Source organism: Trichomonas vaginalis, chromosome VI (genome assembly GCF_026262505.1).
Source record: "Trichomonas vaginalis G3 chromosome VI, whole genome shotgun sequence".
Lineage (NCBI taxonomy): Eukaryota > Parabasalia > Trichomonadida > Trichomonadidae > Trichomonas > Trichomonas vaginalis.
The window spans coordinates 8356506-9480276 of NC_067208.1; the positions used below are offsets into that span (position 1 = coordinate 8356506).

The 1123771-nt window shown below is 32.1% G+C and overlaps 428 protein-coding genes, 2 non-coding genes and 80 pseudogenes across 510 annotated transcripts, besides 135 other annotated features; 256 read left to right on the plus strand and 254 right to left on the minus strand.

The window, feature by feature from the left end:
- Positions 1-1745: 1745 nt before the first annotated feature.
- TVAGG3_0828130 (suppressor of RPS4-RLD 1 family) lies at positions 1746-2982 on the minus strand (the record flags this gene model as incomplete). The annotated part of the gene is made up of 1 exon (XM_051248356.1): positions 1746-2711. One exon carries the CDS (start codon positions 2709-2711, stop codon positions 1746-1748), a length of 966 nt encoding a protein of 321 aa, XP_051083831.1.
- Positions 2983-6713: 3731 nt separating this feature from the next.
- Positions 6714-7815, minus strand: TVAGG3_0828140 (annotated as a pseudogene). Its single transcript has one exon — positions 6770-7727. A coding segment is annotated over exon 1 (958 nt).
- Positions 7816-13596: 5781 nt separating this feature from the next.
- On the plus strand, positions 13597-14609 carry TVAGG3_0828150 (nitronate monooxygenase family; the record flags this gene model as incomplete). Its single annotated transcript, XM_001307132.2, has 1 exon — positions 13597-14553. One exon carries the CDS (start codon positions 13597-13599, stop codon positions 14551-14553), a length of 957 nt encoding a protein of 318 aa, XP_001307133.1.
- A 2394-nt stretch (positions 14610-17003) lies between these two features.
- On the plus strand, positions 17004-19613 carry TVAGG3_0828160 (suppressor of RPS4-RLD 1 family; the record flags this gene model as incomplete). The annotated part of the gene is made up of 1 exon (XM_001307131.2): positions 17124-19595. One exon carries the CDS (start codon positions 17124-17126, stop codon positions 19593-19595), a length of 2472 nt encoding a protein of 823 aa, XP_001307132.1.
- Positions 19614-19932: 319 nt separating this feature from the next.
- Positions 19933-21024, minus strand: TVAGG3_0828170 (uncharacterized protein; the record flags this gene model as incomplete). Its single annotated transcript, XM_001307130.1, has 1 exon — positions 19967-20551. The coding sequence occupies one exon, from the start codon at positions 20549-20551 to the stop codon at positions 19967-19969; it is 585 nt and encodes a 194-aa protein (XP_001307131.1).
- A 67-nt stretch (positions 21025-21091) lies between these two features.
- On the plus strand, positions 21092-21767 carry TVAGG3_0828180 (Staphylococcal complement inhibitor SCIN family; the record flags this gene model as incomplete). Its single annotated transcript, XM_001307129.1, has 1 exon — positions 21092-21418. One exon carries the CDS (start codon positions 21092-21094, stop codon positions 21416-21418), a length of 327 nt encoding a protein of 108 aa, XP_001307130.1.
- A 133-nt stretch (positions 21768-21900) lies between these two features.
- Positions 21901-22550: a mobile genetic element.
- Positions 22551-22620: 70 nt separating this feature from the next.
- TVAGG3_0828200 (protein of unknown function, DUF1304 family) lies at positions 22621-23138 on the plus strand (the record flags this gene model as incomplete). The annotated part of the gene is made up of 1 exon (XM_001307128.2): positions 22621-23076. The coding sequence occupies one exon, from the start codon at positions 22621-22623 to the stop codon at positions 23074-23076; it is 456 nt and encodes a 151-aa protein (XP_001307129.1).
- A 126-nt stretch (positions 23139-23264) lies between these two features.
- TVAGG3_0828210 (ankyrin repeat-like family) lies at positions 23265-24500 on the plus strand (the record flags this gene model as incomplete). The annotated part of the gene is made up of 1 exon (XM_001307127.1): positions 23265-24500. One exon carries the CDS (start codon positions 23265-23267, stop codon positions 24498-24500), a length of 1236 nt encoding a protein of 411 aa, XP_001307128.1.
- A 1149-nt stretch (positions 24501-25649) lies between these two features.
- Positions 25650-29063, plus strand: TVAGG3_0828220 (VPS8 subunit of corvet complex family; the record flags this gene model as incomplete). Its single annotated transcript, XM_001307126.1, has 1 exon — positions 25655-29044. One exon carries the CDS (start codon positions 25655-25657, stop codon positions 29042-29044), a length of 3390 nt encoding a protein of 1129 aa, XP_001307127.1.
- Positions 29064-29199: 136 nt separating this feature from the next.
- Positions 29200-29517, plus strand: TVAGG3_0828230 (uncharacterized protein; the record flags this gene model as incomplete). Its single annotated transcript, XM_001307125.1, has 1 exon — positions 29200-29517. One exon carries the CDS (start codon positions 29200-29202, stop codon positions 29515-29517), a length of 318 nt encoding a protein of 105 aa, XP_001307126.1.
- Positions 29518-29590: 73 nt separating this feature from the next.
- On the minus strand, positions 29591-30839 carry TVAGG3_0828240 (GDP-fucose import into Golgi lumen; the record flags this gene model as incomplete). The annotated part of the gene is made up of 1 exon (XM_001307124.1): positions 29679-30806. The coding sequence occupies one exon, from the start codon at positions 30804-30806 to the stop codon at positions 29679-29681; it is 1128 nt and encodes a 375-aa protein (XP_001307125.1).
- Positions 30840-32016: 1177 nt separating this feature from the next.
- On the plus strand, positions 32017-32703 carry TVAGG3_0828250 (translation initiation factor protein; the record flags this gene model as incomplete). The annotated part of the gene is made up of 1 exon (XM_001307123.2): positions 32023-32703. The coding sequence occupies one exon, from the start codon at positions 32023-32025 to the stop codon at positions 32701-32703; it is 681 nt and encodes a 226-aa protein (XP_001307124.1).
- Positions 32704-32906: 203 nt separating this feature from the next.
- TVAGG3_0828260 (dolichyl-phosphate-mannose-protein mannosyltransferase protein) lies at positions 32907-34611 on the plus strand (the record flags this gene model as incomplete). The annotated part of the gene is made up of 1 exon (XM_001307122.1): positions 33049-34590. The coding sequence occupies one exon, from the start codon at positions 33049-33051 to the stop codon at positions 34588-34590; it is 1542 nt and encodes a 513-aa protein (XP_001307123.1).
- A 97-nt stretch (positions 34612-34708) lies between these two features.
- TVAGG3_0828270 (phosphoribulokinase family protein-related protein family) lies at positions 34709-38273 on the plus strand (the record flags this gene model as incomplete). Its single annotated transcript, XM_001307120.1, has 1 exon — positions 35570-36046. The coding sequence occupies one exon, from the start codon at positions 35570-35572 to the stop codon at positions 36044-36046; it is 477 nt and encodes a 158-aa protein (XP_001307121.1).
- A 142-nt stretch (positions 38274-38415) lies between these two features.
- On the minus strand, positions 38416-40352 carry TVAGG3_0828280 (lectin, mannose-binding, 1 family; the record flags this gene model as incomplete). The annotated part of the gene is made up of 1 exon (XM_001307119.1): positions 38433-39734. The coding sequence occupies one exon, from the start codon at positions 39732-39734 to the stop codon at positions 38433-38435; it is 1302 nt and encodes a 433-aa protein (XP_001307120.1).
- A 122-nt stretch (positions 40353-40474) lies between these two features.
- TVAGG3_0828290 (PEP carboxykin GTP family) lies at positions 40475-42325 on the plus strand (the record flags this gene model as incomplete). The annotated part of the gene is made up of 1 exon (XM_001307118.2): positions 40482-42284. One exon carries the CDS (start codon positions 40482-40484, stop codon positions 42282-42284), a length of 1803 nt encoding a protein of 600 aa, XP_001307119.1.
- Positions 42326-44023: 1698 nt separating this feature from the next.
- On the plus strand, positions 44024-46840 carry TVAGG3_0828300 (gamete generation protein family; the record flags this gene model as incomplete). The annotated part of the gene is made up of 1 exon (XM_001307117.1): positions 44045-46453. One exon carries the CDS (start codon positions 44045-44047, stop codon positions 46451-46453), a length of 2409 nt encoding a protein of 802 aa, XP_001307118.1.
- A 184-nt stretch (positions 46841-47024) lies between these two features.
- Positions 47025-49007, plus strand: TVAGG3_0828310 (protein ubiquitination; the record flags this gene model as incomplete). The annotated part of the gene is made up of 1 exon (XM_001307116.1): positions 47040-48995. The coding sequence occupies one exon, from the start codon at positions 47040-47042 to the stop codon at positions 48993-48995; it is 1956 nt and encodes a 651-aa protein (XP_001307117.1).
- A 308-nt stretch (positions 49008-49315) lies between these two features.
- Positions 49316-49442: a mobile genetic element.
- A 1031-nt stretch (positions 49443-50473) lies between these two features.
- Positions 50474-51988: a mobile genetic element.
- A 2737-nt stretch (positions 51989-54725) lies between these two features.
- Positions 54726-55766: a mobile genetic element.
- A 297-nt stretch (positions 55767-56063) lies between these two features.
- On the plus strand, positions 56064-56759 carry TVAGG3_0828350 (2-5A-dependent ribonuclease family; the record flags this gene model as incomplete). The annotated part of the gene is made up of 1 exon (XM_001307115.2): positions 56064-56759. One exon carries the CDS (start codon positions 56064-56066, stop codon positions 56757-56759), a length of 696 nt encoding a protein of 231 aa, XP_001307116.2.
- A 6181-nt stretch (positions 56760-62940) lies between these two features.
- On the plus strand, positions 62941-63958 carry TVAGG3_0828360 (annotated as a pseudogene). The gene has a single exon: positions 62956-63839. A coding segment is annotated over exon 1 (884 nt).
- Positions 63959-64189: 231 nt separating this feature from the next.
- TVAGG3_0828370 (uncharacterized protein) lies at positions 64190-65441 on the minus strand (the record flags this gene model as incomplete). The annotated part of the gene is made up of 1 exon (XM_001290257.1): positions 64913-65260. One exon carries the CDS (start codon positions 65258-65260, stop codon positions 64913-64915), a length of 348 nt encoding a protein of 115 aa, XP_001290258.1.
- A 3-nt stretch (positions 65442-65444) lies between these two features.
- Positions 65445-69320: a mobile genetic element.
- Positions 69321-70104: 784 nt separating this feature from the next.
- Positions 70105-70957, plus strand: TVAGG3_0828400 (uncharacterized protein; the record flags this gene model as incomplete). Its single annotated transcript, XM_051248357.1, has 1 exon — positions 70301-70957. One exon carries the CDS (start codon positions 70301-70303, stop codon positions 70955-70957), a length of 657 nt encoding a protein of 218 aa, XP_051083832.1.
- Positions 70958-88323: 17366 nt separating this feature from the next.
- Positions 88324-110163: a mobile genetic element.
- TVAGG3_0828420 (repellent protein 1 family) lies at positions 89260-89700 on the minus strand (the record flags this gene model as incomplete). Its single annotated transcript, XM_001294533.2, has 1 exon — positions 89260-89700. The coding sequence occupies one exon, from the start codon at positions 89698-89700 to the stop codon at positions 89260-89262; it is 441 nt and encodes a 146-aa protein (XP_001294534.2).
- TVAGG3_0828430 (uncharacterized protein) lies at positions 89731-90033 on the minus strand (the record flags this gene model as incomplete). Its single annotated transcript, XM_051248358.1, has 1 exon — positions 89731-90033. The coding sequence occupies one exon, from the start codon at positions 90031-90033 to the stop codon at positions 89731-89733; it is 303 nt and encodes a 100-aa protein (XP_051083833.1).
- On the minus strand, positions 90642-91305 carry TVAGG3_0828440 (uncharacterized protein; the record flags this gene model as incomplete). The annotated part of the gene is made up of 1 exon (XM_051248359.1): positions 90642-91305. A coding segment is annotated over one exon (664 nt), but the record flags the coding sequence as incomplete, so codon positions are not given.
- On the minus strand, positions 91333-91767 carry TVAGG3_0828450 (uncharacterized protein; the record flags this gene model as incomplete). The annotated part of the gene is made up of 1 exon (XM_051248360.1): positions 91333-91767. The coding sequence occupies one exon, from the start codon at positions 91765-91767 to the stop codon at positions 91333-91335; it is 435 nt and encodes a 144-aa protein (XP_051083835.1).
- Positions 91813-92073, plus strand: TVAGG3_0828460 (uncharacterized protein; the record flags this gene model as incomplete). The annotated part of the gene is made up of 1 exon (XM_051248361.1): positions 91813-92073. One exon carries the CDS (start codon positions 91813-91815, stop codon positions 92071-92073), a length of 261 nt encoding a protein of 86 aa, XP_051083836.1.
- On the plus strand, positions 92742-92950 carry TVAGG3_0828470 (annotated as a pseudogene). The gene has a single exon. A coding segment is annotated over exon 1 (209 nt).
- Positions 93014-93454, minus strand: TVAGG3_0828480 (organellar and viral DNA polymerase type B; the record flags this gene model as incomplete). The annotated part of the gene is made up of 1 exon (XM_051248362.1): positions 93014-93454. A coding segment is annotated over one exon (441 nt), but the record flags the coding sequence as incomplete, so codon positions are not given.
- TVAGG3_0828490 (organellar and viral DNA polymerase type B) lies at positions 94510-95707 on the minus strand (the record flags this gene model as incomplete). The annotated part of the gene is made up of 1 exon (XM_051248363.1): positions 94510-95707. A coding segment is annotated over one exon (1198 nt), but the record flags the coding sequence as incomplete, so codon positions are not given.
- Positions 95892-96890, minus strand: TVAGG3_0828500 (annotated as a pseudogene). Its single transcript has one exon. A coding segment is annotated over exon 1 (999 nt).
- Positions 96982-97455, plus strand: TVAGG3_0828510 (uncharacterized protein; the record flags this gene model as incomplete). The annotated part of the gene is made up of 1 exon (XM_051248364.1): positions 96982-97455. The coding sequence occupies one exon, from the start codon at positions 96982-96984 to the stop codon at positions 97453-97455; it is 474 nt and encodes a 157-aa protein (XP_051083839.1).
- TVAGG3_0828520 (KilA, N-terminal/APSES-type HTH, DNA-binding family) lies at positions 97560-98420 on the minus strand (the record flags this gene model as incomplete). The annotated part of the gene is made up of 1 exon (XM_051248365.1): positions 97560-98420. The coding sequence occupies one exon, from the start codon at positions 98418-98420 to the stop codon at positions 97560-97562; it is 861 nt and encodes a 286-aa protein (XP_051083840.1).
- On the minus strand, positions 99313-100278 carry TVAGG3_0828530 (organellar and viral DNA polymerase type B; the record flags this gene model as incomplete). Its single annotated transcript, XM_001300580.2, has 1 exon — positions 99313-100278. One exon carries the CDS (start codon positions 100276-100278, stop codon positions 99313-99315), a length of 966 nt encoding a protein of 321 aa, XP_001300581.2.
- On the minus strand, positions 100515-101600 carry TVAGG3_0828540 (integrase core domain containing protein family; the record flags this gene model as incomplete). The annotated part of the gene is made up of 1 exon (XM_051248366.1): positions 100515-101600. The coding sequence occupies one exon, from the start codon at positions 101598-101600 to the stop codon at positions 100515-100517; it is 1086 nt and encodes a 361-aa protein (XP_051083841.1).
- On the minus strand, positions 101700-102573 carry TVAGG3_0828550 (ATP binding; the record flags this gene model as incomplete). Its single annotated transcript, XM_051248367.1, has 1 exon — positions 101700-102573. A coding segment is annotated over one exon (874 nt), but the record flags the coding sequence as incomplete, so codon positions are not given.
- Positions 102880-103844, minus strand: TVAGG3_0828560 (annotated as a pseudogene). Its single transcript has one exon. A coding segment is annotated over exon 1 (965 nt).
- TVAGG3_0828570 (uncharacterized protein) lies at positions 106582-106983 on the plus strand (the record flags this gene model as incomplete). The annotated part of the gene is made up of 1 exon (XM_051248368.1): positions 106582-106983. One exon carries the CDS (start codon positions 106582-106584, stop codon positions 106981-106983), a length of 402 nt encoding a protein of 133 aa, XP_051083843.1.
- On the plus strand, positions 109120-109497 carry TVAGG3_0828580 (protein of unknown function, DUF4107 family; the record flags this gene model as incomplete). Its single annotated transcript, XM_001299525.1, has 1 exon — positions 109120-109497. A coding segment is annotated over one exon (378 nt), but the record flags the coding sequence as incomplete, so codon positions are not given.
- Positions 110164-110357: 194 nt separating the features above from the next.
- On the plus strand, positions 110358-110858 carry TVAGG3_0828590 (uncharacterized protein; the record flags this gene model as incomplete). Its single annotated transcript, XM_001279148.2, has 1 exon — positions 110476-110802. One exon carries the CDS (start codon positions 110476-110478, stop codon positions 110800-110802), a length of 327 nt encoding a protein of 108 aa, XP_001279149.2.
- A 4093-nt stretch (positions 110859-114951) lies between these two features.
- Positions 114952-115470: a mobile genetic element.
- Positions 115471-116907: 1437 nt separating this feature from the next.
- Positions 116908-116988: a mobile genetic element.
- A 293-nt stretch (positions 116989-117281) lies between these two features.
- Positions 117282-117541: a mobile genetic element.
- A 20-nt stretch (positions 117542-117561) lies between these two features.
- Positions 117562-138813: a mobile genetic element.
- Positions 118504-118716, minus strand: TVAGG3_0828640 (kinase C-related family; the record flags this gene model as incomplete). The annotated part of the gene is made up of 1 exon (XM_001299528.1): positions 118504-118716. The coding sequence occupies one exon, from the start codon at positions 118714-118716 to the stop codon at positions 118504-118506; it is 213 nt and encodes a 70-aa protein (XP_001299529.1).
- TVAGG3_0828650 lies at positions 119011-119759 on the minus strand (annotated as a pseudogene). The gene has a single exon. A coding segment is annotated over exon 1 (749 nt).
- On the minus strand, positions 120579-121009 carry TVAGG3_0828660 (annotated as a pseudogene). Its single transcript has one exon. A coding segment is annotated over exon 1 (431 nt).
- Positions 121055-121326, plus strand: TVAGG3_0828670 (uncharacterized protein; the record flags this gene model as incomplete). Its single annotated transcript, XM_051248369.1, has 1 exon — positions 121055-121326. A coding segment is annotated over one exon (272 nt), but the record flags the coding sequence as incomplete, so codon positions are not given.
- TVAGG3_0828680 lies at positions 121350-122178 on the plus strand (annotated as a pseudogene). The gene has a single exon. A coding segment is annotated over exon 1 (829 nt).
- TVAGG3_0828690 (HNH endonuclease family) lies at positions 122874-123458 on the plus strand (the record flags this gene model as incomplete). The annotated part of the gene is made up of 1 exon (XM_051248370.1): positions 122874-123458. One exon carries the CDS (start codon positions 122874-122876, stop codon positions 123456-123458), a length of 585 nt encoding a protein of 194 aa, XP_051083845.1.
- TVAGG3_0828700 (uncharacterized protein) lies at positions 123540-125900 on the plus strand (the record flags this gene model as incomplete). The annotated part of the gene is made up of 1 exon (XM_051248371.1): positions 123540-125900. The coding sequence occupies one exon, from the start codon at positions 123540-123542 to the stop codon at positions 125898-125900; it is 2361 nt and encodes a 786-aa protein (XP_051083846.1).
- On the minus strand, positions 126058-126458 carry TVAGG3_0828710 (annotated as a pseudogene). The gene has a single exon. A coding segment is annotated over exon 1 (401 nt).
- Positions 128276-128596, plus strand: TVAGG3_0828720 (organellar and viral DNA polymerase type B; the record flags this gene model as incomplete). The annotated part of the gene is made up of 1 exon (XM_001287113.1): positions 128276-128596. The coding sequence occupies one exon, from the start codon at positions 128276-128278 to the stop codon at positions 128594-128596; it is 321 nt and encodes a 106-aa protein (XP_001287114.1).
- On the minus strand, positions 129394-130194 carry TVAGG3_0828730 (integrase core domain containing protein family; the record flags this gene model as incomplete). Its single annotated transcript, XM_051248372.1, has 1 exon — positions 129394-130194. The coding sequence occupies one exon, from the start codon at positions 130192-130194 to the stop codon at positions 129394-129396; it is 801 nt and encodes a 266-aa protein (XP_051083847.1).
- TVAGG3_0828740 (keratin-associated protein family) lies at positions 130520-132088 on the minus strand (the record flags this gene model as incomplete). The annotated part of the gene is made up of 1 exon (XM_051248373.1): positions 130520-132088. One exon carries the CDS (start codon positions 132086-132088, stop codon positions 130520-130522), a length of 1569 nt encoding a protein of 522 aa, XP_051083848.1.
- TVAGG3_0828750 lies at positions 132553-133588 on the minus strand (annotated as a pseudogene). The gene has a single exon. A coding segment is annotated over exon 1 (1036 nt).
- Positions 133606-134382, plus strand: TVAGG3_0828760 (uncharacterized protein; the record flags this gene model as incomplete). Its single annotated transcript, XM_051248374.1, has 1 exon — positions 133606-134382. One exon carries the CDS (start codon positions 133606-133608, stop codon positions 134380-134382), a length of 777 nt encoding a protein of 258 aa, XP_051083849.1.
- On the minus strand, positions 134734-135223 carry TVAGG3_0828770 (uncharacterized protein; the record flags this gene model as incomplete). Its single annotated transcript, XM_051248375.1, has 1 exon — positions 134734-135223. A coding segment is annotated over one exon (490 nt), but the record flags the coding sequence as incomplete, so codon positions are not given.
- On the plus strand, positions 136495-137153 carry TVAGG3_0828780 (annotated as a pseudogene). Its single transcript has one exon. A coding segment is annotated over exon 1 (659 nt).
- Positions 137740-138165, plus strand: TVAGG3_0828790 (protein of unknown function, DUF4107 family; the record flags this gene model as incomplete). Its single annotated transcript, XM_051248376.1, has 1 exon — positions 137740-138165. The coding sequence occupies one exon, from the start codon at positions 137740-137742 to the stop codon at positions 138163-138165; it is 426 nt and encodes a 141-aa protein (XP_051083851.1).
- A 20-nt stretch (positions 138814-138833) lies between the features above and the next one.
- Positions 138834-139679: a mobile genetic element.
- A 224-nt stretch (positions 139680-139903) lies between these two features.
- On the minus strand, positions 139904-140194 carry TVAGG3_0828810 (uncharacterized protein; the record flags this gene model as incomplete). Its single annotated transcript, XM_001294587.1, has 1 exon — positions 139904-140194. A coding segment is annotated over one exon (291 nt), but the record flags the coding sequence as incomplete, so codon positions are not given.
- A 481-nt stretch (positions 140195-140675) lies between these two features.
- TVAGG3_0828820 (protein of unknown function, DUF4106 family) lies at positions 140676-141077 on the plus strand (the record flags this gene model as incomplete). The annotated part of the gene is made up of 1 exon (XM_051248377.1): positions 140676-141077. The coding sequence occupies one exon, from the start codon at positions 140676-140678 to the stop codon at positions 141075-141077; it is 402 nt and encodes a 133-aa protein (XP_051083852.1).
- A 65-nt stretch (positions 141078-141142) lies between these two features.
- Positions 141143-156144: a mobile genetic element.
- Positions 152866-153427, plus strand: TVAGG3_0828840 (annotated as a pseudogene). Its single transcript has one exon. A coding segment is annotated over exon 1 (562 nt).
- TVAGG3_0828850 lies at positions 153835-154315 on the minus strand (annotated as a pseudogene). The gene has a single exon. A coding segment is annotated over exon 1 (481 nt).
- On the plus strand, positions 154405-155401 carry TVAGG3_0828860 (organellar and viral DNA polymerase type B; the record flags this gene model as incomplete). Its single annotated transcript, XM_051248378.1, has 1 exon — positions 154405-155401. A coding segment is annotated over one exon (997 nt), but the record flags the coding sequence as incomplete, so codon positions are not given.
- A 164-nt stretch (positions 156145-156308) lies between the features above and the next one.
- Positions 156309-156417: a mobile genetic element.
- Positions 156418-156558: 141 nt separating this feature from the next.
- Positions 156559-156666: a mobile genetic element.
- Positions 156667-156807: 141 nt separating this feature from the next.
- Positions 156808-156916: a mobile genetic element.
- A 141-nt stretch (positions 156917-157057) lies between these two features.
- Positions 157058-157166: a mobile genetic element.
- Positions 157167-157307: 141 nt separating this feature from the next.
- Positions 157308-157416: a mobile genetic element.
- A 120-nt stretch (positions 157417-157536) lies between these two features.
- Positions 157537-157598: a mobile genetic element.
- Positions 157599-158589, plus strand: TVAGG3_0828930 (annotated as a pseudogene). The gene has a single exon. A coding segment is annotated over exon 1 (991 nt).
- A 559-nt stretch (positions 158590-159148) lies between these two features.
- Positions 159149-159643, plus strand: TVAGG3_0828950 (organellar and viral DNA polymerase type B; the record flags this gene model as incomplete). The annotated part of the gene is made up of 1 exon (XM_001282094.1): positions 159149-159643. The coding sequence occupies one exon, from the start codon at positions 159149-159151 to the stop codon at positions 159641-159643; it is 495 nt and encodes a 164-aa protein (XP_001282095.1).
- Positions 159149-159686: a mobile genetic element.
- A 303-nt stretch (positions 159687-159989) lies between these two features.
- Positions 159990-160027: a mobile genetic element.
- A 217-nt stretch (positions 160028-160244) lies between these two features.
- Positions 160245-160270: a mobile genetic element.
- A 1632-nt stretch (positions 160271-161902) lies between these two features.
- Positions 161903-161928: a mobile genetic element.
- Positions 161929-161934: 6 nt separating this feature from the next.
- Positions 161935-163861: a mobile genetic element.
- Positions 162206-162808, minus strand: TVAGG3_0829010 (MULE transposase domain-containing protein; the record flags this gene model as incomplete). Its single annotated transcript, XM_001291864.1, has 1 exon — positions 162206-162808. The coding sequence occupies one exon, from the start codon at positions 162806-162808 to the stop codon at positions 162206-162208; it is 603 nt and encodes a 200-aa protein (XP_001291865.1).
- A 296-nt stretch (positions 163862-164157) lies between the features above and the next one.
- Positions 164158-164186: a mobile genetic element.
- A 10968-nt stretch (positions 164187-175154) lies between these two features.
- Positions 175155-175985: a mobile genetic element.
- Positions 175986-177521: 1536 nt separating this feature from the next.
- Positions 177522-181483: a mobile genetic element.
- On the minus strand, positions 177828-178814 carry TVAGG3_0829050 (uncharacterized protein; the record flags this gene model as incomplete). Its single annotated transcript, XM_001295487.2, has 1 exon — positions 177828-178814. The coding sequence occupies one exon, from the start codon at positions 178812-178814 to the stop codon at positions 177828-177830; it is 987 nt and encodes a 328-aa protein (XP_001295488.2).
- TVAGG3_0829060 (protein of unknown function, DUF4106 family) lies at positions 178833-179671 on the plus strand (the record flags this gene model as incomplete). Its single annotated transcript, XM_051248379.1, has 1 exon — positions 178833-179671. A coding segment is annotated over one exon (839 nt), but the record flags the coding sequence as incomplete, so codon positions are not given.
- On the plus strand, positions 179743-180150 carry TVAGG3_0829070 (uncharacterized protein; the record flags this gene model as incomplete). Its single annotated transcript, XM_051248380.1, has 1 exon — positions 179743-180150. The coding sequence occupies one exon, from the start codon at positions 179743-179745 to the stop codon at positions 180148-180150; it is 408 nt and encodes a 135-aa protein (XP_051083855.1).
- A 1390-nt stretch (positions 181484-182873) lies between the features above and the next one.
- Positions 182874-183117, plus strand: TVAGG3_0829080 (microtubule-associated protein family; the record flags this gene model as incomplete). Its single annotated transcript, XM_051248381.1, has 1 exon — positions 182874-183117. A coding segment is annotated over one exon (244 nt), but the record flags the coding sequence as incomplete, so codon positions are not given.
- An 813-nt stretch (positions 183118-183930) lies between these two features.
- Positions 183931-201300: a mobile genetic element.
- TVAGG3_0829100 (integrase core domain containing protein family) lies at positions 184043-184911 on the minus strand (the record flags this gene model as incomplete). Its single annotated transcript, XM_051248382.1, has 1 exon — positions 184043-184911. A coding segment is annotated over one exon (869 nt), but the record flags the coding sequence as incomplete, so codon positions are not given.
- TVAGG3_0829110 (uncharacterized protein) lies at positions 186279-186653 on the minus strand (the record flags this gene model as incomplete). The annotated part of the gene is made up of 1 exon (XM_051248383.1): positions 186279-186653. One exon carries the CDS (start codon positions 186651-186653, stop codon positions 186279-186281), a length of 375 nt encoding a protein of 124 aa, XP_051083858.1.
- Positions 186883-187397, plus strand: TVAGG3_0829120 (phage tail repeat-like family; the record flags this gene model as incomplete). Its single annotated transcript, XM_051248384.1, has 1 exon — positions 186883-187397. A coding segment is annotated over one exon (515 nt), but the record flags the coding sequence as incomplete, so codon positions are not given.
- Positions 188596-188980, minus strand: TVAGG3_0829130 (uncharacterized protein; the record flags this gene model as incomplete). Its single annotated transcript, XM_051248385.1, has 1 exon — positions 188596-188980. A coding segment is annotated over one exon (385 nt), but the record flags the coding sequence as incomplete, so codon positions are not given.
- Positions 189351-189857, plus strand: TVAGG3_0829140 (uncharacterized protein; the record flags this gene model as incomplete). The annotated part of the gene is made up of 1 exon (XM_051248386.1): positions 189351-189857. The coding sequence occupies one exon, from the start codon at positions 189351-189353 to the stop codon at positions 189855-189857; it is 507 nt and encodes a 168-aa protein (XP_051083861.1).
- Positions 189915-190121, minus strand: TVAGG3_0829150 (uncharacterized protein; the record flags this gene model as incomplete). The annotated part of the gene is made up of 1 exon (XM_051248387.1): positions 189915-190121. One exon carries the CDS (start codon positions 190119-190121, stop codon positions 189915-189917), a length of 207 nt encoding a protein of 68 aa, XP_051083862.1.
- On the minus strand, positions 193276-194240 carry TVAGG3_0829160 (keratin-associated protein family; the record flags this gene model as incomplete). The annotated part of the gene is made up of 1 exon (XM_051248388.1): positions 193276-194240. A coding segment is annotated over one exon (965 nt), but the record flags the coding sequence as incomplete, so codon positions are not given.
- On the plus strand, positions 194263-195102 carry TVAGG3_0829170 (uncharacterized protein; the record flags this gene model as incomplete). Its single annotated transcript, XM_051248389.1, has 1 exon — positions 194263-195102. One exon carries the CDS (start codon positions 194263-194265, stop codon positions 195100-195102), a length of 840 nt encoding a protein of 279 aa, XP_051083864.1.
- Positions 195422-196371, plus strand: TVAGG3_0829180 (organellar and viral DNA polymerase type B; the record flags this gene model as incomplete). Its single annotated transcript, XM_051248390.1, has 1 exon — positions 195422-196371. A coding segment is annotated over one exon (950 nt), but the record flags the coding sequence as incomplete, so codon positions are not given.
- TVAGG3_0829190 lies at positions 196530-197487 on the plus strand (annotated as a pseudogene). Its single transcript has one exon. A coding segment is annotated over exon 1 (958 nt).
- TVAGG3_0829200 (organellar and viral DNA polymerase type B) lies at positions 198285-198836 on the plus strand (the record flags this gene model as incomplete). Its single annotated transcript, XM_051248391.1, has 1 exon — positions 198285-198836. The coding sequence occupies one exon, from the start codon at positions 198285-198287 to the stop codon at positions 198834-198836; it is 552 nt and encodes a 183-aa protein (XP_051083866.1).
- On the minus strand, positions 198841-199068 carry TVAGG3_0829210 (uncharacterized protein; the record flags this gene model as incomplete). The annotated part of the gene is made up of 1 exon (XM_051248392.1): positions 198841-199068. One exon carries the CDS (start codon positions 199066-199068, stop codon positions 198841-198843), a length of 228 nt encoding a protein of 75 aa, XP_051083867.1.
- A 169-nt stretch (positions 201301-201469) lies between the features above and the next one.
- Positions 201470-202308: a mobile genetic element.
- A 1427-nt stretch (positions 202309-203735) lies between these two features.
- Positions 203736-205260, plus strand: TVAGG3_0829240 (islet amyloid polypeptide processing; the record flags this gene model as incomplete). The annotated part of the gene is made up of 1 exon (XM_051248393.1): positions 203965-204261. The coding sequence occupies one exon, from the start codon at positions 203965-203967 to the stop codon at positions 204259-204261; it is 297 nt and encodes a 98-aa protein (XP_051083868.1).
- Positions 205261-205319: 59 nt separating this feature from the next.
- Positions 205320-206155: a mobile genetic element.
- Positions 206156-210115: 3960 nt separating this feature from the next.
- Positions 210116-210467, minus strand: TVAGG3_0829260 (uncharacterized protein; the record flags this gene model as incomplete). Its single annotated transcript, XM_051248394.1, has 1 exon — positions 210116-210467. A coding segment is annotated over one exon (352 nt), but the record flags the coding sequence as incomplete, so codon positions are not given.
- A 459-nt stretch (positions 210468-210926) lies between these two features.
- Positions 210927-232291: a mobile genetic element.
- Positions 211867-212431, minus strand: TVAGG3_0829280 (annotated as a pseudogene). Its single transcript has one exon. A coding segment is annotated over exon 1 (565 nt).
- TVAGG3_0829290 lies at positions 214060-214938 on the plus strand (annotated as a pseudogene). The gene has a single exon. A coding segment is annotated over exon 1 (879 nt).
- Positions 215079-216058, plus strand: TVAGG3_0829300 (DNA/RNA polymerases family; the record flags this gene model as incomplete). The annotated part of the gene is made up of 1 exon (XM_051248395.1): positions 215079-216058. A coding segment is annotated over one exon (980 nt), but the record flags the coding sequence as incomplete, so codon positions are not given.
- Positions 216216-216461, minus strand: TVAGG3_0829310 (uncharacterized protein; the record flags this gene model as incomplete). Its single annotated transcript, XM_051248396.1, has 1 exon — positions 216216-216461. One exon carries the CDS (start codon positions 216459-216461, stop codon positions 216216-216218), a length of 246 nt encoding a protein of 81 aa, XP_051083871.1.
- On the plus strand, positions 216492-216755 carry TVAGG3_0829320 (uncharacterized protein; the record flags this gene model as incomplete). Its single annotated transcript, XM_051248397.1, has 1 exon — positions 216492-216755. The coding sequence occupies one exon, from the start codon at positions 216492-216494 to the stop codon at positions 216753-216755; it is 264 nt and encodes an 87-aa protein (XP_051083872.1).
- Positions 216805-217503, minus strand: TVAGG3_0829330 (MazG nucleotide pyrophosphohydrolase domain-containing protein; the record flags this gene model as incomplete). The annotated part of the gene is made up of 1 exon (XM_051248398.1): positions 216805-217503. The coding sequence occupies one exon, from the start codon at positions 217501-217503 to the stop codon at positions 216805-216807; it is 699 nt and encodes a 232-aa protein (XP_051083873.1).
- TVAGG3_0829340 (uncharacterized protein) lies at positions 217875-218119 on the minus strand (the record flags this gene model as incomplete). Its single annotated transcript, XM_051248399.1, has 1 exon — positions 217875-218119. A coding segment is annotated over one exon (245 nt), but the record flags the coding sequence as incomplete, so codon positions are not given.
- Positions 218147-218533, minus strand: TVAGG3_0829350 (uncharacterized protein; the record flags this gene model as incomplete). Its single annotated transcript, XM_051248400.1, has 1 exon — positions 218147-218533. One exon carries the CDS (start codon positions 218531-218533, stop codon positions 218147-218149), a length of 387 nt encoding a protein of 128 aa, XP_051083875.1.
- On the plus strand, positions 218737-219327 carry TVAGG3_0829360 (uncharacterized protein; the record flags this gene model as incomplete). Its single annotated transcript, XM_051248401.1, has 1 exon — positions 218737-219327. One exon carries the CDS (start codon positions 218737-218739, stop codon positions 219325-219327), a length of 591 nt encoding a protein of 196 aa, XP_051083876.1.
- TVAGG3_0829370 (uncharacterized protein) lies at positions 219356-219556 on the minus strand (the record flags this gene model as incomplete). The annotated part of the gene is made up of 1 exon (XM_051248402.1): positions 219356-219556. One exon carries the CDS (start codon positions 219554-219556, stop codon positions 219356-219358), a length of 201 nt encoding a protein of 66 aa, XP_051083877.1.
- Positions 220076-220668, plus strand: TVAGG3_0829380 (KilA, N-terminal/APSES-type HTH, DNA-binding family; the record flags this gene model as incomplete). The annotated part of the gene is made up of 1 exon (XM_051248403.1): positions 220076-220668. A coding segment is annotated over one exon (593 nt), but the record flags the coding sequence as incomplete, so codon positions are not given.
- Positions 221714-222172, plus strand: TVAGG3_0829390 (annotated as a pseudogene). The gene has a single exon. A coding segment is annotated over exon 1 (459 nt).
- TVAGG3_0829400 lies at positions 223005-223872 on the minus strand (annotated as a pseudogene). The gene has a single exon. A coding segment is annotated over exon 1 (868 nt).
- Positions 223901-224698, minus strand: TVAGG3_0829410 (uncharacterized protein; the record flags this gene model as incomplete). The annotated part of the gene is made up of 1 exon (XM_051248404.1): positions 223901-224698. One exon carries the CDS (start codon positions 224696-224698, stop codon positions 223901-223903), a length of 798 nt encoding a protein of 265 aa, XP_051083879.1.
- Positions 224946-225482, minus strand: TVAGG3_0829420 (protein of unknown function, DUF4106 family; the record flags this gene model as incomplete). The annotated part of the gene is made up of 1 exon (XM_051248405.1): positions 224946-225482. The coding sequence occupies one exon, from the start codon at positions 225480-225482 to the stop codon at positions 224946-224948; it is 537 nt and encodes a 178-aa protein (XP_051083880.1).
- On the minus strand, positions 225856-226266 carry TVAGG3_0829430 (protein of unknown function, DUF4106 family; the record flags this gene model as incomplete). Its single annotated transcript, XM_051248406.1, has 1 exon — positions 225856-226266. The coding sequence occupies one exon, from the start codon at positions 226264-226266 to the stop codon at positions 225856-225858; it is 411 nt and encodes a 136-aa protein (XP_051083881.1).
- TVAGG3_0829440 (kinase-related family) lies at positions 229133-230219 on the minus strand (the record flags this gene model as incomplete). Its single annotated transcript, XM_051248407.1, has 1 exon — positions 229133-230219. A coding segment is annotated over one exon (1087 nt), but the record flags the coding sequence as incomplete, so codon positions are not given.
- Positions 231236-231844, plus strand: TVAGG3_0829450 (uncharacterized protein; the record flags this gene model as incomplete). Its single annotated transcript, XM_051248408.1, has 1 exon — positions 231236-231844. A coding segment is annotated over one exon (609 nt), but the record flags the coding sequence as incomplete, so codon positions are not given.
- A 3201-nt stretch (positions 232292-235492) lies between the features above and the next one.
- Positions 235493-236585: a mobile genetic element.
- Positions 236586-236604: 19 nt separating this feature from the next.
- TVAGG3_0829470 (histone ubiquitination) lies at positions 236605-237171 on the plus strand (the record flags this gene model as incomplete). The annotated part of the gene is made up of 1 exon (XM_001313640.1): positions 236614-237069. The coding sequence occupies one exon, from the start codon at positions 236614-236616 to the stop codon at positions 237067-237069; it is 456 nt and encodes a 151-aa protein (XP_001313641.1).
- A 311-nt stretch (positions 237172-237482) lies between these two features.
- On the plus strand, positions 237483-238606 carry TVAGG3_0829480 (uncharacterized protein; the record flags this gene model as incomplete). Its single annotated transcript, XM_001313641.1, has 1 exon — positions 237497-238597. The coding sequence occupies one exon, from the start codon at positions 237497-237499 to the stop codon at positions 238595-238597; it is 1101 nt and encodes a 366-aa protein (XP_001313642.1).
- A 2407-nt stretch (positions 238607-241013) lies between these two features.
- TVAGG3_0829490 (SLEI family protein family) lies at positions 241014-242954 on the plus strand (the record flags this gene model as incomplete). The annotated part of the gene is made up of 1 exon (XM_001313642.2): positions 241014-242954. The coding sequence occupies one exon, from the start codon at positions 241014-241016 to the stop codon at positions 242952-242954; it is 1941 nt and encodes a 646-aa protein (XP_001313643.2).
- A 290-nt stretch (positions 242955-243244) lies between these two features.
- TVAGG3_0829500 (DDE endonuclease family) lies at positions 243245-244291 on the minus strand (the record flags this gene model as incomplete). The annotated part of the gene is made up of 1 exon (XM_001313643.1): positions 243245-244291. The coding sequence occupies one exon, from the start codon at positions 244289-244291 to the stop codon at positions 243245-243247; it is 1047 nt and encodes a 348-aa protein (XP_001313644.1).
- A 1-nt stretch (position 244292) lies between these two features.
- TVAGG3_0829510 (DDE endonuclease family) lies at positions 244293-244769 on the minus strand (the record flags this gene model as incomplete). Its single annotated transcript, XM_001313644.1, has 1 exon — positions 244293-244769. The coding sequence occupies one exon, from the start codon at positions 244767-244769 to the stop codon at positions 244293-244295; it is 477 nt and encodes a 158-aa protein (XP_001313645.1).
- A 297-nt stretch (positions 244770-245066) lies between these two features.
- Positions 245067-245103: a mobile genetic element.
- Positions 245104-245279: 176 nt separating this feature from the next.
- Positions 245280-270466: a mobile genetic element.
- Positions 245391-245888, minus strand: TVAGG3_0829540 (uncharacterized protein; the record flags this gene model as incomplete). The annotated part of the gene is made up of 1 exon (XM_001313645.2): positions 245391-245888. A coding segment is annotated over one exon (498 nt), but the record flags the coding sequence as incomplete, so codon positions are not given.
- Positions 246740-247421, plus strand: TVAGG3_0829550 (protein of unknown function, DUF4106 family; the record flags this gene model as incomplete). The annotated part of the gene is made up of 1 exon (XM_051248409.1): positions 246740-247421. A coding segment is annotated over one exon (682 nt), but the record flags the coding sequence as incomplete, so codon positions are not given.
- Positions 249448-249969, plus strand: TVAGG3_0829560 (protein of unknown function, DUF4106 family; the record flags this gene model as incomplete). Its single annotated transcript, XM_051248410.1, has 1 exon — positions 249448-249969. The coding sequence occupies one exon, from the start codon at positions 249448-249450 to the stop codon at positions 249967-249969; it is 522 nt and encodes a 173-aa protein (XP_051083885.1).
- Positions 257118-258030, minus strand: TVAGG3_0829570 (annotated as a pseudogene). Its single transcript has one exon. A coding segment is annotated over exon 1 (913 nt).
- Positions 258284-258478, plus strand: TVAGG3_0829580 (uncharacterized protein; the record flags this gene model as incomplete). The annotated part of the gene is made up of 1 exon (XM_051248411.1): positions 258284-258478. One exon carries the CDS (start codon positions 258284-258286, stop codon positions 258476-258478), a length of 195 nt encoding a protein of 64 aa, XP_051083886.1.
- Positions 258519-258719, plus strand: TVAGG3_0829590 (uncharacterized protein; the record flags this gene model as incomplete). The annotated part of the gene is made up of 1 exon (XM_051248412.1): positions 258519-258719. The coding sequence occupies one exon, from the start codon at positions 258519-258521 to the stop codon at positions 258717-258719; it is 201 nt and encodes a 66-aa protein (XP_051083887.1).
- Positions 258748-259335, minus strand: TVAGG3_0829600 (uncharacterized protein; the record flags this gene model as incomplete). The annotated part of the gene is made up of 1 exon (XM_051248413.1): positions 258748-259335. The coding sequence occupies one exon, from the start codon at positions 259333-259335 to the stop codon at positions 258748-258750; it is 588 nt and encodes a 195-aa protein (XP_051083888.1).
- On the plus strand, positions 259630-260019 carry TVAGG3_0829610 (uncharacterized protein; the record flags this gene model as incomplete). Its single annotated transcript, XM_051248414.1, has 1 exon — positions 259630-260019. One exon carries the CDS (start codon positions 259630-259632, stop codon positions 260017-260019), a length of 390 nt encoding a protein of 129 aa, XP_051083889.1.
- TVAGG3_0829620 (uncharacterized protein) lies at positions 260047-260254 on the plus strand (the record flags this gene model as incomplete). The annotated part of the gene is made up of 1 exon (XM_051248415.1): positions 260047-260254. A coding segment is annotated over one exon (208 nt), but the record flags the coding sequence as incomplete, so codon positions are not given.
- On the plus strand, positions 260665-261375 carry TVAGG3_0829630 (cytochrome B-C1 complex subunit 6, mitochondrial family; the record flags this gene model as incomplete). Its single annotated transcript, XM_051248416.1, has 1 exon — positions 260665-261375. One exon carries the CDS (start codon positions 260665-260667, stop codon positions 261373-261375), a length of 711 nt encoding a protein of 236 aa, XP_051083891.1.
- TVAGG3_0829640 (uncharacterized protein) lies at positions 261425-261688 on the minus strand (the record flags this gene model as incomplete). The annotated part of the gene is made up of 1 exon (XM_051248417.1): positions 261425-261688. One exon carries the CDS (start codon positions 261686-261688, stop codon positions 261425-261427), a length of 264 nt encoding a protein of 87 aa, XP_051083892.1.
- On the minus strand, positions 262287-263136 carry TVAGG3_0829650 (uncharacterized protein; the record flags this gene model as incomplete). Its single annotated transcript, XM_051248418.1, has 1 exon — positions 262287-263136. A coding segment is annotated over one exon (850 nt), but the record flags the coding sequence as incomplete, so codon positions are not given.
- On the minus strand, positions 263287-263968 carry TVAGG3_0829660 (annotated as a pseudogene). Its single transcript has one exon. A coding segment is annotated over exon 1 (682 nt).
- Positions 265646-266164, plus strand: TVAGG3_0829670 (uncharacterized protein; the record flags this gene model as incomplete). Its single annotated transcript, XM_051248419.1, has 1 exon — positions 265646-266164. The coding sequence occupies one exon, from the start codon at positions 265646-265648 to the stop codon at positions 266162-266164; it is 519 nt and encodes a 172-aa protein (XP_051083894.1).
- Positions 268243-268566, plus strand: TVAGG3_0829680 (uncharacterized protein; the record flags this gene model as incomplete). Its single annotated transcript, XM_051248420.1, has 1 exon — positions 268243-268566. One exon carries the CDS (start codon positions 268243-268245, stop codon positions 268564-268566), a length of 324 nt encoding a protein of 107 aa, XP_051083895.1.
- TVAGG3_0829690 (uncharacterized protein) lies at positions 268832-269194 on the minus strand (the record flags this gene model as incomplete). The annotated part of the gene is made up of 1 exon (XM_051248421.1): positions 268832-269194. The coding sequence occupies one exon, from the start codon at positions 269192-269194 to the stop codon at positions 268832-268834; it is 363 nt and encodes a 120-aa protein (XP_051083896.1).
- Positions 270467-270866: 400 nt separating the features above from the next.
- Positions 270867-270904: a mobile genetic element.
- Positions 270905-271212: 308 nt separating this feature from the next.
- TVAGG3_0829710 (ribonuclease inhibitor domain-containing protein) lies at positions 271213-272031 on the minus strand (the record flags this gene model as incomplete). Its single annotated transcript, XM_001294079.2, has 1 exon — positions 271213-272031. One exon carries the CDS (start codon positions 272029-272031, stop codon positions 271213-271215), a length of 819 nt encoding a protein of 272 aa, XP_001294080.1.
- Positions 272032-272042: 11 nt separating this feature from the next.
- Positions 272043-273081: a mobile genetic element.
- A 1295-nt stretch (positions 273082-274376) lies between these two features.
- Positions 274377-276803: a mobile genetic element.
- Positions 274815-275168, minus strand: TVAGG3_0829740 (uncharacterized protein; the record flags this gene model as incomplete). Its single annotated transcript, XM_001313649.2, has 1 exon — positions 274815-275168. One exon carries the CDS (start codon positions 275166-275168, stop codon positions 274815-274817), a length of 354 nt encoding a protein of 117 aa, XP_001313650.2.
- Positions 276804-282540: 5737 nt separating the features above from the next.
- On the minus strand, positions 282541-283104 carry TVAGG3_0829750 (uncharacterized protein; the record flags this gene model as incomplete). Its single annotated transcript, XM_001313650.1, has 1 exon — positions 282541-283104. The coding sequence occupies one exon, from the start codon at positions 283102-283104 to the stop codon at positions 282541-282543; it is 564 nt and encodes a 187-aa protein (XP_001313651.1).
- Positions 283105-283403: 299 nt separating this feature from the next.
- Positions 283404-307523: a mobile genetic element.
- On the plus strand, positions 283891-286602 carry TVAGG3_0829770 (annotated as a pseudogene). Its single transcript has one exon. A coding segment is annotated over exon 1 (2712 nt).
- Positions 290664-291659, plus strand: TVAGG3_0829780 (annotated as a pseudogene). Its single transcript has one exon. A coding segment is annotated over exon 1 (996 nt).
- TVAGG3_0829790 (uncharacterized protein) lies at positions 292497-292949 on the minus strand (the record flags this gene model as incomplete). Its single annotated transcript, XM_051248422.1, has 1 exon — positions 292497-292949. One exon carries the CDS (start codon positions 292947-292949, stop codon positions 292497-292499), a length of 453 nt encoding a protein of 150 aa, XP_051083897.1.
- Positions 293577-293861, plus strand: TVAGG3_0829800 (protein of unknown function, DUF4106 family; the record flags this gene model as incomplete). Its single annotated transcript, XM_051248423.1, has 1 exon — positions 293577-293861. The coding sequence occupies one exon, from the start codon at positions 293577-293579 to the stop codon at positions 293859-293861; it is 285 nt and encodes a 94-aa protein (XP_051083898.1).
- Positions 294243-294563, minus strand: TVAGG3_0829810 (organellar and viral DNA polymerase type B; the record flags this gene model as incomplete). The annotated part of the gene is made up of 1 exon (XM_051248424.1): positions 294243-294563. One exon carries the CDS (start codon positions 294561-294563, stop codon positions 294243-294245), a length of 321 nt encoding a protein of 106 aa, XP_051083899.1.
- On the plus strand, positions 295913-296113 carry TVAGG3_0829820 (uncharacterized protein; the record flags this gene model as incomplete). Its single annotated transcript, XM_051248425.1, has 1 exon — positions 295913-296113. One exon carries the CDS (start codon positions 295913-295915, stop codon positions 296111-296113), a length of 201 nt encoding a protein of 66 aa, XP_051083900.1.
- On the minus strand, positions 296143-296271 carry TVAGG3_0829830 (uncharacterized protein; the record flags this gene model as incomplete). The annotated part of the gene is made up of 1 exon (XM_051248426.1): positions 296143-296271. The coding sequence occupies one exon, from the start codon at positions 296269-296271 to the stop codon at positions 296143-296145; it is 129 nt and encodes a 42-aa protein (XP_051083901.1).
- Positions 296974-297348, plus strand: TVAGG3_0829840 (uncharacterized protein; the record flags this gene model as incomplete). The annotated part of the gene is made up of 1 exon (XM_051248427.1): positions 296974-297348. The coding sequence occupies one exon, from the start codon at positions 296974-296976 to the stop codon at positions 297346-297348; it is 375 nt and encodes a 124-aa protein (XP_051083902.1).
- On the plus strand, positions 297472-299867 carry TVAGG3_0829850 (annotated as a pseudogene). Its single transcript has one exon. A coding segment is annotated over exon 1 (2396 nt).
- TVAGG3_0829860 lies at positions 299915-301393 on the minus strand (annotated as a pseudogene). The gene has a single exon. A coding segment is annotated over exon 1 (1479 nt).
- On the minus strand, positions 302039-302194 carry TVAGG3_0829870 (uncharacterized protein; the record flags this gene model as incomplete). Its single annotated transcript, XM_051248428.1, has 1 exon — positions 302039-302194. One exon carries the CDS (start codon positions 302192-302194, stop codon positions 302039-302041), a length of 156 nt encoding a protein of 51 aa, XP_051083903.1.
- On the minus strand, positions 302214-302615 carry TVAGG3_0829880 (uncharacterized protein; the record flags this gene model as incomplete). The annotated part of the gene is made up of 1 exon (XM_051248429.1): positions 302214-302615. The coding sequence occupies one exon, from the start codon at positions 302613-302615 to the stop codon at positions 302214-302216; it is 402 nt and encodes a 133-aa protein (XP_051083904.1).
- On the minus strand, positions 303871-304722 carry TVAGG3_0829890 (phage tail repeat-like family; the record flags this gene model as incomplete). The annotated part of the gene is made up of 1 exon (XM_001313652.2): positions 303871-304722. The coding sequence occupies one exon, from the start codon at positions 304720-304722 to the stop codon at positions 303871-303873; it is 852 nt and encodes a 283-aa protein (XP_001313653.2).
- TVAGG3_0829900 (uncharacterized protein) lies at positions 304891-305739 on the plus strand (the record flags this gene model as incomplete). The annotated part of the gene is made up of 1 exon (XM_001313653.1): positions 304891-305739. The coding sequence occupies one exon, from the start codon at positions 304891-304893 to the stop codon at positions 305737-305739; it is 849 nt and encodes a 282-aa protein (XP_001313654.1).
- TVAGG3_0829910 (serine threonine-protein phosphatase family) lies at positions 305744-305986 on the minus strand (the record flags this gene model as incomplete). The annotated part of the gene is made up of 1 exon (XM_001313654.1): positions 305744-305986. The coding sequence occupies one exon, from the start codon at positions 305984-305986 to the stop codon at positions 305744-305746; it is 243 nt and encodes an 80-aa protein (XP_001313655.1).
- On the minus strand, positions 306814-307325 carry TVAGG3_0829920 (phage tail repeat-like family; the record flags this gene model as incomplete). The annotated part of the gene is made up of 1 exon (XM_051248430.1): positions 306814-307325. A coding segment is annotated over one exon (512 nt), but the record flags the coding sequence as incomplete, so codon positions are not given.
- Positions 307524-309571: 2048 nt separating the features above from the next.
- TVAGG3_0829930 (DNA repair protein RAD9 family) lies at positions 309572-310641 on the minus strand (the record flags this gene model as incomplete). The annotated part of the gene is made up of 1 exon (XM_001313656.1): positions 309572-310615. One exon carries the CDS (start codon positions 310613-310615, stop codon positions 309572-309574), a length of 1044 nt encoding a protein of 347 aa, XP_001313657.1.
- Positions 310642-310785: 144 nt separating this feature from the next.
- TVAGG3_0829940 (uncharacterized protein) lies at positions 310786-312316 on the plus strand (the record flags this gene model as incomplete). Its single annotated transcript, XM_001313657.1, has 1 exon — positions 310789-312207. The coding sequence occupies one exon, from the start codon at positions 310789-310791 to the stop codon at positions 312205-312207; it is 1419 nt and encodes a 472-aa protein (XP_001313658.1).
- Positions 312317-312536: 220 nt separating this feature from the next.
- TVAGG3_0829950 (RNA polymerase II transcription regulator recruiting protein) lies at positions 312537-313335 on the minus strand (the record flags this gene model as incomplete). Its single annotated transcript, XM_001313658.1, has 1 exon — positions 312709-313335. The coding sequence occupies one exon, from the start codon at positions 313333-313335 to the stop codon at positions 312709-312711; it is 627 nt and encodes a 208-aa protein (XP_001313659.1).
- Positions 313336-315132: 1797 nt separating this feature from the next.
- TVAGG3_0829960 (proline-rich extensin signature family) lies at positions 315133-316570 on the plus strand (the record flags this gene model as incomplete). Its single annotated transcript, XM_001313659.1, has 1 exon — positions 315133-316551. The coding sequence occupies one exon, from the start codon at positions 315133-315135 to the stop codon at positions 316549-316551; it is 1419 nt and encodes a 472-aa protein (XP_001313660.1).
- A 351-nt stretch (positions 316571-316921) lies between these two features.
- TVAGG3_0829970 (histone H4-2) lies at positions 316922-317259 on the minus strand (the record flags this gene model as incomplete). The annotated part of the gene is made up of 1 exon (XM_001313660.2): positions 316938-317243. One exon carries the CDS (start codon positions 317241-317243, stop codon positions 316938-316940), a length of 306 nt encoding a protein of 101 aa, XP_001313661.1.
- Positions 317260-317364: 105 nt separating this feature from the next.
- TVAGG3_0829980 (histone H3-1) lies at positions 317365-317878 on the plus strand (the record flags this gene model as incomplete). Its single annotated transcript, XM_001313661.2, has 1 exon — positions 317375-317791. The coding sequence occupies one exon, from the start codon at positions 317375-317377 to the stop codon at positions 317789-317791; it is 417 nt and encodes a 138-aa protein (XP_001313662.1).
- An 83-nt stretch (positions 317879-317961) lies between these two features.
- Positions 317962-319521, minus strand: TVAGG3_0829990 (regulation of vesicle fusion; the record flags this gene model as incomplete). Its single annotated transcript, XM_001313662.1, has 1 exon — positions 317962-319521. One exon carries the CDS (start codon positions 319519-319521, stop codon positions 317962-317964), a length of 1560 nt encoding a protein of 519 aa, XP_001313663.1.
- Positions 319522-319664: 143 nt separating this feature from the next.
- On the minus strand, positions 319665-321252 carry TVAGG3_0830000 (uncharacterized protein; the record flags this gene model as incomplete). Its single annotated transcript, XM_001313663.2, has 1 exon — positions 319929-321128. The coding sequence occupies one exon, from the start codon at positions 321126-321128 to the stop codon at positions 319929-319931; it is 1200 nt and encodes a 399-aa protein (XP_001313664.1).
- Positions 321253-321352: 100 nt separating this feature from the next.
- On the minus strand, positions 321353-322722 carry TVAGG3_0830010 (annotated as a pseudogene). Its single transcript has one exon — positions 321924-322650. A coding segment is annotated over exon 1 (727 nt).
- Positions 322723-323526: 804 nt separating this feature from the next.
- Positions 323527-324109: a mobile genetic element.
- A 729-nt stretch (positions 324110-324838) lies between these two features.
- On the plus strand, positions 324839-326540 carry TVAGG3_0830030 (DNA/RNA polymerase superfamily; the record flags this gene model as incomplete). Its single annotated transcript, XM_051248431.1, has 1 exon — positions 324839-326540. A coding segment is annotated over one exon (1702 nt), but the record flags the coding sequence as incomplete, so codon positions are not given.
- An 885-nt stretch (positions 326541-327425) lies between these two features.
- Positions 327426-328307, plus strand: TVAGG3_0830040 (annotated as a pseudogene). The gene has a single exon. A coding segment is annotated over exon 1 (882 nt).
- An 834-nt stretch (positions 328308-329141) lies between these two features.
- Positions 329142-330107, plus strand: TVAGG3_0830060 (integrase core domain containing protein family; the record flags this gene model as incomplete). Its single annotated transcript, XM_051248432.1, has 1 exon — positions 329142-330107. One exon carries the CDS (start codon positions 329142-329144, stop codon positions 330105-330107), a length of 966 nt encoding a protein of 321 aa, XP_051083907.1.
- Positions 329142-338908: a mobile genetic element.
- On the minus strand, positions 330682-332994 carry TVAGG3_0830080 (uncharacterized protein; the record flags this gene model as incomplete). The annotated part of the gene is made up of 1 exon (XM_051248433.1): positions 330682-332994. The coding sequence occupies one exon, from the start codon at positions 332992-332994 to the stop codon at positions 330682-330684; it is 2313 nt and encodes a 770-aa protein (XP_051083908.1).
- Positions 333297-333923, minus strand: TVAGG3_0830090 (uncharacterized protein; the record flags this gene model as incomplete). Its single annotated transcript, XM_051248434.1, has 1 exon — positions 333297-333923. One exon carries the CDS (start codon positions 333921-333923, stop codon positions 333297-333299), a length of 627 nt encoding a protein of 208 aa, XP_051083909.1.
- Positions 334314-335334, minus strand: TVAGG3_0830100 (annotated as a pseudogene). The gene has a single exon. A coding segment is annotated over exon 1 (1021 nt).
- TVAGG3_0830110 (uncharacterized protein) lies at positions 337268-338167 on the minus strand (the record flags this gene model as incomplete). The annotated part of the gene is made up of 1 exon (XM_051248435.1): positions 337268-338167. One exon carries the CDS (start codon positions 338165-338167, stop codon positions 337268-337270), a length of 900 nt encoding a protein of 299 aa, XP_051083910.1.
- A 350-nt stretch (positions 338909-339258) lies between the features above and the next one.
- TVAGG3_0830120 (uncharacterized protein) lies at positions 339259-339465 on the minus strand (the record flags this gene model as incomplete). The annotated part of the gene is made up of 1 exon (XM_051248436.1): positions 339259-339465. A coding segment is annotated over one exon (207 nt), but the record flags the coding sequence as incomplete, so codon positions are not given.
- A 552-nt stretch (positions 339466-340017) lies between these two features.
- Positions 340018-340693, minus strand: TVAGG3_0830130 (uncharacterized protein; the record flags this gene model as incomplete). Its single annotated transcript, XM_051248437.1, has 1 exon — positions 340018-340693. A coding segment is annotated over one exon (676 nt), but the record flags the coding sequence as incomplete, so codon positions are not given.
- Positions 340694-342908: 2215 nt separating this feature from the next.
- TVAGG3_0830140 (uncharacterized protein) lies at positions 342909-343124 on the minus strand (the record flags this gene model as incomplete). Its single annotated transcript, XM_051248438.1, has 1 exon — positions 342909-343124. One exon carries the CDS (start codon positions 343122-343124, stop codon positions 342909-342911), a length of 216 nt encoding a protein of 71 aa, XP_051083913.1.
- Positions 343125-343487: 363 nt separating this feature from the next.
- TVAGG3_0830150 (uncharacterized protein) lies at positions 343488-344121 on the plus strand (the record flags this gene model as incomplete). The annotated part of the gene is made up of 1 exon (XM_051248439.1): positions 343488-344121. A coding segment is annotated over one exon (634 nt), but the record flags the coding sequence as incomplete, so codon positions are not given.
- A 59-nt stretch (positions 344122-344180) lies between these two features.
- TVAGG3_0830160 (uncharacterized protein) lies at positions 344181-344834 on the plus strand (the record flags this gene model as incomplete). The annotated part of the gene is made up of 1 exon (XM_051248440.1): positions 344181-344834. The coding sequence occupies one exon, from the start codon at positions 344181-344183 to the stop codon at positions 344832-344834; it is 654 nt and encodes a 217-aa protein (XP_051083915.1).
- A 1337-nt stretch (positions 344835-346171) lies between these two features.
- Positions 346172-347095, minus strand: TVAGG3_0830170 (DNA/RNA polymerase superfamily; the record flags this gene model as incomplete). The annotated part of the gene is made up of 1 exon (XM_051248441.1): positions 346172-347095. A coding segment is annotated over one exon (924 nt), but the record flags the coding sequence as incomplete, so codon positions are not given.
- Positions 347096-347413: 318 nt separating this feature from the next.
- Positions 347414-348622, minus strand: TVAGG3_0830180 (DNA/RNA polymerase superfamily; the record flags this gene model as incomplete). Its single annotated transcript, XM_051248442.1, has 1 exon — positions 347414-348622. A coding segment is annotated over one exon (1209 nt), but the record flags the coding sequence as incomplete, so codon positions are not given.
- A 914-nt stretch (positions 348623-349536) lies between these two features.
- Positions 349537-350066: a mobile genetic element.
- An 807-nt stretch (positions 350067-350873) lies between these two features.
- TVAGG3_0830200 (pectin lyase-like family) lies at positions 350874-351254 on the minus strand (the record flags this gene model as incomplete). The annotated part of the gene is made up of 1 exon (XM_001294997.1): positions 350874-351254. The coding sequence occupies one exon, from the start codon at positions 351252-351254 to the stop codon at positions 350874-350876; it is 381 nt and encodes a 126-aa protein (XP_001294998.1).
- Positions 351255-352042: 788 nt separating this feature from the next.
- Positions 352043-352080: a mobile genetic element.
- Positions 352081-353170: 1090 nt separating this feature from the next.
- Positions 353171-380081: a mobile genetic element.
- TVAGG3_0830230 (uncharacterized protein) lies at positions 353743-353985 on the minus strand (the record flags this gene model as incomplete). The annotated part of the gene is made up of 1 exon (XM_001295834.1): positions 353743-353985. The coding sequence occupies one exon, from the start codon at positions 353983-353985 to the stop codon at positions 353743-353745; it is 243 nt and encodes an 80-aa protein (XP_001295835.1).
- TVAGG3_0830240 (uncharacterized protein) lies at positions 354033-354503 on the minus strand (the record flags this gene model as incomplete). Its single annotated transcript, XM_001295833.1, has 1 exon — positions 354033-354503. The coding sequence occupies one exon, from the start codon at positions 354501-354503 to the stop codon at positions 354033-354035; it is 471 nt and encodes a 156-aa protein (XP_001295834.1).
- TVAGG3_0830250 (uncharacterized protein) lies at positions 354534-355874 on the minus strand (the record flags this gene model as incomplete). The annotated part of the gene is made up of 1 exon (XM_051248443.1): positions 354534-355874. One exon carries the CDS (start codon positions 355872-355874, stop codon positions 354534-354536), a length of 1341 nt encoding a protein of 446 aa, XP_051083918.1.
- Positions 356245-356561, minus strand: TVAGG3_0830260 (uncharacterized protein; the record flags this gene model as incomplete). Its single annotated transcript, XM_051248444.1, has 1 exon — positions 356245-356561. A coding segment is annotated over one exon (317 nt), but the record flags the coding sequence as incomplete, so codon positions are not given.
- Positions 356607-356867, plus strand: TVAGG3_0830270 (uncharacterized protein; the record flags this gene model as incomplete). The annotated part of the gene is made up of 1 exon (XM_051248445.1): positions 356607-356867. One exon carries the CDS (start codon positions 356607-356609, stop codon positions 356865-356867), a length of 261 nt encoding a protein of 86 aa, XP_051083920.1.
- TVAGG3_0830280 (uncharacterized protein) lies at positions 357033-357749 on the plus strand (the record flags this gene model as incomplete). The annotated part of the gene is made up of 1 exon (XM_001293182.1): positions 357033-357749. One exon carries the CDS (start codon positions 357033-357035, stop codon positions 357747-357749), a length of 717 nt encoding a protein of 238 aa, XP_001293183.1.
- Positions 358154-363521: a mobile genetic element.
- Positions 361889-363507: a mobile genetic element.
- On the minus strand, positions 363511-363909 carry TVAGG3_0830310 (organellar and viral DNA polymerase type B; the record flags this gene model as incomplete). Its single annotated transcript, XM_001290369.1, has 1 exon — positions 363511-363909. The coding sequence occupies one exon, from the start codon at positions 363907-363909 to the stop codon at positions 363511-363513; it is 399 nt and encodes a 132-aa protein (XP_001290370.1).
- Positions 364127-365207, minus strand: TVAGG3_0830320 (annotated as a pseudogene). Its single transcript has one exon. A coding segment is annotated over exon 1 (1081 nt).
- Positions 365450-366323, minus strand: TVAGG3_0830330 (organellar and viral DNA polymerase type B; the record flags this gene model as incomplete). Its single annotated transcript, XM_051248446.1, has 1 exon — positions 365450-366323. A coding segment is annotated over one exon (874 nt), but the record flags the coding sequence as incomplete, so codon positions are not given.
- TVAGG3_0830340 lies at positions 366412-367114 on the minus strand (annotated as a pseudogene). Its single transcript has one exon. A coding segment is annotated over exon 1 (703 nt).
- TVAGG3_0830350 lies at positions 367206-367678 on the plus strand (annotated as a pseudogene). The gene has a single exon. A coding segment is annotated over exon 1 (473 nt).
- Positions 367907-368173, minus strand: TVAGG3_0830360 (uncharacterized protein; the record flags this gene model as incomplete). The annotated part of the gene is made up of 1 exon (XM_051248447.1): positions 367907-368173. One exon carries the CDS (start codon positions 368171-368173, stop codon positions 367907-367909), a length of 267 nt encoding a protein of 88 aa, XP_051083922.1.
- On the minus strand, positions 368822-369433 carry TVAGG3_0830370 (organellar and viral DNA polymerase type B; the record flags this gene model as incomplete). Its single annotated transcript, XM_051248448.1, has 1 exon — positions 368822-369433. One exon carries the CDS (start codon positions 369431-369433, stop codon positions 368822-368824), a length of 612 nt encoding a protein of 203 aa, XP_051083923.1.
- On the minus strand, positions 369646-370160 carry TVAGG3_0830380 (organellar and viral DNA polymerase type B; the record flags this gene model as incomplete). Its single annotated transcript, XM_051248449.1, has 1 exon — positions 369646-370160. A coding segment is annotated over one exon (515 nt), but the record flags the coding sequence as incomplete, so codon positions are not given.
- Positions 373152-374007, minus strand: TVAGG3_0830390 (organellar and viral DNA polymerase type B; the record flags this gene model as incomplete). Its single annotated transcript, XM_051248450.1, has 1 exon — positions 373152-374007. A coding segment is annotated over one exon (856 nt), but the record flags the coding sequence as incomplete, so codon positions are not given.
- Positions 375418-375630, plus strand: TVAGG3_0830400 (uncharacterized protein; the record flags this gene model as incomplete). Its single annotated transcript, XM_051248451.1, has 1 exon — positions 375418-375630. The coding sequence occupies one exon, from the start codon at positions 375418-375420 to the stop codon at positions 375628-375630; it is 213 nt and encodes a 70-aa protein (XP_051083926.1).
- Positions 375828-376249, minus strand: TVAGG3_0830410 (annotated as a pseudogene). Its single transcript has one exon. A coding segment is annotated over exon 1 (422 nt).
- On the minus strand, positions 376884-377738 carry TVAGG3_0830420 (protein of unknown function, DUF4106 family; the record flags this gene model as incomplete). Its single annotated transcript, XM_051248452.1, has 1 exon — positions 376884-377738. The coding sequence occupies one exon, from the start codon at positions 377736-377738 to the stop codon at positions 376884-376886; it is 855 nt and encodes a 284-aa protein (XP_051083927.1).
- TVAGG3_0830430 (uncharacterized protein) lies at positions 377788-378609 on the plus strand (the record flags this gene model as incomplete). Its single annotated transcript, XM_051248453.1, has 1 exon — positions 377788-378609. A coding segment is annotated over one exon (822 nt), but the record flags the coding sequence as incomplete, so codon positions are not given.
- TVAGG3_0830440 (protein of unknown function, DUF4107 family) lies at positions 378894-379421 on the plus strand (the record flags this gene model as incomplete). The annotated part of the gene is made up of 1 exon (XM_001305167.1): positions 378894-379421. One exon carries the CDS (start codon positions 378894-378896, stop codon positions 379419-379421), a length of 528 nt encoding a protein of 175 aa, XP_001305168.1.
- On the plus strand, positions 379554-379874 carry TVAGG3_0830450 (uncharacterized protein; the record flags this gene model as incomplete). The annotated part of the gene is made up of 1 exon (XM_001305168.1): positions 379554-379874. One exon carries the CDS (start codon positions 379554-379556, stop codon positions 379872-379874), a length of 321 nt encoding a protein of 106 aa, XP_001305169.1.
- Positions 380082-380363: 282 nt separating the features above from the next.
- Positions 380364-380499: a mobile genetic element.
- Positions 380500-381048: 549 nt separating this feature from the next.
- Positions 381049-381876: a mobile genetic element.
- A 3-nt stretch (positions 381877-381879) lies between these two features.
- Positions 381880-382090: a mobile genetic element.
- An 824-nt stretch (positions 382091-382914) lies between these two features.
- Positions 382915-384217: a mobile genetic element.
- Positions 382995-384121, minus strand: TVAGG3_0830500 (annotated as a pseudogene). Its single transcript has one exon. A coding segment is annotated over exon 1 (1127 nt).
- A 415-nt stretch (positions 384218-384632) lies between the features above and the next one.
- Positions 384633-384806, minus strand: TVAGG3_0830510 (uncharacterized protein; the record flags this gene model as incomplete). The annotated part of the gene is made up of 1 exon (XM_001305169.1): positions 384633-384806. The coding sequence occupies one exon, from the start codon at positions 384804-384806 to the stop codon at positions 384633-384635; it is 174 nt and encodes a 57-aa protein (XP_001305170.1).
- A 4019-nt stretch (positions 384807-388825) lies between these two features.
- TVAGG3_0830520 (uncharacterized protein) lies at positions 388826-391278 on the plus strand (the record flags this gene model as incomplete). Its single annotated transcript, XM_001305170.2, has 1 exon — positions 389712-390734. One exon carries the CDS (start codon positions 389712-389714, stop codon positions 390732-390734), a length of 1023 nt encoding a protein of 340 aa, XP_001305171.2.
- Positions 391279-393357: 2079 nt separating this feature from the next.
- TVAGG3_0830530 (AGC family protein kinase) lies at positions 393358-395877 on the minus strand (the record flags this gene model as incomplete). The annotated part of the gene is made up of 1 exon (XM_001305171.2): positions 393556-394752. One exon carries the CDS (start codon positions 394750-394752, stop codon positions 393556-393558), a length of 1197 nt encoding a protein of 398 aa, XP_001305172.1.
- Positions 395878-397574: 1697 nt separating this feature from the next.
- On the plus strand, positions 397575-398985 carry TVAGG3_0830540 (uncharacterized protein; the record flags this gene model as incomplete). The annotated part of the gene is made up of 1 exon (XM_001305172.1): positions 398024-398812. One exon carries the CDS (start codon positions 398024-398026, stop codon positions 398810-398812), a length of 789 nt encoding a protein of 262 aa, XP_001305173.1.
- A 458-nt stretch (positions 398986-399443) lies between these two features.
- Positions 399444-400347: a mobile genetic element.
- Positions 400348-401540: 1193 nt separating this feature from the next.
- Positions 401541-401731: a mobile genetic element.
- Positions 401732-401771: 40 nt separating this feature from the next.
- Positions 401772-403472, minus strand: TVAGG3_0830570 (acetyl-CoA hydrolase family; the record flags this gene model as incomplete). The annotated part of the gene is made up of 1 exon (XM_001305173.2): positions 401901-403472. The coding sequence occupies one exon, from the start codon at positions 403470-403472 to the stop codon at positions 401901-401903; it is 1572 nt and encodes a 523-aa protein (XP_001305174.1).
- Positions 403473-407023: 3551 nt separating this feature from the next.
- Positions 407024-409533, minus strand: TVAGG3_0830580 (ATP binding; the record flags this gene model as incomplete). Its single annotated transcript, XM_001305174.1, has 1 exon — positions 407044-409521. One exon carries the CDS (start codon positions 409519-409521, stop codon positions 407044-407046), a length of 2478 nt encoding a protein of 825 aa, XP_001305175.1.
- Positions 409534-409759: 226 nt separating this feature from the next.
- On the minus strand, positions 409760-410428 carry TVAGG3_0830590 (2-5A-dependent ribonuclease family; the record flags this gene model as incomplete). Its single annotated transcript, XM_001281120.2, has 1 exon — positions 409760-410428. One exon carries the CDS (start codon positions 410426-410428, stop codon positions 409760-409762), a length of 669 nt encoding a protein of 222 aa, XP_001281121.2.
- Positions 410429-410725: 297 nt separating this feature from the next.
- Positions 410726-411768: a mobile genetic element.
- Positions 411769-411897: 129 nt separating this feature from the next.
- Positions 411898-412669: a mobile genetic element.
- Positions 412386-412623, minus strand: TVAGG3_0830620 (annotated as a pseudogene). The gene has a single exon. A coding segment is annotated over exon 1 (238 nt).
- Positions 412670-412729: a mobile genetic element.
- Positions 412698-412723: a mobile genetic element.
- Positions 412730-415332: 2603 nt separating the features above from the next.
- Positions 415333-416848: a mobile genetic element.
- Positions 416849-417269: 421 nt separating this feature from the next.
- Positions 417270-417396: a mobile genetic element.
- Positions 417397-417717: 321 nt separating this feature from the next.
- Positions 417718-418386, minus strand: TVAGG3_0830670 (2-5A-dependent ribonuclease family; the record flags this gene model as incomplete). Its single annotated transcript, XM_001305178.2, has 1 exon — positions 417718-418386. One exon carries the CDS (start codon positions 418384-418386, stop codon positions 417718-417720), a length of 669 nt encoding a protein of 222 aa, XP_001305179.2.
- Positions 418387-418684: 298 nt separating this feature from the next.
- Positions 418685-419247: a mobile genetic element.
- A 1424-nt stretch (positions 419248-420671) lies between these two features.
- TVAGG3_0830690 (serine threonine-protein phosphatase family) lies at positions 420672-420914 on the plus strand (the record flags this gene model as incomplete). Its single annotated transcript, XM_051248454.1, has 1 exon — positions 420672-420914. One exon carries the CDS (start codon positions 420672-420674, stop codon positions 420912-420914), a length of 243 nt encoding a protein of 80 aa, XP_051083929.1.
- A 4-nt stretch (positions 420915-420918) lies between these two features.
- Positions 420919-421766, minus strand: TVAGG3_0830700 (annotated as a pseudogene). The gene has a single exon. A coding segment is annotated over exon 1 (848 nt).
- A 453-nt stretch (positions 421767-422219) lies between these two features.
- Positions 422220-439137: a mobile genetic element.
- On the plus strand, positions 422511-423413 carry TVAGG3_0830720 (phage tail repeat-like family; the record flags this gene model as incomplete). Its single annotated transcript, XM_051248455.1, has 1 exon — positions 422511-423413. A coding segment is annotated over one exon (903 nt), but the record flags the coding sequence as incomplete, so codon positions are not given.
- Positions 424802-424957, plus strand: TVAGG3_0830730 (uncharacterized protein; the record flags this gene model as incomplete). Its single annotated transcript, XM_051248456.1, has 1 exon — positions 424802-424957. The coding sequence occupies one exon, from the start codon at positions 424802-424804 to the stop codon at positions 424955-424957; it is 156 nt and encodes a 51-aa protein (XP_051083931.1).
- TVAGG3_0830740 (phage tail repeat-like family) lies at positions 424977-425561 on the plus strand (the record flags this gene model as incomplete). Its single annotated transcript, XM_051248457.1, has 1 exon — positions 424977-425561. The coding sequence occupies one exon, from the start codon at positions 424977-424979 to the stop codon at positions 425559-425561; it is 585 nt and encodes a 194-aa protein (XP_051083932.1).
- Positions 425608-426350, plus strand: TVAGG3_0830750 (uncharacterized protein; the record flags this gene model as incomplete). The annotated part of the gene is made up of 1 exon (XM_051248458.1): positions 425608-426350. A coding segment is annotated over one exon (743 nt), but the record flags the coding sequence as incomplete, so codon positions are not given.
- Positions 426624-427742, plus strand: TVAGG3_0830760 (DNA/RNA polymerases family; the record flags this gene model as incomplete). The annotated part of the gene is made up of 1 exon (XM_051248459.1): positions 426624-427742. One exon carries the CDS (start codon positions 426624-426626, stop codon positions 427740-427742), a length of 1119 nt encoding a protein of 372 aa, XP_051083934.1.
- Positions 427765-428010, minus strand: TVAGG3_0830770 (uncharacterized protein; the record flags this gene model as incomplete). The annotated part of the gene is made up of 1 exon (XM_051248460.1): positions 427765-428010. One exon carries the CDS (start codon positions 428008-428010, stop codon positions 427765-427767), a length of 246 nt encoding a protein of 81 aa, XP_051083935.1.
- Positions 428041-428304, plus strand: TVAGG3_0830780 (uncharacterized protein; the record flags this gene model as incomplete). Its single annotated transcript, XM_051248461.1, has 1 exon — positions 428041-428304. One exon carries the CDS (start codon positions 428041-428043, stop codon positions 428302-428304), a length of 264 nt encoding a protein of 87 aa, XP_051083936.1.
- Positions 428354-428909, minus strand: TVAGG3_0830790 (annotated as a pseudogene). The gene has a single exon. A coding segment is annotated over exon 1 (556 nt).
- Positions 429201-429663, minus strand: TVAGG3_0830800 (uncharacterized protein; the record flags this gene model as incomplete). Its single annotated transcript, XM_051248462.1, has 1 exon — positions 429201-429663. A coding segment is annotated over one exon (463 nt), but the record flags the coding sequence as incomplete, so codon positions are not given.
- On the minus strand, positions 429785-430171 carry TVAGG3_0830810 (uncharacterized protein; the record flags this gene model as incomplete). The annotated part of the gene is made up of 1 exon (XM_051248463.1): positions 429785-430171. The coding sequence occupies one exon, from the start codon at positions 430169-430171 to the stop codon at positions 429785-429787; it is 387 nt and encodes a 128-aa protein (XP_051083938.1).
- TVAGG3_0830820 (uncharacterized protein) lies at positions 430287-430874 on the plus strand (the record flags this gene model as incomplete). The annotated part of the gene is made up of 1 exon (XM_051248464.1): positions 430287-430874. The coding sequence occupies one exon, from the start codon at positions 430287-430289 to the stop codon at positions 430872-430874; it is 588 nt and encodes a 195-aa protein (XP_051083939.1).
- TVAGG3_0830830 (uncharacterized protein) lies at positions 430903-431103 on the minus strand (the record flags this gene model as incomplete). Its single annotated transcript, XM_051248465.1, has 1 exon — positions 430903-431103. The coding sequence occupies one exon, from the start codon at positions 431101-431103 to the stop codon at positions 430903-430905; it is 201 nt and encodes a 66-aa protein (XP_051083940.1).
- TVAGG3_0830840 (organellar and viral DNA polymerase type B) lies at positions 431699-432109 on the plus strand (the record flags this gene model as incomplete). The annotated part of the gene is made up of 1 exon (XM_051248466.1): positions 431699-432109. The coding sequence occupies one exon, from the start codon at positions 431699-431701 to the stop codon at positions 432107-432109; it is 411 nt and encodes a 136-aa protein (XP_051083941.1).
- On the minus strand, positions 433075-433723 carry TVAGG3_0830850 (P-loop containing nucleoside triphosphate hydrolases family; the record flags this gene model as incomplete). The annotated part of the gene is made up of 1 exon (XM_051248467.1): positions 433075-433723. A coding segment is annotated over one exon (649 nt), but the record flags the coding sequence as incomplete, so codon positions are not given.
- TVAGG3_0830860 (uncharacterized protein) lies at positions 434131-434540 on the minus strand (the record flags this gene model as incomplete). Its single annotated transcript, XM_051248468.1, has 1 exon — positions 434131-434540. A coding segment is annotated over one exon (410 nt), but the record flags the coding sequence as incomplete, so codon positions are not given.
- Positions 435386-435813, minus strand: TVAGG3_0830870 (uncharacterized protein; the record flags this gene model as incomplete). Its single annotated transcript, XM_051248469.1, has 1 exon — positions 435386-435813. A coding segment is annotated over one exon (428 nt), but the record flags the coding sequence as incomplete, so codon positions are not given.
- TVAGG3_0830880 (uncharacterized protein) lies at positions 435845-436552 on the minus strand (the record flags this gene model as incomplete). The annotated part of the gene is made up of 1 exon (XM_051248470.1): positions 435845-436552. One exon carries the CDS (start codon positions 436550-436552, stop codon positions 435845-435847), a length of 708 nt encoding a protein of 235 aa, XP_051083945.1.
- Positions 437274-437693, plus strand: TVAGG3_0830890 (uncharacterized protein; the record flags this gene model as incomplete). Its single annotated transcript, XM_051248471.1, has 1 exon — positions 437274-437693. One exon carries the CDS (start codon positions 437274-437276, stop codon positions 437691-437693), a length of 420 nt encoding a protein of 139 aa, XP_051083946.1.
- An 86-nt stretch (positions 439138-439223) lies between the features above and the next one.
- Positions 439224-439469, minus strand: TVAGG3_0830900 (protein of unknown function, DUF4106 family; the record flags this gene model as incomplete). Its single annotated transcript, XM_051248472.1, has 1 exon — positions 439224-439469. The coding sequence occupies one exon, from the start codon at positions 439467-439469 to the stop codon at positions 439224-439226; it is 246 nt and encodes an 81-aa protein (XP_051083947.1).
- Positions 439470-439767: 298 nt separating this feature from the next.
- TVAGG3_0830920 (protein of unknown function, DUF4106 family) lies at positions 439768-440043 on the minus strand (the record flags this gene model as incomplete). The annotated part of the gene is made up of 1 exon (XM_051248473.1): positions 439768-440043. The coding sequence occupies one exon, from the start codon at positions 440041-440043 to the stop codon at positions 439768-439770; it is 276 nt and encodes a 91-aa protein (XP_051083948.1).
- Positions 439768-440043: a mobile genetic element.
- Positions 440044-440838: 795 nt separating this feature from the next.
- On the minus strand, positions 440839-441834 carry TVAGG3_0830930 (annotated as a pseudogene). Its single transcript has one exon. A coding segment is annotated over exon 1 (996 nt).
- Positions 441835-444617: 2783 nt separating this feature from the next.
- Positions 444618-445634, plus strand: TVAGG3_0830940 (annotated as a pseudogene). Its single transcript has one exon. A coding segment is annotated over exon 1 (1017 nt).
- An 81-nt stretch (positions 445635-445715) lies between these two features.
- Positions 445716-446960: a mobile genetic element.
- Positions 446961-446962: 2 nt separating this feature from the next.
- Positions 446963-446999: a mobile genetic element.
- Positions 447000-448116: 1117 nt separating this feature from the next.
- Positions 448117-448154: a mobile genetic element.
- A 685-nt stretch (positions 448155-448839) lies between these two features.
- Positions 448840-448876: a mobile genetic element.
- A 65-nt stretch (positions 448877-448941) lies between these two features.
- Positions 448942-448979: a mobile genetic element.
- A 697-nt stretch (positions 448980-449676) lies between these two features.
- Positions 449677-449803: a mobile genetic element.
- Positions 449804-449999: 196 nt separating this feature from the next.
- Positions 450000-451971: a mobile genetic element.
- Positions 451972-452190: 219 nt separating this feature from the next.
- TVAGG3_0831020 (2-5A-dependent ribonuclease family) lies at positions 452191-452859 on the minus strand (the record flags this gene model as incomplete). The annotated part of the gene is made up of 1 exon (XM_051248474.1): positions 452191-452859. The coding sequence occupies one exon, from the start codon at positions 452857-452859 to the stop codon at positions 452191-452193; it is 669 nt and encodes a 222-aa protein (XP_051083949.1).
- A 298-nt stretch (positions 452860-453157) lies between these two features.
- Positions 453158-453810: a mobile genetic element.
- A 118-nt stretch (positions 453811-453928) lies between these two features.
- Positions 453929-455523: a mobile genetic element.
- Positions 455524-456555: 1032 nt separating this feature from the next.
- TVAGG3_0831050 (uncharacterized protein) lies at positions 456556-457174 on the minus strand (the record flags this gene model as incomplete). The annotated part of the gene is made up of 1 exon (XM_001298427.2): positions 456556-457174. A coding segment is annotated over one exon (619 nt), but the record flags the coding sequence as incomplete, so codon positions are not given.
- A 5609-nt stretch (positions 457175-462783) lies between these two features.
- Positions 462784-484667: a mobile genetic element.
- Positions 464073-464322, minus strand: TVAGG3_0831070 (annotated as a pseudogene). The gene has a single exon. A coding segment is annotated over exon 1 (250 nt).
- Positions 465234-465856, plus strand: TVAGG3_0831080 (annotated as a pseudogene). Its single transcript has one exon. A coding segment is annotated over exon 1 (623 nt).
- Positions 467879-468655, minus strand: TVAGG3_0831090 (uncharacterized protein; the record flags this gene model as incomplete). The annotated part of the gene is made up of 1 exon (XM_051248475.1): positions 467879-468655. One exon carries the CDS (start codon positions 468653-468655, stop codon positions 467879-467881), a length of 777 nt encoding a protein of 258 aa, XP_051083950.1.
- TVAGG3_0831100 (organellar and viral DNA polymerase type B) lies at positions 469048-469972 on the plus strand (the record flags this gene model as incomplete). The annotated part of the gene is made up of 1 exon (XM_051248476.1): positions 469048-469972. A coding segment is annotated over one exon (925 nt), but the record flags the coding sequence as incomplete, so codon positions are not given.
- Positions 469999-470843, plus strand: TVAGG3_0831110 (keratin-associated protein family; the record flags this gene model as incomplete). The annotated part of the gene is made up of 1 exon (XM_051248477.1): positions 469999-470843. A coding segment is annotated over one exon (845 nt), but the record flags the coding sequence as incomplete, so codon positions are not given.
- On the plus strand, positions 471599-472175 carry TVAGG3_0831120 (integrase core domain containing protein family; the record flags this gene model as incomplete). Its single annotated transcript, XM_051248478.1, has 1 exon — positions 471599-472175. A coding segment is annotated over one exon (577 nt), but the record flags the coding sequence as incomplete, so codon positions are not given.
- TVAGG3_0831130 (integrase core domain containing protein family) lies at positions 472199-472684 on the plus strand (the record flags this gene model as incomplete). Its single annotated transcript, XM_051248479.1, has 1 exon — positions 472199-472684. The coding sequence occupies one exon, from the start codon at positions 472199-472201 to the stop codon at positions 472682-472684; it is 486 nt and encodes a 161-aa protein (XP_051083954.1).
- TVAGG3_0831140 (uncharacterized protein) lies at positions 473481-475048 on the plus strand (the record flags this gene model as incomplete). Its single annotated transcript, XM_051248480.1, has 1 exon — positions 473481-475048. A coding segment is annotated over one exon (1568 nt), but the record flags the coding sequence as incomplete, so codon positions are not given.
- On the minus strand, positions 475706-476179 carry TVAGG3_0831150 (uncharacterized protein; the record flags this gene model as incomplete). Its single annotated transcript, XM_051248481.1, has 1 exon — positions 475706-476179. The coding sequence occupies one exon, from the start codon at positions 476177-476179 to the stop codon at positions 475706-475708; it is 474 nt and encodes a 157-aa protein (XP_051083956.1).
- On the plus strand, positions 477611-478640 carry TVAGG3_0831160 (annotated as a pseudogene). The gene has a single exon. A coding segment is annotated over exon 1 (1030 nt).
- TVAGG3_0831170 lies at positions 478732-479775 on the plus strand (annotated as a pseudogene). The gene has a single exon. A coding segment is annotated over exon 1 (1044 nt).
- Positions 480261-480978, minus strand: TVAGG3_0831180 (uncharacterized protein; the record flags this gene model as incomplete). Its single annotated transcript, XM_051248482.1, has 1 exon — positions 480261-480978. A coding segment is annotated over one exon (718 nt), but the record flags the coding sequence as incomplete, so codon positions are not given.
- TVAGG3_0831190 (uncharacterized protein) lies at positions 481001-481261 on the minus strand (the record flags this gene model as incomplete). The annotated part of the gene is made up of 1 exon (XM_051248483.1): positions 481001-481261. The coding sequence occupies one exon, from the start codon at positions 481259-481261 to the stop codon at positions 481001-481003; it is 261 nt and encodes an 86-aa protein (XP_051083958.1).
- TVAGG3_0831200 (uncharacterized protein) lies at positions 481307-481741 on the plus strand (the record flags this gene model as incomplete). Its single annotated transcript, XM_051248484.1, has 1 exon — positions 481307-481741. The coding sequence occupies one exon, from the start codon at positions 481307-481309 to the stop codon at positions 481739-481741; it is 435 nt and encodes a 144-aa protein (XP_051083959.1).
- TVAGG3_0831210 (uncharacterized protein) lies at positions 482743-483339 on the plus strand (the record flags this gene model as incomplete). Its single annotated transcript, XM_051248485.1, has 1 exon — positions 482743-483339. One exon carries the CDS (start codon positions 482743-482745, stop codon positions 483337-483339), a length of 597 nt encoding a protein of 198 aa, XP_051083960.1.
- TVAGG3_0831220 lies at positions 483466-483839 on the plus strand (annotated as a pseudogene). Its single transcript has one exon. A coding segment is annotated over exon 1 (374 nt).
- On the plus strand, positions 483887-484123 carry TVAGG3_0831230 (uncharacterized protein; the record flags this gene model as incomplete). Its single annotated transcript, XM_051248486.1, has 1 exon — positions 483887-484123. One exon carries the CDS (start codon positions 483887-483889, stop codon positions 484121-484123), a length of 237 nt encoding a protein of 78 aa, XP_051083961.1.
- A 2612-nt stretch (positions 484668-487279) lies between the features above and the next one.
- Positions 487280-489976: a mobile genetic element.
- Positions 487781-488215, minus strand: TVAGG3_0831250 (uncharacterized protein; the record flags this gene model as incomplete). Its single annotated transcript, XM_001289428.2, has 1 exon — positions 487781-488215. The coding sequence occupies one exon, from the start codon at positions 488213-488215 to the stop codon at positions 487781-487783; it is 435 nt and encodes a 144-aa protein (XP_001289429.2).
- On the minus strand, positions 488506-489454 carry TVAGG3_0831260 (MULE transposase domain-containing protein; the record flags this gene model as incomplete). The annotated part of the gene is made up of 1 exon (XM_051248487.1): positions 488506-489454. A coding segment is annotated over one exon (949 nt), but the record flags the coding sequence as incomplete, so codon positions are not given.
- Positions 489977-491045: 1069 nt separating the features above from the next.
- TVAGG3_0831270 (uncharacterized protein) lies at positions 491046-491353 on the plus strand (the record flags this gene model as incomplete). The annotated part of the gene is made up of 1 exon (XM_051248488.1): positions 491046-491353. A coding segment is annotated over one exon (308 nt), but the record flags the coding sequence as incomplete, so codon positions are not given.
- A 73-nt stretch (positions 491354-491426) lies between these two features.
- TVAGG3_0831280 (serine threonine-protein phosphatase family) lies at positions 491427-491669 on the plus strand (the record flags this gene model as incomplete). Its single annotated transcript, XM_051248489.1, has 1 exon — positions 491427-491669. One exon carries the CDS (start codon positions 491427-491429, stop codon positions 491667-491669), a length of 243 nt encoding a protein of 80 aa, XP_051083964.1.
- Positions 491670-491748: 79 nt separating this feature from the next.
- On the minus strand, positions 491749-492520 carry TVAGG3_0831290 (uncharacterized protein; the record flags this gene model as incomplete). The annotated part of the gene is made up of 1 exon (XM_051248490.1): positions 491749-492520. A coding segment is annotated over one exon (772 nt), but the record flags the coding sequence as incomplete, so codon positions are not given.
- A 540-nt stretch (positions 492521-493060) lies between these two features.
- Positions 493061-511619: a mobile genetic element.
- On the plus strand, positions 495272-495673 carry TVAGG3_0831310 (uncharacterized protein; the record flags this gene model as incomplete). Its single annotated transcript, XM_051248491.1, has 1 exon — positions 495272-495673. The coding sequence occupies one exon, from the start codon at positions 495272-495274 to the stop codon at positions 495671-495673; it is 402 nt and encodes a 133-aa protein (XP_051083966.1).
- TVAGG3_0831320 (uncharacterized protein) lies at positions 495693-495848 on the plus strand (the record flags this gene model as incomplete). Its single annotated transcript, XM_051248492.1, has 1 exon — positions 495693-495848. One exon carries the CDS (start codon positions 495693-495695, stop codon positions 495846-495848), a length of 156 nt encoding a protein of 51 aa, XP_051083967.1.
- Positions 495868-496496, plus strand: TVAGG3_0831330 (annotated as a pseudogene). The gene has a single exon. A coding segment is annotated over exon 1 (629 nt).
- On the plus strand, positions 496498-498636 carry TVAGG3_0831340 (DNA/RNA polymerases family; the record flags this gene model as incomplete). Its single annotated transcript, XM_051248493.1, has 1 exon — positions 496498-498636. One exon carries the CDS (start codon positions 496498-496500, stop codon positions 498634-498636), a length of 2139 nt encoding a protein of 712 aa, XP_051083968.1.
- Positions 498693-499553, plus strand: TVAGG3_0831350 (uncharacterized protein; the record flags this gene model as incomplete). Its single annotated transcript, XM_051248494.1, has 1 exon — positions 498693-499553. One exon carries the CDS (start codon positions 498693-498695, stop codon positions 499551-499553), a length of 861 nt encoding a protein of 286 aa, XP_051083969.1.
- TVAGG3_0831360 (organellar and viral DNA polymerase type B) lies at positions 500814-501371 on the plus strand (the record flags this gene model as incomplete). Its single annotated transcript, XM_051248495.1, has 1 exon — positions 500814-501371. One exon carries the CDS (start codon positions 500814-500816, stop codon positions 501369-501371), a length of 558 nt encoding a protein of 185 aa, XP_051083970.1.
- On the plus strand, positions 502093-502615 carry TVAGG3_0831370 (organellar and viral DNA polymerase type B; the record flags this gene model as incomplete). The annotated part of the gene is made up of 1 exon (XM_051248496.1): positions 502093-502615. A coding segment is annotated over one exon (523 nt), but the record flags the coding sequence as incomplete, so codon positions are not given.
- Positions 502795-503414, plus strand: TVAGG3_0831380 (KilA, N-terminal/APSES-type HTH, DNA-binding family; the record flags this gene model as incomplete). Its single annotated transcript, XM_051248497.1, has 1 exon — positions 502795-503414. A coding segment is annotated over one exon (620 nt), but the record flags the coding sequence as incomplete, so codon positions are not given.
- On the minus strand, positions 504110-504805 carry TVAGG3_0831390 (protein of unknown function, DUF4106 family; the record flags this gene model as incomplete). The annotated part of the gene is made up of 1 exon (XM_051248498.1): positions 504110-504805. One exon carries the CDS (start codon positions 504803-504805, stop codon positions 504110-504112), a length of 696 nt encoding a protein of 231 aa, XP_051083973.1.
- On the minus strand, positions 506642-507175 carry TVAGG3_0831400 (uncharacterized protein; the record flags this gene model as incomplete). The annotated part of the gene is made up of 1 exon (XM_051248499.1): positions 506642-507175. A coding segment is annotated over one exon (534 nt), but the record flags the coding sequence as incomplete, so codon positions are not given.
- On the minus strand, positions 507214-507622 carry TVAGG3_0831410 (uncharacterized protein; the record flags this gene model as incomplete). Its single annotated transcript, XM_051248500.1, has 1 exon — positions 507214-507622. A coding segment is annotated over one exon (409 nt), but the record flags the coding sequence as incomplete, so codon positions are not given.
- TVAGG3_0831420 (protein of unknown function, DUF4106 family) lies at positions 508032-508568 on the minus strand (the record flags this gene model as incomplete). The annotated part of the gene is made up of 1 exon (XM_051248501.1): positions 508032-508568. The coding sequence occupies one exon, from the start codon at positions 508566-508568 to the stop codon at positions 508032-508034; it is 537 nt and encodes a 178-aa protein (XP_051083976.1).
- Positions 508945-510548, minus strand: TVAGG3_0831430 (annotated as a pseudogene). Its single transcript has one exon. A coding segment is annotated over exon 1 (1604 nt).
- Positions 511620-512450: 831 nt separating the features above from the next.
- Positions 512451-512690, minus strand: TVAGG3_0831440 (protein of unknown function, DUF4106 family; the record flags this gene model as incomplete). The annotated part of the gene is made up of 1 exon (XM_051248502.1): positions 512451-512690. The coding sequence occupies one exon, from the start codon at positions 512688-512690 to the stop codon at positions 512451-512453; it is 240 nt and encodes a 79-aa protein (XP_051083977.1).
- Positions 512691-513717: 1027 nt separating this feature from the next.
- On the minus strand, positions 513718-513970 carry TVAGG3_0831450 (protein of unknown function, DUF4106 family; the record flags this gene model as incomplete). The annotated part of the gene is made up of 1 exon (XM_051248503.1): positions 513718-513970. A coding segment is annotated over one exon (253 nt), but the record flags the coding sequence as incomplete, so codon positions are not given.
- Positions 513971-514305: 335 nt separating this feature from the next.
- Positions 514306-514627: a mobile genetic element.
- A 595-nt stretch (positions 514628-515222) lies between these two features.
- Positions 515223-515520: a mobile genetic element.
- A 2136-nt stretch (positions 515521-517656) lies between these two features.
- TVAGG3_0831480 (pecanex family) lies at positions 517657-520918 on the minus strand (the record flags this gene model as incomplete). The annotated part of the gene is made up of 1 exon (XM_001323596.1): positions 517748-520909. One exon carries the CDS (start codon positions 520907-520909, stop codon positions 517748-517750), a length of 3162 nt encoding a protein of 1053 aa, XP_001323631.1.
- A 299-nt stretch (positions 520919-521217) lies between these two features.
- Positions 521218-521240: a mobile genetic element.
- Positions 521241-522031: 791 nt separating this feature from the next.
- On the plus strand, positions 522032-523807 carry TVAGG3_0831500 (armadillo (ARM) repeat-containing protein family; the record flags this gene model as incomplete). Its single annotated transcript, XM_001323597.1, has 1 exon — positions 522034-523497. The coding sequence occupies one exon, from the start codon at positions 522034-522036 to the stop codon at positions 523495-523497; it is 1464 nt and encodes a 487-aa protein (XP_001323632.1).
- Positions 523808-523863: 56 nt separating this feature from the next.
- TVAGG3_0831510 (CDK-activating kinase assembly factor MAT1 family) lies at positions 523864-524412 on the minus strand (the record flags this gene model as incomplete). The annotated part of the gene is made up of 1 exon (XM_001323598.1): positions 523864-524412. The coding sequence occupies one exon, from the start codon at positions 524410-524412 to the stop codon at positions 523864-523866; it is 549 nt and encodes a 182-aa protein (XP_001323633.1).
- A 172-nt stretch (positions 524413-524584) lies between these two features.
- TVAGG3_0831520 lies at positions 524585-524656 on the plus strand. The gene has a single exon. It is a non-coding gene; the product is annotated as a tRNA-Gln (tRNA).
- A 34-nt stretch (positions 524657-524690) lies between these two features.
- Positions 524691-525209: a mobile genetic element.
- A 420-nt stretch (positions 525210-525629) lies between these two features.
- TVAGG3_0831540 (ribonuclease inhibitor domain-containing protein) lies at positions 525630-526109 on the plus strand (the record flags this gene model as incomplete). The annotated part of the gene is made up of 1 exon (XM_001323599.1): positions 525630-526109. The coding sequence occupies one exon, from the start codon at positions 525630-525632 to the stop codon at positions 526107-526109; it is 480 nt and encodes a 159-aa protein (XP_001323634.1).
- Positions 526110-526642: 533 nt separating this feature from the next.
- On the minus strand, positions 526643-527941 carry TVAGG3_0831550 (glycosyltransferase family; the record flags this gene model as incomplete). The annotated part of the gene is made up of 1 exon (XM_001323600.1): positions 526643-527941. One exon carries the CDS (start codon positions 527939-527941, stop codon positions 526643-526645), a length of 1299 nt encoding a protein of 432 aa, XP_001323635.1.
- A 236-nt stretch (positions 527942-528177) lies between these two features.
- On the plus strand, positions 528178-529326 carry TVAGG3_0831560 (pectin lyase-like family; the record flags this gene model as incomplete). Its single annotated transcript, XM_001323601.1, has 1 exon — positions 528304-529323. The coding sequence occupies one exon, from the start codon at positions 528304-528306 to the stop codon at positions 529321-529323; it is 1020 nt and encodes a 339-aa protein (XP_001323636.1).
- Positions 529327-529583: 257 nt separating this feature from the next.
- On the minus strand, positions 529584-530525 carry TVAGG3_0831570 (3-phosphoinositide-dependent protein kinase protein; the record flags this gene model as incomplete). Its single annotated transcript, XM_001323602.1, has 1 exon — positions 529584-530525. The coding sequence occupies one exon, from the start codon at positions 530523-530525 to the stop codon at positions 529584-529586; it is 942 nt and encodes a 313-aa protein (XP_001323637.1).
- A 1712-nt stretch (positions 530526-532237) lies between these two features.
- Positions 532238-533878, plus strand: TVAGG3_0831580 (uncharacterized protein; the record flags this gene model as incomplete). The annotated part of the gene is made up of 1 exon (XM_051248504.1): positions 532238-533878. The coding sequence occupies one exon, from the start codon at positions 532238-532240 to the stop codon at positions 533876-533878; it is 1641 nt and encodes a 546-aa protein (XP_051083979.1).
- A 147-nt stretch (positions 533879-534025) lies between these two features.
- Positions 534026-545026: a mobile genetic element.
- Positions 534760-534994, plus strand: TVAGG3_0831600 (uncharacterized protein; the record flags this gene model as incomplete). Its single annotated transcript, XM_051248505.1, has 1 exon — positions 534760-534994. A coding segment is annotated over one exon (235 nt), but the record flags the coding sequence as incomplete, so codon positions are not given.
- TVAGG3_0831610 lies at positions 539026-539840 on the plus strand (annotated as a pseudogene). The gene has a single exon. A coding segment is annotated over exon 1 (815 nt).
- On the plus strand, positions 540072-540734 carry TVAGG3_0831620 (uncharacterized protein; the record flags this gene model as incomplete). Its single annotated transcript, XM_051248506.1, has 1 exon — positions 540072-540734. One exon carries the CDS (start codon positions 540072-540074, stop codon positions 540732-540734), a length of 663 nt encoding a protein of 220 aa, XP_051083981.1.
- On the plus strand, positions 541124-543436 carry TVAGG3_0831630 (uncharacterized protein; the record flags this gene model as incomplete). The annotated part of the gene is made up of 1 exon (XM_051248507.1): positions 541124-543436. The coding sequence occupies one exon, from the start codon at positions 541124-541126 to the stop codon at positions 543434-543436; it is 2313 nt and encodes a 770-aa protein (XP_051083982.1).
- Positions 544012-544269, minus strand: TVAGG3_0831640 (uncharacterized protein; the record flags this gene model as incomplete). The annotated part of the gene is made up of 1 exon (XM_001282855.1): positions 544012-544269. One exon carries the CDS (start codon positions 544267-544269, stop codon positions 544012-544014), a length of 258 nt encoding a protein of 85 aa, XP_001282856.1.
- A 1219-nt stretch (positions 545027-546245) lies between the features above and the next one.
- On the minus strand, positions 546246-546856 carry TVAGG3_0831650 (DNA/RNA polymerases family; the record flags this gene model as incomplete). The annotated part of the gene is made up of 1 exon (XM_051248508.1): positions 546246-546856. A coding segment is annotated over one exon (611 nt), but the record flags the coding sequence as incomplete, so codon positions are not given.
- A 244-nt stretch (positions 546857-547100) lies between these two features.
- Positions 547101-548404: a mobile genetic element.
- On the plus strand, positions 547197-548324 carry TVAGG3_0831670 (Mariner transposase; the record flags this gene model as incomplete). Its single annotated transcript, XM_051248509.1, has 1 exon — positions 547197-548324. One exon carries the CDS (start codon positions 547197-547199, stop codon positions 548322-548324), a length of 1128 nt encoding a protein of 375 aa, XP_051083984.1.
- A 1685-nt stretch (positions 548405-550089) lies between the features above and the next one.
- TVAGG3_0831680 (uncharacterized protein) lies at positions 550090-550724 on the minus strand (the record flags this gene model as incomplete). Its single annotated transcript, XM_051248510.1, has 1 exon — positions 550090-550724. A coding segment is annotated over one exon (635 nt), but the record flags the coding sequence as incomplete, so codon positions are not given.
- A 729-nt stretch (positions 550725-551453) lies between these two features.
- Positions 551454-551953: a mobile genetic element.
- Positions 551954-554640: 2687 nt separating this feature from the next.
- On the minus strand, positions 554641-559249 carry TVAGG3_0831700 (uncharacterized protein; the record flags this gene model as incomplete). Its single annotated transcript, XM_001323604.1, has 1 exon — positions 556055-556381. The coding sequence occupies one exon, from the start codon at positions 556379-556381 to the stop codon at positions 556055-556057; it is 327 nt and encodes a 108-aa protein (XP_001323639.1).
- Positions 559250-559413: 164 nt separating this feature from the next.
- Positions 559414-560958, minus strand: TVAGG3_0831710 (DENN domain-containing family; the record flags this gene model as incomplete). The annotated part of the gene is made up of 1 exon (XM_001323605.1): positions 559418-560950. One exon carries the CDS (start codon positions 560948-560950, stop codon positions 559418-559420), a length of 1533 nt encoding a protein of 510 aa, XP_001323640.1.
- Positions 560959-561461: 503 nt separating this feature from the next.
- TVAGG3_0831720 (uncharacterized protein) lies at positions 561462-563353 on the minus strand (the record flags this gene model as incomplete). The annotated part of the gene is made up of 1 exon (XM_001323606.1): positions 561501-563345. One exon carries the CDS (start codon positions 563343-563345, stop codon positions 561501-561503), a length of 1845 nt encoding a protein of 614 aa, XP_001323641.1.
- A 71-nt stretch (positions 563354-563424) lies between these two features.
- On the plus strand, positions 563425-564723 carry TVAGG3_0831730 (uncharacterized protein; the record flags this gene model as incomplete). The annotated part of the gene is made up of 1 exon (XM_001323607.2): positions 564064-564663. One exon carries the CDS (start codon positions 564064-564066, stop codon positions 564661-564663), a length of 600 nt encoding a protein of 199 aa, XP_001323642.1.
- A 3587-nt stretch (positions 564724-568310) lies between these two features.
- On the minus strand, positions 568311-569324 carry TVAGG3_0831740 (uncharacterized protein; the record flags this gene model as incomplete). The annotated part of the gene is made up of 1 exon (XM_001323608.2): positions 568533-569324. One exon carries the CDS (start codon positions 569322-569324, stop codon positions 568533-568535), a length of 792 nt encoding a protein of 263 aa, XP_001323643.1.
- A 2019-nt stretch (positions 569325-571343) lies between these two features.
- Positions 571344-596302: a mobile genetic element.
- TVAGG3_0831760 (uncharacterized protein) lies at positions 571445-572011 on the minus strand (the record flags this gene model as incomplete). The annotated part of the gene is made up of 1 exon (XM_001323609.1): positions 571445-572011. One exon carries the CDS (start codon positions 572009-572011, stop codon positions 571445-571447), a length of 567 nt encoding a protein of 188 aa, XP_001323644.1.
- On the plus strand, positions 572805-573194 carry TVAGG3_0831770 (protein of unknown function, DUF4106 family; the record flags this gene model as incomplete). The annotated part of the gene is made up of 1 exon (XM_051248511.1): positions 572805-573194. A coding segment is annotated over one exon (390 nt), but the record flags the coding sequence as incomplete, so codon positions are not given.
- TVAGG3_0831780 lies at positions 576182-576976 on the plus strand (annotated as a pseudogene). The gene has a single exon. A coding segment is annotated over exon 1 (795 nt).
- On the plus strand, positions 584234-584433 carry TVAGG3_0831790 (annotated as a pseudogene). Its single transcript has one exon. A coding segment is annotated over exon 1 (200 nt).
- Positions 584462-585030, minus strand: TVAGG3_0831800 (annotated as a pseudogene). Its single transcript has one exon. A coding segment is annotated over exon 1 (569 nt).
- On the plus strand, positions 585299-585688 carry TVAGG3_0831810 (uncharacterized protein; the record flags this gene model as incomplete). The annotated part of the gene is made up of 1 exon (XM_051248512.1): positions 585299-585688. One exon carries the CDS (start codon positions 585299-585301, stop codon positions 585686-585688), a length of 390 nt encoding a protein of 129 aa, XP_051083987.1.
- TVAGG3_0831820 (uncharacterized protein) lies at positions 585716-586300 on the plus strand (the record flags this gene model as incomplete). Its single annotated transcript, XM_051248513.1, has 1 exon — positions 585716-586300. One exon carries the CDS (start codon positions 585716-585718, stop codon positions 586298-586300), a length of 585 nt encoding a protein of 194 aa, XP_051083988.1.
- On the plus strand, positions 586333-587034 carry TVAGG3_0831830 (HNH endonuclease family; the record flags this gene model as incomplete). The annotated part of the gene is made up of 1 exon (XM_051248514.1): positions 586333-587034. The coding sequence occupies one exon, from the start codon at positions 586333-586335 to the stop codon at positions 587032-587034; it is 702 nt and encodes a 233-aa protein (XP_051083989.1).
- TVAGG3_0831840 (uncharacterized protein) lies at positions 587084-587347 on the minus strand (the record flags this gene model as incomplete). The annotated part of the gene is made up of 1 exon (XM_051248515.1): positions 587084-587347. One exon carries the CDS (start codon positions 587345-587347, stop codon positions 587084-587086), a length of 264 nt encoding a protein of 87 aa, XP_051083990.1.
- Positions 587378-587623, plus strand: TVAGG3_0831850 (uncharacterized protein; the record flags this gene model as incomplete). The annotated part of the gene is made up of 1 exon (XM_051248516.1): positions 587378-587623. The coding sequence occupies one exon, from the start codon at positions 587378-587380 to the stop codon at positions 587621-587623; it is 246 nt and encodes an 81-aa protein (XP_051083991.1).
- TVAGG3_0831860 (uncharacterized protein) lies at positions 590423-590575 on the minus strand (the record flags this gene model as incomplete). The annotated part of the gene is made up of 1 exon (XM_001323611.1): positions 590423-590575. One exon carries the CDS (start codon positions 590573-590575, stop codon positions 590423-590425), a length of 153 nt encoding a protein of 50 aa, XP_001323646.1.
- TVAGG3_0831870 (uncharacterized protein) lies at positions 593583-594431 on the plus strand (the record flags this gene model as incomplete). The annotated part of the gene is made up of 1 exon (XM_001323613.1): positions 593583-594431. The coding sequence occupies one exon, from the start codon at positions 593583-593585 to the stop codon at positions 594429-594431; it is 849 nt and encodes a 282-aa protein (XP_001323648.1).
- Positions 594436-594681, minus strand: TVAGG3_0831880 (serine threonine-protein phosphatase family; the record flags this gene model as incomplete). Its single annotated transcript, XM_001323614.1, has 1 exon — positions 594436-594681. The coding sequence occupies one exon, from the start codon at positions 594679-594681 to the stop codon at positions 594436-594438; it is 246 nt and encodes an 81-aa protein (XP_001323649.1).
- TVAGG3_0831890 lies at positions 594761-595040 on the minus strand (annotated as a pseudogene). The gene has a single exon. A coding segment is annotated over exon 1 (280 nt).
- TVAGG3_0831900 (phage tail repeat-like family) lies at positions 595202-596020 on the minus strand (the record flags this gene model as incomplete). The annotated part of the gene is made up of 1 exon (XM_051248517.1): positions 595202-596020. The coding sequence occupies one exon, from the start codon at positions 596018-596020 to the stop codon at positions 595202-595204; it is 819 nt and encodes a 272-aa protein (XP_051083992.1).
- A 353-nt stretch (positions 596303-596655) lies between the features above and the next one.
- TVAGG3_0831910 (N-terminal C2 in EEIG1 and EHBP1 proteins family) lies at positions 596656-598677 on the minus strand (the record flags this gene model as incomplete). Its single annotated transcript, XM_001323615.1, has 1 exon — positions 596728-598545. The coding sequence occupies one exon, from the start codon at positions 598543-598545 to the stop codon at positions 596728-596730; it is 1818 nt and encodes a 605-aa protein (XP_001323650.1).
- Positions 598678-599482: 805 nt separating this feature from the next.
- Positions 599483-600211, plus strand: TVAGG3_0831920 (protein kinase regulator protein; the record flags this gene model as incomplete). The annotated part of the gene is made up of 1 exon (XM_001323616.1): positions 599517-600134. One exon carries the CDS (start codon positions 599517-599519, stop codon positions 600132-600134), a length of 618 nt encoding a protein of 205 aa, XP_001323651.1.
- Positions 600212-600351: 140 nt separating this feature from the next.
- TVAGG3_0831930 (uncharacterized protein) lies at positions 600352-603585 on the plus strand (the record flags this gene model as incomplete). The annotated part of the gene is made up of 1 exon (XM_001323617.1): positions 600352-603585. One exon carries the CDS (start codon positions 600352-600354, stop codon positions 603583-603585), a length of 3234 nt encoding a protein of 1077 aa, XP_001323652.1.
- Positions 603586-604067: 482 nt separating this feature from the next.
- Positions 604068-605259, minus strand: TVAGG3_0831940 (uncharacterized protein; the record flags this gene model as incomplete). Its single annotated transcript, XM_001323618.1, has 1 exon — positions 604100-605113. The coding sequence occupies one exon, from the start codon at positions 605111-605113 to the stop codon at positions 604100-604102; it is 1014 nt and encodes a 337-aa protein (XP_001323653.1).
- Positions 605260-607538: 2279 nt separating this feature from the next.
- On the plus strand, positions 607539-609350 carry TVAGG3_0831950 (glycosyltransferase family; the record flags this gene model as incomplete). The annotated part of the gene is made up of 1 exon (XM_001323619.1): positions 607626-608996. One exon carries the CDS (start codon positions 607626-607628, stop codon positions 608994-608996), a length of 1371 nt encoding a protein of 456 aa, XP_001323654.1.
- Positions 609351-609741: 391 nt separating this feature from the next.
- Positions 609742-610446, plus strand: TVAGG3_0831960 (uncharacterized protein; the record flags this gene model as incomplete). The annotated part of the gene is made up of 1 exon (XM_001323620.1): positions 609742-610446. The coding sequence occupies one exon, from the start codon at positions 609742-609744 to the stop codon at positions 610444-610446; it is 705 nt and encodes a 234-aa protein (XP_001323655.1).
- A 304-nt stretch (positions 610447-610750) lies between these two features.
- Positions 610751-611911, minus strand: TVAGG3_0831970 (uncharacterized protein; the record flags this gene model as incomplete). Its single annotated transcript, XM_001323621.1, has 1 exon — positions 610890-611903. The coding sequence occupies one exon, from the start codon at positions 611901-611903 to the stop codon at positions 610890-610892; it is 1014 nt and encodes a 337-aa protein (XP_001323656.1).
- A 2014-nt stretch (positions 611912-613925) lies between these two features.
- On the plus strand, positions 613926-614618 carry TVAGG3_0831980 (RNA polymerase II transcription regulator recruiting protein; the record flags this gene model as incomplete). Its single annotated transcript, XM_001323622.1, has 1 exon — positions 613926-614618. One exon carries the CDS (start codon positions 613926-613928, stop codon positions 614616-614618), a length of 693 nt encoding a protein of 230 aa, XP_001323657.1.
- Positions 614619-614644: 26 nt separating this feature from the next.
- On the minus strand, positions 614645-615618 carry TVAGG3_0831990 (protein serine/threonine kinase protein; the record flags this gene model as incomplete). Its single annotated transcript, XM_001323623.2, has 1 exon — positions 614659-615594. One exon carries the CDS (start codon positions 615592-615594, stop codon positions 614659-614661), a length of 936 nt encoding a protein of 311 aa, XP_001323658.1.
- A 439-nt stretch (positions 615619-616057) lies between these two features.
- TVAGG3_0832000 (ribonuclease inhibitor domain-containing protein) lies at positions 616058-616741 on the plus strand (the record flags this gene model as incomplete). The annotated part of the gene is made up of 1 exon (XM_001323624.2): positions 616220-616741. One exon carries the CDS (start codon positions 616220-616222, stop codon positions 616739-616741), a length of 522 nt encoding a protein of 173 aa, XP_001323659.1.
- A 457-nt stretch (positions 616742-617198) lies between these two features.
- On the plus strand, positions 617199-618410 carry TVAGG3_0832010 (uncharacterized protein; the record flags this gene model as incomplete). Its single annotated transcript, XM_001323625.1, has 1 exon — positions 617199-618410. One exon carries the CDS (start codon positions 617199-617201, stop codon positions 618408-618410), a length of 1212 nt encoding a protein of 403 aa, XP_001323660.1.
- Positions 618411-624102: 5692 nt separating this feature from the next.
- On the plus strand, positions 624103-624344 carry TVAGG3_0832020 (uncharacterized protein; the record flags this gene model as incomplete). The annotated part of the gene is made up of 1 exon (XM_001323626.1): positions 624103-624312. One exon carries the CDS (start codon positions 624103-624105, stop codon positions 624310-624312), a length of 210 nt encoding a protein of 69 aa, XP_001323661.1.
- Positions 624345-624652: 308 nt separating this feature from the next.
- On the minus strand, positions 624653-626277 carry TVAGG3_0832030 (uncharacterized protein; the record flags this gene model as incomplete). The annotated part of the gene is made up of 1 exon (XM_001323627.2): positions 624653-625993. The coding sequence occupies one exon, from the start codon at positions 625991-625993 to the stop codon at positions 624653-624655; it is 1341 nt and encodes a 446-aa protein (XP_001323662.1).
- A 294-nt stretch (positions 626278-626571) lies between these two features.
- On the plus strand, positions 626572-627675 carry TVAGG3_0832040 (STKc MAPK15-like domain-containing protein; the record flags this gene model as incomplete). Its single annotated transcript, XM_001323628.1, has 1 exon — positions 626572-627675. One exon carries the CDS (start codon positions 626572-626574, stop codon positions 627673-627675), a length of 1104 nt encoding a protein of 367 aa, XP_001323663.1.
- Positions 627676-628109: 434 nt separating this feature from the next.
- On the plus strand, positions 628110-628833 carry TVAGG3_0832050 (uncharacterized protein; the record flags this gene model as incomplete). The annotated part of the gene is made up of 1 exon (XM_001323629.1): positions 628110-628565. One exon carries the CDS (start codon positions 628110-628112, stop codon positions 628563-628565), a length of 456 nt encoding a protein of 151 aa, XP_001323664.1.
- Positions 628834-628910: 77 nt separating this feature from the next.
- Positions 628911-630082, plus strand: TVAGG3_0832060 (disulfide-isomerase A6 family; the record flags this gene model as incomplete). Its single annotated transcript, XM_001323630.1, has 1 exon — positions 629024-629920. One exon carries the CDS (start codon positions 629024-629026, stop codon positions 629918-629920), a length of 897 nt encoding a protein of 298 aa, XP_001323665.1.
- A 276-nt stretch (positions 630083-630358) lies between these two features.
- TVAGG3_0832070 (pectin lyase-like family) lies at positions 630359-631530 on the plus strand (the record flags this gene model as incomplete). The annotated part of the gene is made up of 1 exon (XM_001323631.1): positions 630460-631530. One exon carries the CDS (start codon positions 630460-630462, stop codon positions 631528-631530), a length of 1071 nt encoding a protein of 356 aa, XP_001323666.1.
- Positions 631531-639006: 7476 nt separating this feature from the next.
- Positions 639007-640103: a mobile genetic element.
- Positions 640104-642112: 2009 nt separating this feature from the next.
- On the plus strand, positions 642113-649931 carry TVAGG3_0832090 (platelet formation protein family; the record flags this gene model as incomplete). The annotated part of the gene is made up of 1 exon (XM_001323632.1): positions 642183-649601. The coding sequence occupies one exon, from the start codon at positions 642183-642185 to the stop codon at positions 649599-649601; it is 7419 nt and encodes a 2472-aa protein (XP_001323667.1).
- A 616-nt stretch (positions 649932-650547) lies between these two features.
- Positions 650548-651640: a mobile genetic element.
- A 113-nt stretch (positions 651641-651753) lies between these two features.
- On the plus strand, positions 651754-653574 carry TVAGG3_0832110 (uncharacterized protein; the record flags this gene model as incomplete). The annotated part of the gene is made up of 1 exon (XM_001323633.1): positions 651754-653574. The coding sequence occupies one exon, from the start codon at positions 651754-651756 to the stop codon at positions 653572-653574; it is 1821 nt and encodes a 606-aa protein (XP_001323668.1).
- Positions 653575-653605: 31 nt separating this feature from the next.
- TVAGG3_0832120 (uncharacterized protein) lies at positions 653606-654205 on the minus strand (the record flags this gene model as incomplete). The annotated part of the gene is made up of 1 exon (XM_001323634.1): positions 653606-654205. One exon carries the CDS (start codon positions 654203-654205, stop codon positions 653606-653608), a length of 600 nt encoding a protein of 199 aa, XP_001323669.1.
- Positions 654206-655012: 807 nt separating this feature from the next.
- TVAGG3_0832130 (positive regulation of cell cycle G2/M phase transition) lies at positions 655013-655681 on the minus strand (the record flags this gene model as incomplete). The annotated part of the gene is made up of 1 exon (XM_001323635.1): positions 655013-655681. One exon carries the CDS (start codon positions 655679-655681, stop codon positions 655013-655015), a length of 669 nt encoding a protein of 222 aa, XP_001323670.1.
- A 237-nt stretch (positions 655682-655918) lies between these two features.
- Positions 655919-656757: a mobile genetic element.
- A 748-nt stretch (positions 656758-657505) lies between these two features.
- On the plus strand, positions 657506-657828 carry TVAGG3_0832150 (phage tail repeat-like family; the record flags this gene model as incomplete). The annotated part of the gene is made up of 1 exon (XM_051248518.1): positions 657506-657828. A coding segment is annotated over one exon (323 nt), but the record flags the coding sequence as incomplete, so codon positions are not given.
- Positions 657829-660992: 3164 nt separating this feature from the next.
- Positions 660993-682630: a mobile genetic element.
- Positions 661662-662084, minus strand: TVAGG3_0832170 (protein of unknown function, DUF4107 family; the record flags this gene model as incomplete). The annotated part of the gene is made up of 1 exon (XM_001323640.2): positions 661662-662084. One exon carries the CDS (start codon positions 662082-662084, stop codon positions 661662-661664), a length of 423 nt encoding a protein of 140 aa, XP_001323675.2.
- TVAGG3_0832180 (protein of unknown function, DUF4106 family) lies at positions 663330-664184 on the plus strand (the record flags this gene model as incomplete). The annotated part of the gene is made up of 1 exon (XM_051248519.1): positions 663330-664184. The coding sequence occupies one exon, from the start codon at positions 663330-663332 to the stop codon at positions 664182-664184; it is 855 nt and encodes a 284-aa protein (XP_051083994.1).
- Positions 664608-665222, plus strand: TVAGG3_0832190 (uncharacterized protein; the record flags this gene model as incomplete). Its single annotated transcript, XM_051248520.1, has 1 exon — positions 664608-665222. The coding sequence occupies one exon, from the start codon at positions 664608-664610 to the stop codon at positions 665220-665222; it is 615 nt and encodes a 204-aa protein (XP_051083995.1).
- TVAGG3_0832200 (uncharacterized protein) lies at positions 665449-666225 on the minus strand (the record flags this gene model as incomplete). Its single annotated transcript, XM_051248521.1, has 1 exon — positions 665449-666225. One exon carries the CDS (start codon positions 666223-666225, stop codon positions 665449-665451), a length of 777 nt encoding a protein of 258 aa, XP_051083996.1.
- TVAGG3_0832210 (organellar and viral DNA polymerase type B) lies at positions 666243-667380 on the plus strand (the record flags this gene model as incomplete). Its single annotated transcript, XM_051248522.1, has 1 exon — positions 666243-667380. A coding segment is annotated over one exon (1138 nt), but the record flags the coding sequence as incomplete, so codon positions are not given.
- Positions 668295-668991, plus strand: TVAGG3_0832220 (keratin-associated protein family; the record flags this gene model as incomplete). Its single annotated transcript, XM_051248523.1, has 1 exon — positions 668295-668991. A coding segment is annotated over one exon (697 nt), but the record flags the coding sequence as incomplete, so codon positions are not given.
- TVAGG3_0832230 (integrase core domain containing protein family) lies at positions 669331-670416 on the plus strand (the record flags this gene model as incomplete). Its single annotated transcript, XM_051248524.1, has 1 exon — positions 669331-670416. One exon carries the CDS (start codon positions 669331-669333, stop codon positions 670414-670416), a length of 1086 nt encoding a protein of 361 aa, XP_051083999.1.
- TVAGG3_0832240 (organellar and viral DNA polymerase type B) lies at positions 670510-670830 on the minus strand (the record flags this gene model as incomplete). Its single annotated transcript, XM_051248525.1, has 1 exon — positions 670510-670830. One exon carries the CDS (start codon positions 670828-670830, stop codon positions 670510-670512), a length of 321 nt encoding a protein of 106 aa, XP_051084000.1.
- Positions 671988-672164, minus strand: TVAGG3_0832250 (uncharacterized protein; the record flags this gene model as incomplete). The annotated part of the gene is made up of 1 exon (XM_051248526.1): positions 671988-672164. The coding sequence occupies one exon, from the start codon at positions 672162-672164 to the stop codon at positions 671988-671990; it is 177 nt and encodes a 58-aa protein (XP_051084001.1).
- TVAGG3_0832260 (uncharacterized protein) lies at positions 673460-673933 on the minus strand (the record flags this gene model as incomplete). The annotated part of the gene is made up of 1 exon (XM_051248527.1): positions 673460-673933. The coding sequence occupies one exon, from the start codon at positions 673931-673933 to the stop codon at positions 673460-673462; it is 474 nt and encodes a 157-aa protein (XP_051084002.1).
- TVAGG3_0832270 (organellar and viral DNA polymerase type B) lies at positions 674025-674858 on the plus strand (the record flags this gene model as incomplete). Its single annotated transcript, XM_051248528.1, has 1 exon — positions 674025-674858. A coding segment is annotated over one exon (834 nt), but the record flags the coding sequence as incomplete, so codon positions are not given.
- TVAGG3_0832280 lies at positions 675933-676958 on the plus strand (annotated as a pseudogene). Its single transcript has one exon. A coding segment is annotated over exon 1 (1026 nt).
- On the plus strand, positions 677246-677806 carry TVAGG3_0832290 (organellar and viral DNA polymerase type B; the record flags this gene model as incomplete). The annotated part of the gene is made up of 1 exon (XM_051248529.1): positions 677246-677806. The coding sequence occupies one exon, from the start codon at positions 677246-677248 to the stop codon at positions 677804-677806; it is 561 nt and encodes a 186-aa protein (XP_051084004.1).
- Positions 677954-678811, minus strand: TVAGG3_0832300 (uncharacterized protein; the record flags this gene model as incomplete). Its single annotated transcript, XM_051248530.1, has 1 exon — positions 677954-678811. The coding sequence occupies one exon, from the start codon at positions 678809-678811 to the stop codon at positions 677954-677956; it is 858 nt and encodes a 285-aa protein (XP_051084005.1).
- TVAGG3_0832310 (uncharacterized protein) lies at positions 678837-679097 on the minus strand (the record flags this gene model as incomplete). Its single annotated transcript, XM_051248531.1, has 1 exon — positions 678837-679097. One exon carries the CDS (start codon positions 679095-679097, stop codon positions 678837-678839), a length of 261 nt encoding a protein of 86 aa, XP_051084006.1.
- TVAGG3_0832320 (uncharacterized protein) lies at positions 679143-679577 on the plus strand (the record flags this gene model as incomplete). The annotated part of the gene is made up of 1 exon (XM_051248532.1): positions 679143-679577. The coding sequence occupies one exon, from the start codon at positions 679143-679145 to the stop codon at positions 679575-679577; it is 435 nt and encodes a 144-aa protein (XP_051084007.1).
- TVAGG3_0832330 (uncharacterized protein) lies at positions 679605-680154 on the plus strand (the record flags this gene model as incomplete). The annotated part of the gene is made up of 1 exon (XM_051248533.1): positions 679605-680154. A coding segment is annotated over one exon (550 nt), but the record flags the coding sequence as incomplete, so codon positions are not given.
- On the plus strand, positions 681426-681670 carry TVAGG3_0832340 (annotated as a pseudogene). Its single transcript has one exon. A coding segment is annotated over exon 1 (245 nt).
- On the plus strand, positions 682123-682449 carry TVAGG3_0832350 (uncharacterized protein; the record flags this gene model as incomplete). The annotated part of the gene is made up of 1 exon (XM_051248534.1): positions 682123-682449. One exon carries the CDS (start codon positions 682123-682125, stop codon positions 682447-682449), a length of 327 nt encoding a protein of 108 aa, XP_051084009.1.
- Positions 682631-682826: 196 nt separating the features above from the next.
- Positions 682827-696898: a mobile genetic element.
- TVAGG3_0832370 lies at positions 683264-684129 on the minus strand (annotated as a pseudogene). The gene has a single exon. A coding segment is annotated over exon 1 (866 nt).
- On the plus strand, positions 684240-684640 carry TVAGG3_0832380 (uncharacterized protein; the record flags this gene model as incomplete). Its single annotated transcript, XM_051248535.1, has 1 exon — positions 684240-684640. A coding segment is annotated over one exon (401 nt), but the record flags the coding sequence as incomplete, so codon positions are not given.
- TVAGG3_0832390 (uncharacterized protein) lies at positions 684660-684812 on the plus strand (the record flags this gene model as incomplete). The annotated part of the gene is made up of 1 exon (XM_001320727.2): positions 684660-684812. The coding sequence occupies one exon, from the start codon at positions 684660-684662 to the stop codon at positions 684810-684812; it is 153 nt and encodes a 50-aa protein (XP_001320762.2).
- Positions 684832-685415, plus strand: TVAGG3_0832400 (annotated as a pseudogene). Its single transcript has one exon. A coding segment is annotated over exon 1 (584 nt).
- Positions 686480-687459, plus strand: TVAGG3_0832410 (annotated as a pseudogene). The gene has a single exon. A coding segment is annotated over exon 1 (980 nt).
- On the plus strand, positions 687746-688606 carry TVAGG3_0832420 (uncharacterized protein; the record flags this gene model as incomplete). Its single annotated transcript, XM_051248536.1, has 1 exon — positions 687746-688606. One exon carries the CDS (start codon positions 687746-687748, stop codon positions 688604-688606), a length of 861 nt encoding a protein of 286 aa, XP_051084011.1.
- Positions 688720-689094, minus strand: TVAGG3_0832430 (uncharacterized protein; the record flags this gene model as incomplete). The annotated part of the gene is made up of 1 exon (XM_051248537.1): positions 688720-689094. One exon carries the CDS (start codon positions 689092-689094, stop codon positions 688720-688722), a length of 375 nt encoding a protein of 124 aa, XP_051084012.1.
- TVAGG3_0832440 (uncharacterized protein) lies at positions 689672-689986 on the plus strand (the record flags this gene model as incomplete). Its single annotated transcript, XM_051248538.1, has 1 exon — positions 689672-689986. The coding sequence occupies one exon, from the start codon at positions 689672-689674 to the stop codon at positions 689984-689986; it is 315 nt and encodes a 104-aa protein (XP_051084013.1).
- TVAGG3_0832450 (organellar and viral DNA polymerase type B) lies at positions 690792-691513 on the plus strand (the record flags this gene model as incomplete). Its single annotated transcript, XM_001323641.1, has 1 exon — positions 690792-691513. A coding segment is annotated over one exon (722 nt), but the record flags the coding sequence as incomplete, so codon positions are not given.
- Positions 693268-693963, minus strand: TVAGG3_0832460 (protein of unknown function, DUF4106 family; the record flags this gene model as incomplete). The annotated part of the gene is made up of 1 exon (XM_051248539.1): positions 693268-693963. The coding sequence occupies one exon, from the start codon at positions 693961-693963 to the stop codon at positions 693268-693270; it is 696 nt and encodes a 231-aa protein (XP_051084014.1).
- TVAGG3_0832470 lies at positions 694182-694632 on the plus strand (annotated as a pseudogene). The gene has a single exon. A coding segment is annotated over exon 1 (451 nt).
- A 1398-nt stretch (positions 696899-698296) lies between the features above and the next one.
- On the minus strand, positions 698297-699692 carry TVAGG3_0832480 (annotated as a pseudogene). Its single transcript has one exon. A coding segment is annotated over exon 1 (1396 nt).
- Positions 699693-700848: 1156 nt separating this feature from the next.
- On the minus strand, positions 700849-702244 carry TVAGG3_0832490 (annotated as a pseudogene). Its single transcript has one exon. A coding segment is annotated over exon 1 (1396 nt).
- A 1131-nt stretch (positions 702245-703375) lies between these two features.
- Positions 703376-703785: a mobile genetic element.
- A 94-nt stretch (positions 703786-703879) lies between these two features.
- Positions 703880-704562: a mobile genetic element.
- Positions 704563-705658: 1096 nt separating this feature from the next.
- Positions 705659-706353: a mobile genetic element.
- A 2696-nt stretch (positions 706354-709049) lies between these two features.
- Positions 709050-710981: a mobile genetic element.
- On the plus strand, positions 709689-710554 carry TVAGG3_0832540 (uncharacterized protein; the record flags this gene model as incomplete). The annotated part of the gene is made up of 1 exon (XM_001288631.1): positions 709689-710554. A coding segment is annotated over one exon (866 nt), but the record flags the coding sequence as incomplete, so codon positions are not given.
- Positions 710982-711081: 100 nt separating the features above from the next.
- Positions 711082-711260: a mobile genetic element.
- Positions 711261-712686: 1426 nt separating this feature from the next.
- TVAGG3_0832560 (protein of unknown function, DUF4106 family) lies at positions 712687-712974 on the plus strand (the record flags this gene model as incomplete). Its single annotated transcript, XM_051248540.1, has 1 exon — positions 712687-712974. The coding sequence occupies one exon, from the start codon at positions 712687-712689 to the stop codon at positions 712972-712974; it is 288 nt and encodes a 95-aa protein (XP_051084015.1).
- Positions 712975-713918: 944 nt separating this feature from the next.
- On the plus strand, positions 713919-714185 carry TVAGG3_0832570 (protein of unknown function, DUF4106 family; the record flags this gene model as incomplete). Its single annotated transcript, XM_051248541.1, has 1 exon — positions 713919-714185. One exon carries the CDS (start codon positions 713919-713921, stop codon positions 714183-714185), a length of 267 nt encoding a protein of 88 aa, XP_051084016.1.
- Positions 714186-715014: 829 nt separating this feature from the next.
- Positions 715015-733319: a mobile genetic element.
- TVAGG3_0832590 lies at positions 716427-717164 on the plus strand (annotated as a pseudogene). The gene has a single exon. A coding segment is annotated over exon 1 (738 nt).
- On the plus strand, positions 717349-717666 carry TVAGG3_0832600 (protein of unknown function, DUF4106 family; the record flags this gene model as incomplete). Its single annotated transcript, XM_051248542.1, has 1 exon — positions 717349-717666. A coding segment is annotated over one exon (318 nt), but the record flags the coding sequence as incomplete, so codon positions are not given.
- Positions 719423-720502, plus strand: TVAGG3_0832610 (annotated as a pseudogene). The gene has a single exon. A coding segment is annotated over exon 1 (1080 nt).
- TVAGG3_0832620 (protein of unknown function, DUF4108 family) lies at positions 720691-721110 on the plus strand (the record flags this gene model as incomplete). The annotated part of the gene is made up of 1 exon (XM_051248543.1): positions 720691-721110. One exon carries the CDS (start codon positions 720691-720693, stop codon positions 721108-721110), a length of 420 nt encoding a protein of 139 aa, XP_051084018.1.
- TVAGG3_0832630 (uncharacterized protein) lies at positions 721127-721576 on the minus strand (the record flags this gene model as incomplete). Its single annotated transcript, XM_051248544.1, has 1 exon — positions 721127-721576. One exon carries the CDS (start codon positions 721574-721576, stop codon positions 721127-721129), a length of 450 nt encoding a protein of 149 aa, XP_051084019.1.
- Positions 721613-722485, plus strand: TVAGG3_0832640 (protein of unknown function, DUF4106 family; the record flags this gene model as incomplete). Its single annotated transcript, XM_051248545.1, has 1 exon — positions 721613-722485. The coding sequence occupies one exon, from the start codon at positions 721613-721615 to the stop codon at positions 722483-722485; it is 873 nt and encodes a 290-aa protein (XP_051084020.1).
- Positions 722501-722899, minus strand: TVAGG3_0832650 (uncharacterized protein; the record flags this gene model as incomplete). Its single annotated transcript, XM_051248546.1, has 1 exon — positions 722501-722899. One exon carries the CDS (start codon positions 722897-722899, stop codon positions 722501-722503), a length of 399 nt encoding a protein of 132 aa, XP_051084021.1.
- Positions 723016-723339, minus strand: TVAGG3_0832660 (KilA, N-terminal/APSES-type HTH, DNA-binding family; the record flags this gene model as incomplete). The annotated part of the gene is made up of 1 exon (XM_051248547.1): positions 723016-723339. The coding sequence occupies one exon, from the start codon at positions 723337-723339 to the stop codon at positions 723016-723018; it is 324 nt and encodes a 107-aa protein (XP_051084022.1).
- TVAGG3_0832670 (organellar and viral DNA polymerase type B) lies at positions 723862-724800 on the minus strand (the record flags this gene model as incomplete). The annotated part of the gene is made up of 1 exon (XM_051248548.1): positions 723862-724800. The coding sequence occupies one exon, from the start codon at positions 724798-724800 to the stop codon at positions 723862-723864; it is 939 nt and encodes a 312-aa protein (XP_051084023.1).
- Positions 725339-725479, minus strand: TVAGG3_0832680 (uncharacterized protein; the record flags this gene model as incomplete). Its single annotated transcript, XM_051248549.1, has 1 exon — positions 725339-725479. The coding sequence occupies one exon, from the start codon at positions 725477-725479 to the stop codon at positions 725339-725341; it is 141 nt and encodes a 46-aa protein (XP_051084024.1).
- Positions 725487-725662, minus strand: TVAGG3_0832690 (uncharacterized protein; the record flags this gene model as incomplete). The annotated part of the gene is made up of 1 exon (XM_051248550.1): positions 725487-725662. A coding segment is annotated over one exon (176 nt), but the record flags the coding sequence as incomplete, so codon positions are not given.
- On the plus strand, positions 726194-726559 carry TVAGG3_0832700 (uncharacterized protein; the record flags this gene model as incomplete). The annotated part of the gene is made up of 1 exon (XM_051248551.1): positions 726194-726559. One exon carries the CDS (start codon positions 726194-726196, stop codon positions 726557-726559), a length of 366 nt encoding a protein of 121 aa, XP_051084026.1.
- TVAGG3_0832710 lies at positions 727696-729833 on the minus strand (annotated as a pseudogene). Its single transcript has one exon. A coding segment is annotated over exon 1 (2138 nt).
- TVAGG3_0832720 (phage tail repeat-like family) lies at positions 729879-730463 on the minus strand (the record flags this gene model as incomplete). The annotated part of the gene is made up of 1 exon (XM_051248552.1): positions 729879-730463. The coding sequence occupies one exon, from the start codon at positions 730461-730463 to the stop codon at positions 729879-729881; it is 585 nt and encodes a 194-aa protein (XP_051084027.1).
- TVAGG3_0832730 (uncharacterized protein) lies at positions 730643-731044 on the minus strand (the record flags this gene model as incomplete). The annotated part of the gene is made up of 1 exon (XM_051248553.1): positions 730643-731044. The coding sequence occupies one exon, from the start codon at positions 731042-731044 to the stop codon at positions 730643-730645; it is 402 nt and encodes a 133-aa protein (XP_051084028.1).
- On the minus strand, positions 732017-732439 carry TVAGG3_0832740 (phage tail repeat-like family; the record flags this gene model as incomplete). The annotated part of the gene is made up of 1 exon (XM_051248554.1): positions 732017-732439. The coding sequence occupies one exon, from the start codon at positions 732437-732439 to the stop codon at positions 732017-732019; it is 423 nt and encodes a 140-aa protein (XP_051084029.1).
- Positions 733320-734664: 1345 nt separating the features above from the next.
- TVAGG3_0832750 lies at positions 734665-734906 on the minus strand (annotated as a pseudogene). Its single transcript has one exon. A coding segment is annotated over exon 1 (242 nt).
- Positions 734907-737225: 2319 nt separating this feature from the next.
- Positions 737226-741781, plus strand: TVAGG3_0832760 (adenylate cyclase protein; the record flags this gene model as incomplete). The annotated part of the gene is made up of 1 exon (XM_001312035.1): positions 737975-741748. One exon carries the CDS (start codon positions 737975-737977, stop codon positions 741746-741748), a length of 3774 nt encoding a protein of 1257 aa, XP_001312036.1.
- Positions 741782-742297: 516 nt separating this feature from the next.
- Positions 742298-742334: a mobile genetic element.
- Positions 742335-743509: 1175 nt separating this feature from the next.
- Positions 743510-743547: a mobile genetic element.
- Positions 743547-759980: a mobile genetic element.
- On the plus strand, positions 743773-744969 carry TVAGG3_0832800 (uncharacterized protein; the record flags this gene model as incomplete). Its single annotated transcript, XM_051248555.1, has 1 exon — positions 743773-744969. The coding sequence occupies one exon, from the start codon at positions 743773-743775 to the stop codon at positions 744967-744969; it is 1197 nt and encodes a 398-aa protein (XP_051084030.1).
- Positions 745377-746393, plus strand: TVAGG3_0832810 (organellar and viral DNA polymerase type B; the record flags this gene model as incomplete). The annotated part of the gene is made up of 1 exon (XM_001312034.1): positions 745377-746393. One exon carries the CDS (start codon positions 745377-745379, stop codon positions 746391-746393), a length of 1017 nt encoding a protein of 338 aa, XP_001312035.1.
- TVAGG3_0832820 (protein of unknown function, DUF4106 family) lies at positions 747453-747989 on the minus strand (the record flags this gene model as incomplete). The annotated part of the gene is made up of 1 exon (XM_051248556.1): positions 747453-747989. One exon carries the CDS (start codon positions 747987-747989, stop codon positions 747453-747455), a length of 537 nt encoding a protein of 178 aa, XP_051084031.1.
- On the minus strand, positions 748442-749446 carry TVAGG3_0832830 (uncharacterized protein; the record flags this gene model as incomplete). Its single annotated transcript, XM_001312033.1, has 1 exon — positions 748442-749446. One exon carries the CDS (start codon positions 749444-749446, stop codon positions 748442-748444), a length of 1005 nt encoding a protein of 334 aa, XP_001312034.1.
- Positions 750481-750996: a mobile genetic element.
- TVAGG3_0832850 (uncharacterized protein) lies at positions 751726-752573 on the plus strand (the record flags this gene model as incomplete). The annotated part of the gene is made up of 1 exon (XM_051248557.1): positions 751726-752573. A coding segment is annotated over one exon (848 nt), but the record flags the coding sequence as incomplete, so codon positions are not given.
- TVAGG3_0832860 lies at positions 753192-755160 on the plus strand (annotated as a pseudogene). The gene has a single exon. A coding segment is annotated over exon 1 (1969 nt).
- On the plus strand, positions 755286-755855 carry TVAGG3_0832870 (uncharacterized protein; the record flags this gene model as incomplete). The annotated part of the gene is made up of 1 exon (XM_051248558.1): positions 755286-755855. One exon carries the CDS (start codon positions 755286-755288, stop codon positions 755853-755855), a length of 570 nt encoding a protein of 189 aa, XP_051084033.1.
- TVAGG3_0832880 (uncharacterized protein) lies at positions 756823-757119 on the plus strand (the record flags this gene model as incomplete). Its single annotated transcript, XM_051248559.1, has 1 exon — positions 756823-757119. The coding sequence occupies one exon, from the start codon at positions 756823-756825 to the stop codon at positions 757117-757119; it is 297 nt and encodes a 98-aa protein (XP_051084034.1).
- TVAGG3_0832890 (uncharacterized protein) lies at positions 757668-758594 on the minus strand (the record flags this gene model as incomplete). Its single annotated transcript, XM_051248560.1, has 1 exon — positions 757668-758594. One exon carries the CDS (start codon positions 758592-758594, stop codon positions 757668-757670), a length of 927 nt encoding a protein of 308 aa, XP_051084035.1.
- Positions 759113-759980, minus strand: TVAGG3_0832900 (Prim-pol domain family; the record flags this gene model as incomplete). The annotated part of the gene is made up of 1 exon (XM_051248561.1): positions 759113-759980. A coding segment is annotated over one exon (868 nt), but the record flags the coding sequence as incomplete, so codon positions are not given.
- Positions 759981-760053: 73 nt separating this feature from the next.
- Positions 760054-760982: a mobile genetic element.
- A 1-nt stretch (position 760983) lies between these two features.
- Positions 760984-764775: a mobile genetic element.
- Positions 764776-765662: 887 nt separating this feature from the next.
- Positions 765663-767073: a mobile genetic element.
- Positions 767074-767166: 93 nt separating this feature from the next.
- Positions 767167-768455: a mobile genetic element.
- On the minus strand, positions 767247-768363 carry TVAGG3_0832960 (annotated as a pseudogene). The gene has a single exon. A coding segment is annotated over exon 1 (1117 nt).
- Positions 768456-774106: 5651 nt separating the features above from the next.
- On the plus strand, positions 774107-774322 carry TVAGG3_0832970 (uncharacterized protein; the record flags this gene model as incomplete). The annotated part of the gene is made up of 1 exon (XM_051248562.1): positions 774107-774322. The coding sequence occupies one exon, from the start codon at positions 774107-774109 to the stop codon at positions 774320-774322; it is 216 nt and encodes a 71-aa protein (XP_051084037.1).
- A 2066-nt stretch (positions 774323-776388) lies between these two features.
- Positions 776389-777031: a mobile genetic element.
- An 86-nt stretch (positions 777032-777117) lies between these two features.
- Positions 777118-778485, plus strand: TVAGG3_0832990 (uncharacterized protein; the record flags this gene model as incomplete). Its single annotated transcript, XM_001297537.1, has 1 exon — positions 777118-778485. The coding sequence occupies one exon, from the start codon at positions 777118-777120 to the stop codon at positions 778483-778485; it is 1368 nt and encodes a 455-aa protein (XP_001297538.1).
- Positions 778486-778559: 74 nt separating this feature from the next.
- On the plus strand, positions 778560-779192 carry TVAGG3_0833000 (uncharacterized protein; the record flags this gene model as incomplete). Its single annotated transcript, XM_001297536.1, has 1 exon — positions 778560-779192. One exon carries the CDS (start codon positions 778560-778562, stop codon positions 779190-779192), a length of 633 nt encoding a protein of 210 aa, XP_001297537.1.
- Positions 779193-779647: 455 nt separating this feature from the next.
- Positions 779648-794189: a mobile genetic element.
- Positions 780101-780834, plus strand: TVAGG3_0833020 (annotated as a pseudogene). Its single transcript has one exon. A coding segment is annotated over exon 1 (734 nt).
- TVAGG3_0833030 (DNA/RNA polymerase superfamily) lies at positions 780884-782610 on the plus strand (the record flags this gene model as incomplete). Its single annotated transcript, XM_051248563.1, has 1 exon — positions 780884-782610. A coding segment is annotated over one exon (1727 nt), but the record flags the coding sequence as incomplete, so codon positions are not given.
- On the plus strand, positions 782786-784031 carry TVAGG3_0833040 (annotated as a pseudogene). The gene has a single exon. A coding segment is annotated over exon 1 (1246 nt).
- On the plus strand, positions 785992-786312 carry TVAGG3_0833050 (uncharacterized protein; the record flags this gene model as incomplete). Its single annotated transcript, XM_051248564.1, has 1 exon — positions 785992-786312. One exon carries the CDS (start codon positions 785992-785994, stop codon positions 786310-786312), a length of 321 nt encoding a protein of 106 aa, XP_051084039.1.
- TVAGG3_0833060 (uncharacterized protein) lies at positions 786750-787021 on the minus strand (the record flags this gene model as incomplete). Its single annotated transcript, XM_051248565.1, has 1 exon — positions 786750-787021. A coding segment is annotated over one exon (272 nt), but the record flags the coding sequence as incomplete, so codon positions are not given.
- TVAGG3_0833070 lies at positions 787094-788638 on the minus strand (annotated as a pseudogene). The gene has a single exon. A coding segment is annotated over exon 1 (1545 nt).
- On the minus strand, positions 790097-790192 carry TVAGG3_0833080 (uncharacterized protein; the record flags this gene model as incomplete). The annotated part of the gene is made up of 1 exon (XM_051248566.1): positions 790097-790192. A coding segment is annotated over one exon (96 nt), but the record flags the coding sequence as incomplete, so codon positions are not given.
- Positions 793490-793939, minus strand: TVAGG3_0833090 (uncharacterized protein; the record flags this gene model as incomplete). The annotated part of the gene is made up of 1 exon (XM_001306659.1): positions 793490-793939. The coding sequence occupies one exon, from the start codon at positions 793937-793939 to the stop codon at positions 793490-793492; it is 450 nt and encodes a 149-aa protein (XP_001306660.1).
- A 150-nt stretch (positions 794190-794339) lies between the features above and the next one.
- TVAGG3_0833100 (uncharacterized protein) lies at positions 794340-795410 on the minus strand (the record flags this gene model as incomplete). The annotated part of the gene is made up of 1 exon (XM_051248567.1): positions 794340-795410. One exon carries the CDS (start codon positions 795408-795410, stop codon positions 794340-794342), a length of 1071 nt encoding a protein of 356 aa, XP_051084042.1.
- A 97-nt stretch (positions 795411-795507) lies between these two features.
- On the minus strand, positions 795508-795980 carry TVAGG3_0833110 (uncharacterized protein; the record flags this gene model as incomplete). Its single annotated transcript, XM_051248568.1, has 1 exon — positions 795508-795980. A coding segment is annotated over one exon (473 nt), but the record flags the coding sequence as incomplete, so codon positions are not given.
- Positions 795981-801266: 5286 nt separating this feature from the next.
- Positions 801267-801500: a mobile genetic element.
- Positions 801501-802551: 1051 nt separating this feature from the next.
- Positions 802552-803850: a mobile genetic element.
- Positions 802632-803754, minus strand: TVAGG3_0833140 (annotated as a pseudogene). The gene has a single exon. A coding segment is annotated over exon 1 (1123 nt).
- Positions 803851-805336: 1486 nt separating the features above from the next.
- TVAGG3_0833150 (uncharacterized protein) lies at positions 805337-806284 on the minus strand (the record flags this gene model as incomplete). Its single annotated transcript, XM_001306657.1, has 1 exon — positions 805436-806032. One exon carries the CDS (start codon positions 806030-806032, stop codon positions 805436-805438), a length of 597 nt encoding a protein of 198 aa, XP_001306658.1.
- A 223-nt stretch (positions 806285-806507) lies between these two features.
- On the plus strand, positions 806508-807500 carry TVAGG3_0833160 (armadillo (ARM) repeat-containing protein family; the record flags this gene model as incomplete). Its single annotated transcript, XM_001306656.1, has 1 exon — positions 806508-807416. One exon carries the CDS (start codon positions 806508-806510, stop codon positions 807414-807416), a length of 909 nt encoding a protein of 302 aa, XP_001306657.1.
- A 133-nt stretch (positions 807501-807633) lies between these two features.
- On the plus strand, positions 807634-808845 carry TVAGG3_0833170 (ankyrin repeat and SOCS box-containing protein 4 family; the record flags this gene model as incomplete). Its single annotated transcript, XM_001306655.1, has 1 exon — positions 807883-808821. The coding sequence occupies one exon, from the start codon at positions 807883-807885 to the stop codon at positions 808819-808821; it is 939 nt and encodes a 312-aa protein (XP_001306656.1).
- Positions 808846-809141: 296 nt separating this feature from the next.
- Positions 809142-810200, plus strand: TVAGG3_0833180 (low-density lipoprotein receptor domain class A family; the record flags this gene model as incomplete). Its single annotated transcript, XM_001306654.1, has 1 exon — positions 809142-810200. One exon carries the CDS (start codon positions 809142-809144, stop codon positions 810198-810200), a length of 1059 nt encoding a protein of 352 aa, XP_001306655.1.
- Positions 810201-811615: 1415 nt separating this feature from the next.
- TVAGG3_0833190 (uncharacterized protein) lies at positions 811616-812714 on the minus strand (the record flags this gene model as incomplete). Its single annotated transcript, XM_001306653.1, has 1 exon — positions 811652-812164. The coding sequence occupies one exon, from the start codon at positions 812162-812164 to the stop codon at positions 811652-811654; it is 513 nt and encodes a 170-aa protein (XP_001306654.1).
- A 349-nt stretch (positions 812715-813063) lies between these two features.
- TVAGG3_0833200 (LP20373P family) lies at positions 813064-814125 on the plus strand (the record flags this gene model as incomplete). Its single annotated transcript, XM_001306652.1, has 1 exon — positions 813081-813983. The coding sequence occupies one exon, from the start codon at positions 813081-813083 to the stop codon at positions 813981-813983; it is 903 nt and encodes a 300-aa protein (XP_001306653.1).
- Positions 814126-814228: 103 nt separating this feature from the next.
- Positions 814229-814951, minus strand: TVAGG3_0833210 (galactose-binding domain-like family; the record flags this gene model as incomplete). The annotated part of the gene is made up of 1 exon (XM_001306651.1): positions 814295-814951. One exon carries the CDS (start codon positions 814949-814951, stop codon positions 814295-814297), a length of 657 nt encoding a protein of 218 aa, XP_001306652.1.
- A 366-nt stretch (positions 814952-815317) lies between these two features.
- On the minus strand, positions 815318-816709 carry TVAGG3_0833220 (uncharacterized protein; the record flags this gene model as incomplete). Its single annotated transcript, XM_001306650.1, has 1 exon — positions 815739-816704. The coding sequence occupies one exon, from the start codon at positions 816702-816704 to the stop codon at positions 815739-815741; it is 966 nt and encodes a 321-aa protein (XP_001306651.1).
- Positions 816710-817063: 354 nt separating this feature from the next.
- Positions 817064-818773, plus strand: TVAGG3_0833230 (aggrephagy protein; the record flags this gene model as incomplete). Its single annotated transcript, XM_001306649.1, has 1 exon — positions 817064-818773. One exon carries the CDS (start codon positions 817064-817066, stop codon positions 818771-818773), a length of 1710 nt encoding a protein of 569 aa, XP_001306650.1.
- Positions 818774-819292: 519 nt separating this feature from the next.
- TVAGG3_0833240 (platelet formation protein family) lies at positions 819293-819838 on the plus strand (the record flags this gene model as incomplete). The annotated part of the gene is made up of 1 exon (XM_001306648.1): positions 819293-819838. One exon carries the CDS (start codon positions 819293-819295, stop codon positions 819836-819838), a length of 546 nt encoding a protein of 181 aa, XP_001306649.1.
- A 55-nt stretch (positions 819839-819893) lies between these two features.
- Positions 819894-820930: a mobile genetic element.
- A 3318-nt stretch (positions 820931-824248) lies between these two features.
- TVAGG3_0833260 (BEACH domain-containing protein family) lies at positions 824249-825010 on the plus strand (the record flags this gene model as incomplete). Its single annotated transcript, XM_001306647.1, has 1 exon — positions 824249-825010. The coding sequence occupies one exon, from the start codon at positions 824249-824251 to the stop codon at positions 825008-825010; it is 762 nt and encodes a 253-aa protein (XP_001306648.1).
- A 124-nt stretch (positions 825011-825134) lies between these two features.
- Positions 825135-825671, plus strand: TVAGG3_0833270 (platelet formation protein family; the record flags this gene model as incomplete). Its single annotated transcript, XM_001306646.1, has 1 exon — positions 825135-825671. The coding sequence occupies one exon, from the start codon at positions 825135-825137 to the stop codon at positions 825669-825671; it is 537 nt and encodes a 178-aa protein (XP_001306647.1).
- Positions 825672-836038: 10367 nt separating this feature from the next.
- On the minus strand, positions 836039-838653 carry TVAGG3_0833280 (WD40 repeat-containing protein; the record flags this gene model as incomplete). The annotated part of the gene is made up of 1 exon (XM_001306645.1): positions 836056-838644. The coding sequence occupies one exon, from the start codon at positions 838642-838644 to the stop codon at positions 836056-836058; it is 2589 nt and encodes an 862-aa protein (XP_001306646.1).
- Positions 838654-893150: 54497 nt separating this feature from the next.
- On the plus strand, positions 893151-894761 carry TVAGG3_0833290 (pyruvate kinase family; the record flags this gene model as incomplete). Its single annotated transcript, XM_001305701.2, has 1 exon — positions 893197-894648. One exon carries the CDS (start codon positions 893197-893199, stop codon positions 894646-894648), a length of 1452 nt encoding a protein of 483 aa, XP_001305702.1.
- A 499-nt stretch (positions 894762-895260) lies between these two features.
- TVAGG3_0833300 (uncharacterized protein) lies at positions 895261-896198 on the minus strand (the record flags this gene model as incomplete). Its single annotated transcript, XM_001305700.2, has 1 exon — positions 895355-896047. One exon carries the CDS (start codon positions 896045-896047, stop codon positions 895355-895357), a length of 693 nt encoding a protein of 230 aa, XP_001305701.1.
- Positions 896199-896647: 449 nt separating this feature from the next.
- On the minus strand, positions 896648-897360 carry TVAGG3_0833310 (uncharacterized protein; the record flags this gene model as incomplete). Its single annotated transcript, XM_001305699.1, has 1 exon — positions 896763-896969. The coding sequence occupies one exon, from the start codon at positions 896967-896969 to the stop codon at positions 896763-896765; it is 207 nt and encodes a 68-aa protein (XP_001305700.1).
- A 1271-nt stretch (positions 897361-898631) lies between these two features.
- TVAGG3_0833320 (protein maturation by iron-sulfur cluster transfer) lies at positions 898632-899304 on the plus strand (the record flags this gene model as incomplete). The annotated part of the gene is made up of 1 exon (XM_001305698.2): positions 898632-899039. The coding sequence occupies one exon, from the start codon at positions 898632-898634 to the stop codon at positions 899037-899039; it is 408 nt and encodes a 135-aa protein (XP_001305699.1).
- A 7-nt stretch (positions 899305-899311) lies between these two features.
- Positions 899312-900406: a mobile genetic element.
- Positions 900407-901315: 909 nt separating this feature from the next.
- On the plus strand, positions 901316-901462 carry TVAGG3_0833340 (uncharacterized protein; the record flags this gene model as incomplete). Its single annotated transcript, XM_001305697.1, has 1 exon — positions 901316-901462. The coding sequence occupies one exon, from the start codon at positions 901316-901318 to the stop codon at positions 901460-901462; it is 147 nt and encodes a 48-aa protein (XP_001305698.1).
- Positions 901463-901521: 59 nt separating this feature from the next.
- On the plus strand, positions 901522-902469 carry TVAGG3_0833350 (guanylate cyclase protein; the record flags this gene model as incomplete). The annotated part of the gene is made up of 1 exon (XM_001305696.1): positions 901522-902469. The coding sequence occupies one exon, from the start codon at positions 901522-901524 to the stop codon at positions 902467-902469; it is 948 nt and encodes a 315-aa protein (XP_001305697.1).
- Positions 902470-902565: 96 nt separating this feature from the next.
- TVAGG3_0833360 (guanylate cyclase protein) lies at positions 902566-903069 on the plus strand (the record flags this gene model as incomplete). Its single annotated transcript, XM_001305695.1, has 1 exon — positions 902566-903069. The coding sequence occupies one exon, from the start codon at positions 902566-902568 to the stop codon at positions 903067-903069; it is 504 nt and encodes a 167-aa protein (XP_001305696.1).
- Positions 903070-903275: 206 nt separating this feature from the next.
- On the plus strand, positions 903276-903785 carry TVAGG3_0833370 (guanylate cyclase protein; the record flags this gene model as incomplete). Its single annotated transcript, XM_001305694.1, has 1 exon — positions 903276-903785. The coding sequence occupies one exon, from the start codon at positions 903276-903278 to the stop codon at positions 903783-903785; it is 510 nt and encodes a 169-aa protein (XP_001305695.1).
- A 151-nt stretch (positions 903786-903936) lies between these two features.
- TVAGG3_0833380 (guanylate cyclase protein) lies at positions 903937-905475 on the plus strand (the record flags this gene model as incomplete). The annotated part of the gene is made up of 1 exon (XM_001305693.1): positions 903937-905475. One exon carries the CDS (start codon positions 903937-903939, stop codon positions 905473-905475), a length of 1539 nt encoding a protein of 512 aa, XP_001305694.1.
- Positions 905476-905489: 14 nt separating this feature from the next.
- On the plus strand, positions 905490-905942 carry TVAGG3_0833390 (guanylate cyclase protein; the record flags this gene model as incomplete). The annotated part of the gene is made up of 1 exon (XM_001305692.1): positions 905490-905942. One exon carries the CDS (start codon positions 905490-905492, stop codon positions 905940-905942), a length of 453 nt encoding a protein of 150 aa, XP_001305693.1.
- A 1947-nt stretch (positions 905943-907889) lies between these two features.
- TVAGG3_0833400 (ubiquitin conjugating enzyme binding) lies at positions 907890-909273 on the minus strand (the record flags this gene model as incomplete). Its single annotated transcript, XM_001305691.1, has 1 exon — positions 907890-909251. The coding sequence occupies one exon, from the start codon at positions 909249-909251 to the stop codon at positions 907890-907892; it is 1362 nt and encodes a 453-aa protein (XP_001305692.1).
- Positions 909274-909720: 447 nt separating this feature from the next.
- On the minus strand, positions 909721-910695 carry TVAGG3_0833410 (acylglycerol lipase protein; the record flags this gene model as incomplete). The annotated part of the gene is made up of 1 exon (XM_001305690.1): positions 909775-910695. The coding sequence occupies one exon, from the start codon at positions 910693-910695 to the stop codon at positions 909775-909777; it is 921 nt and encodes a 306-aa protein (XP_001305691.1).
- A 2822-nt stretch (positions 910696-913517) lies between these two features.
- Positions 913518-914439: a mobile genetic element.
- Positions 914440-916083: 1644 nt separating this feature from the next.
- Positions 916084-916155, minus strand: TVAGG3_0833430. Its single transcript has one exon. It is a non-coding gene; the product is annotated as a tRNA-Cys (tRNA).
- Positions 916156-916745: 590 nt separating this feature from the next.
- Positions 916746-917935, plus strand: TVAGG3_0833440 (TPR-like family; the record flags this gene model as incomplete). The annotated part of the gene is made up of 1 exon (XM_001305689.2): positions 916746-917894. One exon carries the CDS (start codon positions 916746-916748, stop codon positions 917892-917894), a length of 1149 nt encoding a protein of 382 aa, XP_001305690.1.
- Positions 917936-918362: 427 nt separating this feature from the next.
- TVAGG3_0833450 (spectrin binding) lies at positions 918363-919091 on the plus strand (the record flags this gene model as incomplete). Its single annotated transcript, XM_001305688.1, has 1 exon — positions 918363-918899. The coding sequence occupies one exon, from the start codon at positions 918363-918365 to the stop codon at positions 918897-918899; it is 537 nt and encodes a 178-aa protein (XP_001305689.1).
- A 2493-nt stretch (positions 919092-921584) lies between these two features.
- Positions 921585-921983, plus strand: TVAGG3_0833460 (proteasome regulatory particle assembly; the record flags this gene model as incomplete). The annotated part of the gene is made up of 1 exon (XM_001305687.1): positions 921585-921983. One exon carries the CDS (start codon positions 921585-921587, stop codon positions 921981-921983), a length of 399 nt encoding a protein of 132 aa, XP_001305688.1.
- Positions 921984-922033: 50 nt separating this feature from the next.
- TVAGG3_0833470 (spectrin binding) lies at positions 922034-922180 on the plus strand (the record flags this gene model as incomplete). The annotated part of the gene is made up of 1 exon (XM_001305686.1): positions 922034-922180. The coding sequence occupies one exon, from the start codon at positions 922034-922036 to the stop codon at positions 922178-922180; it is 147 nt and encodes a 48-aa protein (XP_001305687.1).
- A 176-nt stretch (positions 922181-922356) lies between these two features.
- TVAGG3_0833480 (proteasome regulatory particle assembly) lies at positions 922357-922560 on the plus strand (the record flags this gene model as incomplete). Its single annotated transcript, XM_001305685.1, has 1 exon — positions 922357-922560. One exon carries the CDS (start codon positions 922357-922359, stop codon positions 922558-922560), a length of 204 nt encoding a protein of 67 aa, XP_001305686.1.
- Positions 922561-924011: 1451 nt separating this feature from the next.
- TVAGG3_0833490 (leucine-rich repeats (6 copies)-containing protein) lies at positions 924012-925634 on the plus strand (the record flags this gene model as incomplete). The annotated part of the gene is made up of 1 exon (XM_001305684.1): positions 924012-925634. One exon carries the CDS (start codon positions 924012-924014, stop codon positions 925632-925634), a length of 1623 nt encoding a protein of 540 aa, XP_001305685.1.
- A 337-nt stretch (positions 925635-925971) lies between these two features.
- On the minus strand, positions 925972-926643 carry TVAGG3_0833500 (ribonuclease inhibitor domain-containing protein; the record flags this gene model as incomplete). Its single annotated transcript, XM_001305683.1, has 1 exon — positions 925972-926643. The coding sequence occupies one exon, from the start codon at positions 926641-926643 to the stop codon at positions 925972-925974; it is 672 nt and encodes a 223-aa protein (XP_001305684.1).
- A 1164-nt stretch (positions 926644-927807) lies between these two features.
- Positions 927808-928275: a mobile genetic element.
- Positions 928276-928281: 6 nt separating this feature from the next.
- TVAGG3_0833520 lies at positions 928282-928955 on the plus strand (annotated as a pseudogene). Its single transcript has one exon. A coding segment is annotated over exon 1 (674 nt).
- A 49-nt stretch (positions 928956-929004) lies between these two features.
- On the plus strand, positions 929005-929519 carry TVAGG3_0833530 (uncharacterized protein; the record flags this gene model as incomplete). The annotated part of the gene is made up of 1 exon (XM_051248569.1): positions 929005-929519. A coding segment is annotated over one exon (515 nt), but the record flags the coding sequence as incomplete, so codon positions are not given.
- A 1206-nt stretch (positions 929520-930725) lies between these two features.
- TVAGG3_0833540 (DNA/RNA polymerase superfamily) lies at positions 930726-931505 on the plus strand (the record flags this gene model as incomplete). Its single annotated transcript, XM_051248570.1, has 1 exon — positions 930726-931505. One exon carries the CDS (start codon positions 930726-930728, stop codon positions 931503-931505), a length of 780 nt encoding a protein of 259 aa, XP_051084045.1.
- A 2053-nt stretch (positions 931506-933558) lies between these two features.
- Positions 933559-953896: a mobile genetic element.
- TVAGG3_0833560 lies at positions 933738-934294 on the plus strand (annotated as a pseudogene). The gene has a single exon. A coding segment is annotated over exon 1 (557 nt).
- On the plus strand, positions 935153-935449 carry TVAGG3_0833570 (uncharacterized protein; the record flags this gene model as incomplete). Its single annotated transcript, XM_051248571.1, has 1 exon — positions 935153-935449. The coding sequence occupies one exon, from the start codon at positions 935153-935155 to the stop codon at positions 935447-935449; it is 297 nt and encodes a 98-aa protein (XP_051084046.1).
- TVAGG3_0833580 (uncharacterized protein) lies at positions 935905-936312 on the minus strand (the record flags this gene model as incomplete). Its single annotated transcript, XM_051248572.1, has 1 exon — positions 935905-936312. One exon carries the CDS (start codon positions 936310-936312, stop codon positions 935905-935907), a length of 408 nt encoding a protein of 135 aa, XP_051084047.1.
- On the minus strand, positions 937617-938174 carry TVAGG3_0833590 (organellar and viral DNA polymerase type B; the record flags this gene model as incomplete). The annotated part of the gene is made up of 1 exon (XM_051248573.1): positions 937617-938174. The coding sequence occupies one exon, from the start codon at positions 938172-938174 to the stop codon at positions 937617-937619; it is 558 nt and encodes a 185-aa protein (XP_051084048.1).
- TVAGG3_0833600 lies at positions 939477-939933 on the minus strand (annotated as a pseudogene). The gene has a single exon. A coding segment is annotated over exon 1 (457 nt).
- Positions 940780-941981, minus strand: TVAGG3_0833610 (uncharacterized protein; the record flags this gene model as incomplete). Its single annotated transcript, XM_051248574.1, has 1 exon — positions 940780-941981. A coding segment is annotated over one exon (1202 nt), but the record flags the coding sequence as incomplete, so codon positions are not given.
- On the minus strand, positions 942247-942819 carry TVAGG3_0833620 (uncharacterized protein; the record flags this gene model as incomplete). Its single annotated transcript, XM_051248575.1, has 1 exon — positions 942247-942819. One exon carries the CDS (start codon positions 942817-942819, stop codon positions 942247-942249), a length of 573 nt encoding a protein of 190 aa, XP_051084050.1.
- Positions 944943-945527, plus strand: TVAGG3_0833630 (uncharacterized protein; the record flags this gene model as incomplete). Its single annotated transcript, XM_051248576.1, has 1 exon — positions 944943-945527. The coding sequence occupies one exon, from the start codon at positions 944943-944945 to the stop codon at positions 945525-945527; it is 585 nt and encodes a 194-aa protein (XP_051084051.1).
- On the minus strand, positions 947393-947920 carry TVAGG3_0833640 (ribonuclease inhibitor domain-containing protein; the record flags this gene model as incomplete). Its single annotated transcript, XM_001298588.1, has 1 exon — positions 947393-947920. The coding sequence occupies one exon, from the start codon at positions 947918-947920 to the stop codon at positions 947393-947395; it is 528 nt and encodes a 175-aa protein (XP_001298589.1).
- On the plus strand, positions 949080-950956 carry TVAGG3_0833650 (antigen BSP-related family; the record flags this gene model as incomplete). The annotated part of the gene is made up of 1 exon (XM_001298587.2): positions 949080-950956. A coding segment is annotated over one exon (1877 nt), but the record flags the coding sequence as incomplete, so codon positions are not given.
- Positions 953897-954169: 273 nt separating the features above from the next.
- Positions 954170-955151, plus strand: TVAGG3_0833660 (annotated as a pseudogene). Its single transcript has one exon. A coding segment is annotated over exon 1 (982 nt).
- A 682-nt stretch (positions 955152-955833) lies between these two features.
- Positions 955834-956591, plus strand: TVAGG3_0833670 (annotated as a pseudogene). Its single transcript has one exon. A coding segment is annotated over exon 1 (758 nt).
- A 910-nt stretch (positions 956592-957501) lies between these two features.
- Positions 957502-965190: a mobile genetic element.
- Positions 959917-960985, minus strand: TVAGG3_0833690 (annotated as a pseudogene). Its single transcript has one exon. A coding segment is annotated over exon 1 (1069 nt).
- On the minus strand, positions 962760-963418 carry TVAGG3_0833700 (annotated as a pseudogene). Its single transcript has one exon. A coding segment is annotated over exon 1 (659 nt).
- Positions 965191-966327: 1137 nt separating the features above from the next.
- On the minus strand, positions 966328-966967 carry TVAGG3_0833710 (uncharacterized protein; the record flags this gene model as incomplete). The annotated part of the gene is made up of 1 exon (XM_051248577.1): positions 966328-966967. A coding segment is annotated over one exon (640 nt), but the record flags the coding sequence as incomplete, so codon positions are not given.
- Positions 966968-967266: 299 nt separating this feature from the next.
- TVAGG3_0833720 (uncharacterized protein) lies at positions 967267-967485 on the minus strand (the record flags this gene model as incomplete). Its single annotated transcript, XM_051248578.1, has 1 exon — positions 967267-967485. One exon carries the CDS (start codon positions 967483-967485, stop codon positions 967267-967269), a length of 219 nt encoding a protein of 72 aa, XP_051084053.1.
- A 2116-nt stretch (positions 967486-969601) lies between these two features.
- Positions 969602-970186, plus strand: TVAGG3_0833730 (uncharacterized protein; the record flags this gene model as incomplete). The annotated part of the gene is made up of 1 exon (XM_001308440.1): positions 969602-970186. The coding sequence occupies one exon, from the start codon at positions 969602-969604 to the stop codon at positions 970184-970186; it is 585 nt and encodes a 194-aa protein (XP_001308441.1).
- Positions 970187-970725: 539 nt separating this feature from the next.
- TVAGG3_0833740 (uncharacterized protein) lies at positions 970726-971238 on the minus strand (the record flags this gene model as incomplete). The annotated part of the gene is made up of 1 exon (XM_001308439.1): positions 970726-971238. One exon carries the CDS (start codon positions 971236-971238, stop codon positions 970726-970728), a length of 513 nt encoding a protein of 170 aa, XP_001308440.1.
- An 11599-nt stretch (positions 971239-982837) lies between these two features.
- On the plus strand, positions 982838-983248 carry TVAGG3_0833750 (AG-1 blood stage membrane protein-like protein family; the record flags this gene model as incomplete). The annotated part of the gene is made up of 1 exon (XM_051248579.1): positions 982838-983248. One exon carries the CDS (start codon positions 982838-982840, stop codon positions 983246-983248), a length of 411 nt encoding a protein of 136 aa, XP_051084054.1.
- Positions 983249-983296: 48 nt separating this feature from the next.
- On the plus strand, positions 983297-983968 carry TVAGG3_0833760 (AG-1 blood stage membrane protein-like protein family; the record flags this gene model as incomplete). Its single annotated transcript, XM_051248580.1, has 1 exon — positions 983297-983968. The coding sequence occupies one exon, from the start codon at positions 983297-983299 to the stop codon at positions 983966-983968; it is 672 nt and encodes a 223-aa protein (XP_051084055.1).
- Positions 983969-984072: 104 nt separating this feature from the next.
- Positions 984073-984774, plus strand: TVAGG3_0833770 (AG-1 blood stage membrane protein-like protein family; the record flags this gene model as incomplete). Its single annotated transcript, XM_051248581.1, has 1 exon — positions 984073-984774. One exon carries the CDS (start codon positions 984073-984075, stop codon positions 984772-984774), a length of 702 nt encoding a protein of 233 aa, XP_051084056.1.
- Positions 984775-986701: 1927 nt separating this feature from the next.
- Positions 986702-987223, plus strand: TVAGG3_0833780 (AG-1 blood stage membrane protein-like protein family; the record flags this gene model as incomplete). Its single annotated transcript, XM_051248582.1, has 1 exon — positions 986702-987223. One exon carries the CDS (start codon positions 986702-986704, stop codon positions 987221-987223), a length of 522 nt encoding a protein of 173 aa, XP_051084057.1.
- A 48-nt stretch (positions 987224-987271) lies between these two features.
- Positions 987272-988864, plus strand: TVAGG3_0833790 (AG-1 blood stage membrane protein-like protein family; the record flags this gene model as incomplete). Its single annotated transcript, XM_051248583.1, has 1 exon — positions 987272-988864. The coding sequence occupies one exon, from the start codon at positions 987272-987274 to the stop codon at positions 988862-988864; it is 1593 nt and encodes a 530-aa protein (XP_051084058.1).
- Positions 988865-989335: 471 nt separating this feature from the next.
- Positions 989336-990703, plus strand: TVAGG3_0833800 (AG-1 blood stage membrane protein-like protein family; the record flags this gene model as incomplete). The annotated part of the gene is made up of 1 exon (XM_051248584.1): positions 989336-990703. The coding sequence occupies one exon, from the start codon at positions 989336-989338 to the stop codon at positions 990701-990703; it is 1368 nt and encodes a 455-aa protein (XP_051084059.1).
- A 66-nt stretch (positions 990704-990769) lies between these two features.
- Positions 990770-990919, minus strand: TVAGG3_0833810 (uncharacterized protein; the record flags this gene model as incomplete). The annotated part of the gene is made up of 1 exon (XM_001308435.1): positions 990770-990919. One exon carries the CDS (start codon positions 990917-990919, stop codon positions 990770-990772), a length of 150 nt encoding a protein of 49 aa, XP_001308436.1.
- A 47-nt stretch (positions 990920-990966) lies between these two features.
- Positions 990967-991710, minus strand: TVAGG3_0833820 (DDE endonuclease family; the record flags this gene model as incomplete). The annotated part of the gene is made up of 1 exon (XM_001308434.1): positions 990967-991710. One exon carries the CDS (start codon positions 991708-991710, stop codon positions 990967-990969), a length of 744 nt encoding a protein of 247 aa, XP_001308435.1.
- Positions 991711-994604: 2894 nt separating this feature from the next.
- Positions 994605-995794: a mobile genetic element.
- A 12-nt stretch (positions 995795-995806) lies between these two features.
- Positions 995807-996323: a mobile genetic element.
- A 3342-nt stretch (positions 996324-999665) lies between these two features.
- TVAGG3_0833850 (phosphomannomutase 45a family) lies at positions 999666-1001478 on the plus strand (the record flags this gene model as incomplete). The annotated part of the gene is made up of 1 exon (XM_001308433.2): positions 999666-1001426. One exon carries the CDS (start codon positions 999666-999668, stop codon positions 1001424-1001426), a length of 1761 nt encoding a protein of 586 aa, XP_001308434.1.
- A 609-nt stretch (positions 1001479-1002087) lies between these two features.
- On the plus strand, positions 1002088-1004844 carry TVAGG3_0833860 (uncharacterized protein; the record flags this gene model as incomplete). Its single annotated transcript, XM_001308432.2, has 1 exon — positions 1003519-1004511. The coding sequence occupies one exon, from the start codon at positions 1003519-1003521 to the stop codon at positions 1004509-1004511; it is 993 nt and encodes a 330-aa protein (XP_001308433.1).
- A 227-nt stretch (positions 1004845-1005071) lies between these two features.
- Positions 1005072-1005576: a mobile genetic element.
- A 564-nt stretch (positions 1005577-1006140) lies between these two features.
- Positions 1006141-1006438: a mobile genetic element.
- Positions 1006439-1007120: 682 nt separating this feature from the next.
- Positions 1007121-1013326: a mobile genetic element.
- On the minus strand, positions 1008616-1009427 carry TVAGG3_0833900 (uncharacterized protein; the record flags this gene model as incomplete). The annotated part of the gene is made up of 1 exon (XM_001308431.2): positions 1008616-1009427. A coding segment is annotated over one exon (812 nt), but the record flags the coding sequence as incomplete, so codon positions are not given.
- On the minus strand, positions 1009529-1011040 carry TVAGG3_0833910 (uncharacterized protein; the record flags this gene model as incomplete). The annotated part of the gene is made up of 1 exon (XM_001308430.1): positions 1009529-1011040. The coding sequence occupies one exon, from the start codon at positions 1011038-1011040 to the stop codon at positions 1009529-1009531; it is 1512 nt and encodes a 503-aa protein (XP_001308431.1).
- Positions 1011936-1012679: a mobile genetic element.
- A 1786-nt stretch (positions 1013327-1015112) lies between the features above and the next one.
- Positions 1015113-1015239: a mobile genetic element.
- Positions 1015240-1015376: 137 nt separating this feature from the next.
- Positions 1015377-1016479: a mobile genetic element.
- A 212-nt stretch (positions 1016480-1016691) lies between these two features.
- TVAGG3_0833950 (uncharacterized protein) lies at positions 1016692-1017378 on the plus strand (the record flags this gene model as incomplete). Its single annotated transcript, XM_001308429.1, has 1 exon — positions 1016692-1017378. One exon carries the CDS (start codon positions 1016692-1016694, stop codon positions 1017376-1017378), a length of 687 nt encoding a protein of 228 aa, XP_001308430.1.
- Positions 1017379-1021083: 3705 nt separating this feature from the next.
- Positions 1021084-1021883: a mobile genetic element.
- A 4439-nt stretch (positions 1021884-1026322) lies between these two features.
- Positions 1026323-1026375: a mobile genetic element.
- A 67-nt stretch (positions 1026376-1026442) lies between these two features.
- On the minus strand, positions 1026443-1026841 carry TVAGG3_0833990 (reverse transcriptase (RNA-dependent DNA polymerase); the record flags this gene model as incomplete). Its single annotated transcript, XM_051248585.1, has 1 exon — positions 1026443-1026841. The coding sequence occupies one exon, from the start codon at positions 1026839-1026841 to the stop codon at positions 1026443-1026445; it is 399 nt and encodes a 132-aa protein (XP_051084060.1).
- Positions 1026446-1027324: a mobile genetic element.
- Positions 1027325-1030024: a mobile genetic element.
- TVAGG3_0834020 (MULE transposase domain-containing protein) lies at positions 1027884-1029082 on the minus strand (the record flags this gene model as incomplete). Its single annotated transcript, XM_001286933.2, has 1 exon — positions 1027884-1029082. A coding segment is annotated over one exon (1199 nt), but the record flags the coding sequence as incomplete, so codon positions are not given.
- A 1103-nt stretch (positions 1030025-1031127) lies between the features above and the next one.
- Positions 1031128-1031388: a mobile genetic element.
- A 730-nt stretch (positions 1031389-1032118) lies between these two features.
- On the minus strand, positions 1032119-1032475 carry TVAGG3_0834040 (leucine-rich repeats (6 copies)-containing protein; the record flags this gene model as incomplete). Its single annotated transcript, XM_001308427.1, has 1 exon — positions 1032119-1032475. The coding sequence occupies one exon, from the start codon at positions 1032473-1032475 to the stop codon at positions 1032119-1032121; it is 357 nt and encodes a 118-aa protein (XP_001308428.1).
- Positions 1032476-1034014, minus strand: TVAGG3_0834050 (ribonuclease inhibitor domain-containing protein; the record flags this gene model as incomplete). The annotated part of the gene is made up of 1 exon (XM_001310105.2): positions 1032476-1034014. The coding sequence occupies one exon, from the start codon at positions 1034012-1034014 to the stop codon at positions 1032476-1032478; it is 1539 nt and encodes a 512-aa protein (XP_001310106.2).
- Positions 1034015-1040070: 6056 nt separating this feature from the next.
- Positions 1040071-1040546, minus strand: TVAGG3_0834060 (uncharacterized protein; the record flags this gene model as incomplete). The annotated part of the gene is made up of 1 exon (XM_001289640.2): positions 1040071-1040544. A coding segment is annotated over one exon (474 nt), but the record flags the coding sequence as incomplete, so codon positions are not given.
- Positions 1040547-1044590: 4044 nt separating this feature from the next.
- Positions 1044591-1044725: a mobile genetic element.
- Positions 1044726-1045055: 330 nt separating this feature from the next.
- Positions 1045056-1045316: a mobile genetic element.
- A 205-nt stretch (positions 1045317-1045521) lies between these two features.
- Positions 1045522-1045595: a mobile genetic element.
- Positions 1045596-1046786: 1191 nt separating this feature from the next.
- TVAGG3_0834100 (phage tail repeat-like family) lies at positions 1046787-1047537 on the plus strand (the record flags this gene model as incomplete). Its single annotated transcript, XM_051248586.1, has 1 exon — positions 1046787-1047537. A coding segment is annotated over one exon (751 nt), but the record flags the coding sequence as incomplete, so codon positions are not given.
- Positions 1047538-1047743: 206 nt separating this feature from the next.
- On the plus strand, positions 1047744-1048106 carry TVAGG3_0834110 (uncharacterized protein; the record flags this gene model as incomplete). The annotated part of the gene is made up of 1 exon (XM_051248587.1): positions 1047744-1048106. The coding sequence occupies one exon, from the start codon at positions 1047744-1047746 to the stop codon at positions 1048104-1048106; it is 363 nt and encodes a 120-aa protein (XP_051084062.1).
- Positions 1048107-1048124: 18 nt separating this feature from the next.
- TVAGG3_0834120 (serine threonine-protein phosphatase family) lies at positions 1048125-1048367 on the plus strand (the record flags this gene model as incomplete). Its single annotated transcript, XM_051248588.1, has 1 exon — positions 1048125-1048367. The coding sequence occupies one exon, from the start codon at positions 1048125-1048127 to the stop codon at positions 1048365-1048367; it is 243 nt and encodes an 80-aa protein (XP_051084063.1).
- Positions 1048368-1048371: 4 nt separating this feature from the next.
- On the minus strand, positions 1048372-1048695 carry TVAGG3_0834130 (uncharacterized protein; the record flags this gene model as incomplete). Its single annotated transcript, XM_001307648.1, has 1 exon — positions 1048372-1048695. One exon carries the CDS (start codon positions 1048693-1048695, stop codon positions 1048372-1048374), a length of 324 nt encoding a protein of 107 aa, XP_001307649.1.
- A 1110-nt stretch (positions 1048696-1049805) lies between these two features.
- Positions 1049806-1066974: a mobile genetic element.
- Positions 1052213-1052632, plus strand: TVAGG3_0834150 (uncharacterized protein; the record flags this gene model as incomplete). The annotated part of the gene is made up of 1 exon (XM_051248589.1): positions 1052213-1052632. One exon carries the CDS (start codon positions 1052213-1052215, stop codon positions 1052630-1052632), a length of 420 nt encoding a protein of 139 aa, XP_051084064.1.
- On the plus strand, positions 1052652-1053236 carry TVAGG3_0834160 (phage tail repeat-like family; the record flags this gene model as incomplete). The annotated part of the gene is made up of 1 exon (XM_051248590.1): positions 1052652-1053236. The coding sequence occupies one exon, from the start codon at positions 1052652-1052654 to the stop codon at positions 1053234-1053236; it is 585 nt and encodes a 194-aa protein (XP_051084065.1).
- On the plus strand, positions 1053285-1053430 carry TVAGG3_0834170 (uncharacterized protein; the record flags this gene model as incomplete). The annotated part of the gene is made up of 1 exon (XM_001310106.2): positions 1053285-1053430. A coding segment is annotated over one exon (146 nt), but the record flags the coding sequence as incomplete, so codon positions are not given.
- TVAGG3_0834180 (DNA/RNA polymerases family) lies at positions 1054828-1055418 on the plus strand (the record flags this gene model as incomplete). The annotated part of the gene is made up of 1 exon (XM_051248591.1): positions 1054828-1055418. The coding sequence occupies one exon, from the start codon at positions 1054828-1054830 to the stop codon at positions 1055416-1055418; it is 591 nt and encodes a 196-aa protein (XP_051084066.1).
- TVAGG3_0834190 (uncharacterized protein) lies at positions 1055965-1056825 on the plus strand (the record flags this gene model as incomplete). Its single annotated transcript, XM_051248592.1, has 1 exon — positions 1055965-1056825. The coding sequence occupies one exon, from the start codon at positions 1055965-1055967 to the stop codon at positions 1056823-1056825; it is 861 nt and encodes a 286-aa protein (XP_051084067.1).
- On the minus strand, positions 1057006-1057563 carry TVAGG3_0834200 (organellar and viral DNA polymerase type B; the record flags this gene model as incomplete). Its single annotated transcript, XM_001310107.1, has 1 exon — positions 1057006-1057563. One exon carries the CDS (start codon positions 1057561-1057563, stop codon positions 1057006-1057008), a length of 558 nt encoding a protein of 185 aa, XP_001310108.1.
- Positions 1057687-1057947, minus strand: TVAGG3_0834210 (organellar and viral DNA polymerase type B; the record flags this gene model as incomplete). Its single annotated transcript, XM_001310108.1, has 1 exon — positions 1057687-1057947. One exon carries the CDS (start codon positions 1057945-1057947, stop codon positions 1057687-1057689), a length of 261 nt encoding a protein of 86 aa, XP_001310109.1.
- Positions 1058242-1059033, plus strand: TVAGG3_0834220 (KilA, N-terminal/APSES-type HTH, DNA-binding family; the record flags this gene model as incomplete). Its single annotated transcript, XM_001310109.1, has 1 exon — positions 1058242-1059033. The coding sequence occupies one exon, from the start codon at positions 1058242-1058244 to the stop codon at positions 1059031-1059033; it is 792 nt and encodes a 263-aa protein (XP_001310110.1).
- Positions 1059473-1060168, minus strand: TVAGG3_0834230 (protein of unknown function, DUF4106 family; the record flags this gene model as incomplete). The annotated part of the gene is made up of 1 exon (XM_001310110.1): positions 1059473-1060168. The coding sequence occupies one exon, from the start codon at positions 1060166-1060168 to the stop codon at positions 1059473-1059475; it is 696 nt and encodes a 231-aa protein (XP_001310111.1).
- Positions 1060384-1060842, plus strand: TVAGG3_0834240 (uncharacterized protein; the record flags this gene model as incomplete). The annotated part of the gene is made up of 1 exon (XM_001310111.1): positions 1060384-1060842. The coding sequence occupies one exon, from the start codon at positions 1060384-1060386 to the stop codon at positions 1060840-1060842; it is 459 nt and encodes a 152-aa protein (XP_001310112.1).
- TVAGG3_0834250 (protein of unknown function, DUF4108 family) lies at positions 1060859-1061248 on the minus strand (the record flags this gene model as incomplete). The annotated part of the gene is made up of 1 exon (XM_001310112.1): positions 1060859-1061248. The coding sequence occupies one exon, from the start codon at positions 1061246-1061248 to the stop codon at positions 1060859-1060861; it is 390 nt and encodes a 129-aa protein (XP_001310113.1).
- TVAGG3_0834260 (Poxvirus D5 protein-like family) lies at positions 1061318-1061898 on the minus strand (the record flags this gene model as incomplete). Its single annotated transcript, XM_051248593.1, has 1 exon — positions 1061318-1061898. A coding segment is annotated over one exon (581 nt), but the record flags the coding sequence as incomplete, so codon positions are not given.
- Positions 1062097-1062548, minus strand: TVAGG3_0834270 (annotated as a pseudogene). Its single transcript has one exon. A coding segment is annotated over exon 1 (452 nt).
- TVAGG3_0834280 lies at positions 1062579-1063376 on the minus strand (annotated as a pseudogene). Its single transcript has one exon. A coding segment is annotated over exon 1 (798 nt).
- Positions 1063381-1063917, minus strand: TVAGG3_0834290 (protein of unknown function, DUF4106 family; the record flags this gene model as incomplete). Its single annotated transcript, XM_051248594.1, has 1 exon — positions 1063381-1063917. One exon carries the CDS (start codon positions 1063915-1063917, stop codon positions 1063381-1063383), a length of 537 nt encoding a protein of 178 aa, XP_051084069.1.
- Positions 1064294-1065901, minus strand: TVAGG3_0834300 (protein of unknown function, DUF4106 family; the record flags this gene model as incomplete). Its single annotated transcript, XM_051248595.1, has 1 exon — positions 1064294-1065901. The coding sequence occupies one exon, from the start codon at positions 1065899-1065901 to the stop codon at positions 1064294-1064296; it is 1608 nt and encodes a 535-aa protein (XP_051084070.1).
- Positions 1066975-1067399: 425 nt separating the features above from the next.
- Positions 1067400-1067437: a mobile genetic element.
- A 401-nt stretch (positions 1067438-1067838) lies between these two features.
- Positions 1067839-1068126, minus strand: TVAGG3_0834320 (uncharacterized protein; the record flags this gene model as incomplete). Its single annotated transcript, XM_001310113.1, has 1 exon — positions 1067839-1068126. One exon carries the CDS (start codon positions 1068124-1068126, stop codon positions 1067839-1067841), a length of 288 nt encoding a protein of 95 aa, XP_001310114.1.
- A 545-nt stretch (positions 1068127-1068671) lies between these two features.
- On the minus strand, positions 1068672-1069190 carry TVAGG3_0834330 (protein of unknown function, DUF4106 family; the record flags this gene model as incomplete). The annotated part of the gene is made up of 1 exon (XM_001310114.1): positions 1068672-1069190. One exon carries the CDS (start codon positions 1069188-1069190, stop codon positions 1068672-1068674), a length of 519 nt encoding a protein of 172 aa, XP_001310115.1.
- An 18-nt stretch (positions 1069191-1069208) lies between these two features.
- TVAGG3_0834340 (kinase-related family) lies at positions 1069209-1070738 on the minus strand (the record flags this gene model as incomplete). The annotated part of the gene is made up of 1 exon (XM_001310115.1): positions 1069209-1070738. One exon carries the CDS (start codon positions 1070736-1070738, stop codon positions 1069209-1069211), a length of 1530 nt encoding a protein of 509 aa, XP_001310116.1.
- A 470-nt stretch (positions 1070739-1071208) lies between these two features.
- Positions 1071209-1072309, plus strand: TVAGG3_0834350 (attachment subunit-related family; the record flags this gene model as incomplete). Its single annotated transcript, XM_051248596.1, has 1 exon — positions 1071209-1072309. One exon carries the CDS (start codon positions 1071209-1071211, stop codon positions 1072307-1072309), a length of 1101 nt encoding a protein of 366 aa, XP_051084071.1.
- A 571-nt stretch (positions 1072310-1072880) lies between these two features.
- TVAGG3_0834360 (cathepsin L-like cysteine proteinase precursor) lies at positions 1072881-1073805 on the plus strand (the record flags this gene model as incomplete). The annotated part of the gene is made up of 1 exon (XM_001310116.2): positions 1072881-1073798. The coding sequence occupies one exon, from the start codon at positions 1072881-1072883 to the stop codon at positions 1073796-1073798; it is 918 nt and encodes a 305-aa protein (XP_001310117.1).
- An 807-nt stretch (positions 1073806-1074612) lies between these two features.
- TVAGG3_0834370 (A-type inclusion protein-related family) lies at positions 1074613-1087438 on the plus strand (the record flags this gene model as incomplete). The annotated part of the gene is made up of 1 exon (XM_001310117.1): positions 1074613-1086546. The coding sequence occupies one exon, from the start codon at positions 1074613-1074615 to the stop codon at positions 1086544-1086546; it is 11934 nt and encodes a 3977-aa protein (XP_001310118.1).
- A 288-nt stretch (positions 1087439-1087726) lies between these two features.
- On the minus strand, positions 1087727-1088645 carry TVAGG3_0834380 (uncharacterized protein; the record flags this gene model as incomplete). Its single annotated transcript, XM_051248597.1, has 1 exon — positions 1088139-1088336. One exon carries the CDS (start codon positions 1088334-1088336, stop codon positions 1088139-1088141), a length of 198 nt encoding a protein of 65 aa, XP_051084072.1.
- A 53-nt stretch (positions 1088646-1088698) lies between these two features.
- Positions 1088699-1089646, minus strand: TVAGG3_0834390 (ribonuclease inhibitor domain-containing protein; the record flags this gene model as incomplete). The annotated part of the gene is made up of 1 exon (XM_001310119.1): positions 1088699-1089646. The coding sequence occupies one exon, from the start codon at positions 1089644-1089646 to the stop codon at positions 1088699-1088701; it is 948 nt and encodes a 315-aa protein (XP_001310120.1).
- Positions 1089647-1090828: 1182 nt separating this feature from the next.
- TVAGG3_0834400 (glycine-rich protein family) lies at positions 1090829-1091542 on the plus strand (the record flags this gene model as incomplete). Its single annotated transcript, XM_001310120.1, has 1 exon — positions 1090829-1091542. One exon carries the CDS (start codon positions 1090829-1090831, stop codon positions 1091540-1091542), a length of 714 nt encoding a protein of 237 aa, XP_001310121.1.
- A 915-nt stretch (positions 1091543-1092457) lies between these two features.
- Positions 1092458-1093883: a mobile genetic element.
- Positions 1093883-1094242: a mobile genetic element.
- Positions 1094243-1094250: 8 nt separating this feature from the next.
- Positions 1094251-1094288: a mobile genetic element.
- Positions 1094289-1096259: 1971 nt separating this feature from the next.
- Positions 1096260-1097283: a mobile genetic element.
- Positions 1097284-1097475: a mobile genetic element.
- Positions 1097475-1098777: a mobile genetic element.
- Positions 1097555-1098681, minus strand: TVAGG3_0834470 (annotated as a pseudogene). The gene has a single exon. A coding segment is annotated over exon 1 (1127 nt).
- Positions 1098776-1102667: a mobile genetic element.
- Positions 1102668-1102669: 2 nt separating this feature from the next.
- Positions 1102670-1116832: a mobile genetic element.
- TVAGG3_0834500 lies at positions 1104386-1105305 on the plus strand (annotated as a pseudogene). Its single transcript has one exon. A coding segment is annotated over exon 1 (920 nt).
- On the minus strand, positions 1106943-1107551 carry TVAGG3_0834510 (KilA, N-terminal/APSES-type HTH, DNA-binding family; the record flags this gene model as incomplete). The annotated part of the gene is made up of 1 exon (XM_051248598.1): positions 1106943-1107551. The coding sequence occupies one exon, from the start codon at positions 1107549-1107551 to the stop codon at positions 1106943-1106945; it is 609 nt and encodes a 202-aa protein (XP_051084073.1).
- On the plus strand, positions 1107761-1108225 carry TVAGG3_0834520 (uncharacterized protein; the record flags this gene model as incomplete). Its single annotated transcript, XM_051248599.1, has 1 exon — positions 1107761-1108225. The coding sequence occupies one exon, from the start codon at positions 1107761-1107763 to the stop codon at positions 1108223-1108225; it is 465 nt and encodes a 154-aa protein (XP_051084074.1).
- TVAGG3_0834530 (uncharacterized protein) lies at positions 1108719-1110404 on the minus strand (the record flags this gene model as incomplete). The annotated part of the gene is made up of 1 exon (XM_051248600.1): positions 1108719-1110404. The coding sequence occupies one exon, from the start codon at positions 1110402-1110404 to the stop codon at positions 1108719-1108721; it is 1686 nt and encodes a 561-aa protein (XP_051084075.1).
- TVAGG3_0834540 (Prim-pol domain family) lies at positions 1110496-1111028 on the minus strand (the record flags this gene model as incomplete). The annotated part of the gene is made up of 1 exon (XM_051248601.1): positions 1110496-1111028. A coding segment is annotated over one exon (533 nt), but the record flags the coding sequence as incomplete, so codon positions are not given.
- On the minus strand, positions 1111223-1111888 carry TVAGG3_0834550 (uncharacterized protein; the record flags this gene model as incomplete). Its single annotated transcript, XM_051248602.1, has 1 exon — positions 1111223-1111888. The coding sequence occupies one exon, from the start codon at positions 1111886-1111888 to the stop codon at positions 1111223-1111225; it is 666 nt and encodes a 221-aa protein (XP_051084077.1).
- Positions 1112238-1113245, minus strand: TVAGG3_0834560 (keratin-associated protein family; the record flags this gene model as incomplete). Its single annotated transcript, XM_051248603.1, has 1 exon — positions 1112238-1113245. One exon carries the CDS (start codon positions 1113243-1113245, stop codon positions 1112238-1112240), a length of 1008 nt encoding a protein of 335 aa, XP_051084078.1.
- On the minus strand, positions 1114504-1115159 carry TVAGG3_0834570 (annotated as a pseudogene). The gene has a single exon. A coding segment is annotated over exon 1 (656 nt).
- On the minus strand, positions 1115649-1116090 carry TVAGG3_0834580 (uncharacterized protein; the record flags this gene model as incomplete). The annotated part of the gene is made up of 1 exon (XM_051248604.1): positions 1115649-1116090. A coding segment is annotated over one exon (442 nt), but the record flags the coding sequence as incomplete, so codon positions are not given.
- Positions 1116833-1118689: 1857 nt separating the features above from the next.
- On the plus strand, positions 1118690-1118905 carry TVAGG3_0834590 (uncharacterized protein; the record flags this gene model as incomplete). Its single annotated transcript, XM_001299395.1, has 1 exon — positions 1118690-1118905. The coding sequence occupies one exon, from the start codon at positions 1118690-1118692 to the stop codon at positions 1118903-1118905; it is 216 nt and encodes a 71-aa protein (XP_001299396.1).
- An 836-nt stretch (positions 1118906-1119741) lies between these two features.
- Positions 1119742-1120329, minus strand: TVAGG3_0834600 (uncharacterized protein; the record flags this gene model as incomplete). The annotated part of the gene is made up of 1 exon (XM_001299396.1): positions 1119742-1120329. The coding sequence occupies one exon, from the start codon at positions 1120327-1120329 to the stop codon at positions 1119742-1119744; it is 588 nt and encodes a 195-aa protein (XP_001299397.1).
- Positions 1120330-1121456: 1127 nt separating this feature from the next.
- On the minus strand, positions 1121457-1121804 carry TVAGG3_0834610 (uncharacterized protein; the record flags this gene model as incomplete). Its single annotated transcript, XM_051248605.1, has 1 exon — positions 1121457-1121804. One exon carries the CDS (start codon positions 1121802-1121804, stop codon positions 1121457-1121459), a length of 348 nt encoding a protein of 115 aa, XP_051084080.1.
- Positions 1121805-1121995: 191 nt separating this feature from the next.
- On the minus strand, positions 1121996-1122421 carry TVAGG3_0834620 (uncharacterized protein; the record flags this gene model as incomplete). The annotated part of the gene is made up of 1 exon (XM_051248606.1): positions 1121996-1122421. One exon carries the CDS (start codon positions 1122419-1122421, stop codon positions 1121996-1121998), a length of 426 nt encoding a protein of 141 aa, XP_051084081.1.
- Positions 1122422-1122677: 256 nt separating this feature from the next.
- Positions 1122678-1122884: a mobile genetic element.
- The last annotated feature ends 887 nt before the right edge of the window (positions 1122885-1123771 follow it).

The following is a 1123771-nucleotide window of genomic DNA, read 5'->3' on the forward strand; positions in this document are numbered from 1 at the left end:
AATTGCATTATCGTGCATTTCATGTATATTCATTAATTTCCGCTCTAAATTGTTCTACCATAGAACGCATTTTATCAACTAAATCTTGTAATTCTCTTTCTTCCTCTGTTTGTTCGAGACTACTTAGTTTCCAGTACTCCTCTGCTTTAGATTTATATTTCTGTTCATATGATGGTCCTGAATACTCATACTTTGTTGTTTCTTGTACTATAATTCATTAGAAAATCTATTCATCATTAATAAATTTTTAAACGTCTATTGAACTTCACCCAAAGATGTTACCCCCTAAATATTTTTAATTCTCTTGATTGTTTTTCAATCAAGAGAATTCATGATTTTTATGAATTCTATTAGAAGCAAAAGAAGATTATCCATTTATGATCAATCACCTGATGATGTTTGGAGCACTTTTACAATACACAACCAATTCAGAAACCAATTCAAGGTACAAAACGTTCAAGCAAGATCAACAAATAATGAATGCTTCTTATATAACTGTATATTCATCACCATTACAACTAATAGTGCCATTTATTTTTCGAAAACAAACAATAAATTTCTATACTCAGATTGTTCATTTACTAACTGCAGCAGTAATACAAATGGTGGATCTATATACTTTAACTGTGATAGTTCAATTGTTCAATACCGAACATGTGGCTATAAATCAAAAACAAACTCCTGGGGACATCATTCATATGTTTGGTTAGTTTCTAAATCAAAATAATAAAAATTATCTTTATGAAAGTTCTTTTTATGAATGCGGAAATTTAGAAAAAAATGAGAACAAATTATCTTTGGTATGGAAATATTGAAGTTAAATCAATCAACACAAGTTTCTGTGAAGCAGACTATGACTCAGGAATATATTTAGGTTATCCAACAAGTCTAAGTAATGTAACATATTCATCATTTTGTAACACAACATCAAATAATTTAATTTTAAATTTAATTTATGGTAACTATAATTTTAATTTTTGTAATGTTTTGAATAATGAACACAAAAAATCTGATTATGGAACATTCTGGGCAGTTGATTCAACTGTTCTTATTGAAAACTGTTCATTTTCTGGAAACACAGGATCAGGAGTAGAATTTTATCAAGATAGTTCTGGTTCAATTACTGTTAAAGATTCTTTCTGTGACAGAATAATAGATAAAACAAAAGGATCAGTTACAACAAATAATGTTGAAAATACATCTTCTATTCATAATCTTTCTCACTTTTCATCATATCTGTGTGAAGTTGATTATCCTATTTTAGATTTAGAGATAAGAAGAATATTATCACAAAATATGAAATTATTTATCATTATTCATATCATTTCATTACTTCTCTTTGTATTGTTTAGTAAAATCATAAAATTAATTAAATATACTGTTTATTTGCAGAATCAGTTCATTAATTTAAAATATTTACGTTATTTCCTCCATTCGTCTTCCTCCGGTTTAAATTCTGAAGCAATAGGCAGGCAGTTATGATATATTAATGCTACCATAATGCTTATTCAGAGAAATAATACATTTAAGTGTTAAAAATACGAAATATCACTTTTATTTGCAAAGAGAACGAAATTCTGTATAACTTGTTGTCAGAACTGAAATCTTATTCTAATTTATATCATCTCATTCATTTAACATTTTCTGTGATTAAAATGCATAAATGGTAAGATTATGAATAGTATTTTTTAATATGAAATAAATACACACAATAAAAATTAATATAAAAATATATTTTTATTTGTCTAAAGATGAATCAAAATTTGTTTGTTGAATATTCTAAGATCAAACAAATATTTAGATGTTGGCATGCGACGCCAAAATTCGATTGATGAAGTAGAATATAATTTAGAAAGACCTTTGTGATCGAAGTGATCGGTAAGTAATGAATCCAAGCCAACAATGTATGGGTCAATCATGTGACGAATGAATAATTCGGTCGAGTGGTCGTTGTCAAGACGATCAACTTCGATACCATGGTTACTAATCATGAATGCTTGAATAATACTGTAACTGAATTCAACATTGTAGTTAGTCAAGATGAAACTAGACCAGATAAGTTGAAGTGTGACACATAATGCACGGATCTGTTTAGGACGTTCAAGGATGTCAAACATGTTAAACCAACTTCGTTCAAGATATTTGTCGATGTTATCAAGAACTTCTAAGTTACATGTTGGAAAAATACTAAAATCACAACCACGTGAACCAAGATTCTTGTAACGAATGTATGTAGTCTCTTGTTCAACAAACCGACGTGAAAATGTGAATTCGTCAACACCAAAATCGTATTCGGAACAATCGACGTTCTCAAGAGGTGTTGACAATGATAAAAGTTGACGCATTTTCTCAAATGCTGGTTTGATAATACCGAAAAAGCGTGGTGATTTTCGTTCATAGCGTTGAAAGAGATTTGTGGTGTCAGAGATAATGGAAATATTGTTTTTGCTAGAACGGTGAAGAACTGGATGACGAAGGTCAACAAATGATAAGATTTGACATGAAATATCAACAATATCACAAAACAGTGTCATCTTGGACTTTTTAAGATTCTTCTGCATACAAAATGTGATGTAAAGGGTAACTAAACCAAGTGCACGAACTAAACGTGGATTAGATGTGTATTCCATAACGTGTGGAATGCATCGTTGACCAATTCGGTCGGAATCTTCAATAAGTTTATGAAGAATTTCGTCTTGTTCAAGAGACAATGGGATATCAAAATGTGTTTCTTCGTTTTCTTTTGAACATTCTTGACATTTGATTCAAGGTCCTCAATATAAAATGAAATTTGTCAATAGGTTCAGAAAAATGATGAACAAAGCGATGAATAAATAAATATGTATAAAAAACGGTTTCTCGAATATTATCAAAATGGATACTTTCGTTGAAGTTGTATAATATTCCTGAAATATGATCGTTTGCAATAGATTTGTCGCATGTGTCAACAAACAAATCATTACAAAAAATTTTGTAAAGACCCAATATTTTGAATATGCTGATTCAAACTTGCCAAGATGAAAATGACAAATAGCCGAGTTTTTAATTGTCTCGTAATCATCTGGTTTTCTGTGTTAATGCCAAATCGTTAATATGTTGTGCAATTTTCAATTCACCGATATCAAACAAAAAATCAGCAGTAACACGTAAAAGAAAGAATGTAGGAGAAATTTCGACTGCGCGAAGAATATGTTTGCGTGCTTCTTGTGTGAAATAATATCCTTTAGATCGTAAGATTAAATAATGACAATAATGTTTCCGGTGATCATTGTCAATTTGGCATCGTTCGATTGCATCGCTAGCTCGAAGTATGTCACCAACGGAATAAAGACATTCAGCAATGTAAAGCCAAATACGATCTGTGTAACATTGTTCTGGAACACTCTTGAAGTCTTGTAATGCAAGTGAATACAAACCACGTGACATGTGCATCTTACCTCGTTCTGCAATAGACTCGAAGTCTGTTGGTGATTAAGGATAGCTTTGCTGATCTTAGAAATAGCTTCAAAGACATGTCTTGTAGATGCTAATGCGATCGAAAGAAATTTTAATGCATCTGTTTCGATTTCTTGTGGAAATTCTCGGTCAAGATCTTCAATACACTTAGTCCAGCGACCGGACAAGCAGTACGCAATTCCACGACCTCGGTATGCTTCCAAGTTGTTAGGATCTTTATCGAGTATAAGTGAAAAGTATGTTAATGCAGATGCCAAACTGTTGTTTCGAAGTTCAGAGTATGCCGTGTCGATGTCGTAATCTGATAAGTTGATTTCTTGATCGAAATTGATGTATGTGTCTATGATGTATGGAACATCGAACTTATGTTTCAAAATATTCGCTCGTAAGTTTTGATTTTTGAATTAAACTATTAATAATGCTTGCGTCTTTCACGTCAATAAGAATATTGATGCAGTACACCATATTTTGATTGCTTCTTGCTCGTTATTCATCCAGAGGTGAATAATTCCTTGAATGTAGTACAAAGTCCAATATTTTTCGATATCTTTTGTGTTTCTGCACATTTCTTGAGCGCTGCGCGTACAGATTCTAAATGTAGAAGACAAAGAGCTAATTTGAGATTGACCAAGACGTATTCGGCTGCTGTATTCGCTTGTCGTTGCTCTAAATCGAGAACATCCATAAGATTTGATACATTGCCTCTCTTCAATTCGGCTGATACATCGTGAAGAGAAGCAAAATTCATCAACGATATTCTGCTGAATGAAAATCTTGATAAAATATAGAATTGTAATATATAAATACTATTCCTTTTTATATAAATTTGTTCATTTAGCTCATTTTTTTTTCCCTTCTCCATTTTTTTTTCAAACATTCATTTGGAATAGGTGAGATCACACTCTGGCCAGTTGCGTTATGCATTTAAGTAAATAAGACAATCTGAAAGATATCTAAAAAAACATTTTACAATTGGTCCGGTTCAAGGAGTTAAGAGACTTTCTAATCAATATTTTTATCAAATCATGGTTGTGTTGCTTCTTGTTAGGCAAAATCTGATATTTTTATTGAAGTTCAATATTTACTTGAAAATTGGGATTAAAAGGATCAATACAATACAAACCAATATGAGTGAGTCTTATACTTACCATTCATTTTAGTTTGAAAGCCAGGAAATATGGTTTGATTCCAACTAGCTAAGAAATCTAATCAAATGATATATTCAAATGACATACATCAATAAGACATTGAGATGTCAACCATAATCATATCTGAACGCAAATTTTTTCATTAAAATTTCATTTTCTTTAAGTAGTCTTTCTTTATTTATCGCAATGATAAGCCAATTCAACAACTTAGCATATGTTGGTCATATTGGATGGAGTGCACATATATTTTATATAATTCTTTATATTTGTGTGTTCACTAGAGACGTTAGCTACCATGATATATTCCATCGTACATTATATATAAATAGACAATAAATACCATGAAAATATAATATTTTAAAGATATTTTCCATGGAAATCGGAGATATTTTTTTATTTTATGGCTGAATATTTAAAATTTTGTTCATTGGCGTTCAAACACATCTAACCTAATACAATTTCATTAAGCGATTTATTAGTTCGATTGATGTCGGAATTGAGAATATCGTTAATTTTACGTCATTTTTTATCCAAGAATTGAACTTTATTTAAAATATTTACAAACTTTGCTTACTAATGAAAATCCTATACCGACCAACCAAAAAGTCGTTGCATGATTACATAATTCTGAGCCCCAATCAAAAGTGAAATGAAAATCAAACATGAGTTAGAATCAAAACTCCAGCCAAATCAGAAGCATTTACATCTAGATACATCTCCCAACAATATTTGGGTGATGTTTTATCCAGATACAACAAATCCCGAACCAATTTCAGGTACAAACAAAGGTGTTACAAATGAAGGAGATTGCTTCATATACAATAGTATGTTTTTCAATTTACTTCGAAAACTGCTATTTATTTCCTAAATAATAACATGTTTAAATTTCTCATCTCTGATTGTATTTTTTCGAACTGTAGCTCTCCGAATCATGCTGGAGCAGTTCAAATTACAGGGAGTGGTTCTGTTGTTCAATATAGATCTTGCTGCTATAAATCAATAAATAGGCTTCCCACAAATTCTGAAAATGGACATCATTCCTATATCAAATTAGATTCTTTCAATTATATAAATTATATTTTTGACTGTTCATTTCATTCATGTGGTAATATTGAAAATTCCCATACCAATTATCTTTATAACGGAGATATTGAAGTTAAATCAATCAACACAAGTGTATGCAAGGCCCAATATAGTTCAGGTATTTACATTATGTCAAATAATGTTCTTTGCAAAATAAAACAATCATCATTCTATAACACAACATCTACTAATGACATATTTTGTATCGACAAATTGCATTTTGCTTTTTGTAATGTTTTGAAAAATGAAGTTCAAAATGGTAAAGGAATATTTATGTTATTCAATCCGCAGTTATCGAAAATTGCTCAATTCTTTGCAACTCAGGCAAATTTTTCATACTGACATTGATACTATACATGTTAAAAATGTATTTTGCGACAAAATGAATGGATTATGATATGTATAAAATAGAGAATATTTGGAAACATATATCAATTATATCACAATCATTATTCTTCATATCTATGTGAAGGTCAATATCATAATCATAAAGAAGATACAATAAATAAAAAAGCCACTGAATCATTTCTGCAAATGAGTTTCTCAATTAGAAGATTGAGAGTATAAGAAATAGAAATCAGGAACATTTTTAAGAATACAAATCATATACATCTCTCATTGTTCTTCTTTAACTTATAAACTAGTTTATTGTGATATGAATTGCATAGATTTCAAGATAATGTAAATATTTTTTTGTAAGGAATCATAATGCATTTATTTGATCTCCTTCGGGAAGCCTTCGATCAGGATTTTCATTGCGTTGTGCTCAGCATCAGGAAAAAAGGTGAGTGATTCTAAAACATATATTCACATGATAATATTTATTTCATATTAAAAATGTTAATGTTTTGATATGTTATTTAGCATTTATGAGGTGCTTATTAACATCATCTATTTATATTTCAGTAGTCATGATAGTGGAAATAAAATCGCCTTCAAAAACAATGAATTATTTTTTGAAAAATTAATAATAAGATAAATCTATAAAAATTAATGGTTAAATGAATGTTAAAAAAGAATAGGAGATTATTATCAAATATATATAGGTTTACTTATTAATATAATTTGCAAATATTCGGAGTTCAAAATACTGGATATCCAGCTTTGACCTTTTCATTGTATTCAGCAACAATACGCTCAACAACAGTCTTTGCGGATGTAATATCCTTGAATAAGGAAGCAATTTGTCCAATTTCGAGTTCTCCTTCCTTCATATCACCAAGGAACATTCCCTTCCTTGATCTTCCTCTTCCAAGTAAATCGCTTAATTCTTTGTAAGAAGCACCACGATCTTCGAAAGATTTGACTTGTTTGTAGAAATCGTTCTTGATAAGACGTGTTGCGACAATCTTCTTGAGAGAAAGCATTGTATCGCCTTCTTTGAGGCTTGCGCAAAGCTTCTTGAAGTTTTCATGAGCAGAACTTTCTTGTGTCATAGCAAAAACGAGTTCCAACTTGAATACCTTCAGCACCAAGGGCCATAGCAGCTAACATGCCACCTCCTGTGCCAATGCCGCCTGCAGCAATTAAAGGAATATCAACTGCCTTGCGAACATGAGGGATTAATGTCATTGTAGATGTTTCTTCTGCACCATTGTGACCACCTGCCTCGAAACCTTCAGCAACAACAGCATCTACGCCTGCTTCTTGTGATTTAATTGCAAATTTACTGCTTGAAGTAACGTGAACGACCTTAATTCCGTTGTTTTTAAGTGTTTTAGTCCATGTCTTTGGATTTCCTGCTGATGTGAAGACGACAGGAACTTTATTATCGATAATAATTTTCATTACTTTCTCAACTTCTGGCAACATCATTGGAACATTGACACCAAATGGCTTATCTGTAGCTGCTTTGCACTTCTTGATATGTTCTGAGAGAAGATCTGGAGTCATACTGCCAGATCCGATTAATCCGAGGCCTCCTGCGTTAGATACAGCAGAAGCAAGCTTCCAGCCACTGCACCATACCATGCCACCTGAAATGATCGGGTATTTGATTCCGAATAACTTGGTGATTCGATTACTTGCGTTCGAGATCATTTTTTGATTTTTGTCTGGCTAACTATAGGGGGCTGCATTCAATTAAAATCTGTCACAATGACCTATGATCACCTGCATTCAATTATCTTATCTCAAATTTTTAAATTGACATAAATTAAAGTTGACAGATATCACATTTTGATCATATTTACTTTCAATACATATTTAAATAACGGAAATTTCTCTCAATTTTGAGAGAAAACTGTTCTACCCATAATAACTAATATTAACGAAACACAGTTAATGTTTAGAAATTTTAATTAAGTCTGTTTTCTCTCAAAATTTTATGAATAAGGTTCATTTTATCTCACCCATCAAAAATTTTTTAACAACAAACAATAATATAATTTTGAATTAACTGGGTGATAATAATTAAACATTGATGATGAAACACCCAAAGCATGCAGTGTTTCATGCAAAAGTATATGAGTGTATCTTGTTTCTTTGTATTGTGGGATCTTCTTTACATTAATAAACATTACTGCTTGTAACGGTTGTTTGGTTTTTTTATGTATTTGAACAATGACTGTTGCTGCAGCAGTTTCCAAATCTCCAAATGGTCTTGATAAAACGCTTATGTGTAAATCTTTGTCTGTTTCCGATTTGTCACTTTCTTTGATATCTTTAAGATTATCATAGTTTTTAAGTGAATATTGAGTAGTTACGTGTTTAACTTTTATAAATCTTTTTAATTGATTTGAAATTTCTGTTAAAGTTGATGTTAAAACCTCTTTTTTAGATTCATTGATGACATCTTCTGCGGAACAAATATATTCTGTGTTATTCCAGGTAATTTTGCCATTTTCTTTAGTGCATTTTAGAGTATCATCATTATTAGCATTATTAACGTATTTCAAGTCATAATTAATTCTGATTTCCTTGAAATCGCTTTCAAGATCAACTTCAGCTTCATCAGGCTCCTTTTTTGATTGCAGCTCCTCATGTATGCATGTATGTGCTGCATATTTCATTGCGATAACCAACAAAAACATCTTTATGATGTTTTTGAATGCCCAATATAAAATTTAATAGATATTTTATTTGAAATTTTTGAAGCGAAAATATTTTTAATCAATCATGCTCTAATTTTTGTTTAACCATGCTAGGATGTAAAAATATTATAGAAAAATAACTTGAAATTTTAAGTGTCACTTTTATTTTAGCAAAAATTATTCAAAGAGACAACCTTTATCTTGCATTGAGTAAGTTTATGTCTGTTAGTGTCATTCTTTTTTAAGAGTTTACGTAAAAAAATAATTGCTTTTTATTGAATTCGAACAATCTCGGATAAAAAATGATAAAAATTCTGAAAGCCTCCTTTGGAAACGAAAGTTATTCATGTGGTAATGGAAAATATTCTGTAAATAAGAGCATTCTAAAAGAATATAAATAACAAAATTAATGTACAATTGAATTGAGAGAAACCCATCTAGATTTTGAAAACAGAGGATGTGTAATCAATTCGTTTGAGATAAAATATCTCCCCATGCATTAGCACAAATAAATTAACATGAAATAATTGAAATAAAATAAATTTGATTGTATTCAATACACATTATTTTTTATCAAAATTTGCCAAATAAATGAAAAAGATATTAAAGCTTTATATAATTCTAAATAACATAAATTTGGTTTTGAATCATTATCAAATTGAATTGCAGCCGATTAGTTTCTGAATAAATTCAATTGGACTTAAGTGCTATATTTACTTGTTTTCATTGATTATACATGAATTCAAATTAAAAATAAATATTATTTTATTTCAATTTTTTGAAGAAAATAAAATGATTATAGACTTGATTTTGATTGATTTGATAAAAGTATATAAATAACAAAATCCTAGAATTTAAGTGATGAGTATTGTTCTTCATACCATTCGAATTTTTGCAATCAATTCAAGCATTTTTCAATATTAAGTTCTCTCCGTATAGAGAAATTGTGTGAGAACGAATTATATTAATGAAATGTTATATTAAACAAGTATTGTGTAAGTGAAATTTTGGAGATTATTTTTCAAAATCGTTGAAAATATAGTTTTTATCAAATTTAAACTAAAGAGAAGACTTTATTTTACATAGTGTCTCATAAATGAACTGTAGATTTTTAGACAGTCCTGGATTCGTCAACACCATTGTATTGATCGTGATAAATCTGTATATTATAGTAAAGCAAAAAGTTTTTTATATCATTAAATTTGAACATGTGGTATTAATGTTTTACAATAAACATCAGAAACTACCCTACGTTCCCAACTTCTGGAAAACGGTTTTTCACCTTATGATCAGTTTCAGACACTTTGGAATCTCCCAAACTTTGATATTTGCATTATGATAGAGAAACGTGTCTAGTTTAACGCACTGTTTTTTTAAAGGCAAATGATGATATCACATGAATAATTCAAATTATCAAATTTTGAAGTACCAGTCCAAAGGGTTAATTAGATCCTACACAGATGTGCGATAGTGAAACATATGTGTTCTTGATTTGAGAGTCCTACTGATAGAGGTATGAATCTCACAGCTTTGTGTGAGTGTGTCTGACACTTGTATAGAGTGGAATATGCGCCGACATATATTATATAATAACATGTAGTTGATAATTATGAAAAAATAGAATTTGATGCGAATGATATTGAAAGTTGTTTTGTAATTGATATTTTTCTTATATGTGTTAATTAGTAAATGGCTTGTTTGTTTGTGATCGTACTGTGAAAAATGAAAGGTATTTTAAATTAAAAAAATGAGATTTTGAGATATCTCTAGAATTAAGAATTTATTATGTATTTGACTTTTATATAAATATGTGTAAAGGATCTCGATGTCTATATGCTTTAAATAAAATTAAATAAAATAGAAGAAAAAATTAAAATGACAAGAAGATATATGGAAATGTAATTTGTATTGTATTGTTGTTGGCAAAATGATTTTAATACAAATTTAAGGATTTGAATGGATTTGAAATTAAATGATTTTTATTCAAGGAATAATAAGATTTTGAACTGGTTTTTATTTTGAGAATGTAAACTCCTTCCATAGGATATGTATTAGAAAGATCAATGTCAAACTTTTTGAAAGAATTGTTTTTTTGTTGAGTGATTTTCTCTCATTTGATAATATATTTAAAAAAAAAAAAAAAAAAAAAAGATAATATAGGAAGTTAGTGCACCGAGAGAGTCGGCGCGCTCGGGCTGTGCAAAAAGTGCTTCGGAGCTGCGCCCTCTAGCCCTGAAGATGTTAGTATAACTTTGTCCGGACAAGTAAGGGTCTATCGTCGCTACAGGAAAAGTTACAGGCGTTCCAAGGAAGTATACTTTGAGAAGCCTTCTTCTGGGTCGAAAACATTATATATTGTGTCGCTTTTCACAAATTATATATGTTTTCATGTTTTGTCACTTTTCTGTCACTTTTCAGGAAAAAAACATTTTTATTATTTATTAAATGAATTTTAAAAACCACGTTACCGTTCTTTGGAAATAAGAGTAGATGTAAAGATATTCTATTGAGAGAACTTAAGAAACTACGAATGTCTAACATTTGTAGATTTGTTCGGGGAAGTTTCTATATATCCCATTTGTGCCATACAATATTCCCAGACTCAAAGATTATATCAATGACTTCGACAACTATATGGACCGTCTCAAACATATACCAGACACAAACAATATATTGAAAGAGTTAAAAGAAAGATACCTATAGGTAAGATGGAACGTATACCATTAGATAAGAAATATTGTGAGAGAAGGTTTTGAAAAAAGCAGAATATATAGACTGGGATAGTATATCTGCTAGACTATTATATAGTGGTGCTATAAGAGTTCATGACATTGAAACACTTATGTCAAACGTTTTATATCTTAACTATACAAATGTTTTCAAAGAGGACATAGAAAATATATTGAGGGTATAGAGTTTGTGAGATGTCGTTGGACAGAGTTGTATGAAAAAATATAAGACAAGGAAAATGTTTTCTTTATAGTGGACCCGCCGTTCTATAACACATGGGATTTTCAATACCAAGTAGACTGGACTTTGAGAGACTCTTTAGAAACTTTAGACGTTATACATAACCATCCATGCTTTTACTTTACATCCGATAAAAGTGGTTTGGAAACCGTTATGAGATGGTTAGAGGACATACATGACTATGAGTTTAGATATGATAAGATAGAATATGAGAGAGGTCCTATAAACCGGAGAAAAGTGTCATAACAAAGAAATTTTACTAGTAAGTAAATGTGGTTTGAAATAGGACTACTTGTTTTAGGTTTTTTCCATTGTGTCATTTATTATTTGACGTGGCAGAAAGATATAGAGAATATGAAGATGAACCAATGCCTGCAAATGTCCAGTATATGTACTCGTAAGAGATATTTTTATCTAATATTAAATGGACGCACAGAACTTAGCGAATGCACAGCAACCTGGACAACCAAACCCAGAGAATATTCCAAATGAAGTTAGAATACAAACTGCAATGGCAAACTATGGTCAAGGCCAACAGATGTACAAATGCAAACTGCCATGTCAAATGACGCCGCGTTAGGTTTGCCACCATGGTATGCAAATATGAGATGGAAAGAGTTTTATACAAACCCTGAAGTGGGATATAAACAACTCTATGCAGATGACGCGAAACAGGAGTTGACCCAGAATATGTTTTCTACCAGAGGAGAAACAGAATGTATGAGCTCCAGTTAAAGAATGCTATGGAACTCAACAGGAAACGTAAGAGACAGGCGGACATTAGATTTTTACATATAGTAAAATGGGTTTCTTCAGTAGTATTGGAAACTTCTTCAGAAGAGTTGGAAGAGGTATATGGAATGGAATAAAAACCGTAGGAAGAGGAATTTGGAACGGAGTCAAAATATGGTAAAAGATAGGTCAGTTTGTTGGTATTATACCTAAAGACCCTGAACCAGAAGAAACAGCTCCTGTTATACAACAGCCTGAACCTGCACCACAGTCAGTTGGCAACCAAATCCAACACCTCAACCGTATTAAAAAATTATATTTTTACCGTTCGATAGTAGTTGTATATGAAACTAAGTTCTAAGTAAAACGCATGGTATAATGGAACTATTCTCTTTCTTCCATCTGTTGTAAACCATACTTGAAAGTCTGAAATACTTCCACTTGGTGGTTCGTATAACTTTGTAGGTTTTTCGTAAAAGTCATTTGCCAAGCATAAAAAAGAGTTTTGGGCGCCAGAAAATGAAGCATGAACAAATAATAGCATCTGAGTCGAAAACATTTTCATATGTTCATTAGGGTTTTCGACTTCATAAAAGTCCGGGTGTACTGGATATGCTGCAGGCTGATTAACATCCTCATAAATCTATACCATGCCAAGTTGTTATATTTTGTAGAAATATAAACGTTTTCTCCAAGGTCTTCTATTTTTATGATTTTAACAGTTGCATTTTTCCGTTCATATATAATATCGAGATGGTACTCTCCCTCGTCAATGTTATACTGGTTTGCATATTCGATATAGATGTCGATTCTCTCTTATAGATTAAATTATATTATTGTTTGTTGTTAAAAAATTTTTGATGGGTGAGATAAAATGAACCTTATTCATAAAATTTTGAGAGAAAACAGACTTAATTAAAATTTCTAAACATTAACTGTGTTTCGTTAATATTAGTTATTATGGGTAGAACAGTTTTCTCTCAAAATTGAGAGAAATTTCCGTTATTTCAAATATGTATTGAAGTAAATATGATCAAAATGTGATATCTGTCAACTTTAATTTATGTCAATTTAAAAATTTGAGATAAGATAATTGAATGCAGGTGATCATAGGTCATTGTGACAGATTTTAATTGAATGCAGCCCCCTATAGTTAGCCAGACAAAAATCAAAAAATGATCTCGAACGCAAGTAATCGAATCACCAAGTTATTCGGAATCAAATACCCGATCATTTCAGGTGGCATGGTATGGTGCAGTGGCTGGAAGCTTGCTTCTGCTGTATCTAACGCAGGAGGCCTCGGATTAATCGGATCTGGCAGTATGACTCCAGATCTTCTCTCAGAACATATCAAGAAGTGCAAAGCAGCTACAGATAAGCCATTTGGTGTCAATGTTCCAATGATGTTGCCAGAAGTTGAGAAAGTAATGAAAATTATTATCGATAATAAAGTTCCTGTCGTCTTCACATCAGCAGGAAATCCAAAGACATGGACTAAAACACTTAAAAACAACGGAATTAAGGTCGTTCACGTTACTTCAAGCAGTAAATTTGCAATTAAATCACAAGAAGCAGGCGTAGATGCTGTTGTTGCTGAAGGTTTCGAGGCAGGTGGTCACAATGGTGCAGAAGAAACATCTACAATGACATTAATCCCTCATGTTCGCAAGGCAGTTGATATTCCTTTAATTGCTGCAGGCGGCATTGGCACAGGAGGTGGCATGTTAGCTGCTATGGCCCTTGGTGCTGAAGGTATTCAAGTTGGAACTCGTTTTGCTATGACACAAGAAAGTTCTGCTCATGAAAACTTCAAGAAGCTTTGCGCAAGCCTCAAAGAAGGCGATACAATGCTTTCTCTCAAGAAGATTGTCGCAACACGTCTTATCAAGAACGATTTCTACAAACAAGTCAAATCTTTCGAAGATCGTGGTGCTTCTTACAAAGAATTAAGCGATTTACTTGGAAGAGGAAGATCAAGGAAGGGAATGTTCCTTGGTGATATGAAGGAAGGAGAACTCGAAATTGGACAAATTGCTTCCTTATTCAAGGATATTACATCCGCAAAGACTGTTGTTGAGCGTATTGTTGCTGAATACAATGAAAAGGTCAAAGCTGGATATCCAGTATTTTGAACTCCGAATATTTGCAAATTATATTAATAAGTAAACCTATATATATTTGATAATAATCTCCTATTCTTTTTTAACATTCATTTAACCATTAATTTTTATAGATTTATCTTATTATTAATTTTCAAAAAATAATTCATTGTTTTTGAAGGCGATTTTTATTTCCACTATCATGACTACTGAAATATAAATAGATGATGTTAATAAGCACCTCATAAATGCTAAATAACATATCAAAACATCTAACATTTTTAATATGAAATAAATATTATCATGTGAATATATGTTATAGAATCACTCACCTTTTTTCCTGATGCTGAGCACAACGCAATGAAAATCCTGATCGAAGGCTTCCGAAGGAGATCAAAATAAATGCATTATGATTCCTTACAAAAAAATATTTACATTATCTTGAAATCTATGCAATTCATATCACAATAAACTAGTTTATAAGTTAAAGAAGAACAATGAGAGATGTATATGATTTGTATTCTTAAAAATGTTCCTGATTTCTATTTCTTATACTCTCAATCTTCTAATTGAGAAACTCATTTGCAGAAATGATTCAGTGGCTTTTTTATTTATTGTATCTTCTTTATGATATTGATATTGACCTTCACATAGATATGAAGAATAATGATTGTGATTATTAATTGAATATGTGTTCCAAATATTCTCTATTTTAACATTCATATATCCATTCATTTTGTCGCAAAATACATTTTTAACATTGATAGTATCAATGTCAGTATGAAAAACTTTGCCTGAGTTGCAAAGAATTGAGCAATTTTCGATAACTGCGGATTGAATAACATAAAATATTCCTTTACCATTTTGAACTTCATTTTTCAAAACATTACAAAAAGCAAAATGCAATTTGTCGATACAAAATATGTCATTAGTAGATGTTGTGTTATAGAATGATGATTGTTTTATTTTGCAAAGAACATTATTTGACATAATGTAAATACCTGAACTATATTGGGCCTTGCATACACTTGTGTTGATTGATTTAACTTCAATATCTCCGTTATAAAGATAATTGGTATGGGAATTTTCAATATTACCACATGAATGAAATGAACAGTCAAAAATATAATTTATATAATTGAAAGAATCTAATTTGATATAGGAATGATGTCCATTTTCAGAATTTGTGGGAAGCCTATTTATTGATTTATAGCAGCAAGATCTATATTGAACAACAGAACCACTCCCTGTAATTTGAACTGCTCCAGCATGATTCGGAGAGCTACAGTTCGAAAAAATACAATCAGAGATGAGAAATTTAAACATGTTATTATTTAGGAAATAAATAGCAGTTTTCGAAGTAAAATTGAAAAACATACTATTGTATATGAAGCAATCTCCTTCATTTGTAACACCTTTGTTTGTACCTGAAATTGGTTCGGGATTTGTTGTATCTGGATAAAACATCACCCAAATATTGTTGGGAGATGTATCTAGATGTAAATGCTTCTGATTTGGCTGGAGTTTTGATTCTAACTCATGTTTGATTTTCATTTCACTTTTGATTGGGGCTCAGAATTATGTAATCATGCAACGACTTTTTGGTTGGTCGGTATAGGATTTCATTAGTAAGCAAAGTTTGTAAATATTTTAAATAAAGTTCAATTCTTGGATAAAAAATGACGTAAAATTAACGATATTCTCAATTCCGACATCAATCGAACTAATAAATCGCTTAATGAAATTGTATTAGGTTAGATGTGTTTGAACGCCAATGAACAAAATTTTAAATATTCAGCCATAAAATAAAAAAATATCTCCGATTTCCATGGAAAATATCTTTAAAATATTATATTTTCATGGTATTTATTGTCTATTTATATATAATGTACGATGGAATATATCATGGTAGCTAACGTCTCTAGTGAACACACAAATATAAAGAATTATATAAAATATATGTGCACTCCATCCAATATGACCAACATATGCTAAGTTGTTGAATTGGCTTATCATTGCGATAAATAAAGAAAGACTACTTAAAGAAAATGAAATTTTAATGAAAAAATTTGCGTTCAGATATGATTATGGTTGACATCTCAATGTCTTATTGATGTATGTCATTTGTATAATTCATTGATTAGATTTCTTAGCTAGTTGGAATCAAACCATATTTCCTGGCTTTCAAACTAAAATGAATGGTAAGTATAAGACTCACTCATATTGGTTTGTATTGTATTGATCCTTTTAATCCCAATTTTCAAGTAAATATTGAACTTCAATAAAAATATCAGATTTTGCCTAACAAGAAGCAACACAACCATGATTTGATAAAAATATTGATTAGAAAGTCTCTTAACTCCTTGAACCGGACCAATTGTAAAATGTTTTTTTAGATATCTTTCAGATTGTCTTATTTTACTTAAATGCATAACGCAACTGGCCAGAGTGTGATCTCACCTATTCCAAATGAATGTTTGAAAAAAAAATGGGAGAAGGGAAAAAAAAATGAGCTAAATGAACAAATTTATATAAAAAAGGAATAGTATTTATAATTACAATTCTATATTTTATCAAGATTTTCATTCAGCAGAATATCGTTGATGAATTTTGCTTCTCTTCACGATGTATCAGCCGAATTGAAGAGAGGCAATGTATCAAATCTTATGGATGTTCTCGATTTAGAGCAACGACAAGCGAATACAGCAGCCGAATACGTCTTGGTCAATCTCAAATTAGCTCTTTGTCTTCTACATTTAGAATCTGTACGCGCAGCGCTCAAGAAATGTGCAGAAACACAAAAGATATCGAAAAATATTGGACTTTTGTACTACATTCAAGGAATTATTCACCTCTGGATGAATAACGAGCAAGAAGCAATCAAAATATGGTGTACTGCATCAACTATTCTTATTGACGTGAAAGACGCAAGCATTATTAATAGTTTAATTCAAAATCAAAACTTACGAGCGAATATTTTGAAACATAAGTTCGATGTTCCATACATCATAGACACATACATCAATTTCGATCAAGAAATCAACTTATCAGATTACGACATCGACACGGCATACTCTGAACTTCGAAACAACAGTTTGGCATCTGCATTAACATACTTTTCACTTATACTCGATAAAGATCCTAACAACTTGGAAGCATACCGAGGTCGTGGAATTGCGTACTGCTTGTCCGGTCGCTGGACTAAGTGTATTGAAGATCTTGACCGAGAATTTCCACAAGAAATCGAAACAGATGCATTAAAATTTCTTTCGATCGCATTAGCATCTACAAGACATGTCTTTGAAGCTATTTCTAAGATCAGCAAAGCTATCCTTAATACACCAACAGACTTCGAGTCTATTGCAGAACGAGGTAAGATGCACATGTCACGTGGTTTGTATTCACTTGCATTACAAGACTTCAAGAGTGTTCCAGAACAATGTTACACAGATCGTATTTGGCTTTACATTGCTGAATGTCTTTATTCCGTTGGTGACATACTTCGAGCTAGCGATGCAATCGAACGATGCCAAATTGACAATGATCACCGGAAACATTATTGTCATTATTTAATCTTACGATCTAAAGGATATTATTTCACACAAGAAGCACGCAAACATATTCTTCGCGCAGTCGAAATTTCTCCTACATTCTTTCTTTTACGTGTTACTGCTGATTTTTTGTTTGATATCGGTGAATTGAAAATTGCACAACATTATTACGATTTGGCATTAACACAGAAACCAGATGATTACGAGACAATTAAAAACTCGGCTATTTGTCATTTTCATCTTGGCAAGTTTGAATCAGCATATTCAAAAATATTGGGTCTTTACAAAATTTTTTGTAATGATTTGTTTGTTGACACATGCGACAAATCTATTGCAAACGATCATATTTCAGGAATATTATACAACTTCAACGAAAGTATCCATTTTGATAATATTCGAGAAACCGTTTTTTATACATATTTATTTATTCATCGCTTTGTTCATCATTTTTCTGAACCTATTGACAAATTTCATTTTTATATTGAGGACCTTGAATCAAAATGTCAAGAATGTTCAAAAGAAAACGAAGAAACACATTTTGATATCCCATTGTCTCTTGAACAAGACGAAATTCTTCATAAACTTATTGAAGATTCCGACCGAATTGGTCAACGATGCATTCCACACGTTATGGAATACACATCTAATCCACGTTTAGTTCGTGCACTTGGTTTAGTTACCCTTTACATCACATTTTGTATGCAGAAGAATCTTAAAAAGTCCAAGATGACACTGTTTTGTGATATTGTTGATATTTCATGTCAAATCTTATCATTTGTTGACCTTCGTCATCCAGTTCTTCACCGTTCTAGCAAAAACAATATTTCATTATCTCTGACACCACAAATCTCTCTTCAACGCTATGAACGAAAATCACCACGCTTTTTCGGTATTATCAAACCAGCATTTGAGAAAATGCGTCAACTTTTATCATTGTCAACACCTCTTGAGAACGTCGATTGTTCCGAATACGATTTTGGTGTTGACGAATTCACATTTTCACGTCGGTTTGTTGAACAAGAGACTACATACATTCGTTACAAGAATCTTGGTTCACGTGGTTGTGATTTTAGTATTTTTCCAACATGTAACTTAGAAGTTCTTGATAACATCGACAAATATCTTGAACGAAGTTGGTTTAACATGTTTGACATCCTTGAACGTCCTAAACAGATCCGTGCATTATGTGTCACACTTCAACTTATCTGGTCTAGTTTCATCTTGACTAACTACAATGTTGAATTCAGTTACAGTATTATTCAAGCATTCATGATTAGTAACCATGGTATCGAAGTTGATCGTCTTGACAACGACCACTCGACCGAATTATTCATTCGTCACATGATTGACCCATACATTGTTGGCTTGGATTCATTACTTACCGATCACTTCGATCACAAAGGTCTTTCTAAATTATATTCTACTTCATCAATCGAATTTTGGCGTCGCATGCCAACATCTAAATATTTGTTTGATCTTATGAATATTCAACAAACAAATTTTGATTCATCTTTAGACAAATAAAAATATTTTTTATATTAATTTTTATTGTGTGTATTTATTTCATATTAAAAAATACTATTCATAATCTTACCATTTATGCATTTTAATCACAGAAAATGTTAAATGATGAGATGATATAATTAGAATAAGATTTCAGTTCTGACAACAAGTTATACAGAATTTCGTTCTCTTTGCAATAAAAGTGATATTTCGTATTTTTAACACTTAAATGTATTATTTCTCTGAATAAGCATTATGGTAGCATTAATATATCATATACTGCCTGCCTATTGCTTCAGAATTTAAACCGGAGGAAGACGAATGGAGGAAATAACGTAAATATTTTAAATTAATGAACTGATTCTGCAAATAAACAGTATATTTAATTAATTTTATGATTTTACTAAAACAATACAAAGAGAAGTAATGAAATGATATGAATAATGATAAATAATTTCATATTTTGTGATAATATTCTTCTTTATCTCTAAATCTAAAATAGGATAATCAACTTCACACAGATATGATGAAAAGTGAGAAAGATTATGAATAGAAGATGTATTTTCAACATTATTTGTTGTAACTGATCCTTTTGTTTTATCTATTATTCTGTCACAGAAAGAATCTTTAACAGTAATTGAACCAGAACTATCTTGATAAAATTCTACTCCTGATCCTGTGTTTCCAAGAAATGAACAGTTTTCAATAAGAACAGTTGAATCAACTGCCCAGAATGTTCCATAATCAGATTTTTTGTGTTCATTATTCAAAACATTACAAAAATTAAAATTATAGTTACCATAAATTAAATTTAAAATTAAATTATTTGATGTTGTGTTACAAAATGATGAATATGTTACATTACTTAGACTTGTTGGATAACCTAAATATATTCCTGAGTCATAGTCTGCTTCACAGAAACTTGTGTTGATTGATTTAACTTCAATATTTCCATACCAAAGATAATTTGTTCTCATTTTTTCTAAATTTCCGCATTCATAAAAAGAACTTTCATAAAGATAATTTTTATTATTTGATTTAGAAACTAACCAAACATATGAATGATGTCCCCAGGAGTTTGTTTTTGATTTATAGCCACATGTTCGGTATTGAACAATTGAACTATCACAGTTAAAGTATATAGATCCACCATTTGTATTACTGCTGCAGTTAGTAAATGAACAATCTGAGTTAAGAAATTTATTGTTTGTTTTCGAAAAATAAATGGCACTATTAGTTGTAATGGTGATGAATATACAGTTATATAAGAAGCATTCATTATTTGTTGATCTTGCTTGAACGTTTGTACCTTGAATTGGTTCTGAATTAGGTTGTGTATTGTAAAAGTGCTCCCAAACATCATCAGGTGATTGATCATAATGGATAATCTTCTTTTGCTTCTAATAGAATTCATAAAATCATGAATTCTCTTGATTGAAAAACAATCAAGAGAATTAAAAAATATTTAGGGGGTAACATCTTTGGGTGAAGTTCAATAGACGTTTAAAAATTTATTAATGATGAATAGATTTTCTAATGATTATAGTACAAGAACAACAAAGTATGAGTATTCAGGACCATCATATGAACAGAAATATAAATCTAAAGCAGAGGAGTACTGGAAACTAAGTAGTCTCGAACAAACAGAGGAAGAAAGAGAATTACAAGATTTAGTTGATAAAATGCGTTCTATGGTAGAACAATTTAGAGCGGAAATTAATGAATTACATGAAATGCACGATAATGCAATTCAGAAACGGGACTCTTTAATAAACGAATACCAAACAGCAAAATATGCACTGGATGTTGAAGAACTGTTGATGAAATTCAGAACCAAAATTTAATTATTATAAATTACTCTGATATTCTTTTCTATCAACATGAAACTTCCAAAATCTTTTATTCCAAGGAAAAGCATCACCATCTAAAAGAAAGCAAACTTCATTACTGAAAATAATAGATCTAGTTCCACGAATTTTGGACTTAATCCTTGAATTCAAATTGTTATCAAATACCATAATAAGAGAATCTATAAGTTTTTATTGATTGATCATATATTTTTCTAGGAAAATCGTATTGTATGTTAGTCAATGTCTTATAATTTATTTATTGTTATTTTTTGTTTAAAATTACTTATATTTAAGTGAAATTACATATAAAATAATGTTTTAACACTTAGTAAAATAGTCTTAGATATTAGGTTAAATGATTATGTAATACTAGCCAGAAATTTTTTATTGCAGATCAAATGCAATCATACTTGAACCATAATTAAATTTGTTAGTATACCTATTAGATTGTGAATGAGTTTCACCTAAAACTTGGAGGGAACAGGACAAATTTGCCACACGGCACTTTTTTTTAAAAAAATTAATGGAGCAGAGCGATACTCTGCTGCAGGAGCCCCAAGGCTCCCAATCATTACGAAAGGGAGCCTCAGGGCTCCTGAGAATCCATCAGCAGAGGCCTTTTCATTTGGCCTCTGCTGATCAAAGATTCGGCGAAGCCATTCTTCGTCTCAGGAGCCCCAAGGCTCCCAATCATTACGAAAGGGAGCCTCAGGGCTCCTGAGAAACCTCTTTGAGAAGGTTTTCTTTAAGAAAACCTTCTCAAAGATGATTGTCAGCATTCACTCAAAATCTACCAAGAGTTTCAAAGTTTCAAATCTATCTGAAATGAAGCTTTGAATCTCTTGTATATCTAATTGTAGAGGTACCTTTTCAAAATGTCTTCTATTGATTAAATTTAATCAGTAAAAGTCATTTTGAAAAGTTACATCTCTATAATTGCTATTGAGCATTCACTCTTGGAACCTTGGAGCTCTTGTGTAGTGCATGAAAACTCCAAGATTCTAGCATAAAACATATATCATAGACATAATTTCTTCAAATATAATTTAAGGTTATTTTTAAAAAATTAGAAAAGCGTAGTTTAAGGTTATTGAAAAGTGACAGTTGGCAAATTTGTCCCGCACTCATTCCAAGTTTGAAACGAGGAAACCGAAGGATATTATGGTGAAAATTTTTACCACTGTTAATCAATTAAAATGGAACTTAGGCTTTCGAGAATGGAAAATATGAATGTCGAGCTCAAAAGTGACAATTGGCTGATGGCAATACTTATTTTAGTTGGTTTAATATTCCTCTTCATTTCAGTCCTCATGCACCTTTATCTTGCATATCTTCTCATGTTCAGATGGAAGACAGCATTTGCACAAAAGTTATTCAAATATCCAGGTGATAAAGTTGACGATGCAGAGCCACTGGCCAAAATTGTTGCTTTATATTCTATCTCATTTTCAGTTGTTTCAATTATTGCCGCTTCATACTACTTCGCTCGTATTGGCAGATACGCTTTACCTTGGGTTGTTTGCGGACTTGGACCAAAATGCTTTGTTGGTCTCTACGTTTTTGCTGCATATCCACAGAACTGGTTAAATGCAACAATTTTGTTCACACCTCCATTAACTGCCTTGGTTTGCCTCCTTCTTTCTTTCAAATAAGTTTCTCCCGTGTTAAATATTAACAATTTACTTATATTCGGCTAATATCATTATTTTTAACTGAATAAATTCTTATAATTTTTTTTTCATTTCATTAAGTCCAATTTTTAAAGACTATTTTTCTAATAAATTAATAGTAATATTTTTTTGAAAGGTGATTAAGCCATTCTTTGGATCATTAATAGAGAATGTACGTACCACAATTATCATCTGTTGAAATTCCTCAGGAATTCGATTTGGTTGCTGCAGCAAACGAAATGTTTTCATGCACAAAGTACTGTGGTACGGCAGAAAAGAAAAGATTCATAGAAAAAAATTATCCAAAATTTAAAGAACTTGGTATCGACCCGTTTTCAAACAAAATCAATCAAAATGACTTAGCAGAATATTTCATTAGTCATCAGTCCGAAATTCCTTCAATCAACAATTTTCAACTCATTAATTCACCAAAAATTGCATATTTACTTTATAAAAACGGACTTATTCAATTAAATTTTATAGAAAATGTTCTCAATACATGCCCTTTTCCTGAAAAAATCAAGCCTTTCTTACTATATTTTCCAAAAGTAAATCTTTCGCAGATTAATCTCACAGAAGGAAATCAAGAACTGCATGATTTTTTATCTCTTACAGATGAGCAACAAAAATATTTACTTGAAAATGATATTGTAAATAATTCTTTACGTTTTCATATCAAAAACGATGATATCAACTACTTAACATCTCTTGAGATTACAGATTACAATGTTTCCTTTACAGATATCCCGGTAATACCTTCAATTGAAGGAGATCTCTATTTACCTTTGTATATTGCTGCACAATTTTCCTCTTTGAAATGCGCAAAGCACTTAATACAACATGGAGCAATTGTCTCACCAGAAATTATGACAAAAGCTATCGAAATTGGTAATATGGAAATTATAAGATTATTTGAAACGGCTGGAGGAAAGAGTAGTACAAATATTCTTGCAGCACTAAACTCATGCAATACAAAAATAGCTGATCATTGCATAGCAAAGTTCGCAGAACGTCATTCTCTTGAAGAAACGAAAAATGAGTTCAAGAAAATACTGGAAAGTACTCATAATGCACGTTTCTTAGTATACTGCATAACAGCTGGAATTAAAATAGACAATATCCGCTTGCCGACAGAGTTTATTCCTTACGCTTTCAAAGAATGCAACAAATTAACATTTGCAAACATCGATGGTAGGATCCATCTTGAAGCAGCAAAGTTACTTATTGATAATGGATGCCAAATACCAGATGATGCCCTAGAAAAATGCACTCAAATTGAAGTAATTTTCTTGTTGCTCGAAAATAAGTGCGAAGTCACTGATAACTTTTATAATAATATTCTCCCTCTTTTATCTCCATCAGAACAACAATGGATTAAATTCAAAATCGCAATGACAAACGCGTGAACCATATGTATGTATTATAATATTAGAATAAACAACTCTCGTATAGCATATATTTCAATTAGATTAGCATTTATGTAATGTTTGTTTTTTTCTAATCGTATTGAAAAATCTTTCTAACGGGCTTTTTTGAAATCTTCGCTAAGGATTTGATAATACTAATGGATATTAATAAATTTATTTGTTTAAATATGTATGTTATGGCTTTAATTAGTTTGGATATAAAAAAAATGAAGATAATGTATGAATAAAATAGGAATTTGTTCCACAAAGAATACACTAGGTATTGGGTTTATTATATCTGTTTAAGATTTGTTCAATGAATCTAAGAGTTGAAATGTTTTTCGTCTGTGATATTTTTCAATTTTTCGTATTTTATGTACGATCAAAAAAATTTCAAATTCAACATACTAGTATATTATTCTAATAATTAAAAACTATAAGACTTTAATACAATTTGAATTGAATTTATGAATTGAAAGGAATACAAAATTGTAAAAGTATTCATTGGTGAAAATGTGATATATTGTATGGTTCCAATTTTACTAGAAACTTTAGTAAAGATAATTATCAGAAAAATAAAACCACTTTTGCATATAGCTCACAATAAATACGTTAGAATTTATTTGCAAATAATAGCATCATAATCTATAAATTATAAAATCCAAATTAATTTTCATCAACTTTGAAAAAATTAACCCGATTTTAATTTATATAATATTTCTTATATCCTATAAAGGCAGTAGATAAAGAATCTCATTTCATCCTTAAAAAATAAAGTCTCATCACACTTTTCAATGCTCGATTTTTAAAAACTGTTTAAAAATGGAGCTTATATTGAAATAGTGTAGAGACTAAAAATTACCACAGACTATTTCAGAGGATTGAGTGGCAACTCAATCCTCTGAAAAGTCTGAGGTAATTTGCAAAATTAATCAATTAAATTCCCTAAGAAATATTTTTTGAGCGTGATTTTATATCGCCTAGACAGGATATTGATATTGGTTAATATGCGATCAAAAGCACTAAAAAATAATTTTCTGAGAATGTTTTCTCCGATAACATTTAATTTTTCAAGTACAATCTGATAATAATAGAATGAAATTAATCTCAAAATTTTACATTTCAATTCTGACATTCTCAAAAAATATTTTACAATGAACGATTCCTCAGGTGTTTTGGAAATCCGTCGCACCGATGGATTTCGCGTTATTGATGATATATGCTTTCTCCAAAACCCTTATGGATTTGCGCAGAAGAATAGCACATTTTCTTTCCTTGTAGGAAATTCGACCCCATATTTCGGCCAGACGTATGATATGTCACCTAAGCCAATCAAAAACACAGCAACTGATCTAGGAACAGCCCTAGATATTACTATATCCAATGATTGCACAAAGGCAATTTCTGTTCATGAAAATGCTGGAATTGCATACTGGGATTTAGTGAAAAACAAATTGATTGATCGTATTAGAACACCTCGCCAGCTCAAATTTGTGGCTTACACCGAAGAAGATAATTCATTTTATGGATTTGACAACGAGAATACCCTATTTAAGTATAATTTTAAGAAAAAAATCTCAAGTAACCTCCATGAAATGGAATTATATAAGTTTCCGAACAATATTACCAAAGTTGATAATCAACTGACAAACTATCTCATAATTTCAACTGATAATGCTATCTACATCTTTGTTCCTGCAAATAATATCATTAACCAATTTTATCAGGCCATGAGAGATCAGAAACCGAAATTTTATCTCGCAAAACGCGATGATGTTCCAGAAATCTACGTAACTGATGGTCCATACTGCAAGATATTTAGAATGGAGAATGTCCTTACAACTGGATGCGTTCGCGAATGCTGTTTCGAAGCAACAATAACTAATATTGCTTTCTGCAGCTGTAATTTGGCTGCTGCAACTCTAACCAACGGCTCTCTCTTACTCTTTAACTGTTCCTCCAAAATCGTGCAAAAATACCAAAATGCGAACATTACAGATCTGATTAAGAAGTCTTCCATCATATTTGGTCAGAAAGATCAAATATTCTTCATCGGCAAGAGAGGAATAATTGAAATGACTCTCTTCGACTGGAAGAAGTTACTTCAAGAATATTTTGACAAGAAACTATTCATCGAATGCTTCTCAACGGCTATTACTATCTACGCTGGTACAGCTGTTGATTACTTCGGTGTCAGTACAAATCCAAATATCCGCTGTATCCAATTAGTTGATACTGTTGGTCCAATGTTGACTGAATCACTTAAGAGCGCTCAAACAGAAGAAGTCGCAGAATGGATATTTACTACAGCAAACGCGTTCGGAATGCGTGATTTCGTGTTTTCTACAGCATATAACTACTTTGAGAAGGAAAATCGTCTTCCTTTCTACTTCAGCCTCATCTTTGGCCGTCAGGGATCCATATTCATACCTCAAGCTCCAGCAAAAATCGTTATTAAATTTGCAGAATTATATAACTCAATGAACAAGCTTTCTGAATGCGAAAGTTATCTTTCTTGTGTCGAATACACACCGGAAAGTGCCAAAACAGTGCTTGATATCGCAAATCAGTACAAAATGTACAAATTATACCTGAAACTCTCAATTTCAATATACCACAACGCCATAGAACCATGCAATATATACTTAGAGAATGGAAAACTCAAGGAATTCATGGATATTGTCTTCATTAACGAAGCAATTCCAGGAATTGACCAAAGAATCCTTGGCGTTTTGGTTTATTGGACATTTACATATGTTAACGGTTCATTTGAACGCTTAAGAACCGTTTTAAAGGCTGATTGGAAGAACGCAAACGTTTTTATCAACAAAGTTCTTTCGTTACTTCCTGTAAAGCTTGCCAATGGTGTTGTTATAACACAAGAAGGCGTAATCGATGCAATTCTTAGAACAGTTTGCACTGAAGATTACGATTTAATCGAACATATCCTTGAAACATGCTTCCAGATCATAAATTCAACAGGACAACGCATTCCACCACCTGTCATTCCAATAGCAATGCACTGGATCTTCAACAGTTACGGCTGGAGCGAACATCGCATTAATTTACTGAAACTCGCAGCCCAACAATATCCAAACTACATCCAACTCGATAGGTTGAAGTCATACATCGAAGGCGCAGGGTTCTCAAGCCTTCTCCCTTCAGCTAAAAACGATCATGAATCAAATATCCGTATGATGTCAATGAATCGTGAAAATACTTGTCAGTTATTCAAATATTTCGACGATCACTACATCAAAGAGAACAAAAACATGACTCCTGACCAAATTGAAGCGAATAACAGCTCTCTCATCAAAGCTTTCACGAATTACATACAGTCATTCATCATTGCAAGCCCAGAAAACGCCGTCCGCATCGTTAACGAGTACGTTCCAACACTTCATAACAATATTGGAACTGTATGCAACACTTTTTGCGAATGGTTATATCTGGCAGCAATGATTGGCTCTAAATATGACTTTATACTTACTCAAACTGACAGAACTCGTTACTTTGTCTTGATGTGCAAATATGCACCAGAAAAAGTCGTCAAATACCTTGATGAAACACCAGATATCAACTTAGATGCCGCCTTAGAAGCCTGCCTCTCCAATTCCGTTCTCAAAGGAAGTATCAAAATTTATATGTTGCAAAGTGAGTCGCAAAAGGCCATTGAGCTCATGGCAGGTGAGAACGAGAGATTGCTAGTAACGTTGATCCAGTCCGGCCAAGAAATAATTCTGACATCAGCAGATAGAGTCCAAGAAGAGCCACTTTTGAAAGACGCCCTTGAAAATATCAAAATGGCCCTGACAACAGCAGAAAAAGCACCAAACGCTAAAGATATCGTTACAAAAATGTGGAAAACACTTTTCCAAAGTTTCCAGTTGCCAATTTGGCTTTCCCAGAACAAATCATCACCACAAACGAAGCAAGCAATTGCTCTGTTCTTTGCTTACTTCATTGTGGAAGCTCTAGGACGAGCAAATGTTGATTTAATATTTAGTTTGCTTCGCCAAGAGTTCAGAGCTCTTAATTCTTCACAGTACAGGAATATTTTCTCATTCCTTATTGGATATTTGGGTTACAGATACAATTTATCCCAGAATGTCGAAAGTATTTACATGGAAGACTGTAGAAAGATGAGAGAACTCGCGGAACTGACGAGAACAAGAGGTATTATCATTGATAACGCTGTTTGTGGTATGTGCAAGCAGCCAATTAACGGTGCTGGCGGAGTCGGAATGAAATGTTACGAATGCGGACATTGTTTCCACAATAATGCAACATGCGGTGCAGATAAAATATGCCCGGTCTGTAAAGGAGAGAAACAAGAAGAAATGAATAGAAAGAGAAAAATGAAATTCGATAGAGGAGCTTCTGTAAGAGTAAGGAAGCTTCAGAGAGTAGATCATGGTATGAAAGTCCCTCCAAGAAAGAATTCTGCTGATAATACGTCGTTGAACAGCTCTGCAACTTATTTCCAAAATGAATACAGTGAAACATCAACATCCAGCAGAACTTTGTCGAATAAGAAGAAATAGTTACCAGATGCTATACCTGTAACTCCTCAACTTTAATTTAAAAAAATGATTTTTTAATTTTTATCAACTTCGAAAAAAAAATTTTTTTCTGACAAAATTTGTAAATCAAAAAAAATCTGACAATAATTTTTTTAATAAATAAACGGCCACATTAAATGACAAAGTTACAAGGTATCCATGAGAAGAATATTGATTATAAGGAAAAGTATCAAGCAAGTCTTACTAAGTTTTGGGAACTACAGAAATTAGAAACAACAAAAGAAGAAGAGCAATATAATCAAAAAGTTATTGAATTTGGAGAAACAGTTGATCAATGGCAACGAAATATTGCCGAGCTTCAAAACGAAAATAAAATTCAACTTCAAAAGCTTAAAGATTCAAATTATGATCAAATTAGAGCCACTTACGAAGCGGCACAAAAAGAGTTAGAGAGACTTGAAAGACTAAGAGATGTTCTATCAACATTTAATTAATAAACTGTTTGTTAATTATCGAAATACAGAAAAAAAAAATAATTATTTTTGTTAATACGAAAAATGAGCTATACATCATATCAATGTGCTTCTAAATAGGCTGTTAATGACTGTTTTTATTAATACATACAAAAAAATTTATAAAATAATTTATGAGGGCTCTACTGAGCTTCCTGTTGACGTTTTTTTGGGACATCAGGATCAGGCTCTACTTCACTATCTTCTTGGTCATTATTTCCTTTGTTTTTTGTTTCATTTTGAGGATTAAAAGCAACTGGATTAGCAGGAGCAGCATTCTTTGCCTTCATTTCAAGAGTACGGACAACGGAGTAAAGCCCTGAGAAAGCAATGATCATAACTGTTCCAATAAATTTTTTGATCGTCATTTTTTCACTACTTGGGAAAATATAGAACGCAAGGATTGTCTGAATGCAAGCCTTAACAGTTCCGGCAAGATTATGCGTAAGAGGAGACGTAACGTTAATATTAATAAAAATCGCGATATTTATAAGGAATCCGACCACACCAGCAAGTGTTTGCATGATCCAGAAATTGGCTGAAAGTTTTCTTGTCAAAACTTCAAATTCTCCGTTGAAATAAATTAAAGGAATAAAAGCAATGATAGCTATTGGAGTATTGTATTCGATAAGTACGTATTCGTTGTTGTCCAATGATTTGAGAGTCTTTTTTACGACAATTGAGTAAAGAGCGACGAATAAAGAAGATGCAACGCCATAAAAGCATCCTTTCCATGTTAATCCGATCTCTCCTTCTACTCCAAAGAAGAAACCGATGATAACTCCGATACAGCATAAAACTGCCTTAAGAGAAGTAGTTTGGTTTAAAATAAAGTAAGTTAATAAAATATTGAAAAGAATAGTTAAGGATCGGACGACTTGGTAGCCAGAAACACTTACAAATTGCAAGCATTTATTATTGAGACCGATTTGTAAGAGATATGTTACACAAACAGGTAAAACTTTGACAAATGTTTGAAAATCGTATCTAATCGGAGGAAATATATTTAAGATGGGAACATTTTGGCAAAACGTTGAAATAATGATGATAATGATGTAAGTAACGATAAATTGATACCAAGACGTGAATAAAGCGCCTGCTTTTTCTTTAGACTCTGACATGACAAGTCTGTTTAGGAAAACAAGGATAATTGAGATGGACATATAAAAAGTAACAGCAAATATTGTTTTTCCTATGGTTTTCGTTAGTATTTCGTCTTGTTTTGGTGATTTGTTGGAGATTAATGGCTGATTATTCTCTTCCTTAGACATGAATGGTTTTGTTCGAAATAAAAAGTGACGTTTTTTTCCATTTTGATAGAATCAAAGAGGTTTACCGTCAAAATAATAATAAGATTTATGGAATTCTGGTCGAAAAAACAAAAAACCTAAATCTGAAAAAGCTTCCAAGAACATTGTCCTTAATTTTAAAATTAATGAAAATATTCGAGGAAATTATAGTTCAAATGTTACATATATAGAATTTTGTTAAAATAATTCTGTTTCTATTATTTAATTTCTTTATTTAAGATGAGATTCATCGCAAAAAATTGATTTGAATTCAAAAGAATCAAAAAAAATTAGTCATGACAAAATTTTAAAACAAAAAATGTTGTGTTTCATGTTATTTTTATGATTTTGAAATTTTTTTGGAAATCAAAATAAGCTTGAAATCATACCAATGGCTTGGCCCGATATTGGGTTTACCATTTCCAAGCTTATTTTCTCATCATAAAATATTATTCGTATTTCTTTCGAAGCAAATGATTCTTTGTTTAGAAGCACAACATCAACCATGAAAAAATTGCAAGAGCTATCTTCGAATTAGGTCCAGTATATCTATACCCATAATTCATAAAAAAATTATGTGTTTGCAATTAAAACACATAAATAACAACTAAATGAAATAGAGTTTGATCAAGAATTATAGCCATATTTACTAAATTTTCATCTACAACACCATTTTTTGCCTTATATATTTCATCCATTTTTCAAAATTATAAGAATTGAGATTAGCCACTTAATGTTTACACAATATTAAAAGAATATAGTTAAATATTCTTATATAAACTAAATTGAATAATTCCAATATTATTCATCTTTGAATTTTTTTGTTCTCATATAACGACATACTCTATAATATGTCCTAGACATTAAGCAAAAAGTATGGTTGTATGTTATTATATATAGTCAAGCAAAATTGTTTTGATGCGTATATTTTCTGAGCGAATCATTAATAATAGCTTATATTTGGCATGTGAATATTGTATAAAGGCTTAAAGTATTAAAGTAGCTAAACGAAATAAGTCATTTTTCATATGAAATATAGTAATTATTTCATAATGATGTATTAAACGAACCACAAACTCATTACATAGCGAGCCAAACAATAACACAATCGAAATCTATGACGTGATATGATGCATGATGGAAAATTTATTGACAGAGCTCGAAGTTTCCGTCACTTTTTTAGTCACCTTTTAAACAAATGACCACGAAACACTTAGTTGAAGGCGTTTCTCATCATGCGTTGAGCAAACCCTGGACATTTTCTTATTGCATCCCAAGCGGACAAGGAAAAAGCAATATTGCATGGGAAAAATTCATCCATCCATTGACCGATTTCTCAAGCTACGAAGATTTCTTTGCAATTTATAATTCAATTGAACCACCATCAGATCTTCCAAAAGCATGCCGTTACTATGTTTTTCAGAAAGGAATTCAGCCAATGTGGGAAGATCAGGCAAACCAAAACGGTACACAGTATACAGTTGAAATTCCAAATCCAAACGAGAAAAATAAAGAAAAGGGTGTTATCTTAGAAGCTCAAAATAAATGGTTGGATTTAGTTCTTTCTGTTTTCACAACTTTCCCAGTTGATAAGATTAATGGAATAGAATACAACAATAGAGGAACAACAATACGTTTAGGCGTTTGGACAAGAAAACTCGAGAATGATAAAGAAAAAGATGAAATTGCTGCAAAGATTAAGGAAGTTCTTGGACCTCTTGGTAATAATTTAGAGGCTAAGCCAATGCAAACAGCCCCAGCCAATGAAAACCAACCAAGAAAGAACGGTGGAAGAGGCCATAATGATAGAAGACCAAAGAGCTCAAATCAAAACCATAAACCAAAGCAAAGGAATGACCACCCACATCCAAATAAATAAAGTCATACTCTTGAAAATAAAACTTTTATTCTCATATTTTGATAATTTTAATTTTTCTTATTGTTTTTTCACTAACCATCAATTGGATGAATGACAAGCACCTACAATTCATACTTTATATCTGTTTCAACAAAATATTTTATCTACATTTTTATCAAAACAACCAGAATATTCTTTGGTTTAATTGAACTTTCCATGGTAAAGAAGAATGCAACTAATATTGTCTAGTTTTATTCAATCTCGAATTAATCCCTCTTCAATACCCATATTTTATTCAAGAATTCTATGCGTATGATGATGTATATATGCTTCTTGAATTTCTATTATTGATTCATTCCATTTTTTATGGAAGATAGTTCATCTTCGGCGATTAGTAATTCGTCCGGAAGAGAACATTCAGATAATGAACTTCCACGATCATTAAATATACAATCAGATGGTATGAAGCATCAAAAAAGATCCACAAAAAGCATATTAAAAGAAATAATTCCAACACAACTCAATAATCAAGTAGATTTCGTCACATCTGATGTAATAGCTGTCGTTTTCTTCATTTTCGTCGGAGTTTTCCTCAGAGCTTTTCGCATTTACTATCCAAATACTCCAGTCTTCGATGAAGTTCATTTTGGTACATACATCAATAATTATATGAAAGGAACATACTTTACAGATATCCATCCTCCATTACCAAAGCTCATTATGGCATTTTTTGCATATTTAGGAAATTATAATGGAGATATTGACTTCAAAAAACTTCAAGAAACAAAAGCAGAATTCCCTACATTTGAATACGCAACTCTTCGTCTAGTACCGGCTGTTTTATCCGGTTTAGTTCCAGTTTTCACATTTTTAACAGTTAAATTTGCACATTTATCATCATTCTCAGCTTTTACGTGTGCTTGCTTTGCATCTTTAGATCAATTACTAATTACTGAAAGCAGATTATATGTTACAGATGGAATTCTTCATTTATTTTCAATAATTGCCATATTTTCTATCTTTGTTTATGAAAATTATCCAAGTATAGTTACTCTTATAGCTCAAAGTTTATGTATTGGCCTCGCAATTTCAAGTAAATTAACAGCAGGTGGATTAATCTTACTAGCTTTATTCAGACAGTTCCAAAACTATAGCAAAATAATGAGCTTTACAAGAGCAAAGGATGCTTATATCAGATGTCTCATTATTATCGCAGGAGCTTCAGTTGTATTATTTTCATCATATTATGTACATTTATCTATACTTCCTTATGAACCAGTTAATGCTACAAATATTCCTGATTGCATTCGTGACTCTCTTGTCTCAAGAGAGGACCCTAAATGGCATAAAAGATTCACAGGCTCTTCTTTTCTATGGAGAATAGTAACATTACTATTTACAAGCCAAAAGAGGAACCTTGAAACAAAGAAAGGACACCCTTACGCTTCAAAATGGTACTCATGGCCTCTTGTTTCATCAAATTGGTTACTTTACTGGATATCTGATGATCAGAAACATTATATTGCATGCGCTGGTAATCCTTTCTTGTGGCCAATCTTGTTTGGATTCACTTTATTTGCAATTATTTCGGTATTTCTGACAAATGATCGTAATTCATCATTATCTCTTTTTGTTTATGGATATTTATTCTCATATTTACCATTTATTCTCATTAGACGTGATACTTTTTTGTATCATTACTCGATTCCACTTATTTTTTCAATGATGATCTGTGTTTGCATCACTGAAATGTATATTCCACCAAAGATTCGCTCTTTCTTGTTTTCTCTTTTTATTTCTCTTTCTTTGTTAGGTTTTATGTTGTTTGCTTGCTGGTGCTATGGATTGACAGTTCCTGATATCAATTTCCTTGTATTTTATAAGCACTGGCTTAAACTTAAAGAATAAATTGTTTTTATTATATCGTAATTTCCAGATTTTTAAATAATTTAACAAATGGTTCAGTTATTATGAAAAACTAAGTATAAAACAATTAAAAACATAGAAATTTATTCCTAATTTTTGAGTGGATGTCCATTCTTTAAATTATACAAAAAATCAAAGTAATTGTGATCATTTGACATATCATAAGTCGCATATACATATTTACATCTATCGTTCTGAATAATAAACAACGCTATAATGATTGTACAGGCAGTATCAAAGTTAAGAATTTCATTTCTGATGATAACCCGGAGCCAATTCCTGATGGAACATACGTTTTTGTTGTTGGAAGAATTACAACTGCTATTGAAGATGGAATATCTTCATTCACAATCAAACCCATAACTGAATTCGATCAAATTCCTTATCATATGCTTTACGCTTTGTTCACACACTTACAGACAACAAGAGGAACACCTCCAGACTCCTCTTTCGCTCAAGCACCAAAGCATATTGAAACAGCACCTCCTCCAATGAGATCAAGCGAAGACAGAGATGAAAAGATTAAGAACGATGTCATTGAATTCCTCAAAGAGAACAATTCAGATCGCGGAACTCCAGAAGAACAAATTATTCAACATTTCTCACACATATACTCGGCAGAAGAAGTTAAGAAAGCAGTTGAAACAGCAAACTTTAATGGTGAAATCTACTCTACAAGCGAAGATAATTGTTATAATCCTTGCTAAATTTTGAAGGATTTTTCTCTTGAAATCATTGTTACTGATACAATATTTAATGTTTGCTCTAATATCTTTAAATGGATTTCAGAGCTCATAAATTGCATATTTCCTTCTAATTTTGAGTTTTCAGATAATAATGTATTCAATATCTTTTTAATAATCATGTTAGAACATATTGCAAAAATGCACCAGCGTTTTTATTTATAATACAGAATGCCATCTCGCATAATAACAAGCTTATAGGAGTCGATACAATTCCAATGCTTAACGAAGCCATCTTCGAGCGCAAGGTTTATGGTTTGAAGTGGGTTTGCGAAGGTCTTAATCATCGCAAGCTTTCACATGTTACTACAATTTACGCTGCTCCACTTGTTATCGACAACGGCCGCCGCTCCCCAACATCAGATCTTCGTCTCATCCTCCGTATCATTATAGAACACAAGTACCGCGTCTATTCTGCTCTAACAACAATCCACCGATGGACACATGTCCGATTTGGTGAAGAGAAGAACATCTTCTCATACCATTGCAATATCGAAATGCTCGAAATGTTTTACGAACTTCCAGTTCTTTCTATATACTGCCTCACTTTACTCTCTGATACCACAATTGCATACGAACATGAGAATATTCGCAATTCACTCACCTATGAAGCTACACAGGAGGTAAAGCGAACCATCAGTATTCTCAACTTGTTCTATCCAATTTCTCTTGAAGAAGTTCCGCCCATCTTGTAAATTCGCGAGTTCGGCTGTGTCTCTGTCTTAAAGTACTAAGAATAAATTTAAAAAATAATAAATAATTCTAACTAACAAACTGTTTCTACTTGAAACCAGCACCAAAAAATCGAGATATAGGAAGAACAATAGATTTTATTTCATTACTAAAACAATACAAAGAGAAGTAATGAAATGATATGAATAATGATAAACAATTTCATATTTTGTGATAATATTCTTCTTTATCACTAAATCTAAAATAGGAAACTCTGCTTCACACAGATATGATGAAAAGTGTGAAAGATGATGAATAGAATATATATTTTCAACATTATTTGTTGTAACTAATTGAAATGTTTTATCTGTTATTCTGTCACAGAAAGAATCTTTAACTGTAATTGAACCAGAATAATCTTGATAAAATTCTTTTCCTGGTCCTGTGTTTCCAAGAAATGAACAGTTTTCAATAAGAACAGTTGATCCACCTCCATAGAATGTTCCATAATCAGATTCTTTGTGTTCATTATTCAAAACATTACAAAAATTAAAATTATAGTTACCATTATCTAATTCTAAAATTAAATAATTTGATGTTGTGTTACAAAATGATGAATATGTTACGTTACTTAGACTTGTTGGAATAGTTAGAAGTATTCCTGAGTCATATTTTGCTTCACAGAAACTTGTGTTAATTGATTTAACTTCAATATTTCCATAACAAAGATGATTTGTATAAGATTTTTCTAAATTTCCGCATTCATAAAAAGAACTTTCATAAAGATAATTTTTATTATTTGATTTAGAAACTAATTCAACATATGAATGATGTCCTTGAGAGTTTGTTTTTGATTTGTAGCCACATGTTCGGTATTGGACAATGGAACTATCACAGGAAAAGTATATAGATCCACCATTTGCAATACTACTGCAGTTAGTAAATGAACAATCTGAGTTAAGAAATTTATTGTTTGTTTTCGTAAAATAAATGGCACTATTTGTCGTAATTTCAATGAATATACTGTTAAAAATGAAACACTCGTTTTCTGTTGATGTCGCTCGAACATTCTTCCCAGTGATTGGTTTTGGAGAAGTTGATGTTCCATAAAAAAGTTCCCAAACATCACCAGCAGCTTGAGAAAGATCAAATACTTTCTCTTCCTAAAATGAATTGTAAACTTCAGAAAACTACTTCCCTTGTCAAAATTTTTAATGAGTCGTATCATGACTGTTTAAAAATTTGGCCTCACCCCTGTTATTGTTTTTGATTGTCAAGCAGCCAAGTTCATGACAAATTAGAAGCTTCAAGAAGAGCGACGTGAATTATTACTTATTACTCATCAATTATAAATAGAACGACGATATTCTCTTCCAGAAAGGAATGTAAACGGGAAAAAAGATATTACCATACTTAATGAGTCGTATCATGGCTGTTCAAAAGTGTAGTCTTACACCTGTTGTTGTTTTTGGTGGTCAATCACTTTCCGCCAAGTTAATTACAAATCAGAAGCGTCAAGAAAAGTGACAAGAATCATTATTTATTACTCAACAATTAGAAAAAAGACGGCAATTACCATAAGCATTTGAATAATATCAAAAATTAGTTTAAATCACATCAGCAACAGTATGTACATGCATGAAAGTACTTATGAATGAATACATCGAGTAGTTAATTGAAAAACAACAAAAATAATTTTGATATTTATTCAAATTACGAAATTAAGGGTGCCGGAAAGTGAAATGAAAGCTATTATAAAAGCATCACTTTTCAAGCCAATAAAATCATTTTTATTTTGATTAATTTGTATAATTTTTTTTTTTTTAAATTACTTTTTCTCCATATTGCAGCACCTAGATATCATTCCTGCAGTATCAGCCTATACTATGGAAAAACCAGGGACTAGATAGGTCAGCAAGTACGAAAATTGAGAAGCAGTTTTCTGAGGACTGGAAGTATCCAAGACTTCAATCACATAGAAATAAAAACCTTAGTATATCCCCTACTAATATATGTTTCAATATCATTAATATCTTTACTACAAATGAAGTTATGAGCAATACTCGAAATCGCGTCACCACATTATCCGGCACCCTTAAATTCGCAATTCTGATTTCAAAGGTGAATCGCAAAAATTTTGGGGCGTACGATAAATTTATCGTCAAAAAATTAAAATCATATACACATGAAATATAACCTAAATTTTCAATTTTTAACTCTCGAAAAAATAATCGTATGCCCCAAAATTAGCTTCAGAATTTTTATTTTTCTCATAACACATGATATAGAAATTTCTTCTTTCATATAGTCTTTTTAGATCATTACGATCTAAAAATGGAAAAATTAGCTATGAATTTAATAAAAACAAAAAATTCGATTTTATTTATTAACAATAAACAAAAAACAAAGTTATAGGAATGCTCCAGGAAGATGAACTGCTTTAGTTATCTCATCCATGTGTGTAAATAAAAAGAAAGTAACAAATAATTCAATAACACAAATAAAAATGAAAATATAAGACAAAATTGATGTTTTCTTAGGCAAATCAAATTTAATCTCCACTTTACTGAGATTAATAAGCTCATTTGTAAAATTACGACTAGATTTGAAAATAGATTTGAAAACTTGATTGACAGATTGATTAAAATAGCCAAGCATGTCATTAGCACTTACATAGTTATCATATATTGACTTATTAACCTCGCCCATTGATCTACAAGCCTCAGTCATGACTCCTTGCCAATCTTGAACGTATTTCGCTAAATCTGTCTTTATATACTCGTTAATATTCTTAAAAGTGGCCATACTTTCTGTTGCTTTGAATGCTTCGTCAATTAAATCTAAAACTGTACTGTAAGACGTGGAATTATAGAGTCCTCCGTGTTGTACGTTATATGAGGCTGCTCTGCCAAGTGTATACTGCTTCTCCATCTCTTTAAAAGCGTTGTGTTTGTAATGAAGTGTATCATAATACGAATCATTAGTATTTGTATGGGTTTCTGGCTGGTAGAAGTTATCCATATCATGACTTTTATCTGAAATATCGCCTTCCATTGAGAGTTGAAGCTTTGAAAGTAATAATCCTGATTCATAAGCTTTATTTTGAGCGGTAAGGCCTAAATAGAATTCACTATAGTCAAATTCTGCCTTTTGTCTAGATCCTCGAATAAGTTGACCATCTCCTGGATCAACAGCAGTGTAAATTTGATTATTCGAAATTCCGAAAATTAATCCGAAGGTAAAATCATCTTCAACATCAAAAGTAAGATCTGGATTAGGTAATGCGACAGTTCTTAAATCGATTGATCCATCAGATTGAAGTGAATTCAAAGTAAATTTCTTTGTTGTTTCATTAATTCTAATAAACTCTCCGATAATAGCTAATCCTTTGAATGCAGAAGGACCTCCATTGAAAGACGTATCTGATGCGGCATCACTAGTATAAAATAAAGCGAAACTTAACTCTTCATGTGGTTGTATGACTGTTAAATCGACTCTAATAGACCAAGAATCGTCTGGAAGAATTGCTTTTGACCACATTGAGCCCTTTGATCTTCTAATTGGTGGTAATAAAACAATTTGATCGGAATAAATTTGAGTATTACCGAAAAAACTCCATGTATTTATTGTACTGTTTTCATCAAGTCTAAATGGCTCTTGCAAATCAAGCAATGACTTACAACTTCCTAAAGAGAAATACGAAAACAACATTTGACGTTACGGGCGTGAAATCACGTGAGGGTTCAATCAGAATAAGAGATTATGCCATTACTACTTATATACGTAATCTCTAATAAGAGTGTAAGCTCGCATCGAGTAGTACCGATTTGATTTGTGAAATCTAATATACGATAAATTAAAATATTGAATTCCTTTACGTCATGAGCAGACGTACGCTCAATTTCAAACAATTATACAAGATATTCTAGTAGGATGAAAGCGTTTGGAGCGTTCAAAACAAAACATTCATATTCAAGCATAAAACTAACATTGATCGCAGTTTAAAGGTATCAAATGTACAAAATTATTGATGGCAAATACAAACATTATAGTAATATATCTCAACGTGACTTTGTAAACATGATTATTTTTGAAATTATCGAGAAAACCATCGTTAAAGAAAAAATACTCAGTAAATATTCTTTAAAATCATAAAACATAGATATTACTAATAGAAATATATGTGTTCTAACATGTTTTCGAAATTGATGAATCCTCAATATGAATAGAATGACATTTTGATTCATAGATAACTTATAAAAACATAAAACGCACATTGAGAAATGTGTCCCATTACGTTTTCTCCTCATTCAGAAAAACAATTCCTCCGACCACTTATTGACAGAAAAAATTATTGACGATACACATTCAATTTTTGAGAAAAACGATCGACCACTCATTGGTTCTTAATTGAAAGAAATTGAGAATCGTTTAATTTTCTCTTCATTTTTATTTGTTATGGCTCAGGCATTTAACAAGAGCAAGAAAGTTCAGGCATTCGTCGACGAGTTCGTCGCCCTTTGCAAGCCAAAGGATGTTATGTGGATTGATGGTTCCCAGGAACAAGCTGATATGCTTTTCAAGCAAATGGTTGACTCCAAGATGGCCATCAAGCTTAACCAGGAGAAGCGCCCAGGCTGCTACCTTTACCACTCCGACCCACGCGATGTCGCTCGTGTTGAGTCCCGTACATTCATCTGCTCCAAGAACAAAGAGGACGCAGGACCAACAAACCACTGGGAAGATCCAGAAGTCATGAAGAAGAAGCTCCGTGGTCTCTACAACGGCTGCATGGAAGGCCGTACAATGTACGTCATCCCATTCTCAATGGGCCCAATCGGATCCTCCATCGGTAAGAACGGTGTCGAGATTTCCGACTCTCCATACGTCGTTGTCTCAATGAGAATCATGACACGTGTTTCCACAAAGGTTCTCGAATGCATCGGTGAGAACGGCGACTTCATCCCATGCGTCCACTCTGTTGGTTACCCACTTAAGGATGGCCGCCAGGATGTTGCTTGGCCATGCGACCCAGAGAACACATACATCACACACTACCCAGAGGAACAGGCTATCTGGTCTTATGGCTCTGGCTATGGTGGCAACGCTCTTCTCGGCAAGAAGTGCTTCGCTCTCCGTATCGGCTCCAACCTCGCCCGCAAGGAAGGCTGGCTCGCTGAGCACATGCTTATTCTTGGCGTCAAGAACCCAGAAGGCAAGAAGACATTCGTCACAGCTGCATTCCCATCAGCTTGCGGCAAGACAAACTTCGCCATGTTGATCCCACCAGAGGAACTCCGCAAGAAGGGCTGGGAAGTCACAACAGTCGGTGATGATATCGCTTGGATCAAGCCAAACAAGGATGGTGAACTTCGCGCCATCAACCCAGAAAACGGTTTCTTCGGTGTTGCCCCAGGCACAGCTATGACAACAAATCCAAACGCTCTTCTCTCCTGCGCTCGTAACACAATCTTCACAAACGTCGCTCTTACAGATGACGGCGATGTCTGGTGGGAGGGCATGACAGAGGAGAAGCCAAAGCACCTTATCGACTGGCAGAACAAGGACTGGACACCAGATTGCGGCCGTGTCTCATCACATCCAAACTCCCGCTTCGCTGCTCCAGCTGCTAACTGCCCATGCATTGATCCAGATTGGGAGAACCCAGCCGGTGTTCCAGTCTCCATCTTCGTCTATGGTGGCCGCCGCATGAACGATATCCCACTCGTCTTCCAGGCTACATCATGGGCTCACGGTGTTTACCTTGGTGCTACAGTTGGTTCCGAACAGACAGCCGCTGCTGCCGATGGTAAGCTCGGTGCTCTCCGCCGCGATCCATTCGCTATGCTTCCATTCTGCGGCTACCATATGGGTGACTACTTCAAGCACTACCTTGAGATGGCCAAGCTCGCCAAGACACCAATTGTCTTCCACGTCAACTGGTTCCGTAAGTCCCCAGCTGGCAAGTTCCTTTGGCCAGGCTACGGTCAGAACGCTCGTGTTCTCGGCTGGATGGTCAACAGACTCTACGGCAAGGCCCCAACACACCTTTCTCCACTCGGCTACGTCCCAGAGTACGAGGATATCGATTGGGATGGCCTCAACTTCACAAAGGAGCAGTTCCAGGAGCTCATGCACCAGGATAAGGAGAAGATCAAGGCCCAGGTCGCTGCTAACGATGACTACCTTAAGAACACAATCGGCCACGTTTCCCAGGAACTCCTCGACGTTTCTCAGGAAATCCTTAAGCGTTGCCAGTAAATCTTTTTAAAACTTTCTGAATGATTTTATAATTTAACTTCAAATTTTTATAACTTTTTTTGAAAGCTTATCAACGTCTCATTATGCTTATGAAGTTGATTTTTTATAGCTCAAACATAATTGCATGTTGTCAATGAGTTCTTAATTTATATTTTCAATTCAATGAAAAATTTCGAATTCGTTTTTGGCTAGTATAAGTTAGATGTTTTTGAAGTGAGAACTTTAGGAATGCGTATTCATTAGAGTTTTTTTATTGTAAATGTAAGATTCATGGGTTTGAAATATAGATTGAATGTGATACTATAAAAATAATGCTTTTCTTGCTATAAAAGATCTTATTGATATTGAACAGTTATAATTTTGTGACATAGAATCAGTCTATAAATTAGAATTTCTAATAATTCAGTCAATTTTATTAATATCATCGAAAAATTTGTATTTTTCCTTGTAGTTACTGAGATTATGTAGTGTTTTATTTAGGATTAAACAAAATGAAAATTAAAAATGGTGAAAAGTCAACGCTAAAGTATACTTTGTTGTTGAAAGAACAAACGAGCATTGGTTGTATGATTATAAATCCGTTGCCAGAATGGCCTCTTTCAGGAACGCCATAGGGGGACTGGAAGGTTTCACTTCCATTATAAAAAGTGGCTGATGATAGGTCTCCTCTTACGAAGCTACTTCCACCACCACCACCTTGGAGGTCCACGCCTCCACCACCGCCATAGTAACCACCCCCCACCGCCTCCTGACGAGGCGGCCCAGCAACTTATAGCATTTCCACCTTCCAACTTTTTTCCGGGCAAAGAATCACACGATACACCAAATTTTTCATAATGACTTCCAGAACCCCCTTGAATTTGAGTACCGCCTGCTTTTTCTCCGTTATATCCCCCATAACCGCCGGAAAATTCTTTTTTACAGGCTCCTGATCCACCACCCGAGCCAGAGGCGATAATAATATCAGAAATATTGTTATTTACACTGACAAACGTCGACCCACCACCAGTGCAAGAAATATTTCCGTCAGAACCAATCGAATTAATACCAGCTTTATAAAAATTTGAGGAAAGCTTACTATTACCGCATTTCCCTTGGCTTCCAACATAAATATTTAGAGTGGTTTGGCGTTGGATGCTGAAAACTGCTTCTGTGTATGCACCAAGGCCAGAGCTCTGATTATAGATGTATCCTCCTTGGGCACCCCATACGCGGATGAGATAATTAGATGGATTTAGGATAACATCTTGTTTTGCACCTGTGTATTCAAAGAGGTAAGGATACCTCAGAGGAAACTAAAAAATATGAAATATTTATTTGATGATCTTAAGGCGAACGTACTTCAAATAGCAAAAATATAAATATTTATTAACAAATCATTATGAATTTGGCTTTTCCAAAAATTTCAATTTGGTTTTGTTGACCAAAATCTGTCTAGACTGAACTGTATATTAATATCTACAATCATCTCATTATTTGCACTGATCTCAGCAAGAGTTTCATTAATGAGCATCATGCATCCACGAACAATGTTAAAGAACAATGTGATTGCTCCATATTATAATTGTAGGTCATACGCTTCAAATTGCAATGCTTGATATTTGTGGTGATTATCGATTGAAGCAACAAAATCAATTTTGATAAGGGTTTTCCATAGATGATAAAGGATAGGATTTTACATAGCTGCATACTCTTTATTTTGACAATGATTAGCAAATTTGTCACAAGCGGGAGAAAAAAAAATTATCTGAAATAGAAAAATGACTGACTCAGAGGGACCTATTTACGAATGGCGACGAGCATCAGTCATTGCAGTTCTCTCAGGAGACACAATCTGTGTAAAATACACAGGTTTCGAAACAGGAAATAAAGTAATTAAAATCGCTGGTTGCCAAGCACCAAATTTATCATTTTTCACTTCATCTGGTGTTGATGAACCATACGGAATTGAAGCATGGAAAGCACTTCGTAGCATTTTAAAGACAAAAACAGTTCTTTTACGAGTTCCTGAAATTTCGAGATCATCTGAACTTATTAAAGTCCCATTAATAGGCGAAGTAGAAGTAATTACAACAGAAGTCCGCACTGTCCATGATGGAAAAGATGTTTGCGAAAGGTTAATCGTAACTGGCTGCGCAAAACGTATTAATGACTTCGATCCGGAGCGTCTGAAGCCATTAGAATCCCAAGCGAAAAGCAAAAACCTTGGAATTTGGTCTACATCAAAGAAATTGGAGTGCGGCCCGCCAAATATCGAACAAATTTATCAGAAAACGGAATTTACTGCATTTTTAACAGACTTCGATAATAATTGTACTGCAACACTATATTTACCAGAAGAAACAGCCATTGTTGAACTCGAAATTTGCGGAATATTCATGCCGCCGATGCCACCTGAGTTCAGAAACGAAGTTAACAGATTTATTGCCGATCTACTACTCTCAGAACATCTCAGAGTTCGTGTTCTACAAATCAATAAAAAGAAAATGCTTATGGGCGTCATTACTGTCAACGGACTTGATTTCGCATCGATACTACTTCAAAAGGGCTACGCAATGCTTAACGAAGTTACTTGTTTTTACAGATCTGATTCAAATAATCTCGAAGTCTTCGAGAAACGAGCCATCAATCGCAAACTCGGTCTTTGGCAAACATACCTTCCTCTCCAGGACCCTCCGCTTCCTCCAGAATTCGAAGGAACAATAATTGAAATCATATCTACTTCAAAACTGTCCATCCGTCCAAAAGACCAACAGCATGAAGTCATAATTACACTCAACGCGATCCTTGTTCCAGCTTTCGGAGTCAATATCACATCAGAACCCGGTGGATACGAAGCTTACGAATATTTAAGGGAACAAGTAGGTAAAACAGTCAGAGTTGAGGTCAACGATACATTCGGGGACATAAATTACGGTACCGTACACGTCAGACAGTCAGCAAATGCTGAAGTAATGATTCAAGAATACATGGTTAAGAACGGCTTAGCAACGATTTGCTCTAGCGGTGTCATTAAACCACCTAAAGGCATGAAAGCAATAGAAGCAGCTGCTGGGAAGGCTCCTCAGCCTCAACAAAAAAGAGCGATTTCGTATATCGTACCAAGTGAAATGCAATTATCGGAATTTGCTAGAACAACCGGTGAAAAGAAAAAACAAGGAATTATTAGCGCCGTTTATTCGCCTATGTCGTTTTTAATTGACGTTTTGGATCCGAATTATCGAATTCAGTTCTCATTAAAGGACATTGAAGCCTTTTCTCCTGAAGAATATATAACAGAAGTCGCCGTTGATTACCTCAGAACTAATTATTTGAACAGGGAAATCACATTTGTTATCGGAGGAACGGATATATCCAATGGAACGGTCAGTGGTTACTTCGGAATGGGTGAGAATAATGCCGACATAAGAATTGATCTCTTAAAGAATGGTTACGTCAGATTATTAAAAGATGATAACTTAAAACAGTACCAAAAACAAGCCCAAGATGCAAAAATAGGTGATTGGTCACGTGCAAAGAGATTATTCCCTATTCCACCACAGCCCCCGGCCCTTGTTTCCGTTTATGTAACAAAAGTTATTGATCCGCTCACAATTGCTGTTCAAACTAAGCCAAACTCGATGAACTCCATCAGATTCGAGTCCCTGGATTTAATGCCCAATCCAAAACAAGGAAATTTGGTTCTTTTTGTTAGAAATAATTTCGCATACAGAGCTTTAGTCAAAAAAGTCGAAGGCCATGCAGTAACATTGCATCTTATCGACTACGGATTTGTTGTACATGGCTTAATTGAAGAATTACGCAGAATTACCGACCAATTAGCCGGAATTCAAGCAATTGGTATGACAATGAAGCTTGCCTTCCTATCATTGTTCGATACCAACCAAGATATGGTCGTTAGATACCTCCACAACACAATAGGAAGCAAACAAGCGTTACAAGCTCACGTTGTAGGCACTGCTTCGGCTCCTGAGGTCATTTTAACTGTTGGAGAGACACTGGATACAATGTCTTTGCAGTATTTAATGATCAGAGACGGTGCTGCAAAACCTGGCCGAGATATTCCTGATACTGATCATCCTTTATATGGAGATTTAGTCAAACACTTATTAGAAGCTGAAAAAACTGCAAAAACCTCAGATTTAGGCTTTTATAACAAGAAATATTAATTTTTATTCTAATTTTTTTTGTAATTAAATGAAATTTATGTTCAAAACGTTTTTCTTTTCTATGAACTGATACATTTAAAGTCAAAATCATTCAATAATTTAAAAATAAATTTCAAAAAATATCAAAAGCAGTATTACTAAATTTAACTATAGTTTTCTCCATTCCATATGATAGCATATTGGTTTCAAACATTAACTGGTCAAAATATGGAAGTTCCATGAAGAATTCAATATACTTTCACATCTTTTGCACACGCTTAAATAATACTATTTAAGTTATTTTAGACTTTTCAACAATAGTTTATTTAACTTTATTTCCAATAATTTTATTTTTTTTTGACTAAAGTATGAAATTCCAGATATCGCCAAAATAATTCAATGACAGAGCCTATGCCAAATATTTTTAATCTAAGGTTGTTAGATTTTGAAGATTTTGGAAATTTCATTACTAAAAAATAGAGAAGTAATACATAGCGATAAAGGTTCCAGATCCCCAATATAAGGATTTTATACTATCGTACTGATTACAAGAACCAAAATGATGTCATTTCATTCGATTCTAATGATTTATAAAAAAGTGACAAAAATGGAATTTTCGAATGCAGAGATAATTAAACTTCAGCAATGGCTGATCACAATGACAAAAGATAATTATCAAGAAGTATTCGAAAAGATCATGAACACATCTTTCATTAACTCTGAAGAAGGCCAACACATTATTTTACACAATTTACTGCTTTCCTACAAATACCGTAGGAGATTCCCAATCCCTGCTGTTAGGATTATCGGACTCCTGTACGAAGAAGCTAAAAATAACGAGAAAATGAAAAATATTCCTAAAATTTTTATTTTCTTGCTTTCAAAAGAAATCCTTCAACGATATCCTTTCCAAAAGTCATTCATTTCATCCTACTTATTCCTTCGTGAAGTTGTAGAGCAAAATATTATTTCTTTGGATGTTTTACTTCACATGCTTGAAAAGCTGTTTTTCACAACATACAAAAAATCAAGAAACTGGTACAGTGGCGAAAGTATGAACACATTGTTCATTATTTGCTTCCTTTCTATATTTGGACATTTATTGAAAGATCGACTCCCACAAGAATACGAAAAGCTTGAAAACAAGATCGCAAACGATCCGCTGTGTACTAACTCTACTACTGGCGAGAGCCAATTCTACAGGGAATTCCTTATTATTCGACAACAAGAATTTAGTTTTTTCAAGATGGACCCATTCCAAAACGGTTCTATTATTATGGCTCTCCATCGTGATAACCTTCAATGCCTTCAAGAGATTGCCGAATCAGGCAAATTTGATCCAAACTTCCGAATTAACCCTACAATTCTTGAATCAGTTGATGAACTGAACACACATCCTCCACTTATTTCTATTGCCGCATTTTATGGCTGCGTAAAATGCTTCAAATTCATGGTAATGAACGGTGCCGATCTAAAACTCAAATCAGACAACGGCTGGGATGTTCTTACATATGCCATTGCAGGTGGCAATATCGAAATCATACGTAGCATCGTTCCAAACAACCAACCACCGAAACATCTGATATCAGTCGCGATTCAGTACCATCACTTTGAGATTTTCCATTGGTTCTACACTCTTTACTTCAACAACATCAGCCAGGAAGACTTCAAAGTCGAAGCTACACCAATGTTATGCGCGGCGGCCCTATCAGACAACGTTTGTGTCCTCGACTACCTTCTTTCTCATGGAGCCATTCCAGGTGTTGTTGATTCGATGGGATGGACACCACTTATGTATGCCGCTGAAGCAGGAAACGCGGAAGTTGTTTCCATCCTCCAGAAAAGCGGTGATGTTCTGATCAACAACAAAGATGACAAAGGATGGACCGCTCTTCATCGTGGTGCAATTAATGGTCACACACGTGTTCTGCGACTTCTTCTTTCTGATCCATCCATTGATGTCAATGCCACTAACAACTCATCACGTACAGCATTGATCCGGGCAGCTCGTGACGGACATTTCGAAGCTTTAGAACTTCTCTTGAGTTTTCCAGGCATCGAGAAGAACATCGTCGACAAGAAGAATCGCAGTGCTCTTCATTACGCAGTTCTTCTCCACCACAAACAGTGCGTTGAGTGTCTTCTGAACGACAAAGATGTCAATCCACAACTTCCTGATGATTCTAGTTTCACACCTCTTCACATCGCTGCATCTAATGATTTCTCAGACTTAATCCGTCTTTTCGCCGATCGAGATGACGTTGACTTGAACTGCGTCGACTCAATCCAGTGGACACCTCTCCATGTTGCCGCTAAATGCGGCTCAACTAGTTTCGTCGAAGAGTTGCTTCAACACGAAAATGTCGATGTCAACCGTCAGAACTTGATGAAGCGAACTCCTATTTTCAACGCTATTGAAAACGAAAAAATCGAAGTTGTCAAAGTTCTCCTTTCTCGTGAAGACCTCGATTTGAGTGTTGTTGACAGCGAAGGACACACAGCTAAAGATGTCGCACTCCAGACAAAGAACGAAGATATCATTAATCTTCTTTTAAATAAATGAGTTTTTTTATTTTTTTTGTTTGTAAAAAAATTATTTTTAATAATAAAAAACGATAATAATAAATCCTTGAAAAATTAACGCACTTGTCTAAAGGAAAATGATAAATGATGTTACGTATTGGAAGCATATTTATCCTGCTTTACAGAAATATGTTGAAAAGTGAGTAAAGTTATGAATAAACTGATCCTAGTGAATGATATTGTATTACACAGAAATTGAATGCGACATTTGAAATTGTTTGCAATAGCGAGAGAATAGATTATTGAATGACAAAAATGCATCTTGAGTGTCTTTACTTATACTTGTAATGACAAATGTTCTTAAGGGTGCACTTACGCGTATCTGACTTTAATTCAAATTTCTGACAAATGGCGTGAAGTGTCATTGAAAATTAACCTTAAACATCTGAATCGAAGGACATGTAATACAGGTGTAAGTGCACTCTTAAGAAAAATTTTCCACTTCAAGATAGCAATGATATAATAGAATTGAATAAGAAATCGTTAAATTTATTATCCAACATCTCCCCAAGATACAATGTCCAATCATTTGTAAACGAAGAATATTACAAAATATCATCGAAATAACAATAATTCTTTTTGCTATAGTTTTATTCTTTCTGTCATAGCAAATTTCTATTATAATATTGAACTCTTTATTGAAATATCAGTTTGTTAATACTTAGATGCCTTACAAAGAAAACCTATTTCGAAATTAAGAGCCATGTTCCCGATATTATTGCATTACTATATCAGTACTAATTATTTAAATTCACTGTAACAAATACGAACTCTTTGAAAATTAAATTGAGAAATCAAGCCGCATCATCTTTTGAATATAAAGTTTTTCATATTTCAATTGATATTAAACAATTGATGAATGCTTTCGTTAATAATGGTCTTTAATTACAATTTTTTGATTATATAAATTCATAAATCATGAATATTAACGCCTTCGTCTAAAGGAAAATTGATGATATAAATCAAAAGCAGATCTCATAGGCTTTTTATCTATAATAGGAAACTCTGTTTCACACAGATATGATGAAAAGTGAGAAAGATTATGAATAGAATATATATTTTGAACATTATTTGTTATAACTGATTGATATGTTTTATCTATTATTCTGTCACAGAAAGAATCTTGAACTGTAATTGAACCAGAATAATCTTGATAAAATTCTACTCCTGGTCCTGTGTTTCCAAGAAATGAACAGTTTTCAATAAGAACAGTTGATCCAAATGCACAGAATGTTCCATAATCAGATTTTTTGTGTTCATTATTCAAAACATTACAAAAATTAAAATTATAGTTACCCCAATTTAATTCAAAAATATTATAATTTGATGTTGTGTTACAAAATGATGAATATGTTACGTTACTTAGACTTGTTGGTTGATTTAGAAGTATTCCTGAGTCATAGTCTGCTTCACAGAAACTTGTGTTGATTGATTTAACTTCAATATTTCCATATTTAAGGCTCCGGTCCTGCATGATTACTGCATATAGTTAGGACGAGTGTCTAATAAGGAGTAAAAATATACCAATAGATTGCACATATACCAATATTTTGTAAAAATTAAATATTATCTATTTTTAAAATTTTCGAATTTGACTATATTATCGTTTTAAACATGATATATACTAACTTTACTATTTGATATATGATAAATAATGATATTTTAAAAATTGAAAATTTGGATTTTTAAATTTGCAAAGTATATAGTATAGTAAATTCATAAATGAGTATAATGTGCCCAATTATAACAATTTTCAATCATTTGATAATTCTATGACTATGGATTTTTGTACTTCTAATTAAAATAATGTCACTTTTTAATATATTGAGTTTAAGGTTTAAATTTAATTTAAAAAATCGATTTGTTTATACATATTGGAAAGGAATTTTTTGATAATATCTTTTGTATATTAATACATTATGACTTATACTATGTCACCATAATATAAGTTCAAATTTTTATCATGCACATCAATATAAAATTGTAATTCAAAAAACACCTACTTCTATCGTCAAAAATACTCTCAATTTGAAAAAATACATCAAAAATATCAAATTTGCAAACCTAATTCTTCGAAATACCGAAGAAGGTAGAATATACAAATAGTGTCGACAGAAACTATATAATTTTCTTTACAAATTGTCGAAGGGGAACTGAGAGTTTTTTCTTATACGTTGAATTATAAATCAAATTATTGAATGGATTTTTGGAAAATTGAATACTCAATTATCGAAAAACCGTTTTGACAAAAAGTGATTAATACAATATTGTTGCCTATATTAAGTAATTATCATATATGATTTTTATTATCATATCAATTAATCGTGCATGAAGTTATTCTCGACGCAAAAATCGTTTTTTATAGGGGTCTTGCAAATCTAATTATTCTTTCATATATTTTTTAGAAGCAAACTCACTATATCAAAATAAACTTTAGTTGCATTCTAACAATTTGTCGAAGGGGAACTGAGAGTTTTTTCTTTATTATCAAGATATGACAAAAATGTTAATATACAATTTTTTAATATTCGACATATATAGCGATAATGTAATATTATATGATTTTATTATATTATGATAGCATATATAAACCTTATCATATTATTAAAACTTTCACAAATCAAAAATATCTAGATTCTGTCAAAAAGTGATTTGTCAGATTTTTTCAAAAAAACAAATTACTCATCTAGAAGAGATTGTAAATCAAGTTTACTAATAACAATATAATGTATCACTAATATGCTATAAAATGTCGTGGGCTTTTTTGATTATAAATAGTTTTACCGGTCAAAGTTGAAATTTGTCAAAATACCGAATTCTCAGATAAGATGAACTATAATAGTAATACTCAGTTTAAATATACTATACTATAGTGTATTACATAATGATATTATGTACTAAAATAAAAGTATCAAAAACTCATATTGGTGGAGATATTAAAACTTTTAAAATTGAGAGGGTGGGACCGGAGCCTTAAACAATTGATGAATGCTTTCGTTAATAATGGTCTTTAATTACAATTTTTTGATTATATAAATTCATAAATCATGAATATTAACGCCTTCGTCTAAAGGAAAATTGATGATATAAATCAAAAGCAGATCTCATAGGCTTTTTATCTATAATAGGAAACTCTGTTTCACACAGATATGATGAAAAGTGAGAAAGATTATGAATAGAATATATATTTTGAACATTATTTGTTTTAACTGATCCTGTTGTTTTACCTATTCTGTCACAGAAAGAATCTTGAACTGTAATTGAACCAGAACGATCTTGATAAAATTCTACTCCTGGTCCTGTGTTTCCAAGAAATGAACAGTTTTCAATAAGAACAGTTGATTCAACTGCCCAGAATGTTCCACAATTAGAATATATGAGTTTATTATTCAAAACATTACAAAAATTAAAATTATACTCAATCCATATTAATTGTAAAATTCTATAATTTGATGTTGTGTTACAAAATGATGAATATGTTACATTACTTAGACTTGTTGGGTTTTCTAGACGAATTCCTGATCCCCAGTATGCTTTACAGAAACTTGTGTTGATTGATTTAACTCCAATATTTCCATAACAAAGATAATTTGTATAATATTTTTCTAAATTTCCGCATTCATAAAAAGAACTTTCATAAAGATAATTTTTATTATTTGAATTTCTAATTATGTAAACATATGAATGATGTCCCCAGGAGTTTGTTTTTGATTTGTAGCCACATGTTCGGTATTGGACAATGGAACTTTTACAGTTAAAGTAGATAGATCCACCATTTGTATTACTGCTGCAGTTAGTAAATGAACAATCTGAGTTAAGAAATTTATTGCTTGTATTCGTAAAATAAATGGCACTATTGGTCGTAATATCAATGAATATACAGTTATATAAGAAGCACTCATTATTCGTTGATGTTGCTTGAACGTTTGTACCTTGAATTGGTTTTAAATTAGTTGATGTATTGTAAAATAGTTCCCAAACATTATTAGGTAATTGATCAAAGTGTAAATTATTTATAGTTGATGTGTGTTTTGATACTGTTATCTGAAAATCGTGATTGAATTTCATTGTTTTCATCAAAAAAATGAATCGGCATTATTTGACATTTCAATGATGTAAATGTCAAATAATGCCGATTCATTTGAATCTTATATTCAAGTTATGAAATTGCGATTCTTTTAGCTGTCATCAGCATTTTAACAGCTAGTGCATGGAAACAATGATGTAAATCATTCTAATCTTATATAAAAACATCGATTTTGCTGATTAAATTTTTGGATTTCGTAATAAAATGATCAATATTGTAAATAATTAAAGCTATTGTACTTACACATGATTTGTATATTATAAAATGTATGAAATATCGACTTAATTCGCTTGAAAATTTGAAATAGGGAGAATCTTTATATAAAACGCCTAATATCTAACAATTATTACATTAAATGAATACTTAAATTTGAGTAATCGATGATTTATATGAATTCTCTGGTCTGAATAAAGAATATCGAAAATTAGTTTGATTTTGGGGTTGTTTTGATAGTATTGTCAAATGTAATGATGTAAAAACATGAATTTATTAGTAAATACATGCTCGTGTTTGAGTAAAAATAGATATTTGTTGTTGTGAAATAAGTATTTGATTTCTTGTAAATCTTGAATGAAAACAATAAGTTCGTATCAATGGGAAAATCGAATATGTAGCTATTTAATTTGTATCAAAAGAATTTTTTAATGAGAATTTAAATTTCGAAGAAATTTGTTATGTATCGTTGAGTTTTGTAATTAAAACTGATATGTTAATGATGTGATTTGCTTTTTTAAAACATTTATTAGTCTTGATGAAATAATTTTTCTTTTGTTAAACATTTCTTCTGAGTTTGCTAATAAAGACGGAGTCCTTTGTGAATGTGACATAGGCGCCCGAGAACCGTATGCACAAAAACTCTTATTGGGTGTCTTGTCTTTAGATATTCTTTCAAAAATATGCCAAATTTGATTGATGATTTCTAAAAAAGTAATCTAATCATCTGATGCCATTAATTGTATTTAGAAAAAAAATTCGTTCTTTTAATTTTTTAAGAGTATCACAGCAGATGATTAACTTTCCTTGATTTACGATACAACTAATTCACCAAATGCAGAAGTGCAATCGAATACAAACAATCGAATCTCCTAATTGATGAATCAAATAGTCCATTTTTCATTGAATTATTTAATCAAATCGTCTCTAATCATAGCAATCCTCCAAAATCAATCAGTAGTACACATGTTATCTTTGATCAATTCTTACGTTATAAAGAGAAGAGCACATTTATATGATCTCAAGTATATTTTTGATTTTTTTTTACAAATCTTGTCAATAAGACATTTGAAGTTGTTACCGATACAGTTACATAATTTTGAGATACAAATTCACCGCGCAATATTATTTTATTAAACTAAAACAGAGATAATTTTCTAAAAATTTAAATCATACATTGATCAGTACCTTGTAGAAGATACACATATTGATTTCAAATTCGTATGCATTGAAATGTTCGACGACATTTACACTGTTCGTTTTGAACCTATAATTATTCCATTTATAGTTGAAATGACAAAAATTTACCACATCAAGATAAGCGATGATACAATCGAATTGATCTCACATTTCAGCATGATACAAATATCAATAATATGTAAACTAAGAAAACATTATTGATATACTTAAGGGTGCACCCGTATGTACGTTTATTTGAGAGGAGGAGGATTACCCTCTCAATTTTGAGGGATTCGTTAGTTTATTTTCTCGATGAATATGCAATAAAATTTGATTTTTACCTTATCAATATACTTCATATAATATACACATGTTCATGTAAAAACTTTTTTCCAAAATCCTCAGGAATTAAGGGATTTTTGAATTTTAAGAATTTTTTTCGAATTTTTTCGAAAAAAAATATTTTCAGAACAGCCTTAACGGCTAAGATTTAGGAACAATGTTAAGTATCAAAAAGAAAGGAGGTCTGATATAGACAACATATATCGTTGAAGGTTGAAAAAATCTCTAATATTTGAGCCCAAAATTTCAAATTTTAATTTTTTGAAAAAAGAGGCCACCCGTATGTACGTTTATTTGAGAGGAGGAGGATTATATTTTTGAAAGGGTGAAACATTATGAATATGTTAATTATATAATAATATGTATTATTATAAAAAAGAAAAAATAAAGCACGTTAAAATTTTTCTTTCTTGATTTTTTACAAAATCTACTTAGAATTATGCAAAATATGACTAAATAATTATAAATTTCAAGTTAAATTTTAATTTTGATAAATAATTTAAATTTCAAAATATCAAGTTCAGTTCGACTATGTATGTAGTAATTCCTCAATAAAGTGCCAAAACCCTATTAAAATATATGAACATTTTCAACATTTTAATGTTTTTATTTAAAAATTTGTTGGAATATGAGCTTCAAACAATTATTATGTAAATAAAAATAATTAAATATATGTATTTATTCGTATTACAACCGTAGTAAGTCGATTCTTCCTTTCTTCTACTGAGTTTTGAATTTGATTTCGAATTGTAAAGAGATTCAAAGGGAAAATACTAGCGGATAAAAACTACCTCCATGAAAGGGTCATAATGGAGTCAAGTTGTATTTTTTGATATTTTTTTGCTTTTCGAGCCTAAATAGGTAGCCAAGATAATGCCTAAAAATAAGGTTCTAAATTCTGAAGTTTACATGATCCTCTCGTGTGCACCCTTAATATATGACTAGTCTTATATCCAACATCTCTACATTAATTTCGAGAATTAGTATCTACAAAAATCATTTATATCCTATTTGGGATTTGATGTTTAATTTTTTGACAAATACGAATTGTATGGAATATGCCGAAACAATGAATTGTTTAGTAGCAGTAATAGAATGCAATATTGAATTAGATGAAATTGATCAAAACAATATGCTTTTTTAAAACATTAGTATCTGATAAATCAAATAAATTGAATTTGTTACAGAATTCTTTAATTGTAAGAAGATGTTGACAATTAAAGTGTTATGTTGAGAGCAATTAATGGTCACACACGTGTTCTGCGACTTCTTCTTTCTGATCCATCCATTGATGTCAATGCCACTAACAACTCATCACGTACAGCATTGATCCGGGCAGCTCGTGACGGACATTTCGAAGCTTTAGAACTTCTCTTGAGTTTTCCAGGCATCGAGAAGAACATCGTCGACAAGAAGAATCGCAGTGCTCTTCATTACGCAGTTCTTCTCCACCACAAACAGTGCGTTGAGTGTCTTCTGAACGACAAAGATGTCAATCCACAACTTCCTGATGATTCTAGTTTCACACCTCTTCACATCGCTGCATCTAATGATTTCTCAGACTTAATCCGTCTTTTCGCCGATCGAGATGACGTTGACTTGAACTGCGTCGACTCAATCCAGTGGACACCTCTCCATGTTGCCGCTAAATGCGGCTCAACTAGTTTCGTCGAAGAGTTGCTTCAACACGAAAATGTCGATGTCAACCGTCAGAACTTGATGAAGCGAACTCCTATTTTCAACGCTATTGAAAACGAAAAAATCGAAGTTGTCAAAGTTCTCCTTTCTCGTGAAGACCTCGATTTGAGTGTTGTTGACAGCGAAGGACACACAGCTAAAGATGTCGCACTCCAGACAAAGAACGAAGATATCATTAATCTTCTTTTAAATAAATGGTTTTTTTTTATTATTTTTATTTTTTAATAAAAAATGATAATAATAAATTCTTGAAAAATTAACGCACTCGTCTCATGGAAAATGATAATTGATGAATCGCATTGGAAGCAGATTTCTCAGGTCCTTTACATTTAGTAATAAATCCTGCTTCACAGAGATGTGTTGAAAAGTGAGTGAGATTTTGAATAAAACATGTATTTTGAATATTATTCCAATAAACTGTTCCGAACGAATTATATGGCCTGTCACAGAAAGAATCTTTAACTGTTATTGAACCAGAATATTGATGATAAAATTCTTTTCCGGGTCCTGTATTTCCAAGAAAAGAACAGTTTTCAATAAGATTAGTTGATTCACGCGCAGAGAAAGTTCCTATATAAGTTTTTGCGTGCTCATTATTCAAAACATTACAAAATTTAAAATTCATATTAAAATTAATATCACAAAATTCTGTCATTAAAGCGCCTTCTTTTGATATTGTCTTATAAAATGATGAGTATGTTACGTTGCATTGATTTGCCGCTTCTGTAAGATATATTCCTGGTTGAGAAATTGCTTCACAGAAACTTGTGTTGATTGATTTAACTTCAATATTTCCTTTATCAAGAAAATTGAGGATGTTTTATTGTCGTCTGGAAAAAGTGACAAAATTATTATTGTCGTCTAAAAAGGTGACAAATTATTATTGTCGTCTGGAAAAGTGACAAAATTATCATTGTCGTCTAAAAAATAGATTTTTCAAGCATGTTTCGGTACCTAAATAAAGGAAGAACATCAATTCCATCTATGTATATAGTATGCAAACACGCATGATATATGGAGTAGCTCTTTATCTGGCTAAAAATCCTATTATTTGAAAATTCGCATTGTCGTCTAAAACCGCCAGACGACAATAATAATACCCCAAGAAAATTTGTATAAGATTTTTTTTAAATTTCCGCATTCATTAAAAGAACTTTCATAAAGATAATTTTTATTATTTGAATTATAAACTAATTGAACATATGAATGATGTCCCCAATCAGAGTTTGTTTTTGATTTGTAGCCACATGTTCGGTATTGGACAATCGAACTATCACAGTTAAAGTATATAGATCCACCTTCTGTATTACTACTGCAATTATTAAATGAACAATCAGAGTTAAGAAACTTTTTCTCCCAAGAATTAAAATAAATGGCACTCTTAGTTGTAATATCAATGAACAAACATTTATATAAGAACATTCATCATTTGTTGATGTCGCTTCCACGTTTGTACCTTGAATTGGTTCTGAATTAGGTGGAGTATTGTAAAAGAGTTCCCAAACATTATTAGGTGATTGATCAAAGTGTAAATTATTCATAGTTGATATGTGTTTTTGGACTATATTTTGAAAATTGCTATTTAATTTCATTGTTTTCAACAATAATATCATAAAACACCACATTGTAAAAAAGTGTCAATTAATTTGATTAGAGTTTATGAAAATAAAAATTCTTTTTTCAATTCAAAATTTTTGGAATCGAATTATGTAAAATTCGATTCCAAAAATTTTGAAGATCAAAAGAATCAGTTCTTTTTCACTTTTTCAATTTGTGAAGTATTCAAAATAAAAATGAAAAATTTTATTGAAAAAGTGCGTAAAGAATGACGATCCTTTTTACACTTTTGAATTTTCAATTCAAAAATGTAAAAAAGGTGGTAAGTTTTTCACGCTGACTTTTTCAAAAATTGAGGGAAAAAGTCACACGAAAAATCGTAATTTTCAATTACAATTCAAAGATGCTTTTTTAATGTTACATATTTTTATGGATCAGGAAATCTAACGGGCTCCCGTTCAATTTTTGAAAGGTTTGTTTGATTTTGATATGTGAACGATATATACCGAGTGGACTCGGAGAATGATCGTCACTTTTCCATGAACCTCACATTATCCCTCGATAAAATTCGAAAATGGGCAGTGTATAGACATATTATATACATCTCACCCTTCAATTCCAGAGGAAATAGAAGCCAACAAAGCACTGATTATGTATCAGTGTCTGGTAGGCTCCTCCACTTTTCTTTTCTGCACGTAATTTTCTTAATTTTGAATTTCTAATAAAATGACAATAACATTTAGAGGTATTAACAATTGAATTTGACGATTAATAAGAAAGATTTATCAAAAAACAATGAAAGTTTCATATACAAAAGCATATTTGTTCATTGAGAATAAATGAATAAAAAGTGACAAAGATGGATGATTTATATGCGTTTTTAAATAATTTGGCGATAGAGAATGGAATCAAGTTTATCTTTATTGAAAAAATAGATAAATTTGGGAAAAAGCAGAAGCTTATTCCATGCGTTCTTGCATTGGCTGAAAGTTCATTATATATCGCCTCAAAAAATGTGTTTAATAAATGTAAAATAACACACATGTATTCCCTTCTCGATCTTAAGCTTGTTGGATATATCCAAATTTCTATTGCTAACTTAGATTTCGGAGATCAACAATTAAAATTTACATCAAGTAATACTAAGAACTTAGTTACTCAAATAGTTTCTCAAGCTCATAGACTTCTAACCGAAGAAGAGTTTTCAGCTATATCTCTTCCAAACGAATTTCCAAATTTACCAGATTCAACACCTCAATCATTTCTATGGCGTCTGCAGCTACAGCTCAGCCAATTAAAGGAACCTCTTGACATTTCAAGTATTGGAAATATACAAACAGACGTTTTTTACCAAAATGATTCTTTTAAATTCAACAACTTACCAATGGAAGAAGAAATCTTTCCTATCTTCTTTAATTCACTTTGTTTGAACTCAGGATTCAAGCATTTAGTATTTAATCCCATTACAAAATTCGATATTTTTGAAATTTTATCTAAATATTTTAATTTTTCCAGCAAGATCGAAAAACTTACATTCAAGCATGGGCCGACCCAATTCTTCCCTAATTTCATCGAAAGATTCACTCAAATACAAAATTCGAACTTATGTTCCTTATCTTTCGTAAAAGCAGAGATATCGGACGTAGAATTGATCGTATTATTTTCAGTTGTTATGAAAAACAAAATTACAAGTTTGACATTTGCGAAATCAATTTCAAATAAACAGCTTCTCAACATAACTTCTCATGAATGCTTCTTCAATTTACGATCATTGACATTACAAGGAATACAAGACCTCGATATTGAGGCTTTTGCTCCATTTTCTTTAGATATTCACTCATTAAGTATCATTGATTGCGGAGAAACAACAATTGGAGGTGTTATAAACGCAATTACGAAGTATCCATCTCATAATATACACTATTTATGCGTACATTCCAAATCTTGTGGCCAAATAATTTCGAAATTACCACAAAAACTTTTACACGTCGTTGCAGACGATATAGAATGGGGAAGCAACGAATTTGCAAGGTTTATGACACTTTGCGCGTCACATCCCAACAGAATTACCGTTTCAGTTGCAAATACCAAAATTATTAACAACGAAATTGAGAAAAGCATCACTAGTTTCACTCAAGAAGCAACCGCATCCAATATTTCAGCACTTGTATGGGATGGAAACATGACAAATTCCAATTTAATTGTATTTCTTAAAAAATGTCAATTAAAATACGTCAGTATGTGCGGATGTCCCAGTAAAATACCCATAGGAGACCTTTGCATGCTGTTAGACAACAATAATTCCATAGAAACTCTCAAAGTTGAAGGTACAAAAGAAAATTCTTTGGATGATATCACTCCTATATGCGATATGTTGCCATTATTACCATCCCTTAAGGAGTTTGATATCGCGTACCAGAAGATTTCGAACGCAGAAATTAAATATATGGGAGAAAAACTGTCACAATGTAAAATGATCGAAAAAATTGCTTTCCAAGGGACAAACGCTACATCATTATCACCTTTTAATGAATGCGCAGCAACTCTTGTACAGAATGGTCGTCATGTTTCGATTGTTTGGCCTTATGAAGATATAATGAGACTCACGAATGAAGGAAAGATGACTCCTGAAGAGGAAACTGAGTTATTAACAAGATACCAGTATACTGCTCGTACCGATGATAGCAATAATCCCTTTGATAAGCCATTTTCTGTTTTTTGTGGCCGATTTTCCATTGAATTTCCCCGAGTTTTGACTCAAAAGAAATTAGAGGGAGATAACCATACAGAAGCATACGAAGTAATTGAAGAAACAGTAACTGAGACACAGAGCCACTACGGAAGTGTCCATCCGATTCAAATTGCTTCAAGAAGAGCTAAAAAAGAAAATCAATCAAATCTTCGAAGCAAAAGTAAACAAAAGAACCAAATGGAAGTCAAGAATTGGAATTTCAATGATGATAGTGGCGAAGATGAAGAGAATCCTGTTAAAAGTTCAAATCTTCATTCGATGAAACAGTGGAACTTCGATGATCCAACGGAAGAGAACGAAGAAGAGGAAGAGGAAGAAGAACAGAAGCCAACGATTAAGTCTAGAAAGGTCACCGAGTCTCCAAAAGAACAAGAAACTGTGAATTCAAGAAGATCTGTAAGAAAGAATAAGAAACTCGGAGAAATGGATTGGGAATTTAATTCAATTGCTAATGCAGCTGCAAAGAAACAAGAAATCCAACCTTTGCCGGTGAAATCTGAAAAATCAAAATCTAAAAATTTAGAAAATGATGAAGAAAAAGTGTCAAAGAGGGCAAAAAAGCAAATTCCTGCAGAACCAGAAGAAAAACCAAAGAAGAAAAAGAAAGTTGTCGAAGAAAATCTTGAAATTCAAGAAGAAAAAACTAAAAAGAAAGGAAAGAAGGTTAAAACAGAAGAAATCGAAGAAGTTAAGCCTACAAAGAAAGGAAGGAAATCTGTTCAGGAAGATTTAGAAGAAGAAAAGCCGAAAAAGAAGAAATCAAAGCAAATCGAAAACGAAATTGAAGAAAAACCGAAGAGAAAAGGTCGCAAAGCTCAAAACAACGAACCAGATGATGAAAAACCAAAAGAAAAACGAAGTAAAGCTTCAAAAGAAAATCAAGTTGAAGAAAAGCCCAAAAAGAAGGGAAAGAAACATGATACTAATGACTCAGATAAAGAAATTAATACAAAGAGGAAAGGAAAGAAAGTTGTCGAAGAAATTCCAGAAAAAACAAAGAAATTAAGAAAAACAAAGAGCCAAGAAGAAACTTCATCGACAGATATCGAGCACCAGAAAGAACAGTCATTTGTTATTGATGCTGGTAACAGAATTGAAGGAACTCCAGTTAATTTTGAATTTAATCCACATCCAAAGGTAGAACAAACACCGGCAATCAATAATTCGGCATTTATCAGGAAGAACAATGTTGATTACTCACTCAATTCACTTATAAGAAGTATGACTTTGTAAATTTATAATAAAAATTTTGTTTGTAATTTAAAATAATGAAAAGAATATTTATCTGATAATAGTCTGAACTAGAAAAAGATTCATAATCTTAATCCAAATCAGCAACCAGTTTCTGCACTTAGCCTGTTTCTTCAATAAAGTAAATGTGTTATCATGTTAATATAGTAAAAATTAATGAGTTAGTATTCTCATGTATACGTGAAGTCTTCTGAATCGTCAATCTGCGATTTAGCTGTCCAGGACACTGCGAATATAAAATGAAGATTTTACTTTTTTAATTTGGAGTGAATTTTTGTTATGATTTATCGTATGTTAATATAGTTACATTTCATTGTATGTGAATTATTTTCTGATTTAATCAGCTTTGAATAAAAAATTATCCAACTTCTAAAATTTTACGGGCATTCAATTTGACGAAGTAACACCTTTTCATATATGCTTTACAAATATTAAGTCCAAATTTGGACGTTAATTTTGATTGATTATAAATTGAAAGCGTGATCATAAAATCAGTAACGATTAATTGCTATTCTTATAATACTGCTGATGGATGACATTTCTGATTTTACTTTTGAGAGAATACCATTCAAATGTGTATAAATTTTCAATCATTCAAAGAATTATCGCAGAGAACTAGTTTGCATACACACTAATTTCCTTTTAAAAAATTGAAACTTATTTTTATATTTTATGAAGATTTTGGGGCGGTTTAATAGAAACAAAAAGTTTATTCGTTCACGTTTATTTTAATCATATTTGTATTTCTTTTAATGTCATTATAAACTTTCTTGATGCTTCAAATGAATTTGATTTTTGACTGAAACGATTAAATTTTGATTATAAAAAAATTTTTTTTCATCGTTCAAAAAAAATTAGACCATGACATCTCGTATGACTTTGCACATAGACCATAGCCAAGGGCAATTACTTCGCTCTAAAATCTTTGGTCATGATGGTGTTATTATCCCATTCAGGGAAGGATACATTGCGAAGAAATGCAAATTAATTCGTGAGTTGAAATTTTATAAAACATATGTAGGCAGTTTGCATAATATCTTAGAGCCCGAACTCATCCCTTCTGTTGAAGGCATTGTTGACGACAACAACGTTCACTTATCTAGTTCAGATGACGAAGTTGATCTTGAAGTCAAGCGCGACATTGAAATCAATCACAAATCAGAACCATACCTTATGATGCATGACATTGCAGATGGTTATTCACGCCCAGCTGTTCTAGACGTGAAACTTGGAACTAGAACTTGGGCGTTAGGTGCCTCTAAAATAAAGCGTGAGCGTATGAAGAAGAAATGCTCATGCCCTACATCATCGGAGCTTTGTGTACGTGTCCGTGCCGCTATGTGGTACTCTCGTACAGAGATAAGTGGCCTGTTGAAGAGAACATCAACTGTGTTAAACGCGAATGGGGTAATTCATGCTCTAAGTCGGAGTTTCTCGACTTCTTGAAAGATTTCTTCCACTACCCAAACCAAATTCCTATTTTTGTTGAAAAACTCAATAAGTTGAAGACATCTATGGCTAAAATGCGCGAACAGTTTGGTGCTCGCATGTACTCTAGCTCGATTGTCTTCGCGTATGATGAAGATGATCCATCCAAATTTGATTGTCGTTTACTTGACTTTGCGAAGACTTATTTAGACATCGACAAAGCGGCTAAAGAGTCAAATGAAAGTGTTGATGAGTGTGAAGACTCTGTTCTTCCAGCATTGAACAGTATAACTAGTATGATCGAATCTCTTGTTTAATTTTTTTATTTATATTTATATATAAAGTGTTTGTTATCATGTAATGAGGCGATATTCATATACATATATATTCATATATTTATATCTATACTATCGCCTAACTACATTTTCTTTTTTTTCATTTTCATTTTAACAATAAAGAGAGTTTATAAAGAATCATCATTTTACCTTTTATTTTTAATTACTTTCTTTCTTGCTAAGTTATTAATTAAATTAATATTTTTTTTTAATATCTGAACTTATTGAGCTGGATATCATGCATTTAACTAATGTTATGAAAACAGCTAGTAGAATATGACATTATATATCTCTTATAGCAAAAAAAGTGACTTTGCGAGGTAAGAAAGAACATAATTCTCACCATATCTGTGTGAAGGAGTAAGAAAGAACAGAATTCTCTATCCGTTTCATTTCATTAATTCTCTTTTGTTTATTTTAGTAAAAAAAGTTTTTCATTGGGTTCAAAAAGAATACTCATTTTTGACTACTTTATGCACAAATTGAATGCAAAATAATCGTCTCGCTTCTGCCATTGGGTATGAAACTATCGAGAGTGTAATTGAAAGACTTAAATTGATTTTCATGGTTTATGTCTGCTTAACGAACACTCATACAAAAATTTGCAATACGTCATAAAAAATAATACATGGTTTTACTCATAACTTCATTAACTTGATTTTCTATCATTTTAATTATTATCTATATCTTAGTTTAGGCTTTCTAAGTTTGAAACATACCCCAACCATATAGAGAGTACTTTCGAGACATTCATTTAGAAACAAGAGTTACATTTATTCAACAAAATATATAAAGAATGTGTAAGATCGATAAAAAGCGTATGGAAATTAAAAATCACTGTTTGAGTACTTTCTGAGACTCTGTTTGTCAGAAATATATACATTTGAATACTTTCTGACACCTTTTTCAAAGTTTTTGACATTGTGAGGTTTTTGTGTCAAAAAGTAATCAATTTTCCTCTCAAATGATGATTTATTAAAAAGATCACTTTTTTATCAACTTTTTTTTGTCAAGCGAGTAAAAATAGATTTTTTTTCAAATTATTTTGTTTCAAATTATTGTGTTGGCGAAGGATAGCGGCTGAATTGATCGAAACATGATTTTCCTTGTTCGTAATCACCAAATTTTATTGAAAGACGTTTGTTTGCTTGGAAGAAACAAGATTGTGCTTCTTGATATTGAATAACATAATTTTCAGTGTAAATAGGAGAAGTTGAGAAAGAAACTGCACCAGAAACATCAAGAATGTCACAGTAACAATTATAAACTGCAACATTTCCGTTAGAGTTAGAAATTGAGAAATAAACGTGATTATCAAAGAAAGTTGGCTCAAATATTTCTACAGTAGAATGATCAACACTTAAGAGTGCATCGTATGTCGTAATTTCGTTTGAAATAAACATAATTCTGTTGATTTGAAGAGGTTTATGAATATTTATTTCTAAACCTTTAAACATTGATGTAGAATTATATATCGTATTTGTTAATATCTTTAATGATGATGCAGATCTAATTGCTGGTCCAATTCCGCAATAAACATTATTTTGTGAAAAATTACAGCCTTCGAAGTATTGATCACCGAAATTCGAGATATAAAAATTGCTCACATTTGCTCACATTTTGGCACTTTTTTTGTACGTTTGTCAAAAAATTGTGAGGAAGATCTCACAAAAATAGTCAAAATGTGAGCAAATTTTGAGAAGTGCTCACATTTTGACATACGATTATTTTCATACGTTTTTTTGATGAATTCTAATAAAACTTCATTACCACTTTCAGAACGAAGCGTAACTTTTCAGCACGTAACGCTCTATCATGTGTAGTGACATATTATTCAAAAAAACTCAGATTGCTTATCTTATAATAACAATTTCATTAGAAAAAATGCACGATTTCACGCTAAAACTTTGAAGCAATTCTTAAATTCGGATAAAAAATCGATATGTATTACACTTTAAACTTCAAAAAATGGTTCAAAATTTAGACTTAGTTTATCTTAACAATATAGCAGATTTTAAGCCGAACAAGTAGGAGTAATAGAAATAGCTCTTGAAAATAATTACAATTAGTAATATGTAAGTCAAAGTTCGAGTATTCTAATAAATAAACGTTCCGGATTTTCTTTACTACAAGAATCAATACTTAATATATAGAAGCAACAGTAAAAACTTATTAGAGATTCAAAAAGAAAGTTGACTAAAGAGAATCTTTTTATATAAGTAATTTTATTTTTTTGAAATACGAGATCGAATAAACATGTATTTTATTTTATTACTATAATAATACGTTTTTACATAGTAAGAAAGTTTAGAGACTGAAATGAAATTAAAAATTGAGAAAAAAATAAAGCTTTTCTATAAAAATTCATATTAGTATATAGTATAATGATATTACAATTTATTGATCAAATAAAAAGAATATTTGTTGAATAATTTCTGTTCAAATTAAAAGTTCTTCAACTTACGGTAAATCTATCTGCCTTAAAAAGTATTACGATATTATGCAAAGTCAATTTTCTCCAAAAAAATATTTGAAGATGATACTTTAAGTATACCAAAAATACAAGAATTTTGAGAGAACTCAATGAATTTTTGTGAAGGTGGAGTTAAATTGAGAAGATTTTTGGTCAGAGAAAAACAAAAATTACTATCTGATAAAATGGTATTAAAATGAAAAAAGTTTAAACAAAGGAAATGAAGAATTTATATTATATTAGAATTTAAAGAGTAAATATAAAAGATTGAAAGAAAGAATAATAATAGGATTCTTGAATGCAACATTTGGAATGATGTTTCCAGTTGTAGATGTGTTAAGCAAAGAGAGATAATGATAGTTTCTTGAGTTTTGAGTTAAGCTTGTTGTAGATGAGAGAGAAATTTTGACGAGACTGAGGAACTTCATTTGGAATGATGTTTCCAGTTGTAGATGTGTTAAGCAAAGAGAGATAATGATAGTTTCTTGAGTTTTTGCAATTAACCATCCTCAATGACTATTGTTTTAATATAATTTTTAAATTTTTTAAAACTGACATTTTAGTTGTATATTTTTTCTAACAAAGGTACATTCACTAGGCGATAACAGTAAAATGGGATGAAAATATGATAAATAGCATCCCTATATGGTGCCAAACAATATTTATACGGGCCAAAAAAAATTGGCTAGAGATTTGGCGAGTTATAAAACTTAGAAAATTGAGAGGGATTTTTATTTTTGAATTTTTTTTGGAAAGTTAAAATTGCGATTAAAAATCGATTTCCAGGAGAACTAAGCATCTCATCATATATTTAAATCGATAAAAATATTAAATAATAGTTGAATAGTATAAGAACGTGAAATTATGGCTGAATCTACAGAAAAAATGAACATATTTGACATTTTTGAAAATTCATACGTTAGATGGTGACAGACTCATAAACTATACTTTAGCTAAGATTGATATATGGTTTCAACAACACATGGTTAAAATTGTAAAAATATTTTAGATTTCAAAAAGATATATATGGTAATATAATGGAACAAAGTCAACAAATAGCATGTTAAATATGTTATAATTAACTTTTTATTAGATCCAATAGTAGATATCGAATGGTTTCCAGCTTTATGGTTAAATATTTTCTTTTCGAGCTTCTCTTTAACTGTTGTATTAAGGTTGTAAATTTTTGATGCTAGAAACTATGGAATCTTCTTTGCTGCTGCATTTTTCTTGAGAGTTCTTGCAATTTCGAATAGATCTGCGCATTGTATGAAATTGAGGCTTTAAAATATCTTGAAAACAGAATAGGACTGCTTTTCCAAAGGAATGCTTACTTGTAAATCAGAGAGTTTCAAAATTGAGAGCAAGATTATCATCATAACTTTCGATTTTGCTGCGAAAAAGGAAGACAAGTAATTAACAAATCATTTACTGTTGTTCATTAAAAGAAGAAAACTTTGATAACAACTAATGATGATAAAATCAAGCTATCTTTTTATATTTTAAATTGATAAGACATTCAAAATATTTGAATGGTTTAAAATATTTTCTTTTAATTTCTATAAGATATTATCATGATTATATAATAAAATTTAAATTTTTATTCAAAAAGGCAATATTTCAAACTTTTAATTTCAAAAATCTTAATTCTGCAATAAGTGTATTTAATTGTAGCAAATTTAATGATCCTTCGTCATGCTTAGCAATTTGGAACTCATAAATTAATGATTTCTTCAAGTAAAATTCTGCATTATTTCAAAAGTCAATAATTCTCTAGTAACTTTTCTTCAAACTCTAACCATTATATTATATGTATAATGGAGAATAATTGCAAAGAAAGATAGCCGAATTTACTGGTAGTTCTTGTGATGCGAAATAATTGCAAATTAACACATAGTTTTAACAGCATCAATCTCTTTTTGCTCTCATTTAAATGCATTCGCACACTTTAATTTTGAAATATAAGAGTTTTGGAAATTATCAAATTTATCTGCTCAAATACTATAGATCTTCATAAGTGTTAATAGAATCACCAGCCTTACATATAGTGTTTAATATAATGATGCACATCATACTGGGATTTATTCCTTATTCATCTAGTTATTATAAGATTTACAACCCCATGAAAATTTAAAATTTTGTCAAAAATAGTGAATGTACCTTTTTTCTAACACAACTATCAATAAATTGTAATATCATTATACTATATATTAATATGAATTTTTATAGAAAAGCTTTATTTTTTTCTCAATTTTTAATTTCATTTCAGTCTCTAAACTTTCTTACTATGTAAAAACGTATTATTATAGTAATAAAAAAAATACATGTTTATTCGATCTCGTATTTCAAAAAAATAAAATTTATATAAAAAGATTCTCTTTAGTCAACTTTCTTTTTGAATCTCTAATAAGTTTTTACTGTTGCTTCTATATATTAAGTATTGATTCTTGTAGTAAAGAAAATCCGGAACGTTTATTTATTAGAATACTCGAACTTTGACTTACATATTACTAATTGTAATTATTTTCAAGAGCTATTTCTATTACTCCTACTTGTTCGGCTTAAAATCTGCTATATTGTTAAGATAAACTAAGTCTAAATTTTGAACCATTTTTTGAAGTTTAAAGTGTAATACATATCGATTTTTATCCGAATTTAAGAATTGCTTCAAAGTTTTAGCGTGAAATCGTGCATTTTTTCTAATGAAATTGTTATTATAAGATAAGCAATCTGAGTTTTTTTGAATAATATGTCACTACACATGATAGAGCGTTACGTGCTGAAAAGTTACGCTTCGTTCTGAAAGTGGTAATGAAGTTTTATTAGAATTCATCAAAAAAACGTATGAAAATAATCGTATGTCAAAATGTGAGCACTTCTCAAAATTTGCTCACATTTTGACTATTTTTGTGAGATCTTCCTCACAATTTTTTGACAAACGTACAAAAAAGTGCCAAAATGTGAGCAAATGTGAGCAATTTTTATATCTCCGAAATTCATGTAAACTACATACGATACATCTGGTGTTGGATAATATGTTCCGAAAAAGTTATTAAGATTGTAAAATGAACCTTTTTTTTCGTTAACATTTGTTGATAAATATAAGCAATTGCAGCTACTTCGAGCGGTACAGTTCAAACAACAGACTTCTCGTAGTACTGCGAATTTCCTTGTGTTAATATAAATTGCTCCGGCTTGGCCATTCGAATTTGAGTCTGCACGGCATGAGGAATAACGACTATTTTCGATAATGATTTGTACGTTTCCTACTATATTTAAAGCTCCTCCGATATCTGATGTTAATTTTTGAAAATTACCGTTTCTAATGAATACTGAACCACTGACTGGGTTCAAATAATGCCTTTCATTCGATTCTATAGTAAGACATGTCTCTGGCGCTGAGGATGCAGTAGTAAGGAAAAGAGAAATCATAAATTTATTTGCAAAAAATAGTTTTATAGCTCGAGTGCATAATAATGTTCTAACTAATGATTTTAGTAAAAGTTTTTCATTTGATCTTGACTTATTTGGGCTTTTCGATATAATTTCAAATCGATATATCTTTTTTATGCAATGGGATCACCAAATAACGAAGTTGCTCATTGAAGCAAAGTAATGCAAGCAAGAATTGATGTTATTTTCTCCTTTTTTGAATGAAATATAATGTTTTGAAGAATTAAATTATGCTATTTTATATCCATTTGTTGGGGCTAATATAATTAAATACTTATTTTTGCATTAATCTAGTAAAATTAACTGTACGTTTAAAAAAATAAACTATTCAAATCCTGGATGAGTTTGCTTGACTCGTCATGGTTCACAGACAGACCAATTCATCCAGATAAGCAGCCCAAAAAGATTCCTATGACGGAATGGGAATACCAAGAAAAACACGGCCTTGATAGCCAAAAGGATATTGATTAGTGATTTTTCTGATCCATCAACTTTCTCATTTTCAAGTGATCAATCGATGGACTCGGATGGGCCAGCACCACCAAAGAAGGAAAGACCGCCATTAAATACTTCAGACCCAGAAAAAATTGGAGAAGCACTAAAAACAGATTTAGATTTTATATCAACATCGCATAATTTAAGCACACAACGTAGAGAAGCTGCAGATAGAGAGATACAAGATACAATATCATCAGCAAAATATACATATTTTAACGATTTAGAAGCTGAAGCGCAATTTAGCGATCTGTCCTTTTCAGATGACTTCGAATCATCTTCAAAATCTAAAACAAATAAATACGGAATATCAGATGCACTCGAATCCGAACTTATGACCTGTGGAGTACAAAAAGTTGGAAAAGGAGATTCGTCATGCATCGTAAGAAAATCACAGTCAGCTAAAATCGATTCATCTAGCAAAAATTACGACTTTGATAATTCATCTTCGAAAATCTCAAAAATTTCGACACTGAAAACAACAGATAAATCAACAAAGACAGATAAAAATACAGATACTATATCAACAATGGCCGATATTTCATCATTCCATGATACAATGACATCAGATTTTCAAATTAGAATCAACACAAGGAAAAAACAAAAACAGATTACAGATAAAATTAGCCCTAATAAAAGGAAATCGTTACTATTACAGATACTCTTCAATCAACCATAGAAAAAGCAAAAAGTAATAAAGATACAAAAGAATTTACTGATTTTAGTAGTGACACCGATCTTCTTGCCACAAATCGAACATCTACATTAGGTACAACTGATCTCCAAACGAATACTCAAAACAATGGGTGATTCTCTCATGAAAAGCAACACAATTACAAAGAAAACAACAATTTCATGCAAAACAGACACATCAACAATTAAACCTGATCCAAATGCAAGTAGTTTATATGGAGAAATTAATAGTAGTCTTGAAATTTCGGATCAAAACAACAAACTTGCGAAAGAAAATATATAAGAAAACAACTCGAAGAGAGAAAACAGTCCATACAAGAAGTATGAAAAAAAGAAACCAATTCCAGATCAAATCCCAGAATTCATGAAAGATGAAAGAGAAGAGAACTTATTGAGCGCGAAAAGAAGAATCACTTCAACGACAAAAAGAAAGTTTGAGACGAAGTGAAGATATTTCGAAACAATTAGAAGAATCAGTCAGAAAACACGAAGATGACAGATGAAAGACGTAAAGCATTAGAATACAAACCAAAGCCATTAGAAGACAAATCACCACGATTCCTAAAGAAGACAGAACATTCATTAAAGTCAAAGCGATTGGAAGAAGAAGAGAAAAAGCTAGCATCTAAACAAAGTTCTAAGAAGAAATATGAATTAATACCAGATGAATCTGATTTAATCAAAAGAAAGAAAACTCAAGAAGTTAATAGGAGAACAAAAATTAGAAGAAATCGTGTTTGAAAAAGTCCCTCCTCCACTCCAAAAGAGAAGCATCGTAAAAGAGTTGTTATTGACGAAGATGATGTTGATCCAAGGAGGTTAAATATGAGTGAAAAAGATAAGAAGGCATTCTATGATCCAGCAACAACAAAAGCAGCACAATTACGTAATCAAATGATCAGACAAAAGATTGTTCAACAAGCAGAAGCAGACAGAGCTAAACGAGAAGAAGATGAACGACTTAGGAAGGAAATCAAAGTTGCTGCAAGGATCGAACCAGATTTGCGGAAATTACGAGAACAAAGTCAAGTTAAAACGAAAGATATTAAAGAACGTAGGAAAGAAGAAGAGGAAAAAAGTAAACAAGTTTCTAAGGAAACTCGAAAAATGCTTAAACGAGTTGAAAAGAATCCTTCATTGTTTAACAGAGAAGGACAAGAACTAACAAGACAAGAAGCGCGTCATCGAGCGAAAGTCAGCAGTGTTGTTAAGACTCAAGAACAAATGCATTGGGATACAGTCCGAGCTCGAAGAGAAGCTAAAAATGAAGAACTGAGAAAGATGTGGAGCGGAAAAATGTAATATTTTTATGTGTTTATTAAATAAAAAGATATTTGTTTATTTATGTTAAGTATGAAATGTATACACATTCTCTATATTTTGAAGGTAACTTTTACCTCAACAAATAAAAATTATTTCTCTGAAAAATACAGAGAGAAATTTAAATGCGGAACTTTGATATTTTTCCCCACACATTAGTATTTTCACTCTTTGCATATGAACTCTATATTGCATTCTGGCTTAAGAGTGCACTAGGAGGATTACGGCTTTTTAATCCTCCTTTTTTTCTAAAAATTCTTCTACTTTTTAGTACTTTCGAGCTCTAAAAAGTAGAGCTTAAATGCGTCTGCAATTAGAGCGCATTCATATCATATACCTCATTCTCCTTGAAATAAAACATAATTCAATATTTTTATTAATTCTTTTTAATTTTCCTGAGAAGTACCTTAATATGTTATACCAATCTAATGTAAATTCATATTTAACATCAAATTAGGCTTGAGAGTTTCATCAAATTAATTTTATTTTTTTTACTAAAGCAATACAAAGAGAAGTAATGAAATGATATGAATAATGATAAACAATTTCATATTTTGTGATAATATTCTTCTTTATCTCTAAATCTAAAATAGGAAACTCTGCTTCACACAGATATGATGAAAAGTGTGAAAGATTATGAATAGAAGATATATTTTTAACATTATTTGTTGTAACTAATTGATATGTTTTATCTATTATTCTGTCACAGAAAGAATCTTTAACTGTAATTGAACCATCATTATTTTGATAAAATTCTTTTCCTGATCTTGTGTTTCCAAGAAATGAACAGTTTTCAATAAGAACAGTTGATCCACATGCACAGAATGTTCCATATGTAGATTCTTTGTGTTTATTATTCAAAACATTACAAAAATTAAAATTATAGTTACCCCAACTTAATGATAAAATTCTATAATTTGATGTTGTGTTACAAAATGATGAATATGTTACATTACTTAGACTTGTTGGAACAGTTAGAAGTATTCCTGAGTCCCAGGCTGCTTCACAGAAACTTGTGTTGATTGATTTAACTCCAATATTTCCATACCAAAGATGATTTGTAAAAGATTTTTCTAATTTTCCGCATAAATAAAAAGAACTTTCATAAAGATAATTTTTATTATTTGATTTATTAACTAATTCAACATATGAATGATGCCCATATGAGTTTGTTTTTGATTTGTAGCCACATGTTCGGTATTGGACAATGGAACTATTACAAATAAAGTATATAGATCCACCATTTGTATTACTGCTGCAGTTAGTAAATGAACAATACGAGTTAAGAAATTTATTGTTTGATTTTTCAAAAGAAATGGCACTCTTAGTTGTAATGGTGATGAATATACAGTTATATAAGAAGCATTCATTATTTGTTGATTTCGCGGTAACATTTATACCTTGAATTGGTTCTGAATTAGGTGATGTATTGTAAAATAACTTCCAAACATCATCAGGTGATTGATCAAAGTGTAAATTATTCATAGTTGATGTGTGTTTTGAGACTGTTATCTGAAAATCGTGATTGAATTTCATTGTTTTCATCAAAAAAATGAATCGGCATTATTTGACATTTCAATGATGTAAATGTCAAATAATGCCGATTCATTTGAATCTTATATTCAAGTTATGAAATTGCGATTCTTTTAGCTGTCATCAGCATTTTAACAGCTAGTGCATGGAAACAATGATGTAAATCATTCTAATCTTATATAAAAACATCGATTTTGCTGATTAAATTTTTGGATTTCGTAATAAAATGATCAATATTGTAAATAATTAAAGCTATTGTACTTACACATGATTTGTATATTATAAAATGTATGAAATATCGACTTAATTCGCTTGAAAATTTGAAATAGGGAGAATCTTTATATAAAACGCCTAATATCTAACAATTATTACATTAAATGAATACTTAAATTTGAGTAATCGATGATTTATATGAATTCTCTGGTCTGAATAAAGAATATCGAAAATTAGTTTGATTTTGGGGTTGTTTTGATAGTATTGTCAAATGTAATGATGTAAAAACATGAATTTATTAGTAAATACATGCTCGTGTTTGAGTAAAAATAGATATTTGTTGTTGTGAAATAAGTATTTGATTTCTTGTAAATCTTGAATGAAAACAATAAGTTCGTATCAATGGGAAAATCGAATATGTAGCTATTTAATTTGTATCAAAAGAATTTTTTAATGAGAATTTAAATTTCGAAGAAATTTGTTATGTATCGTTGAGTTTTGTAATTAAAACTGATATGTTAATGATGTGATTTGCTTTTTTAAAACATTTATTAGTCTTGATGAAATAATTTTTCTTTTAGTTAAACATTTCTTCTGAGTTTGCTAATAAAGACGGAGTCCTTTGTGAATGTGACATAGGCGCCCGAGAACCGTATGCACAAAAACTCTTATTGGGTGTCTTGTCTTTAGATATTCTTTCAAAAATATGCCAAATTTGATTGATGATTTCTAAAAAAGTAATCTAATCATCTGATGCCATTAATTGTATTTAGAAAAAAAATTCGTTCTTTTAATTTTTTAAGAGTATCACAGCAGATGATTAACTTTCCTTGATTTACGATACAACTAATTCACCAAATGCAGAAGTGCAATCGAATACAAACAATCGAATCTCCTAATTGATGAATCAAATAGTCCATTTTTCATTGAATTATTTAATCAAATCGTCTCTAATCATAGCAATCCTCCAAAATCAATCAGTAGTACACATGTTATCTTTGATCAATTCTTACGTTATAAAGAGAAGAGCACATTTATATGATCTCAAGTATATTTTTGATTTTTTTTACAAATCTTGTCAATAAGACATTTGAAGTTGTTACCGATACAGTTACATAATTTTGAGATACAAATTCACCGCGCAATATTATTTTATTAAACTAAAACAGAGATAATTTTCTAAAAATTTAAATCATACATTGATCAGTACCTTGTAGAAGATACACATATTGATTTCAAATTCGTATGCATTGAAATGTTCGACGACATTTACACTGTTCGTTTTGAACCTATAATTATTCCATTTATACCCAGAGTTTCCTTACTTTTACCACTCCCCATGTAATTTCTGGGGAAAACGATAATTCATTTTTTTTATGGATGAATAGATCGTTTTCCTAGAAAGGACCTCATATCTCTGGCTAAAAAGAGTGTCAGATCCTAAATAGATTATTGATCTAGTGTACAAATCCAATAAAAAGCCTATTTTTTTGGCTTTTTTGGTGCTCATTTTTTCGAAGATCTACATGAATATGGGGAAACCATCGGATTTTTTTTGGTTAACCCACATCTTCATGTAGTCTGGACTATCTTTCCTCGAAGGACCTCTTTACGGGTGTAAAAACTCATAAAGTTCTCAAAAGATTCATTCTCGATCTCCATGCTGAAAGAATTTACAATAAAAAAGAGATCTACGCATCAAACTACAGCCATAAATGAACTGAACCCCTAAAGCTTAGCTCTTAGTTTATCAAAAACGTCGAAATCCTTCTCATTGCAATCAAATTTTCTCAATAACTCATAAGAAAAATCGAATTTTGATTAAGCCGATGTTATAGGTATCACAAATACTACAAACTTGAGCAATATCGAAATTGCCAGCAAAAGTTTGAAATTGCATTGCTCATATTTGTTTTGTAAACTAAAAATCTGCTTATATTATTCATTAATTTTTATATATTATTCATATACTTTAATAAAAATAATACTATTTCACCTTAAAAATGAATTTCATAAGTCAATATTATTTTTTTGAAAATGTATCAATTTTCGATTAAAACAACATGAGAATAAAATTTACGCAAAATTATTTTAAAAAATGGTTTTAAAAATTTACAATTGATTAAGAATAAGATTGCAAGAAGTTTTGAAGTTTAATTTTAAGAAAAAAAATTCGGATATTATTCATGGATCTAAGTAATCTGATATTTGAGTATCGGCACTATGCAGAAAACATATATTTATAGTTTTTTTGGATTTTTATGATTTTAAATATATTCAAATTTGGCAATCCAATAGATTTTTAAAAAATAGGTAAATAAAAATAGATTACATATGCAGCAGATTTAGAACATGAAACAAATCTTATAGTGACCCAAAAAAAAATTCATGATCCAAAAAAGAAAAAAATTGGTTAAATGGGAATCAAACCTTGGCATAATGAATCATTATGTCGGATGTTTACACTACACTACACCGGCAGTTCGAAAAATACCCTTGGTGGTTCTATTTAATAGCTACTCCCAACGATAGGCGGTGTCCCCAGCTTTAGAGGGGTGGTAAAAGTAAGGAAAATCTGGGTAAATCAAAAGCAGATCTCATAGGCTTTTTATCTAAAATAGGAAACTCTGCTTCACACAGATATGATGAAAAGTGTGAAAGATGATGAATAGAATATATATTTTGAACATTATTTGTTCTAACTGATTGATATGTTTTATCTATTATTCTGTCACAGAAAGAATCTTTAACTGTAATTGAACCAGAATAATATTGATAAAATTCTTTTCCTGATCTTGTGTTTCCAAGAAATGAACAGTTTTCAATAAGAACAGTTGATTTACCTGCATAGAATGTTCCATAATCAGATTTTTTGTGTTCATTATTCAAAACATTACAAAAATTAAAATTATAGTTACCAGAATCTAATGATAAAATTCTACAATTTGATGTTGTGTTACAAAATGATGAATATGTTACATTACTTAGACTTGTTGGATCACCTAAATATATTCCTGAGTCATAGTTTGCTTCACAGAAACTTGTGTTAATTGATTTAACTTCAATATTTCCATAATAAAGATGATTTGTATAAGATTTTTCTAAATTTCCGCATAAATAAAAAGAACTTTCATAAAGATAATTTTTATTATTTGATTTAGAAACTAAGGAAACATATGAATGATGTCCATAGGAGTTTGTTTTTGATTTGTAGCTACATGTTCAGTATTGGACAATGGAACTATTACAGTTAAAGTAGATAGATCCACCGTTTGTATTACTACTGCAATTAGTAAATGAACAATCGGAATTAAGGAATTTATTGTTTGTATTCGTAAAATAAATGGCACTATTGGTCGTAATAGCGATAAATATGCTTTCAAATATGAAACACTCATTATTTGTCGATTTAGCTGTAACATTTGTGCCACAAATAGGTTCTGAATTAGGTTGTGTATTGTAAAAGAGTTCCCAAACATCACCAGAAGATTGAGAAAGATTAAATACTTTCTCTTCCTAAAATGAATTGTAAACTTCAGAAAACTACTTCCCTCGTCAAAACTTTTAAGAAAAATTTTTTATCTCTTCCAGAAAGGAATAAAAACGGGGGAAAAAGATATTACCATAAGTAATGAGTCGAATCCTTGCTGTCCAAAAGCGTGGCCTTACACCTTATGTTCCTTTTGATTGTCAATCACTTCCTTCCAAGTTAATTACAAATCAGAAGCATCAAGAAGAGTGACACGAAGCTTTACTTATTACTCAACAATTATAAAAAGAACTGCGATTACCATAAGCATTTGAATAATATCAAAAAACAGTTTCAATCATATCAGCAACAGTATATACATGAAAGAAAGAACTTATAAATGAATACATCGAGTACATAGTATCACCATATGAATTAGATTCACATTTATCATATCTTGCAAGAACAAGATAAGTTGATTGTGTTTTAACATATCTAACACCATTAGTATTATACAAACTTTATGATTTCTTACAAGTTACTTGAAATAGATACCAATATTTCATAACTTTTCATAAATTAACACCCAACAACTTTATATCTCTTTGTATATTCTTTTGATGTAACTATTCACCAATCAATTACAAATCTTTCTCTGAAACTATCTCTTAAACTCATTTTATAATACGAAAATTCAACAAATATTATTATTTCTTCTAGATCTAACTAAAAAAATACAGAATTTCCATACAAATTCTAATACATGTTTAACATTGTATTTAAAACATTCCTTTTTTCTCTTTCATATGATCCAAAAACAGAACAATTAATTTTTTTCATTCAGAATCTCCGTAAGAACACAACTTTTTTTATAATCATACATTGCTGCAGATATACTTAAACATCTTGTTCAAGGTTAAATTGACACCATTACTCTTTGGACCATTTGAATTTACCAAATTCATCACCATCTGTCCTTACTTCAAAACAAACTATTCTCCAAAGATTGAAAGTTTCAAAGTCTTATAACCATCACAATCTAAGTATTTCAAGTTCACAAGACTCAATGACAAACATTTCCAGATATCATTCAATTCCACATCATATTTCCAATCTATCAAACTAATAGTTAATTGAAAAAAGACGAAATTAATTTTGATATTTGTTCAAATTACGAAATTAACATTTTATTTTTTTCTCATAACACATGATATATCCAATGATATATATCATATTCATCTCTTTAATTCATTCATAAGAAATCAAAATTTATTTCTATCTCAGAAACAGAGATTTTATTTATTACCCTATATTTCCAACTCTTGGAAAATTTTCATGACCCCCTACCCAGGGTCCTAAAATGGGTATTTTCCTCACACAGACACCGTGGTTTTTTGAGCCGGGAAATAAATAGCGCAGACAGTTTCTACATATAGAGACATGCTTATACTTAGAGTTTGACGGGAATCTAAAGTGATTTTTTTCTGCATCGCGAAATCTAATGCAATCTCAAAATCATGAAGAAACTGCGAATCGGAGCGCAATTTTTTAATATGTTAATATATAAAGGTACCCCTACTACTGCAAATGCTTCAAATGAAAATCTAAGAAATCAGATTAATTTGATCACATTAGTATAGTATTGGTCAAACCAAAAACTCATATGTTGATATATAGCCTATGGATATTCATATTATCTACTTTTCATTGAATTACATAAGATTTAATAATCTCATAAATATTCTTTTTAATTTTCCGAATTCCGTGTGCATTTAGATTGCCCATACCTGTATATAATAATTCTAGAATGGTTTGGTTAGATATTAAGTTTTTTAGATTAATATCTTAACATTTTGATAAAACAAGCATTTGTTCCATTTTAGAATCGCCATTGAACTCTGGTTTGACTAATATGATGTTGTATGATCAAATAAATTCTAACTTCATGAGATAAATTTTGAAATTAGAAAATGCGATATCTGACTCAAATATTTATATGAACACATTTAACATTCAATGATAAACTAAAGTACTATACAGCAGATTCGATTTGGCTTATATTTTATATAATCAACAAATAATCCTATAAAATTGTGCTATTCACGTTGCTCAAAGATGTATTGAACATTCCCTACTTGTTTATTGATAAAATTAGATATAGATTCTAATGTAAATCGATATTTTGAAAATTCATATATATTTTGTCTTGGTTTGGCATTTGATCGTGTTGAAACCGGAATTGCAATATATATCATCTAAATATATAACTATCAAAATATGAGCTATAGATTTTTAAATTATTCTCCTGAATATGAGTGACTAACATAATTATATTGAATTGAGTAGTAAGAATCTTAAATATTAGAATCTGACGATAATTTATTATAACTTTATATAGGAACAAGATTATAAATGATGATGAAAATAAAGATTAAATTTAAATCTGAAAATTTGAAAACATTAAGTGTATATGATAGCATTACAAAATTAAATTTTATGTGGAAGAGGAAATAGAGGAATTAGAAGTATTATGAGAAAATAATAAGATATAAAAACAAGATTCTATTAAATGAGTTAATTTATAGAAAGGAATAACAGTGTGAATGTAGTAAATGAATGTTTTCATGATGTATTATTGAAATCTTAAGTTTTGTTAAGAAGATAATAAGGGAATCAAATTTTGTATTAGGAAGTTTGACCGACAAGAGTGTATTGTGCACTCTTGTCGGTCAAAGTTTTGCAATCACATTCTGATTGCAGAAGATTGTCTCATTCTGGGAGACATGCAGTGACAATGTCTCCCGGAATGACACATGCAGACCGACAAGAGTGCACAATACACTCTTGTCGGTCAAACTTCCGCATTCAAGTTATGAATGCGGAAGATTGTCTCATTCCGGGAGACATGCAGTGACAATGTCTCCCAGAATGAGACATGCAGACCGACAAGAGTGCACAATACACTCTTGTCGGTCGAAGTTTGCAATCGCGTTGTGATTGCAAAAGATTTGCTATTCCTGCATATTTCTACGAGCCTGCTTCATAAAATTGAATCCTTCTATCCAAATTAAATGCGATTTCGCTAATCTTTCATCTAAATCACTAATCAGAAGCATATTGCAAGTTAACTTGAACCGGCATGTTCCTCCTATCCTGTCTTTCAGTTCTTTCTATCAGCCATGGTTCACAAGGAGGAGAGCTTTGCGCACAATCAAACAGAAGATTGCGGCAGAGGAACCGGGAAGAGAGCAGCTTGAAGTGGTAAGATGTCCGAATGCTGTCTCCCAGTGTATCTGTCAGGCAAAGTTCACAAGGAGGAGAGCTTTGCGCACAATCAAACAGAAGATTGCGGCAGAGGAACCGGGAAGAGAGCAGCTTGAAGCGGTAAGCTGTTTTCAAGTCTTTAGTTAACAAACTTTAACAAAAGACATCTAAAAAATTTGAAATAATTGCAAAATAATGCCGTCAGGTAATGCGCACCTAAGGAGGTGTTTTGCGGGAGCTGGGGGTATCTTGGTGAGTACTCAGGAGGCCAAGAAGGGCACCCCAACCGACATTTTGCTGACGCATTGTGTAAGCAACCATTCTGATAACAGCTCAAACCGTCGGGACAAAATAATTTATGAAATTATAAGTCATCTTTCTAATACATATTTTTGGAAGGGCGTAAGATACGCCAACTTAAATATATTATTAAATATGAGAAAATCGCTCAACAAAAAAAACAATTCTTTCAAAAGTTTAAAATTTATCTTTCTATACATATCCTATGGAAGGAGTTTACATTCACAAAATAAAAACCAGTTCAAAATCTTATACTCCTTGAATTAAAATCATTTAATTTCAAATCCATTCCAAATCCTTAAATCTGTATTAAAATCATTTTGCCAACAACCAACACAATACAAATTACATTTCCATATATCTTCTTGTCCATTTTAATTTTTTATCTCATTTTATTTAATTTTATTTAAAGCATATAGACATCGAGATCCTTTACACATCGTTATATAAAAGTCAAATACATAATAAATTCTTAATTCTAGAGATATCTCAAAATCTCAATTTTTTAATTTAAAATACCTTTCATTTTTCACAGTACTATCACAACAAACAAGCCATTTACTAATTAACACATATAAGAAAAATATCAAATTACAAAACAACTTTCAATATCATTCGCATCGAATTCTATTTTTTCATAATTATCAACTATATGTTATTATATAATATATGTCGGCGCATATTCCACTCTATACAAGTGTCAGACACACTCACACAAAGCTGTGAGATTCATACCTCTATCAGTAGGACTTCTCAAATCAAGAACACATATGTTTCACTATCGCACATCTGTGTAGGATCTAATTAACCCTTTGGACTGGTACTTCAAAATTTGATAATTTGATAATTTCATGTGATATCATCATTTGCCTTTAAAACAACTGTGCGTTAAACTAGACACGTTTCTCTATCATAATGCAAAATATCAAAGTTTGGGAGACTCCCAAAGTGTCTGAAACTGATCATAAGGGTGAAAAACCGTTTCCCAGAAGTTGGGAACGTAGGGTATTTATTTTCTTATTAATTGATATTTTTTCTTTCATAATTTACATAATTTAATGCAGATTGTAGAATCCATTTTAACTTCATGAATAATGATACGCACAGTATTCCAAACTTATCTTAGTCGATACAGTTCCAAAATTTAATGAAGCCATCTTTGAGTACAAAGTTTATGACTTGAAGTTTGTTTGTGAATATTCTTCACCAGTACAAGCTTTCACGTATTGCATAGAAAGTTGTTGAATAATTCCCAAGTGAGTGTGTTGTTACAATTGCCTGTCAATCATCATCATCAAACAAGACAACATTTGTGAAGCGTCTTTCCATTGCTCTTCGTGTTGTCTGTTACTATTCTATTGTTATTGAAATGAACTATTATTTTGTCGATCGCAAGAAGACACCAAAGGGCCCAGATGGCAAGAACGACTTCTAGTGCATTTGTGCCATCAATGTTTATGTTCTTGCTTATAATGTCCACACGTTACTTAAATGGGAAACAATTCTTCGCCGCAAGTACGATTTCAAGCAAGACAAGGGCATCAACATCGAAACAGAGAAACAGACACTTCCAGGCAACACATTCCTCATCCTTGAAGGCATTCACAGTTTGAATCCATAATTACTTGGTCCAACCGGTCGCGACATAGTCACTCCAATCTACGTTGCTCCACTTACACCACTTGTTATCGACAATGACCACCACATCCTAACATCATATATTCGTCTCATCCGCCACATCATCATAGATCACAGGTACCTCGTCTATTCTGCTCGTAAAACAAACCACTGATGGACATCGGTCCGAGTTGGCGAAGAGAAGAACATTTTCCCATACCAAGGTGATGCAGAAATGTTCTTCAACTCTTCATTGCTTAAGGAACTTCCAGTTCTTTCTATCTACTGCCTCAATTTGCTCTCTGATGCCACAATTCCATATCATCGCTATCCACTCACCTCTGAAGTCACCCAGGAGGCTAAGCAACTCCTCAGAATGTTCTCCGGAAAACCTCTTGAAGGAGTTCCGCACATCTTGTGAATTTTCGAGTTCGTCTGTGTCTCTGACATAAAGTACTAAGAATAAGTTTAATAAACACCTAAACTCATAATAGTTTAATCAAAATAAATGCAAGCTATCAGTTTCGGATAAGAAAGAAAAATGCATCAACTCTGAAGAAGAAACGCGATACAACTAATATTGACGAGTTAAATTGCTGTATTCACAAACTTCATTGTATAACAAAAAAGAATAACCGTGAATATTTTTTTTAACATTCAATTTTGATTCAAATTATAAGTTTTTAACGGAACAATTCACAAGTGAATATTGAAATTTGATTGATTGTCAAAAAATTTATTTATATTAAAACAATACAAAGAGAAATAATGAAATGATATGAATAATGATAAACAATTTCATATTTTGTGATAATATTCTTCTTTATCATTAAAACTAAAATAGGAAACTCTGCTTCACACAGATATGATGAAAAGTGTGAAAGATTATGAATAGAATATATATTTTGAACATTATTTGTTCTAACTGATCCATATGTTTTATCTATTATTCTGTCACAGAAAGAATCTTTAACTGTAATTGAACCAGAATAATCTTGATAAAATTCTTTTCCTGGTCCTTTGTTTCCAAGAAATGAACAGTTTTCAATAAGAACAGTTGATTCAACTGCATAGAATGTAGTTCCATAATCAGATTTTTTGAGTTCATTATTCAAAACATTACAAAAATTAAAATTATAATTACCCCAATTTAATTCAAAAATATTATAATTTGATGTTGTGTTACAAAATGATGAATATGTTACATTACTTAGACTTGTTGGATACCATAGATATATTCCTGAGTCATAGTTTGCTTCACAGAAACTTGTGTTGATTGATTTAACTTCAATATTTCCATAATAAAGATGATTTGTATAAGATTTTTCTAAATTTCCGCATAAATAAAAAGAACTTTCATAAAGATAATTTTTATTATTTGATTTAGAAACTAAGGAAACATATGAATGATGTCCATAGGAGTTTGTTTTTGATTTGTAGCCACATGAGCGGTATTGGACAATGGAACTATTACAGTTAAAGTAGATAGATCCACCATTTGTATTACTACTGCAGTTAGTAAATGAACAATCTGAGTTAAGAAATTTATTGCTTGTATTCGTAAAATAAATGGCACTATTGGTCGTAATTTCAATGAAGATACTTTTAAAAATGAAACACTCGTTTTCTGTTGATGTTGCTTGAACATTCTTCCCAGTGATTGGTTTTGGTGATGTTGATGTTCCATAAAAAAGTTCCCAAACATCACCAGCAGATTGTGAAAGATCAAAAACTTTCTCTTCTTAAGGGTGTACTCCGGTCAAAAAATGGGGACAGTTTGTCTCGCTAGGGCACCTTATAAAGCTGTATCAGCGCCCAAAATTTAGGATACTATTATATTAAGTAATTGGACTATGCTAGTCGGATTTAAGGCAAAGTTTTTAATTGATCATTTATTGATGCAATCATTTTCTAAAAGCAAGCTTACCAACCTTCAAAATATATTTACTGCAGGAGAAAAATTATTATACCATAGATTACACAAATTTCAACAGAAATCAATATTATTTTTTCAAATCCCTCATGATTATTTAATAAATAATAGAATGTATTCATTTATGTACTAGTTGTAGTTAATTCTCATATAACAAAATCTTTCTCTACGTATTATGATACGCTCATTTTATTACATTTAGAATTATATTGAAATTCTGTATTTATTTGCTTCTTCAATATGCTAGCAACTATCAGAAGTATTGACAAGTAGCTTCGTTTCAACCATAGAGTTCGAAGTTTAATTTTCCAAATTCTATCGTAGAAATTACACGTTGGACTTTTTGTGTGCATTCAGTAGTAATTTTAATGCGTTTTCGAGTTATTAGGTATTTAGTGTGCAACTCTGCAAAAAAAGAAAATTCAATATTTTTATCAACTTGAATTTGGTTCAAAATAGTTGTATCAGCAAAACAATCTAATACATGTTATATTTTTTATTAGACTTTTGAAGAATTTGTTGTTTTCGATGAAGTACATGGTTTTAAGAAATAGAGCCATGCGTTTTAGAATGTAGCTTCTTTGTCATTGCAGAAACAATATATTATTAGCGCGCTATGTTATGTTGTATATTTATCTTGTTTTTGTTGTTTTTTCTTCACATTAGATTAAAAAAGTGAATTTGTAAAGTTTTCAATTTTTGATAGAACTCATTGAATTCGACCGGAGTCAGTGTCAGATTCATAGAACTCTTGCTATATGAACATTGCAACAATTCTTTAACGGTAGATTATATATATACCAAATAAGGAATCTACTCTGAGAGAATCACTTTCCAAATTTTTTCCGTTTAGCTTATGGATGTCGGATTCCACAAAAAATAAGGTTCTCAAGACACTTGGTGTCTTGACCTTTTTTTTTGTACGTTAGAAATGTACGTTTAATCAATTTGCTCGGCGTTTGCCGAGCTCACATGCTGACATTCACAATCCTAACCATTTTTGGTATAGGATCTACAAATCTTCATTTTATAATGAAGTTCTCTTTTGGATTCTTAATTTGATCCTATCCAAAATGAGAACTTCATTATAAACGCTCTTTAAAGAACTCTCTGATCCATATTTTGTCAGAGATTGCATATCAATTACACTAGAGCAAAGTTCTTCCTGAAGATTAATCTTTTATAAGCTGATCCTCAGAAAGAACTTTGCTCTTTTCGACTTATATACAGAATCCAACGATAAATTGGGGGAATGGTATTAGCTACCCTAAAGTACTATGAATTTCTCTTCATAGTACCTTTTGAGAAGCTAAATACCGCTCAAATACATTGTTTTAGAGGTGATTACAAGAACCCAACATTAATGCAAAGTTCTTTGGGTCTATCTCAATCAATAAGGTAACTCAAAGGAGTTTGCATTAATTAAGGAATATCTTATTCATAAAAAGCATAAATACATTAATTATGAACAGATTTCTTTCGAAGACCCCAATTAAATGAGAGTCTTCGAAAGAAATCTGTTCATAATATAGTAAATACTTGAAAACAACTCTTTGGTGAGTAAAGAATGATACGTCAAACCCTAATTAGGATAACTCTGCAAGAGTTTCACTATTTAGTGAAACATCTTGTTGAGTTTTTTCTTAATTTATGATTGCTGACGTTCCGATGACCAGAGAGTACTTTTACAACGCTTTTAGAGCAGTATTAATACGAAGCCTCTCATTGAATGAGAGACTTCGGATTAATACTGTTCTATTCAAGTAGTCTCACTAAGCACTGACTTCCTGTAGACTAAAGAACTGGATTACATCTACTAATCAATTGATTCGGATGGAAATCAGAAAGCGTATTCGAGAAGATACAATCCAGAAGTGCAAGACTTAAGAATTCTAAGTTAGAATATCATAAGTACTGCAGTCCTGGATTGTAGAATTCATATGATGGCCAAGTGGAGAGATCATAATGATGCAGGATAATGTATGCGGCAAATGATGTTATATGCTTATAGAAGTAGGCAAATGCAGTACAATGATATATACTTTATATAAACATATAATATCATTTGACGTATAGCATAATATCAAGATAGCATAGCAAAATAAATTTTTAGAGGGTAAAAATATATGAAAATGGGTAAAATTCAATAGTGTCTGACCTATCGTTGTTTTTGATGGTGTCTTATGTAACCGTCAGACACATTCAAATTTTGAATGGTGTCTTGTGGTTTGACAGACACCTTTGAAAAAATAAAATCTCTTTTATTTTAATTATATAGAACCTTTACATATTATACTAGATTTTACCCGTTTTAATTGTTGAGTTTTGATATAATTTTTCTTTGAAAAATGCGCAAAATAAATTTGAAAATAAAAATTTTGAAGTCAAGACACTATGATGACACCTAGCAATTTCTCAGAGACACCTATCGTTGGGAAAATTACATCCGTAGTTTAGCTCGAAATGAAGTTAAGTTTTTAGTATTTTTTTACAAAATTTGATTTTTCTCAAAAATTTGGAATTTTAGGAAACAAAGCTCTTCGTGGTAGTATGTATTATAGGTATATGTATCTATTTCTCGTTGAGCAATGTCACTGCCTCTTGAGGAAAAAAAGATATGTTACATTTACTATTTTTCATATAAATTCCAGCAATTTTAGGAGTGCTTGCAACAAACATAAGTATCTCAAATACTTGAAATATTGAGACATGGACTTGGGTACATATATATAACTATATATTCTATAGCACCACGAAGAGTTTTCTCCATTCCAAGCTTTCAATATGGAGTTATAATGAGATCTTAATTATACTTCTAAAAACAATAAAATATTTCAAAATTTTAAGTGATAATTAATTGCAATTCTCTTTTATTTAATAGACCTCATATCATTCTATAAATATATCATATTATCATTTCTTAATATCAAATATTTAATTCAGGGGGAGGCAGTGTATGTGCCCTAAAATTGAATGGGTCGGAGTACACCCTTAAAAGAAATGTAAACTTCAGAAAGTTACTTCCCTTGTCAATATTTTTAATGAGTCGTATCATGGCTGTTTAAAAATTTGGCCTCACCCCTGTTATTGTTTTTGATTGTCAAGCAGCCAAGTTTATGACAAATTAGAAGCTTCAAGAAGAGCGACGTGAATCATTAATTATTGCTCATCAATTATAAATAGAACGACGATTACCGTCAGCATTTGAATATTATCAAAAATCAATTGAAGAAAGAACTTATAAAAGAATGCATCGCGTATATCGTATCACCATATGAATCAGATTCACAATTATCATATTTTGCAAGAACAAGATACTTTGATTGTGTTTTAACATATCCAACACCATTAGTATTATACAAACTTTATGATTTCTTACAAGTTACTTGAAATAGATACCAATATTTCATAACTTTTCATAAATTAACACCCAACAACTTTATATCTCTTTGTATATTCATTTGATGTAACTATTCACCATCAATTACAAATCGTTCTCTGAAACTATCTCTTAAACTCCTTTTATAATACGAAAATTCAACAAATTTAATTATTTCTGCTATATCATACCAAAAAAATACAGAATTTACAACAAATTCTAATACATGTTTAACATTGCATTCAAAACATTCTTTTATCCTCTTTCATATGATCCAATAACAGAACAATTAATTTTTTTCATTCAGAATCTCCATAAGAACACAGTTAGTATACAAGTGTTCGGCACTGTGGCACTGCGTTTTCACTTTATCCAATACTTGTGAATTTGACACTTTACAAAACCGGTAACGTATATTTTACAACACAAACGACAACACTAATTTAACCTTAAATATTTACAAAGCCACCCACTTCACTTCACTAACGAGCTCACTAATGTAAAAATAAACGTTCTCACTATCGTTCTCACTAACGACTTCACTAATGTTCTCATAAATTTTCCTCAATATCTTCATCATCAGTGTTAACCCTATTGTAGTCATACTTGAAGCCATAAACTTTCTCTAACTTCTTAACGTACAATTTACATAACTTACCTTCGTCATCGTATGGTTTAATGATATAACTATTTCTATCTTTATACACAGTCAATGAAAAGTCAACTGGTCTCGGATGTATTTGAAAGAACATGTTATGCTCAGGAAGGAAGAATAAATGTTTAAATGTATGTTTGTTATACTGTGGAATTCGAATGAGTTGCTTTTGTTCTGTCATTTATATAAAAATAAACTTAAAAATTAATGATATCACCACCCTCACACGTATGAAAACATAGCACAAAAATAAATTTAGGTGAAGTGGTGAGATGTCACCTCTTTTTTCACCTGTTTTTTCACCCGTTGAATTCATTACTTTATAACTCTCTTCCTTTCTCCAACTCTTCTAACTTCTTCTTAAGTTCAGCAATGTTGTCCTCATGAAGTTTAATCTTCCTTAATATACCTTCTCTATCTAATGGTTGCTTTATCTTTCTAAACTGAACTCTACCATCCTTCATAGTATGAATGTAAAAACCTTCTGGAACCGCTCCTGATTTAATGTATTCTACCAAAAACTTTTGTTTCATTGCTTCAGTGACTTTAGTCGTCATTTCAATCAAATAAAAATTTTAATATTAAATAAAAATAACGTTATTTTTTCAGTAAGGAAACGCAGGAGTTTTACGATTTATTTGAGGAGTAGGTTCTGGTTTAAATGTTGGAGTCGGTTTAGGAGTTGACTTTTGAACAGGAGTTTGTACTTTCATAGGTTCAGGAGTCATTGAAGGTGTTGTTTGTGATGGTGTCGGAGTTTGTTTAACTTCAGCTACTTCAGTATTATTTACAACATTTGCTTTATTTCTTTTCAACATCATAACTGCTCCTGCTGTAGCTAGCAAACCTAGTGGGAGACCATATCTTATATAAGGACTTGACCAAATGCTATTTTTGACAGGAGCTGGTGGAACACCTAACCTTGGTGAGACTGCTCTTTGCCATTGTGCAGCTCGTAAGAAATATTCAATAGGTGCTCCATAATCGTTTGGTAAAGTTTGTTTCATAGATGGTGAAGGTTCACGAGAGCTTGATGAAGAACTCATTTATAAGCTTTAAAAATAAACGTTCATCCTTTATTCCTCACTGTCGTCAGTTGCTAAGTTATAGTCATCTAATCTTATTATTGGGATTCCATTAGCACGCACCTGAATGGCAAAGCAACAATCCCTCATAAATCCAATAAGTGGCTTTGGTACATTTTCAGTTGCTAGTTCAATAGGTCCTTTAACAGACAATTTGTATGTTATTGGAGCAGTAGATGTTTGACCTTGCTGGAAGCAAAAGTCCACTTCTGTTGGAAAACCACATAAGAAATGTGTGTTGTCATAGCTATCCCATTTATGTTCCACACTACCATCATCCACCAATGACCTCATAACATCTTCATTAAATCCTATCATATCATTGTTTGTATTGCAAGCGTTCGCAACCATTTCATAAAATACAGGTCCATATGATTTTTCAGGTTCTGCAGGCATATTTCCATAAGCTCCCATGGAAAGCTGAAGATATTTAAACTTAGGGTTCTCAAAATTAACATAATAGTTGTCTTTCTTTCTAAATAGTGCCCAAATACTTTTAACATTAATAGGCGTATAAGCTGCTGTAAATGTTGCACTTGAACTATCTGTATTCTTTGAGAATGAACCGTCCATAGGAATCCAATCCATAACTTTAACAGGAAAACATAAAGCCTCGTTTGTATAATGTTCTACAAGTTCTGTATAAATGTTAGGGTCTAAAGAGAATGACTTTGGATGAATGAAACATTCATTAAAATCCATCTTTGTTCGAAATAGTTGCTGGGTTACAGTTGTAATAGTAACTGTTCCACTAGCTTCTACTGCCTTCGTTATCATAGTGAATGGTTCATTCCATGGAACAAATTTATTTGTCGGTGGATTTGAATCTGAAGCAAATGCAACTTTAAGAGTTGGATTGAAAGCAACGATATCATTTACAGATATAGATGTGCATTGTAAGGCGTCGCTACTGAACTTTACTTTAAGCTGAATGTTTCCTGCAAAAGCTGGAATAAATCGAATAGCTTCTAATGGAAGGAATCTTCTAACAGGAATTCTTAAACGAAGCTTAAAATCAAATGATTTTCCTGCTGTAATTGGACCACTAACAATTTGTCCTGTTCTGCATGTTCCCGAATGACTCCATACATCTTCATGTCGAGTCTTTGAGAAAACATCTACTTTCTTTATTTGTTCGGTAGTTTGTGAGTTTGAAGTTATATATGCTTCTTCTCTTGCGTTGTCTTGAGAATATACGATACGACCATTTGCAAGGATTTGATATCCAGCAACTGCATAGAAAGCGTCATCGAAACCAATCCAAAATCCTGGTGGGTTTGTTTTATTGGAACCTGAACCAATTTCTTTATCTACAATAAATTGACCTTCCATTTTATACGTAATGAATGTATTGTAAAGGTCCAACATATTTTCACCAGGAGGTGAGAGATTGAATGTTACCCATGTGTTATCTTTAGCAGTTCCAGGTTGTGATGGAATCTTTGCGTCAGAATATTTTCTATTAGTGTCACCAATTTGAACTGCATTGTCTATGATATCGAAATATGAGCGAATCTGATGAATATGCTCTGCTGGAGTAAATTCGTTTAGCTGTTCGTTCTGCATGTATTTACTTCAGATAAAAATATCTATTTACTTCATTATTCTCACTCTTCTTCTTGGTATTCGTGGTGGAAGTTGTTTCTTGACATTTTCAATGAACTGTACATTCTCTTTTGTCTCAACTTCTTTCACTGGCGGGTCAGGGTTCTTTGACTCGGTTTGCTTTTCAATGAAATTCACGAACTTTGCAATAAGCTCTTGGTTCGTTATTGAAAGAACATCTGGCTTCTTTTCTTCTTGTTCTATTGACTTTTCAGTTTGAACAGAAGGTTTTATATGGGCTTCGTGGGCTTCGCCCTTGCCATGCACCTTAATGTTGTCGCTCTCTGTATTCGCTAATGGAACCTTTCTTTTTCTTACATATATTTTACCATCTTTACTCTGACTTACATAATAGAAAGGATGTTGTATTCCTCTGGCGTCATTTAATATAATAGACTCTCGTTCTGATTTTGACAAGCTCATTTTACATCGGTTAAAGTTTTAATTTAGTTTTTTATCTGCAGTCAAATGACTCAGACAAGCCCTACGGACAAGACCCAAGGGGTCATAGATGTTGAAGCATTGAAGAAAGAAATTCGTGAGCAAATTTTATCCGAACTGAAGGAACAAAAACAAGAACAAAAGCCAGAGAGACCAAAGAGAAAACTTAGTGAAAAACAACTTGCTGCATTAGCTGCTGGAAGACAAAAGAACCCACGTTTGCTGGCAAAGAAAGCTAGAGAAGAAGCTGAAGCAAAAGCTAAAGAAGCTGAAGCAAAGAAAGAGTAAATGGTTTTTTTTATCCGAACTAAATGTATAGACAAATACCTTTATCTGTTGCGTTCAGTAGTGAAAACCCTGACGTCAAAATAAAGGGAACAGAGTAACGTTTAAGTTTCCAACAGACTGGATTGTGAACATAAATGAAGAGAAGTACATTGGCATAACATCTATGTATATAACACGTGCTTTCAGAAAGGTTGACTTTATACTTCAAGTCGAGATAGAAAATGACGAACAGTCTTTAAGCGCCCAAAACATTCACATATACAAATACTTTAAAGACGATACAACATTGTTGCAATGTATGATTTCATTTAATGAGATGTTCGAGAAAAAGTTCAACATTGAAGTACAAACTTTACAGCCTTTACGTGAGTTTCTTGCACAACTGAAAGAAGAAGGTAGTCAGCCACAACTTATAGACTTTCATTATGAATTTAATGAAAATGAAGATGGAACACATGACTGTCAGTTTGTTGTATTCTCACCATTCAATGAAGTCGCTAAAGAGAAAAAAAATCCATTACGTATAAGGTTTCAAATCTCTGAACCAAGTGATGATTTTAAGAATGTTTTCAATTATGATGCAATGCTTCCGAGGAAAAATGAATTTTCAAAGATTGTAACACCTGGCATTTGGGATAGAAAGCAAGCTATATTATATTCAAACTTAAGTAAAGGAGTTGAAAATGAGTTCATTGGTCATACAAGAACTTCACCACTTCCTAACCCTAAATACTATAAATTAACTGGCTTCAATCGTGAGTTTTGGATAGACATGTTCTCCACTCATGACCATAAATGTCCAGTGTTCTTGCCTCCAGACCATAAGGACTGTCTCTACATTGAAGCACAACTCTTAAACTCTACCATCGCAGTATTGTAAAATCTACGCTAGCTTTATTTTTATCACGAATGACCTCATTGCTGACAAAAATAAATGACCTCAGAACTTCAACTTACGAATAAAGCTTGTTTTAGTCGTTATTGAAAAGTTGAACTTTTCAGCAAAGCAAGGTTGACATGACTTACATAAGTCGAATGCAATCTCTTGACCATCATGAAGTGCTTTGTAAAGTTTCATTAAACTGAACTCAGAGTCTTTGTCATATGTTCCAACAGGTATGTGAATGTTCTTATCTTCATTGTAATAGCATTGTATAGCTTCAGGAAACATTTCATTAGCGGTTAAAGCAATAACATCTTGCTTCACGCCTTTCATTCTGCAGTGAAATGCAACTTCATTTAAATCATTCGTGAGTAAGTCTATGTAGGTCTTCTTTCCACAGAAAATACTTTTATAAGCTAAACTTTGTTTTCCAGGTGTTATTTCTGCAAAGTCGCTATGAAATTGACCAAGGTTCTTTCCTATAAGTTCGCGACCATATCTCTTCTTAAACTCTGCTGCAAGCTTTGGTATGTCTTCATTATATAAGTGCATACTGTCGGTATCCTGGTAAAATATTTGAAGTCCCATATCTTCAGCAGTACAGAATACTTCATTCATAATACGTTTTGACATAGACAGAATATTAACACCAAGTGGACAGAAGTTAAAGTGTCTGCAAATGCTTTTCGTTAGCTTGAAAATAGTTTTATCTGAACCATCCAAACCTTCGAACTTCACTATATGGTTGTAATTTCTTATAGCATATCTTATAGCATCTTTGTCATTTACTATGGTTATTTTTGACTCAATAGGAGATAGAATAGTTTTGCCATAAATGCTGTTCAGAATGAGTTTTATAATTTCTTGTAAGGGGTTTCCTTCTTTCTTATACTTTAACCTTAACTCAAACAACTTCTTTACTTCATCTCTTATTCTCATATCTCTGTTTCCATCGTAATAGTATCCTTGCAACACTTCACATTTGACACCTTGATATTTTATGAGGTCTTGTAATGTTATATGGTCAACATACATGAGACAGCAAGTGTTTGAACTTCTTGGAACGTTAAGTTCTGGATTTAGTTCAGGGTCGCAAACTATTAAATGAAAGTGTCTGGGTATACCAATCTCTGTTATCTTAATGAGAACAAAGAAGCCAGACATAAACTTTTCACCAATGGGTTCCTTTTGGTCATCATCGAATAAATGTCTCATGAGATACTCTGTGCTTAGCATCTCATCCTTCAATACTTTTGGAATTCCTTCTAAAGTATACAATCTTGCTATAGCTGAAGGATATAATGAAACAGTGTCGAAGTCAGCAATGAGTTTCTTTTTGCTCTTTTGTTTCATGTTATCTGACAACATACATCTTCCACCTTGAATGCATCTCGAAATAAATTCTCTTGGTTTATTTGAGAGGTCATAAAGATTTCCATTCGGGAAGTATACTCTGTTCTCAAACAATTTGTTAGCAATAGAACAAATACTAACGTAGTCATAAACGTTTAAATCAAACTCTTTCAATAAGTCATTGCGGAACTTTACAAAACCTTCTCTTAAAATTCTTACATCTTGTTTGCAGTAAAACGTGCTATATTTTTCTAAGTCGAAGTGGTTTTCATCTATTCTGCAACCTTTGATGGAATCTATGTTCTTCATAAATGTATCTGCATCATGGATAAACTTACATGCTTCAGAAATGACACCAGTTCTGTTGTCATTTGCTAACAAAACACTGCTGTAGTAGTTATATGGAAATACTTCTTTCGGTCCTGTTTGTAAGTTAAACATAGCAGGAAATAGTTTAAGCTTCTTATTTATAACACTGTAAGAGTCTTTTATAATAATTGCCCGTCCTTTATATAAACCAGTTATTTGCATTGTTCGTGAACCTTTAATGATGGGAGTTCCTTTCACTTCTGTCATGTGTCTTAAGATGAAGTTTATGTCATAACTGAGGTTATGGAAATATATTAAACTCTTGTCAGGAAGTCTTTCCAAGAATTCTGTTGCACAGTTTTGACCCCAAATACTTTCACTAACTGAACCATCTTCACTGTCATAACAGATGTTAAAAGCTTTATGAAAGCCATCCGTACTACACTCAAAGTCAGCAAAGAAAACGTGCTCAGGTATGAATTTACATTTAGCTTTATTTACTTCTTTTGACTCTGCTTTCTTCTTCAGTTGTACACAATACTTTGGAGCATATGTCAAATCTTTAAATGGTGCAAGGTTCTGTTTATATAAGTCAGTAGTATATGTGAAAAGTTCTCCATAAGAAATAGGTTCGAAATATTTGCACTCCCACAATGTTTTCATAACATCCCATAGAGGTGTAGTTCTATCATTACGAACAACATATTTGTTCTCTCTCTTTGTATAAATCTTCATCTGTTTCTCAATGTTCATTCCACCACACTCCTTCAAGATTTCTCTGTAATTTCTGATGAAGTATGTTGTCATTGGTAATCTTTCATTTAGCATGTAGTGGTCTTCAACAAGAAGTAAGTCAATAGTTCGAGCAGTTTCACATTCTTTTGGTATGTAGTGAATTATTCTGTTATCTTTGGAGTTGTCGAAATAACCAATGGTAACATTAAATGCTATACCTGTTGCGTCAGAAATTTCTTGTACTTTACTTTGAGGAAAGTCTCTAACACGAATGACTTCTCTCATGTGGTCAATAGTTTCTTCATTTACTCCAGCCTGAATACAAGCATAAACGAAAGCATTATCTTCTGTCATAAGTGTTGCAGTTCTTTTGTTCAGTTCATTGAAGATTTGGTAGCGTTCAAGATTTATAGGTAATGTGCAAAGATACTTCCAGAACTGACCGCTTCTCTTCTTATAAAACTTCTTTTCACCATTATCTTTCCAAAAGCTTTCTATAAGTGCTGGGTTTCCTGTTTGCTTAAGAGCTTCCAAAATGGCTTTCTGGTCATTTGTCAGTGTGCTTTCATCTCTATATGGTCTCTTTTTTGGTTTGCCTTTCTTTACATCTGACATCGTTAAGCCTTCATATTCTGTTAAATCATACATCTTTATTTCAGTAAGATTCTTTATGTTTGTCAAGAAGAAGTCATAGTGCATTTCAACAATACCTGCGGCATTTGCTTCTATCTCTGATATAAAGTTCTCCTTCAAGAGCTGATGTAGTAATGTTCCAATATTATTGAGGTTTAACGTAGAACATTCATACTTTCCACCAAGTTTATAACATACCATCCATCTTTGTTGGGAGTTTATTTTTAATTTTCTCTAAGAGTCTCATGAAAACCTTACCGAAATGTTTGTGTAAGTAGTCTCTGTTTGGTTCATCTAAAGCTTCGATGTTAAAGTCAATGAGTCTATTGCCTGACTTCACATTTCTCTTCCTATTCTCTTCATCTTTCTTTAACCATCTCTCACCTTCTTTTGGTTTGTCGTCAATGGAACGAATGACATCGTTAGCTTTACGAACTTGTTCTATAGCACTTTTAAACATCTCTCTTCTCTGTTGTTTCAGTGTGTCGTCTCTTCTTCTTGTTTCACCAACGTTTGCATGGGCTACGCCCGCGCCGTCATGCGGCTTTGTTATGTCAAACATCTCTTGACGAACATCATGAGAAAGAGCTTTACGAGTATGACCAACGTTCGCATTTGTTATGTCAAACATCTCACGTCTTACTTCATGAGGTATTGAACGTCTATGATATAAGTCAATAGCAACGTCATTTAAAGGAAATGCTCTTGCATGGACTTCGTCCTCGCCGCGTTGCGGCTTTATGAACTCATGAATTCTATCATAAGTTATTTCACCATTGTAGTCTTTAATGAAGTCAGCGAGTGATTTTTTGTTTGTCGCGTAATGTTTTGCAACATCTATATTAGCTTCTGTAAGAAGTTGTTTTATTTCCGAGTGTTCTAACTTAGACAACTTCCGATACATCTTTAGTAGGAAATAAAAAAAATATTTTTTGAAAAAATTAGATTAGATTTTTTTAAGTTATTTTTCAAAATAATTTAATATTTTTATTTTAATGAAACACATGCAAGATTGCAAGTTCTTTTCATACAATGCTCTCGCTACTGCCATCAAGAATGAGTTCAATGGTGCTTCAAACGTCAATGTTATCTTTAACAAGAAGTTTGTGAAAGAATCTAAGTTCGGTCAGTATGTCAGACCATTAGCTATCGTCATTGACCGCAAACGTTATACTTCACAAGAGTTAGCAGTAGTTTTGAAACAAAAGGGTTTCTTCGTGAATGTCAAAGATACTCATTATACTGTTATAAAGAACTCCAACATTGACTTCTTCAGTATTGCTTTAAATCTTTCCGAACAGAAAGAATATAAGAAGGGTGAAATAAATGTGAAATATTATCCTTCATCTCTGAAGACAATAACGAACAAAGATGTTATACAAAAGTTCTTACCAAAGGTTGAAGAAGCTTCTATTGACATTGACGAAGGAAGTGAAATGGTTGAAGAAATTGACCCTGAAGCTATTTAACCAAAAATATATTTTTGGTGAAGAGGTGAGATATCACCTGTTTTCTCACCTCATTCTCTCTTCGTTAATGTTGTCGTGACTTCTTCGTTAATGTTGTCGTGACTTCATTCTTCCTCTTTGAAGTTATCGAAATATTCTGTTATTTTTTCCTTCAGTAATGTTAAGTCTTCTTTGAAGGTAAGTATTGTGCAACCTTTGATGTCATAGTGTGTTTGAGGAAGAGTATTTTTGACAATTTCTTTTATTTGCTCATTCGGTGTCATTGAAATCGGTAAGTTTTCACGATAGAACCAGTTTCTGTCAGATTTATATATTTTAGCAAGGTCGTAAAAGCTTTTGTTGTTTCTTCTGACTAAATGCAACATAACCATATCTCTGTCTTCTTCATTCTCCAACTCTTCAGTATATATCATATACTTATAACTCTTTTCCTTTCCTTTTGGTACTGAACGTGGTATTCTTTTCTGTATGCTTTTGTCTTTGGATTCAATGACTTCATCTTTTGCTTGAAGTTTCTTTTCCATCTGTTCGCGTTCTTGTCTGTGAATTTCGTCAAGAAGTTTACAAACATACCAAGCATAACGAGGTGAAGCCCACATTGCTACAACATTTACGAGAAGTCTATGAACATAATATCCTCTCAAACCGTTTGGCAATTTTTCACGATTTTCATAGAGTTTTGGCGACTGGGGTTTTATACCCACTCGCTGTGCTTCGCTGTTTTCAGAAAAAAGTATGTCTCGCTGTGCTTCATTTAATAGTTCAATAGTGCTTTGGTTCCTAAACCAGTCTTTAGGAAGTTTAGTATCTGGAGCATAACATGCTGTCAAAATACTTTGCATTTGGTACATGTCGTCTTTGACAGAACGAATGAGACGTAACTGTTTGTTATATTGTATGTACTCGTATTCTTCATTTATGACTTCATGGACTATAACTGTTGTTGTGTTCTCTGATGTTGTCATTACTGTCTTTACATACAGGATAAAAAAATAAATAAAATAAAAACTAACTTTATTTTTTTTGAGATAAACACTATTTCTTCACAACATTAAATTTTATCCTGTATGAAATGACTTTAAAAAGATTATTGACTGACTTCGAATACTATCTCATTGACGCACTGACAGACCCTCAAAACTGTGTTGAAAGTTCTTTAAGCTTTAAGATTGAAGGTACGACGCATTTTGTCTTCACTTACGTATTGAAAGAATATGACCGTTATCATAACGAAGTGAATCAAACACTAATAAAATTTGTAGATAAAAAATTGGTTAACAATGAATATTTTAAACGTGAAGACCCAAACACTGCTGGAGATGATGAAGAATACAGACAAGTTATTGAAAAAAATAACGCAAGATTAGATGCAATAGAAAAGAAGTTTAATGAATGTCTTACAAACACGTATGAATATCTTATGCAGTGGGAAGCCAGATGGAAATAAATTTACGTCAAATATGCAATTTATAAAATCTTATGTCGACAGGCTACGTAGCACAGTGGTCTAAGGTGGTGTTATAGAGGGGTCGGGGTCTGTGGTTCGAACCGCGACGGCGCCGTATTTTCTTATTTTCTTTGTTTGTCTTGTTTGTCGTGAATAAAAAGTGTCATAAAAGTGCTCTATCTTCCACGGGAATAAATAAAAAATTTACTTTATTTCTTCTTTATTTCTTTGTTCCCGTGGAAGAAGGGTTTTTGCCGTTTTTCTCAGCCGAAATCAATGATTTTTTCATTTTTGGAATCCTTAGCGAATGAGGAATCTTTTCTCTCGTGGAAGCTTTGACCAAAAATATATTTTAGGTGAAGAGGTGAGATGTCACCTGTTTTTTCACCTGTTTTTTCACCCTAGTTATTTTATAAGCGTTTTACATGAATTGTACGATGTATATTTGAAATTCTAAACAATTTCGTAGCTTCTATTTCTTCTGTCAGTACATCAAAAGTTTTAACAATACCGAAGGTTTCTTTATACTTCTTCTTGACGTCAGATAGAAGGAAATCTTCTGCTGTTGGATAGTTTTTGTTCAGAAATTCTAACATGTTCATTTTATCTTCTGCTGGCTTTTCTGCTTCTTTCTTTAAGTCTGCATAGTCGTTTCTCATTCTTTCTATCTCTTTGACTGAGTAGTTATATTTCCTAATTGCTGCCTTACATTTTGAACATTGCGGGTTCATTTTTGCGTTATACATTGAAATAAAACCAGCTAAAACAACTAAGGCGTCAATTGCTCTCTTCATCTCAAACATAGCGGGTCTTAGTTGTTCGTTCCATACTTTGCCTCTTCTATCTTTATCTCTTATTTCCCAAACACATTCAGCAACTAACGAAACAAAGTTATCGTAGGTCTTAAATTCTTCAGATTTATATATGTCAGAAATGTTTTTATATACCATGTCGCAATCTTTGTCCATAACCTTATGGTTGCAATGAAATCCTAGAAACTCATAGTTTACCTTACGAATGAACTTCTTTATTTCTACTGAGTCAGTTGCTTTGACTTCAATTTCGTCGAATTCAGGAATAGTTAGTTTTTGTTGTTGGATTTCAGGCAATTTGGGTAAATGGTCAATAATGTCCTGCATTTCATAAAGATACTGTTCATTTGTTTCATCTTTCGCACTACAGTCTAAATTACTTGTTAAAAGTTCTTGCTTTATCTTCTGGATTTCTGTTTCGAAAGTATATGAAGAAGGAATGAAGTTTTTCATCTCTACTAACATTGACGTAGGATTCATGACTAACGAGTTTGGTGAAGTTGTTGTGGACAGAGTCCCGCCGTTCGCGGCTTGAATTGTTGTTGTGCCGATTGTTGAAATCATATCTTTTATACAAGATAAAAATTTTTCTTAGAAAAAAATTAGCGTTATTTTTCTTTCATAAGGAAATGTCAAAAATTCATGATTTTCGAGAGTTTTAGACCATGTTAGAAAAGTGGTTAGAAAACGTGTTAGATCTAACATTCTAACATAAACATTATTTATGACAAAAATAAATGGTACCATTAATAATACATGACTGTTCTTATTTTTGTCTGATTTACATCCAACGAAAAAGTTTAGAAGAATTTTCTTATTCTTTCTGGCTTATTTTTGTCTTTCCAGTACTCCCGCTCTAATGGTCCCAGATGAGTTGGTTTAGATTCTCTCAAGTTCTTAGATGGTATAACATCTTCAACGCCTCCTTCATATCTTACTTTATAAGTGTCATCGTTTATGTTGTAGTCAAGTATTTCAATAACCACTCCTCGCTTTGCTTCGTCAATGGTTTCAGCAAGTTTGCCATTACTACTTTCGACTAATTTATGTCGAGGGTAAAATGCTATGGAGTCGTCAGCAGCTTTTATAAGATATCCATTACCTTGCGTAGAGTCTACGATATAATAATTTCGACTTAACCTTAAACGTTTCTTTGTCAACTGTTTGTCGTCAAGAACTACACGAACTTTTGTTCCAGGAATGAGGGTAAATTGTGTTGAATTTCTGATATTTTGTGTTTGACTTCGTTTCTTTTGTATATACTTTTCTTCTTGTTGTTGTGTCATTGAATTTGGTGTATGTCCTGTTGTAGAATGTGTTGAGGAATTGTAAACTTCGATGAAATGTTTCATTGTTTCTTCGGTAAAGTCTCGCTCTTGATTTAAATCTCTGAGAGTCCTTATGAAGCGGTTAATGATACCGAGTATGTTATGGTTATGGTCTTCAGTAGTGTAGTGAGTTATGTTATGCTTAATGAGAAATTCTGTGATTTCGTTGCTGAGGTATGCACCGTCTTGGTCTGATGTTAAAATACCTGGGCTATGTTCTGCTACAAACTTTTGTAAAACTCTTAACACTTCATGAGTTCCTTTATTTCTCATTATATACGCAAAAGCTTTGCGAGTGTTAACATTAATGAAGATGAGGAATGGTTTATGTCTTCCTTTTCTGCTTTGAATGAGAGTGTCAAATTGGTATGCGTCAGGAGTGTTGGAGTAAATTGGTAAAAAGTAGTCGTAAGGATTTATTTTTGTTTGATGTACAACATTTTTGTCAAAGAACCTTTTCACTTCAGCTCTGTTAGTAAATCCCGAACTCTTTGCAGCTTCATTGAATTTCTTAAATGACCTCCATGGATGTTGTTCGAATACTTCTTTCAAGCTCATTTATGTAAAGTTAAAGATTTTAACCAACTCGTATCCAAGCGTGCATTGTTATATAAGGAGGCATATAATCTTTTCCATTACCTGCTGGGTCTGTAATACCAGCTACAACATGTGTATGATTTCCTGCAGTTCCACAGAAAATACCTGTGCTTGAATCTACTGGGTCAGTTGAAATATCATATCTATTCATTCCCTGTCTATTCGAACCCGCTGCAAGATTTATATAACCTCTTTTTGTTATTGAATGTGAATGGTTTCCTTCCACAGATGTTCTTCCACTGAACCTATGCATATGTGAAGGAAGGTTTTCAATACCTATTTTCTTTGAACCTCCCATCTTCATTGACTGCGTATTAGTGTAGAATGGAAAACTGTCAACTATTTCATACCATCTACCACCAAATAAAGTGTTTGGATTTATTGGATTCATAGACGTATAAACAGCTCCTATAGGATATATTAAATCATATATGCTCATAACTCTATAAACATATTCTAAAGAACTTATGTCATTAAATACCATTTGGAATGTATCTCCCGGATGAAATGTTGCATTTGTTCCACTTTTATAATGTAATGTTAGTTCAATAGAATTATCCAAGAAAAATTCAAAAGTATCTGGTTGAAGACCTCTAACAAATTCAAATGGAGTTGCTGGTTCACCATTTATAATTTCTGTTGTAAATGTCATTGTATCTGGTTTCGAAAATTTCTTTGTTAGTTCTGCATCCACATAAGTTTTATCTGCTTTCTTGTCTAACATTGCTGGTAGTTCATATGCTTCAAAGTTTCTGGCATGATCTTCGGTATTCCTGCAACTCTTATCTAAATTGTTAAGAGTATCTTTTACGCTTGTACTTGGATTTTCTAATGGTGCACTTGAACCAAGGTCAAAGTTCAATATTATGTCATCAGCTCTAACAGTAGTGAAGGATTTATGTGTATGGTTCTTGTCAGCTTTCTTGTCTAACATTGCTGGTAGTTCATATGCTTCAAAGTTTCTGGCATGATCTTCGGTGTTCCTGCAACTCTTATCTAAATTGTTAAGAGTATCTTTTACGCTTGTACTTGGATTTTCTAATGGTGCACTTGAACCAAGGTCAAAGTTCAATATTATGTCATCAGCTCTAACAGTAGTGAAGGATTCGTTTGTATGGTTCTTGTCGGCTTTACTGTCTAATGTAGCTTGAAGTTCATTTATATCGGAGATGTTGTGTTTATGAGATTTCAAAACTTTGTTCGTTGCTTCGAGTTCAACTTTGTCAGCTTTACTTTTAATAGCATCTTCAAACGTTATTTTTGACTTAACTCTCAAAGTAAATCTTGGTTCAACTAATACACCTTTAACATTGAAAGTAGAGGCATAAATTTCATCGTTATAACCAAATGTTTCTTGTGCTTTACCCGTGTCATACTGTACAGTACAGCTTATGTCATAACCTTTAGCACGAATGTATTTATATCTTCTTTCATTAACATTTTTTGTCTTCGCTTCTTCATCCTGTGTTAAATATCCATGGTAGTCCGTTATAATCTGTTCGTCTGAAGTTATATAATGAACGTGGTTTCTTGACTTTATCACTCAGAGCTAAAAGCTCATTTTTGTTTGCTTTTTCGGCTAATTTCTCATTAACATCATTCACTTCTAATTCAACTCTTCCCCAGAAACTCTTATTATCATTAAATCTTTTTCATTAATTCGGTAATTACGTCATAAAGACTATATTCTGTTTTCGGTTTTGTAAATAATGAGTCAAAATTTCTTTTCATCATTACATCGCTGACATTAATGATATCACCAATTCCTTTTCATTATATTCTCTTCATTAATTCTGCAATAATGACGAATATATAATCTGTTAATTTATTCTCTTCATCGAGGTTATAGAATGTTTTGAAATTGAATCATTAACTCCTCTAAATAAATCAATAACTTCAGGATACACGTTTTTAATGTCTTGAATAACCACCAGTATCCTCGCCACTATGTGGCTCTGAGCCCGTTGGGCTCTGTTGTTCATGTTCTTCGTTCCCGTCGTTACGTGGTTTTATATCTCTAACCATCATCAACGCAGCCATAACCGGAGGGTTTGTTGCTACCTGTTCGAAAATCCGTCCGTTATGTATGGTATATCTAAATAATTTCTTTGTGTTTGTTAAAACATTTGAAACAAGTCTTTTAAAAACCATCTACAAAATTTCCTGTTTCACCTAATGTTCTTGCAGCATTTACAAGCTCACCATTCCCGCTTTTGACCCCAAAAACGTCCATATTGCATTTATTTCACTCTGTATAGTTGTCCATTCAGCGAAACTAACACCCGCATTCGCTAAGCTGAAAATGAAATTCAGTGGATCGAACTTAATTCCACCTTCTTTTTCAATTCAACACGAACCACTAACATGAGATTTTAAATATTCTTTCGTTAAAATTGTTTTCCCCGATGTTATGTCATTAACGAAACTATCACCGTCAAAAGTTAACGAATTCAATTTCGTCGTTGATGCTTTTTATTTCATACACCGCTTTATCGATAGTTTTTGGCTCACCTTCTTTAGAAGCATATGAAACATTAATGAATATGATATATGTATTCGTGAATGAGTTAAAATCAATGATTTTCATTAATGACGCCTTTAATGATTCATTAACTGTTGAATCCCTTAAAGTAATTAATGAACTGTCATGGGCTTCGCCCTGGTCGCTTCGGTCTGAAAACCTTCAGGACTCAAAGAGTCCGTTTGCGACTTTATGAAAGGTACACTGCAAACCGTCGAGTTTGGATCAAATGCTGTAGTTGGTGCAGGAATATTAATGATATAAGTCATTAAATCATTAAGTGACGTAAATAATGTTGTCGTTTTTGATTTAATTTCTTTAGCATCTGTTATATATGGTAATTTTATTTCTGTAGTTTCTGAATTAAAGATATTCGCTAAAATGTTTTGTAAACTGTTTTGAACAGCTGTGTAAACCGTTGAATCCGGAACTCTTACGATTTCACCATCCTTAATAAAAGGCATTGTACATGGCGTAGTGCTTGGGTCAAATCTTTCGGGATTATAATTCAACATATATTCTAATGCTTCATATACAGACTTATATACTGTTGTGTCGTTCTTCATGACAACTTCACCATTTACAATGAATGGCATTGTACATGGAGTTAAAATAGGGTCAAACTTTTCATAGTCCTTCCATGTTATGTATTTCTCGGTATTTCCATCACTGATAACAATATATTTGTCAGTAAGTGTGAGAGAGTATTGACCAAAATATAAACGTTTAGCTCTGTCAGCTTCATACGCATATGCAGCAATACTCATATTTTAATGAGAATAAAATGTTGTTCTATTTGCAAAGTACAGACCCAAACGAATACGGGACAGTAAAGCTACAAACAAACTTAGGTCTTCAGAATGAAGCACTTGCTTTCAGAGTTGTTGACTTCAATACTATCGCTTCATTCGTTATAACACATGAAACAGATTTCATGGAGCTTGAAATAGATGGAAAGAAGCATGAAATAAGATTTCACAATAATGTAGAATATAAGATGGAAACATTAGCTGGAGTGTTAAATGCTCTCATAAATACTACAATAAACAAGGAAACGAAGAAAACTTAATGAATGTTAAACTTATTGCAGGAGTTTTGAAGTTCAGTTATGCAAAGGAGTTTAAGATAACACGAATGAGTCATAGAGTTCAATTGCTTCTGGGCATACCATATGACATTTCCTTTGAAAAGTTGACAAAACGATTGAGATGAAATCTGTTCCATACGTATGTTATGGTAATTGTTTGTACATTGAGTCAAAAATAGCTAATGTCACAGGTATTTCAGGAGTTAATAGTAAAGGTTCAGTAGAATATAAATCTTCTGTTATGCAGTCAATTCAATGTTCATTCCAAACGTTCCTGTCATAGCAACTCATTTAGGTAAATGGGTTCGCATTAGTCCTCATAATTTGAAAGACATGCAATTCAGACTTGTTGACTTTCAAGGCGAGCCTGTAGAACTGAAGGCACCAGTGCGAATGACTGTTGAAGTTGACTTTTTAGAAAATATTAAATGCAACAGCTTACAAGAGAACTCAGAGCTAAAAATATAAAGTATGAATGTTATGTATTAGGTCATGAACTTTGGTTGTTGCTGTTTGATGAAACAAATGAGTTAGTTATGTCAGTCAAGAGAACAGAAAAAGGCGTCAAAGGCGCCGAGCGCAAAGCGCTATATTGTGTTAGTGAAAACTGCACCAAGTCAATAAGATTAGGTTTGCATTATGAAGATGAGTTCGATACTGTTGAAGAAGTTTTGGATAGATATTACAAATTGCTTTAATTTACTAAAACATATTTCAAACAAAGTTTATATTCTGTTGAAAGTTTTGTATACTCGTTCGAATATTTATACTTAAACTCAACTCCTGTAGTTCCTGGTGTTTCAATGATGCGGATGTTACCTATTTTCATGAATGGTGGCGTTTGACCACAGCATTCGATTTCAGGGTCGAGATAGTCAATGACACATTGTTTCCCTGTTATTCGTGAGATAACATTTTCAAGGTCCTCCTTTGTTAGAATTATTTGGTTCTTGCTTATAAGATTTGTCAAAAGCTTCTTATCGTCTTTGAGTAAAATAGTTTGGTATAACTGAAGAAGGTAATGGTCTACGTTATCTGAAGGATTCGTTTGAATGTTTGTGTAAGGGTTGTCGTTGGCTTCTCTTGAAAGAATTTGGTCCAGTGGTGGATACTCTAACTTAACATCTGATGTAGCGTTAGCGTTTGAAGCTGAGTTTAAATTCACGGATTTCAGTTCTGGTTCTTTTTCTTTCAAACACTCTGAACTATAGTTCTTTATGACAATATTGTTTGTCGTTCGTGAGTCAACATTTGATGTTGGTTCAATTGGAACATTAACGGCACCAGCTAAGATGGATTTGCTTCTCATTTCATATAGAATAAAAACCTTTTATATGTATGAAATGAACAATATACTCGACAAGGGTTTGAATGTAAAGCTAACGAATGAAAATATTGTTGAATTCACTGAGACAGGAGCTGTGTATAAAGATGTAGAACTACTGAACAAAAGAGCTAAGGGAAGAAGCAGGAACATGAACAAAGGGTGGAAGCCTATAAAAATTTATGTCAATGATGGCTCAGGAGGTTCAAACATAAAGTATGCAGAAAGTTATAGAGTTTATGCTCTCAAAGGTGAAAAGCCTTCATTTAAGAACAGCTATTCTAACGCATATCCTCAAAAGCTAACGGATGGGGAAGTGGATGATATGAATGACAGCAAAAATATTAACAGAAATGGCGACAGAGATGCATGGAATTTGTTTACCATCAGTCAATTGAAGGTTAAACTTTAAAACAATGTTGGTCGTTCCCATGGAATATTTTTGACTTTAATGGTATTAGTCATGATATGAATCTCAAGGTATGAACGAGGAGAGATGAGAGACTTATATGCTTCCCAAATTTCTTCAAAAGGTAATGTTATACCTGACTGTTTCCAAATGAGTTCAATATCATAACGTGAGAAACCTTGAAAGATAACGAAGTCAGTTATGAGACGTTTTATGTTTAAAGCAAGAAACGCCATGTTTGCATAAGTATTGCTACAGTTAAGTGGTAATGTCTGACTTTAGTATGATGTTAGCTAATGGTGAGTCAGGCTTTGACACTAAACCTTTTCCGGCGAAGTCGTCGCAAACGAGCAGAGTGTTTGAAGGATACTTTTTGAAGGGGTATTTTGAAAGTTTTGACAGAATGTAGTTTGTAAGTCGTTTCATATCGTAAACTCCTGAGTACTGACGTAAGTGGTGTTTGTCAATAATTCTTTCCATCTCCTCAGAAGTCTTTTGCATTCCTGACTGTATAAATTCAACGATGGCATAATATTTCCTCTTACGTCGAATGTAACGTTGAAGAAATTCAATGAGTTCACTGTCTGGAACTTTAACGACAGAGGCTTGAACTTTACATAAATGTTTTCGCTGTTGAGTCCATAGAGTCTGAAGTTGCTGATATAATGATTTGGTCATAATATGAGTCGTTTCCTAAACGCTCTGTTATGAGTATATGACGAATGAGGTTAAATGTCTTACCTGAACCCATCTTTCCACAATAGAAATAAACCCATTTGAACAGAACTCATAATCTTACTGAAAGGAAGAATGAGAGAAGAGTTAAGTTTGTCTGTAGTTTCATTCATGTCTTCATCTACGTCATGTATTAAATGCTTCATTTTATCTCCATTAAAAATGCAAGTCAGAAATATTCAGAACATAGCACCGAGTCTAACTGACAAGAGTATAAAGATATACTATGAACACGTTATGATGAAACCAACCAAAATTCAAGAAAGTCAGTATACTTATGAATATCCAAGACACTGGGTAGAGTATGTAGGAGGTGAGAAAGCTATTGAAATCAGACAGGTTCGAAGTATTCCAGCAGGAAGAACAATATTATTGAAGAACTTTAATGTTTTGAGATATAATGATGAAAAAAGAAGCAAGATAGTTTTCCTATTGCTGTGTATGTGAACCTAGACACAGGAGATGACATGAAAGTTTTTAATACAAAGCTTCAAACGGTAGTGAGAGAACAACTGACTGCGGAAGGACATCCATTACCTTCAGAAGTTACCATAGTATATAATTTTGAAACAAATGCAATAGATTTTAAAGTCGTCTCTGCAAAGAAGTCAGGTTTTACATTTAATGAAGCAGATGTATATTCGAATGAAAACTTCAAAGCTATTGCATGGTTAGATAATGACGATTGCTTTAAGAAAATATTTAAATTCAGTGACTCAACGATGTCAATAGATGACCTTCGTGGAATGTTACCATCGACGTTTACAGTAGAAGGTTCAGCAGGATTGCTTACAAGATTGTCAATTGGTGGTATTTGGTCTCGTGAGAACATTGTTATAAAATCCAGTATAAGTGAATTTGCTGAAGAATCTATATTATGTCTTTCAAACTACATGTATTCGCCACCGAAGCATTATAGTATAACAAACTTTGTCAGTAAGTTTAACATAAGACTTGTCGAACCTTCTTCAATGAAAGATGTTGTGCTACCTAAAGATGGAAAGGATGGACTCATTATTGAGATGATTTTAATGCATATTAAATGAGCTTGTTCTTGAAGGTCATTCATGATGAAATAACTGTTGTAGAAGATGTTAGCAATTGTTCAGACATTTTGAAGCGTATAGATGATATAGAAATAAGTTAGATAGACCGCAAAGCGGTGAGGGCGAAGCCCGTGAGAATGTTTATGTTTCATTGACTTTCTCCAGTAACGAGAACTTTTATGAGATAATATTGAAGAGAGATGATTTTAATATGGTGTAAATGGTAGCTTGGGCAGCTTTAGGCGCAATGGGAACAAAAGCATTAGCATTTGGAGCAAAAGCACTTGGGGCTTATGACGCAGTAAATAAAATGAGTGGAGGAAGGGTTTCGAAGACATTAGATGCAAATAAAGGGAAGATTGGAGGCTGGGTTGCAAAGAAGTTAAGATTAAATAAAATAGGGCTCATAAATAAAGCATCCAATTTGGTTGCGACTGAGTCAGAAAATGCTTTAGGAAAGGACGATGAGTTTGCAAAACACGCAAAAGACTTTAATGACCAGATGAAAGGTGAAACAATGCATTTAAATAGAGTCGATGGAACTCTTCCTCCACCAGTAGTTCTTCCGTATGGTCCCTATGGAATGTATGGAAATCCTTACGAAAGACCATTTGACCCATTGACTGGTGGAAGTAACTGGTATCATTACGGACGAAGAAGAAAGACAGTTAAGCTGGAGACAGACGTGAAGAAAGCAACTAAAAAGAAACCAAGGAAGAGAGTTATAAAGCAATGAATTCAACGGGTGAAAAAACAGGTGAAAAAAGAGGTGACATCTCACCACTTCACCTAAATTTATTTTTGGGCTATGTTTTCATACGTGTGAGGGTGGTGATATCATTAATTTTAAGTTTATTTTTTATTTACTGAAAATTTTTATTTGGATGTAAATGACAGAACAAAAGCAACTCATTCGAATTCCACAGTATAACAAACATACATTTAAACATTTATTCTTCCTTCCTGAGCATAACATGTTCTTTCAAATACATCCGAGACCAGTTGACTTTTCATTGACTGTGTATAAAGATAGAAATAGTTATATCATTAAACCATACGATGACGAAGGTAAGTTATGTAAATTGTACGTTAAGAAGTTAGAGAAAGTTTATGGCTTCAAGTATGACTACAATAGGGTTAACACTGATGATGAAGATATTGAGGAAAATTTATGAGAACATTAGTGAAGTCGTTAGTGAGAACGATAGTGAGAACGTTTATTTTTACATTAGTGAGCTCGTTAGTGAAGTGAAGTGGGTGGCTTTGTAAATATTTAAGGTTAAATTAGTGTTGTCGTTTGTGTTGTAAAATATACGTTACCGGTTTTGTAAAGTGTCAAATTCACAAGTATTGGATAAAGTGAAAACGCAGTGCCACAGTGCCGAACACTTGTATACTAACTAACACAACTTTTTATAATCATACATTTCTGCAGATATACTTAAACATCTTGTTCAAGGTTAAATCAAGGAAACAAGTATCCATCGTATGAAAGATTATTAGCCATGAAGATAGCACAATCAGTATTGATTACTTGGTGAATGATTGTACAGGCAGTATCAAAGTTAAGAATTTCATTTCAGATGATAATCCGGAGCCAATTCCAGATGGAACATACGTTTTTGTTGTTGGACGAATTACACCTGCTATTGAAGATGGAATATCTTCATTCACAATCAAACCCATAACAGAATTCGATCAAATTCCTTATCATATGCTTTACTCATTGTTCGTACACTTACAGACAACAAGAGGAACACCCCCAGACTCCTCTTTCGCTCAAGCACCAAAGCATGTTGAAACATCCGCTCCAGCACCTCCTCCAATGCGATCAAGCGAAGACAGAGATGAAAAGATTAAGAACGATGTCATTGAATTCCTCAAAGAGAACAATTCAGATCGCGGAACTCCAGAAGAACAAATTATTCAACATTTCTCACACATATACTCCGCAGAAGAAGTTAAGAAAGCAGTTGAAACAGCAAACTTTAATGGTGAAATCTACTCTACAAGCGAAGATAATTGTTATAATCCTTGCTAAATTTTGAATAATTTTCTCTCGAAATCATTGTTACTGATACAATATTTAATGTTTGCTCTAATAAACCATCATTTTTCTGTAATAATTTTTTGAAATTAAAATATTTCAATCTCTTCTTATTTTCTAATGAATTTTTAATTAAGTAATATCTTTATATGGATTTCATAGCTCATTAATTGCACATTTCCTTCTAATTTTAAGTTTTTAGCTAATAATCTATTCAATATATTTTTAATAATCATGCTAGAACATATTGTAATAATGCACATGCGTTTTTATTCATAATACAGCATGCCCTCTCGCATAATAGCAAACTTATAGGAGTCGATACAGATCCAATGCTTAACGAAGGGTTTGCAAAGTTCTTAATCAGCGCAAGCTTTCATGTGTTACTCCAATCTATGCTGTTCCACTTGTTATCGACAACGGCCACCTCTTCCTAACATCAGGTCTTCGTATCATCGTCCGCATCATCATTGATCACAAGTACGGCTGCTTTTCTGCTCGAACAACAATCCACTGATGCAAATCTGTCCAAGTTGGTGGAGAGAAGAACATCTTCCCATACCAATGGAATGCTGAAATGTTATTCAACTCTTCATTGTTTTACGAACTTCCAGTTCTTTCTATCTACGACCGCGCTTAACTCTCTGGGTCCACGATTCCATATTATCATAAGGATATTGGTGATTCGCTCACCTATGAAGTCACACAGGAGGCTAAGCGACACATCAGTATTCTCAACTTGTTCTGCCCAATTCCTCTTGAAGGAGTTCCGACCATCTTGTAAATTCTTTAGTTCGTCGGTGTCTCTGACTTAAAGTACTAAGAATAAATTTAATAAATAATAAATATTTCTACATAACAAGTCATTTAGCCATTATTTCTACTTGAAACCAGCAACAAAAAATCGAGATATAGGAAGAACAATATGCATTTTATTTATTTACTAAAACAATACAAAGAGAAGTAATGATATGATATGAATAATGATAAACAATTTCATCATATGTGATAATATTCTTCTTTATCACTAAATCTAAAATAGGAAACTCTGCTTCACACAGATATGATGAAAAGTGAGAAAGATGATGAATAGAATATATATTTTGAACATTATTTGTTATAACTGATTGATATGTTTTACCTATTATTCTGTCACAGAAAGAATCTTTAACTGTAATTGAACCAGAATAATCTTGATAAAATTCTTTTCCTGGTCCTGTGTTTCCAAGAAATGAACAGTTTTCAATAAGAACAGTTGATTTACCTGCATAGAATGTAGTTCCATAATCAGATTTTTTGAGTTCATTATTCAAAACATTACAAAAATTAAAATTATAGTTACCATAAATTAAATTTAAAATTCTATAATATGATGTTGTGTTACAAAATGATGAATATGTTACATTACTTAGACTTGTTGGATACCATAGATATATTCCTGAGTCATAGTTTGCTTCACAGAAACTTGTGTTGATTGATTTAACTTCAATATTTCCATAATAAAGATGGTTTGTATAAGATTTTTCTAAATTTCCGCATTCATAAAAAGAACTTTCATAAAGATAATTTTTATTATTTGATTTAGAAACTAAGGAAACATATGAATGATGTCCATAGGAGTTTGTTTTTGATTTGTAGCCACATGTTCGGTATTGGACAATGGAACTATTACAGTTAAAGTAGATAGATCCACCATTTGTATTACTGCTGCAGTTAGTAAATGAACAATATGAGTTAAGAAATTTATTGCTTGTATTCGTAAAATAAATGGCACTATTAGTTGTAATGGTGATGAATATACAGTTATATAAGAAGCATTCATTATTTGTTGATGTTGCATTAACATTTGTGCCATTAATAGGTTTTGAATTATGTGATGTATTGTAAAAGAGTTCCCAAACATCATCAGGTGATTGATCAAAGTGTAAATTATTCATAGTTGATGTGTGTTTTGATACTGTTATCTGAAAATCGTGATTGAATTTCATTGTTTTCATCAAAAAAATGAATCGGCATTATTTGACATTTCAATGATGTAAATGTCAAATAATGCCGATTCATTTGAATCTTATATTCAAGTTATGAAATTGCGATTCTTTTAGCTGTCATCAGCATTTTAACAGCTAGTGCATGGAAACAATGATGTAAATCATTCTAATCTTATATAAAAACATCGATTTTGCTGATTAAATTTTTGGATTTCGTAATAAAATGATCAATATTGTAAATAATTAAAGCTATTGTACTTACACATGATTTGTATATTATAAAATGTATGAAATATCGACTTAATTCGCTTGAAAATTTGAAATAGGGAGAATCTTTATATAAAACGCCTAATATCTAACAATTATTACATTAAATGAATACTTAAATTTGAGTAATCGATGATTTATATGAATTCTCTGGTCTGAATAAAGAATATCGAAAATTAGTTTGATTTTGGGGTTGTTTTGATAGTATTGTCAAATGTAATGATGTAAAAACATGAATTTATTAGTAAATACATGCTCGTGTTTGAGTAAAAATAGATATTTGTTGTTGTGAAATAAGTATTTGATTTCTTGTAAATCTTGAATGAAAACAATAAGTTCGTATCAATGGGAAAATCGAATATGTAGCTATTTAATTTGTATCAAAAGAATTTTTTAATGAGAATTTAAATTTCGAAGAAATTTGTTATGTATCGTTGAGTTTTGTAATTAAAACTGATATGTTAATGATGTGATTTGCTTTTTTAAAACATTTATTAGTCTTGATGAAATAATTTTTCTTTTAGTTAAACATTTCTTCTGAGTTTGCTAATAAAGACGGAGTCCTTTGTGAATGTGACATAGGCGCCCGAGAACCGTATGCACAAAAACTCTTATTGGGTGTCTTGTCTTTAGATATTCTTTCAAAAATATGCCAAATTTGATTGATGATTTCTAAAAAAGTAATCTAATCATCTGATGCCATTAATTGTATTTAGAAAAAAAATTCGTTCTTTTAATTTTTTAAGAGTATCACAGCAGCCAAATGATTAAACTTTCCTTGATTTACGATACAACTAATTCACCAAATGCAGTGCAATCGAATACAAACAATCGAATCTCCTAATTGATGAATCAAATAGTCCATTTTTCATTGAATTATTTAATCAAATCGTCTCTAATCATAGCAATCCTCCAAAATCAATCAGTAGTACACATGTTATCTTTGATCAATTCTTACGTTATAAAGAGAAGAGCACATTTATATGATCTCAAGTATATTTTTGATTTTTTTTACAAATCTTGTCAATAAGACATTTGAAGTTGTTACCGATACAGTTACATAATTTTGAGATACAAATTCACCGCGCAATATTATTTTATTAAACTAAAACAGAGATAATTTTCTAAAAATTTAAATCATACATTGATCAGTACCTTGTAGAAGATACACATATTGATTTCAAATTCGTATGCATTGAAATGTTCGACGACATTTACACTGTTCGTTTTGAACCTATAATTATTCCATTTATAGTTGAAATGACAAAAATTTACCACATCAAGATAAGCGATGATACAATCGAATTGATCTCACATTTCAGCATGATACAAATATCAATAATATGTAAACTAAGAAAACATTATTGATATACTTAAGGGTGCACCCGTATGTACGTTTATTTGAGAGGAGGAGGATTACCCTCTCAATTTTGAGGGATTCGTTAGTTTATTTTCTCGATGAATATGCAATAAAATTTGATTTTTACCTTATCAATATACTTCATATAATATACACATGTTCATGTAAAAACTTTTTCCCAAAATCCTCAGGAATTAAGGGATTTTTGAATTTTAAAAATTTTTTTCGAATTTTTTCGAAAAAAAAAATACTTTCAGAACAGCCTTAACGGCTAAGATTTAGGAACAATGTTAAGTATCAAAAAGAAAGGAGGTCTGATATAGACAACATATATCGTTGAAGGTTGAAAAAATCTCTAATATTTGAGCCCAAAATTTCAAATTTTAATTTTTTGAAAAAAGAGGCCACCCGTATGTACGTTTATTTGAGAGGAGGAGGAGGATATTTTTGAAAGGGTGAAACATTATGAATATGTTAATTATATAATAATATGTATTATTATAAAAAAGAAAAAATAAAGCACGTTAAGGGAGGCTTCCGACCAGAAAGCCCTCTCAATTTTTTGTGATGTTTACACCAAAAGTGAGATTCGTTAAGCGTTTTTCTCGTTGAATATTGAGTTTCCCGGATTTTAAGTTATTCATAAAGCTTCTCTATATTATACCCTATCTACTGATATGATTATTTTTGAAAAATCTCTTAAATCGACCTGCACTGAATTTTTTAGGGAAAATTCGAAATTTTATAGGCGTTTTCTGTAACGTTTTTTTACGGAATAAAATCCGAAAAATAATTTTTTGAAGAATCATTTGGGTAGAATACTTATCGAAAATTATATTTATTATAATTTTGGTCGATAAAAATAAGCGGATTCAAAACTGGCAAAAACCCTTTCGGCAATTTGTGGACGATTCCGAACCCCCTCATTTTTGAAATTTAATAAGAAAAATAGAATCTTTATTAAATATAGATTTTAAAAAACTTGGTTATAAATTACGAAATTTTCTCACTTGGGCTAAAAAGTGACAATTTGGTCGGAAGCCACCCTTAAAATTTTTCTTTCTTGATTTTTTACAAAATCTACTTAGAATTATGCAAAATATGACTAAATAATTATAAATTTCAAGTTAAATTTAGGGTTGTTAAAAATATCAAAAATTAGCGTTTTGAAGACACCATGGTGTCTTATAATTTTCCCTTCCTTATTGGCGTGTAGAAATAAATGCGCCAATAGATTGAAGAAGAAGAATTGTTTTTCTCTTAATGAACTTTAATCCTTTTGATATAAGAATATTAAAAACATTAATATAATTTCGATTTCGGAAATTAAATTTCCAAATTTTTTGTCAATTTCGGAAATAACAGGATCCCGCATCCAACACGCAACAACAAAACACAAAACACACTTTTTGGTTCTTTCATCGTTTTAATCGTAATTTATGTAATACATGATTTGGATAAATTTTACAAAAATAGAACCTATATTATATTCTTTTCAAAGATTCTTGCAAATCATCAAAAATAATTGTATTTTAAAAAACGATCAAATTATCCTTTCATTATTTTAAACTTAAATTAGTTTTTATGATTGACTAAAGCAATCATATTTATTCATCATTAAATAAACAAAAAAATAATATTTGAGAGTTATTTCAAAAAAAAAACACATTGAATTTATTAATTTGTCTCAATTTCAGTATTATAAATTTTTATAATTTCAATATTTTGAAATACACTTTTTAATATTTCAATATTTATGATATTTCAATGTATTAAGTGGTCTCAAATTGAGCTTCTCAAATATAAGTTGGCCTATTCAAATAATAAAATTAAATAATATTTAAAATAATAAATAAAAGTGATTGAGGTCATAGCAAAACGGCTGTTTCAGTCATTAATTCTTAAAAATAAAAAGGGTAAAAACTAAATACAATGGGTAAAATTCAATAGTGTCTGTGCTATCGTTCAATTTGAAGGTGTCTTTTGAAACCGCAAGACACATTGAATTTTTGAATAGTGTATTATGGTTTGACAGACACCAATGAAAAAAATAAAATGATATTTATTTTAAATATATAAGATCCTTATATAAAATATAAATATTTTATCGTTTTATTTTCTTGTTTTAGAAATGTTTTTTATTGAAAAATCAATAAAACTAACTCCAAAATAAAATTTTTGATTTAAAGACACTATGATGACACCAGGCAAATCTTCCAAGACACCTATCGTCGGGAATCTAACAACCCTAGTTAAATTTTAATTTTGATAAATAATTTAAATTTCAAAATATCAAAAAAAAGGTAGTGGGGCTTCCAGGGGCTGCGCCCCTTCTAGCCCATGATAAATTTTGCCCAAGACCCAAGAGGAGGACCGAACCGAAAAAACCAGAATTTTCGAAAAAGTGACACCAACTATTAAAGTTATTTTATTACTAGATTTATTTACAAATTATAAGATAATATCATTAACCGAATATATTTTAAAAAAAAAAGGTAGTGGGGCTTCCAGGCACTTCGTGCCCTCTAGCCCCGAAGATGTTTAGTATAAATGAAGTTTTTATTCTGAGTCAAAGTTCGGGTCTTCTGCGTTATATGCAACGTAATTGAACCATATCTTGTATGGATGGTTCAAATCCGATGAAACAGAAATGGTTTCACCGGGGACTAATACCAAGTTTCCTTCCCAGTAGTCTTGACCATTGCTAAAGAATATGCAAACCAATTCTTCGAATACAATTTCTTGTCCACTTTTGCGTTGGAAAATGACTCTTACACGGTCACCTGGAATGACTCCATCTTTTTCGTTGTCTTCATTCTGTAACGAAATAGTACGAACGAGGAAATGGTTGACAATTTTGTTGTAAACGAAAACGATAAAAACGGCTTGACAGTAAAGTGATACTTTACATGGCAAAAAATAGAGCCTTACTTTTGAGATACTTGAGATTGAAACTGAATCTTATGAGGCGGTGATCTTGAATCACTACCTCATAAGGTTCAGTTTCATATAAAATTTGTTGCAATTTGTTATTCTTTTGCAATTATTTCTTATAAGATTTTACATCTTTTAGCGGGGAATGTTTGTTATCATGTATATATTATAAATATCTACACGAAGTTAGTATGGTTAAGTCGTGTATGGTGGCACTGCGTTCCACATTACCCAATACTTGTGAATTTGACACTTTACAAAACCGTTAACGTATATTTTACAACATGAACGCAAAAACTAACTTAACCTTAAATATTTACAAAACCGCCACCCACTTCACTTCACTAACGAACTCACTAATGTAAAAATAAACGTTCTCACTATCGTTCTCACTAACGACTTCACTAATGTTCTCATAAATTTTCCTCAATATCTTCATCATCAGTGTTAACCCTATTGTAGTCATACTTGAAGCCATAAACTTTCTCTAACTTCTTAACGTACAATTTACATAACTTACCTTCGTCATCGTATGGTTTAATGATATAACTATTTCTATCTTTATACACAGTCAATGAAAAGTCAACTGGTCTCGGATGTATTTGAAAGAACATGTTATGCTCAGGAAGGAAGAATAAATGTTTAAATGTATGTTTGTTATACTGTGGAATTCGAATGAGTTGCTTTTGTTCTGTCATTTACATCCAAAATAAAATAAAAAATTATTTAAAAAATAAACTTAAAATTAATGATATCACCACCCTCACACGTATGAAAACATAGCGCAAAAATAAATTTAGGTGAAGTGGTGAAATCTCACCTCTTTTTTCACCTCTTTTTTCACCTCATGAATTCATTGCTTTATAACTCTCTTCCTTTCTCCAACTCTTCTAACTTCTTCTTAAGTTCAGCAATGTTGTCCTCATGAAGTTTAATCTTTCTCAAAATTCCTTCTTTATCTAATGGTTGCTTTATCTTTCTAAACTGAACTCTACCATCCTTCATAGTATGAACGTAAAAACCTTCTGGAACCGCTCCTGATTTAATGTATTCTACCAAAAATTTTTGTTTCATTGCTTCAGTGACTTTAGTCGTCATTTCAATCAAATAAAAATGTTCAAATAAAATAAAAATAACGTTATTTTTTCAGTAAGGAAACGCAGGAGTTTTACGATTTATTTGAGGAGTAGGTTCTGGTTTAAATGTTGGAGTCGGTTTAGGAGTTGACTTTTGAACAGGAGTTTGTACTTTCATAGGTTCAGGAGTCATTGAAGGTGTTGTTTGTGATGGTGTCGGAGTTTGTTCAAATTCAGCTACTTCAGTATTATTTATAACATTTGCTTTATTTCTTTTCAACATCATAACTGCTCCTGCTGTAGCTAGCAAACCTAGTGGGAGACCATATCTTATATAAGGACTTGACCAAATGCTATTTTTGACAGGAGCTGGTGGAACACCTAACCTTGGTGAGACTGCTCTTTGCCATTGTGCAGCTCGTAAGAAATATTCAATAGGTGCTCCATAATCGTTTGGTAAAGTTTGTTTCATAGATGGTGAAGGTTCACGAGAGCTTGATGAAGAACTCATTTATAAGCTTTAAAAATAAACGTTCATCCTTTATTCCTCACTGTCGTCCGTGGCTAAGTTATAGTCGTCAAGTCTTATTATTGGTATGCCTGACTGTCTTACTTGTATTGCAAAGCAACAATCCCTCATAAATCCAATAAGTGGCTTTGGTACATTTTCAGTTGCTAGTTCAATAGGTCCTTTAACAGACAATTTGTATGTTATTGGAGCAGTAGATGTTTGACCTTGCTGGAAGCAAAAGTCCACTTCTGTTGGAAAACCACATAAGAAATGTGTGTTGTCATAGCTATCCCATTTATGTTCCACACTACCATCATCCACCAATGACCTCATAACATCTTCATTAAATCCTATCATATCATTGTTTGTATTGCAGGCGTTCGCAACCATTTCATAAAATACAGGTCCATATGATTTTCAGGTTCTGCAGGCATATTTCCATAAGCTCCCATGGAAAGCTGAAGATATTTAAACTTAGGGTTCTCAAAATTAACATAATAGTTGTCTTTCTTTCTAAATAGTGCCCAAATACTTTTAACATTAATAGGCGTATAAGCTGCTGTAAATGTTGCACTTGAACTATCTGTATTCTTTGAGAATGAACCGTCCATAGGAATCCAATCCATAACTTTAACAGGAAAACATAAAGCCTCGTTTGTATAATGTTCTACAAGTTCTGTATAAATGTTAGGGTCTAAAGAGAATGACTTTGGATGAATGAAACATTCATTAAAATCCATCTTTGTTCGAAATAGTTGCTGGTTTACAGTTGTAATAGTAACTGTTCCACTAGCTTCTACTGCCTTCGTTATCATAGTGAATGGTTCATTCCATGGAACAAATTTATTTGTCGGTGGATTTGAATCTGAAGCAAATGCAACTTTAAGAGTTGGATTGAAAGCAATGATATCATTTACAGATATAGATGTGCATTGTAAGGCGTCGCTACTGAACTTTACTTTAAGCTGAATGTTTCCTGCAAAAGCTGGAATAAATCGAATAGCTTCTAATGGAAGGAATCTTCTAACAGGAATTCTTAAACGAAGCTTAAAATCAAATGATTTTCCTGCTGTAATTGGACCACTAACAATTTGTCCTGTTCTGCATGTTCCCGAATGACTCCATACATCTTCATGTCGAGTCTTTGAAAAAACATCTACTTTCTTTATTTGTTCGGTAGTTTGTGAGTTTGAAGTTATATATGCTTCTTCTCTTGCGTTGTCTTGAGAATATACGATACGACCATTTGCAAGGATTTGATATCCAGCAACTGCATAGAAAGCGTCATCGAAACCAATCCAAAATCCTGGTGGGTTTGTTTTATTGGAACCTGAACCAATTTCTTTATCTACAATAAATTGACCTTCCATTTTATACGTAATGAATGTATTGTAAAGGTCCAACATATTTTCACCAGGAGGTGAGAGATTGAATGTTACCCATGTGTTATCTTTAGCAGTTCCAGGTTGTGATGGAATCTTTGCGTCAGAATATTTTCTATTAGTGTCACCAATTTGAACTGCATTGTCTATGATATCGAAATATGAGCGAATCTGATGAATATGCTCTGCTGGAGTAAATTCGTTTAACTGTTCGTTCTGCATGTATTTACTTCGGATAAAAATATCTATTTACTTCATTATTCTCACTCTTCTTCTTGGCATTCGTGGTGGAAGTTGTTTCTTGACATTTTCAATGAACTGTACATTCTCTTTTGTCTCAACTTCTTTCACTGGGGGTCAGGGTTCTTTGACTCGGTTTGTTTTTCAATGAAATTCACGAACTTTGCAATAAGCTCTTGGTTCGTTATTGAAAGAACATCTGGCTTCTTTTCTTCTGGTTCTATTGACTTTTCAGTTTGAATAGAAGGCTTAACATGGGCTTCGTGGACTTCACCCTTGCCATGCACCTTAATGTTGTCGCTCTCTGCATTCGCTAATGGTACCTTTCTTTTTCTTACATATATTTTACCATCTTTACTCTGACTTACATAATAGAAAGGATGTTGTATTCCTCTGGCGTCATTTAATATAATAGACTCTCGTTCTGATTTTGACAAGCTCATTTTACATCGGTTAAAGTTTTAATTTAGTTTTTTATCTACAGTCAAATGACTCAGTCAAATCCTACGGACAAGACCCAAGGGGTCATAGATGTTGAAGCATTGAAGAAAGAAATTCGCGAGCAAATTTTATCCGAACTGAAGGAACAAAAACAAGAACAAAAGCCAGAGAGACCAAAGAGAAAACTTAGTGAAAAACAACTTGCTGCATTAGCTGCTGGAAGACAAAGAACCCACGTTTGCTGGCGAAGAAAGCTAGAGAAGAAGCAAAAGCAAAGGAAGAACAAAAAGCTAAAGAAGCTGAAGCAAAGAAAGAGTAAATGGTTTATTTTATCCAAACTAAATGTATAGACAAATACCTTTATCTGTTGCGTTCAGTAGTGAAAACCCTGACGTCAAAATAAAGGGGAACAGAGTAACGTTTAAGTTTCCAACAGACTGGATTGTGAACATAAATGAAGAGAAGTACATTGGCATAACATCTATGTATATAACACGTGCTTTCAGAAAGGTTGACTTTATACTTCAAGTCGAGATAGAAAATGACGAACAGTCTTTAAGCGCCCAAAACATTCACATATACAAATACTTTAAAGACGATACAACATTGTTGCAATGTATGATTTCATTTAATGAGATGTTCGAGAAAAAGTTCAATATTGAAGTACAAACTTTACAGCCTTTACGTGAGTTTCTTGCACAACTGAAGGAAGAAGGTAGTCAGCCACAACTTATAGACTTTCATTATGAATTTAATGAAAATGAAGATGGAACACATGACTGTCAATTCATTGTATTCTCACCATTCAATGAAGTCGCTAAAAGAAAGAAAATCCATTACGTATAAGATTTCAAATCTCCGAACCAAGTGATGATTTTAAGAATGTTTTCAATTATGATGCAATGCTTCCGAGGAAAAATGAATTTTCAAAGATTGTAACACCTGGCATTTGGGATAGAAAGCAAGCAATACTTTACTCTAATATAGCCAAAGGCGTTGAAAATGAGTTCATTGGTCATACAAGAACTTCACCACTTCCTAACCCTAAATACTATAAATTAACTGGCTTCAATCGTGAGTTTTGGATAGACATGTTCTCCACTCATGACCATAAATGTCCAGTGTTCTTGCCTCCAGATGGGAAGGACTGTCTCTACATTGAAGCACAACTCTTAAACTCTACCATCGCAGTATTGTAAAATCTACGCTAGCTTTATTTTTATCACGAATGACCTCATTGCTGACAAAAATAAGCCGCTAGCGGCAAGGGCGAAGCCCATGACCTCATTCATGACCTCATTCATGACCTCATTCATGACCTCATTCATGACCTCATTGCTGACAAAAATAAGCCGCTAGCGGCAAGGGCGAAGCCCATGACCTCATTCATGACCTCATTGCTGACAAAAATAAGCCGCTAGCGGCAAGGGCGAAGCCCATGACCTCAGAACTTCAACTCAAAGAGTCCGGAGACAAAGTCTCATGGTTTTTAGGTTATTCAATAATTAATTATTTTTGAAGAACTGGAGGTGCTACCATGCTACCATGTGCTACCAGGTCATTTAACTTCTCTGAAAATTCATGACAACACGACATTTTGACAACAGTTCAGGAGGAAGGTAGTTATGAATTATTTTTGAAGAACTGGAGGTGCTACCATGCTACCATGTGCTACCAGGTCATTTAACTTCTCTGAAAATTCATGACAACACGACATTTTGACAACAACACAGGAAATAAACTTCTTCATCGTAAATGTTTTGTCATGACTTCTTCTTCGTAAATGTTTTTGTCATGAATTTTCCCGAAATAAAAATATATTTTAGTTTTTTAAAAAAATATATTTTATTTTGTATGTAAAGACAGATGTACACTGAACTTGTTGGTCAAAATGTATGGAAAGAATGTTTACAAGATGAAGAGTATGAAATTCACTGTTCTGAGCCTTTTGAAATAAGGAAGAAAGAAACCAAGAGAATTATACATGAATATAACAGAGGAACAGGTTATATTTGTGTAACATTAAACCTCAAAAAGTACCAAAAACATGTTCTCATAGCTACTCATTTTATTTCCAATCCGAACAATTTACCGTGTGTGGACCATATAAACCATCAAAGAGACGACAACAGAATCTCAAACCTTCGTTGGTGTTCTAGATCTGAAAACAATAGAAATAAAAGCAAGTATGGTGATATAGTTTATGAGTTCGTTGATGAAATATCTGACGAAGCAATTGAAATAAACTCTTATGGAAAGCATGACTTAGAGTTCTACTACTATGTTGAGAATGAGGACGCATTCTATTACTATACAGGAGTTAACTATAGAAAAATGCATGTTTGTTTCCTAAAATCAGGAATTGCATATGTTACTTTGACGGATACTGAAGGAAAGAAAGTTCAAGTTCGTTTAAACGTTTTCAAGAGGTTATATGATATTCAGTTTTGAACCATGAATTTTCATGAATTTCCTTAAGACAGAAAAATAAAGTTAGTTATGAATTATTTTTATTTTTTTATTCCTATATAAATGACAGCAACAAACAACAACAGCAACTATATCGTTTCTGATGAAAAAGTTATTGATTCATTAGCTGAGGAATTAGTTGTGGCAGAAACTAAAACCCTCAACGAAAGAATTGGTGAAAACAAGATTGATTTACATAACTACCTCAAACATGATGGAGGAAGAGGAAGGAAAACTGGTATGGCTTTATTAGTAAATAAAATATCAAATTTAACGATTATAGATGTTGATATCAATAAATCATACGATGATGAACTTAAAGAAACAGTTAGAAAAGACATTTTATCAAAACTTTCGGATAAAGATGTTATCGTTAAAACCGCTTCAGGAGGTCTTCACATTTATTGCAACACTAATTTCTTCTATTCAGTTTCGAACAGAATGATTAAATGCTATTCTTGCAATGATTATGATATTGACATAATGACTTCTATGGATGATTCAAAGCGTTCATTAGTGGTTATGGCTGATTCAAGAGTTCGCAAGAATGCAACAGAACCAATCAATACATACTCATTCATTCGTGGAAGTTATGATTCAACATTAACCAGAACAGTAAACGATATATTAAATGATTTGAATATTAAGGTAAGAGTTGAACAGAAGAACGAAGAAATAAAGAATATCATGAATGAAAACAAAGATGTAAACATTGACGATAAACTAGCTCAAAGCATAGTTGATGGCATCTGTGATTTTGAAGTACATAATGACGGTGGAAACATGAATTTAGAAAAAGAAATAACATTATTCACACTGTTTCAAGCAATTAATTCGTTACCGGATCATTTAATTAATGAAGCATACGATAACGTTTATAACTTCTGCAGCTTAACAGAAAATGCAAAAAGTAATTTTGAAAAAGCACGTGGTAGATATGCACATTTAATGACTTCTCCATTTGTTTTGGTGAAGATTCTAAAACTATATCAAAAGGAATATTATGATGAATATGTTTTACCTTTATTACGTAAGCCAAAAATAACATTTGATATCAAACTTGATGACTCGTTTTTGATAACAGATATTAGACGCAAGGCTGAAAATCATCAGTATAAAAACAGTTCTGAAGTAATTGAGGATTTATCACGTGTAATTCGTTTTGTAGATTGTGGAAACAAATATTTCATTCAAAAGGACTATAATATCCACGACAAAATGAATCAAATATCATTTGTTCTTCAGTCAAACATGAAAGAGTCACTCAAAATGATTAAATTATTTAAAGAAGAAGGTAAAACCATAACAGCATGGGATGTACTACTAAATCAATTGTCTTCATTAACCGTTAAGGGTGTTTGCTTTAAATCTGATTCCCCAGATGTTTTCTCAACGTTTCAGGGTTATAAATACAACATTTTCGAAAAACCAGATTACTCAAAAATTGAGATGTTTATGAATTTCATTAAAGAAGCCATTTGTGATAATAACGATGAAGTGTATAAATACCTTCTCGGCTGGATTGCATCAATGATTCAACATCCCGGAATCAAGAATGAAACAGCAATTATTTTGAAAGGACTTCAGGGAACAGGTAAAAACAGATTTACAGACATTATTTCTGAACTCCTCGCTGGTTATTCATGTAAAAACATTACTGAAATAAGTGAGCTAACGGGTAATTTCAACTCAGTTGTTGAAAATAAAATGCTTCTTATACTTAATGAACTCAAGAATGTGGGTGAAGATAGACTCGCAAACTTCAACGCTTTGAAATCAATTATTACGGATAATGAGATAAGAATTAATGAAAAGAATCAACCCAGAAGAACAGCTCAGAACGTTGCAAACTTCATTTTCGTAACTAACAACGTCTACCCTGTCAAAATTGAAGTTGGAGACAGAAGATACGTAGTTTTAAGAGTTAATGGTAAATTCAAGGGTCAATTTGATTACTTCAAGAATTTAATGGATTCATGCACAAAGGAATTTTATGATAATTTACTGACGTATTTTATGCAATATGACCTTTCATCATTTAATGTACGAATCATACCGATGACTGAAGCCAAACAAGATTTAATTGAATTATCAACAAATCCTTTAGATGTATGGATAAATACACATTATGATGAATTGTGTGCAGGTATGACGTGTAAAAATGCTCTATTCTGCAAACCATCAGACATGAAAGACAAGAATTTCCAAATGAGTATTAAGGATAAATGTGATAGGAAACATAGAAGAATAGACGGTAAACAAACATGGTGTTATGTTTTGAAAGAAGAAATGAAAGGATTATATAAACAGGTTGAACCAAACGATAATGAGGATTCATTTACTGACGATGAAATACCTGTAAATGAGCCGCTAACGGACTCTTTGAGTCCTGAAGGTCTTTCAGACCGAAGCGGCGAGACCTGAAGGTCTAGCTTTATAAAGTATGATTGGAATTTATTTTTGCATTAATCCTGCTGTGTTGTCAAAATGTCGTGTTGTCAGTAATTTTCAGAGAAGTTAAATGACCTGGTAGCACATGGTAGCATGGTAGCACCTTCGGTTGTGCAAAAATAATTCATAACTACCTTCCTCCTGAACTGTTGTCAAGAAGTCTGTAAACATGCCATGCATAACGAGGTGAAGCCCACATTGCTACAGCATTTACTAAAAGTCTATGAACATAATAACCTTTCAAACCAGGTGCCAAATTCTTGCGATTTTCGTACGGAATCTCTTCCCTCGGTTTTCCGAGGGAAGCAATCATATGAGGAAATTCTTCTAAAAGTTCTTTTGCCTGTTGGTTTTCAAACCAATGATATGCTTGCTTTGTAGAACGAAGAGCGTTCATTATACTTTGCATTTGATACATATCATCTTGACTGAACGAATGAGTCTCAATTGTTTGTTATATTGTATGTATTCGTATTCTTCATTTATGGCTTCATGAACGATAGCAGTTGTTGTGTTCTCTAATGTTGACATTACTGTCTTACATACAGGATAAAAAAATAAATAAAATAAAAACTAACTTTATTTTTCTGAGATAAACACTATTTCTTCACAACATTAAATTTTATCCTGTATGAAATGACTTTAAAAAGATTATTGACTGACTTCGAATACTATCTCATTGACGCACTGACAGACCCTCAAAACTGTGTTGAAAGTTCTTTAAGCTTTAAGATTGAAGGTACGACGCATTTTGTCTTCACTTACGTATTGAAAGAATATGACCGTTATCATAACGAAGTGAATCAAACACTAATAAAATTTGTAGATAAAAAATTGGTTAACAATGAATATTTTAAACGTGAAGACCCAAACACTGCTGGAGATGATGAAGAATACAGACAAGTTATTGAAAAAAATAACGCAAGATTAGCAATGATAGAAAAGAAGTTTAATGAATGTCTTACAAACACGTATGAATATCTTATGCGGTGGGAAGCCAGATGGAAATAAATTTACGTCAAATATGCAATTTATAAAATCTTATGTCGACAGGCTACGTAGCACAGTGGTCTAAGGTGGTGTTATGGAGGGGTCAAGGTCTGTGGTTCGAACCGCGACAGCGCCGTATTTTCTTATTTTCTTTATTTGTCTTGTTTGTCGTGAATAAAAAGTATCATAAAAGTGCTCTATCTTCCACGGGAATAAATAAAAAAATTTACTTTATTTCTTCTTTATTTCTTTGTTCCCGTGGAAGAAGGGTTTTGCTGTTTTTTCTCAGCCGAAATCAATGATTTTTTCATTTTTGGAATCCTTAGCGAATGAGGAATCTTTTCTCTCGTGGAATCTTTTCTCTCGTGGAAGCTTTGACCTAAAATATAATTTAGGTGAAGAGGTGAGATGTCACCTGTTTTCTCACCTCTTTTTTCACCCTCGTGACTTTGTCATAACTTCTTCGTAAATGCTTTGTCATAACTTCTTCGTAAATGAGTGTAAATGACCAAAAATATATTATAGGTGAAGAGACCCAAAGGGTCAGAGCCGCAAAGCGGCTAGGTGAGATGTCACCTCTTTTTTCACCTAATTTCTCACCCTCAGCCGCTAAGCGGCGAGACCCAAAGGGTCTTGAATTTTCATGAATTTCCTTAAGATAGAAAAATAACGTTAGTTTTATTTTTATTTATTTTTTTATTTTGTATGTAAAGATATGATTTCAACAATCGGCACAACAACAATTCAAGCCGCGAACGGCGGGACTCTGTCCACAACAACTTCACCAAACTCGTTAGTCATGAATCCAACATCTATGTTAGTAGAGATGAAAAGCTTCATTCCTTCTTCATATACTTTCGAAACAAAAATCCAGAAGATAAAGCAAGAACTTTTAACAAGTAATTTAGACTGTAGTGCGAAAGATGAAACAAATGAACAGTATCTTTATGAAATGCAGGACATTATTGACCATTTACCTAAATACCTGAAATTCAGCATCAAAAACTAACTATTCCTGAATTCGATGAAATAGAAGTGAAAGTTACTGACTCAGTAGAAATAAAGAAGTTCATTCGAAAGGTAAACTATGAGTTCTAGGATTTCATTGCAACCATAAGGTTATGGACAAAGATTGCGACATGGTATATAAGAATGTTTCTGACATATATAAATCCGGGGAGTTTAAGACCTACGATAACTTTGTTTCGTTAGTTGCTGAATGTGTATGGCAGATAAGAGATAAAGATAGAAGAGGTAAAATATGGAACGAACAGATAAGACCAACTGCTTTTGAGTTAAAGAAAACCATTGACGCTTTAGTTGTTTTAGCAGGTAAGGTTTCAATGGATAACGCAAAAATGAACCCGCAATGTTCTAAATGTAAAGCAGCAATTAGGAAATATAACTACTCCGTCAAAGAGATAGAAAGAATGCGAAACGACTATGCAGATTTAAAGAAAGAAGCAGAAAAGCCAGCAGAAAATAAAATGAACATGTTAGCATTTCTGAACAAAAACTATCCAACTGCAGAAGATTTCCTTCTATCTGACGTCAAGAAGAAGTATAAAGAAACTTTCGGCATTGTTAAAACTTTTGACATACTGACAGAAGAAATAGAAGCTACGAAATTGTTTAGGATTTCAAATATACATCGTACAATTCATGTAAAACGCTTGTGAAAAACTGGGGTGAGAAAACAGGTGAAAAAAGAGGTGACATCTCACCTAGCCGCTTTGCGGCTCTGACCCTTTGGGTCTCTTCACCTATAATATATTTTTGCTTTAATTAAATGCTTTCCGGAAACGTCGATGAAAATCATATGGACAAATTATATGAAAAAATTAATAATGATTACCCCTCATTAACCAGGGAAATGACGGATTCTATAGTTCGTAAATTCGATGAAATACAGGATATGTGGTTCGACATGAACGATAAGGAAAAGAGAAAGAACGATAACAATTTACTTACTAAAAGAATCCTAAAATCTAAAATAGGTGAAGCTTCAACATTTAACACAGTACATAACTTTTACACCGCTGTTTATATTTTCAATAATTTATTTAACGATGAACGAGAAAGAAAAAGTATGTTTAACGGAAGAAATGAATATGATTTTATCCTTTGTGCTGTTCGGGATGTTGACATGAAACTAAAGAAAATATTCTTATTACAAGATGACACGGTTGAAGATGAAGTCAATGAGTTTTTAAATCGTGATTTAAATGAAATTGATGAAGTTATGACCGAATGTTATAAAAAGTTCAAGAGGTGAAAAAAGAGGTGAGAAAACAGGTGAAATCTCACCTAGCCGCTTTGCGGCTCTGACCCTTTGGGTCTCTTCACCTCAATTATGGGCTTCGCCCTTGCCGCTAGCGGCTTATTTTTGGTGTAAATTTATGACAAAAATAAATGGTACCATTAATGATATCATGACTGTTCTCATTCATGTCTGATTTACATCCAACGAAAAAGTTTAGAAGAATTTTCTTATTCTTTCTGGCATGTTTTTATCTTTCCAGTACTCCCGCTCTAATGGTCCCAGATGAGTTGGTTTAGATTCTCTCAAGTTCTTAGATGGTATAACATCTTCAACGCCTCCTTCATATCTTACTTTATAAGTGTCATCGTTTGTGTTATAGTCAAGTATTTCAATAACCACTCCTCGCTTTGCTTCGTCAATGGTTTCAGCAAGTTTGCCATTACTACTTTCGACTAATTTATGTCGAGGGTAAAATGCTATGGAGTCGTCAGCAGCTTTTATAAGATATCCATTACCTTGCGTAGAGTCTACGATATAATAATTTCGACTTAACCTTAAACGTTTCTTTGTCAATGGTTTGTCGTCAAGAACTACACGAACTTTTGTACCAGGAATGAGGGTAAATTGTGTTGAATTTCTGATATTTTGTGTTTGACTTAGTTTCTTTTGTATATACTTTTCTTCTTGTTGTTGTGTCATTGAATTTGGTGTATGTCCTGTTGTAGAATGTGTTGAGGAATTATATACTTCGAGAAAATGTTTCATTGTTTCTTCGGTAAAGTCTCGCTCTTGATTTAAATCTCTGAGAGTCCTTATGAAGCGGTTAATGATACCGAGTATGTTATGGTTATGGTCTTCAGTAGTGTAGTGAGTTATGTTATGCTTAATGAGAAATTCTGTGATTTCGTTGCTGAGGTATGCACCGTCTTGGTCTGATGTTAAAATACTTGGGCTATGTTCTGCTACAAACTTTTGTAAAACTCTTAACACTTCACGAGTTCCTTTATTTTTCATTATATACGCATATGCTTTACGAGTGTTAACATTTATGAAGATGAGGAATGGTTTATGTCCTCCTTTTCTGCTTTGAATGAGAGTGTCAAATTGGTATGCGTCAGGAGTGTTGGAGTAAATTGGTAAAAAGTAGTCGTAAGGATTTATTTTTGTTTGATGTACAACATTTTTGTCAAAGAACCTTTTCACTTCAGCTCTGTTAGTAAATCCCCAACTCTTTGCAGCTTCATTGAACTTCTTAAATGACCTCCATGGATGTTGTTCGAATACTTCTTTCAAGCTCATTTATGTAAAAATAAAGATTTTATTCTAGGCTCAAGCGCGTTCATTGAACTCTATACCATGCAAATACAGTCACAAATGGTGGCATGTAATCTTTACCCGAGCCTGTTGGATTTGTTGTGAAAGTGTGTGAATGATTTCCTGCGGTTCCACAGAAAATACCTGCGCTTGAATCTACTGGGTCACTTGAAATATCATATCTATGCATTCCCTGTCTATCCGAACCTGCTGCAAGATTTGTATAACCTCTTTTTGTTATTGAATGTGAATGACTACCTGTTGTGTTTGTAGTTCCTGTATGAGTGTGCGGTGGAAGGTTTGCTTCAGTAATTTTCTTCGAACCTCCTGTTTGCTTTGAAGAGTTAGCACAGTATAAGAATTTGTCTACAATCTGCTGCCATGTACCAAAACCCAGAACTGTTGCTGGATTTGTTGAGTTCATTGACGTATAAATAGAACCTATAGGATATAATGTTTGAAGTATTTCTGTCTTTAATGTTTGAAGCTCTGTTTTGTCAGCTTTCTTATCATATAAATCTTGAGCAGTGAATTTAACATTATTTTCATCCTCCATGACATAAACATTTCTACATCTAATGTATTTCATCGTCGTTATGTTTTCCTCCGATGTTAAACCTTGTGGAAAGTTAGGAGGTTTCCAATATAATGCAGCCGCGTGCGGCGGGGCTCCGCCCTCCCCACCAGTTCCTTCAACCGTTCCTTCAATACTTTCTATACCAACAGTTGTGAAGAAATCATGTGTATGGTTCTTATCTGCTTTCTTATCTAACATTGCTGGTAGTTCATGTGTTTCAAAGTTTCTGACATGACCTTCAATGTTCATACATTTACTATTTAAGGAGTTTAGTGTATCTTTTACGCTTGTACTTGGATTCTCTAAAGGTGCACTTGAACCAAGGGTATAGTTCAATATTATGTCGTCTGCTCTAACAGTAGTGAAGGATTTATGTGTATGGTTCTTGTCGGCTTTACTGTCTAAAGAAGTTTGAAGTTCATTTATATCGGAGATGTTGTGTTTATGAGATTTCAAAACTTTGTTCGTTGCTTCGAGTTCAACTTTGTCAGCTTTACTTTTAATAGCATCTTCAAACGTTATTTTTGACTTAACTCTTAACATAAATCTTGGTTCAACTAATACACCATTAACAGAGAAAGTAGAGGCATAAATTTCATCGTTATAACTAAATGCTTCTGGTGCTTTACCTGTGTCATACTGTACAGTACAGCTTATGTCATAACCTTTAGCACGAATGTATTTATATCTTCTTTCATTAACATCTTCAGTGCTTATTTGTTCATTCTGTGTTAAATATCCATGGTAGTCCGTTATAATCTGTTCGTCTGAACTTATATAATGAACATGGTTTTTATCTGCTTTTTCGGCTAATTTCTCATTAACATCATTCACTTCTAATTCAACTCTTCCGCCAGAACTCTTATTATCATTAATCTTTTTCATTAATTCGGTAATTACGTCATAAAGACTATATTCTGTTTTCGGTTTTGTAAATAATGAGTCAAAATTTCTTTTCATCATTACATCGCTGACATTAATGATATCACCAATTCCTTTTTCATTTATTCTCTTCATTAATTCTGCAATAATGACGAATATATAATCTGTTAATTTATTCTCTTCATCGAGGGTTATAGAATGTTTTGAAATTGAATCATTAACTCCTCTAAATAAATCAATAACTTCAGGATACACGTTTTTAATGTCTTGAATAACCCGACCAGTATCCTCGCCACTATGTGGCTCTGAGCCCGTTGGGCTCTGTTGTTCATGTTCTTCGTTCCCGTCGTTACGTGGTTTTATATCTCTAACCATCATCAACGCAGCCATAACCGGAGGGTTTGTTGCTACCTGTTCGAAAATCCGTCCGTTATGTATGGTATATCTAAATAATTTCTTTGTGTTTGTTAAAACATTTGAAACAAGTCTTTTAAAACCATCTACAAAATTTCCTGTTTCACCTAATGTTCTTGCAGCATTTACAAGCTCACCCATTCCCGCTTTTGACCCCAAAAACGTCCATATTGCATTTATTTCACTCTGTATAGTTGTCCATTCAGCGAAACTAACACCCGCATTCGCTAAGCTGAAAATGAAATTCAGTGGATCGAACTTAATTCCACCTTCTTTTTCAATTTCAACGAACTCACTAACATGAGATTTTAAATATTCTTTCGTTAAAATTGTTTTCCCCGATGTTATGTCATTAACGAAACTATCACCGTCAAAAGTTAACGAATTCAATTTCGTCGTTGATGCTTTTATTTCATACACCGCTTTATCGATAGTTTTTGGCTCACCTTCTTTAGAAGCATATGAAACATTAATGAATGAATTATATGTATTCGTGAATGAGTTAAAATCAATGATTTTCATTAATGACGCCTTTAATGATTCATTAACTGTTGAATCCCTTAAAGTACATTAATGAACTGTCATGGGCTTCGCCCTGGTCGCTTCGGTCTGAAAGACCTTCAGGACTCAAAGAGTCCGTTTGCGACTTTATGAAAGGTACACTGCAAACCGTCGAGTTTGGATCAAATGCTGTAGTTGGTGCAGGAATATTAATGATATAAGTCATTAAATCATTAAGTGACGTAAATAATGTTGTCGTTTTTGATTTAATTTCTTTAGCATCTGTTATATATGGTAATTTATTTCTGTAGTTTCTGAATTAAAGATATTCGCTAAAATGTTTTGTAAACTGTTTTGAAGCAGTATAAACCGTTGAATTCGGAACTCTTACGATTTCACCATCCTTAATAAAAGGCATTGTACATGTGTAGTGCTTGGGTCAAATCTTTCGGGATTATAATTCAACATATATTCTAACGCTTCATATACAGACCTATAAACAGTTGTGTCGTTCTTCATGACAACTTCACCATTTACAATGAATGGCATAGTGCATGGAGTTAAAATAGGGTCAAACTTTTCATAGTCCTTCCATGTTATGTATTTCTCGGTATTTCCATCAGAAATAACAATATATTTGTCAGTAAGTGTGAGAGAGTATTGACCAAAATATAAACGTTTAGCTCTGTCAGCTTCATACGCATATGCAGCAATACTCATATTTTAATGAGAATAAAATGTTGTTCTATTTGCAAAGTACAGACCCAAACGAATACGGGACAGTAAAGCTACAAACAAACTTAGGTCTTCAGAATGAAGCGCTTGCTTTCAGAGTTGTTGACTTCAATACTATCGCTTCATTCGTTATAACAGATGAAACAGATTTCATGGAGCTTGAAATAGATGGAAAGAAGCACGAAATAAGATTTCACAATAATGTAGAATATAAGATGGAAACATTAGCTGGAGTGTTAAATGCGCTCATAAATACTACAATAAACAAGGAGAACGAAGAAAACTTAATGAATGTTAAACTTATTGCAGGAGTTTTGAAGTTCAGTTATGCGAAGGAGTTTAAGATAACACGAATGAGTCATAGAGTTCAATTGCTTCTGGGAGCATACCATATGACATGTCCTTTGAAAAGTGTTGACAAAACGATTGAGATGAAATCTGTTCCATACGTATGTTATGGTAATTGTTTATACGTTGAGTCAAAAATAGCTAATGTCACAGGTATTTCAGGAGTTAATAGTAAAGGTTCAGTAGAATATAAATCCTTCTGTTATGCAGTCAATTCAATGTTCATTCCAAACGTTCCTGTCATAGCAACTCATTTAGGTAAATGGGTTCGCATTAGTCCTCATAATTTGAAAGACATGCAATTCAGACTTGTTGACTTTCAAGGAGAGCCTGTAGAACTGAAGGCACCAGTGCGAATGACTGTTGAAGTTGACTTTTTAGAAAATATTAAATGCAACAGCTTACAAGAGAACTCAGAGCTAAAAATATAAAGTATGAATGTTATGTATTAGGTCATGAACTTTGGTTATTGCTGTTTGATGAAACAAATGAGTTAGTTATGTCAGTCAAGAGAACAGAAAAAGGCGTCAAAGGCGCCGAGCGCAAAGCGCTATATTGTGTTAGTGAAAACTGCACCAAGTCAATAAGATTAGGTTTGCATTATGAAGATGAGTTCGATACTGTTGAAGAAGTTTTGGATAGATATTACAAATTGCTTTAATTTACTAAAACATATTTCAAACAAAGCTTATATTCTGTTGAAAGTTTTGTATACTCGTTCGAATATTTATACTTAAACTCAACTCCTGTAGTTCCTGGTGTTTCAATGATGCGGATGTTACCTATTTTCATGAATGGTGGCGTTTGACCACAGCATTCGATTTCAGGGTCGAGATAGTCAATGACACATTGTTTCCCTGTTATTCGTGATATAACATTTTCAAGGTCCTCCTTTGTTAGAATTATTTGGTTCTTGCTTATAAGATTTGTCAAAAGCTTCTTATCGTCTTTGAGTAAAATTGTTTGGTATAACTGAAGAAGGTAATGGTCTACGTTATCTGAAGGATTTGTTTGAACATTTGTGTAAGGGTTGTCGTTGGCTTCTCTTGAAAGAATTTGGTCCAGTGGTGGATACTCTAACTTAACATCTGATGTAGCGTTAGCGTTTGAAGCTGAGTTTAAATTCACGGATTTCAGTTCTGGTTCTTTTTCTTTCAAACACTCTGAACTATAGTTCTTTATGACAATATTGTTTGTCGTTCGTGAGTCAACATTTGATGTTGGTTCAATTGGAACATTAACGGCACCAGCTAAGATGGATTTGCTTCTCATTTCATATAGAATAAAAACCTTTTATATGTATGAAATGAACAATATACTCGACAAGGGTTTGAATGTAAAGCTAACGAATGAAAATATTGTTGAATTCACTGAGACAGGAGCTGTGTATAAAGATGTAGAACTACTGAACAAAAGAGCTAAGGGAAGAAGCAGGAACATGAACAAAGGGTGGAAGCCTATAAAAATTTATGTCAATGATGGCTCAGGAGGTTCAAACATAAAGTATGCAGAAAGTTATAGAGTTTATGCTCTCAAAGGTGAAAAGCCTTCATTTAAGAACAGCTATTCTAACGCATATCCTCAAAAGCTAACGGATGGGAAGTGGATGATATGAATGACAGCAAAAATATTAACAGAAATGGCGACAGAGATGCATGGAATTTGTTTACCATCAGTCAATTGAAGGTTAAACTTTAAAACAATGTTGGTCGTTCCCATGGAATATTTTTGACTTTAATGGTATTAGTCATGATATGAATCTCAAGGTATGAACGAGGAGAGATGAGAGACTTATATGCTTCCCAAATTTCTTCAAAAGGTAATGTTATACCTGACTGTTTCCAAATGAGTTCAATATCATAACGTGAGAAACCTTGAAAGATAACGAAGTCAGTTATGAGACGTTTTATGTTTAAAGCAAGAAACGCCATGTTTGCATAAGTATTGCTACAGTTAAGTGGTAATGTCTGACTTTAGTAATGATGTTAGCTAATGGTGAGTGGCTTTGACACTAAACCTTTTCCGGCGAAGTCGTCGCAAACGAGCAGAGTGTTTGAAGGATATTTTTTGAAGGGGTATTTTGAAAGTTTTGATAGAATGTAGTTTGTAAGTCGTTTCATATCGTAAACTCCTGAGTATTGACGTAAGTGGTGTTTGTCAATAATTCTTTCCATCTCTTCTGAAGTCTTTTGCATTCCTGACTGTATAAATTCAACGATGGCATAATATTTCCTCTTACGTCGAATGTAACGTTGAAGAAATTCAATGAGTTCACTGTCTGGAACTTTAACGACAGAGGCTTGAACTTTTGACATAAATGTTTTCGCTGTTGAGTCCATAGAGTCTGAAGTTGCTGATATAATGATTTGGTCATAATATGAGTCTTTCCTAAACGCTCTGTTATGAGTATATGACGAATGAGGTTAAATGTCTTACCTGAACCCATCTTTCCACAATAGAAATAAACACCATTTGAACAGAACTCATAGTCCTTACTGAAAGGAAGAATGAGAGAAGAGTTAAGTTTGTCTGTAGTTTCATTCATGTCTTCATCTACGTCATGTATTAAATGCTTCATTTTATCTCCATTAAAAATGCAAGTCAGAAATATTCAGAACATAGCACCGAGTCTAACTGACAAGAGTATAAAGATATACTATGAACACGTTATGATGAAACCTACCAAAATTCAAGAAAGTCAGTATACTTATGAATATCCAAGACACTGGGTAGAGTATGTAGGAGGTGAGAAAGCTATTGAAATCAGACAGGTTCGAAGTATTCCAGCAGGAAGAACAATATTATTGAAGAACTTTAATGTTTTGAGTATAATGATGAAACAAAGAAGCAAGATAGTTTTCCTGTTGCTGTGTATGTGAACCTAGACACAGGAGATGACATGAAAGTTTTTAACACAAAGCTTCAAACGGTAGTGAGAGAACAACTGACTGCGGAAGGCATCCATTACCTTCAGAAGTTACCATAGCATATAATTTTGAAACAAACTCAATAGATTTTAAAGTCATCTCTGCAAAGAAGTCAGGTTTTACATTTAATGAAGCAGATGTATATTCGAATGAAAACTTCAAAGCTATTGCATGGTTAGATAATGACGATTGCTTTAAGAAAATATTTAAATTCAGTGACTCAACGATGTCAATAGATGACCTTCGTGGAATGTTACCATCGACGTTTACAGTAGAAGGTTCAGCAGGATTGCTTACAAGATTGTCAATTGGTGGTATTTGGTCTCGTGAGAACATTGTTATAAAATCCAGTATAAGTGAATTTGCTGAAGAATCTATATTATGTCTTTCAAACTACATGTATTCGCCGCCGAAGCATTATAGTATAACAAACTTTGTCAGTAAGTTTAACATAAGACTTGTCGAACCTTCTTCAATGAAAGATGTTGTGCTACCTAAAGATGGAAAGGATGGACTCATTATTGAGATGATTTTAATAGCATATTAAATGAGCTTGTTCTTGAAGGTCATTCATGATGAAATAACTGTTGTAGAAGATGTTAGCAATTGTTCAGACATTTTGAAGCGAATAGATGAGATAAGAAAGAAGTTAGATAGACCGCAAAGCGGTGAGGGCGAAGCCGTGAGAATGTTTATGTTTCATTGACTTTCTCCAGTAACGAGAACTTTTATGAGATAATATTGAAGAGAGATGATTTTAATATGGTGTAAATGGTAGCTTGGGCAGCTTTAGGCGCAATGGGAACAAAAGCATTAGCATTTGGAGCAAAAGCACTTGGAGCTTATGACGCAGTAAATAAAATGAGTGGAGGAAGGGTTTCGAAGACATTAGATGCAAATAAAGGGAAGATTGGAGGCTGGGTTGCAAAGAAGTTAAGATTAAATAAAATAGGGCTCATAAATAAAGCATCCAATTTGGTTGCGACTGAGTCAGAAAATGCTTTAGGAAAGGACGATGAGTTTGCAAAACACGCAAAAGACTTTAATGACCAGATGAAAGGTGAAACAATGCATTTAAATAGAGTCGATGGAACTCTTCCTCCACCAGTAGTTCTTCCGTATGGTCCCTATGGAATGTATGGAAACCCTTACGAAAGACCATTTGACCCATTGACTGGTGGAAGTAACTGGTATCATTACGGACGAAGAAGAAAGACAGTCAAGTTGGAGACAGACGTGAAGAAAGCAACTAAAAAGAAACCAAGGAAGAGAGTTATAAAGCAATGAATTCATGAGGTGAAAAAAGAGGTGAAAAAAGAGGTGAGATTTCACCACTTCACCTAAATTTATTTTTGCGCTATGTTTTCATACGTGTGAGGGTGGTGATATCATTAATTTTAAGTTTATTTTTAAATAATTTTTTATTTTATTTTGGATGTAAATGACAGAACAAAAGCAACTCATTCGAATTCCACAGTATAACAAACATACATTTAAACATTTATTCTTCCTTCCTGAGCATAACATGTTCTTTCAAATACATCCGAGACCAGTTGACTTTTCATTGACTGTGTATAAAGATAGAAATAGTTATATCATTAAACCATACGATGACGAAGGTAAGTTATGTAAATTGTACGTTAAGAAGTTAGAGAAAGTTTATGGCTTCAAGTATGACTACAATAGGGTTAACACTGATGATGAAGATATTGAGGAAAATTTATGAGAACATTAGTGAAGTCGTTAGTGAGAACGATAGTGAGAACGTTTATTTTTACATTAGTGAGTTCGTTAGTGAAGTGAAGTGGGTGGCGGTTTTGTAAATATTTAAGGTTAAGTTAGTTTTTGCGTTCATGTTGTAAAATATACGTTAACGGTTTTGTAAAGTGTCAAATTCACAAGTATTGGGTAATGTGGAACGCAGTGCCACCATACACGACTTAACCATACTAACTCACGATAACGAACATTCCTCGCTAAATTGCTGAGAAACTTTGAGGAAATGTCGAACAATTTCCTCAAAGTTTCTCAGATTTATATAGATCACTAGAGTCCCCTAGGCACTGATTCTGGTTCAGTACCTAGGAGGCTCTAGTTCTCTAACGAACTGATAAAATGTTTTTAAATTTTTGGATATTGCTACCTGTGAAGCACTGACTTCAAGTCAGTACCTCACAGGTAGCAATTACATTGAAAGATGGGAGAAACTTTGTCCGAATGTTAAACTATTCGGACAAAGTTTCTCCCATTTGTAGTGGAGATGGAAGGCTTTGAGGTATATTATATTAATATATACCCCAAAGTCTTCCATCTCCACTTGAAAGTTCCAAAACTTTGGGTTAATAGTTTGCAATTAACCCAAAGTTTTGGAACTTTCTAGAAGGAATTGCAGGGTAAGAGGTACATATTCATACTATGTACCTCTTACCCTCCAATTCCTTCCTTAACATAAACAAATTTGGAGTTAATTGTTTGCAATTAACTCCGGGTTTGTTGACCTCCAAATGAAAATGAAAGGGTAAGAGGTATATAGTGACCCTATATGCCTCTTACCCTTTCATTCTCATTAATTATGGGAGAAACTTTGGCCGAATGTTAAATTATTCGACCAAAGTTTCTCCCATTTTTTGAAGGGATTGGAGGCTATGAGATACTGATGCAATGTCAGTACCTCATGGCCTCCAATTCCATCCTGAAACTGATCAAAGTGGACCTTACATGCATTTGAAATTTGCCATGTAAAGTCCACTTTTTGAGAGAGAGGATTTGACTGCGTCAAATTCTCTTTTTCGTTTACGAGAATTTCAACTTGGAATTCGCAAGGAGTTGTGCGAAAAACCCAGCCAACATTTTCGGCTCCGTACTCGTCAGCTAGTTCATCCTCGTCATAGCTGTACGAGTACGGAGTGAAGTTTATGGCTGCACGGGCAAATTGAATTTGAATTGGGCTGCGTAAGGTAGGAAGCAACTGGTTGAAGAGTCGTTCTTGAAGTACTCTTACAAGAGTGGGACAATAGCAGACAAGTTCGTCTGCATATTGAATTGAATTCGAACAAATTTGTTCGAATTGGACTGTCGCCGAAACTAGTTGACCAAGAGCTGTAGAATACTCTGAGGTCTGTTCTATACTTTCTTCTATAGAAGAAGCCATGTATTCATCAGCTTTTGACTGCAATTGTTGGCGCAATTGGAAGTTAGATTGCTCGGGGTCAAAGCGAGTCTTTGGAGTGTCATCTGGGACTGGGAGTGACCGTGGAGGATGACAATCCTCTTCCTGGATAGTTGAATCGGAATCGCTACTGTCTTGGTATGACATTGAGCTAAAATGAAGTGAAAAAACCGACCACTTTATTTTTTCAAATAAGAGTTTAAAATAAACGGTTTTTACCAACGGAGACCCCCTCTATTTTTTTATTTTATTTAATAGTTACCGTTGGCAAACCGTTCCATCTCAAATATTGAATGAACTATAAACGTTTTTTGTTTTCTATATATACTTTTTTGTCCAACGGTAAAACTTTTTACACAACGGTTTTTGAGAGTCGTCGCCGTTGACTTTTTTGTAGAGCACTCAAAATAGTATAACTTTGTCCGGACAAGTAAGGGTCTATCGTCGCTACAGGAAAAGTTACAGGCGTTCCAAGGAAGTATACTTTGAGAAGCCTTTTCTCCCTTATAGAATGAGATCGGACGGTTATTTTACAAAACTGACAACACGTTGACCGAGTAGTTTTTTGTGCTGAACAAAAAGTGTCATATAAACATCTGTCAAAAACCGCTTTTTAACTTCACTTAAAATGCCACGTAAGCTACGTAAGAATATACGTAAGAGGAAGGGAGCATTGAAACATCCAATAGTAAAACTGACACCACAACAACAGTTGCAACAACAAATGATGAATGACCCCACTATGTTGCAACAAATGTCAAGCAACCCTATGCTTTTAAGCCGAGTTATTGGTGCACAGAGTGGAGGTTTAAGAGCGGCACTTTTAGCGAAAATGGCAGGCTATGGTGGAGCTGCAGACGGAACAGCTTATAACCCTCAAAGTCAAATGAATTTGAGTTCACTCAAAAATCAAATAACAGATGTCAAAAAGTCAAACATAGACATACAGAAACAAATAAGTGAAAACGAAAAGAAGTTAGTATGGCTAAGTCGTGTACTGAGGCACTGCGCGCCTCCGTACACCACTTAACCTTAAATATTTACAAAACCATTAACATATATTTTTACAACACAAACGACAACACTAACTTAACATTAACGTATATTTTACAACACAAACGACAACACTAACTTAACCTTAAATATTTACAAAACCGCCAACCACTTCACCTCACTAATGTTTTCACAAACGACTTCACTACTGTAAAAATAAACGTTCTCACTATCGTTCTCACTAACGACTTCACTAATGTTCTCATAAATTTTCCTCAATATCTTCATCATCAGTGTTAACCCTATTGTAGTCATACTTGAAGCCATAAACTTTCTCTAACTTCTTAACGTACAATTTACATAACTTACCTTCGTCATCGTATGGTTTAATGATATAACTATTTCTATCTTTATAAACAGTCAATGAAAAGTCAACTGGTCTCGGATGTATTTGAAAGAACATGTTATGCTCAGGAAGGAAGAATAAATGTTTAAATGTATGTTTGTTATACTGTGGAATTCGAATGAGTTGCTTTTGTTCTGTCATTTATATAAAAATAAACGTTCTCGCTAAATAATAAAATAAACTTAAAAATAAACGTTGTCAGAGGTGAAAAATAAATTTAGGTGAAGTGGTGAGATCTCACCTCTTTTTTCACCTGTTTTTTCACCATGTTGAATTCATTGCTTTATAACTCTCTTCCTTGGTTTCTTTTTAGTTGCTTTCTTCAAGTCTGTCTCCAACTTGACTGTCTTTCTTCTTCGTCCGTAATGATACCAGTTACTTCCACCAGTCAATGGGTCAAATGGTCTTTCGTAAGGATTTCCATACATTCCATAGGGACCATACGGAAGAACTACTGGTGGAGAAGAAACATTTTCTTTAGTTCCATCGAATCTATTTAAATGCATTGTTTCACCTTTCATCTGGTCATTAAAGTCTTTTGCGTGTTTTGCAAACTCATCGTCCTTTCCTAAAGCATTTTCTGACTCAGTCGCAACCAAATTGGATGCTTTATTTATGAGCCCTATTTTATTTAATCTTAACTTCTTTGCAACCCAGCCTCCAATCTTCCCTTTATTTGCATCTAATGTCTTCGAAACCCTTCCTCCACTCATTTTATTTACTGCGTCATAAGCCCCAAGTGCTTTTGCTCCAAATGCTAATGCTTTTGTTCCCATTGCGCCTAAAGCTGTCAAGCTACCATTTACACCATATTAAAATCATCTCTCTTCAATATTATCTCATAAAAGTTCTCGTTACTGGAGAAAGTCAATGAAACATAAACATTCTCATTCATAAACTTCTTTCTTATCTCATCTATACGCTTCAAAATGTCTGAACAATTGCTAACATCTTCTACAACAGTTATTTCATCATGAATGACCTTCAAGAACAAGCTCATTTAATATGCTATTAAAATCATCTCAATAATGAGTCCATCCTTTCCATCTTTAGGTAGCACAACATTTCTTCATTGAAGAAGGTTCGACAAGTCTTATGTTAAACTTACTGACAAAGTTTGTTATACTATATGCTTCGGTGGCGAATACATGTAGTTTGAAAGACATAATATAGATTTTCAGCAAATTCACTTATACTGGAATAAACAATGTTCTCACGAGACCAATACCACCAATTGACAATCTTGTAAGCAATCCTGCTGAACCTTCTACTGTAAACGTTGATGGTAACATTCCACACGAAGGTCATCTTATTGACATCTTTTGAGTCACTGATTTAAATATTTTCTTAAAGCAATCGTCATTATCTAACCATGCAATAGCTTTGAAGTTTTCATTCGAATATACATCTGCTTCATTAAATGTAAAACCTGACTTCTTTGCAGAAGACGACTTTAAAATCTATTGAGTTTGTTTTCAAAATTATATGCTATGGTAACTTTCTGAAGGTAATGGATGTCCTTCCGCAGTTAAGTTGTTCTCATACTACCGTTTTGAAGCTTTGTATTAAAAACTTCCATGTCATCTCTGTATCTAAGTTCATACACAGCAACAGGAAAACTATCTTGCTTCTTTGTTTCATCATTATATCTCAAAACATTAAAAGTTCTTCAATAATATTGTCCTTCCTGCTGGAATACTTCTAACTTGTCTTATTTCAATAGCTTTCTCACCTCTTACATACTCTACCCAGTGTCTTGGATATTCATAAAAGTATACTGACTTTCTTGAATTTTGGTTGGTTTCATCATAACTGTTATTAAGTATATCTTTATACTCTTGTCATTAGACTCGGTGCTATGTTCTGAATATTTCTGACTTGCATTTTTAATGGAGATAAAATGAAGCATTTATAATACATGACGTAGATGAAGACATGAATGAAACTACAGACAAACTTAACTCTTCTCTTATTCTTCCTTTTCAGCAAGATTATGAGTTCTGTTCAAATGGTGTGTATTTTCTATTGTGAAAGATGGGTTCAGTAAGACATTCACCTCATTGTCATATACTCATAACAGAGCGTTTAGGAAACGTAATATTACTTTGACCATCATTATATCAGCTTTCTCTATGGATTCACGGAAAACATTCTGAGTAAAGTTCGCATCTCTTGTCGTTAAGTTCCAGACAGTGAACTCAATTGATTTCTTCAACGTTACATATTCGACGTAAGAGGAAAATAATTATGCTATGTAGAGTTCATACAGTCAGGAATGCAAAAGACTTTCAGAAAGAGATGGAAAGAATTATTGACAAACACCACTTACGTCAGTACTCAGGAGTTTACGATTATGAAACGACTTACAAACTACATCTGTCAAAACTTGTTCAAAATCCCTTCAAAAAAGTATCCCTTCAAACACTCTGCTCGTTTGTGACGCCACTTCGCTCGGAAAAGGTTTAGTGGTCAAAAGCAGACTCACCATTAGCTACATCATAACTAAATAAGTCAGACATTACCACTTAACTGTAGCAATACTTATGCAAACATGGATTTTTAAGCTTTAAACATAGAAAGTTCATAACTGACTTCGTTATCTTTCAAGGTTTCACCGGTATGATAACATTGAACTCATTTGGAAACAGTTCAGTGATATACATTACTTTTGAAATATTTGGTGAAGCATATCCACTCAGTCTCTCATCTCTCTCGTCCATAGAAACCTTGAGATTCATATAATGACTAATACCATTAAAGTCAAAAATTATTCCATGGGAACGACCAACGATTGTTTTAAGTTTAAACCTTCATGATGATGGGACAAACAATATTCCATGATCTCTGTCGCCATTTCTGTTATTAATATTTTTGCGTGTCATTCATATCATCCACTTCTTCCATCCGTTTAGCTTTTGAAGGATATGCGTTTAGAAGTAGCTAGTTCTTAAATGGGTGAAGGCTTTATCACCTTTGAAGAGCATAAACTCTATAACTTTCGCATACTTTATGTTTGAAAACTCCTGAAGCCAATCATTGACATAAATTTTTATAGCTTCCACTTTGTTTCATGTTCCTGCTTCTTCCCTTAGCTCTTTTGTTCAGTAGTTCTACATCTTTATACAACAGCTCCTGTCTCAGTGAATTCAACAATTATTTTCATTCGTTAGCTTTAAATTCAAACCCTTGTCGAGCTATATTTGTTCATTTCATAATAATAAAGGTTTTATTCTATATGAAATGAGGAAGCAAATCCATCTTACTGGTGCCGGTTAATGTTCCAATTGAACCAACATCAAATGTTGACTCACGAACGACAAACATATTGTCATAAAAGAACTATAGTTCAGAGGTTTGAAAGAACCAGAACCAGAGCTGAAATCGTTGAATTTAAAACACAGCTTCAAACGCTAACGCTACATCAGATGTTAAGTCTAGAGTATCCACCACTGGACCAAATTCTTTCAAGAGAAGCCAACGACAATCCTTAACAAAATGTTTAAAACAAATCCTTCAGATAACGTAGACCAATTACCTTCTTCAGTTATACCAAACAATTTTACTCAAAGAACGATAAGAAGGCTTTTGACAAATCTTATAAGCAAGAACCAAATAATTCTAACAAAGGAAGGACCTTGAAAATCTTATCTTCACGAATAACAGGAAACAATGTGTCATTGACTATCTCGACCTGAATCGAACGCTGTGGTCAAACTCCACTATTCATGAAAATAGGTAACATCCGCATCATTGAAACGCCAGGAACTACAGGAGTTGAGTTTAAAGTATAAATATTCGAACGCAGTATACAAAACTATTCTACTGACTATAAAGCTTGTTTGAAAATGTTTTAGTAAATTAAAGCAGTCAGGAAGTCCTTTGAGCCAAATCTTGGGCTTTTGGGGCGCCGTCGTTCCAAAAAAAAATTTTCAAGTTAACCATTTGTAATAGTCTATCCCAAACTTACTTCAACAGTATCGACGTCATCTATCATAATGCAAACCTATCTTATTGACTTGGTGCAGTTTTCACTAACACAATATTTTTGTTCTGCTTGACTGACATAACTTTTCATTTGTTTCATCAAACAGCAACAACCAAAGTTCATGGACCTAATACAACATCATACTTATATTTTTAGCTTGAGTTTCTGTAAGCTGTTGCATTTAATATTTTCTAAAAGTCAACTTCAACAGTCATTCGCCACTGGTGCTTCAGTTCTACAGGCTCTCCTTGAAAGTCAACAAGTCTGAATTGCATGTCTGTCAAATTATAGAGGACTAATGCGAACCCATTTACCTAAATGAGTTGCTATGACAGGACGTTTGGAATGAACATTGAATTGACTGACATAACAGAAGGATTTATATTCTACTGAAACCTTTACTATTAACTCCTGAAATCGTGACATTAGCTATTTTAGACTCAATGTATAAACAATTACCATAACATACGTATGGAACAGATTTCATCTCAATCGTTTTGTCAACACTTTTCAAAGAAAAATGTCATATGGTATGCACCCAAAGAAGTTGTAACTTATGACTCATTTCTTGGTATCTCTAAACTCCTTCACATAACTGAACTTCAAAACTCTGCAATAAGATTTAACATTCATAAGTTTTCTTCGTTATCCTTGTTTGTAGTATTATGAGAGCATTTAACACTCCAGCTAATGTTTCCATCTTATACTCTACATTATTGTGAAATCTTATTTCGTGCCTCTTCTTTCCAATCTAAATTTCAATTCCATGAAATCTGTTTCATCTGTTATAACGAATGAAGCGATAGTATTGAAGTCAACCATTCTGCATGCAAAGCGCCTCATTCTGTAAGACCAAGTTTGTTTGTGCTTTACTCGTCCCGTATTCGTTTGGGTCTGTACTTTTGCAAATAGAACAACATTTTATTCTCATGTAAAATATGAGTATGCGCAATATGCGTATGAAGCTGACAGAAGCTAACGGTTTATATTTTTGGGTCAATACTCTCGTCACACTTACTGACAGATATATTGTTATCACTTGAATGGAAATACTGGAGAAAATACATAAAATCGGAAGGACTATGAAAAGTTTTGACGCCTATTTTAACTCCATGTATCTATCGGCGTTTAATAAAGGGACGGTGGAAATATTGAAAAAAAGATATAATAACCGTATATAGGTCTGTTTATAAAGCAATTAGAATATATGTTGAATCATAACCCAAAAAGATTTGACCCAAGCACTACACCACATGTGCAATGGCCTTTTAATTAAGGAGCGTGATGAATCGGTAAGAGTTCCGGATTCACGGTTTTTCACACAGCTGTTCCAAAACCAGTTTACAAAAAACATTGTTAGCGAAAATATCTTTAATTCAAGAAACGTACAGAAAATAAAATTAACCCGTATTATATAACAGATGCTAAGAGAAAATTCAATCAAACGACAACACTTTGTACAGTCACTTAATGGATATTCAATGACATTATATCATATTAATATTCCTGCACCAACTAAGCATTTTCCAAACTCAGAACGGTTTGCAGTGTTACCTTCATAAATTGACAGTTCATATTACTTTAAAGGGATTCGGACAGTAAAATGCAATCATTAAAGGCGTCATTAAATTGAAGAAATCATTGTATTTTAATTCATCACGAAATACATATAATCATTCATTAATGTTCAATATGCTTCTAAGAGAGGTGAGCAAAAACTATCGATTAAAAGCGGTGTAATGAAATATAAAGCATCCAACGACGAATTGAATTCGTGCTTAAACTTTTGACGTGTATAGTTCGTATTATGGGAACATAACATCGGGAAACGATTTTAACGAAAGAATACTTAAAATCTCATGTTAGTGAGTGTTCGTTGAAGATTGAAAAAGAAGTGGAATTAAGTGTCGATCCCACTTAATTTCATTTTCAGCTTAGCGAATGCGGGTGTTATGTTTCGCTTGAATGGACACTTATACAGAGTGAAAAATGACAATATGACGTTTTTTGGGGTCAAAAGCGGAATGGGTGAGCTTGTAATGCGCAAGAACATTAGGTGAAACAGGACAATTTTGTAGATGTTTTAAAGACTTTGTTTCAAATTGTTTTAAACAAACACAAAGAAATTCATTTAGAATATACCGTACAGAACGGACGGACTTTTTCGAAACAGGTAGCGAGAACAAACCCTAGTTATGGCTGCGTTGATGAATGGTTAGAGATAATAAACCAACGTTAAAACGACGGGGTAAACGAATGAACATGAACAAACAGGAATATGGTCGGGTTATTCGAGCATTTAAAAACGTGTTCCTGAGTTATTGATTTTATTTAAGGAGTTAATGATTCAATTTCAAAACATTCTATAACCTCGATGCAAGAAATAAATTAACAGATTCATATATTCGTCCAATTATTGCAGAATTAATGAAGAGAATAAATGAAAAAAGGAATTGGTGATATCATTAATGTCAGCGATGTAATGATGAAAAGAAATTTTGACTCATTATTTTACAGAACCGAAACAGAATATAGTCTTTATGACGTAATTACCGAAATTAATGAAAAGATTAATGATAATAAGAGTTCTGGCGGAAGAGTTGAATTAGAGAAGTGATGATGTTAATGAGAAATTAGCCGAAAAAGCAGACAAAAATGAGCTTTTAGCTCTGAAGTGATATAAAGTCAAGAAACCACTTTCATTATATAACTTCAAGACGAACAGATTATAACGGACTACCATGGATATTTAAAACGAAGTGATGAAGCCGAAGACAAAAAAATGTTAATGAAAGAAGATATAAATACATTCGTGCTAAAGGTTATGACATAAGCTGTACTGTACAGTATGATGTAGCTAAGCACCAGAAGCATTTGGTTATACCGCGTGAAATTTAGCCTCTACTTTCAATGTTAACGGTGTATTAGTTGAACCAAGATTTACATTGAGAGTTAGCAACAAAATAACGTTTGAAGATGCTATTTAAAAGTAAAGCTGACAAAGTTGAACTCGAAAGCAATGAACAAAGTTTTGAAATCTCATAAACACAACATCTCCGATATAAATGAACTTCAAGCTACATTAAATAGTAAAGCTGACAAAAGAACATACAATAAATCCTTCACTACTGTTAGTGGCAGACGACAAATATTGAACTATACCCTTGTTTCAAGTGCACCTTTAGAGAATCCAGTACAGGTTAAAAGATACACTAAACAATTTAGATAACAGTTGCAGGAATATCGAAGATCATGCCAGAAACTTGAAGCATATGAACTACCAGCAATGTTAGATAAGAAAGCCGACAAAACTATGTAGATGGAAAATTATGCAAAGAAGTCGAAGTAAATGCTGCGCTTAATGGAAAAGCCGACCAAGAACCATACACATGAAGAATTTCAAACAAACAAGATTAAGAGAATTAAAGCATGCATCGAAATAGTAACAAAAACAGGAAAAACGGTGCAGACTGTACAGAACAAAGAATTTATCCTCCTACTTTTCTAATGGTTTAATAACAAACAATATAAATATTGAAGGATGCAATAAAGTTATAAACGTTAAACATGAACTTCAAACAATGAAGGCTCAGATTCTTCAAACATTATATCCTGTTGGTTCTATTTATACGTCAATGAACTCAACAAATCCAGCAACAGTTCTGGGTTTTGGTACGTGGCAGCAGATTGTAGACAAATTTCTTATACTGTGCTAAACTCTTTCAAAGCAAACAGGAGGCTCAAAGAAAATTAAGAAACAAAAACTTACCTGCGCACACTCATACAGGAACTACAAACACAACAGGTAATCATTCACATTCAATAACAAAAAGAGGTTAACAAATCTTGCAGAGCAGGTTCGAGATAGACAGGGAATGCATAGATATGATATTTTCAAGCGACCCAGTAGATTCAAGCGCAGGATTTTTCTGTGGAACCACAGGAAAACATTCACACACTTTCACAAACAAATCCAACAGGAAGTGGGAGCAGACTATATGCCACCTTATATGACGTTTATGCATGGGTTAGAACGGCCTGAAAGTCCTTGAGCTCCAAAAGAGCGAACAGCATGAAATTACTAAATTTAACTTTTACATAAATGAGCTTGAAAGAGAGTATTCGAACACACATCCATGGAGGTCATTAAGAAGTTCAATGAAGCCGCAAAGAGTTGTGGATTTAACTAACAGAGCTGAAGTGAAAAGAAGTTCTTTGACAAAAAATGTTGTACATAACAAAAAAATAAACCCTTACGACTACTTTTTACCAATTTACTCCAACACTCCTGACGCATACCAATTTGACACTCTCATTCAAAGCAAGAAAAGGAGGACATAAACCATTCCTCATCTTCATTAATGTTACACTCGTAAAGCTTTTGCGTATATAATGAAAATAAAGGAACTCGTGAAGTGTTAAGAGTTTTACAAAAGTTTGTAGCAGAACATAGCCAAGTACTTTAACATCAGACCAAGACAGTGCATATCTCAGCAATGAAATCACAGATTTTCTCATTAAGCATAACATAACTCACTACACTACTGAAGACCATAACCATAACATTACTCGGCATCATAAACCGCTTCATAAGAACGCTCAGAGATTTAAACCAAGAGCGAGACTTTACCGAAGAAACAATGAAACATTTCTCTCGAAGTATATAATTCCTCAACACATTCTACAACAGGGCATTACAACCAATTCAATGACACACAACAAGAAGAAAAGTATATACAAAAGAAACGAAGCCAAACACAAAATATCAGAAAATTCAACACAATTTTACCCTCATTCCTGGTACAAAAGTTCGTTGTAGTCTTGACGACAAGCCGTTGACAAAAGAAACGTTAAGGTTAAGTAGAAACTATTATATCGTAGACTCTACGCAAGGTAATGGATATCTTATAAAAGCTTGCCGACTCGATTGCGTTTTACCCTCGACATAAATTAGATCGAAAGTAGTAATGGCAAACTTGCTAAAACCATTGACGAGCAAAAGCGAGGAGTGGTTATTGAAATACTTGGCTATAACATAAACGATGACACTTATAAAGTAAGATATTGAAGGAGGCGTTGAAGATGTTATTACCATCTAAGAACTTGAGAGAGTCAAAGTCAACACATCTGGGACCATTAGAGCGGGAGTACTGGAAAGACAAAAATAAAGCCAGAAAAATAAGAAAATTCTTCTAAACTTTTTCATTAGATGTAAATCAGACATGAATGAGAAACAGTCATGATATCATTAATGGTACCATTTATTTTTGTCATAAATTTACACCAAAATATATTTTAGGTGAAGAGGTAGAGATCTCACCCGTTTTTTCACCTCTTTTTTCACCCCTATGAATTTTCATGAATTTCCTTAAGATAGAAAATAAAGTTAGTTTATTTTTATTTATTTTTTTTATTTTGTATGTAAAGATATGATTTCAACAATCGGCCACAACAACAATTCAAACAACTACAGCACCAAACTCGTTAGTTATGAATCCTACGTCAATGTTGGGAGAGATGAAAAACTTCATTCCTTCTTCATATACTTTCGAAAACAAAAATCCAGAAGATAAAGCAAAGAAACTGTTAACAAGTAATTTAGACTGTACCGCACAGGATGAAGAAAATGAAGAATATCTTTATGACATGCAGGACTCATCGACCATTTACCTAAACTACCTGAAATTCAGCAACAAAAAACTAACCATTCCCGAATTTGACGAAATTGAAGTCAAAGCAACTGACTCGGTAGAAATAAAGAAAGTTCATACGAAAGGTAAACTATGAGTTTCTAGGATATCATTGCAGCCATAAAGTTATGGACAAGATTGCGACATGGTTTATAAAAATATTTCTGACCTTTACAAATCCGAAGAATTTAAGACATACGACAACTTTGTTTCATTAATTGCAGAATGTGTATGGCAGATAAGAGATAAAGATAGAAGAGGTAAAGTATGGAATGAACAGATAAAACCAGCAGCTTTTGAGTTAAAGAAAACCATTGACGCCTTAGTTGTTCTAGCTGGTTTTATTTCAATGTATAACGCAAAAATAATCCGCAATGTTCAAAAATGTAAAGCAGCAATGAGGAAATATAACTACCCAGTCAAAGAGATAGAAAGAATGCGAAACGACTATGCAGACTTAAAGAAAGAAGCAGAAAAGCCAGCAGAAGTATAAAATGGATATGTTGACATTTCTTAATAAAAACTATCCAACAGCAGAAGATTTCCTTCTGTCTGACGTCAAGAAGAAATATAAAGAGACTTTCGGCATGATTAAAACATTCGATGTACTAAAAGAAGAAATAGAAGCTACGAAATTGTTTAGGATTTCAAATATACATCGTAACAATTCAGTTAAAACGCTTGTGAAAAAACAGGTGAGAAAACGGGTGAGATCTCACCTCTTCACCTAAACATTATTTTTGCTGAAAAATGACCAAATTTCATGAATTTCATAAAAGATAAAAATAAAGTTAGTTTTATTTTTATTTATTTTTTATCTTGTATGTAAAGACAGTAATGACAAACATTGAGTTTGAAACAGTTAGAAAGATAGACAATGACACCAAAGTGGTTAGAATAGGTGATTTAAACTAAGATACTCAAAGAAATACAACAAATATTCTTGTCAGACATTATAACACCTTCTGGAAAGAAAACAAAGGACTGGGTTAGAATTGCTTCTACTCAGAAATTTTGACAAGAAATCCTGAGCTCATGATATCAATAGCATTTCATGGAACAAGAGCATATCTTATAGACAAAAGTCTTATACCAATAGTTTTGTTATGGTTAGACCCAGTGTTGGGATATAACATTCATAACTTATGTTCATTCGATACGGAACGTTGCAGTGAAGGCTTACTTTACATCGTTCAGAAACCGAAGGACTTCAATACAAAGAGATATAAGATAGGAAGAACATATAATATAACTCAAAGATATGACAGTACAGTCAATAGAGTCAAGGTTGTGTCGTTAATGATATGAGAGCTGCAAACAAGAAACTACTTGAAGTTTTAAAATGTATGGTGCTCCACGAAAGGTAAAGAAAGTTTGAAGTAGATGAGATAGATAAAGCTATAAAATTATTTGACGAAGTTGCTGAAATACATGTAAAGCGTTTATTTTTGGTCTTTTGTGAAAGTCAGAAAATAAAGTTAGTTTTTATTTTATTTATTTTTTTATTTTGTATGTAAAGACAGTAATGACAACATCAGAGACACAAACAACAGTTATAGTCCATGAAGCTATAAATGAAAAATACGAGTACATACAGTATAACAAACAGTTACGTCTCATTCGTTCAGTCAAAGATGACATGTACCAAATGCAAAGTATATGAATGCTCTTCGTTCTACAAAGCAAGCATATCATTGGTTTGAAAACCAACAGACAAAAGAACTTTTTAGAAGAATTTCCTCATATGATTGCTTTGCAGAATGAAGAGATTTCGTATGAAAATCGCAAGAATTTGGCTCCTTGTTTGAAAGGTTATTATGTTCATAGACTTTTAGTAAACGCTGTAGCAATGTGGGCTTCACCTCGTTATGCTTGTTATATTTCATGATGTTAGATGAACTATATAAAGCAAAAAGATGAGTCATTGAATCCAAAGACAAAGCATACAGAAAAGAATACCGCGTTCAGTACCAAAGGAAAGGAAAAGAGTTATAGGTATATGATATATACTGAAGAATTGGAGAAAGAAGAAGATAAAGATATGGTTATGTTACATTTAGTGAGAAGAAACAACAAGAGCTTTTATGACTTAGCTAGATATATAAACTGACAGAAACTGGTTCTATCGTGAAAACTTACCGATTTCAATGACACCGAATGAGCAAATAAAGGAAATTGTCAAAAATACTCTTCCTCAAACACACTATGACATCAAAGGTTGCACAATACTTACATTCAAAGAAGACTTAACATTACTGAAGGAAAAAATAACAGAATATTTCGATAACTTCAAAGAGGAAGAATGAAGTCACGACAACATTAACGAAGAGAGAATGAGGTGAAAAAAGAGGTGAAAAAACGGGTGAGATCTCACCTCTTCACCTAAAATATATTTTTGTGCTATATTTACACTCATTTACGAAGAAGTCATGAATCCTACGTCAATTATGTTCGACACTGATAACATTAACGATAACATTAACGATAACATAAACGATAACATAAATGCTCCATGTCAATTATGTTCGACACTGATAACATTAACGATAACATAAACGATAACATAAACGATAACATAAACGATAACATTCATTTTTGCATTAATCCTGCTGTGTTGTCAAAATATCATGTTGTCATCATTTTTAAAAGAAGTTAATTAACCTGGTGACATGGTGACGTAGTGACACCATCAGTTATTCAAAAATAAATTTTCTTATAAAGCTTCAGGGTCTATTTCTTCAACCATTTCACTTCCTTCGTCAATGTCAATAGAAGCTTCTTCAACCTTTGGTAAGAATTTCTGTATAACATCTTTGTTCGCGTTTCGTTATTGTCTTCAGAGATGAAGGATAATATTTCACATTTGTTTCACCCTTCTTATATTCTTTCTGTTCGGAAAGATTTAAAGCAATACTGAAGAAGTCAATGTTAGAGTTCTTTATAACAGTATAATGAGTATCTTTGACATTCACGAAGAAACTCTTTTGTTTCAAAACTACTGCTAACTCTTGTGAAGTATAACGTTTGCGGTCAATGACGATAGCTAATGGTCTGACATACTGACCAAACTTAGATTCTTTCACAAACTTCTTGTTAAAGATAACATTAACATTTGAAGCATTATTGAACTCATTCTTGATGGCAGTAGCGAGAGCATTGTATGAAAAGAACTTGCAATCTTGCATGTGTTTCATTAAAATAAAAATATTAAATTATTTTGAAAAATAACTTAAAAAAATCTAATCTAATTTTTTCAAAAAAAAAATTTTATTTCCTACTAAAGATGTATCGGAAGTTGTCTAAGTTAGAACACTCGGAAATAAAACAACTTCTTACAGAAGCTAACATAGAAGTAGCAAAACATTACGCAACAAACAAAAAAGCACTCGCTGACTTCATTAAAGACTACAATGGTGCAATAAGTTATGATAGAATTCATGAGTTCATAAAGCCGCAACGCGGCGAGGACGAAGTCCATGCAAGAGCATTTCCTTTAAATGACGTTGCTATTGACTTATATCATAGACGTTCAGTACCTCATGAAGTAAGAAGAGAAATGTTTGACATAACAAATGCAAACGTTGGTGAAACAAGAAGAAGAGACGACACACTGAAACAACAGAGAAGAGAGATGTTTAAAAGTGCTATAGAACAAGTTCGCAAAGCTAACGATGTCCTTCGTTCCATTGACGACAAACCAAAAGAAGGTGAGAGATGGTTAAAGAAAGATGAAGAGAATAGGAAGAGAAATGTGAAGTCAGGCAATAGACTCATTGACTTTGACATCGAAGCTTTAGATGAACCAAACAGAGACTACTTACACAAACATTTCGGTAAGGTTTTCATGAGACTCTTAGAGAAGATTAAAATAAACTCCCAACAAAGATGGATGGTATGTTATAAACTTGGTGGAAAGTATGAATGTTCTACGTTAAACCTCAATAATATTGGAACATTACTACATCAGCTCTTGAAGGAGAACTTTATATCAGAGATAGAAGCAAATGCTGCAGGTATTGTTGAAATGCACTATGACTTCTTCTTGACAAACATAAAGAATCTTACTGAAATAAAGATGTATGATTTAACAGAATATGAAGGCTTAACGATGTCAGATGTAAAGAAAGGCAAACCAAAAAAGAGACCCTATAGAGATGAAAGCACACTGACAAATGACCAGAAAGCCATTTTGGAAGCTCTTAAGCAAACAGGAAACCCAGCACTTATAGAAAGCTTTTGGAAAGATAATGGTGAAAAGAAGTTTTATAAGAAGAGAAGCGGTCAGTTCTGGAAGTATCTTTGCACATTACCTATAAATCTTGAGCGCTACCAAATCTTCAATGAATTGAACAAAAGAACTGCAGCACTTATGACAGAAGACAATTGTTTCGTTTATGCTTGCATTCAGGCTGGAGTAAATGAAGAAACTATTGACCACATGAGAGAAGTCATTCGTGTTAGAGACTTTCCTCAAAGTAAAGTACAAGAAATTTCTGACGCAACAGGTATAGCATTTAATGTTACCATTGGTTACTTCAATGACTCAAGACATAATGAAATAAAGAGATACATACCAAAAGAATGTGAAACTGTTAGAACTATTGACTTACTTCTTGTTGAAGACCACTACATGCTAAATGAAAGATTACCAATGGCAACATATTTCGTTCGCAACTATATAGAAATTCTCAAAGCTTGTGGTGGAATGAACATTGAGAAACAAATGAAGATTTATACAAAGAGAGAAGATAAATATGTAGTTCGTTATGATAGAACAACACCGTTATGGGATGTTATGAAAACATTGTGGGAGTGCAAATATTTCGAACCTATTTCTTATGGAGAACTTTTCACATATACGACTGACTTATATAAACAGAACCTTGCACCATTTAAAGATTTGACATATGCTCCAAAGTATTGTGTACAACTGAAGAAGAAAGCCGAGTCAAAAGAAGTAAATAAAAATAAGTGCAAGTTCATTCCTGAGCACGTTTTCTTTGCTGACTTTGAGTGCAGTACTCTTATATACGAAAAAAAGAGATCTGACATTGTGTCAGATCTCAGTAAAAGTGACATTTACATGTCAAAAAAATAGAATGAGTTTAAGTAATTAAAATTGAGGGTGAGAGTAGTATTGTATGAAATAATATCTCTCACCCTCCAATTCATCCTATGGCGCCGAAAAAATTTTGGTGAAATGCGACCACATTTCACCAAAATTTCTCGGCGCCATATAGAGAACTAGAGCCTGTGAGGTACTGATACTATCCATGTACCTCGCAGGCTCTAGTTCCAAGCCAAAATGGCTAAAAATTGCCCGCAATTGTTCACATTGCGGGCAATTTTTAGCCATTTTGGCTGGGAATTGGAGGGTGAGAGTAGTATTGTATGAAATAATATCTCTCACCCTCCAATTCATCCTATGGCGCCGAAAAAATTTTGGTGAAATGCGACCACATTTCACCAAAATTTCTCGCGCCATATAGAGAACTAGAGCCTGTGAGGTACTGATACTATCCATGTACCTCGCAGGCTCTAGTTCCAAGCCAAAATGGCTAAAAATTGCCCGCAATTGTTCACATTGCGGGCAATTTTTAGCCATTTTGGCTGGGAATTGGAGGGTGAGAGTAGTATTGTATGAAATAATATCTCTCACCCTCCAATTCATCCTATGGCGCCGAAAAAATTTTGGTGAAATGCGACCACATTTCACCAAAATTTCTCGGCGCCATATAGAGAACTAGAGCCTGTGAGGTACTGATACTATCCATGTACCTCGCAGGCTCTAGTTCCAAGCCAAAATGGCTAAAAATTGCCCGCAATTGTTCACATTGCGGGCAATTTTTAGCCATTTTGGCTGGGAATTGGAGGGTGAGAGTAGTATTGTATGAAATAATATCTCTCACCCTCCAATTCATCCTATGGCGCCGAAAAAATTTTGGTGAAATGCGACCACATTTCACCAAAATTTCTCGGCGCCATATAGAGAACTAGAGCCTGTGAGGTACTGATACTATCCATGTACCTCGCAGGCTCTAGTTCCAAGCCAAAATGGCTAAAAATTGCCCGCAATTGTTCACATTGCGGGCAATTTTTAGCCATTTTGGCTGGGAATTGGAGGGTGAGAGTAGTATTGTATGAAATAATATCTCTCACCCTCCAATTCATCCTATGGCGCCGAAAAAATTTTGGTGAAATGCGACCACATTTCACCAAAATTTCTCGGCGCCATATAGAGAACTAGAGCCTGTGAGGTACTGATACTATCCATGTACCTCGCAGGCTCTAGTTCCAAGCCAAAATGGCTAAAAATTGCCCGCAATTGTTCACATTCCCATCTTTTGTTGGTAAGACGAAGAATATGAAATAAATTATGAAGAAGATAATGATGAATAAAATATCACTTTTTATATTTTTGACACGTAAAGTTGTCACTTTTCTGTCAAACCGTTTTTATCGTTTTCGTATATAACAGTACCGATGGCTTTCATAAAGCTTTTAACATATGTTATGACAGTGAAGATGGTTCAGTGAGTGAAAGCATATGGGGTCAGAACTGTGCAACAGAATTTTTGGAACGACTTCCTGACAAGAGTTTAATATATTTCCATAACCTCAGTTATGATATAAACTTCATCTTAAGACACATGACAGAAGTGAAAGGAACTCCCATCATTAAAGGTTCACGAACAATGCAAATAACTGGCTTATATAAAGGAAGGGCAATTATTATAAAAGACTCTTACAGTGTTATAAATAAGAAACTTAAACTATTTCCTGCTATGTTTAACTTACAAACAGGACCGAAAGAAGTATTTCCATACAACTACTACAGCAGTGTTTTGTTAGCAAATGACAACAGAACTGCTGTCATTTCTGAAGCATGTAAGTTTATCCGGGATGCGGATACGTTCATGAAAAACATAGATTCCATCAAAGGTTGCAGAATAGATGAAAACCACTTCGACTTAGAAAAGTATAGCACATTTTATTGCAAACAAGATGTAAGAATTTTAAGAGAAGGTTTTGTTAAGTTCCGCAATGACATATTGAAAGAGTTTGATTTAAACGTATATGACTACGTTAGTATTTGTTCTATTGCTAACAAATTGTTTGAGAACAGAGTGTACTTCCCGAATGGAAATTTATATGACCTCTCAAATAAACCAAGAGAATTTATTTCACGCTGTATTCAAGGTGGAAGATGTATGCTGTCAGATAACATGAAACAAAAGAGCGAAAAGAAACTCATTGCTGACTTCGACGCTGTTTCATTATATCCATCAGCTATAGCAAGACTTTATACTTTAGAAGGTATTCCAAAGGTTATGAAGAAAGAAATGTTAAGCACAGAGTATCTCATGAGACATTTATTCGATGACGACCAAAAGGAACCCATTGGTGAAAAGTTTATGTCTGGCTTCTTTGTTCTCATTAAGATAACAGAGATTGGAATACATAGACACTTTCCTTTAATAGTTTGTGACCCTGAACTAAATCCAGAACTTAACGTTCCCAGAAGTTCAAACACTTGCTGTCTCATGTATGTTGACCATATAACATTACAAGACCTCATAAAATATCAAGGTGTCAAATGTGAAGTGTTGCAAGGATACTACTACGATGGAAACAGAGATATTAGAATAAGAGATGAAGTAAAGAAGTTGTTTGAGTTAAGGTTAAAGTATAAGAAAGAAGGAAATCCTTTGCAAGAAAATATAAAGCTCATTCTGAACAGTATTTATGGCAAAACTATTCTATCTCCTATTGAGTCAAAAATAACCATAGTAAATGACAAAGATGCTATAAGATATGCCATCAGAAACTACAACCATATAGTGAAGTTCGAAGGTTTGGATGGTTCAGATAAAACTATTTTCAAGCTAACGAAAAGCATTTGCAGACACTTTAACTTCTGTCCACTTGGTGTTAACATTCTGTCTATGTCGAAGAGAATAATGTGTGAAGTATTCTGTACTGCTGAGGACTTAGGAATGGACATCTTTTATAGCGATACGGACAGTATGCATCTCTACAATGAAGATATCCCTCGTTTAGCTGAAGAGTTTGAGAAACGTTATGGAAGAGTTCTCATTGGTAAAAACCTTGGTCAATTTCATAGCGACTTTGCAGAAATCACACCTGGAAAACAAAGTTTAGCATACAAGTCAATATTTTGTGGAAAGAAGACTTACATAGACTTACTCACGAATGATTTAAATGAAGTTGCATTTCACTGCAGAATGAAAGGCGTGAAGCAAGATGTTATTGCTTTAACCACTAATGAAATGTTTCCTGACTCTGTTCAGTGTTTCTATGATGAAGATAAAGGTTTAATGGTTCCGCAAGGAACATATGACAAAGACTCTGAGTTCAGTTTAATGAAACTTTACAAAGCACTTTATGACGGTCAAGAGATTGGATTTGACTTATGTAAGTCATGTCAACCTTGCTTTGAAGAGAAGTTTAACTTCTCAATAACGACTAAAACAAGCTTTATTCGTAAGTTGAAGTTCTGAGGTCATTTATTTTTGTCAGCAATGAGGTCATTCGTGATAAAAATGTCATAAGACGAAATGGCGGAAGTGAGGTGAAGTCAAAAAGTGACATATATTTGGCCGGCTAAATTTCCCTTTAGTTTACATGTCAAAATTACAATAAATTAATTATTTTGCTTAGCAATTAGCTATGTATTAAAACTAAAATTATTACTATTCAATTCTTTACATTCAAATATTAAACAATTCAAATTTAATAACAAAGATATTACAATAAATAAAAAAAATGATTAAAAATGTCCCTGAAAATTTTCGGAAAGCTATCTCGTGTTTAGGTCTCAATTTTTTTTAGAAATAGAAAAAGATTGAGTGGGGGACAAACTCGCCCATTGTCACTTTTTCATTAACCTTAAACTTGTAATTTTCATTATTTTTAATTAACCTTATTTCTTTCCCAATTCCTGATTTATTTTATTCACTTACTATTAAAAGTCACATTTTAATAAAATATAATAATTTATTTATAGCATTTTTTACTATACTGTAATAAAAAATTAATTATAATAAATTAAATGTTTATTAAATCAAATGTTTTCTTTGCAATAATATTTTTAATGAGAAAGGGACAAACTATCCAGTGTCACTTTTCAAAGGAATAAAAAAATAATAAAGATGAAATAATAACATGAAATCTTATATAAATATAATTTTATCTAAATAGATAAATGAATTAAGCAGTTTACAGTTATATATATTTAATGAGAGACAATATCTAGTTCTATGGTAGAAATGACTCTTAGACTCAAATAAGTAACACAGATAGAAAGTACTCAGTATAACAATTATATATGTACACTCAAAGTTAGTCGCTGCTAAAATCTTAACCTTGCATTTCGGGAAAATCTGACAAATGGCTCTTAGACTCAAATAAGTAACACAGATAGAAAGTACTCAGTATAACAATTATATATGTACACTCAAAGTTAGTCGCTGCTAAAATCTTAACCTTGCATTTCGGGAAAATCTGACAAATGGCTCTTAGACTCAAATAAGTAACACAGATAGAAAGTACTCAGTATAACAATTATATATGTACACTCAAAGTTAGTCGCTGCTAAAATCTTAACCTTGCATTTCGGGAAAATCTGACAAATGGCTCTTAGACTCAAATAAGTAACACAGATAGAAAGTACTCAGTATAACAATTATATATGTACACTCAAAGTTAGTCGCTGCTAAAATCTTAACCTTGCATTTCGGGAAAATCTGACAAATGGCTCTTAGACTCAAATAAGTAACACAGATAGAAAGTACTCAGTATAACAATTATATATGTACACTCAAAGTTAGTCGCTGCTAAAATCTTAACCTTGCATTTCGGGAAAATCTGACAAATGGCTCTTAGACTCAAATAAGTAACACAGATAGAAAGTACTCAGTATAACAATTATATATGTACACTCAAAGTTAGTCGCTGCTAAAATCTTAACCTTGCATTTCGGGAAAATCTGACAAATGGCTCTTAGACTCAAATAAGTAACACAGATAGAAAGTACTCAGTATAACAATTATATATGTACACTCAAAGTTAGTCGCTGCTAAAATCTTAACCTTGCATTTCGGGAAAATCTGACAAATGGCTCTTAGACTCAAATAAGTAACACAGATAGAAAGTACTCAGTATAACAATTATATATGTACACTCAAAGTTAGTCGCTGCTAAAATCTTAACCTTGCATTTCGGGAAAATCTGACAAATGGCTCTTAGACTCAAATAAGTAACACAGATAGAAAGTACTCAGTATAACAATTATATATGTACACTCAAAGTTAGTCGCTGCTAAAATCTTAACCTTGCATTTCGGGAAAATCTGACAAATGGCTCTTAGACTTGTTTTGATAATTAATTCTTCAATTATATTATAATTTATAACAAATTTCCTCAAACTATCTGTATGTCATTCAATTCCCGGCCACTACATTCAATGATGGACCATTTCCTTCAAATTTTGAAATACCTTATTCAATTTGTTGTATGGAGCCCGTGATATTCAACACTATGGAGCTCCTCCAGTTTGGTATCCAAGAAGAGATAAAAGCTAGCATGGGCTACTCTCAAAAATGCTTGAAGCAATATATTCAAGTTTGCAACAAGGATCAATAGATTCAAATCTTGTTTATTGTACTTTAAAGGTACTTTTAAAAAAGAAACAATTAATGTAAAAGATTCAAATAATTTTTTATTATTATTTTATTAATTTTTTAAAATAAGGTTAATAAAAAAGTGACACTGGATAGTTTGTCCCACACTCATTTTTAATGTTGAGTAAACAATGTTGGGATCAAGTGTATCATTTTTCAGACCTTTCTGAACAGCTTCAAGCATACTGATGCATTCGACTTTTTTAAATTGTGTCATTTCTTCGAAATCTCTTGTGACTTTTTTGATAACTTTAACACTTCTCTCTGAATCCAGACCTTTAATTTGCAACTTAATCAGGAATGAAGGAACAACACTGGAATATAACTCGATGACAAGTTCATCGAGTCGAAGATTTTGCCTTTCTGGGAAGTACTGGTGCTTCAAAACCTTGAAATGTGATTCCGAGATGTTGTTTGTTCATCTCCTTCATTTCTATAGCGAAGCATCCACCTGTCAAGATGATGGCGCCACTGTCGGTCAAAGTATTCACGGGCAGCAGGTTCCTCATTTAAAATTTCTTCTAAATTGTTGTAAACTTCATCAGGATCAATTTCTTCCTCTTCAGAACCAAAGACCAATAACTTCATTAAGTTATAGAAAGTTTCGAAGTTGGAACGATCTTGAAACTTTTCAGCCTTTCTCATGACAGCGCGCAACACATGAACGCCACACCAAATGATCTGGCATAAGGGGATGGCTGTTTCAACAGCATTTGTGATTTGAGGTGCGCAGTCCATTGAAAAATAAGATGGTTCGCGATTGATGGAGCCAAAATATGCTGTGAGACAAACTTGTATATTTTCACTTGTGTCGGGCCAAACGAAAAAATACAAAAACGGAAAAACAATTGATTCCGCGAATTTGCCAGTGACGGCATAAAATGGTATGCGAGAGCGCAAGAGCTTATAAGTGGAATCAATGTGATAAGTTTGTATTTGATGTGAAAAAGCATTTGCTTCGAATGGGGCGTAATAGAAAATCATACGATCTGGCTCGTGAATAAACTCGATGAGATCATCCGGAGAATGACTCTTAACCATGTCGACAAAAATTGCAAGAGATGTAACATCATCCGCTGAGAAACGGGTATTGATTGCATGAAGGCGTTTAGAAAACTTTTTTAAAGCATCTGTAGATTGTTGAAACATTTCCGGAATGATCCCACTATCAAATGGGATATTAAGATCTTTGAAACACCTTAATTGTGCGTAAACACGGTCTTGATTTGATTCAAAATATCTTGTTAAATAAGATCTAGAAAAATATGATGTAATTTGTTGTGATTTGTTTGGAAAAGAGGCAGAATGATTGTGGGTGTTAATACATTTTCGTATGTGGTACTTGTCATCGGGAAGTGTATCAACAAGGAAGCGACATGGACAATTCGGCCACTTACAATTAAATTGGATTTGATTTCTTTCTTTCCTAGTTTTATATGAATAACTACAACCTGCTTGGATTTCTTGTTGCACTCCATACTTAAGCAACTCGATACATGTGAGTTCGTGATCTTGGATCTGCATTAAAATGAAATGATTTGAAAGAATAAAGAATTTTGAATATATTGGTCTTATTTTGATAAGCTTGGTCGTGTTTTGAATAGCTTGGCCATCTAATTCAATTATGATCTTTGAAAATTAGGTGAAATAAAACTAAACATAAATGTAAAACTAGGGATATGAAATTTTGGTTGTACGCCACTTGTATGTGCCGGATACCATTGTGTCAAATTTTTTCTGAAATTAACTTTAAAAGTACTAAGTAAGATCATGAGATATAGCAATATATGTTTAAACCAACTTATATTTTGGTTGTACACCACTTGTATGTGCCGGATACCATTGTGTCAAATTTTTTCTGAAATTAACTTTAAAAGTACTAAGTAAGATCATTTATTTTTGCATAATATAATGCCAATATGGTTTCTTTTGATTTTATTTCATTTATAAGCAAATCAGATTTACCCAAAAACTCCACTCCATAAGCGTTCATTTGCTAAATTAAAAAGTGACAATGGGCTAGTCTGTCCCTTTCTCGAAAAAGATTGGATTTAACTTTCAAACATTATATATAGTTTTGTATATGGAAGTCTTTAAATACAAGTTAATGATATGGAGTTGTATTGCGAGGAAGAGGGAATCAAAGAAATTGACGAAGTTCCAGAATTTTATTCAACAATTCTTAATCAATTAACAAAAACTATACCGAAACTTATCTTACCATCCAAATCAAATCACATTACATACGGAATAAACATTTAATCTTTTACCATTAAAATTATATTTATACGTTATTTAATTTTTTTACGTCTAAGTTGAATAGGATAATAGCCGAAGATATAAAGTAACTATAGTTTACAAGCTAAGGAACAAATCAGCATTGAAACTAAAAAATGCTGAAATATTATAATAAATTGAAGAAATACTGTGATAGAATACCTAGTTATACTAGATACTATTATAATATGAATTCATTTGTATTGAATATCGATAATAAAAAATCGATGAAATATTAAAATGAGAATAAATTAATAATGAGATTATAAATTAGAATTATTTCTGTTTTATTTAAAATAAAAACTTAGTTCTATTTAAATTCGATAAAGAAGTACGAAAAAGTTGTATTATACGTATGATGTTGCCCGATGTTTGGTAACACTATTGTAGAATATAAGCATATATGATAGAAAAGCAATATGCTTAATATCGAGTAATTCTAATTTTTTACGAAATTATTCAAATACGTTATTTTTTAAAATGAAAAGATAAGCATACCATTATGCAGTAGTTTGCGCACATATACTATGCTGATGAAAGTTGGTCTCTAATTCGAAACTTGAGTCTGTCAAATTGACGTTCAAGTATTAAAAAGTTGTATTATACGTATGATGTTGCCCGATGTTTGGTAACACTATTGTAGAATATAAGCATATATGATAGAAAAGCAATATGCTTAATATCGAGTAATTCTAATTTTTTACGAAATTATTCAAATACGTTATTTTTTAAAATGAAAAGATAAGCATACCATTATGCAGTAGTTTGCGCACATATACTATGCTGATGAAAGTTGGTCTCTAATTCGAAACTTGAGTCTGTCAAATTGACGTTCAAGTATTAAAAAGTTGTATTATACGTATGATGTTGCCCGATGTTTGGTAACACTATTGTAGAATATAAGCATATATGATAGAAAAGCAATATGCTTAATATCGAGTAATTCTAATTTTTTACGAAATTATTCAAATACGTTATTTTTTAAAATGAAAAGATAAGCATACCATTATGCAGTAGTTTGCGCACATATACTATGCTGATGAAAGTTGGTCTCTAATTCGAAACTTGAGTCTGTCAAATTGACGTTCAAGTATTAAAAAGTTGTATTATACGTATGATGTTGCCCGATGTTTGGTAACACTATTGTAGAATATAAGCATATATGATAGAAAAGCAATATGCTTAATATCGAGTAATTCTAATTTTTTACGAAATTATTCAAATACGTTATTTTTTAAAATGAAAAGATAAGCATACCATTATGCAGTAGTTTGCGCACATATACTATGCTGATGAAAGTTGGTCTCTAATTCGAAACTTGAGTCTGTCAAATTGACGTTCAAGTATTAAAAAGTTGTATTATACGTATGATGTTGCCCGATGTTTGGTAACACTATTGTAGAATATAAGCATATATGATAGAAAAGCAATATGCTTAATATCGAGTAATTCTAATTTTTTACGAAATTATTCAAATACGTTATTTTTTAAAATGAAAAGATAAGCATACCATTATGCAGTAGTTTGCGCACATATACTATGCTGATGAAAGTTGGTCTCTAATTCGAAACTTGAGTCTGTCAAATTGACGTTCAAGTATTAAAAAGTTGTATTATACGTATGATGTTGCCCGATGTTTGGTAACACTATTGTAGAATATAAGCATATATGATAGAAAAGCAATATGCTTAATATCGAGTAATTCTAATTTTTTACGAAATTATTCAAATACGTTATTTTTTAAAATGAAAAGATAAGCATACCATTATGCAGTAGTTTGCGCACATATACTATGCTGATGAAAGTTGGTCTCTAATTCGAAACTTGAGTCTGTCAAATTGACGTTCAAGTATTAAAAAGTTGTATTATACGTATGATGTTGCCCGATGTTTGGTAACACTATTGTAGAATATAAGCATATATGATAGAAAAGCAATATGCTTAATATCGAGTAATTCTAATTTTTTACGAAATTATTCAAATACGTTATTTTTTAAAATGAAAAGATAAGCATACCATTATGCAGTAGTTTGCGCACATATACTATGCTGATGAAAGTTGGTCTCTAATTCGAAACTTGAGTCTGTCAAATTGACGTTCAAGTATTAAAAAGTTGTATTATACGTATGATGTTGCCCGATGTTTGGTAACACTATTGTAGAATATAAGCATATATGATAGAAAAGCAATATGCTTAATATCGAGTAATTCTAATTTTTTACGAAATTATTCAAATACGTTATTTTTTAAAATGAAAAGATAAGCATACCATTATGCAGTAGTTTGCGCACATATACTATGCTGATGAAAGTTGGTCTCTAATTCGAAACTTGAGTCTGTCAAATTGACGTTCAAGTATTAAAAAGTTGTATTATACGTATGATGTTGCCCGATGTTTGGTAACACTATTGTAGAATATAAGCATATATGATAGAAAAGCAATATGCTTAATATCGAGTAATTCTAATTTTTTACGAAATTATTCAAATACGTTATTTTTTAAAATGAAAAGATAAGCATACCATTATGCAGTAGTTTGCGCACATATACTATGCTGATGAAAGTTGGTCTCTAATTCGAAACTTGAGTCTGTCAAATTGACGTTCAAGTATTAAAAAGTTGTATTATACGTATGATGTTGCCCGATGTTTGGTAACACTATTGTAGAATATAAGCATATATGATAGAAAAGCAATATGCTTAATATCGAGTAATTCTAATTTTTTACGAAATTATTCAAATACGTTATTTTTTAAAATGAAAAGATAAGCATACCATTATGCAGTAGTTTGCGCACATATACTATGCTGATGAAAGTTGGTCTCTAATTCGAAACTTGAGTCTGTCAAATTGACGTTCAAGTATTAAAAAGTTGTATTATACGTATGATGTTGCCCGATGTTTGGTAACACTATTGTAGAATATAAGCATATATGATAGAAAAGCAATATGCTTAATATCGAGTAATTCTAATTTTTTACGAAATTATTCAAATACGTTATTTTTTAAAATGAAAAGATAAGCATACCATTATGCAGTAGTTTGCGCACATATACTATGCTGATGAAAGTTGGTCTCTAATTCGAAACTTGAGTCTGTCAAATTGACGTTCAAGTATTAAAAAGTTGTATTATACGTATGATGTTGCCCGATGTTTGGTAACACTATTGTAGAATATAAGCATATATGATAGAAAAGCAATATGCTTAATATCGAGTAATTCTAATTTTTTACGAAATTATTCAAATACGTTATTTTTTAAAATGAAAAGATAAGCATACCATTATGCAGTAGTTTGCGCACATATACTATGCTGATGAAAGTTGGTCTCTAATTCGAAACTTGAGTCTGTCAAATTGACGTTCAAGTATTAAAAAGTTGTATTATACGTATGATGTTGCCCGATGTTTGGTAACACTATTGTAGAATATAAGCATATATGATAGAAAAGCAATATGCTTAATATCGAGTAATTCTAATTTTTTACGAAATTATTCAAATACGTTATTTTTTAAAATGAAAAGATAAGCATACCATTATGCAGTAGTTTGCGCACATATACTATGCTGATGAAAGTTGGTCTCTAATTCGAAACTTGAGTCTGTCAAATTGACGTTCAAGTATTAAAAAGTTGTATTATACGTATGATGTTGCCCGATGTTTGGTAACACTATTGTAGAATATAAGCATATATGATAGAAAAGCAATATGCTTAATATCGAGTAATTCTAATTTTTTACGAAATTATTCAAATACGTTATTTTTTAAAATGAAAAGATAAGCATACCATTATGCAGTAGTTTGCGCACATATACTATGCTGATGAAAGTTGGTCTCTAATTCGAAACTTGAGTCTGTCAAATTGACGTTCAAGTATTAAAAAGTTGTATTATACGTATGATGTTGCCCGATGTTTGGTAACACTATTGTAGAATATAAGCATATATGATAGAAAAGCAATATGCTTAATATCGAGTAATTCTAATTTTTTACGAAATTATTCAAATACGTTATTTTTTAAAATGAAAAGATAAGCATACCATTATGCAGTAGTTTGCGCACATATACTATGCTGATGAAAGTTGGTCTCTAATTCGAAACTTGAGTCTGTCAAATTGACGTTCAAGTATTAAAAAGTTGTATTATACGTATGATGTTGCCCGATGTTTGGTAACACTATTGTAGAATATAAGCATATATGATAGAAAAGCAATATGCTTAATATCGAGTAATTCTAATTTTTTACGAAATTATTCAAATACGTTATTTTTTAAAATGAAAAGATAAGCATACCATTATGCAGTAGTTTGCGCACATATACTATGCTGATGAAAGTTGGTCTCTAATTCGAAACTTGAGTCTGTCAAATTGACGTTCAAGTATTAAAAAGTTGTATTATACGTATGATGTTGCCCGATGTTTGGTAACACTATTGTAGAATATAAGCATATATGATAGAAAAGCAATATGCTTAATATCGAGTAATTCTAATTTTTTACGAAATTATTCAAATACGTTATTTTTTAAAATGAAAAGATAAGCATACCATTATGCAGTAGTTTGCGCACATATACTATGCTGATGAAAGTTGGTCTCTAATTCGAAACTTGAGTCTGTCAAATTGACGTTCAAGTATTAAAAAGTTGTATTATACGTATGATGTTGCCCGATGTTTGGTAACACTATTGTAGAATATAAGCATATATGATAGAAAAGCAATATGCTTAATATCGAGTAATTCTAATTTTTTACGAAATTATTCAAATACGTTATTTTTTAAAATGAAAAGATAAGCATACCATTATGCAGTAGTTTGCGCACATATACTATGCTGATGAAAGTTGGTCTCTAATTCGAAACTTGAGTCTGTCAAATTGACGTTCAAGTATTAAAAAGTTGTATTATACGTATGATGTTGCCCGATGTTTGGTAACACTATTGTAGAATATAAGCATATATGATAGAAAAGCAATATGCTTAATATCGAGTAATTCTAATTTTTTACGAAATTATTCAAATACGTTATTTTTTAAAATGAAAAGATAAGCATACCATTATGCAGTAGTTTGCGCACATATACTATGCTGATGAAAGTTGGTCTCTAATTCGAAACTTGAGTCTGTCAAATTGACGTTCAAGTATTAAAAAGTTGTATTATACGTATGATGTTGCCCGATGTTTGGTAACACTATTGTAGAATATAAGCATATATGATAGAAAAGCAATATGCTTAATATCGAGTAATTCTAATTTTTTACGAAATTATTCAAATACGTTATTTTTTAAAATGAAAAGATAAGCATACCATTATGCAGTAGTTTGCGCACATATACTATGCTGATGAAAGTTGGTCTCTAATTCGAAACTTGAGTCTGTCAAATTGACGTTCAAGTATTAAAAAGTTGTATTATACGTATGATGTTGCCCGATGTTTGGTAACACTATTGTAGAATATAAGCATATATGATAGAAAAGCAATATGCTTAATATCGAGTAATTCTAATTTTTTACGAAATTATTCAAATACGTTATTTTTTAAAATGAAAAGATAAGCATACCATTATGCAGTAGTTTGCGCACATATACTATGCTGATGAAAGTTGGTCTCTAATTCGAAACTTGAGTCTGTCAAATTGACGTTCAAGTATTAAAAAGTTGTATTATACGTATGATGTTGCCCGATGTTTGGTAACACTATTGTAGAATATAAGCATATATGATAGAAAAGCAATATGCTTAATATCGAGTAATTCTAATTTTTTACGAAATTATTCAAATACGTTATTTTTTAAAATGAAAAGATAAGCATACCATTATGCAGTAGTTTGCGCACATATACTATGCTGATGAAAGTTGGTCTCTAATTCGAAACTTGAGTCTGTCAAATTGACGTTCAAGTATTAAAAAGTTGTATTATACGTATGATGTTGCCCGATGTTTGGTAACACTATTGTAGAATATAAGCATATATGATAGAAAAGCAATATGCTTAATATCGAGTAATTCTAATTTTTTACGAAATTATTCAAATACGTTATTTTTTAAAATGAAAAGATAAGCATACCATTATGCAGTAGTTTGCGCACATATACTATGCTGATGAAAGTTGGTCTCTAATTCGAAACTTGAGTCTGTCAAATTGACGTTCAAGTATTAAAAAGTTGTATTATACGTATGATGTTGCCCGATGTTTGGTAACACTATTGTAGAATATAAGCATATATGATAGAAAAGCAATATGCTTAATATCGAGTAATTCTAATTTTTTACGAAATTATTCAAATACGTTATTTTTTAAAATGAAAAGATAAGCATACCATTATGCAGTAGTTTGCGCACATATACTATGCTGATGAAAGTTGGTCTCTAATTCGAAACTTGAGTCTGTCAAATTGACGTTCAAGTATTAAAAAGTTGTATTATACGTATGATGTTGCCCGATGTTTGGTAACACTATTGTAGAATATAAGCATATATGATAGAAAAGCAATATGCTTAATATCGAGTAATTCTAATTTTTTACGAAATTATTCAAATACGTTATTTTTTAAAATGAAAAGATAAGCATACCATTATGCAGTAGTTTGCGCACATATACTATGCTGATGAAAGTTGGTCTCTAATTCGAAACTTGAGTCTGTCAAATTGACGTTCAAGTATTAAAAAGTTGTATTATACGTATGATGTTGCCCGATGTTTGGTAACACTATTGTAGAATATAAGCATATATGATAGAAAAGCAATATGCTTAATATCGAGTAATTCTAATTTTTTACGAAATTATTCAAATACGTTATTTTTTAAAATGAAAAGATAAGCATACCATTATGCAGTAGTTTGCGCACATATACTATGCTGATGAAAGTTGGTCTCTAATTCGAAACTTGAGTCTGTCAAATTGACGTTCAAGTATTAAAAAGTTGTATTATACGTATGATGTTGCCCGATGTTTGGTAACACTATTGTAGAATATAAGCATATATGATAGAAAAGCAATATGCTTAATATCGAGTAATTCTAATTTTTTACGAAATTATTCAAATACGTTATTTTTTAAAATGAAAAGATAAGCATACCATTATGCAGTAGTTTGCGCACATATACTATGCTGATGAAAGTTGGTCTCTAATTCGAAACTTGAGTCTGTCAAATTGACGTTCAAGTATTAAAAAGTTGTATTATACGTATGATGTTGCCCGATGTTTGGTAACACTATTGTAGAATATAAGCATATATGATAGAAAAGCAATATGCTTAATATCGAGTAATTCTAATTTTTTACGAAATTATTCAAATACGTTATTTTTTAAAATGAAAAGATAAGCATACCATTATGCAGTAGTTTGCGCACATATACTATGCTGATGAAAGTTGGTCTCTAATTCGAAACTTGAGTCTGTCAAATTGACGTTCAAGTATTAAAAAGTTGTATTATACGTATGATGTTGCCCGATGTTTGGTAACACTATTGTAGAATATAAGCATATATGATAGAAAAGCAATTATGCTTAATATCGAGTAATTCTAATTTTTTACGAAATTATTCAAATACGTTATTTTTTAAAATGAAAAGATAAGCATACCATTATGCAGTAGTTTGCGCACATATACTATGCTGATGAAAGTTGGTCTCTAATTCGAAAACTTGAGTCTGTCAAATTGACGTTCAAGTATTAAAAAGTTGTATTATACGTATGATGTTGCCCGATGTTTGGTAACACTATTGTTAGAATATAAGCATATTATGATAGAAAAAGCAATATGCTTAATATCGAGTAATTCTAATTTTTTACGAAATTATTCAAATACGTTATTTTTAAAATGAAAGATAAGCATACCATTATGCAGTAGTTTGCGCACATTACTATGCTGATGAAAGTTGGTCTCTAATTCGAAACTTGAGTCTGTCAAATTGACGTTCAAGTATTAAAAAGTTGTATTATACGTATGATGTTGCCCGATGTTTGGTAACACTATTGTAGAATATAAGCATATATGATAGAAAAGCAATATGCTTAATATCGAGTAATTCTAATTTTTTACGAAATTATTCAAATACGTTATTTTTTAAAATGAAAAGATAAGCATACCATTATGCAGTAGTTTGCGCACATATACTATGCTGATGAAAGTTGGTCTCTAATTCGAAACTTGAGTCTGTCAAATTGACGTTCAAGTATTAAAAAAGTTGTATTATACGTATGATGTTGCCGATGTTTGGTAACACTATTGTAGAATATAAGCATATATGATAGAAAAGCAATATGCTTAATATCGAGTAATTCTAATTTTTTACGAAATTATTCAAATACGTTTATTTTTTAAAATGAAAAGATAAGCATACCATTATTCCAGTAGTTTGCGCACATATACTATGCTGATGAAAGTTGGTCTCTAATTCGAAACTTGAGTCTGTCAAATTGACGTTCAAGTATTTAAAAAGTTGTATTATACGTATGATGTTGCCCGATGTTTGGTAACACTATTGTAGAATATAAGCATATATGATAGAAAAGCAATATGCTTAATATCGAGTAATTCTAATTTTTTACGAAATTATTCAAATACGTTATTTTTTAAAATGAAAAGATAAGCATACCATTATGCAGTAGTTTGCGCACATATACTATGCTGATGAAAGTTGGTCTCTAATTCGAAACTTGAGTCTGTCAAATTGACGTTCAAGTATTAAAAAGTTTGTATTATACGTATGATGTTGCCCGATGTTTGGTAACACTATTGTAGAATATAAGCATATATGATAGAAAAGCAATATGCTTAATATCGAGTAATTCTAATTTTTTACGAAATTATTCAAATACGTTATTTTTTAAAATGAAAAGATAAGCATACCATTATGCAGTAGTTTGCGCACATATACTATGCTGATGAAAGTTGGTCTCTAATTCGAAACTTGAGTCTGTCAAATTGACGTTCAAGTATTAAAAGTTGTATTATACGTATGATGTTGCCCGATGTTTGGTAACACTATTGTAGAATATAAGCATATATGATAGAAAAGCAATATGCTTAATATCGAGTAATTCTAATTTTTTACGAAATTATTCAAATACGTTATTTTTTAAAATGAAAAGATAAGCATACCATTATGCAGTAGTTTGCGCACATATACTATGCTGATGAAAGTTGGTCTCTAATTCGAAACTTGAGTCTGTCAAATTGACGTTCAAGTATTAAAAAGTTGTATTATACGTATGATGTTGCCCGATGTTTGGTAACACTATTGTAGAATATAAGCATATATGATAGAAAAGCAATATGCTTAATATCGAGTAATTCTAATTTTTTACGAAATTATTCAAATACGTTATTTTTTAAAATGAAAAGATAAGCATACCATTATGCAGTAGTTTGCGCACATATACTATGCTGATGAAAGTTGGTCTCTAATTCGAAACTTGAGTCTGTCAAATTGACGTTCAAGTATTAAAAAGTTGTATTATACGTATGATGTTGCCCGATGTTTGGTAACACTATTGTAGAATATAAGCATATATGATAGAAAAGCAATATGCTTAATATCGAGTAATTCTAATTTTTTACGAAATTATTCAAATACGTTATTTTTTAAAATGAAAAGATAAGCATACCATTATGCAGTAGTTTGCGCACATATACTATGCTGATGAAAGTTGGTCTCTAATTCGAAACTTGAGTCTGTCAAATTGACGTTCAAGTATTAAAAAGTTGTATTATACGTATGATGTTGCCCGATGTTTGGTAACACTATTGTAGAATATAAGCATATATGATAGAAAAGCAATATGCTTAATATCGAGTAATTCTAATTTTTTACGAAATTATTCAAATACGTTATTTTTTAAAATGAAAAGATAAGCATACCATTATGCAGTAGTTTGCGCACATATACTATGCTGATGAAAGTTGGTCTCTAATTCGAAACTTGAGTCTGTCAAATTGACGTTCAAGTATTAAAAAGTTGTATTATACGTATGATGTTGCCCGATGTTTGGTAACACTATTGTAGAATATAAGCATATATGATAGAAAAGCAATATGCTTAATATCGAGTAATTCTAATTTTTTACGAAATTATTCAAATACGTTATTTTTTAAAATGAAAAGATAAGCATACCATTATGCAGTAGTTTGCGCACATATACTATGCTGATGAAAGTTGGTCTCTAATTCGAAACTTGAGTCTGTCAAATTGACGTTCAAGTATTAAAAAGTTGTATTATACGTATGATGTTGCCCGATGTTTGGTAACACTATTGTAGAATATAAGCATATATGATAGAAAAGCAATATGCTTAATATCGAGTAATTCTAATTTTTTACGAAATTATTCAAATACGTTATTTTTTAAAATGAAAAGATAAGCATACCATTATGCAGTAGTTTGCGCACATATACTATGCTGATGAAAGTTGGTCTCTAATTCGAAACTTGAGTCTGTCAAATTGACGTTCAAGTATTAAAAAGTTGTATTATACGTATGATGTTGCCCGATGTTTGGTAACACTATTGTAGAATATAAGCATATATGATAGAAAAGCAATATGCTTAATATCGAGTAATTCTAATTTTTACGAAATTATTCAAATACGTTATTTTTTAAAATGAAAAGATAAGCATACCATTATGCAGTAGTTTGCGCACATATACTATGCTGATGAAAGTTGGTCTCTAATTCGAAACTTGAGTCTGTCAAATTGACGTTCAAGTATTAAAAAGTTGTATTATACGTATGATGTTGCCCGATGTTTGGTAACACTATTGTAGAATATAAGCATATATGATAGAAAAGCAATATGCTTAATATCGAGTAATTCTAATTTTTTACGAAATTATTCAAATACGTTATTTTTTAGTTTCAATGCTGATTTGTTCCTTAGCTTGTAAACTATAGTTACTTTATATCTTCGGCTATTATCCTATTCAACTTAGACGTAAAAAAATTAAATAACGTATAAATATAATTTTAATGGTAAAAGATTAAATGTTTATTCCGTATGTAATGTGATTTGATTTGGATGGTAAGATAAGTTTCGGTATAGTTTTTGTTATGTTATAGACCGAAAATAGATTTTTTCAGTTTTCTCTTCAAATAATTGAAAGAATGATACTATTATAGGTTTATTATATTATATAGCATATAATCATGCTATAGCCGAAAATTATAAGTTTTGAGAAGATTGAATATAACACAAAAAATTTGAATGTAAGTTAAATTGCTTGTTGTTTTAATAGCTATTTAATGAGAAATCCAATATTGCAAAATTCAAATTGAATGATTGAAAGAACAGAAAAAGTCATTCTTTTCAATTTCGAATATGTTTCATTGTATTTATAATATATGGCAAATAAGATATTTAAACTTGATTTTTGAAGGACAATTCAAAAATTGAAAAAATTCAAATAATTTTTATTCAAAAATAAACTAGTTATTTGAGTTTAATACTAATTATCTATTCAAACTACAAAGTTTGTAATTTAAAATATTTTGTGAGATCAGATTGAATTAATTCAAGGTTCTTTTCAATTAATATTAATGACCATATTACGCATTTTTCGAACATTCTTAAACAAATATATAAAAAATGGGAGAAGAATGTTAAATTTTCTAGACATAAAGAAGTTGTCTTGCAAGTTTTAGCTCTTATCTCTAACAAAAAATTAATTTTTAAAAAAAGACGAATACGTTTCACAGCGAGAAAAAAATAAAAGGCAAGATAGAATTTTCTAGACATAAAGAAGTTGTTTACGAGTTTTAGCTCTTATCTCTAACAAAAAATTAATTTTTAAAAAATGACCGAATACGTTTCACAGCGAGAAAAAATAAAAGGCAAGATAGAATTTTCTAGACATAAAGAAGTTGTTTACCGAGTTTTAGCTCTTATCTCTAACAAAAATTAATTTTATAAAAAAATGACCGATACGTTTCACAGCGAGAAAAAAATAAAACTGTACACTGATTTTAATTTTCATTTTCAGTCACTTTACTTATTATTTTTTCTTTTTTTCATTTTAATTATAAATTATTTAATATTATGTTTATTTACGTTACATTTTCTTTATTCTTTTGAATTCCATACTAGACACTTATAGAATATTTTGATTTGTTAACGTACTTCATTAGAATGAATCCTTACAAAGGGTATGTCGATCGAATTTACCTAATTGGTATTTCCAATCAGATTGAAGAAGGTAAAATGACATGGGAAGAAGCTTGCACCATGTTCCCATCGCCCCAACCCTTCAATCAAATGATTTCAAATATTTAGATGTTTCAAAATCTTTTTTACAAAATCAATTTAGCTTACAGAATATCCCATTGCCTAAAGGCAAGAAAGGTCGTAGGGTCAATCCTACGACCAAATCAAAGCTTTGCTGTGATACATGACCACTGGGCTTTCCCTGTGGTCAAACAAAACAATGGAAACGTTTGAAATTACAACAAATTGATGTATCTTATAGAGAAGTACGCAGATACTTCAAAGAAAATCATTTCACCAAGACGCGATTAGAGCATGCCGGGCCAGAAACAGCAGTAAGATATTGGGCGCTTTCACCCAATCTTATTGGCACGCAGATGTTCATTATTTTAGGGGTGTTCGTGGCCAGTATATTTATGGCATAATCGACAATTTTAGCCGCAAGTCCTAGCGTGTATCAAATACCAGATATGCTGGCAGCGACGACAGCGAACGTTGCAGCTTCCGCCTTCATTGAATTTGGCGCCCTTATTGTTTCTGGACCGACACGTTCAGAAAATAGGGGCGCCTTTCAAGATCTACTTGATCTTTGGGGCGTCAATGGCGGCATACAGACTCTCATTCTCCCTACCAAATGGGAAGATTGAGAGATTCTGGCCGACATTGGAGCGCTGCCAAAGCATTCAGGCTATCCTGCCTTTATTTGGAGTACAATAATAACAACCGCATGAAGATTCCCAATTAATCCATTAACTGGAACAAATTACACGCCAAATCAAATGTATCAGCTGAACCGAAATACACAATGCAGATACAGAAAGGTTGTGGCAAATATGGGATACAGATATAGGCATGACCGCTGTTGACACATTCACAGCGTAATAATAAACATAATTTTTTAATTTCATTTTAACAAGTTTTTTTAAATGTATGTAATGAATAATTCATTAGAATATGATAATGCACATTGTAACAGAATAGAACAATCACCAAATTTTTTTTTGAAATTAAAAAATAAAAGTAAAAAGTATAAAGTAATCTAACCAAAAAAGACATTTAAAAGAATTTTGGAAAAAACAGAATAAGGATAATGATATTATTTTAGATACACAATCGATGTACTGAAGAATAATCCGGTAAAATGATGATATAAAATTAGATTATTTTACAAGTAGCTAAAAGAATAAAACTATAATATAAAATAAATGAAGTTTAATGAAAGTACAGTATACATTGTGCGTCGCCTGTAGCCTACAGCTACAGTCACCGACACAATGAAAAAAGTGACAGAAAACTGACACCATACGGGCGCGCATATGTACGCATATATGTGTAAAAATAAACGTTCATATGTAAACTAACCTTTATTCACTAGCAGGAGCTTTGTTGTTCGCTTCCATTAAAATGTAAACTTTACGTGTCAAAAAAATTCTGTCACGTAAACTATTTATGTTGAGATTGAGTACCAGACTCTAATATAAGTTCAACCATTATATTAGAGTCTTTAGGAATTTCATATGGTTCTTTTACATAATATTCCTTTTTTGACCATCAGTTGATTCTTCAACTCTTTTGAATGAAAAGCGCTTATAAAACTCAAACACGAGTGCATCTTTATAACCAGTGATATCGTAAAATTTTGGTGGCACAAGCTGTTCATTCACATTACATATAAATTGTTTGTTATCATGAGCAATATTACTCAACGTTACTAAAGGCTCAAGGAGAGGATTTATTCTTATCTGATAACCGACAAATTTATATGTTGGTTTGCCCTTTCGCTCAAGGATAAACTTGATATTCGCTATAGTTATGAAAAGCTCATCAAAGTACTTATATGTTTTTTTATCTTTATCATTTTCGTCAGTGAAATCTGCTATGGTAAAACTATAATATACATGCATTCGCGAGATATATTTTTTTTCCCATAAGTCTAAAAATTTTGCTTTCGATGGAATTACTTTTTGCGTGAATGTTCTACCATGGTCATCTTCCCAAACAAGCTCTGGTTTTCTTGATGTTGTGTCTGTTTCAGTGGTTTCTAATAACGCAGTGATGAAATCCAACACATCTCCTAGGGACATGTCATATTTATAATTCAAGGCATTTTTTTCTATACTACTGTATGAAGGTAATGTTATGATTGGTGATGTACCTTTTCTTAATACATTCAATTTATTTTCATTTGAATCATAGTAACAATCAACAAATTCTCTACTTGCCTCAGTCATTTTTTCCATAAGACCTTCATTCAACTCCTGTGTAGTCATGTTGGGTTTTATGTAATATCTCATGTCAAACCTTTTTTTCACTGATTTTGATGAATCTGTCATTTCTAATGGAATAGCAAGAAACTCAAAGTCTGGATGCTCAAGACTTATCTTTCTTATCTCAAGAGCTTTTGACGCAGGATATTCAATGAAGTCTCTCGGTAATTTATATGAGACTGTATTACCACTTATCGTGCCATCATTCATAACATGTTCATAGTATAATCCATCATATTTAGACATTTTATATGTAACTAAAAGATGGAGAAAGTTATTAATCAAGTAGATAAGATTCTTCATGATGGAGCACGTAAGAATAGTAAAGAACTAAACAATGCACTCATTATGCCATTTTCTGATGATTATCCATTTTGTACTAATGGTGTTTATTTCTACTGCGGTAAGATGGGTTCAGGTAAGACATATGGTGTTATTCGTCATATAATGATAACAGACCGCTTCACTAATACTCCATATTATGACTCAATAGTTATCTCAGCAACATCAGGAACAATGGATAAAACAGCGAAGACATTTATGAGTCAAGTTAAAGCACCAGTACTGAAAAAGGATGATAAAGAACTTATGCCTTATTTAATGAAGAACGTTAAGATGAAAGCAAAGTATTACGCTATTGTTGAGTTCGTTCAAAGTAAGTTCGAAAAAATTTCAGAGGAGATGGAACACATCTTAACAAAGCATCAACTAAGGAAACCTGATGGAAAGTTTGAGTATAAGAAGATTGCAATATATGTTGTAAAGAAGTTGAACAAATATCCTTTCACAAAGTATCCCAGTAATTCTCTATTAGTGTTAGACGATTATGGTGGTCATGACTTATTGAATGACCCACGTTCACCATTAGCGAACTTCATCACTAAGGTCAGACATTATAACTATACTGTTGTCATCATGTGTCAAACATGGAGACATATATGTTTAAACATTAAGAGACTATGCACTGACTTCGTTATCTTTCAAGGTTATTCTATGAGAGACTTTCAGTCAATGATTGAACAGTCAGGAGCAACAGAAGATTGGGAAGAGTTATGGAACAAATACAAAGAGCTACCAACACCTCGTTCATATATGGAAGTTCATATAGTTGCAGGAAAGACGGACTTTAAAGAAGTTAAGCAACAAAAGATGACATTATTTTAAGAAGAAATAAATGGGTTTTGGCGATTATGTTAAAGCTGGATGGGGTATGGTGAAAAAAAATCCTGGTCTTGTAATAGGTGCTGGATTTAACATTGCTAACAAACTTTTCCCTCAAGTTGGTCAAGTCGGTGGTGTTATCGGTAGTCTTGGTGAAAGAATTGCAAAAACTACATTAGGTGAAGATAATGCATTAACGAAGAATCTTAAAGCATTCAATAAAGCTCTTGGTGGTGACTTCAGTAGAGACAAGCCTGTTGAAACACCTATAGTTCAACCTCAACAAACTATTGACAACAATAAGTATAACGCATACATTGGAGGAGCTATTTGGAACAATCATAAGCCATTAGTTCAGTCAGTACGTGTACTATCAGACATGCCATGGATTAATGCTATTAGTGGCACTATACGCAGATAATATATTTTTATGAGGTTTAAATGAGTGAACAAGAGAGGAAACTCATTGATGAACGAGTTAAGAAATGGGAGAATGAACGTCCGATAATTCGTACCATAATTAGCGATCAAAAGTTCAAGCAGCATACATTTGATTTTTTGCGCGATATATATAATGATCTTGCTTTTGATTACAATGCTAGGCAATACTTTGAGAAAGAATATGTTCAAAAAGGTCGTATTAATTTCCCAATGAGAAGAGAAGGCTTTTTGATTACATCAACATATACAGCACGTGGTAGAGACCCTTTTACAGACGCGGTTCGTAACTTTAAAGCACGTTCTTCTATTAATGATGATCCAGATTTCTACATACCTTATTTTCGTCCACCTTCGCATCCTTTACGAACCAGTGATCCTGGATATGACGCTAAACGAAGATATATAGAGACGAAATTAGCTAAATACAAGGAACCTAAGGATCCAAGGACTGGAGAAGTAAAGGAATCACATGTCAAGATAAATAAGCTTTACAAAGTAGTTGAAGAATTGGAGAAACGATCTAATGAGATTAACGCTGAGAAGAAAAAGGAAGTACCAAATATGAACAAACTAGATAAGATGATTAAGGAATATAGAGGATTGGCGAATACATCGAGCGTTCTAATAAAGGAAGTAGAAAACACGACAAAGCTGCAGAAAATGATTCATGATGAATTACTGTTAGGTGAATTTTCTATAAACAAAAGACAGAGAAACTTAATGGGTGAGGCTTATTATTTGGAGAATTGGTATAATGAGAGGTTAAAACAAATGTCGACTCCAACACCAACTCCTACACCTACTCCTACAGTACCTCCAACTCCATCTCCCACTCCTGAACCAACAGTAGCTCCAACGCCAACTCCTACAGTAGCTCCAACGCCAACTCTGACACCAACTGCTCACGCAGGTCCTCCACCAATGTCGAGTAGTCATGGTATAACATTAAATAAACCAACACCTACACCAAAAATAACTCCTGTATCACATCCTAGTACAACTAACCCAGTATCTGATTCAAATCAAGCGGAAAGATCACAGGTTCTTAAAAGAGCTAATACACCAACTGCTTCCCCTATTAGAACACCAGAGCCAACTCCAAGAATCACAAAGGCGCCAACACCTTCACCGACTGTTGAACCAACTCCAGAACCAACAGTACCTCCAACTCCATCTCCAACTCCATCACCGACACCTACAAAAGCACCTACTCCATCTCCAACTCCGACTAAAGCTCCGACACCGTCTCCAACACCAACTAAAGCTCCAACACCGTCTCCAACTCCAGCTGAACCAACTGATGCAGAATCTATTCAAAATTGGTTAGACGAAGAAAAGCGAAAAGAAAAGGCTGCAATTGATGCTGCACTAGATAAAAACACACCACCACAGACACTTGGTGGTACATGTTAAAGAAAGACAACATTTCAAAGACAAGAACGTGCATTGAGTGTTGCCAGAGAACAAGCACAAGAAGAGAAGAAAATAGTTGAAGGAGAAGCTTCAAATAGAGGTGTCCAGGAACTTACAAAAGGATCAAACTATCCAAGCAGAGAAAGCTCGAGTGATAATGTTGTCTCAAGAGCTACTGATTTAGTTACCCATGGTATTCTAACTGGTGCAACAGCTGTTGGTAGTGCTATTGGAACCAGTGTTGACACTGTTGTTGATACTGTAAGAACTGTTACAAATCCTACACCTGAAGATAGGAAGGAAGAATTTCTTACTCTTAATACAAAGGCAAAACCAGGGATATGGATTGGTCGTGGAATTTTAAATGCTGGTAGTGCTATTGGCAATGGTGCTTCAGCGGTAGGGGGATGGCTCGGAAGAACAGCAACATCAACCGCAAATGGAATACTAACAGGTGCCAAATCACTTGGTAATTGGGCTGATGATAAGTATACAAAATATTATGAAGAAAAAGCTCGTAAGGCTAAGGAAGAAGCTGAACGAAAGGCGAAAGAAGAAGCTGAACGTAAAGAACTAGAGGAGCTTAAGAAGAAAGAAAAAGCTCGTAAGGCTAAGGAAGAAGCTGAACGAAAGGCGAAAGAAGAAGCTGAACGTAAAGAACTAGAGGAGCTTAAGAAGAAAGAAAAAGCTCGTAAGGCTAAGGAAGAAGCTGAACGAAAGGCGAAAGAAGAAGCTGAACGTAAAGAACTAGAGGAGCTTAAGAAGAAAGAAAAAGCTCGTAAGGCTAAGGAAGAAGCTGAACGAAAGGCGAAAGAAGAAGCTGAACGTAAAGAACTAGAGGAACTTAAGAAGAAAGAAAAAGCTCGTAAGGCTAAGGAAGAAGCAGATAGAAAGGCGAAAGAAGAAGCAGATAGAAAGGCTAAGGAAGAAGCTGATAGAAAGGCGAAAGCAGCAACACCATCGCCATCTCCATCTCCTTCACCATCAATAGCGGCTCCTGTGAGACAATTTGGTGCATGGGGTGCTGATTTAGTCAAAGATGCTGCACAAGGAATTGGAAAGGAACTGAAGAACACAACATTAGGTACAATAGAGCGTTTTGGTAATCTTACGGATTACACAATTAGATCAGCTGCTAATCTTTTATATAACCAGACTACTGATAACGGTACTGATGAATTGGCTGTAAACGGACTAGCATCAATTAAGAAATCAGCAGAAGATAAATACGATGAATGGAAAAAGAATATTAAGGGTGAATATAATAAGTATGCATATCCTGAAGAACATATGAAGTTAGAGCTTACCAGACTAAGATCAAAATATGGTAATGAAACAACAAATACTACAACGCAAACGACGAAAGCTGACAGAAAGATTGATGACACTCCTACTCCAACTCCTGCAATGGCGAACATCACAACAATTGCTCCAAGAGTTCCAACAGGAGAAGGTATATCAGGAAATGTTTCAACTACTCATAACATTACTGAAGCAGCTAATGTTTCAGCAGTTGAGCAACCTGTTGTTAATGTAACTCAGGAAAACGCTACTGAAACATCAACACCAAGACAGGATGTAAATAATGAACGTCCAGAAGTTAAGGAGGTTGCAAAAGCATACCTGGAGAAAAATACTACACAAGTTCTTGAAGCAGAAAAGCATCTCAATTCAGACAAAACACCATCTCCAACTCCTGAAGCATCAGTTCCTCCAGCAATTGGTGGAAATATACCTTCAGTATCACCATGGCAGAAATTTTATGGATTGTTTAAAGGAGCGAATAAGGTAATGGATGCTGCTGAGAATCTCCAAAAGTTCAAGAATGAAGTCGCAACTGGTGCAAAGGAAATAGAAGAGAATGATAAACAAGCTGCTGAATTAGCTAAACAACAAGCTGAAGCAACTAAACAAGCAGCAGCTCCTAAACAATCTATATCTAAGTCTCAAAGACAAGGTCCTGACCCAAGTGCTAAAGTCAAACAGAATCCAACACCACCTGCAGCAGAGAAGTCCAAGAAGGACAAGGACAAGAAGAAGGATAAATCAAAGAAGGAAGGACAAGAAGAAAGATAAGGATAAGAAAAAATCGTCAAAAGATAAAAAACATAAAAATTTATCCAGTAAGAAATGAGTCAAGTCATTAAAGCATCAACTAAACAAAAGTGGTTAACTGAATATATAAAAGATGGTAAGGTTCCTGATGGATATTATGTACATACAATGAAAGACGGACGTGTACAGTTCCGTAAAGTCAAGCAACCTCTCAATGATGAACAGATCAGAAGGAAGATCTCATTGTATGAAACAAAAATAAAGGACTTACAAGCTAAACTCGAAACCCACGATACTTCTCAAGAAAACTAGGCATATCTTTAACATGACCTTCATTAATATTTTTCCTCCAATACTGTACTTCCATTTGTGACAACCTGTTTGGATTACCTTCACGCATACCTCTACCTGTCACTTTTCCTGTATTTTCGTTCTCAAACGTAACATCATACTTTACATCATTACCGACAAGTTCATGACCATCAATACTTTTAACAGCACCGTGTCTTCCTTGATCTAAAGTTTCTCCTTGCTTTAATCCATGCTCTATTTTTGTCCATATCTGATAACGTGGATATCTTGCAACACTTCCATCTTTTGCTCTTAACAAGTATGCACTTGTATCAACTGAATCAACTGTATAATAAGAAGGATCAAGATGTCTTCTTTGTTGGTTACCTTTACCCCATGTTCTTGGTTCAACTATGACTTGAACTTTTTGACCAGGTCTTAAGTTATAAAGGTTATTTTTTCTGACATACTCTTCTTTCAATCTTTGCTTCTTTATATATTCCTCATTATCCTTTTCTGTGAAATCATCAGGCTTTTGTTGTGTGCTTGAATGATATTCAGTGTTGTAGTCATTAATAATTTGTCTCATTGTATCTGCAGTGAAAGGTGGTGTTTTATCACCTTCTTTGAGGTTTAACTTCATATGTAACATAGTTCTAATAGTTCTACAGAACCTATTAATAATACCTAGTATGTTATGATTGTATTTCTGTGTCGTCATGTGCTCAATGTTATGACTGACCAACAGATCTCGAACATTTTGTGTCGTATAAGCTGGGTCTTCATCACTAGTAAGTATTGTAGGCTTCATTTCACCTGTAGCTTGTGAAATGAACTTCTGCATTGCACTTAGAACATTGTTTGAGTTCTTTTCACTCATTGGGAACGCATAACCTTTTCTACTGTTTACATTGATGAACAAAAGAAAATATGGTGGTGTTCCACCAGGATTCTCAAATGTATCGAATTGATAAGCTCCCATATCAGTTGAATATATTGGTAGCATCAAATCCTCTTGTATTAAAGTTTTTTCTTGTTTACCAACAGTCATTTTTTTATTAACGTTAAAGTCTTACAGGCATTGAGTAATCGCTATAACCATCATGGTCTGCGAATTCATGTAATCTTGATGCATCAGGTTCTTTCTTCGTTGGTGCATGAAACCTTGCTTCATCATAAAGGTTCATATAATGGTTTGTCACGTTTGGGGTAGACCCAATTTTTGCATATTGAGGATATGAGTAATGATACACTAAGTTGAACCCATTACTACCATCATCAACATATATCTTTGGTGGAGGTTGTCTTATTAAATTCCTTCCTCTTGGGGCTTTGAGTTGGACGATCTGATCTAGATCATTGTAAACAACTCCTGTTGCAGTATATTCTGTGTTGTTCTCTGGGTTAATGTTCGTCATTTATATGAGAATAAAACAATTTTTACTCATAACAAATGAGATCGAAGTCAATTCTTTATGGTGCAGCTAATCTTCCAATTGAACCAACAAGCAATGTTGATTCAAGAACAACTAATAACATTGTGATAAAGAACTATCCATCTGGTACAGTAAGTGATGCTCCAACAGAGATAAAAAAAGAGGAAACAACTACGAACTCAGAAGCACCAATGTATCCTCCTCCTTTAAGTCCATTAACTTCCAACCTGACCTCATCGAGATCTGTGGAGACTTCATCGAGGATTGGTGTAGAAGAGTATTTACTTAGTATATACCAGAAGATACTTCTAGACCAAGACAAAGAGCTCTTTTCTAACTTAGTGAGCAAAGATCAGATCTTACTACCTAAGCCAGACTTGGAAGAAGTTGTTCACAGAATGACTGGGTTCAAGTGTGAAATAGACCTACTGGACCCAGACATCACATGTTGTGGTATTCCACCACCTTTCTCAAAAATAGCTCAGATCAGAATCATTGATGAGAACAATATTGCTCAAGAGTTTAAGTATGCATATAATGCACAATATACTGAGTTAATAAGTAGGTATAATTTATGTCTTAAGTATGTGATCGTTTAACCGAAAAGTGACATTTCCAATGAGCCAAAGACTACAAAGGTTCTTTGACCTAATTGCTGAGGAAGATGAACCAATATCTGTAGGTAAAGCAATGAGAGTTCATCACAACGTATTTGGTGAAGAAGATCCCTTCTCAAATCCCGAAGAAGCAATTCTTACCATGTTCATAATGAAATGGTATGAAAAGCATCGTGAGGTTGAAGTTTCATACTACACGTTCTTGTATGAGTTAGGAAAATATAACGTCAAGATGAAAGAATATCTTGAAAAGAGAAACAATGAATAAAACTTATCGTTTACTCAAGTAATTATTTTTAGTACTTTTCGACGTACTTTTTGATCTTGTCAAGAGCTTCGAGCATCTGCTTCTTTGCATTGTGCTTGGCGAAGATGGCTTGCTCAATGGTGAGCTCGAAGGCTTCTTTACCGATCGGCTGGTGTTCGCGAAGATCTTTGAGTGCATCAAGAACTGCAGTGTACTCTGATGGTAAATGGGAGCCATCAATGAGTGTATAAAGGATGAGCATGTACTCCTGCAGTAAGTTCTCCTGTTTCAAGCGGGACTTGAACTCTTCGCGGAGATCTTGAAGCTTTTGGAGCTTCTCAGTGGCTTGAAGGTAGTCAATGATGACCTTCTCTTGTCCCTCAAGTGCTTGTGGGAGGAAGTGGACATAAGCTGTTGACTTCATCAAAAATGAAGTGGTCATGACACTTTTTAAGTTAATGTCCGAGCCATACAGTGATGTCGAAGCAGCACATGAACCAAAGAAGAAGTCTTGCTGGGAAAAGACAAAGATTGTTGGTAACGCAATCCTAGCCATTTGTGTTGTTTTGAACTTGATCGTACTTCTGATCTTGTTCTACAAACTCAACAGAGGTTATTGTCTCAAGTAAACACTTATTTTTATTACCATATAAATGATTTTTACCAAACCTCCTTTACCTTTCATAGGTAATAAGTCGAAGATCAGGAAAGATCTTATCGACATACTCAAAGACATCAAAGGGGATTATGTCTTCGTTGACCTATTTGGTGGTTCTCTCTATATCTCTCATCTGTTGCATATTATGTTCCCAAAAGCAACGATCATAGCTAACGACTATGATAACTACGTTGATAGACTGAAACACATTCATGACACGAATGAAATACTTAAGGAACTTAAGGAGAGAATAAATGTTAAGCCAGATGAGAAAATTCCTACTGATCAGAAAGAGATCGTCAGAGAAGTTATAAGTAAAGCTCCATACATAGACTGGGATACATTATGTTCACGTCTTCTCTATTCTGGAGCATACAAATACTATGATCTTGACACATTAATGAAGAAAGTGTTATACCTCAGATATACTAACTTATTTGGTGAAAACATAGATGACTATCTTGAAGGTTTAACTATTGTTCATAAAGATTGGAGAATACTCTTCAATGAGTATAAAGATCTTCCCAATGTTTTCTTTATATGTGATCCTCCATACTTCCATACTTATTCTATACAGTATGGAGATGAATGGACTCTTAAAGATACTGTAGAAACCTTTGATGTCCTTAATTATCCATCTATTTACTTCAGTAGTGATAAATCTTATACAGAAGAACTTATAGAGATATTGACAAAAAGATATGGAGAGAAATTTCCTATGAGAAAGCATGTTATAGATAGAGGTTTAATTAATCCTAACACTCAGAAAAATAATGAAGTAATATATGTCACTTTTTCTGTTAATGGAGAAGAGAAAGATCAAGAAGATAATAGTTGATGAGGGAACTGAAGAAGCGACGACATTCATCTTTGACGACGGAAAGCTCACATTCGTTGTCGATAAAAATGGACAACACTTACACAAAAGAAAGAGACCAAGAAAATTTTTAGATCTCCCAAAAGCTAGGAAACCAAAGGAACCATTTCCAGTACCAGCCGTCCAAGAACCAGAGAGACTTTTGATACCAAAACCTGTGGTTGACAAATATGATCCAGATCAGTTCTTCCCAAAAATACCAAAGTTAGAATAAAAACTCCTTTATTTCTTTAGTATTATATAATAAGTCTATTAGTAAGCTCTGTTCTCGTTCTGTTCTGGTATTTTGACGTCTTTTCATGGTCTCGCATAATAAGATCATGAACTTTTTCTTGAGATACTCGAAGAGCTGAGGTAAGTTATCATATTCTGGATATGTAGGAAGCATCCCTGCTATCGTAAGTGTTGTATCAATAAGGATTGGACTTATATCGGAAAAGTCGAGATCTGGAGTAGAATAAGAAGGTAAGTCTCTTACATGTAGGTAGTCATTATATGCTTTACGCATGAGACTGAGTTTCTGGAGCACAACTATGAGACTTTGGTTCTGACGTTCAAGTTTGCTTAAAGTTCTCTCCAAGCTTCTGTAATAAACGTCAACCTCTGTAAGAGCAGATATTTTTGCATTGATCTCGGAGATCTTTTCTTGAACTTCACCAAGTTTGACCTTAACTGACGTTTGAGCTCCCATCATGTTTTCATCAAGGTCATTCTCTATGTCATCAATGATATCTTCCCATGAAGTCATGTTTTCATCATTGATCTTAACGTGAACACTCATGAAAAAAATGTCATGTAAAGTATAAATGTCAGATTTTTACTCTTGAGCTTCTTCTCTCTGGATTGACTCGTCTGTAGGGCTTAATGTGCCATCACGTTCGACCAGAAGGTTCTGCTCAGGTCTGTCAAGGAGCTGTCTGTAGGTCGTGAAGGTTTCAACGAGTCCTTGGTAAGGAGTTTGGAGATCAACATCGACCCATGGGTGTTTGCGTAAGAAAGCAGCAAGGCTTTCACGCTTGGAGTCAATGACATCTTTCTTATTGGTTAATCCTTCTTCAAAGCTTAGGATTACTCCTGCAGTTGATTCAAGTCTTTGGATCTGGCGTCTGGAAACCTTGGTGAGTTGTCTTATCCTCTCGTTTCCAAATACATGCAGGAGATATGCAGAAATTACTTCATTAAGTTCGATTAAACAAATTGGATGAAGATCAGTCATGGCTTTTGTAAAGCAATCTTTTGTAAAGCTGTCTTTTGTTAAAGCAATCTTTTGTAAAGCAATCTTTTGTAAAGCAGACTTTTGTAAAGCAATCTTTTGTCAAGACGTCTTTTGTAAAGCAGACTTTTGTAAAGCAATCTTTTGTCAAGACGTCTTTTGTAAAGCAAAAGTATTCAATTTTGTGAGAAAATGCTTTTGTAAAGCAGTCTTTTGTAAAGCTGTCTTTTGTCAAGACGTCTTTTGTAAAGCTGTCTTTTGTAAAGCAGTCTTTTGTAAAGCTGTCTTTTGTAAAGCTGTCTTTTGTAAAGCTGTCTTTTGTAAAGCTGTCTTTTGTAAAGCAGTCTTTTGTAAAGACATAACCGACGACCGAATGTCCCAAGATGGTACAACACCAGCTCCAGCATCACCAACACTAGATATGATGGCAATGATGATGCAGATGATGCAACAGCAAACCCAGCTTATACAGCAAATGCAGGAAAAGAAAACTTTCAATAAACCTGCAAAGAACTCACAAGATCTTGAAGCTGGACTCAATGCTCTCAGGAACGACTACAAGAGAGAGCAGATGACGTTTAGGAAGAAGGGTGATGAAGATTATGAGAATGATCCGATCGAGGAAGACGAGATCAAGTCCACTGCATCCACAAAGACCCTCCAGGATGAAAGAGATGATGAGGGATTCCTTACCAAGTCTCAAAGACTCTTTGTCCTTGAGTTCTTCACGATCTCTGCCTTGAGATCTATGAGGAATTGGAAGGGTCGCGTTCCAAGTGGCTCAAACAAGCGCGAACTACTCATGACCGCAGTACCGCTCACTAAGACAAAAGTCCAGCTCATGGACTTTATCCTTTCCGCTTGTCCCGACGAGATCTAAGATCTGATCAGAGTAAAAACTTACATTTATGAGCTAAGCTCAGTAATAATTAGTTGTTTATTCTTTCTTCTCATACTTCTGTGCAAGGTTTCCACGGAAGAACTCAAGCAACATTTGGATCTTTCCAAGCTTTCGACCTTCTTTTTCGAGGTCATCCTGGTAAGTTCGGAATGCGTCAACGTGTGAGCTCGCATAGAATGCAGCAACAACAACCTCTTCTGCACCTTCTTTGCTGTCAAGTGGCATGAACTCGAATCCTTCCATTCGACCAAATAAAAGTGACAAAAATGTCAATGAGACCCACTCGTTGCATAGATGCTAAACCTGGTCCGAAGATGCAAAAGTTCTTCAGAACACTCATGTCTGACCAGAGGGAGTACGGTCATGAAGAGGTCATACAGATCTTCGATCAGTGTGTACCAAAGCCTGAGAATCCAGACGAACTCTTCATGTAAATTTACTTGCTTCAATGGAGAGATGAGAGACCAGGTATGAAACTCAGACCAATAACAATCTTTCCAGGTTTCTGCAATTACCTAGAACAAGCATGCCAGATCAAATGGTCTGACACCATCTTCCTCCAAAAATAAACTTTATCGTTTATAACACTTCAGGATCTACATCTATTTCTTCTGCTTCATCCTCAATGTCGATCTCTTCGACAGGTTTGATAGCAGCTTTGAGTAAGTTCTTACCCATTGTCTTAAGTTCAACTGGGTTATATTCTTTGTCTTTACTCTTTGTTGATTTCGTGAGATCTACATATAAACAATAACTTTTAGTCTTGTCAAGGTTTATTCTCGCTGAGAAATGGTCAGGAATGTTTATAGCTATCTTTTCAAACTTGAGTAAATTAGCTAAACCTTCATTTGTGTATTTCTGCTTATCGACAAAGATCATGATCGGACTTGCACTATAACCATACTTTCCTTGACATAATGTTTGTGGTAAGCATATAAGTAGTCTCTTTGCTGTTTTATTTTGCTTCTTCACTTCATCTACAAACTGTTGGATCTTAAAGAACTTTATATGATGTTCAGACATCTTTATATACCCGATAAAAAGTTCAGATAAAAAAATAATTAGCTATATTTTTATTAGTGCATAAATGAGTCTTTCTTTGAGATTTTCTGATGAAGATCTAACTTTGGTAAGATCTTTAAAAGATGATGAAAACATTCTTTCTGTCATTGATGAAGAAAAGAAATACTTCAGTAATGATGTAAAAATAGAGCTACTCATTCATACTGAGAAACAGTTTGTGATCGTGATCTTGAGTTAAGCAGCTCTGAACCAAGCGAATACAGTCATAAATGGTGGTAAGAAGTCTTGACCTTTTCCTGTTGCATCTGTGATTCCAGCTACTGTGTGAGTATGGTTTCCTGCAGATCCGCAGAAAATACCTGTACTAACATCTCTAGGGTCATCTGTGATATCATATCTATTCATACCTTGTCTATCAGAACCTGCTGCAAGATTTGTATAACCTCTTTTTGTCATTGAATGTGAATGCTCTCCATTAGTAGATGTTGTTGCACTGAACCTATGGGAGTGTGGTGGAAGGTTTTCAACTCTGATAGTCTTTGAACCACCAAAGTCCATTGATGAGTTAGAACAGTAAAGAAACTGATCAACAATCGGTTGCCAAACACCTCCATAAAGGGTTTGCGGGCTTGTTGAGCTCATTGATGTAAATATAGAACCAATTGGATACATCATGTCAAACATGTTAGAAGGTCTATAAGTATAATCTACTGTGGTGACATCGTTCAAATAAAACTCAAACGTATCTCCAGGATGAATAGTTAAGTTTGTTCCATCTTTTTTGTGGAACACAAGTTCAATAGATTTACCATGACTCAATGTATAGTAACTTGGACCTTTTTCTGATGGACCAATGTTATAATTTATAAATATTGCAACTTTACCCATATCATTATTACCAAAGCTAACTGTAATGCTTTCAGGTATTCCATTGTTTACAGATGCATTAGAGATCTTTGAGATCTGTTCATTAACATAAGTTTTGTCTGCTTTGTTGTCTAAAGAAGTTTGAAGTGAATTTATGTCGGAGATATTGTGTTTATGAGATTTCAAAACTTTGTTCGTTGCGTCAAGTTCATCTTTGTCAGCTTTACTTTTAATAGCATCTTCAACGGTTATTTTTGCCTTAACTCTCAACCTAAATCTTGGCTCAACTAATACACCGTTAACAAAGAAGTATGAAGCATAAATTTCAGCGTTATAACCAAATGATTGTGGTGCTATACCTGTGTCATACTGTACAGTACAGTGTATGTCATAACCTTTAGCACGAATGAATTTATATCTTCTTTCATTAACATTTTTCGTATTCACTTTTTCACCCTGTGTTAAATATCCGTGGTAGTCCGTTATAATCTGTTCATCTGAACTTATATAATGAACATGGTTCTTGTCAGCTTTCTTATCTAACATTGCTGGTAGTTCATATACTTCGAAGTTTCTGGCATGACCTTCAATGTTCGTACATTTACTATCTAAACTGTTAAGAGTATCTTTTACGCTAGTGCTTGGATCTTCTTGTGGAGCACTTGAACCTAAAGTATAGTTCAAGATAATGTCATCAGCTCTTATTTTCTTGATTTGAACTGGTTGGTCATTATCAGCTCCTATTTTATTGATTATAACAGGTTTGTCTTCTCTTGAACGAATTGATTTAACTGTCAAAGGTTCAGTGAACTCATTATTTTTCAAAGGAAACAATGTTGTATTGATGTTTTCACCATTAATATATACTTCTTTTGTATCAATACCAGATGGGAATGAAACTCTTTCATTAACTTTAACTGTTGTACCATCACCTGGGTACATATCTTTCTCTGGACCTTTGATTGTCTTAAGTATGACAGACTGTGATAAAGTATATTCTTTAGATGCAACTTTACGTATCTCTTCGTCAACATAACTTTTGTCAGCTTTGTCTGCAATCTTAAGTGCAGTTCTTCCTCCATTATTTTTGTTCTCCTCAACTTTCTTCGCTAATTCAGCAAGAATGAGATAAAGATAATCAGTAAGGTCATCAGTACCAGACATATTAATATTATTGTTCTTTCTTGATGTATTAGCAACTTTCACTAAGGTCACAAAATCAGGGTACAAAGTACTTAACGTAGAAATGATTGTTTTTGGTCCAGGATCTTTCTCTTCTTCATCATTAGCATCACGTGGCATTGGAATTGGTTCCAAAGGTCCAGTCACATCAAAACTCTCAAGTTCCATATAACCTTCATTTCTGAATCTTTCTATATGAGTTATCTTCTGGAAACTTGTTTTAGTCTTTTCAACTAAATTTTTTATTCCATCCACAAAACCTCCTTTATGATTTGGACCAAGATTACCCAGAGTGTCAAGAACAGTATCTATACCTTCTTGACTTTCAACAAAAGCCCAAAGAGCATTTATTTGACTCTGGAGTGATATCCATGAGGCTGCAGTAGCACCGGCGTTTGCTATGGCAAAGATGAATGATAAAGGGTTGAACTTAAGACCAGATTCTTTATCTTTGACAATTTCAACGAAGTCATTGATATTTTTCTTCAAGTATTCCTTAGTCAGAAGAACTCCATCGCCAGCTATACCAGTTGCTTTTGTCTTTCCTTTAACATCAAATGTGATTGGTTTCTTCAATAAAATAACTTCTGGTGTTGTACTGATGCTATCATTAGTGGAGAAAAATTCTCCGACATGACTTGCTAAGTATTCTTTCGTCAATAATGTTCCATCACCAACAATACCAGTTGCTTTTGGACCATCTTCTGTGAATGTCAATGGTTTCTTTAACATAACTTTATCTAAGTATATTGCAATACCACTATTTTGTACTTGTTCATGACCTAATATATAAGCAAATGCTGCGTTTAAAGCATTATACAATGTATCTTCTTTAAATGTTAATTGACTGTTTTCAATCATTGGTATATTGAACAGTGTAGACCTTGGGTCAAAATGAACTCCATGGTCAATCGATAATAACCGTTTAACATGATATATTATAGTCTCTAATGCTTCATTAATATTTACCTCACGAGTTTCTTGCAAACCATTACTCGCCATACATGAAAACATATAATCTCTATCAGTTGTGAAGAATGGAGCATCTAAGTAATTATTCTCTACTTTTGTCACACGATTCTGTAACGCTTGAAGGTATTGATTTAAGTCTGTTTCAACAATTGTACCATCTGGTTGCTCGATAGGTAATATACCAGGACCGATGGTAATGTCTTCATCAGCACCTTCTTTATGTATGACTAAAGCATTATCAGTAATTCTGAGAGTATATTCTTTATATTGAAGTACGCTAGACTTATAACATTCATATGCATATGGAACAACACTCATTCTTTTACTACATATAAAAATGATGTATTATCTACAATCGACTGATCCTAATAACTACGGGACAATACAGTTTCAAGCAGATCCTAACATGGGGCATCCAAGTAAGATAAAGATGAGAGTAAAAAGTGTCAGTACTATGGCGAACTTTATTGTTTGTGACGAAACAGATTATTTTGTCTTACAGTTAGACGAAGATGGAGAAGAAAAGGTGTGTACATTTAAGTCAGCTCTTTCATTTGATATGGATACTATTGTATCAAAACTACAAGAGATTGTAACAAAACAGTTTGATTATTATAACAAGAAAAAAGGTCAACATAATGTAACAGTTTCACTGAGTGCTACGAATCAACTTATATTTACGTCACAGGACAAAGGACATAAAGTCTATTTAAAAGATGCTTCACATAGAGCAAATCTTATTTTAGGTGCATATGGAATAGAACTACCTATTGTACATAATTATTATCTACAAATGCCAAAACCACCTATGCTCAACTTCGGGTATCAGTTATACCTTCGTTCATCAATGTCTGTCATCTCTGGGTTCAATAATATTGACCAAGTTGATGATCGAAGAAAGATCATGTACAGATCTACATGTTATAACATCAATGAGTTCTGGATATCTGGTAAACCACTTATATGTAAGGAATCCTCACCATGGATAGATGCATTTCCATGGGAACTAACTAATGTTACGTTTACCTTAGTTGACTTCCAAGATCAGCCTGTTCGATTATTGTCACCAATGTTTATGGTGATAGAGATTAAACCAGATAAGCCAGAAGTTAGAGAAACCAATGATGTCAGTGATGATGATACAGAATCTTCGTACGATTATGATTACGATGACGATTAAAAAAAAATAACGTATATTTTTTTATCGGTTATAAAAGACCAACATGCTCAATGCTATAAAAGGATTAGTTAATAACCTTTCACCAGAAGATAAGAAAGGTATGCTTGATATGTTTGGGATCAAAATGCCTAAGAAAGCTAAAGACATTACCAATAAATTAGCTCTGGCAATTAAGAATCAAGGAGGTACAGGAAGTGTAGCAGATATTTTCAAGAATGCTAAGAGCTTCTATGATGACTACAATGGTATCATGAATGTTCCAGCTTCAAATTCCCCAGTTGCTTTAGATCACGATCAGAGATCTCATAATAGAGCGTTAATGGAGATGCAACCAATATACTCAGACCCTCCACCAAAGATTGATGAGAGCGAATTAGCATACAAAGAAATACAGAATGCCTTTTACGTTGTTAAGAACATTAATGGTCAAAAACTTCCTGATGAGAAATGGTTAGACCCAATAACTAAAGCAGGAGAAAGATTCATTATGTTTAACATTGACCAATACAGTCCAAGAGGAAAAGATTACTTCAACAAGATGTTTCCAAGAGTTATGGCAAAGTTCATTGGACAGATAGACCTTTTCAAACAGAAGTGGACATTCTATTACGACTTTGATGAGAAGAGAAACATTTTGCGTCATTTGAACATCAATACAATGGGATCATTAGTTCATCAGTTACTTAATGAAGCTCCAATAGCAGAAGTACAAGAATTAGCATCTAAAGTCCTTGAATCAAACTATGACTTCTTCCTTTGTAGTATTCCTTCGTTAAGGAAGATCGAGATCTTTGACTATACAGCTTATTCAGATGTTGATGCTTCTGCTTTGAGAAAAGGAACGTACACACCATATAAACTCACAGCTGAAGAACAAGTTATGTTAGATACGATGAGAGCAGCAGGTCAAGAAAAGATCGCACTCAAGATCATCAAACAAAACCATTCAAAGAAGAGAAACAGGTCACGTAATGGTCAGCTTTGGACATGGACATGCAAATTACCTATTAACTTAGAGAGGTATCAGATCTTCAACGAACTTAATGCAGAGACAGCAAAGAAGATGATGAAAGATTCATGTTTCATCTACGCTTGTATTCAAGCTGGTGTTGACGAAGCAACAATTAATCATATGAGGGAAATCATTCGTGTCAAAGATTTTCCAATGTCAAAGATTAAGGTTATTGCCAAAGAAACAGGAATAAGGTTCCATGTCATCAAATACAACGAGAAGTATTCAAATCATTCATATACTTATGAACCAGATGAAGAACCAAAGATGACAGTAGAACTTTTATTAATGTATGACCACTACATGTTGAACGAAAAGCTTCCAATAAGTTCAATGTTCATCAAGAACTATGAAGATGTTTGTAAGTTGTGCAAGGATTGGACTTTAGAGAAGAAGATGTTAGTTAACAGAAGATATGAAACAAGGTATGCAATTAACTCAAAGTTAGTTACACCACTTGCAAAAGTCATTGAACTCTTGTTTGCTAACAATTATTTCGAACCAATTAGAACAGGAGAACTTTGCACATACTTCACAACGATGTATAATGAGAACCTTGAAGAAATGATTGACCTCACATACAATGAGCGTTATTGCGCAAGGATGAAGAAAGATTGGAGTTCAGAGACGAAGAAAGACATGAAGTTCCCAAGAGAACATGTTTTCTTTGCTGACTTCGAAGCATCAACTGATGGAAACATTCACAAAGCATACAACATTTGTTTCATGGAAGATGACGATGATGGTTATACATCAATTTGGGGAAGTGACTGTGCGTCAAAATTCCTCGAAGCTTTACCAGATAAGAGTTTAGTTTATTTCCACAACTTATCGTACGATGTCACTTTTCTCATGTCTCAGTTAGAAGAGATTACAGGAACTCCAATCATCAAAGGTTCACAAACGATGCAGATACAAGGAAAGTACAAAGGAAAACTTCTCTGCTTCAAAGACTCTTATGCAATCATCTCAACTAAGTTGGAAAGATTCCCTGAAATGTTTCACCTCACTAGTGGTGAAAAAGAAGTTTTCCCATATAATTACTACACGGAAGAGTTAGTTAATACAACTAAAGTTGGTAACATCGATGATGCCATGAATCATGTCAAAGATATTGAAGCTTTTAATGAGAACATTGAGAAGATTGAAGATTGCAAGATTGATGATGAACACTTTGACATGGAAGTTTATTCGTCATTCTATTGCGGTCAAGATGTACGCATTTTACGAGATGGCTTTCTTAAGTTCCGCAATGACCTCATGACTGAGTTTGAAATAGATGCTTATGATTATGTTTCAATAAGTTCTATCTCAAACAAACTCTTTGAGAAGAGAGTATATTGGAAGAACGGTAATCTCTTTGATCTTGCAGGAAAACCTCGTGAATATATTTCCAAGTGTATTCAAGGAGGAAGATGCATGCTAGCTGAGAACAAGAAGCAATACAATGAAGGAGAACTCATCACTGACTTCGATGCTGTATCATTGTATCCATCAGCAATTGCTAGACTTTACTGTTTAGAAGGAATTCCAAAAGTTATGACAGAAGAGATGAAGAGCAGTGAATACTTGTTGGAGCATCTCTTTGATGATGACCAAGCTGAACCAACAAAGGAAAAGTTCATCTCAGGATTTTACTGTCAGATCGAGATCTTGTCGATCGGTAAGAACTCAGCATTCCCATTGATTGTCGTCAATCCTGACATCAACCCTGACTTACATGTTGCCAGAAGTTCCAATACATGCTGCAAGATGTTCGTAGACCACATTACGCTTCAAGATCTGATCAAGTTCCAAGAGATCTCATGCAAAGTCATTGATGGATACTATTATGATGGAAAAAGGGACATGACAATAAGGAATGAAGTTAAGAAGCTCTTCGAATTACGTGCTAAGTATAAGAAGGAAGGTAATCCGATACAAGAGATCATCAAACTTCTTTTGAACAGTATCTATGGTAAGACGATATTAAAGCCCATTGACAAAAAGATTCGTTTCATCAAGGACAATAAGCTCACTGACTATATCATTTAAGAACTATAATGACATACAGACAATAGAGTTCATCCCCGATTCCGAACTTTCATGTGTAAAGTCATTTAAACCTATCGTTCGTCACTTTAACTATTGTCCATTAGGTGTTTCAATCCTTTCTATGTCCAAACGAATCATGAATGAAGTATTCTTCACAGCAGAAGATTTGGGCTTGAAGTTGTTCTATCAGGATACAGATAGTTTACACTTGTATGAGAAGGACTTAGATAAGTTAGCAGAAGAATACAAGAGAAGGTATAACAGAGAACTCATTGGAAAAGCACTGGGTCAATTTCATTCAGACTTTGCAGAGATTACTGCAGGACATATGTCTAAGGCACAAAGATCTATATTCGTTGGAAAGAAGACTTACCTCGACGAATTAACCAATGACCTCAAGGAAATTGCTTTCCACTGTCGAATGAAGGGAATCACACAGGACGTAATTGCACTTACTGCAAACCAAATGTTCCCAGATGCGATACAAGTACATTATGACGAGAAGAAAGGTTTGTTCTTCCCTGAGAAAGTTGGGGAAAAATATAGCATCGTGGAATTGTACAAATCTCTTTATGAAGGTGATGAGATAACCTTTGACTTGTGCATTGGTTCGAAACCATGCTTCAACAAAAATAAGGACTTCACTATTTCAACGAAGTCATCTTTTGAACGTAAGTTAAAGTTCTAAACACTTACTTATTATTTTTCTTAGCTTCTTCCTCTTCTCTCAATTTCTTTGCAATCATTCGTGGATTCTTTGCGCGTCCAGCTGCTAATGCAGCTAATTGTTTCTCTGTGAGTTTACGCTTTGGTTTAGCTGGTTTCTCTTCTTGTGTTTGTTCTTTTGGTTTGAGTTCATTAAGTATTTCTTCACGAAGTTCATTCTTGAGTGCTTCTCTGTCGAAAGTATTCTCAGTCATTTTGTTAGGAGTAAAAAATTTTATTAGGATAGAAATGACGTCAAAACTTTCACCAAGTGAAAAGCAATCAATCATATTGAATGAAGCTAAAGGAATACAACATCCATTATATTATGTTTGTCATATGAAGAATGGTTCAGTTCAAGTTAGAAAGAGAAAGGCACCATTGAATTCACCAGCTCCTGCCCCAGCTCCTGTTGTTCAAGAAGCTCCTAAAGTTGATGAGAAGAAAGAAGAAGAACAAGCATATACTAATAAAATGTTGTTAGAGATGATGACAAAGATATTAGAACGTAACAGTGTAGTTAATGAACCAAACATGGACCCAATTGAACGTGAGAAGGAAACTAAAGAGAATCAAGAATATGTTCAATCAATGGAAGAGAAAAGAATACACTTCGATGATGAACCAGAGCCTGAACCAGAACCTCCTAAACCTCAGCCACAAATAAGACGAATAATCCCAAGAATAAGAAGATTGTAAATTTTTTATAGCTGAGAAAGATGTTGAACGATAACCTCAATACATACAGTATTGCTGATTCCATCAGACAAGTAAGATATTATTTCGATCAAGTTGATGGGGCAGTTCCTATTGGAGATACTAACCATAGATATGTCCCAACAAAAGTGCCAGCTATGCCGACAAATACTATTGATAACGGTTATATTACATTTAACATATCACCACCTGGTGAGAACATGATTGACTTATATAATACGTTCATTAGTGGTTATGTCGATGGTGAGTGCATAATTACAACAGAAACTGAACCAGCTGATGAAAAAGTTCCTAAATATGATGGTGAAGTATATAAAGAAAGAGCTGTTGAGACAGCTCCTACAGGATCAAATGTTACAGCAATTAAAGCAATTGATACTAAATATGCTGGTGGCAAATCATGTGCACATCTTCCAGCAATTTGGTTGGGATACATTGATTCATTCTATGCTGTTGAATCATATCAATTAATCGCTAATGGTAAAAGTGTTTATACACAAGATAATGCTAGAGAAGAAGGTTACATTACTTCTACTGCATCTACAACAGAAGCTATTAAGAAAGTTGATGTATTTAGTAAGGCTAGACATAAAGATGTTTTCAATAGATGTGATACAGTTCGTTCTGGACAGATTATTGAGTTCAATAAACCAATTAGTGGTGCAACTACATTAAAGTTCCACATACCAATCAAGATTGACCTAAGAAGATTCCTAATACTTAATAACATTAGATTCCTTCCAGCGTTTGCTGGTAACTTACAACTTAAGGTTAAGTTCAGTATTGCTGGTATGGTTTGGACACCATTAAGTTATCAGGATATTCTACCATTACCGAACATGCAAGCCAATGTTACAAGCTATATTCCAATCACTAATCACTTCACTCCTATCTATGAAGGTATCAAAGTTATTGATACTGTAACTTGGAATGCCGATAAGAGTACGATATCATTTGGTACCAAGTTTATTAAGTTCACTAAGAAGAATGCAAACTTCTTTGAAATGATTACATACTGTAACTCATTCTCTTTGGACCCTAACATCTATAGTGATTTGGTGACAAGATATTCGGCAAAGACTCTAAACTTCCCAATCAAAAGAATTGACTGCATTACTATGGATGGTTCAATGGCTAAAGGTGAAGGAACTCCTTGTACATTCACGGCAGCATTTACTCCATTATATGTGAACACCATTTATACACTATTTAAGAAAACACCTAATTATAACACTACCTATGAAAATCCATTGTTTGAACAAATTCAATTGAACTGTGGAGCATATGGTAACATACCCGCTGAGGCTCAAGCATCTAATGATCCAATCTTCTATGAGATGCAGGCAAATGCCACTAACAATAATAACGATACTGTTGGCTTCAACTATGATGTCATGAGGTCTATCACAACCACATCAGTCCCTCAATTTGGAATCGAGTCAAATGACTTAGGTCATTACCTATGTGGATTCCCTTGCGAAACTGATTATACATTCCAACAGGGTCAGTTATCTAATTCACCTATTACATATAAGCTTACAGTTAAGCCAACAGCAGAGTCTATTAAATATACTGAGAAACCAGTGTTATGCTTCTTACGTCACGTTTGCCTCTCCATACAGATTAAACAGGTGGGACCACCTATCGTACTTCTCGACGATTATGATTTATCAGCCCCTGCTAGTGAATAAAGGTTAGTTTACATATGAACGTTTATTTTTACACATATATGCGTACATATGCGCGCCCGTATGGTGTCAGTTTTCTGTCACTTTTTTCATTGTGTCGGTGACTGTAGCTGTAGGCTACAGGCGACGCACAATGTATACTGTACTAATGAAACAATAAAGGTTAAATAAATAATAAAGATTTTTATTTTATATCAGTATTGAGAAGAAGTAACAACTGACACTTGGTAGACAACTTCTTTATGTCTAGAAAATTCTATCTTGCCTTTTATTTTTTTCTCGCTGTGAAACGTATTCGGTCTTTTTTTTAAAAATTAATTTTTTGTTAGAGATAAGAGCTAAAACTCGGTAAACAACTTCTTTATGTATAGAAAATTCTATCTTGCCTTTTATTTTTTTCTCGCTGTGAAACGTATTCGGTCTTTTTTTTAAAAATTAATTTTTTGTTAGAGATAAGAGCTAAAACTTTGCAGACAACTTCTTTATGTCTAGAAAATTTAACATTCTTCTCCCATTTTTATATATTTGGTTTAGAATGTTCGAAAATGCGTAATATGGTCATTAATATTAATTGAAAAGAACCTTGAATTAATTCAATCTGATCTCACAAAATATTTTAAATTACAAACTTTGTAGTTTGAATAGATAATTAGTATTAAACTCAAATAACTAGTTTATTTTTGAATAAAAATTATTTGAATTTTTTCAATTTTGTGAATTGTCCTTCAAAAATCAAGTTTAAATATCTTATTTGCCATATAATTATAAATACAATGAAACATATTCGAAATTGAAAAGAATGACTTTTTCTGTTCTTTCAATCATTCAATTTGAATTTTGCAATATTGGATTTCTCATTAAATAGCTATTAAAAACAACAAGCAATTTAACTTACATTCAAATTTATTTGTGTTATATTCAATCTTCTCAAAACTTATAATTTTCGGCTATAGCATGATTATATGCTATATAATATAATAAACCTATAATAGTATCATTCTTTCAATTATTTGAAGAGAAAACTGAAAAAATCTATTTTCGGTCTATAACACTATAACAATATTGCTAAAATAAAATGATTTTCATGAAATTCTTGCCATATTGCATAATTCCTAATGCAAGTATATATTTTATTGCATATAAATTCAAATAGAATTCAATTGATTATATTTTCTTTCATAAATAAATTAATTGTAAAATAGGCTGCAACACTATCAATAATAGAATTTGTATATATAAATAAATTTGTAAGAAAAATTGATTTCAATAGCGTTTCAATTCAGAAAAGTAAATTCCCATAATTTTTCCTTTTATTGTAATTAATGGTAATAATGCAGTAATTTTCATTTTAAACATTTTTCTATACAAATATAAATATAAATTCTTTCTTAAAATGCTACTCCTTCTCCTTCAGTACTCTTGGTGGTTGCAAAATCAAGGAGTTAACGGTGGACTAAAAGGAGAAGACATAAATTGGACTGATAGTTACAGCACAATTCAAGGAAAAAACACAACAATTGTGGTTATGTCCGATGGAGCCAGATTAACACATTCATCATATAGTAATCGAACAGATCAAAGCGAATTTTATGATATATTTGAAGGATTGCCATATCAAGAAAATTCAGATTGCACAAACAATAATATTGGAACGGCATCATTACAATTAGCCGCAGGAAATGTGTTAATGATACAAATCCTATTACGCAAGGTATTGCTAAAAAAGCTACTGTATTTTCATATTTATTCCAAACAAATGGCTCTCTTGAAGAATCTTTTCTAAACGTAGGTTGTAAAGGAAGTAACAAATGGGATGTTGCTATAGTTCAGTATCTAATGACTAACTGTGTCGATAGATTTTGTCGTTACATTCAACCGGATGTATTTTCAAGGCATGTTTTAGATGAATGCCTATATAACCCTCCTGCTGATAATTGGGCTCATCCAATTGTTGTCCCAGCGGAACAAATCATGCATCTGATCCCCTCTTTTCGCCACCAGCAAGCTGGCCGATGATTTTCACTATCGCAGGAGTCAGTCACAGGGGTCAACCTTTATGGTGCGGCGCTGAAGGTGCAGGAGTATTCATGTGCTGTCCAGCAGCAGACGATGCAGCAATACCTGCGGCTGGTTCATGTAGTGATACTGAATACATTTCAAATTTTTCTTCAACAAATGCAAGTGCTGCAATATTTGCAGGTGGTTTATCAGTGCTGTTATCTGAGGTTCCGACATTAAAACTTGCAGATCTCTTCTTCATTACTGCAATGACTGCAGATAAGAACCGACCAGATGGTTTGATATGGAGAAAGAATGGATTTGGTTTAAACTACAATAGAAGATCAGGATTCGGACGCTTGAATTTAGGAAGAGCCTTAGATTTGGCGAAAAGATGGAATCTGTAGGAGATTTCTATCTATGGAAGAAAACTGTACATTACAATACTCTTTTGGATGAAGGTATATAAACATTACATTTGATATGGATGATTTGGAAGGTGCAGCAACTCTATCTGTTTTCATTGAAATAACTGCTCTTAAATTATCTTTTGGATCGCTCAACCCTCATTTAGTTAGTCCAAGTGGAACAAGATGCGAAATCAAAATACTTACTGAAGGCGATAAAAAATTAAATATTGAAATTATGGAATTCAATACAAATAATTTTGTTGCCGAAAATCCAAAAGGAACATGGACATTGTATTTTATGGAGTCTGATCATGCGGCTCGAGGTTTAATCAAAGATGTCACTTTGAATATATTTTATACAAAAAAGGCTCCGAAGGCATCAGATATTTGGCAGAGAGATGATTGTATTAATCCATGGAAGCATCAAGAATCAAAGATAAGATTCTTAGCGCAAGAACCGGTTCCATTCGAAGCAGGTAAAAAGTTTTCAATAGACGTCCAAGTTCCTGACGAACAGAAAAATATCTACTATATGATATACCTTGAATCAGAAGACGGGGAAAAAAGTTATCTTCGATACATCACGATTCAATGAAAATTACACCAAAATCGAAGCCGATTTCATACCAACAGTGTATGCAAATGGACTGAAGATGTTCTTGCTTGTTGAATCATTGCATTTTGAAACTGGATTATTTACGGATAAAATTGAACTGAATTATTCTAATCCATATTCGCCTGGAATTATTACGCCAAAGAATGGAACATGGATCACTACTAAAGATATAAGAATTGAATTAATATATGCGCTCAATCTAACCTATATGATTGATGAAGGATATTCAACTTCTGCAGCATTGACAATTATAAACGCAAGAAGTCATATTATATTAGATCGCAAATGGTTACGAAATCTTGGAAGAATAGTTTACTGGAATGATTACGCAAAAGACAAAAGTTTTATTATGCAAATTTCTCCATCATCAAGTTTCGTCCACAATATAACGTTTAAGCCAATGGAGATATACATGTTCATAAAGGAGACACCAGGAAAATATCAAGTAGAGGGAACTATTATTCCGCTCATAACAATTGTTGTTATATGTATAGGATTAGTCATTCTTGTTGTTGGCCTGATATATAGATCAATTGAACTTTCTAGGCATAAAGCAATTGAGATTGATTCTGAATTAATCGATAATTAGTATTGTTTAGCAAAAATTCTTTAATATCATGATTATGTAACTAAAAGCAGGAACTATGTTCGATATAATACGAATATCATTAATTCTTTTCAAATCAAATTTATCAAAATTATCGATTGTATAATATTTGTATGCATGATGAATGATTTTTCAAAGAATCATAGAAGTTGGGAAAAGTATAATTCAAAACCAACGATGAGAGTCTCAAAAAAATTAAAAAGCGCCTTTGAGAGTAATTGTTGATAGTTAATTTTATTGGCATTTTCATGATGAAAAAGAAGTTATGAAATGCCACGTAAGAGTTGAGATGTAAAAATATTGATTCACAAAAATTGCGAACAAAATTTTCACTTTAAAATTTATTCTAATTTTATACTATATAGCATAAAGGTAATATAAATAATACATGAAAAATTTTTAGAGTGTATTCAATTCTAACTTTAGACTGTTATAGACCGAAAATAGATTTTTTCAGTTTTCTCTTCAAATAATTGAAAGAATGATACTATTATAGGTTTATTATATTATATAGCATATAATCATGCTATAGCCGAAAATTATAAGTTTTGAGAAGATTGAATATAACACAAATAAATTTGAATGTAAGTTAAATTGCTTGTTGTTTTTAATAGCTATTTAATGAGAAATCCAATATTGCAAAATTCAAATTGAATGATTGAAAGAACAGAAAAAGTCATTCTTTTCAATTTCGAATATGTTTCATTGTATTTATAATTATATGGCAAATAAGATATTTAAACTTGATTTTTGAAGGACAATTCACAAAATTGAAAAAATTCAAATAATTTTTATTCAAAAATAAACTAGTTATTTGAGTTTAATACTAATTATCTATTCAAACTACAAAGTTTGTAATTTAAAATATTTTGTGAGATCAGATTGAATTAATTCAAGGTTCTTTTCAATTAATATTAATGACCATATTACGCATTTCGAACATTCTAAACCAAATATATAAAAATGGAGAAGAATGTTAAATTTGCTAGACATGGGGAGTTGTCTGCAAAGTTTTAGCTCTTATCTCTAACAAAAAATTAATTTTTAAAAAAAAAGACCGAATACGTTTCACAGCGAGAAAAAAATAAAAGGCAAGATAGAATTTTCTAGACATAAAGAAGTTGTTTACCGAGTTTTAGCTCTTATCTCTAACAAAAAATTAATTTTTAAAAAAAAGACCGAATACGTTTCACAGCGAGAAAAAAATAAAAGGCAAGATAGAATTTTCTAGACATAAAGAAGTTGTTTACCGAGTTTTAGCTCTTATCTCTAACAAAAAATTAATTTTTAAAAAAATGACCGAATACGTTTCACAGCGAGAAAAAAATAAAAGGCAAGATAGAATTTTCTAGACATAAAGAAGTTGTTTACCGAGTTTTAGCTCTTATCTCTAACAAAAAATTAATTTTTAAAAAAATGACCGAATACGTTTCACAGCGAGAAAAAAATAAAACTGTACACTGATTTTCATTTTCATTTCCAGTCACTTTACTTATTATTTTTTCTTTTTTTCATTTTAATTATAAATTATTTCATAATACGTTTATTTAAGTTACCATTTTCTTTATTCTTTTGAATTCCATACTAGACACTTATAGAATATTTTGATTGTTAACGTACTTCATTAGAATGAATCCTTACAAAGGTATGTCGATCGAATTTACCTAATTGGTATTTCCAATCAGATTGAAGAAGGTAAAATGACATGGGAAGAAGCTTGCACCCATGTTCCATCGCCCCAACCCTTCAATCAAATGATTTCAAATATTTAGATGTTTCAAAATCTTTTTTACAAAATCAATTTAGCTTACAGAATATCCCATTGCCTAAAGGCAAGAAAGGTCGTAGGGTCAATCCCTACGACCAAATCAAAGCTCTTGCTGTGATACATGACCACTGGGCCTTTCCCTGTGGTCAAACAAAACAATGGAAACGTTTGAAATTACAACAAATTGATGTATCTTATAGAGAAGTACGCAGATACTTCAAAGAAAATCATTTCACCAAGACGCGATTAGAGCATGCCGGGCCAGAAACAGCAGTAAGATATTGGGCGCTTTCACCCAATCTTATCTGGCACGCAGATGTTCATTATTTTAGGGGTGTTCGTGGCCAGATATTATTTATGGCATAATCGACGATTTTAGCCGCAAAGTCCTAGCGTGTATACAAATACCAGATTTGCTGGCAGCGACGACAGCGAACGTTGCGGCTTCCGCTTTCATTGAATTTGGCGCCCCTTATTGTTTCTGGACCGACAACGGTTCAGAAAATAGGGCGCCTTTCAAGATCTACTTGATCTTTGGGGCGTCCAATGGCGGCATACAGACTCTCATTCTCCCTACCAAAATGGGAAGATTGAGAGATTCTGGCCGACATTGGAGCGCTGCCAAAGCATTCAGGCTATTCCTGCCTTTATTTGGGAGTACAATAATAACACACCGCATGAAGATCTCCCAATTAATCCATTAACTGGAACAAATTACACGCCAAATCAAATGTATCAGCTGAAACCGAAATACACAAATGCAGATACAGAAAGGTTGTGGCAAATATGGGATACAGATACAGGCATGACCGCTGTTGACACATTCACAGCGTAATAATAAACATAATTTTTTAATTTCATTTTTAACAAGTTTTTTTAAATGTATGTAATGAATAATTCATTAGAATATGATAATGCACATTGTAACAGAATAGAACAATCACCAATTTTTTTTTGAAATTAAAAAATAAAAGTAAAAAGTATAAAGTAATCTAACCAAAAAAGACATTTAAAAGAATTTTGGAAAAAACAGAATAAGGATAATGATATTATTTTAGATACACAATCGATGTACTGAAGAATAATCCGGTAAAATGATGATATAAAATTAGATTATTTTACAAGTAGCTAAAAGAATAAAACTATAATATAAAATAAAAAAAAAAAAAAAAAAAAAAGGGAGTGGGGTTTCCAGGCACTTCGTGCCTTCTAGCCCTGATGATGTTTTAGTATCAATGAAGTTTTTATTCGGAAAATTGTTAGTCTTCTGGGTCGAAAACATTATATAATGTGTCGCTTTTCACAAATTATATATGTTTTCATGCTTTGTCACTTTTCTGTCACTTTTCGGGTAAAAACATTTTTATTATTATATATAAATGAATTTTACAAAACCACCGTTACCGTTCTTTGGAAATAAGAGTAGATGTAAAGATATTATATTGAGAGAACTTAAGAAACTACCGAATGGTCTAACATTTGTAGATTTGTTCGGTGGAAGTTTCTATATATCCCATTTGTGTCATATAATATTCCCAGACTCAAAGATTATATGCAATGACTTCGACAACTATATGGACCGTCTCAAACATATACCAGACACAAACAATATATTGAAAGGGTTAAAAGAAAAGATACCTATAGGTAAGATGGAACGTATACCATTAGATAAGAAAAATATTGTGAGAGAGGTTTTGAAAAAAGCAGAATATATAGACTGGGATAGTATATCTGCTAGACTATTATATAGTGGTTCTATAAGAGTTCATGACATTGAAACACTTATGTCAAAAGTTTTATATCTTAACTATACAAATGTTTTCAAAGAGGACATAGAAAAATATATTGAGGGTATAGAGTTTGTGAGATGTCATTGGACAGATTTGTATGAAAAATATAAAGACAAGGAAAATGTTTTCTTATAGTGGACCCGCCGTTCTATAACACATGGGATTTTCAATACAAGTAGACTGGACTTTGAGAGACTCTTTAGAAACTTTAGACGTTATACATAACCATCCATGCTTTTACTTTACATCCGATAAAAGTGGTTTGGAAACCGTTATGAGATGGTTAGAGGACATACATGACTATGAGTTTATATATGACAAGATAGAATATGAGAGAGGTCCTATAAACTGGAGAAAGTGTCACAATAAAGAAATTTTATTAGTAATAAATGTGGTTTGAAATAGGACTACTTGTTTTAGGTTTTTTCCATTGTGTCATTTATTTATTTGACGTGGCAGAAAAGTACAGAGAATATGAAGATGAACCAATGCCTGCAATGTTCAGTATATGTACTCGTAAGAGATATTTTTATCTAATATTAAATGGACGCACAGAACTTAGCGAATGCACAGCAACCTGGACAACCAAACCCAGAGAATATTCCAAATGAAGTTAGAATACAAACTGCAATGGCAAACTATGGTCAAGTGCCAACAGATGTACAAATGCAAACTGCCATGTCAAATGACGCTGCGTTAGGTTTGCCACCATGGTATGCAAATATGAGATGGAAAGAGTTTTATACAAACCCTGAAGTGGGATATAAACAACTTTATGCAGATGACGCGAACACAGGAGTTGACCCAGAATATGTTTTCTACCAGAGGAGAAAACAGAATGTATGAGCTCCAGTTAAAGAATGCTATGGAACTCAACAGGAAACGTAAGAGACTAGGCGGACATTAGATTTTACATATAGTAAAATGGGTTTCTTCAGTAAGATAGGAAACTTCTTTCGAAATGTTGGAAAGGTATATGGAATGGAATAAAAACCGTAGGAAGAGGAATTTGGAACGGTGTCAAAAATATTGGTAAAAGGGTAGGTCAGTTTGTTGGTATTATACCTAAAGACCCTGAACCAGAAGAACAAGCTCCTGTTATACAACAGCCTGAACCTGCACCACAGTCTAGTTGGCAACCAAATCCAACACCTCAACCGTATTAAAAAATTATATTTTTACCGTTCGATAGTAGTTGTATATGAAACTAAGTTCTAAGTAAAACGCATGGTATAATGGAATTATTCTTTTTCTTCCATCTGTAGTAAACCATACTTGAAAGTCTGAAATACTTCCACTTGGTGGTTCGTATAACTTTGTAGGTTTTTCGTAAAAGTCATTTGCCAAGCATAAAAAAGAGTTTTTGGGCGCCAGAAAATGAAGCATGAACAATAATAGCAGCTGGGTCGAAAACATTTTCATATGTTCCATTAGGGTTTTCGACTTCATAAAAGTCTGGGTGTACTGGATATGCTGCAGGCTGATTTAACATCCTCATAAATCTATACCATGCCAAGTTGTTATATTTTGTAGAAATATAAACGTTTTCTCCAAGGTCTTCTATTCTATTGATTTTAACAGTTGCATTTTTCCTGTCATAAATAATATCGAGATGGTACTCTCCTTCGTCAATGTTATACTGTTTTGCATATTCGAGATAGATATCGTTTATTTTTTCTTGAAAAGCTTGAAGAGTTGTTTCTAAGTTTACAAGCAAACTAACTTGTAAAAGTTTTCCCTGTTCAAATTTCTCATACATACGTTTTTCTTTGTTATAGTATCGAACTTCAAAACCGACCGTAAATGGGAAACCATGTATGGCTTCTGAAATGAACTTCATTCTACGAAAGCCAATAGCTTTTGTGACAGATGGGTCTCTTAACCATCTTAATGGGTAGTCAAAACGATAGCCTTCATGCTTTACGGTCTCTGTCTCAAACTTTTGACCGACATTAGTAAAAAGTTCATCTAATGGTTTAGTTGTAGCAACTCTTGAATTTTCTTTTTCTATTGGAAGCATATTTTATCTAGAATAAAAATGTCGAAAGATATTGCTTCCATGAGAGAAATACAACACAACCGACAACTCATTATGCAAGCTCTAAATAAGAACACAACAAACTTTTCAAACTATTCTAAGATATCTGAGTCATTGAAAGAAGGAAACTTAAAACTGACATTAAACCCTTTAACAGATGAGTTTCTATTTCAAGACAAGAAGAACAATACTGTCTGTATAAATCCAACAAAAGGAACTTTAAACGAGAAACCTATAAATGAACTTCTTTTGAAAGCAGATGTTGACAACAAAGCTGACAAAGAATATGTAGACGATGCAATAGCAAAAGAAGAAGAAAGAGCTAACAATGCTTATGCAAAAAAAGAACATACTCATCCTGAACTAGCAGACAAAACATATGTTGACAATAAAATGTCAAGTGAAGTGACAAGAGCTGAAAACGAATATTCTAAAAAGACTCATATACATTCTATATCTGAAATAACAGACTTAAACGTTAGCCTTGAAAATAAGGTAGATAAGGGACTTATGGCTAGTGTGTTAGTGAAGAAGGCGGATAAGGAATATGTGGATGAAAAAGATAAAGAAATTATAGAAAGGGTTGACTGGTACCATGAATGGACATCGAAGATTTTAAAAACTAAAGCTGATACAGGATGGGTTTCAGGATGTTTAGACCTTAAAGCAGATAAAACTTATGTTAACGATGAGTTAGAGAAGAAAGCAAATAAGACTCATACACATACAAGTTTTACAACTGTTAGAGCAGACGACATAATACTGAACTTTGACCTTGGTTCAAGTGCACCTTTAGAGAATCCGAGTACAAGCGTAAAAGATACTCTTAACAATTTAGATAAGAGTTGCAGGAATATCGAAGATCATGCCAGAAACTTTGAAGCATATGAACTACCCGCAATGTTAGACAAGAAAGCAGACAAAACAGAGCTTCAAACATTAAAGACAGAAATACTTCAAACATTATATCCTATAGGCTCTATTTATACGTCAATGAACTCAACAAATCCAGAAACAGTTCTGGGTTTTGGAACTTGGACTCAAATAGTCGACAGGTTTTTGTATTGTGCAAACTCTTCAAAGGAAACAGGTGGAAGTAAAACGATTTCAGGTGAAAATTTACCTGCACACAGTCACTACATAGATTTAAGTACATCTCAAGCAGGTTGGCATAAGCATAGATATTGGGATTGGTCAGCAATGATAAAAGGTAAAGGATATGATGTTAAAGACAACGTTAAGTTTGCTATAGATTGTTACTGGAGTAACACTGAGGGAGGAGAAACCATACACATCGCGTTTCAGGATATACGCAAACAACGGGACAAAGTAAAGACTACATGCCACCTTACATGACAGTTTACGCATGGTATAGAAATGCTTAGTCGTCATTTTCAACTTCTTTAGCATATTCGTCAGGAGTTGTCTTATATTTGTTAGGAACTGTCTTTGAAAGTATACCACCTTGAACTTTGACAAGTTTGAAACGAGGTCTGACAATAGTAGTTTTATCTTCTGCTTGCAGTCTGTACATTTTGCCATGTTTGCCTAAAACTTCATAATATTCTCTTGTATACTTTCTTCTATTTTTACGAACACGAATGTGAGTACCTGTCGGGTTCCCATTGTTGTCATAGTCAATAGTATTTTCATATGGGTCGCGTTTAGGTATTTCTATTTTTACTTTGTCACCTTTCTGAAGTTTGAAGCCCGGCATTCTTTCTTGTTTGTCTCTTTTGACTAAATTATTAAATATATAGTCTTTCTCTAAGTCAGGGTTGTTTTTCATTTCTTCGGGGGAGTGGTTTCCCAAACCTTTTTGTTTACGGCTATTGTAAATATTTTAAAACTTGTCTCATCTTTGCCATGGAGAAGTGTCTATATTTGTCGTCATATGACATTTCATTTGCTTCACCACCTTGTGGTTGGTTTAAGTCTCTTAACATTTTTTATACAACCGTCAATGACACCAAGAGCAGAATGGTTTTGGTCGACAATGAAATATTGGTTTACATTTTTTGAACGCAGATAGTTTTTTACATCATCTGATTTGAAAGAACTTTCACAGTCAGATGTCAGTTTTGTTGGATGGTATTTGTCAACGAATATTGTCAAAGCAGTTTTCACATCTAAAATATTTTTGGACCATAATGGTATGGTTCACAGTATCTTGTGTTTTGACCGACAAATATTAGCCAGTATGGTGGTCCATCTTCTCTATACCTCGGAATGTTTTCCAAGATATCCATAAACCAAGCATTTGGTGTTGAACTAAAGATTTTTATCATGAGTGCTTTCTTTGTCGCTTTAGAAACATAGGGGTCCTTGTTTGGATTCGTCATTTTTACCCTGTAAGAAATGGGTTTATTTGGCGCATTAGCAGGAGTTGCATCCAGATTTTTGCCGCAGTGGGAACAATAGCCAGAGGTGTATTTGGAGTTGGAAGGAAGATTTTGAGTACATTAGGTATAACTGAAAGAGAAAGCACAACCTATTATACAAACTGTACAGAAAGGTTGGATGTAGCACGAGATGCAACAAATCTTATTCAAATCCTGAAACAAGAGGAAAAGTTCAAGGATGGATGGACAATGTAGGAAGACAAGCAGGAAACTATTATAACAAAGCAAATGACTACTATAACCAAGCAGGACACTATATGGACCAAGGTGAAAGATTCTTTAACAGAGGATATAACCATGCACAACAATGGGTAAACAATAACCAACCTCAACCGCCTCAAACGTGGGGAATGTAAAGTTTTTTACTGAGATGAAATGAACAATACAGCATTGAGACAAATGGGTTCAAGATGGATTTGTGCTTCCAGCAGTTACACAACGTGTTTGTCAAGTTCTTCCTATACCTCAGGAAGTTTTAGACCGACTTAAAAAACAACAACAACCAGTTGAAAACAAACCAAACTAAAATTTTTTACTGAGATGAAATGACGAAGAAGTTGAAACGGTAGATTTGACACCACAAACAAAAAGTTCAGAACCATTGTCAAAAACCTGTCAAAGAACTTACAGATGAAGAGAAAAATTCAATAATAGAAAGTGCCAGGTCTGGAAATACAAACCCTAACTATAAAGTCACTTTTCATAGAAATGGAACGGCTAGTATCTCAAAAAGAAACAGACTCTCACAAATAAAATATTGAAGTCTGAAGGAGCTTTCGAGACAACAGATGGAAAAGTTTACTTCACTGACAACAGTTCATTATAGAACATCTCATTGACTTAGAGTCGAAATATTCTAAACTTTACAACAAACACAAAAAGTTGAAAGGAAAACAAAAAACAAATGGCATATGATATTTATGAAGATGTTGACGACACAACTGTTCCTGCAAGTGAAGTAAAGTCAGAGAAACCGAAAGTGACGAAAAACGATAGAAGAAGAGAAACCAAAAACTGAAGATAAACCAAAACCAAAGTTTAGTTTTGGAAACTAAACCAAGTCAACCTTCATTAGCTGGTATGGGTTGGCGTCAAAGACTTATGGCAGCAGGCGGTTATGTTAAGTAAAAAAAAATCATTTTTTTATTTTATAAAAAATGCCCCCATATAGAATGGATAGAAAGTCTGCTAGAATAAAAGCAGAGTTGCAAAGATATGGTTGGAGAGTTTCGAAGAAGTTTAAATATAGGAAGGGAAGACCCATAAAAGTCTATGACAAATGTCTGGTCTTCGACCTACGAAATGGATTTGGAAACAGCACGTGCAAATTATCCAAACAGACTAGAGAGTTAGAAGAAGAACGTCTTATGGACATGCCTTTCGATGTTAGTGAACCTCAAGTTGAAGGACACGACGGCTTTGCCAGATTCTACTGGAAACATGACGAACAATTGCATCCTTTGAGAAGGAAAAAAGGTAGTGCAGAGGATGGTCATGCTCCCATGGAAAGAACAAGATATGCATATGAAAAGTATCGTGAAGTTAGAAGTCAAATTACATCTGGTCGAACCTTTACAGTAAACTTTGACGAAGGAAAGAACAAAGAAGGCTTCATGGGTGTACTTGCTGCCATACAAGACGGAAATAAGAAAGGATACAATCTCAGATTGACCATAACAGATTTGGATGGTCACATTTACTATGCAAATGGCAATGAACAAACAGCTGCAAAACTTCTTGACGCTTTCAAGACTACAAAGAGAGAACAAATGGTTGACTCCGACTCAGACATTTTGAATGCAATTGAAGGAATTGCAAGTGTCAAGTTCGAATGGTACCAACCTAACCCTCAAGCAGTCAGACAACATGCTGGATACTTCCCTTCATAAATAAGTCTGACATTGACTTGACAAGGTATGGAATTTACAATTCAATTGAAACAATTGTCAATGAACCTTGCATTCTTACATGTCTCAGGAACTCTGGTCTTGTTACAGATGAGAAGATGAAGTATCTTGAGTCATGTGTGAAGACAAGGTACATTCTCAGAGGTCAATTGGCAAAAATTGCACCGTTGGCAAATGTCAATATCCGAGTCAACATACCTACAGCTAAAGGTTCTTCACATGACGACTATGTTGTTGAGTTCAATTTACCATGGTTGAAGATTGCAATTGTCCACAACCACTTCATGTTGAACGAAAGTCTTACAAACCCATTGTTCGGAAAAGGCAAGTGCAACATTGTCAGAGCTGTAAACATTCTTTTCGAGAAAGGTTTGTTGGAACCAATTCCAGATGACAAGCTGACAGAAACTTTTGTACCAAAAGACGAAACAAACTTTTCACTGTTAGCAAGACCAAAAGTTGTTCCAGACAAAGTTCTAGTACAAAAGAAGTACACAATTCCAAAAGGAGTTGGATTGTTCGGATACCAACCTGAACCAGAAGAACTTCCAATGAGGTTGCAAGAACTTCAAGATGCTATAAACAAACTTCCATTGAGACATCCAATTGACGTCAAATTGTATTGGAGAGCATCTGAGTTAGGTCAGAAGGTTTTATATGAAACAGGTTGCTTCGACGATGTTTATGAGATAACAGGAGAAGTTTCTCAGAAGATAAGAGACTCACTTGAATTTCCACAAACTGGACCAATTGGTTGCGACAAGTTCGACTCAGATGAAAAGATATACTATGTCGACCTTAACGCTGCATACATGAGGTTTGTCCAATATATTCCGACTGGAATTCCAAACGAAGATGGTGAGTTCCCGGGAAGGAACTATACAGTTGGAAAAGTCATACAACAACTGTATGATATTAGGAAAGCTTCAAACCCCAAACTTGCAATGACACTCAAATTGCTTATGAATTCGACATGGGGATATTCCATTAAGAAACCTCAAGAGATGAAGAGTAAACATTATGAGAAGGTCGACAACTTTGTTGAAAGGTTTTCTCCTTTTGTTTTGAAGTACGAATTCACTCAAGGTCAAAGTGGCTTAGTAACCACATTAAAACCTATTGTCGAACATTGGTCTTACCCTCAGTTCGCAAAGGCAGTCCTTGACAACTACAACAAATTCTTCTCCGAAGTCAAATCCAAAGTGAAGGTTTACTATGAGAACATTGACGCACTCATGACGAACGAAGAAGGATACAACAAACTCATTGAAATGGGAATGGTCGGTGAAAGATGGGTTTCAAATTGGACAAAATTTTCACCGAAGTTCATGTCCTCTCCAAGCGTAAGTACTGGGGCATACTTGAAGACGGCACAGAAATAAAACATTGCATGAAATAAAAAATTTTTATTCGAATTTGAATTAAAATGTGGGAATTCTTGGGAACGGGAAAGGCTTATTTACTTGAGGAACAGGTAAAGGTGGTGGAGGTGGAGGTGGTGGCAACCAGTCCATTTTATATTCCTTCCTAGCTAATTTCCGTTTAATTTCATGGTCGCCCTCGGAGTCTTTGAATCGGACAGGTCGAGTTACACCATTCTTGGTCTCAAACTCATATATAACCTGTTTGTCTGTATTTTCGTCGACTATGGCACGAGACACAAACATTGACCAAACGGACAAAAAGTGTCATTTCGGATGGTCACGCAGCCAATCGCATTCGAGCACTTCGAAGAAGCCTTACGTTCCAAGGGAGAGGGTGTCTGGTGCAAGGCAGAGGTCATGAAACTCTACGAGCAGTACATCCTCAATGCCTGGGAGGACAAATCGTCCTTGGATTGGCAATTCTACCAACTCCTCTGGGACGACCTCCTACGCAACTGGGATAACGAAAGAGCCCAATTCAAAGGTCGGGAACTAATTTTGCAAATTACCCTTAATTTAACATACTTATCCAAATAAACACCTAAATTTACTTGGGGTTTCCCCCTAAAATAAAATTTTTTTACTCTTAGAACCACTCGAGGTTCTCCTTACGGTTGTTGAGCTTGTCACCGTCAATGTGTCTGACCCTCGTCTTCTTGTATGGATTTGGAACCCATTGCATACCGACAAGCCTTCCCATGGAAATTGAACCGTAATTCCGAAGGTTAAGGTTCAAGTGTCCCAAGTTGTTGAGGACTGGGGTAAGAACCTTGCCTGTCTCCTTGTTGCGGATTTGGTATGGGTAGGGTTGGGAAATTTCGTAAGCGTCATCGGCAACAAGGGTTGCCCATGTAGCGGCTTCAGGAACTTCTTCGTGTTTCTCTTCTTCCTCTTCTTCCTCTTCTTCCTCTTCTTTGATAATACCTTCGGCAATTCTGTGTTCACGAAGTACGGTGTTGCATGTTCTGTCCTTTCCGAGTACCTTCCAGATGGCGTCTATCTCTTCGAAGAAACGGTAGATGAGTCGGGCAAGGTTTTGGTTCTCTATGTCGTATTGGCGCAAGGTTTCCGCGAAATCGTTCAGGACTTTCTCATTGGAAGCTTGGTTCGTGAGGACATTGGCTTTGAGATTGGTCATCTCTGTCATAAGACTACTTTGGAGAGTCTTAATGGTGTTTGTCAGATGAGCTTTCAATTGGGCAATTTGAATTTGAACTGGGCGCTTGTCTGACAACCTTGAAAGGACATCTGCCATTGAGTTTGGCTTCGGTGCTTGTTCGGACATCGAAAAATGAAGTGGTTTGAGAATGGCGGTTTTACTTCAAAAAGCTTGTTATGACAGTTATGTCATACAACAAGTTTAAAATAATATCTTGTTCTTCTTCTGAACGTTTGTTGTCTCTTCCGATAAAAGTTTCGAACATGAGAACCAAAAAACGTTTTTTGAGGAACCGAAAGAGTTCAGGCAAACGTTCATATTCCGGATATGTTGGGAGCAGTTCGAAACATCTGAGCTGACTTTCGGACAAAATTGGGACAATGTCAACAAATTCATCTTTGGTCGGACTGCTTGAAGGTAAGTCCCTTACATGTAAGTAGCTCTGGTAAAGTCTTCTCATTTCTGCTAACTTTTGGAGTATAGCTTCGTAGTTTAGAAGTTTTAATTTTAATTGTCTTATTCCACTCTTGACATCTAAACGGTAACTATCCATGAGGTCAAGAGTAGCTTTGGTAGCTTTAAGTGGAGCTATCTGTTCCTTGACTCCTGCAATTTTGGTTGCAATTGTGATTTGAGCTCCTTCAAGTTCGCCGTCTATGTCGTTCTCAACGTCTTCAACTATGGCTTGAAACTCTTCATCGGTCCATTGAGATTGGTGTGGGACGAATTTAACTTGCTTCATTCAAAAAATGAAAAAAATGTTTTTACTCTAAACGTTAAGGTTTAGAACTGGTTGGATGTCGCCTTCACAGGTTATGTAGAACGGCTGACCCGAGAAGTGAAGGAGAGACTGAATTGCCAATTTCATATGGGGTAGGGGGTTCTCCTTGTTTGGTATTTTTATCCAAGGACGTTTGTTTAGGAACTTAACAAGAGCTTCTCTTTTGGCGTCCTTTATGCCATCGTAGGCTGTCCCGTCTGGTATTTGAATTGGAATTCCAGTCGAAGTCTCGAGATTCAAGACAGCCCTTCCAGAAATAGCGGTGAACTTGACCTTGGGCTTCATGACCTTGCGCAAGTAGTCTTTTACGCAGTCGTTAAGTTCAATTAGGTAAATTGCCTCGTCAAATCCTTCTGGCATTCCGAGTCCTTCCATCCGACAGGAAAATATTTTCCCGACAACTGGAAAAATTTTTCCGGACAAAGGGAAAAATTTTTCCTTCCGACAGGAAGAACTCTTCCAGTTGTCCGTCCGTAAACCATTCAAATTTTCGAAAATTGAGAACTTTTTGGTCGAACTTCAGGAAAAGTTCTTCCTTCCGACAGGAAAAATTTTTCCTTCCGACAGGACACAAACGGATGACTGACGTTCCTCTTCCTGAACGCCTTCCAAAGCCAGAAGAACCGAAAGCTGCAGAACCACAACAGTCTCCTCAGCAACCTCAGTTCCAGCAAGTCCCTCCACCAAATTACTACCAATTTCCACCTCAAGGTTACTACCAATTTCCACTACAAGGCTTCCCGAACTACCCTCCTCAGCCTATGCCTTACTTCCCCAACCCTTGGATGTTCCAGCAAGCTCCACCCCAATTCAAATTCCAATCTCAGTCCAAGAGAGACCAAGACTTCGAAGAAGGTCTGAACCGCTTACGCAAAGAGTATGCTACTGCCCCTATGGAAGACGACAGGCTTTCAGTCTCTTCCCTCAAATCGACCGATTCGACTCGTACCACAGATTCGGTTCGTGACCGTGAAGACTACCTCAAGCAGTCTGAGAGACTCTTCATCCTACAATCATTTACAGTTGGAGCTCTCAAGAACATGCGCAATTACGAAGGTCAGACACCAGCTGGAGACCGCAAAACAGACGTACTCGCAAGAGCCGTCCAGCTCGTCAAAACAAAGACTGAGATAGTCGACTTCATTCTTGCAGCTTGCCCATACAAGTAAAAAAATAAACAATTACGAGTTAAACTTTTTATTCTTTCTTTTCTGAGTTGTTTAGAGCTGGTTTCTCTTGTAGGAACCTTTCGTACTCTTCCATGGTCATGTAATTGCGAATTTTGTACGCAATTCCAGGTTCGTTGTTTTTGAACCTTACGTATGTAACGCTTCCATCCTCCTCAGGGAAGTAAGCTGCTAACATCTGACCAAGTTTTCTCGGTGACTCGGAGCTCATAAAAATGTCACTTTTTAAACGTTAAGTTTTTAGTCTTAATTTACCCTTTGTTTACCCTTTGTTTGTCAAGGTAGTATTGGAGTGCAATTTCTCCAAATTCTCTGTGTCGGAGTTCTTCAGCATTTTCCAAGGTGTACCTGGAGAACTCAAAGAAGTTGTCAAGAAGATACTGCCATGCTGCTCTTCTGAGTTCGTCGGTATTTTGGAAGTGTTGCACCTTCGAGTCTTCGGACATGAAAAAATGACACTTTTTCAGCAAAAATAATGTTTAGGTGAAGTGGTGAGATCTCACCTGTTTTTTCACCTCTTTTCTCACCTCTTGAATTTGTCATGAATTTTCCCGAAATAAAAAATAAAGTTAGTTTTATTTTTATTTATTTTTTTATCCGGAATATAAAGACAGATATGTCAACAACAGAGAACACAACAACAGTTATAGTCCATGAAGCCATAAATGAAGAATACGAGTACATACAGTTTAACAAACAACTCCGTCTCATTCGTTCGGTCAAAGACGATATGTACCAAATGCAAAGTATTTTGACAGCATGTTTTGCTCCAGATACCAAACATACAGACGATTGGTTCAAAAACCAAAGCACACAAGAACTTTTGAGCGAAGCACAGCGAGACCGACTTTTTTCGGGGTCGCCTAAAACTCATGAAAATCGTAAAAATTTGCCAAATGGTTTGAGAGGTTGGTATGTACATAGACTTCTTGTAAATGCTGTTGCAATGTGGGCTTCGCCTCGTTATGCTTGGTATATTTACAGACTTCTTGACGAAATTCATAGACAAGAACGTGAAGAGATGGAAAAGAAACTTCAAGCAAAAAATGAAGTCATTGAAGCAAAAGACAAAAGCATTCAGAAAAGAATACCACGTTCGGTACCAAAAGGAAAGGAAAAGAACTATAAGTATATGATTTATACTGAAGAGATGGAAAATGAAGAAGATAAAGATATGGTTATGTTGCATTTAGTCAGAAGAAACAACAAAAGCTTTTACGACCTTGCTAAGATTTACAAATCTGACAGAAATTGGTTCTATCGCGAAAACTTACCGATTTCAATGACCCCAAATGAAGATGTGAAACAAATAGTTCAAGATACGTTACCTCAAACACACTATGATATAAAGGTTGTACAATTCTTACATTCAAAGAAGATTTGCCATTGTTAAAGGAAAAAATAACAGAGTATTTTGACAACTTCAAACAAGCAGAGTAAATGAACCATTTATTTTTCAAGCTTGACTTTTTACAATTTGAACTTTGTTTGCGTAGATATGAATTCTGAAAGAAGTATGAGGGTCTTGTATGACTTTATACTTCTCCCAGAGTTCATGTCTGTCAAACTTACCTGCCATGGACTCTTTCATAAGTTCCATGAAATCGTCTTCGGACAATCCGGGGAAAAGTACAATGTCAGTAAGTATTCTCTTTAACATCCTTACTTAAACTCTTTGCTGTCTGTACACAAATGACAACTGAGATGTTAAAGTGTCTGAGCTTCTTAAGAATTCGACACATATCTTGTTCTCTATTCTTTAACAAAGGATGAGAAGCAAAGTCATCTAAAATAAGAAGACATCTATGAGGGTAAGTCTTCCAATCGTAAGATTGCAATTTCTTCGAAATGTATTCTATCTCTTTCTGTTTGTTTCTGAAGTGTTTCTTCTCTAATATTCTCTGCATTTCCTCATTTGGGTCTTTAAACTTAGAATTTATATACTCATTTATAGCATTATACTTCAAAACCCTTCTTTGGTACTTCTTTATCCAATCTAACAACTCAGAGTCTTTTATACATACTAACTTAGACTTCTTTATAATATCTTTGAACGAATTGACGGTTTGGTCAAATTGACCAGAAGTACTACAAATGACAACTAACTCATAGAATGGGTTCTTCTCATCTAGTTCTTGTTGTTGTGCAGCCATTTTAAGATAAGTGAAAGTCTTACCCGACCCAGGTGGTGCAATTAGACCTGTTATACCATTCTGAGCAAATAAGAACTTGTCATGTATAGGTTTATCTGAGCATTTTCTAACTTCCTCTTGTTCTTGTTTAAAACATTCTCAAATTTCTTGTCAATGTCAGCAAACTTTTTTTCTAACATATTTTTAGAAAAATTAAAATTTTTATCTTTTAGAAAATGTCTAGCGATTTCGCTATCTATATTCGAGACAACTTTTTGACAGCAAAACATCTGTCGACCATAAAATCTTACATAGTGTAAACAAGAAAGGTGAATTTGTTCTAAAGTTCTGTTTCTGGGAATATGACAAGAACCATAAAACATTACAAAGAGCAGTCTTAAAATTTGTCAATGACAGACTTGTTGACAGAGATGACGCCGATTGGAAGATGAAGTCCAACAAAAGTTCTTAGAATGCAAAGAAGACACATGCGCTGTTCTTGAAGATGAAATAGAAAAACAGAATAGATGAGCTATTAAAGGACAAAGAACTTTTACATAAATATGGTTCGGAGAAATTTGACATAACTCCACCAGAAGAAGAAGAAGAGAAAGAAAAGAGAAGAAGAAAAGAAAGTAGAAGAAGAGAAGAAAGAACCTGAACCAGTTCCAGAGAAAAAGAAATTTGACATGTAAAAATAAAATTTTATTTTTAGAACATTTCTGGGTCAATGTCAATGTTCTTTCCTCTTTAGGAGTAAACACTGGCTTAGACTCTAAAATCTTTTTACCCAATTTACCTTGAACTTCAACTATCTTAGACTCATAATATTCATAGTCGTCTGCTTTCTTTGGTTCATAAGGTATAACAAGTTTGTATGCTTTGCCTTCTTTAAGGTTTGAAAACCTTCTGTCAAAACTTTCTTTGACTGCTAACAAACCTTCTATGTCTAAGTCTTCAAATTTCGCACCATTTTTAGTCACAATAGCAAACTTAACTGGTTCGATGTTCCAAACTTTGCTGAATGAAGACTTTTCAAAATGGTAGAAGTAAACATTCAAATATGTGAATGGGTCTAGTTCTTCTTTAAGTCCTGACATGTACTTGTACTGAGATGAATTTTGCCATCTTTTCTATCGGATAAAAAAATATTTTTTTTAAATTTACTCAGAAAAATTTTTCTTTGTATATACACCATTCTGAACATCTAAAAGACTTTTGACATTTGCCAAGAATGTTCGTTTAGACGCTGTCATATAACCATATTCTTGACAATATTGTTTATACGAATCGTACAATGACCTTTCATCTAAACACTCAAAGTCAGTTTCATCTATGAACAGTTCATATACACTCTTGTTTGCTTCTAACAATGTTTGTCTCTCTTCGGTATGTGGAATTTGTCTTGGATTGAACTTAGAAATATCTAATGTCATAAAATATGAGAACAAGTGGTTGTAAAAGTCAGATGTCAAAGTTTCTGCTAAGTCGTCAAAATATTCTGTATCTTGCATATGAGAATCTGACGTTCTGACAACTACATATCTTCTGTCAGAACTTTCTAACTTCATCGGAACAGCATTGTTTGAAACCATAATGAAGTTTGCAACATTTTCACAAACTCTTTGGTCTTTATATTTTCTTTCAACAACTCCAACTTTGTCTGTTATAAGACTCTTCAAAGCATCTGAGTTCAAAACTTTTGTTGTATCTATACTTTGAAGTTCATTGCAAACTATAAGTTTCATATTCTCATTGAAGAGTTAAATTTACCGCAGATGTTTTCTAAGTTTGTCATATTCGGGTTCGAATAGCCTCTAACAGTTTGCACAAAATATCTGTAAAGAATGTGTTCTTACCAGTTCCTTGTTTTCCAATTATAATGAGAGCAGTTTCATTTTTAGCACTTGGATGTTGTAAGATGTTTGCAAACCAACATAAGATATACTCATAGACTCTTTCGTTTCCATTGCATATAATTTCTTTGACATGGTCTAACCAAGCTTCTATAATATTTTCTTTCCATTCTACTTGTTCGTATTTATATCCAGTGAAGATAGAATAGAAGTTTGGAGAAGGTGTATAGAACTTTTACCTCGAACTGAAAAATCTTCTAACTTTGACAATAAGATATCCCAAGCATCTAACATCTTCATGCCAACTTGTACGACTTTTATTTTCTTAAGTTTCTGTCTACATTCTTGTTCTGAAACTATTGTCGCTTTAGGTTTGTTAAAGACACATCCCATTCTTTCATAACATAACATTCTGGGGCAGAGTCGACATAAATGACTAAACGTTTCAAATTCTCGACTGCTTTGTTATAGTCTCGAAATGGACACATATTTCTGAATGCTTGGAAGTCATAAAAATCTGAAACATCTATTCTGTACATTTTTATAAAAATAAAAAAAATATTTTTTTTATTCTTGACTTTGTTGTTGCATTTGTTGCATTTGTTGTTCTTGAGCTATTTGTTGTTGAAGTTGTTCTTGTAATACAATACTTTCACCAGTTGCATCTTCCAATTCGAAACTTTCTGCCGTCATTGACAAATACATAGGACATAAAAGTTTTACAGGAACAAAGTTTGCGTCAACTAATGTCAACGTTATACTTGCCAAAGTGTTTGAGTTCACTAAGGTTGAAAATTCTGCATTCGAATGAACAATAGGCAAACCAGCAGAGAAAGTATTGTTTATACGCATAAGTATCTTTTGGTCATAATAGTTTCTGTCGACATTCGAATAACACTTTGAACCTAAGTTTGAAACAATATATAAGATTGGTGTGCTTAATGTCAATGGAATAGACATTCCTTGTATGACACCTTTTCCTGTTATAGGAAACTGTTGGTAGTAAAAACCAGAAATAAGTTTTGTATTACAGCTCATATCGTTTATAGTAAACTCAGTCGGACATCCAAACATAATGAAACCTGCTCTAGTTGCAGCACATGTTACACCCGTCCTTAAAGTATTAAATAAGTCAACAAAACCTGTTGGTGGTATATCTGAGTAAGTATCTTCAAAGGAGTATTTTTTACCATTCACAACAATAAAGTCTTCTGGTGTCAAAAGAGCAAAACAGGCTTTAGTCGTCATTGTGTTTAAAGTTAGTTTACAATATCGTCCTTGAGGACTTTGTAAGTTTGTTGTTATAGAATTATATGACTCAGGGTTTTTAGTCGTAATAGTATAAACCATTATATCTTCTGCCATTTATATATATTTAAAAGTTTTTCTGAAAGTGGAGAAGAACTTCATCTAAACTTTCACATGGCGTTTCTTGAAGTTCTCTGTCTAAGAAGTTCAAATATTTTGTAAAGACATAGAACTTTCCTTTGTCTACACGAACAAACAAAACAGGGTCTTTCATATCGTTCAAAAGTGTGTAAAGTCCTTTACATGAAATAAAGTCTATATTATTTTTCTTCAAACATCTTTCAAGAAGTTTTGACATTTTTACTTAGCAAATAAATTTTAATGAAATGTTGTGGTCGTCAAATATTTTTATGACGTCTGGGAAACTATACTTTAAGTTCAACGTTTCACCTCCTTTCATAACGTATATCTTGTCAATGACATTATATGAAACACCACAGCAACTAATGTCGGGTTCTATTTCTTTGATGTTTATATTGTCTGCCTCTGTCAAAAGTTTCAATAGTTCTTTCAAAACTTCATGAGGTGCAATGACATATGAGTTCACTTTTACAGGGTTGTGTTCGACCAAGTTTAACATTATACTTAAAGCTTGACAAATCTTCTCCTGAGTTTGAAGTTTGTCTTTCAGTTGTTGGTAGTCGTTTCGAATATCTGCAACAGAACTTAAGTCTCTGCTAACTTCAGGATATGTTGGTTGTTCTTTTACAGGAACAATTGCTATACCATCTTCGTCTTCGTATGGTTTCCCCACTTCAACATCTCTGTCTTTGACATTGACAACAACACTTTGACTGTTTGTTTGAGTTGGTGAATTTAACTTCACATCTGCCACCGCCATTAAACCTTTTGAAACACTCACGCTTCTATTTTTCGGAAATGACATTTTACTTAGAATAAAAAGATGGACGTATTCGGATATCTCTTTGAATTGAAGCAAAACAAAGTTTACACACACAAACAATACAAATACATTGACAGAATAGTTCTTTATACAAACAATGGTAAATGTTATAGAATAGCAATATTTGCTGAACCAAAATATTTTCATAAAGCAAAGAAAGTTGGTATAACCGAGATGGTGAAAGTTCTTGACGTTGACAAAATATAACAACAAAACTTACAGATATTTCTAAAGGTAAGTTTATCTTACAATATTATGTCAAAACTGGCGTATAACTATTTACGATGGTGAGAAGTGTTCAAAGAACAACTTACTGACCTGCTGCCAAAATCTGCTCGATGGAAGCTGTCGTTATGCCAATCTGAGGAGCCCCAGCAGGTTTCATCGAACGAATCTTCAAAAGAGCATCTTCCGTGAAAAGTGCTATTGGTTTTGTAAACTTCTTTGCTCTCAGTTCATCTGGACCGTCTCTGTCACCAGTATATTGTATTTGTACAGTACCAACAGTTGAAATACCACCCATAAAGTCTTCTGAGTCAGCAAATGGAATGCCAAGCCAAAAGTTTGAACGGTCTCCATTTGTATATTGAGTTTTTTGACCTCCTGTATGAGTCCATACTTTCACATATGGCATAATAGAACTTTGCATTTCAGGGTTAATGGTTGTTGTGAAGTTGTTGTTAAAGTTCATAGCATCTAATGTCAAGTTGTATGACCTCATATCCTCAACTGTAGAATATTCTTCTCTTGGATAATATTTGCCATCTATGTTTTATATGATATTTAATACCGGGGTTGTAGAAACAAGAATAGTCATTTATAGTTCGTCTGAACAGTACAAACATAGTATCTGCATGTTTCATTGCAGTTGTTAAAGCAATATCTGTTCTTGCACCTGGGTCAGCACTTTGGTTTCCAACTTCACCTGCAAAGTCTTTGACAGATATTTGGTGTATAGGGAACATAAGTGGAACTGCAATATATTTGGCAGCTAAAGCATTTGAAATATCTGGGTCCAACATATAGACTGCAAGTCTGCTTTCTATTCTCTTGCATTCAAACTTTTCGCATGTGAACTTAACTGGGTCCCAAGCAGTTCCAGCAGCATTGAAATAATAGTTTACTTCATTGTTGAAGTTTGAGAAACCAAAGTCTAAGTCAACTTTGTCTTTGCAAAATTCGGCGAATGATGTTTGATTTGTTCCCTTTACGTCTGTAATAGTGAATGGGTCTTGTGTTGGTGCAATGACTAAGTTATTTTTGCTTGGAGTAAGTTCGAATAGAAATTTTTCCTGCCCAGTTTGGCAAGTATCTTAAAACCTGAAGATGAGGAAAGATGACAAAGGAACTCTAAGTTTCAGTTTTACTTTGGTTAGTGCTGCTGCAGTTTGTCCAGAAAGGTTAACATAAACTCCTGGAACGTTAGGGTCAAGTCTTCTTATTTTCTCAATATTTGCATACTGGTCTGTTTGTTCTCTAGCTTGTGGTTGTACTGAGTTTCAAAGCGAACCATTCATAGTTTGCCCATGTTACTGTTTGAACTAAGTCAGAGTTAGAATATATCTTATATCCCATGAAAACTTCTGGAGCATATTGGTATCCGACATAGAAAATTCCATTGCAACCTTTCTTGTCAGACAACTTGGCAGAAGGTTTTATTTCAATGTCTTGTTCCACGTATAAGAATGAGTTGTCAATAGAAATAATATGAAACCTGTCGCAAGCAATATCTACTGTTGTTGAAGAACCTTCTCCAAACTCACCTACGTTTCCATAAGAAACAGCAGTTGTATATTCGTAAGTTCCAGGAACTATTTCTGACCTTCTAATGGCATTGTCGCATTCGTTATACCATTCGGAACATTTCCGTTCATAGGCATCCAAAACTGTTGGCGTTATATTCTGAGCGGCGTACATTTCATATGGGTAAAAATATAGATATGTTGGATTTATGTGTCATAATAGAACCCACTCGGACCAAGCTTTACTTTCTTCCTGACTGAGTTTTTAACTCTTCTTTTTCCTTCATTGCCACTACTTTCACTAGATGAAGTTACTTCTTCACTACTTTCACTTTGTTCTACTCTTCTTCTTTGGTGTCGCTTTTTGGTAACTTGCCCTCTGCTTCAAGTTGTTGCATCTTTGCCTCATGTTCACCTAGTATGTTGTAAATTTCCCATGTCCTTTTTGCCTTTGGGCTCTGGTCGCCCATCTCAGGTAACCTATATCCTAGAAAGATTTTGTCATAGTTTGTATTTGAGTCTTCGCGTATTGTTTGCATGACTCTTTCCTGAGTTTCCGGTTCAAGCTCTTCAAACAGAGCTTGTCCATATGGAATAAGCTCGTTTCCAAATATATGTTTTTGTAGCCATTCTGGTTTTCTTTCCATGTTACCAATAATATCTTTTGTGAATGGGAAAGCTTTTACCCAATGTTTCAGTCTTGCGTCATTTATTTCTGTAGTTGGTTTTATTTTGTCAAGGAACATGTTTTTCAATACTAACATTTCATTTGGTACTGTCCATTTGAGTTTTCTTAAATATTCATCCTTCTCGGTTCATTGTCTGCAAAGTAAGTTTTTTATGACATTTTGCAAACTTTCGTTTGCAAGGTCATGTACAATAGGTTCTCTTCCTTCTCTCTCCCTAACTTTCTTTCTAAACTCTTCACCAAATATACCATCTCTATGGTTTTGTGTAGTTCTTTGAGATAAATGTTCTAGAACGTCAGGTGTTATATTTCCATCAGCCATGTTCATTTCATACTGGTCCAAAATATCTGCATCTTTCATATCTTTCAATGGCATTAAAGCCGCGCTGAAAATACCCTATATCTGGTTCACCATTCACTTCCATTGCGTCTACAACTTCTTGGAATTGTGGTTGTAAGTTTATGAACCACCTATCCGGATTAGCTTTATGACCCCATCTCATTGTAGTTCCATAGTCTGCAGAAACAAAAGTAGGTTTGTTTCCATATTGGTTAGGTTCTGAATGAACTTTAAACAATGTTTCATTTCTATATGTTTTGTTGAAATTTAACCTTTTATTTTCACCGAGTTCAGCCAAAGATTGAACGTTATATGGTCGTAAGTAAAAAGGGTTATTGTATTTGCGTACATTTTCTTTCAGTACTTCCATTCTATGCTGAATATTTTCATCTGATGTTGGAGTCTTTTGTATGTCGGCGAACATTTTTCGATATTCTTCTACTATGTCAGCTGAATTTTTCTTAGACTCTTGGAAAGATTCCATATTCTCCGCATACACTTGTTGAGGGTCAAGATTTTTCGGCTGTTCCAAATCTTCATCTAGTTCTGTGAAGTTAGTTTCCAAAGGAGGGACTTGTTCGTTTCCTTCAGGCTCTTCTAGCTGTTGTTGCTGAACTATTTCTTCCATGTCTGGTTGTATCTGAACTTCTTCCTGTGGAGTTTCTTGTACCTCATCTGCTGGCATTTCATATATTCCGAGACCGTTTTTAACAAGTTCCCTATTTAAGCCATCCGCATTCATAACCTTTCTTCTTTCGTTCCGTCTCTATTTTTTACGCGTTTCATGAAGAGAGTTGAATTATCATTTATCTCTGACACCAAATATCTCGGAGTAAATTCATCATGTCATTTGGATGATATGCTATTAAATCATATCCCTTAGCGAGCTTGTATTTTCCAGGTTTGAAATTATATCCCATTTGGTGCTGAACCATAAAGCTAAATAGGTTCGGGTCAGTATTTCCTTCCTTGAACTTTCTAATAGCTTCTTTATATCTGTCACTAAAGTCAAGAGTATCTGGGTAACCATAATTTTCCTTAAGCATTTTTAAGAATTCTTGGTTTCCTTGTTCTCTACTTCTTTTATGTCCTTGCTCTGTTTGTGGTTGTTGTTGTGCAGGGTTTTGAACTGTTGGTTGTGGTGCAGTGTTTTGAACTGTTGGTTGTGGTGCAGTGTTTTGAACTGTTGGTTGTGGTGCAGTGTTTTGAACTGTTGGTTGTGGTGCAGTGTTTTGAACTGTTGGTTGTGGTGCAGTGTTTTGAACTGTTGGTTGTTGTGCTGGATTTTGAACTGTTGGTTGTTGTGTTGGTTTTGGTGCATGCCTGTGTCTGTGTCCATGTGACGATGTAAATGTTTTAGGTAGTCCTGGTGCAGGTGCTTCTCTTGGAGGGTTTGGTGGTATATAAGTTCCACTAGCTAGTATATAAGTTCCACCAGCTGGTATATAAGTTCCACCAGCTGGCACATATGTTCCATCTGCAGCATAATGTCCTACCTGACTTTTCGTTTTTAAGAAAGCATTTACTAGGTCTGTTTTGGTCTGTTGTAACTCTTTTTCTTGACTTTCCACAACAGTTGCTCTAACGGCGTCATAGGCACTTTGAACTGCCTGTCTCGTTGCTGCATCTGTTATTTTCGTCATATTTTGTGCTACTTCTCTTAACTCTTTGTCGAAACCTTCAGACTTCAGTTTCTTTCCAGATGAGAAGTCGTTCACTAGTTTCACCTTACTATGAAGAGCTTCGAAGGCGTTCTTAAAGTCAGCATTCATTAAAGCTTCATTTGAACTGTCTTCATCCGCTTGTATTTTTGTCCTTATTGACCCTATAAGTTGGGCTGCTTTGGCGTTGGCTTGGGCATCTAACCAGTCATTATTAGCTTTTATATATTCTGCGCTTTTCATTGCCTTTTGCATGGCTGCGTCGTTATTTTTACTTTCTTGTGCTAAGTTTTCATACTGTACGGTTTGGTTTTGCAACTGTAAAAGTTTTTCTGCCTTTACATTTGCTTCAACTTCTTTTTTATACTCATCGCTATCCATATATGTCTTCAGGGCTTTTTGTTTTATTTCTTCATCTTTCAGTACTTTATATTGAGTAGTATGGTTTTTCAAATTTATAACATCTTGTTCCATTTTGCTACTTCTGCTGCTTTTTCTGACACTTTTTTCGCATATTCCTCTGTACTTAGTTCTTTCAGTTGTTCTTCTTTCTTCTTTTTCTCTACGTTTAACTCATTGAGTTTCTTTGTGTGTCTGTCATATTCTAGTTTCTTTTCGTTTTCACTTATTTGTTTCTGTATGTCTATGTTTGACTTTTTGACATATGTTATTTGATTTTTGAGTGAACTCAAATTCATTTGACTTTGAGGGTTATAAGCTGTTCCGTCTGCAGCTCCACCATAGCCTGCCATTTTCGCTAAAAGTGCCGCTCTTAAACCTCCACTCTGTGCACCAATAACTCGGTTTAAAAGCATAGAGTTGCTTGACATTTGTTGCAACATAGTGGGGTCATTCATAATTTGTTGTTGCAACTGTTGTTGTGGTGTCAGTTTTACTATTGGATGTTTCAATGTTCCCTTCCTCTTACGTATATTCTTACGTAGCTTACGTGGCATTTTAAGTGAAGTAAAAAACGGTTTTTGACAGATGTTTATATGACACTTTTTGTTCAGCACAAAAAACTACTCGGTCAACGGCGATGACTCTCAAAAACCGTTGTGCAAAAAGTTTTACCGTTGGACAAAAAAGCATATATAGAAAACAAAAAACGTTTATAGTTCATTCAATATTTGAGATGGAACGGTTTTCCAACGGTAACTATTAAATAAAATAAAAAAATAGAGGGGGTTACCGTTGACGAAAACGGTTCATCTCAAACTTTTCTATGAGTGGTCCGAAAAAACAGTTCATTTTTCATAATGTACGCGTCTCGAACAGTGAAGCCCAATTCAATAGAATACTATCTCGAAAAACAAGAAGCTGACACTGCTATTCAGTCTTTAATACAGAACCAAGCTCAGGAGAACTCAAAAGACTCCCAATTCAAATCGACATCCAATTCGAAGCAATTAAAACTTGACTCGAATGTTTTAAAACCACAGCCCGCACGAACAAATACAGCTCTAAGAATAGACCAAAGAATACCGAACAAAGAGTTGAGGTCAAGATTGAAATTACAATCGGATGAGTATTTTTCCCTTAACAACCAGGGAAATACTCCATATAACCGTATCTACACAAATACCGTTAAAGAAACAATAACGGCATACACAAAACTCTGTCAATTGGTCCCCAACCAGGACCAATTGACGGACATTATATGTTCCTACCTTCCCATATTTGCTGAGTGTGTGGAAGGTAGGACATTGTTACAAGCTTGCTTACGTATGCCACCAAATCTCCGTCAACAATTTGCTCAAATTGTACATGAATTTAAAGCTTTTAACAACGGATACGATGAAGATGAAGTAGCAGATGAATTTGGGGAAGAAAAAACATTTTTCCCCTCATATAATACGCCTGCAACAGTATTTCCTACTAATGAATTTCACAACTATTGTGTCGTTCATTTAATTGTTGTGGATATGCCCACAGGTGAAGACATTCTCAGTGGTGACTTCATCGAAGTCTGTATCAATACAGAATTGGGAGAAGATGAGTTGCACAAATTCTCCAACGTCGAACATATATTCAAACCAGCACACCAACTCTTTATCGAAACTGAAATAACACTCACACAAAATATGTCCATCTCATTTAAATCCAAATCAGGACGTCCATACAGAATTTGGATGAACTACGTCCTCCTCCACTACGCCGACGATGACGAAGAAGAGGAAGAGGAGGAAGAAGAAGAGTCCTCCGAATTCACACCAGAAGACTAACAATTTTCCGAATAAAAACTTCATTTATACTAAACATCTTCGGGGCTAGAAGGGGCGCAGCCCCTGGAAGCCCCACCTTTTTTTTTTTTTTAAAAAATATATTTTTGAATATTTTTGTAGAAATTGATTATAATTATTTATAAGCAATGTCTCAGATATGTGTGTTTCTCCAAGCCAAAATGTAATATAGATTTAAAATGAAGTAATTTTATTAAAATTCAAAGAATCTCAATTTGATGATATTAATAACTCATCAAATTTAAAAATACGATAACAACTGATTTATTCTTTCAAGTCAGAATACAAGGTTGAATCAATGGACTAATAAAAATGTAATAAAAAATTCTTGAAATAGTATTGCTCGAAGAATACTTAATAAAAAGTATTAAAACTATAATTCACCTTAAAATTCAGGAATCAATGCCAAAAGTTTGGAGATTAAGGAATAAATATAATGAAAGAAACATGTTGTACACTAAATTTCTAATGAGATATCTTTGTTAGAGATTTCTATGCCAAGAAATCCATTTAGATCTCATCATGTATAGTAGGAATGCTCTTTGAAAAATAAATCAAAACCGTTTTTATCGTTATCAAATCATAATACATGAATATGCGCAAAAAAATAAAATCTTTTAATTCTCATTTTTGTAAAGTTTCTAATGAAATATCAATATTCTACATTGGTTACAATCTTCTCAATAACGTATGCCAAGTTCACTTGAATTGGTGTTTCTATAGACTATCTTTCTTTTTTATGTTCAGGATTGTTTTTTCTATTGCATAAAATTTATTGAGGGGAGAGAGATGGTCCATCAGAACCCATAATTTTTTAATGACTGATCAAGGCAATCGCAAATCATCACAATCTGATGTTTAGAACCAAGCAAAGAATGATTCATGTTATAGCATTTATCAAATGACACGCACTTGACAATTTAAAATTAGATGTAATTCGGATTTCGTATACTTAGTGGTATAGTTCTTTCCTAAAGAGTGCGTAATAGAGGCAGCAAAAGCAAGGTCTGTAACGAAAGATACATTATTAGATAAAGATACAAAGAAGCATATCCCAAAAATATTCCGTATAATTATAAGAAATTCTTCTCCATAAAGATATATTGTTGTATTGGTTTTGAGTTGTGGGCTCTAATATCGATATAAACGATTTTGTAGTAAATTGTGTTGGCGTATAGCTGCGAATAGAAGAATGCATGATTCGGAACTTAATGGGATTGTAGAAAAAGTTATTTATTTCTTTAGTAAAACAATGCAAAAAGAATTAAAATGATATGAATAATGATAAACAATTTCATCATAGGTGATAATATTTTTCTTTATCACTAAATCTAAAATAGGAAACTCTGCTTCACACAGATATGATGAAAAGTGAGAAAGATTATGAATAGAATATATATTTTGAACATTATTTAGTGTAACTGATCTACGCGATTTATCTTTTCTGTCACAGAAAGAATCTTTAACTGTAATTGAACCAGAACCAGTTTGATGAAATTCATCTCCTGGTCCTGAGTTTCCAAGGAATGAATAGTTTCCAATAAGAACAGTTGAGCCACCTGCATAGAATGTTCCATATTTAGATTCTTTGTGTTCATTATTCAAAACATTACAAAAATTAAAATTATAGTTACCAGAATCTAATTCGAAAATTAAATAAGTTGATGTTGTGTTACAAATTGATGAAAATGTCATGTTACTTAAACTAGTTGAAGTTCTTAGAATTATTCATGAGTCATAGTCTGCTTCACAGAAACTTGTGTTGATTGATTTAACTTCAATATTTCCATACATAAGATAATTTGTTTTATCTTTTGCTATATCTCCGCATGCATAAAAAGAACTTTCATAAATATAATTTTTATTATTTGAATTTTCAATTAAATTAACATATGAATGATGCCCTTGATACGAGCTTGTTTTTGATCTGGAGCCACATGATCGATATTGTACAATGGAACTATCACAATCAAAGTTGATAGATCCACTATTTGTAATACTACTGCAGTTAGTAAATGAACAATCAGAGTTAAGGAACTTATTGTTTGCATTAGTAAAATATATGGCACTGTGTGTTGAAATTGTGATAAATATGCTTTCGTAGATGAAACATTCATGATTTGTTGATTTTGCTGCAACGTTTGTGCCTCGAATCGGTTCTGAATTAGGTGATGTATTGTAAAAGAGTTCCCAAACATCATTAGGTGATTGATAATAATGGATATTCTTCTTTTGCTTGTAAAGATATGAGTGTTAAAACATCATTGATTTCACCTCACATTTCCTCCATGTTGGAGAGAAATTTTGAATCTTTGGAGACGTGTATCACATTCGTTTTAACGGAAACTTTTTGGAAACATTTATGATCATTCTGTTATTGCTAATGTTTCTGAAATATTCTTGTATTCTTGACTCATTTCTAGTTTATTTTGATTAAACTCATTTTTGATCACATTGAGAAAAATTTCTTTAACTTGGGGTGAATATCGATGAAAAAGATGAAAATGGAAATATCAATATTAATCGGGCAGCATTTAATAATTATAAAGCAATGACAAAAGTTCTTCTTTCACATGATGCAAGTTCAATTAAAAAATAAACTTTGAGAAGGTCTTCATGTTGCAATACTTTTTGATTGTAAAGATACAACCAAAGTTCTTATTTCGCATGACGCAAATATCAATGAAAAAGATAATCTTAGACAAACTCCTCTTCATTATGCAACAATTAAAAATAAAAAAGAAATAGCCGAATTTCTTATTTCACCTCAATAACATACACCTTTTTCTTTTTTTAAATTTTTGAAAATGAAACCTAGTGTTTATATGTCAATAATGAAACTGCATTATGCATAAATTATTTCTGTAATTATGCTGTAGAAATGGTTTGATTCATTTGTTCCATTTTGTAAAAAGATTAAGATTTTTCCATATTGTATTGTTGATACGAACTGATTCTGCTTTATTAAGATAAACAAAGAGACAAAGGGAGACAAAATAGCTTTTATCAGCATTGACAATGAGAATTTGGCTTTCAATTTGGAAATGGATCCATTTGAAGAAATCTTTCAACTCCTCTTTAGGAACAGAGAGAAATATGTTCAAATATGAACCTAATATCCCCAGCAACATTTCTTTGTAAAATTTAGAAAAACCACGTAAAAATTTTAAAAAAGCCTTCATATTAATAAAATTTTGAAGTACTATTGGAATTATATGTGATTCCTGATCCCATTAAGTAATTTTCATCTGAACACTTAAAAAAAATTTTAAGGGTCCACTGTAAGGCCAAATAAGGCCTATCATCGTCCCAAAAATATTGCTCAAGATGGTGTTTTTACTAAGGCCCAAAACTTAAAAAAACACAAAAAAATTAACTTTACTCTTTTGAGATCCTTATCAGATGTGCAACAATTTGATGCAGTATCGCAATTCGAATCCGATTTTTTAATGTAGATGTACTCTAACATTCTTGAAAAAATGCAAAATGATATTAATCAAGCTTTTCATTTCTGTATCATACACAAAACAAAATCATTCATTATACTAAAATTTATCAAAGTTTGAATAATGAAAAAAATAATATCTAAATTTTTACATTGAGTCGGCTATTGATATGGTCAATATTAAATCGTTTAAAAATGGGCATTGGCCAGAATAATACCCACTAAAATACACATTTTTTTAAATTTTATCAATTTGTTTTGGTATATCTTTATGATAATGAATAAAATGCTTATCTTTCATAAGTCAATACATAATTTATGCTGAAACACAAAAAATAACACGAAAATTTTGGCCAACATTTCAAAACGAAGGATAATGCTTTGAATATATAAACAATAATACTTTGTCTAGAGAATTAAATTTGTGCTATCCAATTGTCAATTCTTTGAATTTTTTATAAAATGCACGATATTCCGGCATTAGCCTCAATAAATATAAACTACATGCATCACAATATTAGGATGTAATGGCATTAAACCGAATTTCCTAATTTCTTCTCAATTAAATTCCTAGAAAAACTTAGGAATTAATGATTGGAAATAGGTCAAAAAAATTCCTAATATAAAATTTATACTTAAATTAAAATCAAAATTCGAAAATATCTATTTTTCAAAACACGCATCCAGAAGCGAAAAAATTCGAAAAAATCATGTTCTTATAAAATTCGCTGATTTTGCAATTTTTATGTGATTTGAAGAGATAGAATGTATTATCATCTTACTAAAACATATACTTTATTGTTACATTCACAAAATATTAATCAGAACACTAGGAAAAGTGGATTTTCGAAAAAAGACGATAACAATTATTTGCAAATCGCCTCTCAATTTTGAGAGACTTTCAATTTTTACAGTGGACCCTTAATTAATATTTTGAAATATTTCTCTCATGACAACTGATGCGCGTAGGAGATTACTTCATGATTTCAGAAAACTCAAAAATGATCCACAACAAGGTCTCTCAGCCTCACCAGAATCAGATAACATCATGTCTTGGAATGCAGTAATTTTTGGCCCAGAAGGTACAAGTTGGGAAGATGGTGTTTTCAAACTTACATTGAAGTTCACAGAAGAATACCCACATGTTCCTCCATCAGTTAAATTCACAACCCCAATTTTCCATCCCAACGTTTACCGAAACGGCTCAATCTGTCTTGATATCCTTCAAAACAACTGGAGTCCAGCATATGATATCTCGGCAGTTTTGACCTCAATTCAGTCATTACTTACAGATCCAAATCCAAATTCACCAGCTAACGCAGAGGCTGCCCAGCTATATAAAGAAAACAGACCAGAATACATTCATCGTGTTAGACAGTGTGTTGAAGATTCATGGACTCAGTAAATTTTGAAAATTTTGTCGGCTATTATTTAATTACCATATTGGGCAGATATTATTACATCAGAAACTTTAAATACATGCAATAAATATAATTTCTCTTTTCACAATAATCATTTCAACAGATAATATTATTTTTTTCAAAATATTTGAAACTTTTCTATGAAAAAGAGAGTGTTTCTCCAGCTATATTATCTAAAAGTATTAAATTTGTTATATAAGGAAAGATTTATGTTGATAAAATGGAAGATACTGTATTGTGTATGATTCATACTACCCATAGAAAGAAATACCTGTTTCAATTACAGGCCAAAATTTTTGCCTCTGTAAGTGTTAAAATTACGCCTACATTCAGTCTTATAAAAATGATCTGCAAAAATTGAATTGAAAATAATCGTAATTCTATCGATAATTGTTTTTTAAAAAAATTCTTATGGGAGAACCAATTCGGTCCGAAACATTTCCTTTATACTTCGAATATGATCCAGCCCACAAGTTAAATTATTTCAAGAACACCTCTCAACCTCAATGGATGCTAAATCAAGAAAAACAGCCAATTTATCTTTGGCAACCAACAGTAGATCCAGGACCAAATGGTGGTACAGTCCACAATGAGCAGATGTATGTCAGAAAAAGACGTACAGACTTCAAAGCTGCAAGCAGAAGACCAGATCCAATTCCAAATCAAGAACCATGGGCGTTAACAACAGGAGACGGAACAAAATATACTCTTACATGTGATGAAAGCCAACGTACTCACTTTGCAGTCATTACACCAGAAAAAGGACGCTATGTACTCAATTTACTCTCTGATAGCTTTGTAATTACGAAAGATGTCAAAGAACAAGATGCCGATGAATGCGAGCGTCTTGCAGAAGATAAGCTTAAAGCTAGCTACGACAACAGAAAAGCTTTTAACAAGAAATACGTCAAATTACTTGAAGAAGAAGCCAAAGCACGCAAAGAAAACTTCATACAATCTCTTCGTGACGAAAACGATGACGAAGAATTCGAAGATGTTGATGATCAGTCATTACAAAATATCGGCGATAAAGATGTCGTCAAAGAGATCAAGAAACGCGGTAGACAGCGTGCTGAAGATGATGATATTGATGCCGAGGTCGATTTCCACGTAGACGATGAAGAATTCCTTCAAGATGATGTTGTAGAAGATGTCGAAGAAGTTCTCGGAAAACTGAGTGAATCAGACTTCGAAACAGACAGTGAAGAAGACGGAGAAGAAGAAGACAAGAAGGACAAGAAGAAGAAACAGACTCCTGCTGTTACTAAACCAGTCGCTGAAGAAGACATCAAGAAGATCGCTATTGAAGTTACAGGTGAGAAACCAATTAAAGAAGAGGAACTCGTCAGATACTTCATGGATGTTGGAAGAGCAACACTTAATGATATCAACTCAAGATTTAAAAATCAATACCTACAGACTGAACACCAGAGACATGCCTTCATGCAGTTGTTGAAGAAGAATTGCAAGAAGATTACTAAGGATAAGATAATCTACTTCTCTTTGAAATAAAATATTTTAAATTCATGATTTTTTTTAAACATTTCCAAAGCAATTATGGCTCTGATTCAAGTAAAATGGTATTCTGAATATATATGATCATGTAAAATCTAATACAAAGTGGAAATAATTCACGCCCATAAATGTAGTAGGGATGGCTCTACAGGATACATTTAAGTCTGTATGACATAGCCTTCAAATCTGTTGTTTAAGAATGATTTTCAAATGCTTCATGCCTATTGTCAAAAATATGAATTAAAGTCAAATATGGATAAATGCACTCTTTATGAGATGTTTTAATATGACTCTAATGATTATAGAAAAAAAATTAGACAATTTCAATGCCAAATTTGGAAGCATTTCCATTGCCCATAGATTTATATAATTCATATGACTTAATGATGCACTTACCAATTTTTGACATGCTTCCATTATGTCAACATATCTTTATTTTAATAGTAAAAAACTTTAACAACCATGTTAGGTATTATATAAGGAACTATAATAACTTTTTCCCAACCAAAAATATTAGCTTTTGACCTTAGAAAATTGGAGTATAAAAGCATTGATATCATAAAATTTAGAGAATGTCTTAAGAGAATCATAATGTTTTTTAAGAAATGTTAATTGAAAATCTATCTCCTCTTTTTTGAAATCATTTTCAGTTGCATATTGTTCTGATCATCAGTTTTATTTTTCTTTGGTTCATATGAAAATGGATGCACTGCTTCACATTTTCCTAAGGAAAGAAGCCTCAGAGCGAGGTTAAACGAATCGGTTTCTATTTGCTCTGTATTTACTATACCATTATATGAAGAACTGAATGATAAATCATCACCGATACAATTTATTAATGTTATAATGCTATCCGATGCACTAATAGTATTATTTGCTTTATTTTCTACGAAAATACATTCTGAGAAAGTAATATTTGATGAAGTTGTTGAAATGATTCCATTAAAATTATCAATCTTACCTGAGTTATTTTTATATATTGATCTTTTGACAAACGAATCTCGGTTTCTAGAATGACATAAGCAAATGGAATTTCCATCATGGTTATCATTTGAAACGAAACAACAAAAGTTAATATTAACTGGATCATTTCTAATATCATAACCAGCATAATCTTTACATCTTGTATTTGTGATATTCGAAGAGATAAGAGTTATATCTCCGTAAGAATGATCTAAACTGGATTTTCCGGTGTTGTCAAAGCCGCATTGATAAAGAGAACCTAAATTGACGAAATTTTTATTAATTTTTGTTTGTGATTTAAGATATGTGTTTGAATGTAATCCGTAGCCCGAATTGTAACATTTAATAGAACAAAATCGATCTTGGACAATGGAACTATCACATTTGAAGTAGATGCAACCACCATCTCCTTCATTTCTTGTAATATCAGTATATGTGCATAATGAATGCAATAATTTAATCGAATTAATCCTGCAATTAATGATACAATCAGAAAAATCTTTCAAATGTGGGCTTTGAGTTATTAGTGATATTTACATAATCCTCAGCCGGAGGCCCATAGTATTTTTCCCATATACCATTTGGAATTTCTTCTCTTTTATTCAGGATTGAAAATAATTTGAACGTTTTAATTTGTCAGAAAGTGTCAAAAATTCAATGTGTAAAAGTCGGCTTCTTACAAAAATTCTTTCAAAATATTACCGTACCTTGAATAACCGGCGAACCATTCAATTGGTCATAGACCAATTTGAGATACCCTTTTCAGAGGAATCTAAAATGTTGTTTATATGGTTATTTATATATTATTTAATCATTTTCTTAAATAAAAATCATAAGTTCTCAATTTTTCTTCATAACGATTCTTATAAATTTTAATGTTTTTACTATGAGTGCTAAATATTATTAATTACTAAATGATTTTAAAAAGAAAAAACATGTTTTTACTTTGTACGTTAACATACGTTAATATCACTTCGGCTATGGATAGAGGTCAACAGCGCCTTATTAATGAGAAAAACATTAGCCTCTTATCAATGAGATGGAAGTGTATTCGTGGATTACAATTGTGAATTCAGATACACTTCCATCTCAAAAAATGCAATCAAATTTGTATTGAATTGCATTTTTTGAATACATGCTATTGGCAGTTGGGTTTTTAGTGCATTTATATTATATTGGTACTAAGGCTTTTGGAAAATTTACAAAATAAATTTAATATTTTGTAAATGTTATCGGTTCTTACGCTTTTGGAAGGAGGGATGGTATTTTTGGAGCATTTATATCACATTGGTACTAAGGCTTTTGGAAAATTTACAAAATAAATTTAATATTTTGTAAATGTTATCGGTTCTTACGCTTTTGGAAGGAGGGATGGTATTTTTGGAGCATTTATATCACATTGGTACTAAGGCTTTTGGAAAATTTACAAAATAAATTTAATATTTTGTAAATGTTATCGGTTCTTACGCTTCCTCTCTTCATCAAAGTGCTTCCTCTCTTCATCATGCAGCTTCCTCACTACATCATGCAGCTTCTTCTCTTGATCAAGATGCTTCCTCTCTTCATCAAGATGCTTCCTCTCTTCAACAAAGTGATTCCTCTCTTCTTCAAAGTACTTCCTCTCTTGATCAAGATGCTTCCTCACTCCATCATGCAGCTTCCTCTCTTGATCAAGATGCTTCCTGTCTTGATCAAGATGCTTCCTCTCTTCATCAAGATGCTTCCTCTCTTCATCAAGGTGCTTCCTCTCTTGATCAAGGTGCTTCCTCTCTTCATCAAGATGCTTCCTCTCTTCAACAATGTACTTCCTCTCTTCAACAAAGTGCTTCCTCTCTTCATCATGCAGCTTCCTCTCTTGATCAAGATGCTTCCTCTCTTCATCAAGATGCTTCCTCTCTTCAACAAAGTGATTCCTCTCTTCTTCAAAGTACTTCCTCTCTTGATCAAGATGCTTCCTCACTCCATCATGCAGCTTCCTCTCTTGATCAAGATGCTTCCTGTCTTGATCAAGATGCTTCCTCTCTTCATCAAGGTGCTTCCTCTCTTCATCAAGATGCTTCCTCTCTTCAACAAAGTGATTCCTCTCTTCTTCAAAGTACTTCCTCTCTTCTTCAAGATGCTTCCTCTCTTCATCAAGATGCTTCCTCTCTTCAACAATGTACTTCCTCTCTTCTTCAAAGTGCTTCCTCTCTTCATCATGCAGCTTCCTCACTACATCATGCAGCTTCTTCTCTTGATCAAGATGCTTCCTCTCTTGATCAAGATGCTTCCTCTCTTCATCAAGATGCTTCCTCTCTTCAACAAAGTGATTCCTCTCTTCTTCAAAGTACTTCCTCTCTTGATCAAGATGCTTCCTCACTCCATCATGCAGCTTCCTCTCTTGATCAAGATGCTTCCTGTCTTGATCAAGATGCTTCCTCTCTTCATCAAGATGCTTCCTCTCTTCATCAAGATGCTTCCTCTCTTGATCAAGGTGCTTCCTCTCTTCATCAAGATGCTTCCTCTCTTCAACAATGTACTTCCTCTCTTCAACAATGTACTTCCTCTCTTCAACAAAGTGCTTCCTCTCTTCATCATGCAGCTTCCTCTCTTCATCAAGATGCTTCCTCTCTTCAACAATGTACTTCCTCTCTTCAACAAAGTGCTTCCTCTCTTCATCATGCAGCTTCCTCTCTTGATCAAGATGCTTCCTCTCTTCATCAAGATGCTTCCTCTCTTCAACAAAGTGATTCCTCTCTTCTTCAAAGTACTTCCTCTCTTGATCAAGATGCTTCCTCACTCCATCATGCAGCTTCCTCTCTTGATCAAGATGCTTCCTGTCTTGATCAAGATGCTTCCTCTCTTCATCAAGGTGCTTCCTCTCTTCATCAAGATGCTTCCTCTCTTCAACAAAGTGATTCCTCTCTTCTTCAAAGTACTTCCTCTCTTCTTCAAGATGCTTCCTCTCTTCATCAAGATGCTTCCTCTCTTCAACAATGTACTTCCTCTCTTCTTCAAAGTGCTTCCTCTCTTCATCATGCAGCTTCCTCACTACATCATGCAGCTTCTTCTCTTGATCAAGATGCTTCCTCTCTTGATCAAGATGCTTCCTCTCTTCATCAAGATGCTTCCTCTCTTCAACAAAGTGATTCCTCTCTTCTTCAAAGTACTTCCTCTCTTGATCAAGATGCTTCCTCACTCCATCATGCAGCTTCCTCTCTTGATCAAGATGCTTCCTGTCTTGATCAAGATGCTTCCTCTCTTCATCAAGATGCTTCCTCTCTTGATCAAGGTGCTTCCTCTCTTCATCAAGATGCTTCCTCTCTTCAGCAAGATGCTTCCTCTCTTCAACAATGTACTTCCTCTCTTCAACAAAGTGCTTCCTCTCTTCATCATGCAGCTTCCTCTCTAAATCAAAGTGCTTCCTCTCTTCAACAATGTACTTCCTCTCTTCAACAAAGTGCTTCCTCTCTTCATCATGCAGCTTCCTCTCTAAATCAAAGTGCTTCCTCTCTTCAACAAAGTGATTCCTCTCTTCTTCAAAGTACCTCCTCTCTTCATCAAGATGCTTCCTCTCTTCAGCAAGATGCTTCCTCTCTTCTTCAAAGTACTTCCTCTCTTGATCGAGGTGCTTCCTCTCTTCATCAAGATGCTTCATCTCTTCATCAATTCCTCTTCACCCTGGAGCTCCTCAGCTTTATATCATTTTAATTGGATTTTTTGAAATCCACCTGCAGTAGGATAAAGGAGATGTAACTCACGACTAAGAACCTGGCCATATGCTCCATTCCAGGCCAAAACAGATTGCATAGCCACAAACAGATTGAAATACCAATCCTGTTGCTGCATGGGGCGTCCATATTCCATTTGGAAGACTTGCATCATCACATTTGGATCTGTAAGGACTTTGTCGTTGACAAAATTGGGCCTTGCAGGAGGAACTCCATTTGCTACAATGTATCTGGAAGCAAGAGGTTTGTTCATATCCAATGGATAGATTCCTGTTGCTTTAAAAGCATTTTCGATGTTTGTAGCTGTGCAAGACACACTACATGCATCAAGGAAGCTGCGAACCATGATATAGCGCAGTTCTCTGGCGTTCCATACATAATTGATCACCATATGCCCTTGCTGATCGTACCGGATAGTCGCCATATCAAACAACTTCTTGAATTGGGCCTTCAAGGGAGAAAAAATCCCAACATCAAGAGGTTGTAAGATATGAGATGTATGGCCTGGGAGAACAAGAAGCTCGATATTGAAGGCGCTCAAGAGGCGAACGGCCAAGAAAGAGAGCCTGGATGGATGACCATCTACAATTAGGAGAAAAGGTACCTGGGCATCAAACACATTCATTTGAGACCTTTTCTCCTGTACTTTGCAGATGAACATGATACAGTATACCATAAAAAGGTATTTGTTCATCCATCCACTCTCGGAGCGAACAAAAAAGGCGTCCAGATCTTCCAATTCCGCATCAAGGGTCTTCTTTTGTGGAAGTATCACCATTGGCTTCATAGTTGTACCATCTGCAAAGATGGTACAGACCCCTGTAAGATGTGGAAGCTGAGACTTTTCAGCGCGAACTGGGCGATTCCGGCCAGCAGTAAGAACTTTATAGCGACGTTTGGAATAGAGCATTGTCTCGTCCATATTCGCAATAAACTTCTTCCTGCGGGCAAAGTATCTATGCTTGGAGAGGAAAAATTGGCGAATATGGTTTGCGTCACAGGTAGAGCGTCGGAGCATATCAATAGTTTGACAATCTTGTGGCGATATGATTAAGCCAGCCACGGGATGGCGATGGGCAGTAATCATCGAGCTTCGCTAGAAGATGCGGGCATCTTGCAGCGATTAGTACCCGCGCCGCAAATTTTAATCTCCTATTTTGTAATTCCGTACAGACAGCAATGGCCACTGATGTTGTAATACAGTTCAAGTCGTCTGCCATCTCTTGAACAAGTTTTTTGAACTGCATTTCATCTGGTAGTGACAAAAGGGTCATACCACCCCCTGACTGACCTTTTGTCCATGAACGACAAGTAGCAGTGCGCATGATTGCGCGTGCTACTGTCGTCTTTGAAATTGAGTAAACATTCCGTATTTGTTGATAAGACTCGCCATTTACTCTTCGATAGAGTAAATCGAGTTGCATCTGGGTCAATAGCCCAAGATTTTTATAGTTTTCTAATTCTGCAAACTCGGGAATTCGTGTTCTTGGTTGCATTTTTTTAAACAGGAACTTCACAAATTTGGTTCATGGCCATAAAAACTCATTCAATTTTTCTGAGATTTTTTTTCATCACTCACTCAAAACGCAGAGGACCATTCTTCTCAAAATTGAATTATTTTCTCAAATATTGAGTGAGTAAAATGGGCACGTTGTGTAAATTGATTCAAAATTTTTTATTGGTACACGACCTTTGAAATTGGTCTCGGGCTATTCAACCTACGGTACATCATCATTTTACAAACTTTAGGCGGTATAAATAGAAATATTGAAATACTATCTTTAGTGGTATTGTAATAAACAGAAATTCATCAAAAGTGACAGCTCTCAATTTTTTGACATTTGTAAATTCTAAATTGAATGAGAAAAATGAAATAATACTAAGCATAATACAATATTCTAGATTTAATTATAATTAGGAAAAAGTTAGTTTTGAGAGTACTTTTCATAGGAATATAGAATGAAATCTTCTGAAAAATAATATCACATAAACTCATATTATTTTCTAATAAAAAAAAAAAAAAAAAAAAAAAAAAAGGTAATGGGGCTTCCAGGGGCTGCGCCCCTTCTAGCCCCGAAGATGTTTAGTATAAAATGAGGTTTTTATTCGGAAAATTGTTAGTCTTCTGGTGTGAATTCGGAGGACTCTTCGTGTTTCTCTTCTTCGTGTTTCTCTTCTTCTTCCTCTTCCATTGCTTCTGGGAAGAAGTCTTCTTCTGGGTCGAAAACATTATATAATGTGTAATTGAATGACACATTATATCTTTGTTTGAGTTCGCTCTTGACAAAGAACTTAGTTCCAGGAATACAGAAGACTTCTGTGCGTTGGAAAAGCTGATGTCCTGGAACAAATTTGGCAATTAGAGACTTCTTTTTTCCGAATTGTTCAGGAGTTTCCATGACGACAGTAACAACATCTCCATCTGCGAGGTCTTGTTGTTGTTCGGAAAGGTAAAGAGCAATGATATGAATGGTTGCTGCGTTGAATTCGAGAAAGTCGAATTCAAATTGTGTTGTCGTATAGCATTCAAACCATTTTGTACAGTTGTCTCCGAACTCGTCAGTGTATTCATCTTGGTCATATCCGTAACTAAAGACTTGGAATTCGGCAATTGTCTTGTCGAATGACCGTTGGATGTTACGAGGAAGATTTTGACGAACTTGGTATAAAGTTCTCAACATTATAAGCTTAGTAAATGTTGGAAAATACTGAACTAAGACATCGCTAAGCTCAATTGGACTTGGAATTGTCTTAGTAAGTTCAATTGAACTAGCAATTGCTTTGTTCAGAACTTCACAGAACTGAGTATTGTATATAGCGTCTGGTTGTGTGTTTTCTTCGGCGTCTTTGAGATATTTAGAGCAAATTTGTTGAAGAATTTCTCTTAATTCGCTGTTAGACTTTTTGGCGGTTATTCTAACAGCTGTGCCAGTTCTTGGAGGTTGTGGGGCTTTGGCTTTGGTTAGCGGTTGAGAATTGTTAATGTTGGCTTCCATTAGACAAAAATAAACTGTTTTTTTCGGACTACTCATAGAAAAGTTTAAAATAAACCGTTTTTCGTCAACGGTAACCCCTCTATTTTTTTTTTATTTAATAGTTACCGTTGGCAAACCGTTCCATCTCAAATATTGAATGAACTATAAACGTTTTTTGTTTTCTATATATACTTTTTTGTCCAACGGTAAAACTTTTTACACAACGGTTTTTGAGAGTCGTAGCCGTTGACTTTTTTGTAGAGCACTCAAAATAGTACAGCTTTGTCCGGACAAGTAAGGTCTATCGTCGCTACAGGAAAAGTTACAGGCGTTCCAAGGAAGTATACTTTGAGAAGACTTTCCCCCTTATAGAATGAGATAGGACGGTTATTTTACAAAACTGACAACACTTTGACGCGAGTAGTTTTTTGTGCTGAACAAAAAGTGTCATATATACATCTGTCAAAAACCGCTTTTTAACTTCACTTAAAATGCCACGTAAGCTACGTAAGAATATACGTAAGAGGAAGGGAGCATTGAAACATCCAAAAGTAAAACTGACACCACAACAACAGTTGCAACAACAAATGCTGAATGACCCCACTATGTTGCAACAAATGTCAAGCAATCCTATGCTTTTAAACCGAGTTGTTGGTGCACAGAGTGGAGGTTTAAGAGCGGCACTTTTAGCGAAAATGGCAGGCTATGGTGGAGCTGCAGACGGAACAGCCTATAACCCTCAAAGTCAAATGAATTTGAGTTCACTCAAAAATCAAATAACAGATGTCAAAAAGTCAAACATAGACATACAGAAACAAATAAGTGAAAACGAAAAGAAACTAGAATATGACAGACACACAAAGAAACTCAATGAGTTAAACGTAGAGAAAAAGAAGAAAGAAGAACAACTGAAAGAACTAAGTACAGAGGAATATGCGAAAAAAGTGTCAGAAAAAGCAGCAGAAGTAGCAAAAATGGAACAAGATGTCATAAATTTGAAAAACCATACTACTCAATATAAAGTACTGAAAGATGAAGAAATAAAACAAAAAGCCCTGAAGACATATATGGATAGCGATGAGTATAAAAAAGAAGTTGAAGCAAATGTAAAGGCAGAAAAACTTTTACAGTTGCAAAACCAAACCGTACAGTATGAAAACTTAGCACAAGAAAGTAAAAATAACGACGCAGCCATGCAAAAGGCAATGAAAAGCGCAGAATATATAAAAGCTAATAATGACTGGTTAGATGCCCAAGCCAACGCTAAAGCAGCCCAACTCATAGGGTCAATAAGGACAAAAATACAAGCGGATGAAGACAGTTCAAATGAAGCTTTAACAAATGCTGACTTTAAGAACGCCTTCGAAGCTCTTCATAGTAAGGTGAAACAAGTGAACGACTTCTCATCTGGAAAGAAACTGAAGTCTGAAGGTTTCGACAAAGAGTTAAAAGAAGTAGCACAAAATATGACGAAAATAACAGATGCAGCAACGAGACAGGCAGTTCAAAGTGCCTATGACGCCGTTAGAGCAACTGTTGTGGAAAGTCAAGAAAAAGAGTTACAACAGACCAAAACAGACCTAGTAAATGCTTTCTTAAGAACGAAAAGTCAGGTAGGACATTACGCTGCAGATGGAACATATGTGCCAGCTGGTGGAACTTATATACCACCAAACCCTCCAAGAGAAGCACCTGCACCAGGACTACCTAAAACATTTACATCGTCAAATGGACACAGACACAGGCATGCACCAAAACCAGCACAACAACCACCTCCACAACCAGCACAACAACCACCTCCACAACCAGCACAGCAACCAACAGTTCAAAACCCTGCACAACAACCAACAGTTCAAAACACTGCACAACAACAACCACAAACAGAGCAAGGACATAAAAGAAGTAGAGAACAAGGAAACCAAGAATTCTTAAAAATGCTTAAAGAAGAGTGTGGTTTCCCAGATACTGTTGACTTTAGTGACAGATATAAAGAAGCTATTAGAAAGTTCAAGGATGGAAATACTGACCCGAACCTATTTAGCTTTATGGCTCAGCACCAAAACGGATATAATCTCAAACCTGGAAAATACAAGCTCGCTAAGGGATATGATTTAATAGCATATCATCCAAATGACATGGATGAATTTACTCCGAGATATTTGATGTCAGAGCTAAATGACAATTCAACTTTCGTCATGAAACGCGTAAAAAATAGAGACGGAACGAAAGAACAAAAGCTTATGAATGCGGATGACGTAGATAGGGAAATTGTTAAAAACGGTCTCGGAATATATGAAATGCCAGCAGATGAGGTACAAGAAACTCCACAGGAAGAAATAGTTCAGATACAACCAGACATGGAAGAAATAGTTCAGCAACAACAGCTAGAAGAGCCTGAAGGAAACGAACAAGTCACTCCTTTGGAAACTAACTTCACAGAACTAGATGAAGATTTGGAACAGCCGAAAAATCTTGACCCTCAACAAGAGTATGCGGAGAATATGGAATATTTCCAAGAGTCTAAAAAAAATTCGGCTGACATAGTAGAAGAATATCGAAAAATGTTTGCCGACATACAAAAGACTCCAGCACCAGATGAAAATATTCAGCATAGAATGGAAGAACTGAAAAAAAATGTACACAAATACAACAACCCTTTTTACTTACGAGCATTTAACGTTCAATCTTCGATGAACTCGGTGAAGATAAAAGGTTAAATTTCAAGAAAACATATAGAAATGAAACATTGTTTAAAGTTCATTCAGAACCTAACCAATATGGAAACAAACCTACTTTTGTTTCTGCAGACGATGGAACTACAATGAGATGGGGTCATAAAGCTAATCCGGATAGGTGGTTCATAAACTTACAACCACAATTCCAAGAAGTTGTAGACGCAATGGAAGTGAATGGTGAACCAGATATAGCTGGTATTTTCAGCGCGGCTTTAATGCCATTGAAAGATATGAAAGATGCAGATATTTTGGACCAGTATGAAATGAACATGGCTGATGGAAATATAACACCTGACGTTCTAGAACATTTATCTCAAAGAACTACACAGAACCATAGAGATGGTATATTTGGTGAAGAGTTTAGAAAGAAAGTTAGGGAGGGAGAAGGAAGAGAACCTATTGTACATGACCTTGCAAATGAAAGTTTACAAAATGTCATAAAAACTTACTTTGCAGACAATGAAATGAGAAGGGATGAATATTTAAGAAAACTCAAATGGACAGTACCAAATGAAATGTTAGTATTGAAAAACATGTTCCTTGACAAAATAAAACCAACTACAGAAATAAACGACGCAAGACTGAAAGATTGGGTAAAAGCTTTCCCATTCACAAAAGATATTGTTGGTAACATGGAAAGAAAACCAGAATGGCTACAAAAACATATATTTGGAAACGAGCATATTCCATATGGACAGGCACTGTTTGAAGAGCTTGAACCAGAAACTCAGGAAAGAGTCATGCAAACAATACGCGAAGACTCAAATACAGACTATGACAAACTCTTTCTAGGATATAGGTTACCTGAGATGGGCGACCAGAGCCAAAAGGCAAAAAGGACATGGGAAATTTGCAACATACTAGATGAACATAATGCAAAGATGCAACAACTTCAAGCAGAGGGCAATGAAGGAAAAAGAAGAGTTAAAAACTCAGTCAGGAAGAAAGTAAAGCTTGGTCCACGTGGGTTCTATTATGACATATAAATCCAACTATTCTATATTTTTACTCATATGAAATGTACGCCGCTCAGAATATAACGCCAACAGTTTTGGATGCTATGAATGGAAATGTTTCCGAATGGTATAACGAATGCGACAATGCCATTAGAAGGTCAGAAATAGTTCCTGGAACTTACGAATATACAACTGCTGTTTCTTATGGAAACGTAGGTGAGTTTGGAGAAGTTCTTCAACAACAGTAGATATTGCTTGCGACAGGTTTCATATTATTTCTATTGACAACTCATTCTTATACGTGGAACAAGACATTGAAATAAAACCTTCTGCCAAGTTGTCTGACAAGAAAGGTTGCAATGGAATTTTCTATGTCGGATACCAATATGCTCCAGAAGTTTTCATGGGATATAAGATATATTCTAACTCTGACTTAGTTCAAACAGTAACATGGGCAAACTATGAATGGTTCGCTTTGAGAAACTCAGTACAACCACAAGCTAGAGAACAAACAGACCAGTATGCCACCATTGAGAAAATAAGAAGACTTGACCCTAACGTTCCAGGAGTTTATGTTAACCTTTCTGGACAAACTGCAGCAGCAGTAACCAAAGTAAAACTGAAACTTAGAGTTCCTTTGTCATCTTTCCTCATCTTCAGGTTTTTAAGATACTTGCCAAACTGGGCAGGAAAAATTTCTATCGAACTTACTCCAAGCAAAAATAACTTAGTCATTGCACCAACGCAAGACCCATTCACTCTTACAGACGTAGTGGGAACAAATAAAACGTCATTCGCCGACTTTTGCAAAAACAAAGTTGACTTAGACTTTGGTTTCTCAAACCTCAACACTGAAGTAAACTATTATTTCAATGCTGCTGGAGATGCTTGGGACCCAGTTAAGTTCACATGCGAAAATTTGAATGCAAGAGAATAGAAAGCAGACTTGCAGTCTATATGTTGGACCAGATATTTCAAATGCTTTAGCTGCCAAATATATTGCAGTTCCACTTATGTTCCCTATACACCAAATATCTGTCAAAGACTTTGCAGGTGAAGTTGGAAACCAAAGTGCTGACCCAGGTGCAAGAACAGATATTGCTTTAACAACTGCAATGAAACATGCAGATACTATGTTTGTACTGTTCAGACGAACTATAAATGACTATTCTTGCTTCTACAACCCTGGTATTAAATACCATATAAACATAGATGGCAAATACTATCCAAGAGAAGAATATTCTACAGTTGAGGATATGAGGTCATACAACTTGACATTAGATGCTATGAACTTTAACAACAACTTCACAACAACCATTAACCCTGAAATGCAAAGTTCTATTATGCCATATGTGAAAGTATGGACTCATACAGGAGGTCAAAAAACTCAATATACAAATGGAGACCGTTCAAACTTTTGGCTTGGCATTCCATTTGCTGACTCAGAAGACTTTATGGGTGGTATTTCAACTGTTGGTACTGTACAAATACAATATACTGGTGACAGAGACGGTCCAGATGAACTGAGAGCAAAGAAGTTTACAAAACCAATAGCACTTTTCACGGAAGATGCTCTTTTGAAGATTCGTTCGATGAAACCTGCTGGGGCTCCTCAGATTGGCATAACGACAGCTTCCATCGAGCAGATTTTGGCAGCAGGTCAGTAAGTTGTTCTTGAACTGACTTCTCTCCGTCAAATATTGACAGTACGCCAGTTTTGACATAAAATTGTAAGATAAACTTTCCTTTAGAAATATCGGTCAGTTTTGTTGTTATATTTTTGTCTGCTTCAAGAACTTTCACCATCTCGGTTATACCAACTTTCTTTGCTTTATGAAAATATTTTGGTTCAGCAAAGACTGCTATTCTATAACATTTTCCATTGTTTGTGTAAAGAACTACTCTGTCAATGAACTTGTATTGTTTGTGTGTGTAAACTTTGTTTTGCTTCAATTCGAAGAGATACTCAAATACGTCCATCTTTTTATTCTAAGTAAAATGTCATTTCCGAAAAATAGAAGCGTGAGTGTTTCAAAAGGTTTAATGGCGGTGGCAGATGTGAAGTTAAATTCACCAACTCAAACAAACAGTCAAAGTGTTGTTGTCAATGTCAAAGAAAGAGATGTTGAAGTGGGGAAACCATACGAAGACGAAGATGGTATAACAATAGTTCCTGTAAAAGAACAACCAACATACCCTGAAGTTAGCAGAGACTTAAGTTCTGTTGCAGATATTCGAAACGACTACCAACAACTTAAAGACAAACTTAAAACTCAGGAGAAGATTTGTCAAGCTTTAGTATAATGTTAAACTTGGTCGAACACAACCCTGTAAAAGTGAACTCATATGTCATTGCACCTCATGAAGTTTGAAAGAACTATTGAAACTTTTGACAGAGGCAGACGATATAAACATCAAGAAATAGAACCGACATTAGTTGCTGTGGTGTTTCATATAATGTCATTGACAAGATATACGTTATGAAAGGAGGTGAAACGTTGAACTTAAAGTATAGTTTCCCAGACGTCATAAAAATATTTGACGACCACAACATTTCATTAAAATTTATTTGCTAAGTAAAAATGTCAAAACTTCTTGAAAGATGTTTGAAGAAAAATAATATAGACTTTATTTCATGTAAAGGACTTTACACACTTTTGAACGATATGAAAGACCCTGTTTTGTTTGTTCGTGTAGACAAAGGAAAGTTCTATGTCTTTACAAAATATTTGAACTTCTTAGACAGAGAACTTCAAGAAACGCCATGTGAAAGTTTAGATGAAGTTCTTCTCCACTTTCAGAAAAACTTTTAAATATATATAAATGGCAGAAGATATAATGGTTTATACTATTACGACTAAAAACCCTGAGTCATATAATTCTATAACAACAAACAAAGTCCTCAAGGACGGTATTGTAAACTAACTTTAAACACAATGACGACTAAAGCCTGTTTTGCTCTTTTGACACCAGAAGACTTTATGTTTGTGAATGGTAAAAAATACTCCTTTGAAGATACTTACTCAGATATACCACCAACAGGTTTTGTTGACTTATTTAATACTTTAAGGACGGATGTAACATGTGCTGCAACTAGAGCAGGTTTCATTATGTTTGGATGTCCGACTGAGTTTACTATAACGATATGAGCTATAATACAAAACTTATATCTGGTTTTTACTACCAACAGTTTCCTATAACAGGAAAAGGTGTCATACAAGGTTTGTCTGTTCCATTGACTTTAAGTACACCTATTTTATATATTGTTTCAAACTTAGGTTCAAAGTGCTATTCGAATGTCGACAGAAACTATATGACCAAAAGATACTTATGCGTATAAACAATACTTTCTCTGCTGGTTTGCCTATTGTTCATTCGAATGCAGAGTTTTCAGCTTTAGTGAACTCAAACACTTTAGCAAACATAAACTTAACCTTAGTTGACGCAAACTTTGTTCCTGTAAAACTTTTATGTCCTATGTATTTGTCAATGACGGCAGAAAGTTTCGAATTGGAAGATGCAACTGGTGAAAGTATTGTACTACAAGAACAACTTCAACAACAAATAGCTCAAGAACAACAAATGCAACAACAAAGTCAAGAATAAAAAAATATTTTTTTTTATTTTATAAAAATGTACAGAAATAGATGTTTCAGATTTTTATGACTTCCAAGCGTTCAGAAATATGTGTCCATTTAGAGACTATAACAAAGCAGTCGAGAATTTGAAACGTTTAGTCCATTTATGTCGACTCTGCCCCAGAATGTTATGTTATGAAAGAATGGGATGTTGTAACAAACAAAGCAACAATAGTTTCAGAACAAGAATGTAGACAGAAACTTAAGAAAATAAAAGTCGTACAAGTTGGCATGAAGATGTTAGATGCTTGGGATACTTATTGTCAAAGTTAGAAGATTTTTCAGTTCGTGGTATAAAGTTCTATACACCTTCTCCAAACTTCTATTCTATCTTCACTGGATATAAATACGAACAAGTAGAATGGAAAGAAATGTTATAGAAGCTTGGTTAGACCATGTCAAAGAAATTATATGCAATGGAAACGAAAAGGTTTTGAGTATATCTTATGTTGGTTTGCAAATATCTTACAACATCCAAGTGCTAAAAAATGAAACTGCTCTCATTATAATTGGAAAACAAGGAACTGGTAAGAACACATTCTTTACAGATATCTTATGCAAACTGTTAGGGGCTATTCGAACCCGAATATGACAACTTAGAAAACATCTGCGGTAAATTTAACTCTTCAATAGAGAATATGAAACTTATAGTATGTAACGAACTTCAAAGTATAGATACAACAAAAGTTTTGAACTCAGATGCTTTGAAGAGTCTTATAACAGACAAAGTTGGAGTTGTTGAAAGAAAAGTATAAGACCAAAGAGTTTGTGAAAATGTTGCAAAACTTCATTATGGTTTCAAACAATTCTGTTCCGATGAAGTTAGAAAGTTCTGACAGAAGATATGTAGTTGTCAGAAACGTCAGAAGCTCATATGCAAGATACAGAATATTTTGACACTTAGCAGAAACTTTGACATCTGACTTTTACAACCACTTGTTCTCATATTTTATGACATTAGATATTTCAAAGTTCAATCCAAGACAAATTCCATATACCGAAGAAAGACAAACATTGTTAGAAGCAAACAAGAGTGTTTATGAACTGTTTATAGATGAGACTAACTTTGAGTGTTTAGATGAAAGGTCATTGTACGACTCGTATAAACAATATTGTCAAGAGTATGGTTATATGACAGCGTCTAAACGAACATTCTTGGCAAATGTCAAAAGTCTTTTAGATGTTCAGAACGGCGTATATACAAAGAAAAATTTTTCTGAGTAAATTTAAAAAAAAATATTTTTTTATTTTATTTGAAATGTACGCTGAGTTTGTTGGAAAAGACCTAGATAACGAAAATAGATATGCGCTATTCTGGTTAGATTGTCCTTATGAAATGTATGAAAAAAAGGCTTTATATGAAGAATATAGAAAATATTGTCATGAAAACGATATAAGACTAAGCTCTAGAGAAAAATTCTATGCTGGTATAAAACATCTTTTCGAAGTTCGGAATGGTGTATATAGAAAGAAATAATTTTTATGAGTAAATTTTAAAAAAAATATTTTTTTATCCGATAGAAAAGATGACGAAATTCATCTCAGTAAACAAGTACATGACAGAAGTCAAAGAAGAACTAGACCCATTCACATATTTGAATGTTTACTTCTACCATTTTGAAAAGTCTTCATTTGACAAAGTTTGGAACATCGAACCAGTTAAGTTTGCTATTGTGACTAAAAATGGTGCGAAATTTGAAGACTTAGACATAGAAGGTTTGTTAGCAGTCAAAGAAAATTTTGACAGAAGGTTCTCAAACCTTAAAGAAGGCAAAGCATACAAACTTGTTATACCTTATGAACCAAAGAAAGCAGACGACTATGAATATTATGAGTCTAAGATAGTTGAAGTTCAAGGTAAATTAGGTAAAAAGATTTTAGAGTCTAAGCCGGTGTTTGCTCCTAAAGAGGAAGAGAACATTGACATTGACCCAGAAATGTTCTAAAAATAAAATTTTATTTTTACATGTCAAATTTCTTTTTCTCTGGTTCAGGTTCTTTCTTCTCTTCTTTCTACTTTCTTTCTTTCTTCTCTCTCTTCTTCTTCTTTTCTGGTGGAGTTATGTCAAATTTCTCAGAACCATATTTATGTAAAAGTTCTTTCCTTTAATAGCTCTTCTATTCTGTTTCCTATTTCATCTTCAAGACAGCGCATGTGTCTTCTTTGCATTCTAAGAACTTTTGTTGGACTTCATCTCTCCAAGAGGCGTCATCTCTGTCAACAAGTCTGTCATTGACAAACTTAAAGACTTCTCTGCCTAATGTTTTATGGTTCTTGTCATATTCCCAGAAACAGAACTTTAGAACAAATTCACCTTTCTTGTTTACACTATGTAAGATTTTATGGTCGACAGATGTTTTGCTGTCAAAAAGTTTGTCTCGAATATAGATAGCGAAATCGCTCGACATTTTCAAAAAGATAAAAATTTTAATTTTTCTAAAATATGTTAGAAAAAAAGTTTGCTGACATTGACAAGAAATTTGAGAATGTTTTAAACAAGAACAAGAGGAAGTTAGAAAATGCTCAGATAAAACCCATACATGACAAGTTCTTATTTGCTCAAATGGTAATAACAGGTCTAATTGCACCACCTGGGTCGGGTAAGACTTTCACTTATCTTAAAATGGCTGCACAACAACAAGAACTAGATGAGAAGAACCCATTCTATGAGTTAGTTGTCATTTGTAGTACTTCTGGTCAATTTGACCAAACCGTCAATTCGTTCAAAGATATTATAAAAAAGTCAAAGTTAGTATGTATAAAAGACTCTGAGTTGTTAGATTGGATAAAGAAGTACCAAAGAAGAGTTTTGAAGTACAATGCTATAAATGAGTATGTCAATTCGAGGTTTAAAGACCCAAATGAGGAAATGCAGAGAATATTAGAGAAGAAACACTTCAGAAACAAACAGAAAGAGATAGAATACATTTCGAAGAAATTGCAATCTTACGATTGGAAGACATACCCTCATAGGTGTCTTCTTATCTTAGATGACTTTGCTTCTCATCCTTTGTTAAGAACAGAGAACAAGATATGTGTCGAATTCTTAAGAAGCTCAGACACTTTAAACATCTCAGTTGTCATTTGTGTAGCACAGCAAAGAGTTTAAGTAAGGATGTTAAAAGAATACTTACTGATATCATACTTTTCCCTGGATTGTCCGAAGACGATTTCATGGAACTTATGAAAGAGTCCATGGCAGGTAAGTTTGACAGACATGAACTATGGGAGAAGTACAAAGTCATACAAGACCCTCATACTTCTTTCAGAATTCACATCTACGCGAAAACAAAGTTCAAATTGTAAAAGTCAATAAAAAATAAAGAGTTTTGTGCTGAATTCAATAAAAATATATTTTTAGGGTAGATGGGTATATCTAACCCGATTTCTAACCTCATTTCTACCCATATGTCCTTACTGAAAAAGTACGTGTTCCATATGTCATTTTACTTCAGAATTTTACTCAGAATTCAATAAAAATTATTTTAGGGTAGAAGGTATATCTACCCGATATCTAACCTCTTTTCTACCCAGTTATTTTATAGCGTTTTCATGGTAAACATTGTGAATTCGTGAAATTCTAAACAATTTCGTAGCTTCTATTTCTCTGTCAGTACATCGAATGTTTTAACAATGCCGAAGGTTTCTTTATATTTCTTCTTGACATCTGAAAGAAGGAAATCGTCAGCTGTTGGATAGTTTTTTGTTTAGAAATGTCAACATGTCCATTTTATCTTCTGCTGGTTTCTCTGCCTCCCTCTTTAAGTCAGCATAGTCGTTTCTCATACGTTCTATCTCTTTGACGGAGTAGTTATATTTCCTCATTGCTGCTTTACATTTTGAACATTGTGGGTTCATTTTAGCATTGTACATTGAAATCTTACCTGCTAGTATGACTAAGGCGTCAATTGCTCTCTTTAACTCAAAAGTTGCGGGTTTTATCTGTTCATTCCATATCTTACCTCTTCTATCTTTATCTCTTATCTGCCATACACATTTTGCAACTAACGAAACAAAGTTGTCGTAGGTCTTAAACTCTTCAGATTTATATATGTCAGAGATGTTCTTATATACCATGTCGCAATCTTTGTCCATGACTTTGTGGTTGCAATGAAATCCAAGAAACTCATAGTTAACCTTACGTATGAACTTCTTTATTTCTACTGAGTCAGTTGCTTTGACTTCTATTTCATCGAATTCTGGAATAGTAAGCTTTTGTTGTTGGATTTCAGGCAATTTGGGTAAATGGTCAATAATATCCTGCATTTCATAAAGATATTCTTCATTTGTTTCATCTTTCGCACAACAGTCTAAATTACTTGTTAAAAGTTCTTGCTTTATCTTCTGGATTTCTGTCTCAAAAGTATATGAAGAAGGAATGAAGCTTTTCATCTCTACTAACATTGAAGTTGGGTTCATGACTAACGAGTTTGGTGCTGTTGTTGCTAACATGTTCTTACAATAAAAATAAAAAATATTTTTTTAAAAAAACCAACTTTATTTTTTATTTCGGGAAAACTCATGACAAATTCAAGAGGGTAGAAAAGAGGTTAGAAAAGAGGTTAGATATACCCTTCTACCCTAAAATATATTTTTGGTGTAAATTTCATGAAAATTCAAGAGGGTAGAAAAGAGGGTAGAAAAGAGGTTAGATATACCCTTCTACCCTAAAATATATTTTTGCTGAAAAAGTGTCATTTTTTTCATGTCCGAAGACTCGAAGGTGCAACACTTCCAAAATACCGACGAACTCAGAAGAGCAGCATGGCAGTATCTTCTTGACAACTTCTTTGAGTTCTCCAGGTACACCTTGGAAAATGCTGAAGAACTCCGACACAGAGAATTTGGAGAAATTGCACTCCAATACTACATTGACAAACAAAGGGTAAACAAAGGGTAAAATAAGACTAAAAACTTAACGTTTAAAAAGTGACATTTTTATGAGCTCCGAGTCACCGAGAAAACTTGGTCAGATGTTAGCAGCTTACTTCCCTGAGGAAGATGGAAGCGTTACATACGTAAGGTTCAAAAACAACGAACCTGGAATTGCGTACCAAATTCGCAATTACATGACCATGGAAGAGTACGAAAGGTTTCTACAAGAGAAACCAGCTCTAAACAACTCAGAAAAGAAAGAGTAAAAAGTTTAATTCGTAATTGTTTATTTTTTTACTTGTATGGGCAAGCTGCAAGAATGAAGTCGACTATCTCGGTCTTTGTCTTGACCAGTTGGACTGCTCTTGCGAGTACGTCTGTTTTACGGTCTCCAGCTGGTGTCTGACCTTCGTAATTGCGCATGTTCTTGAGAGCTCCAACTGTAAATGGTTGTAGGATGAAGAGTCTCTCAGACTGCTTGAGGTAGTCTTCACGGTCACGAACCGAATCTGTGGTACGAGTCGAATCGGTCGATTTGAGGGAAGAGACTGAAAGCCTGTCGTCTTCCATAGGGGCTGTGGCATAATCTTTGCGTAAACGGTTCAGACCTTCTTCGAACTCTTGGTCTCTCTTCGATTGAGATTGAGATTGGAATTGTGGGGCAGGGTTTTGCATAAACATCCAAGGGTTGGGGAAGTAAGGCATAGGCTGAGGAGGAGGGTAGTTCGGGAAGCCTTGTGGTGGGTAGTAACATTGAGGTGGAAATTGGTAGTAAATCGGAGGTACTTGCTGGAACTGAGGTTGCTGAGGAGACTGTTGTGGTTCTGCAGCTTTCGGTTCTTCTGGTTGGGATATGGGCTCGGTTGGTGGGACGTCGGACATCTGTTTGTGGCTTAACCGTCGGAAGGAAAAACTTTTCCTGTTGGAAGGAAAAACCTTTCCTGTTGGAAGGAAAAACTTTTCCTGTCGGAAGGAAAAACTTTTCCTGTCGGAAGGAAAAACTTTTTCTGTCGGAAGGAAAAACTTTTTCTGAAGTTCGACCAAAAGTTCTCAATTTTCGAAAATTTGAATGGTTTACGGACGGACAACTGGAAGAGTTCTTCCTGTCGTCGGGAAAATTTTTTCCAGTTGTCGGGAAAATTTTTTCCAGTTGTCGGGAAAATATTTTCCTGTCGGATGGAAGGACTCGGAATGCCAGAAGGATTTGACGAGGCAATTTACCTTATAGAGATAAATGAAGTTGTTAAGCAGTACTTGCGCAGGGTAATGAAGCCCAAGGTCAAGTTCACCAGTATTTCTGGAAGGTCTACACTTCAGCTCGAGACTTCGACTGGAATTCCAATTCAAATACCAGACGGGACAGCCTACGACGACATAAAGGACGCCAAAAGAGAAGCTCTTGTTAAGTTCCTAAACAAACGTCCTTGGATAAAAATACCAAACAAGGAGAACCCCCTACCCCATATGAAATTGGCAATTCAGTCTCTCCTTCACTTCTCGGGTCAGCCGTTCTACATAACCTGTGAAGGCGACATCCAACCAGTTCAGTCAACCTTAACGTTTTGAGTAAAAACATTTTTTTTCATTTTTTGAATGAAGCAAGTTAAATTCGTCCCACACCAATCTCAATGGACCGATGAAGAGTTTCAAGCCATGGTTGAAGGCGTTGAGAACGACATAGACGGCGAACTTGAAGGAGCTCAAACCACAATTGCAACCAAAATTGCACAAGTCAAGGAACAGATAGCTCCACTTAAAGCTACCAAAGCTACTCTTGACCTCATGGATACTTACCGTTTAGAAGTAAAGAGTGGAATAAGACAATTAAAATTAAAAACTTCTAAACTACGAAGCTATACTCCAAAAGTTAGCAGAAATGAGAAGACTTTACCAGAGCTACTTACATGTAAGGGACTTACCTTCAAGCAGTCCGACCAAAGATGAATTTTCTGACATTGTCCCAATTTTGTCCGAAAGTCAGCTCAGATGTTTTGAACTGCTCCCAACATATCCAGAATATGAACGTTTGCCTGAACTCTTCCGCAATCTCAAAAAACGTTTTTTGGTTCTCATGTTCCAAACTTTTATCGGAAGAGACAACAAACGTTCAGAAGAAGAACAAGATATTATTTTAAACTTGTTGTATGACTTAACCGTCATAACAAGCTTTTTGAAGTAAAACCGTCATTCTCAAACCACTTCATTTTTTCGATGTCCGAACAAGCACCGAAGCCAAACTCAATGGCAGATGTCCTTTCAATGTTGCCAGACAAGCGCCCAGTTCAAATTCAAATTTTGAATTTGAAAGCTCATCTGACAAACACCGTTAAGACTCTCCAAAGTAGTCTTATGGAAGAGATGACCAAGCTCAAAGCCGATGTCCTCATGAACCAAGCTTCCAATGAGAAATGCCTGAATGATTTGACGGAAACCTTGCGCAATTACGAGAGAGAGAACCGAGACCTTGCCAGACTCATCTACCGTTTCTTCGAAGAGATAGACGCCATCTGGAAGGTACTCGGAAAGGACAGAACCTCCAACACCGTAATTCGTGAACACAGAATTGAAGAAGGAATTGTCGAGGAAGAAGAGGAAGAAAAGAAACACGAAGAAGAAGAGGAAGAAGAGGAAGAAGAGAAACACGAAGAAGAGGAAGTTTGGGCAACCCTTGTTGCCGATGACGCTTATGAAATTTCCCAACCCTACCCATACCAAATCCGCAACAGGGAGACAGGCAAGGTTCTTACCCCAGTCCTCAACAACTTGGGACACTTGAACCTTACCCTTCGGAATCGCGGTTCAATTTCCATGGGCAAGCTTGTCGCAATTCAATGGGTTCCAAATCCAGGCAAGAAGACGAAGGTCAGACACATTGACGGTGACAAGCTCAACAACCGTAAGGAGAACCTCGAGTGGTTCTAAGAGTAAAAAAATTTTATTTTAGGGGGAAACCCCGAGTAAAATTAGGTGTTTAGTTCATTAAGTGGGTTAAATTAAGGGTAATTTGGACAATTAGCTCCCGACCTCTGAATTGGACTCTTTCGTCATCCCAGTTGCGTAGGAGGTCGTCCCAGAGGAGTTGGTAGAATTGCCAATCCAAGGACGATTTGTCCTCCCAGGCATTGAGGATGTACTGCTCGTAGAGTCTCATGACCTCTGCCTTGCACCAGACACCCTCTCCCTTGGAACGTAAGGCTTCTTCGAAGTGCTCGAATGCGATTGGCTGCGTGACCATCTGAAATGACACTTTTTGTCCGTTTGGTCAATGTTTGTGTCTCGTGCCATAGTCGACGAAAATACAGACAAACAGGTTATATATGAGTTTGAGACCAAGAATGGTGTAACTCGACCTGTCCGATTCAAATTCGAATAAAAATTTTTTATTTCATGCAATGTTTAACTATTTCACCATCTTCTTTACCCCAGTACTTACGCTTGAGAGGACACATGAACTTCGGTGAAAATTTTGTCCAATTTGAATTGACCCATCTTTTCACCGACCATGCCCATTTCAATGAGTTTGTTATAGCCTTCTTCGTTCGTCATGAGTGCGTCAATGTTCTCATAGTAAACCTTCACTTTGGATTTGACTTCGGAGAAGAATTTGTTGTAGTTGTCAAGGACTGCCTTTGCGAACTGAGGGTAAGACCAATGTTCGACAATAGGTTTTAATGTGGTTACTAAGCCACTTTGACCTTGAGTGAATTCGTACTTCAAAACAAAAGGAGAAAACCTTTCAACAAAGTTGTCGACCTTCTCATAATGTTTACTCTTCATCTCTTGAGGTTTCTTAATGGAATATCCCCATGTCGAATTCATAAGCAATTTGAGTGTCATTGCAAGTTTGGGGTTTGAAGCTTTCCTAATATCATACAGTTGTTGTATGACTTTTCCAACTGTATAGTTCCTTCCTGGGAACTCACCATCTTCGTTTGGAATTCCAGTCGGGATATATTGGACAAACCTCATGTATGCAGCGTTAAGGTCGACATAGTATATCTTTTCATCTGAGTCGAACTTGTCGCAACCAATTGGTCCAGTTTGTGGAAATTCAAGTGAGTCTCTTATCTTCTGAGAAACTTCTCCTGTTATCTCATAAACATCGTCGAAGCAACCTGTTTCATATAAAACCTTCTGACCTAACTCAGATGCTCTCCAATACAATTTGACGTCAATTGGATGTCTCAATGGAAGTTTGTTTATAGCATCTTGAAGTTCTTGCAACCTCATTGGAAGTTCTTCTGGTTCAGGTTGGTATCCGAACAATCCAACTCCTTTTGGAATTGTGTACTTCTTTTGTACTAGAACTTTGTCTGGAACAACTTTTGGTCTTGCTAACAATGAAAAGTTTGTTTCGTCTTTTGGTACAAAAGTTTCTGTCAGCTTGTCATCTGGAATTGGTTCCAACAAACCTTTCTCGAAAAGAATGTTTACAGCTCTGACAATGTTGCACTTGCCTTTTCCGAACAATGGGTTTGTAAGACTTTCGTTCAACATGAAGTGGTTGTGGACAATTACAATCTTCAACCATGGTAAGTCTTTGTCAACAACATAGTCGTCATGTGAAGAACCTTTAGCTGTAGGTATGTTGACTCGGATATTGACATTTGCCAACGGTGCAATTTTTGCCAATTGACCTCTGAGAATGTACCTTGTCTTCACACATGACTCAAGATACTTCATCTTCTCATCTGTAACAAGACCAGAGTTCCTGAGACATGTAAGAATACAAGGTTCATTGACAATTGTTTCAATTGAATTGTAAATTCCATACCTTGTCAAGTCAATGTCAGACTTATTTATGAACGGGAAGTATCCAGCATGTTGTCTGACTGCTTGAGGGTTAGGTTGGTACCATTCGAACTTACACTTGCAATTCCTTCAATTGCATTCAAAATGTCTGAGTCGGAGTCAACCATTTGTTCTCTCTTTGTAGTCTTGAAAGCGTCAAGAAGCATTGCAGCTGTTGTGACATTGCCATGCGCATAGTAAATATGACCATCTAAATCTGTTATGGTCAATCTGAGATTGTATCCTTTCTTATTTCCATCTTGAATTGCAGCAAGTACTCCCATGAAGCCTTCTTTGTTCTTTCCTTCGTCAAAGTTTACTGTAAAGGTTCGACCAGATGTAATTTGACTTCTAACTTCACGGTACTTTTCATATGCATATCTTGTTCTTTCCATGGGAGCATGTGCGTCTTCACCTTTTCCTTTTTTCCTTCTCAAAGGATGCAATTGTTCGTCATGTTTCCAGTAGAATCTGGCAAAGCCGTCGTGTCCTTCAACTTGAGGTTCACTAACATCGAAAGGCATGTCCATAAGACGTTCTTCTTCTAACCTCTCTAGTCTGTTTGGATAATTTGCGCGTGCTGTTTCCAAGTCCATTTCATAGCGAAGACCAGACAATTTGTCATAGACTTTTATGGGTCTTCCCTTCCTATATTTAAACTTCTTTGAAACTCTCCAACCATATCTTTCAACTCTGCTTTTATTCTAGCAGATTTTCTATCCATTCTATATGGGGGCATTTTTATAAAAATAAAAAAATATTTTTTTTCTTTACTTTACATAACCGCCTGCTGCCATAAGTCTTTGACGCCAACCCATACCAGCTAATGAAGGTTGACTTGGTTTAGTTTGGAAACTAAACTTTGGTTTTGGTTTATCTTCAGTTTTTGGTTCCTTCTTCTATCGGTTTTTCGTCACTTTTCGGTTCCTCTGACTTTACCTCACTTGCAGGATGTTGTGTCGTCAACATCTTCATAAATATCATATGCCATTTGTTTTTGTTTTCCTTTCAACTTTTTGTGTTTGTTGTAAAGTTTAGAATATTTCGACTCTAAGTCAATGAGATGTTCTATAATGAACTGTTGGTCAGTGAAGTAAACTTTTCCATCTGTTGTCTCGAAAGCTCCTTCAGACTTCAATATTTTATTTGTGAGAGTCTGTTTCTTTTTTGAGATACTAGCCGTTCCATTTCTATGAAAAGTGACTTTATAGTTAGGGTTTGTATTTCCAGACCTGGCACTTTCTATTATTGAATTTTTCTCTTCATCTGTAAGTTCTTTGACAGGTTTTGACAATGGTTCTGAACTTTTTGTTTGTGGTGTCAAATCTACCGTTTCAACTTCTTCGGTCATTTCATCTCAGTAAAAAATTTTAGTTTGGTTTGTTTTCAACTGGTTGTTTTGTTTTTTAAGTCGGTCTAAAACTTCCTGAGGTATAGGAAGAACTTGACAAACACGTGGTTGTGTAACTGCTGGAAGCCGACAAATCCATCTTGAACCCATTTGTCTCAATGCTGTATTGTTCATTTCATCTCAGTAAAAAATTTTACATTCCCCACGTTTGAGGCGGTTGAGGTTGGTTATTGTTTACCCATTGTTGTGCATGGTTATATCCTCTGTTAAAGAATCTTTCACCTTGGTCCATATAGTGTCCTGCTTGGTTATAGTAGTCATTTGCTTTGTTATAATAGTTTCCTGCTTGTCTTCCTACATTGTCCATCCATCCTTGAACTTTTCCTCTTGTTTCAGGATTTGGAATAAGATTTGCTGCATCTCGTGCTACATCCCAACCTTTCTGTACAGTTTGTATAATAGGTTGTGCTTTCTCTTTAAGTATACCTAATGTACTCAAAATCTTCCTTCCAACTCCAAATACACCTCTGGCTATTGTTCCCACTGCGGGCAAAAATCTGGATGCAACTCCTGCTAATGCGCCAAATAAACCCATTTCTTATAGGGTAAAAAATGACGAATCCAAACAAGGACCCCTATGTTTCTAAGGCAACAAAGAAAGCACTCATGATAAAAATCTTTAGTTCAACACCAAATGCTTGGTTTATGGATATCTTGGAAAACATTCCGAGGTATAGAGAAGATGGACCACCATACTGGCTAATATTTGTCGGTCAAAACACAAGATACTGTGAAGCCATACCATTATGTCCAAAAATATTTTAGATGTGAAAACTGCTTTGACAATATTCGTTGACAAATACCATCCAACAAAACTGACATCTGACTGTGAAAGTTCTTTCAAATCAGACGATATAAAAACTATCTGCGTTCAAAAAATGTAAACCAATATTTCATTGTCGACCAAAACCATTCTGCTCTTGGTGTCATTGACAGTTGTATAAAAATCTTAAGAGACTTAAACAACCACAAGGTGGTGAAGCAAATGAAATGTCATATGACGACAAATATAGACACTTCTCCATGGCAAAGATGAGACAAGTTTTAAATATTTACAATAGCCGTAAACAAAAAGGTTTGGGAAACCACTCCCCCGAAGAAATGAAAAACAACCCCGACTTAGAGAAAGACTATATATTTAATAGTTTAGTCAAAAGAGACAAACAAGAAAGAATGCCAGGCTTCAAACTTAAGAAAGGTGACAAAGTAAAAATAGAAATACCTAAACGCGACCCATATGAAAATACTATTGACTATGACAACAATGGGAACTCGACAGGTACTCACATTCGTGTTCGTAAAAATAGAAGAAAGTATACAAGAGAATATTATGAAGTTTTAGGCAAACATGGCAAAATGTACAGACTGCAAGCAGAAGATAAAACTACTATTGTCAGACCTCGTTTCAAACTTGTCAAAGTTCAAGGTGGTATACTTTCAAAGACAGTTCCTAACAAATATAAGACAACTCCTGACGAATATGCTAAAGAAGTTGAAAATGACGACTAAGCAATTCTATACCATGCGTAAACTGTCATGTAAGGTGGCATGTAGTCTTTACTTTGTCCCGTTGTTTGCGTATACCCTGAAACGCGATGTGTATGGTTTCCTCTCCCTGAGTGTTACTCCAGTAACAATTTATAGCAAACTTAACGTCGTCTTTAACATCATATCCTTTACCTTTTTCATTCCTGACCAATCCCAAATCTATGCTTATGCCAACCTGCTTGAGATGTACTTAAATCTATGTAGTGACTGTGTGCAGGTAAATTTTCACCTGAAATCGTTTTACTTCCACCTGTTTCCTTTGAAGAGTTTGCACAATACAAAAACCTGTCGACTATTTGAGTCCAAGTTCCAAAACCAAGTACTACTTCTGGTCTGGTAGAGTTCATTGACGTGTAAATAGAACCTATAGGATATAGTGTTTGAAGTATTTCTGTCTTTAACGTTTGAAGCTCTGTTTTGTCAGCTTTTTTATCATATAAATCTTGAGCAGTGAATTTAACTTTTTTTTCATCCTCCATGACATAGACATTTCTACATCTAATGTATTTCATCGTTGTTATGTTTTCATCCGATGTTAAACCTTGTGGAAAGTTAGGAGGTTTCCAATCTAATACATCCCCACCAGCTCCTTCAACCGTTCCTTCAATATTTTCTATACCAACAGTTGCGAAGAAATCGTGTGTATGTCCAACGTCACTTTTCCTGTTTAAGGTTTCTTGTAAGTTTGTAATATTTGCAATGGTATGTGTATGGTTCTTATCCGCTTTAAGGTCTAAACATCCTGAAACCCACCCTGTATTGGCTTTACCTTCTAAAATCTTCGATGTCCGTTCATTATACCATTCAACCCTTTCTTTAATTTCATTGTCTTTTTCATCCACATATTCCTTATCTGCCTTCTTCACTAACGCACTAGCCATACAACCCCTATCTACCTTCTCCTCTAACTCACTGTTGACATATGTTTTGTCAGCTTTCTTTTCAAGGCTAACGTTTAAGTCTGTTATTTCAGATATAGAATGTGTATGTCCAACGTCACTTTTCCTGTTTAAGGTTTCTTGTAAGTTTGTAATATTTGCAATGGTATGTGTATGAGTCTTTTTAGAATATTCGTTTTCAGCTCTTGTCACTTCACTTGACATTTTATTGTCAACATATGTTTTGTCTGCTAGTTCAGGATGAGTATGTTCTTTTGTTGCATAAGCATTGTTAGCTCTTTCTTCTTCTTTTGCTATTGCATCGTCTACATATTCTTTGTCAGCTTTGTTGTCAACATCTGTTTTCAAAAGAAGTTCATTTATAGGTTTCTCGTTTAAAGTTCCTTTTGTTGGATTTATACAGACAGTATTGTTCTTATTGTCTTGAAACAGAAACTCATCTGTCATTGGGTTTAATGTCAGTTTTAAGTTTCCTTCTTTCAATGACTCAGATATCTTAGAATAGTTTGAAAAGTTTGTTGTGTTCTTATTTAGAGCTTGCATAATGAGTTGTCGGTTGTGTTGTATTTCTCTCATAGACGCTGTTTCTTTCGACATTTTTATTCTAGATAAAATATGCTTCCAATAGAAAAAGAAAATTCAAGAGTTGCTACAACTAAACCATTAGATGAACTTTTTACTAATGTCGGTCAAAAGTTTGAGACAGAGACCGTAAAGCATGAAGGCTATCGTTTTGACTACCCATTAAGATGGCTAAGAGACCCATCTGTCACAAAAGCTATTGGCTTTCGTAGAATGAAGTTTGTATCTGTAGAAGATAAAAGTTTTCCATTTATTGTAAGGTTTCATATAGATTATATATCTGAAGGGAAACGAAAAATGTGGGAAGAAATTGAGCTAATACAAGTTGACCTTTCATCTTCTCTACAGACTGCGTTAAAAAATATAGAAGATAAAATAAATTCATGTTATGCAAAATATGCTGATGAATATGCAAATACCGAGAGCACACTTTATGTGAGAATTGTATATGACAAACAAAATTCACAAGTGTCATTTCAAATCTACGAAGACAATCCAAAGAAAGACGAACAAATATATACAGAATTCACTGCAATGTCATGGTATTATTTGCAAAGAATGTTAAATCAGAAAGTCGAACTTCCTTTAGCAAATATTTACAGTCGATATGCAAGAGATGAACCATATTTATTTAAAGATGTTTTCGACCCAGCTGCTATTATTGTTCATGCTTCATTTTCTGGCGCCCAAAACTCTTTTTTATGCTTGGCAAATGACTTTTACGAAAAACCTACAAAGTTATACGAACCACCAAGTGGAAGTATTTCAGACTTTCAAGTATGGTTTACTACAGATGGAAGAAAAAGAATAATTCCATTATACCATGCGTTTTACTTAGAACTTAGTTTCATATACAACTACTATCGAACGGTAAAAATATAATTTTTTAATACGGTTGAGGTGTTGGATTTGGTTGCCAACTAGACTGTGGTGCAGGTTCAGGCTGTTGTATAACAGGAGCTTGCTCTTCTGGTTCAGGGTCTTTAGGTATAATACCAACAAACTGACCTACTCTTTTACCAATATTTTTGACACCGTTCCAAATTCCTCTTCCTACGGTTTTTATTCCATTCCATATACCTCTTCCAACATTTCGAAAGAAGTTTCCTATCTTACTGAAGAAACCCATTTTACTATATGTAAAAATCTAATGTCCGCCTAGTCTCTTACGTTTCCTGTTGAGTTCCATAGCATTCTTTAACTGGAGCTCATACATTCTGTTTCTCCTCTGGTAGAAAACATATTCTGGGTCAACTCCTGTGTTCGCGTCATCTGCATAAAGTTGTTTATATCCCACTTCAGGGTTTGTATAAAACTCTTTCCATCTCATATTTGCATACCATGGTGGCAAACCTAACGCAGCGTCATTTGACATGGCAGTTTGCATTTGTACATCTGTTGGCACTTGACCATAGTTTGCCATTGCAGTTTGTATTCTAACTTCATTTGGAATATTCTCTGGGTTTGGTTGTCCAGGTTGCTGTGCATTCGCTAAGTTCTGTGCGTCCATTTAATATTAGATAAAAATATCTCTTACGAGTACATATGCTGAACATTTGCTGGTATTGGTTCATCTTCATATTCTCTGTACCTTTCTGCCACGTCAAATAAGTAAATGACACAATGGAAAAAACCTAAAACAAGTAGTCCTATTTCAAACCACATTTACTTACTAGTAAAATTTCTTTGTTATGACACTTTCTCCAGTTTATAGGACCTCTCTCATATTCTATCTTGTCATATCTAAACTCATAGTCATGTATGTCCTCTAACCATCTCATGACACTTTCCAAACCACTTTTATCGGATGTAAAGTAAAAGCATGGATGGTTATGTAAAACGTCTAAAGTTTCTAAAGAGTCTCTCAAAGTCCAGTCTACTTGGTATTGAAAATCCCATGTGTTATAGAACGGCGGGTCCACTATAAAGAAAACATTTTCCTTGTCTTTATATTTTTCATACAACTCTGTCCAATAACATCTCACAAACTCTATACCCTCAATATATTTTTCTATGTCCTCTTTGAAAACATTTGTATAGTTAAGATATAAAACTTTTGACATAAGTGTTTCAATGTCATGAACTCTTATAGCACCACTATATAATAGTCTAGCAGATATACTATCCCAGTCAATATACTCTGCCTTTTTCAAAACCTCTCTGACAGTATTTTCTTATCTAATGGTATACGTTCCATCTTACCTATAGGTATCTTTTCTTTTAACTCTTTCAATATTTTGTTTGTGTCTGGTATATGTTTGAGACGGTCCATATAGTTGTCGAAGTCATTGCATATAATCTTTGAGTCAGGAAATATTGTATGGCACAAATGAGATATATAGAAACTTCCACCGAACAAGTCTACAAATGTTAGACCATTCGGTAGTTTCTTAAGTTCTCTCAATAGAATATCTTTACATCTACTCTTATTTCCAAAGAAGGGTAACGGTGGTTTTGTAAAATTCATTTTATATATATAATAAAAATGTTTTTTCCTGAAAAGTGACAGAAAAGTGACAAAACATGTACGAAGAAGTCTTGAAAATTCAAGAGGGTAGAAAAGAGGTTAGAAAAGAGGTTATATCTAACCTTCTACCCTAAACATTATTTTTGTCTGATTTTACGAAGAAGTCTTGACAAAACATGAAAACATATATAATTTGTGAAAAGCTCCTGGAAGACCCGTATATAAGAACTTCATTTATACTAAACATCTTCGGGGCTAGAGGGCACGAAGTGCCTGGAAGCCCCACTCCCTTTTTTTTTTTTTTTTTTTTTTTTTATATATAACTATTTTATATAAAAATCAAATTCAATGATCTTAAAAGCGAAGGATAAACCTCAAAATTTACGAATATAATGAGTGGGAATAGGCGTAAAGCAAAAATTGATATTTCATATGGTTTTATGATAGATAACCATTATATTCCCACTCATTATATTCGTAAATTTTGAGGTTTATCCTTCGCTTTTAAGATCATTGAATTTGATTTTTATATAAAATAGTTATATATTAGAAAATAATATGAGTTTATGTGATATTATTTTTCAGAAGATTTTGTGTTCTTCTTCAAAATTTTATTTTTTTATTAAAAAGAATCTTTACAAAATATACATTTACTTTAATTAATATTTAAAAACGTGCTCTATCAAAAGTTCCAAAAATTCAATATTTTAGCTTTTCTGAGGTGTCACTTTTGATGAATTTCTGTTTACAACAGTATTAACTCATTTTCGAATCCTTCTTGTATTATTAATTTTTAACATTATGTTAACATTATTGTCTGATTTTAATGAAAGATTCCGAGTATATTGTCCGAAAAAGTATAAATTCACATCTTTTTAAAACATGTCGTTGACTTTTATAATCAATAATCAACTTTTTTTAAGAAATTGAAAAATCAAATGGAACTGTAGTGAATTATTGGGATATTCATAAAAACATGAATATTTGTCATCTTATTAGAAAAACATATCAAATTTATTTCGAAATAATAAAAAAAGTTATAAAATCACAATTTGAATGACTTAATTTGATTCTTCTGGTAAAGAGCACAATGATCTAACAGCATTTTCTAGCTGTTGATCAAGCGGAGACTCTTCATCAAAATCGAAACTGTATTTTTGCAGTAATTGCTTCAACTGAATCTGGAATAATTCGCTTCCACCTGCAAGAGCATATCTTCCTACGAGAAGGTCGAACTTTGCTTCGTATTCGTCAAGATTATGTGAATGATCGACCAAAAGTGAGCATAAAACGTCCATGTAGTGTTCATCAGCTCCAACCTCTGATATATTACTAATTTCTCGTTCGGATACTGAATTCTGAGCTTCTATTACCTCTTCTTCCTCACATTCAATATTATATTGCTCGCAAGCAGCTTTGAGCGTATCAATATCGGGGCATGGAAATACAAACTCCCATCCTGCATTAAGAAGATCTGATACAAAGGCTGGATACGTCTTTGCTCTCTCAATTGTAACGTTTGAAATGGCTTTTCCATTAAGAACTTTGAGATTGTCGCCGAATAAAACTCTAGCAGCTACTGGGAAGTATTTTGGCTGGGATAATGGAGTATTTTTAAGTGAAATGCAAGTTGCATTTGAAATCGCTTTGAAATTCTTCCATGTATTGATTTGTGAGTTATCTGCAATAAATTTTTGAATGGATGGTTGTTTGCGGAGAGTTTCTATTGATTCTAATTTTGATCTTGACATATTAAGTTCTTTTAAGTGGCTACGGGAGCCAATTGGTGCAAGAGAATCGACATTAACACCTGTTATATTGATAATGCCGGTCCTTTTGAAAGAGAGTTCACGTTGTGTAAGCCACTGAGGACCTTTCATTTTTTTTTAAGGGTGCGCCCGGGAGGATCATGTAAACTTCAGAATTTAGAACCTTAATTTTTAAGCAATTACTTGGTACCTAAATAGGTAGGAAAACTCTAAAAATATCAAAAAATACAACTTGGCTCCATAATAATCTTGTCATGGTGGCTGTTTGTATCCCCTAGTATTTTCCTCTTGAATCTCTTTTTCTGTCGAAATTAAATTCAAATCTCAGAAGTAGAAGTGAATAATCGACTTATTACTGCTATTATACGAATAAATAAATTCATTATATTATTTTTATTTACATAATATCTGTTTGAAGTCCATAATTCTATAAATTTTTCTTCAAAAACATTACAATCTTGATAGTTTTGATACTGTTTAATAGGTTTTTAGCACCTTATTTAGTATTTACTACGTATAGAGTCGATCTGAACTTAATTTTCGGAAATTTAAAATATTTATTATAAGTAAAATCTGATTTGAAATTTATGTTTAACTACTCATATCTTGCATTATCCTGAGTAGCTTTTGTAAAAATTCATCAAAAAAGATTTTAACGTGCTTTAATTTTTATTTTTTAAAATAATGCATATTATTATATAACTAGCATATTTACAAATTTTAGTGCTTTCAAAAAATTAATCCTCCTCCTCTCAAATAAACGTACATCCGGGTGGCCTGTTTTTTGCAAAAAATAAAATTTCATTTTTTATGCTTAAAAAGTCAGAATTTTTATTTGCTTCTGGGATATATGATGGCTATATCAGATGCCCATTCTTTTTGATACTCAACATTAAACATAAAACTTAGCCGTTAAGGCTCTTCTGAAATATTTTTTTTCCGAAAAATTTTCGAAAAAAATCAAAAAATTTAAAAATCCCCGAATCTGCAGGGATTTTAAAAAATTCTTTTTAGTAAAACTTAAGGATATTGTATCAGATATATTGGTATGGGCAAATTCAATTTTAATCCAATATTCATCGAGATATTAAGTTAACGAAGCTTTCAAAATTGAGAGGGTAATCCTCCTCCTCTCAAATAAACGTACATGCGGGTGCACCCTTAAATTAAACAATTAAATAAAACAACGTCTCTGAACGTGTAAATGCATTTCATTTTGTTCTTGTTACATCAGTTTGTGAAAAACAATTATTAAAAATAATTATTCTAAAAAATAATGTAATTTCAACATTTCATTCAGAAATTTCTTGCTGTAGATGTAGTAAATGAATAATATTTTCAACCAAAAACTTGTGTGCATTGGTGTTCAAGATATAATATGGAAGTCCAATGATTTCTTTGAGGTTTTACATTCAGTATCTTGAGATGATAAAGATGATATTTTGCAATTTTCGAATAGGCTTGTATAAATACAGGTGGTAATATACATTTGGAATTTCAATAACATTTGATTAATTATTTTTGAGATTTGAAAATTCAGATCATAACATATTAATTCTTTGGCACACAATATACTCTATGAGTATGTTTATACGATTGCCATATTTTATTATCAAAATAACGAGTTAGAATTTAATTTCGATTTATTTTCTTCGTTTTCCATGAAGATTCAAGAAATAAACAATAACATTAAACAATCTTTAAAGCCATATTTCATAATATAAACTAATATAAAAAGTCGTCAGAATTTAATGTTAAAAGTGACATTATCTTACTTTTTAAAAAATATTTCGATTTTATCTAGTGTTCAATAAAGTAGAATATCCAATAGATATTTGGAAAAGGTACTATGGAAATCCATACGAAGAATATGCGAACATTACAAATAATACAAGTCCATCTATTAACAAAAATTTCTTTTTACTTTCTTCAGATTTCATCAATTTTTCAGATAATGTCATTAATTGCAGTGTTGATTATATTAAATTGTTACATTCGATATGTACATTTACTAATATTACACTGACAAAAGGAAATGGAGGCTGCATCTTCTTCAAAGGCAACAGCTCCATTGTTCAAGACCGATTTTGTGCTATTAAATGTTCAACTAATGGCGAAGGACTATTTTCTTTTGTAGAAGTTAACGCAGGAAAAATATTAAATTGTGAAACGTCTTCTTCATCGCACATACCAGAGCCTGATCAATGTAGAGATATTCCAATAAAATATAACAAAAATTTTGTCGTCTTAGGCTCTCGCTTTAAATGCTGCTACGATGAATATGTATTCTCTATAGCAAATTATAATAATTATTATAATACTTATAGAGATAAAATTGGATATGACATTATACATCATTCTTATGGGGATCAAACTCTTATTTCTACAAACAATACTAATACAAAATGTAGCCAATATGCAGGTTATTATTTTGGAAAAGATCCTGTTAGTATTAAGGATGGGCACTCATAGGCTCCTGACAGCATAAAAATGTTATTATCTCACAATATAAAAGGAATCATAGGAATCTACAACTATATCTATATTGTTAGAAGACTTCTTAATGTATCATGTATATAAGTTATATCAATAACTCCATTATGTTATATGATTGTAATCATATTTTCGTTTCATGTTCAAAAACATTAAAATCATACTAACTATATGAGTATTATATTTAGGAAGCTGATATATAGATATGATAAAATGCTAGGTTTTGTGATTAAGAATATATACTTATCTTTTAGAAAATAATACTTTTATAAAAAATTATATCTTATATAATCTAAAAATTTTGGACAATTAAAAAACATTAATTAAAAATAGAAGGTGAAAGTGTTTATTCAAAGAAGGTGCAAGATTATGATGTTTTGAGGGTGAAATAAATTTAATAATTATTTATGTGATTTAAGAGTAATACGATCATCGGTAGCTTGAAGACCTCTCTTTATAGCTCTTAATGCCGCAAACTTTTTTTGAACTTGCTTTGAATTTTTGAATGCTTTGATTAAATCTTTTGTTGTATCATACATTCTGAAATATCTGTTCATCATTTCTGGCATTGTTGGTAAATTTAACCTGTATCTTATTGCTACAATCGTTTCAAACATACTTTCATTGAAATGCAATATTGTGACTGCCATCCTAATTGGCCAAGAAGCATGCCAATTAATATTTTTATTAGCAAGCATTGCTTTGATATGGTTTATCGATTCAACTACTTGAGTTGAATGAATCTTTTTTACCATATCAAAGATTTTTACGGTATCTTCGAGGAATTTTTAAGTGTTTTTATAGCAGTTTTATTTTTTGCATATTTCCATGGTTTAATCATCTTGCATTTTTCAGGATCTGGACAAAATTTATGATTTCCGGCATAATGTTTAGCGGAATTCAACCATAAAAACTTCTTTGTTTTAATTGACATATGTGTGTCATTGAGAAGTTGCCTAAGCCAACGCAATAAATTCTTTGAAATGCTAGATAAGATTCTGAATTCTGGCAGTTTGAGCTTTTTCTGTATATTGTTAAGAAAATGTCCAGGATCTCTGTATTCTCTGATACCTTTGAACGTATTTTTGATTGTAGAAACAATTTTGACATCGCCATCATGCACAAAAAAATTTACACGTTTTTCATTATTCCAACGCTTCAGCATTCTTTTTAAGCCTTCAAATTCCATTTCATTTGATTTTCCGTTGAAATTACCTTTGAAATTTTTAAAAGATTTAGATATCACTTCCCAATCTACAATTTTTTTGAGTTTCTCTTCTACAAATTGTACATAGCAAAACATTGCATTTCTTCTCTGACTCCAAGAACCGTCAAACAAAACTCCCGAACATTTTCTCATTCGAGATTTCCAATAATTAACAGATTCTCTGGCAACTTCTATGATAACACGACCAACCTTTTCTTGGACTCGATGAAATGTAGCTTCTGACGGAACTTTGATGTTATTCAGCATGAATTGAAATTCTGATTGGCAAAATGTAGCGCCGCTCAATAATACAGATAGCACAAATTCAACAGTGTTGACGACATATGGCTCTACCCTATTTTTCGCGCTTTGAACTAAGTTCTTTATACGCTTTGCAACTGCTTTTGTTCGCCGCGGCATGAAAAATGAAGAATAACTTGACGGTTTCTTGAACAAATGGTCGCACATTCAAATATTGTGATGTACGATCAGGATAAAAGAATGCTGTTGCCATGAATTTAGAAAATAGCAAAATTTCAATTTACGCAATCGAGATATAACTTGATCGTTTGAGCGATAACCATGGCACCCATAGTATTAATGAAAGTACTCATACTTACAATTATTTTCTCCCATAGGAATATTGTTCAATATACTTCACCTATAGAGGAAATCTCGAAATAAAATCGAATTTTTTCAAAAATTACAAAAATCAATTTTTTACAAAGATGTTCGAAAAATAACATTATATACGCATCAAATCAAAGCATTATATGGAGCATTATAATTCTATATATGATTGTCCATCTTGCTGTTGTGCTATTTTTTTTAAACAATAATTTCATTGTTGAAATTAAATTTGCAATTTCAGTAAAAATTGCGACCCATCATTTTGAATATAATTGAATTAATACATTTATTGTAAGAATATTATATACCAAATATTAGACTTCCACATGAATCCTGGTATGATATTATAAGTATTGCAAAATTAGAAAAAATATGCTCATGATATACTAAAATTCATGTTTCAAGGTTAACTTATAAATAAAATAAGTTCGAGAAATGCATCACTAAATATTTGAGCTTGTGCACTATAATGCTATATAATAGTCTTCACTGTTTTTAATATATTGACTTTGCTAGACTTGATTTTTTTCATCACCCTAATGAGTGCCCATCCTTAAATTTTGTTGTTTCATTTCTAATGATAACCATATACGTACCATTATTATACGCCTAATTCATTTGTTAAACAATCAATATTCAAAAATAACTCATGTCGTCAAAATCGTGCTATTTATCCTGGTCTTCTTTCAATTTATGATGATTCATCAAATGTTACTATTTCAGATTGTATTTTTTTAGAAAACAAAGCCCAATATACATTTTTTGCACACAATGGACTTATTACTGTTATAAACTGTACTGGAAGTGATTTAACTGCCACTACTACATCTGAAGGGAAAATTAATACAGTTGAAATGACTGCAGATCCATTTAATCTTACACTTGAACTTCTTTCATTAGTTAAATGTGAAGCAGAACATTCATCGCCTTTAGAAAATATTTCCTATGAAAATCCAATTATTATAAACACCTATAAAATGCACCGATTAAAAACAAAACCATTGAGAAGGAGATAAAATCACTATTTTAATATTAAATTTCACCCTCCACAAATATTTTTGATCAAATGTTTACCAATCTCATAAAAACTAGAGCAAATCACCTTTTTGGTTTTCTAATACAACATCAAAGAAGATCTTTTTTCCAAATGAGAATATTTCAATATATTTAAAACTTTTGTCCACTTGATACATTTAATTTAAGAAGGCAATTATTTTCATATGGAATCATCTAAAAATTAGCTTTTGTTGTTTCGTTTCTAATGATAACTGAGCAACTGGTATAGATTGCATGAATCATTATCAAACTCATGATTCATTTATCAAAAAATCAATTTTCAAAAACAATTCATACATAAAATCAGATTTTGAATTGTTTTACAATCGATTGTTACTGTTTCAAAATGAATTATCTCCAGAAAGAATGCATAATATACCTGTAGAGCCCATAATAGAGTTCTTTAAGTTATAAACTCCATTGTTTTTCTTGTGATGAAGGTCAAGTTGATACAGATGACTACAAGTCCGTTTAATCTTACACTTGAACTTCTTTCTTTAGGTCAATATGAACCCCAAAGAGCAGTAAAGAATTTGATATTATTCATTTAAATCTCAAAAGACATTGAAGATGATAAACATACATTTTCATTTCATTAATCTCACATGGCAAAAAAACTTATACACATCTTCTTAGCGTAAAAAGTCAGCGAGATGATGAATTGTATTATATGTGTTTTCAGTAATATTTACATTATGATTATCCACGCATTATTGGCTGAAAAATTCTTATATCTTCGAAATAATTTTCATAAAAATTGATGAATTTTTGTGCTAAGAGTTTAATTATTCTCAGCAGAATTCAAATTCAATGTTCTTTCTTAAGGGATTGATATATCTATCAGCATTTAGGTAATTATTTTCGAAAAATAAAAAAACTGAGTCTTCCTGATGTAAAACGCTAAAACCACAAATGCCTTAGATAAACTAGTCTAAAGGCTTTTTCTCCAACTTTAAATAAGAAATATTTCTTAGAATTTAAGAATTCAACTTGAATTTGAACAATTTTTGTTATCTTAATGAGTAATCTTATTAGGATTTATTGCTATTTTTTATAAAATGCTCTGAATGTTTAGAATTTTTTCACAATATTTCGAACTAAGGCAGTTAACATGTTTTGTTAGAGGTCAACTTAAAAATTCTTTTATATATGAAATCCAGTAGGGAAAAAAAGTATAATAATTTTGAAAAATAAGCTCCTTAAAATAAATATATATATATTCGTTGTATGGAACTGTAGGCATATTTTTATTCCGAGCTTTCATTTTTTGTTTCTAATCTTGTGAAAAATCATTCCAACATTTTGTATACCCGACCAAATATAGCGTGCTCGCTTCAATTAGTTCCGCATCTGATTATGTAGTTTATATTTATCTGTATTGATACAAATATTTATGGTGGAGTAAATTTATTGATATTTGATCGTATTCTGCATTCAATTTTATGAATAGTTTAAAAATTTGGTAAACTATTAAAAACAAAAATATGTTAAAAATTTATACCAGATTTTAGGCAGCATTATTTTCTATGCTTTTCAAAAATTTGAGTTAAAAATTGAAAATCTTCAACTGTAATAAGATTTTTATTTATTAAATCTCGATGAATCAATTTCATGATATCCGTCAAAAAGTAACTGTATGTCATTTTTTCAAAAATAATCAGATTAAATTTCACTTTCAAAAGATATATGGGAAGAGTACTATAGTCAACTAGCAGAACAATATATTCGGATCATAGATAACACAAAACCAACTATTTCCTCAAATTTCTTTTTACTTTCTTCAGATTTCAAAGATTTTTCAGACAACGTCATTAATAGCGAAAAAAAGTGATATTAATTTACTCCATTCATTATGCACATTTACTAATATTCAACGAAATGCAGAAGTTGGTGGCTGCATCTACTTCAAAGATCGATTTTGTGCTATTAAATGCTACACACCAAGCGATGGCAAGTATTCATATACCAATGTTGAAACAGAAACAAAAAAAATGTAAACTTAAGTTCTCTCTATCAATGCGGTCATGATTATAAAGGATATACCAGTATATATCATTCATGTGGCAATAAAATTCTTATTAGAACAAACAGCACTAATACGAAATGCTATCAAAATGCAGGTTATAATTTTTTCAAAATCCAGTTAATATTAAGTTTTGTTGTTTCATTTCTAATGATAACAGTGAATCAGGTACAGTTTGCACGAATAATTATCAAAGCCTGATTCATTTGTCAAAAATTCAATTTTCAAAAACAATTCATGTAAAAGTGATCATCCAAGTAGTGCTATTATTAATTACGGAGATTCACCTCAATCAACTCTTACTATTTCTGAATGTATTTTCTCAGAAAACAGTGCAAAATTTACTTTTTATGCATATTATAGTCAAATTATAGTTACACGCTGCTCTGGAAAAGATCAATTGACTTCTGGTGTTAATAATGTCGGTTCAGTTAATACAGATGAAATGTATACAGAATCATTTGATCTTATATTTGAACTTCTTTCATTAGGTAAATGTGAAGCAGAACGTCCATTTCTATATGAAACAATTTCATTTCCAAATCCAAAAACCAATCAATTTGACATATTTCATCTAAATCTAAAGCGATATAGAAGATGATAAATTTACATCATCATTTCATTCCATTCATCACACTTAGTTTTTATTATATTGAATATTTGCCTCATCGTAATCATATGAATACAAATATTGAGATTTTAATTATCAGTGAATGATAATTAAAGATGTCCAAAAATGACTCGTGTTCTTTTTCATTATTTTTGAATTTGCCACTTTCTGACATCCTCTCAAAAAGTCATATAAAGTTGTATCCTTTTTCCCCTCAAAATGATATCCTTAGTAGCAAATACGATATTATATCGAAAGTTAATGTCAAAAATTAAAAAAGTCGGATCCAATTATCTTGTCACTTTTATTTCAAAATCTTCAGACCGTATTTAATACTTATTAAAGCTACATTTCCATATGACATATGGGAAAAATACTATGGTCCTCCAGGGGAAAATTATGTGAAGATCACAAATAACACAAAGCCAACTATTTCCCCAATTTTCTTTTTAATTTCTTCAGACTTCCCTAATTTTTCAGAGAATATCATTAACTGCAGTGTTGACAATATTAAATTACTACATTCATTATGTACATTTACTAATATTACACGAAAAGAAGGAAATGGTGGCTGCATTTTCTTCAAAGGTGACAGCTCCATTGTCCAAGATCGATTTTGTGCTATTAAATGTTACACACCAGGCAGTGGAAAATATTCATTCACAGAAGTTATATCAGAAAATAAAAATTTCGTAAACTTAAGTACTCTCTATCAATGTGGACATGATTACAAAGGATATGCCAGTATATATCATTCATGTGGCAATAAAATTCTTATTAGAACAAACAGCACTAATACGAAATGTTCTCAAAATGCAGGTTATCATTTTTTAAATGATCCAGTTAAAATTAAGTTTTGTTGTTTCATTTCTAATGATAACCGCGCTTATCAATGCATGAATCATTATAATACATCTGATTCACTTATCAAAAATTCAATTTTCAAAAACAATTCAATTAAAAATGATGAATCAAATGGTTGTCTTATTACTAATGCAGAATCATCTAAATCAACTCTTACTATTTCTGAATGTATTTTCTCTGAAAACAGTCCATTATATACTTTTTATGCGAATGGTGGGATTATTTACATAAAACACTGCGCTGGATATATGAATCCACGTGTTAATAATAATGGTCAGATTGTTTCAGATGAAGTGTATATAGATTCACTTGATTTTACACTTGAACTTCTCTCATTAGGTAAATGTGAAGCAGAACATCCATTTTGAGATCCAAAGAACAGTGAAGAAATTGACATTATTTATTTAAATCTAAAAAGATATAGAAGATGATAAATTTACTCTATCATTTCATGTTATTCATCACATATCAAATTAAACACATTAAAAAATTTGATATATGATCTATTTTATGATACTTTTTTTTGCTCATATGTGCTGCTAAATGATAATAAATTTATTTGAAGTTTTATTCATTAGGGAAATATGAAACACTTGCACTCATTTACCATCTTGAAATAAGAGATCCGATTTTATGCCTTTTTGAAGATTTGATTTAATATTTTGACTGGTCATAGGATAGCCATTAAAAATATTCAATCAAAAGAGCGATTCAGCACGAATTTTATAATTGGGAATGTCCAAAATGATTCATATTGTTCTTCCATAAAAATGTATTTCTCATTTTCTGACACCATTGCATAAAATCATAGAACAAAAGGTAGTTAAATTATGCATTGTACCTTTTTCTCAAAGAACTAATTACGATATTATAACGAACGTTATAATTAAAAGATATTTTTATCCAACCACTATTTTGCCACTTTATTTAACTTTATTTTCAAAATGTTAAGATTTAATTTAACTCTCAATAAAGCTATTTATCGAGAGAGCATATGGGAAAACTACTACCCGTTCACAACAAACAATTATAATAGGATCACAGATAACACAAAACCAACTATTGAGTCTGATTTCTTTTTACTTTTATCAGATTTCGCAAATTTTTCAGAGAATGTCATTAACTGCAGTGTTGACAATATTAAATTACTACATTCGATATGTACGTATACTAATATTACGCGAAATGAAGGAGATGGTGGTTGCATTTTCTTCAAAGGTGACAGTTCCATTATTCAAGATCGAATTTGCGCTATTAAATGCTACACACCAAACAATGGAAAGTATTCATACACAGATGTTAAAGCAGAAACAAACAAAAATTTCCTAAATTTAAGTTCTCTCTATCAATGCGGACATGATTACCAAGGATATGCCAGTATATATCATTCATGTGGCAATAAAATTCTTATTAGAACAAACAGCACTAATACGAAATGCTTTCAAAGTGCAGGTTATCATTTTGAAAATAATCCAGTTAAAATTTTGTATTGTTGTTTCACTTCTAATGACAACAGTGGATTAGGTTCAGTTTGCATGAATCATTATGAAACCCCTAATTCATTTGTTAGCATGTCAATTTTCAAAAACAACACATGTAAAATTGATCATCCAAAAAGCGCCATTATTAATTACGAAGTATCAGACCAAAAAAAAAGATATTGGGGCTTCCAGGGGCTGCGCCCCTTCTAGCCCCGAAGATGTTTAGTATAAAATGAAGTTTTTATTCGGAAAATTGTTAGTCTTCTGGTGTGAATTCGGAGGACTCTTCTTGGATAGAGTCTTGTATTTCCTCCTCTTCTTCTTCCTCCATTGCTTCTGGGAAGAAGCCTTCTTCTGGGTCGAAAACATTATATAATGTGTAATTGAATGACACATTATATCTTTCTTTGAGTTCGCTCCTGACAAAGAACTTAGTTCCAGGAATACAGAAGACTTCTGTGCGTTGGAAAAGCTGATGTCCTGGAACAAATTTGGCAATTAGAGACTTCTTTTTTCCGAATTGTTCAGGAGTTTCCATGACGACAGTAACAACATCTCCATCTGCGAGGTCTTGTTGTTGTTCGGAAAGGTAAAGAGCAATGATATGAATGGTTGCTGCGTTGAATTCGAGAAAGTCGAATTCAAATTGTGTTGTCGTATAGCATTCAAACCATTTTGTACAGTTGTCTCCGAACTCGTCAATGTATTCATCTTGGTCATATCCGTAACTAAAGACTTGGAATTCGGCAATTCTCTTGTCGAATGACCGTTGCATGTAACGAGGAAGATTTTGACGAACTTGGTATAAAGTTCTCAACATTATAAGCTTAGTAAATGTTGGAAAATACTGAACTAAGACATCGCTAAGCTCAATTGGACTTGGAATTGTCTTAGTAAGTTCAATTGAACTAGCAATTGCTTTGTTCAGAACTTCACAGAACTGAGTATTGTATATAGCGTCTGGTTGTGTGTTTTCTTCGGCGTCTTTGAGATATTTAGAGCAAATTTGTTGAAGAATTTCTCTTAATTCGCTGTTAGACTTTTTGGTGGTTATTCTAACAGCTGTGCCAGTTCTTGGAGGTTGTGGGGCTTTGGCTTTGGTTAGCGGTTGAGAATTGTTAATGTTGGCTTCCATTAGACAAAAATGAACTGTTTTTTTCGGACTACTCATAGAAAAGTTTAAAATAAACCGTTTTCGTCAACGGTAACCCCCTCTATTTTTTTATTTTATTTAATAGTTACCGTTGGCAAACCGTTCCATCTCAAATATTGAATGAACTATAAACGTTTTTTGTTTTCTATATATACTTTTTGTCCAACGGTAAAACTTTTTACACAACGGTTTTTGAGAGTCGTCGCCGTTGACTTTTTTGTAGAGCACTCAAAATAGTACAGCTTTGTCCGGACAAGTAAGGGTCTATCGTCGCTACAGGAAAAGTTACGGGCGTTCCAAGGAAGTATACTTTGAGAAGCCTTTTCCCCTTATAGAATGAGATAGGACGGTTATTTTACAAAACCGACAACACTTTGACCGAGTAGTTTTTTGTGCTGAACAAAAAGTGTCATATAAACATCTGTCAAAAACCGCTTTTTAACTTCACTTAAAATGCCACGTAAGCTACGTAAGAATATACGTAAGAGGAAGAGAGCATTGAAACATCCAATAGTAAAACTGACACCACAACAACAGTTGCAACAACAAATGCTGAATGACCCCACTATGTTGCAACAAATGTCAAGCAATCCTATGCTTTTAAACCGAGTTGTTGTGCACAGAGTGGAGGTTTAAGAGCGGCACTTTTAGCGAAAATGGCAGGCTATGGTGGAGCTGCAGACGGAACAGCCTATAACCCTCAAAGTCAAATGAATTTGAGTTCACTCAAAAATCAAATAACAGATGTCAAAAAGTCAAACATAGACATACAGAAGCAAATAAGTGAAAACGAAAAGAAACTAGAATATGACAGACACACAAAGAAACTCAATGAGTTAAACGTAGAAAAAAGAAGAAAGAAGAACAACTGAAAGAACTAAGTACAGAGGAATATGCGAAAAAGTGTCAGAAAAAGCAGCAGAAGTAGCAAAAATGGAACAAGATGTTGTAAATTTGAAAAACCATACTACTCGATATAAAGTACTGAAAGATGAAGAGATAAAACAAAAAGCCCTGAAGACATATATGGATAGCGATGAGTATAAAAAAGAAGTTGAAGCAAATATAAAGGCAGAAAAACTTTTACAGTTGCAAAACCAAACCGTACAGTATGAAAACTTAGCACAAGAAAGTAAAAATAACGACGCGGCTATGCAAAAGGCAATGAAAAGCGCAGAATATATAAAAGCCAACAATGACTGGTTAGATGCCCAAGCCAACGCTAAAGCAGCCCAACTCATAGGGTCAATAAGGACAAAAATACAAGCGGATGAAGACAGTTCAAATGAAGCTTTAACAAATGCTGACTTTAAGAACGCCTTCGAAGCTCTTCATAGTAAGGTGAAAACAAGTGAACGACTTCTCATCTGGAAAGAAACTGAAGTCTGAAGGTTTCGACAAAGAGTTAAAAGAAGTAGCACAAAATATGACGAAAATAACAGATGCAGCAACGAGACAGGCAGTTCAAAGTGCCTATGACGCCGTTAGAGCAACTGTTGTGAAAAGTCAAGAAAAAGAGTTACAACAGACCAAAACAGACCTAGTAAATGCTTTCTTAAAAACGAAAAGTCAGGTAGGACATTACGCTGCAGATGGAACATATGTGCCAGCTGGTGGAACTTATATACCACCAAACCCTCCAAGAGAAGCACCTGCACCAGGACTACCTAAAACATTTACATCGTCACATGGACACAGACACAGGCATGCACCAAAACCAACACAACAACAACAACAACCAGCACAACAACCAACACAACAACCAGCACAGCAACCAACAGTTCAAAACACTGCACAACACAACCACAAACAGAGCAAGGACATAAAAGAAGTAGAGAACAAGGAAACCAAGAATTCTTAAAAATGCTTAAGAAGAGTGTGGTTTCCCAGATAGTATTGACTTTAGTGACAGATATAAAGAAGCTATTGGAAAGTTCAAGGATGGAAATACTGACCCGAACCTATTTAGCTTTATGGCTCAGCCCAAAACGGATATAATCTCAAACCTGGAAAATACAAGCTCGCTAAGGGATATGATTTAATAGCATATCATCCAAATGACATGAACGAATTTACTCCGAGATATTTGATGTCAGAGCTAAATGACAATTCAACTTTCGTCATGAAACGCGTAAAAAATAGAGACGGAACGAAAGAACAAAAGCTTATGAATGCGGATGACGTAGATAGGGAAATTGTTGAAAACGGTCTCGGAATATATGAAATGCCAGCAGATGAGGTACAAGAAACTCCACAGGAAGAAGTTCAGATACAACCAGACATGGAAGAAATAGTTCAGCAACAACAGCTAGAAGAGCCTGAAGGAAACGAACAAGTCACTCCTTTGGAAACTAACTTCACAGAACTAGATGAAGATTTGGAACAGCCGAAAAATCTTGACCCTCAACAAGAGTATGCGGAGAATATGGAATATTTCCAAGAGTCTAAAAAAAATTCGGCTGACATAGTAGAGAATATCGAAAAATGTTTGCCGACATACAAAAGACTCCAGCACCAGATGAAAATATTCAGCATAGAATGGAAGTACTGAAAGAAAATGTACACAAATACAACAACCCTTTTTACTTACGAGCATTTAACGTTCAATCTTCGGATGAACTCGGTGAAAATAAAAGGTTAAATTTCAAGAAAACATATAGAAATGAAACATTGTTTAAAGTTCATTCAGAACCTAGCCAATATGGAAACAAACCTACTTTTGTTTCTGCAGACGATGGAACTACAATGAGATGGGGTCATAAAGCTAATCCGGATAGGTGGTTCATAAACTTACAACCACAATTCCAAGAAGTTGTAGACGCAATGGAAGTGAATGGTGAACCAGATGTAGCTGGTATTTTCAGCGCGGCTTTAATGCCATTGAAAGATATGAAAGATGCAGATATTTTGGACCAGTATGAAATGAACATGGCTGATGGAAATATAACACCTGACGTTCTAGAACATTTATCTCAAAGAACTACACAGAACCATAGAGATGGTATATTTGGTGAAGAGTTTAGAAAGAAAGTTAGGGAGGGAGAAGGAAGAGAACCTATTGTACATGACCTTGCAAACGAAAGTTTACAAAATGTCATAAAAACTTACTTTGCAGCGATGAATCGAGAAGGATGAATATTTAAGAAACTCAAATGGACAGTACCAAATGAAATGTTAGTATTGAAAAACATGTTCCTTGACAAAATAAAACCAACTACAGAAATAAACGACGCAAGACTGAAAGATTGGGTAAAAGCTTCCCATTCACAAAAGATATAGTGGTAACATGGAAAGAAAACCAGAATGGCTACAAAAACATATATTTGGAAACGAGCTTATTCCATATGGACAGGCACTGTTTGAAGAGCTTGAACCGGAAACTCAGAAAGAGTCATGCAAACAATACGCGAAGACTCAAATACAGACTATGACAAACTCTTTCTAGGATATAGGTTACCTGAGATGGGCGACCAGAGCCAAAAGGCAAAAAGGACATGGGAAATTTGCAACATACTAGATGAACATAATGCAAAGATGCAACAACTTCAAGCAGAGGGCAATGAAGGAAAAAGAAGAGTTAAAAACTCAGCAGGAAGAAAGTAAAGCTTGGTCCACGTGGTTCTATTATGACAAATAAATCCAACTATTCTATATTTTTACCCATATGAAATGTACGCCGCTCAGAATATAACGCCAACAGTTTTGGATGCTATGAATGAAATGTTTCCGAATGGTATAACGAATGCGACAATGCCATTAGAAGGTCAGAAATAGTTCCTGGAACTTACGAATATACAACTGCTGTTTCTTATGGAAACGTAGGTGAGTTTGGAGAAGGTTCTTCAACAACAGTAGATATTGCTTGCGACAGGTTTCATATAATTTCTATTGACAACTCTTTCTTATACGTGGAACAAGACATTGAAATAAAACCTTCTTCCAAGTTGTCTGACAAGAAAGGTTGCAATGGAATTTTCTATGTCGATACCAATATGCTCCAGAAGTTTTCATGGGATATAATATATTCTAACTCTGACTTAGTTCAAACAGTAACATGGGCAAACTATGAATGGTTCGCTTTGAGAAACTCAGTACAACCACAAAGCTAGAGAACAAACAGACCAGTATGCAACTATTGAGAAAATAAGAAGACTTGACCCTAACGTTCCAGGAGTTTATGTTGACCTTTCTGGACAAACTGCAGCAGCAGTAACCAAAGTAAAATTGAAACTTAGAGTTCTTTGTCATCTTTCCTCATCTTCAGGTTTTTAAGATACTTGCCAAACTGGGCAGGAAAATTTCTATCGAAACTTACTCCAAGCAAAAATAACTTAGTCATTGCACCAACACAAGACCCATTCACTCTTACGACGTAAAGGGAGCAAATCAAACGTCATTCGCCGACTTTTGCAAAGACAAAGTTGACTTAGACTTTGGTTTCTCAAACCTCAACACTGAAGTAAACTACTACTTCAATGCTGCTGGAACTGCTTGGGACCCAGTTAAGTTCACATGCGAAAAGTTTGAATGCAAGAGAATAGAAAGCAGACTTGCAGTCTATATGTTGGACCCAGATATTTCAAATGCTTTAGCTGCCAAATATATTGCAGTTCCACTTATGTTCCCTATACACCAAATATCTGTCAAAGACTTTGCAGTGAAGTTGGAAACCAAAGTGCTGACCCAGGTGCAAGAACAGATATTGCTTTAACAACTGCAATGAAACATGCAGATACTATGTTTGTACTGTTCAGACGACTATAAATGACTATTCTTGTTTCTACAACCCCGTATTAAATATCATATAAACATAGATGGCAAATACTATCCAAGAGAAGAATATTCTACAGTTGAGGATATGAGGTCATACAACTTGACATTAGATGCTATGAACTTTAACAACAACTTCACAACAACCATTAACCCTGAAATGCAAAGTTCTATTAGCCATATGTGAAAGTATGGACTCATACAGGAGGTCAAAAAACTCAATATACAAATGGAGACCGTTCAAATTTTGGCTGGCATTCCATTTGCTGACTCAGAAGACTTTATGGGTGGTATTTCAACTGTTGGTACAGTTCAAATACAATATACTGGTGACAGAGACGGTCCAGATGTGAGAGCAAAGAAGTTTACAAAACCAATAGCACTTTTCACGGAAGATGCTCTTTTGAAAATTCGTTCGATGAAACCTGCTGGGCTCCTCAGATTGGTATAACGACAGCTTCCATCGAGCAGATTTTGGCAGCAGGTCAGTAAGTTGTCTTGAACTGACTTCTCTCCGTCAAATATTGACAGTACGCCAGTTTTGATATAATATTGTATTATAAACTTACCTTTAGAAATATCGTCAGTTTTGTTGTTATATTTTGTCTGCTTCAAGAACTTTCACCATCTCGGTTATACCAACTTTCTTTGCTTTATGAAAATATTTTGGTTCAGCAAAGACTGCTATTCTATAACATTTTCCATTGTTTGTGTAAAGAACTACTCTGTCAATGAACTTGTATTGTTTGTGTGTGTAAACTTTGTTTTGCTTCAATTCGAAAGAGATACTCAAATACGTCCATCTTTTATTCTAAGTAAAATGTCATTTCCGAAAAATAGAAGCGTAAGTGTTTCAAAAGGTTTAATGGCGATGGCAGATGTGAAGTTAAATTCACCAACTCAAACAAACAGTCAAAGTGTTGTTGTCAATGTCAAAGAAAGAGATGTTGAATGGGGAAACCATACGAAGACGAAGATGGTATAACAATAGTTCCTGTAAAAGAACAACCAACATATCCTGAAGTTAGCAGAGACTTAAGTTCTGTTGCAGATATCGAAACGACTACAACAACTTAAAGACAAACTTAAAACTCAGGAGAAATTTGTCAGCTTTGGGTATAATGTTAAACTTGGTTGAGCACAACCCTGTAAAAGTGAACTCATATGTCATTGCACCTCATGAAGTTTTGAAAGAACATTGAAACTTTTGACAGAGGCAGACGATATAAACATCAAAGAAATAGAACCCGACATTAGTTGCTGTGGTGTTTCATATAATGTCATTGACAAGATATACGTTATGAAAGGAGGTGAAACGTTGAACTTAAAGTATAGTTTCCCAGACGTCATAAAAATATTGACGACCACAACATTTCATTAAAATTTACTTGCTAAGTAAATGGAGATAGTGGTTTATACTATTACGACAAAAACCTGATCATATAATTCTATAACAACAAACTTACAAAGTCCTCAAGGACGATATTGTAAACTAACTTTAAACACGATGACGACTAAAGCCTGTTTTGCTTCTTTTGACACCAGAAGACTTTGTTGTTGTGAATGGTAAAAATACTTCTTTGAAGATACTTACTCAGATATACACCAACAGGTTTTTGTTGACTTATTTAATACTTTAAGGACGGATGTAACATGTCTGCAACTAGAGCAGGTTTCATTATGTTTGGATGTCCGACTGAGTTTACTATAAACGATATGAGCTATAATACAAAACTTATATCTGGTTTTTACTACCAAACAGTTTCCTATAACAGGAAAAGGTGTCATACAAGGTTTGTCTGTTCCATTGACTTTAAGTACACCTATTTATATTGTTTCAAACTTAGGTTCAAAGTGCTATTCGAATGTCGAAGAAACTACTATGACCAAAAGATACTCATGCGTATAAACAACACTTTCTCTGCTGGTTTGCCTATTGTTCATTCGAATGCAGAGTTTTCAGCTTTAGTAAACTAAACACTTTAGCAAACATAAACTTAACCTTAGTTGACGCAAACTTTGTTCCTGTAAAACTTTTATGTCCTATGTATTTGTCAATGACGGCAGAAAGTTTCGAATTGGAAGATGCAATTGGTGAAAGTATTGTACTACAAGAACAACTTCAACAACAAATAGCTCAAGAACAACAAATGCAACAAATGAACAAATGCAACAACAAAGTCAAGAATAAAAAAATATTTTTTTATTTTTATAAAAATGTACAGAATAGACGTTTCAGATTTTTATGACTTCCAAGCGTTCAGAAATATGTGTCCATTTAGAGACTATAACAAAAGCAGTCGAGAATTTGAAACGTGTTAGTCATTTATGTCGACTCTGCCCCAGAATGTTATGTCATGAAAGATGGGATGTTGTCTTTAACAAACCAGAGCAACCATAGTTTCAGAACAAGAATGTAGACAGAAACTTAAGAAATAAAAGTCGTACAAGTTGGTATGAAGATGTTAGATGCTTGGGATATCTTATTGTCAAAGTTAGAAGATTTTTCAGTTCGTGGTATAAAGTTCTATACACCATCTCCAAACTTCTATTCTATCTTCACTGGATATAAATACGAACAAGTAGAATGGAAAGAAAATGTTATAGAAGCTTGGTTAGACCATGTCAAAGAAATTATATGCAATGGAAACGAAAGAGTCTATGAGTATATCTTATGTTGGTTTGCAAACATCTTACAACATCCAAGTGCTAAAAATGAAACTGCTCTCATTATAATTGGAAAACAAGGAACTGGTAAGAACACTTTCTTTACAGATATTTTGTGCAAACTGTTAGAGGGCTATTCGAACCCTATATGACAAACTTAGAAAACATCTGCGGTAAATTTAACTCTTCAATAGAGAATATGAAACTTATAGTATGTAACGAACTTCAAAGTATAGATACAACAAAGGTTTTAAACTCAGATGCTTTGAAGAGTCTTATAACAGACAAAGTTGGAGTTGTTGAAAGAAAATATAAAGACCAAAGAGTTTGTGAAAATGTTGCAAATTTCATCATGGTTTCAAACAATGTTGTTCCGATGAAGTTAGAAAGTTCTGAACAGAAGATATGTAGTTGTCAGAACGTCAGATTCTCATATGCAAGATACAGAATATTTTGACGACTTAGCAGAAACTTTGACACCTAACTTTTACAACCACTTGTTCTCATATTTCATGACATTAGATATTTCTAACTTCAATCCAAGACAAATTCCACATACCGAAGAGAGACAAACGTTGTTAGAAGCAAACAAGAGTGTATATGAACTGTTCATAGATGAGACTAACTTTGAGTGTTTAGATGAAAGGTCATTGTACGATTCATATAAACAATATTGTCAAGAGTATGGTTATATGGCAGCTTCTAAACGTACATTCTTGGCAAATGTCAAAAGTCTTTTAGATGTTCAGAACGGCGTATATACAAAGAAAAATTTTTCTGAGTAAATTTTAAAAAAAAAATATTTTTTTATCCGATAGAAAAGATGACAGAAAAATTAACTTTTTACATAGCGCCAGACCCTTCTTGCCCACATCTTTTTAAGCCACAATATATAGACATAGAACTAAATAGAGAAAGCGAAATTCTACAAACAGAAGAACATATAGAGACCTAGATAACGAAAATGGATATGCGCTATTCTGGTTAGATTGTCCTTATGAAATGTATGAAAAAAAGGCTTTATATGAAGAATATAGAAAATATTGTCATGAAAACGATATAAGACCAAGCTCTAGAGAAAAATTCTATGCTGGTATAAAACATCTTTCGAAGTTCGGAATGGCAAATATAGAAAGAAATAATTTTTCTGAGTAAATTTTAAAAAAATATTTTTTTATCCGATAGAAAAGATGACGAAATTCATCTCAGTAAACAAGTACATGTCAGACTTAAAGAAGAACTAGACCCATTCGCTTATTTGAATGTTTACTTCTACCATTTTGAAAAGTCTACATTTGAAAAGTTTGGAACATCGAACCAGTTAAGTTTGCTATTGTGACTAAAAATGGTGCGAAATTGAAGACTTAGACATAGAAGGTTTGTTAGCAGTCAAAGAAAATTTGACAGAAGGTTCTCAAACCTTAAAGAAGGCAAAGCATACAAACTTGTTATACCTTATGAACCAAAGAAAGCAGACGACTATGAATATTATGAGTCTAAGATAGTTGAAGTTCAAGGTAAATTGGGTAAAAAGATTTTAGAGTCTAAGCCAGTGTTTGCTCCTAAAGAGGAAGAGAACATTGACATTGACCCAGAAATGTTCTAAAAATAAAATTTTATTTTTACATGTCATATCTCCCCTTCTCTGGAACTGGTTCTTTCTTCTCTTCTTCTACTCTCCCTTCCTTCTTTTCTCTCTTCTTCTTCTTCTTCTCTGGTGGAGTTATGTCAAATTTGGCGCAACCATATTTATGTAAAAGTTCTTTGTCCTTTAATAGCTCTTCTATTCTGTTTCCTATTTCATCTTCAAGAACAGCGCATGTGTCTTCTTTGCATTCTAAGAACTTTTGTTGGACTTCATCTTTCCAATCGGCGTCATCTCTGTCAACAAGTCTGTCATTGACAAATTTTAAGACTGCTCTGCTTAATGTTTTATGGTTCTTGTCATATTCCCAGAAACAGAACTTTAGAACAAATTCACCTTTCTTGTTTACACTATGTAAGATTTTATGGTCGACAGATGTTTTGCTGTCGAAAAGCTTGTCTCGAATATAGATAGCGAAATCGCTAGACATTTTCTAAAAGATAAAATTTTTAATTTTTCTAAAAATATGTTAGAAAAAAAGTTTGCTGACATTGACAAGAAATTTGAGAATGTTTTAAACAAGAACAAGAGGAAGTTAGAAAATGCTCAGATAAAGCCTATACATGACAAGTTCTTATTTGCTCAGAATGGTATAACAGGTCTAATTGCACCGCCTGGGTCGGGTAAGACTTTCACTTATCTTAAAATGGCTGCACAACAACAAGAACTAGATGAGAAGAACCCATTCTATGAGTTAGTAGTCATTTGTAGTACTTCTGGTCAATTTGACCAAACCGTCAATTCGTTCAAAGATATTATAAAAAAGTCTAAGTTAGTATGTATAAAAGACTCTGAGTTGTTAGATTGGATAAAGAAGTACCAAAGAAGAGTTTTGAAGTACAATGCTATAAATGAGTATGTCAATTCGAAGTTTAAAGACCCAAATGAGGAAATGCAGAGAATATTAGAGAAGAAACACTTCAGAAACAAACAGAAAGAGATAGAATACATTTCGAAGAAATTGCAATCTTACGATTGGAAGACATACCCTCATAGATGTCTTCTTATCTTAGATGATTTCGCCTCTCATCCTTTGTTAAAGAACAGAGAACAAGATATGTGTCGAATTCTTAAGAAGCTCAGACACTTTAACATCTCAGTTGTCATTTGTGTACAGACAGCAAAGAGTTTAAGTAAGGATGTAAAGAGAATACTTACTGATATCATACTTTTCCCTGGATTGTCCGAAGACGATTTCATGGAACTTATGAAAGAGTCCATGGCAGGTAAGTTTGACAGACATGAACTCTGGGAGAAGTACAAAGTCATACAAGACCCTCATACTTCTTTCAGAATTCACATCTACGCGAACAAAGTTCAAATTGTAAAAAGTCAAGCTTGAAAAATAAATGGTTCATCTACCCTACTTGTTTGAAGTTGTCAAAATACTCTCTTATTTTTTACGATTTTCATGAGTTTTGGCTACCCCTGTAAAAGTCGGTCTAGAGAAATTTCATGAAATTTGGTCATTTTTCAGCAAAAATATATTTTAGGGTAGAAGGGTATATCTACCCCGTTTTCTACCCTCATTTCTACCCCAGTTATTTTATAAACGTTTCACATGGTAAACGTTATTTTTTAAATTTTGTGAAAACTCAACGGTTTGACACAAGCCCTAAAATATATTTTACTCAGAATTTTACTCAGAATTCAATAAAAATATATTTTAGGGTAGATGGTTAGATCTAACCTGTTTTCTAACCTCTTTTCTACCCCAGTTATTTTATAAGCGTTTTACATGGTAAACATTGTGAATTCGTGAAATTCTAAACAGTTTTGTAGCTTCGATTTCTTCACGAAGGATATCGAATGTTTTCACAATGCCGAAAGTTTCTTTATATTTCTTCTTGACATCTGAAAGAAGGAAATCGTCAGCTGTTGGATAGTTTTTGTTTAGAAATGTCAACATGTCCATTTTATCTTCTGCTGGTTTCTCTGCCTCCCTCTTTAAGTCAGCATAGTCGTTTCGCATACGTTCTATCTCTTTGACGGAGTAGTTATATTTCCTCATTGCTGCTTTACATTTAGAACATTGTGGGTTCATTTTTGCGTTATATTCTGAAACCTTACCTGCTAGTATGACTAAGGCGTCAATTGCTCTCTTTAACTCAAAAGTTGCGGGTTTTATCTGTTCATTCCATATCTTACCTCTTCTATCTTTATCTCTTATCTGCCATACACATTCAGCAACTAACGAAACAAAGTTGTCGTAGGTCTTAAACTCCCCAGATTTATATATGTCAGAGATGTTCTTATATACCATATCGCAATCTTTGTCCATGACTTTGTGGTTGCAATGAAATCCAAGAAACTCATAGTTAACCTTTCGTATGAACTTCTTTATTTCTACTGAGTCAGTTGCTTTGACTTCTATTTCATCGAATTCTGGAATAGTAAGCTTTTGTTGTTGGATTTCAGGAAGTTTAGGTAGATGGTCAATAATATCCTGCATTTCATAAAGATATTCTTCATCTGTTTCATCTTTTGCAGTGCAATCTAAATCTCCTTGGAGAAGTTCCTGCTTTATCTTCTGGATTTCTGTTTCGAAAGTATATGAAGAAGGAATGAAGCTTTTCATCTCTACTAACATTGAAGTTGGGTTCATGACTAACGAGTTTGGTGCTGTTGTTGCTAACATGTTCTTACAATAAAAATAAAAAAATATTTTTTTAAAAAAACCAACTTTATTTTTTATTTCGGGAAAACTCATGACAAATTCAAGAGGGTAGAAAACGGGGTAGAAAAGAGGTTAGATCTAACCATCTACCCTAAAATATATTTTTGCCGAATTCTGTATAAAACTCATGACAAATTCAAGAGGGTAGAAAACGGGGTAGAAAAGAGGTTAGATCTAACCATCTACCCTAAAATATATTTTTGGGTGTAAAATTCAAATTGTAAAAAGTCAAGCTTGAAAAATCTAAGTGTTTAGTCTTAGTAAGATGGTAGCTTCTTAAAGCATATGCCGTCCTTGAGTTTTATGTACGTGAAGAGAAGTACAATGAATTCAATTACGAGTACAATTGCAATGACAACTAAGGCAACTATTTTTGTCTTTTGCCAGCAAGAGTACTTCTTCTCTTCCAATGGTTCGGCAGAACTATACTCACTCATGAGAAATGCCAAAACGGTTTAATAGAAAAAGTGTCATTTTTTTCATGTCCGAAGACTCGAAGGTGCAACACTTCCAAAATACCGACGAACTCAGAAGAGCAGCATGGCAGTATCTTCTTGACAACTTCTTTGAGTTCTCCAGGAACACCTTGGAAAATGCTGAAGAACTCCGACACAGAGAATTTGGAGAAATTGCACTCCAATACTACCTTGACAAACAAAGGGTAAACAAAGGGTAAAATAAGACTAAAAACTTAACGTTTAAAAAGTGACATTTTTATGAGCTCCGAGTCACCGAGAAAACTTGGTCAGATGTTAGCAGCTTACTTCCCCGAGGAGGATGGAAGCGTTACATACATCAGGTTCAAAAACAACGAACCTGGAATTGCGTACAAAATTCGCAATTACATGACCATGGAAGAGTACGAAAGGCTCCTACAAGAGAAACCAGCTCTAAACAACTCAGAAAAGAAAGAGTAAAAAGTTTAACTCGTAATTGTTTTATTTTTTTACTTGTATGGGCAAGCTGCAAGAATGAAGTCGACTATCTCAGTCTTTGTCTTGACCAGTTGGACTGCTCTTGCGAGTACGTCTGTTTTGCGGTCTCCAGCTGGTGTCTGACCTTCGTAATTGCGCATGTTCTTGAAGAGCTCCAACTGTAAATGGTTGTAGGATGAAGAGTCTCTCAGACTGCTTGAGGTAGTCTTCACGGTCACGAACCGAATCTGTGGTACGAGTCGAATCGGTCGATTTGAGGGAAGAGACTGAAAGCCTGTCGTCTTCCATAGGGGCTGTGGCATAATCTTTGCGTAAACGGTTCAGACCTTCTTCGAAGTCTTGGTCTCTCTTCGATTGAGATTGAGATTGGAATTGCTGGGTGGAGCTTGCTGGAACATCCAAGGGTTGGGGAAAGTAAGGCATAGGCTGAGGAGGGTAGTTCGGGAAGCCTTGTGGTGGGTAGTAACCTTGAGGTGGAAATTGGTAGTAAATCGGAGGTACTTGCTGGAACTGAGGTTGCTGAGGAGACTGTTGTGGTTCTGCAGCTTTCGGTTTTCTGGCTTTTGGAAGGCGTTCAGGAAGAGAACGTCAGTCATCCGTTTGTGTCCTGTCGGAAGGAAGAACTTTCCTGTCGGAAGAAGAACTTTTTCTGTCGGAAGGAAGAACTTTTTCTGTCGGAAGGAAAAACTTTTTCTGAAGTTCGACCAAAAAGTTCTCAATTTTCGAAAATTTGAATGGTTTACGGACGGACAACTGGAAGAGTTCTTCCTGTCGGAAGGAAAAATTTTTTCTGTCGGAAGGAAAATTTTTTCCAGTTGGTCGGGAAAACATTTTCCTGTCGGATGGAAGGACTCGGAATGCCAGAAGGATTTGACGAGGCAATTTACCTAATTGAAATTAACGACTGCGTAAAAGACTACTTGCGCAAGGTCATGAAGCCCAAGGTCAAGTTCACCACTATTTCTGGAAGGTCTACACTTCAGCTCGAGACTTCGACTGGAATTCCAATTCAAATACCAGACGGGACAGCCTACGATGGCATAAAGGACGCCAAAAGAGAAGCTCTTGTTAAGTTCCTAAACAAACGTCCTTGGATAAAAATACCAAACAAGGAGAACCCCCTACCCCATATGAAATTGGCAATTCAGTCTCTCCTTCACTTCTCGGGTCAGCCGTTCTACATAACCTGTGAAGGCGACATTCAGCCAGTTCTTTAAACATCTCATTTTAACTTCACTTTTTTTATGTTTTTACGCATATGAAGAAGAAGCCTTCTGGTAAGTTTCTTATAGCCATATACATGGCACGCTTTGAGTAAAAACATTTTTTTCTTTTTTTGAATGAAGCAAGTTAAATTCGTCCCACACCAATCTCAATGGACCGATGAAGAGTTTCAAGCTATGGTTGAAGGTGTTGAGAACGACATAGACGGCGAACTTGAAGGAGCTCAAATCACAATTGCAACCAAAATTGCAGAAGTCAAGGAACAGATAGCTCCACTTAAAGCTACCAAAGCTACTCTTGACCTCATGGATAGTTACCGTTTAGATGTCAAGAGTGGAATAAGACATTTAAAATTAAAACTTCTAAACTACGAAGCTATACTCCAAAAGTTAGCAGAAATGAGAAGACTTACCAGAGCTACTTACATGTAAGGGACTTACCTTCAAGCAATCCGACAAAGATGAATTTTCTGACATTGTCCCAATTTTGTCCGAAAGTCGCTCAGATGTTTCGAACTGCTCCCAACATATCCAGAATATGAACGTTTGCTGAACTCTTCCGCAATCTCAAAAAACGTTTTTTGGTTCTCATGTTCGAAACTTTTATCGAAGAGACAACAAACGTTCAGAAGAAGAACAAGATATTATTTAAACTTGTTGTATGACATAACTGTCATAACAAGCTTTTTGAAGTAAACACCGCCATTCTCAAACCACTTCATTTTTTCGATGTCCGAACAAGCACCGAAGCCGAACACACATAGCAGATGTCCTTTCAAGGTTGCCAGACAAGCGCCCAGTTCAAATTCAAATTATGCATTTGAAAGCTCATCTGACAAACACCGTTAAGACTCTCCAAAGTAGTCTTATGGAAGAGATGAAGGGACTTAAAGGTGAGTTCCTCATGAACCAAGCTTCCAATGAGAAAGTCCTGAACGATTTAGCGGAAACCTTGCGCATTTACGCGAGAAGAACGAGACCTTGCCAGACTCATCTACCGTTTCTTCGAAGAGATAGACGCCATCTGGAAGGTACTCGGAAAGGACAGAACATGCAACACCGTACTTCGTGAGTACCAAATTGAAGAAGGAATTGTCGAGGAAGAAGAGGAAGAAGAGGAAGAAGAGAAACACGAAGAAGAGGAAGTTTGGGCAACCTTGTTGCGATGACGCTTACAGAAATTTCCCAACCCTACCCATACAAAATCCGCAACAAGGCGACAGGCAAGGTTCTTACCCCAGTCCTCAACAACTTGGGACACTTGACCCTTACCTTCGAAATTACGGTACAATTTCCATGGGAAGGCTTGTCGGTATGCAATGGGTTCCAAATCCAAACAAGAAGACGAAAGGTCAGACACATTGACGGTGACAAGCTCAACAACCGTAAGGAGAACCTCGAGTGGTTCTAAGAGTTAAAAAAATTTTTTTTAGGGGGAAACCCCAAGTAAATTTAAGTTTTAGTTGCGTAAGCGGCCTTAAATTAATGGTCATTTGCAAAATTAGTTCCTGACCTCTGAATTGAACTCTTTCGTCATCCCAGTTGCGTAGGAGGTCGTCCCAGAGGAGTTGGTAGAATTGCCAATCCAAGGACGATTTGTCCTCCCAGGCATTGAGGATGTACTGCTCGTAGAGTCTCATGACCTCTGCCTTGCACCAGACACCCTCTCCCTTGAACGTAAGGCTTCTTCGAAGTGCTCGAATGCGATTGGCTGCGGGACCATCCGAAATGACACTTTTTGTCCGTTTAGTCAATGTTCGTGTCTCGTGCCATAGTCGACGAAAATACAGACAAACAGGTTATATATGAGTTTGAGACCAAGAATGGTGTAACTCGACCTGTCCGATTCAAAGACTCCGAGGGCGACCATGAAATTAAACGGAAATTAGCTAGGAAGGAATATAAAAATTTTTTATTTCATGCAATGTTTATTTCTGTGCCGTCTTCTTTAACACCCCAATATTTCCTTTTCGATATTACATGAACTTCGGTGAAAATTTTGTCCAATTTGAATTGACCCATCTTCTCACCGACCATACCATTTCAATGAGTTTGTTATAGCCTTCTTCGTTCGTCATGAGTGCGTCGATGTTCTCATAGTAAACCTTGACTTTGGATTTGACTTCGGAGAAGAATTTGTTGTACTCGTCAAGGACTGCTTTTGCGAACTGAGGGTAAGACCAATGTTCGACAATAGGTTTTAATGTGGTTACTAAGCCACTTTCACCTTCGGTAAATTCGTATTTCAAAACAAAAGGAGAAAACCTTTCAACAAAGTTGTCGACCTTCTCATAATGTTTACTCTTCATCTCTTGAGGTTTTTTAATGGAATACCCCATGTCGAATTCATAAGCAATTTTAATGTCATTGCAAGTTTGGGGTTTGAAGCTTTCCTAATATCATACAGTTGTTGTATGACTTTTCCAACTGTATAGTTCCTTCCTGGGAACTCACCATCTTCGTTTGGAATTCCAGTCGGGATATATTGGACAACCTCATGTATGCAGCGTTAAGGTCGACATAGTATATTTTTTCATCTGAGTCGAACTTGTCGCATCCAATCGGACCAGTTTTGGAAATTCAAGCGAGTCTCTTATCTTCTGAGAAACTTCTCCTGTTATCTCATAAACATCGTCGAAGCAACCTGTTTCATATAAAACCTTCTGACCTAACTCTGATGCTCTCCAATACAATTTGACGTCGATTGGATGCCTCAATGGAAGTTTGTTTATAGCATCTTGAAGTTCTTGCAACCTCATTGGAAGTTCTTCTGGTTCAGGTTGGTATCCGAACAATCCAACTCCTTTTGGAACTGTGTACTTCTTTTGTACTAGAACTTTGTCTGGAACAACTTTTGGTCTTGCTAACAGTGAAAAGTTTGTTTCGTCTTTTGGTACAAAACTTTCTGTCAGCTTGTCATCTGGAATCGGTTCCAACAAACCTTTCTCGAAAAGAATGTTAACAGCTCTGACAATGTTGCACTTGCCTTTTCCGAACAATGGGTTTGTAAGACTTTCGTTCAACATGAAGTGGTTGTGGACAATTACAATCTTCAACCATGGTAAGTCTTTGTCAACAACAAAGTCGTCATGTGAAGAACCTTTCTCAGTCGGAATGTTGACTCGGATATTGACATTTGCCAACGGTGCAATTTTTGCCAATTGACCTCTGAGAATGTACCTTGTTTTTACACATGACTCAAGATACTTCATCTTCTCATCTGTAACAAGACCGGAGTTCCTGAGACATGTAAGAATGCAAGGTTCGTTGACAATTGTTTCAATTGAATTGTAAATTCCATACCTTGTCAAGTCAATGTCAGACTTATTTCTGAACGGGAAGTATCCAGCATGTTGTCTGACTGCTTGAGGGTTAGGTTGGTACCATTCGAACTTGACACTTGCAATTCCTTCAATTGCATTCAAAATGTCTGAGTCGGAGTCAACCATTTGTTCTCTCTTTGTAGTCTTGAAAGCGTCAAGAAGTTTGCAGCTGTTTGTTCATTGCCATGCATAGTAAATGTGACCATCCAAATCTGTTAGGTTAGTCTGAGATTGTATCCTTTCTTATTTCCGTCTTGTATGGCAGCAAGTACTCCCATGAAGCCTTCTTTGTTCTTTCCTTCGTCAAAGTTTACTGTAAAGGTTCGACCAGATGTAATTTGACTTCTAACTTCACGATACTTTTCATATGCATATCTTGTTCTTTCCATGGGAGCATGTGCGTCTTCACCTTTTCCTTTTTTCCTTCTCAAAGGATGCAATTGTTCGTCATGTTTCCAGTAGAATCTGGCAAAGCCGTCGTGTCCTTCAACTTGAGGTTCACTAACATCGAAAGGCATGTCATAAGACGTTCTTCTTCTAACCTCTCTAGTCTGTTTGGATAATTTGGCGTGCTGTTTCCAGTCCATTTCGTAGCGAAGACCAGCCAGTTTGTCATAGACTTTTATGGGTCTTCCCTTCCTATATTTAAAATTCTTCGAAACTCTCCAACCATATCTTTGCAACTCTGCTTTTATTCTAGCAGATTTTCTATCCATTCTATATGGGGGCATTTTTATAAAAATAAAAAAATATTTTTTTCTTTACTTACATAACCGCCTGCTGCCATAAGTCTTTGACGCCAACCCATACCAGCTAATGAAGGTTGACTTGGTTTAGTTTGGAAACTAAACTTTGGTTTTGGTTTATCTTCAGTTTTTGGTTTTTCTTCTTCTATCGGTTTTTCGTCACTTTTCGGTTCCTCTGACTTTACCCACTGCAGGAACAGTTGTGTCGTCAACATCTTCATAAATATCATATGCCATTTGTTTTTGTTTTCCTTTCAACTTTTTGTGTTTGTTGTAAAGTTTAGAATATTTCGACTCTAAGTCAATGAGATGTTCTATAATGAACTGTTGGTCAGTGAAGTAAACTTTTCCATCTGTTGTCTCGAAAGCTCCTTCAGACTTCAATATTTTATTTGTGAGAGTCTGTTTCTTTTTTGAGATACTAGCCGTTCCATTTCTATGAAAAGTGACTTTGTAGTTAGGGTTTGTATTTCCAGACCTGGCACTTTCTATTATTGAATTTTTTCTTCATCTGTAAGTTCTTTGACAGGTTTTGACAATGGTTCTGAACTTTTTGTTTGTGGTGTCAAATCTACCGTTTCAACTTCTTCGGTCATTTCATCTCAGTAAAAAATTTTAGTTTGGTTTGTTTTCAACTGGTTGTTGTTGTTTTTTAAGTCGGTCTAAAACTTCCTGAGGTATAGGAAGAACTTGACAAACACGTGGTTGTGTAACTGCTGGAAGCCGACAAATCCATCTTGAACCCATTTGTCTCAATGCTGTATTGTTCATTTCATCTCAGTAAAAAAATTTACATTCCCCACGTTTGAGGCGGTTGCGGTTGGTTGTTGTTTACCCACTGTTGTGCATGGTTATATCCTCTGTTAAAGAATCTTTCACCTTGGTCCATATAGTGCCCTGCTTGGTTATAGTAGTCATTTGCTTTGTTATAGTAGTTTCCTGCTTGTCTTCCTACATTGTCCATCCATCCTTGAACTTTTCCTCTTGTTTCAGGATTTGGAATAAGATTTGCTGCATCTCGTGCTACCTCCCAACCTTTCTGTACAGTTTGTATAATAGGTTGTGCTTTCTCTTTCAGTATACCTAATGTACTCAAAATCTTCCTTCCAATTCCAAATGCACCTCTGGCTATTGTTCCCACTGCGGGCAAAAATCTGGATGCAACTCCTGCTAATGCGCCAAATAAACCCATTTCTTATGGGTAAAAAATGACGAATCCAAACAAGGACCCCTATGTTTCTAAAGCAACAAAGAAAGCACTCATGATAAAAATCTTTAGTTCAACACCAAATGCTTGGTTTATGGATATCTTGGAAAACATTCCGAGGTATAGAGAAGATGGACCACCATACTGGCTAATATTTGTCGGTCAAAACACAAGATACTGTGAAGCCATACCATTAGTCCAAAAATATTTTAGATGTGAAAACTGCTTTGACAATATTCGTTGACAAATACCATCCAACAAAACTGACATCTGACTGTGAAAGTTCTTTCAAATCAGACGATATTAAAAACTATCTGCGTTCAAAAAATGTAAACCAATATTTCATTGTCGACCAAAACCATTCTGCTCTTGGTGTCATTGACAGTTGTATAAAAATCTTAAGAGACTTAAACCAACCACAAGGTGGTGAAGCAAATGAAATGTCATATGACGACAAATATAAGACATTTCTCCATGGCAAAGATGAGACAAGTTTTAAATATTTACAATAGCCGTAAACAAAAAGGTTTGGGAAACCACTCCCCCGAAGAAATGAAAAACAACCCGACTTAGAGAAAGACTATATATTTAATAGTTTAGTCAAAAGAGACAAACAAGAAAGAATGCCAGGCTTCAAACTTAAGAAAGGTGACAAAGTAAAAATAGAAATACCTAAACGCGACCCATATGAAAATACTATTGACTATGACAACAATGGGAACTCGACAGGTACTCACATTCGTGTTCGTAAAAATAGAAGAAAGTATACAAGAGAATATTATGAAGTTTTAGGCAAACATGGCAAAATGTACACACTGCAAGCAGAAGATAAAACTACTATTGTCAGACCTCGTTTTCAAACTTGTCAAAGTTCAAGGTGGTATACTTTCAAAGACAGTTCCTAACAAATATAAGACAACTCCTGACGAATATGCTAAAGAAGTTGAAAATGACGACTAAGCATTTCTATACCATGCGTAAACTGTCATGTAAGGTGGCATGTAGTCTTTACTTTGTCCCGTTGTTTGCGTATATCCTGAAACGCGATGTGTATGGTTCCTCCTACCTCAGTGTTACTCCAGTAACAATTTATAGCAAACTTAACGTCCTCTTTAACATCATATCCTTTACCTTTTGTCATTCCTGACCAATCCCAAAATCTATGCTATGCAAACCTGCTTGAGATGTACTTAAATCTATGTAGTGACTGTGTGCAGGTAAATTTGCACCTGAAATCGTTTTACTCCCACCTGTTTCCTTTGAAGAGTTTGCACAATACAAAAACCTGTCGACTATTTGAGTCCAAGTTCCAAAACAAGTAACTACTTCTGGTCTGGTAGAGTTTCATTGACGTGTAATAGAACCTATAGGAATATACTGTTTGAAGTATTTCTGTCTTTAACGTTTGAAGCTCTGTTTTGTCAGCTTTTTTAACTAACTCATCGTTAACATATGTTTTGTCAGCTTTTTTATCTAACTCATCGTTAACATATGTTTTGTCAGCTTTTTTATCATATAAATCTTGAGCAGTGAATTTAACTTTGTTTTCATCCTCCATGACATAGACATTTCTACATCTAATGTATCTCATCGTCGTTATGTCTTCATCCGATGTTAAACCTTGTGGAAAGTTAGGAGGTTTCCAATTTAATACATCCCCACCAGTTCCATCAGGTTCTTCAACCGTTCCTGCAATATTTTCTATACCAACAGTTGCGAAGAAATCGTGTGTATGTCCAACGTCACTTTTCTTGTTTAAGGTTTCTTGTAAGTTTGTAATATTTGCAATGGTATGTGTATGAGTCTTTTTAGAATATTCGTTTTCAGCTCTTGTCACTTCACTTGACATTTTATTGTCAACATATGTTTTGTCCGCTAGTTCAGGATGAGTATGTTCTTTCGTTGCATATGTTGCATCTGCTCTGTCATGTTCTTCTTGAACTTTTTCAATGACATACTCTTTGTCAGCTTTGTTGTCAACATCTGCTTTCAAAAGAAGTTCATCTATAGGTTTCTCGTTTAAAGTTCCTTTTGTTGGATTTATACAAACAGTATGGTTCTTATTGTCTTGAAATAGAAACTCGTCTGTCATTGGGTTTATCGTCAGTTTTAAGTTTCCTTCTTTCAATGACTCAGATATCTTAGAATAGTTTGAAAAGTTTGTTGTGTTCTTATTTAGAGCTTGCAAAATGAGTTGTCGGTTGTGTTGTATTTCTCTCATAGACGCTGTTTCTTTCGACATTTTTATTCTAGATAAAATATGCTTTCAATAGAAAAAGAAAATTCAAGAGTTGCTACAACTAAACCATTAGATGAACTTTTTACTAACGTAGGTCAAAAGTTTGAGACAGAGACCGTAAAGCATGAAGGCTATCGTTTTGACTACCCATTGAGATGGTTAAGAGACCCATCCGTCACAAAAGCTATTGGCTTTCGTAGAATGAAGTTCATTTCAGAAGCCATACATGGTTTCCCATTTACGGTCGGTTTTGAAGTTCGATACTATAACAAAGAGAAACGTACGTATGAGAAATTTGAACAGGGAAAACTTTTACAAGTTAGTTTGCTTGTAAACTTAGAAACAACTCTTCAAGCTTTTCAAGAAAAAATAAACGATATCTATCTCGAATATGCAAAACAGTACAACATTGACGAAGGAGAGTACCATCTCGATATTATATATGACAGGAAAAATGCAACTGTTAAAATCAATAGAATAGAAGACCTTGGAGAAGACGTTTATATTTCTACAAAATATAACAACTTGGCATGGTATAGATTTTTGAGGATGTTAAATCAGCCTGCAGAATATCCAGTACACCCGAACTTTTATGAAGTCGAAAACCCTAATGGAACATATGAAAATGTTTTCGACTCAGATGCTATTATAGTTCATGCTTCATTTTCTGGTGCACAAAACTCTTTTTTATGCTTGGCAAATGACTTTTACGAAAAACCTACAAAGCTATACGAACCACCAAGTGGAAGTATTTCAGACTTTCAAGTATGGTTTACTACAGATGGAAGAAAGAGAATAATTCCATTATACCACGCGTTTTACTTAGAACTTAGTTTCATATACAACTACTATCGAACGGTAAAAATATGATTTTTTAATACGGTTGAGGTGTTGGATTTGGTTGCCAACTAGACTGTGGTGCAGGTTCAGGCTGTTGTATAACAGGAGCTTGCTCTTCTGGTTCAGGGTCTTTAGGTATAATACCAACGAACTGACCTACTCTTTTGCCAATATTTTTGACTCCGTTCCAAATTCCTCTTCCTACGGTTTTTATTCCATTCCATATACCTCTTCCAACATTTCGAAAGAAGTTTCCTATTCTTCCAAAGAAACCCATTTTACTATATGTAAAAATCTAATGTCCACCTAGTCTCTTACGTTTCCTTCTGAGTTCCATAGCATTCTTTAACTGGAGCTCATACATTCTATTTCTCCTCTGGTAGAAAACATACTCTGGGTCAACTCCTGTGTTCGCGTCATCTGCATAGAGTTGTTTATATCCCACTTCGGGGTTTGTATAAAACTCTTTCCATCTCATATTTGCATACCATGGTGGCAAACCTAAAGCAGCGTCATTTGACATGGCAGTTTGCATTTGTACATCTGTTGGCACTTGACCATAGTTTGCCATTGCAGTTTGTATTCTAACTTCATTTGGAATATTCTCTGGGTTTGGTTGTCCAGGTTGCTGTGCATTCGCTAAGTTCTGTGCGTCCATTTAATATTAGATAAAAATATCTCTTACGAGTACATATGCTGAACATTTGCAGGCATTGGTTCATCTTCATATTCTCTATATCTTTCTGCCACGTCAAATAAGTAAATGACACAATGGAAAAAACCTAAAACAAGTAGTCCTATTTCAAACCACATTTACTTACTAGTAAAATTTCTTTGTTATGACACTTTCTCCGGTTTATAGGACCTCTCTCATATTCTATCTTATCGTATCTAAACTCATAGTCATGTATGTCCTCTAACCATCTCATGACACTTTCCAAACCACTTTTATCGGATGTAAAGTAAAAGCATGGATGGTTATGTAAAACGTCTAAAGTTTCTAAAGAGTCTCTCAAAGTCCAGTCTACTTGGTATTGAAAATCCCATGTGTTATAGAACGGCGGGTCCACTATAAAGAAAACATTTTCCTTGTCTTTATATTTTTCATACAACTCTGTCCAATGACATCTCACAAACTCTATACCCTCAATATATTTTTCTATGTCCTCTTTGAAAACATTTGTATAGTTAAGATATAAAACTTTTGACATAAGTGTTTCAATGTCATGAACTCTTATAGCACCACTATATAATAGTCTAGCAGATATACTATCCCAGTCTATATATTCTGCTTTTTTCAAAACCTCTCTGACAGTATTTTTCTTATCTAATGGTATACGTTCCATCTTACCTATAGGTATCTTTTCTTTCAACTCACTCAATATTTTATTTGTGTCTGGTATATGTTTGAGACGGTTCATATAGTTGTCGAAGTCATTGCATATAATCTTTGAGTCAGGAAATACAGTATGGCACAAATGGGATATATAGAAACTTCCACCGAACAAATCTACAAATGTTAGACCATTCGGTAGTTTCTTAAGTTCTCTCAATAGAATATCTTTACATCTACTCTTATTTCCAAAGAAGGGTAACGGTGGTTTTGTGAAATTCATTTTATATTTAATAAAAATGTTTTTTCCCTGAAAAGTGACAGAAAAGTGACAAAACATGAAAACATATATATTTTGTGAAAAGCTCCTGGAAGACCCGTATATAAAAACTTCATTTTATACTAACATCTTCGGGGCTAGAGGGCACGAAGTGCCTGGAAGCCCCACTACCTTTTTTTTTTTTTTTTTTTTTTTTTTTTTAGACCAATCAAATCTTAATATTAGTAAATGTATTTTCCTAGAAAACAAAGCAAAATATACATTTTATGCTCATAGTGGTCGTATTATAGTTAAACACTGCACTGGAATTTTGTCTAAAGGTGAAGCCGATGGTTCTGTTAATACAGATGAAATGGTTACAGATTCATTTAAACTTACATTTGAATTTCTTTCATTAGGTAAATGTGAAGCAGAACATCCATTTTTATTCAAAAATCCATTGATTGATGACGAAAATGACGCATATTATCGACATTTGGTTTATAAAAGAAGATGAGCTAAATTAAATATTAAATTTTTAAATTTAAGGTAAAAATGCAGATAAATATGATTTTAAGTCTTTGTTCCTCATCTGAGGTACAAATTCATTGTATCGACCTCAGATGAGGAACAAAGACTGCAATCAGATGTTGATTGTCGACAAAAGACTCGGAAGATTGTAACAAACAATCTTTTAAGTCTTTATTCCTCATCTGAGGTACAATACCTCAACAAGTACAAGCTGAAAATAAAAATTTCGTAAATTTAAGTACTCTCTATCAATGCGGACATGATTACACTGGATATGCCAGTATATATCATTCATATGGAGATAAAACTCTAATTTCTACAAACATCACTAATACGAAATGTAATGAAAATTCAGGTTGTAATATTGCTTTAAATCCAATTAATATTAGGTTTTGTTGTTTCATTTCTAATGATAATAGTGAATCAGGCATAGCTTGCTTGAATATTGGTGATACACCTGATTCATTTATCAAAAATTCAATTTTCAAAAACAATTCATGTATAAGTGATGATTCAAGAGGTGGTATTATTACTTACTCAGTATCACCTCAAATAACTCTTACTGTTTCAGAATGTGTTTTCTTAGAAAATATAGCAAAAAATACTTTTTTTGCATATAGTGGTATTATTAAAGTTATTCACTGCACTGGAGTTAATATAACTTCAGGTGGTAATAATGGTTATATTGACACAGATGGAATGGCTACAAATTCATTTAAACTTACACTTGAACTTCTTTCATTAGGTAAATGTGAAGCAGAAAATCCGTTTTCATTAGAAAGTATTTCATTTCCAAATCCAAAAATCGATGAATTTGACATATTTCATCTAAATCTAAAACGATATAGAAGATGATAATTTTACTATACATGTAGTTTTTATTCATTTGTTTAAAGTAAAAACCTGCGATAATATAGTGATATCGACCTTTTTTTAAGAAGACTTATTCTCTGCCTTTTTATTGAGTGAATGAAATTATAGAAATTCTTTTATTATTAATAGAAGAAAGAAATGAAATTTCAGAGTGGCTTGTTGACAAAGTAATTATCAACATTCATCAGATTAATGCCATGAGTAATTTATGGGAATACTTCGTTGAGATTCACTAATCATTAGAATACAAAGTTGCCATTTTCTATAATTTGTAATAAATTAAAAAATATTTAAAAATTAAACAGTTTTAGTCAGAGTCTTCTGATGTAAGAGAAAAACCTTCAAGCTGACTTGCTGACACAATAAGGTAGGTAAAAATAATCGCTGCTAAAACTACCGTTCGTAACACTCTCAATTTTGAATTGTTACGGGCGGGAGCACCTGTGAAATTTGCCGATTTCAAAATAAAGAAACTTTACGTGTTGTAAACTGTTTACATTTGTAAACACTTTACAACACGTAAAGTCCTCAAATTTGAGAGTGTTAATGTCAAAATTTCGTGTTACGAGTGATTTTACCTACCTTAATATTCAACTTTAATCAGATTAATTTTATGAGTCATTTATTGGAAAAATTAGTTGAAATTTGTTCTGCATTTGAATTTAAAATTGTCATTATCTATATTTATAAACATTGATAAATAAAACAATTTTAGTCAGAGTCATCGGATGAAAGAGAAGAACCTTCATCAAATGAACTCCTTGAATCATTATTGGAAAAATTAGTTGAAAATTTGTTATTCCAATAGAACTAACTTTGTAATAAAATAAAAATAATAATAATAAAAATTAATAAATAAAACAATTTTAGTCGGAGTCATCAGAAGAAAGAGAAGAACCTTCAGATTGGCTTGCTGACACAGTGATTGTCAATCTCTTTCTTTCCTGTGTGATAGGTGAAAATATAGATCCAATCAAGAACTGAGATGAATCAGATTTATCCTGTGAAACTCCAATTGGTGCAGGGAATTTAGGAGGTTCTGGAGGAAACTGTGCTTTAGGAGGTTGTGGAATTTGTTGTGTGTTTTCATTTGTTTCTTCATTGTTTATGTCATCAGACATTGTTGCAATTGCACTTTCTACTTCAACAGTGTTGTTTTGGTAATAACTGCGAATAACAACTGGAATGCCTGGAAATGATAAGTATATATCTGATATTTCTGAAAATATCCTATTTACCCGCAAAATGTTGCGAAAATCTCCAATTGAAAACTCTAAATTTCGGAATTTAGTGTCATTAAGTTCAATATTGCAGTTCTGATTCTGTTTTATGTTCAATGATGAGTCATTCTTGGACTTTTCTTCATCTTCTGATGAGAAATTGGCGTAAAGTAGTGATTTTTGTGAATTAATTGATAAATTTATGAAATGTACCCTTTTAAATGCGACTTTGATATCTCCAAAGTATGTATGATTCATACGAAGCTTGGCTACTTGGTATATTGTCGTAGAAAAGTAATCTCCGACGGCGGAAATCGCATCTTGTAAAAATAATTCAAAATTGTGTATGATTTTGTTCTGGTCGACCATTTTGAGTAGTAGCATGGTCCTTGTTGTATCTATTTCGAGGTCTAATTGTATGGAATTCGTCAAATTTTTGGTATTATTTGTAATACTTTTTGCAGTTATCTGGAAAATTACATTTTCTTGGTCGCTAGTGTACTCATATGAGTTGAAGAATTCTGGTTTGAAGCGGATTACTGGTCTGCAAGTATGGGAAACATTATTTACAAAAATCATGAATTCATCCTTCATTGCGCAGATGACAATGTCTTCGTTAATCCTTCCAAGATTCTTAAAAGCACGTAGAAGTATGTTAATCCTCTCTTGGTTCACAGTTGTCGCTTTCATTCAGAAAATCTGACTGAGGAACTTCCTCTAATAATTCAAAATGTAAATTTTCAGAGTAAAAGTGACTGCTTTGAATTGTCTTAGTTTTAAACTTATTATATAACATAAAAGAAATAAATTTTCCAAAATTGTGATAAAAATTTACGTTAATAAATTTATAAAAAAACAGAGGAATGTCTATTACAACACGTTCTGATCGTTTCTTTGATCTCGCGTGTTCAGACACTCCTTCACATGTTGGTCCAGGTAGTTATGATCTTCCTGGTTCAATTGTTGCAAAAAAAGAAACTCCATATCCGTTTAATTCAACATCAGCACGCGATAGAGAAGTTGTAAATGATACTCCTGGTCCTTCAGATTACTATCCACAAGTTCCTAAACTAAATATAAGTGCAGCCTCTGGTATGAAATCTTCATCCGCAAGAAGTGCTTTTCCTATTTCAGATACGCCAGCACCAACAGATTATTCAGTCATAGAGAAATGGAAAAATACTAAATATCCAAGTAAAAGACAACCAATGTCTGCTCGTGGAGTTAGAAACTCTTTTACAGGAGATAAACAGTTTGAAACAAGTCCTGCCGATAGAGATATTCGATTACCATTCAATAGAGGCGCTAAAATCTCTAATTCTGCTCGTTACTCTCCAGCCAAAGATAATTTTCCAGGTCCTGGCTCATATAACGTATCTTCTGGTCTTTTTGATAAGTCATCAGCTTCTCCATCCGCACGCCACAAGTCAGCAGCGTTTTTATCAAGTTCTGAACGAGATGTTTTTCGTACACCTGATTGGGTATCAGGAGAATGTGGTTTAGGTCCGTCTTCATGGAAATTACCAAATAAATCAAATGCTCCTTTTGGTTCTAGAGCTAAAAAGAAAAATTTCTGGGGATCCAATCGTAATCCTGGTCCAGGATCGTATTCAGTTAACGAAAATAGCGATTTCAATGCTAGTTCCCCTAAGAATCCTCGAAGAAAGCGTTCTGGCAAAGGAAATGCTGCTTTTGGATCCGGATCAGAACGAAATATTTTCGGAACGCCAAATGATGTTCCAGGACCAGGTGCGTACAAGACTGAGAAGAAGAGGAAGATCAAATCCGATAGAAACAAGCCATTTAACCAAAAAAGCGAAAGATTTACGAGTTCAAAAAAGGATTACGATGCAGAACCAGCTTCTTACGATATTGATTTCGGAGACAAGCTCAGAAGAGAATCCCAAAAAGCCAGACAAAGTGCTGCTTTCATGTGTAGTATTGATAGAAATCCTTACAAAGTTACATCAGAAAGTCCCGGAGTTGGCAGTTATTCACCGGAAAGATATGATACAGACAAGCACAAATTAAAGGTCTGTATTATTGGTTCACAAAGAGAAGATCCACGAAAGATATTTGGCCAGAAAATTGAAGATACTCCTGGACCAGCTCAATACGAGATTCACGAACCAAAATCATCATCAAAAGGAGTTAGTATAAGACGTGGTAAACGAGCTCATCTTGGAGGAGCAACTGATACTCCTGCTCCTGGTTATTATAACACTGAAGGAAATATGGTGAAACAATCTTTCAATGTTACGTATTCAATTGCTAAGCTGTGATTTTATTTGTAATAATAAATGTTTGTATTATGTTTTGAATTAACTTTTTTAATTTTTTGAGAAATGATTTTCTAAATACTTAAATAAGTAGGAATCTCCTTAATCTATTAAGATTCTTTTGCTAGTGTATCAAAGATCAAAGTGGAGTTATCGAATGTTTTGCTTGTTATATGAGTTTTCTCTAAGAAAAAAAGAACATTCGTCGTACTTGATAGTTTAAGAGTGTAAGATTGTGAAATTATCTTATCTCTATTGTGAATCTAAAGCAAAGGATGAATGCTGATTATCATATTTGAAATAAGATACTTTATGGCCTATGCAAATTTGAGAAAAGTCTCCAATTTTGCATTAATGATGGTAGTTGCTCACAATTTTCTCCTATTGGCCAAAAACAAAAGCTGTATAAATGAAATAACTGAAGAGAATTCCATTGAGCACAAAGAAAAAAGTTTAAAGTTTTAAAATCTCTAATTTATACAGACAAACATGGTAAGTTTTAATCTAAAAAACAAGTTCGAAAGATTCGAAAACATCTGAAGGAGCGCACCAGTCGAATAACTCATCGATCTTAGAATTTGAGTTCTCCTCGAATATTGGAGCTGGAGTTGACTCGATTGGAGCTGGAGATGGAGCTGTGTTGAATGACTGTGGAATGGTCATATCATAGCTTATCATTGGAGGTGTTTGGACGTAAGCTGGACTAGATTGTGGAGATTTTCTTGCTTTTTTGCCTGTTCCTGTAACTAAAAAGCTTGCATTATGTGTTTTAAGAAATTCAAGTGTAACACCTCTTCTTTTAAGAACCATGTATCTAGATTTGATACTAATATCAGATCTATTATTGAAAAATTTGGAAATAATAACCCATTTTGCTCCAAATTCTTGATATTTTTCAAGAAGAAGGATATCTTCAGCAACTGAAAATGGACTTCTGTTAATGTTTGGGTTTAAGTAGTTTTCCCATCTTTCCTTGCACTGGCGTGGATTTCTGTCACCCATCTTTTCGGAAATTAATTTCCAATTCAACTCTGAACATTCAGATATAATGGAGCAAAGTCTCATATCATCATTCTTAGTGAACTTACACTTTGGATGGGACTTTGGAGAAGAGCACATATCATCAGACATCATTCTGGAATAATGAGTTTTTCTTTCACAAAATTTTTATTTGAAAATTCCCGCTAATTGAGAGAGACTCTGAATAGCACAAAATAATAATTCTTGATAAATTTTGATAAACATGTAATGCAGAATATATGTAACTTTTTATATGAAATTCAGAGTAATAAATTTGTTTGCTATGATTTGAAAATTGAAAGATGATAAAAATTGTAGATGTTAGTATACTTGTCATAGCATTGTTAATTCTTAAAAAATAATCAACTATAATCTTATCAAAATTTTTCAAGGAATAGATTGATTTTAAGTATTAAATTAGTTTATTTATATGATATAGATAATGTATTCGAATTGCGAATTATTGAATTCAATTTTCATTTTGGCAAAATTGCAAGAAGAATCTTAATATAAGACGAATTTAAAATTTGCTAGTCTCGTCCCACTTTTCAATGCTCGATTTTTAAAAACTGTTTAAAAATGGAGCTTATATTGAAATAGTTTGTGGTAATTTTTAGTCTCTACACTATTTCAATATAAGCTCCATTTTTAAACAGTTTTTAAAAATCGAGCATTGAAAAGTGTGATGAGACTTGCAAAATTTTATTTTTTGAGAAATGTTTTGAGGATATCTCACAATTAGCGGGGCCTATTCGTCTCAATTTAACTTCAATTAAAATGATGGGCAATTATATTTTTTACAATTTACCAAATATAAACAATATGTAATATAGAATCGTTTAATTCATAATTTCATTAAACATATTATTTATTCAAATATTTAAGAAGAAAAAGGAGGTTTAATAATTAATTATTTAGCGGAAGTTTTGATTGATAACACATAGCAAGAAACAATTAATCAGATATGGTTCATATTAACAATTTTCAACATCATCAAAATATATTTTTAAGATTCTGGCTTCTGGCCATATTTCAATTAATAACAGCTAAATTATAGTTGGTCTTTCCCATATAATTACAAAAAATCTCTATAAAAATATTAATGAAGGTTGGTAGAAGGGATTTTTACTTGAAAATGGCAGAAACAATATATAAAAGCAATGGCATCCAAAGCTCATTCATTTTTGAAATCCAAGATTTTATATAGTAATTTTAATATTAAATTAGATACATATATAACACTTACGAACAATTCGTCAGAATTTAAACTTTTGGGACGAATTTTTGATAATTCCCGAGAAAAACAGTAAGTAAAGCAAAAAATTGACATAATGTAAGATTTTGAATTTTTATCGTATATGCAATAACGAGGAATGTAATATACAAAATAACGAAAGAAATTTTTTACAGTTGTAAATTTATTGTTTATTTGAAAAATTGATATCAATCAATATCTATAATGCATTTGTACATAAAATTGCGTAAATTCAAATAGAATTTGCTTTCAAATATAATCACAAGTTTTAGTTATGATTAATAAATTTTGATACGCTAAATATTCACTTCCAAACAATATTAATAATCGTAATTTTCATTGAATTAAAGAAGTTATATAAATATTATGATAATAAGTATTATGTTGATATTCATTCAGATGATAGTTGAAGTAAAAAATTGAATATAGGCCTGTATTGTAAAAGATAATCGTTCGTCATCTTTATTGTTATATATAAAATAAAACTAAGTTTCTAATGATCAAATAATTTAATGGAAAAATTCAATGCATTTTATTGAAATTTTGAGTTTGCTTCAATTTTTTGACGCTTGTAACATCGAATATTCCTTTGATTTTTATTCAATATGATAATGGGTTATAATATTTATTTGAATTGAAATTTTTTGTTAAAAATGTTTTGGTTGATATTATGGACATCTTTATCTTATCAATATATCGAAGTTAACTCCCAATACTTGTTACAAAATATTACAGCAACACCAGGCGAAGAATATAGATTATCATATCCATCACGTACAGTTCAAACAATGTATTGGATGGTTTTTTACGATCTTTCTGACCAAGATACATTAAAATATATGCCAAGGCGTGATTATTCAAACGATTGGGATGATCCATATTGGATTACAGCAACTCGCGAAAATTTAGAAGATATTTTTCATTTAGGTATTCCTATGACATTTACTTTTAAAGTAGGCTCAGTAAAAGAAGTACCTTGCAGGGGTGGATACACACCTTATAGAAATTGCGATTCTGGAACTTTTGTTACATCAGTCACTCAATTTAGTATGGAAGGCCTTATGGAAGAGTATAACATCGAATCTGCTGAGCATTTCTGCGTTATATTTGTTCATAAAAGTGGATCTTTTACACAAGAAGTTCCAAGTGAGAATCGATATGACGTAACTGCTCGTGATGCTAAATCAGGACTTAGATCATCAAACTCTTTTTTTAAAGGATATACATCGGAAGCCGGATATACTTCAATTTTCCTTATTTTTAATTTAACGTCAGAAAATCCTATTTCTTCGTTTGATTTTACATTTACTGATGCTGTAACTATTTTCGGTACTCATACTTACCGTGACTTAGATGATATTAATAATCTTCCGCCAACCCCAGCCCCATCTCCTGAGCCAACACCTCAAACACCAGCACCTACTGATCCTACCCCAGCCCCAACTGATCCAACTCCCGAGCCAACACCCCAAACTCCAGCACCTACTGATCCAACTCCTGAGCCAACACCGAGGACTCCTGAGCCAACGCCTCAAACACCAGCACCTACTGATCCTACCCCTGAGCCAACTCCGAGAACTCCTGAGCCAACACAAGAACAACCAATAATAAATCCGACTCCACAAACTCCAGAACCAACTACTGAGCCACCAGTAGTCAGTACGACCACAGGAACAGAAACTCCTACACCTATTCCAGGAGTTCCTGATCCAACGACTCCTTTACCTACATGGGATGGAGAATGGGAAGAAGAGCCAAACGTTATAGTAAGAGGTGATGATATTCCGGAAATCGCAGAGACACATCCGCCAATCCAAACTAATTATATAAAGACTGAAGTATCTAAAGTCCAAACAGTAGTTACTATATCTTCGGGCACAGTCATTGTAAGTGTAGTTGTTGTTCTAACAGTAGTTAATATCGTTAGATCTTACAAAAAAGTGAAAGATATTGTTCATGATGTCAACAACTCAGATGTTGAAGACTTCTCTTTTTCAGAATCATATACATTAGATACTATTTCCGATGAAAATAATAATAATAATAGAAATCCTTTTGTTTTGTCTGATTAAAATTTTGTTTGTATTTTTAGCATGTATATTAAAATTAACCACATTTTTACTTGATTCGTTCCAAGCCTTTATGAAATATATAGGAAATCTTGGATTCTAGATTCACATTGAAATCTTGCAAAGGAAGCATTATGCAAATTATGACATAAACTAAATAGGCTGATGCAGGAATAAATTTTCTATCCGCTTAAAAATGTGTTTATCCGATATATTTTCCGGTTCATTATGTAATTTTGATATAATACGCCCGCTATAATGATGAAAGAAATCAAGATATGATATATATAATGATTTTATCATTAATGCTTAAATTAGATCAATAGAATTTCGTTATGTCAGATATAATTGGTAAAAAAAATTAAAATAATTAAAAGATAAGACATGGTTTAGAAACCGTAAAGGGTCTTGCCCTGGCGCTTGAGGGCATAGACGACATCCATAGCTGTAACTGTTTTACGACGAGCATGTTCTGTGTATGTAACAGAGTCACGAATAACGTTCTCAAGGAAGTGACGAAGGACGCCACGAACTTCTTCGTAGATATCACCAGAGATACGCTTGACACCACCACGACGTGCAAGACGACGGATAGCTGGTTTTGTGATACCCTGAATGTTCTCACGCATTACCTTACGATGGCGCTTAGCACCACCCTTACCAAGACCCTTACCACCTTTGCCACGGCCAGACATTATAAATTATGAACTGATGTAAATTCCCCGCCAAAAGGGTTTTCAATAAACCCCGCCAAAACTTTTGAATAAAATCCCCGCTATTTTTTCTCTCAATTTTTGGCGCCAGCCCGCCAAAATCATTATTTATAATGGCTCGTACAAAGCAGACAGCTAGAAAGTCCACAGGTGGCAAGACCCCACGTAAGTCCCTCGGTGCCAAGGCCGCTCGTAAGTCAACACCAACAATCGATTCCCAGGGAGCAAAGAAGCAGCACCGTTTCCGCCCAGGTACAGTCGCTCTTCGTGAAATCCGTAAGTACCAGAAGTCTACAGATCTTCTTATCCGTAAGCTCCCATTCCAACGTCTTGTCAGAGAAATCGCTTCTGGCTTCCGTGGTGATCTTCGTTTCCAGTCCTCCGCTATCGCTGCCCTCCAGGAAGCTTCTGAAGCTTACCTTGTCGGCCTCTTCGAAGACACAAACCTTTGCGCTATCCATGCTAACCGTGTTACAATTATGGAACGTGATGTTCAACTTGCTCAGCGCATCCGTGGTGAGCGTAACTAAACATACTTTACCGCTTATTTGATTCATTTACAAATCTTTTTTCGGTAATATTTAAAATATATTTTTTATTTAATCTTTATTATTGATTTAAATAAGATTAACGCGTATGTGAAAGGTTTTATAATAATATTTTACTTAACAGAGAGAGAAAAAAAATATAACAAAATAATTTAAAAATTATCAAAATCCATTTCTTGGAGTTGCTTGAAAAGCTCGGAGGATTGTTTTTGAGGCTTCAGAGGAGCTCTGTGTAAAAAGATCCATACATTAGTGTCCTTATTTTTAGAATACATGTCGCAGAAGTACAAAGAGTATTCTAATATCTTTATTGGATCTGATTTATTAACAAATTTATCAAGTGCACTCATTACTTCTCCAATATCAAAATTCATTTCACCTAAAATTGTCGGAAAACCAAGAATAAGTAATGCAGATGTAAAGAATACAATAAATGTATAAGGGCATTCACTTGAATAAAAAGTATCCCAAAGTCTATAAACATTATTTGGAAATTCTCTTTTCATTTGCAAAAGGAAGTAACGATAAACTACAATGAGTTCAGTATAGTTATAATTAATGAGGAATTGTTTGAGTGATGGATGGATTGAAGCAATAACATAATAAACTCTTTGTGCTAAATGACTTTGCTCAGCAGAAAGGTCTTGGAATATATTAGTATGGTTACTGATTTTAAGGCAGTTAACAAAATTCCAAAATATCATACTTTGGGCTTCAGAAGTTGGAAGATTTTCTCCATTAAATAAAACTACAGAATCCTGTTGAACTTCTTTGAAATAAACACGCATAAAAAGTGATGCATAGTCTCCCATTCCTTGTACGAACCCTGTATTTGAATTATAAATTGAATAACAGCGTAAAACGGTTTCTAAGAATTTATGTGCTGGAGAATTATCTGCTTTGAACATTTCAGTACCTCTGTCTGTTCTTTTGACATCATTTGAAATGATATCAACAGAATAAGCAAATTTCTTTTGTTCTGGGATTTGTTCAATCTGCTGCAGAAGAATCTTGTATTTCTCGTATTGTTCATTGACTTTCTTCTTGTTTTCTTCAGATGTTTTAAGAGGGTCGTAATATTCAAATAAATATAACCAAATATAGGGTCTTGCTTCATCTTCAATGCCTGAAAAATAGATCTCTGACTTTAACTCCTGGAAATTATTGAGAACTCCTTTTTCATCAAATAAATTAGTGAAATGTTCCAATGAAATTGGAGCTTTTCTTTTAGACAAAATAGGAGGTAGGGAAGATTCGATTTTTGAACAAACTGCATTATGAACAATAGCATAATAAAGTAATCCTAAACTTTTCTCATTTGGAACATTTTTTGAAATTTTGTAAATAAAATCTGATGATTGTGTAATAATATGATCTTTTACAAGTTTATTTAGCGCTTCTGATACTTCTGATGCATCTCCATCTAAAATCTGGAAATTTAGATTATAATTTGTTGTTGGAATATCAAATATAAGGCTGCATTTAGATTCTTTCGAATTTTTAACTGTTATTGTTGACGATTCTTTAATGTTAAATGTAAATGATGAATTCTCTACGTTGCATTTTTTTATATCGAAATCTTTCTTAGAAGATGATTCAAATTTAACAAATGTGTTGGTATCATTTCGATATATTGATACTTTTCCATGACTTTCTTTGTCGTTAAATATCTTAAGTAATGAATTTTTCTCATTCAAATAAATTTCATTCATAATTAATGACTTATTAACACTAGATTATGCTTATATGTATTCTAAATATTTTAGTAATATTGTTAAAAACTATTAAAAATAAAGAAAGTTTACAAAAATTTTTAGAACCATCTCTTTTTCGGAGTTGGAGTTGGTGTAGGTGTTTTAACTGGTGATGGAGATGGTGTAGGAGTCATATCAATGCAGATATCCTCATCAACTTTCACATGATTCGCTGAAGATTTTCCAAACAAGAAATAAACAGCAAATATGGCACAAGCAATCAAGGCCAAACCGATAATTATCAATTTCGGATTGAATCCAGTGGAAGATTTTTGTGAATTTTGACCATTTCTTGATGATCTCTCTCCTTTTGAGTCTTTCTTGTAATTACCTATATCTCTACTAATAATATTTCCATTTTCATCTCATATTTCGTCATTTGAATTAAAATCAGCAGAAAATCCATCTCCTTTTGAAGAATTAGGTCCTTTGGAGCCGTTCTTTCTTGAATGGACGCCATTTCCTGCTATTCCATCTTCATTTCCTTCATTACCATTATTATTTGAATTATTTGATCTTCTGGACTTGTTTCTTGGACTAATAGGGTTTCCATTAGCATCCTTTAATGATTCGCTGTTGTTTCTTCCTGATCTGTGATGTCTACGAGGAGAATTATTTCCATCTTTGGAATTATTTGGATCAACACTGTAATAATCATCATAATAGTCATCATTTGTGTCATTTCCATTTGTACCGTTATTCTTTCCACTTCCATTTCTTCCTTTTCCTCTTGAAGACCTTTGATTTTCTGATTTTCCGTTTTTGTCTGAATTTTCAGGGCCATTGTTCTTAGAATTATTTGGATTGTTCGATCCCTTGAAAAATCCGAAGATTCCGCCTCCGAAATTGGAATTATTATTTCCATCGGAATTATCATTGGATTTTCCATTAGAATTAGATCCATTATTATTTTTACTGTTGTTGGATCCATTCTTTGAACCTTTCTTCGAATTATTTCCTTCAATTCTATTTCCTGCGGAATCGTATTCATAAGAATCATCATTATCATTATTATTGCCATTCTTAGACTTTCTACCACCTTTTGATCTGAATGCTGGTGGTATTTCGCTTTCAGAAACTCCAGTAATTTCATCAACTATTGTCGATTGACAGTAATCAGCATCATTGAAGCCAGATAGGTTAGACGTAATGGCAACATGAGGAATAACAAAGCTGTTTAAGTCAGAAAGGGCTTCAAGAGAGACTAAATCTTTAATTGGAGGATTTTGTAATGTTTGCAATGAATTCATCTGTTTTGATGCTTCTTCGGCACGTTCGTTAGCAAAATCGGAGTATTTCGCTTCAATCTTCTTAGTTACATCATTATAATGAAGAGTTTCGTTGATTTCACGCCAGCGTTGACGTAACATTTCGCGCTTCCACCATGAAAAGACTGGTGACATCTTTATCTTTCTTAACTTTGGATTGCTGCCTTTATCTCCAAGATGTTCAAGAACGTATTGTAATTGAACGTGTCGATTGTATTCCATAGAAAGTTCAACCCATAATAATCCGTTGCGTTTGTATTTAATTGTTTCGTTTTTCTGTTTTTCGACGTCATCCATGGATTCAAACTGTGTGTTAATTTCATCTAATTTGCCTTTAACTTCCTTTAGGTTACTAAGTGATAATGAGCATACATGGATTGGTGATCGCTGTTTACTGCTCATTCTCTAAAACAGATAAATTGAATTTATTGTAGCGTTAATTTACATCTTCTCAAATTTACCTGCTCTGAAATTCATCTGTTGTTACAACGTGTGATATTAACAATAAATATTGATTTAGAACTTGGGAAATATGTTGGATATCGATATAATTTCATCATTACTCAAAGAAATTAAATTCGATAAAATTTCTTTTAGCACTAATAACAAAATTGAGCCTATACTATTTTTAATTGTTACATTTACATTATTTTAGCACTAGTTCAGTAACTGTTTATTCATTTTTCAGAAAAGATTAATCAAACCTCAGCTGAAAATATGATATATAATAGAAGAAGTAGAAATAGCTAACTAAAATAGTAGAGAAATGAAATATATGGAGAACTGTTCAGCTCAATTTGAATGAAAATGTCTATCAAATATTTCAAAAAATAAAAAATGATTTTATTGAAGCTTCGAGGGTTCATTTATTTTTTCAAGTTCAAAAAGGTTTCAAGAATAACACTAAAAGGAAGGAATTTTTTCTTTTTCTTTTTTGATCGAATTAAAACTTGTTCAATTGAAGGGAATTCAAATGAAAATGGATGTTCTGCTTCACATTCACCTAATGAAAGAAGTTCAAGTGTTAGGTCAAATGAATTTGTAGTCATTTCATCTGTAATGATATATTACCAAAAACAAAATTTTTTGCAGTTAAATTATCTCCACAGCAGTGAATAACTGTAATTGTACCCTCAGCTGCACCAAAAGTACAAGTTGCATTGTTTCCAAAAAAATACATTCTGAAACAGTAACAGCCGTTGATCGATAAGAAATTGTAATAAGACCGTAATATGAATTATCAATTTTACATGAGTTGTTTTTGAAAATTGATTCTTTGATAAATGAATTTGGTATCCTATCATGAATCATGCATCTAGCACCTGATTCATGATTATCATTAGAAATGAAACAACAATAGCTAACATAAGCTGTTTTTTGATTAAATTTATAACCAGCATATTCTTTAGCTCTTGCATTAGAGATGTTTGTAGAATAAAGAGTTTTATCTCCATAAATATGGAATATACTAGCAGATCCAATATTGTCTTGTCCGCTTTGATAGAGAGAACTTAAGTTGACAAAATTCTTGTTATTTGTGCCAACATCTGTGTATGAATGCTGTCCAGCATTTGCTGCATAACATTTAATGGTGCAAAATCGGTCTTGGACAATAGAACTTCCACCTTGGAAGCAGATGCAGCCACCATTTCCTTCATTTTGTGCAACGTTTGTATATGTACATATTGAATGTAGTAATTTAATGGAATTGATATTGCAATTAATGACATTCTCTGAAAAATCTTTGAAATTTGAAGATAATATAAAGAAATCCGAGGAAAATGTTGGACGTGAATTATTTGTAATGGTAGTATACTTTTCCGCTGGCTTTCCGTAATATTCTTCCCATATGTCATTTGGAACGCCAGCTTCATTGAAAGCTAGATTTCCGAATAAATTTTCAATAAAAAAAGGAACTTCCTTTTTCCAAATTTCAATGAATTTGAGGAGAAAAAAAAAACTTTGGAAAATAGATTTTTATATTTAACCTCTATCCGTTCAACTAATATCTCTTAGATGGATGAAAATCTGTGTTTACAATTAGTAGTAGGATAGGACGGGTTGTGTGACTTTTTTTGTTACATCTATATATAGACGATGCATTAAAATATATTTATTTATAAATCATTAAAAAAATTAACATTAATTTTAAAATAATTTATTTTTTTATCTTTTATAAAAGAAGCTATATATAGATGATGTCAGATATTCCGCGATTAATTAAACATTGTTTAAATCCTGAATGGGTTAAACTTCAATTTAAAAATGAAGATTGTGAATTATTAAATGAATATGAAAGCCAAAATAAGCTAATGAGGTATAAATATAATGATAAAGAATATTTAATTTCATGGAATCAATGGAGTCATAATCAAAGACCTCATAAACGAGAAGAAGAAATTGAAAATAATGAAATGGAAATCATTGATGACATTAAAGAGGATGGAATTCCTAAATTTTGTAGAAAAACCTTTAGAACTAAGTTAGGAGCATATAAACGTAGAGTATTAAATCCTGAATATCTTAAACATCAATTTAAAAAGGAAGACTGTGAATTATTAAACGCTAATGAATATGAAAATGCTAAATCAAAACTGAGATATAAATATATTGGAAGTGATGAAAGGTGTAAAGATAAAGATAAAGTTTATTCAGTTTCATATAATAACTGGCACACGTTAGGGATAAAAAAACATTTAGGAGATTATGGTAAAAGTTCTGAATTCTTCAAATCTAGTATGTACGAGAGAGTAAAAGAAATTAGAAATAATTATTTTCATGAATAAAAAATAAACTTTTAAAAAATTCATGTCTCACATTTATGAAAATTTATTTTGTATGAAATGAGCGTCAAAACTAACGACGTTAAAAAATTGGGATTCACAAATGAGGAAATAAAGGATATATTAGATGAGATGTGTTATGAAGTTAGTAAATATTATTTAAGAAATTGTCAAAAATTTGCCGAGTTATTAAATGATTTAGATTATGATGGAAAAATGAATAAAGATGATGTTATAAATTTCTTATATCCTACATCTGAAGAAGAAAAACCTAAAGAACCTGATGTTTTCCCTGAATATTATGAAGAACGGATTAAAGATGATGATGAATACGATGAAATTGAAATTGAAAGACTGAAAAAATAAGAGATGAAATAGATGAAAAAATTAAGGAATTAAGAGAAGTTGAAAAATATAATGAAAATGAAGTAGAGGGTTTAATGAATATCCCAGCTTCAGAATCAGAAGTACAGAAATCTCATGAAGAAAGATATAAAAATTATGTCTCAGAATCAACACAAAATTTATTAGATGGCGAAATAGATGAAACACTTTCAGAAGAAGGTACTAAATTTATTCGTAAACATAAGTTACAATTTATTGATAATGAAAAATACCCTTGTATCTTACTTTCACCACCTCTCGATTCTGAGAAATTCAAAAAAGCTCTTAAAAATGTGACATATGCAACTAATACGATTAAGAAAGAAGATCATGATATTTACACAAATTATTATTTAAATAAATGCACAGGTGTTGATAAAGTTTTTGATTTATTAGATAAAATATCAAAAGAAACCATTGGAACCTATAAAATTTTATGTGATTGTGGTTTCATTATTGAAGATACCAATAATGTTTCATATGAAAGAACAGCACCGAAGGAAGATGAAGTGGAAAGGTCTATACCATTCGTTATTAAGAATATAAAAGATATGAAAACGTATAAGCATTATATTTATTCATTTATTTCAGAAAAAATGGAAGCAACCCATAAAACATCTTCTCATCATTTTATAGCTATTCATACATTCCTTTTCAAAGTTGTGAAATTAAATAAGACAGGAATTAGATTTAATGTATCAGGGTACGCATTCTTGAGTAAATTAAAATGTATTCGTCACGTCGCAGATGATAAAAATTTATGTGTTCTTAATTCATTTTATGGGCTTTAAAAAATAAACTTTATTTTTATTTATTTTTTAATTTTTTATTCTTACATAAATGAACAAAAACGGAACAGCTAAAATGAATGATAATCAAATTAGAGCAGAAGGTAGAAGGTTATTTAAACGCTTCTATAACATTCCTGATGGTGTTAATCCTAAAACTCGTAGAAGTTATTTAAATGAAGCAATAGATTCATATGAAGGGTTTGACATTTCATCAGAAAGTGAGAGATTAGCGAGAATGTTAAATGTTAATATTGATTTCTATTATTGTGATCCTCAACCAGAAGACGTGGACATAAATAAGGTAGACTTTCCATTAGTGGAATCAATAATGATAGATCCAGAATTTGAAACAATAAATATTTTATTAACACAGAGTCCATGTGGAAAACTTCACGCTGACAGAATAACAGACGTTGAAGCACTCACCGGCTATAGAGTTTGTCCATATTGTAAAGAAGAAGTTTATTCTATCCGTGATGATCCAGAAAGGAAAAACCAAAGAAGATTTTTAAAGCATTGTGAGAAATGTAAAGAAAATAATGGAAGATTAATTCAAGACGTTCAATTGCAAAAGACACAGCAACCATATGCACCACATATTACGAAACAGAAGATATATCAGTGGTTATTAGCTCATAATTTGCAGGAATATTATCAACCGACAAGATATTATATTACTTTTGACTTCGAAACATTAGAGACTAAAGAAGAATTACAACTTTCTGAGTGTGCAACTTTGAACGCTTACTTAAAACCATTCATGGTATCATCAATGGTTAAATTAAATGATAAAACATATACGAGGAATTTTTGCTTAACTTCGAGTGATTCTTTTATTTCTGATTGGATTGAGTTTTTATTTTCAACCTGTTCATTAGTTGCTAAATCAAATATTGAACAATATGAAGAATTAATGAAGTCGCAAACGGACCAAACGGCGGGGACTTTGTCTCATACATTAAATGAAAAACAGAAGGAAGCATTTAAAAAACTTCTAGATGAGGAATTCAATAAAGTGAATATCATAGGTTTTAATTCGGGAAAGTTTGATTTAAATTTAATTCTTCGTGATTTAAACACTGCAAAATGGAAAATAAAATCAATGCTGGGTTCATCTTCACAATTTAAGCAAATCATTGTAAAGAAAACAAACGTTCCATATGAATTGAGATTTATTGACATCAGAAATTATATAGCGGGTGGGACATTAGACCAATTCACTCAAGATTTCGGAAACAATAAATCACGTGTTAAATCCTTTTTCCCTTATCAATTCATCACATGGGAAAATTACGAAGAAGAATTATATAAAGAGGAACCATTCACGAAAGATTCATTTTATTCAGCATTAACTCAAGAAACTATATCAGATGGTGATTATCAAATATATCTCAATGATGCTAAAAACTTTAAGAATAGATTAGAATATTTTATTCATTATTGCAATAAAGATGTTGAAATTATGATTGACCCAATCGATAAAATTATTGAAGAAACATTTATTTATAAAATTGACACGCTTCATAATCTTTCTTTATCATCGAATGCATCAATGATTCGTTACGCTTTAGCATATAAAGACTTTAATCCTAATGAAAAATATCCTGAGGAAAAGATAGAATCAAGTTTTGAATTAACGAAAAAGTATTGGAAATATAAAATTGAATCATATAAGAAACAAGATGAAAAAGCAGAAAGGGATACTAAAAATAATGTTTCAATGGATGATTTTCAATACTATCACGATTTAATCCTTTCATCTAAATGCAAAATGTGTGGTAAAGCGTTTACATATGCAAATAAACCAACATTGGATAGAATCGATAATGAAAAACCACATACCAAAGAAAATTGTCAGTTAATGTGTTGTTATTGCAATGTCGTAAAATCAAATAAAGATGAAGATGTTCAACGTTTAAGAATCAATTTAAGAAATTATGCATTAAAAAATAATTTACCAATGACTTTAGATTCAGTTGAAGCTTATCACATTCTCCGTAATGGAATTACTGGTGGTTTATCAAATGTTCAACATAGAGTAAATCTTAAAGGAATCACGCACATTAATAAACTTTCATATAGTCCAGAAACTAAAACTGTATCAAATGAGGAACCACCAACATATGACTCATTTCGTTGGTGTTGACTTTAATTCATTATATCCTTCATCATTTTCATCTAATCCTCATGATTTCATTCAATATACTGACCATAAAATGTATATGCCGGGAAGATTGAATGGTGTTATCATTTGTGATACAGCAACAAAGAAAGCAAAAGCTGGGAATAATTAAGAAGAAAAATACTTTATTCGTGGCTGAAGTAAAGGGTCACATTGATGAAAAATACATTAATGATTACATAAACTTTTTACCGATAATAAGAAACTTAGATATTATCACAGATGAAAAAACAATTGGCAGTTTTATGTATAATTACATGAAATCAAACAATCTACCAGTTGACCAGAAACAGAGGAAATTAACTCAGTTAGCATCAACACACAACCAATATCAACCATTTTCTTCTTATTATCTTGGTATCTAATCGACAGATTTCATTTTATCATTGATGATATTCAATCAATTTTAACATTTACTAAAAACACTTGTTTTAATGAATTTGCGAACAAATTTATGAACGAAAGACAAAAGGCTGAATTAGAAGGAAATAAAGGAAAAAGTTTATTTTGCAAAATTTCACTTAATGGATCATATGGTTACGATGCAATGAATACACAAAATTACGCAAAGACTAAAATAATGAATGCACAGAAGGCACGCGTTGCATGTATGTCAAATAAGTTTAAAAACATAAGAGAAATAGGTGAAGATACATATCAAGTGATGCTTAAAGATAGATTTTATAGATGTGATACATGTTTACAAGAGGCATTCTTCACTTTAGATAATGCTAAATACTGGTATTTGGTTTTCATTTATGATTTTATGTATAAATGCATGGATTTTAATCGTTTTCATTTCATTGAAGGTGATACTGATTCATCTTATTGGGCAATGCTGGCGACCCAAATCTTCCTAACACTCAAGCATTTCAGCGATTGTTACCGATAAACAATTTTATGATAAAAACATTTTCAAATTCGCACCATTTGATTTCTTCTGTTTTGATGAGAAATTTAAACCTAAATTAAAGAATAAAGCTGAAGAAAAAGCACATGAGAAAAATTATTGGGTTTAGCAATTGAGAAACAAGGTGATAACATGGTTGCTTTATGTCCTAAGTGTTATACATCATTCAACGGTTCAATTGATGGAAGTGATTTTAAAAAGATTGCACAAAAAATGAAGGGTGTTAGTTTAAGACAAAATAAGCAATTAACACCTAAAAAATATTTGGATATAATAAATGATAAAGTGATATTTGATGGTCAGAATATTAATTTACAACTTAAAAATGGGTCAATGACTCGCTTAACAATCGGTAAGACTGCATTAACAGGAGCACACACTAAGGCTGTATGTTGTGAAAATGGATGTTGTATGCCATTTATTTAATACAATTTTAAATTTTATTTTTAATGAAATGCCACAGAAGAGACAAAATGAACCAAATCGATTTATACCAAATGGTTTTAACTTTCAGATTCCAAATAATCAACCACAACGAATTTTTTAAATCCCATCACAGCATTAACAGCAACAACAACCGCCACCATTTGATACCGTTTTAGAAGAAGGAACCGTTAATGATGGGATTTAATATGTAAATAATGGTTTTGATACTATGATTCAAAGAGGTGGGCACCCTTAAACATTGATTTTATTTTTATATAAATGGATAACACAGATTTAAAAATTTTAATTGCTGATTTAGTATTTAATCAAAATTTTCTTGATTATTATGATTTAAAAGCATATCTCCAAAAATATGATAACAATATAACGGGTGATGATATGGAATATTATTATCCATATTATAAAAATGAAATTTTGAAATATCATGATAGAATAATTTCTAAAATTAAAGACAAAATTAAAAATAATGAATATTCAAAGGGAAAAACTAAATCACAACTTAAACAGTTGAAAGATTTCAAAAATAAAGTATTAACAGAAGAAGATATTGATGAATTATATAAATTATATAATCCTGAGCCGCAAAAGCCAAAGGAACAAAAACAAAAGGTGCAAAACGCCCAGGTCCTTCAGACCATAAATGAAGCACAAGCTTTAATTTATGATTCATTAGTTAAACCATATTCAGCCCGACTTTTAAATGAAGATCAACTTTTGGAATTCATCCTTCAACATAAACTCGAAGCGGGAAAGTATATCAAACCTTTATATACAGCATATTTAAAACAAATGAATAGAATACATCCAGAATTAATGAAGGAAGGAATGAAATCCAAAATCAAAGCAGATAAAATTAAACCACTTGCAACACCAAAACCTCCAACGACAGTACCGCCTCCTCCTTCAGTTAATCCTTCATCATTCACTTTATTATATCCATTTCAAACATTAAAGAAGCAAAAAGATTTTAAAAAGGATTTCAAGATATTAAATAAACCAATTGACCCGAAAATTCAACCGTTAAAGGAAAATTTTAGTCGCCCTTCATTTGCTCCATATCCATATTCATACGAAATCGATCATTTAGAATATTCAAAAGGAAACGTTACTTATTTATTTGCCATTAACATTAACACTAGATATTTATATTGCATTCCAGTGAAAGGGAAAACAGAACAGGAAACAAGAAGAGCTATTCAATACTTACTAGATCATGAGAGAGTAGATAATATAAGGGGTGATGGTGATAAAGGATTTCAGGCAACTATGACTCATTATTTCCCACAAATTAATTTTTTCTTTTCATCCTCTCCATATACGTTTCATAATAAAATAGTTGATGCGGTAATGAGAACTCTTAGAGATGCGTTAGGGGTTAACGGTCAGATATACTGGGATGGAAATCATGACTCCATCATACAACAGTTAGTATATTATTACAATAATACATGGCATAGAACTATAAACATGAAACCAGTGGAAATGAAAAATGATATTTCAAAAGAATGGGAATATATTAGAAAGCAAATGGAAAGGTTGAATGATGTTAAACGTGAACAAATTAATTCGGGGCTCATGAATTTTAAACAAGGGGATAAAGTTTTGATTCATCTCGATTATGGAAAAACTAATAAATCAATGACAAAAAGAAGACGAAGATTTGACACAATAGCTGAATTTGTTAGATATATTAACGGCAATGCATTAGTTGAAGTTGACAATAAATTAATAGAAATTCCAATTTATTTTATTACTCCATTATATTTAAATAATATTTAATTTTTTTATTTCGTAAGAAATGAGTGACAACGAAGCAGCCAAGAGTCCAGACGATGAATATAAAAAGAAACTAAACAGAATTAAATCAAAAATATGCTATTACAAAAAGAAGCCGCAATGCGGTGGGGTTGAAAACAATAAAGAAATAATCGAAAAATTAGAAACTTATCGTTCAATCATTAAACTGAGTGAAGCAAAAATAAAAGAATTTAATAGAATAAATAAATTGGTTGGAAGAGATGAATTTAATAAAGATGAATTTTTAAACTCAATCCAAATTTAATTTTTATTCCTCTTTGACAACAACACAGGGGGAAGGCAGTTATGAATTATTTTTGAAGAACTGAAGGTGTCACTATGTCACCATGTCACCAGGTTATTTAACTTCTCTGAAAAAATGAGACAACATGACATTTAGACAACACAGGAGGAAGGCAGTTATGAATTATTTTTGAAGAACTGAAGGTGTCACTATGTCACCATGTCACCAGGTTATTTAACTTCTCTGAAAAAATGAGACAACATGACATTTAGACAACACAGGAGGAAGGCAAAAATAAATTCCAATCATACTTTATAAAGCTTCATTTACAGATATTTCATCATCAGTAAATGAATCCTCATTATCGTTTGGTTCAACCTGTTTATATAATCCTTTCATTTCTTCTTTCAAAACATAACACCATGTCTGTTTACCATCTATTCTTATCTGTTTCCTATCACATTTATCCTTAATGCTCATTTGGAAATTCTTGTCTTTCATGTCTGATGGTTTGCAGAATAGAGCATTTTTACACGTCATACCCGCACACAATTCATCATAATGTGTATTTATCCATACATCTAAAGGATTTGTTGATAATTCAATTAAATCTTGTTTGGCTTCAGTTATCGGAATGATTCGTACATTAAATGATGAAAGGTCATATTGCATAAAATACGTCAGTAAATTATCATAAAATTCTATAGTGCATGAATTCATCAAATTCTTGAAGTAATCAAATTGACCCTTAAATTTACCATTAACTCTTAAAACTACGTATCTTCTGTCTCCAACTTCAATTTTGACAGTGTAAACGTTGTTAGTTACGAAAATGAAATTGGCAACATTCTGAGCAGTTCTTCTGGGTTGATTCTTTTCATTAATTCTAATCTCATTATCCGTTATAATTGATTTCAAAGCGTTGAAGTTTGCAAGTCTGTCTTCACCTACATTCTTGAGTTCATTAAGTACAAGAAGCATTTTATTTTCAACTACTGAATTGAAATTACCCGTTAGCTCACCTATTTCGGTAATGTTTTTACATGAATAACCAGCGAGGAGTTCAGAAATAATGTCTGTGAATCTGTTTTTACCTGTTCCCTGAAGTCCTTTCAAAATAATTGCTGTTTCATTCTTGATTCCAGGATGTTGAATCATTGATGCAATCCAGCCGAGAAGGTATTTATACACTTCATCGTTATTATCACATATGGCTTCTTTAATGAAATCCATAAACATCTCAATTTTTGAGTAATCTGGTTTTTCGAGAACGTTGTATTTATAACCTTGAAACGTTGAGAAAACATCTGGAGAATCAGATTTAAAGCAAACACCCTTAACGGTTAATGAAGACAATTGATTTAGTAGTACATCCCATGCTGTTATTGTTTTACCTTCTTCTTTAAATAATTTAATCATTTTGAGTGACTCTTTCATGTTTGATTGAAGAACGAATGATATTTGATTCATTTTATCGTGGATATTATAGTCCTTTTGAATGAAATATTTATTTCCACAATCTACAAAACGGATGACACGTGATAAATCCTCAATTACTTCAGAACTGTTTTTATACTGATGATTTTCAGCCTTGCGTCTAATATCTGTTATCAAAAACGAGTCATCAAGTTTTATATCAAATGTTATTTTTGGCTTACGTAATAAAGGTAAAACATATTCATCATAATATTCCTTTTGATATAGTTTTAGAATCTTCACTAAAACAAATGGAGAAGTCATTAAATGTGTATATCTACTACGTGCTTTTTCAAAATTACTTTTTGCATTTTCTGTTAAATTGCAGAAGTTATAAACGTTATCGTATGCTTCATTAATCAAATGATCCGGTAACGAATTAATTGCTTGAAACAGTTTGAATAATGTTATTTCTTTTTCTAAATTCATGTTTCCACCGTCATTATGTACTTCAAAATCACTGATGCCATCAACTATGCTCTGGGCAAGTTTATCGTCAATGTTTACATCTTTGTTTTCATTCATGATAGTCTTTATTTCTTCATTCTTCTGTTCAACTCTTACCTTAATATTCAAATCATTTAATATATCATTCACTGTTCTAGTTAATGTTGAGTCATAACTTCCGCGAATGAATGAGTATGTATTGATTGGTTCTGATGCATTCTTTCGAACTCTTGAATCAGCCATAACCACTAAAGAACGTTTTGAATCATCCATAGAAGTCATGATATCGATATCATAATCATTGCAGGAATAACATTTAATCATTCTGTTCGAAACTGAATAGAAGAAATTAGTGTTGCAATAAATGTGAAGACCTCCTGAAGCAGTTTTAACGATAACATCTTTATCCGAAAGTTTTGATAAAATGTCTTTTCTAACTGTTTCTTTAAGTTCATCATTGTATGATTTATTGATATCAACATCTATAATCGTTAAATTTGATATTTTATTTACTAATAAAGCCATACCAGTTTTCCTTCCTCTTCCTCCATCATGTTTGAGGTAGTTATGTAAATCAATCTTGTTTTCACCAATTCTTTCGTTGAGGGTTTTAGTTTCTGCCACAACTAATTCTTCAGCTAATGAATCAATAACTTGTTCATCAGAAACGATAAAGTTGCTGTTGTTGTTTGTTGCTGTCATTTATATAGGAATAAAAAAATAAAAATAATTTTAAAACTAACTTTATTTTTGGGCTGCATCATATTTCCTGTGTTGTTGTCTAAATGTCATGTTGTCTCATTTTTTCAGAGAAGTTAAATAACCTGGTGACATGGTGACATAGTGACACCTTCAGTTCTTCAAAAATAATTAATTATTGAATAACCTGAAAACATGAGACTTTGTCTCCGGACTCTTTGAGTCACTTAACGATAAAATATATTTTTGGGTCATGGGCTATGCCCCTCCACGTTGCGTCTTTATGACAAAAATAAATGGTTCATTTACTCACAATATTTTTGTACAAAACGACCCCAAGCTTTTAACTTCTTTTCTGCAGCTTCTAATGCTATCTTAGCGAGTTCATATTCTCTAAATTCTCTCTTTAAATTTTCTTGTTCCCATTGGTCTAGTTCGAATGGAGAATCTCTATAACCATAACATAACTCACGTTCATGTTCTAATTGTTTTTCGCGCATTTTTCTAACTTCTTGTTCGAACAAAGGTTTAGCATTCTCTACTGTATCTTCAAGTTCTTCTTCATCTAATTTCTCATGAACTTTCTTGTCTATGGAGTCCATAATTTTTCCAACTGCTATGCAATATTTTGGAGAAGCCCACATTGCTATATAGTTTATAAGTCTTGGGTCTACATACGTTCCTCTAACTTGTTTGATTTCATCAGGAATTCCTGCATGAATTTTGTATAAAAAGCAACCGCCGGAATTCGGACTGTTGCTATATTCTTCACAAAATGCCTTATAATACTCTTCCCAGGACTTATTTTCCAACAACTTTCTAAAGTCTTTCCTAAACTGCTGACACATCTTTGTTGCATTAATGTAACCATCCTTGTCTCTACGTAAGACTTCAATACCGTTATAAGTGCCTTTTGTGAATGTATTCGCCATTAGATTTGTTCGTGAATGTTTTTGCTTCGACTGACATTTCTGTTCTTACATACAAAATAAAAAAATAAAAATAATTTTAAAACTAACGTAAACATTTATTTCCAGGAATGTTGTCTAAATGTCATGTTGTCATCATTTTTAAGAGAAGTTAATTAACCTGGTGACATGGTGACATAGTGACACCTTCAGTTCTTCAAAAATAATTAATTATTGAATAACCTGAAACCATGAGACTTTGTCTCCGGACTCTTTGAGTCACTTAACGTAAACATTAACGTAAACATTAATTCTGCAGTTCATCCATTACTTCATTACCTAATTAATTACAGACATAAAATATATTTAGTTCATTCGGTAAGCCTTGACCCAAAAGTCTGGGCTCAAGCACATTCAATGAACGCGGTACCATGCGAATACAGTCACAAATGGTGGCATGTAATCTTTACCCGAGCCTGTTGGATTTGTTGTGAAAGTGTGTGAATGATTTCCTGCGGTTCCACAGAAAATACCTGTGCTTGAATCTACTGGGTCAGTTGTGATATCATATCTATTCATTCCCCATCTATCCGAACCCGCTGCAAGATTTATATAACCTCTTTTTGTTATTGAATGTGAATGATTACCTGTTGTGTTTGTAGTTCCTGTATGAGTGTGCGGTGGAAGGTTTGCTTCTTTAATTTTCTTCGAACCTCCTGTTTGCTTTGAATATCTAGCACAGTATAAGAATTTATCTACAATCTGCTTCCACGTACCAAAACCTAAAACTGTTGATGGATTTGTTGAATTCATTGACGTATAAATAGAACCAACAGGATATAATGTTTGAAGTATTTCAGTCTTTAATGTTTGAAGCTCTGTTTTGTCTGCTTTAAGGTCTAAACATCCTGAAACCCATCCTGTATCAGCTTTAACTTTAAAAGTCTCAAATGTCCATTCATGATACCATTCAACCTTTTCTTTAATTTCATTATCTTTTTCATCAACATAAACCAAATTTGCCTTCTTCATTAATTCACTATCCACATATTCCTTATCTGCTTTCTTCATTATGTCGTTTAGGAAACCTTCTATGAATTCCTCATTTAAATTAAATCTTCCAATCTTCAAAACTTTAGGAAATGCATTTAATGCGTAATATCTCTGTTTTCTGGTGGAATTGATGTTATATATCCGTTATTCCTTTAATTTTTGAATTCATAAATAAAATTTCTTTTATATTTGATATCACTGCACCGCCTTTGCAAACGAATTCGAAACGGTCATTTTTCAATACTATCTCCAAATCTCCATATTTCAACCTTTGCGTTTGTTCTGCCATCTTTGAATTATATGCATATATGGCGTATGTAATGGTCTGAGGGACCTGGATGCTTTGCGCCTTAAGTTGTTGTGGTTGCTGTTGTTTAATCATTTATTATGATTTAAAAATAAATATTTAATCCGTTATCTCATCAGCTATTTTTTCTATTTGAAATTGCCATAATATTTCATTCATGAATTCTAAATCACAATCAAATAGGTCAGTTATTCTAAATTTAATATTTGATAAATCTTTTGAATGAAGAATAAATGAATTCCCAGATAATTGAAACGGATATGATAAAGAAAATGTGTTTAAGTTGATGGATAAAATGTTTTGTATTGATGGGTAAGAGTTAGGGTCTAATGTTTGATGTGAAAATCTCATTGGGGTATTAACTTTATCACATTTGATTAAAATGAAATTGGAACCAGTGTCAGAATACAAAACATCCCCAAAATCTTTTTCAAAATTTAATATCCCCAACAATGAACGAAGATGAGGAGTACAAAATTTAATTTTCAGCGGGAATTTAATAAGGTTATTTATTTCATCAAGTTCAAAAAGTTTATCGGGTTTTGATTTAAAATTTTCTTCATACCATACGATAAATGATTCATTTAAATAACTTAAAATCATGTTAATATCCCATTTCGCTATCACATTATTTATATACATATCATACGTTTTTTCAAGGTCATCTTTAATAAATGATATATAATCTGAAGGGTCTAAAAGAATGGGATTAAATTTACCACTCACAGAAACGAGAGTAACATTATAAATTCCGCTAACTGTTAAATTTAATTCACACTATTATTCGAAATAATATTGATAATTGACATTTTTATTACGATTAAAAATATGGTAAAGCGTTATTTTCCAGTGATAAATAAAACTAGAATAAGATTACCTCAAGAATTCATAAATTCAACGAATAAGAAATTCATTCATGTTATAAATTTTAGTGTTTTCAGAAAATATGAGTCAATGTCATATTCATCAACAGGTTATATTTCACTTCATTCAAATTTAGTTCAATCAAACCCATATAATGACCATTTCATAAGATTTTCAGATGGTATTAAAAATGTAATTGATAGATTAAAATATGAACAGATTGACAATATCGAATTTTTGGAATTTTGGTTTAAATATCCCGATGGAAAAAAGATTGAAGTTAAAGATAAAGCTGATACTATAACAAAAACAATTACAATGACCGATCCGGATAGTGGGGAACAAAAAGAAATAAAACAAACGATAGAAACTGGTGAAAGGTCAATTATTATTGATTATGATTCAAAGGATTATTATTCGATAATGTTAATGCTTGAATATTAAATAGCCTTAACAAAGAATTTTTCAAGTGATATTTTATATTCATCAACTATTTTATTATAAATATCATTATATGTTAAATGAAGTTCAGTTGTTGTTCCGTTCTTTGATATCTTAATTGTGCTAATATCCTTTATAGGATTTATTTTTGCAACTGTTCCGCAGCATGAAACCTCATCATCTATGAAAAATTGAATCTTAACGTCTGAATCTTGAACATCACAAAGAATGGCGATAATGTGAATTAATGATTCATAAGGTAAAATAATTAAACCGGATTGATCAATTAAATTTATTATTGAATCATAATTATTATTATTATTATATCACGGTAAATTTTCATTAATTCAGAATTAATGTCTATTTTATATGGGTTCTCGATGTTTGATGAAAGAGGTGGGGGTATGTTGGATAAGTGGGAATTTCAACAGGTTCTTTACCGGGTTCAGATAAAATGATTGGGTCTCCATTCTCATGGTTTTCTTCATTCTCCTCATTTTCGGTAAGTCACGAGTTAATAAATTTGGTTGAGTTGCTGACCTTGTTAATTCGGGCTAACATTAACTTTAACATTTTGAATAATTCGTGATTTATCATCATTTACGTTATAACCAACCGTAATCTCTGCTTTTGCGTTAGTGTTCTTTTGACTAGTGAAACGTCTTCTCATTTATATTCGAATAAAAAAAATATATTTAAACTTTTATTTTGCTGGAACTTTTGAATCTATTATTCCCTGTATTTGTTCATGAAGTTGATTTTTAGCTGTTTCATCGAAATTAATAGACCGAATATATTCATTAATTGCATTCTTATAATCATCTGATTTCTCAAATTTTCTTTTATCTGATTCCTTAACTAAATCATAAGTTAAACCTCGTTGCTGATATAATGGTTTCTTAATTAAATCTTTGAATGCTTGAGATAAAGCACCTGATGCAATTCTTGCTACTATAATTGGTTGGAATTGCTGTTTAAGTTCATCTTTAACATTTGCGAAAACTGGATCGAATAAAGCAACTTTAAAGAATTTCTTAGCTGAAATTTCAGGTCTAATATTTGCATATTGACCATCAAACTGGTTAGAATATCGTGGTAATCCATCCGGTCCCTCTTCAACAGCATTTAATTCTTCATTGAAATAAGAATATGGATTATGACGGTATGAATTAATTGGACCATTTTCACCTTCTCCAATGTATTGTTTAACAGCTTTTCCATTTTCATCAAATTGCATAGGATAACGTTCATTATATGCTTTACGTTTAGGATAATCAGATATAGTTAATTTATAACCATTTATGACTTTAATATTACCTTGACCATCAGTAACGAAAACTTCATTTATACCATCAGGTTTTCCATTTGGACCCGTAATGTCTGCTTCGTGTGCTTCCCAATTTGGACCTTGACGTTTGGCATATGCTTGAGCTTCTGGTAATGTTAAAACGTTTCTCATTTGTTTAACATCTTTTTGAAGACCAGCAACAATATGAACTAATTCTTTCATTCCATCAGGAACTTTCATAGTTCTATTATATGCACCCTTTTTGTTTGTCCCTTGTTTTAATGGAACCTGTAGAAGATTTACCATTTCTGTCATGTTTAATTATAAATAAAAAATAAAAATTAATTATAAAAAGTTAATCAAATTTAACACTTCCTTTATTTAAATCAACTATTATTTTTCCATGTTCACCTAATTGCTGATATTGTGTGTAAAGTTCATTAATGCTCATTGGTAAATTCACTTGATAAAGCATAACGTTCAACTGTTGACGACTAAACCCACTGAAAATGAAAAGTGTTGATAGATTTGATTTAATGTTTGTGCTTAATGCTTTGAAATATTGAACAGCCATAAAGAATGAACACTGAATGTGTCGACATTGAGTTAATAACTGATTAAAATATGATTTCTCATTTGTTATTAGTTTTGATTTCACTGCATCATCTAGAAAAATGAGTGAATGCAAAAATTCTCTATCAAAATTTGAAATAGAAAGTGTTTCAAATAATTCACCCGTTGTTTATCAATAATTTTATCCTCTAATCCTTGCTTCTTGATTGTATTATATAATTCTTTATACATTAAAAAGTTTTTTAAATAATCTTCTGCTTCTTCTTGTGATAAATAAATAATTGGAATTTTGATTAAATGCTTTAAAGATTCAAATGTATCATCTGAAGGTGAACCTGAACGGTTGATATAAATTAACACATGTGAATAGGGGGAAGTGTTAGCAATAATGATAATTTGTTTTAATATCGTTAATGTTTTACCTTTATTTTGTTTACCAATTGCTGCAGTGATTGAATTTAAGTAACATTCAGAATATGGAATTTTCATTAATTTTTCCTTAGATAGAGCATTTCTATTATCACTCAATGCTTCATTAATCATATCATCTACGTATGTATTATATACTCCTGCTAATTCTTCATAAGGGTGGATGAATTTAAATCCATTTAATCAAAAATAAATTTATAATTTTAAACATTTCTATTCATCAATATTTCATCATATGAACTTCTATACTGTGGTGGTGTACCTGTTGGATGATATTTCAAACCTTCATCCGGTGTCCATGTCCAATATGTAGTCCTAGTAAACCAAACCTGAGGAGGATTTGTCACCTTTGAACAGTAAGTGTCATTTTCACCCTGAATGATTGGATAAGCTTTCACTTGTACTGTAACTTGTGAGTTGAAAGTTTCTAATCCATCAAAGAATATACCCGCTCCATCACGTTGAACTGGAATAGTGCATAAGAATGAAGTTTGGTCTTTCCATGTTCTAGCTAATGGCGTGCCATCATCATCATTCAGTGGTCTAGTTAATGAGTCCTCGTATTCTTCTGTGCATTCATTCACTCCATCTAAATCAGAAGCTTGAAGCATACGTGTAAAGAATATGTCCCACTGTGGTCATCGCTTGATCGGGGAAGTTTCTGGAATCTATAGTGACCTGAAGACCTCGAAGCATTGGATTTTCTAAAACGTTCTTTGCATTGCATTCTTCGGAAATGTTAACACAACATCTGTAACATTATGAAGAGCGTATGAGAAATCTGAGCTAATACCTTCAGGAGTGATGCAACCTCCATTTAGTGAACGAACGTCAATATGTTGAGCTGGAATCATGAATGGATCTTCCTTACTGAATAAACGTGGTATTGCTTTAACTGATTCTTCAATTAAACCGTATCCTGGTGTAATGCATTTATCCTCTAAAACTTCCATCTTGTGCATGAAATAATAACGTCATCAACTGTTGCGCAGCAGATGTAGCGGCTAAGCTTGTAATTAATTTGGCAGGAAGTCCGATTTGTTGGAATTTGCGATCATATTTATAAACATGATTCATAATCTTTTCATAATTTTCATCAGTTATCTTTTCATAAACGTAATTTTGTAAATCAGCAACTCTTAACGGGTCAACCTGACAAAATACTAAAGTATCCCTGAAAACATAATATTTAAGAATGATATCACCAAATGATTTAGGATAATCATCGAACGCCTGAAATGCTAACAAATCATTTACCGGAATAATCATATCAAAAGTGACATCAACTTCTTCATTTGCTTTCTTGAAAACTTCTGAAGGGTCAATATATTTACCACATACTGAGTTATCATATTTTTGAACATTATTATATAACGAATGAACAAACTTTTTAACTTTCCTTTCTGATTTTGGTTTATATGTTGCAAATGCGAAAGATTCACGGGCGCAATCCATCTGAAGATAACCGGCATCACCTCTTTCGGTTTCTACTTCTAATTGTTTAAAGCTTTGATTTGATGATTTGTAACCAACGAATAAACGCATGCATTTAAAAGCGGCATCACATGTGAAAGCTTTATTTGAAACTAGAGTTGCTTTAACTTTGCGTTTAATATATGTGTCACCTAATTGGTTCACATCATGAGCCGGATTTGTAATTCTTAAATGAGTTTGTTTATCATCAAAATATGGAGCATCAGAGTCATAGCATGAACTTTCAAGTTCTCTATAATATCTTCTACCGTCATTCTTTGCGAATATTTCATTTATCTTTTCGAATGAATGAAACACATTTCCATTAATCGGTTTAGTGTTTGGCACTAAATAGTTAGTCGTCATTTATTATTAAATAAAAATCAAAATTAAAAGATGAAAATGAATTTTTAATTTTAATGAAATAATCAACTATGGCTGCAGGTATATTTAAGAAATTTGGGATAAAGTAAAAAGAGGAGCGAGTAAAGTTTGGGAAACATTGAAGAAGGGCAAATTGGATATTTAAGAATAAAGAAGCAATTAGTGACGTTGCTGAATCAATAACACCAAAAGCCGCCCCAATAGAGAAATATTAAATAAAGGAGGAAAAAGTTTATCAAAGACTTCAACCGATACTAAGATAAAAATAATATTTATTTATTTTTCCACTATCTACCTCCTATTTTATTAAGTATTCCTTCAGCAATTCCACCAATTGCGTTACCTGCTTGTGCTCCCATCGCCGGATTACTGCTTTAGTACCTATACTCCACCTATGATAGTTCCTGCCGTTTTCGCTACTGGTGCCAAAAAGTTTGCAACGGGTTTAATAATATTTTTATGAACCCAAACCCGCAGCTTTCTTTAATTCCATCCCATAATTTTTTAAAGAATCCTGCCGCCATTTTGATTTAATATTAATTAAAAAATATATTTCATCACTTATATTCTAATTTTTATTTAATGATAAATGAAACCGATTTTAAAAATAATGAAACAGAGAAGGAAGAAATAAATGAAAGTGAAAATGTTCAAAAAAAATAACGTTGTTAAACCCAATTACTGAAATAAAAATTTTTTCATCTGTTGAAGAATTTAATGACTATTATGCTAATAATAAAAAAATTATTTGAAGAATTGACAACATGTAAATTGAATAAAATGTTAAAGTTGATGGATTCAAAATTTCAAAAATAAAAGGATGGTTAGTTTGAAATCTATTCCTCAATCAAGAATCACCTCATTAATGAAAATGATGATTTAACAAAAAGAATAGAAGAGATTGAAGAAAGAATGAATCAAATAATTGATTTCATAAATTCAAATAATCATTAGTTTCTTAAAGTTCTATGTTGATTCTGAGACATGAATTTTTTAAAAGTTTATTTTTTATTCATGAAAATAATTATTTCTAATTTCTTTTACTCTCTCGTACATACTAGATTGAAGAATTCGGAACTTTTACCATAATCTCCTAAATGTTTTCTTATCCCTAACGTGTGCCAGTTATTATATGAAACTGTATAAACTTTTCTTTATCTTTGCATCTTTCATCACTTCCAATATATTATATCTCAGTTTTGATTTAGCATTTTCATATTCATTAGCGTTTAATAATTCACAGTCTTCCTTTTTAAATTGATGTTTAAGATATTCAGGATTTAATACTCTACGTTTATATGCTCCTAACTTAGTTCTAAAGGTTTTTCTACAAAAATTTAGGAATTCCATCCTCTTTAATGTCATCAATGATTTCCATTCATTATTTTCAATTTCTTCTTCTCGTTTATGAGGTCTTTGATTATGACTCCATTGATTCCATGAAATTAAATATTCTTTATCATTATATTTATACCTCATTAGCTTATTTTGGCTTTCATATTCATTTAATAATTCACAATCTTCATTTTTAAATTGAAGTTTAACCCATTCAGGATTTAAACAATGTTTAATTAATCGCGGAATATCTGACATCATCTATATATAGCTTCTTTTATAAAAGATAAAAAAATAAATTATTTTAAAATTAATGTTAATTTTTTTAATGATTTATAAATAAATATATTTTAATGCATCGTCTATATATAGATGTAACAAAAAAAGTCACACAACCCGTCCTATCCTACTACTAACAGATGAAAAAATTTTTATATCAGTAATTGGTTTAACAACGTTTATTTTTTGTTGAACATTTTCACTTTCATTTATTTCTTCCTCCTCTGTTTCATTTATTTTTAAAATCGGTTTCATTTATCATTAAATAAAAATTAGAATATAAGTGATGAAACATTATTTTTTAATTAATATTAAATCAGAAATGGCGGCAGGATTCTTTAAAAAATTATGGGAAGGAATTAAGAAAGCTGCGGGTTGGGTTCATAAAAATATTATTAAACCCATTGCAAACTTTTTGGCACCAGTAGCGAAAACGGCAGGAACTATCATAGGTGGAGTATTAGGTACTAAAGCAGGTAATCCGGCGATGGGAGCACAAGCAGGTAACGCAGTTGGTGGAATTGCTGAAGGAATACTTAATAAAATAGGAGGTAGATAGTGGAAAAATAAATAAATATTATTTTTATCTTAGTATTGGTTGTAGTCTTTGATAAACTTTTTCTCCTTTATTTAAAACTTCTCTTATTGGGGCGGCTTTTGGCGTTATTGATTCAGCAACGTCACTAATTGCTTCTTTATTCTTAAATATCCAATTTGCCCCCTTCTTCAATGTTTCCCAAACTTTACTCGCTCCTCTTTTTACTCTATCCCAAAGTTTCTTAAATATACCTGCAGCCATAGTTGATTATTTCATTAAAATTAAAAATTCATTTTCATCTTTTAATTTTGATTTTTTATTTAATAATAAATGACGACTAACTATTTAGTGCCAAACACTAAACCGATTAATGGAAATGTGTTTCATTCATTCGAAAAGATAAATGAAATATTCGCAAAGAATGACGGTAGAAGATATTATAGATAACTTGAAAGTTCATGCTATGACTCTGATGCTCCATATTTTGATGATAAACAAACTCATTTAAGAATTACAAATCCAGCTCATGATGTGAACCAATTAGGTGACACATATATTAAACGCAAAGTTAAAGCAACTCTAGTTTCAAATAAAGCTTTCACATGTGATGCCGCTTTTAAATGCATGCGTTTATTCGTTGGTTACAAATCATCAAATCAAAGCTTTAAACAATTAGAAGTAGAAACCGAAAGAGGTGATGCCGGTTATCTTCAGATGGATTGCGCCCGTGAATCTTTCGCATTTGCAACATATAAACCAAAATCAGAAAGGAAAGTTAAAAAGTTTGTTCATTCGTTATATAATAATGTTCAAAAATATGATAACTCAGTATGTGGTAAATATATTGACCCTTCAGAAGTTTTCAAGAAAGCAAATGAAGAAGTTGATGTCACTTTTGATATGATTATTCCGGTAAATGATTTGTTAGCATTTCAGGCGTTCGATGATTATCCTAAATCATTTGGTGATATCATTCTTAAATATTATGTTTTCAGGGATACTTTAGTATTTTGTCAGGTTGACCCGTTAAGAGTTGCTGATTTACAAAATTACGTTTATGAAAAGATAACTGATGAAAATTATGAAAAGATTATGAATCATGTTTATAAATATGATCGCAAATTCCAACAAATCGGACTTCCTGCCAAATTAATTACAAGCTTAGCCGCTACATCTGCTGAGGCAACAGTTGATGACGTTATTATTTCATGCACAAAGATGGAAGTTTTAGAGGATAAATGCATTACACCAGGATACGGTTTAATTGAAGAATCAGTTAAAGCAATACCACGTTTATTCAGTAAGGAAGATCCATTCATGATTCCAGCTCAACATATTGACGTTCGTTCACTAAATGGAGGTTGCATCACTCCTGAAGGTATTAGCTCAGATTTCTCATACGCTCTTCATAATGTTACAGATGTTGTGTTAACATTTCCGAAGAATGCAATGCAAAGAACGGTTTTAGAAAATCCAATGCTTCGAGGTCTTCAGGTCACTATAGATTCCAGAAACTTCCCCGATCAAGCGATGACCACAGTGGGCGACATATTCTTTACACGTATGCTTCAAGCTTCTGATTTAGATGGAGTGAATGAATGCACAGAAGAATACGAGGACTCATTAACTAGACCACTGAATGCAGATGATGGCACGCCATTAGCTAGAACATGGAAAGACCAAACTTCATTCTTATGCACTATTCCAGTTCAACGTGATGGAGCGGGTATATTCTTTGATGGATTAGAAACTTTCAACTCACAAGTTACAGTACAAGTGAAAGCTTATCCAATCATTCAGGGTGAAAATGACACTTACTGTTCAAAGGTGACAAATCCTCCTCAGGTTTGGTTTACTAGGACTACATATTGGACATGGACACCGGATGAAGGTTTGAAATATCATCCAACAGGTACACCACCACAGTATAGAAGTTCATATGATGAAATATTGATGAATAGAAATGTTTAAAATTATAAATTTATTTTTGATTAAATGGATTTAAATTCATCCACCCCTTATGAAGAATTAGCAGGAGTATATAATACATACGTAGATGATATGATTAATGAAGCATTGAGTGATAATAGAAATGCTCTATCTAAGGAAAAATTAATGAAAATTCCATATTCTGAATGTTACTTAAATTCAATCACTGCAGCAATTGGTAAACAAAATAAAGGTAAAACATTAACGATATTAAAACAAATTATCATTATTGCTAACACTTCCCCCTATTCACATGTGTTAATTTATATCAACCGTTCAGGTTCACCTTCAGATGATACATTTGAATCTTTAAAGCATTTAATCAAAATTCCAATTATTTATTTATCACAAGAAGAAGCAGAAGATTATTTAAAAAACTTTTTAATGTATAAAGAATTATATAATACAATCAAGAAGCAAGGATTAGAGGATAAAATTATTGATAAACAACGGGATGAATTATTTGAAACACTTTCTATTTCACAACGAAACGTTTTTTAATTACAACATCCATTTTCACAACATACAGCCTTAGTGTGTGCTCCTGTTAATGCAGTCTTACCGATTGTTAAGCGAGTCATTGACCCGTTTTTAAGTTGTAAATTAATATTTTGACCATCAAATATCACTTTATCATTTATTATATCCAAATATTTTTTAGGTGTTAATTGCTTATTTTGTCTTAAACTAACACCCTTCATTTTTTGTGCAATCTTTTTAAAATCACTTCCATCAATTGAACCGTTGAATGATGTATAACACTTAGGACATAAAGCAACCATGTTATCACCTTGTTTCTCAATTGCTAAACCCAATAATTTTTTCTCATGTGCTTTTTCTTCAGCTTTATTCTTTAATTTAGGTTTAAATTTCTCATCAAAACAGAAGAAATCAAATGGTGCGAATTTGAAAATGTTTTTATCATAAAATTTTTTATCGGTAACAATCGCCTGAAATGCTTGAGTGTTAGGAAGACTTGGGTCGCCAGCAATAGCCCAATAAGATGAATCAGTATCACCTTCAATGAAATGAAAACGATTAAAATCCATGCATTTATACATAAAATCATAAATGAAAACTAAATACCAGTATTTTGCGTTATCTAAAGTGAAGAATGCCTCTTGTAAACATGTATCACATCTATAAAATCTATCTTTAAGCATCACTTGATATGTATCTTCACCTATTTCTCTTATGTTTTTAAACTTATTTGACATACATGCAACGCGTGCCTTCTGTGCATTCATTATTTTAGTCTTTGCGTAATTTTGTGTATTCATTGCATCGTAACCATATGATCCATTAAGTGAAATTTTGCAAAATAAACTTTTTCCTTTATTTCCTTCTAATTCAGCCTTTTGTCTTTCGTTCATAAATTTGTTCGCAAATTCATTAAAACAAGTGTTTTTAGTAAATGTTAAAATTGATTGAATATCATCAATGATAAAATGAAATCTGTCGATTAGATACCATAGATAATAAGAAGAAAATGGTTGATATTGGTTGTGTGTTGATGCTAACTGAGTTAATTTCCTCTGTTTCTGGTCAACTGGTAGATTGTTTGATTTCATGTAATTATACATAAAACTACCAATTGTTTTTTCATCTGTGATAATATCTAAGTTTCTTATTATCGGTAAAAAGTTTATGTAATCATTAATGTATTTTTCATCAATGTGACCCTTTACTTCAGCCACGAATAAAGTATTTTTCTTCTTAATTATTCCCACTGCTTTTGCTTTCTTTGTTGCTGTATCACAAATGATAACACCATTCAATCTTCCCGGCATATACATTTTATGGTCAGTATATTGAATGAAATCATGAGGATTAGATGAAAATGATGAAGGATATAATGAATTAAAGTCAACTCCAACGAAATGAGTCATAATATTGGTGGTGTCCTCATTTGATACAGTTTTAGTTTCTGGACTATATGAAAGTTTATTAATGTGCGTGATTCCTTTAAGATTTACTCTATGTTGAACATTTGATAAACCACCAGTAATTCCATTACGGAGAATGTGATAAGCTTCAACCGAATCTAAAGTCATTGGTAAATTATTTTTTAATGCGTAATTTCTTAAATTGATTCTTAAACGTTGAACATCTTCATCTTTATTTGATTTTACGACATTGCAATAACAACACATTAACTGACAATTTTCTTTGGTATGTGGTTTTTCATTATCGATTCTATCCAATGTTGGTTTATTTGCATATGTAAACGCTTTACCACACATTTTGCATTTAGATGAAAGGATTAAATCGTGATAGTATTGAAAATCATCCATTGAAACATTATTTTTAGTATCCCTTTCTGCTTTTTCATCTTGTTTCTTATATGATTCAATTTTATATTTCCAATACTTTTTCGTTAATTCAAAACTTGATTCTATCTTTTCCTCAGGATATTTTTCATTAGGATTAAAGTCTTTATATGCTAAAGCGTAACGAATCATTGAAGCATTCGATGATAAAGAAAGATTATGAAGCGTGTCAATTTTATAAACAAATGTTTCTTCAATAATTTTATCGATTGGGTCAATCATAATTTCAACATCTTTATTGCAATAATGAATAAAATATTCTAATCTATTCTTAAAGTTTTTAGCATCATTGAGATATATTTGATAATCACTATCTGATATAGTTTCTTGAGTTAATGCTGAATAAAATGAATCTTTCGTGAATGGTTCCTCTTTATATAATTCTTCTTCGTAATTTTCCCATGTGATGAATTGATAAGGGAAAAAGGATTTAACACGTGATTTATTGTTTCCGAAATCTTGAGTGAATTGGTCTAATGTCCCACCCGCTATATAATTTCTGATGTCAATAAATCTCAATTCATATGGAACGTTTGTTTTCTTTACAATGATTTGCTTAAATTGTGAAGATGAACCCAGCATTGATTTTATTTTCCATTTTGCAGTGTTTAAATCACGAAGAATTAAATTTAAATCAAACTTTCCCGAATTAAAACCTATGATATTCGCTTTATTGAATTCCTCATCTAGAAGTTCTTTAAATGCTTCCTTCTGTTTTTCATTTAATGTATGGGACAAAGTCCCCGCCGTTTGCGATTTCAATAATTCATTGTATTGACTCATATTTGATTCAACAACTAATGAACAGGTTGAAAATAAAAACTCAATCCAATCAGAAATAAAAGAATCACTCGAAGTTAAGCAAAAATTCCTCGTATATGTTTTATCATTTAATTTAACCATTGATGATACCATGAATGGTTTTAAGTAAGCGTTCAAAGTTGCACACTCAGAAAGTTGTAATTCTTCTTTAGTCTCTAATGTTTCGAAGTCAAAAGTAATATAATATCTTGTCGGTTGATAATATTCCTGCAAATTATGAGCTAATAACCACTGATATATCTTCTGTTTCGTAATATGTGGTGCATATGGTTGCTGTGTCTTTTGCAATTGAACGTCTTGAATTAATCTTCCATTATTTTCTTTACATTCCTCACAATGCTTTAAAAATCTTCTTTGGTTTTTCCTTTCTGGATCATCACGGATAGAATAAACTTCTTCTTTACAATATGGACAAACTTTATAGCCGGTGAGTGCTTCAACGTCTGTTATTCTGTCAGCGTGAAGTTTTCCACATGGACTCTGTGTTAATAAAATATTTACTGTTTCAAATTCTGGATCTATCATTATTGATTCCACTAATGGAAAGTCTACCTTATTTATGTCCACGTCTTCTGGTTGAGGATCACAATAATAGAAATCAATATTAACATTTAACATTCTCGCTAATCTCTCACTTTCTGATGAAATGTCAAACCCTTCATATGCATCTATTGCTTCATTTAAATAGCTTCTACGAGTTTTAGGATTAGCACCATCAGGAATGTTATAGAAGCGTTTAAATAACCTTCTACCTTCTGCTCTAATTTGATTATCATTCATTTTAGCTGTTCCGTTTTTGTTCATTTATGTAAGAATAAAAAATTAAAAAATAAATAAAAATAAAGTTTATTTTTTAAAGCCCATAAAATGAATTAAGAACACATAAATTTTTATCATCTGCGACGTGACGAATACATTTTAATTTACTCAAGAATGCATATCCTGACACATTAAATCTAATTTCTGTCTTATTTAATTTCACAACTTTGAAAAGGAATGTATGAATAGCTATAAAATGATGAGAAGATGTTTTATGGGTTGCTTCCATTTTTTCTGAAATAAATGAATAAATATAATGTTTATAAGTTTTCATATCTTTTATATTCTTAATAACGAATGGTATAGCCCTTTCAACTTCGTCTTCCTTCGGTGCTGTTCTTTCATATGAAACATTATTAGTATCTTCAACAATGAAACCACAATCACACAAAATTTTATAGGTTCCAATGGTTTCTTTTGATATTTTATCTAATAAATCAAAACTTTATCAACACCTGTGCATTTATTTAAATAATAATTTGTGTAAATATCATGATCTTCTTTCTTAATCGTATTAGTTGCATATGTCACGTTTTTAAGAGCTTTTTTGAATTTTTCGGAATCTAAAGGTGGTGAAAGTAAGATACAAGGGTATTCTTCATTATCAATAAATTGTAACTTATGTTTACGAATAAATTTAGTACCTTCTTCTGAAAGTGTTTCGTCTATTTCACCATCTAATAAATTTTGTGTTGATTCTGAGACATAATTTTTATATCTTTCTTCATGAGATTTCTGAACTGCTGATTCTGAAGCTGGGATATTCATTAAACCCTCTACTTCATTTTCATTATATTTTTCAACTTCTCTTAATTCCTTAATTTTTTCATCTATTTCATCTCTTATTTTTCAGTCTTTCAATTTCAATTTCATCGTATTCATCATCATCTTTAATCCGTTCTTCATAATATTCAGGGAAAACATCAGGTTCTTTAGGTTTTTCTTCTTCAGATGTGGGATATAAGAAATTTATAACATCATCTTTATTCATTTTTCCATCATAATCTAAATCATTTAATAACTCCGCGAATTTTTGACAATTTCTTAAATAATATTTATCAACTTCATAACACATCTCATCTAATATATCCTTTATTTCCTCGTTTGTGAATCCTAATTTTTTAACGTTGTTAGTTTTGACGCTCATTTCATACAAAATAAAAAAAATAAAATAATAAACATAACTAAGTTTTAATTTTTCGTAAGAAGTTTATTTTATTTTTATATATAAATCATTCTTAAGGTCAAACAGACTTCTTATTTTTATATGAATTCCTTCCTCTTTAATGTCATCAATGATTTCCATTTCATTATTTTCAATTTCTTCTTCTCGTTTATGAGGTCTTTGATTATGACTCCATTGATTCCATGAAATTAAATATTCTTTATCATTATATTTATACCTCATTAGCTTATTTTGGCTTTCATATTCATTTAATAATTCACAATCTTCATTTTTAAATTGAAGTTTAACCCATTCAGGATTTAAACAATGTTTAATTAATCGCGGAATATCTGACATCATCTATATATAGCTTCTTTTATAAAAGATAAAAAAATAAATTATTTTAAAATTAATGTTAATTTTTTTAATGATTTATAAATAAATATATTTTAATGCATCGTCTATATATAGATGTAACAAAAAAGTCACACAACCCGTCATATCCTACTACTACAATTTACATCATAAGAAGCGATAAGAGCTTCATGAAAAGCATCAATATTTCCAAATTACTACTTGGTCAAGTGATGTAGAACGCGATTCCGAAATACCCTGATTCAGTTCTGGACCTGAACATCATAAAACGAATTAAAATACCCATTAATTCACAGCGGTATCAATGAAGTTCGTCTATTTGATTTCAAAGACCATCTGCAGTGTATTTCTTCACAATTATAAGTTTATTTGTTTTAATATAGTATCACATATGAGATTATTTGAATATTTATATGAAAAATAAACTTAATATGATTAATTGATAGAAAATATGGATATTTATTCATTTTTTCAGGTTAATGAAACATTCAAGAAGAAATTTAACCGAAATTAACTTTTTTTCTTCTTTTTAGATCGTATCAAAACAAGTTCGAATAGAAATGGGTATTCTGCTTCACATTTACCTAATGAAAGAAGTTCAAGCCTGAGAATAAATGGATCTGCAGCCATTTCATCTGTATTAACTGCGCCATCAGATGCAGTACTGGCAGTTAAATCACTTCCAGTACAGTTTATAACTGTAATAAGTCCATTGTGTGCAAAAAATGTATATTGGACTTTGTTTTCTAAAAAAATACAATCTGAAACAGTAACATTTGGTGAATTATGATAAGTTGTAAGGAGACCACGAAAATAAGCATTTTGAAGACATGAGTTATTTTTGAATATTGGTTTTTTAACAAATGAATTAGGTGTTGATTCATGGAACATGCAAGCTTCGCTATAAATATGGTTATCATTAGAAATGAAACAACAAAATTTAACATCAACAGGATCATTTCCAAAATAATAACCTGCATAGTGACTACATTTTGTATTAGTATTGTTTGTAGAAATAAGAGTTTTATCTCCATAAGATTGATGTATACTATCATATCCAATTTTATCTGTATAATTATAATATTTAGTAGAATTTATAATGGAGAACGTATTTTCATCGTAGCAGCATTTAAAGAGAGAGCCTAAGACGACAAAATTTTTGTTATACTTTATTGGAATATCTATACATGGATGAGGCCAAATATGATCAGATTCGCAATTTAATATTTTTCCTGCGTTAACTTCTACAAAGGAAAATAGTCCTTTGCCAATAGTGGAGCATTTAAAAGCACAAAATCGGTCTTGTACGATGGAGCTGTTGCCCTTGAAGAAGATGCAGCCACCATCTCCTTTATTTTTAGTAATATTAGTAAACGTACATATCGAATGTAACAATTTAATATAATCAACACTGCAATTAATGATATTATCTGAAAAATTGATGAAATCTGAAGAAAGTAAAAAGAAATTTTTGTCAATAGATGGACTTGAGTTGTTTATAATGTTCGTATAGTGTTTTGCCGGCTTCCCGTAGTATTCTTCCCAGATCTCGTTTGGAAAACTAGCTTCATTGAAAGCTAGTTTTCCAAAGAGATTTTCAATGAAAAAAGGAACTTCCCTTATCAATAAATTGGATAATTAATATCTACATGTATATATGGTTTCTTTTATGCGGGTATTGTTGTAAACAGAAATTCATCAAAAGTGACACCTCAGAAAAGCTAAAATATTGAATTTTTGGAACTTTTGATAGAGCACGTTTTTAAATATTAATTAAAGTAAATGTATATTTTGTAAAGATTCTTTTTAATAAAAAAATAAAATTTTGAAGAAGAACACAAAATCTTCTGAAAAATAATATCACATAAACTCATATTATTTTCTAATAGGCAAAATCGCAACCGAATTTTTAAATCTAGATTTTGATGATAAATTGTGATTTTTAGCTTAAATCGCGATTTTTTTCTGTTCGCAATTTTTCAGAAGTTCGCGATTTTATAAAAAATCGAAATTTTTCTTTGCGATCGAGATTTAAAAATTCGGTTGCGATTTTGCCTAATATATAACTATTTTATATAAAAATCAAATTCAATGATCTTAAAAGCGAAGGATAAACCTCAAAATTTACGAATATAATGAGTGGGAATATAATGCTTATCTATCATAAAACCATATGAAATATCAATTTTTGCTTTACGCCTAATTTTTGACGACAATTAGCAAAAAATGTTAAATGTTAACACTCAGTCCATTTGAATATGAAAAATAAAATTGACTTTGATTAAATGTTTTTATTTATCATGCAATTCTTCTTGCGACCAAAGATTTGAATAAAATTTCAAAAAATAAGATAGCTTAAAAAATAATATACGGTAGTGTTTACTAATAGATGAATAGTATATAAATTCTATTAAAATGGATTTGATCCAAAAAAATATAAAATCAAAAATAATTGTTATAATTTAAATGAAGAAGTAATTTAAAACGATTTTATTTATGATCAAATTTTATATAGTTTAGATATGTTGGCCAAAAATTTTCGTGTTATTTTTTGTGTTTAAGCATAAATTATGTATTTACTTATGAAAAATAAGCATTTTATTTATTATCATAAAGATATACCATAACAATTGATACCTCTGACCTCTAAAAAAAATGTAAACATTATTGTTTATATACTATGTTTTTAGATTTACAGACTCTTCTGAGCTCTTCCCACATATAAACATGTGATAATAACACATACATACTCCCTTCATATTCTGATCTCATGACATATTACCCCAAAAACTATATTTATACAACACAGTTAGTATACATATCTTGGGTACGGCGGCACTGCGTTCCACCTTACCCAAGATAACGGTTTGACACTTTACAAAACTGTTAACGTATATTTTACAACACAAACACGAACACAAACTTAACCTTAAATATTTACAAAGCCGTCAACCACTTCACCTCACTAACGACTTCGCTAACGACTTCACTAATGTAAAAAATAAACGTTCTCACTTACAAAAGTATTGCAACTCCTCCCATTGCTGTGCTTCACATAACAGCTCATAATCTTCTGACTCACTTTCTTCTTCATATAGGTCAAAATCACTGTCAAAATAAATGTATGTAAGTTTTGACAAAGCTAATGAAACACGCTTACCGTTTGTATCTATTGCTTTTATATATCTCCCATTATGTTTGTTGTCGTAAACGCTCAAACTAACTTTACCCTTTCTCCCTCGTATCTGATAGAATGTATTTTCACGAGGAACGAAGAACAAATTCTTGAACTCATGATCGTTGTAGTTTGTTATCTCAATAGTTTTCGTCATTACATCCAAATAAAAATTTTCAGTAAAAATAAAACTAATGAAATATTTTATTCCTCACTGTCGTCTGCTTTCTCCAACTCTTCTAGCTTCTTCTTAAGTTCAGCAATGTTGTCCTCATGAAGTTTAATCTTTCTCAAAATTCCTTCTCTATCTAATGGTTGCTTTATCTTTCTAAACTGAACTCTACCATCCTTCATAGTATGAATGTAAAAACCTTCTGGAATAGTTCCTGATTTAATGTATTCTACCAAAAACTTTTGTTTCATTGCTTCAGTGACTTTATTTGTCATTTCAATCAAATAAAAATTTTAATATTAAATAAAAATAACGTTATTTTTCAGTAAGGAAACGCAGGAGTTTTACGATTTATTTGAGGAGTAGGTTCTGGTTTAAATGTTGGAGTCGGTTTAGGAGTTGACTTTTGAACAGGAGTTTGTACTTCCATAGGTTCAGGAGTCATTGAAGGTGTTGTTTGTGAAGGTGTTGGTTTTGACGTTGGTTTTGGCGAAGGTGTCGGAGTTTGTTTAACTTCAGCTACTTCAGTATTATTTACAACATTTGCTTTATTTCTTTTCAACATCATAACTGCTCCTGCTGTAGCTAGCAAACCTAGTGGGAGACCATATCTTATATAAGGACTTGACCAAATGCTATTTTTGACAGGAGCTGGTGGAACACCTAACCTTGGTGAGACTGCTCTTTGCCATTGTGCAGCTCGTAAGAAATATTCAATAGGTGCTCCATAATCGTTTGGTAAAGTTTGTTTCATAGATGGTGAAGGTTCCCGAGAGCTTGATGAAGAACTCATTTATAAGCTTTAAAAATAAACGTTCATCCTTTATTCCTCACTGTCGTCCGCGGCTAAGTTATAGTCATCTAATCTTATTATGGGGATGCCTGACTGTCTTACCTGAATGGCAAAGCAACAATCCCTCATAAATCCAATAAGTGGCTTTGGTACATTTTCAGTTGCTAGTTCAATAGGTCCTTTAACAGACAATTTGTATGTTATTGGAGCAGTAGATGTTTGACCTTGCTGGAAGCAAAAGTCCACTTCTGTTGGAAAACCACATAAGAAATGTGTGTTGTCATAGCTATCCCATTTATGTTCCACACTACCATCATCCACCAATGACCTCATAACATCTTCATTAAATCCAATCATATCATTGTTTGTATTGCAAGCGTTCGCAACCATTTCATAAAATACAGGTCCATATGATTTTTCAGGTTCTGCAGGCATATTTCCATAAGCTCCCATGGAAAGCTGAAGATATTTAAACTTAGGGTTCTCAAAATTAACATAATAGTTGTCTTTCTTTCTAAATAGTGCCCAAATACTTTTAACATTAATAGGCGTATAAGCTGCTGTAAATGTTGCACTTGAACTATCTGTATTCTTTGAGAATGAACCGTCCATAGGAATCCAATCCATAACTTTAACAGGAAAACATAAAGCCTCGTTTGTATAATGTTCTACAAGTTCTGTATAAATGTTAGGGTCTAAAGAGAATGACTTTGGATGAATGAAACATTCATTAAAATCCATCTTTGTTCGAAATAGTTGCTGGGTTACAGTTGTAATAGTAACTGTTCCACTAGCTTCTACTGCCTTCGTTATCATAGTGAATGGTTCATTCCATGGAACAAATTTATTTGTCGGTGGATTTGAATCTGAAGCAAATGCAACTTTAAGAGTTGGATTGAAAGCAATGATATCATTTACAGATATAGATGTGCATTGTAAGGCGTCGCTACTGAACTTTACTTTAAGCTGAATGTTTCCTGCAAAAGCTGGAATAAATCGAATAGCTTCTAATGGAAGGAATCTTCTAACAGGAATTCTTAAACGAAGCTTAAAATCAAATGATTTTCCTGCTGTAATTGGACCACTAACAATTTGTCCTGTTCTGCATGTTCCCGAATGACTCCATACATCTTCATGTCGAGTCTTTGAGAAAACATCTACTTTCTTTATTTGTTCGGTAGTTTGTGAGTTTGAAGTTATATATGCTTCTTCTCTTGCGTTGTCTTGAGAATATACGATACGACCATCTGCAAGGATTTGATATCCAGCAACTGCATAGAAAGCGTCATCGAAACCAATCCAAAATCCTGGTGGGTTTGTTCTATCGGAACCTGAACCAATTTCTTTATCTACAATAAATTGACCTTCCATTTTATACGTAATGAATGTATTGTAAAGGTCCAACATATTTTCACCAGGAGGTGAGAGATTGAATGTTACCCATGTGTTATCTTTAGCAGTTCCAGGTTGTGATGGAATCTTTGCGTCAGAATATTTTCTATTAGTGTCACCAATTTGAACTGCATTGTCTATGATATCGAAATATGAGCGAATCTGATGAATATGCTCTGCTGGAGTAAATTCGTTTAACTGTTCGTTCTGCATGTATTTACTTCAGATAAAAATATCTATTTACTTCATTATTCTCACTCTTCTTCTTGGCATTCGTGGTGGAAGTTGTTTCTTGACATTTTCAATGAACTGTACATTCTCTTTTGTCTCAACTTCTTTCACTGGCGGGTCAGGATTCTTTGACTCGGTTTGTTTTTCAATGAAATTCACGAACTTTGCAATAAGCTCTTGGTTCGTTATTGAAAGTACATCTGGCTTCTTTTCTTCTTGTTCTTTTGGTGGCTCAGTTTGAACAGAAGGTTTTATATGGACTTCACCCTTGCCATGCACCTTAATGTTGTCGCCTTCTGCATTCGTTAATGGAACCTTTCTTTTTCTTACGTATATTTTACCATCTTTACTCTGACTTACGTAATAGAAAGGATGTTGTATTCCTCTTGCGTCATTTAATATAATAGACTCTCGCTCTGATTTTGACAAGCTCATTTTACATCGGTTAAAGTTTTAATTTTGTTTTTTATCTGCAGTCAAATGACTCAGACAAGCCCTACGGACAAGACCCAAGGGGTCATAGATGTTGAAGCATTGAAGAAAGAAATTCGTGAGCAAATTTTATCCGAACTGAAGGAACAAAAACAAGAACAAAAGCCAGAGAGACCAAAGAGAAAACTTAGTGAAAAACAACTTGCTGCATTAGCTGCTGGAAGACAGAAGAACCCAAGACTACTGGCGAAAAAAGCTAGAGAAGAAGCTGAAGCAAAAGCTAAAGAAGCTGAAGCAACGAAAGAGTAAATGGTTTATTTTTATCCGAATTAAATGTATAGACAAATACCTTTATCTGTTGCGTTCAGTAGTGAAAACCCCGACGTCAAAATAAAGGGGAACAGAGTAACGTTTAAGTTTCCAACAGACTGGATTGTGAACATAAATGAAGAGAAGTACATTGGCATAACAAATATGTATATAACACGTGCTTTCAGAAAGGTTGACTTTATACTTCAAGTCGAGATAGAAAATGACGAACAGTCTTTAAGCGTCCAAAACATTCACATATACAAATACTTTAAAAACAGTACGACGTTAGAAGACTGTATAATTACATTTTACGAAAATTTTCAAAAGAAGTTTAACATTGAAGTACAAACTTTACAGCCTTTACGTGAGTTTCTTGCACAACTGAAAGAAGAAGGAATTGTAGAAAGATTAATAGCTTTTCATTACGAGTTTGTACCAAATGAAGATGGAACACATGACTGTCAATTCATTGTATTCTCACCATTCAATGAAGTCGCTAAAGAGAAAAAAAATCCATTACGTATAAGATTTCAAATCTCTGAACCAAGTGATGATTTCAAGAATGTTTTCAATTATGATGCAATGCTTCCGAGGAAAAATGAATTTTCCGAAATTAGATTTCCAGGTATTTGGGATAGAAAGCAAGCTATATTATATTCAAACTTAAGTAAGGGAGTTGAAAATGAGTTCATTGGTCATACAAGAACTTCACCACTTCCTAACCCTAAATACTATAAATTAACTGGCTTCAATCGTGAGTTTTGGATAGACATGTTCTCCACTCATGACCATAAAGCACCAGTGTTCTTACCTCCAGACCATAAGGACTGTCTCTACATTGAAGCACAACTCTTAAACTCTACCATCGCAGTATTGTAAAATCTACGCTAGTTTTATTTTTATCACGAATGACCTCATTGCTGACAAAAATAAATGACCTAATTGCTGACAAAAATAAATGACCTCATTCATGACCTCATTCATGACCTCATTGCTGACCTCATTCATGACCTCATTGCTGACAAAAATAAATGACCTCATTCATGACCTCATTCATGACCTCATTGCTGATAAAAATAAATGACCTCAGAACTTCAACTTACGAATAAAGCTTGTTTTAGTCGTTATTGAGAAGTTAAACTTTTCAGCAAAACAAGGTTGACGTGACTTACATAAGTCAAATCCAATCTCTTGACCGTCATAAAGTGCTTTATATAACTTCATAACACTGAACTCAGAGTCTTTGTCAAATTTTCCTTGCGGAACCATTAAACCTTTATCTTGAGAAAAAAACATAGCACACATTTGCACACATTTTGACACTTTTTCTGACAAGCATCATTCAAATTTGAAGAAAAACCTCTAAATTTCATTCAAATTTCTGTCAAAATGTGTGCAAAATTGAAATAGGCACACATTTTGACATACGATTATTTATATACGTTATTTTAATGGTTTCAGAGAAATCTTCGTTACACATTATTGAAGATTACTCAATATTTAAGTGAATGACTCACTACCACCTGTTTAGAAAAATGGTAGCATAAAATCCAAATGTCACATATATTATTTCTTATTTCATACAAATAAACTTACAATTATAACCTCAACTTGTTTGCAAAGCAGAAACTCAATATAAGCAATCGATCAGTAGTGTATTTAAAAGTCGAATTTAAATTTAAAAATTTATAATCTTATTTCGGAACCAAATAGTATAAATTTAGGACAAAAAGCTACGTGGTGTTGATAACAACTATTAAAATTCAAATATTACTACCATGAATAATACAATGGCTCATATTGATAATTGATAAACGTGCATATAAATTGCATATATCATCAATGTCATTAAGTAAAATACATGTATATAAATAGATTAGAAATATTTTTCGGTTAGAATTAAAATCTATGTAATAAAAAATAAGTTATAAAAATAAATACCGAATTTTTATTTGTAATATAAACTGCTACAATATGCTAGTGTATACAAATGTATTTGTCGTATTGATTTGAAAGATCTTCAACATGGTTCAGATCTAAATTTGAAACTCGTAAAATAAAGCGAATCTTTATTTATAATATAAACTGCTACAATATGCTAGTGTGTACAAATGTATTTGTCGTATTGATTTGAAAGATCTTCAACATGGTTCAGATCTAAATTTGAAACTCGTAAAATAAAGCGAATCTTTATTTATAATATAAACTGCTACAATATGCTAGTGTGTACAAATGTATTTGTCGTATTGATTTGAAAGATCTTCAACATGGTTCAGATCTAAATTTGAAACTCGTAAAATAAAGCGAATCTTTATTTATAATATAAACTGCTACAATATGCTAGTGTGTACAAATGTGTTTGTACAAATGTATAACTCTTTGTCAATTGTTATGGCACCTTATAACTTAAAAATCATTTTCATTAACAAATATAAAAAGTGACAATTAATATTTTCATTAAATGCATATTTAATTATCAAAACAATGTCGATTTAGCTTGAATGTTCATTATAAATGTGTAAGTTTAGGAAAACAAAAAATAATTAATTCTCGCAAAGAAACTTATTTTAAAAGAACCTAAACAAAAGTTCATATAATAATAAATCTAAAAATAGATATTAATTTAAACGAAGATAATGAGAGAATGGGGATGTTGTAAAACAATGAGACTTAATGATCAAATAATTAAAATAATAAAATTAATTAAAGGAAAGCTAAAATAGTTTAATGAATTTTTATAGATTGATTACACAATCAATGTTTCTGTGTCAATGTACATCAATCAACATTGTTTCATTGAATTTTGTCTTTCACCAAGAAGATTCAAGAACAAAGTTTTGTAGTTTCAATAGATTGATTACACAATCAATGTTTCTGTGTCAATGTACATCAATCAACATTGTTTCATTGAATTTTGTCTTTCACCAAGAAGATTCAAGAACAAAGTTTTGTAGTTTCAATAGATTGATTACACAATCAATGTTTCTGTGTCAATGTACATCAATCAACATTGTTTCATTGAATTTTGTCTTTCACCAAGAAGATTCAAGAACAAAGTTTTGTAGTTTCAATAGATTGATTACACAATCAATGTTTCTGTGTCAATGTACATCAATCAACATTGTTTCATTGAATTTTGTCTTTCACCAAGAAGATTCAAGAACAAAGTTTTGTAGTTTCAATAGATTGATTACACAATCAATGTTTCTGTGTCAATGTACATCAATCAACATTGTTTCATTGAATTTTGTCTTTCACCAAGAAGATTCAAGAACAAGTTTTCCTCTTTTTCTTTTTTAAATGATTAAAATATTACCTTGCTTCAACTTTACACGTTTTCGTTTACTAAAATTATCTTTTACCTTCACTTATCTTATCATACCCAATTATTCATTTAATTCTATATTTTTCTGACCAAAAATCCTCTCAAATCTCCCTTCTTCTTTCAAAAATTCTATGAGTTTATTCAAATTTCCTTTAAATCTTTGCTAGTCCTTCTATGAGATTCATTCTAAAATTTTTGAAAAAAATTTAAAATTTGCTAAATATATTCTTTATTACTTTGCACTATTTTCCAATTGAAAAATCGTCGATTTTAATCAAATGTAAGATCATAATAATAAAAATTATGAAACTTACCGTGTTTATTAGTAAATTTCAATATGAAGTTGTTATACAAACAGCTGGGACTTTAAATTGAGAAATTGCATAATTCCATCTACAAATTTTGGTCTAGACAATAATCATTGATAAATTATAATATATGTATTATGTGTATTTACATTGCATATATAACAATTTCAATTTCTATATTAAATTGTTATTTGATATCAGCTATATTTGTTCAGGTAAAATGAAGTGTAAAAATATAACTCATGAATTACATATATATATATTATTTTTATTATTAAAATCAAATTCAGATTTATAAATTAAGGTTATTCATTTTTGATATGGTTATCACGCTCAAATATGGAAATAAAATTAAAAAAAGTCAATACTCCTCAAAAAATACATTGTCTATCATTATATCTATATGCTTCCAAAGTATTTCATCTTAAACTAAAGACTTTTATATTACAAAAAGATTCAAAGAAGATACAATTGTTTAATTATGTTAAACATTATTCAGATATGACAATTGAAATAAAAGAGTCAAAAAAGCCTCTAAACTATTTGACAATCCAATAATTTCTTCAACTAAACTATCAAATTTGGAGGATTTAATAAAATGTGGATATGATATGGATATTTCACAAATTGCATTGTTTTCAGCCAGAAATGACATTGATACTGCTATGAAAATACTGAACATGGATTCAATCGAAGAATATGGATATGAACTTAATTGCTTATTAAAACAAGTAAGAGAATTTAGAAGAAGTGATATAAAAGGTCAAATGATTGCAATAAGGACAGATAGCAATGGTAAAAAATACACAGAAGTATTAGCAGAAGGGATTTTTAAAGCAGATAGCGATGTTGATTGATGTACATTGACACAGAAACATTGATTGTGTAATCAATCTATTGAAACTACAAAACTTTGTTCTTGAATCTTCTTGGTGAAAGACAAAATTCAATGAAACAATGTTAATTGATGTACATTGACACAGAAACATTGATTGTGTAATCAATCTATTGAAACTACAAAACTTTGTTCTTGAATCTTCTTGGTGAAAGACAAAATTCAATGAAACAATGTTGATTGATGTACATTGACACAGAAACATTGATTGTGTAATCAATCTATTGAAACTACAAAACTTTGTTCTTGAATCTTCTTGGTGAAAGACAAAATTCAATGAAACAATGTTGATTGATGTACATTGACACAGAAACATTGATTGTGTAATCAATCTATTGAAACTACAAAACTTTGTTCTTGAATCTTCTTGGTGAAAGACAAAATTCAATGAAACAATGTTGATTGATGTACATTGACACAGAAACATTGATTGTGTAATCAATCTATTGAAACTACAAAACTTTGTTCTTGAATCTTCTTGGTGAAAGACAAAATTCAATGAAACAATGTTAATTGATGTACATTGACACAGAAACATTGATTGTGTAATCAATCTATTGAAACTACAAAACTTTGTTCTTGAATCTTCTTGGTGAAAGACAAAATTCAATGAAACAATGTTGATTGATGTACATTGACACAGAAACATTGATTGTGTAATCAATCTATAAAAATTCATTAAACTATTTTAGCTTTCCTTTAATTAATTTTATTATTTTAATTATTTGATCATTAAGTCTCATTGTTTTACAACATCCCCATTCTCTCATTATCTTCGTTTAAATTAATATCTATTTTTAGATTTATTATTATATGAACTTTTGTTTAGGTTCTTTTAAAATAAGTTTCTTTGCGAGAATTAATTATTTTTTGTTTTCCTAAACTTACACATTTATAATGAACATTCAAGCTAAATCGACATTGTTTTGATAATTAAATATGCATTTAATGAAAATATTAATTGTCACTTTTTATATTTGTTAATGAAAATGATTTTTAAGTTATAAGGTGCCATAACAATTGACAAAGAGTTATACATTTGTACAAACACATTTGTACACACTAGCATATTGTAGCAGTTTATATTATAAATAAAGATTCGCTTTATTTTACGAGTTTCAAATTTAGATCTGAACCATGTTGAAGATCTTTCAAATCAATACGACAAATACATTTGTACACACTAGCATATTGTAGCAGTTTATATTATAAATAAAGATTCGCTTTATTTTACGAGTTTCAAATTTAGATCTGAACCATGTTGAAGATCTTTCAAATCAATACGACAAATACATTTGTACACACTAGCATATTGTAGCAGTTTATATTATAAATAAAGATTCGCTTTATTTTACGAGTTTCAAATTTAGATCTGAACCATGTTGAAGATCTTTCAAATCAATACGACAAATACATTTGTATACACTAGCATATTGTAGCAGTTTATATTACAAATAAAAATTCGGTATTTATTTTTATAACTTATTTTTTATTACATAGATTTTAATTCTAACCGAAAAATATTTCTAATCTATTTATATACATGTATTTTACTTAATGACATTGATGATATATGCAATTTATATGCACGTTTATCAATTATCAATATGAGCCATTGTATTGTTCATGGTAGTAATATTTGAATTTTAATAGTTGTTATCAACACCACGTAGCTTTTTGTCCTAAATTTATACTATTTGGTTCCGAAATAAGATTATAAATTTTTAAATTTAAATTCGACTTTTAAATACACTACTGATCGATTGCTTATATTGAGTTTCTGCTTTGCAAACAAGTTGAGGTTATAATTGTAAGTTTATTTGTATGAAATAAGAAATAATATATGTGACATTTGGATTTTATGCTACCATTTTTCTAAACAGGTGGTAGTGAGTCATTCACTTAAATATTGAGTAATCTTCAATAATGTGTAACGAAGATTTCTCTGAAACCATTAAAATAACGTATATAAATAATCGTATGTCAAAATGTGTGCCTATTTCAATTTTGCACACATTTTGACAGAAATTTGAATGAAATTTAGAGGTTTTTCTTCAAATTTGAATGATGCTTGTCAGAAAAAGTGTCAAAATGTGTGCAAATGTGTGCATTTTATCCATCTCCTTTATCTTCATCATAGAAACACTGAACAGAGTCAGGAAACATTTCATTAGCGGTTAAAGCAATAACATCTTGCTTCACGCCTTTCATTCTGCAGTGAAATGCAACTTCATTTAAATCATTCGTGAGTAAGTCTATGTAAGTCTTCTTTCCACAAAATATTGACCTGTATGCTAAACTTTGTTTATCTTTTGTGATTTCTGCAAAGTCGCTATGAAATTGACCAAGGTTTTTACCAATGAGAATTCTTCCATAACGTTTCTCAAACTCTTCAGCTAAACGAGGGATATCTTCATTGTAGAGATGCATACTGTCCGTATCGCTATAAAAGATGTCCATTCCTAAGTCCTCGGTAGTACATAATACTTCACACATTATTCTCTTCGACATAGACAGAATGTTAACACCAAGTGGACAGAAGTTAAAGTGTCTGCAAATACTTTTCGTTAGCTTGAAAATAGTTTTATCTGAACCATCCAAACCTTCGAACTTCACTATATGGTTGTAGTTTCTGATGGCATATCTTATAGCATCGTTGTCATTTACTATGGTTATTTTTGACTCAATAGGAGAAAGAATAGTTTTGCCATAAATACTGTTCAGAATGAGCTTTATATTTTCTTGCAAAGGATTTCCTTCTTTCTTATACTTTAACCTTAACTCAAACAACTTCTTTACTTCATCTCTTATTCTAATATCTCTGTTTCCATCGTAATAGTATCCTTGCAACACTTCACATTTGACACCTTGATATTTTATGAGGTCTTGTAATGTTATATGGTCAACATACATTAAACAGCAAGTGTTTGAACTTCTGGGAACGTTAAGTTCTGGATTTAGTTCAGGGTCACAAACTATTAAAGGAAAGTGTCTATGTATTCCAATCTCTGTTATCTTAATGAGAACAAAGAAGCCAGACATAAACTTTTCACCAATGGGTTCCTTTTGGTCGTCATCGAATAAATGTTTCATGAGATACTCTGTGCTTAACATTTCTTTCTTCATAACCTTTGGAATACCTTCTAAAGTATAAAGTCTTGCTATAGCTGATGGATATAATGAAACAGCGTCGAAATCAGCAATGAGTTTCTTTTCGCTCTTTTTTTTTTCATGTTATCTGACAGCATACATCTTCCACCGTGAATACAGCGTGAAATAAACTCTCTTGGTTTATTTGAGAGGTCATATAAATTTCCATTCGGGAAGTACACTCTGTTCTCAAATAATTTGTTAGCAATTGAACAAATGCTAACGTAATCATAAACGTTTAAATCAAACTCTTTCAATATATCATTTCTGAACTTAACAAAACCTTCTCTTAAAATTCTTACATCTTGTTTGCAATAGAATGTACTATACTTTTCTAAATCGAAGTGGTTCTCATCTATTCTGCAGTTTTCGATTAAATCTATGTTTTTCATGAATGTATCCGCATCCTGGATAAACTTACACGCTTCAGAAATGACACCAGTTCTGTTGTCATTTGCTAACAAAACACTGCTGTAGTAGTTGTATGGAAATACTTCTTTCGGTCCTGTTTGTAAGTTAAACATAGCAGGAAATAGTTTAAGCTTCTTATTTATAACACTGTAAGAGTCTTTTATAATAATTGCCCTTCCTTTATATAAGCCAGTTATTTGCATTGTTCGTGAACCTTTAATGATGGGAGTTCCTTTCACTTCTGTCATGTGTCTTAAGATGAAGTTTATATCATAACTGAGGTTATGGAAATATATTAAACTCTTGTCAGGAAGTCGCTCCAAAAATTCTGTTGCACAGTTCTGACCCCAAATGCTTTCACTCACTGAACCATCTTCATTGTCATAACAGATGTTAAAAGCTTTATGAAAGCCATCGGTACTGCACTCAAAGTCAGCAAAGAAAACGTGCTCAGGAATGAACTTACATTTAGCTTTATTTACTTCTTTTGACTCGGCTTTCTTCTTCAGTTGTACACAATACTTTGGAGCATATGTCAAATCTTTAAATGGTGCAAGGTTCTGTTTATATAAGTCAGTCGTATATGTGAAAAGTTCTCCATAAGAAATAGGTTCGAAATATTTGCACTCCCACAATGTTTTCATAACATCCCATAACGGTGTTGTTCTATCATAACGAACTACATATTTGTTCTCTCTCTTTGTATAAATCTTCATCTGTTTCTCAATGTTCATTCCACCACAAGCTTTGAGAATTTCTTTATAATTTATGATAAAATATGTTGTCATAGGTAATCTTTCATTTAGCATGTAATGGTCTTCAACAAGAAGTAAGTCAATAGTTCGAACAGTTTTACATTCTTTTGGTATATATCTCTTTATTTCATTATGTCTTGAGTCATTGAAGTAACCAATGGTAACATTAAATGCTATACCTGTTGCGTCAGAAATTTCTTGTACTTTACTTTGAGGAAAGTCTCTAACACGAATGACTTCTCTCATGTGGTCAATAGTTTCTTCATTTACTCCAGCCTGAATGCAAGCATAAACGAAGCAGTTATCTTCTGTCATAAGTGTTGCAGTTCTTTTGTTCAGTTCATTGAAGATTTGGTAGCGTTCAAGATTTATAGGTAATGTGCAAAGATACTTCCAGAACTGACCGCTTCTCCTCTTATAAAACTTCTTTTCACCATTATCTTTCCAAAAGCTTTCTATAAGTGCTGGGTTTCCTGTTTGCTTAAGAGCTTCCAAAATGGCTTTCTGGTCATTTGTCAGTGTGCTTTCAACTCTATATGGTCTCTTTTTTGGTTTGCCTTTCTTTACATCTGACATCGTTAAGCCTTCATATTCTGTTAAATCATACATCTTTATTTCAGTAAGATTCTTTATGTTTGTCAAGAAGAAGTCATAGTGCATTTCAACAATACCTGCAGCATTTGCATCTATCTCTGATATAAAGTTCTCCTTCAAGAGCTGATGTAGTAATGTTCCAATATTATTGAGGTTTAACGTAGAACATTCATACTTTCACCAAGTTTATAACATACCATCCATCTTTGTTGGGAGTTTATTTTAATCTTCTCTAAGAGTCTCATGAAAACCTTACCGAAATGTTTGTGTAAGTAGTCTCTGTTTGGTTCATCTAAAGCTTCGATGTTAAAGTCAATGAGTCTATTGCCTGTCTTAACATTCCTCTTCCTATTCTCTTCATCTTTCTTTAACCATCTCTCACCTTCTTTTGGTTTGTCGTCAATGGAACGAAGGACATCGTTAGCTTTGCGAACTTGTTCTATAGCACTTTTAAACATCTCTCTTCTCTGTTGTTTCAGTGTGTCGTCTCTTCTTCTTGTTTCACCAACGTTTGCATTTGTTATGTCAAACATTTCTCTTCTTACTTCATGAGGTACTGAACGTCTATGATATAAGTCAATAGCAACGTCATTTAAAGGAAATGCTCTTGCATGGACTTCGTCCTCGCCGCGTTGCGGCTTTATGAACTCATGAATTCTATCATAACTTATAGCACCATTATAGTCATTGAGGATGTCAGCGAGTGCTTTTTTGTTTGTTGCGTAATGCTTTGCAACATCTATGTTAGCTTCTGTAAGAAGTTGTTTTATTTCCGAGTGTTCTAACTTAGACAACTTCCGATACATCTTTAGTAGGAAATAAAAAAATATTTTTTGAAAAAATATAGATTAGATTTTTTTAAGTTATTTTTCAAAATAATTTAATATTTTTATTTTAATGAAACACATGCAAGATTGCAAGTTCTTTTCATACAATGCTCTCGCTACTGCCATCAGAAATGAGTTCAATAATGCTTCAAATGTTAATGTTATCTTTAACAAAAGTTTGTGAAAGAATCTAAGTTTGGTCAGTATGTCAGACCATTAGCTATCGTCATTGACCGCAAACGTTATACTTCACAAGAGTTAGCAGTAGTTTTGAAACAAAAGAGTTTCTTCGTGAATGTCAAAGATACTCATTATACTGTCATAAAGAACTCTAACGTTGACTTCTTCAGTATTGCTTTAAATCTTTCCGAACAGAAAGAATATAAGAAAGGTGAAACAAATGTGAAATATTATCCTTCATCTCTGAAGACAATAACGAACAAAGATGTTATACAGAAATTCTTACCAAAGGTTGAGGAAGCTTCTATTGACATTGACGAAGGAAGTGAAATGGTTGAAGAAATTGACCCCGAAGCTTTATAAGAAAATTTATTTTTGGTTAGTCTTCATATGGATATTTTACAACAATTAAATGGTAAAAACAAAATAAACTTGACAATCAGACGATTCTCTCTTCGTCAATTATGTTCGACATGGAGCGTTTATGGAAACAATTAAATGGTAAAAACAAAATAAACTTGACGAAGGGTTTTGTTTTTTATCGTGGTTTTCTCCACTATGGTCCTAACGTGGCACCCGACGAGATTTTTTTCATTCTTCCTCTTTGAAGTTGTCGAAATATTCTGTTATTTTTTCCTTCAGTAATGTTAAGTCTTCTTTGAATGTAAGTATTGTGCAACCTTTGATGTCATAGTGTGTTTGAGGAAGAGTATTTTTGACAATTTCCTTTATTTGCTCATTCGGTGTCATTGAAATCGGTAAGTTTTCACGATAGAACCAGTTTCTGTCAGATTTATATATTTTAGCGAGGTCATAAAAGCTCTTGTTGTTTCTTCTGACTAAATGTAACATAACCATATCTTTATCTTCTTCTTTCTCCAACTCTTCAGTGTAAATCATATACTTATAACTCTTTTCCTTTCCTTTTGGTACTGAACGTGGTATTCTTTTCTGTATGCTTTTGTCTTTGGATTCAATGACTTCATCTTTTGCTTGAAGTTCTTTTCCATCTCTCCACGTTCTGCTTTATATAGTTCATCTAACATCATGAAAATATAACAAGCATAACGAGGTGAAGTCCACATTGCTACAGCGTTTACTAAAAGTCTATGAACATAATAACCTTTCAAACCAGGAGCCAAATTCTTGCGATTTTCGTACGGAATCTCTTCCCTCGGTTTTCCGAGGGAAGCAATCATATGAGGAAATTCTTCTAAAAGTTCTTTTGTCTGTTGGTTTTCAAACCAATGATATGCTTGCTTTGTAGAACGAAGAGCATTCATTATACTTTGCATTTGGTACATGTCATCTTTGACTGAACGAATGAGACGTAACTGTTTGTTATACTGTATGTATTCATATTCTTCATTTATAGCTTCATGAACGATAGCAGTTGTTGTGTTCTCTGATGTTGACATTACTGTCTTTACATATGAGATAAAAATTTTGTTAGGAAAAAAATTAGTGTTATTTTCTGACTTTCACAAAAGACCAAAAATAAACGCTTTACATGTATTTTTCAGCAACTTCGTCAAATAATTTTATAGCTTTATCTATCTCATCTACTTCAAACGTTTGTTTACCTTTCATGGGAGCACCATACATTTTCTCAAACTTTTCGAGTAGTTCTGTTTCTGCAGCTCTCATATCATTAACGAACACAACCTTGACTCTATTGACTGTAGAGTCATATCTTTGAGTTATATTATATGTTCTTCCTATCTTATATCTCTTTGTATTGAAGTCCTTCGGTTTCTGAACGATGTAAAGTAAGCCTTCACTGCAACGTTCCATATTGAATGAGCCATAAGTTATGAAGTTATATCCAACAACCGGGTCAATCCATAGAAGAATTATTGGTATAAGACTTTTGTCAATGAGATATGCTATAGTTCCATAGAATCTTACTGATATCATAAGCTCGGGATTTCTTGCCAAAATTTTCTGAGTAGAAGCAATTCTAACCCAGTCCTTTGTTATCTTTCCAGATGGTGTTATAATGTCTGACAAAGAATATTTGTTGTATTTCTTACAGTATCTTACGTTTAAATCACCAATTCTAACCACTTTGGTGTCATTGTCAATCTTTCTAACTGTTTCAAACTCAATGTTTGACATTACTGTCTTTACATACAAGATAAAAATTTTGTTAGGAAAAAAATTATCATGACTTCATCGTTAATTCATCGTTAATGCTTCGTTAATGCTTCGTTAATGCTTCGTAATGACCCCAAAAATAATGTTTAGGTGAAGAGGTGAGAGTTCACCCGATTTTTCACCTGTTTTTTCACAAGCGTTTTACATGAATTGTACGATGTATATTTGAAATCCTAAACAATTTCGTAGCTTCTATTTCTTCTTTTAGTACATCGAATGTTTTAATCGTGCCGAAAGTTTCTTTATACTTCTTCTTGACGTCAGACAGAAGGAAATCTTCTGCTGTTGGATAGTTTTTATTAAGAAATGTCAACATATCCATTTTATCTTCTGCTGGCTTTTCTGCTTCTTTCTTTAAGTCTGCATAGTCGTTTCGCATTCTTTCTATCTCTTTGACTGAGTAGTTATATTTCCTCATTGCTGCTTTACATTTTGAACATTGCGGCATCGTTTTTGCGTTATACATTGAAACATTACCAGCTAAAACAACTAAAGCGTCAATTGCTCTCTTCATCTCAAACATAGCGGGTCTTATTTGTTGGTTCCATACGTTGCCTCTTCTATCTTCATCTCTTATCTGCCATACACATTTTGCAACTAATGAAACAAAGTTATCGTATGTCTTAAATTCTTCGGATTTGTAAAGGTCAGAAATATTTTTATAAACCATGTCGCAATCTTTGTCCATAACTTTATGGTTGCAATGAAAACCAAGGAATTCATAATTTACCTTTCGTATGAACTTCTTTATTTCTACTGAGTCAGTTGGTTTCACTTCTATTTCATCGAATTCATGAATAGTGAGCTTTTGTTGTTGGATTTCAGGCAATTTGGGTAAATGGTCAATAATGTCCTGCATGTCATAAAGATATTCTTCATTTTCTTCATCCTGTGCGGTACAGTCTAAATTACTTGTTAAAAGTTCCTGCTTAATTTTTTGTATTTCTGTTTCGAAAGTAAATGAAGAAGGAATGAAGTTTTTCATTTCTACTAACATTGACGTAGGATTCATGACTAACGAGTTTGGTGCTGTTGTGGACAGAGTCCTGCCGTTCGCAGCTTGAATTGTTGCTGTGTCGATTGCCGAAATCATATCTTTTATACAAAATAAAAAAATAAATAAAAATAAAACTAACTTTATTTTTTCTATCTTAAGGAAATTCATGAAAATTCACGAGGGTGAAAAAACAGGTGAAAAACGAGGTGAAATCTCACCTCTTCACCTAAACATTATTTTTGGTGTAAATAAATGGTACCATTAATGATATCATGACTGTTCTCATTCATGTCTGATTTACATCTAATGAAAAAGTTTAGAAGAATTTTCTTATTCTTTCTGGCTTATTTTTGTCTTTCCAGTACTCCCGCTCTAATGGTCCCAGATGTGTTGGCTTTGACTCTCTCAAGTTCTTAGATGGTATAACATCTTCAACGCCTCCTTCATATCTTACTTTATAAGTGTCATCGTTTATGTTGTAGCCAAGTATTTCAATAACCACTCCTCGCTTTGCTTCGCCAATGGTTTCAGCAAGTTTGCCATTACTACTTTCAACTAATTTATGACGAGGATAAAACGCAATGGAGTCGTCGGCAGCTTTTATAAGATATCCATTACCTTGCGTAGAGTCTACGATATAATAGTTTCTACTTAACCTTAAACGTTTCTTTGTCAACGGTTTGTCGTCAAGAACTACACGAACTTTTGTACCAGGAATGAGGGTAAATTGTGTTGAATTTCTGATATTTTGTGTTTGACTTCGTTTCTTTTGTATATACTTTTCTTCTTGTTGTTGTGTCATTGAATTTGGTGTATGTCCTGTTGTAGAATGTGTTGAGGAATTATATACTTCGAGAAAGTGTTTCATTGTTTCTTCGGTAAAGTCTCGCTCTTGGTTTAAATCTCTGAGCGTTCTTATGAAGCGGTTTATGATGCCGAGTATGTTATGGTTATGGTCTTCAGTAGTGTAGTGAGTTATGTTATGCTTAATGAGAAATTCTGTGATTTCATTACTGAGGTATGCACCGTCTTGGTCTGATGTTAATGAAGTGGGATGATGTTCTGCCACGAACGTCTGCAAAACTCTTAAAACTTCATGAGTTCCTTTATTCCTCATTGGATATGCATATGCTTTGCGAGTGTTTAACATTAATGAAGATGAGGAATGGTTTATGTCCTCCTTTTCTGCTTTGAATGAGAGTGTCAAATTGGTATGCGTCAGGAGCGTTGGAGTAAATTGGTAAAAAGTAGTCGTAAGGGTTTATTTTTTGTTTGATGTACAACATTTTTGTCAAAGAACCTTTTCACTTCAGCTCTGTTAGTAAATCCCCAACTCTTTGCAGCTTCATTGAACTTCTTAACTGACCTCCATGGATGTTGTTTCGAATACTTCTTTCAAGCTCATTATTGTTAAAGTTAAAGATTTTATTCAAGACGGTAAGCCTTGACCCAAAGGGTCTAGGCTCAAGTGCGTTCAATGAACGCGGTACCATGCGAATACAGTCACAAATGGTGGCATATAATCTGCACCCGAGCCTGTTGGATTTGTTGTGAAAGTGTGTGAATGATTTCCTCCTGGTTCAGTTGGTCGAAAAATCTTTTTTGCTGCATTGTTATAAGATGGAGATAAAACGTCATTGCCAGCTTCATACTCTGAGTTGTATAATGGGTGGTCTCTTAATGAGTGGCTATGGTCGCCAGAAAAGTTTGTCGTTCCTGTATGAGTATGCGCAGGTAAGTTTGCTTCTTTAATTTTCTTCGAACCTCCTGTTTGCTTTGAATAGTTAGCACAGTATAAGAATTTATCTACAATCTGCTTCCACGTACCAAAACCCAGAACTGTTGCGGGATTTGTTGAGTTCATTGACGTATAAATAGAACCAACAGGATATAATGTTTGATGAATCTGAGCCTTCATTGTTAGAAGTTCATGTTTAACGTTTATAAATTTTTTGCCATCTTCAATATTTATATTGTTTGTTATTAAACCATTAGGAAAAGTAGGAGGATAAATTTTTTGTTCATGTACAGTTGCACCGTTTCTTCCCGTTTTTGTTACTATTTCAATGCATGCTTTAATTTCTTTAATCTTGATTGTTTGAAATTCTTCATGCACGTGCTCTTTATCGGCTTTTCCATTAAGCGCAGCATTTACTTCCGACTTCTTTGCATAATTTTCATCTACATAAGTTTTGTCAGCTTTCTTATCTAACATTGCTGGTAGTTCGTATGCTTCAAAGTTTCTGGCATGACCTTCAATGTTCATACATCTGTTATCTAAATTGTTTAGTGTATCTTTTACGCTTGTACTTGGATTCTCTAAAGGTGCACTTGAACCAAGGGTATAGTTCAATATTATGTCGTCTGCTCTAACAGTAGTGAAGGATTTATGTGTATGGTTCTTGTCAGCTTTACTATTTAATGTAGCTTGAAGTTCATTTATATCGGAGATATTGTGTTTATGAGATTTCAAAACTTTGTTCGTTGCGTCAAGTTCATCTTTGTCAGCTTTACTTTTAATAGCATCTTCAAAAGTTATTTTTGCCTTAACTCTCAAAGTAAATCTTGGTTCAATTAATACACCGTTAACAGAGAAACTAGAAGCATAAATTTCATCGTTATAACCAAATGCTTCTGGTGCTTTACCTGTGTCATACTGTACAGTACAGCTTATGTCATAACCTTTAGCACGAATGAATTTATATCTTCTTTCATTAACATCTTCCGTCTTCACTTCTTCATCCTGTGTTAAATATCCATGATAATCCGTTATAATCTGTTCGTCTGAACTTATATAATGAACATGGTTTTTATCTGCTTTTTCGGCTAATTTCTCTTCTATCTCATTTATTTCAAGTTCATGCCTACCACCACCTCCTTCAGAAGTATTTTTCTTCAGCTCTTGAAGAACGTCCACTTTGCCATCTTTGGTGTCAATAATGAGACTTTGAGTTAAAACCTTTCCTGTCTTAATGGATGTTTGTAAAACTTCTTCTTCACCGTGTTCGGGGTCATGGTCGTCATCATATCTTGTGAAATCAGAGATGTTGTCATACATTAAGCATATCTGTCTCAAAAGTTCTGCTATTTGAAACTGGAACGAAAGATATACAGAACTTTCATCATCTCCTAAAGTCAAGTCTGCTTTCTTAAGTATTTCTTGAATGTATGCAATGAGAACAGAGTACCTTGGAAAATATTCGAACAATATTTCATTAGCTGTTGGTTTTGGTGGTTCTTCTGGAGTTTCTGTTGTTTCAGTTCCTTCTGTAGGTTCTGTTGGAGTTTCTGCATCTCTTGACTTCAATGCTCTTGCTCTCAAAGACCTAAATGTTAGAGCACCAGGTTTTACAAAGGACTTTATAAATGCTTTAATAGTTCCTGGTAAGTTATTGTTAGCATTAAGTAAGTTCCTTATGCTTCCATCATGTACGTCCATAGCACTATGTAAAAAATCTATACTTTTCTTGTAGTCAGCAATAGACTGACTGTGATTTTTTAAAGATTTGTCAATACCTTTAAGCCAATCTTCATGCATGTCTGATACTGAGCCAAGAATATCATTTGCTTCCTTTAGTGTATTTTGTGCTTCTCGTAAAGTATCCAATCCCGTACGTGCATTGTTTGCTATACGTCTTACAGTATCTATTTGACTCCTTGTTTTCTTGCATCCAACCAGATAAAGTTTTAATAGTATCCGAACCATTTGAAATGAAGTTCAAAGCATTTTTAACGTCATCTAAAGCTTCATCACCAAGTACTGCCCATATCTTTCCGATTTGGTATTGAAGAACTCCATATGAAGCAGCTGTTAAACCAGTATTTATAAGGTTCCATATCCATGATTTAGCAGTTTTTCCATCCTTTCCATCTTCACCATCCAAACCGTTTTCGCCTTGGGGTCCTTGTATTCCTTGTATTCCTTGTGGTCCTTGAGGTCCGGTGTCACCCTTCTCTCCTTTCAGTTCATCTTTATGTTCGTTATATATTCTAATGTCATAAGGTGTACATCATTACTGCTACCAGCAACGCCGAGAAATTTGTTTCTCATTCATGACTAAATTCTTTAGGCATTTAATGTTGTCGTCAAATCGAAAAGCTCTTTAACAATTCAATGAGAACATTTAGTACTTTCACTAATGAGGCATCTACTGTAGAATTTATATATTGCACCGTTCCATCATTTATGATGGGAACCTTGCTTGTTGTAATGAATGGGTCATAAAGTGTTAAAAAGTATCGAAATCAATGACTTTTTTAGTTTTTCCATCGTCAATGACTAAATCATTGCCTTCAATGGTTAAAGTTGAGTTTTCGTTTACTAATTCATGTGCTCTTCTTGCTTCATTTGTTTCATACGCATATGCAGCAATAGTCATATTTTAATGAGAATAAAATGTTGTTCTATTTGCAAAGTACAGACCCAAACAATACGGGACAGTAAAGCTACAAACAAACTTAGGACTTCAGAATGAAGCACTTGCTTTCAGAGTTGTTGACTTCAATACTATCGCAACTTTTGTCATAACAGATGAAACAGATTTCATAGAGATTGAAATAGATGGTGTAAGAAGTGTTATAACATTTCCTAACAGAGCTGGGTATAGAATAGATAAAAATTGCTGGAGTCATAGATACTCTCAATAAATGAAGAAACTATTGACAACATAGATGTCGAACTCTCTTCTGAGGGAACATTGAAGTTCAGTTATGCGAAGGAGTTTAAGATAACACGAATGAGTCATAGAGTTCAATTGCTTTGGGAGCATACCATATGACATTTCCTTTGAAAAGTGTTGACAAAACGATTGAGATGAAATCTGTTTCATACGTATGTTATGGTAATTGTTTGTACGTTGAGTCAAAAATAGCTAATGTCACAGGTATTTCAGGAGTTAATAGTAAAGGTTCAGTAGAATATAAATCCTTCTGTTATGCAGTCAATTCAATGTTCATTCCAAACGTTCCTGTCATAGCAACTCATTTAGGTAAATGGGTTCGCATTAGTCCTCATAATTTGAAAGACATGCAATTCAGACTTGTTGACTTTCAAGGAGAGCCTGTAGAACTGAAGGCACCAGTGCGAATGACTGTTGAAGTTGACTTTTTAGAAAATATTAAATGCGACGGCTTACAAGAGAACTCAGAGCTAAAAATATAAAGTATGAATGTTATGTATTAGGTCATGAACTCTGGTTGTTGCTGTTTGATGAAACAAATGAGTTAGTTATGTCAGTCAAGAGAACAGAAAAATATTGTGTTAGTGAAAACTGCACCAAGTCAATAAGAATTAGGTTTGCATTATGAAGATGAGTTCGATACTGTTGAAGAAGTTTTGGATAGATATTACAAATTGCTTTAATTTACTAAAACATATTTCAAACAAAGTTTATATTCTGTTGAAAGTTTTGTATATTCATTCGAATATTTATACTTAAACTCAACTCCTGTAGTTCCTGGTGTTTCAATGATGCGGATGTTACCTATTTTCATGAATAGTGGAGTTTGACCACAGCATTCGATTTCAGGGTCGAGATAGTCAATGACACATTGTTTCCCTGTTATTCGTGATATAACATTTTCAAGGTCCTCCTTTGTTAGAATTATTTGGTTCTTGCTTATAAGATTTACAAAAGCTTCTTATCGTCTTTGAGTAAAATTGTTTGGTATAACTGAAGAAGGTAATGGTCTACGTTATCTGAAGGATTTGTTTGAACATTTGTGTAAGGGTTGTCGTTGGCTTCTCTTGAAAGAATTTGGTCCAGTGGTGGATACTCTAACTTAACATCTGATGTAGCGTTAGCGTTTGAAGCTGTGTTTAAATTCACGGCGATGCTCAAGCCGATCCCGACTTAAGTCTGGTTCTTTTTCTTTCAAACACTCTGAACTATAGTTCTTTATGACAATATTGTTTGTCGTTCGTGAGTCAACATTTGATGTTGGTTCAATTGGAACATTAACGGCACCAGCTAAGATGGATTTGCTTCTCATTTCATATAGAATAAAAACCTTTTATATGTATGAAATGAACAATATACTCGACAAGGGTTTGAATGTAAAGCTAACGAATGAAAATATTGTTGAATTCACTGAGACAGGAGCTGTGTATAAAGATGTAGAACTACTGAACAAAAGAGCTAAGGGAAGAAGCAGGAACATGAACAAAGGGTGGAAGCCTATAAAAATTTATGTCAATGATGGCTCAGGAGGTTCAAACATAAAGTATGCAGAAAGTTATAGAGTTTATGCTCTCAAAGGTGAAAAGCCTTCATTTAAGAACAGCTATTCTAACGCATATCCTCAAAAGCTAACGGATGGGGAAGTGGATGATATGAATGACAGCAAAAATATTAACAGAAATGGCGACAGAGATGCATAGAATTTGTTTACCATCAGTCAATTGAAGGTTAAACTTTAAAACAATGTTGGTCGTTCCCATGGAATATTTTTGACTTTAATGGTATTAGTCATGATATGAATCTCAAGGTATGAACGAGGAGAGATGAGAGACTTATATGCTTCCCAAATTTCTTCAAAAGGTAATGTTATACCTGACTGTTTCCAAATGAGTTCAATATCATAACGTGAGAAACCTTGAAAGATAACGAAGTCAGTTATGAGACGTTTTATGTTTAAAGCTAAAAACCTCCATGTTTGCATAAGTATTGCTACAGTTAAGTGGTAATGTCTGACTTTAGTAATGATGTTAGCTAATGGTGAGTCTGGTTTTGACACTAAACCTTTTCCGGCGAAGTCGTCACAAACGAGCAGAGTGTTTGAAGGATACTTTTTGAAGGGGTATTTTGAAAGTTTTGATAGAATGTAGTTTGTAAGTCGTTTCATATCGTAAACTCCTGAGTACTGACATAAGTGGTGTTTGTCAATAATTCTTTCCATCTCCTCAGAAGTCTTTTGCATTCCTGACTGTATAAATTCAACGATGGCATAATATTTTCTCTTACGTCGAATGTAACGTTGAAGAAATTCAATGAGTTCACTGTCTGGAACTTTAACGACAGAGGCTTGAACTTTTGACATAAATGTTTTCGCTGTTGAGTCCATAGAGTCTGAAGTTGCTGATATAATGATTTGGTCATAGTAAGAGTCGTTTCCTAAACGCTCTGTTATGAGTATATGACGAATTAAATTAAATGTCTTACCTGAACCCATCTTTCCACAATAGAAATACACACCATTTGAACAGAATTCATAATCTTTGCTGAAAGGAAGAATGAGAGAAGAGTTAAGTTTGTCTGTAGTTTCATTCATGTCTTCATCTACATCATGTATTAAATGCTTCATTTTATCTCCATTAAAAATGCAAGTCAGAAATATTCAGAACATAGCACCGAGTCTAACTGACAAGAGTATAAAGATATACTATGAACATGTTATGATGAAACCAACCAAAATTCAAGAAAGTCAGTATACTTATGAATATCCAAGACACTGGGTAGAGTATGTAGGAGGTGAGAAAGCTATTGAAATCAGACAGGTTCGAAGTATTCCAGCAGGAAGAACAATATTATTGAAGAACTTTAATGTTTTGAGATATAATGATGAAACAAAGAAGCAAGATAGTTTCCCTGTTGCTGTGTATGTGAACTTAGATACAGGAGATGACATGAAAGTTTTTAATACAAAGCTTCAAACGGTAGTGAGAGAACAACTGACTGCGGAAGGGCATCCATTACCTTCAGAAGTTACCATAGCATATAATTTTGAAACAAACTCAATAGATTTTAAAGTCGTCTCTGCAAAGAAGACAGGTTTTACATTTAATGAAGCAGATGTATATTCGAATGAAAACTTCAAAGCTATTGCATGGTTAGATAATGACGATTGCTTTAAGAAAATATTTAAATACAGTGACTCAACGATGTCAATAGATGACCTTCGTGGAATGTTACCATCGACGTTTACAGTAGAAGGTTCAGCAGGATTGCTTACAAGATTGTCAATTGGTGGTATTTGGTCTCGTGAGAACATTGTTATAAAATCCAGTATAAGTGAATTTGCTGAAGAATCTATATTATGTCTTTCAAACTACATGTATTCGCCGCCGAAGCATTATAGTATAACAAACTTTGTCAGTAAGTTTAACATAAGACTTGTCGAACCTTCTTCAATGAAAGATGTTGTGCTACCTAAAGATGGAAAGGATGGACTCATTATTGAGATGATTTTAATAGCATATTAAATGAGCTTGTTCTTGAAGGTCATTCATGATGAAATAACTGTTGTAGAAGATGTTAGCAATTGTTCAGACATTTTGAAGCGTATAGATGATATAAGAAATAAGTTAGATAGACCGCAAAGCGGTGAGGGCGAAGCCCGTGAGAACGTTATGTTTCATTGACTTTCTCCAGTAACGAGAACTTTTATGAGATAATATTGAAGAGAGATGATTTTAATATGGTGTAAATGGTAGCTTGGGCAGCTTTAGGCGCAATGGGAACAAAAGCATTAGCATTTGGAGCAAAAGCACTTGGAGCTTATGACGCAGTAAATAAAATGAGTGGAGGAAGGGTTTCGAATACATTAGATGCAAATAAAGGAAAGATTGGAGGCTGGGTTGCAAAGAAGTTAAGATTAAATAAAATAGGGCTCATAAATAAAGCATCCAATTTGGTTGCGACTGAGTCAGAAAATGCTTTAGGAAAGGACGATGAGTTTGCAAAACACGCAAAAGACTTTAATGACCAGATGAAAGGTGAAACAATGCATTTAAATAGATTCGATGGAACTAAAGAAAATGTTTCTTCTCCACCAGCGGTTTATCCATACGGACCTTATGGAATGTATGGAAACCCTTATGAACGATCATTTGACCCATTGACTGGTGGAAGTAATTGGTATCATTATGGACGAAGAAGAAAGACAGTCAAGTTGGAGACAGACGTGAAGAAAGCAACTAAAAAGAAACCAAGGAAGAGAGTTATAAAACAATGAATTCAACAGGGTGAAAAAAGAGGTGAGATTTCACCACTTCACCTAAATTTATTTTTGTGCTATGTTTTCATACGTGTGAGGGTGGTGATATCATTAATTTTTAAGTTTATTTTTTATTTTATTTTTATATAAATGACGAAAACTATTGAGATAACAAACTACAACGGTCATGAGTTCAAGAATTTGTTCTTCGTTCCTCGTGAAAATACATTCTATCAGATACGAGGGAGAAAGGGTAAAGTTAGTTTGAGCGTTTACGACAACAAACATAATGGGAGATATATAAAAGCAATAGATACAAACGGTAAGCGTGTTTCATTAGCTTTGTCAAAACTTACATACATTTATTTTGACAGTGATTTTGACCTATATGAAGAAGAAAGTGAGTCAGAAGATTATGAGCTGTTATGTGAAGCACAGCAATGGGAGGAGTTGCAATACTTTTGTAAGTGAGAACGTTTATTTTTTACATTAGTGAAGTCGTTAGCGAAGTCGTTAGTGAGGTGAAGTGGTTGACGGCTTTGTAAATATTTAAGGTTAAGTTTGTGTTTGTGTTGTAAAATATACGTTAGCGGTTTTGTAAAGTGTCAAATTCACATATAATGGGTAAGGGGGCGCGCAGTGCCTCCGTACCCAAGATATGTATACTAACTAATTTTTCATCTTCCAGGTAAGCATTTCTATAATTATACAAGGTAGAGCGAGATATATTTGTAATGGTGACAATTTGATCAATAAGATTTCCGTATGATTCGTCAAAACTAGCTTTTATAAGATCCATTAAAACTGTTGTAAGACGAGTTACGGAAAGTGAGGTGAACTGAAAAGGTGACACTTATTTGGTCGGATAAATTCCCTATATATTTACTTGTCAAAAAAATCAGACTTTTTTTTGCTTTAAAAAAATTTATAAGTTAATTATTGAGAACGAAGGTGAAAGGAAATGGATATCTCTTACCTTTCATTCCCTCGAGAAAGTTCAAAAACTTGGGTGCAATCAGTTCTGATTGCACCCAAGTTTTTGAACTTTGTATAAGGAATTGTTGGCTATGATGCACTGATCATGAATCAGTACATCTAGGGTTGTACAAACTGGCACAATTTTGCGGGCCGCGTGCCAGGAGCTGGCACGCGGCCAAAATCAAAAAAGTGGCCAAAAATCGGGCCTCATGGCGTGGAAAGGATGTCGCCCTTCGGGCTCCACCCTTTCCACGCCACTCGGCCTATGACCACAATTATATAATATGCTCATTATTATTTTTTCTTCTTTTCTCTTCTTTTTTTTCTTTTTCTCTTTTCTTTCTTCTTTTTCCCTTTTCCCTTCCTTTTTTTCTAGTTTTGGAAAGGAAAAAGTAAAAAATTTAATAATTAATTTTATTACTATGAAAATATACTTTTTAGCTTATATTGTAAGCTGTGAGAGTTTTGAGTGATGGAAGATATAAATCAAATTTGAAATTCAACAAATCTTGTTATGATTAAGTTGAATATTGTACTCTAATTAAGAGTTTTCAGTTATGAACTCAGGTATTATATAATAAAAGTATAACTCAAGATAATAAAGAGGTTTTTAAAATGTAGATCTGAAAATCAAACTACCATGTTTGATATGATTAAGTTGAATAATGAGATTGGGACAAAGTTGCAATTCGGCACTTTTTGTAAAAAAAAAATGGGGTCATACTCATAATGAATAGAGACTTATAGCCAAGTCTTGATATCATGCAGGGAGAATATACATAGATAAGCAATTATATTTTATAGTAGTAGTATTCAGAAATTCTTACAATTTACAATACAATTTTCAAAAATGGATAAAGACTAATAGCCAAGTCTTGATATCATGCAGGGAGAATATACATAGATAAGCAATTATATTTTATAGTAGTAGTATTCAGAAATTCTTACAATTTACAATACAATTTTCAAAAATGGATAAAGACTAATAGCCAAGTCTTGATATCATGCAGGGAGACTCTCTACAAATACAAAAATTGATTATCATAAGGAAATACAAATTTATCAATTTTCATGTGAAAATTACATAAATTTGTTCTCCAATAAATAGCAATAATACTTTGAATGTTATATTAAGTAATATAGCTTCAGGTAAATAAGCTTACACTTCAAAAATATACTGTTTATTCATTAATTTTAAAAAAAGTCCAAATTATCTAATCTTGCTTACTCTTCCTTTAAACTTCTTTGTGCCAAATTTAATATTGCCTTCAAAGATGGAATAAGGACATTAGGTTCAATCCTTCGGCTTTCGACAATTTCCAAAATGTGTTGAAGTAATTTCAAACATTCATCGTGTTTTGAAGCTCTTTGCTCAACAATCTGATTAACCTGCCCTTGTAAGAATTCTTACTGCTCTATCTTCATTCAAAACATTAGCGACTTGAACCTTAATAATCGCATTTGGAATCACAACAGTGATGAGAGTTATGACGATATAAAAAAATATTTTATTATACTCATTCGAAATTAAAAATAATAAAATTTATATATATTAATTTCATTAAATCAAGGTTAAAAATCTCACCGGAAAAATAACCTCAGTGTGATAAATTTATCACCGAAAAAATTTACAATAAGGTTAATACCGAAAATATCGAAAAATCAACATTTAAGGTTAATTTAAGAGTATGCACTTTTGTCACCTACTCGTTGAATAATGTTATTTTATTAAATGGTTCAAATCTGTGAAATCGGCAATTACAAATTAAAGGCGTAGTTCAAAAAATTAAAGAGATTTTAAAAATTTAATATCAGAATTAAACTAAAAAAAGGATTTAGTTATTTCAGTAATTATCAGAAAAGGTTAAAAAGATAGGGTAAGTAATGAGACTTGAGTGAGATGTGAGATATCATATGTAAATAATTAGATATCTGATGAGTAAGGTCGGAGAGTTAAGATCTGGTTAGTAAGGTAGTAATGAGAGTTAAGATCTGGTTAGTAAGGTAGTAATGAGAGTTAAGATCTGATGAGTAAGGTAGTAATGAGAGTTAAGATCTGGTTAGTAAGGTAGTAATGAGAGTTAAGATCTGGTTAGTAAGGTAGTAATGAGAGTTAAGATCTGGTTAGTAAGGTAGTAATGAGAGTTAAGATCTGGTTAGTAAGGTAGTAATGAGAGTTAAGATCTGGTTAGTAAGGTAGTAATGAGAGTTAAGATCTGGTTAGTAAGGTAGTAATGAGAGTTAAGATCTGGTTAGTAAGGTAGTAATGAGAGTTAAGATCTGGTTAGTAAGGTAGTAATGAGAGTTAAGATCTGGTTAGTAAGGTAGTAATGAGAGTTAAGATCTGGTTAGTAAGGTAGTAATGAGAGTTAAGATCTGGTTAGTAAGGTAGTAATGAGAGTCGTCAGTCGAGAGTTAGATCTGAGAGATCTGAGGTAAGTAATGAGAGTCGAAAGTTGAGAGTTAGATCTGAGAGATCTGAGGTAGTAATGAGAGTCGTCAGTCGAGAGTTAGATCTGAGAGATCTGAGGTATAGGGTGTCCAAAGGTGTGTTTAGCACAAACCTGAATACTGCGAATAGAAATAAACAAGTTACATATATATAAAATTTATTTAAATATAATCACCATTGGATTCAATCACGCGTTCGCAGCGATCGATCCAGGCTTGAAAGACACGCTTTAAATCATCATGAGAAAATTGCTCAAATTGCTCTCTTACAAAATTTTCAAGATCATCTGGACTCGCGAATTCGCGTCCTTCAGCTCTCTTTTTTAGCGTGCCGAATAAATAAAAGTCAGAGGGTGCAATATCAGGTGAATAAATTGGGTTTGGAACAACTTTGACATTGTTTTCCACCAAGTAATTCATTACCTTATGACTTTTGTGAACTCTTGAATTATCAAAATGAATTGCAAACTTTTGTTTTTGTTGTTTGGATTTCTCAAACTCATCAGAATTGATAATTTGAGTAAGAACATTGTCAATTAGATACTGAGCATTCATCGTATTAGGTTTTTGAAGAATATCAATTGCGATGATGCCATTCACGCCCCAAAAAACCGACAACATCATCATTGGTGTGTCAATTTTTTTCTTCGGGAATGTTTGCGGATTTTCATCCTTCGGGATCCACATGATTTTGGCTTCTGTTGCATATTGAAACCAAGACTCGTCCCCTGTTACTAAAAAGCGAAACTTCTTGGATTGATACGCACGCAATATAGAGAGGAGCTCTTTCGAAGATTGGACTCTAGATTTTTTTGAACTGAATTAAGGTTGTGCGGAACCCAACGTGTATACGCTAGTTTGTAGTTCAAATAATTGTGCAGATAATAACTGACTGTTGTACGTGGTATCTTTGTCATCTCCTCTATCCTTCTGAGTGATGCTCTTGGGTCTTCATCTAGCGCTTGAAGAATTGCTTTGATTTTTCTTTGATCCGGCGATTTTTTGTCAATTTTTATGATGGGCGCCTTTTTGTTCATGAAGTGATACATCCTAACATGATACGTTACAGTGGAATAGCTAGGAGCATCCATACCGAAGCATTTTACCAATGTCTCGTAGATTTTTTTACAGTCTTTGCATTTTTTTGCAAGAGCGAGGATGTTTTCTTTATGATTCATTAAAAAAATGAAAAAAATCCCGCCAAAATTTCCCGCGAAACCGCCTCTTGTCTCAAAATTCATTTTATATCCCGGCATGGCGCCAAAATACAACATACTCATCATATACATATATTCATATTTTTTATTATATATTTATAATCAGCATATATCTCCTTTAATAGTCTCATATAGAGCGCTGTGCTAAACGCACCTTTGGACACCCTATAGTAATGAGAGTCGTCAGTCGAGAGTTAGATCTGAGAGATCTGAGGTAGTAATGAGAGTCGTCAGTCGAGAGTTAGATCTGAGAGATCTGAGGTAGTAATGAGAGTCGTCAGTCGAGAGTTAGATCTGAGAGATCTGAGGTAGTAATGAGAGTCGTCAGTCGAGAGTTAGATCTGAGAGATCTGAGGTAGTAATGAGAGTCGTCAGTCGAGAGTTAGATCTGAGAGATCTGAGGTAAGTAATGACAGTCCAGGGTTAGATCTGAGAGATCTGAGATAAGTAATGAGAGTCGAAAGTTGAGAGTTAGATCTGAGAGATCTGAGGTAGTAATGAGAGTCGTCAGTCGAGAGTTAGATCTGAGGTAGTAATGAGAGTCGTCAGTCGAGAGTTAGATCTGAGGTAGTAATGAGAGTCGTCAGTCGAGAGTTAGATCTGAGAGATCTAAAGTATGTGATATTGTGGGAAGAATTCTTCCATCTGTTAAAGGGACATTTTGGAGAACGGTTTCGACGTTAATACCGCTTTGAATTTGTTGATTAGCTTGATTTAACCATTCTAAATCAATTAAATCGAAGATTCTACCACTCATTTGAAAATTATAAGTTTTGAAAAAAAAAACCGTAAATCATTATTGAATCTAAAAATATTTATGTACAAAAAGTCGGTATATATTCTATAATTATTTAAAATAATGAAAAAGTTGATTTGTGAATCATTGAAATATTAATGCTGTTATATATATATATATCAGATGATATAAGATGATTTTTTTAAATAAAAAATAAAAATTAATTTTTTAATTGTTAAAATAAGAATAGTAAGCTTGACAAGTAATTTAAGTTTTTTGCTTTGTAAAGTTATTTGGTTGGCAAATGCATTGTGTCACTTTTTGTTTGAGTTCACTTTCCGTAATTTGTCTTATGATAAAACTTCGACTTTTTTATCGCTCAGAGTTGCCGCATTGAATCTTGGGTCAGGAACTAATTTGCCGAGGAATTTTAATTTTTCTTTGATATCTGGCGGAAGATCTTCTCTTATTAGATGGTCTATGTCAGTCATTAAAAATTTGTCTTGTCACTTTTTTATTTTTTTTATTCTTTTGACAATCTGACAAAGTGAGAGCTGTAGAGACAAATGTGGGAGTATAGGCGGATCTTGCTGGAAGAAGATGTTTTTGGTAAGTTTCGTCATTAAGTTTTGAGCTTTGACATATAAATCTTTTGACAATCTGACAAAGTGAGAGCTGTAGAGACAAATGTGGGAGTATAGGCGGATCTTGCTGGAAGAAGATGTTTTTGGTAAGTTTCGTCATAAGGCTTTAAACTTTGGCGAATTATATGTTAAATCTTTCATACTAATAAGCATAATAAAGATGCAAAGATTATTTGCTAGCGCCGGCTTACTAACATTAATCTGAAGAACAACTTTATTAATATGCTTTAAGCAGAAATGAACTGATTTATAAAGTACAGAATTTTAACGTAAGATTTTAACGTCATGATTCACAAATATAAGTCAATAGAAAAGGATATCGATTAGAATTTCTTCGTGAGGTCGTTTGAAAGTTCTGCAATCAGAAGAAGATTGTTGAACAATCCGCCATTCCAGGAGGCATGAGCTTGTTATGTCTCCTGGGATCACAGATTGCAACCTAAAAGATGTGCATATGCACCTCTTGTCGGTTGAAAGTTCTGCAATCAGAAGAAGATTGTTGAACAATCCGCCATTCCAGGAGGCATGAGCTTGTTATCTCTCCTGAAATGGCACATATTTGATAATTCCTGGAGCAGAACTTTGCACGCAATCAGACAAAAGATTGCGACAGAGTAACTGGGAAGACAGCAACTTGAAGCGAAGTTTTGTTTTCGAGTCTTTGGTTAAGAAATCTTAACAAAAAAACAAAGAAAAAAATCAGATAAAGTTGTCAATAACTTCATCAGTTAATGCTCACCTATGGGAGGTGTTTTGCGGGAGCTGGGGGTATCTTGGTGAGTACTCAGGAGGCCAAGAAGGGCACCCCAACCGACATTATCCTGATGAATTCAGTTGTCAACCATTCTGAAAACCGCCGAAACCGTCGTGTGTAGAGAAATTGTTTAAATTTATTTTTTTCAGATTTAAATAAAAATAAGAAATGTTTACTATTATGGATTTTGAAATTTTTTTAAATTAAGAGTAGGAGATGAGACAAATTTAAATTTTTAAGAAATATTTGGAAGGGCGTAAGATACGCCAACTTAAATATATTATCAAATGAGAGAAAATCACTCAACAAAAAACAATTCTTTCAAAAAGTTTGACATTGATCTTTCTAATACATATTTTTGGAAGGGCGTAAGATACGCCAACTTAAAAATATTATCAAATGAGAGAAAATCACTCAACAAAAAAACAATTCTTTCAAAAAGTTTAAAATTGATCTTTCTAATACATATCCTATGGAAGGAGTTTACATTCTCAAAATAAAAACCAGTTCAAATCTTATTATTCCTTGAATAAAAATCATTTAATTTCAAATCCATTCCAAATCCTTAAATCTGTATTAAAATCATTTTGCCAACAACCAATACAATACAAATTACATTTCCATATATCTTCTTGTCCATTTTAATTTTTTATCTCATTTTATTTAATTTTATTTAAAGCATATAGACATCGAGATCCTTTACACATAGTTATATAAAAGTCAAATACATAATAAATTCTTAATTCTAGAGATATCTCAAAATCTCATTTTTTTAATTTAAAATACCTTTCATTTTTCACAGTACGATCACAACAAACAAGCCATTTACTAATTAACACATATAAGAAAAATATCAAATTACAAAACAACTTTCAATATCATTCGCATCAAATTCTATTTTTTCATAATTATCAACTACATGTTATTATATAATATATGTCGGCGCATATTCCACTCTATACAAGTGTCAGACACACTCACACAAAGCTGTGAGATTCATACCTCTATCAGTAGGACTTCTCAAATCAAGAACACATATGTTTCACTATCGCACATCTGTGTAGGATCTAATTAACCCTTTGGACTGGTACTTCAAAATTTGATAATTTGATAATTTCATGTGATATCATCATTTGCCTTTAAAACAACTGTACGTTAAACTAGACACGTTTCTCTATCATAATGCAAAATATCAAAGTTTGGGAGACTCCCAAAGTGGCTGAAACTGATCATAAGGGTGAAAAACCGTTTTCCAGAAGTTGGGAACGTAGGGTATTTTGAAATTTAAATTATTTATCAAAATTAAAATTTAACTTGAAATTTATAATTATTTAGTCATATTTTGCATAATTCTAAGTAGATTTTGTAAAAAATCAAGAAAGAAAAATTTTAACGTGCTTTATTTTTTCTTTTTTATAATAATACATATTATTATATAATTAACATATTCATAATGTTTCACCCTTTCAAAAATATCCTCCTCCTCCTCTCAAATAAACGTACATACGGGTGGCCTCTTTTTTCAAAAAATTAAAATTTGAAATTTTGGGCTCAAATATTAGAGATTTTTTCAACCTTCAACGATATATGTTGTCTATATCAGACCTCCTTTCTTTTTGATACTTAACAATGTTCCTAAATCTTAGCCGTTAAGGCTGTTCTGAAAATATTTTTTTTCGAAAAAATTCGAAAAAAATTCTTAAAATTCAAAAATCCCTTAATTCCTGAGGATTTTGGAAAAAGTTTTTACATGAACATGTGTATATTATATGAAGTATATTGATAAGGTAAAAATCAAATTTTATTGCATATTCATCGAGAAAATAAACTAACGAATCCCTCAAAATTGAGAGGGTAATCCTCCTCCTCTCAAATAAACGTACATACGGTGCACCCTTAAGTATATCAATAATGTTTTCTTAGTTTACATATTATTGATATTTGTATCATGCTGAAATGTGAGATCAATTCGATTGTATCATCGCTTATCTTGATGTGGTAAATTTTTGTCATTTCAACTATAAATGGAATAATTATAGGTTCAAAACGAACAGTGTAAATGTCGTCGAACATTTCAATGCATACGAATTTGAAATCAATATGTGTATCTTCTACAAGGTACTGATCAATGTATGATTTAAATTTTTAGAAAATTATCTCTGTTTTAGTTTAATAAAATAATATTGCGCGGTGAATTTGTATCTCAAAATTATGTAACTGTATCGGTAACAACTTCAAATGTCTTATTGACAAGATTTGTAAAAAAAATCAAAAATATACTTGAGATTATATAAATGTGCTCTTCTCTTTATAACGTAAGAATTGATCAAAGATAACATGTGTACTACTGATTGATTTTGGAGGATTGCTATGATTAGAGACGATTTGATTAAATAATTCAATGAAAAATGGACTATTTGATTCATCAATTAGGAGATTCGATTGTTTGTATTCGATTGCACTTCTGCATTTGGTGAATTAGTTGTATCGTAAATCAAGGAAAGTTAATCTCATCTGCTGTGATACTCTTAAAAAATTAAAAGAACGAATTTTTTTTCTAAATACAATTAATGGCATCAGATGATTAGATTACTTTTTTAGAAATCATCAATCAAATTTGGCATATTTTTGAAAGAATATCTAAAGACAAGACACCCAATAAGAGTTTTTGTGCATACGGTTCTCGGGCGCCTATGTCACATTCACAAAGGACTCCGTCTTTATTAGCAAACTCAGAAGAAATGTTTAACTAAAAGAAAAATTATTTCATCAAGACTAATAAATGTTTTAAAAAAGCAAATCACATCATTAACATATCAGTTTTAATTACAAAACTCAACGATACATAACAAATTTCTTCGAAATTTAAATTCTCATTAAAAAATTCTTTTGATACAAATTAAATAGCTACATATTCGATTTTCCCATTGATACGAACTTATTGTTTTCATTCAAGATTTACAAGAAATCAAATACTTATTTCACAACAACAAATATCTATTTTTACTCAAACACGAGCATGTATTTACTAATAAATTCATGTTTTTACATCATTACATTTGACAATACTATCAAAACAACCCCAAAATCAAACTAATTTTCGATATTCTTTATTCAGACCAGAGAATTCATATAAATCATCGATTACTCAAATTTAAGTATTCATTTAATGTAATAATTGTTAGATATTAGGCGTTTTAAAAATTCTCCCTATTTCAAATTTTCAAGCGAATTAAGTCGATATTTCATACATTTTATAATATACAAATCATGTGTAAGTACAATAGCTTTAATTATTTACAATATTGATCATTTTATTACGAAATCCAAAAATTTAATCAGCAAAATCGATGTTTTTATATAAGATTAGAATGATTTACATCATTGTTTCCATGCACTAGCTGTTAAAATGCTGATGACAGCTAAAAGAATCGCAATTTCATAACTTGAATATAAGATTCAAATGAATCGGCATTATTTGACATTTACATCATTGAAATGTCAAATAATGCCGATTCATTTTTTTTGATGAAAACAATGAAATTCAATCACGATTTTCAGATAACAGTATCAAAACACACATCAACTATGAATAATTTACACTTTGATCAATCACCTGATGATGTTTGGGAACTCTTTTACAATACTCCACCTAATTCAAAACCAATTCAAGGTACAAATGTTACCGCGAAATCAACAAATAATGAATGCTTCTTATATAACTGTATATTCATCACCATTATAACTAATAGTGCCATTTATTTTACGAATACAAGCAATAAATTTCTTAACTCATATTGTTCATTTACTAACTGCAGCAGTAATACAAAAGGTGGATCTCTCTACTTTATTTGTAATAGTTCGATTGTCCAATACCGAACATGTGGCTACAAATCAAAAACAAACTCCTATGGACATCATTCATATGTTGAATTAGTTGATAAATCAAATAATAAAAATTATCTTTATGAAAGTTCATTTTATGAATGCGGAAATTTAGAAAAATATTGTACAAATTTTCTTCAATATGGAAATATTGAAGTTAAATCAATCAACACAAGTTTCTGTGAAGCAAACTCTGACTCAGGAATACTTCTATATGAACCAACAAGTCTAAGTAATGTAACATATTCATCATTTTGTAACACAACATCAAATTATTTTATTTTATCATTAGAAAATGGTAACTATAGTTTTAATTTTTGTAATGTTTTGAATAATAAACACAAAGAATCTAATGAGGAAACATTCTATGCATTTGGATCAACTGTTCTTATTGAAAACTGTTCATTTCTTGGAAACAAAGGACCAGGAAAAGAATTTTATCAAGTAAATTCTGGTTCAATTACAGTTAAAGATTCTTTCTGTGACAGAATAGATAAAACAAAAGGATCAGTTACAACAAATAATGTTGAAAATATATATTCTATTCATCATCTTTCTCACTTTTCATCATATCTGTGTGAAGCAGAGTTTCCTATTATAGATAAAAAGCCTATGAGATCTGCTTTTGATTTATATCATCAATTTTCCTTTAGACGAAGGCGTTAATATTCATGATTTATGAATTTATATAATCAAAAAATTGTAATTAAAGACCATTATTAACGAAAGCATTCATCAATTGTTTAATATCAATTGAAATATGAAAAACTTTATATTCAAAAGATGATGCGGCTTGATTTCTCAATTTAATTTTCAAAGAGTTCGTATTTGTTACAGTGAATTTAAATAATTAGTACTGATATAGTAATGCAATAATATCGGGAACATGGCTCTTAATTTCGAAATAGGTTTTCTTTGTAAGGCATCTAAGTATTATGAGATTTCTTATTCAATTCTATTATATCATTAATAATTAGTTCTTAAAAAAAATTGTGTATTTTAGTGGGTATTATTCTGGATAATGCCAATTTTTACAAGATTTAATATTAACCATATCAATAGCCGACTCAATGTAAAAATTTAGATATTATTTTTTCATTAATCAAACTTTGATAAATTTTAGTATAATGAACGATTTTGTTTCGTGTATGATACAGAAATGAAAAGCTTAATTAATATCATTTTGCATTTTTTAAAGGATGTTAGAGTACAACTACATTAAAAAATCAGATTTGAACTGCGATACTGCATCAAATTGATGCATATCTGATAAGGATCTCAAAAGAGTAAAGTTAATTTTTTTGTGTTTTTTTAAGGTTTGGGCCTGAGTAAAACACCATCTCGAGCAATATTTTTGGGATGACGATAGACCTTATTTGGCCTTACAGTGGACCCTTAAAATTGTTTCAACTTCTAGGGGAAAAATTATAAAATATGATGTAAACTCTATTGTTAAATAATATTTAATTGAATTTATTCTCAAATATTTTGTGAAAATTATTCAAAATAATTGAGAATAATATTTTTTTTGGGAAAAATCATTATTCTAAAATTGTGAATAATAAATTCGTTATATCATGAACTCGCAAGAAAGATTCATCCTTTTATACCGTTATATTTATGAATTGTTTAAATATGTAAAATAGACTTAGATTTGGTTCAAATGAATATTAAATATCCTTCTTTTCTTTATTCCTACTAGCTATATGCAATACTCAGATATGTACTCTCAAATATCTTAATGTTTGTCCAGAATAAGCTTCTTCATTACAGAATTGTTTTAAATCAATTACGGTGATCAAATTACAGTACTTAAATCGGAATCACGGATCCGTATGCAATGTGTTATTTTTATACATAGGGGATTTTTATCTGAATTTGCTTTCTTTTTAAGATTTCAGATACAAAAATGTTCCTTGATGCAGATTTTTCTGTTTTCAAAGGGTGCACAAAACATTTATGAAGTGATTATCATAATGTATAGTGTTTGGTGATGAATATTAAGATAAATTCTCAAATTTCATTTTTAGAGCAAAACTCAGAAAGAATGAGGATGTTAAATATATTAACTCATGAAAAAGATGTATTGTGGTCAACAATTTATGTTTTTAAACTAATTAAACTGACAAGAGGAAAATGAAATGAAAAACGTTTATCAATAAGAAGTGTTTTCTCTAATTTGGATTCAAATGAAATTGGATGTTCTGCTTCACATTTGCCTAATGAAAGAAGTTCAAGTGTAAGATCAAATGAATTTGTAGTCATTTCATCTGTATTAACTTCACCAAGATAAGCACTTTGATTCAAATTTCCAGTGCAGTGTTTGATTATAATAGTACCTCTAAACACATAAAAAGTATTTTTTGCTTTGTTTCCTGAAAAAATACATTCTGAAACAGTAACGCTTGTTGAAGATGGTACGTCTGTGCTAATAATCGAACTACTCTGATAAGAAGTACTACATGAATTGTTTTTGAAAATTGAATTTTTGAAAAATGAATCAGGTGTTTCATTAATATTCAAGCAAACCGCACCTGATTCACTGTTGTCATTAGAAATGAAACAACAAAAGCTAATATTTATTGGATTATTTACAATATTACAACCTGAATTTTCTTTGCATTTCGTATTAGTGTTATTTGTAGAAATAAGGGTCTTATCTCCATAACAATGAAATATACTGCATATCCTGTGTAATCTTTACCGCATTGATAGAGAGAACTTAAATTTACGAAATTTTTGTTTTCTGGTGTAACATTTGTGTATGAATACTTTGCATTGCTTGGTGTGTAACATTTAATAGCACAAAATCTATCTTGGACAATGAAACTGTTACCATTGAAGTAGATGCAGCCACCTTCTTTATTTCGTGTAATATTAGTAAATGTGCATAATGAATGAAGTAATTTAATAGAATTGATTTCACAATTAATGACATTGTCTGAAAAATCTTTGAAATCTGAGGAAAGTAAAAAGAAATTTGAGGAAATAGTTGGTTTTGCGTTATCTGTGATACGAATATATTTTTCTTCTGATGAACCGTAGTAACCTTCCCATATGTCACTTGGAAATCCAGCTTCATGAGAAGCCAGATTTCCGAAGAGATTTTCAATGAAAAAAGGAACTTCCTTTTCTGAATTTTAGAGTAATGATCGCACTTTGGAAGACAAGATTTCGATATTTGATATCTTCACATATACCACATTTCTTTTATTAATATAATATATGATGAATAAGAAGAAATTTAGCATTTCACATCAGAAAAAAAAAGAAAATGAGATTGTAATAGTTGTCTATCTTTATTTTGAAGCATATTCTTTTCATTGTTTCTTTAATTCATTTAAAAAAACTTATATTTTTAACATATCAAATAGGAATTTGTATTTCTCTCCTCTAAAACATGTATTTTTCATCATTAACTAAATAAAAAATAAATATTGAAATAACGATGATAATTTAAATATAAATATGGTTAAAAAAATATAAATTACAGGTTTTCAAGAATTGCGCTACCTGATGAAAACGAAATGATGAGAGCTTCATGTGAAACATCAATGTTTTCGACTGACTTCTTCGCTTCTGATGGTTTCGGTATCAAATCAACTAAAAGTGTTGGAGCTTCGTAGTTTGGAAGATGCATGTCTGTTCCAACTTTAAGTTCTTCTCGACTGTCTGGATCCAGCCATGATTTAAGGCGTTTCTGTGTTTCTGATGGAATAAGACTTGGATACTTGATTGGTTGCTTCTGTTCTTCTTTAAGTGATGGAATAGTTGATGAAACGTATGGTACATAGCCAGTGTAGATGTAGAAAAGCATAATACATGCTGCCCACATGTCTGAACGAGATGATGGTTTCTCGTCGTTCAAAATCTGTGGGGAAAGGTATGATAAGTATCGCTCTTGGTTTGGATTTGGTTTAAGAACAAATCCTGGTATAGAAAGAGAGACATGTCCTTGATAATCAATGAGAACATTAGAAATGTGGAAATCTCCATAAATAAAGCCAAGTTGGTGTAGGCTACGAAGACCTTCTAAGATCTCTGTGAAGATAGAATCGGCTAAAACTGGTGTTGTTGGTTTGGCTTTCAAAACTTGGTCAAGAGATGAAGGACGTGGTTCTGAAATAAACATGATACAGTTCTCGTCTTGAACAACATCAACTAATGGGCATACATATGGAATTTTCTTGCCCATAAGCTCACGGCGATAGCGATCAAGTTCATCTGTTTGATTTCCAAGGCCTTCGGTGGAGTAGCGTTTAGCAATATATGTTCTATTTGTCAAAGTATCTCTAACTTCTAAAATTGATGAATGTAGGCCATGATATACGTATCGAATAATGGCATAATCGTCTGGAGTTGTTGTTGTTCGTGATTTTTTTTCTGACTGCTTTGCTTTGTTAAGAGCATCGATCCAATCATCGACTTCTTGAGGAGTATCTGGAACCATATAATATGTACGGTCTGGACAAACAATCTGAAGAGCTGGTTGCTTCTTGCAATCAGGGGCGTATGAAATGGTACCTGTTTCGTTTAAATTTATTGATCCTTGTGGTGTTACTCCAGGTTGCTTGGAATATTCAAGAATATTGCCGGTAAGAACAAACCAACGTCTGTGCCATGTCTTCCAGAATCCTCCGCATTTGGTTGCCCATCCTTCCTTCAAGACAGCTCCGGAGCTCATATAAACTTTTTTTTGTTGGAATGGGATAAAAATTGAATCAAATTGAAAGTTTCGAAAAAATTTGTTTCAAAAGATGATGATTACACTGTATGTGGCATTGTGGATTGATAGTAAACGGATTTTTTTGTTCTGAATTTTCTTTCAAAAAAATATGGAGGAATATTAAGATACATAAGGATGTCAATTCGGAAAATTGTTTTCGTTTTAGGAGAATATAATTTTTCTTTTGGAAAATTTAAAAAGTGAGACGCGCAGGATTCAAACTTTTTTAAAAGTTGATTTAAATATATTCTAGTGTGGATTCTACGGATAATATCATATTTAAAATAAGAATATACTAGTTTAGGTGGTATAATTTTTTCGATAAATTTGAGAGTATGTATGTTTCGGGCATCAAAAGTGTCAATTCGCTCAGCGAAAGCTGAGCTAGCTTCGTTCTCGAAAAAATAGGGAAGGAGTGAAAGAGAGTGATACAGATGTTGACACATTCATATCATTTCAACAAATTTTGATCAAATTGAAATTCAATGAAATTCAATTCACTTCATATCCTTCAGTCAGTACATTGACATCCTTCTACATCACAATGATAACTCGTGCATCAATAGTTCTACAACTAACTCAGAAAAAACAAGATTTTTACTTCCAGCTTACAGCTTTTAAAAAGTTTCGATGATAAAAATCACTCTACTCTTGTTTATCGATATGTTGTGATAGTAGGTAAACGTATTCTTATCGATATTAATAAAAATATTTTTACGAAAATCTGAACCAATTACAGAGTTATTCATAAAGTTTATGATAACTGTAATTACTTTATCTTTGTTTAATATTTGAATAAACAATTTAATTTGCATAATTTTTTTTAGTTGAAAGACAGGAAACTTAGTTGAGTTTGTATTATTTTTATCGTTCAATTCATTGTATCAGTGAGTGATCCAGATATTTAAGATATTTAGAAAAAAATTATTAATTTGATTAACAAATTTTAATCAAAATAGCAAAAATCTATTTGATAGCTGTAAGCAAATAATAATTTCTATTTCAACCAAAATCACTTATTTTCATCTAAACGTATAAAATTGTCAATTTTATGAGAATAAATTTAAAATCTCATGAAATATAAAGGAGAGTAATATTTTTCAATTTTCTTTTTTTCTTTCTCTCAAATATTTTCTATTGGGAATTTTCTTGTTATCAAAAAATAATTTTAATATTTGTTTATTTCATTACATACAATAAAATTTTAAAAACTCTATTTCTTCACAAGAAAATTTTTTCTAGGGTTGTTAGATTCCCGACGATAGGTGTCTTGGAAGATTTGCCTGGTGTCATCATAATGTCTTTAAATCAAAAATTTTATTTTGGAGTTAGTTTTATTGATTTTTCAATAAAAAACATTTCTAAAACAAGAAAATAAAACGATAAAATATTTATATTTTATATAAGGATCTTATATATTTAAAATAAATATCATTTTATTTTTTTTCATTGGTGTCTGTCAAACCATAATACACTATTCAAAAATTTAATGTGTCTTGCGGTTTCAAAAGACACCTTCAAATTGAACGATAGCACAGACACTATTGAATTTTACCCATTGTATTTAGTTTTTACCCTTTTTATTTTTAAGAATTAATGACTGAAACAGCCGTTTTGCTATGACCTCAATCACTTTTATTTATTATTTTAAATATTATTTAATTTTATTATTTGAATAGGCCAACTTATATTTGAGAAGCTCAATTTGAGACCACTTAATACATTGAAATATCATAAATATTGAAATATTAAAAAGTGTATTTCAAAATATTGAAATTATAAAAATTTATAATACTGAAATTGAGACAAATTAATAAATTCAATGTGTTTTTTTTTGAAATAACTCTCAAATATTATTTTTTCGTTTATTTAATGATGAATAAATATGATTGCTTTAGCCAATCATAAAAACTAATTTAAGTTTAAATAATGAAAGGATAATTTGATCGTTTTTTAAAATACAATTATTTTTGATGATTTGCAAGAATCTTTGAAAAGAATATAATATAGGTTCTATTTTTGTAAAATTTATCCAAATCATGTATTACATAAATTACGATTAAAACGATGAAAGAACCAAAAAGTGTGTTTTGTTTTTGTTGTTGCGTGTTGGATGCGGGATCCTGTTATTTCCGAAATCGACAAAAAATTTGGAAATTTAATTTCCGAAATCGAAATTATATTGTTTTTAATATTCTATATCAAAAGGATTAAAGTTCATTAAGAGAAAAACAATTCTTCTTCTTCAATCTATTGGCGCATTTATTTCTACACGCCAATAAGGAAGGGAAAATTATAAGACACCATGGTGTCTTCAAAACGCTAATTTTTGATGTTTTTAACAACCCTAATTTTTTCCTTCATATGAAGAAACATTTTGTTCTCCATTTGATGCTGAGTCTAAATCTCGATTTTTGAATTTTCTTCTTTCCAAATTTCTTTTTTCCAAATTAGAAGTTTAATTCAAATTTTCAATAGTTTATATATTTTCTCAAGCCGTCTTAGATTTTCTCACTTTTTAGGGATTTTCTCTCAAAATATACAAAAATAGTAATACCAATACATGTGTCTAATATACATTAAAACCTTCGTGATAAAATTCAAAAACGAAGAGTTCTTCTCTCCAAATTTTTTTCAAAAATCAAAAAATGAGATAAAAAATACGTTTGGAAAATTCATTTTTAGCATTTTAGGAATTTTCTCACTTTTCTTCCAAATTGACATCCTTAAGATACATTATAAAATACAATAAGATATGATACAATGATTCGAATTTGCATCATGACAGAGCAGGTGAATTGTCAAAATCAAATTGAAAGGGTGATACGAAATTATCTGTCAAACAAAATGATCATATTGTTATATTTTAAAGACCAAACAACTTTCAATGATCCGATAGATTTCAATTATTCGTTATAGAAATTGGATCTGGTAATTCCGTCTTACTGCAAAATTATCACTAATGTTATATTTTTAATTAAAATTAGGATCTGAAGATTTTTGAAAATTTCGAATTCAAATTTCAACGGTGATCTTGTTTGCAGTGAAAAATATAGATGGATTCATTATATCAGAGCGGAATGACATTGGAAATTGACTGAAATTCATTATTTTTATCTTTGATATCTGGAGACTTGAATCCAAATCAGCATTTTCAAGTTCCTATGGAATATTAGGGAAACTTGTTCATATTGCAATGTAATATTAATTTTTCGCTTTTTACAATTCCATGTCGGCCGAGAGCATACTTGGCCTCACAGAAGATTTGCTTCCTGCCAATAAAAGTGGGAGATCAACCATTAAAATTGGTGCAAGCAAACCAGAAAGAGAAAAAACAGACACTATTATATCAAAATCTTTTTTTCGAGATAAAACTGTGTACATCAATTTAACAGACACAAAGATAATAGAACGAATTCAAAACTCTCTTACGCAGCTTAATGTGAAAATTATCAGAGATATGTTATTGGCCGAAATTATTATCTCACCAACACCCGTGAAACTTAATCTTCCTAATCCTAATTCATCGCGTGGTGCTCTTTTACTTAAAAATGCAAGTATAATTCATGAATTACCAAAATTGGTTTTACTAAAACAAATCCCTTGGGCAGTTCGCGAGTACGAGCCAGAGAAATTCATAAATGTTAACGAATTGACCATTGTTGCAGACTTATTTTCGAGATACAGACCAAACTTTCAAAGAAATTCACACAATCCTAAAATTCACCTTGGCTATGTTCCAAAAGGATATACAATTACACCATTTGAACAAATTCCAACAGATATCGAACCAACTATGAAAAGAATTCAATCTCATCTAAAACCAAGGGATGAAGCTGATTATGTGAAAGGTCCACAAGATGGCGATTATTGTGAGATATGTGGCTGTTCATTCCAGAATGCAGAACAGCATCACAACTCTCCAGAGCATATATATAATTCGACAGATCATGTTTGGGAAGATTTTGATTGTCTTGCAAATCTTACCACACAGAAGAAATACCAAAAACTCTTTTAATTTTTGTTTGTATTCATAATAAAGATATTATTTTATGTTAATCAAAAGTTTGTAACTATTTCTTAAAGATATTGAGAAATTCACTTTCTTGAAATGAAATTGCCTTTTAAATTTCTTGTGTAGAAATAATAATATTTTATTGTTTTAACAAATTTCAATCAACAATAAGAAATTCATGATTTACATTAATAATCAGAGCTATTCAGCGTTATGTATTTTCGATATTTCCTTTAAATTTTGACAAATTAAACAATTACAATTTTAATTTTGTTCTTTTTTTCTCTTCGTAAATCAAATTCGTTAAAATATTTGGAATGTATAAAACATGTGATTACCTTATAGTGTTCGTGACTAATACAAATTCATCAACATTTAGCTTAAATACAAGATTTTCTAAAAATATTTGTTCAAATATACATATTTAGATGGTACGCAATACATTCTATTCAATAATTCCATTAGAAAAATGTTATCAGCATGTAATGATATCATAATTCTTAGTAATTAGTTATTATTTGATTCGATATTCATTAAATTATAAACATTTTAAAGCTATCATATTAATATAAAGACATAAAGTTCCAAAGCACTCATTTTCAAATACTATATTTTGTAAATAAAAATTTTTTAAGGGTGCACACGAGATGATCATGTAAACTTCAGAATTTAGAACCTTATTTTTAGGCATTATCTTGGCTACCTATTTAGGCTCGAAAAGCAAAACATATCAAAAAATACAACTTGACTCCATTATGACCCTTTCATGGAGGTAATTTTTATCCGCTAGTATTTTCCCTTTGAATCTCTTTACAATTCGAAATCAAATTCAAAACTCAGTAGAAGAAAGGAAGAATCGACTTACTACGGTTGTAATACGAATAAATACATATATTTAATTATTTTTATTTACATAATAGTTGTTTGAAGCTCATATTCCATCAAATTTTTAAATAAAAACATTAAAATGTTGAAAATGTTCATATATTTTAATAGGGTTTTGGCACTTTATTGAGGAATTACTACATACATAGTCGAACTGAACTTGATATTTTGAAATTTAAATTATTTATCAAAATTAAAATTTAACTTGAAATTTATAATTATTTAGTCATATTTTGCATAATTCTAAGTAGATTTTGTAAAAAATCAAGAAAGAAAAATTTTAACGTGCTTTATTTTTTCTTTTTTATAATAATACATATTATTATATAATTAACATATTCATAATGTTTCACCCTTTCAAAAATATAATCCTCCTCCTCTCAAATAAACGTACATACGGGTGGCCTCTTTTTTCAAAAAATTAAAATTTGAAATTTTGGGCTCAAATATTAGAGATTTTTTCAACCTTCAACGATATATGTTGTCTATATCAGACCTCCTTTCTTTTTGATACTTAACATTGTTCCTAAATCTTAGCCGTTAAGGCTGTTCTGAAAATATTTTTTTTTCGAAAAAATTCGAAAAAAATTCTTAAAATTCAAAAATCCCTTAATTCCTGAGGATTTTGGAAAAAGTTTTTACATGAACATATGGCATTCCAAACGGGAACCGCGGTTGGTTACCATGGATTTCCGTCACCGGTCACATTTTAAAGATTTTTAAAGCCTTATAAAAATATGCTTTGTAAATCATTTTTTGTAAATCGGCAAAAATTTGGTAATTTTCTTCAACTAATAAATCTGCGAATAGCATTTATAATACAAGAACAATCTTTTAAAATGCGTTTGATTCATTTTTGTATAATTTCATATAGGCACATATATTCTTCCGGGACTTTCCGTGATTTTACCGTAAAATCATTAGTTTACACCAATTTTTCCGTATTTTGAATAGTTTACTGCACTTTTTCCGTAAAATTGAGTTACGGGAATCCGCAAAATTTCCGGACCTCATTTTTCATAGAATATAATAATAATATTTGATAAAAAGATATATTATTTATATTTTTGATTTTTGAATTACAGAAAAAGTGAATTGATAACTTGATTTTTTTATATGGTTAATTTTTCAAATGATATTATGAAGATCTAAAATATTAAAAGTAAAAAATTGAATTACGGAAAAAGTGAGGTCAAAAGTGAAATAAATTTGCAGAACAATTTTCATTGAAATAAGACATTGAGTATCACACTTTAGTGAATCAACATCTATAAGAATGAAGTGTTTTGAAGCTGAAATAATATTGAATAGAAATTAATTTTTTCTGAAATTTTGAATGAAATTATGGGAAATAAAAAAATTACTAAATATTGTATTCATACAAATATATTATTTTAAAGGAAAAATAGATGCTGATAGAAACGATGAAAAATTTTGAAAACTTTACAATTAATTTATGTTCGTTAACCACAGAGCTTGCAATCCAAAGCTCACGTTAGACTACAAGAGTCATGAAGTCTCATACTAAGGGATATCCAACATATATTTTAATAATCTAATGTTTGTGACAAATATTCAACATAAAATTAAGTTTTCGTTTCGTTACAAGGCATTCATACTTTGGAGATATCATATTTAATGTACAGAAAAGTTAATATTAAACAATACATGCTAAAGAATTAATAAATAAGATAATAAAATAAATTTATACGTAATTACTTTCATTTAATATGCTTTATGCTGTATAATATTGATTAAGAGGCATTAAAAGGTTCCATAGTCTGCTTTTATAGGCAAGATTTTTGATAAAAATTTAAAATTTTGAAAAATGATAAGAAAAGGAAAAAAAAGGTAAATGAGAGCAAGAGGAGGGAAAAAAAAGAAAAAGAAAAGAAAGGGAAGGGAAAAATAAAAGAAAGAAGGACATATAAAAATTTAGATGCGCATTCTTAATGCCGAGGCGGCTTGCCGCCGAGGCGCGATTTTTTTAGGCCTCTACGGTAACCCGGCAATGTTTTTTTAAATCTTGTACAGCCCGACATGAACATGTGTATATTATATGAAGTATATTGATAAGGTAAAAATCAAATTTTATTGCATATTCATCGAGAAAATAAACTAACGAATCCCTCAAAATTGAGAGGGTAATCCTCCTCCTCTCAAATAAACGTACATACGGGTGCACCCTTAATGCTAAATAATGAGCTTACCAGCTGTCGAGGTGCATTGTTCCCTTCTTCTTGAGGTTCTCCTGCATCTTGAAGACCTTTGAAAGGATCTGTGGTTCGTGGCCAGCGCCCTTTGGCTGTGTAGCCTGGATGGCGAGGTTGAGGTATTCGCGCATCTGATCCTTGTAGTCTGGGTGGACTGTCTTCTCGATCATGAGTCTAGCACGTTCAACTGGAGCTAGGCCACGGAGATCGGCGAGGCCTTGTTCTGTAACGATGACGTCGAGATCGTGTTCTGTGTGGTCGATGTGTGTGCACATTGGGACAACGCATGAGATGCCTGTCTTGTCCTTCTTTGTCTTTCTGGCAGATGGGCAGTGCATGATTGAGAGGTAGCCGTTACGGAGGAAGTCGCCAGAGCCACCAAGGCCGTTGACGAGTCTTGTACCGTTGATGAGTGTTGAGTTGGCATGGCCGAAGATATCGACTTCAACTGGTGTGTTCATAGCGATAACACCAAGGCGGCGGATAACTTCTGGAGAGTTGGAGATAGCCTGTGGACGAAGAACGAACTTGTTCTTGTAGAAGTCGAAGTTATCGTAGAGCTTGTCCCACTGTGAAAGTGTGAGTGATGTGGATGAACCGAATTTGAGCTTGCCAGAGTTGAACATTGGGAGCATGGCTTCCTGAAGAACTTCTGTGTAAACTGTAAGGTTGCCGAATGGAGAATCGTTAAGGCCATCAACGACAGCGTTAGCGATGTTGCCGACACCGGATTGAAGTGGGTAAAGGTTCTCTGGGAGACGGCCCTGCTTAACTTCGTTCTGGAAGAAGTCGACGATGTGGCCGGCGATAGCCTTGGCTGTAGCATCGGCGCCCTTGACTGGTCTGCCTGGGAAGATGGCATGAGATTCGACAACGGCGACAACCTTGCGTGGGTCAACCTTGATGGAGAGCTCACCGATACGGGAATCAACGGATGTGATGTTGTATGGCTTGCCCGGTGGCTTCCATGGGGCGACGATATCGTGGCAACCCTTGAAGGATGGGATGGCTGTGTTAAGCTCGATGATGATCTTATCAGCGCAGTGGCAGAACTCGACAGCTGAGCCGACAGCACCAGCAAGAACGATAGAACCATCAGCAAGGATTTCTGTAGCTTCGATGATAGCAAGATCGATGCCACCACCACGCTGCTTTGTGTAGAAGCCCCAAGCGAGGTCCTGTGGGAACATGGAAAGGTGCTTATCAGCAAAGAATGTCTTGCCGGAGTTGATGTTCTTCTTGAGGTTAGCACCATTCTGGTATGGGTAACGGCGAGCAATCATGCCGTTCTTGGCCCATCTGTCTTCGTTCTTAGCACCAGATGAGGCACCGATGAACATGTTGAAGCGAAGCTTGCCCTGAAGGTTGTTCTTTTCGACGTATTCGGAGAGAGCAATTGGAACGACCTTTGGATCGCCAACTGGTGTGAAGCCGGACCAGCCGATTGACATTCCATCCTTGAAGATTGGAATGCAGTCTTCTGGCTTGCAGACCTTGCTGGCATATGGCTCGTAGGCGCAACGTGACTTAAGGGATGCAATTGAGCGTGATGCTGAGGAGAGCATTAAAAAGTGAATTGAAATTCAGAGATAATTGATCGTTGATGACGTTTTTCTCTCAATATTACAGAATTCGATATAAGACAAAAACACCATTTTTCTAAGAAATTTGAATGACGTCAATATTATTTGGTACGTAATATAGTTTCTTTATGCTATCAGCAACTTGCCAATTGCAATATTGGCCGTTTCAATTAGGTTCCAAAAATTTGTAAAACAGTCAATTTTTATCATTTTATCAAAATATTTATATAATCAGTTTCTAAAACATTTTTATCAATGGAGGTTTCTTTTCTTTCAATAATTTTTGAAAGGATCATGGTCACTTCATTTCGCCTTTATTGAACATCACTTTATTCAACAATTTCATTTACATGATAATTAAGGGTTTCGTTTTGCTAAAATTGTCACTTTTATAGCATATTTGTTTTTGGATGTTTTGCGAAACCAAAAAAAAACTATGATATACAATGTGTGTGTAAAGAAAATACTTTATTTACTAGTTAAAAAATCATTTGGTATTGATCAAGTTATTTTTTCTGGATAAGATATTATATGGATAATTGGATAGAAAATACAATTATATAATCTTGTACCTGGTTTAATTAAGCTAATTGTCATCAGAAACTTGTAATTTTTATGAATTTCAGATTTTCTTTTCATTACTGCTTTTCTTAATAGGTCAAGTTCTTATTTACGTTATAAAGTATGATATTTACAAATATCAAGTTATCATGTTTTTTGAGAAATTATGAGAAACAAACAAAAATGAAAAAGATAGGAATAGCAATGAATAGTGATGTGGGTATAGAAAATGTAAGAGATATGAATGCAAAGCAATCAGTATTTGAGAGAGGGTCAAAGTTGCTATTTGTCACTTTTCCACAAGAATATAATGGGGAAAAAGTTATCATATAGTTGATCTCATTCATTGAGGTGAGAGATGCATGTAGTGTAATGGGATAAACAGTGGGATTGCTGCTCTAAGTCCTAGTTTCGAGACACACTGGCTTCATTTTTCTCTTTTTTATTGACGTAAACTATTCAATTTTTGTGTTATCCATTCAAATTTCAGAATTTTTTTTGCAGATTTCACGCTACATTCGAAGTTACCTTTTGTAACAACCACCACCGCCTACGAAAGACGAAAGTGTGTCACGATTTCACCCGGAAATCCGACGGTTGTTTAAGAGTAAGCACTTTTGGCACCTACTCATCAGTATTTAGGATATTGACCATAGATTTCGAAAAAAAAATGCTGCATATTGAGCGAAAACTATGATTATATTATAAGGCTGTCATTTAAAGCATAATGAAACTATTCCCTTTTCATTTTAATCGAATAAGATAGTAAAGATTTTTGAATTAGCTAGAAACTGATGAGATGTTTTCACAAATCAGATTTTTAATCTCTATAATGCATAATTCACTCAATATCTCAATTTTGATATTGCGAGATATTTTTGCTATCGGTTTCGCAATTTTGACACAATAGCAAGAGGGTTCTATAAGCATTATTATCAACGTAGAATCTGAATATCATATCAGAAAATGTCGCAAATCTGACATTTACCCGACCAAATAGCAAAAATAATTGAATACTTTTCGCAAAAACTTTAAAAATCGATAAAAATATGAAATATAGATATTAAAGAGACTTTTTATATAATATTCATAAAGATTTTCCAAAAATATGATACCGCAAAATTAAAAAAGTGACGTCTTGAGTGGAGTCAAAGGTCGAAATTGCTAGCTAAATGTTTTTTTAGCGAAATTGCGTATTGTACGTTTTTTTCGCAAAACGAAACCCTTATGATAATGCTCAATGATTATTTCAATTATTGCTTAAATTATCTCAGAACTTTTGGAATTTATTTTTAAATATAGATCAAATCATGTAATGGAAGAAAATACAGTATCTCCATTTTGAGAATTATCTAATACAATGCACATACAACCAAATTCGCTATTTCGTTTCTATGTTTTAGCGAATTTGAGATCATTTTCTAAGATTCATTATATACAAAATTGAAACAAGTTACTTGATGAGTAACTTATGCAATTTGAAAAGTATTTAAAACATCGAATCCCTAGATTTTGCTTTCTTACTATGATACAATGCTCATAGAAGTAATTTCATTTGGAAAGATCCATTAAGAATTCTTTCCAAGCATTAGTTTTGAGTTTGGGCAATCTTGAATTTTGATTTCAAAAATATCAAGATAGATGCCAAGATAATCTCATTAAGAAAGATGCAAGATTACTGATCGAACTTAGATATGGAATTACTAAGTGATGATATTTTTGAGAGGATTCAATATCAATTTGAATTCTATCGTTTTATCTAATCAGACAGAGGCGAAATCATGAAAAACAAAAATGGTTAACCAAAATATACATAATTCATTTTTATTTCAAATTTCGATTTTGAATCAAAATAAAATCTTTTTTTGACATTTTATAATTTCTGAGAGTTATCCTTTAATTTTATATGCTCCAAGCAAAATCCCCAAGAATTAAGATCAAAATTCATTTGTGACAAGGAAAAATTACATCATGAAACTTCTCCTGTTGATGTTTGGAATCTTTTCTACAATTCTCATCCAAAATCATCACCAATCAGAAGTACAAACGTTGAAGCAATACAAACCAATAGTGAATGTTTCATATATGATAGTATATTCATTGATATTTCTAAAAACAGTGCAATTTATTTCAAAAAAGATAACAATAAGTTTCTTTATTCTGATTGCTTATTCAATAACTGTTGTAGTAATAAGAATGGTGGATCAATTTATTTTCAATGCGATAGCTCTATTATCCAATATAGATCCTGCAGCTACAACACAAAAACAAAATCTGGAGAAGGACACCATTCATTTGCAAGATTAGTTAATGGCTCAACTCATAAAAATTATTTCTATGAAGAATCTTTTTATGATTGTGGAATTTCAAAAGTTTTATCTTTAAATTACCTTTATTGGGAAAAATGGAAGTTAAATCAATAAATACAAGTTTTTGTAAAGCTAGTTCAGGATCAGGAATACGTATTTCTAACTCGATTGCAGATACAGATATGGATTTTAATGTTAGTGACATAAATTTTTCAGCATTTGTTAATAATACAGCAGAAGACATTGTAATAAATTTATCCGATGGGGAATATCATTTTAGTTTTTGTAATGTACTGAATAATGTACACAAAAGAGTTACATATGGAGCCACATTTGCTTCAGGTAATGCTTATTCTTTGGTTCAAAATTGTTCATTTCTAGGTAACAATGGACCAGGAATAGAGTTTTTTGCTGAAATGGCCGGAATTCGTGTTAAGAATTCTTATTGTGATAGATGGGAAACCTCAAATGATATGGCCAATCCAGCTATATTTGAAAATGTTCAGAATACATCTTCAATTCAAAATATTAATTCCATTTTAAATTATGAATGTATAAGAGATTCTTCTAGGAAATCTAAAAAGCAGTCCCGACGTTCATATTCATTTTCTTCCATTTTTATTATAAAGAAATAAAAAAACTTATATAGTTTAATTTAAAAAATCGTTTTATTTAAAATAGAGTTATAATTCATCTTGAATTTGCTTTGTTTGTTCACTGTTATCTTGTGATGATGTTGTTGTATTTGTTTGTTCTGTTGTGATTGTCTGGTTGACTTCTTCTGTTGTGTTTGTTACTGTTTCATTTGTTGGAACAGTTTGGTTTATTTCTGTTTCATTTACATTTGTTGCATTCATATCTGGACTAGTTACATTGTCATAGAAAAGAGAAGTGTTAAGGAATGAAGCATTCCAGAACTCGCTATCAATGAATGTTTCATTTGTTGCTGTTGTGTTTGTACTATTAGAAACAGGCTTTGGCTTTGGAATGTCCTTAATCTTCTGCAATTTGTCTTCAAGTGAATATCTTCTACGATTTATTTCACTTGTATGAACAACAGGATTCGATGTAACATTCTCAGAACTGATCAATTTCAGTTTCTCTTCGAACCATTCTAATGTTGAATTATAGATTTCCTGGAGAGAACTGATATTCTCTCCTGAAAGCCATGGTTTGCTTACAGGTAAATCTTCAAGAGAATATTTAGTTTCATTCAATGTGTTATTAAGATTAATAATTGCTTGTGGTCTGTTCTTTCTCTCGAATATTCTATCATCAGCATCATCAGTTAATGATTCCAATTGTCTGACTTTGTCAAGAACAATCTTTCTTGTCTTTGTTTCTGTTTCATTTTCTTTCCAAGAGACATGGATATCTACTTCTCTTGAAATGTTTTCTCTTTCTTCTTCTGTTGTTACTTCAATGAATTCGCTGTCACTTTCAAGACGATCTCTTATCTTAAATATCAAACTCTCGTGATCATTAAGTAGTCTTAAAAGATCAATACGTTTTTTAATAACATGGCCCATCTTTCTCAAGAATGATGATGAATTACTGATCTCATCTCTTGTCAACATCCAATTTGCTGTTTTTACATTTGCATCTAATTGTATTCCATTGATTCTTGCATCCCAAAGTGCTGGAGCACCAATTTGATCAAATCCAAATTCATAAACAACAGTAAGATTTTCTTCTGTCAAAGTCTCATTTGATGTCACGTTTTCGACTGTCACGTTTTCAACTGTCACGTTTTCAGATGTCACGTTTTGACGATTTAATTTTTCTAAAATTTCTGTAATGTTTGGTTTCACGATTTCGTATGTTAAGAAATCGCCATCATCAGCAACATAAACAGTTATGTTGAGAGGCATTTCGGAGACACTGAAATTGAAGAAAACATGTTCATTCAAATCCTGTTTTCCGTAAACTTTGTATTCCTTGGATCTATCATTATCTCTAAAGAAAACATCAACGTTTGAGAACAATTTAGAATTAACTTTCTGGATAATGAATGCTGATGATGTTGCAGCACCTGCGTAGCATGCACCAATAGCAATAGCTTCATCACTGTTCATTGTTCTGTTGAGTTTCTCCATACCCGACCAATTAATTATTGTTTCATTGAAGAAAGGAACACGAGTTGTTCCGCCGAGTAATTCGATGGAGTCGAGTTGTGATTTACTGATGTTCGCCATGAGCAATGATTCATCGAGGAGGCGGCAAAGGGATTCACCAACATCAGTAAGAAGAGAATTAAGGGTTTCTCTTGTTACTTCCATTGAAAATGAATAGTCTTCGTAGACATCTTCAATGTTTGCGGTTGTTGTAAGGGAAAGTGTCAAGCGCTCTTTGACACGACGTGCCTCTTCGTAAAATTTGATCTCGACTTTCTTAGGTAATTTGTCTTTGATGTTGTATTGGCGTTTGAACTCGGAAATGAAAAGATTTGCGAGTTTGTCATCGACCAAATAGCCGCCAAGGGTCATGTTCGAGGACATACTGAGCTGTACATTGTGAAGATTAGTGCCGTTCGATGTGAAATTGAAGATGGAGACCCAGGTGTGAGATTGACCAAGATCTAGGAAAGCAACAGTTCTTGAGCTGTTGTAGTAGAATGATTGACGCTCAAGACCGTATGTAATGGATGCTGCTTGTGGAGAATCAATGATTCCGGCTAAAGTTGATCCGCCGATCGAAATGGCTTCGCGAATTGCTTGGCGCTCACGACGTGTCATCCATGGCTCGACAGCAAGAACGACAGTGGACTGTTCAAATGGGAAACGGCCGTCTGCAGAAGTTGAAATGAGTTGTTTGAGAATTAAAGCCATAATTTCACGGCCTGTCATGCCAAGATGGTTCTCAAGAAGACGTGGCATGCCTTTGATAACATTTTGTGGAAATCTCTTGTAATGATTTTGTGCGTCGTAAGAAAAGAGCCATTCAAGCTGGCGTGTGTCGTTTTTCTCCCAGTGTGTTGGAAAATTAGTCTTTTGCTTGTTTGACATGTTGTAGAGAGCGAAGTAAGATGGTGTATAACGTTTAGATTGTTGATTTAATGCAGTTTCGATTCGACCATAACGTGCAATACCAAGTTTGATATTGTCACTACCAAAGTCAACACTGAAAATAACAGATGAGACTGCGGTAATAAAGAAAAACATCTGAAATAATTTGGCTGGACGATAAAATTATTTGGCCTTATAGATAATTACGAAGATGAGTGGCCAAATTCATAATATTATCATTTGTTATAGGATAAGATTTTTATATTTATCATCAAACTTGATCAATAAGGGGATTTTTTATTTTCAAGTGCGTTAATTTTTCAAGGATTTATTATTATCGTTTTTTATTATTAAAAATAATTTTTTTTACAAACAAAAAAAAAAATAAAAAAACTCATTTATTTAAAAGAAGATTAATAATATCTTCGTTCTTTGTCTGGAGTGCGACATCTTTAGCTGTGTGTCCTTCGCTGTCAACAACACTCAAATCGAGATCTTCACGAGAAAGGAGAACTTTGACAACTTCGATTTTTTCGTTTTCAATAGCGTTGAAAATAGGAGTTCGCTTCATCAAGTTCTGACGGTTGACATCGACATTTTCGTGTTGAAGCAACTCTTCGACGAAACTAGTTGAGCCGCATTTAGCGGCAACATGGAGAGGTGTCCACTGGATTGAGTCGACGCAGTTCAAGTCAACGTCATCTCGATTGGCGAAAAGACGTATTAAGTCTGAGAAATCATTAGATGCAGCGATGTGAAGAGGTGTGAAACTAGAATCATCAGGAAGTTGTGGATTGACATCTTTGTCGTTCAGAAGACACTCAACGCACTGTTTGTGGTGGAGAAGAACTGCGTAATGAAGAGCACTGCGATTCTTCTTGTCGACGATGTTCTTCTCGATGCCTGGAAAACTCAAGAGAAGTTCTAAAGCTTCGAAATGTCCATCACGAGCTGCCCGGATCAATGCTGTACGTGATGAGTTGTTAGTGGCATTGACATCAATGGATGGATCAGAAAGAAGAAGTCGCAGAACACGTGTGTGACCATTAATTGCTCTCAACATAACACTTTAATTGTCAACATCTTCTTACAATTAAAGAATTCTGTAACAAATTCAATTTATTTGATTTATCAGATACTAATGTTTTAAAAAAGCATATTGTTTTGATCAATTTCATCTAATTCAATATTGCGTTCTATTACTGCTACTAAACAATTCATTGTTTCGGCATATCCCATACAATTCGTATTTGTCAAAAAATTAAACATCAAATCCCAAATAGGATATAAATGATTTTTGTAGATACTAATTCTCGAAATTAATGCAGAGATGTTGGATATAAGACTAGTCATATATTAAGGGTGCACACGAGAGGATCATGTAAACTTCAGAATTTAGAACCTTATTTTTAGGCATTATCTTGGCTACCTATTTAGGCTCGAAAAGCAAAAAAATATCAAAAAATACAACTTGACTCCATTATGACCCTTTCATGGAGGTAGTTTTTATCCGCTAGTATTTTCCCTTTGAATCTCTTTACAATTCGAAATCAAATTCAAAACTCAGTAGAAGAAAGGAAGAATCGACTTACTACGGTTGTAATACGAATAAATACATATATTTAATTATTTTTATTTACATAATAGTTGTTTGAAGCTCATATTCCATCAAATTTTTAAATAAAAACATTAAAATGTTGAAAATGTTCATATATTTTAATAGGGTTTTGGCACTTTATTGAGGAATTACTACATACATAGTCGAACTGAACTTGATATTTTGAAATTTAAATTATTTATCAAAATTAAAATTTAACTTGAAATTTATAATTATTTAGTCATATTTTGCATAATTCTAAGTAGATTTTGTAAAAAATCAAGAAAGAAAAATTTTAACGTGCTTTATTTTTTCTTTTTTATAATAATACATATTATTATATAATTAACATATTCATAATGTTTCACCCTTTCAAAAATATAATCCTCCTCCTCTCAAATAAACGTACATACGGGTGGCCTCTTTTTTCAAAAAATTAAAATTTGAAATTTTGGGCTCAAATATTAGAGATTTTTTCAACCTTCAACGATATATGTTGTCTATATCAGACCTCCTTTCTTTTTGATACTTAACATTGTTCCTAAATCTTAGCCGTTAAGGCTGTTCTGAAAATATTTTTTTTTCGAAAAAATTCGAAAAAAAATTCTTAAAATTCAAAAATCCCTTAATTCCTGAGGATTTTGGAAAAAAGTTTTTACATGAACATGTGTATATTATATGAAGTATATTGATAAGGTAAAAATCAAATTTTATTGCATATTCATCGAGAAAATAAACTAACGAATCCCTCAAAATTGAGAGGGTAATCCTCCTCCTCTCAAATAAACGTACATACGGGTGCACCCTTAAGTATATCAATAATGTTTTCTTAGTTTACATATTATTGATATTTGTATCATGCTGAAATGTGAGATCAATTCGATTGTATCATCGCTTATCTTGATGTGGTAAATTTTTGTCATTTCAACTATAAAGAGTGCGGGACAAATTTGCCAGGTGTCACTTTTTCAATAACCTTAAATTATGCTTTTCTATTTTTTAAAAAATAACCTTAAATTATATTTGAAGAAATTATGTCTATGATATATGTTTTATGCTAGAATCTTGGAGTTTTCATGCACTACACAAGAGCTCCAAGGTTCCAAGAGTGAATGCTCAATAGCAATTATAGAGATGTACCTTTTCAAAATGACTTTTACTGATTAAATTTAATCAATAGAAGACATTTTGAAAAGGTACCTCTACAATTAGATATACAAGAGATTCAAAGCTTCATTTCAGATAGATTTGAAACTTTGAAACTCTTGGTAGATTTTGAGTGAATGCTGACAATCATCTTTGAGAAGGTTTTCTTTAAGAAAACCTTCTCAAAGAGGTTTCTCAGGAGCCCTGAGGCTCCCTTTCGTAATGATTGGGAGCCTTGGGGCTCCTGAGACGAAGAATGGCTTCGCCGAATCTTTGATCAGCAGAGGCCAAATGAAAAGGCCTCTGCTGATGGATTCTCAGGAGCCCTGAGGCTCCCTTTCGTAATGATTGGGAGCCTTGGGGCTCCTGAGACGAAGAATGGCTTCGCCGAATCTTTGATCAGCAGAGGCCAAATGAAAAGGCCTCTGCTGATGGATTCTCAGGAGCCCTGAGGCTCCCTTTCGTAATGATTGGGAGCCTTGGGGCTCCTGCAGCAGAGTATCGCTCCGCTCCATTAATTTTTTTTAAAAAAGTGCCGTGTGGCAAATTTGTCCTGTTCCCCATCTTTATTATTTTTTTTATTCCTTTGAAAAGTGACACTGGATAGTTTGTCCCTTTCTCAACTATAAATGGAATAATTATAGGTTCAAAACGAACAGTGTAAATGTCGTCGAACATTTCAATGCATACGAATTTGAAATCAATATGTGTATCTTCTACAAGGTACTGATCAATGTATGATTTAAATTTTTAGAAAATTATCTCTGTTTTAGTTTAATAAAATAATATTGCGCGGTGAATTTGTATCTCAAAATTATGTAACTGTATCGGTAACAACTTCAAATGTTTTATTGACAAGATTTGTAAAAAAAAATCAAAAATATACTTGAGATCATATAAATGTGCTCTTCTCTTTATAACGTAAGAATTGATCAAAGATAACATATGTACTACTGATTGATTTTGGAGGATTGCTATGATTAGAGACGATTTGATTAAATAATTCAATGAAAAATGGACTATTTGATTCATCAATTAGGAGATTCGATTGTTTGTATTCGATTGCACTTCTGCATTTGGTGAATTAGTTGTATCGTAAATCAAGGAAAGTTAATCATCTGCTGTGATACTCTTAAAAAATTAAAAGAACGAATTTTTTTTCTAAATACAATTAATGGCATCAGATGATTAGATTACTTTTTAGAAATCATCAATCAAATTTGGCATATTTTTGAAAGAATATCTAAAGACAAGACACCCAATAAGAGTTTTTGTGCATACGGTTCTCGGGCGCCTATGTCACATTCACAAAGGACTCCGTCTTTATTAGCAAACTCAGAAGAAATGTTTAACCAAAAGAAAAATTATTTCATCAAGACTAATAAATGTTTTAAAAAAGCAAATCACATCATTAACATATCAGTTTTAATTACAAAACTCAACGATACATAACAAATTTCTTCGAAATTTAAATTCTCATTAAAAAATTCTTTTGATACAAATTAAATAGCTACATATTCGATTTTCCCATTGATACGAACTTATTGTTTTCATTCAAGATTTACAAGAAATCAAATACTTATTTCACAACAACAAATATCTATTTTTACTCAAACACGAGCATGTATTTACTAATAAATTCATGTTTTTACATCATTACATTTGACAATACTATCAAAACAACCCCAAAATCAAACTAATTTTCGATATTCTTTATTCAGACCAGAGAATTCATATAAATCATCGATTACTCAAATTTAAGTATTCATTTAATGTAATAATTGTTAGATATTAGGCGTTTTATATAAAGATTCTCCCTATTTCAAATTTTCAAGCGAATTAAGTCGATATTTCATACATTTTATAATATACAAATCATGTGTAAGTACAATAGCTTTAATTATTTACAATATTGATCATTTTATTACGAAATCCAAAAATTTAATCAGCAAAATCGATGTTTTTATATAAGATTAGAATGATTTACATCATTGTTTCCATGCACTAGCTGTTAAAATGCTGATGACAGCTAAAAGAATCAATTTCATAACTTGAATATAAGATTCAAATGAATCGGCATTATTTGACATTTACATCATTGAAATGTCAAATAATGCCGATTCATTTTTTTGATGAAAACAATGAAATTCAATCACGATTTTCAGATAACAGTATCAAAACACACATCAACTATGAATAATTTACACTTTGATCAATCACCTAATAATGTTTGGGAACTCTTTTACAATACTCCACCTAATTCAGAACCAATTCAAGGTACAAACGTTCAAGCAAGATCAACAAAAATGAATGCTTCTTATATAACTGTATATTCATCACCATTACAACTAATAGTGCCATTTATTTTAATTCAAAAAAGTTTCTTAACTCTGATTGTTCATTTAATACTGCAGCAGTAATACAAGGTGGATCTCTCTACTTTTCCTGTGATAGTTCGATTGTCCAATACCGAACATGTGGCTACAAATCAAAAACAAACTCTCAAGAAGACATCATTCATATGTTGAATTAGTTGGTGAATCAAATAATAAAAATTATCTTTATGAAAGTTCTTTTTATGAATGCGGAAATTTAGAAAAATTTCTACAAATTATCTATTTTATGGAAATATTGAAGTTAAATCAATCAACACAAGTTTCTGTGAAGCAGCCTGGGACTCAGGAATACTTCTAAGATATCCAAATAGTCTAAGTAATGTAACATATTCATCATTTTATAACACAACATCAAATTATAATATTTTTTAATTAAGTTGGAACTATAATTTTAATTTTTGTAATGTTTTGAATAATGAACACAAAAAATCTGATTTGGGAACATTCTATGCATGGACATCAACTGTTCATATTGAAAACTGTTCATTTCTTGGAAACACAGGATCAGGATTAGAATTTTATCAATATGATTCTGGTTCAATTACAGTTAAAGATTCTTTCTGTGACAGAATAATAGATAAAAAAGGATCAGTTACAACAATTAATGTTCAAAATATATCTTCTATTCATAATCTTTCTCACTTTTCATCATATCTGTGTGAAACAGAGCTTCTTATTTTAGATAAAAAGCCTATGAGATCTGCTTTTGATTTATATCATCAATTTTCCTTTAGACGAAGGCGTTAATATTCATGATTTATGAATTTATATAATCAAAAAATTGTAATTAAAGACCATTATTAACGAAAGCATTCATCAATTGTTTAAGGCTCCGGTCCCACCCTCTCAATTTTAAAAGTTTTAATATCTCCACCAATATGAGTTTTTGATACTTTTATTTTAGTACATAATATCATTATGTAATACACTATAGTATAGTATATTTAAACTGAGTATTACTATTATAGTTCATCTTATCTGAGAATTCGGTATTTTGACAAATTTCAACTTTGACCGGTAAAACTATTTATAATCAAAAAAGTCCACGACATTTTATAGCATATTAGTGATACATTATATTGTTATTAGTAAACTTGATTTACAATCTCTTCTAGATGAGTAATTTGTTTTTTTGAAAAAATCTGACAAATCACTTTTTGACAGAATCTAGATATTTTTGATTTGTGAAAGTTTTAATAATATGATAAGGTTTATATATGCTATCATAATATAATAAAATCATATAATGTTACATTATCGCTATATATGTCGAATATTAAAAATTGTATATTAACATTTTTTGTCATATCTTGATAATAAAGAAAAAACTCTCAGTTCCCCTTCGACAAATTGTTAGAATGCAACTAAAGTTTATTTTGATATAGTGAGTTTGCTTCTAAAAAAATATATGAAAGAAGAATTAGATTTGCAAGACCCCTATAAAAAACGATTTTTGCGTCGAGAATAACTTCATGCACGATTAATTGATATGATAATAAAAATCATATATGATAATTACTTAATATAGGCAACAATATTGTATTAATCACTTTTTGTCAAAACGGTTTTTCGATAATTGAGTATTCAATTTTCCAAAAATCCATTCAATAATTTGATTTATAATTCAACGTATAAGAAAAAACTCTCAGTTCCCCTTCGACAATTTGTAAAGAAAATTATATAGTTTCTGTCGACACTATTTGTATATTCTACCTTCTTCGGTATTTCGAAGAATTAGGTTTGCAAATTTGATATTTTTGATGTATTTTTTCAAATTGAGAGTATTTTTGACGATAGAAGTAGGTGTTTTTTGAATTACAATTTTATATTGATGTGCATGATAAAAATTTGAACTTATATTATGGTGACATACTATAAGTCATAATGTATTAATATACAAAAGATATTATCAAAAAATTCCTTTCCAATATGTATAAACAAATCGATTTTTTAAATTAAATTTAAACCTTAAACTCAATATATTAAAAAGTGACATTATTTTAATTAGAAGTACAAAAATCCATAGTCATAGAATTATCAAATGATTGAAAATTGTTATAATTGGGCACATTATACTCATTTATGAATTTACTATACTATATACTTTGCAAATTTAAAAATCCAAATTTTCAATTTTTAAAATATCATTATTTATCATATATCAAATAGTAAAGTTAGTATATATCATGTTTAAAACGATAATATAGTCAAATTCGAAAATTTTTAAAATAGATAATATTTAATTTTTACAAAATATTGGTATATGTGCAATCTATTGGTATATTTTTACTCCTTATTAGACACTCGTCCTAACTATATGCAGTAATCATGCAGGACCGGAGCCTTAATATCAATTGAAATATGAAAAACTTTATATTCAAAAGATGATGCGGCTTGATTTCTCAATTTAATTTTCAAAGAGTTCGTATTTGTTACAGTGAATTTAAATAATTAGTACTGATATAGTAATGCAATAATATCGGGAACATGGCTCTTAATTTCGAAATAGGTTTTCTTTGTAAGGCATCTAAGTATTAACAAACTGATATTTCAATAAAGAGTTCAATATTATAATAGAAATTTGCTATGACAGAAAGAATAAAACTATAGCAAAAAGAATTATTGTTATTTCGATGATATTTTGTAATATTCTTCGTTTACAAATGATTGGACATTGTATCTTGGGGAGATGTTGGATAATAAATTTAACGATTTCTTATTCAATTCTATTATATCATTGTTATCTTGAAGTGGAAAATTTTTCTTAAGAGTGCACTTACACCTGTATTACATGTCCTTCGATTCAGATGTTTAAGGTTAATTTTCAATGACACTTCACGCCATTTGTCAGAAATTTGAATTAAAGTCAGATACGCGTAAGTGCACCCTTAAGAACATTTGTCATTACAAGTATAAGTAAAGACACTCAAGATGCATTTTTGTCATTCAATAATCTATTCTCTCGCTATTGCAAACAATTTCAAATGTCGCATTCAATTTCTGTGTAATACAATATCATTCACTAGGATCAGTTTATTCATAACTTTACTCACTTTTCAACATATTTCTGTAAAGCAGAATAAATATGCTTCCAATACGTAACATCATTTATCATTTTCCTTTAGACAAGTGCGTTAATTTTTCAAGGATTTATTATTATCGTTTTTTATTATTAAAAATAATTTTTTTACAAACAAAAAAAAATAAAAAAACTCATTTATTTAAAAGAAGATTAATAATATCTTCGTTCTTTGTCTGGAGTGCGACATCTTTAGCTGTGTGTCCTTCGCTGTCAACAACACTCAAATCGAGATCTTCACGAGAAAGGAGAACTTTGACAACTTCGATTTTTTCGTTTTCAATAGCGTTGAAAATAGGAGTTCGCTTCATCAAGTTCTGACGGTTGACATCGACATTTTCGTGTTGAAGCAACTCTTCGACGAAACTAGTTGAGCCGCATTTAGCGGCAACATGGAGAGGTGTCCACTGGATTGAGTCGACGCAGTTCAAGTCAACGTCATCTCGATCGGCGAAAAGACGGATTAAGTCTGAGAAATCATTAGATGCAGCGATGTGAAGAGGTGTGAAACTAGAATCATCAGGAAGTTGTGGATTGACATCTTTGTCGTTCAGAAGACACTCAACGCACTGTTTGTGGTGGAGAAGAACTGCGTAATGAAGAGCACTGCGATTCTTCTTGTCGACGATGTTCTTCTCGATGCCTGGAAAACTCAAGAGAAGTTCTAAAGCTTCGAAATGTCCGTCACGAGCTACCCGGATCAATGCTGTACGTGATGAGTTGTTAGTGGCATTGACATCAATGGATGGATCAGAAAGAAGAAGTCGCAGAACACATGTGTGACCATTAATTGCTCTCAACATAACACTTTAATTGTCAACATCTTCTTACAATTAAAGAATTCTGTAACAAATTCAATTTATTTGATTTATCAGATACTAATGTTTTAAAAAAGCATATTGTTTTGATCAATTTCATCTAATTCAATATTGCATTCTATTACTGCTACTAAACAATTCATTGTTTCGGCATATTCCATACAATTCGTATTTGTCAAAAAATTAAACATCAAATCCCAAATAGGATATAAATGATTTTTGTAGATACTAATTCTCGAAATTAATGTAGAGATGTTGGATATAAGACTAGTCATATATTAAGGGTGCACACGAGAGGATCATGTAAACTTCAGAATTTAGAACCTTATTTTTAGGCATTATCTTGGCTACCTATTTAGGCTCGAAAAGCAAAAAATATCAAAAAATACAACTTGACTCCATTATGACCCTTTCATGGAGGTAGTTTTTATCCGCTAGTATTTTCCCTTTGAATCTCTTTACAATTCGAAATCAAATTCAAATCTCAGTAGAAGAAAGGAAGAATCGACTTACTACGGTTGTAATACGCATAAATACATATATTTAATTATTTTTATTTACATAATAGTTGTTTGAAGCTCATATTCCATCAAATTTTTAAATAAAAACATTAAAATGTTGAAAATGTTCATATATTTTAATAGGGTTTTGGCACTTTATTGAGGAATTACTACATACATAGTCGAACTGAACTTGATATTTTGAAATTTAAATTATTTATCAAAATTAAAATTTAACTTGAAATTTATAATTATTTAGTCATATTTTGCATAATTCTAAGTAGATTTTGTAAAAAATCAAGAAAGAAAAATTTTAACGTGCTTTATTTTTTCTTTTTTATAATAAAAAAAAAAAAAGGTATTGGGGCTTCCAGGCACTTCGTGCCCTCTAGCCCCAGTCACTTTTCTGTCACTTTTCAGGGTAAAAACATTTTTATTGTATATAAAATGAATTTTACAAAACCACCGTTACCCTTCTTTGGAAATAAGAGTAGATGTAAAGATATTCTATTGAGAGAACTTAAGAAACTACCGAATGGTCTAACATTTGTAGATTTGTTCGGTGGAAGTTTCTATATATCTCATTTGTGCCATACTGTATTTCCTGACTCAAAGATTATATGCAATGACTTCGACAACTATATGAACCGTCTCAAACATATACCAGACACAAACAAAATATTGAAAGAGTTAAAAGAAAAGATACCTATAGGTAAGATGGAACGTATACCATTAGATAAGAAAATATTGTCAGAGAGGTTTTGAAAAAAGCAGAGTATATTGACTGGGATAGTATATCTTCTAGACTATTATATAGTGGTGCTATAAGAGTTCATGACATTGAAACACTTATGTCAAAGTTTTATATCTTAACTATACAAAGGTTTTCAAAGAGAACATAGAAAAATATACTGAGGTATAGAGTTTGTGAGATGTCGTTGGACAGAGTTGTATGAAAAATATAAAAACAAGGAAAATGTTTTCTTTATAGTAGACCCGCCGTTCTTTAACACATGGGATTTTCAATACCAAGTAGACTGGACTTTGAGAGACTCTTTAGAAACTTTAGACGTTTTACATAACCATCCATGCTTTTACTTTACATCCGATAAAAGTGGTTTGGAAACCGTTATGAGATGGTTAGAGGACATACATGACTATGAGTTTAGATATGACAAGATAGAATATGAGAGAGGTCCTATAAACCGGAGAAAGTGTCACAACAAAGAAATTTTATTGGTAAGTAAATGTGGTTTGAAATAGGACTACTTGTTTTAGGTTTTTTCCATTGTGTCATTTACTTATTTGACGTGGCAGAAAGATATAGAGAATATGAAGATGAACCAATACCAGCAAATGTTCAGCATATGTACTCGTAAGAGATATTTTTATCTAATTAAATGGACGCACAGAACTTAGCGAATGCACAGCAACCTGGACAACCAAACCCAGAGAATATTCCAAATGAAGTTAGAATACAAACTGCAATGGCAAACTATGGTCAAGTGCCAACAGATGTACAAATGCAATGCCATATGACGCTGCGTTAGGTTTGCCACCATGGTATGCAAATATGAGATGGAAAGAGTTTTACAAAACCCTGAAGTGGGATATAAACAACTCTATGCAGATGACGCGAACAGGAGTTGACCCAGAATATGTTTTCTACCAGAGAGAAATAGAATGTATGAGCTCCAGTTAAAAAATGCTATGGAACTCAGAAGGAAACGTAAGAGACTAGGCGGACATTAGATTTTTACATATAGTAAAATGGGTTTCTTCAGTAGTATTGGAAACTTCTTTCGAAATGTTGGAAGAGGTATATGGAATGGAATAAAAACCGTAGGAAGAGGAATTTGGAACGGTGTCAAAAATATTGGTAAAAGAGTAGGTCAGTTCGTTGGTATTATACCTAAAGACCCTGAACCAGAAGAACAAGCTCCTGTTATACAACAGCCTGAACCTGCACCACAGTCTAGTTGGCAACCAAATCCAGCACCTCAACCGTATTAAAAGATTATATTTTTACCGTTCGATAGTAGTTGTATATGAGACTAAGTTCTAAGTAAAACGCGTGTATAATGGAACTATTCTCTTTCTTCCATCTGTTGTAAACCATACTTGAAAGTCTGAAATACTTCCACTCGGTGTTCATATAGCTTTGTAGGTTTTTCGTAAAAGTTCATTTGCCAAGCATAAAAAAGAGTTTTGTGCACCAGAAAATGAAGCATGAACGATAATAGCATCTGAGTCGAAAACATTTTCATATGTTCCATTAGGGTTTTCGACTTCATAAAAGTTCGGGTGTACTGGATATGCTGCAGGCTGATTTAACATCCTCAAAAATCTATACCATGCCAAGTTGTTATATTTTGTAGAAATATAAACGTCTTCTCCAAGGTCTTCTATTCTATTGATTTTAACAGTTGCATTTTTCCTGTCATATATAATATCGAGATGGTACTCTCCTTCGTCAATGTTAAACTGGTTTGCATATTCGATATAGATATCGTTTATTTTTTCTTGAAAAGCTTGAAGAGTTGTTTCTAAGTTTACAAGCAAATTCACTTGCAAAAGTTTTCCCTGTTCAAATTTCTCATACGTACGTTTTTCTTTGTTATAGTATCGAACTTCAAAAGCGACCGTAAATGGGAAACCATGTATGGCTTCTGAAATGAACTTCATTCTACGAAAGCCAATAGCTTTTGTGACGGATGGGTCTCTTAACCATCTTAGTGGGTAGTCAAAACGATAGCCTTCATGTTTTACGGTCTCTGTCTCAAACTTTTGACCGACATTCGTAAAAAGTTCATCTAATGGTTTAGTTGTAGCAACTCTTGAATTTTCTTTTTCTATTGAAAGCATATTTTATCTAGAATAAAAATGTCGAAAGAAACAGCGTCTATGAGAGAAATACAACACAACCGACAACTCATTGTACAAGCTCTAAATAAGAACACAACAAACTTTTCAAACTATTCTAAGATATCTGAGTCATTGAAAGAAGGAAACTTAAAACTGACGATAAACCCAATGACAGATGAGTTTCTGTTTCAAGACAGTAAGAACCATACTGTCTGTGTAAATCCAACAAAAGGAACTTTAAACGAGAAGCCTATAAAAGAACTTCTTTTGAAAGCAGATGTTGACAACAAAGCTGACAAAGAGTATGTCATTGAAAAAGTTCAAGAAGAACATGACAGAGCAGATGCAACATATGCAACGAAAGAACATACTCATCCTGAACTAGCAGACAAAACATATGTTGACAATAAAATGTCAAGTGAAGTGACAAGAGCTGACAAAGAATATTCTAAAAAGACTCATACACATACCATTGCAAATATTACAAACTTACAAGAAACCTTAAACAGGAAAAGTGACGTTGGACATACACATTCTATATCTGAAATAACAGACTTAAACGTTAGCCTTGAAAAGAAAGCTGACAAAACATATGTCAACAGTGAGTTAGAGGAGAAAGTAGATAAGGGACTTATGGCTAGTGTGTTAGTGAAGAAGGCAGATAAGGAATATGTGGATGAAAAAGACAATGAAATTAAAGAAAGGGTTGAATGGTACCATGAACGGACAACAAAGATTTTAGAAGGTAAAGCCAATACAGGGTGGGTTTCAGGATGTTTAGACCTTAAAGCGGATAAGAACCATACACATACCATTGCAAATATTACAAACTTACAAGAAACCTTAAACAAGAAAAGTGACGTTGGACATACACACGATTTCTTCGCAACTGTTGGTATAGAAAATATTGCAGGAACGGTTGAAGAACCTGATGGAACTGGTGGGGATGTATTAAATTGGAAACCTCCTAACTTTCCACAAGGTTTAACATCGGATGAAGACATAACGACGATGAAATACACTAGATGTAGAAATGTTTTTGTCATGGAGGATGAAAACAAAGTTAAATTCACTGCTCAAGATTTATATGACAACAAAGCTGACAAAACATATGTTAACGATGAGTTAGATAAGAAAGCTGACAAAACATATGTTAACGATGAGTTAGATAAAAAAGCTGACAAAACAGAGCTTCAAACGTTAAAGACAGAAATACTTCAAACACTATATCCTATAGGTTCTATTTATACGTCAATGAACTCTACCAGACCAGAAGTAGTACTTGGTCTCGGAACTTGGACTCAAATAGTCGACAGGTTTTTGTATTGTGCCAACTCTTCAAAGGAAACAGGTGGAAGTAAAACGATTTCAGGTGAAAACTTACCTGCACACAGTCACTACATAGATTTAAGTACATCTGAAGCAGGTTGGCATAAGCATAGATTTTGGGATTGGTCAGCAATGAAAAAAGGTAAAGGATATGATGTTAAAGACGACGTTCAGTTTGCTATAAATTGTTTCTGGGGTAGCACACAGGGAGAAGGAAACCATACACATCGCGTTTCAGGGTATACGCAAACAACGGGACAAAGTAAAGACTACATGCCACCTTACATGACAGTTTACGCATGGTATAGAAATGCTTAGTCGTCATTTTCAACTTCTTTAGCATATTCGTCAGGAGTTGTCTTATATTTGTTAGGAACTGTCTTTGAAAGTATACCACCTTGAACTTTGACAAGTTTGAAACGAGGTCTGACAATAGTAGTTTTATCTTCTGCTTGCAGTCTGTACATTTTGCCATGTTTGCCTAAAACTTCATAATATTCTCTTGTATACTTTCTTCTATTTTTACGAACACGAACGTGAGTACCTGTCGAGTTCCCATTGTTGTCATAGTCAATAGTATTTTATATGGGTCGCGTTTAGGTATTTCTATTTTTACTTTGTCACCTTTCTTAAGTTTGAAGCCTGGCATTCTTTCTTGTTTGTCTCTTTTGACTAAACTATTAAATATAGTCTTTCTCTAAGTCGGGTTGTTTTTCATTTCTTCGGGGAGTGGTTTCCCAAACCTTTTGTTTACGGCTATTGTAAATATATTAAAACTTGTCTCATCTTTGCCATGGAGAAGTGTCTATATTTGTCGTCATATGACATTTCATCTACCTCACCACCTTGTGGTTGATTTAAGTCTCTTAAGATTTTTATACACTGTCAATGACACCAAGAGCAGAATGGTTTTGGTCGACAATGAAATATTGGTTTACATTTTTTGAACGCAGATAGTTTTTAATATCGTCTGATTTGAAAGAACTTTCACAGTCAGATGTCAGTTTTTGTTGGATGGTATTTGTCAACGAATATTGTCAAAGCAGTTTTCACATCTAAAATATTTTTGGACCATAATGGTATGGCTTCACAGTATCTTGTGTTTTGACCAACAAATATTAGCCAGTATGGTGGTCCATCTTCTCTATACCTCGGAATGTTTTCCAAGATATCCATAAACCAAGCATTTGGTGTTGAACTAAAGATTTTTACCATGAGTGCTTTCTTTGTTGCTTTAGAAACATACGGGTCCTTGTTTGAATTCGTCATTTTTAACCCATAAGAAATGGGTTTATTTGGCGCAATAGCAGGAGTCGCATCTAGATTTTTGCCCGCAGTGGGAACACTAGCCAGAGGTGCATTTGGAATTGGAAGGAAGATTTTGAGTACATTAGGTATACTGAAAGAGAAAGCACAACCTATTATACAAACCGTACAGAAAGGTTGGGAGGTAGCACGAGATGCCAGCAAATCTTATTCAAATCCTGAAACAAGAGGAAAAGTTCAAGGATGGATGGACAATGTAGGAAGACAAGCAGGAAACTACTATAACAAAGCAAATGACTACTATAACCAAGCAGGGCACTATATGGACCAAGGTGAAAGATTCTTTAACAGAGGATATAACCATGCACAACAGTGGGTAAACAACAACCAACCTCAACCGCCTCAAACGTGGGGAATGTAAAATTTTTTACTGAGATGAAATGAACAATACAGCTTTGAGACAAATGGGCTCAAGATGGATTTGTCGGCTTCCAGCAGTTACACAACCACGTGTTTGTCAAGTTCTTCCTATACCTCAGGAAGTTTTAGACCGACTTAAAAAACAACAACAACCAGTTGAAAACAAAACAAACTAAAATTTTTTACTGAGATGAAATGACCGAAGAAGTTGAAACGGTAGATTTGACACCACAAACAAAAAGTTCAGAACCATTGTCAAAACCTGTCAAAGAACTTACAGATGAAGAGAAAAATTCAATAATAGAAAGTGCCAGGTCTGGAAATACAAACTCTAACTACAAAGTCACTTTTCATAAAAATGGAACGGCTAGTATCTCAAAAAAGAAACAGACTCTCACAAATAAAATATTGAAGTCTGAAGGAGCTTTCGAGACAACAGATGGAAAAGTTTACTTCACTGACCAACAGTTCATTATAGAACATCTCATTGACTTAGAGTCAAAATATTCTAAACTTTACAACAAACACAAAAAGTTGAAAGGAAAACAGAAACAGATGGCATATGATATTTATGAAGATGTTGACGACACAACTGTTCCTGCAAGTGAGGTAAAGTCAGATGAACCGAAAAGTGACGAAAAACCAATAGAAGAAGGGAAGCCAAAAACTGAAGAAAAACCAAAACCAAAGTTTAGTTTCCAAACTAAACCAAGTCAACCTTCATTAGCTGGTATGGGTTGGCGTCAAAGACTTATGGCAGCAGGCGGTTATGTAAAGTAAAGAAAAAAAAAATTTTTTTATTTTTATAAAAATGCCCCCGTATAGAATGGATAGAAGGTCTGCTAGAATAAAAGCAGAGTTAGAAAGATATGGCTGGAGAGTTTCAAAGAAGTTTAAATATAGGAAGGGAAGACCCATAAAAGTCTATGACAAACTGGCTGGTCTGACCTATGAAATGGACTTGGAAACAGCACGCACAAATTATCCAAACAGACTAGAGAGGTTAGAAGAAGAGCGTCTTATGAACATGCCTTTCGATGTTACTGAGCCACAGGTTGAAGGACACGACGGCTTTGCCAGATTCTACTGGAAACATGACGAACAATTGCATCCTTTGAGAAGGAAAAAAGGAAAAGGTGAAGACGCACATGCTCCCATGGAAAGAACAAGATATGCATATGAAAAGTACCGTGAAGTTAGAAGTAAAATTACTTCTGGTCGAACCTTTACAGTAAACTTTGACGAAGGAAAGAACAAAGAAGGCTTCATGGGTGTACTTGCTGCCATACAAGACGGAAATAAGAAAGGATACAATCTCAGACTAACCGTAACAGATTTGGATGGTCATATTTACTATGCACATGGCAATGTCACAACAGCCGCACAACTTCTTGACGCTTTCAAGACTACAAAGAGAGAACAAATGGTTGACTCCGACTCAGATATTTTGAATGCAATTGAAGGAATTGCAAGCGTGAAGTTCGAATGGTACCAACCTAACCCTCAAGCAGTCAGACAACATGCTGGATACTTCCCGTTCAGAAATAAGTCTGACATTGACTTAACAAGGTATGGAATTTACAATTCAATTGAAAAAATTGTCAATGAACTTGTATTCTTACATGTCCAGGAACTCTGGTCTTGTTACAGATGAGAAGATGAAGTATCTTGAGTCATGTGTGAAACAAGGTACATGCTCAGAGGTCAATTGTCAAAAATTGCACCGTTGGCAAATGTCAATATCCGAGTCAACATACCTACAGCTAAAGGTTCTTCACATGACGACTATGTTGTTGACAAGACTTACCATGGTTGAAGATTGTAATTGTCCACAACCACTTCATGTTGAACGAAAGTCTTACAAACCCATTGTTCGGAAAAGGCAAGTGCAACATTGTCAGAGCTGTTAACATTCTTTTCGAGAAAGGCTTGTTGGAACCAATTCCAGATGACAAGCTGACAGAAACTTTTGTACCAAAAGACGAAACAAACTTTTCATTGTTAGTAAGACCAAAAGTTGTTCCAGACAAAGTTATAGCACAAAAGAAGTACACAGCTCCAAAAGGAGTTGGATTGTTCGGATACCAACCTGAACCAGAAGAACTTCCAATGAGGTTGCAAGAACTTCAAGATGCTATAAACAAACTTCCATTGAGACATCCAATTGACGTCAAATTGTATTGGAGAGCATCTGAGTTAGGTCAGAAGGTTTTATATGAAACAGGTTGCTTCGACGATGTTTATGAGATAGCAGGCGAAGTTTCTCAGAAGATAAGAGACTCACTTGAATTTCCACGAACTGGACCCATTGGTTGCGACAAGTTCGACTCAAACGAAAAAATATACTATGTCGACCTTAACGCTGCGTACATGAGGTTCGTCCAATATATCCCGACTGGAATTCCAAACGAAGACGGTGAGTTCCCGGGAAGGAACTATACAGTTGGAAAAGTCATACAACAACTGTATGATATTAGGAAAGCTTCAAACCCCAAACTTGCAATGACACTCAAATTGCTTATGAATTCGACATGGGGATATTCCATTAAAAAACCTCAAAAGATGAAGAGTAAACACTATGAGAAAGTCGACAACTTTGTTGAAAGGTTTTCTCCTTTTGTTTTGAAATACGAGTTCACCGAAGGTCAAAATGGCTTAGTAACCACAGTAAAACCTATTGTCGAACATTGGTCTTATCCTCAGTTCGCAAAGGCAGTCCTTGACAACTACAATGAGTTCTTCTCCGATGTTAAATCCAAAGTGAAGGTATACTATGAGAACATCGATGCGCTCATGACGAACGAAGAAGGGTACAACAAACTCATTGAAATGGGTTTAGTCGGTGAAAAGATGGGTCAATTCAAATTGGACAAAATTTTCACCGAAGTTCATGTCCTCTCCAAGCGTAAGTACTGGGGAATACTTGAAGACGGCACAGAAATAAAACATTGCATGAAATAAAAAATTTTTATTCGAATTTGAATTAAAATGTGGGAATTCTTGGGAACGGGAAAGGCTTATTTACTTGAGGAACAGGTAAAGGTGGTGGAGGTGGAGGTGGTGGCAACCAGTCCATTTTATATTCCTTCCTAGCTAATTTCCGTTTAATTTCATGGTCGCCCTCGGAGTCTTTGAATCGGACAGGTCGAGTTACACCATTCTTGGTCTCAAACTCATATATAACCTGTTTGTCTGTATTTTCGTCGACTATGGCACGAGACACAAACATTGACCAAACGGACAAAAAGTGTCATTTCAGATGGTCACGCAGCCAATCGCATTCGAGCACTTCGAAGAAGCCTTACGTTCCAAGGGAGAGGGTGTCTGGTGCAAGGCAGAGGTCATGAGACTCTACGAGCAGTACATCCTCAATGCCTGGGAGGACAAATCGTCCTTGGATTGGCAATTCTACCAACTCCTCTGGGACGACCTCCTACGCAACTGGGATGACGAAAGAGTCCAATTCAAAGGTCAGGAACTAATTTTGCAAATGACCATTAATTTAAGCTACTTATCCAACTAAAAACTTAAATTTACTCGGGGTTTCCCCCTAAAATAAAATTTTTTTACTCTTAGAACCACTCGAGGTTCTCCTTACGGTTGTTGAGCTTGTCACCGTCAATGTGTCTGACCTTCGTCTTCTTGTTTGGATTTGGAACCCATTGCATACCGACAAGCCTTCCCATGGAAATTGTACCGTAATTCCGAAGAGTAAGGCTCAAGTGTCCCAAGTTGTTGAGGACTGGGGTAAGAACCTTGCCGGTCTCCTTGTTGCGGATTTTGTATGGGTAGGGTTGGGAAATTTCATAACGTCATCGGCAACAAGGGTTGCCCAAACTTCCTTTTCTTCGTGTTTCTCTTCTTCTTCCTCTTCTTCTTCGTGTTTCTCTTCTTCCTCGAAAATTCCTTCTTCAATTTGGTACTCACGAAGTACGGTGTTGCATGTTCTGTCCTTTCGAGTACCTTCCAGATGGCGTCTATCTCTTCGAAGAAACGGTAGATGAGTCTGGCAAGGTTTTGGTTCTCTATGTTGTATTGGCGCAAGGTTTCCGCGAAATCGTTCAGGACTTTCTTATTGGAAGCTTGGTTCGTGAGGACTTCGACTTTGAGATTGGTTATCTCTTCCATAAGACTACTTTGGATAGTCTTAATGGTGTTTGTCAGATGAGCGTTCAATTGGGCAATTTGAATTTGAACTGGGCGCTTGTCTGGCAACCTTGAAAGGACATCTGCCATCGAGTTTGGCTTCGGTGCTTGTTCGGACATCGAAAAAATGAAGTGGTTTGAGAATGACGGTTTTACTTCAAAAAGCTTGTTATGACGGTTAAGTCATACAACAAGTTTAAAATAATATCTTTTCTTCTTCTGAACGTTTGTTGTCTCTTCCGATAAAAGTTTCGAACATGAGAACCAAAAAACGTTTTTTGAGATTGCGGAAGAGTTCAGGCAAACGTTCATATTCTGGATATGTTGGGAGCAGTTCGAAACATCTGAGCTGACTTTCGGACAAAATTGGGACAATGTCAACAAATTCATCTTTGGTCGGACTGCTTGAAGGTAAGTCCCTTACATGTAAGTAGCTCTGGTAAAGTCTTCTCATTTCTGCTAACTTTTGGAGTATAGCTTCGTAGTTTAGAAGTTTTAATTTTAATTGTCTTATTCCACTCTTGACATCTAAACGGTAACTATCCATGAGGTCAAGAGTAGCTTTGGTAGCTTTAAGTGGAGCTATCTGTTCCTTGACTTCTGCAATTTTGGTTGCAATTGTGATTTGAGCTCCTTCAAGTTCGCCGTCTATGTCGTTCTCAACACCTTCAACTATAGCTTGAAACTCTTCATCGGTCCATTGAGATTGGTGTGGGACGAATTTAACTTGCTTCATTCAAAAAAGAAAAAAATGTTTTTACTCAAAGCGTGCCATGTATATGGCTATAAGAAACTTACCAGAAGGCTTCTTCTTCACATGCGTAAAAACATAAAAAAGTGAAGTTAAAATGAGATGTTTACTGAACTGGCTGAAGAACTGGCTGAATGTCGCCTTCACAGGTTATGTAGAACGGCTGACCCGAGAAGTGAAGGAGAGACTGAATTGCCAATTTCATATGGGGTAGGGGGTTCTCCTTGTTTGGTATTTTTATCCAAGGACGTTTGTTTAGGAACTTAACAAGAGCTTCTCTTTTGGCGTCCTTTATGTCATTGTAGGCTGTCCCGACTGGTATTTGAATTGGAATTCCAGTCGAAGTCTCGAGCTGAAGTGTAGACCTTCCAGAAATAGAGATGAACTTGACCTTGGGCTTCATTACCTTGCGCAAGTAGTCTTTTAAGCAGTCGTTAATTTCAATTAGGTAAATTGCCTCGTCAAGTCTTTCTTGCATTCCAAGTTCTTCCATCCGACAGGAAAATATTTTCCTGTTGTTCGTCCGTAAACCATTCAAATTTTCGAAAATTGAGAACTTTTTGGTCGAACTTCAGAAAAAGTTTTTCCTTCCGACAGGACACAAACAGATGACTGACGTCCCACCAACCGAGTCCATTCCCAAACCAGAAGAACCTAAAGCACCAGCCCCTGCACCTCAGTTCCAGCAAGTACCTCAGTTCCAGCAAGTACCTCCGTATTACTACCAATTTCCACCTCAAGGTTACTACCCACCACAAGGCTTCCCGAACTACCCTCCTCAACCTATGCCTTACTTCCCCAACCCTTGGATGTTCCAGCAAGCTCCACCCCAGCAATTCCAATCTCAATCCCAATCGAAGAGAGACCAAGACTTCGAAGAAGCTCTGAACCGCTTACGCAAAGAGTATGCTACAGCTCCAATGGAAGATGACAGGCTTTCAGTCTCTTCCCTCAAATCGACCGATTCGACTCGTACCACAGATTCGGTCAAAGACAGAGACGACTACCTCAAGCAGTCTGAGAGACTCTTCATCTTACAGCCATTTACAGTTGGAGCTCTCAAGAACATGCGCAATTACGAAGGTCAGACACCAGCTGGAGACCGCAAAACAGACATACTCGCAAGAGCCGTCCAGCTCGTCAAGACAAAGACTGAGATAGTCGACTTCATTCTTGCAGCTTGCCCATACAAGTAAAAAAATAAACAATTACGAGTTAAACTTTTTATTCTTTCTTTTCTGAGTTGTTTAGAGCTGGTTTCTCTTGTAGGAACCTTTCGTACTCTTCCACGGTCATGTAATTGCGAATTTGGTACGCAATTCCAGGTTCGTTGTTTTTGAACCTTACGTATGTAACGCTTCCATCCTCCTCAGGGAAGTAAGCTTCTAACATCTGACCAAGTTTTCTCGGTGACTCGGAGCTCATTAAAAATGTCACTTTTTAAACGTTAAGTTTTTAGTCTTATTTTACCCTTTGTTTGTCAATGTAGTATTGGAGCGCAATTTCTCCAAATTCTCTGTGTCGGAGTTCTTCAGCATTTTCCAAGGTGTACCTGGAGAACTCAAAGAAGTTGTCAAGAACATACTGCCATGCTGCTCTTCTGAGTTCGTCGGTATTTTGGAAGTGTTGCACCTTCGAGTCTTCTGACATGAAAAAAATGACCAAATTTCATTATATAACTGTTATTTTTGACGAAGTGAACTTTTGCACTTCGTCAAAAAAATCCCTGAAATCATATCTTTTATACAAGATAAAAAAATAAAATTAACGTTAGTTTTTTTAAAAAAATATTTTTTATCTTGTATGTAAGAAACAGAAAATGACAAACACTGAGTTTGAAACAGTTAAAAAGATAGACAATGACACCAAAATGGTTAGAATTGGTGATTTAAACGTAAGATACTCAAAGAAATACAACAAATATTCTTTGTCAGACATTATATCTCCATCTGGAAAGAAAACATGGCATTGGGTTGGAATTGCTTCAACTCAGAAAATTTTGACAAGAAATCCTGAGCTTATGATATCGGTAAGATTCTGTGGAACTACAGCATATCTCATTGACAAAAGTCTTATACCAATAGTTTTGTTATGGATTGACCCAGTTGTTGGATATAATTTCATAACATATGGTTCATTCGATACGGAACGTTGCAGTGAAGGCTTACTTTACATCGTTCAGAAACCGAAGGACTTCAATACAAAGAGATATAAGATAGGAAGAACATATAATATAACTCAAAGATATGACAGTATAGTCAATAGAGTTAAGGTTGTGTTTGTGAATGATATGAGAGCTGCTGAAACAGAACTACTTGAAAAGTTTGAGAAAATGTATGGTGCTCCCATAAAAGGTAAAGAAACGTTTGAAGTAGATGAGATAGATAAAGCTATAAAATTATTTGACGAAGTTGCTGAAAAATACATGTAAAGCGTTTATTTTTGGTCTTTTGTGAAAGTCAGATGGCTCAGGTAGCTCTATAAGGTAAATTGTCTTGTCAAATCCTTCTGGCATTCCGAGTCCTTCCTTCCAACAGGAAAAGTCCTTCCTTCCAACAGGAAAAGTTTTTCCTTCCAACAGGAAAAAAATTTCCTTCCTACAGGAAAAGTTTTTCCTTCCTACAGGAAAAAATTTTCCTTCCTACAGGAAAAAATTTTCCTTCCAACTGGAAAAAATTTTCCTTCCAACTGGAAAAAATTTTCCTTCCGACAGGAAAAATTTTTCCTGTTGTCCGTCCGTAAACCATTCAAATTTTCGAAAATTGAGAACTTTTTGGCCGGCCTTCAGGAAAAATTTTTCTTTCCGACAGGAAAAATTTTTCTTTCCGACAGGAAAAATTTTTCTTTCCGACAGGAAAAGTTTTTCTTTCCGACAGGAAAAGTTTTTCTTTCCGACAGGAAAAGTTTTTCTTTCCGACAGGAAAAGTCCTTCCTTCCGACAGGAAAAGTCCTTCCTTCCGACAGGACACAAACGGATGGCTGACGTACCACCAACCGAGTCCATTCCAAAGCCAGAAGAACCGACAGCCCCAGCACCACAACAGACTAAGACTCAAACACTTACATTTTTACGCTTGACTTTTTACAATTTGAACTTTGTTCGCGTAGATGTGAATTCTGAAAGAAGTATGAGGGTCTTGTATGACTTTGTACTTCTCCCATAGTTCATGTCTGTCAAACTTACCTGCCATGGACTCTTTCATAAGTTCCATGAAATCGTCTTCGGACAATCCGGGGAAAAGTACAATGTCAGTAAGTATTCTCTTTACATCCTTACTTAAACTCTTGCTGTCTGTACACAAATGACAACTGAAATGTTAAAGTGTCTGAGCTTCTTAAGAATTCGACACATGTCTTGTTCTCTGTTCTTTAACAAAGGATGAGAAGCAAAGTCATCTAAGATAAGAAGACATCTGTGAGGGTAAGTCTTCCAATCGTAAGATTGCAATTTCTTCGAAATGTATTCTATCTCTTTCTGTTTGTTTCTGAAGTGTTTCTTCTCTAATATTCTCTGCATTTCCTCATTTGGGTCTTTAAACTTAGAATTGACATACTCATTTATAGCATTGTACTTCAAAACTCTTCTTTGGTACTTCTTTATCCAATCTAACAACTCAGAGTCTTTTATACATACTAACTTAGACTTTTTTATAATATCTTTGAACGAATTGACGGTTTGGTCAAATTGACCAGAAGTACTACAAATGACTACTAACTCATAGAATGGGTTCTTCTCATCTAGTTCTTGTTGTTGTGCAGCCATTTTAAGATAAGTGAAAGTCTTACCCGACCCAGGTGGTGCAATTAGACCTGTTATACCATTCTGAGCAAATAAGAACTTGTCATGTATGGGTTTTATCTGAGCATTTTCCAACTTCCTCTTGTTCTTATTTAAAACATTCTCAAATTTCTTGTCAATGTCAGCAAACTTTTTTTCTAACATATTTTTAGAAAAATTAAAATTTTTATCTTTTAGGAAATGTCTAGCGATTTCGCTATCTATATTCGAGACAAGCTTTTCGACAGCAAAACATCTGTCGACCATAAAATCTTACATAGTGTAAACAAGAAAGGGGAATTTGTTCTAAAGTTCTGTTTCTGGGAATATGACAAGAACCATAAAACCTTAAGCAGAGAAGTCTTAAAATTTGTCAATGACAGACTTGTTGACAGAGATGACGCCTCTTGGAGAGATGAAGTCCAACAAAACTTCTTAGAATGCAAAGAAGACACATGCGCTGTTCTTGAAAATGAAATAGAAAACAGAATAGAAGAGCTATTAAATGACAAAGCACTTTTACAAAAATATGGTTCTGAGAAGTTTGACATAACTCCACCAGAGAAGAAGAAGAGAGAAAAGAAAGAAAAGAAAGTAGAAGAAGAGAAGAAAGAACCAGAGCCAGAGAAAAAGAAATTTGACATGTAAAAATAAAATTTTATTTTTAGAACATTTCTGGGTCAATGTCAATGTTCTCTTCCTCTTTAGGAGCAAACACTGGCTTAGACTCTAAAATCTTTTTACCCAATTTACCTTGAACTTCAACTATCTTAGACTCATAATATTCATAGTCGTCTGCTTTCTTTGGTTCATAAGGTATAACAAGTTTGTATGCTTTGCCTTCTTTAAGGTTTGAAAACCTTCTGTCAAAACTTTCTTTGACTGTTAACAAACCTTCTATGTCTAAGTCTTCAAATTTCGCACCATTTTTAGTCACAATAGCAAACTTAACTGGTTCGATGTTCCAAACTTTGTCAAATGTAGACTTTTCAAAATGGTAGAAGTAAACATTCAAATATGTGAATGGGTCTAGTTCTTCTTTAAGTCCTGACATGTACTTGTTGACTGAGATGAATTTCGTCATCTTTTCTATCGGATAAAAAAAATTTTTTTTTAAAATTTACTCAGAAAAATTTTTCTTTGTATATACACCATTCTGTACGTCTAAAAGACTTTTGACATTTGCCAAGAATGTTCGTTTAGACGCTGTCATATAACCATACTCTTGACAATACTGTTTATACGAATCGTACAATGACCTTTCATCTAAACACTCAAAGTCAGTTTCATCTATGAAACAGTTCATATACACTCTTGTTTGCTTCTAACAATGTTTGTCTCTCTTCGGTATGTGGAATTTGTCTTGGATTGAACTTTGAAATATCTAATGTCATGAAATATGAGAACAAGTGGTTGTAAAAGTTAGGTGTCAAAGTTTCTGCTAAGTCGTCAAAATATTCTGTATCTTGCATATGAGCTTCTGACGTTCTGACAACTACATATCTTCTGTCAGAACTTTCTAACTTCATCGGAACGGCGTTGTTTGAAACCATGATGAAATTTGCAACATTTTCACAAACTCTTTGGTCTTTATATTTTCTTTCAACAACTCCAACTTTGTCTGTTATAAGACTCTTCAAAGCATCTGAGTTTAAAACCTTTGTTGTATCTATACTTTGAAGTTCGTTACATACTATAAGTTTCATATTCTCTATTGAAGAGTTAAATTTACCGCAGATGTTTTCTAAGTTTGTCATATTCGGGTTCGAATAGCCCTCTAACAGTTTGCATAAGATATCTGTAAAGAAAGTGTTCTTACCTGTTCCTTGTTTTCCAATTATGATGAGAGCAGTTTCATTTTTAGCACTTGGATGTTGTAAGATGTTTGCAAACCAACATAAGATATACTCATAGACTCTTTCGTTTCCATTGCATATAATTTCTTTGACATGGTCTAACCAAGCTTCTATAACATTTTCTTTCCATTCTACTTGTTCGTATTTATATCCAGTGAAGATAGAATAGAAGTTTGGAGAAGGTGTATAGAACTTTATACCACGAACTGAAAAATCTTCTAACTTTGACAATAAGATATCCCAAGCATCTAACATCTTCATACCAACTTGTACGACTTTTATTTTCTTAAGTTTCTGTTTACATTCTTGTTCTGAAACTATTGTCGCTCTTGGTTTGTTAAAGACTACATCCCATTCTTTCATGACATAACATTCTGGGGCAGAGTCGACATAAATGACTAAACGTTTCAAATTCTCGACTGCTTTGTTATAGTCTCTAAATGGACACATATTTCTGAACGCTTGGAAGTCATAAAAATCTGAAACGTCTATTCTGTACATTTTTTTATAAAAATAAAAAAAAATATTTTTTTTATTCTTGAGCTATTTGTTGTTCTTGACTTTGTTGTTGCATTTGTTCCATTTGTTGCATTTGTTGTTCTTGAGCTATTTGTTGTTGAAGTTGTTCTTGTAGTACAATACTTTCACCAGTTGCATCTTCCAATTCGAAACTTTCTGCCGTCATTGACAAATACATAGGACATAAAAGTTTTACAGGAACAAAGTTTGCGTCAACTAAGGTTAAGTTTATGTTTGCTAAAGTGTTTGAGTTTACTAAAGCTGAAAACTCTGCATTCGAATGAACAATAGGCAAACCAGCAGAGAAAGTGTTGTTTATACGCATGAGTATCTTTTGGTCATAGTAGTTTCTGTCGACATTCGAATAGCACTTTGAACCTAAGTTTGAAACAATATATAAAATAGGTGTACTTAAAGTCAATGGAACAGACATTCCTTGTATGACACCTTTTCCTGTTATAGGAAACTGTTGGTAGTAAAAACCAGATATAAGTTTTGTATTATAGCTCATATCGTTTATACTAAACTCAGTCGGACATCCAAACATAATGAAACCTGCTCTAGTTGCAGCACATGTTACATCCGTCCTTAAAGTATTAAATAAGTCAACAAAACCTGTTGGTGGTATATCTGAGTAAGTATCTTCAAAGGAGTATTTTTTACCATTCACAACAACAAAGTCTTCTGGTGTCAAAAGAGCAAAACAGGCTTTAGTCGTCATCGTGTTTAAGGTCAGTTTACAATATCGTCCTTGAGGACTTTGTAAGTTTGTTGTTATAGAATTATATGACTCAGGGTTTTTAGTCGTAATAGTATAAACCACTATGTCTTCTGCCATTTACTTAGCAAACTAAATTTAATGAAATGTTGTGGTCGTCAAATATTTTTATGACGTCTGGGAAACTATATTTTAAGTTCAACGTTTCACCTCCTTTCATAACGTATATCTTGTCAATGACATTATATGAAACACCACAGCAAGCAATGTCGGGTTCTATTTCTTTGATGTTTATATCGTCTGCCTCTGTCAAAAGTTTCAATAGTTCTTTCAAAATTTCATGAGGTGCATGACATATGAGTTCACTTTTACAGGGTTGTGTTCGACCAAGTTTAACATTATACCCAAAGCCTGACAAATCTTCTCCTGAGTTTTAAGTTTGTCTTTAAGTTGTTGGTAGTCGTTTCGAATATCTGCAACAGAACTTAAGTCTCTGCTAACTTCAGGATATGTTGGTTGTTCTTTTACAGGAACTATTGTTATACCATCTTCGTCTTCGTATGGTTTCCCCACTTCAACATCTCTTTCTTTGACATTGACAACAACACTTTGACTGTTTGTTTGAGTTGGTGAATTTAACTTCACGTCTGCCACGCGCCATTAAACCTTTTGAAACACTTACGCTTCTATTTTTCGGAAATGACATTTTACTTAGAATAAAAAGATGGACGTATTTGAGTATCTCTTCGAATTGAAGCAAAACAAAGTTTACACACACAAACAATACAAGTTCATTGATAGAATAGTTCTTTATACAAACAATGGAAAATGTTATAGAATAGCAGTCTTTGCTGAACCAAAATATTTTCATAAAGCAAAGAAAGTTGGTATAACTGAGATGGTGAAAGTTCTTGAAGCAGACAAAAATATAACAACAAAACTGACCGATATTTCTAAAGGAAAGTTTTTAATACAATATTATATCAAAACTGGCGTACTGTCAATATTTGACGGAGAGAAGTCAGTTCAAGAACAACTTACTGACCTGCTGCCAAAATCTGCTCGATGGAAGCTGTCGTTATACCAATCTGAGGAGCCCCAGCAGGTTTCATCGAACGAATCTTCAAAAGAGCATCTTCCGTGAAAAGTGCTATTGGTTTTGTAAACTTCTTTGCTTTCAATTCATTGGACCGTCTCTGTCACCAGTATATTGTATTTGAACTGTACCAACAGTTGAAATACCACCCATAAAGTCTTCTGAGTCAGCAAATGGAATGCCAAGCCAAAAGTTTGAACGGTCTCCATTTGTATATTGAGTGTTTTGAGCTCCTGTATGGGTCCATACTTTCACATATGGCATAATAGAACTTTGCATTTCAGGGTTAATGGTTGTTGTGAAGTTGTTGTTAAAGTTCATAGCATCTAATGTCAAGTTGTATGACCTCATATCCTCAACTGTAGAATATTCTTCTCTTGGATAGTATTTGCCATCTATGTTTATATGATATTTAATACCGGGGTTGTAGAAACAAGAATAGTCATTTATAGTTCGTCTGAACAGTACAAACATAGTATCTGCATGTTTCATTGCAGTTGTTAAGCAATATCTGTTCTTGCACCTGGGTCAGCACTTTGGTTTCCAACTTCACCTGCAAAGTCTTTGACAGATATTTGGTGTATAGGGAACATAAGTGGAACTGCAATATATTTGGCAGCTAAAGCATTTGAAATATCTGGGTCCAACATATAGACTGCAAGTCTGCTTTCTATTCTCTTGCATTCAAATTTTTCGCATGTGAACTTAACTGGGTCCCAAGCAGTTCCAGCAGCATTGAAGTAGTAGTTTACTTCAGTGTTGAGGTTTGAGAAACCAAAGTCTAAGTCAACTTTGTCTTTGCAAAATCGGCGAATGACGTTTGATTTGCTCCCTTTACGTCTGTAAGAGTGAATGGGTCTTGTGTTGGTGCAATGACTAAGTTATTTTTGCTTGGAGTAAGTTCGATAGAAATTTTTCCTGCCCAGTTTGGCAAGTATCTTAAAAACCTGAAGATGAGGAAAGATGACAAAGGAACTCTAAGTTTCAATTTTACTTTGGTTACTGCTGCTGCAGTTTGTCCAGAAAGGTTAACATAAACTCCTGGAACGTTAGGGTCAAGTCTTCTTATTTTCTCAATAGTTGCATACTGGTCTGTTTGTTCTCTAGCTTGTGGTTGTACTGAGTTTCTCAAAGCGAACCATTCATAGTTTGCCCATGTTACTGTTTGAACTAAGTCAGAGTTAGAATATATCTTATATCCCATGAAAACTTCTGGAGCATATTGGTATCCGACATAGAAAATTCCATTGCAACCTTTCTTGTCAGACAACTTGGCAGAAGGTTTTATTTCAATGTCTTGTTCCACGTATAAGAAAGAGTTGTCAATAGAAATTATATGAAACCTGTCGCAAGCAATATCTACTGTTGTTGAAGAACCTTCTCCAAACTCACCTACGTTTCCATAAGAAACAGCAGTTGTATATTCGTAAGTTCCAGGAACTATTTCTGACCTTCTAATGGCATTGTCGCATTCGTTATACCATTCGGAAACATTTCCATTCATAGCATCCAAAACTGTTGGCGTTATATTCTGAGCGGCGTACATTTCATATGAGTAAAAATATAGAATAGTTGGATTTATATGTCATAATAGAACCCACGTGGACCAAGCTTTACTTTCTTCCTGACTGAGTTTTTAACTCTTCTTTTTCCTTCATTGCCCTCTGCTTGAAGTTGTTGCATCTTTGCATTATGTTCATCTAGTATGTTGCAAATTTCCCATGTCCTTTTTGCCTTTGGGCTCTGGTCGCCCATCTCAGGTAACCTATATCCTAGAAAGAGTTTGTCATAGTCTGTATTTGAGTCTTCGCGTATTGTTTGCATGACTCTTTCCTGAGTTTCCGGTCAAGCTCTTCAAACAGTGCCTGTCCATATGGAATATGCTCGTTTCCAAATATATGTTTTTGTAGCCATTCTGGTTTTCTTTCCATGTTACCAACTATATCTTTTGTGAATGGGAAAGCTTTTACCCAATCTTTCAGTCTTGCGTCGTTTATTTCTGTAGTTGGTTTTATTTTGTCAAGGAACATGTTTTTCAATACTAACATTTCATTTGGTACTGTCCATTTGAGTTTTCTTAAATATTCATCCCTTCTCGGTTCATCGTCTGCAAAGTAAGTTTTTATGACATTTTGTAAACTTTCGTTTGCAAGGTCATGTACAATAGGTTCTCTTCCTTCTCTCTCCCTAACTTCTTTCTAAACTCTTCACCAAATATACCATCTCTATGGTTCTGTGTAGTTCTTTGAGATAAATGTTCTAGAACGTCAGGTGTTATATTTCCATCAGCCATGTTCATTTCATACTGGTCCAAAATATCTGCATGTTTCATATCTTTCAATGGCATTAAAGCCGCGCTTAAAATACCAGCTATATCTCGTTCACCATTCACTTCCATTGCGTCTACAACTTCTTGGAATTGTGGTTGTAAGTTTATGAACCACCTATCCGGATTAGCTTTATGACCCCATCTCATTGTAGTTCCATAGTCTGCAGAAACAAAAGTAGGTTTGTTTCCATTGGTTAGGTTCTGAATGAACTTTAAACAATGTTTCATTTCTATATGTTTTGTTGAAATTTAACCTTTTATTTTCACCGAGTTCATCCGAAGATTGAACGTTAAATGCTCGTAAGTAAAAAGGGTTGTTGTATTTGTGTACATTTTTTTCAGTACTTCCATTCTATGCTGAATATTTTCATCTGGTGTTGGAGTCTTTTGTATGTCGGCAAACATTTTTCGATATTCTTCTACTATGTCAGCCGAATTTTTTTAGACTCTTGGAAATATTCCATATTCTCCGCATACTCTTGTTGAGGGTCAAGATTTTTCGGCTGTTCCAAATCTTCATCTAGTTCTGTGAAGTTAGTTTCCAAAGGAGTGACTTGTTCGTTTCCTTCAGGCTCTTCTAGCTGTTGTTGCTGAACTATTTCTTCCATGTCTGGTTGTATCTGAACTATTCTTCCTGTGGAGTTTCTTGTACCTCATCTGCTGGCATTTCATATATTCCGAGACCGTTTTAACAATTTCCCTATCTACGTCATCCGCATTCATAAGCTTTTGTTCTTTCGTTCCGTCTCTATTTTTTACGCGTTTCATGACGAAAGTTGAATTGTCATTTAGCTCTGACATCAAATATCTCGGTAAATTCATCCATGTCATTTGGATGATATGCTATTAAATCATATCCCTTAGCGAGCTTGTATTTTCCAGGTTTGAGATTATATCCGTTTTGGTGCTGAGCCATAAAGCTAAATAGGTTCGGGTCAGTATTTCCATCCTTGAACTTTCCAATAGCTTCTTTATATCTGTCACTAAAGTCAACAGTATCTGGGAAACCACACTCTTCTTTAAGCATTTTTAAGAATTCTTGGTTTCCTTGTTCTCTACTTCTTTTATGTCCTTGCTCTGTTTGTGGTTGTTGTTGTGCAGGGTTTTGAACTGTTGGTTGTGGAGGTGGTTGTTGTGCAGGGTTTTGAACTGTTGGTTGTTGTGTTGGTTTTGGTGCATGCCTGTGTCTGTGTCCATGTGACGATGTAAATGTTTTAGGTAGTCCTGGTGCAGGTGCTTCTCTTGGAGGGTTTGGTGGTATATAAGTTCCACCAGCTGGCACATATGTTCCATCTGCAGCGTAATGTCCTACCTGACTTTTCGTTCTTAAGAAAGCATTTACTAGGTCTGTTTTGTCTGTTGTAACTCTTTTTCTTGACTTTCCACAACAGTTGCTCTAACGGCGTCATAGGCACTTTGAACTGCCTGTCTCGTTGCTGCATCTGTTTTATTTTCGTCATATTTTGTGCTACTTCTTTTAACTCTTTGTCGAAACCTTCAGACTTCAGTTTCTTTCCAGATGAGAAGTCGTTCACTTGTTTCACCTTACTATGAAGAGCTTCGAAGGCGTTCTTAAAGTCAGCATTTGTTAAAGCTTCATTTGAACTATCTTCATCCGCTTGTATTTTTGTCCTTATTGACCCTATGAGTTGGGCTGCTTTAGCGTTGGCTTGGGCATCTAACCAGTCATTGTTAGCTTTTATATATTCTGCGCTTTTCATTGCCTTTTGCATAGCCGCGTCGTTATTTTTACTTTCTTGTGCTAAGTTTTCATACTGTACGGTTTGGTTTTTGCAACTGTAAAAGTTTTTCTGCCTTTACATTTGCTTCAACTTCTTTTTTATACTCATCGCTATCCATATATGTCTTCAGGGCTTTTTGTTTTATCTCTTCATCTTTCAGTATTTTATATTGAGTAGTATGGTTTTTCAAATTTATGACATCTTGTTCCATTTTTGCTACTTCTGCTGCTTTTTCTGACACTTTTTTCGCATATTCCTTGTACTTAGTTTCTTTCAGTTGTTCTTCTTTTTCTTTTTCTCTACGTTTAACTCATTGAGTTTCTTTGTGTCTGTCATATTCTAGTTTCTTTTCGTTTTCACTTATTTGCTTCTGTATGTCTATGTTTGACTTTTTGACATCTGTTATTTGATTTTTGAGTGAACTCAAATTCATTGACTTGAGGGTTATAGCTGTTCCGTCTGCAGCTACCACCATAGCCTGCCATTTTCGCTAAAAGTGCCGCTCTTAAACCTCCACTCTGTGCACCAACAACTCGGTTTAAAAGCATAGGATTGCTTGACATTTGTTGCAACATAGTGGGGTCATTCAGCATTTGTTGTTGCAACTGTTGTTGTGGTGTCAGTTTTACTATTGGATGTTTCAATGCTCTCTTCCTCTTACGTATATTCTTACGTAGCTTACGTGGCATTTTAAGTGAAGTTAAAAAGCGGTTTTATACTAAACATCTTCGGGGCTAGAGGGCACGAAGTGCCTGGAAGCCCCAATGCCTTTTTTTTTTTTTTTTAATAATACATATTATTATATAATTAACATATTCATAATGTTTCACCCTTTCAAAAATATAATCCTCCTCCTCTCAAATAAACGTACATACGGGTGGCCTCTTTTTTCAAAAAATTAAAATTTGAAATTTTGGGCTCAAATATTAGAGATTTTTTCAACCTTCAACGATATATGTTGTCTATATCAGACCTCCTTTCTTTTTGATACTTAACATTGTTCCTAAATCTTAGCCGTTAAGGCTGTTCTGAAAATATTTTTTTTTCGAAAAAATTCGAAAAAAATTCTTAAAATTCAAAAATCCCTTAATTCCTGAGGATTTTGGAAAAAAGTTTTTACATGAACATGTGTATATTATATGAAGTATATTGATAAGGTAAAAATCAAATTTTATTGCATATTCATCGAGAAAATAAACTAACGAATCCCTCAAAATTGAGAGGGTAATCCTCCTCCTCTCAAATAAACGTACATACGGGTGCACCCTTAAGTATATCAATAATGTTTTCTTAGTTTACATATTATTGATATTTGTATCATGCTGAAATGTGAGATCAATTCGATTGTATCATCGCTTATCTTGATGTGGTAAATTTTTGTCATTTCAACTATAAATGGAATAATTATAGGTTCAAAACGAACAGTGTAAATGTCGTCGAACATTTCAATGCATACGAATTTGAAATCAATATGTGTATCTTCTACAAGGTACTGATCAATGTATGATTTAAATTTTTAGAAAATTATCTCTGTTTTAGTTTAATAAAATAATATTGCGCGGTGAATTTGTATCTCAAAATTATGTAACTGTATCGGTAACAACTTCAAATGTCTTATTGACAAGATTTGTAAAAAAAAATCAAAAATATACTTGAGATCATATAAATGTGCTCTTCTCTTTATAACGTAAGAATTGATCAAAGATAACATGTGTACTACTGATTGATTTTGGAGGATTGCTATGATTAGAGACGATTTGATTAAATAATTCAATGAAAAATGGACTATTTGATTCATCAATTAGGAGATTCGATTGTTTGTATTCGATTGCACTTCTGCATTTGGTGAATTAGTTGTATCGTAAATCAAGGAAAGTTAATCATCTGCTGTGATACTCTTAAAAAATTAAAAGAACGAATTTTTTTTCTAAATACAATTAATGGCATCAGATGATTAGATTACTTTTTTAGAAATCATCAATCAAATTTGGCATATTTTTGAAAGAATATCTAAAGACAAGACACCCAATAAGAGTTTTTGTGCATACGGTTCTCGGGCGCCTATGTCACATTCACAAAGGACTCCGTCTTTATTAGCAAACTCAGAAGAAATGTTTAACTAAAAGAAAAATTATTTCATCAAGACTAATAAATGTTTTAAAAAAGCAAATCACATCATTAACATATCAGTTTTAATTACAAAACTCAACGATACATAACAAATTTCTTCGAAATTTAAATTCTCATTAAAAAATTCTTTTGATACAAATTAAATAGCTACATATTCGATTTTCCCATTGATACGAACTTATTGTTTTCATTCAAGATTTACAAGAAATCAAATACTTATTTCACAACAACAAATATCTATTTTTACTCAAACACGAGCATGTATTTACTAATAAATTCATGTTTTTACATCATTACATTTGACAATACTATCAAAACAACCCCAAAATCAAACTAATTTTCGATATTCTTTATTCAGACCAGAGAATTCATATAAATCATCGATTACTCAAATTTAAGTATTCATTTAATGTAATAATTGTTAGATATTAGGCGTTTTATATAAAGATTCTCCCTATTTCAAATTTTCAAGCGAATTAAGTCGATATTTCATACATTTTATAATATACAAATCATGTGTAAGTACAATAGCTTTAATTATTTACAATATTGATCATTTTATTACGAAATCCAAAAATTTAATCAGCAAAATCGATGTTTTTATATAAGATTAGAATGATTTACATCATTGTTTCCATGCACTAGCTGTTAAAATGCTGATGACAGCTAAAAGAATCGCAATTTCATAACTTGAATATAAGATTCAAATGAATCGGCATTATTTGACATTTACATCATTGAAATGTCAAATAATGCCGATTCATTTTTTTGATGAAAACAATGAAATTCAATCACGATTTTCAGATAACAGTATCAAAACACACATCAACTATGAATAATTTACACTTTGATCAATCACCTGATGATGTTTGGGAACTCTTTTACAATACTCCACCTAATTCAAAACCAATTCAAGGTACAAATGTTACAGCAAGATCAACAAATAATGAATGCTTCTTATATAACTGTATATTCATCACCATTACAACTAATAGTGCCATTTATTTTGAAACAAACAATAAGTTTCTTAACTCATATTGTTCATTTACTAACTGCAGCAGTAATTCACATGGTGGATCTATATACTTTTCCTGTAATAGTTCCATTGTCCAATACCGAACATGTGGCTACAAATCAAAAACAAACTCTAAGGACATCATTCATATGTTGAATTAGTTGATAAATCAAATAATAAAAATTATCTTTATGAAAGTTCTTTTTATTTATGCGGAAATTTAGAAAAATCTTCTACAAATAGTCTTTATTTTGGAAATATTGAAGTTAAATCAATCAACACAAGTTTCTGTAAAGCTTCTTATTTCTCAGGAATACTTCTAAATCAACCAACAAGTCTAAGTAATGTAACATATTCATCATTTTGTAACACAACATCAAATAATTTAATTTTATCATTAGATTATGGTAACTATAGTTTTAATTTTTGTAATGTTTTGAATAATGAACGCAAATATTCTAGATGGAACATTCTGTGCAGGTGGATCAACTGTTCTTATTGAAAACTGTTCATTTCTTGGAAACACAGGATCAGAAAAAGAAATTTATCAATATGATTCTGGTTCAATTACAGTTAAAGATTCTTTCTGTGACAGAATAATAGATAAAAAAGGATCAGTTACAACAAATAATGTTCAAAATATATATTCTATTCATAATCTTTCTCACTTTTCATCATATCTGTGTGAAGCAGAGTTTCCTATTTTAGATAAAAAGCCTATGAGATCTGCTTTTGATTTATATCATCAATTTTCCTTTAGACGAAGGCGTTAATATTCATGATTTATGAATTTATATAATCAAAAAATTGTAATTAAAGACCATTATTAACGAAAGCATTCATCAATTGTTTAAGGCTCCGGTCCCACCCTCTCAATTTTAAAAGTTTTAATATCTCCACCAATATGAGTTTTTGATACTTTTATTTTAGTACATAATATCATTATGTAATACACTATAGTATAGTATATTTAAACTGAGTATTACTATTATAGTTCATCTTATCTGAGAATTCGGTATTTTGACAAATTTCAACTTTGACCGGTAAAACTATTTATAATCAAAAAAGCCCACGACATTTTATAGCATATTAGTGATACATTATATTGTTATTAGTAAACTTGATTTACAATCTCTTCTAGATGAGTAATTTGTTTTTTTGAAAAAATCTGACAAATCACTTTTTGACAGAATCTAGATATTTTTGATTTGTGAAAGTTTTAATAATATGATAAGGTTTATATATGCTATCATAATATAATAAAATCATATAATGTTACATTATCGCTATATATGTCGAATATTAAAAAATTGTATATTAACATTTTTTGTCATATCTTGATAATAAAGAAAAAACTCTCAGTTCCCCTTCGACAAATTGTTAGAATGCAACTAAAGTTTATTTTGATATAGTGAGTTTGCTTCTAAAAAAATATATGAAAGAAGAATTAGATTTGCAAGACCCCTATAAAAAACGATTTTTGCGTCGAGAATAACTTCATGCACGATTAATTGATATGATAATAAAAATCATATATGATAATTACTTAATATAGGCAACAATATTGTATTAATCACTTTTTGTCAAAACGGTTTTTCGATAATTGAGTATTCAATTTTCCAAAAATCCATTCAATAATTTGATTTATAATTCAACGTATAAGAAAAAACTCTCAGTTCCCCTTCGACAATTTGTAAAGAAAATTATATAGTTTCTGTCGACACTATTTGTATATTCTACCTTCTTCGGTATTTCGAAGAATTAGGTTTGCAAATTTGATATTTTTGATGTATTTTTTCAAATTGAGAGTATTTTTGACGATAGAAGTAGGTGTTTTTTGAATTACAATTTTATATTGATGTGCATGATAAAAATTTGAACTTATATTATGGTGACATAGTATAAGTCATAATGTATTAATATACAAAAGATATTATCAAAAAATTCCTTTCCAATATGTATAAACAAATCGATTTTTTAAATTAAATTTAAACCTTAAACTCAATATATTAAAAAGTGACATTATTTTAATTAGAAGTACAAAAATCCATAGTCATAGAATTATCAAATGATTGAAAATTGTTATAATTGGGCACATTTGTAATAAACAGAAATTCATCAAAAGTGACAGCTCTCAATTTTTTGACATTTGTAAATTCTAAATTGAATGAGAAAAATGAAATAATACTAAGCATAATACAATATTCTAGATTTAATTATAATTAGGAAAAAGTTAGTTTTGAGAGTACTTTTCATAGGCATATAGAATGAAATCTTCTGAAAAATAATATCACATAAACTCATATTATTTTCTAATATATAACTATTTTATATAAAAATCAAATTCAATGATCTTAAAAGCGAAGGATAAACCTCAAAATTTACGAATATAATGAGTGGGAATATAATGCTTATCTATCATAAAACCATATGAAATATCAATTTTTGCTTTACGCCTAATTTTTCACGACAATTAGCAAAAAATGTTAAATGTTAACACTCAGTCCATTTGAATATGAAAAATAAAATTGACTTTGATTAAATGTTTTTTTTATCATGCAATTCTTCTTGCGACCAAAGATTTGAATAAAATTTCAAAAAATAAGATAGCTTAAAAAATAATATACGGTAGTGTTTACTAATAGATGAATAGTATATAAATTCTATTAAAATGGATTTGATCCAAAAAAATATAAAACCAAAAATAATTGTTATAATTTAAATGAAGAAGTAATTTAAAACGATTTTATTATGATCAAATTTTATATATTTTTTTCGATCAAATCCATTTTAATAGAATTTATATACTATTCATCTATTAGTAAACACTACCGTATATTATTTTTTAAGCTATCTTATTTTTTGAAATTTTATTCAAATCTTTGGTCGCAAGAAGAATTGCATGATAAATAAAAACATTTAATCAAAGTCAATTTTATTTTTCATATTCAAATGGACTGAGTGTTAACATTTAACATTTTTTGCTAATTGTCGTCAAAAATTAGGCGTAAAGCAAAAATTGATATTTCATATGGTTTTATGATAGATAAGCATTATATTCCCACTCATTATATTCGTAAATTTTGAGGTTTATCCTTCGCTTTTAAGATCATTGAATTTGATTTTTATATAAAATAGTTATATATTAGAAAATAATATGAGTTTATGTGATATTATTTTTCAGAAGATTTTGTGTTCTTCTTCAAAATTTTATTTTTTTATTAAAAAGGCTCTTTACAAAATATACATTTACTTTGTTGTAAACAGAAATTCATCAAAAGTGACACCTCAGAAAAGCTAAAATATTGAATTTTTGGAACTTTTGATAGAGCACGTTTTTAAATATTAATTAAAGTAAATGTATATTTTGTAAAGAGCCTTTTTAATAAAAAAATAAAATTTTGAAGAAGAACACAAAATCTTCTGAAAAATAATATCACATAAACTCATAGTATTTTCTAATATATAACTATTTTATATAAAAATCAAATTCAATGATCTTAAAAGCGAAGGATAAACCTCAAAATTTACGAATATAATGAGTGGGAATATAATGCTTATCTATCATAAAACCATATGAAATATCAATTTTTGCTTTACGCCTAATTTTTCACGACAATTAGCAAAAAATGTTAAATGTTAACACTCAGTCCATTTGAATATGAAAAATAAAATTGATATTTCATATGGTTTTATGATAGATAAGCATTATATTCCCACTCATTATATTCGTAAATTTTGAGGTTTATCCTTCGCTTTTAAGATCATTGAATTTGATTTTTATATAAAATAGTTATATATTAGAAAATAATATGAGTTTATGTGATATTATTTTTCAGAAGATTTCATTCTATATGCCTATGAAAAGTACTCTCAAAACTAACTTTTTCCTAATTATAATTAAATCTAGAATATTGTATTATGCTTAGTATTATTTCATTTTTCTCATTCAATTTAGAATTTACAAATGTCAAAAAATTGAGAGCCGTCACTTTTGATGAATTTCTGTTTATTACAACTTTAATTAATATTTAAAAACGTGCTCTATCAAAAGTTCCAAAAATTCAATATTTTAGCTTTTCTGAGGTGTCACTTTTGATGAATTTCTGTTTACAACACATTATACTCATTTATGAATTTACTATACTATATACTTTGCAAATTTAAAAATCCAAATTTTCAATTTTTAAAATATCATTATTTATCATACATCAAATAGTAAAGTTAGTACATATCATGTTTAAAACGATAATATAGTCAAATTCGAAAATTTTAAAAATAGATAATATTTAATTTTTACAAAATATTGGTATATGTGCAATCTATTGGTATATTTTTACTCCTTATTAGACACTCGTCCTAACTATATGCAGTAATCATGCAGGACCGGAGCCTTAATATCAATTGAAATATGAAAAACTTTATATTCAAAAGATGATGCGGCTTGATTTCTCAATTTAATTTTCAAAGAGTTCGTATTTGTTACAGTGAATTTAAATAATTAGTACTGATATAGTAATGCAATAATATCGGGAACATGGCTCTTAATTTCGAAATAGGTTTTCTTTGTAAGGCATCTAAGTATTAACAAACTGATATTTCAATAAAGAGTTCAATATTATAATAGAAATTTGCTATGACAGAAAGAATAAAACTATAGCAAAAAGAATTATTGTTATTTCGATGATATTTTGTAATATTCTTCGTTTACAAATGATTGGACATTGTATCTTGGGGAGATGTTGGATAATAAATTTAACGATTTCTTATTCAATTCTATTATATCATTGCTATCTTGAAGTGGAAAATTTTTCTTAAGAGTGCACTTACACCTGTATTACATGTCCTTCGATTCAGATGTTTAAGGTTAATTTTCAATGACACTTCACGCCATTTGTCAGAAATTTGAATTAAAGTCAGATACGCGTAAGTGCACCCTTAAGAACATTTGTCATTACAAGTATAAGTAAAGACACTCAAGATGCATTTTTGTCATTCAATAATCTATTCTCTCGCTATTGCAAACAATTTCAAATGTCGCATTCAATTTCTGTGTAATACAATATCATTCACTAGGATCAGTTTATTCATAACTTTACTCACTTTTCAACATATTTCTGTAAAGCAGGATAAATATGGAGTATATAAGAATTTCCGAAAAAGTGACACCCAAAAAGTGACACTTTCAATAGGGAGTAACACTTAAAAAGTGACAATTTAAAATTCACAATAAATAAAAATAATAAATTTTTTAGTCTATTAAATTATTCTTTTCTTTGAAATCCTCTAAAAATTCTTCGAAATGTTCTAAAATATAATCTGGAGAATTATAACAAAATTCATTAATTTCTAACATATACGTATCTAACAATTCATTTGGAATTTCAAACGATCTTAAATATGTAATTGAATTTTGTATCTTCTCATTTATTTGAGAAAGTTTTTCTTCAGCATTTTCCAATAAAAATCTTAATGGATTCAAATTGGCTTCTTGATTCTGAACAAAATTTAATACTTGGTATAAACGTGATTGAACTTCTCTTTTCAATTTTGTTTTATAATATGTCAATCGAGGCTCGCGAATTCTAATTGAAGGAATAAAACCTGTTTGAAGTAAATCGTTTTTAATACGATAAAAGTAATTGGGTGCAACTTCTTCTAAAAGATTTTTGACAAAAACATCAATTCTTTGATTTTTAACGCAGCCAAAATCGTGATATTTTATCTTTTTAAATAAAGATTCAGAAACGTTATTCACAACGGTTAATTCATTTGGTCTGGCAGCGGCTATCCACATCATAGCCAACAATTCCTTATTACAAAATTCAAAAACTTGGTGCAATCAGAACTGATTGCACCCAAGTTTTTGAACTTTCTTGAGGGAATTAAAGGATGAGAGATTTATAGTCTATCTATATATCTCCCACCCTCTAATTCCCTCCTGACAGCGGGAAATTTTGTCTGAATGTTAAACTATTCAGACAAAGTTTCCCACTGTTTGCGAAGGAATTGTTGGCTATGATGTACTGATTCATGATCAGTACATCATAGCCAACAATTCCTTATATAAAGTTCAAAAACTTGGGTGCAATCAGTTCTGATTGCACCCAAGTTTTTGAACTTTCTTGAGGGAATGGAAGAGTAAGAGGTATACATTATGAATATATACCTCTTACCCTTCCATTCCCTCTCTGACAGCGGAAAACTTTGTCTGAATGTTAAACTATTCAGACAAAGTTTCCCGCTGTCAGCGAAAGAATTGTTCCATCTGGTGCATAGAGTGTGAATCTATGCACCAAATGGAGCAAGTCCCTCGCGAAATTGCCCAAACTTGCGTCGCATTTCAAAAATTGCGACCCAAATTTTGGCGATTTCTAGTAGAGATGGAGTATTTTGAGTCACTGACCTATATGCAGTGGCTCAAAGGGCTCCATCTCTACTTTGAAGCAAGGAAACTTTCCTCGAAATTTTGATAATTTGAAGAAAGTTTTCAAGCAATTAACAAAGGATTACTCGCTATGAGGTAAAAATTCTAGATTTTCACCTCATAGCGAGAGCTTCCCTTTCATTGCTTGAAAACTTTCCCCAGCTTCAAAATTGGGGAAAGGGCTGTAAAGTCGACTCCGATACCAGCAGGTACCAGAGTATTTAAAAGAGAAGCCCTCGTACGAGTTTCTATGAAGACCTTCTCATTCAAGAAGATCTTAATAGAAAATCGTACGAGGGCATTGGAAACTCGCGTCTGGTACATGTTGGTACCAGAGTGTTTGAGATTTGAAGACTCTGGTACTAACATGTACCAGAATTTATGATGAATTTAAGATGGACCATTATAAAATGGTAGCGGTTTGTTTCAAAAATTTTTAGATGAGATTTGCATAGATATAGATTATATGATTTATACATATGAAAAATAATATATAAAAATATAATTTTGAGATAATTATGTAAATAATATTTTAAATATTTGAATTTGAGGTATAATTTTATAGTAAAATATATTATAAAGAGTATTTATATAAATATTGTAAAATAATATAAGTAATAAAAATTGAGACCCCCTCCCTGTTTTTGATGTTTTGTCACTTTTTCGGTAATTCTTATTGTTTCATTTCTGTGTAATACAATATCATTCACTAGGATCAGTTTATTCATAACTTTACTCACTTTTCAACATATTTCTGTAAAGCAGGATAAATATGCTTCCAATACGTAACATCATTTATCATTTTCCTTTAGACAAGTGCGTTAATTTTTCAAGGATTTATTATTATCGTTTTTTATTATTAAAAATAATTTTTTTTACAAACAAAAAAAAAATAAAAAAACTCATTTATTTAAAAGAAGATTAATAATATCTTCGTTCTTTGTCTGGAGTGCGACATCTTTAGCTGTGTGTCCTTCGCTGTCAACAACACTCAAATCGAGATCTTCACGAGAAAGGAGAACTTTGACAACTTCGATTTTTTCGTTTTCAATAGCGTTGAAAATAGGAGTTCGCTTCATCAAGTTCTGACGGTTGACATCGACATTTTCGTGTTGAAGCAACTCTTCGACGAAACTAGTTGAGCCGCATTTAGCGGCAACATGGAGAGGTGTCCACTGGATTGAGTCGACGCAGTTCAAGTCAACGTCATCTCGATTGGCGAAAAGACGTATTAAGTCTGAGAAATCATTAGATGCAGCGATGTGAAGAGGTGTGAAACTAGAATCATCAGGAAGTTGTGGATTGACATCTTTGTCGTTCAGAAGACACTCAACGCACTGTTTGTGGTGGAGAAGAACTGCGTAATGAAGAGCACTGCGATTCTTCTTGTCGACGATGTTCTTCTCGATGCCTGGAAAACTCAAGAGAAGTTCTAAAGCTTCGAAATGTCCATCACGAGCTGCCCGGATCAATGCTGTACGTGATGAGTTGTTAGTGGCATTGACATCAATGGATGGATCAGAAAGAAGAAGTCGCAGAACACGTGTGTGACCATTAATTGCTCTCAACATAACACTTTAATTGTCAACATCTTCTTACAATTAAAGAATTCTGTAACAAATTCAATTTATTTGATTTATCAGATACTAATGTTTTAAAAAAGCATATTGTTTTGATCAATTTCATCTAATTCAATATTGCGTTCTATTACTGCTACTAAACAATTCATTGTTTCGGCATATCCCATACAATTCGTATTTGTCAAAAAATTAAACATCAAATCCCAAATAGGATATAAATGATTTTTGTAGATACTAATTCTCGAAATTAATGCAGAGATGTTGGATATAAGACTAGTCATATATTAAGGGTGCACACGAGAGGATCATGTAAACTTCAGAATTTAGAACCTTATTTTTAGGCATTATCTTGGCTACCTATTTAGGCTCGAAAAGCAAAAAATATCAAAAAATACAACTTGACTCCATTATGACCCTTTCATGGAGGTAGTTTTTATCCGCTAGTATTTTCCCTTTGAATCTCTTTACAATTCGAAATCAAATTCAAAACTCAGTAGAAGAAAGGAAGAATCGACTTACTACGGTTGTAATACGAATAAATACATATATTTAATTATTTTTATTTACATAATAGTTGTTTGAAGCTCATATTCCATCAAATTTTTAAATAAAAACATTAAAATGTTGAAAATGTTCATATATTTTAATAGGGTTTTGGCACTTTATTGAGGAATTACTACATACATAGTCGAACTGAACTTGATATTTTGAAATTTAAATTATTTATCAAAATTAAAATTTAACTTGAAATTTATAATTATTTAGTCATATTTTGCATAATTCTAAGTAGATTTTGTAAAAAATCAAGAAAGAAAAATTTTAACGTGCTTTATTTTTTCTTTTTTATAATAATACATATTATTATATAATTAACATATTCATAATGTTTCACCCTTTCAAAAATATAATCCTCCTCCTCTCAAATAAACGTACATACGGGTGGCCTCTTTTTTCAAAAAATTAAAATTTGAAATTTTGGGCTCAAATATTAGAGATTTTTTCAACCTTCAACGATATATGTTGTCTATATCAGACCTCCTTTCTTTTTGATACTTAACATTATAGATCCAAGGTGATGTGATTTTTGCATCCCTGGGATGGACGATACACCCAAAGTGTCACCTTTTTGGGATAACATGAATTTTAAATATCATGAGAGTTCTGCAAACCATATGCACAATATCTATTTAGCCTGACTTCTTGTATATATGAGTTAGACTTCTTAAATATTGTGCTTGGGGCGATATAAGCATTTCCGAGATTACCATCGTGCTCTATAGTATGCTACTTCTCCCTGGTTCTAGCTCAGTTCCAAGGATATTGGCGTTCAAGGATTTGGCAAGGTCCTTCCGAAGTCTCTCATTCGATGAGAGATTTCGGAAGAATCTTGCCTTAAAGTACTCCAACTCTTGTTCTTTTGTTCCTAAATAGTGAGAAAAGTTATTTGACTACTTAAGGTAGAGATTATCCGAGGTCCTCATTTGATGAGAGGCCTCGGATAATCTCTGCCTTAAAATTGTACACTTGTAGTCCATGAGAGTGTAAGTATACATTGATAGGACAGCTTTCTTCTGAAGTCTTAGATTTGATGAGAACCTCAGAAGAAAACTGTCCTATTTTATAGTAAAAGGAGTTTCAGGAGCTCCAAAGCTCCCTTTCGTAAGGATTAGGAGCTTTGGAGCTCCTGGTTCGTAGATGTGTTTCGCATCTTTCATCAGCAAAGGACATTTACCATCTGGGACTCTGTTGATGGAGACTCAGGAGCTCCAAAGCTCCCTTTAGTAAGGATTAGAAGCTTTGAAGCTCCTGGTTCGTAGACGTGTTTCGCATCTTTCATCAGAAGAGGCCCAAATGGTAAATAGCCTCTGCTGATGAGCTTCAGGAGCTCCAAGGCTCCCTCTCGTAACGATTAGGAGCTTTGTAGCTCCTGAAGGTAAGGTAGGATTGCTCTGATCTCTAATCAGTAGATGCCATGCCTCATTATGAACTCTACTGACAAGAGATCAAGAGCTCCAAGGACTCCCTTTTTAGTTAGTGGCGTTCTCACCATTTAGTAGGATTGCTGATCCTACTAATGAAGTGATCACTTAGTATACGTTTTGAATAAATTGAATTTTTTTTAGAATTTAGTATTTTTTTAGACATCACATGTATATTATAAATACATAAATATATTCTTTAATTCAAAAAATTCAATTCGGTTTTGGGATGGGTATCCCAGCCCCAAGTATTCAATTTTATTCAATTTTTTAAGAATTTTGGGTTGGGATGCCCAGACCAAAACAAGCTTTATATTTTGATGTGTAGATACGTATGTGTGCATCATTGTTGTGTTATATATTATGTTTTTAATGAAAAAAAATCTGATTCAAAAAAAATTATCACTAATTAGTTGATAATATAAAGAAAAAATAGATAAATTGTATGTTTTGAGAGTATTTATCCACATTCACTCAGATGAATTTCATTAAATAGTGTCTTTTTACTCCCAAATTTATTTTGAATTATTGAAATCAAAGAAAAAAAATTAGAAAAATTTCTCGAAATTTTTATTTTCAAAAAAAATTTGGATTTTATATTGAAAACTGACACTGGGAGGACGATAGGGCTGGGATTGGAGATACCCCGCTCACTTGGGAAAAATACGGATCTATATTCATGATACAGTCCCATTTAGTAAACGGATTATTTACAAAATAAAAATAAAAAATATATTTTTTTATTTACGATTTTTTATATTTGGATTTTTAAGGCATAATTTAGAAAATATTAATAATTTAATCGATTTGATATTAAGAAAGACATTTAAAATTCATAAAAGATCCAAATAATTTCATATCCAAAGTTATTAATATTTGAAGAGTTGAGGAAAGAAAAGGAGAAATATTGCATATGAAATGTTTTCAAAAAATACATCAGAAATTGTAAAAGAATTTTAATAATTAATAAGATTTGGATGGGTTAAAATTTGTGATGAAACCACCCGATGCTAACTCACGCCACACATACACAGAAGCATTCTATCACGCAACCACCCGATGCTAACTCACGCCACACATACACAGAAGCATTCTATCACGCAACCACCCGATGCTAACTCACGCCACACATACACAGAAGCATTCTATCACGCAACCACCCGATGCTAACTCACGCCACACATACACAGAAGCATTCTATCACGCAACCACCCGATGCTAACTCACGCCACACATACACAGAAGCATTCTATCACGCAACCACCCGATGCTAACTCACGCCACACATACACAGAAGCATTCTATCACGAATCCACCCAATTTGACATTAATTTTATTAATCTTATTTTCATTACTATATGCAACCAACCAATTTGACATTAATTTTTATTAATATATTTTTCATTACTATATGCAACCACCCAATTTGACATTAATATTCATAAATATATTTATCAAACTTATATTCACCCAACGAATTTTCAAATTCCTATCAACCACTTCTTTATTTTTATATTTTACAATTCTTTTATATACAAATTTAATACAAAGTTTTTATTCACTCATCATCTCTACTTCTTTATTATCTTCAATCTCATTCTAGCAGCTCTCGCATCTTTTACTTCCTTCATTAATTCAGGCAAGTATTTTTCCAACCAAATTTCTGGTTTATTTTGTAATGCAGATTCATAATTTTTTGATTGTTTTTCCAGAGAATTGATTAAATCTTTGGCATCTTGGAACGTTTCAAGATTATAAAGCAGTTTTACGACTAAAACTGCTTTATTTTTATCGTCAATATCAATAAATTCTGCGTATTTTGATATTTCGATCGGCGAACTCTTTTCTTTGTGATCCACGAGTTCATCCTGATCACCTACATTTTTATCGATTGGGAATTCTATGATTTCACCTACGTTTTCTCCTATTTTCATAACATGTATGCCTGCAGAGGGAACATGACTCTTATTCATAAAGAAATCCTTGCAATATTTACAAGGATTCTTATCAGTATTAATATCATTATAGGAGAATCCGCAATGTATGCATTTTTCGTTTAACAAGTCATTCTTCTCGCGTTTTTGCTTATTAATGGGATCAATTGATTCATTAATCCTAATGATAGTATCATTCAGAATGAATTTGATGAAAGTAGAAAAGTTTCTTGCTTTTTTTGCAAGTTCGTTAATGTGTCTATGCTTACCCTCTGCACTATTATTAGTGCTTATAGGTGGAATGCGGTGGTATGCTGCTAAATGCTCTTGATCTTTATATATCTGCTTCCATTTTTCCAGCTGCTCATCTGATATATTCTTTGTAGCATACATTTTCTGAACCGATGGATCAAAACATTTGTAATTGTCCTCAAAATCTTGGGCCGATTTTGATAATAATACTATCAGAGCAAAAACATGTAGTAAAGTATTATTGCCCATGGTTCCGAGATAGTGCCTAATACAGATATAATTTTGGAAATGATTCGTATTCAAAAATTTTAAAACTCCAGTACCTAAATCGCTCATCCATTTGATTCTTGAAAAGTGCTCCATAATGTTTAATGATTTAAATTCAATATTCATGGCTGTAAGCCACCGTTGATAAGCAGCGGATGATTCGCTGCGCCCTATGTATATCCCTAGAGGGTAACCTCGCATATAGTAATTACCACGAGGAAAAATAAATATATATTTCGGCCATGAAAAAGTAGCATCTAAGTGAATTAAATTACACTCCAACGCCAAATTTCCTGATTCGCTTGGAATATATATAAGAAATTCTATAGGATTTCCATTGACGAATAAACTATCACTTCTTATCGTTGTGCTATAATTTACATAAAATTTCCCGGGATATGAAGTTAAGATATCACCAATCTCATTATCATGCTTTATTTTTTCCTGTATTTCATCTTGCAGAGGATGTCCTGGGAGATCAACTTTCGTTATTTGAATGTACCATTTTAACCTCCCTGAAAACTCTTTGGGTAATTTTATGTTTTTCATGTTTTTTGGTACAGTAATCATCCACAACGTATCTGATACTTTTGAATATTCAAAGGATACGATTTTGTCATACAATGTGAAATTTTTAAAGGGGAATAATCTTCGTTTTGAAGTAGAAAATAATTTAAGTTTACAGATCGATCAGAACTTATATTGGAAAGGCCCAAATGAATAAATGCTGGCATTTGTTCCAAAAACTTCAATGTTTGTTCATAAGTTAACACATTGATATGAATACCAGGGCTTATTAGAATTAATTGCATTGATTTGAGTTTTTCAATATCAGTATTTTTAGAGCATTCAAAACAAATATGGCAACCATCTATTGTAATTGGAGACCGATCAACTGGAATTTTTTCTATGGATTCATGAAATTGTTTGATCGCTGTAAATTTAATACCCATGATTTGTTCAAAATCTGCTTGAATTTTTTTGTCAGCTTTCAAACAAGCTTTTGCTAAAATTTCCAGAAGGTCATTGTTTTTTATTTGATTCAAAACATTAAAGTTCTTGTACATAAAATCATTATTTTGAATTAGGGCCTCATGGAAGATTAAATGAATCTTTAAACGAATAACTTTGCTTTCATTCAAATTCATTACTGATATAATATTATTTGTTGAAACAATCGAAGAGAGTAATGGATTTCTAAATGTAGAAAATAACTCTGAGATATTGTATGCAAAAGATAAAACATACTTGATTTGGTTTGTAAATTGATAAGTCTGCAAATTGAATTTATCATTCATTTTGAAAATTGTTTCGTTTGGGCTTGACATTATCAATGCTTTCATGATTGGTGTAACATTATCTATATTACACGAATTTAAAATATTAATTGATTCAAATTTAACTGCTAGTTCATAGAAAGAATATTTACTATTATCCAATATAGATCTGATACGTATTTGATAATATTCTTCACCATTTTGATTTGTTTGATCTGAAATTAAAACATTAATAAAATCTTCGATTGTTAAATCACACGATTTTCCTGAAAAAGCAAAAATATTCGAATATCTTTTATCGCCATTAATTATTGCTTGTATTAATGGTTTAGAAATTCCTGCTTTTGAGTATAATTCCTGGTCAAATGAAAAATTTTGTAAGAAACCTATAACCTGTGCATAAAATTTGGGGCGGGCAATTATAAATGCTTCTAAAAATTTAAGAATATATTGTTCCCCTAGACGATGGATTTTGATTTTAATTTGACTGAGATCTGTTTGCAAATATTTTTCACTTATAATCATATTTACCATTTCTGTAAAAGCTTCAGCGGATTTCTGAAATTTAGGTGTTGTTTCATATGTTTGAAGATACTTTACTTCATCGCTATTCGAGATAAAACGCTCTTTGAGTTCCTCCAAATAACAAATGATAGATTTATTTTCAAATCCAAATAATTTATGTCCAAAATTATATACATTCTTAATATTTCTGTTTAATTCTTTGATTTTTGAAACGATTTGTCCCCAAGGATATGATGGTGAATCTCCGACATATGCATTTGATAATGAATCCAAAACAGTGAATTTAGGTTTACCATCTTGATAAGTTATTTTATTTGTATACCATTCTTTTTGATAGGGTTTATTGGAAGAATAATATAAAATTTTTGAAATATACCCATCTGGATAAATTGTTGAATCAGAATTTACACTATTACATCTAATAGAACCCAACTGAATTAAAATCAAATCATCCGAAACATTTAATGGTAGATGAAGATGGTTTAGCATTAAAAAAATTGTCACTTTTTTAAAATTTCGGATTTTTAAGAGTATGTTGAAAATTAAACATACTCTTAATATATGTTAATAATTATCATTTGATAAAATTATTTAAATAGTAATCAAAATATTGTTATAAATATTAATGGAGTTGAAAAATTATGATCATAAAAGTAAGATGTTAGCATCTAGCCTCAGTAGATACTAAGTCATATCAGAATAGACACATATTCATCCTCAATTGACTCTTACTCATCTTCAATTGGTTCTCACAAATAATCAATTGATCCTTACTACTACTGATCAATTGATTCTCACAAATAATCAATTGATTCGCATTAATTATCAATAGATTCTCACTAAGAATCAATTGATTCTCAGTCACCCTAAATTGATTATCACTACTTATTAATTGATTCTTACTCATCCTTAATTGATTCTCGCTAAGAATCAAGTGATTCTCACTCTTCCTCAATTTCTTCTTAGTATTATTCAATTGATTCTCACTGATGTTCAGTTGAATCTCACTAATAATCAAATGATTCTCACTCATCCTCAATTAATTGTCACTTATTCACAATTTATTCTTAAACAACCTTAATTAACTCCCAGTATTCTTCAATTGATTCTCACTAATTATAATTTGATTCTCAGTCATCCTCAATTTATTCTAACTCAATAAGAATATGAATATGAAAATGGATTGGAATAGGTGATAATTAAAATATATTGATATGAATTTGTGAGAGTGTCTTTAATAAAGAAAAATTTGTCAAAGAACAATAATGTCAAATTGGGTGGGAGCATATAGTAATGAAATATTTATTGATAAATATTAATGTCATAATAATTGAGAGCATGTAGTAATGAAAAATTAATTGATAAATAATAATATTAAATAGGGTGATTGCATTGATCAATACATATATATGAATGAATTTCGATGTCAAAACGTCAGTCATATTGTTAGTCAAAACGTCAGTTATATTCTCATTCATACACTCACTCAAACCGTCAGTCATATTGTCAGTCAAACTCTCAGTCATATTGTCACTCAAACTGTCAGCCAATTGTCAGCTAAACTCTAAGTCATATTCTAACTAAAGCCGTCACTCATATTGTCAGTCAAAACGTCAGTCATGTTGTCACTCAAACTATCAGTCTTATTCCCACTAAAACCATCAGTCATACACTCTCTTAAACTATGAGTCATATTGTCACCCAAACTCTCAGTCATATTCTAAATAAAACCGTAAGTCATAGAGGCTGTCAAACCGTCAGTCATATTGTCGGTCAAACCGTCAGTCATATTGTCAGTCAAACTGTCAGTCTTACTCTCAATAAAAAGCTAATTCATAGTGTCTGTCAAATCAACAATCATATTGTCACTCAAACTATCAGTCTTATTCTCACTAAAACCGTCAGTCATATTGTCAGTCAAATCGTCAGTCATATTGTCACTCAAACTGTCAGTCTTATTCTAACTAAAAAGCTAATTCATAGTGTGTGTCAAACCGAAGTCATATTGTCAGTCAAACTGTCAGTCATTCACTCACTCAAATCAACAGTCATATTGTCACTCAAACTGTTAGTCTTATTCTCACCCAAACCGACAGTCATATATTCATTCAAATTAGCAGTCATATTGTCACCCAAACTGTCAGTCTTATTCTCACTAAAACCATCAGTCATACACTCTCTTAAACTATGAGTCATATTGTCACCCAAACTCTCAGTTATATTCTAAATAAAACCGTAAGTCATAGAGGCTGTCAAACCGTCAGTAATATTCTAACTAAAAAGCTAATTCATAGTGTGTGTCAAACCGTCAGTCATATTGTCACTCAAATTGTCAGTCTTATTCTAACTAAAAAGCTAATTCATAGTGTCTGTCAAAACGAAGTCATATTGTCACTCAAATTGTCAGTCATACACTCACTCAAATCAACAGTCATATTGCCACCCAAACTGTCAGTCTTATTCTAACTAAAACCATCAGTCATACACTCTCTTAAACTATGAGTCATATTGTCACCCAAACTCTCAGTTATATTCTAACTAAAACCGTAACTCATATTGTCACTCAAACCGTCAGTCATATTGTCATTAAAACGGTCAGTCATACACTCACTCAAATCAACAGTCATATTGTCACCTAAACTCTCAGTCATATTCTAAATAAAACCGTAATTCATATTGTCACTCAAACCGTCAGTCATATTGTCATTAAAATGGTCAGTCATACACTCACTCAAATCAACAGTCATATTGTCACCTAAACTCTCAGTCATATTCTAAATAAAACCGTAAGTCATATTGTCAGTCAAACTATCAGTCTTATTCTAACTAAAACCGTAAGTCATAGTGTGTGTCAAACCGTCAGTTATATTGTCACTCAAACTGTCAGTCTTATTCTAACTAAAACCGTAAGTCATAGTGTGTGTCAAACCGTCAGTCATATTGTCAGACAAACTATCAGTCTTACTCTCAATAAAAAGCTAATTCATAGTGTCTGTCAAACCGAAGTCATATTGTCACCCAAACTATCAGTCTTATCCTAACTAAAAAGCTAATTCATAGCATGTGTCAAACCGTCAGTCATATTGTCACCCAAACTGTCAGTCTTACTCTCAATAAAAAGCTAATTCATAGTGTCTGTCAAACCGAAGTCATATTGTCAGTCAAACTATCAGTCTTATCCTAACTAAAAAGCTAATTCATAGTGTGTGTCAAGCCGTCAGTCATATTGTCACTCAAACTGTCAGTCTTATTCTAACTAAAAAGCTAATTCATAGTGTGTGTCAAACCGTCAGTTATATTGTCACTCAAACTGTCAGTCTTATTCTAACTAAAACCGTAAGTCATAGTGTGTGTCAAACCGTCAGTCATATTGTCAGACAAACTATCAGTCTTACTCTCAATAAAAAGCTAATTCATAGTGTCTGTCAAACCGAAGTCATATTGTCACCCAAACTGTCAGTCTTATTCTAACTAAAACCATCAGTCATACACTCTCTTAAACTATGAGTCATATTGTCACCCAAACTCTCAATCATACACTCACTCAAATCAACAGTCATATTGTCAGTCAAACCGTCAGTTATATTGTCACTCAAACTGTCAGTCTTATTCAGTTAGTATACAAGTCTTGGGTACGGCGGCACTGCGTTCCACCTTACCCAATACTTGTGAATTTGACACTTTACAAAGCCGCCAACCACTTCACTAACGAACTCACTAATGTAAAAAATAAACGTTCTCACTATCGTTCTCACTAACGACTTCACTAATGTTCTCATAAATTTTCCTCAATATCTTCATCATCAGTGTTAACCCTATTGTAGTCATACTTGAAGCCATAAACTTTCTCTAACTTCTTAACGTACAATTTACATAACTTACCTTCGTCATCGTATGGTTTAATGATATAACTATTTCTATCTTTATACACAGTCAATGAAAAGTCAACTGGTCTCGGATGTATTTGAAAGAACATGTTATGCTCAGGAAGGAAGAATAAATGTTTAAATGTATGTTTGTTATACTGTGGAATTCGAATGAGTTGCTTTTGTTCTGTCATTTACATCCAAATAAAAATTTTCAGTAAAATAAAAAAATAAACTTAAAAATAAATGATATCACCACCCTCACACGTATGAAAACATAGCACAAAAATAAATTTAGGTGAAGTGGTGAGATCTCACCTCTTTTTCACCTGTTTTTTCACCCTGTTGAATTCATTGCTTTATAACTCTCTTCCTTGGTTTCTTTTTAGTTGCTTTCTTCACGTCTGTCTCCAACTTGACTGTCTTTCTTCTTCGGCCGTAATGATACCAGTTACTTCCACCAGTCAATGGGTCAAATGGTCTTTCGTAAGGGTTTCCATACATTCCATAGGGACCATACGGAAGAACTACTGGTGGAGAAGAAACATTTTCTTTAGTTCCATCGAATCTATTTAAATGCATTGTTTCACCTTTCATCTGGTCATTAAAGTCTTTTGCGTGTTTTGCAAACTCATCGTCCTTTCCTAAAGCATTTTCTGACTCAGTCGCAACCAAATTGGATGCTTTATTTATGAGCCCTATTTTATTTAATCTTAACTTCTTTGCAACCCAGCCTCCAATATTTCCTTTATTTGCATCTAATGTCTTCGAAACCCTTCCTCCACTCATTTTATTTACTGCGTCATAAGCTCCAAGTGCTTTTGCTCCAAATGCTAATGCTTTTGTTCCCATTGCGCCTAAAGCTGCCCAAGCTACCATTTACACCATATTAAAATCATCTCTCTTCAATATTATCTCATAAAAGTTCTCGTTACTGGAGAAAGTCAATGAAACATAAACATTCTCACGGGCTTCGCCCTCACCGCTTTGCGGTCTATCTAACTTATTTCTTATATCATCTATACGCTTCAAAATGTCTGAACAATTGCTAACATCTTCTACAACAGTTATTTCATCATGAATGACCTTCAAGAACAAGCTCATTTAATATGCAATTAAAATCATTTCAATAATGAGTCCATCCTTTCCATCTTTTGGTAGAACAACATCTTTCATTGAAGAAGGTTCGACAAGTCTTATGTTAAACTTACTGACAAAGTTTGTTATACTATAATGCTTCGGCGGCGAATACATGTAGTTTGAAAGACATAATATAGATTCTTCAGCAAATTCACTTATACTGGATTTTATAACAATGTTCTCACGAGACCAAATACCACCAATTGACAATCTTGTAAGCAATCCTGCTGAACCTTCTACTGTAAACGTCGATGGTAACATTCCACGAAGGTCATCTATTGACATCGTTGAGTCACTGTATTTAAATATTTTCTTAAAGCAATCGTCATTATCTAACCATGCAATAGCTTTGAAGTTTTCATTCGAATATACATCTGCTTCATTAAATGTAAAACCTGACTTCTTTGCAGAGATGACTTTAAAATCTATTGAGTTTGTTTCAAAATTATATGCTATGGTAACTTCTGAAGGTAATGGATGCCCTTCCGCAGTCAGTTGTTCTCTCACTACCGTTTGAAGCTTTGTGTTAAAAACTTTCATGTCATCTCCTGTATCTAAGTTCACATACACAGCAACAGGAAAACTATCTTGCTTCTTTGTTTCATCATTATATCTCAAAACATTAAAGTTCTTCAATAATATTGTTCTCCTGCTGGAATACTTCGAACCTGTCTGATTTCAATAGCTTTCTCACCTCCTACATACTCTACCCAGTGTCTTGGATATTCATAAGTATACTGACTTTCTTGAATTTTGGTAGGTTTCATCATAACATGTTCATAGTATATCTTTTATACTCTTGTCAGTTAGACTCGGTGCTATGTTCTGAATATTTCTGACTTGCATTTTTAATGGAGATAAAATGAAGCATTTAATACATGACGTAGATGAAGACATGAATGAAACTACAGACAAACTTAACTCTTCTCTCATTCTTCCTTTCAGCAAGGACTATGAGTTCTGTTCAAATGGTGTTTATTTCTATTGTGGAAAGATGGGTTCAGGTAAGACATTTAACCTCATTCGTCATATACTCATAACAGAGCGTTAGGAAACGACTCTTACTATGACCAAATCATTATATCAGCAACTTCAGACTCTATGGACTCAACAGCGAAAACATTTATGTCAAAAGTTCAAGCCTCTGTCGTTAAAGTTCCAGACAGTGAACTCATTGAATTTCTTCAACGTTACATTCGACGTAAGAGGAAATATTATGCCATCGTTGAATTTATACAGTCAGGAATGCAAAAGACTTCTGAGGAGATGGAAAGAATTATTGACAAACACCACTTACGTCAATACTCAGGAGTTTACGATATGAAACGACTTACAAACTACATTCTGTCAAAACTTTCAAAATACCCCTTCAAAAAGTATCCATCAAACACTTTATTAGTTTGTGACGACTTCGCTGGTAAAGGTTTAGTGTCAAAACCAGACTCACCATTAGCTAACATCATTACTAAAGTCAGACATTACCACTTAACTGTAGCAATACTTATGCAAACATGGAGGTTTTTAGCTTTAAACATAAAACGTCTCATAACTGACTTCGTTATCTTTCAAGGTTTCTCACGTTATGATATTGAACTCATTTGGAAACAGTCAGGTATAACATTACCTTTTGAAGAAATTTGGGAAGCATATAAGTCTTCATCTCTCCTCGTTCATACCTTGAGATTCATATCATGACTAATACCATTAAAGTCAAAAATATTCCATGGGAACGACCAACATTGTTTTAAAGTTTAACCTTCAATTGACTGATGGTAAACAAATTCCATGCATCTCTGTCGCCATTTCTGTTAATATTTTTGCTGTCATTCATATCATCCACTTCCCCATCCGTTAGCTTTTGAGGATATGCGTTAGATAGCTGTTCTTAAATGAAGGCTTTTCACCTTTGAGAGCATAAACTCTATAACTTTCTGCATACTTTATGTTTGAACCTCCTGAGCCATCATTGACATAAATTTTTATAGGCTTCCACCCTTTGTTCATGTTCCTGCTTCTTCCCTTAGCTCTTTTGTTCAGTAGTTCTACATCTTTATACACAGCTCCTGTCTCAGTGAATTCAACAATATTTTCATTCGTTAGCTTTACATTCAAACCCTTGTCGAGTATATTGTTCATTTCATACATATAAAAGGTTTTTATTCTATATGAAATGAGAAGCAAATCCATCTTAGCTGGTGCCGTTAATGTTCCAATTGAACCAACATCAAATGTTGACTCACGAACGACAAACAATATTGTCATAAAGAACTATAGTTCAGAGTGTTTGAAAGAAAAAGAACCAGAGCTGAAATCCGTGAATTAGTCATGTGATTTTATCCCAAGCATATGGGGATTCTAAATTTTTGTCCCTATCGTTATCCCAATTGAATTTTTTTTGGAATTTAAAAATTTTTTTTCTCCATGTAAACTTAAATTTTAATTTTTACCACTAAAATGCAATATTTCAACAAATTAATGAGTAATAATATTTTAATTTATAATAAATATTATAAATCTCCTCAATTTAATGTAATTATTGTATTAATTTTTGTTGAAAATATAAAATCTTCAAGTAAATGATGTGAATTTAATATTTTTAGAATGTTGTTTAATTGTATTATATTATGCATGTAAAATTTTGTTACAATACATTTTATATGGGATCCCCATTGCCCAATTGAGAGAAAATTGAGAGGTGGGATTGGGCTAGCCCAATTCAAAATATCCCAGGTGGAAATAAAAAAATTAACAATTCAACATAAAAAAGCATCTTAAATAATAATGATAAAAAGAAATTTTGTATGAATTTCAATCAAATTTGTTTTTATTCAACTTAAGAAATCACTTCATTAATGAAAGATGTCGGGTTCACAACATATCCCGATCTTGAAACGAAACAACATGTTTTTTTGATGCCCTAAACGGGGGGGGGGTCGCCAGCAAAAAAAAAGATGTCAAAATTTATCCCAAAAATTTAAAAAAATCGAAGAAAGTGCATCCCAGGGATTATAAAATTTAAGTTTTCACATCTCTACGTGAATTTAAACTCAGCTTCAAACGCTAACGCTACATCAGATGTTAAGTTAGAGTATCCACCACTGGACCAAATTCTTTCAAGAGAAGCCAACGACAATCCTTACACAAATGTTCAAACAAATCCTTCAGATAACGTAGACCATTACCTTCTTCAGTTATACCAAACTATCTTACTCAAAGACGATAAGAAGCTTTTGACAAATCTTATAAGCAAGAACCAAATAATTCTAACAAAGGAGGACCTTGAAAATGTTATCTCACGAATAACAGGGAAACAATGTGTCATTGACTATCTCGACCCTGAAATCGAATGCTGTGGTCAAACTCCACTATTCATGAAAATAGGTAACATCCGCATCATTGAAACACCAGGAACTACAGGAGTTGAGTTTAAGTATAAATATTCGAACGAGTATACAAAACTATCTACTGACTATAAGCTTTGTTTGAAATATGTTTTAGTAAATTAAAGCAGTCAGGAGGGCTCTTTGAGCCCATCTTGGCGCTTTGCGCCGTCAGTCAAAAAAAATTTCAAGTTAGCAATTTGTAATATCTATCCAAAACTTCTTCAACAGTATCGAACTCATCTTCATAATGCAAACCTAATCTTATTGACTTGGTGCAGTTTTCACTAACACAATATTTTTCTGTTCTCTTGACTGACATAACTAATTCATTTGTTTCATCAAACAGCAACAACCAAAGTTCATGACCTAATACATAACATTCATACTTTATATTTTTAGCTCTGAGTTCTCTTGTAAGCTGTTGCATTTAATATTTTCTAAAAAGTCAACTTCAACAGTCATTCGCACTGGTGCCTTCAGTTCTACAGGCTCTCCTTGAAAATCAACAAGTCTGAATTGCATGTCTTTCAAATTATGAGGACTAATGCGAACCCATTTACCTAAATGAGTTGCTATGACAGGAACGTTTGGAATGAACATTGAATTGACTGCATAACAGAAGGATTTATATTCTACTGAACCTTTACTATTAACTCCTGAAATGCCTGTGACATTAGCTATTTTAGACTCAATGTATAAACAATTACCATAACATACGTATGGAACAGATTTCATCTCAATCGTTTTGTCAACACTTTTCAAAGGAAATGTCATATGGTATGCACCCAAAAGAAGTTGTACTCTATGACTCATTCGTGTTATCTTAAACTCCTTCGCATAATTGAACTTCAAAACTCCTGCAATAAGTTTAACATTCATTACGTTTTCTTCGTTATCCTTGTTTATTGTAGTATTTATGAGAGCATTTAACACTCCAGCTAATGTTTCCATCTTATATTCTACATTATTGTGAAATCTTATTTCGTGCTTCTTTCCATCTATTTCAATCTCCATGAAATCTGTTTCATCTGTTATAACGAATGAAGCGATAGTATTGAAGTCAACCATTCTGAATGCAAGAGCCTCATTCTGTAGACCTAAGTTTGTTTGTAGCTTTACTGTCCCGTATTCGTTTGGGTCTGTACTTTGCAAATAGAACAACATTTTATTCTCATTAAAATATGACTATTGCTGCATATGCGTATGAAACAAATGAAGCAAGAAGAGCACATGAACTAGTAAACGAAAACTCAACTTTAACCATTGAAGGCAATGATTTAGTCATTGACGATGGAAAAACTAAAAAAGTCATTGATTTCGATACTTTTAACACGTATGACCCATTCATTACAATAAGTAAAGTTCCCATCATAAATGATGGAACGGTGCAATATATAAATTCTACAGTAGATGCCTCATTAGTGAAAGTATTAAATGTTCTCATTGAATTGTTAAAGAGCTTTCGATTTGACGACAACATTAAATGCCTAAAGAATTTAGTCATGAATGAGAAACAAATTCTCGGCGTTGCTGGTAGCAGTAATGATGTACACCTTATGACATTAGAATATTATAACGAACATAAAGATGAACTGAAAGGAGAGAAGGGTGACACCGGACCTCAAGGACCACAAGGAATACAAGGAATACAAGGAATACAAGGACCTCAAGGCGAAAACGGTTTGGATGGTGAAGATGGAAAGGATGGAAAAACTGCTAAATCATGGATATGGAACCTTATAAATACTGGTTTAACAGCTGCTTCATATGGAGTTCTTCAATACCAAATCGGAAAGATATGGGCAGTACTTGGTGAAGAAGTTTTAGATGACGTTAAAAATGCTTTGAACTTCATTTCAAATGGTTCTGATACTATTAAAACTTTATCTGGTTGGATGCAAGAAACAAGGAGTCAAATAGATACTGTAAGACGTATAGCAAACAATGCACGTACGGGATTGGATACTTTACGAGAAGCACAAAATACACTAAAGGAAGCAAATGATATTCTTGGCTCAGTATCAGATATGCATGAAGATTGGCTTAAAGGTATTGACAAATCTTTAAAAAATCACAGTCAGTCTATTGCTGACTACAAGAAAAGTATAGATTTTTTACATAGTGCTATGGACGTACATGATGGAAGCATAAGGAACTTACTTAATGCTAACAATAACTTACCAGGAACTATTAAAGCATTTATAAAGTCCTTTGTAAAACCTGGTGCTCTAACATTTAGGTCTTTGAGAGCAAGAGCATTGAAGTCAAGAGATGCAGAAACTCCAACAGAACCTACAGAAGGAACTGAAACAACAGAAACTCCAGAAGAACCACCAAAACCAACAGCTAATGAAATATTGTTCGAATATTTTCCAAGGTACTCTGTTCTCATTGCATACATTCAAGAAATACTTAAGAAAGCAGACTTGACTTTAGGAGATGATGAAAGTTCTGTATATCTTTCGTTCCAGTTTCAAATAGCAGAACTTTTGAGACAGATATGCTTAATGTATGACAACATCTCTGATTTCACAAGATATGATGACGCCCATGACCCCGAACACCGTGAAGAAGAAGTTTTACAAACATCCATTAAGACAGGAAAGGTTTTAACTCAAAGTCTCATTATTGACACCAAAGATGGCGAAGTGGACGTTCTTCAAGAGCTGAAGAAAAATACTTCTTCGGGAGGTGGTGGTAGGCATGAACTTGAAATAAATGAGATAGAAGAGAAATTAGCCGAAAAAGCAGATAAAAACCATGTTCATTATATAAGTTCAGACGAACAGATTATAACGGATTATCATGGATATTTAACACAGGATGAAGAAGTGAAGACGGAAGATGTTAATGAAAGAAGATATAAATTCATTCGTGCTAAAGGTTATGACATAAGCTGTACTGTACAGTATGACACAGGTAAAGCACCAGAAGCATTTGGTTATAACAATGAAATTTATGCTTCATACTTCTTTGTTAACGGTGTATTAGTTGAACCAAAATTTACTTTGAGAGTTAAGGCAAAAATAACTTTTGAAGATGCTATTAAAAGTAAAGCCAGCAAAGATGAACTTGACGCAACGAACAAAGTTTTGAAATCTCATAAACACAATATCTCCGATATAAATGAACTTCAAGCTACATTAAATAGTAAAGCTGACAAAGAACATACACATAAATCCTTCACTACTGTTAGAGCAGACGACATAATATTGAACTATACCCTTGGTTCAAGTGCACCTTTAGAGAATCCAAGTACAAGCGTAAAAGATACACTAAACTCCTTAAATAGTAAATGTATGAACATTGAAGGTCATGTCAGAAACTTTGAAACACATGAACTACCAGCAATGTTAGATAAAAAAGCAGATAAAGAACATACACATAACTCCTTCTCAACTGTTGCTATAGAAAGTATTGAAGGAACGGTTGGCGGAACTGGTGGGGATGCATTATATTATAAACCTCCTAACTTTCCACAAGGTTTAACATTGAATGAAAACATAACAACGAAGAAAGAAATTAGCTGTAAAAATGTTTATGTCATGGATGATGAAAATAATGTTAAATTCACTGCTCAAGATTTATATGATAAGAAAGCAGACAAAACAGAGCTTCAAACATTAAAGACTGAAATACTTCAAACATTATATCCTGTTGGTTCTATTTATACGTCAATGAATTCAACAAATCCAGAAACAGTTTTAGGTTTTGGTATGTGGAAGCAGATTGTAGATAAATTCTTATACTGTGCTAGATATTCAAAGCAAACAGGAGGTTCGAAGAAAATTAAAGAAGCAAACCTTCCACCACACACTCATACAGGAACGACAAACTTTTCTGGCGACCATAGCCACTCATTAAGAGACCACCCATTATACAACTCAGAGTATGAAGCTGGCCATGACGTTTTCTCTTCATCTTATAACAATTCAGCAAAAAAGACTTTTCTACCAACTGAACCAGGAGGAAATCATTCACACACTTTCACAACAAATCCAACAGGCTCGGGTGCAGATTATATGCCACCATTTGTGACTATATTCGCATGGTACCGCGTTCAATGAACGCGCTTGAGCCTAGAATAAAATCTTTAACTTTACATAAATGAGCTTGAAAGAAGTATTCGAACAACATCCATGGAGGTCATTTAAGAAGTTCAATGAAGCTGCAAAGAGTTGGGGATTTACTAACAGAGCTGAAGTGAAAAGGTTCTTTGACAAAAATGTTGTACATCAAACAAAAATAAACCCTTACGACTACTTTTTACCAATTTACTCCAACACTCCTGACGCATACCAATTTGACACTCTCATTCAAAGCAGAAAAGGAGGACATAAACCATTCCTCATCTTCATTAATGTTAACACTCGTAAAGCATATGCATATCCAATGAAAAATAAAGGAACTCGTGAAGTGTTAAGAGTTTTACAAAAGTTTGTAGCAGAACATAGCCCAAGTACTTTAACATCAGACCAAGACAGTGCATACCTCAGTAATGAAATCACAGAATTTCTCATTAAGCATAACATAACTCACTACACTACTGAAGACCATAACCATAACATACTCGGCATCATAAACCGCTTCATAAGAACGCTCAGAGATTTAAACCAAGAGCGAGACTTTACCGAAGAAACAATGAAACACTTTCTCGAAGTATATAATTCCTCAACACATTCTACAACAGGACATACACCAAATTCAATGACACAACAACAAGAAGAAAAGTATATACAAAAGAAACGAAGTCAAACACAAAATATCAGAAATTCAACACAATTTACCCTTATTCCTGGTACAAAAGTTCGTGTAGTTCTTGACGACAAACCGTTGACAAAGAAACGTTTAAGGTTAAGTAGAAACTATTATATCGTAGACTCTACGCAAGGTAATGGATATCTTATAAAAGCTGCCGACGACTCTATTGCGTTTTATCCTCGTCATAAATTAGTTGAAAGTAGTAATGGCAAACTTGCTGAAACCATTGACGAAGCAAAGCGAGGAGTGGTTATTGAGATACTTGGCTATAACACAAACGATGACACTTATAAAGTAAGATATGAAGGAGGCGTTGAAGATGTTATACCATCTAAGAACTTGAGAGAGTCGAAGCCAACACATCTGGGACCATTAGAGCGGGAGTACTGGAAAGACAAAAATATGCCAGAAAGAATAAGAAAATTCTTCTAAACTAAATATATTTTATGTCTGTAATTAATGAGATAATGAAGTAACGGATGAACTGCAGAAATATATTTTATCGTTAATGGTTTTTAGGTTATTCAATAATTAATTATTTTTGAAGAACTGAAAGTGTCACTACGTCACCATGTCACCAGGTTAATTAACTTCTCTTAAAAATGATGACAACATGACATTTTGACAACAGTCCTGGAAATATATTTTATCGTTAATGGTTTTTAGGTTATTCAATAATTAATTATTTTTGAAGAACTGAAAGTGTCACTACGTCACCATGTCACCAGGTTAATTAACTTCTCTTAAAAATGATGACAACATGACATTTTGACAACAGTCCCGGAAATTTGATGCAGTCCAAAAATAAAGTTAGTTTTAAAATTATTTTTATTTTTTTATTCCTATATAAATGACAGCAACAAACAACAACAGCAACTATATTGTTTCTGATGAAAAAGTTATTGATTCATTAGCTGAGGAATTAGTTGTGGCAGAAACTAAAACCCTCAACGAAAGAATTGGTGAAAACAAGATTGATTTACATAACTACCTCAAACACGATGAAGGAAGAGGAAGGAAAACTGGTATGGCTTTATTAGTAAATAAAATTTCAAATTTAACGATTATAGATGTTGATATCAATAAATCATACAATGATGAACTTAAAGAAACAGTTAGAAAAGATATTTTATCAAAACTTTCGGATAAAGATGTTATCGTTAAAACCGCTTCAGGAGGTCTTCACATTTATTGCAACACTAATTTCTTCTATTCAGTTTCGAACAGAATGATTAAATGTTATTCCTGCAATGATTATGATATCGATATCATGACTTCTATTGATGATTCAAAGCGTTCTTTAGTAGTTATGGCTGATTCAAGAGTTCGCAAGAATGCAACAGAACCAATAAAAACATACTCATTCATTCGTGGAAGTTACGATTCAATATTAACCAGAACAGTGAATGATATATTAAATGATTTGAATATTAAGGTAAGAGTTGAACAGAAGAACGAAGAAATAAAGACTATCATGAATGAAAACAAAGATGTAAACATTGACGATAAACTTGCCCAGAGCATAGTTGATGGCATCAGTGATTTTGAAGTACATAATGACGGTGGAAACATGAATTTAGAAAAAGAAGTAACATTATTCACACTGTTTCAAGCAATTAATTTGTTACCGGATCATTTGATTAATGAAGCATACGATAACGTTTATAACTTCTGCAGTTTAACAGAAAATGCTAAAAGTAATTTTGAAAAAGCACGTAGTAGATATGCACATTTAATGACTTCTCCATTTGTTTTGGTGAAGATTCTAAAACTATATCAAAAAGAATATTATGATGAATACGTTTTACCTTTATTACGTAAGCCAAAAATAACATTTGATATAAAACTTGATGATTCATTCTTGATAACAGATATTAGACGCAAGGCTGAAAATCATCAGTATAAAAACAGTTCTGAAGTAATTGAGGATTTATCACGTGTAATCCGTTTTGTAGATTGTGGAAACAAATACTTCATTCAGAAAGATTACAACATACACGACAAAATGAATCAAATATCATTCGTTCTTCAATCAAACATGAAAGAGTCACTCAAAATGATTAAATTATTTAAAGAAGAAGGTAAAACCATAACAGCATGGGACGTACTATTAAATCAATTATCCTCATTAACCGTTAAGGGTGTTTGCTTTAAATCTGATTCCCCAGATGTTTTCTCAACGTTTCAGGGTTATAAATACAACATTCTTGAAAAGCCTGATTACTCAAAAATTGAAATGTTTATGAATTTCATTAAAGAAGCCATTTGTGATAATAACGATGAAGTGTATAAATACCTTCTCGGCTGGATTGCATCAATGATTCAACATCCTGGAATCAAGAATGAAACAGCAATTATTTTGAAAGGACTTCAGGAAACAGGTAAAAACAGATTTACAGACATTATTTCTGAACTTCTCGCCGGTTATTCAATCAAAAACATTACTGAAATAAGTGAGCTAACGGGTAATTTCAATTCAGTAGTTGAGAATAAAATGTTTCTTGTACTTAATGAACTCAAGAATGTAGGTGAAGATAGACTCGCAAACTTCAACGCTTTGAAATCAATTATTACGGATAATCAAATAAGAATTACTGAAAAGAATCAACCCAGAAGAACAGCACAGAACGTTGCAAACTTCATTTTCGTAACTAACAACGTCTACCCTGTCAAAATTGAAGTTGGAGACAGAAGATACGTAGTTTTAAGAGTTAATGGTAAATTCAAGGGTCAATTTGATTATTTCAAGAATTTGATGAATTCATGCACAAAGGAATTTTATGATAACCTTTTAACATATTTTATGCAATATGACCTTTCATCATTTAACGTACGAATCATACCGATGACTGAAGCCAAACAAGATTTAATAGAATTATCAACAAATCCTTTAGATGAATGGATAAATACACATTATGATGAATTGTGTGCAGGTATGACGTGTAAAAATGCTCTATGCTGCAAACCATCAGACATGAAAGACAAAAACTTTCAAATGAGCATTAAAGATAAATGTGAAAGGAAACAGAGAAGAATAGATGGTAAACAAACATGGTGTTATGTTTTGAAAGAAGAAATGAAAGGATTATATAAACAGGTTGAACCAAACGATAATGAGGATTCATTTACTGACGATGAAATACCTGTAAATGATGCAGTATAAAGTATGATTGGAATTTATTTTTGCTTTCCATCTTTGCTGTTGTCTAAATGTCATGTTGTCACACTTTTTAAAAGAAGTTAATTAACCTGGTGACACATGGTGACGTAGTGACACCATCAGTTCTTCAAAAATATTTCATAAATGCTGCATTCTCTCCTAAAAATATTTTTGCATTCAACCCATGCTGTTGTCTAAATGTCATGCTGTCATCATTTTTAAAAGAAGTTAATTAACCAGGTGACACATGGTGACGTGGTGACACCTTCAGTTCTTCAAAAATATATTTTTGCTTAAATAGCTTCAGGGTCTATTTCTTCAACCATTTCACTTCCTTCGTCAATGTCAATAGAAGCTTCTTCAACCTTTGGTAAGAATTTCTGTATAACATCTTTGTTCGTTATTGTCTTCAGAGATGAAGGATAATATTTCACATTTGTTTCACCTTTCTTATATTCTTTCTGTTCGGAAAGATTTAAAGCAATACTGAAGAAGTCAATATTAGAGTTCTTTATAACAGTATAATGAGTATCTTTGACATTCACGAAGAAACTCTTTTGTTTCAAAACTACTGCTAACTCTTGTGAAGTATAACGTTTGCGGTCAATGACGATAACTAATGGTCTGACATACTGACCAAACTTAGATTCTTTCACAAACTTCTTGTTAAAGATAACATTAACATTTGAAGCATTATTGAACTCATTCTTGATGGCAGTAGCGAGAGCATTGTATGAAAAGAACTTGCAATCTTGCATGTGTTTCATTAAAATAAAAATATTAAATTATTTTGAAAAATAACTTTAAAAAATCTAATCTAATTTTTTCAAAAAATATTTTTTATTTCCTACTAAAGATGTATCGGAAGTTGTCTAAGTTAGAACACTCGGAAATAAAACAACTTCTTACAGAGGCTAACATAGATGTTGCAAAGCATTACGCAACAAACAAAAAAGCACTCGCTGACATCCTCAATGACTATAATGGTGCTATAAGTTATGATAGAATTCATGAGTTCATAAAGCCGCAACGCGGCGAGGACGAAGTCCATGCAAGAGCATTTCCTTTAAATGACGTTGCTATTGACTTATATCATAGACGTTCAGTACCTCATGAAGTAAGAAGAGAAATGTTTGACATAACAAATGCAAACGTTGGTGAAACAAGAAGAAGAGACGACACACTGAAACAACAGAGAAGAGAGATGTTTAAAAGTGCTATAGAACAAGTTCGCAAAGCTAACGATGTCATTCGTTCCATTGACGACAAACCAAAAGAAGGTGAGAGATGGTTAAAGAAAGATGAAGAGAATAGGAAGAGAAATGTGAAGTCAGGCAATAGACTCATTGACTTTAACATCGAAGCTTTAGATGAACCAAACAGAGACTACTTACACAAACATTTCGGTAAGGTTTTCATGAGACTCTTAGAGAAAATTAAAATAAACTCACAACAGAGATGGATGGTATGTTATAAACTTGGTGGAAAGTATGAATGTTCTACGTTAAACCTCAATAATATTGGAACATTACTATCAGCTCTTGAAGGAGAACTTTATATCAGAGATAGAAGCAAATGCTGCAGGTATTGTTGAAATGCACTATGACTTCTTCTTGACAAACATAAAGAATCTTACTGAAATAAAGATGTATGATTTAACAGAATATGAAGGCTTAACGATGTCAGATGTAAAGAAAGGCAAACCAAAAAAGAGACCATATAGAGATGAAAGCACACTGACAAATGACCAGAAAGCCATTTTGGAAGCTCTTAAGCAAACAGGAAACCCAGCACTTATAGAAAGCTTTTGGAAAGATAATGGTGAAAAGAAGTTTTATAAGAAGAGAAGCGGTCAGTTCTGGAAGTATCTTTGCACATTACCTATAAATCTTGAACGCTACCAAATCTTCAATGAATGAACAAAAGAACTGCAGCACTTATGACAGAAGACAATTGTTTCGTTTATGCTTGCATTCAGGCTGGAGTAAATGAAGAAACTATTGACCACATGAGAGAAGTCATTCGTGTTAGAGACTTTCCTCAAAGTAAAGTACAAGAAATTTCTGACGCAACAGGTATAGCATTTAATGTTACCATTGGTTATTCAATGACTCAAGACATAATGAAATAAAGAGATACATACCAAAAGAATGTAAACTGTTCGAACTATTGACTTACTTCTTGTTGAAGACCACTACATGCTAAATGAAAGATTACCAATGACAACATATTTCATTCGCAACTATATAGAAATTCTCAAAGCTTGTGGTGGAATGAACATTGAGAAACAGATGAAGATTTATACAAAGAGAGAAGATAAATATGTAGTTCGTTATGATAGAACAACACCGTTATGGGATGTTATGAAAACATTGTGGGAGTGCAAATATTTCGAACCTATTTCTTATGGAGAACTTTTCACATATACGACTGACTTATATAAACAGAACCTTGCACCATTTAAAGATTGTCATATGCTCCAAAGTATTGTGTACAACTGAAGAAGAAAGCCGAGTCAAAAGAAGTAAATAAAAATAAGTGCAAGTTCATTCCTGAGCACGTTTTCTTTGCTGACTTTGAGTGTAGCACAGACGGCTTTCATAAAGCTTTTAACATCTGTTATGACAGTGAAGATGGTTCAGTGAGTGAAAGCATTTGGGGTCAGAACTGTGCAACAGAATTTTTGGAACGACTTCCTGACAAGAGTTTAATATATTTCCATAACCTCAGTTATGATATAAACTTCATCTTAAGACACATGACAGAAGTGAAAGGAACTCCCATCATTAAAGGTTCACGAACAATGCAAATAACTGGCTTATATAAAGGAAGGGCAATTATTATAAAAGACTCTTACAGTGTTATAAATAAGAAGCTTAAACTATTTCCTGCTATGTTTAACTTACAAACAGGACCGAAAGAAGTATTTCCATACAACTACTACAGCAGTGTTTTGTTAGCAAATGACAACAGAACTGGTGTCATTTCTGAAGCATGTAAGTTTATCCGGGATGCAGATACATTCATGAAAAACATAGATTCCATCAAAGGTTGCAGAATAGATGAAAACCACTTCGACTTAGAAAAGTATAGCACATTTTATTGCAAACAAGATGTAAGAATTTTAAGAGAAGGTTTTGTTAAGTTCCGCAATGACATATTGAAAGAATTTGATTTAAACGTTTATGACTACGTTAGTATTTGTTCAATTGCTAACAAATTATTTGAGAACAGAGTGTACTTCCAGAATGGAAATTTATATGACCTCTCAAATAAACCAAGAGAATTTATTTCACGCTGTATTCAAGGTGGAAGATGTATGCTGTCAGATAACATGAAACAAAAGAGCAAAAAGAAACTCATTGCTGATTCGACGCTGTTTCATTATATCCATCAGCTATAGCAAGACTTTATACTTTAGAAGGTATTCCAAAGGTATGAAGAAAGAAATGTTAAGCACAGAGTATCTCATGAGACATTTATTCGATGACGACCAAAAGGAACCCATTGGTGAAAAGTTTATATCTGGCTTCTTTGTTCTCATTAAGATAACAGAGATTGGAATACATAGACACTTTCCTTTAATAGTTTGTGGCCCTGAACTAAATCCAGAACTTAACGTTCCCAGAAGTTCAAACACTTGCTGTTTAATGTATGTTGACCATATAACATTACAAGACCTCATAAAATATCAAGGTGTCAAATGTGAAGTGTTGCAAGGATACTATTACGATGGAAACAGAGATATTAGAATAAGAGATGAAGTAAAGAAGTTGTTTGAGTTAAGGTTAAAGTATAAGAAAGAAGGAAATCCTTTGCAAGAAAATATAAAGCTCATTCTGAACAGTATTTATGGCAAAACTATTCTATCTCCTATTGAGTCAAAAATAACCATAGTAAATGACAAAGATGCTATAAGATATGCCATCAGAAACTACAACCATATAGTGAAGTTCGAAGGTTTGGATGGTTCAGATAAAACTATTTTCAAGCTAACGAAAAGCATTTGCAGACACTTTAACTTCTGTCCACTTGGTGTTAATATTCTGTCAATGTCGAAGAGAATAATGTGTAAAGTATTCTGTACTGCTGAAGATATGGGAATGGACATCTTTTATAGCGATACGGACAGTATGCATCTCTACAATGAAGATATCCCTTGTTTAGCTGAAGAGTTTGAGAAACGTTATGGAAGAGTTCTCATTGGTAAAAACCTTGGTCAATTTCATAGCGACTTTGCAGAAATAACAACTGGAAAACAAAGTTTAGCATACAAGTCAATATTTTGTGGAAAGAAGACTTACATAGACTTACTCACGAATGATTTAAATGAAGTTGCATTTCACTGCAGAATGAAAGGCGTGAAGCAAGATGTTATTGCTTTAACCGCTAATGAAATGTTTCCTGACTCTGTTCAGTGTTTCTATGATGAAGATAAAGGTTTAATGGTTCCGCAAGGAACATATGACAAAGACTCTGAGTTCAGTTTAATGAAACTTTACAAAGCACTTTATGACGGTCAAGAGATTGGATTTGACTTATGTAAGTCTTCTAGTCCTTGCTTTGCTGAAAGTTTAACTTCTCAATAACGACTAAAACAAGCTTTATTCGTAAGTTGAAGTTCTGAGGTCATTTATTTTTGTCAGCAGTGAGACCATTCATGATAAAAATAAGCCGCTAGCGGCAAGGGCGAAGCCCATGTGGTCATTTACAATACTGCGATGGTAGAGTTTAAGAGTTGTGCTTCAATGTAGAGACAGTCCTTATGGTCTGGAGGTAAGAACACTGGGCAGTTATGGTCATGAGTGGAGAACATGTCTATCCAAAACTCACGATTGAAGCCAGTTAATTTATAGTATTTAGGGTTAGGAAGTGGTGAAGTTCTTGTATGACCAATGAACTCATTTTCAACTCCCTTACTTAAGTTTGAATATAATATAGCTTGCTTTCTATCCCAAATGCCAGGTGTTACAATCTTTGAAAATTCATTTTTCCTCGGAAGCATTGCATCATAATTGAAAACATTCTTGAAATCATCACTTGGTTCAGAGATTTGAAATCTTATACGTAATGGATTTTCTTTCTCTTTAGCGACTTCATTGAATGGTGAGAATACAACAAACTGACAGTCATGTGTTCCATCTTCATTTTCATTAAATTCATAATGAAAGTCTATAAGTTGTGGCTGACTACCTTCTTCTTTCAGTTGTGCAAGAAACTCACGTAAAGGCTGTAAAGTTTGTACTTCAATGTTAAACTTTTTCTCGAACATTTCATTAAATGAAATCATACATTGCAACAATGTTGTATCGTCTTTAAAGTATTTGTATATGTGAATGTTTTGGGCGCTTAAAGACTGTTCGTCATTTTCTATCTCGACTTGAAGTATAAAGTCAACCTTTCTGAAAGCACGTGTTATATACATAGATGTTATGCCAATGTACTTCTCTTCATTTATGTTCACAATCCAGTCTGTTGGAAACTTAAACGTTACTCTGTTCCCCTTTATTTTGACGTCAGGGTTTTCACTACTGAACGCAACAGATAAAGGTATTTGTCTATACATTTAGTTCGATAAAAATAACCATTTACTCTTTCTTTGCTTCAGCTTCTTTAGCTTTTGCTTCAGCTTCTTCTCTAGCTTTCTTCGCCAGCAAACGTGGGTTCTTTTGTCTTCCAGCAGCTAATGCAGCAAGTTGTTTTTCACTAAGTTTTCTCTTTGGTCTCTCTGGCTTTTGTTCTTGTTTTTGTTCCTTCAGTTCGGATAAAATTTGCTCACGAATTTCTTTCTTCAATGCTTCAACATCTATGACCCCTTGGGTCTTGTCCGTAGGGCTTGTCTGAGTCATTTGACTGCGGATAAAAAACAAAATTAAAACTTTAACCGATGTAAAATGAGCTTGTCAAAATCAGAGCGAGAGTCTATTATATTAAATGACGCAAGAGGAATACAACATCCTTTCTATTACGTAAGTCAGAGTAAAGATGGTAAAATATACGTAAGAAAAAGAAAGGTTCCATTAGCGAATGCAGAAAGCGACAACATTAAGGTGTATGGCAAGGGTGAAGTCCACGAAGCCCATATAAAACCTTCTGTTCAAACTGAGCCACCAAAAGAACAAGAAGAAAAGAAGCCAGATGTACTTTCAATAACGAACCAAGAGCTTATTGCAAAGTTCGTGAATTTCATTGAAAAACAAACCGAGTCAAAGAACCCTGACCCGCCAGTGAAAGAAGTTGAGACAAAAGAGAATGTACAGTTCATTGAAAATGTCAAGAAACAACTTCCACCACGAATGCCAAGAAGAAGAGTGAGAATAATGAAGTAAATAGATATTTTTATCTGAAGTAAATACATGCAGAACGAACAGCTAAACGAATTTACTCCAGCAGAGCATATTCATCAGATTCGCTCATATTTCGATATCATAGACAATGCAGTTCAAATTGGTGACACTAATAGAAAATATTCTGACGCAAAGATTCCATCACAACCTGGAACTGCTAAAGATAACACATGGGTAACATTCAATCTCTCACCTCCTGGTGAAAATATGTTGGACCTTTACAATACATTCATTACGTATAAAATGGAAGGTCAATTTATTGTAGATAAAGAAATTGGTTCAGGTTCCAATAAAACAAACCCACCAGGATTTTGGATTGGTTTCGATGACGCTTTCTATGCAGTTGCTGGATATCAAATCCTTGCAAATGGTCGTTGTATATTCTCAAGACAACGCAAGAGAAGAAGCATATATAACTTCAAACTCACAAACTACCGAACAAATAAAGAAAGTAGATGTTTTCTCAAAGACTCGACATGAAGATGTATGGAGTCATTCGGGAACATGCAGAACAGGACAAATTGTTAGTGGTCCAATTACAGCAGGAAAATCATTTGATTTTAAGCTTCGTTTAAGAATTCCTGTTAGAAGATTCCTTCCATTAGAAGCTATTCGATTTATTCCAGCTTTTGAGGAAACATTCAGCTTAAAGTAAAGTTCAGTAGCGACGCCTTACAATGCACATCTATATCTGTAAATGATATCATTGCTTTCAATCCAACTCTTAAAGTTGCATTTGCTTCAGATTCAAATCCACCGACAAATAAATTTGTTCCATGGAATGAACCATTCACTATGATAACGAAGGCAGTAGAAGTAGTGGAACAGTTACTATTACAACTGTAACCCAGCAACTATTTCGAACAAAGATGGATTTTAATGAATGTTTCATTCATCCAAAGTCATTCTCTTTAGACCCTAACATTTATACAGAACTTGTAGAACATTATACAAACGAGGCTTTATGTTTTCCTGTTAAAGTTATGGATTGGATTCCTATGGACGGTTCATTCTCAAAGAATACAGATAGTTCAAGTGCAACATTTACAGCAGCTTATACGCCTATTAATGTTAAAAGTATTTGGGCACTATTTAGAAAGAAAGACAACTATTATGTTAATTTTGAGAACCCTAAGTTTAAATATCTTCAGCTTTCCATGGGAGCTTATGGAAATATGCCTGCAGAACCTGAAAAATCATATGGACCTGTATTTTATGAAATGGTTGCGAACGCCTGCAATACAAACAATGATATGATAGGATTTAATGAAGATGTTATGAGGTCATTGGTGGATGATGGTAGTGTGGAACATAAATGGGATAGCTATGACAACACACATTTCTTATGTGGTTTTCCAACAGAAGTGGACTTTTGCTTCCAGCAAGGTCAAACATCTACTGCTCCAATAACATACAAATTGTCTGTTAAAGGACCTATTGAACTAGCAACTGAAAATGTACCAAAGCCACTTATTGGATTTATGAGGGATTGTTGCTTTGCCATTCAGGTGCGTGCTAATGGCATCCCCATAATAAGATTAGATGACTATAACTTAGCTACGGACGACAGTGAGGAATAAAGGATGAACGTTTATTTTTAAAGCTTATAAATGAGTTCTTCATCAAGCTCTCGTGAACCTTCACCATCTATGAAACAAACTTTACCAAACGATTATGGAGCAGCTATTGAATATTTCTTACGAGCTGCACAATGGCAAAGAGCAGTCTCACCAAGGTTAGGTGTTCCACCAGCTCCTGTCAAAAATAGCATTTGGTCAAGTCCTTATATAAGATATGGTCTCCCACTAGGTTTGCTAGCTACAGCAGGAGCAGTTATGATGTTGAAAAGAAATAAAGCAAATGTTGTAAATAATACTGAAGTAGCTGAAGTTAAACAAACTCCGACACCTTCGCCAAACCAACGTCAAAACCAACCCCTTCACAAGCAAAACCTTCAATGACTCCTGAACCTATGGAAGTACAAACTCCTGTTCAAAAGTCAACTCCTAAACCGACTCCAACATTTAAACCAGAACCTACTCCTCAAATAAATCGTAAAACTCCTGCGTTTCCTTACTGAAAAATAACGTTATTTTTATTTTATATTAAAATTTTTATTTGATTGAAATGACAAATAAAGTCACTGAAGCAATGAAACAAAAGTTTTTGGTAGAATACATTAAATCAGGAACTATTCCAGAAGGTTTTTACATTCATACTATGAAGGATGGTAGAGTTCAGTTTAGAAAGATAAAGCAACCATTAGATAAAGAAGGAATTTTGAGAAAGATTAAACTTCATGAGGACAACATTGCTGAACTTAAGAAGAAGTTAGAAGAGTTGGATAAAGGAAGAGAGTTATAAAGCAATGAATTCAACAGGGTGAAAAAACAGGTGAAAAAGAGGTGAGATCTCACCACTTCACCTAAATTTATTTTTGTGCTATGTTTTCATACGTGTGAGGGTGGTGATATCATTTATTTTTAAGTTTATTTTTTTATTTTACTGAAAATTTTTATTTGGATGTAAATGACAGAACAAAAGCAACTCATTCGAATTCCACAGTATAACAAACATACATTTAAACATTTATTCTTCCTTCCTGAGCATAACATGTTCTTTCAAATACATCCGAGACCAGTTGACTTTTCATTGACTGTGTATAAAGATAGAAATAGTTATATCATTAAACCATATGATGACGAAGGTAAGTTATGTAAATTGTACGTTAAGAAGTTAGAGAAAGTTTATGGCTTCAAGTATGACTACAATAGGGTTAACACTGATGATGAAGATATTGAGGAAAATTTATGAGAACATTAGTGAAGTCGTTAGTGAGAACGATAGTGAGAACGTTTATTTTTTACATTAGTGAGTTCGTTAGTGAAGTGGTTGGCGGCTTTGTAAAGTGTCAAATTCACAAGTATTGGGTAAGGTGGAACGCAGTGCCGCCGTACCCAAGACTTGTATACTAACTTATTCTAACTAAAACCGTAAGTCAAAGTGTCTGTCAAACCGTCAGTCATATTCTCAGTCATACTGTAGTTCATACTATCACCCAAACTGTTGTTCATACTGTCACTCAAACTCTAAGTCATATTGTCAGTCAAACTGTGAGTCATATTCTCTCTCAAACCTTGAGTTATACTGACAACCAAACCCTCATTCAAAATGTCACTCAAACTGTCAGTTATATTCCTAGACACATTCAAACTTTCAGGCATATTGTCAGCCAGATACTCAGTTATAGAGTCACCTTTTTGTCATTAATGAATTCAGTTATAGATTCAAACATACATTCGGTCCAATATTGGATCATGCAGTTAATTCTACATTTTTTTAACTTGTAAGTCATTATTTATGAAAATATTTAAAATAGTGTAATTGCACAATGATGTGCAGTATTATCTTTAATATTAATATTGTAATATGATATTAGATTTTATCATATGAGATATTAATATTGATTTATGGATCACTGCACAATGATGTGCAGTATTATCTTTAATATTAATATTGTAATATGCAATGTTATATTCTAATTTGAATGTTCCTTTTTAACCTCATGATTTCTTCTTACTGATCTGCCTTTTTATGCAGCATTTTGTATTTAATCTCTCTTATCCTTTAGATTCTCTATGCTTTCCATCTTTCTAAACCAGATTCCATTGTTAATTCTTAAATTAACACAAATCTTAAATTTCATATTAGTCATTGATCTGAAGTTATTGAAACATCTGACGTCTTTAGATTATCTTATCTAATATTAAAATGATTGATCTATTTACATTTTTAAAATAGTCCTAAAAAGTCTCAATATTTATAAAAGCATAATAAAATTAAATTTTTTAATATCATTTTGTAAATTATTCGTTTACTTTATGGCATAGTCTTGAAAAAGTATCAAAAAACATTATCTTAATGGTCTCTAAAGAGGTTAAGTAGCATACACACAGATATGCTAATGTGGTAAAAAGAGATTTATTGCAAAAAGTCCAAAATAGTATATTTATTATCAAGATTCGCGTGGAAACGTACGAGTTTGGGACGAATAACTAACATTCTTAAACATTTAGTAATACTCTGATAAGTACAAGTCCTTAGATGCGACATATGGCTTCTTTTGTTCTAACTTACCAAATTCAAGAATTCAAGTTGGCAGTAACTCTGTACTAAACATACTCTAAGAGCTTGTCATTATTCCGTGTATGACAAATCATACTTTAATGTTTTATTCGTTGAATAAAGAATGCTTGATTTTGAAATCGAATGTTTTTGCTTAAATAGTTCCAGATTCTTGAACTAGGGACGGAATTAGAGGACACGTCTTTGCTGGTTAGTCGCGTGCTTGATGACAATATGCTACAATTATAATAAACGTACAAAAGGGACGAAAATTGAGAGCTTGTAACTTTCAACCCAAATTTTGGATTTTTTATGAAATTGGGAATTTTCGAAATTTAGTTGATTCTTCACATTCTGGTTGTTGTACTTTTATGGAAAGTTATTAACTTTTCTTGAAAAATTTGACGAGGGAAGTAGATTTCTGAAGTTTACATTTATTTTAGGAAGAGAAAGTTTTTGATCTTTCTCAATCTGCTAGTGATGTTTGAGAACTTTTTTATGGAACATCAAGTTCTCCAGAACCCATCACTGGTAAGAATGTTCAAGCAACATCAACAAATAATGAATGTTTCATATATGAAAGCATATTCATCACTATTACAACTAATAGTGCCATTTCTTTTTCTAAATATAACAATAAGTTTCTTAACTCAGATTGTTCATTTAATAACTGCAGCAGTAATACAAATGGTGGATCTATCTACTTTAATTGTGTTAGTTCCATTGTCCAATACCGAACATGTGGCTACAAATCAAAAACAAACTCTGAAGGACATCATTCATATGTTCAATTAGTTGATAAATCAAATAATAAAAATTATCTTTATGAAAGTTCTTTTTATGAATGCGGAAATTTAGAAAAATCTTATACAAATTATCTTTATTATGGAAATATTGAAGTTAAATCAATCAACACAAGTTTCTGTAAAGCAGAGTATGACTCAGGAATATTTCTAGGTAATCCAGCAAGTCTAAGTAACGTAACATATTCATCATTTTGTAACACAACATCAACTTATTTAATTTTAGAATTAGCTAATGGTAACTATAATTTTAATTTTTGTAATGTTTTGAATAATGAACACAAAGAATCTAATGAGGAAACATTCTGGGCAGATGGATCAACTGTTCATATTGAAAACTGTTCATTTCTTGGAAACACAGGACCAGGTGTAGAATTTATACAAGAATATTCTGTTTCAATTACAGTTAAAGATTCTTTCTGTGACAGGATAATAGATAAAACAAATAGAGCAGTTACAACAAATAATGTTCAAAATACATCTTGTATTCATCATCTTTCTCACTTTTCATCATATCTGTGTGAAGCAGAGTTTCCTATTTTAGATTTAGTGATAAAGAAAAATATTATCACAAAATATGAAATTGTTTATCGGCAAACCCAAATTTTAGCTAAAAGTGACAGGGGAAAAAAACGTTTAGTATTAAAAAAAGACCGATGAGAGCTTCGTTCGAAATATAGAGGGAACTGAGAATGCGCAACCATTCTCAGGGAATATTGTATGCTATTCCCGTTCCCTCTGTATGGAAAATTGAGGTTTTCAAAGGGAGTTAAAATAATATCAAATTTATACTAATTTACTTCAAAATACAAAAGTATTTGACAGCTAAAATTAGTTACTTTAGCAAGCCTATCAATACCCTTTTACGATTATTGTTACTTTTTCGAAATAAAAGTAAAAACAAATTTATACTAATTTACTTCAAAATACAAAAGTATTTGACAGCTAAAATTAGTTACTTTAGCAAGCCTATTAATACCCTTTTACGATTATTGCTACTTTTTCGAAATAAAATAAATTTATTATCAAAAACCTTTTTTTTCTTAGTAAAAATAAAAATGTTATTTTATATCAAGTTTTTATTCATAAATTTTTATAATGTTGTATAAATTCGAAGGTGGAAATCTGTAATAATTTTATCTTGAAAAGACTTGGCATTCTCAACAATGAATTGAGGGGTATTGCATCCAAATTCTGTAATTTGCGTGAGAATACTAAGCTTGATTTCCATTGGGATACTTAATTTCGAAAAATACTGGGTCATTCGTTTTTGAACCTTTGCTGCCTTGACAACTTTATCAAGTAGGTCATCTAAACCCAATTGAAGCGTATTTAAGTTTGCTGATGAGTTAACTATTAACGATTTAATTTTATCAGTGAGCATTATACATTTTTCTGTATCCAGTCTGATTGTAGACTTTTTTGGCTTTTTTTCAGATGGCAACGGATTTGGAATTTTGTCTCTGAGCCTTATATCTTGAGAAATTCTGTAATAAAATGAAGGAACGATAAAATCGATTAATTTCATCACAAATCGATCAAATCTCATGAAAATTGTTCCGCCAAAGTAGTAATATTTAATTTTTTTGTTAATCGATTCTGAAATGTTATTTGTGAGAGCTAAATTTTCATCTCTTTCAGCGGCTGTCCATCTTTCTTGGTTTGATATCCATTGATTTTGTATGTATTTTGAAAATTCTGGGAATTTTTCGGCTATTTCCAGAATTTTTTTGAACGTTGGTTCAATCCATTCTTTCTTGCCATTTCTGCCGTATGCAAGATAGTTCATTTTTGTATCTAATATCAATTTGTCTGAACTCTCAAATGCATAATCTTTCAAATTTTTTCTGAACGCCCTCATTACATGAACTGCACACCAATGAAGGATAACTTCTGGAAAAGAGTTGATAATCGCATTTTCGATTTCTTGTGCACAATCTGACATAAAATATTTTGGTTTTACTTTTGCCCAGTTAAAAAATGCCTTGAGACAGAATGCAATATTTTCTGAAGTGTTTGGATAAACGACAAATTGAAAAATTGGGAATGCATGTGTATTTGGAAATTTGGCTGATATCATGTAAAACAACATTTTAAATTCAAGTAATGAATGGGTTGCATCAATAAAATGCTCTTTCACAATTTTGATTATGTCCAGAAATTTGAAAGAAGCATAATAAAAGATTAATTTCTTTGGTTTGTTGTAATTATCGACATCGAAATAAATTAAATCTTTTGGTGACTCTTGTTCTTTGATACCCTTAAATAATTGAGTTGACTTGAATTGATTATCATCGTACTTTTGAATACCTTTGATCTTTTTATTTCCTTTTTCCTGAATTGTTTTCATTTGATCTGAAGATGCATTCAAAAAAGATGGCCTGTTAAGTGGATCATCCAGATCAAGTTTTTTGTCGCATTCAATTTGAGCCATTTTCGGATCACCCCCCTGTTTTATAAAATTAATAAGTACCCGACGATAGCATTGTGATAATGTGTGGTATTTCTTTGTCTCATCTTTGATTTGATTGTGATTATGTGTTCCATTATATTCTGTTAGGATATATTCTTCATCATCCTTTAGAAATGAGATACATGCTTCACATTTATCTGCACTGCACCTGAATTTTAATTTTGTTCCCCCTAAATTTGGATTTTTTTTTAATTGATATGGACAACCTGCATGGCATTCGTTATCAATGACAGCTTTCATAGCATCTATATAAGATAGCCTTTCTTTAAGTTCGCATGGTGCATCGATATGCATCAAAAAAATGAAATGAAATTTCAATATCAAAAAAAGCACAAAATTTGAAAAAATTCACAAATCTCGGTTTCTGAAAGAAAATGGCCTCTTAAACTTTGTGCATATATTCATCTATAAGACACATTGTATCCATATATTATTTAGCCAACACAACTTATCTGGTATCGAGAAAATTCAAAAAAAGCACAAAATTTGAAATAATTCACAAATCTCGGTTTCTGAAAGAAAATGGCCTCTTAAACTTTGTGCATATATTCATCTATAAGACACATTGTATCCATATATTATTTAGCCAACACAACTTATCTGGTATCGAGAAAATTCAAAAAAAGCACAAAATTTGAAAATTGCTCGGTTCTACATTCAAAATAAATTTCATTAATTTTTACGTACATATTAAGGTACTTATCTTCTACATATATAATCTTCATTAGATATATACATGATAAATAAAATTCATAAAACATTAAAAATCAAAAAATTAGATGAACCTTGGCAATTAAACTTTATTAAATAATAGTTAAAAAAAAAAAGGTATTGGGGCTTCCAGGCACTTCGTGCCCTCTAGCCCCGAAGATGTTTTGTCACTTTTCTGTCACTTTTCAGGAAAAAAACATTTTTATTGTATATAAAATGAATTTTACAAAACCACCATTACCCTTCTTTGGAAATAAGAGTAGATGTAAAGATATTCTATTGAGAGAACTTAAGAAACTACCGAATGGTCTAACATTTGTAGATTTGTTCGGTGGAAGTTTCTATATATCTCATTTGTGCCATACTGTATTTCCTGACTCAAAGATTATATGCAATGACTTCGACAACTATATGAACCGTCTCAAACATATACAAGACACAAACAAAATATTGAAAGAGTTAAAAGAAAAGATACCTATAGGTAAGATGGAACGTATACCATTAGATAAGAAAAATACTGTCAGAGAGGTTTTGAAAAAAGCAGAATATATAGACTGGGATAGTATATCTTCTAGACTATTGTATAGTGGTTCTATAAGAGTTCATGACATTGAAACACTTATGTCAAACGTTTTATATCTTAACTATACAAAGGTTTTCAAAGAGAACATAGAAAATATACTGAGGGTATAGAGTTTTGTGAGATGTCATTGGACAGAGTTGTATGAAAAATATAAAAACAAGGAAAATGTTTTCTTTATAGTAGACCCACCGTTCTATAACACATATGATTTTCAATACCAAGTAGACTGGACTTTGAGAGACTCTTTAGAAACTTTAGACGTTTTACATAACCATCCATGCTTTTACTTTACATCCGATAAAAGTGGTTTGGAAAGTGTCATGAGATGGTTAGAGGACATACATGAGTATGAGTTTAGATACGATAAGATAGAATATGAGAGAGGTCCTATAAACCGGAAAAAGTGTCACAACAAAGAAATTTTATTGGTAAGTAAATGTGGTTTGAAATAGGACTACTTGTTTTAGGTTTTTTCCATTGTGTCATTTACTTATTTGACGTGGCAGAAAGATATAGAGAATATGAAGATGAACCAATGCCTGCAAATGTCCAGTATATGTACTCGTAAGAGATATTTTTATCTAATATTAAATGGACGCACAGAACTTAGCGAATGCACAGCAACCTGGACAACCAAACCCAGAGAATATTCCAAATGAAGTTAGAATACAAACTGCAATGGCAAACTATGGTCAAGTGCCAACAGATGTACAAATGCAAACTGCCATGTCAAATGACGCTGCGTTAGGTTTGCCACCATGGTATGCAAATATGAGATGGAAAGAGTTTTATACAAACCCTGAAGTGGGATATAAACAACTCTATGCAGATGACGCGAACACAGGAGTTGACCCAGAGTATGTTTTCTACCAGAGGAGAAATAGAATGTATGAGCTCCAGTTAAAAAATGCTATGGAACTCAGAAGGAAACGTAAGAGACTAGGCGGACATTAGATTTTTACATATAGTAAAATGGGTTTCTTTGGAAGAATAGGAAACTTCTTTCGAAATGTTGGAAGAGGTATATGGAATGGAATAAAAACCGTAGGAAGAGGAATTTGGAACGGAGTCAAAAATATTGGCAAAAGAGTAGGTCAGTTCGTTGGTATTATACCTAAAGACCCTGAACCAGAAGAACAAGCTCCTGTTATACAACAGCCTGAACCTGCACCACAGTCTAGTTGGCAACCAAATCCAACACCTCAACCGTATTAAAATTATATTTTTACCGTTCGATAGTAGTTGTATATGAAACTAAGTTCTAAGTAAAACGCATGGTATAATGGAACTATTCTCTTTCTTCCATCTGTTGTAAACCATACTTGAAAGTCTGAAATACTTCCACTCGGTGGTTCATATAGCTTTGTAGGTTTTTCGTAAAAGTCATTTGCCAAGCATAAAAAAGAGTTTTGGGCGCCAGAAAATGAAGCATGAACTATAATAGCATCTGAGTCGAAAACATTTTCATATGTTCCATTAGGGTTTTCGACTTCATAAAAGTTCGGGTGTACTGGATATTCTGCAGGCTGATTTAACATCCTTAGAAATCTATACCATGCCAAGTTGTTATATTTTGTAGAAATATAAACGTTTTCTCCAAGGTCTTCTATTCTATTGATTTTAACAGTTGCATTTTTCCTGTCATATATAATATCGAGATGGTACTCTCCTTCGTCAATGTTGTACTGTTTTGCATATTCGAGATAGATATCGTTTATTTTTTCTTGAAAAGCTTGAAGAGTTGTTTCTAAGTTTACAAACAAACTAACTTGTAAAAGTTTTCCCTGTTCAAATTTCTCATACGTACGTTTTTCTTTGTTATAGTATCGAATTTCAAAACCGACCGTAAATGGGAAACCATGTATGGCTTCTGAAATGAACTTCATTCTACGAAAGCCAACAGCTTTTGTGACGGATGGGTCTCTTAACCATCTCAATGGGTAGTCAAAACGATAGCCTTCATGCTTTACGGTCTCTGTCTCAAACTTTTGACCGACATTAGTAAAAAGTTCATCTAATGGTTTAGTTGTAGCAACTCTTGAATTTTCTTTTTCTATTGAAAGCATATTTTATCTAGAATAAAAATGTCGAAAGAAACAGCGTCTATGAGAGAAATAAAACACAACCGACAACTCATTTTGCAAGCTCTAAATAAGAACACAACAAACTTTTCAAACTATTCTAAGATATCTGAGTCATTGAAAGAAGGAAACTTAAAACTGACATTAAACCCAATGACAGATGAGTTTCTATTTCAAGACAATAAGAACCATACTGTCTGTGTAAATCCAACAAAAGGAACTTTAAACGAGAAACCTATAGATGAACTTCTTTTGAAGGCAGATGTTGACAACAAAGCTGACAAAGAATATGTCATTGAAAAAGTTCAAGAAGAACATGACAGAGCAGATGCAACATATGCAACAAAAGCAGATGTTGAAAAGAAAGCTGACAAAGAGTATGTCATTGAAAAAGTTCAAGAAGAACATGACAGAGCAGATGCAACATATGCAACAAAAGAACATACTCATCCTGAACTAGCAGACAAAACATATGTTGACAATAAAATGTCAAGTGAAGTGACAAGAGCTGAAAACGAATATTCTAAAAAGACTCATACACATACCATTGCAAATATTACAAACTTACAAGAAACCTTAAACAGGAAAAGTGACGTTGGACATACACATACCATTGCAAATATTACAAACTTACAAGAAACCTTAAACAGGAAAAGTGACGTTGGACATACACATACATCTTCTGAAATAACAGACTTAAACGTTAGCCTTGAAAAGAAAGCAGATAAAACATATGTCAATGAAATATACCAAAGTTTAGTTGGAACAAAAAATATTGAAACTATGGTTGGTGACTTTTCTGTCTATGAAGAAAACAAATATTTTAGATGGGAGTTTGTACACTCCTTAAAAAATGGTATACGGTATAAACTCATTCCGAAAAATAACAATGAAATGTATGTAAGCTATATAGAGAATGATGGTACACAAGTTAAAGTTCCATTAGACACAACAACTGCTACTTAAACTTATATGGAGACGAACAAAAGAAATATTTAAGAGTTTATGAAATGGCAGATATGACATTGCCTGACCCAGCTCCAGCACCATATTATTATGACTATGGAGATGACGTTAGAACACCACATGTAGATGAACAAAAGCTAACATTATATTAGATTTTTATAGATATAAAAGATATAATGCAATAGAAAAAACGAGAATAGTATACTATTATGAAGATGACAGAAATAAATATTATAGTCAAGACTTTACCTACCCTGAAAACATAAGATTATATTATAAAAAATATTCTAACACAAACCAGAAGAAACCTGAAATAGTTGCACTATATTTTAAGTTCAAAAGAGACAATCCTATAATATCTCATATGTTTGATTTAATGAACCCAGTAGGTTCTATTTATACATCTATGGAAGCAAGAGGTCCTCAAGTAATGTTTGGTGTTGGTGCATGGGAACAAATAGTCGACAGGTTTTTGTATTGTGCAAACTCTTCAAAGGAAACAAGTGGAAGTAAAACGATTTCAGGTGAAAATTTACCTGCACACAGTCACTACATAGATTTAAGTACATCTGAAGCAGGTTGGCATAAGCATAGATATTGGGATTGGTCAGGAATGACAAAAGGTAAAGGATATGATGTTAAAGACGACGTTAAGTTTGCTATAAATTGTTACTGGAGTGACACTCAGGGAGAAGGAAACCATACACATTTCGTTTCAGGGTATACGCAAACAACGGGACAAAGTAAAGACTACATGCCACCTTACATGACAGTTTACGCATGGTATAGAAATGCTTAGTCGGCATTTTCAACTTCTTTAGCATATTCGTCAGGAGTTGTCTTATATTTGTTAGGAACTGTCTTTGAAAGTATACCACCTTGAACTTTGACAAGTTTGAAACGAGGTCTGACAATAGTAGTTTTATCTTCTGCTTGCAGTCTGTACATTTTGCCATGTTTGCCTAAAACTTCATAATATTCTCTTGTATACTTTCTTCTATTTTTACGAACACGAATGTGAGTACCTGTCGAGTTCCCATTGTTGTCATAGTCAATAGTATTTTCATATGGGTCGCGTTTAGGTATTTCTATTTTTACTTTGTCACCTTTCTGAAGTTTGAAGCCTGGCATTCTTTCTTGTTTGTCTCTTTTGACTAAACTATTAAATATATAGTCTTTCTCTAAGTCGGGGTTGTTTTTCATTTCTTCGGGGGAGTGGTTTCCCAAACCTTTTTGTTTACGGCTATTGTAAATATTTAAAACTTGTCTCATCTTTGCCATGGAGAAGTGTCTATATTTGTCGTCATATGACATTTCATCTACCTCACCACCTTGTGGTTGGTTTAAGTCTCTTAAGATTTTTATACAACTGTCAATGACACCAAGAGCAGAATGGTTTTGGTCGACAATGAAATATTGGTTTACATTTTTTGAACGCAGATAGTTTTTAATATCGTCTGATTTGAAAGAACTTTCATAGTCAGATGTCAGTTTTGTTGGATGGTATTTGTCAACGAATATTGTCAAAGCAGTTTTCACATCTAAAATATTTTTGGACCATAATGGTATGGCTTCACAGTATCTTGTGTTTTGACCAACAAATATTAGCCAGTATGGTGGTCCATCTTCTCTATACCTCGGAATGTTTTCCAAGATATCCATAAACCAAGCATTTGGTGTTGAACTAAAGATTTTTACCATGAGTGCTTTCTTTGTTGCCTTAGAAACATACGGGTCCTTGTTTGAATTCGTCATTTTTAACCATAAGAAATGGGTTTATTTGGCGCATTAGCAGGAGTCGCATCTAGATTTTTACCCGCAGTGGGAACACTAGCCAGAGGTGCATTTGGAATTGGAAGGAAGATTTTGAGTACATTAGGTATACTTAAAGAGAAAGCACAACCTATTATACAAACTGTACAGAAAGGTTGGGAGGTAGCACGAGATGCAGCAAATCTTATTCCAAATCCTGAAACAAGAGGAAAAGTTCAAGGATGGATGGACAATGTAGGAAGACAAGCAGGAAACTACTATAACAAAGCAAATGACTACTATAACCAAGCAGGGCACTATATGGACCAAGGTGAAAGATTCTTTAACAGAGGATATAACCATGCACAACAGTGGGTAAACAACAACCAACCTCAACCGCCTCAAACGTGGGGAATGTAAAATTTTTTACTGAGATGAAATGAACAATACAGCATTGAGACAAATGGGTTCAAGATGGATTTGTCGGCTTCCAGCAGTTACACCACCACGTGTTTGTCAAGTTCTTCCTATACCTCAGGAAGTTTTAGACCGACTTAAAAAACAACAACAACCAGTTGAAAACAAACCAAACTAAAATTTTTTACTGAGATGAAATGACCGAAGAAGTTGAAACGGTAGATTTGACACCACAAACAAAAAGTTCAGAACCATTGTCAAAACCTGTCAAAGAACTTACAGATGAAGAGAAAAATTCAATAATAGAAAGTGCCAGGTCTGGAAATACAAACTCTAACTACAAAGTCACTTTTCATAAAAATGGAACGGCTAGTATCTCAAAAAAGAAACAGACTCTCACAAATAAAATATTGAAGTCTGAAGGAGCTTTCGAGACAACAGATGGAAAAGTTTACTTCACTGACCAACAGTTCATTATAGAACATCTCATTGACTTAGAGTCGAAATATTCTAAACTTTACAACAAACACAAAAAGTTGAAAGGGAAACAAAAACAAATGGCATATGATATTTATGAAGATGTTGACGACACAACTGTTCCTGCAAGTGAAGTAAAGTCAGATGAACCGAAAAGTGACGAAAAACCAATAGAAGAAGAGAAACCAAAAACTGAAGATAAACCAAAACCAAAGTTTAGTTTCAATACTAAACCAAGTCAACCTTCATTAGCTGGTATGGGTTGGCGTCAAAGACTTTTGGCAGCCGGTGGTTACGTAAAGTAAAGGAAAAAACATTTTTTTATTTTTATAAAAATGCCCCCGTATAGAATGGACAGAAGGTCTGCTAGAATAAAAGCAGAGTTAGAAAGATATGGTTGGAAAGTTTCGAAGAATTTTAAATATAGGAAGGGAAGACCCATAAAAGTCTATGACAAACTGGCTGGTCTTCGCTACGAAATGGACTTGGAAACAGCACGTGCAAATTATCCAAACAGACTAGAGAGGTTAGAAGAAGAACGTCTTATGGACATGCCTTTCGATGTTAGTGAACCTCAGGTTGAAGGACACGACGGCTTTGCCAGATTCTACTGGAAACATGACGAACAATTGTATCCTTTGAGGAGGAAAAAAGGGAAGGGTGAAGATGCACATGCTCCCATGGAAAGAACAAGATATGCATATGAAAAGTATCGTGAGGTTAGAAGTCAAATTACATCTGGTCGAACCTTTACAGTAAACTTTGACGAAGGAAAGAACAAAGAAGGCTTCATGGGAGTACTTGCTGCAATTCAAGACGGAAATAAGAAAGGATACAATCTCAGACTAACCGTAACAGATTTAGATGGTCATATTTACTATGCACATGGCAATGTCACAACAGCCGCACAACTTCTTGACGCTTTCAAGACTACAAAGAGAGAACAAATGGTTGACTCCGACTCAGATATTTTGAATGCAATTGAAGGAATTGCAAGCGTGAAGTTCGAATGGTACCAACCTAACCCTCAAGCAGTCAGACAACATGCTGGATACTTCCCGTTCAGAAATAAGTCTGACATTGACTTAACAAGGTATGGAATTTACAATTCAATTGAAACAATTGTCAATGAACCTTGTATTCTTACATGTCTCAGGAACTCTGGTCTTGTTACAGATGAGAAGATGAAGTATCTTGAGTCATGTGTGAAAACAAGGTACATTCTCAGAAGTCAATTGTCAAAAGTTGCACCGTTGGCAAATGTGAATATCCGAGTCAACATTCCGACTGAGAAAGGTTCTTCACATGACGACTATGTTGTTGACTTCAAATTGCCATGGTTGAAGATTGTACTTGTCCACAACCACTTCATGTTGAACGAAAGTCTTACAAACCCATTGTTCGGAAAAGGCAAGTGCAACATTGTCAGAGCTGTTAACATTCTTTTCGAGAAAGGCTTGTTGGAACCAATTCCAGATGACAAGCTGACAGAAACTTTTGTACCAAAAGACGAAACAAACTTTTCATTGTTGGTAAGACCAAAAGTTGTTCCAGACAAAGTTATAGCACAAAAGAAGTACACGGTTCCAAAAGGAGTTGGATTGTTCGTATACCAACCTGAACCAGAAGAACTTCCAATGAGGTTGCAAGAACTTCAAGATGCTATAAACAAACTTCCATTGAGACATCCAGTCGACGTCAAATTGTATTGGAGAGCATCTGAGTTAGGTCAGAAGGTTTTATATGAAACAGGTTGCTTTGACGATGTTTATGAGATAACAGGCGAGGTTTCTCAGAAGATAAGAGACTCACTTGAATTTCCACGAACTGGACCGATTGGATGCGACAAGTTCGACTCATACGAAAAAATATACTATGTCGACCTTAACGCTGCGTACATGAGGTTCGTCCAATATATTCCGACTGGAATTCCAAACGAAAAAGGTGAGTTCCCGGGAAGGAACTATACAGTTGGAAAAGTCATACAACAACTCTATGATATTAGGAAAGCTTCAAACCCCAAACTTGCAATGACACTCAAATTGCTTATGAATTCGACATGGGGATATTCCATTAAAAAACCTCAAGCGATGAAGAGTAAACACTATGAGAAGGTCGACAACTTTGTTGAAAGGTTTTCTCCTTTTGTTTTGAAGTACGAGTTCACCGAAGGTCAAAATGGCTTAGTAACCACAGTAAAACCTATTGTCGAACATTGGTCTTATCCTCAGTTCGCAAAGGCAGTCCTTGACAACTACAACAAATTCTTCTCAGAGGTTAAATCCAAAGTGAAGGTATACTATGAGAACATCGATGCGCTCATGACGAACGAGGAAGGCTATAACAAACTCATTGAAATGGGAATGGTCGGTGAGAAGATGGGCTGTTTTAAGCTAGACAAGGTATTTTCCGAAGTTCATGTCCTCTCCAAACGTAAGTACTGGGCCGTACTTGAAAACGGCACAGAAATAAAACATTGCATGAAATAAAAAATTGCATACCATTTTAAAACGTTTTTAAAACAGTATATTTTTACATATATTAAATGCTTCAGGTTGAAAAACAAAGAACAAAAGTAGCAGATACAAAACCGTTAGACTATATCTTTACAAACGCTGGTAGAAATATTTCAGATGAAGAAATTTCATCTCGATCTTACAGGTTTGACTATCCAATTCGTTGGCTTCAAAGTCCTTCAGATGCAAAGGCAATAGGATTTAGAAGAGTTTTGTTTTCAAATAGAACTAACGCATTCATGTTCGCAGTATATTTTCACGGTCAGTATAAAGGCTCTGATGGTCTAATAGAAAAATTTGACGAAATGAAAATCTTTACAATTCGTTCAGACGAAAGTCTTGAAAAAACTCTAAATGACTTTCAAACTCAAATAAACAAATACTACTGGGAATTTCAAGAAAAATATGACTCTTTACTAAATGGAACATACTATCTGAAACTAGAATACGACAAGATGAACTCCACAGTTTCATTTCAAAAGATTGAAATTAACCCTCCAAGAGATACAGAGTTTTTATATTGGGGAGTAGACAGGCGTTCTTGGGCACAATTTCTTCGGTTACTAAACCAGAACGAACCATTACCACCAGATGGTCCATTTAAATTTATACTCCCACCAGCAGATTTGACAGTTTATAGAAACGTGTTTGACCCTCAAAATGTCATGTGTCATGCAAGTTTCAGTTCAAGCAACAACAGTTTTCTTTGTATCGGTAAGGACTTTTATGACTTTGCTTCTAAATTCTACGAACCACCTAGTAACAGTTTCTCTGACTTTCAAGTTTGGTTCACAACAAACGGTGTGCAGCATATTCTTCCATTGTACTATGACTTTTATCTCGAATTGTCTTTCATATACAACTACGGAAAAGTGCTGAAAAAGTATTGAAAAATATATTTTAGATCTCACCAGGTCCCTCGGTCCCTCGGTCCCTCGGTCATTTTAACTTCTCTGAAAAAGTGTGACAACATGACATTTTGACAACAACACAGGAGATAGATTTCTTCGTCAATGTTTTGTATAAAAAGCACCCGCCGGAATTCCGGCAGGTGGTATATTCTTCACAAAATGCTTGTTTTGTCAAGACTTTCTTCGTCAATGTTTTGTATAAAAAGCACCCCGCGGAATTCCGGCAGGTGGTATATTCTTCACAAAATGCTTGTTTTGTCAAGACTTTCATCGTAAATGTTTTGTCAAACATAAACGTAAATGTTTTGTCATGACTTCTTCATCGTATTCTTTCACCCGTTGAATTTTGTATAAAAAAGCAACCGCCGGAATTCCGGCGGTTGGTATATTCTTCACAAAATGCCTGTTTTGTCAAGACTTTCATCGTATATGTTTTGTATAAAAAGCACCTGCCGGAATTCCGCGGGGTGGTATATTCTTCACAAAATGCCTGTTTTGTCAAGACTTTCATCGTCAATGTTTTGTATAAAAAGCAACCCGCGGAATTCCGCGGGGTGGTATATTCTTCACGAAATGCTTGTTTTGTCAAGACTTTCATCGTATATGTTTTGTATAAAAAGCACCTGCCGGAATTCCGCGGGGTGGTATATTCTTCACAAAATGCTTGTTTTGAGGTCGAGCCAAAAGTGGCTCCACCGTATTTTTCAACCAAAACTCGTTCATTTTGTTGTTCCCGGACCAAAAAAATATATTTTAGGTGAAGAGGTGAGATCTCACCTCTTTTCTCACCTCTTTTCTCACCCGTTGAATTTTCATGAATTTTCCCGAAATAAAAAAAGTTAGTTTTTTAAAAAAAATATTTTTTATTTTTATTGTAAGAACATGTTAGCAACAACAGCACCAAACTCGTTAGTCATGAACCCAACATCTATGTTAGTAGAGATGAAAAGCTTCATTCCTTCTTCATATACTTTCGAAACAGAAATCCAGAAGATAAAGCAAGAACTTCTCCAAGGAGATTTAGACTGTAGTGCGAAAGATGAAACAAATGAAGAATATCTTTATGAAATGCAGGATATTATTGACCATCTACCTAAACTTCCTGAAATACAACAACAAAAGCTTACTATTCCTGAATTCGATGAAATAGAAGTCAAAGCAACTGACTCAGTAGAAACCAAGAAGTTCATACGTAAGGTAAACTATGAGTTTCTTGGATTTCATTGCAACCACAAAGTCATGGACAAAGATTGCGATATGGTATATAAAAATGTTTCTGACATATACAAATCTGAAGAATTTAAGACCTACGACAACTTTGTTTCGTTAGTTGCAAAATGTGTATGGCAGATAAGAGATAAAGATAAAAGAGGTAAAGTATGGAACGAACAGATAAAACCAGCAACTTTTGAGTTAAAGAAAACCATTGACGCCTTAGTCATACTTGCAGGTTTTATTTCAATGTACAATGCTAAAATGAACCCACAATGTTCAAAATGTAAAGCAGCAATGAGGAAATATAACTACTCCGTCAAAGAGATAGAACGTATGCGAAACGACTATGCAGATTTAAAGAAAGAAGTAGAGAAACCAGCAGAAGATAAAATGGACATGTTGACATTTCTGAACAAAAACTATCCAACAGCTGACGATTTCCTTCTATCTGATGTCAAGAAGAAATATAAAGAAACATTCGGCATAGTTAAAACTTTTGACATACTGACAGAAGAAATAGAAGCTACAAAACTGTTTAGGATTTCAAATATACATCGTACAATTCATGTAAGACGCTTGTGAAAAAGAGGTGAGAAAACAGGTGAGAAAACAGGTGAGATCTCACCTCTTCACCTAAAATATATTTTTGCTGAGTAAAATGACCAAATTTCATTATATAACTGTTATGAGTGACGAAGAGAACTTTGACACTTCGTAAAAAAAACATATACGAAGAAATCTATTTCCTGGACTGTTGTCTAAATGTCATGTTGTCACACTTTTTCAGAGAAGTTCATTTGACCGAGGGACCGAGGGACCGAGGGACCTGGTTCCACCTAAAATATATTTTTGCTGAAAAAAATGACCAAATTTCATGAATTTCCTCATATGTTTGCGACCGGTGGAAAACCGCGGGTCGAGATTCCGTACGAAAATCGTAAAAAAAACTCATGAAAATCGTGGAAAATTGCTACCCCGACTTTTCTCGGTCTTGCATAAAACTCATGAAAATCGTAAAAAATTGCGACCCCGACTTTTCCCGGGGTCGCCTAAAACTCATGAAAATCGTAAAAAATTGCGAGTACGGAAAAAACCGTAGTCGCCTAAAACTCATGAAAATCGTAAAAAAACTCTATGAAAACAGTGAAAAAATGCGAGTGGGAGAAAAACCCTGATCGCCAAAACTCTATGAAAATCGTAAAAAAACTCTATGAAATCATATCTTTTATACAAGATAGAAAAAATAAAATTAACGCTAGTTTTTTTAAAATATTTTTTTTTATTTTGTATGTAAAGACAGGAAATGACAAGCACTGAGTTTGAAACAGTTAGAAAGATAGACAATGAGACCAAAATAGTTAGAATAGGTGATTTAAACGTAAGATACTCAAAGAAATACAACAAATATTCTTTGTCAGACATTTTAACACTATCTGAAGGAAAGAAAGCACACGGCTGGGTTAGAAATGCTTCTACTCAGAAAATTTTGACAAAAAATCCTGAGCTTATGATATCGGTAAGATTCTATGGAACAAGAGCATATCTCATCGACAAAAGTCTTATACCAGTAGTTTTGTTCTGGATTGACCCAGTTGTTGGATATAATTTCATAACATATGGTTCATTCGATACTGAACGTTGCAGTGAAGGCTTAGTTTACATCGTTCAGAAACCGAAGGACTTCAATACAAAGAGATATAAGATAGGAAGAACATTTAATATAACTCAAAGATATGACAGTACAGTCAATAGAGTTAAGGTTGCGTTTGTTAACGATATGAGAGCTGCTGAAACAGAACTACTTGAAAAGTTTGAGAAAATGTATGGTGCTCCCACGAAAGGTAAAGAAACTTTCGAAGTAGATGAGATCGACAAAGCTATAAAATTATTTGACGAAGTTGCTGAAAAATACATGTAAAGCGTTTATTTTTGGTCTTTTATACAAGATAGAAAATAACGCTAGTTTTTATAAAATATTTTTTTTATTTTGTATGTAAAGACAGATATGTCAACATCAGAGAACACAACAACTGCTATCGTTCATGAAGATATAAATGAAGAATACGAGTGGGTTCAGTATAACAAACAGTTACGTCTCATTCGTTCGGTCAAAGATGACATGTACCAAATGCAAAGTATTTTGAATGCTCTTCGTTCTACAAAGCAAGCATACCATTGGTTTGAAAACCAACAGACAAAAGAACTTTTAGAAGAATTTCCTCATATGTTTGCGACCCTCGGAAAACCGAGGGTCGAGATTCCGTACGAAAATCGTCAAAATTTGCCAAATGGTTTGAGAGGTTGGTATGTACATAGACTTCTTGTAAATGCTGTTGCAATGTGGGCTTCACCTCGCTATGCTTGTTATATTTTCATGATGTTAGATGAAATTCATAGACAAGAACGTGAAGAGCTAGAGAACAAGCTTGAAGCAAAAGACAAAAACATACAGAAAAGAATACCACGTTCGGTACCAAAAGGAAAGGAAAAGAACTATAAGTATATGATTTACACTGAAGAGATGGAAAATGAAGAAGACAGAGATATGGTTATGTTGCATTTAGTCAGAAGAAACAACAAAAGCTTTTACGACTTAGCTAAGATTTACAAATCTGACAGAAATTGGTTCTATCGCGAAAACTTACCGATTTCAATGACACCAAATGAAGATGTTAAACAGATAGTTCAAGATACGTTACCTCAAACACACTATGATATGAAAGGTTGTACAATACTTACATTCAAAGAAGATTTGCCGCTACTGAAAGAAAAAATAACAGAGTATTTTGACAACTTCAAAGAGGAAGAGTAAATGAACCATTTATTTTTCAAGCTTGACACCAAAGATGGCTCAGGTAGCTCTAGATGGTAAATTGTCTTGTCCGAGTCCTTCTGGCATTCCGAGTCCTTCCTTCCGACAGGAAAAGTTTTTCCTTCCAACAGGAAAAGTTTTTCCTTCCGACAGGAAAAGTTTTTCTTTCCGACAGGAAAAATTTTTCTTTCCGACAGGAAAAATTTTTCTTTCCGACAGGAAAAATTTTTCCAGTTGTCCGTCCGTAAACCATTCAAATTTTCGAAAATTGAGAACTTTTTGGCCGACCTTCAGGAAAAATTTTTCTTTCCGACAGGAAAAATTTTTCTTTCCGACAGGAAAAATTTTTCTTTCCGACAGGAAAAGTTTTTCTTTCCGACAGGAAAAGTCCTTCCATCCGACAGGACACAAACGAATGTCCGACGTACCACCAACCGAGTCCATTCCAAAGCCAGAAGAACCGACAGCCCCAGCACCACAACAGACTAAGACTCAAACACTTACATTTTTACGCTTGACTTTTTACAATTTGAACTTTGTTTGCGTAGATATGAATTCTGAAAGAAGTATGAGGGTCTTGTATGACTTTGTACTTCTCCCATAGTTCATGTCTGTCAAACTTACCTGCCATGGACTCTTTCATAAGTTCCATGAAATCGTCTTCGGACAATCCGGGGAAAAGTACAATGTCAGTAAGTATTCTCTTTACATCCTTACTTAAACTCTTGGCTGTCTGTACACAAATGACAACTGAAATGTTAAAGTGTCTGAGCTTCTTAAGAATTCGACACATGTCTTGTTCTCTGTTCTTTAACAAAGGATGAGAAGCAAAGTCATCTAAGATAAGAAGACATCTGTGAGGGTAAGTCTTCCAATCGTAAGATTGCAATTTCTTCGAAATGTATTCTATCTCTTTCTGTTTGTTTCTGAAGTGTTTCTTCTCTAATATTCTCTGCATTTCCTCATTTGGGTCTTTAAACTTAGAATTGACATACTCATTTATAGCATTGTACTTCAAAACTCTTCTTTGGTACTTCTTTATCCAATCTAACAACTCAGTATCTTTTATACATACTAACTTAGACTTTTTTATAATATCTTTGAACGAATTTACGGTTTGGTCAAATTGACCAGAAGTACTACAAATGACTACTAACTCATAGAATGGGTTCTTCTCATCTAGTTCTTGTTGTTGTGCAGCCATTTTAAGATAAGTGAAAGTCTTACCCGACCCAGGTGGTGCGATTAGACCTGTTATACCATTCTGAGCAAATAAGAACTTGTCATGTATGGGTTTTATCTGAGCATTTTCCAACTTCCTCTTGTTCTTATTTAAAACATTCTCAAATTTTTTGTCAATGTCAGCAAACTTTTTTTCTAACATATTTTTAGAAAAATTAAAATTTTTATCTTTTAGGAAATGTCTAGCGATTTCGCTATCTATATTCGAGACAAGCTTTTCGACAGCAAAACATCTGTCGACCATAAAATCTTACATAGTGTAAACAAGAAAGGGAATTTGTTCTAAAGTTCTGTTTCTGGGAATATGACAAGAACCATAAAACCTTAAGCAGAGAAGTCTTAAAATTTGTCAATGACAGACTTGTTGACAGAGATGACGCCTCTTGGAGAGATGAAGTCCAACAAAACTTCTTAGAATGCAAAGAAGACACATGCGCTGTTCTTGAAAATGAAATAGAAAACAGAATAGAAGAGCTATTAAAGGACAAAGACCTTTTACAAAAATATGGTTCTGAGAAGTTTGACATAACTCCACCAGAAAAGAAGAAGAGAGAAAAGAAAGAAAAGAAAGTAGAAGAAGAGAAGAAAGAACCAGAGCCAGAGAAAAAGAAATTTGACATGTAAAAATAAAATTTTATTTTTAGAACATTTCTGGGTCAATGTCAATGTTCTCTTCCTCTTTAGGAGCAAAACACTGGCTTAGACTCTAAAATCTTTTTACCCAATTTACCTTGAACTTCAACTATCTTAGACTCATAATATTCATAGTCGTCTGCTTTCTTTGGTTCATAGGGTATAACAAGTTTGTATGCTTTGCCTTCTTTAAGGTTTGAAAACCTTCTGTCAAAACTTTCTTTGACTGTTAACAAACCTTCTATGTCTAAGTCTTCAAATTTCGCACCATTTTTAGTCACAATAGCAAACTTAACTGGTTCGATGTTCCAAACTTTGTCAAATGTAGACTTTTCAAAATGGTAGAAGTAAACATTCAAATATGTGAATGGGTCTAGTTCTTCTTTAAGTCCTGACATGTACTTGTTGACTGAGATGAATTTCGTCATCTTTTCTATCGGATAAAAAAATATTTTTTTTAAAATTTACTCAGAAAAATTTTTCTTTGTATATACACCATTCTGTACGTCTAAAAGACTTTTGACATTTGCCAAGAATGTTCGTTTAGACGCTGTCATATAACCATATTCTTGACAATACTGTTTATACGAATCGTACAATGACCTTTCATCTAAACACTCAAAGTCAGTTTCATCTATGAACAGTTCATATACACTCTTGTTTGCTTCTAACAATGTTTGTCTCTCTTCGGTATGTGGAATTTGTCTTGGATTGAACTTGAAATATCTAATGTCATGAAATATGAGAACAAGTGGTTGTAAAAGTCAGTGTCAAAGTTTCTGCTAAGTCGTCAAAATATTCTGTATCTTGCATATGAGCTTCTGACGTTCTGACAACTACATATCTTCTGTCAGAACTTTCTAACTTCATCGGAACGGCGTTGTTTGAAACCATGACGAAGTTTGCAACATTTTCACAAACTCTTTGGTCTTTATATTTTCTTTCAACAACTCCAACTTTGTCTGTTATAAGACTCTTCAAAGCATCTGAGTTCAAAACTTTTGTTGTATCTATACTTTGAAGTTCGTTACATACTATAAGTTTCATATTCTCTATTGAAGAGTTAAATTTACCGCAGATGTTTTCTAAGTTTGTCATATTAGGGTTCGAATAGCCCTCTAACAGTTTGCCATAAGATATCTGTAAAGAAAGTGTTCTTACCTGTTCCTTGTTTTCCAATTATGATGAGAGCAGTTTCATTTTTAGCACTTGGATGTTGTAAGATGTTTGCAAACCAACATAAGATATACTCATAGACTCTTTCGTTTCCATTGCATATAATTTCTTTGACATGGTCTAACCAAGCTTCTATAACATTTTCTTTCCATTCTACTTGTTCGTATTTATATCCAGTGAAGATAGAATAGAAGTTTGGAGATGGTGTATAGAACTTTATACCACGAACTGAAAAATCTTCTAACTTTGACAATAAGATATCCCAAGCATCTAACATCTTCATACCAACTTGTACGACTTTTATTTTCTTAAGTTTCTGTTTACATTCTTGTTCTGAAACTATTGTCGCTTTAGGTTTGTTAAAGACTACATCCCATTCTTTCATGACATAACATTCTGGGGCAGAGTCGACATAAATGACTAAACGTTTCAAATTCTCGACTGCTTTGTTATAGTCTCTAAATGGACACATATTTCTGAACGCTTGGAAGTCATAAAAATCTGAAACGTCTATTCTGTACATTTTTTTATAAAAATAAAAAAAATATTTTTTTTCTTGAGCTATTTGTTGTTCTTGACTTTGTTGTTGCATTTGTTCCATTTGTTGCATTTGTTGTTCTTGAGCTATTTGTTGTTGAAGTTGTTCTTGTAGTACAATACTTTCACCAGTTGCATCTTCCAATTCGAAACTTTCTGCCGTCATTGACAAATACATAGGACATAAAAGTTTTACAGGAACAAAGTTTGCGTCAACTAAGGTTAAGTTTATGTTTGCTAAAGTGTTTGAGTTTACTAAAGCTGAAAACTCTGCATTCGAATGAACAATAGGCAAACCAGCAGAGAAAGTGTTGTTTATACGCATGAGTATCTTTTGGTCATAGTAGTTTCTGTCGACATTCGAATAGCACTTTGAACCTAAGTTTGAAACAATATATAAAATAGGTGTACTTAAAGTCAATGGAACAGACATTCCTTGTATGACACCTTTTCCTGTTATAGGAAACTGTTGGTAGTAAAAACCAGATATAAGTTTTGTATTATAGCTCATATCGTTTATACTAAACTCAGTCGGACATCCAAACATAATGAAACCTGCTCTAGTTGCAGCACATGTTACATCCGTCCTTAAAGTATTAAATAAGTCAACAAAACCTGTTGGTGGTATATCTGAGTAAGTATCTTCAAAGGAGTATTTTTTACCATTCACAACAACAAAGTCTTCTGGTGTCAAAAGAGCAAAACAGGCTTTAGTCGTCATCGTGTTTAAGGTCAGTTTACAATATCGTCCTTGAGGACTTTGTAAGTTTGTTGTTATAGAATTATATGACTCAGGGTTTTTAGTCGTAATAGTATAAACCACTATGTCTTCTGCCATTTACTTAGCAAGTAAATTTTAATGAAATGTTGTGGTCGTCAAATATTTTTATGACGTCTGGGAAACTATATTTTAAGTTCAACGTTTCACCTCCTTTCATAACGTATATCTTGTCAATGACATTATATGAAACACCACAGCAAGCAATGTCGGGTTCTATTTCTTTGATGTTTATATCGTCTGCCTCTGTCAAAAGTTTCAATAGTTCTTTCAAAATTTCATGAGGTGCAATGACATATGAGTTCACTTTTACAGGGTTGTGTTCGACCAAGTTTAACATTATACCCAAAGCTTGACAAATCTTCTCCTGAGTTTTAAGTTTGTCTTTAAGTTGTTGGTAGTCGTTTCGAATATCTGCAACAGAACTTAAGTCTCTGCTAACTTCAGGGTATGTTGGTTGTTCTTTTACAGGAACTATTGTTATACCATCTTCGTCTTCGTATGGTTTCCCCACTTCAACATCTCTGTCTTTGACATTGACAACAACACTTTGACTGTTTGTTTGAGTTGGTGAATTTAACTTCACATCTGCCACCGCCATTAAACCTTTTGAAACACTTACGCTTCTATTTTTCGGAAATGACATTTTACTTAGAATAAAAAGATGGACGTATTTGAGTATCTCTTCGAATTGAAGCAAAACAAAGTTTACACACACAAACAATACAAGTTCATTGACAGAATAGTTCTTTACACAAACAATGGAAAATGTTATAGAATAGCAGTCTTTGCTGAACCAAAATATTTTCATAAAGCAAAGAAAGTTGGTATAACCGAGATGGTGAAAGTTCTTGAAGCAGACAAAAATATAACAACAAAACTGACCGATATTTCTAAAGGTAAGTTTATAATACAATATTATATCAAAACTGGCGTACTGTCAATATTTGACGGAGAGAAGTCAGTTCAAGAACAACTTACTGACCTGCTGCCAAAATCTGCTCGATGGAAGCTGTCGTTATACCAATCTGAGGAGCCCCAGCAGGTTTCATCGAACGAATTTTCAAAAGAGCATCTTCCGTGAAAAGTGCTATTGGTTTTGTAAACTTCTTTGCTTTCAATTCATCTGGACCGTCTCTGTCACCAGTATATTGTATTTGAACTGTACCAACAGTTGAAATACCACCCATAAAGTCTTCTGAGTCAGCAAATGGAATGCCAAGCCAAAAGTTTGAACGGTCTCCATTTGTATATTGAGTGTTTTGACCTCCTGTATGAGTCCATACTTTCACATATGGCATAATAGAACTTTGCATTTCAGGGTTAATGGTTGTTGTGAAGTTGTTGTTAAAGTTCATAGCATCTAATGTCAAGTTGTATGACCTCATATCCTCAACTGTGGAATATTCTTCTCTTGGATAATATTTGCCATCTATGTTTATATGATATTTAATACCGGGGTTGTAGAAGCAAGAATAGTCATTTATAGTTCGTCTGAACAGTACAAACATAGTATCTGCATGTTTCATTGCAGTTGTTAAGCAATATCTGTTCTTGCACCTGGGTCAGCACTTTGGTTTCCAACTTCACCTGCAAAGTCTTTGACAGATATTTGGTGTATAGGGAACATAAGTGGAACTGCAATATATTTGGCAGCTAAAGCATTTGAAATATCTGGGTCCAACATATAGACTGCAAGTCTGCTTTCTATTCTCTTGCATTCAAATTTTCGCATGTGAACTTAACTGGGTCCCAAGCAGTTCCAGCAGCATTGAAGTAGTAGTTTACTTCAGTGTTGAGGTTTGAGAAACCAAAGTCTAAGTCAACTTTGTCTTTGCAAAAGTCACAGAACTTGGCTCCACCAGTTCCAGCTACAGTAAGAGTGAATGGGTCTTGTGTTGGTGCAATGACTAAGTTATTTTTGCTTGGAGTAAGTTCGATAGAAATTTTTCCTGCCCAGTTTGGCAAGTATCTTAAAAACCTGAAGATGAGGAAAGATGACAAAGGAACTCTAAGTTTCAATTTTACTTTGGTTACTGCTGCTGCAGTTTGTCCAGAAAGGTTAACATAAACTCCTGGAACGTTAGGGTCAAGTCTTCTTATTTTCTCAATAGTTGCATACTGGTCTGTTTGTTCTCTAGCTTGTGGTTGTACTGAGTTTCTCAAAGCGAACCATTCATAGTTTGCCCATGTTACTGTTTGAACTAAGTCAGAGTTAGAATATATCTTATATCCCATGAAAACTTCTGGAGCATATTGGTATCCGACATAGAAAATTCCATTGCAACCTTTCTTGTCAGACAACTTGGCAGAAGGTTTTTATTTCAATGTCTTGTTCCACGTATAAGAAAGAGTTGTCAATAGAAATTATATGAAACCTGTCGCAAGCAATATCTACTGTTGTTGAAGAACCTTCTCCAAACTCACCTACGTTTCCATAAGAAACAGCAGTTGTATATTCGTAAGTTCCAGGAACTATTTCTGACCTTCTAATGGCATTGTCGCATTCGTTATACCATTCGGAAACATTTCCATTCATGGCATCCAAAACTGTTGGCGTTATATTCTGAGCGGCGTACATTTCATATGGGTAAAAATATAGAATAGTTGGGTTTATGTGTCATAATAGAACCCACGTGGACCAAGCTTTACTTTCTTCCTGACTGAGTTTTTAACTCTTCTTTTTCCTTCATTGCCACTACTTTCACTAGATGAAGTTACTTCTTCACTACTTTCACTTTGTTCTACTCTTCTTCTTTGGTGTCGCTTTGGTAACTTGCCCTCTGCTTCAAGTTGTTGCATCTTTGCCTCATGTTCACAGTATGTTGTAAATTTCCCATGTCCTTTTTGCCTTTGGGCTCTGGTCGCCCATCTCAGGTAACCTATATCCTAGAAAGAGTTTGTCATAGTTTGTATTTGAGTCGTCGCGTATTGTTTGCATGACTCTTTCCTGAGTTTCCGGTTCAAGCTCTTCAAACAGTGCCTGTCCATATGGAATAAGCTCGTTTCCAAATATATGTTTTTGTAGCCATTCTGGTTTTCTTTCCATGTTACCAACTATATCTTTTGTGAATGGGAAAGCTTTTACCCAATCTTTCAGTCTTGCGTCGTTTATTTCTGTAGTTGGTTTTATTTTGTCAAGGAACATGTTTTTCAATACTAACATTTCATTTGGTACTGTCCATTTGAGTTTTCTTAAATATTCATCCCTTCTCAGTTCATTGTCTGCAAAGTAAGTTTTTATGACATTTTGTAAACTTTCGTTTGCAAGGTCATGTACAATAGGTTCTCTTCCTTCTCTCTCCCTAACTTTCTTTCTAAACTCTTCACCAAATATACCATCTCTATGGTTCTGTGTAGTTCTTTGAGATAAATGTTCTAGAACGTCAGGTGTTATATTTCCATCAGCCATGTTCATTTCATACTGGTCCAAAATATCTGCATGTTTCATATCTTTCAATGGCATTAAAGCCGCGCTTAAAATACCAGCTATATCTCGTTCACCATTCAATTCCATTGCGTCTACAACTTCTTGGAATTGTGGTTGTAAGTTTATGAACCACCTATCCGGGTTAGCTTTATGACCCCATCTCATTGTAGTTCCATCGTCTGCAGAAACAAAAGTAGGTTTGTTTCCATCTTGGTTAGGTTCTGAATGAACTTTAAACAATGTTTCATTTCTATATGTTTTCTTGAAATTTAACCTTTTATTTTCACCGAGTTCATCCGAAGATTGAACGTTAAATGCTCGTAAGTAAAAAGGGTTGTTGTATTTGTGTACATTTTCTTTCAGTACTTCCATTCTATGCTGAATATTTTCATCTGGTGTTGGAGTCTTTTGTATGTCGGCAAACATTTTTCGATATTCTTCTACTATGTCAGCCGAATTTTTTTTAGACTCTTGGAAATATTCCATATTCTCCGCATACTCTTGTTGAGGGTCAAGATTTTTCGGCTGTTCCAAATCTTCATCTAGTTCTGTGAAGTTAGTTTCCAAAGGAGTGACTTGTTCGTTTCCTTCAGGCTCTTCTAGCTGTTGTTGCTGAACTATTTCTTCCATGTCTGGTTGTATCTGAACTAGTTCTTCCTGTGGAGTTTCTTGTACCTCATCTGCTGGCATTTCATATATTCCGAGACCGTTTTTAACAATTCCCTTCTAAGTCATCCGGACTCATAAACCTTTCTTCTTTCGTTCCGTCTCTATTTTTTACGCGTTTCATGACGGGAGTTGAATTGTCATTTAGCTCTGACATCAAATATCTCGGAGTAAATTCAGTCATGTCATTTGGATGATATGCTATTAAATCATATCCCTTAGCGAGCTTGTATTTTCCAGGTTTGAAATTATATCCCATTTGGTGCTGAACCATAAAGCTAAATAGGTTCGGGTCAGTATTTCCTCCCTTGAACTTTCTAATAGCTTCTTTATATCTGTCACTAAAGTCAATACTATCTGGGTAACCATAGTCTTCCTTAAGCCTTTTTAAGAATTCTTGGTTTCCTTGTTCTCTACTTCTTTTATGTCCTTGCTCTGTTTGTGGTTGTTGTTGTGCTGGTTGTGGAGGTGGTTGTTGTGCTGGTTGTGGAGGTGGTTGTTGTGCTGGTTGTTGTGCAGGGTTTTGAACTGTTGGTTGTTGTGCTGGTTTTGGTTGTGGTTGTTGTGCAGGGTTTTGAACTGTTGGTTGTTGTGTTGGTTTTGGTGCATGCCTGTGTCTATGTCCATGTGACGATGTAAATGTTTTAGGTAGTCCTGGTGCAGGTGCTTCTCTTGGAGGGTTTGGTGGTATATAAGTTCCACTAGCTAGTATATAAGTTCCACCAGCTGGTATATAAGTTCCACCAGCTGGCACATATGTTCCATCTGCAGCGTAATGTCCTACCTGACTTTTCGTTCTTAAGAAAGCATTTACTAGGTCTGTTTTGGTCTGTTGTAACTCTTTTTCTTGACTTTTCACAACAGTTGCTCTAACGGCGTCATAGGCACTTTGAACTGCCTGTCTCGTTGCTGCATCTGTTATTTTCGTCATATTTTGTGCTACTTCTTTTAACTCTTTGTCGAAACCTTCAGACTTCAGTTTCTTTCCAGATGAGAAATCGTTCACTTGTTTCACCTTACTATGAAGAGCTTCGAAGGCGTTCTTAAAGTCAGCATTCGTTAAAGCTTCATTTGAACTGTCTTCATCCGCTTGTATTTTTGTCCTTATTGACCCTATGAGTTGGGCTGCTTTAGCGTTGGCTTGGGCATCTAACCAGTCATTGTTAGCTTTTATATATTCTGCGCTTTTCATTGCCTTTTGCATGGCTGCGTCGTTATTTTTACTTTCTTGTGCTAAGTTTTCATACTGTACGGTTTGGTTTTGCAACTGTAAAAGTTTTTCTGCCTTTACATTTGCTTCAACTTCTTTTTTATACTCATCGCTATCCATATATGTCTTCAGGGCTTTTTGTTTTATCTCTTCATCTTTCAGTACTTTATATTGAGTAGTATGGTTTTTTCAAATTTATGACATCTTGTTCCATTTTTGCTACTTCTGCTGCTTTTTCTGACACTTTTTTCGCATATTCCTCTGTACTTAGTTCTTTCAGTTGTTCTTCTTTCTTCTTTTTCTCTACGTTTAACTCATTGAGTTTCTTTGTGTGTCTGTCATATTCTAGTTTCTTTTCGTTTTCACCTATTTGCTTCTGTATGTCTATGTTTGACTTTTTGACATCTGCTATTTGATTTTTGAGTGAACTCAAATTCATTTGACTTTGAGGGTTATATGCTGTTCCGTCTGCAGCTCCACCATAGCCTGCCATTTTCGCTAAAAGTGCCGCTCTTAAACCTCCACTCTGTGCACCAACAACTCGGTTTAAAAGCATAGGATTGCTTGACATTTGTTGCAACATAGTGGGGTCATTCAGCATTTGTTGTTGCAACTGTTGTTGTGGTGTTAGTCTTACTATTGGATGTTTCAATGCTCTCTTCCTCTTACGTATATTCTTACGTAGCTTACGTGGCATTTTAAGTGAAGTTAAAAAGCGTCATTTGACAGATGGAACACATACTTTTTCAGTAAGGACATGTGGGGTGAGAAAAGAGGTGAGAAAACAGGTGAGATCTCACCTCTTCACCTAAAATATATTTTTGCCGAATTCTGTATAAAATTCTGAGTAAAATGACAGATGTTTATATGACACTTTCTCCGGTTTATAGGACCTCTCTCATATTCTATCTTGTCATATCTAAACTCATAGTCATGTATGTCCTCTAAACTTCATTTATACTAAACATCTTCGGGGCTAGAGGGCACGAAGTGCCTGGAAGCCCCAATCCTTTTTTTTTTTTTTTTTTTTTTTAGTTGTTTATAAATTATATTATATTATCATTTAATATTATTTTGATAATGAAGATTTTATTTTGCAATAATATAAACGAAATTTTTTACCTTATGAACTTTTGATGGAAATATGCAAATTTAAAATAATAAAGAAAGCCGCGAGCGAATCGAGCGGCTTAGGTCTAAGATTTTGATTCAAATCTTTGCTTATATTCCTTAAATTCTTTATGAAACTCGCAACAGTTCCATAAAAAATTTTAAATTCTAAACTGTCGAAATTACCGATCGGTAATCACACCCTTCACGGGTGTGTCACTTTTAGCTAAAATTACCCCTACTCATTTTATCGTCGGGGAAGCAACACAATTCCCTCAAAAATATTGAAAAAATATAGAAAATAAAATGAATTAAGATGTACTTAAAATGAGAAATAGATTATGATATTAGATTTTAGAAAAAACAGACTTTTGATATAACTTTTGAGAATCTCATATAAAAAAAAACATTTAAAAATAAATTTAAATATCTTATTTATTTTACTATTGTAAATATATTCTCAGATTTTTAGAAAAAAACACTTTTCATAAGTATTCAATATTTGAGAATACGCTCCAAAAAAAATAGATTCTCTTATATTTGCTTATATAAAAGGAAACTCTCTATCAGATGCGAATGCATGAATTCAGCACCTCTGATAGAGAGTTTCCTCTTATATAAGCGGATCTTTTTCATGAGTTATTGTTAATATAAAAACATAAAAAGCTACCAATATGAGAAATTAAACCCTGCGAAGCGCCAGTTCTAGACTGGCACCTCGCAGGGTTTAATTTCTCTTGACAAATGACAAAACTTGTTCGCAATTGTGAACCATTGCGAGCAGGTTTGCCAGATATCTGGAAGGAATTGCTCCTTATGATATATGCATTGTAACTGTATATATCATAAAGAGCAATTCCTTCAATTAAACGCAAAAACTTTGGTGCAATCGTTGCTGATTGCACCAAAGTTTTCGAACTTTCCCGAGGGAATTGGAGGGTGAGAGATACATAGTCTATCTATGTACCTCCCACCCTCCAAATCCCACTCTAAATGGGAGAAACTTTGTTCGCATGTTATCTTATTCAAACAAAGTTTCTCCCATTTAGAGAAGGAATAGGAGCCTACCAGGCACTGATATATAATCAGTGCTTTGTAGGCTCCTATTCCTAATAAAAATTTGAAAACTTTGGAGCATTTGATTATTGTATTTTGTCAAGAGAAATTCAACCCTGCGAAGTGCCAGTTCTAGACTGGTGCCTCGCAGGGTTTAATTTCTCATATTGGTAGATTTTGATGTTTTTATATTAACAAAAACGAATGAAAAAGATTTGCTTATATAAGAGGAAACTCTCTATCAGAGGTGCTGAATTCAGGCATTCGCATCTGATAGAGAGTCTCCTTTTATATAAGCGAATATAAAAGAATCTATTCTTTTTTGGAGCGTATTTTCAAATATTGAATACTTATGAAAAGTGTTTTTCCTAAAAATTTAATATAATGCTTAGCACAATATATAAAATTAAAATATCTATAATTATTTTCTATATCACACTTTTCATTAGACCTTGAAAAGTCTTCTCAAACTCTATTTTTAATTATTTTTAGATATATCTCAAGTGTGATTATTCAAAAACTCATATAGACTATATTTATTTTTTCATTCAAAAAATTATATGAGAATCTCAAATTAACTTTCAAATTTTTTATTTTAAAAACATATTAATAATCATATTTTAAGATACTTTTTCGCCCAAAAAATAATCGTACTTCCTCGACGATTAATAGGCTCTCAATTTCTATCGTTGACACTACTTAGCATGCAACACTCTTTGTATTGTTTTAGTAAAGAAATAAATTCTATTGTTCATCCTATATTTTCATTTTTGCATATTTTTTTTCATATTGATCGTAAAAAAATCTCGAAAAAAATATAGGTGTATCAACTAAAAATTGTAAACTGAAAAGCCACTTTTTCTAACTTTTTCCCACATTTTCGCCTGACATTCTATCGTATTTTTAATCCATTATATAATAAAATTATATAATCTTTAATTAGTTGATAGCCTCCCGCCTGACATTTGACGCGGCAAATTAGAAAAGTGCAAAATTTTTATTACTAATGGGAATATGAACTTTCATAGAGAAACCTTCTTGAAAGAACTTTTTACTGGCAAAGAATAATTTCAGAATCAGACCATACGTACAAGTCTTTAATAATATTCCTTGAAATTGAATTTTTTAATTTCAATTTAGTGGCTGAATAGTATTTTCCTTTTATTAGTTCATACTCAGAAATAATTTACAATAACATTCACTTCACACCACATAAGGTCCATCACAATTACCAATATCTATCATCATAATATAAAAAACATTGAGACTATAATTTTGGCATACACCCTTCACGACATGGATTGTGTAAGTCGGATTTTTCCAAAAAAATAATTACTGAACAAATTGTAAATTTACCATAAATTATCTGGTTAATTTGATTAAGTTTTTGACAAAATATCGTTCAACATTGCTAATTTAGTATTTTTAACTTGTTGAAAATGTTTTTATACATAAATAAATTTTTATAATTCCAAATTCGAAATAATAAACAATATTTATCTACATAGGATGCTATTTTGAGAAAATATATTATTATAATCAGACCTTGTAGAATTGTTATTCCTTAATAAAGAGATATTATTTTCACGAAATATCAAATATCGATGATCAAAGTTAATACTTATCCTTTTCTATCTATTTATGTGCATTATTCAATATATAAACAGGTATATATTGAAGTATTAATGGAAATTTGATCTAAAGATCCAGAAAATTATAAAGCAATATATATGTACAACTGCATTATTAATGTGCTCTATGGATGAACATTAATCGTTGAAACAAACTTAACTTAGATATTATGGTTAGAGTTGATACACTTCTAAAAATCTAACTCGGATCATATGAACAGAATTCGATTTTCGAGATGAAGGAGTTCAAGACATGGAAATTTCTATATTTGAAATATGAGGGATTTGTCAATTTTGAGAAAGTAGTTCTTTATGCTTCTCAATTTTGAAAAAAGTCTCTTAATTTTAATGTATTGTTTCAGGGATTTTATCATACTTTCTAAAAAGCATGAAAGAAAATTTCTTATAGCAATATATTGTGAATACATTTAAACCGTATGAAAACAAATACATCCATATTATATAAGAATTTAGACCCTTTGGCCATTCAATAAAATCTGTTTCAATTACATAAAAAACTTATATCAACTAGTTTCAAATATATTTACCAGAATTAAAAAGACTGTTTGATGATAGCAATGAAAAATCTAAAAAATGATTTTTTAATTACATAAAAATAATAAATAAACAAAATAACATAATATATTAATATATTATTAGAAATATATAAAAATATTCTAAGCTCTGAATGTGTAGTAAGAAGACAAAACAGGAGAAACATATGCAGGATATCCAATCGGAAGGTTGCAAGCTTGGTTGACGATGTTGTGCAAATCGATGACATTGAACTGTATAGAAAGTCTCTCTCTGTCCAAAGAACGCATGAAGACTTGTTCGAATGCTTGGCTGGACCAGAGACTTCGAACAGAACTCTTGTTCAGTCTGTAGACATTCCAAAGTGCTGTTGAATGTTTGAACAACAAAACTGTCTTAGTGTTCAAACAGTTTTCGACTGTCAAAAGTTGTTTCTTTGACATAGTGAATTCGTGTGCAAATTCATTAGATCCTGCTGGTGAAACCAAGTAACTCTCTTCGTAGTCCATGAAATGATCGAAGATTGATGAATCTGTTAATACATCTGGTTCATCAACAAATCCGAACTGTTGGAGAACTAAACTCAAAACAAACAATCGCATAGAAGGTGTGATGACATCTTCGAAGATTCGTTGGTTGTTAGAAAGCCAGAAGTTGTCATCATCAACGGACAAATTTCCATGAAATGATGAAAATACTTTAGATGCAATAACTGTGTTCGATTCAACACCATTAGATTTTGTAAGAATTTCAAGACAATCATTAATCAAGACTTGCAATTGCTGCTTCATTTCATGACTTAATTCAATCTCAAGATGACCTGAAATATATTCGATTTCTTGCTCACTACTAACAGTAATATTTTCATCTGGTTGTGGAACATTTACTAATAATTCAATTTCTTTCAATGTGAAGAAAATAATACAAAGTCTCATCCACGTCAAAACTGTATATCTATTCGTAGTATTAAGAATAGTAACTAACTCTGTTGCACTAACTTCATACATATCTAAAGGAATGTCACAATTTACATAATTCCAATTTGATTTCAAATGTAAAAATCCGGCGGGAATTTGCCAATCATTTGCCATTGTTGATAAATTCTCAAGATTTCGGATTTCGATTTGATGACATGTAGTAGCATCATTGTATTCGAGACCTCGAACTTGGAATTGAACACAATTAGGACGAAGTGAAATGATATGCAATAAAAGTGACATTTTGTTGTTAATCATCAAAAAAATGTCGTTTTCATCAACAGCACCGTAATTCCCTGAATATATTTGTCTTGCTAATACTTTAACTAAATCTCTAACAGCGGATAAATAAACAGGGGCTTCAAGAGGATGCTCTGTTGCATGAGATGCAATTGTTTTCATGACATCAAGATTTCGAGGTGGACTCAAATCCCAGAAAATGTTTGGTCGTGGTGCAGATGGGAAAACAACAACATGAAACAAAGGCTGCAAAAAAGAAAACAATTGTCGTGGAGCACCTGTAATAACAGACCAAAGATAAGTTTTGAAAGAAAAACTTCTGTCAATAAAAGGAAATAACATAATAACAATGTAATAAGGAATATAACCAACTTCTGGGAGTTCTTCTGTATAACTGCCAATAGATGAGAACCTTCCGAATATGTATTCACGAGTAATATCATACATATGCATAAGTTTGCGGCCAATCCAATAAGAAATCATAAATGAGCCAACAAAATTCGAAAATTGCATTTCATAATAAAAGTGACAAAAAACTAACAAAGAAAATGCATAAACAGAAGTACTTCCTACTGAAGTATTCAATACTATACATACAAAAAACCCAAAAATCCATGTTGGAATAGTTTCTGACAACAAACAAAATTTGATAAAAGATACTCCGAAAAATGCACGGATAACAATGAAAAAGAACTCAACATATTGGATTCTTATCCGAATAAACCTAAAAATAAATAGAAAATACTGTGTAAATGTAGTCAAAAAAGGAATTATTAAATTAATAACAACAGGAATGATAATCATAACATAAAAATATCCTTTCCGTGTTGTACAGTATATAGAAGCTATAGAAACAATACCTGTAAGAATAATTTGTTGAATAAAATAATATAATATTTTGTGATGTGAAATTGGTGAAATTGGGATGTTCAGAATGACATGGGATACAATAATAGCAACTTCGTCATGGTATTTGAACGTTGTTTTCGAATGAATAAAATAACAAATAATATATACAACAAAACATCGAATTAACTGAGCGAATGAGTCGAAAAGACCCACTACACCACATGAACCAAACAAATATCGGTTCACTGACTCAATAAACCATGTAATTGTCGATCCGATTGGAGGAATAACGAAAAAAAGCCAAACGGGGAGTAAATAAATACCGTACTTCCAAATTTCAATACCGTGGTCCTTGATTGTGTACCAATCTATCGTAATTTTGAAAATTTCAAGATGAATTGGTTCAAACCACTTTGGAAAGTACTCGAAAAGAAGAATGAAGCCACAAGCTATGATTAGAAAGAATGGACGGGTCATTCCGTTCGTAGATTCTTCGTGAGTTAGAGAATAAGGTTCATCTTGTGGAGGCTGGAGAATTGAGTAGATTGAACCGCCTGAAATAATGCAATACCACCAGTAGACACCTGCTGGTATATGATGAGAGGCGAAAGAAACGAGATATAACTGAAAAAAAGCTAAAATTGTCACAAAAAATATGTAAGTAAAGGTTTTTGGGAAAGGAAATACGATGGATAGTTGTTCGCGAGTGAAAGGAAACTTCTTAATCGTTCCAAAAAAACGAATATAACTTGTATTTTCTCCTTTCTCCTTTTTTTGAGATTGTTTTGGCTCCTCTTTGTGAGTATTCATGTATTCGATAAGAGTAAAGACTTCATCTGCTGAAAAACCTGATTGAATGAGTTCAAAAGCTGATTCACTGGCTCTTTGCTCATCAAACGGGTATGAATTTCTTAGTTTCCATAAGACATCACTGATGCCAGGTGGAGTTTCGATATCTGATATACTTTCTTCGGAATCTGTAGATAGTTCGAAAGAATTGTCAAAAATACGAGTTAAAATAGTTAGTGTTGCTGTAATAATTAGTATAACGAATGCTATAGATCCTGCAAAAATTAAATATTCCTTTTGTGTCCATGAATTTGGTTTAATAACAGCGTGAATACTTGTTAAAACGGCAAATGACGCAATTCTGATGATAGTAGGGATAATGCCACCAGAAACATTAAACCCAAAAAATGCTGTTCGGATACAATTTTGGGTAACTTCTTGGACATTCATAAAATTTTGTCATTTTTTTTTCCAATCTTCATGAAATATTTCAAATTCTTAGTAGATTTACTATATTTCTTCCTCAGTAGGGATAGTATGCTTATTTTGCCAAAGATGTTATGCTTGCCCAAAGGGCAAGCGTATGCATCCGAGGCCAGAAATTACAATATGATATCAAATTTGAAAATGTGGACTAAAGTATCATTGTAAGTTCTTTCGGACAAAAAGAAACATGATACGGTTTTGAAATTCTTATGAATAAATGATCTCAGAGCTGCCTTAATATAAAAAAAATTTCAATATTTACGGTTTTAAAAGTCAGATGGGCGTAAGTGCAGCCTTAATATAAAAAAAATTTCAATATTTACAATTTTTTAAACTTATGTGCTCAATTCTGACTTCTTGAAGAAGCAGGTTGAAATCAAACTACTAATTATATATCAAAAGTAAGAGCTAGTTCAGATTCCCTACTTTGTTCTGACGTTTCGTCTTTTTCTGTTCTAATAGATAATATGTATAAAATATACATGGGCACTATATTCAATATAAAACTGAAGAAGGACTGATAAAACTAGAGCGTCCAAAAATAAACATTGTTAACTTTTGGAAAACTTGAATAAATAAAAATGGAATCTATGTATCGAAAGGTATATCGTGCTATATATAGAGCATTATTATAGTATTTCAAAATAATTTCTAAAAATAAAAAGAAAGGATACATGAGAAAAATGCATGCATTTCAATGTTTATCATATAATATTTATTTTTTATTAGCACCTTTAAACTGAGCAATTCCAACATTCTTTATCTTAAGCGATAGGTTTTTTGGACTAATAGTTTGAACTACCTCAGTAAATTTTTAGCTAAGAAGCAAATCTACTGATTAGCAGCAAGCATTAAAATAGATCTGGTAAATTCGTCTTCGGTATCACAACGATTCATACATCCTCATATGAACAAAAGTAAATTCATCTTCGATATCATGGAAAAATTTTGCGCTGTTGTCTTGAGCTCGGCAAGAGCGTTAGTCATAAGATTTCCTCTAGTCTATCAAAAGTTTTCTAACAGTCCTAAAAGGTTATTCGAATTTGATTTGAGACTACAATTCAAATTGAAATATTTTAATTTTTGAAATGAAAAATATAAGTGTAAGTTCAACAGAATCAAATGCAAATTCATTCAATGGTATCGTCCCAGAATCAATTAAGAACGAATCGTTCAATCTAGAAGAGAATATCCAATCATTTAACGAAAATTTAGAAAATCAAGATTATGATAAAGCAAGTAACATATTAATTGATATTGCCAAGTATATTTCTATAGCTCAGCATCCTGCACAAGACTTCATTAATAGCAAATTCGTAGATACACTGATAAATATTTTAATTACACCGTATCCAAGAGCAGGAAAATTCAAAATGTTCACCATACACAAATCATCATTCAATATATTAATCAAATTACTTACGAAATCTAAAGAATTAGCAACCTACTTAGTAGAAAATTCGATATTTAATGTTATGTCACCATTTCTTATCAATGACGATGATAACTTTACATTATATCTCACATTGAATCTATTTTCGTCTATAATGGCCTATGACGACCAATACTTAGAAAGTTTTTTAAATTCTAACATCCTTTCTCAACTTTTTGAGATCATAACCGGATTTATCAAGAAAGATTCATCATCAGTTGCCAAATTTGAAAACAATATTTTACAATTTTTCTCAAAACTCATTTCATTTCCGAAATTTAACGATGAAACCATGGTTTCGTCCATATTAAACTGTTTTACTCGCATTATACAACATATTCAACCAGATATTACTACGGATTACGATGAAAAACTTTACAAATCCGGATATGATCCAGTTTTAACATATTTCAAAGATATTTTCATAACATCATCAACCGCATTGAGATCATTATCATACAACAACATTCTATTTGTAATAAATTCACCAGAATTACTAAATTTAATAAATAATTCACTTTACAACATTTACATGAACAAAACATGGAAGATCATCCTTGAAATGGATATAGCCATACTAGAAAATGCATCAGAATACACTGAATTCGTTCAAAATTTCATTGAATCTTTTAATATTGAAATTTTAATTCAAAACCTTCTTAAAAAGCCACAACAAGAATATTCAGTAGGAATCATGAATCTCTTATGCATTTTTATCAATCAAAATGAATCTTTTATCAATAATATTCCAATTGAGAATTTATTTACAAGAATTCTCAAAAAATCAAATAAATTACCATTCCATAACTTACAATCATTCGTCAAACTATGTCTTGTTATCATTAACAGCAATTTTGACGGAATTATTCCTTTATTATTCCAAAATGAACTGATTTCTCAATTTCCTAATGTTATATTAGAATCCCCAGTTGATTTACAAGCTCTCTCCATCACTGCGTTCCAGAATTACTTAATAAAACTAAGATCTCAAGGAAATTCTTTTGATGACTTTGTAAACTTCTTAAATGGAGAGTATAAAGACTTCCTTGTCCAATGCTGCGAATCTTCTCAAGATATTGCAGATTTGGCAACTCAATTTTTAGAAATTCTTGAAGAATAAAAAAAATTTAAAATTTTTATAAAAACTTTATGAGATTGATATTAAAATTTAAGATCAAATATGTTTCCTGTTAGAAATGATCTTGAAAAAGTCTTTATCTTATGAAATAATTATTAATTTACAACATCACGCCAAATCAGGATCTCACCCCAAAACTGTCCTCCTACCTTTATAGTTACCTCAAAATTTCACGATAAAATTGGATATTTTTCCAGATATCAAATTTGAATGAGAAAAAATAGTTATCTAAAGAAATTCAAACAGTTAGTTCGACCAAATGTTGTAAAAATTTTATTTAAAATAAACATCTTTATAAATATTACAATAAATCTATATAATAAATGGGTAAATTATTAAACTAAGAACTCATATACCTAATTTGTAAGCTGTGTTCTTTATCAATTGAGGTGGTCTTGTTAATGAATTGGCGTATTCTTCTTTGGCTCTTTGAACGTACCAAGAATCATCAGAACCAGATTCCTGGAACCGAGAAACAGCCATTCCCATTTGCCAATTGTTAAATCTTGAATTTGCTTCTTTAGCAAATTCTTCTGCTTTGTAATCGAGTTTAAACTGGAATGCTTGGTTACGGCGAGATGACTTTTTGCGTTTTTCGTTTTCCATTTGAGCTTGAAGTGGTAATACTTTCCAATTTTTAAGAACATCACGAGAATTGAGAATTTCTGCATTTCTTGCACCTATTTGCTTTGAAAAATCTTTACCAAACTTAGCAAACATGGCTTCGGCTTTTTCTAGATTCTTTTTTTGAACCATATTCATAACTACTGTTTCTCTCTCTTCTAAGTACTTATTATATTCAAGTTCCGTCTCAAAATCCTCAGTTACTAGACAGTATTGTTCAAATACTCGACGATGTGTAGCATTTTCTTGTTTATTCAGAACTTGAGTTTTCATTCGAATGACATGTGATATGAAAAAATTAGATTATGAATAATTCTATAGGATTTATAAAATATAGGTAGCATGCGTAATTAAAATCTTAAAGAAACAAGTGATGTTTTAAAAAGGGAGAGGAAATTATAGTTATATTTATTATGGATCTGAAATTTTTAAAGGAAAATGTAAAGGTTCCATAGTGTAATGGCTATCACTGGGGACTCTGAATCCCTAAATCCAGGTTCGATTCCTGGTGGAACCAAAATTTTTCTTTTTTACTTTTGGGTATCAATTAAGGGTGGCTTCCGACCAAATTGTCACTTTTTAGCCCAAGTGAGAAAATTTCGTAATTTATAACCAAGTTTTTTAAAATCTATATTTAATAAAGATTCTATTTTTCTTATTAAATTTCAAAAATGAGGGGGTTCGGAATCGTCCACAAATTGCCGAAAGGGTTTTTGCCAGTTTTGAATCCGCTTATTTTTATCGACCAAAATTATAATAAATATAATTTTCGATAAGTATTCTACCCAAATGATTCTTCAAAAAATTATTTTTCGGATTTTATTCCGTAAAAAAACGTTACAGAAAACGCCTATAAAATTTCGAATTTTCCCTAAAAAATTCAGTGCAGGTCGATTTAAGAGATTTTTCAAAAATAATCATATCAGTAGATAGGGTATAATATAGAGGAGCTTTATGAATAACTCAAAATCCGGGAAACTCAATATTCAACGAGAAAAACGCTTAACGAATCTCACTTTTGGTGTAAACATCACAAAAAATTGAGAGAGCTTTCTGGTCGGAAGCCTCCCTTAAGGCTTCTAAGTATCTGATTTTTAAATGAGAGTTAACGTGTTTGAACTAATTATATATAAATTTTCCTCAGAGCATGAATAATTCTTGAAATTTCCCTTTATCAATTTTTTTCTGAGAAATAATCGCGAACTCTTTCAAATTTATTTTAATCAGAAATTCATCCACATACTTTGACAATAGAATTTATGTTGTAAATCAAAAATTGAATTGAAATTAAGGTTTGTATAAAATCGATCATAACCTTTTGTGAGTGAGCTAAAATCTACTCACAGACTTTATCTATTACTGGATTTCAAAGAGGCATGATGCCTTAGCCAGGCATCATGTATGAAATCCAAGATCGATGCTTAAATTTCCATGGAAATCTGATTTTCACTTCATTGAGATCTTATATCTAAAAATATTTCATATTTTAAATGTCTACTCTCTTTATACATGATTCAATACGCTATTACGTTTTCTCAAATTTCGTTAAAATTGGTTATGACGAGTATAATTATTCAGGAGAACCAACAGCTGCGCTTAGTAAAACAGCTGTAAGTGGCCACTTAATAATAGAGAGATACTTTAATGGACTTCCAATAACAAATTTATCTCAAGATGGATTTTACAGATGCTATCTACTCACAAGATTAACAATCAAAGCAAATATAAAAGTTATCCCCGCTGGATGCTTTGCTGATTGTTATTCTTTGACTCACATCGACATACCACCTTCAGTAGAAATAATTGAAAAAAGAGGATTGATGTTTTGGAATATCACAGGCGCATTGATTAATGAAAGTTTACATTTTACGAATTCTACATCAACAGTCATTTTTCAACATGGATCTAAATTACATACATTAGAACCAGAAATTTTTGGATATATCGAAAAAAATAATTCTAATTTTTGAAACTCCTGTAGTGTGCGAAGTTAATAGTTCAGTTCTTCCCGAAACCAAAGAAGTTCTAATTTATTCAATTTATCCAATGAGTTTTGGTAAATATAAAGTATTATATAGAAATTGTACATGTGCATGCTTACCATATTCAAGATCTTTTAATACAATGTACTTAGGATTAGTTGTCTTATTTTCATAACAAAAAAAAATTGAGCGACTATGCGCTGTTATATCAAAAATATTGCATTAAATGATGACGAAAAACAACTTGAGAAGCATTAAACATATTATAGGATTGTTGTCATAAAGAATTTGAGATTACAATTAAGAATCGAAATTTTAAGAATTAATATCTATCTCGATTCATCTTTCATAAAAAATCTTACTCTGATTTGTGGCCTTTTCTATTTGAATATCAAATATTTAGAGAGTGAACACTGAACAATACCATTCCGCGAATCGATGAAAAAATGACAAACTATTGTCGTATGAGTTGGCCAATTACAAACAAAGTTACGTGTTTAATAACAAACAAATATACAAATTTATTTGACATAATCAATAAAAGTTTTGTTTGGAATTGCAGATGGAAAATGACCTTTTTCTAAGTAAAAGAGACCTGATTTGATAGCACGAATTGAAATATCAATGTCACATGAGAATGGACCTGTCAAAGGAACAACTCTGTGATTGAAAACAACAAGTGCGATGTCACACGACAAAATTGTTTCCCATGCTGCAAAGTCCATCATGATGATGCTGCAGCAAACAAAAACTGTTCTTGGTCTCATGAAAATACATTTATGGCAATTACTTCCTGATGTAGTGAACAAGAACTTAATAGTGGAGAAAAACCTTGCATATGATGAAATAGAGCCAGTTTGATCATATAAAAAAAGAAATTTGACTGTTGGAAATTTTAGTTTTATCATGTTTGTGAGTTCATCGAAGTTTTCAAGGCTTCTGTCTGTATTATGTGCCCTGTTCAATATTACATACTGAGATGGAACAATGTTGAACAATTTAAAATGATTCGTCAGTTTATCATGCAAAATCTGAACAGGAACTCCGAAATGCATGTTATGTGGACGACCTTCAATGCAAACAGCCAATCGTTTAGCAAAAACCCATTCATCAAATCCAACAAAAAAGTACTGTCGAACATCAAGACATTCTAAGAATTCTCTTGCATAACTTCCACATCGGTGACTAAGGACAACAACACAATCGCGTAAATAATCATTTGGAAGAAGAACTAATGGACATAAGTAATCATTGATGAAATGTCCGAAATTACCCATGTTGCCGTGACCAAATACGCATGCTTTGTCACACTCTAAAACAACACTCCCATTACAAAACATTCTGATCCATTGAGGACCTGAATCATATGGTGGGCGAATAACTGTGTTACCAATGGCAAATTCGCCAAAACTGGTAGCATATGCATCTTTGTAGATTGCGATTTTTCCATGGAAATTGTTAAGTAAATCAATAAAACTCTTATCTGGATATTTAGGGACGAGATCGATTCGATTAAAGTAATCTGAGTTATTTATATACTCTGTGTTCTTAAGAAAACCGTATAATAGACCTGTTCTTGGTTTTTCGAAAGTCAAATTAAATGAAATAATTCGATCAATGAATTCAAATGCAGTGGATTCAATAATATTCTCGATAACAACAGATTTGTTTGTATTTACTTTGTTTAATTCGTGAATACTAGGATAAACGTCGAAAAAATAATTGAAATCTTTGTTTTCTATGAATGAAAACTGCATTTGTATGCATATCATGAGTAATAATAAAAATGTGGATGGATTATAAAAACATTGATCTGACATGGGAAAAATTATTGACCTTCGAATAAATAACGACAAAAAAAAAATTAAAGATATGAGCTTGAATTAGCCTTATAGTACTCTTGTAATTGATTGAATAGGGAAGAATTCTTCAGAAGCCTCTCTTGCAATGATACTCTTCTCATATGGATTTTAACCTGGTGAATATAAATTCCGAAATGAGGAAGAAAAATTGAATCGAAAAAGGGAAGTAATTTTTTTTTTACTTCAATGAAAATAAAAATCAAGTCAAATTGATTACAAAAAGTCATTCAACTTAGGTTGAGTATTAAAATAAGTATTATTACCATGATTGGATACATGCAAATGATATTCCAACAAGAAAATTCAAAATTCAAATTTATATGCAACTTGAAAGAAGCTTTTCCGATTATTACGGAAACTTACAGTTTGAAGAAAAAACAAAAAATGAAACCATTTCATCGACTGGTAATTTTTACATTCATAATTCAATATTTTCTTTCCATCAAAAACGAGCAATTTACCTTAATTCCAATAGCAAAGTATTACTTGAAACATGCACATTTTACAACAACAGCTCAAAAGGTTATGGTGGATCTTTCTATATCGCATATTCTGACTGTGTTTTAGTTCATATTTGCTGTTCACATTCTTCTTCAACTGATCTTGGATGCGGATATTGTATAGATTTTGCTAGTTCTAAGAAAAATTATGCTTTTGAATCATCAGTTTCATCATGCAGTGGATATGGAGGTGCATTTTCTCATTATCAAGGATATATCCAAGTAAGTAATATGAATACATCGAATCACGAAATTACTTATGATGCTGCATATCTTATTCAATTTCCAACAGGAACAGGAATTCTTAATCTCACAACAGCATTCAATACATCATCTAAAGAAGAAGCAGGAATGTTTAATAATGATGGAACATTTAAAATTACAAAATGCAATTATTTAAGTAATACATATACAGGAAGTGATAATGGAATAATAATATGTGATTATGGTACTTGTACATTTTTCGATTGCAGTTTTATGAATAATAAAGGAAATAAATTCTTTTATGGAAATCCAAATATTAATCATTGTTATTTTAAAGATAATGAAGTAAGTGATTATCCAAACAATATTGATTCAGTTGATCCATTAGATTCATTTATTTCTCATTATACAACAGATAAATGTTATGATACATATTATTTTTATTATAGAAATGATAATATCAATCTTCCAAATTTTGAAGTTAATGTAATCAGATCATACAAAAGATATGATAATGAAAATGAAAATGAAGAAGAAGGTAACGAAAATGAAATTAATAACATCCAAAACATTGCATTAAATGTTTATAAAACATCATTTGCTGAAGTATTAAACTTACCTTCATTATTTTCATAAAAATTAATTATATACACAAAAGTTTTTTATAATTAATTATTATTACTATTTCATGTTGAACAAAATCGAATTTTTGAGAGTTGATGCCTTCCCAGATTCATCTTTTACATATAATAACATCCTCAGTTCTCCAGATGCGGGGAACCATTGAAATGGGAAGGCATTTTCAATTTCCTTATCGTACCTCATTTTTTTGCAAGCTTATAGTTTATATAAAACAAACATTTATTAGAATAAAAATAAAAAATAAAATAAAAATATTATTTCTTTCTAAGAATTGGAATTGAAAGTTGAACCCTTATATTTTTATGAGGGAGAATAGATGTAACACCTTTAGAGAAAAATGTATTTCGAAGGCCACCACAAGCACACGAGTTATTGTGGTTAATTTGAGAATAAACATTGGCCAAAGAAGGACATTTAGAGAACACATCCTTAATCTCTGTCATTGGCTTCCTCATGAATGGTCTGACGTTAATAGACATCTCTAAAACTGTATTTAGTTCATCACATATGAATTTTGGTATCCTGAGTGATGAAACACCTAATGTAAGTCGATTTATCCATTCCTTGTAGTCATGGAATGGAAATGTTCCGAAAACTATGTAATATAAAGTAATTCCCATAGACCATATATCTGCTTTGAAAGGATCGAAAGGTTTATCTTCAAATACTTCTGGAGCACGATACAATCGAGTACCAATCCTGTCACAATTGCATAAATTGTCGAAAGACTGCGAAAACCCAAAATCTGCTAATTTAACGCGACCGTTCTTATCAACAATTATATTCGATGGCTTAATATCAAGATGGCATAAACCTTGTGAATGGATGTATTCAATAACGTTGATAATTTCGTAACAGATTCGAATTAACTCTTGATTCGAGACATTATTGTTGCGTAGATAATTTATGATATCACCATTCTCACAATCTTCGAGGATTAAGAAGCACTTATTGTATTCAGTGAAATGATCGTAAAGTTTAATAATATTTGGGTGAGACATTGACGCAAGCGAATTTATTTCATTATTAAATGATCTAACTTGAGAGATTACTTTGCATACGAATGTTTGATAATATTTGAGAGAATAAACACGAAGACATTTACCGTAAGCACCTTCACCAATAAAATCAAGGGCTTTATAATCATGGTCATGCAGTGTCTTATTGATTTTATCTTTCTCCAAGACACTTACCATACAATAATCTTCAACGATGAAATTGAATACTTCGAAATCGCAGCCAGAGTCACTTTTTGTTTGAGAATACTCAAATTCATAGAGAAACCGATTTTGAATGATAGTCATATAAAATCTATGTATGATTGAAAATCGAATTCCAAAAAACATGTGATTGGATAATCATTGAAAAAATTCTGAAGGAGATTGCAAACTATCGGTTTTATTAGTGACATAACAGATCCTCAGAGATCGTTTAATATAATCTACAGAAAATTTCAGCAGATTAACAATTTTTTACGAAAAATGAAAATTAATTCATTGAAAGTTTGAGAATAAATCAAAATATCAAAAGAATATTCAACGTAGAAATGAATATCAATTCGTGAAGAAGCCAACTCTTATTTTCATGGAGTTATTGTTTTTGATTTGTTAGTAGTAGGGTATGAAGGGTTTAGTGACTTTTTTTGTAAACGTAAGAATTCATACAATATCGAGCGATTTTTGTATCATTTTTTTTAACATATGAAGTAAAAAATATATGATTCTTACGGTTTTTATTCTTACGTTTTTGAATAAATCAAGATTTAAAAATTTTTCAAAATTGTAAGACATTTACACTCAGCCCATACATAATGAAATAAATCATTAAAAAATTAACATTAATTAAAAATTCATTTTCATCTTTTATAAAAGAAGCTATATATAGATGATGTCAGATATTCCGCGATTAATTAAACATTGTTTAAATCCTGAATGGGTTAAACTTCAATTTAAAAATGAAGATTGTGAATTTATGAAATGAATTATTTGATTCATTCTTTCTTCAATCTCTTCTATTCTTTTTGTTAAATCATCAATTTTCATTAATGAGGTGATTCTTGATTGAGGAATAGATTTCAAACTAACCACTCCTTTTATTTTTGAAATTTTGAATCCATCAACTTTAAACATTTTATTCAATTTACACGTTGTCAATTCTTCAAATAATTTTTTATTATTAGCATAATAGTCATTAAATTCTTCAACAGATGAAAAAATTTTTATTTCAGTAATTGGTTTAACAACGTTTATTTTTTGTTGAACATTTTCACTTTCATTTATTTTTAAAATCGGTTTCATTTATCATTAAATAAAAATTAGAATTAAAAGATGAAAATGAATTTTTAATTAATATTAAATCAGAAATGGCGGCAGGATTCTTTAAAAAATTATGGGATGGAATTAAGAAAGCTGCGGGTTGGGTTTATAAAAAGATTATTAAACCCGTTGCAAACTTTTTGGCACCAGTAGCGAAAACGGCAGGAACTATCATAGGTGGAGTATTAGGTACTAAAGAAGGTAATCCGGCGATGGGAGCACAAGCTGGTAACGCAATTGGTGGAATAGCTGAAGGAATACTTAATAAAATAGGAGGTAGATAGTGGAAAAATAAATAAATATTATTTTTATCTTAGTATCGGTTGTAGTCTTTGATAAACTTTTTCTCCTTTATTTAAAACTTCTCTTATTGGGGCAGCTTTTGGTGTTATTGATTCAGCAACGTCACTAATTGCTTCTTTATTCTTAAATATCCAATTTGCCCCCTTCTTCAATGTTTCCCAAACTTTACTCGCTCCTCTTTTTACTTTATTCCACAGTTTCTTAAATATATCTGCAGCCATAGTTGATTATTTCATTAAAATTAAAAATTCATTTTCATCTTTTAATTTTGATTTTTTATTTATTAATAAATGACGACTAACTATTTGGTGCCAAACACTAAACCGATTAATGGAAATGTGTTTCATTCATTCGAAAAGATAAATGAAATATTCGCAAAGAATGACGGTAGAAGATATTATAGAGAACTTGAAAGTTCATGCTATGACTCTGATACTCCATATTTTGATGATAAACAAACTCATTTAAGAATTACAAATCCAGCTCATGATGTGAACCAATTAGGTGACACATATATTAAACGCAAAGTTAAAGCAACTCTTGTTTCAAATAAAGCTTTCACATGTGATGCCGCTTTTAAATGCATGCGTTTATTCGTTGGTTACAAATCATCAAATCAAAGCTTTAAACAATTAGAAATAGAAACTGAAAGAGGTGATGCCGGTTATCTTCAGATGGATTGCGCCCGTGAATCTTTCGCATTTGCAACATATAAACCAAAATCAGAAAGGAAAGTTAAAAAGTTTGTTCATTCGTTATATAATAATGTTCAAAAATATGATAACTCAGTATGTGGTAAATATATTGACCCTTCAGAAGTTTTCAAGAACGCAAATGAAGAAGTTGATGTCACTTTTGATATGATTATTCCGGTAAATGATTTGTTAGCATTTCAGGCGTTCGATGATTATCCTAAATCATTTGGTGATATCATTCTTAAATATTATGTTTTCAGGGATACTTTAGTATTTTGTCAGGTTGACCCGTTAAGAGTTGCTGATTTACAAAATTACGTTTATGAAAAGATAACTGATGAAAATTATGAAAAGATTATGAATCATGTTTATAAATATGATCGCAAATTCCAACAAATCGGACTTCCTGCCAAATTAATTACAAGCTTAGCCGCTACATCTGCTGACGCAACAGTTGATGACGTTATTATTTCATGCACAAAGATGGAAGTTTTAGAGGATAAATGCATTACACCAGGATACAGTTTAATTGAAGAATCAGTTAAAGCAATACCACGTTTATTCAGTAAGGAAGATCCATTCATGATTCCAGCTCAACATATTGACGTTCGTTCACTAAATGGAGGTTGCATCACTCCTGAAGGTATCAGCTCAGATTTCTCATACGCTCTTCATAATGTTACAGATGTTGTGTTAACATTTCCGAAGAATGCAATGCAAAGAACAGTTTTAGAAAATCCAATGCTTCGAGGTCTTCAGGTCACTATAGATTCCAGAAACTTCCCCGATCAAGCGATGACCACAGTGGGTGACATATTCTTTACACGTATGCTTCAAGCTTCTGATTTAGATGGAGTGAATGAATGCACAGAAGAATACGAGGACTCATTAACTAGACCACTGAATGCAGATGATGGCACGCCATTAGCTAGAACATGGAAAGACCAAACTTCATTCTTATACACTATTACAGTTCAACGTGATGGAGCGGGTATATTCTTTGATGGATTAGAAACTTTCAACTCACAAGTTACAGTACAAGTGAAAGCTTATCCAATCATTCAGGGTGAAAATGACACTTACTGTTCAAAGGTGACAAATCCTCCTCAGGTTTGGTTTACTAGGACTACATATTGGACATGGACACCGGATGAAGGTTTGAAATATCATCCAACAGGTACACCACCACAGTATAGAAGTTCATATGATGAAATATTGATGAATAGAAATGTTTAAATTATAAATTTATTTTTGATTAAATGGATTTAAATTCATCCACCCTTATGAAGAATTAGCAGGAGTATATAATACATACATAGATGATATGATTAATGAAGCATTGAGTGATAATAGAAATGCTCTATCTAAGGAAAATTAATGAAAATTCCATATTCTGAATGTTACTTAAATTCAATCACTGCAGCAATTGGTAAAAAAATAAAGGTAAAACATTAACGATATTAAAACAAATTATCATTATTGCTAACACTTCCCCCTATTCACATGTGTTAATTTATATCAACCGTTCAGGTTCACCTTCAGATGATACATTTGAATCTTTAAAGCATTTAATCAAAATTCCAATTATTTATTTATCACAAGAAGAAGCGGAAGATTATTTAAAAACTTTTTAATGTATAAAGAATTATATATACAATCAAGAAGCAAGGATTAGAGGATAAAATTATTGATAAACAACGGGATGAATTATTTGAAACACTTTCTATTTCAAATTTTGATAGAGAATTTTTGCATTCACTCATTTTTCTAGATGATGCAGTGAAATCAAAACTAATAACAAATGAGAAATCATATTTTAATCAGTTATTAACTCAATGTCGACACATTCAGTGTTCATTCTTTATGGCTGTTCAATATTTCAAAGCATTAAGCACAAACATTAAATCAAATCTATCAACCCTTTTCATTTTCAGTGGGTTTAGTCGTCAACAGTTGAACGTTTGCTTTATCAAGTGAATTTACCAATGAGCATTAATGAACTTTACACACATATAGCAATTAGTGAACATGGAAAATAATAGTTGATTTAAATAAAGGAAGTGTTAAATTTGATTAACTTTTTATAATTAATTTTTATTTTTTATTTATAATTAAACATGACAGAAATAGCAAATCTTCTACAGGTTCCATTAAAACAAGGAACAAACAAAAAGGGTGCATATAATAGAACTATGAAAGTTCCTGATGGAATGAAAGAATTAGTTCATATTGTTGCTGGTCTTCAAAAAGATGTTAAACAAATGAGAAACGTTTTAACATTACCAGAAGCTCAAGCATATGCCAAACGTCAAGGTCCAAATTGGGAAGCACACGAAGCAGACATTACGGGTCCAAATGGAAAACCTGATGGTATAAATGAAGTTTTCATTACTGATGGTCAAGGAAATATTAAAGTCATAAATGGTTACAAATTAACTATAACTGATTATCCTAAACGTAAAGCATATAATGAACGTTATCCTATGCAATTTGATGAAATGGAAAGCTGTTAAACAATACATTGGAGAAGGTGAAAATGGTCCAATTAATTCATACCGTTATAATCCATATTCTTATTTCAATGAAGAATTAAATGCTATTGAAGAGGGACGGATGGATTACCACGATATATCTAAACCAGTTTGATGGTCAATATGCAAATATTAGACCCGAAATTTAGCTAAGAAATTCTTTAAGAGTTGCTTTATTCGATCCAGTTTTCGCAAATGTTAAAGATGAACTTAAACAGCAATTCCAACAATTATATAGCAAGATTGCATCAGGTGCTTTATCTCAAGCATTCAAAGATTTAATTAAGAAACCATTATATCAGCAACGAGGTTTAACTTATGATTTAGTTAAGGAATCAGATAAAGAAATTTGAGAAATCAGATGATTATAAGAATGCAATTAATGAATATATTCGGTCTATTAATTTCGATGAAATGCTAAAAATCAACTTCATGAAAAAATACAGGAATAATAGATTCAAAGTTCCAGCAAAATAAAAGTTTAAATATATTTTTTTATTCGAATATTGAGAAGACGTTTCACTAGTCAAAAAACTAACGCAAAAGCAGAGATTACGGTTGGTTATAACGTAAATGATGGATAAATCACGAATTATTCAAAATGTTAAAGTTAATGTTAGCCCTGAATTAACAAGGTCAGCAACTCAACCAAATTATTAACTCGTGACTTACCGAAGAATGAGGAGGAGCAAAATAAAGAAGATGGAGACCACAATCATTTTATCTGAACCCGGTAAAGAACCTGTTGAAATTCCCACTTATCCAACATACCGCAAACTTGATAACCCATATAAAATAGACATTAATTCTGAATTAATGAAAATTTTACCGTGATATAATAATTAATAATTATGATTCGATAATAAATTTAATTGACCAATCTGGTTTAATTATTTTACCTTATGAATCATTAATTCACATTATCGCCATTCTTTGTGATGTTCAAGATTCAGACGTTAAGATTCAATTTTTCATAGATGATGAGGTTTCATGCTGCGGAACAGTTGCAAAAATAAATCCTATAAAGGATATTAGCACAATTAAGATATCAAAGAACGGAATAGTGATGCGAAAAATTCCCAAACATATGGGGTTTCTCATATCCCGTCCCCTATCGTTTCCCCAATTCAATTTTTTTTGGAATTTTATTTTTTTCCCGCCCATTTGAATTAAAAATGGGCGATTTTCGTTAATGTGATTGAAATATCATAAAATTAATACGTATTTTAGCTAATAATTCTATTTTTATACAATATTCTCTCATTAAATCAACATTTTTTTCTAATTTTAATTTTTAATTTTTAATTTCTTCATAATTTTAGCGATTTATGCTCATTATTAGCAAATAAATAATATATATAATATACTTATTTCATTTTATTCAGATAGGTCTTTGGGATTGGGATACCTTGTCCAAATTCAGAGGAAGTTTGAGAGGTTGGGATGGGGTAGCCCATATTCAATTATCCCAAGTGTACTCCACGAATTTAAAATTATATTATATTATTGATGACATATCTAAATTTATAGATAAAATTTTCAATGCGTACACAATTTTTTTTGAGAAAATTCTTTTTTTTTACTTATTTTCATTCATAAAAGCTCACGTGAACTTAATTAACAACTGAGACATTTCCTATGAAATCATTTAATGCCGTCAAAATAGACATGTCTAAGCTGTTTTGAGTGACTTTCGCTCGATGTCTGATGCAATATCAGACATCGAGCGAAAGTCTCTCATATTGGCAACACATCCATACGATCAATACTATAGCTACGAATTACAAGCCTGTTTGGGCAATTTTTGGCCGAGTTCTGATTTTTCATTAGATCTCGAGCGAAAGTCTCTCAAATTGGCTGCCAGTTCATAAGAGTGAAACTCTAGCTACGAATTAGAAGCTTGCTTGAGAGACTCTCGCTCGCGTTGGGATCTGCATCAGAACTCGAACGAAAGCCTCTCAAAGTGGTAAGACCTGCTCATTGTTGAGCAGGAGCTGCGTAATGTGTTCGAGTAGAGTGAGGCTCTTCTAAGATCTTCCTTGTGATTGGAAGAAATTAGAAGAGTCTCACTCTACTATTTTGTAATTGTATGCCCTGGCCTTTGAGTGACCAGGGCTGCGTAATGAATTCGAGTAGGATTGTACAATAGCTCGGCAAACGCCGAGCAAATTGATATAAACGTACATCCCACAAAAAATGGATTGTCAAAATTTATCCCAAATTTTACAAAACCGCAGCGGTTATGACATCCCAGGGCTAAAAAAATTCGGAAACTCGCATCTCTAACGGAACAACAACTGAACTTCATTTAACATATAATGATATTTATAATAAAATAGTTGATGAATATAAAATATCACTTGAAAAATTCTTTGTTAAGGCTATTTAATATTCAAGCATTAACATTATCGAATAATAATCCTTTGAATCATAATCAATAATAATTGACCTTTCACCAGTTTCTATCGTTTGTTTTATTTCTTTTTGTTCCCCACTATCCGGATCGGTCATTGTAATTGTTTTTGTTATAGTATCAGCTTTATCTTTAACTTCAATCTTTTTTCCATCGGGATATTTAAACCAAAATTCCAAAAATTCGATATTGTCAATCTGTTCATATTTTAATCTATCAATTACATTTTTAATACCATCTGAAAATCTTATGAAATGGTCATTATATGGGTTTGATTGAACTAAATTTGAATGAAGTGAAATATAACCTGTTGATGAATATGACACTGACTCATATTTTCTGAAAACACTAAAATTTATAACATGAATGAATTTCTTATTCGTTGAATTTATGAATTCTTGAGGTAATCTTATTCTAGTTTTATTTATCACTGGAAAATAACGCTTTACCATATTTTTAATCGTAATAAAAAATGTCAATTATCAATATTATTTCGAATAATAACTGTGAATTAAATTTAACAGTTAGCGGAATTTATAATGTTACTCTCGTTTCTGTGAGTGGTAAATTTAATCCCATTCTTTTAGACCCTTCAGATTATATATCATTTATTAAAGATGACCATGAAAAAACGTATGATATGTATATAAATAATGTGATAGCGAAATGGGATATTAACATGATTTTAAGTTATTTAAATGAATCATTTATCGTATGGTATGAAGAAAATTTTAAATCAAAACCCGATAAACTTTTTGAACTTGATGAAATATATAACCTTATTAAATTTCCGCTGAAAATTAAATTTTGTACTCCTCATCTTCGTTCATTGTTGGGGATATTAAATTTTGAAAAAGATGTTGGGGATGTTTTGTATTCTGACACTGGTTCCAATTTCATTTTAATCAAATGTGATAAAGTTAATACCCCAATGAGATTTTCACATCAAACATTAGACCCTAACTCTTACCCATCAATACAAAACATTTTATCCATCAACTTAAACACATTTTCTTTATCATATCCGTTTCAATTATCTGGGAATTCATTTATTCTTCATTCAAAAGATTTATCAAATATTAAATTTAGAATAACTGACCTATTTAATTGTGATTTAGAATTTATGAATGAAATATTATGGCAATTTCAAATAGAGAAAATAGCTGATGAGATAACGGATTAAATATTTATTTTTAAATCGTAATAAATGATTAAACAACAGCAACTTAAGGCGCAAAGCACCCAGGTCCTTCAGACCATTACATACGCCATATATGCATATAATTCAAAGACGGCAGAACAAACGCAAAGGTTGAAATATGGAGATTTGGAGATAGTATTGAAAAATGACCGTTTCGAATTCGTTTGCAAAGGTGGTGCAGTGATATCAAATATAAAAGAAATTTTATTTATGAATTCAAAAATTAAAGGAATAACGGATGATATAACATCAATTCCACCAGAAGAACAGAGATATTACGCATTAAATGCATTTCCTAAAGTTTTGAAGATTGGAAGATTTAATTTAAATGAGGAATTCATAGAAGGTTTCCTAAATGACATAATGAAGAAGGTGGATAAGGAATACGTGGATAGTGAGTTAATGAAGAAGGCAAATTTGGTTTATGTAGATGAAAAAGATAATGAAATTCAAGAAAAGGTTGAATGGTATCATAAATGGACATCGGAGACTTTTAAAGTTAAAGCTGATACAGAATGGGTTTCAGGATGTTTAGACCTTAAAGCAGATAAAACTTATGTAGATGAAAATTATGCAAAGAAGTCGGAAGTAAATGATGTGATTACAAGCATGAAAAATGAAATACTTCAAACATTATATCCTATAGGCTCTATTTATACATCAATGAATTCAACAAATCCAGCAAGTGTTTTAGGTTTTGGTACATGGAAGCAGATTGTAGACAAATTCTTATATTGTACTAAAAGTTCAAAACAAGCCGGTGGTTCAAAGAAAATTAAAGAAGCAAACCTTCCACCGCACACTCATACAGGAACGACAAACTTTTCTGGCGACCATAGACACTCATTAAGAGACCACCCATTATACAACTCAGACTATGAAGCTGGTTATGATGTTTTATCTCCAGCTTATAACGATTCAACAAAAAAGACTTTTCGACAAACTGAACCAGGAGGAAATCATGTCCATACTTTCACAACAAATCCAACAGGCTTGGGTAAAGATTACATGCCACCATTTGTGACTGTATTTGCATGGTACCGAATGAACTAAATATATTTTATGTCTGTAATTAATTGGGTAATGAAGTAGCGGATGAACTGCAGAAATATATTTTCTTTGAAAAAGGTTAGATCTAACCCGATATCTACCCTCAGCCGCTAAGCGGCGAGACCCTTTGGGTCTTTTCTACCCTCATGAATTTTCATGAATTTCCTTAAGATTAAAAAAAATAAAGTTAGTTTTATTTTTATTTATTTTTTTATTTTATATGTAAGAACAGAAATGTCAGTCGAAGCAAAAACATTCACGAACAAATCTAATGGCGAAACATTCACAAAAGGCACTTATAATGGTATTGAAGTCTTACGTAGAGACAAGGATGATTACATTAATGCAACAAAGATGTGTCAGCAGTTTAGGAAAGACTTTAGAAAGTTGTTGGAAAATAAGTCCTGGGAAGAGTATTATAAGGCGTTTTGTGAAGAATATAGCAACAGTCCGAATTCCGGCGGTTGCTTTTTATACAAAATTCATGCAGGAATTCCTGATGAAATCAAACAGGTTAGAGGAACGTATGTATACCCAAGACTTATAAACTATATAGCAATGTGGGCTTCTCCAAAATATTGCATAGCAGTTGGAAAAATTATGGACTCCATAGACAAGAAAGTTCATGAGAAGTTAGATGAAGAAGAACTCGAAGATACAGTAGAGAATGCAAAACATTTGTTTGAAGAAGAAGTTAGAAAAATGCATGAAAAACAATTAGAACATGAACGTGAGATATGTTATGGTTATAGAGATTCTCCATACGAACTAGACCAATGGGAACAAGAAGATTTAAAGAGAGAATTTAGAGAATATGAACTCGCTAAGATAGCATTAGAAACTGCAGAAAAGAAGTTAAAAGTTTGGGGTCGTTTTGTACAAAAATATTGTGAGTAAATGAACCATTTATTTTTGTCATAAACGACCAAAAATATATTTTATCGTTAATGGTTTTTAGGTTATTCAATAATTAATTATTTTTGAAGAACTGAAGGTGTCACCACGTCACCATGTCACCAGGTTAATTAACTTCTCTTAAAAATGATGACAACATGACATTTTGACAACAGTCCAGGAAATATATTTTATCGTTTATGTTTACGTTAATGTTTCGTAAATGTTTTCATGAATGTTTTCAGTGTCACCACGTCACCATGTCACCAGGTTAATTAACTTCTCTTAAAAATGATGACAACATGACATTTTGACAACAGTCCAGGAAATTTGATGCAGCCCAAAAATAAAGTTAGTTTTAAATTTATTTTTATTTTTTTATTCCTATATAAATGACAGCAACAAACAACAACAGCAACTATATCGTTTCTGATGAAAAAGTTATTGATTCATTAGCTGAGGAATTAGTTGTGGCAGAAACTAAAACCCTCAACGAAAGAATTGGTGAAAACAAGATTGATTTACATAACTACCTCAAACACGATGGAGGAAGAGGAAGGAAAACTGGTATGGCTTTATTAGTAAATAAAATTTCAAATTTAACGATTATAGATGTTGATATCAATAAATCATACAATGATGAACTTAAAGAAACAGTTGGAAAAGACATTCTATCAAAACTTTCGGATAAAGATGTTATCGTTAAAACCGCTTCAGGAGGTCTTCACATTTATTGCAACACTAATTTCTTCTATTCAACCTCGAACAGAATGATTAAATGCTATTCCTGCAATGATTATGATATCGATATCATGACTTCTATGGATGATTCAAAGCGTTCTTTAGTAGTTATGGCTGATTCAAGAGTTCGCAAGAATGCAACAGAACCAATCAATACATACTCATTCATTCGTGGAAGTTACGATTCAACATTAACCAGAACAGTGAATGATATATTAAATGATTTGAATATTAAGGTAAGAGTTGAACAGAAGAATGAAGAAATAAAGACTATCATGAATGAAAACAAAGATGTAAACATTGACGATAAACTTGCCCAGAGCATAGTCGATGGTATTAGTGATTTTGAAGTACATAATGACGGTGGAAACATGAATTTAGAAAAAGAAGTTACATTATTCACACTGTTTCAAGCGATTAATTCGTTACCTAATCATTTAATTAATGAAGCATACAATAACGTTTATAACTTCTGCAATTTAACTGAAAATGCAAAAAGTAATTTTGAAAAAGCACGTAGTAGATATGCACATTTAATGACTTCTCCATTTGTTTTAGTGAAGATTCTAAAACTATACCAAAAGGAATATTATGATGAATACGTTTTACCTTTATTACGTAAGCCAAAAATAACATTTGATATAAAACTTGATGACTCGTTTTTGATAACAGATATTAGACGCAAGGCTGAAAATCATCAGTATAAAAACAGTTCTGAAGTAATTGAGGATTTATCACGTGTAATCCGTTTTGTAGATTGCGGAAATAAATATTTCATTCAAAAGGACTATAATATCCACGACAAAATGAATCAAATATCATTCATTCTTCAATCAAACATGAAAGAGTCACTTAAAATGATTAAATTATTTAAAGAAGAAGGTAAAACAATAACAGCATGGGACGTACTATTAAATCAATTATCCTCATTAACCGTTAAGGGTGTTTGCTTTAAATCTGATTCTCCAGATGTTTTCTCAACATTTCAAGGTTATAAATACAACGTTCTCGAAAAGCCTGATTACTCAAAAATTGAGATGTTTATGAATTTCATTAAAGAAGCCATTTGTGATAATAACGATGAAATGTATAAATACCTTCTCGGCTGGATTGCATCAATGATTCAACATCCTGGAATCAAGAATGAAACAGCAATTATTTTGAAAGGACTTCAGGGAACAGGTAAAAACAGATTTACAGACATTATTTCTGAACTTCTCGCCGGTTATTCATGTAAAAACATTACCGAAATAAGTGAGCTAACGGGTAATTTCAATTCAGTAGTTGAGAATAAAATGTTTCTTGTACTTAATGAACTCAAGAATGTAGGTGAAGACAGACTCGCAAACTTCAACGCTTTGAAATCAATTATTACGGATAATGAGATTAGAATTAATGAAAAGAATCAACCCAGAAGAACTGCTCAGAATGTTGCCAATTTCATTTTGGTAACTAATAACGTTTACCCTGTCAAAATTGAAGTTGGAGACAGAAGATACGTAGTTTTAAGAGTTAATGGTAAATTCAAGGGTCAATTTGATTACTTCAAGAATTTAATGGATTCATGCACAAAGGAATTTTATGATAATTTACTGACGTATTTTATGCAATATGACCTTTCATCATTTAATGTACGAATCATACCGATGACTGAAGCCAAACAAGATTTAATAGAATTATCAACAAATCCTTTAGATGTATGGATAAATACACATTATGATGAATTGTGTGCAGGTATGACGTGTAAAAATGCTCTATTCTGCAAACCATCAGACATGAAAGACAAGAATTTCCAAATGAGCATTAAGGATAAATGTGATAGGAAACAGAGAAGAATAGATGGTAAACAAACATGGTGTTATGTTTTGAAAGAAGAAATGAAAGGATTATATAAACAGGTTGAACCAAACGATAATGAGGATTCATTTACTGATGATGAAATACCTGTAAATGAAGCTTTATAAAGTATGATTGGAATTTATTTTTGCATTAATCCTGCTGTGTTGTCAAAATGTCATGTTGTCATCATTTTTAAGAGAAGTTAATTAACCTGGTGACATGGTGACGTAGTGACACCTTCAGTTCTTCAAAAATAATTCATAAATGCCTTCCTCCTTTCGTACCCGTTGTCAAAATGTCATGTTGTCATCATTTTTAAGAGAAGTTAATTAACCTGGTGACATGGTGACGTAGTGACACCTTCAGTTCTTCAAAAATAATTAATTATTGAATAACCTAAAAACCATTAACGATAAAATAACTGATAACAAAATTTTATTTTTATATAAATGGATACCCCACAAGCTCAAAATTTACCACGAATCATAACAAGGGAGGAAATGATAAAAATGATGCAAGAACGAATTAAAAACAACAAACAACGAAAACCGAGAAGATGCGGTTATGCAGTAATGATGGAAAGAAGAACCCAGAAGGGTTCGGCGTCTCGAAGAGACGTTGTCGAAGAGGAATAAAAATTAAATTTGGATAGAGTTTAAAAATTCATCTTTATTAAATTCATCTCTTCCAATCAATTTATTTATTCTATTAAATTCTTTATTTTTGCTTCACTCAGTTTAAGGATTGAACGGTAAGTTTCTAATTTTTCGATTATTTCTTTCCTCTCTTTATCGTTTTCAATTACTTTAGTTTTATGGGCATCAACCCCGCCGCATTGCAGCTTCTTTTTGTAATAGCATATTTTTGATTTAATTCTGTTTAGTTTCTTTTTATATTCATCGTCTGGACTCTGAATCTTAATTGAATCAGGACTCTTGGATGCTTCGTTGTCACTCATTTCTTACGAAATAAAAAAATTAAATATTATTTAAATATAATGGAGTAATAAAATAAATCGGAATTTCTATTAATTTATTGTTAACCTCAACTAATGCATTGCCGTTAATATATCTAATAAATTCAGCTATTGTGTCAAATCTTCATCTTCTTTTTGTCATTGATTTATCAGTTTTTCCATAATCGAGATGAATCAAAACTTTATCCCCTTGTTTAAAATTCATGAGCCCCGAATTAATTTGTTCACGTTTAACATCATTTAACCTTTCCATTTGCTTTCTAATATATTCCCATTCTTTTGAAATATCATTTTTCATTTCCACTGGTTTCATGTTTATAGTTCTATGCCATGTATTATTGGAATAATATACTAACTGCTGTATGATGGAGTCATTATTTCCATCCCAGTATATCCGACCGTTAACTCCTAACGCATCTCTAAGAGTTCTCATTACCGCATCAACTATTTTATTATGAAACGTATATGGAGAAGATGAAAAGTAAAAATTAATTTGTGGGAAATAATGAATCATAGCTGCCTGAAATCCTTTATCACCATCGCCCCTGATATTATCTACTCTTTCATGATCTAGTAAGTATTGAATAGCTCTTCTTGTTTCCTGTTCTGTTTTCCCTTTCACCGGAATGCAATATAAATATCTAGTGTTAATGTTAATGGCGAATAAATAAGTAACGTTTCCTTTTGAATATTCCAGATGATCGATTTCGTATGAATATGGATATGGTGCAAATGAAGGGCGACTAAATTTTTCCTTTAACGGTTGAATTTTCGGGTCAATTGGTTTATTTAATATCTTGAAATCCTTTTTAAAATCTTTTTGCTTCTTTAATGTTTGAAATGGATATAATAAAGTGAATGATGAAGGATTAACTGAAGGAGGAGGAGGTACTACCGTTGGAGGTTTTGGTGTTGCAAGTGGTTTAATTTTATCTGCTTTGATTTTGGATGATGAAGTTTTGGATTTCATTCCCCCCTTCATTAATTCTGGATGTATTCTATTCATTTGTTTTAAATATGCTGTATATAAAGGTTTGATATACTTTCCCGCTTCGAGTTTATGTTGAAGGATGAATTCCAAAAGTTGATCTTCATTTAAAAGTCGGGCTGAATATGATTTAACTAATGAATCATAAATTAAAGCTTGTGCTTCATTTATGGTCTGAAGGACCTGGGCGTTTTGCACCTTTAGCTGTTGAACATTTGGCTTTTGCGGCTCGGGATTATATAATTTATATAATTCATCAATATCTTCTTCTGTTAATACTTTATTTTTGAAATCTTTCAACTGTTTAAGTTGTGATTTAGTTTTTCCCTTTGTATATTCATTATTTTTAATTTTGTCTTTAATTTTAGAAATTATTTTATCATGATATTTCAAAATTTCATTTTTATAATATGGATAATAATAATCCATATCATCACCCGTTATATTGTTATTATGTTTTTGGAGATATGATTTTAATTCATAATAATTAAGAAAATTTTGATTAAGTACTAAATCATAAATTAAATTTTTTAAATCTGTGTTATCCATTTATATAAAAATAAAATAAATGTTTTAAGGGTGCCCACCTCTTTGAATCATAGTATCAAAACCATTATTTACATATTGAATCGCATCATTAACGGTTCCTTTTGTCTCTTCTGTGGCATTTTATTAAAAATAAAATTTTAAATTGTATTAAATAAATTGCATACAACATCCATTTTCACAACATACAGCCTTAGTGTGTGCTCCTGTTAATGCAGTCTTACCGATTGTTAAGCGAGTCATTGACCTGTTTTTAAGTTGTAAATTAATATTCTGACCATCGAAAATAACTTTATCATTTATTATATCCAAATAATTTTTAGGTGTTAATTGCTTATTTTGCCTTAAACTAACACCTTTCATTTTTTGTGCAATCTTTTTAAAATCACTTCCATCAATTGAACCATTGAATGATGTATAACACTTAGGGCATAAAGCAACCATGTTATCACCTTGTTTCTCAATTGCTAAACCCAATAACTTCTTCTCATGTGCTTTTTCTTCAGCTTTATTCTTTAATTTAGGTTTAAATTTCTCATCAAAACAGAAGAAATCAAAAGGTGCGAATTTGAAAATGTTTTTATCATAAAATTGTTTATCGGTAACAATTGCTTGAAATGCTTGAGTGTTAGGAAGATTTGGGTCGCCAGCGATTGCCCAATAAGATGAATCAGTATCACCTTCAATGAAATGAAAACGATTAACATTCATGCATTTATACATAAAATCATAAATGAAAACCAAATACCAGTATTTTGCGTTATCTAAAGTGAAGAATGCCTCTTGTAAACATGTATCACATCTATAAAATCTATCTTTAAGCATCACTTGATATGTATCCTCACCTATTTCTCTTATGTTTTTAAACTTATTTGACATACATGCAACGCGTGCCTTCTGTGCATTCATTATTTTAGTCTTTGCGTAATTTTGTGTATTCATTGCATCGTAACCATATGATCCATTAAGTGAAATCTTGCAAAATAAACTTTTTCCTTTATTTCCTTCTAATTCAGCCTTTTGTCTTTCGTTCATAAATTTGTTTGCAAATTCATTAAAACAAGTGTTTTTAGTAAATGTTAAAATTGATTGAATATCATCGATGATAAAATGAAATCTGTCGATTAGATACCAAAGATAATAAGAAGAAAATGGTTGATATTGGTTGTGTGTTGATGCTAACTGAGTTAATTTCCTCTATTTCTGGTCAACTGGTAGATTGTTTGATTTCATGTAATTATACATAAAACTGCCAATTGTTTTTTCATCTGTGATAATATAGGGTGTCCAAAGGTGCGTTTAGCACAGCGCTCTATATGAGACTATTAAAGGAGATATATGCTGATTATAAATATATAATAAAAAATATGAATATATGTATATGATGAGTATGTTGTATTTTGGCGCCATGCCGGGATATAAAATGAATTTTGAGACAAGAGGCGGTTTCGCGGGAAATTTTGGCGGGATTTTTTTCATTTTTTTAATGAATCATAAAGAAAACATCCTCGCTCTTGCAAAAAAATGCAAAGACTGTAAAAAAATCTACGAGCCATTGGTAAAATGCTTCGGTATGGATGCTCCTAGCTATTCCACTGTAACGTATCATGTTAGGATGTATCACTTCATGAACAAAAAGGCGCCCATCATAAAAATTGACAAAAAATCGCCGGATCAAAGAAAAATCAAAGCAATTCTTCAAGCGCTAGATGAAGACCCAAGAGCATCACTCAGAAGGATAGAGGAGATGACAAAGATACCACGTACAACAGTCAGTTATTATCTGCACAATTATTTGAACTACAAACTAGCGTATACACGTTGGGTTCCGCACAACCTTAATTCAGTTCAAAAAAAATCTAGAGTCCAATCTTCGAAAGAGCTCCTCTCTATATTGGGTGCGTATCAATCCAAGAAGTTTCGCTTTTTAGTAACAGGGGACGAGTCTTGGTTTCAATATGCAACAGAAGCCAAAATCATGTGGATCCCGAAGGATGAAAATCCGCAAACATTCCCGAAGAAAAAAATTGACACACCAATGATGATGTTGTCGGTTTTTTGGGGCGTGAATGGCATCATCGCAATTGATATTCTTCAAAAACCTAATACGATGAATGCTCAGTATCTAATTGACAATGTTCTTACTCAAATTATCAATTCTGATGAGTTTGAGAAATCCAAACAACAAAAACAAAAGTTTGCAATTCATTTTGATAATTCAAGAGTTCACAAAAGTCATAAGGTAATGAATTACTTGGTGGAAAACAATGTCAAAGTTGTTCCAAACCCAATTTATTCACCTGATATTGCACCCTCTGACTTTTATTTATTCGGCACGCTAAAAAAGAGAGCTGAAGGACGCGAATTCGCGAGTCCAGATGATCTCGAAAATTTTGTAAGAGAGCAATTTGAGCAATTTTCTCATGATGATTTAAAGCGTGTCTTTCAAGCCTGGATCGATCGCTGCGAACGCGTGATTGAATCCAATGGTGATTATATTTAAATAAACTTTATATATATGTAACTTGTTTATTTCTATTCGCAGTATTCAGGTTTGTGCTAAACACACCTTTGGACACCCTATATCTAAGTTTCTTATTATCGGTAAAAAGTTTATGTAATCATTAATGTATTTTTCATCAATGTGACCCTTTACTTCAGCCACGAATAAAGTATTTTTCTTCTTAATTATTCCCAGTGCTTTTGCTTTCTTTGTTGCTGTATCACAAATGATAACACCTTTCAATCTTCCCGGCATATACATTTTATGGGCAGTATATTGAATGAAATCATGAGGATTAGATGAAAATGATGAAGGATATAATGAATTAAAGTCAACACCAACGAAATGAGTCATGATGTTGGAAGTGTCCTCATTTGATACAGTTTTAGTTTCTGGATTATATGAAAGTTTATTAATGTGCGTGATTCCTTTAAGATTAACACGATGTTGAACATTTGATAGACCACCAGTAATTCCATTACGGAGAATGTGATAAGCTTCAACTGAATCTAAAGTCATTGGTAAATTATTTTTTAATGCATAATTTCTTAAATTGATTCTTAAACGTTGAACATTTTCATCTTTATTTGATTTTACAACATTGCAATAACAACACATTAACTGACAATTTTCTTTGGTATGTGGTTTTTCATTATCTATTCTATCCAATGTTGGTTTATTAGCATATGTAAACGCTTTACCACACATTTTGCATTTAGATGAAAGGATTAAATCATGATAGTATTGAAAATCATCCATTGAAACATTATTTTTAGTATCTCTTTCTGCTTTTTCATCTTGTTTCTTATATGATTCAATTTTATATTTCCAATACTTTTTCGTTAATTCAAAACTTGATTCTATCTCTTCCTCAGGATATTTTTCATTAGGATTAAAGTCTTTATATGCTAAAGCGTAACGAATCATTGAAGCATTCGATGATAAAGAAAGATTATGAAGCGTGTCAATTTTATAAACAAATGTTTCTTCAATAATTTTATCAATTGGGTCAATCATAATTTCAACATCTTTATTGCAATAATGAATAAAATATTCTAATCTATTCTTAAAGTTTTTAGCATCATTGAGATATATTTGATAATCACTATCTGATATAGTTTCTTGAGTTAATGCTGAATAAAATGAATCTTGAGTGAATGGTTCCACTTTATATAATTCTTCTTCGTAATTCTCCCATGTGATAAATTGATAAGGGAAAAAGGATTTAACGCGTGATTTATTGTTTCCGAAATCTTGAGTGAATTGGTCTAATGTCCCACCCGCTATATAATTTCTGATGTCAATAAATCTCAATTCATATGGAACGTTTGTTTTCTTTACAATGATTTGCTTAAATTGTGAAGAAGAACCCAGCATTGATTTTATTTTCCATTTTGCAGTGTTTAAATCACGAAGAATTAAATTTAAATCAAACTTTCCCGAATTAAAACCTATGATATTCACTTTATTGAATTCCCCATCTAGAAGTTCTTTAAATGCTTCCTTCTGTTTTTCATTTAATGTTTGCGGCTTCATTAATTCATCGTATTGACTCATATTTGATTCAACAACTAATGAACAGGTTGAAAATAAAAACTCAATCCAATCAGAAATAAAAGAATCACTCGAAGTTAAGCAAAAATTCCTCGTATACGTTTTATCATTTAATTTAACCGTTGATGATACCATGAATGGTTTTAAGTAAGCGTTCAAAGTTGCACACTCGGAAAGTTGTAATTCTTCTTTAGTCTCTAATGTTTCAAAGTCAAAAGTAATATAATATCTTGTCGGTTTATAATATTCCTGCAAATTGTGAGCTAATAACCACTGATATATCTTCTGTTTCGTAATATGTGGTGCATATGGTTGCTGGGTCTTTTGCAATTGAACGTCTTGAATTAATCTTCCATTATTTTCTTTACATTTCTCACAATGCTTTAAAAATCTTCTTTGGTTTTTCCTTTCTGGGTCATCACGGATAGAATAAACTTCTTCTTTACAATATGGACAAACTTTATAGCCGGTGAGTGCTTCAACGTCTGTTATTCTGTCAGCGTGAAGTTTTCCACATGGACTCTGTGTTAATAAAATATTTACTGTTTCAAATTCTGGATCTATCATTATTGATTCCACTAATGGAAAGTCTACCTTATTTATGTCCACGTCTTCTGGTTGAGGATCACAATAATAGAAATCAATATTAACATTTAACATTCTCGCTAATCTCTCACTTTCTGATGAAATGTCAAACCCTTCATATGCATCTATTGCTTCATTTAAATAGCTTCTACGAGTTTTAGGATTAACACCATCAGGAATGTTATAGAAGCGTTTAAATAACCTTCTACCTTCTGCTCTAATTTGATTATCATTCATTTTAGCTGTTCCGTTTTTGTTCATTTATGTAAGAATAAAAAATTAAAAAATAAATAAAAATAAAGTTTATTTTTTAAAGCCCATAAAATGAATTAAGAACACATAAATTTTTATCATCTGCGACGTGACGAATACATTTTAATTTACTCAAGAATGCGTACCCTGATACATTAAATCTAATTCCTGTCTTATTTAATTTCACAACTTTGAAAAGGAATGTATGAATAGCTATAAAATGATGAGAAGATGTTTTATGGGTTGCTTCCATTTTTTCTGAAATAAATGAATAAATATAATGCTTATAAGTTTTCATATCTTTTATGTTCTTAATAACGAATGGTATAGACCTTTCCACTTCGTCTTCCTTCGGTGCTGTTCTTTCATATGAAACATTATTAATATCTTCAACAATGAAACCACAATCACACAAAATTTTATAGGTTCCAATGGTTTCTTTTGATATTTTATCTAATAAATCAAAAACTTTATCAACACCTGTGCATTTATTTAAATAATAATTTGTGTAAATATCATGATCTTCTTTCTTAATCGTATTAGTTGCATATGTCACGTTTTTAAGAGTTTTTTTGAATTTTTCGGAATCTAAAGGTGGTGAAAATAAGAGACAAGGGTATTCTTCATTATCAATAAATTGTAACTTATGTTTACGAATAAATTTAGTACCTTCTTCTGAAAGTGTTTCGTCTATTTCACCATCTAATAAATTTTGTGTTGATTCTGAGACATAATTTTTATATCTTTCTTCATGAGATTTCTGTACTTCTGATTCTGAAGCTGGGATATTCATTAAACCTCTACTTCATTTTCATTATATTTTTCAACTTCTCTTAATTCCTTAATTTTTTCATCTATTTCATCTCTTATTTTTTTCAGTCTTTCAATTTCATCGTATTCATCATCTTTAATCCGTTCTTCATAATATTCAGGGAAAACATCAGGTTCTTTAGGTTTTTCTTCTTCAGATGTAGGATATAAGAAATTTATAACATCATCTTTATTCATTTTTCCATCATAATCTAAATCATTTAATAACTCCGCGAATTTTTTACAATTTCTTAAATAATATTTATTAACTTCATAACCCACCTCCTCTAATATATCCTTTATTTCCTCGTTTGTGAATCCTAATTTTTTAACGTTGTTAGTTTTGACGCTCATTTCATACAAAATAAAAAAATAAAATAATAAACATAACCAAGTTTTAATTTTTCGTAAGAAGTTTATTTTTTATTCATGAAAATAATTATATCTGATTTCTTTTACTCTCTCGTACATACTAGATTTGAAGAATTCAGAACATTTCCCTAACGTGTGCCAGTTATTATATGAAACTGAATAAACTTTATCCTTATCTTTACACCTTTCATCACTTCCAATATATTTATATCTCAGTTTTGATTTAGCATTTTCATATTCATTAGCGTTTAATAATTCACAGTCTTCCTTTTTAAATTGATGTTTAAGATATTCAGGATTTAATACTCTACGTTTATATACTCCTAACTTAGTTCTAAAGGTTTTTCTACAAAATTTAGGAATTCCATCCTCTTTAATGTCATCAATGATTTCCATTTCATTATTTTCAATTTCTTCTTCTCGTTTATGAGGTCTTTGATTATGACTCCATTGATTCCATGAAATTAAATATTCTTTATCATTATATTTATACCTCATTAGCTTATTTTGGCTTTCATATTCATTTCATAAATTCACAATCTTCATTTTTAAATTGAAGTTTAACCCATTCAGGATTTAAACAATGTTTAATTAATCGCGGAATATCTGACATCATCTATATATAGCTTCTTTTATAAAAGATGAAAATGAATTTTTAATTAATGTTAATTTTTTTAATGATTTATTTCATTATGTATGGGCTGAGTGTAAATGTCTTACAATTTTGAAAAATTTTTAAATCTTGATTTATTCAAAAACGTAAGAATAAAAACCGTAAGAATCATACATTTTTTACTTCATATGTTAAAAAAAATGATACAAAATCGCTCGATATTGTATGAATTCTTACGTTTACAAAAAAAGTCACTAAACCCTTCATACCCTACTACTTTTGTTACATTGCAATTAATACTACTTTTTTTCTATGAAATGATTTGCAAATATAAAGGGAATATTATATTTCCAATTATAACCAATATCGATGATTTTTAATTTTTCAAACAAATATGTTATACACTAAAGGCATGAATAAGGGAAATATTGCACACGTAGGCAATGGTATTTCATCACTATGCTGACGTTGACTCCTAGAAGGTAATGTTTAACCCTAAGAACGAATAAAGTTTGATTGTTTTAGATCAAAAAGTGACAGCAATGAATGAAATTCCTTTAGAAGACGTAAAAGACACTATTGCTCAACAATCCAACGAAGAATTATCTAGTCCGAGGAAAAGAACACTCAATTATATAATATTTTCATTTATTACTCTTTTAATTTGCATTTTATTGATATATTTCATTAAAAAGAACACATCATCATTTAAAAATCTCAGCGTCGAACTTTTTAGGAATATTAATGTCCAATCAAGCGAAAACAAGAATTACTTCAACATATTTTTAAATTTTTCACCGATTTCTCTTTATTCTCAGCTATTCAAAGTCAAAATTACAGCTTTTTCAGACCAATACTTCGATACAGACAAATATTACCACTTCGATTTGAACTCAACTCAAGAATTTTTCAATAATAAAAAAACGATTTCGCAAAAATCAAAAACTAACCAACATTTCGATCTAACATTCTACAAGAATGCATCAAAATCTAGTAGTTTCAACATATTTCAAGGCATTCTGAGAAATACAACTCCATTTCAAATAAATCTTCAACTTTCATGCGAAAACATACAAGATATCAATACATTTACTGTTACATACAGATATTGGACACCTTGTTCTAGCAAATACATTATCTTTATTAGAACTTTAACCCATTATTTCGGATTTATTTTGATTTTTTTCCTAAGAAAGAAAAATTTTGTCATTTTCGGTATATTTAGTATAATTTCAACCAATCCATTATCATTTTTCATGCCATCACTTGATGAATACTCTATTTACTTCATTTGTTATAGTTTTTATCTGATTTCGCTCAGATGTTTCGAAAATCAGCTTTTTATGAATCTGATTGACTCCCAATCAATGAAATACATGATTTGCTCCATCTCATTTCCACTGATTGAAGTTATTTCTTTGTTTTTTTGTACAAATTTCGAAGAATCTTTTTCTTTCATCGGAAATCGCAAGATTACAAAGATTAATGCCATATTCATGATACTATGTGAGGTATTATCAGTAATTCCTATTTTAATCATTTCTTTTTCAAATTTGCAAAAGAAATTTTCAATTTTTTTGTTGAATCAACTTGTTTTTGTTTGTTTTGTCCTTTTTGATATTGCTGTTTCATCTTATTCAATTTTTCTTGAGTATTTCAACAATCAAAAGAATTTCCTTCCTTCTCATTCTATTAGAATGTCGTCACATATCATATCTAGCTTTGTTTTGTGTTTTTTATAAATGTTTTATAAAGATTTAGTTTAATTTCCTTAAATTTTAATGAAACTACTGAAGTAAATATAAAATGTAGAAATTCTTTCCTTTTACAGCCATCAAAAATAATTCCAGAATCAAATTAAAAGAAAAACGTTTATTCTTCTTTTTTGATGGAATTACCGAATAATCAAGTGAAATTGGGCGTTTTACTTCATGATTAACTATTTATTGAAGTTTTAGTGGAAGATTAAATGTATCCATAATAAATATACCATTTAAATTTAGTGTAGATATTAAATGTATTTTCCCCTTGCTTTCAGAGATAATATAAAGTAGTTAAGTTCAAGTCGAAAAAAGTATCTTTATGAATTTTTAATGTTTAGTAAACATTCAAGAATCAAATTAATCGATAAACGTTTCTTTTTCTTTTTAGAAGGAAATAAAGGGAAATCAAATGAAAATGGATCATTTGCTTCGCATTGGCCTAATGATAGAAGCTTAAGTGTAAGATCGAATGAATTCGTTACCATTTTATCTGTGTAAACTGAACCATATTCAGTAGTTATTGCAGATAAATCTTCTCCAAAACAGTTTATGACTGTGAAAATAGCATGATAAGATGCACAAAAAGTACAATTTGCAATGTTACCTGAGAAAATACATTCTGAAACAGTAATATTTGAATCCCATGAAGATGAAAGAAGGCCTCCATAAGTCTCATCTGAAACTTTACACGAATTGTTTTTGAATTTTGAATTTTTGACATATGAATCTCGTGTTGTATAATGTATCATACAGTTTTGGTTTTCATGATTTTCATTAGAAATAAAACAACAGAAGTTAATTTGAACTCTATCAGATACAAAAAAATAGCCAGAATATTCTTGACATTTCGTAGAAGTGATGTTTATAGAAATAAGAGTTTTTTCTCCATTTAAATGATACATACTGATAGAACCAATCTCATTGAGGCCGCATTGATAAAGAGAACTTAAGTTTGCGAAATTTTTATTAGTTTCTGCTTCGACGTATGTGTAAGAATACAGTCCACTCTCGGTTGTATAGCATTTAATAGCACAAAATCTATCTTGGACAATCGAACTATTGCATTTGAAGAAGATGCAACCACCAACTCCTTCATTTCTTGCAATATTAGTATATCTGCATAATGAATGTAGAAATTTAATATCATTAATACTGCAATTAATGACATTCTCAGAAAAATCTTTGAAATTTGAAGAAAGTAAAAAGAAATCATAAGAAATTGTTGGTTTTGCATTATCTGTGACTCTAATATAATTTTCAGTGGGTGAACCATAGTATGTTTTCCATATTTCATTTGGTACTATGGATTTATTTTGAGAAAATTCGGTACGAAAAGGGAACTTCCCTTTGACTATTTTTGTGAGCGTAAGCCCATTCGAAGAAGTAATCCAGCTCAACAAAATATACTAGCAGTATTAATTCGCATCGAAATAAATTGACAAGAAGTAGATTCGAGAGGAAAATTGAGTACCTTTTGATACTTTGTTTGCCAGAAAGAACACACTTGTAAACTTTCTGACTTTGCGTGGTTTTGTGCCAGAAAGGACTCAATTTATCTTATATTATATAGAATCAAGAAACTATTCAAATGTGAGTGTTCAAGATATACTCATAGAAGGATCATTCGATTGCTTTTCTGATGACCAAGAAACAATCCATGTTCAAAATTATAAGAGTGTTCTCTTCTGATTTGTATGTAACTAGCAAGACATATTATAATTCTCAAGAAATGAAGGGAAAAAAAATAAAAATAAAAAATAAAAAATAAAAAATAAAAATAATTATAAGGAACAGTCAGAGAAGAAAAGTCTTCCTTCGTGGCGCTCTTCTTGCATTCGTTGGTAGTTCTCCGTAACTTTGTTGAGAAACTCTTCAAATGCAAGTGTGTGAGAGAATGATTCGTAGAAAGGTCGTTCGATTGATTTGCAGCTGCTCAAGAAAAGATCGGTGTTCAAAACTGTAACTGGATTCTCTTCTGATTTGTCTGTGACAAAGAAAGGCTGAAGTTCGGATGAAAGACGAGGAGGTAGATGGTTAGTGAAAATAGACAAAATAGAGTCAACTAAGAATGGACTAGCGTTGTATTTTGGTGGATCTAATTTAGACATCGCTGTTGACAACACTAAAGGTGATGTTTCACCTGTAGATGCTGCTTCTATGACTAGATTAAGCTTGCGAGCAATATCTTCTGTTCCTGGTAAAACTAGAAGTTCTTGTCGACGTCAACAATTATATAATTATTTACTGAATGACTATTACATAAATAATTTTGGCAAACAAATTAAGTTAGATCATATAGCACAAAAAAGTTCCCGATTCATGACAATCATTAAATATGAAACAGCAAAGTATATTTTAGCTAGATCATATTGATTACTCAACAAAAAACAGCTTCTTTACATTAATAATCTAATCCATTGGTATATAATGATATCATATTAATGCGAATAATATGCTGCAGTTATTTTTTAATGTTTAAAAAAGATTCAAGAATCAAATTAAAAGAAAAACGTTTCTTTTTCGATGGAATTAATTGATATTCAAATATATATGGATTATTTGCTTCACATTTATCAAGTGAAAGAAATGAAAATTCAAGTTTCAAATGATTAGTTTTGATTTCATTTGAATTAACTATTCCATGTGCACTACCTGCAGATAAATCATCTCCAGCGCAGTTTATAATTGCAAGAAAACCATACCATTCTGCACAAAAAGTATAACTTGCAATATTTTCTAAGAAAATAGATTCAGAAACAGTCACATTTGAATATGAAGATGTAAGAAGACCCCAATAGCTTTCAATTTTACATGTGTTATTTTTGAATACTGATCTTTTGACAAATGAATCAGAAGTGCATGTATGACACATGCAATTTACGTAATTTTGGTTATCATTAGAAATGAAACAACAAAAATTAATATCAGCTGTATTACCTAGTAAGCTATAACCAGCACACATTGCACATCTTGTATTTGTGCTGTTCGTAGATATAAGAGTTTTGTTTCCTTCACAATGAAATATACTGGCTTCTCCAGTATCATTGTAGCCGCATTGAATGATAGTACCTAAAATAACAAAATTTTTATTTGTTTCTGCACGAACAGCTGCAAATGAATACATTCCTTGGCGTGACGTATAGCATTTAATAGCGCAAAATCGATCTTGGACAATGGAACTGTTACCTTCGAAATAGATGCATCCGCCATTTTCTTCATCTCGTTGAATATTGGTATATGTACATAATGAATGTAGTAATTTAATATCATTTTTACTGCAGTTAATGACGTTATTTGAAAAATCTTTGAAATATGAAGAGTATAAAAAGAAATCTGAAGAAATAGTCGGTTTTGTATTATTTTCGATATTAATAAAATCCTTTGTTGGTGAACCATAGTATGTTTCCCATATTCCATTTTGTGTTATAGCATCATTATTGAAAAAACTTTGGGGAGAAAAGGAACTTCCCTTTGACTATTTTTGAGAGCAAAAGTTACAGACTATAAGTAATTCATTTCACAAATGATGCTAACTATGAATTACCAACAGTACAGGATGATAGGAAGTATTGCTTCTCTCATAGATATTATATATAAGGGGCAATGTTTAGAAAATTCCTTAATTAGACCTCGTGTAAAATATTTTCATTTCAAGGATTGACTAAGATAGAGCTGTTGACATAATTGCTCTATCTTCATAATGTTGGTAATCAGAATGTAACTTTGTTAAAAAAACTCTTCAAATGCAATTGCGCGTGAGAATGATTCGTTGAAAGGTCGTTCGATTAGCTTGTTCAAGAAAAAATCGATATTCAATACTATAATAACGTTCCTTTCTGATGTCGGTGACAAAGAAAAGCTCTCAAGAAATTGATGATCTGTTAAATTTATGATTTGTTAATATTTAGGAAACATTCAAGAATCAAATTAAATGAAAAACGTTTTTTCTTCTTTTTAGAAGGAAATATGGGATATTCAAATGAAATTGGATGTTCTGCTTCGCATTTACCTAATGAAAGAAGTTCAAGTGCAAGATCAAATGGATCTGTAGTAATTTCATGTGTATCAACTGAACCAAAATAAGTACCTACAGACAAATTATCTACAGTACAGTTTATAACTTTAATAAGACGACCAAGGACATAAAAAGTAAATTTTGCTTTGTTTCCTGAGAAAATGCATTCGGAAACTTTAACAAATGCTGAAATTCTTATTGCTGAATTAAGAATAGCACTCTTTGGATCATCAATTTTACATGAATTGTTTTTGAAAATTGAATTTTTGACAAAAGAATAAGTTGTATCATAATGATTCATGCAAGCATTACCTGATTCGCTGTTATCATTAGATATGAAACAATAAAATCTAATATTAACTTCATTATTTTCAAAATGATATCCTGCACATTTTTCGCATTTCGTATTAGTATTGTTTGTAGAAATAAGAGTTTTATCTCCTTCATAATGGTATATGCTGGCAACCCCAGTGCAATCATGGCCGCATTGATAGAGAGAACTTAAGTTTACGTAATTTTTATTTCCAGGTTGAATGTATGCGTATGAATACTTTCCGTTGCTTGGTGTATAACATCCAATAGCACAAAATCGATCTTGGACAATGGAACTTTCGCCTTCGAAGTAGATGCAACCACCATCTCCTTCATTTCGCGTAATATTAGTGTAAGTACATAATGAATGTAGTAGTTTAATAGAATTAATATTGCAGTTAATGACATTGTCTGAAAAATTAACGAAATCTGAATAAAGTAAGAAGAATTTTGATGAAACAGTTGGCTTTCTGTTATCTGTGATCCTAACATATTTTGCTGTTGGCTTATCGAAGTACTCTTCCCATATTTCGTTTGGAGCTAAGAAATAATTTCAGGAACTTGTCTGTGAAAAAAAGAACTTCCCTTTGGTTATTTTTGTAAAATATCATTTTTATCTAAAATCATCCGATTAATAGCCCATTCCATAGATTTTAAATGAAGAATATCTTTTAATTTTGACTTATGAATTACTGGATCTATAATTGTATTGGTAATCTATTATCTGTATAACCAAGCAAAGATATACATATAAAAAATAATTCTATATACAAATTTAATAAACTAATAAAAAAACAAAAAAACAAAATAAAAATAATTATAAGGAACAGTCAGAGAAGAAAAGTCTTCCTTCGTGGCGCTCTTCTTGCATTCGTTGGTAGTTCTCCGTAACTTTGTTGAGAAACTCTTCAAATGCAAGTGTGTGAGAGAATGATTCGTAGAAAGGTCGTTCGATTGATTTGCAGCTGCTCAAGAAAAGATCGGTGTTCAAAACTGTAACTGGATTCTCTTCTGATTTGTCTGTGACAAAGAAAGGCTGAAGTTCGGATGAAAGACGAGGAGGTAGATGGTTAGTGAAAATAGACAAAATAGAGTCAACTAAGAATGGACTAGCGTTGTATTTTGGTGGATCTAATTTAGACATCGCTGTTGACAACACTAAAGGTGATGTTTCACCTGTAGATGCTGCTTCTATGACTAGATTAAGCTTGCGAGCAATATCTTCTGTTCCTGGTAAAACTGGAAGTTCTTGCGAAATAATTTCGTTTTTGTCAACGTCAACGATAACATCTACGTCGAATTTCTGGCCCATACCATATATAAATGGTGTCGGAGTACCCAAAACTTCATTAAAACTAAGAGGAAGTACGGGCATAATCGTAGTTATCGACATGAAGGGTTTTACGAGCATTGAAGCTGCAATAACGCAGTTTGAGTATCTTTCGGGGTATTTGGAGTAGATTAATATGTGGTAATCGAGTAATAAAGCTGTATATAACTTTACAATGTTAACTGTTGATAAATGAGTAAGCAGACATGGAAGAGTAGGATAAGCTAAGCATTGATCTTCACTTTGCGGGGATGGCCATTGTAATGTAAAGTTTTTGGATAATTTTATCGGAGGAACGTTGAAGCAATCAATAGAATAGTAGTAATCTAGGAGAGTATGGAAGAATTTTGGTATTTTGATGCCTTCTAAGATCGCTATCTGTGGAAATTCTTCTGATAATCGCAATGGTTCTGGACAAGTGCCATGAGAAGTAGGAGTTAACGAATGGTATCCTGGTAATTCATATGCTCGTTCTTTTGCACATGAATAATTAGCTAAAAAAGTGACAAATTCAGCCATTGGCGAAATTAATTTTGCTTTTGATAAAATACAAAAAGCAAATGGAAAAGTAGTCGAAAATTTTGATGCAAAAAATGGAATATGAGATTTTGGAGGAATAAATACAACGCAAAAGCCGTATATCGTTTGAGAACTGTTATTTAAGAAAAATGGAAATGCTGATTGAATGAAACCGCGTGATTTCGAACTTGTTGCATATTTTAGTCCGTTCGGGAAACAGAATTGGCATATTTGCTCGTATTCTTGTGGAGTTCTTTGAATTCCTGTTGAAGGAAATTTCAAAATAATCCGAGGATTGTAATCACCTCCCCTTGATGATGATCCTCCGCCTGTAGAATTTAATTGTGCCGGATCTAATGGATTTCCAAAAATAATGAACTCTTCAAACATCGTGCAATCGTACTGTGTCAATGCAGGATGACTAAGTGTTGATGTCATTCGCTTACTCCTTATTGATTGCAATAAATTTTCGTCGAAATGACAAACTTTCTTTGAGCTCATTAATTTTGTGAGACGGAATCAATCATGGAAATTTCCTAAATCATTATGCATAAATATCAAAATTCTACTTCAAAATATCCCAAGCAGACAGTTCAACTTTGAAAAAGTGTTTTCAACATAAAATTTTTAAATTCAACAATACAAACATGTTTATCTTGAATTCGGCACTTACAATACGGTTAAAAATTACCATTTGCTTTCATTTTTAAATTCATAATGTATTAAATTGAAAATCTCTCATATTATAGTTATTGAAGAGATCTATATGAACAAATCCTGTGGGTTATTAGTGACTTTTTAACAGATATAGTTTGAATTCCATAGAATGCTAATATATTTAGTAATTTAAATCAATATTTGCAAGTTTTCATTGATATATGCGATTTTCTATTAGACTCATCATATCATAAGGTATGAAATCTTAAAGCTTCCAATAATATTGATGGAGTATGAATGTGGAGTCTAAATTAATCAATTTTTTTATTAATATTTAAAAAATCAATTAAATATAATAGCATAATAACATTTTATATATATAAAACACAGATAATTAATATAGATCGTCTTCATCAGATGTTCCTAGATCGAAAAGATTATCTTGAGCGTCTCCAGGCAAAGGACCACCATAATCATTAGACATTATTTCAGACATCTGAGCGAACTGTCCCTTTACGAACTTCCTCCATGAATTTGCGTCACATGGATCGTCTGGAGGGGATTCTTCGAACTTTTTTGCTCTCAATGATGAAGCAGGGGACATTGTTATGACAGGTAATGTTGGTATTGGCGGTGGTGGCCCGATATCTGCAATGGAAAGGGTAGTTGAGAAAGATTGAGCCCTTTGGTTAGTAACAAGACCAGAAAACGGTTTATCGAATGCAGGAATAGGCGGAGCAGGTGTTAAAAACGGGTGCATGTCATAGATATTGTTGCCCATTGACATAGGAGAAAGCGAAATTGCACGTTCCCTTGCAGGAGAATCAACCGGAGGTGTAACAATGGCATTGTCATTATAATTCAATGTCAAATCACCTGGATCCGAGATGATCTCTTCGTCATCAGAATCTCCAAGAATATCTTCATTGGTCATCAGTGGCATTTGGACGTAATCCTGCTGTGCGATGAGCGAGTTCTCTTGATTGGTGGCTGGTGGCTGCGTAAAAGCATCGGATCTCTCGGAATCATCGTCGGTTGAATAACATTCTGTATCAGAAATGAGTTCTTTGGCCACGGCGTGGAGATGGGCCCAGAAATTGGCCAATACGTAATGTCTCTTATTGAAAATATGGGCAATTCGTGATTTTACTTGACATCTTTTATCAAATTCGTTTAAATCGATTCCTGTGTTCTTGCAAGCCTCGAAAGTGGACAAGAATGCATTGTGGATCATTGATTGGCATGGATTACTGATTGTTAGCTCAAATAAGTAATCTAAAAGATGAGAAGCGGGTTCTATGTTAGTTTTAAGGAAAGGAATAAGGCGGGTGATTAATGTGATCGCAGAGCCTTTATCATAAGCAAATGGTTTGTTAGACATCGCAAAATTAGTGAATTGAGGAAATCTTGCTTCAAAGAAATCAGATATTTCGTAAAGATTATCGCTATCATCGTATTCTGATGAATCACTGTCTATATCTGATGATTTTGCGTATTCAACTTGAATAAGTAAAGAATAAAAAAATTTGAGGCATCCGCTTGCCAAAATCGCGTCATTTGTGTCGTATGTTAAAGCTAAAAGCTGATCAAGGCGTTGTTGTGAACAGAAAAACGAAATATTATTGGAAGGAATCGCGAGAATGCCAATGATATTAGATAAGATGATGGCAACACGATAACTCTTCTGTATAAACAATTGGTTGTATAAAATTTCAGATATCATGATCTGTTCGTAAAGAAGATTCAAAGAAGGGTTATTTTGAATAGAAATCATTCTGAGGGACTCGAAAATTGAATTGTAATGAATAGATTGTATCAGGCTCTCAAAGATTTGCGGATGCATTGCAAAAACACTGATCGCGGCTTGATTCTTTGATCTGAGAATAGAAAGGAATGTTTCAGCAATGCAGATGAGAGTGCGCTCAGGGCTTTCTGGTTTAGCAAATTCTAATACTTTGTCGAAAAAATATTCACAATTCGTTACATCCAATGGAAATCTTTCGGCGTAAGCACGAATTACTAAGTCGTAATATGATTGCTCTTTAGCGTCAAGTGAGGAATTAGTATTTAAAGCGCAATCGATCAATGTTTTGAAGTGTTGTTTGATAAAATCATGAATTATGTCTTGTTTTGATGCAATTGACTTAACTGCATTGGCTTCATGAACAAATTTGCTTAGTGTTGAATCGGAATTTTTAACTAATTCTATGATACTATCAATAGATTTCGAATTCAACATCTAAAAACAAATTTGCATTCAAAAAAAATTTTTTTTGTGCTGAGTGCTCACAAATTTTAAAATAATGATGGGGTAGTCACGTATCGTTCTTTTGGTAAATTGCTCTCCCATGCTGATGATGATTTCAAAATAAGAAAGAAAAATTGAATAAAAAATGTTTTTTTTGTCAAATGATATCAAAATTAAGTCATTTTGATTAAAAAAAAGGCATTCAACCTAGCTTGACTATTCAAATAAGTATTATCATCATGATTGGATACATGCAAATGTTATTACAATCAAAAAATCCAAAATTCAAAGTTATTTGCAACTTGGAAGAAGCTTTTCCGATTATTACGAAGATTCACAGTTTGAAGAAAAAACAAAGAATGAAACCATTTCATCAAATGGCAATTTTTACATTCATAATTCAATATTTTCTTTCCATTATCAAAAGACAGCAATTAAACTTAATTACGATAGCAAAGTATTACTTGAAACATGCACATTTTACAACAACAGCTCCACAGAAAGAGGTGGATCTTTCTATATCGCATATTCTGACTGTGTTTTAGTTCATATTTGTTGTTCACATTCTTCTTCAACTTCATTTGGATGTGGATATTACATAAGATACGCTAGTTCTGAAAGAAGTTATGCTTTTGAATCATCAGTTTCATCATGCAGTGGATATGGAACTGCATTTTATCATTATCAAAGATACATCCAAGTAAGTAATATGAATACATCGAATCACGAAATTACTAGAGATGCTGCATATCTTATTCAATCTCCAACAGGAACAGGAATTCTTAATCTCACAACAGCATTCAATACATCATCTAAAGAAGAAGCAGGAATGTTTAATTATGATGGAACATTTAAAATTACAAAATGCAATTATTTAAGTAATACATATACAGGAAGTGATAATGGAATAATATATTGTAATAATCAATGTACATTTTTAGATTGCAGTTTTATGAATAATAAAGGAAATAAATTCTTTTCTGGAAATCCAAGTATTAATCATTGTTATTTTAAAGATAATGAAGTAAGTGATTATCCAAACAATATTAATTCAGTTGATCCATTAGATTCATTTATTTCTCATTATACAACAGATAAATGTTATGATACATATTATTTTTATTATAGAAATGATAATATCAATCTTCCAAATTTTGAAGTTAATGTAATCAGATCATACAAAAGATATGATCATGAAAATGAAGAAGAAGGTAACGAAAATGAAATTAATAACATCCAAAACATTGCATTAAATGTTTATAAAACATCATTTGCAGAAGTATTAAACTTACCTACATTATTTTCATAAAAATTAATTAAATACGCAAAAATTTTTTATAATTAATTTTTAATTATTAAACTTACCTGCATTAATTTCATCAAAAGATAGATAACAAATATTTTATTTCTATTTTATTTGAGAGTTGATGTCTTTCCAGATTTTCTTTCACGTATATAATGATCATTATTTCTCTGATTGGTGTTCCTTTCTGTTTGAATGTATAGTAGATGTATCCTACGTCAATGAAACGGCCACCTTATAACATTGCATAAAATCTACAAAATGTAAAAACAATTCAATTTAAATTCAAAATCGTGTTTTCTGTAAACCTGTAATTTTTTTTGACAGAAGCTCAGAAAATTTGTATTGTCGTATACTAAGAATTTAAAAATCTAACTTTTAATTAAGCTGGAATTCGCACTGATATATGGGAAGATTACTACCCATTACCAGCACAAGATCCAACTACTATCGAAAATAATAAAAAACCAACTTTTTCTGGTGATTCCTTTTTACTGTCTTCAAATTTCAAAGAATTTAAAGAAAATATTATTAGTTGCACTTATAATTCCATTAGATTGCTACATTCATTATGCACTTATACTAATATTTCTAGATCATCAGGAGATGGTGGCTGTATATACTTCAAGGGCTCGAGTTCCATTGTCCAAGATCGATTTTGCTCTATTAACTGTTATACATCAGGGAATGGATTACACTCATTCACAGATGTTTCATATGGAAACAAAAATTTCGTAAACTTAAGCTCTCTATATCATTGCGGCTCTGACAATGCTGGTGAATGTAGTATTAACCATAATTATGGAGATAAAACTCTTATTTCTACAAACAACACCAATACGTTATGTAAAGATTATGCAGATTATTATTTTTCAAAAAACCAAGTGAATATTAACTTCTGTTGTTTTATTTCTAACCTTAATTATCAATATAGCTATTACGCATATCATTGGGAAACATCCAATTCGTTTATCAAAAATTCCATTTTCAGAAACAACTCTTCAACAAGAACCAACCAATGTTATGTTTTAGGAGCCATGCTACGATCAAATGAAACTGTTACAGAATGTATTTTCATAGATAATTTTGGAAGCATTACTTTTATAGCATATGACTATGCCACACTTACAGTAATAAACTCTATAGTAGATGATTTATCTGCTATATCTGAATTTGCAGTGGTTAAAACAGAAAACTTAAAAACAAATAAATTGAAACTTGAACTTACATTTCTTACACTAGGTAAATGTGAAGCAATGAATCCATTTATAATTGAATATCCATTAATAGCATCTGCAAAGAAAAAGAAACGTTTTTCTTTTAATTTGATCCTTGAATGTTTTCTAAACGTTAAAAAATAGTAAGCATATAATTTTTCCATGCTAATTTAAGATGAAAGATACGTGTAGAATTCAATATGAGACCAAATTATTTTTATCTCTTAAGGATACCCTTACATTGCGTAGTTAGAAAGAGAATATGATATTGTCATGATTGCTAAAGTTTTAGGCTCCAGAAATGAATATACATCAAACTGAAACAATTGATAAATTGAATGAACTTTTGAGAGGTTCTCAAATAAAAAAAATTATCTAATTTTTTACAATATTACTATTATTTTATCCACATATGTATATATAGTAATTTGAGAAAACTTTTAGGAAAAAATAAGTTTAATAAAAATCTGAATTTTACTTGTTGTGGGATTGTTATTAATTGACACTCCAGACGTATTACTAATAGTTATGCGTATGCAATTAAAGTATTTCTGATGGACAAAATGTGAGATTTATATCAGATAATTCATTTCTACTATTAAGTTATTCATTTATGAGTTTGCACTTATTCGCACTAAATAAATAACTATTAAAAATTGTTTTAATTAATTGACACCATATAATAGAGTGAATTTTGTTTGATCAAACAACAATAGATGATAGATATAAAGCCAAGAAACTTGCTATTAATATGCTCTACTTGCTATTTCAATGTAAGTATGATATTTTCTAAATGTTTCGTTCAGATAACTTAGATATATTAGTCAAAATTTGAAATTTTAATAGCACATATATTAAAAATAATTATTATTCATAAAAGATTAATGAAATAGTAAAAAAATCAATCAAATTATAAAAATACAACATTTAGAAGAATTCTTATTATCCTTCAAAAAGTCAGTATTTCTGCTGTAATTTTCTACAACATTGTAGTTATTGCACTTTGTCTATGAATTTGTATATATGTTATATATAAATTATATATCTAAACTGCCCATAAGTGCAATTTTTATATAAATTGTTTATTTCTTTAACAATTTCATATGAAATATGCTTTTTTTAAGCGTATCAAAGCTGTGTTCTTAATGTGCATGGATATATCAAGAAAAATGTCGAAAAAAAATGTGAATTCACAAATTCACTGAATTTTCACCGTTTTTTGAATTTTGCTACAGCACTAATATTAAATAATACTAAAATCTTCTGTCTTTGTAAAAGAATAAATTCTGACAAAAAGTGCTCGTTTAAATTTAATGATCATCTGTATGACTAAGTGGTAAAAAGTGTTTATGACCAAAAAAGGGTTACATGCTTAGTCTATTTTTCTGACAGGATACTCTAGATTTACATGATCTCTATTTCATATCTCCGTTTTTAGATTCTTCGACAGATTTTATGATAGAAAACCAAGATTAACAAATTTCCGGCATGTTAATGAAGAAATCTGCAGCTACCCTCAATATTATTTCAATAATCAGTATCGTTTCTCTTACAATTTATTTTTTTCTCAATAATTTAACAAGAAATAACAATACACACTTGGTTTTACGTATAAAAGCTAAGTGTCGAACTTAATCAACTTTACTTACTTAGCAAATGAATATTTTTGTGGTTGCGAGTTCTGAATGCTGAAGTTTTAGATTTCTCTATAAATGATATCATTGCACTTACAATGTTGTTCCAGCCTATCGCATAAATCATAGAAAATCCAAAAAAAAAAAAATAATATAAAGAAAATTCATGTCATGAAGTTCAAAAAATACCGTGTAACATTAAAATTTGTTATGCATAATACATTTTAGCTATTATTGATTTTTTTTAATTTTCGAGAAATTGAATGGTGAGTCCGATAGAGAAATTTTTAAAAATCCTAGTGCCTCATAGAAGTAATTTCCCTCGTCTCCCATACTTCCAAATGTATGCATATGACATAAACTTTTATGCATTACACAAGTGGCCAATAATATCTATAGAGTAAAAAATTAGAAATTTAATTTTTTTATATGATAGTTATATTTCAGATTTGCGAGCGTAACTTTTTTCTCCATGGCATACTTGTTTTAAGAGCAAATGATCAAAATCGTCCTTCAATTATTGAAGGAGCTGATATCTTTTGAAAATTGAATTGAAAGGGTATTCAATTTTCAAATTTCCTCTCAATTTTGGAAACATATCAACTCTATGAATTAACAATTATGTGCCTTCACAGTTTATCAGTCATATAAGGTGCTTATAAAGAAAAAAGTTACGCTCGCAAAATATGTTTTTATATAGATTTCACATAAAATAATTATGTAATTTCTAAAAAGAATATTTTTGTTCTTGAATATTAAAGTGTATTGTAGTTTAAAAAGTTTTAAATATGTTGCTAAAATTTCAGGTTTATAGCTCATGTCTAGCATGACTTCTTCGTATGCGCAAAAAATCTGACACGTAAGGGTATCCTTAATGAGAAATTGTGATTATTCAATAAACATATTTAAAACAAATTTTCTGATTATAGTTCTAAGCAAAAATGTTCAGAAATTTCGAAGATAATAATAAATTTAGTCAAAAGTAATATAGATAGACAACAATATATAAAATACATAACGCAATTTAAAGCATTTGTGCACTGCGAAGTACTGGAGCTCTGTCGTACTGTGAATAAGCTTGAGATTTAGATCTGGACTTGAAAACGCTTGGACCATCACTGTATCTGGCCTTCTTCTTGTTTCCAGTCAAGAATGTGTATAAAACGTATGAAATTATGCATGCAATTGCAGCTCCGACTCCAATGAAGATGTATTTCTTGGAGGAACTAGGAACAGCGACGTATTCGAGTTCAACATTGCCAAACCAGTTGATTCCATCCTTTGAAAACTGAACAGAAACTCTTCCTGGGTTATGTGATGGAGCTTTGAATTTTGCCATGCCTTCTGCGTCAAGAGTACCACTAAACACTTGGTCACCGATCATGCAGTAGCACATTCCTGGCTCTGCAAGGGAAACTCGGATTTGTATTTCGGCTCCTGTTTCTGGAATTTGGGAGGGGATGACAACATGGAGTACTGGATCGTATTTAGGAGGTGGAGTCCTGATTTTACTCATAAAAGCTTCATCTGATAAATCTTGATTTGAACCAAATAGATCGATTTTCTCTGTAGGCTTCGGGGGTTCTTGTTTAATGACAACATCGTCTTCGGCGCGTCCTTTCTTACGTAAATTGCGTGGAGCTTGTTTTCCAAAGTTAGATTCGGGTTTTTCGGCTATTGGGGGAGGAGGTAAATCGTCTTCACTACGGCCATGTTTAACGCGACCATGTCCTGCGGACAAAGAAAATGAAAATAGAAGAAATGAAATCATCCCTATCATCAAGTGATTTTGACACGTCAAATTGAAATCTGCCATGTCAAATCCATTTAATTTGGTCACGTAAATCTTCTATCACTTCAATAGATAATTCAAACAGTAGTAATAGCTAGAATAAATAGGATTCGAGAATGTAATGTATTGTATGAGACTGGGCTGTACATGTTTAGTTTGTTTTGAATCTCTTATTGAAAATTTCTTTGTTATGAACACGTTTAAACCTCTGGAATATGCATTACTGGAATGTTTGCAATATGAATGGCTAATAAATATCCGATGAAATGAAAACAATTTTATTTTTACAATTTTTCAAGCGATAATTTAAGCATATCAAAAATATTCATGTCGTGTATTCAATATAGAACGATTATTCATAAATTTTATATTAATTAAACAACATCTAAAGTCAAATGAATAAGAAAAATGATAATCAATATGAAAAGATGTCATCATTTAACTTTAATGTAATACATTTTAGCGTTAAAGCAGATGTATGCTCTATTTTTAACGAATGAAAAGAATAACAATCTATATTTGACTTCATAAAAGAATATGATTCAATCAAGTATGATTTATCATAATTGTTATGCAACTGTGATTTGATTCATTGTTGTTATTATGATTGAAACAATATGGATGAAAATGTTGAACGATTATTATTAATGAAAATCTGTATTGCAGTCATATATCTTATTGGCATTGTCTGACAATATACAAATGTATGATATTTTACTTTTAGTTCACTGTATTCTTTTAGGATATAATCCAATTACAAATTTCATAGCAATTCATAATTGGATAACATCAGAAAATATGGTAAGTTGTATATTTAACATATTTGGAATATGGAATTTATAATTGTCACTTTTACAATTGATCATTTCCTATCTTCATTTACGATTTTGAATGTACAAGGTATTTCATTATGAACAAATAAATTAATTATACTTTATGATTAATCATTTAGCTATTTGAATGATTTTCACCCATCAAGCCAATTTGAAATGATTCTATGAATATATCTCAAAATTTTCAAAGAGCATTGAATATCATGCATCAAAAGACAAATGGTCAATAGATAATACCCAATCTGAAATTTGATGTATTCGCGCTATCAAAAAATTGAATAGAATCTCAAAATAATTCAATTTTATAAACTTTCAAATTGGTTCAATCAATATGTATTATTACTTTTCATTTGCATGCCTACGAAAAGAGTGGAATGATTATTATGAAGAAGATCCATCCAAAGTGATATATAACGGGCACACACAAAGACTTTTATTAGAGGAAGGTAAAAATTACTATATTACCAACTGCCTCTTCTCAGAGAATATTATTTCAGGTGCTATTTATTTTAATTCTATATATGATACATCAAAACTCCTAGTTGAGACAACAAAATTCTTAAATTGTAGTAATACCGAAGATGGAAGATGTTTGTATTTTTCGCTTTCAGGCCAATGTGTCCAAGATCGGGTGATTGGTGAATCATCTAAAATACCGTATTTTAAAACTGGAATCTTTTGCTATTCTGATATTTCTTTGAAAGATTCATATCATAACATAATTACATCATCTTCAATCGCTAAAAGTGGAGAAAATAAATTAGGAAATTTCAATATTTATCTTCAAAATGGGAAAATTAATTTCACAAACAATAATATTTCTCATTCACAATGTGATACAAGATGCATTGCAGATTTTCGAGCTTATTCATCTGGATCGAAAGTATTTTTTTCTAATTTTTTTGCAAATAAGGGCAATCCTCAAAGAGAAGATGCATCTATTCAATTTATGCAATGTGCAACAGCTATTTTATTTGATTCAACAAGTTTCACTAATATTACTGATTATTATTTAATTTTTGCTATTTGTAAAGCAAATATCACGAATTGCTGCTTTTCAAATAATAACATTTCTAACTGTTATTTCTATTCATATAATACCATTATTATAGTTGATTTTTGCTATTTTGATGAGCAGGCACCGAATATTTCAGGGTCTGTTGAAATAAATGACAGAGTACAAGCAAATTGTAGATTAAACAATATTTATAAAAAAAAAAAAAAAAAAAAGGGAGTGGGGCTTCCAGGCACTTCGTGCCCTCTAGCCCCGAAGATGTTTAGTATAAATGAAGTTTTTTATTCGGAAAATTGTTAGTCTTCTGGTGTGAATTCGGAGGACTCTTCTTGGATAGAGTTTTGTATTTCCTCCTCCTCTTCTTCTTCCTCCATTGCTTCTGGGAAGAAGCCTTCTTCTGGGTCGAAAACATTATATAATGTGTAATTGAATGACACATTATATCTTTCCTTGAGTTCGCTCCTGACAAAGAACTTAGTTCCAGGAATACAGAAGACTTCTGTGCGTTGGAAAAGCTGATGTCCTGGAACGAATTTGGCAATTAGAGACTTCTTTTTTCCGAATTGTTCAGGAGTTTTCATGACGACAGTAACAACATCTCCATCTGCGAGGTCTTGTTGTTGTTCGGAAAGGTAAAGAGCAATGATATGAATGGTTGCTGCGTTGAATTCGAGAAAGTCGAATTCAAATTGTGTTGTCGTATAACATTCAAACCATTTTGTACAGTTGTCTCCGAACTCGTCAACGTATTCATCTTCGTCATATCCGTAACTAAAGACTTGGAATTCGGCAATTCTCTTGTCGAATGACCGTTGCATGTAACGAGGAAGATTTTGACGAACTTGGTATAAAGTTCTCAACATTATAAGCTTAGTAAATGTTGGAAAATACTGAACTAAGACATCGCTAAGCTCAATTGGATTTGGAATTGTCTTAGTAAGTTCAATTGAACTAGTAATTGCTTTGTTCAGAACTTCACAGAACTGAGTATTGTATGTAGCGTCTGGTTGTGTGTTTTCTTCGGCTTCTTTGAGATATTTAGAGCAAATTTGTTGAAGAATTTCTCTTAATTCGTTGTTAGATTTTTTGGTGGTTATTCTAACCGCTGTGCCGGTTCTTGGAGGTTGTGGGGCTTTGGCTTTGGTTAGCGGTTGAGAATTGTGGTTAACAGCGTTGGCTTCCATTAGCCAAAAAATGAACTGACCAGAAGTTTGTGGAAAATGAATATTGAATAAAAACGGTTTTTACCAACGGAGACCCCCTCTATTTTTTTATTTTATTTAATAGTTACCGTTGGCAAACCGTTCCATCTCAAATATTGAATGAACTATAAACGTTTTTTGTTTTCTATATATACTTTTTTGTCCAACGGTAAAACTTTTTATACAACGGTTTTTGAGAGTCGTCGCCGTTGACTTTTTTGTAGAGCACTCAAAATAGTATAACTTTGTCCGGACAAGTAAGGGTCTATCGTCGCTACAGGAAAAGTTACGGGCGTTCCAAGGAAGTATACTTTGAGAAGACTTTCCCCCTTATAGAATGAGATAGGACGGTTATTTTACAAAACTGACAACACTTTGACCGAGTAGTTTTTTGTGCTGAACAAAAAGTGTCATATAAACATCTGTCAAAAACCGCTTTTTAACTTCACTTAAAATGCCACGTAAGCTACGTAAGAATATACGTAAGAGGAAGGGAGCATTGAAACATCCAATAGTAAAACTGACACCACAACAACAGTTGCAACAACAAATGATGAATGACCCCACTATGTTGCAACAAATGTCAAGCAACCCTATGCTTTTAAACCGAGTTATTGGTGCACAGAGTGGAGGTTTAAGAGCGGCACTTTTAGCGAAAATGGCAGGCTATGGTGGAGCTGCAGACGGAACAGCTTATAACCCTCAAAGTCAAATGAATTTGAGTTCACTCAAAAATCAAATAACAGATGTCAAAAAGTCAAACATAGACATACAGAAACAAATAAGTGAAAACGAAAAGAAACTAGAATATGACAGACACACAAAGAAACTCAATGAGTTAAACGTAGAGAAAAAGAAGAAAGAAGAACAACTGAAAGAACTAAGTACAGAGGAATATGCGAAAAAGTGTCAGAAAAAGCAGCAGAAGTAGCAAAAATGGAACAAGATGTTATAAATTTGAAAAACCATACTACTCAATATAAAGTACTGAAAGATGAAGAAATAAAACAAAAAGCCCTGAAGACATATATGGATAGCGATGAGTATAAAAAGAAGTTGAAGCAAATGTAAGGCAGAAAAACTTTTACAGTTGCAAAACCAAACCGTACAGTATGAAAACTTAGCACAAGAAAGTAAAAATAACGACGCAGCCATGCAAAAGCAATGAAAAGCGCAGAATATATAAAAGCTAATAATGACTGGTTAGACGCCCAAGCCAACGCTAAAGCAGCCCAACTTATAGGTCAATAAGGACAAAAATACAAGCGGATGAAGACAGTTCAAATGAAGCTTTAATGAATGCTGACTTTAAGAACGCCTTCGAAGCTCTTCATAGTAAGGTGAAACTAGTGAACGACTTCTCATCTGGAAAGAAACTGAAGTCTGAAGGTTTCGACAAAGAGTTAAGAGAAGTAGCACAAAATATGACGAAAATAACAGATGCAGCAACGAGACAGGCAGTTCAAAGTGCCTATGACGCCGTTAGAGCAACTGTTGTGGAAAGTCAGAAAAAGAGTTACAACAGACCAAAACAGACCTAGTAAATGCTTTCTTAAAAACGAAAAGTCAGGTAGGACATTATGCTGCAGATGGAACATATGTGCCAGCTGTGGAACTTATATACCAGCTGGTGGAACTTATACTACTAGCTAGTGGAACTTATATACCACCAAACCCTCCAAGAGAAGCACCTGCACCAGGACTACCTAAAACATTTACATCGTCACATGGACACAGACACAGGCATGCACCAAAACCAACAGTTCAAAATCCAGCACAGCAACCAACAGTTCAAAATCCAGCACAACAACCAACAGTTCAAAACACTGCACCACAACCAACAGTTCAAAACACTGCACAGCAACAACCACAAACAGAGCAAGGACATAAAAGAAGTAGAGAACAAGGAAACCAAGAATTCTTAAAAATGCTTAAGGAAAATTATGGTTACCCAGATACTCTTGACTTTAGTGACAGATATAAAGAAGCTATTAGAAAGTTCAAGGAAGGAAATACTGACCCGAACCTATTTAGCTTTATGGTGTCAGCACCAAATGGGATATAATTTCAAAACCTGGAAAATACAAGCTCGCTAAGGGATATGATTTAATAGCATATCATCCAAATGACATGACTGAATTTACTCCGAGATATTTGGTGTCAGAGATAAATGATAATTCAACTATCTTCATGAAACGCGTAAAAAATAGAGACGGAACGAAAGAAAGAAAGGGTTATGAATGCGGATGACTTAAATAGGGAACTTGTTAAAAACGGTCTCGGAAATATATGAAATGCCAGCAGATGAGGTACAAGAAACTCCACAGGAAGAAGTTCAGATACAACCAGACATGGAAGAAATAGTTCAGCAACAACAGCTAGAAGAGCCAGAAGGAAACGAACAAGTCCCTCCTTTGGAAACTAACTTCACAGAACTAGATGAAGATTTGGAACAGCCGAAAAATCTTGACCCTCAACAAGTGTATGCGGAGAATATGGAATCTTTCCAAGAGTCTAAGAAAAATTCGGCTGACATAGTAGAAGAATATCGAAAAATGTTCGCCGACATACAAAAGACTCCAACATCAGATGAAAATATCCAGCATAGAATGGAAGAACTGAAAGAAAGTGTACGCAAATACAACAATCCTTTTACTTACGAGCATATAACGTTCAATCTTTGGATGAACTCGGTGAAAATAAAAGGTTAAATTTCAACAAAACATATAGAGAATGAAACATTGTTTTAAGTTCATTCAGAACCTAGCCAATATGGAAACAAACCTACTTTGTTTCTGCAGACGATGGAACTACAATGAGATGGGGTCATAAAGCTAATCCGGATAGGTGGTTCATAAACTTACAACCACAATTCAAGAAGTTGTAGACGCAATGGAAGTGAATGGTGGTGAACCAGATGTAGCTGGTATTTTCAGCGCCGGCTTTAATGCCATTGAAAGATATGAAAGATGCAGATATTTTGGACCAGTATGAAATGAACATGGCTGATGGAAATATAACACCTGACGTTCTAAAACATTTATCTCAAAGAACTACACAGAACCATAGAGATGGTATATTTGGTGAAGAGTTTAGAAAGAAAGTTAGGGAGATAGAAGGAAGAGAACCTATTGTACATGACCTTGCAAACGAAAGTTTGCAAAATGTCATAAAACTTACTTTGCAGACAATGAACGAGAAGGATGAATATTTAAGAAAACTCAAATGGACAGTACCAAATGAATGTTAGTATTGAAAAACATGTTCTTGACAAAATAAAACCAACTACAGAAATAAATGACGCAAGACTGAAAACATTGGGTAAAAGCTTTCCCATTCACAAAAGATATTATTGGTAACATGGAAAGAAAACCAGAATGGCTACAAAACATATATTTGGAAACGAGCTTATTCCATATGGACAAGCTCTGTTTGAAGAGCTTGAACCGGAAACTCAGGAAAGAGTCATGCAAACAATACGCGAAGACTCAAATACAAACTATGACAAATCTTTCTAGGATATAGGTTACCTGAGTTGGGCGACCAGAGCCCAAAGGCAAAAAGGACATGGGAAATTTACAACATACTAGGTGAACATTGAGGCAAAGATGCAACAACTTGAAGCAGAGGGCAAGTTACCAAAAGCGACACAAAGAAGAAGAGTAGAACAAAAGTGAAAGTAGTGAAGAAGTAACTTCATCTAGTGAAAAGTAGTGGCAATGAAGGAAAAAGAAGAGTTAAAAAACTCAGTCAGGAAGAAAGTAAAGCTTGGTCCGAGTGGGTTCTATTATGATATATAAATCCAACTATTCATATTTTTACCCATATGAAATGTACGCCGCTCAGAATATAACGCCAAACAGTTTTGGATGCCATGAACGGAAATGTTTCCGAATGGTATAACGAATGCGACAATGCCATTAGAAGGTCAGAAATAGTTCCTGGAACTTACGAATATACAACTGCTGTTTCTTATGGAAACGTAGGTGAGTTTGGAGAAGGTTCTTCAACAACAGTAGATATTGCTTGCGACAGGTTTCATATTATTTCTATTGACAACTCATTCTTATACGTGGAACAAGACATTGAAATAAAACCTTCTGCCAAGTTGTCTGACAAGAAAGGTTGCAATGGAATTTTCTATGTCGGATACCAATATGCTCCAGAAGTTTTCATGGGATATAAGATATATTCTAACTCTGACTTAGTTCAAACAGTAACATGGGCAAACTATGAATGGTTCGCTTTGAGAAACTCAGTACAACCACAAGCTAGAGAACAAACAGACCAGTATGCAAATATTGAGAAAATAAGAAGACTTGACCCTAACGTTCCAGGAGTTTATGTTAACCTTTCTGGTTCAGATGGAACTGCTGCCACTAAAGTAAAACTGAAACTTAGAGTTCCTTTGTCATCTTTCCTCATCTTCAGGTTTTTAAGATACTTGCCAAACTGGGCAGGAAAAATTTCTATCGAACTTACTCAAGCAAAAATAACTTAGTCATTGCACCAACACAAGACCCATTCACTCTTACAGACGTAATGGGAACAAATAAAACATCATTCGCCGACTTTTGCAAAGACAAAGTTGACTTAGACTTTGGTTTCTCAAACTTCAACAATGAAGTAAACTATTATTTCAATGCTGCTGGAACTGCTTGGGACCCAGTTAAGTTCACATGCGAAAATTTGAATGCAAGAGAATAGAAAGCAGACTTGCAGTCTATATGTTGGACCCAGATATTTCAAATGCTTTAGCTGCCAAATATATTGCAGTTCCACTTATGTTCCCTATACACCAAATATCTGTCAAAGACTTTGCAGTGAAGTTTGGAAACCAAAGTGCTGACCCAGGGCAAGCAAAAACAGATATTGCTTTAACAACTGCAATGAAACATGCAGATACTATGTTTGTTACTGTTCAGACGAACTATAAATGACTATTCTTGTTTCTACAACCCGGTATTAAATATCATATAAACATAGATGGCAAATATTACCCAAGAGAAGAATATTCTACAGTTGAGGATATGAGGTCATACAACTTGACATTAGATGCTATGAACTTTAACAACAACTTCACAACAACCATTAACCCTGAAATGCAAAGTTCTATTATGCCATATGTGAAAGTATGGACTCATACAGGAGGTCAAAAAACTCAATTATACAAATGGAGACCGTTCAAACTTTTGGCTTGGCATTCCATTTGCTGACTCAGAAGACTTTATGGGTGGTATTTCAACTGTTGGTACTGTACAAATACAATATACTGGTGACAGAGACGGTCCAGATGAACTGAGCAGCAAAGAAGTTTACAAAACCAATAGCACTTTTCACGGAAGATGCTCTTTTGAAGATTCGTTCGATGAAACCTGCTGGGCTCCTCAGATTGGCATAACGACAGCTTCCATCGAGCAGATTTTGGCAGCAGGTCAGTAAGTTGTTCTTGAACTGACATTCTCTCGTCAAATATTGACAGTACGCCAGTTTTTGACATAATATTGTATTATAAAACTTTCCTTAGTAATATCGGTCAGTTTTGAAGTTATATTTTTGTCTGCTTCAAGAACTTTCACCATTTCAGTTATACCAATTTCTTTGCTTTATGAAAATATTTTGGTTCAGCAAATATTGCTATTCTATAACATTTTCCATTGTTTGTGTAAAGAACTATTCTGTCAATGTATTTGTATTGTTTGTGAGTATAAACTTTGTTCTGCTTCAATTCAATAAGATATCCGAATACGTCCATCTTTTTATTCTAAGTAAAATGTCATTTCCGAAAATAGAAGCGTAAGTGTTTCAAAAGGTTTAATGGCGGTGGCAGATGTGAAGTTAAATTCACCAACTCAAACAAACAGTCAAAGTGTTGTTGTCAATGTCAAAGACAGAGATGTTGAAGTGGGGAAACCATACGAAGACGAGATGGTATAACAATTGTTCCTGTAAAAGAACAACAACATATCCTGAAGTTAGCAGAGACTTAAGTTCTGTTGCAGATATTCGAAACGACTACCAACAACTGAAAGACAAACTTCAAACACAGGAGAAGATTTGTCAAGCTTTAGGTATAATGTTAAACTTGGGTCGAAACACAACCCTGTAAAAGTGAACTCATATGTCATTGCACCTCATGAAGTTTTGAAAGAACTATTGAAACTTTTGACAGAGGCAGACGATATAAACATCAAAGAAATAGAACCCGACATTAGTTGCTGTGGTGGTTTCATATAATGTCATTGACAAGATATACGTTATGAAAGGAGGTGAAACGTTGAACTTAAAGTATAGTTTCCCAGACGTCATAAAAATATTTGACGACCACAACATTTCATTAAAATTTATTTGCTAAGTAAAAATGTCAAAACTTCTTGAAAGATGTTTGAAGAAAAATAATATAGACTTTATTTCATGTAAAGGACTTTACACACTTTTGAACGATATGAAAGACCCTGTTTGTTTGTTTCGTGTAGACAAAGGAAAGTTCTATGTCTTTACAAAATATTTTGAACTTCTTAGACAGAGAACTTCAAGAGAAACCATGTGAAAGTTTAGATGAAGTTCTTCTCCACTTTCAGAAAAACTTTTAAATATATATATAAATGGCAGAAGATATAATGTTATACTATTACGACTAAAAACCCTGAGTCATATAATTCTATAACAACAAACTTACAAAGTCCTCAAGGACGGTATTGTAAACTAACTTTAAACACAATGACGACTAAAGCCTGTTTTGCTCTTTTGACACCAGAAGACTTTTATTGTTGTGAATGGTAAAAAATACTCCTTTGAAGATACTTACTCAGATATACACCAACAGGTTTTGTTGACTTATTTAATACTTTAAGTACGGGTGTAACATGTGCTGCAACTAGAGCAGGTTTCATTATGTTTGGATGTCCGACTGAGTTTACTATAAACGATATGAGCTATAATACAAAACTTATTTCTGGTTTTTACTACCAACAGTTTCCTATAACAGGAAAAGGTGTCATACAAGGAATGTCTATCCATTGACATTAAGCACACCAATCTTATATATTGTTTCAAACTTAGGTTCAAAGTGTTATTCGAATGTCGACAGAAACTATTATGCCAAAAGATACTTATGCGTATAACAATACTTTCTCTGCTGGTTGCCCTATTGTTCATTCGAATGGAGAATTTTCAACCTTAGTTGAACTCAAACACTTTGGCAAGTATAACGTTGACATTAGTTGACGCAAACTTTGTTCCTGTAAAACTTTTATGTCCTATGTATTTGTCAATGACGGCAGAAAGTTTCGAATTGGAAGATGCAACTGGTGAAAGTATTGTATTACAAGAACAACCTTCAAACAACAAATAGCTCAAGAACAACAAATGCCAACAAATGCAACAACAAAGTCAAGAATAAAAAAAATATTTTTTTTATTTTTATAAAAATGTACAGAATAGATGTTTTCAGATTTTTATGACTTCCAAGCATTCAGAAATATGTGTCCATTTAGAGGACTATAACAAAGCAGTCGAGAATTTGAAACGTTTAGTCATTTTATGTCGACTCTGCCCCAGAATGTTATGTCATTGAAAGAATGGGATGTAGTCTTTAACAAACAAGAGCAACAATAGTTTCAGAACAAGAATAGACAGAAACTTAAGAAAATAAAAGTTGTACAAGTTGCATGAAGATGTTAGATGCTTTGGGATATCTTATTTGTCAAGTTAGAAGATTTTTCAGTTCGAGGTATAAAGTTCATATACACCTTCTCCAAAACTTCTATTCTATCTTCACTGGATATAAATATGAAAAGTAGAATGGAAAGAAAATATTATAGAAGCTTGGTTAGACCATGTCAAAGAAATTATATGCAAATGGAAACGAAAGAGTCTATGAGTATATCTTATGTTGGTTTGCAAATATCTTACAACATCAAGGCTAAAAATGAAACTGCTCTCATTATTAAATTGGAAACAAGGAACAGGTAAAGAAACACATTTCTTTACAGATATCTTATGCAAACTATTAGAGGCTATTCAACCCGAATATGACAAACATAGAAAACATCTGTGGCAAGTTTAACTCCTCAATAGAGAATATGAAACTTATAGTTTGCAATGAACTTCAAATTATTAGATACAACAAAGTTTTGAACTCAGATGCTTTGAAGAGTCTTATAACAGACAAAGTTTGGAGTTGTTGAAAGAAAATATAAAGACCAAAGAGTTTGTGAAAATGTTTGCAAACTTCATTATGGTTTTCAAACATGCTGTTCCGATGAAGTTAGAAAGTTCTGACAGAAGATATGTAGTTGTCAGAACATCAGATTCTCATATGCAAGATACAGAATATTTGACGACTTAGCAGAAACTTTTGACATCTGACTTTTACAACCACTTTGTTCTCATATTTTTATGAACATTAGATTATTTCTAAGTTTCAATCCAAGACAAATTCCACATACCGGAAGAGAGACAAACATTTGTTAGAAGCAAACAAGAGTGTATATGAACTGTTCATAGAAGAAAGACTTTGAGTGTTTAGATGAAAAGTCTTTATATGATGAATTATAACAATATTGTCAAGAATATGGTTATATGACAGCGTCTAAACACGAACATTCTTGGCAAATGTCAAAAGTCTTTTAGATGTTCAGAATGGTGTATATACAAAGAAAATTTTTTATGAGTAAATTTTAAAAAAATATTTTTTTTATCCGATAGAAAAAGATGACGAAATTCATCTCAGTAAATAAGTACATGTCAGGACTTAAAGAAAGAACTAGACCCATTTCACATAATTTGAAATGTTTACTTCTACCATTTGAAAGTCTTCATTCAGCAAAGTTTGGAACATCGAACCAGTTAAGTTTGCTATTGTGACTAAAAATGGTGCGAAATTTGGAAGATCTAGACATAGAAAGGTTTGTTTAGCAGTCAACAGAAAGTTTTGACAGAAGGTTCTCAAACCTTAAAGAAGGCAAAGCATACAAACTGTTATACTTAGGAACCAAAAGAAGACAACGACTTATGAATATTATGAGTCTAGATAGTGAAGTTCAAGGTTTAAATTGGGGTAAAAAGATTTTAGAGGCTAAAGCCAGTGTTTGCTCCTAAAGAGGAAGAGAACATTGGACATTGACCCAGGAAATGTTCTAAAAATAAAATTTTATTATTTACATTTGTTCATAATTTTCCTTTTTCTTCTGGACTGGTTCAGGTTCTTTCTTCTTCTTTTCTACTTTCTTTTCTTTCTTTTCTTTCTTTCTCTCTTCTTCATTCTCTGGTGGACTTATGTCAAATTTTCTCCGAACCATATTTCTGTAAAAGTTCTTTGTCCTTTAATAGCTCTTCTATTCTGTTTTCTAATTCATCTTCAGAACAGCGCATGTGTCTTCTTTGCATTCTAAGAAATTGTTGGACTTCATCTTTCCAAGAGGCGTCATCTCTGTCAACAAGTCTGTCATGACAAATTTTAAGACTTCTTCTGCTTAATGTTTTTATGGTTCTTGTCTCATATTCCCAGAAACAGAACTTTAGAACAAATTCACCTTTCTTGTTTACACTATGTAAGATTTTATGGTCGACGGATGTTTTGCTGTCGAAAAGCTTGTCTCGAATATAGATAGCGAAATCGCTAGACATTTTCTAAAAGATAAAAATTTTTAATTTTTCTAAAAAATAGTTAGAAAAAAAGTTTGCTGACATTGACAAGAAATTTTGAGAATGTTTTAAACAAGAACAAGAGGAAGTTAGAAAATGCTCAGATTAAAAACCCATACATGACAAGTTCTTATTTGCTCAGAATGTATAACAGGTCTTAATTGGCGCCACCTGGGTCGGGTAAGACTTTCTTATTCTTAAAATGGCTGCACAACAACAAGAACTAGATGAGAAGAACCCATTCTATGAGTTAGTTGTTATTTGTAGTACTTCTTGTCAATTTGACCAAACCGTCAATTCGTTCAAAGATATTATAAAGAAGTCTAATTAGTATGTATAAAGGATACTGAGTTGTTAGTTTGATTGGAAATAAGAAGTACAAAGAAAAGAGTTTTGAAGTACAATGCTATAAATGAGTATATAAATTTCTAAGTTTAAAGACCCCAAATGAAGGAATGCAGAGAAAATTAGAGAAGAAACACTCAGAACAAAACAGAAAAGAGATAGAATACATTTCGAAGAAATTGCAAATCTTACGATTGGAGACTTACCCTCATAGGTGTCTTCTTATCTTAGATGATTTCGCCTCTCATCCTTTGTTAAGAACGAGAGAACAAAGACATGTGTCGAATTCTTAAGAAACTTAGGCACTTTAAACATTTCAGTCGTAATATGTAACAGGCAGCAAAGAGTTTAAGTAAGGATGTTAAAAGAATACTTACTGACATTGTACTTTTCCCCGGATGTCCGAAGACGATTCATGGAACTTATGAAAGAGTCCATGCAGGTAAGTTTGACAGACATGAACTATGGGGAGAAGTACCAAAAGTCATACAAGAACCTCATACTTCTTCAGAATTCATATCTACGCAAACAAAGTTTCAAAATTGTAAAAAGTACAAGCTTGAAAAATAAATGTTCATTCTACTCTACTTTGTTTGAAGTTGTCAAAATACTCTGTTATTTTTCCTTAACAATGGCAAATCTTTCTTTGAATGTAAAGTATTTGTACAACCTTTCATATCATAGTGTGTTTGAGGTAATCGTATCTTGAACTATTTGTCACATCTTCATTGGGGTCATTTGAAATCGGTAAGTTTTTCGCGATAGAACCAATTTCTGTTCAGATTTGTAAATCTTACAGGTCGTTAAAAAGCATTTTGTTGTTTTTTCTGACTAAATGCAACATAAACCATACTTTATCTTCTTCATTTTCCATCTCTTCCAGTATAAAATCATTTACTTTATTAGTTCTTTTCTTTCCTTTTGGTACCGAACGTGGTATTCTTTTCTGAATGCTTTTTGTCTTTTGCTTCAAGCTTGTTCTCTAGCTCTTCAGCGTTCTTGTCTATGAATTTCGTCAAAGAAGTTCTGTAAACATGCCATGCATAACGAGGCGTAAGCCCACATTGCAACAGCATTACAAGAAGTTCTATGTTACATTAATATCCTCTCAAACCATTTTGGCAATTTTTCACGAATTTTCATAGAGTTTTGGCGACTGGGGTTTTTACCTTACTCGCTGTTCTTCACTGTTTTCATAGAGTTTGGCGACTGGGGTTTTTACCTACTCGCTGTTTCTTCACTGTTTTCAGAAAAAAGATATGTCTCGCTGTGCTTCGCTTAAGAGTTCAATGGTGCTTTGGTTTCCTAAACCAGTCTTTAGGAAGCTTAGTATCTGGTGCAAAAACATGCTGTCAAGAATTACTTTGCATTTGGACATATCGTTTTGACCGTGAGACGGAGTTGTTTGTTAAACTGTATGTACTCATATTCTTCATTTATAGCTTCATGGACTATAACTGTTGTTGTGTTCTCGGTTGTTGACATATCTGTCTTTACATACAAAATAAAAAAAATAAATAAAATAAACTAACTTTATTTTTTTTTCGGGAAAATTCAATGACAAATTCAAGAGGTGAGAAAAGAGGTGAAAAAAACAGGTGAGATCTCACCACTTCACCTAAACATTATTTTTGCTGAAAAAGTGTCATTTTTTCATGTCCGAAGACTCGAAGGTGCAACACTTCCAAAATACCGACGAACTCAGAAGAGCAGCATGGCAGTATCTTCTTGACAACTTTTTTGAGTTCTCCAGGTACACCTTGGAAAATGCTGAAGAACTCCGACACAGAGAATTTGGAGAAATTGCACTCCAATACTACCTTGACAAACAAAGGGTAAACAAAGGGTAAAATAAGACTAAAAACTTAACGTTTAAAAAGTGACATTTTTATGAGCTCCGAGTCACCGAGAAAACTTGGTCAGATGTTAGCAGCTTACTTCCCTGAGGAGGATGGAAGCGTTACATACGTAGGTTCAAAAACAACGAACCTGGAATTGCGTACAAAATTCGCAATTACATGACCATGGAAGAGTACGAAAGGTTCCTACAAGAGAAACCAGCTCTAAACAACTCAGAAAAGAAAGAATAAAAAGTTTAACTCGTAATTGTTTATTTTTTTACTTGTATGGGCAAGCTGCAAGAATGAAGTCGACTATCTCAGTCTTTGTTTTGACGAGCTGGACGGCTCTTGCGAGTACGTCTGTTTTGCGGTCTCCAGCTGGTGTCTGACCTTCGTAATTGCGCATGTTCTTGAGAGCTCCAACTGTAAATGGTTGTAGGATGAAGAGTCTCTCAGACTGCTTGAGGTAGTCTTCACGGTCACGAACCGAATCTGTGGTACGAGTCGAATCGGTCGATTTGAGGGAAGAGACTGAAAGCCTGTCGTCTTCCATAGGGGCTGTGGCATAATCTTTGCGTAAGCGGTTCAGACCTTCTTCGAACTCTTGGTCTCTCTTCGATTGAGATTGGAATTGGAATTGTGGGGTGGAGCTTGCTGGAACATCCAAGGGTTGGGGAAGTAAGGCATAGGCTGAGGAGGGTAGTTCGGGAAGCCTTGTGGTGGGTAGTAACCTTGAGGTGGAAATTGGTAGTAAATCGGAGGTACTTGCTGGAACTGAGGTGCAGGGGCTGGTGCTTTAGGTTCCTCTGGTTTGGGAATGGACTCGGTTGGTGGGACGTCGGACATTCGTTTGTGTCCTGTGGGATGGAAAATATTTTTCTGTCGGAAGAAAAAACTTTTTCTGTCGGAAGAAAAAACTTTTTCTGTCGGAAGAAAAACTTTTTCTGTCGGAAGGAAAAACTTTTTCTGAAGTTCGACCAAAAAGTTCTCAATTTTCGAAAATTTGAATGGTTTACGGACGGACAACTGGAAGAGTTCTTCCTGTCGTCGGGAAAATTTTTTCCCTTTGTCCGGAAAATTTTTTCAAGTTGTCGGGAAAATATTTTCCTGTCGGATGGAAGGACTCGGAATACCAGAAGGATTTGACGAGGCAATTTACCTTATAGAGATAAATGAAGTTGTTAAGCAGTACTTGCGCAGGGTAATGAAGCCCAAGGTCAAGTTCACCGCTATTTCTGGAAGGGCTGCCTTGAATCTCGAGACTTCGACTGGAATTCCAATTCAAATACCAGAAAAAACTCCTTTCGACGACATAAAGGACGCCAAAAGAGAAACTCTTGTTAAGTTCCTAAACAAACGTCCTTGGATAAAAATACCAAACAAGGAGAACCCCCTACCCCATATGAAATTGGCAATTCAGTCTCTCCTTCACTTCTCGGGTCAGCCGTTCTACATAACCTGTGAAGGCGACATCCAACCAGTTCAGTCAACCTTAACGTTTTGAGTAAAAACATTTTTTTTCATTTTTTGAATGAAGCAAGTTAAATTCGTCCCACACCAATCTCAATGGACCGATGAAGAGTTTCAAGCCATGGTTGAAGGCGTTGAGAACGACATAGACGGCGAACTTGAAGGAGCTCAAACCACAATTGCAACCAAAATTGCAGAGGTCAAGGAACAGATAGCTCCACTTAAAGCTACCAAAGCTACTCTTGACCTCATGGATAGTTACCGTTTAGATGTCAAGAGTGGAATAAGACAATTAAAATTAAAACTTCTAAACTACGAAGCTATACTCCAAAAGTTAGCAGAAATGAGAAGACTTTACCAGAGCTACTTACATGTAAGGGACTTACCTTCAAGCAGTCCGACCAAAGATGAATTTTCTGACATTGTCCCAATTTTGTCCGAAAGTCAGCTCAGATGTTTCGAACTGCTCCCAACATATCCAGAATATGAACGTTTGCCTGAACTCTTCCGCAATCTCAAAAAACGTTTTTTGGTTCTCATGTTCCAAACTTTTATCGGAAGAGACAACAAACGTTCAGAAGAAGAACAAGATATTATTTTAAACTTGTTGTATGACATAACTGTCATAACAAGCTTTTTGAAGTAAAACCGCCATTCTCAAACCACTTCATTTTTTCGATGTCCGAACAAGCACCGAAGCCGAACACAATAGCAGATGTCCTTTCAAGGTTGCCAGACAAGCGCCCAGTTCAAATTCAAATTGCCCAATTGAAAGCTCATCTGACAAACACCATTAAGACTCTCCAAAGTAGTCTTATGACAGAGATGACCAATCTCAAAGCCGATGTCCTCATGAACCAAGCTTCCAATGAGAAATGCCTGAACGATTTCACGGAAACCTTGCGCAATTACGAGAGAGAAAACCGAGACCTTGCCAGACTCATCTACCGTTTCTTCGAAGAGATAGACGCCATCTGGAAGGTACTCGGAAAGGACAGAACATGCAACACCGTACTTCGTGAGTACCAAATTGAAGAAGGAATTGTCGAGGAAGAAGAGGAAGAAGAGGAAGAAGAGGAAGAAGAGAAACACGAAGAAGTTCCTGAAGCCGCTACATGGGCAACCCTTGTTGCCGATGACGGTTACGAAATTTCCCAACCCTACCCATACCAAATCCGCAACAAGGCGACAGGCAAGGTTCTTACCCCAGTCCTCAACAACTTGGGACACTTGAACCTTAACCTTCGGAATCGCGGTTCAATCTCCATGGGCAAGCTTGTCGCAATTCAATGGGTTCCAAATCCAGGCAAGAAGACGAAGGTCAGACACATTGACGGTGACAAGCTCAACAACCGTAAGGAGAACCTCGAGTGGTTCTAAGAGTAAAAAAATTTTATTTTAGGGGGAAACCCCAAGTAAATTTAGGTGTTTATTTGGATAAGTATGTTAAATTAAGGGTAATTTGCAAAATTAGTTCCCGACCTTTGAATTGGGCTCTTTCGTTATCCCAGTTGCGTAGGAGGTCGTCCCAGAGGAGTTGGTAGAATTGCCAATCCAAGGACGATTTGTCCTCCCAGGCATTGAGGATGTACTGCTCGTAGAGTTTCATGACCTCTGCCTTGCACCAGACACCCTCTCCCTTGGAACGTAAGGCTTCTTCGAAGTGCTCGAATGCGATTGGCTGCGTGACCATCCGAAATGACACTTTTTGTCCGTTTGGTCAATGTTCGTGTCTCGTGCCATAGTCGACGAAAATACAGACAAACAGGTTATATATGAGTTTGAGACCAAGAATGGTGTAACTCGACCTGTCCGATTCAAAGACTCCGAGGGCGACCATGAAATTAAACGGAAATTAGCTAGGAAGGAATATAAAATGGACTGGTTGCCACCACCTCCACCTCCACCACCTTTACCTGTTCCTCAAGTAAATAAGCCTTTCCCGTTCCCAAGAATTCCCACATTTTAATTCAAATTCGAATAAAAATTTTTTATTTCATGCAATGTTTTATTTCTGTGCCGTCTTCAAGTATGCCCCAGTACTTACGCTTGGAGAGGACATGAACTTCGGTGAAAATTTTTGCTTAAACCCATCTTTTCACCGACCATGCCCATTTCAATGAGTTTGTTGTACCTTCTTCGTTCGTCATGAGTGCGTCAATGTTCTCATAGTAAACCTTCACTTTGGATTTGACTTCGGAGAAGAATTTGTTGTAGTTGTCAAGGACTGCCTTTGCGAACTGAGGGTAAGACCAATGTTCGACAATAGGTTTTAATGTGGTTACTAAGCCACTTTGACCTTGAGTGAATTCGTACTTCAAAACAAAAGGAGAAAACCTTTCAACAAAGTTGTCGACCTTCTCATAATGTTTACTCTTCATCTCTTGAGGTTTCTTAATGGAATATCCCCATGTCGAATTCATAAGCAATTTGAGTGTCATTGCAAGTTTGGGGTTTGAAGCTTTCCTAATATCATACAGTTGTTGTATGACTTTTCCAACTGTATAGTTCCTTCCCGGGAACTCACCATCTTCGTTTGGAATTCCAGTCGGAATATATTGGACAAACCTCATGTATGCAGCGTTAAGGTCGACATAGTATATCTTTTCATCTGAGTCGAACTTGTCGCAACCAATTGGTCCAGTTTGTGGAAATTCAAGTGAGTCTCTTATCTTCTGAGAAACTTCTCCTGTTATCTCATAAACATCGTCGAAGCAACCTGTTTCATATAAAACCTTCTGACCTAACTCAGATGCTCTCCAATACAATTTGACGTCAATTGGATGTCTCAATGGAAGTTTGTTTATAGCATCTTGAAGTTCTTGCAACCTCATTGGAAGTTCTTCTGGTTCAGGTTGGTATCCGAACAATCCAACTCCTTTTGGAATTGTGTACTTCTTTTGTACTAGAACTTTGTCTGGAACAACTTTTGGTCTTGCTAACAGTGAAAAGTTTGTTTCGTCTTTTGGTACAAAAGTTTCTGTCAGCTTGTCATCTGGAATTGGTTCCAACAAACCTTTCTCGAAAAGAATGTTTACAGCTCTGACAATGTTGCACTTGCCTTTTCCGAACAATGGGTTTGTAAGACTTTCGTTCAACATGAAGTGGTTGTGGACAATTGCAATCTTCAACCATGGTAAATTGAACTCAACAACATAGTCGTCATGTGAAGAACCTTTAGCTGTAGGTATGTTGACTCGGATATTGACATTTGCCAACGGTGCAATTTTTGCCAATTGACCTCTGAGAATGTACCTTGTCTTCACACATGACTCAAGATACTTCATCTTCTCATCTGTAACAAGACCAGAGTTCCTGAGACATGTAAGAATGCAAGGTTCATTGACAATTGTTTCAATTGAATTGTAAATTCCATACCTTGTCAAGTCAATGTCAGACTTATTTATGAACGGGAAGTATCCAGCATGTTGTCTGACTGCTTGAGGGTTAGGTTGGTACCATTCGAACTTGACACTTGCAATTCCTTCAATTGCATTCAAAATGTCTGAGTCGGAGTCAACCATTTGTTCTCTCTTTGTAGTCTTGAAAGCGTCAAGAAGTTGCAGCTGTTGTGACATTGCCATGTGCATAGTAAATGTGACCATCCAAATCTGTTATGGTCAATCTGAGATTGTATCCTTTCTTATTTCCATCTTGAATTGCAGCAAGTACTCCCATGAAGCCTTCTTTGTTCTTTCCTTCGTCAAAGTTTACTGTAAAGGTTCGACCAGATGTAATTTGACTTCTAACTTCACGATACTTTCATATGCATATCTTGTTCTTTCCATGGGAGCATGACCATCCTCTGCACTACCTTTTTTCCTTCTCAAAGGATGCAATTGTTCGTCATGTTTCCAGTAGAATCTGGCAAAGCCGTCGTGTCCTTCAACTTGAGGTTCACTAACATCGAAAGGCATGTCCATAAGACGTTCTTCTTCTAACCTCTCTAGTCTGTTTGGATAATTTGCACGTGCTGTTTCCAAATCCATTTCGTAGCGAAGACCAGCCAGTTTGTCATAGACTTTTATGGGTCTTCCCTTCCTATATTTAAACTTCTTCGAAACTCTCCAACCATATCTTTGCAACTCTGCTTTTATTCTAGCAGATTTTCTATCCATTCTATATGGGGGCATTTTTATAAAAATAAAAAAATATTTTTTTTCTTTACTTTACATAACCGCCTGCTGCCATAAGTCTTTGACGCCAACCCATACCAGCTAATGAAGGTTGACTTGGTTTAGTTTCCAAACTAAACTTTGGTTTTGGTTTATCTTCAGTTTTTGGTTTTTCTTCTTCTATCGGTTTTTCGTCACTTTTCGGTTCCTCTGACTTTACTTCACCTGCAGGAACAGTTGTGTTGTCAACATCTTCATAAATATCATATGCCATTTGTTTTTTGTTTTCCTTTCAACTTTTTGTGTTTGTTGTAAAGTTTAGAATATTTCGACTCTAAGTCAATGAGATGTTCTATAATGAACTGTTGGTCAGTGAAGTAAACTTTTCCATCTGTTGTCTCGAAAGCTCCTTCAGACTTCAATATTTTATTTGTGAGAGTCTGTTTCTTTTTTGAGATACTAGCCGTTCCATTTCTATGAAAAGTGACTTTATAGTTAGGGTTTGTATTTCCAGACCTGGCACTTTCTATTATGAATTTTTCTCTTCATCTGTAAGTTCTTTGACAGGTTTTGACAATGGTTCTGAACTTTTTGTTTGTGGTGTCAAATCTACCGTTTCAACTTCTTCGGTCATTTCATCTCAGTAAAAAATTTTAGTTTGGTTTGTTTTCAACTGGTTGTTGTTGTTTTTTAAGTCGGTCTAAAACTTCCTGAGGTATAGGGAGGACTTGACAAACACGTTGTGTAACTGCTGGAAGTCGACAAATCCATCTTGAACCCATTTGTCTCAATGCTGTATTGTTCATTTCATCTCAGTAAAAAACTTTACATTCCCACGTTTGAGGCGGTTGAGGTTGGTTATTGTTTACCCACTGTTGTGCATGGTTATATCCTCTGTTAAAGAATCTTTCACCTTGGTCCATATAGTGTCCTGCTTGGTTATAGTAGTCATTTGCTTTGTTATAATAGTTTCCTGCTTGTCTTCCTAATTGTCCATCCATCCTTGAACTTTTCCTCTTGTTTCAGGATTTGGAATAAGATTTGTTGCATCTCGTGCTACATCCCAACCTTTCTGTACAGTTTGTATAATAGGTTGTGCTTTCTCTTTAAGTATACCTAATGTACTCAAAATCTTCCTTCCAACTCCAAATACACCTCTGGCTATTGTTCCACTGCGGGTAAAAATCTGGATGCAACTCCTGCTAATGCGCCAAATAAACCCATTTCTTATGGTTAAAAAATGACGAATCCAAACAAGGACCCCTATGTTTCTAAGGCAACAAAGAAAGCACTCATGATAAAAATCTTTAGTTCAACACCAAATGCTTGGTTTATGGATATCTTGGAAAACATTCCGAGGTATAGAGAAGATGGACCACCATACTGGCTAATATTTGTTGGTCAAAACACAAGATACTGTGAAGCCATACCATTATGGTCCAAAAATATTTTAGATGTGAAAACTGCTTTGACAATATTCGTTGACAAATACCATCCAACAAAACTGACATCTGACTGTGAAAGTTCTTTCAAATCAGATGATGTAAAAAACTATCTGCGTTCAAAAAATGTAAACCAATATTTCATTGTCGACCAAAACCATTCTGCTCTTGGTGTCATTGACGGTTGTATAAAAATGTTAAGAGACTTAAACCAACCACAAGGTGGTGAAGCAAATGAAATGTCATATGACGACAAATATAGACACTTCTCCATGGCAAAGATGAGACAGGTTTTAAATATTTACAATAGCCGTAAACAAAAAGGTTTGGGAAACCACTCCCCTGAAGAAATGAAAAACAACCCTGACTTAGAGAAAGACTATATATTTAATAATTTAGTCAAAAGAGACAAACAAGAAAGAATGCCGGGCTTCAAACTTAAGAAAGGTGACAAAGTAAAAATAGAAATACCTAAACGCGACCCATATGAAAATACTATTGACTATGACAACAATGGGAACCCGACAGGTACTCACATTCGTGTTCGTAAAAATAGAAGAAAGTATACAAGAGAATATTATGAAGTTTTAGGCAAACATGGCAAAATGTACACACTGCAAGCAGAAGATAAAACTACTATTGTCAGACCTCGTTTCAAACTTGTCAAAGTTCAAGGTGGTATACTTTCAAAGACAGTTCCTAACAAATATAAGACAACTCCTGACCAATATGCTAAAGAAGTTGAAAATGACGACTAAGCAATTCTATACCATGCGTAAACTGTCATGTAAGGTGGCATGTATTCTTTACTTTGTCCCGTTGTTTGCGTATACCCTGAAACGCGATGTGTATGGTTTCCATCTCCCTGAGTGTCACCCCAGAAACAATTTATAGCAAACTGAACGTCGTCTTTAACATCATATCCTTTACCTTTTTTCATTGCTGACCAATCCCAAAATTTATGCTTATGCCAACCTGCTTGAGATGTACTTAAATCTATGTAGTGACTGTGTGCAGGTAAATTTTCACCTGAAATCGTTTTACTTCCACCTGTTTCCTTTGAAGAGTTTGCACAATACAAAAACCTGTCGACTATTTGTTCCCATACACCAACACCAAACATTACTTCTGGTCTGGTAGAGTTCATTGAAACATATAATGAGCCAACCGGGTTCATTAAATCAAACATATGAGATCTTATAAGATTGTCTCTTTTGAACTTAAAATATAGCGCAACTATTTCAGGTTTCTTCTGGTTTGTGTCAGAATATTTTTTATAATATAATCTTATGTTTTCAGGGTAGGTAAAGTCTTGACTATAATATTTATTTCTGTCATCTGTATAATAATATACTATTCTCGTTTTTTCTATTGCATTATATCTTTTATATCTATAATATTCTAAATATAATGTTTGCTTTTTTGGGTCTACACGTGCGTCAACACCATAGTCATAATAATATGGTGCTGGAGCTGGGTCAGGCAATGTCATATCTGCCATTTCATAAACTCGGAAATATTTCTTTTGTTCGTCTCCATATAAGTTTAAGTAGCAGTTGTTGTCTAATGGAACTTTAACTTGTGTACCATCATTCTTTATATAGCCTACATACATTTCATTGTTATTTTTCGGAATGAGTTTACACCGTGTACCATTTTTTAAGGAGTGTACAAACTCCCATCTAAAATATTTGTTTTCTTCATAGATAGAAAAGTCACCAACAATAGTTTCAATATTTTTCGTTGTTCCTATCAAACTTTGGTATATTTCGTTAACATATTCCTTATCTGCCTTCTTTTCAAGGCTAACGTTTAAGTCTGTTATTTCAGAAGATGTATGTGTATGTCCAACGTCACTTTTCCTGTTTAAGGTTTCTTGTAAGTTTGTAATATTTGCAATGGTATGTGTATGAGTCTTTTTAGAATATTCGTTTTCAGCTCTTGTCACTTCACTTGACATTTTATTGTCAACATATGTTTTGTCTGCTAGTTCAGGATGAGTATGTTCTTTTGTTGCATAAGCATTGTTAGCTCTTTCTGCTTCTTTTGCTATTGCATCGTCTACATATTCTTTGTCAGCTTTGTTGTCAACATCTGCTTTCAAAAGAAGTTCATTTATAGGTTTCTCGTTTAAAGTTCCTTTTGTTGGATTTATACAGACAGTATTGTTCTTCTTGTCTTGAAATAGAAACTCATCTGTCATTGGGTTTAATGTCAGTTTTAAGTTTCCTTCTTTCAATGACTCAGATATCTTAGAATAGTTTGAAAAGTTTGTTGTGTTCTTATTTAGAGCTTGCATAATGAGTTGTCGGTTGTGTTGTATTTCTCTCATAGACGCTGTTTCATTTGACATTTTTATTCTAGATAAAATATGCTTTCAATAGAAAAAGAAAATTCAAGAGTTGCTACAACTAAACCATTAGATGAACTTTTTACTAATGTCGGTCAAAAGTTTGAGACAGAGACCGTAAAGCATGAAGGCTATCGTTTTGACTACCCATTAAGATGGCTAAGAGACCCATCTGTCACAAAAGCTATTGGCTTTCGTAGAATGAAGTTTGTGTCTGTAGAAGATAAAAGTTTTCCATTTATTGTAAGGTTTCATATAGATTATATATCTGAAGGGAAACGAAAAATGTGGGAAGAAATTGAGCTAATACAAGTTGACCTTTCATCTTCTCTACAGACTGCGTTAAAAAATATAGAAGATAAAATAAATTCATGTTATGCAAAATATGCTGATGAATATGCAAATACCGAGAGCACACTTTATGTGAGAATTGTATATGACAAACAAAATTCACAAGTGTCATTTCAAATCTACGAAGACAATCCAAAGAAAGACGAACAAATATATACAGAATTCACTGCAATGTCATGGTATTATTTGCAAAGAATGTTAAATCAGAAAGTCGAACTTCCTTTAGCAAATATTTACAGTCGATATGCAAGAGATGAACCATATTTATTTAAAGATGTTTTCGACCCAGCTGCTATTATTGTTCATGCTTCATTTTCTGGCGCCCAAAACTCTTTCTTATGCTTGGCAAATGACTTTTACGAAAAACCTACAAAGTTATACGAACCACCAAGTGGAAGTATTTCAGACTTTCAAGTATGGTTTACTACAGATGGAAGAAAAAGAATAATTCCATTATACCATGCGTTTTACTTAGAACTTAGTTTCATATACAACTACTATCGAACGGTAAAAATATAATTTTTTAATATACCGGTTGTGGTGTTGGATTTGGTTGCCAACTAGACTGTGGTGCAGGTTCAGGCTGTTGTATAACAGGAGCTTGTTCTTCTGGTTCAGGGTCTTTAGGTATAATACCAACAAACTGACCTACTCTTTTACCAATATTTTTGACACCGTTCCATACTCCTCTTCCGACAGATTTTATTCCATTCCATATACCTCTTCCAACTCTTCTGAAGAAGTTTCCAATACTACTGAAGAAACCCATTTTACTACGTGTAAAAATCTAATGTCCGCCTAGTCTCTTACGTTTCCTGTTGAGTTCCATAGCATTCTTTAACTGGAGCTCATACATTCTGTTTCTCTTCTGGTAGAAAACATATTCTGGGTCAACTCCTGTGTTCGCGTCATCTGCATAAAGTTGTTTATATCCCACTTCAGGGTTTGTATAAAACTCTTTCCATCTCATATTTGCATACCATGGTGGCAAACCTAACGCAGCGTCATTTGACATGGCAGTTTGCATTTGTACATCTGTTGGCACTTGACCATAGTTTGCCATTGCAGTTTGTATTCTAACTTCATTTGGAATATTCTCTGGGTTTGGTTGTCCAGGTTGCTGTGCATTCGCTAAGTTCTGTGCGTCCATTTAATATTAGATAAAAATATCTCTTACGAGTACATATGCTGAACATTTGCAGGCATTGGTTCATCTTCATATTCTCTGTACTTTTCTGCCACGTCAAATAAATAAATGACACAATGGAAAAAACCTAAAACAAGTAGTCCTATTTCAAACCACATTTACTTACTAATAAAATTTCTTTGTTATGACACTTTCTCCAGTTTATAGGACCTCTCTCATATTCTATCTTGTCATATCTAAACTCATAGTCATGTATGTCCTCTAACCATCTCATAACGGTTTCCAAACCACTTTTATCGGATGTAAAGTAAAAGCATGGATGGTTATGTAAAACGTCTAAAGTTTCTAAAGAGTCTCTCAAAGTCCAGTCTACTTGGTATTGAAAATCCCATGTGTTATAGAACGGCGGGTCCACTATAAAGAAAACATTTTCCTTGTCTTTATATTTTTCATACAAATCTGTCCAATGACATCTCACAAACTCTATACCCTCAATATATTTATCTATGTCCTCTTTGAAAACATTTGTATAGTTAAGATATAAAACTTTTGACATAAGTGTTTCAATGTCATGAACTCTTATAGCACCACTATATAATAGTCTAGCAGATATACTATCCCAGTCTATATATTCTGCTTTTTTCAAAACCTCTCTCACAATATTTTTCTTATCTAATGGTATACGTTCCATCTTACCTATAGGTATCTTTTCTTTTAACTCTTTCAATATATTGTTTGTGTCTGGAATATGTTTGAGACGGTCCATATAGTTGTCGAAGTCATTGCATATAATCTTTGAGTCTGGGAATATTGTATGGCACAAATGGGATATATAGAAACTTCCACCGAACAAATCTACAAATGTTAGACCATTCGGTAGTTTCTTAAGTTCTCTCAATATAATATCTTTACATTTACTCTTATTTCCAAAGAACGGTAACGGTGGTTTTGTAAAATTCATTTATATATAATAATAAAAATGTTTTTACCTGAAAAGTGACAGAAAAGTGACAAAACATGAAAACATATATAATTTGTGAAAAGCGACACATTATATAATGTTTTCGACCCAGAAGAAGGCTTCTTCCCAGAAGCAATGGAGGAAGAAGAAGAGTCCTCCGAATTCACACCAGAAGACTAACAATTTTCCGAATAAAAACTTCATTTATACTAAACATCTTCGGGGCTAGAGGGCACGAAGTGCCTGGAAGCCCCACTACCTTTTTTTTTTTTTTTTTTTTTTATCTCCAAACAAATGATGGAATCCCAAATAATAAAAAATTTCTAAAATTTGTTCCATGTATAGTTGGATACTCAATCAATGCATAATGATTTCAATAAATTTCAATTTTGTATTAATTTTTACATATTCGGCTCTCACCAAAGCTAACATCAAGCATGTATACTAAACTTCTTTGCATAAACTGCTAATATGAATTAAATTTTGTCCAATATATATTATTAGACATAGTAAATGAAAAAAATCAAATTTTTAGCATGAATGGTTAGCAAACACTTAACCATTTTAATAATCTCATCATTGAAATTTGATTTTATTAACTAAAATCTATTTTAGAGACTCATATTATAAATAAAGAGCGATTCATTTACAGAAAATTTATTACTTGGCACAAAAATATAACAAAAATAAAAATATATTAATTAAAATTATTCATCTGAGAAATTTCTTAAGAAAGAGAATGATTCAAGGATCTGTTCAGAGAACTTTGTTTCACTCCACTTCATTATTGAGATCTTTTCTCTAATATCAGTGAAATCTCCCTGATATTTGTAAGTTGTTGGGTTGTATTGCTGCATTCCCAAATTGTAGTGATTGACGAATCCCATTACATCGTTTGGCATCGGATTGAAGTCATCTGGCTGCTGATTTGACAAAATTTTGAGAACAAGAAGTTTTGGAAGGTCCGGACATATTTCATCCGATACAACAGGGTTGCAGCATATTGCTGAACTCATCATCAGTACAGATGCAGCTTGTCTGAGGAAGGGAAGTGAAATAGATTTTTCTGCCATAACAGTACTGAGGGAATTCCACTGTGCAGCGCTCAGGAATGTGCAGCTGTATGGAGAAGCCGCGATCTGCTGGACAGTTTTCATGTCAATGACAGAAATTAAGTAGTTATGGAAAAATGTTTTCGCTGGCTCTTCAAGAGGAAGACTTTTCTCCGCGGTCTTGATCAAATGATTGAGTTCATTGGCCAACTGTGTCATATCAAGTAGACAAGAGACAAATTCTTGTGTAATATTTTCGAAAATCGGCAAAACAGGGTTTACGATGTCCACCATTAACTGTGTGCAATACTCGCTAAGTTTAGTGGTTGCATCTGTAACGCGGCTCTCAACGGCGGTCGGCGTTGACTTAATAAGCGCAATTAAGTAAATTGTGACAATAAATTTGTCTGTGGTCGTAGAATTCGATACAATTGTTGCGGTTTTGTAATTCTCGAAGAAATCGAAGAAAATTTCGTTGTATTCGTAACTTTGCAAAACTTGGTCTTGGAAAAGTTTTGTGTGGATAAAAGCTGCGTAAATAACAACAGCTGGTAATGGTAAAGCATTTGCTGGTAAAGGAGATTTAGACCATTCTTTCTTTAAGATAGATTTCAACAAATTAATTGATGTCGTAGAATGATCTTCAGTACTGAGCGGGCTTGATATGATTGATGGTTCTTGTGCAGGTGAAGCAACAATTGCTGATGGAGAAGAAGGTTCGTCGGTGTCAAAATATTTTGGAGGACGTAAATTGGGCATAGAGTGATTCTTATGGGTCAGGTGATGAAGACTTCCCTTCCTAGGTGAGGATTCGGTGGAAGGAGAGGCTCTTGTCACTCGTTTCTGTAGGCGTTGAACAGGAATCGAGTTAAACATGTTCAGAGACGATGAAGAGCGCTGCAAAGATTCAGATCTTTCATCAAAGAATGATTTAAGACGCTCAGAATCCTCGTGGGAAATGGCTTCAGAAAGATCCCATTTTTCTGGCTTTTCGTCAGATTGAGTAACCAAATCGCTAGCTACCATCTCTGAATCTAAGTTGTCTGTTGTGGCTGATTCATCAGGAACTAATTCGTAAGAGAGTGTAAGTTTTGAAACTTTTTTATGTGGACTTTTAAGATCGTAAGTATTGACAATGTTTCCCTTTCCATATCCTGGTGAAACATCTAAATTGAGCTCCCCGAATATTTTCGGATCTTTGCCATTAATAGTTCTGTAAACTTTAATTGTAATCAGCTTTGCTTTCATTGTATTGTCTTTCTTTGATATATACATTGTAATCTTGCAGTTGCAGCGCTTTTCAAAGATGACTGAACAGTTTTCATTGACAATGCCTGATTCGGACATTCCATTAGAGTTACCTCTCTTCCATTTAACATAAAATTCATCTTGATAGAGCTCAGGGACTTTGAGTTCGTGGATGGTAAAATTCACAGTGGCACTGCGCTTTATGTAGCCTCGTCCCATGCACATTCTGAAATTTTTGCCAAAAAATTTCATGACATGCCCAGATCGGTGAACCTCATGTATTCATGTTATTGAGCATATGTAGCGTAGTTTCAGAAGATTTATTTTGAAAATCATTAAAATGACGTTAAAGCTAAACATTTCTGCAAAAATATTGACAATAAATCGAAATATAGCATTCAATAAAATTGAACCTCTATATTTTTGAGAGCGGTAATTTCCATGCCATTCAATTTTTGGCTCGTTCAAGAATCGAGATTTATATATCTATATAGTCACAATCAATTGTAATAAGTTTCTTTATCTCAAATCATTTTTCAGATTCAAATCATTGTGGACGGATCTAGATACCGCTCCATTCGATCTGAGGTCTATATTTAAGAGCTTGTGAAAGCTTGTTATTCAATTTCTGCACATTGCAGATCAATAATTACAAATTGAACATCTATAGATTATAATCTCCAAAATTCTTGATCAATTCATTTAAAAAATATAACAAAATATGTTTGTAATTGATTCATCCATATTGAATTGAATTCTTCAAGATTTTTATTCGGGATTCAACCGGATATCTATTTGATATGAATATATTTTCAAATAATGATATATTGTTTATATATGTATGCTTTTTAATGATTATATGAACTACGAAGATCCTTAGGCACAACTTAAGTTTGTAATTTTGCAATTCAGAAATATTTGAAGCTGGAATAGTCAATAACTGATCAAGAACTAAAAGTTTACTTTGAGCATCGGTCATATAACTTCGCAAGTCTTATAGACTAAGCAATTTTGGAAATATGATTAGAAAAATATCCAAAGTTCAGGTCCGATTTTTCATTGATAACATTGTCACAAATGTATTTATAGGAAATATCATTAACACTTGATTTTTTTTCATATGAATAAATCGCGGCTTTTTTTCTATCGTTCTAACATAAATTCTGTATTGAATTCAGCCTTTTACATTCATACAGATGATCAGCAGACAAAATCCGATATATCCGAAAAATTGGAAAGAAGACTTTCTTAAGCAACCAGAAAATTCCTGGTTTTGTGACATTCCAGATGATTATATCATCGAAAGCTTCAATTTAACAGGTTTAGAAGATAAGTTCTCGTACTTCGACCAAGAATTACAAGTACTTGTCAACAAAAAATCTATTACAAAACTTGCAGATTCTATTCGCGAAACAGTTTGGAACGAACTTCCGATTTTATATGGAAGCATTCATGCTAGATTTATTATTTCGCCCGATGGCATTAATCAAGTTAAGGAAAAGTACAATAGAAGAGAATATGGATTTTGTCCACGTATCAGCTGCAATAAAGAGCCATTACTCCCGATAGGAATTACAAGCGAACTCAAGAAAAACCGCGTCAAAGGCTTCTGTCCAAAATGCAGAGGTGTTTATCGTCCAAATCCCGTTGTTGAGATCGACGGCGGATTTTTCGGTCCTAATTGCCCACACATACTAGTAGAGGAACTCAATCTTAGGGGTAAATATAGGGAATATAAACCATACGTCAGATCTGCGTTTGGATACCACGTTTACGATGAAAAGATCCATGGGGCTGACAATATCAGTAACTGATTGTTTGCCTGTTTGTTTTTAATTATAAATCCACCGATGTAATTTTTGCATCATTTTCTAAAATCGAAATAACTAACCATACGTTATCTTCAACTTCCAGATTTTTTTATTTTTGATCGTTAGATTATTATTTTTTAATGGTATCTTATTTAATATCAGATAATCACAAATAATTCTTTTATGGTGTAACCAAATTTTGATCAAAATTTTTTTTGATATGAAGAAGAAATCGCCATCAAAAGAAATTTCTCCTGTAAAAAGCAGTTCAAATCTTTCACAATCAGTAATCAAAGACATTGCCAAGATATTAAAAGATAAAAATGAAAATTTCCACTTTGCAATTTCATCAAATTCAGATTCTTCAAATACAATCTATGCATTGTCACAACATTTGATTCTTAAATGCTTTAGTGATGATAAAACTAAACTAATACAAGAAGAATCTACAATAAATTTATTAGACATCCAAGAAATGCAATTAGACGAGAGCTTCTTAAGGATTATTGCTGGCGATAATGAATTAATCTTAAAATCTCCAAATATTGTTGATTTTGCAAGGTTATTATATCGTAATCTTTCATTTATTCATTTTGCTCATTCATCAGAACAAAAACCACAAATCCAATGCTACGACAAGTCACTGTTACCTCCATTCAATCCTCCGCTTTCTCTTTCTCAAATTTTCCAGTTTTTCTATTCATCTTTTTTGAATTATGCAGATTTACCTTACGACCACCGACCGGTTATGTATTTTCACTATTTACTCTCAAATTCAATACCGATTTTTGATGTTTCAAGATTACCTCAAAATGTCTCGGAATTTTTACCAGCCGCGTTGTTTTCCATGATGTCTTTCCCCAACATCAAAGGATTTGTGTGTCATGATACTCCATTTCGAGTAGTTTTCGTTGCATTATATCAAATGTTGTCAATTCATCCAAAGAACTTAGCCTTGCTTCATATTAATAACTGTGATGCTGAAACATCCAACTTCGATGATTTTTGTCAAGTTTTGGCCTCAAAAGAATTTCCATCTTTGGAATATTTGGATTTATCTGACAATTTGATCAATTCTATACAGCCATTCGTCGAATTACTTGAGAATTGCAAGTTCCCGCTCGTCCATTTGGGAATTTCCAACTGTAATTTGGATGAAATTTCAACAAAAACGTTATTTACAAGTTTGATCAAAAATACAAACCTCAAAAATATTTCGGAACTTAAAATAGGGGGCGCTGTCTTCACAAAAGAGTCTTTAAACTTATTTGATAAATTTTGTCAGATAACAAACCTCAAAAAGCTTGATATATCCGGTACAAACTTCCCAGATCAGCTAATGAACATACTTTTGAACAGAAAACAGCCAATTTCCCATTTGAATATTTCGAATTGTCAAATCAATGAATATTGTTATTCCACGTTACTCAAACTGATATCTACATGTGATACATTGACTTATCTTGATATCAGCCGTTGTTCTTTCTCTGGTTCCAGACTTGGAAATGTTATATCAGCGATTGGACAGCGAAATGGATCAACTCTAATATTGGATGAGCTCTTAAATGATGATACAGCAGCTGTTGAGATCGCAAGAGGCTTTATTTCATCACCTCCTGGAAATATCAAAAAATTATCTCTGAAAAGATGCAATTTCACAGAGAATTTGCAGAAACTCATATCGAATATCGTGAAAACATTCAAAGTAGAAGAGGTTTTCATTGATAATCCTTCAGAAGACTGCCAAAATTTCGTTATTGAGTTATTATCATCAGGAGTTAAGCGTTTGAGTGCTGTAAACACCATTTCCAGGTATTCCATGAATGTCATTAATAACCTGGCCACTTCAAAATGCGAATTCATCGACTTATCCTATAATAATATGTCTGATGATGAAATTTTGAAGATTTTATCAGCGATACAGATAAATCATACGCTCGGATCTGTAAAACTCAGTGGAAACAACATCACAAATGAAGAGACAATGAAGAAAATATGCGAAACAACTAAAAAATACCAAAAAATTACAAATTTGTTCTTTAATGGGTCAGATAGCTTCGATATTGATAACTATCAGTATTTCCTTGATATGTCTGCTTCAGTGGATTCGAATAGAGCTCAAAATAATGATCATTTCGAAGTTTGTCTCGATTATGATATTTCTCATCTGATTATTTCGTCGTCTTCGTATTTAAAGGGCGAAAACATACACACGCATTCAACTATAGGCGAATTCCTTGGTCTTCCTTATCCGTTTTCGAAAGAATCCTTTGCAAATCTTAATAATAAAATTATTTTCAAGGAATACCAGCTCGAAATGGGCCAAATCGAAGAGGAAGATGATATCTGCTCACAAAACGTCTTCCTGCAGAAGAACAACAAAGAAATCGAAAAAATTTCGTATAATTTGAACGATGGACCATTTTATCCTGTTTCTCTACAAGTTAGGACCTTCAAACAAGATTCCGATGATGATTTCTCAACAGCTAAAATGAATCTCCAAAATCCGAAAAGTAAACTCCCTGCGTTCGACGATTCTTCCTCTTCTTCTTCCTCAAGTTTTCAAATTGAAAAAATTGAGAAAAGCGACGATGATGAGAAAAGTGACAAAATTATAAAAAGTGACAACGATGAGAAAAGTGACAACTTCAAAAGTAATGAAGTTGTTATTCATTCTATTCCGGAATTAGATGAACAAATAAAGATGATTCCTCCAATAGAAAATGAAAAAATTAAAGATATTTCCGATGATGATTCAAATTCAAGCTTGGATGATTACTTGAACACGAATCAATTACCAGAATATACAGCAAACATGTTTGCAAACATGGTTGAGAATCCAAAACAGCCACATGAAAGAGATATCAAATTTGATGAAGAATCTGCTTCTGAATCCGAAAATACTGGCTCAGATGAAGATGACCATCCACCAAAGAGAATAGATTTCACACAAAGTACTGATTCTGAAGAAGAAAAAATAAATATTCCTCCGAAACTTCAACAAAAGCCCCAAAATAATGAACAAATAGATAACAATAGTGAAACAAGACCCACAGAGAAGACATCTATGAGTTCAACAAGGAAATCTTACAGAGCTTACAAATCTCTTGACGAAGAAGTGAATTTGTCAAGTGAAATTGTTGATATTCCTCCTCCTGAAGACATAACACAATCAACAATTTCAAGTGGATACAAGAGACCGATGTTTTACGAGAGATTTTCATTTTTGTATGATAAACTCAAAGATAACAAAGAACAACCACAAAAACAACGTTCTCCTGCAACTAAGCAAACTCCAGTTAGAGGGAAATCACAAGTTAATATCAAGAAAACTCCAAATAAAATAAACAAACCAAAACAGACAACGCAACAGAAGAAAGACCTTGAAAGAGAGAAAGATGCACTGGCATTAGCTCTCTCTTCACCAATCATTGATTCAGAATCAGATGTTTAAATTTTTATTATTAATATTTTGTAAATAAATGTTTAAATTTTAATTCATTTAAATTTTCGCCTATGACCGTATGCCATAAACTTTGAAATTGGGGGTTTACATGGGGTGCAAAAAAAATGCAAAAAAAACGATTATTTAAAATTGAATTTGCACATTTGAAAAATTATGGGTTTGACTATTATAAATAACCAAATCCGACAATTTCATATACAAAAAAACTTCATATACAAAAAATACATACATCTTTTGACTACAAGATATACAGTTTTTGCTTGTTTTTTTGTACTTGTAGGAAAACCTGAAATTTGAAAGACTTCATTTCAAATTTACTAGTCACAAAAAATCTTTCACGTAAAATGATTCAAACAAAAAGAATCACCAATCAGAGAAATAATTTCCATGAGAAATTCGATGTCATTATACGTTAAAGATGAATCTAGTAAGATATCAACTCTCAAAAAATATATTTTGTTCAACATGAAATAAAAATAAAAAAAAATTTTATTCAATCTTTTTATGAAAATAATGTAGGTAAGTTTAATACTTCAGCAAATGATGTTTTATAAACATTTAATGCAATGTTTTGGATCTGATCAATTTCATTTTTGTTACCTTCTTCTTTATTTTCATGATCATATCTTTTGTATGATCTGATTACATTAACTTCAAAATTTGGAAGATTGATATTATCATTTCTATAATAAAAATAATATGTATCAAAACATTTATCTGTTGTATAATGAGAAATAAATGAATCTAATGGATCAACTGAATTAATATTGTTTGGATAATCACTTACTTCATTATCTTTAAAATAACAATGATTAATATTTGGATTTCCATAAAATATTTTATTTCCTTTATTATTCATAAAACTGCAATCTAAAAATGTACATTGATTATCACAATATATTATTCCATTATCACTTCCTGTATATGTATTACTTAAATAATTGCATTTTGTAATTTTAAATGTTCCATCATAATTAAACATTCCTGCTTCTTCTTTAGATGATGTATTGAATGCTGTTGTGAGATTAAGAATTCCTGTTCCTGTTGGAGATTGAATAAGATATGCAGCATCTCTAGTAATTTCGTGATTCAATGTATTCATATTACTTACTTGGATGTATCTTTCATAATGATAAAATGCAATTCCTATTCCACTGCATGATGAAACTGATGATTCAAAAGCATAACTTCTTTCAGAACTAGCGTATCTTATGTAATATCCACATCCAAATGAAGTTGAAGAAGAATGTGAACAACAAATATGAACTAAAACACAGTCAGAATATGCGATATAGAAAGATCCACCTCTTTCTGTGGAGCTGTTGTTGTAAAATGTACATGTTTCAAGTAATACTTTGCTATTGGAATTAAGGTAAATTGCTCGGTTTTGATAATGAAAAGAAATTATTGAATTATGAATGTAAAAATTGCCATTTGATGAAATGGTTTCATTCTTTGTTTTTTCTTCAAACTGTGAATCTTCGTAATAATCGGAAAAGCTTCTTTCAAGTTGCATAAAACTTTGAATTTTGGATTTTCTTGTTGGAATATCATTTGCATTAAGGGTTTCGTTTTGCGAAAAAACGTACAATACGCAATTTCGCTAAAAAAACATTTAGCTAGCAATTTCGACCTTTGACTCCACTCAAGACGTCACTTTTTTAATTTTGTGGTATCATATTTTTGGAAAATCTTTATGAATATTATATAAAAAGTCTCTTTAATATCTATATTTCATATTTTTATCGATTTTTAAAGTTTTTGCGAAAAGTATTCAATTATTTTTGCTATTTGGTCGGGTAAATGTCAGATTTGCGACATTTTCTGATATGATATTCAGATTCTACGTTGATAATAATGCTTATAGAACCCTCTTGCTATTGTGTCAAAATTGCGAAACCGATAGCAAAAATATCTCGCAATATCAAAATTGAGATATTGAGTGAATTATGCATTATAGAGATTAAAAATCTGATTTGTGAAAACATCTCATCAGTTTCTAGCTAATTCAAAAATCTTTACTATCTTATTCGATTAAAATGAAAAGGGAATAGTTTCATTATGCTTTAAATGACAGCCTTATAATATAATCATAGTTTTCGCTCAATATGCAGCATTTTTTTTCGAAATCTATGGTCAATATCCTAAATACTGATTGCTTTGCATTCATATCTCTTACATTTTCTATACCCACATCACTATTCATTGCTATTCCTATCTTTTTCATTTTTGTTTGTTTCTCATAATTTCTCAAAAAACATGATAACTTGATATTTGTAAATATCATACTTTATAACGTAAATAAGAACTTGACCTATTAAGAAAAGCAGTAATGAAAAGAAAATCTGAAATTCATAAAAATTACAAGTTTCTGATGACAATTAGCTTAATTAAACCAGGTACAAGATTATATAATTGTATTTTCTATCCAATTATCCATATAATATCTTATCCAGAAAAAATAACTTGATCAATACCAAATGATTTTTTAACTAGTAAATAAAGTATTTTCTTTACACACACATTGTATATCATAGTTTTTTTTTGGTTTCGCAAAACATCCAAAAACAAATATGCTATAAAAGTGACAATTTTAGCAAAACGAAACTCTTATTTGCATGTATCCAATCATGATAATAATACTTATTTTAATACTCAATCTAAGCCGAGTGTCTTTTTAAAATCAATTTGACTTGATTTTTATTTTCATTGAAGTAAAAAAAATTACTTCCCTTTTCCAATTCAATTTTACTTTCTCATTTCGGAATTTATATTCACCAGGTTAAAATCCATATGAGAAGAGTATCATTGCAAGAGAGGCTTCAGAAGAATTCTTCCCTATTCAATCAAATGCAAGAGTACTATAAAGCTAATACATGTTCAGATCATTAAGGGTGCACAAGGAGGATTACGGTTTTTTAATCCTCCCTTTTTTCGAAAAAAAATCCTTGTACTTTGGGTACTTCGAAACTCGAAAAACTGCAAAAAAATGAACTTTAGTCCAAACGCTTTTATTCCTTAAGTACTTAATTGGCATGCAATTAAAATTTCTAACTTCAAAGCAATGACCAAAATTCAAATCACAATTTGTACTTTTCAACAGTTTAATCTTAAACAAAGTAGCTATCTCAAGCACAGCATCATTAGTTCTTGTAACTATCAAACCACTTTCTCTATTTTCCTTTTTATTATTTACGAAAATCTCAAACATTAGTTTCCTGCCTATTTTGTTATATGATTTATAAGTAAATATTACTAAACTGTTGTATTACTAAACAAATAACTTTTAATTGCTTATATTAATTAATTTTTTTATTTATATGAAATATGAAGTTCAGCCATCATCATTTTGAACGAAGAATTTCTAATTTGTTGATTTTATGAGTTTTCGGTGATTTTCGAAAAAAATATACGAATTATTTCATTTCCATCGGTTTTTACCAAAAATAATATGGAATATCGAATATATGCATTTTGTATAATTTATCATATGATTTTGAAGACTAAATCTCCACTTTTTAAATTTTTTTATCCTCCGAGTGCAGGTCATGAAATTTTTGGGCCTTTTTTAGGTCCTTGAAAAACGAGTTTTTTTGAAAATAAATATCATCATCATATATGTACCAATGATATGGTAAAAAGAAAAATCATGGCTCTCGATCAAAATAATGAGAAAAATAAACACGCTAAAATTTTTTCGAAAATCATGTTTTTTCGAGTGTTTTTCTAAATCCATCAAAGAGTTGATATTAGACCACCAAAGTTATATATGATATGAAGATACCACATGTGATTCTAAATGATGTATATTAATCGAAAAAATATATTCCTGTAAAGAAAAAAAATAAGTTTTTATTAATTTGGAGGATTAGCAAATTGATAGAACTCTCAGAAAAAATTGAGGACTTTTTAATCCTCGTAGTGCACCCTTAAAATTTAAAATTCCTTTTTTTTTATCTGATGAACTGTAAGATCAAAGTTCTTATAATCCATCCAAATTTTCATTATTATTCATGATATACATACTAATGCAGTTTTCATTCATAGAAAACAAAGATTTCAATTATTTTTACGACGTTTATCCTAGTATTCACGAATTAAACAAAGTAAATACAAACAAATCTGTTGTTATCGAGAATATTATTGAATCCACTGCATTTGAATACATTGATCGAATTATTTCATTTAATTTGACTTTCGAAAAACCAAGAACAGGTCTATTATATGGTTTTCTTAAGAATACAGAGTATATAAATAACTCAGATTACTTTAATCGAATCGATCTCGTTCCTAAATATCCAGATAAGAGTTTTATTGATTTACTTAACAATTTCCATGGAAAAATCGCAATCTACAAAGATGCATATGCTACCAGTTTTGGTGAATTTGCCATTGGTAACACAGTTATTCGTCCACCAGATGATTCAGGTCCTCAATGGATCAGAATGTTTTGTAATGGGAGTGTTGTTTTAGAGTGTGACAAAGCATGCGTATTTGGTCACGGCAACATGGGTAATTTCGGACATTTCATCAATGATTACTTATGTCCATTAGTTCTTCTTCCAAATGATTATTTACGCGATTGTGTTGTTGTCCTTAGTCACCGATGTGGAAGTTATGCAAGAGAATTCTTAGAATGTCTTGATGTTCGACAGTACTTTTTTGTTGGATTTGATGAATGGGTTTTTGCTAAACGATTGGCTGTTTGCATTGAAGGTCGCCCACATAACATGCATTTCGGAGTTCCTGTTCAGAATTTGCATGATAAACTGACGAATCATTTTAAATTGTTCAACATTGTTCCATCTCAGTATGTAATATTGAACAGGGCACATAATACAGACAGAAGCCTTGAAAACTTTGATGAACTCACAGACATGATAAAACTAAAATTTCCAACAGTCAAATTTCTTTTTTTATATGATCAAACTGGCTCTATTTCATCATATGCAAGGTTTTTCTCCACTATTAAGTTCTTGTTCACTACATCAGGAAGTAATTGCCATAAATGTATTTTCATGAGACCAAGAACAGTTTTTGTTTGCTGCAGCATCATCATGATGGACTTTGCAGCATGGGAAACAATTTTGTCATGTGACATCGCACTTGTTGTTTTCAATCACAGAGTTGTTCCATTGACAGGTCCATTCTCATGTGACATTGATATTTCAATTCGTGCTATCAAATCAGGTATTGTTAAATTAGTTATTTGTTATTATAGTATTAGTTTATACAACTTTTTGTACCATGATATCATTCTATGCAATTCGATCGGATGGAAAGCTGTTCATTTCTTGAAAGCATATAGGACCACTAGCATAATTCAAAAACCAATGGGTTTTGGTCCTAATACAGTTAAAAATTCTTACTTAGATAGATTAGAAAAAACTTATGGATAAGTAATAATGCAGAATGTTCAAATTATATAGTCAATTCAAAAACTATCTCGTTTTTCATCAAATATTTGGAAAGTTTAAAAGATTTTAAAAATCATAACAAATGCTTTCGATCCTTTTCAGTATCTCTCATTTAGAAAAAGGCAGTAATTCTTGCCTTCCAACTGCTAGTATTTCTTTGGTTTCATTTCTTGAGTGAGAAGTGACTTTATAAACCAAGATATCCAAAAAGAATGATGATCTTTAAAGAGAGGAAGATGCATTAATAATGTAAGTTATATTAATTTTTTCTGGAGTTACAAAAATTTTAAATTTTTGTTAAATATTTATATATATTGAATATTAAATGTATATTTACACGTTATTGAATATTCTTTTAAATTGTTTCCAAACAATTTTACGACTAATTAGAATCGATGAATATGAAAATATTTAATATTTGCATATTTCATGTCATTCAATTGTGTATACGCACTAATTGATTTATAAATTTTAAATCGTATTTCTCTGTTTAAGGGCAATTCAGATCAAAATCTCTTTTCTGAAAAAAAAAATAACGTACTAACTCCTGATGGGCATTTTGATTTTTTGTGTTAAAATATTATAATATATATTACTTATTATTATTCGAATCATAAAACGATTCTTAAAAACTGTCAGATCTTATTGTATTCGCTCTCAAAAAAATCGATTTTTTTATCGATAAAAAAACAATTGATTTCGGATCTAATGATTTTAAATTTTTGTAATGTTTCTTGGTGAATATCACCTATTTGCATACTCGAAACAGCAAGAAAAGAATGTTCTTCATAGTGATCAAGCCCCGTATAGTGTTTGGGAGACATTTTATCAAGATTATCCGAAATCAAATTATTACTCAGGTAAAAATGTTAAAGGAAGTGCAATCAATGGGGAATATTTCATATTCAATGCCATATTTCTTTCTGTTACAACTACAAGTGCAATTACTTTTTCTAAAGCAGGTATTAAATTTCTTGATTCATATAAATCACTTTCAAGTTGTAGCAGCAATACTGTTGGAGGGGCGATTAATTTTAACTGCGATAGTTCCATTGTTCAATATAGATCATGCGGCTATAAATCACAAACACGTGGAGATAGAGGACAACATTCATGCGCAATGTTAGTTTGGCAATCAAATAGCAAAAATTATGTATATGAGAGTTCTTTTATAAACTGCGGAAATACCGAGAAAGATGACACTAATTATATTTATCTTGGAAAACCAAGTGTTAAATCAATCAACTCAAGCTATTGTAAAGCTCGCTACACAGCAGGAATAACTCTTTATTTTAATACGGGAACTTTTACAATGACGAATTCATCGGTTTGTAATAATTCTGCAACGTGGTCTGTTATTATGTCTCAATCTTCAACTTATACATTTGGATTTTGTAATGTTCTTAGTAACACCCACACTGAGACAAGATAGGGAACATTCATTGTGATTAATAACCCTGTTGTTGTTGAAAACTGTTCATTCCTTTTGAATAAAGGACCCGGTTATGAATTTAGAGGAGGTACAATTACAATAAAAAATACATACACTGACAGAATGGTAACAAATGGAACAGTTATATTGCAAAATGTTCATAATGAATATATTGTTAACAAAATATGTCAATTTTCTTCCCAAAACTGTGAAGCAAAATATCCAATAAAGTTAGAAGAGAACTCAGATATTTATGATATTTATTATAAAAAATATTTTCGAAAACTTGTGTTTGTTTTGACTAATTACTAATAAACTGATGATAAACTTGCATATTGGTATGCTTTAATATGGAAAATATTGCATTTCCTCTCTTTCTATGACCATAGATAACATGCTTTTTAGAAGAAATATATAATTCTAAATAAACAAATGTATTTATTTTAATTTACAAAACTGAGTTCTTTTTCATCTTCCGAGTCAGTCGAAAGATTGATTTGATTGAATAAAGAAGTAGATCCTTGTGCAAGTAAGCTGTCAATTGATGGGCTCTTCTTTATTGGTGAATAAACTTCTGCGCGAGGAGAGAGTTCTTCTTGAGACAATGATCTCGTTGTGAGAAGTTTAGTTGGAGATGGTTGGTCAATTGCAATGTCAAAGTATGGTTCCGTTCTAGTGCGGCCAAATCCAGAAATTATCTTTCTTTCGAAGAAAATGTCAATACTTCTTTCAGTTTTATGATCTTCATCTAAAATGGAATCTATATCACGTATTGGAGTATGCATAGGAGAGAGCATTGATGAACTGAAGCTTGCAAAGCTATTGTTATCATCCTTTTCGTCATCTGATGAAGTTCCAAAGAGATTTTCTGCTGATTCTTGAGAACAAAGTTTAAAGCATTCTTCTGACATGAAATTATATTCGTTCTTTGTATCATCACTCAATGGTATTCGATTTATTATAACTTTGCTGTTTTCACTCAAATTTGAATTGCTAAATTTGATACAATTATCAATTTCTTTGGATTTGATGCGTAAAGTTAGCTGGCCAACAACATTATTTGTTGAAGGTTCGTATAAGTCTCTATTAATTGTGGTATATTGAAAAGAATTTAGAATTTCTTGTGTGTTTAACGAAAATTGATTGGTTGAAGCTATAACATTAGTTTCGTTATTTTCTAGTGTGCATATATCAATGCAATAATCATTATTTTGATCATTTATATTTTCAATTGGTACTTTAAATGTGTGATAGAACTGTGAAAACGAAGTCGTACATGTTAAGGATTGTGATACATCTGATATTAATTCATCACCTTTCATTAATCTGATGAATATGTTCTTATTTAACGAACTTTTTGGATTTTCCCCAGATATTACTTTAATTGTTAGTGTATGCTGGCTTTTCTTCCCAGGTGACAACATTTCTTTTGGGTTATCTGAGAGAAGAAAATCCATCAAGAAAAAAATTCTAAACAGGCGATATAAAAAAATTTATTCCCTGATTATAGCTTCAGTATTATTTAATGATCATGTAATCAGTAGAGCAAATAGAAAATGAAGAAGATGATATATGTGATTTGTTGATCATGCATGGCTAAGCATCACAAATGATAAATGCAAATGATAACTATTTCACTAATATGTATGACAATATAAAATAAGGTCAACATCTTTTTGTGTGTTTAAAAATCGAGTTTCTTCATAAGTGAATTTAAAATATCTAAGTTCGCATTAATAATTCGACGGAACATTGTTATTTCAACTAATTTTCAATATATGAGATACATCTTAACAAAATGATCTAATTTACATAGATTTATTCTGCTGGTTATGATAAGTCTATGGGATTTGAAATTGAATTATATTGAAGTTCTATGATAATCGCAATAATATTGAATTCTTTCCATTTTTAAGATTCGTGATAATTAATTATTAGATACAGTTAACAAATTTATAGCTTATTGAAAGTTATATAAGTGATTTTGAATTTTATATTAAAATTGACTTATATCCTCAAAGATATTATTTATTTAAGAATAATTAACTAGTTTTATCGTTCCAAAATTATCAAAAAATGTATTTTCCGGCTTAAAATTGATAAATATATGATTTTTATGGAATTTTTTATATTTTGCAACAATATGTACGAAAAAAAATAAAGTTAATTAACTCACTTTCAATGGTTTTGTTATCCCAAAGTTATTAAATGTTTGCAAATTAGCGCGTAATCTGTTAATGATTTTCAGGAGTATCAAGATTTCATCATTAATCAAGTAGGCAATGAGAGAAATGTTATTGGATGTAGCAATTTTAACTTTAAACTGCTACCAAAAATATGTTTCCTCATGAGGAATGAATCAAATATTATCTTTATTGGATTTTGATCTAAAACATCAGTTGATATTCTGAGTTAAAGATTAATTCATTTCATTTCTCTCCTAGTATTAATTACATCTTAATTTGGGTGACTGTGTATAAAGAATTATCAGATATATTTATCAAATTATAAATTAAGCAAATATATGGATTTCAGATCCACAGAATCTATAGACAATTAGAGGAGATATACAAACTGATATTAAAGTCAAATTCAACAAAATAATCTTTTTGTCAAATGTTAGATATGAATTTATCAAAATTATTATGTGATTCTATAATTGCATCAAAGATTCGGTTTAATAACTGGTAATTTACCTTTGTATTTCAATGGATCATTAATTTCGATTCAAGAGTTATCGTATTTGATTAATTATTTATATATCACTAGATATTACTTGTATATCTGATTTAAAAAGCATTTACATAAGTTACGATTATGAACAAAAAAATCATTTCAAAATTTATGTCAGTTGACAGACGATTAGAATGAAAAATATCCAGATAAATATTATAATTTATTAACGATGATGTGAATGAATATTTGTGAATTGAATCCTTTTACAATTAAATTTTGTTGAAGTATTTTTATTGTATTTTTATTAATAAATTAGTATTAATATAATAAGATTTCAAAGTAAACATTTCAATTTTTTTTCATCGTTCAAATCATTTTTCGTTTTTAAAAGAATTTTCATACAATATGAGACCATCAAAAATAAATTAATAAAATGTTTGTGAAGGTAATTTTAAAAGTTTCTAACGATCAATAAATTTTACATTAAATCATGATAATTTTAATAAACCCTCTGCAAGCAATAAATCTATATTCAAATTCAATTCAGAAAAAATTGAATTCCGAATTCAACTTGGAGAAAAAGTGGGTTAAAAGGACAGAGTATTGATCGCAAATAACTATGCGAATCCTTGCTTGTCAATCAAATGAATGGTCGAATTGTTTATCGCCCAAAAACGTGACAAAAGATTTTGTGATATATTCATCAGTATTATACATACATTTAAAAATTACAATATTTCATTATTAGCGGTTTCAATTGAGTGCATTCAAATTATGGGATTTTACGATTCTCAAAAATATTTATGCTTCAACAACTTATTAAACATGAAATTTCGAAATCTAATTACAATATCAGGGAGGATGTTCAAAGTCAGGCACTCCGAGCTCTAGAAGACTTCTATAACGATATCCAAAACTACCAAGATACAAAAAATGCTATTATGCGTCTCGGCATCAATGTTTCTGTGTTTGATAAAATAGCAAGGATAAAAGAATCATATTGCGAACCTCCATTATCTGATCAACATACGTATCAGCACCATCGTAAGGCGATTCCTTGGACAGAGAGCGAAGACGTTCGACTCATTGCCGCAGTATTGAAGTATAGTGCTAGCGATTGGAAAGTAATTGCCTCTTATGTAGGCTGTGGAAGAAATTCAAGCCAATGCAATTTACGTTGGAATAGAGTACTTAATCCCTACATAAGCAACAAATCATGGAGCCATGAAGAGGATATGAAGTTGTTAAGCGCTGTACAAATGCTTGGGAGGACTGCTTGGAATTCAATCTCTAAAATGCTTCCAGGAAGGACAGATGCTCAATGCCGATTACGATATTTATTTTTATCTCAATCAGGAGGTCAATCTCACACTTCTCGATCTACAAAGTCTTCTGAAAATTCGGAAGAAGAGACTGAAATTCCAAGAAAGCGTCGCCCATCGATTACTATTGCTCCGAGTCTTTCTCCTTCACCAATGTCATTTGGATTCTTTTAACATTTTAGAAAATATTAATAAAACTGTTTATATTATTTGTTTAATCCTCTCCTGCGAATGCAGCAAATTTTACAGCCGACTTTGCGGCAAGAAGCGCTCTACGAAGCTTCCTCTTAGCATTGAATTCACGAAGATGTGACTGAAGATCTGTAATTTCAACCTTAGGAGCGTTACCTTTGATCCAAGGGTGCTCTAAAAGCATCTCAACAGTGTAACGATCCTTAGCCTTTGCTTGAAGCATATGTGTGATGAAATCTTTGCATTCGTCAGAAATGCAGTCGAATTCAGGAGAAAAGAACTCGTAATCAGCGGCAACGACTTGTTCATATAATTCATAATCATCATCAGAGTCAAATGGCTTGTAACCACTGACTAAGTTGTAAACGATTACTCCAAGGGACCAAACATCAACAGACCAGTCATAAGGAACATTTTTCATGATTTCAGGAGCTGCATATCCTTCTGTTCCACAGAATCTCTTCATATCTTCTGAATTATCGATTAATCCACTAAGTCCGAAGTCTGCAATCTTGACTGTAGTATTTCCTTTCTCATCAATAAATAAAAGTAAATTTTCTGGCTTTAGATCGCGATGGATAACCTTCTTTTCGTGTAAAACTTTGAGTCCGATCAAAACTTGCTGGATAATATTAGCAGCTTCTTGCTCTGTAAAGCTACCTTTTTGGACAATATGATCAAATAGCTCGCCGCCGTTGACGTATTCCATGACGATAACAATTTCTTTCTTTGTTTCATACATGTCATAAAAGGTAACAATGTAAGGTGATTCGAATTGCTTCTGAATTTTGATCTCTTTTTGAATATCTTTCATCTCACATAAATCATTTGTTTTCGAAATTACTTTAATAGCAACTTTTTTCTGGTCTTTCAAGCTCTCACCAAGATAAACACGTGAGAATCCACCTTGACCGATCTCTTTGAGAATTTTGTACTTACTCTTCAGCTGATCCGTCATAAAATTGATTTTTCAATAAAAGTGTCAAATAAATTCTTGAGATGAAATGATAATTTTGTGGATAATTTGAGATTACACACTCTAAAACTCTAATATACTTTTACTCTGTCTGGCCCAAAATCATGTCACGATGAAGAATAAGTCGTAATTTCGGAATTAATTTGTTTCCTTTTGTTCTTGTTACTTAAATTCATTGTTTTAAATGTTTTGCTTGTCTACTTTCTCTTTCAGATCTGAAACATCTTTGAAATCAGTAAATTGTATTTGGTATTTTTTCCCTTCAAATCAAAATTTTTTCTCTTTCTCCAATTTTTTTTCTTTCACGGACAATAGATTTACGCTTATTGACAAAATTCTGCTTTAAACGAAAGCGTCGAAGAAAACACGCATTGATAATTCATCATGATTATCTTTTTTGCCCTAATTTACAAAGATATTGACTCAAGTTGCTACATAAATGATAGGAAAACACTTATCAAAGTTAATGATCCATCATTTGACCTTAGAATACCGGATAGATGCGAGATTATATCAAGTGATTGCTTTGAAGATATTTGATAACTCGATTGAGCAACTTCTTTTAAGAAAAAAACTTTACATCAAGCTTATTTACCAATAGGTTGTTATGCTTATCATCGTCAACATCCTCCTTTACAAAGATATTGACTCAAGTTGCTACGAAAATGATGGAAAAACACTTAAAAAAGTTAATGATACATCACCCTACCTTATAATATCAGCCAAATGCGAAAAAATCGCAAATAGTTGTTTTTCCAACCTAAAGTCTTTAGAATCTTTTTCATTTGAAGAAAACCCTAACTTAACAACAATTGAAAGATCTTGTTTTTCTTCTTGTTCCAATCTTCAAATTATTAATTTATCATCCTGCACAAAACTTACAACAATTTCTAATTATGCATTTTATGGTTGCAGTAAAGTTACTGAGATACTTCTACCAAATGGACTTAAAGAAATACAAAGTGATGCTTTTCAAAGTAATTCTGAAATAACAACTATTACAATTCCTTCATCTGTTGAAAAAATAGGTTCTAGGGCATTTGAAAAATGTTCTAAACTAACAAATGTTATTTTTGCAGAAGGTTTGAATTTAACTTCTTTAGTAAATTATGTTTTTTTCAGGAACTAAAATTACTTCATTTGAAATTCCAGAAAATGTCACAAAAATCGATGTAGATGCATTTAGTGGTTCCAAAATAACAAATATAACAATCAATCCATCAAACACTTATTTTTCAATCGAAAATAGTATTCTATATTCAAAAAATAAAAGCCTTTTATATTTTACTATAAACAAATCTTTGGAAAACATCGTAATTCCAGATTCTGTCACAACTTTGGGAGAAAAGTGCTTTTCTGAATCAAAGCTCACTTCAATAATTATTCCAAGTAATGTCAAAAGAATTGAAAATAATGCTTTCTCTAGTTGCAAAAATTTAATAAGTGTTACATTTTTAGGTTCTTTAGATTACATTGGTAGTGGTATATTTTCTGATTGCAATAATCTTGAATTCATTAATTTTCCATATTCATCAATGATTGTTAATTCATATACATTCATTTCAAGTAATAATCCAAAAGTAAATATGTCATTCACTCATAAAACTTTATTTTCTTCAGATGCAATTAAAAGAAAAACAAATGTGTATGTTTCATATCTGAATGAACAAAATCTTATTATTACAACAAATGCATTGATTATGAATTCTAATCAAACAATTATCTATGAATATTTGGGATACAACATCGATAGTATTACAATTCCTAACACAGTTAGAACAATCAAATCAAGTGCATTCGAAAACTCAACATCATCAATCAGTTTTGAACAAAATTCACAACTTTCAATTATTGAAAATAATGCATTTAGAAATTGTTCAAATCTAAATAAACTTGACTTTTCTTCAAACAATCATTTACAAACAATTCAATTTTCATCATTCAAAGATTGTTCTAATTTGGTTGAAATAATTTTTTCATCAACTAATTTATATATAAACAATAATGCATTTGAGAATTGCACTAAGTTAGCGAAAATGATTAATATTTTGAATATTCCAGATCAATGTTTTTCAGGATGTTCTAAACTTAAACAAGTTACAATTCGAGAAAATGCAAGAACTATCGGATTTCGATCATTTGAGAATTGCATTGCATTAACTAATATTATTATTCCATCAACTGTTGAAACTATTTCAGAATATTCATTCGTTAACTGCAACAAACTTAAATCAATCACATTCTCACAAGAAAATTCACTCTCTATGATATTTGTTAATTCATTTTCTGGATGTGATTCACTTCAAAACATCAGTAATTTCAAATCAACTAAATATCAATGCATTGATAATACTCTTTACTACCAAAATGAAACAAGTCTTGATCTTATTTATCATTTGAGTCAATCATTAGATAAAGTGCTAATTATCAATTGTACTATTATTCGCCAATATTCATTTAATCACAGCAACAACATTGTCAACATCAGTATTTTACCAGGCAGTGTTTCATTGATTGAATCATATTCATTCAACAACTGTTTGAATCTTAAATTCATCAACTTCCCTCTTAGTGTTGAAACAGTTGAACAAAATGCATTCTATGAATGCAGATCTATTCGATGTCCTCTTTTTATTGAGAACAAAACTACTGAATATCTTAAGATGATTGTCGAATCTGGTATTTCTCCATATCTTATTATTAAATGTCGTGTTGTTCATGGTTCAAACAAACTTCAATGTCTTCGAAGTTTATGTAATAAATCAGCTAAACTTTTCTTCCAACATCTTTCTAAATAAAAATAAAATTTCAAACTTTTCATACATCTGATGCTTTTCTATAGCTAATGTTCATCCTTGTTTCTTATTTCGCACTATATTTAAATAAATAATTTTATAGGTGATATTACATCATCCAATGTTAAATTTTGGTATTGAAGATGGAAAATTTAACTCATGTTCGAAACTAAATAGAATTGATTTACCAACATCATTACAAACTGTGAAACAAAATGCTTTTGCAAGTTATACTAATCTATAATTACGTTCAATTAAAATGCAAAAGTTAATCTTGAAGTATATACTATTTTTGCTGATTGTGTTTCATTGAGAACAATCCAATTTTACAAGAGCTATTGCATGTATATTATTATAGTGAAAATGATTTTACGAATTTTTATAGGCATATAAACCTAACACAAATGTTGTTGTGACATATTCTTATGATTATTACATATTCTGCAGGATTGAAGCTTATCATTTTCCTTCTCATATATTCAAAGATATCATGTATTCCATAATAAGATTTATGATAAGACAATTGTTGGCTGAAGTTATTAATAATCTTGAATATTTTTTGTCCTTTGTTGAAATATTATAGTTAAACATGTTACTGCATTGATAAAAACCTTGATTTTCTATTGTTTTCAGGTTTGGATTTTCTTCAAATGAAAAAGATTGTAGTGTTTTTAAATTTTTAAAGCATTCACTTGATATAATTTCGCATCTAGCCGATATTTTAAGGTCGAGTGATGTATCATTAACTTTTTTAAGTGTTTTTCCATCATTTTCGTAGCAACTTGAGTCAATATCTTTGTAAAGGAGGATGTTGACGATGATAAGCATAACGATCTATTGATAAATAAGCTTGATGTAAAGTTTTTTTCTTAGAGGAAGTTGCTCAAACGAGATATCAGATATCTCTGATTTGAATAGTTTACAACATAAAATTTATGTCCTTATTTTTTTTTAATCAAAACTATATGAATAATAACTACTTTTTTATAGTGAAATTGAAGAAAGTTCAGGTACATTTAAAATTACATTTAAAATTAATTTTTCAACATTTAGAGAAAATAAATCAACTAGTGAGTATTCACTTTGGTTTCAGAGTTGTTCTCATTCATTAAATCTAATAGTTTCTTGCGGCAACGTAATTGGAAATAAATGCGGACCATGCTCAAATCAAGTCCTATTTTGTGGTACTACCACAACTGATATTGATCATTCCATATTTTTAAATAACACTGCAATCAACATGTTTAAACAAGGATCACAACAGCATAAATTAACTAATTCAGATTCATTTGTTGATTCAGATTCAGCATTTATAAATTATTTTGCATGAGATGTCACATTTAAAAATCTAAAAGAAAATTACGATTTTAATACATTTTCTCATTTTTACACAGAAAATTGTTTCATAGATCCAAAAGTAATTTCATTACAGAAGGAGAGAGAATTATTATAATTATTGATTTTATTAAATTTCTTACAAAAATAAAAACTTGAAATCTATTTATATTTTCAGTATTTAACAGTGTATTTGTTCATTCTGAGTTCTCGCCGAAATGGTGTGGAGCTATGAACCATTTATATCGCAATTCAAAATGGTGCAGTAGATATCAATTGAAATTTAGTTGACGTTTCATTTTGCACCAAAGACAACCATTATAGAGTTAATGAATATCTTTGGTCGCAAAAAATAATATCATAATTTTTAAAAAGTCAAAATTATTTTAAAATTAGACTAATTCATGTTTTAAAATTATCAAACATTTGGATTAACATGAAAACTAGCATCACAGCAAATGTAAGTATATTTCCAACTAAAAAGCAAATAAATAATATAAGGAGAGATTGTGCATTACGTATTATAGTTAAAGGTTCAAATAATTGATGATTCTTTGTTCTAATGTAGTAATAAATTACTAAATACAAATGATAAAAGAAGCAAATCGATTTAAAGAATATTGAATATTTCGAATAGAAAGCAGAACAAAATAGCACAATAAATATATATGTGTGTTGAAGCTGTAGTGGTAAAACAAATTTTTGGAATTTTCGACATTGATCTCTTGGGTTAACAGTATTTGTTTCTAATTCTGAAAGCTCCGTTACGAACGTAATATAAATGTATGAAGTTGATATTAGCAGTATGAGTCCAATCAAATCAAAAAACCACATTTGAAAATGATCATAAAATTTTTGTGTTCTTAAATTATCATTGTCACAATGTGTAATAACACTTCATAAAATTTTAAAGCGATTAAAATCTGTTACTTTTATTGAACCCAATTTCATCAATTTTTATGTCAACTAATCCACAAGGAAGTATTCCAAATCCTCAAACTGAGAGATTGAGTGATGATTCTGATACAGAGAATACTTCCAATCAAAATAATCTTTTAGCTAATACAGAAACTAGTAATTCAAAATATTTTCCATCAAATAAAATAAATTCATCTATCATTGACATACAAAATTTATTGTCAACACATGTTATACAATTATCCTTTGAAAAACTTATGAATTACTTACAAATTAATTATCCATATGATTCGTTATCTACTTATCCAATTTCCAAATACACGAAAATAGATTTTTCAAGCATAAATAAAAACTCTCGAAATAATGATTTGACGAATAGTTCTTCTCTATTTAAATCAACTCTTCATTCTCTTGATACATTTCATAAATCATGGGATCAATACTCAAATTATATAGATCCAATGCTATTCATTAAAGATCTGACCAATTTGTTCAAGAATAACTCAATTCCGTTTAATATTGATTTAGCTCAGTTTTTACTTGATTATTTTCATCCATTTATCAATCATATGAAGTCAAACACGCAAATAGATCTTTCAAACTTACAGTTATCGATTTTAGAACTTATTACTTCTATTATTTTAAAATATCCTTCTCAAGATACACGATTTATGGCCATTACTATGAAAACAATATTCGATTTTATTAGTATATGCCGAAATACCAATTATACAATCCAAAACAAAGTATTTATCTACCTTTCAAGAATTATGATAAATAGAATGAAATTATTACCAGAACTCGAGTTTTCTAATCTTATAAACGAATTTATATCAATATTTAATACAAATCATCCCTTGTTCAAGCTTTCTTACCAAACATTATTTCAATCAATTAAAGATTTCGATCAAGTTAAGTACGTGAAGTCTGTTTTGAAGACAAAATGTGAACTGTCAATAGAATTATTTAATTTGATTGACCAAGTATTATCCATACAACAAAATAATCAAAATTATTTCAAAATTTTTCAATTCCTCTTGAATACATCTATTTCTCAACCAGTCTGGAATTTAACAGCAACATTTTTAATTCAAAGGCATTCATGGTACCTTAATAAAGACAAAAAATGTAATTTATGGTTATTTTACTTTGTAAGAAGAACTCTTCAATGGACAGCTATAGCTATTGATTCACAAACATATCATGATTACATTTATTCGATTTTTCACCTCATGAAAATTTTATCTCAAATTTCACCAACAAATATCAAAAAAGAAATCGAAAAAGATATTTCAACACTGCTTTATAATAAGAAATTTAACCAATATAGTTCATTTTTTAATATTACCACCTATGATCAAGAATTTTTGGATGAAATTCAAGTTATTGATTTCGGTAATAACATTATACAATTCTTAACAGCACCAAAAACAAAACTTGGTCCAGAACAAGCAAAAGAATTGGAATACATTAAAAGATTAACATTGGTTAGAGCTGAATCTGCTTTTCTTAAATTTCAAAACAGAAAAATTGATTTTCCTAAAGCGGAAAATATTTCAAATACATCTTCTTTCTTTTGTATTGTCATTTCTATCTTGATTGTGATAGTTTTTCTTACAATAATTAGTTAACTCACCATTTTTAGTTTATCTCTAGAATGCTTCAATATAGGACAAATTCTAAATACCAATTCAGATATTGTTCTTCAGATACACAACCATTCCAAGAAGTAATTTACACTCTTTTTCTTCTGGCTCATTCGGTTGGCTTTCTATAATTTATACATATATTTTGATTCTGTCCACATCTTGAATTAAATGATCCAAATAAATTTCAGAATGCTGCTCTAGTAAGTTATTAAGTTGCAGAGATTATACATTCTCCTCAAAGAATTGTATTTGATGAATTTTAAATTGTTCATCTTTATTCTTTGAATCAAATCTTTTATTGCGATGATAAATCTTGTGTATGAATTATTACAAGACATGCTTTGAGATTTAACCCATGATATATGCTGACTATCAGCATCTAATCACATGGTTCAATATCAGAAGTAAATAACTATTTTGATGCTATTGATGATATTGTATTTTAATTTTATTATAATATTTTTAAACATCAAAACAACAATGAAGTATTAGAAGATGGTCACTACTATAGTTCAATTTGTTATAAAGAAGTATCATTCATTATTCTGATTCTAGAAAATTTCAATGATTGATTTTTGATTCTTAAATGAAGCTTTTATCTATGACAAGGTTTATATCTTTCACGAATAAGCATATATATAGCATACATACATCATTATCTATTATCCATTAAATCGTTAACGTACACTTCTTGTAAGCTTTGTATTTTTTTTTAAGAAATTGGGCTAAAAGTATATTACAATCACGAAATTGTTGCTGCAAAATATCATGGATACTTCTATTTACGTGTGTTCGAGCATAACCACAGTATAAGTCACTTACGGGAAATATTCCATTCTCTTACATCTCAACGAGAGTAAGTTTGTCAGTGATGACGGCAAGCGCCATTTTATCCTTGAGTACCCAACCAAAAACAAATTTAATTCTTGGTCTCAACTTCTAGATCCGTTCCACGACACAGATCGCACTATATCTCAAAATGCAACCGATTATAAACCAAATGAAATTCAAGCTGACTATTACGACAAAGATGAAAATTTGAAAAACAAACTCCATTTTGGAGGACTTGTTAAAGACCCCTACAATCATTCTTTGCTTGATGGACAACCACAACATGATTATTGGTGTTTTGCAATCGGAATGTATTGTAATTCCATAAATGAACATTTTTTATCAGATGGAATTCCAGGATTTTGCGAAGCAGAATCAAGAGTAAGATTATTCGCAAGAGTTAATTCAGTCGAAGTCCCTTTAGACTATTTATTCCATGATATTATGTGCTCTCAAAAAATTGTCTTTCATCCTATGCTTATCCAAGTGTTTTTAGTTTCACTATATGAACTCATAACTATTTGATACATTAAAATTTTATATTTTGAATTTTTTTTCTTCTTGAAAACCAGTGCTCAATACCTTGATACAATATTTCCCCTAAAGAATAGTAAGTTAGGAAATACTGTATTAATGTTTCAACTTCAACTTTCAAGAAATATATCATCTTATATTCATCAATGATAATAATTTAGATCTCATCTGAACGAATTAATTGCATTCTTGCTAATAGAGCATTTTGCAGCATCTGAACAGTGCCTAAGTAGAATCAATAAAGAATTAAAGGTGTTCGATCAAAATAAAAAAAAATACGCTAATAAGTTTTCGTATTTTCTATCTTGACAATTCCATGAATTTCAAGTTCTGAATGAAGCTATTTGAATTGGAATTTGACATGACATGAATTTTGAATGCGAATTTGGCCTTGATAAACGGTTTGATTTTATTACATTTATTGAAATATGGAATACGAATTCCAACAACTGCAAAATTTAAGAATCGGAGAAGATGCATTCAGATGCTACACTTTCCCAGAACGAGATCCAGCCGAAATAGCCAAACTAATAAGCCGTCCTTCACGGCCAATTACGCAAATTAGTCATAAATATGCTAACAAACCTGTTAGAACCATCCATCCTACAAGACATAATGATTTATACATCACTGATTAAATTGTTTGTATTAGTACATATTTTTCTCGGAATAAAAATACATTTTTTAAAATATTCTTTTAATTTATACTCAGAGTTTGAAGAAAAGTCATAATTCGTCAAGGTAATTGAACCAAAGCAAGCTAACTTACTAATTTTTTTAAATGTTTAATAAAATTATAAAAAATTGAATAACAGTTCTTTTGGACCCATTTCCTGTAATGTTGTCTTAATGAATCAAATGTTTCTTTACCAACAATTAACTAAACTTCAAAATAATGATAATTTTTTTTTAAATATCTAAGAATTTTGATAAAAATACTAATATATTTTATTTAAATAGTTTTACATTGACAATTGTTTAAAGATTACTTCTTACAAATTCAATTGCTTCCGAAATCGAATTATTTGGAGTTAATTTCGTCAAACAGAGTTCAAATCCCTTTACAAACTTAGCAGCCTCTTGTTCTGTTGAATCTCCAAGCATGTAATAGTATGTTCCGCATAATTCCGACTTTGATGGAGTTATTAAGCAATAAGAAATGAGAGAAAGCCATTTGCAAGACAAGCAACCATCAACAACAGTATCCAATGTTATGTCATCAATGATATCGCTGGATTTGATGACTCCATTATAATATAATTCAATTCCTGATCCTGGAGGCAATTCTCCTTGTTCAAATGATTCAACAAGTAGTTTATTCATGAGTGAATAGTATTGGAAGTGTTCTCCAGCATCTTTTGCTTTGTTAAAGCTTTGAATTATTCTTTTTGTAACATCACAAAGTTTTTCATTGGGTTGGGCCTTTGTAAATGCATCAATATAAGCTAAGAAGTATGCATATGCGAATTTTCTGTATGCTTCGTTCCTTTTTTCGTCATCTGTTAAATATTTCTTGAAATACTGTTCTGTATATGCTTTGTTTGCATTTGGAACAGTTCTTGTATTAATAGGAATCGAACATCCCATAGAATATTGGTTTTGTGATGGGTTTATTGCGGCAATTGAAATAATTAAACCGGCAAGCTGAGTTTCGAAGAGTTTTTCATCAGAAAGGTCTGTAACATCGCAGTATTTTATGTTTTCTATAGGAATTCGGAACTTTAATGGTATTGTAAAGCGAGATGGCTCAGTTGCAGTTGATGTAGTTATTAATCTCGAAATATTAGGGTTATTAGCACAGTAATACTTCGCTGATTTATGTGTGAGTATTTCTTGTTCGAAATATTGTGTTGGATTGATAGGAATTCCTTCTAATTGAGAAAATTCAACTGATTCATGCTGTGAAATATCATTAGCGAGTTCTATGCCGAACCTGAAATCTCCCATTGCATGGTTTAACTGCAGAACTATAAAGTTAGCTATTGTACCGATAATTCCTAAAGATTTTTCTAATTCAAAAGAAGCGTTTTCTTTCATCCAAGTTGTCGCTTCAGCAATTGTCTTGACAGAGCTTGGTATTTCGATTAATGTTGGATTTTCTAATCCTGACGTTAGTTTGTTATCTTCAAATTTGATTCTCAATCCCATGCAGCGCTTTTGGATTCTTGCTATTATTGTTTGAACATCCTTACTGTCATGAACAACAATACCCATTTGGAGATAGCATCTGGCAAATAGCTGAAGACATTCGAGACCTGAAACTCCTCTCACTTCCATTTTTTTTGCTTGATGAGATGAATTATATGAAGAATTGATCATACATATTAGATTTCGCAAAACTAAATGATAAATAGCACATCATGTTAAAATTGACCCATAATTCCATAAATTCATCAATATTGTTTGCTAAATTCTAGAAAAGAATCATAAGGAAGACACAGAATGGTATTAAATCATCTGACAATGCTTGACAATAGCATTATCTGTATTCAAATTGAAGCTTTCAAGGGGAGATTTTCTGTTCGATAATAACCTTATTAAAACAATATTTTTTTGTTTGGCCGAAGATTTAATTAGAATAAATTCGAAAATCGTAATATCCACATATCAAGGCATATTTCTCTAATTTCCAAAGTTTTTTTATTCAATTCAATTTATTTTCAATCAATTTTCCTACAATTCATTTTATTCAGCGAAATTAATTCTGATCAAGATTTGCTGATAAAATCATTTCAAAAGTTTCTGCAAAATTTTGAGAAGGGTAATCATCAAGTCTCTAAACCTTTTTTAGACGAAATTGATCAGAGCCAGATATAAATATAAAAACACGAATAACGTACATTCTTTTTTTTACTTTTATAATTTTTTCAATTTTTGTTTTTACGCATAGTTTTTAGATGGCTACAAACGAACAAGAAAATATATTAGCCATCGATCGTGCTATCCTTCGCAAATACGAGGTGATCAAAAAGATTGGCCAAGGCGCTTATGGCGTTGTCTGGCGCGTTTTAAACAAACAAACACAACAAGTTGTTGCCTTGAAGAAAGTATTTGGCGCATTTCAAAATGTCACAGATGCATTACGTACATATAGAGAAATCACATTCTTAAGACAGCTTCAAAATCATCCAGATATTGTTTCCTTATTAGCAGTTCATCGCGCAGAAAACGATCTTGATATATATTTAGTATTTGAATGTTTAGAAACAGATGTCAATGCCGTAATTCGAGCGAAAATCCTTTTGGATGTTCATCACAGGTACATTTTTTGGCAACTTTTATGTGCGCTGAAATACATTCACAGTGCAGGAATTATTCACAGAGATCTGAAACCTTCAAATCTTTTGATTAATAGCGACGCTTCAATAAAATTATGCGATTTCGGTCTCGCGAGATCAATAGATACAGACGATAATCCAACCGAATTAACAGATTACATTGCAACTAGATGGTACAGAGCCCCAGAAATTCTTTTTGGATCCTCTTCTTACTCATTTGGAGTTGATATGTGGGCTGCTGGTTGTATTCTGGCTGAACTAGTGAGTGGAAGGCCACTATTCCCAGGATCATCAGCAATGGACCAACTAGAAAGAATTATTAGCTATACAGGACCTTTATCACCTGCAGAAATCGAATCAATGGATTCTTCTTTTACACAAACAATGCTTTCGAATCTCTCATACTCTAGACCTAGATTCTCGCTCGAGGAGAAACTTGAAGGAGCTCCTCCAGACGCAATAGATTTAATTAAGAAATTAATTAGTTTTGATCCGAAAGAGAGACCAACGGCAGAAGAATGCCTCGAACATCCATACGTTGCTCAATTCCATTCAGCTCATAAAGAAATTTCAGCTCCAGAATACGTTAAAATGGCTTTGAGTGATTCTGAGAAACATTCCATTAGAGATTATAGAAATGCTATATATAGAGAAGCTGTTACTTCAACGGAATTAAAGAGAACTGGTCCTCAATTACAGAAATTATTAAATTCCGGTAACTAACCTTGTTATACTTAATAAATATGTTTTATTTTTGACTTTTATCACCATCAAATTACATTTCTACACTTAATTTCCTAAATATTGGATCAATTTTTTTTGTATGAACTGTTTCCATACTCAATATGAAGCACATAATTTCAATATATCATACATTTTTTGTTTCCTAAAACATTTCCAAAGTTATTGATAAAATTTTTTTTTTCTTAAATACTTAAAGTTACCTATCAAATTGATATATTTATCCAAATCTACTAATTTGTTTATATAGATCTAATACAATTCCATAAATTCAAAAATATGAAATCCATATTTAGGGAAATCTGACACAAATGTTCAATAAGCAGAGAGTACTATTGTTGTGTATTATTATATTCAGATTTAATAATATGATATTAAAGTGCACGTTTAAAAATTTTATATCAAATTCAAAAGAGATGAGCGCCAAAATCCCTCCAGCAAGACGATTTCCCAAAAGACTATCGCAACAAGAGTTAAAAGAGAAGACAACATATTACATGAATGAAAATGGAGCAGATAACCATTACAAAGCACAATATTATTTAGAAGCTGCCAAACTTGTCGTTGGAATGAAGGATCAAAAATACTTTACACTTCAACCAAATGTACATCATGCAGATTATAAAGATAAAGCATGGAATGTAGTTTATCAATTAATTATTAAATATCTTGAAGAAAATAATATGACATTAACAATAGATTCAATTAAAAAAGAGTGTGGAAACGCTGGCTTGCCTAAAGAGGATACTGATTTTAACAATCTGGATGAATACTTTGGATCTTTACTAGATTTAGCAGAAAATATTGCCTCTAAGCAATTTAAAGAATGTGTTGCTGAATGGAAGGCAGAAGATTCAAAAATAACTGAATAGTTATCTTAATTCTAATAATAAAATGTGTTATTTATTTGGAATGCATGATATTTACTCATATTTAAGCTACAGTATTTAATTGAAAGTTACTGTGTTGAGATAGCTTATCAAGTGCTTTCATATAGCGATCCAATACTTTTAAATTTCGATTATAAATCAGAAATTTCAAAGTATTTGGATGAATAATCTCCGTGAGAAAGTACTATACTCTACCATTTCAGAAGAACGAATGAATTTATTTATCCTATTCAATTTTTTGAATTGAAACAATTCGATGAAAATTTCCAAGAAAATATTGCTATTCATAACATTTCTAGTAAATCAAAAGTTTTACATTGAAAAGTGCTAAAATGTTTCCCTTGTTTTTCTCGTCGATTTCGACCACTGTTGTTGATTTAAATACCAAAAATTGGCATAGTTTAATAGAAAATCGCAACAAAACAACTGTTTGGATCGTTATGTTTAAATCTTCAACGTGTCCGGCATGCAAAAGTTCATATCCACAATTCGAGAAGGCAGCAAAGAACTGCGACGGAATGATACAGTTTGGAGTTGTTGATACAGCAACAAGCCATGAAATTTCCGAAAAATACCATATTCAATCAGTTCCTTCTTTTATCATCTTTTCGCCAGAAGGAGAAAAAGTTTATGACGGACCACGTAATGCACGAGGATTTACTAATTATCCAGCTAAATTCATACCAAACCATTCACAAATCGCAGATAAAAAATGGATTTCGCCAAAAAGAAACTCCGTTATACTAATTACGAACAAAAAGCAAGTACCACCAATGTGGGCAGCCATTAGTTGCTTCTTTATGAAAAATAAGAAAGGAATTCAAGTTGGACATATCTTTTCAAACGGGAAAGGGGAAATCTTTAACGTCACAGCGTATCCTACTATCATACTATTTAAAGGCACAAACTCTATTGTTTATACTGGAGAATCTGATTTCAGGTCGATTCAAAGGTTTATTATCCAATTCTTTGATGGAATAATCACGAGCAATGATGGTCTCATGAAAATGAATCAGATACAATATATTGATAGTTTGAGTCAGTTTAATCGTCTTTGCAAAAAGAAGAAAAACTGTATAGTCTCTATGACCGATACTACTTCCAAATACCAAGAGATTGCTAATAAATACAAGAATCAGCTTCTTGTTTTTGCAGTTGCTCCAGAAAACTCAGAAATCAAACTTTCAAAACAAGGATTTTACATATTCCACAGACAATCTAATATGGCAACATTTGTGAAGAATGTTGACCAACTTCCAAAATCTATTTCTAAAGTTTTAGACGGAACAATCAAATGGGATAAAATTGATATCAATATCAACAGAAAAGAACTATAAATCATAGTATGTTTTTATTTTATTGTAATAATCTTAAACAATTGTTTTGAAAATTTAATATTTTTTTTTCATTGACAATATCAATACAAAAAAATATTGGCCAGATATATTAATACATGCCTTTCCATAAAAAATTATTTCTAGAATGAACCTGAAGTTGTTGATTAGAGTTATAATAGGCACTTTCATATAACTTCAAACCCAATAAGGCTTTTATGCACTATTTCCAACATGGGTAATATTTCTTCCAAAATATACAACATTTGGCAATTGCAATATGCTTATTTTTATCCATTTTGAACTCGAAATCTTCAATGATTATAAAATTCATATAGATTTGCAAAAACTTTGTGGTACAATACTTTTCTCATGATGACACTATGCAATAGTTTTTGTTGAACAAAATCAGAAAAGGGAAGTAAAATTGAATGGGAAAGGGGAAGTAATTTTTTTTCTTCGATTAATTTCGATATAGATTGACTTTAAAAAGACATTCGGCTTGGATTAATTATTAAAATAAATATTATTATCATGATTGGATGCATGCAAATGATAATAAAGCAAGAAAATACAAAATTCAAAGTTTTATGCAACTTGAAAGAAGCTTCTCCGATTATTACGGAGAATCACAGTCTGAAGAAAAAACAAAGAATGAAACTATTTCAGCAAGTGGCAATTTTTACATTCATAATTCAATATTTTCTTTCCATCAAAAACGAGCAATTTATCTTAATTCCAATAGCAAAGTATTACTTGAAACATGCACATTTTACAACAACAGCTCAAAAGGTTATGTGGGTGGATCTTTCTATATCGAATATTCTGACTGTGTTTTAGTTCATATTTGTTGTTCACATTCTTCTTCAACTGATTGGGGATGCGCGTATTTCATAAACTATGCTAATTCTAAGAAAAGTTATGCTTTTGAATCATCAGTTTCATCATGCAGTGGAATAGGAATTGCATTTTATCATTATCAAGGATACATCCAAGTAAGTAATATGAATACATCGAATCACGAAATTACTTATGATGCTGCATATCTTATTCAATCTCCAACAGGAACAGGAATTCTTAATCTCACAACAGCATTCAATACATCATCTAAAGAAGAAGCAGGAATGATTGATAATTATGGAATATTTAAAATTACAAAATGCAATTATTTAAGTAATACATATACAGGAAATTCTATTGGAATAATAGCATGTGAGTCTTCGACTTGTACATTTTTAGATTGCAGTTTTATGAATAATAAAGGAAATAAATTATTTTCTGATCCAACAATTATTGATCATTGTTATTTTAAAGATAATGAATTAAGTGATGATCCAAACAATATTAATTCAGTTGATCCATTAGATTCATTTATTTCTCATTATACAACAGATAAATGTTTTGATACATATTATTTTTATTATAGAAATGATAATATCAATCTTCCAAATTTTGAAGTTAATGTAATCAGATCATACAAAAGATATGATCATGAAAATGAAAATGAAGAAGAAGGTAACGAAAATGAAATTAATAACATCCAAAACATTGCATTAAATGTTTATAAAACATCATTTGCTGAAGTATTAAACTTACCTTCATTATTTTCATAAAAAGATAAATAACAAATATTTTTATTTCTATTTCATGTTGAACAAAATCTAACTAGATCCCATCTTTCACTTATATATTGGACATAGAAATAATTATTGAACATTATTTCTCTATTTGGTTGTCTATTCTGTTTGAATGTCACTCTCTTTGTTTGTGTTATTATTAACTGAAATGATTGTCATATGAACAAAAATGGAATTGATTTGATTCAAAACATCCTTTCTTGATGTCAATGTGACAAAAAATGTTTTCATTGTTATGAATGAAAAAACAACTATTATGATCATTCAACAAAGAATCAATATCATTTTGATTATCATTTTCGTTTTCATTATTAGAATTGAAATTGTCACTCTCTTTGTTTGTGTTACTATTAATATCATTAGAATTATTATAACTATTACTTGTATCATCAGTCATTAGAATTATTATAACTATTACATTGCCAATGCATGTCTCCCGGAGTGGCATAATATTTTGCAATTAGAGTGTGATTGCAAAACTTTGACCGACAAGAGTGCATAACACACTCTTGTCGGTCGCAATGTGTCATTCTGGGAGACATTGCCAATGCATGTCTCCCAGATTGAGACAATATTCAGCAATCAGAATGACACATTGCGACCGACAAGAGTGCATAACACACTCTTGTCGGTCAAGTTTTGCAATCACACTCTGATTGCAAATATTATGCCACTCCGGGAGACATGCATTGGCAATGTCTCCCAGAATGACACATTGCGCGCGACAAGAGTGCATAACACACTCTTGTCGGTCAAAGTTTTGCAATCACACTCTGATTGCAAAATATTATGCCACTCCGGGAGACATGCATTGGCAATGTCTCCCAGAATGACACATTGCGACCGACAAGAGTGCATAACACACTCTGTCGTCAAAGTTTTGCAATCACACTCTGATTGCAAAATATTATGCCATTCCGGGAGACATGCATTGGCAATGTCTCCAGAATGACACATTGCGACCGACAAGAGTGCATAACACACTCTTGTCGGTCAAAGTTTTGCAATCACACTCTGATTGCAAAATATTATGCCATTCCGGGAGACATGCATTGGCAATGTCTCCCAGAATGACACATTGCGACCGACAAGAGTGCATAACACACTCTTGTCGGTCAAAGTTTTGCAATCACACTCTGATTGCAAAATATTATGCCATTCCGGGAGACATGCATTGGCAATGTCTCCCAGAATGACACATTGCGACCGACAAGAGTGCATAACACACTCTTGTCGGTCAAAGTTTTGCAATCACACTCTGATTGCAAAATATTATGCCATTCCGGGAGACATGCATTGGCAATGTCTCCCAGAATGACACATTGCGACCGACAAGAGTGCATAACACACTCTTGTCGCGTCAAAGTTTTGCAATCACACTCTGATTGCAAAATATTATGCCACTCCGGAGACATGCATTGGCAATGTCTCCCAGAATGACACATTGCGACCGACAAGAGTGCATAACACACTCTTGTCGGTCAAAGTTTTGCAATCACACTCTGATTGCAAAATATTATGCCACTCCGGGAGACATGCATTGGCAATGTCTCCCAGAATGACACATTGCGACCGACAAGAGTGCATAACACACTCTTGTCGGTCAAAGTTTTGCAATCACACTCTGATTGCAAAATATTATGCCATTCCGGGAGACATGCATTGGCAATGTCTCCCAGAATGACACATTGCGACCGACAAGAGTGCATAACACACTCTTGTCGGTCAAAGTTTTGCAATCACACTCTGATTGCAAAATATTATGCCATTCCGGGAGACATGCATTGGCAATGTCTCCCAGAATGACACATTGCGACCGACAAGAGTGCATAACACACTCTTGTCGGTCAAAGTTTTGCAATCACACTCTGATTGCAAAATATTATGCCACTCCGGGAGACATGCATTGGCAATGTCTCCCAGAATGACACATTGCGACCGACAAGAGTGCATAACACACTCTTGTCGGTCAAAGTTTTGCAATCACACTCTGATTGCAAAATATTATGCCATTCCGGGAGACATGCATTGGCAATGTCTCCCAGAATGACACATTGCGACCGACAAGAGTGCATAACACACTCTTGTCGGTCAAAGTTTTGCAATCACACTCTGATTGCAAAATATTATGCCATTCCGGGAGACATGCATTGGCAATGTCTCCCAGAATGACACATTGCGACCGACAAGAGTGCATAACACACTCTTGTCGGTCAAAGTTTTGCAATCACACTCTGATTGCAAAATATTATGCCATTCCGGGAGACATGCATTGGCAATGTCTCCCAGAATGACACATTGCGACCGACAAGAGTGCATAACACACTCTTGTCGGTCAAAGTTTTGCAATCACACTCTGATTGCAAAATATTATGCCATTCCGGGAGACATGCATTGGCAATGTCTCCCAGAATGACACATTGCGACCGACAAGAGTGCATAACACACTCTTGTCGGTCAAAGTTTTGCAATCACACTCTGATTGCAAAATATTATGCCATTCCGGGAGACATGCATTGGCAATGTCTCCCAGAATGACACATTGCGACCGACAAGAGTGCATAACACACTCTTGTCGGTCAAAGTTTTGCAATCACACTCTGATTGCAAAATATTATGCCACTCCGGGAGACATGCATTGGCAATGTCTCCCAGAATGACACATTGCGACCGACAAGAGTGCATAACACACTCTTGTCGGTCAAAGTTTTGCAATCACACTCTGATTGCAAAATATTATGCCATTCCGGGAGACATGCATTGGCAATGTCTCCCAGAATGACACATTGCGACCGACAAGAGTGCATAACACACTCTTGTCGGTCAAAGTTTTGCAATCACACTCTGATTGCAAAATATTATGCCATTCCGGGAGACATGCATTGGCAATGTCTCCCAGAATGACACATTGCGACCGACAAGAGTGCATAACACACTCTTGTCGGTCAAAGTTTTGCAATCACACTCTGATTGCAAAATATTATGCCATTCCGGGAGACATGCATTGGCAATGTCTCCCAGAATGACACATTGCGACCGACAAGAGTGCATAACACACTCTTGTCGGTCAAAGTTTTGCAATCACACTCTGATTGCAAAATATTATGCCACTCCGGGAGACATGCATTGGCAATGTCTCCCAGAATGACACATTGCGACCGACAAGAGTGCATAACACACTCTTGTCGGTCAAAGTTTTGCAATCACACTCTGATTGCAAAATATTATGCCACTCCGGGAGACATGCATTGGCAATGTCTCCCAGAATGACACATTGCGACCGACAAGAGTGCATAACACACTCTTGTCGGTCAAAGTTTTGCAATCACACTCTGATTGCAAAATATTATGCCATTCCGGGAGACATGCATTGGCAATGTCTCCCAGAATGACACATTGCGACCGACAAGAGTGCATAACACACTCTTGTCGGTCAAAGTTTTGCAATCACACTCTGATTGCAAAATATTATGCCACTCCGGGAGACATGCATTGGCAATGTCTCCCAGAATGACACATTGCGACCGACAAGAGTGCATAACACACTCTTGTCGGTCAAAGTTTTGCAATCACACTCTGATTGCAAAATATTATGCCATTCCGGGAGACATGCATTGGCAATGTCTCCCAGAATGACACATTGCGACCGACAAGAGTGCATAACACACTCTTGTCGGTCAAAGTTTTGCAATCACACTCTGATTGCAAAATATTATGCCACTCCGGGAGACATGCATTGGCAATGTCTCCCAGAATGACACATGCGACCGACAAGAGTGCATAACACACTCTTGTCGGTCAAAGTTTTGCAATCACACTCTGATTGCAAAATATTATGCCATTCCGGGAGACATGCATTGGCAATGTCTCCCAGAATGACACATTGCGACCGACAAGAGTGCATAACACACTCTTGTCGGTCAAAGTTTTGCAATCACACTCTGATTGCAAAATATTATGCCACTCCGGGAGACATGCATTGGCAATGTCTCCCAGAATGACACATTGCGACCGACAAGAGTGCATAACACACTCTTGTCGGTCAAAGTTTTGCAATCACACTCTGATTGCAAAATATTATGCCATTCCGGGAGACATGCATTGGCAATGTCTCCCAGAATGACACATTGCGACCGACAAGAGTGCATAACACACTCTTGTCGGTCAAAGTTTTGCAATCACACTCTGATTGCAAAATATTATGCCATTCGGGAGACATGCATTGGCAATGTCTCCCAGAATGATACATTGCGACCGACAAGAGTGCATAACACACTCTTGTCGGTCAAAGTTTTGCAATCACACTCTGATTGCAAAATATTATGCCATTCCGGGAGACATGCATTGGCAATGTCTCCCAGAATGACACATTGCGACCGACAAGAGTGCATAACACATCTTGTCGGTCAAAGTTTTGCAATCACACTCTGATTGCAAAATATTATGCCATTCCGGGAGACATGCATTGGCAATGTCTCCCAGAATGACACATTGCGACCGACAAGAGTGCATAACACACTCTTGTCGGTCAAAGTTTTGCAATCACACTCTGATTGCAAAATATTATGCCATTCCGGGAGACATGCATTGGCAATGTCTCCCAGAATGACACATTGCGACCGACAAGAGTGCATAACACACTCTTGTCGGTCAAAGTTTTGCAATCACACTCTGATTGCAAAATATTATGCCACTCCGGGAGACATGCATTGGCAATGTCTCCCAGAATGACACATTGCGACCGACAAGAGTGCATAACACACTCTTGTCGGTCAAAGTTTTGCAATCACACTCTGATTGCAAAATATTATGCCATTCCGGGAGACATGCATTGGCAATGTCTCCCAGAATGACACATTGCGACCGACAAGAGTGCATAACACACTCTTGTCGGTCAAAGTTTTGCAATCACACTCTGATTGCAAAATATTATGCCACTCCGGGAGACATGCATTGGCAATGTCTCCCAGAATGACACATTGCGACCGACAAGAGTGCATAACACACTCTTGTCGGTCAAAGTTTTGCAATCACACTCTGATTGCAAAATATTATGCCATTCCGGGAGACATGCATTGGCAATGTCTCCCAGAATGACACATTGCGACCGACAAGAGTGCATAACACACTCTTGTCGGTCAAAGTTTTGCAATCACACTCTGATTGCAAAATATTATGCCACTCCGGGAGACATGCATTGGCAATGTCTCCCAGAATGACACAATGCGACCGACAAGAGTGCATAACACACTCTTGTCGGTCAAAGTTTTGCAATCACACTCTGATTGCAAAATATTATGCCATTCCGGGAGACATGCATTGGCAATGTCTCCCAGAATGACACATTGCGACCGACAAGAGTGCATAACACACTCTTGTCGGTCAAAGTTTTGCAATCACACTCTGATTGCAAAATATTATGCCACTCCGGGAGACATGCATTGGCAATGTCTCCCAGAATGACACATTGCGACCGACAAGAGTGCATAACACACTCTTGTCGGTCAAAGTTTTGCAATCACACTCTGATTGCAAAATATTATGCCATTCCGGGAGACATGCATTGGCAATGTCTCCCAGAATGACACATTGCGACCGACAAGAGTGCATAACACACTCTTGTCGGTCAAAGTTTTGCAATCACACTCTGATTGCAAAATATTATGCCATTCCGGGAGACATGCATTGGCAATGTCTCCCAGAATGATACATTGCGACCGACAAGAGTGCATAACACACTCTTGTCGGTCAAAGTTTTGCAATCACACTCTGATTGCAAAATATTATGCCATTCCGGGAGACATGCATTGGCAATGTCTCCCAGAATGACACATTGCGACCGACAAGAGTGCATAACACACTCTTGTCGGTCAAAGTTTTGCAATCACACTCTGATTGCAAAATATTATGCCATTCCGGGAGACATGCATTGGCAATGTCTCCCAGAATGACACATTGCGACCGACAAGAGTGCATAACACACTCTTGTCGGTCAAAGTTTTGCAATCACACTCTGATTGAAAATATTATGCCATTCCGGGAGACATGCATTGGCAATGTCTCCCAGAATGACACATTGCGACCGACAAGAGTGCATAACACACTCTTGTCGGTCAAAGTTTTGCAATCACACTCTGATTGCAAAATATTATGCCATTCCGGGAGACATGCATTGGCAATGTCTCCCAGAATGACACATTGCGACCGACAAGAGTGCATAACACACTCTTGTCGGTCAAAGTTTTGCAATCACACTCTGATTGCAAAATATTATGCCACTCCGGGAGACATGCATTGGCAATGTCTCCCAGAATGACACATTGCGACCGACAAGAGTGCATAACACACTCTTGTCGGTCAAAGTTTTGCAATCACACTCTAATTGCAAAATATTATGCCACTCCGGGAGACATGCATTGGCAATGTCTCCCAGAATGATACATTGCGACCGACAAGAGTGCATAACACACTCTTGTCGGTCAAAGTTTTGCAATCACACTCTGATTGCAAAATATTATGCCATTCCGGGAGACATGCATTGGCAATGTCTCCCAGAATGACACATTGCGACCGACAAGAGTGCATAACACACTCTTGTCAGTCAAAGTTTTGCAATCACACTCTGATTGCAAAATATTATGCCATTCCGGGAGACATGCATTGGCAATGTCTCCCAGAATGACACATTGCGACCGACAAGAGTGCATAACACACTCTTGTCGGTCAAAGTTTTGCAATCACACTCTGATTGCAAAATATTATGCCATTCCGGGAGACATGCATTGGCAATGTCTCCCAGAATGACACATTGCGACCGACAAGAGTGCATAACACACTCTTGTCGGTCAAAGTTTTGCAATCACACTCTGATTGCAAAATATTATGCCATTCCGGGAGACATGCATTGGCAATGTCTCCCAGAATGACACATTGCGACCGACAAGAGTGCATAACACACTCTTGTCGGTCAAAGTTTTGCAATCACACTCTGATTGCAAAATATTATGCCATTCCGGGAGACATGCATTGGCAATGTCTCCCAGAATGACACATTGCGACCGACAAGAGTGCATAACACACTCTTGTCGGTCAAAGTTTTGCAATCACACTCTGATTGCAAAATATTATGCCATTCCGGGAGACATGCATTGGCAATGTCTCCCAGAATGACACATTGCGACCGACAAGAGTGCATAACACACTCTTGTCGGTCAAAGTTTTGCAATCACACTCTGATTGCAAAATATTATGCCATTCCGGGAGACATGCATTGGCAATGTCTCCCAGAATGACACATTGCGACCGACAAGAGTGCATAACACACTCTTGTCGGTCAAAGTTTCCAATTATAATTCTATTATAACTAAAATTTATAATTACCCGAAGACTCCATAATTAATTACTATATAAAATGACCAAAAATTTTATAAACTGTACCCAACATGCTTTAAGGGTCCACTGTAAGGCCAAATAAGGCCTATCGTCGTCCCAAAAATATTGCTCGAGATGGTGTTTTACTAAGGCCCAAACCTTAAAAAAACACAAAAAAAATTAACTTTACTCTTTTGAGATCCTTATCAGATATGCATCAATTTGATGCAGTATCGCAGTTCAAATCTGATTTTTTAATGTAGTTGTACTCTAACATCCTTTAAAAAATGCAAAATGATATTAATTAAGCTTTTCATTTCTGTATCATACACGAAACAAAATCGTTCATTATACTAAAATTTATCAAAGTTTGATTAATGAAAAAATAATATCTAAATTTTTACATTGAGTCGGCTATTGATATGGTTAATATTAAATCTTGTAAAAATTGGCATTATTCAGAATAATACCCACTAAAATACACAATTTTTTTTAAAAAAAATTTATCAATTGTTATGGTATATCTTTATGATAATGAATAAAATGCTTATTTTTCATAAGTAAATACATAATTTATGCTTAAACACAAAAAATAACACGAAAATTTTTGGCCAACATATCTAAACTAAGGATAATGGTTTGAATATATAAACAATAATACTTTGTCTAGAGAATTAAATTTGTGCTATCCAATTGTCAATTCTTTGAATTTTTTTTAAATGCAAGATGTCCCGGCATTAGCCTCAATAAATATATATATTATGCATCATAATATTAGTTTGTAATGGCATTAAAGCGAAATTCCTAATTTCTTCTCAATTAAATTCCTTGAAAAACATTGGAATTAATGATTGGAAATAGGTCAAAAAAATTCCTAATATAAAACTTATACTTAAGAGAAAATTAAAATTCGAAAATATCTATTTTTCAAAACACGCATCCAGAAGCGAAAAAATTCGAAAAAATCATGTTCTTATAAAACTCACTGATTTTGCAATTTTTATGAGATTTGAAGTGATAGAATATATTACCATCTTATTGAAACATATGCTTCATTGTTTTATTCACATAATATTAATCAGAACACTAGGAAAAGTGGATTTTCGAAAAATGACGATAACAATTATTTGCAAATCGCCTCTCAATTTTGAGAGACTTTCAATTTTTACAGTGGACCCTTAATAAACTTTTTTTCATTATATCTTTCTTTTATCATTCCTCTATCATCGTTACAGATCAATAAATAACGCATCTTCATTCTTAAATACTATTATAATTCATATACATTTTTGTTATATTTTCTCTCATTTCATAGTTTATTTAATTCTTTCTCATATATAATCTTCAGATATATTGAGCCTCAACACTCATCCATTAAAACAATATATTTTCCTTTAATCTCATATTATTCATTAACAATCTTTCCTATTCTTATTTCTAGTTAATATTCCAATATATATATCAATAATTTATCCTCAACCACACATTCAAATACATTCAATTCAAGAAATTCATATTAATATTTTTCCCCTACTCATTATCATATAATATTTAGTCTCACATCGCCATTAAATCAGTTTTCTAATATCATGTCATATTGGTAACATCACATATATCTCTTAGAATATTACTTCAACTCATATTTTTTTATTGATTATATTTAGTTAGTTCTGCACTCTATTACTATAGATGTTCGATAAATATATCAATAGTTAAAATCAAAATATATGCCAAACTTTGAATCTATTGAAAATTACATTTCGATATCTTTTTTCAAGCTTAATTTTATGTATTATCTTAAAATACATTTATCAACATTATGGATATTTTGAATTCAAAATATGACGCAGCATTACACAACTAATATTGAGATTCACAATTCATTTTCATGATTCTTTCATATATACATCAATAACTTAGTGTACTCATATAGATACACGAAAATAAAATAAATTTTGCATTTTTGATTCTCAGCTTAACTTCTATAAATGCCACCAAAACATTTAATTTCTACCAAGAAATAATATATTAGTAATTAAGCATGTATTACCAATGTTACTCACATCATATTAATTCTTATTCCTAATTTTTTAAATAAATGACTGGAATCATAAATCCTATGTACCCATATCAACATGTTAAAATTTCAAAGTCTGAAACTTAGTAATCACTGTGTTTCATGAAATCAGATAATCTCTAAGATTTCTTAAATCTTGTATCATACTGGCCAATTATGATTCATAATGATTCTTCATCATGTCAGCATTCTAATTGTAGCTTTATTATGCCAATTGGCATAAATTAAGAGCGCTTTTAGGTGATATTTTAGATACCTGGGTATGTACTTCCTACCATACTCTATCATTTTAGGTAAATTTTCGAACTATGTTTTGGTTGGTATTATCTATTATTCACAATCTTATTATCGTTCAAAATTAAAAAAACGCTGATCACAATCAAACTTGCAACCTTTGCCGATCCATTTTTACCAGAAAACCAATTGAACTATGAGATATTGACATTCTCTCAATTTATTATTAATATAAGATGTTTAATTGTGTCCCCTGTTTTCTTTAAACCTTAATTACTATATTTGCTATATATTGATACTTTTAATACCACACATAGAAGTTATTTGAAATTCTTTTAATTATTTAATTTCATAATATTTTCCTACCGATTAAATTAGGAATCATACCATTTTCAACGATCATACCCCTTTTAAATATGCATTTCTCATAATATGTATATATTACATATCATTAAGCTATATGTGAACCTTTTAAATCAATTTTTAATATGATATCTCAACTCAATCTCAAAATTGAACATTTATTCCCAATCATGAATATTCAATATCTCACCTTCAGTTGTCGTTATTTACAATAAATATAATAATTTGAAAAAATCATCGTTCAATTTTTTGATTCAAAAAATCATCATTTTTATTTTATTATTTTATCAGATATTTAAATTAAATTATAATTCTTATTATAATTTTATAAATCAGTATTTTTCGAATTTATTCAAATTACGAAAAGAAAAATATACAAATCCAGCTCGAGCATAATGTTGATATGCATTCGCATGTATTTACCGTTTAAACTTTTCTCTACTTCCTCTGAATATGAAGAAAAACTCAAAAAGGTAAAATTCATTTTAAGGTTATTTTGGTTGGACACCCTCTGGAAATATCAATGCCGAGCTGGCTTTCTAAGGTTTTTTCATTAGATCGCGATCCGATTATCGAAATACTAATGAAAGATCCTACACTTTTTAATTCAATGAAGCTTTGCTCGCAAAATCTCGACTCAATACCGAAATCAGAAGATTTTCAGAAACTTGTGATCCAAATAGCAGAAAAGATTCCAATTTTGCTTCAAAGAATTGCAATTCACCAGATTTCAAAAAATTCGGCCGAATTAATAACGTTATCCCAATTTATTCTCCCTTTACTTGCAACAGCTCAAATAACTTCACCAGATGATGCAGGAATCGTCTCATTACTTACAACACTCCATTTTATATTCCAAATTGTTCCAAGTTTTCCAAGTTTATCAGACTATTCACACTCATTAATCCATTTTTGCACCGTTCAAGCTACATATCCACAGCTTGGTCCAATAATTAACGAATTAGAACAATTTATGCTTCTTGATAAACAGTTTTGTGTTTCATTATGCAAAGAAAACTACTGTGAACAATTAATTCACGAATTATTTAATATTCCACATGCGAATGATTGCATTTACATGCTTTACAAAAACATTTCTAGCATTTGTAATACTTTTGAACCCGAACTCGAAAGTGAAATTCTTCGTGTCATTCCTTTATTCCTCGATTCACTCATACATCATTCAATCGAAGAAGAGAACATTGCAGATTCCACTCTTCTTATTACAATCCTTATTTACATTAACAGCAAAAAAGTTGACATTTTAAGTAAAGTAGATATCAATCAATTCCTCGATCATATATACACTCACTTAGTCGAAATCGATCAATCCAAGTTATCCGAGTTTTTTTACTTGTTTTCGAAAATTTCATTTAATTCTTTTAATTCAAGTGTCAATTTTTACATCAATCACAAAATGATGATCAATCCACCAACAGAAAACACAATCCTCACTATGATGAAGACATTAGAACTCCTCATTTCAGATCCAAAGATAAAAATTTCAGACATCGATCAAACATTTCCTATTATTTCAGTTTTGACACCAACCAAATTTTTTGGTCCAAGAATCCAAGAAGAAATCAATCATATATTTATCAAACTGGCAGACATCAAATATCCAGAAATCAAAACATGTTTGAAACCAGTTTTTTCTAATCTGAAAACTTTTAATTCATCATCAATCGAAATTCTTATTAAAATTTCCGAAATCCTTGATAACAAAACTATTACAATTAATGATCTCAATGAATCGGGATTTATCCAAACATTTGTTTCTAACAACGATGTTTTTCGAAATTTTTCAGTTCAATCAACTGAATTCATTCATATTTTGCGATTATGTTATTCTAAATTAACTGATGCAAACATCCAATGGACAGTTTTCTCTGAACTTATCAGTCTTGAACGAGATATCCCTCATTCAACTAAATTCAGTCAACTTTGTTCTAGTTTCTTAGTTATCAATCCAAATCCTAAATTATTTAGTTCATTTATGGAATATGTTTTGAAACATCCTAAAGACACATTGATTTCTATCTTCATCACCACATTTTATGAAAGTAAATATACACCACCTATCTTCATCAAAAGCTTTGGTTTGTATTGGATCAATGAAATGATCGAAAGTGATAAATTTCCACAACATTTGTTTCCTGTTTTTCTTTCTAGTTTGTTGCATCACGAATCATTTGAGGAAGTCAATCTTTGGATCCAATCATTACCATTGTCACATCCTATATTTCATTTAGAAAAACCATTGTTGTATCATATTGTTTTCGGTTCAAATTCATTACAATTACGTGTTCCTGCTCTTTTGCCACTTTTACCATCACCTAACCTTAAATTGTCACCTTTTTCTATTTATGATGCATCTAAATCCGCCATGAGTGAATTTATCAGACATGGTGTTGATTTAGATGATAACAAATTGGTTTCAAAAATGGCAAACCGTTATTTGACATCTGATCAATTTTTATATTTATTGCATCATTCAAAAAAACTTACAAATTTTTGTGACATCACATCAGATCCATTTGAATTCTTTGAATTCTCTCCTACATCACGAAACTCAGGATTCACAGTTTCATTTAATTTTACAGCAGTTTCATTTTGGATTAAAATAGAAAGTGAAGTGACCAATCAAATCAATATTTTTACAACAGATTATTTGAAAATTTACATCAAAGACAAATACTTGTTTTTCCAGATAAATAACTCTAAAACAAAACTTGAAATCAAGAAGAAAAGTTGGGAATTGTTGAATCTTTTTCCAAACGAAGAATTTACAAAAATCAATTTAGAATTAAGTTCAAAAAAATGTTCATTAGACATTAAATTTCCATTTGTTCCTTTCACAACAGCAACATTTGGAAGTTTCGATAATTTGACAAATACTCGATGGTTTTTGTCAACTGTCAAATTTTTTGAAAATTTGACACAATTTACAATATATCAAGGGACAGTTTCTTCAGAAAATAATCGACCAAATTTCATCAGTTCATACAAGAAAAATAACGAAATCTTGAAGAATGATTACAATATCAAAAATAACACATTAACCAAATGTGAAAATATCAGTATTTGTCATAGTTTTGTTGATCAATATTCCGATGATTATTTCTATAATTCACGTACAAATTCAGATCCAGAATTTTCAATTTTGTCACCTTTTTCATATATTCCAAACAAAGGTGATGGAGTTTTAAGTGTTCCTTATTTCGGATTCAGTTGGTTCTTCACAATAAAATACAATTTAGTTTGTGCTCTCGAAATCATCTTAAAAAGTGACAACAAACAAAAAATTACTGAAATTATTCAAGCGATAATTAACAGTTATTTGATCACAAACAACATTCCAGATTTTTGGCTTGAAATGAAGATGATTATTAAAGAGAAAAGAGATGTTTTAGAAAAATCAGTTATAGAATATTTATTTGATTTATTTTTCTCATCCGTCGAAGATTTGTATTATTTTAATTACATTGCATTAGATATTGATATTTGGTACTTATTTGGAGAAATTATTTTAAAGAGTATTATGAAAAATCTGAAAGCTTCTAATTTCAAATTTTTGCCTAAAATGGAATATTTAGGCTCAATTTTATCAACATTGTTTATTACATTTAATAATGATATTTTGTATATGAAATATTTAATGAAGTTTGCTAATTTCTTTAATGATATTGTTTTGTATTCTCATTTATATCATTTGTTGCTTATTTCATCTGATCAAGTGAAAATTAATGTTTTGACAATGCTTATTAATTATCACAAGAAACACAAAATGGATATATTAGCAGAAGTATTCACATTTAAGAATGTATTAGATTTACTTTCAGTTTCATATGTCGAAATCACATCCAAATTGTTAGAATTGATTGTTTTCATTTCAAAAGGAAGGATGACATATGTTTCTCCATCTATTTCTTTTTCTCTTAGTTTGATGCAGTGTATAACAGAACATTCAGTGTGGACTAAGTTACTTTCTATTGCAACAAATCAAATTGTTGATGATTTCGATACTTATCCTATTGTTAAATTTGAATCACAAAAAATATATAATCCTAATGTTTTAATTACATTAGTTATCTTAATTTGTTGTTCATTATCGATTTTAACAATTGTTCATCATGAAAATAACTCAGAAGAAATCATTAAATTCGAACGAGATTTGAAAGATGTTATTCGTGTTTTATCTTATTGTTCCAAGTTCGATAATAGTTACTTAAGTAATAACTCAATTTATAATTTATTGTTATTTTTCACACCTCTTATTTTTGATGCAACAAAATTGTTTAGTTCAAATCGATTTTCTGTTTTACATGATGATCATGAAGAAAAAATGAAAAATATTGATTTTTCTGATGTTTATACTATCTTTGACAGAATTGACATAATGAATGATGTTGAAGGAAGAATTCCACAATCAGAAGATGCAACACAATTAATTGTTTCTCCTTTCATTTCTTATTTGCTTCCTGTGATTTCTTTTTTCAGACCAGACATCAAATTTCCCATCGAAAACATCACTAAAATTCCAAAATTTTTGACTGATCATGTCAATATGATCACAGATTTCTTCACAAGTTTCTTAGTTTCAGCAATTAATAATCCAACAAAGTTTACGACTATTTTTCGTGTCATTGTTTTCGATAGTCCCATCAAGAACTTGGAAGGATATTCTGATTTCATTTCCAAATTCATTTGTTCATTATTAACGCGTCCACAAGTTATCAGTGCTCCTATTAAGTCATTGAACTATTTATTCTCAACAGTTTGTATTGGTTTAGAAGAACATTCTATTGGTGACAAACCAGGTTTATTGATTAGTAGTTGTTTAACAATGATGAAAGCAATATTTTCTGTTAAAACGAAAGACACGAAACAATTAGTTATTTGTTTGCGACATATCATTTCTAGTATGTTTTCTAATTGTACAGTTGATGAGATTTTAGGTGTATTTGAGATTTTACATTCCATGAAAGACTTTGTTACGCAAATCAATTTGTTTGATGATATCAGTTTCACATCAGGATTCTTGATTTGTTCTACAAATATCAATGCAGTTAATGACAAACGATTTATTGTTTTTTACAATCATTTCATTGATCAAATCATTTTTCATGATAAATTCCAACACAGTTGGGAGAAAAGTTTTGATTCTGTTTCACTTTTGAATTTGAACAAATATGTTCAAGGAATATTAAATTACGTGAACAAAGGCGGTCTTTCATTCAGTGATTGGATTCGAGATAATAATGATATCTACATCCAAACAACGAAAGTTTTAGAACAGAAACACAGAGAATTTAATGAACCAAGAGAAGGAATCGAAAACATTTCAACAGAGAATATTGATGAACATTTCTTCGCATTACGAATTTGTTCAATGACTGATTCTATGAACAAAAGATTTGTTCGGTTGAAAACTACTATAAACAGAGAACAAAATATCATTCAAACATTAGTTTCATACCAAAAATGTTTCATGCATAAACACAATGAAATGACAACATATAATTATTTCGTTAACAACGAAATTTGTTTCATGCAAAACAACATTTTTGAGAAATCATTCAGAATTTCTCCTTTAACATTACCAATGATGACTCCGAAACTATTGATCCCTTCTCCATTCGAAATTCCTAAAGTTGAAGATCATAATATTGTCTATCAAACTCAAAATGATACAAAAACTATCTTCAAACACAATGATTTTGTTGATTTGTTCTTTCGAGAATCTACAATATTTTTCTCTAAAACAGGAATGAATATCTTTCCTACATCATATTCCAGTTTTATTAATGACAATAAGATTATTTATCGGTCATTTGTTGATGTTGTTGAGATCATGTATGGCAGTATTCTTGAAACATTTAATGCTTTATTCATGAAATACAGTGAAGGCATCAAATCAGTTGTTTTTGAGTTCAAAGATGTTTTTTGTGTTTTAATTGGCTGTGAAAAGAAAAGTGAAAATGAAATTGAAATTGATTCTAATTCATATAGTCAACTTGTTCATGAAAACTTTATTGAGATGTCAACACTTGGTTTGTTTGGTCATACAACATTGTTTTGTGGTCATCCAGTTCTCATCATTCCATATGAGTCCATCATTTTCACAACACAACATTACTATGCACATCGAAAAAATTCTGTTCGAATCAACACATATGAGAGTGGAGAAATCATATTGATTCCATATCCTGTTACATCATGTTTACCAACACAGTTCACTAAAATGATTGAAGTTACAAACAAAATGAATGACAACATTATTCATACATTATCAATTGAACGAGCTCAATCTCTTTGGACGAATCATAAGATGAGTAATTATGAATATTTGTTGTTTATTAACTCATCTAGTGGTCGTTCATTCAGTGATTTGAGTCAATACCCAGTTTTCCCATGGATCATCTCAGATTACGAATCAGAAGAAATTCCAACGAAAATTCGTGATTTGTCTAAACCTATGGGTCAATTAGATGAAACACGAAGTCAACTATATGATTCATTCTTTGATAGTCAGAAGACACATTTCTACACAGCACTTTATTCAATGTCATCATGTGTTCACTATTATCTTGTTCGACAAATTCCATTCACATATTTCGAATGGGATTTGCATGAAGGATGGGATGAAGTTGATCGAATGTTCAATGATATCTGCACATCATTCTATAGTTGCAGTCGAGAAGACACAAATGATTTACGAGAACTTATTCCAGAGTTCTTCTGCCTCAGTGATCTTTTTAATGACATCAACATATTAAATCTGAAAGATGTCATTCTTCCTAAATATTGCAAGAACTCATTCTCATTTGTTTCTCTCAATCAATCATTTCTTGAGAAAAGCAACATCGAAGAATGGATCGACTTAATCTTCGGATGTGACCAACAAGGACAGAACTCAATTGTTAAGAAGAATCTTTTCAATCCAGTATTCTACCACAACTATCAACTTGGCGAAGAAGAAACGATCGAATCTCTTATCATCAGACTTTCTAACTGGGGTCAATGTCCATCACAAATCTTCAAGAAGAAACATCCATCTCGAAACAAACAAATAAATGACACAGACTCTGATGATACAAGTAATAGTTATAATAATTCTAATGATATTAATAATAACACAAACAAAGAGAGTGACAATTTCAATTCTAATAATGAAAATGAAAATGATAATCAAAATGATATTGATTCTTTGTTGAATGATCATAATAATTGTTATTTCATTCATAACAATGAAAACATTTTTTGTCATATTGACATCAAGAAAGGATGTTTTGAATCAAATCAATTCCATTTTTGTTCATATGACAATCATTTCAGTTTCTCAAGATCAATTCGAAGTTCACAGAATGGAATTTTCTTTGTTATTGACTTTTCATTTGGTCTGAGTCAAGTCTTCAGAATTACAAACATAGAAAACAAAGAGAAATCTATTGTAGAGATCGGTCGACCTTTCGAAACATATAATCATTCCCGAACATCGATCAATGGTCAAGACATGATTTGCAGCAGTGTATTTCCTAATCAAAAAGATATACAAAATAGTTTGGTTGTTTTATGGGACTTCGTTCGTGGTGTTATTCACAGGAGAATCGAATTCGAAAGTTCTGTTGTTGACACAGGATTCGATGATTATAAGTCTCTGCTATATGTTCTTACTAAGAATGAACTTCATATTTTCAGTGATAATTGTAATTTCCTTTGTAAGATCAGTCTTGAGAAACAAGGTCTTTGTCTTGAAGTTCCTAAACTGATGTCATTCGACGAAGTTCGTCTTGTATTCGTTGGATCTTCTTCTGGTGATGTTTACGTGTTCAATTTCGATCCTGTTAATATTTCGATAAGTCACATAATGACATTCAAACAGAACGGACCACCCATAAGAGAAATAATTTTCATGAGAAATTCCATGTCATTATTCGCTAAAGATGAATCTGGTAAGATATCAACTCTCAAAAATTCAATTTTATTCAACATGAAATAGAAATAAAAATATTTGTTATCTATCTTTTTATAAATCAAATTTTATTTAATTTTTTTATGACACCAATTCTAGTAAGTTTATTGTACCACAAAATGATGTTTTATTATCATTTAATGCACTGTTTTTGATATCGTCAATATCATTTTATTTGTCTTGTGCTTCATTTTCGCTTTCCAATGCTTTGTATTATCTAATTCGATTAATTAGTCCATTTTGTTAATAAAAAGTAGTTCCAATCCATTGCTTGGAAAAATTAAAAAAAGGTTGGACTACTTTTAAATAGCATAATAAATGAATCGCCTGTAATTTTCATTGAAAAAATTGATAACAATTTTATCGTTTATTGACAAACCTATAAAATTACTGGAAAGGAAACGTTGAATACATGCATTTCTCTTTTACCACATTCATATGATCAAAATATTTGATTGTTATTTTGATATTTTATTGCAATTTGAATTTAAAAGTCATTTTAACAACAAATGAAATATAAATTCTTCATCTCGATAACACAAAACATATGTATCTCTTATCTAAATAAAATTACATTCTTTTCAAATGCATAATTTCACAAATTAACTTTTTTCCAAATAGATACAATCCAATATAGAAACAATAAACTTTTATATATTGATATATTGTTATTTTCATAAACAATTCATGGGGAAGTGAAGTTACAAATTTCTAACCATTATTGTATGTAGAAAAAGGAATATATAAAAATTGAATGGTATTCTGAAAAATTGATTATGACCATGGCCACGCCATAGAAATATTGCTCTAATTTACAGGTATATTATAATCTGATTTCTCCCGACTTTGGTTGTTTTTGGACTTTTTCAGATGCGAATATAAATCAAGGTTGGTTATACATATTTGACTAATATTTTATTCAATACTTCTCAAAAGTGCAAAAGAATACCATTCAATTTTGAAGCGTTCTTAAGGGTCCACTGTAAAAATTGAAAGTCTCTCAAAATTGAGAGGCGATTTGCAAATAATTGTTATCGTCATTTTTCGAAATCCACTTTTCCTAGTGTTCTGATTAATATTTTGTGAATGTAACAATAAAGTATATGTTTTAGTAAGATGATAATACATTCTATCACTTCAAATCACATAAAAATTGCAAAATCAGCGAGTTTTATAAGAACATGATTTTTTTCGAATTTTTTCGCTTCTGGATGCGTGTTTTGAAAAATAGATATTTTCGAATTTTGATTTTAATTTAAGTATAAATTTTATGTTAGGAATTTTTTTGACCTATTTCCAATCATTAATTCCTAAGTTTTTCTAGGAATTTAATTGAGAAGAAATTAGGAAATTCGCTTTAATGCCATTACATCCTAATATTGTGATGCATGTAGTTTATATTTATTGAGGCTAATGCCGGAATATCGTGCATTTTATAAAAAATTCAAAGAATTGACAATTGGATAGCACAAATTTAATTCTCTAGACAAAGTATTATTGTTTATATATTCAAAGCATTATCCTTCATTTTGAAATGTTGGCCAAAAATTTTCGTGTTATTTTTTGTGTTTCAGCATAAATTATGTATTGACTTATGAAAGATAAGCATTTTATTCATTATCATAAAGATATACCAAAACAAATTGATAAAATTTAAAAAAATGTGTATTTTAGTGGGTATTATTCTGGCCAATGCCCATTTTTAAACGATTTAATATTGACCATATCAATAGCCGACTCAATGTAAAAATTTAGATATCATTTTTTTCATTATTCAAACTTTGATAAATTTTAGTATAATGAATGATTTTGTTTCGTGTATGATACAGAAATGAAAAGCTTGATTAATATCATTTTGCATTTTTTCAAGAATGTTAGAGTACATCTACATTAAAAAATCGGATTCGAATTGCGATACTGCATCAAATTGTTGCACATCTGATAAGGATCTCAAAAGAGTAAAGTTAATTTTTTTGTGTTTTTTTAAGTTTTGGGCCTTAGTAAAACACCATCTCGAGCAATATTTTTGGGACGACGATAGGCCTTATTTGGCCTTACAATGGACCCTTAAAAAATTATATAGATGTAAACAAAATCTGTGATTTTATCAAAAATTCATTCAAGAATTCATATCAAAAACACTTTTTATAGTGGGAGAATTGAAATTCTTACTCAATTTATGAAATCTGATGAAAATTCTGATTTATTGTCCGAAACAATATCAATTTCAGTTCATTTAACAATGCTAAGTGCATGTCTTGCATGCTTAACTTCAAGCCTTTGGATAGAGAGAACTGGCTCAAATTCTTTTGTTATTAAGGGCAAGAATAAAGCAAACTCAAAGGTTTTTGATTTTACTAAAGCTACATACGCAAAAGTAAAGAAAGAAAATGGAGATATTGTAGATGTCAATGAAGTTCCAAATCTTAACTGCAAGTTTGAATTCGAAAATCATGAACATTATATAGTTGGAAAATATTATCTCACAAATACAGCAGATAAGAGAGCAAAGTTTGATTTTTCTCATGGTATCGAATTCAATCCATCTATATTAGACGGAGAATTGAGTGCTTCATACTATGAAAACTATGGCGTCGCAATATATTTTTATCTCTTACCTGATTATGGCGATTATGTCACAATGACATGGGTATCAATGAGCCATCCAGAAGTAACTGATATAAATTTGTTTCACTATAATGATAAGGGCGATAAAATCTTTTTTGAAGGAAATAGTATGTACAATGAACAATGGTTTTATTCTTTATGGTTTGCCAATTCATGGATTGATCTCTGGATTGAACCTCATCAAACAATAATGAAGTCATTTGTGATATACGATGATTTCTATGATACTCCTAGATTTAAACTAGATACAACTCTTATCAAAGAAGAGATTGCAAGTGATGAAAAGATCCACCTCAAAGGTAGATTCTGGCATAAAGTAGAAGGTAGAGATATCAAAGGAAGATACGAAATTATTAATAAGAAAGATGGTTCAATTGCACAGAAGCTGAGTTTAGGAGAAATGAAAACAACTACTAGCGACTATACTGTAGCATTTGATATTTATACCGATCCTTTACCAATTGGTGAATATACAATCAAAGTAATTGCATCATATATAACTTATGATTCAATCTATGATATTGATTTTAAAGTATATCAGGGAAATGAAAGACCGAAAGTTTTATTAACAAAACCAGATTCAAAATATTATGTTCCAAACTCAGATGTTGAATTCAATGCAATGGTGTATGATCCCGATGCTCAAGATAAAAATCTTAATGTGAAGATATTCCTTGGTGATAAAGAAGTATATTCACAAGATAATGTTGTCAATAATAAGGATCAAAAGAAATTCAGTTTCACAGTTCCTGTTGGAACAAAACCAGGCGTTTATGTTGTCAAACTCGTTGCAAATGATGGAAAAGATGATGGATACGACAAATTCGAAGTAGTTATCCAAGATGATTTCGATACAATGATAACATTCATTCGAGATGAATCCAAGAACTCATACAAACGAGGCGAAGTCATCAACTTCACATCCGAAGTCTTAGATAAAGATATCGCAATAGATAAACAATTCAAGGTGACAGCCTTTTACAATGATGAACTCAAAATATCAATGATGTATGAGAACACAAATGGAGTTATCCGAATCCCAATGACAATAACTGTTCCACAAAATGAGACTAGGGATTCTGCTCATATTGTTGTGAAAGCAGAAGGACGTAGTACTGCAGAAGGAAGTTTTTCTGTAAACATTGAAGATGCTGTAAAATCAGATGAAGCAAACGGAAAATTACCAAATAAAGATAAGAAGAAAAAGACAATTTTAATTTCTGTATTGTCTGTTTTGGCAGTTTTGTTAGTAATAACTGCCATCATTATATTTATCCTGTTGGGAAGAAATAAAGGCGACAGTAAATCTGGAAGCTATCATCATCCCAGTGGAGATGGTGGATTCTCTGAGGAGAATGTTAATGAGAATTAATATTAAATATATAGTAATAAAAAATATTTATTTACAACAGTGAAGGTAAGTTTAATACTTCAGCAAATGATGTTTTATAAACATTTAATGCAATGTTTTGGATGTTATTAATTTCATTTTCGTTACCTTCTTCTTCATTTTCATGATCATATCTTTTGTATGATCTGATTACATTAACTTCAAAATTTGGAAGATTGATATTATCATTTCTATCATAAAAATAATATGTATCATAACATTTATCTGTTGTATAATGAGAAATAAATGAATCTAATGGATCAACTGAATTAATATTGTTTGGATAATCACTTACTTCATTATCTTTAAAATAACAATGATTAATACTTGGATTTCCAGAAAAGAATTTATTTCCTTTATTATTCATAAAACTGCAATCTAAAAATGTACAAGTACCATAATCACATATTATTATTCCATTATCACTTCCTGTATATGTATTACTTAAATAATTGCATTTTGTAATTTTAAATGTTCCATAATTATCAATCATTCCTGCTTCTTCTTTAGATGATGTATTGAATGCTGTTGTGAGATTAAGAATTCCTGTTCCTGTTGGATATTGAATAAGATATGCAGCATCTCTAGTAATTTCGTGATTCGATGTATTCATATTACTTACTTGGATGTATCCTTGATAATGAGAAAATGCAGTTCCATATCCACTGCATGATGAAACTGATGATTCAATAGCATAATTTTTCTTAGAACTAGAACACCATATGTTATATCCACATCCCCATCCTTCATTCGAAACGATTGATGAAAACGAACAACAAATATGAACTAAAACACAGTCAGAATATTTGATATAGAAAGATCCACCATAACCTTTTGAGCTGTTGTTGTAAAATGTGCATGTTTCAAGTAATACTTTGCTATTAGATTTAAGGTAAATTGCTCGTTTTTGATGGAAAGAAAATATTGAATTATGAATGTAAAAATTGCCACTTTCTGAAATAGTTTCATTCTTTGTTCTATCATCATACTGTAAATTTCCGTAATAATCCGAAAAATCTCTTTGGAATGACAATGAACTTTGTCTGAAATTCTCGATTTGCTTTGTAACTTGTTTCTAGATTTGAAATCGTAGGATTGGTATTAAATAACGATACTTTTGTAATGCATCTTTGTTTAAGAGCTAGAGAATGGAGAATGAAAGAAATTGATAAAATTTTCTTCGCAAAACTAACAATAAGAATGATATTCATGGTATATTAGCACTCAAATTGAAGTTTATAAGGTCCTTTAAATCAATTTTCTATCTCAAATGTCCAAATCCGATTGTTCATTTTGCTGAAAACTTCAATAATGAAAAAACTCCTCGCTGACCACTTGGAAAAACTCATGTATTTTGATATCATATATCTATATTTAATACAAAACAAAATGAAATGATACAATTGATAACTAATATGAATTAGAAGCAGAAAGCAACAAATGGATGAAATATTGGTTGGCTAGAAGTTAATCTTCTAACACGTTTTCCTCCTTTAGAGCGATTGAAATTACTAATTTCTTCTTTATATCTTCTGTTCATCCTTGAGAGCTCACCGTTCTGAACATAAGTATCATCATGCATTGTTAGATATGTTCCTGTGCATAAATCTGGTCTTTCAGAGTAAATTTCCTTGAAGCCTCCATGAATTATGAAGACATTTGGAAAAGAAAGTGCGGGATAATTAAGTGAATTTCTCATTCTATCCATTTCTCTGAATATCTTGGCAAAGCTTGGACCTCTAACGGATGAGAATTCGCAATGGAAGAGAATGTATAGGTCATTGATAGATTTTCCTTTCACCTCTAGTGATTTAACGACCTTTTCGTAGGAATTAAAGAATTTTTCCATCTCTTTGATTGATCCGAGATTGGAAGCTCCGACAATGTGGCCTGCCTTGTATTCATATGGGAATCTACAATCGAATATTTTGAGTTCCTTGCCATTTTTCATCAAGTCAGCCATTTCCTGGACTTTGATGAAAGGAATTCCTGTAGTAGTGTCAAGTTCCTCCACTTCGTCCTCAAAGGAATCAAGCATTGGAAGCGGTATATCTTCAATAAGGATTGTTGCGTGTGGAGTTGCAAGCATTGTCTAAACTGATGAATATGCATCATTTTTCTATAGTATTCAGAATTTAATTGAAATTGAAAATCATTGAAAATTTTACTTGGTTAATTATTCATAGAATGTATTGCTCTATAAACAATATCGATGGGCGTATAAATTCTGTCAAATATCTGTTTTGCGAAATTTATTAAAATCTAGATCTATGCTACAAATACATGCACGTATTTTTTGCATCATTTTTAATTCAATTTTCAGAGAGGCAAACCCAAATTTTAGCTAAAAGTGACAGGAAAAAAACGTTTAGTATTAAAAAAAAGACCGATGAGAGCTTCGTTCGAAATATAGAGGGAACTGAGAATGCGCAACCATTCTCAGGGAATATTGGATGCTATTCCCGTTCCCTCTGTATGGAAAATTGAGGTTTTCAAAGGGAGTTAAAATAATATCAAATTTATACTAATTTACTTCAAAATACAAAAGTATTTGACAGCTAAAATTAGTTACTTTAGCAAGCCTATCAATACCCTTTTACGATTATTGCTACTTTTTCGAAATAAAAGTAAAAACAAATTTATACTAATTTACTTCAAAATACAAAAGTATTTGACAGCTAAAATTAGTTACTTTAGCAAGCCTATCAATACCCTTTTACGATTATTGCTACTTTTTCGAAATAAAAGTAAAAACAAATTTATACTAATTTACTTCAAAATACAAAAGTATTTGACAGCTAAAATTAGTTACTTTAGCAAGCCTATCAATACCCTTTTACGATTATTGCTACTTTTTCGAAATAAAAGTAAAAACAAATTTATACTAATTTACTTCAAAATACAAAAGTATTTGACAGCTAAAATTAGTTACTTTAGCAAGCCTATCAATACCCTTTTACGATTATTGCTACTTTTTCGAAATAAAATAAATTTATTATCAAAAACCTTTTTTTTCTTAGTAAAAATAAAACCGTTATTTTATATCAAGTTTTTATTCATAAATTTTTATAATGTTGTATAAATTTCATTAAAATTTACGTACATATTAAGGTACTTATCTTCTACATATATAATCTTCATTAGATATATACAAAAAAAAAAAAAAAAAAAAGGTAGTGGGGCTTCCAGGCACTTCGTGCCTTCTAGCCCTGATGATGTTTAGTAATAAATGAAGTTTTTTATTCGGAAAATTGTTAGTCTTCTGGGTCGAAAACATTATATATAATGTGTCGCTTTTCACAAATTATATATGTTTTCATGTTTTGTCAAACATGAACGTACATGTTTTGTCAAGACTTTTTCGTAAATGTTTTGTCAAGACTTCTTCGTAAATGTTTTGTCAAGACTTCTTCGTAAATGTTTTGTCAAACATGAACGTAAATGTTTTGTCAAGACTTCATCGTAATGAGTGTAAAAGGACCCCAAAAATATAATTTAGGGTAGAAGGTTAGATCTACCCTCCTTTCTACCCTCTTTTCTAACCTCTTGAATTTGTCAAGACTTCTTCGTAAATGTTTTGTCAAACATGAACGTAAATGTTTTGTCAAGACTTCATCGTAATGAGTGTAAAGGACCCAAAAATAATGTTTAGGTGAAGAGGTGAGATCTCACCAGTTTTTTCACCTGTTTTCTCACCCTCTTGAATTTTCATGATTTCATCGTAAATGTTTTGTCAAGACTTCTTCTTCGTAATGAGTGTAAAGGACCCAAAAATATAATTTAGGGTAGAAGGTTAGATCTAACCTCTTTTCTCACCTCTTTTCTCACCTCATGAATTTTCATGACTTCTTCGTAAATGTTTTGTCACTTTTCTGTCACTTTTCAGGAAAAACATTTTTATTATTATATATAAATGAATTTTACAAAACCTCCGTTACCGTTCTTTGGAAATAAGAGTAAATGTAAAGATATTATATTGAGAGAACTTAAGAAACTACCGAATGGTCTAACATTTGTAGATTTGTTCGGTGGAAGTTTCTATATATCCCATTTGTGCCATATAATATTCCCAGACTCAAAGATTATATGCAATGACTTCGACAACTATATGGACCGTCTCAAACATATACCAGACACAAACAATATATTGAAAGAGTTAAAAGAAAAGATACCTATAGGTAAGATGGAACGTATACCATTAGATAAGAAAAATATTGTGAGAGAGGTTTTGAAAAAAGCAGAATATATAGACTGGAATAGTATATCTGCTAGACTATTATATAGTGGTGCTATAAGAGTTCATGACATTGAAACACTTATGTCAAAAGTTTTATATCTTAACTATACAAATGTTTTCAAAGAGGACATAGAAAAATATATTGAGGGTATAGAGTTTGTGAGATGTCATTGGACAGATTTGTATGAAAAATATAAAGACAAGGAAAATGTTTTCTTTATAGTGGACCCGCCGTTCTATAACACATGGGATTTTCAATACCAAGTAGACTGGACTTTGAGAGACTCTTTAGAAACTTTAGACGTTTTACATAACCATCCATGCTTTTACTTTACATCCGATAAAAGTGGTTTGGAAACCGTTATGAGATGGTTAGAGGACATACATGACTATGAGTTTATATATGACAAGATAGAATATGAGAGAGGTCCTATAAACTGGAGAAAGTGTCATAACAAAGAAATTTTATTAGTAAGTAAATGTGGTTTGAAATCGGACTACTTGTTTTAGGTTTTTTCCATTGTGTCATTTATTTATTTGACGTGGCAGAAAAGTACAGAGAATATGAAGATGAACCAATGCCTGCAAATGTTCAGTATATGTACTCGTAAGAGATATTTTTATCTAATATTAAATGGACGCACAGAACTTAGCGAATGCACAGCAACCTGGACAACCAAACCCAGAGAATATTCCAAATGAAGTTAGAATACAAACTGCAATGGCAAACTATGGTCAAGTGCCAACAGATGTACAAATGCAAACTGCCATGTCAAATGACGCTGCGTTAGGTTTGCCACCATGGTATGCAAATATGAGATGGAAAGAGTTTTATACAAACCCTGAAGTGGGATATAAACAACTTTATGCAGATGACGCGAACACAGGAGTTGACCCAGAATATGTTTTTTCTACCAGAGGAGAAACAGAATGTATGAGCTCCAGTTAAAGAATGCTATGGAACTCAACAGGAAACGTAAGAGACTAGGCGGACATTAGATTTTTTACATATAGTAAAATGGGTTTCTTCAGTAGTATTGGAAACTTCTTTCGAAATGTTGGAAGAGGTATATGGAATGGAATAAAAACCGTAGGAAGAGGAATTTGGAACGGAGTCAAAAAATTGGTAAAAGAGTAGGTCAGTTTGTTGGTATTATACCTAAAGACCCTGAACCAGAAGAACAAGCTCCTGTTATACAACAGCCTGAACCTGCACCACAGTCTAGTTGGCAACCAAATCCAACACCTCAACCGTATTAAAAAATTATATTTTTTACCGTTCGATAGTAGTTGTATATGAAACTAAGTTCTAAGTAAAACGCATGGTATAATGGAATTATTCTTTTTCTTCCATCTGTAGTAAACCATACTTGAAAGTCTGAAATACTTCCACTTGGTGGTTCGTATAACTTTGTAGGTTTTTTCGTAAAAGTCATTTGCCAAGCATAAGAAAGAGTTTTGGGCGCCAGAAAATGAAGCATGAACAATAATAGCAGCTGGGTCGAAAACATCTTTAAATAAATATGGTTCATCTCTTGCATATCGACTGTAAATATTGCTTAAGAAGTTCGACTTTCTGATTTAACATTCTTTGCAAATAATACCATGACATTGCAGTGAATTCTGTATATATTTGTTCGTCTTTATTTGGATTGTTTTCGTAGATTTGAAATGACACTTGTGAATTTTGTTTGTCATATACAATTCTCACATAAAGTGTGCTCTCGGTATTTGCATATTCATCAGCATATTTTGCATAACATGAATTTATTTTATCTTCTATATTTTTTAACGCAGTCTGTAGAGAAGATGAAAGGTCAACTTGTATTAGCTCAATTTCTTCCCACATTTTTCGTTTCCCCTTCAGATATATAATCTATATGAAACCTTACAATAAATGGAAAACTTTTATCTTCTACAGACACAAACTTCATTCTACGAAAGCCAATAGCTTTTGTGACAGATGGGTCTCTTAGCCATCTTAATGGGTAGTCAAAACGATAGCCTTCATGCTTTACGGTCTCTGTCTCAACTTTTGACCGACATTAGTAAAAAGTTCATCTAATGGTTTAGTTGTAGCAACTCTTGAATTTTCTTTTTCTATTGGAAGCATATTTTATCTAGAATAAAAATGTCAAATGAAACAGCGTCTATGAGAGAAATACAACACAACCGACAACTCATTATGCAAGCTCTAAATAAGAACACAACAAACTTTTCAAACTATTCTAAGATATCTGAGTCATTGAAAGAAGGAAACTTAAAACTGACATTAAACCCAATGACAGATGAGTTTCTATTTCAAGACAATAAGAACCATACTGTCTGTATAAATCCAACAAAAGGAACTTTAAACGAGAAACCTATAAATGAACTTCTTTTGAAAACAGATGTTGACAACAAAGCTGACAAAGAATATGTAGACGATGCAATAGCAAAAGAAGAAGAAAGAGCTAACAATGCTTATGCAACAAAAAGAAATACTCATCCTGAACTAGCAGACAAAACATATGTTGACAATAAAAATGTCAAGTGAAGTGACGAGAGCTGAAAACGAATATTCTAAAAAGACTCATACACATTCTATATCTGAAATAACAGACTTACAAGAAACCTTAAACAGTAAAAGTGCGTTGGACATACACATTCTATATCTGAAATAACAGACTTACAAGAAACCTTAAACAGGAAAAGTGCCGTTGGACATACACATACATCTTCTGAAATAACAGACTTAAACGTTAGCCTTGAAAATAAAGCAGATAAAACATATGTCAATGAAATATACCAAAGTTTGCTAGGAACAAAAAATATTGAAACTATTGTTGGTGACTTTTCTGTCAATGAAGAAAACAAATATTTTAGATGCAGTTGGTACAGTCCTTAGAAAATGGTACACGGTATAAACTCATTCCGAAAAATAACAATGAAATGTATGTAAGCTATAAAAAGAATGATGGTACACAAGTTAAAGTTCCATTAGACAACAACTGCTACTTAAACTTATATGGAGACGAACAAAAGAAATATTTAAGAGTTTATGAAATGACAGATATGACATTGCCTGACCCAGCTCCAGCACCATATTATTATGACTATGGAGATGACGTCAGAACACCACATGTAGATGAACAAAAGCTAACATTATATTTAGATTTTTATAAGTTAGTATACATATCTCGTGTACGGAGGCACTGCGTTCCTCCATACGCAATACTTGTGAATTTGACACTTTACAAAACCGTTAACGTATATTTTACAACACAAACACAAACACCAACTTAACCTTAAATATTTATAAAGCTGCCAACCACTTCACCTCACTACTGTAAAAATAAACGTTCTCACTTACAAAAGTATTGCAACTCTTCCCATTGCTGTGCTTCACACAATAGTTCATATTCTTCAGTATCGCTGCTGTCGCTCCAATCGTCAGAGTCAAAGTCACTGTCAAAATAAATGTTAGTAAGTTTTGACAAAGCTAATGAAACACGCTTACCGTTTGTATCGTATGCTTGTATAAACTTTCCATTCTTCATTCCTTCATAAACGCTCAAACTAACTTTACCCTTTCTCCCTCGTATCTGATAGAATGTATTTTCACGAGGAACGAAGAACAAATTCTTGAACTCATGACCGTTGTAGTTTGTTATCTCAATAGTTTTCGTCATTTACATCCAAATAAAATAAAAAATAATTTTAAAAAAATAAACTTAAAAATTAATGATATCACCACCCTCACACGTATGAAAACATAGCACAAAAATAAATTTAGGTGAAGTGGTGAAATCTCACCTCTTTTTTCACCTCTTTTTTCACCCACTTGAATTCATTACTTTATAACTCTCTTCCTTGGTTTCTTTTTAGTTGCTTTCTTCACGTCTGTCTCCAACTTGACTGTCTTTCTTCTTCGTCCGTAATGATACCAGTTACTTCCACCAGTCAATGGGTCAAATGGTCTTTCGTAAGGGTTTCCATACATTCCATAGGGACCATACGGAAGAACTACTGGTGGAGGAAGAGTTCCATCGAATCTATTTAAATGCATTGTTTCACCTTTCATCTGGTCATTAAAGTCTTTTGCGTGTTTTGCAAACTCATCGTCCTTTCCTAAAGCATTTTCTGACTCAGTCGCAACCAAATTGGATGCTTTATTTATGAGCCCTATTTTATTTAATCTTAACTTCTTTGCAACCCAGCCTCCAATCTTTCCTTTATTTGCATCTAATGTCTTCGAAACTCTTCCTCCACTCATTTTATTTACTGCGTCATAAGCCCAAGTGCTTTTGCTCCAAATGCTAATGCTTTTGTTCCCATTGCGCCTAAAGCTGCCCAAGCTACCATTTACACCATTATTAAAATCATCTCTCTTCAATATTATCTCATAAAAGTTCTCGTTACTGGAGAAAGTCAATGAAACATAAACATTCTCATGGACTTCGTCCTCGCCGCGTTGCGGCTTCATAAACTTCTTTCTTATCTCATCTATACGCTTCAAAATGTCTGAACAATTGCTAACATCTTCTACAACAGTTATTTCATCATGAATGACCTTCAAGAACAAGCTCATTTAATATGCTATTAAAATCATTCAATAATGAGTCCATCCTTTCCATCTTTAGGTAGCACAACATCTTTCATTGAAGAAGGTTCGACAAGTCTTATGTTAAACTTACTGACAAAGTTTGTTATACTATAATGCTTCGGTGGCGAATACATATAGTTTGAAAGACATAATATAGATTCTTCAGCAAATTCACTTATACTGGATTTTATAACAATGTTCTCACGAGACCAAATGCCACCAATTGACAATCTTGTAAGCAATCCTGCTGAACCTTCAACTGTAAACGTCGATGGTAACATTCCACGAAGGTCATCTATTGACATCGTTGAGTCACTGAATTTAAATATTTTCTTAAAGCAATCGTCATTATCTAACCATGCAATAGCTTTGAAGTTTTCATTCGAATATACATCTGCTTCATTAAATGTAAAACCTGACTTCTTTGCAGAGATGACTTTAAAATCTATTGAGTTTGTTTCAAAATTATATACTATGGTAACTTCTGAAGGTAATGGATGTCCTTCCACAGTCAGTTGTTCTCTCACTACCATTTGAAGCTTTGTGTTAAAAACTTTCATGTCATCTCCTGTGTCTAGGTTCACATACACAGCAACAGGAAAACTATCTTGCTTCTTTGTTTCATCATTATACCTCAAAACATTAAAGTTCTTCAATAATATTGTTCTTCCTGCTGGAATACTTCGAACTTGTCTGATTTCAATAGCTTTCTCACCTCCTACATACTCTACCCAGTGTCTTGGATATTCATAAGTATACTGACTTTCTTGAATTTTGGTTGGTTTCATCATAACATGTTCATAGTATATCTTTATACTCTTGTCAGTTAGACTCGGTGCTATGTTCTGAATATTTCTGACTTGCATTTTTAATGGAGATAAAATGAAGCATTTAATACATGATGTAGATGAAGACATGAATGAAACTACAGACAAACTTAACTCTTCTCTTATTCTTCCTTTCAGTAAGGACTATGAATTCTGTTCAAATGGCGTTTATTTCTATTGTGGAAAGATGGGTTCAGGAAAGACATTTAATCTCATTCGTCATATTCTTATAACAGAACGTTTAGGAAATGACTCATATTATGACCAAATCATTATATCAGCAACTTCAGACTCTATGGACTCAACAGCGAAAACATTTATGTCAAAAGTTCAAGCCTCTGTCGTTAAAGTTCCAGACAGTGAACTCATTGAATTTCTTCAACGTTACGTTCGACGTAAGAGGAAATATTATGCTATTGTAGAGTTCATACAGTCAGGAATGCAAAAGACTTCAGAAGAGATGGAAAGAATTATTGACAAACACCACTTACGTCAATACTCAGGAGTTTACGATATGAAACGACTGACAAACTACATTCTATCAAAACTTTCAAAATACCCCTTCAAAAAGTATCCTTCAAACACTCTGCTCGTTTGTGACGACTTCGCCGGAAAAGGTTTAGTGTCAAAGCCTGACTCACCATTAGCTAACATCATAACTAAAGTCAGACATTACCATTTAACTGTAGCAATACTTATGCAAACATGGCGTTTCCTTGCTTTAAACATAAAACGTCTCATAACTGACTTCGTTATCTTTCAAGGTTTCTCACGCTATGATATTGAACTCATTTGGAAACAGTCAGGTATAACATTACCTTTTGAAGAAATTTGGGAAGCATATAAGTCTCTCATCTCTCCTCGTTCATACCTTGAGATTCATATCATGACTAATACCATTAAAGTCAAAAATATTCCATGGGAACGACCAACATTGTTTTAAAGTTTAACCTTCAATTGACTGATGGTAAACAAATTCCATGCATCTCTGTCGCCATTTCTGTTAATATTTTTGCTGTCATTCATATCATCCACTTCTCCATCCGTTAGCTTTTGAGGATATGCGTTAGAATAGCTGTTCTTAAATGAAGGCTTTTCACCTTTGAGAGCATAAACTCTATAACTTTCTGCATACTTTATGTTTGAACCTCCTGAGCCATCATTGACATAAATTTTTATAGGCTTCCACCCTTTGTTCATGTTCCTGCTTCTTCCCTTAGCTCTTTTGTTCAGTAGTTCTACATCTTTATACACAGCTCCTGTCTCAGTGAATTCAACAATATTTTCATTCGTTAGCTTTACATTCAAACCCTTGTCGAGTATATTGTTCATTTCATACATATAAAAGGTTTTTATTCTATATGAAATGAGAAGCAAATCCATCTTAGCTGGTGCCGTTAATGTTCCAATTGAACCAACATCAAATGTTGACTCACGAACGACAAACAATATTGTCATAAAGAACTATAGTTCAGAGTGTTTGAAAGAAAAAGAACCAGAACTGAAATCCGTGAATTTAAACTCAGCTTCAAACGCTAACGCTACATCAGATGTTAAGTTAGAGTATCCACCACTGGACCAAATTCTTTCAAGAGAAGCCAACGACAACCCTTACACAAATGTTCAAACAAATCCTTCAGATAACGTAGACCATTACCTTCTTCAGTTATACCAAACAATTTTACTCAAAGACGATAAGAAGCTTTTGACAAATCTTATAAGCAAGAACCAAATAATTCTAACAAAGGAGGACCTTGAAAATGTTATCTCACGAATAACAGGGAAACAATGTGTCATTGACTATCTCGACCCTGAAATCGAATGCTGTGGTCAAACGCCACCATTCATGAAAATAGGTAACATCCGCATCATTGAAACACCAGGAACTACAGGAGTTGAGTTTAAGTATAAATATTCGAACGAGTATACAAAACTATCTACTTACTATAAACTTTGCTTGAAATATGTTTTAGTAAATTAAAGCAATTTGTAATATCTATCCAAAACTTCTTCAACAGTATCGAACTCATCTTCATAATGCAAACCTAATCTTATTGACTTGGTGCAGTTTTCACTAACACAATATAGCGCTTTGCGCTCGGCGCCTTTGACGCCTTTTTCTGTTCTCTTGACTGACATAACTAACTCATTTGTTTCATCAAACAGCAATAACCAAAGTTCATGACCTAATACATAACATTCATACTTTATATTTTTAGCTCTGAGTTCTCTTGTAAGCTGTTGCATTTAATATTTTCTAAAAAGTCAACTTCAACAGTCATTCGCACTGGTGCCTTCAGTTCTACAGGCTCGCCTTGAAAGTCAACAAGTCTGAATTGCATGTCTTTCAAATTATGAGGACTAATGCGAATCCATTTACCTAAATGAGTTGCTATGACAGGAACGTTTGGAATGAACATTGAATTGACTGCATAACAGAAGGATTTATATTCTACTGAACCTTTACTATTAACTCCTGAAATACCTGTGACATTAGCTATTTTTGACTCAATGTACAAACAATTACCATAACATACGTATGGAACAGATTTCATCTCAATCGTTTTGTCAACACTTTTCAAAGGAAATGTCATATGGTATGCTCCCAGAAGCAATTGAACTCTATGACTCATTCGTGTTATCTTAAACTCCTTTGCATAACTGAACTTCAAAACTCCTGCAATAAGTTTAACATTCATTAAGTTTTCTTCGTTATCCTTGTTTATTGTAGTATTTATGAGAGCATTTAACACTCCAGCTAATGTTTCCATCTTATATTCTACATTATTGTGAAATCTTATTTCGTGCTTCTTTCCATCTATTTCAAGCTCCATGAAATCTGTTTCATCTGTTATAACGAATGAAGCGATAGTATTGAAGTCAACCATTCTGAATGCAAGTGGCTCATTCTGTAGACCTAAGTTTGTTTGTAGCTTTACTGTCCCGTATTCGTTTGGGTCTGTACTTTGCAAATAGAACAACATTTTATTCTCATTAAAATATGAGTATAGCTGCATATGCGTATGAAGCTGACAGAGCTAAACGTTTATATTTTGGTCAATACTCTCTCACACTTACTGACAAATATATTGTTATCAGTGATGGAAATACCGAGAAATACATAACATGGAAGGACTATGAAAAGTTTGACCCTATTTTAACTCCATGTACAATGCCATTCATTGTAAATGGTGAAGTTGTCATGAAGAACGACACAACAGTATATAAGTCTGTATATGAAGCATTAGAATATATGTTGAATTATAATCCCGAAAGATTTGACCCAAGCACTACACCATGTGCAATGCCTTTTATTAAGGACGGTGAAATCGTAAGAGTTCCGGATTCAACGGTTTATACTGCTGTTCAAAACAGTTTACAAAACATTTTAGCGAATATCTTTAATTCAGAAACTACAGAAATAAAATTACCGTATATAACAGATGCTAAAGAAATTAAATCAAAAACGACAACATTATTTACGTCACTTAATGATTTAATGACTTATATCATTAATATTCCTGCACCAACTACAGCATTTGATCCAAACTCGACAGTTTGCAGTGTACCTTTCATAAAGTCGCAAACGGACTCTTTGAGTCCTGAAGGTCTTTCAGACCGAAGCGACCAGGGCGAAGCCCATGACAGTTCAGTAATTGTTTTAAGGGATTCAACAGTTAATGAATCATTAAAGGCGTCATTAATGAAAATCATTGATTTTAACTCATTCACGAATACATATAATTCATTCATTAATGTTTCATATGCTTCTAAAGAAGGTGAGCCAAAAACTATTGATAAAGCGGTGTATGAAATAAAAGCATCAACGACGAAATTGAATTCGTTAACTTTTGACGGTGATAGTTTCGTTAATGACATAACATCGGGGAAAACAATTTTAACGAAAGAATACTTAAAATCTCATGTTAGTGAGTTCGTTGAAATTGAAAAAGAAGGTGGAATTAAGTTCGATCCACTGAATTTCATTTTCAGCTTAGCGAATGCGGGTGTTAGTTTCGCTGAATGGACAACTATACAGAGTGAAATAAATGCAATATGGACGTTTTTGGGGTCAAAAGCGGGAATGGGTGAGCTTGTAAATGCTGCAAGAACATTAGGTGAAACAGGAAATTTTGTAGATGGTTTTAAAAGACTTGTTTCAAATGTTTTAACAAACACAAAGAAATTATTTAGATATACCATACATAACGGACGGATTTTCGAACAGGTAGCAACAAACCCTCCGGTTATGGCTGCGTTGATGATGGTTAGAGATATAAAACCACGTAACGACGGGAACGAAGAACATGAACAACAGAGCCCAACGGGCTCAGAGCCACATAGTGGCGAGGATACTGGTCGGGTTATTCAAGACATTAAAAACGTGTATCCTGAAGTTATTGATTTATTTAGAGGAGTTAATGATTCGATTTCAAATCATTCTATAACCCTCGATGAAGAGAATAAATTAACAGATTATATATTCGTCATTATTGCAGAACTAATGAAGAGAATAAATGAAAAAGGAATTGGTGATATCATTAATGTCAGCGATGTAATGATGAAAAGAAATTTTGACTCATTATTTACAAAACCGAAAACAGAATATAGTCTTTATGACGTAATTACCGAATTAATGAAAAAGATTAATGATAATAAGAGTTCTGGCGGAAGAGTTGAATTAGAAGTGAATGATGTTAATGAGAAATTAGCCGAAAAAGCAGATAAAAACCATGTTCATTATATAACTTCAGACGAACAGATTATAACGGACTACCATGGATATTTAACACGAAGTGATGAAGCGAAGACAAAAAATGTTAATGAAAGAAGATATAAATACATTCGTGCTAAAGGTTATGACATACACTGTACTGTACAGTATGATGTAGCTAAAGCACCAGAAGCATTTGGTTATACCGGTGAAATTTATGCCTCTACTTTCAATGTTAATGGTGTATTAGTTGAACCAAGATTTACTTTGAGAGTTAAGTCAAAAATAACGTTTGAAGATGCTATTAAAAGTAAAGCTGACAAAGATGAACTTGACGCAATGAACAAAGTTTTGAAATCTCATAAACACAATATCTCCGATATAAATGAACTTCAAACTTCTTTAGACAGTAAAGCCGACAAGAACCATACACATAACTCCTTCACTACTGTTAGAGCAGACGACATAATATTGAACTTTGATTTGGGTTCAAGTGCACCATTAGAAAATCCAAGTACAAGCGTAAAAGATACTCTTAACAATTTAGATAAGAGTTGCAGGAATATCGAAGGTCATGCCAGAAACTTTGAAGCATATGAACTACCAGCAATGTTAGATAAGAAAGCAGACAAGAACCATACACATACAAGTTTTACAACTGTTGCTATAGAAAGTATTGAAGGAACGGTTGAAGAAACTGGTGGGGATGTATTATATTGTAAACCTCCTAACTTTCCACAAGGTTTAACATCGGATGACGACATAACGACGATGAGAAACATTAGATGTAAAGATGTTTATGTCATGAAGGATGAACATAATATTAAATTCACTGCTCAAGATTTATATGACAAGAAAGCAGACAAAACAGAGCTTCAAACATTAAAGACTCAGATTCTTCAAACATTATATCCTATAGGCTCTATTTATACGTCAATGAACTCAACAAATCCAGCAACAGTTTTAGGTTTTGGTACATGGCAGCAGATTGTAGACAAATTCTTATACTGTGCTAACTCTTCAAAGCAAACAGGAGGTTCGAAGAAAATTACTGAAGCAAACCTTCCACCGCACACTCATACAGGAACTACAAACACAACAGGTAGTCATTCACATTCAATAACAAAAAGAGGTTATACAAATCTTGCAGCAGGTTCGGATAGACAGGGAATGCATAGATATGATATTTCAAGTGACCCAGTAGATTCAAGCGCAGGTATTTTCTGTGGAACCGCAGGAAATCATGCCCATACTTTCACAACAAATCCAACAGGCTCGGGTGCAGATTACATGCCACCATTTGTGACTGTATTTGCATGGTACCGCGTTCAATGAACGCGCTTGAGCCTAGAATAAAATCTTTATTTTTACATAAATGAGCTTGAAAGAAGTATTCGAACAACATCCATGGAGGTCATTTAAGAAGTTCAATGAAGCTGCAAAGAGTTCGGGATTTACTAACAGAGCTGAAGTTAAAAAGTTCTTTGACAAAAATGTTGTACATCAAACAAAAATAAATCCTTACGACTACTTTTTACCAATTTACTCCAACACTCCTGACGCATACCAATTTGACACTCTCATTCAAAGCAGAAAAGGAGGACATAAACCATTCCTCATCTTCATAAATGTTAACACTCGTAAAGCATATGCATATCCAATGAAAAATAAAGGAACTCGTGAAGTGTTAAGAGTTTTACAAAAGTTTGTAGCAGAACATAACCCAAGTACTTTAACATCAGACCAAGACAGTGCATACCTCAGCAACGAAATCACAGAATTTCTCATTAAGCATAACATAACTCACTACACTACTGAAGACCATAACCATAACATACTCGGTATCATAAACCGCTTCATAAGGACTCTCAGAGATTTAAATCAAGAGCGAGACTTTACCGAAGAAACAATGAAACATTTTCTCGAAGTATATAATTCCTCAACAAATTCTACAACAGGACATACACCAAATTCAATGACACAACAACAAGAAGAAAAGTATATACAAAAGAAACGAAGCCAAACACAAAATATCAGAAATTCAACACAATTTACCCTCATTCCTGGTACAAAAGTTCGTGTAGTTCTTGACGACAAACCGTTGACAAAGAAACGTTTAAGGTTAAGTAGAAACTATTATATCGTAGACTCTACGCAAGGTAATGGATATCTTATAAAAGCTGCCGACGACTCTATTGCGTTTTATCCTCGACATAAATTAGTCGAAAGTAGTAATGGCAAACTTGCTGAAACCATTGACGAAGCAAAGCGAGGAGTGGTTATTGAAATACTTGACTACAACATAAACGATGACACTTATAAAGTAAGATATGAAGGAGGCGTTGAAGATGTTATACCATCTAAGAACTTGAGAGAGTCAAAGCCAACTCATCTGGGACCATTAGAGCGGGAGTACTGGAAAAATAAAAACATGCCAGAAAGAATAAGAAAATTCTTCTAAACTTTTTCATTAGATGTAAATCAGACAAAAATATATTATAGGTGAAGAGGTGAGATATCACCTCTTTTCTCACCTCTTTTCTCACCTCTTTTTTCACAAGCGTTTCACATGAATTGTACGATGTATATTTGAAATTCTAAACAATTTCGTAGCTTCTATTTCTTCTGTCAGTATGTCAAAAGTTTTAACGATACCGAAGGTTTCTTTATACTTCTTCTTGACGTCAGATAGAAGGAAATCTTCTGCTGTTGGATAGTTTTTGTTCAGAAATTCTAACATGTTCATTTTATCTTCTGCTGGCTTTTCTGCTTCTTTCTTTAAGTCTGCATAGTCGTTTCGCATTCTTTCTATCTCTTTGACGGAGTAGTTATATTTCCTCATTGCTGCTTTACATTTTGAACATTGTGGGTTCATTTTTGCATTATATTCTGAAACCTTACCTGCTAAAACAACTAAGGCGTCAATGGTTTTCTTTAACTCAAAAGCAGTTGGTCTTATCTGTTCATTCCATACCTTACCTCTTCTATCTTTATCTCTTATTTCCCAAACACATTTTGCAACTAATGAAACAAAGTTATCGTAGGTCTTAAACTCCCCGGATTTATATATGTCAGAAATGTTTTTATATACCATGTCGCAATCTTTGTCCATAACTTTATGGTTGCAATGAAAACCAAGGAATTCATAATTTACTTTACGTATGAACTTCTTTATTTCTACTGAGTCAGTTGGTTTCACTTCAATTTCGTCGAATTCAGGAATAGTGAGTTTTTGTTGTTGGATTTCAGGCAATTTGGGTAAATGGTCAATAATGTCCTGCATTTCATAAAGATACTGTTCATTTGTTTCATCTTTCACACTACAGTCTAAATTACTTGTTAAAAGTTCTTGCTTTATCTTCTGGATTTTTGTTTCGAAAGTATATGAAGAAGGAATGAAGTTTTTCATTTCTACTAACATAGATGTTGGATTCATGACTAACGAGTTTGGTGCTGTAGTTGTGGACAGAGCCCCACCGTTCGCGGCTTGAATTGTTGTTGTGCCGATTGTTGAAATCATATCTTTACATACAAAATAAAAAAATAAAAAAAATAAAACTAACATTATTTTTTATTTCATGACAAATTCATGAGGGTGAAAAATTAGGTGAGAAAACAGGTGACATCTCACCTCTTCACCTAAACATGGGCTTCGCCCTTGCCGCTAGCGGCTTATTTTTGGTCAAAGCTTCCACGAGAGAAAAGATTCCTCATTCGCTAAGGATTCCAAAAATGAAAAAATCGTTGATTTCGGCTGAGAAAAAACGGCAAAAACCCTTCTTCCACGGGAACAAAAAATAAAGAAGAAATAAAGAAGAAATAAAGTAAATTTTTTATTTATTCCCGTGGAAGATAGAGCACTTTTATGACACTTTTTATTCACGACAAACAAGACAAACAAAGAAAATAAGAAAATACGGCGCTGTCGCGGTTCGAACCACAGACCTTGACCCCTCCATAACACCACCTTAGACCACTGTGCTACGTAGCCTGTCGACATAAGATTTTATAAATTGCATATTTGACGTAAATTTATTTCCATCTGGCTTCCCACTGCATAAGATATTCATACGTGTTTGTAAGACATTCATTAAACTTCTTTTCTATTGCATCTAATCTTGCGTTATTTTTTTCAATAACTTGTCTGTATTCTTCATCATCTCCAGCAGTGTTTGGGTCTTCACGTTTAAAATATTCATTGTTAACCATTTTTTATCTACAAATTTTATTAGTGTTTGATTCACTTCGTTATGATAACGGTCATATTCTTTCAATACGTAAGTGAAGACAAAATGCGTCGTACCTTCAATCTTAAAGCTTAAAGAACTTTCAACACAGTTTTGAGGGTCTGTCAGTGCGTCAATGAGATAGTATTCGAAGTCAGTCAATAATCTTTTTAAAGTCATTTCATACAGGATAAAATTTAATGTTGTGGAAGAAATAGTGTTTATCTCAAAAAAAAATAAAGTTAGTTTTTATTTTATTTATTTTTTTATCCTGTATGTAAAGACAGATATGTCAACATTAGAGAACACAACAACTGCTATCGTTCATGAAGTCATAAATGAAGAATACGAGTACATACAATATAACAAACAATTGAGACTCATTCGTTCTGTCAAAGATGACATGTACCAAATGCAAAGTATTTTGACGGCTTGTTTTGCTCCAGATACTAAGCTTCCTAAAGACTGGTTTAGGAACCAAAGCACTATTGAACTATTAAGTGAAGCACAGCGAGACGTACTTTTTTCTGAAAACAGTGAAGAACAGCGAGTGGGAGGGAAACCCCAGTCGCCAAAACTCTATGAAAACCGTGAAAAATTGCCAAACGGTTTGAGAGGATATTATGTTCATAGACTTTTAGTAAATGTTGTAGCAATGTGGGCTTCACCTCGTTATGCTTGGTATGTTTGTAAACTTCTTGACGAAATTCACAGACAAGAACGCGAACAGATGGAAAAGAAACTTCAAGCAAAAGATGAAGTCATTGAATCCAAAGACAAAAGCATACAGAAAAGAATACCGCGTTCAGTACCAAAAGGAAAGGAAAAGAGTTATAAGTATATGATTTACACTGAAGAGATGGAAATGAAGAAGATAAAGATATGGTTATGTTGCATTTAGTCAGAAGAAACAACAAAAGCTTTTACGACCTTGCTAAAATATATAAATCTGACAGAAACTGGTTCTATCGTGAAAACTTACCGATTTCAATGACACCGAATGAGCAAATAAAAGAAATTGTCAAAAATACTCTTCCTCAAACACACTATGACATCAAAGGTTGCACAATACTTACCTTCAAAGAAGACTTACCATTACTGAAGGAAAAAATAACAGAATATTTCGCTTCAGAGGAAGAATGAAGTCACGACAACATTAACGAAGAAGTCACGACAACATTAACGAAGAGAGAATGAGGTGAAAAAACAGGTGACATCTCACCTAGCCGCTTTGCGGCTCTGACCCTTTGGGTCTCTTCACCAAAAATATATTTTTGGTTAAATAGCTTCAGGGTCAATTTCTTCAACCATTTCACTTCCTTCGTCAATGTCAATAGAAGCTTCTTCAACCTTTGGTAAGAATTTCTGTATAACATCTTTGTTCGTTATTGTCTTCAGAGATGAAGGATAATATTTCACAGATGTTTCACCCTTCTTATATTCTTTCTGTTCGGAAAGATTCATAGCAATACTGAAGAAGTCAATGTTGGAGTTCTTTATAACAGTATAATGAGTATCTTTGACATTCACGAAGAAACCCTTTTGTTTCAAAACTACTGCTAACTCTTGTGAAGTATAACGTTTGCGGTCAATGACAATAGCTAATGGTCTGACATACTGACCAAACTTAGATTCTTTCACAAACTTCTTGTTAAAGATAACATTGACGTTTGAAGCATTATTGAACTCATTCTTGATGACAGTAGCGAGAGCATTGTATGAAAAGAACTTGCAATCTTGCATGTGTTTCATTAAAATAAAAATATTAAATTATTTTGAAAAATAACTTAAAAAAAATCTAATCTAATTTTTCGAAAAAATATTTTTTTATTTCCTACTAAAGATGTATCGGAAGTTGTCTAAGTTAGAACACTCGGAAATAAAACAACTTCTTACAGAAGCTAATATAGATGTTGCAAAGCATTACACAACAAACAAAAAGGCACTCGCTGACTTCATTAAAGACTATAATGGTGCAATAAGTTATGATAGAATTCATGAGTTCATAAAGCCGCAACGCGGCGAGGACGAAGTCCATGCAAGAGCATTTCCTTTAAATGACGTTGCTATTGACTTATATCATAGACGTTCAATACCTCATGAAGTAAGAAGAGAGATGTTTGACATAACAAATGCAAACGTTGGTGAAACACGAAAGAGAGATGACACACTGAAACAACAGAGAAGAGAGATGTTTAAAAGTGCTATAGAACAAGTTCGCAAAGCTAATGATGTCATTCGTTCCATTGACGACAAACCAAAAGAAGGTGAGAGATGGTTAAAGAAAGATGAAGAAAATAGGAAGAGGAATGTGAAGTCAGGCAATAGACTCATTGACTTTAACATCGAAGCTTTAGATGAACCAAACAGAGACTACTTACACAAACATTTTGGTAAGGTTTTCATGAGACTCTTAGAGAAAATTAAAATAAACTCCCAACAGAGATGGATGGTATGTTATAAACTTGGTGGAAAGTATGAATGTTCTACGTTAAACCTCAATAATATTGGAACATTACTACATCAGCTCTTGAAGGAGAACTTTATATCAGAGATAGAAGCAAATGCTGCAGGTATTGTTGAAATGCACTATGACTTCTTCTTGACAAACATAAAGAATCTTACCGAAATAAAGATGTATGATTTAACAGAATATGAAGGCTTAACGATGTCAGATGTAAAGAAAGGCAAACCAAAAAAGAGACCATATAGAGATGAAAGCACACTGACAAATGACCAGAAAGCCATTTTGGAAGCTCTTAAGCAAACAGGAAACCCAGCACTTATAGAAAGCTTTTGGAAAGATAATGGTGAAAAGAAGTTTTATAAGAAGAGAAGCGGTCAGTTCTGGAAGTATCTTTGCACATTACCTATAAATCTTGAACGCTACCAAATCTTCAATGAACTGAACAAAAGAACTGCAACACTTATGACAGAGGACAATTGTTTCGTTTATGCTTGCATTCAGGCTGGAGTAAATGAAGAAACTATTGACCACATGAGAGAAGTCATTCGTGTTAGAGACTTTCCTCAAAGTAAAGTACAAGAAATTTCCGATTCAACAGGTATAGCATTTAATGTTACCATTGGTTACTTCAATGACTCAAGACATAATGAAATAAAGAGATATATACCAAAAGAATGCGAAACTGTTAGAACTATTGACTTACTTCTTGTTGAAGACCACTACATGCTAAATGAAAGATTACCAATGACAACATATTTCATTCACAACTATATAGAAATTCTCAAAGCTTGTGGTGGAATGAACATTGAGAAACAAATGAAGATTTATACAAAGAGAGAAGATAAATATGTAGTTCGTTATGATAGAACAACACCGTTATGGGATGTTATGAAAACATTGTGGGAGTGCAAATATTTTGAACCTATTTCTTATGGAGAACTTTTCACATATACTACTGACTTATATAAACAGAACCTTGCACCATTTAAAGATTTGACATATGCTCCAAAGTATTGTGTACAACTGAAGAAGAAAGCAGAGTCAAAAGAAGTAAATAAAGCTAAATGTAAATTCATTCCTGAGCACGTTTTCTTTGCTGACTTTGAGTGCAGTACTGATGGCTTTCATAAAGCTTTTAACATATGTTACGACAGTGAAGATGGTTCAGTGAGTGAAAGCATATGGGGTCAGAACTGTGCAACAGAATTTTTGGAACGACTCCCTGACAAGAGTTTAATATATTTCCATAACCTCAGTTATGACATAAACTTCATCTTAAGACACATGACAGAAGTGAAAGGAACTCCCATCATTAAAGGTTCACGAACAATGCAAATAACTGGTTTATATAAAGGACGGGCAATTATTATAAAAGACTCTTACAGTGTTATAAATAAGAAGCTTAAACTATTTCCTGCTATGTTTAACTTACAAACAGGACCGAAAGAAGTATTTCCATATAACTACTACAGCAGTGTTTTGTTAGCAAATGACAACAGAACTGGTGTCATTTCTGAAGCATGTAAGTTTATCCATGATGCAGATACATTCATGAAAAACATAGATTCCATCAAAGGTTGCAGAATAGATGAAAACCACTTCGACTTAGAAAAATATAGCACGTTTTACTGCAAACAAGATGTAAGAATTTTAAGAGAAGGTTTTGTAAAGTTCCGCAATGACTTATTGAAAGAGTTTGATTTAAACGTTTATGACTACGTTAGTATTTGTTCTATTGCTAACAAATTGTTTGAGAACAGAGTATACTTCCCGAATGGAAATCTTTATGACCTCTCAAATAAACCAAGAGAATTTATTTCGAGATGCATTCAAGGTGGAAGATGTATGTTGTCAGATAACATGAAACAAAAGAGCAAAAAGAAACTCATTGCTGACTTCGACACTGTTTCATTATATCCTTCAGCTATAGCAAGACTTTATACTTTAGAAGGTATTCCAAAAGTATTGAAGGAAGAAATGTTAAGCACAGAGTATCTCATGAGACATTTATTCGATGACGACCAAAAGGAACCCATTGGTGAAAAATTTATGTCTGGCTTCTTTGTTCTCATTAAGATAACAGAGATTGGTATACCCAGACACTTTCATTTAATAGTTTGCGACCCTGAACTAAATCCAGAACTTAACGTTCCAAGAAGTTCAAACACTTGCTGTCTCATGTATGTTGACCATATAACATTACAAGACCTCATAAAATATCAATGTGTCAAATGTGAAGTGTTGCAAAGGATACTATTACGATGGAAACAGAGATATGAGAATAAGAGATGAAGTAAAGAAGTTGTTTGAGTTAAGGTTAAAGTATAAGAAAGAAGGAAACCCCTTACAAGAAATTATTAAAACTCATTCTGAACAGCATTTATGGCAAAACTATTCTATCTCCTATTGAGTCAAAAATAACCATAGTAAATGACAAAAGATGCTATAAGATATGCTATAAGAAATTACAACCATATAGTGAAGTTCGAAGGTTTGGATGGTTCAGATAAAACTATTTTCAAGCTAACGAAAAGCATTTGCAGACACTTTAACTTCTGTCCACTTGTGTTAATATTCTGTCTATGTCAAAACGTATTATGAATGAAGTATTCTGTACTGCTGAAGATATGGGTCTTCAAATCTTTTACCAGGATACCGACAGTATGCACTTATATAATGAAGACATCCCAAAGCTTGCAGCAGAGTTTAAGAAGAGATACGGTAGAGAACTTATAGGAAAGAACCTTGGTCAATTTCATAGCGACTTTGCAGAAATAACACCTGGAAAACAAAGTTTAGCTTATAAAAGTATTTTCTGTGGAAAGAAGACCTACATAGACTTACTCACTAACGATTTAAATGAAGTTGCATTTCACTGCAGAATGAAAGGCGTGAAGCAAGATGTTATTGCTTTAACCGCTAATGAAATGTTTCCTGAAGCTATACAATGCTATTACAATGAAGATAAGAACATTCACATACCTGTTGGAACATATGACAAAGACTCTGAGTTCAGTTTAATGAAACTTTACAAAGCACTTTATGACGGTCAAGAGATTGGATTTGACTTATGTAAGTCATGTCAACCTTGCTTTGCTGAAAAGTTCAACTTTTCAATAACGACTAAAACAAGCTTTATTCGTAAGTTGAAGTTCTGAGGTCATGGGCTTCGCCCTTGCCGCTAGCGGCTTATTTTTGTCAGCAATGAGGTCATGAATGAGGTCATGGGCTTCGCCCTTGCCGCTAGCGGCTTATTTTTGTCAGCAATGAGGTCATTCGTGATAAAAATAAAGCTAGCGTAGATTTTACAATACTGCGATGGTAGAGTTTAAGAGTTGTGCTTCAATGTAGAGACAGTCCTTCCCATCTGGAGGCAAGAACACTGGACATTTATGGTCATGAGTGGAGAACATGTCTATCCAAAACTCACGATTGAAGCCAGTTAATTTATAGTATTTAGGGTTAGAAAGTGGTGAAGTTCTTGTATGACCAATGAACTCATTTTCAACGCCTTTGGCTATATTAGAGTAAAGTATTGCTTGCTTTCTATCCCAAATGCCAGGTGTTACAATCTTTGAAAATTCATTTTTCCTCGGAAGCATTGCATCATAATTGAAAACATTCTTAAAATCATCACTTGGTTCGGAGATTTGAAATCTTATACGTAATGGATTTTCTTTCTTTTTAGCGACTTCATTGAATGGTGAGAATACAATGAATTGACAGTCATGAGTTCCATCTTCATTTTCATTAAATTCATAATGAAAGTCTATAAGTTGTGGCTGACTACCTTCTTCTTTCAGTTGTGCAAGAAACTCACGTAAAGGCTGTAAAGTTTGTACTTCAATGTTGAACTTTTTCTCGAACATCTCATTAAATGAAATCATACATTGCAACAATGTTGTATCGTCTTTAAAGTATTTGTATATGTGAATGTTTTGGGCGCTTAAAGACTGTTCGTCATTTTCTATCTCGACTTGAAGTATAAAGTCAACCTTTCTGAAAGCACGTGTTATATACATAGATGTTATGCCAATGTACTTCTCTTCATTTATGTTCACAATCCAGTCTGTTGGAAACTTAAACGTTACTCTGTTCCCCTTTATTTTGACGTCAGGGTTTTCACTACTGAACGCAACAGATAAAGGTATTTGTCTATACATTTAGTTCGGATAAAAATAAAACCATTTACTCTTTCTTTGCTTCAGCTTCTTTAGCTTTTGCTTCAGCTTCTTCTCTAGCTTTCTTTGCCAGCAAACGTGGGTTCTTTTGTCTTCCAGCAGCTAATGCAGCAAGTTGTTTTTCACTAAGTTTTCTCTTTGGTCTCTCTGGCTTTTGTTCTTGTTTTTGTTCCTTCAGTTCGGATAAAATTTGCTCGCGAATTTCTTTCTTCAATGCTTCAACATCTATGACCCCTTGGGTCTTGTCCATATGACTTGTCTGAGTCATTTGACTGTAGATAAAAAACTAACTTAAAACTTTAACCGATGTAAAATGAGCTTGTCAAAATCAGAGCGAGAGTCTATTATATTAAATGACGCAAGAGGAATACAACATCCTTTCTATTACGTAAGTCAGAGTAAAGATGGTAAAATATATGTAAGAAAAAGAAAGGTACCATTAGCGAATGCAGAGAGCGACAACATTAAGGTGCATGGCAAGGGTGAAGTCCATGAAGTCCATATAAAACCTTCTGTTCAAACTGAGCCACCAAAAGAACAAGAAGAAAAGAAGCCAGATGTACTTTCAATAACGAACCAAGAGCTTATTGCAAAGTTCGTGAATTTCATTGAAAAACAAACCGAGTCAAAGAACCCTGACCCGCCAGTGAAAGAAGTTGAGACAAAAGAGAATGTACAGTTCATTGAAAATGTCAAGAAACAACTTCCACCACGAATGCCAAGAAGAAGAGTGAGAATAATGAAGTAAATAGATATTTTTATCTGAAGTAAATACATGCAGAACGAACAGCTAAACGAATTTACTCCGGCAGAGCATATTCATCAGATTCGCTCATATTTCGATATCATAGACAATGCAGTTCAAATTGGTGACACTAATAGAAAATATTCTGACGCAAAGATTCCATCACAACCTGGAACTGCTAAAGATAACACATGGGTAACATTCAATCTCTCACCTCCTGGTGAAAATATGTTGGACCTTTACAATACATTCATTACGTATAAAATGGAAGGTCAATTTATTGCAGATAAAGAAATTGGTTCAGGTTCCAATAAAACAAACCCACCAGGATTTTGGATTGGTTTCGATGACGCTTTCTATGCAGTTGCTGGATATCAAATCCTTGCAAATGGTCGTATCGTATATTCTCAAGACAACGCAAGAGAAGAAGCATATATAACTTCAAACTCACAAACTACCGAACAAATAAAGAAAGTAGATGTTTTCTCAAAGACTCGACATGAAGATGTATGGAGTCATTCGGGAACATGCAGAACAGGACAAATTGTTAGTGGTCCAATTACAGCAGGAAAATCATTTGATTTTAAGCTTCGTTTAAGAATTCCTGTTAGAAGATTCCTTCCATTAGAAGCTATTCGATTTATTCCAGCTTTTGCAGGAAACATTCAGCTTAAAGTAAAGTTCAGTAGCGACGCCTTACAATGCACATCTATATCTGTAAATGATATCATTGCTTTCAATCCAACTCTTAAAGTTGCATTTGCTTCAGATTCAAATCCACCGACAAATAAATTTGTTCCATGGAATGAACCATTCACTATGATAACGAAGGCAGTAGAAGCTAGTGGAACAGTTACTATTACAACTGTAACCCAGCAACTATTTCGAACAAAGATGGATTTTAATGAATGTTTCATTCATCCAAAATCATTCTCTTTAGACCCTAACATTTATACAGAACTTGTAGAACATTATACAAACGAGGCTTTATGTTTTCCTGTTAAAGTTATGGATTGGATTCCTATGGACGGTTCATTCTCAAAGAATACAGATAGTTCAAGTGCAACATTTACAGCAGCTTATACGCCTATTAATGTTAAAAGTATTTGGGCACTATTTAGAAAGAAAGACAACTATTATGTTAATTTTGAGAACCCTAAGTTTAAATATCTTCAGCTTTCCATGGGAGCTTATGGAAATATGCCTGCAGAACCGAAAAATCATATGGACCTGTATTTTATGAAATGGTTGCGAACGCTTGCAATACAAACAATGATATGATAGGATTTAATGAAGATGTTATGAGGTCATTGGTGGATGATGGTAGTGTGGAACATAAATGGGATAGCTATGACAACACACATTTCTTATGTGGTTTTCCAACAGAAGTGGACTTTTGCTTCCAGCAAGGTCAAACATCTACTGCTCCAATAACATACAATTGTCTGTTAAAGGACCTATTGAACTAGCAACTGAAAACGTACCAAAGCCACTTATTGGATTTATGAGGGATTGTTGCTTTGCAATACAAGTAAGACAGTCAGGCATACCAATAATAAGACTTGACGACTATAACTTAGCAACTGACGACAGTGAGGAATAAAGGATGAACGTTTATTTTTAAAGCTTATAAATGAGTTCTTCATCAAGCTCTCGTGAACCTTCACCATCTGTGAAACAAACTTTACCAACGATTATGGAGCACCTATTGAATATTTCTTACGAGCTGCAAATGCAAAGAGCGTTCACCAAGGTTAGGTGTTCCACCAGCTCCTGTCAAAAATAGCATTTGGTCAAGTCCTTATATAAGATATGGTCTCCCCTAGGTTTGCTAGCTACAGCAGGACAGTAATGATGTTGAAAAGAAATAAAGCAAATGTTATAAATAATACTGAAGTAGCTGAATTTGAACAAACTCCGACACCATCGCCAAAACCAACGTCAAAACCAACGCCTTCACAAACAAACCTTCAATGACTCCTGAACCTATGGAAGTACAAACTCCTGTTCAAAAGTCAACTCCAAAACCGACTCCAACATTTAAACCAGAACCTACTCCTCAAATAAATCGTAAAACTCCTGCGTTTCCTTACTGAAAAAATAATGTTATTTTTATTTAATTATTAAAATTTTATTTAGAGTAAAATGACGACTAAAGTCACTGAAAGCAATGAAACAAAAATTTTTGGTAGAATACATTAAATCAGGAGCGGTTCCAGAAGGTTTTTACGTTCATACTATGAAGGATGGTAGAGTTCAGTTTAGAAAGATAAAGCAACCATTAGATAGAGAAGGTATATTAAGGAAGATTAAACTTCATGAGGACAACATTGCTGAACTTAGGAAGAAGTTAGAAGAGTTGGAGAAAGGAAGAGAGTTATAAAGTAATGAATTCAAGTGGGTGAAAAAAGAGGTGAAAAAAGAGGTGAGATTTCACCACTTCACCTAAATTTATTTTTGTGCTATGTTTTCATACGTGTGAGGGTGGTGATATCATTAATTTTTAAGTTTATTTTTTAAAATTATTTTTTATTTTATTTGGATGTAAATGACGAAAACTATTGAGATAACAAACTACAACGGTCATGAGTTCAAGAATTTGTTCTTCGTTCCTCGTGAAAATACATTCTATCAGATACGAGGGAGAAAGGGTAAAGTTAGTTTGAGCGTTTATGAAGGAATGAAGAATGGAAAGTTTATACAAGCATACGATACAAACGGTAAGCGTGTTTCATTAGCTTTGTCAAAACTTACTAACATTTATTTTGACAGTGACTTTGACTCTGACGATTGGAGCGACAGCAGCGATACTGAAGAATATGAACTATTGTGTGAAGCACAGCAATGGGAAGAGTTGCAATACTTTTGTAAGTGAGAACGTTTATTTTTACAGTAGTGAGGTGAAGTGGTTGGCAGCTTTATAAATATTTAAGGTTAAGTTGGTGTTTGTGTTTGTGTTGTAAAATATACGTTAACGGTTTTGTAAAGTGTCAAATTCACAAGTATTGCGTATGGAGGAACGCAGTGCCTCCGTACACGAGATATGTATACTAACTTTATAGATATAAAAGATATAATGCAATAGAAAAAACGAGAATAGTATACTATTATGAAGATGACAGAAATAAATATTATAGTCAAGATTTTACCTACCCTGAAAACATAAGATTATATTATAAAAAATATTCTGACACAAACCAGAAGAAACCTGAAATAGTTGCACTATATTTTAAGTTCAAAAGAGACAATCCTATAATGTCTCATATGTTTGATTTAATGAACCCAGTAGGTTCTATTTATACATCTATGGAAGCAAGAGGTCCTCAAGTAATGTTTGGTGTTGGTGCATGGGAACAAATAGTCGACAGGTTTTTGTATTGTGCAAACTCTTCAAAGGAAACAGGTGGAAGTAAAACGATTTCAGGTGAAAATTTACCTGCACACAGTCACTACATAGATTTAAGTACATCTCAAGCAGGTTGGCATAAGCATAGATATTGGGATTGGTCAGAATGACAAAAGGTAAAGGATATGATGTTAAAGACAACGTTAAGTTTGCTATAAATTGTTACTGGATAACACTGAGGGAGGAGGAAACCATACACATCGTTTCAGGATATACACAAACAACGGGACAAAGTAAAGACTACATGCCACCTTACATGACAGTTTACGCATGGTATAAATGCTTAGTCGTCATTTTCAACTTCTTTAGCATATTCGTCAGGAGTTGTCTTATATTTGTTAGGAACTGTCTTTGAAAGTATACCACCTTGAACTTTGACAAGTTTGAAACGAGGTCTGACAATAGTAGTTTTATCTTCTGCTTGCAGTGTGTACATTTTGCCATGTTTGCCTAAAACTTCATAATATTCTCTTGTATACTTTCTTCTATTTTTACGAACACGAATGTGAGTACCTGTCGGGTTCCCATTGTTGTCATAGTCAATAGTATTTTCATATGGGTCGCGTTTAGGTATTTCTATTTTTACTTTGTCACCTTTCTGAAGTTTGAAGCCCGGCATTCTTTCTTGTTTGTCTCTTTTGACTAAATTATTAAATATATAGTCTTTCTCTAAGTCAGGGTTGTTTTTCATTTCTTCGGGGAGTGGTTTCCCAAACCTTTTTGTTTACGGCTATTGTAAATATTTAAAACTTGTCTCATCTTTGCCATGGAGAAGTGTCTATATTTGTCGTCATATGACATTTCATTTGCTTCACCACCTTGTGGTTGGTTTAAGTCTCTTAACATTTTTATACAACCGTCAATGACACCAAGAGCAGAATGGTTTTGGTCGACAATGAAATATTGGTTTACATTTTTTGAACGCAGATAGTTTTTTACATCATCTGATTTGAAAGAACTTTCACAGTCAGATGTCAGTTTTGTTGGATGGTATTTGTCAACGAATATTGTCAAAGCAGTTTTCACATCTAAAATATTTTTGGACCATAATGGTATGGCTTCACAGTATCTTGTGTTTTGACCGACAAATATTAGCCAGTATGGTGGTCCATCTTCTCTATACCTCGGAATGTTTTCCAAGATATCCATAAACCAAGCATTTGGTGTTGAACTAAAGATTTTTATCATGAGTGCTTTTTTTGTTGCTTTAGAAACATAGGGGTCCTTGTTTGGATTCGTCATTTTTTAACCTATAAGAAATGGGTTTATTTGGCGCATTAGCAGGAGTTGCATCCAGATTTTTGCCCGCAGTGGGAACAATAGCCAGAGGTGTATTTGGAGTTGGAAGGAAGATTTTGAGTACATTAGGTATACTTAAAGAGAAAGCACAACCTATTATACAAACTGTACAGAAAGGTTGGGATGTAGCACGAGATGCAACAAATCTTATTCCAAATCCTGAAACAAGAGGAAAAGTTCAAGGATGGATGGACAATGTAGGAAGACAAGCAGGAAACTATTATAACAAAGCAAATGACTACTATAACCAAGCAGGACACTATATGGACCAAGGTGAAAGATTCTTTAACAGAGGATATAACCATGCACAACAGTGGGTAAACAATAACCAACCCAACCACCTCAAACGTGGGGAATGTAAAGTTTTTTACTGAGATGAAATGAACAATACAGCATTGAGACAAATGGGTTCAAGATGGATTTGTCGACTTCCAGCAGTTACACAACGTGTTTGTCAAGTTCTTCCTATACCTCAGGAAGTTTTAGACCGACTTAAAAAACCTAAACAACCAGTTGAAAACAAACCAAACTAAAATTTTTTACTGAGATGAAATGACCGAAGAAGTTGAAACGGTAGATTTGACACCACAAACAAAAAGTTCAGAACCATTGTCAAAACCTGTCAAAGAACTTACAGATGAAGAGAAAAATTCAATAATAGAAAGTGCCAGGTCTGGAAATACAAACCCTAACTACAAAGTCACTTTTCATAAAAATGGAACGGCAAGTATCTCAAAAAAGAAACAGACTCTCACAAATAAAATATTGAAGTCTGAAGGAGCTTTCGAGACAACAGATGGAAAAGTTTACTTCACTGACCAACAGTTCATTATAGAACATCTCATTGACTTAGAGTCGAAATATTCTAAACTTTACAACAAACACAAAAAGTTGAAAGGAAAACAAAAACAAATGGCATATGATATTTATGAAGATGTTGACGACACAACTGTTCCTGCAAGTGAAGTAAAGTCAGAGAACCGAAAAGTGACGAAAAACCGATAGAAGAAGAAAAACCAAAAACTGAAGATAAACCAAAACCAAAGTTTAGTTTCCAAACTAAACCAAGTCAACCTTCATTAGCTGGTATGGGTTGGCGTCAAAGACTTATGGCAGCAGGCGGTTATGTTAAGTAAAGAAAAAAATATTTTTTTTCTTTTTATAAAAATGCCCCCATATAGAATGGATAGAAAATCTGCTAGAATAAAAGCAGAGTTGCAAAGATATGGTTGGAGAGTTTCGAAGAAGTTTAAATATAGGAAGGGAAGACCCATAAAAGTCTATGACAAACTGGCTGGTCTGACCTACGAAATGGATTTGGAAACAGCACGTGCAAATTATCCAAACAGACTAGAGAGGTTAGAAGAAGAACGTCTTATGGACATGCCTTTCGATGTTAGTGAACCTCAAGTTGAAGGACACGACGGCTTTGCCAGATTCTACTGGAAACATGACGAACAATTGCATCCTTTGAGAAGGAAAAAAGGTAGTGCAGAGGATGGTCATGCTCCCATGGAAAGAACAAGATATGCATATGAAAAGTATCGTGAAGTTAGAAGTCAAATTACATCTGGTCGAACCTTTACAGTAAACTTTGACGAAGGAAAGAACAAAGAAGGCTTCATGGGAGTACTTGCTGCAATTCAAGACGGAAATAAGAAAGGACACAATCTCAGATTGACCATAACAGATTTGGATGGTCACATTTACTATGCAAATGGCAATGAACAAACAGCTGCAAAACTTCTTGACGCTTTCAAGACTACAAAGAGAGAACAAATGGTTGACTCCGACTCAGACATTTTGAATGCAATTGAAGGAATTGCAAGTGTCAAGTTCGAATGGTACCAACCTAACCCTCAAGCAGTCAGACAACATGCTGGATACTTCCCGTTCATAAATAAGTCTGACATTGACTTGACAAGGTATGGAATTTACAATTCAATTGAAACAATTGTCAATGAACCTTGTATTCTTACATGTCTCAGGAACTCTGGTCTTGTTACAGAAGAGAAGATGAAGTACCTTGAGTCATGTGTGAAGACAAGGTACATTCTCAGAGGTCAATTGGCAAAAATTGCACCGTTGGCAAATGTCAATATCCGAGTCAACATACCTACAGCTAAAGGCTTCACATGACGACTATGTTGTTGAGTTCAATTTACCATGGTTGAAGATTGTAATTGTCCACAACCACTTCATGTTGAACGAAAGTCTTACAAACCCATTGTTCGGAAAAGGCAAGTGCAACATTGTCAGAGCTGTAAACATTCTTTTCGAGAAAGGTTTGTTGGAACCAATTCCAGATGACAAGCTGACAGAAACTTTTGTACCAAAAGACGAAACAAACTTTTCACTGTTAGCAAGACCAAAAGTTGTTCCAGACAAAGTTCTAGTACAAAAGAAGTACACAATTCCACAAGGAGTTGGATTGTTCGGATACCAACCTGAACCAGAAGAACTTCCAATGAGGTTGCAAGAACTTCAAGATGCTATAAACAAACTTCCATTGAGACATCCAATTGACGTCAAATTGTATTGGAGAGCATCTGAGTTAGGTCAGAAGGTTTTATATGAAACAGGTTGCTTCGACGATGTTTATGAGATAACAGGAGAAGTTTCTCAGAAGATAAGAGACTCACTTGAATTTCCACAAACTGGACCAATTGGTTGCGACAAGTTCGACTCAAACGAAAAGATATACTATGTCGACCTTAACGCTGCATACATGAGGTTTGTCCAATATATTCCGACTGGAATTCCAAACGAAGATGGTGAGTTCCCGGGAAGGAACTATACAGTTGGAAAAGTCATACAACAACTGTATGATATTAGGAAAGCTTCAAACCCCAAACTTGCAATGACACTCAAATTGCTTATGAATTCGACATGGGGATATTCCATTAAGAAACCTCAAGAGATGAAGAGTAAACATTATGAGAAGGTCGACAACTTTGTTGAAAGGTTTTCTCCTTTGTTTTGAAGTACGAATTCACTCAAGGTCAAAGTGGCTTAGTAACCACATTAAAACCTATTGTCGAACATTGGTCTTACCCTCAGTTCGCAAAGGCAGTCCTTGACAACTACAACAAATTCTTCTCCGAAGTCAAATCGAAAGTTGTGGTTTACTATGAGAACATTGACGCACTCATGACGAACGAAGAAGGATACAACAAACTCATTGAAATGGGAATGGTCAGTGAAAAGATGGGCTGTTTTAAGCTAGATAAGGTATTTTCTGAAGTTCATGTCCTCTCCAAGCGTAAGTACTGGGGCATACTTGAAGACGGCACAGAAATAAAACATTGCATGAAATAAAAATTTATTTTTAAAAAAGTGACATTTTTTAATTTTATTTGAAATGTACGCTGAGTTTGTTGGAGAAGACCGTTGGGAAACTTGTTTGTTAGATGAGAAATATGAAATGGCATACTATTTTAAAACAATATATTTTTACATATATTAAATGCTTCAGGTTGAAAAACAAAGAACAAAAGTAGCAGATACAAAACCGTTAGACTATATCTTTACAAATGCTGGTAGGACTATTTCAGATGAAGAAATTTCATCCCGAATATACAGGTTTGACTATCCAATTCGTTGGCTTCAAAGTCCTTCAGATGCAAAGGCAATAGGATTTAGAAGAGTTTTGTTTTCAAATAGAACTAACGCATTTATGTTCGCAGTATATTTTCATGGGCAGTATAAAGGTTCTGGTGGTCTAATAGACAAATTTGACGAAATGAGAATCTTTACAGTTCGTTCAGACGAAAGTCTTGAGAAAACTCTAAATGACTTTCAAACTCAAATGAACAAATATTATTGGGAATTTCAAGAAAAATACGACTCTTTACTAAATGGAACATACTATCTGAAACTAGAATATGACAAGATGAACTCCACCGTTTCATTTCAAAAGATTGAAATTAACCCTCCAAGAGATACAGAGTTTTTATTTTGGAAAGTAGACAAACGTTCTTGGGCACAATTTCTTCGGTTACTAAACCAGAACGAACCATTACCACCAGATGGTCCATTTAAATTTATACTTCCACCAGCAGATTTGACAGTTTATAGAAACGTGTTTGACCCTCAAAATGTTATGTGTCATGCAAGTTTCAGTTCAAGCAACAATAGTTTTCTATGTATTGGTAAGGACTTTTATGACTTTGCTTCTAAATTCTACGAACCACCTAGTAACAGTTTCTCTGACTTTCAAGTTTGGTTCACAACAAATGGTGTGCAACATATTATTCCATTGTACTATGACTTTTATCTCGAATTGTCTTTCATATATAACTACGGAAAAGTGCTGAAAAAGTATTGAATGTGAAGATATTAGAAAATAACATTTTTTCTAACATCGTAGAAAACTCATGAAAACAATTTATTTTAAAACTTTCACAAAAAACATAAAAAAGTGAAGTTAAACGTTAAGGTTTACTGAACTGGTTGGATGTCGCCTTCACAGGTTATGTAGAATGGCTGACCAGAGAAGTGGAACAGTGCTCTGAGAATTTGTATAATTCGTGGAATTGGACTCTCTCTGTTTGGTATTTTTATCCAAGGACGCTTGGCAAAGAACTTGAGAAGAGCTTCTTTCTTTGCTTGCTTTATGTCGTCGAAAGGAGTGTTTTCTGGTATTTGAATTGGAATTCCAGTCGAAGTCTCGAGCTGAAGTGTAGACCTTCCAGAAATAGCGGTGAACTTGACCTTGGGCTTCATGACCTTGCGCAAGTAGTCTTTTACGCAGTTGTTAATTTCAATTAGGTAAACTGCCTCGTCAAATCCTTCTGGCATTCCGAGTCCTTCCATCCGACAGAAAAAATTTTTCCCGACAACAGGAAAAGTTTTTCCGGACAACAGGAAAAGTTTTTCCGGACAACAGGAAAAGTTTTTCCGGACAACAGGAAAAGTTTTTCCGGACAACAGGAAAAAATTTTCCCGACAACTGGAAAAAAATTTCCTTCCGACAGAAAAAATTTTTCCTTCCGACAGGAAAAAATTTTCCAGTTGTCTGTCCGTAAACCATTCAAATTTTCGAAAATTGAGAACTTTTTGGTCGAACTTCAGGAAAAATTTTTCCTTCCGACAGAAAAAATTTTTCCTTCCGACAGAAAAAATTTTTCCGGACAACAGGAAAAGTTTTTCCGGACAACAGGAAAAATTTTTCCGGACAACAGGAAAAGTTTTTCCGGACAACAGGAAAAGTTTTTCCGGACAACAGGAAAAGTTTTTCCGGACAACAGGAAAAGTTTTTCCTTCCGACAGGAAAAGTTTTTCCTTCCGACAGGAAAAGTTTTTCCTTCCGACAGGAAAAGTTTTTCCGGACAACAGGAAAAGTTTTTCCGGACAACAGGAAAAGTTTTTCCTTCCGACAGGACACAAACGAATGTCCCACGTCCCACCAACCCAGTCCATTCCCAAACCAGAGGAACCTAAAGCACCAGCCCCTGCACCTCAGTTCCAGCAAGTACCTCCGATTTACTACCAATTTCCACCTCAAGGTTACTACCCACCACAAGGCTTCCCGAACTATCCTCCTCAGCCTATGCCTTACTGCCCCAACCCTTGGATGTTCCAGCAATTCCAATCTCAATCCAAATCGAAGAGAGACCAAGAGTTCGAAGAAGGTCTGAACCGTTTACGCAAAGATTATGCTACTGCCCCTATTGAGAGAAAGTTGTTCCCGGACCAAAAAATATAATTTAGGTGAAGAGGTTAGATCTCACCTGTTTTTTCACCTCTTTTTTCACCTCTTGAATTTTCATGACTTCTTCGTAAATGTTTTGTCAAGACTTCTTCGTAAATGTTTTGTCATGACTTCATCGTAATGAGTGTAAAGGACCCAAAAATAAAGTTTATGTTAGAATGTTAGATCTAACACGTTTTCTAACACGTTTTCTAACACGTTTTCTAACACGTTTTCTAACCTCATGAATTTTCATGAATTTCCTTAAGATAGAAAAAATAAAGTTAGTTTTATTTTTTTATTTTGTATAAAAGATATGATTTCAGGGATTTTTTTGACGAAGTGTTACTCTTCACTTCGTCAAAAAATAACAGTTATATAATGAAAAAGTGTCATTTTTTGTATTTTTTTGTATAAAAGATATGATTTCAGGGATTTTTTTGACGAAGTGTTACTCTTCACTTCGTCAAAAAATAACAGTTATCTAATGAAAAAGTGTCATTTTTTTCATTTTTTTGTATTTGACGAGAATGTCGGGTAGATGGTTAGATCTAACACGTTTTCTAACCTCTTGAATTTTCATGAAATTTACACCAAAAATAAAGTTTATGTTAGAATGTTAGATCTAACACGTTTTCTAACACGTTTTCTAACATGGTCTAAAACTCTCGAAAATCATGAAATTTACACCAAAAATAAAGTTTATGTTAGCATGTTAGATCTAACACGTTTTCTAACCTCTTGAATTTTCATGAATTTTCCCGAAATAAAAAATAAAGTTAGTTTTATTTTTTTTATTTTTTTATTTTGTATAAAAGACATGATTTCAACAATAGGTTCTACAACACTTCAAACAACAGCACCAAACTCGTTAGTCATGAATCCTACGTCAATGTTAGTAGAGATGAAAAGCTTCATTCCTTCTTCATATACTTTTGAAACAGAAATCCAGAAGATAAAGCAGGAACTTTTAACATGTAATTTAGACTGTAGTGCGAAAGATGAAACAAATGAACAGTATCTTTATGAAATGGAGGACATTATTGACCATTTGCCTAAACTACCTGAAATTCAGCAACAAAAACTAACCATTCCTGAATTCGACGAAATTGAAGTCAAAGCAACTGACTCAGTAGAAATAAAGAAGTTCATACGAAAGGTAAACTATGAGTTTCTAGGATTTCATTGCAACCATAAAGTTATGGACAAAGATTGCGACATGGTATATAAGAATGTTTCTGACATATATAAATCTGAAGAATTTAAGACCTACGACAACTTTGTTTCGTTAGTTGCTGAATGTGTTTGGCAGATAAGAGATAAAGATAGAAGATGTAAAGTATGGAACAAACAAATAAGACCCGCTATGTTTGAGATGAAGAGAGCAATTGACGCCTTGGTTGTTTTAGCAGGTAAGGTTTCAGAATATAACGCAAAAATGAACCCGCAATGTTCTAAATGTAAGGCAGCAATAAGAAAATATAACTACTCCGTCAAAGAGATAGAAAGAATGAGAAACGACTATGCTGACTTAAAGAAAGAAGCAGAAAAGCCAGCAGAAGATAAAATGGACATGTTGACATTTCTGAACAAAAACTATCCAACTGCAGAAGATTTCCTTCTATCTGACGTCAAGAAGAAATATAAAGAAACTTTCGGCATAGTTAAAACATTCGATATCCTCAGCGAAGAAATAGAAGCTACAAAACTGTTTAGAGTCATGAACCATCGCAACATATACCATGTAAAACGCTTGTAAATAGTTATGTTAGAAAACAGGTTAGAAAACGTGTTAGATCTAACATGCTAACATAAACATTATTTTTGCTGAATTCCGTATGAAAATTCATGAGTTTTGTGTGTTTTAGACCATGTTAGAAAACGTGTTAGAAAACGTGTTAGATCTAACATGCTAACATAAAATATATTTTTGGGTCCTTTACAATGAAGTCTTGACAAAACATGGAATCTCTTCCCTCGGAAAACCGAGAGAAGCAATCATATGACAAAGTCTTGACAAAACATGTACGATGAAATCATGAAAATTCATGAGTTTTGTGTGTTTTAGACCATGTTAGAAAACGTGTTAGAAAACGTGTTAGATCTAACATGCTAACATAAACATTATTTTTACTGAAAAATGACCAAAAATCTGAGTAAAATGGCATATGCTTGCTTCCCTCGGAAAACTGAGAGAAGAGATTCCGTACGAAAACAGTGAAGAACAGCGAGTAGGTAAGAAACCTTAGTCGCCAAAACTCTATGAAAACAGTGAAGAACAGCGAGACCGACTTCCTTCGGGGTCGCCTAAAACTCATGAAAACAGTGAAGAACAGCGAGTAGGTAAGAAACCTTAGTCGCCAAAACTCTATGAAAACAGTGAATTTCCTTAAGATAGAAAAAATAAAGTTAGTTTTATTTTTATTTATTTTTTTATTTTGTATGTAAGGACAGATATGTCAACATCAGAGAACACAACAACTGCTATCGTTCATGAAGCCATAAATGAAGAATATGAGTGGGTTCAGTTTAACAAACAACTCCGTCTCATTCGTTCGGTCAAAGACGATATGTACCAAATGCAAAGTATTTTGACAGCATGTTTTGCTCCAGACACTAAACACGCAGACAACTGGTTCAAAAACCAAAGCACACAAGAACTTTTGAGTGAAATTTCTCTAGACCGACTTTTTCGGTCTTGCATAAAACACATGAAAATCGTAAAAATTTGCCAATAAATTTAAGAGGATATTATGTACATAGACTTTTAGTAAATGCAGTTGCAATGTGGGCTTCTCCTCGTTATGCATGGCATGTTTACAGACTTCTTGACGAAATTCATAGACAAGAACGTGAAGAGATGGAAAAGAAACTTCAAGCAAAAGATGAAGTCATTGAAGCAAAAGACAAAAGCATTCAGAAAAGAATACCACGTTCGGTACCAAAAGGTAAGGAAAAGAACTATAAGTATATGATTTATACTGAAGATATGGAGAAAGAAGAAGACAGTGACATGGTTATGTTGCATTTAGTCAGAAGAAACAACAAAAGCTTTTACGACCTTGCTAAGATTTACAAATCTGACAGAAATTGGTTCTATCGCGAAAACTTACCGATTTCAATGACTCCAAATGAAGATGTGAAACAAATAGTTCAAGATACGTTACCTCAAACACACTATGATATTAAAGGTTGTACAATACTTACCTTCAAAGAAGATTTGCCATTGTTAAAGGAAAAAATAACAGAGTATTTTGACAACTTCAAACAAGCAGAGTAAATGAACTCTTTATTTTTCAAGCTTGACTTTTTACAATTTGAACTTTGTTCGCGTAGATATGAATTCTGAAAGAAGTATGAGGGTCTTGTATGACTTTATATTTCTCCCATAGTTCATATCTGTCAAACTTACCTGCCATGGACTCTTTCATAAGTTCCATGAAATCGTCTTCGGACAATCCGGGGAAAAGTACAATGTCAGTAAGTATTCTCTTTACATCCTTACTTAAACTCTTGGCTGTCTGTACACAAATGACAACTGAAATGTTAAAGTGCCTAAGTTTCTTAAGAATTCGACACATATCTTGTTCTCTATTCTTAAGCAAAGGATGAGAAGCAAAGTCATCTAAGATAAGAAGACATCTATGAGGGTAAGTCTTCCAATCGTAAGATTGCAATTTCTTCGAAATGTATTCTATCTCTTTCTGTTTGTTTCTGAAGTGTTTCTTCTCTAATATTCTCTGCATTTCCTCATTTGGGTCTTTAAACTTAGAATTTATATACTCATTTATAGCATTGTACTTCAAAACCCTTCTTTGGTACTTCTTTATCCAATCTAACAACTCAGTATCCTTTATACATACTAACTTAGACTTCTTTATAATATCTTTGAACGAATTGACGGTTTGGTCAAATTGACCAGAAGTACTACAAATGACAACTAACTCATAAAATGGGTTCTTCTCATCTAGTTCTTGTTGTTGTGCAGCCATTTTAAGATAAGTGAAAGTCTTACCCGACCCAGGTGGTGCAATTAGACCTGTTATACCATTCTGAGCAAATAAGAAACTTGTCATGTATAGGTTTTATCTGAGCATTTTCTAACTTCCTCTTGTTCTTGTTTAAAACATTCTCAAATTTCTTGTCAATGTCAGCAAACTTTTTTTCTAACATATTTTTAGAAAAATTAAAATTTTTATCTTTTAGAAAAATGTCTAGCGATTTCGCTATCTATATTCGAGACAAACTTTTCGACAGCAAAACATCTGTCGACCATAAAATCTTACATAGTGTAAACAAGAAAGGTGAATTTGTTCTAAGTTCTGTTTCTGGGAATATGACAAGAACCATAAAACATTAAGCAGAGCAGTCTTAAAATTTGTCAATGACAGACTTGTTGACAGAGATGACGCCGATTGGAAAGATGAAGTCCAACAAAAGTTCTTAGAATGCAAAGAAGACACATGCGCTGTTCTTGAAAGATGAAATAGAAAACAGAATAGATGAGCTATTAAAGGACAAAGAACTTTTACATAAATATAGTTGCGCCAAATTTGACATAACTCCACCAGAAAGAAGAAGAAAGAAAAGAAAGAAAAAAAGTAGAAGAAGAGAAGAAAGAACCAGAGCCAGTTCCAGAGAAAAAGAAATTTGACATGTAAAAATAAAATTTTATTTTTAGAACATTTCTGGGTCAATGTCAATGTTCTCTTCCTCTTTAGGAGTAAACACTGGCTTAGACTCTAAAATCTTTTTACCAAATTTACCTTGAACTTCAACTATCTTAGACTCATAATATTCATAGTCGTCTGCTTTCTTTGGTTCATAAGGTATAACAAGTTTGTATGCTTTGCCTTCTTTAAGGTTTGAGAACCTTCTGTCAAAACTTTCTTTGACTGCTAACAACCTTCTATGTCTAAGTCTTCAAATTTTCGCACCATTTTTAGTCACAATAGCAAACTTAACTGGTTCGATGTTCCAACTTTGCTGAATGAAGACTTTTCAAAAATGGTAGAAGTAAACATTCAAATATGTGAATGGGTCTAGTTCTTCTTTAAGTCCTGACATGTACTTGTTTTACTGAGATGAATTTTGCCATCTTTTTCTATCGGAATAAAAAATATTTTTTTAAAATTTACTCATAAAAAATTTTCTTTGTAATATACACCATTCTGAACATCTAAAAGACTTTTGACATTTGCCAAGAATGTTCGTTTAGACGCTGTCATATAACCATATTCTTGACAATATTTGTTTATACGAATCGTACAATGGACCTTTCATCTAAACACACTCAAAGTCCAGTTTCATCTATGAACAGTTCATATACACTCTTGTTTGCTTCTAACAATGTTTGTCTCTCTTCGGTATGTGGAATTTGTCTTGGATTGAACTTAGAAATATCTAATGTCATGAAATATGAGAACAAGTGGTTGTAAAAGTCAGATGTCAAAGTTTCTGCTAAGTCGTCAAAATATTCTGTATCTTGCATATGAGCTTCTGACGTTCTGACAACTACATATCTTCTTCAGAACTTTCTAATTTCATCGGAACAGCATTGTTTGAAACCATAATGAAGTTTGCAACATTTCACAAACTCTTTGGTCTTTATATTTTTCTTTCAACAACTCCAACTTTGTCTGTTATAAGACTCTTCAAAGCATCTGAGTTCAAAACTTTTGTTGTATCTATACTTTGAAGTTCATTGCAAACTATAAGTTTCATATTCTCTATTGAGAGTTAAACTTGCCACAGATGTTTTCTAAGTTTGTCATATTTCGGGTTCGAATAGCCCTAACAGTTTGCATAAGATATCTGTAAAGAATGTGTTCTTACCAGTTCCTTGTTTTCCAATTATAATGAGAGCAGTTTTCATTTTTAGCATTGGATGTTGTAAGATGTTTGCAAACCAACATAAGATATACTCATAAACCTTTTCGTTTCCATTGCATATAATTTCTTTGACATGGTCTAACCAAGCTTCTATAATATTTTCTTTCCATTCTACTTGTTCGTATTTATATCCAGTGAAGATAGAATAGAAGTTTGGAGAAGGTGTATAGAACTTTATACCTCGAACTGAAAAATCTTCTAATTTGACAATAAGATATCCCAAGCATCTAACATCTTCATGCCAACTTGTACAACTTTTATTTTCTTAAGTTTCTGTCTACATTCTTGTTCTGAACTATTGTCGCTTTAGGTTTGTTAAAGACTACATCCCATTCTTTCATAACATAACATTCTGGGGCAGAGTCGACATAAATGACTAAACGTTTCAAATTCTCGACTGCTTTGTTTATAGTCTCTAAATGGACACATATTTCTGAATGCTTGGAAGTCATAAAAATCTGAAACATCTATTCTGTACATTTTTATAAAAAATAAAAAAAATATTTTTTTATTCTTGACTTTGTTGTTGCATTGTTGGCATTTGTTGCATTTGTTGTCTTGAGCTATTTGTTGTTGAAGTTGTTCTTGTAATACAATACTTTCACCAGTTGCATCTTCCAATTCGAAACTTTCTGCCGTCATTGACAAATACATAGGACATAAAAGTTTTACAGGAACAAAGTTTGCGTCAACTAATGTCAACGTTATACTTGCCAAAGTGTTTGAGTTCACTAAGGTTGAAAATTCTGCATTCGAATGAACAATAGGCAAACCAGCAGAGAAAGTATTGTTTATACGCATAAGTATCTTTTGGTCATAATAGTTTCTGTCAACATTCGAATAACACTTTGAACCTAAGTTTGAAACAATATATAAGATTGGTGTGCTTAATGTCAATGGAATAGACATTCCTTGTATGACACCTTTTCCTGTTATAGGAAACTGTTGGTAGTAAAAACCAGAAATAAGTTTTGTATTATAGCTCATATCGTTTATAGTAAACTCAGTCGGACATCCAAACATAATGAAACCTGCTCTAGTTGCAGCACATGTTACACCCGTACTTAAAGTATTAAATAAGTCAACAAAACCTGTTGGTGGTATATCTGAGTAAGTATCTTCAAAGGAGTATTTTTTACCATTCACAACAATAAAGTCTTCTGGTGTCAAAAGAGCAAAACAGGCTTTAGTCGTCATTGTGTTTAAAGTTTTTACAATACCGTCCTTGAGGACTTTGTAAGTTTGTTGTTATAGAATTATGACTCAGGGTTTTTAGTCGTAATAGTATAAACCATTATATCTTCTACCATTTACTTAGCAAATAAATTTTAATGAAATGTTGTGGTCGTCAAATATTTTATGACGTCTGGGAAACTATACTTTAAGTTCAACGTTTCACCTCCTTTCATAACGTATATCTTGTCAATGACATTATATGAAACACCACAGCAACTAATGTCGGGTTCTATTTCTTTGATGTTTATATCGTCTGCCTCTGTCAAAAGTTTCAATAGTTCTTTCAAAACTTCATGAGGTGCAATGAATATGAGTTCACTTTTACAGGGTTGTGTTCGACCAAGTTTAACATTATACTTAAAGCTTGACAAATCTTCTCCTGAGTTTGAAGTTTGTCTTTCAGTTGTTGGTAGTCATTTCGAATATCTGCAACAGAACTTAAGTCTCTGCTAACTTCAGGATATGTTGGTTGTTCTTTTACAGGAACAATTGTTATACCATCTTCGTCTTCGTATGGTTTCCCCACTTCAACATCTCTGTCTTTGACATTGACAATAACACTTTGACTGTTTGTTTGAGTTGGTGAATTTAACTTCACATCTGCCACCGCCATTAAACCTTTTGAAACACTTACGCTTCTATTTTTCGGAAATGACATTTTACTTAGAATAAAAAGATGGACGTATTCGGATATCTCTTCGAATTGAAGCAAAACAAGGTTTACACACACAAACAATACAAATACATTGACAGAATAGTTCTTTATACAAACAATGGTAAATGTTATAGAATAGCAATATTTGCTGAACCTAAATATTTTCATAAAGCAAAGAAAGTTGGTATAACTGAAATGGTGAAAGTTCTTGAAGCAGACAAAAATATAACAACAAAACTTACAGATATTTCTAAAGGTAAGTTTATCTTACAATATTATGTCAAAACTGGCGTACTGTCAATATTTGACGGAGAGAAGTCAGTTCAAGAACAACTTACTGACCTGCTGCCAAAATCTGCTCGATGGAAGCTGTCGTTATGCCAATCTGAGGAGCCCCAGCAGGTTTCATCGAACGAATCTTCAAAAGAGCATCTTCCGTGAAAAGTGCTATTGGTTTTGTAAACTTCTTTGCTCTCAGTTCATCTGGACCGTCTCTGTCACTAGTATATTGTATTTGTACAGTACCAACAGTTGAAATACCACCATAAAGTCTTCTGAGTCAGCAAATGGAATGCCAAGCCAAAAGTTTGAACGGTCTCCATTTGTATATTGAGTTTTTTTGACCTCCTGTATGAGTCCATACTTTCACATATGGCATAATAGAACTTTGCATTTCAGGGTTAATGGTCGTTGTGAAGTTGTTGTTAAAGTTCATAGCATCTAATGTCAAGTTGTATGACCTCATATCCTCAACTGTAGAATATTCTTCTCTTGGATAATATTTGCCATCTATGTTTATATGATATTTAATACCGGGGTTGTAGAAACAAGAATAGTCATTTATAGTTCGTCTGAACAGTACAAACATAGTATCTGCATGTTTCAATTGCAGTTGTTAAAGCAATATCTGTTCTTGCACCTGGGTCAGCACTTTGGTTTCCAACTTCACCTGCAAAGTCTTTGACAGATATTTGGTGTATAGGGAACATAAGTGGAACTGCAATATATTTGGCAGCTAAAGCATTTGAAATATCTGGGTCCAACATATAAAGCAAGTCTGCTTTCTATTCTCTTGCATTCAAACTTTTCGCATGTGAACTTAACTGGGTCCCAAGCAGTTCCAGCAGCATTGAAATAATAGTTTACTTCATTGTTGAAGTTTGAGAAACCAAAGTCTAAGTCAACTTTGTCTTTGCAAAAGTCGGCGAATGACGTTTTATTTGTTCCCATTACGTCTGTAAGAGTGAATGGGTCTTGTGTTGGTGCAATGACTAAGTTATTTTTGCTTGGAGTAAGTTCGATAGAAATTTTTCCTGCCCAGTTTGGCAAGTATCTAAAAACCTGAAGATGAGGAAAGATGACAAAGGAACTCTAAGTTTCAGTTTTACTTTAGTGGCAGCAGTTCCATCTGAACCAGAAAGGTTAACATAAACTCCTGGAACGTTAGGGTCAAGTCTTCTTATTTTCTCAATAGTTGCATACTGGTCTGTTTGTTCTCTAGCTTGTGGTTGTACTGAGTTTCTCAAAGCGAACCATTCATAGTTTGCCCATGTTACTGTTTGAACTAAGTCAGAGTTAGAATATATCTTATATCCATGAAAACTTCTGGAGCATATTGGTATCCGACATAGAAAATTCCATTGCAACCTTTCTTGTCAGACAACTTGGAAGAAGGTTTTATTTCAATGTCTTGTTCCACGTATAAGAATGAGTTGTCAATAGAAATAATATGAAACCTGTCGCAAGCAATATCTACTGTTGTTGAAGAACCTTCTCCAAACTCACCTACGTTTCCATAAGAAACAGCAGTTGTATATTCGTAAGTTCCAGGAACTATTTCTGACTTCTAATGGCATTGTCGCATTCGTTATACCATTCGGAAACATTTCCGTTCATGGCATCCAAAACTGTTGGCGTTATATTCTGAGCGGCGTACATTTCATATGGGTAAAATATAGAATAGTTGGATTTATTTGTCATAATTGTTTCGTACCAAGCTTTACTTTCTTCCTGACTGAGTTTTTAACTCTTCTTTTTCCTTCATTGCCACTACTTTCACTAGATGAAGTTACTTCTTCACTACTTTCACTTTGTTCTACTCTTCTCTTCTTCTTTGGTGTCGCTTTTGGTAACTTGCCCTCTGCTTCAAGTTGTTGCATCTTTGCCTCATGTTCACCTAGTATGTTGTAAATTTCCCATGTCCTTTTTGCCTTTGGGCTCTGGTCGCCCATCTCAGGTAACCTATATCCTAGAAAGATTTTGTCATAGTTTGTATTTGAGTCTTCGCGTATTGTTTGCATGACTCTTTCCTGAGTTTCCGGTTCAAGCTCTTCAAATATAGCTTGTCCATATGGAATAAGCTCGTTTCCAAATATATGTTTTTGTAGCCATTCTGGTTTTCTTTCCATGTTACCAATAATATCTTTTGTGAATGGGAAAGCTTTTACCCAATGTTTCAGTCTTGCGTCATTTATTTCTGTAGTTGGTTTTATTTTGTCAAGGAACATGTTTTTCAATACTAACATTTCATTTGGTACTGTCCATTGAGTTTCTTAAATATTCATCCCTTCTCAGTTCATTGTCTTGCAAAGTAAGTTTTTATGACATTTTGTAAACTTTCGTTTGCAAGTCATGTACAATAGGTTCTCTTCCTTCTCCCTCCCTAACTTTCTTTCTAAACTCTTCACCAAATATACCATCTTTATGGTTCTGTGTAGTTCTTTGAGATAAATGTTCTAGAACGTCAGGTGTTATATTTCCATCAGCCATGTTCATTTCATACTGGTTCAAAATATCTGCATCTTTCATATCTTTCAATGGCATTAAAGCCGCGCTGAAAATACCAGCTATATCTGGTTCACCATTCACTTCCATTGCGTCTACAACTTCTTGGAATTGAGGTTGTAAGTTTATGAACCACCTATCCGGATTAGCTTTATGACCCCATCTCATTGTAGTTCCATAGTCTGCAGAAACAAAAGTAGGTTTGTTTCCATATTGGTTAGGTTCTGAATGAACTTTAAACAATGTTTCATTTCTATATTTTTGTTGAAATTTAACCTTTTATTTCACCGAGTTCAGCCAAAGATTGAACGTTATATGGTCGTAAGTAAAAAGGATTGTTGTATTTGCGTACACTTTCTTTCAGTTCTTCCATTCTATGCTGAATATTTTCATTGATGTTGGAGTCTTTTGTATGTCGGCGAACATTTTTCGATTATTCTTCTACTATGTCAGCCGAATTTTTCTTAGACTCTTGGAAAGATTCCATATTCCCGCATACACTTGTTGGGTCAAGATTTTTCGGCTGTTCCAAATCTTCATCTAGTTCTGTGAAGTTAGTTTCCAAAGGAGGGACTTGTTCGTTTCCTTCAGGCTCTTCTAGCTGTTGTTGCTGAACTATTTCTTCCATGTCTGGTTGTATCTGAACTTCTTCCTGTGGAGTTTCTTGTACCTCATCTGCTGGCATTTCATATATTCCGAGACCGTTTTTAACAAGTTCCCTATCTAAGTCATCCGGACTCATAAACCTTTCTTCTTTCGTTCCGTCTCTATTTTTTTACGCGTTTCATGAAGAGAGTTGAATTATCATTTAGCTCTGACACCAAATATCTCGGAGTAAATTCAGTCATGTCATTTGGATGATATGCTATTAAATCATATCCCTTAGCGAGCTTGTATTTTCCAGGTTTTGAAATTATATCCCATTTGGTGCTGAACCATAAAGCTAAATAGGTTCGGGTCAGTATTTCCTTCCTTGAACTTTCTAATAGCTTCTTTATATCTGTCACTAAAGTCAAGAGGTATCTGGGTAACCATAGTCTTCCTTAAGCATTTTTAAGAATTCTTGGTTTCCTTGTTCTCTACTTCTTTTATGTCCTTGCTCTGTTTGTGGTTGTTGTTGTGCAGGGTTTTTGAAACTTTGGTTGCTGTGCAGGGTTTTGAACTGTTGGTTGCTGTGCAGTGTTTTGAACTGTTGGTTGTGGTGCTGGATTTTGAACTGTTGGTTGCTGTGCTGGATTTTGAACTGTTGGTTTTGGTGCATGCTGTGTCTGTGTCCATTGACGATGTAAATGTTTTAGTAGTCCTGGTGCAGGTGCTTCTCTTGGAGGGTTTGGTGGTATATAAGTTCCACTAGCTAGTATATAAGTTCCACCAGCTGGTTATAAGTTCCACCAGCTGGCACATATGTTCCATCTGCAGCATAATGTCCTACCTGACTTTTCGTTTTAAGAAAGCATTTACTAGGTCTGTTTTGGTCTGTTGTAACTCTTTTTCTGACTTTCCACAACAGTTGCTCTAACGGCGTCATAGGCACTTTTGAACTGCCTGTCTCGTTGCTGCATCTGTTATTTTCGTCATATTTGTGCTACTTCTCTTAACTCGTTGTCGAAACCTTCAGACTTCAGTTTCTTTCCAGATGAGAAGTCGTTCACTAGTTTCACCTTACTATGAAGAGCTTCGAAGGCGTTCTTAAAGTCAGCATTCATTAAAGCTTCATTTGAACTGTCTTCATCCGCTTGATTTTGTCCTTATTGACCCTATAAGTTGGGCTGCTTTAGCGTTGGCTTGGGCATCTAACCAGTCATTATTAGCTTTTATATATTCTGCGCTTTTTCATTGCCTTTTGCATGGCTGCGTCGTTATTTTTACTTTCTTGTGCTAAGTTTTCATACTGTACGGTTTGGTTTTGCAACTGTAAAAGTTTTTCTGCCTTTACATTTGCTTCAACTTCTTTTTTATACTCATCGCTATCCATATATGTCTTCAGGGCTTTTTGTTTTATTTCTTCATCTTTCAGTACTTTATATTGAGTAGTATGGTTTTTTCAAATTTATAACATCTTGTTCCATTTTTGCTACTTCTGCTGCTTTTTCTGACACTTTTTTCGCATATTCCTCTGTACTTAGTTCTTTCAGTTGTTCTTCTTTCTTCTTTTTCTCTACGTTTAACTCATTGAGTTTCTTTGTGTGTCTGTCATATTCTAGTTTCTTTCGTTTTCGCTTATTTGTTTCTGTATGTCTATGTTTGACTTTTTGACATCTGTTATTTGATTTTTGAGTGAACTCAAATTCATTTGACTTTGAGGGTTATAAGCTGTTCCGTCTGCAGCTCCACCATAGCCTGCATTTTCGCTAAAAAGTGCCGCTCTTAAATCTCCACTCTGTGCACCAATAACTCGGTTTAAAAAGCATAGGGTTGCTTGACATTTGTTGCAACATAGTGGGGTCATTCATCATTTGTTGTTGCAACTGTTGTTGTGGTGTCAGTTTTTACTATTGGATGTTTCAATGCTCCCTTCCTCTTACGTATATTCTTACGTAGCTTACGTGGCATTTTAAGTGAAGTTAAAAAGCGGTTTTTGACAGATGTTTATATGACACTTTTTGTTCAGCACAAAAAAACTACTCGGTCAAAGTGTTGTCAGTTTTGTAAAATAACCGTCCTATCTCATTCTATAAGGGGGAAAAGGCTTCTCAAAGTGTACTTCCTTGGAACGCCTGTAACTTTTCCTGTAGCGACGATAGACCCTTACTTGTCCGGACAAAGTTATACTAAACATCTTCAGGGCTAGAGGGCACGAAGTGCCTGGAGGCCCCACTACCTTTTTTTTTTTTTTTTAAATAAAATTCATAAAACATTAAAAATCAAAAAATTAGATGAACCTTGGCAATTAAACTTTATTAAATAATAGTTGTTTATAAATTATATTATATTATTATTTAATATTATTTTGATAATGAAGATTTTATTTTGCAATAATATAAACGAAATTTTTTACCTTATGAACTTTTGATGGAAATATGCAAATTTAAAATAATAAAGAAAGCCGCGAGCGAATCGAGCGGCTTAGGTCTAAGATTTTGATTCAAATCTTTGCTTATATTCCTTAAATTCTTTATGAAACTCGCAACAGTTCCATAAAAAATTTTAAATTCTAAACTGTCGAAATTACCGATCGGTAATCACACCCTTCACGGGTGTGTCACTTTTACAGGTGTGTCACTTTTAGCTAAAATTACCCCTACTCGAAAAATTTGGTGCTAACGCAATTGTGATATAAGAAACAAATCCATATGCCCAGAGTCTTGACACACTTTAAAATTTTCAGAGATGGATAAAATGCACACATTTGCACACATTTTGACACTTTTTCTGACAAGCATCATTCAAATTTGAAGAAAAACCTCTAAATTTCATTCAAATTTCTGTCAAAATGTGTGCAAAATTGAAATAGGCACACATTTACGATTATTTATATACGTTATTTTAATGGTTTCAGAGAAATCTTCGTTACACATTATTGAAGATTACTCAATATTTAAGTGAATGACTCACTACCATCTGTTTAGAAAAATGGTAGCATAAAATCCAAATGTCACATATATTATTTCTTATTTCATACAAATAAACTTACAATTATAACCTCAACTTGTTTGCAAAGCAGAAACTCAATATAAGCAATCGATTAGTAGTGTATTTAAAAGTCGAATTTAAATTTAAAAATTTATAATCTTATTTCGGAACCAAATAGTATAAATTTAGGACAAAAAGCTACGTGGTGTTGATAACAGCTATTAAAATTCAAATATTACTACCATGAACAATATAATGGCTCATATTGATAATTGATAAACGTGCATATAAATTGCATATATCATCAATGTCATTAAGTAAAATACATGTATATAAATAGATTAGAAATATTTTTCGGTTAGAATTAAAATCTATGTAATAAAAAATAAGTTATAAAAATAAATACCGAATTTTTATTTGTAATATAAACTGCTACAATATGCTAGTGTATTGTTGTAAACGAAAATGATAAAACGGTTTGACAGAAAAGTGACACTTTACATGGCAAAAAATAGAGCCTTACTTTTGAGATACTTGAGATTGAAACTGAATCTTATGAGGCGGTGATCTTGAATCACTACCTCATAAGGTTCAGTTTCATATAAAATTTGTTGCAATTTGTTATTCTTTTGCAATTATTTCTTATAAGATTTTACATCTTTTAGCGGGGAATGTTTGTTATCATGCATATATTATAAATATCTACACGATAACGAACATTCCTCGCTAAATTGCTGAGAAACTTTGAGGAAATGTCGAACAATTTCCTCAAAGTTTCTCAGATTTATATAGATCACTAGAGTCCCCTAGGCACTGATTCTGGTTCAGTACCTAGGAGGCTCTAGTTCTCTAACGAACTGATAAAATGTTTTTAAATTTTTGGATATTGCTACCTGTGAAGCACTGACTTCAAGTCAGTATCTCACAGGTAGCAATTACATTGAAAGATGGAGAAACTTTGTCCGAATGTTAAACTATTCGGACAAAGTTTCTCCCATTTTGTAGTGGAGATGGAAGACTTTGAGGTATATTATATTAATGTATACCCCAAAGCCTTCCATCTCCACTTGAAAGTTCCAAAACTTTGGGTTAATAGTTTGCAATTAACCCAAAGTTTTGGAACTTTCTAGAAGGAATTGCAGGGTAAGAGGTACATATTCATACTATGTACCTCTACCCTCCAATTCCTTCCTTAACATAAACAAATTTGGAGTTAATTGTTTGCAATTAACTCCGGGTTTGTTGACCTCCAAATGAAAATGAAAGGGTAAGAGGTATATAGTGACCCTATATGCCTCTTACCCTTTCATTCTCATTAATTATGGGAGAAACTTTGGCCGAATGTTAAATTATTCGACCAAAGTTTCTCCCATTTTTTGAAGGGATTGGAGGCTATGAGATACTGATGCAATGTCAGTACCTCATGGCCTCCAATTCCATCCTGAAACTGATCAAAGTGGACCTTACATGCATTTGAAATTTGCCATGTAAAGTCCACTTTTTGAGAGAGAGGATTTGACTGCGTCAAATCCTCTTTTTAGTTTACGAGAGTATACAAATGTATTTGTCGTATTGATTTGAAAGATCTTCAACATGGTTCAGATCTAAATTTGAAACTCGTAAAATAAAGCGAATCTTTATTTATAATATAAACTGCTACAATATGCTAGTGTGTACAAATGTGTTTGTACAAATGTATAACTCTTTGTCAATTGTCATGGCACCTTATAACTTAAAAATCATTTTCATTAACAAATATAAAAAGTGACAATTAATATTTTCATTAAATGCATATTTAATTATCAAAACAATGTCGATTTAGCTTGAATGTTCATTATAAATGTGTAAGTTTAGGAAAACAAAAAATAATTAATTCTCGCAAAGAAACTTATTTTAAAAGAACCTAAACAAAAGTTCATATAATAATAAATCTAAAAATAGATATTAATTTAAACGAAGATAATGAGAGAATGGGGATGTTGTAAAACAATGAGACTTAATGATCAAATAATTAAAATAATAAAATTAATTAAAGGAAAGCTAAAATAGTTTAATGAATTTTTATAGATTGATTACACAATCAATGTTTCTGTGTCAATGTACATCAATCAACATTGTTTCATTGAATTTTGTCTTTCACCAAGAAGATTCAAGAACAAAGTTTTGTAGTTTCAATAGATTGATTACACAATCAATGTTTCTGTGTCAATGTACATCAATCAACATTGTTTCATTGAATTTTGTCTTTCACCAAGAAGATTCAAGAACAAAGTTTTGTAGTTTCAATAGATTGATTACACAATCAATGTTTCTGTGTCAATGTACATCAATCAACATTGTTTCATTGAATTTTGTCTTTCACCAAGAAGATTCAAGAACAAAGTTTTGTAGTTTCAATAGATTGATTACACAATCAATGTTTCTGTGTCAATGTACATCAATCAACATTGTTTCATTGAATTTTGTCTTTCACCAAGAAGATTCAAGAACAAAGTTTTGTAGTTTCAATAGATTGATTACACAATCAATGTTTCTGTGTCAATGTACATCAATCAACATTGTTTCATTGAATTTTGTCTTTCACCAAGAAGATTCAAGAACAAAGTTTTGTAGTTTCAATAGATTGATTACACAATCAATGTTTCTGTGTCAATGTACATCAATCAACATTGTTTCATTGAATTTTGTCTTTCACCAAGAAGATTCAAGAACAAAGTTTTGTAGTTTCAATAGATTGATTACACAATCAATGTTTCTGTGTCAATGTACATCAATCAACATTGTTTCATTGAATTTTGTCTTTCACCAAGAAGATTCAAGAACAAAGTTTTGTAGTTTCAATAGATTGATTACACAATCAATGTTTCTGTGTCAATGTACATCAATCAACATTGTTTCATTGAATTTTGTCTTTCACCAAGAAGATTCAAGAACAAAGTTTTGTAGTTTCAATAGATTGATTACACAATCAATGTTTCTGTGTCAATGTACATCAATCAACATTGTTTCATTGAATTTTGTCTTTCACCAAGAAGATTCAAGAACAAGTTTTCCTCTTTTTCTTTTTTAAATGATTAAAATATTACCTTGCTTCAACTTTACACGTTTTCGTTTACTAAAATTATCTTTTACCTTCACTTATCTTATCATACCCAATTATTCATTTAATTCTATATTTTTCTGACCAAAAATCCTCTCAAATCTCCCTTCTTCTTTCAAAAATTCTATGAGTTTATTCAAATTTCCTTCTATAAGATTCATTCTAAAATTTTTGAAAAAAAATTTAAAATTTGCTAAATATATTCTTTATTACTTTGCACTATTTTCCAATTGAAAAATTGTCGATTTTAATCAAATGTAAGATCATCATAATAAAAATTATGAAACTTACCGTGTTTATTAGTAAATTTCAATATGAAGTTGTTATACAAACAGCTGGGACTTTAAATTGAGAAATTGCATAATTCCATCTACAAATTTTGGTCTAGACAATAATCATTGATAAATTATAATATATGTATTATGTGTATTTACATTGCATATATAACAATTTCAATTTCTATATTAAATTGTTATTTGATATCAGCTATATTTGTTCAGGTAAAATGAAGTGTAAAAATATAATTCATGAATTACATATATATATATTATTTTTATTATTAAAATCAAATTCAGATTTATAAATTAAGGTTATTCATTTTTGATATGGTTATCACGCTCAAATATGGAAATAAAATTAAAAAAGTCAATACTCCTCAAGAAATACATTGTCTATCATTATATCTATATGCTTCCAAAGTATTTCATCTTAAACTAAAGACTTTTATATTACAAAAAGATTCAAAGAAGATACAATTGTTTAATTATGTTAAACATTATTCAGATATGACAATTGAAATAAAAGAGTCAAAAAAGCCTCTAAACTATTTGACAATCCAATAATTTCTTCAACTAAACTATCAAATTTGGAGGATTTAATAAAATGTGGATATGATATGGATATTTCATAAATTGCATTGTTTTCAGCCAGAAATGACATTGATACTGCTATGAAAATACTGAACATGGATTCAATCGAAGAATATGGATATGAACTTAATTGCTTATTAAAACAAGTAAGAGAATTTAGAAGAAGTGATATAAAAGGTCAAATGATTGCAATAAGGACAGATAGCAATGGTAAAAAATACACAGAAGTATTAGCAGAAGGGATTTTTAAAGCAGATAGCGATGTTGAATCAAGTGATGATTCATATGATATCATTGAAGATGTAAAATCAGATAAAATGAAATCAGGAAACGCAGTTAATATTAATGATATAATTGGCAATAGGAATCCAAATATTAATGGAGAAACGATTAATAGCCATTCAAATATTAATCAAAACATTAATGAAAGAAATTCAAATATTGATGGGGAAACGATTAATAGCCATTCAAGTATTAATCAAAACATTAATGAAAGAAATTCAAATATTGATGGGGAAACGATTAATAGCCATTCAAATATTAATCAAAACATTTATGAAAGAAATTCAAATATTGATGGGGAAACGATTAATAGCCATTCAAATATTAATCAAAACATTAATGAAAGAAATTTAAATATTAATGATGAAATTACTGATGGTCATCAAAATATTAATGGACGCATATTGAAACCAAAATCAAATAATAATAAATCTCGGCAAGCAATCCTCAAATTACCTCCTAATTTTATACAAGTAAATAGAGTAAACATCCAAGTTCCTCCAGCGCCAGCTCTTCCTCAACAGAGACAACAACAATCTCTTCCAGCTCAGACTCTTCCTCAACAGAGACAACAACAATCTCTTCCAGCTCAGACTCTTCCTCAACAGAGACAACAACAATCTCTTCCAGCTCAGACTCTTCCTCAACAGAGACAACAACAATCTCTTCCAGCTCAGACTCTTCCTCAACAGAGACAACAACAATCTCTTCCAGCTCAGACTCTTCCTCAACAGAGACAACAACAATCTCTTCCAGCTCAGACTCTTCCTCAACAGAGACAACAACAATCTCTTCCAACTCAGGCTCTTCCTAAACAACAACCACATATAACTGATAATTTATCTTTTGATAACTTTATTAACCCTCAAATTATTATTGATAATGCGAAAGTATATCAAAGTATTTCCGACAAAAGGAGTCAATATAATCTTTCCAAAACCATTTGCGAACAATGTGTTGCAAACTACAATATATTGAACAAAAGATGATAAAGAAGCCCAGAGAATAAAAATTAGTGATATTTTACGTACTTATCATACATTTAGTATATCTGACTCTGACAAACTTGCCTATAGGAAAACGATATATCCTCAAGGTATTCCATTACGATTTGAACGTTATTATTGCAAGAATGATCATTTAGAGTTACACTATTATTGTGCCAAACGAAAAAAATGTGGTTATTCACAAATTATATCATTATTTCCAGCTGGTTCGAATATAAAAGCGTCAATCCACGAAATAAATCATCCACACAACTGCTCCAAATCGAAATATTCGATTGAAATCAATGGAACACATCAAATCAGGTATGAATTCGAATCAATGATATCAACTTATATTCAAAATAATCCATTGTTATCACTAGCTGAAGCTCGACAATATTCAAATCAACTCATATTTGAATACAATTCTTCACATGATGATACTATTGATATTTCACCTCAAACAATAGCAAAGCTATACTACGAGATCAGGCCTAAAATCAAACTAAGCGAAAATGAATTAATTAAGAAGTTATTAGAAAAGTATAACAGCACAGATTATTATATAACCCAATATTACTCAAGTTCAGATGATACTAACTATTATTTCTTCGGGTTGCCAGCTTTTATAAAAAGAGCTAAAACTTGCAACCATCTTTTCATAGATGGAACATTTCGTATCGTTCCAATTAAGTTAGCAAATGGGCAGCTCTTAAATCTTTTAGTATACGATGAAGCTACAAATTTATATTTACCTTTCCTTCATGTACTAATGACAGGAAGATCATCACTTAACTATGATACAGTTTTTAATTTAATGATCACATGTCCTCTTATTAGTATATCATTGGGAAAATATAAAATCATTACATCAGATTTTGAGAATGCATTAATGAAATCAATCAAATCTAAAGTCAATGATGAAACTACAGTCACTGGTTGTATATTTCATTATATAGCAGCTCTTGTTAAAAATTTCAAAAAGTTATGTGATGAAAACGATGTTTGCGCAAAATCACTTTTAAAACTATTATGTGCATGTCCTTTTGTTCCAATAGAAGTTTTTGAAATAATTTGCAAAAAATTAGATGCGATTAAAGAAATAAATGATTTTGCAAAATATTTCTTAAATACATGGGGTAAAAAGTATGATGTAATTAACAAGCTGAAAGTATCTGATATGATCTTTTCCAATAATGGAGTTGAGTCATTTAACAAAGTGTTAAACTCTCATATTGCATTCCCACATCCAACTATTTATCATATGATTTACATCCTATTGAAAGTTGATAAGGTATATTTTCATCGATATGCAAGGCAGCAAAATGACAATTTTGATCATAAAAAATCGTATTTTATACCATTGACAAGAATTCAACAAGAGTTAGATGTATTCACATCTAATTTTGGATTAGAACGTGCAGAAATACCAAGTGAAATAATCAAAAAACATAAAAAATCATTTCGATTTGGAGAGGCCGATTATCGAGATATAGAAATTGAAAAATATCTGAATAAAAATGATGAGCAGTTTTCAAATTCTGTTACAATTAAATTAGAAGAATCCGATGATATAAATATCAATGAATTCGAAATTACAGAAGATGATATTTTTGGAAATGAGATTAATTAATTTATGACAAATCATTTAGAATAAAAAATTATTTTATAAGAATTTGAAAATTAATAATAAGGGAAATAGGAACAGTAATATATAAGTATATATGAAGACAAAAATTCAATGAAACAATGTTGATTGATGTACATTGACACAGAAACATTGATTGTGTAATCAATCTATTGAAACTACAAAACTTTGTTCTTGAATCTTCTTGGTGAAAGACAAAATTCAATGAAACAATGTTGATTGATGTACATTGACACAGAAACATTGATTGTGTAATCAATCTATTGAAACTACAAAACTTTGTTCTTGAATCTTCTTGGTGAAAGACAAAATTCAATGAAACAATGTTGATTGATGTACATTGACACAGAAACATTGATTGTGTAATCAATCTATTGAAACTACAAAACTTTGTTCTTGAATCTTCTTGGTGAAAGACAAAATTCAATGAAACAATGTTGATTGATGTACATTGACACAGAAACATTGATTGTGTAATCAATCTATTGAAACTACAAAACTTTGTTCTTGAATCTTCTTGGTGAAAGACAAAATTCAATGAAACAATGTTGATTGATGTACATTGACACAGAAACATTGATTGTGTAATCAATCTATTGAAACTACAAAACTTTGTTCTTGAATCTTCTTGGTGAAAGACAAAATTCAATGAAACAATGTTGATTGATGTACATTGACACAGAAACATTGATTGTGTAATCAATCTATTGAAACTACAAAACTTTGTTCTTGAATCTTCTTGGTGAAAGACAAAATTCAATGAAACAATGTTGATTGATGTACATTGACACAGAAACATTGATTGTGTAATCAATCTATTGAAACTACAAAACTTTGTTCTTGAATCTTCTTGGTGAAAGACAAAATTCAATGAAACAATGTTGATTGATGTACATTGACACAGAAACATTGATTGTGTAATCAATCTATTGAAACTACAAAACTTTGTTCTTGAATCTTCTTGGTGAAAGACAAAATTCAATGAAACAATGTTGATTGATGTACATTGACACAGAAACATTGATTGTGTAATCAATCTATTGAAACTACAAAACTTTGTTCTTGAATCTTCTTGGTGAAAGACAAAATTCAATGAAACAATGTTGATTGATGTACATTGACACAGAAACATTGATTGTGTAATCAATCTATTGAAACTACAAAACTTTGTTCTTGAATCTTCTTGGTGAAAGACAAAATTCAATGAAACAATGTTGATTGATGTACATTGACACAGAAACATTGATTGTGTAATCAATCTATTGAAACTATATTTAACAAAAAAGGTAGTGGGGCTTCCAGGCGCGTTGCGCCCTCTAGCCCTGAAGATGTTTAGTATAAATGAAGTTTTTATTCGGAGGGCTTCCAGGCGCGTTGCGCCCTCTAGCCCATAAGAAATTTTTCCCAAGACCCAAGAGGAGGACCGAACCCCAGCCGACCAGCCGTTGACTTTTTTGTAGAGCACTCAAAATAGTATAACTTTGTCCGGACAAGTAAGGGTCTATCGTCGCTACAGGAAAAGTTACAGGCGTTCCAAGGAAGTACACTTTGAGAAGCCTTTTCTCCATTTTAAAACAAGATAGGACGGTTATTTTACAAAACTGACAACACTTTGACCGAGTAGTTTTTTGTGCTGAACAAAAAGTGTCATATAAACATCTGTCAAAAACCGTTTTTTACTTCACTTAAAATGCCACGTAAGCTACGTAAGAATATACGTAAGAGGAAGAGAGCATTGAAACATCCAATAGTAAAACTGACACCACAACAACAGTTGCAACAACAAATGATGAATGACCCCACTATGTTGCAACAAATGTCAAGCAACCCTATGCTTTTAAACCGAGTTATTGGTGCACAGAGTGGAGGTTTAAGAGCGGCACTTTTAGCGAAAATGGCAGGCTATGGTGGAGCTGCAGACGGAACAGCTTATAACCCTCAAAGTCAAATGAATTTGAGTTCACTCAAAATCAAATAACAGATGTCAAAAAGTCAAACATAGACATACAGAAACAAATAAGTGAAAACGAAAAGAAACTAGAATATGACAGACACACAAAGAAACTCAATGAGTTAAACGTAGAGAAAAAGAAGAAAGAAGAACAACTGAAAGAACTAAGTACAGAGGAATATGCGAAAAAAGTGTCAGAAAAGCAGCAGAAGTAGCAAAAATGGAACAAGATGTTATAAATTTGAAAAACCATACTACTCAATATAAAGTACTGAAAGATGAAGAGATAAAACAAAAAGCCTGAAGACATATATGGATAGCGATGAGTATAAAAAAGAGTTGAAGCAAATGTAAAGGCAGAAAAACTTTTACAGTTGCAAAACCAAACCGTACAGTATGAAAACTTAGCACAAGAAAGTAAAATAACGACGCAGCCATGCAAAAGGCAATGAAAAGCGCAGAATATATAAAAGCTAATAATGACTGGTTAGATGCCCAAGCCAACGCTAAAGCAGCCCAACTTATAGGGTCAATAAGGGACAAAAATACAAGCGGATGAAGACAGTTCAAATGAAGCTTTAATGAATGCTGACTTTAAGAACGCCTTCGAAGCTCTTCTAGTAAGGTGAAACTAGTGAACGACTTCTCATCTGGAAAGAAACTGAAGTCTGAAGGTTTCGACAACGAGTTAAGAGAAGTAGCACAAAATATGACGAAAATAACAGATGCAGCAACGAGACAGGCAGTTCAAAGTGCCTATGACGCCGTTAGAGCAACTGTTGTGGAAAGTCAAGAAAAAGAGTTACAACAGACCAAAACAGACCTAGTAAATGCTTTCTTAAAAACGAAAAGTCAGGTAGGACATTATGCTGCAGATGGAACATATGTGCCAGCTGGTGGAACTTATATACCACCAAACCCTCCAAGAGAAGCACCTGCACCAGGACTACCTAAAACATTTACATCGTCACATGGACACAGACACAGGCATGCACCAAAACCAACACAACAACCAACAATTCAAAACCCTGCACCACAACCAAAACCAGCACAACAACCAACAGTTCAAAACCCTGCACAGCAACCAACAGTTCAAAATCCAGCACCACAACCAAAACCAGCACAACAACCACCTCCACAACCAGCACAGCAACCAACAGTTCAAAACCCTGCACAGCAACCACAAACAGAGCAAAGACACAAAAGAAGTAGAGAACAAGGAAACCAAGAATTCTTAAAAATGCTTAAGGAAGATTATGGTTACCCAGATACTCTTGACTTTAGTGACAGATATAAAGAAGCTATTAGAAAGTTCAAGGAAGGAAATACTGACCCGAACCTATTTAGCTTTATGGTTCAGCACCAAATGGGATATAATTTCAAACCTGGAAAATACAAGCTCGCTAAGGGATATGATTTAATAGCATATCATCCAAATGACATGACTGAATTTACTCCGAGATATTTGGTGTCAGAGCTAAATGATAATTCAACTCTCTTCATGAAACGCGTAAAAAATAGAGACGGAACGAAAGAAGAAAGGTTTATGAGTCCGGATGACTTAGATAGGGAACTTTTTAAAAACGGTCTCGGAATATATGAAATGCCAGCAGATGAGGTACAAGAAACTCACAGGAAGAAGTTCAGATACAACCAGACATGGAAAAAATAGTTCAGCAACAACAGCTAGAAGAGCCAGAAGGAACGAACAAGTCCCTCCTTTGGAAACTAACTTCACAGAACTAGATGAAGATTTGGAACAGCCGAAAAAATCTTGACCCTCAACAAGTGTATGCGGAGAATATGGAATCTTTCCAAGAGTCTAAGAAAAATTCGGCTGACATAGTAGAAGAATATCGAAAAATGTTCGCCGACATACAAAAGACTCCAACATCAGATGAAAATATTCAGCATAGAATGGAAGAACTGAAAGAAAATGTACGCAAATACAATAATCCTTTTTACTTACGACCATATAACGTTCAATCTTTGGCTGAACTCGGTGAAAATAAAAGGTTAAATTTCAACAAAACATATAGAAATGAAACATTGTTTAAAGTTCATTCAGAACCTAACCAATATGGAAACAAACCTACTTTTGTTTCTGCAGACTATGGAACTACAATGAGATGGTCATAAAGCTAATCCGGATAGGTGGTTCATAAACTTACAACCTCAATTCCAAGAAGTTGTAGACGCAATGGAAGTGAATGGTGAACCAGATATAGCTGGTATTTTCAGCGCGGCTTTAATGCCATTGAAAGATATGAAAGATGCAGATATTTTGGACCAGTATGAAATGAACATGGCTGATGGAAATATAACACCTGACGTTCTAGAACATTTATCTCAAAGAACTACACAGAACCATAGAGATGGTATATTTGGTGAAGAGTTTAGAAAGAAAGTTAGGAGAGAGAAGGAAGAGAACCTATTGTACATGACCTTGCAAACGAAAGTTTGCAAAATGTCATAAAAACTTACTTTGCAGACAATGAACCGAGAATGGATGAATATTTAAGAAAACTCAAATGGACAGTACCAAATGAAATGTTAGTATTGAAAAACATGTTCCTTGACAAAATAAAACCAACTACAGAAATAAATGACGCAAGACTGAAAACGTTGGGTAAAAGCTTTCCCATTCACAAAAGATATTATTGGTAACATGGAAAGAAAACCAGAATGGCTACAAAAACATATATTTGGAAACGAGCTTGTTCCATATGGACAAGCTCTGTTTGAAGAGCTTGAACCGGAAACTCAGGAAAGAGTCATGCAAACAATACGCAAAGACTCAAATACAAACTATGACAAAATCTTTCTAGGATATAGGTTACCTGAGATGGCGACCAGAGCCCAAAGGCAAAAAGGACATGGGAAATTTACAACATACTAGGTGAACATGAGGCAAAGATGCAACAACTTGAAGCAGAGGGCAAGTTACCAAAAGCGACACCAAAGAAGAAGAGAAGAGTAGAACAAAGTGAAAGTAGTGAAGAAGTAACTTCATCTAGTGAAAGTAGTGGCAATGAAGGAAAAAGAAGAGTTAAAAACTCAGTCAGGAAGAAAGTAAAGCTTGGTACGTTCTATTATGACAAATAAATCCAACTATTCTATATTTTTACCCATATGAAATGTACGCCGCTCAGAATATAACGCCAACAGTTTTGGATGCCATGAACGGAAATGTTTCCGAATGGTATAACGAATGCGACAATGCCATTAGAAGGTCAGAAATAGTTCCTGGAACTTACGAATATACAACTGCTGTTTCTTATGGAAACGTAGGTGAGTTTGGAGAAGGTTCTTCAACAACAGTAGATATTGCTTGCGACAGGTTTCATATTATTTCTATTGACAACTCATTCTTATACGTGGAACAAGACATTGAAATAAAACCTTCTTCCAAGTTGTCTGACAAGAAAGGTTGCAATGGAATTTTCTATGTCGGATACCAATATGCTCCAGAAGTTTTTATGGATATAAGATATATTCTAACTCTGACTTAGTTCAAACAGTAACATGGGCAAACTATGAATGGTTCGCTTTGAGAAACTCAGTACAATCACAAGCTAGAGAACAAACAGACCAGTATGCAACTATTGAGAAAATAAGAAGACTTGACCCTAACGTTCCAGGAGTTTATGTTAACCTTTCTGGACAAACTGCAGCAGCAGTAACCAAAGTAAAACTGAAACTTAGAGTTCCTTTGTCATCTTTCCTCATCTTCAGGTTTTTAAGATACTTGCCAAACTGGGCAGGAAAAATTTCTATTGAACTTACTCCAAGCAAAAATAACTTAGTCATTGCACCAACACAAGACCCATTCAGCATTACTGTAGCTGGAACTGGTGGAGCCAAGTTCTGTGACTTTGCAAAGACAAAGTTGACTTAGACTTTGGTTTCTCAAACCTCAACACTGAAGTAAACTATTATTTCAATGCTGCTGGAGATGCTTGGGACCCAGTTAAGTTCACATGCGAAACAGTTTGAATGCAAGAGAATAGAAAGCAGACTTGCAGTCTATATGTTGGACCCAGATATTTCAAATGCTTTAGCTGCCAAATATATTGCAGTTCACTTATGTTCCCTATACACCAAATATCTGTCAAAGACTTTGCAGGTGAAGTTGGAAACCAAAGTGCTGACCAGGTGCAAGAACAGATATTGCTTTAAACAACTGCAATGAAACATGCAGATACTATGTTTGTACTGTTCAGACGAACTATAAATGACTATTCTTGTTTTCTACCCCCGGTATTAAATATCATATAAACATAGATGGCAAATATTATCCAAGAGAAGAATATTCTACAGTTGAAGATATGAGGTCAAACAACTTGACATTAGATGCTATGAACTTTAAACAAAAACTTCACAACAACCATTAACCCTGAAATGCAAAGTTCTATTATGCCATATGTGAAAGTATGGACTCATACAGGAGGTCAAAAAACTCAATATACAAATGGAGACCGTTCAAACTTTTGGCTTGGCATTCCATTTGCTGACTCAGAAGACTTTATGGGTGGTATTTCAACTGTTGGTACAGTTCAAATACAATATACTGGTGACAGAGACGGTCCAGATGAATTGAGAGCAAAGAAGTTTACAAAACCAATAGCACTTTTCACGGAAGATGCTCTTTTGAAGATTCGTTCGATGAAACCTGCTGGGGCTCCTCAGATTGGCATAACGACAGCTTCCATCGAGCAGATTTTGGCAGCAGGTCAGTAAGTTGTTCTTGAACTGACTTCTCTCCGTCAAATATTGACAGTACGCCAGTTTTGACATAATATTGTAATAAACTTACCTTTAGAATATCTGTAAGTTTTGTTGTTATATTTTTGTCTGCTTCAAGAACTTTCACCATTTCAGTTATACCAACTTTCTTTGCTTTATGAAAATATTTAGGTTCAGCAAAGACTGCTATTCTATAACATTTTCCATTGTTTGTGTAAAGAACTATTCTGTCAATGTATTTGTATTGTTTGTGAGTATAAACTTTGTTCTGCTTCAATTCAATAAGATATCCGAATACGTCCATCTTTTTATTCTAAGTAAAATGTCATTTCCGAAAAATAGAAGCGTAAGTGTTTCAAAAGGTTTAATGGCGGTGGCAGATGTGAAGTTAAATTCACCAACTCAAACAAACAGTCAAAGTGTTATTGTCAATGTCAAAGACAGAGATGTTGAAGTGGGGAAACCATACGAAGACGAAGATGGTATAACAATTGTTCCTGTAAAAGAACCAACATATCCTGAAGTTAACAGAGACTTAAGTTCTGTTGCAGATATTCGAAATGACTACCAACAACTGAAAGACAAACTTCAAACTCAGGAGAAGATTTGTCAAGCTTTAAGTATAATGTTAAACTTGGTCGAACACAACCCTGTAAAAGTGAACTCATATGTCATTGCACCTCATGAAGTTTTGAAAAGAACTATTGAAACTTTTGACAGAGGCAGACGATATAAACATCAAAGAAATAGAACCCGACATTAGTTGCTGTGGTGTTTCATATAATGTCATTGACAAGATATACGTTATGAAAGGAGGTGAAACGTTGAACTTAAAATATAGTTTCCCAGACGTTATAAAATATTTGACGACCACAACATTTCATTAAAGTTTAGTTGCTAAGTAAATGGCAGAAGACATAATGGTTTATACTATTACGACTAAAAACCCTGAGTCATATAATTCTATAACAACAAACTTACAAAGTCCTCAAGGACGATATTGTAAACTAACCTTAAACACAATGACGACTAAAGCCTGTTTTGCTCTTTTGACACCAGAAGACTTTATTGTTGTGAATGGTAAAAAATACTCCTTTGAAGATACTTACTCAGATATACCACCAACAGGTTTTGTTGACTTATTTAATACTTTAAGTACGGGGTAACATGTGCTGCAACTAGAGCAGGTTTCATTATGTTTGGATGTCCGACTGAGTTTACTATAAACGATATGAGCTATAATACAAAACTTATTTCTGGTTTTTACTACCAACAGTTTCCTATAACAGGAAAAGGTGTCATACAAGGAATGTCTATTCCATTGACATTAAGCACACAATCTTATATATTGTTTCAAACTTAGGTTCAAAGTGTATTCGAATGTCGACAGAAACTATTATGACCAAAAGATACTTATGCGTATAAACAATACTTTCTCTGCTGGTTTGCCTATTGTTCATTCGAATGCAGAATTTTCAACCTTAGTGAACTCAAACACTTTGGCAAGTATAACGTTGACATTAGTTGACGCAAACTTTGTTCCTGTAAAACTTTTATGTCCTATGTATTTGTCAATGACGGCAGAAAGTTTCGAATTGGAAGATGCAACTGGTGAAAGTATTGTATTACAAGAACAACTTCAACAACAAATAGCTCAAGAACAACAAATGCAACAAATGCAACAACAAAGTCAAGAATAAAAAAATAATATTTTTTTTTTTTTATAAAAATGTACAGAATAGATGTTTCAGATTTTTATGACTTCCAAGCATTCAGAAATATGTGTCCATTTAGAGACTATAACAAAGCAGTCGAGAATTTGAAACGTTTAGTCATTTATGTCGACTCTGCCCCAGAATGTTATGTCATGAAAAGAATGGGATGTTGTCTTTACAAACCAAGAGCAACAATAGTTTCAGAACAAGAATGTAGACAGAAACTTAAGAAAATAAAAGTTGTACAAGTTGGAATGAAGATGTTAGATGCTTGGGATATCTTATTGTCAAAGTTAGAAGATTTTTCAGTTCGTGGTATAAAGTTCTATACACCTTCTCCAAACTTCTATTCTATCTTCACTGGATATAAATACGAACAAGTAGAATGGAAAGAAAATATTATAGAAGCTTGGTTAGACCATGTCAAAGAAATTATATGCAATGGAAACGAAAGAGTCTATGAGTATATCTTATGTTGGTTTGCAAATATCTTACAACATCCAAGTGCTAAAAATGAAACTGCTCTCATTATAATAGGAAAACAAGGAACTGGTAAGAATACTTTCTTTACAGATATTTTGTGCAAACTGTTAGAAGGTTATTCGAATCCGAATATGACAAACTTAGAAAACATCTGTGGCAAGTTTAACTCCTCAATAGAGAATATGAAACTTATAGTTTGCAATGAACTTCAAAGTATAGATACAACAAAAGTTTTGAACTCAGATGCTTTGAAGAGTCTTATAACAGACAAAGTTGGAGTTGTTGAAAGAAAGTATAAAGACCAAAGAGTTTGTGAAAATGTTGCAAACTTCATTATGGTTTCAAAAATGCTGTTCCGATGAAGTTAGAAAGTTCTGACAGAAGATATGTAGTTGTCAGAACGTCAGATTCTCATATGCAAGATACAGAATATTTTGACGACTTAGCAGAACTTTGACATCTGACTTTTACAACCACTTGTTCTCATATTTCATGACATTAGATATTTCTAAGTTCAATCCAAGACAAATTCCACATACCGAAGAGAGACAAACATTGTTAGAAGCAAACAAGAGTGTATATGAACTGTTCATAGAAGAAAGCGACTTTGAGTGTTTAGATGAAAGGTCATTGTACGATTCGTATAAACAATATTGTCAAGAATATGGTTATATGGCAGCTTCTAAACGTACATTCTTGGCAAATGTCAAAAGTCTTTTAGATGTTCAGAATGGTGTATATACAAAGAAAAATCTTTCTGAGTAAATTTAAAAAAATATTTTTTTATCCGATAGAAAAGATGACGAAATATATTTCAGTAAACAAGTACATGTCAGGACTTAAAGAAGAACTAGACCCATTCACATATTTGAATGTTTACTTCTACCATTTTGAAAAGTCTTCATTCAGCAAAGTTTGGAACATCGAACCAGTTAAGTTTGCTATTGTGACTAAAAATGGTGCGAAATTTGAAGACTTAGACATAGAAGGTTTGTTAACAGTCAAAGAAAGTTTTGACAGAAGGTTCTCAAACCTTAAAGAAGGCAAAGCATACAAACTTGTTATACCTTATGAACCAAAGAAGACAGACGACTATGAATATTATGAGTCTAAAGTTGTAGAAGTTCAAGGTAAATTGGGTAAAAAGATTTTAGAGTCTAAGCCAGTGTTTACTCCTAAAGAGGAAGAGAACATTGACATTGACCCAGAAATGTTCTAAAAATAAAATTTTATTTTTACATGTCAAATTTCTTTTTCTCTGGAACTGGTTCAGGTTCTTTCTTCTCTTCTTCTTTTTTCTCTTTCTTTTCTTTCTTCTTCTTTTCTGGTGGAGTTATGTCAAATTTGGCGCAACTATATTTATGTAAAAGTTCTTTGTCCTTTAATAGCTCATCTATTCTGTTTTCTATTTCATCTTCAAGAACAGCGCATGTGTCTTCTTTGCATTCTAAGAACTTTTGTTGGACTTCATCTTTCCAATCGGCGTCATCTCTGTCAACAAGTCTGTCATTGACAAATTTTAAGACTGCGCTTTGTAATGTTTTATGGTTCTTGTCATATTCCCAGAAACAGAACTTTAGAACAAATTCACCTTTCTTGTTTACACTATGTAAGATTTTATGGTCGACAGATGTTTTGCTGTCGAAAAGTTTGTCTCGAATATAGATAGCGAAATCGCTAGACATTTTCTAAAAGATAAAAATTTTAATTTTTCTAAAAATATGTTAGAAAAAAAGTTTGCTGACATTGACAAGAAATTTGAGAATGTTTTAAACAAGAACAAGAGGAAGTTAGAAAATGCTCAGATAAAGCCTATACATGACAAGTTCTTATTTGCTCAGAATGGTATAACAGGTCTAATTGCACCACCTGGGTCGGGTAAGACTTTCACTTATCTTAAAATGGCTGCACAACAACAAGAACTAGATGAGAAGAACCCATTCTATGAGTTAGTTGTCATTTGTAGTACTTCTGGTCAATTTGACCAAACCGTCAATTCGTTCAAAGATATTATAAAGAAGTCTAAGTTAGTATGTATAAAGGATACTGAGTTGTTAGATTGGATAAAGAAGTACCAAAGAAGGGTTTTGAAGTACAATGCTATAAATGAGTATATAAATTCTAAGTTTAAAGACCCAAATGAGGAAATGCAGAGAATATTAGAGAAGAAACACTTCAGAAACAAACAGAAAGAGATAGAATACATTTCGAAGAAATTGCAATCTTACGATTGGAAGACTTACCCTCATAGATGTCTTCTTATCTTAGATGACTTTGCTTCTCATCCTTTGCTTAAGAATAGAGAACAAGATATGTGTCGAATTCTTAAGAAGCTCAGACACTTTAACATCTCAGTTGTCATTTGTGTACAGACAGCCAAGAGTTTAAGTAAGGATGTAAAGAGAATACTTACTGACATTGTACTTTTCCCCGGATTGTCCGAAGACGATTTCATGGAACTTATGAAAGAGTCCATGGCAGGTAAGTTTGACAGATATGAACTATGGGAGAAATATAAAGTCATACAAGACCCTCATACTTCTTTCAGAATTCATATCTACGCAAACAAAGTTCAAATTGTAAAAAGTCAATAAAAATAAATGGTTCATCTACCCTACTTGTTTGAAGTTGTCAAAATACTCTGTTATTTTTTCTTTCAGTAGCGGTAAGTCTTCTTTGAAGGTAAGTATTGTACAACCTTTCATATCATAGTGTGTTTGAGGTAACGTATCTTGAACTATTTGTTTCACATCTTCATTTGGGGTCATTGAAATCGGTAAGTTTTCGCGATAGAACCAATTTCTGTCAGATTTGTAAATCTTAGCAAGGTCGTAAAAGCTTTTGTTGTTTCTTCTGACTAAATGCAACATAACCATATCTTTATCTTCTTCATTTTCCATCTCTTCAGTATAAATCATATACTTATAGTTCTTTTCCTTTCCTTTTGGTACCGAACGTGGTATTCTTTTTTGAATGCCTTTGTCTTTTGCTTCAAGCTTGTTTTCCATCTCTTCACGTTCTTGTCTATGAATTTCGTCAAGAAGTCTGTAAATATACCAAGCATAACGAGGCGAAGCCCACATTGCAACAGCATTTACAAGAAGTCTATGTACATAATATCCTCTCAAACCGTTTGGCAATTTTTCACGATTTTCATAGAGTTTTGGCGACTGGGGTTTTCTCGTAGTCGCTGTTCTTCACTGTTTTCAGAAAAAAGTATGTCTCGCTGTGCTTCGCTCAAAAGTTCTTGTGTGCTTTGGTTCCTAAACCAGTCTTGTGGTTTCTTAGTATCTGGAGCAAAACATGCTGTCAAAATACTTTGCATTTGGTACATATCGTCTTTGACCGAACGAATGAGACGGAGTTGTTTGTTAAACTGTATGTACTCGTATTCTTCATTTATAGCTTCATGGACTATAACTGTTGTTGTGTTCTCTGTTGTTGACATTACTGTCTTTACATACAAAATAAAAAAATAAATAAAAATAAAACTAACTTTATTTTTTCTATCTTAAGGAAATTCATGATTTTTGTGCTGAATTCAATAAAAATATAATTTAGGTGAAGCCCACATTGCAACAGCATTTACAAGAAGTCTATGTACATAATATCCTTTCAAACCAGGAGCCAAATTCTTGCGATTTTCGTACGGAATCTCTTCTCTCGGTTTTCCGAGGGAAGCAATCATATGAGGAAATTCATGATTTTTGTGCTGAATTCAATAAAAATAATGTTTAGGTGAAGAGGTGAGATTTCCCCTCTTTTTTCACCTCATTTCTACCCCAGTTATTTTATAAACGTTTCACATGGTAAACGTTATTTTTTAAATTTTGTGAAAACTCAACGGTTTGATACATGCCCTAAAAATTATTTTACTCAGAATTTTGTTGCTGAATTCAATAAAAATATATTTTAGGTGAAGAGGTGAGATTTCACCTCTTTTTTCACCTAATTTTTCACCCCAGTTATTTTATAAGCGTTTTACATGAATTGTACGATGTATATTTGAAATCCTAAACAGTTTTGTAGCTTCTATTTCTTCTTTTAGTACATCGAATGTTTTAACAATGCCGAAAGTTTCTTTATACTTCTTCTTGACGTCAGATAGAAGGAAATCGTCAGCAGTTGGATAGTTTTTGTTCAGAAATTCTAACATGTCCATTTTATTTTCTACCGGCTTCTCTGCTTCTTTCTTTAAATCTGCATAGTCGTTTCTCATTCTTTCTATCTCGTTGACGGAGTAGTTATATCTCCTCATTGCCGCTTTACATTTAGAACATTGCGGGTTCATTTTTGCGTTATATTCTGAAACCTTACCTGCTAAAACAACCAAGGCGTCAATGGTTTTCTTTAAATCTGAAGCAGTTGGTTTTATCTGTTCATGCCATACCTTACCTCTTCTATCTTTATCTCTTATCTGCCATACACATTTTGCAGCTAATGAAACAAAGTTGTCGTATGTCTTAAACTCCCCAGATTTATATATGTCAGAGATGTTCTTATATACCATGTCGCAATCTTTGTCCATAACTTTATGGTTGCAATGAAAACCAAGGAATTCATAATTTACCTTTCGTATGAACTTCTTTATTTCTACTGAGTCAGTTGCTTTGACTTCAATTTCATCGAATTCAGGAATAGTGAGCTTTTGTTGTTGGATTTCAGGCAATTTGGGTAAATGGTCAATAATGTCCTGCATTTCATAAAGATACTGTTCATTTGTTTCATCTTTCGCACTACAGTCTAAATTACTTGTTAAAAGTTCCTGCTTTATCTTCTGGATTTCTGTTTCGAAAGTATATGAAGAAGGAATGAAGCTTTTCATCTCTATTAACATAGATGTTGGATTCATGACTAACGAGTTTGGTGCTGTAGTTGTTTGAATTGTTGTTGTGCCGATTGTTGACATATCTGTTCTTACATACAAAATAAAAAAATAAATAAAAATAAAACTAACTTTATTTTTTCTATCTTAAGGAAATTCATGAAAATTCAAGAGGGTGAAAAAAGAGGTGAAATCTCACCTCTTCACCTAAATTATATTTTTGCTGAATTCAGCAACAAAATGAACGAGGTCAGGATGTATGTAAATACATTTGAATTCATTCATAACACCCTTTGTAAGCTCATAAAATGCTTGTTTTGAGGTCGAGCCACTTTTGGCTCCACCGTATTCTTTCAACCAAAACTCAAGAATTTCCTGCATGAATTTTGTATAAAAAGCAACCGTCTGAATTCCGGCGGTTGCTATATTCTTCACAAAATGCCTTATAATACTCTTCCCAGGACTTATTTTCCAACAACTTTCTAAAGTCTTTCCTAAACTGACTGACTGACTGACGGCACAAAGTGGCTTAACGAAAACATTAATATATAAAATTCATGAAAATTCAAGAGGGTGAAAAAACAGGTGAAAAAAGAGGTGAAATCTCACCTCTTCACCTAAATTATATTTTTTGGTCCGGGAACAACTTTCTCTCAATTGGAGCTGTAGCATACTCTTTGCGTAAGCGGTTCAGACCTTCTTCGAAGTCTTGGTCTCTCTTGGACTGAGATTGGAATTGCTGGGGTGGAGCTTGCTGGAACATCCAAGGGTTGGGGCAGTAAGGCATAGGCTGAGGAGGGTAGTTCGGGAAGCCTTGTGGTGGGTAGTAACCTTGAGGTGGAAATTGGTAGTAATTCGGAGGTACTTGCTGGAACTGAGGTGCAGGGGCTGGTGCTTTAGGTTCCTCTGGTTTGGGAATGGACTCGGTTGGTGGTACGTCGGACATTGTCTTGAAACAGTACAAGTATTGTTCTGAAACAGTACAAGTATTGTTCTGAAACAGTACAAGTCTTGTTCTGAAACAGTACAAATATTGTTCTGAAACAGTACAAGTCTTGTTCTGAAACAGTACAAGTATTGTTCTGAAGCAGTACAAGTATTGTTCTGAAACAGTACAAGTATTGTTCTGAAACAGTACAAGTCTTGTTCTGAAACAGTACAAATATTGTTCTGAAACAGTACAAGTATTGTTCTGAAACAGTACAAGTATTGTTCTGAAACAGTACAAGTATTGTTCTGAAACAGTACAAGTATTGTTCTGAAGCAGTACAAGTATTGTTCTGAAAAAGTACAAGTATTGTTCTGAAACAGAAAATTTTTCTCACAAATTGAGAGCTTTTACGGGAAATTTGTTATGAAAAAGTTCAAGTCTTGTTCTGAAACAGTACAAGTATTGTTCTGAAAAAGTACAAGACTAGTTCTGAAACAGTACAAGTATTGTTCTGAAAAAGTACAAGACTAGTTCTGAAACAGAACAATGGACAACATCGAGCCATTAGATGAGGCAATTTACCTTATAGAGATAAATGAAGTTGTTAAGCAGTACTTGGGCAAGGACAAAGCCAACAAGTCCCTCGGCTTCTGGTTGTCTGGAAGAGGTGCGCTGAAAATCGAAATTGAAACCGGAATTCCAATTCAAATACCAGAAAACACTCCTGTAGACGACATAAAGGAGATGAAGAAAGAAGCTCTTCTCAAGTTCTTTGCCAAGCGTCCTTGGATACAACTTCCAAACAGAGAGAGTCCAATTCCACGAATTATACAAATTCTCAGAGCACTGTTCCACTTCTCGGGTCAGCCGTTCTACATAACCTCAGAAGGCGACATTCAGCCAGTTCAGTAAACATCTCATTTTAACTCACTTTTTTATGTTTTTTGTGAAAGTGTCAAAAATAAATTGTTTTCATGAGTTTTCTACGATGTTAGAAAAATGTTATTTTCTAATATCTTCACATTCAATACTTTTTCAGCACTTTTCCGTAGTTATATATGAAAGACAATTCGAGATAAAAGTCATAGTACAATGGAATAATATGTTGCACACCATTTGTTGTGAACCAAACTTGAAAGTCAGAGAAACTGTTACTAGGTGGTTCGTAGAATTTAGAAGCAAAGTCATAAAGGTCCTTACCAATACATAGAAAACTATTGTTGCTTGAACTGAAACTTGCATGACACATAACATTTTGAGGGTCAAACACGTTTTATAAACCATCAATCTGCTGGTGGAAGTATAAATTTAAATGACATCTGGTGGTAATGGTTCGTTCTGGTTTTAGTAACGAAGAAATTGTGCCCAAGAACGTTTGTCTACTTCCCAAAATAAAAACTCTGTATCTCTTGGGGGTTAATTTCAATCTTTTGAAATGAAACGGTGGAGTTCATCTTGTCATATCTAGTTTTCAGATAGTATGTTCCATTTAGAAGAGTCGTATTTTTTTTGAAATTCCCAATAATATTTGTTCATTTTGAGTTTGAAAGTCAATCTAGAGTTTTCTCAAGACTTTCGTCTGAACGAACTGAAGATTCTCATTTCGTCAAATTTGTCTATTAGACAATCAGGACCTTTATTACTGCCCATGAAAATATACTGCGAACATAAATGCGTTAGTTCTATTTGAAAACAAAACTCTTCTAAATCCTATTGCCTTTGCATCTGAAGGACTTTGAAGCCAACGAATTGGATAGTCAAACCTGTATGCTCGGATGAATTTCTTCATCTGAAATAGTCCTACCAGCATTTGTAAAGATATAGTCTAACGGTTTTGTATCTGCTACTTTTGTTCTTTGTTTTTCAACCTGAAGCATTTAATATATGTAAAAATATATTGTTTTAAAATGGTATGCCATATAGCTTCTTGAATTTGTTAAGAAGTATTTGAACGTATTTTCCATCTGTATCTCTAGTGTTTACATAAGCAAACTCAGCGTACATTTCAAATAAAATAAAAAAAATGTCACTTTTTAAAAATAAATTTTTTACTTCATGCAATGTTTTATTTCTGTGCCGTCTTCAAGTATGCCCCAATATTTCCTTTCGATATTACATGAACTTCGGAAAATACCTTATCTAGCTTAAAACAGCCCATCTTTTCACCGACTATTCCCATTTCAATGAGTTTGTTATAGCCTTCTTCGTTCGTCATGAGTGCGTCAATGTTCTCATAGTAAACCTTGACTTTGGATTTGACTTCGGAGAAGAATTTGTTGTAGTTGTCAAGGACTGCCTTTGCGAACTGAGGGTAAGACCAATGTTCGACAATAGGTTTTAATGTGGTTACTAAGCCACTTTGACCTTGAGTGAATTCGTACTTCAAAACAAAAGGAGAAAACCTTTCAACAAAGTTGTCGACCTTCTCATAATGTTTACTCTTCATCTCTTGAGGTTTCTTAATGGAATATCCCCATGTCGAATTCATAAGCAATTTGAGTGTCATTGCAAGTTTGGGGTTTGAAGCTTTCCTAATATCATACAGTTGTTGTATGACTTTTCCAACTGTATAGTTCCTTCCTGGGAACTCACCATCTTCGTTTGGAATTCCAGTCGGAATATATTGGACAAACCTCATGTATGCAGCGTTAAGGTCGACATAGTATATCTTTTCATCTGAGTCGAACTTGTCGCAACCAATTGGTCCAGTTTGTGGAAATTCAAGTGAGTCTCTTATCTTCTGAGAAACTTCTCCTGTTATCTCATAAACATCGTCGAAGCAACCTGTTTCATATAAAACCTTCTGACCTAACTCAGATGCTCTCCAATACAATTTGACGTCAATTGGATGTCTCAATGGAAGTTTGTTTATAGCATCTTGAAGTTCTTGCAACCTCATTGGAAGTTCTTCTGGTTCAGGTTGGTATCCGAACATACCAACCCCTTGTGGAACTGTATACTTCTTTTGTACTAGAACTTTGTCTGGAACAACTTTTGGTCTTGCTAACAATGAAAAGTTTGTTTCGTCTTTTGGTACAAAAGTTTCTGTCAGCTTGTCATCTGGAATTGGTTCCAACAAACCTTTCTCGAAAAGAATGTTTACAGCTCTGACAATGTTGCACTTACTTTTACCAAAGAATGGGTTTGTAAGACTTTCGTTCAACATGAAGTGGTTGTGGACAATTACAATCTTCAACCATGGTAAGTCTTTGTCAACAACATAGTCGTCATGTGAAGAACCTTTAGCTGTAGGTATGTTGACTCGGATATTGACATTTGCCAACGGTGCAATTTTTGCCAATTGACCTCTGAGAATGTACCTTGTCTTCACACATGACTCAAGATACTTCATCTTCTCATCTGTAACAAGACCAGAGTTCCTGAGACATGTAAGAATGCAAGGTTCGTTGACAATTGTTTCAATTGAATTGTAAATTCCATACCTTGTCAAGTCAATGTCAGACTTATTTATGAACGGGAAGTATCCAGCATGTTGTCTGACTGCTTGAGGGTTAGGTTGGTACCATTCGAACTTGACACTTGCAATTCCTTCAATTGCATTCAAAATGTCTGAGTCGGAGTCAACCATTTGTTCTCTCTTTGTAGTCTTGAAAGCGTCAAGAAGTTTTGCGGCTGTTTGTTCATTGCCATGTGCATAGTAAATGTGACCATCCAAATCTGCTATGGTCAACCTGAGATTGTGTCCTTTCTTATTTCCGTCTTGAATTGCAGCAAGTACTCCCATGAAGCCTTCTTTGTTCTTTCCTTCGTCAAAGTTTACTGTAAAGGTTCGACCAGATGTAATTTGACTTCTAACTTCACGATACTTTTCATATGCATATCTTGTTCTTTCCATGGGAGCATGTGTGTCTTCACCTTTTCCTTTTTTCCTTCTCAAAGGATGCAATTGTTCGTCATGTTTCCAGTAGAATCTGGCAAAGCCGTCGTGTCCTTCAACTTGAGGTTCACTAACATCGAAAGGCATGTCCATAAGACGTTCTTCTTCTAACCTCTCTAGTCTGTTTGGATAATTGGCACGTGCTGTTTCCAAATCCATTTCGTAGCGAAGACCAGACAATTTGTCATAGACTTTTATGGGTCTTCCCTTCCTATATTTAAAATTCTTCGAAACTCTCCAACCATATCTTTGTAACTCTGCTTTTATTCTAGCAGATTTTCTATCCATTCTATATGGGGGCATTTTTATAAAAAGAAAAAAATATTTTTTTCTTTACTTTACATAACCGCCTGCTGCCATAAGTCTTTGACGCCAACCCATACCAGCTAATGAAGGTTGACTTGGTTTAGTTTGGAAACTAAACTTTGGTTTTGGTTTATCTTCAGTTTTTGGTTTTTCTTCTTCTATCGGTTTTTCGTCACTTTTCGGTTCCTCTGACTTTACTTCACTTGCAGGAACAGTTGTGTCGTCAACATCTTCATAAATATCATATGCCATTTGTTTTTGTTTTCCTTTCAACTTTTTGTGTTTGTTGTAAAGTTTAGAATATTTCGACTCTAAGTCAATGAGATGTTCTATAATGAACTGTTGGTCAGTGAAGTAAACTTTTCCATCTGTTGTCTCGAAAGCTCCTTCAGACTTCAATATTTTATTTGTGAGAGTCTGTTTCTTTTTTGAGATACTAGCCGTTCCATTTCTATGAAAAGTGACTTTATAGTTAGGGTTTGTATTTCCAGACCTGGCACTTTCTATTATTGAATTTTTCTCTTCATCTGTAAGTTCTTTGACAGGTTTTGACAATGGTTCTGAACTTTTTGTTTGTGGTGTCAAATCTACCGTTTCAACTTCTTCGGTCATTTCATCTCAGTAAAAAATTTTAGTTTGGTTTGTTTTCAACTGGTTGTTGTTGTTTTTTAAGTCGGTCTAAAACTTCCTGAGGTATAGGAAGAACTTTACAAACACGTGGTGTAAAAGGTGGTCTTCCATGACTTATTCTGTTTAAAGCTGCATTGTTCATTTCATCTCAGTAAAAAATTTTACATTCCCCAAGTTTGAGGTGGTTGCGGTTGGTTATTGTTTACCCACTGTTGTGCATGGTTATATCCTCTGTTAAAGAATCTTTCACCTTGGTCCATATAGTGTCCTGCTTGGTTATAGTAGTCATTTGCTTTGTTATAATAGTTTCCTGCTTGTCTTCCTACATTGTCCATCCATCCTTGAACTTTTCCTCTTGTTTCAGGATTTGGAATAAGATTTGTTGCATCTCGTGCTACATCCCAACCTTTCTGTACAGTTTGTATAATAGATTGTGCTTTCTCTTTAAGTATACCTAATGTACTCAAAATCTTCCTTCCAACTCCAAATGCACCTCTGGCTATTGTTCCCACTGCGGGTAAAAATCTAGATGCGACTCCTGCTAATGCGCCAAATAAACCCATTTCTTATAGGGTAAAAAATGACAAATCCGAACAAGGACCCCTATGTTTCTAAAGCGACAAAGAAAGCACTCATGATAAAAATCTTTAGTTCAACACCAAATGCTTGGTTTATGGATATCTCGGAAAACATTCCGAGAGTTAGAACAGATGGACCTCCATACTGGTTAATATTTGTTGGTCAAAACACAAGATACTGTGAAGCCATACCATTATGGTCCAAAAATATTTTAGATGTGAAAACTGCTTTGACAATATTCGTTGACAAATACCATCCAACAAAACTGACATCTGACTGTGAAAGTTCTTTCAAATCAGATGATGTAAAAAACTATCTGCGTTCAAAAAATGTAAACCAATATTTCATTGTCGACCAAAACCATTCTGCTCTTGGTGTCATTGACGGTTGTATAAAAATGTTAAGAGACTTAAACCAACCACAAGGTGGTGAAGCAAATGAAATGTCATATGACGACAAGTATAGACACTTCTCCATGGCAAAGATGAGACAAGTTTTAAATATTTACAATAACCGTAAACAAAAAGGTTTGGGAAACCACTCCCCCGAAGAAATGAAAAACAACCCTGACTTAGAGAAAGACTATATATTTAATAATTTAGTCAAAGGAGACAAACAAGAAAGAATGCCGGGCTTCAAACTTCAGAAAGTGACAAAGTAAAAATAGAAATACCTAAACGCGACCCATATGAAAATACTATTGACTATGACAACAATGGGAACCCGACAGGTACTCACGTTCGTGTTCGTAAAAATAGAAGAAAGTATACAAGAGAATATTATGAAGTTTTAGGCAAACATGGCAAAATGTACACACTGCAAGCAGAAGATAAAACTACTATTGCCAGACCTCGTTTCAAACTTGTCAAAGTTCAAGGTGGTATACTTTCAAAGACAGTTCCTAACAAATATAAGACAACTCCTGACGAATATGCTAAAGAAGTTGAAAATGACGACTAAGCAATTCTATACCATGCGTAAACTGTCATGTAAGGTGGCATGTATTCTTTACTTTGTCCCGTTGTTTGCGTATATCCTGAAACGAAATGTGTATGGTTTCCTTCTCCCTGAGTGTCACTCCAGTAACAATTTATAGCAAACTTAACGTCGTCTTTAACATCATATCCTTTACCTTTTGTCATTCCTGACCAATCCCAATATCTATGCTTATGCCAACCTGCTTGAGATGTACTTAAATCTATGTAGTGACTGTGTGCAGGTAAATTTTCACCTGAAATCGTTTTACTTCCACCTGTTTCCTTTGAAGAGTTTGCACAATACAAAAACCTGTCGACTATTTGTTCCCATGCACCAACACCAAACATTACTTGAGGACCTCTTGCTTCCATAGATGTATAAATAGAACCTACTGGGTTCATTAAATCAAACATATGAGATATTATAGGATTGTCTCTTTTGAACTTAAAATATAGTGCAACTATTTCAGGTTTCTTCTGGTTTGTGTCAGAATATTTTTTTATAATATAATCTTATGTTTTCAGGGTAGGTAAAGTCTTGACTATAATATTTATTTCTGTCATCTGTATAATAATATACTATTCTCGTTTTTTCTATTGCATTATATCTTTTATATCTATAATAATCTAAATATAATGTTAGCTTTTGTTCATCTACATGTGGTGTTCTGTCGTCATCTCCATAGTCATAATAATGTGGTGCTGGAGCTGGGTCAGGCAATGTCATATCCACCATTTCATAAACTCTTAAATATTTCTTTTGTTCGTCTCCATATAAGTTTAAGTAGCAGTTGTTGTCTAATGGAACTTTAACTTGTGTACTATCATTCTTTTTATAGCTTACATACATTTCATTGTTATTTTTCGGAATGAGTTTATACCGTGTACCATTTTCTAAGGACTGTACCAACTGCCATCTAAAATATTTATTTTCTTCATTGACAGAAAAGTCACCAACAATAGTTTCAATATTTTTTGTTCCTATCAAACTTTGGTATATTTCATTGACATATGTTTTATCTGCTTTATTTTCAAGGCTAACGTTTAAGTCTGTTATTTCAGAAGATGTATGTGTATGTCCAACGGCACTTTTCCTGTTTAAGGTTTCTTGTAAGTTTGTAATATTTGCAATGGTATGTGTATGTCCAACGTCACTTTTCCTGTTTAAGGTTTCTTGTAAGTTTGTAATATTTGCAATGGTATGTGTATGTCCAACGGCACTTTTCCTGTTTAAGGTTTCTTGTAAGTTTGTAATATCAGATATAGAATGTGTATGAGTCTTATCTGCTTTTGTCTCTAATGTTTCCTTAAGACTTGGTATTTGGTTAATATAATGTATATGAGTCTTTTTAGAATATTCGTTTTCAGCTCTTGTCACTTCACTTGACATTTTATTGTCAACATATGTTTTGTCTGCTAGTTCAGGATGAGTATGTTCTTTTGTTGCATAAGCATTGTTAGCTCTTTCTTCTTCTTTTGCTATTGCATCGTCTACATATTCTTTGTCAGCTTTGTTGTCAACATCTGCTTTCAAAAGAAGTTCATTTATAGGTTTCTCGTTTAAAGTTCCTTTTGTTGGATTTATACAGACAGTATGGTTCTTATTGTCTTGAAACAGAAACTCATCTGTCATTGGGTTTAATGTCAGTTTTAAGTTTCCATCCTTCAATGACTCAGATATCTTAGAATAGTTTGAAAAGTTTGTTGTGTTCTTATTTAGAGCTTGCATAATGAGTTGTCGGTGTTGTATTTCTCTCATAGACGCTGTTTCATTTGACATTTTTATTATAGATAAAATATGCTTCCAATAGGAAAATTCTAGAGTTGCTACACTAAACCATTAGATGAACTTTTTACTAATGTCGGTCAAAAGTTTGAGACAGATACCGTAAAGCATGAAGGCTATCGTTTTGACTACCCATTAAGATGGTTAAGAGACCCCATCCGAAAGTTTGGCTTTCGAGAATGAAGTTCATTTCAAAGCCATTACATGGTTTCCCATTTACGGTCGGTTTTTCGATACTATAACAAAGAAAAACGTATGTATGAGAAATTTGACAAGGAAAACTTTTACAAGTTAATTTGCTTATAAACTTAGAAACAACTCTTCAAGCTTTTCAAGAAAAAATAAACATATATATTGAATATGCAAACCAGTTTAACATTGACGAAGGAGAATACCATCTCGATATTATTTATGACAGGAAAAATGCAACTGTTAAAATCAATAAAATAGAAGACCTTGGAGAAAACGTTTATATTTCTACAAAATATAACAACTTGGCATGGTATAGATTTATGAGGATGTTAAATCAGCCTGCAGCATATCCAGTACACCCGGACTATTATGAAGTCGAAAAACCTAATGGAACATATGAAAATATTTTCGACCCAGATGCTATTATTGTTCATGCTTCATTTTTTGGGCGCAAAACTCTTTCTATGTCTGATGAATGACTTTTACGAAAAACCTACAAAGTTATATGAACCACCGAGTGGAAGTATTTCAGACTTTCAAGTATGGTTTACTACAGATGGAAGAAAAAGAATAATTCCATTATACCATGCGTTTTACTTAGAACTTAGTTTCATATACAACTACTATCGAACGATAAAAATATAATTTTTTAATACAGTTGAGGTGTTGGATTTGGTTGCCAACTAGACTGTGGTGCAGGTTCAGGCTGTTGTATAACAGGAGCTTGCTCTTCTGGTTCAGGGTCTTTAGGTATAATACCAACGAACTGACCTACTCTTTACCAATATTTTTGACACCGTTCCATACTCCTCTTCCGACAGATTTTATTCCATTCCATATACCTCTTCCAACATTTCGAAAGAAGTTTCCTATCTTACTGAAGAAACCCATTTTACTATATGTAAAAATCTAATGTCCGCTAGTCTCTTACGTTTCCTGTTGAGTTCCATAGCATTCTTTAACTGGAGCTCATACATTCTGTTTCTCCTCTGGTAGAAAACATATTCTGGGTCAACTCCTGTGTTCGCGTCATCTGCATAAAGTTGTTTATATCCCACTTCAGGTTTGTATAAAACTCTTTCCATCTCATATTTTGCATACCATGGTGGCAAACCTAACGCAGCGTCATTTGACATGGCAGTTTGCATTTGTACATCTGTTGGCACTTGACCATAGTTTGCCATTGCAGTTTGTATTCTAACTTCATTTGGAATATTCTCTGGGTTTGGTTGTCCAGGTTGCTGTGCATTCGCTAAGTTCTGTGCGTCCATTTAATATTAGATAAAATATCTCTTACGAGTACATATACTGAACAGGGGGTTCATCTTCATATTCTCTGTACTTTTCTGCCACGTCAAATAAATAAATGACACAATGGAAAAAACCTAAAACAAGTAGTCCTATTTCAAACCACATTTACTTACTAATAAAATTTCTTTATTGTGACACTTTCTCCGGTTTATAGGACCTCTCTCATATTCTATCTTGTCATATCTAAACTCATAGTCATGTATGTCCTCTAACCATCTCATAACGGTTTTCCAAACCACTTTTATCGGATGTAAAGTAAAAGCATGGATGGTTATGTATAACGTCTAAAGTTTCTAAAGAGTCTCTTAAAGTCCAGTCTACTTGGTATTGAAAATCCCATGTGTTATAGAACGGCGGGTCCACTATAAAGAAAACATTTTCCTTGTCTTTATATTTTTCATACAACTCTGTCCAACGACATCTCACAAACTCTATACCCTCAATATATTTTTCTATGTCCTCTTTGAAAACATTTGTATAGTTAAGATATAAAACTTTTGACATAAGTGTTTCAATGTCATGAACTCTTATAGCACCACTATATAATAGTCTAGCAGATATACTATCCCAGTCTATATATTCTGCTTTTTTCAAAACCTCTCTCACAATATTTTTCTTATCTAATGGTATACGTTCCATCTTACCTATAGGTATCTTTTCTTTTAACTCTTTCAATATATTATTTGTGTCTGGAATATGTTTGAGACGGTCCATATAGTTGTCGAAGTCATTGCATATAATCTTTGAGTCAGGAAATACGGTATGACATAAATGGGATATATAGAAACTTCCACCGAACAAATCTACAAATGTTAGACCATTCGGTAGTTTCTTAAGTTGTCTCAATATAATATCTTTACATCTACTCTTATTTCCAAAGAACGGTAACGGTGGTTTTGTAAAATTCATTTATATATAATAATAAAAATGTTTTTGCCCGAAAAGTAACAGAAAAGTGACAAAACATGAAAACATATATAATTTGTGAAAAGTGACAGAAAAGTGACATTTAAAAAGTGACACCGTTAATATGATGTAAATAACAACGGTTTTGGTTTTGTCACCGGCTGGTCGGCTGGGGTTCGGTCCTCCTCTTGGGTCTTGGGCAAAATTTCTTATGGGCTAGAGGGCGCAACGCGCCTGGAAGCCCCACTTACCTGACCTTATTTCGATACAATATTATCTAGTTAGAATTATTCAAACAACGCGATTACTTTTCAATATTTTGATAAAAAAATTTTCAACCAATGATTTAATAGCATATTTGTACCAATTGTAATGCAAATGAAATATTCTTTTGACCAAAAAGTTATTCATTCGACAAAAAATTTTAAAAAACCAATAAATACAATTAAATATCAGTTACGCAATTCTACAGGTCTATTTTATGCTAGTGATGATGGAGTTATCAATTAATCCCTTGATCAATTCATATTTTCGAGCATAAAGAGTTATGTGCTTATATAGATTGAAATATCATGGTTTGTAATCACTATTTTGATAATAGAAAAGCTTGTAAATTGAAAAAATTAGAAATATTTTTTCTTCTAACAGCGAAATCAAAGCAAATTATGCAATAATGGACTAATACTCTACCTATACTTCTGGTTTCATTACAAACTGGCTCATTGATAGCTATACCATTTCTAATTAATCCTTTCAATTTGTTAAAAAAAATGAATTTGCTTCAGTGTATATATTCCAATACTTTTTATATGAAGTGCAAACCTTAATGAGTTTTAAAAGCCATTTCAAATAATTCAATATGATTAACAATTTCATAGAAAAAAATTGAAGCTTTTTTAATAATTGTTTGGCTATCATTTTACGTGGCTATGAATAAAACTTGTTGAAGTTCAACCTTAGATGAAAAAAAATTTTTATTACTTATTTCGATCTCTATGATACCCATTAATAGTATTGACCAACGCTGGGGAAGATTCTATCAAGCTGGTCATTTACTTAATGGTAGTCCGAGATTCCCGAACTGGCTTCATATTGTTCGTGATATTTTCTATTTTGTAATTTTATTTCCGTTTGCATCAGGATTTCTGCTGATTCCAAAGGAAAGTAATACAATGCGATCTCTAATATACGACATTCTTGACGGACTTCTTTATATTTCATACATTCCAAGATTTGCCCGCGTATTGTTCGTATTTTGCTATTCAATAATACTATCGATTGTCTTGATATTAATGTTCAGATACTACAACTCTATTTTACTCCACAAATCTTTTACTTATTTTGCTAGATTTATTTTAGAATTTTTAAATCCGATTTTACAGATAAGTACCTTTGCTATACTGCAGAGCGAAACTCAGTACGCATTTTTAGATGAACTCAGCGTCTTAAACATGGTTTTGATCATTATTTCGACAATTCTTGTTCTTAATGCCTTTATAGTCCATAAAATCATATCGTCACATACATTATTTACTCATTCCGTATTCTTAGCGGGCTGGAATTTAGTTCCAATTACATATGGCGGATACGTCCTTGCTTTTCTATTTCAGTTAAGAACATCTGTTCATTTTTGCAAAAATTACGCTAAATACACCATTCTTGGTTTAAATTTATTAGTTTCAATAATCCAAGTAATAGTTGTTATAAAAAATCCATTCTACAGGAAGCAGGATCAATACATAATGATTGTGTTTTGGGTTTTATGCGCTTTAGATACCATTACATGCATTCTTTATCAAGGATGGCACTCAATTTTCTACCCAGAGCATGCTTTTATCGGATCCTTCCTTATTATCATAGCTTTCTACATAACTGATATCATCGTCGACCACTTTTATACTACAAAAGTCCATGAAACTCCAAATTTAAACAAAGAAAACTCAGATATTGAATTAAATGACCTAGATAATGTTGACGAAAACATTTACGAAGACGATGAATACATAAGTACCAAGCTAAAGCATGCAAACCATAAATTAGTCGAATTAATTTACGGATCACCACATGAAGCAATAAAATATGCCAAGTTTTGCGCTAAAAACAGTCAAGACAACAATCTAAGAGTTGACTGTTACCGATATTTAGCTCTAATGCACTCCCTTGAGCCAGAAGACCTCATTGAAATTCGCAATATGTCCAGACAAAGCGTAAACATCACTAAAAGACAATTATTATGCGATCTACAGTATGAAGTCTTCTCAATCAACCCTGATGATGACGATGTTGAGAATTATATCACTCATCTTCACAAAATTCTCAACAAACTTCGAAAAATCTACTTCAAAATCGTGGAAATGATATCCATGGCACAACCCGATGACATAGAAATCTGTTTGTTGATGTACCAACATTATTGTCACATTTTTGAACGATACGCGAAAATTTACACGATAAATTGTCCGAATTCGCAAAAATTGAGTTATGTTATTTCAACTTATTTCACTGAGATCAATGCGGATTTCAATCTTTCCGTTGCTTGGCGACATAATTTCGGTGGAATAGAACGAGAAATATCATCAGGAGATTTTTCAGATGACAACATCATTTTTGGTACAGTCAACAAAGCGAATTCATCATCATTGATAAGATTAAGTCGTAATTCTCAATCCCATAACTTTGAATTTGCTTCAGCACAAAATTTGGCTTCACAAAATACATTGAATACAATTTATAGTTTTGGATTGAGATCGTTTACTATTTGTAGTTTTCTTTTGATTGCTTTTGTTATTTGTGTAGCTGCAATGAGAGCAAATCCTCCGAATTACGTTGTTGTCGCTAAAGGAAGATCTCATAATATTATTAATAAAATTCAGAACATCACTTCACTTCCTGTCAATTCTATCGTAAAAGTGACATTGGAAGCAGTATCATCATGTAATTCTGAATTTAATGGATTAGTCAATCAAACGAAAGATCTCAAAGAATTTGAAGATTTTTCTGATTATATTTCTGAATTTTCTGATTATATTTATGTATTTAATGTCAAAACAACAAAACCAAATGATGTTTCGACGACATGGACAAGCAAATCATTGTATAAACAACAGAACTTGACATTGCATACAAGTGAAAGTTCTTTGGCAATTCTGTTGAATACGAATTATACTTTGCAATGTTCAAAAGATACAAGAAAAGATTTGGAAACATCAAATGATTTGTTTAATTCTACTATTTTTATGAATTCGATTTTTGCTGATGAAGTGAAATCAAAAAGTCATCGTTTTCTCGTTGAATTTAAGAACCTTTACGTATATGTGACAATTATGTATTTGGTTGTTTTGGCGGGTTTACATTTGTCAAGCGGTTATTTTGCCATCTATCGTCGCAAAACAGAAAGAAACTATTTCTGGAACTCATTGATTGAAATTGATCCAAACTGTCTTGAAGAAACAAGAAAAAGATTGATTAACGGTTACGGTTTGACAAATCAATCTTCTTTTTCAAAAAGTGACTTCAATGAATCAGAAAACAACATTTTAGGAAGTGATGAATTAGAGTCCGGTTCAGGTACATCTAAAAATGATCAAAATCTTGAATACAAGACAATTGATCCTGATAAAGTTTTATCGACGGAAAAAACAAAAAGAGAAAATTTCATTCAAAAAATGAATGGCACTTTTTTGTATATTTTGATATCAGTTATTTTCTATGTGTTATGGAGTACATTAGTATTTTGTTATCCATTCCCTATTTTGACTTATTTTGATAGAATTTCTTATTATGAGACAATTTCGACAAATTTGTATCAATCAACAGCTGCCGTTCAACAAATTATTAATTATAATTTGATAGAAGTAATGAAAAAGAACTTGGGCGAGAAAACAGCAAATATGACTAAATTTAGGATCCTTAGACAATTCATTCTTGGAAAAGTGTCAGATAAATTCGGTTATGACGATAAAATATACAGAAAATCGTCAAAAGGTGACATTAAGAATTTATTGAATACAGCTATTGATCAATTCAACTTAATTACAAATCTTACAAGAAAATTTGGTGAAGGCGGATTTACAAATAATTCATTAATTGAAGAAGCAACTTTAATTGCTTTTATTGATTTAGTAGAAACAACAGGAAATGTTAGTTTAATTTGCGAAGATATTATTTCTTATTATAGAAATCAATATGATATATTTAGAGTATTTAATAGAGTTATCGCTGCATTTTTCAGCTTAATTTATTTAATTTTTGTTGTTTATAGAATATATATGTATTTTTCTGAGTTTTCCGTTTTCAAGAACTTTCTTTTGATCATTCCAAATAATAACAAACAAGCAATAACTATGGCATTTGATTTGTTTAGTAATAAGAAGAAAAACGATAATTTATCAAATGAAGTTTCTCTTTCTAGACATATAATTAAGCAGTCATTGAATGGAATCTTGATGGTGAATAGTTTAGGAATTATTCAAGATGTGAATAACTCTGCAATTTCTATTTTAAATCGAAAGAAAGAAGACATAATTCAACAGAAAATTACTCAAATTTTGTCTGATGTCAATGAATCGAATAATTCTAATTTGAACCAAATGTTTAACCAGTTGTTTGTTGATCAGAGTGAAGACAACAATACACCTGATAATATTATGTCTGTAACGAAAACTTCTTCTGTAACTGAAGTTGAAAATACAGTTACAATTCGTACAGGAAATGGAAATTTGAAATTGGTAAGTTGCAAAGTAATTAAAATGACTGATATCAAAATGTGGGGTGATGAAATGACATATGCTTTTATTCTTAGAGATATAACAGAATTCAATCGCTCTGAATCAGAATTAAAAGGTGCTCAAGCTCGTGTTGAAAATCTCCTCACAAAAATTATGCCAAAAGTTATTGCGACAAGATTGATGTCAAAAAGTGATAGAGAAGACATTATTTCATGTGTCGATAAAGCTGTTATTATCTTCATTGGTATCCATGATTTCGTGTCATGGTGCACGAATAAAAACCATGAAGACATCATGCAATTGTTGGATGTAATTTTCTCGAAATTTGATAGAAAAATCGCGAAATATCCAACACTTGTCAAAATCAAGATGATTAATGGTGTCTACATGGCAGCTGCTGGATTGTTCAATGAAGTATCAGATAGAACACCTGTTCACGAAGCTGTTGAGTTCTGTTTGGCTTGCGGGAAATGGGTAATGGAACGAAATAACACTGAAGAAACAAAAATTCACTTGAATATCGGTGTAAATTACGATGGACCGATAATTTCAGGTGTTTTGGGAAGAGAGAAACCTTTGTTCGATGTTTGGGGTGATGCTGTGAATGTGTCTGCTAGATTGGAAACTTCTTCTTATATTGATACAATTCAGATGTTACCACAAACATATCACACACTTCCTGAAGGATATTACAACGCTTTCGAAAGGAATGATGTGTTTTTGAAGGGTAAAGGAACAACAAATACATTCAGTATTCCTTTGCCTGGATCTTATTCTGTATTTTCATGAATTTGTTTTTTGTTTTTTATTTTTAATAGAGAATTTTTTTTTGTTTATATATTAAACTGTTAGATTTTGTTTTTTATAATTGATTCATTTCCAAAAGACTGACACTTTGCCACCAAAATTTCTAAAGCAGACTGGTAATAGGAAGACTTTTTTGAGAATTTTATTTAAAAAAATAATATTTTTTTACCTTTGATTTTTAATAAGTAGTATGTGAAGTGTGATTTATAGAGTGAACGAAAAAAACATTCAGTTGAGACCCATTCTCTCCGCTTCTGTGCTCTCATCATTTCTGTTTTCCACATTCACGTCAATAAATCACACATCACGCATATGACATCACCAATGAAAAATTTTTTAAATCATATTTAACTTTTTTAAACACGTCATTAACTTTATTAGGATTTTTTACGATAATGTGAAAAATTAAGGGTAGCGAAAGACCACAAAGCATGAGAGTGTGGGCGAGAGTGACAAAAATAAAAAATTAAAATTAATGAGAAAAATTATTATAAAATCAATGTGAGAAGTTGAAAAAATCATTAGCGAGTGTAATAAACAGAAATTCATCAAAAGTGACAGCTCTCAATTTTTTGACATTTGTAAATTCTAAATTGAATGAGAAAAATGAAATAATACTAAGCATAATACAATATTCTAGATTTAATTATAATTAGGAAAAAGTTAGTTTTGAGAGTACTTTTCATAGGCATATAGAATGAAATCTTCTGAAAAATAATATCACATAAACTCATATTATTTTCTAATATATAACTATTTTATATAAAAATCAAATTCAATGATCTTAAAAGCGAAGGATAAACCTCAAATTTACGAATATAATGAGTGGGAATATAATGCTTATCTATCATAAAACCATATGAAATATCAATTTTTGCTTTACGCCTAATTTTTGACGACAATTAGCAAAAATGTTAAATGTTAACACTCAGTCCATTTGAATATGAAAAATAAAATTGACTTTGATTAAATGTTTTTATTTATCATGCAATTCTTCTTGCGACCAAAGATTTGAATAAAAGTTCAAAAAATAAGATAGCTTAAAAAATAATATACGGTAGTGTTTACTAATAGATGAATAGTATATAAATTCTATTAAAATGGATTTGATCCAAATAAATATATAAAATTTGATCATAAATAAAATCGTTTTAAATTACTTCTTCATTTAAATTATAACAATTATTTTTGGTTTTATATTTTTTTGGATCAAATCCATTTTAATAGAATTTATATACTATTCATCTATTAGTAAACACTACCGTATATTATTTTTTAAGCTATCTTATTTTTTGAACTTTTATTCAAATCTTTGGTCGCAAGAAGAATTGCATGATAAATAAAAACATTTAATCAAAGTCAATTTTATTTTTCATATTCAAATGGACTGAGTGTTAACATTTAACATTTTTTGCTAATTGTCGTCAAAAATTAGGCGTAAAGCAAAAATTAATATTTCATATGGTTTTATGATAGATAAGCATTATATTCCCACTCATTATATTCGTAAATTTTGAGGTTTATCCTTCGCTTTTAAGATCATTGAATTTGATTTTATATAAAATAGTTATATATTAGAAAATAATATGAGTTTATGTGATATTATTTTTCAGAAGATTTTGTGTTCTTCTTCAAAATTTTATTTTTTTATTAAAAAGAATCTTTACAAAATATACATTTACTTTAATTAATATTTAAAAACGTGCTCTATCAAAAGTTCCAAAAATTCAATATTTTAGCTTTTCTGAGGTGTCACTTTTGATGAATTTCTGTTTACAACAGCGAGAAAATGAAATTTTAAATAAAACCCAAATATTTTATGAATTAATGAAAAATTCATTATAAAAATTATTGAAGTCACACATGAATCATTAATGATTTAATAAATGAATTAAATAAATTTATAATGAGTGATAAAGCAAATGATGAAAATTTCATGAAAAATTAGAGTTTGGAAAATTAGAGCTAAAATTAATTTTATTTTTATTTTTTTTATTTTATATAAAATGAGTGTTAAGACAAACGACGTGAAGAAATTAGGATTCACTAACGAGGAAATAAACGAAATATTGGATGAAGCAGGAATAGAAGTTAGCAGATATTATTTAAGAAATTGCCAAAAATTCGCGGAGTTATTAAATGATTTAGATTATGAGGGTGAGATGAATAAAGATGATGTTATAAATTTCTTATATCCTACATCTGACGGGAATGAAGAAAAGCCGCAAAGTGGCGGGGCTGATGTCCATGAAAAACTTAAAGAAGTTCAAGAAATTGACGATAATGTTTATGAAGAACGTAGAGGAGAAGATGAATTTTATGAACAAGATGAAAAGAAAGCGGAGGAAGTAAGAAATGAAATTGATGAGGAAATAAAGAATGAAAAAGAAGTGGAGGAATACATGAATGAAATAAATAAAGGGAATTTAGAGATGGACGAAGAATACGAGCGTGAATTAAACGCAGAAGCTATGAGGATTTATGAAGACGTGAAGAGTTACAACGATGATGTAAAAGAAAGAATCGAAGGTACATTTGAAAGATTAGATAAAAATCCATTCGGGGAAAAGTTAGACTTGAGAATTTATGGAAAAGATGAACTCAGGGTTGTGGATCAGAAATTAAAAGAATTTTACGAAAAGCATATAATGACTCAACCGATTGAAAGAAAAATTTTGGTTCATTATATCGTAAATGGTCAGGAGAGAAGCCAACCAATCGATAAAGAAAGTTTTAGACAAAGATTCGAGCAAATGTTAAATGGTCAGTTCATTTATAAAATCGAAGAATTAAGCGGCAACATTTCAGATGATGGCACCAAATTATATTTGGAATTTTTCGATGTCATATATTTCACCATTCATGATAAGATAAAGAAGCCAGCAAATGCTAAAAACATGAAAGAGAGCAATTTTTGGTGTTATAGATTGAAGAAAGGATTTGAAATTTTTGAACCATTCCTTAAAAGGTATCAAATATTCACGAAATTGACAAATGAAAATAATGAGTGCAGAGAGGAAATGAAATATAACTGTTTATTATATGCTTTAAGTTTTACTATTAAAGATGAAAATTTATTAGTGGAGATTTCGAACAGGTTTTTAGATTCTAAATATTGTCCCACTAATGTTTTAAGTAAGATTTGCGATGAATACAAAATAAAATGTGTGTTAAGGTATGTAGACGATAAAGTGGTAAGGTAAGAATCGCTAATGAGAACAAACCCGGCAAATGTTATGGACCCACTGAAGGTTATAAATACTCTGTCTCATTGTTTACTTATAAAAATCATTACTTCATAAATGAAGAAGTGTCCATTAATACCTTTTTCATTAAAAATTATGTTAAAGTTTGCGCTTACGGTAAGCTGAGAAATTGGACAACTGAGCAAATGATGAAAGCATATAAATGTGCCCATGGACGTTTTGAAACAAGCACACAAAAAGCTCACATGTCAAGTTTAAACCTAATTTTAAATTTAGAGGAGGTCGGAGCTTTTGAGCCATTATATAGAAACGATAAAGACGTGGATAAGGCTAAAGTTATGCAATTTGTGCCAAAGGAAAACGTAAAGGGAATTAAAAATATTGATAAAAGAAATTTTCGAATAATGAAGGACAGAATAAATGAAAATGAAAATAATAATGAAAAGAAAGTGGAGAAAAGTTACTGGTTCGGTGATTTTGAGACATGTAATAAAGAAGGTCAAGAAATCCCATTTATGCTGTGCTTATCAAATGAAGATGGTAGCATAAAAAAGACATTCACAGGGTTTAATTGTGATGAGCAGTTAATGAATTATTTACCGAATAACTCGATAATATATTTTCATAATTTAGGTTACGATGGCAGAATATTAATGAAATTTGGAATAAAAAATAATATCATGAAAGGGTCAAAAATAATTAGACAGAAACACATATATAATGGAAAACATATTGAGTTAAGAGACTCATACAGCATATTCACAGAGAAATTAAGTAATTTTCCGGCGTGTTTCCCTAATGCATTTAAGGGAACAGATATTAAAAAGGAATTATTCCCATATAGATATTACACTTATGACAGAATTAATGAAACACAAGGAGTGGGAATTATTGATGAAGTAGGAAACGATGAGACACCTAAATGGGGTAAGAATGAAAAATCAACGTTTAAAGAGAATTTGAAAATGATTAATGCAGAGAAGGAAAGAGGAACATTCGACATGTTCAAATATTGTGAATTCTATTGTGAACAAGACGTTAATGTTTTAAGAGTTGGATTTAGTGCTTTCCGTTCTGTTTGTCTTCAGGAACCCATAAAAATGGACATTTACGATATAACAACTGTTCCAAGTTTAGCCAATAAATTTTTAAATCGTGAGGTATTTTATCCTAACGGTAATTTATACGAAATATCAGGAAGTGTGAAGGAATACATAATGGGTGCAATTTATGGCGGGCGTTGCATGACTAAAAATAATAAAAGATATGTTGTAAAGGATAAATTAAATGACTTTGACGCCTGCAGTTTATACCCATCAGCAATGAATAGACTATTCACAATTGAGGGAAAGCCAGAAATTATAAATGAATGTTTGATAGATAATAAAATTTATGATGTCAATAATCCCACCCTTTATTAGTTCGTGCATTCGATGAAGACCAAACAGAACCAACGAAAGATAAAGATTTGAGTTATTTTGTGGTAGATATTGAAATAACTAATGTTGGAAAAAGTAGAGACTTTCCGTTAATTGTTTTAAGAGATGAAAACGGATTAAACAGAAACGTAAACGAAAAAGGAGAAATGAGGGTGGACATGATAGCGCTTCAGGATTTGGTAAAATATCAGAACATTAGCTATAAAATATTGGGTGGCTTAATTTGGAAAGGTAACAGGGACCATAGAATACGAAATGTAATTAGAAAAATTTATGATTTAAGGAGAGTATACAAAAAAGCTGAAAATCCGATGGAAAAAATATTAAAGCTCATCATGAATTCAGCATATGGAAAAACTATCCAGAAAACGATAAAAACAACTAATACGTATATAGAAGATGATAAAAAAGATTATTATTTATATAGTCACTGGCATCAAGTAGAAGAATTTTACAAAATTGATGAATCTAATTTATGGTGTTTCAAAATGTGCAAAGTTTGGGATACACAATTTAACAGCCCAGTATTCGGCGTCTCTGATTTGTCAATGTCTAAGCGTATAATGAACGAGGTGATGACGACTGCATATAGAAGATGAAAAAATATCTATGCTGGCTGATGAATTTAAGAAAAGATATGGTCGTGAGTTAATTGGTTCAGATATGGGTCAATTTCATAACGATTTTGACGAATTAGAAGACGCTTACTGTGTTCTTCATATATCAGCAGGAAAGAAAATTTATTATGATTTATTAAGAAATGACAAATGACAAACAGCTGAACATTTCAGATTAAAATGTATTCCATCAAAAACTATAATAAATCATGCTAACAAATATTATAAAGGACGTGTTAAAAAATTATATAAAGCATTATACTGGGGTGAAGAAATAAACTTTAATTTATTGGATAATAAGACAAGGTTTAAGCTGGAGAAAGACGGCAAAATAATGAGATGTCGTAAATTTGAACGAAAAGTTAAAGCAACTGTGAAGAAAGCAGATGAAAAATAAATGAAAAAAATAAATGAGAAATTATTTTTACCAAACTATTTTAACATTTACCCCTACTTCCTTTAATCTTTTCATAACTTCTGGGTAATCATATTTAACATTTTTAGTCTCTCCATTCTTGATAACATATATAGCATTAACCCTGCGATATTTATTTTTAGTAATGCAACCGCTGCCTAAATCTTCATCGTCCAGCTGTACATCCTCAGCATCAGTGAGTAATTTAACAAATTTCATTAATACCACATCATCGACTAATACTAATTTATTAATATATATTGGATTATCTTTTAACATCTCCAACATTGTGTTTAGCACCTCGATTTCACATTGAAGCTTCTTTATTTGTTGCTCATAAAATGTTTTATCTTTTCCGTCTTCATTAACTTCAGGATATTCAGGTGGTGGTGGTAATATTTCAATATCTCGAGACTTAACGGATTCACTTAATGGCATACGGTCGGTTGAAAGATATACTGAGGTTTTAGGCTCCACATTTACGTTTACATTTTGGGAGTTCTTCGCTTCTTCTCGCTTTAAACTTATCATGGCGTTCATGTTCATTTCAATAAAAATAAAAAATTTAATTTAATATTTTATTATTTGTCATTTCATTTATTACCATGTATAATTTACTAACGGCTTCGCTCAGTTCTTTTAATTCTTCCTCAATTTTATTTATTCGTTCATTTCCTCCTTCCTTCATTTCTTCATTTTTAATCTTTCATGCCACATAATCAGTGATAAGTTTAACGGTCACCTTACTGTCTTTATCTTTCGGTTTCGTTATTTTATACCCTGGTATTTTATACTTGAGATTTAATTTATACGTGGATAATGTCATAAATTCCTCTTCATTGAGTGCATAATATTTATTGAATTCATCAACTGTGTTAAAGCTAATGGTTTCAGGGTTGAATGATTCAACGACTTCAAGAGGTTTGATGTTTTTTAAGTTCTTCAATTCACCATTTAAAAATTTATACGTCATTTAATAAGGGATAAAAAATTAAATATTAAACAACAACTTTTAACATCCAACGAGGAACTTTAACAACATCACCTGTCATTAATGATTCACAAACGAACAAACCACCTTCTTTTCCATTAACTTTAAAAATTCCCTCCAATAGTTTATTTTTCAGTTTATCCATACTGGACGCTTCATTATAAATTCTCACTCTTTGACCGATTACATCAAAGTTAGGTTCTTCATGAGTTATGAAATTCATTTTGGCACAATATAAACAAAATTCACGCTCCATTTCATCCGTCATGTTTGGTGATACAGGATGTTTGAAAAATTTACTAAACGTTGTGTTGGGTGAGTTATTGTATTCATCTACTAAATATTCCATAACTTCAGGATAAATGATAGTCCCATATCCTGCGTTATAGTTCATAGTTCGTAATGTCAGGCAGATTCTATCTAAAATTGATAGCGTTGAATGGTTCCCTCTTGATTCTTCGTTGGTATTTACAAAATTTGAAACTTTATTTTTAACGTAAACCCTCAAAGTTATTCCGTTTTCTATACACCAATATGCTAAATCATTACCGGTAAACGCTGGCTCTTGGTCACAGACTAAATGCTTAATGTTTACACCATTTATTATTAATGAATTTAGTGACTGAATTGTATTTAACGCTGTCATATTCTCCTTCGTTTCTTTTGGTGCTTTCCATTCACCATTAATTTTAGTAATTAATGAACTCAATATGGCATAAGTTCTTCTAGTGTTCATCTCAACAACTAACAACCACACGAACACATCAGAAATGAAATAATCTATAATATAAGTTCCTTTTGTCCCTATTGTTTTCATATAATATTTTTTATTTCCTTTCAAATCGAATGAATCCCTTTCTTTTTCTTCTAACTTATCCCTAACTTTATCAAATCCCCACTTCATCCTTTCACCATAATTCATGAGCTTATTTTTACTTCTCCATGGACTCGATTTAAAAACTTTTTCCCTTTTCTTTATTTCTTCGTTTATCTTTTCATCTACTTCATTCATTTTAAAATTCTCATTCTTTCCCTTCATTTCTTTTTTCTTTTTCTCTGCCTTTTCATTTTTATGATAAATATCATATAATGATTGAAAATATTTTAACCGTTCATTAGTTATTTCATTATTTGGTATTCCTAACAATTGAGATTTTACATAATCCCTCAACGTCTCAACTTTTGCATATCGTTTCTTACTATATAAGGCAGTGTTATTCAAAATATTTTTTATTCGTTCCTCATAATATCGCTGTAATTCACGCTCGTCATTTACTTCGGGTTCCTTTGATTTGTTGTATAAAAGTAGTAGGATATGAAGGGTTGTGTGACTTTTTTTGTTACAACTATATATAGACGATGCATTAAAATATATTTATTTATAAATCATTAAAAAATTAACATTAATTTTAAAATAATTTATTTTTTTATCTTTTATAAAAGAAGCTATATATAGATGATGTCAGATATTCCGCGATTAATTAAACATTGTTTAAATCCTGAATGGGTTAAACTTCAATTTAAAAATGAAGATTGTGAATTATTAAATGAATATGAAAGCCAAAATAAGCTAATGAGGTATAAATATAATGATAAAGAATATTTAATTTCATGGAATCAATGGAGTCATAATCAAAGACCTCATAAACGAGAAGAAGAAATTGAAAATAATGAAATGGAAATCATTGATGACATTAAAGAGGATGGAATTCCTAAATTTTGTAGAAAAACCTTTAGAACTAAGTTAGGAGCATATAAACGTAGAGTATTAAATCCTGAATACATAAAACATATATTTAAAAAGGAAGACTGTGAATTATTAAACGTTAATGAATATGAAACCAATAAATCAAAACTGAGATATAAATATATTGGAAGTGATGAAAGGTGTAAAGATAAAGATAAAGTTTATACAGTTTCATATAATAACTGGCACACGTTAGGGATAAGAAAACATTTAGGAGATTATGGGAAATGTTCTGAATTCTTTAAATCTAGTATATACGAGAGAGTAAAAGAAATTAGAAATAATTATTTTCATGAATAAAAAATAAACTTTAAAAAATAAACTTCTTACGAAAAATTAGAAACTTAGTTATGTTTATTATTTTATTTTTAATTCGTATGAAATGAGCGTCAAAACTAACAACGTTAAAAAATTAGGATTCACAAACGAGGAAATAAAGGATATATTAGATGAGATGTGTTATGAAGTTAGTAAATATTATTTAAGAAATTGTCAAAAATTTGCCGAGTTATTAAATGATTTAGATTATGATGGAAAAATGAATAAAGATGATGTTATAAATTTCTTATATCCCACATCTGAAGAAGAAAAACCTAAAGAACCTGATGTTTTCCCTGAATATTATGAAGAACGGATTAAAGATGATGAATACGATGAAATTGAAATTGAAAGACTGGAAAAAATAAGAGATGAAATAGATGAAAAAATTAAGGAATTAAGAGAAGTTGAAAAATATAATGAAAATGAAGTAGAGGGTTTAATGAATATCCCAGCTTCAGAATCAGCAGTTCAGAAATCTCATGAAGAAAGATATAAAAATTATGTCTCAGAATCAACACAAAATTTATTAGATGGTGAAATAGACGAAACACTTTCAGAAGAAGGTACTAAATTTATTCGTAAACATAAGTTACAATTTATTGATAATGAAGGATACCCCTGTATCCTACTTTCACCACCTTTAGATTCCGAAAAATTCAAAAAAGCTCTTAAAAACGTGACATATGCGACTAATACGATTAAGAAAGAAGATCATGATATTTACACAAATTATTATTTAAATAAATGCACAGGTGTTGATAAAGTTTTTGATTTATTAGATAAAATATCAAAAGAAACCATTGGAACCTATAAAATTTTGTGTGATTGTGGTTTCATTATTGAAGATACCAATAATGTTTCATATGAAAGAACAGCACCGAAGGAAGACGAAGTGGAAAGGTCTATACCATTCGTTATTAAGAACATAAAAGATATGAAAACGTATAAGCATTATATTTATTCATTTATTTCAGAAAAAATGGAAGCAACCCATAAAACATCTTCTCATCATTTTATAGCTATTCATACATTCCTTTTCAAAGTTGTGAAATTAAATAAGACGGGAATTAGATTTAATGTATCAGGGTACGCATTCTTGAGTAAATTAAAATGTATTCGTCACGTCGCAGATGATAAAAATTTATGTGTTCTTAATTCATTTTATGGGCTTTAAAAAATAAACTTTATTTTTATTTATTTTTTAATTTTTTATTCTTACATAAATGAACAAAAACGGAACAGCTAAAATGAATGATAATCAAATTAGAGCAGAAGGTAGAAGGTTATTTAAACGCTTCTATAACATTCCTGATGGTGCTAATCCTAAAACTCGTAGAAGCTATTTAAATGAAGCAATAGATGCATATGAAGGGTTTGACATTTCATCAGAAAGTGAGAGATTAGCGAGAATGTTAAATGTTAATATTGATTTCTATTATTGTGATCCTCAACCAGAAGACGTGGACATAAATAAGGTAGACTTTCCATTAGTGGAATCAATAATGATAGATCCAGAATTTGAAACAGTAAATATTTTATTAACACAGAGTCCATGTGGAAAACTTCACGCTGACAGAATAACAGACGTTGAAGCACTCACCGGCTATAAAGTTTGTCCATATTGTAAAGAAGAAGTTTATTCTATCCATGATGATCCAGAAAGGAAAAACCAAAGAAGATTTTTAAAGCATTGTGAGAAATGTAAAGAAAATAATGGAAGATTAATTCAAGACGTTCAATTGCAAAAGACCCAGCAACCATATGCACCACACATTATGAAACAGAAGATATATCAGTGGTTATTAGCTCACAATTTGCAGAAATATTATAAACCGACAAGATATTATATTACTTTTGACTTTGAAACATTAGAGACTAAAGAAGAATTACAACTTTCTGAGTGTGCAACTTTGAACGCTTACTTAAAACCATTCATGGTATCATCAACGGTTAAATTAAATGATAAAACATATACGAGGAATTTTTGCTTAACTTCGAGTGATTCTTTTATTTCTGATTGGATTGAGTTTTTATTTTCAACCTGTTCATTAGTTGCTAAATCAAATATTGAACAATATGAAGAATTAATGAATACATTAAATGAGAAACAAAAGGAAGCAATGAAAGAGCTTTAGATGAAGAATTTAATAAAGTGAATATCATTGGTTTTAATTCGGGAAAGTTTGATTTAAATTTAATTCTTCGTGATTTAAACACTGCAAAATGGAAAATAAAATCAATGCTGGGTTCATCTTCACAATTTAAGCAAATCATTGTAAAGAAAACAAACGTTCCATATGAATTGAGATTTATTGACATCAGAAATTATATAGCGGGTGGGATATTAGACCAATTCACTCAAGATTTCGGAAACAATAAATCACGTGTTAAATCCTTTTTCCCTTATCAATTTATCACATGGGAGAATTACGAAGAAGAATTATATAAAGTGGAACCATTCACGAAAGATTCATTTTATTCAGCATTAACCCAAGAAACTATATCAGATAGTGATTATCAAATATATCTCAATGATGCTAAAAATTTTAAGAATAGATTAGAATATTTTATTCATTATTGCAATAAAGATGTTGAAATTATGATTGACCCAATCGATAAAATTATTGAAGAAACATTTGTTTATAAAATTGACATGCTTCATAATCTTTCTTTATCATCGAATGCTTCAATGATTCGTTACGCTTTAGCATATAAAGACTTTAATCTTAATGAAAAATATCCTGAGGAAGAGATAGAATCAAGTTTTGAATTAACGAAAAAGTATTGGAAATATAAAATTGAATCATATAAGAAACAAGATGAAAAAGCAGAAAGAGATACTAAAATAATGTTTCAATGGATGATTTTCAATACTATCACGATTTAATCCTTTCATCTAAATGCAAAATGTGTGGTAAAGCGTTTACATATGCAAATAAACCAACATTGGATAGAATCGATAATGAAAAACCACATACCAAAGAAAATTGTCAGTTAATGTGTTGTTATTGCAATGTCGTAAAATCAAATAAAGATGAAGATGTTCAACGTTTAAGAATCAATTTAAGAAATTATGCATTAAAAAATAATTTACCAATGACTTTAGATTCAGTTGAAGCTTATCACATTCTCCGTAATGGAATTACTGGTGGTCTATCAAATGTTCAACATAGAGTAAATCTTAAAGGAATCACGCACATTAATAAACTTTCATATAGTCCAGAAACTAAAACTGTATCAAATGAGGACACTTCCAACATCATGACTCATTTCGTTGGTGTTGACTTTAATTCATTATATCCTTCATCATTTTCATCTAATCCTCATGATTTCATTCAATATACTGACCATAAAATGTATATGCCGGGAAGATTGAATGGTGTTATCATTTGTGATACAGCAACAAAGAAAGCAAAAGCATTGGGAATAATTAAGAAAAAAATTTATTCGTGGCTGAAGTAAAGGGTCACATTGATGAAAAATACATTAATGATTACATAAACTTTTTACCGATAATAAGAAACTTAGATATTATCACAGATGAAAAAACAATTGGCAGTTTTATGTATAATTACATGAAATCAAACAATCTACCAGTTGACCAGAAACAGAGGAAATTAACTCGGTTAGCATCAACATACAACCAATATCAACCATTTTCTTCTTATTATCTTTGGTATCTAATAGACAGATTTCATTTTATCATCGATGATATTCAATCAATTTTAACATTTACTAAAAACACTTGTTTTAATGAATTTGCGAACAAATTTATGAATGAAAGACAAAAGGCTGAATTAGAAGGAAATAAAGGAAAAAGTTTATTTTGCAAGATTTCACTTAATGGATCATATGGTTATGATGCAATGAATACACAAAATTACGCAAAGACTAAAATAATGAATGCACAGAAGGCACGCGTTGCATGTATGTCAAATAAGTTTAAAAACATAAGAGAAATAGGTGAAGATACATATCAAGTGATGCTTAAAGATAGATTTTATAGATGTGATACATGTTTACAAGAGGCATTCTTCACTTTAGATAATGCTAAATACTGGTATTTAGTTTTCATTTATGATTTTATGTATAAATGCATGAATCTTAATCGTTTTCATTTCATTGAAGGTGATACTGATTCATCTTATTGGGCAATCGCTGGCGACCCAAATCTTCCTAACACTCAAGCATTTCAAGCAATTGTTACCGATAAACAATTTTATGATAAAAACATTTTCAAATTCGCACCATTTGATTTCTTCTGTTTTGATGAGAAATTTAAACCTAAATTAAAGAATAAAGCTGAAGAAAAAGCACATGAGAAGAAGTTATTGGGTTTAGCAATTCAGAAACAAGGTGATAACATGGTTGCTTTATGCCCTAAGTGTTATACATCATTCAACGGTTCAATTGATGGAAGTGATTTTAAAAAGATTGCACAAAAAATGAAAGGTGTTAGTTTACGACAAAATAAACAATTAACACCTAAAAATTATTTGGATATAATAAATGATAAAGTGATATTTGATGGTCAGAATATTAATTTACAACTTAAAAACGGGTCAATGACTCGCTTAACAATTGGTAAGACTGCATTAACAGGAGCACACACTAAGGCTGTATGTTGTGAAAATGGATGTTGTATGCCATTTATTTAATACACTTTAAAATTTTATTTTTAATAAAATGCCACAGAAGAGACAAAAGGAACCGTAAATAATGGTTTTGATACTATGATTCAAAGAGGTGGGCACCCTTAAACATTTATTTTATTTTTATATAAATGGATAACACAGATTTAAAAAATTTAATTGATGATTTAGTACTTAATCAAAATTTTCTTGATTATTATGAATTAAAATCATATCTCCAAAAATATAATGAAAATATAATGGGTGATGATATGGATTATTATTATCCATATTATAAAAATGAAATTTTGAAATATCATGATAAAATAATTTCTAAAATTAAAGACAAAATTAAAAATAATGAATATACAAAGGAAAAAACTAAATCACAACTTAAACAGTTGAAAGATTTCAAAAATAAAGTATTAACAGAAGAAGATATTGATGAATTATATAAATTATATAATCATGAGCCACAAAAACCAAAGGAACAAAAACAAAAGGTGCAAAACACACAGGTCCCTCAGACCATAAATGAAGCACAAGCCTTAATTTATGATTCATTAGTTAAACCATATTCAGCCCGACTTTTAAATGAAGATCAGCTTTTGGAATTCATCCTTCAACATAAACTCGAAGCGGGAAAGTATATCAAACCTTTATATACAGCATATTTAAAACAAATGAATAGAATACATCCAGAATTAATGATGGGGGAATGAAATCCAAAATCAAAGCAGATAAAATTAAACCACTTGCAACACCAAAACCTCCAACGACAGTACCACCTCCTCCTTCAGTTAATCCTTCATCATTCACTTTATTATATCCATTTCAAACATTAAAGAAGCAAAAAGATTTTAAAAAGGATTTCAAGATATTAAATAAACCAATTGACCCGAAAATTCAACCGTTAAAGGAAAAATTTAGTCGCCCTTCATTTGCTCCATATCCATATTCATACGAAATCGATCATCTGGAATATTCAAAAGGAAACGTTACTTATTTATTTGCCATTAACATTAACACTAGATATTTATATTGCATTCCAGTGAAAGGGAAAACAGAACAGGAAACAAGAAGAGCTATACAATACTTACTAGATCATGAAAGAGTAGATAATATAAGGGGTTATGGTGATAAAGGATTTCAGGCAGCTATGATTCATTATTTCCCACAAATTAATTTTTTCTTTTCATCCTCTCCATATACGTTTCATAATAAAATAGTTGATGCGGTAATGAGAACTCTTAGAGATGCGTTAGGGGTTAACGGTCAGATATATTGGGATGGAAATCATGACTCCATCATACAACAGTTAGTATATTATTACAATAATACATGGCATAGAAACTATAAACATGAAACCAGTGGAAATGAAAAATGATATTTTAAAAGAATGGGGATATATTAGAAAGCAAATGGAAAGGTTAAATGATGTTAAACGTGAACAAATAATTCGGGGCTCATGAATTTTAAACAAGGGATAAAGTTTTGATTCATCTCGATTATGGAAAAACTGATAAATCAATGACAAAAAGAAGACGAAGATTTGACACAATAGCTGAATTTGTTAGATATATTAACGGCAATGCATTAGTTGAAGTTGACAATAAATTAATAGAAATTCCGATTTATTTTATTACTCCATTATATTTAAATAATATTTAATTCTTTATTTCGTAAGAAATGAGTGATAACGAAGCATCCAAGAGTCCAGACGATGAATATAAAAAGAAACTAAACAGAATTAAATCAAAAATATGCTATTACAAAAAGAAGCCGCAATGCGGTGGGGCTGATGCCCATAAAACTAAAGGAAGTGAAAACGATAAAGAGAGGAAAGAAATAATCGAAAAATTAGAAACTTACCGTTCAATCCTTAAACTGAGTGAAGCAAAAATAAAAGAATTTAATAGAATAAATAAATTGATTGGAAGAGATGAATTTAATAAAGATGAATTTTTAAACTCTATCCAAATTTAATTTTTATTCCTCTTCGACAACATCTCTCTTTCCATCATTACTGCATAACCACATTTTCTCAGTTTTAGTGGTTTGTTATTTTTAGCAAGTTCTCGCATCATTTTTATCGTTTCCTCCCTTGTTATGATTCGTGGTAAATTTTGAGCTTGTGGGGTATCCATTTATGATAAAAATAAAAATTTAAATTATGCCGTTCTAAAGTTTGTGACAACATTTACGAAAATTATTTTTGAATAACTGAAGGTGTCACCATGTCATCATGTCACCAGGTTAATTAACTTCATTAAAAAAGTGTGACAACATGACATTTTGACAACATTTATGAAAATTAATGGTTACGTTAAGTGACTCAAAGAGTCCGGAGACAAAGTCTCATGTTTACGTTAATGGTTTTGGGTTATTCAATAATTAATTATTTTTGAATAACTGAAGATGTCACCACGTCACCATGTCACCAGGTTAATTAACTTCTTTAAAAAAGTGTGACAACATGACATTTTGACAACAGGTACGAAAGGAGGAAGGCAAAAATAAATTCCAATCATACTTTATAAAGCTTCATTTACAGGTATTTCATCGTCAGTAAATGAATCCTCATTATCGTTTGGTTCAACCTGTTTATATAATCCTTTCATTTCTTCTTTCAAAACATAACACCATGTTTGTTTACCATCTATTCTTCTCTGTTTCCTATCACATTTATCCTTAATACTCATTTGGAAATTCTTGTCTTTCATGTCTGATGGTTTGCAGAATAGAGCATTTTTACATGTCATACCTGCGCACAGTTCATCATAATGTGTATTTATCCATACATCTAAAGGATTTGTTGATAATTCTATTAAATCTTGTTTGGCTTCAGTCATCGGTATGATTCGTACATTAAATGATGAAAGGTCATATTGCATAAAATATGTTAAAAGGTTATCATAAAATTCCTTTGTGCATGAATCCATTAAATTCTTGAAGTAATCAAATTGACCCTTGAATTTACCATTAACTCTTAAAACTACATATCTTCTGTCTCCAACTTCAATTTTGACAGGGTAGACGTTATTAGTTACCAAAATGAAATTGGCAACATTCTGAGCAGTTCTTCTGGGTTGATTCTTTTCATTAATTCTAATCTCATTATCCGTAATAATTGATTTCAAAGCGTTGAAGTTTGCGAGTCTATCTTCACCAACATTCTTGAGTTCATTAAGTACAAGAAACATTTTATTCTCAACTACTGAATTGAAATTACCCGTTAGCTCACCTATTTCAGTAATGTTTTTACATGAATAACCAGCGAGAAGTTCAGAAATAATGTCTGTAAATCTGTTTTTACCTGTTCCCTGAAGTCCTTTCAAAATAATTGCTGTTTCATTCTTGATTCCAGGATGTTGAATCATTGAGGCAATCCAGCCGAGAAGGTATTTATACACTTCATCGTTATTATCACATATGGCTTCTTTAATGAAATTCATAAACATCTCAATTTTTGAGTAATCAGGCTTTTCGAGAACGTTGTATTTATAACCTTGAAACGTTGAGAAAACATCTGGGGAATCAGATTTAAAGCAAACACCCTTAACGGTTAATGAGGATAATTGATTTAGTAGTACATCCCATGCTGTTATGGTTTTACCTTCTTCTTTAAATAATTTAATCATTTTAAGTGACTCTTTCATGTTTGATTGAAGAACGAATGATATTTGATTCATTTTGTCGTGGATATTATAGTCCTTTTGAATGAAATATTTATTTCCACAATCTACAAAACGGATTACACGTGATAAATCCTCAATTACTTCAGAACTGTTTTTATACTGATGATTTTCAGCCTTGCGTCTAATATCTGTTATCAAAAACGAGTCATCAAGTTTTATATCAAATGTTATTTTTGGCTTACGTAATAAAGGCAAAACGTATTCATCATAATATTCCTTTTGATATAGTTTTAGAATCTTCACTAAAACAAATGGAGAAGTCATTAAATGTGCATATCTACTACGTGCTTTTTCAAAATTACTTTTTGCATTTTCTGTTAAACTGCAGAAGTTATAAACGTTATCGTATGCTTCATTAATTAAATGATCCAGTAACGAATTAATTGCTTGAAACAGTGTGAATAATGTAACTTCTTTTTCTAAATTCATGTTTCCACCGTCATTATGTACTTCAAAATCACTAATGCCATCAACTATGCTCTGGGCAAGTTTATCGTCAATGTTTACATCTTTGTTTTCATTCATGATGGTCTTTATTTCTTCGTTCTTCTGTTCAACTCTTACCTTAATATTCAAATCATTTAATATATCATTCACTGTTCTAGTTAATGTTGAATCGTAACTTCCACGAATGAATGAGTATGTATTGATTGGTTCTGTTGCATTCTTGCGAACTCTTGAATCAGCCATAACCACTAAAGAACGCTTTGAATCATCCATAGAAGTCATGATATCGATATCATAATCATTGCAGGAATAACATTTAATCATTCTGTTCGAAACTGCATAGAAGAAATTAGTGTTGCAATAAATGTGAAGACCTCCTGAAGCGGTTTTAATGATAACATCTTTATCCGAAAGTTTTGATAGAATGTCTTTTCTAACCGTTTCTTTAAGTTCATCATTGTATGATTTATTGATATCAACATCTATAATCGTTAAATTTGATATTTTATTTACTAATAAAGCCATACCAGTTTTCCTTCCTCTTCCTCCATCATGTTTGAGGTAGTTATGTAAATCAATCTTGTTTTCACTAATCCTTTCGTTGAGGGTTTTAGTTTCTGCCACAACTAATTCCTCAGCTAATGAATCAATAACTTTTTCATCAGAAACGATAAAGTTGCTGTTGTTGTTTGTTGCTGTCATTTATATAGGAATAAAAAAATAAAAATAATTTTAAAACTAACTTTATTTTTGGTCTGCACGACATTTCCAGGACGAGATATAAAAATTGCTCACATTTGCTCACATTTTGGCACTTTTTTGTACGTTTGTCAAAAAATTGTGAGAAAGATCTCACAAAAATAGTCAAAATGTGAGCAAATTTTGAGAAGTGCTCACATTTTGACATACGATTATTTTCATACGTTTTTTTGATGAATTCTAATAAAACTTCATTACCACTTTCAGAACGAAGCGTAACTTTTCAGCACGTAACGCTCTATCATGTGTAGTGACATATTATTCAAAAAAACTCAGATTGCTTATCTTATAATAACAATTTCATTAGAAAAAATGCACGATTTCACGCTAAAACATTGAAGCAATTCTTAAATTCGGATAAAAAATCGATATGTATTACACTTTAAACTTCAAAAAATGGTTCAAAATTTAGACTTAGTTTATCTTAACAATATAGCAGATTTTAAGCCGAACAAGTAGGAGTAATAGAAATAGCTCTTGAAAATAATTACAATTAGTAATATGTAAGTCAAAGTTCGAGTATTCTAATAAATAAACGTTCCGGATTTTCTTTACTACAAGAATCAATACTTAATATATAGAAGCAACAGTAAAAACTTATTAGAGATTCAAAAAGAAAGTTGACTAAAGAGAATCTTTTTATATAAGTAATTTTATTTTTTTGAAATACGAGATCGAATAAACATGTATTTTATTTTATTACTATAATAATACGTTTTTACATAGTAAGAAAGTTTAGAGACTGAAATGAAATTAAAAATTGAGAAAAAAATAAAGCTTTTCTATAAAAATTCATATTAATATATAGTATAATGATATTACAATTTATTGATAGTTGTGTTAGAAAAAAGGTACATTCACTATTTTTGACAAAATTTTAAATTTTCATGGGGTTGTAAATCTTATAATAACTAGATGAATAAGGAATAAATCCCAGTATGATGTAGTTATTTGTTGTTAATTCGAATGTGTTTAGAGGTAAACTTAGCTTGTGAGATATATATAAATAAAGTGTTAATGCTTTAACCGCTCTTGGTGGAATGACATATAATTTTGTATCCTTATAAATAAATTTAATGTAGTTTTCCATTTTGTCACTTTTTAAGATCTTACAAAATATAGTTGATTTTTATCACTATTGAAATAAGATAAATAATGTAAGGACTCTAATTTTGTTATAAATATGAATGAAAACAGTAAAATGGATAACTTAAATATATAAAAATAAATATTGGAACAAAGCTATAACAAATTTTCATTCTTATTTATAAATTGATAAACCAAAGTAATACATTTTATTACATTTCGTGTAACATATACTAATATATAGATATTTTTTGAGATAATGTATTTATCTGTAAAAATTGTATGTGATCAAATTTGATTGATAAATTTATTCAGTAATAATAAATTGCATGTACAATATATTATTGTCTTGCCATTTTTTTGCTCATAATAAAAAATCTTTAAAAATGATAACAATAAAAGAGTATTAAGTAAAAATTTATACATCCAAAATATATTTCAGTAACAGCATAATACGCCTATGCTAATTTTTAGTTCTTAAATTAAATAGATGTCCCTAATCCCATAGATATTCACCAAACTTGGCAAATTCTGAACGTGATCTACATATCCCTAGCAAGTAGATCATATTGGTATACGTATCTTGATCAAATAAAAAGAATATTTGTTGAATAATTTCTGTTCAAATTAAAAGTTCTTCAACTTACGGTAAATCTATCTGCCTTAAAAAGTATTACGATATTATGCAAAGTCAATTTTCTCCAAAAAAATATTTGAAGATGATACTTTAAGTATACCAAAAATACAAGAATTTTGAGAGAACTCAATGAATTTTTGTGAAGGTGGAGTTAAATTGAGAAGATTTTTGGTCAGAGAAAAACAAAAATTACTATCTGATAAAATGGTATTAAAATGAAAAAAGTTTAAACAAAGGAAATGAAGAATTTATATTATATTAGAATTTAAAGAGTAAATATAAAAGATTGAAAGAAAGAATAATAATAGGATTCTTGAATGCAACATTTGGAATGATGTTTCCAGTTGTAGATGTGTTAAGCAAAGAGAGATAATGATAGTTTCTTGAGTTTTGAGTTAAGCTTGTTGTAGATGAGAGAGAAATTTTGACGAGACTGAGGAACTTCATTTGGAATGATGTTTCCAGTTGTAGATGTGTTAAGCAAAGAGAGATAATGATAGTTTCTTGAGTTTTTGCAATTAACCATCCTCAATGACTATTGTTTTAATATAATTTTTAAATTTTTTAAAACTGACATTTTAGTTGTATATTTTTTCTAACAAAGGTACATTCACTAGGTGATAACAGTAAAATGGGATGAAAATATGATAAATAGCATCCCTATATAGTGCCAAACAATATTTATACGGGCCAAAAAAATTTGGCTAGAGATTTGGCGAGTTATAAAACTTAGAAAATTGAGAGGGATTTTTATTTTTGAATTTTTTTTGGAAAGTTAAAATTGCGATTAAAAATCGATTTCCAGGAGAACTAAGCATCTCATCATATATTTAAATCGATAAAAATATTAAATAATAGTTGAATAGTATAACAACGTGAAATTATGGCTGAATCTACAGAAAAAATGAACATATTTGACATTTTTGAAAATTCATACGTTAGATGGTGACAGACTCATAAACTATACTTTAGCTAAGATTGATATATGGTTTCAACAACACATGGTTAAAATTGTAAAAATATTTTAGATTTCAAAAAGGTATATATGGTAATATAATGGAACAAAGTCAACAAATAGCATGTTAAATATGTTATAATTAACTTTTTATTAGATCCAATAGTAGATATCGAATGGTTTCCAGCTTTATGGTTAAATATTTTCTTTTCGAGCTTCTCTTTAACTGTTGTATTAAGGTTGTAAATTTTTGATGCTAGAAACTATGGAATCTTCTTTGCTGCTGCATTTTTCTTGAGAGTTCTTGCAATTTCGAATAGATCTGCGCATTGTATGAAATTGAGGCTTTAAAATATCTTGAAAACAGAATAGGACTGCTTTTCCAAAGGAATGCTTACTTGTAAATCAGAGAGTTTCAAAATTGAGAGCAAGATTATCATCATAACTTTCGATTTTGCTGCGAAAAAGGAAGACAAGTAATTAACAAATCATTTACTGTTGTTCATCAAAAGAAGAAAACTTTGATAACAACTAATGATGATAAAATCAAGCTATCTTTTAATATTTTAAATTGATAAGACATTCAAAATATTTGAATGGTTTAAAATATTTTCTTTTAATTTCTATAAGATATTATCATGATTATATAATAAAATTTAAATTTTTATTCAAAAAGGCAATATTTCAAACTTTTAATTTCAAAAATCTTAATTCTGCAATAAGTGTATTTAATTGTAGCAAATTTAATGATCCTTCGTCATGCTTAGCAATTTGGAACTCATAAATTAATGATTTCTTCAAGTAAAATTCTGCATTATTTCAAAAGTCAATAATTCTCTAGTAACTTTTCTTCAAACCCTAACCATTATATTATATGTATAATGGAGAATAATTGCAAAGAAAGATAGCCGAATTTACTGGGTAGTTCTTGTGATGCGAAATAATTGCAAATTAACACATAGTTTTAACAGCATCAATCTCTTTTTGCTCTCATTTAAATGCATTCGCACACTTTAATTTTGAAATATAAGAGTTTTGGAAATTATCAAATTTATCTGCTCAAATACTATAGATCTTCATAAGTGTTAATAGAATCACCAGCCTTACATATAGTGTTTAATATAATGATGCACATCATACTGGGATTTATTCCTTATTCATCTAGTTATTATAAGATTTACAACCCCATGAAAATTTAAAATTTTGTCAAAAATAGTGAATGTACCTTTTTTCTAACACAACTATCAATAAATTGTAATATCATTATACTATATATTAATATGAATTTTTATAGAAAAGCTTTATTTTTTTCTCAATTTTTAATTTCATTTCAGTCTCTAAACTTTCTTACTATGTAAAAACGTATTATTATAGTAATAAAATAAAATACATGTTTATTCGATCTCGTATTTCAAAAAAATAAAATTACTTATATAAAAAGATTCTCTTTAGTCAACTTTCTTTTTGAATCTCTAATAAGTTTTTACTGTTGCTTCTATATATTAAGTATTGATTCTTGTAGTAAAGAAAATCCGGAACGTTTATTTATTAGAATACTCGAACTTTGACTTACATATTACTAATTGTAATTATTTTCAAGAGCTATTTCTATTACTCCTACTTGTTCGGCTTAAAATCTGCTATATTGTTAAGATAAACTAAGTCTAAATTTTGAACCATTTTTTGAAGTTTAAAGTGTAATACATATCGATTTTTTATCCGAATTTAAGAATTGCTTCAATGTTTTAGCGTGAAATCGTGCATTTTTTCTAATGAAATTGTTATTATAAGATAAGCAATCTGAGTTTTTTTGAATAATATGTCACTACACATGATAGAGCGTTACGTGCTGAAAAGTTACGCTTCGTTCTGAAAGTGGTAATGAAGTTTTATTAGAATTCATCAAAAAAACGTATGAAAATAATCGTATGTCAAAATGTGAGCACTTCTCAAAATTTGCTCACATTTTGACTATTTTTGTGAGATCTTTCTCACAATTTTTTGACAAACGTACAAAAAAGTGCCAAAATGTGAGCAAATGTGAGCAATTTTTATATCTCTTCCAGGACTGTTGTCAAAATGTCGTGTTGTCATCATTTTTTAATGAAGTTAATTAACCTGGTGACACATGGTGACGTGGTGACACCTTCAGTTATTCAAAAATAATTAATTATTGAATGACCTGAAACCATTAACGTAAACATTAACGATAAAATTTATTTCCAGGACTGTTGTCAAAATGTCGTGTTGTCATCATTTTTTAATGAAGTTAATTAACCTGGTGACACATGGTGACGTGGTGACACCTTCAGTTATTCAAAAATAATTAATTATTGAATGACCTGAAACCATTAACGTAAACATTAACGATAAAATTTATTTCCAGGACTGTTGTCAAAATGTCGTGTTGTCATCATTTTTTAATGAAGTTAATTAACCTGGTGACACATGGTGACGTGGTGACACCTTCAGTTATTCAAAAATAATTAATTATTGAATGACCTGAAACCATTAACGTAAACATTAACGATAAAATTTATTTCCAGGACTGTTGTCAAAATGTCGTGTTGTCATCATTTTTTAATGAAGTTAATTAACCTGGTGACACATGGTGACGTGGTGACACCTTCAGTTATTCAAAAATAATTAATTATTGAATGACCTAAATCATTTACTCACAATATTTTTGTACAAAACGACCCCAAGCTTTTAACTTCTTTTCTGCAGCTTCTAATGCTATCTTAGCGAGTTCATATTCTCTAAATTCTCTCTTTAAATTTTCTTGTTCCCATTGGTCTAGTTCGAATGGAGAATCTCTATAACCATAACATATCTCACGTTCATGTTCTAATTGTTTTTCGCGCATTTTTCTAACTTCTTGTTCGAACAAAGGTTTAGCATTCTCTACTGTATCTTCGAGTTCTTCTTCATCTAACTTCTCAGGAACTTTCTTGTCTATGGAATCCATAATATCTTTGACATAAAATGCATACTTTACAGAGCACCATTCAGCAACAAAATGAACGAGGTCAGGATGTATGTAAATACCTTTGAAATCATTTATAACACCCTTTGTAAGCTCATAAAATGCTTGTTTTGAGGTCGAGCCACTTTTGGCTCCACCGTATTCTTTCAACCAAAACTCAAGAATTTCCTGCATTTTAGCACTATTGAGAAATCTGTTTAAATGGTTTAACTTTCCTACTTCTCTTGCCATCTTTGTTGCATTAATGTAACCATCCTTGTCTCTACGTAAGACTTCAATACCGTTATAAGTGCCTTTTGTGAATGTTTCACCATTAGATTTGTTAGTGAATGTTTTTGCTTCGACCAACATTACTGTTCTTACATACAAAATAAAAAATAAATAAAAATAATTCATAAATGCCTTCCTCCTGAACTGTTGTCAAAATGTCATGTTGTCATCATTTTTTAATGAAGTTAATTAACCTGGTGACACATGGTGACGTGGTGACACCTTCAGTTATTCAAAAATAATTAATTATTGAATGACCTAAATCATGAGACTTTGTCTCCGGGCTCTTTGAGTCACTTAACGTAAACATTTATTTCTGCAGTTCATCCATTACTTCATTACCTAATTAATTACAAATATAAAATATATTTAGTTCATTCGGTAAGCCTAGACCCTTTGGGTCAAGTCTCAAGTGTGTTTATTGAACGCGGTACCATGCAAATACAGTCACAAATGGTGGCATATAATCTTTACCCGAACCTGTTGGATTTGTTGTGAAAGTATGGACATGATTTCCTCCTGGTTCAGTTGGTCGAAAAGTCTTTTTTGCTGAATGGTTATAATCTGGAGATAAAACATCATAGCCAGCTTCATATTCTGAGTTGTATAATGGGTGGTCTCTTAATGAGTGGCTATGGTCGCCAGAAAAGTTTGTAGTTCCTGTATGAGTGTGCGGGGGTAAGTTTGCTTCTTTAATTTTCTTCGAACCTCCTGTTTGCTTTGAATATCTAGCACAGTATAAGAATTTATCCACAATCTGCTTCCACATACCAAAACCTAAAACTTCTGAAGGATTTGTTGAGTTCATTGACGTATAAATAGAACCAACAGGATATAATGTTTGAAGTATTTCTGTCTTTAATGTTTGAAGCTCTGTTTTGTCAGCTTTCTTATTTAATTCAGTATTAACATATGTTTTATCTGCTTTAAGGTCTAAACATCCTGAAACCCATTCTGTATCAGCTTTAACTTTAAAAGTCTCAAATGTCCATTCATGATACCATTCAATCTTTTCTTTAATTTCATTATCTTTTTCATCAACATAAACCAAATTTGCCTTCTTATTTAACTCACTATCCACATATTCCTTATCCGCCTTCTTCATTATGTCGTTTAGGAAACCTTCTATGAATTCCTCATTTAAATTAAATCTTCCAATCTTCAAAACTTTAGGAAATGCATTTAATGCGTAATATAGGGTGTCCAAAGGTGTGTTTAGCACAAACCTGAATACTGCGAATATAAATAAACAAGTTACATATATATAGAGTTTATTTAAATATAATCACCATTGGATTCAATCACGCGTTCGCAGCGATCGATCCAGGCTTGAAAGACACGCTTTAAATCATCATGAGAAAATTGCTCAAATTGCTCTCTTACAAAATTTTCAAGATCATCTGGACTCGCGAATTCGCGTCCTTCAGCTCTCTTTTTTAGCGTGCCGAATAAATAAAAGTCAGAGGGTGCAATATCAGGTGAATAAATTGGGTTTGGAACAACTTTGACATTGTTTTCCACCAAGTAATTCATTACCTTATGACTTTTGTGAACTCTTGAATTATCAAAATGAATTGCAAACTTTTGTTTTTGTTGTTTGGATTTCTCAAACTCATCAGAATTGATAATTTGAGTAAGAACATTGTCAATTAGATACTGAGCATTCATCGTATTAGGTTTTTGAAGAATATCAATTGCGATGATGCCATTCACGCCCCAAAACCGACAACATCATCATTGGTGTGTCAATTTTTTTCTTCGGGAATGTTTGCGGATTTTCATCCTTCGGGATCCACATGATTTTGGCTTCTGTCTGTCTTGCATTATGAAACCAAGACTCGTCCCCTGTTACTAAAAGCGAAACTTCTTGGATTGATACGCACCCAATATAGAGAGGAGCTCTTTCGAAGATTGGACTCTAGATTTTTTTGAACTGAATTAAGGTTGTGCGGAACCCAACGTGTATACGCTAGTTTGTTAGTTCAAATAATTGTGCAGATAATAATGACTGTTGTACGTGGTATCTTTGTCATCTCCTCTATCCTTCTGAGTGATGCTCTTGGGTCTTCATCTAGCGCTTGAAGAATTGCTTTGATTTTTTCTTGATCCGGCGATTTTTGTCAATTTTTATGATGGGCGCCTTTTTCATGAAGTGATACATCCTAACATGATACGTTACAGTGGAATAGCTAGGAGCATCCATACGAAGCATTTTACCAATGTCTCGTAGATTTTTTACAGTCTTTGCATTTTTTGCAAGAGCGAGGATGTTTTCTTTATTATTCATTAAAAATGAAAAATCCCGCCTAATTTCCCGCGAACCGCCTCTTGTCTCAAAATTCATTTTATATCCCTGCATGGCGCCAAAATACAACATACTCATCATATACATATATTCATATTTTTATTTATATTATAATCAGCATATATCTCCTTTAATAGCTCATATAGAGCGCTGTGCTAAACGCACCTTTGGACACCCTATATCTCTGTTCTTCTGGTGGAATTGATGTTATATCATCCGTTATTCCTTTAATTTTTGAATTCATAAATAAAATTTTTTATATTTGATATCACTGCACCACCTTGCAAACGAATTCGAAATGGTTATTTTTCATACTATCTCCAAATCTCCATATTTCAACCTTTGCGTTTGTTCTGCCCGTCTTTGAATTATATGCATATATGGTATGTAATGGTCTGAAGGACCTGGGTTTTGCGCCTTAATTGTTGTGGTTGCTGTTGTTTAATCATTTTATTATGATTTAAAAATAATATTTAATCCGTTATCTCATCGGCTATTTTCTCTATTTGAAATTGCCATATATTTCATTCATAAATTCTAAATCACAATCAAATAGGTCAGTTATTCTAAATTATATTTGATAAATCTTCTGAATGAAGAATAAATGAATTCCCAATAATTGAAACGGATATGATAAAGAAAATGTGTTTAAGTTGATGGATAAAATGTTTTGTATTGATGGTAAGAGTTAGGGTCTAATGTTTGATGTGAAAATCTCATTGGGGTATTAACTTTATCACATTTGATTAAAATGAAATTGGAACCAGTGTCAGAATACAAACATCCCCAACATCTTTTTCAAAATTTATATCCCCAACAATGAACGAAGATGAGAGTACAAAATTTAATTTTCAGCGGGAATTTAATAAGGTTATTTATTCATCAAGTTCAAAAAGTTTATCGGGTTTTGATTTAAAATTTTCTTCATACCATACGATAAATGATTCATTTAAATAACTTAAAATCATGTTAATATCCCATTTCGCTATCACATTATTATATACATATCATACGTTTTTTCAAGGTCATCTTTAATAATGATATATAATCTGAAGGGTCTAAAAGAATGGGATTAAATTTACCACTCACAGAAACGAGTAACATTATAAATTCCGCTAACTGTTAAATTTAATTCACAGCTATTATTCGAAATAATATTGATAATTGACATTTTTATTACGATTAAAAATATGGTAAAGCGTTATTTTCCAGTGATAATAAAACTAGAATTAGATTACCTCAAGAATTCATAATTCAACGAATAAGAAATTCATTCATGTATAAATTTTAGTGTTTTCAGAAAATATGAGTCAATGTCATATTCATCAACAGTATATTTCACTTCATTCAATTTAGTTCAATCAAACCCATATAATGACCATTCATAAGATTTTCAGATGGTATTAAAAATGTAATTGATAGATTAAAATATGAACAGATTGATAATACGAATTTTTGGAATTTTGGTTTAAATATCCCGATGGAAAAAAGATTGAAGTTAAAGATAAAGCTGATACTATAACAAAACAATTACAATGACGATCCGGATAGTGGGAACAAAAAGATAAAACAAACGATAGAAACTGGTGAAAGGTCAATTATTATTGATTATGATTCAAAGGATTATTATTCGATAATGTTAATGCTTGAATATTAAATAGCCTTAACAAAGAATTTTTCAAGTGATATTTATATATTCATCAACTATTTTATTATAAATATCATTATATGTTAAATGAAGTTCAGTTGTTGTTCCGTTCTTTGATATCTTAATTGTGCTAATATCCTTTATAGGATTTTTTTTGCAACTGTTCCGCAGCATGAAACCTCATCATCTATGAAAAATTGAATCTTAACGTCTGAATCTCGAACATCACAAAGAATGGCGATAATGTGAATAATGATTCATAAGGTAAAATAATTAAACCGGATTGGTCAATTAAATTTATTATTGAATCATAATTTAATTATTATATCACGGTAAATTTTCATTAATTCTGAATTAATGTCTATTTTATATGAGTTCTCGATGTTTGATGAAAGAGGTGGGTATGTTGGATAAGTGGGAATTTCAACAGGTTCTTTACTGGGTTCAGATAAAATGATTGGGTCTCCATTCTCATGGTTTTCTTCATTCTCCTATTCTTCGGTAAGTCACGAGTTAATAAATTTGGTTGAGTTGCTGACCTTGTTAATTCGGGCTAACATTAACTTTAACATTTGAATAATTCGTGATTTATCATCATTTACGTTATAACCAACCGTAATCTCTGCTTTTGCGTTAGTGTTCTTTTGACTAGTGAAACGTCTTCTCATTTATATTCGAATAAAAAAATATATTTAAACTTTTATTTGCTGGAACTTTTGAATCTATTATTCCCTGTATTTGTTCATGAAGTTGATTTTTAGCTGTTTCATCGAAATTAATAGACCGAATATATTCATTAATTGCATTCTTATAATCATCTGATTTCTCAAATTTTCTTTTATCTAATTCCTTAACTAAATCATAAGTTAAACCTCGTTGCTGATATAATGGTTTCTTAATTAAATCTTTGAATGCTTGAGATAAAGCACCTGATGCAATTCTTGCTACTATAATTGGTTGGAATTGCTGTTTAAGTTCATCTTTAACATTTGCGAAAACTGGATCGAATAAAGCAACTTTAAAGAATTTCTTAGCTGAAATTTCAGGTCTAATATTTGCATATTGACCATCAAACTGGTTAGAATATCGTGGTAATCCATCGTCCCTCTTCAATAGCATTTAATTCTTCATTGAAATAAGAATATGGATTATAACGGTATGAATTAATTGGACCATTTTCACCTTCTCCAATGTATTGTTTAACAGCTTTTCCATTTTCATCAAATTGCATAGGATAACGTTCATTATATGCTTTACGTTAGGATAATCAGATATAGTTAATTTGTAACCATTTATGACTTTAATATTACCTTGACCATCAGTAACGAAAACTTCATTTATACCATCAGGTTTTCCATTTGGACCTGTAATGTCTGCTTCGTGTGCTTCCCAATTTGGACCTTGACGTTTGGCATATGCTTGAGCTTCTGGTAATGTTAAAACGTTTCTCATTTGTTTAACATCTTTTTGAAGACCAGCAACAATATGAACTAATTTTCATTCCATCAGGAACTTTCATAGTTCTATTATATCACCCTTTTTGTTTGTTCCTTGTTTTAATGGAATCTGTAGAAGATTTGCCATTTCTGTCATGTTTAATTATAAATAAAAAAAAAAATTAATTATAAAAAGTTAATCAAATTAACACTTCCTTTATTTAAATCAACTATATTTTTCCATGTTCACTAATTGCTGATATTGTGTGCAAAGTTCATTAATGCCATTGGTAAATTCACTTGATAAAGCATAACGTTCAACTGTTGACGACTAAACCCACTGAAAATGAAAAGTGTTGATAGATTTGATTTAATGTTTGTGCTTAATGCTTTGAAATATTGAACAGCCATAAAGAATGAACACTGAATGTGTCGTCATTGAGTTAATAACTGATTAAAAATGATTTCTCATTTGTTATTAGTTTTGATTTCACTGCATCATCTAGAAAATGAGTGAATGCAAAAATTCTCTATCAAAATTTGAAATAGAAAGTGTTTCAAATAATTCATCCCGTTGTTTATCAATAATTTTATCCTCTAATCCTTGCTTCTTGATTGTATTATATAATTCTTTATACATTAAAAAGTTTTTTAAATAATCTTCTGCTTCTTCTTGTGATAAATAAATAATTGAATTTTGATTAAATGCTTTAAAGATTCAAATGTATCATCTGAAGGTGAACCCGAACGGTTGATATAAATTAACACATGTGAATAGGGGGAAGTGTTAGCAATAATGATAATTTGTTTTAATATCGTTAATGTTTTACCTTTATTTTGTTTACCAATTGCTGCAGTGATTGAATTTAAGTAACATTCAGAATATGGAATTTTCATTAATTTTTCCTTAGATAGAGCATTTCTATTATCACTCAATGCTTCATTAATCATATCATCTACGTATGTATTATATACTCCTGCTAATTCTTCATAAGGGGTGGATGAATTTAAATCCATTTAATCAAAAATAAATTTATAATTTTAAACATTTCTATTCATCAATATTTCATCATATGAACTTCTATACTGTGGTGTGTACCTGTTGGATGATATTTCAAACCCTCATCCGGTGTCCATGTCCAATATGTAGTCCTAGTAAACCAAACCTGAGGAGGATTTGTCACCTTTGAACAGTAAGTGTCATTATCACCCTGAATGATTGGATAAGCTTTCACTTGTACTGTAACTTGTGAGTTGAAAGTTTCTAATCCATCAAAGAATATACCCGCTCCATCACGTTGAACTGGAATAGTGCATAAGAATGAAGTTTGGTCTTTCCATGTTCTAGCTAATGGCGTGCCATCATCTGCATTGAGTGGTCTAGTTAATGAGTCCTCGTATTCTTCTGTGCATTCATTCACTCCATCTAAATCAGAAGCTTGAAGCATACGTGTAAAGAATATGTCGCCCACTGTGGTCATCGCTTGATCGGGGAAGTTTCTGGAATCTATAGTGACCTGAAGACCTCGAAGCATTGGATTTTCTAAAACCGTTCTTTGCATTGCATTCTTCGGAAATGTTAACACAACATCTGTAACATTATGAAGAGCGTATGAGAAATCTGAGCTAATACCTTCAGGAGTGATGCAACCTCCATTTAGTGAACGAACGTCAATATGTTGAGCTGGAATCATGAATGGATCTTCCTTACTGAATAAACGTGGTATTGCTTTAACTGATTCTTCAATTAAACCGTATCCTGGTGTAATGCATTTATCCTCTAAAACTTCCATCTTTGTGCATGAAATAATAACGTCATCAACTGTTGCCTCAGCAGATGTAGCGGCTAAGCTTGTAATTAATTTGGCAGGAAGTCCGATTTTTGGAATTTGCGATCATATTTAAAACATGATTCATAATCTTTTCATAATTTTCATCAGTTATCTTTTCATAAACGTAATTTTGTAAATCAGCAACTCTTAACGGGTCAACCTGACAAAATACTAAAGTATCCCTGAAAACATAATATTTAAGAATGATATCACCAAATGATTTAGGATAATCATCGAACGCCTGAAATGCTAACAAATCATTTACCGGAATAATCATATCAAAAGTGACATCAACTTCTTCATTTGCTTTCTTGAAAACTTCTGAAGGGTCAATAATATTTACCACATACTGAGTTATCATATTTTTGAACATTATTATATAACGAATGAACAAAACTTTTTAACTTTCCTTTCTGATTTTGGTTTATATGTTGCAAATGCGAAAGATTCACGGGCGCAATCCATCTGAAGATAACCGGCATCACCTCTTTCGGTTTCTACTTCTAATTGTTTAAAGCTTTGATTTGATGATTTGTAACCAACGAATAAACGCATGCATTTAAAAGCGGCATCACATGTGAAAGCTTTATTTGAAACTAGAGTTGCTTTAACTTTTGCGTTTAATATATCACCTAATTGGTTCACATCATGAGCCGGATTGTAATTCTTAAATGAGTTTGTTTATCATCAAAATATGGAGCATCAGAGTCATAGCATGAACTTTCAAGTTCTCTATAATATCTTCTACCGTCATTCTTTGCGAATATTTCATTTATCTTTTCGAATGAATGAAACACATTTCCATTAATCGGTTTAGTGTTTGGCACTAAATAGTTAGTCGTCATTTATTAATAAATAAAAAATCAAACTTAAAAGATGAAAATGAATTTTTAATTTTAATGAAATAATCAACTATGGCTGCAGGTATATTTAAGAAACTGTGGGATAAAGTAAAAAGAGGAGCGAGTAAAGTTTGGGAAACATTGAAGAAGGGGGCAAATTGGATATTTAAGAATAAAGAAGCAATTAGTGACGTTGCTGAATCAATAACGCCAAAAGCTGCCCCAATAAGAGAAGTTTTAAATAAAGGAGAAAAAGTTTATCAAAGACTACAACCGATACTAAGATAAAAATATTATTTATTTATTTTTCCACTATCTACCCCCTATTTTATTAAGTATTCCTTCAGCAATTCCACCAACTACGTTACCTGCTTGTGCTCCCATCGCCGGATTACCTGCTTTAGTACCTAATACTCCACCTATGATAGTTCCTGCCGTTTTCGCTACTGGTGCCAAAAAGTTTGCAACGGGTTTAATAATCTTTTTATAAACCCAACCCGCAGCTTTCTTAATTCCATCCCATAATTTTTTAAAGAATCCTGCCGCCATTTCTGATTTAATATTAATTAAAAAATATATTTCATCACTTATATTCTAATTTTTATTTAATGATAAATGAAACCGATTTTAAAAATAAATGAAACAGAGGAGGAAGAAATAAATGAAAGTGAAAATGTTCAACAAAAAATAAACGTTGTTAAACCAATTACTGAAATAAAAATTTTTTCATCTGTTGAAGAATTTAATGACTATTATGCTAATAATAAAAAATTATTTGAAGAATTGACAACGTGTAAATTGAATAAAATGTTTAAAGTTGATGGATTCAAAATTTCAAAAATAAAAGGAGTGGTTAGTTTGAAATCTATTCCTCAATCAAGAATCACCTCATTAATGAAAATTGATGATTTAACAAAAAGAATAGAAGAGATTGAAGAAAGAATAAATCAAATAATTGATTTCATAAATTCAAATAATCATTAGTTTCTTAAAGTTCAATGTTGAACTCATCAAATTCTTCTTCATCATTACCATTACTCTTTCAACTCTATCTTTTGATAGTCTTGCGTTTAATTTTTCGTAAGAAGTTTATTTTTTAAAGTTTATTTTTTATTCATGAAAATAATTATTTCTAATTTCTTTTACTCTCTCGTATATACTAGATTTAAAGAATTCAGAACATTTCCCATAATCTCCTAAATGTTTTCTTATCCCTAACGTGTGCCAGTTATTATATGAAACTGTATAAACTTTATCTTTATCTTTACACCTTTCATCACTTCCAATATATTTATATCTCAGTTTTGATTTAGCATTTTCATATTCATTAGCGTTTAATAATTCACAGTCTTCCTTTTTAAATTGATGTTTAAGATATTCAGGATTTAATACTCTACGTTTATATGCTCCTAACTTAGTTCTAAAGGTTTTTCTACAAATTTAGGAATTCCATCCTCTTTAATGTCATCAATGATTTCCATTTCATTATTTTCAATTTCTTCTTCTCGTTTATGAGGTCTTTGATTATGACTCCATTGATTCCATGAAATTAAATATTCTTTATCATTATATTTATACCTCATTAGCTTATTTTGGCTTTCATATTCATTTAATAATTCACAATCTTCATTTTTAAATTGAAGTTTAACCCATTCAGGATTTAAACAATGTTTAATTAATCGCGGAATATCTGACATCATCTATATATAGCTTCTTTTATAAAAGATAAAAAAATAAATTATTTTAAAATTAATGTTAATTTTTTAATGATTTATAAATAAATATATTTTAATGCATCGTCTATATATAGTTGTAACAAAAAAAGTCACACAACCCTTCATATCCTACTACTTATAAATAAAATATTATATCCTGATGATTGAAAGCGAAATCCAAAACCCAATCGATAGCGTCTTCTTCCCTTCTCAACATGTCCAAAATATTTTCGTAAATGTCAAGCAAAAACGCCCACGGTTTAAATTCATTATTTATTAAAGCCTGACTTAATTTTGGATATAATCTATAATTCTCATTAAAATAATTCATTAACTTTTTTCTTTCCTTCTTCCTCACTTCGGGGTTTTTGTCTTCAATACTTGTCAAAAATTTATTTAATTTGTATTCATAACCATTCAGTAACTCACCAATGTGTTTTTTAATTAATCCTATATCATTAATGTTCATCATTTCATACTCAATAAAATATTTTTAATTTATTTAAAATGAATTATGAATATGAATACGTTGATAATATGTCAAGTGATGATTTGGTAAATTATGAGATGATGGAAGAACTAGAGGGCAGAAGTAATAAAGAAAGTTTGACCAAAATTAAAGGCACAAATATTTATTTAAATTCAGTGAATGTTTTAGTGGGAAGGCAACGAACAGGCAAAACGTACACAATGACAAAGGAGATAATAAAAATTTCACGAAACAGTAAAGAAACACATCTTATAATTTACATTAACAAATCAGGAGACGCAGACGATGAAACATTTTATAAATGTGCTCAATTGATTGAAAAACCATTAATATATGTCAGTTAGAAAGAAGCTCCAAAGTTAATAAATGAGATAATAAAATATAAAATGATTTATAATAAAATAATGGAAAATAAATTAGAGGATGAATTACCGGAGGAAATGAGGGATGAGCTATTTAATAAATTATTTATCACTGATTTCAAAAGTAAGTTTTTACACACCGTGGTAATTCTGGAGGATGCAACGAATACTAAAGAGTTAAACGATAAAACGGGATTAATAAATGACCTTCTCATTAAGTGCCTACACATTCAATTTTCATTCTTTATTTTGGTTCATTTCTGGAAAGCACTCAGCACTAATTTGAAATCTAACCTATCCACTATATTTATTTTCGCCGGTTATTCACGCCAACAGTTACAATATATCACGTATCAATTAAATATCCCCCTCACTTCTTCAGAACTATATAACATTTATAAACAAATTAATGGACATCAAAAATTATATATTGACGCAAATGAGCAAACATTTAACGTTCTCAATTAATTTTATCATTTATTTTTACATTAATTTTTATTTTTTATTTATCATTAAATGGATGAGAGATATGACATATCGAATTTTAACACAATTGAAGACATAAGGAAGCCAAGAGAGAAAAACGGAAAATATACGGGAGAGAAACAAGACCTTTACGATTTATTAATAAACATCATTTTAAATCATAAAAAAGAAATTTCGAAGGTTCCTTTGGCATCCTCAATTAAAACGGCTCAACCGTGGGCTGAGAAACGTGGATTACGTGCGGGCGTTCAAGATTTAGACGGTGATGGAACACAAGAGGTGGTAGTTTATGATAAAGCCGGACGTCCTATCATTATTAATGGCTACGAGTTGAGGGACTCCGACTTCGCCTTGAGGCAAGCATATTTTGACACTCACACAACAAAACAAAGCAGAATTAAAGAGCCCAGCATTAATGAATGGGGTAAACGTTTCGCTTATGATTCAACTGTAGATCCGAATAATCCATGGATTACCCACACAAGACTAAAGCCGGAGGGTCAATTATTAGAACAAACAGGGTATAAAATGCCGGTGAAACCAAAGAAGACACAATCGATATTTAACATATTCACTAAATTAATTGCGCCATTAGTTAAAAAATATTGGGCAGGAGATGCTGAAGCATTTAGAAACATCATAGGCGCCAAAGGTGATGAATCCAATATTGAATTCATTAAAAAGATTATTTCTCCAATCGTTATTTATCGTATGCTTTACGTTCGATTGGTTGAGAAAAAATATTTCCAGTTCTTAAATCTGAAATTGGGTGAGGGTTCATATCAACAATTTAAGAACTACATTAGAGATAACTCTAATAGATTCTGGGGATTCTTTAAAGAAAATTATTTAACAAAAGATTTACAACATTTAACACCTAAAATTAATATAGAAGTAATTAAACAGGCTATGTGTGCGGATGATTGCGACTGGGATGGTTCCGACATAAATGATGTTATTATATGGCTATTAGGTTTGAATAACTGTAAAAATCCTGAGTTCGTCGCTTTTTGCACTGACGGTGTCCAAGCTGCTGCATTACTTCAATTACTGAAAAGAAAAGGAAAGGCTGAAGTTGATGAAGACCCAGTCGCTGCACTTAATGAATATAGAACATGGCGTGTAAAGATGGAAGATTTCAGAGAAGACGCCCGCAGAGGACAGAAGCAATGGTTCAACATGGTTGAAGATTACTTTAACGGTGCAGTTAAAGAAGATACTAAACGCTTCGCATATATGATGGAGAATGGACTCAATCCGTTTGCAGAAGCTAAAACAGTGGAGGAAGTTGGAAAAGCCGGCTCTTCATCTCCAATGAAAGAAGGCAAACCATCAGCACCACCAGACGACAAAGGAACTGAAGGAGCAGCACCAGAAGAAGCTCCACAAAGTGAATGAAATAAATGATGAGGATTAGTGAGAAATAAATTTTAAATTTTAATGATTAAATATATTATTTTTATTTTTATGAAATGGATTTAATAATAAATGAGATAAAGAACATGAGAAATGAACCGAATTTATCCGCTAAATTAACTGGCGGAATTTATAATATACCTGATTTAAAATATGAAATACCATTGACTGAAATAAATGTTACTCAAAATAATCACGTGATAAGTTTAATTGAAATGGTGCATAAAGACGCGGCAAGTTCTATATGGCATGATTTAAGACCTGAATTTTATAAAAAGCCGATAAACATGGTTTTATTTATTAGTGATGAAAAAGACATACTAGCTGCAGATACCGTAACTCAATTTGTTTTAATTAATTTCATGATGTCTTATGTATTCATTGGTAAAAAATATAAATGGGTTAACTCAACTGGAGGAAATGAAGCCTTAACAAAATGGGTTCCCGGAGAAACCGGATTTGATAAAACAATGATAGAAAGGGATTTATCGAATTATTTTGCTTTATATCATAAAAACCCTTCAGAATTACCAACAAGAGGAGCTAAAATTTATCTTTGGGGTTATGCCTCAGAGCCAATCAATTTAAAGCTTTTGGAACATGAAAAAGATTATGATAGTGTTTCGCCTGGTCATTATATGCTGGGCTCAATGCCATTAAAAGAAGACCCCGACCCATACGCAACATGAATTTTTAAAGGTTGTGATAAAAATAAATTAGTAGTGGATATGACGGGTTGTGTGACTTTTTTTGTAAACGTAAGAATTCATACAATATCGAGCGATTTTATATCATTTTTTTAACATATGAAGTAAAAAATGTATGATTCTTACGGTTTTTATTCTTACGTTTTTGAATAAATCAAGATTTAAAAAATTTTCAAAATTGTAAGACATTTACACTCAACCCAAACATAATGAAATAAACCATTAAAAAATTAACATTAATTTTAAAAGAAGCTATATATAGATGATGTCAGATATTCCGCGATTAATTAAACATTGTTTAAATCCTGAATGGAATCAATGGAGTCATAATCAAAGACCTCATAAACGAGTAAAAGAAATTAGAAATAATTATTTTCATGAATGAAAGATTCACTACCATAATGAAATAAAAAATAAAAATTTTTAAAGTTTATTTTTTAAAAATTCATGTCTTACGAAAAATTAAAACTTAGTTATGTTTATTATTTTATTTTTTTTATTTTGTATGAAATGAGCGTCAAAACTAACAACGTTAAAAAATTAGGATTCACAAACGAGGAAATAAAGGATATATTAGATGAGATGTGTTATGAAGTTAGTAAATATTATTTAAGAAATTGTCAAAAATTTGCCGAGTTATTAAATGATTTAGATTATGATGGAAAAATGAATAAAGATGATGTTATAAATTTCTTATATCCCACATCTGAAGAAGAAAAACCTAAAGAACCTGATGTTTTCCCTGAATATTATGAAGAACGGATTAAAGATGATGATGAATACGATGAAATTGAAATTGAAAGACTGAAAAAATAAGAGATGAAATAGATGAAAAAATTAAGGAATTAAGAGAAGTTGAAAAATATAATGAAAATGAAGTAGAGGGTTTAATGAATATCCCAGCTTCAGAATCAGAAGTACAGAAATCTCATGAAGAAAGATATAAAAATTATGTCTCAGAATCAACACAAAATTTATTAGATGGTGAAATAGACGAAACACTTTCAGAAGAAGGTACTAAATTTATTCGTAAACATAAGTTACAATTTATTGATAATGAAGATACCCCTGTATCCTACTTTCACCACCTTTAGATTCCGAAAAATTCAAAAAAGCTCTTAAAAACGTGACATATGCAACTAATACGATTAAGAAAGAAGATCATGATATTTACACAAATTATTATTTAAATAAATGCACGGGTGTTGATAAAGTTTTTGATTTATTAGATAAAATATCAAAAGAAACCATTGGAACCTATAAAATTTTATGTGATTGCGGTTTCATTATTGAAGATACTAATAATGTTTCATATGAAAGAACAGCACCGAAGGAAGATGAAGTTGAAAGGTCTATACCATTCGTTATTAAGAACATAAAAGATATGAAAACTTATAAACATTATATTTATTCATTTATTTCAGAAAAAATGGAAGCAACCCATAAAACATCTTCTCATCATTTTATAGCTATTCATACATTCCTTTTCAAAGTTGTGAAATTAAATAAGACAGGAATTAGATTTAATGTATCAGGGTACGCATTCTTGAGTAAATTAAAATGTATTCGTCACGTCGCAGATGATAAAAATTTATGTGTTCTTAATTCATTTTATGGGCTTTAAAAAATAAACTTTATTTTTATTTATTTTTTAATTTTTTATTCTTACATAAATGAACAAAAATGGAACAGCTAAAATGAATGATAATCAAATTAGAGCAGAAGGTAGAAGGTTATTTAAACGCTTCTATAACATTCCTGATGGTGTTAATCCTAAAACTCGTAGAAGCTATTTAAATGAAGCAATAGATGCATATGAAGGGTTTGACATTTCATCAGAAAGTGAGAGATTAGCGAGAATGTTAAATGTTAATATTGATTTCTATTATTGTGATCCTCAACCAGAAGACGTGGACATAAATAAGGTAGACTTTCCATTAGTGGATTCAATAATGATAGATCCAGAATTTGAAACAGTAAATATTTTATTAACACAGAGTCCATGTGGAAAACTTCACGCTGACAGAATAACAGACGTTGAAGCACTCACCGGCTATAAAGTTTGTCCATATTGTAAAGAAGAAGTTTATTCTATCCGTGATGATCCAGAAAGGAAAAACCAAAGAAGATTTTTAAAGCATTGTGAGAAATGTAAAGAAAATAATGGAAGATTAATTCAAGACGTTCAATTGCAAAAGACCCAGCAACAATATACACCACATATTACGAAACAGAAGATATATCAGTGGTTATTAGCTCACAATTTGCAGAAATATTATAAACCGACAAGATATTATATTACTTTTGACTTTGAAATATTAGAGACTAAAGAAGAATTACAACTTTCTGAGTGTGCAACTTTGAACGCTTACTTAAAACCATTCATGGTATCATCAACGGTTAAATTAAATGATAAAACATATACGAGGAATTTTTGCTTAACTTCGAGTGATTCTTTTATTTCTGATTGGATTGAGTTTTTATTTTCAACCTGTTCATTAGTTGTTGAATCAAATATTGAACAATATGAAGAATTAATGAAGCCGCAAACGGCGGGGACTTTGTCCCATACATTAAATGAAAAACAGAAGGAAGCATTTAAAGAACTTCTAGATGAGGAATTCAATAAAGTGAATATCATAGGTTTTAATTCGGGAAAGTTTGATTTAAATTTAATTCTTCGTGATTTAAACACTGCAAAATGGAAAATAAAATCAATGCTGGGTTCATCTTCACAATTTAAGCAAAACATTGTAAAGAAAACAAACGTTCCATATGAATTGAGATTTATTGACATCAGAAATTATATAGCGGGTGGGACATTAGACCAATTCACTCAAGATTTCGGAAACAATAAATCACGTGTTAAATCCTTTTTCCCTTATCAATTCATCACGTGGGAAAATTACGAAGAAGAATTATATAAAGTGGAACCATTCACTCAAGATTCATTTTATTCAGCATTAACTCAAGAAGCTATATCAGATAGTGATTATCAAATATATCTCAATGATGCTAAAAACTTTAAGAATAGATTAGAATATTTTATTCATTATTGCAATAAAGATGTTGAAATTATGATTGACCCAATTGATAAAATTATTGAAGAAACATTTGTTTATAAAATTGACACGCTTCATAATCTTTCTATATCATCGAATGCTTCAATGATTCGTTACGCTTTAGCATATAAAGACTTTAATCCTAATGAAAAATATCCTGAGGAAGAGATAGAATCAAGTTTTGAATTAACGAAAAAGTATTGGAAATATAAAATTGAATCATATAAGAAACAAGATGAAAAAGCAGAAAGGGATACTAAAAATAATGTTTCAATGGATGATTTTCAATACTATCACGATTTAATCCTTTCATCTAAATGCAAAATGTGTGGTAAAGCGTTTACATATGCAAATAAACCAACATTGGATAGAATCGATAATGAAAAACCACATACCAAAGAAAATTGTCAGTTAATGTGTTGTTATTGCAATGTCGTAAAATCAAATAAAGATGAAGATGTTCAACGTTTAAGAATCAATTTAAGAAATTATGCATTAAAAAATAATTTACCAATGACTTTAGATTCAGTTGAAGCTTATCACATTCTCCGTAATGGAATTACTGGTGGTTTATCAAATGTTCAACATAGAGTAAATCTTAAAGGAATCACGCACATTAATAAACTTTCATATAGTCCAGAAACTAAAACTGTATCAAATGAGGACACTTCCAACATCATGACTCATTTCGTTGGTGTTGATTTTAATTCATTATATCCTTCATCATTTTCATCTAATCCTCATGATTTCATTCAATATACTGACCATAAAATGTATATGCCGGGAAGATTGAATGGTGTTATCATTTGTGATACAGCAACAAAGAAAGCAAAAGCACTGGGAATAATTAAGAAGAAAAATACTTTATTCGTGGCTGAAGTAAAGGGTCACATTGATGAAAAATACATTAATGATTACATAAACTTTTTACCGATAATAAGAAACTTAGATATTATCACAGATGAAAAAACAATTGGCAGTTTTATGTATAATTACATGAAATCAAACAATCTACCGGTTGACCAGAAACAGAGGAAATTAACTCAGTTAGCATCAACACAACCAATATCAACCATTTTCTTCTTATTATCTTTGGTATCTAATAGACAGATTTCATTTTATCATTGATGACATTCAATCAATTTTAACATTTACGAAAAACACTTGTTTTAATGAATTTGCGAACAAATTTATGAACGAAAGACAAAAGGCTGAATTAGAAGGAAATAAAGGAAAAAGTTTATTTTGCAAGATTTCACTTAATGGATCATATGGTTACGATGCAATGAATACGCAAAATTACGCAAAGACTAAAATAATGAATGCACAGAAGGCACGCGTTGCATGTATGTCAAATAAGTTTAAAAACATAAGAGAAATAGGTGAGGATACATATCAAGTGATGCTTCAAAGATAGATTTTATAGATGTGATACATGTTTACAAGAGGCATTTTACTTTAGATAACGCAAAATACTGGTATTTAGTTTTCATTTATGATTTTATGTATAAATGCATGAATGTTAATCGTTTTCATTTCATTGAAGGTGATACTGATTCATCTTATTGGGCAATCGCTGGCGACCCAAATCTTCCTAACACTCAAGCATTTCAAGCAATTGTTACCGATAAACAATTTTATGATAAAAACATTTTCAAATTCGCACCATTTGATTTCTTCTGTTTTGATGAGAAATTTAAACCTAAATTAAAGAATAAAGCTGAAGAAAAAGCACATGAGAAAAAATTATTGGGTTTAGCAATTGAGAAACAAGGTGATAACATGGTGCGTTATGTCCTAAAGTGTTATACTTCATTCAACGGTTCAATTGATGGAAGTGATTTTAAAAAGATTGCACAAAAAATGAAAGGTGTTGTTTACGACAAAATAAACAATTAACACCTAAAAATTATTTGGATATAATAAATGATAAAGTGATATTTGATGGTCAGAATATTAATTTACAACTTAAAAATGGGTCAATGACTCGCTTAACAATTGGTAAGACTGCATTAACAGGAGCACACACTAAGGCTGTATGTTGTGAAAATGGATGTTGTATGCCATTTATTTAATACAATTTAAAATTTTATTTTTAATAAAATGCCACAGAAGAGACAAAAGGAACCGTAAATAATGGTTTTGATACTATGATTCAAAGAGGTGGGCACCCTTAAACATTTATTTTATTTTTATATAAATGGATAACACAGATTTAAAAATTTAATTGATGATTTAGTACTTAATCAAAATTTTCCTACTTATTATGAATTAAAATCATATCTCCAAAAACATGATAACTATATAACGGGTGATGATATGGATTATTATTATCCGTATTATAAAAATGAAATTTTGAAATATCATGATAAAATAATTTCTAAAATTAAAGACAAAATTAAAAATAATGAATATACAAAGGGAAAAACTAAATCACAACTTAAACAGTTGAAAGATTTCAAAAATAAAGTATTAACAGAAGAAGATATTGATGAATTATATAAATTATATAATCATGAGCCGCAAAAAACAAAGGTGCAAAACACCCAGGTCCCTTCAGACCATAAATGAAGCACAAGCTTTAATTTATGATTCATTAGTTAAACCATATTCAGCCCGACTTTTAAATGAAGATCAACTTTTGGAATTCATCCTTCAACATAAACTCGAAGCGGGAAAGTATATCAAACCTTTATATACAGCATATTTAAAACAAATGAATAGAATACATCCAGAATTAATGAAGGGGGAATGAAATCCAAAATCAAAGCAGATAAAATTAAACCATTGCAACACCAAAACCTCCAACGACAGTACCGCCTCCTCCTTCAGTTAATCCTTCATCATTCACTTTATTATATCCATTTCAAACATTAAAGAAGCAAAAAGATTTTAAAAGGATTTCAAGATTTAAATAAACCAATTGACCCGAAATTCAACCGTTAAAGGAAAAATTTAGTCGCCCTTCATTTGCACCATATCCATATTCATACGAAATCGATCATCTGGAATATTCAAAAGGAAACGTTACGTTATTTATTTGCCATTAAATTAACACTAGATATTTATATTGCATTCCAGTGAAAGGGAAAACAGAACAGGAAACAAGAAGAGCTATACAATACTTACTAGATCATGAAAGAGTAGATAATATCAGGGGTGATGGTGATAAAGGATTTCAGGCAACTATGATTCATTATTTCCCACAAATTAATTTTTTCTTCTCATCCTCTCCATATACGTTTCATAATAAAATAGTTGATGCGGTAATGAGAACTCTTAGAGATGCGTTAGGGGTTAACGGTCAGATATATTGGGATGGAAATCATGACTCCATCATACAACAGTTAGTATATTATTACAATAATACATGGCATAGAACTATAAACATGAAACCAGTGGAAATGAAAAATGATATTTCAAAAGAATGGGGATATATTAGAAAGCAAATGGAAAGGTTAAATGATGTTAAACGTGAACAAATTAATTCGGGCTCAATGAATTTTAAACAAGGGATAAAGTTTTGATTCATCTCGATTATGGAAAAACTGATAAATCAATGACAAAAAGAAGACGAAGATTTGACACAATAGCTGAATTTGTTAGATATATTAACGGCAATGCATTAGTTGAAGTTGACAATAAATTAATAGAAATTCCGATTTATTTTATTACTTCATTATATTTAAATAATATTTAATTTTTTTATTTCGTAAGAAATGAGTGACAACAAAGCAGCCAAGAGTCCTGATTCAATTAAGAGTCAGAGTCCAGACGATGAATATAAAAAGAAACTAAACAGAATTAAATCAAAAATATGCTATTACAAAAAGAAGCTGCAATGCGGTGGGGCTGATGCCCATAAAACTAAAGTAATTGAAAACGATAAAGAGAGGAAAGAAATAATCGAAAAATTAGAAACTTACCGTTCAATCCTTAAACTGGGTGAAGCAAAAATAAAAGAATTTAATAGAATAAATAAATTGATTGGAAGAGATGAATTTAATAAAGATGAATTTTTAAACTCTATCCAAATTTAATTTTTATTCCTCTTCGACAACGTCTCTTCGAGACGCCGAACCCTTCTGGGTTCTTCTTTCCATCATTACTGCATAAGCGCATCTTCTCGGTTTTCGTGGTTTGTTGTTTTTAATTCGTTCTTGCATCATTTTTATCATTTCCTCCCTTGTTATGATTCGTGGTAAATTTTGAGCTTGTGGGGTATCCATTTATATAAAAATAAAATTTTGTTATCAGTTATTTTATCGTTAATGGTTTCGGGTTATTCAATAATTAATTATTTTTGAAGAACTGAGGGTGTCACCACGTCACCATGTGTCACCAGGTTAATTAACTTCTCTTAAAATTACTGACAACATGACATTTTGACAACACAGCAGGATTAATGCAAAAATAAATTCCAATCATACTTTATAAAGCTTCATTTACAAGTATTTCATCGTCAGTAAATGAATCCTCATTATCGTTTGGTTCAACCTGTTTATATAATCCTTTCATTTCTTCTTTCAAAACATAACACCATGTTTGTTTACCATCTATTCTTCTCTGTTTCCTATCACATTTATCCTTAATGCTCATTTGGAAATTCTTGTCTTTCATGTCTGATGGTTTGCAGAATAGAGCATTTTTACACGTCATACCTGCACACAATTCATCATAATGTGTATTTATCCATTCATCTAAAGGATTTGTTGATAATTCTATTAAATCTTGTTTGGCTTCAGTCATTGGTATGATTCGTACATTAAATGATGAAAGGTCATATTGCATAAAATACGTCAGTAAATTATCATAAAATTCCTTTGTGCATGAATTCATCAAAATTCTTGAAGTAATCAAATTGACCTTGAATTTACCATTAACTCTTAAAACTACGTATCTTCTGTCTCCAACTTCAATTTTGACAGGGTAGACGTTATTAGTTACCAAAATGAAATTGGCAACATTCTGAGCAGTTCTTCTGGGTTGATTCTTTTCATTAATTCTAATCTCATTATCCGTAATAATTGATTTCAAAGCGTTGAAGTTTGCGAGTCTGTCTTCACCTACATTCTTGAGTTCATTAAGTACAAGAAACATTTTATTCTCAACTACTGAATTGAAATTACCCGTTAGCTCACTTATTTCAGTAATGTTTTTACATGAATAACCGGCGAGAAGTTCAGAAATAATATCTGTAAATCTGTTTTTACCTGTTCCCTGAAGTCCTTTCAAAATAATTGCTGTTTCATTCTTGATTCCAGGATGTTGAATCATTGATGCAATCCAGCCGAGAAGGTATTTATACACTTCATCGTTATTATCACAAATGGCTTCTTTAATGAAATTCATAAACATCTCAATTTTTGAGTAATCAGGCTTTTCGAGAACGTTGTATTTATAACCCTGAAACGTTGAGAAAACATCTGGGGAATCAGATTTAAAGCAAACACCCTTAACGGTTAATGAGGATAATTGATTTAGTAGTACATCCCATGCTGTTATGGTTTTACCTTCTTCTTTAAATAATTTAATCATTTTGAGTGACTCTTTCATGTTTGATTGAAGAACGAATGATATTTGATTCATTTTGTCGTGTATGTTGTAATCTTTCTGAATGAAATATTTGTTTCCACAATCTACAAAACGAATTACACGTGATAAATCCTCAATTACTTCAGAACTGTTTTTATACTGATGATTTTCAGCCCTGCGTCTAATATCCGTTATCAAAAACGAGTCATCAAGTTTGATATCAAATGTTATTTTTGGCTTACGTAATAAAGGTAAAACATATTCATCATAATATTCCTTTTGATAACGTTTTAGAATCTTCACTAAAACAAATGGAGAAGTCATTAAATGTGCATATCTACTACGTGCTTTTTCAAAATTACTTTTTGCATTTTCAGTTAAGCTGCAGAAGTTATAAACGTTATCGTATGCTTCATTAATTAAATGATTAGGTAACGAATTAATTGCTTGAAACAGTGTGAATAATGTTTATTTCTTTTTCCAAATTCATGTTTCCACCGTCATTATGTACTTCAAAATCACTAATGCCATCAACTATGCTCTGGGCAAGTTTATCGTCAATGTTTACATCTTTGTTTTCATTCATGATAGTCTTTATTTCTTCGTTCTTCTGTTCAACTCTTACCTTAATATTCAAATCATTTAATTATCATTCACTGTTCTAGTTAATGTTGAATCGTAACTTCCACGAATGAATGAGTATGTATTGATTGGTTCTGTTGCATTCTTGCGAATTCTTGAATCAGCCATAACCACTAAAGAACGCTTTGAATCATCCATAGAAGTCATGATATCGATATCATAATCATTGCAGGAATAACATTTAATCATTCTGTTTCGAAACTGCATAGAAGAAATTAGTGTTGCAATAAATGTGAAGACCTCCTGAAGCGGTTTTAATGATAACATCTTTATCCGAAAGTTTTGATAGAATGTCTTTTCTAACCGTTTCTTTAAGTTCATCATTGTACGATTTATTGATATCAACATCTATAATCGTTAAATTTGATATTTTATTTACTAATAAAGCCATACCAGTTTTCCTTCTCTTCTCCATCGTGTTTGAGGTAGTTATGTAAATCAATCTTGTTTTCACCAATTCTTTCGTTGAGGGTTTTAGTTTCTGCCACAACTAATTCCTCCGCTAATGAATCAATAACTTTTTCATCAGAAACGATATAGTTGCTGTTGTTGTTTGTTGCTGTCATTTATATAGGAATAAAAAAATAAAAATAATTTTAAAACTAACTTTATTTTTGGACTGCATCATATTTCCAGGACTGTTGTCAAAATGTCATGTTGTCTCATTTTTTCAGAGAAGTTAATTAACCTGGTGACACATGGTGACGTGGTGACACCCTCAGTTCTTCAAAAATAATTAATTATTGAATAACCTGAAACCATTAACGTAAACATTAACGATAAAATTTATTTCCAGGACTGTTGTCAAAATGTCATGTTGTCTCATTTTTTCAGAGAAGTTAATTAACCTGGTGACACATGGTGACGTGGTGACACCCTCAGTTCTTCAAAAATAATTAATTATTGAATAACCTGAAACCATTAACGTAAACATTAACGATAAAATTTATTTCTGCAGTTCATCCATTACTTCATTACCTAATTAATTACAGACATAAAATATATTTAGTTCATTCATTGAACGCGGTACCATGCGAATACAGTCACAAATGGTGGCATATAATCTTTACCCAAGCCTGTTGGATTTGTTGTGAAAGTGTGTGAATGATTACCTCCCGGTTCAGTTGGTCGAAAAATCTTTTTTGCTGCATTGTTATAAGATGGAGATAAAACGTCATTGCCAGCTTCATACTCTGAGTTGTATAATGGGTGGTCTCTTAATGAGTGGCTATGGTCGCCAGAAAAGTTTGTAGTTCCTGTATGAGTGTGCGGTGGAAGGTTTGCTTCTTTAATTTTCTTCGAACCTCCTGTTTGCTTTGAATATCTAGCACAGTATAAGAATTTATCTACAATCTGCTTCCACATACCAAAACCTAAAACTTTGCTGGATTTGTTGAATTCATTGACGTATAATAGAACCAACAGGATATAATGTTTGAAGTATTTCATTTTTCATGCTTGTAATCACATCATTTACTTCCGACTTCTTTGCATAATTTTCATCAACATAAGTTTTATCTGCTTTAAGGTCTAAACATCCTGAAACCCATTCTGTATCAGCTTTAACTTTAAAAGTCTCAAATGTCCATTCCTTATCCGCCTTCTTCTCTAACTCATCGTTAACATAAGTTTTATCTGCTTTAAGGTCTAAACATCCCGAAACCCATTCTGTATCAGCTTTAACTTTAAAAGTCTCAAATGTCCATTCATGATACCATTCAACCTTTTCTTTAATTTCATTATCTTTTTCATCAACATAAACCAAATTTGCCTTCTTATTTAACTCACTATCCACATATTCCTTATCCACCCTCTTCATTATGTCATTTAGGAAACCTTCTATGAATTCCTCATTTAAATTAAATCTTCCAATCTTCAAAACTTTAGGAAATGCATTTAATGCGTAATATCTCTGTTCTTCTGGTGGAATTGATGTTATATCATCCGTTATTCCTTTAATTTTTGAATTCATAAATAAAATTTCTTTTATATTTGATATCACTGCACCACCTTTGCAAACGAATTCGAAATGGTCATTTTTCAATACTATCTCCAAATCTCCATATTTCAACCTTTGCGTTTGTTCTGCCGTCTTTGAATTATATGCATATATGGCGTATGTAATGGTCTGAAGGACCTGGGCGCTTTGCGCCTTAAGTTGCTGTTGTTTAATCATTTATTATGATTTAAAAATAAATATTTAATCCGTTATCTCATCGGCTATTTTCTCTATTTGAAATTGCCATAATATTTCATTCATAAATTCTAAATCACAATCAAATAGGTCAGTTATTCTAAATTTAATATTTGATAAATCTTTTGAATGAAGAATAAATGAATTCCCAGATAATTGAAACGGATATGATAAAGAAAATGTGTTTAAGTTGATGGATAAAATGTTTTGTATTGATGGGTAAGAGTTAGGGTCTAATGTTTGATGTGAAAATCTCATTGGGGTATTAACTTTATCACATTTGATTAAAATGAAATTGGAACCAGTGTCAGTATACAAAACATCCCCAACATCTTTTTCAAAATTTAATATCCCCAACAATGAACGAAGATGAGGAGTACAAAATTTAATTTTCAGCGGGAATTTAATAAGGTTATTTATTTCATCAAGTTCAAAAAGTTTATCGGGTTTTGATTTAAAATTTTCTTCATACCATACGATAAATGATTCATTTAAATAACTTAAAATCATGTTAATATCCCATTTTGCTATCACATTATTTATATACATATCATACGTTTTTTCAAGGTCATCTTTAATAAATGATATATAATCTGAAGGGTCTAAAAGAATGGGATTAAATTTACCACTCACAGAAACGAGAGTAACATTATAAATTCCGCTAACTGTTAAATTTAATTCACAGCTATTATTCGAAATAATATTGATAATTGACATTTTTATTAGATTAAAAATATGGTAAAGCGTTATTTTCCAGTGATAAATAAAACTAGAATAAGATTACCTCAAGAATTCATAAATTCAACGAATAAGAAATTCATTCATGTTATAAATTTTAGTGTTTTCAGAAAATATGAGTCAGTGTCATATTCATCAACAGGTTATATTTCACTTCATTCAAATTTAGTTCAATCAAACCCATATAATGACCATTTCATAAGATTTTCAGATGGTATTAAAAATGTAATTGATAGATTAAAATATGAACAGATTGACAATATCGAATTTTTGGAATTTTGGTTTAAATATCCCGATGGAAAAAAGATTGAAGTTAAAGATAAAGCTGATACTATAACAAAAACAATTACAATGACCGATCCGGATAGTGGGGAACAAAAAGAAATAAAACAAACGATAGAAACTGGTGAAAGGTCAATTATTATTGATTATGATTCAAAGGATTATTATTCGATAATGTTAATGCTTGAATATTAAATAGCCTTAACAAAGAATTTTTCAAGTGATATTTTATATTCATCAACTATTTTATTATAAATATCATTATATGTTAAATGAAGTTCAGTTGTTGTTCCGTTCTTTGATATCTTAATTGTGCTAATATCCTTTATAGGATTTATTTTTGCAACTGTTCCGCAGCATGAAACCTCATCATCTATGAAAAATTGAATCTTAACGTCTGAATCTTGAACATCACAAAGAATGGCGATAATGTGAATTAATGATTCATAAGGTAAAATAATTAAACCGGATTGGTCAATTAAATTTATTATTGAATCATAATTATTAATTATTATATCACGGTAAATTTTCATTAATTCAGAATTAATGTCTATTTTATATGGGTTCTCGATGTTTGATGAAAGAGGTGGGGGTATGTTGGATAAGTGGGAATTTCAACAGGTTTTTTACCGGGTTCAGATAAAATGATTGGGTCTCCATCTTCTTTATTTTGCTCCTCCTTTTCGGTAAGTCACGAGTTAATAAATTTGGTTGAGTTGCTGACCTTGTTAGTTCAGGGCTAACATTAACTTTAACATTTTGAATAATTCGTGATTTATCATCATTTACGTTATAACCAACCGTAATCTCTGCTTTTGCGTTAGTGTTCTTTTGACTAGTGAAACGTCTTCTCATTTATAATCGAATAAAAAAATATATTTAAACTTTTATTTTGCTGGAAGTTTTGAATCTATTATTCCCTGTATTTGTTCATGAAGTTGATTTTTAGCTGGTTCATTGTAATTAATAGACCTAATATATTCATTAATTGCATTCTTATAATCATCTGATTTCTCAAATTTTCTTTTATCTGATTCCTTAACTAAATCATAAGTTAAACCTCGTTGCTGATATAATGGTTTCTTAATTAAATCTTTGAATGCTTGAGATAAAGCACCTGATGCAATTCTTGCTACTATAATTGGTTGGAATTGCTGTTTAAGTTCATCTTTAACATTTGCGAAAACTGGATCGAATAAAGCAACTTTAAAGAATTTCTTAGCTGAAATTTCAGGTCTAATATTTGCATATTGACCATCAAACTGGTTAGAATATTGTGGTAATCCATCCGGTCCCTCTTCAATAGCATTTAATTCTTCATTGAAATAAGAATATGGATTATAACGGTATGAATTAATTGGACCATTTTCACTTCTCCAATGTATTGTTTAACATCTTTTCCATTTTCATCAAATTGCATAGGATAACGTTCATTATATGCTTTACGTTTAGGATAATCAGTTATAGTTAATTTGTAACCATTTATGACTTTAATATTACCTTGACCATCAGTAACGAAAACTTCATTTATACCATCAGGTTTTCCATTTGGACCTGTAATGTCTGCTTCGTGTGCTTCCCAATTTGGACCTTGACGTTTGGCATATGCTTGAGCTTCTGGTAATGTTAAAACGTTTCTCATTTGTTTAACATCTTTTTGAAGACCAGCAACAATATGAACTAATTCTTTCATTCCATCAGGAACTTTCATAGTTCTATTATATGCACCCTTTTTGTTTGTTCCATGTTTTAATGGAACCTGTAGAAGATTTGCTATTTCTGTCATGTTTAATTATAAATAAAAAATAAAAATTAATTATAAAAAGTTAATCAAATTTAACACTTCCTTTATTTAAATCAACTATTATTTTTCCATGTTCACCTAATTGCTGATATTGTGTGCAAAGTTCATTAATGCTCATTGGTAAATTCACTTGATAAAGCATAACGTTCAACTGTTGACGACTAAACCCATTGAAAATGAAAAGAGTTGATAGATTTGATTTAATGTTTGTGCTTAATGCTTTGAAGTATTGAACAGCCATGAAGAATGAACACTGAATGTGTCGACATTGAGTTAATAACTGATTAAAATATGATTTCTCATTTGTTATTAGTTTTGATTTCACTGCATCATCTAGAAAAATGAGTGAATGCAAAAATTCTCTATCAAAATTTGAAATAGAAAGTGTTTCAAATAATTCATCCCGTTGTTTATCAATAATTTTATCCTCTAATCCTTGCTTCTTGATTGTATTATATAATTCTTTATACATTAAAAAGTTTTTTAAATAATCTTCTGCTTCTTCTTGTGATAAATAAATAATTGGAATTTTGATTAAATGCTTTAAAGATTCAAATGTATCATCTGAAGGTGAACCTGAACGGTTGATATAAATTAACACATGTGAATATGGGGAAGTGTTAGCAATAATGATAATTTGTTTTAATATCGTTAATGTTTTACCTTTATTTTGTTTACCAATTGCTGCAGTGAGAATTTAAGTAACATTCAGAATATGGAATTTTCATTAATTTTTCCTTAGATAGAGCATTTCTATTATCACTCAATGCTTCATTAATCATATCATCTATGTATGTATTATATACTCCTGCTAATTCTTCATAAGGAGTGTATGAATTTAAATCCATTTAATCAAAAATAAATTTATAATTTTAAACATTTCTATTCATCAATATTTCATCATATGAACTTCTATACTGTGGTGGTGTACCTGTTGGATGATATTTCAAACCTTCATCCGGTGTCCATGTCCAATATGTAGTCCTAGTAAACCAAACCTGAGGAGGATTTGTCACCTTTGAACAGTAAGTGTCATTTACACCCTGAATGATTGGATAAGCTTTCACTTGTACTGTAACTTGTGAGTTGAAAGTTTCTAATCCATCAAAGAATATACCCGCTCCATCACGTTGAACTGGAATAGTGCATAAGAATGAAGTTTGGTCTTTCCATGTTCTAGCTAATGGCGTGCCATCATCTGCATTCAGTGGTCTAGTTAATGAGTCCTCGTATTCTTCTGTGCATTCATTCACTCCATCTAAATCAGAAGCTTGAAGCATACGTGTAAAGAATATGTCACCCACTGTGGTCATCGCTTGATCGGGGAAGTTTCTGGAATCTATAGTGACCTGAAGACCTCGAAGCATTGGATTTTCTAAAACTGTTCTTTGCATTGCATTCTTCGGAAATGTTAACACAACATCTGTAACATTATGAAGAGCGTATGAGAAATCTGAGCTAATACCTTCAGGAGTGATGCAACCTCCATTTAGTGAACGAACGTCAATATGTTGAGCTGGAATCATGAATGGATCTTCCTTACTGAATAAACGTGGTATTGCTTTAACTGATTCTTCAATTAAACCGTATCCTGGTGTAATGCATTTATCCTCTAAAACTTCCATCTTTGTGCATGAAATAATAACGTCATCAACTGTTGCCTCAGCAGATGTAGCGGCTAAGCTTGTAATTAATTTGGCAGGAAGTCCGATTTGTTGGAATTTGCGATCATATTTATAAACATGATTCATAATCTTTTCATAATTTTCATCAGTTATCTTTTCATAAACGTAATTTTGTAAATCAGCAACTCTTAACGGGTCAACCTGACAAAATACTAAAGTATCCCTGAAAACATAATATTTAAGAATGATATCACCAAATGATTTAGGATAATCATCGAACGCCTGAAATGCTAACAAATCATTTACCGGAATAATCATATCAAAAGTGACATCGACTTCTTCATTTGCTTTCTTGAAAACTTCTGAAGGGTCAATATATTTACCACATACTGAGTTATCATATTTTTGAACATTATTATATAACGAATGAACAAACTTTTTAACTTTCCTTTCTGATTTTGGTTTATATGTTGCAAATGCGAAAGATTCACGGGCGCAATCCATCTGAAGATAACCGGCATCACCTCTTTCAGTTTCTACTTCTAATTGTTTAAAGCTTTGATTTGATGATTTGTAACCAACGAATAAACGCATGCATTTAAAAGCGGCATCACATGTGAAAGCTTTATTTGAAACTAGAGTTGCTTTAACTTTGCGTTTAATATATGTGTCACCTAATTGGTTCACATCATGAGCCGGATTTGTAATTCTTAAATGAGTTTGTTTATCATCAAAATATGGAGCATCAGAGTCATAGCATGAACTTTCAAGTTCTCTATAATATCTTCTACCGTCATTCTTTGCGAATATTTCATTTATCTTTTCGAATGAATGAAACACATTTCCATTAATCGGTTTAGTGTTTGGCACCAAATAGTTAGTCGTCATTTATTAATAAATAAAAAATCAAACTTAAAAGATGAAAATGAATTTTTAATTTTAATGAAATAATCAACTATGGCTGCAGGTATATTTAAGAAACTGTGGGATAAAGTAAAAAGAGGAGCGCATAAAGTTTGGGAAACATTGAAGAAGGGGGCAAGTTGGATATTTAAGAATAAAGAAGCAATTAGTGACGTTGCTGAATCAATAACGCCAAAAGTTGCCCCAATAAGAGAAGTTTTAAATAAAGGAGAAAAAGTTTATCAAAGACGACAACCAATACTAAGATAAAAATAATATTTATTTATTTTTCCACTATCTACCCCCTATTTTATTAAGTATTCCTTCAGCAATTCCACCAACTACGTTACCTGCTTGTGCTCCCATCGCCGGATTACCTGCTTTAGTACCTAATACTTCACCTATGATAGTTCCTGCCGTTTTCGCTACTGGTGCCAAAAAGTTTGCAACGGGTTTAATAATCTTTTTATAAACCCAACCCGCAGCTTTCTTAATTCCATCCCATAATTTTTTAAAGAATCCTGCCGCCATTTCTGATTTAATATTAATTAAAAAATATATTTCATCACTTATATTCTAATTTTTATTTAATGATAAATGAAACCGATTTTAAAAATAAATGAAACAGAGGAGGAAGAAATAAATGAAAGTGAAAATGTTCAACAAAAAATAAACGTTGTTAAACCAATTACTGAAATAAAAATTTTTTCATCTGTTGAAGAATTTAATGACTATTATGCTAATAATAAAAAATTATTTGAAGAATTGACAACGTGTAAATTGAATAAAATGTTTAAAGTTGATGGATTCAAAATTTCAAAAATAAAAGGAGTGGTTAGTTTGAAATCTATTCCTCAACCAAGAATCACCTCATTAATGAAAATTGATGATTTAACAAAAAGAATAGAAGAGATTGAAGAAAGAATGAATCAAATAATTGATTTCATAAATTCAAATAATCATTAGTTTCTTAAAGTTCAATGTTGAACTCATCAAATTCTTCTTCATCATTACCATTACTCTTTCAACTCTATCTTTTGATAGTCTTGCGTTTAATTTTTCGTAAGAAGTTTATTTTTTACTCGTTTATGAGGTCTTTAAACCCATTCAGGATTTAAACAATGTTTAATTAATCGCGGAATATCTGACATCATCTATATATAGCTTCTTTTAAAATTAATGTTAATTTTTTAATGGTTTATTTCATTATGTTTGGGTTGAGTGTAAATGTCTTACAATTTTGAAAATTTTTTAAATCTTGATTTATTCAAAAACGTAAGAATAAAAACCGTAAGAATCATACATTTTTTACTTCATATGTTAAAAAAATGATATAAAATCGCTCGATATTGTATGAATTCTTACGTTTACAAAAAAAGTCACACAACCCGTCATATCCACTACTTAAATTATTCATGATGGGTCAAAGTCCCGCCGATATGTGGCTTAATTATTTTTATTTATTCTCATCAATCATGCCCATTTTATCGCCTATTGTCTTTATCGCTTCATAATGATTAATAAGCACCTCATTTAATTTTTTAATTTCTTCATTTATCTCATTTATTTTTTCATCTAATTGTTTAAATTTTCCATCATGTTCAAATTGTTTTTCTAAGTAAGAATGTCAAACATTGAAAACAATGTTTATTTTATATCATTCATAAACTAATTATACAATAAATATTTCCATTTATGCATCTTATTTTCTGCATTTAATAAGATCACAACATATTTGACTAAGATTAATAATTTAGTGTATTAAATCTATGTAATTTCTGGGTATTTGTGATTCAGACATTTTTTCATGTAAATTGCAGATTATTACAAAGAATCTTATTATAATGTATTAACTTTTGAGATATTTTGAGGAATTATTTGTATATATCAATCATAATTAGGCATAAAATGAGATTTGTCATATAGATATCTATGAAAAATGACTTCAATATGTTTCTAGATACATTTTCATGAAAATTCACGCTAAAACAGTCTAGCGTTATCTGAAGGTCCTACGAACAGGATCTCGACGGATATAATATTGAATACATGTGTAGATGCATACATACGAAATACTAATAAAAATTATGCTTATTAAAAAATATGATAAAAATTTCATCAAACTTCTTATTATATTATAATATCAATTTTAACTTAATAATGTATTTATTATTTCATTAGTCAAAAGTCTTTGCTGACAATGTATTCAAATTTGTTTTTTAATTAAAATGATATTATATCAAAATATTGATATCTAATGTCAATGTTAACATACAACATAATACATTAAGTAATATAAGATTTTTATGATAGATAATATATTTCAATATTTGAAACAGAGGGAGTTTTATTAAGTTTTCATGTATATGTATCCACACATGCATCAAATATTATATCCGTCGAGATCCTGTTCGTAGGACCTTCAGATAACGCTAGACTGTTTTAGCGTGGATTTTCATGAAAATGTATCTAGAAACATATTGAAGTCATTTTTCATAGATATCTATATGACAAATCTCATTTTATGCCTAATTATGATTGATATATACAAATAATTCCTCAAAATATCTCAAAAGTTAATACATTATAATAAGATTCTTTGTAATAATCTGCAATTTACATGAAAAAATGTCTGAATCACAAATACCCAGAAATTACATAGATTTAATACACTAAATTATTAATCTTAGTCAAATATGTTGTGATCTTATTAAATGCAGAAAATAAGATGCATAAATGGAAATATTTATTGTATAATTAGTTTATGAATGATATAAAATAAACATTGTTTTCAATGTTTGACATTCTTACTTAGAAAAACAATGATCTAATTTTAATTTGATATTATTATTCCTTTTGAATGATCAAATGATATACAATATAGATTAACATTATGTATTAATCTATAAAATAAAAACTTTAGAAGAAATATTTTATCATATTTTTTAATAAGCATAATTTTTATTAGTATTTCGTATGTATGCATCTACACATGTATTCAATATTATATCCGTCGAGATCCTGTTCGTAGGACCTTCAGATAACGCTAGACTGTTTTAGCGTGGATTTTCATGAAAATGCATTAAGGAAAAAATATACCGATCTGGTTTTGAACCTTCAACCCCTACGACAAAAAACGGTTCCACGCTAAAACCCCCCCATACTGTTAAATATGATTTACTAATCAATATGAGTATGATTTGCGCTATAATATCATATATTATATGCTTATATCACAAATATTTTCATCTATTTCCCACAAAGGGTGGGACGATTTCTTCGAACCTTCAATCGATTACACAATGTACAGCAACACACATCAAAACCTTGATGCTAATGGTGATAAAAGCTATTACATCTCGTTTTGTTATTTTATTTCTCTGGATGTCGAAGGCGCAATTTCGATCAAAGACGAAACTTACAACAACGTTAAATTTCTCATTGATACAAGCTCATTTGACAAATGCGGATACCACGGCCCTTCAGGTGGCACTGGTTCATTATGCGTAAATTCTGAAAATGGTGAATGTGTTCAAGACCGAATTTGTAGTTTTGGCTCCAAATCAATATTTGCTGGTGTTTATTGTTCTATTAAACTTTCACAAACATCTGTATTAAAGAATTATTTAATTGATTCGACAATATCTTCAAGTAGTTCTAATACCTATCAAGGAAATGGTAATATTCATTTGTTGTATGGTGAAACAAATATGAAATCAATTAATATTTCAAATTCAAAACTAAATTCTCTGAGCTCCTACGATATTTCTTGTAGAATCAATTCAAGCGTATCACTTTCAACATTTTCAAACAACACATCAAGCGGCAAAGAAATAAGTTATTTTGGAAATTATAACGGAAATTTTAATTTTACAATTTCTTATTGTAACTATAACGATATTAAATGTGATATATTTATTTGGGTGAATGTTTATCTCTATATCATTAATTGCAGTATTTACAACAATATCATCAATGATCTTTATTTCTTTCAAGATAATTATCAACAATTTATTCTAGTTAAAGGATGTTACTTTGATGTTTCTGATCCTTATACAGATGGACTTGTCACAATAACAGAGGGAGTAGATTCAACTTATCCAAAAAATCTTCATTTTCCTAGTTCATGTTCAACTGAATCGAAACCTGAAGTAGAAATCACAGAACCAATTCAATATCAACGTCATTTCAAGAAGATACAAAGAGCACAGTTTTTAAATGTCTTTGAGAATATTTGGATGAGCTATCTTTATAGATAGGTGTATAAGATCTTATATTATTTTATTATATGGTTTGTTTGTTAGAGTCAATAAACGCAACTCTAATTCAAACTAAATGAGCAAATATATATTGAGTATATTAACCTGAGAATGAGATTATGTGATATGAAATGTTGAAATATATTTGAAATCATTTCAAAAGTGGTTATATATAAAGATGTGAATATGAAAATTAGATTCGGCATTAGAAGCAAAAATAATTGTTGTATAGATAATTGTATTTTTTATTGTGTAGTTGAGCAATCGTTAAGTGTATCTAATGCATTATAAATGATTTTGCTTGAATCATAAAATGAATCGTATAAATGATTTTGTTTGTATTTCTGTGTATGGTTTTTGTTATAATTATTTATGAAGATATTATGTTAGGATGTATAATATGTATGAAATTTTTCTGAAATCAAAATCAAATGGCTGTGAAAATTGATTTGGATAACATATTGTCATTTCTTTATCTAGAATAGAATAAACAAAAGGCCGCTCTCCGAAATTAATAGATAAATAATCTGGATCGCCGGCACTTGCATGCCACACTTGTGCATAATATCTTGATATCTCATTCGAAAATGTTATATAATATCCTTTCTGCACATTTTCAACTCGAAATTCGATTTTGTTAGTAAATGCATCATAACTTATTCCAATCGTTGAATTATCCTTTAATGATTTGAAACCTAGAGAGGCATATGCATTGATTGGTGAATGGCAATTCTTATAAACAGCAATTGAATTGGGAAGTTTTGATTGAGGATAAAGAGCAAAATATGATTCACTATTAAATCCAAATCCAACAATATATATATTTGGGCCTGATATATGTGTAATTTCGTAATACCATCTGCCTTTTTTCTTTCGTTAAATATTACTGCGGTATGCAAAACCATCGGATACAGAAAACATAATATTTTGACTGATTGCACTATTATTCGGTCCAACTAAATGCATTTAACAAGATTATATTGTGAAAAATATATGTTAAAGCAATACTTAAGGGTTAACGGTCCGGCCAAGCGAAGGCTATCGTTAATGTTCAAAATTTATATGGAAAGGCCCATATCTATTTATAGATTCTGATTTGATATCATATTTGTATACTATTTTTAATATAATTTTTGAATTTCGTCAACCAAGAAGCTCCAAAAAATCGATTCAAGTTAAAGACGATAACGATAATTCTCATTTTTGCATTCAATTTTTGAATAGTATTGAAAATGTACCGTGGACCCTTAAGATATAAAATGTGTGATGAACCTACAAATTGATCAAGAGAATTATTCTTTAATTTGTTCGGCAAATCACTTAATAAGGAGCATAACAAATAGCCTCAAAAGTCAAAATGGCCTGAGTGCCGCATTCTTCTCTAGCTTATCCTCAAAATCAAGTCGTGTGGAAAATATTAGTTGATTCATTCATGGAAAATAAAAAAAATGTATATATGCTTATAATTTTTCTCAAGAAATTCTCTAAAATTCTAAATATATCGTATTTTTTGACACAACCAAAAAAATTGGTATAAAAGTCGAGTTCTTAAATATGATTCACTAATCAATATGAGTATGATTTGCGCTATAATATCATATATTATATGCTTATATCACAAATATTTTCATCTATTTCCCACAAAGGGTGGGACGATTTCTTCGAACCTTCAATCGATTACACAATGTACAGCAACACACATCAAAACCTTGATGCTAATGGTGATAAAAGCTATTACATCTCGTTTTGTTATTTTATTTCTCTGGATGTCGAAGGCGCAATTTCGATCAAAGACGAAACTTACAACAACGTTAAATTTCTCATTGATACAAGCTCATTTGACAAATGCGGATACCACGGCCCTTCAGGTGGCACTGGTTCATTATGCGTAAATTCTGAAAATGGTGAATGTGTTCAAGACCGAATTTGTAGTTTTGGCTCCAAATCAATATTTGCTGGTGTTTATTGTTCTATTAAACTTTCACAAACATCTGTATTAAAGAATTATTTAATTGATTCGACAATATCTTCAAGTAGTTCTAATACCTATCAAGGAAATGGTAATATTCATTTGTTGTATGGTGAAACAAATATGAAATCTATTAATATTTCAAATTCAAAACTGAAGTCTGGGAGTTCCTACCATGCTACTTATATAACAAACTCAAACGTAACATATTCAACATTTTCAAATTACACATCAGATGGTACTGAAGCATCTCATCAAGGATATACATCAACTGAATTTAAAATTGTTTTTTGTAATTATTTAGAAATCAAAGGAAAGGAAATTATTATAGGGTGTCCAAAGGTGTGTTTAGCACAAACCTGAATACTGCGAATATAAATAAACAAGTTACATATATATAAAGTTTATTTAAATATAATCACCATTGGATTCAATCACGCGTTCGCAGCGATCGATCCAGGCTTGAAAGACACGCTTTAAATCATCATGAGAAAATTGCTCAAATTGCTCTCTTACAAAATTTTCAAGATCATCTGGACTCGCGAATTCGCGTCCTTCAGCTCTCTTTTTTAGCGTGCCGAATAAATAAAGTCAGAGGGTGCAATATCAGGTGAATAAATTGGGTTTGGAACAACTTTGACATTGTTTTCCACCAAGTAATTCATTACCTTATGACTTTTGTGAACTCTTGAATTATCAAAATGAATTGCAAACTTTTGTTTTTGTTGTTTGGATTTCTCAAACTCATCAGAATTGATAATTTGAGTAAGAACATTGTCAATTAGATACTGAGCATTCATCGTATTAGGTTTTTGAAGAATATCAATTGCGATGATGCCATTCACGCCCCAAAAAACCGACAACATCATCATTGGTGTGTCAATTTTTTTCTTCGGGAATGTTTGCGGATTTTCATCCTTCGGGATCCACATGATTTTGGCTTCTGTTGCATATTGAAACCAAGACTCGTCCCCTGTTACTAAAAAGCGAAACTTCTTGGATTGATACGCACCCAATATAGAGAGGAGCTCTTTCGAAGATTGGACTCTAGATTTTTTTTGAACTGAATTAAGGTTTGCGGAACCCAACGTGTATACGCTAGTTTGTAGTTCAAATAATTGTGCAGATAATAACTGACTGTTGTACGTGGTATCTTTGTCATCTCCTCTATCCTTCTGAGTGATGCTCTTGGGTCTTCATCTAGCGCTTGAAGAATTGCTTTGATTTTTCTTTGATCCGGCGATTTTTTGTCAATTTTTATGATGGGCGTCTTTTGTTCATGAAGTGATACACCTAACATGATACGTTACAGTGGAATAGCTAGGAGCATCCATACCGAAGCATTTTACCAATGTCTCGTAGATTTTTTACAGTCTTTGCATTTTTTTGCAAGAGCGAGGATGTTTTCTTTATGATTCATTAAAAAAATGAAAAAAATCCCGCCAAAATTTCCCGCGAAACCGCCTCTTGTCTCAAAATTCATTTTATATCCCGGCATGGCGCCAAAATACAACATACTCATCATATACATATATTCATATTTTTTATTATATATTTATAATCAGCATATATCTCCTTTAATAGTCTCATATAGAGCGCTGTGCTAAACGCACCTTTGGACACCCTATATTAGTATTCGCAATCTCTATATCTTTAATTGTAGCTTTTATAATAATTACATCAAAGAAGTATATTTTTATGCTATTGCCGATACAATTCAAGTTAAAGGGTGCTTCTTTGATATTTCTGATCCTGGTGCAAGTGGAAATGTCATAATAACAGAGAAAGTAGATTCAATTTATCCAGAAAATCATCATTCTCCTAGTTCATGTTCAATGGAATTGAAACCTGAAGTAGAAATCACAGAGCCAATTCAATATCAACGCCATTTCAAAAAGATACACAGAGCGCAGTTTTTTAATTTCTATATAACTACATTTGAGAATATTTGTATGAACTATCTTTATAGATATAGATGTATAAGGTCTTATATTATTTCATTATATAGTTTGTTTGTTAGAGTTAATAAACTCAACTCTAATTCAAACTAATTGAGCAAATATTTTGAGTATTAACTTGAGAATGATAGAACTATGAAACAAATTTGAAATCATTTCAAAAGTGTTTGTGAATATGATTACTAGATTTTTTGTGTAGTTGAGCATTATGAAGTCAAGCTAATGCATCATAAATCATTTTGGTTGAATCATAAAATAAATCTGATAAATTAATTTGATGAATATATGTGTATGACTTTGGTTATAATCATTTACGAAGACATTATGTTAAGATGTATAATATGATTGAAATTTTTATGAAATCAAAATCAAATGGCTGTGAAAATTGATTTGGATTACATATTGCCATTTCTTTATCTAGAGTTGTATATCCTGGTGGAATAGAATACACAAAAGGCTGCGCTCCGAAATTAATTGATAAATAATCTGGATCACCAGCACTTGCATGCCAGACATGTGCAAAATAGCTTGACTTTTCATTAGGAAAATTTATATAATAGCCTTTCTGTTCATTTTCAACTCGAAATCCAATTTTGTTAGTAAATGCATCAAAGCTTATTCCGATTGTTGAATTATCTTTCAATGATTTGAAACCTGCTAAACTATAAGATCGAATTGGTGCCTGACAGCCTAAATAAATAACACTAGAATCCGGAAGCGCAGAATGAGGATAAAATGCAAAAAATGATTGACTAACAAATCTAAATCCAGCAATATACATATTTGGACCTGATATATGCGTGATTTCAAAATATCATCTACCTTTTTTGTATTTATGAATATTACTCCAATATGTAGGTCCATCAGATAATACTGAAAATGTAGTGTTTTGTTGCACTTTGCTCCCATCTGAACCAATTAAATACATTTAACTAGAAGTTTTAATGAATGAGAAGGAAAAGCTATTAAAACACCTTTTAGTTTTAAAAGGTGCGATTAGTATACAAAAATTAAAAACCTATATTATAATTTAATTTTGAGGAAATATCTATAAATGAATAATAAAGAGTCGAGAGTCAAATGGATCTAATGAGTGCCCCTTCACGAAATTCTTGATGCAGAAAACAGCTAAGCAGCCGGATTGTGGGGAAAAATTGAGTTTTGAATTGTATAGTCGTCTCAAAATATTCTGATAAGCAGCACCAAATTTAAGATTATATGTAGAAGAATTTATAATAGTAATACTTTAGTTTTTTATAAACATTTCCAAATGATATCATGGAAATTTAGGATATAATTTATGGGATGTCGTTTTGATTCAAACAATTGTAGCCCGTAATCAAATGTTGTAAATCCTGGTGGAATTGGATAAACAAATGGTTGTTTTCCAAGGTTTACTTTTAAATAATCTGGATCACCAATATTTGCATGCCAAACTGATATATTATATACTGATCTTTCTTTTGTAAAGTATAAATTATATCCTTTCTGTTCATTTCCTATTCGAAAATTGATTCTATTAATAAAAGCATCAAAACTTATTCCAATAGTTGAATCACTCTTTAATGATCTGAATCCTAATGGTTGATAATCTTCAACGTTTGATTGGCATCCCAAATAAATAACAACAGCATCAGGAAGCTTCATTTGGGGATAAAATCCATAGTAAGCTCCTTCATCAAATCGAAACCCAGCTATGTATATATTTGGACCTGATATGTGTGTAACTTCGAAATACCAACGGCCTTTTTTATTTTGATGCAAATTACTCATGTATGCGGCTTCCATGGATTTTACTGGAAAAGGAGTATTCTGTTGGACTACTTTACCTCTTGGACCAACTAAAAACATTTAATTTGTGGTTTTAAATATTTCTGAAAAAAAATATACTGTTTTAAAACCCTGTGTTTTTAATTTAAAGTGCCTAATTATTGTATATGCCGGGTATTGTAATTGATTTTGAATTTTTTGGAAATATAAATCAAAAAATCGTAAATAATAAAGCATCAGGAGCGAAAATGGTACTATATATTTAGGACACCCTGAAAATGGTATGCTCTGTCTCGAAATTCTGGTCTTTCCATAGTTCTTGATACTTCCGAAATTTCAATGAAATTTTTGATGGAAGAAATTGAATATTATCGTTACATGATCATCATACACAAAATATTTAGAATTAGGGGTCATCATTGGTCACATTTCTTTTCAAAACCGTTACACCGCTAACTTTTGAAATTTGGTGTAATAGATATTCTTCATGTGATTAGAATATTTACATAGTTTTGGAGGCTGGACTCCCCAAATATTCAAATTAAAAAAGTGACAAATGTTTCGACATGTGAAGCGCTTTCATTCAATAGCTGACTTTATTGAACTGAAACCGCATGATGCAAACTGCGATCATGAATACAATATGGCCCCTGTTGAATGTGGACTTAATTATGAAGCAAAAATGAAGTTTATTAACGATTACGAAATATATATGAGTCTTCCTATAGATAATGATATCGAACTCGAAAATTTAACATCAATGCTTAACTTCGATGTTGTTTCTTATTCAAAAAAACTCAGAGAAGAAGAGATTTCGCATTTCAATAAGAGATTCTTTGACAAAGTTTATAAATGTATGAGTTCTCAGAACTTATACCTCGTCATGTACACAATTCAGCTATTAGATAACATCACAATTTACTTTTTCGAATATAATCAAGTTATGGATTTCTTTGATCAACAATTTGTTGATGCTGCTATTAATATTCCGAAGAAGTATCCATCCCTTGCAAAGTATGCGCTAATATTTTTGTACAATTTGTTCTTTTCTTCACCAATTCATTTCGAATTATCATTTCCTGTATATAAAGAGCTAATTGAGCTCACCAAAAATATGAACGATAAAGATTTAATACAGAAATCCATCAATTTCGTACATTTACTCGTTAAAAATACGACGAATAAAATCGAAATTCCGAGTAAATTCCTTAGCGACTATATAACCTGGGCAATCAATCACGATATACTTTGTGTTCACTTTAATGAACAAAAATGCTCAACTTGTTGCAAATTAAACGATGCACAGTCACTTGGCCAGATAATTTTGTCTGTTTCAGATGAAATTGTAAAGACCATCCCGGTAGAAGTCATTTCGAAGTTCTTAAATACTCTGGAAACGAAAGAATTACTTCAATCGGAAATGATCTCTCAACTACGTTCAAAACTTGGTCAAGAAGCTGCTTAGCTACTGTAATACATCGAATAGTCTGCAAATTATATTATAATGTTTTAATATTTTATCAAAATTATTTTTTTAGAATAAAAATACTAATATCCATTTATTAAATTAACTAATTTTTAGAATGCATACATTTTCTCATTATATCTTCTTCAAAATCTCAAGTTTTTAATCAATCAAAATTAATTTTAACGAAATGCTTCTATTGAGTTTAAATGATTTACAAATTCCTTGAATCAATTTAAATCACATCTTCATTTTCATTAAAATGACTCAATAACGATTTTAATTTTTTTGTTTTCTCATTAAAAGATCTTATTGTTCAGGAATTTAGTATTTATGGCATGTTTCTAAGCTTATGTTACTGAAAATGACCCGTCATTAACAAATGTTCTCGATCACTTTGAATAGATAAAACATTTATTCAAAATTGGCATTCAAACCGATAAGCAGTTTTCTTCACAAAAATTTTATGGAATCGGCACAGTATGAGCACATTCTTCGCGAAAAGTTTATGGGAGCCATCGTCATGTTAAACTTCATCTATCACCTCGGCGAAAAAAACCTCGATGAAGTTTTTAATTCCATTGTTACAGCAATTACTGATTTAGGTGTTTCTCCTGATTTTGTCCTTAAGCAAATCAACAGAGCTTCCAAGAACAGACTTCCTTACTTGAGACAGTACTTCGAACTCTTTAAATTAATTGTTGAAAAGTATCATGTCCAACTTGACAGTCACAACTACGGAGGACCATTATTAGCTGCTGTTGGATTAGAGTACAATCTTTATCCACCAAAGTACTGGAACTCCTTAGAAGAAGTTTTCGAAGTTGATGAAATGGGATCTCCAATCAATCTTGTTCTCCATGATGATGTTGAAGGTCTCAAAGCTAAGATTTCATCTTTGGACGTTAATGAAAAGATTTGGTCAAATTATTACCGCGATCCCATTAGAATGTTCAAATTAATGGATCCATATCATACATTAATTGATTGGGCTGCATGCTTTGGTTCTGTTAAGTGTTTCCACTTCTTGGCTGAACATAATTCCCAAATAACTTTACAAACACTTACATTTGCTCTTCAAAATGGTAACAAGGAAATAATTGACATATGCATTGAGAAAACCAAGGGTTCTGCAATCGATGAAATCCGAAGAAAAGGAATTCCTACAAATGCAGTTTGCGGCCATAATTACGAGTATGGAGTTAAGTACTTCGATGAGGGCCTTGTTGAAGAAGACTATGGCTTATTGATTAACTCCGGAAATCTCGAATTATTCTTTTATGTTTTGTCAAAAGGAAATATTCTCACAAACAACGACTTCTTCGAAGATGTTAAGATGCTTGCTCCTTCATTCACAATACCAAATCTTGTTGATACAATCCAAGAAGTATTTAATAAACATTAATCTGATTCCCTAATAAATATTGAAATTAGTTCTTAATTGAGTTTATATTCTTGAAATATGAAAGCTAATATACTGTGTACGTGATATAATATCGTATGAAATAGCTTTTTGAAAGATATGAAATTAATATTTTTACAATTTAATGAGAATATATGCGCAAAGGCATTTCATTTTTATAGGTATCCATCATCTTGGATGTTATTAAGTTAATATTGAAATCTAATGAAGAAATTATCTGTAAACCTTATTAAATCATCAAACGTCTTTGAGTACGGTTTATGTGCCAAATATCCATTGTTGCCAAAGTTCATAAATTTTGAATGATTCTTCTGACCATTATAGCCACAGAACAAACTTCAAATGCTGACTATTTTTTCGATAGAAAACAAAATGTTTTTCATTGTTTTACAGGAGATTTGAACTTAACTCTTAGCAAATACAATGATAGTGTTTGTGATTGTTGTGATGGCTCAGATGAATATGAAAATCCAGCAGTCACTTGTAGAAATACTTGTTACATCAACGTTTCTTTATTCAACGAAACAATTGTTAACAGATTTAAACGTGCAGTTGAATTATCAGAAGCAAACAGACGCTCTTCTGTCAACAGACGTAATGAAATGACACAAATAGAGTCTAAACAAGTCTTTAAGACGCTTTTTTACCAAAATCTCCAAAGTGCTTGCCAATTTGATCAAAGTTACTATACCTACAAGATAAACAAGATTTCATTTGACATGCTCAACATTACTAAAGATCCACAAGATTATTGGAATGAATCTATGAATCCTCTTTACAGAGGTCGCTACAATAAATACCTCGAAGAAGAGAAAAGTATCAGAGAAGATGCATTAACCAAAGCTGTAGATATCCAAAACTTTACATTTGTCCACGAATTCAGTAAATTGCACGATTTACAAAAGAAATCAAATGAAACTTGTTTACAATACGAGCAACGAATAAATAAGAGTACAAATTTAGTTTCTAAGATGCGTACAATGCAATCACTTGATTTCGGTCAAAACGACGAGTTTGTAGAATACACATTAGGTGTTTTTCAAGCAAATTTCACATATAACGGTACAAACTACACAGTTCTTATAGACAACCTTCGTTCTATTTCATTGTTTAGTGAAGGCAAAATAGAAACATTCGATAATCTCGTACAAGTCCGAAAATCTTTTATTTTTGAGTCATTTCTTGGAAACAAATTTGTTCTTCTATTCAGATGTTATGACGAAATAATACCACTCGCGTATGGAAATTACGACAAATACAGTCACTGCTTAATATTGGGAGCTCCTGCAGTGTGTCCGACAGAGTTTTCTAATGAAAACTTAATTTCTTTTTATCGAGAAGCTCAATACTTTTTGAAATAGATTTTGTTTTTTGTTTTGTTTGTAATAAAAACAATAGTAATTTTTATAATTCACTACGAATCCAAATTCAATGTCTGCTATGTGCGCCATAAGAAGCTCAAATTTGAATGTAACACTTAAGTCGCGAGTAATCCCCAGACTGTTGGAATATATGATATCACTATGATTAAATATTTTAATGATTATTTGAATTTAAAGAAACATACAATTGAAAAATTAATTTTGAAAAAACCTTCAAGAATAAATTCATCGTTGTTTTGTGTTGGATAATCAAAGCGTTTAATCGAAAATGAATATAATTCATCACATCTAATTAGTGAAACAAGAGGAAATGATATATTAAAAGGATCCGTTTTCATTTTATCTGTTTCAATTGTAGGACAATCAAAACTATCTGCAGTCAAGATATCTCCTGTGCAGTTAATAATTGTTAATGAACTAGTATATACTGCACTAAAAGTATTATCTACATTATTTCCATTGAAAATACATTCTGAAACAGTAAGGAATGAATCAAAAAATGAAGTAAGAAGACCATAATATGAGTGAGCAATTTTACCGGAGTTGTTTTTAAAGATTGAATTTTGAACAAAAGAATTACGTTCCTCATCATGTATCATGCAAGCTGGATCTGAAAAATGGTTGTCATTAGAAATGAAGTAACAAAAGTTAGAAACAGATGAACTATACCCAAAGCTATAGCCGGCTTTATATTGAGATTTTGTATTAGTTATGTTTGTAGAAATAAGAGCTTTATTTCCATATGAATGAGTTAAGCTGCATGATCCTATATCGTCATTACCGCATTGATATAAAGAACTTAAATTTACTAAATTTTTGTTGTTTTCCACTTTAACATTTGTAAATGAATGTTGTCCACTGCTTGATGTAAAGCATCGGAAGGTACAAAATCGATCTTGGACGATGGAACTGTTGCCTTCAAAGAAGATGCAACCCCCAGACCCTTCATTGCGCCTAATAATAGAATAAGTGCATATTGAATGTAACAATTTAATATAATCCATACTGCAATTAATGATGCTCTCTGAAAAATCTCTGAAATCAGAAGAAAGTAAGAAAAAATTTGAAGAAATTGTTGGCTTTGTGTTGTCTGTAATGTTTGTATAGTTTTCTGCTGGTAATCCGTAGTATTCTTCCCATATGTTATTTGGTATATCTTTATTGAAAACCTGAAACTTAAACTAATTTGATCTGTTACAAAAAATAAGGGAAGATTCTGATGAAAATAGCAAAAGATGCCATTATTTATACTCTTTTAAAAGCATGATTATATAAAACGTGCAATAGATGGATAAGATTTTCTCAAGAATACAGGTGATGCTTCAGGAAATATCGATAAAAATTGAAAATGTATCAATACACAAGTATAACACTTTAAGAAAATTCGAACTTAAAAGGTTTATTTAGAAATAATAGAAATAATAGAAAGGTTATTTTGATTTCTGCTTAAAGTTAAGTTTAATTTCTTCTCTGTGTTTGTCTTTATCTTTTTTTTCTTCAGGAGATTCAAGTTCTGCATCAGCAAAGCATGTATTAGACAAACGATAATTTTCTGGATAAAGTGAACTTAGATTTTCTGTTATTGTGACATCCCAAGCTGAGCTAACGTTTGAAAGGTCAAAATAGCATTCATTGACTTGAATTCGTTTTAACGTTTTGAAATACAAACTTTTGATGTTATTTTTATAAAAATTGCAATTAATGATATAGAAATTACTATGTTCGCTGAAAATAAGCAAGTGGCATTCATCTTCGAAGAAATTACAAAACTGAATATTAAAATTAAGATAATTAAATGAAGCATAATGGTGTGCTTCGTACTTGGTGTTTTTAGAAGTGTTATTTGAAAAAGTTGAAAATGTTACGTTTGAATTAGTACGAAAATAAACCTTGTATAAATTTGCTGCAATAGATTTTGAATAAGAAATATTGATTGATTTCATAATTATTTAGCCATTACTCGAATCGATATTACGGGAACCTACTTTGTTTTCATCGCCACTTGAAGCAATTGATTAATCAGAGATGTAATTTCGATATGGAGGCATTGAAGAAACTTGTATATAGCAATTGGCGTCATTACTAGATGTTTTAGAAACCAGACTGCAGATTCGGTCTTGAACACACTCACCTTAATTTGCGTTTATGTATAAAGAGCCGCCTTCAAGGCTCTTATGCTCACATTTGGCAAGCGAGCTTGTATCAATGAGAAATATGAGATATTTATTTGTTTCGTCTCTGATATGAACTGCACCTGTCTCATCAAGAGAGATAAAGAGACAAAGGGAGATGTAAAAGCTATTATCGGCAGAAATGTTGATAATAGCATGTTTATTTTTGTATAATGTATAATTAATTGAAGAGTTGAAGAAATCCTCCCACTCATTGTGGAAAATAGAGAGAATTATATGTGATTAATGATTACAATAAATGTTAACATCATAGTTTCAATAGCTATCGCTTTGAACTAGAAAAGAAATGGTACCATTTTGGTGGGAAAATATAAATGATATAGTAAATTTTGTAAAGTGTTAAAATTTTTTATTGTAGGAAAATATACATAAGTATACTTGTAAAAACATTTTATTGAGCCTTCTCAATTTTGTTCAATGGCCGGAGAAATGATTCAAATTCGAAAAAAGTAAAATATCAAATTTTTGTTTTCTTAAATATCTTGATATGAATAGAAATATTAGTGCGAACATAATTATCAAAATATTGTGAATGCATTCAATGTTAAAACACGCTCAAATTTATAATATTTGATTATCTATTAGAATTATATAAATTATCGATAACTTTTTTGAAAAGTCGATAACAGGTTGGTTATTTAAATTATTCAATAAACTCCAACCATATATGATTCAACCTCCACAAGGATTCATATTTAATGGATCCTTTAACAAGAAGATCAGTTTTATGGGAGGGGTACTATGTATTATCATTGCTATCAAAGTTATCCAACAAGATTTAGTCATGTTTGCAACTTGCACCACATTGCTTGTTTTCTATCAGATTATTGAACATAAATTGCAAGATGTTATGGAAAAAATGACATCAAGTAGTTCCTTTTATTTCGAAACACCATATTTCCTTTTACCATGGGGATTAGTTATGTTTTCATTATCCATTGCAAGTTTCGTTATTATGCAATACCACACAGTCAAATACTCAAATCTATATCTCGCTTTTCTTAGTTCTCTGGTAAATACGCTCTCGATATTTACTCTTGCGACTTCAATTAAATGCTTCCTTATAGGAGCTAAGATTATTACTTATAGATATATTCGTCGAGGATTCTTTGGCGTTTTTGAGAGATTTTTTGTCTTATACAGATCAGTAATTTGCACTTATCGTTGGCTCTGTTTCTTCTCAAATATATGGCCTGCTCCAACAGTTGTTGCCTTTTTAAGTGCTAACAAAACAACTGCTTGTTACATTTACATAGTTATGAAGTGTGTTTTATTGATTTGGTTACTCTGGGATTTTGTATTCTCAATTAGAAGTTACCGAGTAAATTCTGTAAACGCTATTTGTCCAGCTCCTGCTGACATGCACTGCGATTATTGCGTAATTTGCCAAGAAGTTCCAATAGAACCGGTCATTTTACCTTGCGGTCACATCTTTTGTTACCAATGCGCTTATCGATGGCTTTTAACTAACTCTTCCTGCCCGATGTGCAGAAAACCCGTTAAAGAGCAAGTAGCCATTGAATTCAGCGATGGGCACATCCCATTATCAGCACTATTAAGTGTTTTCTAATTTTTAGTATGTTTATTTCTTATTTGGTCGGGACTAATTTATCTCTGTTGATTATTAGCCTTGTTTTACCGAATAAAGTTGTTTGTTTGTTTCATTACTTCTATTATTTTTATACCATAGCTTCAAAACATCAAATAATAATTTCGAAATTTTATGAAATTCTTCATTTTATATCTTTGTAGCTTTAATTTATAAATATATGTTCAGAAAAATCATTTTAATATGTAAAAATTCAATAACATACTCTAGAAATGAAAAATATGAAAATGAAATTCGATAATAATTTAAAATCATAGATAAACGTATTACAATTAGTTTTTAACCTTTCCGATAATAGAAATTTCTTCGTCGCTTTCTAATTCGGTTTCATCGTCAAATATAACTGCATTGCCGGTTTCTGTCTTTCCATATAACTCGAATCTATTAACAACCATGCAGAAATCGCAGTAAGAAGGTACCTCGTCCTGGAATAAGCGAACATACTTAAAGAACTTTGATGGCTTGAAGTCGTAAGATCTGTTTGTGCAATATCTCATCTTTGAATCCTTCTCGACCTTGTGGATGGTTACCCATGTAATGTTATCATTTGAACCTCTTAATGACCAAGAATATAATTCACAGCAGCATCCTCGTACAAAAGTGTTATCATCAAGGCAGCAGCATCCATAGTAGCAGCATCCTGCTCTAACAGAATAGCCTGTAACACTAATCTTGTTGTTTTTGACAGAAAATCCGAGCCAAGGCTTATGATTGTTATCTTTAGCTACGGAAGAGCACCAATCAAATCCGTCATCCTTATCACGGATTGTCATATTTGGATATGTTGGATTGCACTTGGAACTGTAATATTGCCCAATGGATCCACTTGCATCTACAACAAGTGTGCCCTCTTTACGAGCTTTTAAGAGGATATTCTCGCGTTTGTCGTCAAATGGGATAATCTCTAAAACAAGAATGTTCAATAGCATTTAGAAAAAAAATGTCACTTTTTTACCGAAATGAAGTAATTCATTACATCAAAACATGGGGCGTAAATCACACAGCTGCTTTTTGATGTATCGAAAGTGTTTTCAAGTTGATATTGTGTGCTGTTCATACTTTCATGAAATTTTTATACCAATATTTGGATGTCAATTTGTATTTTCATCATGAATTCTAACTCGAATTTGGTATAGTAAGGAATATTTGTTGAGCTCATCGTATGAGAATTCGTAATTATGATTCAATAAATATCTCAAATTTGCAATTTGAATTTTAGGGCTTCCAATCTCAAAAATAGCAAAATCTATTAAATTATTTATATTATTGCTGATTTAGTTTCATATCATATTAATCTTAGCATCAGATTTTTTAAAATGAATATCAGAAATTTCCAAAAATTATTTGATTTCAAGAAAATGATTGTTATAACAGTCGAAATCGAGTTGTTATTTTGTATTCAAATATATTTAGGAGAGAAAAAAGTGGATTAAAACATCATACAAAATGATACTGCGCAATTAGAAGCTCATAATTGGTGAAATTGCAAATATCACTAAAGATTTTCAATTTCGAATGATTTTACATTCATTACTATAACATCAATGTTATAACCATATATGAAAATGTCAAAGCTAATTGTCTCTAAAGCTAAAAGCCTGAAATTCAATAAAATTTTGGTTTTCTTTTACATATTGCAATATTTTCAAGAGATACATTAGTAAATTTATTATATAAACATGCTATTTATAATTAACAAGATCAAAAATCAAAATATTATTTTGGACTTAAAGTTCCAGAAGGAGTTATATTTCCGTTCGTGCTTGGCACACTATTCTTTGAACTACTAGTTCTAGATCTGCTCTTTGATCCAGGAGTATTGCGCTTGGATCGGGTAGAAGTTGTAGATTTTCCAGAGTATCTAGTAGATGATGTAGGATATGATGGAGTGACTGCTCCACTTTCTAGAGCCATTACCGTATCGTTTATTTTAAGATTTAGTTGGTAAACTAAATCTTCTTTAGTTTTGTCATCAGTTAAGAGTGTCATGCATTTAATTTTTGCTCTTTCACGTATTAGTTCTAGGCCGCTTTGATATCGTTGTTCAGCTTCTTGTTGTCTAGCTGCAATCTCATTATTTAGAATTTCCATTTGTTCTTCAAATTTGGCTTCGATTCTTTCCATTTCTTCCTGTTGTTTTGTAGCGTGTATAGATCTGGATTGTTCAAATTCGTTATCAACACGTTCTTTTCTTGCTGCTAAAATACTTTCGCCAATTAAACGAGCTTCAGCCATCAATTGCTTAGCTTCGGCATATTTGCCTTGAGAAGCCATATTTTTGGCTTCTTCAAGCTTTTCAATTTGCTCAGGAACTTCTGCTTCGGCTTCTCTTAATAATGCGGTATCATGAGCCTTATCAATACTTTTACTTTCATTTTCGAATTGTTTTTGTGATACATCGCAGTCTTGTCCATATTTGGTTCGAATTAAATATTCTTGCTTTTTTTGAAAATTGTCGATTTCATCTTTTGCTTGGCAATAATTTATGTAGTTTTTCTTGATATCATTGAGAATTTCTTGATGAATCTTCTCTACTCTGTCTGTAAGAATAAATTGATTTGTTTCTTCGATTTGTCGATCATATTCTTCTGCAGCATCAAAATTCAATGACTGTATAGCTTGCTTCTTTTTCATCCGAAGGTCTGTTAGCTTGTCATTCGCTACTGATGAAGCAACAGACATTTCAAAATAATTTTTTTATATTTGAAAAAAAAACGAACACAAAATTGCGTGGCCCAAAATGACATAAAAAGTTACAAAAAGTGACAATATAAATATCAAAATCGGATTTCGATCCTTTTCATGGGTATAATGCGAACTTTTGATAGCGTATATTGCTCTACATAATAGACTGAGCTATAGGGCATAAAACTAAACAGAATCTGAAAGTACACTTATGATTGCTCTGAATTATTTTTTTGAAAAAGTCCATGGCAGATTCGTCATTTTGACAAATAATATTGCAATTTAGCTATAGATTAATATTTTAAAACATTTTTAGGTTTCACTCTCAAATTTTATTTCAGAACAAATCTTTCTCCATGAAAGGGAAAGATAAAGCGAAGAACATGCTGATCGAAATCTTGAACACGTTTTCGGGCAGCATCTCGCTTGATCAAAATGATAAGGAATTTAGTGAATATTATCAGAGTTGGAACATGCCACTTCTAAAACGCAGCGAATTAACAATAATAATAGAAAATGTGAAGAAGTTTGGCAAGAAAACAGAGTTGAAAGCACTTCTTTCATCTTATTTTACATTCGAACCCGAAATACTTAAAATTTTTGTGGAAAAATATTCTACAGACATCAAAGGTTTAAACAAATGCTCATATATTGTGATTGCAAATGCATTAGGATACATATCTCATAATATAGATATCCAATATCTCGATCTAGTTTTGAATTCGTTATATTTTTTCTTTAATCATATGACATTAAGTCCAAAAATGCAATACCTTTATTTTCTAATTGTCGATTACGTTACATCCAAGCAAAATATTTTGATCCCTCAGTCAGCTTTGTCTCAAATTATTGAAGCCATCACTTTACATATCGATTCAAGCAAAATGGTGTTCAATTCGGCTTGTAATTTGCTTGAAGTCTTATACATCCTCAATGATTGCTTAAATGCAGTGATTATTCTTAAAATTATAAATAATTGTATAAGAATTTCACTAGAAAACAACACGTATCATGAGAATGACGTGCTTATTAGAACAATATCATTCAGATTACAGTACTTTGAATCTCCTGTTTTGGAGTGTGTCCAACTTTTGGGACAAACAAAAGTAAATGATGCGAAAAAAGGCTTATTTGCGATGCTTGGCAACTATTTCTATAGCTTATCAAATAAATTTTCTAGTAACATTATATATCCTATCGAAAAAGACTCGAAATACGCTTATTATTCAGAAAATCCAAAATATGATAACATTGAGTTTCATCATTCAGTAGTTACCGGTTCGATGTTTAATGTTAGCATACCAGGCGTTAATTCTTCACTATCAGAAGAGGACCTTATCGATAACCAATTTTTTGATACGATCAAAATCATCGGAAAAATTTTACAAAAATGCGGTGCTGCGTTTACAGCTTCATTCTTTATTTCTACATCCAACTTTATCACCGACGAAAACTGTAATTTAATGGTTTATTTGGCGTATCTTTATTTATTAAAACGAACTACTCATACGAAGAACATTCCAGAGAAGGTTTTCTACACAGTTATGAACAAGGTTATTTTTAATCCATACATCACGATGTTTGACAAAATCGAAAATTTCGAACATTTGGCATTTATCAGACAAACAGCGATAGAAACAATATTCCTTAAGATGCCACAATATCTTCCAAGATCATTAGTAATTTTACGCGATTTCCCATACCTTTTCGCTGAAGTTTGTTTGAGAATTCAGACATTACAACTCCAAGGCGTCACTTTTGAGGATGACTCCTTCCAAGCACTGTCAGCTGTCGAACAGAAGCTCAGATCAATATATTCTCTCGATCCAGATAACGCAGAAAAGACAATTCAAGCGAGAGATTCATTATTCGTATTTATCTTCGAGATTTTGAATAATCCTCAAGTGACAACCACATGCTTTTCATCTCCTTCATTTGCTTCAGCGTTTTTGACTGCTTTTTTCGAAGAATCTTTTTCAGATATTATTTTTGGAAAATTAACACAAGTTTTCAGAACAGTTAACAGCGCAATCTCACAAACAGTAGGTTTCGTAACAGGAGCTTGAAGAATTTTCAGTTTGCACACAGAAACAGAGAAAACAACTAAATTAGCCAGTCGTTTCTTAGCTTGTGTATTCGATGGTATCCAGCTTAACCCCGCGATAGTAAAAGACTGCGATATTATACTAAGTAATGCTATAGAATACGCTAATAACGTTCCAAGTTACGAATTACTGACACAAATCCTTCAACTTTCCATGCAACAGTTCGTATTCAACCCAGACTTCAACTTTGATATCAAAGCTATCCGAAATTTCGCTTCTTTAATGAAGAAATGCGAAGGAAATCAAGTAAGTGAACTGACCAAAAATAGATTACTTAGTTTTCTTTCAGCATCTCAAACAGCATCCATTTCTTTCTTAACATTGATCCAAAAACCATCAATTTTACTGTTGATTTTCGGAATTTACACAAATGCCCAATTATTTGACGAATTATTTAGACTTATGATGAATTTAGCCAACTATTCTATCTACAATTGCATCAAATTCCATTAAGGAGAGATAGATTGTTTACTTTTAGACATGATTATTAAGTTTCCGAATAATTTTTCATTCAGAGGTGTCCAAATTGAGAATTTCAAATCAAAAGAAGATATTGTTCAGTACGCTTATCCATTACTCAGCAAAATAATCACAATTAAGTCATCAACAGTCATTGCAGAGAAAATAATGCAAATTTTACTTCCAACGAAAGGAACATTTAGCATGATATGTGATTCATTCATCACATTCCTTCTGACTACCATCCAAACATTGAACACATCTCCACCACTTTCATATTCATTAGGAATTCGCCGCCTCATTGCAACAAATCAAGGAATTCCATGTGTTGATTTCTTCAAAGAATCATCTATTGTTTTTTGGATGAAAGTTGACACAGTTCTTGCATCACAAATCAGTACACGAACATCTATATTCAACACATATATAGATGACATCGAAATCTTAGAGCTTTATATTATACAAAACATTTTATTCCTTGATTTACAACATTTCTATCTCAATTCGGAATATATTTCCAGAACAAGCGAAGATAGTGAGAGTATACAGTTTAAATTAAATACATGATAGAACTGCAAATAACCAGTCACAACTTCTACTGGTGAGCTAATTAAATAATTAAGGGTGCACACGAGAGGATCATGTAAACTTCAGAATTTAGAACCTTATTTTTAGGCATTATCTTGGCTACCTATTTAGGCTCGAAAAGCAAAAAATATCAAAAAATACAACTTGACTCCATTATGACCCTTTCATGGAGGTAGTTTTTATCCGCTAGTATTTTCCCTTTGAATCTCTTTACAATTCGAAATCAAATTCAAATCTCAGTAGAAGAAAGGAAGAATCGACTTACTACGGTTGTAATACGAATAAATACATATATTTAATTATTTTTATTTACATAATAATTGTTTGAAGCTCATATTCCAACAAATTTTTAAATAAAAACATTAAAATGTTGAAAATGTTCATATATTTTAATAGGGTTTTGGCACTTTATTGAGGAATTACTACATACATAGTCGAACTGAACTTGATATTTTGAAATTTAAATTATTTATCAAAATTAAAATTTAACTTGAAATTTATAATTATTTAGTCATATTTTGCATAATTCTAAGTAGATTTTGTAAAAAATCAAGAAAGAAAAAATTTAACGTGCTTTATTTTTTCTTTTTTATAATAATACATATTATTATATAATTAACATATTCATAATGTTTCACCCTTTCAAAAATATCCTCCTCCTCTCAAATAAACGTACATACGGGTGGCCTCTTTTTTCAAAAAATTAAAATTTGAAATTTTGGGCTCAAATATTAGAGATTTTTTCAACCTTCAACGATATATGTTGTCTATATCAGACCTCCTTTCTTTTTGATACTTAACATTGTTCCTAAATCTTAGCCGTTAAGGCTGTTCTGAAAATATTTTTTTTCGAAAAAATTCGAAAAAAATTCTTAAAATTCAAAAATCCCTTAATTCCTGAGGATTTTGGAAAAAAGTTTTTACATGAACATGTGTATATTATATGAAGTATATTGATAAGGTAAAAATCAAATTTTATTGCATATTCATCGAGAAAATAAACTAACGAATCCCTCAAAATTGAGAGGGTAATCCTCCTCCTCTCAAATAAACGTACATACGGGTGCACCCTGAAATAATTAAAAAAAAACTTAGTTAATTTATCTTCTGTCTGCGGTTTTGGAAAAAAATATTCTTATTATCCATGTAAATTCAAGTTTTAGATTTGCATATGCGTAAAAATGATAATAAATTATCTTCTTTTATGGAAATTAATTGATTTTTGTACTGGATTTAGACATAAACAATCTGTTTGAATTTTTGAACTATATGTATTCTCTTTTGTAAATTCTAGTTTTAGTTGCAAAACATAAACCTGAAGATAAATGATAATTATCTGGATAAGTTGAATCTACTTTCTCTGCTATTGTGACAGATCCTGTTGTATCAATATATGAATTGCCAATATAGCATCTTTCAACTAGAATTTGATTATCAACTGCATTTAAAATTTTTTTTGGATGAAATTTTCATAAAAACTGCAATTAATAATATTGAGATTATATTGACTAGTAATAAATGTATAACAATTATTTTCAACGAAATTACAAAAAAGAATTTTAAATTTTGGTGAATCAGATCCATAATAAGCTATTTCATAGCCATTTTGATTTGTGGATTTACTGTTTGAAAATGTTGAATGTGTTATGTTTGAATTAGTATTACTTGTGATTTGGTAAAAATTAATATATGAAAGTTTTGAATATGAAACATTGATTGATCTCATATATGTTTCTCCATTTTTCAAATAAAGATTGTGGCTTTTTTCATTTCCTTCACCACTTGAAGAAATTGTTGAATCAAGGATATAATTTTTAAAAGGAGATGTTTCTGAAATATTAATATAACAATATGCACCCATATTGGAAGATTTAGAGCCAAAACTGCAAATTCGGTCTTGAATACACTCACCTTTTTTGGAATTTATGTATAAGGAACCACCTATATCACTTTTATGTTCACATTTGTCAAACGTGCTTGCATCAATGAGAAATTTAAGATTATTGTCTGATGTATCTGAGATGCGAGCTGCACCTGCAGAATCAAGATCACTAAAGGTGCAACCAGATATATAATAGCTATTTTTTGCGCTAATATTGAGAATTTCGGTTTTGTTGCTGTATAACGTGTATTGAATAGAAGAATCAAAGAAATCCGTCCATTCTAAGTGTGTAAAAAAGACTAATATACCTAGCAAACTAATATTCTAAATAAATTTTTAATGGTGATTTTGATCCAAAAAAAGAGGCTCTCAATTTCGATCAAAAGTTTAAGGCTATGCAAGTAAATACATTTTTATAGTCAATTTTCGATATTTCCTGGAAGTAATCTTATGCTCATCAAACAATATCCATTCTGTAGCATAAGATATATTTTCTGCTCGTGAACAGACAATATTTTTGTTGACTACCAATCTAGCACTTTTCCGACTTTGTTTTCAGGGGCGCGAAGTATAAGAAACTTTTGTTGAACAATAAGCACCATTATCGTCAGATTTCGAGTCAAAACTGCAAATTCGGTCTTGAATACACTCACCTTTTTTGGAATTTATGTATAAGGAACCACCTATATCACTTTTATGTTCACATTTGTCAAACGTGCTTGCATCAACGAGAAATTTAAGATTATTGTCTGATGTATCTGAGATGCGAACTGCACCTGTGGAATTAAGGTAAATAAAGAGACAAAAAGAGATGTAATAGCTTTTTGAAACACTAATATCAAGACTACTACTCTTGTTTTCGTATGAATCATATTGAATAGAAGAATCAAAGAAATCTGTCCATCTTAAGTGTGTAAAAAAGACTAATATACCTAGCAAACTAATAATATTCTAAATGGTGAATTTTTCGGATCCGAAAACGAGGCTCTCAATTTTTATATCAATTGAAAGTTTTAGGTTAAGTAATTTAATACTTTTTTATTGTCAATTTTCGATATTTCTTGGAAGTTATCTTATGCTCATCAAACGATATCCATTCTGTAGCATGAGATATATTTTCAGCACATTAACGGACAATATTTTTGTTGACTATATTTATAGTATTGACCAACGAAGCAAAATTCCAACTTTTCAGATGTTTTATCATGGGAACAAATTCTCTAGCATATGATTATTTTTGCAGGAGTATTGATTTTTTTCGAGTTATTCATCACAGGTATTTTTTCCCACAACATACTGTTTACGTAGCCTAGGCAATAAATACGTCAAAATTTTACTTAGTTTTTGCATTTTCACCGAACTCTTATTATTAATAGCTATTCTTGTTAATTTTTGGAATATGTTTTTGTTTTATTTATAATCAGTTTTCAAATTACATTTCTTTTAGAGAAGTCAATGTTGAGCATTTTGAGACTAAAGACTTAACTGAGTTGAATCATCAATATTCAGTCATCATCAATCATTGCAGATACAAACTAAAATAATAAAATATCATCTTTATTATTTTGTCAAGAGTTAATTCTGGCTACTATCTTTTCTTTTGTATATCTGGAAAACAAAATATCTAGTCTCCCATTAAAAGCAAATTTTAGTCAGAAGATTTTATTTCCAAAATGGGCTAGAATTTCATTTCATTACATGGAATCTTTTGAATGAAAAGCAGTATATTTGGAAGAACTACTCTTCATTATGCAGAAAATAATGGTAATGATATGGCCCAACATCTTCCTAGAAGTATTTTGCTTAAGTGATATATAAAGAAAAAGCAAAACATATTGATCATTTAAAAAATAATTCTGTTTGAAGTTATTTTTATTAAAACTACAGTTTAGAATATAAAGATGTAAACTACTGGAAATAAATGAATTGCATGTATTTTCCAAGTAATTACAAAAATGTATTTCGAATTCAATCAAATTAGATATTGCAAAATGTCGAGCTTGATAATAACCAGGTGAAGCATTTGCAGAATTGTTATAAAATGTGCAAAATGTAACATTTGACTTAGAACTGCAATTAGCATAGTAAAAAACAGCATAATTAAGTTTTGAACGTGAAATATTGATTGATTCTAAATAAATTTCATCATTATTCAAATAAATATTTGTTATTCCACGGTAATTTTTATCGCTGCTTAATGTAACAGTCGAATCAAGGATATAATTTCGAAATGGAGATGTTGTTGAAATTGTATTACTAGAAAAAGAAGCCGAACTATTATGAGATTGATTTGCATAACAACAGATTCTGTTATGAATACACTCACCCTTTTTCGAGTTTAAGAATAAACCATTACCGAAATCATCAATATTATTAAAGAGATCAAATTCAGTCCATCAACAATTATTCAGTATGAACATGGTCCTTCATTAGTTAAAGAACTTCATTTGATTGAAAAATGGCATTATGGTTTTTTAAGTAATTATGATTTCTTGATTTTAGTTAACATGATTTCGGGTCGTTCTTTCAACGACATTGACAATTATCCTATCTTTCCATGGGTTGAAACTTATTTCAAATCTCATTCAATTCGTAATCTTTCATTCCCTATAACTATGCAATCTACTAAGAACAGAAACATCAACCAACAACAAGACATTTCTAAACTGAAACAATCACCGAATAATAGACGCTTTGTTTGTTCTGTTTTCTCATGTCTTGAATTATTTTCATCTCTCAACAACAGATATAACTTTGAGACATTTTCATCAATTCATTCTGTTTTCGAACGGATTCGTGATTTTAATGAAAATCGCGAAAGTTTTTCAGAGTTTTATTCATTGCCAGAAATTTTTATTTTTGGTGATCAAACACTTCTTACTCCAAAGATTGAAATCATCAGTGCAACTCCCATCAAAACATCATTTTCAGAAGAAAAGTCACATGACGACATTTCAGAAGAATCATCATTTTCAATAACTATTGCAGATGATGATTTATCAGACGAAAAGATCGAATGCATCAGTTCTCCACACGTTTTCTTACGTGCATCAGAGAGTTGGACAAAAGTAACAATGAACGATCTCGATGACAAAGATAGTATTTCCATCAAACACAGTAAAGTCTTTTCATTTGTTTACGAGAGTCGTAAACTCTTGAACAGTCTTTCAATGAGTCCTTCTCTTTGTCGCTGGATTGATTTTGTTTTTGGTGTTGACCAAACAGACAAATTATATGAATCATATTTGTTTTCTCATCAGCGTTTATGAGAACAAAACCCTTTTTGTTTATGATAACAAAATCATTGATTCTCAAAATAACGTTGTTTATTGTGATCAAAGTAACATCGATCATTTCTATTTTGATCCACATAGTTTTATTTTATGCAACCACATGGGTGTTTTAACACTTGTTTCCTCTAATAGTAATAATACTAGTCCATATGTTTTCAACGCATTTAGTGAGTACGTTACATGCGTTTGTGTCTCAACATTGTTTCGAATCAGTGTTGTCAGTCTTAGTGATGGAAAACTTCTTATCTTTGATAATGACAAACATCGTCTTCATCGTCATGTTTATTTAGGCGAGTACATCTTCCACATCATCATCTGTCCAAGCAGTGGATATATTCTTTGCAAAGCACAGCACGAGTACTTTGTTGTCAGTATCAACGGTAGCATCATCAAACGATGTCCTTTCGACCGAATGACATATCTTTTCTGCACATGGACAGACAACAACTCTGTTGATTACGTTTGCAGCAGTGACCAACAAGGCAACATCGTTGTTTTCGAATCATTCTTCCCCGAAAAACTTTTATTTGCCGCAGCATGTGGTTCACGTACTCTTTGCATTAAATACGACAAGTATTCACTTGGTCTTTGCGTTTTCACAGAAAAGTCCCAATTCCTATTTTATCCTTTCTCTTAATTCTTATTATATTTATTTCTATCCTTGTTTATTTCTTTCATTGAATAAATTATTGTTTTATTAATAAGCATATCGTTTATGATTGTTTAAGGAGGCACTTACACACATCTGACGTTTATTCAGAATGGAATTGCAGACCTGATGTTTTCAGAACAAGTTAAAATCGTGAGAGTATACAGTTTAAATTAAATACATTATAGAACTGCAAATATTTAATAAATAATAAAAAAATATAAACAACATGATTCATGGTTTATTTAACTTCTGTCGAAATGTCCCAATTTCATAAATTAGGGATCTGCGATTTTTTTTTAAAATATTCTGATAATCACTGTAAATTCAAGTTTTAGATTTGCATATGCGTAAAAATGATAATAAATTATCTTCTTTTATAGAAATTAATTGATTTTTGTATTAGATTTAGACATAAACAATCTGTTTGAATTTTTGCACCGTAAGTATTCTCTTTTGTAATTTCAAGTTTTAGTTTTGCAAAACATAAACCTGAAGATAAATGATAATTGTTTGGATAAATTGAACTTACATTCTCTGTTATAACGACATATCCATCTATATCAATATTTGAATTGTCAATATAGCATTTTTCAACGAGAATTTGATTTTCAACTGCAGTGAAAAAATTTGATTGTATGAAATTTTGATAAAAACTGCAATTAATAATATTGAGATTATAATAACTGTAAATAAACAAATAGCAACTATTTTCAACGAAATTACAAAAAAGAATTTTAAATTCTGGTGAATCAGATCCCTCATAAGCTATCTAAGAGCCATATTCATCTGTAGATATACTGTTTGAAAATGTTGAGTGTGTTATGTTTGAATTAGTATTACTTGTGATTTGGTAAAAATTAATATATGAAAGTTTTGAATATGAAATATTGATTGATCTCATATTTGTTTCTCCATTTTTCAAATAAAGATTGTGACTTTTTTCATTTCCTTCACCACTTGAAGAAATTGTTGAATCAAGAATATAATTCTTAAATGGAGATGTTGATGAAATAATAATATAACAATATACACCCATCTTGGAAGATTTAGAGCCAAAACTGCAAATTCGGTCTTGAATACACTCACCTTTTTTGGAATTTATGTATAAGGAACCACCTATATCACTTTTATGTTCACATTTGTCAAACGTGCTTGCATCAACGAGAAATTTATGATTATTGTCTGATGTATCTGAGATGCGAACTGCACCTGTGGAATTAAGGTAAATAAAGAGACAAAAAGAGATGTAATAGCTTTTTTTGAAACTATAATATCAAGACTACTGCTCTTGTTTTCGTATGAATCATATTGAATAGTTGAGTCAAAGAAATCTGTCCATCCTAAGTGTGTAAAAAAGACTAATATACCTAGCAAACTAATAATATTCTAAATGGTGAATTTTTCGGATCCGAAAAAGAGGCTCTCAATTTTTATATCAGTTGAAAGTTTAAGGTTAAGTAATTTCATACTTTTTTATTGTCAATTTTCGATATTTCTTGGAAGTTATCTTATGCTCATCAAACGATATCCATTCTGTAGCATGAGATATATTTTCAGCACATTAACGGACAATATTTTTGTTGACTATATTTATAGTATTGACCAACGAAGCAAAATTCCAACTTTTCAGATGTTTTATCAGCGGCGCGAAGCAACTCAAACATATCGAAAAAGTGTAATTCTCTAATATATGATTATTTTTGCTTTTAATAACAAACAGCATTTGGATCAAAAATAATTGTAGGTAAGAGTATTGATTTCCCAGACAACATACTGTTTACGTTGCCTAGGCAATAAATATGACAAATTTTAACTTAGTTTTTGTTTTATTTATAATCAGTTTTCAAATTAAATTTATTTTATAGAAGTCCATGTTGAGCATTTTGAGAATAAAGACTTAACCGAGTCGGATCATCAATATCCAATCATTATCAATCATTGCAGATACAAACAAAAATAATTTTGTCGAGAGTTAATTTTGACTACTTTCTTTTCTTTTGCATATTTGGAAATCAAGCATTATTTGTGCATCACATAAAGTAGATGACAAATGATAATTTTCCGAATTTATGGTAATAGCCTTCTCTAATATTGTGACGTTTCCGATTGTATCAGTAACTGAAGTGTCAAAATAACATCCTTTAACATGAATTATATTGCTCTCTTCATAGAAATATGTAACTTTGATATTATTTTTATCAAAACTACAATTAATTATGTATAAATTATGCGTAGTATGAATAAATTTAAAGCAACCATTTTGGTAGTAATTACAAAGAAGAATTTTTAATTCACACGAATTAGATTCATAATAATCGGTTTGATTGCCATGATCATATGTAGTAGTACTTTTTGAAAACGTGGAATGTGTTACATTTGAGTTCGAATTACCAAAAACTTGATAATGATTAACAAAATAGAGTCTATTATAAAAAATACTGATCGATCTAATGTAAACTTCACCATTGTTCATATAAATTAATGACTTTTCTCATTTCCTTCACCACTTGAAGAAATTGTTGAATCAAGAAGATAATTTTTTAAGGTGAAGTATATGAAACTTCTATAGAACAATAAGCATCATTATCGTCAGATTTCGAGCCAAAACTGCAAATTTGGTGTTGAATACATTCATCTTTTGTAGAATTTATGTATAAAGAGCCGCCTTTGTCTCTCTTATGCTCACATTTGTCAAATGAGTTTGTGTCAATAAGGAACTTAAGATTGCTGTTTGTTTCATCTGAAATGCGAATTGCACCTTCTTCATTAAGATAAATAAAGAGATAAAGAGAGACATAATAGCTTTTTGAGACATTAATATCGATTCCTTTATAATATATTATTAATCATATTGAATTCAAAAAATATATGATAAATGGATCTTATAACTGTAAGTATCATTATTTAGTCATCTTATAACTTTATATAGAAAAGAAACCGTGTGTATTGCTAATAAAAAGTCTTATAAAAATGATCAGAATTATATTTTTGTATTGAAGTCTAAAAATTGGGTTCATAACTAAGAAGCAATATTGAATAATATTTCTATGTTAACACAAATTCTTCATAATGGTTTAAGTTATATACATTTCAATTTTTGAAAGCCAGTTTAGAAAGCATTCAAAATTGAACGTATTGAAAATGAAATTTTTCAATATGGTAATTCTTAGTCTCTACACTATTTCAATATAAGCTCCATTTTTAAGCTGTTTTTAAAAATCGAGCCTTGAAAAAAGTGATGAGACTTGCAGTTTTCTTGCTCTTTTCGAGTTTCAATTTTGAATTGATATTCAAATTTAGTGCAAGAAAATGGACATCTAAAATACATTTTTCTATTTTTAATTGATAAATGGACTATTGAATGCTACAAAATTTAAATAATATTAGTATTTCATTAGATTATCTTGTTCCTGTTTCCAGAGTGTCTTTTCATTTTTAATACAGAAGTACTAGGAAGCTTTTGAAGGGAAAAGAGAAATTAAAGCCAGTTTACGTTTTCTTTTATACTTATCTTTGAGTTTTATGTCGTCTTCCGTGATATTTTCGTCATTGTTTTTTGCATGACATTTATAAGTTGATAAATGATTATTTTCTGAATACATTGAACTTTGTTCGTTTATTATTATTGCATTTCCAAATGTCTCAGGATTCAAAATATCTAAATAACATCCTTCTACTCGAATAAAATTGCTATTACCTGCACTAATATATAATTTTAAATTGTGAATCAGATGCTTCATCATGATATGCTTGAGAGTGTTCTTGATTTGATGATGTATTGTTTGAAAATGTTGAAAATGATAAATTCGAATTTGAATCAAAATATGTGTAATAGAAATTCGAATGGTCCAATTTCGAATAAGAGAGATTGATAGATTTCATATGTATTTCACCATTTAATAGCAACATATTATTGTTTCCACTGGTGTTTTCATCCCCACTTTCAATTATTGATGTTTCAAGGATATAATCTCTATTTGGATAAACAGGTGAGGCAGTTATAGAACAATAAGTACCGACGCTGGGTGTTTTTGAACCAATACTACAGACTCTATCTTGAACGCATTCTCCTTGATTTGCATTTATGTATAAAGAGCCACCTTCTTCATTTTTGTGCAGGCAATTATCAAATGAACTTGTATCAATGAGAAATTTAAGGGTATTTCGCGAGTTACTTGAAATCCGAATTGCTCCTGTTTCATTAAGATAGATAAATAAACAAAGGGAGATATAATAGCTTTTGTCAACATTAATACCAAAACTTTCATTCTTATTTTTAAAAGAAACGTAATTATTTGAAGAATCAAAAAAATCAGTCCACTCATTATGGGAAATTGATAAACGCAAGGGTAAATATGCTGGCAATTTCAATTACTCACTATTTCATTCGGAAAATTAACCAACAACATTTTCCATAAAGAATAAATCATTAACTACTACATTTTATTAGATTTTCAATGAGTCTACTCAAAATTTGAGAAAATTCAATTATAAAATATATTTTAAAAATTTGCATTGAACATATATTGCATTTCATGTATTATATTCTTTCTGAAATTTGAAAAGATTATATTTCATCTAAATTCAATACAAATGTTTGGAAATTTTATGCAATCAGCAATGACCCAACGATCAACCCACTTTTTGAATAATGGTGATTTTTTATTTTATAAAAGTGGCATAATTTCCAAAATCAGAACAAAATTAGGAATTACGCTTTGAACCCAATTTATCTTCATAAATATATGTATCATTATAATGAAGAAAAAGCATATGCCGCATGTGTTGTTGATATCGCGGAAAGCATTTTTTCTTTAACAGATAAAAATGTTTGAAGAGAGACATAATAGCATTTTGAGACAAAAAGTTTCATATAGATCATTTTGAATTGACAATCCGAAGAATTTCCTCCATGATCTATGAAGAATTGCGCAAAAAATATATAGATCTAATATCCTAAAACATCATTTGTTTATTCATATTGAATTTGATCTAGAAAAGATTTCGCAAGGAATCCTAACAAAGAAATGATCAGTTATATTTTTCGTAATATTTCTTCATTAAATTATCACATTCCAATAAAAAATATTGCCTTTTGAATTGCAGTTTATGGCGACTAAAATCAAAGTCTGCTATCAACAAACATTTTGATATCTGATCTCCTATTAAAAGCAAATTTTAGTCAAAAGATTTTATTTTCAAATTGTGCTAGAATATCATTTAATTACATTGAATCTTTTGAATGGAAAGCAGTATATATGGAAGAACTGCTCTTCATTATGCAGAAAATAATAATAATAAAGATATGGCTAAACATTTTCTGAGAAGTATTTTGCTTTTTTTCTTTATGTACTCAGGCATGTGTTTTAGCAATTTTTGACAAAATGAAGAAATGGAGTTTGATACATTTTCCTTAATTGTTGCACCTGATTTTGAAGTTCTCATTCAACTTCATTAGATGTTCGGGACACATGTCAAATATTCTTAGCTTTTTTATTATATGAATTGGATAAAGTAATATTTTTATTTAAGAATTTTGAGAAATGAGAAAAATTATAAACATAAAGTTATAATTTGGTTTAATGTTAACTAATATTTCTTCTTCTGTGTTGTTTTTAGTTGGAAATTCAAGTTTATGATTTGCATAACATAGAAATGATGACAAATGATGGTTTTCTGGATAATTGGTACTTGCATTATCTGTGATTATGACTGTTCCAACTACTTTCAAGTTCATTTTGTAAAAATAACTTTGAGAGATTTGAATTCGTGAATTGTTCATTGCAACAAATGATCGAGTTCTAATATTATTATCATAAAAGCTGCAGTTATCAATATAAAGAGTATAATCACTTCGCATAAAGTAATAACAGTCGTTTTCGAAATAATTGCAAAATTTAATTTTAAATTCGAGTGAAGTAGATGATCCTAAATGATATGCTTGTGATCCTGAATTATTTGAAGCTGTTGTGTTTGAAAACGTAGAAAATGTTACGTTTGAGTTAGAAGAACAGTAAACTTCGTAGAAATTTCGATGATTTAAATTAATATTCGAAATATTGATAGATCTCATATACATCTCGCCATTGAATAAATAAATGTTGCACTTAACAAGGTTGTTTTCGCCTCTGCTCGATGTTATCGTAGAATCAAGTAAATAATTTTTAAATGGTGGCTCATTTGATGTAGAAACTTTACAGTGAGCGCCATCTTTTGCTGATTTGGATCCAAAACTGCATATTCGATCTTGAATACACTCTCCTTTTTTTGTATTCAAGTATAATGAGCCGCCTTCTTCTGTTTTATGTACGCATCTTTGAAATGAGCTTGATTCGATGAGAAACTTAAGATTGTTATCAGTTGAACTTGTAATTCGGATGGCACCTGTAGAATTAAGGCAAATAAAGAGACAACAAGATATATAATAGCTGTCTGATGTATCAGTTTTAAGTTCATTGCTTTCGTTTCTCTATGCAGTGTATTCGATTGATGAATTGAAGAAATCTTCCCAATTTTCATGGGAAAATAAGAAAAATCTAAATGTTCGATAAAACGTTTAAAGGTTACTTTCATATTTTTCATCATCCACATATCGATTCATTCAAAAAAATCTTCTGATTTCGTATATGGAAAACATTTAAAATTTTTGTAAAAAATGATCGGAATTTACAAACTATCTCAATTTTTTGTTAACAAGTGTTCTCCAAATGGGGAAGATTTAATCCCATGGGATAACATGATATTCTTATTTTTCTTATATAAATCATTTCAAAATTGCTGAATTGATGTTATTTTTTCCTAATCAAAATAACTTCAAGAGATCTGATAAATCTAAAGCTATAATAACGATATTTGCTAGCTTGAATTACTTTCCTGATAGGTGCCTTTGTTGGAAATTCAAGTTTTATTTTTGCCAAACAAAATTTAGAGGACAAGTGATGATTATCTGGGTAAATATAGCTTTTTCCTTCCATCATTGTGAAGGACCCAGATGTTTTTGGTTCAGAATTGTCCAAATAGCATCCTTTGAGCTGAATTCGTTTATCATTGTTCACAGAAAAGTATTTAGTCTTAACATTATTATTGGAAAAACTGCAATTAAGAATTAGTAGATCATAATCAATGCCAATTAGCCAATTACAGCTATTTTCGAAGTAATTGCAAAAGCGAATTTTGAATTTAAGTGAAGATGAGCCAGTATGAAAAGCTTCATAACTGTTTGCAAACGTAGATGTGTTGTTTGAAAATGTGGAAAGTGTAATGTTTGAGTCAGAATGACAATAAATTTGGTAAAAATTTCTATAGCTCAGCTTTGAGAATGAAATATTGATGGATCTCATAAACACTTCTCTATTATATAGATATAAGTTATAAAATCCTTTGTTGCTTTCATCACCGCTTGATGTAATTGTTGAATCAAGAAGATAATTCCTAAATGGCCGGGCAGATGAAATCTTGACATAACAGTATGCGCCACCATTTTCTGATTTAGAGCCAAAACTGCAGATTCGATCTTGAATAAATTCACCATGAGCTGAAATCAGGTATAAAGATCCACCTTCGCTTGTTTTGTGCTCACATTTATTAAATGAGCTTGTATCAACGAGGAATTTAAGCTTGTTACTAGTGGAATCTTCGATTCGAATTGCACCGGCAGAATTAAGAGTATTAAAGAGACAATGAGATATGTAATAGCAATTTGTTGTCTTATTATCGAGTCTTCCTTCCTGATTTGCATATGAAACGTATTGGACTGATGAATCGAAAAAATCTTCCCACTTATGATGGGAAAAAGAGAACAAATTAAATACAGGATTAATCCACTTAATGTTACCAATTTAAATCTAGTAATTTTTAATCGATTTTAAATTTGGAATATTGTTTTCATGATCAGAGTTTACATTTATAAAATAAATTGAAATAAAATAATCGTAATCGAATTACAACAGTTTTTTATTAAAATTGAATATGAGAAGTTATCATTAATTTTCAAATTACTTCATCATGAATGGAAAATAAAATAATAATAAAAAACTTTTTCAAACTGTAACAGGACTGAAAATTAATCTATATCATTCATTCTAGAAGCAATAAGAAAAGGGGATCTTAAATTCATGTGAATTGAATGATGCAGATTGATGTGCTTCATATTCATTTGATTGTGATGATTTGGTGTGAATAGCTCTAGTAATTTTTTACTATGCCAATTGCAGTTCGAAGTCAAATACTACATTTTGTCTTGAAGAGAAGAAACAATCTTCCTAAGAATCGGAAATTGTTGGGATGTTGGTTTGAACGATGATGATTTACAATCAAACGTAGTAAACAATTCATCAAGAATGTTGTTGAAAGGAATGAGACATTCAATAGAATTCTTATAAATAAGATATGAATAACAAATTTCACCAAGATAAATTTTAGGTTCATTTTTTATTTATCTTTGATAACTTGTCGCAGCAAATTTGAAATGATCACGTGTATTCAAACCAGAAGTACTCAAAGAAATATTTTAAGCTGGAGAACATTTATTGAATTAATTCTATTTAAACATGCGACAAATAAATTAGAATTGATATTAATTATCGTTTTTGAACTTGGAAGAATCCAGATTTTTGATAAAGAAATTGAATTGGGACTGAACTTTGTTTTTGTTCGATAAAACTTATTTTATTAGTGAAATGATGATTTTCTGGATAAATTTCACTTGCATTCTCTGTTATTATGATAGATCCTTTTTTATCTTCATAAGTACTAATGTCAGAAATATCAAAATAGCATCCTTTAATATGCATTTGGCCTGATCCAACTGTTGAAAAATGTCGCGTTTTGATTATATTTTTGTTAAAACTGCAATTCATGATATCAAGCTGCAATTCACTGAAAAGAAAGTGATGGCATTCATTTTCAATGTAATTACAAAATTGAATATCGAATTCAAGCGAAGAAGATAATGCATAATGATCTGCTTGATAAAATCCCATAGTAGCTTGTGCTTTATTGTTTACAAATGTGCAAAATGTAACATTAGACTTAGAACTACAATTAGCATGATAAAAATCATCAGAATTCATTTTTGAATATGAAATATTGATTGATTTCATATTAATTTCTCCATTATTCATCTGAATATTCGCTATTCCAGAGAAATATTTATCACCACTCCAAGTAATTGTTGAATAATGAAGATAATTCCTAAATGGAGATATAGTTGAAACAGTAATATGACAAAAAGCACCATGGTTTTGACTTGATAATGAGCCAAAACAGCAGATTCGGTCTTGAATGCACTCACCTTTATTTAAATTTATGTACAAAGAGCCACCAGGCATTCCATAAAGCCTGCATTTGTAAAATGTACTTGTATCAATGAGAAATTTAATATTTTTGTTTGTTTTGCCTGTGATACGAACTGCTCCTGACTTATTACAGTACATAAAAAAGCAAGAAGAGATATAATAGTTATTTTTAATAGTCGCATTTATTCGTTCATTTTGATTTGAATAGAATTCAAAATCAGTTAAATAATCGTAAAAAAATGACCATTCCTGATGTGAATTGGAGAGTAACATATTTAAGGAAGGGCGGATCTGGCTCTGGAGATTATTTAAATTGGCTTGAAATAAATATGAAAAAATGGTTGAAAAATTATTTAGTAAATTATTTCGGACTTTTCAGAGGATTGAGCGAAGTTCAATCCTCTGAAACAGTCCGAAAAAATTTTAAAGTCTGTCTTTGCTTGAAAAGAAAAACAAAATTGATCCGGACTTCTTGAGTCAAATGCTTAAAATTTTTTTGTGAGGAGTATAAAAACAACTTTATATATAATAATTCATTTATTAAAAATACCCTAAAATTAATTTTGAATTCAAATATTTTGTGAACATCACCGATTGGTGAGATTATTTATCTCTCAATTTATTTTCAAGAATGCTTCTTTGATGCTCCGCGGGTATCCATATCCACTTTTAGATCTTTTGTAGGATCACTTAGACTACTTCCATAGGTAGCTATCCATTCGAGAATACCTCTCATTTTTCTAATTTCATCCAAATTATCGAAATTCGTTTTTTCAAAATCCCAAGATTTTTAGTTTTTTAGGACATGTTTAATGTTATTGTTGATATTACTATTTTTTTCTCATGCTCTATTCAATTTTTTCAGAATAAAAAATTCTTTTTCTATTAACTCATAGAATTGTTTCAGTGTCTTAACTCAAAAGTCCGGAAATATCAATTTTGTTTCTTTTCAATCAAAGACAGACTTCAAAATTGAAAAGTTTCATAAAATTACCGGTAAATTTTTTTGAAAGAAATATTGTCAGGAAAAAAAAATTGAAATTTTTGAAAAAGAAAAAATAAACAATATGTTTTTATTCCATGGTTAAACTGGCTAATGATGTCATGAATGAGTTAATAAGAGAAATGAAACGAGAAAGATTATGAAAAACATCAGTCGAAATTCTGTTGGATGCAATCGAATTCAGTTTGTCTTGAAGAGAAGAAACAATCTTCCTAAGAATCGGAAATTGTTGGGATGTTGGTTTGAACGATGATGATTTACAATCAAACGTAGTAAACAATTCATCAAGAATGTTGTTGAAAGGAATGAGACATTCAATAGAATTCTTATAAATAAGATATGAATAACAAATTTCACCAAGATATATTTTAGGTTCATTTTTTTGCGAAATACTGTTATCTTTTAATACTTCTTGGCAAATTGTTGATATTTCTTCATTACTCATCATTTGTTGTTGTCTATTGAATAATGCATCAATTGATGACATGATTTGATGCATCAATTGTGTTGAATCCATTGATTTTGTGTCAACAGATTGAATCTGAAGAATTCTCGACAATTTTTCGTAAATTGATTGCAAAGATGCTTTGTTTTGGACTTGATCTTGTTCTGTATGTCTTAATTCGCGTTTTGCATTACTAACAAGTGTTGCAAGCTCTTCAAGAAGCTCAATACATTTAGAATAAACTTCATTTGCATTTGAATTGTCTGAATTTCCTGTAATTCTTTGTATTCGCTTGAATATGTCTGTAAGATCTGATTTTTCTTCAACTTTTTCTACTGGTTTCTGCGTTTTTGACATGTTTTCAACTGATGACAAAGCATTTCTAATTGTTTCTTGGTTTGTTGTCTTGGAAGCGTTTGTTTTACTGATTTTACAAAGTCTTATTTCTACTTCTTGCAAGAAAACGTTGTTTGACTCGTTCTTTTTGTTAATTGCAAGAATTAAATCGTCAATTGTTCCTGCTTTGATGCCAATTGCTTCGCAAACCTTTTCTAATATTGTATTACTCTTGACAATGTATTGTGCTTCTGTATCTTTCACTTTTTTCTCGTAATAAGCGTTATTATTCTTTGCAGCTTGAATTGCGAACCTACAATAATCAGTTTCTTTATTATCTGTTTGTTTAAAGCAAGCAACTATCTGTTGTATACAGTTTTTGTATTCATCTCTTTCTTTTTTCAATTTTTCGATTTCTTCTTGGAAATTTTTATAAACTTTAGAGGCATTTTCGGCTCTTTCCATTACATCTGTGTTCTCTGTACCGAAAACTTCAAGAAATTGAGAGATTTTTTGTAATTTATTTTCATAATCTTTGCAACTTTGGCATTCATCAGATTTCATGCTGTTTTTCATAATCTGCATAATCTCATGTTCAGCTAAATCTTCTGTTTTCTCAATATTATGTACCTTATTAAAAGCATGTTTGTATTTTCCAAGATTTTCAATAGCGCTTTCAAGCATATTGACTTTCTCTTGTCTGTACTGTATTTCCGCATTCAATTTAGTCTTATCTGTCATTAATTTGTCGATTGTATCTTGTAATTTTTCTCCTCTCTTCAATAATTCCTCATTTTTACCTAAATATTCATCCCTCATTTTGCCCATATCATTATTAAACGTTTCCTTAAAATTCAGAGCACATTCGGTCAAAGCGTCAAAAAACATGGAAATGTGGGGAGTCGTTTCAGGGCCAAATTGGGATCTTGCGTCGATAATGAAGTCGAATAAAGGGAGTTCTGGGTTAAGAGTAAATGGTCGACTACTTAATTTAAGCTGAATCATCTGTTGTTGGACTTCTTCATCATTTGTTTGTTGTTTTTGGATTTGCCAGAGCCTTTGAGTATCAGATTGTACAGGTTGTGATCCATGATACTTAATACTACGTAGTTCGCCACATTTGTCGCGTAATTCGAGTTGATCAATAATTTGTTGAAGTAAAACTTGAAAATGTTGGTATTCTTCCATCAGATTCGATGCGTCTGCATCATATGTAACAGATTCTCGTGAAATGTTAAGAACGTTTCCGAAAATTTTGAAACATTTTTCGTTAATATCGTTTCTGCATATTTCTTCTATAGAAACTTCGATTGCTTGACTTGCTTCAAGCCTTTTCTCTGTCTCTTCGAAAGAAGAAATGATTCCTTTGCGTAATGCTTGTAATTGAGTCATAATTGAAGGAGCAAGCTCAATAATATCATTTAGATGATGATCTATTAGTGGCATGAATTGTGCCTCGCATGATTTTTCGAAAATTTCTAGAAATTGAGTAAAATTATTCCAATCTTTAATAAAAGGAATAGCAACAGTCTGTATTGCATGCGCACCTGATATTAGGCCTGGTTTCTTGCCGGGTTTTAGACTTAATGCATTGCCGCACATACGAATTAAAACGTTAAATAAACTATTAAAAGAATTATACGCATTTAATAAAAAAACCATGTAATTATTTCCGAATTTTGCATGTTTTTCGTGCTTTTTGTAAAATAACTCGGCTGATTCAGCAAAAGTTTGGAATCTATTTTTCAATTCTATCGTAACATTGGTAGATTCTCTTGAATTATTAGTTGCTTCTTGTCGGCCAGATACTGCTCTCGAATTCAGACCTGATGGCTTAGAAACCGGCTTGAATAAAGCTGGTTTCCCTAATTTATTCATAAATTGAAAAACGTTCTAAAAATTTTATCGAAAAATTTTTTCAAAAAAATCTGTAATTGGTTTAACAACTCCTTTAGAAATACGTTCAAGAACGGTTTTATTTTCTTTAATATTTTAACTTTATTTTAATATTTTCATTTACAGATTAATCAGATTCATGGCAAATTGCTTCAAATATTACAGATTTAAATCGCCTCCATGTATGTCTCGGGATTATCTTAGGTCTTAATATATGAATTCTAATATTTTTACATTTTCCAATGTGAAATAGTTACTTAGCTGATTGTAAACTTAGTTTAATTCCATGAAATCTGTATCTTATCATATGGCTTTTAATAACTTGCTTCCATGCATCATTCAATTATGATTAGATGTAATTACAAATTCTTGGCGTCAAAAATTTTCTCACTGGGTTTTCGTGTATCAATCCCAGCTCATTATATACGCAACCAATCAAAAATCTGATATGGGAGTCCAAGGCTAACTTTTTGTTGTCTACCTAATAAAAGAGGAAGCAGCATTAGTGAGAATAATCGCAAATATTCAATTTAAATTATCTTTTTATTCTTAATTTAAAGTGACAAAAAGAATAAAAAACCTATTCTAAGGCATGTTGTTATGTAAATGAGACTAGACATCATATTTTATGTTATGAAAAAAAAATATTTAGAATTTTAGAACAAAATAAATAGAAAAAATAGCATAACTTATGGATGTGCGTATATTAAATTTAATAAATTAAGAGAAATTATTTTTGGCGCCAAAATTATTCGTTAACTCTCAAATTTTTCTGAGTCAATAAGCCGCTAAAAAGTGTCATTTTGTTTCGTTAGAGAAAGATGAATTGTCCATGTCATCCAATCGGGAACAAGGGGGATGGGGATTAGATGATAAAGAAGCAATTCATGCTCTCTATCTGAAGCAATCAGACTTACCAGCAACAATGTGAATCGATTTGGCTTTAAAGTTAATATAGCAGATCAGCTTGTTACTGGAGAGACTAGGCATTACGATTGATTCGCTGTAGTGCTCTACTTTAATTTAAGAGTAGTAACGGATAACTGAATTCCCAAAATTCTTTAGGTGATCCAAAACACTGTAGCTGCTTGAACTTTGGACGAGCCTCGCACCCCAGAGAATAGAAATCCCAATCTTGCTCATGTTTAGTTGAATTAGTCTGCAGCAGTACAGCTCTGATACCACAAGATCGTGATGTATACAAAGTCACAACGCTATTTGATTCAACAACTAGCTAGTTTTGACATCAAATTGCAAAATTTGACTTCGTTATGAGCTCTTTGTAGCAAAAATACATTACACTTAAAGACTAGTTGCTAGACTGTAGTAGTTTGTTCGTATATATCTATTTTTCCCCAACGTATTGCATACTACATTTTGACAAGACTTGCAACCTTATAGTAACCTCGTTGGGAATTGTTCAAGCAAAGCGTAGGTAGTTAAGGTCGAGTAAGAGTTCTTCTTAAATCTTTCACTGAATGAGTAGGTGTTGGAAGAACTGTTCTCTAAAGCGATACAGTTGCGCTACATGTTCGTCAACTTGTCTAGAAATAAATATATCATTTGTTTTATACGTTTTTTCGTAATAAATCTATTTGTATTTGTTGTATTTGAGTATGAAGATAACAAAAACTACGGCATAAGACGCAGTACACTGGGCTTCGTTGCCATTTTATTTACCATGTTAAGAATAAACTTAACAGACATGCTTTGTTTTCGACGAAGCCATCTAAAATAACGTACATCTAAATAAAACTAAAAAACTGTAAAATTTCTTTATTTGATAGTATACTTCAAATTATGCACTATACCTTCTAGAATTCTATAACACTCTTTGCATATAATTTTTTTAAAAAAAGTTATATCTCGACAAAAATATGATTTATCAATAGAGTATGTAAAATAAAACTCATTCGCAGTATTAAAAAATCGTAAATCTTTCCAAAAAAATTTTGAATTACAAATTTTAAAACTTAAAACAACATTTTTTGAAGCGAAAAAACGAAATCTAATTTTTTTTGGAAAATTTAGAATAAATAGAGCTCTTTAACTCGTCGAATACAAATTGTTTTCAAGTTTTTTTCGACCGGAAATTGAACTTTTAGAGTTTATACAATAAGATTCACATGAAAAAATACGGGTTTAACAAAGAAATCACCAATATAAAGGTTTTTTAGTAGAACGAGATTGATAAAAACTATGGTATGATAAAAAGACGATAATTTTTTTGGCGGGATAATTGAAGAATATGAATGATTCGAATTACAGACATACTCTAGTCCGAAACTTACTATGGTTCGTGACTTATTTTTGACACAGAATAGCTGTAGACTAAGGCTTACTCTAGATCCAGACTTATTATACAATTAAATTTGCTTTTGGAATAAGACTTAATTTTAGTTACAAACTTATCTTAATATCAGACTTATATTTAGAATCAGACTTACTTTAGTCTAGAACTTACATTTAGAATCAGACTTCCATTTCAAGTCAGACTTACTTTCGTCCGAAACTTCATTTCAAGTCTGTCTTACTTCGTCCGAGACTTACATTTCAAGTCAGACTTACTTTCGTCCGAGACTTACATTTCAAGTCAGACTTACATTTCAAGTCAGACTTACATTTCAAGTCATACTTACTTTCGTCCGAGACTTACATTTCAAGTCAGACTTACTTTCGTCCGAGACTTACATTTTAAGTCATACTTACATTAATATCAAACTTATATTAACCTACGACTTACTTTTATTCCCAGACATCTTGATCCACACTGACATTGAAAACTACTCATACATCTAAATCCACTCAAACATAATCCAAAAAATGATAATGTAATGAAACTTTATAGAAAATTGAAAATTTCGGCAATTAAAAATAAAGTCGAACAGCATTGTAAATGCAACTGCAACATGGAAAATGTTTATAAACTATATGGTGTTCATATTCCATGTATTCATAACATCTTAGATGTAAAACCGGCCGATTTAGAAAAACCTAAAGCATTTCATATTGGAAAATTGGAATTCAATAGTTCGAAGAATATTCTAGTTTATGATGATGAAGACAATCCGATAGGAAAGGGTGATCGGAAAAATGAACAATGCAAAATTTCGGCTCGGAAAACATTTACAACCAAAGTTGAGAACGAAATTTACTTGTATGAAGAACAAGTAACTCCAGATATAGGAGTTAAAAGTCTTGTTCAACGCATTTTAAATCTTCCGTCAATTGACAAGGCAACAAGCTTCATGTTTAATCTTGGGATGAACATCGATTATGATACAATTCAGGCAATTCATTATATATCATCATTAAGAAAAACACATCCAGAAGTGATAGATTTGGCATTAAGTAATGCATATCTTCCGGAAGAATCAGATGAATATCAGCAAAACAAAGACATGATTTCAAAAATTATCGAAGAAGTTTTTGATAATAAAGACAAGGAAAGAGATCCGGATTTTGTTGTAAGAAGGAAGAGGAAAAATGGTTTGTGAAAAAAATATTTATATGAATAAAATGTGTATGATTATTGTTTATAAAAACAGTTAATAAATATGAGAAACTATTTAATTATTTGTTATATAAAGATTCGATATACAGAACAGAATGAAAAAGGATAAAAAAATTAATCAGAAAGATGTAAAAGTTTGGGAGATATAAAAAATATTATAGAGATAAAATATTTCCAGAGAGATAAAAAGTCAATGAAAGATGCAACAGTGTTAATGAGATGGCATAGTGTCTGAGAGATGCAAGAGTGTCTGAGAGATACAATAGTATCTAACAGAAGCAAAAGTAAGTGATAGATGCAACAGTGACTTATAGATGCAACAGTGTCTATGAGATGCAACAGTGTCTGACAGATGCAACAGTGTCTATGAAATTTAACAGTGTCTGAGAGATGCAAGAGTGTCTGAGAGATACAATAGTATCTAACAGAAGCAAAAGTAAGTGATAGATGCAACAGTGTCTATGAGATGCAACAGTGTCTGACAGATGCAACAGTGTCTATGAGATGCAACAGTGTTTGAGAGATACAATAGTATCTAACAGAAGCAACAGTGTCTGAAAGATGCAACAGTGTCTGAAAGATGCAACAGTGTCTGACAGATGCAACAGTGTCTATGAGATGCAACAGTGTCTGACAGATGCAACAGTGTCTATGAGATGCAACAGTGTCTGAAAGATGCAACAGTGTCTGACAGATGCAACAGTGTCTGACAGATGCAACAGTGTCTGAAAGATGCAACAGTATCTGAAAGATGCAACAGTGTCTGACAGATGCAACAGTGTCTGACAGATGCAACAGTGTCTATGAGATGCAACAGTGTCTATGAAATTTAACAGTGTCTATGAGATGCAACATTGTCTGACAGATGCAACAGTGTCTATGAAATTTAACAGTGTCTGACAGATGCAACAGTGTCTATGAGATGCAACAGTGTCTATGAGATGCAACAGTGTCTGAAGATGCAACAGTGTCTGAAAGATGCAACAGTGTCTGAAAGATGCAACAGTGTCTGACAGATGCAACAGTGTCTATGAGATGCAACAGTGTCTGACAGATGCAACAGTGTCTATGAGATGCAACAGTGTCTGAAAGATGCAACAGTGTCTGACAGATGCAACAGTGTCTATGAGATGCAACAGTGTCTATGAGATGCAACAGTGTCTGACAGATGCAACAGTGTCTATGAGATGCAACAGTGTCTGAAATGCAACAGTGTCTGACAGATGCAACAGTGTCTATGAGATGCAACAGTGTCTATGAGATGCAACAGTGTCTATGAAATTTAACAGTGTCTGACAGATGCAACAGTGTCTATGAGATGCATCAGTGTCTATGAGATGCAACAGTGTCTATGAGATGCAACAGTGTTTGAGAGATACAATAGTATCTAACAGAACAAAAGTGTGATAGATGCAACAGTGACTTATAGATGCAACAGTGTCTATGAGATGCAACAGTGTCTGACAGATGCAACAGTGTCTATGAAATTTAACAGTGTCTGAGAGATGCAAGAGTGTCTGAGAGATACAATAGTATCTAACAGAAGCAACAGTGTCTGACAGATGCAACAGTGTCTGACAGATGCAACAGTGTCTGACAGATGCAACAGTGTCTGACAGATGCAACAGTGTCTATGAGATGCAACAGTGTCTGAAAGATGCAACAGTATCTGACAGATGCAACAGTGTCTGACAGATGCAACAGTGTCTATGAGATGCAACAGTGTCTGACAGATGCAACAGTGTCTATGAGATGCAACAGTGTCTGAAAGATGCAACAGTGTCTGACAGATGCAACAGTGTCTATGAGATACAATAGTATCTAACAGAAGCAAAAGTAAGTGATAGATGCAACAGTGTCTATGAGATGCAACAGTGTCTGACAGATGCAACAGTGTCTGAAAGATGCAACAGTGTCTATGAAATGCAACAGTGTCTGAAAGATGCAACAGTGTCTGAAAGATACAATAGTATCTAACAGAAGCAAAAGTAAGTGATAGATGCAACAGTGTCTATGAGATGCAACAGTGTCTGACAGATGCAACAGTGTCTATGAGATGCAACAGTGTTTGAGAGATACAATAGTATCTAACAGAAGCAACAGTGTCTGACAGATGCAACAGTGTCTATGAGATACAATAGTATCTGACAGATGCAACAGTGTCTGACAGATGCAACAGTGTCTATGAGATGCAACAGTGTCTATGAGATGCAACAGTGTCTGACAGATGCAACAGTGTCTGACAGATGCAACAGTGTCTGACAGATGCAACAGTGTCTGAAAGATGCAACAGTGTCTGACAGATGCAACAGTGTCTGACAGATGCAACAGTGTCTATGAGATGCAACAGTGTCTATGAAATTTAACAGTGTCTATGAGATGCAACATTGTCTGACAGATGCAACAGTGTCTATGATTTAACAGTGTCTGACAGATGCAACAGTGTCTATGAGATGCAACAGTGTCTATGAGATGCAACAGTGTCTGAAAGATGCAACAGTGTCTGAAAGATGCAACAGTGTCTGAAAGATGCAACAGTGTCTGACAGATGCAACAGTGTCTATGAGATGCAACAGTGTCTGACAGATGCAACAGTGTCTGACAGATGCAACAGTGTCTATGAGATGCAACAGTGTCTATGAATTTAACAGTGTCTATGAGATGCAACAGTGTCTGACAGATGCAACAGTGTCTATGAATAACAGTGTCTGACAGATGCAACAGTGTCTATGAGATGCAACAGTGTCTATGAGATGCAACAGTGTCTGAAAGATGCAACAGTGTCTGACAGATGCAACAGTGTCTATGAGATGCAACAGTGTCTGACAGATGCAACAGTGTCTGAAAGATGCAACAGTGTCTATGAGATGCAACAGTGTCTATGAGATGCAACAGTGTCTATGAATAACAGTGTCTGACAGATGCAACAGTGTCTATGAGATGCAATCAGTGTCTATGAGATGCAACAGTGTCTATGAGATGCAACAGTGTTTGAGATACAATAGTATCTAACAGAAGCAAAGTAGTGATAGATGCAACAGTGTTATAGATGCAACAGTGTCTATGAGATGCAACAGTGTCTGACAGATGCAACAGTGTCTATGAAATAACAGTGTCTGAGAGATGCAAGAGTGTCTGAGAGATACAATAGTATCTAACAGAAGCAACAGTGTCTGACAGATGCAACAGTGTCTATGAGATGCAACAGTGTCTATGAGATGCAACAGTGTCTGAAAGATGCAACAGTATCTGACAGATGCAACAGTGTCTGACAGATGCAACAGTGTCTATGAGATGCAACAGTGTCTGACAGATGCAACAGTGTCTATGAGATGCAACAGTGTCTGAAGATGCAACAGTGTCTGACAGATGCAACAGTGTCTATGAGATGCAATAGTATCTAACAGAATGCAAAGTAAGTGATAGATGCAACAGTGTCTATGAGATGCAACAGTGTCTGACAGATGCAACAGTGTCTGAAGATGCAACAGTGTCTATGAAATGCAACAGTGTCTGAAAGATGCAACAGTGTCTGAAAGATGCAATAGTATCTAACAGAAGCAAAGTAATGATAGATGCAACAGTGTCTATGAGATGCAACAGTGTCTGACAGATGCAACAGTGTCTATGAGATGCAACAGTGTTGAGAGATACAATAGTATCTAACAGAATGCAACAGTGTCTGACAGATGCAACAGTGTCTATGAGACAACAGTCTGACAGATGCAACAGTGTCTGACAGATGCAACAGTGTCTATGAGATGCAACAGTGTCTATGAGATGCAACAGTGTCTGAGATGCAACAGTGTCTGACAGATGCAACAGTGTCTGACAGATGCAACAGTGTCTGAAGATGCAACAGTGTCTGAAGATGCAACAGTGTCTGACAGATGCAACAGTGTCTGACAGATGCAACAGTGTCTATGAGATGCAACAGTGTCTATGAAATAACAGTGTCTATGAGATGCAACAGTGTCTGACAGATGCAACAGTGTCTATGAAATAACAGTGTCTGACAGATGCAACAGTGTCTATGAGATGCAACAGTGTCTATGAGATGCAACAGTGTCTAAGATGCAACAGTGTCTGAAAGATGCAACAGTGTCTGACAGATGCAACAGTGTCTATGAGATGCAACAGTGTCTGACAGATGCAACAGTGTCTGACAGATGCAACAGTGTCTATGAGATGCAACAGTGTCTGAAGATGCAACAGTGTCTGACAGATGCAACAGTGTCTATGAGATGCAACAGTGTCTGACAGATGCAACAGTGTCTGAAGATGCAACAGTGTCTATGAGATGCAACAGTGTCTATGAGATGCAACAGTGTCTATGAAATAACAGTGTCTGACAGATGCAACAGTGTCTGACAGATGCAACAGTGTCTATGAGATGCAACAGTGTCTATGAGATGCAACAGTGTCTGAGATGCAACAGTGTCTGAAGATGCAACAGTGTCTGAAGATGCAACAGTGTCTGACAGATGCAACAGTGTCTATGAGATGCAACAGTGTCTGACAGATGCAACAGTGTCTATGAGATGCAACAGTGTCTGAAGATGCAACAGTGTCTGACAGATGCAACAGTGTCTATGAGATGCAACAGTGTCTATGAGATGCAACAGTGTCTGAGATGCAACAGTGTCTATGAGATGCAACAGTGTCTGAAGATGCAACAGTGTCTGACAGATGCAACAGTGTCTATGAGATGCAACAGTGTCTATGAGATGCAACAGTGTCTGACAGATGCAACAGTGTCTGACAGATGCAACAGTGTCTATGAGATGCAACAGTGTCTATGAGATGCAACAGTGTCTGACAGATGCAACAGTGTCTGACAGATGCAACAGTGTCTATGAGATGCAACAGTGTCTATGAGATGCAACAGTGTCTGAAAGATGCAACAGTGTCTGACAGATGCAACAGTGTCTATGAGATGCAACAGTGTCTATGAGATGCAACAGTGTCTATGAGATGCAACAGTGTCTGACAGATGCAACAGTGTCTATGAGATGCAACAGTGTCTATGAGATGCAACAGTGTCTGACAGATGCAACAGTGTCTATGAGATGCAACAGTGTCTGACAGATGCAACAGTGTCTATGAGATGCAACAGTGTCTATGAGATGCAACAGTGTCTGACAGATGCAACAGTGTCTATGAGATGCAACAGTGTCTGAAGATGCAACAGTGTCTGAGATGCAACAGTGTCTGACAGATGCAACAGTGTCTGAAGATGCAACAGTGTCTATGAGATGCAACAGTGTCTATGAGATGCAACAGTGTCTATGAGATAACAGTGTCTGACAGATGCAACAGTGTCTATGAGATGCAACAGTGTCTATGAGATGCAACAGTGTCTATGAGATGCAACAGTGTTTGAGAGATACAATAGTATCTAACAGAATGCAAAGTGTGATAGATGCAACAGTGTTATAGATGCAACAGTGTCTATGAGATGCAACAGTGTCTGACAGATGCAACAGTGTCTATGAAGATAACAGTGTCTGAGAGATGCAACAGTGTCTATGAGATACAATAGTATCTAACAGAAGCAAAGTAAGTGATAGATGCAACAGTGTCTATGAGATGCAACAGTGTCTGAAAGATGCAACAGTGTCTGAAGATGCAACAGTGTCTGACAGATGCAACAGTGTCTATGAGATGCAACAGTGTCTGACAGATGCAACAGTGTCTATGAGATGCAACAGTGTCTGAAAGATGCAACAGTGTCTGACAGATGCAACAGTGTCTATGAGATGCAATAGTATCTAACAGAATGCAAAGTATGATAGATGCAACAGTGTCTATGAGATGCAACAGTGTCTGACAGATGCAACAGTGTCTGAGATGCAACAGTGTCTATGAGATGCAACAGTGTCTGAAAGATGCAACAGTGTCTGAAGATGCAACAGTGTCTAACAGAATGCAAAGTAAGTGATAGATGCAACAGTGTCTATGAGATGCAACAGTGTCTGAAGATGCAACAGTGTCTGAGATGCAACAGTGTCTATGAGATGCAACAGTGTCTGAAAGATGCAACAGTGTCTATGAGATGCAACAGTGTCTATGAGATGCAACAGTGTCTATGAGATGCAACAGTGTCTGAAGATGCAACAGTGTCTGAAGATGCAACAGTGTCTATGAGATGCAACAGTGTCTATGAGATGCAACAGTGTCTATGAGATGCAACAGTGTCTATGAGATGCAACAGTGTCTATGAGATGCAACAGTGTCTATGAGATGCAACAGTGTCTATGAGATGCAACAGTGTCTATGAGATGCAACAGTGTCTATGAAATAACAGTGTCTATGAGATGCAACAGTGTCTATGAGATGCAACAGTGTCTGAAAGATGCAACAGTGTCTATGAGATGCAACAGTGTCTATGAGATGCAACAGTGTCTGAAAGATGCAATAGTGTCTGACAGATGCAACAGTGTGTATGAGATGCAACAGTGTCTATGAAATTTAACAGTGTCTGACAGATGCAACAGTGTCTGACAGATGCAACAGTGTCTATGAGATGCAATATTATCTGTCACACATAACAATGTCTGACAGATATATCTTTCTATGATTCTAACCCTAATTACATTTTTCGTAAAAAACTATATTTAAGATTTGCAATTAACACCCTTTTTTCTCTTCCAATAATGCACAAAACCAAGATTTGACATCAGATTTAAAATCTCCATCAAGTCTGCTTTCCAAATCCGCTGTCAAAACTTGAATATCTCAATTAATTAATGATATTCAGATATTGCGAATAATCTTTAGGTAAAGAAGAAAATTTATGTTGTAAAATCATATAAAAATGTAGTTAGAGAGCAAAAATTATGTTTGAGTGGATCTCCATGTCGTAGTGGATCTAGATGTTTGAGTGGCTTCAGATGTATGAGTGGTTTTCAATGTCAGTGTGGATCAAGATGTCTGGGAATAAAAGTAAGTCGTAGGTTAATATAAGTTTGATATTAATGTAAGTATGACTTAAAATGTAAGTCTCGGACGAAAGTAAGTCTGACTTGAAATGTAAGTCTCGGACGAAAGTAAGTATGACTTGAAATGTAAGTCTCGGACGAAAGTAAGTATGACTTGAAATGTAAGTCTCGGACGAAAGTAAGTCTGACTTGAAATGTAAGTCTGACTTGAAATTTAAGTCTTGGACGAAAGTAAGTCTGACTTGAAATGTAAGTCTCGGACGAAAGTAAGTCTGACTTGAAATGTAAGTCTCGGACGAAAGTAAGTATGACTTGAAATGTAAGTCTGACTTGAAATGTAAGTCTCGGACGAAAGTAAGTATGACTTGAAATGTAAGTCTGACTAGAAATTTAAGTCTCGGACGAAAGTAAGTATGACTTGAAATGTAAGTCTGACTAGAAATTTAAGTCTCGGACGAAAGTAAGTATGACTTGAAATGTAAGTCTCGGACGAAAGTAAGTCTTGGAAGAAAGTAAGTATGACTTGAAATGTAAGTCTCGGACGAAAGTAAGTCTGACTTGAAATTTAAGTCTCGGACGAAAGTAAGTCTGACTTGAAATTTAAGTCTCGGACGAAAGTAAGTCTGACTTGAAATGGAAGTCTGATTCTAAATGTAAGTTCTAGACTAAAGTAAGTCTGATTCTAAATATAAGTCTGATATTAAGATAAGTTTGTAACTAAAATTAAGTCTTATTCCAAAAGCAAATTTAATTGTATAATAAGTCTGGATCTAGAGTAAGCCTTAGTCTACAGCTATTCTGTGTCAAAAATAAGTCACGAACCATAGTAAGTTTCGGACTAGAGTATGTCTGTAATTCGAATCATTCATATTCTTCAATTATCCCGCCAAAAAAATTATCGTCTTTTTATCATACCATAGTTTTTATCAATCTCGTTCTACTAAAAAACCTTTATATTGGTGATTTCTTTGTTAAACCCGTATTTTTTCATGTGAATCTTATTGTATAAACTCTAAAAGTTCAATTTCCGGTCGAAAAAAACTTGAAAACAATTTGTATTCGACGAGTTAAAGAGCTCTATTTATTCTAAATTTTCCAAAAAAAATTAGATTTCGTTTTTTCGCTTCAAAAAATGTTGTTTTAAGTTTTAAAATTTGTAATTCAAAATTTTTTTGGAAAGATTTACGATTTTTTAATACTGCGAATGAGTTTTATTTTACATACTCTATTGATAAATCATATTTTTGTCGAGATATAACTTTTTTTAAAAAAATTATATGCAAAGAGTGTTATAGAATTCTAGAAGGTATAGTGCATAATTTGAAGTATACTATCAAATAAAGAAATTTTACAGTTTTTTAGTTTTATTTAGATGTACGTTATTTTAGATGGCTTCGTCGAAAACAAAGCATGTCTGTTAAGTTTATTCTTAACATGGTAAATAAAATGGCAACGAAGCCCAGTGTACTGCGTCTTATGCCGTAGTTTTTGTTATCTTCATACTCAAATACAACAAATACAAATAGATTTATTACGAAAAAACGTATAAAACAAATGATATATTTATTTCTAGACAAGTTGACGAACATGTAGCGCAACTGTATCGCTTTAGAGAACAGTTCTTCCAACACCTACTCATTCAGTGAAAGATTTAAGAAGAACTCTTACTCGACCTTAACTACCTACGCTTTGCTTGAACAATTCCCAACGAGGTTACTATAAGGTTGCAAGTCTTGTCAAAATGTAGTATGCAATACGTTGGGGAAAAATAGATATATACGAACAAACTACTACAGTCTAGCAACTAGTCTTTAAGTGTAATGTATTTTTGCTACAAAGAGCTCATAACGAAGTCAAATTTTGCAATTTGATGTCAAAACTAGCTAGTTGTTGAATCAAATAGCGTTGTGACTTTGTATACATCACGATCTTGTGGTATCAGAGCTGTACTGCTGCAGACTAATTCAACTAAACATGAGCAAGATTGGGATTTCTATTCTCTGGGGTGCGAGGCTCGTCCAAAGTTCAAGCAGCTACAGTGTTTTGGATCACCTAAAGAATTTTGGGAATTCAGTTATCCGTTACTACTCTTAAATTAAAGTAGAGCACTACAGCGAATCAATCGTAATGCCTAGTCTCTCCAGTAACAAGCTGATCTGCTATATTAACTTTAAAGCCAAATCGATTCACATTGTTGCTGGTAAGTCTGATTGCTTCAGATAGAGAGCATGAATTGCTTCTTATCATCTAATCCCCATCCCCCTTGTTCCCGATTGGATGACATGGACAATTCATCTTTCTCTAACGAAACAAAATGACACTTTTTAGCGGCTTTATTGACTCAGAAAAATTTGAGAGTTAACGAATAATTTTGGCGCCAAAAATAATTTCTCTTAATTTATTAAATTTAATATACGCACATCCATAAGTTATGCTATTTTTTCTATTTATTTTGTTCTAAAATTCTAAATATTTTTTTTCATAACATAAAATATGATGTCTAGTCTCATTTACATAACAACATGCCTTAGAATAGGTTTTTTATTCTTTTTGTCACTTTAAATTAAGAATAAAAAGATAATTTAAATTGAATATTTGCGATTATTCTCACTAATGCTGCTTCCTCTTTTATTAGGTAGACAACAAAAAGTTAGCCTTGGACTCCCATATCAGATTTTTGATTGGTTGCGTATATAATGAGCTGGGATTGATACACGAAAACCCAGTGAGAAAATTTTTGACGCCCAAATTCTTCTATAATTTCTTCTTTATAATCTGGTTTTATATGTGAAACCTACATTTTATAAAGCTATATAAGTTATAATCAAACTATATTAATGAAAACACAAAGTAATATGAACAATTTGATTAAAAACGGGAAAAAAGAAGCAATATTTGAAGGGAAAATAGAAAGAATCCTAATCGATTGTAAATGTTGTAAAGTTTTTATTGAAGCATTCATATAGTATAGCTATATTTATACTTCATGCGAAATATTATAGTCTTATTTCCAATTTCTGGTTGAAGTTACCTTCTGGTTTTCTTATACTATGTGTGTTATTATTCGTGCTATGACTTAGAATGTTGAACTTCTATTTTTTTATTGAAATTTTGATTACAAAAAAAAACTCTCAAAAAAAAGAACAAGTAATTTGTTAACATTGTTTTACATTAAGGGTAACTGAAATAATAATAAATATTTGTTTTTAAAACCATTAAATTTCTTCATCTGGTTATATGGCGTCAAAAATTTTCTCACTGGGTTTTCGTGTATCAATCCCAGCTCATTATATACGCAACCAATCAAAAATCTGATATGGGAGTCCAAGGCTAACTTTTTGTTGTCTACCTAATAAAAGAGGAAGCAGCATTAGTGAGAATAATCGCAAATATTCAATTTAAATTATCTTTTTATTCTTAATTTAAAGTGACAAAAAGAATAAAAAACCTATTCTAAGGCATGTTGTTATGTAAATGAGACTAGACATCATATTTTATGTTATGAAAAAAAAATGTTTAGAATTTTAGAACAAAATAAATAGAAAAAATAGCATAACTTATGGATGTGCGTATATTAAATTTAATAAATTAAGAGAAATTATTTTTGGCGCCAAAATTATTCGTTAACTCTCAAATTTTTCTGAGTCAATAAGCCGCTAAAAAAGTGTCATTTTGTTTCGTTAGAGAAAGATGAATTGTCCATGTCATCCAATCGGGAACAAGGGGGATGGGGATTAGATGATAAAGAAGCAATTCATGCTCTCTATCTGAAGCAATCAGACTTACCAGCAACAATGTGAATCGATTTGGCTTTAAAGTTAATATAGCAGATCAGCTTGTTACTGGAGAGACTAGGCATTACGATTGATTCGCTGTAGTGCTCTACTTTAATTTAAGAGTAGTAACGGATAACTGAATTCCCAAAATTCTTTAGGTGATCCAAAACACTGTAGCTGCTTGAACTTTGGACGAGCCTCGCACCCCAGAGAATAGAAATCCCAATCTTGCTCATGTTTAGTTGAATTAGTCTGCAGCAGTACAGCTCTGATACCACAAGATCGTGATGTATACAAAGTCACAACGCTATTTGATTCAACAACTAGCTAGTTTTGACATCAAATTGCAAAATTTGACTTCGTTATGAGCTCTTTGTAGCAAAAATACATTACACTTAAAGACTAGTTGCTAGACTGTAGTAGTTTGTTCGTATATATCTATTTTTCCCCAACGTATTGCATACTACATTTTGACAAGACTTGCAACCTTATAGTAACCTCGTTGGGAATTGTTCAAGCAAAGCGTAGGTAGTTAAGGTCGAGTAAGAGTTCTTCTTAAATCTTTCACTGAATGAGTAGGTGTTGGAAGAACTGTTCTCTAAAGCGATACAGTTGCGCTACATGTTCGTCAACTTGTCTAGAAATAAATATATCATTTGTTTTATACGTTTTTTCGTAATAAATCTATTTGTATTTGTTGTATTTGAGTATGAAGATAACAAAAACTACGGCATAAGACGCAGTACACTGGGCTTCGTTGCCATTTTATTTACCATGTTAAGAATAAACTTAACAGACATGCTTTGTTTTCGACGAAGCCATCTAAAATAACGTACATCTAAATAAAACTAAAAAACTGTAAAATTTCTTTATTTGATAGTATACTTCAAATTATGCACTATACCTTCTAGAATTCTATAACACTCTTTGCATATAATTTTTTTAAAAAAAGTTATATCTCGACAAAAATATGATTTATCAATAGAGTATGTAAAATAAAACTCATTCGCAGTATTAAAAAATCGTAAATCTTTCCAAAAAAATTTTGAATTACAAATTTTAAAACTTAAAACAACATTTTTTGAAGCGAAAAAACGAAATCTAATTTTTTTTGGAAAATTTAGAATAAATAGAGCTCTTTAACTCGTCGAATACAAATTGTTTTCAAGTTTTTTTCGACCGGAAATTGAACTTTTAGAGTTTATACAATAAGATTCACATGAAAAAATACGGGTTTAACAAAGAAATCACCAATATAAAGGTTTTTTAGTAGAACGAGATTGATAAAAACTATGGTATGATAAAAAGACGATAATTTTTTTGGCGGGATAATTGAAGAATATGAATGATTCGAATTACAGACATACTCTAGTCCGAAACTTACTATGGTTCGTGACTTATTTTTGACACAGAATAGCTGTAGACTAAGGCTTACTCTAGATCCAGACTTATTATACAATTAAATTTGCTTTTGGAATAAGACTTAATTTTAGTTACAAACTTATCTTAATATCAGACTTATATTTAGAATCAGACTTACTTTAGTCTAGAACTTACATTTAGAATCAGACTTCCATTTCAAGTCAGACTTACTTTCGTCCGAGACTTAAATTTCAAGTCAGACTTACTTTCGTCCGAGACTTAAATTTCAAGTCAGACTTACTTTCGTCCGAGACTTACATTTCAAGTCATACTTACTTTCTTCCAAGACTTACTTTCGTCCGAGACTTACATTTCAAGTCATACTTACTTTCGTCCGAGACTTAAATTTCTAGTCAGACTTACATTTCAAGTCATACTTACTTTCGTCCGAGACTTAAATTTCTAGTCAGACTTACATTTCAAGTCATACTTACTTTCGTCCGAGACTTACATTTCAAGTCATACTTACTTTCGTCCGAGACTTACATTTCAAGTCAGACTTACTTTCGTCCGAGACTTACATTTCAAGTCAGACTTACTTTCGTCCAAGACTTAAATTTCAAGTCAGACTTACATTTCAAGTCAGACTTACTTTCGTCCGAGACTTACATTTCAAGTCATACTTACTTTCGTCCGAGACTTACATTTCAAGTCATACTTACTTTCGTCCGAGACTTACATTTCAAGTCAGACTTACTTTCGTCCGAGACTTACATTTTAAGTCATACTTACATTAATATCAAACTTATATTAACCTACGACTTACTTTTATTCCCAGACATCTTGATCCACACTGACATTGAAAACCACTCATACATCTGAAGCCACTCAAACATCTAGATCCACTACGACATGGAGATCCACTCAAACATAATTTTTGCTCTCTAACTACATTTTTATATGATTTTACAACATAAATTTTCTTCTTTACCTAAAGATTATTCGCAATATCTGAATATCATTAATTAATTGAGATATTCAAGTTTTGACAGCGGATTTGGAAAGCAGACTTGATGGAGATTTTAAATCTGATGTCAAATCTTGGTTTTGTGCATTATTGGAAGAGAAAAAAGGGTGTTAATTGCAAATCTTAAATATAGTTTTTTACGAAAAATGTAATTAGGGTTAGAATCATAGAAAGATATATCTGTCAGACATTGTTATGTGTGACAGATAATATTGCATCTCATAGACACTGTTGCATCTGTCAGACACTGTTGCATCTGTCAGACACTGTTAAATTTCATAGACACTGTTGCATCTCATACACACTGTTGCATCTGTCAGACACTATTGCATCTTTCAGACACTGTTGCATCTCATAGACACTGTTGCATCTCATAGACACTGTTGCATCTTTCAGACACTGTTGCATCTCATAGACACTGTTGCATCTCATAGACACTGTTAAATTTCATAGACACTGATGCATCTCATAGACACTGATGCATCTCATAGACACTGTTGCATCTCATAGACACTGTTGCATCTCATAGACACTGTTGCATCTCATAGACACTGTTGCATCTCATAGACACTGTTGCATCTCATAGACACTGTTGCATCTCATAGACACTGTTGCATCTCATAGACACTGTTGCATCTCATAGACACTGTTGCATCTTCAGACACTGTTGCATCTTTCAGACACTGTTGCATCTCATAGACACTGTTGCATCTCATAGACACTGTTGCATCTCATAGACACTGTTGCATCTTTCAGACACTGTTGCATCTCATAGACACTGTTGCATCTTTCAGACACTGTTGCATCTTTCAGACACTGTTGCATCTCATAGACACTGTTGCATCTATCACTTACTTTTGCTTCTGTTAGATACTATTGTATCTTTCAGACACTGTTGCATCTTTCAGACACTGTTGCATTTCATAGACACTGTTGCATCTTTCAGACACTGTTGCATCTGTCAGACACTGTTGCATCTCATAGACACTGTTGCATCTATCACTTACTTTTGCTTCTGTTAGATACTATTGTATCTCATAGACACTGTTGCATCTGTCAGACACTGTTGCATCTTTCAGACACTGTTGCATCTCATAGACACTGTTGCATCTGTCAGACACTGTTGCATCTCATAGACACTGTTGCATCTGTCAGACACTGTTGCATCTTTCAGATACTGTTGCATCTTTCAGACACTGTTGCATCTCATAGACACTGTTGCATCTATCACTTACTTTTGCTTCTGTTAGATACTATTGTATCTCTCAGACACTCTTGCATCTCTCAGACACTGTTAAATTTCATAGACACTGTTGCATCTGTCAGACACTGTTGCATCTCATAGACACTGTTGCATCTATAAGTCACTGTTGCATCTATCACTTACTTTTGCTTCTGTTAGATACTATTGTATCTCTCAAACACTGTTGCATCTCATAGACACTGTTGCATCTCATAGACACTGATGCATCTCATAGACACTGTTGCATCTGTCAGACACTGTTAAATTTCATAGACACTGTTGCATCTCATAGACACTGTTGCATCTCATAGACACTGTTGCATCTTTCAGACACTGTTGCATCTGTCAGACACTGTTGCATCTCATAGACACTGTTGCATCTGTCAGACACTGTTGCATCTTTCAGACACTGTTGCATCTCATAGACACTGTTGCATCTGTCAGACACTGTTGCATCTCATAGACACTGTTGCATCTCATAGACACTGTTGCATCTGTCAGACACTGTTGCATCTCATAGACACTGTTGCATCTGTCAGACACTGTTGCATCTCATAGACACTGTTGCATCTCATAGACACTGTTGCATCTGTCAGACACTGTTGCATCTCATAGACACTGATGCATCTCATAGACACTGTTGCATCTCATAGACACTGTTGCATCTGTCAGACACTGTTGCATCTCAGACACTGTTGCATCTCATAGACACTGTTGCATCTCATAGACACTGTTGCATCTGTCAGACACTGTTGCATCTGTCAGACACTGTTGCATCTCATAGACACTGTTGCATCTCATAGACACTGTTGCATCTGTCAGACACTGTTGCATCTGTCAGACACTGTTGCATCTCATAGACACTGTTGCATCTCATAGACACTGTTGCATCTGTCAGACACTGTTGCATCTTTCAGACACTGTTGCATCTCATAGACACTGTTGCATCTGTCAGACACTGTTGCATCTCATAGACACTGTTGCATCTCATAGACACTGTTGCATCTGTCAGACACTGTTGCATCTTTCAGACACTGTTGCATCTCATAGACACTGTTGCATCTGTCAGACACTGTTGCATCTCATAGACACTGTTGCATCTGTCAGACACTGTTGCATCTTTCAGACACTGTTGCATCTTTCAGACACTGTTGCATCTTTCAGACACTGTTGCATCTCATAGACACTGTTGCATCTCATAGACACTGTTGCATCTGTCAGACACTGTTGCATCTGTCAGACACTGTTAAATTTCATAGACACTGTTGCATCTCATAGACACTGTTGCATCTCATAGACACTGTTGCATCTTTCAGACACTGTTGCATCTGTCAGACACTGTTGCATCTCATAGACACTGTTGCATCTGTCAGACACTGTTGCATCTTTCAGACACTGTTGCATCTCATAGACACTGTTGCATCTGTCAGACACTGTTGCATCTGTCAGACACTGTTGCATCTCATAGACACTGTTGCATCTGTCAGACACTGTTGCATCTTTCAGACACTGTTGCATCTTTCAGACACTGTTGCATCTCATAGACACTGTTGCATCTCATAGACACTGTTGCATCTGTCAGACACTGTTAAATTTCATAGACACTGTTGCATCTGTCAGACATGTTGCATCTCATAGACACTGTTAAATTTCATAGACACTGTTGCATCTCATAGACACTGTTGCATCTGTCAGACACTGTTGCATCTGTCAGACACTGTTGCATCTTTCAGATACTGTTGCATCTTTCAGACACTGTTGCATCTGTCAGACACTGTTGCATCTGTCAGACACTGTTGCATCTGTCAGACACTGTTGCATCTCATAGACACTGTTGCATCTCATAGACACTGTTGCATCTGTCAGACACTGTTGCATCTGTCAGATACTATTGTATCTCATAGACACTGTTGCATCTGTCAGACACTGTTGCTTCTGTTAGATACTATTGTATCTCTCAAACACTGTTGCATCTCATAGACACTGTTGCATCTGTCAGACACTGTTGCATCTCATAGACACTGTTGCATCTATCACTTACTTTTGCTTCTGTTAGATACTATTGTATCTTTCAGACACTGTTGCATCTTTCAGACACTGTTGCATTTCATAGACACTGTTGCATCTTTCAGACACTGTTGCATCTGTCAGACACTGTTGCATCTCATAGACACTGTTGCATCTATCACTTACTTTTGCTTCTGTTAGATACTATTGTATCTCATAGACACTGTTGCATCTGTCAGACACTGTTGCATCTTTCAGACACTGTTGCATCTCATAGACACTGTTGCATCTGTCAGACACTGTTGCATCTCATAGACACTGTTGCATCTGTCAGACACTGTTGCATCTGTCAGATACTGTTGCATCTTTCAGACACTGTTGCATCTCATAGACACTGTTGCATCTCATAGACACTGTTGCATCTGTCAGACACTGTTGCTTCTGTTAGATACTATTGTATCTCTCAGACACTTGCATCTCTCAGACACTGTTAAATTTCATAGACACTGTTGCATCTGTCAGACACTGTTGCATCTCATAGACACTGTTGCATCTATAAGTCACTGTTGCATCTATCACTTACTTTTGCTTCTGTTAGATACTATTGTATCTCTCAAACACTGTTGCATCTCATAGACACTGTTGCATCTCATAGACACTGATGCATCTCATAGACACTGTTGCATCTGTCAGACACTGTTAAATTTCATAGACACTGTTGCATCTCATAGACACTGTTGCATCTCATAGACACTGTTGCATCTTTCAGACACTGTTGCATCTGTCAGACACTGTTGCATCTCATAGACACTGTTGCATCTGTCAGACACTGTTGCATCTTTCAGACACTGTTGCATCTCATAGACACTGTTGCATCTCATAGACACTGTTGCATCTGTCAGACACTGTTAAATTTCATAGACACTGTTGCATCTGTCAGACAATGTTGCATCTCATAGACACTGTTAAATTTCATAGACACTGTTGCATCTCATAGACACTGTTGCATCTGTCAGACACTGTTGCATCTGTCAGACACTGTTGCATCTCATAGACACTGTTGCATCTGTCAGACACTGTTGCATCTTTCAGACACTGTTGCATCTTTCAGACACTGTTGCATCTTTCAGACACTGTTGCATCTCATAGACACTGTTGCATCTCATAGACACTGTTGCATCTGTCAGACACTGTTAAATTTCATAGACACTGTTGCATCTGTCAGACAATGTTGCATCTCATAGACACTGTTAAATTTCATAGACACTGTTGCATCTCATAGACACTGTTGCATCTGTCAGACACTGTTGCATCTGTCAGACACTGTTGCATCTTTCAGACACTGTTGCATCTGTCAGACACTGTTGCATCTGTCAGACACTGTTGCATCTGTCAGACACTGTTGCATCTCATAGACACTGTTGCATCTCATAGACACTGTTGCATCTGTCAGACACTGTTGCATCTGTCAGATACTATTGTATCTCATAGACACTGTTGCATCTGTCAGACACTGTTGCTTCTGTTAGATACTATTGTATCTCTCAACACTGTTGCATCTCATAGACACTGTTGCATCTGTCAGACACTGTTGCATCTCATAGACACTGTTGCATCTATCACTTACTTTTGCTTCTGTTAGATACTATTGTATCTTTCAGACACTGTTGCATCTTTCAGACACTGTTGCATTTCATAGACACTGTTGCATCTTTCAGACACTGTTGCATCTGTCAGACACTGTTGCATCTCATAGACACTGTTGCATCTATCACTTACTTTTGCTTCTGTTAGATACTATTGTATCTCATAGACACTGTTGCATCTGTCAGACACTGTTGCATCTTTCAGACACTGTTGCATCTCATAGACACTGTTGCATCTGTCAGACACTGTTGCATCTCATAGACACTGTTGCATCTGTCAGACACTGTTGCATCTGTCAGATACTGTTGCATCTTTCAGACACTGTTGCATCTCATAGACACTGTTGCATCTGTCAGACACTGTTGCATCTGTCAGACACTGTTGCATCTGTCAGACACTGTTGCATCTGTCAGACACTGTTGCTTCTGTTAGATACTATTGTATCTCTCAGACACTCTTGCATCTCTCAGACACTGTTAAATTTCATAGACACTGTTGCATCTGTCAGACACTGTTGCATCTCATAGACACTGTTGCATCTATAAGTCACTGTTGCATCTATCACTTACTTTTGCTTCTGTTAGATACTATTGTATCTCTCAAACACTGTTGCATCTCATAGACACTGTTGCATCTCATAGACACTGATGCATCTCATAGACACTGTTGCATCTGTCAGACACTGTTAAATTTCATAGACACTGTTGCATCTCATAGACACTGTTGCATCTCATAGACACTGTTGCATCTGTCAGACACTGTTGCATCTTTCAGACACTGTTGCATCTCATAGACACTGTTGCATCTGTCAGACACTGTTGCATCTCATAGACACTGTTGCATCTCATAGACACTGTTGCATCTGTCAGACACTGTTGCATCTTTCAGACACTGTTGCATCTCATAGACACTGTTGCATCTCATAGACACTGTTGCATCTCATAGACACTGTTGCATCTGTCAGACACTGTTGCATCTTTCAGACACTGTTGCATCTTTCAGACACTGTTGCATCTTTCAGACACTGTTGCATCTCATAGACACTGTTGCATCTCATAGACACTGTTGCATCTGTCAGACACTGTTAAATTTCATAGACACTGTTGCATCTGTCAGACAATGTTGCATCTCATAGACACTGTTAAATTTCATAGACACTGTTGCATCTCATAGACACTGTTGCATCTGTCAGACACTGTTGCATCTGTCAGACACTGTTGCATCTTTCAGATACTGTTGCATCTTTCAGACACTGTTGCATCTGTCAGACACTGTTGCATCTGTCAGACACTGTTGCATCTTTCAGACACTGTTGCATCTCATAGACACTGTTGCATCTGTCAGACACTGTTGCATCTCATAGACACTGTTGCATCTGTCAGACACTGTTGCATCTTTCAGACACTGTTGCATCTTTCAGACACTGTTGCTTCTGTTAGATACTATTGTATCTCTCAAACACTGTTGCATCTCATAGACACTGTTGCATCTGTCAGACACTGTTGCATCTCATAGACACTGTTGCATCTATCACTTACTTTTGCTTCTGTTAGATACTATTGTATCTCTCAGACACTCTTGCATCTCTCAGACACTGTTAAATTTCATAGACACTGTTGCATCTGTCAGACACTGTTGCATCTCATAGACACTGTTGCATCTATAAGTCACTGTTGCATCTATCACTTACTTTTGCTTCTGTTAGATACTATTGTATCTCTCAGACACTCTTGCATCTCTCAGACACTATGCCATCTCATTAACACTGTTGCATCTTTCATTGACTTTTTTATCTCTCTGGAAATATTTTATCTCTATAATATTTTTTATATCTCCCAAACTTTTACATCTTTCTGATTAATTTTTTTATCCTTTTTCATTCTGTTCTGTATATCGAATCTTTATATAACAAATAATTAAATAGTTTCTCATATTTATTAACTGTTTTTATAAACAATAATCATACACATTTTATTCATATAAATATTTTTTTCACAAACCATTTTTCCTCTTCCTTCTTACAACAAAATCCGGATCTCTTTCCTTGTCTTTATTATCAAAAACTTCTTCGATAATTTTTGAAATCATGTCTTTGTTTTGCTGATATTCATCTGATTCTTCCGGAAGATATGCATTACTTAATGCCAAATCTATCACTTCTGGATGTGTTTTTCTTAATGATGATATATAATGAATTGCCTGAATTGTATCATAATCGATGTTCATCCCAAGATTAAACATGAAGCTTGTTGCCTTGTCAATTGACGGAAGATTTAAAATGCGTTGAACAAGACTTTTAACTCCTATATCTGGAGTTACTTGTTCTTCATACAAGTAAATTTCGTTCTCAACTTTGGTTGTAAATGTTTTCCGAGCCGAAATTTTGCATTGTTCATTTTTCCGATCACCCTTTCCTATCGGATTGTCTTCATCATCATAAACTAGAATATTCTTCGAACTATTGAATTCCAATTTTCCAATATGAAATGCTTTAGGTTTTTCTAAATCGGCCGGTTTTACATCTAAGATGTTATGAATACATGGAATATGAACACCATATAGTTTATAAACATTTTCCATGTTGCAGTTGCATTTACAATGCTGTTCGACTTTATTTTTAATTGCCGAAATTTTCAATTTTCTATAAAGTTTCATTACATTATCATTTTTTGGATTATGTTTGAGTGGATTTAGATGTATGAGTAGTTTTCAATGTCAGTGTGGATCAAGATGTCTGGGAATAAAAGTAAGTCGTAGGTTAATATAAGTTTGATATTAATGTAAGTATGACTTAAAATGTAAGTCTCGGACGAAAGTAAGTCTGACTTGAAATGTAAGTCTCGGACGAAAGTAAGTATGACTTGAAATGTAAGTCTGACTTGAAATGTAAGTCTGACTTGAAATGTAAGTCTCGGACGAAAGTAAGTCTGACTTGAAATGTAAGTCTCGGACGAAGGTAAGACAGACTTGAAATTTAAGTCTCGGACGAAAGTAAGTCTGACTTGAAATGGAAGTCTGATTCTAAATGTAAGTTCTAGACTAAAGTAAGTCTGATTCTAAATATAAGTCTGATATTAAGATAAGTTTGTAACTAAAATTAAGTCTTATTCCAAAAGCAAATTTAATTGTATAATAAGTCTGGATCTAGAGTAAGCCTTAGTCTACAGCTATTCTGTGTCAAAAATAAGTCACGAACCATAGTAAGTTTCGGACTAGAGTATGTCTGTAATTCGAATCATTCATATTCTTCAATTATCCCGCCAAAAAAATTATCGTCTTTTTATCATACCATAGTTTTTATCAATCTCGTTCTACTAAAAAACCTTTATATTGGTGATTTCTTTGTTAAACCCGTATTTTTTCATGTGAATCTTATTGTATAAACTCTAAAAGTTCAATTTCCGGTCGAAAAAAACTTGAAAACAATTTGTATTCGACGAGTTAAAGAGCTCTATTTATTCTAAATTTTCCAAAAAAAATTAGATTTCGTTTTTTCGCTTCAAAAAATGTTGTTTTAAGTTTTAAAATTTGTAATTCAAAATTTTTTTGGAAAGATTTACGATTTTTTAATACTGCGAATGAGTTTTATTTTACATACTCTATTGATAAATCATATTTTTGTCGAGATATAACTTTTTTTAAAAAAATTATATGCAAAGAGTGTTATAGAATTCTAGAAGGTATAGTGCATAATTTGAAGTATACTATCAAATAAAGAATTTTTACAGTTTTTTAGTTTTATTTAGATGTACGTTATTTTAGATGGCTTCGTCGAAAACAAAGCATGTCTGTTAAGTTATTCTTAACATGGTAAATAAAATGGCAACGAAGCCCAGTGTACTGCGTCTTATGCCGTAGTTTTTGTTATCTTCATACTCAAATACAACAAATACAAATAGATTTATTACGAAAAAACGTATAAAACAAATGATATATTTATTTCTAGACAAGTTGACGAACATGTAGCGCAACTGTATCGCTTAGAGAACAGTTCTTCCAACACCTACTCATTCAGTGAAAGATTTAAGAAGAACTCTTACTCGACCTTAACTACCTACGCTTTGCTTGAACAATTCCCAACGAGGTTACTATAAGGTTGCAAGTCTTGTCAAAATGTAGTATGCAATACGTTGGGGAAAAATAGATATATACGAACAAACTACTACAGTCTAGCAACTAGTCTTTAAGTGTAATGTATTTTTGCTACAAAGAGCTCATAACGAAGTCAAATTTTGCAATTTGATGTCAAAACTAGCTAGTTGTTGAATCAAATAGCGTTGTGACTTTGTATACATCACGATCTTGTGGTATCAGAGCTGTACTGCTGCAGACTAATTCAACTAAACATGAGCAAGATTGGGATTTCTATTCTCTGGGTGCGAGGCTCGTCCAAAGTTCAAGCAGCTACAGTGTTTTGGATCACCTAAAGAACTTTGGGAATTCAGTTATTACATAAATTTCTCAAGATGAACTTGAGAGCAGCGCAGTTATAACGAAAGTCTCTGATGAAAGGCAATGATTTCTTTCATGAATGATCTAACGTTAGCTTGAAATCAGGAAAAGAGACTATTGATGACTTACTTTCCATCGATGGTGCACAACAGCAGGGAGGGGATTGGTGGGTTTGGGGAAATTCGCTGAGGCACTAGTGTCCGGATTGTTCGTCAAATAGGTTTCCTTTCCTATAAAGAAATGACACTTTTTTGGCGGCTTATTGACTCAGAAAAATTTGAGAGTTAACGAATAATTTTGGCGCCAAAAATAATTTCTCTTAATTTATTAAATTTAATATACGCACATCCATAAGTTATGCTATTTTTTCTATTTATTTTGTTCTAAAATTCTAAACATTTTTTTTTCATAACATAAAATATGATGTCTAGTCTCATTTACATAACAACATGCCTTAGAATAGGTTTTTTATTCTTTTTGTCACTTTAAATTAAGAATAAAAAGATAATTTAAATTGAATATTTGCGATTATTCTCACTAATGCTGCTTCCTCTTTTATTAGGTAGACAACAAAAAGTTAGCCTTGGACTCCCATATCAGATTTTTGATTGGTTGCGTATATAATGAGCTGGGATTGATACACGAAAACCCAGTGAGAAAATTTTTCACGCCCAAATTCTTCTATAATTTCTTCTTTATAATCTGGTTTTATATGTGAAACCTACATTTTATAAAGCTATATAAGTTATAATCAAACTATATTAATGAAAACACAAAGTAATATGAACAATTTGATTAAAAACGGGAAAAAAGAAGCAATATTTGAAGGGAAAATAGAAAGAATCCTAATCGATTGTAAATGTTGTAAAGTTTTTATTGAAGCATTCATATAGTATAGCTATATTTATACTTCATGCGAAATATTATAGTCTTATTTCCAATTTCTGGTTGAAGTTACCTTCTGGTTTTCTATACTATGTGTGTTATTATTCGTGCTATGACTTAGAATGTTGAACTTCTATTTTTTTATTGAAATTTGATTACAAAAAAAAACTCTCAAAAAAAAGAACAAGTAATTTGTTAACATTGTTTTACATTAAGGGTAACTGAAATAATAATAAATATTTGTTTTTAAAACCATTTAAATTTCTTCATCTGGTTATATGGCGTCAAAAATTTTCTCACTGGGTTTTCGTGTATCAATCCCAGCTCATTATATACGCAACCAATCAAAAATCTGATATGGGAGTCCAAGGCTAACTTTTTGTTGTCTACCTAATAAAAGAGGAAGCAGCATTAGTGAGAATAATCGCAAATATTCAATTTAAATTATCTTTTTATTCTTAATTTAAAGTGACAAAAAGAATAAAAAACCTATTCTAAGGCATGTTGTTATGTAAATGAGACTAGACATCATATTTTATGTTATGAAAAAAAAATATTTAGAATTTTAGAACAAAATAAATAGAAAAAATAGCATAACTTATGGATGTGCGTATATTAAATTTAATAAATTAAGAGAAATTATTTTTGGCGCCAAAATTATTCGTTAACTCTCAAATTTTTCTGAGTCAATAAGCCGCCAAAAAAGTGTCATTTCTTTATAGGAAAGGAAACCTATTTGACGAACAATCCGGACACTAGTGCCTCAGCGAATTTCCCCAAACCCACCAATCCCCTCCCTGCTGTTGTGCACCATCGATGGAAAGTAAGTCATCAATAGTCTCTTTTCCTGATTTCAAGCTAACGTTAGATCATTCATGAAAGAAATCATTGCCTTTCATCAGAGACTTTCGTTATAACTGCGCTGCTCTCAAGTTCATCTTGAGAAATTTACGTAATAACTGAATTCCCAAAGTTCTTTAGGTGATCCAAAACACTGTAGCTGCTTGAACTTTGGACGAGCCTCGCACCCCAGAGAATAGAAATCCCAATCTTGCTCATGTTTAGTTGAATTAGTCTGCAGCAGTACAGCTCTGATACCACAAGATCGTGATGTATACAAAGTCACAACGCTATTTGATTCAACAACTAGCTAGTTTTGACATCAAATTGCAAAATTTGACTTCGTTATGAGCTCTTTGTAGCAAAAATACATTACACTTAAAGACTAGTTGCTAGACTGTAGTAGTTTGTTCGTATATATCTATTTTTCCCCAACGTATTGCATACTACATTTTGACAAGACTTGCAACCTTATAGTAACCTCGTTGGGAATTGTTCAAGCAAAGCGTAGGTAGTTAAGGTCGAGTAAGAGTTCTTCTTAAATCTTTCACTGAATGAGTAGGTGTTGGAAGAACTGTTCTCTAAAGCGATACAGTTGCGCTACATGTTCGTCAACTTGTCTAGAAATAAATATATCATTTGTTTTATACGTTTTTTCGTAATAAATCTATTTGTATTTGTTGTATTTGAGTATGAAGATAACAAAAACTACGGCATAAGACGCAGTACACTGGGCTTCGTTGCCATTTTATTTACCATGTTAAGAATAAACTTAACAGACATGCTTTGTTTTCGACGAAGCCATCTAAAATAACGTACATCTAAATAAAACTAAAAAACTGTAAAATTTCTTTATTTGATAGTATACTTCAAATTATGCACTATACCTTCTAGAATTCTATAACACTCTTTGCATATAATTTTTTTAAAAAAAGTTATATCTCGACAAAAATATGATTTATCAATAGAGTATGTAAAATAAAACTCATTCGCAGTATTAAAAAATCGTAAATCTTTCCAAAAAAATTTTGAATTACAAATTTTAAAACTTAAAACAACATTTTTTGAAGCGAAAAAACGAAATCTAATTTTTTTTGGAAAATTTAGAATAAATAGAGCTCTTTAACTCGTCGAATACAAATTGTTTTCAAGTTTTTTTCGACCGGAAATTGAACTTTTAGAGTTTATACAATAAGATTCACATGAAAAAATACGGGTTTAACAAAGAAATCACCAATATAAAGGTTTTTTAGTAGAACGAGATTGATAAAAACTATGGTATGATAAAAAGACGATAATTTTTTTGGCGGGATAATTGAAGAATATGAATGATTCGAATTACAGACATACTCTAGTCCGAAACTTACTATGGTTCGTGACTTATTTTTGACACAGAATAGCTGTAGACTAAGGCTTACTCTAGATCCAGACTTATTATACAATTAAATTTGCTTTTGGAATAAGACTTAATTTTAGTTACAAACTTATCTTAATATCAGACTTATATTTAGAATCAGACTTACTTTAGTCTAGAACTTACATTTAGAATCAGACTTCCATTTCAAGTCAGACTTACTTTCGTCCGAGACTTAAATTTCAAGTCAGACTTACTTTCGTCCGAGACTTAAATTTCAAGTCAGACTTACTTTCGTCCGAGACTTACATTTCAAGTCATACTTACTTTCTTCCAAGACTTACTTTCGTCCGAGACTTACATTTCAAGTCATACTTACTTTCGTCCGAGACTTAAATTTCTAGTCAGACTTACATTTCAAGTCATACTTACTTTCGTCCGAGACTTAAATTTCTAGTCAGACTTACATTTCAAGTCATACTTACTTTCGTCCGAGACTTACATTTCAAGTCAGACTTACATTTCAAGTCATACTTACTTTCGTCCGAGACTTACATTTCAAGTCAGACTTACTTTCGTCCGAGACTTACATTTCAAGTCAGACTTACTTTCGTCCAAGACTTAAATTTCAAGTCAGACTTACATTTCAAGTCAGACTTACTTTCGTCCGAGACTTACATTTCAAGTCATACTTACTTTCGTCCGAGACTTACATTTCAAGTCATACTTACTTTCGTCCGAGACTTACATTTCAAGTCAGACTTACTTTCGTCCGAGACTTACATTTTAAGTCATACTTACATTAATATCAAACTTATATTAACCTACGACTTACTTTTATTCCCAGACATCTTGATCCACACTGACATTGAAAACCACTCATACATCTGAAGCCACTCAAACATCTAGATCCACTACGACATGGAGATCCACTCAAACATAATTTTTGCTCTCTAACTACATTTTTATATGATTTTACAACATAAATTTTCTTCTTTACCTAAAGATTATTCGCAATATCTGAATATCATTAATTAATTGAGATATTCAAGTTTTGACAGCGGATTTGGAAAGCAGACTTGATGGAGATTTTAAATCTGATGTCAAATCTTGGTTTTGTGCATTATTGGAAGAGAAAAAAGGGTGTTAATTGCAAATCTTAAATATAGTTTTTTACGAAAAATGTAATTAGGGTTAGAATCATAGAAAGATATATCTGTCAGACATTGTTATGTGTGACAGATAATATTGCATCTCATAGACACTGTTGCATCTGTCAGACACTGTTGCATCTGTCAGACACTGTTAAATTTCATAGACACTGTTGCATCTCATACACACTGTTGCATCTGTCAGACACTATTGCATCTTTCAGACACTGTTGCATCTCATAGACACTGTTGCATCTCATAGACACTGTTGCATCTTTCAGACACTGTTGCATCTCATAGACACTGTTGCATCTCATAGACACTGTTAAATTTCATAGACACTGATGCATCTCATAGACACTGATGCATCTCATAGACACTGTTGCATCTCATAGACACTGTTGCATCTCATAGACACTGTTGCATCTCATAGACACTGTTGCATCTCATAGACACTGTTGCATCTCATAGACACTGTTGCATCTCATAGACACTGTTGCATCTCATAGACACTGTTGCATCTTTCAGACACTGTTGCATCTTTCAGACACTGTTGCATCTCATAGACACTGTTGCATCTCATAGACACTGTTGCATCTCATAGACACTGTTGCATCTTTCAGACACTGTTGCATCTCATAGACACTGTTGCATCTTTCAGACACTGTTGCATCTTTCAGACACTGTTGCATCTCATAGACACTGTTGCATCTATCACTTACTTTTGCTTCTGTTAGATACTATTGTATCTTTCAGACACTGTTGCATCTTTCAGACACTGTTGCATTTCATAGACACTGTTGCATCTGTCAGACACTGTTGCATCTCATAGACACTGTTGCATCTATCACTTACTTTTGCTTCTGTTAGATACTATTGTATCTCATAGACACTGTTGCATCTGTCAGACACTGTTGCATCTTTCAGACACTGTTGCATCTCATAGACACTGTTGCATCTGTCAGACACTGTTGCATCTCATAGACACTGTTGCATCTGTCAGACACTGTTGCATCTTTCAGATACTGTTGCATCTTTCAGACACTGTTGCATCTCATAGACACTGTTGCATCTATCACTTACTTTTGCTTCTGTTAGATACTATTGTATCTCTCAGACACTCTTGCATCTCTCAGACACTGTTAAATTTCATAGACACTGTTGCATCTGTCAGACACTGTTGCATCTCATAGACACTGTTGCATCTATAAGTCACTGTTGCATCTATCACTTACTTTTGCTTCTGTTAGATACTATTGTATCTCTCAAACACTGTTGCATCTCATAGACACTGTTGCATCTCATAGACACTGATGCATCTCATAGACACTGTTGCATCTGTCAGACACTGTTAAATTTCATAGACACTGTTGCATCTCATAGACACTGTTGCATCTCATAGACACTGTTGCATCTTTCAGACACTGTTGCATCTGTCAGACACTGTTGCATCTCATAGACACTGTTGCATCTGTCAGACACTGTTGCATCTTTCAGACACTGTTGCATCTCATAGACACTGTTGCATCTGTCAGACACTGTTGCATCTCATAGACACTGTTGCATCTCATAGACACTGTTGCATCTGTCAGACACTGTTGCATCTCATAGACACTGTTGCATCTGTCAGACACTGTTGCATCTCATAGACACTGTTGCATCTCATAGACACTGTTGCATCTGTCAGACACTGTTGCATCTCATAGACACTGATGCATCTCATAGACACTGTTGCATCTCATAGACACTGTTGCATCTGTCAGACACTGTTGCATCTTTCAGACACTGTTGCATCTCATAGACACTGTTGCATCTCATAGACACTGTTGCATCTGTCAGACACTGTTGCATCTGTCAGACACTGTTGCATCTCATAGACACTGTTGCATCTCATAGACACTGTTGCATCTGTCAGACACTGTTGCATCTTCAGACACTGTTGCATCTCAGACACTGTTGCATCTCATAGACACTGTTGCATCTGTCAGACACTGTTGCATCTTTCAGACACTGTTGCATCTCATAGACACTGTTGCATCTGTCAGACACTGTTGCATCTCAGACACTGTTGCATCTCATAGACACTGTTGCATCTGTCAGACACTGTTGCATCTTTCAGACACTGTTGCATCTTTCAGACACTGTTGCATCTCATAGACACTGTTGCATCTTCAGACACTGTTGCATCTCATAGACACTGTTGCATCTGTCAGACACTGTTGCATCTGTCAGACACTGTTGCATCTCATAGACACTGTTGCATCTTTCAGACACTGTTGCATCTGTCAGACACTGTTGCATCTGTCAGACACTGTTAAATTTCATAGACACTGTTGCATCTCATAGACACTGTTGCATCTCATAGACACTGTTGCATCTTTCAGACACTGTTGCATCTGTCAGACACTGTTGCATCTCATAGACACTGTTGCATCTGTCAGACACTGTTGCATCTTTCAGACACTGTTGCATCTCATAGACACTGTTGCATCTGTCAGACACTGTTGCATCTGTCAGACACTGTTGCATCTCATAGACACTGTTGCATCTGTCAGACACTGTTGCATCTTTCAGACACTGTTGCATCTTTCAGACACTGTTGCATCTCATAGACACTGTTGCATCTCATAGACACTGTTGCATCTGTCAGACACTGTTAAATTTCATAGACACTGTTGCATCTGTCAGACAATGTTGCATCTCATAGACACTGTTAAATTTCATAGACACTGTTGCATCTCATAGACACTGTTGCATCTGTCAGACACTGTTGCATCTGTCAGACACTGTTGCATCTTTCAGATACTGTTGCATCTTTCAGACACTGTTGCATCTGTCAGACACTGTTGCATCTGTCAGACACTGTTGCATCTGTCAGACACTGTTGCATCTCATAGACACTGTTGCATCTCATAGACACTGTTGCATCTGTCAGACACTGTTGCATCTGTCAGATACTATTGTATCTCATAGACACTGTTGCATCTGTCAGACACTGTTGCTTCTGTTAGATACTATTGTATCTCTCAAACACTGTTGCATCTCATAGACACTGTTGCATCTGTCAGACACTGTTGCATCTCATAGACACTGTTGCATCTATCACTTACTTTTGCTTCTGTTAGATACTATTGTATCTTTCAGACACTGTTGCATCTTTCAGACACTGTTGCATTTCATAGACACTGTTGCATCTTTCAGACACTGTTGCATCTGTCAGACACTGTTGCATCTCATAGACACTGTTGCATCTATCACTTACTTTTGCTTCTGTTAGATACTATTGTATCTCATAGACACTGTTGCATCTGTCAGACACTGTTGCATCTTTCAGACACTGTTGCATCTCATAGACACTGTTGCATCTGTCAGACACTGTTGCATCTCATAGACACTGTTGCATCTGTCAGACACTGTTGCATCTGTCAGATACTGTTGCATCTTTCAGACACTGTTGCATCTCATAGACACTGTTGCATCTCATAGACACTGTTGCATCTGTCAGACACTGTTGCTTCTGTTAGATACTATTGTATCTCTCAGACACTCTTGCATCTCTCAGACACTGTTAAATTTCATAGACACTGTTGCATCTGTCAGACACTGTTGCATCTCATAGACACTGTTGCATCTATAAGTCACTGTTGCATCTATCACTTACTTTTGCTTCTGTTAGATACTATTGTATCTCTCAAACACTGTTGCATCTCATAGACACTGTTGCATCTCATAGACACTGATGCATCTCATAGACACTGTTGCATCTGTCAGACACTGTTAAATTTCATAGACACTGTTGCATCTCATAGACACTGTTGCATCTCATAGACACTGTTGCATCTTTCAGACACTGTTGCATCTGTCAGACACTGTTGCATCTCATAGACACTGTTGCATCTGTCAGACACTGTTGCATCTTTCAGACACTGTTGCATCTCATAGACACTGTTGCATCTCATAGACACTGTTGCATCTGTCAGACACTGTTAAATTTCATAGACACTGTTGCATCTGTCAGACAATGTTGCATCTCATAGACACTGTTAAATTTCATAGACACTGTTGCATCTCATAGACACTGTTGCATCTGTCAGACACTGTTGCATCTGTCAGACACTGTTGCATCTCATAGACACTGTTGCATCTGTCAGACACTGTTGCATCTTTCAGACACTGTTGCATCTTTCAGACACTGTTGCATCTTTCAGACACTGTTGCATCTCATAGACACTGTTGCATCTCATAGACACTGTTGCATCTGTCAGACACTGTTAAATTCATAGACACTGTTGCATCTGTCAGACAATGTTGCATCTCATAGACACTGTTAAATTTCATAGACACTGTTGCATCTCATAGACACTGTTGCATCTGTCAGACACTGTTGCATCTGTCAGACACTGTTGCATCTTTCAGACACTGTTGCATCTGTCAGACACTGTTGCATCTGTCAGACACTGTTGCATCTGTCAGACACTGTTGCATCTCATAGACACTGTTGCATCTCATAGACACTGTTGCATCTGTCAGACACTGTTGCATCTGTCAGATACTATTGTATCTCATAGACACTGTTGCATCTGTCAGACACTGTTGCTTCTGTTAGATACTATTGTATCTCTCAAACACTGTTGCATCTCATAGACACTGTTGCATCTGTCAGACACTGTTGCATCTCATAGACACTGTTGCATCTATCACTTACTTTTGCTTCTGTTAGATACTATTGTATCTTTCAGACACTGTTGCATCTTTCAGACACTGTTGCATTTCATAGACACTGTTGCATCTTTCAGACACTGTTGCATCTGTCAGACACTGTTGCATCTCATAGACACTGTTGCATCTATCACTTACTTTTGCTTCTGTTAGATACTATTGTATCTCATAGACACTGTTGCATCTGTCAGACACTGTTGCATCTTTCAGACACTGTTGCATCTCATAGACACTGTTGCATCTGTCAGACACTGTTGCATCTCATAGACACTGTTGCATCTGTCAGACACTGTTGCATCTGTCAGATACTGTTGCATCTTTCAGACACTGTTGCATCTCATAGACACTGTTGCATCTGTCAGACACTGTTGCATCTGTCAGACACTGTTGCATCTGTCAGACACTGTTGCATCTGTCAGACACTGTTGCTTCTGTTAGATACTATTGTATCTCTCAGACACTCTTGCATCTCTCAGACACTGTTAAATTTCATAGACACTGTTGCATCTGTCAGACACTGTTGCATCTCATAGACACTGTTGCATCTATAAGTCACTGTTGCATCTATCACTTACTTTTGCTTCTGTTAGATACTATTGTATCTCTCAAACACTGTTGCATCTCATAGACACTGTTGCATCTCATAGACACTGATGCATCTCATAGACACTGTTGCATCTGTCAGACACTGTTAAATTTCATAGACACTGTTGCATCTCATAGACACTGTTGCATCTCATAGACACTGTTGCATCTGTCAGACACTGTTGCATCTCAGACACTGTTGCATCTCATAGACACTGTTGCATCTGTCAGACACTGTTGCATCTTTCAGACACTGTTGCATCTTCATAGACACTGTTGCATCTGTCAGACACTGTTGCATCTCATAGACACTGTTGCATCTCATAGACACTGTTGCATCTGTCAGACACTGTTGCATCTTTCAGACACTGTTGCATCTCATAGACACTGTTGCATCTGTCAGACACTGTTGCATCTCATAGACACTGTTGCATCTGTCAGACACTGTTGCATCTTTCAGACACTGTTGCATCTTTCAGACACTGTTGCATCTTTCAGACACTGTTGCATCTCATAGACACTGTTGCATCTCATAGACACTGTTGCATCTGTCAGACACTGTTAAATTTCATAGACACTGTTGCATCTGTCAGACAATGTTGCATCTCATAGACACTGTTAAATTTCATAGACACTGTTGCATCTCATAGACACTGTTGCATCTGTCAGACACTGTTGCATCTGTCAGACACTGTTGCATCTTTCAGATACTGTTGCATCTTTCAGACACTGTTGCATCTGTCAGACACTGTTGCATCTGTCAGACACTGTTGCATCTTTCAGACACTGTTGCATCTCATAGACACTGTTGCATCTGTCAGACACTGTTGCATCTCATAGACACTGTTGCATCTGTCAGACACTGTTGCATCTTTCAGACACTGTTGCATCTTTCAGACACTGTTGCTTCTGTTAGATACTATTGTATCTCTCAAACACTGTTGCATCTCATAGACACTGTTGCATCTGTCAGACACTGTTGCATCTCATAGACACTGTTGCATCTATCACTTACTTTTGCTTCTGTTAGATACTATTGTATCTCTCAGACACTCTTGCATCTCTCAGACACTGTTAAATTTCATAGACACTGTTGCATCTGTCAGACACTGTTGCATCTCATAGACACTGTTGCATCTATAAGTCACTGTTGCATCTATCACTTACTTTTGCTTCTGTTAGATACTATTGTATCTCTCAGACACTCTTGCATCTCTCAGACACTATGCCATCTCATTAACACTGTTGCATCTTTCATTGACTTTTTTATCTCTCTGGAAATATTTTATCTCTATAATATTTTTTATATCTCCCAAACTTTTACATCTTTCTGATTTTTTTTTATCCTTTTTCATTCTGTTCTGTATATCGAATCTTTATATAACAAATAATTAAATAGTTTCTCATATTTATTAACTGTTTTTATAAACAATAATCATACACATTTTATTCATATAAATATTTTTTTCACAAACCATTTTTCCTCTTCCTTCTTAAACAAAAATCCGGATCTCTTTCCTTGTCTTTATTATCAAAAACTTCTCGATAATTTTTGAAATCATGTCTTTGTTTTGCTGATATTCATCTGATTCTTCCGGAAGATATGCACTTAATTATGCCAAATCTATCACTTCTGGATGTGTTTTTTCTTAATGATGAATATAAATGAATTGCCTGAATTGTATATCATAATCGATGTTCATCCAAGATTAAACATGAAGCTTGTTGCCTTGTCAATTGACGGAAGATTTAAAATGCGTTGAACAAGACTTTTAACTCCTATATCTGGAGTTACTTGTTCTTCATACAAGTAAATTTCGTTCTCAACTTTGGTTGTAAATGTTTTCCGAGCCGAAATTTTGCATTGTTCATTTTTCCGATCACCCTTTCCTATCGGATTGTCTTCATCATCATAAACTAGAATATTCTTCGAACTATTGAATTCCAATTTTCCAATATGAAATGCTTTAGGTTTTTCTAAATCGGCCGGTTTTACATCTAAGATGTTATGAATACATGGAATATGAACACCATATAGTTTATAAACATTTTCCATGTTGCAGTTGCATTTACAATGCTGTTCGACTTTATTTTTAATTGCCGAAATTTTCAATTTTCTATAAAGTTTCATTACATTATCATTTTTTGGATTATGTTTGAGTGGATTTAGATGTATGAGTAGTTTTCAATGTCAGTGTGGATCAAGATGTCTGGGAATAAAAGTAAGTCGTAGGTTAATATAAGTTTGATATTAATGTAAGTATGACTTAAAATGTAAGTCTCGGACGAAAGTAAGTCTGACTTGAAATGTAAGTCTCGGACGAAAGTAAGTATGACTTGAAATGTAAGTCTGACTTGAAATGTAAGTCTGACTTGAAATGTAAGTCTCGGACGAAAGTAAGTCTGACTTGAAATGTAAGTCTCGGACGAAGGTAAGACAGACTTGAAATGGAAGTTTCGGACGAAAGTAAGTCTGACTTGAAATGGAAGTCTGATTCTAAATGTAAGTTCTAGACTAAAGTAAGTCTGATTCTAAATATAAGTCTGATATTAAGATAAGTTTGTAACTAAAATTAAGTCTTATTCCAAAAGCAAATTTAATTGTATAATAAGTCTGGATCTAGAGTAAGCCTTAGTCTACAGCTATTCTGTGTCAAAAATAAGTCACGAACCATAGTAAGTTTCGGACTAGAGTATGTCTGTAATTCGAATCATTCATATTCTTCAATTATCCCGCCAAAAAAATTATCGTCTTTTTATCATACCATAGTTTTTATCAATCTCGTTCTACTAAAAAACCTTTATATTGGTGATTTCTTTGTTAAACCCGTATTTTTTCATGTGAATCTTATTGTATAAACTCTAAAAGTTCAATTTCCGGTCGAAAAAAACTTGAAAACAATTTGTATTCGACGAGTTAAAGAGCTCTATTTATTCTAAATTTTCCAAAAAAAATTAGATTTCGTTTTTTCGCTTCAAAAAATGTTGTTTTAAGTTTTAAAATTTGTAATTCAAAATTTTTTTGGAAAGATTTACGATTTTTTAATACTGCGAATGAGTTTTATTTTACATACTCTATTGATAAATCATATTTTTGTCGAGATATAACTTTTTTTAAAAAAATTATATGCAAAGAGTGTTATAGAATTCTAGAAGGTATAGTGCATAATTTGAAGTATACTATCAAATAAAGAAATTTTACAGTTTTTTAGTTTTATTTAGATGTACGTTATTTTAGATGGCTTCGTCGAAAACAAAGCATGTCTGTTAAGTTTATTCTTAACATGGTAAATAAAATGGCAACGAAGCCCAGTGTACTGCGTCTTATGCCGTAGTTTTTGTTATCTTCATACTCAAATACAACAAATACAAATAGATTTATTACGAAAAAACGTATAAAACAAATGATATATTTATTTCTAGACAAGTTGACGAACATGTAGCGCAACTGTATCGCTTTAGAGAACAGTTCTTCCAACACCTACTCATTCAGTGAAAGATTTAAGAAGAACTCTTACTCGACCTTAACTACCTACGCTTTGCTTGAACAATTCCCAACGAGGTTACTATAAGGTTGCAAGTCTTGTCAAAATGTAGTATGCAATACGTTGGGGAAAAATAGATATATACGAACAAACTACTACAGTCTAGCAACTAGTCTTTAAGTGTAATGTATTTTTGCTACAAAGAGCTCATAACGAAGTCAAATTTTGCAATTTGATGTCAAAACTAGCTAGTTGTTGAATCAAATAGCGTTGTGACTTTGTATACATCACGATCTTGTGGTATCAGAGCTGTACTGCTGCAGACTAATTCAACTAAACATGAGCAAGATTGGGATTTCTATTCTCTGGGGTGCGAGGCTCGTCCAAAGTTCAAGCAGCTACAGTGTTTTGGATCACCTAAAGAACTTTGGGAATTCAGTTATTACATAAATTTCTCAAGATGAACTTGAGAGCAGCGCAGTTATAACGAAAGTCTCTGATGAAAGGCAATGATTTCTTTCATGAATGATCTAACGTTAGCTTGAAATCAGGAAAAGAGACTATTGATGACTTACTTTCCATCGATGGTGCACAACAGCAGGGAGGGGATTGGTGGGTTTGGGGAAATTCGCTGAGGCACTAGTGTCCGGATTGTTCGTCAAATAGGTTTCCTTTCCTATAAAGAAATGACACTTTTTTGGCGGCTTATTGACTCAGAAAAATTTGAGAGTTAACGAATAATTTTGGCGCCAAAAATAATTTCTCTTAATTTATTAAATTTAATATACGCACATCCATAAGTTATGCTATTTTTTCTATTTATTTTGTTCTAAAATTCTAAACATTTTTTTTTCATAACATAAAATATGATGTCTAGTCTCATTTACATAACAACATGCCTTAGAATAGGTTTTTTATTCTTTTTGTCACTTTAAATTAAGAATAAAAAGATAATTTAAATTGAATATTTGCGATTATTCTCACTAATGCTGCTTCCTCTTTTATTAGGTAGACAACAAAAAGTTAGCCTTGGACTCCCATATCAGATTTTTGATTGGTTGCGTATATAATGAGCTGGGATTGATACACGAAAACCCAGTGAGAAAATTTTTGACGCCCAAATTCTTCTATAATTTCTTCTTTATAATCTGGTTTTATATGTGAAACCTACATTTTATAAAGCTATATAAGTTATAATCAAACTATATTAATGAAAAACAACAGTAATATGAACAATTTGATTAAAAACGGGAAAAAAGAAGCAATATTTGAAGGGAAAATAGAAAGAATCCTAATCGATTGTAAATGTTGTAAAGTTTTTATTGAAGCATTCATATAGTATAGCTATATTTATACTTCATGCGAAATATTATAGTCTTATTTCCAATTTCTGGTTGAAGTTACCTTCTGGTTTTCTTATACTATGTGTGTTATTATTCGTGCTATGACTTAGAATGTTGAACTTCTATTTTTTTATTGAAATTTTGATTACAAAAAAAAACTCTCAAAAAAAAGAACAAGTAATTTGTTAACATTGTTTTACATTAAGGGTAACTGAAATAATAATAAATATTTGTTTTTAAAACCATTAAATTTCTTCATCTGGTTATATGGCGTCAAAAATTTTCTCACTGGGTTTTCGTGTATCAATCCCAGCTCATTATATACGCAACCAATCAAAAATCTGATATGGGAGTCCAAGGCTAACTTTTTGTTGTCTACCTAATAAAAGAGGAAGCAGCATTAGTGAGAATAATCGCAAATATTCAATTTAAATTATCTTTTTATTCTTAATTTAAAGTGACAAAAAGAATAAAAAACCTATTCTAAGGCATGTTGTTATGTAAATGAGACTAGACATCATATTTTATGTTATGAAAAAAAAATATTTAGAATTTTAGAACAAAATAAATAGAAAAAATAGCATAACTTATGGATGTGCGTATATTAAATTTAATAAATTAAGAGAAATTATTTTTGGCGCCAAAATTATTCGTTAACTCTCAAATTTTTCTGAGTCAATAAGCCGCCAAAAAAGTGTCATTTCTTTATAGGAAAGGAAACCTATTTGACGAACAATCCGGACACTAGTGCCTCAGCGAATTTCCCCAAACCCACCAATCCCCTCCCTGCTGTTGTGCACCATCGATGGAAAGTAAGTCATCAATAGTCTCTTTTCCTGATTTCAAGCTAACGTTAGATCATTCATGAAAGAAATCATTGCCTTTCATCAGAGACTTTCGTTATAACTGCGCTGCTCTCAAGTTCATCTTGAGAAATTTACGTAATAACTGAATTCCCAAAGTTCTTTAGGTGATCCAAAACACTGTAGCTGCTTGAACTTTGGACGAGCCTCGCACCCCAGAGAATAGAAATCCCAATCTTGCTCATGTTTAGTTGAATTAGTCTGCAGCAGTACAGCTCTGATACCACAAGATCGTGATGTATACAAAGTCACAACGCTATTTGATTCAACAACTAGCTAGTTTTGACATCAAATTGCAAAATTTGACTTCGTTATGAGCTCTTTGTAGCAAAAATACATTACACTTAAAGACTAGTTGCTAGACTGTAGTAGTTTGTTCGTATATATCTATTTTTCCCCAACGTATTGCATACTACATTTTGACAAGACTTGCAACCTTATAGTAACCTCGTTGGGAATTGTTCAAGCAAAGCGTAGGTAGTTAAGGTCGAGTAAGAGTTCTTCTTAAATCTTTCACTGAATGAGTAGGTGTTGGAAGAACTGTTCTCTAAAGCGATACAGTTGCGCTACATGTTCGTCAACTTGTCTAGAAATAAATATATCATTTGTTTTATACGTTTTTTCGTAATAAATCTATTTGTATTTGTTGTATTTGAGTATGAAGATAACAAAAACTACGGCATAAGACGCAGTACACTGGGCTTCGTTGCCATTTTATTTACCATGTTAAGAATAAACTTAACAGACATGCTTTGTTTTCGACGAAGCCATCTAAAATAACGTACATCTAAATAAAACTAAAAAACTGTAAAATTTCTTTATTTGATAGTATACTTCAAATTATGCACTATACCTTCTAGAATTCTATAACACTCTTTGCATATAATTTTTTTAAAAAAAAGTTATATCTCGACAAAAATATGATTTATCAATAGAGTATGTAAAATAAAACTCATTCGCAGTATTAAAAAATCGTAAATCTTTCCAAAAAAATTTTGAATTACAAATTTTAAAACTTAAAACAACATTTTTTGAAGCGAAAAAACGAAATCTAATTTTTTTTGGAAAATTTAGAATAAATAGAGCTCTTTAACTCGTCGAATACAAATTGTTTTCAAGTTTTTTTCGACCGGAAATTGAACTTTTAGAGTTTATACAATAAGATTCACATGAAAAAATACGGGTTTAACAAAGAAATCACCAATATAAAGGTTTTTTAGTAGAACGAGATTGATAAAAACTATGGTATGATAAAAAGACGATAATTTTTTTGGCGGGATAATTGAAGAATATGAATGATTCGAATTACAGACATACTCTAGTCCGAAACTTACTATGGTTCGTGACTTATTTTTGACACAGAATAGCTGTAGACTAAGGCTTACTCTAGATCCAGACTTATTATACAATTAAATTTGCTTTTGGAATAAGACTTAATTTTAGTTACAAACTTATCTTAATATCAGACTTATATTTAGAATCAGACTTACTTTAGTCTAGAACTTACATTTAGAATCAGACTTCCATTTCAAGTCAGACTTACTTTCGTCCGAACTTCATTTCAAGTCTGTCTTACTTTCGTCCGAGACTTACATTTCAAGTCAGACTTACTTTCGTCCGAGACTTACATTTCAAGTCAGACTTACATTTCGTCAGACTTACATTTCAAGTCATACTTACTTTCGTCCGAGACTTACATTTCAAGTCAGACTTACTTTCGTCCGAGACTTACATTTTAAGTCATACTTACATTAATATCAAACTTATATTAACCTACGACTTACTTTTATTCCCAGACATCTTGATCCACACTGACATTGAAAACTACTCATACATCTAAATCCACTCAAACATAATCCAAAAAATGATAATGTAATGAAACTTTATAGAAAATTGAAAATTTCGGCAATTAAAAATAAAGTCGAACAGCATTGTAAATGCAACTGCAACATGGAAAATGTTTATAAACTATATGGTGTTCATATTCCATGTATTCATAACATCTTAGATGTAAAACCGGCCGATTTAGAAAAACCTAAAGCATTTCATATTGGAAAATTGGAATTCAATAGTTCGAAGAATATTCTAGTTTATGATGATGAAGACAATCCGATAGGAAAGGGTGATCGGAAAAATGAACAATGCAAAATTTCGGCTCGGAAAACATTTACAACCAAAGTTGAGAACGAAATTTACTTGTATGAAGAACAAGTAACTCCAGATATAGGAGTTAAAAGTCTTGTTCAACGCATTTTAAATCTTCCGTCAATTGACAAGGCAACAAGCTTCATGTTTAATCTTGGGATGAACATCGATTATGATACAATTCAGGCAATTCATTATATATCATCATTAAGAAAAACACATCCAGAAGTGATAGATTTGGCATTAAGTAATGCATATCTTCCGGAAGAATCAGATGAATATCAGCAAAACAAAGACATGATTTCAAAAATTATCGAAGAAGTTTTTGATAATAAAGACAAGGAAAGAGATCCGGATTTTTTGTAAGAAGGAAGAGGAAAAATGGTTTGTGAAAAAAATATTTATATGAATAAAATGTGTATGATTATTGTTTATAAAAACAGTTAATAAATATGAGAAACTATTTAATTATTTGTTATATAAAGATTCGATATACAGAACAGAATGAAAAAGGATAAAAAAATTAATCAGAAAGATGTAAAAGTTTGGGAGATATAAAAATATTATAGAGATAAAATATTTCCAGAGAGATAAAAAAGTCAATGAAAGATGCAACAGTGTTAATGAGATGGCATAGTGTCTGAGAGATGCAAGAGTGTCTGAGAGATACAATAGTATCTAACAGAAGCAAAAGTAAGTGATAGATGCAACAGTGACTTATAGATGCAACAGTGTCTATGAGATGCAACAGTGTCTGACAGATGCAACAGTGTCTATGAAATTTAACAGTGTCTGAGAGATGCAAGAGTGTCTGAGAGATACAATAGTATCTAACAGAAGCAAAAGTAAGTGATAGATGCAACAGTGTCTATGAGATGCAACAGTGTCTGACAGATGCAACAGTGTCTATGAGATGCAACAGTGTTTGAGAGATACAATAGTATCTAACAGAAGCAACAGTGTCTGAAAGATGCAACAGTGTCTGAAAGATGCAACAGTGTCTGACAGATGCAACAGTGTCTATGAGATGCAACAGTGTCTGACAGATGCAACAGTGTCTATGAGATGCAACAGTGTCTGAAAGATGCAACAGTGTCTGACAGATGCAACAGTGTCTGACAGATGCAACAGTGTCTGAAAGATGCAACAGTATCTGAAAGATGCAACAGTGTCTGACAGATGCAACAGTGTCTGACAGATGCAACAGTGTCTATGAGATGCAACAGTGTCTATGAAATTTAACAGTGTCTATGAGATGCAACATTGTCTGACAGATGCAACAGTGTCTATGAAATTTAACAGTGTCTGACAGATGCAACAGTGTCTATGAGATGCAACAGTGTCTATGAGATGCAACAGTGTCTGAAAGATGCAACAGTGTCTGAAAGATGCAACAGTGTCTGAAAGATGCAACAGTGTCTGACAGATGCAACAGTGTCTATGAGATGCAACAGTGTCTGACAGATGCAACAGTGTCTATGAGATGCAACAGTGTCTGAAAGATGCAACAGTGTCTGACAGATGCAACAGTGTCTATGAGATGCAACAGTGTCTATGAGATGCAACAGTGTCTGACAGATGCAACAGTGTCTATGAGATGCAACAGTGTCTGAAAGATGCAACAGTGTCTGACAGATGCAACAGTGTCTATGAGATGCAACAGTGTCTATGAGATGCAACAGTGTCTATGAAATTTAACAGTGTCTGACAGATGCAACAGTGTCTATGAGATGCATCAGTGTCTATGAGATGCAACAGTGTCTATGAGATGCAACAGTGTTTGAGAGATACAATAGTATCTAACAGAAGCAAAAGTAAGTGATAGATGCAACAGTGACTTATAGATGCAACAGTGTCTATGAGATGCAACAGTGTCTGACAGATGCAACAGTGTCTATGAAATTTAACAGTGTCTGAGAGATGCAAGAGTGTCTGAGAGATACAATAGTATCTAACAGAAGCAACAGTGTCTGACAGATGCAACAGTGTCTGACAGATGCAACAGTGTCTGACAGATGCAACAGTGTCTATGAGATGCAACAGTGTCTGAAAGATGCAACAGTATCTGACAGATGCAACAGTGTCTGACAGATGCAACAGTGTCTATGAGATGCAACAGTGTCTGACAGATGCAACAGTGTCTATGAGATACAACAGTGTCTGAAAGATGCAACAGTGTCTGACAGATGCAACAGTGTCTATGAGATACAATAGTATCTAACAGAAGCAAAAGTAAGTGATAGATGCAACAGTGTCTATGAGATGCAACAGTGTCTGACAGATGCAACAGTGTCTGAAAGATGCAACAGTGTCTATGAAATGCAACAGTGTCTGAAAGATGCAACAGTGTCTGAAAGATACAATAGTATCTAACAGAAGCAAAAGTAAGTGATAGATGCAACAGTGTCTATGAGATGCAACAGTGTCTGACAGATGCAACAGTGTCTATGAGATGCAACAGTGTTTGAGAGATACAATAGTATCTAACAGAAGCAACAGTGTCTGACAGATGCAACAGTGTCTATGAGATACAATAGTATCTGACAGATGCAACAGTGTCTGACAGATGCAACAGTGTCTATGAGATGCAACAGTGTCTATGAGATGCAACAGTGTCTGACAGATGCAACAGTGTCTGACAGATGCAACAGTGTCTGACAGATGCAACAGTGTCTGAAAGATGCAACAGTGTCTGACAGATGCAACAGTGTCTGACAGATGCAACAGTGTCTATGAGATGCAACAGTGTCTATGAAATTTAACAGTGTCTATGAGATGCAACATTGTCTGACAGATGCAACAGTGTCTATGAAATTTAACAGTGTCTGACAGATGCAACAGTGTCTATGAGATGCAACAGTGTCTATGAGATGCAACAGTGTCTATGAGATGCAACAGTGTCTAAGATGCAACAGTGTCTGAAAGATGCAACAGTGTCTGAGATGCAACAGTGTCTATGAGATGCAACAGTGTCTGAAGATGCAACAGTGTCTGAAGATGCAACAGTGTCTATGAGATGCAACAGTGTCTATGAATGCAACAGTGCTATGAGATGCAACATTGTCTGACAGATGCAACAGTGTCTATGAATTTAACAGTGTCTGACAGATGCAACAGTGTCTATGAGATGCAACAGTGTCTATGAGATGCAACAGTGTCTGAAAGATGCAACAGTGTCTGACAGATGCAACAGTGTCTATGAGATGCAACAGTGTCTGACAGATGCAACAGTGTCTGAAAGATGCAACAGTGTCTATGAGATGCAACAGTGTCTATGAGATGCAACAGTGTCTATGAAATTTAACAGTGTCTGACAGATGCAACAGTGTCTATGAGATGCATCAGTGTCTATGAGATGCAACAGTGTCTATGAGATGCAACAGTGTTTGAGAGATACAATAGTCTAACAGAAGCAAAGTAAGTGATAGATGCAACAGTGACTTATAGATGCAACAGTGTCTATGAGATGCAACAGTGTCTGACAGATGCAACAGTGTCTATGAAATTTAACAGTGTCTGAGAGATGCAAGAGTGTCTGAGAGATACAATAGTATCTAACAGAAGCAACAGTGTCTGACAGATGCAACAGTGTCTATGAGATGCAACAGTGTCTATGAGATGCAACAGTGTCTGAAAGATGCAACAGTATCTGACAGATGCAACAGTGTCTGACAGATGCAACAGTGTCTATGAGATGCAACAGTGTCTGACAGATGCAACAGTGTCTATGAGATGCAACAGTGTCTGAAAGATGCAACAGTGTCTGACAGATGCAACAGTGTCTATGAGATACAATAGTATCTAACAGAAGCAAAAGTAAGTGATAGATGCAACAGTGTCTATGAGATGCAACAGTGTCTGACAGATGCAACAGTGTCTGAAAGATGCAACAGTGTCTATGAAATGCAACAGTGTCTGAAAGATGCAACAGTGTCTGAAAGATACAATAGTATCTAACAGAAGCAAAAGTAAGTGATAGATGCAACAGTGTCTATGAGATGCAACAGTGTCTGACAGATGCAACAGTGTCTATGAGATGCAACAGTGTTTGAGAGATACAATAGTATCTAACAGAAGCAACAGTGTCTGACAGATGCAACAGTGTCTATGAGATACAATAGTATCTGACAGATGCAACAGTGTCTGACAGATGCAACAGTGTCTATGAGATGCAACAGTGTCTATGAGATGCAACAGTGTCTGACAGATGCAACAGTGTCTGACAGATGCAACAGTGTCTGACAGATGCAACAGTGTCTGAAAGATGCAACAGTATCTGAAAGATGCAACAGTGTCTGACAGATGCAACAGTGTCTGACAGATGCAACAGTGTCTGACAGATGCAACAGTGTCTATGAGATGCAACAGTGTCTATGAAATTTAACAGTGTCTATGAGATGCAACATTGTCTGACAGATGCAACAGTGTCTATGAAATTTAACAGTGTCTGACAGATGCAACAGTGTCTATGAGATGCAACAGTGTCTATGAGATGCAACAGTGTCTGAAAGATGCAACAGTGTCTGAAAGATGCAACAGTGTCTGACAGATGCAACAGTGTCTATGAGATGCAACAGTGTCTGACAGATGCAACAGTGTCTATGAGATGCAACAGTGTCTGAAAGATGCAACAGTGTCTGACAGATGCAACAGTGTCTATGAGATGCAACAGTGTCTGACAGATGCAACAGTGTCTGAAGATGCAACAGTGTCTATGAGATGCAACAGTGTCTATGAGATGCAACAGTGTCTATGAAATTTAACAGTGTCTGACAGATGCAACAGTGTCTGACAGATGCAACAGTGTCTATGAGATGCAACAGTGTCTATGAGATGCAACAGTGTCTGAAAGATGCAACAGTGTCTGAAAGATGCAACAGTGTCTGAAAGATGCAACAGTGTCTGACAGATGCAACAGTGTCTATGAGATGCAACAGTGTCTGACAGATGCAACAGTGTCTATGAGATGCAACAGTGTCTGAAAGATGCAACAGTGTCTGACAGATGCAACAGTGTCTGACAGATGCAACAGTGTCTATGAGATGCAACAGTGTCTATGAGATGCAACAGTGTCTGACAGATGCAACAGTGTCTGACAGATGCAACAGTGTCTGACAGATGCAACAGTGTCTGAAAGATGCAACAGTATCTGAAAGATGCAACAGTGTCTGACAGATGCAACAGTGTCTGACAGATGCAACAGTGTCTATGAGATGCAACAGTGTCTATGAGATGCAACAGTGTCTGACAGATGCAACAGTGTCTGACAGATGCAACAGTGTCTATGAGATGCAACAGTGTCTATGAGATGCAACAGTGTCTGAAAGATGCAACAGTGTCTGACAGATGCAACAGTGTCTATGAGATGCAACAGTGTCTATGAGATGCATCAGTGTCTATGAGATGCAACAGTGTCTGACAGATGCAACAGTGTCTATGAGATGCAACAGTGTCTGACAGATGCAACAGTGTCTATGAGATGCAACAGTGTCTGACAGATGCAACAGTGTCTATGAGATGCAACAGTGTCTATGAGATGCAACAGTGTCTGACAGATGCAACAGTGTCTATGAGATGCAACAGTGTCTGAAAGATGCAACAGTGTCTGACAGATGCAACAGTGTCTATGAGATGCAACAGTGTCTGACAGATGCAACAGTGTCTGAAGATGCAACAGTGTCTATGAGATGCAACAGTGTCTATGAGATGCAACAGTGTCTATGAATTTAACAGTGTCTGACAGATGCAACAGTGTCTATGAGATGCAACAGTGTCTATGAGATGCAACAGTGTCTATGAGATGCAACAGTGTTTGAGAGATACAATAGTATCTAACAGAAGCAAAGTAAGTGATAGATGCAACAGTGACTTATAGATGCAACAGTGTCTATGAGATGCAACAGTGTCTGACAGATGCAACAGTGTCTATGAATAACAGTGTCTGAGAGATGCAACAGTGTCTGAGAGATACAATAGTCTAACAGAAGCAGTAAGTGAGATGCAACAGTGTCTATGAGATGCAACAGTGTCTGAAGATGCAACAGTGTCTGAAAGATGCAACAGTGTCTGACAGATGCAACAGTGTCTATGAGATGCAACAGTGTCTGACAGATGCAACAGTGTCTATGAGATGCAACAGTGTCTGAAAGATGCAACAGTGTCTGACAGATGCAACAGTGTCTATGAGATACAATAGTATCTAACAGAAGCAAAAGTAAGTGATAGATGCAACAGTGTCTATGAGATGCAACAGTGTCTGACAGATGCAACAGTGTCTGAAAGATGCAACAGTGTCTATGAGAATGCAACAGTGTCTGAAGATGCAACAGTGTCTGAAGATACAAAGTATCTAACAGAAGCAAAAGTAAGTGATAGATGCAACAGTGTCTATGAGATGCAACAGTGTCTGAAGATGCAACAGTGTCTGAAAGATGCAACAGTGTCTATGAGATGCAACAGTGTCTGAAAGATGCAACAGTGTCTATGAGATGCAACAGTGTCTATGAGATGCAACAGTGTCTATGAGATGCAACAGTGTCTGAAAGATGCAACAGTGTCTGAAAGATGCAACAGTGTCTATGAGATGCAACAGTGTCTATGAGATGCAACAGTGTCTATGAGATGCAACAGTGTCTGAAAGATGCAACAGTGTCTATGAGATGCAACAGTGTCTATGAGATGCAACAGTGTCTATGAGATGCAACAGTGTCTATGAGATGCAACAGTGTCTATGAGATGCAACAGTGTCTATGAGATGCAACAGTGTCTATGAGATGCAACAGTGTCTATGAGATGCAACAGTGTCTATGAGATGCATCAGTGTCTATGAGATGCATCAGTGTCTATGAAATTTAACAGTGTCTATGAGATGCAACAGTGTCTATGAGATGCAACAGTGTCTGAAAGATGCAACAGTGTCTATGAGATGCAACAGTGTCTATGAGATGCAACAGTGTCTGAAAGATGCAATAGTGTCTGACAGATGCAACAGTGTGTATGAGATGCAACAGTGTCTATGAAATTTAACAGTGTCTGACAGATGCAACAGTGTCTGACAGATGCAACAGTGTCTATGAGATGCAATATTATCTGTCACACATAACAATGTCTGACAGATATATCTTTCTATGATTCTAACCCTAATTACATTTTTCGTAAAAAACTATATTTAAGATTTGCAATTAACACCCTTTTTTCTCTTCCAATAATGCACAAAACCAAGATTTGACATCAGATTTAAAATCTCCATCAAGTCTGCTTTCCAAATCCGCTGTCAAAACTTGAATATCTCAATTAATTAATGATATTCAGATATTGCGAATAATCTTTAGGTAAAGAAGAAAATTTATGTTGTAAAATCATATAAAAATGTAGTTAGAGAGCAAAAATTATGTTTGAGTGGATCTCCATGTCGTAGTGGATCTAGATGTTTGAGTGGCTTCAGATGTATGAGTGGTTTTCAATGTCAGTGTGGATCAAGATGTCTGGGAATAAAAGTAAGTCGTAGGTTAATATAAGTTTGATATTAATGTAAGTATGACTTAAAATGTAAGTCTCGGACGAAAGTAAGTCTGACTTGAAATGTAAGTCTCGGACGAAAGTAAGTATGACTTGAAATGTAAGTCTCGGACGAAAGTAAGTATGACTTGAAATGTAAGTCTCGGACGAAAGTAAGTCTGACTTGAAATGTAAGTCTGACTTGAAATTTAAGTCTTGGACGAAAGTAAGTCTGACTTGAAATGTAAGTCTCGGACGAAAGTAAGTCTGACTTGAAATGTAAGTCTCGGACGAAAGTAAGTATGACTTGAAATGTAAGTCTGACTTGAAATGTAAGTCTCGGACGAAAGTAAGTATGACTTGAAATGTAAGTCTGACTAGAAATTTAAGTCTCGGACGAAAGTAAGTATGACTTGAAATGTAAGTCTGACTAGAAATTTAAGTCTCGGACGAAAGTAAGTATGACTTGAAATGTAAGTCTCGGACGAAAGTAAGTCTTGGAAGAAAGTAAGTATGACTTGAAATGTAAGTCTCGGACGAAAGTAAGTCTGACTTGAAATTTAAGTCTCGGACGAAAGTAAGTCTGACTTGAAATTTAAGTCTCGGACGAAAGTAAGTCTGACTTGAAATGGAAGTCTGATTCTAAATGTAAGTTCTAGACTAAAGTAAGTCTGATTCTAAATATAAGTCTGATATTAAGATAAGTTTGTAACTAAAATTAAGTCTTATTCCAAAAGCAAATTTAATTGTATAATAAGTCTGGATCTAGAGTAAGCCTTAGTCTACAGCTATTCTGTGTCAAAAATAAGTCACGAACCATAGTAAGTTTCGGACTAGAGTATGTCTGTAATTCGAATCATTCATATTCTTCAATTATCCCGCCAAAAAAATTATCGTCTTTTTATCATACCATAGTTTTTATCAATCTCGTTCTACTAAAAAACCTTTATATTGGTGATTTCTTTGTTAAACCCGTATTTTTTCATGTGAATCTTATTGTATAAACTCTAAAAGTTCAATTTCCGGTCGAAAAAAACTTGAAAACAATTTGTATTCGACGAGTTAAAGAGCTCTATTTATTCTAAATTTTCCAAAAAAAATTAGATTTCGTTTTTTCGCTTCAAAAAATGTTGTTTTAAGTTTTAAAATTTGTAATTCAAAATTTTTTTGGAAAGATTTACGATTTTTTAATACTGCGAATGAGTTTTATTTTACATACTCTATTGATAAATCATATTTTTGTCGAGATATAACTTTTTTTAAAAAAATTATATGCAAAGAGTGTTATAGAATTCTAGAAGGTATAGTGCATAATTTGAAGTATACTATCAAATAAAGAAATTTTACAGTTTTTTAGTTTTATTTAGATGTACGTTATTTTAGATGGCTTCGTCGAAAACAAAGCATGTCTGTTAAGTTTATTCTTAACATGGTAAATAAAATGGCAACGAAGCCCAGTGTACTGCGTCTTATGCCGTAGTTTTTGTTATCTTCATACTCAAATACAACAAATACAAATAGATTTATTACGAAAAAACGTATAAAACAAATGATATATTTATTTCTAGACAAGTTGACGAACATGTAGCGCAACTGTATCGCTTTAGAGAACAGTTCTTCCAACACCTACTCATTCAGTGAAAGATTTAAGAAGAACTCTTACTCGACCTTAACTACCTACGCTTTGCTTGAACAATTCCCAACGAGGTTACTATAAGGTTGCAAGTCTTGTCAAAATGTAGTATGCAATACGTTGGGGAAAAATAGATATATACGAACAAACTACTACAGTCTAGCAACTAGTCTTTAAGTGTAATGTATTTTTGCTACAAAGAGCTCATAACGAAGTCAAATTTTGCAATTTGATGTCAAAACTAGCTAGTTGTTGAATCAAATAGCGTTGTGACTTTGTATACATCACGATCTTGTGGTATCAGAGCTGTACTGCTGCAGACTAATTCAACTAAACATGAGCAAGATTGGGATTTCTATTCTCTGGGGTGCGAGGCTCGTCCAAAGTTCAAGCAGCTACAGTGTTTTGGATCACCTAAAGAATTTTGGGAATTCAGTTATCCGTTACTACTCTTAAATTAAAGTAGAGCACTACAGCGAATCAATCGTAATGCCTAGTCTCTCCAGTAACAAGCTGATCTGCTATATTAACTTTAAAGCCAAATCGATTCACATTGTTGCTGGTAAGTCTGATTGCTTCAGATAGAGAGCATGAATTGCTTCTTTATCATCTAATCCCCATCCCCCTTGTTCCCGATTGGATGACATGGACAATTCATCTTTCTCTAACGAAACAAAATGACACTTTTTAGCGGCTTATTGACTCAGAAAAATTTGAGAGTTAACGAATAATTTTGGCGCCAAAAATAATTTCTCTTAATTTATTAAATTTAATATACGCACATCCATAAGTTATGCTATTTTTTCTATTTATTTTGTTCTAAAATTCTAAACATTTTTTTTTCATAACATAAAATATGATGTCTAGTCTCATTTACATAACAACATGCCTTAGAATAGGTTTTTTATTCTTTTTGTCACTTTAAATTAAGAATAAAAAGATAATTTAAATTGAATATTTGCGATTATTCTCACTAATGCTGCTTCCTCTTTTATTAGGTAGACAACAAAAAGTTAGCCTTGGACTCCCATATCAGATTTTTGATTGGTTGCGTATATAATGAGCTGGGATTGATACACGAAAACCCAGTGAGAAAATTTTTGACGCCTGGTTATATTTTTCACTAAAATTGACCAATGATAGTTCAAATTAATATACTATGCATAAAAGCAGATTTCTAGTTTGTTCTTCGCAGGATCTCATGTATATATTTGTTGTTTTTAGCTTTACAAAAAAGAATATTGTCAGAACAGTGTTAAAAGGTATCACAATTGAATTAGAAGTGTTTATTCTGGATTATAACAGTGTTTCGGCATAAATATTTTGAGTATGCCATAGTTTCCGAAATTGAGAACATTTTTCATCATAAGATGTTCTTGCATAGTAATTGGGTGTGCCTTATTGTTGTACAATTTAAATAATTTTTATGTAGAAATCAATTGATTCCTAGAACAATCAAATTATTCGTATTCGCTCAATGAACTACTATCTTGTTATTTGGTTTTTTGTGCTTGTTATTGTTATTTAGTTCATTTTATCAAAATTAATTTAAAAAATTATATGATTGGAAATTTGAGCGAATATTTTTGCCGTTTTGATGTTAAAATGCATGACTTTCTGTTATTAATGTATTTAATTGATAATAACAATACTAATGCGATATCTTTCATAATAAAATTCCCCAGATATGATTTAAATTTTGAGGGAAATCACTCAAAAACAGTTAAATCATATAAGTTCTATTCGTCATTTGTTGTTAGTTTCATTTCTGATTTAATATCATAAGCATCATTTTATAACCGAATAAAAAATTTTAAATGTGGGGCTATTTGAATAAAAACGTGGTCATCACTCTCAGAATTTGATATCGACCTTTCAATTAATTGAAAAGGTTTTTTATTTTGACCATAGCGTTTTCCCAAATTTAAAAATTTTAATCTATTTATACAATACAATAAATTGTCTTTAAAATTTGAGAGCTGGGAAATTTTACTCATGTAAACTTCTCAAACGCGGTCAGCCTATTGAAAATTGATGTTTGAACGAAATATGTCATTTTAACATAATGCAGACAAAGAGAACAAAGATTGTCGCAACAGTTGGTCCAGCTTCTGACAACTCCACAACACTCGAGCAATTAGCCCTCGCTGGTGTTAATGTTTTCAGATTAAACTTCTCCCATGGTTCACACGAGTATCATAAGGAAACATTAGACAAGATCAGAGAAGTCGAAAAGAAAGTTGGATTCAAGATCGGTGTCTTACAAGATATCTGCGGTCCAAAGATTCGCGTCGGAAAATTAGAACAACCATTCGACCTCAAGACAGGTGACAAAGTTACAGTCGTTAGAGATGAAATCGTTGGCAAGCAAACAGGCGAACATTCCTACGAATTGTCAATCAATCATCCTTCAATTTGCGATATCATGAAGGTCGGCGAATACATCTACCTCTACGATGGTATGATCAGAGCCCGTGTTACAGCTGTCTCTTCCGAGAAGATCGAAACAGAGATCGAGAACGATGGTACACTTGCTTCCAACAAGGGTGTCAACTTCCCGAACACAAAGCTCGGCATCGATGTCATCACACCAAAGGATAAGAATGATCTCGAATGGGGTGCCAAGAACGATGTTGATTTCGTTGCTGTTTCCTTCGTCCAGACAGCTTCTGATATCAAGAACGCCAAGAAGCTCATCGCTGAATACGGTGGCCACGCAAAGGTCTACGCCAAGATCGAGAAGTTCGATGCTATCGAGAACATCGATGATATCATTGCTGCTTCTGATGGTATCATGGTTGCTCGTGGTGATCTCGGTATCGAAATCCCATTCTACAAGGTTCCACAATGCCAGAAGCTCATCATCAAGAAGGCAAACGAAGCAAGCAAGCCAGTTATCACAGCTACACAAATGATGCTTTCCATGGCTAAGAACGAGTCCGCTACACGTGCTGAAATCAGTGATGTCGCAAACGCCGTTCTTGATGGCACAGATGCTGTTATGCTTTCTGAAGAATCAGCTGTCGGTATCCACCCAGTTAACGTTGTCCAGGCCATGGCTGAAACAATCAGAGAAACTGAGAAGATCTATCCATTCGGAAAGTACGATTGCTTCAAGTTCGAAGACGAGACTGATATGGTCGCTTCATCAACAGCAAGACTCGCTACAAATGTTGGTGTTTCTGCAATCATTTCTCTCACATCTTCCGGACAATCCGCAGTTAAGATGGCCAGAAACCGTCCAGAATGCTACATCTACGCCGTCTGCCACAGTGAGAAGGTTGCTCGTTCCCTCACAATGGTTTGGGGTGTTTACCCAGTTCTTATCATTGCCCCATCTCAGCTTGCTACAATGCTCGCTAACACAGTCAAGTGCTTGACTCTTGATGGCGTCATTGATAACAAGAACACCTACGTTATGACTGCCGGATACCCATCTGGTGTTGTTGGCAGTACTAACTATATCAGAATTATCCGCAAGGCCCAGATCGATTACTACCTTAGTGTAGCCGTCTAAATAAATAATTCTATCCCTATATAAATCAATCTTCTTTTTTCTTTATATTTTGTCAAGTAGATATGATCCTCTGAGGTTTGATACAAAATTGATTATCAAATCTAGATTAAATTTATGATTTATTCAGGAGTAAATAGTTTAATATCAATCATATAGTTCTGCATCTGTTATAAAAGCTCTTTTTGTTGAGATGATATCAATTTCTATCAGTGATTTGTTACTGCAAGATGAAATTGAATAGATAATCGGACTTATCGTGTATTTTTAGAGTATATTAAGTGAAAATGATTGCTATTTGATGAGGATCTATAGTACAAAATAAAATAAATTTCAAAATGATCCTTGAAAATGAAAAATTCAATGTAACTTTAGCTATTTGTGTAAAATGGCTCAATGTTATAAATTTAATTTGTATGTTTTGTTAATAAATATAAGGAAAAATTGTAATTTTTCCATTTGATTTTTTAAATTTCAAATTTTTTTTGGAATTTGAAAAATTCTCACATTCGATAGCTAATGTTCAACTGAACATAAACGCATGAAACTTGTTCATTATATTTAAATTTTTAAATATTCTTATAAGAATGAAAGATTTTTACATAATTGAATGGCGTCATGCTTAAATTCCATTTCATTTGTTCATCTCAACAATCTGTGAGGGATTTTAAAAAAGAAAAATGTATACAGTTGGTAAAAACAACAATTTTTACAAAGTATTCTGACCAGAAAGTACTGATCTTGCTACATGAGTAACTTGCTTCCACTTTAGAGATACAAGCGGCTCAGATAATTCTTGAATTTTCGTAATAATCTTTGGAAGCTGAGTTAATGTGCTTTTGGATTCATCCTGTTCGATATCTATCAAAGCAGCTGATATCCATTCGGCGTAATTTTCATTTTGCTCGGAAATATTTGAAATTGATTTTGTCAGAAATTGAAGTAATATTGTAGCAGAATGAAGCTGGTTTGGCGAGAAGTACTTTTCGAAATGCTTTTCTTTGGTAAATTCGAGTAATTCATTAGAATCTCCGGAAATAATCAAATTTACAAATGGATTTGAAGAAACCTTCTTGAGAACATTCGATAAGGCACCCACATTTTCTGTTGAGTTCTGTAGGGAAGCAGTACTGACAACGAATTGACTATAAAGAGAATCATTTAAGTCATTGAAGCTTGATTCTATGCCTACTGTAATTTTTTGATTTCTTTCTTGAAGATTATGGATAACGGAATCCATATCCATAGCTGAAACAGGAGTCAAAGATTTTGGTGTAAAAGCGTCGAATCTAGTGTCTTTCTTTCGCTTTGGCTGCTGCTCGTGCTTCTTCTTATCATTGTCGTTCTTCTTGTGATTTGGTTTCTTTGACTTATTATCGACCTTTTTTTGCGCTTTACTCATTTGAAAAAAAATTTTTCATGTTTCTAAAATCTTTGTTTATTCAATCTCACCTTCAATAAAGCTCGATTCCCATATAATATATGGGAAGAATACTACAGACAACCGGCAGAAAGATATACGAGCATCACAGATAACGCAAAGACAACTGTTTCTCAAAATTTCTTTTTATTTTCTTCAAATTTCAAAGATTTTAAAGATAACATCATTAATTGCAGTATTAATTCAATTAAATTACTACATTCAATATGCATATATACTAACATTACACAAAATAAAGGAGATTATGGTTGCATCTTCTTCGAATGTATTGCCCAAGCCGATTTTTCTCTATTAAGGGCTGTGAAAACTGAGATGGACATTGCATTCATACAAATTTGTTCATGCATTAGCAAGCAAGATTTTCGTTAACTTAGTCTCTCTCTATCAATGCGACTACAAGAACACTGGAATTTTAAACACTTTTTAAAAGGAGGTCTATAGGATTTTTAGTTCAAATCTGAGATAAAAAATAATTTTCGAAGTTTGTCTCAATGAGTATTTGATGTTTATGAGAAATTACATCATCTTTTGGACTATTTGAGATAGTTGAGCTATAGATAAGTTTTAGATAAGATTTTTAAAAAATACAAATATATCAAAAAGTTTTAAAACAATAAAAAACAAGAAATATGAAACAAATCAATATAATTACAACTATTTGAGCGAATTAAACACGTCAGTTGTACGGAGTATCGTCATTTACGTAAGGATTCTCGATTCCCTCTGGATGAATGACTGTAATCTCTCCCATTTCGTGGGTTGGTATTGCAGGTGTAATAGAATCCGCTGTAATTAACTTTTCTTCGATTTCTGATGGAATAGTCTGAATTGGAGGTGGATTTTGTAAAGGAGTGTCTGGGAAGTCATTGATTTCGTTCTGCATTGATTTCTTGAATTTACTGATCTTTAGTATAAGGACAATGTTGATAATAACACCAGCACAAGTTAATATTAAGACAATGATCCATTTGATGGTAGATATCGTTTTTTCGTCAAGTATAAACTTATCAAGTTCTTCTCTACGTATGATTAAAGGGAATTGAAGGACTGTATACGAACCTTTGATTGAATTTGTCTCATTTCCTAAGTTTGTCCTTTTACTTGGTGTGATCTTGACGTTGAATTTGTCCTCCTTGATGCCTTCAACGAAAGCGTAGAAATTTCGAACTTGATGAATCTGGAATTTCTCGATATCGTTTCTTGTCACAAAAATCGATTTAAATGATAATCTCAATATGATAATATTATATAGAAAGAAAAAATTTCAATTCATAATTTTTTTCAACTAAAATTGTGAGAATAATAATCGCCTTTGTTTCCCTTATGAAAATTCATGGTTTAAGATAGGATTTGCAAAACATAAGCTTTGTTTTCATACGCCAAAGCCAAATAGTATGGATGAAGCTTCAATCAGCCCAAATGTTTTTATGATACTTGTTGTTCAAAAAAGTGACATTTCCGTCGAGATTTTTTTTGATCAACATTGTTTACCATGAAAACTTATATATCCAAACATTTCTTTAGTATTGCAAGTTTTTCAAACAATCATGAAGGCTAATTCACTTCCTTAACTGAAGGGATACATTTGGAATTCATGAAATTCAACGCTTTGAAAAATACTTGATTTTTTTGATATTCGAAAAAGTGACAATTTTATTTATCTCCATTTTTGTCATCTGCATCTTCTTAATTTGTTTCTTTTCTCAAAAGAAATTATCAACACATAAAATAAATTCATGAAAATCTAACTGCTCATCAAAAAATTCTCTTTTAATTTCAAATTTTATCTCCAATAAAAATTCATATTTTTCAAAATCATCTATTATAAATATTATCAACATAAGCAATATATCGAACAATCTAGTTATTATTATATTTATATTTCAAAATGTTAACATTTCGCATTTTGAGAAATTGAAGAGGCAAAGGTTTTTGAATACCCTAATCAATAAGAGAATAATCATGTTCTTTGACCCATAAACTTCACCAAAATTTTGTGAATAATTTGATTTTATAAATGTTTGATAAAGCTAAAACGATATTGATTCACTTGGAATTCACTCCAAAATATTATTTATTACCACAGTTTTCCACTGTTCTACTATTTTATTCATAAATTAAGAAAAAACATGAGTAATTTCGATTATTTTTAATGTATTTTCAGAAATTTATATGTAAATATATATTTCATATTTTTTGACTTTCATTTTATTGGATGAGGCATCAGTTTTGACCATGAATTCCAAGATTTTTTGTTGAATTTAAAGAAAACAAAACCGTGATGTTTTCGCCATATAATACTTCCTTCAATCAAACGTAATTTGATCAAAAATTCCAAGGATTTTTATTTCAAAGATCAATAGATAGAATATTTTCAGAAGTTATTATTTTTTCAGTGTATAATCAGTCATTTTGAGAACCGTTAATTGATTAAAATATTGATTATTAAGCTTATTACAGATATTTTATCAAAATGGGTCAGTGGTCATATACAATTCTTTTTCAAAATTTGAATTGTTTACAAAACTATATTTTATTTTTATAAATGCTTACTCAGGCATTTCGTTCTTTTAGCGCAGCCAAAAAGCCACTATTCAATATCACATCCGCTGCTGCCAGAGAAATTACTAATAGATTAAAAGCCGACTTCGAAAATAAAATGTTTCGTGTCAATTTAAAGTATGGCGGACCTGCTGGCTTAATTTACGATTTTGGATTTGATTCAAAGGCAAAATCCAACGATAATGTTTTCGTCAAAGATGGCGCAAAAGTAGTTTTGGATAATAACGCTATGGATTACCTCAAAAACTCAACTCTTGACTTCGCTAGCGATTCTAACTCATCTTCCTTTAAGATTGTCCTTCCTACAAAACCTAATGTTCATTGGTGCACTTGTGGCAATCGTTCCGATAAAGTTGAGTGCACATGCTTCTTCGCCGGTTTACCAAACTAATGAAAATATACTGTTTTGAATAAAAAATATACTATTTTCTCATACGATTTTTTTTTATTTAAAAACGAGGCTGTCATATGCTAATATTAACATCAACTAAACATTTTAAAGTCAATACATTATAAATACCATCTGACAACATATGATTTGATTTGGCAAATTAAATAGGTTATTTGTGATGTTATTTGAGAATATTTAAAAGTAACATCATTTAGATGAACAATTATATGATTTATTTTAATAGTTCTCTGAAAATAAAATCAATCATTTAAGGGTCCACTGTAAAAATTGAAAGTCTCTCAAAATTGAGAGGCGATTTGCAAATAATCGTTATCGTCATTTTTCGAAAATCCACTTTTCCTAGTGTTCTGATTAATATTATGTGAATAAAACAATGAAGCATATGTTTCAATAAGATGGTAATATATTCTATCACTTCAAATCTCATAAAAATTGCAAAATCAGTGAGTTTTATAAGAACATGATTTTTTCAAATTTTTTCGCTTTTGGATGCGTGTTTTGAAAAATAGATATTTTCGAATTTTAATTTTATCTTAAGTATAAGTTTTATATTAGGAATTTTTTTGACCTATTTCCAATCATTAATTCCAATGTTTTTCAAGTAATTTAATTGAGAAGAAATTAGGAATTTCGCTTTAATGCCATTACAAACTAATATTATGATGCATAATATATATATTTATTGAGGCTAATGCCGGGATATCTTGCATTTAAAAAAAATTCAAAGAATTGACAATTGGATAGCACAAATTTAATTCCCTGGACAAAGTATTATTGTTTATATATTCAAACCATTATCCTTAGTTTAGATATGTTGGCCAAAAATTTTCGTGTTATTTTTTGTGTTTAAGCATAAATTATGTATTTACTTATGAAAAATAAGCATTTTATTCATTATCATAAAGATATACCATAACAATTGATAAATTTTTTTTAAAAAAATTGTGTATTTTAGTGGGTATTATTCTGGATAATGCCAATTTTTACAAGATTTAATATTAACCATATCAATAGCCGACTCAATGTAAAAATTTAGATATTATTTTTTCATTAATCAAACTTTGATAAATTTTAGTATAATGAACGATTTTGTTTCGTGTATGATACAGAAATGAAAAGCTTAATTAATATCATTTTGCATTTTTTAAAGGATGTTAGAGTACATCTACATTAAAAAATCAGATTTGAACTGCGATACTGCATCAAATTGATGCATATCTGATAAGGATCTCAAAAGAGTAAAGTTAATTTTTTTGTGTTTTTTTAAGTTTTGGGCCTTAGTAAAACACCATCTCGAGCAATATTTTTGGGACGACGATAGACCTTATTTGGCCTTACAGTGGACCCTTAACTTAAATAAATTAGAAGAGTTCTTTGATTATAAATGCAATTAACATTTAATACAGATCACCATATTTTTGCAAAATAGAATATTCGGAAACAAATGAATTTCGATTTGCAATGAGGGGTCAAAATCGTAAGTAAATATATCGACTAGGCAATAAAAATATTATATTTATTATCAGTAACAATTTGGCTAACCATAGAAAGAAATCTCATCAAAAGTTTTTTTTAAATCAAAAATACAATAATTAATGTTATTGTAATATTATCCGATGATCCAATATAAAAATTTGAAAGTACTCAGAAAGTGATAAACCCATACATTGAAACAAATATGTTGGAAAACATCTTTACATTGAAATATTGCGAACATGGTCGAACGAATTAAATTCAGTATATTGAAATTTTTGATATGGGTATCATTGAAATTATCCTATCGTTTTACGCCAGGCTTATAAAATTATCCGAATTACGTACAAATTAATTCCATAACGGATACCATTGAGAGTTAATCAAAAAGTCTAACGAGAATGCGGTATGAAAATTTGAAAACACACACTCAATTGATTCAAATTTGATTTTATTCTAAACTTTTATAAATTTCACTAACATTGATAGGAAATTCCATATTCCGTATTAAAATACAATGAATTTCTTCTCAAAAATATTTCCCAAATTTCATTTATTGTCTTTTAATGTTTATTAAAATTTCCAATTATTTTGGCTGGAAAAATTTTCAATACATTATAGATTGAATCCTGCACATTACCAATTAATTTCATAATATTTCGCTATAAACATATGCAATACATATTTGATCAATTTGATTTCATTTTTTCAGAACCAATTCAAATTTGGATTTCAAAATACTTAATTCAAAACTACTTTTCAAAGGACATTATTTTATTATTATGGAAGAAGTCTCTAGTACTAGTTCTCTTCCAGACTCATCATTCCAGTCCTCCATTGACAACAAGATTGAAAAGCTCTTAGATATTCCTTTCCACACAAAAGTTGCAAACAATCTCAAGTCATTATATAGTTTTGATAGAGAATGAGTTTTCTCTATCATATAGTTACAATTCTAAGATTCTTCCAGCTAGTTGGCGTCTCTTTAATGGCAACAAACGAAAATATTTTTACTCCCGGTACTTTGACATATAGAACTATAGGAATTATATCAATGTTTTACAATTACATCCCATTACAAAAGGTTCATGACTATGAAGAATTCATTTTAATGGGAATCGTAATTTTCTTACTCATCTTTGTTTTGTACTTAATTGTTACTGCTTTCCATTATAAGAAGACATCTAAAGTATCCAAAGCAAACACAATAATCTTATCAATCTTCATTGCAATTTGCCCATTCTTGTTCATGCCAGTTGTTTCGCAGTTCGTTGGTGAAATCATTTCAAATATGGTCTCAAAAGTACATCCAATAACACGCTTATCTTTAATTGCCATTGAAGTTTCTATCTTCACCATTGGAATTTATTTCTGGTTGATGATTGCTACTTATTCAACAAGTCTTGCTTTCAGACCAATCAGTTTCCCAACCTTGGAAGGTTCTGCACAAAACAGGTTATATGTTTGCACAACTGTTATTTCATTTTTATGTGCATTCCCAGCACATATCGATAAATACGGTGCTGCAGTTATAATTATAATATCAATCTTTGTTTACTGCTACTTAATCACAACATTGTTCAATTGTGGAACATATATTAACTTACATCAACAAACATTAGTTTTAGGTGGTTCAATGTTAAGTATCATTATTTGTGCAGTAAACTTATATCCATTAGTAATGGAGTACCAATGGAATGAAATCTTCTTTGTTGTTTTCTTTGGTTCTGCTTTAGTTTGTTTCCTTGTTTCTAATTTCATCATCAAAGCAAGAGCAAGAAAGGATCTTAGACTATTAGATGAAATAGAATCATTGAATAATCTTGATAACATTAAAAGCAAAGGCAAGTTCAAAAAGTTGTTAATATCTGGATTCAATATGTGTCATCCTGCTTGTTTGAATTTCTCAATATTCAAGTTAGCAATTCAAAAATAGAATGATGCCCCAGATATTTGGGCTGTTTATGCAAAGTATGCTGCTATTTATCCAGAATTAGATTCAACATTATTGTTTATCAATCAAAATGTTGAAATGATTAAGACAAAATCTTCATTAGTTCACACAATTAAATCATCCATTGAAAGTATTGTTTCAACAAGAGAATCTAAATTCACTCCTCAAGTAAAGAGCAAATTATCTAAGGTTGCAAAGCATATGACAAAAACAAAGAATAGATTAAGAAACATTTGGGACTTAATATTACAAGGTGCTTCAAATCAAATGGACAATTCAATACAATCAGCATATAAAAGTATTGTCAAATGTGAAAGCGACATGAATCATTTGCTTACATTATATCCAAACAACAGATTTACAGTAAGACAATATGCAAAGTTCCTTCTCGAAGTTAAATGTGATGTTATGTCATACAAGAAATGCATGGATGACGTTGGAAGATTACAAAGAGGAATGAGAATATCTCCAGATGTTGTTCATGAATTAGGAATCAATGCTTTTCCAACATTACCTGATAATTCAATTGAGATCCAAGAAATGTCTATCAAGAGTACAACACTCAAACAGAGAACGAAATGAATGACGAAAACTCTTTTGATGATGAAACGAATCTTTCTGAGATCAATTCTTTGAACAAACAAATTGTTAACCATAAAATCCCAGCAATTAGATTCATTTACATATCAACAATATTGATGTTCATCTTTTTGTTCTTAGTTCCTTGCATTTGCTTCATTGTATTTTATTTTGTTTATGCACAAGAGCTCAAAAATCCAATTAATTACATGCAAGGAATTGCATTCACAAGAAACTTAGTCAGCATGTTACCTGCTTGGGTTGGCAAATTATTGTTATTTGAGATCGAAAATCCAGATGATCCAGAAGCAGGTTTCCTCAAAGATGCAAATTATGTTGACGGATTTACGTTCATTAGTTATGGAAATAACACTGATGTCAGATCAATCATCCAATACTTATGCATGAGGGTTGCTAATGCAGTTGCAATCATGAGCCCATTGAGACACTTCAAGTTTGGAAACAAATTCATTGAAAATGTTCGCAGTAACATTTTCGGAAGAACAAATTATTTCTATACATTCATTGACAACAACACATACGATAAAAGTCCAGCTGCTTCAATCCAAGTTGCTTATATGATGGCTAGTAATATCGGTAAACTTTTGGAATATGAAAGAATGACAATCGAAATTGCAAGAGGTCCAGAATCATTGAATTCAAGAAACAATAACAATATTATAACAAGTCAATTAACTAATGCAATTATCAATGGTTGATTTCATTCAAGATGAGTACTTCAAATTCCAGAAGATATTTATTATTACTCTTCTCACAATTTGTGCTCTTAACATTGTTTCATATTTCGTCCTCTTCATAATCCAATACAAGAGATTACAACACAACAAGAGAGAAGTTTTCAAAATCTTCATGGATCTTCCGAAGACAGTTGTTTCATCAGTTTCCCAATCATTTAATTCATTGAAAGATGGAGAAAAAGAAAACAAAAATTCATCAAATGGTGACAATGAATTAACAAGACAAGAAGAATCAATTATCAAACTATTTTCATCAATCTCAGATAATGTTGCATCAAATTCTCAAATGATTAATATGATATTCTTTATTATTATTGTTGCACTCAGTTTAGTATGTTTCTATATGATTTATACTTATTACAAAGTTGCATCCAATAAGGTATTTTATGATTGCAATCATATCAATTATCTTTATGGATCAATCACATTCCTTTACTCAATCTGCGCAAGATTGTGGAAAGTTGTTTTAGATAAAGCACATCCATCATTCACAGGAACTATTGTTAACATCACTGATGAAGTTATCAACATTAGAAATATTATTACGTATCAATCCACATATTTCAATAGTTTCAATCTTGGTACTTCAGATGTTAATGAAGTTCCGTTCAGTGGAAACAACCAAGCAATTAAAGAAGCAAATGAATTGTTGAAATGTGATGATTATATTACACCACCACAAACAATTCCAGACAGTTTACATTGTCTCTCAGCAACACATCAATTGTATTATACAACAGCTAAATTGAAGAAAATCACATTGAATATGATGTCTGATCCTTCAATTTGGCCAAGAACTCGTGGTGATGGAATTAATGATATTTGGCAAGTTGGCCCAGTAGAAATGTATGAAGCATATTTCTATCCAACAGGTGTTAAACTTATTCCATCAATGATTAAAAACATTGATAATCAAGGCTACAATATCATCAATATTTCATGCATTTTTGCAGTTTTGATTTTGATATTTATGATATCGATATTGATCTCTACTAGAATTGAAGAAGTTTTCATCAAATTTGCATTATCACAGTTATTAAGATGCCCAGCTTCAACAATATTGAACAACAAGAAGATTGTTGATTTGTTGAGTGGTGTTTATTCAGATGAAGACACAGAACACGCTGAGAAACACGTCAACTTCTCAAATCAAGTTGTAAACAAACTTGATGATGTTGTTATTGTAACTCAAGATGAAACAGGAATCATCTTGAGTGTTAACAACTCATTCTTTAATATGTTTTCAATGAACGAATCACATATCGAACATAAGTTGAATATTCGTGATTTCTTTATTGAAAGATTCGGAGAAGCAGAAAGCAACAAAATCTACACACAGACAGCAACTGTTATTTACACAAAGAAAGATGGATCTAAAGTCTATTTAGAGTTTTCATCCAATCTTGTTTCAGGAAACAGAATTTACTTTGCTCGTGATCAAACACAAAATGTTTTACACGAAAAATTAATTGAAGATGAGAAGAAAAAATCAGATGCAATGTTGGCATCTATTCTTCCACCAATGTTAGTATCAAGAGTTCAATCAGGAGAAAAGAACATTTCATTCTCAGTTCAATCTGTTACAGTCTTATTCTTAGATGTTGTCGAATTCACACCATGGTGTGGATCTCAGATGCACAATATGTCATGAGAATGTTGAATATTATGTTCAAAGAATTTGACTCAATCACAAATGCGCACAAGACAATGACAAAGATCAAATGCATTGGTGATTGTTACATGGCAGCTGGAGGAATCTTTGATGAAGTTAATCAGCCATCAATCCATGCAAAAGAAGTTGTTGACTTTGGATGTCAAGTAATTAAGAAACTCGTTGAAATTGATGAACGTGAGAACGAGAAACTTCGAATCCGTGTTGGTGTCAACACAGGTGGTCCAATTGTTGCAGGTGTAATTGGCACTGAGAAACCAACATTCGAAATCCTTGGCCCAGCGATCAACACTGCACATGAGATGGAACATCATGGTGTTCCAATGAAAGTTCATATTTCAAGACCAGTTTATGAATTAATCTATGGTCAACAATTTGACATAAAAGAACGCGGTGAAATTGATGTTAAAGGCGGAAAAATGTTCACATATCTTGTTGAACCATAATTTTTCTTTTATATTTATGTTAGTAAAATTGTATTTATAAAACTTAACCCATGTTTATATAAACATTACTTCGAGCATTTCTTGCAAAAATAATGTTCACAAACAAATAAAAAAGTGCTTTTTACAATAATTTAATTACATATTAATACCAGATTATCTTTATTCCAATTCAAAATAATATATTTGATAATGATCTTATTTTGAAATGAGAGAAGTAAGATATATTATCAAACTCAAGTTATAAATTTGTTTATAATTAATTTTAATTTCAACCTTTTCTTTTGATTTAGACTTTCCTTCATCTAGAAATTCGAGTTTCAGTTCTGCATAGCATTTGTAAGAAGATAAATGACGATTTCCTGGATACATTGAATTTGCGTTCTCAATTATTGAGACAGATCCAGTTGTACTTGGATCAGGCATGTCTATGTAACATCCTTTAATTTGAATCATCCTGTTTGCATCCATAAACTTGCCTTTTATTAAATTTCTAGAAAAACTGCAATTGTATACGTAAAGATCAAATATACTGGATATAAACCAATAACATTCATTTTCAACGTAATTGCAAAAAAGAATTTTAAATTCAAATGAATCATAATATGAAGAATAAAGAGCTTCAAAATTTCCAGTATGTTTTGACGTATTATTTGAAAATGTTGAAAATGTTACGTTTGAATTAGATAAATAATAAACGCTGTAAAAATTTCTGAAAAAAAGTTTGGAAAATGAAATATTGTTCGATTTCATATTTATTTCACCATGACTCAAATCAACGTTAATTTGTCCTAGTTTGTTTTCATCGCCGCTTGAATAAATTGTGGAATCAAGGAGATAATTTTTAAATGGAGGAGTTTTTGAAACTATGACATAACAATGTGCACCATAACTTGGCGTGTTAGAGCCAGAGCTGCATATTCGGTCTTGAATGCACTCGCAGTTAGTAGAATTTATGAATAAAGAGCCACCATCGGCGCTCTTATGTTCACATTTGTCAAACGAGCTTACGTCAATGAGGAATTTAAGATTGCTGTTTGTTGTGTCTGAGATTCGAACAGCGCCTGCCTGATTAAGATAGATAAAGAGACAGCGAGAAATGTAATAGCTTCTTGATGAGCTAAGTTCGAGTCTTTTGCTTTCGTTTGTGTATAATTTGTGTTCAATCGAAGATTTGAAGAAATCTTCCCATTCTTCATGGGAATTAGAGAACAACATATATAGAGTATGAATCTATGAATTGTGTTAGGGATCATTTCCATCATATTTTCATTGTTCGATATTAAAAATCTGGAGTTATAATGATTCTTTTATGTTCTGACAAAATTTTAGGAAATTTCACAATCAGGCTAAGTGGATATTCCACAATGATCCACTGGATAATATACACATTGACTTGAGGTATTATTGTTTGCAAATAAAAAACTTCGACCCATCAACCCTAAATTGCTATCAAAGAAGTATTCTCACATTCCATATGATAGTGCGCACAACTTTCTGACATTCTCTCGATTTTTTTGACATTCTAACTTGCAAAATAGCTTTCGCCGCCCCAAAAACTGCCTATTCCTTTTTGATTTACTATTTAATATGTGCATGCAATACTAAGTCATAATATGATATCAGATCTTCAAAAAATATGATTGAATACTTGACGAATTTTCAATGAGTCGCATCAAAAATTGAATTCCATTCAATTTCCGACATATGATGGGAACATCTTTTGTCAAAAAAGTCACCGCTATAGTTTACAAAAATATACGTTATTTAGACCCCGAAACAGTGAAAAGATAGAGTATGATCAATGTATGCTAAATTTACGTTTATTCATAAAAGTATCAATTCTATCATAGAGAAAAAGTACATTTAAGTGCAAAAAATTGAATAGTTATAAACTAAGGCAGTGAGCCCTTAAGAAAATTGTAATACAAACAAAAATTTTTATTTAAATTAAAGACAATCTGCTTGTCTAAGCATAGAATCGACAGAAAGTTTGAGATCTTTAACGACCTTTGTTAGAATTTGTATCTTTGGATGTTTGTGGTCAATAATTGATGTCAACTTAGACAAATTAACATTGATTTCGTTTTTCCACATGTTTACTATTCTCAGTATTCCATTGTCAGTGATAACTGTTGAATATGCATGTGACCATGCTAAAACTGTTCTCGATTCAATGATCAAATCAAGAATTTCTTTGATCTGAGCTTTTGCTGTGTTTTGATCTATTGATTCATTACTAAAAACATTCTCTAGATTCTCTTTAGATGCATCATGAAGTAAACGATCAACATCTATATCTTGAAGAGTAGCAATAAACGCCTCTTCCGACTCTTTAAGTTCTTCTTCGCCAATAGTATTATTCTTAGTTTTCTTGTTACTTTCCCATGTGTCCATGCAATCATATGGATTTCCTTCGTGATCACCCCATAGTTTGCCGCATTGCCAACAGAAATCACTGTCGCAGTTTGAGCAGTGCATGTGTATACAGCCACCATTCTTCTCAATACGAACTCCACAAACAGGACATGGTTTCGTTGATCGTTTAATTATCAAGTTTTCTGCTAATCTGTCTTTCTTCGATAACCATTCATCAACGTACTTGCAGGGAAGAGGAGAATGACCTTCTTTACCACACTCGAAACATGTGTAGTAGCCACAACTACAAACGGCCATCTTTCCTTTGAAAATGTGGGACATACTGACTAAAAGATTGCATTTAGGATTGATACAACGACGGACTGTCTTAGACATACTTGCGGAGAGTGATGAGATACGTTCTTCAAGCTTTTTGGCTGTCTTCTCGCCACAAATGAACAAAACATCTGTAATTAAGAGTGGACATCTACAACCGGGTTCCATGCAATGTATGAAGAGATTGCCGCTGTTCATCTGTGTTTCAATGTGTGCTTTCCAGCATTTCTTGCAAAAATAATGTTCACAAGCAAGCGAAAACATGTTTTTACCTATTACTTCGGATGAACAAACATTACATGTTGTTCTGCCTTTGTTTGTACTTTTGTGTAATCCTAAGTTTTGATGACTTTGTTCTTCTGTGATTCCGATTTTTTCTAAAAACTTTTGTCTATTTTCTGAAAACTCTAGTATCAGATTATCTTCATTCCAATTCGCATATTGTAAGCATGCAAGAGCCACGTCAGGGTGAATATTTAGAACATTTGCCGCATTTTGTGCTTTTGTTTTAAGTTTTGAAAAGAAAACTTCATCAGTTTGATACGAGTCTTGTCTTTTTATGAATTTTGGCTTCTGGTCTCTTGAAAGATGGAAAATAAGAAGAGGATCCTGAGTCATTTTTTTCTTCCTTCGATCAAAAGATGTTTTCTAAATTTTAAAATCTAATGCAATAAATAATTATAATTTTTGATTTAAAACAGATTATCCCGATCGAACATGGAGCTATTTGAAGAATTTATCAAATCAATTTTTAAAAAATGAAATCTATGATATAATTACCACAAATATCATTATACATTTACAAGTGAAATATAAATCTGATGGCGATATTTACCTATATTGATTAGATTTTATGAAATTTCTTATTCCAATCATTATAGATTAATTACAGAATTTTAGGCCTTTTGGGAACTAGGAAAGAGTAGTAATAGTACTTTAAGGCAATGAGATTGTTCTGTTTTGGGGAATTTTTTTGATCTGACATTGTAAACTTTACAAATGTCAGATTTTCAATTTTGCTCTGCTCTCCATCAAAGAATCAGTATATTTAAGGATTTGGTTCACTACTTGATAGAAAAATTAGATTTTTATGTATAAAAACTAAAAAATAAACTTTTATTCGGATAAAATCAAAATAATTTCAGAAAACAATTAAATCTGGAGAACGAGTAATAATATTATTGATGTAGTCTATAACCTCATCAATAATGATTGGTCCTTCGTCTTTTCTTAACATCGCGTGCTCTGCATTTTCGTGGAAGACAATTTTGACACGACCACCCATGTAGTCACGAATTTCGTCGATCCACTCGTAGTTTACGGACTTTCCAACGGAATTATCTAATCCTCCTTGCATAAAAAGAAGAGGTAATCGCAGCGGCCATTTCTTGTATTGCTGTCTGCAGATTTCTTGCATTTCGCTTGCAGAAGCGAATAATCTTGGTGTAATGTAATCGTGGGGTAAATTACTGTCTAAAAACTTTTGAATGAACTGCTTTGGATATGTTGATGTATCAAAATCATTTCCTGTGTCAATAACGAGAGATGGGAAGATATATCTTCCCAATTTACTTAAAATCTTATGAGGTAATGAATTTGCGACCTTTTCATGAGTAGCTATCCATGGTGCTTCGACAATAATACCTTCAATCCAGTTTTCTTCTATTGGATGTGTAAGAACATACGATAAAATTGCAACTCCGCCCATAGAGTGTCCGTAAACGAATATTGGAATGTCAGGAAAGATAACACGAGCTCTCTTAAGAAGTAAAGTAATTTCAGCGTGAAGCATTTCCCTTGTATTGTTACCTCTATCGCCTGGAGACCTTCCGTGTCCAAAGTGATCAGTACCGAAAATGGCACCACCATCTGCTATGATTTTCGGCCAAAAAGGTCTATTAATTGTAACAAAAGCTCCAAGTCCATGGAAAAATATCAGAACGTATCTGACAATTCCATTCTTTGGAATCCATTGACATCCAACTAATTCCTTTCCGTCAAGCATTGTTGTGAAGTTTTCTCCATCATAATCAAAAATATAATCTTGTTTTTCAGTCTCCATTTTTATAAAAAAATTGAATGCTTTACGATCATTACGATATAAAATTTTTGACATTTTATAATTTAAAAATAGAATGTTTTTCTATTATTGATCAATTTCATGAATGATTGAAATAATGGATCTATTAGTTTCAATCAAAAGATTCATTTATTTCACTTATTGCACTCTTTTTCACATAAAGGATGGAAAGATTTCTTCGACCCTTCAATTGTATACCTATCATTCACAAATACAAGCGAAAATATCAATGAAAACACAGAAAATAGCTATTATGTATCTCGTTGTTTCTTTATTTATCTTAATTCGACAGGAGCAATCCGCATTACAGATGAAACGACAAATTCCCTTAAATTTCTCATTGAAACTAGCTCGTTTGATAAGTGCGGGTATCCAACCGAAGAAGGAGGCTCTTTATACATAAATTCAAAGAAGGGAGAATGTATTCAAGAAAGAATCTGTAGCTTTGGTTCTCTATCACAAAACAAAGGCACATATTGCAAAGTCACTGTATCAAATATAGATCCATATAAGAATTATATTTTGGACTCGACAATAACCTCAAATGGAGATGAAAACAACGTTGGAACTCGAAACATATATTTATATAATGGCGATACTCTACTAAAATCAATAAATGTTTCATATTCAAAATTATATTATCGAAATTTTTATGAAGTATATTGTTTTACTAACTCAAACGTATCATTTTCGACATTTTCAAATACAACATCAATCGAAAGAGGTTCTTCTCAATCATACCATACAGGACCAAAAAGTTTGCTTGAATTTAAGATACTTTTTTGCAACTACATTAGAAATGACTGTTGTTGCTTTAGTAACAGTGATTATAATACATATTTTATTAATTGCAGTTTTTTTGAAAATATTATTAGAATTAGAAATTTTAGAGTAGAAAACAGCAAGCTAACTTTAGTTAAAGAATGTTATATCGATCATCTTGGTGGATTTACAGAAGGAAATATTCAGATAACAGAGAATGCAAGTTTTATTTATCCAGTAAATAAACATTTATCTTCTGCTATGTGTTTTGCAGAACAAAAACTTGAATTTTCAGAAGATAACGAGGCAAAAACGGCAGAAAATGAAGAAAATTTTATTTATTTCAAAGGAAACAATAAAGTTTTAGCATTGGTATGTCTTTTCCCGCAAAATTACTAAAAGTAAATTGAATTTCATCTATTTTTTTTTTTTGATATTATTCCCTTTGTATATTTGAATAAGTAAAAGTAAGAATATTCTCTTACATATGTAAATGCCCGAGATACAAATTTGTCTTGACTTATTTTTGATAACATAAATTCCTTGTTTTTCCTGATTTCGGTTTTTTTCGTAGGGATTCCATAAATTTCTTACCATGAATTGATGTGGTAACTACTTCGTTGTATTGTTATAATACTAAAAAAGTGATATTTTTGAGGGTCCCTTAATCTTTTGACACTTTACATGTACATTTAAAATTTTGTGAAGTTCTACAGTCGCTCAGGCATCCGAAAGTTTCATAAAATTTGGATTATGTGAACAATGATTATTTTTGCTTCTAATGCAAATTTACATTTGAATCAAAAATAATCATGTTCACATAATTTTAATTTCCTTACTCCGAAATTGCAACATTTCAATTCTATATCAAATGGAAAATGATATTAGAGCTTAGCAGGTTCATCACTTACGTTTATATCAACCCATCAATCACAAAAGCTGGGAAGATTTCTTCAGTTCTTCAATCAAATATACTTCTTACAAAAATAGCCACGAAGAACTCTATGATACTACATCAAAAAGCTATTACGTATCTCGCTGTCTCTTTATTTGCCTTAATTCTTCAAGTGCAGTTCGCATCACGACAACAGCAACGACTCCTCTCAAATTTCTCGCAGACACTACCATATTTTATAAATGTGGTCATCAAAGCCTTGAAGGAGGCTCCCTATACTTGAATGCAGAAAAAGGTGAGTGTATTCAAGACAGAATCTGCAGTTTTAACTCTATATCACCAAACCAAGGTACATACTGTATGTCTGTCGTATCAACAACATCACCATTTAAGAATTACCTTATTGATTCATCGATTTCGTCGAATTTCGATGAAAAAAGCACAGGAAACACTAACATATATTTGTACAACGGTGAAATACGTATAAAGGCAATTAATATTTCATACTCTAAGCTAAAATACAGAAATTTTTACGAAGTCTATTTTAATTCCAACTCTAACTCAACTTTTTCATCATTTTATAACAGTTAATCTACAGCTGTTAACTATTTATAGGAAGCTTGGCATTCTGGGCCATCTGAATCGCTTCTTTTTGACATATTTTTTTGTAATTTCTTTGATTGTAGCTGTAATTACTTTATCGGCAGTGAATATAGTATGAATTTCTTTAATTGCAGTTTCTTTCGAAATTCTGTTAATATTTGGTATTTTGGTTTAAATAAAGGAAAATATCTTCTTAAAGGGTGTTATTTAGACATTGTTGACCCTGGAAGTTATGGTACTGTAATAATAACAGAGAATACAAGCTTGATTTACCATGAAAATCATAATAAAACTTCGGATTCTTGTTTATCTAAATTTAAATATGAACCAACAAGTAACGAAGGACAAGACGATGCAATGTTAGTCAATAATAGACGGCATAATAATATGAACATGACGATTTTTCTTGCTTCTTTTATTTCTTCATAAAATTCTTTCAATATTTTGAAAATACTTTTTAAACTTCATATTAACATGATGCAAATATTGATTTAATAAATAGAAAAGATTAAAGTTATGATTTTTAATGATTTTCTGATTTGGAAAAGGTGACCAAACTATTTTTTGAAAGTCCGCCATATCTTTAATGGTACTATTTCAGCGTGTACAATGAATACAAAAATTCTAAGAGTGCCACATAAAATAGTACTTTAGACTTGAGTTAATGCTACCAAGCAAATGTTAAAAAGATGACTTTAGTGTTTTGATAATCAAAGATTAAAATCATTATTGTCTAAATCAATAATCATAACGACAGAAGTTAATGTTTTTTCATCAGTGCTTTAAATCCACTTTTAAAAGTATACCTCAAAAATCAAAATATCAAAAAAAAATTGGCCGATAGGTTTGGCTTTAATTTTTGTCTGCTTTTATGATTTGATATGGATGTTATAATTTTAAAAGTTGAGCCAAATTCACCAATAGATTTTTGAGATTTGCAAATACTCAATAATTTTCAGAGTGTTATCTTTTATTAAAAGAACTATTTGGTTTCAGTATCATATAAATTGATATTTACTTTCTATTTGAACCTTCATTTAGCTAATGATTTAATAATACAGATTTCATCTAGTCCTTATAAGAGAATTTTGAATTTGTTATAATAAAAAACAAACATATATAGCTTACACTTCTATAATAAAGATACCTTTTATAGAAATCAGTATGAAATGTGTTTTGGCTTATTGGAAGCATATCAGACATAATCGCCATAATCAAAAAATCTATATACCCAATAAGTAATAAATTTGTCGATATAGATTTTCCATAAAATTAGTTTTTAGTCTGATCTTAAAATAAATTTAATTTTTTATAAAAAAAATCACATTTAAAAGTACCTTTTTAGTAGCTCGAAATCCTGTTGGTGGATTTCGGGCGTACTTCAAAATTAGCTTTTCTTCTACATATGCAAGCTATATTTTAAATATGGGGCAAATCGGATCGGCGAAAGGAGTTTAGTTACCTTTGATTTGGAAGATTCATCCTTGTAGGACTCAGAATCATATGAGAATACTGTGAGTAAAGACATTAAAATATTGGTTTGTTTGAATATTTCCAATAAATATTGAAAACCTTTTGATTTAGGTAAAATCAGTATATTAAAACATGATAAAGATTGAATTGATGATGCCAAACATTATCATATTCATCCACCAGATATATTTCTCCCTATTTCTCATAATGACTGGGAAGATTTCTTCGAATCTTCAATCAATTACACTCATTTTGAAAAGAAATCAGAAATTCTCAATGTTAGAACAGAAGGAAGTTACTACATCTCTTTTTGTTTCTTTATTTCTCTTAACGAAGAAGGTGCTGTTCATATCACAGATAATACCCAAAACAGTCTTAAATTCCTCATTGACACAAGTTTATTTGATAAATGTGAGCATAAGAGCGAAGATGGTGGCTCTTTATACATAGAATCCCTCAAAGGGGAGTGTATTCAAAATAGAATCTGCAGTTTTGGCTCCATAGTAGCACAATATAATGTTGGTGCTTATTGTTATCTTCAAATTTCAAGAAACCCTCCATTTAAAAATTATATCCTTGATTCAACAATTTCATCAAGTGGAAATGGAACCCCATATGCAGATACTAATATTCATTTGCACTATGGTGAAGTAGTTATGAAATCAATTAATATTTCATATTCAAAACTTTCCCAGAGAAATTTCTATTATGCTTATACTCATGCAGACTCAAATTTAACTCATTCAACATTTTCAAATAATACAACTTTATCTCCATATAACAATGAAGCATATCATACCGGATCATCTTATACACATAAATTTAGAATTCTGTTTTGTAACTACATTGCAAATAAATGCAATTGTTTGATTTACAATGGATATATTCTCCATTTAATTAATTGCAGTTTTAGCGAAAATAATATTGAAGAATTATATTTCGAATCAGGTTATGACAGCCATTTGACAGTTATAGGCTGTAATTTTGACACATCAAATCCTAGTACAGAAGGAGATGTCATAATAACAGAGAATGCAAATTCAAATTATCCAAAAAATCGTCATTTATCATCTAGTTTATGTGAAGCAGATCTGAAACTCGAATTTCCAGATGACAATGAGATAAAGACTAAAATAAAGGAAATAGAAGAAATTAAAATTAGCTATAAACAAAATAATAATTTCAATATCTTCGTTTGGCTTGTTTTTCTTGTTTCTAAATAAACCTAATATTTTAAGTGTGTCATGCATAAAGCGTGATCGTAAATATTAATGCAGTCAATTATTGATTTGACAAATTTGGAGAAATGCCGAATAAAAAACGTCACTTTTTCATTTAATGTCAAGACATTGTTTCTTAACTGACATTCGTAGCTAATCAAGTTTAATTACTTTCGTGGCTCATATCAAGCAAGAAGTATAATACTTGGTACGCATTTTGATCTTTGTAAATCAAGCAACGTTTCTTATTTTCCAATTTTTATTCTTTCCTATTAAATTGCGTTTACAAATCAAAGTATTGTCAATCATTTCAAAATTAATATCGCATCTTTATTTATCATCGAAAATACAAATAACCAAGCGATGTCAATTACAATTTTTTTTCAGTTATTCATTGACCAAAAAAATTAAAAATTCAGGGGCAGGCCGGAATCGAACCGACTACCCAGGGATCTGCAATCCCTTGCTCTACCGGTGAGCTACTACCCCAATTACATAAGCTTTCTTTATAAAGATTTCTAGAAAAGTTATAATTTCAAAAACAATTTAATCGAATTAATAAAAAGTTATTGTTTTTACCATTAAATTACGATCCTATTAATTTTTAAATACATTAGATGACATTGTACTATTTGATTGATTATATAATATAATAAATATAATAATTTTTTTTTTCTCAAAATTGATTATGTTTAAACCTATTAAATTATTAAAGTATAACATTATGTTTAGTTTTATAAACAATTCATACACCAAAACATTCTCGAAGACAATGAATAACCAAATATTTCGAAATTTTGCAAAAATCCCAGATTTTTCTTTTTCTTATATACTTTCCTATTCATTTTGAAATGTATTTTTGAACTACTTAGGATATTCTGCGATAATGAGATTGATGATAAGAAATTGAGATTAATTTCATAAATTTTCATAGAAGAATCAATCCTTAATCAGAAATCATCTATGTAAATGAAGCAGACACTATCAAATCCGAAGAACAAACATATCGCTCATCTGGAAAATGAAAATGTATTTCTCGTTATTTGTCACTTTTTGAGCAAAAAAAAATTTACATTCGAATGTCTCAAACAATGAACAGCCGGCCTCCACCTGTAATAGTTGAAGAAGAGAGACCGCAAACATTTTCTAAAACACAAAGATACGATAGAACTCATTTGGAAGCTCCTAAACCCATTCCTAAACCAAGAGATGAAAAATTTTTTGTTGCCTCACAGATAAATCAGCGTGAACTGGACAGTTCTAGCTATAGATTATCTCGTGTTCCACAAAAATTCACCTCAACCAAAATGAATAAAGGAATTCCTCCACAAAGTTTTGTAGATCAATATTATTCGAATAATCCGAATGCTCAAGTAGATACACGCACTCCAAAAGAAAAACTAGAAGATCTTAAAGCAAAATTAGGTGAAGAAAACGAAGAATCAGATCCACAAGAAAAATTAGATTTAATAGTTCAGCAAAAAACACTATCTTCACTTGTTTACGGTGAAACTTCCGTCGAAACAATAAGATCACTGATAGCTATGGGTGCTTTTTACAACACACAATATTTACCTGAAAGTGCAATGCGACATTTGAAGAAAGCAAAGGGAATCACGGGTTCAGTACAAACAGAAGATAAAGACTTACTCAGGCTTCATGTAGAAATCACAGATTCTAAGATGCAAACCCCTTCAAACACTCCAAAACAAAAATTATACTCATCTTTCGAAAAAATACTTTCACCATATAAGGAAACGATCACAGAAGACAAGAAACTCGCTTACAGACGTAATTTATACATGGCCGAGATTTATTATTACCAAAATAAATTTGAAGAAGCAATTCCTTTCTACGAATCAGCTTCCGAAGGCTTTTCAGAAGCAAACACCAAGAAGGAACAGAAACCACAGCTCGCAACCCTTCTTATTCACGAAGCTGAGTGTTATCACGGAATTGAAGACAAAAACAAAGAAAAAGAATCCTATGAAAAGGCAATTGATGTATACAAAGAGTTAGAAATGAAATACGATGTTGATAAGTACCAGAAAATCGTTGACGAACTTCAGAAACAGATAGAAGAAGAAGAAAAACAAAAAGAAGAAGAAGAGAAAGAAAAACATGAAGAAGAAGAACAAAAACAAGAAGAAACACCAAAAGAAACTCATGTAGTAATAGAAGAACCTGTAAATGAAATTGTTCAAAATATTTCTAACTCTATGAAATGATTTTATGTTTTAGATATGTAAATAAACTTTTATCTTGTTAATTTAATTGGAAAAACTTAGTTTTTTTTATTCCAATAAAAATAATCTTTTTCAAAACTTCAAAAAATGTGTTGAAAATACTTGTTTAGGTAGATGTTTTGATTCTTTTTTTAGAAGGTACCAAAAAGTGCTTGAAATTCATGGAATCAAAGGTAAATCTTTCATTAGCATATATGTAATTATATAAACTCTCCAAAGCTTAGTAGATTTTCATACACTTTAGATATTTGTGAAAGTTTTCAAGTCAAATCCTAAAGTTTCCGTATAACTTATTCGCATTGAGGTCTAATGCCGACCAAAAGGTTAGAATTCGAACCATAGACTTTGTACAAATCATTCACTCATAAAATGGGTGTAAAATGGCCAATGCATCGTAAAAAAATGTGGACTACATGACGATATAAACGGTTTGGTCGAAGGATTCCCTTAATGTCTGAGCTTAGCAAATACAATGAATTGAGAAGTATCTATAAGTATTATATCGATTTATATATTGAGTTGTTTCAACTAAAAACGGAAAATGAAGAGGAATTAAACTCTATTTATAAAAAGATTAAAACAGAATTGATTGATTCAAAGAATCATCTCCCTAGAAATGTTATAAGAGACGTTTTAAATATCATTCCGTATAATAATCGTTATGTAAAGTCATATTTGGTTCTGGCGGAATTAATTTCAAAAGATTATCATATTACAGTGGTCACCAAAATTCCAATTATTTCTAACTACTTGTTTAATAAAGAATATGGAATTAAATTAGACAAATCTCAATATTTTAATGATGATACTTTAGAAAATCTCGATATTCATTCAGAAAATACAATTTACAGAGCAATTATGTATAACGACAAAGAAAGATTTATCCCATTCACGGAAAGAGATGGATTTGATAAAGATCAAAAACTTAAAAGCAAATTATATCCATATTCTGATTTTGGATATTCATTACTTGAATTATGTTGTTAAGGATACCCTTACGTGTCAGATTTTTTGCGCATACGAAGAAGTCATGCTAGACATGAGCTATAAACCTGAAATTTTAGCAACATATTTAAAACTTTTTAAACTACAATACACTTTAATATTCAAGAACAAAAATATTCTTTTTAGAAATTACATAATTATTTTATGTGAAATCTATATAAAAACATATTTTGCGAGCGTAACTTTTTTCTTTATAAGCACCTTATATGACTGATAAACTGTGAAGGCACATAATTGTTAATTCATAGAGTTGATATGTTTCCAAAATTGAGAGGAAATTTGAAAATTGAATACCCTTTCAATTCAATTTTCAAAAGATATCAGCTCCTTCAATAATTGAAGGACGATTTTGATCATTTGCTCTTAAAACAAGTATGCCATGGAGAAAAAAGTTACGCTCGCAAATCTGAAATATAACTATCATATAAAAAAATTAAATTTCTAATTTTTTACTCTATAGATATTATTGGCCACTTGTGTAATGCATAAAAGTTTATGTCATATGCATACATTTGGAAGTATGGGAGACGAGGGAAATTACTTCTATGAGGGACTAGGATTTTTAAAAATTTCTCTATCGGACTCACCATTCAATTTCTCGAAAATTAAAAAAAATCAATAATAGCTAAAATGTATTATGCATAACAAATTTTAATGTTACACGGTATTTTTTGAACTTCATGACATGAATTTTCTTTATATTATTTTTTTTTTGGATTTTCTATGATTTATGCGATAGGCTGGAACAACATTGTAAGCGCAATGATATCATTTATAGAGAAATCTAAAACTTCAGCATTCAGAACTCGCAACCACAAAAATATTCATTTGCTAAGTAAGTAAAGTTGATTAAGTTCGACACTTAGCTTTTATACGTAAAACCAAGTGTGTATTGTTATTTCTTGTTAAATTATTGAGAAAAAAAATAAATTGTAAGAGAAACGATACTGATTATTGAAATAATATTGAGGGTAGCTGCAGATTTCTTCATTAACATGCCGGAAATTTGTTAATCTTGGTTTTCTATCATAAAATCTGTCGAAGAATCTAAAAACGGAGATATGAAATAGAGATCATGTAAATCTAGAGTATCCTGTCAGAAAAATAGACTAAGCATGTAACCCTTTTTTGGTCATAAACACTTTTTACCACTTAGTCATACAGATGATCATTAAATTTAAACGAGCACTTTTTGTCAGAATTTATTCTTTTACAAAGACAGAAGATTTTAGTATTATTTAATATTAGTGCTGTAGCAAAATTCAAAAAACGGTGAAAATTCAGTGAATTTGTGAATTCACATTTTTTTCGACATTTTTCTTGATATATCCATGCACATTAAGAACACAGCTTTGATACGCTTAAAAAAGCATATTTCATATGAAATTGTTAAAGAAATAAACAATTTATATAAAAATTGCACTTATAGGCAGTTTAGATATATAATTTATATATAACATATATACAAATCCATAGACAAAGTGCAATAACTACAATGTTGTAGAAAATTACAGCAGAAATACTGACTTTTTGAAGGATAATAAGAATTCTTCTAAATGTTGTATTTTTATAATTTGATTGATTTTTTTTACTATTTCATTAATCTTTTATGAATAATAATTATTTTTAATATATGTGCTATTAAAATTTCAAATTTTAATAAATATATCTAAGTTATCTGAACGAAACATTTAGAAAATATCATACTTACATTGAAATAGCAAGTAGAGCATATTAATAGCAAGTTTCTTGGCTTTATATCTATCATCTATTGTTGTTTGATCAAACAAAATTCACTCTATTATATGGTGTCAATTAATTAAAACAATTTTTAATAGTTATTTATTTAGTGCGAATAAGTGCAAACTCATAAATGAATAACTTAATAGTAGAAATGAATTATCTGATATAAATCTCACATTTTGTCCATCAGAAATACTTTAATTGCATACGCATAACTATTAGTAATACGTCTGGAGTGTCAATTAATAACAATCCCACAACAAGTAAAATTCAGATTTTTATTAAACTTATTTTTTCCTAAAAGTTTTCTCAAATTACTATATATACATATGTGGATAAAATAATAGTAATATTGTAAAAAATTAGATAATTTTTTTTATTTGAGAACCTCTCAAAAGTTCATTCAATTTATCAATTGTTTCAGTTTGATGTATATTCATTTCTGGAGCCTAAAACTTTAGCAATCATGACAATATCATATTCTCTTTCTAACTACGCAATGTAAGGGTATCCTTAAGAAAATTAAGAACGAAATTTAAGTCAGAAATAACTAAAAAATGTCTCGATTTTTCATTTTTAGGAGGAAACCCAGATATCATGAGCGAATGTTTGAAATATCAGAAACCAGATATAATTTGCATGGAATATGCTATTATTTCACATAACATTGATTTTGTTACATTCTTGATGAATGAATACAAATTAGAGATAAATTTAAATTGTTGTGGATAGTATAATAATCTTGAATCATTTTTAGTTTATTTCGATCAGACGAATAATATTAACAAATATTTTGCTTTTTCAGGAAAGTTTGATATCCCATCTCTTGGTGAATATTTTCTTTTACTTGACGCAAATATAAATGCTTGGGTGATACACAAATGGACAGCTCTCCATTATGCAGCAGAAAATAATCATAAAGGTATGGCTGAATTTCTTATTTCAAAAGGAGCAAATATCAATGATAAAGATGAATTTGAACTAACCCCTCTTTATGTTGCAGTAGAAAATAATAGTATAGAAACAGTTAAACTCCTTATTTCACATGGTGCAAATATCAATGAAAAAGATAAATATGGAAGTACTGCTCTTCATATTGCAGCAGAAAAAAATAATACGGAACTAGCCGAACTCCTTATTTCACATGGTGCATATATCAATGATAAAGATCAATTTGGACAACCTCCTCTTCATATTGCAGTTTTGAAAAATAGTAAAGAAACAATCGAACTCTTTATTTCACATGGTGCAAATATCAATGAAAAAGATAAATTTAAAAAACGGCTCTTCATATTACAGCAGAAACCAATCTTAAAGAATTAGCCAATCTTCTTATTTCATATGGTGCAAATATCAATGATAAAGAAGATTCTATGCAAACACCTCTTCATCATGCAGCACGGCATAATAGTATAGAAACAGCCGAACTCCTTATTTCAAATGGTGCCAACATTAATGAAAAAGATAAATATGGGCAAACAGCTCTCTATATTGCAGTAGAAAAAATTTTAAAGAACTAGCTGAAGTTCTTATTTCACATGGTGCAAACATCAGTGATAAAGATGAATTCGGACAATCTCTTCTTCATACTGCAGTATGTGGAAATAGTAAAGAAACAATCGAACTCCTCCTTTCACATGGTGCAAACATTAATGAAAAAGATAAACACGGAAGGACAGCTCTTCATCACGCAGCAATGAATAATAATAAAGAAATAGCTGAACTCCTCCTTTCATACGGAGCAAATATCGATGAAAAAGATGAATTAAGAAGAACAGCTCTTCATATTGCAGCAGAAAATAATAATAAAGAACTAACAGAACTTCTTATTTCATATTGTACAAATATCAACCAAAAAGATGAATATGAGAAAAGCTGCTTTTCACATTGCAGCATATAATCATTATAAATAAACAGTCTTACTTCTTATTTCACACTGTGCAAGTATTATATAATTTATATATAAAAAAAGGTATACTTCTGAATACAAAATAATGAAATTCAAGCCTATAAAATAAAATTATGAACTTTGTAGAGATGGTTATTAATGAGATTGTAAAATACAGTATATATGACATATCTTCAAAGTTATATCATTATATTGTAGTTTTATCATTATATATGTTATTATAAATAGTTTAGAATAAATATTTGGATTACATTTCGAACGAAAATTTCTCCCAAAGTCTTTTGAAAATGATCAAGCTGATATATTAAAAAGAACAGGAATCAGAAGATATCATGAATGTCTTTCCAAAACTTTTTAGAAATCAAAAATTCAGCAAAATTTTTAGAATCTACATAGTTTGTGTGAGGGATGGTTTGGGTGAAAGTTGCAAAAAGTGTGTTAGTTTACAAAGGCCAGACAAAAAATTTATCGAGGGCACAGCCAAATGATATGAAATGAAAAATTAAAACGGTTGAATCCTATTATAGAATTTACCATTCCTGGTGCATATTGTGAAGCTCAATGGAATATCTTGGCATCAGAACTCTATATTTTTCTTTCATTTTTCTCAAAAAGAATTTCAAATATTTACATAATCACTTTCACTTTTTGCTTTTCAACTCCTTAAAAATATTTAGTTTTCAATATTTAGATGCTCTCATTTTCTGAGGTTATTAATGGTCTCTTTGAAAATTTAGGAAATCGATCTTTACTTTTTGAACAATTATCAAAAATTGCATAAATGAATGAATTATGCAAACAAAATTTACGACTCATTGTGTGCGGAAAACCGCCCTTCTTTTTTCAAATTTTACAAAATTTATGAACAATTATCAAAAATTGCATCCATATATGAAAAAAGCAAAAATAATTTACGACCCATAATTTTTTTTAATTAAATTTTGAATATATTTCTCAAAATTTAAAATACTGAAAATTGCATTTTGTGAAATGCTGAGAAGTTCTCTGATATTCAGCCATTTCCTGTCCAAAACCATAACTTATAGTAATTTGACAATATCAGGTAATAAGATGATATTCTCTGATCCTGATGATGTCAATGACAAAGATATTCGCAAAAAGATAATCGATTACCAACAATTGTTTATGATATTTCTAGTGAAAATGTTTTGGAAGAAATATCAGTTTATATAAATTATGTTGGGAATTTAGAAATCAAACGATATTCTAGTACAGAACTCAATTTATATTATAGTCACATTTATAATCTATCATCTGTAACAATTCCTGATACTGTTACAACAATTGGATTTGAATGTTTTAGGAGTTACTTAATTAAAAGTATTGATCTAAAAAATGTTGAATCGGTTTCATGGTATGGATTTTGTCAATGCTATAATCTCGAAACAATTAATGCACCCAAATTAACAAAAGTTATTAATATGTTTGCTTATGAATGTTACTCATTGCGTTCCTTGAAAACAGGTGGTTTGATTGATATCCCAGCAGCCGCATTTTATTCATGTTATAAATTAACTAGCATAGACTTTACATCTTTTACATCAATTGGTGTCAGCGCATTTCAATATTCTGGTATTGAATCAATTACAATTCCAGCAAACTGCACTATAATTAAAGAAAATGCCTTTGACCATAGTGCTCTATCAAAGATCACTTTTGAGGCAAGAATAACAGGTATTGAATTAACTATTATGTATTGCGCATTTTCAAATACTTTACTCTCAAGTATATCATTCCCGGTGGAAGTAGAATTTGGAAATGATGAATTGGATGAGAGTCATTGTTTGGCTAATTGCAGCAAACTAGAGAGTATTCATTTTGAAGATGATTTTTATAGAATTCCAGCTTATTTTGCGAATTTGTGTACAAATCTTAAGAGTGTTGTTGCAAAAGGTGTAACAACAATTAAGAGAGATGCATTTCATTTGTGCATTAATTTGGAAACTGTAACGTTTGATAGAGTGACATATTTTGGTGCATACTGTTACAGTTATTGCTCAAAATTGAATATGCAATTTGAAGAAACACTTGATGTAGATTTTTATACGAATGCCTTTGAATTTTGCGAGTCGCTCTCATTTAGTAAAGTATCATCCAATTGGAAATTACATGGTAATGAAGTATTTAAAGGATGCAGTGGATTAACCGCCCTAAAAATTGCTGCACCACTCGTTGAATCTACATTCAAAGGTTGTAAAGAACTTAAAAGTGTTGAAATTTTAGAAAACATTACTGAAATCCCCAGTTATTGTTTCAAAAACTGCACAAAATTAACGAGCTTTAAATACACAAATGGTCTCAAATCTGTTGATGAGGAAGCATTTGCTTCCACTAGTTTATCTGGAACATTTGATTTCACAGATATTTCTATTGGTGATTTTGCTTTTGAGAGTTCAGAAATTGAAGAAGTCACCATTGGAAGAGAAATATATGATTATGTTTTTCGCAATTGCACTAAATTAAAAACGGTATATATTAATAGCAGCCAATTTAATCTTAGGTCATTTATTAATACTTCTTCCGACATTGAATTCAAATTGGGTAGTGGCGCTGAAGATCTTAAAATTGAGGGTAACATTTTAGTCGGTTATCCGGAATATATAAAACCAGCGAAAATTTTGACTGCTGTGCTTCCCAACTATGATGAAAAGTCTCTGACAATATCTAAATTTACTCATATTTCTGAATATGCATTTTCACTCTGCAAGAAACTATCAGAAGTCATTGCAGATACTAATATTTCCTTCTATGAAAACAATTTTGCATATTCTAATGTCGAAACAGTTGAAATAAAGGATTGCGGAAATTTATTTATTCCAGATAATACATTTACAAAAGCACACTCTCTCAAGAAGGTTATAATTTCAGCAAAAATACTAGGAATTGGGGAGGAAGCATTTTCTGATTGTTATAAACTAAAGACTGTAGAGTTACCTTCATTTGTTAAGGAAATTCGAGAACGTGCATTTTTCAAATGCTATTATTTGAAATCAATAGATATAAGTAATGTTAATTTAATTCATTCCGAAGCATTTAAATATTAAATATAAGTCCACTGAAAGCAAATGCTTGTGCAGGAACTTCAATAACATTGTAATTAAACGTTTTCAAACTTGTACAATTGAAAAATGCTTTTTCACCGATTGAAATATATGGGAAGTTTTGATTCAAAACAACTTCTTGTAAAGAAGAACAGTTAACAAAACAACCATCAGGAATACTAACACTCATTAAAAGCTCTATTCTTGTTAATGTCTTGCAACCAACAAAGACATATGATCCAAAAAATTGAACGTTTTTTACAAATTCAATAGTTTGTAAATTTTCACAATTTAGAAAGCAATAATTATTTATTGAATCAATCATTGTGTAAACTACTATTTATTTAAGATTTGTGCACTCTTTAAATGTATACTTTCTAAAACTATAAATATTTTGTGACAGAATTGTAATTTTTTCGATGAATTTGCAATATTTAAAACCATATTCTAATCTTTGAACAGATTGAGGAACTGTAATTTCCTTTATTTTACCAGATGGAAAACAAGAAATGAGTGTTGTTCTATCTCTATCATATAATAGCGGATATTCATACAAAGAATCAAATTTATCAATTTGAATTCCGTTTAAATTATCAGCTCCGGCAAATATGGAAAAATCAAGACTTTCTCTTATTATTGCTCTTTTTAGTTTGTAACAGCCAGCAAATACATCAATTTTGTCCATATCTGATGAATAATAATCTGAATCTTCAGAATAAGTTAGGGACTGAGCATCAATTTCTTCAATATTGGTATTTAAAAATGCACATTTATATAATGTAACTGAACCAAGTATGATCTTCCCTTCAATTCCAGAGTTTGCAAATGCAAATTCTGAAATTACGTTACACCATCTTAAATTAACATTTTTGAGATTTTTACAGCTGTAAAAGCTATACGATGATATTAGATAGACAGTTTCTAAATTAATTGATTTAATATTCGAATATGCAAAAATTGTATTAATACTATATACACCATTAAGAATTATTTCTTCAACATTTGGAAACATTTCTGCAAAGTTTTGTATTCTGGGAGTAGCAGAAATGTCTGAAAATATTATTAATTTGATAGTTTTGAATTTATAGAAGTATTTTTCATAGGTTACATCTTCAGAAAACTTAATACTCATATTTTGTATATTTTTATGGCAAATTTCGAGATAAATTTGATAATCTTTTAAATCCAGACTGTTTCTGACCGTAACAAGTGATTGACTGGTATCGAATTCTGCTGGTTCAGATAAGCGAGTGACTTGGTGATGTATTTTTTGCAATGCTAGTGTAGTAATCATCTATGCTGATAAAATTAAGATGGATAATCGTACTTTTTGTGAAATTGTAAATTGAATTTATATATTTCAAGTCATTATACAAGATTTGAAAATTTAGTAGTAGGATAGGATGGGGTGTGTGACTTTTTTTGTTACATCTATATATAGACGATGCATTAAAATATATTTATTTATAAATCATTAAAAAATTAACATTAATTTTAAAATAATTTATTTTTTTATTCTTACATAAATGACCCAACAAGTAAAACCAGATAAAATAGATTATCGAATTTTAGAGGATGGTGTTCCTGTTTATATTCAAAGATTTAAAGGGAAGCAATATTATAGAATTGTTAATCCTGAATACATAAAACATTTATTTAAAAAGGAAGACTGTGAATTATTAAACGTTAATGAATATGAAACCAATAAATCAAAATTGAAATATAAATATATTGGAAGTGATGAAAGATGCAAAGATAAAGATAAAGTTTATACAGTTTCATATAATGAATGGAAAACCAATAAGATAAGAAAACATTTAGGAGATTATGGGAAATGTTCTGAATTCTTTAAATCTAGTATATACGAGAGAGTAAAAGAAATTAGAAATAATTATTTTCATGAATAAAAGATTCACTACCATAATGAAATAAAAAATAAACACATTAAAAAATTAACATTAATTTTAAAATAATTATTTTTTATCTTTTATAAAAGAAGCTATATATAGATGATGTCAGATATTCCGCGATTAATTAAACATTGTTTAAATCCTGAATGGAATCAATGGAGTCATAATCAAAGACCTCATAAACGAGAAGAAGAAATTAGATATAATTATTTTCATGAATGAAAGATTCACTACCATAATGAAATAAAAGATGAAAATTCATGTCTTACATTTTTGAATAATTTATTTTTAATTCGTATGAAATGAGCGTCAAAACTAACGACGTGAAAACATTAGGATTCACAAACGAGGAAATAAAGGATATATTAGATGAGATGTGTTATGAAGTTAGTAAATATTATTTAAGAAATTGTCAAAAATTTGCCGAGTTATTAAATGATTTAGATTATGATGGAAAAATGAATAAAGATGATGTTATAAATTTCTTATATCCTACATCTGAAGAAGAAAAACCTAAAGAACCTGATGTTTTCCCTGAATATTATGAAGAACGGATTAAAGATGATGAATACGATGAAATGAAATTGAAAGACTGGAAAAAATAAGAGATGAAATAGATGAAAAAATTAAGGAATTAAGAGAAGTTGAAAAATATAATGAAAATGAAGTAGAGGGTTTAATGAATATCCCAGCTTCAGAATCAGAAGTTCAGAAATCTCATGAAGAAAGATATAAAAATTATGTCTCAGAATCAACACAAAATTTATTAGATGGTGAAATAGACGAAACACTTTCAGAAGAAGGTACTAAATTTATTCGTAAACATAAGTTACAATTTATTGATAATGAAGAATACCCTTGTATCTTACTTTCACCACCTTTAGATTCCGAAAAATTCAAAAAAGCTCTTAAAAACGTGACATATGCAACTAATACGATTAAGAAAGAAGATCATGATATTTACACAAATTATTATTTAAATAAATGCACAGGTGTTGATAAAGTTTTTGATTTATTAGATAAAATATCAAAAGAAACCATTGGAACATATAAAATTTTGTGTGATTGTGGTTTCATTATTGAAGATACCAATAATGTTTCATATGAAAGAACAGCACCGAAGGAAGACGAAGTTGAAAGGTCTATACCATTCGTTATTAAGAATATAAAAGATATGAAAACTTATAAACATTATATTTATTCATTTATTTCAGAAAAAATGGAAGCAACCCATAAAACATCTTCTCATCATTTTATAGCTATTCATACATTCCTTTTCAAAGTTGTGAAATTAAATAAGACAGGAATTAGATTTAATGTATCAGGGTACGCATTCTTGAGTAAATTAAAATGTATTCGTCACGTCGCAGATGATAAAAATTTATGTGTTCTTAATTCATTTTATGGGCTTTAAAAAATAAACTTTATTTTTATTTATTTTTTAATTTTTTATTCTTACATAAATGAACAAAAACGGAACCGCTAAAATGAATGATAATCAAATTAGAGCAGAAGGTAGAAGGTTATTTAAACGCTTCTATAACATTCCTGATGGTGTTAATCCTAAAACTCGTAGAAGCTATTTAAATGAAGCAATAGATGCATATGAAGGGTTTGACATTTCATCAGAAAGTGAGAGATTAGCGAGAATGTTAAATGTTAATATTGATTTCTATTATTGTGATCCTCAACCAGAAGACGTGGACATAAATAAGGTAGACTTTCCATTAGTGGAATCAATAATGATAGATCCAGAATTTGAAACAGTAAATATTTTATTAACACAGAGTCCATGTGGAAAACTTCACGCTGACAGAATAACAGACGTTGAAGCACTCACCGGCTATAGAGTTTGTCCATATTGTAAAGAAGAAGTTTATTCTATCCGTGATGATCCAGAAAGGAAAAACCAAAGAAGATTTTTAAAGCATTGTGAGAAATGTAAAGAAAATAATGGAAGATTAATTCAAGACGTTCAGTTGCAAAAGACACAGCAACCATATGCACCACATATTACGAAACAGAAGATATATCAGTGGTTATTAGCTCATAATTTGCAGAAATATTATAAACCGACAAGATATTATATTACTTTTGACTTCGAAACATTAGAGACTAAAGAAGAATTACAACTTTCTGAGTGTGCAACTTTGAACGCTTACTTAAAACCATTCATGGTATCATCAACGGTTAAATTAAATGATAAAACATATACGAGGAATTTTTGCTTAACTTCGAGTGATTCTTTTATTTCTGATTGGATTGAGTTTTTATTTTCAACCTGTTCATTAGTTGCTAAATCAAATATTGAACAATACAATGAATTAATGAAGTCGCAAACGGACCAAACGGCGGGGACTTTGTCTCATACATTAAATGAAAAACAGAAGGAAGCATTTAAAGAACTTCTAGATGAGGAATTCAATAAAGTGAATATCATAGGTTTTAATTCGGGAAAGTTTGATTTAAATTTAATTCTTCGTGATTTAAACACTGCAAAATGGAAAATAAAATCAATGCTGGGTTCATCTTCACAATTTAAGCAAATCATTGTAAAGAAAACAAACGTTCCATATGAATTGAGATTTATTGACATCAGAAATTATATAGCGGGTGGAACATTAGACCAATTCACTCAAGATTTCGGAAATAATAAATCACGTGTTAAATCCTTTTTCCCTTATCAATTCATCACGTGGGAAAATTACGAAGAAGAATTATATAAAGAGGAACCATTCACTCAAGATTCATTTTATTCAGCATTAACCAAGAAACTATATCAGATAGTGATTATCAAATATATCTCAATGATGCTAAAAACTTTAAGAATAGATTAGAATATTTTATTCATTATTGCAATAAAGATGTTGAAATTATGATTGACCCAATTGATAAAATTATTGAAGAAACATTTGTTTATAAAATTGACATGCTTCATAATCTTTCTTTATCATCGAATGCTTCAATGATTCGTTACGCTTTAGCATATAAAGACTTTAATCCTAATGAAAAATATCCTGAGGAAGAGATAGAATCAAGTTTTGAATTAACGAAAAAGTATTGGAAATATAAAATTGAATCATATAAGAAACAAGATGAAAAAGCAGAAAGGGATACTAAAAATAATGTTTCAATGGATGATTTTCAATACTATCACGATTTAATCCTTTCATCTAAATGCAAAATGTGTGGTAAAGCGTTTACATATGCAAATAAACCAACATTGGATAGAATCGATAATGAAAAACCACATACCAAAGAAAATTGTCAGTTAATGTGTTGTTATTGCAATGTCGTGAAATCAAATAAAGATGAAGATGTTCAACGTTTAAGAATCAATTTAAGAAATTATGCATTAAAAAATAATTTACCAATGACTTTAGATTCAGTTGAAGCTTATCACATTCTCCGTAATGGAATTACTGGTGGTTTATCAAATGTTCAACATAGAGTAAATCTTAAAGGAATCACGCACATTAATAAACTTTCATATAATCCAGAAACTAAAACTGTATCAAATGAGGACACCACCAACATCATGACTCATTTCGTTGGAGTTGACTTTAATTCATTATATCCTTCATCATTTTCATCTAATCCTCATGATTTCATTCAATATACTGACCATAAAATGTATATGCCGGGAAGATTGAATGGTGTTATCATTTGTGATACAGCAACAAAGAAAGCAAAAGCACTGGGAATAATTAAGAAGAAAAATACTTTATTCGTGGCTGAAGTAAAGGGTCACATTGATGAAAAATACATTAATGATTACATAAACTTTTTACCGATAATAAGAAACTTAGATATTATCACAGATGAAAAAACAATTGGCAGTTTTATGTATAATTACATGAAATCAAACAATCTACCAGTTGACCAGAAACAGAGGAAATTAACTCAGTTAGCATCAACATACAACCAATATCAACCATTTTCTTCTTATTATCTTGGTATCTAATCGACAGATTTCATTTTATCATCGATGATATTCAATCAATTTTAACATTTACGAAAAACACTTGTTTTAATGAATTTGCGAACAAATTTATGAACGAAAGACAAAAGGCTGAATTAGAAGGAAATAAAGGAAAAAGTTTATTTTGCAAGATTTCACTTAATGGATCATATGGTTACGATGCAATGAATACACAAAATTACGCAAAGACTAAAATAATGAATGCACAGAAGGCACGCGTTGCATGTATGTCAAATAAGTTTAAAAACATAAGAGAAATAGGTGAAGATACATATCAAGTGATGCTTAAAGATAGATTTTATAGATGTGATACATGTTTACAAGAGGCATTCTTCACTTTAGATAATGCTAAATACTGGTATTTGTTTTCATTTATGATTTTATGTATAAATGCATGGATGTTAATCGTTTTCATTTCATTGAAGGTGATACTGATTCATCTTATTGGGCAATCGCTGGCGACCCAAATCTTCCTAACACTCAAGCATTTCAAGCAATTGTTACCGATAAACAATTTTATGATAAAAACATTTTCAAATTCGCACCATTTGATTTCTTCTGTTTTGATGAGAAATTTAAACCTAAATTAAAGAATAAAGCTGAAGAAAAAGCACATGAGAAAAATTATTGGGTTTAGCAATTGAGAAACAAGGTGATAACATGGTTGCTTTATGTCCTAAGTGTTATACATCATTCAACGGTTCAATTGATGGAAGTGATTTTAAAAAGATTGCACAAAAAATGAAGGGTGTTAGTTTAAGACAAAATAAGCAATTAACACCTAAAAAATATTTGGATATAATAAATGATAAAGTGATATTTGATGGTCAGAATATTAATTTACAACTTAAAAACGGGTCAATGACTCGCTTAACAATCGGTAAGACTGCATTAACAGGAGCACACACTAAGGCTGTATGTTGTGAAAATGGATGTTGTATGCCATTTATTTAATACAATTTAAAATTTTATTTTAATGAAATGCCACAGAAGAGACAAAAGGAACCAAATCGATTTAACTTTCAGATTCCAAATAATCAACCACAACGAATTTTTTAAATCCCATCACAGCATCAACAGCAACAACAACCGCCACCATTTGATACCGTTTTAGAAGAAGGAACCGTTAATGATGGGATTCAATATGTAAATAATGGTTTTGATACTATGATTCAAAGAGGTGGGCACCCTTAAAACATTGATTTTATTTTTATATAAATGGATAACGTAGATTTAAAAATTTTAATTGATGATTTAGTACTTAATCAAAATTTTCTTATTATTATGAATTAAAATCATATCTCCAAAAATATGATAACAATATAACGGGTGATGATATGGAATATTATTATCCATATTATAAAAATGAAATTTTGAAATATCATGATAGAATAATTTCTAAAATTAAAGACAAAATTAAAAATAATGAATATTCAAAGGAAAAACTAAATCACAACTTAAACAGTTGAAAGATTTCAAAAATAAAGTATTAACAGAAGAAGATATTGATGAATTATATAATTTATATAATCCTGAGCCGCAAAAGCCAAAGCCGAGGTCTAAAGTAGCAAATGTTCAACAGCCAAAGGAACAAAAACAAAAGATGCAAAACGCCCAGGTCCTTCAGACCATAAATGAAGCACAAGCTTTAATTTATGATTCATTAGTTAAACCATATTCAGCCCGACTTTTAAATGAAGATCAACTTTTGGAATTCATCCTTCAACATAAACTCGAAGCGGGAAAGTATATCAAACCTTTATATACAGCATATTTAAAACAAATGAATAGAATACATCCAGAATTAATGAAGGAAGGAATGAAATCCAAAATCAAAGCAGATAAAATTAAACCACTTGCAACACCAAAACCTCCAACGACAGTACCGCCTCCTCCTTCAGTTAATCCTTCATCATTCACTTTATTATATCCATTTCAAACATTAAAGAAGCAAAAAGATTTTAAAAAGGATTTCAAAATATTAAATAAACCAATTGACCCAAAAATTCAACCATTAAAGGAAAAATTTAGTCGCCCTTCATTTGCTCCATATCCATATTCATACGAAATAGATCATTTAGAATATTCAAAAGGAAACGTTACTTATTTATTTGCCATTAACATTAACACTAGATATTTATATTGCATTCCGGTGAAAGGGAAAACAGAACAGGAAACAAGAAGAGCTATACAATACTTACTAGATCATGAAAGAGTAGATAATATAAGGGGTGATGGTGATAAAGGATTTCAGGCAACTATGACTCATTATTTCCCACAAATTAATTTTTTCTTTTCATCCTCTCCATATACGTTTCATAATAAAATAGTTGATGCGGTAATGAGAACTCTTAGAGATGCGTTAGGGGTTAACGGTCAGATATACTGGGATGGAAATCATGACTCCATATACAACAGTTAGTATATTATTATAATAATACATGGCATAGAACTATAAACATGAAACCAGTGGAAATGAAAAATGATATTTCAAAAGAATGGGAATATATTAAAAGCAAATGGAAAGGTTGAATGATGTTAAACGTGAACAAATTAATTCGGGGCTCATGAATTTTAAACAAGGGGATAAAGTTTTGATTCATCTCGATTATGGAAAAACTAATAAATCAATGACAAAAAGAAGACGAAGATTTTACACAATAGCTGAATTTGTTAGATATATTAACGGTAATGTATTAGTTGAAGTTGACAATAAATTAATAGAAATTCCAATTTATTTTATTACTCCATTATATTTAAATAATATTTAATTTTTTTATTTCGTAAGAAATGAGTGACAACAAAGCAGTCAAGAGTCCTGATTTAATTAAGATTCAGAGTCCTGACGATGAATATAAAAAGAAACTAAACAGAATTAAATCAAAAATATGCTATTACAAAAAGAAGCCGCAATGCAGTGGGGTTGATGTCCATAAAACTAATGGAACTGAAAACGATGAAGAAATAATCGAAAAATTAGAAACTTATCGTTCATCCTTAAACTGGGTGAAGCAAAAATAAAAGAATTTAATAGAATAAATAAATTGATTGGAAGAGATGAATTTAATAAAGATGAATTTTTAAACTCAATCCAATTTTAATTTTTTCAGTGCTACCATGTTACCATGTGCTACCAGGTTAATTAACTTCTCTGAAAAAATGAGACAACATGACATTTTGACAACATAGGAAATATGATGCAGTCCAAAAATAACGTTAGTTTTATTTTTTTCAACTTTTTATTTTGTATGTAAGAACAGAAATGTCAGTCGAAGCAAAAACATTCACGAACAAATCTAATGGTGAAACATTCACAAAAGGCACTTATAATGGTATTGAAGTCTTACGTAGAGACAAGGATGGTTACATTAATGCAACAAATATGTGCCAACAGTTTAGGAAAGACTTTAGAAAGTTGTTGGAAAATAAGTCCTGGGAAGAGTATTATAAGGCATTTTGTGAAGAATATAGCAACCGCCGGAATTCAGACGGTTGCTTTTTATACAAAATTCATGCAGGAATTTCCTGATGAAATCAAACAGGTTAGAGGAACGTATGTAGACCCAAGACTTATAAACTATATAGCAATGTGGGCTTCTCCAAAATATTGCATAGCAGTTGGAAAAATTATGGACTCCATAGACAAGAAAGTTCATGAGAAATTAGATGAAGAAGAACTCGAAGATACAGTAGAGAATGCAAAACATTTGTTTGAAGAAGAAGTTAGAAAAATGTGCAAAAAACAATTAGAACATGAACGTGAGATATATTATGGTTATAGAGATTCTCCATACGAACTAGACCAATGGGAACAAGAAGATTTAAAGAGAGAATTTAGAGAATATGAACTCGCTAAGATAGCATTAGAAACTGCAGAAAAGAAGTTAAAAGTTTGGGGTCGTTTTGTAAAAAAATATTGTGAGTAAATGAACCATTTATTTTTGTCATAAACGACCAAAAATATATTTTATCGTTAATGGTTTCAGGTTATTCAATAATTAATTATTTTTGAAGAACTGAAGGTGTTACCATGTTACCATGTGCTACCAGGTTATTTAACTTCTCTGAAAAAATGAGACAACATGACATTTTGACAACAACACAGGAGGAAGGCACTTATGAATTATTTTTGAAGAACTGAAGGTGCTACCATGTTACCATGTGCTACCAGGTTATTTAACTTCTCTGAAAAAATGAGACAACATGACATTTTGACAACAACACAGGAGGAAGGCACTTATGAATTATTTTTGAAGAACTGAAGGTGCTACCATGTTACCATGTGCTACCAGGTTATTTAACTTCTCTGAAAAAATGAGACAACATGACATTTAGACAACAACGGAGGAGGATTAATGCAAAAATAAATTCAAATCATACTTTATAAAGCTTCATTTACAGGTATTTCATCGTCAGTAAATGAATCCTCATTATCGTTTGGTTCAACCTGTTTATATAATCCTTTCATTTCTTCTTTCAAAACATAACACCATGTTTGTTTATCGTCTATTCTTCTATGTTTCCTATCACATTTATCCTTAATGCTCATTTGAAAGTTTTTGTCTTTCATGTCTGATGATTTGCAGAATAGAGCATTTTTACACGTCATACCTGCACATAATTCATCATAATGTGTATTTATCCATACATCTAAAGGATTTGTTGATAATTCAATTAAATCTTGTTTGGCTTCAGTCATCGGTATGATTCGTACATTAAATGATGAAAGGTCGTAATTGATAAAATATGTTAAAAGGTTATCATAAAATTCCTTAGTGCATGAATCCATTAAATTCTTGAAGTAATCAAATTGACCCTTGAATTTACCATTAACTCTTAAAACTACGTATCTTCTGTCTCCAACTTCAATTTTGACAGGGTAGACGTTTTGTCATGATTTCATCGTAATGAGTGTAAATGACCCAAAAATAATGTTTACGTTAATGGTGAGATTTCACCTAATTTTTCACCTCTTTTCACCCTCTTGCGATTTTCGTACGGAATCTCTTCTCTCGGTTTTCGGAGGGAAGCAATCATATGAGGAAATTCTTCTAAAAGTTCTTTTGTCTGTTGGTTTTCAAACCAATGATATGCTTGCTTTGTAGAACGAAGAGCATTCATTATACTTTGCATTTGGTACATGTCATCTTTGACCGAACGAATGAGGCGAAGTTGTTTGTTATATTGTATGTACTCGTATTCTTCATTTATGGCTTCATGAACGATAGCAGTTGTTGTGTTCTCTGATGTTGACATTTCTGTCATTTCATACAAAATAAAAATAATTTTAAAACTAACTTTATTTTTTCTGACTTTCACAAAAGACCAAAAATAAACGCTTTACATGTATTTTTCAGCAACTTCGTCAAATAATTTTATAGCTTTATCTATCTCATCTACTTCAAACGTTTCTTTACCTTTCATGGGAGCACCATACCTTTTCTCAAACTTTTCAAGTAGTTCTGTTTCTGCAGCTCTCATATCATTAACGAACCAACCTTGACTCTATTGACTGTACTGTCATATCTTTGAGTTATATTATATGTTCTTCCTATCTTATATCTCTTTGTATTGAAGTCCTTCGGTTTCTGAACGATGTAAAGTAAGCCTTCACTGCAACGTTCCGTATCGAATGAACCATAAGTTATGAAGTTATATCCAACAACTGGGTCTAACCATAACAAAACTATTGGTATAAGACTTTTGTCAATGAGATATGCTGTAGTTCCATAGAATCTTACCGATATCATAAGCTCAGGATTTCTTGTCAAAATTTTCTGAGTTGAAGCATTTCTAACCCAGTCGTTTGTTTTCTTTCCAGATGGAGATATAATGTCTGACAAAGAATATTTGTTGTATTTCTTTGAGTATCTTACGTTTAAATCACCTATTCTAACCACTTTGGTGTCATTGTCTATCTTTCTAACTGTTTCAAACTCAATGTTTGTCATTACTGTCTTTACATACAAAATAAAAATAAAACTAACTTTATTTTTCTAACTAATGAAATTCATTATTTTTGTTGCTGAATTCAATAAAAATATATTTTAGGTGAAGAGGTGAGATTTCACCTAATTTTTCACCCCAGTTATTTTATAAGCGTTTTACATGAATTGTACGATGTATATTTGAAATTCTAAACAATTTCGTAGCTTCTATTTCTTCTGTCAGTATGTCAAAAGTTTTAACAATGCCGAAAGTTTCTTTATACTTCTTCTTGACGTCAGATAGAAGGAAATCGTCAGCTGTTGGATAGTTTTTGTTCAGAAATGCTAACATGTCCATTTTATCTTCTGCTGGTTTCTCTACTTCTTTCTTTAAGTCAGCATAGTCGTTTCTCATACGTTCTATCTCTTTGACGGAGTAGTTATATTTCCTCATTGCTGCTTTACATTTTGAACATTGCGGATTCATTTTTGCGTTATACATTGAAATTTGACCTGCTAGAACAACTAAGGCGTCAATGGTTTTCTTTAACTCAAAAGTTGTTGGTTTTATTTGTCCATTCCATATTTTACATCTTTTATCTTTATCTCTTATCTGCCATACACATTCAGCAACTAATGAAACAAAGTTGTCGTAGGTCTTAAATTCTTCAGATTTATATATGTCAGAGATGTTCTTATATACCATGTCGCAATCTTTGTCCATAACTTTATGGTTGCAATGAAAACCAAGGAATTCATAGTTTACTTTACGTATGAACTTCTTTATTTCTACTGAATCAGTTGGTTTCACTTCTATTTCATCGAATTCAGGAATAGTTAGTTTTTGCTGCTGAATTTCAGGCAATTTGGGTAAATGGTCAATAATGTCCTGTATGTCATAAAGATACTGTTCATTTGTTTCATCTTTCGCACTACAGTCTAAATTACTTGTTAAAAGTTCTTGCTTAATTCTTTGTATTTCTGTCTCAAAAGTATATGAAGAAGGAATAAAGCTTTTCATCTCTACCAACATTGACGTAGGATTCATAACTAAAGAGTTTGGTGCTGTAGTTGTGGACAGAGTCCCGCCGTTCGTGGCTTGAATTGTTGTTGTGCCGATTGTTGAAATCATATCTTTTATACAAAATCAAAAATAAAAATAAAACTAACTTTATTTTTTCTATCTTAAGGAAATTCATGAAAATTCACGAGAAAGCAAAAGCAATCTGAGCCGCTAAGCGGTGAGAAAACAGGTGAAAAAGGAGGTGAAATCTCACCTCTTCACCTAAAATATATTTTTGTCTGATTTACACTCATTACGATGAAGTCATGACAAAGCATATACGATGAAACCATTAACGTAAACATTTACGATGAAATCATTAACGTAAACATTTATTTCCTGTGTTGTTGTCAAAATGTCATGTTGTCTCATTTTTTCAGAGAAGTTAAATAACCTGGTAGCACATGGTAACATGGTAGCACCTTCAGTTCTTCAAAAATAATTCATAAGTGCCTTCCTCCTGTGTTGTTGTCAAAATGTCATGTTGTCTCATTTTTTCAGAGAAGTTAAATAACCTGGTAGCACATGGTAACATGGTAGCACCTTCAGTTCTTCAAAATAATTCATAAGTGCCTTCCTCCTGTGTTGTTGTCAAAATGTCATGTTGTCTCATTTTTTCAGAGAAGTTAAATAACCTGGTAGCACATGGTAACATGGTAACACCTTCAGTTCTTCAAAAATAATTAATTATTGAATAACCTGAAACCATTAACGATAAATATATTTTTGGTCGTTTATGACAAAAATAAATGGTTCATTTACTCACAATATTTTTTTACAAAACGACCCCAAACTTTTAACTTCTTTTCTGCAGTTTCTAATGCTATCTTAGCGAGTTCATATTCTCTAAATTCTCTCTTTAAATCTTCTTGTTCCCATTGGTCTAGTTCGTATGGAGAATCTCTATAACCATAATATATCTCACGTTCATGTTCTAATTGTTTTTTGCACATTTTTCTAACTTCTTCTTCAAACAAATGTTTTGCATTCTCTACTGTATCTTCGAGTTCTTCTTCATCTAATTTCTCATGAACTTTCTTGTCTATGGAGTCCATAATTTTTCCAACTGCTATGCAATATTTTGGAGAAGCCCACATTGCTATATAGTTTATAAGTCTTGGGTCTACATACGTTCCTCTAACCTGTTTGATTTCATCAGGAATTCCTGCATGAATTTTGTATAAAAAGCAACCGTCTGAATTCCGGCGGTTGCTATATTCTTCACAAAATGCTTATAATACTCTTCCCAGGACTTATTTTCCAACAACTTTCTAAAGTCTTTCCTAAACTGTTGGCACATATTTGTTGCATTAATGTAACCATCCTTGTCTCTACGTAAGACTTCAATACCATTATAAGTGCCTTTTGTGAATGTTTCACCATTAGATTTGTTCGTGAATGTTTTTGCTTCGACTGACATTTCTGTTCTTACATACAAAATAAAAAGTTGAAAAAATAAAACTAACGTTATTTTTGGACTGCATCATATTTCCTATGTTGTCAAAATGTCATGTTGTCTCATTTTTTCAGAGAAGTTAATTAACCTGGTAGCACATGGTAACATGGTAGCACTGAAAAAATTAAATTTGGATTGAGTTTAAAAATTCATCTTTATTAAATTCATCTCTTCCAATCAATTTATTTATTCTATTAAATTCTTTTATTTTTGCTTCACCCAGTTTAAGGATTGAACGATAAGTTTCTAATTTTTCGATTATTTCTTCATCGTTTTCAGTTCCATTAGTTTTATGGACATCAACCCCACTGCATTGCGGCTTCTTTTTGTAATAGCATATTTTTGATTTAATTCTGTTTAGTTTCTTTTTATATTCATCGTCAGGACTCTGAATCTTAATTAAATCAGGACTCTTGACTGCTTTGTTGTCACTCATTTCTTACGAAATAAAAAAATTAAATATTATTTAAATATAATGGAGTAATAAAATAAATTGGAATTTCTATTAATTTATTGTCAACTTCAACTAATACATTACCGTTAATATATCTAACAAATTCAGCTATTGTGTAAAATCTTCGTCTTCTTTTTGTCATTGATTTATTAGTTTTTCCATAATCGAGATGAATCAAAACTTTATCCCCTTGTTTAAAATTCATGAGCCCCGAATTAATTTGTTCACGTTTAACATCATTCAACCTTTCCATTTGCTTTCTAATATATTCCCATTCTTTTGAAATATCATTTTTCATTTCCACTGGTTTCATGTTTATAGTTCTATGCCATGTATTATTATAATAATATACTAACTGTTGTATGATGGAGTCATGATTTCCATCCCAGTATATCTGACCGTTAACCCCTAACGCATCTCTAAGAGTTCTCATTACCGCATCAACTATTTTATTATGAAACGTATATGGAGAGGATGAAAAGAAAAAATTAATTTGTGGGAAATAATGAGTCATAGTTGCCTGAAATCCTTTATCACCATCACCCCTTATATTATCTACTCTTTCATGATCTAGTAAGTATTGTATAGCTCTTCTTGTTTCCTGTTCTGTTTTCCCTTTCACCGGAATGCAATATAAATATCTAGTGTTAATGTTAATGGCAAATAAATAAGTAACGTTTCCTTTTGAATATTCTAAATGATCTATTTCGTATGAATATGGATATGGAGCAAATGAAGGGCGACTAAATTTTTCCTTTAATGGTTGAATTTTTGGGTCAATTGGTTTATTTAATATTTTGAAATCCTTTTTAAAATCTTTTTGCTTCTTTAATGTTTGAAATGGATATAATAAAGTGAATGATGAAGGATTAACTGAAGGAGGAGGCGGTACTGTCGTTGGAGGTTTTGGTGTTGCAAGTGGTTTAATTTTATCTGCTTTGATTTTGGATTTCATTCCTTCCTTCATTAATTCTGGATGTATTCTATTCATTTGTTTTAAATATGCTGTATATAAAGGTTTGATATACTTTCCCGCTTCGAGTTTATGTTGAAGGATGAATTCCAAAAGTTGATCTTCATTTAAAAGTCGGGCTGAATATGGTTTAACTAATGAATCATAAATTAAAGCTTGTGCTTCATTTATGGTCTGAAGGACCTGGGCGTTTTGCATCTTTTGTTTTTGTTCCTTTGGCTGTTGAACATTTGCTACTTTAGACCTCGGCTTTGGCTTTTGCGGCTCAGGATTATATAAATTATATAATTCATCAATATCTTCTTCTGTTAATACTTTATTTTTGAAATCTTTCAACTGTTTAAGTTGTGATTTAGTTTTTTCCTTTGAATATTCATTATTTTTAATTTTGTCTTTAATTTTAGAAATTATTCTATCATGATATTTCAAAATTTCATTTTTATAATATGGATAATAATATTCCATATCATCACCCGTTATATTGTTATCATATTTTTGGAGATATGATTTTAATTCATAATAATTAAGAAAATTTTGATTAAGTACTAAATCATCAATTAAAATTTTTAAATCTACGTTATCCATTTATATAAAAATAAAATCAATGTTTTAAGGGTGCCCACCTCTTTGAATCATAGTATCAAAACCATTATTTACATATTGAATCCCATCATTAACGGTTCCTTCTTCTAAAACGGTATCAAATGGTGGCGGTTGTTGTTGCTGTTGATGCTGTGATGGGATTTAAAAAATTCGTTGTGGTTGATTATTTGGAATCTGAAAGTTAAATCGATTTGGTTCCTTTTGTCTCTTCTGTGGCATTTCATTAAGAATAAAATTTTAAATTGTATTAAATAAATGGCATACAACATCCATTTTCACAACATACAGCCTTAGTGTGTGCTCCTGTTAATGCAGTCTTACCGATTGTTAAGCGAGTCATTGACCCATTTTTAAGTTGTAAATTAATATTCTGACCATCAAATATCACTTTATCATTTATTATATCCAAATATTTTTTAGGTGTTAATTGCTTATTTTGTCTTAAACTAACACCCTTCATTTTTTGTGCAATCTTTTTAAAATCACTTCCATCAATTGAACCGTTGAATGATGTATAACACTTAGGACATAAAGCAACCATGTTATCACCTTGTTTCTCAATTGCTAAACCCAATAATTTTTTCTCATGTGCTTTTTCTTCAGCTTTATTCTTTAATTTAGGTTTAAATTTCTCATCAAAACAGAAGAAATCAAATGGTGCGAATTTGAAAATGTTTTTATCATAAAATTGTTTATCGGTAACAATTGCTTGAAATGCTTGAGTGTTAGGAAGATTTGGGTCGCCAGCGATTGCCCAATAAGATGAATCAGTATCACCTTCAATGAAATGAAAACGATTAACATCCATGCATTTATACATAAAATCATAAATGAAAACTAAATACCAGTATTTAGCATTATTTAAAGTGAAGAATGCCTCTTGTAAACATGTATCACATCTATAAAATCTATCTTTGAGCATCACTTGATATGTATCTTCACCTATTTCTCTTATGTTTTTAAACTTATTTGACATACATGCAACGCGTGCCTTCTGTGCATTCATTATTTTAGTCTTTGCGTAATTTTGTGTATTCATTGCATCGTAACCATATGATCCATTAAGTGAAATCTTGCAAAATAAACTTTTTCCTTTATTTCCTTCTAATTCAGCCTTTTGTCTTTCGTTCATAAATTTGTTCGCAAATTCATTAAAACAAGTGTTTTTAGTAAATGTTAAAATTGATTGAATATCATCAATGATAAAATTAAACCTGGCGATTAGATACCATAGATAATAAGAAGAAAATGGTTGATATTGGTTGTATGTTGATGCTAACTGAGTTAATTTCCTCTGTTTCTGGTCAACTGGTAGATTGTTTGATTTCATGTAATTATACATAAAACTGCCAATTGTTTTTTCATCTGTGATAATATCTAAGTTTCTTATTATCGGTAAAAAGTTTATGTAATCATTAATGTATTTTTCATCAATGTGACCCTTTACTTCAGCCACGAATAAAGTATTTTTCTTCTTAATTATTCCCAGTGCTTTTGCTTTCTTTGTTGCTGTATCACAAATGATAACACCATTCAATCTTCCCGGCATATACATTTTATGGTCAGTATATTGAATGAAGTCATGAGGATTAGATGAAAATGATGAAGGATATAATGAATTAAAGTCAACTCCAACGAAATGAGTCATGATGTTAGTGGTGTCCTCATTTGATACAGTTTTAGTTTCTGGATTATATGAAAGTTTATTAATGTGCGTGATTCCTTTAAGATTTACTCTATGTTGAACATTTGATAAACCACCAGTAATTCCATTACGGAGAATGTGATAAGCTTCAACTGAATCTAAAGTCATTGGTAAATTATTTTTTAATGCATAATTTCTTAAATTGATTCTTAAACGTTGAACATCTTCATCTTTATTTGATTTCACAACATTGCAATAACAACACATTAACTGACAATTTTCTTTGGTATGTGGTTCTTCATTATCGATTCTATCCAATGTTGGTTTATTTGCATATGTAAACGCTTTACCACACATTTTGCATTTAGATGAAAGGATTAAATCGTGATAGTATTGAAAATCATCCATTGAAACATTATTTTTAGTATCCCTTTCTGCTTTTTCATCTTGTTTCTTATATGATTCAATTTTATATTTCCAATACTTTTTCGTTAATTCAAAACTTGATTCTATCTCTTCCTCAGGATAGTTTTCATTAGGATTAAAGTCTTTATATGCTAAAGCGTAACGAATCATTGATGCATTCGATGATAAAGAAAGATTATGAAGCATGTCAATTTTATAAACAAATGTTTCTTCAATAATTTTATCAATTGGGTCAATCATAATTTCAACATCTTTATTGCAATAATGAATAAAATATTCTAATCTATTCTTAAAGTTTTTAGCATCATTGAGATATATTTGATAATCACTATCTGATATAGTTTCTTGGGTTAATGCTGAATAAAATGAATCTTGAGTGAATGGTTCCTCTTTATATAATTCTTCTTCGTAATTTTCCCACGTGATGAATTAATCATGATGTTAAAATAGGTAATTTTGCATTTTGTAACATGGAATCATTAGAAGAAGTAGAAATCAATGCAAAAGAAATACCAGCATATTGTTTCTACAATTGTTCAAAACTATCAAAAGTTACACTTTCAAATATAGTTGAAAGTATTCAGTATCAAGCATTTTCATATACAAAACTCAAACAAATAGATTTGCCTTTGTCATTAAAGAATATATTTAGGCCATTTCTTTTATGTCCTATCAGAAGAATCCGTTTCGAATCTAACAAGAATCATCCAAATTTCATCATCACTAGACATGAGTTCATCCGTGTGAAAGAAAACAATGAAAAAGAATTGTTGTTTATTTATGGAAAAACTAAAAACAAGATTATAAATATTTCAGAGGGAATCAAGAGTATTGGAATTGGATCAATATCAGTTGCAAGTCGAAACAGTTATATGGTAAATCTTCCAAATTCGATTGAAAAATTAACCTTCTTTGAAAGTGAAGATTATTCAAATTTAATTCCAGTTCTTTGTTATAGTGGTAATAGTATAATTAATGTTGCATTTGGTAAAACTGATTCCCCAGATATTGAATTTCATTCAGTGACATATCCTGAGTATTACGTTGATTATATCGAAGTAATAAAAGACAGTTGTAAATCAAATGTTACTGAAGAAAATTGTACAGATGATCAAATTATAACAATTGAAGAAACAAAATCGGAAGATTCATTGCATAGTTTAGAGATTGCATTGATTATAATATCTCTTTTGTTCATTGCATCTCTTATCATTCTTCTTTATACAATTTACTTATACGTGAAGAGAGATGATGAAGATGAATCAAATACATTACCAGATATGAAGATTGAAGAAACAGCAATAATAAACACTAATGAAACTGTTGGCTTCACATATGATAATCCACTTTTTTCAAAATCACAATATGAAGATGATCCATTCAAAAGTGATTTTGATGAACACGAAGATAAGAAAGAAAATGATAACTTTCTCGGCAAAGATTTGGAAGAATATTAAATATTATTCTTAGATTTGTTTTGACCGTAAAAAAATAAATGTTTAAATATAATTTGTTGAATGTTTAATAAAATTTAAGAAAAAAAAGGAAATATATAACAAACCTTGTTAGGTGATTAAATCACTCTCGGCTGAAAAGAATAGATTCTCATATGTATACAATTGTTTTTCTTGTTTAACCGCAACTGCTTTTTCAAGTTTCATTTTCGGAATTGGCGATGATTTTTCTGTTTTTTCTTTTCATTTGATTTTTCTTCTTTGTTAGATTTTTCATTTTGAGATTTATATTCACTTGTTAATTTATGCAAAAGATATTGATAATAAATAATAAAAGATATCACTGCAACAGTTAGCATTATGAATATTATAAGAAATGCTAATTCTGCTTTGTATTTTCCGCTTTGTTTGTACAAATTATTGTTATCAACCAAAGAATTATTATTAATAATAATTTCACTATCAAAACAATCACCTTCATTATCAATTGTTTCATTGACATATGTTTCATTTTCTGTTGTTGTATTCTCTTCAGCAGCAAAGCAATCACGATTACGAATTTGTGTACTAAACTCCTCATATGCATAATTATAAACATTACTGGAATAAAATGAATATGATGTAGCTAATTGATATGAATATGACTCAAAAGTAACAGAACGACTTTTATGATAAGTATAACTTTTAGTAGGTTGAAATCCGCTGAGTCGTGCAGTCATAGTTATTGGTGTTCCATAAAAACCGATTGAACCTGATCCTTCTTTGCATAATAATATGTCATAAGTATTATATTTGAAAAACGTTGATGTGTGTAAACAATTATCAATTGATGGTGGTATAACAAGAACTTTCGTATTTAAGGTAGCAAACGATTCAATAGATTCTGAATCAATTCCTTGAACAGATTCACTCATTCTTACTAATGATATATTGTTTCCATATAATGATATCAAAGAATTAGATTTCTTCAATAATACTTCTGTTTCTGTGATATATAATGTCGAATGATCATCGGAAATTATTATTACTAAATCTTTGCAGCCGAAGAAAGCGTTACTTCCAATCTTAAGTATTTTATTTGTGATTGTAAAAGATCTAAGACCACTTAATGCGAATGCTTGCGATGGAACTTCATATAGATAATCATTGAATGAAATTGAAGTCAATTTTGAACAATTCAAAAATGCTTTATCATCTAATTTAACATGTGAAAAATGTGGACTCAAAATGACTTCTTCTAAAGAAACACAATTACCAAAACAGCCATAAGGTACACTGAATACATTTGGAATATCTATTCTTTTTATTAGTGAACAGCCAACAAATGCACTTGGTCCTACAAGATTAATTTTGTTGAGAAAGTCTACATTTTGTAATTTGGAACAGTTTTCAAAGCAATAACTATTAACTGATGAAATAATAGAATTACAAACGATTTCTTTGAGATTAATGCATTCTTTGAAGCAACATCTTCCAAAACTACGAATGGATGTTGATTGAAATGTTATTTTTTCGATGTTTTTGCAGTATGCAAATCCATATTCGATTGATCTTACTGATTCAGGAATGACAAGTTCTTTTGTTGTGCATGATGGAAGACATGATATAAGAATTTGTTTGTCTTTACTGTATAATATTGGATATTCAAACCAAAAATCATAAATTTGATCAAAATTAATTTCATTCAAACTGTCAGCTCCTGTAAAAATGGATAAATCAATATAATCATATCCAATTGTAAGTTTTTTAAGTTTGTTACATCCCGAAAATGCATTAATTATTTCTGAATTTAGTAATGAATCGCCGTTTTCTGAATAATATATAGAATTTACAACAATTTCTTCAATGCTTGTATTTGAAAATGAATTTTACCTAATACTAACACTACCTAATTCTATCTTACCAGCAAGTCCTGAATTACAAAATGCAAACTCGTCAATTGTTGAACATAATAACAAATTAATGCTCTGTAGATTCTTGCATCCATAAAAGCAATATGATGAGATATGAAATACTTTATTAAGTTGAACTTTTTTAAAATTTGAATATGCAAAAATTGTTTTTATTGTTTGCACGTTATCATCGAAATCTATTTCTTCTATATTAGGAAACATTTCTGAGAACCTTTGGATCGAAGGCGTTGAAGTTATTTCCGAAAAAATTAATTTTTTGATATTTCGGTATTTGAAGAAATATCTACCTGGGATATAGCTTTCAGGATCTTTTATTTCCATATTTTGAATGCCTTTATGCGTAATAGTTTGGAAAACTTTAAAACTATACAAGTTATTAAAACAATTAACTATAACAAGAGATTTTCCTGTATCATATTGAAGAATATCAGTAACAGAATAAATCTCATGTTGGATATTTTCGAAAGTCAAAGCTGTTAACATAATGTTTAGGACTTTTTGATTATCACAAATAATTGAATACTTGGGTTATTGAATTGATCTGAATTTGCGATAAAAATAGAAGACCAGGAAGCTCTCAATTTTTAAAAAATGTCTTGGAAAAGGTATATTATAAAGGATATATATCATATTATATAATTTCAAATTTTCATTGAGCTGCTAATGGTCAATACCTAGATATTTAGGGCTCTTTGAATTATCACAAAAAATTGAATAAATGGGTTATTGAATTGATCTGAATTTGAGATTAAAATATATGCGGTATTGAAACTTAAAAAAATAACTATCAATTAACAAAATTGAGGGGAAAAAACTTTCAATGAAGAATAAAATACAGTCAAACAGCTTTTTTTTCTTTAAATCATTAGAATCTTTAACACTTTCAACGAATATGCAAGATTTTGATCCGAAATCTAATTGAAAACAATATTAAAAATCTCTGAAATTAGTTTAAAATAAGAAAATATAGCAAATTGGATGTTTTCAAATTCTATCCTGAAACAAGAATTGGAATTCAGATCATAAATTATTCAACTTTGATCTGACTTTCAATGGAAAAGTTTGCAATGATCAAATCTAGTCATTTAAGTATCGATAAATTTCATATGTATAGTTTGGAATTTTTAACTTTAAAAAATTGTAAAATCAAATTCAATGAGAGGTCTCAAAATCGAAAATTCAGAAAATATAACATACATATAAATTTGAATCTTATCAGTAAAAAAAATTTCGGATTTCAATTTTGAATCATTTTCAGTTCTTGTTAATAATCTTGTTAAGCTTTTGATTTATTCTTTGAATCCTCCTAGTAACTTTCCTTTTGAAATATTTTGACAGATATGGTTTTCATTCAAAATACATTTTGTGAAATGATATCACGCTTTTTTGGCGAAGTTTATTGACAAAAGCCTTAATCCTTCAATCATCAATAACTAAACAAGATGATTTCTTAGTGATATCATCTAATAGCGATTTTTCTTATGATTCTTCAGATTTAAGAATTCATGACGGATTGACTAGTAATTCTGTTACTAAGATCAAGGTTACAGAAGAAGTGTCTATGATAATGCCTTTTACAGGCCTAAATATTGTCACATTATTTGATTTATCGCAGTCAAACGTAGAATACATTCCATCATTTATGTTTCAAAACTGCTACAACTTAGAAGAAGTTATACTAGGTCCATCAACAATAACAATGTATATATCAACGTTTGAAAATTCTGCAATTTCTAAAATAAATTTAGAATACATAAAAAATATACATGACAATGCATTTTTTGGATGCAAAAACATTAAACATGTTGATATTCAAAATGTTACAATGTTTGGATCTTATTGTTTTTCTGAATCTGGTCTAATCGATTTTAAATTCATACAAGATGTCAATGAAGTGGCAGAAGGTATGTTTCAACATTGTGTTGATTTGGAAACAGTAACATTAATGCCTAGAATTGGAATTATTGAGGGCAACGCTTTTTATCAGTGTATTAAACTTCGAAATATTGATAGTTTATATCATATAACTAGAATTGGACATAACGCCTTCGAATATACATCATTAACACAAATAGAAAATAATGAAATATTAGAATTGGATTATAATGCATTTTCTAATATTGTCACATTGCAAAGTGCAATTTTCAGAACAATTCAAACAAATTGTGAAACATTTTTGAACTGTATCAACTTAAAGACTATTGAAATTAAAGAAGCATATTATGTTGATTTGGGATATAACTTTTATAATTGTCTTTCACTGGAATCATTTAAATCTGGACAGGCTCGTGTAATAGCAGATTATGATTTTGCAAATTGTCGTAATTTGGTTACCTTTGATGTACCATTTGTTGCTTTGTTATTGAAATGTTGTTTCAAAAACTGCAAACCATTGACTCATTTTGATTATAATCCTGATTATTTTTATTCTGCAGCATTTCAAGGATGTTCTAAGTTAGAAACCGTTAAATTTTTACACTATGGAAATTTTTATTTAAACACAAAGAAATCGTTATTAGGGTCTTATCGTCCCATTCTATCTCCTATTACTGAATATGTATTTTCAGAATGTACTAGCTTGAAAATTATAGATACTGATTATGGAGAAAAAGGTATGTTTGCAAATTGTTTCTCATTGACTGAAGTTAATTTTTATGGGAAATCATTAAGTTATGGTGCTTTCCTTAATTGTATTAATCTAAAAACCATTAGATTTTTAAATGATCAATATAGTGGTCCATTTAAAGGTGATTCAATTCCATGTAATTGTTTCTATGGATGTGTTAATTTAGAAGAAATTAACTTACCAGAAACTGTAAAAACTATTGAAAATTCTGCATTTTACAACACTTCCCTTAAGAATGGAATTGACCTCAAAAATGTTCAAAATATAAAACCAGATTCGTTCTCGTACTCAAAGGTGTCATCATTAAAGATTTCAAAAGAGGTAAATATAAATAAGAATTTGTATACACTTGAACATTGTGATGAATTAAAAGAGATAATATTTGCTGGTCAAGGATCGATTCCGTTGGCACTCTTGAAAAACTGTCCAAAGTTCAGCACTTTGAAGTTGAGTGACAAATTTACATATCAAAATGGAATTGTTAGAAGAATTGATTCACAATCAGGAAATTCGATTGTGACTTATAATATATCATATGAATCAACTGAAATAATTATTCCAGATGATATTAAAAATATCGCATTTGCAGCTTTCTTATGTTCAAACTTAATTAAATCAATAAAAATTAATCATGATGTTAAAATAGGTAATTTTGCATTTTGTAACATGGAATCATTAGAAGAAGTAGAAATCAATGCAAAAGAAATACCAGCATATTGTTTCTACAATTGTTCAAAACTATCAAAAGTTACACTTTCAAATATAGTTGAAAGTATTCAGTATCAAGCATTTTCATATACAAAACTCAAACAAATAGATTTGCCTTTGTCATTAAAGAATATATTTAGGCCATTTCTTTTATGTCCTATCAGAAGAATCCGTTTCGAATCTAACAAGAGTAGTATATGAGTGCGGGTTGTGTGACTTTTTTTGTTACATCTATATATAGACGATACATTAAAATATAAATCATAGTATTATATGTGGAAGTGTTGTGTACGTAGTATATGTGGAAGGATTGTGTACCTTTTTTTGTTACATCTATATATAGACGATGCATTAAAATATAAACCATTAAAAAATTAACATTAATTTTAAAATAATTTATTTTTTATCTTTTATAAAAGAAGTTATATATAGATGATGTCAGATATTCCGCGATTAATTAAACATTGTTTAAATCCTGAATGGGTTAAACTTCAATTTAAAAATGAAGATTGTGAATTATTAAATGAATATGAAAGCCAAAATAAGCTAATGAGGTATAAATATAATGATAAAGAATATTTAATTTCATGGAATCAATGGAGTCATAATCAAAGACCTCATAAACGAGAAGAAGAAATTGAAAATAATGAAATGGAAATCATTGATGACATTAAAGAGGATGGAATTCCTAAATTTTGTAGAAAAACCTTTAGAACTAAGTTAGGAGCATATAAACGTAGAGTATTAAATCCTGAATATCTTAAACATCAATTTAAAAAGGAAGATTGTGAATTATTAAACGCTAATGAATATGAAAATGCTAAATCAAAACTGAGATATAAATATATTGGAAGTGATGAAAGGTGTAAAGATAAAGATAAAGTTTATTCAGTTTCATATAATAACTGGCACACGTTAGGGATAAGAAAACATTTAGGAGATTATGGTAAAAGTTCCGAATTCTTCAAATCTAGTATGTACGAGAGAATAAAAGAAATTAGAAATAATTATTTTCATGAATGAAAGATTCACTACCATAATGAAATAAAAAATAATTTTAAAAAATAAAACTTAAAAATTCATGTCTTACATTTTTGAATAATTTATTTTTTAATTTGTATGAAAATGAGTGTCAAAACTAACGACGTTAAAAAATTGGAATTCACAAATGAGGAAATAAAGGATATATTAGAGGAGGCGGTTATGAAGTTAATAAATATTATTTAAGAAATTGTCAAAAATTCGCGGAGTTTTTAAATGATTTGATTATGATGAAAAATGAATAAAGATGATGTTATAAATTTCTTATATCCCACATCTGAAGAAGAAAAACCTAAAGAACCTGATGTTTTCCCTGAATATTATGAAGAACGGATTAAAGATGATGAATATGATGAAATTGAAAGACTGGAAAAAATAAGAGATGAAATAGATGAAAAAATTAAGGAATTAAGAGAAGTTGAAAAATATAATGAGAATGAAGTAGAGGGTTTAATGAATATCCCAGCTTCAGAATCAGAAGTTCAAAAATCTCATGAAGAAAGATATAAAAATTATTCTCAGAATCTAACAAAAATTTATTAGATGGTGAAATAGAAAACACTTTCAGAAGAAGGCACAAAATTTATTCATAAACATAAGTTACAATTTATTGACGATGGAGATTATCCATGTATATTACTTTCACCTCCTCTTGATTCTGAAAAATTCAAAAAAGCACTGAAAAATGTAACATATGCAACAAATACGATTAAGAAAGAAGACCATGATATTTACACAAATTATTATTTAAATAAATGTACAGGTGTTGATAAAGTTTTTGATTTGTTAGATAAAATATCAAAAGAAACAATTGGTACATATAAAATTTTATGCGATTGTGGTTTCATTATTGAAGATACTAATAATGTTTCATATGAAAGAACAGCACCGAAGGAAGACGAAGTTGAAAGGTCTATACCATTCGTTATTAAGAATATAAAAGATATGAAAACTTATAAACATTATATTTATTCATTTATTTCAGAAAAAATGGAAGCAACCCATAAAACATCATCTCATCATTTTATAGCTATTCATACATTCCTTTTCAAAGTTGTGAAATTAAATAAGACAGGAATTAGATTTAATGTATCAGGGTACGCATTCTTGAGTAAATTAAAATGTATTCGTCACGTCGCAGATGATAAAAATTTATGTGTTCTTAATTCATTTTATGGACTTTAGCCCTGGACTTTAAAAAAAATAAACTTTATTTTTATTTATTTTTTAATTTTTTATTCTTACATAAATGAACAAAAACGGAACAGCTAAAATGAATGATAATCAAATAGAGCAGAAGGTAGAAGGTTATTTAAACGCTTCTATAACATTCCTGATGGTGTTAATCCTAAAACTCGTAGAAGTTATTTAAATGAAGCCATAGATGCATATGAAGGGTTTGACATTTCATCAGAAAGTGAGAGGTTAGCAAGAATGTTAAACGTTAATATTGATTTTTATTATTGTGACCCTCAACCAGAAGACGTAGACATAAAAGGTAGACTTTCCATTAGTGGAATCAATAATGATAGATCCAGAATTTGAAACAGTAAATATTTTATTAACACAGAGTCCATGTGGAAAACTTCACGCTGACAGAATTACAGACGTTGAAGCACTCACAGGATATAAAGTTTGCCCCTTTTGCAAAGAAGAAGTTATTCTATCCGTGATGACCAGAAAGGAAAAACCAAAGAAGATTTTTAAAACATTGTGAGAAATGTAAAGAAAATAATGGAAGATTAATTCAAGACGTTCAATTGCAAAACACACAACAACCATATGCACCACATATCACGAAACAGAAGATATATCAATGGCTATTAGCACATAATTTGCAGGAATATTATAAACCAACAAGATATTATATTACTTTTGACTTCGAAACATTAGAGACTAAAGAAGAACTTCAACTTTCTGAATGTGCAACTTTGAACGCTTACTTAAAACCATTTATGGTATCATCAACTGTCAAAATAAAGCCGCAAACGGACTCTTTGAGTCCTGAAGGTCTTTCAGACCGAAGCGGCGAGGTCGTAGACCGTGATAAAACATTTACGAGGAATTTTTGCTTAACATCAAGTGATTCTTTTATTTCTGATTGGATTGAGTTTTTATTTTCAACCTGTTCATTAGTTGCTAAATCAAATATTGAACAATATGAAGAATTAATGAAGCCGCAAACGGACCAAACGGCGGGGACTTTGTCCATACATTAAATGAAAACAAAAGGAAGCATTTAAAGAACTTTAGATGAGGAATTCAATAAAGTGAATATCATAGGTTTTAATTCGGGAAAGTTTGATTTAAATTTAATTCTTCGTGATTTAAACACTGCAAAATGGAAAATAAAATCAATGCTGGGTTCATCTTCTCAATTTAAGCAAATCATTGTAAAGAAAACAAACTGTCCATATGAATTAAGATTTATTGACATCAGAAATTATATAGCGGGTGGAACATTAGACCAATTCACTCAAGATTTCGGAAACAATAAATCACGTGTTAAATCCTTTTTCCCTTATCAATTCATCACGTGGGAAAATTACGAAGATGAATTATATAAAGGAACCATTCACGAAAGATTCATTTTATTCAGCATTAACTCAAGAAACAATATCCGATTCAGATTATCAAATATATCTCAATGATGCTAAAAATTTTGAGAATAGATTAGAATATTTTATTCATTATTGCAATAAAGACGTTGAAATTATGATTGACCCAATTGATAAAATTATTGAAGAAACATTTGTTTATAAAATTGACATGCTTCATAATCTTTCTTTATCATCGAATGCATCAATGATTCGTTACGCGTTAGCATATAAGAACTTCAATCCTAACGAAACATATCCAGAAGAAGAAAATGTGGAATCAAGTTTTGAATTAACGAAAAAGTATTGGAAATATAAAATTGAATCATATAAGAAACAAGATGAAAAAGCAGAAAGGGATACTAAAAACAATGTTTCAATGGATGACTATCAATACTATCACGATTTAATCCTTTCATCTAAATGCAAAATGTGTGGTAAAGCGTTTACATATGCTAATAAACCAACATTGGATAGAATCGATAATGAAAAACCACATACCAAAGAAAATTGTCAGTTAATGTGTTGTTATTGCAATGTCGTAAAATCAAATAAAGATGAAGATGTTCAACGTTTAAGAATCAATTTAAGAAATTATACATTAAAAAATAATTTACCAATGACTTTAGATTCAGTTGAAGCTTATCACATTCTCCGTAATGGAATTACTGGTGGTCTATCAAATGTTCAACATCGTGTTAATCTTAAAGGAATCACGCACATTAATAAACTTTCATATAATCCAGAAACTAAAACTGTATCAAATGAGGACACCACCAACATTATGACTCATTTCGTTGGTGTTGACTTTAATTCATTATATCCTTCATCATTTTCATCTAATCCTCATGATTTCATTCAATATACTGACCATAAAATGTATATGCCGGGAAGATTGAATGGTGTTATCATTTGTGATACAGCAACAAAGAAAGCAAAAGCACTGGGAATATTAGAAAGAAAAATACTTTATTCGTGGCTGAAGTAAAGGGTCACATTGATGAAAAATACATTAATGATTACATAAACTTTTTACCAATAATAAGAAACTTAGATATTATCACAGATGAAAAAACAATTGGCAGTTTTATGTATAATTACATGAAATCAAACAATCTACCAGTTGACCAGAAACAGAGAAATTAACTCAGTTAGCATCAACACACAACCAATATCAACCATTTTCTTCTTATTATCTTTGGTATCTAATAGACAGATTTCATTTTATCATTGATGATATTCAATCAATTTTAACATTTACGAAAAACACTTGTTTTAATGAATTTGCGAACGAATTTATGAACGAAAGACAAAAGGCTGAATTAGAAGGAAATAAAGGAAAAAGTTTATTTTGCAAGATTTCACTTAATGGATCATATGGTTACGATGCAATGAATACACAAAATTACGCAAAGACTAAAATAATGAATGCACAGAAGGCACGCGTTGCATGTATGTCAAATAAGTTTAAAAACATAAGAGAAATAGGTGAAGATACGTATCAAGTGATGCTTAAAGATAGATTTTATAGATGTGATACATGTTTACAAGAGGCATTCTTCACTTTAGATAACGCAAAATACTGGTATTTGGTTTTCATTTATGATTTTATGTATAAATGCATGAATGTTAATCGTTTTCATTTCATTGAAGGTGATACTGATTCATCTTATTGGGCAATCGCTGGCGACCCAAATCTTCCTAACACTCAAGCATTTCAAGCAATTGTTACTGATAAACAATTTTATGATAAAAACATTTACAAATTCGCACCTTTTGATTTCTTTTGTTTTAATGAGAAATTTAAACCTAAATTAAAGAATAAAGCTGAAGAAAAAGCACATGAGAAGAAGTTATTGGGTTTAGCAATTGAGAAACAAGGTGATAACATGGTTGCTTTATGCCCAAGTGTTATACATCATTCAACGGTTCAATTGATGGAAGTGATTTTAAAAAGATTGCACAAAAAATGAAAGGAGTTAGTTTACGACAAAATAAACAATTAACACCTAAAAATTATTTGGATATAATAAATGATAAAGTGATATTTGATGGTCAGAATATTAATTTACAACTTAAAAACGGGTCAATGACTCGCTTAACAATTGGTAAGACTGCATTAACAGGAGCACACACTAAGGCTGTGTGTTGTGAAAATGGATGTTGTATGCCATTTATTTAATAAAATGCCACAGAAGAGACAAAAGGAACCGTTAATGATGTTTTTGATACTATGATTCAAAGAGGTGGGCACCCTTAAAACATTTATTTTATTTTTATATAAATGGATAACTCAGATTTAGAAAATTTAATTGATGATTTAGTACTTAATCAAAAATTTCTTAGTTATTATGATTAAAAGCATATCTCCAAAAATATAATAATATAACGGGTGATGATATGGATATTATTATCCATATTATAAAAATGAAATTTTGAAATATCATGATAGAATAATTTCTAAAATTAAAGACAAAATTAAAAATAATGAATATTCAAAGGGAAAAACTAAATCACAACTTAAACAGTTGAAAGATTTCAAAAATAAAGTATTAACAGAAGAAGATATTGATGAATTATATAATTTATATAATCCTGAGCCGCAAAAGCAAAAGGAGCAAAAACCAAAGGTACAAAACGCCCAGGTCCTTCAGACCATAAATGATGCACAAGCTTTAATTTATGATTCATTAGTTAAACCATATTCAGCCCGACTTTTAAATGAAGATCAACTTTTGGAATTCATCCTTCAACATAAACTCGAAGCGGGAAAGTATATTAAACCTTTATATACAGCATATTTAAAACAAATGAATAGAATACATCCAGAATTAATGAAGGAAGGAATGAATTCCAAAACTTCATCATCCAAAATCAAAGCAGATAAAATTAAACCACTTGCAACACCAAAACCTCTAACGACAGTACCTGCAACACCAAAACCACCTCCTCCTTCAGTTAATCCTTCATCATTCACTTTATTATATCCATTTCAAACATTAAAGAAACAAAAAGATTTTAAAAAGGATTTCAAAATATTAAATAAACCAACTGACCCAAAAATTCAACCGTTAAAGGAAAAATTTAGTCGCCCTTCATTTGCTCCATATCCATATTCATATGAAATCGATCATTTAGAATATTCAAAAGGAAACGTTACTTATTTATTTGCCATTAACATTAACACCAGATATTTATATTGCATTCCAGTGAAAGGGAAAACAGAACAGGAAACAAGAAGAGCTATTCAATACTTACTAGATCATGAAAGAGTAGATAATATAAGGGGTGATGGTGATAAAGGATTTCAGGCAGCTATGACTCATTATTTCCCACAAATTAATTTTTACTTTTCATCCTCTCCATATACGTTTCATAATAAAATAGTTGATGCGGTAATGAGAACTCTTAGAGATGCGTTAGGGGTTAACGGTCAGATATACTGGGATGGAAATCATGACTCCATCATACAACAGTTAGTATATTATTACAATAATACATGGCATAGAACAATAAACATGAAACCGGTGGAAATGAAAAATGATATTTCAAAAGAATGGGAATATATTAGAAAGCAAATGGAAAGGTTGAATGATGTTAAACGTGAACAAATTAATTCGGGCTCATGAATTTTAAACAAGGGGATAAAGTTTTGATTCATCTCGATTATGGAAAAACTGATAAATCAATGACAAAAAGAAGACGAAGATTTGACACAATAGCTGAATTTGTTAGATATATTAACGGCAATGCATTAGTTGAGGTTAACAATAAATTAATAGAAATTCCGATTTATTTTATTACTCCATTATATTTAAATAATATTTAATTTTTTTATTTCGTAAGAAATGAGTGACAACGAAGCATCAAGAGTCCAGACAATGAATATAAAAAGAAACTAAACAGAATTAAATCAAAAATATGCTATTACAAAAAGAAGCCACAATGCGGTGGGGTTGAAAACGATAAAGAGAGGAAAGAAATAATCGAAAAATTAGAAACTTACCGTTCAATCCTTAAACTGAGTGAAGCAAAAATAAAAGAATTTAATAGAATAAATAAATTGATTGGAAGAGATGAATTTAATAAAGATGAATTTTTAAACTCAATCCAAATTTAATTTTTATTCCTCTTTGACAACATCTCTCTTTCCATCATTACTGCATAACCACATTTTCTCAATTTTAGTGGTTTGTTATTTTTAACATGTTCTTGCATCATTTTTATCATTTCCTCCCTTGTTATGATTCGTGGTAAATTTTGAGCTTGTGGGGTATTCATTTATGATAAAAATAAAAATTTAAATTATGCTGTTTGCTCTTTTGGAGCTCAAGACTTTCAGTCCGTTCTAAAGTTTGAGACAACAGGACATTTTGACAACAACACAGGAAATAAATGTTATCGTTTATGTTTTCATTAATGATTTTAGGTTATTCAATAATTAATTAATTATTTTTGAATAACTGGGAAATAAATTTACGTCAAATATGCAATTTATAAAATCTTATGTCGACAGGCTACGTAGCACAGTGGTCAAAGGTGGTGTTATGGAGGGGTCAGGGTCTGTGGTTCGAACCGCGACAGCGCCGTATTTTCTTATTTTCTTTATTTGTCTTGTTTGTCGTGAATAAAAAGTGTCATAAAAGTGCTCTATCTTCCACGGGAATAAATAAAAAATTTACTTTATTTCTTCTTTATTTCTTCTTTATTTCTTTGTTCCCGTGGAAGAAGGGTTTTGCTGTTTTTTCTCAGCCGAAATCAATGATTTTTTTCATTTTTGGAATCCTTAGCGAATGAGGAATCTTTTCTCTCGTGGAAGCTTTGACCAAAAATATAATTTAGGTGAAGAGGTGAGATTCACCTGTTTTTTCACCTGTTTTTATGGTAGCAGTGAAATAAAATTTTGTTATCAGTTATTTTATCATCATTTTATTAAGTTCATCTTTAGTTAATAATTTGAATGGATTCGCTAATGTTCCACCTTGAGTCACAACACTTACCCTGGCTAATTGTGAAGAACCTGGGATAAGTACTCCACGAAATGATTTCATTGGTATCATTAATTTAGAAATAGTTGGCTTAATTAATTTGGTCATTTATGATAAAAATAAAATTGCATAATTTAAATTTTTTTTCTTTCTCATTTTCTCATTTTTCATTCTGTTTTGGTTTCAGCAACTTTTCAAAGTTGTTGTCTTGTCAGTAACTTTAATTTTAACTTTGGATCAAATATTGGGTTTCCATCTTTATCTCTTCCAATAACACCATATGGTAGAATCTTCATTTATACTAAAATAAAAATTTAAATTATGCTGTTTGCTCTTTTGGAGCTCCTAAAGTTTGTTTCACAAACATTGAGCGTTCATTGAACTCTATACCATGCGAATACAGTCATAAATGGTGGCATGTAATCTTTACTTTGTCCCGTTGTTTGTGTATATCCTGAAACGCGATGTGTATGGTTTCCTTCTCCCTGAGTGTCACTCCAGTAACAATTTATGGCAAACTTAACGTTGTCTTTAACATCATATCCTTTACCTTTTGTCATTCCTGACCAATCCCAATATCTATGCTTATGCCAACCCGCTTGAGATGTGCTTAAATCAATGTAGTGACTGTGTGCAGGTAAATTTTCACCTGTAATCGTTTTACTTCCCCCTGTTTCCTTTGAAGAGTTTGCACAATACAAAAACCTGTCGACTATTTGTTCCCATGCACCAACACCAAACATTGCTTGAGGACCTCTCACATCCATAGATGTATAAATAGAACCTACTGGGTTCATTAAATCAAACATATGAGATAATATAGGATTGTCTCTTTTGAACTTAAAATATAGTGTAACTATTTCGGGTTTCTTCTGGTTTGTGTCAGAATATTTTTTATAATATAATCTTATGTTTTCAGGGTATGTAAAATCTTGACTATAATATTTATTTTTGTCATCTATATAATAATATACTATTCTCGTTTTTTCTATTGCATTATATCTTTTATATCTATAAAAATCTAAATATAATGTTTGCTTTTTTGGGTCTACACGTGCGTCAACACCATAGTCATAATAATACGGTGCTGGAGCTACGTTAGACAATGTCATATCTGTCATTTCATAAACTCTTAAATATTTCTTTTGTTCGTCTCCATATAAGTTTAAGTAACAGTTGTTGTCTAATGGAACTTTAACTTGTGTACCATCATTCTTTATATAGCCTACATACATTTCATTGTTATTTTTCGGAATGAGTTTATACCGTATACCATTTTTTAAGGAGTGTACAAACTCCCATCTAAAATATTTATTTTTCCATAGACGGAAAAGTCACCAGCAATAGTTTCAATATTTTAGTTTCCTATCAAACTTTGGTATATTTCATTCAATATTCTTTATTTGCTTTCTTCTCTAACTCATCGTTAACATAAGTTTTATCTGCTTTAAGGTCTAAACATTCTGAAACCCATCCTGTATCAGCTTTAGTTTTAAGAATCTTCGATGTCCCGTCCATGATACCATTCAACCCTTTCTATAATTTCATTATCTTTTTCATTAACATATTCCTTATTTGCCTTCTTCATTAACTCACTATCCACATATTCCTTATCTGCTTTCTTCATTAACTCACTATCCACATATTCCTTATCTGCTTTCTTCATTAACTCACTATCCACATATTCCTTATCTGCTTTCTTCATTAACTCACTATCCACATAGTCCCTTATCTGCCTTCTTCATTAACTCACTATCCACATATTCCTTATCTGCTTTCTTCATTATGTCATTTAGGAAACCTTCTATGAATTCCTCATTTAAATTAAATCTTCCAATCTTCAAAACTTTAGGAAATGCATTTAATGCGTAATATCTTTGTTCTTCTGGTGGAATTGATGTTATATCATCCGTTATTCCTTTAATTTTTGAATTCATAAATAAAATTTCTTTTATATTTGATATCACTGCACCACCCTTGCAAACGAATTCAAAATGGTCATTTTTCAATACTATCTCCAAATCTCCATATTTCAACCTTTGCGTTTGTTCTGCCGTCTTTGAATTATATGCATATGTGGCGTAAGTAATGGTCTGTGCCTTAAGTTGCTGTGGTTGCTGTTGTTTAATCATTTATTATGATTTAAAAATAAATATTTAATCTGTTATCTCATCAGCTATTTTTTCTATTTGAAATTGCCATAATATTTCATTCATAAATTCTAAATCACAATCAAATAGGTCAGTTATTCTAAATTTAATATTTGATAAATCTTTTGAATGAAGAATAAATGAATTCCCGGATAATTGAAACGGATATGATAAAGAAAATATGTTTAAGTTGATGGATAAAATGTTTTGTATTGATGGGTAAGAGTTAGGGTCTAATGTTTGATGTGAAAATCTCATTGGGGTATTAACTTTATCACATTTGATTAAAATGAAATTGGAACCGGTGTCAGAATACAAAACATCCCCAACATCTTTTTCAAAATTTAATATCCCCAACAATGAACGAAGATGAGGAGTACAAAATTTAATTTTCAGCGGGAATTTAATAAGGTTATTTATTTCATCAAGTTCAAAAAGTTTATCAGGTTTTGATTTAAAATTTTCTTCATACCATATGATAAATGATTCATTTAAATAACTTAAAATTGTGTTAATATCCCATTTCGCGATCACATTATTTATATACATATCATACGTTTTTTCTTGGTCATCTTTAATAAATGATATATAATCTGAAGGGTCTAAAAGAATGGGATTAAATTTACCACTCACAGAAACGAGAGTAACATTATAAATTCCACTAACTGTTAAATTTAATTCACAACTATTATTCGAAATAATATTGATAATTGACATTTTTATTACGATTAAAAATATGGTAAAGCGTTATTTTCCAGTGATAAATAAAACTAGAATAAGATTACCTCAAGAATTCATAAATTCAACGAATAAGAAATTCATTCATGTTATAAATTTCAGTGTTTTCAGAAAATATGAGTCAATGTCATATTCATCATCGGGTTATATTTCACTTCATTCAAATTTAGTTCAATCAAACCCATATAATGACCATTTCATAAGATTTTCAGATGGTATTAAAAATGTAATTGATAGATTAAAATATGAACAGATTGACAATATCGAATTTTTGGAATTTTGGTTTAAATATCCTGATGGAAAAAAGATTGAAGTTAAAGATAAAGCTGATACTATAACAAAAACAATTACAATGACCGATCCAGATAGTGGGGAACAAAAAGAAATAAAACAAACGATAGAAACTGGTGAAAGGTCAATTATTATTGATTATGATTCAAAGGATTATTATTCAATAATGTTAATGCTTGAATATTAAATAGCCTTAACAAAGAATTTTTCAAGTGATATTTTATATTCATCAACTATTTTATTATAAATATCATTATATGTTAAATGAAGTTCAGTTGTTGTTCATTCTTTGTTATCTTAATTGTGCTAATATCCTTTATAGGATTTATTTTTGCAACTGTTCCGCAGCATGAAACCTCATCATCTATGAAAAATTGAATCTTAACGTCTGAATCTTGAACATCACAAAGAATGGCGATAATGTGAATTAATGATTCATAAGGTAAAATAATTAAACCGGATTGATCAATTAAATTTATTATTGAATCATAATTATCAGTTATTATATCACGGTAAATTTTCATTAATTCAGAATTAATGTCTATTTTATATGGCGCATTGCGACTGGAATCGTATATTCCTGGGTTCTCGATGTTTGATGAAAGAGGTGGGGGGTATGTTGGATATGTGGGGATTTCAACAGGTTCTTTACCGGGTTCAGATAAAATGATTGGGTCTCCATTCTCATGGTTTTCTTCATTCTCCTCATTCTTCGGTAAGTCACGAGTTAATAAATTTGGTTGAGTTGCTGACCTTGTTAATTCAGGGCTAACATTAACTTTAACATTTTGAATAATTCGTGATTTATCATCATTTACGTTATAACCAACCGTAATCTCTGCTTTTGCGTTAGTGTTCTTTTGACTTGTGAAACGTCTTCTCATTTATAATTGAATAAAAAAAGAAAAATATATATTTAAAGTTTTATTTAGTTGTTACGGTAATATCCCAAGGTTCATCATTGTTTGCTTATACTTTCTTTGTAACTGCACCAATAATGTTATTGATATTGCTTTGAGTTTCTTCCAGTCTTATTTTATCATTTACAATATCTTTAATCATTTCATTACATGCATTCTTAAAACCATCTGATTTTTCTAATTTACGTCTATCACTTTCTTTAATTAAATCAAAGTTATAACCTTGTTGAGAATAAAGTGGTTTCTTTATCAATTCCTTGAACGCTTCTGCAAGTGAAGATGAAGAAATTCTTGCCACTTGAATTGGTTTAAATTCTGCTTTCATTGCTTCTTTCTGTTCATTGAACACTGGATCGAATAAAGCAACTTTAAAGAATTTCTTAGCTGGAATTTCAGGTCTCAAATTTGCATATTGACCATCAAACTGATTAACATATCGTGGTAATCCATCCGGTCCTCTTCAATAGCGTTTAATTCTTCATTGAAATAAGAATATGGATTATGACGGTATGAATTAATTGGACCATGTTCACCTTCTCCAATGTATTGTTTAACAGCTTTTCCATTTTCATCAAATTGCATAGGATAACATTCATTATATGCTTTACGTTTAGGATAATCAGATACAGTTAATTTGTAACCATTTATGACTTTAATATTACCTCGACCATCAGTAACGAAAACTTCATTTATACCATCAGGTTTTCCATTTGGACCTGTAATGTCTGCTTCATGTGCTTCCCAATTTGGACCTTGACGTTTGGCATATGCTTGAGCTTCTGGTAATGTTAAAACGTTTCTCATTTGTTTTACATCTTTTTGAAGACCAGCAACAATATGAACTAATTCTTTCATTCCGTCTGGAACTTTCATAGTTCTATTATACACACCCCCCTTTTTGTTTGTCCCCTGTTTTAATGGAACCTGTAAAAGATTTGCTATTTCTGTCATGTTTAATTATAAATAAAAAAATAAAAATTAATTATAAAAAGTTAATCAAATTTAACACATCCTTTATTTAAATCAACTATTATTTTTCCATGTTCACCTAATTGTTGATATTGTGTGTAAAGTTCATTAATGCTCATTGGTAAATTCACTTGATAAAGCATAACGTTCAACTGTTGACGACTAAAACCACTGAAAATGAAAAGTGTTGATAGATTTGATTTAATGTTTGTGCTTAATGCTTTGAAGTATTGAACAGCCATGAAGAATGAACACTGAATGTGTCGACATTGAGTTAATAACTGATTAAAATATGATTTCTCATTTGTTATTAGTTTTGATTTCACCGCATCATCTAGAAAAATGAGTGAATGCAAAAATTCTCTATCAAAATTTGAAATAGAAAGTGTTTCAAATAATTCATCCCGTTGTTTATCAATAATTTTATCCTCTAATCCTTGCTTCTTGATTGTATTATATAATTCTTTATACATTAAAAAGTTTTTTAAATAATCTTCTGCTTCTTCTTGTGATAAATAAATAATTGGAATTTTGATTAAATGCTTTAAAGATTCAAATGTATCATCTGAAGGTGAACCTGAACGGTTGATATAAATTAACACATGTGAATGGGGGGAAGTGTTAGCAATAATGATAATTTGTTTTAATATCGTTAATGTTTTACCTTTATTTTGTTTACCAATTGCTGCAGTGATTGAATTTAAGTAACATTCAGAATATGGAATTTTCATTAATTTTTCCTTAGATAGAGCATTTCTATTATCACTCAATGCTTCATTAATCATATCATCTACGTATGTATTATATACTCCCGCTAATTCTTCAGAATTTAAATCCATTTAATCAAAAATAAATTTATAATTTTATACATTTCTATTCATCAATATTTCATCATATGAACTTCTATACTGTGGTGGTGTACCTGTTGGATGATATTTCAAACCTTCATCCGGTGTCCATGTCCAATACGTAGTCCTAGTAAACCAAACCTGAGGAGGATTTGTCACCTTTGAACAGTAAGTGTCATTTACACCCTGAATGATTGGATAAGCTTTCACTTGTACTGTAACTTGTGAGTTGAAAGTTTCTAATCCATCAAAGAATATACCCGCTCCATCACGTTGAACTGGAATAGTGCATAAGAATGAAGTTTGGTCTTTCCATGTTCTAGCTAATGGTGTGCCATCATCTGCATTCAGTGGTCTAGTTAATGAGTCCTCGTATTCTTCCGTGCATTCATTCACTCCATCTAAATCAGAAGCTTGAAGCATACGTGTAAAGAATATGTCACCCACTGTGGTCATCGCTTGATCGGGAAGTTTCTGGAATCTATAGTGACCTGAAGACCTCGAAGCATTGGATTTTCTAAAACTGTTCTTTGCATTGCATTCTTCGGAAATGCTAAACAACATCTGTAACATTATGAAGAGCGTATGAGAAATCTGAACTGATACCTTCAGGAGTGATGCAACCTCCATTTAGTGAACGAACGTCAATATGTTGAGCTGGAATCATGAATGGATCTTCCTTACTGAATAAACGTGGTATTGCTTTAACTGATTCTTCAATTAAACCGTATCCTGGTGTAATACATTTATCCTCTAAAACTTCCATCTTTGTGCATGAAATAATAACGTCTTCAACTGTTGCGTCAGCAGATGTAGCGGCTAAGCTTGTAATTAATTTGGCAGGAAGTCCGATTTGTTGGAATTTGCGATCATATTTATAAACATGATTCATAATCTTTTCATAATTTTCATCAGTTATCTTTTCATAAACGTAATTTTGTAAATCAGCAACTCTTAACGGGTCAACCTGACAAAATACTAAAGTATCCCTGAAAACATAATATTTAAGAATGATTTCACCAAATGATTTAGGATAATCATCGAACGCCTGAAATGCTAACAAATCATTTACTGGAATAATCATATCAAAAGTGATATCAACTTCTTCATTTGCTTTCTTGAAAACTTCTGAAGGGTCAATATATTTACCACATACTGAGTTATCATATTTTTGAACATTATTATATAACGAATGAACAAACTTTTTAACTTTCCTTTCTGATTTTGGTTTATATGTTGCAAATGCGAAAGATTCACGGGCGCAATCCATCTGAAGATAACCGGCATCACCTCTTTCGGTTTCTACTTCTAATTGTTTAAAGCTTTGATTTGATGATTTGTAACCAACGAATAAACGCATACATTTAAAAGCGGCATCACATGTGAAAGCTTTATTTGAAACTAGAGTTGCTTTAACTTTGCGTTTAATATATGTGTCACCTAATTGGTTCACATCATGAGCCGGATTTGTAATTCTTAAATGAGTTTGTTTATCATCAAAATATGGAGCATCAGAGTCATAGCATGAACTTTCAAGTTCTCTATAATATCTTCTTCCGTCATTCTTTGCAAATATTTCATTTATCTTTTCGAATGAATGAAACACATTTCCATTAATTGGTTTAGTGTTTGGCACCAAATAGTTAGTCGTCATTTATTATTAATAAAAAAATCAAAATTAAAATATGAAAAATGAATTTTTAATTTTAATGAAATAATCAACTATGGCTGCAGGATTCTTTAAGAAACTGTGGGATAAAGTAAAAAGAGGAGCGCATAAAGTTTGGGAAACAGTGAAGAAAGGAGCAAATTGGATATTTAAGAAATAAAGAAGCAATTAGTGACATTGCTGAATCAATAACACCAAAGCTGCCCCAATAAGAGAAATATTAAATAAAGGAGAAAAAGTTTATCAAAGACTACAACCAATACTAAGATAAAAATAATATTTATTTATTTTCCACTATTTACCCCTATTTTATTAAGTATTCCTTCAGCAATTCCACCAATTGCGTTACCTGCTTGTGCTCCCATCGCCGGATTACCTGCTTTAGTACCTAATACTCCACCTATGATAGTTCCTGCCGTTTTCGCTACTGGTGCCAAAAAGTTTGCAACAGGTTTAATAACCTTTTTATAAACCCAACCTGCAGCTTTCTTAATTCCATCCATAATTTTTTAAAGAATCCTGCCGCCATTTCTGATTTAATATTAATTAAAAAATATATTTCATCACTTATATTCTAATTTTTATTTAATGATAAATGAAACCGATTTTAAAAATAAATGAAACAGAGGAGGAAGAAATAAATGAAAGTGAAAATGTTCAACAAAAAAAAACGTTGTTAAACCAATTACTGAAATAAAAATTTTTTCATCTGTTGATGAATTTAATGACTATTATGCTAATAATAAAAAATTATTTGAAGAATTGACAACATGTAAATTGAATAAAATGTTTAAAGTTGAGGACAGAGTCCAAGACCCGGAGGGTCATGGATTCAAAATTTCAAAAATAAAAGGAGTGGTTAGTTTGAATCTATTCCTCAATCAAGAATCACCTCATTAATGAAATTGATGATTTAACAAAAAGAATAGAAATTATTGAAGAGCGAATAAATCAAATTATTGATTTCATAAATCATGACTCGTTGAGCCCGGGTCCTTAAAGCCTAAGGCACAAAGTGCCAGGACTTAAAGTCCATCACTGAGTTCAAGGTTATATTCATCAAATATTTCATTATTAAATGCAACTTCTGCTAGTTTATTTATTTTTTCAATACGATCATTTGAAAGTCTATCGTTTAATTTTTTCTGAAGTTTTTCATTTTCTAGTTCTGAAACTTTATTTGGATGATATTTAAACCCGTTAAATTCTTTTTCCTCAGTTTTGATCATTAATTTACAAAGAACTTTTGTGGTTGAAATTCGTTTAAACCATTTATCATTAATATTTGTTATATATTCAATATCTGGAATTAATTCCCAAATTTTTGTATTTTAATTAATTTATTATCAAATGCAAAAGCAATAGGTTTAATATTAAACTTACCTTTATAATATAAACTTTCTACATAATCATCGAAATAAACATCTACTTGTTTAACATTTTCAAGAATTGGTGAAAGAGCATCCATTAATTGATTGACGGTTACGAATCTTGATCCACTCATTTTCATACAAATTAAAAAATAAATTATTCAAAAATGTAAGACATGAATTTTTAAAGTTTATTTTTTAAAAAATTATTTTTTATTTCATTATGGTAGTGAATCTTTCATTCATGAAAATAATTATTTCTAATTTCTTTTATTCTCTCGTACATACTAGATTTGAAGAATTCGGAACTTTTACCATAATCTCCTAAATGTTTTCTTATCCCTAACGTGTGCCAGTTATTATATGAAACTGAATAAACTTTATCTTTATCTTTACACCTTTCATCACTTCCAATATATTTATATCTCAGTTTTGATTTAGCATTTTCATATTCATTAGCGTTTAATAATTCACAATCTTCCTTTTTAAATTGATGTTTAAGATATTCAGGATTTAATACTCTACGTTTATATGCTCCTAACTTAGTTCTAAAGGTTTTTCTACAAAATTTAGGAATTCCATCCTCTTTAATGTCATCAATGATTTCCATTTCATTATTTTCAATTTCTTCTTCTCGTTTATGAGGTCTTTGATTATGACTCCATTGATTCCATGAAATTAAATATTCTTTATCATTATATTTATACCTCATTAGCTTATTTTGGCTTTCATATTCATTTAATAATTCACAATCTTCATTTTTAAATTGAAGTTTAACCCATTCAGGATTTAAACAATGTTTAATTAATCGCGGAATATCTGACATCATCTATATATAACTTCTTTTATAAAAGATAAAAAATAAATTATTTTAAAATTAATGTTAATTTTTTAATGGTTTATATTTTAATGCATCGTCTATATATAGATGTAACAAAAAAAGGTACACAATCCTTCCACATATACTACGTACACAACACTTCCACATATAATACTATGATTTATATTTTAATGCATCGTCTATATATAGATGTAACAAAAAAAGTCACACAACCCGCACTCATATACTACTAACAAGAATCATCCAAATTTCATCATCACTAGACATGAGTTCATCCGTGTGAAAGAAAACAATGAAAAAGAATTGTTGTTTATTTATGGAAAAACTAAAAACAAGATTATAAATATTTCAGAGGGAATCAAGAGTATTGGAATTGGATCAATATCAGTTGCAAGTCGAAACAGTTATATGGTAAATCTTCCAAATTCGATTGAAAAATTAACCTTCTTTGAAAGTGAAGATTATTCAAATTTAATTCCAGTTCTTTGTTATAGTGGTAATAGTATAATTAATGTTGCATTTGGTAAAACTGATTCCCCAGATATTGAATTTCATTCAGTGACATATCCTGAGTATTACGTTGATTATATCGAAGTAATAAAAGACAGTTGTAAATCAAATGTTACTGAAGAAAATTGTACAGATGATCAAATTATAACAATTGAAGAAACAAAATCGGAAGATTCATTGCATAGTTTAGAGATTGCATTGATTATAATATCTCTTTTGTTCATTGCATCTCTTATCATTCTTCTTTATACAATTTACTTATACGTGAAGAGAGATGATGAAGATGAATCAGACTCATTACCAGATATGAAGATTGAAGAAACAGCAATAATAAATACTAATGGAACTGTAGGTTTCGTATATGATAATTCGCTGTTTTCATTATCACAACATGAAGATGATCCATTCAAAAGTGATTTTGAAGAGCACGAAGATAAGAAAGAAAACGATAGCTCTAGCGACAAAGATATGGATGAATATTAAACTCTTATGGCCTAGCTAATAAATATTCTTCATTGTTTGCCTTCTTTGAAGTAATTTTATTTTCGATATTATTTATTTGGCTTGTTTTGTCCATAAAGATATCAATACTTTAAAAGTTAGTAGTTTTTTGATTCAAATCTATTAAATTGCTTGAATTTGGCATGAGTAAATTAAATTAATCTAAAACATAGTAGCTTGAAATGAAGTCCAACAGGTGTTTGTTTCAAATTAGAAGGGAAACAATTTATTTAGAATTGATATGAAAACATGATAAGAATAATGTAAAAAAGTATATTTTAAAAGATGTATTTCAAATATTTTTTTTAATTTGTTTTGGAAAATGATTTTTCCTCATGGTTTTGGACATTCACAAAGATAATGAATCAATAAGACATTGTTATTAATAATATATATTGGAAATATCCAATAAAAATTGGCTTGAAACAAGGGTTACAAAATTATTTTTATTATTTTACCAGAATTGAGGAATTTCATTGCTATTATGCAAGAATATAATATTAATATATAAATAAAAATCTTTATTCAAAGGTATAGTTGGGAGTAATCAAACAAAATTGGTGATTATAATAAAAAGTTTTGAAAGGAAGGAATACATATATTTTTGCGCCTTCAATTTCTGTAAATTGCTTGTTACAATTCAAAATTACTGTAACACTTGTAAAATTGTTCTCATTTTGGGATTCTAAGTATGAATTTTCATAAATACATCTTAATACTTTAATTCCGCTACAATCCCATAGCTCTAGATCATTTGAAATATCTTCTGAGATAATGAACGTTATAAATTCTCTCTTAAAATAATCTTGAGAATTAATTTTTTCAATTTGATCTTCTGGTGATGAATGAATCATAAAACTAGGGTCTATATCAATTGCTTCTTGTGTTTCTGTATCTTTGATTTGATTTGGCAAAATCACGTCAATATCTTCCTGTGTTTCAAAGAAATCATTTGGAATATTCTCTATTTCATCTTCACTTGTTTCACATCCACTGATCTGTGTTGAATTTGGTGATATTTCGTCGCTGCTCATAAAAAATTCTTTTGAATCAAAAAAGTGGAAAAGGGAACTTCACTCTTTTCGATAAATTTTTTTACAAGAAGAAAGAATTTAATGACTATACCATACTTGAAACAATTCTCATGGGATTTTGCTGTCAAAATGCCTGCGAATCAAAGAACATCTTGTTATTTTATCAATTTTCAGACTTTTGAGGCCAAATGGCATGAACAAAGCAAGGATAGATAAAACAGGACGGTTAAGAATATCACACTTTGTATATTAAAACTGGAATCTTAGAAATAAAAATACTCATCATTTCAAATTTGTTTTTGATCTCATTTTTTGATGAATTTATATTATACAAAACAATTTGTAGTGATTGGTATTCCAATATACTCTGAATATTTTTCTGAGTATTTTTGTAAATTGTCAAAAATTTTACGCCTGTAAAATGCAAAAAGAAGTGTTATCCAACGTTGGTAATTTTTGACCCGGCGGTAAGCGGCTGAACTTTGTGAAGTTTACACCAAGATTTTACATGTCATTTGTCAAGTCACTTTTATGAAATTTAGATAATACAGGGAGACACAAAAAATTAAAGGGTGAATTAAAAAAAATTTAAATAAATAGGATTTATAAAAAATTAACTAAATTAAAACAAAGGATATGATATTATAATTGAAAATATCAATTAGTATAATGTAATAATGCGAACGAGGATCTATTTATCTGATAATTTGATAATAGACATCAATTGATTGTTAAAGTTATTGATGAAATGAGTTGATCAAATATAATCAAATACATCATGAATATGGTGATTGAGTTTGAAAATTTACATCAAATTAGGGAATTAACTAAGTTATTGCTGATATCTGATTAAAGAGATTATTTAATCAGATATTGCTTTTGATGATAATTAGATTTTGTATTTGATAGTAACAACTTATGAGATAATAAATTTTATGATATCGTTTGAAAAAATATTGTATTTGTTGATAGCAGTTGGAAACACTATGTATCTATTGATAGCACTTGAATTCTTAATTAATTTGTTGATATCAATTGTAAACATAATGTATCTATTGATATCAGTTGTAAACATAATTTATTTATTGATATCACTTGAATATTTAATCTATTTTATTGATATCATTTGGAAACATTATGTATCTATTGATACCATGTGAATATTTAATCGATTTGTTGATATCACTTGAATATTTAATCTATTTTGTTGATATCATTTGGAAACATAATGTATCTATTGATATCAGTTGTAAACATAATTTATCTGTTGATATCACTTGAATACTTAATCTATTTTGTTGATATCATTTGGAAACATAATGTATCTATTGATATCAGTTGTAAACATAATTTATTTGTTGATATCACTTGAATACTTAATCTATTTTGTTGATATCATTTTGAAACATAATGTATCTATTGATACCATGTGAATATTTAATCGATTTGTTGATATCACTTGAATACTTAATCTATTTTGTTGATATCATTTGGAAACATAATGTATCTATTGATATCAGTTGTAAACATAATTTATTTGTTGATATCACTTGAATACTTAATCTATTTTGTTGATATCATTTGGAAACATAATGTATCTATTGATACCATGTGAATATTTAATCGATTTGTTGATATCACTTGAATACTTAATCTATTTTGTTGATATCATTTGGAAACATAATGTATCTATTGATATCAGTTGTAAACATAATTTATTTGTTGATATCACTTGAATATTTAATCTATTTTGTTGATATCATTTGGAAACATTATGTATCTATTAGTATCACTTGAAGAGATAACCTATTTTATATTATCATTTGAAGATATCATATATATAATTCAATCATTTGACATATTAATTCATCTGATAATATTCCTTGAATATATAATGAATTTGTTAATATCACTTGAACAATTAATGAAATACTTGATATTATTTGAAATATTAATACATTTGCTAATATCATCAAAACTGATATCTATTTGTTGATTTCCTTCGAAGAAAAAATGAATCATTTGATATCATTTGAAGAGATAAGGAATTATTTGATATCATTTGAACTCATTTTCTATTTTTTGATGTCAGTTGAAGATATTATATATTTGTTGAAATCATTTGAAAACATGATTTTGTTGATATAATTGGAATTTATAGTATAGTGGTTGAGATTAATTGAAGAATTAATTGAATTTTTGATCTCAGATGATGAGATTCACGATAGCAGATGAATTAATATGTCAAATGATTGAATTATATATATGATGAATGGATTCTCGATAGGATGATATCAGATGATGAAATTATCGATATGATAATATCCGATGTTGGCTTTCTGGATATGATCATATGAGATGATTGCTTTCCCGATACGATGATATGAGGTGAATGGATTCTCGATATGATGATATCAGATAATTGCATTCTCCATCTGATGATATGAGGTGAAGGGATTCTCGATATGATGATATCTGTTGTTGGCATTCTCGATAAAATCATAGGAAATGATGAGATTCTCGATAATATCATATGAGATGATGAGATTCTCGATTTGATCATATAGGATCTTAGAATTCTCGATATGATGATATCAAATGATGGCTTTCCCGATATGGTCATATTTGATGATGAGATTCTCGATATGATCATATTCGTTGAATGGATTCTCGATATGATGATATCAGTTGAAGGGATTCTCGATATGATGATATCAAATGATGGCTTTCTCGATATGATCATATCAGATGATTGCTTTCCCGATACGATGATATGAGATGAATGGATTCTCGATATGATGATATCAGATGAATGGATTCTCGATATGATGATATCAGATGATGAGATTCTCGATATGATCATATTAGTTGAATGGATTCTCGATATGATCATATCAGATGATGAGATTCTCGATATCATCATATCAGATGATGAGATTCTCGATATGATGATATCAGTTGAAGGGATTCTCGATATGATGATATCAAATGATGGCTTTCTGGATATGATCATATTAGTTGAATGGATTCTCGATATGATCATATCAGATGATGAGATTCTCGATATGATCATATCAGATGATGAGATTCTCGATATGATGATATCAGATGAATGGATTCTCGATATGATGATATCAGATGAATGGATGCTCGATGTGATCATATCAGATGAATGGATTCTCGATATGATCATATCAGATGAATGGATTCTCGATATGATCATATCAGATGATGAGATTCTCGATATCATCATATCAGATGATGAGATTCTCGATATGATGATATCAGATGAATGGATTCTCGATATGATGATATCAGTTGAAGGGATTCTCGATATGATGATATCAAATGATGGCTTTCTCGATATGATCATATTAGTTGAATGGATTCTCGATATGATCATATCAGATGATGAGATTCTCGATATGATCATATCAGATGATGAGATTCTCGATATGATGATATCAGATGAATGGATTCTCGATATGATGATATCAGTTGAATGGATTCTCGATATGATGATATCAGATGATGAGATTCTCGATATGATCATATCAGATGATGAGATTCTCGATATGATGATATCAGTTGAAGGGATTCTCGATATGATGATATCAAATGATGGCTTTCTCGATATGATCATATCAGATGATGAGATTCTCGATATGATGATATCAGATGAATGGATTCTCGATATGATGATATCAGTTGAAGGGATTCTCGATATGATCATATCAGATGAATGGATTCTCGATATGATCATATTAGTTGAATGGATTCTCGATATGATCATATCAGATGATGAGATTCTCGATATGATCATATCAGATGATGAGATTCTCGATATGATGATATCAGATGAATGGATTCTCGATATGATGATATCAAATGATGGCTTTCTCGATATGATCATATCAGATGATTGCTTTCCCGATACGATGATATGAGATGAATGGATTCTCGATATGATGATATCAGATGAATGGATTCTCGATATGATGATATCAGATGAATGGATTCTCGATATGATCATATTAGTTGAATGGATTCTCGATATGATCATATCAGATGATGAGATTCTCGATATCATCATATCAGATGATGAGATTCTCGATATGATGATATCAGATGAATGGATTCTCGATATGATGATATCAGTTGAAGGGATTCTCGATATGATGATATCAAATGATGGCTTTCTCGATATGATCATATCAGATGATTGCTTTCCCGATACGATGATATGAGATGAATGGATTCTCGATATGATGATATCAGATGAATGGATTCTCGATATGATGATATGTGATGATGAGATTCTCGATATGATCATATTAGTTGAATGGATTCTCGATATGATGATATCAGATGATGAGATTCTCGATATGATCATATCAGATGATGAGATTCTCGATATGATGATATCAGTTGAAGGGATTCTCGATATGATGATATCAAATGATGGCTTTCTCGATATGATCATATCAGATGATGAGATTCTCGATATGATGATATCAGATGAATGGATTCTCGATATGATGATATCAGTTGAAGGGATTCTCGATATGATCATATCAGATGAATGGATTCTCGATATGATCATATTAGTTGAATGGATTCTCGATATGATCATATCAGATGATGAGATTCTCGATATGATCATATCAGATGATGAGATTCTCGATATGATGATATCAGATGAATGGATTCTCGATATGATGATATCAGTTGAAGGGATTCTCGATATGATCATATCAGATGAATGGATTCTCGATATGATCATATTAGTTGAATGGATTCTCGATATGATCATATCAGATGATGAGATTCTCGATATGATCATATCAGATGATGAGATTCTCGATATGATGATATCAGATGAATGGATTCTCGATATGATGATATCAGATGAATGGATTCTCGATATGATCATATTAGTTGAATGGATTCTCGATATGATCATATCAGATGATGAGATTCTCGATATCATCATATCAGATGATGAGATTCTCGATATGATCATATTCGTTGAATGGATTCTCGATATGATGATATCAGTTGAAGGGATTCTCGATATGATGATATCAAATGATGGCTTTCTGGATATGATCATATGAGATGATTGCTTTCCCGATACGATGATATGAGATGAATGGATTCTCGATATGATGATATCAGATGAATGGATTCTCGATATGATGATATCAGATGAATGGATTCTCGATATGATCATATTAGTTGAATGGATTCTCGATATGATGATATCAGATGAATGGATTCTCGATATGATCATATTAGTTGAATGGATTCTCGATATGATCATATCAGATGATGAGATTCTCGATATGATCATATCAGATGATGAGATTCTCGATATGATGATATCAGATGAATGGATTCTCGATATGATGATATCAGATGAATGGATTCTCGATATGATCATATCAGATGAATGGATTCTCGATATGATCATATCAGATGATGAGATTCTCGATATGATGATATCAGATGAATGGATTCTCGATATGATCATATTAGTTGAATGGATTCTCGATATGATGATATCAGATGATGAGATTCTCGATATGATGATATCAGATGATGAGATTCTCGATATGATCATATCAGATGAACGGATTCTCGATATGATCATATCAGATGATGAGATTCTCGATATGATCATATTAGTTGAATGGATTCTCGATATGATCATATCAGATGATGAGATTCTCGATATGATGATATCAGATGATGAGATTCTCGATATGATGATATGAGATGAATGGATTCTCGATATGATGATATCAGATGAATGGATTCTCGATATGATGATATGTGATGATGAGATTCTCGATATGATGATATCAGATGATGAGATTCTCGATATGATCATATCAGATGAATGGATTCTCGATATGATCATATCAGATGAATGGATTCTCGATATGATCATATCAGATGATGAGATTCTCGATATGATGATATCAGATGATGAGATTCTCGATATGATGATATCAGATGAATGGATTCTCGATATGATCATATTAGTTGAATGGATTCTCGATATGATCATATCAGATGATGAGATTCTCGATATGATCATATCAGATGATGAGATTCTCGATATGATCATATCAGATGAATGGATTCTCGATATGATGATATCAGATGAATGGATTCTCGATATGATCATATCAGATGATGAGATTCTCGATATGATCATATTAGTTGAATGGATTCTCGATATGATCATATCAGATGAATGGATTCTCGATATGATGATATAGGATCTTAGGATTCTCGATATGATGATATCAAATGATGGCTTTCCCGATATGATCATATCCGATGATGAGATTCTCGATATGATGATATCAGATGAATGGATTCTCGATGTGATCATATCAGATGATGAGATTCTCGATATGATGATATCAGATGAATGGATTCTCGATATGATCATATCAGATGATGAGATTCTCGATATGATGATATCAGATGATGAGATTCTCGATATGATGATATCAGATGATGAGATTCTCGATATGATGATATCAGATGAATGGATTCTCGATATGATTATATCAGATGATGAGATTCTCGATATGATGATATCAGATGAATGGATTCTCGATATGATCATATCAGATGATGAGATTCTCGATATGATCATATTAGTTGAATGGATTCTCGATATGATCATATCAGATGATGAGATTCTCGATATGATCATATTAGTTGAATGGATTCTCGATATGATCATATCAGATGATGAGATTCTCGATATGATGATATAGGATCTTAGGATTCTCGATATGATGATATCAGATGAATGGATTCTCGATATGATGATATCAGATGAATGGATTCTCGATATGATGATATGTGATGATGAGATTCTCGATATGATCATATTAGTTGAATGGATTCTCGATATGATGATATCAGATGATGAGATTCTCGATATGATCATATCAGATGATGAGATTCTCGATATGATCATATTAGTTGAATGGATTCTCGATATGATCATATCAGATGATGAGATTCTCGATATGATGATATCAGATGAATGGATTCTCGATATGATGATATCAGATGATGAGATTCTCGATATGATCATATTAGTTGAATGGATTCTTGATATGATCATATGAGATGAATGGATTCTCGATATGATGATATAGGATCTTAGGATTTTCGATATGATGATATCAAATGATGGCTTTCCCGATATGATCATATTAGTTGAATGGATTCTCGATATGATCATATCCGATGATGAGATTCTCGATATGATGATATCAGATGAATGGATTCTCGATATGATGATATCAGATGAATGGATTCTCGATATGATTATATGTGATGATGAGATTCTCGATATGATCATATTCCTTGAATGGATTCTCGATATGATGATATCAGATGATGAGATTCTCGATATGATTATATGTGATGATGAGATTCTCGATATCATCATATCAGATGAACGGATTCTCGATATGATCATATTAGTTGAATGGATTCTTGGTATGATCATATGAGATGAATGGATTCTCGATATGATGATATCAAATGATGGCTTTCCCGATATGATCATATTTGATGATGAGATTCTCGATATGATGATATCAGATGAATGGATTCTCGATATGATGATATCAGATGATGAGATTCTCGATATGATGATATCAGATGAATGGATTCTCGATATGATGATATCAGATGATGAGATTCTCGATATGATGATATCAGATGATGAGATTCTCGATATGATCATATCAGATGAATGGATTCTCGATATGATCATATCAGATGATGAGATTCTCGATATGATGATATCAGATGATGAGATTCTCGATATGATCATATCAGATGAATGGATTCTCGATATGATCATATCAGATGAATGGATTCTCGATATGATCATATCAGATGATGAGATTCTCGATATGATCATATCAGATGATGAGATTCTCGATATGATGATATCAGATGATGAGATTCTCGATATGATTATATGTGATGATGAGATTCTCGATATCATCATATCAGATGAACGGATTCTCGATATGATCATATTAGTTGAATGGATTCTCGATATGATCATATGAGATGAATGGATTCTCGATATGATGATATCAGATGAATGGATTCTCGATATGATGATATCAAATGATGGCTTTCCCGATATGATCATATTTGATGATGAGATTCTCGATATGATGATATCAGATGAATGGATTCTCGATGTGATCATATTTGATGATGAGATTCTCGATATGATCATATCAGATGATGAGATTCTCGATATGATCATATCAGATGATGAGATTCTCGATATCATCATATCAGATGATGAGATTCTCGATATGATGATATCAGATGATGAGATTCTCGATATGATGATATCAGATGATGAGATTCTCGATATGATGATATCAGATGAATGGATTCTCGATATGATGATATCAGATGATGAGATTCTCGATATGATGATATCAGATGATGAGATTCTCGATATGATCATATCAGATGAATGGATTCTCGATATGATCATATCAGATGAATGGATTCTCGATATGATCATATCAGATGATGAGATTCTCGATATGATGATATCAGTTGAAGGGATTCTCGATATGATGATATCAAATGATGGCTTTCTCGATATGATCATATCAGATGATGAGATTCTCGATATGATGATATCAGATGAATGGATTCTCGATATGATGATATGTGATGATGAGATTCTCGATATGATCATATTAGTTGAATGGATTCTCGATATGATGATATCAGATGATGAGATTCTCGATATGATCATATCAGATGATGAGATTCTCGATATGATGATATCAGATGATGAGATTCTCGATATGATGATATCAGATGATGAGATTCTCGATATGATCATATCAGATGAACGGATTCTCGATATGATGATATCAGATGAATGGATTCTTGATGTGATCATATTTGATGATGAGATTCTCGATATGATGATATCAGATGAATGGATTCTCGATATGATCATATCAGATGATGAGATTCTCGATATGATCATATCAGATGATGAGATTCTCGATATGATGATATCAGATGATGAGATTCTCGATATGATGATATCAGATGATGAGATTCTCGATATGATGATATCAGATGAATGGATTCTCGATATGATGATATCAGATGATGAGATTCTCGATATGATGATATCAGATGATGAGATTCTCGATATGATCATATCAGATGAATGGATTCTCGATATGATCATATCAGATGAATGGATTCTCGATATGATCATATCAGATGATGAGATTCTCGATATGATGATATCAGATGATGAGATTCTCGATATGATGATATCAGATGAATGGATTCTCGATATGATCATATTAGTTGAATGGATTCTCGATATGATCATATCAGATGATGAGATTCTCGATATGATCATATCAGATGATGAGATTCTCGATATGATCATATCAGATGATGAGATTCTCGATATGATGATATCAGATGAATGGATTCTCGATATGATCATATCAGATGATGAGATTCTCGATATGATCATATTAGTTGAATGGATTCTCGATATGATCATATCAGATGAATGGATTCTCGATATGATGATATAGGATCTTAGGATTCTCGATATGATGATATCAAATGATGGCTTTCCCGATATGATCATATCAGATGATGAGATTCTCGATATGATGATATTAGATGAATGGATTCTCGATGTGATCATATCAGATGATGAGATTCTCGATATGATGATATCAGATGAATGGATTCTCGATATGATCATATCAGATGATGAGATTCTCGATATGATGATATCAGATGATGAGATTCTCGATATGATGATATCAGATGATGAGATTCTCGATATGATGATATCAGATGAATGGATTCTCGATATGATGAATATTGATGAATGGATTCTCGATATGATGATATCAGATGATGAGATTCTCGATATGATGATATCAGATGAATGAGATTCTCGATATGATGATATCAGATGAATGGATTCTCGATATGATGATATCAGATGATGAGATTCTCGATATGATTATATGTGATGATGAGATTCTCGATATGATGATATCAGATGAATGGATTCTCGATATGATCATATCAGATGATGAGATTCTCGATATGATTTAAGTGATGAGAGATTCTCGATATGATCATATCAGATGATGAGATTCTCGATATGATGATATCAGATGAATGATTCTCGATATGATATATCAGATGATGAGATTCTCGATATGATGATATAGTGATAGGATTCTCGATATGATCATATCAATGATGGATTCTCGATATGATCATATCAGATGATGAGATTCTCGATATGATGATATCAGATGAAGGATTCTCGATATGATCATATCAGATGATGAGATTCTCGATATGATGATATCAGATGAATGGATTCTCGATATGATCATATCAGATGATGAGATTCTCGATATGATCATATCAGATGATGAGATTCTCGATATGATCATATCAATGATGGATTCTCGATATGATCATATTGATGATGAGATTCTCGATATGATGATATCAGATGAATGGATTCTCGATGTGATCATATGATGAATGAGATTCTCGATATGATGATATCAGATGAATGGATTCTCGATATGATCATATCATGATGAGATTCTCGATATGATGATATCAGATGATGAGATTCTCGATATGATCATATCAGATGATGAGATTCTCGATATGATGATATCAGATGAATGATTCTCGATATGATGATATCAGATGATGGATTCTCGATATGATGATATCAGATGATGAGATTCTCGATATGATGATATCAGATGAATGGATTCTCGATATGATCATATCAGATGATGAGATTCTCGATATGATGATATGTGATGATGAGATTCTCGATATGATCATATCGATGAATGGATTCTCGATATGATGATATCAGATGATGAGATTCTCGATATGATTTATGTGAAGATGGATTCTCGATATGATCATATCAGATGATGAGATTCTCGATATGATCATATCAGTGAATGGATTCTCGATATGATCATATCAGATGATGAGATTCTCGATATGATGATATGGATCAGATTCTCGATATGATGATATCAATGATGGCTTTCCGATATGATCATAGATGATGAGATTCTCGATATGATAATATCAGATGAATGGATTCTCGATGTGATCATATTTGATGATGAGATTCTCGATATGATGATATCAGATGATGAGATTCTCGATATGATCATATCAGATGATGAGATTCTCGATATGATGATATCAGATGATGAGATTCTCGATATGATGATATCAGATGATGAGATTCTCGATATGATGATATCAGATGAATGGATTCTCGATATGATCATATCAGATGATGAGATTCTCGATATGATCATATCAGATGAAAGGATTCTCGATATGATCATATCAGATGAATGGATTCTCGATATGATCATATCAGATGATGAGATTCTCGATATGATCATATCAAATGATGGCTTTCGATATGATCATATGATGATGAGATTCTCGATATGATGATATCAGATGAATGGATTCTCGATATGATCATATGATGATGATTCTCGATATGATCATATCAGATGATGAGATTCTCGATATGATGATATCAGATGATGAGATTCTCGATATGATGATATCAGATGAATGGATTCTCGATATGATGATATCAGATGAATGGATTCTCGATATGATCATATCAGATGATGAGATTCTCGATATGATCATATTAGTTGAATGGATTCTCGATATGATCATATCAGATGATGAGATTCTCGATATGATCATATCAGATGAACGGATTCTCGATATGATGATATCAGATGAATGGATTCTCGATGTGATCATATTTGATGATGAGATTCTCGATATGATGATATCAGATGATGAGATTCTCGATATGATGATATTAGTTGGATGGATTCTTGGTATGATCATATGAGATGAATGGATTCTCGATATGATGATATCAAATGATGGCTTTCCCGATATGATCATATTTGATGATGAGATTCTCGATATGATGATATCAGATGAATGGATTCTCGATGTGATCATATTTGATGATGAGATTCTCGATATGATCATATCAGATGATGAGATTCTCGATATGATCATATCAGATGAATGGATTCTCGATATGATGATATCAGATGATGAGATTCTCGATATGATGATATCAGATGATGAGATTCTCGATATGATCATATCAGATGAATGGATTCTCGATATGATCATATCAGATGATGAGATTCTCGATATGATGATATCAGATGAATGGATTCTCGATATGATGATATCAGATGATGAGATTCTCGATATGATGATATCAGATGAATGGATTCTCGATATGATGATATCAGATGATGAGATTCTCGATATGATGATATCAGATGATGAGATTCTCGATATGATCATATCAGATGAATGGATTCTCGATATGATCATATCAGATGAATGGATTCTCGATATGATGATATCAGATGATGAGATTCTCGATATGATCATATCAGATGATGAGATTCTCGATATGATGATATCAGATGATGAGATTCTCGATATGATTATATGTGATGATGAGATTCTCGATATCATCATATCAGATGAACGGATTCTCGATATGATCATATTAGTTGAATGGATTCTCGATATGATCATATGAGATGAATGGATTCTCGATATGATGATATCAGGAATAGGATTCTCGATATGATGATATCAGATGATGGATTCTCGATATGATCATATGATGATGAGATTCTCGATATGATGATATCAGATGAATGGATTCTCGATGTGATCATATCAGATGATGAGATTCTCGATATGATGATATCAGATGATGAGATTCTCGATATGATGATATCAGATGATGAGATTCTCGATATGATGATATCAGATGATGAGATTCTCGATATGATGATATCAGATGAATGGATTCTCGATATGATGATATCAGATGATGAGATTCTCGATATGATGATATCAGATGATGAGATTCTCGATATGATCATATCAGATGAATGGATTCTCGATATGATCATATCAGATGATGAGATTCTCGATATGATCATATTAGTTGAATGGATTCTCGATATGATCATATCAGATGATGAGATTCTCGATATGATCATATCAGATGATGAGATTCTCGATATGATCATATCAGATGATGAGATTCTCGATATGATGATATCAGATGAATGGATTCTCGATATGATCATATTAGTTGAATGGATTCTCGATATGATCATATCAGATGATGAGATTCTCGATATGATCATATCAGATGATGAGATTCTCGATATGATGATATCAGATGAATGGATTCTCGATATGATGATATCAGATGAATGGATTCTCGATATGATCATATCAGATGATGAGATTCTCGATATGATCATATTAGTTGAATGGATTCTCGATATGATCATATCAGATGAATGGATTCTCGATATGATGATATAGGATCTTAGGATTCTCGATATGATGATATCAAATGATGGCTTTCCCGATATGATCATATTTGATGATGAGATTCTCGATATGATGATATCAGATGAATGGATTCTCGATGTGATCATATGAGATGAAGATTCTCGATATGATGATATCAGATGAATGGATTCTCGATATGATATATCAGATGATGAGATTCTCGATATGATGATATCAGATGATGAGATTCTCGATATGATGATATCAGATGATGAGATTCTCGATATGATGATATCAGATGAATGGATTCTCGATATGATGATATCAGATGAATGGATTCTCGATATGATCATATCAGATGATGAGATTCTCGATATGATGATATCAGATGAATGGATTCTCGATATGATCATATCAGATGATGAGATTCTCGATATGATTATATGTGATGATGAGATTCTCGATATGATCATATATCGTTGAATGGATTCTCGATATGATCATATCAGATGATGAGATTCTCGATATGATTATATGTGATGATGAGATTCTCGATATCATATATCAGATGATGAGATTCTCGATATGATCATATAGTTGAATGGATTCTCGATATGATCATATCAGATGATGAGATTCTCGATATGATGATATAATCTATAGGATTCTCGATATGATGATATCAAATGATGGTTTTCCCGATATGATCATATTTGATGATGAGATTCTCGATATGATAATATCAGATGATGGATTCTCGATGTGATCAGATTTGATGAGAGATTCTCGATATGATGATATCAGATGATGAGATTCTCGATATGATCATATCAGATGATGAGATTCTCGATATGATGATATCAGATGATGAGATTCTCGATATGATGATATCAGATGATGAGATTCTCGATATGATGATATCAGATGAATGGATTCTCGATATGATCATATCAGATGATGAGATTCTCGATATGATCATATCAGATGAATGGATTCTCGATATGATCATATCAGATGAATGGATTCTCGATATGATCATATCAGATGATGAGATTCTCGATATGATCATATCAAATGATGGCTTTCCCGATATGATCATATTTGATGATGAGATTCTCGATATGATGATATCAGATGAATGGATTCTCGATGTGATCATATTTGATGATGAGATTCTCGATATGATCATATCAGATGATGAGATTCTCGATATGATGATATCAGATGATGAGATTCTCGATATGATGATATCAGATGAATGGATTCTCGATATGATGATATCAGATGAATGGATTCTCGATATGATCATATCAGATGATGAGATTCTCGATATGATGATATCAGATGAATGGATTCTCGATATGATCATATCAGATGATGAGATTCTCGATATGATCATATCAGATGAACGGATTCTCGATATGATATATCAGATGATGAGGATTCTCGATGTGATCATATTTGATGATGAGATTCTCGATATGATGATATCAGATGATGAGATTCTCGATATGATGATATCAGATGATGAGATTCTCGATATGATGATATCAGATGATGAGATTCTCGATATGATGATATCAGATGAATGGATTCTCGATATGATGATATCAGATGATGAGATTCTCGATATGATGATATCAGATGATGGATTCTCGATATGATCATATCGTGAATGGATTCTCGATATGATCATATCAGATGATGAGATTCTCGATATGATTATATGTGATGATGAGATTCTCGATATGATGATATCAGATGATGGATTCTCGATATGATGATATCAGATGAATGGATTCTCGATATGATCATATCAGATGATGAGATTCTCGATATGATCATATTAGTTGAATGGATTCTCGATATGATCATATCAGATGAATGGATTCTCGATATGATGATATAGGATCTTAGGATTCTCGATATGATGATATCAAATGATGGCTTTCCCGATATGATCATATTTGATGAATGGATTCTCGATATGATGATATCAGATGAATGGATTCTCGATATGATCATATCAGATGATGAGATTCTCGATATGATGATATCAGATGATGAGATTCTCGATATGATGATATCAGATGATGAGATTCTCGATATGATGATATCAGATGAATGGATTCTCGATATGATGATATCAGATGAATGGATTCTCGATATGATCATATCAGATGATGAGATTCTCGATATGATGATATCAGATGAATGGATTCTCGATATGATCATATCAGATGATGAGATTCTCGATATGATTATATGTGATGATGAGATTCTCGATATGATCATATTCGTTGAATGGATTCTCGATATGATCATATCAGATGATGAGATTCTCGATATGATTATATGTGATGATGAGATTCTCGATATCATCATATCAGATGATGAGATTCTCGATATGATCATATTAGTTGAATGGATTCTCGATATGATCATATCAGATGATGAGATTCTCGATATGATGATATAGGATCTTAGGATTCTCGATATGATGATATCAAATGATGGCTTTCCCGATATGATCATATTTGATGATGAGATTCTCGATATGATAATATCAGATGAATGGATTCTCGATGTGATCATATTTGATGATGAGATTCTCGATATGATGATATCAGATGATGAGATTCTCGATATGATCATATCAGATGATGAGATTCTCGATATGATGATATCAGATGATGAGATTCTCGATATGATGATATCAGATGATGAGATTCTCGATATGATGATATCAGATGAATGGATTCTCGATATGATCATATCAGATGATGAGATTCTCGATATGATCATATCAGATGAATGGATTCTCGATATGATCATATCAGATGAATGGATTCTCGATATGATCATATCAGATGATGAGATTCTCGATATGATCATATCAAATGATGGCTTTCCCGATATGATCATATTTGATGATGAGATTCTCGATATGATGATATCAGATGAATGGATTCTCGATGTGATCATATTTGATGATGAGATTCTCGATATGATCATATCAGATGATGAGATTCTCGATATGATGATATCAGATGATGAGATTCTCGATATGATGATATCAGATGAATGGATTCTCGATATGATGATATCAGATGAATGGATTCTCGATATGATCATATCAGATGATGAGATTCTCGATATGATCATATTAGTTGAATGGATTCTCGATATGATGATATCAGATGATGAGATTCTCGATATGATCATATCAGATGATGAGATTCTCGATATGATCATATCAGATGATGAGATTCTCGATATGATGATATCAGATGAATGGATTCTCGATATGATGATATCAGATGAATGGATTCTCGATGTGATCATATTTGATGATGAGATTCTCGATATGATGATATCAGATGATGAGATTCTCGATATGATGATATCAGATGATGAGATTCTCGATATGATGATATCAGATGATGAGATTCTCGATATGATGATATCAGATGAATGGATTCTCGATGTGATCATATCAGATGATGAGATTCTCGATATGATGATATCAGATGAATGGATTCTCGATATGATCATATTAGTTGAATGGATTCTCGATATGATGATATCAGATGAATGGATTCTCGATATGATCATATCAGATGAATGGATTCTCGATATGATCATATCAGATGATGAGATTCTCGATATGATCATATCAGATGATGAGATTCTCGATATGATCATATTAGTTGAATGGATTCTCGATATGATCATATCAGATGATGAGATTCTCGATATGATGATATCAGATGATGAGATTCTCGATATGATGATATCAGATGATGAGATTCTCGATATGATGATATCAGATGAATGGATTCTCGATATGATGATATCAGATGAATGGATTCTCGATATGATCATATCAGATGATGAGATTCTCGATATGATGATATCAGATGAATGGATTCTCGATATGATCATATCAGATGATGAGATTCTCGATATGATCATATTAGTTGAATGGATTCTCGATATGATCATATCAGATGATGAGATTCTCGATATGATCATATTAGTTGAATGGATTCTCGATATGATCATATCAGATGATGAGATTCTCGATATGATGATATCAGATGAATGGATTTCGATATGATGATATCAGATGATGGATTCTCGATATGATGATATCAGATGATGGATTCTCGATATGATCATATTTGATGATGAGATTCTCGATATGATCATATCAGATGATGAGATTCTCGATATGATCATATCAGATGATGAGATTCTCGATATGATGATATCAGATGAATGGATTCTCGATATGATGATATCAGATGAATGGATTCTCGATATGATCATATCAGATGATGAGATTCTCGATATGATCATATTAGTGAATGGATTCTCGATATGATCATATCAGATGATGAGATTCTCGATATGATCATATCAGATGAATGGATTCTCGATATGATGATATCAGATGAATGGATTCTCGATATGATCATATCAGATGATGAGATTCTCGATATGATCATATTAGTGAATGGATTCTCGATATGATCATATCAGATGATGAGATTCTCGATATGATCATATTAGTGAATGGATTCTCGATATGATCATATCAGATGATGAGATTCTCGATATGATGATATCAGATGAATGGATTTTCGATATGATGATATCAGATGAATGGATTCTCGATATGATGATATCAAATGATGGCTTTCCCGATATGATCATATTTGATGATGAGATTCTCGATATGATCATATCAGATGATGAGATTCTCGATATGATCATATCAGATGATGAGATTCTCGATATGATGATATCAGATGAATGGATTCTCGATATGATGATATCAGATGAATGGATTCTCGATATGATCATATCAGATGATGAGATTCTCGATATGATCATATTAGTTGAATGGATTCTCGATATGATCATATCAGATGATGAGATTCTCGATATGATGATATCAGATGAATGGATTCTCGATATGATGATATCAGATGAATGGATTCTCGATATGATCATATCAGATGATGAGATTCTCGATATGATCATATTAGTTGAATGGATTCTCGATATGATCATATCAGATGATGAGATTCTCGATATGATGATATCAGATGAATGGATTTTCGATATGATGATATCAGATGAATGGATTCTCGATATGATGATATCAAATGATGGCTTTCCCGATATGATCATATTTGATGATGAGATTCTCGATATGATCATATCAGATGATGAGATTCTCGATATGATCATATCAGATGATGAGATTCTCGATATGATGATATCAGATGAATGGATTCTCGATATGATGATATCAGATGAATGGATTCTCGATATGATCATATCAGATGATGAGATTCTCGATATGATCATATTAGTTGAATGGATTCTCGATATGATCATATCAGATGATGAGATTCTCGATATGATGATATCAGATGAATGGATTCTCGATATGATGATATCAGATGAATGGATTCTCGATATGATCATATCAGATGATGAGATTCTCGATATGATGATATCAGATGAATGGATTCTCGATATGATCATATCAGATGATGAGATTCTCGATATGATCATATTAGTTGAATGGATTCTCGATATGATCATATCAGATGATGAGATTCTCGATATGATCATATCAGATGAATGGATTCTCGATATGATGATATCAGATGAATGGATTCTCGATATGATGATATCAAATGATGGCTTTCCCGATATGATCATATTTGATGATGAGATTCTCGATATGATCATATCAGATGATGAGATTCTCGATATGATCATATCAGATGAATGGATTCTCGATATGATGATATCAGATGATGAGATTCTCGATATGATCATATCAGATGAATGGATTCTCGATATGATCATATTCGTTGAATGGATTCTCGATATGGTGATATCAAATGAATGGCTTTCTCTATATGTTGATATCAGATGATTAGATTCTGAATTTCAGGATTTCACATGATTATATCTCATTCTAATATCCTTGATTTGATATTAATTAATCAATGCTTTGCGAATTAATTCTACTTTGCTTTTCATTCAATCTTCTCTCTTCCTCTTCGATTTCTTCTCTTTTATTTGGTTTCTTCTTTGGTTTATCTCTTTTTTCATCACTCTTCTGGGCTTTTTTCATGTCTTCGATGTCCATTTTGTTTATTGGTGGGTTGCGTTCTTTGTACAATTTGCAGTTTTGTTTTAATTCATGTGCCAACTCTTCACTAATTGGATGCAAAGGAAGTGACGCCGTTTTCTCTTTTGTCGGGGGCTGCTTTTGGATTTCTTCAACAAACCTTTGATCAAGAATCTGGATGAATATCTTCTTTTTTCTTGCTCGCTATCTTCTAATTTGTGGTAATTAGTGTTGTTTTTTGTTAACAGTTTAGCGGGGTTATAAGGTAAATAACCACAGGAAGCAAATGCATTGAAAGCTGATTTGCCATCAACAACTTTCGTAATTGCCTCATGCGCGGTTTCGATTACCATAGCTTTTAATGTTGCTTGATCAGGCTCGCTTTTGTGTGCTTCTTTAAACTCTCTTATTTCCGTTCTCAAATTTTTTATAAATTGATCTTTGAACGGTTTTGACATCACCACATCATGCGGTTGGCATGATGCGGTGCATTTTCCTGGATATGTCAAAACGTCGATATTGTTTTTTTGTAAATATATGAGACTATTCGCGTTTTCTCTGGTGTAATGAGAATCTATTAATAGGAGAATTTTCCTATTAATATCGTCATTTCGTAATTCGATATTAATTTTTCCGACCAATAAATGACACCATGTCAGAAATATGGCATCATTCATATATCCATTGTCAGAAGAATTCAAATAGATTCGACCTTGGACGATATCCTTGAGATTCTTGTCTAAGGTTGAAGATTTGGATACCACAATTACTGATGGTCCAAGCCAGCCATTTGCCGCAAAGCACACCATAATCGATATGTGGTCTTCGTCATTCCCATAGATTTCTTCTTTTGGTGCATCTTTGGCGCGGCAAACCACATATCGATTACTTCCTTTGTATTTTATTGCAGACTCGTCTGCATTTATTATGGAAGATGAGCGTCCATTGACAATAGATTTTATGATTTGGCCGATTTGAAGCGACCATCTCAAAAGTGTGTTTTGGGTACATGCTTTTAATCGGTCGTAATCAACTTTATCTGAGGATTTAACCACAAAATCATATTTTGTGATAAATTTTTGCCTGATATAATTTTCAATTGTAGTTGGGTCGGTTTCTGTAAAGTGTTTTTTAAACCATTCAAGTTTATCAATTTTGAGAATTTGGCAGTAATATCTCGCTCTGATTTTAAATTCATTTAGAAACTGAATGGCTTTTTCAGTGACCTCACTAATTGAAAAAAAATATCCCGTTTGACATTTTTTCTATCATATGATTGGCTAAAAAATTTTGAACTCCAGTGGACAAGCATGCAATTCTATCGTTCGATGTTGCATCAATGTTGTATATTTCTCCAACAAGCGAAAATTTTAAACAATTTCCAATACGATCTTTATTGACATTTTCATGAACTTTAACTAAAGTGCAATTTTCATCACTAAGTGTTTCAATGAGATTTGGAATAGAAACTTGGTCCTGTAAAATTATTGATGTGACAATAATTTGATTAATTAGCAAATGAGAATTAAAAATTACACATTCAGTCAGAAATTGTGATGTTATTTCAGATAGTTCTGTAATATTCAACATTGTTTTAATTATTTTGTTGCAAGTTTCAATTTTTTTAAAAATTAGTTGCGAATAATTTTTAAATTGATATTTTGGGCTCCACCAAATTGGAGTTTCTGCGATTTCTTGCATTTGTAAAACATTGAGATTTGGCTTTAGTAATCTGAATTCGACATTGTAAAATTCGAAGGGAATCGTTGTAATTTGATGATAAAATGGTGATTTTAGACCTAAATTTAAATTTCTTAAGTTGTATAATGATTTTTGATCCAGATAAACCACTGCCTTTTGATATTTTTTTAATATTTGTTTTGCAACTTCTTTTTGCGTTAAATTGGTATCATTTAAAGGCTGATTATTCGAAGTTTGATTTGAATTGAAAATTGATTTAATTCTGTGTCCATAATAATTTATCACTGTATAATCAATCGTTGAGCCTGGGATGAGATCTTCAAGTTGAATAATTTCGTATTCCTGTCCAATGAATCTGTTGGTATCATTGTATTCTTTTTTTGGACTGACTTTAAATCTTTTTCTTTGTTTCTTTTGAGTGATAATTTTAAATGCAAATCCATCAATTGTTTTCAATTCTTCTATTTCAATGTGTGTTTCGTTTATAATTGTATTTTCACCATTAGTTTCATTGTTTTGATGTGCTGAATTATCGTTAAAATCTTGATCCGGTATAGAACCCTCATTGGTAAAAATATTATCTACTACACTTTGTAATAAATTTTTTGTTTTTTGATGTTGCTCCATATATTGTAAGATTTTATTGCAATTTTTAAGCGCGCTTGAACAGTTAAATTTTCTGGTACTCCTGATAACATGACTTTTCTTGGAGGAGATTTTTTTTCATCAATGTGTGTGTTTGGAGTTTATTTAGATAAATTAATTTAGGGTACTTATCCGGCCAAATTAACATTTAAAATTTTTATAACAAATATTAAAATTTCTCATGATGATATTTGTATATTTTTATATATATTGTATAGAAGATTATTAAAGTTTTAGTGGATCATAATATTTTAATAGAATCTCTCTTTATTAGTGTGGGGAACAAATTTTTGATTTTTGATAAATTTTCCTTCCAAGAGAAATTTGTGGCTCTGATGCATTATACCATGGCCCGAAGCCTCAGAGATTAAACAATCCAAAGAATTCGATAGGCCTGAGAAATTAAACGCAAAAAGAGTCCAAGTGAGGGAAATTAAAATTCCCCTCACTTGGACTTTTCATATATAGAGAAATTCCAGATATGATTTGCAAATGCAAATAGATACAACATATGTAGTATTATCATTGTATGCAAGTGCGTTCCTGATTGGACAACAACATGATGTTATTTTCAATAAAACATCAACGAACTTTCCCTTTCAAAAAAACTAATGATAAAAGTTAGTTTTTTTTATTTGGAAAAAGCAGGGTTTTCATCAGGAGGACTCCGCGCGAAGCGCAGGAGTCCTCCTGATGAAAACCCTGCAATCCATTCTTGTTATAAAATCAATTAAAAAAATGATCCAAGTAAGGGGAATTATAATTCCCTCACTTGAACTTTACTCGATTAAACGCTCTAATTCCTTCTACTGATTCGTAAGATTGGGAGCTATGGTGATCCTCAAGCGAATAAAAACATCACTGCTCTTCTGAACAACTATGGCTCAAAAGGAAAATACTTATATTGATAGGTATTCAGGAGCTCCAAGGTCCCTTTGCGCAATTATTGTTAGCTATTGAACTCCTGGAAATATCAAAAAATATGGTTTACAATATGAGCGATTGACTTTGGAGCAATTCTATACACTTCACATACTTATGCTCCACTTATATTGTGAAATTTTAAAGTTGCTTAGATATTTCTAATTGGTAAGCCAAAGAATGGAAGATAAAGTTCAATCCCCACATCTTGATGAAAAAATTACATGATTTTTCACTCACTTTATCACGTGGTAGTGTCATTCATAACATAATGCCTTTGCTGAAGTTTTAAATGATGCAAATACTTCAATATACCAAGGAATTATATTTTTTTTAATTATAAATAACTTCATTGCAATCGATGAACATATTACTGCTGTTAATATCTAGATAATATCAAATGGAGTGATAATTTTCGTTAAAAAAATTGGGAAACGAGTAGGGGTAATTTTAGCTAAAAGTGACACACCTGTAAAAAGTGACACACCCGTGAAGGGTGTGATTACCGATCGGTAATTTCGACAGTTTAGAATTTAAAATTTTTTATGGAACTGTTGCGAGTTTCATAAAGAATTTAAGGAATATAAGCAAAGATTTGAATCAAAATCTTAGACCTAAGCCGCTCGATTCGCTCGCGGCTTCCGCGAATTACAGATCAGCAAAGATTTGAATCAAAATCTTCGAACTAAGCCGATCGCTTCGCTCGCGGCTTTCTTTATTATTTTAAATTTGCATATTTCCATCAAAAGTTCATAAGGTAAAAAATTTCGTTTATATTATTGCAAAATAAAATCTTCATTATCAAAATAATATTAAATGATAATATAATATAATTTATAAACAACTATTATTTAATAAAGTTTAATTGCCAAGGTTCATCTATTTTTTGATTTTTAATGTTTTATGAATTTTATTTATCATGTATATATCTAATGAAGATTATATATGTAGAAGATAAGTACTTAATATGTACGTAAATTTTAATGAAATTTATACAACATTATAAAAATTTATGAATAAAAACTTGATATAAAATAACATTTTTATTTTTACTAAGAAAAAAAGGTTTTTGATAATAAATTTATTTTATTTCGAAAAAGTAGCAATAATCGTAAAAGGGTATTGATAGGCTTGCTAAAGTAACTAATTTTAGCTGTCAAATACTTTTGTATTTTGAAGTAAATTAGTATAAATTTGTTTTTACTTTTATTTCGAAAAAGTAACAATAATCGTAAAAGGGTATTGATAGGCTTGCTAAAGTAACTAATTTTAGCTGTCAAATACTTTTGTATTTTGAAGTAAATTAGTATAAATTTGTTTTTACTTTTATTTCGAAAAAGTAACAATAATCGTAAAAGGGTATTGATAGGCTTGCTAAAGTAACTAATTTTAGCTGTCAAATACTTTTGTATTTTGAAGTAAATTAGTATAAATTTGATATTATTTTAACTCCCTTTGAAAACCTCAATTTTCCATACAGAGGGAACGGGAATAGCATCCAATATTCCCTGAGAATGGTTGCGCATTCTCAGTTCCCTCTATATTTCGAACGAAGCTCTCATCGGTCTTTTTTTTAATACTAAACGTTTTTTTCACTGTCACTTTTAGCTAAAATTTGGGTTTGCCGTAGATAATTAAGGGAGGCTTCCGACCAGAAAGTCCTCTCAATTTTTGTGATGTTTACACCAAAAGTGAGATTCGTTAAGCGTTTTTCTCGTTGAATATTGAGTTTCCCGGATTTTAAGTTATTCATAAAGCTTCTCTATATTATACCCTATCTACTGATATGATTATTTTTGAAAAATCTCTTAAATCGACCTGCACTGAATTTTTTAGGGAAAATTCGAAATTTTATAGGCGTTTTCTGTAACGTTTTTTACGGAATAAAATCCGAAAAATAATTTTTTGAAGAATCATTTGGGTAGAATACTTATCGAAAATTATATTTATTATAATTTTGGTCGATAAAAATAAGCGGATTCAAAACTGGCAAAAACCCTTTCGGCAATTTGTGGACGATTCCGAACCCCCTCATTTTTGAAATTTAATAAGAAAAATAGAATCTTTATTAAATATAGATTTTAAAAAACTTGGTTATAAATTACGAAATTTTCTCACTTGGGCTAAAAAGTGACAATTTGGTCGGAAGCCACCCTTAAATCTGATGGACATTATTAAATTTGCTTTTTAATCAAATAAATATAATCGAAATAGGTAGTATATACGGGTTTGATTATGATTTTAAGAAATTATATATTTATTTTAGTTTTTTATTGAATTTGTAGTAGTCAACAATATAATACATATTATGTTAAATATTTTCAAAGTATAAGATACGGTTTTTTTATCAGGAAAAAAAAATAATTTGTGAGAATACTGCATTTTTATGTGAAGTGATCAATTTTTGTGCAGAAAAATAGAATTAATAACGAGAGTCATAGACAACATATGAGTGTACCAATGCTATAGCAGGGCAACAGTGTAAATCTGAAATAAAGGATATTGGATCGAGATTACAAAATAATAATTCCGTGACAATAGGATAAAAGGGATGCTAGCATAAAAGGTAGGTCAGAATATAAAATATTTATGATGATACATAAGAAATTTTTAATGAAATCAAAGTGTAAATACAATTTACATTTAATATTGACTGAAATTATGGAAGAAGGATAGTATTATTAGTTACAAATAATGTTTTATTAATGAGTGAATTATAAAAGTTAATAAATTCCGCATTCAAGTTATGAATGCCGAACATTGTGCCATTCCTGGTCATTTGCTCATGCAGTGTCCCAGGGATGGCACTGAAAGAGCGACAAGAGTGTCATAAACACTCTTGTCGCTCAAAGTTCCGCATTCAAGTTATGAATGCGGAACATTGTGCCATTCCTGGTCATTTGCTCATGCAGTGTCCCAGGGATGGCACTGAAAGAGCGACAAGAGTGTCACCCTTACTATTCTCACTTAAATTTCCACAATCAATTATAATTTATTAATATTATATTAAAATTACTTATTTGTTTTTCAATATCAATAAAAATATTAATATATACATTAAACACATACTTATTTCTATCATAAATCTCCATATCACTCATTTCTTATTTAATTTTAAATTATTATATTATACAGAACGACGTAATTCAACAATATGTTCTCTAATCATTCATAAAAACTGAAAAGAAATCATCTGTCAATCAAGTTGTTCAAAGTCGCTCAATCACAATAAGATTTTCAAATTCACTTGACTTTACTTTGAGTTATTTTATATATTTTGTTATAATTAATATATTATCATTATTATTCATGATTTCATTAAAGTCTGTTATTTACGTTAATTTTCATGGATGACGATTATAAAACTGATTCTCCTCCTCATCAATCACAAACAGCTCTTAACATTCCTATAGAAATTCGGTCGGAAATTCCTGTAGGAATTCTCGGGGAACTGTTTGACGATTCTTGTTATGGATTTTCAATTCCTGTTACTATTCTGCCAAATGACCGCGAAAAAATCATACACTCAATTAACTGCATACTTGGTAATTCCGAAACAGAAATAAATGAGCCAGTACAGCAACAAACTGAACCAAATTCCTAAATCATTAATTCAGTATTCGAAGAAGAAGATTATGAATATGTTTATTTATATGATGAAGATGAAGAAAATCAAAATCAAGAAAATCTAAATGCTGACAGCGATATAACGGATTTTAATAGAAATTATGATATCAGTCAATTTCAAATTTCATATGATGTTACAATTGGCAATAAAATTTTAAACGAAATACTAATTAAGAAAGTAAATCCGATCGCGAATTTTAATGAATTTTTTATTCGAGCCTTTAAAGAAGCACAAGAAAAAGAGCTGGAAATCATATGCAAGATATTTGAAGTAACGTATGCTAGTAATGAAAAGGATGAAAGCAAGGAAAATTTCAAAGATTTTTTGAATCTCTTTATAAACTTTATCCAGTCTGTTGAACAAGAAGCCATAGAGGCAAAAATGATTATCTACTGTAGATTAATGAAATTTGCCTTCTATTATCGGCATATTTTAATTTCAGAACCTATCATTGAATTGAAACAACTCTGGGATGTCATATGTGAGATATTTGATGATAATGAAGATTGGGTGCACGATTCGGTTATAGAATATAAACAAGATGAAGACTGCTTTGATAAAATGCGAGAAGAAGTTGGCATTTTTCTCAGCAATTTCGAAGACTCAAATGCTTGAAGTTATTGTTCTAACAATTGTTACCTATTTATGTGGTCCTGTTCCAAATATTTTAAAAATTTTTACTTTGTCAAGATGACACAATTTTGTCAACTTCAAGTTTGGTAATACTACTGCATTAAAATATAATTGTTTTGACTTGATTATTACAAATCAAAAATTAAATAAGCAGATTAAAAAAATATTTTACTTGTCAAGTTGACGACAAATTATCAAATACTTGATATAGACGGGAAAAAATTATAAAATGGTATTTAGCATTGTGAGTTGTTAGTGAAATCAATGAAATATGAGATATAGTGTTTGGCAGGCTGACACCGTAAAGTTCTGAAATGTGTGGTCCTTACCGCCGGGTTATAGATCCAAATTCATAAAATCTAGAGGAGACAGATAGCAAAGTATATAATCCAACGCATGGATAGTTAATTAAGCATAATAGATCTTTATGTTAGTCGTAGAATAAATCTTGTTTGATGATGAAATCAAAGATAATATGATTCGTTCATGTATTCAATTTAAAGTATTAGGCATGGAATAGAGAATTTATTAAGATTTTCTAAAATATATGTGGCTAACATTTGCACTCATTATTGTGACGTCAATAATATGCAAATGACTAGAGTATAATTATCTGTTGCATGAGTATATCTTACATGCATTAATATAATTTATAAATCACTAATGGTAACGCTTATGTGAGATTGTAAACTACTAAAATATAGATATATAACAAAAGGAAAGCAGTTTGACATATCACATACGATATTAGATCAATATAATATGGAATGTTGACTATTATATGTAATATATACAGAATGTAAATCCAAAATGAAGGGAAAGTGATGGATAACAATGTTATTTAACATGCTTTTATATAATTAATGCATACATACTTGTTGATGAGCAACAAATTGTAAATAGATGGTTCAGAGGACCCATATTCTTTTTCAATGTGACTGTCTGAAAATCTACCAAAATTTTGAGAGGGAAAAATTAAATTTGATTTTTAAGTTATTTAATATGCCTATAATATTTTTGCTAAATAAGATTGTATTTCTCTTTTCAATTTTCTTTCATGGATTATCGATTTTTCAAGTGTTTTCCCAAATCATACAATAAGAAATACTAACTAATTTTGTAGTAAAAATCTCTCATCTGACTATTTTTGAGGGTGGGTGATTTATGTGTAAATTGGTCGTTCGTATGAATTTTGAATTGAATTGATGAGGTGATCATCGTTTTTCATTTTTTATAATGTCTGCTCTTCGCAAGGCTGCAGAGGAATATCTCACAGTAGAAAGCATTCCAGAGTACAAGGAAACAATCAAGGCAATCCTTGATAACGAAGCCGAACTCAAGAAGTACTTCGGAGGACGTCTCGCATTCGGTACAGCTGGTATCCGTGGACGCACAGGCCCAGGCTACACACAAATCAACCCAGGTCTCATTCTCCAAACAGCTCAAGGCTACTGCAAGTATTGCATCGACACATTAGGCATCGATACAATGAAAGAACGCGGTATCGTCATCGGCTACGATGCTCGTAAGTATTCTCGTGAATACGCTGAAATCACAGCATCTGTCTTCCTCATGAAGGGCATCAAAGTCTACCTCTTCTCTACAATCATCCCAACACCATACGTTGCCTTCGCTATCCGCTACCTCAAGGCTGCTGGCGGTGTCATGGTTACAGCCTCCCACAACCCAGCCACAGATAATGGCTACAAGGTCTACTGGGAGAACGGTGCCCAGATCATCGAACCACACGATGCCGGAATCTCCAAGGCCATCCAAGAAAACCTCATCAGATGGGAAGGATTCGACCAATCTCTCTTCGTTGACTCCCCACTCTGTGTTGATCCACTCGAAGATGTTCGCGCCGCTTACAACAAGATGATTCGCGAGAAGCTCTGCTTCCACTACGAAGAAAACAACAAGCCATCCGGCCTCCGCGTTGTTTACTCCGCCATGCACGGTGTTGGCCACAAACCAACTCTTTGGGCTCTTCACACATTCAACCTTCCACTTCCAATCCCAGTTCCAGAGCAGTGTGAAGGCAATGGCGACTTCCCAACAGCCGCATTCCCGAACCCAGAAGAAGGCGAATCAGTTTTCCGCCACGCATTCGCTCGTGCCAACCTTACAGGCGCTGATCTCATCATCTGCCAGGATCCAGATGCCGACCGTGTTGGCATTGCCGTCCGCCAGAAAGATGGCTCATTCCGCATCCTCCACGGCAACCACACAGGCACACTCCTCACATGGTGGTACATCCAGCACTTCAAGGGCGACCGCTCCAAGGCCAAGTTCCTTTCCTCAACAGTTTCCACAAAGATGCAGCAGAGAATCGCTGAAGTCGAAGGATTCCAGTACGAGGAAACACTCACTGGCTTCAAGTGGCTCGGAAACGCTTCTCTCAAGGCAGCAGAAGAAGGTGTTACACCACTCCTCGCCTTCGAAGAAGCCATCGGTTTCGAAATGGTTCCATCAATCACACCAGACAAAGATGCCATCTCAACAACAGCTGTTGTCATCGAAATGGCTCACTACCTCATGAGAAACGAGAAGAAGTCACTCACAGACAAGCTCGATGAAATCTACCAGAAGTATGGTTACTACCTCTTCAACAACTCATACTTCATGTGCCACGATCCAGAAGTCATCAAGGCTGTCTTCGTCCACATGAGAACATCTGGACCAGACGGAAAGTACGTCCAGAAGGTCGGCCGTTTCGCTGTTACAGGTGTTAGAGATATGACACTCGGATACGACTCTCGCACAGCTGATCACAAGCCAGTCCTTCCACAACAGTCTGGCCAGATGATCACATTCTACCTCGACAACGGAACAGCAGCTACAATCCGTACATCAGGAACAGAACCAAAGATCAAATGGTACATCGAACTCGCTGCTGAGAACCTCGAGAAGGCTCAGAGAGATCTCGACGAAGTTGTCAAGGCTATCCAGGACGATCTCCTTCTCCGCGAGAAGTACAACCTTAAGCACACAGATTAAATTAGTCAATACAGGTCTTTCAACCGAATAAACAACTGTAAATTTACACCAATTTTTAATTTTTCTATTTAAATCCAGACAATCAACATTCATCTTTTAAATGTATTGCAGAGCTCAAACTCGATCTATCCGAAGATAATGAAAACGAAGATGAGCCAAAAGTTAACTATGAGCGACATAATAGTTTTAATTATATGATTTTTCTTGTTTCTTAAAAATCTTAATATTTTATTTTATGAAATTCAATTAATTTTTATATTTCTGGCTGCTATTATCAATAAAATCGTAGATATGTTTAAGTTTCTAACATTGTAATCACATTTCATTCTAGTTTTATATTTCACAGGAATATTTAGAAAGAGTTTTTGCTTCATATACAGTACAAAAGCAACACTTCACTTATTTATGTCACATTTAAAATCGTGCCCTTTGATATATGAATATTTTGGCTTTTGAATATAATTAATTCTCGCACAAATGCTATCTGTACATTTCAAGCCTTTGCACATAGAGAACATACAAAAAGACAAAGAATTTCCAAAAGAAACACTCTAGATAGGTGTTTAATTCATTATGAACAAATATTTTCTAACAAATAAGAGTATATTGTAAAGAGACAATCTGACATTTAAATTGAAAGAAACTCATAGAATTGATTGTATATTAATCCAAAATTTTGTCATTAGAAAATGTTTAGTACGAAATGGCAACATTTAGCATCTAGATCTAAGTACACATAATTAAATTGGAGATAGTTGCACATAACAGACTCGAACGTTATATAAATCGTTCTTCCTTTCTCACAATGAGTGGGAAGATTTCTTTAATTCTTCGATTCAGCACAATTCCTATTCACAAAAAAATTCAAATCTCAATATTACTACATTTGAGAGTTATTACGTTTCACTTTGTCTTTTTATTCACCTTAATCAGACTGGAGCAATTCGAATTACAGACAATTCACCAAATTCTCTCAAATTTCTTATTGAAACCAGCTCATTTGATGAATGCTAACATAAGAGCGATAAAGGTGGATCTTTATTCATAGATTCAAAAAAAGGAGAATGCATCCAAGATAGAATCTGTTGTATTGGCTCAAAATCGCCAAGTTCTGGAGTGTATTGTCAAATTACAGTTTCAAAGACATCTCCTTTTAAAAATTATAATTTCAAGTGGTGATGGAAGCTTCGAAGGAATAAAAAATATTTACTTAATTAATGGTGAATATGCAAAAATGAATTACCAGTGTATGTACTACATAAATTTTTTCCCCAACTCCAATATCACATTTTCAACGTTTTCAAACAATACAATGAAAACTCGCGGGTATTTTGAAGTTTGGAATCAAGGCACTTCTAAATTCAAAATGATTTATTGTAATTACTATAAAAATTACATATCTCACTTGATATATAGCTATTATGATATTGATATTATTAATTGCAGCATATATAAAAACGATGTCGGTGGATATTATTTCGAGGTTGATAACAAAGGAACAATGCTACTTCAAGGGATTTACTTAGACGTCACAAATCCTACTAAATATGGAACCATCAAAATATCACAAAAAAACAGTTCACCATATCCAGACAATCAACATTCATCTTTTACATGCATTGCAGAACTAAAACTCGATCTATCAGAAGATAATGAAAACAAAGATGAGCCAAAAGTTAACTATAAGCAACATAATAGTTTTAATTACATGATTTTTCTTGTTTCTTAAAAATGCTTAAACATTGATTTTATATTTGAATTATATTTCAGGACCCATTATACTCTATCACATATTTCAACTATAGTTGAATCACTCATAATGCTACAGTATCAATATTATATGTCAATCATCTATAAATAAAAATAATTCTATCACAAGCAAATGAAAAAGAAGCTTGTAAAATGTCATACCGTATCCAAAACGTCCAAGGAATGAAAATCTGCCCAAGGAATGTATTCAAAACATGGTCGGCAGTTTTCGATCAGGTCTTTGAAAATTTTTGACATTTTACAACAAATCTAATCTGAATTTCATTTAAGGTGTTAATTAGATGGTTGAGATGATAACACTTAAGTTTTTTACGTTCATTGAATGCAGATATTACCTCTTATTTTACACAATACTTGGAAAGATTTCTTTGACTCATCAATTTCATACACACTTTACAGAAAAAAGCGCGAATACCTCAATGCCAGTCCAACAAATAGCTATTACATTTCTCATTGTCTCTTTATTTATCTTAACCAGACAGGTGCAATTCGAATCACAGATACATCAACAAATCATCTCAAATTTCTCATTGACACCAGCTCATTTGACAAATGTGAGCATCAAACCGATCAAGGCGGTTCCTTTTTCATGATTTCGAACAAAGGTGAGTGTATTCAAAACAAAATCTGCAGTTTTAACTCCAAATCGCCAAAAGAAGGCACATACTGCAAAGTTACCGTTTCATCTACATCTCCATTTAAAAATTACATTCTTGATTCATCAATTTCCACCAGCGGCGATGATAGTTTCCAAGGAACACGTAATATCTATTTATACAACGGCGAAACCCACATGAAATCAATTAATATTTCATTTTCAAAACTTGAATTGAGAAATTTATACGAATTTTATTGCTGTTCTAATTCAAACGTTTCACTTTCAACATTTTCGAATAACACATCTACGATCACTGAATATCATCAAGAATATCACACTGGCTCATCTGATTCAATCGAATTTAAAGTTCTTTTTTGCAATTACTTCGCAAATAGCTGTAATTACTTCATCGCCACAGATTATGATTTGATTTTATCTAATTGCAGCTTTAATAAAAATAATATCCGATTTTGGTATTTCACACATACCAATAATAAACAAGTTCAACTTAAAGGATGCTATTTTAACGATCCTGGTCCTATTTCATTTGGATCTGTCACAATAACAGAACAAGTTATTTCAAATTATCCAGATAACAATTATTTATCTAATACTTGCTTACGCATGATCGAAGAAGATACAGAAGATGAAGAAATTAAAGTCAACAATAAAAGAAGAAATAAATTTATTTTTTTGATTTTTCTTGCTTCTCTTTAAATTATTCAAACAATACTTTTTAGACGTTTTTTCCTAACACAATGAAATTTGTCACAATAAAATAGAAATCTGGTATCGGGGATGAAAACAAAAATTATATCCTAGTACTTTTGAATGCATCTTAGCTACAGAGAATGTAGGTTCAACTTATCCAGAAACTCGTCATTTGTCATACATTTGCATAGAAAAACTATTAAAACTAACTGAAGTCGAAATAATAGTTAATAATAAATAAAAATTTAGCTTTATATTTCTGATTTTTCTTTGTTATATTGCTTCTTAATCAAACATTCTTTCTGTATTCATGCACATTATTGTAAATCTTAAGATTCAGTTCAAAATCAACTTGATTTTTGCATATTTATATGCATTTAATATTATTTTTCATTATCATAATGTTCCATTAGAGAATCTAATGGCCACGTAGCATATTTTCCTTTATCATAACATTTGTCAATTTTCCGATCATTTTTTATGAAAATTTTTGACATTTTACAACAAATCTAATCTGAATTGGGCCAACTTCAATTTTATCTGATTTCCAGTTATTTCCGATCGAGAAAAAACATAGCACACATTTGCACACATTTTTACACTTTTTCTGACAAGCATCATTCAAATTTGAAGAAATACCTCTAAATTTCATTCAAATTTCTGTCAAAATGTGTGCAAAATTGAAATAGGCACACATTTTGACATACAATTATTTATATACGTTATTTTAATGGTTTCAGAGAAATCTTCGTTACACATTATTGAAGATTACTCAATATTTAAGTGAATGACTCACTACCACCTGTTTAGAAAAATGGTAGCATAAAATCCAAATGCCACATATATTATTTCTTATTTCATACAAATAAACTTACAATTATAACCTCAACTTGTTTGCAAAGCAGAAACTCAATATAAGCAATCGATCAGTAGTGTATTTAAAAGTCGAATTTAAATTTAAAAATTTATAATCTTATTTCGGAACCAAATAGTATAAATTTAGGACAAAAAGCTACGTGGTGTTGATAACAACTATTAAACTTCAAATATTACTACCATGTATAGATACAAGGTGATGTGAATTTTGCATCCCTGGGATGGACGATACACCCAAAGTGTCACCTTTTTGGGATAACAAAAATTTATATATATGAGAGTTCTGCAAATCATATGCACAATATCTATTCTGCCTGACTTCTTGTATATAGGAGTCAGGCTGAATAGATATTGTGCATGTGGCAATATAAGTATTTCCGAGATTGCCATCGTGCGCTATAGTACACTACTTCTCCTTGGTCCTAGCTCGGTTCCAAGGATATCGGTGTTCAAGGATTTGGCAAGGTCCTTCTGAAGTCTCTCATTCGATGAGAGCTTTCGGAAGAACCTTGCCTTAGAGTATTCCAACTCTTGTTCTCTTGTCCCTGAATAGTCAGAAAAGCTATTTGACTACTTAAGGCAGAGATTATCCGAGGTCCCTCATTTGATGAGAGGCCTCGGATAATCTCTGCCTTAAAGTTGTACACTTGTAGTCCATCAGAATGTAAGTATACACGGATAGGACAGCTTTCTTCTGAAGTCTTAGATTTGATGAGAAGCCTCAGAAGAAAACTGTCCTATTTTATAATAGGAGAAGTTTCAGAAGCTCCAGAGCTCCCTTTCGTAAGGAATAGGAGCTTTGGAGCTCCTGGTTCGAAGATGTGCTTCGCATCTTTCATCAGCATAGGATATTTATCAACTGGGACTCTGTTGATGAAGACTCAGGAGCTCCAAAGCTCCCTTTCGTAAGGATTAGGAGCTTTGGAGCTCCTGGTTCGTAGAAGAGCTTCGCATCTTTCATCAGAAGAGGCCCAAATGGTAAATATCCTCTGCTGATGAGCTTCAGGAGCTCCAAGGCTCCCTCTCGTAACGATTAGGAGCTTTGTAGCTCCTGAAGGTAAGGTAGGATTGCTCTGATCTCTAATCAGTAGATGCCATGCCTCATTATGGACTCTACTGACAAGAGATCAAGAGCTCCAAGGACTCCCTTTTTAGCTAGTGGCATTCTCACCATTTAGTAGGATCGCTGATCCTACTAATGAAGTGATCACTTAATATACGTTTTGAATAAATTGAATTTTTTTACAAAAATTTAGTATTTTTTATAAACATCACATATATATTATAAATACGTAAATATATTCTTTAATTCAAAAAATTCAATTCGGTTTCGGGCTGGGTATCCCAGCCCCAAGTATTCAATTTTATTCAATTTTTTTAGAATTTTGGGTTGGGGGGCCCAGACCAAAACAAACTTTATATTTTGATGTGAAGATGCGTATGTGTACATCATTATTGCGTTATATATTATATTTTTAATGAAAAAAATCTGATTCAAAAAAAATTATCACTAATTAGTTGATAATATAAAGAAAAAATATATAAATTGTATGTTTTGAGAGTATTTATCCGCATTCACTCATATGAATTTCATTAAATAGTGTCTTTTTACTCCAAAGAAAAAAAACTAGAAAAATTTCTCGAAATTTTTATTTTTAAAAAAATTTTGGATTTTATATTAAAAACTGACACTGGGAGGACGATAGGGCTGGGATTAGAGATACCCCGCTCACTTGGGAAAAATACAGATCTATACTACCATGAACAATACAATGGCTCATATTGATAATTGATAAACGTGTATATAAATTGCATATATCATCAATGTCATTAAGTAAAATACATGTATATAAATAGATTAGAAATATTTTCGGTTAGAATTAAAATCTATGTAATAAAAAATAAGTTATAAAAATAAATACTGAATTTTTATTTGTAATATAAACTGCTACAATATGCTAGTGTATACAAATGTATTTGTCGTATTGATTTGAAAGATCTTCAACATGGTTCAGATCTAAATTTGAAACTCGTAAAATAAAGCGAATCTTTATTTATAATATAAACTGCTACAATATGCTAGTGTGTACAAATGTGTTTGTACAAATGTATAACTCTTTGTCAATTGTCATGGCACCTTATAACTTAAAAATCATTTTCATTAACAAATATAAAAAGTGACAATTAATATTTTCATTAAATGCATATTTAATTATCAAAACAATGTCGATTTAGCTTGAATGTTCATTATAAATGTGTAAGTTTAGGAAAACAAAAAATAATTAATTCTCGCAAAGAAACTTATTTTAAAAGAACCTAAACAAAAGTTCATATAATAATAAATCTAAAAATAGATATTAATTTAAACGAAGATAATGAGAGAATGGGGATGTTGTAAAACAATGAGACTTAATGATCAAATAATTAAAATAATAAAATTAATTAAAGGAAAGCTAAAATAGTTTAATGAATTTTTATAGATTGATTACACAATCAATGTTTCTGTGTCAATGTACATCAATCAACATTGTTTCATTGAATTTTGTCTTTCACCAAGAAGATTCAAGAACAAAGTTTTGTAGTTTCAATAGATTGATTACACAATCAATGTTTCTGTGTCAATGTACATCAATCAACATTGTTTCATTGAATTTTTGTCTTCATATATACTTATATATTACTGTTCCTATTTCCCTTATTATTAATTTTCAAATTCTTATAAAATAATTTTTTATTCTAAATGATTTGTCATAAATTAATTAATCTCATTTCCAAAAATATCATCTTCTGTAATTTCGAATTCATTGATATTTATATCATCGGATTCTTCTAATTTAATTGTAACAGAATTTGAAAACTGCTCATCATTTTTATTCAGATATTTTTCAATTTCTATATCTCGATAATCGGCCTCTCCAAATCGAAATGATTTTTTATTTTTTGATTATTTCACTTGGTATTTCTGCACGTTCTAATCCAAAATTAGATGTGAATACATCTAACTCTTGTTGAATTCTTGTCAATGGTATAAAATACGATTTTTTATGATCAAAATTGTCATTTTGCTGCCTTGCATATCGATGAAAATATACCTTATCAACTTTCAATAGGATGTAAATCATATGATAAATAGTTGGATGTGGGAATGCAATATGAGAGTTTAACACTTTGTTAAATGACTCAACTCCATTATTGGAAAAGATCATATCAGATACTTTCAGCTTGTTAATTACATCATACTTTTTACCCCATGTATTTAAGAAATATTTTGCAAAATCATTTATTTCTTTAATCGCATCTAATTTTTTGCAAATTATTTCAAAAACTTCTATTGGAACAAAAGGACATGCACATAATAGTTTTAAAAGTGATTTTGCGCAAACATCGTTTTCATCACATAACTTTTTGAAATTTTTAACAAGAGCTGCTATATAATGAAATATACAACCAGTGACTGTAGTTTCATCATTGACTTTAGATTTGATTGATTTCATTAATGCATTCTCAAAATCTGATTTAATGATTTTATATTTTCCCAATGATATACTAATAAGAGGACATGTGATCATTAAATTAAAAACTGTATCATAGTTAAGTGATGATCTTCCTGTCATTAGTACATGAAGGAAAGGTAAATATAAAATTGTAGCTTCATCGTATACTAAAAGATTTAAGAGCTGCCCATTTGCTAACTTAATTGGAACGATACGAAATGTTCCATCTATGAAAAGATGGTTGCAAGTTTTAGCTCTTTTTATAAAAGCTGGCAACCCGAAGAAATAATAGTTAGTATCATCTGAACTTGAGTAATATTGGGTTATATAATAATCTGTGCTGTTATACTTTTCTAATAACTTCTTAATTAATTCATTTTCGCTTAGTTTGATTTTAGGCCTGATCTCGTAGTATAGCTTTGCTATTGTTTGAGGTGAAATATCAATAGTATCATCATGTGAAGAATTGTATTCAAATATGAGTTGATTTGAATATTGTCGAGCTTCAGCTAGTGATAACAATGGATTATTTTGAATATAAGTTGATATCATTGATTCGAATTCATACCTGATTTGATGTGTTCCATTGATTTCAATCGAATATTTCGATTTGGAGCAGTTGTGTGGAGGATTTATTTCGTGGATTGACGCTTTTATATTCGAACCAGCTGGAAATAATGATATAATTTGTGAATAACCACATTTTTTCGTTTGGCACAATAATAGTGTAACTCTAAATGATCATTCTTGCAATAATAACATTCAAATCGTAATGGAATACCTTGAGGATATATCGTTTTCCTATAGGCAAATTTGTCAGAGTCAGATATACTAAATGTATGATAAGTACGTAAAATATCACTAATTTTTATTCTCTGGGCTTCTTTATCATCTTTGTTCAATATATTGTAGTTTGCAACACATTGTTCGCAAATGGTTTTGGAAAGATTATATTGACTCCTTTTGTCGGAAATACTTTGATATACTTTCGCATTATCAATAATAATTTGAGGGTTAATAAAGTTATCAAAAGATAAATTATCAGTTATATATGGTTGTTGTTTAGGAAGAGCCTGAGTTGGAAGAGATTGTTGTTGTCTCTGTTGAGGAAGAGTCTGAGCTGGAAGAGATTGTTGTTGTCTCTGTTGAGGAAGAGCTGGAGCTGGAGGAACTTGGATGTTTACTCTATTTACTTGTATAAAATTAGGAGATAATTTGAGGATTGCTTGCCGAGATTTATTATTATTTGATTTTGGTTTCAATATGCGTCCATTAATATTTTGATGACCATCACTAATTTCTCCATCAATATTTGAATTTCTTTCATTAATGTTTTGATTAATATTTGAATGGCTATTAATCGTTTCTCCATCAATATTTGAATTTCTTTCATTAATGTTTTGATTAATATTTGAATGGCTATTAATCGTTTCTCCATCAATATTTGGATTTCTTTCATTAATGTTTTGATTAATATTTGAATGGCTATTAATCGTTTCTCCATCAATATTTGAATTTCTTTCATTAATGTTTTGATTAATATTTGAATGGCTATTAATCGTTTCTCCATCAATATTTGGATTTCTTTCATTAATGTTTTGATTAATATTTGAATGGCTATTAATCGTTTCTCCATCAATATTTGAATTTCTTTCATTAATGTTTTGATTAATATTTGAATGGCTATTAATCGTTTCTCCATCAATATTTGGATTCCTATTGCCAATTATATCATTAATATTAAGCGCGTTTCCTGATTTAATTTTATCTGATTTTACATCTTCAATGATATCATATGAATCATCACTTGATTCAACATCGCTATCTGCTTTAAAAATCCCTTCTGCTAATACTTCTGTGTATTTTTTACCATTGCTATCTGTCCTTATTGCAATCATTTGACCTTTTATATCACTTCTTCTAAATTCTCTTACTTGTTTTAATAAGCAATTAAGTTCATATCCATATTCTTCGATTGAATCCGTGTTCAGTATTTTCATAGCAGTATCAATGTCATTTCTGGCTGAAAACAATGCAATTTGTGAAATATCCATATCATATCCATATTTTATTAAATCCTCCAAATTTGATAGTTTAGTTGAAGAAATTATTGGATTGTCAAATAGTTTAGAGGCTTTTTTTGACTCTTTTATTTCAATTGTCATATCTGAATAATGTTTAACATAATTAAACAATTGTATCTTCTTTGAATCTTTTTGTAATATAAAAGTCTTTAGTTTAAGATGAAATACTTTGGAAGCATATAGATATAATGATAGACAATGTATTTCTTGAGGAGTATTGACTTTTTTAATTTTATTTCCATATTTGAGCGTGATAACCATATCAAAAATGAATAACCTTAATTTATAAATCTGAATTTGATTTTAATAATAATAAATAATATATATATATATATATATATGTAATTCATGAATTATATTTTTACACTTCATTTTACCTGAACAAATATAGCTGATATCAAATAACAATTTAATATAGAAATTGAAATTGTTATATATGCAATGTAAATACACATAATACATATATTATAATTTATCAATGATTATTGTCTAGACCAAAATTTGTAGATGGAATTATGCAATTTCTCAATTTAAAGTACCAGCTGTTTGTATAACAACTTCATATTGAAATTTACTAATAAACACGGTAAGTTTCATAATTTTTATTATGATGATCTTACATTTGATTAAAATCGACGATTTTTCAATTGGAAAATAGTGCAAAGTAATAAAGAATATATTTAGCAAATTTTAAATTTTTTCAAAAATTTTAGAATGAATCTTATAGAAGGACTAGCAAAGATTTAAAGGAAATTTGAATAAACTCATAGAATTTTTGAAAGAAGAAGGGAGATTTGAGAGGATTTTTGGTCAGAAAAATATAGAATTAAATGAATAATTGGGTATGATAAGATAAGTGATGGTAAAAGATAATTTTAGTAAACGAAAACGTGTAAAGTTAAAGCAAGGTAACATTTTTAATCATTTAAAAAAGAAAAAGAGCAAAACTTGTTCTTGAATCTTCTTGGTGAAAGACAAAATTCAATGAAACAATGTTGATTGATGTACATTGACACAGAAACATTGATTGTGTAATCAATCTATTGAAACTACAAAACTTTGTTCTTGAATCTTCTTGGTGAAAGACAAAATTCAATGAAACAATGTTGATTGATGTACATTGACACAGAAACATTGATTGTGTAATCAATCTATAAAAATTCATTAAACTATTTTAGCTTTCCTTTAATTAATTTTATTATTTTAATTATTTGATCATTAAGTCTCATTGTTTTACAACATCCCCATTCTCTCATTATCTTCGTTTAAATTAATATCTATTTTTAGATTTATTATTATATGAACTTTTGTTTAGGTTCTTTTAAAATAAGTTTCTTTGCGAGAATTAATTATTTTTTGTTTTCCTAAACTTACACATTTATAATGAACATTCAAGCTAAATCGACATTGTTTTGATAATTAAATATGCATTTAATGAAAATATTAATTGTCACTTTTTATATTTGTTAATGAAAATGATTTTTAAGTTATAAGGTGCCATGACAATTGACAAAGAGTTATACATTTGTACAAACACATTTGTACACACTAGCATATTGTAGCAGTTTATATTATAAATAAAGATTCGCTTTATTTTACGAGTTTCAAATTTAGATCTGAACCATGTTGAAGATCTTTCAAATCAATACGACAAATACATTTGTATACACTAGCATATTGTAGCAGTTTATATTACAAATAAAAATTCAGTATTTATTTTTATAACTTATTTTTTATTACATAGATTTTAATTCTAACCGAAAATATTTCTAATCTATTTATATACATGTATTTTACTTAATGACATTGATGATATATGCAATTTATATGCACGTTTATCAATTATCAATATGAGCCATTGTATCTATACATGGTAGTAATATTTGAAGTTTAATAGTTGTTATCAACACCACGTAGCTTTTTGTCCTAAATTTATACTATTTGGTTCCGAAATAAGATTATAAATTTTTAAATTTAAATTCGACTTTTAAATACACTACTGATCGATTGCTTATATTGAGTTTCTGCTTTGCAAACAAGTTAAGGTTATAATTGTAAGTTTATTTGTATGAAATAAGAAATAATATATGTGGCATTTGGATTTTATGCTACCATTTTTCTAAACAGGTGGTAGTGAGTCATTCACTTAAATATTGAGTAATCTTCAATAATGTGTAACGAAGATTTCTCTGAAACCATTAAAATAACGTATATAAATAATTGTATGTCAAAATGTGTGCCTATTTCAATTTTGCACACATTTTGACAGAAATTTGAATGAAATTTAGAGGTATTTCTTCAAATTTGAATGATGCTTGTCAGAAAAAGTGTAAAAATGTGTGCAAATGTGTGCATTTTATCCATCTCCTTTCTATCTTTAATAACTATTTGTTTTTTCCATCTGTAATTCCATGAAACAGTTTTAAATAAGAATAATCTTAAGAAATTACGCTAGATACTACTTTGATTGTATATTTGCATAGTATTTAATTATTTGATTATCTGATAACATTGTCTCCTGTGGGTTTAGCTATTCAGAAAGCAAAACTTTTATAATTCAAAAAAAATCTGACCTGAAGTAAGTATTCTCTATTTGTTGATAATTGTTGCTAATATTAGATTCAACACAATCAACAGTTTTTTGATAATTCATGCTCTCATGAAAATTGCCAATAAATTCACCCAAAATCCATTTATATCAGTTTCTCTCATAGAAAATGTATGTGTAAACATGATATGTTATAAAAAAACTGTAAAGTTTCATTGTTGTATTCCAATACCTTGGAAATCTGATTTCTGACATATTGTTCCAATTCAAAATTCAATGAGCAAAACAAATTCATCCGATCCTATATATCATTCAAACTGACGGCGATTAAAATGATGATTACCTTAATAAGTCAATTCATTCACAACATATTTTTCTCCCAATTTCCCACAAAGATTGGAATAATTTCTTCGATTCTTCAATTGTCTATAAGTCATACACAAATGAAAGCAAAGAACTCAGAGTTACTACATCAGACAGCTATTATGTCTCTTTTTGTCTCTTTGTTTATCTTAATTCGACAGGTGCAATTCGTATCACAGACACAACGAGCAGCAATCTTAAATTCCTCATCGATACAAGTTCCTTTGACAAATGCGAACATAAGAGCGCCGACGGCGGCTCTCTATACATAAAATAGAACCAAGGTGAGTGTATTCAAGACAAAATCTGCAGTTTTGGCTCTAAATAGCCAAACGATGGCGCTTTCTGCCATGTTACAATATCATCTAAATCTACTTATAAGAATTATATTCTTGATTCAACAATTTCTTCGAGTGGTGATAATAGCTTCCTTGGGAAAATGAATATTTATCTATATAATGGGAAAGTACATATGAATTCGATTAATATTTCACATTCAAAACTTGATTTCAGAAATTTTTACGAAATTTGGTGTTGTTCTAACTCAAATGTATCACTTTCAACATTTTCGAACAGCACATCTAAAAATGCAAGTCATTACCACGCGCTTCATTACGGACCATCAAACACAATTGAATATAAAATAATTTTTTGTAATTACATATAAAATAACTGCGATTGGTTTATTTGGACTTATTATGACCTTTACTTCCTTAATTGCAGCTTTTCTAAGAATATTGTCACATCAAAGTACTTTCATGCATATGGAAACAACAAAGTTCAAATTGAAAAATGTTATTTAGATTTTTATGAACCTGGAACAGTTGGAACTCTTGTAATAACAGAGAACGTAAGCTTAATTTATCCAGAAAATCATCATTATACACATAGTTTATGTGTTGCAAAACTTTCACCAACAGTTAGTGTTAAACAAGAAAGAGATAAAGAAGAAAAGAAAATTAACTTTAATTTCATGATTTTTCTTGTTTCTTGTGTTAGTGAATAAAAGAATAACAGATAAACGACCTTTAACTTACCATCATTTTTACATTTTGGCAATGGAACATAACATCAACATACTTGATATACCCATTGCAGGAATATTTTGGTTATACAATTATCATTTTGAATTTGATTGTATGATGTTAATGGATATGCATTCTCATAATGCTAATTAATTTATTCACAGTGTTTAGGTGTAGTTCTTCTTCATCTCTCAAATGTATGAAAATATTCGAATCTTTAAGGCTGCACTTACGCCCATCTGACTTTGATTCAAATTTTTGACAACTGACGTGAAGAAACATTGAAAATTAACCTTAAATATCATAATTGAAGGCTATGTCATAGGGGTGTAAGTGCACCCTTAATGCTCTCTAATTTTCTTATTTATTTTCACTGAAATGTAGTTTTCATTCAGCAAAAATATAGATTGTATATAAAAGAGTCAATATAAGCAACTAGTCCATAATTTGATAACTTTTTCCAAATTCAAAAGAGTGTTAATCTCGTAAACGAAAAAGAGGATTTGACGCAGTCAAATCCTCTCTCTCAAAAAGTGGACTTTACATGGCAAATTTCAAATGCATGTAAGATCAACTTTGATCAGTTTCAGGATGGAATTGGAGGCCATGAGGTACTGACATTGCATCAGTATCTCATAGCCTCCAATCCCTTCAAAAAATGGGAGAAACTTTGGTCGAATAATTTAACATTCGGCCAAAGTTTCTCCCATAATTAATGAGAATGAAAGGGTAAGAGGCATATAGGGTCACTATATACCTCTTACCCTTTCATTTTCATTTGGAGGTCAACAAACCCGGAGTTAATTGCAAACAATTAACTCCAAATTTGTTTATGTTAAGGAAGGAATTGGAGGGTAAGAGGTACATAGTATGAATATGTACCTCTTACCCTGCAATTCCTTCTAGAAAGTTCCAAAACTTTGGGTTAATTGCAAACTATTAACCCAAAGTTTTGGAACTTTCAAGTGGAGATGGAAGGCTTTGGGGTATACATTAATATAATATACCTCAAAGCCTTCCATCTCCACTACAAATGGGAGAAACTTTGTCCGAATAGTTTAACATTCGGACAAAGTTTCTCCCATCTTTCAATGTAATTGCTACCTGTGAGGTACTGACTTGAAGTCAGTGCTTCACAGGTAGCAATATCCAAAAATTTAAAAACATTTTATCAGTTCGTTAGGGAACTAGAGCCTCCTAGGTACTGAACCAGAATCAGTGCCTAGGGGACTCTAGTGATTTATATAAATCTGAGAAACTTTGAGGAAATTGTTCGACATTTCCTCAAAGTTTCTCAGCAATTTAGCGAGGAATGTTCGTTATCGTGTAGATATTTATAATATATACATGATAACAAACATTCCCCGCTAAAAGATGTAAAATCTTATAAGAAATAATTGCAAAAGAATAACAAATTGCAACAAATTTTATATGAAACTGAACCTTATGAGGTAGTGATTCAAGATCACCGCCTCATAAGATTCAGTTTCAATCTCAAGTATCTCAAAAGTAAGGCTCTATTTTTTTGCCATGTAAAGTGTCACTTTACTGTCAAACTGTTTTTATCGTTTTCGTTTACAACATTAATGAAATGTTAATAGCATTATCATAAAGAGGACATTATCAATCGATGTATTTCAAGAATTAAAATTCTTGATATTTCGTTAAAATTTGGAAGCGACTATGAATATCATGGTCATGAAACTCAATTTCTCAAAGGTACTTTTACCCATATTGTAAAAATTTTATTCAGAATTTTTTCAAAGTATTAATTCAAAATATCTAAAAGTGACAATATGAAATTTTTCATCAATGGAGACGAAAAAATAAATGATGCTGGTTATGAAATCAAAATTATCAATGATACAAAATGGTTAAAGATATACCACCACAATTCAACAACATTATTCTCGGACAACAAAGTTATTGCAACGACGCAAGTTTATTTCATCAATGAAACCAATCGATTTAGTGTTATTGGTTATATTAACGACAGTTTCAAGATTAACGGTCTCTACAACTTCTTATTCCATTTTCCAGACGATTATCCAGACGACTACTTTTACTTCAACCAAAGTACACATCCACTTACCTCCGCTTCAGTTAAAGACTTCAGTTACAAATTTTATAATAAAAAATGTTTTCCCGATCTAAAAAGTTACCTAATGCTCAATGGTTTAGCAATTTCAACAGCTTCGGACGCAATTTTAGATGGAAATATTAATTATGACCATTGGTGGTATGCTATTGGCTCTAACTGCTATCACAGTGGTCGAAGAATTCCAGGACCAAATTGTGCCAATATTGCAGATCCTACTACAACTACAAATGATTTATGGATTAAGATAATAGATAAATCAGTTTTGAAGTTTCTTCCTTCTTTTCTTGAACATATCTGTCTTTCCAATGCTCTAAATTGCCAAAATTGGAGTTATTTTCCTTTTAATTTATTCGAAATCTTTATTGTTTTAATATCAGAATAAAATATATTAAATTTATTTCTTATTATATTCGATTTTTTGAAATAACACTCTGAAATATTTGAATCAAATTGTAAAATCTATCAATTTTTTAAAGCAAGAAAATTCTTAACAATGCTGGTTATGAAATCAAAATTATCAATGATACAAAATGGTTAAAGATATACCACCACAATTCAACAACATTATTCTCGGACAACAAAGTTATTGCAACGACGCAAGTTTATTTCATCAATGAAACCAATCGATTTAGTGTTATTGGTTATATTAACGACAGTTTCAAGATTAACGGTCTCTACAACTTCTTATTCCATTTTCCAGACGATTATCCAGACGACTACTTTTACTTCAACCAAAGTACACATCCACTTACCTCCGCTTCAGTTAAAGACTTCAGTTACAAATGGAGTAGTTTCTGAAACTGTTACATGGCAATAAGTGCCATCTTTTGGTAATCTAGAACCAAAACTGCATATTTTATTCTGAATACACTCACCTTTAACTGAATTTACGTATAAAGAGCCACCTTCTTTGCTTTGGTGTTCACATTCATCAAATGAACTTGTATCAATGAGGAATTTAAGACCGGTGGTTGTTTCATCAGTGATACGAACTGCTCCTGAAGAATTAAGAAAAACAAAGAGGCAAAGAGAGATGTAATAGCTATTCGAGGTATTGGTGCTGAGTTCTTTGTTTTCTTTAGCATATGACGTATACTTAATTGATGAATCAAAGAAATCATCCCAATCTTCGTGAGAAATATGGACGAAACTATGTAACGAATGGATTTATTAAGCAGTTCTTTCATAATTCATAATTTATCAATATAGGAAACGCTGTAATTTCAAAAAAAATGAACATTTTTCTTTATTGAGCGAATTGACAAATTCTCAAAAAATTGAGAGAATTCATTTAAAAAAACTTTTAACATGAAATCTTTATTCTTATATTAAAATTAAATAAATTTCCAAGAAATATAAAGGGAAATAACGCTTATTTTGGTATTTTAAAATATTAGAGGGACAGAAAAGTGTGTGAAAAGGAGGAAGAAACCTCAGTATTGATTTATCTATTATTTTAATCCATAAATCATTTGTAAGTGTATCGGGATATGGAATGTTGGCACATGGTGGTCCTGAATTCTTTGATTAGAGTTATAACTACCAGAGCCTATAGCATACCACCAATCGTTAATATTAATATTTCCATCTAAAACAGTATAAGAGGATGTTGAAATTGCTAAACAATTTCAAGTGGTGATGAAAATTACATCGGAGCTCGTAATATTTATTTGTATAATGGTGAAACACATATGAAATCCATCAATGTTTCGTTTGCAAAATTGAATTCACGAAATTTCTATGAAATTTATTGTTTTTCTAACTCAAATATAACACATTCTATATTCTCAAATAACACATCTACAGATTCAGAAATCCATCTAGCATGGCACACTGGACCTTCTGATACAATTGAATTTAACATTCATTTTTGTAGTTACTTCGGAAATAGTTGCGATTATTTTGTGTACAGCGATTACAATCTCAATTTCAGTAATTGCAGTTTTTATGAAAATACTGTTAAAATTCGATATTTTGGAATTCGGTTTAATAAGAGAATGCTGCTTAAAGGATGCTACGTAGAAAGTATTGAGCCTTCTAAATTTGGAACTGCCACTATAACGGAGAGTGCAAATTTGGATAATATAGATGATTTACATTTGACTAATACTTGTATTGCAAGACTTTTAAACGAAACATATATAGTCAAAAAGATCAAAGTTAATAACAAAAGAAATAATAATTTTTATTTCCTGATTTATCTTGCATCTCTCTATTCCTCATAAAAATTTTATTTTATCTTAAATTAAGTACTAATTTTGCCATTTGAGTGCAGAAATTACGTAAATTTTGAGAACTTGGTTAATTGGCTTCGTGATTGTGTCTCGATGTAACAAACTCAACATAGAGTGGTTTTCATCCTGATGTCACTATGTTTTAAAGTTTTTGATGATTATTTACATAATATTTCTAAATTAGTTTTCAATTAATGCCAATTCTTTAAAAAATGTTCCTAAATTGACCATTAATTCTAGTTGACGTTTAGAAAAAGTAATAAATACATTAAATTAAAGAACATTTGTGGTATTCTGATCCGATTTTTTTTGACAAATTCTGAAATCTTTCTTCCAAAATCGTATGAAATTTTATACAATTCAAAGTGAGGATGAATAAATAATGATGATTTCAATAATTTATTTCAGTACTTTCGCTTTATTTTCCAACAAGCGTGGAACAATTTTTTTGATACTTCGATCTATTATAAATCATGCACCGGTGAAAGGAAAGAACTCAATGTTAGTGCATCAAACAGCTATTATATCTCTCTTTGTCACTTTATTTACCTTAATTCAGCAGGTGCAATTCGAATTACAGATTCAACCACTAACAAACTTAAATTTCTCCTTGATACAAGTTCGTTTGAAAAATGCGAGCATAAGAGCAAAGAAGGTGGCTCTTTATACCTAGAATCTAGTAAAGGGGAGTGTATACAAGACCGAATTTGCTGTTATGGCTCTAAAACCCCAAATTTTGGCGTATATTGTTATATTACAGTTTCATCTACTTCTCCACATAGAAATTATATTCTTGATTCAACAATAACTTCAAGTGGTGATGAAAATTCTCAAGGATGACGAAACTTATATTTGAAGAATGGTGAAATAAATATGAAATCAATCAATATAGGGTGTCCAAAGGTGTGTTTAGCACAAACCTGAATACTGCGAATAGAAATAAACAAGTTACATATATATAAAGTTTATTTAAATATAATCACCATTGGATTCAATCACGCGTTCGCAGCGATCGATCCAGGCTTCAAAGACACGCTTTAAATCATCATACAATTGATAATTTGAGTAAGAACATTGTCAATTCAATATTTTAGCTTTTCTGAGGTGTGAGAAAAAATAGAAAATAAAAAATTGAAAAATAGATAGTATATTAATAGATAAATGCAATTATTAAAAAAAAACAAATTTGAATTTTGATATGGGAATAAAATTATTCTCACAAATTGTAAAGATTTGAGAGCGTTTTGAAAAAAATCGAAATTATCAAAATGGATAAATTATGAAAAGATTAATTGTGCATTTAAGTTAAATAAAAATATATTTGTAATTGAGATAATATAGGATAATTCAAAATTTGCTTTGAAAATGCATTTGAATAGAAGAAAGAAAAATAATGTTTAAAGAAAAATAATATATAAGGCTGAATATAAAACAATAATTTGAATTCAAATTTACAATAAAAGTATTGTTTTTAAAATCAAAATTGAATAATTTGATTTATTTATTAAAATATATTTGATTTATCTTGTTTTTTAAAAAATTACACCTTCTCTCAATTTTTTATTATCCTTTCAAAATTGCCGATCATTTCTTAAAAAAATTCTGGATGAATTAATAATTTGATTTGTTTATTAAAATATATTTGATTTATCTTCTTTTTTAAAAAATTACACCTTCTCTCAATTTTTTATTATCCTTTCAAAATTACCGATCATGTCTCAATTTATTTGCAAATGTTCAATGATAAAACTTGCAAACCCACTCAAATTATAATGAAAAAAAAATAATGGTGATTCAACTCAATATTTAATAAAATGGATTGAAAACAATAAAGAAGAATGTAATTGGGTTGAGAGTAGGGGTAATTTTAGCTAAAAGTGACACGCCTGTAAAAAGTGACACACCCATGAAGGGTGTGATTACCAATCGGTAATTTCGACAGTTTAGAATTTAAAATTTTTTATGGAACTGTTGCGAGTTTCATAAAGAATTTAAGGAATATAAGCAAAGATTTGAATCAAAATCTTAGACCTAAGCCGCTCGATTCGCTCGCGGCTTCCGCGAATTACAGATCAGCAAAGATTTGAATCAAAATCTTCGAACTAAGCCGATCGCTTCGCTCGCGGCTTTCTTTATTATTTTAAATTTGCATATTTCCATCAAAAGTTCATAAGGTAAAAAATTTCGTTTATTTTTACTAAGAAAAAAAAAGGTTTTTGATAATAAATTTATTTTATTTCGAAAAAGTAGCAATAATCGTAAAAGGGTATTGATAGGCTTGCTAAAGTAACTAATTTTAGCTGTCAAATACTTTTGTATTTTGAAGTAAATTAGTATAAATTTGTTTTTACTTTTATTTCGAAAAAGTAGCAATAATCGTAAAAGGGAATTGATAGGCTTGCTAAAGTAACTAATTTTAGCTGTCAAATACTTTTGTATTTTGAAGTAAATTAGTATAAATTTGATATTATTTTAACTCCCTTTGAAAACCTCAATTTTCCATACAGAGGGAACGGGAATAGCATCCAATATTCCCTGAGAATGGTTGCGCATTCTCGGTTCCCTCTATATTTCGAACGAAGCTCTCATCGGTCTTTTTTTTAATACTAAACGTTTTTTTCCATGTCACTTTTAGCTAAAATTTGGGTTTGCCATTGGGTTGATTCCACGAAATTATTTTTTTATAAAAAATTGATTGACGATTTTCAGAAACGGAACCAAACTCAGGCCCCTCCTGAAGAAATTAAAGTTAAAAAAATTTAAAATTACCCATATGTGGATTGAAAATGGGAAATACATGTGTGGAGGTGAAATCAATGGACACTTTTATAAGTGTTCAAGGGACGATGTCAAAAAATATAATATCAAAAGCCTATTGGATTTTTATGAATCTCATATAGAAATTAAAGAACCAAAAGAATAAGAAGGAAAAACTAACTAAATAAACAATTACTTTTTATATAATTTTACTTTAGTGCTACAAAAAGAAGTTGCATATGATTTATTTTACAGGTTAACAACTAACTTTCCATTTGAAATTTTATTAAATTTTCAACAATTTAAACAACTCCTAATGGTATTAAAGGATTTAGAAGTATGTAAGGATTTAAATTTAAAATTCATTTTTAGTGAACACAGTTTATTTATATTAAAATTAACACTTATAACATATAATGAAACAAAAGATGACACATTAATCAAGAATTTACATATAACTTTACTATTTGAATTGATAAAAACACAAGATAAAAAATATCTTCATAGGCTGATTCAATTATATATAAAACTCAATTTTTCGTCAGAAAAACAGATCTGTTTCAATTATTTAAGGCTTTTAACTGAAGAATTTCAGCTATCTGAGAAAATTTCCATTTCAATTCTGACTTTTGTTTCGGAGATAATTCTTGAATTTAGTCATCAAATATTTGATATATTTGGTGAATATTTTGTCAATTTTCCTGTAAAAAACATTTTTACAATACAAAATGAAAAAAAATACAATTGAATTGGTTTCATATTATGTGTTGTCTCGCTAAGTTTCAAATGGATGAATTCTACGAGTTTATGCCTTTCAATTATTTAATAATTTTTTGAATATGTGCAAATCTGACACATATAGTGAATACAATATTAGCAATTTGTTAATTTTAATATATTCAAAAGAAAATTACTTGAAAGTTAAATCAATTATAAATGAAAATGGTAAGCTTTATTGTCAAATTAAACTCTCGGACTCTATGCTTTTCAAGTAAGAATTTAGTATTTGACTTAATGTGCGAACTTTCTTATTCAATTTTACCGGATAAAAGCATTCTACCATCTCATAAAATAGATATAATTCAGTCATTTAATAATAATAATCCAATAAATGAAGATAATCTCGATTTTTACTTAAATTTATATTTAAATTTAATTGATGATCCAATTATCATACAAAATCAAATTGTTACTGATTCCATTATTAATTTTCTATCACAGAATTATGAGATCTTAGATGAAGATACAATCAGCGAATTTGAATCAAAATACAAATTCATCCTGATTCATAGATTTTTTGATTATTGCTAACATAATAAGCAATTCATTGTCAGTAAAACACTATATTTTTAGATTCAAATCAGATACACACTTTTTTCTATATCTTCATATTCTGTTTAAATGATATTTAGCTATGATAACATAAGCTATTATGTATACATATATTTTTAAGTTTCTAACATATTTCTATTTCTGTTGTCTCTTATATTCTTTAGAAACATAATATTAATCACCATTTATTATTTTTATCATTGAAACATCAATAATGTCAAACAAATATCGTCATGATTTTTTAATATCTCCTGAAAAACTGTAGCAAAAATATTATTTACAAATGATTCATGAAAAAAAATTAAATTTTTAATTCACAGAATGTTTTATATAATAGATATTGCATCATATATATTGTTGAATTTATATTATTTATGGTGATTTATTATTTGTCACTTTTCTAATTCATAAATGTCTTTATTACTGAAATATATTGATGATCCACCTCAAAATCCAATTGATTTCAAAATTCCACTGAGTGATCCTATGGACTGGCCATTAATTCCATCCATTCAAGATCTAAAAAAAGCATTGTCAAATAATGAAAATGACGATTCTGTTCCTAGCTACTCAACATCTGAAGTTTCGCATGAAAAAATTATAGCAATTGAAGCATATTTAACATCCATTAATTTTGCCAATGAAGATTCAGCGTTTTTTACAGCATTATACCACACATCTCAAAATTTCATATTTATGAACTATAATAGAGCAAAACGTGAATTATCATGTCAATGCGGCGCTCATTATACAGTTTACTATGACAAAACGCTCAAATGTTACAAAATACGAGTTGATAAATCTCATTCGCATTGTATGGAATCAACAACCATCCCCACAATAGTATTAGATTATCTTATTGAATCAAATAATGAATCATTTATCAGTAATAATTTTACAAATTTTCATTGTATCGTTCAAAAACAATTCAAAAGGGAAATAGGAGAAGATACTTTTCGAAAACGTGTAAAAGCAATTTTTCATATTACAGATTCTGATTTAGTGAATAGTTTCAAAAAACTAATTTCATTGAATAATCATATTGTTGAATCAGGAGGCTGTTCCATTATTTCTACAGGTGAAAAAAATGATAAAAATGAGTATATTTACAAAGTTAACGAATTAATTGAAGATCCAAACTTTATAATAAAATGTATTTCAATTTTACCACCGGCATCAGAATTGTTTCTTAAATCAGAAAGATTTAACAATATTCTTCTTGTGGATGCCACTAGAACCAATACAATCTGTGCGGGTAAAATGGGGGTAATTGCCACTACATCTCCAACCAGACGAGCTATTCCGATAGCATATGGTTGGTCTGTGGAAGAAGATCTTCCACTAATGTCTAGTTTATTTAAGACAATTCTCAATAAAATCACCAAAAATGTGTTGTGCATGAAAAATAGCATGACTTCACTTTTGACAAAAAGTGATACTATTTCTGATGGTTTTGTCATTTATTTGTCAGATTTATAAATGGATAATAATGCTGTAAATCAGATATTAATTAAAAATATTTAAGATTTATGTTCGAATTGAAAAGCAAAATGATATTTTTTTAATTGAAAAACGTTATTATCTGATATTTTGAAGTTTTTAATATTTGTTAGTATCTTAAATTATTGAATGCATACGTTTTTTATGTTCTCAATTTTAAAAAAATTGTGAAGAATTTAGTTTTTTGGAGATGGATGTTTAATATTTGTGAGTGAGAATGCAAGCAGGAGTTTGGTACTTTAAGGATAGGTTGAGATAGATTTCCCATTATATTATCTGTGAATATATTGTTTGAAAATTCAAGATATAAAAATATATTATCAAAAAATTTTATATTTTTAAATACAATAGGGTGGAAATATAGTACGATGAGATAGCAATGATATATTTTATAATGGGAAGTAATCTGAAGATAAGTAGCAAATTTTATGCGATTTTGATTGGGAGTTGGAGGGTGTGAGTACTATAGCATGTAATAGTATCTCACACCCTCCAATTCTTCCTATGGCGCCGAAAAATTTTTGGTGAAATGTCGTCGCATTTCACCAAAAAATTTTCGGCGCCATATAGAGAACTATAGTCTGCGAGGTACTGATTCTATCTATGTACCTCGCAGACCATAGTTCTCAGCCAAAATGTCAAAAATTTCGGAAATTCGAAATAATTTTTTTTGAGAAAAAATTAACCGTTTAACATAATATTTATAATATTGCTTATTCAATTAGACGGATTAAAAATTATATGTTTTCTTTTTATTTTTTCAATTAAATTATTAGCTGACTCGAATTTGTATAAGTTTTTTAAAATAGATATCAAAAATTAAATATAAAAAAGAAAACAATTAAGAATATTAAAGTAAATTCTTTATTAAGAAACAATAAAATGAAAATATAAAACTTTGTATGATTTGAGTGGATATTGAGAGTAATTTGTGAGTGTGCTTCAGCTGCATATGTAAGATTGTTCGGATTTAATTAAAAATTGTAAATTTTTTGTCTTTATATCAAACTATTCGACAAAACTTTGTATGATTTGAGTGGATATTGAGAGTAATTTGTGAGTGTGCTTCAGCTGCATATGTAAGATTGTTCGGATTTAATTAAAAATTGTAAATTTTTTGTCTTTATATCAAACTATTCGACAAAACTTTGTATGATTTGAGTGGATATTGAGAGTAATTTGTGAGTGCTTCAGCTGCATATGTAAGATTGTTCGGATTTAATTAAAAATTGTAAATTTTTTGTCTTTATATCAAACTATTCGACAAAACTTTGTATGATTTGAGTGGATATTGAGAGTAATTTGTGAGCGTGCTTCAGCTGCATATGTAAGATTGTTCGGATTTAATTAAAAATTGTAAATTTTTTGTCTTTATATCAAACTATTCGACAAAACTTTGTATGATTTGAGTGGATATTGAGAGTAATTTGTGAGCGTGCTTCGGCTGCATCCGCTAATTCCTTCTTCCTTCTTAACATTCTTTGTTTTATTTAGAACTATATTATCTTATTTCTAAAAATAATACTGAATTTAAAAAAAAATCCAAATGTAATAAATGTAAGTGTTTATTCCTTAACTTCCTTTTTGTGATTTTTTGAATTTTCTTGTTTTTGAAATTATTTGTTAATCTCTAAGATTTTTTTCGAAGCCTGGTTCAGCGCAGAGATCTTTTGTCCATTTGGGGCCTCTTTCCCAGGCCTCAAATGGAGTCAATTTCTCCCCAAAGAGTTTGAATAATGCGGAGTGTTTCCATACCCTATTATACTGGGAAACAACATTGGGGATGAACTCAAAGACGTTCACTCCAGGGTTTGTCTTGAAAAGAGTCTCCCAACTCCTTTCAATTTTTCCATTTTCCTCTGGAGAGTACGGATGAGTTTTGAAATGTTTTATATTGAATTCTTGGCAAACCGCTTCAAAATCTTTTCCAATGAATTCTGTTCCATTATCTGTGAGAATTCCATGTGGAACTAATTTGACTAAATCAATTGCGTGACGAAATACTCTGGCAGTATTTTTCATTTCTTTTGTATCGAAAACATCCCAGCAAATAATGTATCTGCTTCTGTCATCAAGAAATGAAATTAAATATTGAATGTTACCGTTATCGTCCTTCAGAAATTTCAAATCAGTATGCCACAATTGATTAACATATTGAGCAACGTATTCATGTGGATGTTCGTCGATTTTCTGATGCCTGTGAAATGTAAACAAATGTTGTTGATTGAAAATTTTGAAAGCATCGTTGAATGTAAATCTTTCGACTTTTTCGAAATATGATTCTTTGATCCTTTTGTATCCAATGTCATATTGTGCTTTAATTTCCAAAATTTTGTATACATCTTCCTCAAAATTTTTTTTCTTTGGTCTTCCTCTTTCTTTTATTGGATAGCCGAATAGTACGAAAATTTTTTTCAAACGTTCTTTTCCTATTGAAAGTGTTTTTGCCGTATCTTCGAGAGTTACATTTGGATTATTAATGTATTCTTGATATTTTTCTTCAATGGCAAACCCAAATTTTAGCTAAAAGTGACATGGAAAAAAACGTTTAGTATTAAAAAAAAGACCGATGAGAGCTTCGTTCGAAATATAGAGGGAACCGAGAATGCGCAACCATTCTCAGGGAATATTGGATGCTATTCCCGTTCCCTCTGTATGGAAAATTGAGGTTTTCAAAGGGAGTTAAAATAATATCAAATTTATACTAATTTACTTCAAAATACAAAAGTATTTGACAGCTAAAATTAGTTACTTTAGCAAGCCTATCAATACCCTTTTACGATTATTGCTACTTTTTCGAAATAAAAGTAAAAACAAATTTATACTAATTTACTTCAAAATACAAAAGTATTTGACAGCTAAAATTAGTTACTTTAGCAAGCCTATCAATACCCTTTTACGATTATTGCTACTTTTTCGAAATAAAATAAATTTATTATCAAAAACCTTTTTTTTCTTAGTAAAAATAAAAATGTTATTTTATATCAAGTTTTTATTCATAAATTTTTATAATGTTGTATAAATTTGAAGGTGGAAATCTGTAATAATTTTATCTTGAAAAGACTTGGCATTCTCAACAATGAATTGAGGGGTATTGCATCCAAATTCTGTAATTTGCGTGAGAATACTAAGCTTGATTTCCATTGGGATACTTAATTTCGAAAAATACTGGGTCATTCGTTTTTGAACCTTTGCTGCCTTGACAACTTTATCAAGTAGGTCATCTAAACCCAATTGAAGCGTATTTAAGTTTGCTGATGAGTTAACTATTAACGATTTAATTTTATCAGTGAGCATTATACATTTTTCTGTATCCAGTCTGATTGTAGACTTTTTTGGCTTTTTTTCAGATGGCAACGGATTTGGAATTTTGTCTCTGAGCCTTATATCTTGAGAAATTCTGTAATAAAATGAAGGAACGATAAAATCGATTAATTTCATCACAAATCGATCAAATCTCATGAAAATTGTTCCGCCAAAGTAGTAATATTTAATTTTTTTGTTAATCGATTCTGAAATGTTATTTGTGAGAGCTAAATTTTCATCTCTTTCAGCGGCTGTCCATCTTTCTTGGTTTGATATCCATTGATTTTGTATGTATTTTGAAAATTCTGGGAATTTTTCGGCTATTTCCAGAATTTTTTTGAACGTTGGTTCAATCCATTCTTTCTTGCCATTTCTGCCGTATGCAAGATAGTTCATTTTTGTATCTAATATCAATTTGTCTGAACTCTCAAATGCATAATCTTTCAAATTTTTTCTGAACGCCCTCATTACATGAACTGCACACCAATGAAGGATAACTTCTGGAAAAGAGTTGATAATCGCATTTTCGATTTCTTGTGCACAATCTGACATAAAATATTTTGGTTTTACTTTTGCCCAGTTAAAAAATGCCTTGAGACAGAATGCAATATTTTCTGAAGTGTTTGGATAAACGACAAATTGAAAAATTGGGAATGCATGTGTATTTGGAAATTTGGCTGATATCATGTAAAACAACATTTTAAATTCAAGTAATGAATGGGTTGCATCAATAAAATGCTCTTTCACAATTTTGATTATGTCCAGAAATTTGAAAGAAGCATAATAAAAGATTAATTTCTTTGGTTTGTTGTAATTATCGACATCGAAATAAATTAAATCTTTTGGTGACTCTTGTTCTTTGATACCCTTAAATAATTGAGTTGACTTGAATTGATTATCATCGTACTTTTGAATACCTTTGATCTTTTTATTTCCTTTTTCCTGAATTGTTTTCATTTGATCTGAAGATGCATTCAAAAAGATGGCCTGTTAAGTGGATCATCCAGATCAAGTTTTTTGTCGCATTCAATTTGAGCCATTTCGGATCACCCCCTGTTTTATAAAATTAATAAGTACCCGACGATAGCATTGTGATAATGTGTGGTATTTCTTTGTCTCATCTTTGATTTGATTGTGATTATGTGTTCCATTATATTCTGTTAGGATATATTCTTCATCATCCTTTAGAAATGAGATACATGCTTCACATTTATCTGCACTGCACCTGAATTTTAATTTTGTTCCCCCTAAATTTGGATTTTTTTTTAATTGATATGGACAACCTGCATGGCATTCGTTATCAATGACAGCTTTCATAGCATCTATATAAGATAGCCTTTCTTTAAGTTCGCATGGTGCATCGATATGCATCAAAAAAATGAAATGAAATTTCAATATCAAAAAAAGCACAAAATTTGAAAAAATTCACAAATCTCGGTTTCTGAAAGAAAATGACCTCTTAAACTTTGTGCATATATTCATCTATACAACACATTGTATCCATATATTATTTAGCCAACACAACTTATCTGGTATCGAGAAAATTCAAAAAAAGCACAAAATTTGAAAATTGCTCGGTTCTACATTCAAAATAAATTTCATTAATTTTTACGTACATATTAAGGTACTTATCTTCTACATATATAATCTTCATTAGATATATACATGATAAATAAAATTCATAAAACATTAAAAATCAAAAAATTAGATGAACCTTGGCAATTAAACTTTATTAAATAATAGTTGTTTATAAATTATATTATATTATCATTTAATATTATTTTGATAATGAAGATTTTATTTTGCAATAATATAAACGAAATTTTTTACCTTATGAACTTTTGATGGAAATATGCAAATTTAAAATAATAAAGAAAGCCGCGAGCGAAGCGATCGGCTGAAAAAACCAGAATTTTCGAAAAAGTGACACCAACTATTAAAGTTATTTTATTACTAGATTTATTTACAAATTATAAGATAATATCATTAACCGAATATATTTTTAATATAAATAAAAAACTTTTTTTATACAAAAAATTACAATCAATCGATAAATATTATAAAACATTTATTCCAAAAAGATTAAGTAATAGGTGGGATCCTGCATATAATATAATTTTATGTCATAAAGCTTACAAATTTTAGATGGACCACAGGGAGAATGTGAGTGGTTAATTTAAAGGTGGTCTGATAAAGATATCGAAGCTTACTCAACACAGCATGAAGCAGTTTCTAATACACAATCTTACTAGTGGTGTTTCGGTCGCCAGCGCTCTCATAGGGGTGCTGATTTCAAAAACCACTACTTCAAATTATTCAACAATACTCAATGCAGCATGAAGCAGTTTCCAATTCAACAATACTCAACACAGCATGAAGCAGTTTCTAATAAATATATACATATATAAATATATACATATATAAATATATACATATATAAATATATACATATATAAATATATACATATATAAATATATACATATATAAATATATACATATATAAATATATACATATATAAATATATACATATATAAATATATACATATATAAATATATACATATATAAATATATACATATATAAATATATACATATATAAATATATACATATATAAATATATACATATATAAATATATACATATATAAATATATACATATATAAATATATACATATATAAATATATACATATATAAATATATACATATATAAATATATACATATATAAATATATACATATATAAATATATACATATATAAATATATACATATATAAATATATACATATATAAATATACACATATATAAATATACACATATATAAATATACACATATATAAATATACACATATATAAATATACATATATATTAATATACATATATATATACATATATATATAAATATATAAATAACAAAATACAATCAAAAAATAGTGTTTGGAAATTTAAGGTTAAGTGTCACTTTTTATAATGTCACTTTTTCGTAAATTCTACCACACTCAAATTTTTTACCTTATGAACTTTTGATGGAAATATGCAAATTTAAAATAATAAAGAAAGCCGCGAGCGAAGCGATCGGCTTAGGTCTAAGATTTTGATTCAAATCTTTGCTTATATTCCTTAAATTCTTTATGAAACTCGCAACAGTTCCATAAAAAATTTTAAATTCTAAACTGTCGAAATTACCGATTGGTAATCACACCCTTCACGGGTGTGTCACTTTTTACAGGCGTGTCACTTTTAGCTAAAATTACCCCTACTCGTAAAATTTCAAATTTTTAAAAGAAAGGGATTAATTTATAGATGTTATGGCCTTATTCACAATAACATTTTTTAAAAAAATTAAAATCAAAGCGTTTATCGGACCATTCGCATAATAATTAAAAATCAAGATAATTTTAATCAGTCTTTTCTTCTTCAATATCTTTTCATAAAAAGAAATCGTATTCAATTTTGTCTTTCTCTTTGAAATCATCAATTGGATCAAGTAAATAATGGATGACATAAGTAATACCATCGATTTCATTTGTGATCTCAGTTTTAACTTTTTCAACATTCATTTCTGCAGTGCCATCGCTCTTTTCGGTCATGAATGAGTAAACTGTGTAAAGGAGACAAACAATAGATCCGATAAACAAAAGAGAAACAACGATTAGACCTATCTCAAGATTACTTAATGATATATATTTCCAAGTTATTTTCATCAATTGGAATCTGCTAATTTACACAAACCAGTTTTGTTTTCTTTTTCAACAATCAAATTTGATTCACAGCTCATGTAAATTACTTCTATATAATCAAGATGAATACAATATCTGATAATGAATATTAAGAGGTGTCTTTTTTGTTTTATCCTCAGATAATTCAATTGTACTTTGAGCAAATTGGAATAACTCAGGATTGATTCGATAACATTTCTTTCAACTTGAAAGTAAAACTTTCTATTCTATGTTATATTTTAAATTATTAAAAATATATTTAATTAAAATGTTTTAATTGGTAATTTCTTCAGAAACTTCTTCTATATCTTTGCCCAAAAAGAAGTTCTCATCATCTTTATCATTTTCTTCAAAATCATCCTTGAATGGATCATCATTTTGGTTGGTTCGTGTAAATAATGGATTGTCATATGTAATACCATCATTTTCAGCTGAATTGACTGTTGTAACTTTTTCAACATTCATCTCTTGAACCGAGTCAGATTCATCATTATTCTTTTGTTTCATGTATGCATAGATAGTATATAGTAGGCATACAAGAGTTCCAATGAACAAAAGAGATACAACAATTAATCCAATCTCAATATTATATAATGATCCTTTCTTCCTACTTTCTTCATTATTCAGCATCTACTGATTATTACATTGTGGTTTTGTAGCGTTTTCTTCTTCATAATTCAAGTTAGATTCACAACTCTTGTTAATTACTTCAATAAAGCCGATATAATACTCAGGATATGTCAACGAGTAAAACTCAACTTTAGGTCCAGAGCTAGTTCTTTCCATAATTTCGCGTAACTCTATATGATCATGATCATATGGTTCATCACCTAAAACCTGAATTGGGTTTATCCAATCATAGCACAATTTTGGGTAACTAATTTCATAATTATATTGATAATCTTCATGAATAGTTACTCGAATTCCATCAATTTCTTCTCTATAATAATGGAGGTCTTCATAGTCTGTTTCATAAATTTCAATTTTTTGGATTGAATGAGGAAGCATCAATATTACATTATCATCAGAATTTGTTTTTAAGCTTTCTAAATTGATACTTTTAATTCCTTCTGTTAACTTTGTTATCTTATTTGAAATGTTACCAAATAGAAACATTATTTCCATTTCATCATTCTTATCATGATTGATTCTAATGAATTCATTCTTTGTAGCAATAAAATCAGGATGATTTTGTCCATCTTTGAATCCAATTTTTGCGATTGATGTATTGATAAATGGAATAACAATATTTTCTAAAGAAAGAGGTAAAACAATTTCTGTCAAATTTGTATTCGCAAATGAATACTTATTAATTCTTTTAACATTATCTGAGAGAGTAACTTTCGATAGTTTTGTGCAATTGTAAAAGCATACATATGGAATTTCATTGGAATTAAAATAAACTTCTTCTAAAGATGCCATATCAGCAAATGCATATGGTAAAATTTGCATTGTATGTGATATTGCAATAGTTTTAATGTTATTTGCATACCGAAATGCAAAAAATAAAATTCCAAAAATGTTTTCTGGAATTGTTACTCTTTCATATTTTGCTGATATATTATACAAATATATAGCAGTTATGTTATTTGTAGAATCTTCATTTCTTCTATAATCTTCATATCTTCTAGAATCTTCATATCCTCTAGTTACACATAGCATTCCATCCATGAGTTTAAAAGCGCCATTTGTTTCCAATGTTTTGAATTCTTTACAATTTATAAATTCATATAAGGATATAAAACCACTCTTCTCGAATATCACTTTTTCAAGATTATCACAATGATCAAAAATATGTAGGTTATCGTAATCTAGAACATAGTAATCGTTTTCTGAATTGAAATTTATTGCATTTTTGATTGTAATTGATGTTAGTTTTGAAAATGCAAATGAGTATTGCCCGAGAGATTGAACTTTATTGAGATTTATTCCATTTCTGAGTGATGTATTATAAAATGCAAAGTCATAAATTTCTGTTATTCTATCAGGAATATTAATCTCTTCCAAGTTAACACAGCCATAGAAACAATAATCAGGAATTTCTTCAATATGAATTTCTTCGTATTGAAAAGTAAACTTCTTGAGATTGATACAGAACTGAAAGGCTTTAGGATACAATTCATAACCAGTAAAATTGACTTCGGTCAATGAATAACAATTTGAAAACATTGCATATTGTAAAAAACTAATTTCTCTCAGATCTAAGCTAATACAATCAGAGAAAGCATATCCTTGAAAATATATATAACAACTTTCACATCTTATATCTGAATTCAATCCAACAACATGTTTTAAGTTTATGCATCCTTGAAATGCTGCTGAACCAACATTATGGACACCTGTTAAGTTAAACCATGTTAATGATTGGCAATTTTTGAAACATGCATTTCTTATTGTTCGTAGTTCATTTACTTCAAAAACTGTCAAATTTCTACAGTTTTCAAAGTCGCAAATTTCTAAAACTTGTGCTTTCTCAGCAGTAAATTTTTTCAATGATATACAATTATAAAAATTATACCCTCTTCGAGAACCGTCTTGAGAAATATAAGCATTTATAATAGTTATTGTCTTTAAATTAACACAGTTCATAAACACGCTTTGTTGTAAAGAGACTGATTTAAATTGAGCTGATGTCAATTTCACGTTATTTGAAAATGCCTTTGTTTGACATAAAACCGATTCATTTTCGAATATCAAACTTTCAAGAGAACAATATTCGAATGCACTATATCCAATTTCTGTTAATTTTGAAATTCCTTCAACAGTTTTAAGATTAAAACAATTTGAAAATGAATAATCACCAATTGCTGTTATACTAGAACTCAATATTACTTTTGATAAAAAATAACAATTTTGAAACATAGAATCTATCACATTTGCAATATTTTCTGGAAACCTGAATTCAATTAGACCACTTCCACTAAATGATCCAATATCAAATTGTGAAACAGATTGTATGTTAATACTTTTAAGTTTTTGACAATTTAAAAATGCATATTTTCCGATGATTTCCACATGATCCAAATTAATTCTCGAAATTGCAGAGTTTTGAAAAGCATATTCTGATATATTTTTGATATCTTGACTCATAATAACTTCATCTAGTTTAATGCTATCTCCAAACATTCTACTAGGTATATTATGAACTGATGATTCTGAAAAATCGAAGATTTTGACAAGATGGATGCCATAAAATGGATATATTTCACTAACTTCACTTGTGAGCTTGACATTTTCTATGGAATTATCTACTAATTTTTTGTAAATTTCATTTTCAGGTGAATTAGGTCCAAGAAAATCATTATTTGAGGATACTACCACAACATTTTCTTGTATATACACCAATGATTCAAAAAATAGTTTTTGACTTAATAAAGTACTGCAAAAAACTCGGGTCAACATAAATGAAAATTGAGAAACATTCAAAAACTTTAATTCAATATTTTATTGGTGTTACAAAAGTTATAAATATACTTTAAGGATTTTCAAACAAAAATTGTATTGAACTCACAAAAATTTAATATTTGATCTTGGATTTGAAATATAATATCATCCAATTCTAGATAAAAGATGATTTATGAATAATTTAAAAAAATTGTTCATTTCTTTAATTGCTTATGAACGTTTTAAAACTTCTAAAAATTTGAATGCTTGCAAACAATTTGTAAATTGATATTATATGCTTATTTAGAAAAGTACTTTGATACTATTTAGAAAAGTACTTTAGAAACTCCTAATCGTACTCTTCCCCTCAATATTGAATAAAATTTATATAAAAGACTTTACGAAGCAGAGCAGGTAAGTGAGAAATATATTGCGATCATTTTAATTCAAATAATAAATCTCTTTTTCATTATTTCAAATCATTTATAAAACGTGTATTATTCAATTGTCTGCTATCGGTTTATTTTGAACAAAATGATTGCTTTGAAAACTTTGATCATATTTTTTAGAAATTCTACAAATGCTTTTTTTTCCAATTGTTTTCAAAGATCATATTGTTTTTTATATATATTATAATTACATTGATGTTTTAATTCATCTTGACGTTTTCAAAAAGATTTTTTTAATAAATTATTTCAATGCTGAGTGCCTTAGCTGTCCAAAAAATTCTTGAATCGTCTAATTCTGAAACATCGAACATAATATTTGATCTCGAAGAATCACTTGTTACGGTAAAATCTAGCGATATTTTCAATTCTTATGATTATTATTTGGCGATCACTTATAAGAACATACAAAATCTAAATATTGCAACCTCAAGTTATATCAATTCATACTACAAATTTAGGACAATTAAAAGCATCGAATTTTCAGGTTCTGACAGTACACCGGAAATTTTCAATTTTTCAGGAATGTTTCCCAATATAGAAACAGTATATATTGATGAAAATACAAATATAATATCAACATCGTTTGAAAATTCCAGCTTGAATTCAATTTATTTTGAAAATGTTTCATCAATAATTAGTTATTGCTTTTATGGTTGTAAAAATTTCTGGTGTTAACAGAATTGAAGAATATGCTTTTGCAAATTCAGGTATTTCTGGAAAAGTAATTTTGTCAAATCAGGTTGAAGTTGGAAATAATGCTTTCATTAATACTCACATTGACGAAATAGTGATTTATAAAAACTCTAGTATTGATTTTATTGATTTTATTGATTTTATTGATTTTATTTATATATGCAATATTTATGATCTATTTCAAGAAGGAAAATCTGTTTTTTCAGGATGTAATGAACTCAAAAAGATAACAATTCATAGTAATTTCTATGATTTGTCGTTGTTTGCAGGAGCAAATAACATTACGGATATTGAGATCGACGAAGATTTAGATCTCTTATATGATTATCCTCTATTATACAACAAAAAATAAAACTATTCTTTTCTCATGTCTTCCTTGTAATACAGAAAAAGAACTTATCATTCCTGAAACAGTTTATTCAATAATTTATGGATTTCGAGAATGTATAAATGTTGAAAAGATTACTTTTGAATCTAAAGATATTACTCAATTAGGTATCTGTTTATTTATGGGATGCTCAAATTTGAAAGAAATTGTTTTTAATTCGAATATAATAAATGTCGGAATTGGATGTTTCATCAACTGTTCAGAACTGAAGAAAATAGTTCTTCCAAATGTTAACTTCATTCCCCAATTTTGTTTTGCAGGATGTACATCTTTAACAGAAATTTCTTTAGGTTAAAAATCATCTATTATAAGTCTCATTGAAAACCGTTTTATGAATTGTTCAAGTTTAGAATCAATATCATTTAATGATAATTTACATTTTATTCCAGCATACTGTTTTGTATCTAGTGGACTTAAAAAATTTACAATCACAGATAGAATAACTAAAATAGGAAATAATGCATTTATGGGATGCAATGATTTGATTATCACTATCTCTAAAGATCATCCAATTTATTATATTAGACAAACTGAAATTATTATGAAGAACTCCAATGTATTGGTTTCAATATATAACAATAATTTATCAGCTTCAGTTAAATTTAGCAACTCAGTTCAAAATATTGATTTAGAAAGTTTATATAGTTTAACATTTTTTGAACCAAAAGTTCTTATATTCCCTGACTCAATTGATAGTTGTTTACTCCCTGACCAAATGGTAACAGATCTTCGCAATCAAATTTTACCGATCAAATTTGAAACTAAATTCTGTAAAGAAGGTTATAAATCAATTTCATTTTTGGATTCGATAAGAAATAGAATGGATTATGGAAACAGGAGGATTTTAGAAGGGAGATTTGAAACATTATACAGATATTTATCAAAGTTCTTTGCAAGTAATTATTACAACTATGCAGAGACCGAGCTTTCATTTCAAGTTGTTCCAGGAAATTGTTCCAATCTCTTAGAAAATACAATAAATGAAACCACTAATGAAACTGGATGTGATGCAAATGTTTCATTACAAATAAATGATGAAATTAAATATAAACAAAGCGGAAAATACAAAGTAGAATTAGCATTTCTTATTATATTTATCATTCTCATTGTGATATCTTTATCTCCGATTATATACTACCAAATTCTTTTGCATTAATTAATTAATTAAAACCAAAAATTAATTCTGTTGAATATTTATCAAGTTAAAAGAAAAATTAAGCATTAACTCAGCTTCAATTTCTTTTGTGTTATTAGAGTTTAACATATCTAACTGGTTTGAATTTCTTGTTGTTGGAATACCAATTATCTTTATTGAATTGGGAAGCAATATTCTGGTATCTAAGATTTGAAGATTGAATAAGAGTGTTTGATTTATAAGATTTTCAAAATTGTTTATCAACATAAGATCTTTATAAAATATAACAATTATGTTCCTTCAAATTGTTTTGCATATAACAATAATTTATTATCTTCAGTGAGAATAAGTAATTCCGTACAAAATATATATTCAAAAGAAATTGATGAAATTACTAATTCAAAATAATAATAACCTATCATCATTTAGAGTTAGCAATTCAAAAGTGTTAATCTTTTCTAAATCAACGGAAAGTTGTATCTTCAATGAATATATTGTACAACATCAACTTGAAATATGGTCAAATGGCAAGTTTGAAGCTAAATTATGCAAAGAAGGGTATAAATCAATTTCATTTGTAAAGAGTACATATGAGTAACATTTTTTAAAAAATCTTTATAAATAATTATTACAACTATACAGAGAATGGATTTGGTATACAAGAAGTTCAAGGGAATTGCTCTGTTATCAAAGAAAATAGCACTATTAATGAAAAATTTTGCGTGAATCTTCAAAATAAAATGAAAACTGCTTTATCTTTTTATTTAAAATATTTTAATTGGTAATTTCTTCAGAAACTTCTTCTATATCTTTGCCCAAAAAGAAGTTCTCTTTTTCTTTATCATTTTCTTCAAAATCAGAGGAACCGGAAAGTCTTTCCACTTTTTGAGAGGAACACTTTCTGTTCTTTATTTATTTCGAAATCTATTTGAGATTTAGATCTGGCATTATGAACATAGAATATGTATAATATTTAAAATGAAATATATGAATTAGGAGGAAATTTGGATTTTTTCAAATGATATAATTACTATATTTATAGTAAATATTGAGTTTTTGATGGAAATGAACGGTAAGATGGTTGTGCATGATGAGATCAATAATATTATATTGTTAGTATGTAATTTAAACAATATTTTATAATTTACATTTTATATTATAGTTAGATAATGAAATTAACATTGTTAGTACAATTGATTCAATAGCTAGTAAAAATGTATATAATAAATCAAGTATGAATTCGGATTTTTCATGAAGGAATTAGAAAGATGAGATTTTTCTTTATTGAAATTTAATAAATAGAAAGTATATTGATGGTGAAACATATCCATAAATATGGGGAAAGCAAATATTAGCAAGATTTCGTAAAATGTTTAGGAGAATGTTGAAAAAGGAGAAATTTTATTTTGAAAAAAATAGATAAAAAATAGAAAATAAAAAATTGAAAAAATAGATAGTATATTAATAGATAAATGCAATTATTAAAAAAAACAAATTTGAATTTTGATATGGGAATAAAATTATTCTCACAAATTGTAAAGATTTGAGAGCGTTTTGAAAAAAATCGAAATTATCAAAATGGATAAATTATGAAAAGATTAATTGTGCATTTAAGTTAAATAAAAATATATTTGTAATTGAGATAATATAGGATAATTCAAAATTTGCTTTGAAAATGCATTTGAATAGAAGAAAGAAAAATAATGTTTAAAGAAAAATAATATATAAGGCTGAATATAAAACAATAATTTGAATTCAAATTTACAATAAAAGTATTGTTTTTAAAATCAAAATTGAATAATTTGATTTATTTATTAAAATATATTTGATTTATCTTGTTTTTTTAAAAATTACACCTTCTCTCAATTTTTTATTATCCTTTCAAAATTGCCGATCATTTCTTAAAAAATTTTGGATGAATTAATAATTTGATTTGTTTATTAAAATGTATTTGATTTATCTTCTTTTTTTAAAAATTACGCCTTCTCTCAATTTTTTATTATCCTTTCAAAATTGCCGATCATTTCTTAAAAAAATTTGCATGAATTAATAATTTGATTTGTTTATTAAAATATATTTGATTTATCTTCTTTTTTTTAAAAAAAATTACACCTACTCTCAATTTTTATTATCCGTTCAAAATTGACGATCAATTCCTCAAAATTTGAAATCAACATTATTTATTATATTCAAATTTTGAAGGCATTCTCTTTCTCGTTTGTTTATCTCTTCTTATTCTTTCAGGGATCTCTAAACTATCTATAGCTGGCAAGTTTTTATAACTTGCCGTCATTTTTGCCAGTTCTTCAATTTTTTCATCTGATATTTTCGCTGTATAACAATTATTTAAATATTGGTCTACATTAATTCTTAATTCAGGTTTTTGATTGTTATGTGCTTCAATATGAGAACAAACGGTTCCGAAACGCTTTGTTTCATTGCAACTGCAAAATCCTTTACCATTGAAGATAAGGATTTTTTCTTCAAAGCCAAGCCTATCAATAACTTTAAATAAGTCTTTGATTTCGCTGTAGTGAACATTATATGAGAACGATTTTTTAATTACAAAATCGATAATTTCTTTTGGTTGACCACAGTTTTTCAATGCCTCAACTCCATATTTGACTGTTGCATCTGTAAACCAGGCAAAAGCTTCAATAATATCGAAAATTTTTCTTTTTTGGAATTCCCCCATTTAAGGCTTCCAAAATAGAAGTAGCTTGCAATCCTTGGTCAAATGAATTGAACTTAAAGGGATTTGCGTCTTTTAATTTTTTAATAAATTTATCAATTTTTGTTTCCGAATAATTTGGATAATTTTCTGTTATTGATTTTTTGATGTCATTTAATTTGTTTGTATAATCAACAGAGTTTATAGCCAAATTCAAAGACCATATTATTTTTCTACATTTCGAATATTTCACATCTTCGAAAAGGTGAAAAATGCACCTCCGTTGTTTTTGAATCAATCCATTTTCAATTAATGCCCCTTTAATAGCTGTTCCACCGTCACTCAAGATAATTGAAATGTCATTTTTGGTGATTTTATTGAGAATTGTCTTAAATAAACTAGACATTAGTGGAAGATCTTCTTCCACAGACCAACCATATGCTATCGGAATAGCTCGTCTGGTTGGAGATGTAGTGGCAATTACCCCCATTTTACCCGCACAGATTGTATTGGTTCTAGTGGCATCCACAAGAAGAATATTGTTAAATCTTTCTGATTTAAGAAACAATTCTGATGCCGGTGGTAAAATTGAAATACATTTTATTATAAAGTTTGGATCTTCAATTAATTCGTTAACTTTGTAAATATACTCATTTTTATCATTTTTTTCACCTGTAGAAATAATGGAACAGCCTCCTGATTCAACAATATGATTATTCAATGAAATTAGTTTTTTGAAACTATTCACTAAATCAGAATCTGTAATATGAAAAATTGCTTTTACACGTTTTCGAAAAGTATCTTCTCCTATTTCCCTTTTGAATTGTTTTTGAACGATACAATGAAAATTTGTAAAATTATTACTGATAAATGATTCATTATTTGATTCAATAAGATAATCTAATACTATTGTGGGGATGGTTGTTGATTCCATACAATGCGAATGAGATTTATCAGCTCGTATTTTGTAACATTTGAGCGTTTTGTCATAGTAAACTGTATAATGAGCGCCGCATTGACATGATAATTCATGTTTTGCTCTATTATAGTTCATAAATATGAAATTTTGAGATGTGTGGTATAATGCTGTAAAAAACGCTGAATCTTCATTGGCAAAATTAATGGATGTTAAATATGCTTCAATTGCTATAATTTTTTCATGCGAAACTTCAGATGTTGAGTAGCTAGGAACAGAATCGTCATTTTCATTATTTGACAATGCTTTTTTTAGATCTTGAATGGATGGAATTAATGGCCAGTCCATAGGATCACTCAGTGGAATTTTGAAATCAATTGGATTTTGAGGTGGATCATCAATATATTTCAGTAATAAAGACATTTATGAATTAGAAAAGTGACAAATAATAAATCACCATAAATAATATAAATTCAACAATATATATGATGCAATATCTATTATATAAAACATTCTGTGAATTAAAAATTTAATTTTTTTTTCATGAATCATTTGTAAATAATATTTTTGCTACAGTTTTTCAGGAGATATTAAAAAATCATGACGATATTTGTTTGACATTATTGGTGTTTCAATGATAAAAATAATAAATGGTGATTAATATTATGTTTCTAAAGAATATAAGAGACAACAGAAATAGAAATATGTTAGAAACTTAAAAATATATGTATACATAATAGCTTATGTTATCATAGCTAAATATCATTTAAGGGTGCACACGAGAGGATCATGTAAACTTCAGAATTTAGAACCTTATTTTTAGGCATTATCTTGGCTACCTATTTAGGCTCGAAAAGCAAAAAATATCAAAAAATACAACTTGACTCCATTATGACCCTTTCATGGAGGTAGTTTTTATCCGCTAGTATTTTCCCTTTGAATCTCTTTACAATTCGAAATCAAATTCAAAACTCAGTAGAAGAAAGGAAGAATCGACTTACTACGGTTGTAATACGAATAAATACATATATTTAATTATTTTTATTTGCATAATAATTGTTTGAAGCTCATATTCCATCAAATTTTTAAATAAAAACATTAAAATGTTGAAAATGTTCATATATTTTAATAGGGTTTTGGCACTTTATTGAGGAATTACTACATACATAGTCGAACTGAACTTGATATTTTGAAATTTAAATAGGGATGCGACGGTTTTACGCCATGACCGTTTAAAAATAGAATAATACGCCATTCGGCCGAATAACAAAACAATACAAAATTATCGCCGTCCTTTTTTTCTTTCTTTCTCTTTTTTTTTTCTCTCTCTCTCTTTCTTTTCTCTTTCCTCTTTTTACTCCTCTTTCTCTTTTCATCATTAAACGTAGAAAGATATATTAATATTATTTTAAAATTAAAAAAATAAAGAAAGTATAATAAGTAATTATTTAGTTATCGATATATATATGTAAAGTGATAATCTGAGGATAATCTGAGGAGGAGTCTGAGGATTAGACCGAGGAGTAGTTTGAGGAGTTTGATGATAATCTGAGGAGTTTGAGGAGTAGTCTGAGGAGTTTGAGGATAATCTGAGGAGTTTGAGGATAATCTGAGGAGTTGTCTGAGGAGTAGTTTCAGGAGTTGTCTGAGGATAATTTGAGGAGTTTGAGGAGTAGTCTGAGGAGTTTGAGGATAATCTGAGGAGTTTGAGGAGTAGTCTGAGGAGTTTGAGGAGTAGTCTGAGGAGTTTAAGGATAATCTGAGGAGTTTGAGGATAATCTGAGCATAATCTGAGGAGGAGTCTGAGGATTAGACTGAGGAGTAGTTTGAGGATAATCTGAGGAGGAGTCTGAGGATTAGACTGAGGAGTAGTTTCAGGAGTAGTCTGAGGACTAGTCTCAGGACTAGTCTGATGAGGAGGACTCTAAGGAGTAGTCTGAAGAGTAGTCTCAGGAGGAAGATCTGAGGAGGAGTCTTATGAGGAAGATCTGAGGAGTAGTCTGATGAGGAGGGGTCTAAGGAGTAGTCTGAGGATGATGAGTAATCTGATAAGGAGTAGTCTGAGGATGATCTGAGGATAACCTGATGACTAGTCTAGGAGTGGTCTAATAAAAATGTAAAATATTTTCAAAGAAAAAATTCTATGAATTTATATTTTAATTCTTAGCATTATACTGAATAAAATAAACATAAATATCAAAATTTGAAATTGAACACGCCAAAAAATTGATAATCCACATTCAATATTTTGTAAGTGGCGTACTTTTTGAATACTCGCCATACGCCTTGGAGTTCTCAATTTTGAATTCGCCTTTATTTGGGCGACCTCAGAAAAATACGCCATTAAGAAAATATTGTATGAGATTTTAAATTTGAACACGCTCTACCTTAAGGAATTAAATTTATTAAGATATATTTATATATAATAAACGATTACTTAAAAAAAAGTATTTCATCACTTATGTAAGTTTCAAAAAAATCACGAAAATAAAAAAATCAAGATTAAAATTTTATTTTTAATTTTTGAATTTCTCAAATGGCGAAATTTTTGGGCGAACAAAAAAAAATGTACGCCCGGTCAAATGGCGTGTTTAACGCATCCCTAATTTAAATTATTTATCAAAATTAAAATTTAACTTGAAATTTATAATTATTTAGTCATATTTTGCATAATTCTAAGTAGATTTTGTAAAAAATCAAGAAAGAAAAATTTTAACGTGCTTTATTTTTTCTTTTTTATAATAATACATATTATTATATAATTAACATATTCATAATGTTTCACCCTTTCAAAAATATAATCCTCCTCCTCTCAAATAAACGTACATACGGGTGGCCTCTTTTTTCAAAAAATTAAAATTTGAAATTTTGGGCTCAAATATTAGAGATTTTTTCAACCTTCAACGATATATGTTGTCTATATCAGACCTCCTTTCTTTTTGATACTTAACATTGTTCCTAAATCTTAGCCGTTAAGGCTGTTCTGAAAATATTTTTTTTTTCGAAAAAATTCGAAAAAAAATTCTTAAAATTCAAAAATCCCTTAATTCTAGGGCTGTACAAAATCGAGAAAAACATTGCCGTGCGGTAATATAGGGTCAAAAAATCGCGCCTCGGCACTATTAAGTGCGCATTATATTTAATATGTCCTTTTTTTTCCTTTCCTTCTTCCTCTTCTTTTCCTTTCCTTCTTCCTCTTCTTTCCTTCTCCTTCTTCCTCTTCTTTCCTTCTCCTTCTCTTTTTACAACAACGTCGAAGATCTTCGAATTTGATTGTTGGAAAAGCATCTATTTCAGATAAAGGATGCCTTTCTCACAGTCAACATACGAGGGTCCTGGCTGAAACGTTCTCAAAAAGCCTGAGATGGTAATTCTCTGATCACTCATAGCTGGGCAGGTAGTCATTGCTGACAATACCTGTCTTTATGCATGCACGCTTTCATGTATATGGGTTTACACTATCAATTCGCAAAGTTGTTCCGAATTCTTCCAAAATGGAAGGACCCAAAACAACTTTGCTTATTAACGATACAGACGCATTACTTTCATTGATACTGTGCTGAGTTGTGTAGAAAGTTTGATTAGAGTTGTTTTGTTCTGGTATCTCTCATCTTCTGATGAGAGAAATCAAAGCAAAACAACTCTAATGAATTTGTTTTCACTCATTTGTATGTAGGTTTTTAGTTCGATTGGAGCTGTTTCATAATGAGATCTCTCATCAATTGATGAGGGAGATCATAACAAAGCAGCTCTAATGTATATGCTCGTATTAACCGGGTTGTAATGCGTTGTAACGTCAGCTTGTAGTTCGTTTGGGGCCACTTCACATTGAGATGAGAAGAAATGATTAAAGGACTCTGAAAGGTTTTGGCCGTTGATGTTGTAATCATCTACTTGTATGTAGATGTTTGGGAAATTGTCTTGTTAATCGATTTTCGAGATGACTTTCAAATGCTATCATCAAATGACAAACAAGTCTAAGATTTCTCGACAATACATCAAATCATGATGTTTGTAAGTGCGATGAGATTAGAGTTTTTGAAGGAATGACAAGAGAAGTAGGGACGCTCGGCATTCGCCGAGCAAATTAAAAATTAACGTATGGATTAAATTTTAAGAGGAATTCAATTTTAATTACGGGTTGTTCAAATATTGATTAATATAAATTTATTAATAAGAATAAACAATTTTTGTTTTTGAATTTATTCAATTTATAGCTTTGCATATAGTTTCAAAATTGTACAACTATGATTATTTCAACAAAAAATATCTTACTTTTTCACTTCACTTTCACCCTCACTTTTTCCGTAATTCAAATTTCAACATTATGTATTTTAATTCCTTATAGTATTTTTAACATAATTAATCAAATAATAATTGGGAGTTCTGAACTCACTTTTTCCGTAATTCAAAATAAAAAATAGGAATAATATATCTATTTATTATATACTAATGCTATTTTCAACTAGAAGTGAGGTACGGTAATCTTACGGATTCCCGTAACTCAATTTTACGGAAAAAGTGCAGTAAACTACTCAATTTACGGGAAAAGTGTCGTAAACTATTGATGTGGCGGTAAAATCACGGTAATTCACGGAAAGCTATATGCGAAAATTTGAAATTATACAAAATCGAGCGAAACACTTTTAAATAGGTTGTTCTCGTATTTAAAATACTATTCCCAGATTTATTGTCGTCAGAATATTTCCAAATTTTTGCCGATTTACAAAAAATGATTTACAAAGCATATTTTTTAATCTAAAAAATTCCTAAAAAAGGAACCGGTGTGCGGAAACCTTGGTAAATTACCGCGGTTCCCGTTGGGACTGCCATAAATATTTCTTAATAAATTGATTCAAAAGAGAGCTTTTTTGATAAAGATTTTTGAATTTTGGAAAACTGAAATAATTACAAGATGTTTTTCATTACTTTATTATTACTGATAGCTCAAATATTAACAAGTCTCAAAATCCTCGAAAATTATTATAAAATTTTACGGAATTTTCGAGCAATTCAATAAATACTGATATCATTTAGGTCAGGTGAGTGGGGCTTCCAGGCGCGTTGCGCCCTCTAGCCCCTAAGAAATTTTGCCCAAGACCCAAGAGGAGGACCGAACCCCAGCCGACCAGCCGGTGACAAAACCAAAACCGTTGTTATTTACATCATATGAATGGTGTCACTTTTAAATGTCACTTTTTAAAATGTCACTTTTTGTGTCGCTTTTCACAAATTATATATGTTTTCATGTTTTGTCACTTTTCTGTCACTTTTCGGGTAAAAACATTTTTATTATTATATATAAATGAATTTTACAAAACCACCGTTACCGTTCTTTGGAAATAAGAGTAGATGTAAAGATATTATATTGAGAGAACTTAAGAAACTACCGAATGGTCTAACATTTGTAGATTTGTTCGGTGGAAGTTTCTATATATCCCATTTGTGCCATTCAATATTCCCAGACTCAAAGATTATATGCAATGACTTCGACAACTATATGGACCGTCTCAAACATATTCCAGACACAAACAATATATTGACTGAGTTAAAAGAAAAGATACCTATAGGTAAAATGGAACGTATACCATTAGATAACAAAAATATTGTGAGAGAGGTTTTGAAACAAGCAGAATATATAGACTGGGATAGTATATCTGCTAGACTATTATATAGTGGTGCTATAAGAGTTCATGACATTGAAACACTTATGTCAAAAGTTTTATATCTTAACTATACAAATGTTTTCAAAGAGGACATAGAAAAATATATTGAGGGTATAGAGTTTGTGAGATGTCATTGGACAGAGTTGTATGAAAAATATAAAGACAAGGAAAATGTTTTCTTTATAGTGGACCCGCCGTTCTATAACACATGGGATTTTCAATACCAAGTAGACTGGACTTTGAGAGACTCTTTAGAAACTTTAGACGTTATACATAACCATCCATGCTTTTACTTTACATCCGATAAAAGTGGTTTGGAAACCGTTATGAGATGGTTAGAAGACATACATGACTATGAGTTTAGATATGACAAGATAGAGTATGAGAGAGGTCCCATAAACTGGAGAAAGTGTCATAACAAAGAAATTTTATTAGTAAGTAAATGTGGTTTGAAATAGGACTACTTGTTTTAGGTTTTTCCATTGTGTCATTTATTTATTTGACGTGGCAGAAAAGTACAGAGAATATGAAGATGAACCAATGCCTGCAAATGTTCAGCACATGTACTCGTAAGAGATATTTTTATCTAATATTAAATGGACGCACAGAACTTAGCGAATGCACAGCAACCTGGACAACCAAACCCAGAGAATATTCCAAATGAAGTTAGAATACAAACTGCAATGGCAAACTATGGTCAAGTGCCAACAGATGTACAAATGCAAACTGCCATGTCAAATGACGCTGCGTTAGGTTTGCCACCATGGTATGCAAATATGAGATGGAAAGAGTTTTATACAAACCCTGAAGTGGGATATAAACAACTTTATGCAGATGACGCGAACACAGGAGTTGACCCAGAATATGTTTTCTACCAGAGGAGAAACAGAATGTATGAGCTCCAGTTAAAGAATGCTATGGAACTCAACAGGAAACGCAAAAGACTAGGTGGACATTAGATTTTTACACGTAGTAAAATGGGTTTCTTCAGTAGTATTGGAAACTTCTTCAGAAGAGTTGGAAGAGGTATATGGAATGGAATAAAATCTGTCGGAAGAGGAATTTGGAACGGTGTCAAAAATATTGGTAAAAGAGTAGGTCAGTTCGTTGGTATTATACCTAAAGACCCTGAACCAGAAGAACAAGCCCCTGTTATACAACAACCTGAACCTGCACCACAGTCTAGTTGGCAACCAAATCCAACACCTCAACCGTATTAAAAAATTATATTTTTAACGTTCGATAGTAGTTGTATATGAAACTAAGTTCTAAGTAAAACGCATGGTATAATGGAATTATTCTTTTTCTTCCATCTGTAGTAAACCATACTTGAAAGTCTGAAATACTTCCACTCGGCGGTTCATATAGCTTTGTAGGTTTTTCGTAAAAGTCATTTGCCAAGCATAAGAAAGAGTTTTGGGCGCCAGAAAATGAAGCATGAACAATAATAGCATCTTGGTCGAAAACATCTTTAAATAAATATGGTTCATCTCTTGCATATCGACTGTAAATATTTGCTAAAGGAAGTTCAACTTTCTGATTTAACATTCTTTGCAAATAATACCATGACATTGCAGTGAATTCTGTATATATTTGTTCGTCTTTATTTGGATTGTTTTCGTAGATTTGAAATGACACTTGTGAATTTTGTTTGTCATATACAATTCTCACATAAAGTGTGCTCTCGGTATTTGCATATTCATCAGCATATTTTGCATAACATGAATTTATTTTATCTTCTATATTTTTTAACGCAGTCTGTAGAGAAGATGAAAGGTCAACTTGTATTAGCTCAATTTCTTCCCACATTTTTCGTTTCCCTTCAGATATATAATCTATATGAAACCTTACAATAAATGGAAAACTTTTATCTTCTACAGACACAAATTTTATTCTTCGAAAGCCAATAGATTTAGTAACAGATGGGTCTCTTAACCATCTTAATGGGTAGTCAAAACGATAGCCTTCATGCTTTATAGTATCTAAGTCAAACTTTTGACCGACATTAGTAAAAAGTTCATCTAATGGTTTAGTTGTAGCAACTCTTGAATTTTCTTTTTCTATTGGAAGCATATTTTATCTATAATAAAAATGTCAAATGAAACAGCGTCTATGAGAGAAATACAACACAACCGACAACTCATTATGCAAGCTCTAAATAAGAACACAACAAACTTTTCAAACTATGCTAAAATATCTGAGTCATTGAAAGAAGGAAACCTAAAACTGACAATAAACCCTATGACAGATGAGTTTCTATTTCAAGACAATAAAAACAATACTGTCTGTATAAATCCAACAAAAGGAAATTTAAACGAGAAACCTATAAATGAACTTCTTTTGAAAGCAGATGTTGACAACAAAGCTGACAAAGAATATGTCATTGAAAAAGTTCAAGAAGAACATGACAGAGCAGATGCAACATATGCAACAAAAGAGGATGTTGAAAATAAAGCTGACAAAGAAACTGTAGATATGTTGGCACAAACGGTTTCAAGTCATGACAGAGCTTTAATGGAAGATGGACAACAGTTGAAAGAGCTTGAGAAAGGTGTTACAGAGTTAAGGAATACAAAAGCAGACTTGACATGGATAACTGGATATGTAGATGCAACAAAAGAATATATTTTCGCATGGACAGATAGAACATATCCACAAAAACAGCATACACATTCTATATCTGATATTACAAACTTACAAGAAACCTTAAACAGGAAAAGTGACGTTGGACATACACATTCTATATCTGATATTACAAACTTACAAGAAACCTTAAACAGGAAAAGTGACGTTGGACATACACATTCTATATCTGATATTACAAACTTACAAGAAACCTTAAACAGGAAAAGTGACGTTGGACATACACATTCTATATCTGATATTACAAACTTACAAGAAACCTTAAACAGGAAAAGTGACGTTGGACATACACATTCTATATCTGATATTACAAACTTACAAGAAACCTTAAACAGGAAAAGTGACGTTGGACATACACATTCTATATCTGATATTACAAACTTACAAGAAACCTTAAACACTAAAGCAGATAAAACATATGTCAATGAAATATACCAAAGTTTAGTTGGAACAAAAAATATTGAAACTATTGTTGGTGACTTTTCTGTCAATGAAGAAAATAAATATTTTAGATGGCAGTTTGTACATTCCTTAAAAAATGGTATACGGTATAAACTCATTCCGAAAAATAACAATGAAATGTATGTAAGCTATATAAAGAATAATGGTACACAAGTTAAAGTTCCATTAGACAACAACTGCTACTTAAACTTATATGGAGACGAACAAAAGAAATATTTCCGAGTTTATGAAATGGCAGATATGATATTACCTGACCCAGCTCCGGCACCACATTATTATGACTATGGAGATGACGACAGAACACCACATGTAGATGAACAAAAGCTAACCTTATATTTAGAATATTATAGATATAAAAGATATAATGCAATAGAAAAAACGAGAATAGTATATTATTATACAGATGACAGAAATAAATATTATAGTCAAGATTTTACCTACCCTGAAAACATCAGATTATATTATAAAAAATATTCTGACACAAACCAGAAGAAACCCGAAATAGTTGCACTATATTTTAAGTTCAAAAGGGACAATCCTATAATATCTCATATGTTTGATTTAATGAACCCGGTAGGTTCTATTTATACATCTATGGATGTGAGAGGTCCTCAAGTAATGTTTGGTGTTGGTGTATGGGAACAAATAGTCGACAGGTTTTTGTATTGTGCAAACTCTTTAAAGGAAACAGGTGGAAGTAAAACGATTTCAGGTGCAAATTTACCTGCACACAGTCATTACATAAGATTAACTACATCTCAAGCAGGTTGGCATAAGCATAGATATTGGGATTGGACAGGAATGACAAAAGGTCAAAGATATGATGTTAAAGACGACGTTAAGTTTGCTATAAATTGTTACTGGGATGACACGCAGGGAGAAGGAATCCATACACATTTCGTTACAGGATATACGCAAACAACGGGACAAAGTAAAGACTGCATGCCACCTTACATGACAGTTTACGCATGGTATAGAATTGCTTAGTCGTCATTTTCAACTTCTTTAGCATATTCGTCTGGAGTTGTCTTATATTTGTTAGGAACTGTTTTTGAAAGTATACCACCTTGAACTTTGACAAGTTTGAAACGAGGTCTGACAATAGTATTTTTATCTTCTGCTTGCAGTGTGTACATTTTGCCATGTTTGCCTAAAACTTCATAATATTCTCTTGTATACTTTCTTCTATTTTTACGAACACGAATGTGAGTACCTGTCGGGTTCCCATTGTTGTCATAGTCAATAGTATTTTCATATGGGTCGCGTTTAGGTATTTCTATTTTTACTTTGTCACCTTTCTGAAGTTTGAAGCCCGGCATTCTTTCTTGTTTGTCTCTTTTGACTAAATTATTAAATATATAGTCTTTCTCTAAGTCAGGGTTGTTTTTCATTTCTTCGGGGGAGTGGTTTCCCAAACCTTTTTGTTTACGGTTATTGTAAATATTTAAAACTTGTCTCATCTTTGCCATGGAGAAGTGTCTATACTTGTCGTCATATGACATTTCATTTGCTTCACCACCTTGTGGTTGGTTTAAGTCTCTTAACATTTTTATACATCCGTCAATGACACCAAGAGCAGAATGGTTTTGGTCGACAATGAAATATTGGTTTACATTTTTTGAACGCAGATAGTTTTTTACATCATCTGATTTGAAAGAACTTTCACAGTCAGATGTCAGTTTTGTTGGATGGTATTTGTCAACGAATATTGTCAAAGCAGTTTTCACATCTAAAATATTTTTGGACCATAATGGTATGGCTTCACAGTATCTTGTGTTTTGACCAACAAATATTAACCAGTATGGTGGTCCATCTTCTCTATACCTCGGAATGTTTTCCAAGATATCCATAAACCAAGCATTTGGTGTTGAACTAAAGATTTTTATCATGAGTGCTTTCTTTGTCGCTTTAGAAACATAGGGGTCCTTGTTTGGATTCGTCATTTTTTAACCCATAAGAAATGGGTTTATTTGGCGCATTAGCAGGAGTTGCATCCAGATTTTTGCCCGCAGTGGGAACAATAGCCAGAGGTGTATTTGGAGTTGGAAGGAAGATTTTGAGTACATTAGGTATACTTAAAGAGAAAGCACAACCTATTATACAAACTGTACAGAAAGGTTGGGATGTAGCACGAGATGCAACAAATCTTATTCCAAATCCTGAAACAAGAGGAAAAGTTCAAGGATGGATGGACAATGTAGGAAGACAAGCAGGAAATTATTATAACAAAGCAAATGAATACTATAACCAAGCAGGACACTATATGTTTTGTCGGCTTCCAGCATTTAAACCACGTGTTTGTAAAGTTCTTCCTATACCTCAGGAAGTTTTAGACCGACTTCAAAAACCTCAACAACCAGTTGAAAACAAACCAAATTAAAATTTTTTACTGAGATGAAATGACCGAAGAAGTTGAAACGGTAGATTTGACACCACAAACAAAAAGTTCAGAACCTTTGTCAAAACCTGTCAAAGAACTTACAGATGAAGAGAAAAATTCAATAATAGAAAGTGCCAGATCTGGTAACTCAAATCCTAACTACAAAGTCACTTTTCATAAAAATGGAACGGCAAGTATCTCAAAAAAGAAACAGACTCTCACAAATAAAATATTGAAGTCTGAAGGAGCTTTCGAGACAACAGATGGGAAAGTTTACTTCACTGACCAACAGTTCATTATAGAACATCTCATTGACTTAGAGTCGAAATATTCTAAACTTTACAACAAACACAAAAAGTTGAAAGGAAAACAAAAACAAATGGCATATGATATTTATGAAGATGTTGACGACACAACTGTTCCTGCAAGTGAAGTAAAGTCAGAGGAACCGAAAAGTGACAAAAAACCGATAGAAGAAGAAAAACCAAAAACTGAAGATAAACCAAAACCAAAGTTTAGTTTCCAAACTAAACCAAGTCAACATTCATTAGCTGGTATGGGTTGGCGTCAAAGACTTATGGCAGCAGGCGGTTATGTAAAGTAAAGAAAAAAACATATTTTTTTTATTTTTATAAAAATGCCCCCATATAGAATGGATAGAAAATCTGCTAGAATAAAAGCAGAGTTACAAAGATATGGTTGGAGAGTTTCGAAGAATTTTAAATATAGGAAAGGAAGACCCATAAAAGTCTATGACAAATTGTCTGGTCTTCGCTACGAAATGGATTTGAAAACAGCACGTGCCAATTATCCAAACAGACTAGAGAGGTTAGAAGAAGAACGTCTTATGGACATGCCTTTCGATGTTAGTGAACCTCAAGTTGAAGGACACGACGGCTTTGCCAGATTCTATTGGAAACATGACGAACAATTGCATCCTTTGAGAAGGAAAAAAGGAAAAGGTGAAGACGCACATGCTCCCATGGAAAGAACAAGATATTCATATGAAAAGTATCGTGAAGTTAGAAGTCAAATTACATCTGGTCGAACCTTTACAGTAAACTTTGACGAAGGAAAGAACAAAGAAGGCTTCATGGGTGTACTTGCTGCAATTCAAGACGGAAATAAGAAAGGACACAATCTCAGATTGACCATAACAGATTTGGATGGTCACATTTACTATGCACATGGCAATGAACAAACAGCCGCAAAACTTCTTGACGCTTTCAAAACTTCAAAGAGAGAACAAATGGTTGACTCCGACTCAGACATTTTGAATGCAATTGAAGGAATTGCAAGTGTCAAGTTCGAATGGTACCAACCTAACCTCAAGCAGTCAGACAACATGCTGGATACTTCCCGTTCATAAATAAGTCTGACATTGACTTGACAAGGTATGGAATTTACAATTCAATTGAAACAATTGTCAACGAACCTTGCATTCTTACATGTCTCAGGAACTCTGGTCTTGTTACAGATGAGAAGATGAAGTATCTTGAGTCATGTGTGAAGACAAGGTACATTCTCAGAGGTCAATTGGCAAAAATTGCACCGTTGGCAAATGTCAATATCCGAGTCAACATACCTACAGCTAAAGGTTCTTCACATGACGACTATGTTGTTGACAAATTACCATGGTTGAAGATTGTAATTGTCCACAACCACTTCATGTTGAACGAAAGTCTTACAAACCCATTGTTCGGAAAAGGCAAGTGCAACATTGTCAGAGCTGTAAACATTCTTTTCGAGAAAGGTTTGTTGGAACCAATTCCAGATGACAAGCTGACAGAAACTTTTGTACCAAAAGACGAAACAAACTTTTCATTGTTAGCAAGACCAAAAGTTGTTCCAGACAAAGTTCTAGTACAAAAGAAGTACACAGTTCCACAAGGGTTGGTATGTTCGGATACCAACCTGAACCAGAAGAACTTCCAATGAGGTTGCAAGAACTTCAAGATGCTATAAACAAACTTCCATTGAGACATCCAATTGACGTCAAATTGTATTGGAGAGCATCTGAGTTAGGTCAGAAGGTTTTATATGAAACAGGTTGCTTCGACGATGTTTATGAGATAACAGGAGAAGTTTCTCAGAAGATAAGAGACTCACTTGAATTTCCACAAACTGGACCAATTGGTTGCGACAAGTTCGACTCAAACGAAAAGATATACTATGTCGACCTTAACGCTGCGTACATGAGGTTTGTCCAATATATTCCGACTGGAATTCCAAACGAAGATGGTGAGTTCCCGGGAAGGAACTATACAGTTGGAAAAGTCATACAACAACTGTATGATATTAGGAAAGCTTCAAACCCCAAACTTGCAATGACACTCAAATTGCTTATGAATTCGACATGGGGATATTCCATTAAGAAACCTCAAGAGATGAAGAGTAAACATTATGAGAAGGTCGACAACTTGGTTGAAAGGTTTTCTCCTTTTGTTTTGAAGTACGAATTCACTCAAGGTCAAAGTGGCTTAGTAACCACATTAAAACCTATTGTCGAACATTGGTCTTACCCTCAGTTCGCAAAAGCAGTCCTTGACGAGTACAACAAATTCTTCTCCGAAGTCAAATCGAAAGTTAAGGTTTACTACGAGAACATTGACGCACTCATGACGAACGAAGAAGGATACAACAAACTCATTGAAATGGGTATGGTCGGTGAAAAGATGGGCTGTTTTAAGCTAGATAAGGTATTTTCAGAAGTTCATGTAATATCGAAAAGGAAATATTGGGGCATACTTGAAGACGGCACAGAAATAAAACATTGCATGAAGTAAAAACGTTTTTCAAAAAAAAATTTTTTATTTTATTTGAAATGTACGCTGAGTTTGTTGGAGAAGACCGTTGGGAAACTTATTTGTTAGATGAGAAATATGAAATTCACTGTTGTGAGTCATTTGAAGTCAGAAACAAAAAGACAAAAAGAGTTTTAAGCGAAATGACGGATATGCTATTATGAAGATGGGTGTAAAACACTATCTTAAACATGTTGTCATTGCAACTCATTTTATACCGAATCCTAACAATTTACCTTTTGTAGACCATATAAACCATATAAGAAACGACAATAGACTTGAAAACTTACGTTGGGTCACTCGTTCTGAAAACAATAAGAACAAAGGCAAATTTGGAGATATTGTATTCGAATTTGTCGACGAACTAGAAGATGAAACAATTGAAATTACAAGTATATTTTACTAAGGCAGGCTATGCTTATGTAAACACTAGAGATACAGATGGAAAATACGTTCAAATACTTCTTAACAAATTCAAGAAGCTATATGGCATACCATTTTAAAACAATATATTTTTACATATATTAAATGCTTCAGGTTGAAAAACAAAGAACAAAAGTAGCAGATACAAAACCGTTAGACTATATCTTTACAAATGCGGGTAGGACTATTTCAGATGAAGAAATTTCATCCCGAGCATACAGGTTTGACTATCCAATTCGTTGGCTTCAAAGTCCTTCAGATGCAAAGGCAATAGGATTTAGAAGAGTTTTGTTTTCAAATAGAACTAACGCATTTATGTTCGCAGTATATTTTCATGGGCAGTATAAAGGTCCTGATGGTATAATAGACAAATTTGACGAAATGAGAATCTTTACAATTCGTTCAGACGAAAGTCTTGAAAAAACTCTAAATGACTTTCAAACTCAAATGAACAAATATTATTGGGAATTTCAAGAAAAATACGACTCTTTACTAAATGGAACATACTATCTGAAACTAGAATATGACAAGATGAACTCCACCGTTTCATTTCAAAAGATTGAAATTAACCCTCCAAGAGATACAGAGTTTTTATTTTGGGAAGTAGACAAACGTTCTTGGGCACAATTTCTTCGGTTACTAAACCAGAACGAACCATTACCACCAGATGGTCCATTTAAATTTATACTTCCACCAGCAGATTTGATGGTTTATAGAAACGTGTTTGACCCTCAAAATGTTATGTGTCATGCAAGTTTCAGTTCAAGCAACAATAGTTTTCTATGTATTGGTAAGGACTTTTATGACTTTGCTTCTAAATTCTACGAACCACCTAGTAACAGTTTCTCTGACTTTCAAGTTTGGTTCACAACAAATGGTGTGCAACATATTATTCCATTGTACTATGACTTTTATCTCGAATTGTCTTTCATATATAACTACGGAAAAGTGCTGAAAAAGTATTGAAAAATAATGTTTATGTTAGCATGTTAGATCTAACACGTTTTCTAACCACTTTTCTAGCATCGTAGAAAACTCATGAAAACAATTTATTTTTGACACTTTCACAAAAAAAAATAAAAAATAAAGTTTATGTTAGCATGTTAGATCTAACACGTTTTCTAACCACTTTTCTAACATAACTATTTACAAGCGTTTTACATGGTATATGTTGCGATGGTTCATGACTTTAAACAGTTTTGTAGCTTCTATTTCTTCACGAAGAATATCAAAAATTTTAACTATGCCGAAGGTTTCTTTATACTTCTTCTTGACATCAGATAATAGGAAATCGTCAGCTGTTGGATAGTTTTTGTTCAGAAATGCTAACATGTCCATTTTATCTTCTGCTGGTTTCTCTACTTCTTTCTTTAAGTCAGCATAGTCGTTTCGCATACGTTCTATCTCTTTGACGGAGTAGTTATATTTCCTTATTGCTGCTTTACATTTTGAACATTGTGGGTTCATTTTTGCGTTATACATTGAAATTTGACCTGCTAGAACAACTAAGGCGTCAATGGTTTTCTTTAACTCAGAATATGTAGGTCTGATTTGTTCGTTCCATATTTTACATCTTTTATCTTTATCTCTTATCTGCCATACACATTTTGCAACTAACGAAACAAAGTTGTCGTAGGTCTTAAATTCTTCAGATTTATATATGTCAGAAACATTCTTATATACCATATCGCAATCTTTGTCCATAACCTTATGGTTGCAATGAAATCCAAGAAACTCATAATTTACTTTACGTATGAACTTCTTTATTTCTACTGAGTCGGTTGTTTTTACTTCTATTTCATCGAACTCAGGAATAGTGAGCTTTTGTTATTGGATTTCGGGTAGTTTAGGTAAATGTTCCACCAGGTCCTGCATGTCGTAAAGATACTGTTCATTTTGTTCATCTTTCGCACAACAGTCCAAAGTACTTGTTAAAAGTTCTTGCTTTATCTTCTGGATTTCTGTCTCAAAAGTATATGAAGAAGGAATGAAGCTTTTCATCTCAACTAACATAGATGTTGGATTCATAACTAAAGAGTTTAGTGAAGTTGTTGTTTGAATTGTTGTTGTGCCGATTGTTGAAATCATATCTTTTATACAAAATAAAAAAATATTTTATAAAAAACTAACTTTATTTTTTCTATCTTAAGGAAATTCACGAGAATTCATGAGTTTTGTGTGTTTTAGACCATGTTAGAAAAGTGGTTAGAAAACGTGTTAGATCTAACATTCTAACATAAACATTATTTTTGCTGAATTCAGCACAAAATTCTGAGTAAAATGGCATATGGCATGTGTCAAACCGTTGAGTTTTCACAAAATTCCAAAAATAAAGTTAGTTTTTTTATAAAATATTTTTTTATCCGGAATATAAAGACAGATATGTCAACAACCGAGAACACAACAACAGTTATAGTCCATGAAGCTATAAATGAAGAATATGAATGGATACAATATAACAAACAATTGCGTCTAATTCATTCGGTCAAAGACGATATGTACCAAATGCAAAGTATTTTGACTGCATGTTTTGCTCCAGACACTAAACACGCAGACGATTGGTTCAAAAACCAAAGCACACAAGAACTTTTGAGTGAAATTTCTCTAGACCGAGAATTCTCGGTCTTGCATAAAACACATGAAAATCGTAAAAATTTGCCAATAAATTTAAGAGGATATTATGTACATAGACTATTAGTAAATGCAGTTGCAATGTGGGCTTCTCCTCGTTATGCAATCTACATACTTATGCTACTTGACGAACTTTGTACAAAGCAGAGAGAAGATATGATGAAAGAAGACAAAAGCATACAGAAAAGAATACCACGTTCGGTACCAAAAGGAAAGGAAAAGAACTATAAGTATATGATATATACTGAAGAGTTGGAGAAAGAAGAAGACAGAGATATGGTTATGTTGCATTTAGTCAGAAGAAACAACAAAAGCTTTTACGACCTTGCTAAGATTTACAAATCTGACAGAAATTGGTTCTATCGCGAAAACTTACCGATTTCAATGACTCCAAATGAAGATGTGAAACAAATAGTTCAAGATACTTTACCTCAAACACACTATGATATTAAAGGTTGTACAATTTTTACCTTCAAAGAAGATTTGCCATTGTTAAAGGAAAAAATAACAGAGTATTTTGACAACTTCAAACAAGTAGGGTAAATGCACTCTTTATTTTTACGCTTGACTTCAGATGGCTCAGGTAGCTCAATGAGGTAAATTGCCTCGTCAAATCCTTCTGGCATTCCGAGTCCTTCCATCCGACAGGAAAAAATTTTCCCGACAACTGGAAAATATTTTCCCGACAACTGGAAAAAATTTTCCCGACGACAGGAAGAACGCTTCCAGTTGTCCGTCCGTAAACCATTCAAATTTTCGAAAATTGAGAACTTTTTGGTCGAACTTCAGAAAAAATTTTCCTTCCGACAGAAAAAGTTTTTCCATCCGACAGGAAAAAATTTTCCCGACAACTGGAAAAAATTTTCCTTCCGACAGGACACAAACAGATGACTGACGTTCCTCTTCCTGAATGCCTTCCAAAGCCAGAAGAACCGACAGCCCCAGCACCACAACAGACTTACTAAGACTAAACATTTATTTTTCAAGCTTGACTTTTTACAATTTGAACTTTGTTTGCGTAGATATGAATTCTGAAAGAAGTATGAGGGTCTTGTATGACTTTATACTTCTCCCATATTTCATGTCTGTCAAACTTACCTGCCATGGACTCTTTCATAAGTTCCATGAAATCGTCTTCGGACAATCCGGGGAAAAGTATTATGTCAGTAAGTATTCTTTTAACATCCTTACTTAAACTCTTTGCTGTCTGAACACAAATGACAACTGAAATGTTAAAGTGTCTGAGCTTCTTAAGAATTCGACACATGTCTTGTTCTCTATTCTTTAACAAAGGATGAGAGGCGAAATCATCTAAGATAAGAAGACATCTGTGAGAGTACGTTTTCCAATCGTAAGATTGCAATTTCTTCGAAATGTATTCTATCTCTTTCTGTTTGTTTCTGAAGTGTTTCTTCTCTAATATTCTCTGCATTTCCTCATTTGGGTCTTTAAACTTAGAATTTATATACTCATTTATAGCATTATATTTCAAAACTCTTCTTTGGTACTTCTTTATCCAATCTAACAACTCAGTATCCTTTATACATACTAACTTAGACTTCTTTATAATATCTTTGAACGAATTGACGGTTTGGCCAAATTGACCCGAAGTACTACAAATGACAACTAACTCATAGAATGGGTTCTTCTCATCTAGTTCTTGTTGTTGTGCAGCCATTTTAAGATAAGTGAAAGTCTTACCCGACCCAGGTGGTGCAATTAGACCTGTTATACCATTCTGAGCAAATAAGAACTTGTCATGTATAGGTTTTATCTGAGCATTTTCCAACTTCCTCTTGTTCTTATTTAAAACATTCTCAAATTTTTTGTCAATGTCAGCAAACTTTTTTCTAACATATTTTTAGAAAAATTAAAATTTTTATCTTTTAGAAAATGTCTAGCGATTTCGCTATCTATATTCGAGACAAACTTTTCGACAGCAAAACATCTGTAGACCATAAAATCTTACATAGTGTAAACAAGAAAGGTGAATTTGTTCTAAAGTTCTGTTTCTGGGAATATGACAAGAACCATAAAACATTAAGCAGAGCAGTCTTAAAATTTGTCAATGACAGACTTGTTGACAGAGATGACGCCGATTGGAAAGATGAAGTCCAACAAAAGTTCTTAGAATGCAAAGAAGACACATGCGCTGTTCTTGAAGATGAAATAGAAAACAGAATAGAAGAGCTATTAAAGGACAAAGAACTTTTACAAAAATATGGTTGCGCCAAATTTGACATAACTCCACCAGAAAAGAAGAAGAGAGAAAAGAAAGAAAAGAAAGTAGAAGAAGAGAAGAAAGAACCTGAACCAGAGCCAGTTCCACCGAAGAAGAAATTTAACATGTAAAAATAAAATTTTATTTTTAGAACATTTCTGGGTCAATGTCAATGTTCTCTTCCTCTTTAGGAGCAAACACTGGCTTAGACTCTAAAATCTTTTTACCCAATTTACCTTGAACTTCTACAACTTTAGACTCATAATATTCATAGTCGTCTGTCTTCTTTGGTTCATAAGGTATAACAAGTTTGTATGCTTTGCCTTCTTTAAGGTTTGAAAACCTTCTGTCAAAACTTTCTTTGACTGTTAACAAACCTTCTATGTCTAAGTCTTCAAATTTCGCACCATTTTTAGTCACAATAGCAAACTTAACTGGTTCGATGTTCCAAACTTTGCTGAATGAAGACTTTTCAAAATGGTAGAAGTAAACATTCAAATATGTGAATGGTTCTAGTTCTTCTTTAAGTCCTGACATATACTTGTTTACTGAGATGAATTTTGTCATCTTTTCTTCAGAATAAAAAAATTTTTTTTTTAAATTTACTCAGAAAAATTTTTCTTTGTATATACACCATTCTGAACATCTAAAAGACTTTTGACATTTGCCAAGAATGTACGTTTAGAAGCTGCCATATAACCATATTCTTGACAATATTGTTTATATTCATCATATAAAGACCTTTCATCTAATGACACAAAGTCAGTTTCATCTACGAACAGTTCATAAACACTCTTGTTTGCTTCTAACAATGTTTGTCTCTCTTCGGTATGTGGAATTTGTCTTGGATTGAACTTTGAAATATCTAATGTCATGAAATATGAGAACAAGTGGTTGTAAAAGTCAGATGTCAAACATTCTGACAAAGCGTCAAAATATTCTGTATCTTGCATATGAGAATCTGACGTTCTGACAACTACATATCTTCTGTCAGAACTTTCTAACTTCATCGGAACAGCATTGTTTGAAACCATAATGAAGTTTGCAACATTTTCACAAACTCTTTGGTCTTTATACTTTCTTTCAACAACTCCAACTTTATTTGTTATAAGACTCTTCAAAGCATCTGAGTTTAAAACTTTTGTTGTATCTATACTTTGAAGTTCATTGCAAACTATAAGTTTCATATTCTCAATTGAAGAGTTAAATTTACCGCAGATGTTTTCTAAGTTTGTCATATTCGGATTCGAATAACCTTCTAATAGTTTGCACAAAATATCTGTAAAGAATGTGTTCTTACCTGTTCCTTGTTTTCCAATTATAATGAGAGCAGTTTCATTTTTAGCACTTGGATGTTGTAAGATGTTTGCAAACCAACATAAGATATACTCATAAACTTTTTCGTTTCCATTGCATATAATTTCTTTGACATGGTCTAACCAAGCTTCTATAATATTTTCTTTCCATTCTACTTGTTCATATTTATATCCAGTGAAGATAGAATAGAAGTTTGGAGAAGGTGTATAAAACTTTATACCACGAACTGAAAAATCTTCTAACTTTGACAATAAGATATCCCAAGCATCTAACATCTTCATGCCAACTTGTACGACTTTTATTTTCTTAAGTTTCTGTCTACATTCTTGTTCTGAAACTATTGTCGCTCTTGGTTTGTTAAAGACTACATCCCATTCTTTCATAACATAACATTCTGGGGCAGAGTCGACATAAATGACTAAACGTTTCAAATTCTCGACTGCTTTGTTATAGTCTCGAAATGGACACATATTTCTGAATGCTTGGAAGTCATAAAAATCTAAACATCTATTCTGTACATTTTTATAAAAATAAAAAAAAATATTTTTTTTTATTCTTGACTTTGTTGTTCCATTTGTTGCATTTGTTGTTCTTGAGCTATTTGTTGTTGAAGTTGTTCTTGTAATACAATACTTTCACCATATGCATCTTCCAATTCGAAACTTTCTGCCGTCATTGACAAATACATAGGACATAAAAGTTTTACAGGAACAAAGTTTGCGTCAACTAATGCCAACGTTATACTTGCCAAAGTGTTTGAGTTCACTAAGGTTGAAAATTCTGCATTCGAATGAACAATAGGCAAACCAGCAGAGAAAGTATTGTTTATACGCATAAGTATCTTTTGGTCATAATAGTTTCTGTCGACATTCGAATAACACTTTGAACCTAAGTTTGAAACAATATATAAGATTGGTGTGCTTAATGTCAATGGAATAGACATTCCTTGTATGACACCTTTTCCTGTTATAGGAAACTGTGGTAGTAAAAACCAGATATAAGTTTTGTATTATAGCTCATATCGTTTATAGTAAACTCAGTCGGACATCCAAACATAATGAAACCTGCTCTAGTTGCAGCACATGTTACACCCGTACTTAAAGTATTAAATAAGTCAACAAAACCTGTTGGTGGCATATCTGAGTAAGTATCTTCAAAGGAGTATTTTTTTACCATTCACAACAATAAAGTCTTCTGGTGTCAAAAGAGCAAAACAGGCTTTAGTCGTCACTGTGTTTAAGGTTAGTTTACAATATCGTCCTTGAGGACTTTGTAAGTTTGTTGTTATAGAATTATATGACTCAGGGTTTTTAGTCGTAATAGTATAAACCATTATGTCTTCTGCCATTTACTTAGCAAATAAATTTTAATGAAATGTTGTGGTCGTCAAATATTTTTATAACGTCTGGGAAACTATATTTTAAGTTCAACGTTTCACCTCCTTTCATAACGTATATCTTGTCAATGACATTATATGAAACACCACAGCAACTAATGTCGGGTTCTATTTCTTTGATGTTTATATCGTCTGCCTCTGTCAAAAGTTTCAATAGTTCTTTCAAAACTTCATGAGGTGCAATGACATATGAGTTCACTTTTACAGGGTTGTGTTCGACCAAGTTTAACATTATACCTAAAGCTTGACAAATCTTCTCCTGAGTTTGAAGTTTGTCTTTCAGTTGTTGTTGGTCGTTTCGAATATCTGCAACAGAACTTAAGTCTTTGTTAACTTCAGGGTATGTTGGTTGTTCTTTTACAGGAACTATTGTTATACCATCTTCGTCTTCGTATGGTTTCCCCATTTCAACATCTCTGTCTTTGACATTGACAATAACACTTTGACTGTTTGTTTGAGTTGGTGAATTTAACTTCACATCTGCCACCGCCATTAAACCTTTTGAAACACTTACGCTTCTATTTTTCGGAAATGACATTTTACTTAGAATAAAAATATGGACGCATTCGAGTATCTCTTCGAATTGAAGCAAAACAAAGTTTACACACACAAACAATACAAATACATTGACAGAATAGTTCTTTATACAAACAATGGAAAATGTTATAGAATAGCAATATTTGCTGAACCAAAATATTTTCATAAAGCAAAGAAAGTTGGTATAACTGAAATGGTGAAAGTTCTTGAAGCAGACAAAAATATAACTTCAAAACTGACCGATATTACTAAAGGAAAGTTTATAATACAATATTATGTCAAAACAGGTGTCATAACTATTTACGATGGTGAGAAAAGTGTCAAAGAACAACTTACTGACCTGCTGCCAAAATCTGCTCGATGGAAGCTGTCGTTATGCCAATCTGAGGAGCCCCAGCAGGTTTCATCGAACGAATCTTCAAAAGAGCATCTTCCGTGAAAAGTGCTATTGGTTTTGTAAACTTCTTTGCTCTCAATTCATCTGGACCGTCTCTGTCACCAGTATATTGTATTTGTACAGTACCAACAGTTGAAATACCACCCATAAAGTCTTCTGAGTCAGCAAATGGAATGCCAAGCCAAAAGTTTGAACGGTCTCCATTTGTATATTGAGTTTTTTGACCTCCTGTATGAGTCCATAGTTTTACATATGGCATAATAGAACTTTGCATTTCAGGGTTAATGGTTGTTGTGAAGTTGTTGTTAAAGTTCATAGCATCTAATGTCAAGTTGTATGACCTCATATCTTCAACTGTAGAATATTCTTCTCTTGGATAATATTTGCCATCTATGTTTATATGATATTTAATACCAGGGTTGTAGAAACAAGAATAGTCATTTATAGTTCGTCTGAACAGTACAAACATAGTATCTGCATGTTTCATTGCAGTTGTTAAAGCAATATCCGTTCTTGCACCTGGATCAGCACTTTGGTTTCCAACTTCACCTGCAAAGTCTTTGACAGATATTTGGTGTATAGGGAACATAAGTGGAACTGCAATATATTTGGCAGCTAAAGCATTTGAAATATCTGGATCCAACATATAAACGGCAAGTCTGCTTTCTATTCTCTTGCATTCAAACTTTTCGCATGTGAACTTAACTGGGTCCCAAGCAGTTCCAGCAGCATTGAAATAATAGTTTACTTCATTGTTGAAGTTTGAGAAACCAAAGTCTAAGTCAACTTTGTCTTTGCAAAATTCGGCGAATGATGTTTTATTTGTTCCCTTTACGTCTGTAATTGTTAATGGGTCTTGTGTTGGTGCAATGACTAAGTTATTTTTGCTTGGAGTAAGTTCGATAGAAATTTTTCCTGCCCAGTTTGGCAAGTATCTTAAAAACCTGAAGATGAGGAAAGATGACAAAGGAACTCTAAGTTTCAGTTTTACTTTGGTTACTGCTGCTGCAGTTTGTCCAGAAAGGTTAACATAAACTCCTGGAACGTTAGGGTCAAGTCTTCTTATTTTCTCAATAGTTGCATACTGGTCTGTTTGTTCTCTAGCTTGTGGTTGTACTGAGTTTCTTAAAGCGAACCATTCATAGTTTGCCCATGTTACTGTTTGAACTAAGTCAGAGTTAGAATATATCTTATATCCCATGAAAACTTCTGGAGCATATTGGTATCCGACATAGAAAATTCCATTGCAACCTTTCTTGTCAGACAACTTGGCAGAAGGTTTTATTTCAATGTCTTGTTCCACGTATAAGAATGAGTTGTCAATAGAAATAATGTGAAACCTGTCGCATGCAATATCTACTGTTGTTGAAGAACCTTCACCAAACTCACCTACATTTCCATAAGAAACAGCAGTTGTATATTCGTAAGTTCCAGGAACTATTTCTGACCTTCTAATGGCATTGTCGCATTCGTTATACCATTCGGAAACATTTCCGTTCATGGCATTCAAAACTGTTGGCGTTATATTCTGAGCGGCGTACATTTCATATGGGTAAAAATATAGAATAGTTGGATTTATATGTCATAATAAAACCCACTCGGACCAAGCTTTACTTTCTTCCTGACTGAATTTTTAACTCTTCTTTTTCCTTCATTGCCACTACTTTCACTAGATGAAATTACTTCTTCACTACTTTCACTTTGTTCTACTCTTCTCTTCTTCTTTGGTGTCGCTTTTGGTAACTTGACCTCTGCTTCAAGTTGTAGCATCTTTGCCTCATGTTCACCTAGTATGTTGTAAATTTCCCATGTCCTTTTTGCCTTTGGGCTCGTCGCCCATCTCAGGTAACCTATATCCTAGAAAGATTTTGTCATAGTTTGTATTTGAGTCTTCGTTTATTGTTTGCATGACTCTTTCCTGAGTTTCCGGTTCAAGCTCTTCAAACAGAGCTTGTCCATATGGAATAAGCTCGTTTCCAAATATTATTTTGTAGCCATTCTGGTTTTCTTTCCATGTTACCAATAATATCTTTTGTGAATGGGAAAGCTTTTACCCAACGTTTCAGTCTTGCGTCATTTATTTCTTAGTTGGTTTTATTTTGTCATGGAACATGTTTTTCAATACTAACATTTCATTTGGTACTGTCCATTTGAGTTTTCTTAAATATTCATCCCTTCTCGGTTCATAGTCTGCAACGTAAGTTTTTATGACATTTTGCAAACTTTCGTTTGCAAGGTCATGTACAATAGGTCTTCTCCTTCTCTCTCCCTAACTCTCTTTCTAAACTCTTCACCAAATATACCATCTCTATGGTTCTGTGTAGTTCTTTGAGATAAATGTTCTAGAACGTCAGGTGTTATATTTCCCTCAGCCATGTTCATTTCATACTGGTCCAAAATATCTACATATTTCATATCTTTCAATGGCATTAAAGCCGCGCTGAAAATACCAGCTATATCTGGTTCACCATTCACTTCCATTGCGTCTACAACTTCTTGGAATTGAGGTTGTAAGTTTATGAACCACCTATCCGGATTAGCTTTATGACCCCATCTCATTGTAGTTCCATAGTCTGCAGAAACAAAAGTAGGTTTGTTTCCATATTGGTTAGGTTCTGAATGAACTTTAAACAATGTTTCATTTCTATATGTTTTGGTGAAATTTAACCTTTTATTTTCACCGAGTTCAGCCAAAGATTGAACGTTATATGGTCGTAAGTAAAAAGGATTATTGTATTTGTGTACATTATCTTTCAGTACTTCCATTCTATGCTGAATATTTTCATCTGATGTTGGAGTCTTTTGTATGTCGGTGAACATTTTTCGATATTCTTCTACTATGTCAGCCGAATTTTTCTTAGACTCTTGGAAAGATTCCATATTCTCCGCGTACTCTTGTTGAGGGTCAAGATTTTTCGGCTGTTCCAAATCTTCATCTAGTTCTGTGAAGTTAGTTTCCAAAGGAGGGATTTGTTCGTTTCCTTCTGGCTCTTCTAGCTGTTGTTGCTGAACTATTTCTTCCATGTCTGGTTGAGTGTGGTAGAATTTACGAAAAAGTGACACTATAAAAGTGACACTTAACCTTAAATTTCCAAACACTATTTTTTGATTGTATTTTGTTATTTATATATTTATATATATAAATATATTTATATAAATATATTTATATATGTATATATTTATATATGTATATATTTATATATGTATATATTTATATATGTATATATATATGTATATTATATATATGTATATATTATAATATATGTATATATTTATATATGTATATATTTATATATGTATATATTTATATATGTATATATTTATATATGTATATATTTATATATGTATATATTTATATATGTATATATTTATATATGTATATATTTATATATGTATATATTTATATATGTATATATTTATATATGTATATATTTATATATGTATATATTTATATATGTATATATTTATATATGTATATATTTATATATGTATATATTTAAAAGACGGTGGTTCACCAACATGATTATGAAAATGATGTCCATTTACAAATCTGTATTGATTAGATTTCATTTCAAAGGTAATGTTAGCACTACAACTTCCCCATCTACAGTAATGTCTAATAATTGTTACTCCATCTGAATTCAAATGCGAATCTTTCCGATAATTGCAGTTAGCACGCATCTCTGCTTGAACTCCATATTGAAGATAATGAATGAAATCAATATATTGTTTTGTATCAGCAAGGGGTGCAGGAACGGATTGATTCATTTAAAAAATGAAAAAAGTGAGAATTGTAAATAATTAAGGTTAATATTGAATAAATAATACATCAAACTAGTTTTAGAGTTGATAGTAAGAAGCGAAGAACACTACCAGTAAGATACAGCAGTAGTAGCTGCTTCATGCTGCATTGAGTATTGTTGAATAATTTGAAGTAGTGGTTTTTGAAATCAGCACCCCTATGAGAGCGCTGGCGACCGAAACACCACTAGTAAGATTGTGTATTAGAAACTGCTTCATGCTGTGTTGAGTAAGCTTCGATATCTTTATCAGACCACCTTTAAATTAACCACTCACATTCTCACTGTGGTCCATCTAAAATTTGTAAACTTTATGACATAAAATTATATTATATGCAGGATCCCACCTATTACTTAATCTTTTTGGAATAAATGTTTTATAATATTTATCGATTGATTGTAATTTTTTGTATAAAAAAAGTTTTTTATTTATATTAAAAATATATTCGGTTAATGATATTATCTTATAATTTGTAAATAAATCTAGTAATAAAATAACTTTAATAGTTGGTGTCACTTTTTCGAAAATTCTGGTTTTTTCGTTTCCAAAGGAGGGATTTGTTCGTTTCCTTCTGGCTCTTCTAGCTGTTGTTGCTGAACTATTTCTTCCATGTCTGGTTGTATCTGAACTTCTTCCTGTGGAGTTTCTTGTACCTCATCTGCTGGCATTTCATATATTCCGAGACCGTTTTTAACAAGTTCCCTTTCTAAGTCATCCGCATTCATAAGCCTTTCTTCTTTCGTTCCGTCTCTATTTTTTACGCGTTTCATGAAGAGAGTTGAATTATCATTTATCTCTGACATCAAATATCTCGGAGTAAATTCATCCATGTCATTTGGATGATATGCTATTAAATCATATCCCTTTGCGAGCTTGTATTTTCCAGGTTTGAGATTATATCCGATTTGATGCTGAACCATAAAGCTAAATATGTTCGGGTCAGTATTTCCTTCCTTGAACTTTCTAATAGCTTCTTTATATCTGTCACTAAAGTCAAGATTATCTGGGTAACCATAATCTTCCTTAAGCATTTTTAAGAATTCTTGGTTTCATTTTTCTCTACTTCTTTTATGTCCTTGCTCTGTTTGTGGTTGTTGTGCAGGGTTTTGAACTGTTGGTTGCTGTGCTGGTTGTGGAGGTGGTTGTTGTTGTGCAGGGTTTTGAACTGTTGGTTGCTGTGCTGGATTTTGAACTGTTGGTTGTTGTGGTGCTGGATTTTGAACTGTTGGTTGTTGTGGTGCTGGATTTTGAACTGTTGGTTGTTGTGTTGGTTTTGGTGCATGCCTGTGTCTGTGTCCATGTGACGATGTAAATGTTTTAGGTAGTCCCGGTGCGGGTGCTTCTCTTGGAGGGTTTGGTGGTATATAAGTTCCACTAGCTAGTATATAAGTTCCACCAGCTGGTATATAAGTTCCACCAGCTGGTACATATGTTCCATCTGCAGCATAATGTCCTACCTGACTTTTCGTTTTTAAGAAAGCATTTACTAGGTCTGTTTTGGTCTGTTGTAACTCTTTTTCTTGACTTTCCACAACAGTTGCTCTAACGGCGTCATAGGCACTTTGAACTGCCTGTCTCGTTGCTGCATCTGTTATTTTCGTCATATTTTGTGCTACTTCTCTTAACTCTTTGTCGAAACCTTCAGACTTCAGTTTCTTTCCAGATGAGAAATCGTTCACTTGTTTCACCTTACTATGAAGAGCTTCGAAGGCATTCTTAAAGTCAGCATTCATTAAGGCTTCATTTGAACTGTCTTCATCCGCTTGTATTTTTGTCCTTATTGACCCTATAAGTTGGGCTGCTTTGGCGTTGGCTTGGGCATCTAACCAGTCATTATTAGCTTTTATATATTCTGCGCTTTTCATTGCCTTTTGCATGGCTGCGTCGTTATTTTTACTTTCTTGTGCTAAGTTTTCATACTGTACGGTTTGGTTTTGCAACTGTAAAAGTTTTTCTGCCTTTACATTTGCTTCAACTTCTTTTTTATACTCATCGCTATCCATATATGTCTTCATGGCTTTTTGTTTTATCTCTTCATCTTTCAGTACTTTATATTGAGTAGTATGGTTTTTCAAATTTATAACATCTTGTTCCATTTTTGCTACTTCTGCTGCTTTTTCTGACACTTTTTTCGCATATTCCTCTGTACTTAGTTCTTTCAGTTGTTCTTCTTTCTTCTTTTTCTCTACGTTTAACTCATTGAGTTTCTTTGTGTGTCTGTCATATTCTAGTTTCTTTTCGTTTTCACTTATTTGTTTCTGTATGTCTATGTTTGACTTTTTGACATCTGATATTTGATTTTTGAGTGAACTCAAATTCATTTGACTTTGAGGGTTATAAGCTGTTCCGTCTGCAGCTCCACCATAGCCTGCCATTTTCGCTAAAAGTGCCGCTCTTAAACCTCCACTCTGTGCACCAATAACTCGGTTTAAAAGCATAGGGTTGCTTGACATTTGTTGCAACATAGTGGGGTCATTCATCATTTGTTGTTGCAACTGTTGTTGTGGTGTCAGTTTTACTATTGGATGTTTCAATGCTCCCTTCCTCTTATGTATATTCTTACGTAGCTTACGTGGCATTTTAAGTGAAGTTAAAAAGCGGTTTTTGACAGATGTTTATATGACACTTTTTGTTCAGCACAAAAAACTACTCGGTCAAAGTGTTGTCAGTTTTGTAAAATAACCGTTCTATCTCATTCTATAAGGGGGAAAAGGCTTCTCAAAGTCTACTTCCTTGGAACGCCTGTAACTTTTCCTGTAGCGACGATAGACCATTATTTGTCCGGACAAAGTTATACTATTTTGAGTGCTCTACAAAAAAAGTCAACGGCGACGACTCTCAAAAACCGTTGTGTAAAAAGTTTGACCGTTGGACAAAAAAGTAGAGAAGAAAACAAAAAACGTTTATAGTTCATTCAATATTTGAGATAAACTGTTTTTCCAACGGTAACTATTAAATAAAATAAAAAATAGAGGGGGTTACCGTTGACGAAAACGGTTTTTATTCAATATTCATTTTCCACAAACTTCTGGTCAGTTCATTTTTCATAATGGAAGCCAACACCACTGACACTGCTGTTACCAATTCTACCCTTCGTAGGGGACAACAAATGTTGTTAACAACATTCTTCAAGCAAACCCCAAAGGTTTCTCAACCTACTCCTTCGGTTGAAGCAACAATTCAGGGTCAATCAGACTCAAATTCGAATTCAAACCAAATTCCACCCAATTCTACTTCAAACCAACCTTCAAACGCACCAGAACAACACACACATGTCTCAACCTCTCAAACTACACAGCAAACACAAAGACAAACTTCCAATTCTGGTACAATTGGAATTGTACTTACTCATGAAGAAGAAGAAGAATATTTGGTAGAACCAGAAATAAAAGAAAGCGATATTCGTAAGGACGCAGTCAAGAGACTCGAACAATTCATGAAGAATTACCCACAAAACTTAAGCATTCAAGACACAAATGACTATTCAGATTTCTACAATGATATTATTGAAGCCGTCAAAAAATTTGAAGATAATGTTCAAAATCCAACAAACCTTTCAGAATTCTTCTTCAAATTGCTTCCTTATACAGGAAATATCATTGGTTTACAGTTCTGTGACGAGTTTATTCAAACATTCGGTCCCAGACAGCAAAGAAGTCTATACGCACGTCTGAAACTGTTTCATCCTTATCCACTTACATATAATTGGATTGAAGAACTTCAAGAACACGGAAAGGAACAACATTTCAAGTTCTATGTAGATGTTCCTCAAGGAAAGCTTGCTAAGACATTCACAATACAACCAAAACAATTCTATGAAGACTTTCTTCACGTAATTTCAACTATTGCTATGGTTGAGCCTGAAAGGGTTACATTCGGTCAAAGTGTTTCTCTATATAATGTTCGTCAAGGACTTGAGCCGCTTAAAATAGCCGAGTTTACCTCCTCCTCAGCACAGCTCAAATTGGACTGCGAATTCCAATTTGTTGGAAACTCCAAGTTCTCTCTCCATACACCATTCAACCAACGCATCCGTATCTTCATTGCTGGATATGTTGGAGACCCTATAACAAATGATGATGAAGAAGAAATTTCAGAAGAAGAGGAGGAGGAAGAAGAAAACGATAGCGATGTCGTTCTTATCGAATAAAAACTTTAATTTTTTACTAGGTTTTTTAGGGGCTAGAGGGCACGAAGTGCCTGGAAGCCCCACTCACCTGACCTCATTTCAGTAATTTCAGGCATATGGATTTACGAATTCATGCGCTTAAAAGATGCTCAAGTTTGATTTTCCAAATTATTTTATTTGTTTCTTCAAAAAAATGTCTGTTTCAGCCAAAGCCTCACGTAGGAATTCAAATTACCAAAAACACTTGACATATCACATTCAATAACGTTCGATTTTTGAATTCCGGTGCCTATCATTTTGAAAGAGAAAGGTAAATAATTGAATAAATATTGAAAATGCTAGGTAATCAAATACGCTGAATATAAAATTAATTGAATGATTTAAGGATATTATTCCATTGGAAAAAATCTGCCATAAGTATTCAATTTTTTATACTAAATATAACAAGTAATTAAATCATGCAAATAATAATTTTATGAAATATCGGATTTGAAGTCACTTTTGGTTAAGTGAACTGATACATTCAATCCATAACTGTCATTTCAATTTTTTGAGAGAATAAAGAGGTTGGAAAAAATCAACATTTCTACACATGTTCGTTCAGGCACATGAGCAGAAAGCCTTCCTCGGCTGGATGCGCGAGACAAGCAACATGTTCACAGGCGAAGAATACCAGACACGCCTTGGCATTTGGCTCTCCAACAAGCGCCTTGTTCAGGAGCACAACCGTGCTAACCTCGGCTTCACAGTTGCTCTCAACAAGCTCGCCCACCTTACACCAGCTGAATACAAGTCCCTCCTTGGCTTCCGCATGAACAAGGCTGAGCGCAAGGTCGTCAAGTCCAACGCTATCGCTAACGCTGACTGCGACTGGCGTAAAGAAGGCGCTGTTAACCCAATCAAGGGCCAGGGTCAGTGCGGCTCTTGCTGGGCTTTCTCTGCTATCCAGGCTCAGGAATCACAGTACTACATCGCATTCAAGAACCTCCAGTCCCTCTCTGAACAGAACCTTGTTGACTGCGTTACAACATGCTATGGCTGCAATGGTGGTCTCATGGATGCTGCTTATGACTATGTTATCAACCACCAGTCCGGCAAGTTCATGACAGAAGCTGACTACCCATACACAGCTCGTGATGGCTCCTGCAAGTTCAACGCTGCTAAGGGCACATCCCAGATCAAGTCCTATGTTAACGTTGCTGAAGGCGATGAGAAGGATCTTGCTACAAAGGTTTCCACCCTCGGCCCAGCTGCTATCGCTATTGATGCTTCTGCTTGGTCATTCCAGCTCTACTCCTCTGGCATCTATGATGAATCCGCTTGCTCCTCTTACAACCTCGACCACGGTGTTGGCTGCGTCGGCTACGGCACAGAAGGCTCCAAGAACTACTGGATCGTTCGTAACTCCTGGGGCACATCATGGGGTGAGAAGGGCTACATCCGCATGATCAAGGACAAGAACAACCAGTGCGGTGAAGCTACAATGGCTTGCATCCCACAGGACAAGTAAAGCTTTTATAGTGATTGCATACGGTAATTATATCTCTTTTTTACTTTTTTTTTAATTTTCTGTTAATTTCAATTTTTCATATATTATATACGGATCATTAATCATAATATTGTGTTTTTGTGAATATCTAACAAAGGGCATTCAATATTTTAAGTATGCTACTTGAAATGAATTAATTTTGGAAATAATTATTCTCAGTTTGGAGAAATACAAAAGACAGAGTTATTCTTCTCCTTTTAATAATCCAGATAATACATTGGATCTGTTTAATTATGTCCTTGATCTCTATTTCAAGAAAATTTCATTAATATTAGCACATTATATAAATGTGATCATTTAAATTCGAGGTGATTTACCATGATTTCCATTCTCAAAGGATATCTTCCTAAAACAGAAGAAGATGTAGTTCATATGTAAACTAATGTGTTGTTACAAACACATGAATTGCTTAACAACGATATGTGAGAGTTCCCAGTTCATGATGACATCCTTTGACAAATCCTGACAAATGAAGTATAAATCTGATGATCTTTTTTACGTCAATGCTTGTCACTTTTTAACCAATATATTCAAAATATAAAAGATATTTAACATTTTTGGACAATTAAATATACCATATTTCAACTTGCTTATACGTTTGTGAAGGAAAATCTGGAAAATAAATCCTATTGTTTTCAAGAAATTAATTTTATGCCGAAGCAACCATAATTACATCATTTAAGGTTCAAATAATGAATACAATTAAATATTTAACACTGAACAACTTTTGGAATTATAACGATCATTTTGATTGGAGATTTGGACTTCTAGATTCATGAGTTCAGAAAAAGGATCAGAGTCAAAATCTCTTGATGAAATTCAACGAATTTATAACAGGTTAGTTGAGAAATACTCAGAGTCTTCATCAATATTAAAATCGCCAATAAAAGGTAACCAAAACGCAACTCAATTGAATAGTTCGAGCTTAATTTTATCGCAAGAAAGAGTGAATCCAGCTAATGTTTCCAAAAAATACCGTGCATTTTTTAAAGATTATATTTCAACTCTGGAAACTATAAATCAAAGCTTAACAGCAAATCCAAAAATAACTAAAAGCGTCAAACAACAGATTGTAAAAGCAAGAAAACTCGCCAAACATCTAAGAGAACTAAATTATGAGGAAGATATCAGCGAATCCATACAAGATACCTCATTAAATGAAGACAGAGTCAAAAGGGTATTTATAGATAATCAAAATCTCATGAAAAACTACGAAGATGATCTTAATCATACAACTCCTAAAAACCCGCATCCAAACCTCGATGATTCCGAAGTGTTACCTGATAACATGGATGACAGTTCCTTAATTATTGAAAATGTTCGAACTCGAGATTTCAAATTCGATCCAGAAGAGTTAAATCAGCAAAATACTTTGGATGAATTGACTCAAAACAATGAGATACTTTCAAAGGATAATGAAAAATTATCAAAAGAAAACGAACAATTAAATCAAGAAAATACCTCACTTAGTACATTACTCGGATCAGCAAAATCAACTAATTTGGAGCTAGAAAATACCATCGAACAACTTAAATCTGCAAACAAAGAATTGTCAGATAAAAATGTTGAAATCCAAGCAAAACTCATTAATTTACAGAAAGAGAAAGAACAACTAACATCTACAAATGATAAATTATTGACTGAAACAGAAAATCTCAAGAAGGAAATTGATGAATTAAATAATGCAAACAAAGAATTGAATGTTAAAAGCATTAACCTTCAACAAAGCCTTGACAATGAAAAGCAAAACAATAAGAAGATGATTCAAGATCTAAATAAAGAAAAAACAGATTTAATTTCGAAAATTGAAAAATTAGAAATGGATAACAAGGAAATGAACAGTAAACTAAATAATGTTAACACATCATATAATGATTTAGATGCTAAAAACCAAAATAATCAAACAAAAGTTAATAATTTAGAAAAAATTATTGAAAAACTCATTAAAGAAAACACAGAATTAGCAAATAACAACAAAAACAATAATTCTAAAATTGATGAACTTCAAAATCAAAATAAAGATCTCATTTCAGCTTCTAATGACATGAACACGAAAAATCAAAGTTTGCAAACAAAAATTGATCAACTAAATAAAGAAAAAACAGAATTAGAAGAGAAAAACAAAGTTCTTAAATCAAATCTTGAAGGTCTAAAATCAGATTTATTATCTAAAAATCAGGAATCAACAAAGAAAAATGAAAATTTACAAAAAATCATTGATCAATTACAGAATGAAAACAAACTTCTGAGTTCAAATCTTGAAAATCAAACTAAGTTAAATGATGATCTAAACAAAGAAAAATCAGATTTACAATCTAAAATTGAAGAATTAGAAAAGAACAACAAAGATTTGACATCAAATCTTGAAAACAATCATAAGACAATTGAAGAACTCAGCAATAAAATAAATGATTTACAAAACAATAACAAAGAATTGACTTCAAATCTTGAAGATCAAAACAAGTTAAATGATGATTTAAACAAAGAAAAAGCAGATTTGCAGTCTAAAATTGAAGAATTATCAACTAAAAACGAAGAACTTGAATCATCAAATAAAAATGAAAAAGAAAATCTTCAAAATAAAGTTGATGAATTTGAAAAGATTATTGATCAACTTAGAAAAGAAAAAGAAGTTTTAGAAGAAAATGAAAAAGTTTCTAAAACAAATATTGATGATGATTATAAAGTTATTGAAGAGCTCAACAATGAGAAATCTGATTTACAATCAAAAATCGATCAACTAGAAAAGAACAACAAAGATTTAACAACAAATCTTGAACTTTCTAATAAAGAAAAATCAGATTTATCTCTTGAAAATGAGAATAAAAGAAAAGAAATCGATGAACTTAAATCATTGAACAACAAAACAAACAATGATATTGAAAAGTTACAATTACAAATACAAGAATTAGAAAAGTCTAATGAACAACTCCAAAAAGAGAAAGAAGTTTTATCATCAGAAAACAATCAACTCAAATCAAATGTTGAAAATAGTGAAAAGGAAATCGGAATACTTAACAAAGAAAAAGCTGATTTACAATCTAAAGTTGAAGAATTAGATAATAATAACAAAGAATTGGCTTCAAATCTTGAAAATCAAAACAAGTTAAATAAAGTTCTAAACAACGAAAATTCAGATTTACAATCTAAGATTGAAGAATTAACAACCAAAAACCAAGAACTTGAATCATCAAATATTGAAACTAATAATGAAAAAGAAAATCTTCAAGCTAGAATTAATGAATTAGAAAAGATTATTGATGAACTTCAAAAAGAAAATGAAAATTTAGAAACTGAAAGCAATCATCTTAGAACAGATCTTCAAAACAATGAAAAAACAATTGCAGATCTCAACAAAGACAAAAATGATTTAACTTCTAAAATTGGAGAACTAGAAAAGAATAATAAAGAATTTACAACTTTAATTGACAAAATTAATGCATCAAATAAAGATTTGCAAACAAAGAATGATGAACTACAATCAAAAGTTGATTTATTAGAGAAGATTCTTGATCAACTCAACAAAGATAAGTCTGATTTAATTACTAAACTTGAAGAACTTCAAACTTCAATTGATCAAATGAAACAAACAAATGAAAATCTCAACAAAGAAAATAAAGATTTGCAAAATAAAATCGAAGAATTACTTGAAGAAAATGATAAAGCAAATAATGAAAATGAATCAAAGAATAAAGAACTCCAACAAATCATTGATCAATTAGCTGAAGAAAAGTTAAGCTTACAAAATAAATTTGAAGAATCAGAAAAGAATGCAAAAGACAATCAAAAAATTATTGATGAGTTGATTGCAGAAAATGAAAAACTTACTTCATCAAATAATGAAGAAAAAGTTGAACTTGAATCATTAAAGAATTCTCTTGAAGAAACAAAACAAAATGATGACAAATTGGTTGAAGAATTATCAAAAGAAATCGAAAAATTGAAGAATGAAAATAACTCTATTTTGGAGAATTCTGATTCTAAAAACAATGAAAATCAACAAATAATTGATCAACTTAAGAAAGAAAAATCAGATTTAATGAATCAAGTTGACAAATTAACAAAGAAGAATGAAGATCAAGAAAAAGTTATTCAAGATTTGATTAATGATCAAAATCAAAAAGATGAAGAAAACAAACAAATGAATGATCAATCAAATGAATTGAAATCTCAAATCGAAAAGATTTCAATTGAAAATGAAACTTTGAAATCAGATCTTCAAAAGAATAAGGAAAGTAATGGTGAACTTATGAAAGAAAGAGAAATTTCTCAGTCTGAACTTGAAGAATTAAAGAAACTTCTTGAAGAAACAAAACAAAATGACAACAAGTTAATTGATAAATTAAGAAACGAAAATCAATCTCTTAATAACCAATTAGATATGAACAATAAAGATCATCAGCAAATCATTGATCAATTTACCAAAGAAGAATCAGATCTAATGTCTCAAATCGAAGAACTTAATGCATTGAACAATGAATTAAATGTAAATATTCAGAACTTAGAACAAGATAAGTCAAATTTGACCAAACAAAATGAAGAATTAAATGCATTATTAAATGAAACCAAATTACAAAACCAAAATCTTTCAAATGAAAACGAAACTTTGAGATCAAATAATGAAAGGCTTCAATCTGAATTAAAACAAAATGAAGAAAAATCCAAATCAGATTTCGATCAATTAACAAAAGATCTCGAAACACTTAAGTCTGAACAATCAAATAAAGATAAAATGATTGATGAATTACAAAATAAGACAAATGATTTAGAAGAATCTATCGGAAAATTGAACGAAGAAAAAGCAAAAATAACTGATTCATTAACAGATCGTGATCAAAAAATTGAACAACTTAATAAAGAAAAGTCTGATTTAATCTCTGATATTAATAACTTTGAAGCTTCCCAAAAAGAATTAAATGATAAGATTGACTCACTTAATTCGGCCAACAAAGATTTGAACCAAGAAAACGAGAAATTGAAATCACAAATTTCTTCGTTAGAAAATGAAAATTCTTCACTGCAATCAGCCAACAATTCGAAAGATAAAGAAATTAAAAGCATCAATCAACAACTTTCAGAAACAATTTCATCATTTGATAATTATAAATCTCAACATGAATCAGAAGCTGAAGCTCTTTCAAATAAATTAAACAATTTGGAAGCAAACAAAGACAAATCTGAAAAAGAACTTGAAGAATTGAGAAATGAATTAGAAAAGCTTCAAAATGAAATTCAAATTCGTGAACAAAGAGAAAAAGAACTTTCAAATCAAAATGAAGAACTAATGAATATTCTTGAAAAAATGAAATCAGAATTAAATGATGTCAACATGAACAATGAACAACTCGATCAAGAAAAAGAAATATTGAAGAAGTCACTTGAAGAAAATCAACAAAACTATGATCAATTAATTGATGAATTAAGTAAAGAAATTGAAGTACTCAAGAAACAACTTTTGACTAAAGATGCAGATTCTAATTCATCCAAACACGAAATTGATGAATTACAATCAAAAATTCAAAATCTTTCATCTGAAAATGAAAATCTGAAATCAACAAATAATGAATTGAAACAAAATCTTGATGATATTCTTAAAAACAATGAACAAATCAATTCAGAATTAACCGAAACTAAACAAACTAACAAAGATCTTTTATCACAAATTGAATCATTGAAGAAAGTTCTTGAAGAAAATAAACAAAATGATGAACAATTAGTTGATGAATTAAGTAAAGCACCTGACGAAATGAAGCATGAACAACAAAAGAAAGATAATAGAATTGATAAATTAACTAAAGAAAAAGAAACTCTTCATAACACATTAAATTCACATGACAAAGATCATCAACAAATCATCGAAGAAATGAACAAAGAAAAATCTGAATTAGAATCTGAACTTGAAAAACTTAAATCATTGAACAAAGAATTAAATGAAAACAACACAAAACTTAATCAAGATAAATCAGAACTGATCAAACAAAATGAAGATTTGACGAATGATAATAATCATAAAGATGAATTCATTAATGAAAACCAAGTAAAAATTGATGAATTGTCATCTTTGTTAAATGATTTGAAATCACAACTTCAAAATCTTTCTAATGAAAATGATTCATTAAAACAAGAAATAGAAAAACAAAAAGAAACCAATGAAAAACTGCAATCAGAATTAGAAGATTCAAAGGAAAATTTAGAAAAATCTAAATCTGAAATCGACCCAATTCAGAAATCTCTTGAAGAAACTAAACAAAATGATGAACAGTTAGTTGATGAATTAACTAAAGAAATTGAAAAATTGAAGAACGAACAAATGACTAAAGATCAAAAGATTGATGAATTGACAAAAGAGAATCAATCTCTTAATAGTAGTTTAGAGGACAATAATAAAGAAAATGATCAAATCATTGATCAGTTGAACAAAGAAAAATCAGATTATGAATCTAAACTCAATGAACTCAAGCAAGATCATTCAGATTTAATGGATCAAATTGAATCATTAGCAAAGAAGAATGACGAATTAATCAAAGAAAATAATAATAAAGATCAAATCATTAATGATAACAATCAAAGAATTGAAGAATTAGTTTCTTTATCGAATAAATTGAAGCCACAAATTGAAGTTCTTTCTAAAGAAAATGAATCATTGAAATCAGAAATACAAAGAAATCATGAAAACATTGAAAAACTTCAGCAAAAATTAGATGAATCTCAACAAACCAATGAAAATTCTTCAAATGAAATTGATAATTTGAAGAAACTTCTTGAAGAAGCAAACAACAATCATAATCAATTAATGAATGATTTCGAAAATCTCAAACATGAGATTTCTGATAAAGATAAAATGATTCAGGAATTAGAGAAGAGAAATGATGCAAATAATAATCAAAACTCTGATTTAAGTGCAAAACTGAAAGAATCCGAAGCAAAGATTTCAGAGCTTGATTCACAGATCGAAAAATATAAGCAAGAACTAGAAAAACTCATGAAAATGAACAATGAACTTAAAGAAACTGTCCAAGAAATGGAGAACCAAATTCAGAATATTTCAAATGAAAATGTAAATCTCAAAACAGAAGTTGATAAATCCAAAGAAAATAGCAACAAACTCCAAAACGATCTTAATGAGGCCAAACAAAATAACGAGAATCTTTTATCTCAAATTGAATCATTGAAGAAACTTCTCGAAGAAAATGATGCCAATTTTGAAAAAATGAAATCAGAATTAAATGATGCCAAAATGAACAAAGAACATTCAGATCAAGAAAATGAAACATTGAAGAAGTCACTTGAAGAAAATCAACAAAACTATGATCAATTAGTTGATGAATTAAGTAAAGAAATTGAAGAACTCAAGAAACAACTTTTGACTAAAGCTGAAGAATCTAATTCATCTAAACACGAAATTGATGAATTACAATCAAAAATTCAAAATCTTTCATCTGAAAATGAAAATCTGAAATCAACAAATAATGAATTGAAACAAAATCTTGATGATATTCTTAAAAACAATGAACAAATCAATTCAGAATTAACCGAAACTAAACAAACTAACAAAGATCTTTTATCACAAATTGAATCATTGAAGAAAGTTCTTGAAGAAAATAAACAAAATGATGAACAATTAGTTGATGAATTAAGTAAAGCACCTGACGAAATGAAGCATGAACAACAAAAGAAAGATAATAGAATTGATGAATTAACTAAAGAAAAAGAAACTCTTTATAACACATTAAATTCACATGACAAAGATCATCAACAAATCATCGAAGAAATGAACAAAGAAAAATCTGAATTAGGATCACAAATTCATGAATATGAATCAGAACTTGATAAACTTAAATCATTGAACAAAGAATTAAATGAAAACAACACAAAACTTAATCAAGATAAATCAGAATTGATCAAACAAAATGAAGATTTGACTAGAAACAATAATGATTTGATTAACGCTCAAAATGATAAAGACAGAATAATTAATGAAAACAAAGCAAAGATAGATGAATTGCCATCTTTGTTAAATGATTTACAATCACATCTTCAAAATCTTTCTAATGAAAACAATTCATTGAAACAAGAAGTCGAAAAGCTTCAAACAGAATTAGGAGATTCAAAGCAAAATGAAGAAAAATCTAAAATTGAAAGTGAACAAATGAAGAAATCACTTGAAGAAACCAAACAAAACGATGAGCAATTAGTTGATGAATTAACTAAAGAAATCGAAAAATTGAAGAATGAACAATTGAATAAAGATCGAACAATCCAAAATTTAACAAATAAAAACGAATCAATTAATAAGAACTTGGATTCAAACAACAAAGAATATGAACAAATCATTGATCAATTAAATCAAGATCTTTCTGAATCAAAATCAAAACTCAATGATTACGAAACAAAGATGAATGAACTCAATTTATTAAACAAAGAATTACAGAAAGATAATGAAACACTCAAAGAAAATCAATCAGATTTAATTAATCAAATCGAAGAACTTTCAAAGAAGAACGAAAATCTTATTAATCTTCAAGGAACAAATTCAAATCTTGTTTTAAAGAATGATGAACTCCAACAGCTTATTGATAAACTCAATAAAGAAAAATCAGACTTGATCCAAGAAAATGAAAGATTAACAAAGAATAATGGAGAATCAAATGAAAAACTACAGAGTTTAGATCAAATGATTGAAACTGTGAAGAATAATTCATCTGAGAAAGACAAAGAAAATCATCAAATCATTGATCAACTAAATAAAGAAAAGCTTGATTTGTCATCAAAACTTAAGGATTATGAAAATCAACTAGATGTTCTTAAATCATCACTAAAGGAATTAAATGACAAAAACAAAGAACTGCAAAATGGTAATGACATTTTGAAACAAGAAAATGAAACTCTTACACCTAAAATTTCATCTTTAGAAAGTGAAAATTCTTCATTGAAATCAACCAATGAAATCAAAGATAAAGAAATAGAAGAATTGAAACAAAAACTTTCAGAAATTAGTCAACTCAACTCTCAACATGAATCTGATCTAGATTCAAGGAGAAAACAGTTTGAAAAAGAACTTGAAGAATTGAGAAATCAATTAGAAAAGCTTCAAAATGAAATTCAAATTCGTGAACAAAGAGGAAAAGAACTTTCAAATCAAAATGAAGAATTAATGAATAATCTTGAAAAAATGAAATCCGAACTAAATGATGCCAAAATGAACAAAGAACATTCAGATCAAGAAAATGAAACATTGAAGAAGTCACTTGAAGAAAATCAACAAAACTATGATCAATTAGTTGATGAATTAAGTAAAGAAATTGAAGAACTCAAGAAACAACTTTTGACTAAAGCTGAAGAATCTAATTCATCTAAACACGAAATTGATGAATTACAATCAAAAATTCAAAATCTTTCATCTGAAAATGAAAATCTGAAATCAACAAATAATGAATTGAAGCAGCAAATCGAGAGTTTGAAGAATGATCTTCAGAACAAAGATCAGATTGTCGAAGAATTAACTAAAGAAATTGATTCTTCCAACAAACAATCACATGAAAACAATGAATTACTAAATCAAAAACAATTAGATTTAATGAAACAAATTGAAGATTTAACTAAGAAACAAGGAGAAATGCTTAAACAAAATCAAAACCAAGAAAATATCATTAATGACTTAAAGATAAAGAACGAAGAATTGACTAAAGAAGGAAACAACAAAGATAAAGTCATTAATGAATTAAACAAATCATTAAACGATTTTAAATCATTGATTCAAAATCTTTCAAATGAAAATGAAAAATTGAAATCAGCTCTTCAGAATTCCCAAGGAAACAATGCAGACCTTCAACAAAAATTAAATTCAACACAACAAAATGATCAAAATCTTTTGAACCAAATTGAATTATTGAAGAAATCTCTTCAAGAAAACAAACAAAATGAAGATAATTTAGTAAACGAGATACAAAACCAAAAGATTGAAAATCAGAACAAAGATCAAATAATTGAAGATCTGAGAAAGAAGAATGAAGAATTAAATCTCAAACAACAACAAATTCAAGATCAATTCAACAAAGAAAAATCAGGTTTAATTTCAAAACTTCAGGGACTAAATTTATCAGGAAATGAGTTACTTTCAAATAATGAAAAACTTGAGCAAGAACAATCAGATTTGATGAATCAAATAAATGATCTAAGAAAGAAGAATGAGATATTAAATCAACAACAAGCAAATAACAATCAAATCATTAAAGAATGTCAAGAAAAGATTCAAAATTATGAAGAATCTAATAATGAACTACAAAGAAAGCTCAATGAAGCCATGAACAATAATGAAAATGCTAAGAATCAGATTGATCAATTGAAGAAACTTCTTGAAGAAACAAAACAAAATGATGATAAATTAGTCGAAGAATTAACTAAAGAAATCGAAAAACTTAAGAATGAACAACAAAGCAAAGATCAAAACATAAATGATTTGAGTGCACTCAATAAAGATAAATCTTCTTTAATCCAACAAAATGATGATTTATCAAAGAAGACTCAAGAATTTTATAATTCTCAGCAAAATCAAGCTCAAATGATTGAAGACTTAAAGAAACAAAATGAATCTCTTCAGAAGAATTTAGAAATCAATAACAATGAAACTCAACAAAATATTGATCAACTAACTAAAGATAAATCTGATTTAGCATCAAAACTCCATGATTACGAAGCAAAGATTAATGATCTTAATTCATTAATCAAAGAATTAAATGAAAAGAATGCCATAATTGAAAAGAAGAATTATGAATTCAGTCAACAATTAGAAGTCAACAATGACTTGATTTCAAAGAATAATCAACTTCAACAAACTATTGATCAACTCAATAAAGATAAGACAGTATTATCTAAGCAAATTCAAGATTTAGCAAATAAGAATAACGAAATTACAAATCAATTAAATAACAAAGACAAAATCATTCTTGAAAGCAAACAAAAATCTGATGAGTTGAATCAATCTTTAAGTAATTTGATGAAAGAATTACATACATTAAAGGCAAATAATGATGATCTTAATAGTCAAATCAGTCAATCAAAGCAAAATGAAGAAAATCTTCAATTACAAATTGAGAAACAAAAGAAACTTCTTCAAGATACAAAACAGAATGATAATAAACTCGTTGATGATTTATCAAAAGAAGTTGAAACATTAACGAGTGAAAAACTTAAGAATGAAGAAATTATTAAACAAAACAATGCGAAATATTCAGGAATTTTGAAACAACTTCAACAAAAGAATGAAGAAATCAATAAAGAAAAAGAACAATTCAAACATGATCTTGAAGGAGAAAAGCAAAAGAATGAAAAACTCGTGAATGATTTGAACCAAACCAAAGATAAATTATCACAAGAAAACGAAAAATTAAAGCATTATTTAGTCGCTTTCAAGCAGAACAATGAACAAATCACAGCAGATAACAAACAAAAGGATGAAAATATTCAACAGTTGATGAAACAAATTAATTCTTTGAAATCTCAACTCCAAGAAGATGAAAAACTTAAATCTCAATTTGCAAAAATGAAAGAAAATTATGATTCCTTGATTAACAAGTTGAACCAAGAAAATAAATCATTAACTCATTCATTAAATGAATCTCTAAAACATAATGAAGAATTATCTAAAAATAACGAAAAGCTTCAACAAAATAATGAATTATTATCAAACAAATTGAATCAATTAGGATCTCAAGATAACAACAAACAAAAAGAAATTGAAAATATGAACCAAAAACTTCAAAAAGTATCAAATGAAGGAAAACAAAAAGAAGATCAACTAATTGAAGAAATTAATAATCTAAAATTTTCATTAATTGAACTCCAAAGAAAGAATGAAGACATGAATCAAATGCTTTCAGAAACAAAGAAACAAAATGAAGTTTTATCTGAACAAAACAATGAAATTCAATTATTGAAGAATGAATTAGAAAATCTATCTAAATCCAAAGAAGATGAAATTAATTCATTGAAAGAAGAATATGAAAGAAAGATCAAAGAAAAAGAAGATGAAATTGAACATTTGGAAGAAAATTGCAACAATGAAAAGAAGAAGACAGAATCATATGAAAAGAAATTCGTTGAAGAAAAAGGAGAATATGAATCCAAGCAACAAAACACAGAAACATATATCGAAGAACTCGAAACAGAAATAGAGTTGTTATTGAAAGAAAATGAACAGTTAGATAAAACTAAATATGATTATGATGCAATCCAACACGAATATAACAAAGTTCGTGAAGATTTAGCAAAATTACAAAAAGAACATGATAATTTTGTTGAAGAACATCAACTTGTTGTTGATCAACTTAAGAATCACGAAGAGCTGATTGGTTTCTTGAAACAAGACAAAGAAGAAATTGCAAGCAAACTTGAAGCTCAAGAAGATGAAATTGAAATCATGAAAACTAAAGCAAATGAATCTGAGATGAAAATTGAAGAATATGAAAACTCTCAAGATCAAATAAGAAGTAAATATGAAGAAGAAGCGAATGAAAGTAAGAAACTTGTTTTAAACTATATGAAGAAAGTTCTTCTTCAATTCTTCTTCCAAGAAGGATCTACTAGAGAACAACTTATTCCAATTATATTGAGATTTGTTGAATGCGATGATCAGACGATTCTTCGTGCTATTCGTCATTGGGAACAAAGCAATCAACTTATTAACAAAGCACTTGGTATGTTCAAGTAATTTTTTTTTAATATTTATTCGTTTTTTGCGCTTTTTTTACCCTTGTATGAAAACCTTTTTATTTTATTATTGTTTATTAAACATTATTATTGTTATATAAATTAATGTTTAGTCTTATTTATCGATCAATATGCTTGCAAAAAATATATTATAATTGAAAGTATCGAATTTCATTATGAGAACAAATATATAAATCTTCAAAATATATTAACTTAAATAATGTAATAGGATCATAATTTATGAGAGTACAATTTATTTTTGATGCCACATCAATTTCTTTATCATAAAATGAATCTTTTAAAGTTATTTGACCAGTTATTTGAGTCATAGAATTATTATAAAAATAAGAATTTTCAATTAATAATGAACCGATATAAAGATAAATCAACAAATCAAAGGCAGTATTAGAATGAAACATAGAGTTCCTACATTTTCCATCACAAGTTGTTAAATATACAATTGTTTGAGCCGTAACATTAAATTCAAATATAAACTCATGAAATGATGAAAAACAATCATATCCTGCATAACCTCTCAAATTCAAATCTCAGAAAAAATTACGCTTCCTTTATTTAGCATATAAAAGCAATCTTCGACCGTACATTGATCAAGTTTTGATTCAACAAATGATGCAGCAATTGAACGATTTGCAGATACGCAATGAGTCGAATAAAATTTTTTCGCAAAAAATGGATTTCCCTACATGAAAGTACAAGGGACAGCTAAAGCTAGCATTCATATAATACAAAGAACCTTGTGATATACATCTTTTGAAAATTGCAGTATTAATATCTAATATACTGTTGTTTTCATTAATATAGATACAACCACCGAAGTAACATCTATAACTAATGAACTTACAATGATTGACAACATATGTATTTTATTCAAGAATTTTTACTCATAAATTGTCACTTTTATTTTCTAATGTTAACCAAATTTAAACATAAAACTACAAATCATATTAGTCAAGACTATACGTTAGCATTCATTATTTTTGTTTATTATTATTAATGCTGAAATCTTGTTTTATAATAATCAAACTAGATTCTAAGGGTATGCTTCACTAATATTTTTCGAAGTTAAAAGTAAAAATAGCACATGCAGAAAACAAATAAACGTAAAAATGATAACCTTAATTTATTTTATTTAAAATTGACATATTTTTAAGTGAGAAATTCATCCACTTTATATAAATATCAAGGTAAGAACGAATATCAATCAATCCCTTACGAAGTTCTCCTGAAACCTGGAAATTATGTTTTTGAATTATGGGGTGCCTCAGGAAATGATCATACTACAAGAGGTGCTTATGTCAAAGGTGATGTTGTATTCCGCCATTCCATTCGACTTTATCTACATGTAGGTTCTAAAGCTTATAATTATGCATCCTATCCATCTTATGGCGGAGGAGGTCCAGGCCAAATATCTGGTGGAGGGTCATCAGATATAAGACTACTTCCAGGGGATTTTGGTAATTTTGCTGGTCTGAAAAGCCGAATTATTGTTTCAGCAGGTTCTGGATCTAGTGACGGTTGCTACGAGAGTGGTGGACCTGCAGGCGGTTTAATTGGATATAATAGTACAGGAAACTATGGGAGAGGAGCCACACAAACTTCAGGAGGCGAAGGAGGAATTAAAGGCAAATTTGGATTCGGAGGTGGAAATGGAACTCGATTAAACCATAATGGCTCACCTGATGGGAATGCTGGTGGTGGTGGGGGATATTTTGGCGGCGGAAACTCACACATACCAACAAATTGTGGTTCAGGAGGAGGTAGTTCCTTCATTAGCGGTCATAAGGGCTGTATTGCAGTATTAGAATCATCAGAAAATGAAGAAAATATTAAGTTTTCTGAATCTTTTGATCCCTCAATTCATTACAGTGGAATTCAATTTTATAACACTGTTATGATTGATGGAACTCAGAATATGCCAAATCCCCTTGGTGGTAATGAAACAGGTCATTCAGGAAACGGATTTATTCGAATCACACAAATATATCTCATTGATTGTCCTAGCTATAAATATCGTTGTTTTTCATTACATTTTTCATATTTATTTGTATTTATATTAATAAATACATCCTAAAAAGCGACTTAAGATAGATGGAAAATTTTTAAGCTATTCAAATGAAATAATTTTTTTTAATTTATATTAAAATGAAAGCAGTAATATATGTGAGAGGAAGATTCATGTTAGAATATGAGTTGACTTTGCATGAAAAGCCAGAACAGAAGGAATCTGTTGAGATAATGAGTCCACTTTTCTTGAAGAGAGAAATGAATGTTTTGTTGTTGACGTTTTGGAAGAGAACACCACAGTTAAGAAGTGGACAGTTGTTGAATGCATTATCGCCAACACTTTGGATGCTTGATGGAATTGTGATTTGTTTGAGATGAATGCAGCCTTCAAATGAACTCCGTCCAATATGAGTAACACTAGATTCTGGAAGAAGAACAGATTCTAGATTCACACAACCCATGAATGCACAGTCTTCGACTGAGATGACACCTTCGAGAAGGTAGAAGAACTTCCTCTTAGATGCAGGTGGGTATATGTGCATCTTATGTCGATCACTGCTGTAAAGTGCACCGCTCTCACAAACAAAGTTTTGCGATGTGAATTCGTTGATTTGTGAGAAAGAGAGGCATCCTTCGAAGACACCATAGTCGATTTGTCGAAGATGACTTGTGGCCTTGATGTTGATAGAAACAAGATTAGTACAGTCTTTGAAACACTGAATACCAAGAACTTCAACACTATCTGGAAGATCAACATTGCTGATCATTGTTCCACTAAGACACTGACTGTCAATAACTTTGCAGTTCTTTGGAATTTTGAATGTTTCGATTCCTGAACATCCTTTGAATAAGTTAGGACTCAATGTGTCGAATGATATAATATTGTTCTCGAATTGAACTGATGTAAGACCACAGTTCATGAAACATGCTGATCCACTATCACGAACACAGTTAGGGATAGTGATTGCTCTCAATGGTGTAAGTCCACTGAAACATCCTTGACTGATATTAATCAGTACATCACTATAAAATATGATAGAACTTATCGAACTACAACCTGAAAACGCATCCTTCATAATATTAAGATTCGATGTGGAAGAAAAAGAAATTGAAGGAATTCGACTATAATTCAAGAATGCATCTTGTTTTATTGAAGTTAATGTTGAAGGAAAATTAATTTCATGACTCAATTTAGTATTTTGGAAAGCATATTCATTTATATAAACTAGTTTATTTCCAAATTGAAACTTTGATAAATTTGTACATCTATTAAAGGCATCTTGCTCGATATATTGTAGTTCGGGTTCTCCATCAAAAGTAATTATTCCAATTTTATTTTTATTTTTGAAAGCTCCACTCTTAATTCGTGTCACAGAATGGAGTAAAACAATCTCTGTCATAGCTCCTAGCAACTGTGATAATGTTTTATTACTGTCAGAATAAATAATAAGTTGAGTTGTATCTAAATAAATTGATGAACTAGAGAGTGATAAATTTAGATTAGGATTGCTAGGAAAAGCATTTCCTCCAATATCTTTGAGATTTTCAGGTAACTGAATATTAGTCAATGAGTTACATCCTTGGAAAGCACCTGATCCGATTGTTGTTACATTAGAAGGTATGATAATTGATGTTATTCCAGAATATGAAAAGCAGCTTGCAGATATTGACGTTATATTTGGAGGAAGTTCAATTTGTTTCAGATTTGGAGTCGAATAAAATGAATATGTTTCAATAATTGTTACATTTTGTGGAATGATGATTTCTTTCAAACTCGAAGTTACGAAGCAGCCTTGATGAATTGTTTTAACAGTTGGAAGTATTGTGTATGAATCACCACAGCCTGATGCACAATAGTATATAATTGTTTTATCTTTATCATAAATAGCTTTGAAGTGCTTAATATTCTTTGAACTTTTATTATTATTATTATTATTTATTTATTTTATTTGACATTATGCCAGAAACACCAAGAACTATCTTCTACAATTTTCAATGAAATCATATGATATCTTATAGTTTATATAATAAATCATTTGTTGGTGCTAAATTAAATGTTTCTGTCGAAAGAAACAAATATTTTTTTAATTATCCATGTTCAGATCCTTCAGTATGTACTGACTATAATATCTCTTTAAGAAGAGGAACATATAAGTTTGAACTTTATGGAGCTTCTGGAGGATCAATTACTAAAGATGTTCCACCATTTCTAGACTCAAAGAAAAATTGCTTTCCGGATACTTATGTTAAAGCATTCAATGGCAACACTCACTGTTTCACTCGTTCAAATTTTTGCTACAATCAGTGGTCAAGGACAATATAAAATAATCAATCTTCCTCAATACACAACGCACAATAGTTTCATTAAGAAGAACATGGTTCCAGGAGGTTATGGAGGTGGAGGAAGTTCATCTGGATGGTATACTGGCACTGGAAGTGGTGGCGGTCAAACCGCTGTCAAATTTGTCAATAATGATTTATTTCATAGAGTAATAGTTAGTGGTGGTGGAGGGGGAACAGACGATGGTAATGATGATGATGGAACAGGAGGGGCCGGAGGAAATCTTGTTGCCCAAGGTTGGTTTGCCAATGGAAATTATGTTGGAAATTATTTGGCAAAATCTGACAGTGGATTTTCCTTTGGTCAAGGAGAAGCAGCAATTGATGCTAAATCAAGAAACTCCAAAGGTGTACAGTCATATGATATGAATGATATAGCTGGTGCTGGTGGTGGTTGGTTTGGCGGCTTTGCAAGTCACAGTCCTATTTCTGGAGCTGGGGGAGGTTCATCCTGGGCATTAACTGAAGATGCAGTGATTCCTCCAGGAGTTATTGATGCAAGAGATGAATTTTATGAAAATCCTGTAATGAAGAACTATGCATTCACCAAAACATCAGGTTTTCTATTTTTCGATGTCCAGCATGCAGCAGGTGTTTGGCAAGGAAATGGAAAGCTTATCATAACTTTTTAGGTATTTTTAATAAAAATACCTGTATTGTTATGCATAGATTTTCCATTCTTTTCTACTTTTTTGTTTTTCTATTATAATAAAAGAATATTCATTAAATAAAGTTTACAAAAGAATCTAACTTTAAGGTTATTGATATTAGCTTTCTTGCTTCTCCAGTCAGATTATCAATATTATTTTTATTTGAGATATAAACCCATTAAGTAAATGGAATACATGATGTTGAAATTTGTTGTGAAAATATGGCATCAATCTTTATTCATCTTACGATTTGAAACTAAAATATTTGTATTGCTAATATATGGCTAATTTAAAATCGTATAATTTACCTTTTGGTAATTATTCTTTTAAAAATCCATCATATATAAGGGATGAATATATGCCATTATGCATATTTAAGACATGCAAATTCATGTATCCATGTAAAAATGCCTATGATTGCTCTCCCATCATTTTTTACCTCAATGAAGGTAAATATCTCTTTGAAGTATATGGAGCTCAAGGAGACAATTCTAATGGTTTGGGAGCTTATGGGGGCTATGGAGCTGCAAAAATATCCATAACAAAAATTCTTCCAATATTTTTATTCATTGGGGGTCGAGGAATTAAGACAAAAGGCGGTTATAATGGCGGAGGAGATAGTTCAGGTGGTGGGGCAACAGACTTTAGAGTTTCACCAGCTCTTTTTAATAAACGTTTTCTTATTGCTGGAGGTGGTGGCAGTGAATCTTTCTCATCATATCGTGGACTGGGAAATGGAGGGGGAATCAATAGCGATAAAGATGACGGGTCAAGAGGTGCCAATCAAACATATGGTTTCGAATTTGGTGTTGGACAATATGGTGGTGGTGGTGGACTTTATGGAGGAAACAGAACTTTCGGAGGTTCAGGGTTTGTTTATTCTGATGATAGATTGTGGAGATTATTTTTTGTCGCATATTTGCGCATATTATGACACTTTTCTGACATTTTTCTATAAATTGAGAGCAAAAGTATTCAAAATTTTGTCAAAATATGCGCAAAATTGAGAACTGCGCATATTATGACACACAATTATTTTTGTCCGTTAATGGAAACAAAATCTCTATGCATTGCTTTTCTTCATGTCTTTCGCCTAAAGGTATGTTTAAAACAATATGTATGAGATACGTATTATAAAAGATTTGAAAAACTCACATATTATTATCAAATTTTCAAATTTTTATCGAGAAAATATTGAAATCAAGACGAAAAAATATTGTTCATAACAAAATATTATAAAGATCTAGCATCTACAAGAGTTTCAAAGAAAAACAACCAACTTAAATTTTCTACTTCAAAAATAAGAACATCTTTCAAGTGTGACAAGCAAAAAAAGAATACATACGAATAGTTCAATTTGAAATGAATGATATGTTTATGTATAAGCTAGATTTACCTACATTCGATAATTGCTAAACGTTCATAACTTTGCGAGATATTAAAGAGAATTTATCGCTATTTACGTTATTTTCGACAATATATCAATATACGGCGATTGTTAAGTGAGTAACTGAGGAAAAAATAAAAGATTTGATTAATCTGAAGATCAAAAGAAGATAACAAGAGAAAAATATGAATAAATAAATGAATAATAAATAGAAAAAAGAAAGAAAAATATTGAAGATGATTAAATGAAGTTATTATAGGAAAATTAAAAAATATTACTAAAATTAAAGATATCTGACATGTTTACATATCTAATAATAATATATTTGTCATTTAAATCTATTTTGAATCATAGTAAACTATGATTGTCGTATGATTTAAAAGAATCTCTAAATTTGCTTACTAAAATTAAAGATATCTGACATGTTTACATATCTAATAATAATATATTTGTCATTTAAATCTATTTTGAATCATAATAAACTATGATTGTCGTATGATTTAAAAGAATCTCTAAATATCAAGTCAATTTCTTATAAAATTGTTATCCATCTCTTACATTTTTTCATAATTACTACCTATATTATCAATCTCAACGATGACAATATCTTGTTATCAATATATTAAATTTAATTTATAACTTAACATTCAATGTTTCCATCTATTCTTTCCATATATTAAATTCTAAAAACACTTTAACAATTGTTCAATAAACACAATATTTATAACATTTAAAAATATTTCAATTGAATACATCTGATTCATTTAATGTAAATTCTGTGATTTTTCCATCTTCATCATTTTCTAAGTTTATTTTAATTGAATCATTTATCTCTGAATCATTCCTGTTCATAAATTTCTCAATTTCAATATCACGATAATCAATATCTCCTGGATGAAATTGATTTTTGTATTTGTCAATTTCTTCTTTTGGTATAGGGTGTCCAAAGGTGCGTTTAGCACAGCGCTCTATATGAGACTATTAAAGGAGATATATGCTGATTATAAATATATAATAAAAAATATGAATATATGTATATGATGAGTATGTTGTATTTTGGCGCCATGCCGGAATATAAAATGAATTTTGAGACAAGAGGCGGTTTCGCATGAAATTTTGGCGGGATTTTTTTCATTTTTTTAATGAATCATAAAGAAAACATCCTCGCTCTTGCAAAAAAATGCAAAGACTGTAAAAAATCTACGAGACATTGGTAAAATGCTTCGGTATGGATGCTCCTAGCTATTCCACTGTAACGTATCATGTTAGGATGTATCACTTCATGAACAAAAAGGAGTGTGGTAGAATTTACGAAAAAGTGACACTAGAAAAGTGACACTTAACCTTAAATTTTCAAACACTATTTTTTGATTGTATTTTGTTATTTATATATTTATATATATGTATATTTATATATTGTTATATTTATATATGTATATATTTATATATGTATATATTTATATATGTATATATTTATATATGTATATATTTATATATGTATATATTTATATATGTATATATTTATATATGTATATATTTATATATGTATATATTTATATATGTATATATTTATATATGTATATATTTATATATGTATATATTTATATATGTATATATTTATATATGTATATATTTATATATGTATATATTTATATATGTATATATTTATATATGTATATATTTATATATGTATATATTTATATATGTATATATTTATATATGTATATATTTATATATGTATATATTTATATATGTATATATTTATATATGTATATATTTATATATGTATATATTTATATATGTATATATTTATATATGTATATATTTATATATGTATATATTTATATATGTATATATTTATATATGTATATATTTATATATGTATATATTTATATATGTATATATTTATATATTTATATATGTATATATTTATATATTTATATATGTATATATTTATATATGTATATATTTATATATGTATATATGTATATATGTATATATGTATATATTTATTAGAAACTGCTTCATGCTGTGTTGAGTATTGTTGAATTGGAAACTGCTTCATGCTGCATTGAGTATTGTTGAATAATTTGAAGTAGTGGTTTTTGAAATCAGCACCCCTATGAGAGCGCTGGCGACCGAAACACCACTAGTAAGATTGTGTATTAGAAACTGCTTCATGCTGTGTTGAGTAAGCTTCGATGTCTTTGTAGGATAGCTTTCTGAGAGCGAAACAAGATAGTGTTGAAAAAAAAATTTTGAAAATCTGAGAGACTGTGCAAGAGCCAACGACCAAAACACTACCAGTAAGATACAGCAGTAGTAGCTGCTTCATGCTGCATTGAGTATTGTTGAATAATTTGAAGTAGTGGTTTTTGAAATCAGCACCCCTATGAGAGCGCTGGCGACCGAAACACCACTAGTAAGATTGTGTATTAGAAACTGCTTCATGCTGTGTTGAGTAAGCTTCGATGTCTTTGTAGGATAGCTTTCTGAGAGCGAAACAAGATAGTGTTGAAAAAAAAATTTTGAAAATCTGAGAGACTGTGCAAGAGCCAACGACCAAAACACTACCAGTAAGATACAGCAGTAGTAGCTGCTTCATGCTGCATTGAGTATTGTTGAATAATTTGAAGTAGTGGTTTTTGAAATCAGCACCCCTATGAGAGCGCTGGCGACCGAAAACACCACTAGTAAGATTGTGTATTAGAAACTGCTTCATGCTGTGTTGAGTAAGCTTCGATGTCTTTGTAGGATAGCTTTCTGAGAGCGAAACAAGATAGTGTTGAAAAAAAAATTTTGAAAATCTGAGAGACTGTGCAAGAGCCAACGACCAAAACACTACCAGTAAGATACAGCAGTAGTAGCTGCTTCATGCTGCATTGAGTATTGTTGAATAATTTGAAGTAGTGGTTTTTGAAATCAGCACCCCTATGAGAGCGCTGGCGACCGAAACACCACTAGTAAGATTGTGTATTAGAAACTGCTTCATGCTGTGTTGAGTAAGCTTCGATGTCTTTATCAGACCACCTTTAAATTAACCACTCACATTCTCACTGTGGTCCATCTAAAATTTGTAAGCTTTATGACATAAAATTATATTATATGCAGGATCCCACCTATTACTTAATCTTTTTGGAATAAATGTTTTTATAATTTATCGATTGATTGTAATTTTTTGTATAAAAAAAGTTTTTTATTTATATTAAAAATATATTCGGTTAATGATATTATCTTATAATTTGTAAATAAATCTAGTAATAAAATAACTTTAATAGTTGGTGTCACTTTTTCGAAAATTCTGGTTTTTTCTAAAATGCTTCGGTATGGATGCTCCTAGCTATTCCACTGTAACGTATCATGTTAGGATGTATCACTTCATGAACAAAAAGGCGCCCATCATAAAAATTGACAAAAAATCGCCGGATCAAAGAAAAATCAAAGCAATTCTTCAAGCGCTAGATGAAGACCCAAGAGCATCACTCAGAAGGATAGAGGAGATGACAAAGATACCAAGTACAACAGTCAGTTATTATCTGCACAATTATTTGAACTACAAACTAGCGTATACACGTTGGGTTCCGCACAACCTTAATTCAGTTCAAAAAAAATCTAGAGTCCAATCTTCGAAAGAGCTCCTCTCTATATTGGGTGCGTATCAATCCAAGAAGTTTCGCTTTTTAGTAACAGGGGACGAGTCTTGGTTTCAATATGCAACAGAAGCCAAAATCATGTGGATCCCGAAGGATGAAAATCCGCAAACATTCCCGAAGAAAAAAATTGACACACCAATGATGATGTTGTTGGTTTTTGGGGGCGTGAATGGCATCATCGCAATTGATATTCTTCAAAAACCTAATACGATGAATGCTCAGTATCTAATTGACAATGTTCTTACTCAAATTATCAATTCTGATGAGTTTGAGAAATCCAAACAACAAAAACAAAAGTTTGCAATTCATTTTGATAATTCAAGAGTTCACAAAAGTCATAAGGTAATGAATTACTTGGTGGAAAACAATGTCAAAGTTGTTCCAAACCCAATTTATTCACCTGATATTGCACCCTCTGACTTTTATTTATTCGGCACGCTAAAAAAGAGAGCTGAAGGACGCGAATTCGCGAGTCCAGATGATCTTGAAAATTTTGTAAGAGAGCAATTTGAGCAATTTTCTCATGATGATTTAAAGCGTGTATTTCAAGCCTGGATCGATCGCTGCGAACGCGTGATTGAATCCAATGGTGATTATATTTAAATAAACTTTATATATATGTAACTTGTTTATTTCTATTCGCAGTATTCAGGTTTGTGCTAAACACACCTTTGGACACCCTATATTTCTGAAATTTCGAGATTAAAATTTCTTTCAAAAGTAAATAATTCTTCATTAATTTTAGTTAACGAGATATAGTACGATTTTTTATGATCATACTGGTTTCGTTGATTGGTTAAATATCTATGAGCGATTACTGTATCAACTTGAAGTAAAGTATATATCATATGGAAAATTGTTGGATGTGGATATATAGGGTGTCCAAAGGTGTGTTTAGCACAAACCTGAATACTGCGAATAGAAATAAACAAGTTACATATATATAAAGTTTATTTAAATATAATCACCATTGGATTCAATCACGCGTTCGCAGCGATCGATCCAGGCTTGAAAGACACGCTTTAAATCATCATGAGAAAATTGCTCAAATTGCTCTCTTACAAAATTTTCAAGATCATCTGGACTCGCGAATTCGCGTCCTTCAGCTCTCTTTTTTAGCGTGCCGAATAAATAAAAGTCAGAGGGTGCAATATCAGGTGAATAAATTGGGTTTGGAACAACTTTGACATTGTTTTCCACCAAGTAATTCATTACCTTATGACTTTTGTGAACTCTTGAATTATCAAAATGAATTGCAAACTTTTGTTTTTGTTGTTTGGATTTCTCAAACTCATCAGAATTGATAATTTGAGTAAGAACATTGTCAATTAGATACTGAGCATTCATCGTATTAGGTTTTTGAAGAATATCAATTGCGATGATGCCATTCACGCCCCCAAAAACCAACAACATCATCATTGGTGTGTCAATTTTTTTCTTCGGGAATGTTTGCGGATTTTCATCCTTCGGGATCCACATGATTTTGGCTTCTGTTGCATATTGAAACCAAGACTCGTCCCCTGTTACTAAAAAGCGAAACTTCTTGGATTGATACGCACCCAATATAGAGAGGAGCTCTTTCGAAGATTGGACTCTAGATTTTTTTTGAACTGAATTAAGGTTGTGCGGAACCCAACGTGTATACGCTAGTTTGTAGTTCAAATAATTGTGCAGATAATAACTGACTGTTGTACGTGGTATCTTTGTCATCTCCTCTATCCTTCTGAGTGATGCTCTTGGGTCTTCATCTAGCGCTTGAAGAATTGCTTTGATTTTTCTTTGATCCGGCGATTTTTTGTCAATTTTTATGATGGGCGCCTTTTTGTTCATGAAGTGATACATCCTAACATGATACGTTACAGTGGAATAGCTAGGAGCATCCATACCGAAGCATTTTACCAATGTCTCGTAGATTTTTTACAGTCTTTGCATTTTTTTGCAAGAGCGAGGATGTTTTCTTTATGATTCATTAAAAAAATGAAAAAAATCCCGCCAAAATTTCCCGCGAAACCGCCTCTTGTCTCAAAATTCATTTTATATCCCGGCATGGCGCCAAAATACAACATACTCATCATATACATATATTCATATTTTTTATTATATATTTATAATCAGCATATATCTCCTTTAATAGTCTCATATAGAGCGCTGTGCTAAACGCACCTTTGGACACCCTATATTATGTGTGAGTTCAGTACCTTGTTAAATGATTCCACGCCATTATTCGAAAAAATCATATCCTTCACATTCATTTTATTTATTTCTTCGTATTTATATTTCCATGTGCGAAGGAAATAAGCGGCAAATTTTGAAGTATCTTTAATTAATTCTAACTTGGAACAGATAAGTTTAAAAACTGAATTAGGAACGAATGGGCACCCACATAATAATTTTAATAAAGATTTGGATGCATGATCATCTTGATTGCACAACTTCTTAAAGTTCTTTACAAGCGCAGCAATGTAATGAAATATGCATCCAGTAAGAACTGTCTCTTTGCTGATCTTTTCTTTGATAGAGTTCATCAAAGCTGCTTCAAAATCTGTTGTGATGATGGAAAATTGATTAAGACCAATTTTAATCTGTTCATATGTTAACATCATATTGAAAACAGTATTATAATCATCAGCACTTCTTCCCGTCATCAAAACATGTAGAAAAGGGAGATATAAATTTGTAGCATTATCAAATACCAAGAAATTCAATAATTGACCATTTGAGAGATTTATTGGTACCACTTTGAATGTACCATCTATGAACAAATGTTTTAAAGTTCGTGCACAATTAATGAATAAAGGCAATCCAAAAAAGTAAAACTTAGAATCATCAATATTGGAATAAATTTTTGTAATATAGAAATTTTGATTGTTATAATGTTCAAGTAATTTTTTAATCAACTCATCTTCGTTCATTTTCATTTTTGGTTTAATTTCCTGGTACAACCTTCTGATAACATCAGACGATATTTCAATAATATCATCGTGAGATTCGTTATATTCTAACACAAGCTGATTTGCAAATGCTATTACCCGACTTAATGAAACAATAGGATTAACCTGAATGAAATTTTGTATCTCACTCTCAAGTTCTAATTTATTTTGGTTAGTACCATCAATAATTGAAGATTTTGTATGTTTTGGACATCGATGTGGAGGATTAATTTCACAAACTTCAGCTTTTTTGCCTGTATTTGCTGGGAACAATGTAACAAGTTGAGAATAAGAACATCTTTTCTTTTTGGTGCAATAATAAACAATTTCCAATCGATCAATTTTTGAATAATATATTTGAAAGCGAATAGGGATCCCTTCTGGATATATAACACTTTGATATTTCAATTTATCTGAATCAGATATTTGAAAAATATGATATGTTCTTAGAATGTTTTTTATTCTTATTTTACATTTGTCTTGCTCATCTTGATTCATGATAATATAATTAGGAACACATTGTTTGCATGTATCTTCTGTAATGGCAGCTTTTTGGACTTTTGATTTAGTTTTTTGATATTGAAATGCATTTTGAATTAGAATGTTTGAATTGAGTAGATCATCAATGGGAAGATTATCAGTAAAATGAGTAATGTTTGAAAGGATGGCAATGGAACTGTACTATTACAGTTGGAGGATTAGAAACAATCCTTTGTACGGAACTCTGATTTGCAGCAATTGGAGGATTAGAAACAATCCTTTGTACGGAACTCTGATTTGCAGAAGTTGGAGGATTTGAAGGTATCCTAAAAATTGCCGTTCGATTAATTCTTTTAGAACGAGAAGGTGAAATTTGAACATTTCCATGAAGATTTATCAAATTTTGATTTCTTTCAATGGATTGTAAACTTCTTTCTTGATTTGTCAAATTTTGATTTCTTTCAATGGATTGTAAACTTCTTTCTTGATTTGTCAAATTTTGATTTCTTTCAATGGATTGTAAACTTCTTTCTTGATTTGTCAAATTTTGATTTCTTTCAATGGATTGTAAACTTCTTTCTTGATTTGTCAAATTTTGATTTCTTTCAATGGATTGTAAACTTCTTTCTTGATTTGTCAAATTTTGATTTCTTTCAATGGATTGTAAACTTCTTTCTTGATTTGTCAAATTTTGATTTCTTTCAATGGATTGTAAACTTCTTTCTTGATTTGTCAAATTTTGATTTCTTTCAATGGATTGTAAACTTCTTTCTTGATTTGTCAAATTTTGATTTCTTTCAATGGATTGTAAACTTCTTTCTTGATTCCTATCTTTATTTTGTAATATATTATTACAACTTTCATTTTCAAACTCAAATTCATTAAATGGTTCTTCTTGTTCAGATTGTTTTTGACTGTTTTCCGACGAATGTTTTTCAATAAATTTTAATATTTGGCATTCCGTATTTTTCAATTCTGCCAATGATGATGGTGATTCATCAGAATATCCTAATGGCCATTTATCTTCCATTGATTTTGTATCACCATTATCATTATCAGCAACATCTATAGTAGCATCTTTACTTTCCGATTCCATTTTCTTACATTCTGTTCCATTTTCTTTGGATTCCTCCTCTTCTGACTCATCCTCCGATTTTTGATCAAAATTAAAGTTTAAAATTTTTAATGCTGCTTGTAAATTACTTTTCGTTATAATAAGTGCTATTTTTGCAACATTTTTGTCGAATCCCATTGATGTTAATGAATTATATTCTTGTGATTTACTAATTTTTAATTGATACATATCAAAAAATGGCAAATTGAAAACATCTGTGGGTGGATCAACATTTACAACCTTTAAATCAATATCATTGAAACATTTAATTATATCAACTGAATGAAATTCCCTTCTTTTATATTTAATAACAAAAGAATATAAATTCAGATTGAATTTCCTTGCTATATAAAGGTATAAACTTAAACAATGAACATCTTGGTTAGAATGAAGTAGAATTACATTCTTTTGATATCTAATTGTTAATTTCATAAAAAAGTAATTTTCAGATTTAAAAAAGTGAAAACCTTATTTATTAATAATTATTTAATTTGTTAATTAGAAAAAGAATTAATGAAAAATGTAATTAAAATAGTTAAAAGATGATGAAACGATGAATAACAATGAAATTAGAAATATTACGATGCGATAGTATTAATATAGTAAAATCGAGTATGAGACAAAAGAATTTTATAAATTAAATTTAATATATTGATAACAAGATATTGTCATCGTTGAGATTGATAATATAGGTAGTAATTATGAAAAAATGTAAGAGATGGATAACAATTTTATAAGAAATTGACTTGATATTTAGAGATTCTTTTAAATCATACGACAATCATAGTTTACTATGATTCAAAATAGATTTAAATGACAAATATATTATTATTAGATATGTAAACATGTCAGATATCTTTAATTTTAGTAATATTTTTTAATTTTCCTATAATAACTTCATTTAATCATCTTCAATATTTTTCTTTCTTTTTTCTATTTATTATTCATTTATTTATTCATATTTTTCTCTTGTTATCTTCTTTTGATCTTCAGATTAATCAAATCTTTTATTTTTTCCTCAGTTACTCACTTAACAATCGCCGTATATTGATATATTGTCGAAAATAACGTAAATAGCGATAAATTCTCTTTAATATCTCGCAAAGTTATGAACGTTTAGCAATTATCGAATGTAGGTAAATCTAGCTTATACATAAACATATCATTCATTTCAAATTGAACTATTCGTATGTATTCTTTTTTTGCTTGTCACACTTGAAAGATGTTCTTATTTTTGAAGTAGAAAATTTAAGTTGGTTGTTTTTCTTTGAAACTCTTGTAGATGCTAGATCTTTATAATATTTTGTTATGAACAATATTTTTTCGTCTTGATTTCAATATTTTCTCGATAAAAATTTGAAAATTTGATAATAATATGTGAGTTTTTCAAATCTTTTATAATACGTATCTCATACATATTGTTTTAAACATACCTTTAGGCGAAAGACATGAAGAAAAGCAATGCATAGAGATTTTGTTTCCATTAACGGACAAAAATAATTGTGTGTCATAATATGCGCAGTTCTCAATTTTGCGCATATTTAATTAATATACATATCAAGTGTACGGAGGCACTGCGTTCCACCTTACCCTTGATATGTGAATTTGACACTTTACAAAACCGTTAACGTATATTTTACAACACAAACGACAACACTAACTTAACCTTAAATATTTACAAAGCCGCCAACCACTTCAACTCACTAACGTTTTCACAAACGACTTCACTAATGTAAAAAATAAACGTTCTCACTTACAAAAGTATTGCAACTCCTTCCATTGCTGTGCTTCATATAACAGCTCATAATCTTCTGACTCACTTTCTTCTTCATATAGGTCAAAATCACTGTCATAGTTTATACCTGTAAGTTTTGACAAAGCTAATGAAACACGTTTACCGTTTGTATCGTATGCTTGTATAAACTTTCTATTCTTCATTCCTTCATAAACGCTCAAACTAACTTTACCTTTTCTCCCTCGTATCTGATAGAATGTATTTTCACGAGGAACGAAGAACAAGTTCTTGAACTCATGACCGTTGTAGTTTGTTATCTCAATAGTTTTCGTCATTTATATAAAAAGAAAGAAAATCCATTACGTATAAGATTTCAAATCTCTGAACCAAGTGATGATTTCGTAAATGTTTTCAGTGTCACCACGTCACCATGTCACCAGGTTAATTAACTTCTCTTAAAATTACTGACAACATGACATTTAGACAACAGTCCAGGAAATATATTTTATCGTTTATGTTTACGTTAATGTTTTCATTAATGATTTCGTAAATGTTTTCAGTGTCACCACATCACCATGTCACCATGTTAATTAACTTCTCTTAAAATTACTGACAACATGACATTTAGACAACATCAACAAAGGAAATTAAATCGTTAATGTTTTCATTAATGATTTCGTTAATGTTTTCATTAATGATTTCGTTAATGTTTTCATTAATGATTTCGTAAATGTTTTCAGTGTCACCACGTCACCATGTCACCATGTTAATTAACTTCTCTTAAAATTACTGACAACATGACATTTAGACAACATCAACAAAGGAAATTAAATCGTAAATGTTTTCGTTTATGATTTCGTAAATGTTTTCAGTGTCACCACGTCACCATGTCACCATGTTAATTAACTTCTCTTAAAATTACTGACAACATGACATTTAGACAACATCAACAAAGGAAATTAAATCGTAAATGTTTTCGTTTATGATTTCGTAAATGTTTTCAGTGTCACCACGTCACCATGTCACCATGTTAATTAACTTCTCTTAAAATTACTGACAACATGACATTTTGACAACTGTCCAGGAAATTTGATGCAGTCCAAAAATAAAGTTAGTTTTAAAATTATTTTTATTTTTTTATTCCTATATAAATGACAGCAACAAACAACAACAGCAACTTTATCATTTCTGATGAAAAAGTTATTGATTCATTAGCTGAGGAATTAGTTGTGGCAGAAACTAAAACCCTCAACGAAAGAATTGGTGAAAATAAGATTGATTTACATAACTACCTCAAACATGATGGAGGAAGAGGAGGAAAACTGGTATGGCTTTATTAGTAAATAAAATTTCAAATTTAACGATTATAGATGTTGATATCAATAAATCGTACAATGATGAACTTAAAGAAACAGTTAGAAAAGACATTCTATCAAAACTTTCGGATAAAGATGTTATCGTTAAAACCGCTTCAGGATCTTCACATTTATTGTAACACTAATTTCTTCTATTCAACCTCGAACAGAATGATTAAATGCTATTCCTGCAATGATTATGATATCGATATCATGACTTCTATGGATGATTCAAAGCGTTCTTTAGTAGTTATGGCTGATTCAAGAGTTCGAAAGAATGCAACAGAACCAATCAATACATACTCATTCATTCGTGGAAGTTATGATTCAACATTAACTAGAACAGTGAATGATATATTAAATGATTTGAATATTAAGGTAAGAGTTGAACAGAAGAACGAAGAAATAAAGACTATCATGAATGAAAACAAAGATGTAAACATTGACGATAAACTTGCCCAGAGCATAGTTGATGGTATTAGTGATTTTGAAGTACATAATGACGGTGGAAACATGAATTTGGAAAAAGAAATAACATTATTCACACTGTTTCAAGCAATTAATTCGTTACCTAATCATTTAATTAATGAAGCATACGATAACGTTTATAACTTCTGCAATTTAACTGAAAATGCAAAAAGTAATTTTGAAAAAGCACGTAGTAGATATGCACATTTAATGACTTCTCCATTTGTTTTGGTGAAGATTCTAAACTATACCAAAAGAATATTTATGATGAATACGTTTTACCTTTATTACGTAAGCCAAAAATACATTTGATATAAAACTTGATGACTCGTTTTTGATAACAGATATTAGACGCAAGGCTGAAAATCATCAGTATAAAAACAGTTCTGAAGTAATTGAGGATTTATCACGTGTAATCCGTTTTGTAGATTGTGGAAACAAATACTTCATTCAGAAAGATTACAACATCCACGACAAAATGAATCAAATATCATTCGTTCTTCAATCAAACATGAAAGAGTCACTTAAAATGATTAAATTATTTAAAGAAGGTAAAACCATAACAGCATGGGATGTACTACTAAATCAATTATCCTCATTAACCGTTAAGGGTGTTTGCTTTAAATCTGATTCTCCAGATGTTTTCTCAACGTTTCAAGGTTATAAATACAACGTTCTCGAAAAACCAGATTACTCAAAAATCGAGATGTTTATGGATTTCATTAAAGAAGCCATTTGTGATAATAATGATGAAGTGTATAAATACCTTCTCGGTTGGATTGCATCAATGATTCAACATCCTGGAATCAAGAATGAAACAGCAATTATTTTGAAAGGACTTCAGGGAACAGGTAAAAACAGATTTACAGACATTATTTCTGAACTTCTCGCTGGTTATTCATGTAAAAACATTACTGAAATAAGTGAGCTAACGGATAATTTCAACTCAGTAGTTGAAAATAAAATGTTTCTTGTACTTAATGAACTCAAGAATGTAGGTGAAGACAGACTCGCAAACTTCAACGCTTTGAAATCAATTATAACGGATAATGAGATTAGAATTAATGAAAAGAATCAACCCAGAAGAACTGCTCAGAACGTTGCAAACTTCATTTTCGTAACTAATAACATCTACCCTGTCAAAATTGAAGTTGGAGACAGAAGATACGTAGTTTTAAGGGTTAATGGTAAATTCAAGGGGCAATTTGATTACTTCAAGAATTTAATGGATTCATGCACTAAGGAATTTTATGATAATTTACTAACGTATTTTATGCAATATGACCTTTCATCATTTAATGTACGAATCATACCGATGACTGAAGCCAAACAAGATTTAATAGAATTATCAACAAATCCTTTAGATGTATGGATAAATACACATTATGATGAATTGTGTGCAGGTATGACATGTAAAAATGCTCTATTCTGCAAACCATCAGACATGAAAGACAAAAACTTTCAAATGAGCATTAAGGATAAATGTGATAGGAAACAGAGAAGAATAGATGGTAAACAAACATGGTGTTATGTTTTGAAAGAAGAAATGAAAGGATTATATAAACAGATTGAACCAAACGATAATGATGATTCATTTACTGATGATGAAATACCTGTAAATGAAGCTTTATAAAGTATGATTGGAATTTATTTTTGCATTCAACCCATGCTGTGATGTCAAAATGTCATGTTGTCAGTAATTTTAAGAGAAGTTAATTAACCTGGTGACACATGGTGACGTGGTGACACCATCAGTTATTCAAAAATAATTCATAAATGCCTTCCTCCTTTCGTACCTGTTGTCTAAATGTCATGGTGTCACCACGTCACCATGTGTCACCAGGTTAATTAACTTCTCTTAAAAATGATGACAACATGACATTTAGACAACACAGCAGGATTAATGCAAAAATGAATGTTATCGTTTATGTTATCGTTAATGTTATCGTTTATGTTATCGTTTATGTTATCGTTAATGTTATCAGTGTCGAACATAATTGACATGGAGCATTTATGTTATCCTTAATGTTATCGTTTATGTTATCGTTTATGTTATCGTTTATGTTATCGTTAATGTTATCGTTTATGTTATCGTTTATGTTATCGTTAATGTTATCAGTGTCGAACATAATTGACATGGAGCATTTATGTTATCCTTAATGTTATCGTTTATGTTATCGTTTATGTTATCGTTAATGTTATCAGTGTCGAACATAATTGACGATCAGAACATTCTCTGTTCGTGAATGATATCATGACTTCATTCTTCCTCTTTGAAGTTATCGAAATATTCTGTTATTTTTTCCTTCAGTAATGTTAAGTCTTCTTTGAATGTAAGTATTGTACAACCTTTGATGTCATAGTGTGTTTGAGGAAGAGTATTTTTGACAATTTCCTTTATTTGTTCATTCGGAGTCATTGAAATCGGTAAGTTTTCACGATAGAACCAGTTTCTGTCAGATTTATATATCTTAGCTAAGTCATAAAAGCTTTTGTTGTTTCTTCTGACTAAATGTAACATAACCATATCTCTGTCTTCTTCTTTCTCCAACTCTTCAGTATATATCATATACTTATAACTCTTTTCCTTTCCTTTTGGTACTGAACGCGGTATTCTTTTCTGTATGCTTTTGTCTTTGGATTCAATGACTTCATCTTTTGCATGAAGTTTCTTTTCCATCTCTCCACGTTCTGCTTTATATAGTTCATCTAACATCATGAAAATATAACAAGCATAACGAGGTGAATCCCACATTGCTACAGCGTTTACTAAAAGTCTATGAACATAATAACCTTTCAAACAAGGAGCCAAATTCTTGCGATTTTCATACGGAATCTCTTCCCTCGGAAAACCGGGGGAAGCAATCATATGAGGAAATTCTTCTAAAAGTTCTTTTGTCTGTTGGTTTTCAAACCAATGATATGCTTGCTTTGTAGAACGAAGAGCATTTATTATACTTTGCATTTGGTACATGTCATCTTTGACTGAACGAATGAGACGTAACTGTTTGTTATACTGTATGTACTCGTATTCTTCATTGATGGCTTCATGAACGATAGCAGTTGTTGTGTTCTCTGATGTTGACATTACTGTCTTTACATAATAAAGCAGAACGTGGAGAGATGGAAAAGAAACTTCATGCAAAAGATGAAGTCATTGAATCCAAAGACAAAAGCATACAGAAAAGAATACCGCGTTCAGTACCAAAAGGAAAGGAAAAGAGTTATAAGTATATGATATATACTGAAGAGTTGGAGAAAGAAGAAGACAGAGATATGGTTATGTTACATTTAGTCAGAAGAAACAACAAAAGCTTTTATGACTTAGCTAAGATATATAAATCTGACAGAAACTGGTTCTATCGTGAAAACTTACCGATTTCAATGACTCCGAATGAACAAATAAAGGAAATTGTCAAAAATACTCTTCCTCAAACACACTATGACATCAAAGGTTGTACAATACTTACATTCAAAGAAGACTTAACATTACTGAAGGAAAAAATAACAGAATATTTCGATAACTTCAAAGAGGAAGAATGAAGTCATGATATCATTCACGAACAGAGAATGTTCTGATCGTCAATTATGTTCGACACTGATAACATTAACGATAACATAAACGATAACATAAACGATAACATTAAGGATAACATAAATGCTCCATGTCAATTATGTTCGACACTGATAACATTAACGATAACATAAACGATAACATAAACGATAACATTAACGATAACATAAACGATAACATTCATTTTTGCATTAATCCTGCTGTGTTGTCTAAATGTCATGTTGTCATCATTTTTAAGAGAAGTTAATTAACCTGGTGACACATGGTGACGTGGTGACACCATCAGTTATTCAAAAATAATTCATAAATGCCTTCCTCCTTTCGTACCTGTTGTCTAAATGTCATGGTGTCACCACGTCACCATGTGTCACCAGGTTAATTAACTTCTCTTAAAATTACTGACAACATGACATTTTGACATCACAGCATGGGTTGAATGCAAAAATAAATTCCAATCATACTTTATAAAGCTTCATTTACAGGTATTTCATCATCAGTAAATGAATCATCATTATCGTTTGGTTCAATCTGTTTATATAATCCTTTCATTTCTTCTTTCAAAACATAACACCATGTTTGTTTACCATCTATTCTTCTCTGTTTCCTATCACATTTATCCTTAATGCTCATTTGAAAGTTTTTGTCTTTCATGTCTGATGGTTTGCAGAATAGAGCATTTTTACATGTCATACCTGCACACAATTCATCATAATGTGTATTTATCCATACATCTAAAGGATTTGTTGATAATTCTATTAAATCTTGTTTGGCTTCAGTCATCGGTATGATTCGTACATTAAATGATGAAAGGTCATATTGCATAAAATACGTTAGTAAATTATCATAAAATTCCTTAGTGCATGAATCCATTAAATTCTTGAAGTAATCAAATTGCCCCTTGAATTTACCATTAACCCTTAAAACTACGTATCTTCTGTCTCCAACTTCAATTTTGACAGGGTAGACGTTATTAGTTACGAAAATGAAGTTTGCAACGTTCTGAGCAGTTCTTCTGGGTTGATTCTTTTCATTAATTCTAATCTCATTATCCGTTATAATTGATTTCAAAGCGTTGAAGTTTGCGAGTCTGTCTTCACCTACATTCTTGAGTTCATTAAGTACAAGAAACATTTTATTTTCAACTACTGAGTTGAAATTATCCGTTAGCTCACTTATTTCAGTAATGTTTTTACATGAATAACCAGCGAGAAGTTCAGAAATAATGTCTGTAAATCTGTTTTTACCTGTTCCCTGAAGTCCTTTCAAAATAATTGCTGTTTCATTCTTGATTCCAGGATGTTGAATCATTGATGCAATCCAACCGAGAAGGTATTTATACACTTCATCATTATTATCACAAATGGCTTCTTTAATGAAATCCATAAACATCTCGATTTTTGAGTAATCTGGTTTTTCGAGAACGTTGTATTTATAACCTTGAAACGTTGAGAAAACATCTGGAGAATCAGATTTAAAGCAAACACCCTTAACGGTTAATGAGGATAATTGATTTAGTAGTACATCCCATGCTGTTATGGTTTTACCTTCTTTAAATAATTTAATCATTTTAAGTGACTCTTTCATGTTTGATTGAAGAACGAATGATATTTGATTCATTTTGTCGTGGATGTTGTAATCTTTCTGAATGAAGTATTTGTTTCCACAATCTACAAAACGGATTACACGTGATAAATCCTCAATTACTTCAGAACTGTTTTTATACTGATGATTTTCAGCCTTGCGTCTAATATCTGTTATCAAAAACGAGTCATCAAGTTTTATATCAAATGTTATTTTTGGCTTACGTAATAAAGGTAAAACGTATTCATCATAATATTCTTTTTGGTATAGTTTTAGAATCTTCACCAAAACAAATGGAGAAGTCATTAAATGTGCATATCTACTACGTGCTTTTTCAAAATTACTTTTTGCATTTTCAGTTAAATTGCAGAAGTTATAAACGTTATCGTATGCTTCATTAATTAAATGATTAGGTAACGAATTAATTGCTTGAAACAGTGTGAATAATGTTATTTCTTTTTCCAAATTCATGTTTCCACCGTCATTATGTACTTCAAAATCACTAATACCATCAACTATGCTCTGGGCAAGTTTATCGTCAATGTTTACATCTTTGTTTTCATTCATGATAGTCTTTATTTCTTCGTTCTTCTGTTCAACTCTTACCTTAATATTCAAATCATTTAATATATCATTCACTGTTCTAGTTAATGTTGAATCATAACTTCCACGAATGAATGAGTATGTATTGATTGGTTCTGTTGCATTCTTTCGAACTCTTGAATCAGCCATAACTACTAAAGAACGCTTTGAATCATCCATAGAAGTCATGATATCGATATCATAATCATTGCAGGAATAGCATTTAATCATTCTGTTCGAGGTTGAATAGAAGAAATTAGTGTTACAATAAATGTGAAGACCTCCTGAAGCGGTTTTAACGATAACATCTTTATCCGAAAGTTTTGATAGAATGTCTTTTCTAACTGTTTCTTTAAGTTCATCATTGTACGATTTATTGATATCAACATCTATAATCGTTAAATTTGAAATTTTATTTACTAATAAAGCCATACCAGTTTTCCTTCCTCTTCCTCCATCATGTTTGAGGTAGTTATGTAAATCAATCTTATTTTCACCAATTCTTTCGTTGAGGGTTTTAGTTTCTGCCACAACTAATTCCTCAGCTAATGAATCAATAACTTTTTCATCAGAAATGATAAAGTTGCTGTTGTTGTTTGTTGCTGTCATTTATATAGGAATAAAAAAATAAAAATAATTTTAAAACTAACTTTATTTTTGGACTGCATCAAATTTCCTGGACAGTTGTCAAAATGTCATGTTGTCAGTAATTTTAAGAGAAGTTAATTAACATGGTGACATGGTGACGTAGTGACACCTTCAGTTCTTCAAAAATAATTAATTATTGAATAACCTGAAACCATTTACTCACAATATTTTTGTACAAAACGACCCCAAACTTTTAACTTCTTTTCTGCAGCTTCTAATGCTATCTTAGCGAGTTCATATTCTCTAAATTCTCTCTTTAAATTTTCTTGTTCCCATCGGTCTAGTTCGAATGGAGAATCTCTATAACCATAACATATCTCACGTTCATGTTCTAATTGTTTTTCGCGCATTTTTCTAACTTCTTGTTCGGACAAAGGTTTAGCATTCTCTACTGTATCTTCGAGTTCTTCTTCATCTAATTTCACATGAACTTTCTTGTCTATGGAATCCATAATATCTTTGACATAAAATGCATACTTTACAGAGCACCATTCAGCAACAAAATGAACGAGGTCAGGATGTATGTAAATACCTTTGAATTCATTTATAACACCCTTTGTAAGCTCATAAAATGCTTGTTTTGAGGTCGAGCCACTTTTGGCTCCACCGTATTCTTTCAACCAAAACTCAAGAATTTCCTGCATTTTAGCACTATTGAGAAATCTGTTTAAATGGTTTAACTTTCCTACTTCTCTTGCCATCTTTGTTGCATTAATGTAACCATCCTTGTCTCTACGTAAGACTTCAATACCGTTATAAGTGCCTTTTGTGAATGTTTCACCATTAGATTTGTTAGTGAATGTTTTTGCTTCGACCGACATTACTGTTCTTACATACAAAATAAAAAATAAATAAAAATAATTCATAAATGCCTTCCTCCAGGACTGTTGTCAAAATGTCATGTTGTCTCATTTTTTCAGAGAAGTTAATTAACCGAGTGACACATGGTGACGTAGTGACACCTTCAGTTATTCAAAAATAATTAATTATTGAATAACCTAAATCATGAGACTTTGTCTCCGGACTCTTTGAGTCACTTAACGTAAACATTAACGTAAACATTTATTTCTGCAGTTCATCCATTACTTCATTACCTAATTAATTACAGACATAAAATATATTTAGTTCATTCGGTAAGCCTAGACCCTTTGGGTCAAGTCTCAAGTATGTTTATTGAACGCGGTACCATGCAAATACAGTCACAAATGGTGGCATATAATCTTTACCCGAACCTGTTGGATTTGTTGTGAAAGTATGGACATGATTTCCTCCTGGTTCAGTTGGTCGAAAAGTCTTTTTTGCTGAATGGTTATAATCTGGAGATAAAACATCATAGCCAGCTTCATATTCTGAGTTGTATAATGGGTGGTCTCTTAATGAGTGGCTATGGTCGCCAGAAAAGTTTGTAGTTCCTGTATGAGTGTGTGGTGGAAGGTTTGCTTCTTTAATTTTCTTTGAACCACCTGTTTGCTTTGAATATCTAGCACAGTATAAGAATTTATCTACAATCTGCTTCCACGTACCAAAACCTAAAACTTCTGAAGGATTTGTTGAGTTCATTGACGTATAAATAGAACCAACAGGATATAATGTTTGAAGTATTTCATTTTTCATGCTTGTAATCACATCATTTACTTCCGACTTCTTTGCATAATTTTCGTTAACATAAGTTTTATCTGCTTTAAGGTCTAAACATCCTGAAACCCATGCTGTATCGGCTTTAACTTTAAAAGTCTCAAATGTCCATTCATGATACCATTCAACCTTTTCTTTAATTTCATTATCTTTTTCATCCACATAAACCAAATTTGCTTTATTCATTATGTCATTTAGGAAACCTTCTATGAATTCCTCATTTAAATTAAATCTTCCAATCTTCAAAACTTTAGGAAATGCATTTAATGCGTAATATCTCTGTTCTTCTGGTGGAATTGATGTTATATCATCCGTTATTCCTTTAATTTTTGAATTCATAAATAAAATTTCTTTTATATTTGATATCACTGCACCACCTTTGCAAACGAATTCGAAACGGTCATTTTTCAATACTATCTCCAAATCTCCATATTTCAACCTTTGCGTTTGTTCTGCCGTCTTTGAATTATATGCATATATGGCGTATGTAATGGTCTGAACCACCTGTTTGCTTTGCGCCTTAAGTTGCTGTTGTTTAATCATTTATTACGATTTAAAAATAAATATTTAATCCGTTATCTCATCAGCTATTTTCTCTATTTGAAATTGCCATAATATTTCATTCATAAATTCTAAATCACAATCAAATAGGTCAGTTATTCTAAATTTAATATTTGATAAATCTTTTGAATGAAGAATAAATGAATTCCCGGATAATTGAAACGGATATGATAAAGAAAATGTGTTTAAGTTGATGGATAAAATGTTTTGTATTGATGGGTAAGAGTTAGGGTCTAATGTTTGATGTGAAAATCTCATTGGGGTATTAACTTTATCACATTTGATTAAAATGAAATTGGAACCAGTGTCAGAATACAAAACATCCCCAACATCTTTTTCAAAATTTAATATCCCCAACAATGAACGAAGATGAGGAGTACAAAATTTAATTTTCAGCGGGAATTTAATAAGGTTATTTATTTCATCAAGTTCAAAAAGTTTATCGGGTTTTGATTTAAAATTTTCTTCATACCATACGATAAATGATTCATTTAAATAACTTAAAATCATGTTAATATCCCATTTCGCTATCACATTATTTATATACATATCATACGTTTTTTCAAGGTCTAGGACCTCGCCGCTATGCGGCTCGTGGTCATCTTTAATAAATGATATATAATCTGAAGGGTCTAAAAGAATGGGATTAAATTTACCACTCACAGAAACGAGAGTAACATTATAAATTCCGCTAACTGTTAAATTTAATTCACAGTTATTATTCGAAATAATATTGATAATTGACATTTTTTATTACGATTAAAAATATGGTAAAGCGTTATTTTCCAGTGATAAATAAAACTAGAATAAGATTACCTCAAGAATTCATAAATTCAACGAATAAGAAATTCATTCATGTTATAAATTTTAGTGTTTTCAGAAAATATGAGTCAGTGTCATATTCATCAACAGGTTATATTTCACTTCATTCAAATTTAGTTCAATCAAACCCATATAATGACCATTTCATAAGATTTTCAGATGGTATTAAAATGTAATTGATAGATTAAAATATGAACAGATTGACAATATCGAATTTTTGGAATTTTGGTTTAAATATCCCGATGGAAAAAAGATTGAAGTTAAAGATAAAGCTGATACTAACAAAAACAATTACAATGACCGATCCGGATAGTGGGGAACAAAAAGAAATAAAACAAACGATAGAACCTGGTGAAAGGTCAATTATTATTGATTATGATTCAAAGGATTATTATTCGATAATGTTAATGCTTGAATATTAAATAGCCTTAACAAAGAATTTTTCAAGTGATATTTTATATTCATCAACTATTTTATTATAAATATCATTATATGTTAAATGAAGTTCAGTTGTTGTTCCGTTCTTTGATATCTTAATTGTGCTAATATCCTTTATAGGATTTATTTTTGCAACTGTTCCGCAGCATGAAACCTCATCATCTATGAAAAATTGAATCTTAACGTCTGAATCTTGAACATCACAAAGAATGGCGATAATGTGAATTAATGATTCATAAGGTAAAATAATTAAACCGGATTGGTCAATTAAATTTATTATTGAATCATAATTATTAATTATTATATCACGGTAAATTTTCATTAATTCAGAATTAATGTCTATTTTATATGGGTTATCAAGTGGTGCTGGGTATGTTGGATAAGTGGGAATTTCAACAGGTTCTTTACCGGGTTCAGATAAAATGATTGGGTCTCCATCTTCTTTATTTTGCTCCTCCTCCTTTTTCGGTAAGTCACGAGTTAATAAATTGGTTGAGTTGCTGACCTTGTTAATTCAGGGCTAACATTAACTTTAACATTTTGAATAATTCGTGATTTATCATCATTTACGTTATAACCAACCGTAATCTCTGCTTTTGCGTTAGTGTTCTTTTGACTAGTGAAACGTCTTCTCATTTATATTCGAATAAAAAAATATATTTAAACTTTTATTTTGCTGGAAGTTTTGAATCTATTATTCCCTGTATTTGTTCATGAAGTTGATTTTTAGCTGGTTCATTGTAATTAATAGACCTAATATATTCATTAATTGCATTCTTATAATCATCTGATTTCTCAAATTTTCTTTTATCTGATTCCTTAACTAAATCATAAGTTAAACCTCGTTGCTGATATAATGGTTTCTTAATTAAATCTTTGAATGCTTGAGATAAAGCACCTGATGCAATTCTTGCTACTATAATTGGTTGGAATTGCTGTTTAAGTTCATCTTTAACATTTGCGAAAACTGGATCGAATAAAGCAACTTTAAAGAATTTCTTAGCTGAAATTTCAGGTCTAATATTGCATATTTACCATCAAACTGGTTAGAATATCGTGGTAATCCATCTGGTCCCTCTTCAATAGCATTTAATTCTTCATTGAAATAAGAATATGGATTATAACGGTATGAATTAATTGGACCATTTTCACCTTCTCCAATGTATTGTTTAACAGCTTTTCCATTTTCATCAAATTGCATAGGATAACGTTCATTATATGCTTTACGTTTAGGATAATCAGTTATAGTTAATTTGTAACCATTTATGACTTTAATATTACCTTGACCATCAGTAACGAAAACTTCATTTATACCATCAGGTTTTCCATTTGGACCCGTAATGTCTGCTTCGTGTGCTTCCCAATTTGGACCATGACGTTTGGCATATGCTTGAGCTTCTGGTAATGTTAAAACGTTTCTCATTTGTTTAACATCTTTTTGAAGACCAGCAACAATATGAACTAATTCTTTCATTCCATCAGGAACTTTCATAGTTCTATTATATGCACCCTTTTTGTTTGTTCCTTGTTTTAATGGAACCTGTAGAAGATTTGCTATTTCAGTCATGTTTAATTATAAATAAAAAATAAAAATTAATTATAAAAAGTTAATCAAATTTAACACCTCCTTTATTTAAATCAACTATTATTTTCCCATGTTCACCTAATTGCTGATATTGTGTGTAAAGTTCATTAATGCTCATTGGTAAATTCACTTGATAAAGCATAACGTTCAACTGTTGACGACTAAACCCACTGAAAATGAAAAGTGTTGATAGATTTGATTTAATGTTTGTGCTTAATGCTTTGAAATATTGAACAGCCATAAAGAATGAACACTGAATGTGTCGACATTGAGTTAATAACTGATTAAAATATGATTTCTCATTTGTTATTAGTTTTGATTTCACTGCATCATCTAGAAAAATGAGTGAATGCAAAAATTCTCTATCAAAATTTGAAATAGAAAGTGTTTCAAATAATTCATCCCGTTGTTTATCAATAATTTTATCCTCTAATCCTTGCTTCTTGATTGTATTATATAATTCTTTATACATTAAAAAGTTTTTTAAATAATCTTCTGCTTCTTCTTGTGATAAATAAATAATTGGAATTTTGATTAAATGCTTTAAAGATTCAAATGTATCATCTGAAGGTGAACCTGAACGGTTGATATAAATTAACACATGTGAATAGGGGGAAGTGTTAGCAATAATGATAATTTGTTTTAATATCGTTAATGTTTTACCTTTATTCTGTTTACCAATTGCTGCAGTGATTGAATTTATGTAACATTCAGAATATGGAATTTTCATTAATTTTTCCTTAGATAGAGCATTTCTATTATCACTCAATGCTTCATTAATCATATCATCTACGTATGTATTATATACTCCTGCTAATTCTTCATAAGGGGTGGATGAATTTAAATCCATTTAATCAAAAATAAATTTATAATTTTAAACATTTCTATTCATCAATATTTCATCATATGAACTTCTATACTGTGGTGGTGTACCTGTTGGATGATATTTCAAACCTTCATCCGGTGTCCATGTCCAATATGTAGTCCTAGTAAACCAAACCTGAGGAGGATTTGTCACCTTTGAACAGTAAGTATCATTTTCACCCTGAATGATTGGATAAGCTTTCACTTGTACTGTAACTTGTGAGTTGAAAGTTTCTAATCCATCAAAGAATATACCCGCTCCATCACGTTGAACTGGAATAGTGCATAAGAATGAAGTTTGGTCTTTCCATGTTCTAGCTAATGGTGTGCCATCATCTGCATTCAGTGGTCTAGTTAATGAGTCCTCGTATTCTTCTGTGCATTCATTCACTCCATCTAAATCAGAAGCTTGAAGCATGCGTGTAAAGAATATGTCGCCCACTGTGGACATCGCTTGATCGGGGAAGTTTCTGGAATCTATAGTGACCTGAAGACCTCGAAGCATTGGATTTTCTAAACTGTTTTTGCATTGCATTCTTCGGAAATGTTAACACAACATCTGTAACATTATGAAGAGCGTATGAGAAATCTGAGCTGATACCTTCGGGAGTGATGCAACCCCCATTTAGTGAACGAACGTCAATATGTTGAGCTGGAATCATGAATGGATCTTCCTTACTGAATAAATGTGGTATTGCTTTAACTGATTCTTCAATTAAACCGTATCCTGGTGTAATGCATTTATCCTCTAAAACTTCCATCTTTGTGCATGAAATAATAACGTCATCAACTGTTGCGTCAGCAGATGTAGCGGCTAAGCTTGTAATTAATTTGGCAGGAAGTCGATTTGTTGGAATTTGCGATCATATTTATAAACATGATTCATAATCTTTTCATAATTTTCATCAGTTATCTTTGCATAAACGTAATTTTGTAAATCAGCAACTCTTAACGGGTCAACCTGACAAAATACTAAAGTATCCCTGAAAACATAATATTTAAGAATGATATCACCAAATGATTTAGGATAATCATCGAACGCCTGAAATGCTAACAAATCATTTACCGGAATAATCATATCAAAAGTGACATCAACTTCTTCATTTGCTTTCTTGAAAACTTCTGAAGGGTCAATATATTTACCACATACTGAGTTATCATATTTTTGAACATTATTATATAACGAATGAACAAACTTTTTAACTTTCCTTTCTGATTTTGGTTTATATGTTGCAAATGCGAAAGATTCACGGGCGCAATCCATTTGAAGATAACCGGCATCACCTCTTTCGGTTTCTACTTCTAATTGTTTAAAGCTTTGATTTGATGATTTGTAACCAACGAATAAACGCATGCATTTAAAAGCGGCATCACATGTGAAAGCTTTATTTGAAACTAGAGTTGCTTTAACTTTGCGTTTAATATATGTGTCACCTAATTGGTTCACATCATGAGCCGGGTTTGTAATTCTTAAATGAGTTTGTTTATCATCAAAATATGGAGCATCAGAGTCATAGCATGAACTTTCAAGTTCTCTATAATATCTTCTACCATCATTCTTTGCGAATATTTCATTTATCTTTTCGAATGAATGAAACACATTTCCATTAATCGGTTTAGTGTTTGGCACCAAATAGTTAGTCGTCATTTATTAATAAATAAAAAATCAAAATTAAAAGATGAAAATGAATTTTTAATTTTAATGAAATAATCAACTATGGCTGCAGGATTCTTTAAGAAACTGTGGAATAAAGTAAAAAGAGGAGCGAGTAAAGTTTGGGAAACATTGAAGAAGGGAGCAAATTGGATATTTAAGAATAAAGAAGCAATTAGTGACGTTGCTGAATCAATAACGCCAAAAGCTGCCCCAATAAGAGAAGTTTTAAATAAAGGAGAAAAAGTTTATCAAAGACTTCAACCGATACTAAGATAAAAATAATTTTAAAATAATTTATTTTTCCACTATCTACCCCCTATTTTATTAAGTATTCCTTCAGCTATTCCACCAATTGCGTTACCTGCTTGTGCTCCCATCGCTGGATTACCTGCTTTAGTACCTAATACTCCACCTATGATAGTTCCTGCCGTTTTCGCTACTGGTGCCAAAAAGTTTGCAATGGGTTTAATAATCTTTTTATGAACCCAACCTGCAGCTTTCTTAATTCCATCCCATAATTTTTTAAAGAATCCTGCCGCCATTTATGATTTAATATTAATTAAAAAATATATTTCATCACTTATATTCTAATTTTTATTTAATGATAAATGAAACCGATTTTAAAAATAAATGAAACAGAGGAGGAAGAAATAAATGAAAGTGAAAATGTTCAACAAAAAATAAACGTTGTTAAACCAATAACTGAAATAAAATTTTTTTCATCTGTTGAAGAATTTAATGACTATTATGCTAATAATAAAAATTATTTGAAGAATTGACAACATGTAAATTGAATAAAATGTTTAAAGTTTATGGATTCAAAATTTCAAAAATAAAGGGGGTGGTTAGTTTGAAATCTATTCCTCAATCAAGAATCACCTCATTAATGAAAATAGATGATTTAACAAAAAGAATAGAAGAGATTGAAGAAAGAATGAATCAAATAATTGATTTCATAAATTCAAATAATCATTAGTTTCTTAAATAATATATCCTTTATTTCCTCGTTTGTGAATCCTAATGTTTTCACGTTGTTAGTTTTGACGCTCATTTCTTACGAATTAAAAATAAATTTTCATAAATGTAAGACATGAATTTTTAAAGTTTATTTTTTATTCATGAAAATAATTATATCTGATTTCTTTTACTCTCTCATACATACTAGATTTGAAGAATTCGGAACTTTTACCATAATCTCCTAAATGTTTTCTTATCCCTAACGTGTGCCAGTTATTATATGAAACTGTATAAACTTTATCTTTATCTTTGCATCTTTCATCACTTCCAATATATTTATATCTCAGTTTTGATTTAGCATTTTCATATTCATTAGCGTTTAATAATTCACAGTCTTCCTTTTTAAATTGATGTTTAAGATATTCAGGATTTAATACTCTACGTTTATATGCTCCTAACTTAGTTCTAAAGGTTTTTCTACAAAATTTAGGAATTCCATCCTCTTTAATGTCATCAATGATTTCCATTTCATTATTTTCAATTTCTTCTTCTCGTTTATGAGGTCTTTGATTATGACTCCATTGATTCCATGAAATTAAATATTCTTTATCATTATATTTATACCTCATTAGCTTATTTTGGCTTTCATATTCATTTAATAATTCACAATCTTCATTTTTAAATTGAAGTTTAACCCATTCAGGATTTAAACAATGTTTAATTAATCGTGGAATATCTGACATCATCTATATATAGCTTCTTTTATAAAAGATAAAAAAATAAATTATTTTAAAATTAATGTTAATTTTTTAATGATTTATAAATAAATATATTTTAATGCATCGTCTATATATAGATGTAACAAAAAAAGTCACACAACCCGTCCTATCCTACTACTTAACTACATTTTCTTTTTTTCATTTTTCATTTTAACAATAAAGAGAGTTTATAAAGAATCATCATTTTACCTTTTATTTTTAATTACTTTCTTTCTTGCTAAGTTATTAATTAAATTAATATTTTTTTTAATATCTGAACTTATTGAGCTGGATATCATGCATTTAACTAATGTTATGAAAACAGCTAGTAGAATATGACATTATATATCTCTTATAGCAAAAAAGTGACTTTGCGAGGTAAGAAAGAACATAATTCTCACCATATCTGTGTGAAGGAGTAAGAAAGAACAGAATTCTCTATCCGTTTCATTTCATTAATTCTCTTTTGTTTATTTTAGTAAAAAAAGTTTTTCATTGGGTTCAAAAAGAATACTCATTTTTGACTACTTTATGCACAAATTGAATGCAAAATAATCGTCTCGCTTCTGACATTGGGTATGAAACTATCGAGAGTGTAATTGAAAGACTTAAATTGATTTTCATGGTTTATGTCTGCTTAACGAACACTCATACAAAAATTTGCAATACATCATAAACAATAATACATGGTTTTACTCATAACTTCATTAACTTGATTTTCTATCATTTTAATTATTATCTATATCTTAGTTTAGGCTTTCTAAGTTTGAAACATACCCCAACCATATAGAGAGTACTTTCGAGACATTCATTTAGAAACAAGAGTTACATTTATTCAACAAAATATATAAAGAATGTGTAAGATCGATAAAAAGCGTATGGAAATTAAAAATCACTGTTTGAGTACTTTCTGAGACTCTGTTTGTCAGAAATATATACATTTGAATACTTTCTGACACCTTTTTCAAAGTTTTTGACATTGTGAGGTTTTTGTGTCAAAAAGTAATCAATTTTCCTCTCAAATGATGATTTATTAAAAAGATCACCTTTTTATCAACTTTTTTTGTCAAGCGAGTAAAAATAGATTTTTTTTCAAATTATTTTGTTTCAAATTATTGTGTTGGCGAAGGATAGCGGCTGAATTGATCGAAACATGATTTTCCTTGTTCGTAATCACCAAATTTTATTGAAAGACGTTTGTTTGCTTGGAAGAAACAAGATTGTGCTTCTTGATATTGAATAACATAATTTTCAGTGTAAATAGGAGAAGTTGAGAAAGAAACTGCGCCAGAAACATCAAGAATGTCACAGTAACAATTATAAACTGCAACATTTCCGTTAGAGTTAGAAATTGAGAAATAAACGTGATTATCAAAGAAAGTTGACTCAAATATTTCTACAGTAGAATGATCAACACTTAAGAGTGCATCATATGTCGTAATTTCGTTTGAAATAAACATAATTCTGTTGATTTGAAGAGGTTTATGAATATTTATTTCTAAACCTTTAAACATTGATGTAGAATTATATATCGTATTTGTTAATATCTTTAATGATGATGCAGATCTAATTGCTGGTCCAATTCCGCAATAAACATTATTTTGTGAAAAATTACAGCCTTCGAAGTATTGATCACCGAAATTCGTGTAAACTACATACGATACATCTGGTGTTGGATAATATGTTCCGAAAAAGTTATTAAGATTGTAAAATGAACCTTTTTTTCGTTAACATTTGTTGATAAATATAAGCAATTGCAGCTACTTCGAGCGGTACAGTTCAAACAACAGACTTCTCGTAGTACTGCGAATTTCCTTGTGTTAATATAAATTGCTCCGGCTTGGCCATTCGAATTTGAGTCTGCACGGCATGAGGAATAACGACTATTTTCGATAATGATTTGTACGTTTCCTACTATATTTAAAGCTCCTCCGATATCTGATGTTAATTTTTGAAAATTACCGTTTCTAATGAATACCGAACCACTGACTGGGTTCAAATAATGCCTTTCATTCGATTCTATAGTAAGACATGTCTCTGGCGCTGAGGATGCAGTAGTAAGGAAAAGAGAAATCATAAATTTATTTGCAAAAAATAGTTTTATAGCTCGAGTGCATAATAATGTTCTAACTAATGATTTTAGTAAAAGTTTTTCATTTGATCTTGACTTATTTGGGCTTTTCGATATAATTTCAAATCGAATATCTTTTTTATTCAATGGGATCACCAAATAACGAAGTTGCTCATTGAAGCAAAGTAATGCAAGCAAGAATTGATGTTATTTTCTCCTTTTTTGAATGAAATATAATGTTTTGAAGAATTAAATTTGAGAGGTTATCGATTTTGTAATTTAATCGTCGTCGTTATCGATTTTGTAATTTAATCGTTATCGTCTTTTTCTAAACGTGCATTTTTACATTAAAAGCAATGCAACTCCAAAATTAATTGGTATTTAGACTTTAATTAGGTGCAGACAAACGAAATGCAGTCCAAATATTTTGGTGATATATGAATTACATAAATTTAGGGAAATTGAAATTATATCTTTTTAAATTTTTAGGAAAACAGATTTATAGAATTGTTTAAGTCATCAAAATAATGCAGACTTAGGTCAAAATTTCCAAATTTAATCATTTGCAAGACTTTCAAGCGACTTCAAAATGTCGAAATATAAGTCCAAAAATAAAATTACGATTACAGTCTATCCTCAATTATTATCACGCTAATTATTGAGTGACCCATGCGTTCGTATGTATGTAATACCCTTTAAAAAGGAGATGAGAGAGATAAACTACATTTACAATTTAAATCTGATGTATTTACTTGTTACATTTACAAATGTAAATGTTTCTCGTAATGTTTACATTTTGTAAGTATAACGAATAAAAATGACGCACTTTTTTTACAAAGTCAAATTATGCGATACAACTTTACTTGTTACATTTACAAATGTAAATGTTTCTCGTAATATTTACATTTTGTAAGTATAACGAATAAAAATGACGCACTTTTTTTACAAAGTCAAATTATTGTTCGATTTTTGCAGCTTGTAAACGATTAATTGTATAAAGCAATTGATATTAGCACGATATAACTGAATAATTCTAATATTGAAATCAAAAGCCCTTAAAATATCATGATATTTTAATTTCATAACAAATCTAGGAGACTATTTGATGAAAACATATCCGATGTGGTTTTGTTGTATTATATAACTTGTTATTGACTTCTTAGCTTTCCAAATTTTTTTCGATAATGAGAAAACGAATGAAAAATCAACATTTGGTCCATTTAAAATTTGATTCGTTTACATTTTTTTTACTTTTTGAATTTCAATTTATATTTTCCTCAAGAAATACTTTAGATTTTAAGAAACTAAATCATATAATCTACTAAGAAAATATATTAAATCCTATAATACTCAAAG